This window comes from Nyctibius grandis, chromosome Z, assembly GCF_013368605.1.
Source record: "Nyctibius grandis isolate bNycGra1 chromosome Z, bNycGra1.pri, whole genome shotgun sequence".
Classification (NCBI taxonomy): domain Eukaryota; kingdom Metazoa; phylum Chordata; class Aves; order Nyctibiiformes; family Nyctibiidae; genus Nyctibius; species Nyctibius grandis.
The window spans coordinates 19,139,125-20,292,557 of NC_090695.1; the positions used below are offsets into that span (position 1 = coordinate 19,139,125).

The 1,153,433-nt window shown below is 39.6% G+C and overlaps 5 protein-coding genes across 10 annotated transcripts; 1 reads left to right on the forward strand and 4 right to left on the reverse strand.

Moving 5' to 3' along the window:
* Positions 1-131,606: 131,606 nt before the first annotated feature.
* On the reverse strand, positions 131,607-137,729 carry PLK2 (polo like kinase 2). The gene is made up of 14 exons (XM_068422567.1): positions 137,472-137,729; positions 136,831-136,938; positions 136,553-136,669; positions 136,233-136,362; positions 135,865-135,952; positions 135,373-135,468; positions 134,945-135,143; positions 134,704-134,851; positions 134,180-134,277; positions 133,415-133,538; positions 132,914-133,154; positions 132,685-132,814; positions 132,486-132,596; positions 131,607-132,381 (listed from the first exon to the last, which is right to left on the reverse strand). Exons 1-14 carry the CDS (start codon positions 137,685-137,687, stop codon positions 132,190-132,192), a joined length of 1,998 nt encoding a protein of 665 aa, XP_068278668.1. The 5' UTR covers positions 137,688-137,729; the 3' UTR covers positions 131,607-132,189.
* Positions 137,730-194,953: 57,224 nt separating this feature from the next.
* RAB3C (RAB3C, member RAS oncogene family) lies at positions 194,954-347,640 on the forward strand. Its single transcript, XM_068422694.1, has 5 exons — positions 194,954-195,007; positions 204,623-204,850; positions 266,460-266,578; positions 326,929-327,053; positions 339,309-347,640. The coding sequence occupies exons 1-5, from the start codon at positions 194,984-194,986 to the stop codon at positions 339,494-339,496; spliced, it is 684 nt and encodes a 227-aa protein (XP_068278795.1). The 5' UTR covers positions 194,954-194,983; the 3' UTR covers positions 339,497-347,640.
* Positions 347,641-384,158: 36,518 nt separating this feature from the next.
* Positions 384,159-949,050, reverse strand: PDE4D (phosphodiesterase 4D). 5 transcript variants are annotated; one of them, XM_068422799.1, is made up of 16 exons: positions 949,009-949,050; positions 859,008-859,243; positions 520,441-520,632; positions 497,605-497,641; positions 492,596-492,669; positions 491,277-491,326; positions 441,100-441,212; positions 401,382-401,475; positions 397,694-397,866; positions 396,605-396,703; positions 396,352-396,516; positions 394,507-394,606; positions 390,585-390,739; positions 389,835-389,957; positions 389,153-389,335; positions 384,159-388,563 (listed from the first exon to the last, which is right to left on the reverse strand). In XM_068422799.1, exons 1-16 carry the CDS (start codon positions 949,048-949,050, stop codon positions 388,153-388,155), a joined length of 2,247 nt encoding a protein of 748 aa, XP_068278900.1. In that variant the 3' UTR covers positions 384,159-388,152. The 5 variants fall into 5 exon arrangements, with proteins under 5 accessions (XP_068278900.1, XP_068278901.1, XP_068278903.1 ...); XM_068422800.1 differs by lacking the exons at positions 859,008-859,243; positions 949,009-949,050 and adding an exon at positions 770,419-770,687; XM_068422802.1 differs by lacking the exons at positions 859,008-859,243; positions 949,009-949,050 and adding an exon at positions 694,347-695,509.
* A 125,028-nt stretch (positions 949,051-1,074,078) lies between these two features.
* DEPDC1B (DEP domain containing 1B) lies at positions 1,074,079-1,100,220 on the reverse strand. 2 transcript variants are annotated; one of them, XM_068423568.1, is made up of 11 exons: positions 1,100,173-1,100,220; positions 1,099,273-1,099,538; positions 1,093,706-1,093,841; positions 1,091,325-1,091,452; positions 1,084,856-1,084,986; positions 1,083,753-1,083,800; positions 1,083,166-1,083,306; positions 1,077,033-1,077,199; positions 1,075,408-1,075,584; positions 1,074,563-1,074,748; positions 1,074,079-1,074,240 (listed from the first exon to the last, which is right to left on the reverse strand). In XM_068423568.1, the coding sequence occupies exons 1-11, from the start codon at positions 1,100,218-1,100,220 to the stop codon at positions 1,074,079-1,074,081; spliced, it is 1,590 nt and encodes a 529-aa protein (XP_068279669.1). The 2 variants fall into 2 exon arrangements, with proteins under 2 accessions (XP_068279669.1, XP_068279670.1); XM_068423569.1 differs by lacking the exon at positions 1,074,563-1,074,748.
* A 3,579-nt stretch (positions 1,100,221-1,103,799) lies between these two features.
* On the reverse strand, positions 1,103,800-1,122,054 carry ELOVL7 (ELOVL fatty acid elongase 7). The gene is made up of 8 exons (XM_068423331.1): positions 1,122,004-1,122,054; positions 1,116,671-1,116,764; positions 1,114,183-1,114,373; positions 1,111,699-1,111,779; positions 1,111,196-1,111,252; positions 1,109,339-1,109,444; positions 1,105,653-1,105,789; positions 1,103,800-1,104,399 (listed from the first exon to the last, which is right to left on the reverse strand). The coding sequence occupies exons 2-8, from the start codon at positions 1,116,732-1,116,734 to the stop codon at positions 1,104,196-1,104,198; spliced, it is 840 nt and encodes a 279-aa protein (XP_068279432.1). The 5' UTR covers positions 1,116,735-1,116,764; positions 1,122,004-1,122,054; the 3' UTR covers positions 1,103,800-1,104,195.
* Positions 1,122,055-1,153,433: the final 31,379 nt, after the last annotated feature.

Here is a 1,153,433-nt window from a genome sequence, read left to right on the forward strand (position 1 = left end):
TCCAGGTAGTCATTCTGTATCCTGTCATGTGAGCAGAAAAGGGTGTGAGCATGTCTCTCTCTCCTCTTTCCTTAGTTTCACTGAGTTTACAGTTCAAACAACTTTAAAATCTCAAAGTTCATTTCAGGCTGTTTCCATGGCACATAAATTCAACTTATGCTTTGACTTTATGACAATATTTTGGGCAATGGTACAGTTTCATGTGATTTCACTATGGCTAGTTCGTACAGTTCTTGATTTCATATATTATTAAATCCCTTTTAGTATAATCCTCTTCAAAAGTATTATTATGCAATCAGGTTATATTGCATAATTTTTTTTTTGCTAGTGCAACAGTTATGATATCAGTGAGAGCAAAATAGGGCAGTCCTGATATGATCTGAAACCGATATTTCAGTTTTCACACTATCCCAAATTATGAAGGCGACTCCTAAGATAGCATTGCCAGTCCAGAGAAAATTAGAAGATTGAGTTGGTGACACATATTTCAATTTTTTAAAAATTAAAAATGGCTTTTAAATGAAAGACATAATATTCATGAGAGAATGTGCCAGATCTAGAGCTTCTAAATAAAGACGTGCAATAAAGACGGGGTAGAAGATGCAGAAAGAAAGACCTCAGGTTTGCACTTAGAAGCCAAAGCTTGGTCCACATTTAGGGTCTGTCTGTAAAGGAAATTGGTTTCCAGTGATAATTCAGCTCTCTTCCTTAAGAAGGACAAACAGTTTATGAGAGTACAAACCTTCCCTATTGCTGTGCTTTACTTTCTTTCAGCCTGATCCATGCTCTATTCCATTCTATCTTACAAAATATCTCAAGGTCATGACACAGGTATAGGGGCAATCCACAGCTAAGAGGTGTTTATGCAAAAATGGAGCTATTTTATGGAAGAGGAATTTATGCCTTCCTTATGACTCCAGTCTAGCAGCCTATATTGTGTTATCTGCAGTACAGTGCTTTAAAATACTGAAGTGTTGTTTGTCCACTGCCACCCAAATGATGCCCCTGTGGGAACACACCTTGACTTCCATAAAGCCATGGGACTGTGTATCTTTTCTATGGAAACGTGGGATTAGAGAGAAAGTGGGATGGAAAGGGGCTGCACAGTGCCTAGATCTTGCCACTGCACAGGCTTGGGATGCAACATGCACCCAACCCAGAGCCTGTGGCTCTTCTGCAGCCTGCAACCGGGCACTGTATTACACTCCCACAGCGTCGCTGAAAAAAATAGAGGTGCATCTCACAATCACAAAGCAAATCCTGATTGTTCCAGTCCCTGCAGGGTTCAAGGACATTATCAAATGTCAAGAGTTGACACTTGCACAAGCTGGGTAAACTCCACCTATTTCCAAATGTGATTTGCTATGCAAATGCTTGCGGATTTCCATTCTTCCCATTCCAAAGCACTGAAAGAGGCACAAGCAAATATTTAAATTCTAAGGTTGAATATTCTGCCTGTTCATTGCAGCCTTGAACTTTCCACTCCCAACTGGGGGAGTTAAAGAAGTTTTGATTGTCTCTGCAACTACCCAAAATACGACCACACATAGTACATACAGAACAAACTGCAGAAGTAGAACATCATTGTAACTGTTGCTGAATTAATTTCCCTTTTCATTTGTGAAGCTCATTTAAGGAGGCAAAATGTTGTGAGAAGCAGGCACATAAAAGAGACAACAGAATTAATTAAAAAAAACTCATAGAGAAGTCATGTTGAGGCAGATCACTGATGTGGAGACTCTGGGAGCCTCTGCTGTGTAAGCAGGGGATTTCCCAGCAGCCTCTCCCAGCTCAAGGTGAGCACAAGGTGCTGGGGAATGAAAGAACAAAACAGTTCCTTTGTGCTTTCAATTTGAGGATTTTTATAATCCTCAGTGAAAAAGGTTCATATACAACACACCTCCGAGGACGCAAAGTATTGCCCATTAAAGGAGAAGAAAAGGAAAAAAAAAATGAAGCTTCTGTGACCTGCTTAAAGCTAGTTAGTAGCTCTTTGCTGGACAGCAGACTGCAGCTGGGAGAGGTCATCCAGGTTGACACATCTGGGCAGATAAGAGCAGAGAATGGAAGTGTTTGGGCCAGTCAGAGTAGAAATAACAGGACTGAGAGAATGTGGGGGATGCGAAAAGATGACAGTGGGTTTTTGACAGACAGGGAAAGCAAGAATATGGCACTGTGTCTCTGTGGGTAAAACACAAGGTGTTCGTGAAAGGACCCAGGAACATAAGTGTCTCTGAGGATGACAGCATGTCTGAGAGGCTCTTTGGGGGTGGGGGACGAAATGTGGCAACAGGATTTTCCGTGTGTAGGTGTTGGGCAGTAGTAAAGCAGGCATCTTTGTGAGGGTGAGTGTGAGCGTCATGAGTGGAAAGTAGAGGAGGGAGGATTATGAGGAGCCATGGTTCGCCCTCTAGGAGACAAAATATTAGGGAAAAGAAGCAACAGAAGGCAAGCAGAATAGCAGGGGGGGAAATGAGGACTACGAAGTTAGACAGGGGTAAAACATGCCTCACAAAATGGCTAAGGATGAAAAATTCTAAAACTAAAGAAATGAAACTGAAACACAAGTCACAAACCAAAGGAAGAAGCAGCAAACAAAGGCACCCCTGTGGGGGAGAAAAGTAATGCTGGAATGAGAATAGATTCAAGAAAGCATAAACATGAATGACAATATTATGAGCCTGCAGCAATCTTCAGAAACTATTCCTCATGGGCTTTACGTAGCTATGCAGGATTCTGCAAATGTGGGTCTCAATCTTCATAGAAAATGTCACATGATATTTGTGTCACAAGCCATTTGCCTTTATCCTATTCATTTTTCATGTTTGCATTGTATAGACACAGTATGAAACAAAAAATTCATCCTCCACTCACAGTACCTGTAATCAAGTATTTGTTGCTATTATACATTGAATTTTACAAGGCGAGGGTGTCTTCTTCCTAGAGCTATGTACAGTTTGGGTGTGTATTATAAGGAAGACAATGTACCTGAAATATGCATCAATTCATAAGGGTGTCTTAGGTGAAAGGGAAGACATTGTCAGGAAATTTTAAATTCTTTTATCATCGTCAGAAGATATTAATTCTCTCTGACAGTTTCTCTGTGATGAAGCAAACGGTTTCAGTCGTACAGACTACACCATGAAAGGCAATTTCAGCAGATACAAGGCATCTGCCAGCACTCTAGGCTCTTCCTGACGAACTGCTGGCCTGGAGAGCTGTAATGCGCAGCTTCCTCCTGCCAGCATCCCCAGTGGCACAACAGCATGTAGGCAGACCGTGCCTCCCTCAACTCCCCCCTTATCCCTGAGAAACTGCAGTTAAATGCAGAGCACCATGAAGGCCTGGTCTTCCATGTGGACTCACTGCCTGCTCCTTGTCTCCTCATAGCTCACCCCGTCGCGGCCACCCCTCGGGGCTGGGGCGGCTGCCTGGGCTGGCGATGGGAGCAGTGCAGCAGTGGTAGAGTCAGCTCTTTCCAGAAGCATCTTAGGAATAACCTGGTTAACAGTGTGAGTTCCATAATTGAATAACTTCTGCCGTCTGTTGGAAAGAGGTTTCGTTTCCTCCAGTTTGTTTTTTCGGGGGGGGGGCATGTGGATATTCAGTTTTACTCTGGAAAGCAGGGCTCATTTCTCTGTGTTTCAGAGCAGAGTACGTTAAAACCTGCGTGTGGCATGTGATATGTCAGTAAGATTAGGCAGTACCTTGGAATTATCTTTCTCCTTATGGCACATAACGAATGGGATTTGCTCATTTAGTCCTCGGGAGGCTACAGCGTTCAATTGCTCTCTTCTCCTGTTTCAAAGAGCGCCAGCAGCAAGATGCTCGGATGCCCCTTGCTCAGTGTTTCCAAATGGGTAACGTCAGTGCCACAGTCCCAGACTCCTGGGACTTACAGAGGACTAAAGTGACATTTTAACCAATCATTTGAACATTGCTTCTAAGAGACCCAGGTTTGCACAGGGTGTTAACTTTAGGTAAGGCTGCATTAGTCCTACAAACAGCTTTAAGTAAGGAAAAAACAAAAGCTTGTTTCCAAAGCATTTTATGATGAAGTTTTCCACCTGGCCTCAGTCACTTTCCAGAAAGGATTATGGATTTATGTAATGCTAAATGTTTGTGCTACTTCAGCCGAAGTTACTAAACTGGGCAAGTGTTTCCAGTACAGTCCAGGGCTATCCTGAGACATCCACCTCATAGGAGAGGCATTTTTTTCTGCAAATCACCAGCAAATGTAAATGTTATTATATTTTTGATTAATTGAAGGCAGGATCTCAAGGATCAGGAGGAATTAGAATCAAATTTCCCTAAGGATTAGCATTTGTAAACATAGCAAACATTGAAAAAATCTTTATCAGTAGATTTTGAGGAAAGCTATTTTTTCCTAGGACAGGAATACACATACAATCCCTGTAGGGTTCTTTATGGCTGGAGTGTGTCCTCCTGCAAGAACAGAGCAGAAGTTAAATCAGTTGAATTTGAGATTAATTTCTGGAAATACAAGGCCTACAGCCATTCCTGTCTCTTTCAACAGTTGCTATGTAGAGAAAGTCCAGATCCTGCAAGAGGTTTCAGCATAAATATGAAACTCCATAATGAATTTTATGGTACTATTTGCATTGCAGCACGTCTTGGAGCGCTTTTTATGTACTTGGACACCTCAGTGAGATAGATACATGCCCCCAAGAAACTTGCACTGAATATAAATAACAACTTAATCACCTTTGCCAGTTGGAAAATACAATATATTCTTAAAAATTTTAGATTATAATGAACAAAATGTATTGTTACACAGAAAAGGCAAAGCCGACCACTAAAACAAACCAAACCAAAACAAAATAATAGTCTTTTTTCTTAGTTTAATGATTAATTTCATTTGCAGAATGACAGGGCTTTAACACTCTGAGAGGAAAGCTGAGGTATTTAGATAGCTCACTGAGTAGCAAGAGCAGCTCTTGGCCAAGGAGGTGTGAGCGGACGTGGCACATAGATCTGGGGCTGTATGAGTACCCCCTTGAGAGAAGAGACTCTAGCCCATCTTTTTAAAATCAACAATGACTTTAAGTGTTTTAATTACCCTCAAATTATCTGTATATACACCATATGTATCGGTATACACCTCTCTCATATTTTATTGGTTTAGCATACCAAGGAGCCAGATCACAGGATTAAAGCACCCCTGGACTGGCAGGGCATTTTTACGATAATAATGGGGAAGTCCATTTCATGGGACAGTGAGTAACAAATTCTCAAGGTAAAGTTTTCACTCCCCAGGAAAACTTGAGCCTGTGCTAGTTTTAGTTCACGCTGCTTATCAGCAGTTTGTTGGCGTCCCAAACCTTTCTAAGATACTCTATGAATTGAAAGAATATATAACCCAGTACATAGGTTTTACCCTCCCTTTTGAAAACAGAAACCATGGTATTCCTTTCAACAGCCACCTGCTGACCCCACCATATTGCACATAAACCTGTGTGAATTAGGCAGAGATATGCAAGCAGCCCCTTTATGTACAGCAATGTGGAATATGACTCAGAGCCCCTTCCTCCCTACACATGATTCACACAGTGAGGTGGAAGTCTTCAATGGCTGTGTATATTTTTTACATCAAATTGAGTTTTCTCCTCAGCCACCTCATCAGTCCAGCTCTAAGTAAATGTTACACCAGGACTAAGAGAGTCTCACACAACTGAAGACGTGTCTGCATGCCTGTGTCCTGTGTACCTGTCTTGGCAGGACACTGAGCCTGAGCAATTACAAATTGCCTCTCAGCTGGGCTTATCAGCTCAGACAGATGGCTTTGGCTCAGGCAACAGTCAGCACCCATCCAGGTAAGTATGCCCTGGGCTACAAGGCAGGAAACCCAGGTGGAATAATAGGCTCTCCACGGTAAGACACAGAGGTGATCAAGTGCACCTGAAACTCAGCTCTTACCTAAGCTTGGTGAGTTGCCCTGCGCAGAGGCCATTTTCCTTACGTGCCTAGCTTGGAAAGCTGGGCTTCCTCTCCCTCCTGCAGAGCACCCAGCAGGCTGCTCAGACTGCCTGCGTATAGGGTCTGAATCTGATGCAGTGGTATGCCTCACCTGCATCCTCTTCCCTTGTCCAGCACATCATTTCAAACTCAGTAGAATTACGGGTTTGCACAAAATACAGAAACACATTTATGACAGTCCTTGGTAAAATAAATTGAGGATTATTCATGTAATTCCATCTAAACTTTAAAAGAAAAAGAGCAACAAACAGTTTGCTGTTGTCTCTGGCATTCCGCAAATCCCTCTCTGGACTGCCATCAGCCAGGTTTAATTCTCTAGCACATGGCAGTCACGCTGCAGACCTTTGTGCCCAGAGGCAGAGCAGCTGCCTGTGGCACAGGGTTAGCTGTGCAAGTGCATGAAGTCCTGGCAGGAGGGCCAGGAGGTCTTCTCTGTCAGCCACGAGAGGAGGGAGTCTGACCCACAGGAAACACTTCTCTCAGATCTGCCCCATGTGGCAAAGCCCTGACTTAGCAAAATACGGATATAAATGCGTAACTCTAAGACTACTAGGTGACGTAAAGGAAATCCATGGGACTACACAAAGCATATTTCATACACAGGGGGACTACGTGGCATCACATATCCGGTCAGAGGACTGCAACATTGCAATACGATCTCTTTCAGGTATGAAATATTTTAAAATTGGATGGTTTATGTCAAGTGACATAGGGTTGTATTTTGTTTTGGTTTTTAATTTTATCAGAGCTAGACAAATTACATTTAGTCCCCCAAATGTGATCACCAGTTTTAAAACCTAGCTGATCCTAATCCTCTTCCATAGCTCTGCTTTGCCCTGGATATCATCCCCTGACCTCTGTGTCACAGTGCTTTGAAAATGTACAACTGCTGAACTCATTACACTGCAGACTGAAGCATGAATGTGTATCAGCTGTTCTTGTTAGCCTGTAATGCTCAGAGGTCCTCTGTGAAGGGTAAGTTACATCTCCCACAGTGGCTGAGTGGCTGAGACAAAAAAATACAACTGTAAAATAATAATGTAAAGCTATTTTAGGCGTGGGGAGAATGTTTCCTGGTTAGATCTAGGTTGGAGATGCTGTAGGAAAAACACCAGAAACAGCTGGAGCTGCATTCAGCCTCGTGAGAAGGAAGGGTGGTGGGGTTGGGATGAATGCACACAAAACCAAAACAAGATCAAAACCACATTATCATCTTTGTGCTTTTTCATCAAATTTCATTTCCATTTATTTACATATGGAAACTCTTTTCCTGAATCCTGTCTTATAGCATGGATTTTCAGCTCCCTTGTACAAAAACAAAAGCCAAGTTGTTTTTCACATACATTCTAGCAGTTGAATAGCCATTAAAAATTATGAGGCTGATGATGCAAGGCTAACTATTAAAGACCAAAGGGCAAGGTTCACAGACTGTAAGCAGTCAGCTTCATTTCCACAAGCAGTTATGACAGAGCTCAGACAGGTTTCATATGAAACTTCCCATCACACCAAATCAAGTCAATCTAGAGCTCTTTGCTGCCTTATCATACATTAGGAATAAAGGAAAGGTAACGATGGACATAGTGAAAGCAGAGCTGATGAAAACAGAGATAGTTCTAGAGAAAAGGAGCATTTCCTGCAACCTGCCACTTGTCACAGGTCAGATGTTCTGTTTGAACATTTCCCTCAGACCTATCCATCTCTGAACTCTCAGGAGGCAAACTGAAGGTGCAGCACACTTGAAGAACCTCAGAAGTGGGGAAAGGAGAGGGAACAGCAAAGAAAGCAATTCATAGGAAATGTTCAGCTATCTCTGAACTGGGAAAGCTAGCTATCCTCAGATCACTGTGCCATGCACTAGCAACGCCAGTCTACCTTTGGGGTTGTCTGCATAGCTAAGCACAGACAGTGGCAAGCAGGTTCTGCCCACTGTGCAAGCTGGCAGATAACCATAACCACAAGAGGTAATAGTCAGGGGAGGAGCAAGTCCCCTGCAGACTGAAGGAATGGTTTTACAAGCAAAGTGCTATGGGAATGCCAGAATGAGCTAAGAAAGCACAGTTTTCTTGTGAAATGCTCCAGATCCTCAAGTGGGTGCTGCTAAAACCACTTCTGGACTTCATAAACTAAATTACAAACACAAACATTAACCAGCAATGTGATTCATTTTCTTTCTCCAAACAATAATCTCTGAAATTTTAACAGTGTCTTTAATATAGGCTAAAAGATCACACAAGCTACATGATCACGTCGGCTGCGTAGCTTAAGCTGTGGGTTTTCTTCCAAACTACTCGACCATGGTGGCTGTTCCCTTCAGCTTTGAGGGAAATGCTTTTATAAGAAAGTGTTAGGGTAGAGGGGAGGGAAAAAAGTTTAAACAACTGTGCTTTACAGACAATTCTTGAAATAGTAGAGAATGATTAGTACGTCCAACACAGGAACCTGAAAAAAGCTAGAGCAAAAACATCAGACAGAAGGTGTTCAGAGGGATCTGGTGGATATCTCACAAAAATTTATGCTTGCATCTTTTTAGTGCCCCCAGGAAAGAGCTAGTAGCTGCTTGCTGATCTAGGTCTAATATTTTCCAGACCTACAATAATATAGGTACCAATCCTTACTTCTGTGAGTAATGTCATATGACCAAATAGACACAAGCATTTCCAGAAGTGGGCACATATGCATCATCCTCACTGCGCTCTATGATTTAACCAAGTTTTGCTACTAGAATAATATTCATTTTTACAATCCAACACAGAAGCACAAAGACATCATCAGCATGCCTCAGGCTTCCTTACAGAATTGAAAGGAAGAGTCTTCTCAGCAAAACTCTATTGATTTTTTATTTTTAAGAAACAACAAGAGGCAAAGCAATTTTTCCTTCAAAGTACAGTGTCCCTGCCTCGGTTTTCAGATGATATTTTCAGCTGGGCCATTGTTGCCTGTGCTTCAGTACACCTCAGTGAATCTTCTTAGCACTAAGACAGAGACGCTAACTCCGTGTCAGGTCTAACACTTTACACAAAGTATACAGCAAAATGAAGAACAACTATTCTGTTTCTGAATGACTTCAGATATGGGGAAAATAGAGTTTCTTATCTCAGTGTCTTTGCAGGCTGGATCTCTCTAACGTGAATGAAAATGTAAGAGAGCACAATTAGGCGGGCTTTAATAGAGAAAGCTTTTGTGGTTCACCCAGAGAAAGCACAGAGTGGGCAGTGGTGATTAGAAAATTGCAGCAGAGTATAAAAGGATTTTTTGTTGCTGCAAGTGGCCTGTACATGTCACCAGAATTCTCAAGAATTTATAAACATTCAAAAATTTAAATTAAAGGTATTCTGTCTTACTTTCTCTTTTTTTCTTTATTTTCTTTCACTTTTCTTTCTCTCTCTCATTCTCTCATTTTCTCTCTCTTTCCAACTTTTAAATATAATCAGGGTTTACTTTCTTAAGCACAGACTTAGCAAAAGCACAGTGAACAAAAGCAAAAAGTGAGCAAGACTATACTCATTCTCAAAGTCAGGGCTGTATTTAAGAATTTAGAAGAACTGGAGTGCAAGTTTATTCAGCATTTTCTTAGCACAAACATTCTATAAATACAACATTTTAGTATGTCTTGAAATATAATGTTCTTTCATGTACATATATGAATGATATAGTCTATTCAAAATTAAAAACATTAATTGGAATATTAAAAATTAAGAGAAAAATTAGGATAATTAAATTGCCCACTACAAGTCAGTCTTTCACATAACATGAAAAGGGCTATTCCAGCTAATATATGGTCATTCAGCCAACATCTATATCAGCCCCAAGCTGTGACAGATAAAGCTGGACTACCTTCACATCACAGAACAAAATGGATAATGCAATATTTAATTTTAACTGCTGAATAAGTTAAATGAACCATGACAATAAGGCTGTATGAAAGAAACGGTCACCACTTGAATAAATAATTGCAAAGAGCTGGAAGAACACTGAAAAAGACAGATTATAGAAACAAAATGTGACTGACGTCACACACTGTGGAAGGAAAGAGAAATGGACAAAATGCACAAACTAGATCTGGGGATGTCTTGTGTATACGATCTGCTCTTCAGGATGAGACAGCACACATACTCTGAGGCCTGATAGAAAATTGCAACTTCTCAACAGCTGCTGACAGCTCTGCATAAAACCAGAAAAAACAATATTTTGTCCCTGTTAGTGAGATTATGGAGGATTAGGCTAACCAAAGAAAACACTCCTTCCTGGAAAAATATTGTGTCATTCTTCTTTTTTAGATGTGGGACATTATAGCTACAGGTCTTGCTAAGACTCGCTGAGTTAAATCCACCCTCACAACGTCAGAAAGACACTACAAACACTGATAAAATGGTTCTGCTCCAAGGCAGAACTTGCTTCGTCGACTCAAGGTGATTGTCTGTCAGGACTTCATTGCAGTCTACAGGGTTCTATTAAAAGACAAATGACAAAAGATACTGAATATAAGTCTTGGGAGGAGGGGTTAATTTTAAAATACAATTTTGCTTTGATACTTTGATAGCTATTGATACTTGCAGGTGATGGGGTGGAATCTGGCTTGGTTTGACAGAGGGCTTTTTCCTGTCCCAGGGAGTACCTCTGAGAACTGGGCACGGGTACTCAAGAACAGCATGGCTATCAGGTTCCTATTCTCATGAGCAGTGACCAGGTCCATTGCATAGAGGGAGTTAGCAAAAGAACCCTGACCTGAGCATCTCCTTGGTTTTCTTTTCCTAGCAGCAGACAATGTCCATGGGCTTTAGCCCATGCATGTGCTATCCCTCACCTTCCAATGAGCTCCAGTTTCCCTACAGGACTACAAGTGAGATTAAGTAAGCTGGCCTGGCTAGTTAAGGCACACAGATATCCCCTCAGTTCTGGGCGCAATTCAAAAAAATCCCAACCCCAAACAAAGATTTTACATAAATGTACATGCAGAAATATCTTTGTATAGACTTGAAACAGAAGGTATGAAGTCAACATTGCTCAAAAATCACATTGAATGTGAGCAAGTTGCTACCCCAAGCAGCTGCAGAACGCCAGGCAGACTCTACCACCACCTTTCACTGGTGAGTCAGGAGCCAGTTCCAGCTGAACAACGAAATGCTCATTGCATCTTAGCTGGGGAAGTGGGCAGTGAGACACCAAACACAGTGTTAACTCCGAATAAGTGGGACAAGATTAAACCATCGGGTCCTTCTGTAAATGCCTTATCCCTGTAGCATGTAAGTCTTTTGTTTGAATTCACAAGTGAACATGAATTAGACCTTTACTAGAAAACAACAGACTGAATGATATAATTGAAATATCTAAATAAAACCAATATTGTTGTGACATCTTTAAATGATTCATGCTTTGCAGCTCTCTCAATGGCTAAATTTTAATCCTGAACCCTAAACTGGATTGTGTTATCAGAATAGAAAATAGATTTCCTGTGCTATCGCTCATTGTCATGATACCAGATTCTTTTGGGAAATAAGGGAGATGGGATGGGAGAGGAAGATAAATGCCTGTTTTTATATGAAAAGATAACCCAAAATGTCATACCTAACCCTCATTTCTGCCCATAACACCTTAATTTCTCTCTAGAGCCTCACATAGGCATCAGCTGACCTAGAAACCTTTTGATCAGAAACGTGGTTAATCTTGTTTAAGAGTGTACTGGCTTTAATCTCTGTCTTTTCTTTGCCATATCCAAATTACTCAAAGTTCTCTTCTGCCAGGCCAAAGATGTCCCCTGCTCTCCTCACCCAATCGCTCCAATTGCCCTTAACCCCAGTCTTCACCTCTGTGGACATAGCTCTTCCTGCAAAAAAGACAACGCTCAGCTGCCACCTAGCCCTGGAGATACAGAAAGTCCTTAATCCCCGTACTTTTTAACTGTAAAGCTCTTTATCTGCCTAAAGCTGTGCTTCTCGCTCTGCTCAGAAGTGTTTCAGCCTTGATACTTTGGGGCAGTTCAGCAACTAATCCATACTTAAGCTCTACTAGAATTCACAAGCCAGCTGTTCTTGTCTTTCCTCCAGACTTCACCTAGCAGGTGTCTTCTTAGCACGTGCAAGAGACAGACCTCTACACAAATCATAGTCTTGTTTCTCTTCTATCTTGTATCTGAATGGCTAGAGCCGTCACCATGGCAATTAGGATTCAATTCCTTTGTAACCTCCTGAAACAGACTGCCCCAGGTGTGAGGTAGTAAGGTAGTCTGGAATGAGTACTTCACATTTCTTCCTGGAGCAGTTGTCAATTTTGTATAGAAAAATGACAGCAGAGGCAGAGAAAGTGTAAGTGTGAGCATGACACTGGAAGCTTAGTAACAGAAAAGACTAGTGCCCAGAATCTTTTTCACTGAAGAACTTCCTGATTTATGCTAAATATGTGGTAGAACAGGAACGAGAACCCACCATTATTGACCTTGATGGTTTGAAAAGGAAACATGATTCCTTTATCATTGCTTAATCTTTTTGAAAGAAAGTTCGTGGTCATACTGCAGGAACGTGCTTGCAGTTGTGAATACTGAACAGATGGAACTGGTCCTTTGCACCCAGCTGGGATGCCAAAGTCTCAGCATTTGGTCTATGAAACTCATTGCTCTCTTCAGCCTTTCACCCGCAGGTAAACAGGGTGGCTTCCCTGTTGGAGGTCTGCCTTTTGCAGAAGCCATTCCTGAGCACCTAAAGCCATATCAGTAGCTTTTAGATAGATGCACCCATGTTATCATCAGCCCTGTTAACATAGTACTGTTGAGGAATACCTTACAGAGACACCACAAGGGCTATATGCACGCAGAACCAGTTAACTTTGGCACAGCATCATACAAATCCTGTGATATTGCTTCTAGACCGTAGGCAGCAAAGCTGTGCCACTTATCAGGTCAGGAAATTGCTGCACTGTGTTTCATCACACCCCAGGTAGACATGTCCTAACTTGCTCTATATGTTTCATAATAAGCCAAAGAACCTTTGTAAATTCCATTAAATACTTGGCAGGAAGGTGCTGTAAAAAACTAGATACTGATTGACATGCAGCAACAGATGAAAGTTAGATGTCTGCAAGGCTCATGATACTCCCCTCAGCACTTATCATGCCTCATTCCTGACAGGGGCAATGAACAGGACATACTTCTACAAGCAATGCTGTGATTCTCTGTGTTTACATAAACACCCTAACTGTGGTGTTTAATGTGAACTGAAATTCTCAATTTACCAAGTTTTTAACTGTGCTTGTTTGCACACCTAAATGGCCATGTCCAATAAGAGGGCATTAGCTTCTGGGAGAGGTAGTGGCCATGTAGGGCGGTAACTACTTTAGCTGTCCCATGTAGCTGGCTGCTACATGAAAATCAGTATTTCCCATAGTCAGTGCCTGCTTTGTCCTGGTACGTCCAGCCCTTAGATACTGATCGAGCTAATGAATGACTTTTCAAAGTTGAACTCAGATACTCGAGATCTAGGGGGAGGGCTGAAAAGCATAATGATGAATAAAACCTCAAAGGTTTGATAAGACATAGGGTTTATCTGGAAGGAACTTCCGCATTTTTTTTCCTAATTACGATGTTGTTGGTCTGCTTACAGACGACAAGGCAGTAAACACTGCCAAGAGCCTTACACAATCCCAATGGAATTCAGATTGCAACTGGTAAAACAAATCGTTCGTAATCACACTGAACGTTGTAGTGTTGTATACACAGACATGATTTTCTGACATATAATACAGTGGAAAACATCCAAATGTTATCATTTGAAGTAAACTGACCATCTCACACTGTGCCTTCTGTGAAATAAGGTTTAATCAGCACGTCTGTGGCTAGACTAACACTTCTAAGTGCAAACAAGAAGGTATATATATAGAACACATCCCAGCTGTGCAACCACTGGTTGCAGAAGGAAGGCAGCACAAATTTCAGCAATTTTGTTTAGCAGCTTTGGTGACAATTATGTAATATGTTTGCAAAATTTGCCTTTGAAAGCATCCTAGACTGAGAACTACTCTTCGAACTAATTCTAAAGCAATTATACAAGCCAATCATTAATTTTTCTTCATATGGCTTATTTCATGGCCTTTGCTTTTTTCTTTATTAATTAAAAACACTTCATATTTGTTTGGGGAAAAAATAAATTACATTTTTGACAATGATGACAGCTCACACAACTTTTTTCAGAAGACTATAAATGACCATTTACAGCTGAAAACAAGTTCTTAATTAGCCCCAATGTACTTATGTACTTATAAATTACTGCTATGCTATTGGTAATTCAGAATCCTAAAATAGGTAGTCAGCTTTAACTCAGAATATTTTCATCCTTAGCATGACTTGAATACTTTTGCAAATCATAAATATTTTACAGTGTGAGAGCAGGGTAATGCTACATGGTTTTGCAGTTGTTTAAATGTCCTACGCTATGTGACTATCATTTCAACAGAATACCCCTCTCTACTGTTGCTACACTCTCATAGCGCATAAACATCTGCAATAAAGTCTATCACATAGCATACAGTACTATAACAGACTGAAGAAAAACTTGTGCAGCTAAGATCCTTTGAAATACATTTTATACCAGCTGTATCCTCATTAAAGCTGAACAGAGCCTCATAATAGCATGGGAATAGTATGGGAACTGCTTGGTAGTTTTGGCTCTGAGCTCATAAAATGCAGACTCGCACAAGAACTGTTCTGACATGTTCTGACATGATGCTAACAATTACAAGCACCACAACATAGAGAGATAGGAAAGTGACAAGTTGAAAAAAATTGACTTTTTTTTTCCCAGGAGGAATCAGACAGGTTTTTCTCTTCCTGGCTTTGCTAAACTGTCTTTGGAAATTGGGGTAAGACAAAACCTTCTTGGATTTATCCACAAAGGAAATAACATCCAGAAAAACCTCCCCAGCCAAAAGAATAAGTCGTCCTATTACTTGTTTCAAGCACATCCAACTGCAGATCTTGGAGATGCTTAAAAATTACAGAGCAGAGAACAAACATGCTTAGTGCATTCTCCTGCCCTGTGCACAAACACTGTCTCTGTGTTGTGGCAAGCACTTCTTAGTTTTACACCAGCTTTGTATGCTTGTGGGAAGTTAAGTGCAGTCCTGGCACAGATCTGCCAGTTCCTATTACAGTTGTTTTCCCCTCCAACAAAGGAAGATCTGTGGCACGTGTCCCTGTGACAGCACTGTGATACTCAGATGTCCCACTGGCAGAAAGCAGCTGCTTCACCACTGAGCTTTTGGTCTGATGAGTCTGCTCAGTTTTCTGCATGAATAAAGTCAAACGTGGCAGGGCTGAGATTAAAGTCCCTTAGTTGCCATTCCTTTCATAGTGGAGGCTAAATGTTACAGTGCTGACAAACCCTTGTTCCTTTCCTCAAAAGGACCAAACTAAGGCCCAAGCTGTCCTCATTCTCATCTATGCAAAATCTTCCATCAGCAGTGAGGATAAGATGTGGCATAATGAGAATTATGATGATGTCTCTTACCTCAGCATGATGACAAGAAGATCTTGCCAGAGGCTCTGTCATGTAGTAGTGCTCTTAGATATGTTATTTTATTGTATTCCTCAACTTTTTACTTATATTTGAACCATGTAGCTACTCCACAGAAACTAAAAGAGATTTTTATGAGCACACAGCAGTGATGAACAGGGGTACCTATATTTTTGTACTGGCAAATGGTATTTAAAAAAACCCTGATTATTGTGTTAGTATATAAGTGTATGCAGACATCCCTCTTCCCATCTCTCACGTAGGTCTTTATCCTCTTCCTCCTGATACATATTCTACCCCAAAACTACAGTTCTGGTGCAGTAGTGATAAACGTTCTGCAGTTGGGACTCTGCAAATCCCAGACCACAGCACAATAAGCTGATATACAGCAATTCTCTATAAGCAAAGCTTGATGATATTTTTGGGTTTAATTTGTTTTCTCGCAGTCAACAAGTTCAATGAATCACATAGTTGGGGAGGTATTGAAACTGTTAAAAATTATTCAGGTCACATTTGGTTAATAAATTTAGTCGAAATATAAAAAATATTTTCAAAATGAGTTATGTAACTCTGCTTCAAAACAAACAAATGTAACAAGATAAAGTTTAAAAGCAAAAAAAAAAGTATTTCACTGAATTTAAATTGTCCAACACATTACAGTTACTGAACCAAAATACTCTCTATTCGCATATTTCAGTTATTAATAGGTGCAACTCTAGTGAGCAATAATCAGCCTCTGTAAGAAGCAGAAATATGCATACTCAGTACCTCACAGTACAAGACTGAATGTAATATATCTCTATGTTAAGGTCTACTTTCACTTCTTTTAAGTTTGTTTGCTTTTCAGGGTTTCTAAAAATTCTTAGAAGGTGGTTTATTTTTTTCTCATGACTTTGTGATCAATTTGACTTCCTTAAATAGGTTCAGAAAAATAATTTGTGAATTGCCACCTTAAAATTTGCAAAGCTTGTAATGTTTTCCTTTTAATCATGAACGATTATGAAACCTTTGCAAGAAAATATACATAATACCTTTCTGTAGCTTTAGGATTTACCTGTTTTTTATTTATGCAATGGAATGAATCTTCATGACTTGCAAATGTCAGGAGGTTTCTACTTCCGATGCACAGTCACAGCCTCCTCAGCAATCAGACACAGTAATACATAGCATTTTTTCATCACTCTGTCAATACATTCCACAAGGGAAGTGAGGCTTAATATTCCTATTTCACACATGGACTGAAAGAACAGGGAAGCAAAGAGAGTTGCCCAGGCCACCACCCTGGGGTGTGGCCACCAGGGAAGTAGATCACACTGCCTTATCCAAGTATTGTGGATAGCCAGTCCAAATCTGAACACCTCATGGCATGTGTGTGGACCAGAGCTGCAAATTCCTCATAATGTTTCTCCCATATTGAGGGATCTCAGTAACATGTAATGCTCACATGATGCTCAGAGTATTACAAGAACTTTCCTGATTTGCCTGCATGACAGCAGTACACCTAGGCGTATAGAGCACAGCACCCCTGTAACAGTAGTTTCTTTTTAGACCACACAGAAGAGGTATATGTAAGTTAATTTTTTTGGAAAAGCGGTTCCTGCTTTCTATTTCTTTTCAAATAGGTCAAGTTCAGGGTGCCTTCAATTAAAATTTCTTAGCTGTAAGAGCAAAATTCAATACAGATATGTCTCTGGCAAACTATCTCACTCAGAGAATAATGTTCCTAGCAATAGAGGGCGATCTATTCTGTCCATCCATGTGCTCCAGTGTACACACATGCCACCTGATGCAGACTTCACTGGGCAGAAACAGAAATCAAGGAAGACAGTGGGCATTCTAGGACAGGAAGAGGTGCTTTGGGTGAACACCTCTTCCTGACTGAAGGGAGGTGAGCAACCTGGGAACTTCGTCTAGAAAAACAATTTTAGCCAATTCAAATAAATTCATCCTTCAGGCTATTGTAACTTCTGCCAGGAACTGACTCATCCATGCTAGGCTTCTGAATCTGGGTGATGGAATCGTGATGAAAATGGTGAAGCTTCAGTTTTTTACACAAAAGAAGAGGTTTTTCCAGGTTTCTTCTTCTCCCATTCCTTTTTGCAAAAGTGCATCAGGCCCCGGACCAGCTAAAGGTTGAACTTCTTAATAGCATTGGACATGTGTCTTTGGACAGGACTTTTTTTTTTCTCCTCTTAATCAGAAAGTATCATTTTTTAAAATGAAAGACATTCCTGAAACATACATAGTGTTACAGGTAAAAGCTAAAACAAGAAGAAACCCTGCTGAGCAGTTTGATAATACTGAAAACAATTTTGAAAATTTCAAAAATTTATTTAGGACTAACCACAATTCCATAAAACTAACATTCCCAAGACTTACAATATTCACCTCTGGAGTCTTTCCATTGGCAGCTACTATTAAGAAAGCAGGTACACAAAGTGATGCCTTGTCCAAAATAAGGCTGAACACACATTTTATCAAATTAAGAAATGTATCACTTTCACATCGGCCAGCTTTTCGTATCATGTCGGCCTTTTTCCATAGCACAGGACATGTGAATTAAAAACTGCAAAGAGAGACTTATAAAAAGATGCATGAGTTCCTAAGCACCAAATTAAAGTCCAAATTTATATACAGATTTGTCACATCTCAAAGAATTATCTGTGTAAGAACATTTGCATAAATATCTACATGAAGGTAAATACTCTTTGTGTCACAGAGAGATACGGTAAGCATCTAAGATTTTACAAATAAATCATGTAGGTTGTTATTATATGAATAATTATCTAGAAGAGAACCACAGGGTGAACTAACACAAATTATAATTATTTTAAAAAGTTTTGTTCTGTCTACATAATCTTCTGTTACTCCTGATGTAAAAATCTTGTTATCCTCAATGCCAAGGAAACAGAATAAATAGAATAAATCCTGTAAGCAGAATACAATACTCACGTCTTTCATCATCATGAGGGCAGTGATTCATTGAAACACAAATTAATTTTTGACTCGTAGAAAACCAATATGCTTTGCTTTTAATGTTGTAAATTACATGACCCAAAAGCAATAATCATATTTTGTATTTTTGTAGAGCTTCTCACCCTGATTTTTTTAATTGTGGTCTGTGTAATTAGTTGGTAGTTATCTTGCTGTGTGCACACTGAGACTGCAAGGTCTATGAGAGAAGAACCTTCTTATCCCTTCTAATAACTACTGTAGTGGGATTCTCTCTCATTATAAGGACATTTTAAGTCATCCTCCACATTCAAGCACTTCAAAACAATTAATGAAGATCAGTCATTATTATATTTGCATTACTTGTAAGGGAACTCAAGCCTAAGTATTAATTTTCTGAAGCTTTCAGGTATTTGATTCTTCCTAAAGAGACTCAGTTCAGAGCACATTCATATATGGTTATGTCCAAGCACACTCAGCACACACATATGCCAAAAGATGTTCTGCATTCCACTGGGCAAGTATGTGGAAGTAACTGCTCTGTAAATATCCCGCTTTCACAGCCTAGTGGGATTGCCACGATCCAGCTTGGGCAAGTAGCAGCTGGTACACAAGCAGATATCAGGTAGCAAGGTGAATGCAAGCTGCCAGTTTTAGCCTTTTCTGAACTTCTTTTAGAACTCGCATGTTTCAAAAGCAACAGCTGCTGAGCAGCAAGGAGCTAGAGGAACAAGCTGATGGCCTCTCTATGGACTTTGTCATTTTCCCATGCAATGCTTCAACTCTTACCTGTCCTGAATTTAGAAGGTTCCAGAAACACAGCTAAGAAACTGCAGGCAATATCATAAAGCTTACAAAACAGGAAAGTTACTTAGACCATCAACACACTGGGCAGGTGTAATGACACACAAATCCTCGTTGCTTTCTTTACCAAGAAAGTGGATATCTAGGGGAACTTAGGCCTGGCATACACAGCCTTTTGGAAGTAATGAGCCACTGCACAACCCAAGCAGGCTGTTGTTGCTTCTGAAAAAACCCTTATGTATACAAACATGCAACTTTAGTGCCTCGGTGTACACTCTGCCATTTAGAAAAGAGAGACAGAAGACCTTCTTCAGTTATTCTCCAGGCTCTGGGAAAGCAAAACTGCATTAGAGGTTTCTCTATCAAATGACTAATAGAAAGAGTGGCTGGTATTGCATGGGCACAGGAGGGTAGGATGTCTTAATTATCAGTAAGTACTATCATTACTCATCTGTAAAATTTAGGTCACCTGGACAGTTCTAGCACTCTTAGCATATTGGTGCTACCTTTCCTTTACTCATCTTCTATAGCTAAGGTTAGACTCTTAAACATCTGAAGATCTGATGTTAAAATTGTAGAGTCTGTAAGTTAAGTTGTCCAAAATCTTTTCTTCCTCAGGGAATGCTTCCTGAACAATATTTATTCTATGAATTTATACAGTTTCTGGATTTCCAGAAATGTTTATTTCCAGATATGGTTCTAGACAGAACAAGTTATAGCCTCAAATTTGGACTCTCAGCAAGAAAAATGTTTGATGGAACTTTCCTGTGGAACCTCTCCTACTTGATTCCACCAGAAATACAATATTCACAAAAGCTGAAAAGCAGCTTTATTCTTGACTCTTCATTTACATTTGCTATTCTCCTTCTGTGTTTGAAGAGGCAAGGGGATATACGTCCTTATAAGACTGTGATATTTCAAAATACCATTTAAATGCTTTACCATATATTTACATCCTATTATTATTTTTGATAAAAAGTTTCTCTTTTTTTCCCAACAGCTGCAATTGTCAAAAATTACTTGTCAAAATACTGTCAAATGTTAATCAGGAGAGGAGAGCATTTAAACTGTATTTTCTGACATGGAAGGGAACTGATTGAACAATAATTAAAATCCTGATAATGTACGGTCATTTCCATGTAAAGTGGTAGCAATTCTACACGTGTGAAGAAAATATTTAAAAAACATACATCATAATGTTAGGAAGTCATTACTTCCCCATTAAAAACACTGAATAATATATTCCTCTTTTGGAGAAGGAATACACAACATTTTGGTAACAACTTCAGCAATGGACATTTCATATTTACTCTTACTTACCTATATATGCATTAAAAAGTCTGAGCAAGCTACAGATTGATAAAATAACTTATAGCTTTTCAGCATCTTGGGCATGAACTCTGGCTCTTCTGGATTTGCCCTTTTTAATCAATGTCTGATTTTGTCTCCTGACACTTTGAGTAGAATCATGGGCCTAATAACGTAATTCACAAAACCCTCACTGGATTTCAATGAATCTGAGTATATTAATTGCCAATTTGTTCATCGCCCCTATAGAAAGAAAAGAAAAATTACTATTCTATGTCATTGCTATGATTAACTGGGTCTCAATCCATCAGGATCTCTCAACTCACCAGTAATCTCATCTTTGACAGGAATCATGTCCCAGGGCAATGCAGCCACAGGAAGGTTACTGGATTGCTGAGAAACTACGCAGCTGCTCAGTGGTGGCTTCCCATGTACACAGTCTTACCCAAAGCATCTCTGAGGTGGTGCAAGATAACTCACCCTAAATGAAAGTGAAGGTAAGACAGCTTGTTTAGGGCTGTGAAAGAAAGACTTGTGGAGAGAGGATAACAACTGGACTAAGTGACATTATCCTAGCCAACAGAATAGAAGCACGGTCTGTGACTTCACCATGCTGTTTCTTGGCAGAGGCAATGCATGGTGCTGCAGTCTTTTATCCTTTTTTTTCTGGTAGGAAATTCACATGAGGTAGGAAAGGGAAATTGGTCGTACTATAGCACTGCTATTTACAATCATCAGAGGTGTGACTCTTCACACTTAACACTCCAAGAGCTGTGTTTTCAAGAAAAAAATCAGTACATTCCTGGCCAGGTAAGACAGCTGTAATGATATGAGCCTGCATCAGACAGGGTAATTTTATGAACTATTTTACACAAATATCTTTATCTTTTGTGATCTTAAAATAACAGCACTGCAAAACAAAGGGACTCTTCCTCCTTCCTTCCATTGAAGCTGAAGGACACCTGGTAATCTGTCCAGAGATGAAATATTGTTTTACATGCACCTTCCGTTTAGCTAGGGAACAGTGTTGCATTTTCCTTAGCGTGGCTGTGGAGAGATAAAAGATGTTTGTGATGTTAGACATTGTGTGCCAATTATTCAGAGACTATAAATGGCAATGTTCATCCAAGTGTATTCGCAAAGTTACAGGTTATGGATGCCGCAGAAATGGTATGGCCATCTAGTTTAATCATGAAAACAGACATTGTAGCAGTAGAACGACATTTTTTAAAATGCTCTCATTTTACATTTTGAGCACGGAAGACTGACAGCTCTGTAATGATCCCTGAAAGCAAATGTCTCTTACAAACATATCCAGGTCAAATATCATGACCTACACATACTCACAAGAAGGTCAACAAGTACAGCAGCTTACTGAATGGCTTGTGTGCTTCTTTCTAATACAGTGATGGAAACAACAGTAACAGGTCTACAGATAGATAGGGGTGAGGGTGAATCAAGAGTGATTCAAAAAGACCAAGGGACGCTACAGCCCACCCCAGGCTGGTAACAGGAACAGTGCAATACATGTGGTGGGGCTCATGTGACGTGATGACTCGCAGGTTAACTAAGCAGTCATTTCCCCACCCACTATTCCCCAGCCCATACTAACCCATACTGCAATTGCAGGGGAGTTAAGAGGCAACTGGAAGGAAATACATCATCTTAGGACAGAAAGGGGTTTTTTCACTTTCCCGTAAGCAGACACAACTATAGTATTTTTAAAAGTAAATTGTCTCTTGTTTCTCATTTGATAATTGTGTCTTTGTTACCATAGACAAAACATCTTAGGATGCTGGCTTCCATACATTTACTTCATGAGCTAACACTTCCTAGATTGTCTCTTTCACGCCCATGTATATTAATGCAAGGCTTATATAGCACTCACAACACAATTCCTGTGACAAAGAACTTTCCAGACTTCTGGTAGGAAGCTACAGGGAAAGGGATACAGATCTTGGGAAGGTAGTTCTACATGCTGTGCAGAAAGGAGATACTCTTAAAAGGTGTCTGAAAATCACTTTGTCATTTTCCAGGTGAGAACAAAAGAATGTGCCAGTTTCAGATGTTCGTGGGTGAAAATGATGTCTTTTATATAGTTGCAATCTGATGCGCCAAGGTAGCAAGGTAATTGAGTATGTAAAAGACATCACGTCTACCTCAGCACGTTTTCAGTCCAAAAATTGCAGACAAAATCAGGAGGCAGCTTTTCAAAACTGAGTTGACAGACTGAAGTAAAAATGTTTGTAAATAAACCCTGTCCATTTTTTTTGCATAGTAGGTAACCGTCTTGAACCTTCTTCCTAAGCTGTTCTAATAAAGAATGAATACTGATGCAACTTCGTCAAACCAGACGGTGAGATAAGAGCTCTCCCAGAGCAACTGAACTTTCCAGGCAGCCAGTCAGCCAGAAGATGAGGAGTTATGTAGTCCCTCCACATCTGCAGGGTTAATGTAATTTTCATACACGAGCCCGCATTAGAGAATGATACAAAAGGATGATGTGTCTTACCAAGCAGAATTTGAGCCTGACTAGATATAAATCAGTCTTGAGTTTTACAGCCTTATAGCAATCTCTCTTTTTTTTATATAGTGGGCTCTGTCATAAAAGTCAGTAAATTTTGGCTGGGTTTTTGGATCATTTTTTTAAGGTTTTTGGTTGCTGTTTTCAGTGGACAGCACCAGCTGTGTAAGATACATAGCATATCAAACACGCATATATATGTTTTAGCATTTGCACAGTATTTAGAGGCTAAAAACAATCATGAAATGCTTAGCTGTACCTTTTTTATTGACACAGCCTTCCTGTTCCTATGACTAGTTTCCTCTAAGGAAAACATGACGTGTTGGATGATTTCCCATTTTCTGTTCAGAGAGGAAGTATATAGGCCAAACAACATTTGGCTTTTTTGCTAATCTTTAGTCACTGAAGAACACCTGCAGCCTAACTGTTAGCTTGCTCTGCTGCTCAAGGTCTGTAACTATCAAAATGCATTGTTCAACAAGGGAAAAAGTTGACATTACACCACCTGGGAATAAAATAATTTCTAATTTATGTGGAGCAGTATAAAGGAGACACACAGAGCAGAATAATTCAAAAGAAAGATAAGTAACCATTTAGAATCATATACAGAAAGCCTACTTCTTCTTCCTAATCCAGGAAGATGAAAAGTGTGAAAAAATTAAAGGACTTTACATTCTGCTTTTGCTACAGTCACAGCATCAGTAACACTACTGCTGCAACCTGCAAGAAGAAAGCAGGAGGGAACAAAATCTCCCTCCCACTTTGTATTTCACCACTGGGTTGTGTAGTGTTGCACGTGTTAAAACAACATATCTAATTAGCTCTCTGATATAATGAGATGGCTTTCATGTGATCAAATTGCAAATAAATACAGGGAACAGACCCAGGTACCTAGGAATTCCCAGAACACCTCCACAAATGTTTCCATGCCACAGAGGAAGAAGCATTCTCCATTCAAGCTTCCTGGCTGATGTAGGGCTGCGGAGATGCCTGTAATATAAAAGAGTACATGTTGATATTATGCATTTCACAGCAGCTGACCACATTCCAAAACAGGAATGTGCCTGGACCACACATTTACATTACTTCACCTCAATTTCATACAAGTTGAGATCATGTTTATTTCTCACGCCTTATCAACATCATAACATCCAACATCAGCTACTGATTGGTTTTCTGTCATACCTTACAATCTACAGACAGACAACCTCCATGAATTTTTTCTTCTTGGCCTTCACTTCTCATGCTATGAATTCATTACTTCACTGTTTTTTTTTGTGACAGTCTGAATCATATATTATTACTGTGTAATGTACTATGTAATGCAGGACATTATTGTACTATATCAACACCTGAATGTTGTAGCACATATCAGCACCTGAATGAAACTCTCAGAAAATCAGGATTAGGATCAGGATTAGACTAAAAGTAGAAGAAGCAAAAGAGAACCAAGAGCTCCAGAGACTCCAAAATGCTTTTTGAACTTCTAAAAGTTTGGAGTGCATCCTAATCACAGGGGTTTTTGGTTAAGAGCAAAACAATTGCTCGTTGTATATTACAATTCAAATTGTTTTCCTTTCTTATTTTACCTTATTAATACACTGATATGTTGTACAAACATGCCTTCTGCTATTTCTCTACATCTATACTAAACTACGCATTTCTTCTTTTTAGGGTCTGTGCTGAAGACATCTTGCCACTCTCAAATATGGGAAGGAAGTAAGCGGAAAGTCCCATCAGGGAGATTTGAAAGCCTTTCATCAGAGGAAGGAATGTAGGCTTGTCTGTTCAGAAAGACACGTGAGATGAAACAGGACTTCATAAGAAAACAGGTGACATTTTTGCTATTAACAACACAGAGTGGAAAAAAATGTCAGGGTGATGTCATTTGCATGGGTTGCTGCTCATCAGTCAGCTGGTGTGCAGAGGCTGACTAGAGAAAGATCTCTCTGTGAAAGGAGGAAAAATGTGTCTTGGCCCAAGGCCCTGTCTTTCAGAGGAAGGTTTCACAATAAATTTGAAGTCTTTCATAAACCTGATGTGTCTTAAAAAACCTGATCAAATACAAGTTGGTAAGATTTGTTCTTATTCCTCCCCTGCGACATTAACTCATTGCATGACCCTAAGCAACTCTGTAATCTCTTGGTACTTCAAGTTACCTACTCTGAAAAGTCAGATTGAGGATGTTGGCCTTATCTGAGTGGGTTTCATCACAGGTAGGTACTTTCAGAAAGGCTTCTTGTTGAAGATGGTTGCCTAGGCTCTTTCTACAGACAAAAAAAAAAAAGAGAAACAAGGACTTGCAATGTGTCTTACATCCCATCCAAAGAGACACGTAAAATATTGGAGTGCTCTGTTTCTCTTCAAAAGTTTTGTCTCTGTCTCTCCAGTGACTATAGAGGGAGCCTTGATGACCAGTTAGGCACTTAAAATAGCAGACAATGAGTCTCATTTATCAGGAACTGAAATGAAGACTTATCACTTAAATACTACATTCCTGTGTAATATTTGTGTGCTAGTAGTTCTTCCATACACATACCCTTATTGCAGCAATAAACCATGTATTTATGAGCTAGGAGTGGACTTAAATCACCCAGCTCCCACTAACTCAGTACAGAGCCCCTTTGTGTTTTTTAAAACCTCCCTCATCATCTATATTTTTGTCTGATGTCGTAGAGCTGTTGCAAAGGGGACATTTCACTAGTGACAGCTGTTTTACGTTTTCCTTTAGCTGGCAGGTTAAAACAAAAAAAGCAAAGCTTCAAGGAAACAATGAGAAGTAGGGAGTCTAGGTAAACAGGCAGAAAGAAGCATCCTCAAGATATCTTACATGAGAAGGAAAAGTAAATCTGCCAGCTGTTCCAGAGAAACCTATAGTCTCTAATGTTCCTTTTGTACACTTTGTTAGTTCAAATGATACTCCATTTACACTGAATGCAATGTTTATTTTATATTTTAATATTTTCCTTATATAGCCATAGCCGTGATCTTTTGTGTAGGCAGATGCAGTTATTTGCGTTTCGCTGAAATGCAACAGAATATTTACTCTGTAATAAGTAACTTTACTGAGTTTTGTGACTTATGATATTAAGCTGCAGAAGACTGACCTTTAAATCCATAATATCAAATATTTGTTCGGTAATTGCATTCACAAAAGTTTTGCTTGGCCTATAACAACCTGCAAAACTGCAGAGACCACACTGTTAAAAAGGACACAGTGTCTTAACAGGTGACCCTTTTACGCAAACTTTTTTGCAATACATACAGAACTGGGCATGGCTTGTCCCAATTATGGTGACTTTACAGTCCTACTGACTCTGATAGAGGATACTTCAGGATTTTCACAAGGGTAAATGGCAGCCAAGTCATGCTGCTTTGAGCGAAGGGTAAGAACTTTTCACCATTACACTTAGGTATATTTTAGTATCCAGACAGCTCATTTTGCACTGGCTATGGTGCATTGCACTGCATGGTGCAGGTCTAGCTAAATCTGTAGCATGCATCTACAAATTTGAATTGTCCAAGCTTGGGTAGGTAAACCAAGAGGGAAACAGTATTACACCTGCAGCCTGTACTTGCCAGATTTCAAATCCTACATTCTGGTGCGTGACTGTTTTAGAGCTTTTATTTTAAAAGTTTCCTGAAATGAAATAACAGCCCAGTTTATGTTTTTTTCACTTAGCCTCATCCCTGTAGAAGGCTAACCCTTTCTTGCTTATTTCCTCCACTCCCCCACAAAAATAGAAAGGAAATAATCATTCCAAAGTGGTTATCCAGTATGAAAATATTCTGCAAAGAAAGTGTGAAGTTAACGATATGTAAACTGTGCACACCACCTACAACTGAGAAATAAAGTCCAACTGAAATGGACTCCAAGTAAATGCATTACTTGGTGTACTGGGTTTTTTATGTCTGTCCACTCTTTGCTGATAAATAAGCCTTACAATATCCTCCATATGCTATTCTGAGATTAGTTATTTGTCGCATTTGCATTTATATCAGTCACATACTGTGAACATTACCTCTTCAGAAAGGTAATCAGCATTCTCTTGACTTTCTTAGGAAGTTGTTCGTCTTGCTTTTCCTAAACTAAACATGTTGCTAGGGCAAAGGCAGAACACTTACTGTGTTTCAGAACTGACGTTTGGTTCATATCTATGTTAATGAGGATTTGTCAGTTCTTGTTCCACACATTAAATCTATTAGTATTCCTTATCCCTTGGACAGGCTTGCTCTTAACTTATCAAGCCCATGATGTTTTGCTTCAGTAAACTCCCCTGCAGAAAACCTGGCAAGGTGCTACCCAGGGGCTTTAATTTCTATGTTGTTAAGGAAACTGTATGTACATAAAAAAGGAAACAAACATTTTAAAGATCCACTACTCCAATTTAAGCCCCTTAGCAATTTTTCCAGATTTCATGTAGTTGTATTCTGAAGGGACTAAAACAAGGACCCTTGTGACACTTGGCTAAAATATTCTGTGTCCTTGAAGTGACTTTCCAATAACAGAGTTTTAATCACACACCACAGAAATGAGCACTATACGTTTCAATATCTGTCACCCTGTAGTCATTGTCATATGCTCTCATCTGTTGCAGATGACTGTGAAGCGGAAATTAAGATGCTCCACACACCAGCTTCATGGTAACAAAGAAATTCAGTGAAACTAAACACTCTCCTCTTTGGAATATCTGGCACAAGATTGCATTGCCAATGCCATCATCTTCACGCAGTACCTTTGTAAAAGACAAGTTTAAATAAGCCCTAACACTTTTGAAACACCATTCCACTTGCACAACAAGTAACTTGCTTTCCATTTTGCATACTGCTCTGCCAGATTTCACAAAAATTGTTGCACTGTAATGCACTAAACGCTGAAGGAGAGAGAGCCTCAATAAAGCTGGGAAAAAATCTCACTAATTTCTTATGGAGATTTTCAAATACATTGTTTTAAGACAATTCAGAAAGAAATATTTGGGGGGCTTTTTGGTTTTTTTTCAGAAGATGAAATATACCTGAATCAAAAAATAATTGTGTTGCCAAATTATCCAGACCATCCCTTAATAGCATGAGGTAGCCTCTGGTGAAAAAAAATGAGTTCACCCTTTTCTGCCTTAAATAATTCTTTCTCAAATGCAAGAGTGGCAGAAGTCAGGAGAAGCATGCAGAGGAGGCAGGGAAAACAGGAGAGGCAGTGATGACAGGTAGAGAACAGAACAACTCCTACCCTCAGATGGGCAATGACATGTCACATTCAGGTCCAGGGATCACATTTCCATTTTTTGCAAATACCTGGGAAGGGGGGAAGTGAGAATATGCTTTGTTGTGGAAGCCCTAGGACTTTTCTCCATGTAGCAAAAAATTCCAGCTAAGCAAGAGCAAGATATACACTTTCAAGAATAAGCCTGTCTGTGTGCGAAAGTTATGCATGAGAAAGCCATCCTTGAAGAGCTCAGTCCATTTCTTTCTCCATACAGTGTCCTCAGCTGACTTTTCATTATGTCTGTCTTCATGAAGGAAGAATTGTGGCTGCAAAAGAGCCTTTTTATTCTATTAGTGTAGCTGAGATACATCTAAGTGTATAACCAGAACCAGTGAACAGAAGATAAGATAGGAAAAAATTAAATAAGAAATACAGCACAAGTTTACAGCAAGGGTGACTATCCCTTAACATAGATTAAACAGAAAGAAGAGACGATAGACAAGTTGCAGCAAGGTAAATTCTCATTAGACATATGGAAAAATTTCTCCCCGTGTAGAGTGGTCAAACACTAGAACAGGCTGCCCTGAAAGATTATGGGATATCGATTCCTGTCAATTTTTAAAACTCAACAAAAAAGGCCTCTGTAACCTGATCTGGTTCGAAGTTATTACTGCTTTGAGCAGCAGGTTGGACCAGATGACCTCTAAAGGTCCATTCCAACTTAAGCTATTCCAAAATGCTGGTGGTCTCACTGCTTTTCATATCTTCATATCAAAAGTGTATTTTCTAGAAGTGTTACATTAACCAAAGGAAAGTAACACTTGAATGTAAACTATAGCATGAGAAATAAATACAGTACGAGTGACAGAGGGACAGAGCAGGTGGTTCAGAGTTTCCTTTTTGTCATCAGGAATATATATATAAATATATATACATACAAACTTAATGACTTAACCAACAAAACAGAATGTAAAAACCCCACCAGTTTATATTTCCCTGCAACCTGAACATCAGCAGCACAGAAATATGTTTGCTGTGATTTGCATGACACACTACAGCATTTATATCACCCCTTCCAGTGCCAGTGAAGCTGAAGATACAGTAGTACAATATTGTAGTTCATAGCTACAGTCAGACCCATCTGGACTTCCTATATACTTCAAATAAAAGAATGAACCAGCCATGAAGCAGGTAGGGACAACTTTTGGTATCTGGATTTTTGAAATATTGGTTTCCGTGGTGACAGATAACTTTTTTTTAAAACATGGTTGCACATAATAGACTTCAAGAATCTGAAAAGAAAGAAAATATAGCAATGGGAAAAGAGAAGCATTAATTTAAAAAAAAAAAATTATTAAGAATGTGAATCTAGTTTCAAAAAGGAATAGATTTTAAAAAATAAAAGAAACTCCTTCTCAGTGGAGACAATCCTGGAGAAATTCCAGTTTAAGTGAAAAGAATAATATAGATAGACATAGAAAACCTTTTAAAATCCTGGATTAAGAAATACACCCCTTGGAAGTTTAGAAGTGTATTATTCCCCCCCAGCACAAAACCCCCCTGCACCAACCTTTTCTCAGAATAACTAAAGGTACATTAAAATGCTTTTCCATCTGTCCTGTCCCAGAGTTCTTTTTAACAGTATGAAAGCACCAGGATTCCTCATCGTCTTACCAAAGAATACGAGGAAACTTGCAAGCAAGACCGATTTCAGCATTGCAAAGAAGGCCTGGATACAATCTATTTAAGGAGATCCTGCTAATTCTCTCTACTATTCCTTGCATGCCATCCTCTGAAGCAGGTACTAAAACTGTGTACCAGTACATCCAGAAACACAGTCCTGTGTTGGTTTCCATGAGCGGTAGCTAACTGGAAGATGTTACGCTTTTTAAAAGCTAAAGGAGCACAGTAAAGGAAGATATGCTTAGAGCCAAAACACTGCAAATTTTGAAACAGACTTTACAGCAAGACAAAAGCTTCTATAGCAGTTTGAGAAAATCTTAAAGGTTTTTGATTTTTTCCAGTGTTACTTAAAAAATGACAATTTTTACACAAATGCAGCATTCATGAAACTGTAGCTCCATTCCCTCTCTGGCTGCAGGTCCTACTCCACACCAAGCAGGACAGCAGAAGAGAGAAGGTGCCATGTTCTCTCCAGGCTGGGGGCATGCAGTGTACTGCTGGTGTTCCCTTCAGCTCTACACTACCCAAAGCCTTTGCCAGTGTCATTGCCGAGTCATACTGTCCTGGTCCAGGGCCACGGCCCCCTGCCACATCTGCCACATTAGGACATTGACTGTTGACACAAGGTTGGTGTGGTCTGGTTACTGTCTTCACTTAATTTAATGCATTTTCATGTAAAATCCTAACAGATGACACTCAATGACAGCAAAGGAAGCTTCATCTGCAGCATCTGGCTTCCAGGCTCTGGATAAGAACAAGGAAACAGGCTGTGTTTCTTAAAACAGGATAACCAATTGTAAACCAGCAAATACGCTTTTGTTGTCTTTAGGACATACAGAGGTAAATCATATTTTCTACTACCATTTTCACTGTGAATTTGCTGAAGGGAAAAAGGTCTGCCCTGGCACAAAAAAAAGAGCCTCCTGCCTGTTAACTTTGACATTTTGCTGCTCCTTGCTAAGTGTTCTGCTTGTGCAATCCCACCAAGTTTCCCCTACGTCATTCTTGCAACCTGTTTCCTGGTCACTTTGACCTCTGCAGGAACTTGGCAAACCTCTTCTCCATGTGGATGCTTATGTGTCATAATAAATTGTCCCCTCCCATCCATCCACCCACCCACCCATTTAATAAACGTGCAGAAGTGACCTAGGATTTCCTCCACAGGGAAAGGACAGCAAATAGGTTGCATCTGGCAGCAATCTCCAAGTTTCAGTGATGTACAAACTTTCCCTACAATCACAATGCAACAACTCTCTCACACACACTGCTGGTTGTCCAGCATAACAATAGCTCACAAATAGCATCTTCCCCAGTTACTGTCCCTTGACTAAATATCATTTTCCCCAGTCATTGTTTCTTGACTACATGGGTCTTGATCATATGGATACAACTTCTATTATCACACCAATGCTAGTGAGTCCCAAATACCCGATACATTCTGTTTTTCCCTCCAATCTCTAAAATGCATCCCAGTTTATAGACTGGCATGGGCAGGCACACAGAAATTGCCCTTCCCTCATATCTCTCCCCCAGGCTCCAGAGTCCACATCTGAAGTAATAATGCCTTGATTTCAGTGGATATTTAGCTTAAGAAGTGGTGAAGATTTCAATATTCATCCTTATGAAGAAAAGAGGTTGCCTAACATGGGATTCATCTGACTATCTTAAGTTGTCCGTATCCTAGTTAGTTGTTCTACTAATGGGTGTTGACAATCAGTGAAGAAAGCAGGCAATCCTAGCACATTGGTGATCTCATCCCAACTTAGAGACAAGAGATATTACATTATTAAAGTACAAACTTCTTTCCATTGTCTAGAAAAACTCTGGATAACCTGCCCTGATACAGATATCTACAGGGCAGGTAAGAAATACTCCCGTGTCTCATGCCCTCCACATAAATGGCTAAAGAAATAGTAAACAAATAGTTAAACAAAGAGCCAGAATACACCAGTTCAGTGTATGTGACTCTTGATTCTATTGTTAAAGATGATGGTAGCCACTGGAACGGAACATTGATAGTAATACAACATTTCCCTCACTTCCAGGGAAGACCGGCTGGTCTTCTTCATCAAACAAAGTTTTTGAGGAAGATGATTCAGTCACTGAGAAATTGATGAAAACCCATATAGATTAATGCAATACTGGCCTGTATTAGACAGACCTTGCAGATCTGTTGCTGCTGTGAAGAAGGGTCATGAACAGGCCACTCTGGGCTGTATTCCAAAGACTGCAATTTCAGCATAGTTCTGCATGTTGGAAGTTACGTTCATGCAACAGTGACATTTGAATTTTGCAAAAACTGCTTCTTTGTTTTCTGTATTTTATGTAATTATAAATCTATTTTTGTTGCTGGTATGTCTAAATTTGTTACTGCAGAAAGTTCCTTTATAATCTGAAACTGTACTTGCTACTTTATAATCTGTACTTGAAAAATGGAAATGAAGATAAAGAATCAAGATCCAGATACCGAAATCTTAACTGACTGCTATCCAAAATGGTTCTGAATGGTGAATGTATCATACCCCTCCTAGACAGTCTTCTGGCTCAAAGAAGGAGCTGTGAAAAATGGGTCCTCACATAGTTCTGCAACTAGTCTTTTTCAGACCTGAAAATAAAGCAGTGCTATTTAATCATCTGGGAACAAACTGCTTAATAAAATGTTCTACACAGAAAACACAGGATGCAAAGAAAAAAACAGGCAGGAGATTCATTAATCTATAAACAAAAGATCTATAATTCATATAAAGCAATCCTGGATTGAATACATGCTGTATTAAAATATTTTTTTCCCTGGGTTAGAAAAGGGAGCAGCAGGATGTGTGAGGAAACGGAAGTTCTGGGGTAAAGGGTGAGTGAAGGCAGAAGACTCAGAAGAGTGAGAGGCACAATGGAAAAGGGGAAAAACAAGAATTAGAGATGGAAGGGGTCAAAAATATTCAAACATTATTCAACAACTAAACTAAATTAGTCCTGTTGCCAATGAAGAACTGTTAGGACAACAAACAAGTATATTAACCCTGGTGATATAATTTGCTGACAATGACTATTCAAGCTGGAATGACAAATTGTTCAAATATACATAGTTTCAACCACCTTTCAAGCCAGAGAGAAAGAGTATAGAAGATACTTTGTGTGTATTGAGCACTGCTGCCCTGCAATGGTCCAGTCAGATCTGATTAAGCAGTTTCCTTGGAGAAGAGAGAGAAACAGGTGGGAATTTGCTCTTCCAGAAAACACACAATAGTGATCTCTGGAATTGAGAAGGAAATATCACTCTACCAGACTTCTTGAGCACTGCACTGCAGGTGTTAGCCTAGATCTGCCTGCTCAGGGCTATCTTCACATCAGTCCAGCATTCCTAGCATCGAGCTGCCTAGTGAGCAAAAAACATTATGGAGAGTCTCAAGGCGGGAAACACACACCCTTGCTTCAATTCTTAAAATATTCAGCCTCCTGCCACGTATGTCTTAGTGCTCTTGTCTATTTCAGCAAGTAGAAGGGATGCTGGGGGAAGACCCATAGGAGAAACATATCTCAGAAGACTGATCATTATTGTCCTGTCGTTAAGGCTCCAGAAGATGACATTAGAAAGGGCAAGACAGCGATTCAACCATTTAGAGAAGTTGTGCTCATAGTCACTTTTAGGGAAGCATGCTAAGACCATATGATAGCCTTGAAAGGAATTATTCACTGGAAGGAGGGGGAGGAAGAAGGTAGACATACAGATAAGAAACAGAGAAAATAAGAAAACGGCTTGCTTCTCCTGCCATTTTACACCGTGGAGTAAGTGGATTTAATTCTATTCAAACTACTTTAGTCCTTTCCCTTTCCAAACAGTCATAGATTTAACATTATTTTTTATTACCCTTTGCTTTTTTGGTGGTATTTTTTAGAGTTTTAAAAACCATGTAAGAATTCAAGTTTCAGTTACTTCAGTTACTTTTTTTTCAGCGTATTATAATCCCAGACTCTTAGGATAACAGTTCCTGTTTTAACCAGAGGCAGTAGACAGGATATCTGCTTGGACTCAAGCCTTGCTTTCCACTTGGATATACCAGAGCTCATATTTAGTGACCTTCCTAGTGTGCTACAAGACTTCACTTCCCCCCTGCCACCCTCATCTTTCAAGAGCAGTTGGAACCTGAATAATTAGACACTTCTGTTCCATAATAGCATTTCTTCAACCCCACTATCACAAAGATTACCTTCTTCTAATTGCTGGATCATCTGATCTATCATTCCCAAAATACAGTTTTTCTCAGAACTCTTCAGTCAGCTAAACTACTGAATTTCCAGAGTAGCCCTATTAACTTCCATGGTGTTTCTCTAGACTTGCAGCAGCCCATGAGGAGGGTCTCATGCAGCATGAAATACCAAACCATGTCACTTCTCATCTTGTCAAACTCATTTATGAATTAGTACTACCTCTTAGCTTTGGGGCATTAGAAGGTGTTCTAAATTATTGTCACCTGAGGTCTTAAAATAAGGGAGCAGTAGTGCTCTGTGTGACAGGAGCACAGGACAAGGAGAGGAAGGGGGAAACCTTGAGAGCCTGGTGCTGAACAGAATCACAGGAGGAAGTTTGCACCAAGAACAGCATGCTGGTTAGGAGACCAAGGGCATCAGTGGAGTCTGTGACATGTTGCTAGGATGTCTGAAAGAGAAAAGGCTCCATACTCAAGCTGTAGATGTACCAACAAACACAGCTTTTTTTTTTTTTTTTTTTTTTTTTTCTGAGAGGAAGGCTCTCTATCTCACTTCCACCACTTTGATTACAATACCAACAAATGCTTAACTAAATGCAACAATTTGTCCCTGGGGTGCTCTCTAAAATTGAAATGTTCACATATTAAACAGAAGAATAGCAACATGGCTGCTGGGATGACTTTTTGTTGGAATTACATTGCCAAGTCCTGTTGTTTCATGGTGCAGCATGTCGTGTGCTTGGCACAAAAGTAACTCTTATAGAGCTTTTGTTTGAATTTTTTTTTCTTAAACAAGATCAATGTTTGGAAAAAGAGCCAAAAGAAATGTAAGTCTCTTTGCTGGCAGCTGTGCAAGTTTTTAGATGCAAATTTTCAGTTGATTTCTGCCAGGAACATCTGCCTTGAACTCATTTTAGTTTTACTAAGTTTGTCACCCTTCCGAAAGGAATTCCTGTTTCCCTTCCTTTCACACACATAAGCATTGCTTATCAGGACCTCTAGAGGAACACACAGATCTGTGTGATTAAGAAAAAAAAAGATGGCCTGTCACTCATCATATCCCTTGGATTCAACAGAAAGGAAATGCATTTTAGTGAGCATTGAAACCAAACAATAGTAACTCTGCAGATGGTTTCAGGGGTCTGATGTCAACAACACTAAACATATTTTTATCTCATTTGAGATTTATTGAAAAAGCAGAGTGCTTGATAAAGAATAGCTGACAAAAAAAACAAAACAGATTAGCTCAGCAATTAAAGTGGGATGAGAGAATTGTGCCATACATATTTTGGAACTTATCAAACAAATCCATTTGTTATAAAATATTAGCTAGTTGAAACATGATTTCTCTTCATGTTTATCCATAGTTACATTCCTTTGCCTGTGTATAAGAAATACAAGCTTAATTATTGAGAAAAATGCTGTTTTTTGAGATTTGTTGCATTTAAAGCTGTTAGAATTAAAAGCACTTTTCATTAGTGTTTATTCATCCCCTCAGCTAACAAACCAACCTTCTTCTCTCAGAGTGACAATGTTCAAAACAGAAAAAACAACAGCTATTTTTTGAAGCTTTCAGAGATGACATAGTCAAGGATTAGTTATAAAATATTTTTGCTTGCTTTGTAAGAGGCAGTATGATCCAATTGCTTTTTCTATTCTCTACATGGGATCTTCCTGTTTTCTTTAGCTCCCACACTACTCTTTCTTATCTTCTATAAGAAATCCAGATGGCTAAGATTTAGGACAGCCCATACTCGGTGACTAATGCATTAATGCAGAGGATGTTACGTTGCCTGAAGAATAGGCAACGAATAAACAATTAAAAGATTGTTTACACTGTCTGCAAAAAAAAGAGAAACTTCTGAAAATGCCTTTCACAGCATCCAAATCCCACCCTCCCATTCACAACATGCTGTAACTCCCTGAGGATCTTTCAATACCTTCCAGGATTTCTTAACAGCAAAGTGCTTCATGAAAAAAATGCCTCTAATGCCCATCAACATGAGGGATTTTCTTAAAAATGTGCAGTATTAGATAGCTCATCTAACCATAAGTATGGTCAGGCACTAGTGAAACTCAGCCCAGACACTGGGCAGTACTTGGTACCACCTGGTAGCTCTGCAGGAGCCGTTATACGTGGAGATGAATGTGTCTGCTGTGCCATCGCCAGTCAAGGGACCTGGAATCAAGACAGAAATGCAGACATCCACATGGTACTTTGTCAGGGATTGAAAGATTGGTGAATTGTGTGAGCTAAATCTTCCCATGGAAAGGAGTGGGAGGGGGAGGGAGGAGAAACTTGCTTCCTCATAAGGATCAAAGCAGAAAAGCAAACCCAAACTCATGAACTAAATGCAGTGCATCATCTTAGGCTACATCTGTGTTAATAAATTAAATTGTGCCAAAGAATATTTCTGAGCACCATGCATATTGTTAAAACAGCCTGTGGCGTGGCTTTGGCTTAAATGAAATGAGATTCTCTGAAATACAACCATATGGGCTGGCTGCTTTTTGCGCCTGCAATTTATATGTTCTAGAGGAAATACGTCCATACAAAGGTGACTAATATCTCAGGAAGAAATCTCTTGAGGTAGATAAAGAATGGCAGAGGAATAAGGATTACAGGTATCATACCTACATATAAATATGGTTACAATAAAGAGATGCTTATATACTTTCCAAACTAAAAATATAATACCAGGATTTACAGATTAAGTCAGTTTACAAATTTATGCTCCACTAGATGATCTAAAGCTGGTTAACATGGGCAATAAACAGCATTGTAAATTGACTAGAAGACTGATGCTGTGTTGGAAACAGTGGGGACTAGCACAAATGATAAAGAGAAAGAAGAAAAATTATGGCAATTAATATGCCATCTGATGTCTTCCCCTCTGGGAAATGAACATTAAAAGACTTTCTACATGATTTTTCAGAAATTATATTCCTTTGCAATTAGATTTATGTGATACCTACCCACTTTAAGGCAGTATACACCTCATGCTGTCTGAAGGCTTTTTGCCTTCAGTTACCAGCCCCTGCTCAGAAGGAAGATGTCAGCAGTCAGTCAGAACTTCCAGAGAGCGCAACAATATTCCCAAGAAACAATAGCAACCATCCTGTCCTATAGTGACTTACTAGGAAAACTCTGCTCTCGATTTCCAAATTTGGGCTTGTAAAAATTAGTTAAGTGTACCTGTTACCTGGAAGATTAAGAAAAACAGAAGCATTGTTTTCTGTCATTGACACAGCTAAGACCTTTTAACTGTTGCACAATTATCCCCAAACCCATGATAATATGAACTACAATGATCCCAAGCGTAAATGAGTAACCAAGCAGCTTTTGAAAGGCAGAGGAGAAGAGTATTTATGGATTGATTGCATGCTACAATACTAGATAATGATATGATACAAATAGCAAACATTCCCTAGCTGCTACCTCATGAGATCAGTTTTACTGCTGAGGACACAGGCAGGCAGCCTAAAGGCTCTCCAAGTGTGACAGTGAATACTGTCACATCCAACAGTGCACACAAGGTAATTCCTCTCCTTGTTTTACCATTACAGGACAAAAATGGGGAGGCTGTGTTCCTGCAAAGGGTATTTTGGAGGAAGGAACAGGTCCATGAACACGGCTTGCCCCCATTTACCTCCGCACAGTGTTTGCCCCATTTACCTCCGCACAGTGCTTGCCCCATTTACCTTTAAGAGCTTGCTGTCTCAAAGGTCCAAATTCTTCAGTGTAACTGTAACTGCTTTGCAAAACAAAGCAGCCTTCATCTGTTCTATTGAGCTTAAGAATTTTCCTTAAGTAAGATGAAACTCAGGTAATCCACAGCTGTGAAAGCAATGCCTTTGCTTTTTGAACATTTCACATTGATGGAAGGGGAGCTTCTGAGGCAAATGGAACATAGTTAAAGCATCTCCTGCTCTTAGAGGTATCTGCTTCTTGCGACTCTCTTTAGGCTGCTCTAATGACTGCTAGAGTCTTGAGCTTGCACACGTTAGACCAAGGAATGGAGAGTATGAAAGTGAGTTGCTGCCACCATTTTACCAAAGTGCAGCTCAGTTGCAGCGCAGAAGGGTTAAGCTCTGACTGTCAAACCCACACCACCTGGATGATTCCAGCAGGCTTTCCACTCATAACTACCTTAAGCAAATACTTTTTCACTTCCAAATGCTTTTACTGTATTTGAGCAGCAACTAAAGAACAATACTGCAGATTTAAAATAGAAAAGAAAATCCCACATGGTCTGCTGCTGGTGGAGATTTTGCATTCATTAGTCATATTGCTATCCTGTTTGACTGTGTTATTACTATTTTCTTTCATTCTTTTTCCAGAGGCTGCCTATAGTTACACCTGATGACAGTTATTGTTTCCATTGTTGCTTTTCTAGCCCAGTGCCCAGAATGGCATATTGCTTTGCTATATGTAATAAAACATTAATTAAAAAAGAGCATATAAAGGATCTGCCCACTAAAATGACAACAACATGCCTTTGGCATATGAACAGCACTAAAAACCTTCCATCCAGGATTTCCAAAGATGTTCTGGATCTGCAGAAACATCACATACAGAAGATTAATAGCTGTATATATTTATTTCTTAGCTCATTCCAGAAGACCAGAAGGAAAAATGGGAACCATTATGAAAAACAAATAACACACCAAATACACTGTTTTATTAGTGTAGTATTTGTTAACGAGGAAACTTCTCTTATCCTGGAAATTTCAATCCTGTATTAGTAGGCAGCAGTTACTTAACACTGAAGATGAATGGTCTTCCACCACATTGAGCTGCAACTGAAGTCAAGGACTAGTCAGCAGTGGACTCTCGCATCTAGGATTCAAGGATGAGGTAGCTGAGGTCCCTCAGGTCTATAATGCTGTTATTATTTTCCTTTCTCTCCATCTTCTCTAACAGACAAGCAATATGGGGTGATTATGCACTCCTCTACAGTAGCACAGCTGGATTTGATGACTATGGGCAAGAATGTTTGTGCTGAATAGAGCTTCTTTATTTAGCTACAACCTTGGCCATCTTTTCTTCGTAGTAGCCACAAAGCAATTTCTACTATGACAGAAACGAAAATGCTTGTAGCTCCAGAAGAAGCAGGAGAGCAAGGTGAAAGGGTGAAGGAGTACATATGCACTAAGCTGCCATGCTCCATGCTCAGAATCCTCTAGGATTGATGAGGTCCTCTCCAGCCCACAGACCTCTGCCATCCCATTCTTTGAGATGTTTGTGCATAAACAGCCTGACTTTTTAATCTTTCAAAGTATGACTGTATCCTTCAGTTAAGGATATTTTTACCATCTTATATTAGACATGAGGCTTAAGTGCTTCAGCTGATATTCAGGGTTGTCTACATAGATAATGAAAGGCATCCCACTCATGGGAAGGGTTGAAGTTTGACCTCTCTCCCTTCACCAGCCATTCAGGCAATTCAAAGCTTTCTGCCTAAATTCAAGCTGCCTGACTGCCTTTAAGTGAGACATTGTCACTTTTAGTATTGAAATCCAACACATTAACACAACATTCACATGTGGGGACTCTTCAAGATAAAACCAAATTCACATAATCTCCCCAAGAGAAACTCACTTAGACAAAATAGAATCAAGATTCAAACTAGTCTCCAAACAATTAACAAAAACCCTTCCCACCCTCCCAAACTATGAAAAAGAGAAAAGTACCACTAAAAAAAGAGATAAAAGTATCACAGTGTGGGCTAGCTTCAAGGCCTACTATGTATTTTCTTTTAACAGTTTCTGCAACATTGGGAAGTACAGTGCAGTCCCATGTCACAGGTGCTGATTTGATAAAAAAATGCTAAGACTCAGAACATGTACAGTATTCAGATCCATTTACTCAAATTTAAGTATTGTCTTAATGTTAGAGTGCTAGAGTCCTAAATGCTTTAGAGGTAATATGCTTAGATAGGTCTCCTTCAGGTCAGATTAGAAGCCTGTGTCATCAGAATGGATCTTCCAAGCCCAACACTAGATCACTTCTTGGGACTATTGGGGAAGTAGAATAGAATAGAATAGAATAGAATAGAATAGAATAGAATAGAATAGAATAGAATAGAATAGAATAGAATAGAATATTTCAGTTGGAACGGACCTACAACCATTATCTAGTCCAACTGCTTGACCAATTCAGGGCTGACAAAAGCTAAAGCATATTATTAAGGGCATTGTCCAAACGCCTCTTAAACACTGACAGTCTTGGGGCATGAGCCACCTCTCTAGGAAGCCTGTTCCAGTGTTTGACCACCCTCTGAGTAAAGAAATGCTTCCCAATGTCCAGTCTAAACCTACTGTGGCGCAGCTTTGAAACATTCTCACGCATTCTGTCACTGGATACCAGGGAGAAGAGACCAGCACCTCCCTCTCCACTTCCCATCCTCAGGCAGCTGTAGAGAGCAATGAGGTCACCCCTCAGCCTCCTTCTTTCCAAACTAGAAAAACACAGAGTCCTCAGCCACTCCTCATAGGACATGTCTGCCAGCCCTTTCACCAGCTTTGGTGCCCTCCTCGGGACACATTCAAGTACCTTAACTTCTTTCTTAAATTGTGGGACCCAGAACTGCACACAGTACTCAAGGTGAGGCCGCACCAAGGCTAAATACACCAGGATAATCACCTCTTTTGATTGGCTGGTTATGCTGTGTTTGATGCACCCCGGGATGTGGTTTGCCCTCTTGTCTGCCAGGGTACACTGCTGACTCATATTAAGCCTGCTGTTGACCAGCACCCCCAATCTCCAGCTGTTTTCTGCAAGAGTCTCTTTAAGTTTTTGGGTTCCTTCTCTTTCACAGAGAGAAAATGAAGCTGATGAGAACCTCGCAAGGGTCAGGCACACAGATATTCATCCAAGCTTTTCTATTTCAAATACACATAGGTGAAGAGATAATACTTTAGTTCTTGCTTTTGCAAGCTTTGTGCTACTCACCATGATAGTTCCTATGCCATTTTGATAAGCAAGCCACTCATCATTTGTGAAGAGCTTTCACTGGCTTCTTGCAAACTGGAGGAAATGAGCAATGGGTATACCACAGCCTGTGGGAATCTTCAGATCAAATTCTCCAACAATCATAGTCATTAACATCTTTCAATATAAAGTTATTTAATAACAAAATCATTGGGAGATCATCCAAATTGATAGGTCTTTGGGGAAAGATAAAGCACCAAAAAAAAAAAAACCAAAAAAAAAAAAGAATCCATGATAAGTACTCAAAATCTAAACAGGCAATACTCAGAAGATGTAGTGGTAAGGAGCCAGCAGGGGTAGACACATGTGCAGAAAGAGATAGACATTAAAATAAATACATACATTAAATTAAAATAGCATTATGATTCTTTTGTTCCAAAGCAGAGACAAAGTGAAGCAGATAATATTTTCCTTTCCAATAGCCTCTACAGACAGCCTGCTCAGATTTACTTTCCAGTAGACTGAAAATAAAACTGATGTGAATATTCCAGGTGGGCAGCAAGGGGTCAGATTTTCTGTCTTCCAGGCAAAATACTGTGTTTTCCAAATATTTAAAAGTTCTTCTTTGGATATTTATGTGTTCTGCAAAAATGGTATTTTGCAACAGAATGTCATGGGAAATGTCCACCACAGCCTGCTGTACACAGGAGCTCAGAAAGCATTCAAAATAAAATAGCTCAAAAGTGCAACCAGGTAGCCATGGTGTATGTGTATGAAGCTGTATGAAGTATATGAAGTGTATGAAGCTACTCCACTCTGCTCCTGCTGAGTCAGTGCCAGCTGACTGCTTCCAAGAACCTCTCCGCCCCCGAAATCACCTAGCAGGGAAAAAAGTTACAGCTCTGCTGCCGTACCAAAACAGAGGGGGGAGCATCACCTTGCTCACCTCTGGCTCCAGCAGTAACCAGGGATGTGGAGAAGACTTAACTTGGCCAATTCTTGTTTCCCTCCTCTTTCCCAGAATGGCCAAAATTACTGAGTTGTTATCTATTTCACATTAGTGAATCAGACTTCCCAACTCGACTTCCAAATACTTTATTTGCTTCCAGTCAAAACCAAGATCTTTGGTGATGATAAGCTGTTCTATGAAAATATCTACTCAATGCTCTGTCAAAAGAGAAAATCAAGGTTCCAGTATTACTAGGAAAGAGACAGAATAATGTGCCACATTACAAATCCATTATGTGCCAGAAATTTGAAAAGAAAGCAGTTCTTGTCCTATAAAATTGGGGGGAAAGCAGAGAAGAGCAACAAGGCCAACTAGAAAAGCTCTAAAACAGCTTCAGACGGGGAATGATTAGGGAGACTAGATTCTTTAGCCTAGAAAAGAGGTGGTGGATATGGGAAGGGATGTCAATAGGAGGACATAATAGACATTTGTAAGCTTATGAGTAGAAGAGAAAAGGTGAACAGAGCATGACTGTTCCTTACCTTCTTCTGTACAAAACACGTCTGTATCAAATGTAAAATGGCTTTTGACACAGTCCCCCACAACATCCTTCTCTCTAAACTGGAGAGATATGGATTTGATGGGTGGACTGTTCGGTGGATGAGGAATTGGTTGGATGGTCACATCCAGAGGGTAGTGGTCAATGACTCAATGTCTAGATGGAGATTTGTGACAAGTGGTGTCCCTCGGGGGTCCATACTGGGACCAGTACTCTTTAATATCTTCATCAATGACAAACACAGTGGGATCAAGTGCACCCTCAGCAAATTTGCAGGTGACAGCAAGCTGAATGGTGCGGCTGACACATCCAAAGGATGGGATGCCATACAGAGGGACAACCTCAAGAACTGGGCCCGTGTGAACTTTGGTATCAATACAGGCTGGGTGATGAAGTGATTGAGAGCAGCCCTGTGGAGAAGGACTTGGGGGTACTGGTGAATGAAAAGGTGGACATGAGGCGGCAATGTGCGCTTGCAGCCCAGAAAGCCAACTGTATCCTGGGCTGCATCAAAAGCAGCATGGCCAGCAGGTCGAGGGTAGTAATTCTGCCCCTCTGCTCTGCACTGGTGAGACCCCACCTGGAGTACTGTGTCCGGCTCTGGAGTCCTCAGCACAGGAAAGACATGGACCTGTCAGAGCAGGTCCAGAGGAGGGCCACAAAAATGATCAGGACAGAACACCTCTCCTATGAAAACAGGCTGAGAGAGTTGGGGTTGCTCAGCCGGGGGAAGAGAAGGCTCTGGGGAGACCTTATTGCAGCCTTTCAGTACTTAAAGGGGGCTTGTAAGAAAGATGTGGACAGACTTTTTAGAAGGGCCTGTACTGACAGGACACAGGGTAATGGATTTAAACTAAAAGAGGGTAGATTCAGACCAGATATAAGGAAGAAATTCTTTACTGTGAGGGTGGTGAGACACTGGTACAGGTTGCCCAGAGAGGTGGTAGATGCCCCATCCCTGGAAACATTCAAGGTCAGGTTGGACAGGGCTCTGAGCAACCTGATCTAGTTGAAGATGTCCCCACTTATTGCAGAGGGGGCTGACTAGATGACCTTGAAACGTCCCTTCCAACCCAAACCATTCTATGATTCTGTGATTCTATAAAAATATAAGATGGTAGACTCAAAATAAACAAGCGATTCTTCTTCAGTAACACAATTAAGTACTGGGGAACCTCTAGGCATAGGACCTTGTAGGTACCATACGCTTACTTGGGTTTAGAAAGCATTTGGGTAAGTTCAAAGAAGAAAAATTATGTCTGGCAGCCTTTCTCTCACATCAGTGATGTTCCTGTTGGCTAAGGGAATCCTTGGCCACAAATTGCTTGACCCAAGAAGACTGTCCTGTATAAGAATTATCATGCAGTTTCCCTGTTGTTATATATTGCTTGGCACCAGATAGTGGTCACTTGCAGAAACAAGTTCGGAGAATAGATGGACCTTCATATATGTCCTATTGAAGTAATCATATGTTCAACATTATTTTTTCTTCCAGCCTGGTGCAAAAGAATAGCTGGTGCTGAAAAGCCATAGAAAAGAGCTATTCTGGTACACAGGTACCTTCCCTCTGATTTTTCAGCGCTGGCAGTATGACTGCAGCCTAATTAGACATGTGTAAAATATACTGACATTGCATTCCAAATCTTCCACAGGGATCCTATAGTTCACTCGTACTTGTGATTTGTACCATCACACTCACAAGCACCATATAAGTAAACACTTACCAGGTACATTTCTGTTGGTATACAGCTCTCAGGCCTAAAGATGCTTAAAGTCCAGCTGTTCCTCTAGGTACAGCCATGAGTAAAATAAAATGGAAGTTGTCTCCAAAAGGGAAATGGTTGTCTGAAAAGTCCTGTACCATCTTTCACCTTGCAATGTTTTCAGCACATTACTTAACAACAAACAATCCAAAAAGTGAACTTTGTTCTGTATTATCGCATTGGAGCTTTCCCATCTGCAGCCAAAGCAAGCAGTAGGATCACAAAGGCTGACTGCATATTGATTTTGCAAGAGACTGCACATAACTTCAGAGAGCACCAATGACAGCTTTTGCTGTCAACACACCTCACCTTCCAACAAAGTTGGACATAAAACCTTATTCACCTTTCAGCTGAAGGTTTTCTGTGCTTCTGACCATGTCTGATTAACCAGCTCATCTCCAGATGCTTACAGTTAGATACCAAGTGTCTGACATAAACAGGTCACTTTAACGTAACTACTTTTTTCCTTTCACAAGCAAATTGCTGAGCCACTTATACACAGCCCTCTGAGAAAAAGAATAATTGAGCCCATAGAGCCCTCTTGATATTTAGGTTTATGCAGTGATACTTTTTATTACATAGCTGATAGAAGAAAGCAAATCTCCTCCCCACACTTATTTGCCTACAACTGAAAAACACTAAGTGTTTCAGGCTGTAATAATTATCATATTCATTAAAAGAATCCCACTTAACTCAGACATGCTGGGATCTTCTTTGTTCTTTTGTCCCAATAAACTATCCCTTTGACAGGAATTACAGACATTTCACTGGATGATACAAACACATACCATTCCTGGTCTGGAGCTGTATCTGTATTTCTGGTCTGCACCTGCACAATGCCTATATGAACCTGGATGGCAGTCCATGACAAAAGTAAAATTCTTTTTATTATTGCAATAAAAGATAAGCACAGCTCAGCAGCCTAAGCATCAGAAATGAAAGCAACAATCTCAGTATTTTCAACTTCCACAATAATACAGGAAATTTAGCTAATATTTTTTAATTGTTGCTCGTACATGCTTACTGTCTGCCTACCCCAGCTGTGTGGAATAGGCATCAGAGCAGCACAGGGATAACACAACCATTTTAGGAAGCTAAACATGCCTCATAACATTTGATGTTCCCAGACATCCCTCAGTGCTTGATCAGGTTACAGATTATTTAGCTGTCCTGAGAATTTCCATGACCTGAGTTAACTGTGGCTAAAGTTTATCTCTCATTTCCTGCCCTATCCCACTCATAAATCCCAGCTCCTGGTTACACTGTCCAGTACCGAAGTCAAGCCTGAGTGTGTCACAGCTTAGGAACTCCAGGACAGCTTCTGTCCCATCCTCGAGGTTGGCTGCTTCATACTTCTTCCCCTTTCATGCCTTGCATGAATTGAGTGAATCTTAAACAAAGAGATTCGACAAAATCTCAACACTGGTTGTCAAAATACTGTGAGCCTAGAGACAGCTTTACTACCCAAGACCAGGCCCTTTTTAGTGAGGCAAAAAAAATGGCAGAGGACTCCAAAGCTACCTTAATTGAATTGCTTTAGTTGTGTTCCATTTCCTTCACCAGAAAATGTGTCTATTATTCCATCTCTTCCCCATTTCTCTTTTGTGATTGCATAGGTTAAAGTATTCATCAAGTTTTGTGCTAAGATATATTGTATGCCAGCTGCTTGTGAGGATACATTTGCCTTTCAGCAGGGCTGCTTTGAGCTCTTTGGCACCCCTTTCAAAGTGTTACCCCTGCACTGAACTGTGTTGCAATCAACTAAGGGCAGACTGTCAGTTCATAAACATTTCAGTTTCAAAGCAGCAGAATTGTTTCATACTCCTTTACCAAACAGAACTTGAAGCCAGTAAATCTGCTATTGAATTGGAACGTATGGCAGAGTGCGTGCTCCATTGGAAGGGGAGACAGGCAACTGTCAGCACAGAGGATTTACTGCTGCCTCCCTTAGTCAGGTGTAGCATTACCCTATAAATTCGGCCATGCTGTCTTCTCACACCAAGTCTGGCATCCTTAGAAAGCCTAACCCAGCTCCACAGCCTGCTTTGTTCCTAGATCATCTACCAAGTATCCTTTGGAAGAAAGATGCTGTGTATGCACGCCAGTCCAACACATTTAAAATCCAGACTCTCAGTTGTGGTCTACACAGGCAGACTGTCTCGCGTTCTGCAACATTGGTGACTATGTGCAGGCCCAAGTACACTTGTACAAACTTTCATTGTACAGAATCAAGGCCGCAGTGCGCACTGTACAGAGACAGAGAAGTAGCAGAAGAGGGGTAAGGAGATGTAGAAGGCAAAACAAAAAGTTTCCAGATTCATTAAATTCAATTTGTGAGTAGTTTAGGCTGGGATTTTTCACAGATATTCAAGTGAGTGGGGCATCTGAATCCAGTTAAAATTCCGTGCAACTAGAAAGATTAACTCACGTAGGCTGTTTTAAAGATTCCAGAATCCACAGGCTTGTTTTTACCAACAGTAACTTCCTCCATGTCATTTTTGACTGATATTTGAATAAACATATTCTTAGAATCCATGTTCTCCTCTGGTGTAAGAAGACTGCCCCAAAAATTACAAGACGTGTTAGATTGCCTCATGCAGAGTTAGGAATGCTAGTTAGCTTCATTACTGCAGAAAACCTTGCCAGTAAAATGCTGTAGAAGAAGAGATTTTTGTTGGGTAAGGGAACAAGGAACTCAGCAGACAATCTGGAGACCATAAAGTGGTGTCTTTCACAGTGATGGCACTGTGTCTTAATTATATACCCATTTGAGACTGCTTATATGCCAAGCAGATCTTTAGATGCAAAGGCAAACTGTCCTCTTCTACCAAGGAAAGAGAAATTCTATCTCACTGTTGGAAGTAGAAGAAGAGACATGGAGGAAACAAGCAAACAGAGTGGTGGGTGAATAGCCACACAAGTTCAAAACTCACAGGAGTCCAAGGAAGAGGAAGCACACCCACTGATTTGGACCTTACATTTTACCCTTTATTAGTTTTCAGCGTTTTAATGAGTTTAGTCATGGACTTATTTAGGTCACCTACTTCAGTCTTCCCAAATCTAAAAGAGAAGAAACTAATAGAGAAAGAGCTAAAAGGCATCCATTGTTTTTTACTGCACAGTGTTTGCATTTCCTAAATCTGTGTTTTTCCTGTAATTTCTTAATCCTGTTATTACTGCAGACAATCACTGAATATTCTTGCTTTCAGTTTCTTCTACTATGCCTAAAGTTAGGGTTTGAATCTGTCAGCTTCTGCCCTAGAGTCTTTTATTGGGTTACTTCACAATATTCCTCTCTAGAAAGCATTTACAGTATGTCTGAAGCACTATATAAGCACACATTAATTAATTCCTGTAGTTTTCCTTTGCTGTAAGCACTTTGTGTACTTCATGCTGTTTAGCAACTTGAGGCAGATCTAGAGTAGAAACAGTTCATCTGGATTAGCCTCCTTGATTAAACTGCAATGCACTATGCTTTGCAGAAAGCAAAGCTTTATCCACCTTTCCCTGTATTTGGTTAATTTCTAACCCCTAAGAGACTTGTTATCAGAAGAGTGCCCCCAGCAAGTTCTGCTCACCGCCCCTGCTGGTGTCTTTTACAGGGCCCGTATCATCCAAGTTAACAACACACCACACAGGCTTCCTTCTGGGTATTTCTCCAAGCCTTCCTCACTTGAAACTTTCGTCCGTTTACTTCCATTCCACTCAGGTCATCACACATCCTTGTAAGAGCTACTGCAGGCATTTTTTAATACAGAAATCTCTTAAGTGTAAACCCAGCTTCCAGCTAACTCTTTAGCCTGCTACTGTTCATATTGCTTCAAATGTAATGGCCTTTAAACTAATATCCAAATTCTTGCTTGTGCCACTGCTGCTGAAGGTGTACTTATTTCCGCCTAAATTCAGCTTTTGTTCTTTGAATTACATCATCTTCATTCTTTTAATTACCAATACAACTTGTTTCCTTAGACTGCTCTATGCCATGTTTGCTTAGGCTTCCCCTGCACACACTCTCACCACATTCTTCTTCTGACCTTGGTAATGTGTATCCCAAATCAGCTATGATTAGTTTAATGGCTTGCTGTTGTTATTGTGGAAGCACTGGTGTCCCACTGCAATGCCCATGACTATTTTCTGCAATTGCTTTGTGTGAACGCTTCTCAGCGGGACAAGAGAGGCCTTAGGTTTTTGGCTGCTCTCTCATAGCACACTACCTTAATGCCTGGTTTGCCATCCCGTCTCTGGTTCCTCCACTCATCTCCAGCAATCCTATCTCTCATAGCCACAAAAAATTTCATTCCCTCTTCATTCACTTCTGACCTCTGTGTGGGTCTATCAAAGTATTTGTTACTGTAAGATAATGAATCTTTCCTGTTACCTCTCCCTTGGCTATCTTGACTCAACCTGCTCATTGCTTTCTCTTGGTACTGAATCATTTGGATCCTCCCTGAACATAGCCCATTGCCCAAAGGCACTATGAGAGACCACTCAATATCATGATAATGATAGGAAACCTATATTATCTCTAACCAGTATTTGTAAACACTTGTAGAGGTGGAGATTTCCCAAACAGTCTATCTTATACTATCATTATTACACTTCTAATATTTAAACCAAATCTTCCATCCTAAGGAATTATTTCTGAAGGTAAAACCATTCAAAAACCTGCTGAGAAGTAGGACTTTCTGGCTTGAGTGCTGTCCTGTGCTAACACATCCATTTAACTTCCATACAAAATCCTTGTGTTTCTGTCCTTTATTAGTTATCATGTCTGTCTAGCTAAATTCTTCAGGGAAAGTTTTTCTCCTCAGTATATTCACATAGTTCATCCAAAGAGGGAAATATGGATGAGGAGTATATGAACTCCTCACTTCTGTATGCACCAGTGCAGAACAGTCAGCTGAAAAAAAAAGTGATTAAATTAAAATTTCCACTCTTGATCCTTTTTCTCCTCCCCTATGGTTTCTCTTTCACCATTGCATTAGTATATCAGTAGTTAGAAAACAGGAACATTTTAGAGATCAACTATTTAATCTCTTTTCAACTGCTATATCCAACAACAAAATCTGAATTTGCAAAATTATTCAGGAAAAAACTAATATCATAATACTGTAAAAGATGTTCTTAAATTTCTTAGCTGTAAGTGAAGTTCCGCTGCTATATACAAAAGATATTACTGTTTTCAGGTGTTACAAGTGCATTAGACTGAAATTTGATATACAAATTATTAACCTCAAAGAAAGTTTTCAGATTAGAAATCTGGGGCTCCAATTACTTGCTTTACCAAAGCAATACTTAAAGAGAATTAGATGGTGAAAGAAATGTATGTTTGAATTTCATTGTTAGAACTAGATTCTTCAGTGCAAGAAGTACATTTGGAAGTGTGTCTACTGCCTTCCCTCAATCCAGATTTTCCGGATTTTAAATATAATCCAAACCTATTAAGTCACTTTCAGTCAGCCTTGTGAAAGCTGTGTAGGGGTAGATAGCACCATATTCTTTTCTTTGAGATGCAGATGATGAGATTAGAAAATTTGCTGCTACTCCTGTTCAAGAGTGACAATCCATCTGTGTCCAACTCAGTCTCCTTATAGAGCATGTCTGTTTCCTTTACAAAGGAGATCAAAGCCCTACCTAAAGATCATGTTTGTACACCTTAAATACCTGAAGCAGCTCCCATTCCAGGGTCACAGCATACACATAAAACTTTATAGTGAATATCACTTGACTGCAGCTGCCTCTGGGATAGAGATATCAGCAAATTAGTTTGCTTACAGCTTGGCTACACAAGAAATAAGTGAACCTCACAGGAAGTATCAAGATAAGAATTTCTCCAGGATGCTGCTGAAAAATTTAATCTTGAAATTGATTAAAAGTGTTTAAAAATCTATTATTTCTTTTTCTTACATTTTTCCTGTTCATTCAGCTATAAATAGTCCCTGGAAAAGCATTTATGCTCATTTTCTCAGGCAGACATTCCTGCTCCTTTGCACTTCGAGGAGCATGGTATCAGCATACAGTGTTAGCCTATTAGTTTGCTGGGAATTTCAAAACCATTTGTCCTCGAGAACAAATATATTCAGGGTGACTCAGCTGTGATTTTCGACAGTGACTATCAAATTTACATGCAAATCTGGAGGATTGTGTAAATAGTACTTTAAGCCCAGAATCTGAGGAGGAATAGAGGGGGGTAGGTTGCATATTTGCCTGAGACCAAACTGTGTACCTCAAATATTCTCCAAACCACACAGTCAGTGGGAGTTGGGCTGGTGGTACTGGTAGCATGTATCTGTCCAAATAGCAAAATGTCTTACTGCATTTCCATAGTATAGAACTTATATAACAACTTATAGAGCAAGCAAGATGTGGTGCTTATTCCAGCAACGTGTCTTTCATCTTGAATTTAAATCACGGTTTAAAATAACTTACAGAGAAATTAGTTTTGAATTCTAGACCCACATATTGCGTTCATTTTAACTTGCACAGTATTTACTTCTAATATGTTTCCAATACATTTAACTCCCTGCTGCTGAGCACAGTTGAAGCCAAAAAAAAAACCAGTGACCTCACTTCCAGGCATGCAGAAGAAAACTACTGGCTAGCCCTGACTATGCATCTCGAACAGGACCAGACTGCAAAATATCCGAGCATGGGCATGTTAATATCTATAACAAGCATACCAGTTTTTCAATATTTTGGAGCCAATCCTGGATACAGGAAATACAAACGCCATGTGGGGAACTCCTATCATGTGTTCTACCTGTCACTACTCAAGAAGAGTGGTGCAACAGTTCAGCCAAGACTGGCTGTTTAATGACGAGGCTTCCATTCCCCATTATCTTGAGAGCAGCTTCCTATACCAAGAGCACATCTGCTCATAGAATAAAGACATGTCCACACCTTAGTGATTACATGTGCATGCAGGATGTGCATCTCACACTCATTCAGTAGCCATAGACAAATGAAATGCTATGCATTCAGTGGGGCTGCGAGAAGCAGTTAAGGCCATAGCTGAGTATAGCAGCCCTGAGGATCTCTGTGGCACACACTGAAAAAGCCAAGTGGCCTTTCCCTGCCGTTTCCTCAGTACACTCACCCAGCAGTGCTTCATCATCAGTAAGGAAAGGTGGGAGGTTAAAGAAGAAAAACATAAAAAGGATGAGAAGAAACAGGTAGAAGAATGAGCTTATGCTGTAAGCAATCTCCAGACATCACAGAGTTACTTTATTTCTATTTTGGGTACTTTTTGGTGAATCTATTTCCTCAAGGAAAAAAAAAAAAAACGTCAGTCTGAAGACAGAAAACAGCTAAAACCTGACAAACTTGTTAAATTGTCTTCAGCCTTCTGCCTCTTGATTGTAGAAGACAGAACTTGAGAAAATAGCACTTGTTTTCTTTCAAGGTTTGTGTTAAAGATGCAGAAAAATTGAGGTAATGTGAGATTCTTGTGGAAAATAAAATAAAGGAAAAATAAAGGAACAGGACTCACTGGTAAAAAATACTTTTTTACAGCTAGCAACAGTTAGGAGGGGAACCAATGCAAAAATAATGAACATGAACTCAAAGTTGCACTATGTTCCTCCCATGCATGTAGCCCCACCGTTGATCAGGTGCACCTCCCATCAGTTCCCTTGCCCTCAAGCCTTGCTACTGGTGCTGGCTCCTGTGTGAAAGTGTTAGAATCAGACACTCTGCTCCCCCACAGCTGTGGCCAGTTTTGGAAGGAGTCTGTAATGGAAATTTCAACTCGCATTCGTATTTTTCCTCAGCAATACATCTGCACACCGTTTTCAAAACACTAACTCCAAGGAGCTGGACATTGTCATCACAATTGCCATCATTGACGATTGTGTGCAAAACTGCAGGTTGAGCCCATGGGAGCTCTTACTGTCATTTTGTGCTGAGGCCTTGCTTTTCTTGTTGGCATTCCATGGCACAAGGAAGTAAGTCTCCAAACCAGACTTGAAAATAGCACAATTTTATAAATAGAGAGCCTCTGACTCCTCCAGGGGAATCCTTGAGCTGGAACCAGCCTCTCAGCTTTATCTTTACAGCCCGCGTTCTTGGCTAAACCCTCGCCTCCCAACCCCCCCAAAAAAACAGGAAAAAAAACAACAAAAAAAAAGAAAAAAAGCAGAAAACAAAGAGGAACTAAAGAACCTGAAATAGTTCAGAGAAGGAAGACAGAATATACTGTTCTTTAGGAAAGAGTAAAACCAGACAGGCAGGATTCCTCCATTATACAGGTGTCAGGGTGAAAAGTTTTTATGCAGTGGATATGAACTACAACAGGATTTGGTGGCCAGCAATTGTTGACCCAGCAGTTGCTATGATTTTCCTCTGAAAGATTAAAGAAGATCAAGTCGTTGTGAAGAAGTGTGCCTGGCATAAGGCACTAATCACCCTTGGTGCAGCAGAGCACTGGTCTTGGTAAACTGTTTCCAGTATCTGCACTAGCTCTCTCTGTGTCACAGCTGGACTGTCTTCTCACACTGAGAGACAGCAACGTTCACCTTTACAGAGATTCCTCTTACAAAGAGATGAACTCAGGTGGAAGACTGACCCCATGGGGCTTTGCACCAGTAGGAGTGCCATGGGTATTTTATTATCATAACTGGAACTACAGAAGTCTGCATTAATCCCCCATTAGGGCACATGCCAGTCAAGCACAGGTACATAGCTTGTCAGTTTTGAACAGTGCTCAGAATGGAACAACGCAGCCTATGTTGACTTTTGTAAAAGTAAATATGGAAACAAATACAACCCACACGCCAGTGAGTGCAGGACCTCTTCTGTGCTGGCCATGTCTCAAATCTGTGCTTGAAAAGCTGTCTTTAATCTTTAAAAGTAATTTGTTTTATACTGTAGAAGTTCCCATTTTGGTCATCTGTGTGAGTCAAAGTGGTGGCCACAACACAGAGAACTCCAACTCCATTTATAGCAGATGTGACTTTGGCAATCCAACCAAAACAATTCTATGATTCTATGATTCTATGTTACTGACTTCAGCTGCTTAGTTCAGTCATGCAGCAGTCCCATGCAGCAGGTGTATGTAAGCCTCAGCTATCATGTGTTACAGTCTCACACTTAATTTATATGGTCATTAACTTCAACTTTCAGCAACACACCAGAATGAACTGAGAAGATCACACAACATCAGTTTAGCCAATGTACTTATGAAGACAGCAACATCCATAAGAAATATAGTGTGGACAGTTGAGGCCAGTGATTATCTGAAGTGTAACCCCAGCATGCACCCCTGGATACCATAAACATAAAGCTACTTGGGATGGAAAGGGAGGATGCCTTAACCCAAAGGTGATCATAGTTCTAAAGCCAGGACACCTTCATGAACATATTTTCGAGTCAGCAGTTGGACAACAAACAAAAATTATATCCCCGAAATATTAAAATTAGCTTCTGATTCAACAGCAACATGCATGTTTCTTGAGCAGATTTTCTCCACTTAATATTCTGAATGAGATTTTCATAAACCAGGATCAGGCATCATTAACTTTCATTTTAAGCATATGAACAGCTTCAGTGATATTTATAATTATCTGATTTCTTTTCAGCCAATCGCTTTGTGAACTAGAAGCAAACAACACATAACAAAATGTGTTTGTGTACCAAATGACCTGAACATATGTATTCTTATAAAGTGAAAATTTTGATTAACAAATAAAAGAACCCCAAAAAGAGATCAAAGTGATGTACAGGATGAACACTACCAACGGAGTGTGAGGTCACATAAATAAAATCTGATTTGCTACAGGATCATCAGTAGAAGCAGTACAAGTCATTACTTCCCTCAGTGTCACAGTAAAGCAAGTTTTAAGAAGTCTTAACAAAATGCATGTCAGTTTTAACTATATACACCAACGCACATTAAATTCAGTAAGCAATAAATTTGTGATACAAAGCTCTGAACAAATATAGCAAGTAAGCTACCTATATGAGTTTATATTCACCCACAACTTTACTAGAGCACTTTTTGTATCTTCAAAATAAGACTAGAGAAAAATAAGAAAATAATAAGTTTTTTGGGGATTGATGTATTTTATCACAGGTGAGTCCTCCAGTATCCAGCAAAGCCTGAAGCCTCTCCTTTTCAAAAAAGAGGGTGTACAGGGGATAGAGGGGACATTGAAAAGAGTCTCCAGCTTCATTTAACAGCCTATTAATGCAACTTCCATGCAGTTAGTGTTTTAGTGAACTTAACCTCTGATTGAAGTCTCCCAACACAATCAAACACTTATTTGCATAGACAAAAGCTGTGATTACATTTTCCTCAAAAACTGGATTCTAAAATAACCCATTGTAATTGGAAAAATAAAACTAACGGTTTTGCACTGGAAAACAGTGTCACAAACAGGTGTGATATAGAGAGGAAAGAGAACTGTAAGGCCCACTTTCTTATTTAATAAGCAAGAGCATGAAAATATTAATAGCAAAATTTCCCTTCAGTTTTCCAGTTCCTTCTCCAGGTATCTGATACTATGACACCATTCACAAAGGTCATCCCTCTTTTCCTCTTATTCTTTTGGCATCAGGCCTTCACTGCCTTAAACTAAGGCAATTAAAACAGTTTTTTAAGTCTGGATGCTACCTCTCCCCCTCAGTGTAGGCCCAAGAAAAGATTAAGTAAGCATACATGGAAAATCTAAGCTATGAGTCTTAGCTCTAGTGCATCAGTAGTGCATCATCACCAATCCAGTGAAATCTAAAGGTTCTGTTCATCCAATTTCACCCATACAGTTTCAATACCTGGCAATCTAAAAGCAAGTGCTAGAGCTAAACAAGCTGTAGTAGCTGGTCAAATGCATTTTTTGCTTCCTTTATCCAGCAGAAGCTTTCATTATGCATCTATGACAGTACTACTGAGAAAATAATCTTCTTACGAGCTTCTACTTAAAATTTAATCCCACTATGCTAAATAGCCTGGTCTGTCTAAGTGGTACAGACCTGAAACTTTATTTTGCAATGTTACCTGGCTATTCTTTATTTACTATAGGAGGAAACAATCCAGAGCTTGTCTGGGCATTTCATCCACAGAATGGCAAAATAATTCTGAGAAGCTTCAGAACATTAAATTTTCTTAAGACAAGAATTAAAGCATTTGTATGTCCTTCCAAAGTTTACTACTTATTTTTCATTTTATGGGGTTTTCAAAACCCAAAGGTGTTTTATTTAAATTAGTCTTTAATGAGATTATTTTTTCCCTCCTGATGAAGTGATCTAGCTCTCTCACAGGAATACAGTAGTATGTATTCTATGTGTGTATAACATATATATACATATATACATAGACATGAAACAATCATTTCACAGGCAGGAAAACAAAGTGGTGCATAGTCAGCCTGTTTCTCAGTGCTTTGCTTTCATGTTTGTACAAATTGGCTACAAAAGGTCAGTATGCTCCATTCACTTTACATTTCTATAATTGGAAAACTGTTTAACTATACTAATTTCTTTGTTTTTCTTGTGTAGTTTTATAGCTGTTTTGAATTATTTTTACTTATTTCAACACATTTCTAATCAGGTGAAATCCATACAATCTGTGAAAAAGAGCACCCAAGCAGAAATCTGCACCAGCTTGTCTGAATCTATTCTAAAACTACTTTTAGTTAAGCGAAGACAAATAATGTAAAGACCAGCCTTTACCTTGATTGAAGCATTTTTATCTATGTCACATCATGTATGACTTTCAAGAAAAAAAGTCTCAAATCCAGTCAGCCACTAGGATTTGAAACACCATTTAATATTTAATATAGTGCACACCTTCACATGTCACATTAGTCTTAACTTTTATTTTGATCTATGAATGAATGTTTCCCCTGTATGGCAATAAAGGGGAACAAACCAGCAATCTTTAGTAGATATTGCAATTCTTAAACAGGTCTTAAAAACTGAATGTACCCCAAATAGGCTGCCCAAGAAACTACGTAAGTCCAGGACGAAGCTTATCTATAGCAGTTATGAGGTAGGAAAAACCAGTTTGATTTCATACTCAAAACTCATGGTAAAACATGATTTACATACATGAAGTACATCTAAATAATATTAAGCAAATTCCCATTCAGGAAACAATTCTATTACACAGTATCAGTGGGACACTTCCAGGTACAGCTTTTTTTTTAAATGTTTGATATTTTTTTCTAATTTATTATCTTAATTATACATACATGTATGAATGCATAAATATGCATACATCTTTCGGCACTTTTCTTTATAACTGCTGATATTAGCATAGCAAATCATATAAAAAATCACAATTCTCAAACTATGACTCTAGTCTGTACTATACATGCCCAGACACAATCAATGTACAATACCCAGATTGCTCAGACAAGCAGTAAAGAGGATGGAAGAACTGACTATGTTCTACAGCTATACTGGACATCAAGGTCTTAAAATGAATACTGTTAGGTAAGCTCAACTACAAATGGTATGGGCAGCTAGGGTTTTCATAAAAGGCTAGGAAAATACCACCCAAGTATTGAAAACAAAATATAACCTGTTCGGTATTTTATGCCATGAAGGAACATGTCTATGTTTGATTTAGAAAGCAGTATGTGTATTATTGCCTTTTTACTGCATTCTGTGTCATGCAGATTGCACAAAATAAGGAAGAGATGTAATAAGTACATTCACCCATGACTAGAAGCAGCAGTTAAAGACCAGCAATCCCTGAACAAAAGAAAGGAACAATAGTGGCAATCTTCTGTAAGGCCCATTTTCTCTAACTTTTCTGTTGAGGTGGGGGAAGATGAAAAGAGTAAAGTGCAGTTTGATGGAGCAAATTTTTTCCAAGAAACTACAAATCAGATGCTGGCACTGGAACTTAAAGCTCACGAAAGGCATAGACTTCAAGGGACACTGCAGACACAACACATGAGGAAGAATGGCAAAGGAATATGATAGAGAAATTCAGGGACTGACCTAGGAATTTAATATCTGACTGAAAGAGGTAGAAGCCAAAGGTTCAGTGTTTTGAATTCCTTAAAAGGTTTGCATATAAACTCTAAAACACTCTTCCGTGTAAGGAAAATATATTTATGTGTTTTATTACTGCTTGGGTTTGTTTAAGTCTTACATTACTTACAAACAGTGATTTGGTTTCAGATTGACTAAGTTCTTCCCAGGAGCTTCCTGACAGAGCTTGGGGAGCTGCTCCATTCATTCCTTTCTAACTTTCATGTGCGACTAAAGCTATGAACAATGCTGAAGCAGCAGGACCCGCAATGCTGGGCTTCTGCACCTAGGTGTGCTTTGCAAAAGCGGTGCCCCATGCCCAGTCTGCTGGGTTTGGCAGAAGGATCATAACACTGAACTATCACATGTTGTTAAGATCACACAGGTCTATCACACAGGACCAAACAAGCAGCCCGATGGCAGCAGCATTACCAATCTAGAGCCAAATCCTATGCCTTTTGGTCAGATCTCACAACACCGTAGATAGGACCAGAAAGAGTCATAACTGGAAATAGATCCTCAGCAACTGCAGAATTTGCCTTCAAAGGAGGCATGTTGAAATGAACTAGCACATTCCCCATCAGCATTTGATCTCGTGTTTTAGATAAACCAGAGAAAGGGGAAGGATGTGTTTGCTGGGAGGCTATAGGTAGTCTCATTCCAGGTGTTTAAAAGATCCTGGCATTAGATGTAAGTGAAAATAAAAGTAAAAAACATTCCTCTCCACCTGATCCTTCAGTGTAAGCTGCGGTTGACACGGATGATATAGCAGTATTCATCAAAGCACCATCTCCTTTTGGACGAAGGAAATCCACTTACCTTTGTTTTCACAGAGGAATTTTAATAAAGAGCACCCAGAACCAGAGACACAGCTCCTACCCTGGCATGTAAAGCACACATCTTAAAGTTAACACTTGGCTTTTTCAGGATCTGCAGTTTTGAGGTCAGGCTGTTTCTCAGTGGTAGCACAGCAGATATGCACTGGATACACAAATGCATGCCAGCAATTTTGCACAGTGAGTTTATATAATATCTTCAATTTGTTATAAAGTGTTTGTAAGGTAGGCAGGTTGTGACCTGTCAGCAATTCAAGTGTGAAGTTTGTCTTTCTGGACAAAGGGTCCATTTCATAGTTAACTGCAATTCCAGGAATATCCTTCCAGGCCTATCTCCTATGGCCAAAGAGCCAACTGCTGCATTATCATAACTATTCACATTTAGTAGTCAGTAAGGCTGCCTGGGAAGCAGACAAGGGCGAATTTTCATAGAAGTTCTAAAATGGATGTTCACTTTATCATAATGACATTAAATTGCAATGTTGTCTTGCTAATATCTAACATCAATCTACCTTGCAAGGTAGATTAGGCAGTGGTAATAAAATAAAGAAGAAAGATTGATTTCAAAGTCTCAGGCTCAGAAGATCCAGTCTTTTCTACTTTGACTTTACTGATAGCACATCTCTATATAAATAACTTCACAAATCCTGTGAGATTTAAGTGTGTAGATAAACGAAATGCTCTGATGTCAAACAATCTTTATTTCTAATTGTCAAGACTTGTGTACTCCCTAAAATAACCAGAAATCCAGCTTATTATAATGCCATAAAATATGATAGAGTCCACTACACTTTAATTTGGAAAATTTCAGTAAGAAGACGACTTAAACCCTAAGGCAATTCAAGTACTTAATGCTATATGTTTTATTTGCTATAGGAAGGGAAAGGAGTGAATCATCCAAGCTGATATTATTTTCTACCGTAGACAAGTTTATACTTCAGTATGAGCAGGTTGCTAATTGAAAATGTCAAAAGAAAACACTTTCTGTTACAATCTATTGCTAAATTCTAACTAATCCGCCTAATGGATCCTATGCAAAAAAAACAGATGTTGGAAGCACAGGACTTTTGTTTGTTTAGGTTGTTATCCTGCATCCTACTTCTTAAAATGTAAAACTCAGTAGAAAACCACATTTAATCAGGAACACTAAAGGAGCTTACACAAAGAGGCTTTCTAGAGGTAAACACTATAGCTGGTAGATGCTATATGGACTCAAATTTGAAAGTCCTCTGAGCAGAGAAGTTTAACTGGTTCTAAATGGAGTGATCAGTCACATCAGATGTATGGCAGACAAGGAATTTATATTTCAGTCTGTAGCTCATAGATGTGAGGAAGCAGCAGGCCCTCTCTACCTTAGAAAATTTAGCATTGCACATTTACAAATGCAGCTGAACTGGTTTTGAACGTAATTGTTAAGGGAGATAGGACCAAAACATTTACCACAGGTACCGTGTAGTTCTATACCTGTACCCCCATTACAATTTCTGAACAATGAATGCAGGTATGAGCATCAGCTGACTGTGTCTACACTTGCACTAAACAACATTTGACTACTTTTCTACTTAAGCTGTTGACAATATCCTGGAAGATACACAGTAGGAGATTTAATACACATAGAGAAGTTTTTGCAAACCATGTTTTCTTTATCACACTCCATAATGCAAGACAGTTAACACTTTTGCTTTGAATTATTTGTCTCCTATTAATTTCTTTTCTCTGTGCGGTAATACAGCAGTTTATCCCTATTGTCTTTGAAATACTGTATGCTTCTTAGACTTTCTGTTTGGGAACAGAAACCTTAAAACTAAGTACAAAACAAGATGGATGCTTTTTTTCCACATAATTTCCCTGTGTTTGGAGTTCTCAGTTTCTCCATCACCTTTAAGAGAGGTAACACAGGCTAAACGGAACCACAGGCACCAGGAAAACAAATTTATCTTGTGCAAATAAAGCTTTCATCTTGTCATCTCCATGTGCAGTATATCTTGCTGTACTAGTTTTCAGTTACTATTAATGTTAATACCTACTTTTATTGTAATTTCTTATTCCTTTAAGGACATGTTGTAGAGAAGAAAGAAAGGTTCCTTTCGGAATTCATTTCTGTTCTGCAATAGTCAGCTAGACTCTGCATCACTTGTCCAGAATCCCTTGGGAAGGGAAGTTACAGGACAGAACCACAAATCAGGTGCATTGGGTTTCATGAAGTGCTCTTCACCTGTGGTAAGAAGGCAGGAAGACCTGAGTGTTGTTCTGGTTTGCTGGGGTTTTTACAGCTATCCAAACAGATTTTGCTGCTTATGAGACTTATCTAACTCCCCATAATACAACTGGCACATTCCTTCCAAATGTAAATTTTTGAGAAATATTGGGAGATTTTGTGCCCAGTAACTTACTGTTAAGATCACTCTGCCTGCAAATCCCTCAGGGTGGCTGCTGTTACACTCACCGCCATGTCTGCTGAGATCCCACAGCTGTGGGATGACAGAAAATAATGGGTGTATGTGGATGTCTAAATGTCAACGCAAGTATTTTTCATGCAGCTTTCTTCTTCAATGCTAGAGCTCTCGATTAAATAACTTTATGGTAACATCAGATCTCAGGTACAGGCACAGATGTAGCCAATGTACATTATTGCCTAAGTGACTAGAAATAAGCAAAAGCTCAAAATAGTTAGCTGAAAGTAGCTAAAATAAATAATGAGAACAGAAATAACAGAGCAGCAAAGGACATTTCAATGATAAAGGCAAGACCAGGCATGGTAAAATCATCTGGATAAGTGCAGATTTGAAAAGGCTGATAATTTATATATGTTGGCTAATCTGAATTAAGCATGCCAACAGTTTGTCAGGTTATAGAAGTCAGACATATTGATTAAAAAACATTGTCAGATAATTAATATTTTTAATTATTTTAGTTTTCCCTAGTTATTTTCAATCCATTCAAGAAGCATTTCTCCTTGCCAGAATTTAGATGACATTAACAGGAGAACTAATTCAGCAACAGCTTCCATTTCTATCTGCATGACAGTTAATGATATGTTTCTATTGCATTTTACTGTCACATAAAAATGCTAGTATACACATAGTCTCATAAGTTAGAAAGTATCTAGACATCACTAATCCAGGATACTGTCACCTATCCATTTTACTCTGCAGTTTGAAGGTAGAAACATAATATATTGCCTTGCCAAAAAAAAAAAAATTTCACTGGGGAAAAAGGGACATGAGTGAAACAATCCACAAGGTTTAAATGCAACTCTAGAGACCTTGCTGTAATATCAAGTATTTCCATTTAGCTTGCTGTCCCTCATTATTTGCCTATGCTTTTCAAAGCTATTGATTTTCAACATCATCTTTTTTCTTAAACAGCTATGGGCTGCATTAATTTCCCAGCTGTAGTTCCCATCACCTTTCTGTAGTATCAACCTTCGGCTTCACCTGTGTTTCTTGTCTTATTTGGAATTTTTTATCATGCCTATAAAGATGGTTTATGTTGTAGGTGTTCTTGCTTATTTATAAGCTAAATATCATGTAATCTGGAATTGAATAATATCAACTTCAGTTTTTACATTACTAATTAAAGTATCAGTTGAGACCTCAACACAAAACATTTACAGATGTGCTTCATTTTGACTCCAGTGAGACTCCTCCCATGAGTCAAATGTTCAAGCTTAAGCAAAATAAAGACACAGAGGGACCTACTCCACCACCAGGTAATCCTTTGGCAGGTCAGAAATTTGTTTTCCAAGCCACTGAGTGGAACACGCACAAGAAATATCCCAGGAGTGTGTCCCACCCACCAGACTATTGGGTATTGTAGAAAACCCATCTTAATCTGTTGGCATTACTCCACTTGGGATAATAATTAAATATTCATTGAGCCAAAGAGAAGGAGACAAGGACTTTCAGGCTCAGTAGTTAGGGCACTGAGGTGGGAACAAGAGATTTCAGTCTCTGCTTCACTGAACATTTAATTATTTATAAAGCAGAACAGTTCCAAAGATAAGATTAAGAAAGACCCTCTCAAGAACAGACAACAACCTGCAGATTATCACATGTGGAAACTTAGATTTAAGTCCCTACCTCTTTATCAGACTGAGTAAGGATTCAAAGATCAGCCTTTTATATCCATCAGAGTACTCCAAACGCTGGGCAGTTGAGTAGAACAAACGTAAACATCAGCGTGTTCCCAAAATCTCAGCCTTCTTACATGTGACACCTCATTGGAAGGGTCCATGATTTGGGAGTGCTTAGCTGGATGCATTTGCAGCTACAAAAGATAGCGAGAGCCTTAGCATTTAATCAGGGTTTTGGTGTGGGCTAGTAGCTCCAGCTAGCAAAATGTGTGGTTAGAAATCCACTCTTCAGCAGAAACTTAGGGACTGAACACTTAGTCAGCAGAACCAAGTGTAGACACCCCTGCCTAAACTTCACCATGTTGAATCAGTGAGGTGCAGAGCATAATGGCATAAGAAGCAATTGCATTTTTATATATTGTTTTTCTTTTGTTATTGGGTATCACCATAAGTAAATGCAAGGATTTATTTCAATTTTTAAGTAAAGAAAAGACTTGCATAAGCCTTTAATCTTATATAGGTTGGCTTCCAGGTTGGTCTGATGATAAATATTTAAGTGAGTTTACATTGTCATTATTATTTTACATAAATCTCTGTAGTTGCTTAAAGTGGTTGTTTTCATCTCACTACTTTGTTTTCTTACCCCTCCCTCCAAAACATATGAAAAGATTAAAGCATTTGATTTTTCTGTTCTGAAGAATAGGTTTAGAAAAGTTTAAATCAGCTATTGGACTTGAATCCGCTAGCCTTTGCAGGCCCACAAAAAGTGAAGTCACAGCGTTTCATGAAAGGGAGTCAAAAATGCAAATAGAATTTGTCAGTCTTTTTTCTTCATTCCCTTATAAAAGACAGGTTTTACCCACTTTCTTTAAAAAGCACCACAGATAGAAACAAGATTGTCATCCTGTCAGTAGGAAAAAAAGGATGTTTTTTCCACCAATGCCAATACCCACAGCGTGGCCATGGTAGGAATCTATTGTTCAATCTGAACTTTCTTTCAAATCTTGCTCTGTTGGACACAGATACTGAAAAAACAGGGGTTCCTTACACTCAGCAGCTGCACACTGTACTGATAGTGCTAGAAGGAGGATTATGACTAGAACCCTGAGGATTAGGGGTTCCGGGTTCCTGGAGAGGATGCAGATTTCCTGCATGTGCTTGACTAAATCGTCAAGCTTCAGTGAGCCAGATTTTTTTATTAAGTATTTCAGCACTTCATCATGCAGATTGACACCTAATACCTTTAAATAACTCACATATATTCCTTCATTTCCTGCACTGCTAAGTGGGGATAATGCCATCTTTTCCCCATGGAGTGGTGTGAAGCTCAAGTCATTAGCATATCTAAAATGCTCTGAAAATCTCACATTTAAACTTGTAGAGACCAATAAAGCACACTTGTATTCTTGTTTACTATTTCCTCAGGCACAACAGTCTCTCCAGAAAATGAATATTTAAAGAATGACCAAGTTCTATTTCAAATGTTTGACCAAACTGTAAAAAAATACCACTTCATGCTATGTAACATCAGCACAGTATCTTAAAATGAAATTCAGCTGCTTTCCCACATATATTGGAAACATGCATCTTGATTCACAGAAGAAAAGGAAAGTCTGGGAAAGGCATGTTGGAAAAAGTGAAAAAAGTTATATACTGATAAAGCAGTGCACGTTTTTCAGAATACAAATAGCTATATGCAGTAAAAATCTACACAATACCTTCAAATCTTTTGTTATTCTGTGAAACTATGAGACTTTGTGAAAATGAATTTATGTCCACTCTTATTTTACCTAAAGGCTTATACCAAACTAATGGAAATATAACTGTGAATTAATAAAATGCTAATCTATTTTTAGCTGGAATAAAATGATCGTATATCGTGCATAGTTAAGTCACAGAATAAATAACTAAGTTTAAAGTATTGCTACCATAGTGCAATGTCAACTTTAGGTAGGTTTAGCTCTAGTGATGTGTAGATTTTCAGTGTAACATAGCATACCTAAACAGGTGTGTCGCCTGCTTCTTTGTGAGCATAGGACAGAATCTAATTCCTGAACTCTAACAGGAACAACATGCATTATCTCTGTGTTATGGTTTTAGTATATAAGGGCTCTAAATGGTTAATTTATTAATTGATGTGCTAAGCAAGTTAAGGATATTACTATTCTACTGTATAACTACTTTAGAGACAGTCAAAAGGTATGAATCTAAAGAAACTTCTGATCTGATGACTCCACAACCATATTAAAATATATGCTAAAATAATAACCTTCTATAAACATAGTTTTAATCATATTTGTGAAATTTTTCACTTGCAGCTTAAGGGCATCATATGATCAATCTTTTTTTTTATCTGGGAATAGAGTAGCATGTGTATGTATATCTCCAATTGTGAGGTAGCTTCACACAATTCTAAAAATATACCTGAGATGAAGCACCAACTCATGAAACACCTTCTAATAGTGACCATTTTCAAGGCAAACATTTTAGTCCTAGCCACAACCCCTGGCAGTTGTCTACAACATGGGTGCAGAGTGAGGAATTTCTCCTCTGAGATCTGCATCCCAAATCCCTGCTTTGCCAGTGGCTTGATCTCCTTACAGGAAGGTCCTACTGCTTCTTTGTTTGCTCAGGCTCCTCCATACAGGAAGATTACCCAGAAGCAGTGCCCCTGCCTGAGTCAGAGACAGCGTGCCTTTACAAATCTTTCTGCCCTCCATGTTTATATATTTTGCATATATGTAATTTATGTATGTTTTATTTTCATTACTTTTTAGACTTACTAAACAGTTAGCATCTCGTCATCTGCCATATACTGTTTCCTCTGCAATATATGCATTTTTGCCATGTACAGACTGTCTTAATCCCTCTATCCTTGGTAAACTACCAAAGTCAGCACATTAATATATGTATATGTAGCAACTGGAGAATGGAACCAACATGGAAAGGCTAATGTTGGATTCTTGAAGCTCTAAGACTTTGGGAAGCTTTTTAAACTTTATGTCTCCATATGAGAAAAAGGAAGCCAATCAGCCAATATAGTACAGAAATTTAGAAGATCTCATTAGAATATTTTTATTTCCTCTTTTTCTCCCACGGCCCAAATGCACAGGAAGACAGATCTGGGAACTTATATTCTGGGATTCATCTACATCAACCTCAGGAGAAAAACACTTCTCAGCAGAGGAGGACAGATACTGTCTGTGCCAGTTAGCAAGCAATGACTCACTTCCTACACAAGTGCTATTGTCAATGGATTCAAGAACCATTCAGTGCTATTGTAAAAGACAGCAGCAAACCATGACAATCGAGGTGGAGGAATGAGATGTAGCTGCAGCTGAGAAGCTACAGCCACAATTCCAAAAGGAGAAAAAAAGGGTGGAGCAGGCTAGAGGTTCCCTGGTGAGGCGTAAAGCAACCTGCCTGCTGATTAGACCAATAATTCAGTGACAGGTTTTGTCTCTTAGAGAGCAAGGAGTTTTACTGTAAGTCAATACAGCTCTCTTAGTGCTACCTGCGCTTTCTATGTGAGTGCTAAAGATATGCTAGAGGAGACCCATAGCAGATCAGAAGTTACTTCAATACGCTGGAGGCTCAATCAGAGTAATAAAAGTAGAAATAAACACATGATTAAAGGTCATTCAGGTACAAACACAAACAAGCATTGCTTTGCACCTGGGTCAACTGGAAAGCTTTAGCCTCTTTGACAAAGAACATGCCAGGAAGGAAGAACTGTAGCAAAAAGATGGGTCCAGCTCCCAAAGAGAGGGAGAGAAATTACTAGATACAGATTCTCAGTCCTAGAAAGGAGGGCTTTAAAATTTGAAAGGGGCAGGTGATAAAAGACTACAAGAAAGTAAAATATATTAATAGCCTAGTCAGAGAATTAGCTTCTAGGGTAAAAGAGAAAGCATCAAGAAGACCATATGGGAGATAAGGATAAGACTTGTTGGATCACATTCTGATGTCTCTACATGTGTCAAGAGTGTAGGAAATAAAGAGAAGAAATGAGAAACTGAGCATGCAGCCAAAGCTGTATCAGAGCTGACATCAAGGAAATGTGGTAGAACAAACTGTGAGATAAGTACTGGTATAAGAGTACAAATTATTCATGAAGAACAGAAGGGAAAACTCAAGAATACACTTTTTCAGTGCATATACTTATTTTGAGCACTAAGAACAGGTCAAAGGGTAAAGAAAAGCGTGAAGAAAGAATAATAATGTCATGGTAGGGTTCTATCTCTAGTTAACAGTGGGAGAGACATAGTAAGTCTAATGCTACATCAATCTAAATCCCAGCCACTTAAACACCCTTTTAGACAAACTTGCTAGGAGATAACTGGACAAAACAAAGGAAAAGTACTAAAGAAGAAAGAAGAATTGAGTAAGTATCTGAAGGTGGAAGATAATTTGTTTGAGTTAAATGAGAAATTAGGTGTTATTCTAAGAAATGGAAACATCAAAAGAAGGATAATGTCCTACAGAAAAGCAGACTTCAGTAAACTCTGAAAATTGATAGATAGTATCTCCTGACAGATAGATAGCCCAAGGATTCAAGGAGCACTAGCTGTAGTTTAAGAAGAGGTGTTCAAAGCACAACACCAAAGTGTGACCCCCAAAAAAAAGAAAAAAATAGGGTATGTATTGAGAGTGCCTTATAGGTAAGAGAGTTATAAGCCACATATGACCTATCAGGAGTTTTTTGATTATCTAAAAATAAGAAAGAACTTAAAATTGGAAGGCACATAGCTGAAGGTAGCCATCAGAGCCCAGTCTTATGATGTAAAAATAAAAACTACAGGTAATCTTAACTTTCAACTGGAAGGACACATGAAAAATACAAATAAAAAGTTCCACAGATATATTAGAAATGAGAATATGCAAAGGGAATTAGAGGAAGCTGAAAACAAATAATGAGACATATATTTTCTGCCTCAGTCCTCCCACATATAGATACTCTGGGTGTATTTATTCAGTTAAATAAAAGGTAGCTATGGAATGTAACCTATCCCCAAAAGGGAGCTGATATTAGTGAAAGCCTCTTTTGGAAATATTTGTATTTATGAACAAACCTTTTGTATTATGAAGCTAAAAAATTGTAACTACTGTCACATAAAAGGTTTTGGATGGTATTCAATATTGTATGTCTCAAGTGGTACAGTAAAGCTGGATGTCCAAACACTGGATTCAGAGACGTAATGAAAAACTTTCAGTTCACATTATTTTTACTCCTTTATATCAAACCTTAGTTTTTCCAGTGATTTTCAGTAGTTTTAAAACTGATACTCCTCTATAAAAATATTAAATAGGCCTCCTTATTAATAGTTAACACTATAGGTAAATGTATACCTTAGAGTTGCCTTTACCAACATCCTCCATGCTATAAAATTTGGATTACAGTGTTTCTGTTTGGATTCAGCAAAAGAATATGGGTGGGATTCAGAAACACTTCAGAGACTTTGGAGGAAAAGATCACAACTAAAAATGATCAGAATGTTTTGCAACAAATTGCAAAAATTACCTAAAATCAGGTAATTTTTCTGTGTCATATTTGAAGTACAGAAGGTCAAAACTATTTAATGCATTTGTAATATAATATGTGCTGGTCAATCATTTTTACTGACATGACATTCCCTTCCTGATGGAACTTCTGAGGCGAAGAATAGTAGGGAAGGATATGGCGTAAGAAGCAATTTCCCCTAAAAATATATGAAGTCATTTGGTATTCATTGTACTGGCAACCATCAGGATGGATTGATTAAAAATGCATCTAGTAAATGGAAAAAAAACACTCATTATTGGTATGTGTTCTATTTAATCCATTCTTCCAAAGTCACTCTCCTCACTCCATGCTCCAGCCACACTCCTGTGTAGCAACAGCCACCTGTTCTGAAGAGCACCCTTTTGCTTACCTCTGGTTAGGGCATGTCTCATTTGTTTAATATCTTCCCAGTATTAACAGACCGAGTCTGTACAATAGTAAATACAAAGGGTGATCCCTTGACTTCTCCTTGGCATCAAAAACTGCAACCTTCTCTACATTAACCAGCAAGAGCCAAGGTTGTTTTAACAGAAATGAAGCTAGGGTTTGGTTCAGAGTATTTCACTGATTGCAGAAGGCTGTTCTGTTTTTTTCACTTTTTATTTTTTTTCTTCAGGTGTTCAAACCCTACATACTGCTATTATGTTGAAAAGCAACAGTTTACCTAAGAATTATGCTAATGTGTCATCAGCCTTCAACCTAAAGTGGGCTAGGAAAAAAAAAAAAAAAATATATCTATATATATATATATGTTGTCCAAAGATGCCTATTCATCATTATGATTCATGATGCATTGGTAAAGTCCCTCACAGTCAGTGAATTTCCTGACAAAAGGGGGGTGGGGTTGGTGGAAAGAAACACACTCAAAACACACTCAAATAACAGATAGCTTAGGAAAGTTCATTTGTTTCTGCTGTAAAAATGTTCCAGACACTATTATTTTCCCATTCCACATCAGGATAAAACCAAGATATTTGAAAAGAATGTGAAAGATGCATACGAAAATCTTTACTGAAAAAAAAGAATAAGAGGTATAAAGTAATTCAGAGAAGCCTAATGATTAGAGATCTGATTTGGGATGCAGAAGACCCAGTTTTAAGCCCTTGGTATGCATTATTTAATGGCAGGACTCTCAGGTCCCTGTCTCCCCAGTGACTGTTCTAACTTTAAGCTGATATGACAAGTTGTGACTGAAGTTATTGTGTGGAGTTCTGATTGTATAAATAATTGAATGTTTTTTGGAGCAGAGATTTGAACCCCATTCTTCACAAACGAGTATTCTTTACTGCTGGGTGGTACAGTTCCTCCTCTCACTGATTTTCTCTGGTTCAATGAATATTCAATATTTTAGATAAAGTGGAACTGTTTCAAGAAGAGCAACAGAAGGACAAACTATATTTTCTCCTAACTCGTCTCTTTACCATGATTCCTGCTACACTGTCATGTGTTCCTGTCATGGCTCAGCACCATGCAGTCTGTCAGATTCCCTTCAGCCTCCTTAAGAACTGTGTTTTGAAGGACCTTCTTTTCCCAATGGTCTTATTGTGCATCTTATCTTAGTATTTGGTCAGTAAATTTTTAACAATCTCCTCCCCAACTTTTTGCAACACCCCCAATTTCTGTGCGTTTGGTCCATTTTCATTGGCAGATTTTTCATAAGTTTCAGTGCGATTAAATTTTATTTCTGTTACTTTACCTGTTGTTGGCGTACAAGGCACCATGGTAAGGAACAAGTGATTAACTTCAATTGATCAAAAGAACAGAGGGGAAAACGAAGACAACAAAAGGTAATATAACATTACTTCAAAGTGTAATGAGCACAAAGGCTAGTATCCTCTTTTTGGTATTATGTGGCACAGCAAAACTCTTAGGAAGGCTTTTGAAAGAGCAAGTATAAATGCATCTTTGTTGCTTTTTTAAAAAGTAGAAAGTTATGAAATATAATACTAAAAAAAAGATACTAAAGGAATAATATTTATTGCTGAAAAAAAAAGACCACAGAGAAAGACTGAAAGTTTTTATTTTAAAATAGAAGGCCATTCTGAGGTGAAAGAAAATTCACGAACACAACAGTGAAATATGAACTATACTCAAGAAAAGGAAGAGAAATCATCAGTATGTCCTATGGCTAAAGTGTAGTTCATAGTGATCTACAATTCTCTTATGCTGCCTTTAACTGAAGTCCTTAAAGGAAAAGTCTTCACTGTAGTCTTTGAGGTTATGACAACCATAGGAAAGAGACTGATTATGAACCTTTTTGCTGTTCTGTGTAACAATCAAAAAAATATCTCAGTTGCAGTAGGATCACAGGAGAAAACTCTCAGATTTCTTCCTTTTGAGGAACACCATCATTAGCATGGAACAACATGCACTTTTTCAGTTCACAAATTAAAACAAGAGACAAGTTATTTTTTATGTTTACTTTAAAATGAAATTATTACCGGCTGCTAGCAAATGTGTTTGAGGAGCAAATTTTGTGCACTCACGAAACTCATATCAGCACAACAGTCAGTCCCTCTGTGTGACAGTTGTCTGAAACATGCAAATCTTTCCAAATACCAAAGTATGGACATATCACACCATGTAAACTCTGGTAGTCAGTATTTTTTAGAGCTGGATATGCTATTCCACTGAGGTTTCAAAAACAATTATGTACTCTGAGGCATTCCATTTAACCTGTTGTAGCTGTAGTCTTTGTACCCACATTTCCCAGGTTTTCCCACTTTTTTTAGTTTGTCTATAGCATTTTGAAAGGCCTGGGCTTACTAACCCCAGATGTAGGAATCCAGACCTTTACTTCCTCAATGATCCTAAATACCAAAGGGTATCTGAGTCAGTCTTCTTCAATACATGGTTAAAATAAGTACTGGATAGGATAAAAAGGTTAATTGCCCCACTGCTGAATGACTGAAGTCTTTCTTATATAGAAAATTAAAAAATTAAGACATCAGGTATTTAGGCAGCATTTTCCCCGACTCTAGAGGGAAAGCTCACCTACAGTTACTCTCCAGTGCCAGAGAAAGGAGCAACTTGTGGAGTCTATATAATTTTCCTGAAATGTTCATAGAATATGATGCATCTTGAAGGAATGAGGTAATAAGACACTCATTTTGAAATCTTGGCTGCTCCCAACTGGCACATTCTTCTTTTCTTCCTTTCTTACTATATTGTTTCCCAAAGCACTTAGTACAGAAACCCAGCAGAATGAGACAAAGACAGACGTGTCTTTGGTCAGTGAGCTGGCCCAAACCATAACACTCCCATCTGTCACTGCTTTCTGGGTTCATTACTTCCAGCAAATTAGAGTTCTAAAATTGGTCTGAAGACTGAAAGGCTAGCTTAATGACTCTACAGAATATTATCACAAACCATTGTTGACTATTTTCTTATGTTTCAAGTGAAGTCTTAATCATGGTATCACAAGGCATTATGCCAAGAATCCCATTTTGTTTGAGCAATCCCTTTATCTAACTTTTTGACTTTTGTGATTTAGCTAGATTATATTTTTTCAGTTGAGTTTCTATTTCCACTTTCAGCAGTGATGTAATTCTACTTGTACTCTTTTCCATTCTCATTTCTAGGTAAATGGATTAGTCTGAATATTGTTTTGTGTTTACTTTTCAGAATTAGCAAAAGAATTGTTGTAGTGGATGAAGCATTTTTAAGTAAAATCCGCTTTCCTTTGGAACATTATACATCATTTCATACAGAGCTCACACTCTTTTTCAGCTGTTTAGGAGGCTACAGTAAACCTAGAATGGATATTGTAGATGGAAAAACATAAGGAGTAGTTAGAAGACTTTTATCCTAGGAGACCTATGCCTAAATTCAGTCTAATTTGTACTTGTACTTTTTCACTTTGAAGTTGTAAATCAGTGCAGCTGAACTACACCCTTGCTAGAAATCCAGCACTGAAGTATACAGACTTGAACAGTAGAGAAACAAAAAGCGGCAGAACTATGTTACACTGAGAAACAACCTGTGCCTGTCATTCTAGGTATTGAGATTGACAAGTCTACAGATGTATATCACATATTTATTCCATCAGATTATGTGACTTCCCCCCTCCTTTTCTTCAGCTCTTTACTTGTAACTCTTGAGGAGGAGCTAGAATAAAACACCTCTCCCATTTAGAGGTGACAGGGACACAACATAAGCCACACCCAAAGAAGCATCTTTGATTTGCTGTTCCAGGGCAGATCTCAGTTATATCAGTGGAGCAGAAGCTGACACTATTTTCTGCCACAGCTGAACAGCTACAGCAAATGAAAACAGCAAAGTGCACAAACCTCCACTGAGAACTCGACTGTCGCTATTGCAAGAATGAGAACTCTTTCTGGTATCTATTGACTTCTGTTGAAAACTTTCTATAATAGCAATATTCTCCCTTAAAATTTCAATGTAAAGGTTATTTCATTTGCAGTGACTTATTTTCTGATGGGATGAAACTATTATTTTTTCCTGAAGGGACTTTATTTATTTTTCATCTCATTTTACTCATAAAGGACTGTGCATCATGTGCTAGCTCATCCTTTCTTCCAGTGTAAAGAGAGATAAGAAAGATTCTAATCTCCTTTTTATTATTTCATGTGTTTCATAATTTTCTTTACTTAATGCAATAGGGGGCTATAAAAATATTCTTCCTGTAAGTACATATATATATATATATATATATGTATTTCCAGATATCAAAGGCTGAGATGTGGTCTGGCATTTTTGAATGACATGTAACATGGAGGGATGTAGACTGTCTATAATTGCTATGATGTAACAGACAAACTATTTGGCTAGTGTAAATGCTACTTCCTTTCTTAATTAAGTCTGCTACTGCTTAATACTACAGGCTACATTCTGAGGAGAGGAAATGTTCAGCTTCCAGGAGGAGACAATAATTTATTCCTCTAAACTGTTAATTAAAATACAAACACAATGGCTTTTGAATCAGGTTTAGCCTGCATTATTGGTTCTGGGTTTTGAAATGGAGATTGTTGTTGGCAGCTGCAGGCTGCACACAAAAAGTTAAGACATAAAAAATTAATTTCTGTCTTATCACATGGAAATGCAAATTACTCCCTTTCTTTATGATGAACTGAACTAACTGCTTAAGTTCTAGAATATCACTGCAGAATTAGGCCAACCCACTGGGATAATTTCACTGTTGCAGAATCAGCAGTAAATTTGGGTGTCCAGTAAAGGCAAAGCAATGAATTAAAAAATATAAGAGAAACTAGTAATATGTGAGGTTTTGCTCTCAAAAATACTCAAAGGTTAGGATTTAAGACAGCATTGTGTTCTTTCCTATACCTGCTTACTTCCAGAAATGCATGTGGATGTTTTTCACATAGAGCTGAGCTGCTGTTGTCATACTGCTGTTGGGATTACCCTCATGACATTTGAAAATATGATTTTTCCTTATTTTTCCAGTATTCTAAGAACAATAGTTTTAAAGCAGATATACAGTAGCCCCACTTATTCTATAGTTTGCTGAGGAGACAAGTAACTAATGCACAGAAGAAAAAAAAAAATCCTTACAAATATTCATCTGAGCTATTAAATTAAATCACTGGTATTATTTTGACAAGTCTACAGACATATATTTGTATATATATTTTGCCTCAGTCTTCACCAGCAAGTGCTCAAGCCACACCACTCAAGTCACAGAATCCAAAGGCAGTGACTGGGAGAATGAAGAACTGCGCACTGTAGGAGAAGATCAGGTTTGAGACCATCTAAGGAACCTGAAGGTCCACAAGTTCATGAGACCTGATGAGGTGCACCTGCAGGTCCTGAGGGAACTGACAGATGAAGATGTTAAACCACTATCCATCATTTTTGGAAAGTCGTGGCAGTCTGGTGAAGTACCCGCTGACTGGAAAAGGGGAAACATAACCCCCATTCTTAAAAAGGGAAAAGAGGAAGACCCAGGAACTACAAGCCAGTCAGCCTCACCTCTGTGCCTGGCAAGATCATGAAATGGATCCTTCTGGAAACAATGCTAAGGCACATGGAAAATAAGGAGGTAATTGGTGACAGCCAACATGGCTTCACTAAGGACAAATCATGCCTGAAAAATTTGGCAGCCTTCTACGATAGGCTAACAGGGATGGTGGATAAGGGAAGAGCGACTGATGTCATCTACCTGGACTTGTGCAAAGCATTTGACACTGCCCCGCACAACATAGTTCCCTTTAAATTGGAGAGACATGGACTTGATGGATGGACCACTCAGTGGATAAGGAATAGGCTGGATGGTCGCACTCAGAGTTGTGGTCAATGGCTGGATGTCCAAGCGGAGACCAGTGACGAATTGCGTTCCTCAGGGGTCAGTATTGGGACCAGTGCTGTTTAACATCTTTGTCGGGGACATGGACATGGGTCGGGGCAATCCCAAACACGGTTACAGGCTGGGTGTTTTTTAAGGTACTGTCTGCTATGGAATACTATGCAGTCTTCTTTACAACTGTCACCTTTTTCTTTATTGTAATAAACACAGGTGTTAGAAATAAAAAAAAATCTTGTGTGATCATCTGTGCCACGGCTCTAAAGCTGTTTCTCTTTTCTGTAGAAACTTTAGGGCTGCACCACATGTGTGGAAGTGGGCACTGTGCATGTTAGATGCCCTATGGAATTCAGACTAGCTAAGGGTGGTGCTGGTCTCCCGATAACCCTGTGTCATATCTGCCAGGCATATGCAGGTTCCTAAAATACCCTTACCATTAAAGATGTCACTAGACCCCTATGCATAAACTGCCATAGCAGAAATCTGAATAATCTAATGTTAAAGAATTCCACAATTACAGCTGCTACTATTACTTTTATAAACTCTCCCACAGTGATCATGGCCAAGTTTTAAAGCCACTCTCTTCCCTATACACTGAATGACATTTTTCCTGGCATGAATGTGTTTACCACACAAGGCCCAGTGCTAGAGATGCTTTTTGCACATTAGCACCAACAATATTTACTGCACAGAAGAAGAATTGCAACACACTATAAGAATTCTCTGGAGTTCAGTCCTTACAAGGGCTACACAACATAGCACAGTAAAGTTCCTTTGTGGAGCAAGTACTTTACAAAGCTGGCACAGACTAAACATTTCCATTTTTTGTCTGAACATGCCTTAGAAGGAATAATTTCTAAGTCATGCAGCAATTAGTTAAGGCATGTGGGTGCAGATGTACTTCTGCAGCTCTGAATGCTACATGTTGTTGCGAGATCTTCTGTATCTCAGTTCACTGTCACTCTAACCTGAAATTCTTATGTTTAGCCGTAAGAAGTCTGAAAAGATTTTTTTTTTAAACCTTTAAAGTATTTAAAGGTCAGTATAATAGAACATCTCAATCATGCATTTTAATATGGAAATCTAAAGACTAAAGACAACACGGAATTTGGCCTTTAGTTCTTTAAGACTTATTAGAGGAGTTTCTTTAATTATTAACTTATTAAAAATGAATCTGTGCATATAAACTAATGTCTGTTATTGAAGAAAATGTAATACACAGGCACATATTAAATATCCTATCGAAACAAGGGGGGGAAAAAAGCAAAAAAAAAAGCCAAGGGAAGAAATTATGAATTAAGGTTCAGCCATAAACCAGAGATAGTGTATAGATAACTTCTGGTTATTTTAATACAGTGCAATACACAGGAGACTTTCTTCAGAGAACTCTCTGAGCCCTACTCACGCATGATTGAGTGTATTTCGTCAGGTAGCACAGGCCTGTACATATCAACCTCCATCAGAGCAACAAGCTAACGACATGAGGTAAAGACTCTGCAACTAGAAAGCCTGGATCAATAGGCAACACAAACTATCCCTGTTTGCAATTGACACACTACTGCTGGGATTGCTTTCCTCTTTTATGTATTTGCACGTGAAATGTTTCAGCTAACCATGGCTGGGCTAACCAGAAAGACGTGGAAGGGGCAAAAGACAAGAGACAATAGAGGTAACAGGGCAAAAGTAGAATGCAATGGGTGAGCGAAGTGAGGTCAACCAGTAAGGGGAATCTCAGCGAGGACGAGGCTAAGGGGAGCGGAGAAGGCAGCCAAGCAGTGAGGGGAAGTGAATGCCCTGGGACAGAGCCCTTTAAGGAACGCTGCTAACTTCTGCTCACGGAGAATAAACTAATGCTGAATCTACTTCTTTGTGGATTGAGAAAGAGGGTAGTACTTTCGTACCGCCACAGAAATCACAGATTGAGTGACAAATTAAGCTGGCAGGGGTCTCTGGAGGTCAGCTAGTCCAAATGCCTGCTCCAAGGAGGACTAATTACAGGGTCAAATGATGTTCTAATGTCTTGTTGCCCTCATTGTGAAGACTTATTTTCCCTTTATAACCAGCAGGAATTTCCCTTTATGTAAACTGTGGCTATTGCCTCCTGCTCTTTTGCTGTGCAGCTCTGAGAGGAGCCTGACTCTGCCTTCCTTCTAACCTCCCTTTAGGTTGCAGAAGATTACTGCCGGATGCCCTTTCTCTTCACTGGGTTAAACAACCCCAGTTCCTCCAGTCTCCTCCTGTGTCATACGTAACAGCCTCCTAACCATCCTGGTGGTCCCCCAACAGACCCTCTTCAGTTTGTCTGCATGTGCTGTACCTGGGACCCAGTATTTCAAAAACAGACTTCTGCATGTAGATTAAAGAGAAATAATATTTTCCACTAACCTGCTGGCTACACACTTGCTTATACAGTCTAGTACATGGTTAACATTCATTGCTGACCCACATCCGACTTGTGTACCAGGACCCCCAGCTCTCTTCCACAGACCTGCTACCCAGACAGTCAGTTCCTGGCCAGTATGGTCACATGCAGTTACGCCACCCAGATGAAGGACTTTTCATTGTTTCTGTTGAACTTTCTGAAGTTCCTTTCACCCCATGTCTCCAGCCTGTCTATGTTCCCCTAAATAGCAGCCCTGCCCTCCCATCTATCAATTGCTCCCCCAGTTTTGGTATCACCTACAAACCCACAGAGGCAGTGCCATCCCATTGTCCAGATCTATTATCTCTTGCTTATGAAGATGTTAAATAGTATTGGCTCCAACATTGCCTTCGGAGGAACACCACTTGTAACTGGCTGCTAGTTAGAAAGAAGAGAATGGGGAAAATAATTATACCTCATAGTACTGGAACCCTATTATTGATGAATTTAATCTTTTTTTCATCACTTTCTAAAGCCTTCTTATCTGCTGTGCATCTTTTTTGTCTTTTAGTGTTCCTGCTCCTTCAAGACTTTGTTTTAGCTCCCACATTAAATTAGATATCTAAAAGACCTCCATCACCTGACAACAGCAGGTCCCACTCATTGACTTGAGTGGTTGTTGTCAGATGGAGTCACACTCTGTTACCCAGCACAGGAGGAATCAATTACAATAATATTACCTGGTTATGCTAAACTGAAGGCGTTACACTGAAAACCAGCCTAGAGCTGAGATAATGCTTGCTGAAGTACTGATGGGGTTGAGAAGTTTTCATATAGAATCATAGAATCACAGAATTGTTTGGGTTGGAAGGGACCTTAAAGATCACCTAGTTACAACCCCCCTGCCATGGGCAGGAACAACTTCCACTAGACCAGATTGCTCAAACCTGCCCCATCCAACCAGGCCTTGAACACTTCCAGGGAGGGGGCATCCACAACTTCTCTGGGCAACCTGTTCCAGTGTCTCACCACCTTCACAGTAAAGAATTTCTTCCTAATATCTGATCTAAATCTACCCTCTTTCAGTTTAAAACCGTTACCCCTCATTCCGTCACTACATGCCCTTATAAAAAATCCCCCTCCAGCTTTCCTGTAGGCCCCCTTCAGGTACTGGAAGGCTGCTGGAAGGTCTTCCCGGAGCCTTCTCTTCTCCAGGCTGAACAATCCCAACTCTCTCCACCTGTCTTCATAGGAGAGGTGCTCCAGCCCTCTGATCAATTTGTGCCTCTCCTCTGGACTCGCTCGAGTAGGTCTATGTCTTTCTTATGCTCGAGCCCCAGAGCTGGATGCAATACTCCACATGGAGTCTCACAAGAGTGGAGTAGAGGGGAAGAATAACCTCCCTCGACCTGCTCGTCATGTTTCTTTTGATGCAGCCCCGAGTACGGTTGGCTTTCTGGGCTGCAAGCGCACATTGCCGGTTCATATTCAGTTTTTCATCCACCAGTATCCCCAAGACCTCCACAGGGCTGTTCTCAATCCAGTCATCACCCAGCCTGTATCCATGTTTGGGATTGCCCTGACCCATGTGCAGGACCTTGCACTTGGCCTTGTTGAACTTCATGCGGCTCACACAGGCCCGCTTCTCAAGCCTGTCAAAGTCCCTCTGGATGGCATCCCTTCCCTCCAGCATTTTGACCACACCACACAGCTTGGTGTTGTCAGCAAACTTGCTGAGAGTGCACTCAATCCCACTGTCCATGTCCCCAGTGAAGATGTTGAACAGTGCTGGTCCCAATACTGACCCCTGAGGAATGCCACTCATCACTGGTCTCCACTTGGACATCGAGCCAACGACCTCAACTATTTGAGTGTGACCATCCAGCCAATTCCTTATCCACCGTGTGGTCCACCCATCAAATCCATGTCTCTCCAATTTAGAGACAAGGATGCTGTGTGGGACAGTGTCAAATGCTTTGCACAGGTTACAGGATTGGTGAATCTCCATCACATAAAGCCACCAAATTTGTCAGGCATGATTTGCCCTTAAGGAAGCCATGTTGGCTGTCACCAATCATCTCTTTGTTCTCCATGTGACTTAGCACCATTTCCAGAATAATCTGCTCCATGATCTTGCCAGGCACAGAGGTGAGACTGACTGGCCTGTAGTTCCCTGATGAGAGAATATGAGAACTTCATATTAAGCGCTGATGTCAGAAGCTGTATTTTCTTCCAAAACAAGGCAGAGAGGCATTCTTCAGCCTTATGTCAGCAGAGAAAATTTTATTAAAAGGACTTATGTGTAGGAAGAGCATGAACAGCAAGGAAATATATTGTTAAAAGTTTTGATTCAGTTCACTACTGCTTGCATCTATTTCAAGAACTGTTGTTAAAAACAACATGCGTGTTGTAATGTACTGATGGGAGAAGAACTTTCAGAATTTCCAAGATACTTGTTATTTCTGATTGTACATAACCTGGATCCACATAACTTCCTTTGCTTTTTCAAGGAATAGTTTTGTTTGCCATAAAAAGGGAGGGGGGTTTGGGAGGATGGGAAAGAAAAGAAAGTTGTTATTCTATTCCCTGAACTGAATTAGTTGGCATAAAATGAAACCAAGTCTCAACAGCCTTTTCCTGAGGCCTGATGCTTTTTCTTTTTCACATTTAAGCCTCTCATCATAAGCAGATGCAGAGAAGAGAGTTAAAGACCTGCTACAAATCTTCAGTACTAATCCTCTCTTTAAGTTTCATGCCAGGGGCAAGTAATATTATATGCAAATCTGCACACAGCAGGAAGCTGAGGAAACCTGGATCTCTAAGAAATCTCATGGACATAAACTGACAAAGAGCATTTGGAAGACACATGTTTGTTAGTGCAAGAAACTTATATCCTGGAAGATTAACAGAAGTTTCATCCCAGATGTAGGAAATCTTCATAATACAAGTGGCCAATTCCACCTACATGTGTTACAAGGAAAAAATGAAACACAAGGAACAGTTTAGAGATTAAAAATATGTATTTCCAAAGGAATAATTGTAAATTACTATAATTATAATTGTAATAACATTGTATTGTTACATATCTCCACTTGAGGCACAGACAGAAACAGCACAGAACTCACCCTCCCTAATTTGTCACAAGCAGTGTGCAGCAAATGTAAGACTGGTGTTCCTCAAGAGGATTGATCAATAATTCCATGAAATAAGCCCTGATCTACATTCAAACCCTTTCCTGAGCTATATGAATGGTATTTTGGAGAAATGTTGCCTATTGATGTTTAAACTGTGACATCCTAACCTTTGAAGTTTATGTTTGCTGATACCAGAATCAAAAATTTAATTTTCCTCTACTGAACTGAATCCTTTTGATTTTAATTTCAAAATAGTTTTCACAGTTTTCCAAAACTTAAAATGAATCCACTATAAAATAATGAGACAGAAGGATAAAACTAAGGATAAAAATAAAAACAATTCTAACATACAGCTAGACCAGAAAACCAGGTAACATTTTCTCCTACTGATAACCTTGTGAAACTAAGGTTCAAACTGTTATAGCAATCCATCACTTTATTAATATACTTTAGGGAAGCTCTTCTGCCAGGTAAGAACTAGAATGATGCAGGCGTCGCAATTATCCATGAAGTTTTGAAAAAGCAGATATAGTGGGAATGATAAATTGAGAAGTTTTATGGGCAAAACAAATATCTGTGATTCTCTGCTGTGGCTCATTGAAGTTTTTATTATGTTGCCACCAGCCCCTTATGTTGTTTTCATTAGTGACACAACTAAAAGGACAGTCTTCATGACCCCTGACTCTGGTGTCTCTTATGTGAGTATATCTGGAGCATCCTTGGTGCATTACATACCTGTCCAGAGTGCTAAGCACAAAAACCAGCCCCCCTATATTAGAGCAAGGAAGGAGACCAGGGAGAAGAGAAGGAAGAGACAGGGCCCTGTTTGAGATCCCATCAGCCTGTCTGGCTGTACTTGAGCAAAGGCAAGCTAAGTTCTATAAAATGTAGCAGGCAGCAGACAGCTTTTTAAGGCATTAAAATAGCTCAAGTTTAATAGCTTATATAGTCTTCTACATTGAAATGGGCTTTGCCATCATTTTAACCTTTTATAGCTCATTCAGTTTCTTCTTTCTTCATGGTATCCTCACAAATCACTTCCTAAACAAGCTGGAGTGACCTGGGTCTGAGGACACATGCACTGGTAGACCCACTACAACCTGAGACTCCATGCTTTCTTGCTTATAAGACAGTCTCAGGTCTTTCCACACAAAATGCTCCCCTCAGATCCTACCAGCACTATAAGGCCGGTAGGCCAGTTTTGAGTTGAATAGGATCAGTGAAGTCATCCTACAGAAATTCCTTTGGATCTCACATTTGTGCTGGTGTGAGTGACCCAGTGATGACTCTGTTTCTGGGTTCCTGATAGCCCTTGCAGGTCTTCCCCTTCTTGGATCTGACTGGGTTGTCCACATCTCTATCCCTAACACACTAGACAGCTATGAATAGGAAGCAAAGTTCACTCTCTTGGCCCTAACAGTGAAAGCCAGACCTTTTAGAATATGTTTCATCTGTAGAAGTCATCTCTTTACAAACTACCTATCACAATCCTTATTCTACAGGTAAGCAAATTGAGTTACCAAAAGCTGCATTTACTTATCCAACACTTGCCACTCAGCTGATTCAGCTTTCTCTGAAGAGAAAATGTTAAAATTCATCTCCCCTAAAAGTACCAAATGCATGTAAATGTTGGGGATCATTCTTCTGAGGCGTAACAGATATTCATAAGATTTAGCACACACAGTCCAATGTGAAAGAAATTTCTGCAGGATTAAGAAACTTAGAACAGCTGTATAAATTAACAAATTAATTTTTCATCACGTATGCCACTTAGGACATGACTCTTCTGTATTATTACATGAGCTCTGTATGTAGTGCCATACATAGCCAAGAAGAGAAGACTTTCACAGAAACAGCTTTAAGATCACTCTGGTAATGAGCTGTCTGAACAGGACTTAATAAATAAATAAATATCTGTTTCTTCCCCTTTAGAATGGTGACAACTCAAAATGCTAAGATAGTAATACCATGAAAGAAAACTAGGACCACTGGCATGTAAGCCTAAAGCTTTCCACACAGTTGGTCAGTTTACCCAGAACAAGGGTAGGAGATACTTCTACTAAAGAAAAACCTGTTCGTCAGAGTTGGAAAGCATGGCACATGCCTCAAGCTCTAGATCAAATATTCATTTATGTGCTCAAGGAGCCTTAAGGTGATGGCAATTAAGCCTGGGCACCAAGAAAGAGAGAAAGAGGAGGGGCAGGAGAGAGAGGGAGGGAGGGAAGAAGGGAGGAAGGGAGGAAGGGAGGAAAGGAGGAAGGGAGGAAGGAGGAAGGAAGGGAGGAAGGAAGGAAGGAAGGAAGGAAGGAAGGAAGGAAGGAAGGAAGGAAGGAAGGAGAAAGGAAGGGAAAAAAGAAAGAGAGAGAGAAAGAAAGAAGGAAAGAAGGAAAAAGGGAGAAAGAAGGAAAGAAGAAAAAGAGAGACAGAAGGAAAGAAGGAAAGAAAAGAGAGAAAGATGGAAAGGAGGAAAGAAAGAGTTTACTGGATATTTATGCTGTTGACATGAATCTAGAGTGATCAAATACTGCTTAATAATTTTGCCCAGACAATCACTATTTGCATGCTACATTTCCCTGAACTGGAGGATTTATGTTGGGGGAGGTGTGTTGTGTAGGGCTGCAGCACTGCCTGATGTCTTGTCTGGATCACATAAAGGGGGAGTTGCAGCAGTACCTTGAAGTACTACCTTCCCCCCAGCACAAACCTCTCCATATTAGCACTGTGCTGCTTCCAACTCCTTGAATTATACCAAATAGTAAGTCTTTACAGAGACACGTTACCAGTTCAGGGTGTTACATGACATAGATATTAACCAGCTTCATTCTTCTATGTACGTTTGGGAATTTTGGTTTCTAAATGAAGTTCTGTAGGAATTAGGTGGAAATTATGATTAATTACAAAGGATGCCAGTAGATACAGAAGTGAAAGATAATGTAAGTGTTGAAGTGCAGTGCCATTTCTCTTCCTTGATGCTGCTGGTGAAGAAAGCATGATTATTAATAGATCTTTTTCAAAATGTCTTCAGGTCTGCCCTCTTGTTAAACAGCCTCCCTCTTAGCCATTTTTGGGTTAAGGGGTATTCAGGGGTCCCTTATTATCTGCTGCAATAATCTGGGATCTGCTCTGAGCTACACGCAATTTCTCATGGATACCGAAGAAGAGAGGAGAGCCACCAGACCCATTCTCAGTACATGCTCTCTGCCCGCAGCTGAAGTTTTAGCAGTAAAGAGCAGTTCTGGCAGCTCTAGACATAACATTTTCCCTAAGGTTTCTGGAGGCAGTTTTCTTCTCTTTAATGCCCACAGAGCTGAGCAGAAAAGCCATTCCACAGTTCTCTTCTCACACATCAGTGTGGGAAAGCCAGTTCTTTACTTAACCATTCCCTCTGACACATTGGCACACACTCCCCTACATAATATACATATATAACATTAATGAACTGTTTAATTTAAAATACATTGAGTCTTGTCCTCTGTTTAGCCTTGGGGACTAACATATGACAAACCTGGCCTGACCTTTTTTCAAAACCTGGTTTCTTGTTTGCTAAGCCAACAGGAAAATGTTTATGTTACTTTGCAAGAAATCCATAATTATGTGAGGAACAGCTCTGACAGCATCTTATCCCTTATTTGGTCACCCATTTTTGTCTATGCTGTTGAGAAATGTGGAAGGGGATTAATTTCCCCAACTATAAATGTCTGCACTGTAGCCACCTACATCAGAGCTAGTCATCTGGACTCCCTGCACAGTGGGAGGAAAGAAATGGCACTTGTAAAGTGCAATAGATCTTGCTTATTTTAGAGAGCTCTCTTATAATGAGATGAATCACTCTCTGCATGCATTTATTTTTCTTCATTTGCTAGAAGAGCTCAGACATCTCAAAGACAACTACACTGTAGATTTCTGAAGATGAGCTGAATCCCAGTCATCCATTATTATGACAGAGTCCTTTATAAATAGAATATTGTGCTATCATCTTTTTTATTTCACACTGGTGTGATGTTTTTAAGTGGTTCCAAAGTTTATTAATTTGTAAATGGTTTTTGACAATGTGTTTAAATGTAGTTAACATACTCAAATGTTGTGCAAACTGTGTGAGGAAACCATCGTTCCCTTCTCTGCTTTAAAGAATTGTAATCCTTCAGCTAGGCAAGTATGTCTGAAGCAATCTAACCAACTCGGGATAGATGCAATTATCTCATTATAAAGAGCTCATGTATTTTATTCTAGACCAAGAAGGGAAACAATACCACCACGATGCTGGTGAAGGGGAGACCTTATTGCTGTCTACAACTACCTGAAAGGAGGTTGTAGCGAGGCGGATGTTGGTCTCTTCTCCCAACTAACAAGCGACAGGATGAGAGGAAACAGCCTCAAGTTGTACCAGGGGAGGTTTAGGTTAGATATTAGGAAAAATTTCTTCACTGAAAGGGTTATCAAGCATTGGAACAGGCTACCCACGGAAGTGGTGGAGTCACCATCCCTGGAGGTATTTAAAATACAAGTAGATGTGGTGCTTAGGGATATGGTTTAGTGGTAGACTTGGTAGCGTTAGGTTAACAGTTGGACTCAATGATCTTAAAGGTCCCTTCCAACCAAAATGATTCTATGATTCTATATATTGAAATAAATCATTTTTATACAAGGAAAACTGTAGTCATCCTAAGGACTTGAGTGGCATAACTGTATACACTAAAAACAACAAACTGGTGTTATTATATGTTTGTGTAGCTCATGCCTTAGGAGAAACACATTTTCACAGTGCCTTGAACGTTTCATACCTCTGAGCTTGTCCTAAGCATGCTGCTTTAGTGCTGAATCTGCAGACATGGGCAGTGTAGTTATCTTCCCTGACTTTTGGTGTCAACAATGTAGATACCTATATTTCCAAGCTAGCAGACTTCCTTTATAGTCAATGGAGTGGGATGCCTTTTGGCATTTTAAAGGCACAATTCATCTGACCTATTTTAGACACACGCTTTAAGAAGCGCTGAATGATGCATTAGAAATGCCTGTTTCTTTTCATTGACTGTAGTCTTCCAAAGACTAACACAGATGTACATTTCTCTCTCATATACGTCTGCTTTTCAGCAAATGAATCCCACCTCAGAGTTTTCCACAGTGTCTGTCTTTCTGACCTTGTTGATGTTAGTGAAACAAGACCACAGTGGAAGTACTTGCACAGGCATACCCATATCATTATTTTAGGAGCACAGCTCCTGGGATGATTTTGGCTCACGCGAAACAGCAGTCTCCCAAAAAGAGCAGGACCAAGGACTATCTCAAAAGGCACTTTGAATGCAGCAACCTTATTTGGCAGCATAAGAGATTTTAGGCCTATGAACATGAACCATGCTATACCCTGCAGCTTTGAGGCTAGAGAACTCTCCCTTTGGCTACTTAGGCAACATGGTCACTGTGGTATCTGGCCACAGGTTGGAGAAGTGGTTCCACCCAAGTCCAATAGCTAATCTCTACCACACCAAAGAAAAAAGTTACTGTATGCCAGTGTGTTCAATGCACTCAGGAACTTTTACAATGTGGAGAATATAGCCTGTGACAAGCTTTTAGTTTATGGCATTCATAAAGGCCTTTTATGAAGCATGAAGAAATCCATTATCAGATTTCAAGCGAGCATGTTTCAAAAATGTCATTATGTCTGTGAATAACCAAACACCTATGATTAGTCCTTTTATTGCTGACATTTCTAAGAGAAAATGGAAATGTTCTGTGTGGTAACCATCTAGCTGTTTTTCTAATTGCAGTCTGAGAAGACCTGCACAAATATGTATTGATTGTCATCTGTTCTTACAAAGCATAAAAGCTCTGCCAACCTTCTGGTCCTACTTCTCATATTTAGAGTTATAGAGGGCTCACCACAGAGAAAGCCCTGCCCTACACCTGTACCTGACTTTGTACGTCAACAACTAGACACAGACCTATGGACTTCCTGGCAAATAGCCCCAGTATGTGTACCCATATTTGCTGGCGCAAGTGCTGGGTTCTCCAATAGGTGAGTTTTCAAAAGTGAGGATCCAGACTATGAATATATCTAGAAATTACATTTGTTGAGGTGAAACATCAAATGTTAGAAAATAAGACTGCACTTATTCAGGAACAGAAATAAAGTAGAGCTGTCTGCACTCTCTAGTTTTGCTGTCACTACTGGGCTTGATAATTCCTCCATGCCTACTGGCCAACAAAGGCAGTTGAAAATTTTGGTAACTGTGAGAACTCATTAGAGAAAACAAGTCAGCTGGCGAAATTCTGCTCGCTTAGTAGTGGTGTAACTCTGGAGTCTATCATCTGCCTTAGTATTAACTTGGAATGGAAATAAAAAATGCAGGAGAATTTGCGAATTAATCTCTTTTTCCCAAATCTGTTAGTGATATTACTGTAAACTCTTCATACAGACATTAAGTTTCTGAGACAGAAAGTTCTTGAACTGTGTAGGATGCCTACCCCAATGGGACTCAGATTTCCATCCTTTAGGCTGTAGCATTATACAGAACTTTGAAAGAAAACCCAAAAGCTGTCAAACATCACACAAATATCAGTTAATTTCCTTAGCAATCCTGTCTATGCACCAGATTCTGTAACAGTTCCAGAGACACTACTTTCATCTCCCTGATGAAGAAGATTTTTATTCCTTATTTCTACTGGGAAGCAGAAAACATTTTCTTACTACAAAATTTGGAGCAATTTTCCAACAGAGGGTACAGTCCAAGAACGTTAATTAATGTCAAGACAGAGACCTGTTTCTTAGTTGATAAAAAAGGAAAGGACTCAATATCCAATATGTGCCTTCTGTTCAAATGCGCTCTTATTCCTAAATGTCCTTGTTTTGAGAAGGTTAAAATAGGACCCATCCAACCAGTTCTGAAGAGCTGTTGTTTTGACAGCAGTTATCATAAATTATGTCATGATAAAAGGAAGCTACATTTAATAGCTTGGTCTAAAACAGTCACAGCAAGATCCTAATAGGCTGTTTTGTGGCTTAACCAGCAGCTTGTAAGACATGAACAAAGTGAAAAAGGACAGGAAAGATCAGAGGCAAACACTCTTCTTCCACCATTCTGCCAGGTCTACTATATCACTCTATGGACTATGTTAGAAAGGAGCAAATGCTGTTCCCCACTGACATCAAAGGCAATGCTTTCAATAATTACAATAAAAGCTGGAGCAAGATTTCCATGAGATTTCTTGTTATGATCATTTTTTTGGGTTTTATTTGCTTTGTTGCCTTTTCAGTACAGGCAGAACTGAAAACAGATCACAGTTAAGGCAAAATGTGTGTGCTTAGGTCTCTATTTAAAAATATTTTTTTGGAGAATCATTGTGGTTTCGTGCATTATCACACTGACCTAAAGGTCAACGGAGACATGTTTTATTACTTTTTCTGCCAGTAAATTGCCTTGAAGCCTAAAGTAAGTCACAGTACCTTCTGTTTTAACATGCTGTCTACACAACATGCTGTGGTCTCCAAACTCAGTGCCTTCTAGTGATGCAAACAAATAAGCTTTAAAGAAAATATCATTCAAACAAGTAGGTTTAGAAACTATCCACTTCATAGAGTCTTCCTTCTGCTCACTGACTAAACTTTACTTATAGGAAAATAAAGCAAACATGAAGCAGCTTTAGACAGAAGGTATTATAAACATGTGCTCCTTGTATCAGCCTCTCTTTTAACTTTTTTAATGTAAATTTGCCCCACCATGCAATTATGCTGGTGGTATCTCCTGGTCTACATAAGTCTACTGGCAGGACAGTCCACTTTCATAAATACTGAGCATAAATTGCTCTCATTTCTTGAATGAAAAGCTTTGATGGCAAAAGGACATTTTCTTTAATGATGATATCTATGCCTGAATGAGGGTTTCTGCTGTGTCAGTTAAGATATCAGATTTAAATGCAGACCAAGCCAAAGATTGTGCCAGATTTTCCATTAAAAAAATTATCTCCAGTTACTGATTGCTTCCTGAAAATTTTTGGTTATAGTTGCCCTGGGCTAGTTTTTGCCCAGAGCTGTCATTCTGCTTCAGGATTTCAGCAAAGAGACTATCTCTAAAAGTCCTTTAAATCTGAGAAAGCTGAATAAAAAAAAAAAAAACAACCACTTTCCATACAATAATACATTTTCATTACTGGTCAAGCAACTTTGAGAAAGAGAAATATTCTGGAAAAAAAATAGTCCTCAATGAAGAAAAATGTTTTGAAAAACGTTTTTGGAAAAACCAATGGTGATGTTACTGAGTTATGTGGAGTTCAAAATTATATTTTGGGAATTATTCTAGTTTCATCACTTTCTTAACCAAACAGGACTGTGTGTGCATGTGCAGTTACATTAGCTGATGGGAATATCTCCAAGGAATGCATTAAGTGGAATCATAATTAGGAAGAAAAAAAGTCAATGTTTGTTGCCCATATTCTTTGCTCTTGAAAAGTATTCAGGGTGGGAATTGCATTAACTTGTATTCTGAAGGCTGTAAATCAGCAGAGGATGAAATTATGGTGTAATTCTCATGAACATATTTTAATGACCCTTCTTTTTTTGCCAGATACTGTACTGCATATGTATTATCACAAGGTAGTTCTTAACATATAAGACACATGACTCTCTATTCAAGCTCTCATTCAACACATCTGCATCTTTGATGAATTCATGAGCTTCCTAGTTGAAAGTCTACCAGATGACTGTTACAAAAAAGGCTTAGTATGGTTTGAAGGGGAGCAAATGTTTGTCAGAGTATCTAAGCCAGAACTGTATGACCTGTATACAGCATCCTGCTGCAAATATTTCTGCAATTTCTCTCCTACTGAAAATGTCACTTGTTTCACTATTCCTCACCACAGATCAGAGTTTCATGAAAGCTTTAAAGGGAACAATAAATGAGATGAGGAGCTTAACACCTCACCCCCCACCCCCCTCCCCAATTAAACATCTTGGAATAGAAGAATAAGTCTCCAAAGGCTGGAATGCTATAGTAACAGTGCAAATCCTATTGCCCTCAAAGGAATAAAGTCAGAAAACAAGATCATACGGGTTCAACCTGCATAAACGTGCCTCTAGCCCTGCATACATTTATGTTCTATGGGAAAATCCTTCTGAGCATGGACAAGTGATTATGTGTCTTGGAATACCAGACACAGGCCTGGAAGTTAAATTTCTAACCAAACATCCTTCTGTCCCCACTCCCTCAATTAAAGACAGTTGCTCCACGTGCCTTCTTTTCTGGAGTGCAGCATGTTTCTCTGTCCCCATGTCATAACTCAAAATCCTGGAAGTGTTCCCATTATCAGAGCTCAGGGAGAAAACAGAAGACAGGGACTCCTTGATGGAACAAATCCCAGCCATTTGACCCAAAACGTAGCATGTGATCGTGACATGTGAGTTTGGCACTCTGCAATGTGGGTGTGTCCTTACCTCATATGGAGGTTATGGCCTTGCACGTAATTTTGTTTTTTCTCATTTGGTCATTCCTCCTTATCAATTCCTGTGCAACGGGGTCATTGTTCCTTTCAAGCGGAGTCATAGGATCTAATAGAAATACAATCACAAAGCATACAATTTGCACCTGGAATCAGACCCATGAAATTCAAGGTGTAGATGAAAGATTTGGCAGAAAAAAACTGGAGACCGCTATCAGAACTATTCCAAATAAAAAATGATGGGAATTACCCATCTGTTTAGTATCCCAGTTTCAATCCTTAGGCTTGACAAGCAGAGGTACGCTGTAGAATAACTAACACCTGACCAGGCTGTGAATATTTTCAGAGATCAGTGTGAGATCTGTTTAGAATTCTTCATGAAAGAAGATCCATTTTTAAAGTTACCTCACCCTAGCTTCAGTCACAGCAGTCTTAACTATGAAGCACACTGAGCTAGCTTATGAAGATATTTATAGATTCCCACATAAAACCAGTTCTGCTAAAGAGATTTTTCATTTCTTTGCTTCTAATACACCCAATAAGTTAGAAGCAACTCATCTGGCTCCCATTTGGGATCGCTACAAATATACGTGCAGAAATTCCATACTAAAAAAACTCCTTGCAAGTGGAGGGATCTGTCTTCCTATTTTGGTACTAATTGAAAAATGTTAGGCTTGTCCCATAGAATCTGAATTGCAAAGGGGATTTGGCTAGAATAATCTTTTGTCTCATAACACACCCAAAGCATACACAGGTGCCTCAGGCTTGCACACCCTGGTCTGGTTTATTACTGTAATTAAGCGCTAGACCTGTCTACGTTGTTTTTTTTTTTCACTGAAGTGGTTTAACAAAAAGCACTATCAAACTTTGCTTTGCAGTTTCAGCCATCCCCAGTCTCAAGAGCGACATCATAATGCCATGCAGGTAAATATAAAACAAAAGCTCAGACAGTTTCTTGAGGCTTTCTTGGAGTTGGAAAAGATGGAAGATATAAAATAAAGTGTCCATACACATAGCTGACAATAGCTAATTTTCTGTCTGGAAAACAGCTGCAGTAGAATTTACAAATGGAAATAAAGATAATTAAATTTGCTAGGCACTCTAAAAGAGTTCTGACCAATTTCTCAGGGATTATTTCCAACTCTATCAAAATGTATGGAACACCTACAAACGCAATACAGTAGTTTTCTAAATAAATTCTGTGGCCAGATAAGCTTAAAATGTATCCAACTCCTTTCAGTTATTATTTAGCAATACCTAGTTGAAACGGTAGATGAAGAATTGTGGTTTTTCAGTGTTAATGCCACAGATGGGATCCTACTGCTGACGAAAGGGGTCAGTCAAACTGTAATATTTGAGGGGCATTACCAGCCATGTTTTTCTCTGATAGGTACATCATTATCCTGTTTTTTTTCCCCTCCTATGCTGGTGCTCTGATCATAGCCTAAGCTACGCCACTGCCCTGGGCAGGGAGCAGTTAAAGCACGCTATGAGAGAGTGAGAGCTCTTCCTGCTCACCCAAGTGCACTGGCTGTTCACTATGCCTCAGCAGAGGGAAGCACCAGTGGGGCAGCTCTTCCAGTGCCGTCTGAAGAACAGGGACAACTGAACTCCTTGGGGCACGGAGCACTATTATATGCACATATGCCTCATAATTCCAGAGAGACACTGCTTGGGGAGGGATCTCTATGCATAACTGCAGCACCCAAAAAGCACTATGATAAAGATATGCATTTTAGCTGAGCATTCAACATACAGAATGATATAGACAACTTTAATTTAAAATGTAATATAACAACTGCCCTTGGTGAGGCAAAAGTCTGTCTAGTGTTGTGTCCTGTTTCCTGCAGTGACCCAGAGTGAATGCCTATCAAATTCAATAAGAACATGGTAAATGTACTGTAACGATTCATACAATGCGCTCCCCAATTCCAGTTTAAGGAACTGCTGATTCAGAGGTGTTTGTCCTCATGATTAATAGCTCCAGATGGAGTTTTTTCTATGTTTTCTCTTATCAGCTTCCGAAAGCATGTAATCCGTCAACATTCGCAACAACTTGCATTACCAAACCCCACAGATTAACTACATGTTATCTGGACAAGTATCTCCTTTTCTTGTTTTGATAGTGCCATCTGACAATTTCCTCTTTGCCTTCTCCTCAACAGTCATGATTTTATAAACATCCATATATCTTCCCTTTAATATCTTGTTCCCAGGTTGAATACTCCTAGGCGGTATATGTACGTAATTCTTTATTTACCTTTCCTGCTGTTCTCTGTATTCTTTTTATTTCTCTTTACCATTTTGGGGGAGGTAAGGGATAACTGGAACTATACAGAGTTTTCAAGGAATGTGCATATGTCATGAATTTCTACAGGACTTTTTCTGTGCTGTTCATTATTTCTTTTCTGAACATTAATATCCTATGGAGGTTTTTTGTTTGCTTTTGGTTGCTGTTGAACACTGAGCTGAAGTCCTCAGTCAACTGTCCACAATGGTCTCAAAACAATTATTTTCTAAGAGATATTAATTAACGCAAAGATTTTTGTTATATATAGCTTCTCAAGACTCTTTCCTTCAACACATTACATTCCATTTATCAGCATTTAGTTTCATTTGCCATTTTACAGTGTAGTCACTGATTATGGAATTTCTCTGCAACTCTCTGAATAACCACACGTCATCATGTTCACCTTGTTTCCAAATTCTTCTTGACTATGTTTAACAGCACAGGATTCATCATAGCTTTTTATGGACTATACTGAGAAGCTCCTTCCACTCTGAAAACTCGCAGTTTATTTCTATCTTTTATTTCCTGACTTGAATACATCATAGGCCTACAAGAAGACCTCATTCCGTAACACTGTGGTTTCCTTAAAAGATTTTGGAGGAAACTATGCCAAAAGCATTTTGAAAACCCAAATAAACGTTACCAGTTTTGCCAGCCAATGCATAAAATTGATTTCTTCAAAGAATTCTGATAGAATTATGTTATATGATTTTATGTAAAAAGCAAGTGTTGGTTATTTGTCATCATATCATAGTTATAATTGTGTTAATTAATTTCATTCTTTAGTGTGATTTTTATCAGTTTTATCAATGCGGTCTGTAGTTCCTTGGATCACCCCTGAAATGATTTTAAAATTGGTGACATGCTAGCCATCTTCCAACTGTCTGGTAACAGAGCATTCAATGTAAGACTTATTTAAATATCACAGTTAGCAGTTCAGCAAGTTCTTTTAGGACTCTAGAGAGAATACCCTCTGCCTTAACAAATTAGTGTTCATTATGTTGATTTCTTTTAGAACGTCTTCAACTGTCCCTTTATTTGAGACAGTCCCTCAGTGTAATTTTGAATGCTAATTAAGCTGATTCATTAAAATATATTATATATAGCTGAAAGTAAAATCCCTTACAGTTCTTAAGAACAATGGATGCAGACCACATACGTGACTGAGTGACTGCATCTTGGAAAGTTACTCATGAAAAGGATGTAGGGATCCTGGTGGAAAAGCAATAAAACCTCGGCTTGAAGGCCAAAGACATTGGCAAATTAGCTACTGCTACCCTTTGACAAAAAAAGTGAGAAAGTAGGAGCTAAAAGAAAAAGCAGGAGCTCCTAAGTAGGAGCTAAACTGAAAATACACAATTTTACCTTACGTAGACCATCGGTAAAACATTACTAGAGCACATCAGTGCTATTGGCTGTATTTTATAAGACTTTGAAATATTGGAAAAAGTACAGAAGAGAGTCAGAAAAAACATTTGAAGACTGGAAAAGACACCATCTCCTCACAAAGGAAGCAATTAGTTATTGGAACAGAAGCCCAAGGGGAGCTAGGTGTTCACTACTGTTTCATGTCTTCAGAACAAGCTAGAAAGCCTTTTTGGTAGATATGCTTTGCCAAACATATTAAAAGCAACTAATCTTTCCCTTCCCAAATTTCCATCTGTAAGGGGCAATTTTTTCATGTGGGACTTAGGAACTTAGTTGCTTCAGCATGCTTGAAAATTATATTGTTTCTCCCCCAGAACTCCTAGGCCCAAAGCCTGAAAAAGGGGGAAACAATATGGATGCATGTGGATGTCAGAAATTGTGCAAATCTGTAAATAAATACATAAACAAATAACTCAACTGACGGTGTGGGTAAGCAAAAAAAGAACCCTGAATTGCTGCTGACAACCTGATACCTGTGAGATGGCATCCTTTTCTTTAGTAGAGATGCATTTCTTTTCAGATCATTTGTCTTTATATACTATTGAATGTAAGATGTGCCTCAGTGATTGATCGACTGATTAAAACAGGGACAGAAAGAAATAATCATTAAACATTTAAGCCCTTTTCTGGGTCACCTTTGAGGACATAGTCTTGAGGAGGCCAAGCTGCCATTGAAGGTAACAAATCTACGATCATGTACCTGTTGTGCTAAATGCTTACTTTTTTTGTTCAAATTATGTAACTGAAAGACTTTTTTTTCTCAGAAAGACCAACGCAACAAAAACCAATTAAATAGATATGGGTCTTTGGGTTTGATTGTACAGTTATACTAAAGACTCTTTGCAGAATAAGAAAAGAAAGCTGGTTCAGCACATACAGTGGAAGAAGTCCTGCTGATAACTCATGTTTAGGTTGCAACTCTTGCCAGAAAAAGGTATTTTTGCTCGCACATGATGTCTTACAGAACAAATGAATAACTTTGATGATCCCAGAGGTCTCTTCCAACCTTATTGATTCTATGATTCTGTGATTCTGTGAACTTAGAATTTTACAGCAAAATGTGCAACTATAAATGTCATAAATAATTGTGACCTACATTTCATCCTAATATAAGCAGAAAATCATGACTGTGATTACTGTCAGGCTAACCTGCATGAATTTTCCAAATTGCAGCTGACTGGAAACAAGAGAGAGAAACAGTCCCAGTCATCCCAGTGGATTTGAAAGACAGTTTCCTGACATTTAAGGCATTCAAATATGAATGCAAGAATCAAGACTAGGGTGAAGCTTTGACTCTCAAATTGTAAGATGGAGACCTGGATCTACTAAGCGCTAATCATTCTGCTAAACCAGAACCTGTCCTTACTTGTTGTGTAACTTTATATGCCCACTTTTAGCCCATTCTTAGCCCACTCTGTCAAAATTTGCAATTAACTCTCTACCGAATGGCAATATGTCATGGGAGCAATTGATCTGCTGGCAAGGTATCAGTGCCATCAGTATTCCATAGTTCTGCTTCATTCATTGATGAAACACAGTAAGGAGCCGAACACTAGCCAGCAAAACAGTCCTGGCTGTGCTTCTTGCCTCCCACATAATTAAGACAGATGGACTTCAGAAATGAATGGACAGACAGAAGAGGGACAAGCTAACAGTTTGAGGACATGCTTTCCCACAGGACTGCTGGGACAGAGAGCAAGCTAACAAAGCCAACTGGTAGAGAAACCTCCACCGAAGGAGAAGCCTCCCTCTCACTTCTGACCAAGTTCACTGGGAAAATGCACCAAGTCCACTTACCTTTCACATGGACCATCAAACAATCCTGAACAGGCCCTAAAGCCTGCACTCTGCAAGTTACTTCATTAGCAGTGAGCCGCCCTTGGCAGAGATGAATTTAACAGGGGGCCTCAAGCCAGTTTGGTGCCTCACGCAGTGCACAGCCACACATGGCTAGGGTACTCATGTTGTTTCCCTCTACTCTTTCCTCCCTCCTCTTTTGTCAGCATTGTTGACAAAGAGAGTTGCATTGCAGGGTCACTCAGTAATCAGACACAAGCCTCTGGCAGAGGCCAGGTTCACACCAAGCCCCTGAGCCCTGCTCAGCATGGGTAACTTCACAGCATATCACCTCTATCCAGCCAGCTTGTACCAGAGTCTCATAAAAATATAGTACCCTCCTCTCTACAGAACAATTCCTAAAAGCTGTTACTGTACAGGAAGAACGCAGACTAACAGCCTTCTTTGTTAGAGGCTTACGATTTTTTTAATAAACATGTTCTTAACAAACACATTCTTAAGCAGCATAAAGTCTGCCACTTCAAGTTTTACCCATGGGTTTACTTGTACATGCCATAGCCATAGGATTGGCATGCCCTTTCACCACTTTTTTACTTCCATGATATCTGAGAAATTGTGTGCTCTCAACAGTAGGTCTTCCAGTTATTTCCGTCAAACTGGCCTGCTCAGACAGGACAGGACCTGTGAGATATACCTGTGTCAGAGCACGACACAGTGCTACGTTTGTACACCTAGAGTTTCATTTGTGCTTCCTGCAAACTACATTAAGTACTGTAAGTTTAAACCCTCATATTTACACAAGTTTATGAAAGGAAAAGATTTCAGAAGGCACTACCATTTCAAACATATCGGCAAGACAGTGAAACTGCCAGTTTTGGCATGTCTGACAGGCTGAATTTTTGTCATGGAGGATTTGCGATCTTCTTTTTTTTCCTCAATAGATTTAACTCAATCTGATTGGAAACCCTTTCAATAAAACTCCCATATCGGTATTAGCAGTGTGCATAGCATGAGAAACCCATAAACAAAAAAAAGGGCAACAATTGCACAAAGGTAGGGTGCAAAAAGTCTTCCCAAAACAGGACATATGCTGGTGGAGCCAGAAGTTCACTTTAAAGGAAATGGGGGAGAAATACAAAAGAGAAATGTAGTCATATCCAGGTAGTAATAATCTATTCTTGTAAAATTCACCCTTAAGTGTGAAGTTAAGGGCCTAATAATTTCCCTGGGTTTGTGACAAGGTCACAGTGGCTCATGGTGCCGTTACAGCTCACTGATCACTTGGTCTCATAGACCTCCCAGACACCCTGTGGTTTCAAGGGCCCTTGGAACTGAAGAGTCTGTCCAAGTTCAAGGCATGTCAGCACTCTTCCAACAGCTCTTCAGCAACAGTTTATTCCTAAGTAATTACTCATTTTAACCACAAGCATACATAGACTCCTATTCATAACACTCAGAGGTATCTTAAAAATCTGAATACTCAGCTGATACTCATACAAAATCTGCCTTTGTCCTCAAATAAAATCCCAAATTTTACTTTGGTGGAAAACAAAGTTTGGAGCACATGATAAAAATATTTATTGCAGTAATCTCTTCAATCTAGTCATCTGATTTTTATATGGTTGTTTGACATTATACAATTGGTTAGAATACAACAGTACTGAGTGAGTTTGTTTTAACTAACATTATTTATCAGCAAAAGACACCTAAGACACTATGTGCCAGCAGAGCCGAAGAGCAAATCAGTGGGAGAACTGGAGCTTCCAACAATGATGACAATCAGTTGTTCAGTCCCTCAAGAAAGTAATTAAAATGAAAAGAGGAAACAATTGCAATGATCTAATAACGTGGCTTCTTCATACAATCATGTTTTAAAAGTATCAGTTTATATTTTTCTGAAAGCTTGAAATATGACATCCCTCCTTCCTGTGTCCAAGGTCCCTCGTTTTTTTTTGCAGACTGGCAATCACATGGCAGCTCTAGAAGAGCTATTAAATGTTAAGATTTGATTGAAGTAAATGTGGAAATGAATAACAAAATCAGACCAGTGGTATCTTTTTTTCTTTTTACTGATCCTAGATTTTTTAATAGTATGCCATCTGATGCAGGATAGCCCCGAGGAACTGTCATGCAAATCACAATTTAAAAAATGATACTGAAAATGTCTATCTATAATTACAGAATTGTCACGAGAAGCCAAAGTTCTGGTGTTTGAGCCCATACACAGCTCCTACTTTGCTATCAACATTAAGGAGGACAGAAGTTTTAGATGGGAGCACAAACTCACTGCTGAAATATTAACAGACTAAGCAGTTAAGCTGTTTGCTGCTAAGAGTTATATGCAATTCATTTCAAAAATAAATAAGTCTCACTACAACAAACTGCAAGATATTCTGGGAGAAAAGGGTGCTCCCCACTGTAGCTGAAGCTCTGCTTCTGCACAGAGATTAAAGATTCATTGGGCAAGAAAGCAAGAAAACTCCCTTATGTAGAAAGACACTTGCTGTTCTCTAGTAGATGTGCGCTGTGCATTCCTGGGGTGCCTAAAAGCATTTCTGCATTTTACCCAGTGACTGTTCAACATGAAATGATGGCTTTCCCTAGAATAGACCTGGGACCCATGACTTTCCCTCCCTGCCTTATGAACAGACTGGAACATAACGCTGCATTCCTGAAGCAATAGGCTTGGAGGAGCAGGGTAAGTACCTTGCTCCAGGTTATCACGTTCTGGATCCTTCTTGAGTGGAGGGATGCCAGAGATCACTGACAAAGGTGAAAAAGCCTTGGTGATGCATGTGATTTAAAACACACTTTTGTTGTCACAGTTCACATGGGAGTACTCCAGGCATCTTTTACAGCTCTCCCCTGAGCAGAATCTCATCCCAAGGAGTTTAGCCCTCCACGTACGCTGTATCAAGACTGCAGGTAAGGCTTTGGATTCTTCTGTAGTGTCAGGCATGAAAAGATAAATATTGCAATGCTGAAAAGTATGGCAGCTACAGCCTTTTTTTTAATAAATGCCTCTATCACCACAAAGCAGTAGGTTCATACAGGGATTATACTGCCTGGATAGACAAAAAATACCTCGTGGTAATAAATATCTCTGTAACTGTGCATATCTTCACTTCTGTGAGCCGTAGAAAGTTTGTAAAGACTTGAATTTTGGTATCTGAACCTGCAAAAGGGTAAGTTCTTCTCAAAATGACACAACTGCAGGCTTGCAGAATGTAATGGTTTCAGTTAAAACCAGGACAAATCCGAAGCTGCAACTACCAAGAAGAAATGAGACAGCAAAACTTTGAAGCTGCAATGCATCAATGAAGATCTGACACCGCATTTGCTGAGAAGGACAGTCTTAGGGTAATAGGACCTCTTCTGTAACTCTCTTGGTTCTTTCTTTAAGCATTATCCATTTGGTAGACACTCAGCTCTATTATACGTCAGTCAGTGCACGGAATAATTATGGTCTGAAAGGATCATTCATATTAGAAAGGGAAACTGCCTTATTTAAATATGGTCAGAAATAATTAAGTAAAGTCAGTGATAGGGAAAAGTTCACAGCAGGAATTCATGAAAATGATAGGTCATGCTTGCACAGTGAAAGCTTTGACACAAAGCTTGTGTCACTTTTAGCTCAACGGAAGGTTAGTCACTCTGTATTACTAAGCACTTGACTGTATGATTTCCTAACAGAAGGTGCAGGACATGTCTGGACACTTTTTAAAATTGTGAGAATTCTTTTTTCACATTGCAGAGCCTTGGTTCTTCCTGGAGGCAGGAGGGAACATGCAGTGAAAAGCTGTTCTGGTACTTTACAGAAATACATATCGATAGGGATGTATTTCTAATCTGTAACTACTCTCCAGCTCTGCTTTCATTAACAGTCTGTCAGGCTTCTCCTATAAATCTCTATTTTCATGCCTTATAGCTCAGCTGTAAAAATTGACTGCAGTGTCACATTTGACAAAAAGTCTCAGCCTCAGCACAGGTCTTACCTTCACATTTAAACCAAAAATCAAAACAACACCTTAAAAACAGAGAAATAAAAGTAAGACCACAAATATATTAAAGTGATGCACTGATTTCAGAAGGGAAATGCAGGATTCACACAGAGGCTAAGTTAGATGTTGAATGCCACATCTATCTCTCAGGTATTGAAATAATTTCCTACAGGGGACCATCTTCCTGCGCAAACACTGTCTTATTATGTACACATGCACTAAGGCTGAAACAGGGACAGGGTTGGGCTCTGCCTCTCCATCCATGCCTGTGAGAATCTGGCTGATCTTTGCAGCTCAGTCTCCTCACTGCTTGCTAAATGCAGGTAGATGCTGGACTGCTCATTTTTACTATACCTAATAGTAAAGCAGATCTAGTACCAGATCTCAGTAACAGACAAAATTACTATCAAGTTCACTGATATGTGAAGGTTTTTCCCAAGCTTGGGAAAGTGTCGCAGAGAAATGTCTATAACTTGCATTGACCAATAATGTTCCCCCAGAATAATCTGCCATGAAGTGTCATTTCTGAGTGCTTCTCTTGTCCATGCCTGTGCTGGAACCTGCAGGGAAAGGAAGAGGTGGTGGCTATGCCAGCACCATATTCACCAAGGACCCCACCACACAAGGCTTCCCAGCTGGGTAGGGTCTATTTCTTTTGCAGTGCCTGGCAGGTACAAGGGAATGGAAGATGACAGACTTACTTCATCTTATTTATTCTAACTTCTACTGCAAACACATACACTCCAGGTTCCCTGCATGCAATACAATACAGATGGGAAGAGCACTCTTCAGTTTCCTTTCACCTCTAAAATAATCTTCCACCTCCACATCCTTAGGCACTTCCTAACGGCACTTCACTAATTAAACAGAGATATCATGGCCAAAACCTGTGAACAAATGACAACATAACAACCAGGCTGGTCATACTGCCATTGTAAGGAAAAACAAAGGGCTGAGAGCAGAGTCTTTGGCGATCAGTGGTTTACTGGACACAGACTGAGCAAAATTTCTTAAGCAATAACCCTTCTTAAGCTGTCACGCTTCAGGCTTCATGCCTCAGCTTCCCTGCAGGACGTTTGCAATATTTTTCAATCCATCACATCCATGGCTTTTCAGATAAGGCCTCCATACTTGCGCAGAGTGACATGCAGGGTGGAACTGAGCCTACAGAGACTAAGACTCCAGTCAGCACTTGAATGCATGTTTGAAGGAATTGTTACTTAATTTACCTGATGGCTTACATACTGGGTTTTAAAATAAACTAAAACTTTCATATAGACTTCATTAATTGTAATTAAAATGTGTGTAGTGCAGCAAGATTTTAAAGAAATATCCCCAGAGCTATCCAACATGACAACTAAAGATTTGTACCTCTATCCCCAGTAAAATGAGTTGCTACTGACACTTAAGAATTTCTTGGAGGGGCAGCTACTTTTGCTGCAAATAGAGTGATTATATCACAAAACTTTACATTTAAATAGATAATACATATGTAACTACACCAGTGTCAGGGATCATAGTAGTGGCCACTATTAGAATTTTTTGTTAGTGCGGTTATCTTCAGTATCAGTCCATGACACATAATGAAAGCCATCAGAGGTCTTCCTGCATTATGAGCATATTCTAAAGAATGAAAGCATAACTACATTTTCAATGTCTGGAATTATTATTAGGTCATCCAAATGAAGAAATGATAGATGCTTCCAGAGAATGTAGCACTGCTTACTGATGCAAAAGAAACACCTCGAAAGAATAAATCTTAATGATCATTTAAGAGCAGGCTTTCCTTTTTTTGTGTAAATGCAACTCAAATTTGCATTAATTAGAATTATTCTTGTGGTATGAAAAAAATATTTTCCTAGGAAACTACCCTGCTATATTATTGCATAATAATCAATAAAATAATCAAAACATTTAAAAGAAGACTGTTGCCACAATGAAACCATTGGATTTGCTTTATTTACACAATTTTCAAGCAGAATTGTTTCTCTGTCTTTTTTCAGACCTCATTAACACAGAAAACACATCTGTCTGCTTGTCTCATTTTCTGCTTGTAACAACAATTTCTGCCATGATCACGTACTTCTATCAGTATGTCTCTACGGCTGAATGATAGAGATGTATATTTTTTACTGCATGACTTAGGAGACACAGGACAGAAAGCTTAGCCCAAGAGGGCCTGAGAAAAAAATCTCGTGTTAAGCAGCTGTACCCATCTTCTCACCATTAAGGCACGATAACTCCCCACTGCATCTCACTGGTGACTCCCTAGAGACCTTATAGACTGCTTTTCAATCAAAAATCGTCCCAGCCTACAGTGTTTCAGCCACATCCCTTGTGGGTGCTGTGAGGAGGGACAACATAAAATGATTATGTTAAGTCCAGGCGGCAATTTACACAATGAGAAATCACTGAGGTTTCATTACAGGGTCTGCGTGCCATCGTGGAGGCATTGAGAGCCACAGTGGATGGAAAAGGAACTTTTCTCAAAAGCTTTTTCTTTTAGAGGCAAGTTACAACAGATATCCCAGGTCCCACATCCCAACTACAAGCACTGACTCCCAAGCAAGCTAACCACACTGGAATTCCTGCAGTGGCAATTGCATTCATAACACTTAACTAAGATGTGAAACTGATATTGTAAAAAAAATGTGCTGAAGCTTTAGACTGTTGGTTATACTTGTTTGCTAAGCATATTTTATATTTTTGGTCTCTTATTTTCCCATCTGCAATTAGAATATGAAATGCCAGACGGAGGCAAAAATGTTGCTCTTGCTGTATTTCGGATTCAGATGTAACTCATACAAAAATATCTTCAGACTTTGTTCCAAAGAACTAAATCCAGTTACAGTGTTTTAAGGAAGTTTCCAGCAACCTGAACTTTTGGCAGCTTAGTCATTATCTGAAGCCCATACATTATTAGTGCTTTCACCCCTTAGGGTAAAAGTCAGGCAAGTAGAGGTAACCTTATGCAAAGCTCACTTATATGCCATGCTTGAACTGCAAATGGTGGTAAGAGAAGCGTTCTCTGAAGAGACTAGATTTATCTTTGCCCCTGAACACAGAAGAACACTTCCAAGCTAAAATACAACGGGTACTACACCTATGGATCCACAGACTCCAATCACTTGCACAGCCTGAACAGAGCATTTGTGGTTGGTTTTAATGCACGTAATTTTAGACAAGGATATGAATTCTATCTATCTCCTCACAGTCCCTCATCAGATGGAGAATTACTCTGTTTTTTGCTTTTGTTGTGAAAAGAGGTCGAGAGAGTGAGGGGAGGAGAATTTATATCAGCCATCATAATTAACTGTTCATAATAAGTGTTACATTTCCATCTACACACCAGTGCCAGGTGATGGGATTTTAAGATGTCAGATTGGATTAGTCTAAAAGAAGTATTGAAAATGAAGCTTTATTCCAAAAGGTATTACATAGGGGGAAAAAAATGAAAAGTAGTTTGGCAATTGCTTGAAAAACTACCCAGATTTCTTTCCTGCCACACTTTGTTCTGTCTGGCAACATAATGTAACATACTTAGCAACATGTAGGCAAGGTAATGGCAGGCCACAAAGTATCATGCTATTATTTCAGTTATGCATATTTACTTAAACATATATACACATATATAGAGAGAAATATTTTAGTAAGAGCCGTTGTTTAGCATTTCTCCTTCAAAGAAACAGTTTTTTATTTAAAACAAAAAAACAACAGTTTTTTTAATCCAGTAGAGCTGATTTGCAAACTAACTGCTACAAAAAAGAAGGGTCTAGTTCCAGCCTTCCTGCTAAAACCTGTTAAAGAGGCAGGTGCTAACTAGGCAGTTGAAGCTGCTGAATGCATGACAATCTGCAAGTAACATTATCTCCCTTTGTTTTTCTGCCTTTGTTTTATTTTTCATTATGCTACTATCCCATAATCACAACTCCTAATCTTCAAAACTGACATATGTTGCTTGAGAATTTAATCAACGAACAAGTCTAGGATGCTCCTGTGCCAGGCAGCTGTTCCTGTGTCGGGGTTTTAGTGTCATGGTCACATCAACAGATTTAAAGTGCTGGCAGAGTGCCAGTTTCACATTTCAGCCTTTGCTGTTATGTCTTTAGATATGGGTGGTATAGGAGAGAAAGATGTTTTGGAAAAAGAGTAAGAGAGAACATATTTGTCAATGCTATATCCAAGCAAGCAGAGAACTTCTGTTGAGGGCCTTTCTCCTCCTGCTCAAAATAGGTCATTTTATGTGGTTGCTTTTCTAGATTTTAATTTCTCAGGCTGCAATCCTGCAAACACTCATGCATGTGACTAACTCTGACTACCCACATTCGTGAAATGCTTGCAGGATGGGGGCTTTAATTTGTAGTGACAATGTCATGGGGAAGGGAGCTAAGTGGCAATATGTGAGGAGAGTTGTATAACTGAGGCCATCAAGAGCAGGCTGTCTTAACCCTGTACTGGGCAAGGCTTCACTAATGACTGCTGCATCTCCCTAGACCAGTAGTTCATGTTATACTGTGTTTTGTTTCTGGAGATGCCAGAATCACTATCAAGAAGCTCAAAGGAAAATACAAGGAAGCTCATCATTATGCAAATTTTTGTTTTGAGGAATTTTTTTCCCAATGCCTTTATATTACCAGTGATTGTGGGGTTTACCCTTGGGAGTGTAATGATTTTTCTCACCTGTTGAGGATGGCAGGACAGAGACACATCAAGTGTTTGGAATTCCTGAGAACTGACATGCACATAGTGAAGAGTGTACCTCCTGCATTTATGCAGCACAGTGCTACGGACTCTTTCTCTGTCCATGATCCCCTGTGTCAGATGCAGCTGGTCTGCAGATTAGGGTGATTCCCTAATCGTTTGCCTCTAGGACAGAGAGCAGGAGAGAAGTCACAGTGCTGAGTTGTGTCCAATACTCAGAGGAGCTGTGCTTTGAAGCATTTTCCCTAGCTGCAGCTTAGTGGCAAACATGATGTAACTTACCACAGGACTAGCCCCTACGGTGTGAAGACAAGAGGTATTACATGTGAAATGGAGCAGGCATACACATATCTCAGCCAGGGAAAGATGACCATACTGTCTCATGTGCTAGAAAAGACAAGACCTGCTATTTGGCTACCTGATTCAGTTTCAGCCATACCAGTTCACAAAATAATGCTTTTCCTGAAGTTCTGCAGGCTTTTTTCCTACAAAATGATGTTATTACTGTTTGGCATAGGTTGTGCTTACTGGATACGCCACAGTGACATCTATCCCTTTCATCTTAAGTGAAAGTTCAGTATTGCTCTCATCTTCTTAAACATTGCAGGACAGAATAATTTTTCATTTTAATCACAATGTAGTAAAGCTTGGCAAGCAAAATGATAAGCAGAACATGTAAGAAAATATTGATGTATCACTAGGAAATGGAGAAACGGTGGGCCACAAGCATTTCTTCCCAACCTGCACTAGCACAAGGGACTGTAAAGATCAGCTTGCCGTTGTAATTTAATCAAAGTAATTTAATAAGACCAAAGAATACAACTTCTAGAAATATGAGTAAAACTAATTTGTCTAATAGAAATTGGACAACATAATGCAAATGCTTATAATTTTAGCAAGTGCCTGAGCCTCTTACATGACTCCCTGCTTCACTAGACAGTGGGTGCCTGAGGAGGTTCTGTCATCATAATGTATTATCAAGTGCCTTACCTCCAGTTTTCAGTTCTGTGAACAATTCATCAACAGCTAGAAATCAAAACTTCCTGAAATGTCTGATTCACTCCAAATGTGCCCGTCACAAAGATATAGGTAAAGCCATAAGGTATTGCCAGGTGTCAAACTGTAAATCATTGAGAATCAAGTGATAACATTATTGTGGTTATAATTCTGTACCAAAGATAGAGGGTTTTATAAAGCAAGTTCTATAAGCAATGGAATGGATAAAAAGTGGTTGCCCATGGCTTCCTGTAATGTGGGTAGATTCTTCCCAGGAAAGAGGAAGCTCTGACTGATGCTTTTCCTGCTTTCAAAATGTCTGTCTGTCATGTAGATTCTCAGATGTCAAAAATGGGAACTGATACCACTGAAGCACTTCTGCCAGTGGGAGAACAGTAGCAGCTCTCACCATATTCTTGAGCCACTATTTCATGAGAGAAGGGGGACTTTAATTTCTCTAAGCACTCTCTATCACTATTAAAAACAGAAGATATTGGCCAAAATATTCAAAATTGTTGGTAGAAGCATACAGGCTCTGACTACCTAAGTGCCATTTCTTTTGGAATTCAGGCTAGAAAACTATACATTAAAAGTTTTGTAATTTTTCCATATGGTCAGATATTTTGAACCTACATCCATAGACAAGAAATAGAACATGAAGAAGGAGAAAAAGCTTCTGATAAATATTTAAATTGCAGCTTAAGAGATTCAAAGTATTTCAGGGCACCACCTCACAACTTACAGTGTTGCAATGAGCACCAAAGACACAAGCCCCTTGTGATCTAAACTAATGTACAGTATGTCTACATATGGGACTCCCAAGTGTGCCAGTGCATATTTTGATAAAAAATCAAGGATACAGTTTGGCCTAGACTGTGTCTCAGCATATCTCATTGTGAAGAATGGAAAATTTGAACCTCTATCTCGTGGGGTTTATGTCCTACAGGATTGAAAAGTGTTTAAAATAGCCCTGGTCATTTCAAAGTGTTTTTGCCCCACTAGACATTCAGAAGCTGCTATCATCCAGCCAGGTTTTGGATTTCCTTAACCTCTTATTTGGTCTGTGGCAGCAGGGTATATTTATTCACAATAGACAAACGAAGCTTTCTTCTGACAAATTCAGTGCAGTTTGGCCAGATGAAGAGCTGTTGTTCTGTAGCAGATTTTGAGTGAATAGAATGGAGCAATGTTTGTACTGGAAAAACAATTTAGCACATTCACACATAAATGCAGAGTCTGAGATGCAAACACATTTTCTGAATTTGATTTCAGAAAATCAAAATATTTTCTTTTTCAGTTCTAAAAGATTACTGCTTCTGAAGTCTTTTTACTTTTTTTTTTTTTTAGGTTTGATTGCAAAACTAGGCTATTTGTCCAAAGACAGGGAGGTTCAAAGTCAGGCACCCAACAGACATCATACATGATGTAGTCTAGGACCAAGTTACAGGTTCTGAACAAGTTGGAACATTCACCTGATCCAACACTGCTCAGATATCACGTGGCTGAGAAGACACAGAGCTGCATTAGTACAGTGCTGCCTGAATTAATTTACCTAACTCTTCTGTGCCAGTTAACCAGGTGTGACGGACAGAGTTTGTATGCCTTAAACAACTTGTTTGACAACTCTGGCTGGAGGAGGGTATGTGTACTACAGAGGCCTGCAAGTCTGGCAAGAGATAAGGGCCTTGGGAACAGAACAATACCCCTGCTGTGCCTTAATTGTTGTGATTTACAACTCTGGCTGAAGGAAGAGATAAATCCTGTGGAGGCAGGATGGTATCTTTTCCTTGGGACCAGCCTACATGTGCAACAACTTTGCAAGGCCTCAGCCACGCTTATGCAGAAGCGGGGTCATACAGCGGACACCACAAATAAGGGATCACGACCACCAGACACCCCTTGGGGGACCACCGACTCATTTTGAGAACAATCTAAGACTGCAAAGCGCAGGCGTCCCAATTAGCATGGGAAGCGAGCAGAGGGGGGGGAGACAAGAGGGATGTTACCACCCTCTCCTATCTCGCATGCAAATGACCTAAAGTATTTAGACCTTCTCACTTGGGATGCTGGCGCCCGCTCCCGCCCGCCACCTGAGGACCGATCCTGCAAGCGATGTACCGGAGGAGCAACTCTGCAAGCAACTTACCAACTCTACAGACAACTTACATCGCTGGATCCAAGCGTGGTGATCTCTCTTTTCCTCTCTCTCATAGTCTCTATCCTCTTTCTCCTTTCCTTTTCCCTTTTCTCTCTTTTCTCAATGCCTTTAGAAACCCAAGACACTTACAACCATGCAACTTTCCCTGTATTAATAAATTGTTCTTAATTTCATACCACTTATTTGGTGTCGTTTCACCTTAATTTACTCCAAGGGATTTATGAACTAGTTGCGACCAGGTCGTAACACCAGGGTGTAGCACTGTGCTGACACAGCAATTCTGCATCCAGTTCTGGAGTTAGCTCAGATACCTCTGCCTGTTGCTCATTTGTAGGGTGTACACCCTGCAAAATCATTTCTAGAGAATGTGATAGTGTTCTGCATCTACCACTGCTTAAGTTCTAATTCATCAAAGCTCTTAGCAGATGCTTAGATGCTGATAAGAGATGATATTTTTTTTTCCTTTATCAGAGCCTTCTATCTTTCAAATATAGAGATGGGGAAAATACACAGGGAGATGAAATAGTCTAGCACAAACCGAATTCATACCCTCCAATAGCAGTGCCAAAATGTCTAGCAGACTTATGGATTGTATCAAAAGGCTTTCGGGTTAAGTTTTGGGTAGGTTTTGTGAAACATGGAAGTTTGCATCCTGAGTGTCACATGAAAGACTTTCTCCTAAAGGTGGTCAGAGTCTGAAGTTAACTGCTTCCCTGCGGAATATCTCTCCATAGTCATACCTCCAAGGCAATTATTTTCTTCTCTCCTGGTCTTTCCAAACATAGAATATCAATTAGATTTTTACTAAGATGATAGACATGTCTTCCCTGTGCAGATACATATACTTAAGCCAGCACTAAACATGCTAACTCAAAAGCAAATAAGGCTGCCTATACACTGTTAACTTCTGTACACCTTGGGTCATTCCCAACACTAAGACCTGAAATTAGCTGGCTGAAATTAGCCCATTTCTAGAATTCAAACTCCCCCACTGCTCCAAACTCAACAATCACATCCCAGCTGCCTTTTGGGAATGCTCCTCAAACTATGCTAATTCCCTTGCCATGTTCAGGAATTGTTTGGCCCAGAGATAGCTGGCTCAGGTTAAAGGTGTGCCCACGTCTAATGATCTAACAGTATAAACAATTGCATTTCAGTGCCCAGGAATGCTGTCTAGCACTTTTTAATTTAACTGTATAGAGGAGTCCAGCAATCTACCAGTGAGAACTCAGACTTCTGGACAGGTGTATTTATCCTGACTGTCTAGCAGGGCTGAGCAGTCTGAACTGAACTCTGTGGTGCAGCCACAGAACTACTAGTCAAATTGCTCTTTAAAAGCACTGCAAGCTTCTGTTGTGTAGATAAGATATGACTTGTCTTGTTCCAAGCACTGTACACTATTCGAAAAGGAACTGCAAAGACATTGTAGTGTGAGTGACCCTGTGACATACTGCAATTTCTACCCACAGCCTTCTCTAAATGTATAGTGCCAACTGCTAAGCCTGGCTTTACCTGACAGAAAAGACATTAAAAGTCCTTCTGTAGTAGATTACATGAAATCTTCTTGATCCCAGACTCTCTGAAGAGGCTTAGCCATGTATGTATTCTGCGATCATACAGGCATGCCACAGTGACAGAGCAGTCCTGTGGAGATCGTTAAACACTTCAGATAGCTGTACTTCATTACACAGCAGTACACAGTTAACAGCATGAGCATCTAGCTGAACTATTTAAAAGGTCTTTTTGCAAGAGTGCCATCTAACAATGTTTGTATAAATACTTCAGTGATCATCCCAGAGCTCTTTTTGGTCTAAATGTTAGTAACGAAGATTAACTAATAAGTTATGCAGTCTGTGCCCTGTCACTGACAATGGCCAGCACTAGATGCTGCAAGAAAGAGGTCTGAGAAACCCCATTACAGACAGTGGAGAATAACTTCTCAGATGGGAAGTTTCATTCTGCTCTCAGGCAATTATTGATTGACTCACATTCTAAAACAACAATCTTTATATCTCCTCTGAAAAATTTACCATCTTTTATGTTATTGTGGGTGATAATGTTTGTACAAGTGCCAAGTGGCTTTTGAATTCTTTCCAAGTTTTGGCCTCACTGCAGCTCTTGGCAAATAGTTTCCCAGGCTGAATACCTGTTCCCTTTTTAATGTATGCTGCAATTTCAGTATCATTGGATTCACTCCCCATGGCATGTTCTTTGATTAGGAAATAGCACCACACAGCTTACTTTCACTCAACTATTCTTATCTCTACCATCTCCCTCTTATTGTTTTCTTACCTAAGCATTGCTGACATTTTCCAAACTCTAGAAGGAAACTATTTCAATAATACATACTTGATAGGATATGTCACATACTCCCTGCAGCTCTGCATCAAGAAGATCTGAAAATAATCACCATCTGTGTAGATGTCTCTAGATTCGTAATACTTCAGAAAGTGCTCGAGGTTTTGATCCAGGGTTTGGGGTTTTTCTTTTTTATATATAGTAAGAAAATTTGCAATGGAATTAAAAGAGATATCTTGTTGGGAGGAATCTTATTTATGTTGTCTGCCCAACAATAAGTGGAAGAAATAACAATAATTAACAGTCAACAATAATCGAAAGAGAAATCAGCAAAGCTCAGTCATGAGACAACAGAAAGTGTTACCTCTGTCCACATGCATACTTGAAGCCGTCTTTCTTTGTGCTCTGAAGGTCAATCTGAAGTGGAAAGAAACAGAGTCCTTTTCAAACAAATTACAATTATACGCTCTGCCTGAGAACAAAAAGAAACCAGGATGGTAGCCCTGCTCTTTTCCTTTTCTTTGCAGGCTTGGTGACAGTGAGAGAGAAGACTGCAAGCCCTGCTTGGATATAAACCTTGAAGGATTTGCTGACACAGAGAAATAACCTCAAACAGCTCCTTCACAAGAAGTATTTTGCACTGTTGTGTTCTTACAAGTGCCTCTTTGAATGGCTATTTTGGACTAGTTCTCCAGGTAGAGAAGCTTCTAAATGCCAATTTATTTCCTTTCATCTATTGACCTTAAGAGTGTAAGAGCATAAGAATCTGTGAAATGCAATCACAAATATCTGCTGTCCAGAGGGTATATTACCAGGGAATTTAGTGTGATATGCTAAGATTTATCTTATGAATCTAAACCTGGTCCCTGAGGAGTCAGCTTTATAACCCTTTCATAGCATAGCTTCTTTCCCGACAAAGAAACATCAATAGACCAGTTTTTAAAATACAGCATTTATAAGGATGAGCAAGAGGATTAGAATTTGTTCTTCAGTGAATAATGTTTTTAAAGAGATGGAAAAATATACATGGCTCCTGGGCAGGGAGCAATGCCAAAAGAGAGGATGCCTCTGGAAGGTATAGCCTCTCAGGCACATCTTGAAGTGACACTCTTTTTTGGGCCCTATGGCTATAGGTATTAATCTATTCCCCTGTAAGTATTTGAAGAAGCAGACCTCATACTGAAAACATTATGCCTCAAACAATGAGGAATGGTATCTTCTAGGAGAAAAATCCTCTGTATTCAGAACAAAGCAGCAGAGAGGATAACATGACAAAAATAAATGCAGTGCCCTAATGCTGCTGATGAGGGGGAACAAACATCCCTTCAAATTCTGACAAAAGGACTCCTGCAAAAGTTCATATCAGTGTAAAGTGAACATAGCCATACAGAGAACTCAAAGATTTAATATGTATCATGGTTTATATTCTACCGTCACGAACAAATCCACATTTAAAATACCTAGAGCTCTCCTTCCCAGGATTCTCTCCAGCCTTTTTTCTTTTTGAGACATGTATTTACAGATATAAAACTTTCCACAGATAAGAAAACTTTCTGTCATGTTTTATTTATGTTTTTGCAGACAGAAAGTACAGAAAACTCCAAACCACCAGTGAAAATTCAATGGTGACAAGTACATTGACATGCAAAGGACAAGATGATTTCACACAAGAAAACTGTAATTTTCTATATTTAAAAGGGTTTGGGTGGTTTTTATTGTTTAAGCAGAGATAAGGCATTGATTTGAAATCTAAAGTAGTGGAAGGTTTAATGATACAGAGATAGAGAATGTTTGGAGATTGTATGATTCATCACACCAGCATGGCTGTTTTTAAATAAACATTTACATAGCTAGATTGATGGCTACAGATTTTCCTCTGTTTCACCTGTTTCACTGTGCAATGTTTTGGCATGCAGGATATGCATGGCTCTGAGGTCAAATAGAATTAACATACTATATATGCATAAATATCAGTGTGCTTTCATTCCAGAATATTACACATTTCGTGAAAGTTCTCCAGACCTCATAGTAATACAAAAGTCATAACACCTTCTGTCCTCCTGCATGTTGTGTGTTGGATCATTAGATCAGGAAAAGCACAAAGCCAGCGTCATTTTTCTTACAGACTTCACACACACTCTCTCCGACTGAAACAGCAGCAGCAGTACTACTGCTAGTAGGTGCCAGGAGTATGGAGCTCAGACTAATCACTCGAATCAACTCAGCACTCAATTGTGTCTTGCAGACCATGCTGGGTTCTGTGCTAGTGATACCCACATCAGGCAGTTTACACTACTTTGGGTACATCTGCAACAGAGGCCACAACAACAACAGTTTTACAGACTAATTCGCAAATTGTTAATACTACCAACCATCAACACTTTCTGTAGGCTACTAGGTACTATTATCATCAAAATTAATGTAGAAAATAAGCGCAGTGCCACAGACCACTTAGAATGGCCTACAAACCTCCTGTGAGACACAGGAAGCACTGAAGGAAACACAGTCTTTGATTTTATTGATGTTATGGGTGAATGGGAGTGGAATAGGAACTGCACAGATGTGGAAGATGGTGTGCTGCACCAAGTACTACTGAAGGAGCTTTGACCTTGTCAGCCAAAGGGTGTATCTGCATCTGGATCACTGAAAAACAAATTGACCATGTTAGTAACTTGTAGTATTTCTCTGCAAATAACTACATTTGTGTTTGCTTTAAATCATGCTTCCCCGTCTTTGTCAATAATTCATTTTATAGCAAGGCAGGGAAGTCTTTATCAAAGAGGCAATGAACTGTAAAGGGTGGAATATATAAATAGAAGCATCTCTAGCCTACAGAAATCACTGCAAATTAGTGATAGTTTCAGAATTCTTGATGTATTGGTCTTTAATCTGGGAAGAGGAGAAAATGGGTCATCCTTTTCACATTGTTCTGCAGAGAGTAAAATCTGGTGAAATAATATGAGCTTGTTAGTTTCAGTTGATAATTTCTACCCTTTTCACAAACTGTCAAATCAGTCATCTGAGAAATGCAGTGCTAAGGGTATAAGAGAATAATGCAATCGGGGGAAAAATAGTGAAAGATATATTTAGACAGTTCAATACAATGAGAAAAAGAGTCACAATGCACTGTTGAACAGAAATTAAAGAAAAAGTGTCCATTCCCATAGGGTGCTTGAAATATATTTAAGAGAGACCATATGAGTATTATTATGAGCAAATCACAGATGGATTGAAGTGTTTCTCACAAAAGGAGTTTTTCAAAGCTAATTGTCAAATGTCAATTCAAAAATACAACACACAACATTAAATAAATAATTTAATTGCCCAGCTCTTCATCTAGAGCAGCTAATTTATACTTCAGGGACATGAGACAAAGAAATTTATTAGCTCTGACTTGTTATGTAGCTTTAAAAACAGAAAGAAGAAATCCAAAGAACAGAGTAGGGACTGCTGATCCTGAGGAAAGGGTAAAGCAGCAAGGTGAAACAATCTGTCAGTCTTGGTCACAGACAAGGCACTTAGCTTTTCCTCTCCGTTTAGTACCATTCTGAAATTATCTGAAATTAGAAGCCTATGCTATTCCAGAATTTAAAAATGTAGAGGTTAACCCACTTTTTTTTGTGATTCTTGCAATTTGGGAAGCAATCAGAAGTCAGCTCAACCAGCAGCGTCAAGCAAAGCAGCTGCCAGGCTGCTCTTTGTGGTCTGTTCCCACAGCATCCAACAGACTGGAAGTGGCAGCGCAGAACTGGAACATAACAGCCCCCAACCTAGATTACAGCATCTTGTGGCTACCTGCAAGATGTTTCCTTTGCTAGCAGCTGGTAGATGAGTTGGCTTAGAGGTGCCCCAGCTGTTCTACAACTTCTATATAGTAACCTTATTGGGGTTTTTCCACTGAGGCTTCGCCTACTGTTTTACGTTGTAAAGGGACAGACTGTAGCCAGACAGGAACTGTGCCCAATGCAGCACTAGGAAGATCAAGGATCTGATGGGTGCCAGGCCTGGTTTCATTCCAAATAAGCAGTGTCCAGACTGTGTTGTTTAAATAAAAGAGTGCATGAACTCCTGCATTAGATATTCACATTCTGTTAGCCCAGAGCACAGCAATAAGATGTTCAATTACTTTTGGGGAGAACAAAAAGTGTATTAGCATATTTATCATTATACTTTAAAATAAGATTGAATACTCATTAAACATGCATAAAAGCATGTAAATGAAATAAAATCCTCACAGGTAATTTTCAAACAGAGGACTTCACCACTTCAACCAAAACCTTTTGCCATGGTGCTCGGTTGAGATTAAATGTAGATGTAAATTGGTGTTTTCCACTGCCTCTGCAAAAAAGCAATTATATTTTCAGAGTAGTTAGTATTTACCTCTCCTTTTGCCCCTGCTAACACCTTTTCATCCCTACAAATCAGACAATATAAGTAAGTAGGCTACATTCTTTTTCTAGTCCAGCTATCTACAGCCTTTGCTAACAGCTTCCTTAGAGTACCAATTCCTGAAAGCATTAGGCATTTAACAAAATCAGTACTTTTTTCCCCTTTGTGATTTATAAGCTATTCAGAATAGCATGGATTGACTTAAAGAATCATGTTGCTTTCTGTGTATTCATCTATAAGTGCCTGTGTTAAGGGGAACAAATTAATTATGGTATTTAAAATTATTAGTTTTAGAAGCTGTATCTGTCCTGAGACTAACACTGTGTATGAACAAAATAAAACAGGCTGTTGATTTGTCAAATCTATGCTGTTATTATTTATTATGTATATAGCTTCACTGATAGATAGGATGCTTATAAAACAAATACAGGTGAGTTCAGTCTTCTTTTGATTTGAGCCATCACAGCAGTCTTAGAGCCTTGCACAAGTGCAGGAGGCACAGGTTCAACTCCCAGCTTTCCCAAAAGTAGGAATCTTTCTTACTAAATCTCCCTTTTATACTAAATTCACATTGAAACTCTACAGTTTATACCTAGTAAGAGTAGCATACATATCTGCTGTGTTCTTCACTAGGAGTTTGGCTGGAGAAAGGCTGACTAAAATCTGAGAAATATTTCACAATTTGGACTAATACGAGTAAAGAATATTGAAGGAGTAATCCTAGCCCTGTTCTTTAAAGGTTTTCCCCATCTCTATGGCCTGAGCACTGAAATAATCACAGTATCAAATATGACATAGAAAATTATGTTACTTTCACTCAATTTGCAGCACTTATGTCAGAAGAGGGGTTGGTTTATCTTCTGTGAAGTAAGAAATTGAAAATGGCCTCCCATTTGATAACACCTAGTATTCATTTAGATTCCAACTATGGCTACAGAAAGGTGCAGGAGAAGACAGTGGAAAATGAGTCAGGGAAGGTGGAATAGTACAGTATTGGTGTTGCTGCTGTAAAGAATTACCTTACTGTGACAGTCTTCATTATTCATGCTGATGTCGGTTTGGCACAGGGGAACTGTAAATCTGCTCTAAAAAGCTGAGGTAAAACATGAGGTGGCTTACATTTACCTAATGAATAACTGTACTTCAGTAGAAAAACAAAAAATCCAAGTTTTTCAGGAAGAAAATAATCAATGTATTTGCAGCATTACTGTTGGAGAATGTTAATTTATATAGCAGAGTAATTCCAAAAGATCCTGGCTGTTAAATAACAGATGTATATACTGGACAGAACATCAAAATCAGTTCTATCTTCACAGAAAATACGATGTTATAGTAGATTTGACCCTGGAAACACAGGACGTTACATCCTTGGTTTATAAGTACAACGCTTTTTATAAAACTCAAAGCAATGTTTATTAAAAGGCTTTGAAATTCCTGATTTTATTATTTCTAAGTAAGTACCAAGTAAAATAAAAATCAAGCCTTACTCTATAGCCAGAGGCTTAAAAGTTAGTAGCAAGCAGACAAATGAAATTAATATTCTGATCATACAGCGAATGTTTATTTCGAGCTTGAACCACTAAAATGCAAAAATGAGACACAATTTTTTAAAGTGCTTCAGAAAGTCCCATCAGCAAAAAAGGTCCAAAGAAGTCTGAAGGTGACGAGTTTGAAACAGATTAAAGTGTTAACATACTGTGCACTGAAGTGTTTAACCCTTAGTTGTTTACCACAAGTGGGATCGACAGTCCTAGGATTAGCAGGAGGACAAGGCACCTCTGAAAATGTCTGCCATATCAGGCATAGGAGCTTGCCAAATTCACCAACAAGAAATACTGAGAAGGAAAGTGTTAAACTTTGTATTTCTGAAGGCCTTGGACAACTTTCCCCAATCTATAAAGAAGTGGTTCTGGTTTTTTAAAGGTTAAGATATCTGAAACCTCACTTCAAGGTAGTTGCCTACAGAAGCCTTTCTCCCAAAACCCTGCCAGCATCTTCCCTCCCTGTGCCAGCAACTGAATGAGCCAAGAAAGACCAGCCTGTTGGCCATCAGTCCACCACCAGACATGTACCAAAGTTATATCTATCACAAGTTTCTCTTCTGACTTCATCTGCCGACTTTGTACACACTGAAGGAGAACTTCCCTTCTGCTTCTAAGACCTATTTTATCCTTCACTAGCAGAAAGGACTGTCAGGTCCAAGGTATGGCTTGGATAAGCTGTTACTTCCATAAACTTGCAAAACCACATCATAATAACACTGTAACTCAGTGGAGCATGATCCACCAGCATGGCCTGTGTATAATCCTCCACGCCTAAGAATCCTTGAGCAGTGTATAACTAGAGACAGTTGAGGAGGCACTCCAGAGAATAGACTGTTTCCTGTCCATTCGAGGGATAACATATATGTTACATTATCTGACTGTCAGGAAGGGGAAGAAACCATGCTGGCCAGCATCCAGGAACCTTTATGCAGGTCACTTGTAGGTGCTTTTCAATTCAACATGGGATAATGTTCTTGTTCAATATACTGGGAGTGGATAGCATGGATATGCCAAAGGCAAATCATGCTTGACCAACCTGATTGTCGTCTCTGTAGAAATGACTGGCTCTGTGGATGAGGGGAGAGCAGTAGATGTTGTTTACTTTGACTTTGGCAAGGCTTTGGTGTGGCTCTTCACAGCACTTTTATAGCAAAACTGAGGATGAGTTTTGGATAAGTAGGCTGCAAAGTGGCTGAAGAACTGGCTAATAAGCAGGGTTTTACCATTGCAGTGGTTTACCATTGAAACTATAACCAATAGTTAGAAGCAGCATTCCTCAGGGGCTGATGTGGGAGCCAATATTGTTTAACATCATCAAGGACAGGGACCATGGGATGAACCACACCTTCAGCAAGTTCACAGATGACATTATACTGGGAGAGTGCTCAGTACTCAAGGAGAAGTGTCTAAGGTGGAATTTAGCTGCAGTCTTCCACTATCTGAAGGTTCTTTATAGAGAAGACAGAGCCAAACCCTTTTGCGTATGTACAACAAAATTACAAGAGCTATAACAAGTGAAAATGCAGTTGTACATAAGAGAAAAAATTATTCACAATGAAGGTGGTTAAGCACTGAAACAGGTTACCCAGGTTAGGCTGTGGGATCTCCATCCCTGGAGAGTTTCAAACCTGGAGTGGACACAGTCCTAAGCAAACTGGTCCACCTGTTAAGTTTGTCTTGCTTGGAGCAGGAGGTTGGACTAGACGGTCAAGAGAAGTCTCTTCCATCCTAAATTTTTCTAAGACTCTGTTCATACATTCTTCAGATCTGCATGTATGATAAAGGCTTATGGGCAGGCATGGCTGACTCTTTTCGCTGAACCAGGACATTTCCTAGAATAAAGTTTGCTTTTTACCAGCTTGCATTAAAAAAAAATAAAAGAAGAAAAAGGACTTTGCACTTTGAAGAGTGCAGGTAGCTTTCAGAGAATCTGAGAACCCTCTACAATAATAAAGATTATTCTGCCATGGAAAGGGAGTCCGCTTACTTGAAATTCACATCCATAGAAATACATTCGTTTCTGGGTGGGCAACAGGAGAAAGGCATTTTGAGCCTGTCCTATAAATCTATTGTATAAAAATAAAGAAATGAAAACTAGAACATTGTTCTGACACTTCAGACTTCACCGAAGTATTTATATAGACTAGCAAAGCACCTGATCGTTCATGACATTGTTAATGGAATCTGGCACAGTGCAGAAAAGTTTTATTTTCCATCCATGAATCTAACACAGATTTGCATTTAAACACCAAAAAGATAACATTAGTGTCTAGTATTACTTTGAAAGTACTTCAAGCCCTGCAAAAGTTCATGTTAAGAAATTTGCTTACCAGTGTCACTTAAAGAAAGGTTACTTGATAGTGCCATGTGAACCACGACTTATGCTTCTTATAGTAGGCCGGTGTCCTAGAAGGACACTGCAGAGCAGTTAGTAATTTTAATGGGTGAGATGCAGCCAATGTGTTTATGTGTGAACTTAAAAGGAAATTTCTGAAGAGCCTGAATATAAGAAAATATCAAATAAAGAACAGCTTATGAGTGATCTAAAGGCCCATAAAACTGCTGAGATGTGAGCCATTGATGTTTACCGAATTCCTACTGAAATCTCCTTGGTACTTTCAAACCTGTATGAGAATTAATCTTGTGTTACAACTTCCTTTCCCTGATAAGCAGACATTATTGGACCTCAAGTCTAAAAACTTCTTTACAATACTAATATCATATATATTGCTCATGCTGTGAAAGAATTTGAAGCACTCCTATGATTACCTTCCTATCTGGAAAAAAAGAAAAAATTACTCTGTGGTTGCCTTTATGCTCATAAGAATATTTAAGGATCTATTCTCAGTGGGAGAAATCATCTCTGGTTAGCCAGCTGTGAGTTAATAGGATGTATGTACAAGTGTTCTGCAAGAAATTCTTCCTGTGTCCTCTGAGTACTTGCACAGCAGGGCAAAGATCTAAGAAAATTGCCACAAGGGGATGGGAAGCGAGACTGTAAGACATACATGGCATGCCTCTCTGACCTCACGGGGTGGGGTGAGGAATCAGGAAGCACGGTGTTCCTTTTCAGCCTGTTCCTGAAATCTATTCAATATACAACACAATCTTATTAACTAGTTTTAAAATGCCTCAACTTTCTTCTTCACTATTATACTACGACAGTTTGGTTCCTCATGCAAACCGGCTCCATTGCTGAGGAGCACACTCTAAACTTCAGTTTAATCTGTGAATTAACCATTTGACTATCCATATATAGGAAGCTTGCACTGACCTGCAAAGTAGTCACCCAGGTTTTATTTTGATGATGCTATATAAAATAAAATAAATTAAAAAAAACAACAAACAAACCAAACAGTTTGAAGGAAAAATGAGGTGGCATTGTGCTGCCACAGGAGACAACCTTCTATTCAAGGCACCTCATTGATTCTGTAAGAGTTCTTCAGTATTCCTCTAGATGATCTTCCCTAAATTACCTATAAAGGACACAAAAAGGTCAGAAATCATCACAATCTCCATCATGCCAGAAATGGCCATGCAATCCCAATCAAAATTGACAAACCTCAAGGAGAGAAAGGTGTCAGAATTTAACTCTTCAGTTTCACTTGGCCATAGAGTACCAGGAAATTTCCCCCGCCCCCCCCTTTTTTTCCCCCTTTCCAGATATAACCTACTTTTGTAGATTCACACAAATAGAAGATGGATAGGACATTTTATTTTTGAGAGTAGCAATAATTCTTGCTCTTTCATAGGGTAAACAAAAATAAATTACACTATGTTTTGTGAGAAAGAATAAAAACTGAAATAGAGGAAGTGGCTAAGTGGATTTGAGAGTCATCAATTCAATACAAAAATAATTTGAAAAATAGAGTAGAAGTGTAAATCACAAAAAGAAAATGGGAAACATGTAAAAGCTAATGAGTCTTCTAGAAGAGTAGCTGCAGATAAGCAGAACAATGTGTTAGAAAAAGTTTTAAATTATCTGGTAGCAAAATGACAACATTCTTAGATTTTCAAAAGAGAATAATCTATTTGAGTGTCTCAATTTTGTTTGTTTAATGAGATTTCTTACAGGAAACAGAAACGTTCACCCACTCCCTGAAAAACATATCTTCCTTTTAAGCTGGACAAAGATGAACTGCTTACATTCAAGAGTTCTAAAATTCAGCTCTGAGTGGCATCACTTTTTCTGTAATTAATGAGATTTTAGTGATATTATTCTAATTGTATATTTTGCTGCACATATTATTTATAAGCCACATTTAGCAGGGAAAGATTGTTTAACTTGTGATCTGCATCAGCACTGATCCAATTCTACTTCCAATACTAGCAAACCAGAGCAAAGAATAAGACTGCGTGGTAGGAAGACAAATCCAGTGTTTTCTGAGGAACTGCAGCAAAGTCAGATGAAGGGGAAGCGAAAGGCATGTGCATTCATACCAGAGGTGTGTGATCTCTTTGTAGGCAAACTACAAAGACTAAAGAATGAAAGATGGTTTTTCTCATATTTTTGCAGTAACTGGCTACTCTCCCAGTGTTTAGTATCCCACATTTCCCTAACTGATGCAGAGCAGATTGATCCAGAGTTAACTATATTTCCCATACAATAAATCCAAAGAGTCATACTTGCTGTGTGTGTACCGTAGCATATCTTTGTTCATATTGACTCACACTTGAACACTTGTAAATGTTTAGCAGCTCTGACATAAAAAGACAATTTCTATCTATCTTTAAACCAGCTTTCTTAAATTGTCTTAATAAGACAACATTCCTTCAGCTGAAAAAGGAAATGGAGCCATGATCAGACAGACTAACTACCATGTAACGTGTGCTTTGGCATTGGAAAGAGCAAAATATCCCAGGAGGCTTTGAAGAGAGAGTCAGAAGACCTAGCACAGGAACCAGCACCTGTTTCCAGAAAGGAAATGGAATTTGCACCTTAGTATGAACTTATATTATCAAACAAAACTTCTTACCAGGAATTTTGGACAAGTCTTGTCTGTGTGAGTTTGGAAGCTCTCCACATCAGCTTTTCATGCTGGAAAAAAAAAAAAAAAAGAATAAGAGTCCAAAATTAGGATGGCTAGTAAAAGCTGGGAGCTTTCGTGAAACAGATCAAGTACAAGCAACTAGGCATTCGACACTGTCTCCCACAGCATCCTCCTAGACAAACTGGCTGCCCGGGGCTTGGATGTGTGGACTCTTAAACGGGTTAAAAACTGGCTGGATGGCCGAGCCCAGAGAGTGGTGGTGAATAGGGCAAAGTCCAACTGGTGGCCGGTCACTAGCGGTGACCCCCAGGGCTCAGTTCTGGGGCCAGTGCTGTTCAATATCTTTATAGATGATCTAGATGTAGGGATTGAGTGCACCCTCAGCAAATTTGCAGATGACACCAAGCTGGGTGGGAGTGTCGATCTGCTGGAGGGTAGGAAGGCCCTACAGAGGGATCTGGACAGGTTAGATAGATGGGCCGAGACCAATGGCATGAGGTTCAACAAGAACAAGTGCCGGGTCTTACACTTCGGCCACAACAACCCCATGCAGCTCTACAGGCTGGGGGAAGAGTGGTTAGAAAGCGGCCCGGTGGAAAGAGACCTGGGGGTGCTGATCGAGAGCCAGCTAAGCATGAGCCAGCAGTGTGCCCAGGTGGCCAAGAAGGCCAATGGCATCCTGGCCTCTATTAGGAATAGTGTAGCCAGCCGGTCTAGGGAAGTGATCGTCCCTCTATACTCGGCACTGGTGAGGCCGCATCTTGAGTACTGTGTTCAGTTCTGGGCCCCGCACTTTAAGAAAGATGTTGAGGTGTTGGAGCGAGTGCAGAGGAGGGCGACTAAGCTGGTGAAGGGTCTGGAGGGTCTGTCCTACGAGGAATGGCTGGGGGAGCTGGGGTTGTTTAGCCTGGAGAAGAGGAGGCTCAGAGGTGACCTTATTGCAGTCTACAACTACCTGAAGGGAGGTTGTAGAGGAGTGGGAGTCGGCCTCTTCTCCCGGGCAACTAGCGATAGAACAAGAGGGCACAGCCTCAGGCTTCATCAGGGGAGGTTCAGGTTGGACATCAGGAAGAATTTCTTTTCAGAAAGGGTTATTAGACATTGGAACGGGCTGCCCAGGGAGGTGGTGGAGTCACCATCTCTGGATGCGTTTAAGAAAAGACTGGACATGGCACTTAGTGCCATGGTCTAGTTGACAGGGTGGTGTCAGGGCAACGGTTGGACTTGATGATCCCTGAGGTCTCTTCCAACCTGGTTGGTTGATTCTCTTGATTCTGTGATTCTGTGACTGATGATTATCCAAACTGGTTTCAAAAATAGTTCCACCACGGCAGCAAACCCCTGTACAATGGTTCACTATCAGTCCTTGAACTCTTAAGTTATAAATGCAGATCAGACCAACCATGTAGCAAGGTAATGCTCAGCATAAGGAAACTATCACCACTTTCCATAGCTCAAAAAAGTCAAGTATCATGCCTCACAGGAGATGACAGATTTTGCAGTAGTTTTCCTGAGGGACACAGTTCCAACCACAAGCATCATGCTCAGAAACCAGCTTTTCACAAGCCAGCCTTTGAATCTTTGCTCCAAAGCTCATCCACTGCATATTCAAGCCATGCTACTGGCAGGGGAGTGGGGGGGGAGTGCATTCTTTGAAGTGTGCTCCCAGGTAGTATGTGTGAATGGAAATTCGCACTTCAGAGGACTTGTTTAGAATTACCCATTTGTTGCAAATTTAAACATTGCGTGAAAACAGTCCAGAGCCGGAACTGAAGATTTCAGAGTTAGTGGCAGAGTCAGTATGTTTACGTAGCTCCGCACAGTAGGTGCGATCATCACTGCCCATTCCAAGCAGCCTGAGTGTAAGCCACCTCCATCCACAAGCCATATAGCTACGCCATACCCAGGCTGTCCTTTTTCAGGGTGTATTTGGGATGACAGCTACAAGGACCAGTGATGCTTGCTTCTGACCAGCTTGGAGTAAAAGGAGCATGAGTTCAGGCCTGTCTGCTTATGCCTGTGGAGACATTTTCTCAAAAGTCATGTCTCTGGACTTGATCATGCTTTTTATTTACGTTAATGGTTCACTGATCTTAGTGGTGTCAGATCAGGCCATATCACCATTTCGCTGTGTCCTGTTACCCACGTGTGTGACCCAACGGCCTATGTCCCCTACTTTGCCAATGCCAGCAATCTCTGTATCTTGGTCCAACAGCTATTTCTGTTTTCTCCATATCATGCCCTCTGCCATAGTGCCTGTCCTGAGTTGTTCTGCAAGTTCACTGTCCTGAATTCTCTTAAGTCCATCCCCCAGACACACTCCTTTCACAATACCTTCATAACATTAGCCAAATAAGACATACACCCTAATTAGAATAAAACAACAAACAAACAAACCCCCTAAACTGCATTATACCAAGCACCATCCCTTGCCAAGTGACCACATAATCTCATTGTTGTTCCTCCTGTCATTCCTCACCGCCTTATTACTCAACAATTATTCTATGTCTATAATTAGTTCACACTGCTGCAACAGGAGATACTAACTCAGCTCCTTGGGCCTGTCCGAACATTTCCTGAAATGAGAAGGATTTTGCAGAGGACAGCAGCCACTGGTGGCAACTGCTTGGCAAGTCCCTCAGGAGAAGGGATCTCATGTCCTTTCTCTTCAGAAAGACACTTAGCCACCCCTAGAAATCATCAGCACTATTCACATTCTGAAAGATCTGCTACCTCAGGCCCTTACCTAATGAGTTCACTGGCAACAAATACAGCTTCCCTTTCTCAGTGCAGTTCTCCTGATATCAGTGGAACTGCTAATGTGACCCAGGTGAGCATGATTTACCCATAATAAGCACCTAAGGCAATAAGGAATGTATACTCTGTTTAAATTAGGTAATGATTTCACATTGCTTCATTTTTGAGAAGCATTCATCACAGACAAAGAAAGAGATTCTTTCTTAAAATGAGACCAGTAAGTCAAATTCAGCCAAAATTATAAAACTTCTTTACACTTCTGTATTGCCCTATTCAGAAAAGAAGTATAATCTGTGCCGCAATTTGCTGTGCAGTACCTGACGTACTACAAGGTTTCTTCTAAATTTAACTTAAGACTGTGTTATGGATTTACTCACCCCTAGATAATACTAGGTAGAGTCATTCTACTTGTTCTCGATGCCAGCTATAATCTTACTTTGCAAGCGTTCTTGAAAGCATGAGATTTAAAGGACTTAAGATTTTCTGGTTGTTTTACATCTGTTTGCTAGTAGAAAACACGGAATAACTGATCTCCTCTCTCTAGCAAAATCAGAAAGCCTTTTATAAGCATTATTGAAATTACAAATACGAAAATGGTCTTTCTTAGCCTATCAAAGAGAGAATGAATTTAATGGAATTTCTAAAAGTCTTGGAAATGGCAGACAATACACTGATTACATTTTCCTCCATTTTCTAGTTTAGCAGAATCCAAATTGGTTAAAAACCAGCATTTCTAAACCTCTGCTATTGAACATAATTACAATTGCAATGTCCAATACTCAGCCTTAGGAAATGGTAGAACAAAGGTTATTCGTACAACATAAACTGGCCACATAATTACAGGATGACCCTTTGTTTTTCCAAGACCCTGGTTTCAATAAGTTCACAGCATAAATCTACTGTATGTGGAAGGAATCGGGGTTAAGCAGAAAATGCCATGTTTGTCTACAGGATCCTTTCATGGGTTTGGTTGCTTTTTTGTTTTCCTCCCCCAAAAGCAAGGCCATCAGTAGTTGCAAGTTCCTCATCCTCCAAGTTCCTACTTTGAGACCCCAGGACCTGATGAGGAGAAATGCTGAGTAAGAGGAGGAGTAACTGATACCAGTAAGAGCTCTGAACATTTGAGAAACACTGGAGAAAGAGATCTCAAACTGATAAACAAATTCCTTCTGAGCTCTGTTCTACTTTTGCAAAATGGATGTACTAGCGCTCTTTATCCGATAGGCTATAGAAGTGTGTTAGTATCCAGGAAGAATTTGTGAAGTGGGGAGTCATGCAGAAGAGCCCCTAAATACTAAACAGATTCCCAAGGGGACCTTCAGCACTCCAGGTATGAGTTGGGTGGATGTAACATTCAAGAAGGGGAACCAGACTGTGAGTCACAGAGACAATGCTACAGATTCATTTTGGGCAAGGCCCCTGTTTCATGTTGTTGAGTTTTTACTTTTTTTCAGGTAACTGTATTTCCAATTTCCACACACCTCCCTGAAATCTGTTTATCCCATAAACTGTCCTTCTGCTTCTCTGTTCCAAATGTTTCAGATTATCTGAGCTCTGTACGCCAAATTTGTTCTATCTGGATACACAGGAAACATTAAGGCTGCTGCTGTGTGGTATATTTGCTGTCGCTATTACTTAGGTTAGCTAATATGTGGGGTTTTCCTCGTAATTCTCCAGTTATACAGATGTTGCATGATGCAAAGTTAGCCAGGAACCAGTAAAACCAGGAGACAGTTTTCTTCTTCATTTTAGTTTTCTCATTGAAGGATGGACAATGTTACAACGACTTTCTGCTGTGCTTCTACATCTGAAACTATCTGAAAAGGGAAACCTGAGGCAAAAAAAGCAATCTACTAAGAAGACACAGATTTCACTTATTATGGATAAATTAGAAAATAGAAGTTATTTGCATTATCTGCCCATTTATGCAGATGATGGGCAATCAAATGAAAGCAGCAACAAAAAAAAGTCAGAAAAATAAACCATGGTAAAATACTGGGAGATGGGAAGCTCTTTCCATTGCAAGCAGCAGTACAGAACAGGTACAGCATACAAAAGTCACAAATCTCCATCACTGCTGGAAGCTGAGGCTCAGAAAATCAGTGGTTGGTTCTAAGAAGGCCACCCATATCTCACACACCTCAGGTAACAACTGCCATCTCCCTGGTCACCCACTCCACATAGTCCCTGACCAGTCAGAAGCCCAGCTTCATGGAAACAGGGTGTTTTAGTTGCCATGCCTGTTGAGTAGTCATGAGACTTCCAGCAAGGATACCAATTAGTACAAATGGCTTGTAATTAGCAGTGATGATTTTTGTAATGTGGATACCTTCTCAGCATGAGCAGGAATGAGCCACCAACTCATTTCACATGGTCCATAGGCAACCATCAGGAGGTAAAGATTTGCAGTTAATAAAGGCCCATGTGAGAACAAAACCAGTGACTCAGAGGAGTAATGCATTGTCTTGCAATACTAGTCCCCAGTGCTAGCACCTCTAATCTAACTGGATCATTGTTAATCCTTTGTTTTACAGAGAATATGACAATTTTCTCTACACTTACTTCACATTTAATTTCCTCAGAGATGCATATTGTGCATAATAAGTGTGTTGCCTCCTGATATGGCACCTTCTCCATTATGTGGAGGGGAATTCACTCTCCCTGTGTGCCTCCTGCTTTTGCCTGTCCCGCTCCTCCTGCCAGCGTGCTGCCTGTGTCTGTTGCCCTCGCTTTCACACTGCTAAACCTCCACTTGACCCACTTCAGCACTGCTCTCTCAGCTCTTCTGGCAGCAGATGTGGAAAGGCTACTAATGAGTACGTTCAAGTATCTTCCTGTTCTCAGCTCCATTTAATGTGGAAAGGCTCCACTTTTTCTGGGATTTTGAACTTCTCAACTTGACTCGTTCCCTTCTTGTTCCTTGATTCCTGTTGTTGTCTTTTCCCTGGTGACACCACTTTCTTCTCTCAACATTTCGCCCCTGGTCTGTGCCTCCTTTTATCACCAGTGCAGTGTGCCAGCTGTCTTCTCCGTCATCTCCCGTCCCCTCAGAGTACCGTCTCTAACAGCTCTCCTTGACACAAACTCATGACATGACACTCAAGCTTGCTGCCCTGCTCCAAACACACGAGCTCCCACATACTCCTTCTTCTTCCCTTTTAATGACTGATAATGGATCAATTCCTCTATGGCTTTTACACGCTATTATTTTCTCCTCCAAAGACCGCTTTCTTCTTCCCTTCCCCTGCCCCGCTATGACCCTCACCCATGTGGCACAGGTAGACAAAAGTGGGCCTCCTCCGTCCGGGGCCTGCTGCCAGGCCTGCCCCCGCCTGAGCCTGCAGCGGGACCTGTCCCAGGGCTGTCCCCAGTGCCTCCAGGCCTGCCTTGGGCCTGCCTGCTGCTGCCCCACCAAGCACCTCATCTGGCTCTCTCCTTCCTTCCTGCCTCCAGTTCCTTCACAACACGTTTGCTCTGGGGAAGGGTTCAAAAGGGGTGCCTCTGCCTCCCAGGATCTTCCCTCCACCGGCTGCCGCAGCCAGCCCCCCTCCATGTTTCCTTCCCAGGGGTCCCTCCTCTGAGTCATGGCTCTCCAGCACCTTCCCCTCCTGGTGTTATGAGCTCCCTCACTTTTTCCAGTGCCCCTCTGCAAACCCATGTGTTCCCACATACCCTCTTGTGCCATGACTCATCCTCCCAAGCTAACCTTCTAATTATTTATAATTAACAATAGCAAGAAGGAACTGACATGATGTGGAGATGATCAGATGTAAGGATGAGAAGCTCAGTGTAAATGCTTAGAGAGACAGAAACAGCATCATATACTACTGAATAATCCTATAATCACTCTGTGTACATTCCCCTTTCCATAACCCCTGCCTGACACTATCAAGCCCTGTATCCTGTTATGAGATATCTAGCCTCGATTGTAAGCAGAGACCATACACTTTCATTTCCATGGGTGCTCAGCACTAGCAGAGGTCAAGACATCTGAAAATCAGGCCAGCTTTTTTCATTTTCTATGTAAAACATCATATACAACTGTTGCAGCCTGTGCTAATGTATCATAAAAGGCATTTAAATTAGCATGAGCTTGTCTCAGCTGCCTTGGATCCCCTGTACTAAAAAGTCTAGCCTTTCCTGTTCTGTCCACTTATTGTACCTCTCATGCATTTTTTACTGCAGCTATCCATGACTTAATGTGATGGCAGGCATGAGAAGCTGGCCTTGAGGATGATACGCAAATTGCTTTTTTTTTTCCTTAGCAGATTAAATTTGCTTTGATGGCATAACCTTGCTTCCTTTCTTCTGCTCTCATTGTCTATCCTCCTGTGCCACAGCCTACTTTATAACACGCTATACTTCCCTCTTTTCCTCCCATCAGAATCAGTTGTCTTCATCCACTGGAGCTAGAATCCCACTACAAAAGCCCTATCTCTTTCTCTCCTCCAGTGAATGCCAATCCAAACCCAGAAACCTCCTTCAAAATTTTCAACACCTTTATTTATAATAAATAAGGAAAAAAGCCTTATCATCATAAGTTATAAATTACAGACACTACTTTTAAGAGCAGAAAATTTCATATGTGTAGAATTTTCATGAATTGTCAAGAGTTTACCTATTAATTTGATTCTAATGCTTGTGTCTGTGAATCAGTGTTTGAAACATGAGTGCGAGTAGGTGAGGTCTTCCCAAGCCTGCAGTAAGATTGAAAAGGTGACCTAAAAACTTCTTTTATTAATCTTGTTAACAGTGTTGAGGTGGTGCTCATTTGATGTGAAATATTGTGAATTGAGTCCTTCAGAAGAATGGTCCAAAGGAATGATGTCCAAGATTACCAGGTTCTAAATGGGTTATTTGAATTACTATAGCACTTTGGAGTCATCTTTATCTAGGAAGACCTAGCTGTGTGACAGGTTATCAGCCCCAAAGATCTTAGATCTTGAGAAAAAAAAAAAAAAAAAAAAAGAGCAGAAAATCAGAGGGAAGGTAGAAATGAGATCTCCAGGAAGCGAAAAAGGATTAGCTGAGACCTCTAGTAGTAATAGTAGTAAATAGTACCAAATATGCTGTGGAGCAAGTATCTAACTTTAATTTTTTTTTTAAGAAAGTAGTTGAATTAAAAGGAATTTTAATCTGAACTATTCAATATCCACAGTCAGAATATGAGTATTTCTCTGGACTAAGTCTAACAGGTCAGTAGAGAGATCAGGACTGTTCTCTGATGCGAAGACTAAAGAGGTTGCGCTGGAGTCATTGGGAAGGGTTGGTGAGGAGGAAGGGAGCATCACGCATGTTTGGGTCTCTGGGCTGACTACTGGTTCCCTCCACTTTCTTTTGTCCACCTCTGCCTAAGATTCTCAGTGTATGGAGAGACACCCACCCACTCACTCACTCACAGAGCACACTTGTTCCATCCTCTCCTTTATCCGACTTTTGAAATTATCGCTGGAAAATAAGCAGTCATTTTAATGATCATTCAAGATAAGTAAGGGAGTCAGGGTATGGAGGAATCTTCGTTTCTGGCCTGCCGCAAAAGAAAGCAGCACTACATTTTGGCAAAGTGCAGGGGAGTTCGTTCAGTTCTTCCACTCTGAATCCTTCATGGAGGCAACTGTAAAGTACATTATTGCTTTTTAACCTCCGAAGAAAAAGTGTTTAATAACTCCTTACCTGGGCCAGTTTGGTACCAATAATGCCTCTGTGTAAGGTATTGTTGATTTCAGTAACTCTTTTACATTCCCATCATGACAGTTTAAGGTGTTTGTTCAAATTTTAAGTTAGAAAGAGCAGTAAATGGTCAATCAAGATAATACCTTACTCCTGTTCAGATCACATCTATATGATACGGACAAAGTAAAACATAAAATGTATTTTTCCCCATGACTTCATGGTAGAGAAAAAAACAGCAACAGTTTCAAACTTAGCCTAATTCTGTGTCAGTATGACAGAATCTTTCAAATCAATTTTGTTTCCATACTGAAGCTAATTTACATGGATAAATCCCAGAGGCTAAATTTTTACATTCTGTTATACTATTTTCCAAACACTGATGAACTATGATATTTGTTTCCAATACTATACATTTAAATGGAGTTTAACCTCTTAATTTGTAAGTATTGGTCTAACATTGTGGCAATCCAATCAAAGACACGTCTGCCACTATTGATATTAATAAAGCATAAAGAGTATAATATAAAAACAGATGAAAATAAAAAAGCTATGGTCTATGCCATGCATGATTCTAGTTGATTCCTTAGGTATGCATGTAGTTGGGGGTTCATAATAACCTGTAAGAAGCTATATTTTTTTTTTAATTCACATTTACATTTAGAATTCATCTAATCAGGCAGGAAATTTGCAGTTATTGATGGGCAGCTGAAGGATCATTCTCCAATCTGACTGTTCTCAGAAGTAATGAAATAGCTTTAAAGTGATTGAATCCTGGACAATGTCAGAAAGTTTGTTCAATATTGCAGAGTAGCGTATAACCCAAACTCTCATTTTTTTTTCTCATATACAGTATATGAAGTGATTTAATGAAATGGAATAATTTCAGAACACCTTAAATGGATTACAGAACGCCCTAGAACACTTAAGTGACTAGTGGCATCACTGGGAAATACATTACATTAACGTTGAAGCATGACCTATTTGAATTGTTTCCTTGACTTGTTTGCTACTGGCAGGTTAGCACACTGGGCTGTACAGGTACATAAATATATTCACAAAAATATATTTTAAGATTTGATAAAGATGTTTCGATAAGAATACAAGAGATTTTTTTTCTTGGCAGTATTATTTCGTGTCCACCACTCATACCTGAGAAACCTATGTGACAATTTTCACCTAATCCTTTAATCCCCATATTTCCATTCAAGCACATATGCTCCCAAACTAAACTCTTATGCTGTGTTTGCTCTTGTTTTCAACAGAAAAGATTAGAATCACTGCCTGGCAAGCGTAAAATCCAGACGACATACCTTTCTTTCAAGAGAAGGTAAGACATTTGTTATATAGAGGAGTGGACAAGTACTTTTCTAATATTAATCTTCTCATATGCAGAATTACAACAGGGATGTTATGTGATTGGGTAAAAGAGGTCAATTAGAGCACTACAGTGTCTTACTTAAGACAGGATCCACCCTGGGAAAGAATTTCAGAACCTTTTTTCCACATGTAAGTTCCTATATTACAAATTTTAAAGCAGATTTCCCTCCTTAGGGTGAGGGACTAGAGCAAAGGTATGAAATGGGTATTTCTCCTTAACCTGCTCTAAACACCTCTCTTATTTTGCAATATGAAAACAAAAAGTGAGGTAAGATACAGAGCACTAACCAGAAAGATACAGAAGGATTTAGAAAGCACCAAGCATCCTGGTACCACACATACACATTGCATCCAAGTAACTGATTCAGTCAACTGTATTTGAGTGAGGTGCATTACAACTGTCCACAACCAACTACCATCCTACAATAGGGTTTGGGGCCTTTACACCCACTTCTAAACATCCTAAACTTGAAGTTACTTTCTTTGCTTACACCAGCCTGAATCTCAGCCATAGAAAGATGATTTTGATACTCAGAGAAATTATAGCAGCTAAAGTAAAGGTTCGTACTTTCTCCGGCACATAGACAGTCAAAGAAAGAACTGTTTTTCCATTTGAAGATGTACTATAGCTCAAGTAATTTTTGTGTTTCAAATGCACACAAACTGTATGCTTACTGGTGTCATAAAGTGAGATCCTACTTTGTACGAGAAAAGGGCTCAACAGTGGCTGTATGTGTGCAGCAGAATTAAGTAATTCATGTCTTCCCAGTAAAAAAATCAATCATTATCCCTTGAAGAAAGTAGACAGCTGGGAAGCTGAATTCTGCTCACTATAGCAAGTACATATTTAACTTCACCAAACTGCCTAGAGTTACATTAATGAATCCATCTGAAGAACTCAATTAGGTCTTCCTGTCTAGACTTGAGAAGTAAATAAATATTACCTAATGCATGGTATTCAATACAAGGAAAACAATCACAGTTAGATACACTTGCTGCAAGATGCAGCAAGCCAGTGACACCTCCTCTGCTCACTATTTTGGGTTCACATCTGTATGTTTAGTCTGCACTTTATTACATTGACTAGCTGCTCCTTGCATTCAGCTGCTTTGATTGAAACACTGATGGCAATTGAGGTCTGTCTTTCAGAACAGATCTGATTCAGTTGCAAGAAGATTAATCCAAATAAGTGATTGAACTCCTGCTTGCTGCTGCATCAGAACAGTTGCTGATAGGTCCACGTGCTACACAGAATCTAGAGAGAAATAAGCCCCGCCCACAAGTAGATGTTGCCCCCTGCAGAGTCATGAGTCCTCAATAATCCCATCTACTTGCATTGTTTAACCGACCAATGGCATTGCCTTCAGTTTAGGAAAGCAATTGGTCTAGTAAGTGTACACTCAGTAGCAGTAGGATTGCAGTAAGCAGCAGGCCACCCCTATGGTGTCCTCAGCTGTTTTGAGCTACTTTACAGAGAACTTACGGCATACTATAAATTGTATTGGGTCTTAATAACACTTGTGGTTGTCTAATGTTATCAACTTAGTAAAGTAAGCCCAAAGCTGATACTATGTCAGCCTTTAATCTCACCATTTTGATTTTACTCTACCGGGGTTACCATTTAACCAAGGGCAGAAAGACACACACAATAAAGCACAATAGAGGGGCAGGGATAGCTATAGACAATTCATTCTACCACTGAGGTGTCACACTACTTCAGTCCCTTGGTGAATAAGAGCAATGCTTCCACAGCAAGAGAAGGAAGCTTATATAGCTCATCATCATAGCTACTGTTCATTGAGCATCATCCAGATTAAGTTGTTCTTTTCAGTCAGCATAAAACATCAATATCAATTCTGGGATGTAGTATCTCTAAAGGATCCATACTTTTGTTTTTAGCCCCTAGGACAATAACAGTGCCAAGGCCTACATCATTACTCTGCAAGCTCCATCAGTAGTTGCTTTAGGGTTCCTGCTATAATTAGCAGCAGCATATTGGTGCTTGTGACTACAAGTGTGCATAGACACCGACAAACTGTTCAGTGGTAGAGCCTGCCATACATATCCTGACCCGTAGCAGACTTTTTTAAAATGGCAAAAGGAAAGCAGACCTGCAAGATTTTTGGTAATGCAAAGCAAAGCATGTTAAGTTGTATTTTAAAAAGAGTGGAGAATGATGCTTCAGATTTCCATTCTCTTTATTGCCAACAGATTTATATTCAAAATGCCAAGGTCCAAAAAAACTGTTGTGTAATAAATACTTCACTTTAGGCTGTAATAAATAAAAAAAAAAAAAAGATTATTATCAAGGAATGCACTTTGCCAGCCACAAGTGTGGGTATTTTTGAAAAATAAGGAAAAAAAAAAAAATAGTATGGCCATAGTTCACAGTTAAGCAGCCAGAAACTGCTTATTACAGCTATTCCACAACAATGGAGTATCCCCTTTTCTCCCTTTCCAGATGCATATTCACAGTTTAACTCCATCAGAAATGCTCTCTTACAGAGCAACCAGTCACACTCTGCTGAGTTCAGTCAAAATTGTCTTTAACACACATGAAGCAAGGAAAACTATGGTCCAAAGAACTCCTTGTCACACCATTTTAGTCCAACAGTAGGTTTAGGCTTCTAAGAAACAGATGTGTGCCCAGCACACTAGGACAGTCAAGTTTTCGTACCACCACACATCCATCATCAACATACTAGTTGCTCCACCATCTCCACTGTAGATTTCACAGTGAACAAGAGGGTCCATTTGGTTTAACAGTCAGTCCCTTCAGTTACATCGCTGCAGCAGCATGTTCAGAGCATATTCCATTCTGTGTTTTAGCTCCAACGAGCATCCAGAAACCAGAAGAGTTGTTAGACGAAATGTTGTGGATAGCCTCTCTTCATTGATGTAGGTGAGGAGATACTCCTCACTCTCACTGCAAATGATGATTTTTGTGTGATCGTGATAGAAGTTCACCTGTAAAAGAGAAGTGAGCTCCTGTTTATATACTTTCTCCTCTCAGTTTCTGGCACTTATCTAGTTTTATTCCAATTAAGTGTTTTAGAAGCTACCAAACTTACTTGAAACGTGCCATCATTGAAAAGCATCATTAATGCTTTATCGGATTTAAGCCACTGTAAAAGATAAAGCCTGGGCCTGCGTACATCTGTTAGGCTGGGCAAGTCTCCTCCCTAGGAAAGAGAGCAAACACCATGTCAAGCGCTCAGTTCACATTTAGTGCATTTTTACATCTCAAGATCTAGAAGGTGCTGAACTTACATCCATGAGGTTCTCTTCCATGTAGTGAGAGAAATACTTCAGTACAGTTACTTGGCTAATGAACTGTTCAGGAGCCTCTGTGGCTGAGAAGACAGAGCACTGGCCTAGCTCAGCATAGTAGTGGACTGTCCTGTAAAAGGAGAAAGAAAGTAAGGAGGTTAAAGATGAGATAAAAGCATTTCATGTTTAAACCACCTTAGTGAGTAGTTAGTTTTGTAATTATTCTTACTTTTTGTCTGGCAGGAGGCTCATATGTGTCCCATTGTTGAAAAGGACACCAACAGTGTGATCTGACAGCTGGTACCCAAAGCCGTACTTGTTAGAATAGTCCACCCATTTTGTAACCCACTGGAAGGATGTTGTCAGCTGTCCTTTGGGAATGCTGTCTGCTTCTGGCATGTTCTCCAGACATCCTCGCAATACCCTTGCAACTGTGTCAGCAACGCTTCCCATGGTACTGTCTTCCAGGCCTGAAAGAGAAGGATTATCAGACTGACAAGAGCACACAGAGAGCAGGCTTTAGTTCTAAACCTTTCAGTTATCTAGATCGTAATTTTAAGTTTAGCCATTATGGCTTTCCAGTTTTAATTCTTCCAAAATATTGGCTGTAAAATTTAGAGCATCAAAAATAGGGGCTGAGGAGGAAAGCAGCTGTTCTTTTCAAGCTTCTGAGACATGAAAAAAGTAAAGGTGGGATTTAGAATTAAAGATTACATTTTGCTGCACTTACATTCACTGCTACTGCTGCAGCTTCCCAAAGTTCCTCTGACTATCATTCGAATAGAGTCTCCAGTCTGCTTAGTTTCGGGTAACGCTCCCGGCTTCACTACTGTTGTGATAAGAGGCTGGATCTCCTAGAAGAGATGTCAGACATGTAAACATCAAACGTAACACAAGCCAAAGCTTATACTCAGGTTTTGCATGGCTTTCCTGTCTCTCCACAAATAATAAATTCTAGGGAAACTGGTATTAATGTTTCCAGCAAGTACAAAGAGATGCTGTTAGACTGAGCTTAAAGAAGCAAGCCAGGTCTTTCCATTCTTTAGATCTTCAATTTGCATCTTACATGCTACTATTAATCAGTCCTCTGCTCTCATGCCCTAGCAAGAGAACAGCTGTGTGCAGGTCTGAACACCAGATGGTAAGAATTAGATCTCAGCAATTTATTCTTTAAGAAGTCCTAGTTAATCATGAACTGAAGCCCTGTTTTTGGAATATTGGGAAAGAGCACCTGGCAGACAAGTTACCACACAGACAACAATGGAGTCTAGGCAGGTACTATAATTACTCAAAAGCCAAAATTGATAGCCTCCCTACAAAGGCTACCATACCTTGGTGAAGCTTGGTTAAGCCCTCTTAAAGCAACTCTGCTAATCATTTAAGCTTGACTATGCTGTGTACAGCCCCAGCTCTGATATCCAAGTCAAATATAATTTAATTATAGCTACTCCACCCAGCTGTGATTGGATTTGAATTGAACTGCACTTGCATTTACCTCATCCGTTCTGTGTTTGTGGGGCTGCTGGGTTATCGATGTCTTCTTCAAATCATGCCTGAGCTTGTAGATTTCTTCATCTTCTTTAGCTAGTCTGTCTGTAATACCAGAAAAAATACTTAACACTGCATCTGGAAGTGCTTTTCAATTACAGAAAGACTAACAAGTTATCTGCAGAAAGCACATTGTCTCCCTCCAGTAGCTTCCTCTAAAGATCTCCCAGAACATCGGTGCCTTTATACACAGATTACTACAAGACTAAACTTTAATAGACATTACAGACTAACAGATGGCCAATATAGATGGTCAGTATGCCATAAAGAAATGCTTACATATGCTTCTTATGTAAGTTGGCATAAGTTGCACGCTACCATCTATACTTATTGATAAAGAGGTCAAAATTAACCCAGGGAAGCTCTGAGACATGAATACAAGTGCTCTGTTGCTATCTCATAGCTGTACAATACTAGCATGACATTGATGGCATAAGAGACAAGTTTCAAGCGTGGCTACAATCCACTTACTATGTGTGTCGAAGTATCTGGCTTTATCCTTTTTACCACCAAAGAGAGCAGCAGCTGCTTTTTTGAAGAAATTTTTAGCAGGACTTGACAGATGGAAATCAGGAACGGTGTGACAACAGCTAGCAGAAAGTCTATCAGGTGTAAAGCCCTGTGGAAATGACATTCAAAAAATAATTTTTAGACCACAGAGTGCATTTTTAGGGTGGATATTTTTTCAGTCAGAACACTAGACAGTACAAACCTGTAAGAAAAATTCGTGTCGAATTATTTCGTCTAAACTGGGCCGATCTTCAGGATTTTTTGACAACATGCTAGCTATTAAGTGTTTCGCAGGTGCTAAGAGAGATGAAGGCAGGCTGTATCTTGCTTCCCTTATGCATCTGTAGGTTTCTTTAAGATTTGTTGTCTCAAATGGGGGTCTTCCCAAGAGCATTGTATACCTGTTTAAAAGCAAAGGAAACCAATTTTATTTATTTTACACACCCATAATACTCATCTTCAACTACTGAAAAGGCTTTGTCTGTCTCCTAACACAAAGGAGAATTTCTGCACTTGGGCTAGATATGTATAAAGGGCTGCAAACTGCTGCAGTACTGCATCCCCTTTGAACTCTTAAAAGCCTAAGCCAGTGATAGAAATATTTAATTTCAAAGGCAGTGAAGTACTTACATTACACAGCCTAAGGCCCAGATGTCAGATTCACAGCCATGCCCTTGTTTGTTGAGGACTTCTGGAGAAAGGTAATTTGGTGTGCCACATATTGTTCTGCAAATCAAAGAGGCCACAGAGCTCGTTAGTATTCCAGATAGAAAGTGGAGAGAAGCTATTTTTCATAGGGCAGGTTTTCCTCTCAAGTTCAGACAAGAACTTAGGAGACTCCTAAAGAGGAGCTGCACTTTAATAGTGTAGACGTGTTGCATGGTGTCTTCATGATACACAAACAGCAGACTCCTATCTGCACTATTTGTCAGTCAGGTACCCTGCCTCTGTCATTTGTTATTATTCAAATGCTCAGAGGAAAGCACAAGTCAAAGCATGGCAGCCTGTTTTCTAGAAGGGGAAATCTGGATCCCAGAAGCAATTATTTTTTGCTATGGAACAGGATTTCTCATTTCTAAATGAATTTGGTTTCATTTACTTTACATTTGTTTATGCTCCTACCTCCTCCTGTGCTCCAATGGTTCCAGCCTAGCTGCCAAGCCAAAGTCACCCAGTTTCAGTTCCATGTTCTCATTAATGAAGAAGTTACCTAACAGACAGAGAAATTCCAGTTAGTCCTTTTCTTGTAAGGTAGGAATGTATTTGCCACAGGTGCTGAGTCATACTTTGTTCAAAGCCAGCAGCTAGCCAAGATTTTTTTTTTTTAAGTAGGAATGCTTAATGTCATCCCTTAAGCACTCCAAGTTTCCACCGTAAAGACAGACTGAGCTGATTCTATTAATTAAGTTATCACCATACAAGTATAAAGTGGTACAATGCTGACAGGGCTGGAGTAGTGTGTTTTGAAGTCAGCAAGGTACAGAACTTACCTAGTTTAAGATCTCTGTGCAAGATTTCCTGTTCATGAAGATACTTCAGCCCTGACACAATTTGCCTGAGGTAGTATCGTACTTCTGGTTCTGTCAATACCTTCCTCGCTTTTAAGATGTGAGCCATTGACTGCAGAGGAAAAACAAATGCAGAAATGTCACTGAACGTTCACGCACAAGATTCACCTTAAGCAAAAATAAATCAATGCATGGAGAAACAACTAAAGAAGCCACAAAAAATACCTTTTACACATCACACATTTAAATTAGTTGCAGATTCCACGTAAGTAAATACTGGATTTCTCCCAGTTGATGCTCACCCTTCTACTGCAGTACTCCAGAAGAATGTAAATATTTTCTCTGTCCTCAAAGCAGTGGTAAAACTGCACAACATGTCTATGATTAAGCATTCTGTGCAGCTCAATCTCTTTATCAATCTGAAAAGACAAGAGGGCAGAGAAAAAAAGCGTTGTTAGCCCTGCGTCCACAAGGTTGGGCAGACAGCTCTATCAGAACCATTTCAGGAAAAGGACTGGGTAATCCAGCACACAAAGAGAATTTAAGGAAGAAAACAAAAAAGTCATTCATGCACACACACCTTTTCCCTTTGATGAGGTTTTGCTACTCTGCTGTGAGGAATGATTTTTGCAGCATAAACTTTATTTGTTGTCAAATCTGTCATCTCATAACACTTGGCGAATCCACCCTAGAGAGACACACGAGAAAAAAGGCAATTATAGCAGGTATGAAAGAAGTCCCACACTTAGTCATTCACCAGCTCATGTATTAGTCAAGGAGCACAACTTCCTTTGCACAGGACAATTTGGTAAAAGACAGGTGTCACGTTCATCGCCTATCTGAAGGGTTCGCGTTGCGGCTACCCCCCGCCCACCCCGCATGCAACATCGAAGTCATTTTTGCATGCTTGCCCCAGCTGAAGGCACGATTCCGCTTGTATTTAGGGGCAGAGATAAATCGGGGACAGGAAGGGTGCTCGGACCCACTGCGTCTGGAGCGGGGCAGCGCAGGGGCAAACCAGACTCCGGGCAGGTCGGGGGGTGGCAGTGCGGCGCGCTCCAGCAGCCCCCGCAGGAACGCAGTCCCGCAGAGGCAGCGCCCGCCGCGCGCACCGCCCGCCCCGGCGCTCCGCACCGCGCTCCGCTCAGCCGAGGAGGGCAGGCGGCCCGCGGCACAGCGGTCGCCGCCCCGGGAGGGCAGGGGGCCCGCCGCGGCCATTACCTTTCCGAGCACCTTGCCGCGGCAGTAGCGCTTCCCCGTCGTGGGGTCGGTTATAATCCGGGAGACCTCGGCGGCGGGGTGGGCGTGCGGGTGCGGCAGCTCCTCCGCCTTCTTCCTGCGCGACTCGTCGCCGGCCGCTCTCCCCAGAGCCGCCTCGCAGCCCTTGGCGCTGCCGCCGCCACCGGGCGGGTAGGCGATGGTCCGCAGCAGCTCCATCTCCGCGCCTCGCCGGCTCCGTCCTGCCTGCCTGCCCGCCCGCCCGCCTGCCCGCCCCCCTTCCCCTACCCTCCGCCCGGCTCCCAACGCGCTCCCCGCTCCGAGCCGCGCCCCGGCTCGTCCCTTATATCGCGGACGGCAGCTCCGCCCCGGCGCTGTGGGACGGCCCCGCTCCGCCCGCCCGCCTTGGCCCGGCCCCGGGGCGGCTCACGGGGAGCTGGGCCGGGCCGGGCCGCCTTACCGTGCTTTGTCGTGCCCAGCCGTGCGGAGGGCGCGGGGCCGGAGCAGCTTAGCGGGCCGAGGGGGGTAAATCCCGCTGGAGTGCTGGGGCAGCCGGCACGGGCGCCTTGGGGGTCGCTGGCAGCGCGCTGCAGCCGCGGTGGCTGCTCTGCCCAGCGCCGCCTCCCGGGCGGTAGCTTGGCGACGGGAGCCTCAGCACAACGCGTATTGTCTGGCCTTGCTGTTGCTGCTTGTGGGGTAGCCGGAATTTATCATGGACAGTCAGTGCTGTGGCCTGTATGAGCAGCCCCCTGACAAGTGTCTGTTGCTGCACATGAGGAAGGGAAGGAGTTTTCCCCACTTATGCCTAAGCAACTCCACCACAGCAGAGAGCCAGGGCCTGTTTTGTTTTTTTTTTACCTCGACATGAAGCTGAGGCTCATGGACTTGCTCAGACAGTACAAGTCATCAGGGTGCATGTCCCAGTGCCAAGGAGCTACCCCGTCCCTCCTTTTGCATGGGAACTCATGCCTAGTGACGCCCGCCAGAGCTGTCTGACAACAGTCAGCTCTAAAACCCTTTTTTCACAAGCAGAAACATTTCCTTAAGCATCCCAACTGCACATAAACAAATTATTTTTGAAGACCCCTGCAGGCAATGGTAGTCCGAGGCCTCTCATCTAGATGTTTGAGTACAGACAATTGTTGTAGAGCAAAGTGTGTGTACGGGAGAAAAGTTTTGAAATGTGAAATAGTTTTGTATTTCTCCCATTCTGAAGATGCAAAAATGCTGAAGTTCATTACTTCCTTGGTTTGTTACACATTTCTGAAGTATTGTTTGTTTGTTGGCACACACTAGGAATATTTTTGCCCACTTTCTTTGCTGGCAAATATAAAAGTCTAGTTGATTTAATACAAATAACTCTCAGAGCCTGTAACTGTGTAAATGACTTTAGTGTTAGTCCCTGAACATCCCTCATTAGAGATCTTAAAATAACAGCAAAATATACTTATTTTACAGTGTGAACAGCAGCAGCCTTTCAGAACCCCTCTCAAAACAGCAAAAGTGTGGAACAACAATAAATTTCCCTACATAAGTATTGCATTGTGAAGGTAGCAGTGCTCCAGTCTCAATCCAATATCAAATATATTGGATCGTATACACTTTACTTCTACCCATCCACAGTTTTTTATTGGGTGCACGCACCTGCATGCAGATATCTTACTTCCTGCCTCACTCCGCAAAGTCTAGGCAAGTCATGTTAGCATTACTAGCAATCAACCAGAGGGACAGAGGTAAAAAACAGAAGAGGGAAAAATTGGGTTACGCAGACCGTACTCAGTTCTGTGCCCACTCACCCCTTAGCCTTGCAAACATTGGCTTCCCGGGCGAATATTGTTTCCCCTCACGCAATTTAACTTTCTCCAAATTAGTGTCCGTTATTGCAAAATAAGTTACTTAATGCAAACATGATTTCTTGATGCTTTGTTTTCTGTCAGGGAGTTGCTTTGGTCCCTTGTGCTGAAAGGCATATGGGGAAAGGGGAAAACGGGCAGGACAGAAGTACACGTTTTCCCTCCACTGGAAAGAAGTGGTACTGCATATGGTAAAAAGCAAATTTAAGAGAAACAGTCTGGTAAAGGTTATGGGGAGATTGTTTTTACTTGACTTTAAGAGGACACAAGCACATGGTTAAAGCTGAACATGCAAAGTGTTCTGCTAAGCAAGACTAGGACTACTTATCCTCACATACTTTGCTGAAGCAAAGTCTTTAAGCTGTGTTCCCTGTGAGTTACAAAAGGCCATGAGGTTGCCAGGCTGCCCATGCAGCCTGTTCAGCTACTCTGAGATCGCTTCTCCCACTTTGCCACAGGTAGTATTTACCTAACACTTATCTCAAGGTGCCAAGTTTACCATACTATTCATTGTGAGGTTTTACAAAGGAAAAGCTGTTGCAAGAATAAGAATTTCTGACAGCATTCTTAACCCTGTTGATGAAGTGTTTCTGCCCTGTCTGCCTCTGAATTTGCTACTTATCTTTCTTCTTCTCCAGTCTTGCAAGTTCTGCCCTGCCTTCTAAGTCCAAAGATGCACAGCTCGTGAGGTAACTTTAGCTGCAGGTACTAAGTTCAATACTTAAGTGCTCCAGAGGCCTCTAAAAGCTTATGTGCTGGCACTTACATTTTTTACACTAACGTTTCTTAGCTTCTGTGGAGAACTACTGGATATTTTGCAATTAATATATTTCATATTTCACTTTTTCCTTCTAAAGCTATTCTCCTGGATAAAATAACATTAATGCAAAGGCTTGAAACTGACCCTTTCATGACTTGCAACAGGAAAGCCATCCGAGCCAGTGCTCTTTAATCTCCCACTTTTTCTTCCAAGTTAGATTAGCAGAGTGCTCAAGTGTACCTGCAGCCTGCACAAGCATCTCAATTGCAAGCTTGCTAAGATAGCAGCAGCTTTGTGGCCAGATCAATATGCAGCACTGCAGTTTCCGTGCCAAGAAACAGGGCAAATGTAGCCTGAACTCAGGCTTCAGACATGCTTTGTGTCTCAGGAAAAAAGTAATCCCTTATCCCTATAACTTCATTTTGACACAAGTGTACAGCTTTTTCATAAAAGCCTGATTGTCATAGGTCTGGGAAGCCTGGGCATGCATAAATCCTTGGGTCAGATGAGGAATGGGAATTTGACAGACTCATAAGTGGCCTAATTACAGGCTTCTGGGAAGAAGGACTTGTCAGGAACCAGTCATTCTGACCTTAGCATTGGGAAAAAGAGGTGTTTGAAAACTTAAGTTTCCAGAAACAAGTGTATTAAATCCCAGATGTCCAACTCCCTGCGCATTACAGAGCTTTGGCAGTGTTCATGGCCATGAATTTGCCAGGGCACCCAAGTCCTTCTGTGAAATCAGCATCAACGCCATCTACCTGGCCCCTAGACTGTCTCACAACTGAGCTTCCTTCCCACGGTGCCACTAATATGCTTGTCCACCAGCAGTATGCCGTTCTGAGACAATTCACTGTGCTCCTGTAGTCACACACACCCATAGCCCACACCGGGCTCAGGCAGCAGCCCAGGCTGGTTTGGGAGGCAGAGCTGGCCTTTTCCCTGGCTGGCCTCATCTCTTGCTTTCTGCTGTCAAAACGCCCCCTCCTGCCTCAGGGTAGCTGTCTGCGAGACCGTGTTTTCCACTCAGCCGGTCATGGAGTGCCCTCATCTGCTGAAAAGAAGTTATGACAGTTTGTCCGAAAAGAAGCGTATTCCACTTAAAGACGGGACAAACTGATGAGCCTCACGAACAGCATCGTAACTGGAATATGTACCAACATATATGGGTGATAAAAAATATGCAGCTTATGTCTAGAATATCACTCTATAGAAACTGTGTTAATAAAAATGTGACTTTTACACAAAGTGCTTCACGTTCTGTTGTGACTTGTCAGAGGAAAAAGTAGTTATGTCTGGAGAAACTATTACTAATCTTACTGTATTTTAGTGATTGGCTAAGTGTCATTTCTCCTCTTGGCTTCTTTCCTAGCTCATCCCCCTCATTTCAGTCTTCTAGTGCAACCTTTTCTACTCCACCAACTCCACATGAGCCTTTTCCCACCAACCCATATATGTCTCTATGTGCTCTGCTTTTGTGTTCGACGCTTTCCCTGTTCTCTGGTGCACTTGCTGTTGTGCTTCCAATAAAGTACTGATTTCATAGCCTGTAGAGTATCTAGCATAGGCAGCCTCACCAAACGAAGTATAAAATACATAAAAGCTGAACTAGATACAGAACTAAACATTTGCTTTGATGCTGCCATGCAGTTTCAGTGTGCCACTTCCCTTGCAGGAGTTTATTGTCACAGATCATCCTCACACACAGGTGCGATACCATTTGTCCTCCTTAATACAGTGCAGAGCTAGTGCAAAGCACTTGTTTCTCCTATAATTGATATATTTTAATTTCCTTTGAAGCTTGGCAAAGTTTCCAAAGACCTGAATTCTTTTGCAGTTTCATTTGAAGTGATCTACTAATTAAAAAGCAGGCAGACTACCAAGAGCTTAAGGCAATCATATGTTTTCCCAGAAAAGTCTCCAGAAAAGAGGGTGCTTAGCCCAGTGGTCACATAGGTTATGCTAGTTTTTGGTTCCTTCTAGGGTGATGCCAAGGTCTGTTCCCACCTTGCCAGTTTGGCATGGGTTCCTTGGGGATGGCAGGAAGGCAGGGCTGCAGTTGTGGTGGTTGTAGGATCCTGTATTAGGTCCCCAAAGACACAAAACTCTTTCTGTTTCCTGGAGTTCAATGAGTACCTACATGGTCAGGATGGATGAATGGCTCTGATAGGTGTTCCCCCAGGGCAAAGACTGAGTATGGGAAATAATATAGCTCCAATCAAGTACCAGTGTCAAGTGAAGACAGTGTCAAAAAGAGACTCAGCTTTCTCTTATGCCTCACTACTCTCACACTCCTTCCCTGTGCTGCTTGTGTGAGTAATGTCTCACAGCTTGATTTCAGGCACTAGCCCCTGCACCCAGGAAGTGCAGTAACACCTTCATACAGCACCTACTCTAAGAGCGAAGTCAGCCATAGGTTTGCACATGGTGGTGTTTTTCTCATTTTGTTTTTTCACAGCTTGACTTGTTTTTCTTGCACGTCCCAGACCAAAATAAAGACTATACTAACCTCAAAATTGACAGCACTGCAAAAGCAAGGCTCTAAAGCCCTTGCCTTTACCCTCTAAAGGTTGATCAAAATTGTTATTTTAACCTTTGCAAGGTTAATAGTTGAAGGTGTGTTTGCACAGACAATACCGTCAGATACATTGTTTCCTTCAATTAAATTCTCCAGGGTGCCTATTTGCCGCTCTTGCTATGCCCTGGGGAGAACCAAGAGTGCCAACAGTATTACCCATCCATAAGAAACAGTTTAACCTGATCACCACAAACACATGCAGATACTTCATGCAGTGTCCTGTGGGAATCACACCCACTCTGCCGCTGTCCACAACGTGAATACTCCTAAGTGCTCATGCAGCCAAAGCGTGATCTGTCCACAAGATACTTAGTGAGACACCCTGCCCACTCATTCTGCCAGCAGCAGCTTTCTCCACATGCTGCCACTGCTTCTGCTGAAGCACTGGTCATTTACAGTGTGCTGTTGAAGGTGCTTGGAACTTCGTGAGACCAGGACTTAAGATACCATATGCCAGTGATACAACGGTTATGCCCAGAATTAGCCTGTCTCCCATATAAAAGACTGCAAGGCCCATTACGCAACTGCATCAGTCATGCAGAAGGAACAAAGATCTGTGTGATGGTAAAGCATCATGCCCAGTATTAGAGACACCAGGCTTCAAACCTGAGGAACAATCAGAGTAGTGTTTTGTGCCCTAAAAAAACTGTCTAGATTCTTCTGTTTTTTTGTTTGGGTTTTTTTTTTTTTAGTCCTTCTCAATGCCCAAATATCTTTAACATAAAACCTCCTTGTTAAAGGAAATAATGCCAAAGGGTAGTCAAAATCCTCTAAACAGAACTAAGAGTTCACTACTTCAGTCAATTTGTTTCCCTTCCTGCTCCCCCTTCTCCTTTCCAATTTCAGCCTTCAGCTGCTGCAGGACACAGGAACAGGAGAAAGTTTCCTACCAATTAGGTTAAGCACTTATTTTGTTTCTGTAGGTGGGAAAGCAGTTTCCTGAATTCACAGAGCAGAAGTCAGTGTTACTGGTACTCTGATAACATGGACAACGCAGAAACAGAATTATGAGATATCTGTGGTAAGACCCCATGTCACAGGTTATCTGTCTCCATGACACCCCTTTCTGTCAAGAACAACCATATCTGTCTTTCATGCACATGTTGCCAGTAACTAACCTGTGCAGGCCATTTCCGACTATACATAATAAACATGAAGCACAAAAGAGGAGAATAAGTATTAAGAAGATTGAAAGCATTTGTTGCCTTATTTTCTGCAATTAACTATGCTTGAGGAACAAAACAGCTACAAAGAACTAAATATTCTGGCAGACAGGAGTACAAGTCATGATTCCTAATCCTCAGCCGTTGTGTTGAGCAAGACAGTGCTCAACAGCAAGACAGTGATGCAAGTCTTATGCATGCCTAGGTATAGAGGAACTCTGGGAAGTTAGAATTCAAGGTAGAAGAGTTGATGGCCTACAGAAAACTGAGTTACTGGGTAATTAGATGAAAGCCAGTGCTTCCTTTCAGCACTGCAGGTACTACAGAGGCTCTTTGCTACCAAAGCAAGACATGCCAGAAGCAATATTGAACAGAGCAGAAGAGATAGCCTGCTCAGGAAGGAAAAGGGGACTGAAAGCTGCTAAGTGAAGCAACTACATCATCTGTGAAAAAAAGGGTTTCCTGTTCTCTTTTGCCCATTGGGATTAGATTAAACCCAGTTAACATTTATTGCCTTTCCTAGATTTCTTCTATCCACCACTCTAACATCAAAGCAACAGGCTTAAACAAAAGCACATAGAAAGGAGAGTTAACCCCATATGTTACCATCAAAGTCATCGTTCATCAGACACGACATGACAGAGGCACGTGTTCAGAGGTTCTGGGGAAATCTTCTGAGAACCACGCTTTTCAATAAGCTGTTTTGTGTCTTGCATACATTAGAAGTTTTCCTAAGTGTTTCTTACCTCCCTTTTGTTTTATACATAGATCACTACAGCTTTTCCAGGTAAGAGTACTTTCTATATTTATGCAAATATTTAAAAGAGACTGGCACTACATTTAGTTTATTGGAATTACACTTGTCCTGATTGCTTATCTGAAGAGTTGAAGCATTTAATTAGTGAAGTCAGTACCAAAAAAAAAAAAAGACCAAACCACCCCACCCCCGAAAAATGGCCTCTAGTGAACATTAAGGTACCTAGGAAATAGAGACATATAAAATCCAGTCTGCTGGCCTCTTTAAGAATAGAAATGAGAGCAGGTGGTGGTTGAGACAGGACAGATAAAAGAAAAGATGAACAAAAACCATGCCCTAAATAGCTAGGTGTGAAAGTGAAAATCCCCGCTAGATTTTTTCCAGCAACTCACTTTGATCTTTCCCTTCTAGCATCCTTTTCTGATTGAAGCTATTATTAACATCAGCCACCCAGAGAAGGTAGGTAGGCCAGTGCAGTACTTTCCTTTTTCTGAGCTTAGCTGTGCGCTCCACCAGTGGCCAAAGACCTTGGGCAGTTATTGTACATTGTCTTTTTTAACTAGGGAAACCAGAACCTTGAATAAAGCTCCTCATTAATACAAAGGAAAAAAAACACAGGGGAAGGTATTTGACAAGGGCAAACAAAGCCAGAACTATAACCAAAAACCTGCTGGCAAAATTACTAAATCCACTAGCCAGAAGGGTAAATATTGCCCTCCAAACACAGAGGATCTGTCTGGATGCAGTCACTGACCCCACAGACTGGACACACACTGGGGAGCAAAACCAAAAAATGTATGCCTCCTAACACCATAGCAGATGCTTTTCTGCACGCCTGCATTAAGAAGAGAAAGTCAGGAGTACCGAAAGGGAAAATGAGAACTCAGTTCCACAGCTACAAACTGACTCACACACTTTTTCCAGCACAGGGGATGTTTTGGGAAACTTTAGTTTCTATCTAATCTTTAGCTCTATTTCAAACTGACATTTTAAGCAGGTTTGGGTTGTAGGTTCTCAGTCAGGCTTTAATGTTCTGTATTGATCTGAGGCAGCTGTTTTTAAGTTTTCAGAGCAGTGACTATTGGCTCAGATCAACCATAGTGAATGTATTATGTAACAAGAACATCACACTTTCACGTCTAAAGTGCATAGTCGTAACCCACAGCAAATGCAAAATAATCACAGAATTACAGAATGGTTGGAGTTGGAAGGGACCTTGAAAGACCATCTAGTCCAATCCCCCTGCCGGAGCAGGATTACCTAGATCATGTCACACAGGAACGCGTCCAGTAGGGTTTTGAATATCTCCAGAGAAGGAGACTCCACAACCTCTCTGGGCAGCCTGTTCCAGTTCTCTGCCACCCTCAAAGTAAAGAACTTTTCCCTCATGTTTAGATGGAACTTCCGATGTTTCAGTTTGTGCCCGTTGCCCCTTGTCCTGTCCCTGGGCACCACTGAGAAGAGTCTGGTCCCATCCTCTTGACACCCACCCCTAAGGTATTTGTAAGTATTGACAAGATACCCCCTCAGTCTTCTCTTCTCCAGGCTAAACAGACACAGCTCCCTCAGCCTCTCCTTGTAAGAGAAATGCTCCAGTCCTCTGATCATCTTCACAGCCTTCTGCTGGACTCTCTCCAGTAGGTCCTTGTATTCGTGAACTGGGGAGCCCAGAACTGGACACAGTACTGCAGGTGTGGCCTCAGTAGGGCAGTGTAGAGAGGGAGGATAACTTCCCAAGACCTGCTGGCCACAGTCTTCCTAACGCACCCCAGGATACCGTTGGTCTTCTTGGCCACAAGAGCACATTGTTGGCTCATGGTGAACTTGTTGTCCACCAGGACTCTCAGGTCTTTCCCTGCAGAGCTGCTTTCCAGCAGGTCAGCCCCTAACCTGTACTAGTGCATAGGGTTATTCCTCCCTAGGTGCAGGACCCTACACTTGTCTTTGAACTTCATTATGTTCCTCTCCGCCCAGCTCTCTTGACTGTCCAGGTCTCACTGAATGGCAGCACAGCCTTCTGGTGTATTGCCCACTCCTCCCAATTTTGTGTCATCAGCAAACTTGCTGAGTGTACACTCTGTACCTTCATCCAGGTCATTGATGAACTGAACAAGACTGGACCCAGTACTGACCCCTGGGGAACACCACTAGCTACAAGCCTCCAACTAGACTTTGCTGCTGATCACAACCCTCTGATCTCTGCCGTTTCAGACAGTTCTCAGTCCACCTCACTGTTCACTTATCTAACCCACACTTCCTGAGCTTTCCTATAAGGATGTTAAGGGAGACTGTCAAAAGACTTGCTGAAGTCAAGGTAGACAACATCCAATGCTCTCCCCTCATTTACCCAGCTGGTCATGTCCTCATAGAAGGCCATCAGATTGGTCAAGCATGATTTCCCCTTGGTGAATCCATGTTGACTACTCCTGATAACCTTTTCCTTCACATGCTTACAGAGGACATCCAGACTGAGCTGTTGCATCACCTTTCCAGGGATGGAGGTGAGCCTGACTGGCCTGTAGTTTCCTGGGTCCTCCTTCCTGCCCTTTTTGAAGACTGGAGTGACATTAGCTTTCCTCCAGCCCTCAGGCACCTCTCATGTTCTCCAGGACCTTTCAAAGATGATGGAGAGTGGCTTAGCAATAACATCTGCCAGCTCCCTCAGCACTCGTAGGTGGGAGCTGGATCTCTTTAGCTTGGAGAAGAGGAGACTGAGGGGTGACCTCATTAATGTTTATAGATATGTAAAGGGCAAGTGTCATGAGGATGGAGCCAGGCTCTTCTCAGTGACATCCATTGACAGGACAAAGGGCAACGGGTGCAAGCTGGAACACAGGAGGTTCCACATAAATATGAGGAAAAACTTCTTTACGGTGAGGGTACCTGAACACTGGAACAGGCTGCCCAGAGAGGTTGTGGAGTCTCCTTCTCTGGAGACATTTAAAATCCGCCTGGACACGTTCCTGTGTGACATGATCTAGGTAATCCTGCTCCGGCAGGGGGATTGGACTAGATGATCTTTCAAGGTCCCTTCCAATCCCTAACATTCTGTGATTCTGTGATCCCATCTGGGCCCATGGATTTGTGGGTGTCCAGTTTGCCTAAATGGTATCTAACTTGATCCTCTTCAACCAAGGGGAAGTCTTCCTTTCTCCAGACTTTCTCTCTTACCTCTATGGCCCGGGGTTCCTGAGGGTTGGCCTTAGCAGTAAAGGCTGAAGCAAAGAAGGCATTCAGTAACTCTGCCTTCTCTGTACCCTTCTTGACCAGAGCACCTACCTTATTCAGCAGCGTGCCCATGTTTTCCCTAGTCTTCCTTTTGCTGCTGATGTACTTGAAGCAGCTCTTCTTGTTGTCCTTGACATGCCTTGCCAGTTTTAATTCCAGGTGGGCCTTAGCCTTCCTCATCGCATCCCTGCATACTCTGACAACCTTCCTATATTCCTCCCAAGTGGTCTGTCCCTTTTTCCACATTCCATATACTTTCTTCTTCCATTTGAGATTTGCTGGAAGCTCCTTGGTCATCCAGGCAGGTCTCCTGTCCCCTTTGCTTGATTTCTTACTCATAGCGGTGCACCAACCGTGAGCTTGGAGGAAGCGATGCTTGAATATTAACCCATTCTTTTGGACCTCCCTACCTTCTAGAGCCCTAACCCATGGGATACCCTCAAGTAGGTCCTTGAAGAGGCCAAAGTCAGCTCTCCTGAAGCCCAAGGTTGTAATCGTACTTATTGCCCTGCTTCCTCCATGCAGGATCCTGAACTCCACCATCTCATGGTCACTGCAGCAAAAGCTGTCCCCAGCCTTCATATCCCCAACCAGACCTTCTTTGTTTGTTAGTCCAAGGTCCAGTAGCACACCTCTCCTCATTGGCTCCCCCACCATCTGTGTCAAAAAGTTATCATCAATGCTCTGCAGGAACCTCCTGGACTGTCTGTGCCCTGCTGTGTTTTCTTTCCAGCAGATATCAGGGTGACTAAAGTCCCCCATGAGAACCAGGGCCTGTGATCGTGAGGCTACTTTCAGCTGCCTGTAGAAGGCCTCATTGACTTCCTCTTTGTGATCGGGTGACCTGTAGTAAACACCCATAACAGTGTCACCCATATTAACCTGACCCTTACTTCTTACCCATAAGGCTCTCGATCCATTCTTCTTCCACCCCTAGGCAGAACTCAGTACATTCCATTTGCTCCATCACATAAAGAGGAACTCCACCACCTTGCCTTGCTGGCCTGTCTTTCTTAAAAAGTACGTAGCCATCCATGACAGCATTTCAGTCATGCGAGCTATCCCATCATGTCTCTGTGATTGCAATGAGATCATGGCCCTACGACTGCACATAGATCTCTAGTTCTTCCCATTTATTTCCCCATTCAGCATCATTAGTGTACAGGCATTTCAGAGAGATAATCAAGCATGCAGGTTTCCCAGGAGGGGTGCAAGAAGATCCACCATAGCCGTACACACCCTTGAGGTGATGGGCCTTCTGATTCTCATCTTGGGAGCCAGCTAAGGAACATTTGCCACTGCTCTGGTTGGCCTGTTTTATTCCCCAGATGGATGTGATGGCATGAGCATTGGCACTCTGGGCCGCACCCCCCGAGTCATTCAGTTTAAACCACTAGGGCTTTATAGTCTTCCTGGATTTTGCCCAGGTTCTGGCTTGCAGTGTCATTCATGCCCACATGAAAGAGTAGCAGTGGGTAGTAGTCTGTGCTCTTGACAATTTGTGGCACCCTCTTGGCAATATCTCGGACCTTAGCTCCTGAAAGGCAGCATACCTCTTGTGACTCTGTCAGGTTGGCAGATGGGCGCTGCAGTGCCCCTTAACAGACAGTCACCCACTACAAGCTCTCGTCATTTCTTTTTACGGTGTCCACTGTGTGCTGCTGGTACAGTTTCTCCTTGCAGAGTTTGCTCGTGGATGTCAATAGTTGTAAAAGCTTCGTATCTGTTTTTAGTTGTGATACTGGAGGGTGGAGACTGAAGTGGAGTCCTGCTTTTGTGGGTCACCAGGGTCCAAGGTACTTCATCCTCAGTGGTATCTGCTACAGAAGCATGGTTCTGAAGCCACCTGTCTATCTCTGTCTTGGCTCCTCTAATAGTGTGTAGCCTTTTAACTGTCTCCTGCAACTCAGCCACTTTATGTAACAGATCATCAACCTGTGCACAACTTTTGCAGGTACTTACCTTTTCTCGAGGAGAAGGTCTGGGCACTTGTTGCAACCTACTGCCTGTACTGAAGACTCCTTCCTTACCAGTTCCATCTAGGTGGATGCATCAGACATCTCAGGGGCTTTCTCTGTAGAAACACTGGTTTTAACTCTGAGGAGAGTGCTCACCACCCTGGCAGAGTACTAGAGCACTTCCCTGAGCTGTGATCCTACAAGTAGGTTGCAGGGCCCTTCTGCACAAACTGCAGTGCAAACTGCTGTGCAAATTGCATGCCATGCCCCATTGGCAGCACTCCTGGTCACTAGTGCTCCCCAGGGCCATTTAAATTACCCACAGTTGCTCCTGGCAATGCCCAGGCCACATCAGCCTCCCTCCAGAGAGTTGCCGGGTCTCTCTGCTCTTCCTCAGGTTTCCCTGGGTCCAGAAACCCCCTTGTCCGCCTTGACCTAGTGCTCAGCCACAGAAGTGACCCTTGCCACAGCTGCATACCACTCTGACTGAGGCAGAAAGATAATGCTCAACTGAACGTATGACAAGGTAAAAACATGAACACAAGTAGTTATTGCTGCTCTGCAATGCCAAGAGAAGCTGTGGTAGCTGGCAAAGAGCAAGCCTTCAGAAAGGAAGTCAAATATTGCAAATACAAGTTTAGCAACAGGATGTGATAGCTCAGCCCACAACATGGATTATTAAACTTTTGAGATGGGCCTGAGCTAATTTTAGCTCTCATTTCAAGTAGAACAGGGCACATCCTCCAGTGAAAGAGTAGCAGTGACCTTCACAGCGAACTGTGATGTTTCTCCTATTGAAGTCTGCATTTAGCTTTAAAAGTTCCTGCTTCTATTTTAGACTTCCAGGAGGCCTGGTGTGCTGAAAGATCTGTCTCCTTTTTTAGATACATCAACTTGAGTAGATAAAAAAATATTACTTCTCCCTTGTCTTGTTTATATCTTTAGGTTCTCATGGCAGAGATGCTGCCACCACAAGCTTACTGATTTTTTCCTTAGTTAAGCAGCTCATCGCTGTAAGCCTTAAATGACAGACTTGAGACTCATGGAATCAGCAGACTTCTGACTCTAATGGATGTGGACAGCTTTCAGTCATCTGTCAAATGGTAACAGGGACTCATGGTCAGGGTTCCAAGTAATACCCAGTTGATGTGGAATGCATGAAGGAAATCCTCCAATACTCACTTGCACAAAACATACCTATTTTTAAAAATTAGAACTTTGTTTTCCTGCCCGTTGGCTCCTTGGTGATGTTGTTTCTGGTTAGACTTATGGTGCTTAAGGAAACATGTCTGCTTCTAGAAGAGCCATACTGATTGAGAGGGTGAGAAAGAGTGAGCAGCTTGAAGAAGTCCAGTGATGAGAAACTCTGGTTTCCTGCCCTTTCAGCAGTCAGATGGGCTGTTCACACTTGTATGTGCTTTGCAAAAAACAGGAAAAGGTCACCTAAGTGGAAAACAATATGGTAAGTGTTGTCTTGCAGCTACCTTAGTGTGCTTTAAAAAGACGTATGAAGACATTAAATATACATGGCCATTTGTGGTTGGAACAAATGTTTTCAAATACACTTCAGTCCCTCACAGAGCTCTGCATCAAAAACCCACTTTAGAGCTAGCCCAAGTTCAGTTAGACTGGTCCCCAAGAATGTCTTTGTACAGAAAGAAACAGAGCAGATAAACTGCTTAACAAGGTCTCTGACCAAGTGCAGAAGCACAAGTCTATACACATTAAGGAAGACAGACTTTATGGACTTCCTTATACCCATGGTTACCAGGTTGTTCTCCCCTGTCAACTCAATGCATGGAAATATTTGTCACATGAATCTGCCAGCAGAATTCCTTCTCTTGCACAGACCTTGCTGTGCCTGACAATATTTACTAGGTACTGAAGGACTTACTTCTGTTTTATAAGCACAGGTTTAATTCAGACTCAGAGAAATTCTATTTTCTTATATCACTGTTCCCCACAGATTACCATCAGATTACTGAGACTTTCACAGTGATGAACTCAATGCATAGTCTCATCACTGATGAGAACAAAGAACTTGCGAAAGGGAAAAATAAAACAGACCATATTGTATTCTGCACTGAAGAAACAAGGGAAAGAACACCTGGAATTTGCATTGGACTAATACACATTCATTCCTGGTTGAGAAAAAAACTTAGTTATTAGGACTTCTTTGGTGGGAGAAAACTTTGGGAACAACAATCCTGCTTCCTAATCTTTCCCTGCTTCCTCCATCTGTGAAATGTTCTTTTTTGTTGTTTTTTTGGGGGGGGTTTGGTTGTTGTGGTTTGGATTTTTTTTCCTGCTTTTAATCTATCTTACCTTCTCTTAGTCACTGTGTCCTCTTATGATTTTTAGTTGAGTGATATCCTCTGCTTCACTAATTTCCTAAGCTAAGCTGGCCTCCGTGAGTCATTCTCTCAGGCAGCTCTCAGACCCTCCTCCACAGCCTAAACCCTTTCCAGCAGCTGCCTGGGGCTCTCTCCCACTTGCATTAATTCAACCTGTTCACTTTGCTCTGGGACAAAGTTTGAAAAGAAGCATCTTCAAGTGGAGAGAAAGTCACACTCAGCACCTGTCTTGGGAAAAAGATCAAAATCAACTTTGGAAACATCAGGAAACAGAACGTGTGGAAGCATACAGAAAATTAAGCTTATGGTGATAGGAAGGGACAGTAACCAAGTTGTATAGCCAGGGGAAAGAACAAAACAATGCAATAGATCCAAAGGAGAGACTTTATTAGAAGTTGTTGCTTTGCAAGAAGTTATGTCAGACACTAAGCTAGGTGCATTTTAAGGTTAACAAGTCTGGGATCAAATGGATGCAAGTCATCTTGCCTGAAATAACTCCTAGGTGCTTTCTCCCTTACTGCTGTCTGAGAAGGAACAGTGTATTCACCAGTCCTACCGTGATACTGCAAGAAGCATTTAGTGAATTACAAGGGGTTTAGAAAAAGAATAATATTATGGGAAGAGAGCACACACACCTCAGTAAACAGCAACAGGCTCAAGAACTACCAAACACCTTGTTCCATGAACACTAATTATACAGCTGCTCATTCTGTGGGCATCATCCCGTGCCTCACGAAACAGTCATTTCCCCAAGGGAAAAAAGCAATGCCTGTGAGGGAGTTCAGATAGTCTCCAAATAACAGTTATGAAGATACTCATCTGCTGGATATTCTCTCAACAGATTTGATTTATTAATGTTCGAATTAGTTGCAGGGGAGAACTGATAGTAAAATCTATCACCTGCTTTGTACTCTTATGAGAAATTACAAGCAACTCCTTTCTCAGAGATGGCAAAAGACAAATTTATTCAGGAATGAAAGTTGTAAGGTGTTTATCTACAGTCACATTTTGTTGTATGCATGCCCTGTGGCTAAAACCAGTATTTTCCTCCCAAACTGGAAAGCTTTGCACCTGCAGAGATGTGCTGACTGATCTGCTCAGATGTCTGAGTTACACTGTACCAGGGCCAGAGAGACCATGTGTACATGCAACTGGGGCACAGCTCCCCAGACATGGAGGGTGCAAAACAATCATGCAAGTCATCTGGCTGTTTGGAGTTAACACAGGCTGAGTTCATTCATTGGGCAGTAGAAGGACAGGAGGGGTCTTCTTGCTGGGTGCAAAAGGTGTCCCTGCCTGTGGTAGGGGGGTTGGAACTAGATGATCTTTAAGGTCCCTTCCAGCCAAAACCATTCTATGATTCTATGAAAATACTTTTTTTACCAATAAATAGGACCCTATTTCAAACAATATGAGAAGGAAATAACTAATGATATATGCTCTTTCCATAACTATGTTGAGCTCCAGACCAGGTAAAGTTCTGGTCCTTTCTTCAGGCATTGCTTCTTCCAGGTCCACAGTTGTGACACCCCTATCACCTCCCTGCAACTTAACTGGTGTATGCTGGCACCATTTGGCTGGTTATTGACTGCTCCATCCCCCGTGCACTCATGGCCGTGGTTCAATAGGCTACAGCCAGCAACTCCCAAGATCCTGCTGAAAGCATATTGAAAATGCTTTAGCAGAAAAAACCCCACACAATGCAAAGGAGAAGAAAATAATATTAAGAGGCTCTGCATGGGGTTTTTATCTAAAGGCAAATAGGTGTAATTTATACCCCCACCGTTTGGAGTATGCCAATCCCCAAAAGAGTGATTCCCCACTCCCCAAGAGGATAATTCCCACTGATATCTCTGCAGATTCCTTCCTAACAATGATCTTCTTTGGCAGACATAATGGCTTCAAAATGAGCTGAACTGTTATGCTATTTAAGTGCTTCCCAAGAGGAGCATATGACAGTGCATCACCAGCTTTAGGAGTATGATACTTTGTAATGCTGCTTCCAAACAAGTCCAATAAATATATCCAGCTACCATTTAAAAACTCATTATAAACCTTACCCTTGTGAACTCTTGACATGTAACTAAAAATCTGTTAGACTATGCCAGAAAGTTCCCATGTTTGTATAATCTCACCCAGGCACAAGGAATTCAGCTGTCCTCAGTTCTAAAGAACACACATCTTTTCATGAAAGCCATAACTGCAAACATGAGCAATCTGTTCTTCTTCCATCTGTGTAGGAATATATATTTTTTTTTTTTCTGGCCATAAGTGGACAGGACAGAGCCACTAGTAATTTTTCTAAGAACTGTCTTGCCATAAGTCATTCCAAATAGATGTCGACCACACCTGTGTCAGCCCACCCTCCCCTTCTCCAGCTTATCAGGAAGTGCAGGCACTTCCAGGATAAGAATACCAGAGGTTTCTCTTTCTCAGCACTTTCCTCTGAGCAAGAAAGCCAGAGTCCATTCTCCCTCTCTGATGCCTGGAAATAGCAAGGGAACACAGACAGCTTAAGAAAAGTGTGAGTATTTTCAGCTGTCTGTTTCTGAAATAGGGCCCAATGCTGCTCCTTGCTGTGAGGCACAGACATATGAACATCTCATCATTCCAGGACTGGAGCAAGGCCTACTGGCTTCCTCAAAATCCAAAAAACGTCCTATGGCAACAGGCAAATCATCCATCTTCAACCTCCTGAATTCAAATCCATTTCAAGGCATGAATAAATGCCTTAGGTCCAACTTTTTCTTGGCTCTGCCTTTCTACATTCAAGTGGAACATTGCACTGACAGTCAGAACATGGCACATTCCTCTAACAAGCACATCAACTCCTTCCAGCCACTTGACTGGCAGGTCTGAGGGATGAAGGTATACTTCTATCCCCAATATGTGGCTCATGCTCATGTAATTAATAATCACAGTGCCCACAGGTCAGATATTTCTTTAATTTTAATGCCTCAAAACAGCTCAGCTGATGTTATCTATCTCCTTACATGAATTATGTGAACTGTGACTGATGGAAGCCAAAGCAATATAATGATTTACTGTCTTTTCTTAGCCAGTAATGTTTATGTGGACCCTGAGGGAAGATTAAAGGAAGTTCTTACAATCAACAGTGTTAAAAAATTGTACTTTGGTGTTACAGGTGCAATTTTAGCTCATAATTGACTACACTTACCTTTCTTTCCAGTATACAAAAGTCAGTATCAGGGCTAAACCTTAGTTCTGTTTTGAATATCTGTCTGAACACATTTGGTGCTCAAATAGATCTCAAATGGCTTAAGCTATACCAGTAGCAAAAAACATGTAAGATTTAGAGGACCTGACACAATATTTGCATGAAGAATATAGGCATCGAGAAGGCACTGCACAGATGGAGGTACACAGAACTCCAAAAGGGGAAGAGAAGACACAACAGGAGATTAAAAACAAAGCAGTGACACCTCCTAAATATTTCCAAGTTCCACTTTTCACAGATGTTAGAGAATACTTTTTGTGAGAGAGAAACTACTTTTCCTAAAGTGTTTAGTTCATGAGATGCTAGTGCTTATGAAAAAGTAACAGAGAAATGTTCCCATAAGTCTGACTAGCAAGAAGTGCTCATACTTCACTACACGCAAAGCAACTTGCATTTCAATTTCAAACCATACATCTGCAGGCTATCGCTTCCACCTACTTGTGGAAAAACTTGTTAATACTAAGACATAGTCAGAGCAGACGGGGTTTAGCAAGAATGCCCCCACGTAAAGGACTCACCCACGGCAAGAATCACTAGGGTTTTCTCTGCATATAACTCTCAAAATCCAAAGTAAGCCCATATTTGCTGGGAGATGTCTCAGCAGTAATGCCACACTAAGGATAATGATTTTGTGTCACAATCTGCAGCCCTGGATTGGTGATCATTTAGAGGCTGCCTTACTAAAGAATATGGCTACTGCCACAGTCTACACGTTGCTGTTGCAAGGGAAATTTCCAACCCTTAGAATCATTATTTTGGAGACACATGAGCTTTCAAGGGTAATCAGCTTTAATTTCAAAATGTTCTATTACAGAGAATCTTCAAGTGAGAAAGCCTTTGAAAATGAAGCAGTTCCCAAGCAATTCTTAGCTTCCAATGTAATTATCTCCTTAACAGATACAATTTTCTCATGTTTTCTGGAGACATAGCCTCCTGCAGGTAGAAAAGAGATTCTCCTCTACCCTGAAGAATCAGTTCCCCCTGCCCCCTCCCACCCCCGTGTGCTAAGCTCTTCTCACATTTGGAAGAAAATACGCAGAAAAGCAAGGTACTACAAAGAATTACTATAAAAGTTTAATTTTTTTATAGTCTCCTCAACTTCTTAGAGTGGTGTTTTCCACACCTTCATAATCATCACTCAGACAAGTATTTTTATAAAGGTAAACTATAGCTGCAGTAGGTAATAGCATCTTTTCATATTTAAGTAGTTAAACATTAAAACATTACCACAGATGTATGTTAATTTTTGATTTAAAAGTTCTTATCACGTTGTCCTACTATCTTCTAAAACCAAAGGGGAAGAAAACAGAGCAGGTATTTATCTGGCAGCTAATTGATTATTCTTTTCCATTCAGATAAGAAACCAGTAAATTGTTATGAGTATGTCTGTGCAAGGTTGTTTTTCTTAATAACAGCTCTATTAAACTCACATTGCATCTGATTTGTCGCATCATTGTTTCTGGGTAATAAAACAGAGATGGTTGTTAATTAAGGTTATTTATTAAGGTTATTTATTAAGGTTGTTTTTCTTAATAACAGCTCTATTAAACTCACATTGCATCTGATTTGTCGCATCATTGTTTCTGGGTAATAATCTAAGTGTTTGAGTTTTTCATACTTTTGAAAGAGGAACTTAGTGAAAAACTATTTACACTCAAATAATACACTTAGATGCCTGAAGTGAAGTGGAAAACATTAATATCCCTATTAAGAGACAGCTGGTTTTATAGTTCTAAATGCATGTATTGGCTTTAAAAATATAAAGCTATTGCATGCATTCATTAAACATTAGTTCCAAGTTGTACACATTACATCAGTTTCTGATTTCAGCTTATTCAGTCATTCAAGATACAGAGGTAGTTTTGTCCTACAGTAAGTGTATACACTTTCTTTATATATAAAAGCATTTATTTTCCTCTTTTCAGTATGTCCAAGTCACAGCCATACTGTTCAAGTCCCTTTAAGATGTGCCATTTTTGATAAATAGCAAGTTCTCAGTAAAAGCAGGAAAAGATATTTCTATCCTTCACTGGAAAGGTAGCTTACCTGCTAGCATCAGGCACCTGCTCCATTTCACTGCCCACAATTCAAAGCAGAACATTAAAGACTGTCAGTGATTTCAAACATCACTGAATTCTGCTGGGCTACCATGAGAGGAGTGTTAAGACATCTTGGAAATATTCAGCACTACTAAACCAGACTTACAGGAGGATGTTACTATGGAAAAAAAATAGTTGGCTTTATGGAAGATGGGAAAACAGCATTCAGCTGTTGCTACACAGCCCCTGCTCTGTACATGGGTGCAGCGTGCTGGCTGGGGCTCCTGAGTCTGGACAGGGATGAGTTGGGGAAAGCAGCAGAAGTAGTTTTCTGGACATCTCCTCTGGAGAGGGGTAGTGGATTTAGAGAGCCCCATGTCCTCACTATCCAAGTGAAACTGGAATAGGTGGCATTGCTAAGGGGTTCCCTTTCAGTGTGGGCCCAATACAATCACAGCATTCACAACTAGCCCTACACTTAATCACTTTAACTTCAGTTTTCATCTGTGTCCCCTAGAACTCTGGAAAACACTGATTAACATACACTTGCAATGTTCATGCAATATCCCTTGCTCATCAAAAAACAGAACAACTTTAATACACAGGATTAAACAGGTGCTATCTGAGAAGATGATCTCAGTTTGACATGTGCAATCCTGTTTACTGAAGTGGATTAGAAATGAGAATGAGGTCTAGAGCATAAATATCTGCTTTTGGGGGCCCAGTTTTGGTGAGTCGTTGAATCCTGTGTTTTGCCTCACACAAACCCTAATCAAAGTTCCAGTACCCTGATTTTTTTTGTGTTTTGATCAGAAACATGGCAGCAGAAGTGATGCCATTTTAAAAGATCTGCTGATCCCAGCACAACAGACACATTGGGAAGCCCATCTTCTCTGGGAGGCTGAGCAGAGCACCCCCACTTGTCAGGACCTTCTGGGATCTACCACCTCCTTCTTTCCCTCCCTATGCACCTGACGCAGCCAGCACAAAGCCACTCCAGATGGCACACCTGTGAAGGAAACTTTCTGCTGTGTAAGTGGCAGAAGAGGAAAAGGAAAAACAGAGAAAACATCCTTTGTGTTATCAGAAAGCTAAGGCAGAAAGACTATTATTAGCAGGCAATCATCCTGACACTGACTTGGGAACCTGTTGTTGCAAGATACGCAGTAATATGAATAGTACAGTTTGTGTCTTATCAGGCTTCACATTGTTTAATATCTGCATTTAAAAATAACATTTTCCAGCTTGTTTACTCAGCTCTTTCCTTCCCGCTTTTATCTATTATTAATTACAATTGGAAGCAATAAAAGCCCAATAGCACAAAGAACATTTTGCAGCGGCCAGCCACTCTCCTGTTAACAGCATTCACCCCACATTGCATAGCTGCTAGTGACGTCCAGCAGCTCACAGTTCCACAGAAATGAAGAATAAAACAGCCTAAAGCAGAATCGATGTCTTATTATTAAAGACTACAGCTTGCCTTATTAAGAAAGAAGGAACAGAAATGCCTTTTGGTGCAATCTGCAGCAAGAAAAGGCAGTTTAAACAAAGCTACAGAATTACGCTTGCCTGCGTTTCTCTGCTGAGTGCCTGCTGAAACATCAAGGCTTGTCTTTGAAAATACAACTTTGACTTTTAAAATAAAAGGTTTATTCATTAAGGAACAAATAGTCTTGTTTAACTACAGAACTACTCTAATGTCTAGCAATAACATAAACTTACTTACCAGAGTACCTCTGATGTAGCAACTTTATGTACAGACTACTAAGGGCAATTTATATGCTTGTCAATTAGCACCTACATGCATGCAAAGTAGGCACATATTTAAGGAGTGGTGTTGAGCAGGTAAGTTGGATGGCAATGGTTGTGTTTTTCTCTGAGGGGGAAAGTCATAGGGGAGGGTCTGCTAAAGAAAGAGCTATTTTTTTGGTGGCTTCTTTAACAGTGTGCTGGTGTACAGTGCCTCAGGTAGATTGAGTTGTATCTAAGATGAAGACTTTGAAGAAGGAAGGAAGCACTGTATTATTTTTCGCAGGCAAGCAAAGCTTAGAAGAGAAAAGAAGACTTCTGACGAGATATGACATAGTTATCCAAATCTTAGTCTAAGAATTTCTGAAGTGCTTTGTTTCTCACAATGTGCATGGCTGCTAACACCTGGGGCTTTTTCCTCTTTTGAAGCGGGAGTGACTCATAACCTCTAGGAAGAGATGATGTTTGTGTTCAAAGTGTTTGTGTGTACCCTGCATGAGAATAAACAAGGTAAAATAAGCCCTTTATTATTCTTCTGAATAGACTAGGTATAATGAGGAAAGCACAGAGAGGAAGATACATGCTGTATTAGTGATTGTTCCAAAATGGCTTGATTGTTTTGGCTGTTACAGTCTAATTATAATAACGTAGTCAAATATGGGTTGACTATTTTGATAATATTAAGAAAAATCAAAGATATGATGAGATTGTAACTAACACATTTCACAGGGACTAGGTATAAGACTTTTCAGCATAGAAACGAGATTGTGGAAAGAAGGAAGCAGACTTTTTAACTACCAGCTGCACCTAGCAGGAGGGTTATATGTCTCAAGACTTCATTATCTGCTGCCGCCTTCTAAAAGCCTAGCTGCCAGCAGCCAGAAACCTAGCTAGTAATCTGGGCAGCAGGACAGTACTTGTAACAAGCAGCACTCTCTGTTCTCAAGGATGAGCTTAGAGGCTTGAAACCAACGAATCTTACTGTTAGGAAAATACAAATCTGTCTTTGAGCTTACTGTACTGGTTTTACTCTGTCATCAGTATCACCATGCTGGCAGTAGCGTTGAGAGAGTTTCCGCAGAACGGCTGAGAGCAACAGAGGCAGTGTCACTCTTTTGCACCGTGCAGCATCGTGATTTATTATCTGTGGATGATGAAGTCTAATCTAAGGACAATTTTTTTAATGGTGTGTTGTGGCAGGGTAATAGTGGGCACAGAATTGTAGAGTCATAGAATGCTTTAGGTTGGAAGAGACCTTTCAAGGTCATCTAGTCCAAACCCCTCTGCAATGCACAGGGACATCTTCAACTAGATCAGGTTGCCCAGAGCCCCATCCAAGCTGACCTTGAATGTTTCCAGGGATGGGGCATTGTCTCCATTTAGCCCACATCTAGGGCTAAACATTAACAATTGTTCTATCACCCAACGTCCCTTCCTTGACCGAGAAAGGGAATTGGGAAAAGGAGGGAGACTTGTGAGTTAAAATTTAAACAGATTTAATAAAATAAAGAAACCAATATCAATGCTAATACAAAACGTATGAAGTTATACTTAGCCCACAGAGTTGTGGCAAGTCGCTCCAAGGATAGCAATGGTTGAGAAGGAGAAAGAGGCAGGTGAGAAGAAAGCAGAGCAAAAAGAGGGCCCCCCCTCCCTCACAGCTTTCCCTTTTATAGTGAACCTGATGTTAATGACATAGACTACACCTGTGGGCCAGCCTGGGTCAGCTGCCCTGGGTTTAGCTGCGAATGGCCCTGATCACCATGGCTGGCCACAAACTGAAACAAAAATCTAAGAGAAACTTGATTCTATAAATTTTCTCCCATGAAACCAGGACAGGCATCTACCACCTCTCTGGGCAACCCGTTCCAGTGTTTCACCACCCTCATTGTAAAAAATCTCTTCCATATACCTAGTCTGAATCCACTCTCTTTTAGTTTAAAACCATTACCCTTGTCCTATGCCTACAGGCCCTACTATAAAGTCTGTCCACATCTTTCTTATAAGAGTCATTTAAGTACTGAAAGGCGACAATAAGGTCTCCCCGGAGCCTTCTCTCCTCCAGGCTGAACAAGCCTGACTCTCTTGGCCTGTCCTCACAGGAGAGGTGCTCCATCTCTCTGATCATTTTTGTGGCCCTCCTCTGGACATGCTCCAACAGGTCCATGACTTTCCTGTGTGAGGACTCCAGAGCTGGATGCAGTACTGCAGGTGGGGTCTCACCAGAGTGGAGCAGAGGGGCAGAATCACCTCCCTTGACCTGCTGGCCATGCTGCTTTTGATGCAGCCCAGGACACGGTTGGCTTTCTGGGCTGCGAGCACACATTGCCAGCTCATGTCCAGCTTTTCATCCACCAGTACCCCCAGGTCCTTCTCTGCAGGGCTGCTCTCAATCCCTGCAACCCCCAGCCTGTATTGATACTGGGGATTGCCCCAGCCTATGTGCAGGACCTTGCACTTGGCTTTGTTGAACCTCATAAGATTCACATGGGCCCACTTCTTGAGCTTGTCCTTGTCCCTCTGAATGGCAGGAACAGCTGTGACTTTGTTTAGGACAGTTTTCACGCAGGTGAGGACTCTTGGTTTGCTCACTGCTTCAGAAAACATCTCCATGTTACAGACCTTAATTCACTGCCTTTGCACCAGCTCATCTTTTCACAGAGGAAACCACAGTACACTGAGGTTTCTGTTTTAACCGGAGTGCTTCTCTTCCTCGCTCTTGCCTTGTTCAGGGCTCCTTCACCCTATTGCTCTAGGTTGTGGTGAGAGACCCCAGGTGTGCTTCATACAACGTTCTTGTTAACTATAATGAAGCAGGGAAAATGGTATTTATTTCTTGTATTTGAGGTCTGGCAATTATGGAAATTTTGTCAAATTATGTTATTATTCAAATGTCCTGGTTCGTTTAGGTTCTAGGAGGTTCCTAGAATGTGTGGAGGACAACTTCCTCATGTAAGTGGTAAATGAGCCCACTAGAGGAGGGGCCCTGCTTGACCTGTTGTTTGTGAACAGAGAAGCACTAGTGGGAGATGTGAAGGTCGGTGGCCATCTTGGGAATAGCGACCATGAAATGTTAGAGTTTTCGATAGTGGGGGAAGTAAGGAGGGGCAAGAGCAGAACTTCTGCCTTAGATTTCTGCCGGGCAGACTTTAGCCTGTTTAAGAGGTTGGTGGACAGAGTCCCTTGGGAGTTGGTCCTGAAGGGCAAAGGAGTCCAGGAAGGCTGGATGTGCTTTAAAAAGGAATTGCTAAATATTCAGGAGCAGGCTGTCCCGGTGTGTAGGAAGACAAGCTGTCAGGGAAAAAGACCGGCCTGGTTAAACAGAGAACTTAGGCTAGAACTTAAGGAAAAAAAGAGAGCCTATGTGCTCTGGAAGAAGGGTCAGGTAACTTGGGAGGTCTATAGGGATGTTGCCAGGTCGTGTAGGGAGAAGATTAGAAAGGCCAAAGCTCAATTAGAGCTTGATTTGGCTGCTACAGTTAAAGATAACAAAAAAAGCTTTTACAAATACATCAACAGCAAAAGGAAGGTCAAGGAGAGCTTCCACCACTTGCTGAATGAAGAGGGTAGTGTAGTGTCAGAGGATGAGGAAAAAGCAGAGGTGCTCAATGCCTTCTTTGCCTCTGTCTTTAATGTCAAGACCGGTTGTCCTCAGGAGACTCAGCCCCCAGAGCCTGAAGTTAGGGACAGGGGTCTGTGTGAACCCCCCCCATAATCCAGGAGGAGATGGTTAGTGACCTGCTGTGCCAGTCGGACACCCACAAGGCTATGGGCCCAGATGGGATTCACCCCAGAGTAATGAAAGAACTGGTAGATGAACTTGCCAAACCACTCTCGATTATCTACTGGCAGTCCTGGTTAACTGGAGAAGTTCCAGCTGACTGGAAATTAGCAAATGTAACGCCCATCTACAAGAAGGGTCGGAAGGACGATCCAGGGAACTATAGGCCTGTCAGCCTGACCTCGGTGCCAGGCAAGGTGATGGAACAGATCATCCTGAGTGCCATTACACGGCACATGCAGGACAATCGGGGCATCGGGGCCAGCCAGCATGAATTCATGAAAGGCAGGTCCTGCTTGACCAACCTGATCTCCTTCTATGACAAAGTGACCCACTTAGTAGATGAGGGCAGGGCTGTGGATGTAGTCTATCTAGACTTCAGTAAGGCATTCGACACTGTCTCCCACAGCGTTCTCCTAGACAAACTAGCTGCCCAGGGCTTGGATGGGTGGACTCTTAAATGGGTTAAAAACTGGCTGGATGGCTGAGCCCAGAGAGTGGTGGTGAATGGGGCAAAGTCCAACTGGTGGCCGGTCACTAACGGTGTTCCCCAGGGCTCAGTTCTGGGGCCGGTGCTGTTCAATATCTTTATAGATGATCTAGATGTAGGGATTGAGTGCACCCTCAGCAAATTTGCAGATGACACCAAGCTGGGTGGGAGTGTCGATCTGCTGGAGGGTAGGAAGGCCCTACAGAGGGATCTGGACAGGTTAGATAGATGGGCCGAGACCAACAGCATGAGGTTCAACAAGAACAAGTGCTGGGTCTTACACTTTGGCCACAACAACCCCATGCAGCGCTACAGGCTGGGGGAAGAGTGGTTAGAAAGCGGCCCGGTGGAAAGAGACCTGGGGGTGCTGATCAACAGCCAGCTAAACAAGAGCCAGCAGTGTGCCCAGGTGGCCAAGAAGGCCAATGGCATCCTGGCCTCTATTAGGAATAGTGTAGCCAGCTGGTCTAGGGAAGTGATCATCCCCCTGTACTTGGCACTGGTGAGGCCGCACCTTGAATACTGTGTCCAGTTCTGGGCCCCGCACTTTAAGAAGACGTTGAGGTGTTGGAGTGAGTCCAGACGAGGGTGACCAAGCTGGTGAAGGGTCTGGAGGGTATGACTTATGAGGAACAGCTGAGGGAGCTGGCGTTGTTTAGCCTGGAGAAGAGGAGGCTCAGAGGTGACCTTATTGCAGTCTACAACTACCTGAAGGGAGGTTGTAGAGGAGTGGGAGTCGGCCTCTTCTCCCAGGCAACTAGCGATAGGACAAGAGGACATAGCCTCAAGCTTCGCCAGGGGAGGTTCAGGTTGGACATTCAGAAGCATTTCTTTTCAGAAAGGATCATTAGACATTGGAACGGGCTGCCCAGGGAGGTGGTGGAGTCACCATCTCTGGATGTGTTTAAGAAAAGACTGGAAATGGCACTTAGTGCCATGGTCTAGTTGACATGGTGGTGTCAGGGCAATGGTTGGACTCGATGATCCCAGAAGTCTCTTCCAACCTGATTGATTCTGTGATTCTGTGATTCTGTTTTTTAATCCTTTGGCAATATCATGTGTTAAAAAATCTAAAAAGAAAAGAAAGCTAAGGTATGTTATAGTCCTGAATAGGATTTAAAGTAACTGACTGTAGGACCAGACCTCATTTGTATTCTGCTTGCTAGAAGCTGCCAAGAGAAGATTGTCTCCCAGTCTGAGATCTATGTCCATTTGTCTGGACTCTCAGGCTTCAACAGTTCTTTTTCCTGCTCACCAGCAGGCACCATCAAAATGAACTCCCTCCTCTTCTGAGTAGCTAGGATTAAAAACCTCTGATAGAATGCATATTGCCCTTTACCTGAAAATGAGAGCTGAATATAAAAGAGATACCAGGTAGAACATTATCTCCTGAAAAATGACTTTTCTCCCCATGAAACCTAATCTAGCCCCTGGGGTATTCATCTTAAAACTGCCCAAAGTTATACTGAAGAATACCTCATACTTTATCCAGATATGGGTGACTTAGACTAAGCAATCCTTGTCTGAAATCATGCTTCCTAGAATGACTATAGAATTAAGATGTTCTTCTTAAAGTTCAAATGAGAGGTTTATGTTTTATTTGATAGTCAACAGAGGACATTGAACTGAAAGGTTTTTATTTTAGACCTCCTATAAAGCAGCCAAAGATACAGATTACTCAATTCTGTATCTCTTTTCTGATGACCAGCTCTTTGCAGTCACTCAAGGTTGTTAAAGAAAGTGAAAGGTACAGGTGTAAAGATGAATGTGACTAAGAGAGGTAACTCAAATCCTGAGCCACAGTTTGGATTTCCCAGAGGAAGAGTGCTACCATACCACATTTTGTTTGGCCTGTAATGAAAAAAACTGCCCAAACAAGAGCAGTTCTCCTCTTCATTGAGCATCTTCTTCCTCTCTACTTCAATGTCCAGATTCCTCCTACAATTCTTGCAGGATACAAATACAGTAAGCTGGCAGCGTTTCCTGGTATTGCAGGAGAAACTGTTTAAGAACATGCATTTTTCTATCCCTATTGCAACAACAGGTGAGGGTTTTGCTACAAAACCATTTTTAAGATGTTAGCTATGGTGTGAATTTGCAGTGCTCTCATCACATGGTAACTGAGAGGGAGCTCATACTTCTCCTACGTGGACAACCAATTAAAGCATGAATACTGATACTTTTAGGCTGCAAACACTGAACTCATGTTTTGAACTGCCTATGCTGCTCTGTCCTGAGCAATTCATGCCTTTTAGTGTATTCTGAAATTTAAAAAAAACAACCAAAGATAGTGACATTGCATTCATTCTTTTCTCTTTTTATTTGCAAAGGCAACACTGAATGTGACTTACCTAACTGTAGAAAGGAAGTGTGTAGCAAACCAAGAGCACGAATCTTTATCTTCCAAGTGCCAGGCTAGTACTTTGTCTTTATATTGCTCTTCCTGTGCATTAGACAACTTACATTTTGAATCATTAATTTAATAAAAAAATTTATTCCATTCTTTTATATTGTAGTTGAAGCTAGACAAGAAAGAGACATGGATGCATTCAAAATCTTTCCCTTGCCTTTCTGGTACAAAGACTTCTGCAGGAATTGTCTCTTATTGTAAGAAGACTTACTACAAACAGTCTCCACATCAAGTTATTTCTCCTACCGATATATGCCATATACCATATAACAGTTCAGACATAACTAGAATGTCAAGTTTCATTGTTGTCATTGTGATCTTACATCATGATGCTTGTGTTGTCTTCACAAGTTAAGGAAGCAGAAGGTAACCTATAGCTAAATTTTTTTCAGCAAGCCTAAAATGATTTAAGCATTTTGATCACAAGCTGGGAGAGGATCACATCGCATGCAGCCTTCAAGCACCCTCATTAGCTAGAAATCTTGTGCAGAACTGCTCCAAACTCTCTGCTAGCAGAGCTAAGCAGCCATGGGGTGGATGACTAAATCTGCCATTCAGGTAGGGTATAGTGCCAGGTCTGCACACCACACTGTGCAGGGGGATGCAGCAGTAAATGTTTTGGAGAATCATAGGAGAAAGAATGCTGATTTTAGTATAGAGGCTGCCTGATGACAGAGGCAGAAATTAGAGGAGCACTTACCTTTCAGGTCACTTGTTGAAAGTGGCAAACATCTGAGAGAGGAGTTAGCAGGAGAGCACAAAACGAGAGATTTTGAAGCTGCATGTAGATCAGAAGATATGTAACCAAAGAAGGTCAGTGTCTAACAAGAGAGTGTTACTTTAAAGCAGTTGTCTGAGTTTTTTCGTTGCCAGGTACAATGCATGCTCCAAATAGGATTTTACAACTTGTGAACATTCAGGGTCCCATGGATGGGAGTTTACACTCCCCCAGTGTTACAGGGCAGTTCTTGGCATTGATTTTTGCTGTTCTCAGCACTTCCTCACAAAAATGGCAATTGTATCGCTGAGGAGCACTTTGATGGGCCCAAGGGTGAAATGGAAGTCTGTGGGTTTTGGATATTTCCCCAAGAGGATAGATTGGACATGTGCAGACCATCTAAGGACCCAGTGACAGCAGGTGGTGAAAGCATCAGCCCTTTATGCACTGATCCTTCTGAGTCCCTTCCCACTCGGCCATGCCAGGCTCTGTGCCACCACCTGGACAGCCTTCTCACATCTGCATTTTATGGTTCTCCTGCAGGAACAAGTTGTAAGGAAGGTCTTGGTGCCATTTCAGGCAGTAACTTTATCTTCAGGATAACAGTGGTCCGAGTAGCAGCTTGCATGCCTGCCGGAATTCGTTTGATATCTTACTTCCAGTGCAGCTCACAAAAAAGCCATGTATAAATAATCCCCATCTTCAGAACAGATCCATACCTACATCAGGATTTGGTGGTTTGGGTCTTTATGTGTAGGTGAAATTCATTCAAGTACAAACTTTAAACCTTACTTGAACATCACTTCAGGGTTTTTAGGGTCAAATTACAGAATCACAGAATGGTTAGGGTTGGAAGGGACCTCTGGAGATCGTCTAGTCCAACCCCCTGTCAAAGCAGCTTCCCCTAAAGAACGTTGCACAGGGTCACGTCCAGGCAGGTTTTGAATATATCCAGAGAAGGAGACTTCACAACCTCCCTGAGCAGCCTGTTCCAGTGCTCTGTCACCCTCAAAATAAAGAAGTTTTTCCTCATATTTAGATGGAACTTCCCATGTTTCAGTTTGTGTCCGGTGCCCTTGTCCTGTTGCTGAGCACCACTGAGAAGAGTCTGGCCCCATCCTCTTGGCACCTGCCCTTAAGGTATTTGTAAGTATTGATAAGATCCCCTCTCTCCCCTTTTCTTCTCTCCCCTCTTCTTCTCTTTTCTTCTCTCCTCTTCTCTTCTTCAGGCTAAACAGACCCAGCTCTCTCAGCCTCTCCTCATAAGAGAGATGCTCCAGTCCTCTGAACATCTTTGTAGCCCTCTGCTGGAATCTCTCCAGTAGTTCCTTGTCTTTCTTGAACTGGGGGGCCCAGAACTGGACATTGGATTGAAATTGGACAAGGCAGACCAATGTTTACTTCAAAGACAGGGCAGACTAAGGCTGAAGGGAAGAAAAAGGGGCTTTCTCACCTAAATTTGTACATAGCAAAGCATGCTGTCTGCATACAATAAACAAATAAGGGAAGAGAAGGAAGAACCAACAAGTGAAACTGGAAACTTAGCTTTCACTATGATGCCATTACTCTGTTGAACTTAGTTCAGAATTATGCCAGACTTCTATAGTGCATAATAATTTAGGTCCCCGATCAAAAGATGTCAAAGGGTTGTGTCTGTAATGCCCTCTCTGTATGGAATAGAAGGTCTCACAAAACAAAAAACTTTAGCTGGGAAAAGCCAGTCTGCCTGAATGGTCTTAATTGGTTAGGTAATGAAGGCTTCATTATCTGACCAAAACACAAGATGCAGTGTACTTCAGTCATGCATTATGTTTCCTTTAGCAGAATTAGTAAGCTCCTTACTTAAACTTGTATTACATAATTTAAAAAATAGATAAATCATCAGGGAAAGATTTGGTAGAAGGTTCTGAAGCCTGATCTATTTCAAAATATGGCCTAATTATTAAAGGGGACTAACTGGAAAATTAAAGGGTAGACTTCATGAGCTGCTGTAACCCTTTCACATGCTGCAATTCTCCCCAATGCCCCTTCTTTTGGACTTTCAACACCTGATGCTTTTCCTGAGATCCTTCAATGGCAACAGGCCTCTCAAGAGCACAGTAATCTTTCCTGTACCTCGGCTCCCTCCCAGGTCCTCTTTCTAACATTCCTCAGCACCCTGGTCTTGCCAAATACCAGCCTTCACAGGCATTTTCACAATTCAAATCAGCTCATAAAGGGAAGCTAAATCTTCTTTTGAGCGCCTGGTGACTCGGTAACCTCCCCAAATCATCCAGGTGCAATCATCACTGCTCTCTCTACTGTTAGTCCCTTTTCTAATGGTGGGAACTGGCTATTTTACCGGTCCCCAGTAGTCCCTTTTCTAATGGTGGGAACTGGCTATTTTACCAGTCCCCAGTCTTCCTGCTAAAACACTCAGGGTGCAAAACCCAGACCTCCTTTCTGACATTATACCCTCAGGCTATACACTTAGCAAGCTGATCTGCAGCTCTCATGAAGAAAGTTTATTTTTTTCTGCTTAAGGGACTTTGCTAATTGTAAATATCTATGTCTGAGCTTTATTTGCAAGGACAAGCTCCCTACAGGGGAAACTCTGAGCCCAGAGCAACGGGTGGCTTTGCTTATATAAGACGGACTCCTGATGCAGAGCTCTGTGGCTTGCAATGGCTCAGTTGTTTATTCAGAAGCAGCTTCCAAGCCTCCAGTTACTTTGAAGTCATTGGCAACTATGATGAAACACAATTAGAAAATATGAAATATTCAGGATTTTTATTTCCTTTGGGATTTTTTTTTTTTACTAAACCCAGCAGTGACCCAGATTCCTCATCAGATTTAGGTTTGCTTGTGTTGCCTGGGAGCTGGAATAACAATTCCAGATGTCTAGTGCAGATCATGAGCCCTTTACCCTGATCCCAGACGTCTAAATAAATTCTGACACCTTGCAGGAGAAATTTTGCAAATAGCGGGCAGGATAAGTACGCCAGGTACGTTTGTGCTTTTGCTTGGTATATAAAGAAGAACCAGTGATATTAAAATGAGCTTTCATTAATTCACCCTGAATTGAAGTTTGCATATTCCCTAGGCTTCCCTACATTTACATCTACAGATGGTACGTGTTTGTCCTGCTGCTGAAAGACATAAATAAGATTTTTATTTCCTCATCTTATGGAAATGTACAAAGAAATATTGGACAAAAGGGTGTTATTTGCTTTTGCTGGACGGACATTTCAATAGAGCATTTGAAGACGGCCCTGACTGTGTTTTGTTTTTCTCAGCTTTTAATAAGGTGACAAAGTGGCTCTGATTTAAAATGATGACAAGGACAGATCTGCTCATATTCTGTATCAAATTGTGATATATAATTTGACCTCCCTTCATCTTGAAGGAGGTACTTCGGTTGTGTGGCCCCAATTGTTCCTTTTGTGTGTGCCTTCCTTCAGGGTAAGGGAAAAATTGAGTGAGTTTCTTCAAGCTTCAAAAACCTTTACAGTGATAAAGACTCATTTTAATAAGCAGAGTTTTCCAAGGTCTAAGATCTTAGGCAAACAGCACTGAGGAAAACATCTAATTTCAGCAAGAGTTTGTAATGCTAAGAATAAAGCAACAGAGGAAAATGGGGGGAGGGGGGAAATAAAAAAGTGGCTGACTACCAAAAGCAAATACCAAATTATATTCTTTTCCCCTCATATTGTAATAGGAGACCAATCAAATAAACATCCATAGCTTTATCTTCTGATTCCAGCAGATGTATGTGTAGCATGAAAATCACTGAAATGGGCATTTTAGCCTGAAGATCAGGGACTGAAAGGATGGCCAATTACTTCTCATCTTTCACAGCACCCTCCAGTCCATGACAAGAGCAATCCCGGTTGAACACTGTGACTTAGCAACTCTTCCCTTCCAGCCTCAGCTGGTGAGCCACCCTCCTAAGAAATAAAATAGAGACAACTTTTTCCCTGATCTAGATTATGGAAAGCTGTAAATAGCTCCTAAGGGTGAAATTAAGGTTGTTGAAGGAGGCAAATAGTACCATAATTAGTGTATATGCATTCATGGTACCATCTGTAGGGACCATTTCAAACTTGTGCTTTATGGCAGAGCTGTAGTTGGTAACATTGAACTGGAACCAGTTGCAATTAAGAAGCGAATCAATGACACCAAGACTATTCCTTGCTGGTTACTGTCCAACCTATTCAAAGACAGCTATTTCTAATGCTTAACTAGCCTTTCTGTTAGAGTTTTCCTTGTGGTCGAAACTTTGCTGTAGTACAAGCCCATCATTCCCAACCCCATTTCTGGTGAATACAGAGAGGAATTTCTTACTTTCCTCCTTTTCAGATATTTGAAGAATGTTGTATTGCCTCTCAGTCTCTTCTTAGTTAAACGAACTCCAATTTTTTTTTTTTTAATTTCCTCACAGAATTTCTAGACCTCTGCCTGTGTTTGCTGCTTGGACTCCTCTGGATACTTTACAATTTGCTTATACATTTCCAGAAGCAGGATCATCATGTCAGGACTGCAACCAAAGCTTTGCAAGTGTGACATGCAATGGGACGACTGTGTGGTATGTCTCCCCATCTGTGCTCTAGATTTTAGCTGATCCCATTTTTCAAAGTATTGCTCTCTTTTGTACAGCGGTGATAATCATTTGATGTTCTTTACGCTGTGGATACTCTTTCGTAGAAGTGCAGAACAGCCAGTTGTTCTTTTTCATAAGCCTGTGCTCTTGATTGCTCCTATTTTCATGTGCGGAAATTACTGCTTTTCATTCACTCACTCCATTCTGTTTTTTCAGTTGATTCAGTCCAGTTTAGTGTCTTTTTATTTTTGTCTGGGAGGTAGGGCAGAGGGAGAGAAACGTCTTGCACAATTTTCACAGCTGATATTTTCAATAGTTTAATTGGGGAAAAAAAAATCCTCTTTCATAACTTTGTTTCCTCACATTAGGGCAATAAGTGGCTAGTGTTAGAGAATTCACTGCTTGGGTAATCCTGTGCAGTATCAAGGACAAAGAAGAGGCACACACACAGTTGGCTGTGTCTGTGGTGATGTTCCACAGATAAACATGGAGATCACATCTGGGGCTTAGATGGGATCTTTAGACTGCAAAAATCCCATCCTACCAATGAAACCACATGACCTTCTGTATATGGTCTTTCGTGAAAGGTCCCTGTCCTGTGCCTTCCCCGGGGCTGTGCCTGGGCACTGCCTTAGGGGTGCAGGCTGGCTGTGCTGGGGAGCACACTAATACTTACGCTCTTGGGGTGGCCAGACCCCATTCCCATGCTCAAGCCCAGCCCTAGCCTAGTTAGGTCTGTCGCAAAGATCTAGCTGCAGAGCCCTTTGATGTTTGCTAGCTTACTTACTGCTGCACTACTGACTTACCATTCAACCTCCCTGATAATCGTGACTAAGGAGCTGAACAGCTGTAACCTGAATCCTGGTTTTGGAAGGATAATATTCATCCACAGCACAACCTCTTGTAGGTAAAGATGTTTATGCTGGCTTATAAAGTCAGCTTGCTACCCTCTGCTAGACAGGACTGACAGTGACCTACAACATCATGGCACCAGATTGCTCTTTGCTTTGTTCTTAAATCAATTTAAAGGTTCAACATCAATTCCCCTGAAAGAAGACTATTACAGGACACACTTTTCCTTGCATTTGCAGGTGATTAAAATAGCCCAGAGTGACTTGCTGTAACAGTGCACTTAGCAGTCATCAGCCATTTAAAATCCCAGAAATAGGTAGAGGGTTATTATATCCCCCTTCCTCTGCCAATAACTGTCACTCCCACTAAGATCCGTGATAGTAATGTAATTTCCATAAAGGACACTGTTAATTCCGCAGACATACAGAGAAAAGTACAAAAAACTTTAAGCTGAAATGACAAAAGTGTCAGGACAAACAAGGCTTACAGAGCGGAAAACCAGCACTTATTAAAATATGTATATACATATATATCCTTCATGTTTGTACTCTGAACTCTGAACAGACAGAAAGGTGAGTGCTAATTGTCTGAGCTCATGTATTTAGTCTTACCAAACAGATTTTGGAATATTTTGCATGTATTTTTTGGAAAGTAATTGTATTTGTGAATAAGAGAATTGTACTGAAATCTTCAGGATTTCACATCTTGGCCACCATAATACCTTATTCATCTGTAAAATGTATGCTGTTTTTTATTAACAATTACTGTATTCAGCAGGATTCTTTCTCTTTTTAAAAAGAAAAAAGCAGGCCTGAACCAGCCTGACTAAAACATTTGATCAGAAACAGGAAACAATGGTTAAAATTAGCTTGAACTTTTAACTAAAAAACATTTTGGAACTGGGGGAACATTTAAAACAAGGTTAGCCTGAAAGAGCCTGGTGGCTCAGAGGTGGTTACTGTTTTCTTGTTGGGTATGGTTTCTTTGCACACTTTTTGGGTGCCTTGTCCAGCTGCTGCCCCATAGCAGTTGCCAAGATTGATCATCATGTGTGAGAGTCAGCGCTTATTTCCCATGTCAATAATAACAGCTAGAGATGAGCTCTAATTCTACACTTTAACCTACAAGGCATTTACATCGGACTTGTTGACTTTTGTATCTTGGGATGATGGATCCTACAGGACGTCTCGAAGTGAAGTGAATGTTGTTGTCCCTTCAAATAACACTGTCTGCCCTCCAGTAATGACAGTTCACCTGCTGAAGCCTTTCTCTGATAAATAAACCTATGGTTTACCTGCTTGTGTTTTGCTAGTTTCCTAATGCTTTGTGTCCCCTGTGTTTTCAATTTTTCCCGTGTTCTTCCTCCCTTCCTACCACTGATCTCACATCTCAGATAACAGCAAACATTTTAATCCTTTTTTTAGCCCAGAAAAAGTCACCTAGTCTCTCCTGTCCTCAAAATAGAGATCAGAGAATTTTGCCTAGTGATGTTTCATTTAGCCCTAACTAGCTTTTGCCTGACCTACTGGGTTTAGGTTGTTTTAGAAAGTAAACCAGTGATGATGCTTGTTTTCCACCACTTGGAATTTTTTGTATCTTGTTATCTCTTTAAATGCTTAACTGTTCTTTCTGTTAATCCTGCATTATTTCCAGTTTGAGCTTTGCTGACTTCAGCTTCAAACTTCTTACATCTTGCCTTTCTCTGCTATACTGAAATAATATGCTACCATCAGCTGTCTGTTAGCCACGTCTGCAGAGTACAATTAAATCATCTCTTACCCTCTCTCTCACCAGCTAAATCAATTAAGCATCTGTTAGCTGTTAAAAAAAAAATACATTTTTTGGACATTTCTGAAAAGTAAGGTCTTCTAACTCCAGTGCAGGTGAGGGATGTTAAGGATACAGGAAGACTGTATAAAGGAGACCCAGGCATATAAAATACTTTGGTCGCCTGAAATGGTGTGGCTCAGTCTCTGACTTTTCATATCACTCTATCACATGTGGAATAGCATCAGCATCCTACCTTTTAGCATCCTTCTGCCAAAGGCTTCTTTGTTCATTAAGACTGTATAAAAGACGATAGGCAGAGTGAAAGTGTCGCCTTAAAATGCTTGATGTTAATATTTTGAAAGCCTGAGTTAGGAGTTATTTTTAATATAATGAGACCATCAGCCACTAGAGGCCCTTCAAGTCTAGGAGACTGGCTGAGGCAAGATGCTGTAGAATATCCCTCTGGTTTGATTTAGTGCACCCAGAGGAGAAATATTAAAATGATAAACCACCTAACTGAGAAGTAACATTCAGACTGTCTGTGTTAGGCACCTCTGACAGGATTTGGTCTCTGCTCAGATGCTGTGTTATTAAAAAAACACCCTTGATATTAACATCTCTTCGCTCAGGTACATCTTTTCATTCCCTTCTCTTCATCTTATTTTCTCAGTTACTTAAATTGAACTATGGATGCCAATCTTTTATACTGTTTCTAGTGTTAGTGCTCAAGGTACTTTATCTGGAAAGCAGAAGGGGACCCTGGGACCCAGGTGGGAGAAGCAGCAGCAGGGCACCTAGGCAGCACTGCTATATGTCCCTCCCCAGTTCAAACAAAGTAAATTATGTTGGATCTGCCACAAAATGGGGACTCAGATCTGCAAATATTTATTGTGAGTCCTCAGATGTAAGCATAAGAGTCATTTAATGACTATTCTCAATACACTCTTGGGAAAGGGGATTCACAGTGAATTACAATTATTTATGTTACTACTATGCCAGAGCTTCAATCTGAATTAGGCTTTTGTTGTGATGTATGCTTTTCAAATAATAACATGTATTGTCAGCATATGATGCTGGTCCAGCTCTCAACTCTAGAGGGCAGGGCTTAGGATGTACAGATATACTGAGAAAACTGCATGCCAGAAGAAAATTTATCCTTTACCTTGTAGAAAGACTACTATATTCTGCAAATCTACTTCCTGAACATGAGGGGTGATGCCTGGCCACCTGTGCCATCACAGCCTGCCGCTTCTTTCACAGCATGCACAAATGACGATGAGCAAAACCCGGTGTTTCTCAGGTGTCGACAGCTTCTTTTTTTTTTTTTTTTTTTTACTGTGTATTGTCTCTATGGCAACTAGTTATCATTGTTGTGGTCTTTAGTGTTGTTATAATATTCATACAGAAATTAAAATAAGATCCCAACTGGAGACTAAATGACTTTTCAAGATTGTGGTTAAGTGAGAGAGGAGTTCTTTCAAGTGACTCACACCTTGCTCACGATCAAAATAACACTTTGAAATGGCCCAGCAAAACTTTGAAAGGCTAGTAAGATCAGAAGAGTCCTTGAGCTACTCAGACCAACAATAAGAAGCAGAAGAGCTCTGTGTTATTGGGAATGTCGTAACATATGAAGGATGAAGTCATTTCTCACTGTGCTAATACTACCACAAAAGAAAGCAGATCTGTGTGAAGGAAGGACACTAAGCTTCAGCAGGACAAGAAACACATTGCTCAATAACACTCTAAAAGGCTGTACCAAGTCAACAATCCTGTTTGGGGTGGACAGATTGTGAGCTGTAAACAGCATGATTAATATGGAGGGCCTGTTACAGATTACCAGCTTTAGAGCTTTACAACAAACATACAAACAGTTCTGTGATAGGGATGTGCCCAGCTTTATGTTTTTCCTTCGTCTATATTCCTTCTTTACACTTTTCAAAAGAGTATATTTTAATAAGAGCCTTTTCTTGTACTTGGTTATTAATGTGACACCAGGTACTGGCTGATTACCAAGGAAGGTAGTATTTTTTCTACTTTTGCAGGACAGAGTGGTCAGAAGAAAACAGAAGCAGCAGAATGGACTATGACTTGGCCAGAAATACCCACCAGCTGAACAGAAAGCAGATTGCAAGTGATGAAGCCTAACTGTGGGGGGAAAAAAATGCTGAAAAGATGCTTGTGCTATTTTAAACTTCCTAAAGGTACAAGAAGTGGAAAAAATGCATGGTGGAGGATATCTATCAGCATTTTGATTTCCCTGCAATATACAAATGTATATGCAGTGCAGATCTTCCTTAATCTTTCTTTTCCCTGTTTATATATGAAATTGTGAAGGGGTGGAAACATTTGTAATGTGTTTGATCTGCTCTCCAGTTTTTCTCCCAGATAAGCGTGGCAGGGCATAGCTGGAGGGAGGCCATGAGAGACTTGAAGGACGACCAGCATGTCTGCCTCAGCCTTGCCAGACGGCACAAATCCCGTGGGCACTCAGTGCAGGCACTGTGGCACATTGGCTTTAACGATGAGACACGGCATGACTTGCGTGTGAAACACATCGTGAGCTGAGAAATGTTGGTTTCCTGGACGAGAGCCAGCGGATGCCCAGGAAGGTCCTGGCATTCGTACTGCAATGAAGGAGGGGGCCAAGATTCATTCTCTAGGAAGATACATCTGTATGGAGATCCAATGTTTCCAGACTTTAATTCTTCCAGATCAGTTGTACAAATATATATATAGGAATCTTTACAATATCAAACTGCATGGAATGAGCACCAGAAAACATTATTAATATGTGTCAAGCACCCCAAAAAGACAAAATTAAGGCTGTCTGTGCAAGATAATTCGATCTCCTTATGTGGATGCATTTATGATAACCTTCTCAATTTCAGATTGCATGTGTTTTTTCCAGTCTCTTTGCATAGGATAGGGTACAGGCAGCACTCAGTTAATGAGCTTCCATTTACACAACTGTGTTCCTGCGTTCAGTAACAATAACATTATGCCTAACCTTTGTTGATAAAACCATTATTTTAATTGAACAATCTTTTAAGAAACATATTTAATGAACAGTAAAAAAAAGTAGGCAAAGCCCCTAATGATCAACAATACCTGTTAAGTAAATGAAGTTGTGTTTGCTGTTGCCAGGATGCAAGCTAGGAAAAAAAAGACAGCCAGCGCTTTGAAAAATTGTATGAAAGGAGTTGGGTTTAAATTCTTTTAGCTCAAGTGAATATAAGAACCTTTTTAGCTTGTACTTTAATTATCTCCATCTTTTGGCTTGCTAAAGTTATAGATTCTGGAGTGTTCACATTTTTGTTTTGTGAGAAAATTCCTTGTCTTAAATGAAAAATTTTTGATCAGTTGTCCTCATTTAGCCCACACCCGGGGCTAAACAATAACAGTTTTTCTCTCACCCAATGTCCCTTCCCCAACTGGGGAAGGAAATTGGGAAAAAGAGGGAGACTCACGGGTTAAAATTGAACAGATTTAATAAAATAAAGAAATCAATATAAATGATAACGCAAAACACACAAAAGTATACTTAGCTACAGAGTTGCAGCAGGTTGTTCCAGGTATACCAATTGTTGGTAATGAGGAAAAAGGGAGGCTAGAAAAGAGGAGAGCAAAAACAACCACCCCTCTCCCCACCAAGCTTTCCCTTTTATAGTGAACTTGATGTTAATGATATAGAATACACCTGTGGGCCAGCCTGGGTCAGCTGTCCTGCATTTAACTGCTAAGGGCCTTGATCACCATGGCTGGCCACAAACTGAAACAAAATCCCAATGAAACCACGACATCAGTATAAGGAAAAAATGGGATTATGCACATGGAAGAGAGATGATCACCTTTACCTTTCAGATTTTTTATGTTTGCAGACCACCTCAGCATTGTTTAGTGGATGGACAGACTGCCTTACAGGGAGTTTAAGCCTGCTGTTAATTAGGCTTTTTCAAAGACACTCCTTTCCAAATGAAGTGGTTGAGATACCCTTCAGGTTGAACATCATGGACTAAGTGAGTTCCTGCTAAGTAAATTTCGAGCTAGAATGTGATTTATGTCCTGTCACATGATGGTTGTATTGAACCATTTTTGCTGAGTTTTGCTGAGAAAGTGGTATACATACAATTAATTTACTGCATAAGCTTGTCATAATGAAGATCAGATAGAGAAATTAAGAGAGGCAGTTGGGGTAGCAGTCAGAGTTGCTCAATCTGGTTCTCTGTTCTTTCAAAGTCTGTATGACTGGCTCCACTTGGGCAAACTACCTGGAGTGGGTTACACTAGCAAGTACTGGTGTAAATGAGTACATACTGTGCAAAGCTGCAAAGAAATGGCAACCTTTACTGCTGAATGAGACCACATCAGATGCCAGCACTTGGCCACTTTCATGATGGACTTTTAGGACTTTGGTGGGTAAGAAATACTTTTCAAAACCTGAACACTGCAAAACTGGATGTCCATGGTAAAGCGCAAGAGCAGCCTTCCAGTTTATTTTGTGCCCTGGTTCGGACTTCATGCTTATCTAATTTAGAGGGCTGGGAGGGAGATTAAGGATAGTAACAAGACTTTTAAGACAGGCAGGTACTTCTAGACTGCCACCGTTCCCATGTATTATAAGCACAGATTTGAATCTCGAGTGCAGCCCTTGAATGAATTGTCTAAGGAGAAAAGTCCACTTTAGAAAGAGTCAATTGCAAATGTTATCAAATAAGTAACTGGCACACGAAAAAGGAAGGAATGGTCTTTCCAAGTAGTATGGTGTCCTGAAAGAAAACCTTTCTTCTTGCAGAAAATGCAAGCTCTAATGGTTCTGTGGGACATGCTGGGTACCTAATACATCCGTACGTGTATGCTACTCTCTGATCTGATGGAGTAATTTGCACAAGTGAGTCTATTCATTTTGCCTGTCCCTCTGTCATGGATTTCCTGGATTTCCTTGCTGTTAGAAATGATTCAGAATTTTTCCTGCGTTTCACACCTTTTGGCACTGTGGCTAATTCAGCAACAGGCCTGGAAGCCTGGGAGGGTTACAAAGGGCACAAGGAGGAGCAGAATCAAAACCTCTCAGATCTGAAGCTCAGTTGGGATGGAGGTGAACTTGTGTCAAGGCCTGTGGTTAGAGAAAAGTTGAGGGAAGTAATAAATATGGAGAGCAGAGATGTGTGAGAGGTCAAGCTGCAAGGGCAAGAATCAGTGTTTTAATAAAGAAAATAAGAGAAAATCAAGAACTAGAAAATAATAAAGATAGCATGGACCAGGCAAGATTAGCATTTTTAGAGCTATTAAACTAATTGTAAGGAGGAAATTGAGATGAAAAAAAAGTTTAATAAAAGGTGTATTTAAGTTTCATTCTCAACTTACTCCAAACTCAGATAATATCCATTATCTCCCCTGAAGGTCAGACAGTATGAAGGTTAAGTCTGTCAAAGTTAACAGAACTAAAAATAATCAATGGTATCAGTGTATGAAGAAGAGATACTGAGTCAATGTGTTCAACCCTGAGAAACAGAAGGAGTGATTGCAGTCAGGGCAATCTGGACTTTCATAGTTATTTGATTCAATGACTTGCAAAAACTTAACAGAAAACTTAATTAAAAACACCTCAGAAAAGAGCAGTGTTAAATGAAAAGAAACTGGCTGCATGTCTGTAAACAAATGATGGTAACAGAAGGAAGAATTGCCTGGATGAGGCTGTATATGCATCCGTGGCTGTGTGAAAAGCACTCTCCTCTAAGAGCCTGTTAAGCCAAGCTGAATTTCAGTTCTTTATTAACGATTGATCCAGACGACGGAGTAGGTTTTTAGCAAGTAGTGTACTGGCAATACTCCCTGTGCACATTTAACTTCCAGTAAGAAATGAATAAAACCGGAAAACATTTGCTAATAGATTTATGAAAAATCAATCTCCTAACTAAGGATTCAGTAGAACAGTAATTACTCACAAAGGAGAAATGAGACACCAGACTGTGTGCAAGAGGAGAGATAGCAGAAAGCTACTTAGGTATCAGGTTGCTGCAAAACTAGACAGTTAAAAACAAATGAAGAAAAGTGAAAATCCAGCCACCATAGCTTTGGCTAATATCTTAAAGTATTTGACCAGTTTTAGTTTAATGTGGTCATTTTTCCGTACACATGAAATTTATGTACTGAGATTCCTTTCTTGGTTCCTTTTAGCTACAGCAATATAGGTATCAGAAAGGATAGCTGAGAAGCGGTGCCGATTTGGTCACAGGACATAGAAAGGCACGCAAAGCTGAGAACTCTTATCTCTTTAAATTGCATGGGATCTGAGGGACGAATTTAACGATCTGATGAAAAATTATTGTAATGTGAATCATCTATGAATAAGAACTTCAGGTGAAATTTCAACATGCCAAAGAGATCAGAAGATGCAAGTGGCACAGGTGTCCACCCCTCTGATTTCCACCTGGCTGTATAGCGTGGGATGGAGGGGGAAGATTCTGCTTAGGGCTTTCCATCACCAAACTTGGGAACAACTGCTGTAAGAAGGAAAGAGAAAAAGCTGTCTGGATATATATCATCTGAAATGTGATGTGGTGCCACAGTACTAATATTAATCTTTTCATGATCTCATAATGAAGAACTCTGAATAACAATATTAGGAAATATTCTGAAGTAAATATTGGGGAATATTTTGAAGAAGTAACATGAGTACTTGAAAGTAATATATGACAAGAAGAGGGTGCAAATGGTACAAAACTGTTGATGATCTTATTTAATTGTCATCAGACCTGAGTAATTTGAGGGTATATTTTCAAGAGAAGAACATTTGTTGAGTAGCTAAAATGCAGTGAACAGTAGCAAATACACTAAAATTGTTTTGGAGACATCAGGCTTTGGTTTAGTAAGTGTTTAATCTGAAACAATGTAAACAAGTTAGATAATGAGATTGAGTCAAATATAATCGGAGGCTATGGGGAGTGTTTATTTTCCTTTCTGTGCATTCGGGGATTTGTATGCAATAGGTAACTTCTGTGAATTCACAGAAGGAGTTACATATGAGGAATGAATCCCTTGTGAAACAGATCCCTGTGGCTTCAAAGGGCAAACAACATGAGCAGACATTTGTTAATTCTGTAAAATTATTCTGCAGTGCTGATTAAAAATAAAAGAAAACAAGTCTCAAGCCCATTTCTAAAGATGTTGTTCAGTAGCAAAGACATGCTGATCTCATGGAAATTAGTGGAAAAACTATTGACTTTAATGGACCTGAAATTCATTGGTAGTCACTGACACTCCAGCTGCCCATCAAAAGTAATTCCTGCACTAGTTCGAAAGCTGAACTCCATATAGTTTTTAATGCACCTTGTTAAGGGAATGATCTCGGCAACAAAAAAAGCATACCAAGGGAACCGAGGCATACGAAAAGTCAAGGGACCAATTACACTAAGGGCATCTTCACAGCCACTGACATTGATGATTAAGATCCTGACAAATCTTGTCCAAATCTTGTCTAGTTTCTAGCTGGCCTACCTGGAAGACCCTCTGCTGACCAAAGAGCAAAGAAGTAGCATGAGGAAACAGTGCAAATTATTTTTAAAGTCCCAGTTAGCTTAGTCTAAAATGGGGGAAGTCATTGCTCCATTTAAATGTGGGAGACTAGCCCTCACAATGATATATTCAGCAAATTGCAAACCTCTGGATATTATGTTTAACTGCACAGTCTGAAGCTGAGGGAAGGCTTAGCCTATACAAATCTATATAAGCCAATCGTAGAACAGTTTGGGTTGGAAGGGATCTTTAAAGGTCATCTATTCCAAACCCCTCTGCCATGTGCAGGGACATCTTTAACTAGACCAGGTTGCTCAGAGCCCCTTCCAGCCTGACCTTCAATGTTTCCAAGGATGGGGCATCTACCACCTCTCTGGGCAACCCGTGCCAGTATTTCACCACTACATAGCCAAGCCTATATAGCTTAGCCTATATAAAGTAAGCATTCCCTCAGCTTATATAGGCAGGATTCCTTGGGGTGGAAAGGTGTAAACAAAGCAAAGTGTCAAGTCAGGTCTGAAGATCAGTGTTACACAGCACTTGAACATTGAGTTCAGGATCCTAGGAAGAAGAAAGGAAGGAGGTCATCACTGAAGGATAATAAGATTAAAATACTCACAGATTTTTTTTCTCCATTTATCTCAGTTTCTGGAGGAGAAACATTCAGCAGGGGACATTTTGTAATGGCATAAATTATATCTGTTAACACAAGCCAAGAGTTCAGTTTAGCTGCATATTATTTTCTTTTTCACTGCTTCAACCAACATCCTTCTGTCAATTACCAGAGGGTCTGCTAAAAGAGATACAGCATGTGAGGCTGAGTTGCAGCCATTGAAGGCACAGTACCGATAACTTAAATATATTTGCTGGACATAATTACATGTGAGAAGTCAATTCTAATTGCTCAGGGGTGAATTATGGGTGGATGTAGTCATGACCTTGCTTGGTAGTTTGCTGACAGTTAAGGCAATGCAGATTCAGACAAGTATCTCATAGTGTTCAAGAATGGTAATATTAGGCTACTTTCTCATTTCCTGCTGGGTGAGAGCATTTAAAGAGAGGCAGCACACGTCACCCAACACTGCCCACTTCCGATTTTTTGTGTACGTGAGGATCTCTATGCTGTTGACACTGTTTCTCCATAGAAAGTCTTTGAGAAGGGACTTGCCAGCTTTTCCAGCATCCATTTGAAAGTCAACACAAATGTTTTCCATTAGCAAATGCAGAAATAGGTGGTAGAGAAAATGGAGTAATAAGAGTCTGAGAGCAGCCTGAAAGAACTGTATCATGACATAAGCCAGCCCAGATGTGACATCAGCCTTTACCAGGGTTCCGGGAAAGAGCTGGCAGGACGGAAGCATGGAGGATAAAGACTGTCTTCTAAAGTGTCCTAAAGAAAATCAAGCTTCCTGTAATCCCTCCATGAGGCTTAAATAATTGTTAATCTTCCTTTTTCATAACAGTTATGTTTTCTATAAAAAAATATATTGATAGCACTTGCATGTTTATCCCAGTGTAATGACTTGACTCTGACCCAAAATAAACACCCCTTTCCTTAATCATCTATAATTATAAACTTAGCCAAAATAATTCTAAAAGAAAGGACACATACACTTTATTTGCATACCCAGTCATTAAACATTGGCCTGCCTTAAACTGGTCAATGTAATTTATACATAGTTAATGATATTGTCTTTGTTCAATTTATCAAAAATTCCAGCTAATAAATAGGGAATATCCTTTGATACCTACATATTTATTTTGAAATATATTGCTGACTTGATGTTGATAGTAATCAACACTTTACAAAACTAGTATAAGCATTAATTTATTACCTTGAAACACAGACTTCTTTTATGCTTGCTTCCTGTACACACATGAGAAGATTTTTGATGCTCTTAATAGTTGTATCTTATCTTCAAGCAGTTGAGATTGTAATGGATATACAAGATACCTATATTATTATCATATAGGAAAATTAGCTATGAGCAGTTAAATGTTATAAATTGCCTTTTTTACTTCCAAATTTAGAACACATGCTACAATCAAATAATAAATCATAGAATCTTAGAATCATAGAATCATAGAATGAGTTGGGTTGGAAGGCACCTTAAAGATCGTCTAGTTCTAACTCCCCTGCCACAGGCAGGGACACCTTCCACTAGACCAGGTTGCTCAACGCCCCATCCAGCCTGGCCTGAAACACTGCCAGGAATGGGGCATCAACAGCTTCTCTGGGCAACATGTTCCAGTGTCTCACCACCCTCACAGTGAAGAATTTCTTCCTAATATCTAATCTAAATCTACCCTCTTTCAGTTTAAAACCATTGCCCCTTGTCCTATCACTACATGCCCTTGTAAAAAGTCCCTTGTAAAAAATATAGCACAGCTACTAGTATTGTATGATAGAGAGCTGCCATCTCTGATCTCTGTTATTTAAACTGATACCTGCAACAGACAGATATGCAATATGAATATAAATGAAAACTTCCACTGGGTCTGTTCAAAATAATGTATGTTTGATATATGTGCAATTCTGGTTAGCACAGAGAAAAATCTCCCGCATTGAAGATGCCTTCAGGGCTTAATTCTGTCTGTTCTCTGTGTTTTTACCACGAAACAACTGAAAGTGGTTATCAGGGAAAGACTACCTAGAGAAAACCATGAGGAAAGCTTAGAGACCATGAATAGACTATAACACCATATAGATCAAAGCTGCTGGAGGACTGTAGACACTCTTTCTTACTTTGCCAATTATGCTGCACTAGTAAGTGTCCTTTATCGCTAGATGTACTCAACAAGATTACCTACACTTCCCAGAGCATGAAATATTGCTATAGACCACATATTCACACCTGGAGTGCAGCACTAGGGACTTGGGAAAAGCAGACTACTTCAGACAGCTAAAACCTGAAGGGGCAAAAAAAGTGCATGGTCAGTAACCAGGTTTGTTCTTTTATGGAAAAGTTTTGAGAAGTAGAGGGCAGTAGTGTAAGTATTTGGGTTTGAATCTGGGATGGTTTTACTTTTGATGTGTGGCACTTACAAACTATGTTTGTTCTCAGCATCAGCTGTTTGGTTTTTTTTTCCAGAAAGAATCAAAGATTCTTTTGAAAAAGAATTCTGAGGTCATGAAAAGTTTGTAAGATCTCTTCCCTCTTCTGGAAATATGTGCAAAGTGCTCACCAGCCTCTGACAGTAATGTTTCTTCCCTTTCTTGTATTATCCCCCTGCCTCTACTCCCATACGCAAAGGCAAACACAATCGACTTCTGCATAAAGTCATTGCAGAAAATCAGTTTCCCCAGACTGTCCACAATTATATGAATTTTCAGTGCTTCAGTTGCTCACGTTGTTGAAATGTGTTTGTCATTCTCCTTTCCATTCAGAGCCTGTGCACTGCACCAGTGTACTTTCCTGAGTTGTGGAGACAGCTCAGGTAGGCTTCTTGAAATTCTTCCCTATGACAACCCTCTCTCTTTTGGTAAATGCTGTTGGTCCAAATTCCAAAGGAATAGGAGCAGGTGCCATCTCTGTGATAAACCTTGACTCTGAAGCGAGGGAAGCCAGCCTCTTGAATACCATTTGGCATGTCTGACTCAATAGCTGCTACATACATACAGCATATTGATCAGTACATCTGCTTTTTCTCTGTATAATTGAAGAGCCTGCTGGCTTTTGTTTTCACTTGCTGATGCATTGCTTTTAGAAAGCAACATTGTGATTGTTACCTGTGTAAAACCAATTGTTCATGCAGTGAAACTGTTCCCATTTGAGAGGGACATGCTGCAAAACTCAGTAAGCACCCATGATAGTACACTCAGTAAGCACACATGGATGCAAGTCTCAAGCAGAAAAATACCTTCAGTATTCTCATTATTCCCCAAAGAAATTAAATCAAAAGGTTTAAAAATACATGGAAAACAAGTTTGCTGCTTAGTTACACTCCAAGCTTTTTGATACTAGATCTTTCAAATAAAACAGAAAATATATGGCTTTGTCGTCATGTTGCATTAGCTAAAAAAAAAGGCCATCCAGGTCTAACAGATAATTTATTTCTTCAGTTGAGTTCAAAGCAAGCCTTTGCCCTGGCTTCTTGCAAGCTATTAGAGCTCACAGGAGTGATGCCAAAAGATCCACACATGAAAGATACAGTACATGTTTCTCCATTGAATGCATTTTTCTCCCTCTTTACTGATGTCTGACATTGCAGCTCTGGCCACCCTAATAATATGTATTTGAACAGTAGAGCTCTTGATGTAATGCTTTGCCTGTGTGTCCTTAACCAGAGCGTTCTTTGCCATTGTTAGTTGACTGAACTTGTCATATATTTCAGTAGCTGTCATAGGGCTGGAATGATCTGGGACACTGGATGAAGAAAAAGAGGTTGACATTACCGCAGTACATATGTTTTCACTTTACAAGGCTGATGGGTGAGTAATTATGAAGGCAACCCTAGTGACAAATGAGATTAACAACCACAAATCTACATTTCATATTCTTGAAACTAGAGCCATATCACCTTGCTTTGTGTTTCTAAACAGATGAGAATAATAATGTACTAAAATCTGAGGAAGCACATACAGCGTAAAGTAAATCTTTCCTTATGAATCTACCTGTTCCAAGAATATAAAGACTGATTCATAAACTGGAAGAAATTTTAAACACAAACCATCAGGCCCTGCTGAAAACTAACCGGAATATCTCAGTGGAGAATTTTGGAACTGTGTATGCCATGGAGACTTTTGTTTTCCTTCTGCTGTGCAAACCTAGTAGCGAGACTTTGAGAAATATTTAAAAAAAAAAACAAAACAACTAACATTTTCTAGAATCTTTCATTTTCTTGAGGGAATATTTTTACTGGAAGTTATTTGAACTGTCAAAATGCTGTCTGAAGAGCTACCCCAGAGAACGTTAGCAAGTCCAAAGGAAGATTAAAATTTGTTGCCAGCACAACGTTAATTCTCATTCCTCTGCATTTCAATACAGTTACCAGAAATATAGGACTCTATACGCATAGTATAGAGTTCCAACTGTAGAATTAATTTCTGTTCTTCAGAAAGCGTATAGGTAGATGCTGCTTCAGGAATAATTGTCTGCTTATTATTTTTATCCTTATTTATAAGTATCTCTCTTTTACTGGCTCATATTAAGCACCATTTTCAAGGAACATAATCTTACTAATTTCCTCAAGATCTTTCTGTTGTTTTTTTCTTCCTCCCAACTCTTGTTTTTTCCCTCCCTAACACCCCCAAAACTGGCACCAATTAAGATGATACAACAATATTATCTTATTTTACAGAACAGGAAATGGAGACAAAGAGAATTCTTTAAAGCCACACAATGAATCAGTGGTAAAGGCAGAACCCAAACCTACTTTCAAACAAATTTCTAACTACATTCATTCTTCCAGAACATGCAGCTTGGCATTTTGATTGCTCTTGTGAGAACTAAACACGTATGCAGATTAGAGTGCACTTAGGCACCCCAAATATGAGGAACATGGAAGCTAACTGTGCTGAGAGTTTCGCTGCAGCATGGCAGTGTAAGCAATCCTTCCCTGCGGACTGCCTGTTACTCCTCCTTGCTAGAGGTTGCTACTGCAGGGGAAGAGCTAATGGAATGGCTTGCATAAGTGCCCATCATCAACTCTGGTCAGAAATTGGCCAGCTCCATGAAATGTCTTAAATGACACAATGGTTTCTGTAGTGAATATCTAACTGTGGACTCTCTGGCCAGCTGCCAATATCTTGCTCAGTACATTATGCATAAGTCATGATGGTAGAACTGGGTTTGTTTGCAAAACATTAATCATCTACCATATCCCATTTTTATCTATCTGCCTTTATGACCTTCCTTTCTACATATTTTGCAGGTTCCAGAGCACTGGGGACAGACTATGCAAAGAGCTTGATTACCTTCCTGATTAATTCCTCTGCACCCACAGTCCTGCATGCCAAATGGGCATACCCCTAGGATTACCAGGCAAAACTAGCTAAACCATGTTACTATGGCTGAACCTGCCCTTAGGTTCAGATGTTCATGTTCAGTTCTTATTTCGGTGAGATGCAATGAGCAAAAGCAAGAGAAGGAAACAGACATTCAAAATATAGACATGCTCACATGGGACACAACCCCCCAACGCTTTTTCCAAACAGGTTAAGAGACAGTTGTAGATAATAGACGTAGGATGTGATGATTTCTCTGAAACGGTTAAGAAGCTCTCTTTAATGGAAAATAATGGTGACTTTATGCTTGGGGCTACTGCCAGCTCCCTAGCATAATAATGCACTGCATGTATAAGAAGGAAGCTGGCGAAGTGTGGAAGCATTTCACTTGGGAAAAAGGAGTGAAATGGAGGCAGACAGTATGTCATTAGTCATGTATGGAATCTGCTGACCACTTAACATCTCTATGCTGGTGAAAAAATAAGTCGCTGCTTTTAGAGACTCAAAATGATGCTTATGAAGTTGACGTGACATAAGGCCAAGCTGGGGATCCTTCCTTGGTTTTGAATCTCGGCCTAATATCTTATACCTGAGAGAAGGTGGATGCCTCTAACTGAAAGCTAATGAGATCCACAGAGGATTAGCATCTCACAAAATTACATCCTCACATTTGAGGACCAGAAGCTTTTTCTTCATCTCCCTGATGAAACAGGACTGATGTCTGAGTAGGCCTGGTGACTGGTGTTTTAAGTACCTAGATAGAATAGAAAATCAAGTAATGATTCTTTTTCTTCCTGAGTCATGCATAGCTAAGGGACCCAAAAATAGCTATTAGGTTGTTTCCTGCCACAACAGCCTCTTCTAACACAGCTGCAGAGTATTCATGGGACGTACTTGATAAAATCACCATGATATCATTAGCAGCAACTGTATTTCTATCTTGAAATGCTTATTAGATGAGAAAAAGCAAGCAAAATTAAATTACGCTAGAGATAGATGTGAATATATTTATTTCCTCATTCATTTTTCCTTTTTTGGCCGAAAAATATGCAATCTGACTACATGCAGTTCTTTTAACTAAATGTTTCTTCTTTTCACCTTCTTTTTTTTACTTCAGTCTATAGTTACTGTAGCAGAAACTTTCAAAAGAAAATCTAGTGAACTGTAGAACTAGTGAACTGTAGCAATATCTGTCACTGTCATTTCCATTAATTATTGGAAGCTGTATGCTAACATCATACTGAGGGAAGACAGACAAGTCAGATGCAAAATGAATTAACACAACAACCCTAGGAGTCTCACTGACTGTGTGTATATCTGATAAAATCAGCAAGATTATTTCTTTAATCAACCAGCCTTTCACTAAGAGCAGAAAAAAAAAAAATTGACCTGCTTGGTCTGAGAGCCTAAACCCCATTGTTTATGGCTGCTGCTTCCCTTGGCTGTTCTGCAGGACTTAATGCAGCTGAATTCATTATATGGCATTTGCTGCTATGCTGTTTTAACAACTATTTTGGCAATGCACAAATTATTTGACAGGAACTGTGTGAAAATTCCTACCAAAGCAGTAGCCCCAGAACCCCGCTCTCTAGGTCATCCAATTGATCTGAGCTGTTGTCAGCACTGAGCCATCAACGTCATGCAGTGACCATCCAGAATTGTGATGTGGTATATCATGGATCTGACAAAACTCTATTTTGTTTGCCATGTTTTTGAATTTCCACGCTTGATTGATAGAAACTAATGCATGCTCTTTTCTCCCATCAGAGCTTCCTTTTGTGTGGGACGGATCTTGTGATTAATGGTATAGAAATGCATGGACAGTACAAGAACCATTCTTCTGATATACAGAGAGCTTAGGATGATGACATTTCATCACCAATAGAAAGATTGTTGCAAAAGCATTACATAAGTAATACATTTAATCTGTAATTTAAGTACATTTTTTAATTTGATGATGCACGTACTGCTACTAAATATCTCTACAGATATTTGCGCAGTTCCAAGCATGGGGTTTAGTTTCATAATTTCTATAACCTTTATAACCTGCCCGTCATGATGAATATACACTGCTTTGGTCTTCCTCTTGCATGGCATGTAGATTCTGAGTGTAAAGCCCTTGTTCAGGAAACAGCCGAGCAGACATTTTTAAGATTTTTAAAGTTATGCTTTATACCAAAAACTGTGCTGGAAGACTTAAAGTACTGCCACCTTCAGCTCCAGGTGGCAGTTTGTTCCCTTGCCTGAAGAGGTCACTGGACATGCAGATGCATAGTGGTGTGAGTGTTAAGATTAGGTGGTGACTGGAGTCAAGAGTAAGAGGCTTTTTTCTTCAGCCCCAGCACATGTAGCAAAGGGAGATGCCTTCAAAGGGAGATGTATGAAATGCCTATTTGATCTCCACAGACCCAGGTGAGCTTACTGCAGACAACATGGTGTGCTATGCAATAGAAAATGAGAAACACAATGCAAGTTTTCCCTTTTCTATATGCCAACGGAACTATTGCATGTCGAATATGAGGATGCAGGAAACGTGATGGCGTATCGGGTGCTGTGACCCAGTAGCCATGGCAACGACAGCGCAAAGACAGATTACCCCAGCGCTCATTTCCATCACCGGCAGAACAGTAGTGATTTATGCTGGTCTCTTATCCACACAATGAAAAGCTGCATTTCAGCTCTGTGTTACCGTTTTAGTGATTGCAAAGTTTAACAGGGAAGAGACCGACAGTATCTTCTATTCTGAGAATCAGAAGAAAAAAAAATCACTGACAGGAACCGTTTACTTCTCTTTCATTGTAATGCAGAGCTGTCAAGTCTCATGTGATGAGCATCAGACTTGCTCTTTTAGCCGCTGCTTTCTCATTCCCCACTGTGGCATCTCCAGTTCATGCATCAGCAGCATGCTGTCATGTGGCCTGATGTGTGAGTCTTGTCTGTTGGGATTTTAAGGACTTATACAATCTGGCAAGATCACAAAACCAAGCATCTATACAGCAGTGAAGCATCTTCATCTGTTGCAAATATAACAACTTCCATGGTTTACCCCATGACAAGATTCTATGTAGTTTATCTGTCTTCTAGCCCGACGAGAAGTCCCTACAGATACTTTTCACTGGGTGTGTATCTGAGATCTGTGCTTGAGACAGACCTTGTCTTGTTTCAGTGCCACGTCTGCTCTCAACAGAATTTCTAGTTTCATTTCAGAACTGTATTTTGTTAATTTATGCTTGTCTTCTTGATGAAATAATGTTTAAAACTGTCATTGGAAAGAAACATTCCTGAGATCTTTAATCACCATTTTTCTTGCTCTCTACGTTTCCTGTTTGCCTAGTCAAATATAAAGATCCTATACTTTTTTTTAAAAAAAAAAAAGTCTGAAGAGGGCATACATCAACATTTACATTTTGCAAGCATAAGCTAGACTTGCAGACATGACAAAATGAGTCAGAGTGAAAGACCTTTCCTGCTTAGTGAAACACCCGTGACTCTCTTTTTTTCATTTTCTTTGCATCCAAAGTCCAGTCCCAGGATAAGTCAAATGGCATGCAGGAGCAAAAGAAATACTGTGTTCTAAAAGGTCAGTAGAAAAAAGAAAGCTATTTGACATTAAGGACAAGAACATCAGAGAAAACATTGTCAAGATGTATAGGTATTTCAAAATGGCTGGCATTTTGTACCTAGCGAGAACCTTTATTTTCTTAAATCAAAAACTGAAAGGATTTGTATTTTGTTCTAAAAATTACAAGAGAGGAACAATAATCATTAGTTAACTCTCTTTGCCTCATTATTCTCCCTCTGAACTGAGACTGCTTCTACTTCTGAATCTTACTTACTTGTTAATTTTATAGCATGGCCTACACTTTGAAAGTTTTGAAAGCACAGAAAATATTTGCTCCCAATACATGCATTGAACTTGTGAAATAAAAGTTACATTGCATTTATTATTTTTATTTTTATTTAGGTAGACCTCTCATGCAAAATTGAGAAACAGCTTTTTTAATGTGTCCATCATTCCAGAATTCACTCATCCAAAACAACTCAGTTGTATACAAACCAGCTGTCTCCTGATGCCTTTGTTAATACAAAGTTTCTTATATTTAATATGCAGCCCTGAAAGTTATTGTTTATCTTCTATGTACTGTAAAATTAGTGTTTTGAGCAAAAACCAAACTGTGTTACAGAGATTGAAAAATGTCCAAAAATCACAAGGTTCTACATCTAGATAAGCCAGATTGACTGTACGAGCTATCTCATGGGCAGCATGCTCATTCTAGGTTAGCTTTTGTGATGACATATGTTATTTGAATGACTATTTGCCATCGCCTAAGGAAAATAAAAATTTATTTTTTCTTTAGTCCAAATTAGCAAATAATAACTAACTTGTTCTGTGCATTCCATGATCCAGCATTTGGTATGAAAAAAATTCACTCTTGTGAGAATTATCAAATGAAAAAGAGGTAGTATAATGAATATAACTAAAAGAGGAGGTAGTGTAATCTATATAACTGAAAAACTGAACTGATGTTCATGACTGCTTCTGCAGTGTTTCTGCTATTCCCGGTTAAAATAATTAGATATTTTATTAAATTGGGTCTCTTGTACGTTAGCACCTCGTGAAAATAGCTAGGTCATAGTAATTATGTACAAAAGAGAGCTTCAAGCACACCATGTTCCAAAAACATTAACATATTGTAACACAGTGGTTAGTAATCAACAGAAATTCCTGCCCCACGAAAACAGTGCTTGGCGGAAAAGAGTATTCAGGAGTATTCTCACAGCATGCTACTGGACTAAGATGCTTGAGGTGTCTGGCATTATACTATTTAATTCTAGTCCATTTCTTTCCCATACCATCTTCAAAAGCCTCTGAAGAAGATGATAGAAAGAAAAGGACAAAGTTACTGCCAGAAGACAAATAATAAACAAAACCTGTGGATTTAAAAAAAAAACCACAGTATTGTCTCTTCAACCAACACACAAAGCAAAATCTCAGTGTTACTTCTTGTACTTTATGGCTTTTAAAAATTAAACAAACAGAAAAGTATTATTCATGCAGAGATGCTGTTTACTTTAAAATTTTTAGTTAAAAAAAAAAATGATCCCATACTTTAAAGAAGGCCATATGACAATCTAAAATGTAATCCTGCTTTAGGTTCTATTGATAGTTCCCTGTATGGAGGTTTTAGCTGAGAGACTGCTTAGAGACTTCAATGCTAAGATAAATGCCAATATAATAAAAAGACATGGAGGATCTTTGTCTTGGGATAAATTTGGGAACACAGCACCATTTAAGGCTTGTAATTTCTAATACAGTATCAGCAGTAAATCTACTTAAAAATTTTAATAGAATAATAAATCCAGAGTATCTACTTTCTAAATTCTATAATCAAAAGATTCTCTGAATACATTAATCTACTGTTTCAAATATCTGTTCAGCTAAGATTTAAAATGACGTTCAAAAATGAGAACTGTTTTGTGGAAAGCTGTATTTTAATCTATACATGATTGTGTAATATATTTATAATACTTTCTTAAAAACAAAACTCCATAACACAATGCTTTACTAGAAGGAAGAATCTCTGTTTTTCCCTAATTGCAATTGATAACAAATATAATGTGCCCTGTTTTCAGAGGGAAATGGGTTGTTACTCATGATTTTTTGGTATGTATTCACCTAAAGTCAATAGCAAGAATAAATCACGTGCATTAAAAAAAAAAACCTTAGCCTGCTCATGCATGCATGCACTTATACAGATGGTCTAAAATGTTGAGCAAATTAATGTCTAAATGCCCGCATTGGCAGAAAGAGTAACATTCAATGTTTCATGCAGGAAAGAAAAATCAGCTGCAAAAATGCATGATGGCATACATCACATCTTTGAAAAAAACTTCACTTAATTCCTAATTTCAAGTTATAGTGATGTAGGTTTAAATAACAGTAAATGAAATTTAAAACCTGCAGAGCTAGAACAAAATTGCTTCTGACATACACTTTAATCAATATTCGTGTCTTTATTATGCAATTTGCCTATGTTGTAGCTCCTGTAGGTGACTTACTTTACAGGACACATACCACATATGTAGAAGCGGGTAGTCCACAGGGCAGACTGCTGTTTTCATGCTGCTTCAGACACTGCATCTGCCTTCTGCTGCCCTTTCCTCTCTGCCTGGACAATGTCCAGCTCTCAAACCTTGGGCAGAAACACCCTGAGTGAGTCACCTTTGCTGCTCATACCCATGGTTTGTCTTCACCCTTTCAGTAGAGGACAATATGCCAAATCTTAAATCTGAATACAACACTGTGTATACATTTTCCTACCGTCTATGGGTCTGTATATTTGGGCCCAAGATAAGTATGGACTCGACATTAGAGGGTGGGCTTATAGAAAGTGCCAAGACAGACGTTTAAAACACCTTATTGGACAATAAAAACCAGCGTTAGGGACACATGCAGAAGGTGTGGTGTTTTACTGTCGTTCCCTCATGATGATCGCGATACCGCCATCAAAACGAGTGCCACCACCCAGAAGCAAAGATGCCATGTCCACGCGGGGCTGCCACCATCGTACAGCAGCACGCCCTGGTGCCTGCCTGCTCCTGTTTGTCAAAGACTGGAGAAGATCCAAGTGAGGAAAGAGAAAGCGGGGACAACAGGATATGATGAAGAGAAGAAGTCATGGTGCAGGTAGGGACTGCTACTATACAACTGTGAGGACATTAACCAGCAGTCACCATGCCAAAGGGTGCTGGGCCTTGCTCGGCCCCAGGGCCGGCTGTACGGAACGAGGAGGGAGGCAGGAGAGGGACCGAGGCACGGTGGGCACTGTGGGCACCCCGTGAAAGCAGGACCACGGTCGCCCCTCACCCTCTCTCCGGTGCCCAGGGCCGCGAGGCTGCGGGCGCTGCGCGGCGGGGCCCGCCCGGCTCCCGGGCCCGGGCCGCAGCGGGGCGGGGCCGGTGGTGCGGTCGCCCCCTGCCGGCGGGGCGGAGCGGGACCAGCCCCGCTGCGAGTGCAGGGATAAAGGGACGCGGAATGGCAGCGCAGAGCAGCGCTCCCCGGCCCACCCCGCGGGAGGCACCGCGCCGCGGCAGGGCAGAGGTGTTTCTCAGCCCCGCCCCGCCGCGGCAGGGCAGAGGTGTTTCTCCGCCCCTCTCCGCCGAGCGACGCGCCGCAGCCCACGCGAGAGCAGCTGCCTGCCGTGCCCTCCACCGCTCCCACGGCCCGGCGCTTCTCCGTGGCTGCCGGCGCTCGGACTGGGCCGGTGGGGCCGCGGAGGGCACCGCATCTCCCGAGCCGGGGCCCGGCTCCGCTAGGTCAGTCCCTGCTTTCCGCCTCAGCGCGGACAAACTGCGCCGCGCCCCCCCGCCATGGCGTCCCGTGCTGCCTAGCTGTTCCCCAGGCCCACCGCCCGCCGTGGCCCCGGGAGCAGTTTGCAAAGCGCGGCACTCGCCCGCCGCCGCGCTCGCTGCACCGCCGCCGCCCGCGCCCTCCTCCTCCGCAGCGGGCCGCCGGGCGCAGGGCATCCCGGGAGCTGTAGTCCCTCCTCGCCGCCCTGGCGGCGGCGGGCGCGGGGGAGCGGGGCAGGGGGACTACAGCTCCCGGGGGTGCGCGGGAGGGAGGGGCGGTGCCGCGGGAGGAGCGGGGACAGCTCCGGTGCTGATCGCGACGCGGGTCTGTCAGCAGAGCCCGGGCGGGCGGCGGCGGCGGCTGTCGGCGTGAGCGAGCGAGCGGCGAGCGGCAGCGGAGCGAGCGGCGGGCCGCGCGCGGAGATGAGGCACGAAGCGCCCATGCAGGTCGGTCCCTGGGCCGGAGCCGAGCGAGCGGTGATGGGGGCGGCGGACGCAGTGCGGCCGAGAGCCGGGCTCCCATGGGACGGGTCAGAAGCCCCTCCGCCCTGCAGCGGCATGGCGGGGCCGCCGGGCCAGGCTCCTCGCTGGTGGTCGGGGGGTGTGAGGAGGAAGGGGGTGAGGACGCCCCTTGTATGAGGGAGCCCGGGGTGTGTGTGAGGGGGCCTGGGGTGAGTGAGAGGCCCGGCGTGTACGCGATGGGGCCCGGGGTGTATGCGATGGGGCCCGGGGTGTGGGTGATGGGGCCCGGGGGAAGTGGTGTCCCTGTGAGAGGGGTCCCCGGCGGGCGGTCTCGGCGGGCGGGGATCGAGGGCAGCTCGTCGCGGGGCAGGGGTGCGGTGGGGCCCCCCCGTCCCCCAGCGCAGCGCGGCTCCCCGGGCCGGGGGGGCAGCAGGAGAGGGAGGCTGGGCGACACATCCCTTCAGTGGCCGCCACCCCACGGCCGTGGCCACGGGTAGGTTTTGGGTCGCATTTGGGCAAACCGAAAGGTATTTAACAGATACTGCCCTTTGAGCGTTGGTCGCAGCTCCCCTTGGAGTGAATGTATCCAAGTTGTTAGGTGATCAGGTGTAGCGAGGTCCTACCTGGACGGGCAAGAATTCGGCACAATATCTCCACCTGGTTATTCAAGGAGCAGTTATCCGTCGGCACCAGGGAGAGGTGGGTCATGGCTAGCACTGGGGGTAGCAAAGAGGTGGACCCTTTTCAGGACTTTTTATATATGGAAAAATATAACACCCCTTAGCACTGGAGGAACAGGTGCTATACAGATACAAGTTACCTTATGCAGAGTTTTTAGCAGTTTCTACATTGTTGGTTCAAAACAGTTTACGCTGGTGAACGCAGTTGTTAATTAAGAGCTATTTTATAATCTCATGCAGGAGCTTTGGAAGTCCCAGACTATACATTCAAACATATGACTGTTTTTTAATAGAAGATCAGTCGTGTTACCAGTGGATTGGTAACAATCAATCCTGCTGATTTTGTACAATGGAAAGAGCACTTTTGCAGTCTGCTGTGATTTACATTATGAACTGCAGCTCTGTTAGCTACTATTTTTCATGCTGGATATCTACTCAGGCAGTAATAGAACTTCAGCCTGAAGGGAAGATCTGCATCCTTTTCAATATGCATGCTCAAAAAGAAGTCTGAAATCTTAAGTTACATTGATATGGAGTTGGGTTTGCTTGACTTTGGACAGAGACTGATAATCTCATAAATCTTTTGTGGGGGAATTGCTCAGATGTCACATGCTGAAACCTTTCAACCAAAGACGTGCACTAGAAATAAGCCATTCTTCAGTAAGAATGTCTTTCAGTTTTGTGATTGAAGAACAGCAATAATGAGGATGCTGTTTAAAATGCCTAGTTCTGCATGCTACATGCATATGTTGAAAATATTTGTGGTATTTGCCATTTATTTACACATGCTTATTGAGATACTGAAGTCATGTAGTATGTGTTGGCTTTGGAGAGAGTTTCATTAAAAGCAAATTTCATTAGTGAAGGATGACAACTACAGATTGGTCAGTATTGCTTTTGACATTTTTGAGAACTGTTGAATTCACTGATGTGGTTAAATAGTTGTGGAAACAAAATGGTGGTACAACATTAAAATAAAATCTAAAGAAAGGAAAGTCCAGATATAAAAAAAAAATATACTTGACACATATCAGAGACAGCTTCTTGTTTTTTTTATATGATTTTCTGCACAAATAAAATTATTGTTAAACATAATTGAATAAAAGTCAGCAGAAATCACGGCCTTAGTATAAAAAGAGACAGCAGTGAGCTATAAAAAACCCTACAAATTCCACTTTTTCAAGGCTGGTGAGATGGTCAATCAGTGTCTATTTTTAAACGTATCTCATCCAAAATAATAATCACAAGCATCTGGATTTTTCCAAGATGTGGAAATGCAGGCTGGCAGATGAAATTTGATTTTCACTTCTAGTTTCTGCATGGATTTTTTCCTTCTTCTGCTTACACTATTCCCAGCATACTCAAATATTATTCTTGTTAAAGTTTCCAGTACAACAATATTTTATTGTGGATTCTTCTTCTTAAGAGTCTTTTCGTTTTCTAATGTTAGGCTAGTATGGTTGGTCCTTGTTCAAATGTGATTTATACTGACTGAACTAATTTCTTGATTTATCTCTTTCAGCTATCTGATTTCGTATTACATGAATCAAATAGAGTTGCTTCTTTGCATACAACAAATTTATGGAACAGTCTGTTACAGAGCTACCATCTCTGAATTGTAGAGCTATAGAAAGAGGGATCAAGTGTATGACTTGTGATCATGACAAAAACAACTCAGAGGAGAGTGAAAGCATTTTTTTCCATTTCCATCAGGCAATAATTAAATTGAAATAATTAAAAGGAAAACTAAAAACTTAAAATATTTTAGCAGGATGAGAAAAAGGGCCTGTGCAGTGGCACTGGCTTTCTATATTTATGAATTCTTTGTTTCATTCTCAAGCTCATGCTATTTCTTTGTAGACAAGAAGAGCCAACAATGACCACAAAGGCAGCCCTCACAGTCCTTCCAGGGAAGGAGTTACCTAGTGTAAAAGTTTGCTATTGTCATCTGCTCGATATAATTGGATCTGGGTCAGAGTTGGTGACTACTTTTCATGTTTTCTAGCCGTGTTTTCAAAGAACAGATCTAAATCTTAGTACAGCTTATGGCCATGGAGATGGCTTTGGTTTAGAAGTCAAAAGCAATGAAATCTCTTTTCTGTGAAACATAGAAATGTGTATGGTTTCTGCATGTTCTTATAAGAATTGGTCTGAATTAGCTCAAATGTCTGTGTATCTCTCAGTAGTTTCCCCTAAGGCTTTCATAGTGCTTTCAAAAGTGAAGATTCAATGGGAAATTCTCAGAGATTCATACATTGATTCACTTCCTTCAATTTTCACTCCTTATCTGATCATAGCATGAAAATTTTCCACATACCTGCACTTTGCCAGAATAAAAATGTGGGAACGTAGTTTGGATAACCTGTTCTTAGTGTTTATCAGAGCATACGGGCATTAATGGCGGAAGTTTGTAGAAAATGCTGGATCTCTAGAGACCCTCTCTTTCACCTGCCAGGGCATCAGATCATTTCAAAGGTGGCTGAGGCCATAGATGTGAGGGAAAACTAGGAAGTGGGAAATAATCCGTAAATAATCTGCTTTGCCAAGGAAATAAATGAGAACATTTTCTTCTTAGTTTTTCGTATCCTCTTGTCACTGGCAATGGTTATGCCCAGACAAAATAGGTTTATAGCAGACATATCCAAATACAGTGGAGAAGGGCAATAGCAAGCAAAAATGCTACTTCCAGATATTTAAGAGGTTATTATAAAATCAGAATGAAAAAAAGCCAAATCAAAGCTATTAGACCCAGGAGTGAGCATGGCAATTCATCTCCTATCAGCAAAATTATTAGTCAGTCTTGGTTCAAATTAGAAGCACTGGAGTAGAAGAGCCTGACAAGCCACTGAGTCCACAGAGCAAGTTATATACACCTTTTCATTAACTGCTCAAGCTGCATTTGGAGTCAGCAGTCCTCTTTCTCTCACTACCCCTTTTTGGAAGTGTACTGTGGAAGCTTGTTCCCTTGCTGGTTAGATACTCTCTCATGTCCAGCTCAGAGGCACTCAGGGCTAGTTTATACTCACTTCTTAATGTCCAGTGTCTTCTCCAGTATACATCAGTCTAAATAATTCTCATTCCCTAATGTTTACTCCAGACTACTATCTCAAGAAACCAGCTTGTGTTTTGCTTACTCTTTTTTTTTTTTTTATTTATCTCATAAAATAAGCTCATAATTCTTCTGGTCTTCCTAATAACCTTTTTCTGTACTTTCCAGTTTGAATTCAGCTTTCATAAACACTCTTGACCAGAATTGTTACCAATGGCATCTCACCAGTGCCTTATGCAGTGGCACTAGTATTTCACTTTATCTGTTGGTCTGATGCAGCTGCTCTGTCTATTGAGAAGCTGCACGGTCTTTGCTAGTCCCATGACCCTGAGTGCTGAACTGAATAGGGCAACTGGCAGAGGGCTGTAGCCATCTTGTCTTCGTTCTCTTTCCTACCCCCCTGTAAATCTGAATTTATTTCTACTGGAGTACCTGGGATCTGACACAGCTTGTACTTTTTCTTTTCAGAGCTGCGTTATTTTTGTGGCTTTTTGACATCATGTGTTAGACTAGCCCACTCAGGACTTTATCTTTGGTTTTGCCACTATTTGGAGGAGGGGATTTTTCTGTACTATGTAGAGTGGGAACTGGAAGTATGTTTCTTAAGCTACCCTTTTCATGGAGAAGGTAAACTTAGGTTAAAGAAAGACAAACGAGGGATAATGCCATAGCTCACCACAAGCAGATTCGCCAGAATCCATGTGCTAGAGCCTTGCCAGAACCATTCTTTACTGCATCTTGCATTCTGCTATCCTGGACAGCTGCCGGCACTGTGGCCACATTCACGCTGCTTCTGCTGATATGAAGCAAGGAGAGCTTCTTTAAAATGTTTTAAGATTCTCACCTCTCTGTATCTTCCCGATATTCCCCAACTTGGCATTTCGGTATGCAGCTTATAATAAAACTTTGTATTTCTAACTACTCCTTTCAGACTGGGTTATGATACACTTACACATATTCTTGAATCTAACCTCATAATACCTTGAATCAGATAAGCTTCTCCTGATGCTGCCAAGTACATTGGTTCACAAGCTGTGCTCTGCAGATGGCTGGCAATCCCTAAATTCCAAATAAGTGGCTAGTACATTGTCCACTGAACTCTGTTAAGTCTTATTAATTGGTCATTTAAAAATTAGATGATAAAGATTTGTGAGAATTGGCTGTAGTCTGCATCTGTGGATACTGATGTATATGTTGAGAGCACACCAGAAGTAAGAGAGGTTAAGCATCTTGCCCAAAGTATAGAAAAAAGGAAAAAAAAAGTCATAGGGTACCTCTGAAAGAGTCAGGAATAAAATCCAATCTCTAGATTCTTGGTCTGGTATTTTACATAGAAAATCATGGATTTCTTCATGACTGGGTTATATTGTCATAGTGTTCTTATATATAAGGATCTTGGTAACATTTTGACTACTCTAATGATGACATTTGATCTGCACATTAAACACACTCACTTGCGGTGCATCTTACATACAGTCCAGTGAGTTACGAGCATTGAATTTTCCCATCGTATTCCATTGTTTCAATATCTATTGATTATCTTTGACTAATTATATTTTCCAAAAAGCAAAAAACTGTGTGTGCAGGGAGCTCTATCTTTTTACTAAAATAATGACTAAAGTCAGTTTCTTTTTAGAAAGCAATGGAAATGTATATATTTCTACACTGTATATAAAAAAGGAGTGTTGCTCTGAAACAACTGTAAATTGGCTAAACAGTGTCTGTCTATTCTTACTCTAGATAGAAGCAAGGCATTTTCCCTGGGCTTAGTGACGATCTTTTCTTTTAAGACATGCCTGTTGTTATAGTTTTTAAAAGAAAACAATGTATTTGTGACAGTCACAAAGGAATAAACCTCAGGATTTTCAATCCCAGCTTTTCTTGGCGTTTGCATCAAATTTTCCAGGGGCAATTCATCCTGCATTAGGCATCCAGAGTGGGGTTCATTTATAAGTGCAAACTGAAGTGATGTGCAGTCCAGGGAGGTCATGGCGTGCTGTTCTGCTTAAGTGAGAAAGCTGTTCAAATTAATTCTGTCAAAGAATGAGGTCCTCTAAGACCATAAAGAGTAACATAGCCAAGTATTTGGTTATTATCATGAAGGTGGCAGGTAAACACATATGTATTCAGACATTTGTTCTCAACCCTGCCCTGTTTTAACTTGTTTTTTTGGGATCAAGGAAACAGCTGAACATGAGACTTGAAAAGTACCTGGGTCTGATATAGATAACTCTGCTTAATGGTTAAACTTGCCAATGCCCATAGATAACCCACATTTAAGAAGTTTAAAGATGTGCTGTGAGCAGGGAAGCATACAAAGCCATCTTTTTTTTTGTCCTTGGACCATACTCAAGGTGGGAATATACCTTCTCCCAGTTTTTATAAGGAGCAGACATGTGACACCTACTGATTATAGGTCTTCTGATCATTGTCTTGAGCTTAGGTTTCCCAGTGGACTCAAGTCTGTCCTGAGTCCTCTAGGAGGTGGCCTGATGCCTCTTTTGGTGCTAATATCCTGATGGGTGTAGGAATCTGAACAGGGACTCATTCTACAAGAAAGCAGGTATGCAATATGCTAATGAAAATAGCCTTGTGCATTCTGTCTTCAATTTTACTAAATAAGAACAAAATTTTACTGAAGAGAAAACTCAGTGTGTTTTGCTGAAAGTGATGCTTGTTTAGTATATCCATTTAATCATTTGAGAAGAGAACTTTGTTCAAATAAAGGTAAGAGTTTTGCTTTCTTGGAAACAGAGCATCATAAGATTAGTGAGGTTGGTGTGTTTATTTGGTTCCTGTCCATGTGTGTAGTATTCAGTTACAGGCCTGAACATGGCATTCCTGGTGATTATTTCCAGCATGGTTTCCAAAGGAGGAACGTAACATCAGCACTAGCTTCTTCACGTTTCTTTGCCAAATGCCTCCTCCGTAAGGACAAGTCCTGTTAGGAGTGAACTGACCTATTAATATATTGGGAAGTGGGCTATAGCGTATCCCATACTTACTTGAAGTCAGCAGCTTGCATTTAAGAAAGAGAAGCACTGCAAGCATATCCACAAAGTTCAAGAGGATGAAGCATCTAGGTTTCCCTCATAGTGAGCAGAAAAATAGAGACTCCCCTAAAGTATCATTCAGAGTGGGAGCCTGATGTAGGTGATGCAAACTGTACTCTGAAGAATCTGTCTCTGTGCTTACTACAGAATGAGTGAGTTTGGGAAGTAATGGAAAAGTCTTAGTGCCTGCACTGAGTTTGATGTCTCTTCAGACTAGTGCAGGCACTAGTACTTTCCTAAAACTCATTTGGGTTTTGGACACAAGAAAGTATCACGATCAATAGTTTAGGGAGACTGGCTCTCTAGGCTGAAGTTAGTCTCTCCAAACAGTTTGAATTATCAATACCTCACTAATCGTCTCATGATTCCCCAGATGGGAGGTGGAGAAATTAGTCCTTTCCTATGCCTTTCCTATGCCTTCTGCATCCTGAAATGAAAGCTGGCTGCAATTCTGTGTTTAACTTATCCATAGTTATGCCTATGGTACTGCAAGTAATGAATCCATAAGTTCAAGGCACAGTGAAGGTGTTGCTTTTTATTTTTTTATTATTTTTAAGAACTTTTATGGAAACTATTGCATGGGTAATATACATTAATTTAGAGGAGCACTGAAATTTATTTGGGGGGAAAGTCTGTGCTTAAAACCATTGACAGGAAACACATTCTTACTCAGGAAGGCTACATAAGGTACAAGATTTAGCAAGATTATTATTAGAATCCAGGCCTCCTGATTTCTCTGCTCACTGAATCATACTGTTTCTGAAGTGCTAGGCTTTAAAGTACATAGAGATGAATTGTAAAGCATATAGGACTGAGGGCAGCAAGTTAAGTGAAACCTAGAACCCCTTTTTGTAAACCTTAAGCGAGTTGAAGAAGCTGCATGGAAGACTTCCTAGGACTTAAAATCAAGAAAGAAAATGTTTATTCTTCTTGCTAGAAGTGGTAACTACTGGTTTCACCTGCTGCATTACAGAGAGGAGCCAGAAGGGCAGAGGAACAGACTGCTGGGCATAGTGTACAGATTACACACTGGCATCCCCAGCCACTGCACAGTCTTTTGTCTGCTCGACTTTATTGACTTGTTGCAGACTGTACACAACATCAGCATACTCTTTGCTACTTTATAGCTGGTTGTGATTAGACTGGTATAAACAGCATTTGATTTTGTTTTTCTCTAAGCAAAATATCCCCAAATAGTTTTACAATAAGGGAGAGTAGTGGACAGAATTTTTTTCTGTCTTTTGCTGTAGAAATCAGAAAGAGGAAAGACTTGGTAATATTTAGGTTTTTGTTCTAAAGCTTCTTTTTTGCATGCCTGTGAAAGAAGTGAATAAATATTAAGGCCAATGCAAACACTCAAGATGCAAGCACGTAGGTACCCAAGACTACATTTAATCAAGAACTTTAGTCACTACCAAATAAAAGGGTAGTGCTGAAATCAAACACTCCCTACTGCATTATTTATGAAATATAAATCTTACACTGAATTTTCTCTCAAAGGCTTTCTACTTCTGTTGTCTCCTTTAGGACTTTTTGTCCCCACTTCAATATGCCTCTTCAGTAGCCCAAAGAAGCTGGCATACTGTTTTTTTGTACTATGAGACAGCAGAATTAGCTCAGAAAATTTATGCAGTAATTGAAATTCTGCATAAGGTGGCTTAGTGTACAGCCCTCACTCTGGTTCCAGCTGTCTTCTCTGATTGCCCAAATGCACTCTGAGATGTACAGCTTAGAAAGCTTTGATGTGAGCTGCTTTTCCATAAACCTTTATGTTAGGATATTATGCCTGTCTTTCTGTCTGAAATCAGTGTGCAAAAGTGTTGCTCTCAGTGGTGCCAAACTCCAAGAATTTAAAATCCTGCCAGGCTCCTAAAATACTTGATATTTTTTTCTTAAAAAGCATATCAGGTGAAACACTACTTAGTTCTAAGTTCTTTACTTTTGCCGTCTGTTTTTTGAGCATCCCAGGTAGAATTTTGGTCAGGTTTTCAAGTTAATCTCTGCAACAATCCTGAAAGCCAAAAGTATATGTTTTATAAATGGAACCCATGATCTCCAAAGTCCCTAGAGCAAAATAAGCTTGTTATTTAGCAGTATTCAGTAATCTGTGTTTATTCGGGTGTTTTGTATGAATTAGAAACTGTATTTTAAGGACTCAAATTTGAAAACATTGACAACTGATGCTTAGGATGATGTTGCATTAACATTGTTAATTCCACAACTGTAGAGTAGACTAGAACTAGAAAAAAATCAAGGCCTTATTTCAGAGGTATATACCCAACTCACTATTTAATGATATGATAACTGAAAGCTGGTAAAGGCAAAATGCTTTGAATTAGGTTATAGGCATTACAAAAGACAGCAGCATATTTACAGTTAAATAAATGGTTCAAGAATTTTATCGGATGTAAAACATATTAAGCTTTTGCTTGGAAACATACCTCCTATGTCATAATGCATTACTGATCTCATATTTTCTTCTTGTACAAGAGAAGTATCGTATCTTTGTCTATATTTTCACAATCTATTTCATTCATCACATTTTCTGAAGGTCAATCTTTTAATGATTTACTCAAGAACTGTCCTGGATTTTCAGAATTTATTTTTATTGTACCAGTCACCAATGATGTTTACATCCTGTTTTGCAACCAGAACTATTACCATGGATACAAGAATCATAAAAAAGAATTAAACCTCTGTGAACTTCTTCTTGAGTTCATTCATATCTGGTATCAAAAACTCTTAATAAAATCTAAATGTTTCCAGTTTTATATGATACAAGAGGCAATAAACTATTTCTCTTTATTTTGAATTACAGATGGCATCTGCTCAAGATTCCAGATATGGCCAGAAAGATACATCTGACCAGAACTTTGATTACATGTTCAAACTGCTCATTATCGGCAACAGCAGTGTTGGGAAAACCTCCTTTTTGTTCCGATATGCTGATGACTCCTTTACATCTGCATTTGTAAGCACAGTTGGGATCGATTTCAAAGTAAAAACGGTTTTCAAAAATGAAAAAAGAATTAAGCTGCAGATTTGGGTAAGCCAAAAATAATAATTCTATGAACTAAGCAAGCTGTAGCAGTTCGATAGATAGGATTTAAGGTACTGTAGTTTTGCATTGAATGTCATAACCTATATATATATGTGTGTGTATATATATATGTCATAGTAATGAAAAAGCAGTTAATTATTTCCTGCATCATTTTCTGTCTTGAGTAATAGTGTGTAGACTGTATTTTTAAGGTATTGAAGTACAGCAGAGTATACATGCTGAATTAAATTCTGTTAAGAAATGACACAGTTTGACACATCATGGGTATCTGTGCAGTGAGGTATAAACAACTATGCAATATATAGGCTATTGAAAGTGATACACATTACTAACAAGTACCTTGAAACACCAGTTAGGATCTGGCTTCTTCCCACTAAAATCATAAATTCATGTAGGAACTATGATAGTGGATGCATAACAGAAGGCAAAATTTTTTGTTCTGTTAGTTATATTTGTTATCCTGATCACCTGATCACCTCTGCTGAGGAAGAAAACGTGTGGAGAGAGTGTAACAGCTGTGTTACCCAAACATGCAAAACATGCAAACCTTGTCCCTTGCCTACAGCTTAGAGATGGTAGAAAGATGCCAAACGTAGGCAAGTGTGATGCCAGGCAACAGGTGTTCTTTTCTGCAGACTTTCCTCAGAAAGAAAGGATAGCCAAAACATTTGTGTAGGAGCTGCTGATGCTCTCATCTCCTAACTCTTGGGTGATAGTGACACTCACGTAAAGGAGTGTGTGTGTGTGTGTGTGTGTGGAATAGCAGAACATTTAAGGATGTGGGACCTGGAGGTAAAGCTTCAGGTCTTTGCTATCTTCCATGGGTGCTTGAAGATTTTGAGCAGTGTTTCCTTTGTGAGATATTTGTAACAGCCTTATTAACCAAGATTTTCTTTTTTTTTTGTGCGTGAATACAAGTAATTAAAAAAAATTATTTAATGAAGGGCAACCATTGAATCTCAGGAAACCGTAGATCAAATACAACTCATTCATCTAAAATGTTTTGAACAGCAGATGAATGAAATATCTTTTTAATACAGCACAAAGGTGAATTTCCCAGAGTTTCCTAGACTATATCTCATTTGTGTCTTTTTAGGTAAGCTTCAGCCCTTGATATCTCAAATAATTTGTTTTTCTGTGCCCTCTAGGAACTGGAACACAGACTTTTTCCCTCTCAATTTCTCCAACTGCCTTTTTAAGCTTAGATTCTTGCTATTATCATAAGTGTAACAGTGCCACATACTAGGTAACTGTATGTCATGTGCATGCTTTCACTGCAATAACTTGCAGTTTCGTTGTAGTACTTTAATGTTGGAGATCACATAGAAATTCACATTGACATTACCTTATTATTTTTTTATAATGGAGCAATAAAATTGTGTTCATGTTATAGTCTTTACACAGTTCTTCCTTTAATCACCAAGTATCCTCTGCAATAGATTTTATTGTTCATGTCTTTCCTAGCAAAAGCAGCAATGTTAGTTTACAATGTTGTATTACTGTGATTAGTTTGACACCAGTATATTTCTCATAATGCCTCTCCACAGCAGACTACAAATACATGCTTAGCTCAAAGCAGTCCATTAATCTAAATGAGTTCAGGGCTATCTGTGGCACAGAAAGAATGTAGCAGCTGTATTCTTGACAGCTGGAATAAACTTCCAGTTCTAGCAAAATGGACATTTTGTTATTCTTTGCATGGCAGTAACATGCAGGCACCAAACGGACTCTCATAGTCCTTGCCTGAAAAAAACTTGCAACTGAAATGAGTGAGACAAACACAAGGGCTCTATGTCCTGTAGGGAAGAGGGAACAGAGGCTCAGAGTATGGAAGACACCTTTCTAAAGTCACCTACCAGGATACAGGGTTAAAGGTAGGACTTCAGATCTTACTTCCATGCTAAAGCTTTTTACCCCAGCCAGCACTGCACCTTGGTTTGTTTGGGTTTTTTTTTCCATTGAAATTTTAATACCAGTTCTTAAAAGGCCTTGTCATAGAATCATAGAATGGTTTGGGTTGGAAGGGACCTTAAAGATCATCTGGTTCCAACCCCCCTGCCATTCACAGGGACACCTTCCACTAGACCAGGTTGCTCAAAGCCCCATCCAGCCTGGCCTTGAACACTTCCAGGGAGGGGGCATCCACAGCTTCTCTGGGCAACCAGTTCCACTGTCTCACCACCCTCACAGGAAAGAATTTCTTCCTAATATCTGATATAAATTTACCCTCTTCCAGTTTAAAACCATCACTCCTTGTCCTATCACTGCATGTCCTTGTAAAACATCCCTCTCCAGCTTTCTTGCAGGCCCCCTTCAGGTACTGGAAGGTTGCTGTAAGGTCTCCCTGGAGCCTTCTCTTCTCCAGGCTGAACAGCCCCAACTCTCTCAGCTTGTCTTTGTAGGAGAGGTGCTCCAGCCCTCTGATCATCTTCGTGGCGCTCCTCTGGACTCATTCCAACAGTTCCATGTCCTTCTTACATTGAGGGCCACAGAGCTGACCGCAGTACTTCAGGTGAGATCTCACCAGAGCAGAGTAGTTGGGGAGAATCACCTCCCCTGACCTGCTGGCCACGCTTCTTTTGATGCAGCCCAGGATACGGTTGGCTTTCGGAGGTGCAAGTGCACATTTAGCTTCTTATCAACCAACACCCCCAAGTCCTCCTCCTCAGGCTTCTCTCAATCCATTTTCCATCCATTCTCCAGCCTGTATTTGTGCTTGGGATTACCCCGACCGATGTGGAGGATCTCACACTCGGCCTTGTTGGACTTCATGCGGTTCACACAGGCCCACCTCTCAAGCCTGTCAAGGATGGCATCCCTTCCCTCCAGCCTTTCGACCACACCACACAGCTTGGTGTCATCTGCAAACTTGCTGAGGGCACACTCAATCCCACTGTCCATGTCACCAACAAAGATGTTAAACAGGACCGGTTCCAATATCAATCCCTGAGGAACACCACTCATCAGTGGTCTCCACTTGGACACTGAGCCGTTGACTGTAGCTCTCTGAGTGTGACCATCCAGCCCATTCTATATTCACCGAGTGGTTTGTTCCTTAAGTCCATGTCTCTCCAATTTAGAGGCAAGTATGTCATGCGGGACAGTATCAGATGCTTTGCACAAGTCCAGGTAGATGACATCAGTCGCTCTTCCCTTATCCACTAGCGCTGTAACCCTGTCACAGAATCACACAGAATCACAGAATCAACGAGGTTGGAAGAGACCTCAGGGATCATCGAGTCCAACCGCTGCCCGTATACCACCCTGTCAACTAGACCATGGCACTAAGTGCCATGTCCAGTCTTTTCAAGACTTCTCCTGTCGTAGAAGGCTGCCAAATTTGTCAGGCACAATTTGCCCTTCATGAAGCCATGTTGGCTGTCACCAATCACCTCCTTATTTTCCGTGTGACTTAGTATAGTTTCCAGGAGGATCCATTTCATGATCTTGCTAGGCACAGAGGTGAGACTGACTGGCCTGTAGTTCCCTGGGTCTTCATTTTTCCCTTTTTAAAAATGCAGGTTAAGTTACACCTTTTCCAGTCAGTAGGAGGTTCACCAGACTGCCACGACTTCAAAAATGATGGTTAGTGGCTTAGCAACTTCATCTGCCAGTTCCCTCGGGACCCTCGGTGCACCTCATCAGGTCCCATGGACTTGTGCACCTTCAGGTTCCTTAGATGGTCTGTCTTCTCTTACAGTGGGTGTTTCTTTATCCTTCCTGTCCCTTCCTCTGCCTTCTGCGACTTGGGTGGTGAGGCTAGAGCACTTGCTGGTGAAGCCTGGGAGAAAAGAGTTGTTGAGTACCTCAGCCTTCTCCATATCTCGGGTAACCAGGTCTCCTGTTTCCTTCCATAAAGGGCTCACATTTCCCCTAGTCTTGCTTTTATCACCAACGTACCTATAGAAGCTTTTCTTGTTGCCCTTGACATCCATTGTCATTGCCAAATTAACTCAAATTGCAACAGCTCACTGTTGCTGTTTGCACTTTTTAGATGGAGTATTCTGCATCGGAGCATTGTGTTGCAGTTATGCTTGCTAGCAAATCGGTTGACTGTTGCACCTCTGGGACCTTAAATAAAATCAGTTAAGTATGTCAGAAAGCTATTCTAGTACATGAAATATGAAATAGAGCACTATTACCCCATCTCATAAGCTATATCAACAGTCGTATTATTCTTAATATGCAGTATCTGTATATGTAACATCTGTCTATATTATCTTATACTTTATTACTCTTTTGGATTATGCAAATATCTTTCTAAAATGACTACTAGTCCTGAAATATCTGTCTCCATTTCAAACTGCATTTATGAAAGACCATTTATATTAGAGAATATATAAAACTGAATGAATCATAGCAAGTGTGATTTGATGTTAATTCTGATTAGAAACATGCATGTGGTTATAAAACTTCCTTCAAAATCACTGGCAAATTATTTCGTGACATCATGTGATAAGTGATATTCAGAATACATGAAATAAAACATTTTGAAAAATCTCACAGGTTTGAATAGTCGGAAGAAACTGGAAGTGCAACTTTAAAGTGTGTTCTGAATGACAAGATCAGAAATGAATTACTTTGCCATGTACTGCAGTGAAGAAATACATGGAATGCTGCTGTTCTGCTGTCCTTGGCTGGCAGTAAGATGAAGAAATGTGTAAATAGTAATGCTGTTAAGTCACTAAAATTCACTAGCCAGACACACAGTTAATCCAAGATGTGTCCTGTTACAATTTTGTACATATTCTTCTTGGGTAAACCTTTACAATTCATGTTTAATAGCCCTTCTAGCATGATTCTTTGTGTTCAACTTGAAGCATGTTGGAGCTTGAAACACTGATTTCCTCAGAATAAGATTCTCATATGCTTACCAGTGAAGGGCACAAGTTTATTTGAAAGTCAGCATGGGCACTTAAAGAAGCAGAGTCATTATTTCTTAATAAAATTCACTGTGTGATTATCCCAGATTAACTAGCAAGGGTTAATAAGTTGAAGTAGGTGCTGCCTTATGGGATGTCCTGCCGGTCTTTCGTTTTTTTGAGTTTTTTTCTTTTTTCGAGGCAATGGTGTCTTATTCTGGGATTCAAAGTACCTGAATTGAATTGTCTTCTTTCATTGTTCAAGTCAGGGAGGATGGGACTCTCTTTAGTACTTACCATTATATCTTTTTCATATGGCCAGAAAGAGCCTGCTGGGAGCACTGTAACATTTGCTTTTTTTCCTTCTGAGTCAAACACCTTATTTCCACGATATTTCTTACTGGAATTGAGAGAGGTTCAGAGTTCAAGTGCTGTATTCATTAGTGATAGCACATTACCTTGTCATTGGACCACCAGCTGGCCCTGAAATTCTGTTTCACAGCAAGTTATAAATGTGTCAGCCCTGGTATGGACATTATGAAGACAGCATATTAACAGGTTTTTTTACCTTTTAAAGGAGAGAAATCCATTAAAAAGGCATTTTACCTAAAAACTTATTGATTTCTCAACAGAAAGTATAAGACGTTTTAGAAAGGAATCGCATCTGTATGCAGCCCATATGTGCATAGGATAAAAGTCCATCAGAAGACTTTAGGATGTTTTATAGTATCAAATAATAAACAGCAATATATTTTTCCTCCATTTGGTTTGAGCTAGTAATATGAAAAAGATGGGACTGGAAGGCTATAAGATTATTATTTTGTTTTCAAACTGCTAAATTTCAAATTATGTTGAATTAAAAAAATGGCTAGTCAATACTAATTCTGACAAAAATACATGCTAAAGAAAATGATTAAAAGCTCAAAGAGGTGCAAATGAGAAAATAAAATTAAGTTTAACCTTATAAATCTGTCACTGTGTTCACTGTACAGATCACTACATTCAGTATGCTTTGTAGCTGTGATGCCATAAAGGTTTGCATCACTTTTGTAAACTCTTTTGATGGTTTAATAGAAATAAGAGAATGTAAGAACTTATGGAGAAAGTATAGGCTAATTTTCACAGCAGAATTTGTTAGCTAAAATTTGCCAAAATAAATCATTAGAATAGGGGGAAAAAAGGAAAAATAAAATGCAGATATTGATTCCTAGAAAACAGAATGAGATTTACAGAGACAAGTGAACATATTTGTTTAACTGGCAGTGTATCCGTAACACATCATTAGCTCATGTTTAAAATTTACTTGATCAGTAGTCTCACTGATTTCTAACTAAATTCAGTACAAATTTTCTTTGAGGAATAAAGCATCAAATTTTCCCTCTCTGATCTGTTTATTAGTCAAAAATGTTCTAAATGCATTCATACAGCAATATTTGCATAGTTTCTATCTGGTTGCAGTGCTTTGGTGCAAATATCATATAAGAACACTGCACTGCCTTTTGCTGCTTAGATGTCTTTTCCCTGGGACTAGCTGTAGACTTCATGGACTAGGTATAATGATCACACACAAATAAAAGATACCCTCCTAGAGAAGACAGTGTAAGAGCTGCTTGTGTCAGCATATCCTTCCTAGAACTGTGTATGACAGTTTCATTTGATACCCAAAATGTTGCTGTCTTCACATCAACCGTTTTCCATAAATTGTCATAGGGTTCGGAACTAGGTGAGGAATAGGTTTTATCACCTGAATGAGGAAATCCAATGTCATCATTCAATAATTAAAAATATAGTATCTGTTAAAAGAAAAATCAGTAAATGTTAGGCACCTGATTTTTTTTCTCTACAAGCTCCCTAACAGCGCTTTAGCAGTAAAAAGGGGTTCAGTTAAAATGAAAATGGGGGAGGGGTGTGAGGGGTGTGGGTGTGGGGGGGTGTGTGTTAGAGGGGTCTGTCAGAGTACCAGTATGTGTGAAAATTGCCTTAATATTGGAGTCTTTAAGGGGTATCCTACAGTAACTTACAAGTGTGGAGGCAGTGCAATATTGCAGAAATATCCTGCAACAGTGACTAAGGCTATAGTATCAGTGCAAGAATCACGCTAGTTCAGAAGAAAGGTAGTGAAAGCTGAAGCAATGCAAGGGGAGTTGAGTGTAATGTGTGGAGATAGCAGATAGCAAATGTTTCATCACAAGAATTTCAGGGCGTGATTTTGTCACATCTGACTCATTTGAGTATTTTTAATTGGTATGATAACCACATCAAAGTTTATTTCATGATTCCTTTCTCAGGTGCTGGTGGCAGTGTGTAGCTGCTGCTTTGAATACACAGCCTTTTTAGATGAGGATAGTAAATCTGATATTGAAAATGAAAATTCTTCATCTCAGCATGAAAATCAAATGTGTATCTAATAATACATCAGGGAACAAGAGATTTGAAGACAGCAATACAGAAGGCTGAAAACTTCAGGGATTTGGGATTTCTCTGAATCCATCTGTACTAGTAAATTAAACATACCAAGACTGCCCTTTGGCACTGAGTCCAGCTTGCATGAAATAGCTTTTGTCCATACATTTAAACTCTTTTAGTCTATGAAAGAGGGTGGACACATCCGGATTTTGTATTGGGAAAGCTCTCTGTCCTCTGCTAAGTCCTGGATCTTACCCAGGAACTGTTTGGCAGAGTGCTAGCAAGCCTGGACCAAAACTGTGCCAGAAAATGTGGTGGCAATTTCATGGTAGAGACAAATTCCATGGCCTCAAAATTCTCCCTGGCACAACTAAATTTACTATTATAGGCATGACCTGGAAGGGCAGCAGCTCCAGCCAGCCTTGGGTTAGCCTGACCTGTCTGTGGTGATAAGGAATGTAATGTGTTCACAAAAGTTATTCTGTCAGAAAGCTCTAAAGGAGCCGTTCCTGGGAAAAGATGGTTAATGTGGAATGTAGATGTGATGGCCAGAACACAAACTCTTTCTGGACTTTCCCTGTTAGCTGAAACAAGGTGAAATTCTGGGCAGATTTTGTTTTGGTTTAAGCTGCCCTCCAACAGGTGAACGTTATCCCAGTTGTGGTTGGATATTGTTAGCCTAAAATATTCCCTTTCTTCTCCTTCACTTATTTCTGCACAATACATATCTTTGAAGAGCCGTGAATAATATTTACCTGAAAGTTTTGGGGTAGGATCCTAATTTCATACTACTGTATTATTTCATGCAGAGCTTTGTACATCTTCATTCATAGCTCTTCCACTTATGTGCAAGCCATATTTTGTATACTTTATTTCTCAGAAATACTGGCATTCATTAATCATTATTTTTCCATAATTGGGGTTTTTTCCCCTCTATTTTTTTGGAGCATCTGGAGTTTTCAACAACAAATATTAAAGATTTGCACAGCCAAGTGAATGCCCATTATAGTACAGATAGTACTATTGTGTTCAGATCTCAGTCAGAGAACATCAGGAGTTTTTGATCTTTGTATAGCTTGGAGATCTTAGTTACTTCCAGAAGTTGTGTATTTTCCTTAATTCAGGGATTCTTAGTGCTGTCTTATCTTGTGTTGTTTATGTTGATTGATTGATTGATTATTCTGTATTCTGTTTCTTGTACCTGTTCTTCTGTTTGTATTAAAGTTGTGCCCATGGATCTAATTCAGCTCAGGTTTCCATTGTTTTAGGTAAGTAGCCAAGAAAAAAAATGATTGAATAGCTCACTTTTAGCCAATCAAGTAGGAATGAACAGGTGGGAAGGGGAGATGGCTAATGTAGGTATTTCTCAGGGAAAAGAAAACTGCTTACCTAAAAAGCAGACAAGACAGCTTGCCTTTTCTCTAGACTTTAGTGGATGCTAGTAGTTTGTATAATGCATATAGTATGTACATAATGTAAATAGTTTATGTAGCTTAAAGTTGGTCCTGGTTGGCCTAAACCAGGCCAATTTTCCTTTCAGTGATTTTTACTTTCAGCTAAGTCTCTTCTAAGTAATTGCATTTTCTGAAACCAACTGCATGTTTTGCATACAGTGTCTGCTTCCAGGACTGATAACGCTCGAAGTTTATAGTTATCACTGAGGCACCGGTAGGGATGTTGTGCAGTAAGGCTCTTGCTGTACTTACTCTTAGAGAAACCAAGGTCACTGCTGAATTCCTCACTGCTTACAAGTGAAGAGCCGAAGGGGGGTCGCACCTGCAGGGGGGAGCGGGCAGGGCAGGTGACCCAAAACTGACCAACGAGGTATTCCATCCCATACACGTCATTCTCAGTATAAAGCGGGGGGATCACGAGGGTCTCACTCTTTTTCTGCTATGGCCGGTGTCCGAAGAGTACTCTGTCTGTTTTCCTGCTGTCCCCGATCCCAATCCGTGCATCCCTGAATCCAGCTCTCAACCGTTGCTGGGCCCGGCCTGGGCCTTCCCAGAGCCTGCCCTGCAGTGCCGGTGGTGACGTGGCTGAGTTCAGGGGAGCTCGATCTTGGTTTTGTATATATTTGATTATATCTATTATTATTATTATACTCTTTTTCATTATTATAGTTTATTAAAACTGTCTTAACTTTCCAACCTGTAAGTCTCTCTCCCTTTTCCCTTTCCCTTTCCCTTCAGGGCGGGGGGGGAGGGTTAACAGAGAGCATCTGCCACAGGTGTAATAGCCGGCCCAGCTTTAAACCGTGACAAAGTTTAAAGGCATCAGAGCAGAAGGAAATGTAAGCAGAGACTGGAAAGATAATGTGTGTGCTACTATTTGAAGTTTGACTGCAATTGCTAATGCAATGAGGCACGATGTGAGAGAAAGCACCAAAGAGTCTGAGTGAGAATGGGACCATGAGTTTTTGAGACAGGGTGCCATAAATGGTGTAAAAACTCACAAACAGTTACAATGATGGCTTGTATTATTTCCTTGCAAATCACAATACAAAAGTGGTAACTGATGTGATACTGCAGTCCTTTACTGGAGAACACAAAAATGAACTCTTGTATTTCTTGTATAGAACCAGGGCCCAGTCTTCAGTGCCAAAGAATATCTTGGCAATGTCAAAGGCATACTCAGTTCAGACAGACTCTAGTGCAAAGAGCACATACTGTACGCTCTGTGAGACTGGCTGTCTTGGCCAGTGATGGCACTTTTAAAATTGTTATGCTTTGAATAGCACTGGCTATTCAAATATTGATGTGATATTACAATTTTATTGCTATAAAAAACACATGTCTTGGGAGGTTCAAACATTGACTCTATATCCAACTCAAAAAAAAAGGATGGTGCCTATCACTTCAGCACCCTAGCTAGAAAGCCCTGTGGCCTGATCCTCTGTGCTTGCTCTTACAGTCATATGCACCAAAGTGGTTGCAAACTCCTGGCCTCAGATATTTTGGAGAAGAAACTTGAGGTAAATGTCAGTCCTGCGACTGCAACTAGCATTAAATTCCACTTTTTTCCCAATATTCCAATGGTTTTGTGAAAGCCTTCTGTAACATTAGGTCAAAGATTTTACTCTTTTACAAAGTTCTGTGCTTTACAAAACCCTCCATTGCCTACTTCAACAATTTTGCTGTATAGCTTTGCTTGCAGCGTAGAAATCATGTCCCTGTGACCAGCTTAGCACTGTATGACTCCTGTAATCAGTAAAAAGATACATCCGTATTCAAAGGCAAAGATGAATTGGAAAGAGACGTGGCACTTAGCATAATTAAAATTCTAAATAAGGCTTATCTCGCTGTTTAAATGGAAATTTCCATGGGGATACTTTAAAAGAAACTGAGCTAGTTTAGGACACCTTATAAAACACTTCTCTGTAGTGTGTCTTAGGCAGTTTGCTTCATTGTACTCCTGGGAAATGCATCCTGCCATCATTTAGGCCAACAAATCATCATCCTGCCAGACCTAAAGTAATTGCAGCTCCCTGTAGCCTCTGACCAGGCATGCTGGCATAACATTTTTTTCAGCTGCCTTTGCTTTCCACATCATGATCTGCAAGTCACCAGCTTTTCCCATGTAGGGAAGCATGTATTAGTGGAAGAACTGTCATGGGCCAGCACTTATGTGTGTGCAAGCATCTTGCAGATGCTACGTAGGCTCCTTAAAAAACTGATGGTGAGAAAGGGAAAGGGAAGATAGAAAAGTCTTTCATACATGTGTACCTGAATAGTAAGATCTTTGATTTTGCTCAAAGTGAGGAGTCAGGATGAGAAGGAAAAAGGGAATGGAACAATTTTGCTGTGCTAAAGGTCTGAAGAAAGAACAATAACCTTGGGCTAACATAGAAAACAAATGAGTTATTTTAATTGTTCAGGCTCAGTAAAATTCAGAGAAATCTGACAGTATGCTTTAAATAGTGAGATGCAACTTATACTTACTAAGCTATCATTTTAAGAAGCAAGAATAAGTCTATGTTTAAAATTAAATTAATGTTGACAGCATTCCTTAAAGTGAAAACTGTGCTGCAAGGTCCTGTGAACCATTTTAGCGGCACATTTAAGAAATCTATACAGCTGCAGTGAATCTACAAAGAAAAAAAAAAGCCCATACAGGCTCTTTGCTGCATTTTAATAAGATTTGTGTTGTAGATTAGAGCAAAATGTTGCACTCTTGCTGTGCAGTTGTTGCTTTGAAATCAGAGGACCAGAGCCTTGGACGGGAGCCATAATGTAAATACCATGAAAAGGGGAGAGTAGAAGCAGTATTTAAAGCGCACTTTTGCCTTCTCCTGCTCAGTGCAAGCTGTTTCCCTGTGCTCTGTTAGAACAGCTTGAAGTCATTCTGAAATTATGCTGGGTTGAGAGGGGCATAAGTGACTGAGGGAGGATGAGGGGGTCACACAAAAGCAACTCATTTTTATTTAACACTACCCAATTTATGTTATGCTCTGGAAGTAAGCTTAAGTGCATTTTGTAAGAAGCCAGAGCCATAAGGGGCTCTGTATCACGTCAGGATAATGTTTGCAGTAGCTAACACGTTATGGACAATGCACCCAGCTTTTGCATGTGAAATGATGACATCAATCAAAACAGCATCCCTGGAGGATTTATCTCTGTATTTACATTGTTATTTCTCGGCCAGCTAAGAAAAAACATTTAGGGTATTGGTTGCATTTTTTTTCTGGTAGAGAAGCTGCTTTTTCTGCTTTTCTTTGTTTTCAGTGTAGTTGAAGGCTAATCTCTTTCAATCTTTTCTGAATAAATATATTGTTCTGTAATCATCTAAGTATTTTCTGGTTTAACCCAGATTGTTTTGTTACTCACTGCTCATAAACAAATTCTTTCCGCAGTTTTTACCTGTTATGACTTTATTTATTCATTAATTGCAGTTTGAGAAATACAGAGAATTCTGCCTCGATGAATTCAGTCAACAACTCAGATGGAGGTTGTCAATGGTGTAATTTAGCCAACTTATTTACTCTAAAATTAGTATGGTACCTAGTTATAGAGAGTTCTGCCTTTCCTGCCTATCAGGTCATTATTTAGGTGTATTTATAAAAAGAAAAAGGGATGTAGGTCTGTCACAGGAAATCAGTTATTCTGTTCTGACAGCGAGAATGGTACTTGGTGGACATTTTTGCCCCATATAGAGATTGTATACTATTGACTTTGGTTTATTTTATTTGTAAATAAAGCCCACCCTGCAGAAAGGACTATGAAGTAACCTCTCATAGGGGGTTTCTGTTTTTCCTTTCTAGATTGTTTAGTCTGTCACACTGGCTAGCAAGGCCTATATTCATTCACCTTAGTGAATAATTCTAGGATGAGCTGAGCTAAAAAAAGCCTGGAAGTGTGATGTTTCATAATTCTATCTTCACCTATGATTAGGATTTGTATTTTCTGCAGTGTCCTGAAATCTTCTGGGACTGCTTATTTCTGACCTCTTCTCCAAAAGATATTCAAATTCTAGTCATCATGTGAGACTTCTTAACAGCAATAACTGCAATTTACTTAAACTGTAATTTCTTTGGAGAAACTGTTTGTGACTAGGGTCCCCAGAATTTAGGGGATATGATCACATGTGAGATGACTTTACCTATGCTCACTGTGAAGCAGAAATGTGGGAGTGAAGTGTGGAAGCATCCCAATTGGCTGGATGTAAGTGTAAGATTCTTTAACGGTATGAAAAAAGGAATCAAGGAAATTTCCTGGAGAAGACGAAGTTTAGTAATGAAAAGACGGGTGGGTAAGGAACTAATGACAAGCTGTCTTGAAAGGAGAGGACATCAGACTTACAATGCATTGTGGAAAGGTTTTAGGACTCAAATAGTTAGTAAACTTAATACATAGTAGGTATATGCTAATAAAATTTGTTAGTGATGGGAAGTTGGAAAGTGTTACCAGTCTAGAAGAGGATCAGTATGTCATACAGAAAAAAATAGTGACTTTCAAGTGTCAAGTAATAGAAATGGAATTTAATTTAACAGTACCAAATTCGGCACTTTGGGAACAACAATAAGAAATTATTTTATGAACTAGAAGGTATTCAGTCAGCAACCATTGAAGAAAGGCACAATCTGGGTATATGAGAAAGAGAAAGGATTCCTAACAACAATCAAATGAAAAACAGTTAATATGGCCCTTGCATTTGCCTGGTGAAGTATTTTCAGAGGAAATGGGGCTATTCCATCATGTACTGCACTGGAGATACTTCATATGGAGAAAGGAACTCAAACAGAAGAAGTGCAGAAAAACCCTATTGTAATGAGCAGAGGAACTAAAGGAAACAGAAGGAAACAAACAATGTGGCTTTTTGAGTCTAGAAAACAAGTGCTTTGGTTTTTGATGAAGTAATTTTTTTTCAATAAGTATACATAATTTTGCCCAAAATGCACAGTTCGCTGCTGAGAAACAGTTGGGATGGGAAAAATGTGTAGGCAGGCCTGTTAGTTACGTGACATCAATGTGCTGTTAGATGAAACCTGTGACAAATGAACAGGATATGCACTGATGGTCTGTATAAAAGACAGAGGCATTAATGAATTGCCTTAGAAAACATGTGTGGAGTTGGACTGATAAATGGCACATGCACTGTTCTGAATGCTCCCAATTGCTCCCTCCCCAAACATACAGTGGAAATTAATGCTTGTATGTTATTTTGAATATGGCAGTGGTCTTACTTACAGTACCTCAAAGGACTCAAGGATTTGTCTTGCTCAATGTCCATGAGACACCATCCTTCTTCCTGTTCTTGTTTAGGCTAAATTCCTTTCAGAAAATCCATCCATGAGGTGCTAAGAATGCTTTTTTTCACAGCACTCTGCTTCAGGCAGTTTAATGAAATGAAGGGGTCGGAATAGTGTCATTAGCTGGATGCATCCCATAAGACAGAGCTGGTGGCAGGTAGGAAGAGTCATAACAGAAACGTGACTCAAGGGTGATCAACAGGAAATCAATTTGGTTATTGGATATTATGAGTCTGGTAGACAAAGAAACACTAGACAGAAGCTGAATGTGAACATGTCTGTTTGCCATGTTGCAGGGACTATAGAATCTATCAAGACAGAAAGGCATGAAAAAGATCATATAATGGCAAGAGGGCTTATAGTTGCTTTGGCTGGGAAATGGAAAGGCTGAGAAAACCAGCTAATTAGAGGGGAAGAAAGAAAAAAAGGATGTGGTTGAAGCCTATGTGAGGAGTCCTGTGAAAATGAATGTCAGACCTGAAGCAAGAGAGTAATTAACAGCCTGAAGGATAAAAAGACCTTACAGAAAAGTCAGATAGTCCAGGAGAAATGCCTCTACACTGAAGATAATGAATGACATTATGATCGTACAGGAACAGGAGCCTTAAAAGCTAAATGGAAGAAACTATGCTAGAAGATGACATTTGTTTATAACACCTTAATTGGACATCAGCTCTGGGGATTAAACCCATGTATATTTAGAGCTAAAATCATGAGCACTTCTTGCTTTATTTGAAAGGCTAAGACTGCCTATGGAAATGTCCTGTTGTAAACCAGCCATTATAAGGGCTGGCCTATATGAGAGGAATGACCGTGTGATTTTAAGGGGATAGAAAGAAGAAAACTTGGAATCTCTTAATACATTGTCAGTCCCATACATGCAGGTGAGCAATGAAGTCCTTGCTAAAGGACGTTGCACATGCTAGAAGTTTACATGAGGTAAGAGAAGTCTGGGCAAATTTGTCTAAGAGATACGCACTGAGAGTATTTATAGACATAGAAACTACCTCTAGCTCAAGAAATCACAGAGCTGCATGTTGTTGGAAGTTGGGGGGATGTTAAAAAGAACTATCATATATGGCCACCTTGCTGTTACAATTTTCCCTAAGCATTTAATCATCAACATTGTTACAGAGGATACCAACTAGATATACTTTTGATCTGACCCAGTTAGACTGACCGTACATAAATGTTTATTTACCTGTGAAACAAATCAGTTCTTTGCCTTCTTCCAGGAAAAGCTTCCCTGCTTTTTAGGAGGCTATATTTCCTAGCTAGAAAAGTGCAAGAAAATTCAGTTGCAGCCATTTTAATACTCAGGTCTCTGCCATGTACAAATGAGCCTTAATACTTTGAAAATAACAGGATCCAGGGAAATAGGAATTTTATCTGCCTGTCCCTTTGCAACAAGGTTTTCTGAGAGCTGTCATGTGATAGTACACAAGTAATCACAGAAGTGGTTGGAGATGAGGCATGGCAGGACTGCAGTCTTCTTGTTTCATCATGGTGAAGGATGCAGGGTCAGGAACTGGGTAGATTCCAGGAAATCTTATGTTATTACTTGTGCTGTGATTCCCATTTTTAAAGGATTGCTAAGAGGCTAAAGTTGGTATAATTATCTTGTAGTTCCTGATAAATTACGTACTAGCTTTCTTTTGCTAAATTATAAAAGTTCTTTACTTCTTTTTAAGCCTCAGATATCACAGCCTATTTCCTTCTGAATTACTTTAGAAATGCTACACCCCAATGCAGTGGTTTTTAGCCATTCATATTTGGGTCTATGGTGTCCTGTAGGACAGCCAGATATGATCTGTGAAATAACCAGAGATTAAAAAATAAAATACATTCTCACATATGTAAGAAAGGAAACACAATGAGGGAAAATTAGTAACTTACGTTATTGGCCCAAACTGTATTTGCCTAGAAATAAAAAATCTTGTGGGGCATCTCTGAAAAATAAGTTAAGTAACCTTGACTTAAAAAGCCCTATTTTCCCTCTGCAAACATAGGAACACTACTATCTCCTACCTGACTTGCAATAACCATTCTCTCTTGAGTTCTTAGTTTCTTTTTTCTTTTTCCTTTGTATAAACTGTGGAGTTCACTCTGACCACAGCACAGCCCTTCGGACTTAATTCTTTGATATTTTCCATTTTGTGTTGCCAGCTGGGAAGTGAAGTAGAACTGTATGACTTTCCATCTTTGTGTGTGTAAAAGAGTATGTACACCTTCTCTGTAAGAGTGGGAGAAGGTTTTCAGGACAGACTGGCTTAGGTTTGGATAAGAAATTGTTCTATTTTGAACATGTTCTGGAAAGATGCTAGAGGCTGTCTCTGTTGACAATGGTGGACACACATTCATCTAATACATCTTTTGTCTCAGTGCAATCATTGTGCAAAGCAAAGTTTCCAGCACCCAGTGTACTACCACACAAAGGATCTCAAACACAAAGCAATGACACAGGAGCACAGCATGGCAGGCCTCGCATAGTAGAAATAGGCAGTGTTTTTCTAAACCTTTTTAGAGGGTTTAGAAAGGCTTTTTTCTTTTCCCTTTTGCTTTTTTACCTGATTTACTTTCATGTAGTACAGTGAGAACATAAAGAGTATTCAGTGGGTTTGCGTAATTTACAGCCCAAGTCCAAATAAACTCTACGAGTGCAAAGGTAAAGTTGGGTTTTTTTCCATATGTACAGAAGTCCTTAGGAAATAGGATCATTCTGCAGGCCAGGAGAATTCACTTTCTACAGCTGTTTCTTTCTGATTATGCAGAAGGGAGCCTGTGTTAATGATTTGCCCAAATATAACTTTCAACAGACCAAAATGAGTGTCTTTTGTGAGAACTTGAGTTTTCAAGAGTAGCACTCATCTTTTACTATGGCTGTTTCTTTTGGAAGCGTATAGTTAAATCCACAGATGTCAGTGACACAGGGATATCTTGTTTAGTGTGTTTATGAACATGGCTTATGTAGAATGAATTTTAAATGCTGGAAGTTTCTTTTATTTTAGCAATTTAAACAAAAAATGGGTAGGGCCACCCACAGAAAATGTCCATTAGTATATCTTCCATTGATTTGTCTCATTAAGTGTAACTCCAAACCTAAGTAATATAGGATTTTTTTTCTACCTGCCTTATGGATTGTGTCAGTGGTGTATGAGCAAGTGTTTTAAATGTGATTGACTGTTTCATATTTTTTTGTCACATATAACTTTTAATAATAGAACAAATCCTCCTCTGTGGCAAACCACTTCCAAGTCTGAAAGAACCAGTGTTGAATTACTGTGATTCATCCTCTTGGTAACCCAAATTGTATCTCCAGGGCTGCCAGACTTCTAGCATTTTGGAGATTAATAGGCTCTGTTTTTTGTTTCTGGAAGGGATTTTGTAGTTGGCTTTGAATAGGCGAGGGAGGAAAGAAATAAGTTTAACAACTTTTAATGTCCTTGAAGTTCTTAATTTAACTGATTGACAGTCCTTCATCCAGAACTGAATCACCCGTAAATCTAACTTAGCAATTACCCTATAATTTGCATCTCTCGTACACAAATATAGCCAAACTCCTTAAAATGAAGTAAGGACTTAGGAAAGATTTTAGCTGCGTTACAGCAAGGAAACAGGTGAATTTGACATTATATTATGTTCAAGGTCTAACGGTTTTATAAAGTGCTGTGACTGTTGTGGCTGAGTCAGCAGCTACATTGTAGGAAAGTTGAGCTCTGATGCAGTTCTCCACCTGATGAGATTTCCACTCACTTTTCCAAGTCTGATAAGCTTGTGGACAGAACTTCCAAACTTGGTGATGTTTGCTCCTGAGTAGTTCAAACAAGAAAGCCTTCAGGAAAGTGTACAATAGTAAATTCTCGTTTTATCTATTCTGGAATTGTAACTGGTACACTTAGGGACAGATTGTCAGTTGATATACATCCATGTTGTTCCACCAAAGTGAAAAGAGCCAAAGTAAGAATCTTGGTAAGGTGGAGATCCAGGTTATATATTGGAAAATGGGGGAGGGAGAGGTAACATACAAGTGGAATCAGAAACTTAAGGTCTTAGTCAGCTAAGATTTAGGTATCTGCTCTAAGGTAGTAGTTTACCATGGCTCTATAACTGGTGGTCAGAAATAGCTGTCTTCAGAAGGTGATTTATTCTGCGCTAGAACACCTCTCTAAAAGAAAAATTCCCCATAAAATTTTCATTTTTGGAAATGTATGTTCTATTAAACTGAGAAAGAAGTAGGTCTAAAATATAGTGAAGTAGATGCTTATATTTTGGATAATTGAATCCCACCCTTAGCAGCTGGAAAACAAAGAGATACCTTTGACAACAAGAACAGCCAGTGGCTGAGCTCTTCGTTTAGTCATGGCTTTTCGCAATTTTTGCAAAAATCTGTATGCTGTAAATTAATGACCACCAGAGCACTTTGGGCAGGTTATGAATAGCACAAATGATATTAAAGAGACAGACACTGACCGATGAATCAGTGTTATGCATGCAGAAGCCTTCTGTAGCTGGATGCCATTGCTGAGATGACGCCAGTGGTTAATAACATTAAGGCATTTTTTGTCTATTAGAACCAGGTGCCTATGTTCTCATTCTGAATTTCACTGTCTGGTGAAGAAAAGGATTTTTCAGACAGACAATTAGGATGGGTACTAATAATTATTATTCAGGAAAGTTTAAAGCTCAAAGACATGAATATGCCAGCCTTGTTAAATTTTTGAGAAGGAGTGGGAAAGAGAGTGGCCATCAAGGCAGGATTTTTAAGCAAAACAATAAAGCTTTCTAATCCCACTGTCTATGGATAGATGCTTCTATCCATTTTATAGAAAAAAGTTATCTTCATTATTTGGTCCGATGTCTCTATGGAGACCAAATGTTTGTCTGAATTTTATTGTAATCATGGGTCTATCTTGAAAAACCTTTGTGGCACAATCCAGAATATTCTAGAAAGTCTCTATGCTTTTTTGTCTAGAAAATGTTGCTGATGCTATATTTTTACAAAAAGGTGGAGAACTGAGAACAGAGCTCATATGATTTGTTTTGGATTGAGGTTATGTTTTCCAGTCCTTTGAAGATAGGTCATAATACCTGTTGCAGGCTGATAGATTTAAGATTCTCTGTACACTACTAACCTTTTCCAGAGGTGGTGTTTGTGATGGATGCTTCCCATGAAGAGAGAGGCTGCACTTCCTTAAATTTGCTATTTTATCATGCATTTCTGGGCATGATTTTTCATAAGCAAAACCTACTTTTGTTACAGTCAGTGGCCTGATGCATCATAAAGAACTTGCAAAGGAGGTTGTATGATTTCTTAAGTCTTCTAGAATTTTTAAAGGGTCATTTTTAAAACTGCTTCGAAGAGTTGTCTTCTTTCCCCAAAATCTTCTGCAAATGGGTATGTTTTCATGTTTGGAAAAGGATCACATAGATTTTTCAAATGAGACATAAGCCAGACAGCCAAAGGACTCCTGGAGCAATAATTGAGATCAAGAAAGAATTTTAAAATGACCTGGAAAGAATTTCCTTGTTTTCTCTTGTTATCTGTGGGATTGAGCAGGAATCTGTGCTTCATAACCATAAGTTAGGGAAAAGATATGTAATTAATTCTTGCAGTGGTGAGTTCTGCTCACCAATCCATTTTCTTATTTGTTTATATTTGTCAGAGAACACTGTGTAATGCCTGCTCCATTCTTCTTACTGTTAATTATCCGGACTGTGATTTAATTGTCCCGTATATTGTTCTGCATCAGAAATCTTAAACAGTATTTTTTCCTAAAAGCCAGGCATTTCCTTTGAATGCAAGCCAAGATTTTGCAATGTATGTCTTAAATAAATGAGCTGCATGTGATACTAATCATTTCAGGTTTCTCTTTTTCAGTCTGTAAGACGCTTGGCACAAATCTGTACTGTCCTGTGTCTTTTTAAAATTATTTCTGGGGCTCTTCAAAAGGGAGAGTTATAACGCATTTTTCTGATTTGGCATCCATGCCAGTAAGCTGCTGACTTGCATGAAAATAACGTGCTTGCCTCTGCCATCCACAAGTACATGTTCAAGAGAAACTGTGTTCTTTGTCTTTGTACTCCCTCCTGCTGTCAGGAGCTTCCAGAATTGAAATCACTTGCAAGTGAAAGTCCTCATTCTCAGTCTTAGATCTCAGTTCTGCAGCCTCTATGTGAGTGATTCCCAGTCCTTTGAATTAGACTATTGAAAATAGAGAGGTTACTCAGGCAAACAAAGACTGAAAGATCAGGTCCATATTACCTGCTCCTTAGAGGTCTGCATCTGCAACCATTCAGCTTCAAATTTTACTATCAACTTATCTCATTTGAGTCATGGCTAAATATATTTCTACCTAGTAACAATTAATTCCTGGTGGCAGCTGCCTGTTCTCAAATCACATTCTGTAACCATGTGCCTCCAACACATGTAGTTAATTATGACAGAGGACCTGGAAATGTTATTAGAGTCCAACCACTTAGAGAATCTCATTAATTACGTACAGGGCTACTTGTGATCAGTTACATTGTCCACTTAGTATGGTCTGTGTAGTTTTGAGTTTGCATAGAGAAAAATCATAGAATTAATATGGAGAAAGAAAGAATTTACTTTCTCTTCTGTGAAGGAAGGGAATACCTAAGGATCTTCAGAAATAGGGGAAAAATTTATATTGATATCTTGTATTTCTGGAGTGTCTAATTGGTGATGGAATATCTGAAATATCAGTGTTAGATGAATGTATAAGTTCCTTCCTTCTTGTTACTTGTCATAAAAAATTGCTGTTTTGTGAGGTGTGTTAGTGCTCTTTGGGTTCCCCACTGAGTTTTTGAGAAAGGAAAGGGGAGGAATAACATTAGCTGAGGAGTGCACTTACAGACTCAAGAAACCTACTGCTTTTCACAGCAGACTGTCACATCTTCAGGACATGTTAGTCTTCCTGTTTGTACACACATCACCTGTTCATGTAGAGTAGGGCTAGGCTGGGACTTTCTTTTTGCAGAAAAAGAGGTAGAGAAAGTCAGAATAGGAGCTAGGTAGGGTGAAGTAAGAGAGAATAAACCATATTTAGTAGCAGAAGTATGCTATGGCATTTTTTCCCCTCTTAAAATATTCTCAAAGTGTCTGCTGCCTCATTACTACTTCTTTCTATGACTGCCTCATGTTACACTAGATAAGGAGAGGGTTTTTTTCAGCATTTAGCAGATATGAAACATGGAATCAGCATGGCTTTTCCACTCTTATGACAAATACCACTGAACCTCTTGGAACATCCTTGTAGTTGCTGGGAACAGGCTTTTGGCAATAATGTAAGTAGTGGTGTTTTCCCCACAATGTTGACAAAGCAACTGAGGCACAGAAAATTGTCACAATTTGCCCAGGATTACAGAGCAAAGCTGTCATTCCTCATCTTTCCTCTTGCACTTTGACACTGTTTCCACCCATTGCCATTAATTTCTCAGAACACCTGTGAAGTAATCAGCATATGGCCTTCCTATGTGATTGCTAATGATCTTATTAAAAGCTACAAAATTACAGTTGCATGTGATTTTTGCCTTGCTTTACACTGGACTTTTAATTACCTGCAAGCACTTGATGAAATACTGTGGCTTAATAACTTTGCAGAGTTATTCTCTAAAGTTATTTGAAAATAGGAAATTCAGTGGGCAGGGGGTACTTAGCTTGGCAGAGAATTTTGGTACCTTTTACTTAAAGCAACATTTCTCTCCAGGCCTTTGCTATAGAGAACATGCTAGATGACAGCCCTAACAGTAAAACAATGGATTCTGTAGAAGTTAGGTGTACCTTAACAGGGTGTAGAACATGTGCTAGCTCTTTGTATAGGGATAAATATCAGTCTTAATCCTAAAATGACAGCTTGATATCAGAAGAACATGGAACTATTTAAATAGTGAAGAATTTCTGGCTAAATTCCCAAAGATTTCCCATAGAATAGCAAAAGTCACTGAACTGTTTTCATGCTAAAGTAAAAAACAAATTTTCATGTCTGCCAGTGCTTGAGAAAAAGGGCAACTAGGAAACTGGAAAATACTGTTCTTACTTCTGAAAACAGTAATTCTGTATTCATGTGTTTTGCTTTGTTTTCATGTGTTTCTTTCCCTGCTGCCTTTCAAGACTTCATAGTGAGTGATTTGGTTTAGTTTGGCATGTTCATTGTAAGCTAAACATAATGTTTGTTCCTCACGTTTTTTCTTCTTAAGGGTCCAGCTCCACAATGGTACGAGTTAAGTGGAACTAACAGCACTAATAGTTCCCTTTGGGTGGATTCTGGGAGTATCATCTGATTTAGTCTGCTCCATTTACACTAATTAGCTCATTAGGTCCCTCTTCCTATCACTGTTCTGATCTTCATCGGATGTCTGTGTTTGCAGTGACTGGATTTTAAATAGAGAACCTAGCACAGCTAAAGGTCATAACTGTTCATTTTTAAATTACCTCAATTTTTAAGCACAGCTTTCTTTGGTTTTACTATAAAGCTTCTCTCTCATTGAGATATGGAATGATGGTTTGTGTGACCTGTGAATGACAGGTACATTTTTGTTGCATTGTCTTCGAGGAGGCAGCAATTGGAACAAGCCTGGTGTGCAGATGCTTTGGTGGAACTGGTGCCTCAGGATATCTTTATGGCGCTCTTGAGCTTGGGCCAGCAATGTGCAGAGATTAGAGTGAAGCTGCTGACAGCTGGGAAAGAGTTATTTTTATCACCTGATATAAACAAATATCCCTTCTGTATGAGGTAGATAAGAGACACATACTGAAGTCCCTATGGCATCGCAGATCTGTTAGAAACTTTCATGATAATCAGCGTGGCATAAGTATCACTGCTTATTCTGTCAAAGGAGTTCAAGGTTATTCTGTCAGAGGAATACTATATGTTCCTTGCAAAAGAATATGGTATTAGTGACATTCCTGCCAAAACAAATCAATCTGGACAAGTAGATTCATTATCCATTCATTATCCACACAGAGCTATAAATGGTTTGGAGTTACTACCCAATTATTGTAAAATGTGTCCAGCCTTGCACTTTCTAGACTTCTTCAAGGCATTTTAGTTATAGCTTCATTATAGAATTTTTTTCTTGGTGTTTCCAAATTCTTTCATGAGTTGTCCAAGTGTGAGGCAGCTTAGGACTGCTTATTTTATTTTATGCAACACACAGTTTTACAGTAGATCACTAGATGACCAGCTAAGTCTGTGTTATGTCTTTGGCTTTTGTGAAGCTACCCTGACTTACATATGCATAGGATCTAGTCCAGTACCAATTAACACATCAGCTAATATGCTTGAAAATGATCTTCCTTATTCCTCATTGCCTCTGAATAATTACAAAAAATGTGAACATTAAAGTTGATACTTCAGTGTAATGGAGCAATGTGTATTATTTGTGCAGGTAGCAGCTTCAGATTCAGATAAACTTTCTGAAGGGCCAAATTATTTTAGATGTAATTATTAGACTATTTTAGACATAATTATTAGACTTGAGAAAAAGCCATACAATTGTCATTAAAAGGGTTAATTGCTTATCAGTTCAAATTATATTAACAAAACAAGGACAAGGTAAGTTTGACATATTAATAAGCTAATGAAAGATCTCACTTCTTGCATATATTTAATTCACTGTACTTTGTGGGGCAGTTTAGCACTTGTTTCTGCCTTCACTGGTCAGGCTGAGTGTGACTGACAAACCTTGCAGTGTCAGATTCTGTGTGCTGGCAACCTTGAAACCACAAGGATTGCAGTCCTAAACAGGATTACTGCTGTGATTATTGTGGTGATGAGGTATATGTTAGCATGGACAACAAGTTGTTTTGCACTGTAACAACAGATGCTGCCTCAAGAGTAAGCTAATATTGAAAGCAAAGAGTGTCTTTGCCTTGTCCATGTCCTGACACCTTGTCCACGTTCTGACGCTGCTCATACAGCCTGATTCACTGAAATTTGCTCCTGTTAGACTGCTGTAGGTAAACCTAAGGTACTTCTCTCCATCATTTACTAGAACCTGAGTGACTTATTCAAAGCTTTATGTTTTATTTCCTTGTTAAATATATAGTGAAACATTCGGAGTTCAATTTTGCCCATTGCCACAGGGATGGAGCTCTTTTGATCAATGAGAGGTGTACCATGTAATAATGAAGGGCAACCACTCCTAATAATAGCAAATCACTAAGGATTAATGTTGGTTTTTTTTTCCTTTGTTTCTTTCTCGGATTGTTTCTCCAAGGTCTCATTGTCTCATAAAACCACATAGATTTTGATATAACAAAACATTATATTATTGTGTTTTTAAGTCAGGAGAATAATGTGCTTCTCCAGTTTATCTTTGAAATATATCTGGTCTCAACAGAACGTTATTTAAGCTTTGGGAATCATGAGATCTCTCCCTGTTCTTTTTCTCTTCTGCTTAGAAGTATTCTTAACTTCTGAAATCCTGCAAAACCTCAGCTTTCTGCATCAAAACCTGAGAGTGGACAGATATATTAGCTGGAGAGTAAATGACAGGGATTCAGGACAAAAAGTAGCTACTGAAGAGCATTTGCTGGTAATTCTGTGTTGTTTTGTTGAAATTAAAATTTTCCAATCAAAGTTGTGCTGGGGAAGGTTTCTGAGGTTCTGAAGAGAATTTCTGTCTGTAGTCAGTAAGTGGTAGATTCCAAAGCAGGCAGTAGGTAGCTGGATCTGTCACACCCCAAATGAGTTCTCACTGCTGTTGATATAATGACTGTTCTGGAGTGAGTCTGTTTCTCCTGTTGTGGATTTGGTTTTGCTTTTTGTTTTGAGTTTTCTTTTTCATGAAAAACTAGGAGTTTTTGGTTTTATTTGTATGTGACCCGGGAGCATTTTGAGAAATCCCTCTTTGATGAAATGGAAAAAATTATTTCTAATTCCAGTGTTCAGTGTATGCAAAAGAGCAGGATTACAGGAATAGAGGAGAAAAAGTGTTTGGTTTTTTTTTTTGTTTGTTTTTCCTCATGGTTTCCCTTTTAAATTTGCTAATTTCTTGGAAAACTTTTGCCGATACACACAAGGAGTAAAATTTGAGTCAAATTGCACATTCAACTCTCCTTGCAAACTGGGCTAATCTAATTCTGTTGGCCTGTGCTTGCGTTGGCTGATTTGACTAGGTCTGGCTAAGTTTCAGCAAGACATTTAAAGAATGTATATTATTTGCATATGTTTTCATGTATGGCACTGTGAAATTAGGGGTTTACTTTGGCAACATGAATTACTGGTATGGCTTGGAGCTTTCTTAAGAGCAATTAATGGCTAGAAGATATTTTCTTTTTCTAGATTCTTTTGTATTATGTAAACATACTAGGAGATGAATCAAGAATGATTTGCCACAAAATTTTGATTTGATACATCTTAATAATAGTAAGCCTGCCTCTGCTGGCATGATTCTCCATGAGGGACAAACTAAGCACTATTTCATAAGCACCATTTATCAAACTAACATGTTATGTATCTTCCGCTGTGTTTATATCTGAAAAGAAAAGGTTTAAATCAGTCATCGTCAGCAGAATGGGAAATTACCACAATCTACTGAAGGTACGGTTTTCCAGGTGCTTTCATTTCAGACCTTTCAGAACTTGAAAAGGTATCTGAATTAATTTGGAAAACAATAACATGCATTAAAAAAAGCAATGTTACAGTGCTGTCAACTGAAATAAGCCTTAATATATATAATCATTAAAAAATGCTTAAAATCTATACTGGAAATGTTGAGGGTTTTTCTGGTATTTTTCTTGTGTGATTCTGGTAGAATTTCAAATTTGAAATGCATTCTTTACAATTAAAGCAATATACTAACAGAAATCAGTTTGCTTTTTTTTTTTTTGGTCTGGTAATTAAGCAACACCAAAATTGTAAGTTGTTAAACACCTCTGATATCACTTAAGGCCCGACATCTTCAGTCTATCTTGGGAAGAGAAATTGTAAGCCTGCAAATTCTTCAGAGAACATCCTTCCTTCAAATAAATGGTCAAGTATTAGGCTTCCTATCCAAGAAGGGTGAGGGAAGATAAATGTCATGAATTGAGACAGATTGAACTTCTAATTGGAAGGCAGCCTGGCCAGTACAGCCAAGTTGGAGTGAGTCTGAGAAAAATTAATGTGGAGGTGAGAATAGAAGTCAAACCAATCTACCAGCCAGAGAAGAAGACAGCTGGGGGTATTTGTGTCAGTCTCATATGGAGCACACAGAGTGAAGCGAGCATAATCAAGGGATAGTGTTGCTGAGTATGCTGCTGGATGAACCTCATCCAGTAGAAGTTGCCTTTTAGTGGCCAGGAAAGTCCTTGGGGGTTCAAGTGGAACTGGATTTCTTAGGTATCTTCAAGTTATTGTGTCTTTTAACAGCTAAAAATAATTTTACCTGTTGGTTAACTCAAATTAGTGTATACAATGTGCATGTATACACATACATGTTCTGTGGTCTTAATAATATACATACTACACAGAGATTCACCTTTGGTGCTGCTGGCAAATTTATAAAAGAATTCTGTAACATCGTGGACTCTATTAGTGGGAGCACACCTCTCCCCATTAAACTGCATCCATGATACTGAGTTGAGTGCCCCCTGCCCTCCTCATCTCCCGCAATATACAAGAATGGTACCAACATACTGGAGCCAGTTCAGCAGAGGGTCACCAAGGTGCCCAGGTGCCCAGGGAGCTGGAGCTCTTGCTCTGTGAAGAGCGACTAAGGGACCTGGGCTTGCTTCGCTTGGAGGAGGGAAGGTTTCAGAGGGGCCTCAGAGCAGTCTTCCTGTACCTACAAGGAGGTATCAGGCTCAATATAAGGAAAAGCTTTTTTACCATAACAACAATAAAGCAGTGAAACAGGTTGCCCTGAGAGCTTGTGCAATCTTATTTCTGAAGGTTTTCAATATCCAACTGGATACCGCTCTAAGCGACCTGTTCTTATCTTACAGCTGACCCTGCATGGAGCTGAGGGCTAGATTAGATGACCTCCCAAGGACACTTCCAATCTGAAATGTTCTATGACCCTACAATTAACTGTGGAAAAGAACTGCATAACTGATCAGTCTGCAGTCATGATTTACTGCAAAATAGTTGCTGCAGTAGGATTTAAATTCTTAGAATTTTGTAGTAAATTTGTATAAAACTGTAAGTGCAATTATGCTCCAGTATCTTCTTTTCACTTGAATATAAATTATAAACTTTTTCTGGTGTAGTACTGTTGACTGAGGATGGAAGTAATTATTTATTATAATGCTCTCAGCTAACATCAGTATCCCAGCAGTACCCTTGTCGTAGACATAGCTGTGCTGTATGGAGACTGTTCCTTTGGATAAGGTATAGGTATACCAGCAGATAAGTCCCTTGGTTTCTTATGTGCAGAATGCATGTAAAGGAGCTCTGCTATGGTCTTTTGCTGCTGTAGGGTACTAATATTCCTATGGCGTAGTGGGGAAAAGTGACAAAGGATATGCCTATAGAGACAGGTTAAGAGACAAGATGTATTTGCTCAGGTATAGCACTGTAGAACTATCAATTCTGTGTACTTCCCTGTAGATACGCTCTGCAAATCAGACTGAAATTGGTATGTGAGGAGGGGTGAGCCTTATTTACTGCCTAATGGGTCTAAGTAAGTTTGCACTGACAACAGCACACAAAAAAGATGAAATTTTAATCTCTGGGACGATATAGCATATACTCCCGACGTCTGTGGAATGGGGACATGGAAAATGATCCTTATGAATCCTTTTGGGATGTATAAGTGAGAAGTACTACACCTCAGCCAACTGTTACAGTAAAATAAAATCAGTATTATCAATACAAGTTTCATCAGTTGATACACACTGCAGTAAAACACTGGTTTTTCAATAGATGAAATAAAGAAAATAAAATTAATAAAATAAGATCTATAAAGTACAATCAATATTATCAATGTAAGCTCCATCAGTTGATTTATACTATAGTAAAACACTAGTACCATTTCCGTTTCCTGGCTGGATGACTTAAGTGCATATTACAAAAGAAGAAACATCTCTATTATTTACAGCTGTTGTGGTTATGTGGGGCAAGGAGCAGTAAGAACAGTTGTATGCATCTTCATATTAAAACCAGAAGTGTGTTCAGAAAAACAGGGGGGGGGGCGTGTTCCAAAGATAGCAAATTTAGCGGAATAAGAACTCAAATTCGGCCTTAACAGTACAGAATTAATGGCTACTGTCTGAACTGTGACTCAATGCTATTGCAGGGATCCTTCTACATACCCACCAATATCTGAGGTTCCTCAGTGGTAGATTTATGGTTTTGTTGCCAAGCTGCTCACTGAACCATGATGCATACATCTCGTATGGATAGTACAGCATCCAGGGATTCACTCTACTTGGTATGGGTTGTCCTGAGAAAGCCTCTGCCATGTGCTTCAGTACTGAAGACCTGGACTCCACTAACAGTCCTTGTCTGAACCCTCTCCTTTTCCCTATGAGAAGAAAGCAGGACCCAGGAAGCACTTCCAGTGTTTGATGGGGATGGAAGAACAACCTCTGAGTGGGGGAGCATATGGCAGACTGCCAGCAGATAGAAGGAAGGGAAAGCAGCATATGATAGGAAAACAGATAAAGCAGAAGAGTGGAAAGAGTTGTAGGAGGCAAAGTTTATTGCCCAAACTGGTAAGGTTCGTAAGTATGTTTCTGTATGTTGTATGTCACACAGAGGCACTCAACTCCTCTTAGCAGCCAACTCTATTTAACATCTTATTGAATTAAAGATTTATCTAAGTCCCTTCTCACACTACCATCTTATTCGTGCTGAGCCACTTGGATTTCATTATATTAGTAAAATGTACCTAATGTAAGCAACATCAGAATAAAGTGATAGAAAAGACTGTTGGCTTAGACACAAAGAGCTGTGAGATAAGGCTTGATAGCTTACGAATCAGGAAGCCTGGTCTGTGTCCAGCTTTGTCACTTCCTTTTGAGACACAGCTGTCCTGCTCGTTTGCCCTGTGTATAGTGACACTTTCTTTTGGAAGGATCTTCAGGCTTTCTGCTTTATGCAGTGGGTAGGTCTTTTAAACAAACCTTTTCAGCTGGCTTCTCCTTACAGAGTAGAGGAGACCTCTTTCCGGAAGGGCGTTTTTTGTTGTATTTTAATGAATCATATTTTTGGATTTGGGGTTTAATATTTCTTGGGAAAATCTAAGTGGAGGAGAGCAACAGTTCATTCTCTAGTCAAAGTGAAATATGGATGATATTTTGTAATTCTCTTTATGCTGTTCTGTCCAGGAGATAAAGAATAAAGAAAAAATTCAGCTGGGGGCCATTTTGGTCCATTTAATCAAAATTTAAAGTAGAAGTTTTTTTGTTTTTACCTGGTCTCTGTTTGTAGGTTCTTTTCTGAATTGAATGTTTCTGTAATGTGAGACAAAACAGCTTTCTAACATGTTTGGCATGTACCTGCATATTTAATCATGTGCTATATATAGCATTTATATTGCGTATAGTGCAGGCAATGGCAGTTTCACAGAATCTATGGGAACACTCTCCTCTGCCTCCCCACACCAGCAGTTGTGCTGATGTTGTGTCTTCCATCACCTGACATGAGCATGGGACTTGGAATAGCTTTTCTCGTCTTCTTCATTTCAGTGAAGGCTTTGTCATCCTTGTTATATGTATTTCACACATTTTAGAAACATTTTTGTGGATATTGCTTGTGCAGTAAGAACAATCATGAGTTTTATTTTAAATCCTAATCCCTGTTTACAGTATATCCATTTGTTATGTGTTTAAAAATAAAGGGAGGGTGGCAAGAAGAACAAAAGAAGACCCAAATACTCCAGAAGTCTGTCATTCAGCAGCAGTGCAAGTTTTATACGCGTACAGACCGTAACAGGGAAAGATTAAATCACCTGCCCAATATCTCTGGTTGCTGAAGGCCTGCTTCTCTGTTAAGACTCCATTCACTTTTCTTTTTTTCTTCCTTACTTTACATGAGTTATTTTAGGACTTATTTCAGGTTTTGGCACTTTTAAAGGCATTCATGTTTTCTGCTGTACTGGCTTGTATAGATGAAAATACCATTATTTAAGCTTTACAGATAAAAATATTCTTGCATATAAAATATTTCCCAAGCCAGTCCCAATGTGTTAGAAAACTGTTCTGAGGCAGTATGTGTACAGCAAGCAGCAATCAGTGCAATCAGTCAAAATTATATTCTCAATCTCTGATTGCATCAGTATCCCAGAAGTAAAGAGCATTTTAATTATTGAAAAAATAATCATTAAAGTTAAAAGGCCTGTTTTGTACTGATGCTACCTGGATGATTTTCAGTTGATTTCAAAGCAATGAACAACGGATTTTCTCTTCCCTTTTCTCCCACTGTACAAGAGATTCTTTAAATTAAAAATATTCAGCATCCCTACCTTTTTTTTACTCTTAATTTGATTTTTTTTTGTATTATCATTATTTCAGTGGAGATCTGGTATTTTTCCCTTTTATGAAACTTTTAAAATGTTTCCCCTTTTCTAGTAAATGCAAAAAGTGCTTTTAGTCAAGGCAACATTGTTCGTCCTCATTCACCTATGCAGGTTAATGTTGATTCAGAGGCATTTCTCGCTGATAACTCTGCAAAAAGAGGTTATTTGAGGACAGAAAACCAATCACCAGTATTATTCCATTGCTTCAGATACTGAGTGTTCCGAAGAACACTAACAGTGCAGACCAGTGATATCTTTCAAAAGGTACACTTTGTATCTGGTTTTCTGACCCAGAACTATATTCTTCACAAGCCCCTTCCATAAATCAGTGGAAAGCATTCTAGATGCATAGTGAAATTGATGTTCTTAATTCACTCACTGTGAGCAGAAACATGCTGTAGGCTACATTAAATCTCATTTCTTGACTGATGTCTGCTTTTCAGACAGCTCAGGTATATTTGCAGTGACTTCCACTCTGGCAAACATCATGCCATGAGGCATCACTGCTGAAAAATCAACTGCAAAATGGATTTGAATTGTTAAATAACTGTGCATGTGGTTCTGGCTCCTGCTCATAGCATCATAGAATCATATAGGTCGGAAAAGACCCTTAAGATCATCAAGTCTAACTGTAAACCTAACGCTGCCAAGTCCGCCACTATACCATGTCCCTAAGCACCACATCTACATGACTTTGAAATACCTCCAGGGATGGTGACTCCACCACTTCCCTGGGCACCCTGTTCCAATGCTTCATAACCCTTTCCTTGAAGAAGTTTTTCCTGATATCCAATCTAAACCTCCCCTGGTGCAACTTGACGCCATTTCCTCTTGTCCTACCACTTGTTACTTGGGAGAAAAGACTAACTACTAACCTCCTCACTACAACTTCCTTTCAGGTAGTTGTAGAGACCTATAAGGTCTCCCCTCAGCCTCCTTTTCTCTAGACTAAACAATCCCAGGTCCCTCAGCTGCTCCTCATAAGACTTGTGCTCTAGACCCTTCACCAGCTTTGTTGCCCTTCTTTGGACTCTCTCCAGCACCTCGATGTCTTTCTTGTAGTGAGGGGCCCAAAACTGAACACAGTATTCGAGGTGCAGCCTCACCAGTGCTAAGTATAGGGGGATGATCACTTCCCTGGTCCTCCTGGCCACACTATTTCTGATAGAAGCCAGGATGCTGTTGGCCTTCTTGGCCACCTGGGCACACTGCTGGCTCATGTTCAGCTGGCCATTGATCAACAGCCCCAGGTCCTTTTCCACCAGGCAGCTTTCCAGCCACTCTTCCCCAAGCCTGTAGTGTTGCATGGGGTTGTTGTTGTGCCTCAAGTGCAGGACCCAAAACTTGGCCTTATTGAACCTCATACAATTAGCCTTGGCCCATCGATCCAGCCTGTCCCAATCAATGCTTGAAATCAGTAGATATTTGTGCATCTTCTCTCCCTGAGCTTATCCTTCTTTGTTTAGTTGGTTTTTGCTTTTGTTTTTTTTAGGGGTGCTGGCAAAGTTCTGCCTTTCCAGGACAGTTATTTTGTAATGAGGACAAGCCTGAAGATGCAAAGCTAACTGAGCAAGTGGTGCCGTAGTTCATATATGAGTATGCTTTCCTCACACATATTCATATGATACTGCATCATTTTCATAGCAATGACATTTCTTTCCCAAGAAAAAATAGTTTAAGCACATTTGTAGAAGAGGCAATAAAAGGAGAACAGAAGCAATTGCATTCCAATTGGATTCAATTTAACATGTTTGTGAATAACTATTTTCACTATTGTTCCAGATTTGCTCCTCCATAATTAACAACTGAGGAAAGTCCTAATCTTTTAATTAATCTATGGATATATTACAGAGTTGAATACTTCTCTGCATGTGCAGGTGGCCATCTCCACTGTGAACTGTTACGCTTTAGTTTCAATGGAAAACCATGGTATAACTCTACTGGAATATAAATGTCTCTGTGCACAATGAGCTTACAGAAAATAGTTGCCTGTTCTGACAGAAAGGAAGGTAAAACTAATTATTCATGTCCTGTGAGTGGCTGAGTTGAATGGGAAGCAGCAGATCCTGAAACTTCTTATGTTACCTGAGAATGAAGGTCTCAGAGATCAACTGACATTTTTTTTAGCCTTAGTTTGCAAACCCACAAAACTGACAAGAGCTTAGATATGGATTTCCTGACACTGACTAGGTGTAGACCACAACATTTCTCATCCTCCTAACTTTTCTTGATGAGAACTTGTCGCTTAGCACTCTGCCCTGCCACATGACAGGAAAGCTGTGCTCTGTGAAGGGCGTGGAGGAAAGAACTGTTGGAGGAAAAGAGGTGGAAATCTTGCTTCCACTGAAATGAGTAGTGGGTTTGGCTCTACTGCCGTCAGTGCCAAGATGTCCTTCCTGGGCAGCAGTGTAAAGGAAGAGTTTTCTCTCATAGTAATGACTTCTTGCAGAATGCAGTAAGAAAAGAAGGGTGCAGTGAGAAAAGAATCACAAATTAGCTGGATTATAGCCAGAACATTAAAGAGGAAAATATTTCAGGGAGAATAACATCACTCTTTTTCTGAGATAGCAAATTTAATTCAAACTATAGAGGAACTACTAGGTTTAATAAATCATAGATTCCCATCAACATATTCCTATCAGAATTTCCATATTCTGTTTTGTCTCTGCTGTGTTCCCCTGAGACCTATGAGGTATATACTTTACCTTACTAAAGAACCCTCCAGTAGATTCTTTCATCCCATGTCTACACTAACTTTAGGTTTAGGTTTCTTTTCTATAGAGCATATAAAGGGATATGACTTAGACCAGTTAAAAAAGCTTACACTTTAGCAATACAGTATTAATTAGAGGAAAATACTTGCGGTCCGCCATTCATTTTTGTATGAGTAACATTTATTTCTGCAGCATGACAAGTGAGCAGGTATTTTTCTAAATAATTATTTTTAAATTGAATACAATAAGATTATCTGCTGGTCTTCTGGAACCTAGTTAATTGTTCAAATTGACTGTATACTTCTATAATTTCAGAATTTTGATGTTCCAGCTCCTAAGTGGTACAGAAAACAACAGGACACATAAAACCTCATAAATACAAGTGCTTAATTCTCACAATTAACTGTATTTAATAGCTGACTCTTGAATGCAAGTAACAAACTTTTCTATCTGGGAGGAATTGCATGAGAGTTATGGCAGTTTTTCCTTGCTTTCTCTAATGAACTCTTTAGTAACTTGGCCATTTTCCATATCATGGACTAAAGTATTGTCTTGCCTATGCTACTGCCCGATTGTTATGGCTTTTAATCTACTGTGCACCCATCATGTACATCCATCTGTACTACTGCTTGAATTTCAGGGAGGTCTAGCATGGCTCTCTGGAGCAAAGTTATTCATGTTAAATATTTATACCTGATTACACATATACAGAAAAATACATCATACTCTTGCAATGTTTCAGGGCCTGATCCATCTTATATATGTAACATTAGCAGGAGAGATGCACACAGTTGTCATTTGATCCAACAGTAGAAGCCAATACTATCTGAACATTTTCTGTCCACCCATTTTGTAATAACATCATAGCATGTGCAACTCTTGACACATGGCTGAGTTTATCACCAAGGTATATGCTTACACTTTAAAGTCAGTGGAAACTTTTTGCTCTTATTTCTATGGAGCCAGAATTTCTCTGCAGAGTTCCTGCTGCCAGCTGTGCCAAGGAAGCAGGAGCTTTCTTTTCCTTAACCTTTTGCATGTGATAGTCCAATGCTCCTTTTGAATGAGTAGTTAATGCAGGGCATTCATTTTCCATAAGTAAGCCAATGTATGGGACTTAAGGTGAAACAGTATCATTCTTTGAAGGGAATTTAATAATGGGATATGACGTTCTGTTTATAAAGCATCCTTGTTTTATTACAGTAATAAAAAGCAGCTCTCAGAAGAATAATTTGGCAATACTTTGTGGAACATGAAAGCTGTGTGCCATTTTTTAAAGAGTGTCTCCATCAGGTTCTAACTCAACTATCAGCCTTTCAGCTAGCTTCAGTTAGCATCCTCAGCAGCTGACAGCCTAGCAAATCTCTACTAGCTGAGGACTGACCTATACACCTGACTTTGTCTGCCTGCTAATGTATAAGGGAATCTCAGTTGTTTCCCATTTGCTATTCAGCCAGTTTCTCGATTATATTTTCAGCTCTTATTTTATTGCTCCTGTCTCTGGCTCTGTCCTGATCTGTCGATCAGCTTCTGCACCATATTCTCCCAACCCACTTAGCTCTTACCTTCATCCTTGTTCCTGATCTTGTTTTCTGTCACCCTGATCCTGATACCTCTTTCTGACTTTCTTAGCCTTTCTTCTGTCATGCCTGCTTCTAGCTTTGGACCCTGCATTACTCTGTGGTTGGCGTTCCTGACCTTTTGTCTGCCTTCAGACTGTATCTGGCCTTACAGCATGTGTACACCTCTGCTTGTGCACCTTAGCCAGACCTCTTGTAACTCTTTTTCTTCACCTTTCAACTTTTCTTTCTGATCTGGCCACACTTTTACTCATGCTTCTTCTCTAGGTCCTATATTCAAGTTGGAGCACAGTGACACTCAAAGTTTCCCATCTCCAAGTGCTAGCTTAATTTGTGTTGTCAGTTAGCATTCAAGTCCCAGCTCCAACAGTAACAGAGGATGAAACTCAGAGGATGTCAGCATTTAAAAGATGGAAGGTGAGCAAATTTGTGTGGAGAAGGACTGTTTATATGTATATATCTACAAATTGACTAGATGTCCCCCAGCTCTTCTTCAGGCCTTTTCTATTTTCGTAGCAGGAAGCCCATAAGTGCTCTCAATATCTCTTCTACAACTTAATTTTTCAGGGCCAGCAGGACCTGTACAAGAGAGCCTTTTAATGTGGATGAGCTCTCAGGCGCTTTCTGTCCACTTCAGAGCTTAATTTAGACCAACATTAAGTGCAAAATCTAATTCTGCTGAAGTGGGGAAATGCTCCAGGCTAAGAGGTGATAACATTCTGAAATTCCACTCTTTTCTCAGGATAGACTGTAGTTTTCTGAGAAAACAATGCTGGGTTTAAAGCACTGAATATTGAATCACAGTTGCCACAATATCATTGCATATAGTAAACACTGATCTTGTATAAACTCTTCTGCAGGATCAAATTTGATAAATGTTTGCAATCCCTTTGTATGAGAGAGCTTTATACCATATTTACCTGAGTCACTGTAACCTTACATCAAATCAGTAATGTCTGTCATTGTGCAAATTATATACAATCATGATGTCAAATTAATTTCTATAAGGGTGCATTCTGGGTAATGAAGTAAAAATGTGCCAAGCTGCCTGTTCTGGATCTGGATCAAATGTATACTATAATGTGTTCCCATAGACTTGTGGAAGCATAAATGTCATTAGCAAATAACTCAGAAGTTCCTAAAATACAGCTGAAAAAGACAAAATTTCTGGCAGAATCCAGTTGCTGCAATATCTGCAAGTATAGTCCATAAGTCTTGATAAAACAGACTTTATACGAACATCAAACTATAACACACCAGAAGACTACCTTTGTAGTCTTAAGATCACTGAGGAAAGCAATGGAAATGCATTCATTTGTTACTATCCTTGGGACATGGGTAGATGCAGAGAAGATTGATATTTTCCATATTGAAGTGTAATGCAAATTGCTTATCACCTTCAGGCGTTTTCTCTAAAGAAAAAAAAAAGGTTGCAAGTGCATATTATTGTCTTAATATTCCTTAGATATAGGTTTCATTCATAGATGAAAACATGGAACTGCAGTATTTCAGTGGAGTAGCCTTAATATTTAAGGTGAGAATTATGTCGATGTGTTTTTCAGAAAATTGAAACAGCTTTTAGATTTTTACATAAGAGCTTTTGTGGAGGTGCTGAATTGGAATAAATCACCCACATTTAATGGAGACTGTCTAAAACATTTCATCTAAAACATTTTGTCTTCCTTAGTAGGAAGCTATGGGTAGATGTATTGCAGCATGAAGAAATCAATCCTTTACCCTGCTCACCCTGAAAAATTATTGGTACAAATCCAGGAATACCCCTGTCTTAAAAAATGATTGTTTTAACTTAAACTGCCTCATATTAAGAAAACTGGGCAACACAGATCGTACCATTTCTGGGTGAGTTCAGAATTCAGAGGGATGAATCTGTTTCTGCAAAGGTGCTTTTTTTTTCATGTCAAATGCGTTTAGCAAGATATATAATGTGTGGATGTTGGTACAGATGTTTTTAATTTCTCTGACATCTGGCCTACTGTAGCTAGTCTAAAGGACATGAAAAGCAGTTTCTTTAAAGGTGTGATGTCAAGATGAAGTGATACTTTTGTCAAATTAAAATAGGTCGTTGAACCTTAGTAAATGCAAATGCTGTTATGTAGCTCCCTCTTTAAAAAAAAATCATTAGGAAAGTAAACAATTAAAATAATGGTGTGCTCTTCTACTAGAATTCACATTCATTTGATCTGGTCTTTGAGGAACTAAAAAGACAAACTCCTAAAAGGAAAGAAAAAAATACAAAGGAGTTGGTGTTGCTTCAATTTGGCATAATTAAAATTGTTCTGAAGGTGCTGTAAGTCTAATTCTACAGCCCTTACAAACTGACCCATCTATTTCAGCATGCTTGAGGAGAGTCTTGATAGAAATCCACATAAATATAAAACCTTGGAATATCTCATGAGAAGAAGCAAATAAAAGATGTACAAATGGAAAAACTTTAAATAAGATAGATCAGCCTAGCTGTCCTATGTTTACAAACATAAATAAATAACTTTTAAAAACCCTCAGGATAGTTAAGGCCTACACAAAGAGAAAAAAAGTGGACTCTCAAAAGACAGAGGTAACTGTTTTTTTTAATACTGCCAATTATGGCAGACTCAATCAGTCCTTAGGCAAATGTTCATTGCATGGTTTAAATCACAACATTTTCGCTTTTTGACTAAGTAGGAAATAAATCTCTTGAGTAAATGTTAGAAGAACTACACAGACAATAAATAAAATACTTGCTTAATGTGAGTGGTGAAAATCTTCACACTATGAATACAGAAAGTTGGCCTGGAAGGTCATGAACAAAACCAAGAAACAAGCTAATGTTAGGTGCTTAGTTCAGTTCAGAAACATTTATTCATTCTGTGGGTTTGAAGTGCAATTATTTCCTATAAAAATTTGGAAGAAAAATATACATGATAAAGGAGATAGGCTACTATATTTGCTTTTCATACAGTTCCTAAATATGCAATGTGGAAAAGTACCTATTTGTAATAAATTAGAAAGCAAGCTGTCAACCAAATGAGTCATAATAGTTGTCTTAGGATAGTTTTTATATATGAAGAAAAAAGTAATCTATGAAGTAACGTGCTTTATTTTAGCTGATTTCCTAGGCTTTATGAAGTAACAGCTTCCAGACTTCTTTAGCTCAGGCAAAACTTGCATCACAATACTTAGTGTGTTAGAGAAGTAAATATCCACCATAGGTCAGAAAGCAATACAAGTCTAACATGAAATAATAAGAAAACAATATAAATCTAGAAGTCTACCTTCTGCACAGGTTGCTTTGTATGAACATACTAGGCAATCTATGGTAGAAATTTCTAGGAACTGTGATTTGGAGCTTTTTACTTTTGAGAATTTTGAAAATATTGCTTTGTGATACTATGGGCTTGGAAGCTCTGAAGAATGAACATTATATGAGACAGACTGGTTCATGAAGGCTGTGTTTACAAAATCAATCAGATCCAAGAACACAGAACAGAAAGGCCTACTGAACAAAAGAAAAATATATTATGAGTTAAACTATCCAAGTAACAGATCCATATTTACTTTAAGAAAGACTGATACTGATCAAGTCTGGTACACCTGTCAACAGTATTAAAAAAGAATACTTAGCACTGTCTTTTAAGTTCAGAGTCCATTTTTTTTCGGTCCAACACTCTAGTAAAATTAGAAATCAAAATTACTCGTGGAGACTATTGTGGGTTTTACATAATAACTACATGTTCAGCTCCTGGTCTTTGAACTTAATTTTGTTGTTCCCATTTGTTAAATAACACATCTTGTTAAGATAGTGAATTACACTTAAGAGGAAGCTGCAAGTACTGGTTAGTAATCTCAGTTTCCAGTAACAAGAGAAGCATGCTGTGTGACTGTCCCTCAGTCTTTGATTGCACCTAGGGATGAGGGTGGAAGGGATGATTTAGCAACTAATGGCCTTGAGAGCCGTTATTTCCTGACCTCGCAGTAGCAGTGTAAGTTGCAGATCTGCCCAAAGCATATGAAAAGGAATGGGGGATTGTGATGGAAATCTGAGTTCTGTGCAAGGCCTGTCCTAGTAAGAGTAGCTGCATTTCCTATAACCATGGCTGTGTTTGTCACATGGAAATAATGTGTGTGCATGTTTGTATTGTCACTAAATCTCTCTTCTTTGTTTCTTGATACTTAAAATGCTTTAAAAATATTTTCTGAATAGCTTTTATTTTTTCTTTCATTTTTTCCTTTAAGTGAGAGCATAATTTTTGGCAAAGGTTTAACACAGGAATGCTTGGATTATTGCTCACTTCTATCACTATTGATGCAAATCAAATAGGTACTTTATGAGCTATTCAGGTTTCTCTAATTTTCAGTGAGGTTCAACTCTGAAGTTAGTGTGTTTAAATAATAAACTGTGACTTTCAATGCTTGCCCAGAATTGGCAGCTCAAAAGCCCAGTTGAAAAATAGAAGTTCCAGGCCTGGTAATTCATGTCTTAGTAAACAGTTAAAATCTTGGTCTTTTTTTAAATTCTCTTCTTGTTCTAAGTCAGTATCACTGTCAAAAATTCAAGGTCTAGTCTGCTTAAATTAGGGATTAAATTAGGGATTGGTTTATTCTGCTTTTATTCTAAATTTAAATAAATGAAAATTTAAATAATTTAATGCTTTTATTTTAAATTTAAAGTAGCACATGCCAGCTGTGGGGAGAATGTTACCAATTTCATATAGTGGTTATGAAAGAAGTCTCTCCACAGCTCAGTGGCTATCCTCCAGCGTATAGATGATAGCACATGCTATTGGGTTTTGCAGCAGAGAGGTTTGTCTTTACTTTGTTTACTGTGTGTGTTCATATGAATTTATTACGTGCTCCTTTTATTTTTTTAATGTATCTTTATAGCACAGATTGGCAGCCTTTACAGTTTGGGGGCTTTACTCTGTCCTTTTCCTAATCATTAAGACACAGATCCATAAAGTGATTTAGATGTGCCAAGACTTTTTCTAGAGGCCTGGTTCTCAGAGTAGAAGTCATATGCCTAAATTACACAACAACATTTCCTAGTGCATACAGGTAGCTGAACATGTAGGGCCAGAACTTAAAACAGCCAGATGGTGCCTGGTGTGAAGGGCTGGTATTTGTAAAACACCAGTAGGAAGCATGGGAAATGATAGGTCTGAAATTTTGTAATCCTGAATTAGTTATTCATGATACTAGAATTCACAGCAGAGAAGCATAGAACAGCCCAGGTTGGCAGGGACCTCGAAAGATCATCACGTCCAACTTTTCATGGGACAGGGAGCCTAGATTTAGTAAAAAAAATAAAAATTGAGTTGGTAAAAAAAGAATGGAGGAATTGGAAATGCAAAGCAATTTTTTGTTATTGTTATTATTTTTAAGTTTTCCCCAGATTGTGCCCTAGAATTATTTGTAGGATATATAAAATAGTATGGTTCATAGATTTTAAAACTGGGAGAGAGTTTCATTATAGGCAGCAGTTTTTAAAAAAAGCAAATGTCAACCAAATCTAGCTCAGGAATTCCTTCATCTAACCCAATAAAAAACATCTGCTGGATTTAAGTGGCTTCTGTGTTCTCTCTCTGTATGTTGAGTCACCATTTTGTTCCTAATCTGTTGGAGGTGGTGGTGGTGGTTAAAGAATTTAGCCAGGATGGCAGAATTCAGTGCTCACTGCCAGCAGGAGTCAGAGCCACTGTTCTCATCTTCATGGAGAAAGTCCAACCTGCAGGCTCTGGAGATGTCTTCTCCTTCCATGTCTGTCTGTAGAAGACTTACGTCTTCTCTTTCTATGTCTGTCTGCCTCACTGAAGGAGAAATGCGAATTCCTAAGGCCAGAGACAAGAGAGGGCATTCACTAGGTGAGGGGAGTCAAGAGAGAAGAACACCTTCCTGAGAAGTGGGAAACAGTATTCAGCCCTTGTATGGAGCAGGGCATTGAACTGTTTTTTCTCCTTCCTTGATAAGAGCTATAACTGTAAGGTTACCATATAAAAATGCTCACTGACACCATGGCCACCACAAAACTGTGGTTTTCATTTGAGAAGAGAAGTGGTGGTAGCTGCAGAGTTTTGTGCTGAACTCGATACTGTCAGCATGTGTCAAAAACAGCTTTTAAGGGAAGCTCTTTGGGGATTTAGGTACATGGGTTCCTAGTTTGTGGTTTCCAAATATATTTACATATAACAAGAGGGACCCTTGACCTAGACAGGAGGGGGAAGTCCTACATGTGTACAGTGACATCATTAACAGGACCATTACAAATGATAAGGTGAGCACATACAGCCTAAGCCAGGCAGGAAAGCTGTGGACTGTGTTCTTGGCACCTGAATTCTCCTTCAGACATGAATATTTCACTAAGCATTGGGAGTGTAGCCTCACAGTACAGAAAGACTGTAGTCAGTCTTTCTGCTTTAAGCACTTGATTCCGACGTCAAAGTTTGACTCCTTGGTCAAAGTTGTTGTGCTGGAATTCATTTCAGGGTCAGAGGGATTCTAATCTCAGTTAGTCAAAAATTACCCCACCCTAACTTTTTTCTGATATCTATAGTTTACATTTGATGAAGAGTTTGTATTGATCTTCACTGGGCTTTTGATCGAGTCCTGCAATCCAGGATAAGAATTATTAATGCTGATTTGAGAAAAGTAAATTACTTCATCCCAGTCTTTTCTGTCATTTTTTCAATTGCAAAATGATTCTAGGAGTCAAAATTTCGTATAGAAGAGATAACTCCAACCCAACAATCATAATACATTTTGGACAATAGTAATGAAGTTAGCGCTTATTTTACTTTAAGCATCTGACTAATTCTACTAACAGAGGACTCTCTAAACACTGCGTTTAAGATTGTGTGTAAATGTTTTGCTGAATCAAATGTTCCACACCACACAGGACTGGAACAACCCAAGAGATACTTGACAGTTCCTGAGTTTTAAGAGAGAAATCAGAATTGTGTGTGTGTGTGATGCTTCTGCAAAAACTGGATAATAGCAAATACCATAAGTATTAAAAACTAAATTACCACAAATCGCAGAAAGATGCATTTGAATATCCAAATAGGAATTAGCCATACACACAGCTCATATTAAATGTGGGGAATGGAAAATTTGGCCTGAACTGAATTATCTTCTTGAAATAAGGCCACTCTTCTGTGTTCAACTGCCCATTGACTATGTAGTTCAGATGACCTTACTTATGTTAATGTAATTTATCAATTGCCTACTGAGAGTATTTGGCAAGGGTTGGGAACAGTATACTGTTCACAATTAGATTACTTTCAGGGCACCACTTCATATTACCTGTGATACACACCTTTGCATAGAGAACATCTGAATCACAATTATATTATTGCTCTTTTTTTGCAGCAGTGCCTACACTATGCTTCCTGTTTTTCACAGGTTTGCCCAACTCTTGCTCAGCAGCTCGGTGTAATACTGACCAGAGGCATAACAGGGGGCAATTTGCAACAGTTGATTACAAGAGATCAATGGCTCATGGTAAGCAGTATAGCAGAAGAGTACAGCAGAGGACTTAAGTGGGACAGGGCTAAAGGTCTTGAGGCTGAGCTAAGGGAGCTGCCCCATACACAGTGGAAGCAAACACAGGAGAGAGTCAGATGAAAATATGGTAGTGTGGATGAACGAATGGATGAACTGCCCTACCTGATAAGCAGAAGTTGGTCACACTGTGATGTTGTGCAGTCCACAGCTTTTCTCCCTTAGTGCAGTGGCATGTGGTGTACAATCAGAGCTGCAGTATCTGACTGATGGTACCCAAACTGTCAAATGCTAGGTTGTCATATGTGAGTGGTGGCTGCCAGCTTCGACGACAGATACTGAGATTGAACAGGGGAACCTCCTCCAGAGCTGAAAGCCTGAGATGCTGCACTGGAGCTGAATGCGGAAGCCTCAGCAGCAAGAGGTGTAGCAGATTCCTCTTCTGCTGATAGTACTAGAATTCACACTGCAACACATCATTATTACTGTCGTTGGCAATTATCTTCTGAAGATAATGATTTTCATGTTGAGTTTTTCAGTTTTCAGCAACTTGGTTAAATGATTCTTTTGATTTTAATTTAAATGCATCATAGTGAATCCCCCTAAAAAGATGCAGCAGTTATGATCCCTGTCCCTGCTTAAGAAAAGTGCAAATTTATGTGATAGGCTTTTCATCAAATAAAAAGATGTCATGATTAATTCTTTAAAATTCTTTGAAAATTGAGAGTTGTCTTATCTGATCTAAGTTTTGGGTTAGGTTATAGGTTTGATTAATATAGCATGCTTTTTATATACTAAATAACAGAAGATATTATCTGTGCTGTTGTTTCCTAATGACATAGATCTAATTTATAAGTTTATTCTGTATAGTTAGTAACATACTAAATGCAGAGGAATACAAGACACCTGTTAGAAAAAAATATCTATATTTACAGAAGTAAATATTTTTAACTGTATCTTTCTTAAAATTTAGTCCTTAGCCTTATGTCCATTAATTCTTATTAATGCTATCAAATTTTGTCCTATAATCCAATGAAATACCCATTATACATCTCTGAGTGCGAATGTAAGTAATATAATAGTGGGAGGCATCTTTGTTCTGCAGTCAGGCATTGTGTAGCATTTTCTTTATTAAAGTGAAGATATATCATGATAGTATACAGCAGATTTTACTGCTTTAGGAGCAAATCAGCTCTGTATTTGTTACAGAGCTCTGTATTAAAATATAAAAAACCAAACAAACAAACCCCCTAACAATTTTGAACTTCCTAAGTGTGTTTTTGTTGAGCCACCAACATGAATGGTGAGCCATCATTCATATGAGCCACCATATGAATGATCTTAGGTCATCAGTCAGGACCCATGTTTCATTTATTGTCATTGCTGCCTCGTGATCCATATCCTTGCCCAAGCCTCATGCCACACTTCAGTTAGTTCAAACTTCACTAGCCCTAATCATACTACATAGATCCTGGGGTGATGGTCAGAGGAGAAGATAGATATTTTTTTGACCTTACAGGATGAAAGTATACCAACTACCTTAGACATTATATTCCTACCCTATCTCCCTTTTTGGTAGGATTTAGCCTAAATTATCCGATATAAAAATGGAATTGAAAATTTTATGTTTGAACCTGTATACTTTTTTTTTTTTAAAGAGGGACTTATATATTATATATATATTTATATATAATAGTTTTGTTGCTATAGAGTTTTCTCTTAAACATTATTGGAATGGATAACAGGTTACTTTCAGCAATCTTTCCAAAGAATTGTTAATTCACAGCATGTTCTGAAAAAGTACAGAGTGACTCTGGCGTTCCAGTTTTTTCTATTTTAGATAAGCATATGGTAGGTCTAACAAAAGATTTGAGAACAGAGAATCATTTTTCTGGTTTGTAATTTTGCTCCAAGTTCAGTTAAATTGGGCTGTGAGATTAGGATCATGCTTGGGTATATGAAGTGACTAAATTAAGTGTATTTTGCTTAAATTTGTGATTTAAAAGCATTAACTAGTTATTTATTGAATCTACTATTTCCCTATATTACATTGTCAAGTACATGTCATACTTTATTACGAAACATCCACATTGGAACCACTTGAACTTTTACTGTATAGTATCTAGTTATGAGTCAATGGTTTGTGCAATTTTTCCATAAATACTTGAGCTGTTTTTGCTCCTGGTATATCTGCTATGGGAAAGATCTAACACTGAAATAGCCTCTTAAAAAAAAAACCAAACCAACCACATAATTTTTCTTCAGGAAGTACTTGGAAGTTAATATAATTATAACATAGAAACACAGAAATACAACACTGCATTATATATAACGGTAAATATTATGGTGAAACTAATGTCAGTAGGAATAAATTACTCAAAATTCTAATCCTTTCATTTGGCAAGTTAGATCTTCACTTCCGTTTACATCAGTCTGGATTTCATTGAGCTATACGTGCTTGTTTAATTATTTTGTGTTACTAAGGACAGAACTGGGCCTCCTTCCTTTTAGATTTTAAATCCTATTAATTGTTGCTGTTTCTTTACTATCAGTTACATCCTCAGCCTTCTTGAACACCTAATGCTCTCCTATGGAGCTGTCCTCATTCACAGTTTTGAAGTCTGGGTACCTGAAGTACTCAGAAACTTCTGTATAGGTGCAGAAGAGAAGTTTGATTTTCATATGTTTGGAGAACGTGTAACTTCTTGCAGTGTCCAGTAACTTTGATGGTACTTGGCGTCAAAGAAAATGTAGTACAAAACAAAGGATTGTAGTATATCCATCTTAGCCAAAATTGTATGTCATACAGATCACATTTTCATCATACTGAAGATTAAAAGGGAAAAAAATGGAAGAAAAATCGTATGTTCGTCACATTCATTTGTTGCTTCTGCTCATCAGTAAAGGTGACTTTGAAACCCAAAGCACATTTCAATGCTTCTAGAACTGAATATAATTTCCAGGTTTAAGTAGTGAGTTCTGTCATCTTCTAAAATTGCTGTTTGTGATGGCAGATGTTTGGAAAGGGCTATTTCCCCTCCCTCCCTGCCCCATTAGAGCATCAGTTAGATTTAGCAAAATCAACAACTTCTGTTGAACTATGTGCTGTGGGCTGAAACACGAACCCCTGGGAGCCTATGTGGAGCTCACTAATAAACAATTCCGGCAAATTATCCTCCTCTTTCTTACTTCCTTGAAGCAGCAGTCTTTGAGCATGCTTATATGTGAAATGACCAGAATTTTGATACCCCCCCCACCGCCAAGTATGTTAGAAAGTATATAGGAAAAAAATTCCTTTCTGGGGTCAGTTCTCACTTTGATCTTTCTTTATTCAAGTCTCTTCTTTGGCTGTCAGTCTGTCTCATCAGTCACAATAGCATTTTGTCAGCTGATGGATGGTAATTCAGTTATGTCTGCACAATGAGAGAACATGTCCCACAATTTAATCAAATCAGGGCAGAAATAATCTTCAGTTTTTATCTAGGATCAAAGAACACATGGTTGAGTGTCTAATAATGCAATTTCCAGTTAATATGCTGGTCAGTGTTATATTCAGTGAAAAGATTACTGGAGTTTCTTCTCAGGTTGCAGCAGCCAAAGGCAGAGATTGCATGCAGGAAAAATACACGTGCACTCAAAAAGATGTCTTTTGCAGTGCAAGAGGCCTGGAGAGGCACAGTTAAGGAGCCTGAATTACGTTAACTCTGCTGTGTACTTAAGAGCTGCTCTATTAAGGGAATTCTTAACTTGGCTTTTGAAATTAATTTAGTCAATCTGTAATTGAAAAATATTCGTTTGATTGGCTATAGTTTGCATTAACTTTATATTTGATTTTCTTAGATAAATAATACATGAATCTGAAATAATTGCAATATCTTATTATGCTTGCATTTCTGATTCATACTCCTGAGTTTAACTCTTCTGTGAGGTAACTGTCCTCTTTGTTTAAAATTAATGAAATAAAAATGCATATGGGAACAATTACGAATTTGTATGTTTTCTTCTCCTCATGCTTTGATGAGGTTAGTCAGAATTCTGGGACTGTAGGCACAAACTTGCAAAGTGAAAAATTTGCTTTCTTCATTCCTGTCATAAAGACATAATACTTAGGGCAAGTTTACAAAAAAAAAAAGCTTTATATCACAATAAGAGTAGTGGAATATATGTTTTATTTATGTTATATACATATGGTCATATTATAGACATATATATTTTTTAAAATTTGTGTATATACACAGAAACATTCACCTATGTGACTATATTGTTTACAAATTAATGAACCCTGCTACTACTATAAAACCACTACTATGTGACAAAAGACTGGGAAGGAATGGGATAGAGCTGTAGCAGAATATGGTGGCTTCCAGGAAGCTGCATCTTAGTTTTACTGAGTTTTTAAATTAGAGAAGAAATAGCACAGTGTATAAATTCAAGCAGAATTGTTTTCATCAAACATCTACTGCTTCAATGTAATCAGTGCTGCACTGTAGGCAGCGAAGCCCTTAGAAAGTTATTTACACTCAATTTGTTTTTAGACTGTTCTTTGACTACGTATAAGCCCAATGTCTGGTTTGGAGTTGCTAGTGCTTTAATGTAGCTCTGATTATAATTATACTTGCTATGGATTTCACAGCTGGTCATTTTTCTGCTTCCATTAGATTGTAATTTCCTATTCCTTTATGATGCATTAAGACAGAATAACTCTGATTACTGGAAAAATACCTGTAGTTTGAAAATCACAGCTGAAGAATAACACTAATTATAGTACATCATATGTGATCTAAATCCTACTTTAGAAATTATTTATAACAGCATGTTTTATTTTATTTTCATTCAAAACTTTTCAAATAACCTATGGCAATCATTCTGCCTGGTAATACATATAAGAATTATAGAATGTTTTTGGAAAGAAAGATGCATTTTGATCAGGTTTCTACCTTAAGAGGTCAAAATCACAGAACCACAGAATCACGGAATGTTAGGGATTGGAAGGGACCTCGAAAGATCATCTAGTCCAATCCCTCTGCCGGAGCAGGATTACCTAGACCATATCACACAGGAACGTGTCCAGGCGGGTTTTGAATGTCTCCAGAGAAGGAGACTCCACAACCTCTCTGGGCAGCCTGTTCCACTGTTCAGTTACCCTCACTGTAAAGAAGTTTTTCCTCATATTTATGTGGAACCTCCTGTGTTCCAGCTTGCACCCGTTGCCCCTTGTCCTGTCATTGGATGCCACTGAGAAGAGCCTGGCTCCATCCTCATGACACTTGCCCTTTACATATCTATAAACATTAATGAGGTCACCCCTCAGTCTCCTCTTCTCCAAGCTAAAGAGACCCAGCTCCCTCAGCCTCTCCTCATAAGGGAGATGTTCCACTCCCTTAATCATCTCTTCATTCTGTTTTTCTTTGGTACTTTATTTGACCTCTTGTGATAACATTGCAGTTTCAGGACTGATAGAATTGTCTCCCTTTACTTGATCAGCATAAATGGTTTTGGATCTTCCTAAAAGGTAAATTAATTTACTAATTATATGATCTAGGGTTTCTGTCTTTAAACATATGTTTTATTACTTAAAAGAAAAATAAGCATGGATATAATGTAACTATTACATCTACAGAACCAAGAAGACTTTTTTCTCTATCTGTATTCTGCTTGAAAATTTCATGTTATTGGATTCCATAATCCACTGTTTCACTTGCTTAAAAAGTAAGCCAAAGGAAAATAAAGTCAGCACTGTAAAATTAGAAACTCTGTGAGTTCCTCGGAAAAGTGAGAAATATCCTCCTTCTTTTGATACCTGTTCTTTACTTCACTTATTGCTCAATTTATTGAAGAAACTTTAGAATAAATATAGCTTTCTTTGATCTGTTGTTGAAATCACATCCCTCTTTGTAAAAAAATAAAATCAGATTTTCTAGCAAGATTTTTATAACACCTGACACTAAATACTAGTTTTGGGCCTTCTTGAGTGTTTTGTAAGATCATAAGAATGACTCTATTGCATCAGATCAAAGGTCCATTTAGTCCAGTACTTTCTTTATGATGGTTGCCAGTAATGGATGCTTAAGAAAAATGGCTGAAGAACAGGTATATTTCTACATAAATAGCCTTTAAGTGCTACCTGTCTTCTAGTTTGTCCAGGCATGTGAATTTGCATACTCACACCTACCTACATGCCTGTGTTTTTCTCACAAAGGTTATAGTTTGCACAGGAAAGTCTGTTGCAACCTAGTTGGCAGGTGACAAGTATGCTGAGTTTGTATAGTCTTCAAGAGGTTGGAAAGTAAATGCCCAAATATTTAAAGCGTAAGTATGTAAATTATTTAGGCATGTAAAAACACGACACATCGAGTAAATCTCCCTAAATATATTTAGTAGCTTTTTGTGCTTGTATTTTGATAAAATCAGGATCCAACTTAATGACCACTCTTTTTGAAGACTTTTGTCACAGGTGTTTACACCTAGGGCCAAATCCTTACGTAATGAAAACTTATATAGCATTTCTTATACCAATGTGATGTTACAATAGTTTAAAAAAAAAAGAAAAAGAAATGTCCAAACTCATAAAATAGCTTTGTATCAAGGAATTAACATCACTGCATTTCCTGTAGTGCTGGATCATGAACTGTCTCTGCTTACCAATTGTCAGTGTGGGTGTTCAGTGTCCTACTTAACAATGATACTGGAAACTCATCATCTGTTAAATAACAGTGTCTAATTATTTCAGGATTTCTTTGAACAAAAACCTAAAGGAACAAAATGTGACCATTTCTGAGAGAGTAACAGAATGAGATAATGTGTTTTTTACTCTGCTTCCTATATAAACATATATACCTGTAATGGTGGTACTGATACCAGCTACTGTACCACAGTCTATTGCACAGTGGCCAAAAGAGGTGCCATATGTAAAAAGACTGTATTTCTCATTAGTAAAATAAAAAAGGAAATATTAATATTACATTTATAATTACAGTGTATTTATATTTGTATTTAATTTTATATATTAATTATTATTATTTATGAATAAATATATTAATTTTAAAAGGAAGTTAAGGTACTTGAATGCATCCAGAGAAGGGCAACAAAGTTGGTGAAAGGGCTGACAGGGCATGTCCTATGAGGAGTGGCTGAGGACTCTGGGTTTGTCTAGATTGAAGAGAAGGAAGCTGAGGGGCAACGTCATTGCTCTCCACAGCTGCCTGAGGAGGAGAAGTGGAGAGGGAGGTGCTGGTCTCTTCACTCCGGTATCCAGTGACAGGACATGTGGGAATGGTTCAAAGCTGCACCAGGGGAGGTTTAGACTGGACATTGGGAAGCATTTCTTTACTCAGAGAGTGGTCAAACCCCGGAACAGGCTTCCTAGAGAGGTGGTCGATGCCCCAAACCTGTCAGTGTTTAAGAGGCATTTGGACAATGCCCTTAATGACATGCTTTGACTTTTGGTCAGCCCTGAATTGGTCAGGCAGTTGGGCTGGATGAACATTCTAGGTCCCTTTCAACTGAAATATTCTATTCTATTCTAATAGATCTGGCAATTATGCTTTCTGGTGAGACTGTGTTCTTCTCAAAAGTTTGAGTTTAAAATTACAAAGAAGTCATTAGAATTGCTAAATGTGATTATACATATGCTAAACACATAGCTTTCAACCAGTCTGAGCTAAAAAAGAAGAGAGACCAGGGGCCAAATTAAACAGCAATTTCACTGAAATCTAATTAAATTATGCCACTTTATGCCAGATCTCCCCAAGAAGAGAATGCAAGGGTAAGGATGCTGTACTTGAAATAATGTAAGATTCATAGATTAATCACACCTGACATATTTAACTTTTTTTCACATCTCTCTCTTTAATAATTTACAGTCTTAAACTAGAACAACATAAAGGTCATGATTGGTTGATATGCATTAAACTATTGTCAGCTGCTGAAATGTTTTCAGGGTAAATAACTATTTTCTTGTCAGAATAACCTGTGCTCCCTTAATTACATTTCTCTCATCAAATACCAGGACATTAGAGAAGTGTTCTAGGTAAAACCTTTTGATACACAGCCATAGTGCAGAGGTATTTACTGACACGCAAGGAAACACAGAGGCCTGTATTTTAAATAATATGTTTTCCGGATTAATATCTATCTCAAATCATATAGTAGAATATATTGTTGTTTCTATTTGGCATCTTTAACCTTTCTTTCCTTTGTGAACAGATTCGAGCCGTGCTTATGGTGTATCTAAGAATTAAATCTTGTTTTGACGAGACTTTTTTTTCTTCGGTGACTTCAATACAATTTAAAGGTTCCCCAAATTAATAGACAAGTCCAATCTAGGTGTAGATAATTCCAGCAGCACATTGATGACAAAGGTATCTTTTTGTTATGCAGGGTATGTCCTCTTAATTTTTCCACAAGAAAACTAAAATAATTAAAAGCCAGAAAAATAGATTTTCTGGAGTCTTTTAAGAGTTATTAATTAAAGACCAGCTTTGAAAGAACTAGAGAAGTCATTCAAAGTCTAAAAGTCTTGGAGCCAGATTCTTGGTCTTTCATGAATCACCTGTGTGTCACAAGTGTTAAAGAAAATTGGCAGAGTCCGGGTCTCTAGGTTTGCTGATTCTTTATTGAAGCAACTCAGAGTTGGACCACCACCACAGTGAATGGTACCTGACTTAAATTCACTATCAGTTTATATAGAAACTAATAAGTAGTTACATCACAAGCTTCTGTTAAAAATCCACTAACTATTTCAACTCCTCTTTCTTCCTTCATCCAGAGTCCACAAAAGTCCATTGTCAGGAGTCCACAAAAGTCCATTTTTTTCCATTGACTAGCTGATCTTTATGTTCTGGTTCCACTCCGACTCCGGTTGACACCCCATCCTTAATGTTCTTGCTGTAATCAGCGTCCTGTCTTGATCTGGGTTGACCAGAGTCTGGTTCCCACTGCCAGCGTCTCCTAAGTATTAACCTAAAATAGCTAAAGTCTATTTAGAACTTTATTTCTATTAATGCTTATTTCTAAGTATCCTATATTTCTTTTAAAGAAAAGGTTAACCATACATCCCTTTTACTAAAATCATCAGAAGGTAATATTTCTAGGCCTACTCCTGCTTAGCTACTCATTAAGCTTTGATTGATGATTTGTTCAATCATAGGTCAGTATTACACAAGGAGCTTTGAGAAAAATATTCATGGATTGTGAAAGCCCACCTGTGTTTATCAGATTGACTTATGTTTATTATTCTATTCTTAATTCATGAGAACTTCTATAACAATTTATGTGAAAATTTCTACAACAACAACCTGTCTGGATGCAGCAGTGGACTCCCATGCTGTAAAAAAACCTTCCAGCACCTGATGGCTGACATAATCTGTCCTGTGCCACCTATCCTTTCTCCATCTTTCCCTTTAACACCAAAACATTTTGGTCAGGTTCATCTGAATGTGTTGAAGATGACAGAAGAACTGACCTGGAACACGATGTTCTTTAATGATTCTGGTCAGCTGACCACACTGTATAACACCCATCATTGCAAACCCAAACTCCTAATCACTACGCTCAGGCCCAAGAAAAAGAAAAAGCTAAGATGATGAGGAATTCAAAGATGTCACCCACAGTCCAGTCACATATTAAGGGAATGTTTGGTGATGACAGACTGTTGGAGGGCAAAGGAGTTAAAAGTGGAAGAAATGAAAGTTTGATGGAGACTGTCCTGCAAACAGCTCTCAATAATTCTGTGTCAGGGGAGGGAACAGCTCCTTGAAAGGCATGAAGGGGCTGTGCTGCTAGTGGAGAAAAGATGGTGGCATTCTGTGGCTTTGATACATCACTGGTGAAGTTCTCCAGAAAGCATCAGGTGCTTTTTCAGCTAAGCTTAGAATCTTAAAATATCTACCCAAGGTATGATATACAAAGAGATACCAGAATTTCTTCAGGTATCTTTGATGTCTGCCCCAGGAGACAATGTTTGCCACAGTCTTAGAAAGAGGATACAGAAGTTACCTACAGATCACTGCACAAGTAATCTTCCAGACAGCTCTAAAGCAGCATTATGTTGCCAAGGCAAGAGGAAACTGTTTTAGCACAGACCACACTGTAGTTCAGTACTTTTGTTCTGAAGGTTTTCTAAAGCCCTAAACTGTGACGTTTGCCAGCCCTCATGGAAGTTCTGAATGGGATTGAACTTCAGCATGACTGAACTCTTCCAGGAATAGTGCATTTATAGTTTCTTGCTTAAAATAGGTAAAATGTGGCTTGTTCCGTGTTGCAGATCATCTCTTTTCCTTTTTACAGGTAACTGAGATTTAAAACATTTTTATGTAGAAAGCATAAGTTGATAGTAATTCTAATGAGCCTTTAAATGTTTTTGTAAACTTAATATTCTGCACAGAAATGCATTCTTTTGCTCCTGGGAAGGTTTGGAAGGTTATTAGTATTTAATAGGAACATTCTTGTAATTTGTTCCAAATGAGAGGAACTTCACCGCAGATTTAAACACAGAGGTTTATCACCAGGAAAAGCAGAGGTGGAGAGACAGTTTCTGGCAAGAGTGCTTGGTTTATGGCTTTAAAATGTCTTTTGTATGACTAATTCATTTTTCTCTTAGAGTTGTAGAGTTACAAAACTGTGCTTGTAAAAAAAGGCCCAGAACAAAAATGTGGTAAGTTCAGTGTTGTAATGAGGAAAGAATTAAGTTCATAGCTCTCAAGAGCTAAGAGGTACTGTTAGCTAATCAGTGGACAAGGATTTGCATAATATTGTAACATGATGACACTATTATGAAAATTTGTTCAGTGCAATGAACAATGAGCCACTAACATAGAGATATTACCAAAATGACTGGTCAAACTTCTCTCTATCCATGAATCTCACCTCATCCTGAATAATAAGTGCAAGTTAATTAAAGATGAGTAATGAATATTACTAGCGAAAGCTGTCTCCAAGATGCAGAATAGGACATAATGACAAGGAAGAGAGAAAGCTGGAAGCTTATTATTCTTATTTATGAATAACAAGTCCTAGAGAGAAGTAGTTAATCCAAAAGATTTATAAATATATAATCAAAGCACAGAAGTGGGAAGAGGAAGGTACTCTGGCATTCCAATATTCTTCAACGTTGTTCTCTGTTTATGTGATAATAGTCAGCTTGACTCTAGGTCTCTGAACTTACATTATAGCTCAGTGTTTTTTTCTGTCTCTGCTAAATGAAAGGCAAATACCTTTTTAAAATCGTGGAAGATGAGACAAAGATGTAAAAGCTTTAGTACAGCTGTAAAAAAAAAGCACCAAAAATGAAAAGAAAACAAAACAAAAAACCCCAACATGCCAACCCGCCAAAACCCCCTATGAACCAAAAAAACCCCAATATTTATCACAGGACAAGAACACACCTAGTTTTAGGCTACCAAGTGCTTTGTGGATAGAAGAGCCAGTCTGAAACACTGGCAAATTGCAAATACCATTAGCAGTCACCAAAGCCAAGTGAGACAAGGACTGAAGGACTGTTTAGTGCCTTCTTCATCTAAGAATGAAACAGCTTGGCTTCTTATTTTCCTCGGTGGCGTAAGCCTCACAACGTCAGGATTGACTCTGTTGCAACCTATCCTCATCCCACTGTAAGTGTGATGACCACTGTTTGTTTAGCGTCTAAATTACCAAGTACACTCCTGGAGCTTAAGGAAACTTTCTGTCAAGTCTGAAGATTGTCCATAGTGTATTTGAGTGTCAGGTTTCTAAGATTACTGTTCCATGTAATGTTATTATAGGTCTAACATTTCTTTGTGTCCCTTTAACTCAAAACCAGGTTGTTCTGATCCTTTCAAGCTTTGCCAGAATTCAGTGCCAGATGTCAGCATTCCAAAATTATTGTGGTTTTAGTAAAAGTTTTATTCTTAATACAGTAATTTCAGTCCATATTAAATGTCTTTTGTTTTTTCCTTATGCAATGGAACGTATTGTAGTCTCTGACTACAATGATTAAAAAAAAAAAGAAAAAACTTGTGGTTCTTGTACAATCACAGGACTCTGGGAGCAGGAGCTTTAAAAACAAAATACGACAAAATTGAGAATATCACCTGTTTTTCTAGTCCTGCTTCCTATGTGGTAATAGCTGCCTGTAGAACAGATCCTTATCACAGCTTTGCTGGTTTTGTTTGTATATTTTTTCAGAATAGCTCTCTTTCTTCATTCTTTTTCTGAAAAATATAAGGAAGTTTTTATGGTCTGATTTACAAGTATTTAAAAATAATACAAATAGAAAGTTATTCAACTGATTTTTCCCTAGCTGTACAAGTTACAAGTTTTCTCTAGTTACAAGTTCGGGCCCAATATTAATTTGCCTTTTAATTTTACTCATAAAAAAATACTTGCTTTATTACATGAAATGCAAATTAGATTTTGTAAATTCATTATTTCCACTATACACTTTTGGCAACTGTACTTAATGTTTGGTTCTGTAACACTTTTCATAAAATAGAAGAAAAAAAAGATCTTGAAAGCAAAACCCAAGCCTTTCTGGAAAGAGAAATTCTTCTTAAGACCTAACATGGATCTTAGTTAAAATATAAAGTGGTACTTTAATTAATCTGTTTTACTTTTGAAGAGAATGCCGGGTCCTACTGATCTGACAGATGCTTTATAAAGTATGTCCAAAGATGGGGGAGAAGGACAAGAGGAATTGATCTTTGCCTCCTACAGAGCAGGACAGGCCACAACCAAAGTGAAGAAAGGACAAGGAGAAAGCTGCAGCTCATGGCAAGGAAGGAGGGAGGCATGCACTGAAATGGGGGGCTCAAAACTTGCATCCAGAACCGATGGCAGCTGAGGTCAGGCTACACTGGGATAGAAAGGAGGCAGTGGTACCATGGCTTTCCTACACTTTTTGCTTTAGGGAGGCTTAGTAGCTGAACTGCAGAGACATTTTATGCGAGTCTTAAAGAAGGAGGAAGAAAGAACAGGAAAGGAGAAAAGCAGAAAATGTAAAAGGAAATGAACTTCAGACACAGTCACTCTCTGTGTGGATGGAGCGAGAGAAAGCAACTCTGGCAGTAAAGTACTTTTACAACCCCAACTTGGGCTTTATAGGAGCCAAACTATCTCTCTAGTGCAAGCTCTGCCCCACCTTCCACCTGCCAGGACAGCCCTCCCAGGCCCTTTTTTACCAGCCGCATTCAGAATAATACTTCTCCCCACCACTCTGGCCCCAGCTATTTGCAGCTGGCCCTGGCATGCTCCCACATCCCTCCCATACGATGAATGAACTATTAGCTGTGATTTTGGGGTGAGTTCTAAGGACTAGCACATAGGTCTAGGAGATGTGTACTGGCAAGCTGAGAAGCTGGCTTTTCACACTCCAAATGTTTTTTTGATATACACATATATATATTTCTGCAAACACATGCACGCATGCACACACATATATATATACACGTATGTATATAAAAGACACAATTCCAGAGAAACAAAAGCCATGAGAAGTTTGGAAAGAGCTGCTGACAGGAGACAGGTACATAAGCAAAGACTGAGTTGGCAATATGCAGTGTTACATCTTTTGTGTCCACGTTAGGTAAAGAAACTGTTTTGAACTGTGTTTTCCATTCCTAGTTGTAAATGTCTGTGTTTCTGTGTGCCTACTTTTTCTGTTGGAAGTGCTGTTTGTTGAGAAACGATGCTCCCGGGATAGTCAGCTCCTCCTGCTCCAGCAGCTTTTCTCCCTGTCCTCTTTCTGTGTGCCCTGCACAGTCACTTCTGCTATAGGCCCACAGCTTCTCTTCTTGGGTGGTTAGCAGCAGGCTTCAGGTGATTTTACCCGTCTGCCCCTCATCTCTAGAGGATTTTTGCAGAGGTTATCCCTTGCCTCTCCCTGAACATCTCTCTTACTGGTTTCTTTTTTGTTTGTCATACTTTTTATCCTTTCTTCCCTGAGACCCCAGAGATCCCTGAGGAAAGATCAGAGACATCTTTTGTGCTGCTCTGAAAAGAGCCAGTTTAGATTTTCATTCATTTACTGCCTCGAGTCCTTTTATGTATCAATAGGGGAAATTAGAGAAATAGAGTCTCTTTGATGGAGTATATAAATAACCTTTGGGAAGCAACAGCAGAAAAGAAACATGAAACTCATAAAGGAGCGGTAGTTCTTGATTGCTGTGCCAATTTTGTTTACCTTAACAGAATACTTTGACCTGCAAAGTAAGAATTCACCCAATTCATATTTCTAATTTATCTTTCTGTTTGCTTGTCTTCAAATGTTGTGGATGTGCAGCAGAGATACAAAGACCATCCAAGAAATCCTCCTCTGGTGCTGCCAGTTTTTTGGCACATAGCACAAGCTGTATTATGATACGAGTAAAACTTGTAATGTGGGTAAGTGGATCTAAAAAGATATTTGTATGTTTAGCATACAGGACAGAAATGCAGAGGCACAGAGTCACTCAAGCGTGCTGCAAAATAAGTTTGTGTTTTGCAGACTGAATTCCTTCATGACAGGCTCATTAAAAGTTCTTGCTGCCAAATGCTGTTTGCTTTCACCTTCAAAATTGTCTGCATTAATAATGAGCAACTCCACTCGGAAGTTATTTACATAAAGTATTGTTCCTGTCAGTGGTGCAGTGCTAGGCAAGGGTGGGTGGGAGAGCACACATTCAGCAAATGAATTCAAGGGCCTGATTTAACATATGGCTCGAAAATGTTGGTATAGTCTAAGCTGGTATGGCACATTCTGGATGAAGTCTAGCTTAGCAGAATTTGGCAGTAAGGGGGATTTACTTCTGCTAAGTTAACTCAGCTTACTACTTTGCAAGCCTAAACAGTTACTATTTTCAAGATTACTAGCAGAACCTTGGTTTCTCTGTTTTGTATTTTGAGACTTTCCAGCCCCATAAACTCAACTTCATGTAGAATACAGGTTCTTCAGTCAGCTAGCTTGCTATTCCTAAGTGTTGCTACTTGCACAGATGGCAATTGCATTATATGTCTTCATTCCTCCGGGAGCATTGTTGTCAGCAGCTGGTGCACTCCCCAGACACTAAGGCCTTCAATGGTATGGCAGTTACACAGTAATAAAGAGAATCTGTAGGAAATTTCCCATAACATTATTAAAGGTTTGTTTCAAGGGAGAAGCACAGGACAAAACCTGGTTCATGTGGTTGCTGTAAAAATAACTAACATATCTTCATTTTAAGCTTTATTGTACTGTCAAATTCACAGCTTTAAGTTTAACTCAAATGAACAGCAAAGGTAATCTAGAATTATCTATCTTCATACCATTTGATACATATATGATAAAGGAGAGTTGACCAAATACACACAAGATTGCTATCTTCACCCTGAGCCAGAAACAGATATTTTGCACTCAATCTATACCTCTACCATTCCCCTTTCACTGCCTATAGGTACACATGCCCTATTCAAGATCTGTACTGATGGAAAAGCTTTATTGGTCCTTTTCACTATTGAATTTCTGGCAAAAAGCAATTAATTTTTGTAATACAAAATTAGGCATATCAGGATCTGGAGCATAAAAATGTTTGCAAATATCTAATATCAATTATAGGTGAAAAAAATAATTTAAAAACAAAACAAAACCCAAAACATACTAGAGACATCAGTGCATACAAGGCCAAACTGTGCAAGGCTCAGAGTCTTCCAGATACTCAGGACCATGGGCCATTAGCCAGTGTGCTGTATGCAATGCTCAGAAACTGGATAATTTCCAAAGTACTGTGTCCACTAAACCTTATCATTCTGTGATTTAATATCTAAAATCTGGTGTCTATTAAAAGAGATTCACTAAGATAGGATCATCTAACCAGAAGCTAATGGAATTGTGGGAACTTTATTAAAAACAGAATTTATGAAAGTGAGTATAATATTTTAAATATTTCTTGCAGCTGCTGAGCCCCTTTTTGTTTTGTTTTAACTAAGATTTGTAAAAATACCTCTTTTTGTCCTCTGTGCAAGGAACTTTTCACAAAACATTCCCTCACTGTAATTCGTTCCCTTCTGCTTTTCCATTCTACTTTAACGAACAGCCAGTTGTCCTTACCAGACATTACCTACATGAATGAAAAGGCCCCCAAGATGATTTATGTGTCTTGTTTTCTGCCTGTCAAAGATGGAAATGAACTGCCTTGGTTAAAATGGCAGTCAATAATAGGTCAAATTTTATTCTTCCTCAGGCTTATTTTATTTAGTTTGATTAGAAATAAGCATCAGTCAGAGCAAAATACAGATGTTACATTTCAGAATTTAAACCTAAAAAGATGGTCATCAGATTAATTCCACGGTCTTGCAAAAAAGACTAAGTTACCATAGCAGCAACCAGTAACTGTTCCTGAATTGAAAAAGTTTTTCTTCAAGTACAAGTATAAAATAGTACCTGAGGATAAAATCATAGTGATTTACAGATATAAATATGATGAAATATGGAAATTAATTATTTTCTGCTCGGTTCTTCCGTAACAATAAAACCTAATAAACAGAGAGAAAGGCCACTTACATTGTTGCATTATCTGTTTCAAATAAATTAAATAATTGTAATAAGATATAATATTTAATATTAAAGTATTTGATGTTTCTACTGTGCTATTTCTCCTGACAAATGGTATTTGAGTTCCTTAACAGTTGTACAAAAGGACCTGTCTTTGGGGCATTAGTAATACATTCTAGTCAGAATACAAAGGAGATGCTTATGAATTTGTGGAACACAAAAGTTTTGACAACATTGATTACAGATATTTGGGTTCATTTCTTACATGATCTTAAACACTCTACTGCATAATTTGTACGTTAGGCCAATTAAAATTTTAGTTGCTTCCTTTTAGCAAGTGAATAGAAAATAATACCAACAGAAATGTGATTATCAATGTTTTAAACTAATAAACTCCACTTTATTCATGGTCATCCATCTATGCCATCTACTACAGAGAGGCAAAATGCCTCACTTGTCAGAAAATCTTTTTTATCATCACATTAACATAGCATTAGCTACAGGCACGTATTAGATGCCTGTGTTGAGAACAACTCCAAATACCTGGTTCCTTCCCAGACAGACTCAAATCAAATGCCTATGTCCAGAAGAGCATTTCCTCTGCCGAAGTCAGTTACTGTTTGGATCTTCATCTGCAGCTTCGTTTACCTTTGTGTAAAATTGTTTGAGAACTTTTATCTTGATTTGTCTTCCTTTACACTCATTTTTATTCTCTGTAATGAAGAGTACCTAAGCCCGCTAGCTACCTTTAACGCTGCACAGAAAATAGTTGATGTCTTGGCTAGGAAGCCTTACTGACTTATGGCTCTATTGCTAGGGCTGTTCACACTTATCTGCAGATAGGCTTCAGTTGAAATCACCAGCAGCAAAATTAGATTTGCTTCAGTAACAGTAGGCTCTTGCTTGTCATACCAACCATACATGTCTCCAACTGACAAACAAGCAGATAGGCACTGACAAAACTTGTTAGAAAATCATCTATCATCTTCCGTACAGAAAGGCTGCATATTTGCTATTGGCCATATTTTCATTCTGTCCCTCCTAGCTCTTTTCTCTAATATCAAATAAAAGAAATGAAGCCAGCAAAACATGTGAGAGTAAACCTTATTCCATAAAAGAAATACAAAGAAATGGTTTTAAATAATGACAGCTGATATTTCTTCTGCTAATAAATGATTTTACTCAACATTTTGATGATACTTTCATCTTATTGACAGAATATGACCTACTGAGAAAGAACTGACCTCTAAGTATTAGAATATGCACAGGCTTAGTGCCACAGTCTTAATACCTTAATATTCAGTCATACCACCAGAAAATTTGGGAGCAGTTCTGTTAACGCAGCTATCCAGCCTCCACACCACAGCCGGTATAGGCTTAGCCAGCTCAGAGTATAAGCAGAAAAAGTTTCGGTCTGTCTGGCCTTTCCCACAAAGACATAACCTAACCTCCTGTGAGACCTGTTAGAGTCTGACTTCTACATCTTTCCATCTTGGATCACTGAAACTACATCAAAGCAGTAGCAGCTGTCATCCGGAATGAACAGAATCCATGTATTTTACCTAAGGCCTTGTTTGGTTTCAGTAACTGTCTTCATAATGTTTCTTATTCTATAAGTGGTTTCTGATGTACATAGGTTTTTTTTACTTTATTCGTTGAGATGAATGATATATGTGTAAAGAAGGAGGCCCACTTAATCTATTTTTCTCTTGTTCACAAGGCAGTAGAACTAGCCCAGGAACCACTTCAGAAAACACTCCAAATAAAACATTGTTTATCACTGGTTATTCTTCTCTCTCTGTAGGAAGCTAAATTAAATAAATTTGTCTGTATTGTAAAGTAAACTATTTCTTATCCACACAAAAATCTGAAATAATGAAATTCAGTTTTGAAGTTTGTTAAAATTGAATATGCACAGATGATCTGTTAGACAGTTACAGGATTGCATTGAAATGTTACATACATCTCATCTAAATCTTTTAATATTTATGGTTTAAAAATATTAAATAGGTATGCTGGAACAAGAAATACTTAGGCATTTCCTGTACTATAGTTATTGCTGTTGTCTCACAATCTTAGTACAGACATGAGTGGTTATGCTAGACATTGCATATAAATGTAGTAACAGGTAGTCCCTGCCCTGAAACTTTTTTAATGGAAGTAAATAAAGCAAGCAGTAAGAGAAAGGAAGACTTACATTTCTTACTTTAAAGGCAATTGAATGAGATACAGAGAATGAGGGAGAAAACTGGTCTGAGGTAAGGAACTGCTAGCAAACTTTTCTTTTTTTGTCAGATATCATCCTTATTTTAAAAGCAGTGCCCTCCAGCTTTTATTTTGTCAGCACAAATCTGTATTGTTGCTAAAGTCGACAGGAACACCAATGGCTTAAAATTGCAAGAACAGAACGAGTATACATTGCATGTTTGGTCAGGATGTTTCTGGACTTTGGGAACCATCCTGATCTTATAGAGAAAATCTTGTCCCCTCTGTCAAACTGGGAAGATACAAGGCAGGAGCAGGAGACAAAGTTCTTACCTGACTCTCAGGTTGAATGATGTGAATCAGTGAATGACTCAGGATGTATGACCTGACACAGGGCCATGCCTTTCTGCTTCTCTCCACTCTCACCTCATGACAGAATGGATGTGTCCTTCCTATTATGATCCATTACAGAATGCTCCTTTTTCCTGTTATTCTCAGTTTTCTCCCCCTTGATTAGTTAATGAGTAGGATTGCAGAGTTGTACAATAACCGCTGTCAGAGTTTTCTTTCTATTTAAAAAAAAAATTATCATTTGTCAGTTTATTTGCAACATGTAAAATTTTTGTTTGTTATTGTTTCAGGACACAGCAGGTCAGGAGAGATACAGAACAATTACCACAGCTTACTACCGAGGTGCAATGGGCTTCATTTTAATGTATGACATCACGAATGAAGAATCTTTCAATGCTGTGCAGGATTGGTAAGTAAAACTTGAAATTCATATTAAATAGCACAGAGAATATTTGATATCACTCACCTGCTCTGACAGTGTAAATTATTTTGGAAAACTTATTTCCACGTACAGTGCCCAAGCATTCCTATACCCAAATATACAGTGTTGGTTTTTTTTTTCTGGAAAGACAATGACTTTAAAATGTGTTGCATGTAATTCATTGTAATGATTCTGTTTTCTGTGATTTTGGTTAATGTGTGTTATTCACACATCAGAATATTCATTTGTCAGAATAGCAGAACCTAAAATGCCTGTTACTTATATTACCTTGTATTATGTGCATGTCAAGATGTCTCCATAAAAGTGTATCATTTTAATGATACATGGGTCAGTCAGGATCCAAGCAATCTAAAGCTTTTTTAAGTAAAGCTGACCCAAAAGGAAAGCTAGAGTTAATCTCAGTGATCTCTTCCTTTACAAGCTATTTTAATATCTGAGAGCCTCCTAGCAGTGCTCTAAGTGATACGAATAGTATTTGTCATGTGTGCTCCATGTGCTCTCTTGCATGCTGTCCTCCTGGGAGAACTGTGTTTGAGAGAGGATTTTGTTCAGAGTTTCTGTGGTTCTTTGGCTTTTTTAAACTTTATTTTAAGATATGCACCACTGTGTATTTCTTTCAGGACAGGCAAGGTCAGAAACATGTTTCACACTTAAAATAAAAGGCAGTGATGCTGTGATGCCTGTTTCTAATGGCAAATGTTGCCCAGCCTCAGATCCTCCAAGAAAAAAACTTTCTCCTTTTCACACTCTTTTGTTTATTTATTATTGTGGTAGAAAGTGTCACTGAACCCATGGAGCACCTCCCCTCCTCACACCTAGAGTTTTTTTGGTCTGTATATGCTGAGCCTGGTCATTCACCACCTGAAAATAAGAATTAGGAACCTTAGCTTGTTTCTGCTCTTCAGGATATGGGATCTTGAGTTGCCTAACATTTCCTGTGTAAGCACAAGGCATGTAATCATTCACAGTCCTCCAGGGGAAAGGGGCAACTCCAGAGTGTGTCCCACCTTCTCCTCTCCATCAGTTATCTGTACGTCTCTACACTGAATTGCTCTTATGAGATCTCTTTCCATTTACTAGAGAATGAATAAGCTTACGTGACTAGTATAGACCAGATAACTAGCTTTTGGACAACTGAATGTATCTGAGAGGGGTCTCTGCTTGATACACAAAGAGGAAGACATGTTTGCTCACTGTGACTTTTTATGCCAAAGGGATGTTCTGCCCATTGTGTACAGGCTGGAGGCATCATGCTGGGTGCTTGCTGTTACACGTGTGTGAGTACTGCTCTGTTCAACAGCATGAGACAGAATCTCCTACCTAACAGGAGGTAGATGAATGTGTTACTCACAGATGTTGCTGAAAGTTTAGCAAAAAAATGGGAATCAAGGAGTATACTCAACCTCCCAGCTGAACCTGCAGTTATGGCTGCCAGCACCACTGCTTCCTGGGCTTGCCAGACGAAGCACTTTCTTGCTTTGCCTCTGCTGTTCTTTGTCCATGTGCTGATTCTGTTCAAGCACTGGGTTAAATGGGTGATAAGGACCATCTGTAATCTGCAAATCTCATTGCCCCATCTCTGGGCAAACCAGATGGCATGCCATGTATTATCTAGCTTCCTCCAACACAAAGGTTTCTTTATAGCAAGTGTAAATATGAGTACTTGTTATTAATTTTCCCACATGTTTGTTTTCCAGCCTAGATCTGGTATGGTTGGTACTCTTTGTCTCCTGGTGAAAAGTAACTAGGCTTCATACTAATTTGGTGGACAGGAGGGATTGCATTATTAGGTGTTGAGAGCTATTGAGCAGTGACCTACGCGACGAAAGGGATGACAGAGAGGTGGAGCGCCTCACTTGTCAGGATGAGACATAAATTTTCTTGTTATTTTTATTTTTAATTTTGTGAGCCCAGTTGCTGCCCTGGTGTTCTTCCTCTGTTTTATTCCTCCCATCTCACAGCTGATAATTGATTTTGATTAGCCCATGCTCCAATTTTGATAGTAATTACAAAACCACAGCTTGCTTCTCAATGTGAGAGAAGTTGAAGAAAACTTGCAATTACCAATGCTGCAGAAAAGCAAGCATGTCTATGTGCATGTGTCTGTGCATTTGTGAAAGATATGGGGGGGAGGGAGCGGGAGCTTTTAAGCCTCTGTGGGACTTAAAAATTCTTTTCTCTGTGACAGATGTGCCTCTGAAGGCAGTGGTGCCATTTCATATGTGTGCACAGTGGACCAAGTGTAAGCTGAAATCACATCAGCTTCGAGGCTTGATCTAGAAAATGGAATGCAGTCAGGACAATGAATCTACAGGTGCCTTTTAGATTTGGATAAAGGAGTTTGGTTTAAAATGTTTGTTGGGGTGATTCTTTAAAAGCAGTTAGTTCAAAGCTGTTGTACTCATACTGAAAGGCATTTTTTTAAGTCTGAAATCTGGCTGGCATTTCTCCTTTAAAACAACAGATGGATAGTCGTGTTTCTAGATGCCATGCCTAGGTCAGCATGAATCTATTCAGCTGTGAGAAATTCTATATCTAATTTCACTATTAACATTATACATTAAAAAAAAAACAGTATCTGTAATTTTGTCTAAACCAACTTGATAGCCTTTTATGAGGACATAACCCGGTGGATAGATGATGGTAAAGCAGTGGATGTGGTCTATCTTGATTTCAGTAAGGCGTTTGACACGGTCTCCCACAGCATCCTCGCAGCTAAACTGAGGAAGTGTGGTCTGGATGACTGGGTAGTGAGGTGGATTGTGAACTGGCTGAAGGAAAGAAGCCAGAGAGTGGTGGTCAGTGGGACAGAGTCCAGTTGGAGGCCTGTGTCTAGCGGAGTCCCTCAAGGGTCGGTACTGGGACCAGTTCTATTCAATATATTCATTAATGACTTGGATGAGGGAATAGAGTGCACTGTCAGCAAGTTTGCTGATGACACAAAACTGGGAGGAGTGGCTGACGCGCCGGAAGGCTGCGCAGCCATTCAGAGGGACCTAGACAGGCTGGAGAGTTGGGCGGGGAGAAACTTAATGAAATATAACAAGGGCAAGTGTAGAGTCCTGCATCTGGGCAAGAACAACCCCATGTATGAGTACAAGTTGGGGACAGACCTGTTGGAGACTAGCGTAGGGGAAAGGGACCTGGGGGTCCTAGTGGACAGCAGGATGACCATGAGCCAGCAATGTGCCCTTGTGGCCAAGAAGGCCAATGGCATCCTGGGGTGTATTAGAAGGGGTGTGGTTAGCAGGTCAAGAGAGGTTCTCCTCCCCCTCTACTCTGCCCTGGTGAGGCCGCATCTGGAATATTGTGTCCAGTTCTGGGCCCCTCAGTTCAAGAAGGACAGGGAACTGCTAGAGAGAGTCCAGCGCAGAGCCACAAAGATGATTAAGGGGGTGGAACATCTCCCTTATGAGGAGAGGCTGAGGGAGCTGGGTCTCTTTAGCTTAGAGAAGAGGAGACTGAGGGGTGACCTCATTAATGTTTATAAATATGTAAAGGGCAAGTGTCACGAGGATGGAGCCAGGCTCTTCTCAGTGACATCCCTTGACAGGACAAGGGGCAATGGGTGCAAGCTGGAATACAGGAGGTTCCACATAAATATGAGGAGAAACTTCTTTACGGTGAGGGTGACCGAACACTGGAACAGGCTGCCCAGAGAGGTTGTGGAGTCTCCTTCTCTGGAGACATTCAAAACCCGCCTGGATGCGTTCCTGTGTGATATGATCTAGGTAATCCTGCTCCGGCAGGGGGATTGGACTAGATGATCTTTCGAGGTCCCTTCCAATCCCTAACATTCTGTGATTCTGTGATTCTGTAAACCTATTAGCTCCAATACATGCAACAGTATAGTAGCCAAGCATTTGTCCACCACTCTGTAAGACTGAGAAAGGGTTTGTCTAAAACCTTAGATAAATGAGTTGAAGGTCCAATAAATTTCAACCATGCTGCAGACACTTCAGGAAACATTCATATCTTAGCTTCCCTAATTAAAATAAAAAAAACCTTGAAGGTTGCAAATGACAGTAACAACAAAAGTTGTAACCTAAATAGAGATCTTTTTTGAAATTCAAAAACTTCTGGCATGAGAAATCTTGAGTTCTAACAGTTCTGCTGTATGTACACCCAGTGGTTTATTGCCTTCAGTCTCATCCAGAGGATGATGCTAAGAATACACTGCCAGTGTTCATGTCCTATAATTGTTCAGTTACTTCAGAATTGCTGCCTTCTAGGATATGTTCAACTAGCCTGTGTTCTCTGAATAGCTATTTTCCGTGTATGGTTTCACACATACTACAACAGATGCTGTTTAAATGAACCTAGCTTGGCAGATAGTTCAGACAGACCTACAAAACTGACAGGTCTTTAAAAAGTTTTTACCATTTGGATGTTTTTTACATCATCTATAGGCTTTATCAGCAGTTAGTCTAAATGTTTAAAAAATTTGATAAAACAATTGAAGAGTATTTCTCTTCAATTTCAGGTCAGTCTCTGAATGTGCTTTCTCTGAAGAAAATGCCAGTCGCAGTAGTCACAGCACTGAACGGTATTCTCCTTTACAGATACAGATTTTCAGAAGTTCACAAGGACCGACAGTTTCTGTTTTTATTCAGGGAGAGTGGATGTGTGCTAAAAGTCTGGCTGCCAGCAGAAATAGGAAATCAAACATGCTTTGACTCAGCAGATCTCCTATGGAGCTCTGCCCGGATTTTGAAGCTGCCTTTTCCAGGAGGCTTTTTCCTTCAGAAATGCAGCTCATGCTGCAAGTGCCAGGTGTGTACCTTGCAGTAGTTTGGTGCATGTTGGTCATGCCACCCTAAAAAGATGCAGTTTTTGGGGACAGATTTATTTCCTACAAATAGGAACCACTTGTAGGGCATCATTTTCTGCCTGGCTGAGGTTTAAATCAGAAACAGGGAATAACCAAAACATTACATTTAGCTGAATTCTTTAGACAGCATCCACACATTTCAAGTAATTGGCCTAGTGGAATCTGATTTTCTTTAAGAATTCCTTCTTATTAAATCTGATGGGGAAATAAGGGAATCTTGAGAGTGGCTCCATGCCACTTCAATGCATATTTGTTTTAATTCAGTCACAGGGGTTACATCCATTCCTCTTTTATATTAGCAACTCTCAAAAATTATAAGATGGATATATGTCCCCGTTGGAAAGGATTATGGTTACACGTCTTCTTAAGAAACTCAGAGGGTCTTCCATGAAAGGTGCTTCTCTTTCCTCTTTTTCTCTTGCTTTTTTCTCTGATAACATTTAAACAGCTTCCCCTCATCAGTCTGCTAAAGCTCATCACCCTTGAGAAGGAATCAGCTGGCAGAAGGTACATAAACTGCCTATTTTATGAAAGAGACAGAGGCTTAGGACACCGCGGGCAATTTGTGATTTTAAGAACTCTATTGTGCTGTGTTTACTTCTATATTTCTATAGAAACTATTTGTAGAATTTAGTACTAACCAATACGCTTCGAACAGCATGAAAATTAAATTAATTTCAAATTAAATCCAACAGAATGAAATACGGATTGTGCGTCTTTCATCTGTGCTCATAACACATGGGAGATGGTTATTAGGAATTGGGTCTGGGCAAAGACAATAGAAATGAAACAGTGGCCATTAGGTAAGACCAGAGTAGATCCTGAGCTGTGCAATATGGGTTCAGCCATTACCAGAAATCTGTGAGGGTGTTCCTGTAATATACACAGCTTGAAGAAAATTCTTCAAGGTATCATTTGAGATTGTTTTAAAGCAGAACCTTAAAGAATGACTATGCTACTATCAATTCAAGATAACATTCAGAATTAAGGCTTTAAAAATATGAGCATTAACTACAACATGGCATTTGGCAGCTAGGTTTACTGGATGTGCTAGTACTAGTTGTCATTCTGGACAACATTGTGGAAAAAATGGTCCCATTTCTTCAAACTATTAGCTTTTTCTTTCCTTTTAGCACCTAACTTATAGAACTATAAGTTAGCAGTTATAGCTACAGTGCACTAGAAATTGTTTTTTCTGTGTTCTGTTGTATCTCTCAATAAGAGACATGATGGCACTTTTTGAATTGTCATTAAGAGAAAAAATAAAATTAGAAAATACATTAGCATGTTAATGGGCAAATGTAAGAAGTCCTCAAAGCAAATTAAGCCCATTAAGTTCATGTCAGCACTGCTACATGCACTTCTAAAGGCCATATGTTCTAAAGGATACCTTCTTTTACTTCCAGCTCTAAAATTTCAGTCTAATATTCATGCTCAGCACATGCTTGACCTACAAACAGGATATTTTTCTTTTACCTCCCAATATTGAACTTAGTTCTATCATTTAATAAAAATCCATTATTTGCTGTATATCAGGGAACAAATCTGGAAAGTGTTTCTAGGCAAATTTAGCCTCCATCCCTCTTTGCCAAAACATATGATCTGACATGCAGCACGATTTATGCAGTTCTGCTTGCAGACACAAACTGTGTATGCCATTCCCCTCACGTGTCCCTAGGAGCTCTGTTCTGTGGGGCTCTGTCTGGACATGAGCTGCATCGTGTCCACTGGTGATCCGCGCACAAATGGAGTCTGTCATGCAGCTGACAGCAACCTCCACACAGTAATGCAGGTTAGAGCAGGCTGGAAAAATATTCTGATGGAGCATGCTGATATTAAATGTGTTAACTTGGGCTTGATATGGACAGAGATTTAAGCAGATTTCCTGTTTTTTTGACATAGTTACAGTTTTCAGACAAGTAAGTACAAGAAGTTGCACATCAGTGGATAGTTTCATGTCATTCTCCTATTTAAAACAAAAGCATGAAACGCTAATATTGCACAAATTATATTCTGTGAAGAGAAGAGTGTGAATTAAGGATGAATACTTCAGAAGAATCACAGTTTGATATATTTTTTCGTTTGTGTCTAAGTCTCTCTTCTGCACAGTGGATGAACATAAGGAGAAAGGGGACTGGTATTCTTTACAGACTTAAATATAGGAAACAAAAACACATTTTCCAATTTGAAATATTGTTAGTGGTTGCAATTAAATGAAATTTACGGTTTTCCCTTTTAATGTTCACAATTGGAAATGGACTTTTGTTATGCACAAAATGACACTAAAATTCTTTTCACTTCTTCTTTTCACTTTTTATTCCTGCAAGAAGAACTAAGGCCAGTGACAAATTAGATATTTTTTCTAAAAAAAAATAATTTTCTCACTCAAAATAGTATCGAGACATTTATCAAAAAGTTATTCTTGGTGGAACTAATGTGTTTTAAAATATTTAAACAAAACTCTGTATTCCAGGTTAGTTTGCTTAGCTGTTTTTCACCCATTGTTTGGTATGGAATTCCTGATGTAGTAAATTACATACGGAAAAGTTAGTTCTCTGAGATGACATCTTATCTTTTCCCTCAAAAGTCTGTCATCAGACTTTGGCTCCCAAATGCTAAACTGGTGCTAGCTCAAACCATCTACATGCTTTTCAGTTTCACAGACCCACTCCAGTGTCTTCCACAATATTTCTCCCAGCATACCCAAAAAAAGAGTTTCCCTGCATTTCAAACTCATGGGCAGGCCATATCCCTGGAGATTTGAGGAGCAGCATATACTGCAACTGAGTCTTCCTGAAAAAAGAAAGGCACCTATGATGATAGAAAAATGTTGCAAATAGATTGTTTTATATTTTTAATTACAGGTTTCTATAATTCATGACAGACCAACAAAAAATATTCCATGTCATCTAAACTATTTATTTGTTGCTTGAAGTTTTGGATGTGCCACAAAGTAATGTATTACCCTCTTTTATCACTGCCATTGCCAAATACATGGCTTTAGGTTTGCCTGGAAAATTCTCAGTGACAAAAAAGAACATATGCCTTTTTTTTCAAAGGTTTTTCATGATAATGTATCTGATGTTAGGCTTAAACAGTACAGCAGCCTGGAAAACATTGCTTTGGTGAAGGTATTTTCTTATCTTTTCCTTTCTACTGAACTCTGAATTTAAATATTCACATTACACATGGAAATTTATGCAAATCCTTATCCAAGTGTTTTTTGACTGGAAAATACTAAACCTTTGATTTAAAAGTTCAAACCTCATCATAAAATGTTTTCAGTAAGTTTACTGTCAAAAAAATGATTCACACATTGTAGCAGTTAATCAGGAAAGACAGCTGTTAAGGTTTCATGACGTTTTTCATTCTTTCCTATTTTCCTGTTCTTAAACCACAGAAAAATCACACTTGTAGAACTGAAAATATCCATATGATGTTCTTGGTCCTATTGGCCCTTATTGACACTTGCTCCTTTCATTCATTTTGCTGTGGGGCTAAGTGCTTCTGCAGAAGGCCCTACACCCCTCCTTGAACCTCCTTCACTATAAATGTGCCATTTTCTTAAATACTAGGCAGCCACCCAATATCGGGATGTTCATTCAACTGTCCTCAGCTGCATCAAACCATATTGATGCTGCCAGTGGGGAGTCTAATAAGAAAAGGAAATAAATACTGCCTGGACAGAATTCTCTCAGGGTGTTCCATGTCTTTCTTTTCCTTCAGATCTGAGGTTGGGCAGTACAGTCATGAAGCTGTTGATAGCAATCACTCACCCAGATCCTGCTCAGTCACTGGTGGCTGAGTGGAGCTCCTCAGTGGAGCTAATCTCAGTAATACGCTTCAGGAATTCACCGGCAAGATTAAGCCACCCTTGACTTCCACTGGACCTAACTGGCCTAGTGAGTAGCTTAAATAACTGCCTATTTTTTTTTTTTTTAATTTCAGCTTACACGGTAGTTGATTAGCACTGCTGTTGGCCATAACTAGACATGACTTATTGCGTCATTATGGATTGCACCCTCTCTGTTAGCACCAGCTGTGGACTGGTAACTACACCATGAGTGTGGCTGCATCTCCTCTACACCCCCCCATCCCTACAGATAAGGGCTGCAGTTCTGGGGATTAATTTCTTTTCTTGTTAGAGCTGGGCAATAGTAAGGAAGGCTGCATCACTCCTTTCCTAGGCGCTTTTTCCTCACTCATAAAATGTGGCAGTCCTGTCTGATATGAAACCACCAAAATCTTTTATTTGGGAAAACATGACAAACTAGCAAATAATGCCTGGCTACTATCTACATCTGGCAAGAAGAGAGGTCTGGCTTAACTATCCCCATACTTCAGTTCTAATTCCCAGAAGCATATGTGGCAGAATTATCCTCTAGTTTGTGAGTTTCTACCCATTGCTATTTATGATCACACAGCAAGAAACAGAACATACCTATTTAGTGGCCTGCTATGTCTCAGCTGTTAGCTGAACTAAACACTAATAATTAGTAATAATAGTGCAGATGTGACAGTGTGAACATAGACTCACTTTGTTGGACTGGAAATTTCACAGTGGAGTTTCATTGCATGGCTGATAAGGCAATATAGACACTCAGCCACTCAGAGGACTGTTGTTAAATAAAAGAGGTGTCTTCTGTCCTGTACCAGGTCCTGCTCTTCTTCAGATATAGTCGCCGAGGGTTACACTGAGGTAGATGAAAGCAAACCAGATGATCAGATTAACATCTAAATGCTGCCATGCTGAACTGCTATCCATTAATTAGACTATGCTAAGATACTCTTAATGAGGTTTTCAGTTTTGTCTGGTTTTTCCCATGATAACGCTTTTATTTTTCAAAAAGTTAAAGTGGAAAATGCCTCTGAGAGGCCAGTGGTGAGCTGCTGAAGTTTATTAGGAAGATAAACAAACTTAAGCATGGTAATGTAACCATATACTAAAGGAGGTATATGAAAGACTGATTCCAATATTTAGTCTAGTCTGTTTCTTTATTTTATAGAGAGACACAGCCAGTAGCAAAAGAAACAAAATCTGGCATGTTATCATCAACTCACAGTATTTATTTTTGTTAGAAATAAAAGTAATAAAATTTTGTGGCAATGATAGTTTTTATTGGCTGAACAGTAACTAATACACTCTTTTTATGTCCCTGTAACTGTGCTTGTTGACAAATTTGCACTGTCACTCAGAGACCCCAAATGAAAGCTCTGCTGCCAGCCATGTGAGTCTTATCAGCAATTCAGTAATGGTCCTAAACAGTTCCCACTCTCAGCTCGAGTTGCAGAAGTTTAGTTTTCTCTGTACTCGAAGACTCTGTTATTCTCAAATTCAGAGGAATATCATGGTCCCCACACCAAACACAAACCTTGAAACTAACTGAAGGAGCTGTTCCTTTGGGGGATTTCAGATTTGCAGTTATCTGAAGTAAGGGGAAAAACGGGGGGGCGCACTCGCAGGTGCTGGGGGACGGTCCAGAGTAAACTACACGCTCTCAATGTGAGTATGGAAGCTTCTCGTTTATTAACAAAGCAAGCAGCGGTTATACAGACTACGTATATGTTAATCACGTGCCCCGATCGCACTTGTGATTGGTCCATAGGTTTACATACTCAGAGCCGTGACCGCCCCCCCTCCTGGACGCAGCTCTGCTTCCCGCCGAAGCAGGCACCGCGGGGTTCCTTGTTTTGCACCACAAAGCCTGGGTTGCTCAGACTGCTCAGTGGCACAAGTTCGTGCCCCTTCTCACTTAACCAAACCTCTACAATTCCCCCTTCTTGTTTGTGAGCAAGCCAGGCCTGATTTACAAGTTTCATTAACGCTTTCTGCAAACAAGAAAATAAACATGGTAACATTAACAAGATAACTGCAATCACAAAAACTCCCGTAAGAACCATTTTTACCAGTTCCATCACCCATCCGATTTCTCGGGGAGGTGTGGATTTACTGATCGGCTCGGCACCCAAAGTGGTCCCTGGTCAGTGGCCACGCACATATATCCCCAGACACTAAGGATCACTGGCACCGGTCCTTTCCACTCCCCTGTAGCAGGTTCCCGATAAATCACCTGTAACTGAGGTATAATGGTGTTATTATTAAATTTCAACTGCTGGTGATGTACAACAACCGGTGGTTCTTCTCAGTCCCCTGTCAAACACAGAAAATTCAAAGTAAACAACACTTTATGCAACCGCGATGTTGGATCAGTATCTACCTCCTTCTGTCTCCTCAAATATTCCTTTAAGGTTCTATGGATACGTTCGATGATCCCTTGACCTGTCGGGGAGTGCGGTATACCAGTAACATGTTTCACTCCCCAGCGTGTTAAAAATACACAAAACTTTTGGCTGGTATATGCTGGCCCATTATCTGTTTTGATCTGTTCTGGCACCCCCATAATGGCAAAACACGCCAACAAATGTTTACAAACCTGTTGCGCCTTTTCTACGGACATTGCAGATGCCCAGATTAACCTCAAGAAAGTATCTACTGTGACATGTACATATTTTTGTCTCCCAAACTCTGGAATATGTGTTACATCCATCTGCCATAGCTCAAGTGCTGCCAAACCCTTCGGGTTTGCACCAATACCGATGCCTGGTCCCTGAGCCCCACACCTCGGACATGCCTGAACAATAGATTTTGCCTCATTTTCTGTTATTCCAAATTGTCTCTGTATTCCTTTTGCATTTTGATGGAAATGCTCATGACTTTGTCTAGCTTGTTGAAATTTGTCTAAAGGAGGAATATGGCAAGCAGGGCTAACCAGATAGTCTGCCACCTGATTGCCCTTCCCCAAACCAAGATCCCATTGATGACTCCGCACATATATTATGCAACAAGGCGCACTGCGTTGTCGCATAATAGACCGTAATTGCAAGAATAACTGCCCAAGGCGGGGATTTTGTGTGTTTCGGAGCAATGCCTCCTCCAATCGTGGGATGACACCTGCTACGTACATAGAATCTGTGACTATATTTATAGCCCCATCCAGCCAATTTGTCAAGGCCCAGCCTACGGCAGATAGTTCCAGAGTCTGTAAGGTATCATCGGTCTGACCATACAGCATGTGGTGTACCCAATCCCCTTTTTCCTGCCACACACACACCACTTTGTACTGTTTCTTTCCCGCATCTGTATAGACCGTTAACCCTTCCACTATTGGTGTTTTCTGTACTTTAGATTTTTCTATCCATTGATTTTTCTGTAATATCTGCCATAATTTGCCTTTCGGTTGCTGTGAATGGACTCTTCCTTCGTACCAAAACGCCTCCTGAATGGGTCGAGAATTACGGAACCACCATTCTAGGTCTACAGCATTAACAGGAATACTAATATCCGCTGGATCCAGTCCCGTTAATTCTATAATCCTAGATCTACCCTTTCTCACTAGTTCCCCTATGGCTTCTGGTCTAGTCTGTATGGTTGTCTTTGGTTGTACACTAAGGAATACCCATTCCAACACCCAAAAATCTTCATCTTTATCGTGGCATTTGTAGTGGCATTGGTTGTAGCCCTGGGGGAGTTCCCCCTTTTTGTTTTGCCACTGACAAATGACACCACAAACCATATTTTCACTGTTAATTACAAGCAGAGACACAGGTAGTTCACGAATGCGTCGCGATGACCATGCAGTTTGTAATTTGTCAATGATTGACCGCAACGTGCTTTGTTGAGTCTCACACAGCTGTATGGTGTCAGCAGGGTGTGATCTTCGCAGCAGTTCGGTGAGGGGGGCAATCTCGGTGTTCGAGATACCGACACAGTTACGGACCCACTGAATATCTCCGAGAAGTGTTTGTACATCCTTCAGGTTCTTCAAATCTGTATGTAGCTCCACCTTTTGAGGCCGGATTTGAGCATCCGAAATTGTCCATCCTAAGTATTTCCAGGGATCAGTTCGTTGAATCTTTTCTGGTGCAATCACGAGACCTTTCTCCGCCAACATTGTTGTTAGTTTGTGGAGACTTTCTTCTGAAAAAGGATCTGTCTGACATAACAAAATATCATCCATATAATGATAGATGATAGTCTGTGGCCATAGCTGGCGCAATGGTTTCAGTGCCCATGCCACATAAAGCTGACATAACGTAGGTGAATTTTTCATGCCCTGCGGTAGAACTACCCATTCATACCTTTGAGCTGGTTCCGCTTTGTTGATAACAGGAATAGAAAAGGCAAACCTCATGGTGTCCTGAGGATGTAAAGATATGGTGAAAAAACAGTCCTTCAAGTCTACAATCAATATATGCCATCCTGCTGGTAACGTGTTAGGTGACGGAATACCTGGTTGCAATGCTCCCATTGCTTGCATTTGCTCATTAATTTTCCGTAAATCATGTAATAATCTCCACTTTCCACTTTTCTTAGGGATGACAAAAATGGGTGTATTCCAAGGACTAACTGAGGGTTTGATATGTCCTGCTTTTAACTGTTCCTCCACCAGTCCCTTAGTAATCTGCAGTCGCTCTTCAGTCATAGGCCACTGGTCAACCCATACAGGCTCATCTGATAACCAAGTCAAGGGTGGATTGGGTGACTGCTCTCCAGCGGCCTTTATCAAAAATGGGTGGTTGTAAGAACCGCACCAATCTGACTTAAAACATCTCACCCTATGAGTGCTTCCAAAACCCCAGGCAAGGACAAGACATAAACTTTCAAAGTTACACGCTGTCCCTCTGGAAAGTGTAAGGTCACAGGGTGATGACTAACAGCTGTCATAGAATTCCCGCCAACGCCAGCAATATGTGAATCAAGTGTTTCTAGTGTCCAATTCCTTGGCCAGACGCGTCGACTGACAATGGTGACGTCTGCACCTATATCCAGCAAGGCCTGTACCTTTATACGAGTGTTGTTCTGAGACATTGTGATTGACATATTTGGTCTGTTGTCCATTCTCGTGGTAAAACATACTGCTGGTCCTGTGGAGCCAAATCCACGATCTCCACGGTAGGTAGTCGTATTAGCACCTTGTTGATAGGCAGAAAGGGGGATTATTTGTCCAACTCGACTACCTTTTGGTACAAACATAGGTGGATTAAGTGTATACATCATAATATATACGATCCCGGTATAGTCTGCATCTATGATTCCTGGAAGTATTATAAGTCCTTTTATACCAGCAGAAGATCGTCCTAACAAAAGTCCTCCCATGGGATCGAAATCCCCGCTTAGCGGACCCTGTACATTAGTAGGGACCTTCTGTACTTCTTGACTCCGCAAGGTGACATCTACTGTAATTTCCACGTCGAACCCCAGGCTTCCTCGGGTTGCTGGTTGGTGCTGTTGTAAAAAGCCTTTGGTTCGTATGATGGGTTGACTTGTCTCCTCACGTGGCCCCTCTCCACGCTCCTTTGGAAGTTTCCCTGACACGCCTTAGTTGTATGATTATTCCTCTGGCAGGTATCACACCAGACAGCAGCTCGGCAATCTTTTCTGACATGTCCGTTCTCTCCACATTGATAGCAATTTCCTTGAAAGGATTGTCCCGCTCGTGTTGGTCGTTGTGTCCCTCTTTGTTGTACCAGCGCTGCCAAAGGTTGAACCACCTCCTTAACAGCACTTTGTACGGCAGCAGCAACGGTATTGTTAGCTCTTTGCATATCAGCACGTTCAACTTGCTTCACCATTTCTTCCACTCCTGCACCTTTAGGTAAGCTAGCGAGCAACTGTTTAGTTTGTCTGTTCGCGTTTTCAAAAGCCAGGATCTTTAACATCTGCTGCCTGTTATCATCATCAAGATCAGGATGATTCATTACGGCTTCCCATAGTCTATTAATAAAGTTCTCATATTTCTCCGTAGCTCCTTGAACCACCGATCCGAATGACGGGATCGCAGAGCCAGGCAAGGCTTGGAATGCTTCAAATGCAAGCTGTGCAGATTTTTGTAGTACTAATGCTGGTAACTGTAACTGTGCTTGCACCGTAGAATAAGCTCCTTGTCCTGTGAGAATGTCCATAGTAACTCCATGTAAAGGGTCATTTGGATCGTTCATTCTCCACGCAGCTTCATTGGCTGCTCGTTGTGCCCATTCTGAACCCCACAACAGGAACTGAGTAGGTGTCAGCAACAGTTTCATTAAATTCCGGGAGTCATGCAGGCATAAAAGATCAGCAGAAAAAATCCAGGAGACTATATTCCTCGTAGCGTCTGATTTTACTCCATACTGGGTAACTGCAGCTTTTGCTTGTTGGAGAATTTTCCAGTCACGTGGTTCCCAAGCAGCTACTCCATTCTGTTGTAGCACTGGAAAAGCTCCTACTCCTCCTAGATCTGCAGCTGCACTCCAGTGTCCTTCTAATATAGCATCACGAATCACCCCACTCCACCTCGGTGCCCTAGGTGCAGGTGGAAGCGGAGCATCCCTGGAGTTGTCTCTGTTTTGTAATCCAGGAGCGGATGCTCTTAATTCGGGTCGCTGTACCTTTAAATCCTGTAATTCCCACAAAACCTGCTGTAAAAGGCTCATGGCATACATTTCCAGGTTCCCACGGTCAGGTGGTGTAGATGCCGTCGATCTTGATAGACAGGGCGAAGGCGGAAGGGGCGGGTACTCCGGCAGCGTGGAGGGGATGAGCCCCCCCCCCTCTCCGCTGGCCAGCCGCGCAGGGTCTGGAGGAGCTGACCACCCCTCCCCCTCCTGTTTCCGCTCCCTTTGCCACGCGGTCCTAGGAGCGCCACGTGTTTCTTTGTTTGCAACCTCCTCTAAATTCTTACTGCGCCATCTCTCCCGGGAGTTCGTCGCTTCTACCGCCGTACAGACCTCAGCGATAGACGGTTTTATCGTCGCTGACGTGCGCTTAACTGCTGGTAACCCGAAGAAATGAGCCAGAACCCGAGTTTTTTCCGTTTTAGCGGGGGGGGTGGGCTCCAGCAGCGCCGGCCGCATCTCAGCAGCCGCGCGGGCGACCTCTCTTTCTGCCCTCATAGTTTTTAAAGTCTCTATCACATTTTGCCAGAGTCCACGCACCTCCTTAATTTCTTTTTCCTCGGGGTCCCTCTCAACAGTCTTTTCCCACATAATGTCTCCCACTTCTCTCCACTCCTCCACAGAAAATACAAGCACTGTATCTTTAAAATGTCCCCAGCGCTGGCCCAACTTTATCAGCTTAATTAGCTGTTTCTCCGCTGTCTCGCTCCCTCTCTTAGAGAGGATACCTGCGAGTAACGCGGCTGCAGCCTCTGTCTCCATGGCTGCCCTTTTTCCAGTGTCTGCTCTGTCCTTTATTGGACCTGAACAGCACCAACCAGTGTCTGCTCTGTCCTTTCTTGGACCCAAACAGCACCTGAACTCTGGGAGCTGAGTGGCCAACTCTTCCAGTGTCTGCTCTGCCCCTTTTTGAACCTGAACAGCACCTCTCCCAGCCGTCTTTTTCCCAACACCTCCTTTTCGCTGCTTACCGCAGTCTAGGAGAGAGCACGCCGAAGGGAACCATCCTCTGCTACCAGTTGAAGTAAGGGGAAAAACGGGGGGGCACACTCGCAGGTACTGGGGGACGGTCCGGAGTAAACTTGGCGATCTCAATGTGAGTATGGAAGCTTCTCGTTTATTAACAAAGAAAGCAGTGGTTATATAGACTATGTATATGTTAATCACGCGCCCCGATCGCACTTGTGATTGATTGGTCCATAGGTTTACATACTCAGAGCCGTGACCGCCCCCTCCTCCCGGACACAGCTCTGCTTCCCGCCAAAGCAGGTACCACGGCGTTCTTTGTTTTGCACCGTTCAAGGGGAGTCCAAGGTCGCTAGCTCTGGGCTTAACCCTTGCTCAAAGCCTGGGTTGCTCAGACTGCTCAGTGGCACAAGATCGTGCCCCTTCTCACTTAACCAAACCTCTACAGTTATCTTCTGTGGATTGGGATATATGTCAGTAGCACTAAAGGCTGCAGTTCCATTCATGCAGCCTGGACGTTATTCGTTCAAAAAGCCAACAAAACCAAGACCATGCGAGTCAACAGCAAAGCCATGTACATCCATGTGGGCAGTCTGAAGGAGTTTAACTGAGTTCCCTCTCCCTCGTTCGCTTCCTCATGTCTGCTCCTCTCGGGCCGCTTACTTTCTCCTGCTAGCTCCTCTGCTTTTGATGCCTCATTTCCTCTGCATCTGATTTCAACACAGCTTGTTTAGACTGTTGAGCATTAGCAGTTTTAAAAGGATGATAACTATGTGAGATACAGGCTGTGCATGGGTGAGTACAACAGGTTTCATTGGAATTCAGCCCTCTAATTAAGCGGGACAAGTGCCATCAATGTTCTTATATTGAAACCCACAACAGCAAAGCGACATGACAATGTAACCCAGGAATAGTGGTTATTTTCAAAGCATAACTTAATGCTATTTAGGTCTGGCCTGCAAATGAAGCAAACTTTAGAGTTTCTTTCATCAGAATATTGCAAGGCCTTGACCACTAAACTAAGATATTTGTAGAGAATGCTTAATAATGAACATTTTCCATTTAAAAACAAAAAAAGTCTATTTTTTTCAGTCCCATTTGTTGTTTGAGCCGCTGCCAAATCCACACACGCAATATCAGGGCATTTCAGTTTCAAGGAAGCCAAGAACAGTTACTTAAAACAGATGTTAAAACTATTATGATGGTAGATTCCATCTGGCCGCCAGAGCAGATTGCATGATACTTGAAGAACTGTGTATTTCAGCTTCTGAGGAAGCTCAGAACACAGATATTTTCTGAACAGACTATGTCTGGTACAAATCATAAAATCATAGAACGGTTTGGGTCGGAAGGGACCTTAAAGATCATCTAGTTCCAACCCCCTTGCCATGGGGCAAGGACACCTTCCACTAGACCAGGTTGCACAAAGCCCCATCCAGCCTCGCCTTGAACACGTCCAGGGAGGGGGCATCAACAACTTCTCTGGGCTTTCTGGGCTGCAAGCACACATTGCCAACTCACATTGAGCTTCTCGTCAACCATCACCCCAAGTCCTTCTCCTCAGGGCTGCTCTCAATCCATTCCCCGCCCAGCCTGTATTTGTGCTTCAGATTGCCCCGACCCACATGCAGGACCTTGCCATCGACCTTGTTGAATTTCATGTGGTTTGCACGGACCCAGCTCTCAAGCCTGTCAAGGTCCCTCTGGATGGCATCCCTTCCCTCCAGCGTGTCGACCACACCACACAGCTTGGTGTCATCGGCAGACTTGCTGAGACTGCACTCAATCCCACTGCCCATGTCGCCGACAAAGATATTAAACAGCACCGGTCCCAATACCAACCTCTGAAGAACGATACTTGTCACTGTTCTCCACTTGGATATCCAGCCATTGACCACAACTTTTTGAGTGCGACCATCCAGCCAATTCCTTATCCACCGAGTGGTCCATCCGTAAAGTCCATGTCTCTCCAATTTAGAGACAATGATGTCATGTGGCACAGCGTCAAATCCTTTGCACAAGTCCAGGTAGATGACATCAGTCACTCTTCCCTTATCCACCAACACTGTAACTCTGTCGTAGAAGGCCACCAAATTTGTCAGGCACGATTTGCCCTTAGTGAAGACATGTTGGCTGTCACCAATCACCTCCTTGTGTTCCATGTGCCTTAGCATGGTTTCCAGGGGGATCTGCTCCGTGATTTTGCCAGGCACAGAAGTGAGACTGACTGGCCTGTAGTTCCCTGGGTCTTCCTTTTTTCCCTTTTTAAAAATGGGGGTTATGTTTCCCCTTTTTCAGTCAGTGGGGACTTCTATGGACTGCCACAACTTCTCAAAAATCATGGATAGCGGCTTAGCAACTTCATCCGCCAGTTCCCTCAGGACCCGCAGATGCAGCTCATCAGGTCCCGTGGACTTGTGCACCTTCAGGTTCCTTAGATGGCCTCAAACCTGATCTTCTCCTACAGCGGGCAGCTCTTCATCCTCCCAGTCCCTGCCTTTGCCTTCTGTGAGTTGGGCAGCGTGGCTAGAGCACTTTCCGTGAAGACTGAGGCAAAAAAGTTGTTGAGTACCTCAGCCTTCTCCATATCCCAGGTAATCAGGTCTTCCGTTTCCTTCCGGAGAGGGCCCACATTTCCCCTAGTCTTCCTTTTATCACCAATGCACCTATAGAAGCTTTTCTTGTTGCTCTTGACATCTCTGGCCAGATTTAATTCTATCAGGGCTTTAGCTTTCCTAACCTGCTCCCTGGCTGCTTGGGCAATTTCTCTGTATTCCTCCCAGGCTACCTGTCCTTGCTTCCACCCTCTGTAGGCTTCCTTTTTGTGCCTGAGTTTGTCCAAGAGCTCCTTGTTCATCCATGCAGCCTCTTGGCATTTTTGCCTGACTTCCTTTTTGTTGGGATGCATCACTCCTGAGCCTGGAGGAGGTCGTCCTTGAATAAGAGCCAGCTTTCTTGTGCTCCTCTTCTCTCCAGGGCTTTATCCCAAGGGACTCTACCAAACAGGTCCCTGAGGAGGCCAAAGTCTGCTCTCCTGAAATCCAGGATAGTGAGCTTGCTATGCGCCCCTTCTCACTGCCCTAAGGACCTTGAACTCCACCATTTCATGGTCAATGCAGCCATGGCTGTCCTTGAGCTTCACGTCCCCCACCAGCCCCTCCTTGTTGATGAGAACAAGGTCTAGCATGGCACCTCTCCTTCTCAGCTCCTCTATCACGTGGAGAAGGAATTTGTTATCAATGCATTCCAGGAAGTCCTGGATTATTTGTGCCCTGCTATGTTGTCCCTCCAACAGGTATTGGGGTGGTTGAAGTCCCCCCTGAGGACCAGGGCTTGTGGATATGAGGCTACTCCTATCTGTCTGTAGGGGGCCTCGTCTGCTCAGTCTTTCTGGTCAGGTGGTCTGTAGCAGACCCTCACTATAATGTCACCTGTCCCTGCCCTCCCTTTAATCCTGACCCATTAGCTCTTGGTCAGCTCCTCCTCCATCCCCAGGCAGAGCTCCATGCTCTCCAGCTGGTCACTGACACAGAGGGTAACACCCCCTGCTTGTGCCCCCTGCCCCCCTTCCTGTAGCCTGTATCCAGAAGACCTGTAAAAGCATTACAATGTAACTCTGTCTGATTGCTAAAAAAAATTCCAAAGCTACAGACTCAAGAAGGAGTTGACATCAGGAAATCTATATTTATCATACGCAGGTGTGACTGGTACCCTCTGCTCCCAACCCCTGGTAATACGGTTAGCATAACTAACGCCATTTTATAAGGGAAGCGGCCATTCTCTGTGACAGCGCTTGCCAGGTATTCATTCCCTTTCCCCTCATTATCAGGCCCTGAAGGTCTTATGCACCAGGTAGACAAACCAAACAGATTGCTTCTTCCCCTCCCTACTGGCCTCAAGATTCCTGGGCGCCAGGTCAATTACTCCGTTTCTCCTTGGCCTTGAAAGTCCCAGGCACCCAGACAATTGGGTGGTGATGACCCCACCACATACACGGAAGCGTAACAGCACCCAGAGCACTGTCTATAACACTAAGCAGTTACAAGTCCGAAGTGGGGAACCTAGACTGGAGCTGCTGCTGAACAGTGAGACCCGGGACCTTTGGGTGGCCTGTGATTCTTGAGTCTAGATTATGATTGTTATATTGATACAGCAAACCATGCATTAAGATCTGACCCAGTCTGCAGAGGGTCTAAGTGATTAGAAACCATAACTTAACTGAAGGTCTAAGCGATTAGAAATCATAAGTTAAGTTGTAATATAAATTTTGTATTATGCTACTTATAGGTGGTACTACATTGATTCTCTTGTAGAAGTCCTGTGCCATTCTAGTCATAAATTCTGTGCTATACTACTAATAAAATTCTGTTAAGAAAATTAAGCGTTAATTGTAACTATGATTTAGTGCCATCACCATTCTGCCAAGGATCCCTAAAAGAACCTGTCTGTCCCCTTAGTATCAGGTGACAGCATGTTAAAGACAAATAAATGTTTCTGAATTTCTATGTTTATGAATATAGAGTTATTATAATATAAGGAAAAAGAAGGGGAAATATCTTGTTAATCCAAATTAGAGGTTCTACTTCTACCCAGTGCTCCCTCATGTTTCCAACAATACAAGAGGCATTAGGGCCCTTCTCTTTCTGGAGAATAAATAGGACAGAAAAGCCTGTCTCCTATTTGGGACAAGGTTTTGTGGGTTTATTAAATAGACTTTAGTGGAAAACATACTTCAACAGCACCTAATTTCTCCAGGCATTGTGTGATACCCTTGCAGAACTGGCAGTGAAAACAGTGAGCTTTGGAGGTCACAAGCTGCTTGTAAAACTCCCCAGAGCGACTGTAGGAGGGACTACCTTTCTGCTTTAATCCTCTTCTCTGCTGGCCACCAAGCAACTGAAGACCATCTCAGTGGCTGAATATGTTGCCATTGCCTTTTCTGTATAATGCACAGAAAGATGCAAGCTGGCTGAGATGCCCCAATGTTCTGGGATAACACTGTTCCCAATACTTAAGCTAATTTGCTTCACCCAAACTTGGTATCACTGTGCAGTGCTTAGTTCATGCAGTACAGACTTTAAATACAAGTTATTCCTGGAAAGTCATTGCAGTTCTCCCTGTGGCAAAACCCAGCATACATAGCCTCAGCAATTTAGGGATGTTCATTGTAAGGGGTCAGGCAGTGACAGCTCAGTGATCACATGTGACAAGCATTTAAAATATAAATTAGTGCTTCAGCAGGAGATTGTGAACTATGGTTTCAGTGGAGCTGGGGAGAGGGAATGAGAAGGCACTGGGTCTGTGCATCACTCCTGGAAACACCGAGCAAAGTGTGGAGGAGCAGATGCTGCTACATATCAGGTCAGCTCTAATGCTACCGGGGACAAGAGGGACCTCACTCCATCCTTTCCTCTTTCTTGCTACCATTGGGATTTTTAAAAATGCAGCTGAAATTTGATTCACACATGAAATTACGAGAAGAGTTGTGGCTGTCCAATATTCACAGCAGGGAGGGCTTTCATAAGCTCTCCGCTCCCTTCTACTTGTAGCAAACATGCTCTTCCATGAGTTCACATCATAAGAGGAACGTACTCCAAGGGGAAGAATAAATCAATGTATTTTATCTTGAATTGCCTCCTGTCACTTGCACTATAAATCTCTATTTACAGTGCTTTGTTCACAGCAGGTGAAAAGAAAATGTTATATCAATTAAAAAACAATTGATAGGGAATGGCTCCCTTGGAAAACCATAATACTGACAAAACTGATTTCAGGCCCAGTTTGACAGAGACAAATCTCCATGACGTCCCCAGTTTTTCCATATCTACATTTTAAACTGTGCCTATCAGGCATACGCTAAACAACAAAACTAGCATCTGTCATGTGAGGTGGTTGTTTTTCCTGTTGTTCCTGGAGGGCAACACTCTGTAGGAAATCCATATTAATTGAACACGTGAAAGTCACACTGAGCTATGTGTCTACATTAGCAGAGGCAAAGTGTACTGAAAGAAGCAAAAATAAAGAACACCCAAATAAGTTCTGTTTCGAAACAATTCTGAAGAAAGAACAGGACTCTAGCAGTTTCTGCTGTTAGTCAGTAAGAGGAGCCTGCGTATTACAGCTCCCTTGTTACAAACAAGGAGATAATAGAACTGAATGTTACAGCCTCTGGGAGAAAAGGAGAGAACAAAATATGAACCAGTGAGAAAGGATGGGGATGCAAACCTTCCTTTGATGTAATATTTAATATCAGTGCTTTCAGTTTTGGTTGCTGGGAGAGAATCAGCAAACACATCTTTCAGACGCAGTGACAAGTCACCCACAAGAAACCTACATCTGCAATTTAAAAAAAAAAAAAAGACATAGACTAAAATTGCATTTGTGTAAGCTGTGGAACAGTTGAGAGAAATAATAAATATCACCTTAGAAGCACAAATTAAAATTAGCCATCTTATCCTCTCTCCTTATTTAGTACAGCCTTTATAATCCACATTTTTTCTGAGCTTTTAAACCACAAATGCTCAACACTTTACATAGCAGTTAAAGTTATATTTCTAATCAGATTTAAAGACATTTCCTTCACAGGTCAAGGAAAATCAATATTAGTAGTTCATCTTAAATACAAATGCATATTCATTTTTTATAATCTTCACAGAGTTTTGTTGTCTATGTGTGTATTTACATGAGTAGATTACAGAAAATACAAAAGTAACGAAGAATGATGAGGAAATGTTGCCTCTAGCTGAAAATTCATACAATATCTGTTAAGAGAGATTTATATTCTCAAAGTCATGGGTGTTTAAAATGACTTCTCTGTCTCCACGGAGACTTTTCACTGGGTTGTTTACTTCAGTCAGACCTTAGATATATAAACAAAAGCATGGGTACAATGGCTAGAGGGGAAGTCCAGGTTTATCTGAGGTCATTAAAGGGCTTTTCATACTGTCTAACAGAGTGAAACAGTCTTCCAGATCCAGTGTGTTACTAAGAAGACAAAAACTAATCTCCTTACATTTAAGTTAAGGTTTCAAAATTTAAAGAGTTATTTAGATGTCTTCATTTTTGCCCTCCTGAAGGAGAGAACTTCCACGGCTCATATTTTCAAGAAATTTGGGATATGTTACAAGCTCTTTTAAAAGACTATCTAAACTGCAAGCCTTGAGCTAAAGCTTAGTTTGGTTTAATTCCAGTTCTATACTTAAATATTTCTCTCTTCCTCAATAAAGTCACACAAGGAAAATCCAGTCAGAGCTTACAAGAGCTGTCCTGCCAGCTTAAAGTGAAATGTCCCAGGAGGCAGAAGGGAACTGTGCAAGGGGGTGACAAAACTGCAGCTCTCTTAAAGAGACGAAAAGTGCTGTCCCACACAGCAAATAAGGAGTGCAGACAGAGTGAGCGAATGAGCTGAGGTCCTGTCTCCTTTTTGGAGAGGATGGCCAAATCCCAAATGGACAGAAAGGAGGTTTAAAGAAGGGATCTGAAAAAAGAAATAGGGCCTCCAAGTCAGCCAAGGAAAAGCAAAGGTATTTGTGAAGAGTGGTAGTTATGTTGGAAAGTGGATATATTTCTAGTAGAGAAGGACTGGAAGATGATCAGACATCCTTCAGAGCTTTCCTCAAGTCAGCTCCTGCAGTAGGTGAAGGGCAGCAGCTCTTGCTGAGGGGCACAGTCCCCGCAGCAGGAGTGTGTGTCACAGGGCTGCAGGAGGTATCGCAGGGACCTGTGGGAACCAGAAAATGCCACTAATTGGAGGAAGCTGAGTGAGGTCTGGGGAATGAGGCAGCACAGATCATCCCCCGCAGCTTGAGCACCTGTCTTCAGGTGGTGACTGGGATGGAACAGGAGGGCTCACACACCAGAATCACTGGGGAACTGCTGCTGGAAGCTTGTCTTTATTTGGTATTTCTGTTATTGATCTTTATTTAATTCATACATCCCCTTATGCTGATTTCTCTCCCTAGTCTCCACTGCAGCTCTTTACAAATCATTTCTTATTCCTCTGTGGCTATCTTCCATACCCTCTAGCCTTTTGATATCTTCATTTTCATCGGTGTTCTTAGTTTTTCTCCTGAGTCCAGAACACCAGCATCTTCTTGAGACTCCTCTTCCAAAAATGGGGTTTATCTCCTCTTCACTTAACTGGTGAAAGTCTTCATGGGAAGGGATAAAGGAGGAAGGGAAAAGGCTTTTGCTAGGAAGGGGAGAATGCTGCAGACAGAGAGCACTTCATAAAGTAGAAGGAGGTTTGTAAAATATATTTAAACAAGTTTGGGATGGTTCTGTTTTCACTTAGAGCCTACCAGAGCCAACTCGTGGACACAGAGAATCACAGAATCACAGAATGTTAGGGATTGGAAGGGACCTCGAAAGATCATCTAGTCCAATCCCCCTGCCGGAGCAGGATTACCTAGATCATTTCACACAGCAATGCATCCAGGCGGGTTTTGAATGTCTCCAGAGAAGGAGACTCCACAACCTCTCTGGGCAGCCTGTTCCACTGTTCAGTTACCCTCACTGTAAAGAAGGTTTTCCTCATATTTATGTGGAACCTCCTGTGTTCCAGCTTGCACTCGTTGCCCCTTGTTCTGTCATTGGATATCACTGAGAAGAGCCTGGCTCCATCCTCATGACACTTGCCCTTTACATATCTATAAACATTAATGAGGTTACCCCTGTCTCCTCTTCTCCAAGCTGGAAAGTCTCTGAAGCATCTTTCTTGCATTTCAGTCTGATTTTATGTAATAAACTGCTGAAGCTGACTTTTCTGACAGCAAAGATTATCTTAAGATCAGTGTAGCAAAAGACCAAACAAGGGTGTTTCAATATTGATCTGGTATATTCATAGCCCAAAGCAGAAGCTGATACTGACAGTCCTTTCTCCACAAAATCTTTTACTGAGCACTAAGGGCTAGAATGCACTTTCAAAGCACACTCAGCTTAAAACAGCAAAGAACTGTGCTATCCAAGAAGGAGTGCTGGGAAGGCTTGGAAAAACACAGTTATCCCCACTTTTATGGGCAGCTGTTCTCCCTGAGTGTGGCTGGTAACCCACACTGCTTTCTGAAGGAATAATTTCAAGTACTAGAGTCCATCCCATGAGTTACAGAAAGGTGATGAAAGTAAAGGCTTACGTTAAATTACTGGGTAGTTTAAGGTGTTTCATATATCCATGAGGTATGCAAAGTGAGGACAGCTGGACACTGTCTCCCATGCTCCTTTGTCCTGTTATCATATACAAAAGAAGTACTTAAGTTTGCTTTTGTGTCTTCCAGACTAAAGCTGCCTCATATGCAGCCAGCTTATTCCCCAGCCATGGACAGACCTTGCTAGTCTCTGTCTGTGCCTAGCCACTCAGGCAGAACTGGGGGAGCGTTTTGAAGTGAAAAGTTGCATTGTATGTGCATGTTGGATTAAAACATTATTGTAGAATCCCACAGATTGTGTGGGTCCCTGTCACAGCTTTATTACATGCAGGTGAGTTTTGCCTTTGTAAAGGCAAATGACTTCTGATATGCAGCAGTCTCACTAAAATACAGTATATTGAAACCAGTTTCTAGATTTCATTTTCTTTAATAAAGACGTTGGAGGAAATGAATAAAAATTAAGCTTTACAAGCTGCAAAAACTGTCAAGGCAAATTATAATGTAGGTTCATTCTTATTTAGTAGAATACTTGAATGATTAGCTGTCTTATTCTGTGATATATCTACACATCCAATCTGTTTCTATATTTCCTGTGCTTATTCACCCTGTTAATAGTGCTTTTTTGTACTGGAGTCAGCACCTGTCTCTCCTAGACTCGGACTGACTTGGACTAAAGATCCTGATTTCAGTTTTGAAAAAAAGGATCTTCTCCTAGTAGTAGAAGTCACATGAGGTGAATGTCATCATAAAGTAACTATTTTGATATTTGAATATATTTAAGTTGTTTTTATTAGGGATCACTGATCTGACTATTAATTAAAAACTCCAGGAAATGCAGCACTTCTTTCTTATATGGTAAGATTTGAACAGAAAAACAAACTCAACGCATTCTGCATGAGAATCCTAGGGAGGCAAATGCTCATAAACACAAGTGTTTGGATTCACTTTTAAGCATTATTAAGTCAAACAGTCAATACAGATTTCATTACCTTCATTTTTGCTGTATTGCTTTTTGGAGTTTTTTGTTTATGCTGAAGGCACTGACGCACTTTCCTAGGTATACTTAATTGAAAACTATTGATTCATTACATTTGTTGCTCTCCTTTTTGATCTTTGCCTTTTTTACAACTATGTCCAATTTCATACACGGAAGAGCCTGCTGCAGAGAGAGCTGATGTCCTCCACACTATTAAAAATCAGGTTTTAAGTGTCTTTTGCTTTCTCATTTTCAACTATAGCTAAGGCCATCAAGGATGAAATCAGCCAATCCTTCCTAATTAAGCGCCTGAAAAATATGAATGCTTGGAGTATTGCTTATTTAATATTCAGCAATTAATCAGCATTTTTAGCATTTCTCTTGATTACCATTTCCTGGTGATTTTTGTTTTTAATTGAATTCTGCATTCATTAAAAAAACCCGAGGAAACTCAGAGAGTAGAAAGAGAGAATTTCTGTAAAGTACGTATATATACCTTACCATGGAGTATATGGTTTCCTTCTGAGCCTTAGCAATGAAGTCTGCTGGGGATGTGTTTCAGTTTTGCTTAGGATTTAGACAGGAGGGAAAGAAGTGAAAGGAATGAAGAAAATGAGATGGAATCTTTTCTGCTAAATCAGGTGACTAATTATTTCGTTGTGTTTGCTTGTTCTCTGCGCACATAAAGGTGTAAATTAGGATATTTGGGGGATGTAGATTATTTCTTTGGGCTTTGACTTTTGGGGAGATGACTATATAATAAAGAAGAAAAAAGCATGAGTGCAAAATATAAGGCCCAAATGAAATGGCTGTAAGAAAGGGGGTATTAAGAGTGTGAATAGTGAGAACTGTGCTTAAGAAGGATAGGAAAAAATGGTAAGAATCTTCTCACTTTTTTGAAGAAAGAGAATTGAGAAATAAAGTTGTTCTGATAGCCTTTCATCAGGTCAGCAGCATTGGCTGTACTCATTCCAGCCATTTTCCATTTTGGGAAACTTCTCTTGTCTTCACTGACAGCCCACCAGCAGTGCACATTTTGTGTTAGCTCACCGTGACGTGAAAGAGCAGTGTTGATCAGTCTCCAGGCCAGGGGCAATTTAAAGACAGAGCAAGCTGTTGTATTTAGAAGCCACAGGAATCTGTCTGCTCAGCCAGGGCACATGCCAGGACTGGCCAAGCTTCCTGGAGCATCGGTGTCCTTGACGTCATCAGGAGAGCTTTAGACTCTATAGGATAGGGTTCAAGAATATAAGCCTGTCAAGTTTTAAATGAATTCCAGACAAATTCTAAGACAAAAAGTCATATTCACAGTAAAAATATGTCAAAATTTATGCCTCCTGACATATATAAAACTGTGGAGATGAAAAATGAAAATAAAATACACTGGAGCTGATCTTGTTTCTTCCTCCAGACATTTATTGCTTTGCTTGGTATTTAGTTCATTTAGCAGCTAAGTCATAATATCCATTTATTTAGACACAATAATGAATCTGTAACTTAGTGAGCAGGTGGCAAATATACTACAAACTAGAACCATAACAAACACTAGAGTGTCTGTTGAGCAAAGCACATCCAACGTTTGGTGTCTTACACACGTTAAAGAAGACCGAGACACTGGGTTTTAAAGTATCTAAAAAAACTTCAGCCAGCATGTTGCTTCTCATGGTGACTGAAATGACATTGCCACTGTATTCCTTGAGCAAGTTAAGACTTAAAGTAGATTGTTTATAGATCAGCATTAATATTGTGTAATTATTTTGGGTATACCTCACATAAATTATACATCCAGAGTGCTTTATTGTCATTTTCAAATATGTATGACTGTTAAAGGAGGACTTGAAAGATCTACCAGTAGAATACCATTTTTCTATATTTAGAATTAAAGAAATAGTTGGGTTGCAGCTCTTCAGCTTAAGCAACTGTGCTGTTGATGAGCAGCCTGTCCAATAACAGTTTTCCTGCATCTATTTGAACCTGATTTTTGATGTTGATGGTCTGTATGGAGCTATGACCAAAAAAAGACGACAAAAATCTAAGGAAAAATGGAGTCACAAACGTGAAAGTAATAACTTACAAAAGATTTCTGCTTTAAGTAAAATGCGATCTGTGATGACACACCATTGACAGATGCCCTAGGAAGGAAGGTGTTAATCTTCAACTGGACAGAGTTAATTAGAATAATGGAAAGATATGAGAATGAGGTCTGTAAAATATATTACTTATACTTGTATGTCAATACGTAACAGGAAAAGCAGACAAGTGGACTTTGGGGGCATTATGAACTGCAAAGAAATTATAGCCTAATTGTTGACACTTTGTCCATATGAATGATTTTTATGTTGGATTTTTAAACTGTATTGTAAGAGTGTCCATAATTATCTGATCTGAACACAGTATGCACTGAAGAAGGACCTAGAAATAAATGGTCTGATAACAATTTTCAGCTATGCTCTGCCAGATATGTGCCCAGCATTTTAAAGACAAGTAGATCCCTACATACAGGTACATAGCATATCCTATCTGACCTGCAGCTGGCTACATCATTGGGCTGGGCAAGTCCTGTTTCTGTGGCCAAACTAAAACAAAATATTTCAGTCAGTCCTAGAATCTTCTCTTTTATCTCCAAAAGAATATTATTACCAAAGTAAGAACTGGGGGGAAAAATATCAGAGTGAAGAAAATATTTTGTTCTCTTAAAACTGGTAAGACTTTGTGGTGAAAGGGACTGTGTGGCTTACAAAGGACTCCATTTTGTTTTGTTGCCACGGGTTGAGGTTCTGAGGTACTTTTACACCTTTTTTGATGTTTTAAATGTTTTCAGACCTTTACCAAGCGCCGCAAGGGCCAATAATTACATGTAATATTACAGTCTAAAGAGCTGATATTTCAAAGAAAATGCTGAGCTTTATGAGAAATTTTAAGAGAAATAAAATCTTGGCATTTGGAAAGCTGCAAACATAAAACCTTTAATATATTTCCTTACAAGAAACGTACCCTACCACAAACAAATCCATCTGTTCTCCCTGGAAATTACTAAAAAATGGATGGCTTCAGAAAATATTAGATATATAATGAGCTTAAAAATGGCTCTAAAAATCACAGTATCACCTAGGTATGATGATGTGAATTAACCGTACATTAGGAATGCAGCCCAATCCTATTTTCACCGTATTGCTTTATGGAGTTCCCAATTATTTTCTTCCTTCATTTCAGGTTCAGTTGAATTTCAGTTGGTCAGTTTTTGGCTTTCCTTTCTTTCTGCTCATTCCCCGGCTTGGGCTTTCCACGGTGCCAAAGAACAGAGACTAAATTCACACAAAATAGTTCAGACCAGGTGATAATTGGTATATGCACCAGGCAGGCAACCTGACTGCTCTGGGATTTGATGTCACATCTCTATGTGATGCTGCATTACATCGTGTCACTTAGACATCCAGACTACCTAGCAGGATCCTTAAATTAGTAACACATGGTGCTGTACGCATGCTCTCCATATGTATTTGTGTGTATATCATCCTCACATTAATGATCCCTCCTGTTTTCACTTTCCTATACCCTGAAGTTTAATAGGATACAATGAGAAAGGTAGATTGATTTAGTCACAGTTACCCTTCTATTGTTAATGCACTGCATTAAAGGTCTTAGCAGAAGTGAGTGCCAGTTGTAATAGACTTCATGCAAAAATGTCATGTAAAATATCAATTCTTACAATAATAAAACCAGCCTTTGGAGGTGAGGTCATGGAAGACAAAATAATGTTAAATATCTGGTGGACCTTTATCTTTGGTTTGTAATTTCTGTAATAGGCTGGGGAGTGGCTTGTTTCCATAAACAATTGTTTACCTATATTCATTAAGTAGTTATTGTAAAGAAAATATGTTGGCCAAAATGGTTTTAAGTGTTTGCAAGTACTTCAAATACATTGGAAACAAATTCTTGTCAAGGGGATTATCACATCTTTCTACACTTTTTCCTTTATGTTCTCAACTATCTTTCTCACTTTAAAGGCTTAGAAGTGTAGAGGAAACAAAATAATGCATTTAAGCAGTACAAAAATAGTCAGTGTTGATAGGAAGACCTTTTTGTATAAACTTTGTAAAAAGTTCCACCTTAAATCCATACACAGCAGTTGGAAATAGGTCAACACTGAGCATCTTGTTGTTTGATGAAAGAATTCAAACCTGTTTCCAAGGTAACCAATCCCATCCTCTATAAATCTCTGCTGTGCTTCCACCTATTTTGTGAAGCTGAATGCTTTTTTCATTTCCTGAGATATAGTTTGAACTTTAACACGCACATGTACACACACACCACATGCTGCTTTCTTGCCACTGTGACAAAGGAGACAACAAAAGTAAATAGGAGGTGGTTAATATTTAAACTGTTAATGCAGGTGTCTCAGTAGCACATTTTTAGAGGTATTGTAAGTGGTGCCAAGCAGCACTTGAACAAATAGCTCTTACAGGAAAAGCAGATTAATCTTGGATGAATTCCTGGGTACCTGGATGTCAGGTCACTGCAGTCTCCTTTGTTCTCTGCTCTTCACAGGCTAGGAAGCATACTGTATTTTACAGAGAGTAATGAGGATGTGTCAATAGAGGCAAATGATATTCAATAATACCATTTCATGCATAAATTGCCATCTTCTCTGTTGCATTAGGTGGTTGCTCCACACATCTGACAATAGCATGTGAAGGCAGAATGCTTATTTAGAGAGTTCTGTGCAAATTCCACACACTTCTACACACATTAAAATATTTTCTGTAAATCATCTGAAAGATCATTCTTTTTTTTTCTCAAAATTATTTTTTCTATTGAGGCAGTAAGCCTTTGGAAGGGTTGGAACACAAAAGGTGTGGCAGGAGAGCACAGAAGAGTACGGAGTGGAGGAAGGCAATGAAAAAGCCTTGCAAAAATATCTTGTTTATCTGGAAAAAAGCATGGACATGATACATGATTAAGGACATTCATGAGTGTTGCCAGTGTTTTATAGAAAGCATGTCCAATTATAATTTATTTTGGTTTTTGTTTATTTAAATATTGACCATACAGGCAATTTCCTAAAGGGGTCTCAGAGTAAAATAAAACAAAGCAATTGCTGAAAGATGGAAACTACTCCTGCCAGGATGCAATAGAAGATGTATCAAATCTATAGCTCACTTTTAACAGAGGACTTAATAATGATATAAAACGTGATCTTCTGTATAATAATCCAATAGTGATACTCTAGATCTACTAATCTGTTAATCATACAATTCACCAGTATTAATCAAAGAATGTCTAACTGCCTTAAATCATTCATAATATAATTTCCTTCAGTCTGGCAAACACTTTCAGTTTAGCTTTTGAAAATTTAATTTATTACCTGAAAAGTGACCGGTTGTATCACTTAGGTAAATCAACTTAATAAAAGATACTACCTGTGACAGACAGCGCCTCAAATAAAAGAAACAGGTGATTCAACAAATAAAATTCTGCCAAGACCTCTTCCACTATATTTGAGTGAATACAGTGTTATTCAGATATCCATACCTTAAATTTATTTGTAACACCAAGGACCACCTTAAACTTCAGTTTGAGAGGGTGTTGTAATTGGTCTTCTAAATTGACAGAATTAGAAGAAGAAAGGCACTGTCATGAGTAAACTTCAAGGCTTGCGATTGTTTTGGGTAACTCTAGTGAAGGTAACTTTCAGTATTTCCATCTGTAATAGAAGTTCCGCAGAGTCTCAGTGCAGGGTACACAATTCAAGGAGAAGCAGTGAAATGGATTCATGTTTCTTTTATGAAAGTCATGAGTATTTCTCTAACTAACTGCCTCTTCTGGAAAATGTCTTATAACAACCAGCATAAAACACGTCACAGGTCATTTCTGCCTACATCATCAGGAAAGCAAAATGCATCCTTTGTACACAGGCATATTTATTTTTGAAGTATTTATTTTACAATATTCCTTAATTAAAGTTGTTGATATAGCAGTATCCTGTTTAGGTCTTGTTTAATAGCTTTAAACATTTTGCTCACAAGAGAAGACCTATTAATTGTGTTATTTTAAAAACTGCTTATTATCTTGATCATACAGAAGTTGCAGAACATGTAATTCATATTCAGAAAGTTCCTGCTCTGGGGGACTTATGGAGCTTGTCAGTAAACATTTGTCTTGGTAATTGCTTCAGTCACTGCTGGATTTTTTTTACCTTTGATGTCTCTTTATATTTCTAGTCCAAACTTAATTTTCTCTCTCTCTTCATATCTAGCGTCTTCAACCTTCTAAAAGTCTGTTTACTTTCTATATGTATTGCATATTAATCGATGTTCACTTGTCTTGGACCCTGCAGATCTGTTTAAATATAGATGATTAAGCAATATGCTCATTTAGTTATAATAGAATTAATCTCTCCTAACTTTAAATTAGGTATTAGTCTAAGCCAGTCATCAAGGCTCTATTCTCAAAGAAGATAAATAAGAACGTATTCAGGGGAATAGGATGAATTCAGGGAAGGGAAATTCATCTACCAAACTTTCTCTGTGATTATCCAGTGGAACAAACTGCTCTCTGCCAGGTCCTGTGCCTTTGCTTTGACTATGGAAGGAGCCAAAGCAACTGACCTAGAGAGGATGCCTAGGTTTTCAGAGGCTGAAGTTAAAAGTGCTGAATCCCAGCCTTGCTGTATTTTGTTTTAGACTGATGATTGCTCAGTGTTCCATGAAGAAGGCACGTAAAAATATTGTGGAGGTTCAGGATCAAAATGTCAAGAGATGGTGTTTAACGAGCTAGATAAACAAGTATTTATTAGTAGCTGTTCATGGATAAAGACATTTTGGGTGAATTTGGGACGTAGGGCTGTTTCACCCACTTTAACACATCATTCCGTTCTTGGAGCATGAACCCTCAATTTGTGTCAAATGTCTTGGTTTTATCTTTTGTTAGAATTTTATAATAAAGGGACTTTGACAGTTTGGGAGATTCAGAAACTCATCATGTTTTCAAATGTGGTGCTGTAATGCATATAAAGGAATTTTCTGTGGAATAGACTGTACACAACACATCTGCAAAGCACAAAGAGAAATGCTGATGTATGCCTGGGTGACTCTAATAAGAAGTGCAGCAAACTGATTTGTCATAGAAAAGGATATTCAGAACCATAGTAAGCCAAGCTTGTCAAGTAAATTACTAAGAAAGATGCGGCATGAAATCAAAATGCTCCCTTCCAACAGGGGCTGTGGAACCCCAGTACAGTGTCTAGTTCATAGCACTGTGCTAGACATCCCCCATGGGCCACTGTCAGTGCTCATAAATTCTCATGGGCTATCCAACTTATCTCCAGCTGAGGTTAATAATTTTTTTTTTTTTGTATCTGTTTTTTAAAGTATTAGAGTACAGTTGTTATGTTGCTTCTTCTACCACCCTTTCTAAAGGGCCCAGACGAGGGTCACGAAGATGATCAGAGGGCTGGAGCACCTCTCCTGTGAAGACAGGCTGAGAGAAATGAGGCTGTTCAGCCTGGAGAAGAGAAGGCTCCGGGGAGACCTTCTAGAAGCCTTCCAGTACCTGAAGGGGGCCTACAGGAAAGTGGGAGAGGGACTTTTTACAAGGGCATGTAGTGATAAGACGAGGTGGGTAACGGTTTTAAACTGAAAGAGGGGAGATTAGATATTAGGAGGAAATTCTTTCCTGTGAGGGTGGTGAGACACTGGAAGAGGTTGCCCAGAGAAGTTGTGGATGCCCCCTCCCTGGCAGTGTTCAAGGCCAGGCTGGATGGGGCTTTGAGCAACCTGGTCTAGTGGAAGGTGTCCCTGCCTGTGGCAGGGCAGTTGGAACTAGGTGATCTTTAAGGTCCCTTCCAACCCAAACCATTCTATGATTCTACAAATTAAAATTATTATCCTTTAATATTTGTTCACAGATTTCTAAACCTCTGATCTGCCGTGTTTCTGTCTTCTATAAGCCTCCTAATTTGTCTTAAAGTATAGCATGCAAAACAGAGCAAAAGTCATGCAAATGCTGAGTAGAATGAATAGTCCTTGTTCTTTATAACACCTCTTAACCCTGCCAAGAGTCAGATTTCTCTTGTTGCTGTGTTAGCCATACTCAGCTTTTGGTTACTGCAGCCCCAGACTCCTTTTTTTTAGAAACACCATCTAGTCAGTTATTTCAAAGCTCATATTTATGCATTTACTTTCTTCTTCTAGAAGGTAGCACTTTGCACTTGTCAGTATTAAATTTCATCTCATTAATTCCAGATTGCTCCATCAGTCTATCAAGACCATTTAGAATTCTGATCCCATTCTCTGGAGCACTTGCAAATACTTCCCTCCAGCTTGGTGTCTTCAGATTTGATCAGTGTCTTCCTTATTCTGTCATCCAAGTCATTAATAGAGCAGCAAACAGAAACGCATTGATAGCCCATGTTCAGAATGCCTTTCTAGCTTGACAGTGAATCATTCATAACTAATCTCAGGGCAGATTTTAATTTTGTTCAGTCTCTCTTCTGCATCTGTCCTTTGCTGCTGTATAGAAAATTCCTGTTACTTGTTAACCTTACTAAAATCAAGAGGAATCTCATTCATTTTCTCGTCTGTACCTGCCAGGTTAGATAGCCTATCAATGAGGGCAAACAAATTGGTTTGACAATCTTTGTTATTGATGTGGCAATGTCAGTAACACATCTATGGTGGCTATGTCTTATGAACTTGTTTTACCTAAGGAGACAGGAAACTGTTCTTGGTTTAAAATATTTCCAGGCGTTATGTGGGCTTGTTGGTCTATAATTCCTCAGCTTCTGCTTTTAAATTCTTTTTTTTTTTTTTTAATGTATTCTAAGCTTTCCTGTGTTTAATTTCTTGGGACCTACTCCACAAGTACTCAAAAGATAATCACTAATAGTTTGGAGTTTACTTCAACAGTTTCCTTAATGCCTCAGGAAGCATCAGGCTCTGCTGACTTAAATATGTCAAAATTGCCTGAACATTCATTAACATCTTTACTAGTTTGGCATGCATTTCTCTCCTGCCACTAAACTTTCATTATGCATGAAAACCAATCTTTATTTTAAAGACTGAATGAGGTATCAAGTACAGGATATTGAACACTTGGACTTCATGAGGCTATCATAACTCTTCCCCACTCAGTCAGCAGATCTATATTTCCCCTTATTTCCAGCTTATTTCTAATACATATATAGAATTTTTTATTTGAATTTTCTTTTTTTCATATTCCCCCAAATCTGTGTGAGACGTAACTCTTGCTACTTGTAAGAATCAGATTTCTACCAAACCGGAAGGATTCATGTAGGTACTCATAGCTTTGTTCCACGGAAAACACCTTTCATGCTTTTACTTTTCATGCAATCACTTTAAGGCATTTCTGCAAATGTGGTTTCTGTGCAGATATATTGCCCTACTTTTTGAGTACTCTGGAAATCATGTTAGGGAGCTAAGCATTTTCATCAAGCTGCACCAGAATCCCCATTTTTAGATTCCTCTCTACCTTAGATGAGGAAACTTTCAAAATCACTCCTTAGTCAAGTCAGTTTACAATTGAATGCAAATAAAATCTGCTTCTATTGGATCAAGTGATACAGCTGGAATAAAAAGACAAGATTTTAGGCTTTTTTCCTGAAGACTTAAAGAGGATATATGTGGCTGAAAGCTTTTCTGTTTTCCCAGCTCTGCCACTTGGCCTAGTAAAAGATATTACCTCCTTGGGCAGTCTCTTGTATGCAACTGACATTCTGTAGCTGCTTTCCTTATACAGCCAGTTAGGATTTTTTTCACCTGGAGTATTCTCTGTCTTAGATTTTACTCCTCAGGGACAAAATAGTTTTCTGATGGAAAATGCTAGCTTGTATAACTAAGCTTCTTAGAGTCCTTCAGGAGATTCAGATAGGTTCACTCTTTCCTTCCAAAATATATTTCTTTACTGCAAAACTTATTCAAAGAATGGTCTTAATGCACTACCTAAATTAAGGACAAATTTATGTCTTCAGAGACACAAATGCCAATTGGGTGGATGAGGAACTCTGTACTGTATTTGATGGGTCAATTAACAACTGTTTGACTGAGTGACAGAGAGTCACTTCCTCTGCTATTTTGTGAATCAATATGCATTTTTTACTGTAAAATGACCGTATCCACGGAATCTTATATTTTATCTCGGCAGATATTCTTCACAGAAAAATATGTATGGGTTAAATGCATGTAATAAAACTGAATTTTGACTGAGACTAGACAAAATGGTCATACTTTGTACACAGATTCTTGGCACAATGTTAGAACTTTGCGATGACTGACTTCAAAGCCTCTTGCCAAGGGATATCTTAAAATACTAATGTATGATGAGTGTGGGAGGGCAACAATGCCTTGACTAGTGTGTGTTGCTCACAATTCTGAGAAGTCCTCTGTAGGTCTGCATAACTTCACATCCATTTCTGATTTAACAAAGATAATTCAGACAAAATACTGGAAGACTTTTACGTACCCGTTATGATGGACTTGAAGTTGGTGCCATATCTTTCTTCATCCTACTTAACAGTTCTACCTGCCCCAGTTTTAATGTGTAGGAATACCATAACCTAAACAAAAATAATTTTGGAAAAAGACCACATACGTTACATCAAAATACTAATTTCAAAATGTCTCAGTCCTCCTACAGAAGATCTGTTTTATTTGCATTTGTCTATTCCCTAATTCTTTGCATAATTAGTAGAATCACTTGTAGTGTCAAAACTGAAAAACAGGGAGATCTGAGCAAATCTTTCATTTTTATATGCAAATCAAAAACCAAAATTCCCAGCATTCACAGGGAATGGTACAAGTGTTGTAACTGTGATGGTCTAATGACATAAGTAGAGAGTCATCAATACACAAAACTATGAATTTTATTAAGCCACTCAGTGGATTTGAAAATTGCAGAGAAGGCTTTGGATTGCCTCGAATCACTCTAAAGGTAAGCCACAGTAAGGCAGGATACAAATAGATATGTTTAAAATGCACAACATTGTTACAAATATTTATAAAGGGAAGGGTTGGCAAGCTGAGAAAAAACCCGCATACTTTGTCTACTTACACAAACATTAAATCAGAAGGACCTTCTCCCACTATTTAATTTATTTGCTGTAAATGATCCTAAAAGTATTCTGGCACTGAACAAGTCCCTGCAGGATGGATTTTGTTGTGTTTCTCTGACCCTATAGTTATCTATAGGAGACAGCTGAAGAAGGCATTGACTAACTTCATGCCCTCTAGCTCTTTTATCATGTCAAGTTGTTCAAGCTCTCCTTCCTGACTTGTTCAGAGAACATCAGGCTTCTGCTGTGTATGGATTCAAAGATTTTTAAACAGCCTGTTCTACTAATCTACAATTATTTGCAGACTTGTCCCCTCAGTGATTTGGTTTTTTTGTAAGAACTACTTGGCTATGGGAGGGTTAAAAGCATCCCTGTTATCTATACTTATCAGAATGCCTTGATTTACTTAGAGCTGTACCCAAGCAGACATCTCCACTTTGTGTATGGTAATCATTATTGGATTTAATGGGAAAAATTAGATATTGAGCATGAAGAATAGCATTAATTTCATGTAAAAGGCTGAGGTCTGGAAAAACTATTTTTAAATACTCTTTTTTGAGGCTTACAATTTTGTAATTCTATATGCTTTTCTCAGATAAAATTATTGTTGCTTGGCTTCCATCTGCTTCATATTAAATAAAGATTCTTTTCTTGTTATTTCCATCCATCATTTATAACAAACTGGATGAAGACTTTCAGCTTCTTGTGTTCACGTGCCCTGAACTGGTCATAACTCTGGCTAGCAGCTAAGACAACTGAAACCTCAGGACAGGCTTTCATCCAAATACCAGGCAGCTGTAGTCTACTCAGTTATTCAGTCCACTATAAGACAACAGAATAGTTTTTAGTACTTTTTTGAAAATTTTAAAAATAGCTGAACAGTTTTGCAGAATGAATATGACATACGTCTGCCAGTGTAACTAATAAATTCACTTGTCTGAAACAAAAACAAGTGTAAATGAAGCCGTCATTTGTTTTAGGTGCATAGGACACTGACAGTTCACAGAACATAAAAATTCCAATTTCCATGTCATACAGTATGCTTTCTCTCAAGTTTTGTTTATATCTCAAGGCTGGTTTTATTTATACATTTCTGTGCCAGAGTGACTGGAACTGAGCATCTTGTTCCAAGCAACCTTCTGCAAACAATTTATTTATTGGAGTTACTGTTTTTTTATCATGAAGGTCAGGTGAAACTATGCTGTTGATACAATGGCCAGATGTCATTAAGAACAAAGGGAAGAACCAGTAAAAATTCCTGTTTTGGAAAAAGCTAGTTAAAAAGTTGAAATTTTCTACTCAATATATATATATTACATACAACATTTTGGGGAAAAAAAAAAAAAAAGAAGTTATGATTGAGCTGGGATCATGAGATGTTGATGATCTGTAAAGCTGGCATTCACCTGACAAGATGTCAGCATCTGCCCTGTGCTGGTTACTTCAGGCTCACTTTACAGTCAGTGCAGAGAACTGGGCAATTTGTCTTATAGTTTGTCTCATCCTAAGACAGACATCTGAAATGGGTTGTGTGATTTGTGCTTTAAAAGTGCCTTTCTTTCTCCAGTGAGGGAGTCAATAGTGACTGACCCACAGTCATGAACACTTACACCGTAAATATCTCAGGTTAGGTCACATGGAGCCTATTCTATGTATTTAAATGCAGAAGACAGAGAAACAGCCAAAAAACAAAAAGAAAAAAAAAATGAAATGTGCTCCTCCAAAAAAACACAAGGAGTTCTTTGTGCAGGGATTTCTTTGAGGAATAGGCTGGTTTTATGAGGTTTGAGAACTGTGACAAAAATTACTATCTCCTATTTAATTTCTATTGTGACCTCAGCTTTGAGCACATTTTTTGTATATAAGAAAACTGCATCAAAGATATGTGTGATACTCTCCTACAAAAATGAAAAAATAAATAAACCAACAAAAATCTCCAAAAGAAGCCTCCCTACAAAATGCTAAATTTGGCTAATGACGTTGGGCAAGAAGGAGTTTTTTAGTATGCTCCTCAATCGTGTTATGCATGCAGCCAACATTTTGCTTGCGTATTTAACTGTTGCAGCATCTTGAGCACCGGTTTTCATTAAGCAGCTTGCAATGACGCTTGAAGTTTTTCCTAAGTGATTGTAGTTAATTTAGACTTCATTAGAGAAGATGAGTAGTACAGATTAGCCCTAATGTGCATGTTTTAAATTTATCAACACTAAATTTTAGCAGCAATGAGACTCTGTCCATTCATTTAGATTCCTTTACTCCTGCAGAAATTTTTCAGTCGTCTTCCATTCTGACTATCTAACATGGATTTGTCCATGTGTTCTCATTTTACTTTGTTTTTCAGAATGTTATTTTTACTGTTTTGCAAAAATTGGAGGCATCACTGCTCTTTTTTCACCAAGTTAAATGTTGGTTTTCTTTCCCTCTATGTCTTGTGTCTCTTAGCCAGCTCCTATTCTATGATGATATTTTAGTGCTTGTACTATACTGAACTACTTGTGTTTACAACACAAACGGCTGTAATAGCCTGAGATGTTACCTCCCTGCCTCACCTGTCTGTAACTGCTCTTCCTCCATATTACCTCTGCTGTACACAACTGAGCAGAACAAAACATGTATCTGCACCACAACCACCTCACAGCTCAGAGCCATAGTGCATCATCAGATAAGCTTATATGTTGCTGTTGATGTAAATGTCTGAGAGACATCATGTTTAGTCTGTTACACTAAAACTCCAGCAGGAAGAGCAGGGAAATGACTGGGATTTCATGTGTCCAGATCCTCAAGCTTCTTAAAAAAATTTCAAACTTTTTAACAGTCCAAACAAACTATGTCAACCAACTGTTTCACAACTAAGAGGAAAACAATTATTGAGCTTTATAGAAAACATTTCTTCAGGGTACTTGAGCTGAATACAATTTTTCCTTCATAGCTTTTGTGCAAAAGAAACATTATTCTCTTTGACCTGGTAGAGTTACACATAAAATCCCTGAAAGTACAATAAACATCAAGAGTTTATAGTCTGTTTTTATTTTATTACCAAAGCCTCAGAATGCTATGAATTGGGAGGGGGGAGTATTTCATGATGCCTGTAAAGCACCATTGTGTTAATCACTGTACATGAATATAAACAAATAAAAAATAAAAATCCCTGGCCAAAAAATATGAGTAGAAGCATACAGAATAAAAATGAGCAGAAGCATAAGGAATGAAGACATAAGGCAACATGAAGAAACACAGAATACCAGTGAAAAAGTGAGAATTAGTGTAATAACTTCATCCACAGCATCCCAGCTAGCTACTCATTAACCGGAGACATCACTACACAGGTTGGTTTTCAGCAGAGATTTAAAAGGGGATAACATCATGCTGCATTTTACAAAGGACAGCTTGGGAGAATGTGTGGAGGTTCCTATTAGAATAATGAAACAAGTTTGCCATCAAGACTGGAGTTATCAGTAAGGCAGAGGTGAGGTTTGGTGGCATCATGAAATATGGGAGGCGTGAGGGATTTTGTACAGAAGTATTCCAAGCAGAAGCAGTCATCTGGGATTTCAGAGAAAGAACAGCAACTTTCTTCCATTTGGTTTTTTTTTTGTACTGAAAGAATGAGCTAGATTGTGTCAAGATCACTTCAAGGTCAAACATGTGGATGTCTGACATCCAAATATCACATACTGTGCTGGAGATCCTTAGGAAGCATGGAAAATGAGAGGCTTTGCAGTTATTCTCATGGCTTGTGGGCAAGCTCAGAAAGAGGGATGGTTTAGTGTTTGCATCCATTTAGTGTATCTCTGAGAGGTCAAGCAGAGAATAGCTCTAATTATTCCGTGACTATTCTAATTGACAGTCCAAAAATAGACTCATAAATCCATATTGAAGCCTTGAACATCCAACCTAGTTTAGTAGAATTCAACACCCAAATTCAAAGCTCAGGACAGCATGACTCCAAATTTTAGATGTCATTTCTCTGAAAATCATTGTCAGCAACTTTGAAGTGTTACAGCGCAGAATACATTGCTAAAAAAAACCAAACCAAACCAAAATCTGCTAGAATACTACAGTTAGTATCTGTCAGTGATTTATATAGCAATACTTCAGATCACAAGTAAAAATATTTCTCTTTCTCTTGTCCTCAATCTGAGAATCAAACGTTGTGGTGTGTTTGCTTTTCCTTTGACCTCTCTGATCAAAGGTGCTAGACCTCCTGCTCTTCAGTGAGTCCTCAGAACCACCTGTGCCACCTTACTCGCTGCTGTGGATTTGCGGTCAGCCGTAAGACTCTGTTACAATTAGGGTCAGAGCCCAGGTGTTCTGCAGCTTGGAGACATGCACTTAACAGGACAGGCAACACTGTTTTACTATGAATTCCTTAGCTAAAGATCTGCACACAAGGAATGAGCATGCAGCATGCCTGAGGTATAATTTTGGGGAAACCTGTTTGTGCCATCTTTCAGGAGTCAGGATAGAGGGCATTGTCCTCAGTTTCTTTCTACAGAGGTATAGCAGAGGGTCTCTCCCTTCCCCCAGCCTTTAGCATTTATACCTGCATTAAAAAGTATTACGTATTCTTTTTTAAAGCCCTGAACAAAGGTGAGGGACAGAGGCATATAAAGAGATCAGTTTTGCATTACCTACTGCTTCTCTGCATGAGGGTTTTATAATGTAAGTCATTTATTTGATTGCTGGGTATGCTTAAAGAAAGCTTTGAACTTCACTGAAACACAAAAAGCAAGCTGTTCATTTAACCGCACATTTAATTCATCCTCCTTTGCATGCTGTGCCACACTGTCTTCTTTCCATATAAGGATTCTGTGGTATCTTTCTGCAGCACCCCTGCCTCTCTTCTGAAAGCAGCCAAAGATGGCTTTGTGCATGTTGCTTGTATATGCTATAGGCCCAACTCCTTTTTGGTGTACATTGTAGCGGCTACCTCCTTCTCATATATCTCTTCTCTTCAGGTGAGTTGTTTATATTCAAGGATTTTTTTTTCACACAGACTGAGAGCATGTTCTTAATTTATCTTGCTTTTAAATATTTATTTTTGCTCTGCGTGACTAAGTGGGAAGTGAATCAGCAAGCTGAGTCTTGGTTATATTAAGGATTTATATCATTTATAGGTGTCTTCTGCCTTCAGACATTCCTTTTTGTTTAATACTGGTTATTCGTCAGATTTCTCTTTAAGCAGCCATTGTTTAGAAGCCAATGAGGGTTACCTAATGCTATGCAAAAATTTTAGAAAAACCTTCAAGGCAAAATTGAGGAGAGGGAGGGAATATTCTCTAATTTAGCCATCATATTATATTAACAAAAATGTCGCGTATTTGTTCTGGGCTTTAGTAAGATTAGGGCTATTTGTTTTTTCTCTCAAACTCTCTCACTCACACATGATGTATAAATATGTAACATGCAATATACAACAAATCAATAGGACCTTTTGTGTCACTTTCAGTGGTCTCTATTTTTTATCTGATTTACCTTCTTATTCTAAATTGTTTAAGGACAGTGTGACACTTCAGCCTTCAGAGATTATCTGCCACAGATGTTAGAAAAGGTACTTGATTATCCCTTAACATCTGTTCACACATACCCCTCTTTACTTAACTGGACAGTTTTCAAAAAGCTTATAATTTCTTTCTCAGTCACATCCTCTCTTCCATTCTAAGTCCTTCCCCTCACAGATGTCCGGAGGGTAGAATTTAAAATTTGTTCGTGAAATGATTGATCTATTCAGCACTGCTGTGACAAATGGGGAAAAATAATATAGATTTAAACCTTCTTGTCCAAATTCTCTCCTCTACTTCTCTGTGGAAGACTGAAACTATCAATGCTCACCTGGAGGTCATGGGATTGTCAAGGGAAGCACTAGGTCCGTGGGACAAGCCCTGTTTCTCTGGAAGCTCTCTGCATGTTCCCCAGGGTCTCTGTGGCCCTCAAGAAAAGACAGCAGTTAAGTTGCATTGCAGTTCATTCTGCTTCCCCTCCCAAACTTCCCACATCTGTGCTTCAAGTTGACCTTGGATTGCATACATTCCTTTTTATGGACTAATAGGTAGTCATCGTTTGTCTTTGAACACAAGCCCTGATGAAACTGAACCACCTACTTGAAATGTCTCTTTTTTTTTTTGTTAATAGAGTACCATTGACATTCTCTTTACCATCTGATGGATCCCGCTGGCAGTTCCCCAATCTGCAAGCCCACAATCCACCGTACAGTAGTCTACTTACAGAGAACACCTTGTGTCTGTGAGCAGAGCTATCAATAAAGTCCTCATGTTAGATAATCTGGAAATCACCTTTTAGCTGTCTTGGGCAAATCTTGAAATGAAGAATCAACACTCAGACCACAGTAAAATTTGGCAGAGCTAGAAGCTAACCACTTAAATTCCTTTTGTGACTCTGACCTGCAGCTCCCATGCCTATAGGGTTAAATGAGCTCAGAGCAGCACACATTGCTAAGGTGACAATGAGGGCTAGCTGAAGTTTCTGAGGGATAAAGGTTTTATACTCAGCAATTTCTTGCTCTAGTCTGGTCAGATGCTGACAAAGGCATGTATAAATGAAGCCAGGTTGCTTTAACCTCTCATTCAGCTGTGAACAAGAGAGACCTTACTTTCAAATGTTGTGGCAGTTGGGCTAGTTCTTGAGTTTGCAAAAAAAAAAAACAAACAGAGAGTTTGCCTTCTCTTTGAATAGATGTGATTACATTTGAGTGTGTTTAGTGCTTATTTTACAGCCTATTCTGGGCAAAAGTAGTTAAATGGTTCATACCGAGCTAATTGCTGCAGCATTTAGGATTCTCACAAGGAATTCTTACTGATTGTAAGTGATCCACAGAATCTTATTTTGCTTAATTAAGAGTCCCTACCAGCACCTCGTCTGTGGGAAATATAGGTGCCTGCACCCACTGTCTCCAGCCTGGGGTTCCTACACATCTCTAAGGATGAGGAAAAGGCAAAGCTGGGCCTTCAACTTGGTCCAGGGACAGGATTATATCCATAGGATTTCCACATCACAGAGGAGCATCACATTGGCATTTCTCATCTGCTCGGCCTAGGAAATGTGCCCAGATCTCCTCAGAATTTTTCATGTCCACACATCAGGTTTTTTTCCACTTGCCCTGGGAACGGTTGCTGTAGACTGAAACCGTAGGAAGGAATATGAGGAGAATAATACTCTGTCCACAGCAGAGATGAAGGAGGAGAGGCTCTATGCACCTTCTGAGAAAGATATTAGATGGTGGAGACTGTAAATGAAAAGGTGGAAAGGAAGCTGGATGGCAGGAGATGGTGTCATCTTGCCCCAGACTGTAACCCTTATGCAGTTCTGCAGTACACATGCAGGTGTACTCGGCTGTCCTCGTAGTCTGTCGCAAGCTAAGTCCTGTGTTTTTTGTTTTTCCTTCCTGAGTTACAGGTAGTGAATAAACCTTAGGGGATCAGCCTTGTCTAGAAATGTTTCATAACAGCAAAGCTTATATAAGTTCATTAGCTAAACTATCTCCTGAGTGTTATAGCTCTGCAGAAGTCTTTCTCTGGTATGAAATAAGTCTGCTTGGATGTTTGCTAGTTTTTGTCTGTAAACTAGAGGTGTATGGGGAACCTTCACCTGATACTGTTACTTTGTAGACAAATCTAGTAATCTATTAGTGAATTCTGTAGCCCTGGAGATCTTGACAACATCCAAAGCTGTGGGTGAGACTCTCAGGATAAATATAGCTGATACGTTGCAGACATCCATATCCAAATGAAACGCATGAGGATCCCTTCTAGTCAATGGCAAGAAACAGACACTTTTCTCTCATTACTCATCTCATTCTAAAGTATAGAACAGACCAGATGAATTGCACCCAAGAAGACCTCTGCCAGCCCATCTGTGTCAGAGCTGTGAAGAGTTGTGATGTCTAACCTGTCTAGATCTGCTAAGAGAAATCTCTAATAGGGATGTGGTTATACAGGCACAAGTTTTACTACTTTATTTTGATGTACTATAGGATCAGAGCTGGCAGTGCATGATAGTTTATTACATTCCAGGGCAAAATACAGTTTTGTTTATATAGTTACATCCACGTCGGAGACACTTTCTGGCAAAGCAGTCATTTCCTCTACTCCATGCCTTATAACGACCTTGCTGTCCAACTCATTCATTCACACTTACTTGTTTGTAATTATAGGCTTTCATTTCTGGAATAGCATATAGGAAATGTTTTATTCTCTTCATTTTCCAGTATATTAGTTTACTCTACTGCTCTGGAGACACAGAAAAATTTCACTGATGAACTTTTGATTTTGTGATGCTTGCCCTTATAAGCTTTCCATCCAAAGATTACTGTCTACCTAAGCACCTGTTTAATGCACACAGTTATGTCTTCCAAGAGGGGTCTCTGCCCACTGAAGTTAGTGACGAAGTGTCCATAAGAAAATATTAAACACTTCTTTTTTATTACTGGAGAGAAGCTGTAACCTTAAAAATGTGTTAGCTAACATGGTTTAAACAGTATGCTTTAAAGTGCTCACCAGCAGAGTGAGACAAACTTTAATTTATGAAAGTTCAACATAAACCCTAGGAGAGGTTAGGCCATATCACATTGAAATGACACTGTGTTCAGTTTTCAAAAGTGTTAGAAAGATTTAAATCTAATCTTCAAATTTTTTACTAAAAAGTTGTATTCATTTCTGCATATATTGCTGACAGCTTCTGCCATACTCAGGATTTCCTTTTAAATCTGGCTTGTAGGGTCAGGGACAAGCACTACACTTTTGTTGTAAGAATTGTGATGGAGAACAAAATTTGAATATGTAATAGCTAGGGCTTGAGAAGCAAAAATATATATATACATACGTATATATAAACACAGTCTTTTCATTTGTGAATCAGGTAGCAGCACTACTGACATTCTGAATGAATACTCAAATCTTCAATTTTTTATAACTTTTTTCTTGCTTTATTTTTAATCCTAGGAATAAAATCTGAAGTCTAATGCCTCCCATCATCCTCTGTGAGTCAGCAGAAATAAATCTGCAGTTTGCTGGCTTGCAGCGTGAGTCAGCAAGACAATCCTGCCACCCTGTGCCAGGCAGGATGTTTTTTACTGTTGCCTTTGGCTCCTGGCAGCCCTCATAAAATGAATTTTGATCAGTAGTATCCCAAAAGCAAAGTGTGACCAGACTAATTGAAAATTTACCTTCAGGGCCTCAAAAGAAAATAAAAAAGTACAATTGTATAACTCAGACTTGTCTGATTAACCCATATCATTTACAGTGAGATTAAGGTAGTTGCCATTTTGCCAGTCCAGTTTCAGGTATCTGTGAAAAAAGGCAGAAGCTCAAGTGTTCAGATGAAAACTAGGCCACACGTATTCTGACTCAAAATTTCAGACCTCAAATCTCTTGTGCTTTCAAGTCTACAGCCACATAGGGAAATTACTTCCAAAGAGGTATTGGTGCAATGATGGAATCACATTTTTATGCCTAGTGTTTAAGTATAGCTCTGAATGTTTCCTTTGCTCTGCTTCCAGAAGATAATAGGATAAGTAACTTTAAAGACAAAATGCTGATAGGATTTATACCAGTTCTGATATAAAATGTACTATTACAGAAGTAACATATCCTTGATGTTTTAGTAAAACAATGCTGTCTACCTTATCAACAAGAAGGAAAATGACTCACATGATAGCCTTGACACATGGCTTACAAGCTGGATGAATCCTTAACAAGGATAGTCCATGATAATTTATCACAGGTGGCTTCAATGACCTAGTAAGCTTTTTCAGTGATTAAAATTAGATCTGATTGTTTTAACCTCTTCGTTAAAAAATCGACACAGGCATTTCAGAACACAATTTATGTGCGTATAAGACTGAGTTGTTTATGAAAGAGTTTGTGCAAAATACCAAATGAGAAAAATAACTCAAAATGATCTAAAAATATCAGATATAAGAGAAGCAATAGCAGAATTCATTTAAACTTTAAAAATGAAAGCTAAAACAATAGAGAAGATAAAATCCAAACCAGTGAATTTGAGAAGTGAGAGAAACTTGGAAGGTATTCCTGAAAAAACAGGCAGAAAGGGATTAATAGCCACAAATATGCAACAAATATCATAATGAGATATGACAGTAAAAAGTCAGGGTCAATACAGAATTCCAGAGAAATGTTTAATGAGAAGTTCCCTAAAACTGGAACACCTTGTTGCCAGATACTTGCCATATATATTACAAATATGAATCTGGATTTGCTGTTTAAAAGATAATAAGGAAAAATAATTAACTCTATATGACCCAGATGAATTATAACTATGGAAGTATCAATGTTCTTATGAACCAAAAGATCTTGACTGTGCCTGTAAAAACTTTGCTACTTCCAAAATGGCATTACTGTGCAGGGGCTCTTTGGGGCTGAAGGCGAGAGGCTAACAGATAACCCCAGAATTGCAAGAGAGGCTCTTCAGCAGAGTAGTGCAGTCCGGGGTTAAGGGGCCATTGCTGGTGCAGTCAAGAGGGAATTATTAGATACGAGCGTGTAGGATCAAAAGGACTTGCTCAGCATCAGTATTGCTTGCTTAACTTCTTTTTTTTAAATTATCAGAAACACATCACTGTAAGAAAGAAAAACAGAAAATGTGACGACACATACATATGTGTATCTGTTTCCTGATATATATATATACACACACACAAAATGGCAAGCAAAAAGTATATTTTTAAGTGACAGCGAATTGCTCATTTACTCAAAAGTGAAATATACTCAAACAGATGCTGTAGTTGGTTTAGTAAATGACTTCAGTACTCCCTTATTTCACAGCTATGTTTTTCAAATACCAGAGTTAGGATCAGCTGTATTGATTAGGGTCATTACTCAGAGTTCCGGCGACAGTCTGTGCAATCAACATAAACTGGTGATTAACAGGATCATTTAGTTGGAAACATCTGGAACAATAAACCATGGGGATAGTCAAAAGATGTGCAAGTGCAGACTGTATTTTGCCTTTTATTGTTTCCATGAATATTATTTTCCTGTAAATACTTTTTTCCATCTCCTTTCAAACCCTAATCTTTGATGATTGTGTGTATTGTGCATGTGTAATAGTAGCTTTGAAGGATGATAATTTAATGGTGGGTTTCTCAGTGGGGAGAAAATTAAAACATACAGCCTTTTGTCTGTGTGGTGAGTTGCTAGATCACTTTCCACAGTATGACACAGCTTGCGGCATTATACATGACATAAAAACTCTTCATTAACATGTGTCGTTACTGAGTCCCACTGTGAAAAATGTGTTATATTAGTTGGTTTGCTCATAAGTAAACCTTGTTGTAGGAGAAGATTTTGTGCTCTGTGAATAAGAACTAAATATTGAAATGTATTTTATATTGTTTATATCATGACACAAAAATTATCATGTCTCTAAATTGGAGATACATGAACTTGATGGATGGACCACTCAGTGGATAAGGAATTGGATGGATGGTTGCATTGAAAGAGTTGTGGTCAATGGCTCGATGTCCAAGTGGAGACCACTCATGAGTGGCTTTCCTCAGGCGTCGGTATTGGGACTGGCACTGTTTAACATCTTTGTTGGCGACATGGACAGTGGGATTGAGTGCATCCTCAGCAAGTTTGCTGATGACACCAAACTGTGTGGTGTGGTTGACAGGCTGGAGGGAAGGGATGCCATCCAGAAGGACCTTGACAGGCTTGAGAGGTGGGCACGTGCAAACCGCATGAAGTTCAACAAGGTCAAGTGCAAGGTCCTGCATGTGGGTCGGGGCAATCCCAAGCACAAATACAGGCTGGGAGGAGAATGGATTGAGAGCAGCCTGAGGAGAAGGACTTGGGGGTGATGGTTGATGAGAAGCTCAACATGAGCCGGCAATGTGCTCTTGCAGCCCAGAAGGCCAAACACATCCTGGGCTGCATCAAAAACAGAGTGACCAGCAGGTCAAGGGAGGTGATTCTCCCTCACCACTCCACTCTGGTCAGACCCCACCTGGAGTACTGCGTTCAGCTCTGGGGTCCCCAACAGAAGAAGGACATGGAGCTGTTGGAGCGAGTCCAGAGGAGGGCCACGAAGATGATCAGAGGGCTGGAGCACCTCTCCTAGGAAGACAGGCTGAGAGACTTGGGGCTCTTCAGCCTGGAGAAGACAAGGCTCCAGGGAGACCTTCTAGCAGCCTTCCAGTACCTGAAGGGGGCCTACAGGAAAGTGGGAGAGGGACTTTTTTACAAGGGCATGTAATGATATCACCATGTGGGTAACAGTTTTAAACTGAAAGAGGGGAGATTAGATCTTAGGAGGAAATCCTTCCCTGTGAGCGTGATGAGACAGTAGAACAGGTTGCCCAGAGAAGTCGTGGATGCCCCCTCCCTGGAAGTGTTCAAGGCCAGGTTGGACAGGGCTTTGAGCAACCTGGTCTAGTGGAAGGTGTCCCTGTGAATGGCAGGGGGGTTGGAACTAGATGATCTTTAAGGTCCCTTCCAACCCAAACCATTCTATGATTCAATGAAATACAAGGGAGTAAGTTGGAAGATCTCTCTGCCCTTAACATCTAACACAGTATTTGTTGTCTCTTCTTCACTGTCTGTATAAACATCGGTTCAACTTTTCTAAAGAAAAAGCTTGGAAAGGAAGTATATACTGCGTATCAGAAAAGGAAAGAAATACAGTTGACTTTGACAGGGAATTCACTGTCTTGTATTAGTTCTGCACACCTTCAGCCAAAGTCCATCTTGCCTAGGAGTAGGTCAGGAGCTTCCATAGGAGTACTCTGTCATCTGCCTCCATGACAAAAAACCCTCCAGTGTGTGCAATGTCAGGGTGATATACTGTGTGTCAGGCTAAGGCTGTTCTTAGACTTAGTGCCAGCTGTTTAAGTGTCAGCTGCAGTGTGCTGGCTGTGCAGGTACAGGAAAACACCTCACCTGGTGGTCTTTTCTTCTAAAGAGATGCCCATCAGAGCTCAGGCACAGCAGGTACTGGGGAGGAGGGATACAGAATATAGTAGTAATTTAGAGCACAGTCTTTTTTTTTTTTTACCTTTTTTGGTTTTTTTTAAATGTAGTAAGTGCATAATTGGGCTCCTGCTACACTGGTATTGGAAATTAGTTTCAAGGTATATTTGACAGCTGGGAAGAAAGCAGGATGCAGATCTTGTGCAAAATGCAAAAATTAAGGATACCTGCAACCTGATTAATACAAATTAAGTATGCCCTGCAGGCTTCTGGTCCTTCATTGTAACTCCAAGTAAAGGACATATATAAGGATTACAGTTTGAACATGAATGTCTTTTGCCCACAATATATTCATTTGATGCCATATACCATTATCCAATGGATTTGCATTTTAATGTTAGAAAATAATCTTCTGACAACAACAGACATTTGGTACTCTTATTTGAAACAACGCTGTACAGAAAAGGCACCAAAGCTAATTCATGGACTACTAAGAAAATCATTTGTATATTACATCAAAAATGGAATGTAATTCAATAAAGTACTCAGCAGAGGATTCTGGATGGGAAGGCACTTCTGTGTGCAAGGTAAGAACAGATAGAAATGGTTGATGAGAAAGAAAATTCTGATTGATGAGTCTCTGTGATGCCTACCTCCCATCTGAGGTACTACACAGAATTACATAGTTATCAATGACGTGTCAGTTCTCATTACATTGTGTTAAATGCAGACCCAAAGCGGACATTATTAAGTAAGCATATACTTCCTCATTACAATTATGGTAACAGGGTATCACTAACATACTTACATGAGAATAAATGTCATAAACACACAGAAAATATCAGCTCTTACATCTCTAGCTGTTCTGTTCTTTTTCTTTTTTTCTTTTTTTTTGAGTAACTAAACTTTTTGCAAAATGATATGTCATATTTCCTTGCATAATGTTACAAAAAGGTATACATTAAAGATTAGCTCAGTATTACCCTCCAAAAGAACTGGGTTCATTTTGATTATCTTTATAAACTATCAAAACTGAAATGTGGCACATGGTTTTTCTAAAATGAAGTTGTGGCCTCAGAAACTTGTAGTGGGGTCTTCTGTTAAGGTAGCTTTTGTGTTTGTTCACTGGCAAAGCTAAATTTATTTTCCTTAAAGTAGGTGCAATTCCTACCAGAATAATGAAAACCTGTGATGCTCTTGGTAATGTGCATTTTGACTAGCCTTCTGGCTGAAAATGAACCAGAAATTTGTTAGTGTCACACCTGTCATGCAGCTTCTGCATCATCAACTCATCTTCCTCCAAGGGAAGGTTAAACGTGTAGCCTTTCATTGCATGGTGTGCACTCTTTGTCTCTGCACAAGGAAGATAAAACTTGTCAGAAGGAAGTGGTGAGTCATTGGTATGCTTCTGGTTTCTTCAATATTAGCTTATTTCACAATCATAAGGCATTTTTCAATTCATTTGCCCTTCAATCCAGACAGAAAACATAATATTGTGTAAACAGTAACTCACACATCAAATACAGTCAATCCTGGCCAATATTCATACATCGCGGTCTGTCGCAAGAGTAAAGGGGTTGGTATATCCCATTTTTGCTATTACATCCCCTTCTCGCCAGATCCTTTTCCCTTGCTGTTTTGTGATACTGAGGATGGAAGAAATTTATTTTGTTCATTTGTTCCCCTTCTTTGCCCCCTTCCATCCACATTCAATACTCCTGTGTTACTGGGGCATCTTGGCCTATTCTCTATCATATGTTAATAAGCACTTGCAGTCAGCAGGTGCTGGTGCCATCACTGAAAATAAGCATCACAAATTCAGTATACGCCATCTATTCTGAATAAAAGTGGAGATGCTAGGAAGTGGAGATGGTAGGAAGTTCACTAGATTTAAATCCTCGATGAGAAGGATCGAGGTGCAATTTCCCCATTCCTGTCAGAGGTTCATCTACCTCAGCTTTCTATTGTGATAATTATTTCCTTTATTGATCGCTTTTCTTGGTTTTCACTAATTGCTTCAATAATTAGAAAGGGGTTCACGAATGCAAAAGGTAGAAGAGTTTGTATTAGCTGTAATCATTGAGCTTTTATGTCCCTCAGCTGGAGCGTGCCAGAATGATGAAATGAGTTTGAGTTTAAATATGCACTTAATAGTCTGAGTTGCAAATATCCAGATCTTCCTTGTCAGTAATGGAGGAAAGATCCTGAGCTGTTTCTCAAAGCTATTTCTGTTTCTTGGGGCTGTGTATGCCCCCAGCTGCTAATCAGTTCAGCTAAAATTTGGCAAATGTTAGGATCTTCTTTTTATTATTACTGATGTTATTGCTAATTATTTCTAGTATATTCCTACTATGCCAGTAACCATGGCCAACAGAAAGTCTAGTATTCAAGTACTCCAGGACCCTTCTTTCTTGTTTTTGCTCAGAGTACTTAGAATTTTTAACCTCGGCACTGTCTTCAAAATCTCAATCAGAAAGTGGAGTTGGGTTTTTTGGTTGGTAGGTTTACACATTCTGGATGGCTCATCTCCCACTAACAGTAGATTATTTACTGGAGAACAGATGCAAAGCCTGAGGCCACCTCTCTCCCTGCCCTCTCTGTAGCACGGTCTGAGCACCAAGTGCAGAGCAGCTGGTACAGAGCCAGCTGCCAAATGGCCATCAAGACTGAGCATTGCAATCATTTAACATGCTGTATAGAATAATCCTATATAGGTTACGTCTCCATCATATCCCCAAGATGAATGGGATAGAGAGAGAAAATGGGAAAACCCCAAGATACAGGGGCATTCCTAAAGCACGTAACCTATCAGGATTGCTGGGAATAATAAGGGTTTAGGAGATGTAATGGAGGACATGGGGAAAGGAATGGAGCATATGGTACATACTGAAGTATAGAAGATACTTGGTAGTATGAGGGAGACCTCAGACTCATCCTGGAAAAGGTGGCTTGAATGGAGAGAGTGGCAGAGCTCCTCACACACAAGGAGGGTGGGAAGGAGCTCCTGACATGATCCTGTCCCTGAAAAGATGGGAATGGCAGAGCTTCCCCTTACCATCCCAGTCTGTGTCAGGGGTGGAGAGGGCTGTGCCATACCCTATCACATCCCATGGGATGGGGACTGGGGAAAGGGGGGAAAGATACCCTCCAGTGCCTCAATTACAGAAGGAAAATCATGTCTCCTGAAAATGCTGGAAAGCTCGCCTTCCTGCTCAGAGGTAGCCAGGCTTTGGCATGCTCACTTGCTAATAAAGTTAGGAAGTTCAACTGAGGGCACTGAAGGCTTTTGGACACACCTCCAAACTTATAGCTGCTTCTCTGACACTCCCCCTCACCGAACACTTAAATAAACTGAGAAAGTTTTAGAATAAATAACCTGGACTCCACCCCAGATCCCATCACTACACTGCAACCCCTGATAGTTCAGCTAATGGACTTTGGAGGTACCATGCTACAAGAATCAGTCAGTGAACTCAACATAACAGTACCTTAAAAATCAAAAATGTTTTGGTAGATGTTCTGTTGATTTGGGTTTGGTTGGGTTTTTTTTTTTGCTTTGTTTTTTTTGTTTGTTTTCCTGGCAAGATGATGCACTCCAGTTAATTGTATACTCCTTGCTGAAGCCAGAACATCAGAAGTACAACATGTTCCCTGAACTTGCTGGAATAAACATTATACATGGCCCACTCTGGAGCATTTTCATTAGGGTGCTTCTCTGCTGTCAGTGCATGTGACTTATTGCATAATTTATCTAAAAAGCCCATAGAAATGGCAGGCATCCTTGGAGGGATCTAGGTCCAAACAGTGGTGTGTCAATTGTGGCTGTCTCTAAAAGTTCATACTCCTGATATGTTTACTATATGGGCATATCTTTATTGAATATATTTGTTTGCGATCTTTGCTATCTGTGGATGAGAATATACTAGAGACTATTCCAGGTTAGATTAATGTTTGTTCTGGACATATACGAGTTAGGAAAAAGTGATCCTCTAGAGTTATATTCTGAGTGAACCCTAAGGTATGCCAATCAGTGGGTGCAACCAAAATGTATGGAGTACAACAAGCGGCAGGTTTGGCTTCTGTAACAGTTTCTCCAGGGTACGATGCAGTGCTACCCAGGTGTAGTTAAGTCTGAACTCTTAGAGGTAAATATTATCATGCCGGATCTGACAGCTCGAGAGAGATGAGGCTACTGCAACTCCATGCCCCAGGTCCAACCAGTAGTGAGGCTGAATATGTATTCCCAGCAGGCATGTGCACACAATACACACAGGTACAAGACGTATATATGGATATATACACAGCCAGCCACACAGATCACAGACAGACACACAGAGCACTCCCACAAACAGCACCAACAGCCTCATCCTGCTCCACTCCTTGGCAAAGCATCATAGAGGTCCACTAGTGAGAATATATGTGCGTAGATGTACATACAGCATGGGTCCCTTCATCAGCTAGGCTCATATGCTCAGTCTGCCCAGTAGCTGCTCCTGGATCCCGGTCTCCCCAGTTGTTGGCACCTGGACGTACAAGCCTCCAGTGTTGACCCGTGGTGACAGGTTTCACACATGGACAGTGGTGCTGAGGCTCCCCTGGGACAGCCCTGGGAGCGGCCTGGTTGTGGTAACCCTTCTTCTGAGTCCTTAATTTGGGTTGTCACCTGCCTTTGTGCCCCTGTGCTCCTCTAGGCTTGTGGACGTGGGCCTTTGACAGGCTGATGGCTCCTGCAATAGGCCTGGAAGCAGCCAGGACCAGGATATTATTTGGGCTTTCCCACCTGCCATCATCTTTCTGTGCTCCTTTGTGGATGTGCAGATGAGCTTTTATCACATAATTTAAATGAGGTAGTTTGCACAACGGTAATATCACAGCAGCACTCCCATATTGATCTGTGCTAGCTACCTTGGCTTGCAGCACCTGGGTGACCTCAGCCAGTGGGGGCTGTGTGTTTCTGAAGCCCAGCCCAGCATGCCATGCAGTACTCCTTGTGAGCTGCCCACACGAGCACACGCAGAGCTGCCCACACGAGCACACGCGGAGCTGCCCACACGAGCGCACGCGGAGCTGCCCACACGAGCGCACGCGGAGCTGCCCACACGAGCAAATGCAGAGCTGCCCACACAAGCACACGCAGAGCTGCCCACACGAGCAAATGCAGAGCTGCCCACACAAGCACACGCAGAGCTGCCCACACGTGGAGCTGCCCACAAGAGTACACACAGAGCTGCCCACATGCGGAGCTGCCCACACGAGCACACGCAGAGCTGCCCACACGAGCACACACGGAGCTGCCCACACACAGAGCTGCCCACACGAGCACACGCAGAGCTGCCCACACGAGCACACACGGAGCTGCCCACACACAGAGCTGCCCACACGAGCACATGCGGAGCTGCCCACACGAGCGCACGCAGAGCTGCCCACACGAGCGCACGCGGAGCTGCCCACACGAGCACACACAGAGCTGCCCACACGAGCACACGCAGAGCTGCCCACACACGGAGCTGTCCACACGAGCACACGCGGAGCTGCCCACACGAGCGCACGCGGAGCTGCCCACACGAGCAAACGCAGAGCTGCCCACACGAGCACACGCAGAGCTGCCCACACAAGCACACGCAGAGCTGCCCACACAAGCACACGCAGAGCTGCCCACACGAGCACACACGGAGCTGCCCACACACAGAGCTGCCCACACGAGCACACGCAGAGCTGCCCACACGAGCACACACGGAGCTGCCCACACACAGAGCTGCCCACACGAGCGCACACAGAGCTGCCCACACGAGCACACGCAGAGCTGCCCACACACGGAGCTGTCCACACGAGCACACGCGGAGCTGCCCACACGAGTGCATGCAGACACCCCACCGTTGCTGCCCGGATAATTATTTGAAGCTCTTGAATGTTCAGTTGTGCAGGATCACGCTTCTGCATGAAGGTTCGTCTCCTGCTTCTTTGAAAGTTTTCTTCTTTCATGGTTGGTTTTAATCTTCCCGCTAGAACCAAATTCTTTATTAAACTGATTCTTTTATCGGCCTCAAGCAGAGGCCTGAGAATAGAAGGATCCCTTTAAGCTTGTATATAATCTTTCCCTAAAGATAATGTGCTGCAACATACACCTTTTAGCTACTCCTTCCTCTCTGTCATGAAGGTGCATTTCACTATGCTTGGTTATAACCAGAACTGACATTTCATTTTTTTGGCAGACTTGGAGGGGGGTAGTGCATGATAGTAGTGTCTTTGGTCTTTATAGTGGTGTGTTCACCATTTCAAGCATTGTAATATTCACTTTGAAACCTGTGTGCTCATGAGAGATGAGGTAACAGTGGACAGCTTTGCCTAGGTAACACTGGTTTTATTTTCTCCTTCAGTAAATGACAGTGTTAGAAGTGGCTGCAATAAAAAATCTCATTATACTCTATTGAACTAAAACCCAGTATTTTCAGAAGAATATTTTGTGAACTAACAAGTATTACAAGGCGTTTTCTAGGAGCAGAACTAGGTAGCACGGTAGTACTGACGCAGTGTACATATAGACATATGCCAGTGTGAAGTGTTTAACTTTACCTTTCCTTTAGGGTTCACTTCAAACAAAGTAGGATTTTTGTATTCAACACACAAAACTGTGTTTTGAACATTTTTTTCACATGGTATTTCATTCCGTCAAACAAAGGAAAAAACCCTCCGTATTATTTTTGACACTCTTTTGTCATAATTGTCTGAAACTGTTTTGGAGATTTATTTATGTAACTTTACAGTACTTTGAACCAGTAGTGATACAGCACTGTTTTAAGATGAGCAAATAGCATTTCTTTAGTTAGCATTCAGCAAGTGCTCTTTTCTGACAAGGAATATGGCAGAATTGCAGCTCAGGGAGAACAAGTCTTGCACTGATCACTGAAAGTAATGGCTCATTTAACTCCTGCATTAATCTGCCCTGCTGATGTCTATACATTATAAAAATTCAAGCATGTTGCAGATTGCCTGCCTACCATACAACTAGAATGCGAAAGATTTACAGGGTAAATTACTATTAACATATACCAGGTTGCTGAGACTGAACAAGAGTTGCTATATTTAGCTTACTGCAAACCTCGGCTTTGCCTTTTTATGTCTTCAATCTTCCTGAGGCTAAAATTCTTTACAAGGACAATGGTTTGTGTTTTGGATTAATCAGAAGCCTCGGTCATTTAAAAGGTCAGGTATGCAAGGAACAGCAAAATCTCCTTTTAAAATGATGTCTGTGTTGGCTTTTGTGGAGAATTGTGGGAATCAAAATCTCTAGAAGCCATTAGTGGAGATGTATGTCTAAAACAAAACATAACAGTGATAAGCCTATTCTATTCTTTGAATCCAAGCTCCTACTGATGTGGGGTTGGGTGGGGATCTATTTGAATGATTTTCACAGTCAGTCAGTTGTATTTTTGCACTACAGAGTCTTCTGCAAAACATAAGCCTTTGGAATTGTTGTCAAGGACAAGATCTATTCTCTTGTTGCTTAAAAATGCTTTATAACTAGATGAGACATAAGTAAACCAGATAAAGTCTAAGAATAAAATAAATCGCTTTGGTAGTGAGAAGCATTTGAATGCACAGGTTCCTAGTTCATAGAATGAAAAATCGTGTCTGGCTGCAGTAAAATGGAGGGGGTTATATTCTTAAACAAAAAACCTCATGTAAGGCTCTGGAGCAAAAGTCTGCAAAACAAGACTGAATGAATTCTCTTTACACTGGTGTAACGATATTTCTCCAGGTTGTATTTCTTTTTTCATCAATTTCTTATATTTCACCTTTGCAGAATACGCAAGTAATTCCTTCTATAAAGCTTAATATTTTTAGTGTATATTTTGCTTTTGAAAAGTCTTCAATTTCCTGCTGACATGAGGAGAACAAATTGACCCTCAACTCATAACCGTTCAAAGCTAAGCTCTTTTAGAGTCCTTAATGGACTTACATCCTCTGACATTTGAGCTGCTAGTATTTGCAAAGTTGCTATGGTGACAAATGTAGTTCTGGTTAAAAAAAATAATAATAATTCTATTTTGCTTAACCACAAATTCCAGAAGAACCAGCATGGTTTCAAAAGAACATTTCTGCCAAAATGAACGCACGATGCTCTTTTTTCAGTGTAATTGTATTTTTAGTAAAATATAAGTGTACAGGGAAGTGTGACCTCTGCTTTGGTTACAGTGCCTTATGATCGCCTACTCAAATTACTAAAACAGATTTAAAATAGCACAGTGTCCTTTTCTTGAAAGAAAGATCAGAGCAGGCCCAAGGGAACAAAATGCCTGGAGCTTGCTTCAGCTTCTTTTTGGTCATCCTAATTAAGTAAAACAACCCTAAAGGCAGTGTGATCCTTTCCCTTAAATTCCTCTGTCCAGCACTGCAAACCTGTCATGCGTGGCTTAAAGGTGCTTTGACTCATACAGGGAGGTCTCAGCCTGTGGGCAATGGCATTTGACCCAGGGTTACAAAGATAGCTGTAGCAGTATTTGCCCATGTCCATCCCTCTGGTCTTGCAATAAGAAAAGCCAGCTGAGGAGATTCGATCCATTTTCTGTCTTGCAGCAGAAATGGTTGTCAGACTACATTATGATCTTTTTTGTGCATGAAACATTTTACAGACAGGGATTTGAATATGTAGAGATAACGACTGTGTTATGAGAAGAGGTCATGAGTGAACTTGGCACCCACACAGACCAGCTTCCAAAACGCTTAGGTGACAGATTTTTGAAGTTATTTAATCTTTTCTCACAGAGACGTAGGGCCCTGATACAGAACAGGATTCCTTTCCAGGTCGCCCTCCCCTAAACGTGTAGTTAAGCAGGTTAGTTTCTATTCCAGTGCAATTTGCCTAAGCACCCTGTATTGTCTAAGGGGAGAGAGAGGTGCTTTACATTTTTTTCTCTCTCCATCGATCATATGGGGACAGAAGAGATATTAATATCCTACGAAGCACTTGACTCAGAGCCTAAAGCCAGACATAGTCACAAGTCCAGGGCAAAGGGTAAGTGCTTAGAGTAAGCTTGCTGCACCCTGCGTTACCTTCAAGGGCAGGTACAGTTAGAAGGTGGTAGCCAGCAGCATCACTCGTGGCTGAGCCTTGAGCCAGGACATGGAGCTTTCCTCCCTACAGAGCAGGACTGAGTATCAGTAGAATGGTGACAGTCAGTGACTGAGAGGTGCTACGAGTGTGCTCCTAAGTTGCCCATTAGCTGCATCGCATTCAAATTGCAAAGAAGAGCTTTGTAGGGTAAGCTGTTTCACCACTAGCACTCAAGGTCCTATGGTGTTTCAAGGCCTCAGATACTCCAATTCAGCTGTAGTCATGGTTAGGGCATGTATAATTTAAATGGTAGGTAAATCAAAGTTCAAACTCAGCCCCTGTCCATGGCTTAATGCACAGTGTAACCATTGCTGTCATCCTGGTAGGTCAAACACCTATAGCGGAAGGTGCTGGAGAGAAACAACAGAAGGAAGACAGCATGGCTTTGAAGTTTTGCTGATAAATTTAGATCCTGATTGTAAAAGGTGAAAGATAGGGTGAAAGAAATGAATAAGCTTTTGATTTTGTTTCAAAGCTCTGGTTTTAGATGATAAGGTTTGCATTAAAATATGAAAATACTTTTTTTAATTGTGTGGGAGAAAGTGTCACCACTTCTTTCTAAAAATACAGGAAGAATGTTGATGGCAGGAGAAAACACTGAAAGGCTGTCTTGTTTTAACAAGAAAAAGTAAAACCTGTGTTGATATTATTCTTGTAATAATAATTCCTGACAGATAATCCGTAGCTTATTTGAAATCCAGAATTAAACAGAATCATGTTACCCTAGGTGTCAAAATCAGTATTGTCTTTTTTTTGTTTTGTTACAATTCTGTTTGAAAATCATTTAAGGGGAATTTGCTTTGCTTTGACTTCTCTCTCTCTCTGTGTCTCTCTTTTAAGGTCAACTCAAATCAAAACATACTCTTGGGATAATGCCCAGGTTATTTTGGTCGGTAACAAATGTGACATGGAGGATGAACGGGTAATCTTCACTGAGAGAGGCAAACATTTAGCAGAGCAACTTGGTAAGAAAAGAAATTACAAAAGCTTTATGATTGCTTGTGAGAATGCACAAAGTAATGTCATTAGTTGCTACAGTACTTGTAATGAAATGTTCATGATACATTTATTGTAAAGGAATAGTCATACACTGCCTCCCTTTTGCTTGTGCAGGCTGAGGTCTGAACTGTCTATGTTGATTTCACTAATACTGTAACATCATTAGAATGGACTTGTGTCTGGGGATGACCTTATGCAGAGCTGTGACACATCTGTCATCTAAAAGTGTCCACAAGACCAGTGCTGGCTCAGAGGCCAGCTTAGACTAAAGACATATCTGATAAAAGGTTCCTTATGCTGCTCCTTAGGTAGAAAGTACATTATGGCCTTTGTGATAAGCAGCAAGATTAGGCATGTCTGTATATACACAATATGTTTAGATAGTTATAGCTATAAGCAGATATGTCCTAGCCAGGGAAAAATTTTTTAAAAATGAAACAAACTGACAAAAAAACAAATCAGGAGAGGAGAGGAGAGGAGAGGAGAGGAGAGGAGAGGAGAGGAGAGGAGAGGAGAGGAGAGGAGAGGAGAGGAGAGATTAAAGAAACAGCTTACTCAAAATGTGAACTAGACCTTTTTGCAAGTTGAGAACATTTGGGTTATGACTTCCAATACCAATAATCCAAAACAGAAAGATGCCAATATCCAACTCCCACTGCTAACAGTTCACCTACTGCACATTTATACAGGTGTAAATAACATGAATCTCTGTTTCCTAAAGTGTCCCTCTAGGAGGCAAATATTGTCCACACAGAAAATTATGGAGCTGTGAACATCTCTGTTCTTTCCATTTCTGCCCAGCAGTGATATCCTTTCATAACATAAAATGTTTTTTGAGGTGATACTGGCCAAACTGTAATGGAAAATCTCCAGAGCATCATCATAATGCTACTACCCAGCCTGTTTTTTTCCTTCAAATTTGCTGATCATGCTCAACAGGTGTGCAAATCAAACCCTGGCATCGTTGGTGGTCAATTTCTGTGCTATACTGGGCATGGGTTTCTTATTATTTTTAAAACTGTGATAAAGGCTCAGTCTGGTGAACACGTGTGTAACTAAGATCTCCTTGTCACTATTCCTGTGTAGGTGTTTAGGGGAAAGGGTGTTAGGAGAGTGATTACGTGGGAAACAGAGAGAGATGGTGGCACTTCACAGTATACCACCTGTACTGGGTCTAATCCTATTCTGATGGTTCTTAATTTATGTATATTCATAGCTCACTGACCTTATTTTATAAAATAATTTTTCTAGTTGTACAATTGCTTGTCCTGGTAAATAATTTCATCAGAGTAACATATCTTCCTATCGCATCTGTGTAAATAATCAGCACACCTCAAAAGTATACATTGAAAATGACCATAAATTAGTCCTTGAAAGGTGACAGAAAAGATTTAACAGGTCATGTCCAGAAAAATTGCCAATTTGTGAAGAGCTGAATTTCTAAAACTGTTTGCAACAAAACCAAAATGGTTACCATTGCACCTGCTTTAAAAGAGGATGTTTTTCTTTGCAGAAATACCTATCAGATTATATATACTTCTATAATCTGTTTTTCCCTGTGTAAGCATTTGCAATATTTATTCATTTTAATAGGAGCTAGGAAAGTATATTCAATGGAGAAAGAGATCCAAATAAAGTAACTGTATACTTTTACCCCAAATTTAGACCAGGCACTAAAATGCCTGGCAAAAAACATAAATTTGCAATGTAGAGTTTGAAGATGGTTTTTTTTTAGGTCACATAACTAATCTGAATTTCTATTCCTCAAACTATTTTCCTATAGAAAGATTAATGCAGTGAGTTGACAAGGAATCCCCAAGGTCATGAATATAGCAAGACAAGAAGGAGCTTTGCATGTTGTACTGTCAAGAATCATCAGCTGTAATAACCAATGCTTGCAAAAAAAAAAAAAAAGAGTAATGAGATAGATATCAAAACTCATGTTTCAGGCTTTAAAGCAAACTCTAACTCCTGGGATATAGAATTCAATCTTTATGGAAGTAGATTATCCTCTGTTCCCATCTTTATCTGCTCTGGGGTTTTCCTTTCTCAGATATACAGCCTGTGGCTATTGCAAGGGCAGATTATATTGTATTGGATAAATTGTGGCTCTGATCCAGCATGTCATTTACTGTACTCAGACTGCACACACAAATGTTTATGTGTTTCCTGTACAGCTGCAATCATTTCTTAAATCTGCTCAGAGATTGTGGGAGGTGGTGCCAGGAAAAGCAGAAGAATGAGTTTACCTGAATTGTAGTAAGTGCTCTGGCCATGTTGGCCAGTTTGAAGGGCACATGTTCTGTCAAAAACTTGGGACTGTCTTTTCTTTCTCTGCCAGTGAGTTGATAACATCTTTTGTGGGCAAGTTTTAAAAATAATGATATAGATTTTTGTGTTCAGCAAGACATTTTAAGCCTGTGGGCCCTTTGAATGCCATGGTCTGCAACATTGATCGCAGCCGCAATTACAAGCAAGCACAACACGTGAGTGCTGTACAAAGAACACATTGTGAAACACTCTGTTCTCAAGTGTGGTTTTATTTTCAGCCGTGGTTTATTTGAAGTCACTGAGAAAATGAATACATGTACATTTTGGGCCAGGTTTTCAAAAGGTCAAAAAGAGCACTGGGCATTTAACCCTCTGGGAAACACGGTGTCCTGTTGAGAACAGAGTTACCAGAAAATTGTGCTTCTCTTGTGGCTGCTGACCTCTTTAAAACATGTGGCCTTCAATTTTATTAACAAAGTGTAAACAATCATTTCTTTAAATCACAGTGCTGGTTTATTTCTCAAATGTAACCCAAACAACTGGTTTAGATCAACCAGCAATAGGCCTCGTTACCTGCGAAGATCTGGCTAAATTAGTCAAGTATCCTGTGGTAGCTCCGAGTACCTCTCTCATAACACTAATAAGTTCACAACAGAGAGAAGGAATGGTTAAGAAAACCAGATCTGACCTTGAAGGGAAATAAACAGAACGCTTGTGAAGACAGAATTTGTCTCATTTCCATTTTAAAGTTTGTTGTTAATGACATAGGGCATGATACTGGTGATACCACCACAGATCATACCCGCAAGCAGCATACTACCTTACCTGCGGTAATGGCCATGAAGTAGGTGCCTTGTGAAAGGTATAAAAGGGCAAACATACAGTAATACTTTCCCAGACTGTAGCAAATTATGTTTGTGGGTCTCATGAACCAAAGGCAGTATCTTTATAGTCAATAGCTCTTTCACCTTTTTTTTCCATGGACTTCTCCAATGATGTCTTTGAAGCCATACAAAATCTTTCCATCCACAACATCCTTTAAATATGCGCAGTTTATCTGAGTTATCTGCTTCTGCTTTGAATCAGCCACTTGCTAGTTTTATTTGATGTTTCTTCACTATTACATTCTGAGAAACAGTGAACAATTATTTGCTGTTACTTGCTCTGTAACACTGTTTTTTCAGAGACCTCTATCATACCTCTTCTTTTTCTCCAGGATGAAATTCCCAGACTATTTCATCATTCCAGACACAAAGACCATCTCACACCTTAGCCATTTTTTTCTGCCCTATTCAGTACTTTTTGTAAGTGGTACAGCTTTTTTTCAGAAATTAGTTCATAGTTGTTTAACATAATAGCATCATTAGAAGAGTAATGTTAGAATGAGGTGAAAACAGAGAGGATCAAATAAGTTCAGTTGAGTCATATAACTTTACCCCACAGAGATATCATACTGAGAAAATATAGAAACATGACAAACCAGCCAGTAGAAAGAAGTAATTAACATAATGTTAATATTGACATGGGAATCACAGCAAACTTATTTAAACAAGTTCATTCATTAATCACTACAATAAAAAGGGTGTGGAACATAATGCTTCTGCTATTTTGTCTCTTCATGAATGTTTACTCTGAGCACTACATGCATTGGCTATTGAGTGAAACCACAATATGGTCAGCACTTACATGCTTTAAAGCATTTTAGTAAAAAAGGCTTGGAACTTCTTGTAAGCAAAATGCATGCACACTTGGCCACTGCACTACTCACACAGCTTTTCTTACATATTCATCTCACGCATCTCAGCTGAGTTCAAAGCTTCATACATTCATAGAAGTTTGGTGACACTTGTTAGAACAGAAATAAAAAGAGTGACTCAGAGATGGCATGAATTTCTTTGTTCCTTTTATTCATGGTCTGTATGATATACTGCAATCTACATTCTGGCAAAGGATTAGGAAACAGAGGTGTGCACAGAGCCTTGAATAGACTCTGAGTAACTGCACATGCAAATGGACAGTTGCATATGTAGTTTGACATACCGTTTCTCCATTTATTTATGACATTTTGCTGTGCGTGCAAATTAGGTACATAATTTTATATGTGTTCTTTGGTTGCTAATGTGCTTCTGTACAACTCCTATTTGCTATGTGTGTGCTACAAAATATTTCAACACTCGTCAGTTTTTAATTGCCAGTACTACCATTACAGATTACATTAGATCTTTAAGACCAGGGCCCCTAAGGTTGCTGCAAAAGTACAATCCTGCCATAGGTCCAAGCCATGCCTATTGTGCTCATGCTGCACTAGGGGTGTACTGCAAGATCTGCACCAAATGTTTGGCCACCTTTTCTGTAAGGTCCTGCTTGTCCTATCCCACCTTTTTGGCTCAGGTTGGTTAAAGCACTGGGAAATGGAGCTGTTGTACTACAGAAATATTGGCTGGAAGGGACCTCTGGTGATCATCTAGTGTGATGTCCTGCTAAAATCTACCTCTGTCTCTATGTGCTGTCCATCAGCCTTCAGGGCACTGCCCTTCCCATCAGATTCTCTGTGCCTCCACGTTTCTCACGCTCTGCCACCCAGGGTCACCTGTGGCTGGAGGCATCCAGCAAGTCTGAGCATGCCTTGGGGTGCACTCACCTGCTTTCTAAATGTGTCATGGCACACTGTCTCTCCCAGAGGCCACCAATCAATGTCAGAAAACAAAAGGAAACAGGCCCTTTCTGGGTGAGCTGTTGCATTCCCTTTTTCAAGGGCCAGCAGAGGCCAGCCCTCGTGCTTCATTCAGGGCACCTGCAAAGGGCTTTGAAAGCTACATGCCCCAGCATGTGCCCGAGGCTTCTGTGCACCTCCACAGCTTCTCACTCAAAGAGGTGGTTATTTTACCCCTCAGATTTTAACAAATACCTTATTTTGCATATTTTGGGATGTTTTTCCCCTCTCCATCCTTTGTCTTGTCTTTTGGGCTATTTCTTCCTTAAAGTCTTTATTTTCAGCATTTTCTTTCTTCTCTTGTTTCCCAGTGCTTTGAAAATAAATTCCACCAAAAACAAGAAGAAAATTTCTCACTTCAAACCAAAATCAGCCTGCCTTGCCTATTTTGTTTTCATTTTGTTCTTGGCTCAGGCATGTATGTACATAATGGTCATGCTGGGGAGATGCCAGAGACCTGATTCAGGGATGATGATTAGATTTCTTCAGATGAAACCCATTTAGCACCCCAGCAAGCCTGAAAGCGGAGCATTTGTCAGTGTTGTGTGCTTATACAGGGTGCAATTCAGCATCCAGCACTTCTGTGTGACCTGACCAAGCCTGCAAGACCAGGCCTGCTACTGATATGAGGCAGGAGCATGACTGGTTTCAAAATCCTACCAGGGCTGGGGCAGAAGACAGCAGCTCTCCAGCATCAGGACTGGAGTGAATCTTCACTTGCCTTGGGGTATGAGCCCTTGAGGGGTAATGTGTACATTAGGCATCTGTGGGTACACTGAGGGTAACAGGCATCTGTGAGTTTAGGCAGCAACTGAAGAGGCACATTTAGGGTATCTAAACCAGGAATCAAGTGGGACTTGGCACCTCAGCACACAGCTTGCTAGAACAGCAAGCTCTGTTTTGCCTCCATGGCTGGCTGGAAGCCATGGTGCAGAAGGCAGGGTCACCAGCAGCTTTGAGAGCATGGACATATGGCTGCATCTAACTTTGCATTAAAAATGAAAATAATTGGGTTGTGCAGGAACATGCGTGTTCATAGTTCCACCCTTCACCCTTTTTTAGCTGTTTTTGAAGGGCAAGTGTTACTGACAGAGGAAGGAGACAGACTGACAGCACTGACAAACAATGGAGTCTTCTGTTTAGTTGCAACACACACAGGGTATTGGCAGAGCAATTAAAGACTCCTGTCCTCAGGATTTTTTTACAGGGGGGAAATGCCAACCTGCCATTGCTTTCACCACTTGGAGCTGCATTACAGGAAAGTTACTTAATGGCAATGGGAAGCAAGGGATTGTGTTTGCTCAACAAATGCCTCATGTAAACAAACAAAAAAAATTTCTTTGCCCAGATGCACTCATTTAAAAGGTATCTGGAAGCCACAATCAAAATCAGCACAACTGGAATTTATATAGAAACCTTCTGTTCTGAAAGACTGGAAAAGAGGGTGTTCACTAGAGCATTACCAGTAACTGCCCCTCAAGTCTGTCCATTCTGTCACAGCTGAGAGTCCCCCTTTAGCTTTTTTTTAAAATACATTTGGCCACCCTAAAGTTTGGATAAATATCTTAGCATTTCTGTTAACAATCCTTACACTAGCTTTATCCAGAATGGTGCTAAAACAGTGCTCTTCACTGAGGTAATATTAGCAAAGTCCTGTTTTGGGGCTTTATGTTGTTTTAATACTTTTCTTAACATAGTCCAGCCCTTGGGCTTGTTTGGAGAGCAGAGGTCCCATCCAACTGGTCTACAAAGCAGAGCACACTGTATCCAGATCTGCTACCATAGTTGCAGGTGTAGGAGATACTTTGAAGAACAGCAAGGGTCACCAGCTACTTCCACACCAGCTTCTTAGGAGAGATGACCTTTGCAATAATGCCACATGTGTCTGACTCTCTTTGAAAGAGGGGTAGAGATCTCAAAGATATTAACAGTTCTGAGGAAGTGGACATCTGAGCGGAGGAGAAAAGTCTTGCTGTTGCCTTGACCGACAGCCTGCAATGTGAATGCAAACCTTATTAGATAGTATTCACAGCAGGCAAGAAGATAAGAGCCTGCCAGTGACCCCTTAGAACTGCCCAAGGGATGCAAATCCGAGAAAATAAGGCATCATTAGCTCCTCTCCTTTGTGTCCTCTGACATTGTGAAATGATTCATTCCCATGGCTTCCTAGATTTTGCCTTTTATACACCGCTGTGTTACAAAGGGAGCAGCTTCCTGCAGCCACTTCTTGCTCTGATGTTTCATTCTGCTACTACTCCTCAAAATACTGGATTGAAGAGGGCACTGGCAAGAGCAGCACTAAGGATCACAGTTCAAGCTTGTTTCAAGGAAGGACAGTTATTGTGGGAAAACATCCTTGAGGACATCTGTTAAACATAACATAATATCAGGGGTGGTAAATAAAATTGTCTTGGTTGTGGACAAACAATCTGAAACCAGAAGGTCTGCCTGATCAGCTGGGGAAACATTAACATAGTTCTTGCCTGTATCATTTATGGAATTGTGCTTAAAATTTGCTATCTAGTGTGTGCTCTTGATGTCACATTTTCTCAGGAAGAAGAGAGGGTGCAGAATATTCTTCCCTTTGCATATGGCTCTCCTTTCTGTGTTTTTTTTTCCTTTGTTTTTCAAAAGCAAGCATAAACAAGAGTTAATGAGCATTGATGAAAAAGCCTCTGCAGAGCTAGGACAAGTACAAGGCAGAGAGGGAACAAAGTCAGTAATTCAGGCTGTTTATCTGTTTCAGGGCAGCTATCTAAACTGCTCTGTGTGCATTATAGCTCATCAGGTGAACAACAGCACCATGCTGGTGTCCTGGCTGGCCACTGCTGCTGTAGTGCTCTGCCAGGGCTGCTGAGAGCTTGTCAGCTTTCTTTGAGTCAATACTATGGGGAAAAAGGTAGATAAGGGAAAGAGACATAGTGTAAGGACAGCAAAGGGAAAAGTGAACTAAACCCAAAAGAGGCATTTAAATTAGAACATCCTGATGCATGTTCCACACACATTGTTCATGTGTTCATGCAGCACTTTCATATTTTGGATTTTCTCAGTTTCAGCTCTGTTCTGCCTTCCCTACCCGCTTGCCTCTTGGGCTTTGTCCTATCTTTGCAATAATCTGCTCTGCCCGGTCTTATCCACGTTGGCAGTACAGATCATCATGGATGGTGGGAACATGGTGTTCTTTGAGCTCTGCTGCGCTGAGCATCACCACAGAGTTGCCTTACTTCAGGCTTATACTCACATGGAAAGTATCTTCTCTCCACTAATAATGAGCAGTGGAAAAAAAACTGAAGAAAATATTAAAAGGCATAGATCTGAGGCCCTCATACACAGGCATTTTAGAAGCTTAGGCCATCTAAGCACTATTAGTACAATAATTGCAAGATAAGTCAGGAGGAGAGGAGAGGTCGTGGCGAAAAATGGTCTGCAAAATATTCCATAACAAAATGGAAAACAACCAGAATTCAAGTATTTATTCCAGGCACACTCTGCTGGGAAAAATGCACCATATCTCTTTGAAACTGTTCCACAGAGAAAGTTTCCATTAAACAAAAAAAAAACCCCACCACTCTACTTTATTGGGATCTTTTGCATAAGGTAACAGTCACTTGGGGAATTAAATCCCCTGCACAGGACAGTGAGTTGCTGTTCAGATGGCAACAGGAGCCTCTGTTGCAAGGGTCTTTGCAATGGTATCTTCAGCTGCATCGAGTGAGATTTTCTGAACTCTTGTTCTGCTGAATTCTTGTAATCCAACTGGTCCTACATGCCCACTACATACCATGATCCTTTGGCAGTGATTACTCTAAACTGTGTACAAAGCATCCTTTAGCTGTCTTAACTGGCTTCAAAACTGGTTCTGTGTGACCATTTCTGCATCCGCAAGAACAGTTTCCACAGACCATCTACAAGTGTCTTACCTATGTGCAGCTGAATCCATTATACAGCAGGAACTGCCTGGGGTGAGCCCACCAACATGCCCGTTCTCTGCTTAGGTTGTTTATCAGCACATTTAAGCATATAAATAGTTCCTATCAGATGGTCTACGCACAGCAGGGGCTGCTTGGGGGAATCTCCAGCACTGTCCAAAATTCCCATCTGTATTGTTCCTGTAAAGAATAAAACAAATACTTTGTTGTGGAGGCAGCTGGGAGTTCAGTCAGTTTCTCACAGGGCAGTGCATTGTCTCATCTCTGCAGGTTCTAGCTGGAGAGGTCCTAGATCACTCAGGCAATTAATGACTAAGTTGATGGGATGTGTACACAGGCATAGCCTGATACCCAGCTACACCACTACTGTGACTGCAATTTCCTTCTTATATCAAAATCGCAATTGAAATTCCATAGATATCACCACTAGCTGTAGTGTCTGTTTTTATTTTACTGGAATAAATACGTTTGTGCTTGAACAATCTGTAAGCCTCTATTTTACTTGGATAATGGGTGCCTCTATGTTTTTCACAGTGTTCTTATGCAGAACATCCTCACCATGGTAGTGGGCCTGTTTTCTTGATCCTGTCCATGTTACAATATTTCCTGACATGGATCTCCTCTCTTCTTTGTGACTCTTTTGCCTTCACTTTCTGCTTTTCTCTGTCCAGATCTCTTACCTACCTGTCTTATCTGCCATTTCAGCAGATTCATTTCATGCCAGTCATTCTGTCTTCTTATGTGTAAAAACTGATCCCCTCATAAATGTCCTTAAGATTCATTATTCTTCCTGTCATCTTCTCCAAGGCTTTGGTGTGCTATTTCTCAGACATCCTCTCATTGTCCCCCAACCCTTCTGCCCTCTGGTCCTTCTTGTTCCTCTTTGAAATGGCTGCTTTCCTCCTGCTTCCTGTGGAGCAGACACTAACAGTCATGGAAAGATCTGACTGTGTTGCTGTACTAGAGTTGCAGCCAGGTTTCAACACAGAGCACTGAAAATGTGGAGGATCTTCCTTGCCTCAAGCAGTCCCCAGGCAATCTGAGCAGTCTTCTCCTGCATGGAGATCTGCGGGAGGGCTGAAACCACCAGCAAGTGAGGCTACACTGGCTTTCCCCATTTTCTTTCTAGTTTAGAACAAAGGAGATGTGTAAGCCAAGCTAAACTAAAACAAGGCTGTGTCAGTTCAAACCTCCTCCCAGGATATGATTTCTGTAGATGGTCTTTTATTATGCACGGTTTTCCTGCTTTCCAGAGAAATGTGGAAAGGAGAAGTTTTCCGGGCAATGTATATTCGTACCTGTGAGATTATCCTTACACTTCTTGCTGGTATTAGTAGAAGTCATATGACTAAATCCCTGTACAATATTTATAACTCTTGTTATCTAAACTATCTATGAACACTAACTTTGGCCTGTGTTTAGCTCCTATGCATTTAAACAATTTAGCACTTTGTGAGATTTCAGCACAAGGCACCTTATGTAAATTAAAAATATGAAGAAACTTCAGAACAGAGAGTTAAGTTTTTGCATTGGTTATTAGTGCATTCTAGGAGAGCATGCCAAGCTAAATATAATTATCTATCTACTGTAATACTAGTACTCAAACACGCAAAAGCTACACGGTAAGCAGTTATAGGACTGAATGTGCACATGAGGATGGAGCCAGGCTCTTCTCAGTGACATCCCTTGACAGGACAAGGGGCAATGGGTGCAAGCTGGAACACAGGAGGTTCCACATCAATATGAGGAAAAACTTCTTTACAGTGAGGGTGACCGAACGCTGGAACAGGCTGCCCAGAGAGGTTGTGGAGTCTCCTCCTCTGGAGATGTTCAAGGCCCGCCTGGACGCATTCCTGTGTGATATGGTCTAGGTAATCCTGCTCCGGCAGGGGGATTGGACTATATGATCTTTTGAGGTCCCTTCCAATCCCTAACATTCTGTGATTCCGTGTTTACGTCCTGTTTAGATAGCATATAGAATACATGGTACTAATGGCATCAAAGTAGTTGTGTTTAAATTTCAAGTGGCCTTTTGAAATAGATTAGCCCGTTCACTAGAAAACACACACAACATTATAAAAAAAAAAAAAAAACCACAAAAAGCTGTTTTCTGCCCTTCTGCCCAGAGTTTCAAGTGATTGACATTTTCTTACTGGGATTTTTCTCATAATTAAACACGATGGTAGTTGCACGTTGTTTTTCAGATTTCATCAGAAATATCAAAATAGTTGTACAAAGGCTAAGCCCCTTCTGTAAAATTACCAGTGGATTAGACATTTTGTAAACTGTTTAATATTGAACCCTTAGGTAGTGGAAAGACAGAAATAGGAGAAAGTTTTAAATTACCAGGGAACCCTCAGGTGATCAATGTGGTAACTGTGGGAAAAGGTGGAGCATGGGGCAAAAGGCTTAGAAAACAAATTTTAAAAGACAAATGTTTTGCAAAGGAAGCGAGAGCATGGGAAGACCCAGCACTGGCAAAAGCCTGTTGGATTGCAGGCTGACCAGCAAGTTGCAAACTTGGCCCAAATGAAGGAGGCAGGAGTGGGAAATGAGACATGGGACAAATGGGGGCAGAGAAGAGAGCTTAGGAAAGCTGGCTCTGCTCCATAAAGCCTTCCTGTGTCCCTTCTGGGGTAAGAATAGCTCCGATTTTTGCCTTTGGGGTAGTCATTGGGAATGGATAGATAAAAAGTCCTTCTATTTAAATTAATTAAGGAAGTTTTCTTCCTTATGTGCTTTTGTGTATTTTTTTATTAGTTTGGTTTGTGGGGTTGGTCCCACAGATTCACCTGTAACTTAAGCAGATATCAAACCTTTCCTTTTCTTGCTTGTTTTTTTTACCTGGTTATTTCCAAACACAGTTGTCTATTTTGGCACCAGGTTAACGACACAATGGAAGTGGCTGTTTGCAGCTGAATAATGCTCAGAGAAACATAATAGATAGAGATTGAGCAGTAGATTATTCCTTCCCAATGACTGGATATATAGGGCATTTCTAAAATAATAATACTCTCAAACTGGTGTCAATTTTTAGATTAAACTGTTTTAAAGTAGAATTTGTCTCAGTCAATATATTTGGGCCAGTCCTGATTTTATCTGGCTTGGTATAAAGCAAATAGCACTAACATGCTCATTATGATTGTGTTACAATTTTAACTGCTATTCCAATATCACTCTTATACGTGTGCTCTCACATGTTTGCTTTCTGACTGTCTCTCCACTCTTCCTTGCCCAAGAGAAGTTTGTATATTTATTGGTGCTAGTGGAATATGCATCGAACGTAAACATGTTGTTTATTTTCTTAGGATTTGAATTTTTTGAAACAAGTGCCAAGGACAACATTAACGTCAAGCAGACATTTGAGCGACTCGTGGATATCATCTGTGACAAAATGTCGGAAAGTCTGGAGACAGATCCCACCATTGCTGCCAGCAAGCAGAACACACGGCTAAAGGACACCCCTCCTCCACAGCAGCCCAACTGCGGCTGTTAATACAGCTATCAGCAAAGGCAGCTCCAGTGTGTTCTGTTGCCAACAGAGTATTTAGGAATGGTCTATATGCCTTTATTTATACTGTCTTATTAATTTATTTGGGAGAAAAGTCTTATTTTACATCAGCAGCTGGTTGAGTATGCATACGGAGATGAAGGGGTTATTAGTTTGAAAGGACAATCCATTTTTTTGCATCTGGCTTTTGCATGCAGGATGGCTATTAGTTTCTCTTTTCTTTTTACTGTTTTACATTACACTTACTTTGGCTGGTACCATGTCCTCAGACCGCATTTGCCTAGAATTGACTCTTGCTTCATCAGTTTCAAATTATATAGTTGAATCCTTAGCATAGTGGCCAAGGTGTTTTAGAATAAGCTTCCTGATGCCACTTAAATTTTCTCCTGATTGAAAATCAATTTGGAAATGTTCCTCTAGTGAGCCAATCCCTCATTCTGTCCAGACCATTTGTATAAGGGACATTCCTGGAGCATATTGCCTTGGCAAATCTACCCTCATTATGTTAACACATTAAGGCTGATTGGAAATTGCAGAAATTAGAAAGAAGTTAGTTCCTGAACCCAAAGCCACAAAACTTCCCTGTGAGTTTCCAACTGGATGTCAGTATTCAGTGCAGGCCCTCAGAGATATTAGGTACTTCATCCTGGTTGGATAGCTAGTATTTGTACATTTCCCTGGGAGCTGCATGTCTATCTAATTAATACCTTTCTGAAACTGGACTTAATATCTCATTCCACCATTATGGAGATTCCAGTAGTACCTACCCCAGTAGTGGAGGGCTGACTAGCTCTTTTCATTTCTACCTGCATGAGATATTAAACACACAGTTTTATATTAACCCTGACAGATCCAAATCCATTATGCTCGGTTGTTCATAGCCAAAAACTGTCTTGTCATATTGCTGTCAAACCTGCATACTTAAATTTTCAGGAATTTCATTTCCCATTCAGTCACTGTGACAACCATCACCACACTGGCTACAAACACATGTATTTTACTGAGACCTGTTGCAGAAGTGCTGCCGGTGTCAGTGAACTGGAGTTTAACCTCATTTTTACTTTGATGAGGATATCCATTTTGACAAGACAATCAATTACACAAGATTTTTCAAAACTTCAGGATTAAAAAAAAATTGTCATCATTTCTAGTGTTAGAATGCACTCCTAAGATCAGCAAAAGGCTGTGAAGATAACAGAATAAAGCACACAAATTCTTTTTTTTTAATAAAGTGTTGAAAATAGTCATATTTCACAGTTTTTAAAAGTACTCGTCTAGTAATTGGTGGCAGTTTCTTACATATGTGCCCTGGAGTGCTTTGTACAACTGCTTTACTTGCGTCACTGTGACATTTTTTAACTAAATGGCATAATTGAAGAAGCATTAACTGTTTTATTGTTCCAATTTAGGACAAGGATGACATTTCTTAAACTGTCTGCAGTGGGAAAAATTGGACGACATATTAAAAAAAGGAAGTAACACAAAGTACTTCAAACTGCTCACAACTGCAAAGAAATCCTTCTACACACATTACTTTTTTTGAAGGTAATTTATATAACTCCTGAAACACACTAAGAGAAAATGGTCACTTTTTTTTTTTACTGATTAAATAGCCTGCATACACTTTGACACAGTAAAAATGCTTCTAAACAAGGCATATAGAAACATGTAAAATGGGTATGCCGTCAGCACGCTACACTGGCTGCTTAACTTAAATGAATAAACGTTCTTTATTCAGTCTGGGGTTTTAAACCATGTCTGTCCTGTTAGCTAGTTTGCTTAAGCACTTCTTTTCCTAGTAGACATGGAGACTGGACTTCACTTGTTTACTTCCGTGAAGAGAAAGCACTGTCCTCTTTGGAGACGATGAGCAGCCAGGTGGAAAAGGGATGTGCTATAAAACCGTAACCCTGCCTCTCTCCAGGGATGCTGCTTTTCTCTCCCCATCTAAGGCACCACGTTGATAACTGTGCTGAGAGACTTTCATTAATACCTCTTCACCTATTAGGTACCAGCTGCTTTGGAAAAAGAAGGGATGAGAAGCTGAGGAAGCTTTGTGTGAGATAGTGGGCAGTTTTCCATCCTTTTCTTGTTATGTGCAGTTATTCCTGCCAGAGAAAAAGGAACAGGGAAGCCTTGAGACAGCACTTGGCTTCAGCCCTCAGGTCCTTTAGAAAAGGTTTAGGTTGTATTATTAGTCTGAGCCATCTCAGGCAAAGCAAGGAGAGAGGAGGACATAGTCACATCTTAGATGAGCTTGTGGATCATGCAGCATGACTACAAGTGCAAGTATTCTTCCAGCTTTGCTCTGGGATGCTTGCTGCAAAATGGTCATGTCCTGTGCACGTGGTAACAAGGAAAAAAGACTCCAAGAAGCCTCTTACTACAGCTGCACCTTGCTTGTACTCCATTGCAATGAATTCCAGACCCTCCCTGCCTCTTTATGACCATATAGACTCTAATCAGTGGTGGCAATACGTTATTAGCATATATCTTTTTAAACAAATTGAGTGATAGATAAATAGTTCTTTACTTAAATAGGATGGATTAATTGCTTGTTATTTTGCATCAAGAGTCTGGACAGAAGAGTAACAGCAAAATCAAAGAGGGAGAATATCTCCCTCTCATTTCTGAGACAACTAACCTCCCAGGCCTCCATCATGTCTGACCTTCTGCATGGGATGAGGAGGGTGGGGGGAGCAGCTGCCAGAGTAACATTGTTCATTAGACTGCCAGCCATGTGTTATAAGGAAAAAGCTCATCTGAAGTACAGCAGGAGAACCAGTCAGTATTTAAAAACTCCTAGGGTCTTTGTATTGACACTCTGACATTGTAACAGAGTTCAGAATTAGTCAGATTAATTTTTAAGCTGTTCTCATCAAATCATTGGAGGTTTTCAAGACCAGAGTGGCTAAAGCCCTGGGCAGACTGCTCAGACCTCTCAGCTGACATTGTTTTGAGCAGGAGGTTGGGATGGATGACCTGCTGATGTCCCATCAAACCCAATTTATCCTATCATCCCTTCCTCTGAAAATAAAAATGTGTGGAAGTTCAAGTAGACCTTTTCTTAACAATCAAGGTTACCTACTGTTGGAAAAGTAGGCTTTGATTTGCCATCACAGGTTGGCTTTTGCAACCACATGTTTCACAGCGATATTGAGTTTGCTGCTATAAAGTGTGGTCAGATTTAGATCAGGAGAATCGTGATCTCAGTACCTCTCTCAGCTGGAACCTGGCTATTGTAGAGAAACACAAAAGACAGAAAGGCTTTTGAGAAGTAACTTACTATCGCTTTACCAAACATTCTAAAAATTTAGTTTGAATTCTGGGAGAACTAGCAGGATTGAGATTTTCATTCTCTTTAAAATTATGCCTTGGCCTGTTCATAGGGTAGGATATGAAAAGCAGCCTATGTCATTCTAGCTCAGCTCCTTCAATCTAGTTCAGCTACTATAGACTTATGTGATAGAACTGCAATTTTCTTAAAAGCAAGTACAGTTAGGCTGAGCACTTTTGGAAATCCCATCCCAACCTGATCAAGGGCCAAAATTTAAACAATCAGTGGCTTGTTCTTCACACATATCCAGTAGTCACTGATTATGAGTTGTTGGAGGAGACAAGCAGGATTTGGTTAGATCCCTTATTTATTCACTGGTGTAGCACAGTTCCATCAAGAGAAAGTACCAGGCTAAAAAGAGTTCTATTTTAGTCATGGAAGAGGGCTGGATCATTAAATTGAAACATGGGATAAGAGATCCAAAACTATTTTCAGCCTCATCACAATTCTTGGTGAAAAAGTACTCACACACACTTTGCACTAATCTGTTGTCACTCTAGCACAGAAATAGGACTGAATGTCATGGAGCCTTATTAGTCCATCTGTAGATAACCCCTTCAGTTGAGATTTAAGCCACTTGGTGAGATACAGCAGTTGACACACAGAGCACATTAAATTTCTGAGAGGTTAGATGCCTTTGGGCAGAGGGTCCTGAGCTCCATAGTGCCAGCTGAACTAATACTACACAACCCATTTTCCAAGTTATGATCTAGACTAAAGCTTTTATCAGCGGGCTAATCCTATGCATGGGTAATGCACCAGCCTTATCATGCTCTGACAGCATCTTGCTTGCTGCATGATCAAACTAGTGCTCAGAAAATGCCTTGGGAGCACACAAGAGCACGGGATATGACTGGTTTCTGCAGTGCCTCCTGGCACTGACCTGCCAAACAGCCAGCAAGCCCTGCTGGGCTGAACCTTCAGATGCATGTTTTCGATTCTGATAAAGAGTTCATGTTCATGTTCTGGTCCTCATAGCGCAACTAACTTAATACTGTATCTTTTTTGCTGTTGGTGGTCATTTGTTTATTTAGACCTGTTTGTTTGGTGTTTGAAATACGTATGAGCTAGCCTGATTTTCTGTCAAAAAATACTTTTTCTCTCTGAACAGCTGTGTACATGACTGTTACCTGGAACTGTTTGTTCCTTTGTGCTTATACTTAATGTAATGCCAAGAGAAACTACCTGAGCAACTACATCTATGTGGCCTTTCCAGAGCACCAGTCTGAAAGATTAAGTTTTCTTCCCAGTCTGCTCAGCTCTGTATATTCAGCTGTACCACCTGCACCTTCTTTATATTGGGGATTAAATACTATTTCAGGATGCACAAAATCTGCTGTAGTTTTATCCTAACTTTGAGAATGCTTTGAGTTTAGTTGTCGTTTTTAGGAAAACTGGTAGTACAAATTCTACATCTGATGATGATGCCTTTGTTTCTTCAACAGCAGATGAATTATGCTGCATTTGCATTCCAAAAGAAGCCCCCCTCCCAAATTCCACCCAGTCAACTACTCTTTTCTATATTTGTATGTGAGAGGCAAGTTTTATTACTTGCATTTTTAAGGGCATCAACTAAGTTACTGTTCTGCTGACAGACAGATTCCTCCTTGGCCTGTTTCATATAGACAGACACACAGTGTATGAGCCTAGTTCTTCTTTAGGATGACAGATTTAGTGATGTGAGATCATGAGTATGTAAATCCTCATGGACAAACCCTCAGGGGGTGTAAAGCAACACGTTTTCACTTATGCCAACGGGGGAGTGAGTTGTGTTGATTTACATCATTTAATCCATACACATAGTCACTTCAGTACACTTTGACTCCAGATTCTCAAAGGTTCATCATTTGTCAAGTCTCATGTAAAGCAGCAACTCATTTCAATTATTTCAATGATATCTACCAGTTTTATTTATTAAGAGTTAAATGTAGTTCATCTTTGCAATTTAAGCTTTTCTTTTTCTTTTTTTTTTCTTCTTTTTTTTTCCACTTTGTTTATCCATGGATGTTCATTGAAGCAGAAATTGTAACTACACCCACATAGTATACACATATACATAGCAGTACATCTTTAACACTCATTCAGTTCCCACTCTTACTTGTTGATGTTCAGTGCAGCCTTCCCTAAACACCACAGTGGAATTTATCCATAAATTCTCATTAGCACCATAAATCAGCTGGGTTACCTTTTCAGACGATAGGTTTATTATCCATGGTTCCAGCAGATGTAGATGGCTTGTCATGTATAGAATAAGGTATTTGGTATTTGATTTGGGGGGGAAGCAAAAGTTCTAATCTTCCAATAACTTCAGGATCATGCATAACATACAGAAATGAAAGCTAGAGATTGCTTACCACTTCTGGCGATAAATTTCCTCAAGTAATTCTGACATGTACCTGCAACTAGTGTTAAATGAAATGTTTGTGCTGTAACTCCTGTTTAATATTTTGTCAGTAAAGTCAGATGTGTCGTGGCTCAGTTGGACTGTCAGAATGTGTAACCTATATACTAGTGTTTGTGGAATTCAAATGTCTTAAATGTTGCATGAAAATATGTTACAAAATATATATGTTTTCTATTTTTGAATACCTCAAAACTGAGGAATCATGGGCCAATAAGTGCAATATTTAATTATTTACTCAGTGTATATAAACTTGTGTGAAAGGGAGAAGTATCATGTATGTGTGATAAGCTGTGACGATGCCTGTGTGGCTTAAGATTTCCAGTAGATCTACGTGTCTTGTAGTAAAATTTATATAGTAAACACTTTACCAGTGTAGTGTAAGAATATTCTATTCTTAAGTCATTTAAACTATTTTTCATATGTGAGACAATGGTAAAAGATATTTGTGTGCTTACTGCAAGTGCATGTCAATTTTACTTTCAGAGTTGTGAGTGTGCTTTTTGAAAATTATCATGTTACACCAACAGTAGTGGGACAGCGCTTTCAGTCAGAAGATGCTTATAACCATTTCTAAACTATCTGTCTACGTTTTTAAAGCATGTTCTCTAGAAGCATTAAAAGAACCTCTTAGAGCTCAGCAGTTATGGTGAGTTATTTATTCTTAAACAATTGGTTACATGCTCTGTCTGCCTGTATTGCATAACATCATGTGCGCGTGTTTTCTTTAATCTGATGCAGTTAACTCATAATACTTAGCTGAAATACTAAATAGGACTACCCAATACTATTGCACATGACTCGGCAAACTTCAATTGGTGCCCTGAGTTAACATTTTTGGGAACAGCCTGAAGGTCACAATCAAAATGGTCCAGCACAGTGGATAGTGACCTTAATTAGTCACTTCTGCCAATTACATTTCTTCATTTTTCTAGATCCTAAAGATGGAAGATACATCCTTAAATATATTGACCCAGACTCTTCACTCAGCTGTTATATGGCCCTCAGCGCTGAAGAACTCCGCTGTTAGCAGTAAAGCTGAGATACACATGGAAACAAAATGCAGCCCAGAATCTAACCATGAAATTAAAAGGAGATATCAAATAATTTCTTTTCCCTTTCCTGTTATCCTTGCATATTTCTAATAGTTCTCTAAGCACACGAGCAAGGCCATCGCTATTCATCAAAACCCTTGGGTACATTTGGGACCTTAAACCCTGAATCACTGATCTGCCATGAGTTCCCAGCTGTGCCCACAGACTCTGCAGAGAAGGAGCTCATTCTGTTAATTCTTGCTACATCTCTGGTTTCAAAGGAATCTGTCAACTGCCTTGGGAATTTGGTAAATGGAGATGTGCCACTGAGTCTGGGCCAAGGGGAGTAACTGGTTTTACTGAACAATTTTTGTAACAAATTATTTTCATTAGTACCACATTAAAAGTGTATTCTTAGCTTGATCTGATGCATTTCTATGACAATGTACCAGGTTGATTTAGGTTTGGTTTTTTTTTTTTAAATTAGCTTGATCAGGAAAAGAACCAAACTCTAAGGCCTACTGGAAACCAGTCTCATGAGTTTCCTTTCCTACATCATCAAATAATTTCTCTGAGAAAGCAAAGTAGCCAGATTGCATTAAGTAGCACAGGATGGTACTGGCAATGACCTGAGCAGCCCTTAAAATTCTCATTGTTTTTATACCTTCTGCCATGAAAACTTCTGCAAAATTATACAGGCCAGAGTGAAATGAAAATGTATGAGGAGAGAAATTCGGATTGCTTAATAAAAAAAAGGAAAATCTTGATATCTTTGTAGCTGAGCAGCAGACTGAGGATGATTTAGCTAAACAATTTATTGCTAAGTGACCTGATTGTTCAAGGGCTGGCAGATAATTTTACCTGGCATTTTAATTATTCCTCACAGATATGTGAATACATACACAAAGATAGATGCTTACCTTGAAAATATGTAGCTGTTCTGGCTCCCTCAAGCTAACTTGCTTGCTGAATTGTTCTTGACGAAAAGTTGAAGTACTTGCTTAGGATACATTTGTGAGGGGGTGAGACTCAATCTGTCCCTCCTCCCCTGACTCTTACTGCAATATAGTTACTGTGGTTCTAAAAATATGTTAGTTTAAAATGCTGCTGAGTGACAAATTTTGTGAATCTTCTGCATATGTCCATAGGAGCTCTTGTGTGAACGTGAAGTACAAGTTTTATCCATGTGCAGAGTTTTAATTCTATGTGGATGTAGAGACCATGTGTGTTCCATTGGATATTCTGTTTGTATGTGACTTCTGTAAACCAAGTGGATTTTGTTTGTTTCATTTTTTGTTGGAAGGTTTTTTTTTCCTTTTGCAATTTCAATAAATATTCAAGAGACTATATTCATGAATATCTCAGTTGTGGTGACATGGTCTTACCCTCCTCCTCCCTCTGATTATTTCCTTTCACTTACTAAAACAGGGAGAGAACGACTTCAGTTTTGACAAAAAAATGGACAATGATACTACATCTGCATCAATTCATTTCATTATTATCCTCTCAGTAGCACTGGTGAGTCCTAGTTCTGTCTGAATCCCACAGAATTCACTGGAGACTTTGCCCTAGGAGTCTGCAGGAGAAAGATTAGACATTTCCCTACCAAACGCAGACTGGTGCTTCAGCCTATACACTGACCCTTTAAGATGGGGCAAAGTTTTTTCTTTTGACTTTTCACTGTATAAACAATTAAACAATATCTGTGCCTTTTGGATGCTGATATTAGTTGGTCATGTAATCTTAGCCCGAATGAGACATCTCAATTGTGGTATTTCACACAACTTGTGATATATCACTGTCCAGGTATTGCTTTTTTCTAGACACACACATCCCTCCTTGTGCTAGTTTGCACCCTACTGTCACTCCTGAGTTTATCTTCCCTCCACATAAGTCCTAATCTTCAACTGATCTGTTGAACAAGTCACACTGTCCCTTGTGCCTCCCCAGCTCCTTCTCGCAGGAGTTCACCTGCAAATTCCTTTAGCACCTGTTCCCTCTTGTTGTTCCACTGTGTTTCATGCATGTCCCCCAGTTTTTCTAGTGTATTTACATCTCATCTGCAGGGTAATCATTGCCTGACTAATGCCTAGTTCTCACTCAACACCAAGTGCTTCGTAGCTTATTTCTTACCCGTATCTCTAAGCGGGTTTCTGCTGAGGGGTTTATCTGTGCAGCTCACTGCCCTCTTGAGCTGCAAAGTGAAAAACAAAGGTGCCTTCAAAAATCTTATGAAGTGCCTGCTATATCTGTGTGTCTGTTTGCACCCAAGCCAGATTCTGAAGAATTAAACTGTAAACCAGAAGATTCACAGCTTAACTGGTTGACATCAGTAGAAGATGTGCTTTGCCATAGTGAACTCACGTCATCAGTGGCAGGCACAGGCGATGGGAAGCTGGCGTGAGGTCCTGTCCTCTGTGGTGTCCTAGCCAGAGGGTCTGCCTAGGGTCTGGTCCCAATGCTCCACTGGGGCTCAAGAAGCTAGAGAAGTGACAGGATGAGGAGACACCCCAGTCCAATAAGTGACCAAGCCCAAGAGTGAGCTCAGGCAGCTCTGCAACCACCGCAATGGGATGGAAAATGAGACCAGAGACCATTCCAACTGTAGAAAAAAAGGTGTGGAAGGGCCAAAGCCCACCCCCTGTTGTTAGGAAGATAAAAAACCTCGTCTTGGAGAGTTAGAAACTCTAGTACTCCACTCTTCACTTCCTAACAGCTGCTTAACAGCTGCCCCAGGGGAACATATCTGGGGCCTCCTCTAAGCAGGAACACGCTCTCCTGAGGATCTACTGCCTTTTCCTCATGTCCAAGCACGTGCAAAGAGTGACCTTGTGCAGGCAAATTATCACCCCTAATGATGCAATGCAGCTAGCCCGATACAACTTGGGCACGTGCAGACACAAGCATGCTCATAGCACGACAACATCGCACTGTGGCCCTTGCTGGGTTTTCTTAGGTCCCAGGAAATGCGTACACACTTGTACAATGCCTGTGGTTAGAACATAAGTCTATGAATAGCTGTAGAACATCTGGGGATGCCACACAGGATGCCTGCCTCTCGACAGCCTCTTAAAGTTTTAAAGCTTAAATAAGGTTTTAGGAATATAACATCAGGCAACCATTTTTTAAAACCCTGCCCTGCTTTTCTTTCAAGTAGATGTACCCTAAGAGCAAAGCTGGCACAGCATGTCTTAATTTTTACTGTTATCTTTAGTACTCAACAAAGCAGACAAAAGCTTAGCCCCTGACCCCGATACTACCAGGTCCTTTGCAGGTCAGCAACACAATGCGTGCAGCTTGTGCTGCTCCAACACGCCGCCCAGCCAGCCTTGCCCTGCAGCAGCGAGGCAGCCATCAGCTCTGCCAACAGCTGGTGAGTGTCTCAGGTGTAACTTGCCTTTAGGCCATCTCTTTTATTTCTGTTGGGGAACAACATCAAAAATTGTGTAGAAAATAAAGCCCACTTCAAATGGTGGTTTCTCTCTTCAGTAATCAACAATAGGAAGATGAGTTTTCTGATGTCTTCCTTGCATGAGGGCATGTAACTGTCCACATGCCACCTGGCAAAGCAGAAAAACACTAAGGTTTTACTGTATAACTGAAGTCAACATGCAACAAATGTTACTTTGTGTCTGTGCAGGATAAAAGCACCTGCACTTGCATTACTGAAAAGCTGGTTAAACAGCCTTCTTTCACCTTGCAGGGAACGGGGACCATCTACCAGGCCAGAGGTACTTGATGGCCATTTCAAGCCCACAGGAGGTCACTTAACCCAGGGCACTCACAGGATTTCGGACACAACCTTTGATTTCATGATTCCTACACTTTTGGTCAATACGTTGGCTGCTCTCTGCTTTCATTATATGGGTGTTTTCCACACCATGGTATTTAGGGGACATAAGAACCTGGCTCTGGGATGAGAAGTTCAGTCTGGAAATTGCTTAATTCCCCTTCTGCGTGTGACTTCCAGTTTTCTTCCACTAATTAATTTCCTGAAATATAATAATAGAGATTCCTGAAATATAAGAGTAGGGATTTTTCCTATTGCATTAGCAGATAATGACTTTTCTATTACATTTCAGAGGGAGACAGAAAGACAACTTATTAGCTAAGCCTTCTCTCTTGCATTACCAATCTTGGCTAAGGGTAATCCACGCCTGCACAGTCCCATAATGCAGAAATCACTGACTCAGTGTGGCAGGTGCTTGGCAACAGCTACCAGAGCAAAACGGAGAAATCACAGAACTACATTTCGGAGATGTGCTAGCAGCAAACTTTCCCCCTGCATTGATCTAATTTGTGGGCTAACCTCATGAGCTTGGGTCAGTGTTCTTGGCATCTCAGTGCTAGGCAAACAAACAGATGCTTTCGCCCCCATCACCACTTACATTCCAAAGAGAAACTGTGACATTTTAGTTCTGGATTCTGGGAAGTGACTCTTATTTTTTGAAAATGAGGTCACATAATCAGAAGAACCATTCACTGTACCAGGAAAGGTGCAGATAAATGCTGCACTCAAATAATAAGCCACGGCCTATGCGCATGATGATCATCAGAGACAAGCCACGGCAGGAAAAGGCAGCTGGGCCTGGATGGTTTTGATGACCACAGATACCATGCAAAGCCACTTCCAAGTATGAGCAATGGAAACTATGATCTTGTGGGCAGCCTCTTTCCTGGTTGTCTGTTTGCCTTCAGCCACCCTTCACGATCCAGCCACAGGGTTTCTGAGCACTGCATTTGCTTGGAAGGTGCTGCTCCAGCCCAAAAAGTGGGGGAGTCACACAGCTCAGCTAATGGTTTCATCTCATAGTGCTAAAAGAAGGTATGGGGAAAGGGAAAGAGAAGGGTCTACGAGAGCTGCACAAAGTCTTGGTGTAAAAGCACTACTCTTCAGGAATAGGAGTAAAGTTAATAAATCAGGAATGACCTAGTCCCTCTGTCCATTTTAGAGGTCCCAGGGTTTCTGGCAAGTCAGAGCCCTGATGTGTGCAGTTGGTAAAGCTTGTCAGGGGTCTTACACCCTGGGCTACGCGTGCCTGGGTGCAGAGCTCACACGGGGTGGTCACTAGGACTTGCTGCTGCAGCCTCATGCTGCGGTGGTCAGCATGGCCAGCCCTCAAATTACATGGTTCATTTCAGCATGGCATTGAACTGCCCTGTGCTGATGGGCTCATCTAAAAATCTTGCTTTCTGCCTTCTGTCTCCGTGCTTTTCTTTGCACTGAAATGAAAATCAAACGTCAGAAATGTCTTTCAACTGACTGTCACTTCTGGTCTCACGCAAGAACCAGCCCTTGTGTTACATGTTACCCAACACCCCATACAGGTGCTACTGGCTCAAATCTCTGCCAGCTCCCTCCCAGTCCCTTTTTCCCCCAGGCCGCTTGGGAAGGAGCGGCAGGTGCCTTTCTGCTGTGCAGTTTATAATTGCACTGGATAGCCCTCTAATGTGTGTGTGCTGCAAACACACCTCGCTGCACATCGCAGCCACTTGGAGACGCCTGGCAGGGCCCCATCCTTGTCCCTGTCACCTGCCAGGCAGCAAGGGGAGACACAGGCATACAAGAGGGGACAATTAACCTTTTTGTGTTAAAGTGCCTAAAAGAAAGCAGTTGAGAGGAATCTGTGTCAAAAGTGACTTTCCTGACTGTACCTGCAGGCTGAGGGGTTGCTGCTGGAGTTTTCCTTCACACTGGGGACATCTGCTTGTCAAAGGGGTGGTTGTTATTTATTACTTTTGTATTTGTTATGGGATTACTGTGATCAGCAGAACATCCACCCACCTCCCCATATTACTTGTCACCTACCTGTTAGGAAGCCATTTAGAAAGGGGCTGACTCAGAAATTGATCCTGTCCAGCAGTGACGTCAACTATCAAAGCTGGGGTTTTTAGGAAGATCACAAGGATCCATACTGGGAGAAATCAGTGGAGAGGGCAGAGGCTGAGGCATGCATAGGGCAAGGTGGGCACCAGAGCTGACCTTGGGCACAGCCAAGAGGCAGGATGAAAAGTTGCAGCTTGGGGTATGCAGCTGGAGCTGGGCAGCAGCAGGGGACAGGGCAGGGGAAGTGGCAGTGGAGGTGGCAGGGGGATGTAGAGCTGGTAAACAGCAGGATGGGAGAACATGGACTTCAGGGAATACATGATAAAGAGCGGGAAATGAAGCAATCTGGGGAATATGAAGAGGAGGAAAGAGGTGGAAGAGCTGGCAGAGCTCCCTGCTGATGGGAAGCAAGAGTGGGCCTCACCGCAGAGCTGCTGAGGACATCAGTGCAGCCACAAGGGGCTCTGAAGCTGAGTGTCACATTGAGATGTACATAAGGGCTGGAAGGGCTGCCTGATTTCGTTCAGCAGATGTGTCTAAAATACTTTGAGTAACACATGACAATTTTTTGTTTGATTTAAAAATGAGGACAAAACAAGTCAAAATATTGTAATCCTTTACAAAGGCCGTCTCTGAGGGATAAACAATCTGAACTTCTTTAGTTTGGTGAAGAAATCCCTTTCTTTAAACAGCAATTTTTTTTTTTTTTTTTTTCAGAGCATTTTTCCTTGGGAGCAGTTTTGTCATTTCAGCTTTCATGGGAAGAAGTTTCCATTTTTAACCTGCTCACTCAACATGAGGCTGCTGCTCAGCCTGGTTGATAGATTGAGAGGCCTCATCCTGTGAAATACACTTTTCCCATAATTTTGATCTCTGTAGTTGAGTATCAGGCCTGAGCACCAAGCCAGGCTGCATTTTCAGGCTGCAGCATTGCCTCGTCATTCGCTGCGAGCCACAAGGCAAGCAGGCGTGCAGCACAGTCCCTCAGTACAGGAGTAGGGTGATGCCTAAGACCCCCTCTCCTGATCAGAGCAAGAGCTGAAGTAGGGGCTCAGAGAGCTTGCTATGCACACCCCTGCACAGGTAACCACGTACAGTCGCTTTGACCACCTTCTTCTGCCTCACCCCACAGCAGTGTGCCAAAGAGGGACTGTACAGGCTGTACAGACAAGCATTAGTATACCTCAGGAGCAGTCCAGCTCTAAATCCAGAAGGGATTATATCTGATGAACGCACATCTTGACCTAACCCTTCCTCTGTGTGTTTAGAGCGCAGGAGGACAGGGACTAACGGGGGCTTTGGTCCCTCCCGGGGCCGCGCTGGCAGCCGAGGTGGGCAGCAGGGGGAGCGCCAGCGCAGCCCAGCGCAGCGCAGCCCCCGCCGCTCCTCTGGGGACGCAGCCGGGGGGGTTGCTGTGCCTCTTTTACACTTTGCTAATGCCCTCACAGGTAATTCCCTGCAGCTTGCCTTTTCGGCTGTGTACAGCTCTTTCTCTTTTTTTCTGTTCAGAAGAACAGGGAGAAAGTCTGTGTTCCCTGCGCCAGAAACGCGTGGCCTCTCTTGGCCACGACGTGGAGACAAGGCTTTTTTTTTTTTTGTAGCTAGGTGCCGTCTGCTGAATCCCTTGCAGATAGCCGTATCTGCTGCCTTTTACCTGTCCGGATCCAAGCGTGGGAAAGATTTCTGCTCCATTCCGGCTCTTTCCCCTTTTCCCACGCGGACCCCATCCTGCTTCGTCTGCAGCACACATTTTGACGGCAGCTGCTGACGATTTTCAGCTCTGTCTTTAATTATAGATTTCAATATTGTCGTTCTTCTCATTTCCCAAACCATGAGTCTGACTCCAGGAAAGCTGTGAGATGGGCGCCTAAAAGCTGTATAATGTATTGGCTTCATCCCTTCTATTGTCTGGTGCGTAGGGTTTTTTGTCCGTACTCCAAGCGCGTTTGAGATGTGTGTTTAGCGCGTTGAGAGTTGCTGCTTAGGTGAAGAGAGAAAGAGCAAGAAGGAGAAATATTTCATGCTGTCAGCTCTCCCATATATATAAAGAAGTGATCAAAGAAGCTTTCCCACCATCCCTTTTTGCATCCCAGTCTTTGCCTCCCCATTCAAGCTCAGCACCGCAGTGCTCCATCTGACCCTGACACCTCCCATGTTGCCAGCCTTGCTCTGAGCACCGAGGGCTAGAAATCCTCTGGAGAATTAGTGTGGAGAGACTCTTCAGTCATTTCCTACCAGCTTTAAGACAAGACATTATGGTTCCATAGCCAGAAACACCTCAGCATTGACAAGCTTGGAGGCTTATCCAAACTTCAGCATTGTTTTCAAACAGCAAGGTTTGTTGTGCATTTGCCAACACTTCCAGGTGGGCTCACAGGGCCACCCAAACAGACTTTCCTGTTCAGGTCCTGCAACCCAGCCAGAAGCAGGAGGTGCTCCTGCACAGCACCTGCAGGCTGTGGTGGCCTGGGCAGGGGACTGGCAGGCAGAGAGAGCTTCCCACCTGCAGCAGCTGCAGAGAGGGGGAAACACACAGCTTTAATGTGGGCCCATGATGCACAGTGTGCTGTTTGTGTGAGCGGAGGTCTCATGTCTGTCCCCTCATTTCTTGTTCCCCGCTGTGACCCCAGGGATAGGAATGGGACAGAGCTAATTCCAGTGGGGAGATTGGAAACACCTTTCCCCTCTCCCTTGTAGCCTAATGCATCCCACTTTCCAGTGGAGAAAGTATCCTGACATGCCATGGGAAGGGCTTTTGGCAAGATAGCAAAGCAAGGAAACTTTACACAGTGTATTGGAAACGCCCTTTAGTACGCTACGAACGATCGATCCCTTGCTATCTTTGCTTTGCCACATGGCAGGTATGTGGTGCATGAGGCCACAGTCCACAAAAATGCTGTATCCCACTGCTAATTCACATGATATTATTGCAGTTCACACACTTCATAGCGCTTCTCTTAAAACCCTAGCCCTAAGACTGACTCATCAGAATGCTCAAAAAATGTTTACGTTTTCCAAAACATTTATTACAGAGGTAAGCTTGCAAACCTGAATTTTAAAGGCTGCCAGACCCACTAGTGAAATAGCAGGAACACCAAGTGCATTTCTTATTAACTTGTTGGCCAGGAGAAGCAGGCCCACTCCTGACCTGTGGTCCTCCGCGTGGGGAGTACGGTGCATGAGGGTGTGCAGTGGTCAGGGACAGACTGGCCCCACTCCGCAGTGAGCAGAGGCTGTGGATATCTCAGTCCTCCCCATGCTTCCATCTGCCCCAAGGGAGCCACCAGGTTTGGAAGCTTTGGGCTGGCATCTACATTAACTGGAGGTTTAAAGCTTTGAGAGAGAGAGCAGAGCTGGCTGCAAATGCTCAGCTGACATCCTCCTAAAATACCAGGGGAGGCTGCCCCATTCCTGTATGGGAGAAGAGGCTTCTTCTTTCCTTGCATCCCCCACATCTAAAATACCGCAACCAACCGATCCGCCCCTGTCCAGCCAGGAGGCAGGGTGAGAAGCTGCTCAGCTCAGACAGACGATGCTCGATTCTCCTGTCCTCACCAGGGAGCTGCACAGGTTTCCCGGCCCCTGTTTCATGGTGTTGGTGGGGTGGGGGGCCAAGAGCACAAAGGCTCCCTTCATGCAGTGCCTGGTGTTGTCCCCTCTTAACCTCTGTTGCAGACAACGTAGAAATATTTCTCAGCAGGGACACACACGGGGTGTGAGTCCCAGTGCTGCCTTATGACTCCGGAAAGGATGCAGACCTAATTTCTGAAGGGTTTTGGGGGAGGAACATGTGCTCTTGCCCTTTGTGTGCCAAAATGGCTGGGAGGAACAGCCAAGAGAACAGACACTGCCCATGCTGCTACCCAAAAATGTGCTCATGGAGGGGGAAGGGAGGGGAGGATTTATGTTCCATGTAAAACCTACTAAAGCTATGGGTTTCTCCCTCCCCATCTTCCCCATCACTTCTCATTTAAAAAGTTGTGACTCCTTTGTACTCCTTTTTTCCCCAAGGGAGACAGCCTGGCCCAGCCCACAGCCACAGACAGATCTGCTGATGTCCATGCTCCCAGATCTTAGTATCCTGCCTTAATATGCCTGCAGCAAGCGATCAGGTGAAATAGTCCAGCTCTAATTTATGTAGCAAAGGCAGCGATCATTGCCCACAGAGCAAGAAGCATTAAAAACAGGAAAAGCAAAACCCAGAAATGGTGGCGAGACACAGCAACTCACTTCAGGCATGAGTCTGCTGTGCAGTGGCTTTTCCTGGGGAGGACAGCTGTGACCAGCCAAGGGACTCGCCATGTCCACTTTCACCCTCTTACATCCCTGCTTTATCTTGGCCATCAGTTGGTTGTAGCACCAGTCAAGGCTGGTACACTCTGAACACTGTCTCTGGGAAAGAGCTGTGTTGTAAAATCCTGCTTCCCTGGCAGGCCAAGGGTGGCCTGGGAGAGCTCATCCCTGCTCCCAGCACCATCCTGGTCCTGCCTCCCCTGCAGTTCCCACCCACTTTCAGTTTCTCAGCTTAAGACTGACTGGCGAGGCCCGAGGAAGCAGAGTGGGATCTCACAGCAGAGCGGAGCGGAGGTAGTCCCAGGTGTCAGACAGGGAGAGGCGCTTGCAAGCATAAGGGACAGCATGGCAGAGGCTGCGAACTTAGACCTTACTGAGAGATGTGGCAGTGAACAGAGCCATTTATGAAGTGTTTGGGTGAAGGAAATTGCATGTGAGAATTAGGAAGTATCAGGTACGGAGCAGGTTGTGAAAGTTTACAGATATTGAGCGAAAAGTGCAAACAATAAGAAAAGCTGAAACAGAGAACATGGGAGCTGCTTCAGACCATGAAAGCATCTTATTTTTTGTACCAGGCACCTCTGTAGTTGCTCCCTTTTGAGCGAGAGAAGATGCTGCCCTGCTGCCCTTCTGCAAAGGGAAGCAGAGCTTTTGCAGGCCAGGGAGGGCAGGGTGATAGGGATTGCACATTGTGTGACCTGTGGCCATCCACAGTCACATCCACATCCACATGCACCTGTGTTTGACAAGGGACCTTGTAAACCTGCTCGTTTGTGGCTGACTCAATAGTCCCTACAACAGAACAGTCCCCAGGGACAACACCAATGCTCTCCTGAGGTCAGTTGCTCCCCCGCTGCCTGCCCTACCGCTGGGTGAAGGCTATCGTACTCCGGGTCCAGAAATTGCGGTGGCCCAGGAGTGACTTTGCACAAAACTCTGCTGCAGGATCCCGTGATCCCAAGGAGATGGAGGGCCATGAAAAACTGCTGGAGATAGTAACCACATCTGCAATGGGAGATGCCTTCCGCAGGAGTGGCTCTGCTGATGGACGGAAGGCACAGATAAAGTCACGTAAAGTCTTCAGGCAGTGGTCCCTGCCAGGAAAACCCCTGACTGCAGAAGAGCCTTACAGGATGAGAGAGACATTTCCTGTCATTTTAGTGTAAAATCCCTTCTTTGGATTCATGGGTTCTTACTGATAGCTCTCTCAAATTCCTTCAAAGCTAGATCACCCACTGACATATAGAGGAAAAAAGAAATGTCTTGGACTTGCCATGAGATAAGGCTGATTGCTGTACTAGGGACTTCCAGTTCTTGATGCCCAAACAGATTTCCCCACCACACACCATTTCCAGCAGATAGTGGCTTCTCACAGATTTTCAAATGAGCATTGTCTCATGGCAGCTAGGCTACAACTCTCCAAACAAAAACAATTTCAAATATCTGCTTACAATCTTACAAATATTCTACAGTCTCTTTAATTCTCCAATACCTAGGCTGAAGCCTCTTCTTTATTTTTTATTTTAGGCTTTTGGAGATTAAGATTTACCTGTATTATGGCCACTTAGTGCTCGCTCCTCAATAAATGCCACTGTTTTCAGGTTTAAAACAGGAGGAACTCTTCAGTGAAAACAACTGTGTTTTCACTATCAGTTATAGTGACAACTGTCTCTGGAGCAAGTTCACAGTGTGTAACATTTTCACTTTTCAGTAAAGCAAAAGAGCCTCCCAAGAGAGTCAGCCTCCTCTCTGCTGTACCCCTCTGGCTCATGAAACACTTTTCATGTGGTCACTGTGGAAACAGAAGTCTCCAGAAAAAGCAATTTTTAACATAATCCAATGAAACATTTGTTAAATGCCAAGCGCTTCCCAAATGTTTGACATTGCTACATGGCTTTTTAGTTCAGTTTTTTTTTTTAAAAAAAATAGTTTTGAGCCAGCAGAGCAACACAAATTAAAGTCTACCGTCATTATGTGCTAACAAAGGTTGCCTTGCCCCTGTAAAAGGTCAGAATCTGCACAAAAAGAAGAGAAAAGCAGCAGCATGTATAAATAGAGGCATTCAACACAAGACAACAGTAATCATCTAACACAGCGTACCACACCGGTGAGCACATATTAAATGTGTGAAGTCTCATTCACCTTTCATGCTCACGTTAAACAAGAATTTGTCACTAAGAACTCCAAAATTACCTTCTGCAAGGTTACCAGTTCATGGTGTTTTATATCCAAAAAGGGCATTTTAGTGCTGCTGCATGTAGAATGCAGGTCAGCGCGTGCTGGCCAGCAGGTGTGCTGCTTGCTTTAGGATATGGTAGTGATATAATGGTTAACCACAAAATCCTTATTTGTTTAAATGCTGAAGATTACTCTCACCTCTCTATTTATATGCATTGAGATCTGCGGGTGTTCCTCAGGTACCTCTTTGTTTAAGATCTAGGAAACCAGGTGTGCACACGAAAGAGGAAAGAGGATCAAAATCTGAGCTCTGAGAAAGAAACACTGCTAAAGCCTGTCCAAAAATGAAGAGGAACAGCGATGAGACCAGTGCAGGTGGATTTTATGTGATCAGATTCGGTTTTGCTTGGTTTGTAGGGGAAGGAGGACTAGTCAGGAATAGCAATAGTCAGGAATCACTGCAAGAAGGAATCTGTGTACTTCTCATTCTTGCACCTATTCAGAGCTTTCAGCTGCTCCTGCCCTGCCGAAGATGTTGGTATCAAGTCTGCAGCTGTCCAGAGGGATGTCCGTGCACCATAATGGCATAAAAGGCTGAAGCTTTTGGGGGGTCTGATACTGTCTCTGTCAACCAGAAGGAACCACATTGGTACTACTTTTCAAAAGCCAGCTTAGTGTACCAGCTCTTCTCTGTCATACAGCATAGGATCAGGTACCTGCGCTATCCACTTCCTTCCCCAAGCCCACTTTCACCAAAGCATTACCTGCATATGCTTTGCTGTGTCCTTCCTGGGTTCCAGTGAGGCTTTCTAGGAACCCACGTTGTCACCATTCTGTTACTTACTTTAGGGTCCTCAAGATTCCTCTCTTTTCCCCACTGAAAGGCTCTGTCTGATGTAGGGAGGCTGTTGACCACGCTCATATACTCTTTATACAAATAAACCCTGGTCTAATCATGTCGTATCTCCCACAACGCGGTTCACAAGAGGGCTCGGAGTAAATGCACGCAGACCAATATGGTCATTAAGCAGATCTCGTTTATTCACATATCTGAGGGTACATTTATACTATTCCACTATCGTGCACGCTCCGTTTGCGTGTCGTCTTAATCCTAATTGGTTAACATACCTTACTTGTACTAATATGATTGGTGAGTATGCTTTGTCCACGCGCCTCTATATTAGTTCTGATTGGTTTATGCTAAAAGGCCATACCATGCTGTCATAGCATTCTTCTTGTTTCAATCTTGTTTCAACTTCTCCATATCTTGTTTGTCTCAATAGCCAAGGTCCTTGCTCATTGTTATGATTGGTCAGTTCATCGCCACCTCCTACCACCCCCTTGGACATGGCTCGTTCAGTACGTGACCATTGTCTCGTAAGAACCCCACATAATCATGCACGACTAAGCAGCACTGTGACAGCTGTACTGACTGACTCAGCATGGAAACCTGGATATTGGTGCCACGTAGAGACTTCAGGTGGGATTTCCTAGTCCTCAGTAGTGCTCTTGTGCCCTTGCTCAGACACCCAGGAACTTTCCTGTCTTGCCAACTCAGACAAGACTTCTGCATATAGCAAATTTCACTTTTGAAGATGATGATTAGTAAGAGAATGAATCATAATGCAGTTGGGAAGCCTGTCAGTCCAACTCTGACAAAAAATTACCCTCTGGAGAAAGAAGTCTCTTCAGAAGAGGCAGTTTCTCCAAAAGAAAGATAAAGCACTTTGGCGTAAGAGGATAAAAGCTTGTCTTCCAGCTAATTGGATATCATACTGGAAGATTTTTTTTCAGTCAAACAGTGCTTTGAGTAACTACATGTGATTCCAAGAGCTGAAGAGGTTGGGTTACATGATCTAATGACTCTGCAATCCTCAAAGTCTGCGTCTGGATAAATAAATGAGGAGGGAGCTGGGGATTTTGGCTCTTCTCAGCTGAATGACTCCAAAGTCAAAACCGCAAAGAATTCCTGCCTCCACTTTCAATATCTATAGCGTTTCCATCACGAGGACTGACGGTCTCTTCCCCACCAGATCATGTCACTGGCTTTCACCAGTGGATTCGCACGTTGTCTCGTTTGTATGTGACACACCAACTAGAGCCCATCTTTAAAACAGGCATTTATGAGTCACGTGCCATTCAGCCATGCTCTCCAAAAACAACACTTTGAAAACATAAGACAAGAGAGTGAAGAAACACTCTTAAATCCCCTGAATCATTTCCCTGATGCTGTCATTCTCAAGCAGCCCGAAAATGCTGCACATTCCTGGAGCAGTGTAGCCTGGTTTAAACACAGCAAGCTCACCTGACCATGGCTCAGGGCGATTTTATTATTCTTCAGGATGACAGCTTCGACTAGTACCTCTGGAAATACAAGTCAGATCCCAGGGCAACGTGCCGAGCTTCCCACTGCTGCCTGCTGGGCTGCAAAGCCTCACATGTTTTCCTACTGCAGGAGCTGCTAAAAGCTGGAGGTATCGGGGGGGAAGAAGAAAAAAAACCCCTCACATGTCCGCAAACCTGCAATTTGTTCCACTGTTCTGTGAAATAATTTTGGCTTTCAGCTTGATTTCACATGGTGACATGTTAGAGCACACGTATTCAGTACTAAGAGGAAAAAACCTCATGAATGAATTTACTGCCATCAGCTTCCCTCAAGCAAGCCTTAATCAGTTTTCCATGGCAGGCATTTAAATTCTAATGAGGCCTGCATAGATTCAGATGGAAGAAAAAACATCCTTTAGGTATATAACTGACTCTACACATGCCCCCTGAGGTCTGAATAGCAAGATTTTTACTTTAAATTGATCGATTTAGGCTAGGATCAGGTGGCAGCATTTCCATGCCTTAACGCAATGTGATGCTGGTTGTATTGGAGGTGATTCAATAGAGGCAATGAGCTAACTTTATAATACTCACTGTCTAGTTCTTCTTGTTTTCATTAGGAGCACAAATTTCCAAGGCACATTTATTATTCTAGTGACAAGACAGCTAAATGAAATTTACTCCTGCATGGGGGATCCAGGAAGACCAGCGCGCTGCTAATGTCCCAATTTTAAGCAGTGTTTTGAACAGCTTAGTAGTTTGTATTGATTTGGGGGAAGAATCGCACTCATCTTTGATATCAATCAGAAGTGAAGCCACTGCGCACATGGTGGTTTACAGCGGTGCTGCCAGGTGACAGCACAGATTCAGTCCTAACAACGGCCTCCTTGGGAATGTGGAAGACATGTCAGCTTTAGCTCCCCGTTCTGTTCCCAACATCCTAAATGTGCTGGGTGGGGGACAGGGTGCAGGCCAAGCTAGAGAGCTCAAGCTTTTGCAGGGTAGTGAGGAAAATGAACACATCAAGACAAACATCTGCTTGCTTGTGCTTGTTCACAGTGCCAAGCCATGCAGAGAACAGGGACTTATGGCCATGTGTTATCCTCATCCCTTTGCATCTTCCCCCTTCCCCAAAACTTTCAAGTGCTGTAAGTTGTAAACAAAACAGCCCCTGGCACAATTTTTGCTTCCATACCAGGACGTCCTCTGTGTGGCTGAATGAAAAGCCTGGGTCAAGACGCAACACTGCTACGGGAAGTGAAGTCTGAGGCTGTTGTGGGAAAAGAGTTTGCAAAGTTGGGCAGCAGGTGTCAGTCCATAAGGCTCACACCTTGTGAATAAGCTTTTCCCCACAGCACAAGTGAGCTGGGCCTGGCCAGCACCAAGTGGCCTGGACATGAGCAGCTCAGGGTTAAGCTCTGCCATGGTCAGACTGATGACCCTATGTTGCAGAAAAATGGGGCAAGAGGGTGTTGTGATTCTGCCTCAGACAGGCTGGCACAGCTGCCATTGCTTTAATGGGTATTGCACACACTCACCTGAGAGCCCTGCATGACCCAGTGCAGGCTAACGAAACTATCCATGCTTGCCTTGCCCTGCCGCTGCTGCTTCTGTTCACAGGTATTCGTATCGTCAGATGTCGCAGTGAGAAAGCAGAAAACCGAACACTACCTTATTTTTCCTCCCTATAAAAACTCATACTTCATAAGCCTCCCTTCATCCCCCCCCCCACCCCTTTCTTGTCAAGCTACATGTATCTGCCCAGAAGATAAAGGTGAGAAAAGAGGGTGGTAGGTAACAGTTGTTGCTTCACATGGTTTGGCATTAGCATGTCACCAGCATATCAGGGGACTCATCGGAGGCAGGAATAGCAGGTGACTCACAGGCAGTGTGTCTGTGCTTTTGTACATCCCTGGTTCAGGTAGTATATTAGCTCATTGGGTTTTATGCGTCACGCAAGTGAGATGGGGGATTTGTCAAGGCTGAATCCACCTGGGGTTGGCTATCAGCGTGGGCTCCCCACCGCTTGGTTCACAATCTGCTTCCGTCGGTTGAGATTATTTTTCCACAAGGCATTCAACACCTAAAGAGGTGTGCTTGCTGCCAGGGCTGGGTACAGAGCAGAGAGGCTCTGCATGGGGCAGTTCCCTGGAATGGTGGGGCCCTAAGACATGTGTCCTAGTTGCAGGTGTGTGTGGCTGCACCCACGACACAGAAGGGCAGACGTCACAGTGTGCATCGCCCCGGGAGGAGCACCTGCTCTGGCGTAGCTGTGGCTGGCTGCACACACATGCCCTAAAAGCTTGTTCAATGGCCCGTGATGCGCAATTCACATCCTAGTATGTGGACCCTGATCTAGGCCAGGGGACTTGCTTATTAGGGTGGTAGCTGGCACAGGCTGTGGTGAGAACTGCCTTGCAGTCGTTGCTTTTCTACATCCCTAAAGGAAAATAGGTCTTATGACCATCTTTTCTTCCCCCGTCCCTTTTGTTTTTTTCACCAGTGAGGGAGAAGGAGTCCTTTCAGACACAGACGGGATTTCCCAAGGCGTGTCTTGCTTTGTGTCAGGTGTTTTGCTGCAGAGTGAGTCATGAGTGTCCGGGAGACCGGGTGGTGTGATCTCTGCTGGCTTGGCAGCTCCCTGCTCGTTTCAGCAGCAGAGAACAGCATGCTATTTTCATTACTGTCTCTAATTAAATACTGGGAGGATATCCAGAAGTAGCACTAAGGCACTCAGCCATAATTTGGCTACTAGCACATGTTTTCCCATGCTCCAGGGGGAATCCAGGCTGCAGAGGAAATTCCTTTGGTTGGGAGATCCCTCCATGAGATAGGGCAAAGCCCTGGGCTGCCTCCAGGAGCTGAAGGAAGCCAGCTTGCACAGCAGTGCCCTTCTCTCTTTCCCTTCTTCAGTGCCTTGTAGGGCCTCTCCCTTCACAATGCAGAGAATCCTGTCAGAGCCTACTGCCTTACTTCCAGGCCAGTCAGTGCTTGGCCTCCATTTTCTGCTTGAAACGCTCCTGTGAAGTGATCTCTGCAGTTATTCAGCCTCATCTATATTTTTCCTTGGTGCCTAGGTGAAATTACTTGGTCAGACACAGTTCATGGACCATTTTACCAGGCCGGAGGATGCACCTGGATCTGACTGCCTGTGGGCACCACCTTCCCCCACAGCACTTCTAGGGAGACCAAGTGACCTGTCTTAGTGACCACATACCTGGTGGCAGCGGGGCCAGGCACAACGCTCCCACCCAGACAGCCCACAGTAAGGCATGGTGTCAGTGTGAACACCTCTTTTTTTCCCAGTATATGCCACTCAAAACCCTTCTGGTTGTGGCTATCTCTCCAAATACGGTGTGAGGAGAGGTAGGATCAAGCAGGGCTTTGGAGCATGGTCCAGGTCGTATAACCTTAGATTTAATGTGTATCATCTTTGCACTTAGTGGTAAACCTCTGCCTGGCCCAGGCACTGCTCTGCCCTGTCCATCTTCCAGGCACATGCAAATAGCTTTAATGCAGGCGGAAGATGCTCTTGCCCCCACCGAAGAGATGCAGCTCAGAATATGGGCTTGAGCCCAAGTTTCAACCCTTTCCAAGTGGATCACCAGCCTTTCCTTCATTAAGAACCAGCCTTGACAAGTTTTGACACTGCTGGGCCTCCTTGAGCCATCCCACAGTTATACCTGGACACTTGGGCTGTATTTTCCTTTTATTTTGTTTTGTTTTGTTTTGTTTTTACCTTTCTCCTATGCTGGTATCTGCTAGGAACAAGTCAGCTTTTTACCTCCATGGTTTTTTGTTCTGATTGCAGTTCTCCAGGCAGCAGAGAAGGCTGCTGGGTGCTTCAATGCAAGGTGCTGTCCTTGCACTGGTGGACACAGCCCCACATTCAGTGAAGAGCAGAGAGCCTGTGTGCACGCACCGTGAACCGTCCCACTCCACCCTGTACAGAGAGATGTGGACAGCGTCAATGTGAACGCAGCTACTCCCATCTGGGTGGGTAGGAGTATGCAATGACAGCACACCATTTACGCCAGGCTGGCTTCTATATTCTCTGATGAGCATCATCTCCTCTGTTTGAGAAGTTGCCTGCCCCTTTCCTCTGCAGAGACAGGGGAAGGGAACAGGCACCCAAACATTAGTCATTTCAGTGCACATTTTCACATCTTTGCACAAATCCATCTTCGGTGGCAGTGTCATAAGTGAAGCTGGGCTTTGCATTGCAATGGTTGAGTCACGGGCAATGTTGCCTGCGGGCGACTGTGCTGTGGGAGAGGTACCTCCCCCAAGGGTACAGCAGGCAGGTCAGGGATCCCACATGCTCAATATCTACTTCATCCAGAGTCACCAGAGGGAACCTTGCACCTCTTGGTACCTGGAGTGAGCCAGCTTACACTCTGATGGGAGAATGGGAAAAAAATCCTTTTGCAAAAATGCTGCAAGGGTTTATTTCTAATGCAGCATCAAAGATACCCTTCATGGTTGAAAATACTTGCTGTTGAATGCTCTTTACCAGGAAGGAACATCTGAGGAGGATGTTTCTGGGAGACTCAGAGCCACAAGGAGAATAAGTTTGTCTGTTATGCATCTCTTTACCTATATCACTCGCTATAGGTATCCATTCCAAACAACATAATATGGTAGAGGTGAATTGCCCCATCCTAGCAACAGCAAAAAGTGCAGAACAACATCCTTTGCAGTGCTTACCCAAGGAAGTGGTAGGTGCAAGAGTATTGAGGTGATGAGATAAGTACAAGGAAAGAAGCCTCATGGGACCAGTGATTGAATGCCCCGGCCTAAAAGGAAAGAACCCATGTGTGCAGTGAAATTGTGAGAGTGCTGGGAGTTACTCAGAGGAAAGCTGTGAATAGTGATAATGAAATGTGATGAATGTGATGAACTGCAGTTAAAATACAGTTGACGAGTGGGTTAGCTCTGCAGAACTGCTAGAGAAGTGTGTTTGGAGCCGGGGCAGACTGAGGCTGCAACCCCTCTGGCTCAGCAACCTCTTCCAGACCCTTCCCTCCTCCCAGAGGCTGAGCACTGCTTCAGGGAAGGGACTTTGTTACAGCCTAGCTACTGGAAGGGGAGGTGACATTTAATCCCTTTCTCAGTGCCTCACAGGAAAAGCAGTGAAGACTGGAGGTAACATGTTTGGGGTGAGGGCGCGGAAGCTAGGAAAGCGAATACACTGCTAACACAGCCACCATGACAGCCCTTTGCACTGTGCCCGTAGGATAGTCTTGGTGGTACAGAAAAAAAAGCACTCTGTTATTAAAAGTGCTCTAGTTAACGTCCATTATTTGAGCTGAAGGGGGATGGAGCAAAGAAGGCTTTGAGCAGCAACGCTGGCAGTGAGTCCCAGGAGAGGGGTGGTAGAGGGGTGTCAGTGTCTGTACCATAGCTGCTGCAGCAAGCTCCAGGCTTGCATGGGGTCTCCACTGACATCCAAGAGACTTATTGACCATTGCAGATTAACCAACTTTCATCTTTTGACTCATTCGGTAGTTTTTAAGATGGCCCCGTCAAAACACTGCCACTGACTCTGTCATGAACAAAAAACAGACACAAACAATGATAGAGTTCTGCAATTTTGCTCTGTTTCTATCAGAGAGTCTGCTCTGTTCTCTCTCATCATTTAAATTGGGAGGAAAAAAAAAAAGGAAAAGATGAGGCAGTATTTTACCACTCCCTCTCGTCTGCCCAGCCAGCTTCAGTGACTCCCTGGTCAACTGTTGTAGTAAGGGGAAAACCGGGGGAGGCGCGCTCGCGGGTGCTGGGGAACGGACCGGAGTAAACTTGGCGATCTCAATGTGAGTATGGAAGCTTCTCGTTTATTAACAAAGAAAGCAGTGGTTATATAGACTATGCATATGTTAATCACGTGCCCCGATCGCACTTGTGATTGGTCCATAGGTTTACATATTCAGAGCCGTGACCGCCCCCCCCTCCCGGATGTAGTTTTGCTTCCCGCGAAGCAGGCACCACGGGGTTCTTTGTTTTGCACCGTGCAAGGGGAGTCCAAGGTCGCTAGCTCTGGGCTTAACCCTTGCTCAAAGCCTGGGTTGCTCAGACTGCTCAGTGACTGACACAGGATTGTGCCCCTTCTCACTCAACCAAACCTCTACAATTCCCCCTTCTTGTTTGTGAGCAAGCCAGGCCTGATTCACAAGTTTCATTAACGCTTTCTGCAAACAAGAAAATAAACATGGTAACATTAACAATATAACTGCAATCACAAGAACTCCTGTAAGAACCATTTTTACCAGTTCCATCACCCATCCGATTTCTCGGGGAGGTGTGGTTTTACTGATCGGCTCGGCACCCAAAGTGGTCCCTGGTCAGTGGCCACGCACATATATCCCCGGCCACTAAGGATCACTGGCACCGGTCCTTTCCACTCCCCTGTAGCAGGTTCCCGATAAATCACCTGTAACTGAGGTATAATGGTGTTGTTATTAAATGTCAACTGCTGGTGATGTACAACAACCGGTGGTTCTTCTCGGTCCCCTGTTAAACACAGAAAATTCAAAGTAAACAACACTTTATGCAACCGCGATGTTGGATCAGTATCTACCTCCTTCTGTCTCCTCAAATATTCCTTTAAGGTTCTATGGGTGCGTTTGATGATCCTTTGACCTGTCGGGGAGTGTGGTATACCAGTAACATGTTTCACTCCCCAGCGTGTTAAAAATACACGAAACTTTTGGCTGGTATATGCTGGCCCATTATCTGTTTTGATCTGTTCTGGCACCCCCATAATGGCAAAACACGCCAACAAATGTTTACAAACCTGTTGCGCCTTTTCTACGGACATTGCAGATGCCCAGATTAACCTCAAGAAAGTATCTACTGTGACATGTACATATTTTTGTCTCCCAAACTCTGGAATATGTGTTACATCCATCTGCCATAGCTCAAGTGCTGCCAAGCCCTTCGGGTTTACACCAATACCGATGCCTGGTCCCTGAGCCCCACACCTCGGACATGCCTGAACAATAGATTTTGCTTCATTTTCTGTTATTCCAAATTGTCTCTGTATTCCTTTTGCATTTTGATGGAAATGCTCATGACTTTGTCTAGCTTGTTGAAATTTGTCTAAAGGAGGAATATGGCAAGCAGGGCTAACCAGAGAGTCTGCCACCTGATTGCCCTTCCCCAGACCAAGATCCCATTGATGACTCCGCACATATATTATGCAACAAGGCGCACTGCGTTGTCGCATAATAGACCGTAATTGCAAGAATAACTGCCCAAGGTGGGGATTTTGTGTGTTTCGGAGCAATGCCTCCTCCAATCGTGGGATGACACCTGCTACGTACATAGAATCTGTGACTATATTTATAGCCCCATCCAGCCAATTTGTCAAGGCCCAGCCTACGGCAGATAGTTCCAGAGTCTGTAAGGTATCATCGGTCTGACCATACAGCATGTGGTGTACCCAATTCCCTTTTTCCTGCCACACACACACCGCTTTGCACTGTTTCTTTCCCGCATCTGTATAGACCGTTAACCCTTCCACTATTGGTGTTTTCTGTACTTTAGATTTTTCTGTCCATTGATTTTTCTGTCCATTGATTTTTCTGTAATATCTGCCATAATTTACCTTTCGGTTGCTGTGAATGGACTCTTCCTTCGTACCCCAAAAACGCCTCCTGAATGGGTCGAGAATTACGGAACAATTCTCGACCAAAAACGCCTCGCATGACTGGAATGTGGTCATGGATGGCTATGTCCTGTTCAGGAAAGACAGGCCTCTAAGGAGAGGTGGTGGAGTTGCTCTTTATGTGAGTGAGCAGCTAGAATGTATTGAGTTCTGTCCAGAGGCGGATCAGGAGCGAGTTGAGAGTTTGTGGGTGCGAATTAAGGGGCAGGCTGGCAGGGGTGATACTGTTGTGGGTGTCTATTACAGGCCACCGGATCAGGATGAGGACGGTGATGAGGCCTTCTACAGGCAGCTGAGAGCAGTCTCGCAATTACAGGGCCTGGTTGTTGTGGGGGATTTCAACTACCCTGATATTTGCTGGGAGGCCTACTCAGCCAGCCATCCCCAGTCCAGGAGGTTCCTCCAGTGCGTTGATGATAACTTTCTGATGCAAATGGTGGATGAGCCAACTAGGAGAGGAGCGCTGCTGGATCTGATCCTCACTAACAAGGAGGGTCTGGTTGAAGAGGTGAAGGTTGAGGGCAGCCTTGGTTGTAGCGACCATGAGATGGTAGAGTTCAGGATCTCATGTGGCAGGACCAGAATAGCTAGCAGAATCACAACCCTGAACTTCAGGAGGGCCAACTTTGGCCTTTTCAAGCAATTGCTAGGGGAAATCCCATGGGACAGGGTACTAGAAGGTAAGGGGGCCCAAGATAGTTGGTTAGCATTCAAGGACTGCTTCTTCCGAGCTCAAGATCAGAGCATCCCAACAGGTAGGAAGTCAAGGAAGGGTACCAGGAGATCTGCATGGTTGAGCAGGGAACTGCTGGGCAAACTCAAGTGGAAGAAGAGGGTGTACAGATCGTGGAAGGAGGGGCTGGCCACTTGGGAGGAATATAAGTCTGTTGTCAGAGGATGTAGGGAGGCAACTAGGAAAGCTAAGGCCTCCTTGGAATTAAACCTTGCAAGAGAGGTCAAGGACAACAGAAAGGGCTTCTTCAAATACACTGCAGGTAAAGCCAACACTAGAGGCAATGTAGGCCCACTGATGAATGAGGTGGGGGTCCTGGAGACAGAGGATAAAAAGAAGGCGGAGTTACTGAATGCCTTCTTTGCCTCTGTCTATACTGCTGGAGGCTGTCCTGAGGAGCCCCGGACCCCTGAGGCCTCAGAAGAAGTCAGGATAGAGGAGGAATCTGTCTTGGTTGATGAGGGCTGGGTCAGGGACCAATTAAGCAACCTGGACGTCCATAAATCCATGGGCCCTGATGGGATGCACCCGTGGGTGCTGAGGGAGCTGGCGGAAGTCATTGCTAGGCCACTCTCCGTCATCTTTGCTAAGTCGTGGGCAACGGGAGAGGTGCGGGAGGACTGGAGGAAAGCGAATGTCACTCCAGTCTTCAAAAAGGGCAGGAAGGAGGACCCGGGTAACTATAGACCGGTCAGCCTCACCTCCATCCCCGGAAAGGTGATGGAGCAACTTGTTCTTGGTGCTGTCTCTAGGCACATCAAGGATAGGGGGATCATTAGGGGCACCCAGCATGGCTTCACCAACGGGAAGTCTTGCTCAACCAACTTGATAGCCTTTTATGAGGATGTTACCCGGTGGATAGATTATGGTAAAGCTGTGGATGTGGTCTATCTCGATTTCAGTAAAGCGTTTGACACGGTCTCCCACAGCATCCTCGCAGCTAAACTGGGGAAGTGTGGTCTCGATGATCGGGTAGTGAGGTGGATTGTGAACTGGCTGAAGGAAAGAAGCCAGAGAGTAGAGGTCAGCGGGACAGAGTCCAGTTGGAGGTCTGTGTCTAGCGGAGTTCCGCAAGGGTCGGTTCTGGGACCAGTTCTATTCAATATATTCATTAATGACTTGGATGAGGGATTAGAGTGCGCTGTCAGCAAGTTCGCTGATGACACAAAACTGGGAGGAGTGGCTGATGTGCCGGAAGGCTGCGCAGCCATTCAGAGAGACCTAGACAGGCTGGAGAGTTGGGCGGGGAGAAATTTAATGAAATATAACAAGGGCAAGTGTAGAGTCCTGCATCTGGGCAAGAACAACCCCATGTACCAGTACAAGTTGGGGACAGAGCTGTTGGAGAGCAGCGTAGGGGAAAGGGACCTGGGGGTCCTAGTGGACAACAGGATGACCATGAGCCAGCAGTGTGCCCTTGTGGCCAAGAAGGCCAATGGCATCCTGGGGTGTATTAGAAGGGGTGTGGTCAGCAGGTAGAGAGAGGTTCTCCTCCCCCTCTACTCTGCCCTGGTGAGGCCGCATCTGGAATATTGTGTCCAGTTCTGGGCCCCTCAGTTCAAGAAGGACAGGGAACTGCTAGAGAGAGTCCAGCGCAGAGCCACGAAGACGATTAAGGGAGTGAAACATCTCCCTTATGAGGAGAGGCTGAGGGAGCTGGGTCTCTTTAGCTTAGAGAAGAGGAGACTGAGGGGTGACCTCATTAATGTTTATAAATATGTAAAGGGCAAGTGTCAAGAGGATGGAGCCAGGCTCTTCTCAGTGACATCCCTTGACAGGACAAGGGGCAATGGGTGCAAGCTGGAGCACAGGAGGTTCCACTTAAATTTGAGGAAAAACTTCTTTACGGTGAGGGTGACTGAACACTGGAACAGGCTGCCCAGAGAGGTTGTGGAGTCTCCTTCTCTGGAGACATTCAAAACCCGCCTGGACGCATTCCTGTGTGATATGGTCTAGGCAATCCTGCCCCGGCAGGGGGATTGGACTAGATGATCTTTCGAGGTCCCTTCCAATCCCTAACATTCTGTGATTCTGTGATTCTGTGTAAACAACCATTCTAGGTCTACAGCATTAACAGGAATACTAATATCCGCTGGATCCAGTCCCGTTAATTCTATAATCCTAGATCTACCCTTTCTCACTAGTTCCCCTATGGCTTCTGGTCTAGTCTGTATGGTTGTCTTTGGTTGTACACTAAGGAATACCCATTCCAACACCCAAAAATCTTCATCTTTATCGTGGCATTTGTAGTGGCATTGGTTGTAGCCCTGGGGGAGTTCCCCCTTTTTGTTTTGCCACTGACAAATGACACCACAAACCATATTTTCACTGTTAATTACAAGCAGAGACACAGGTAGTTCACGAATGTGTCATGATGACCATGCAGTTTGTAATTTGGCGATGATTGACCGGAACGCACTTTGTTGAGTCTCAGACAGCTGTATGGTGTCAGCAGGGTGTGATCGTCGCAGCAGTTCGGTGAGGGGGGCAATCTCGGTGTTCGAGATACTGACACAGTTACGGACCCACTGAATATCTCCGAGAAGTGTTTGTACATCCTTCAGGTTCTTCAAATCTGTATGTAGCTCCACCTTTTGAGGCCGGATTTGAGCATCCGAAATTGTCCATCCTAAGTATTTCCAGGGATCAGTTCGTTGAATCTTTTCTGGTGCAATCACGAGACCTTTCTCCGCCAACGTTGTTGTTAGTTTGTGGAGACTTTCTTCTGAAAAAGGATCTGTCTGACATAACAAAATATCATCCATATAATGATAGATGATAGTCTGTGGCCATAGCTGGCGCAATGGTTTCAGTGCCCATGCCACATAAAGCTGACATAACGTAGGTGAATTTTTCATGCCCTGCGGTAGAACTACCCATTCATACCTTTGAGCTGGTTCCGCTTTGTTGATAACAGGAACAGAAAAGGCAAACCTCATGGTGTCCTGAGGATGTAAAGATATGGTGAAAAAACAGTCCTTCAAGTCTACAATCAATATATGCCATCCTGCTGGTAACATGTTAGGTGATGGAATACCTGGTTGCAATGCTCCCATTGCTTGCATTTGCTCATTAATTTTCCGTAAATCATGTAATAATCTCCACTTTCCACTTTTCTTAGGGATGACAAAAATGGGTGTATTCCAAGGACTAACTGAGGGTTTGATATGTCCTGCTTTTAACTGTTCCTCCACCAGTCCCTTAGTAATCTGCAGTCGCTCTTCAGTCATAGGCCACCTCAAAGCAGTTGTAACATTAGGTTGGTCAATTTAAATACTGTGGCTCCCTGTTGAACATACACACTCTTTACACCCAAACATTAATGCATACAAAGCAACAAGGCATTGTTAAATAAATCAGCAAAAAGTTAATTACTGCAGCTTAGGCCCTGTGACCAATTACACATGACTAAAATTACTTCCCACATTCACATCCACAGTACTCCTCCACCATTTAACATCTCAACCAAAACCTTACACATGTAAAACATTCACTAACAGGCAAAAAAAGTACTAAACCTGTATATTTGGTATTGCTACAGCGTCTAATTTTAGTCCATACTGTGTAACTGCAGCTTTTGTTTGTTAAAGAATTTTCCAATCACTTGGTTCCCACGCCGGGAATCGAACCCGGGCCGCCGGGGTGAAAACCAAGAAACCTAGCGGATAGACCACTTTCGCAACGGCGCTCGGCGATCTTGATTGACAGGGCCAAGGCGGGACGGGCGGGTACACCGGCGGCGCGGAGGGGAGGGGCCGGCCCCCCCTCTCCGGACGCTGGCTGAGCAGGGTGAGGGGCTGACCACCCCTCCCCCTCCTGTTTCCGCTCCCTTTGCCACGCGGTCCCAGGAGCGCCACGTGGTTCTTTGTTCGCAGCCTCCTCCTCTAAATTCTTGCTGCGCCATTTCTCCCGGGAGTTCGCCGCTTCTACCGCCGTACGGATCTCAGTGATAGATAGTTTTTTCGTCGCTGACATGCCCTTAACTGCCGGTAACCCAAAGAAACGAGCCAGAACCCCAGGTTTTTCTGTTTTAGCTGGGGGGGTGGGCTCCGGCGGCGCCGGCCGCATCTCAGCAGCCGCGCGGGCGACCTCTCTTTCTGCCCTCATAGTTTTTAAAGTCTCTATCACGTTTTGCCAGAGTTCACGCACCTCCTTAATTTCTTTTTTCTCGGGGTCCCTCTCAACAGTCTTTTCCCACATAATGTCTCCCACTTCTCTCCACTCCTCCACAGAAAATACAAGCGCTGTGTCTTTAAAATGTCCCCAGCGCTGGCCCAACTTTATCAGCTTAATTAGCTGTTTCTCCGCTGTCTTGCTCCCTCTCATAAAGAGGATATCTGCAAGCAGCGTGGCTGCAGCTTCTATCTCCATGGCTGCCCTTTTTCCAGTGTCTGCTCTGTCCTTAATTGAACCCGAACATCACTGCTCCCAGCCATCTTTTTCCCAACACCTCCTTTTCGCTGCTTACCGCAGTCTCGGAGAGAGCACGCCGAAGGGAACCATCCTCTGCTACCAGTTGTAGTAAGGGGAAAACCGGGGGAGGCACGCTCGCAGGTGCTGGGGAACGGACCGGAGTAAACTTGGCGATCTCAATGTGAGTATGGAAGCTTCTCGTTTATTAACAAAGAAAGCAGTGGTTATATAGACTATGCATATGTTAATCACGCGCCCCGATTGCACTTGTGATTGGTCCATAGGTTTACATATTCAGAGCCGTGACCGCCCCCTCCCCTCCCGGATGTAGTTTTGCTTCCCGCGAAGCAGGCACCACGGGGTTCTTTGTTCTGCTCCGTGCAAGGGGAGTCCAAGGTCGCTAGCTCTGGGCTTAACCCTTGCTCAAAGCCTGGGTTGCTCAGACTGCTCAGTGACTGACACAGGATCGTGCTCCTTCTCACTCAACCAAACCTCTACAAACTCTCTTCTCCTGCAGCTCGGGAGAACACACAAGCAACAGGGCTGTGAGCTTGCTCCATTCCTCTCAACTGAGTGTTAAATTCAAAGTCTATTTTAATAACTAAAATGCCATCATCCGTTTGATCCTTGAGACTTTCCTGACCACCCCAATATGGAGCGTATGAAATACTTTTGAAGTCCAGGCAGAGTTAGTTCTGTTGTGTGATTTCCCCATGGCTCTGTTATTGTCAGCCACTTTAAGGAATGTCTGAGCTGCGCTCCTCATCTGTGACATAGGAACACGTTAACTTGTACATGCATGCGTGTATGTGTTTATAATTACTTGTGTTTAGCTACTTAATTGCCTTAAATCTTGCTTCTAAGGTGCGTGCATTTTGTTGCTTATGTCTGGAGCAAGCGATATGGTGGCTCAGGACTGCGTTTATCCCCCAGCTCTCTGCCCCTTTGCCGCAGAGCTGGAGAAGTGAGACCAGCCACAGCAGTGCACAGTCCCCTGCTGTAGCTTGCATGGCTGGCAGAGTGGAGTTCAGTCAAAGCCTGCAGGCCTTACATTCAAGCTGTCAATAAACATTCATACGTTCCTTCTTGTTGACACTTTTGCAAGGAAGGTCCTTTCTTCCAGGCAGCCCGACCAGATGTTCACTCCAGATAACTGCTTGAATTCCTTCAGGTAGCCTGGGCACTAATGAGCTGTGTGGGGCAGCTGTTTTCTGCTTAGTGCCACTACTCCACAAGAGAAACACGTTCACCCACACACCCACACAGAGCTTCCCCTTCTCAACAAGTACAAAAGGGACATGTGTATATATACATATACATGTGTATATATACATATATATGCATTTTCACACCAAGCATAGATGATTTTATATGTCTTTCACTGATTGATAGAAACATAATAAGCTTTCCTAAGGTGCTAGTTTCAAAAGCTCACTAAGCAATAGTGATTTCTGCACTGCAAAAGCTTTTTGGAAAATCTTAACTCACAGACAAGTACAACGAACTCCATGCTGTACTAAAGCTTGTCAGCTGATGTCAAACATCAACCCACCACCTTGACATGGACAATTGATCAAAGAAAGGAGACATTGACTTCCCTCTGTTTTGGAGGAAGTTGCTACTTCATCCTTGTTGAGAAGAGAGGATAAAATAAGTTGTAGATGGACTAAAATAGGATCCCATGCCCTGCCATGCCCACAGTTAAGCTGTTCACCACTGCTGCTTCTCAGGGCCTGACTTACTCTACACAATCTGCCCCACAGACGTTCCTCCAAGGACTTCTTTCCTTCACGGCCCAGGACGGTGGCAGCAGGAGGTCCCTCCCTTGCTTGTGACAAAGCTGTGGCCCCTCTCTCTCAACACTTGCAGGATGCGGAGCTTTACCTCTACCCTAAGGGTGCTCCCAGCATCCCTCCGTCCACCATCACCCTCTGTGCTCAGATGCTCACTGGGAAATAATCCCTCAGTGAGGTTTATGCCCCCCTGCGTCGCCCTGCCCCATCCATCAGCCCTCCTTGAGAGATGCCCAGGAGGGAGGTGGGGGCCAGGCAAACAGCGGAGACAGGCATCTTCACAAAGAAGGTCCAGGAGGTCGTGGGGTGACAGGGGCTGGGCAGTCCTTCATCTTGCTGTAACCTGCCTCATGAACAAACTCAGGCTTTTTTAGCTGTTAATTAAGGGATCCTCGGAGGGCCTGTGCTTCCCTCTCCTCTAACAAGTATGGCTATGTTGCTTTGCAAGCCTTGCTGCAGATATCAAGGTTGTGTTTGCTGTAGTGCACTTCTTTCCTCCTCCTGGGGAACCTTGACTTCACCTTGGATGCTGCTCTCACCTTTCTCACCTACCACTGTCAGCTGCAGCAAGAGGCACAGATTTTGTTGACTTCCCTTGCACGCCCTGACATCCTTTCCAGAGCTTTGGCGTAAAAGCGGTGGTGCGGATCTGCAGACGTGCTCTCCGCTTTGGCTGCAACAGAAGACAATGCGCCGAGCCCCGCTTCCCCGCCGTATTAATTATTAATGAAGCTGAACACTGGAGCGGTTCAGCTGAAGCAGCACAAAGGAGAAAGGAGTGATTCATACCCGCTCTCGCTAATGCTTTCAGAGTAATTTGCTGGATTTCCAGTGACCCACAATTAAATCCCCCTTCCCTCCCATTTTTTTAAATCAGGCACAAAACTGTACCCTGTTAGAGGAAATCTCAATTTATCAGAGGCAGAGTGGTCTGTATATGACTCCGTCAGGCCATGTACAAACCAGCCCCACAGCGATACCTGAAATGCAATATGGGGTTTTGGATATGAAGCCTGTTTTGAAGAGGTTTTTTTCACCTATCAAGTTATTTTTCACAATAATATGCTGCTCTACACTGAAATGAGCGTGTAGAGATCAGCGTGTGCCCAAAGCAGCATTTCCCATCCGCCATGAACACACAAAATACCATCGCAGCAGCCAGTTACTGGCTCAGCCGCTCCCCCTCGGTGCTGCGCGGGCAGCCCAGGGTTGCAGTGCAGCCAGCAGGACCCTTGCAGCGAGGGTCCCCAGGGGTGCATGACCTGTCCCCAGAAAGCAGTGGGAACCCACTGCCTGCTACTGGGTAGCTACTGGGAGGGGAAGGGGAGGTGCTGGGATTTCATCTCCGTTCTCCCTGAATCCAGCACAGCAGAGTGAAGCTCGGGTACCACCTCAAGGATACCTTTTGCTAAAAGGAGCGAAACGCTAACATCTGTTCCCCAGGAAAAAAGCTGCCATTAGTGCTGCCAGGGAGGGCTGTGATTACAAGGAGAGCTGCAGGATCCTCCAGGTAGGCAGCAGAAAATTGCCCAAATGTATCAAAAATAAACCTCCAGGCTTTAAGGCTGGCTGGGAGTAAGCAAGAGTACAGGTAGCCCAAAACCTTGACCTGCTCACCACGACACCCCCAACTCATCCCTGCACAACATCGCTGTTGCACTCGGTTGTGAATTTCGCCGCTCACCGACCACGAAGCCCTGAGGATTTTGCCAGCCCATCAGCCTTCCAGGGAAACATCCTGCATCACCACCCATGCTTCCTCCCGCCTGGCAGCTTCTGCAAACGGCCCATCTGGAGCGGACAAGCTCCCGCAGTGCCACCACAGCCACCCCATGGGATAACAACTCCGGGGCCTTGCCACTGTTCCTGCTGGGGAGCCCTGGGACCAGCAAACCTGGCAGAGCAGAAGGCCTGGGGCTTGAAGCCTCCTGTCGCATATGGGATCTGCAACAACATATTTTAAAAGGGCGTCCCTATTAGTCTCTCTGGACAGCTGTGGGCCAGTGAGAAGTGCCAGCAGGTACTAATATTTATGCAAGTGGGGCTTGCACGGGAATTTTGGTGGGGAAAAAAACCAAACCATGCCCACTTCAGTTACAAGTCATGCTGCTGAAGTCTCTTTCAGCTTGGACAGTCTAATGGATAAATTGTTTGAATACTAATGGTGTTCATTAATACTAATTACTAACTGTTGAGGAGGGCACTAGGAGACAGCCTGGGTCTTAAGGTTCCCACAGGACCACTCCTGTAGCCCTGCTGGGGATGCTGCCTGGCACCACATCTGCCCTGGCCTTGCAGTGCTGTTGAGTGTTGCAGATCCGAGGCTGCAGTTCGCTGCAAAAGCATAGCACCCCACTCCCATTTTGGGAAGCAGAAATTATAGACCCTTTAAATTTACAGATATCTCTGTCTGGCGCTGGCCAAGTCCAGGCAAGGGGGCAGTGGCGGCAGCGATGCTGCAGGGTGACCCACAGGAGCACAGCAAGTTTCCCTCCCACCGTGGCTGCTACCAGCACCACCAAGGAGACTTTTGGGGGTGCATTTCAGCCTCAGGGCACTGGCTGTTCTCTGGGGGACCCATCCCTCCCATGACTTCAGAGCAGCTGCCACCTCAACCTATGTGCTGCATTTAGCAATGAGCAGCTACTCTGGCTGAGCCCAGGCACGTCTGCTGCAGCACTGTGTGAGCAAGAGAGCAACTGTGCAGCCCGAAACACCAGTAAGGAACAGCCTCAGACCACAGTGGGGATTTTTGGTTGACTTTTGTAGCTCTTTGATCCTTTTCAGAGGAGCAGAGGTCTGTGGTTGAGACATTCCTTGAGAGAGGCTTTGTTCCTTAGTTTCCTTCCATTTTTCTCCCTCTGTCCTCAGTCCCTCCAGCCCCTACACAGCTTTTCAGCATGAAGGCCCAGGTGCCTACAGCACAGGGGACCGCCGAGATTAGAGGTCACAGCAGGAGGTTGTATCTATCTGTGTTAAGAAGTGTCAAAACCCTGGGCCAGATGGCAATACTCTCATTTTCATACTTCTTTCCCCCCAATTTTCTCTAAATTTTCTTGAAATGTTTCCCCCTTCCCTTTCCTCACTTGCGTGTTTTTCCCTGAGGGTTTCATACTCGACTTCAAAGCAATCCCAGACAGACCGTTTTTGACAGTTTCAATGAGATCTCTAGCTAATTGCACCTGAGTGTAGCTTCTATGAGTAACCTTCAGCAAAGCTGGTGGTGTTACAGAAATACTCTTCTCCTGAAAAAAACATGCTAGCTGACACCTACTGTGTCCTAAGCATGCTCCTTCTACATACAGACACTAACTTGTTTAATTAAAAGGAAGTGTACCGGAGGGCGGCACCCACTTCCCTGCGTCTCTCCCCACTCCGTGCGGCACCTTGCCCCTTCCTGCAGCCGCCTGGTGCTGGGGGGTGCGAGGCAGAGCCCCCCCGGGAGGGCATCTGCCACTCCTTTTGTATTTGGGATGCACTGGCACCACATGCTTCTTTAATCGACAGTACTTGCCAGGGAAACGATGCCTTCAGCAAAGCAGCTCTTTCCTCTGGGGCGCAGGAGATGGCTGCTTAATTGTAAGGAGTGGAGTCCCCGTCCCACCCCCCTGCCACCAGGAAACACAGCCCACGCACCAACACCAGCTGCCTACGTGGCTGTCCTCTAACTTTTGAACCCGTAGCCAAATTTTACCACGTCTAAGGGCCTAAATTTCTAATAGTTTCATGAAAATAAACAGCCAGCTGCAGGAGAAAATTCCCACACATGTATGTACCCATGCAGGGGTAGGCTCAGCCAGGAGCTTATGACTTCAGAAAAAACATCAGAGCAGAGGAAAACTGACCTCGTAAGCTCTGCAACTGGCAGAAATGTGCAGTTGTCTTATGGCAAGTGTTCATCTCCCATGGAGAAAAAGCCCCTGTGAGCGTGTGAGGTGGGATGCCATCACGCCACGCATCGTCACGCAGCCCAGCCCAGTGCTCTGGTGTGTCTCTGGACAAACTGCAAAAATTTCCCCTCCTGCCGGCCGGGCAGAGTTTCTTCCAGCACTGGTAGCACAGTGTTCCCTCCTGCAGGGGTTTTGGCACGGTATCACCCAGAGAGTGAGAGACTGGGGGAAGGGGACAGGCCATCGTCCAGTCGCTGGTTGTGGGAGTGCCTAAGCACTAAGCGCATGAGGGAGGCTTCGCAGCTCCTGAATAAGAGATGTAAGTGCCTTCCTTAGGGATGGGAGAAGAGCAGTATGTGAAGCACAAGCTTCAGGAGCTGGTGAGGCCATCCAAGTGCAAAGTTGTTTGATGTACATGGAAGTGAAAGACACACGTTTGAAAACGCACATGCACATCTGTGCTCACAGCTTAGCCATACCACAAGAGCAGAAAGGAGAAGCCTGCCCCCATGAACTGCTCCCATCCCTTCCTGAGACAAAGGCATCTTCTCCCCTGGCTGGACACAGACGCATTGACCAACACAGTGAACCAACCCTGTCAAAGGCAGCTACGTGACTGTGGGTGGAGAAGGCAACCCAACCCCAAACTTACGTTTGGGTAAGAGAAAGAAGCAGACCAGCCCCGCCCTTTTGGACGCCCTCACCCCACTGGCAGCCTGGGTGTGCCAGTAACCATCATTACAAAAATGGGGGGAGACACATGCACAATTACACCCTGCTCTCTCAGTTCAGCTGATGAAAACAGGGCTAACACCGTGCTGCTAATGCAGGGTGACACGCAACCGCTGCTGTGAACAGCACAATGCAATGGTCGGAGCACTGCAGTCCCATCTCCCCTCTGCGCCTAGCTCACAAGCCCAGGACCCCACACTGGCATTAGGAGGGACATGACTGCCAGCACCCCTAAATCCAGCGGTCTCATTTCCCTCCTACAAGCATGTAGGGAAGGAGACGAACAATGCAGAAGGTTAAACGAGAATATCAGCTCAGACTGGAGGCTGTTATTAGAAATAGAGGCAGAAAGCTTTTTGCCTGCAAAGAAAATACTTCGCTATTTTGCAATAAATAGCCCTACTGCTTTATGGTTTGAAAATTACTGTAATAGAAAAAGGCCTTCCAAAGAGCACTCCCCCATCCTTTGCCTCCCTCCCCCCATCATTTGCACAAAGGACCAGCCCATTCTCAGGCAAAGCTAAACCACAGTGAATTGCATGTATCATTAAACACCTTTAAGGGTAGGACCCATGGTACTAAGCAGTGTGTGTGGCTCCCAGCACACACAGCTCATCGCTCACTTGTGCCAGTGATGTTTTCCCAGGTCCTGGTCCCCAGAGAGGTACTTGCAAGCACAAAGAGTGAATGAAACCAGCTGATGTAGCTGCTCCATCTGCAGGCTTAATATGTTGTGTGTCAGCTTCCAGTGATTTGGCTGCCTTGCTAGCAGCTGGCTTTGCCTGCTAGACAGAAGGATGGACAGGGGGACTATCACATTTCTGTCCCTGCATGATCAAACCATATCTTAACCTTCTCTTGGGTAAGGTAAATAGGTGAATCCCACTAGACAGCAAGATTCCAGGTTGTTAACTTATTTTTCCATTGCATTCTTTTCTCCTCAAACTGCATCTCCAAGCACCACTACCAAACCTGAACAACGTGATTCCAGTAACATCCGTAGCAATACTAAAGGTTGTTTAAATAGTCTCCCATTTACTGTTTCTCAAGCATTTCATTAGGCCTTTTACGGGCACAGCTTTGTAAGGGACATTTCTCTGCAGCTGCCATCGGCACAGCGTCATTGCACACATGCTGTATCACTGATTCCTTGATAGTCTCTCACCTGGTAAACGTGTGCCACATTCTTTATCCTCAGATGCATGTGGTTATTAGAGACATACTACCACAGCTTATGGGAGGGGATGAGAGAGAGAGAAAGCGAGAGAGCAGCTTTGAAGCAGGGCTAGGGCTGCTTCTTTCTTTGTTTGCTGCAAGCTTTGTCTTTGCGGTACATGCAGTAAACAAACACGTACCATTTTAAAACTCCACAGGCTGCTTCTGTTCTCTTTCCATGTCACAGCAAAGATCCTAACTGCTTTATGTGGGGTCCTGTAACAAACCCAGGTGCCGTCAGAAGTCCACAGCAAGCTGGATTATAAAGGCAGCTCTACTTCAGCTGGTGCTGCTCTTTTCATCAGAGGAGGGGCATTGCTCAGTGTCACTGCACACAAGTGATCCCTTGTATCAAGTAGGCTTTGACTCGGGCTTCAACCACCACCACAGTTTAGGAGGTCTACCCCTGGCTGCGGTCAGGACGGTCAATGTAAGCTGCTAATCACAGTCTGAGAATGCAACGGGCTATGTACAGCTCTTAGTTTGGTCAATGCTGAGGTCAGTCAAGGTTTTGAAAACTTAGTAAGAGTTTTGAGTATTAGTTTTCTGGAGAGTTTCAGCTATCAGAAGGTACTGAAGTTTATAAGCCACCTTTAACTGTCTCCGTCTAGCCACACGTAATGATAGCTCATAGGCATTTGCTACAGGCCAGGTCCTACGTGTGGACAAAACACATGCCCACCGTAGTTTGATTGCTACATGCTGCATAACCTGTATTTTCTTTGCCAGCCTTCTTCAGATAAAAAAATGGTCTCTGCTGCGTATTAGAGATGCTGATAGTGCAGGCATCTGAACTCCATGGATGCTGGAGGAGGACAGGGTATGGGCTGTTGGGAGTGAGAAGTTCAGCGTTTGGAGGTAACCATGTAACGTGACTGCTGAGTTTCTGATCCGCATTTGCTGTCTGCACAGCTCATCAGCACTAGACAGTTAATGCTATCTAGGGCCACACATCCTGTATCTTCTCACTCGGGGATGTTTACCCAGGTATGATGCCGTCATCCTCCTCCCATGCCAAGGGCTTGTTTAGCAGAGATAGTCATCAGACATTTTTAGTCTTTAAAGCTGTGCTAAACTCTGCATTGTATCAAACAATTTTTGACTTTCTAAACGTCAATCTTAAATACATACGTAGTTCTTACCACCACAGTAACTCCAAAGACCTCAAAATATCTGCTGAGAAGGAAAAAAAATACAGCTCTGTAGCCGCGAAACTGAGAATCAAACTCAGACTCAGTTCTCCTAATGTCTGTATCCAAACCACGGGATTGCCTTGGACAAAATGAGATTATTTTAGTTGGAGGGTACTTCTCCCTGCCCAGGTTTTGCTCCGATTTGTCACTCTGTTTTGTTTGGACTTCCTATCCCCCTTTGTTACTTCTGCAGATTTCTCAACCAGTTTGACAGGAGGAAGCTGGAAATTTTCTTTACCCTGCAGGCTAAACTAAATTGAAGTAACTAAAGGCTTTTATAACATTTTCAAACTTTCACATTGTTTCCACACACCTCCCCCCGCCCCCCAAAAAATTAAGCAAAATTATTCACAGCTGGGAGAGAAATTGGGCTGATCACTCCAGTAAACACTATGCATGCTGACAGCTGTGACTTTTGTTTTCAATGGCAGCAGAGAGATCAAGCAAACAAAGCTGCAGCTATTCAGACTATTTGTCTCACTAGGAAATAGAGAAGTCATTTGTTCAAAAATACATTCAACTCCTATAGCAGCAGCTGGCTGCAGTGAAACAGGGGATCCATTTTGGTTCTGCTCTGAAACTGCCAGAGGATGTAGGAAGTGGTGGGCTAATCCTGCCAGCTTCAGGCTCACCGCATGCACAGATGTGGTACCTGAACTCCTTACTGAAAAAGTTTTAGTAGTGACTAGAATTTGGGATTCCTGCTTCCCTTCACAATAGCCATGATGTATGCAAACCATTTCCCCATTAGGGCCGCTGGGAACATGCAAGGATGCGCTTGTCAAGAGCGACAGGCACCACCTAGTTTATGTGCCCCACTGTGCTCAGTGTAGCATCCTTCATCTTCCCAGCACAGCACTTACCAGCCTCTTCTGCCACCAAGGTGTGATTAAAAAGGAGTCCTAAGGATTGGTACTCCTTGCAAACTAACCCCAAACCCAAAGAAGGATCTCAGAGACTTACGGAAAAAATGGACACAAGTTTTTTTTCATATTCAGTCAGAAACTATTTTCAGTTAAGCAAACACACACACCCCCAAACAACAATACCCTCAGCTGATCATGGAGAGGTGTGTGAAAGCCACTTCAAGAGCTGGACCTACATTAAAGCTACATTTCTTCTTCAAGACAACAGCTGTCATTTACAAGTTCTATTTTAAAAAACAATTTATTTTCATCATCCATTTACAGGTGAGATTGTCTGGTCAATATATAGCCATGGTACTATTTTTCTTTTTTTTTGGTTGTATCCCAGAGTATTGCTCCTCTAGGCAATCTGTAGTCTTCTAGTTTCTTTAAAGCTGAAGTTTTATTTTCTCAGGATAGGCTGCTTTTGCCACTGAAACCAATGGTAAAATTTCCTGAAAACTGAGATTGAACACCTTTCTATATAACTGTATAGCACCTTTGTGGATTAGATTTCTTTATGAAATACCACATTTGACTGACTTCTCTGATTTGCCCCCACATTTATTTTGTATTAACTATGCAAAACAGTATGATGACAAAAATACAGTAATCATATTATTCTGGAAATACATTTTCTCTTAAGATGTCACAACTATGGGTGTATGTAAAAAAACTGAACTTGCGAAAGAAAATCAAATACAGTAACGAGGCAGAATCAACTCATGCTTTTATTTCCATTGCATATAAAATTTCATATGAAGGTATTGATGTACAGTACTATCCCATAGGCTGTAAGAGAGGCTAAGAAACCAGTGAAAGAATAGTCATGTGCAATGTTCACACAAGTTGCCACTCTCAAGACATCCCCAAAGGAAAATTCAAATTAAAACAATAACAAAAAATTGTTCAGGATTTCTGTTGTTATAGTGTCCCTTTTATCTCATTTAACACAAAAGCAATCTATTTCCTTTGGGCCAGGGCTGCTAAAATCTACAGTTTGTGTCAAAAAGGAGGCTCTGTTTTTCTTTGAAAAAGAACCTCTCCTTTCACAATGAAGTCGCATGCTACAAGGGCTGGGCATTGCTAGAATGGAGGAGAGGCATTTACCTCAGTCTGGCAAATTCATGGATATCAGCTCTAAGTAGTCTGGAGCGATGTGACAAGTCAAACAGCAAGAGATGCTCAGTCCAACCTGCAAACCTAATACTAGCGTTATTAAAAGATCTAAAGGTTTACCACTCTCCTCCTATAGACCTAGTGCATTATGCTATACACATCTGTACAAAGCCTTACATACATCTATATAAAATAAAACTTTGGCTGTAAAAGTGTATGAGTTATCCCCTTTTAATTCCATTTCACAATATGCATTAAAATCAAATGCTTATTAGAGATGCTTTCTCAAGCTGAAATGGATGCAATAATCCCTGATGATAGCCTGTAAAAAGATAATCAGAGAGGCAATACAATTATATTGCCAGAAGTCTGGAAAAGACTGATCTTCCAGTAGGATGATGAATGAAAGCTCATTGTAGTATCATGCATATTAGCTCATATGAATATCCCCATTAATTAGCAACTAAAAACATGGTAGAAATGCCCAGCCCTAGCCCCACAGCCACCTTACTTTCAAATGCAGCAAAACAGAAGAAAATATTGTTTAACGTTAAGGCACAGCCCTGGGACCAAAGACCTGCAGCTTTTTTTATTGATATATCTTTATGTATTTTATACTTTTCTTGAATCTTCCATAAACAAGCTCTAAGGTGACATAGAATATATTACAGGAGAAAAAATGTACAAGGAATATGTATACACAATAATCATTCTCTCACCAAGAGTTTCCAAATATAGCAACACCACCCCAACAAGGATGATGTTATAAGAACTGATAATTTACAATTAACATTACAGTATGTACATTACAATAAATACATGGTTGTAAACAGAGACAAACAAGACTGTATTACAGGTAAGGTCATTTGGTGAGAAAAATGCATGGCACAAAATAAATAATGCATTTGAAAAGAACTGTCAAAGCTTTCTGTAAAATCCATTTCATTCAAGTTTTTTAAACTTCTGAATGCTATTTGTTCTAGCTATATTCTTTCATTATCATTTTTTAATAATGACACAAAACAATTTAAGAATTCAAATACAGCATTACTGAGTACAGTAACTTGCAAGCTAAAGTGTACTGTTATAAGCAAGGTGAATTTTCTTTTCTCCCCCCACTCAATACCCACACGCTGCATTTTCTTATGGCAAAAATACTCAGAACACATAAAGCCACTTGTAAATTGTATTGTTTTAAAGCAGTGTGCAATGCTAAAACACACTTTGGCAAAAGAGGAAAAAAGATTGTACAGTGCATTATATCCCTGGCTCTACAAAATGATAACATTTTCTGTTATTTGATTGTCCACATGTATGGGTGTATATCTCACAATATGGTGTTATTCTTTTCGTTTACTTTCAATCAGTGCAGATACAAAACCTTTTCAGGTCCCTATTGGTTATTTGGGAATTTATATTGCTTTTCCATTATTAAAGTTCCAGGCACTCTTGGGGACTGAAAGGATTTTCAGATGGATCAAGTCCAGGAAGAAATGATGAAGAACAAAAAAAAAGTCAAAAACTAAAAAAAAAAACAAACCCCATGAGTTCTCTTCATTCTCTTTCCTCCTTCAGCATCTTCTGTGCTAAGGGCCTGTGAGGGCTAAGGGTAGAGAAAACTACGACCTGGATATAGAAGAATGCAAAATACATTTAAAAGCTTAATTCTTAGCCAATTGTTTTTAAACATGCTTTTATTCTGCATCTCAGACAATTAAAAAACCACCTGTATTCATATCTGCAAATTAGAAAATGAATCTAAAGGGGAAATAATGGCTGTTGGTATCTTCTTTTGTTAAGAAATCATCTTGGTATTGTAATTTTACCAGAATTTTACACAGTGGGAGACTGCTAGCTTCCCTAGGCAACTATTTCCCATCTTCTGTGCTCAAAACTACAATTTTAATGAAGAGTAAAGTGGAGGAAATAAAATTCCTTCTTCTTTCATGTGATCAAACAACAAGACTGGAAAATGACAAATATGAACTCCTACCTCCCTTTAATTTCACAAGTTACAGAAGCTGTCAGTACCAATCAAACTGAAAAGCAGGATTCCTTCAACACAAGCTGGATAAAGGATTAAAAGATCTGAGATTGAAATAGTGTGGAGTAAACTACAACTCTCATGATGCATTGCTCATTTACTTAAAAACATAAAAAGAAAAGACTGACCTGGCTCTTCGTGCAACAAAGACATGAAAAAATAATGTTAATCGTTATTTTTATGTTGTACATACCTCAGATTAGCAAATGGTTTAACTAGATAGCTGACAAACAAAAAGTTGAGAGTCAAAATTGGAAATATTACACTAATGCTTTTTTTTTCACCAGAATATTCCATACATTGTATTGGCCTGCTCTGATTTAGCAGTCTGTAACTCCCAGCCAAAAATGGTCTGGAAATGTTTCAGAGGGATGAATTTTATTAGTACAGCTGAAGAGCTGCTTTTGTATTAAGACAACAATTCATTACCTTTGTTACATGCTCTAGTCCTGCAAATCCTAATCTTATTGGTCCCAGTTGGTTTCACTGGGACCACTTGTTGTAGAAAGTCAGAACTGGCAGGATCAGGCCACTATGAGGGCAAAAGCACAATGTAAGTTCCTCTAACACGTTTAGGAAAACTGTGATGAAAAACAAACAAAGAAAAAAGCCATCATACTGAAAGAGTTTTATGTAACATAAAGGATATTCATGGAACTCGATAATATATAAAATAGTCTTCTACAGCTCAATATTACCATGAGATTCTAAGGTTAAAAAAAAAAAGAGGAGAAAAGGAAAAAAAACCCTAGAAGTATTATCCAGTGTAGCACAGATTTGTACTGAAAACTTGCAAGTTACTCTTTGGAAAAAAAATAACCAGTGGCAGATGAAGCCTGAAGGTGTTTTTCTTTAAATATAATACCTCAGTACATTTAATAATAAAAGTAAGCTCTACAAAAGATCTCTCTTTTACATATTATACAAAATGCAGAGGTTAATGCAACCCACTGGGTCACACTTCTTTCAGTCACGTATCAGGAAGACTTGAAATTAGAAAATTATGCGATTTCCACAGCTCATCTTCCTATTGGTAACAGAATCATGTTGTGTCCCATCATTTATATGCATTTGTTTTCCAGTAGGAACCTCAGTTTATTTTCTGTCTGTTTTCTCTCATGACGAACATTATCCAATGCTTTGCTTGTGAAATACAATGAATTCAAAAACAATCAAAGCATACTAGCATTCGGTTGGCAGGTGGTACTTCTCTGAAAACCTTTGCTTTATTTAATGAAATCTGAGAGCTTATTAAAATGTAGTTTATGGATGTTCTCCCCTTTGCTTTCTGATGCCATGGAGGTGAAAATTCTGGTTACAATATTCCTGAGTGCCAAACTGAGTCATCACGGTCAGTTTTGATCAACAAACGTCCTGGCAGATGACAGCAAGTTGTGACCATGGTTGTAGCATATGACATACACTTTGGAAACCATTATCTAATAAAACCAAAACAAAATAAAACAAAAAAAAACCCACAAACCAAAGAGAAAGAGGAAAAGAAAGGGAGAGGGCAAGAGAGAAAGAGACTGTGTCTTCATTGTTACGTGTCAGGAGAATGGTCTTCTACCACACAAGGTTCTGTCTGGTTCTCCTCCTCTTCTACTTCTTCACCTACTTGCTCATCAAGAGGAATTTCAGTGGATTCTGAATCCTGGGTGCAAAGAGTCTTGGAGTCACTGCAGCTAGTATCTTCTTCTACTTGACTTCCGCTGTCCTTTTCCGTGTCTGACTCACCGTCTTCCTCCAGTGTTAGTTCAAACTGGAATTTTTCAGTTTGGCCCTGCCTACCCTCTTCCTGGTCATCAGGTGCAGGAGAGGGACTTTGAGGGATTGTGCTCTGGTACCATTCTCGATTGTCCTCCAGTGTATCTAAGATATCCTGGGCATCTGGGTGAACAAGATCTGCCCACGTCTCCCACAGAGGATGAACAATGTAGTCTATAAAACCCACCTGTTTCAAATAACACAAAATTAGGATGAGCTCTTATTCCCAAATAAATGAACAACTATGCCTATAAGTCACACAAAGTATGAGAAACACAACACTAGTAGACACACTAGATGCACTACCCTTGAAAGTGGCTGAAAGGAAACCATGCTGTTTTATGTAGTAAATAGAGTCTTTTACTTTCAAAAGTCTGATTCAGGATATTGGATAAGGACTTGGAAAAGATTTGTTTTCAAATGAACTGTTCATTCCAAACAACTCCACTGCACGTAGTGAACCAAACAGCTGCTTTATATTTAATTCTGTTTTTAAAGGAAACCCTGATGAGCAGCTTTACAATACTCTTTTGACATGTATGCTTCATTGCAGACCATGACAGTGATGGAATCCCTTCAGCAAACACACTGCCATGCACTATGTTTTCACAGTAAAAGTCTCAGCTCCCCTGACCTACTACTCAGGAGATGAATTAATTAACTAGGAGTTAAAAAAGGAAAGTGCACTCAGAAATTAATCAAAACATGGCTATGGACCATCCTTTTCTGTTAAAATGTCATACTGTGTTATTTAACTGGCTACTCAAATCAATTACCTGTGATTTTTCTACAGATGCATTGTGCTTATCACACATGGGACTTATCTCCATTCCCCTCTCTCTCTCCCGATCTCCCTGACGGAAAAATTCCTCCATTATTCTGTCTGTCCATTGGCGGTAGAGATGGAGTGGCTTGGTTGGATTGCTTAGATCTGCACAGTGCACCATATTCTGAAGAACCTAAAACAGATTGAACACCTGTGGTGTCATTACACTGGAGAAAACCAGCTCCTTTTCCATTTACACTTTTGGTGGCTGTTAAACAATCTTGAAAATACATGTAGTGCAAGATTTATTCTAAACAGCAAAAACTTATGTGCTTGGGTGGTTTTCGTGCCTGCAGTAATAGCTGTGAATTACCTTGCTTCTGCTGCTTCTGCCTGTATAAGGGACAGAAAATCTTCGAGAGGAAGACCAATCAGGTGCTGATAATTTGAAGAGAAGGCCAAAGCCTCATTTAGTCCAGAAGTACTCTGGTACCTCGTTACTCTCTCAGAGAGTCACTCAGTACCTAACAGAGTACGTCACAAATAAGAAACATAAAAGGGAGTAGAGGGAAGGTAGTGAATCATTGTGTGAGAATGGACAGCTGATCTAAGACACGCTGGAGAATGGGCAGGCCAATCTTATAAAGGTTGTGAGTTAATACAAGTGACCACTTGCAAATGAATTTTCTTACCTGAATCCTGTCTGAATAGTTATCAAGAAGTAGGACACCAGAACTGGTCACTTTTTTGGTTTCAACCATAGTTTTTAAATCTGCCAATAGATTCATATGCTTAGACACGTCTGTTGCAAGTACCTTGAAAGAAACAAACAAATAAATTAACATCATGTAAATTATTCTACCGACTTTTTTTTAAATCAATTTTTGAACACATAAACAAACAGTTCTGGGGAGAACCCATAAATCCTGTGTCTGAATACACTATAGAAGTCCGAGTCCTGTATGTCATTAGTGTCCAAAATAGTAAGTTTTCATTTTGATTATTTTAAGAATAAGACAAAATGATTATTCAGAATTGTTCAGTGTGATCTGATCAGTCTAAATTCATCATCAATTCAGTAGCAAATTTCTAACTGTGATGGTGAAGTGGTGTACATGTCAGTATGAAAACAGCTTGAAGCAGTATTGTATAGAATCATAGAACAGTTTGGGTTGGAAGGGGCCTTTAATGGTCATCTAGTCCAAACCTATGCAGTGGGCAGGGACATCTTCAACTAGATCAGGTTGCTCAGAGCCCCATATAGATGGTTATTGAAACTGAAAAGAACCCACTATTCATGTTTGGATGTGACACGAGAAAACTTCAAACTTTTACTTCACTCGTTATGGGTCTAGTGACATATAATTTATCATAAAATGCCTCTGTGCTTTATTATTCCATTTGCTACCACTACGGAAGAGGGACTCTCAAGCAGAACTCACAATGTCAATGACCATTTTCCTTAATGATTGCCTCTGTTTTTTGGTCAAATTCTGGAAAATGTCACAATTTTCTTCCTGCAGCAGCTTGAAGCCCACAGCTAAGTGATGATTCTCCAGTACTGATGAGTCATTGTACATCAAGGCAAGTTCAGAATCTGCAATAACAATCGCAGGGCAGAACGTTACTAAAGCCTGTGCTTCTACTAAATCCCTTAAGATTTTTTTCGAATTTGTTACATTCATAACAAGATTTACAGATGGACTTTTAGAAACAGAGTTCCTGTAGTTCACAGTATCAAAAGCTACAGAATTTATGACTGAACATCTTAAATTAAGGCAAAGTATGTTGAGGAAAATAAAGAAAATGCTTTGCAGTGAAACATGTACACATGCCCGGAGTAGCAAGTTCGAAAAAATACAAAGAAGGTATTTTTCAGAATATATTTTCCTATCTGCATGAGGTCACATGGAAAATATTATATGCATAAACACACCTGAACTAAAACACACTCTGATGTTTCCTCTTCTCATGCCTCCCTCCTACCACAACTACTAAAATTCCATTGTTTAAGTCAAGTTGCAGCTATCCAGCACTCAGACTGGGAACACACAGATGAAGCTTTGCTGCAGGTCAGGCATAGAGTACATTGGTTTTCAAACCATGTCCTTCTGCAGTTAGCTAAGGCACTCAGATGCCTACCCAATTAGGCCTACAGGTCACTAGTCCCTGACAACTGGATACTTTCAGAGGAGGCTGGGAGGATAGTAAGTGTACTTCTGGTCTTTTTCTTGGAAGGTCATGTGGCTTGAAAATGCAAGCAGTGGCCTTGCCTACTGCCTCGTACTTGAGCATGGTCAACACCCAATGCCATAATGCTGCCTTCTCCAACAGAAGTAGTCTTAACTTGGTCACTCCATATGGCTGTGAGAATAACACACACCTTCCTAGCAATGTCTGGGCTAAGGCGCATACACACAAGGTCTGCATTTGTCTGCTTAGACCTGCTGAGCAGCCAGCTCTGACAAATAAAAGCAGTTACAACAATTTTCTGCACAGCTTTAGATTCTAACCGGGGATACCACACAGTCAGATTGTGTACGTTTTAAGACACAGCTTGCAAATGAATCTGTCATAAAACACAAATACTTTTTATGCAATCACACTTGTCATGTGTGATATTAACTTCTATTTATTACAGCTGTTCTACCCTAAATCTAACCATAAGTCAGTCTATTCTACTCTGTCCTCTTTATCTTCTTTTACAGCAGCTTTGTTTTAAAACCCCTCTGGCTCAATGGGGTGCCTATACAAGCTCTGCTCTTCAGACTTCATTAGTCTCATTATCCATTCTCTTGCTGTCTTCCCCTCCTGTACAGAGTACATAGATCTTTTGAATCAGGAAACCCTTCCTCTACATTTCCTTATCCTGATGGCAGAAAAATTGTAACAGCAAAAGGAAAAAGAAAGTGAGTTTGTCAAATGATCTCTCTTTCATCTTTTACAGATCATTTACAAAGCTTGCCTATTTGTTATTTTTCTTACAAAGGAGACAGGCACTAGTTTATTTTCCTTTCAAACAGCCTTCTGATAAGCCCCAACTGCAAAACACTCAACACTGCCAAGCACTTTGGAAAGGCTGGAGGTATAGACAGAGCTAAAATGTGCTCAATGTTGTAACAGAGGTGGAATCAGAAGAAAGTTTCCCTCTTGGTAATCTTTGTAACACATTATGAAGCTTCAAGAGTATTTGGAAGGACAGAGTTACAGTGATCAAATAAGCACCTCCTCTGATGCTAATACAATACATATTTGTTTGTTCTTTAATAACATTCAAGGGGGATCAGATTTTTAGACAACTGTGTAAATAGACTTTAAATCCTAAATAGGGAAATAATATTCAGAAATATCACGAGTAAATATAAAGAATAAGCTGAAATATGGCAAATATGTACACACTTTAAGTAACTGTAAGTATATTACTCTTAAAAACTACATTCTTATACTTCTTAGTGAAATGTTAATGCATTGTAAGGTTCTTTGGAAAACAAAAATAGGTGGAAGCAAACAATCTTCTAGAAGTTAGGAAATTCTAGAGGTTAGGATTTGAAAGATCTAAATTAGATGGTCTTCATCTGTCTCTGTTCCTACAGTTTCTTCTCTGTACACAGAAGAACTCAAAAGGGATAAAATCCCTTTTTCTTTTTCAGCTTGACAACAGCAGTTCCAGTTCATGATGTTCCTTGATTGATGTGGAAGCCTTCTCTATCAAAAGCTGAATTGAGAAAAAACAAGGCATTTCTTCGAGCCCACTAAATAAGCAGCATCAGAATCACTCCTAGCTTAGCTGAAGTTCAACTGTCTGCCTAGAAGTGAAAGCTTTATGTGTGACTACCAGTGCTTCAACTAGCCAGTCATCCTGCTTAAACCTGAACAACTCTGTGGTTTCCCTGCAGCAGCACCTCAGAGCCACCAATATATTCTGATATTCAATTTCTGATTAAACAAACAAGTAAAAACTTTACTTATATATGCCCACTCTTAATAATTTAGGCATTACACACCGTTTTGTGCACAAAGCTTGATTCACTCTCTTCCTATACCATGCTGCTGAACTGTACTGGTTACCAATAAAGCCCCAAAGATCTAGAGTCAATTCCAATCCTCCTCCTTGCAGATGAGTCATCAAATTGAATTTCATTACAGGGCAGCCCTCAGGCCATTCACGCAAATAAAATCAGATGCAGGCTAAACTGTATTGGAGGTCTTATTTGTACATAACAGCAGCAACGAGTCAAAAGAGGAGCTCCCTTCTTCAAACTATGCTGCTGATTTGGGGTCATACTATTTTAGCACCAGTGCAATACATTCACCCAAGTGTAGGAATGACAGTATCTATAGATGTGCCACAAGATGGGTCAAATACACAACCCTAAGCATGTTTCCATTTCTGTAGCTTTTTCTTCTTCTGTGCTTGGATTAATAGTATTATTTCAATTTTTGGGTCAGTTATTGTAAAAGGAGAAGTTGTCAGATGGCAAAAGAAATAACATCATATGATGGAACTTGCACAGACCTCAATGTGCTACCCACTTATAACAGTAACATACGCCACTGAAATCAAAGCAGGTTACATTGGGGCAACAAGCCATTCAGTAAATGGGTTGTGATCAGGTTCAATGAAGCTAATAGTGTTCTTCTTCTAGTAAAGACTAAAGAAGGGGGATAGGTTCATGCAGTGCTGCAGAGAACAGCCTCGAGAAATGCAGAACAAGTACACTGGGTTTCAAATTCGGAGATGACGTTAGGGTCTCATTTCATTAGGGCTTTTTCCTCCACACATGGAGTGCCAGCAAGAGACACGGGAAAAAAAAAAAAAAGGTTTGCCATAGCCTGCAGGGACAGGCTGAGAAAATTCAGTCCGAGGCATGAGTGTGCAGAGATCAGAAAACAAGTACAATAGCCAGGGAAAGACACAGATGGGCCTGTCAGTCTGTTTGCTAAAAAGAAACTTGTTTTCTAAAAATGCATGGCTATCTTTGATCATACCATATGCTTCTAGTACAAACCCATAAACTGTTGTCTTTTTTTGATTTTTATTTAATCTTCCTTCATTTTTCTCCTACACCTTCATTTATTTAATGTAAACCAACTAAATTTCAGGAGACACCACATCCAATACATTGAAACAGTGCCAGGATTATAGTTCATGTCTTAGTAATTCTTGCTAGAGGGTACTATCTTTATACTATATTATTTCTAGAGTTACAAGAAATGCAAAATAATATCCAGTTTAAAATACAAACACCTATATTTACTGAGAAAAGGTACAGTAGAAGCAAACAAGGAATGAACTGTGTGTTTTTATGGTGCTATGTGCAGATCTTGCAGGAAATTTTTGAGAAAACCACTAAACAAACTTACTTGTGTTGATAAGAAACTGGTTTGAAACCCCAGGATGATCTACATCATGTATTGCACTGGCAAAAAGTGCTGCAAGAATCTCCAAATCAGTGAACACTGCCTAGAAAATCATGAAACAGAAATGACAATCACTAATCAATGAAAAAGTGTTTTCAATAAAAAGGACTCTACTTTGAATCTAGATCTGAACAAGCAAAACACATTTGAAAGGTATCAGGAATCTCAAGAGATTTTTACACATAGGCTATTCACACCTTTTGTAAAATTGTCAGTTATGTAGAATTTCATAAATATTTCAAGTTTGGCCAAAGTAAAATAATCATTGACAGGATCACTGAATTCCGTAACAATTGAAGATTTTTCAGCTTTAGTCTTTAAATAAACCCACTTTTATTAGATCATTAAATACAGATTAGATCACTAAGTACAGATTTCTAACCTACAGCACAAATTCAAGTTAAAAATTTCATCCTGACTCCTACATATTGTCCTATACTTGAAAGACGCACATCTCCTAAAGGATGCTAAAGGAAAAGGTGACAGACTACAACGCATCTTACTTAACATTTACTGATTTTTCTTCTGTATGAGACTATGAGGAAGACAGGAAGAGAGGACTGCACTGGACCTGGCATGTCACTGAGCCCAGTCCCCTATTCTCACAAGCACCCTCATTATATAATTGCTTTCCTAATTGATCAAGAACAGCTCAGAAGTGTGTAGGGTCAGCAGTGGTGCTGGGCAGACATTGCTATTTTACTGGCTAAGGTCATGAAAAAAAGTTGATCTGGAAAGAAAACCCAAAAATGCTACAGACGACCAGTTCAGCTGTTTGGTGATGCCAGTGGTGATTTAAGAACATAATGTGATCTTCTTCATGAGATAAAGAAAATCTTTCCAAAGAGAATTTCCAAGTCTTTGAGGATCAAGACCTGCCAACAGTCTTAAGGTTCACTTATAACCCTCTTGTTAAGAAGGTGGTAAAGCAGAAGCATTCAGTAACATAAAAGATTGATCATTATGAAAAAGAGTCAAAATGCAGCCCTCCTTGAAAATGAACGGAAATCCTTTTGAACTACTAAAATTTCAACTGCTTGCTTTATCTAACTTTTTCAAACAATTTACTGGGATATATCAATGTTTGCTAAGCTACAACCTGAACTGTGCTTAAAAAAAGTGAAAGTAATCTCCATCTTTCTTCCACTTCTTTCTGCTTCAGGGATTTAAGCACTTTCGACAAGAGAATTCTTCAGAAAGGAACATATGAAATATTACTTTTTTTTCCAAACAATTTTGAAATATTTATGAAAAAAAAATGAGATAGTCCAGTGAAAATTTAGTATATGTTCCACTCTGCCTGAGAAACAAACACAAAAGTAGCCTTTCAGGACCAGAATGAATATGCACAAGGAAAAAAACAAAAAACAAGTGTCCCTATTGAGTGAATCCCATTTTGTCATTACCTTTCCTAAGCAATTCCACTAACTGTGGTTAGTGAGAACCCCACATGGGAAACAACAACAGAAGAGGATGTAGTATTAATAATGAGATGGTGGAAACCAGTTATGCATTATGTTACAATGAAAAAGGTTATGACAGCACAAATCTGCAAGTATAAAACCATGATTTAAAAGAAAGAGATGTGACATTTTCTGCACAATATTTACATGTAAATAAGCTTTGATCCTCACAAAATATCATTAAAAGAGGACAATTCGTGAAAGAAATGTTAAGATTTCTTTTAAAAATACTGCAGAAACTAAGATCTTTAATATTTCATTTAGAAGAGTCTTATTATGTCCCTTTCTCTCATGCCTGCCTCTTTCCCACCTCAGCATACTTTACCTCTAATGCTGGGGTTGATAGCAGGACATGGGTTGACTGAACAACATCTGCAGCATGTATGTTATTATGATATGCCACATCTGCATGGTAATGGTCTTCTAGGGTCATCAAGTAAGTTATTAAAGTGTCTACTGGAATCTTAAATGTTTTTAACAAGTCTCGTTCCTAGAAAAGGAAAAGAGAAACAATTAAGATTAAAAGCGCAGAAAAATCTCTAAGATAAGCAAAAAGCAACACAGCTGCTACTACTTGCCTGAAAAATGGTGTGCATGATGACTGTCAAAGGTCTGTTTCCAGATAACTCTGCTACTCTGAAAACCTGAAGGCCCCATTTGTTCACATCTTCTAGTTCCTAGAGCAGAATCAAGCAACATATGTGTTGAAACCTAACACAAACTCCAGAGGTTTTTTGATTGAAACAGCTACAAACGGCAAACTCATGAAGATTGAAACTTTGCCACTGTGAAAATCATATGCTAAACTCTGAAAGGGGGAAAGCTGCTGCTACTGATCTTGTAATATTTCAATTTGCAGCTACCAGCTTTTCAGATTTTAATTCACTAAGCAGGAAAGAGTGCCTCTTAAGTGGATTGCTCCAGGGGGAAAAATGGTACAGTATATCTTGCATGAGCTGAACTGACACACTTTGCTATCTCAGTGCCCAGTGACAGCAGAGTTCAGCAAGGAGGTAACCTCCAGAGATGCTGCAGTTCTGCAGCTGTCTCCCTGGTTCTCAGATATACTCTTCAAATAAAGGGGGAGATTCCTGAAAACATAACGATAAGCATATTTCAAAATACAAAACTCTAAAATTAAAAGAATAATCACTTTATGGCAGTTTTAGATTATTGCCAACTAGTTAGCTGCTGGTGCAAAAACCATAGGAAATGTCACTAAAAACAAAACCACAAATGATGTACGTAAAAATGACACAGCTAAAGTCAGGACCTGGAAGGATAGTGCTCTAATGCTATATACCAGTTGTGAATTTTCAAAAAACATAGAGCTGCTATGTATTTTCATTCCTGTGACAGTGTATGGTATGTTTATTCTTCATTCCTCAGATACTATGAATAAGCAGTTTTATTAATGCATACACAAATACTAATTGATGTTTCATCTCCAGATGAAATCCTGTTCACATGGAAATTAACCCTTATGGCCTGATTCTGAATTTACTTGTTATTCTTCCTCTTCACCAAATTTATACTATTTCAAGTTAGATCAACCTTTGGTGCTACAGCTTGAAATCAATGGTTATAAGCAGAGAATGCAATAATACTGACAAGGCCACTCTATTTTAATTCAATGGTTTAAATTCAAGGATTTATATATTCTCTACCTTGGCAAGAACATCTTCTTGGTCTGTTTTAACTCCAAATCTGGGAATACTGGAATTAGTCAGGCTGGAGCTGTGCATCAGTTTTTTGACTCCACTGATCTGAGACATTGGCCTCTTCTTTTTCTCTTTCTCTTTCTGCATTGGAGAAGGGATTTCAACTTCATGTTGTTTGTCTTCAAAAGAATGAAGAAAGAGAATATTTTTTAAAGGAATTACAAATATTTTTGTCCATTTCACTGTTGAGTTATATCTTACAGATATTGTATTTCTTAACAAAACTTCTTTTATTTTTATGTTTGGAGATTTTGCAACAGATACTTCATATCAAGAGCAGTAAAAACATGAAAAGAATCATAGACCTATACCTCAGTATAAGCAGATCTCTATTTCACAAATTGCCTCATTATTTTTGAACTGGCTTTAAATGCTGACTTGTGACTGTCATTTCCACGCCTCTGCAACCCTAGGGCTGTAGAGAGGGTCAATCCTTTCATTATAAAAATGTTATTATAATTGAACAGAAATCTAAATTTTCATTTTGCAAGAAAATTTAAAATTTCTTCTTTACCAGGAAAAACACTCTCAAATACTTTTTCAAAAACAATCAAAACAGTATCTCATGTAAACCTTCACAAACCATTTTCAGGACTCGAAGGGCCTAATACTTGGGGACTGGTCCTGTTTGTGCTAAGACTCTGTAAAACTCAGAAAGCCTTTTGCCAGCCACATCTACAAGCGCTTTAGAGGTAGAGGCAGTTCATGCTAGCAATGCAGCACATTTCTGCACCTTCCAACCAGAGTAAGTAATACCAACAAAAGGTTATCAGCAGCATCACTTCATATACCTCATCAACATATGTGCCAGTAAAACTTTAGACAGGGATTAAACTAAAAGTATATTTAGGCCACTACTGGCTGATCGCTGCAGAAACAGTATGGGGGTGTGGAGCATTGCAGACATCTGTGGTCCCCAAAGAAACCCAAGTTGGTGCAACAAAGGACTCTTCTGCCAAAACTGCTAGGAATTTGCATTATTTTTTGTTCTTTTTATTCATATTATATTTCAGCATAGAGTTTTAGTGACTCTCTCAAAATTATCTCTTCTTTGCTGAAATGTAACTGCATCTTTTCTAGTCCTCAAGGAGTATTCCAGGAAAACCAGGAAAATCCAGAACAAATGTTTCTAACATATGAGCCTAGCAAAACCTATGATTTAAAAAACACCTTAGAACAAAAGAATTTTTTTTTAAAAAAAGAAAATTTGGGCTCTTTAAAACATGTCTATTTTTCCCTTCCTGCAATGGTCATCTTCAGTAAAGACACTGAAACCAGATGAAGGTAGCAAGTCTATTTCTAATTCCCAGATTGTTATTGTGTTTGTTTCTTCACTTACTTTCTTTTTTCCATTTCCTTTTTTTAATTACCCTTCAACAGCCGCATTTACTGGACACATCAAATTCCAAACAAATCACAGCAAAGAAGAGACTGTGGAAATGTCACCAAGCTTTAGCCTGCGGCACCAAGTTCCCTGATTGCCCTCACCATACTTCACCACTCTCCTCATACAGACAAGGAAGAAAAGGGGGAGGTGAAGCGCTGCAGCTCTTGACTGGTGCAAACCGACAACAGATGAGGAGCAGTGACTCATGTTTGTGCTTTGATGTTTATGGTTTGGGTCATATGCACAAAGTTTAGACCCATCAAAGGGAGGTTCATAAGCTGAGCTGTCAGACTAACTCAAGTGAAAGGAAGTGTCTGTCTGAACAACTTTGTATCTCCAGAGGAATTCCACGGGACTGCCTCTGCTTTTGTAACTATGAGCATACAGGGCAAAGAATCCTGCACCCATCTGAACATCCAGAAAAGACAGCTTGCCATTTGACCCTGGTTGTGCTATGCTCATTGGCAAGTTCTCTTACATTTTATGTTAATAGGAAAACAGGCTAATGACACTGAAAAATAAAAACCTTGCATATTATTATACTCGATGTAGAAGCCTTAATTCTTACACAAGGAATGTATTTGTTGTCATTATGAATAACTTCATACATGTTATATAGCCCTACTTGGGAAAATAGTCCTTTTTTTTGAAGAATAAGAAGAATGGAAAAACCTGTTTTCTCATAATATGTTCCTAACTTTCAAATGTAACAAAGTCTATAGATGCTCAGGAGATAGATTATGTATTAAAAAAATTAACTAACTAGATTCACTAAAATTTTCTATGGAGAGAATGTTTTCCCTCTTCAGATTGTTGCTCAGAACCTATCTACTTAGACTGCATATTTTGAAAATATGCTATTTAAGCAATAACTCTGTAGAAGAGGTATTTTCCCCATTGTATTTCTCTTGTACCTACCATTTTAAGTATCCTAGGTTTTCATGCAACCACAAAACAATACCCACGTCTCAGTAACTTAGAAGTGATTACCTTTCCAGCCTTCTTTCTGCTCAAGACTGAGGTCTCATGTAAAAGGCTGACAGATGCATTTCCTTACCCTGTCAAAATGAGCCTTATATTTTCAAGTAAAAGCAAGTAGAAACTGTCTTTTCAGCCTAAGTGGGTCATCTTCTCAGGAAACCGTACACTGTGACTTTCAGGGCTCCTGAAGCTGTGCAATATTGCTTCTCCATGACAGAGGTTCATCCCCTTCTTATTGTCTGAAACCCTGCTGTGCTGCAGCACTCAGGCACACTAGTGCAATCATGAGTAAACTGAACAGACATTAAGCAACCCATTTAGGACATGGTGACAAGTAGGATAAAATGTACTTTAAAAAAAAAAAACACTTTCAAAAAACCACAAAAAGCACCAACTATGGTATCTCACACAAATAAAACAAGACGTATCTTAACACGTGTGACTGGCACTTTTAAAAGTACTTGTCATCCTAATTTAGACATATTCAGCTGTGCCTCCCCTTACATAGTCTTTATGAACCAATGGTGTTTTGCTCAAAACATGTTTCAGATTGGTATATTATCTTCATCTTCACGTTCAAAATCAACCAGTATGGAACCAAGTTTTATTCATTTTCACCAGTTTTAGCAAAAAAATTACATACTTAGTTCTGCAAAGCCATAGAGGAGGAACCATACCCTTTGTAATATTGTGTCGGGCTTTTTGTAATATTCGTGTCCCACCACACAAGCTCTTGAGCTGCACAAATTCTCCTGGCAGCAGTCTGTTCAGATGTTGATTTAGTCATACTCATCCACCTGCTCATGTGCAGGCAGGGAACACCAAAGCATCAGAACTAATGAGATTTTATAAGGTTACGTGTGTTTGTGTGCTTACAGCACATTGAAACCTCATCGCTGTAACTTTCATAAGGGAAACAGAGTGGAATCATTCTTTTAATATATAATTATTTCATTATATATTCATTTCTTAATACAGTAGCAATATAGTAGTTGCAATGTTACAAGAAAATACATATATGAATATTTATCTGTAATGACACAGGGAAACCACAGACACAAACTAAATGAGCTGTGAGGAAATGGATCTAACATGATCCCCCTGCTCAAACACTGAACGATGAGATACTAAATGTACAGTTTCTGAAAACAGAACCTAATATGGAAAGCTACTTGCTTTCAAGCTCTATCACAGCGCAGAGAGAAGAAAAAAAAAAAAACACAAAAAAAACAAAGGCAAAAAAGTTAACTCCCATCATAGTCTTACCTAAGAACGTGTTTGATATATATTCTGAGACCTGATTGCCTGACCTGCTCATTTCAGATAGGTGCGTTAGTTCCCGGTTGAGCATTCTTTTAAACTGGAAAACAAAAGAAAACAGCAAAAAGTTAGCAATCAAGATGTATTTTAGTTAGGATGAGAAAATGCAGTCAATTTATAACTGGGGAAAGGACATGACATTAAAAATATATACTAAACTAAGAAAGCAAAAGATCAAATGTAACATTGCTCTACCCTACTAACTTATTCGTGGGTTGGACAACATAATTCTTAGCCTCGTGATTCAATTACTAAGGCACAGGGTCCTACTAGTAACTGAGAACTGTAAGACATGTATACACACAAATAATTAGTATCACTGTCTCTTCAATTTTTCAATTTTAATGTGGACAGAAAATACAAATATATTTACAGAGGACCCTGTCTTTACTAGGGTTTTCTTATCATATTTGTATATTAATATATTTCTGCATTTTTTGCAATTCATTTTGTAATATTTCAAGTTTATCTTACCTCTCATAATTAATCTACTCAAATATATGATGGCAGTGCTCAAAACAATCAAAATATCTTACTGATTTCCTACACACCAACATGAACAGAGGTAGGTTTAGTTGTCTTTGACTTAAAATTATTATACTAGATCAGCCCAATGACTCGACCATTCCGCAGTCTCAGAAAATTGTCAGTATCTGTATGAATCAGAGCAGAAAATACCCATCTGTGGAAACACCTTCCTCTTAGTTAGCAATTCACTCCAGGCACTCTATAGGATAGAAGTGGATATTAACATTCCATGAAATGTGTAGTTGTCTAGGTACTCATCGAGTCTTTCTTGATTCCTTCTGGACTCCAGGGTTAAATGGAGTGGCATTGTGTTCAATGGGTTAATTGCATAACACAGCTCTAGCTATCTTACATGCATTTTCAGTGACTATAGCTCTGTCATGATACTATCAGGAAATAGAACTCAGCAATATTTGCTAGCAATTTAAACAACTCTTGCCAATGTAAATTAGCATCCATCTGTCACTACTGAATTTTGCCTCCCATTATGCCATCCTTCCATTTTGTTGTTAGATTTCTCAGTAATCTTTTCTCTTAACACAGCCAACTGATTTGTGCCATCTTCAGAATAATCTTTCACGTTGTGCACCCAGTTATGACTATTTATTATGTCAAGCAATAGCTATCCTTAGTATATATCCCTGTAAACATCCCTCTATGTTGAAAACCAGCAATTGATTATTCTATATGAGGTAAAGCACTAGACTAAACATTAACCACCTCTTTTCCATCCCACTGGAATCAGCAAAGCCCCTTCTTCAAAGAGGCCTTGCATAGCGAAAGGTGTTGTTTTCTTCACAATGTCTTTGTAAGTCACCAATTACCATATTGGTCTGTGTGCCAAATAAACAAACACTCTAACCATTAGCCACTGCATTCTCCTGCCACCTTCCTGCCATCAGCTCAGGAAGTTCCTGCCACAAAGACTGAATCCTACTTTAGTCACAAGCCAAAGCCTTGATCTCAGATATAGCCATGTGCTAGCAAGTACTCAACACATTTCTGAAAATTAGAACCATACTGCAAATACAGTTACACATATTATGAACTACAGGGCTATACATTCTGCATGAAACCAGTATCAAACTCTATAGTGAGATCTGATGTTTGTCACCAACACCAAATGTTAAAAAAACAAGTCAAGCTTGCCAAGCAGTAACTTGTCCAAAAATCCTGAGTATTTTTAAAAGCCTTTCTTCAAACTTCTAACACACACTTAAGTCACAACTGCATGCTTTTTCTTCCGTACCCATGAAGGTGAGAAATTGAATTATTTAAGGCAAAAACTGAAGATCTCATAGAATGGCTTAGTCTCCAGACGGTATCCAGAAACCGCAGCTTTAAATTCAGCATCATGTATAGGAATCTTAATAAAATGTCAAAAGTTGACAAAATCACACTAACTTCCAGGCCTGTCTTCAGTATACCCATTACCACTCCAATATTCTCTCTTCCTTAATTTAATCCAGGTAGTTCACCGGATCCCAAATAAACAGGTCCTCATCTGTCTGGTTTTTTCATAGTAAATCCTCTTAGATGATGTCCAGCTTTGCGATGCTGTTTTTACTGAAGAACAACACTACTGGATCACGTTCTGCACTTTGGAAAAAGACCATCTAGCCATCGCTAGTACATACTCTTCAGGAACTCTCCTTAAAAATTTCCCAGCTTTGAAAGGAGAACAAATTGGTGTTTGTTTGCACTATGCTTTTTCTGTAGCTACCTGACACAATAAATGGGAAGGACTTTTTTTTCTCCAAATCATAAATTCAATTGTGGGGAACAGGTAGTGAGAAGGTTTGTTAATGCATACTGGGAATCATCTTGTGGAACTTATGGAGTACATGATCTTTAAGAATTTCCAACTAAATGTTTATTGTATGGATATCCACAACAAATGGAAAGTGCATGGCAGTCTTTTCTAATGGTATCTTCCCCAACAGTCTCATGCAAAGCCTTGTCTTCCCAACTCCCATGACCCCGTAAGTCACCAGAACATAAAATGTCAACCATCAGCATGAAACCTGCAGAACAGTCTGTGTTGCTACTGAACATGGGGCACAGTAAAACAAGTCTCCCAGCTTCTGCAAGGCCCTCCTTCCAACAGCAAATTCAATGGGAGAAGCCTTTGGCTTTGAAGAACTGTAGCAGTGTGATTTCCTCATACTCTTTCACATGTTGCTGATGCCACGCCGACAAGCCTTTGACATTTATTTTGAAAACATATGGACTAATCAGTGTAGGGAACTGTTTTGATTTTCTAATTTTATGACAAAGCCTTACGATCATCACCCACATTGAAACAGATGAAGTTGAAGACCATAAGCAGACAGCAGTTTCTCATGCAGAACAATAACGATCTTTGAGAACACTAAAAAACCCCAAGAAAGATAAACAGTGATAGAGATTTTCAGACATTTTTGTTGATTATATCCTTTCAGTATATCTGTATGTTACTTAATCCTCTGATGTTTAATAACTTATCCTTTGGGGAAAAAAATATTTTTTCCACAAAAAAAACCACCCCAAAACATTCCAAAGACCCTACTTTTCCCTGTTTCTCAAAGATTTCATTTGTGCCCAAGTGCACCCATACGTAGTTGGTGCTTCAAAGAGTGTCAACTTTCCACATATTTATACATCCCTGCACGATTACTTTACAATGAAACTCTGCCTGTCACGTGGCTCCCACAAGATCATATTGCAAATCACAGAAGTTTGTTACATCTGTGAGTCAACACGGTTTCAGTCATCCAGCAGACGCCTCTTAACTGCTTGAAACTTGGCTAGACTGTCCATACTCTCATCTTTTGTCCTCTCAGAAATAACATTTAGCACTTTATTCAGAACAAGTCAAACAAGACATGAAACTACCTTGTCACTAATAGTAAATGTTAAAGATAATATTTTAAATAAGAATTTTAAAAATATGAATGCCATATACTTTCCCAGTTGAAGAAAATCAATCATAATACATTAAAACTCTTGTTATTAATAAACATTTACACCATACACTTTAATTATGATATTGTCAGCTCAGCATAGGGAAGAATCAGAGGTTTTTGGCTGATCTAGGCATGTATTGTATTCTTCCTCAGAAAGAAAGATTTTCCCACATTAAGACTATGCATTGTTAGATTGGAAAAATTATCACATATATATATCCCTTTGGAATATCATAGCCCTTGACTATAGCCTAGGAAATTCCCCCTGAAAATGTCCATTAAGCCAATTACACAGTTCTCCACTGCTGAATACTGATGTCACAGCAACAGAGCACTGAAGTATGGTCTGAAAAAAGTCCTAAAAACATTTCCATAAGTAGAATTTTTTAATTTCATTTGTTTCTCTTGATTTTAATGTTTTTTATTTCACTCTCAGCATGATGGAGGGGCGGACCCATAGCACAAACACAGGCACAATATTCAAATAACATTAAAAATTTGCCAAAGTGACAAAAGTACATGTGCACTTTTACCTCCCTTTAAACACCTAGGAAGTCTAATAGAAGGAAAACTAACACATGAGGATAAATGGGCACATGTTGATGAGACAAGAACAGTTTCCTAAATAGTGGTCACCTCCAAAAAACAGGTTACAAATGAGTGACTGAGCTTGGTAGTTTAGGTCCTTCTGGGCTGAAGACCAATGTGTATGTATCTCTGTATATTATGGCTGCCAACCTAAGATAAATATACATGGTGTTTTAGGGGAAAGATAGGATACGTTTCTGATGTCAGCAAAGGTACACAGAAAAATTTAGACAAACTTTTTCAGTAACCATGTTGCCAGATGGCAACGAGAGCACTGATATAATTTTGGGAAGAGTCCATGAAAAAGTTTGGGCTGCATGCTTAATATGTATGGGTTTCATTGATTACACTTTAGAACATTTTACATTTTTTGCCTAAAGTTACTGAGTCAAGAACCAGAAGCTTAAGTGAATATGCAGCCTGCAGTTAGTTGCGTTGGGAGAGGAAGCATGCAGAACCACCCTTGGTGTAGATGCCCTGTCCTGGTAGGGCCTCTTCCACCCAGGCTTTGTTCCTGAACAGGTGATCTGCTGCATCCTAAGGACTGTGAAGAGGCTGCCTCCACTACAATCTTTGGCACCAGTACAGAAAGTGAAGCTAGGGCTAGAAGGTAGTCCACGGATGAAAAGGCCCCATCCTGCCTGTCCTTCAGTTTGAGTGCTCATCAGGCTCCAAGCCCAGTGGAGGCTGGAACCAAAATGCTCAACGGACCTGGAGCCTTTCATTGCACTGGTTCCCAAACCCACATGGCAACAGATCCCAGTTTCAACCTTTCTGGCTGCTTCCTTTCTAGGTAACATTTCTAAAAGTTTACATGAACAGAATGCATCCATGGAACATATATTCAATACTTGGAACACTAAACTTAGACTATTTTGTTTCTGAAATATCTATCAATGTTATTTTAAAAAGATGTTTGTAACTCAAAAAAAAAAGAATAAACTACATTATTTTACTGGATTTGAAAAGTCTCATATTCTATAAAAACAAGACAAGGAACTTAAAATAGGCCAGCCTTACAAATTAATGTAAGGCTTCTGTTTATATTGCTTATCAATGCAAAACTATCTTTGATTTTAGAAGCATTCTTGATATATAAACATCATTCTTAATAAGCAAAGATTTGGGTTGGAAGCCCATGTGTTTAATTAACATCAAGGTCACACACTAGTTTTTACACATAGTGAGGTACATATCTCTTAAGCCTGGCATTGTGATAGTGGTTCTCACTGTTTCAATGAAAGCCAAGGGTAAATACTCCACATGACAACCATTCCTCAAAATATAATTAACAGAAGATAATAAAGTACAGCCTGAAGCATACAGCAATTACTGAAATATATGTATAGTAAGGGATGTAAACATATATAATGATCTGAGACTCAAATGTTTCATTCTTCCTTAGAATTTCATAAATGCCCTAAATCATTCTGTTTTGAATGTCATAAAAAGCAGATCTTTGACTCTTTTCACATTTTTCCTATAATGTGTATACTGTGAACTCAAAAAGCTCTGTACTAAAATTGTGGTCAAGTACTATTTAGCTTCTTACTTAAAATCATTGCTTATAGACAGTATAGGACACTGTCTGTACAAAGGACATTTTTTTTCCATGTATAATGAATTACAGCTACCATGCTCTGCTGAACTTCAATTAGAAAAAAAACCTATCAATTTTAACAGCTAAACAGTAGAGTGAATAATTTTTGAAGAACAGTGATTGAATTTTTCTAAGTTAGCAACTAAGAACATGACAGCAGCTGCCTGGAAATGCAGAAAATACTTCCAAGTAAACTACAATAAATACCTCACTTTTACCTGAATGGAAAGTAACTTAATCTTATTTTTTGGTAAACGAGAAAGGAATCCACCTAGCTAGTAAAATGGGATCCAATTTCTTCACAGATGACTGATCAAAATCCTTGAGAATATACTATAATAATTCTGCATTAGCAGAGAATGGCCACAATGACCTAATTGGACACAATGACCTAATGAGGATTTTAGATCATTTTTTTAAAATAAAAATTTATGATAAAAATAGGTATTAATACAAGTAAGCGTAAGAGATTCAGTCCTGTGTGAATATAATGCTTGTATTATTTTTAGTCATTTAATTCAACACTTGCATTATTTAGTTCAGGAGAAATCAGAATTTTCTTTAAAACGGGACGATTTGGAACAGTTATGTCAAGCATAGGATGTTTCTTCCTTTTTTTTTATTTTTAAACACACTTGGCAACAATTATAAAGGCAACATCATTTTTTTAAGCACAAACACACAAGCAGGGCTAAAACAAAGCCCAAACATGGTTTTGCATCAAGTAAATTTCAGTTCCATATGTTGAGAGGCATATTGATTTAATTCTTTGCTGCAAAACTTTTCTATAGAAGAGAAAAGCTTATCTAATTCCATTTTTGAGCAGTATTGCAGTTTCAAGCTAGTTCAAAGCTGCTCTACATAATAATGTAGATCAATATTAGAAGATTACAATTGCCAGTATTTTAATCAATAAGCTGTCACACACACACAGAGGCTACCAAAAAAACATTGCTGGAACACACTGTTGATAATTTCACATTTCTTCAGCTATTAAAACCAGTATGAGTCATGCATTCACCTCAGCCTCTTTACTCATGCTCTCTCCTTTTGTATGGTATCTCAGTTTTGAGGTTTGTTTTTTTTTTTTTGAAACCTTTTGTCTAGAAATACAGTTTTGTAGCAATCTTTTTTAGAAGAACACAAAACTCTTCTGAATTTCTTTGGCTTTAAGCTTGGTCTGATTATCCACTGAAGCAACATTATTTTATAAGTCCCAGCACAGTTTCTAAGAAAGACTGTATACTGTGCAGTTCATGCTCATTGCTGAACAAAAGGCTTGATTTTCTGATTTTTTACTTTATATTCATATTACTCAGTCATCACCCACAAATACTCATGCAATCCAGTGATCATGCAATCATGCACAGCAAATTAAGGTTCTTAAGACGTAAAACAAAATCCTACCTTTATGTAGCCCCAAGAAACTGAGAGTAAATAGTTTGCCTCAGGCATTTTTTATTTTTTTTTTTCTATACTACCAATCTAAATTAATCAGTTCTTTGCTATCTGATACTCGAAAAGACTTCCAAGAAGAAAGATTCCTTCTTTTCTCTCCTAATTCCTTCTGCTGATCCTCAGGTTCTCAGCAACTGTGTGCACAGGAGGCATACTGAAATGAAATCCAATCGCATGGTCTTCCAATTGTATAAATGCCACTTGTAAAACTCCAAGCATTCAGAGGCAACATTGAAGAGACATGTTGTACGATCTGAAGAAATATCTGAAGAGCTAGGGATATGCATATTTCCTGAACACCAGGACTTAATGAATAATGTATGTCAAGATGCTCAGCTGCTGAAAAGACTTGCTCTATCAACAGCTACCAAATAAGGACCTGAAGGGGAAGCCACAAACAGTGCCAGTAATCCCTCCCATAGAGCCTAACTAGCAGCCAATAGTGTATCAACCTAAAAGATATAAATCCAAAGGGCTGGTGACATGATGTATGGTAGTTTCCCATTGGCCAGTGCTGGGGACTCTCCTGGGCACGGGGTATTTCTCTTTTTTTTTTTTTTACAGCAAATGCCATTTAATAATAGCATCCCTGCCTGCAGAATTCACACGCCATTCAAAAATAATTGGGTTAAGGTCTCCTCATTTCAGCAGCATTTACCAGCTCTCTTCAATGGACGTGCTATCCAAGCAGTTAAAATTAGCATTGTGTATATTCGTGTGGATTGACTAGCGGTTTTAATTTTTCATACGGAAGGGAAGTATATTTTGAGGTTTTTGTGAAGAAAAACTAACAGAAATAGAGCTACCAGGTTTCATCAGTCTGATGTACTGCAACAATGAAAATGGTTTTGGCTTTCATGCTATCTAGATTAAAAACTAATCTATTTAGACCATTGGGCCAGTCTGCCAGTTTCTACTGCTTTTTTATTTTAAGGGATAAAAGCAGTCATTATTAAGATAAAGCAAGTCATGTGTCTTACAATTCCCAGTAAACATTACGTTTCCATGGAGAAGTCAGAAGTGAGATAATAAGAGTCCTCAAATTCTCACTGCATTTATTCAACTTTTGCTCTTTCTGCCTTGGCAGATTAATATAATCAATTACAACTATACATCACAGAAAAAAAAAAAGGATTAACTGAAAGTGGCATGTGTCAGTGAGCTGACTCAGAGCATTAAATAAAATATCCCACCATCTGTCAGTAAGAGACCAAAACTTAACAGGAGGAATGCATTATCTTGCACCACCCTGTGCAAAGCATATGCACTACCGTGGCAAATTTCTGAGTCTTTGCTGTATCAAAAGAAGAGAGGGTTTCCCAATATGACAATGTGCAAATGTCTAAGGACAAGCTGAATGAGGTGCAGCGTTCAGCCTAAGCCCACACTGCTGATTCACTGGAAGATGCTGACTGTCAACAGTCATAAGGGAGGTTTTGGCTGAAGTGGTTTCTACTTCTCTGGGTGATGCTACACAGCAATGTCAGCAACACTAAGTGCTTGAGAAAGAAGTGAACTTGCAAAAAGCAATAGGGCAAAACATGCCATTAACAAATTTCTTCCCTACAGGAGAGAAAAGGACAGCACTATGCCAACTGGATACAGTCAACATATCATCCAGCACTTAGGTATTTTCATATGGAAAGCATATTGTCTTCCTTAAAATAGGTAATATAAAAAAACACGTTAATTAAGACATTACTGACGCATTTTATGTATAATATGCATAGTTATACCTGTCCTGGATCTATATAGTAGATGAATATAAAACAATTAAGTTTTGAAAACAGATCTCGGTTATGAGAGACTCAGAAATACATTAAAATAGCCTAAAAAGTATTTCTGGAAAGTATTTCTCCTGATCCTTCCAGCTCAGCTTTGTAACACTGAATATAAAGCTTGTCTACACCTGCATTGCATTGTTTTCTCATCACCTGCAAGAGAGCCCTGCTGCCACCTACCCAGCATCAACACAGAATTGAAAGTATGCTGCCTCCCTTCAACAGGCAATTTCAATCATGACTTAGAAAATGGTAAAATAACAGCCATTATACTTCTGGCTACTTAAGAAGTGAAGCATGTGGGTATGAAAGTTTGGTTGCAACAGCTAATATGAACACACATTGGAAAGCCAATTTTTTAAATCACTTGCTTTGTTACTTTAAAGGCTGGTTCCTCCTTAAATCTTATTAAGAAGTGTCCCCGAAAGCACTGAACTTGTTTCAGATAAGGAATATTTTAAATGGCTGCTATGTAAATTACACTAGTTGTTTAGCATGCTTCAGAAAAAAATCTTCCTTGAATTTTTTTATTCCCCATCAACATATGAGACAGACATATCCATAAGAGTTACTGAATTATCGTTTATTGAATTTATTGAAGGATCGTATTTATAGAGCTACTAGCTAAATAATTTTGATGTAAAGCCATGAAAAAAATTTTCCTCCAATGTACATGCATGTTACAACAATTTATTTTAGCTGCATATTAACTATACTGATAATAGGAAATTACACCCAATATGAACAGTTTATTACTAATCTGTATGACTTTTCTGATACCCACAGTCTCAACCTCATAAAACTACCAACTGCTGTGCTATAACTTATTAGTACGACTTCACTTCAGGAAGCACGCACTCTGACTTTGGCTACACGTAAAAGTATGACCTTAGAAATTTCTAGCTGGGAAATTCACACCAGCACTGAATCATTTTGGCTGATTTTAATCCTCAATTCCCAGGTTGGAATGAGTGAATAATTAGCTTTAGAGGAGGTTATGGTGGATAGATGAGTACACAGCAAATAGCTGCCACACACAACTAAATACCTAGAGTAATTCAAGATAAGAAAAACAGAAGTTAGAGACAAGGAGAAATCCAGCAACATGAAAGGGAATTTCCTGTTTTCATACACACATACATCCATGAAGATAAAACATGTGGGAAGAAGGGAATAATGACATTTTTCTACAGTGGTTCCAATCAAGCAAGGAATATGAAAATGAGAAAGGTATAATTTGAAATGACAGTAACTGAGTAATAAAATAGTTCAGAAAAAAGGAAGCTTTTAATGAGCACTGTTGTGTGTTTTTAAAAAATCAAGACAATGATCTTGAGAGGCAGATAGATGATGAAGTCCCTTAATACCCACAGGAAATTTTAGCCATTATTTAATCAACAAGCCTGGACAACTTTCTCCACAGCAGTCATAAAAAGAGGTGGCAGAGATCCCAGGAGCTGTGATGTTCAGCTTTGAAAGACTGCAAAAATATTAATTTTGTACCAATTAAAATTTGCAAGCAGGATGGCTGGGTAACTTCAGGCCACTTCACAAAACATCAGTCCTGGGTAAAATAATGAAAAAGCTGAAATACACATATTCTAGGCATTTGTTTGACAAAGAACTAAGACATAAGAATGTAATTAATGCCAGTCAATATCGGTTTATGTCTTTGAACATATAATATTCTTGGATTGTTGTAGGGCATTTGATTTAGTATTGTATAATACTCTGTGACAGCACACCCAATGTTGAGAGAGGACACATTAAATGGGTTAAGAACCTGATTATTGACCCATTTCTAACAACCATCAACAGGCTGTCTTCATCTAATAGGACACTTTTAAGTCAGGTTCTGCAAGACCTGAGACTATTTAATGGTATTCTGTTTCTTCATTGGTGATCTGGAATTGAGTCACTACTATGAAAACTTCAACACTGTGAAAATTTCCAGAGAAGAGAAAAATTGGGGGAGGGGGAGATAAACTATGAGGATGTGAAAGTCACCACCAGCAGCCTCACTTGTTTGGTATGCTGACACCATTCATGTAAACTACAGTTCAAGGTATTTAACTGCAAAGATACTCGGCAATAAGGAACACAGTCCATGAGTACAAAATGGTGGACTACACTGAAGAAAGCAGAAACCCTGAAGAGTTTATAGAGTCACAACAGAACATCTTCACAGAATCAAAGAATGTTAGGGATTGGAAGGGACCTCGAAAGATCATGTAGTCCAATCCCCCTGCCGGAGCAGGATTACCTAGACCATATCACACAGGAACGCGTCCAGGAGGGTTTTGAATGTCTCTAGAGAAGGAGACTCCACAACCTCTCTGGGCAGCCTGTTCCAGTGTTCAGTTACCTCACTGTAAAGAAGTTCTTCCTCATATTTATGTGGAACCTCCTGTGTTCCAGCTTGCACCCATTGCCCCTTGTCCTGTCAAGGGATGTCACTGAGAAGAGCCTGGCTCCATCCTCGTGACACTTGCCCTTTACATATTTATAAACATTAATGAGGTCACCCCTCAGTCTCCTCTTCTCCAAGCTAAAGAGACCCAGCTCCCTCAGCCTCTCCTCATAAGGGAGATGTTCCACCCCCTTAATCATCTTCTAGCTGGACTCTCTCTAGCAGTTCCCTGTCCTTCTTGAACTGAGGGGCCCAGAACTGGACACAATATTCCAGATGCGGCCTCACCAGGGCAGAGTAGAGGGGGAGGAGAACCTCTCTTGACCTACTAACCACATCCCTTCCAATACACCCCAGGATGCCATTGGCCTTCTTGGCCACAAGGGCACATTGCTGGCTCATGGTCATCCTGTTGTCCACTAGGACCCTCAGGTCCCTTTCCCCTACACTGCTCTCCAACAGGCCTGTCCCCAATTTATACTGGTACATGGGGTTGTTCTTGCCCAGATGCAGGACTCTTGTAGCGATATTGTGACCCCCCAAAACCTCCATCTTCTGTGATGCTACATAAAACGAGAGATATACTAAACACACCATTCTGGTGACTCCAGTGATGGAATAGTGCATACAGCTCTAGTGCCTCTGTTTCCCTAAATGCTGTCATGTACAGAGCATAGGAAAAAAATTACAAATATTATTCAAGAGATAGACACAATGTTTTATAATAAAAGAAAACACTCAGGCTCTTTAACTTAAGAGAATACAGCTCCTGTGTAGAACCATGACAAAGAGGAAATACAGAGTACCAGACCCGGTCCACTAGCACCAAGAAAGCAACCAGAAGCAATGGAAGGCACCTGAAACTGCGTCAAACCAACTGAGCTGAAACCATCCCAAACCACAAACAAAACACACGGATTAACACTGAGAATTATTAAATTAGCATACACCAGCAGTGAAGTGGTAGATTCTTTGCTGCTTAGTATCTTCAAATCAAGAAAGGCAGTCTTTTTGGAAAATATGTTTTAGCCAAATGCAAGTCATATGTTCAAATTATCCGTCTGAGAGACACAGGAGATCCAGTAATCCATTTGGCCCCATGACTCTACAGAAACTCAACCTACCTATTGCAGATGCTCATTCTAGAAATTCTACCTTCTCATTCTAGAAATTCTACCTTCTAAGTAACTTGTATCTCAAAGGCTGTTTATACTTCTACGAACATGCTCTGCTTGAAAGCAACTTTAAGAATTTAAAAGCTGTGCATTTGTGGTTAAACTAGCATTGCAGCGAGTTACCTCAAATGTTCTTCTTATAATTGAATCAGTAATCTCTACCTCTGTGCAAGCTTCCAGAGATGTCAGCGCTCAAACTATTTCTTGATTCTCTACAAAGCTCGGTACTAATGCCATAGTCAGGAAAAAATTACTATTAACCTAAATTTTATTGTCCTTCAACAAGAATGGGAATAATTTCATTATTAGGTTGCCCTTTTTTTAATCGTTCTGAGTGCGTGCAAAGGCAAACATTTTTCACCAATATTAGTGAGGTTTTCATCTTTTTATCTGTCATATTGATGATCACAACTTGCCAGAAGGACATATAGCCTGTAAACCACTGTAGAGCATACAGACTGGACCTATGGAATACAAGACATTCAAGGAAAGCTCATTTTTCCCAAGATCCAGGATAGGGCTTCTGAGACACAAGCACATTACTGGCAAGGACAAGGAAAAGAATTACATCCTCAGCAGCCTGGGAGAAACCTTGATCCTCTGAAATAAAGTATCTGTGTTCCTTGCTGTGTCTTGTTAGTAAGCAAAGATTTCTGAAGGTTCAGTCAACATGAAAGTAAGATGGCAATGTTTCAGGCTTGAGGAAAAGCACAGGAAGAAGACTGAAGGGCCACTCTGTTGATTCAGTTGTAGTACTTTTGAACTGTCCCACAGGAGACTTACAATGTTGGTCTTTCCTTCCACAGGTCAATAACTGGTAATACGGGAGCTCCAGCAAAAATGTGTTTATCTTTGAAGGCAGGAGAACAGCGCTCTAACTCTCAACTGCAATCCCAGAAATGACTGTGAAGCTGCACTAGGAACCTTCGAAGACACGTCTGAGCATCAATCCTGAATACAAGTGTGCTGGATGTAGTGCATATTGGCTAGCAAGTGGCAAAAACTAAGAGGAAGACAGCTAAATGCATCACAGATTTTAGTTTTCAAGGTCATATGCATTACAAACAGGAACAGATAGTCTGAACATCTCAGGAGCCAAATAAGAAGCCTTTCTGAAAACATCAAAAAACATTTTTAGGCTGACCTCCACACACCAAAGAACAGCAATAACCACCCATGTCAAATCCAACTCCTACTGGTCACAAACACAAGACTGTTTTCACAGCATTAGCCAACTCCATCTGGCATGTATGCTGGCACGCACCCTAGCAGAAAGCCTCCCCACAAAATGGCAAGTCTCCTCAGTGCTTGGAGGCCACAGCAGGAAAGAATGGTCATTTCATCCAGCAAGCAAGGGCATGTGGATGGACTCAACCGAGCTTGTCTAGTTTGGAGAAAAGGAGGCTGAGGGGTGACCTCATTGCCTTCTACAGCTTCCTGAGGTGAGGAAGTGGAGAGGGAGGTGCTGAGCTCTTCTCCCTCGTGTCCAGTGATAGGACTCATAGGAATGATTCAAAGCTACACCCGGGAGATTTAGATGGGACATTAGGAAGCATTTCTTTACCGAGAAGGTGGTCAAACACTGGAACAGGCTTCCTAGAGAGGTGGTCAATACCCCAAGTCTATCAGTGTTTAAGAGGCGTTTGGACAATGCCCTTAATAACGTGCTTTAACTTTTGGTCAGCCCTGAATTGGTCAGGCAGTTGGACTAGATGATCGTTGTAGGTCCCTTCCAACTGAAATAGTCTGTTCTATTCTAAAGCTAAAAAACTGCAACTGGTCTGGAGGAAGGAGCAGGACAGCTAAGTACAAGGAAACTACACTGTTATCAACCAGGCTCACCAAACTTCTCTGGGTTCCACCTCAGACTCCCTGACTGGAAGAAGAGAAAATATAGAACTTAATCTAAAAAAAAAAAAAAAAAAAAAATTTTACAAATACAAGGAGTTGTTCCAGCTGCAGCAATCAGCTGCCACACACCAAGTGAGCAGCAGGGGTGAAGACAAAGTTGGGTTTTATGCTGGTATCAAGATGATATGAACTTCACTGGTGGCTGAGAACTGACAGCTGTAATTGGAAAAAATCTCTAACTCTTCTGAAGGAGTCTCAACTTTAAGGATTGTAACTGTAGCATAATTATGGTGTTTTAAAAAGGCTTTCTTGGCAGCTTCCTGCTTGTCAGAATTACATTCATTAAACATGATGGAATAGCCTAGGCTATATAATTTTACAGATCTTTTTATTCGAGAATATATAATTCTCATGCATCAAACATGAGAATTTTATGTTGCTGAACAGACTGAGATGACAACATTCTTCTGAACTATTGTAGGGGAAATACGTAGTAAACCCCAGTAGCTGAGTTGTTTAATAAAGAGTTAGGCTCCTTTATTATTTGAAAAAAAAAAAAAAAAGACTTTCTGGTAAAATACATAATTCAGTGTTTGTATTTACTGCCCTCTAGTGACAATATAAGCATCAGCTATGAATATATAGGAACATATTAATTTTTTTTTCAGACCAGAAATCTCACAATGTGGTCCACTAATTTTCAACCATACCACAGCAGGGTCTTTACAGGTATTCTCTACAACTGCAGTATTTTCAATAGACACTCCTGAGCAATTGCACAAGTAGGAAGAAATTCTTTACTGTGAGGGTGGTGAGATACTGTAACAGGTTGCCCTGGGAAGTTGTGGATGCCCCCTCCCTGGCAGTGTTCAAGGCCAGGTTGGATGGGGCTTTGAGCAACCTGATCTGGTGGAAAGGTGTCCCTACCCACGGCAGGGGGGATGGAACTAGATGACCTTTAAGGTCCCTACCAGCCCAAACCATGCTACGATTCTATGAAGTAACAACAATTACATCCTATTTCAACCCATGTTTGGGGACCACCGGCAATCTTTAAGACTCAATATTCACCTACAGTTTTCTTGCAGGAATTTTTCTACATAAAAGTACAGTATGCATATAATGGCTTCTAAAAAAAACCCCTACACTAAATGTAGTTTAGTTTCAACAAGTATTTAGCTGTTTACAATATTCTGCTATATATTTATTTTCCCCTTAATTCAATGCTGTCAAAATGATGTAAATTACAAAAAAGCTACTGTTAAAAGCTAATTTAGATCAGAGAAAAGTGGATCAGGGTGTGATGACAGCTGCAGTTGTGACAGCAGGTTTGAGGAGGCAGTCACCCTAGCAGAAAGCAGTGATGAATAGCTCAGGTAGTTATCTCTCTAACCCACTCTGCAACTGACAGAATCAAATGCGTAACCACAACCAGGTGGTTTTGTCCATGACATTACTATTGTGAACAGTACCTGATGTGAACAGAAGACCTTCCAAGTTTTGCCCTAAAAACAACGTTAAAAAAAAACTTGTAATCTTTACTTGGACATATATATAGATACATATGATATAGAGAGATAAATCACATCGTAAAAACACAGTATGTATGATGCTTTTATGCATGTGTCAGTATGAATCCACAGCATATTGATATAAATATACAATATGTATACACCACAATGGGAGAAGTTGTGAAACAACAGACCAGAGTTATTTATACCTCTGGCCTGGAAATGCTTCAAACAAATACCCTAGGTTAAGGCAATATTTTTTAAAATCATGCTTAAATTATTGAAGTGTTAGTGGAAACACCTACTCCACTCAGTTAATTCATCATATCAGCATATTTCTCAGACACCAAACTGTATACTATCTGTGTCTATAAAAGATGCTGGCACACAAATCAAATGTGTGCTCAGCTTGCACTGGACATGAGCTCAGGGAACCTGGAGCAAACTGAGATTTCAGATTTCATATTTTTCTTATCTACTTGATATGAAAAAAATCATCATATTTGCACAAGCTATTTTAATGGCACTCTTCTCTTGCTATTACTCCTCCAGGCAACTCTGCAGGGAACAATCTAAAACTAATCTTTCAAAACCGCTCTGGAAGAAGCCACAAAATACCACCATGAGAAGGCCCTAACCTGGACCCTTTTATAATGATTCATTCCCCATTCATACCCTGGCACCAATTTGCTTGTTTTACAATAATTCTCTTATTCTATAGAAATTATAATTTGGATGGAGAAGTAGAAAATAAAATAGAAATTATTTAATTATCACTTCACTTCCAAGACTTGTCCCATCACATCTCTTACATGAGCTGCTCAGGCTTCACTGTAACCAAATCTCAGAACCAAATAGTTCTATCCTCCATCAGAGGACCCATTCTCTGGCCTTCCAACCTCCTTCTAGGAAGAGTCCTCTCTTGGAAGAGCAGAACAGGTCTTGACCTGTCACATATGGAAGGGAAAACACATTTATTCCCCTTCCCTTAATGCTTGTATTATGTGAACTGTATATATATGGTGACCTGTACAGAACAGTGAGATAGACATAACACTTCCCAAAATAAAGAAAAAACAAAACACACCCACCAAACACACCCACACAAAAAACCACAAACCAGAAACCACAAACCAGAAACCACAAACCAGAAACCACAAACCAACCAGAAACCACAAACCAACCAGAAACCACAAACCAACCAGAAACCACAAACCAACCAGAAACCACAAACCAACCAGAAACCACAAACCAACCAGAAACCACAAACCAACCAGAAACCACAAACCAACCAGAAACCACAAACCAACCAGAAACCACAAACCAACCAGAAACCACAAACCAACCAGAAACCACAAACCAACCAGAAACCACAAACCAACCAGAAACCACAAACCAACCAGAAACCACAAACCAACCAGAAACCACAAACCAACCAGAAACCACAAACCAACCAGAAACCACAAACCAACCAGAAACCACAAACCAACCAGAAACCACAAACCAACCAGAAACCACAAACCAACCAGAAACCACAAACCAACCAGAAACCACAAACCAACCAGAAACCACAAACCAACCAGAAACCACAAACCAACCAGAAACCACAAACCAACCAGAAACCACAAACCAACCAGAAACCACAAACCAACCAGAAACCACAAACCAACCAGAAACCACAAACCAACCAGAAACCACAAACCAGAAACCACAAACCAGAAACCACAAACCAGAAACCACAAACCAGAAACCACAAACCAGAAACCACAAACCAGAAACCACAAACCAGAAACCACAAACCAGAAACCACAAACCAACCAGAAACCAGAAACCACAAACCACAAACCACAAACCACAAACAAAAAAACCAAAAAACCACAAACAAAAAAACCAAAAAACCACAAACAAACAAACAAACAAAAAAATCAATCAGATGTGGAACAGAATACAAAAAGAACACTTCTTCCTTACAATTGCATCCATGGGTGGCATAGCAACTCATTCTCAGTCACATCTTCTTGTCCATTTTTTCTTAGAGACTAATGTTGGGGAGGAGCTGCTACTGACATTTCTGGTCTTTCTCCTCAATTCTTTCAATTACACATATCCATTCCCACCTTGGGAGCAATGATGACCAAACAACCAGAGCACTGCTATCACCTTCACTCCTCCCCCTTATCTGCAAACAAAAACACATCCTGCCTCTCCACCTCCTCCAGGCAAAGCGCAGTGAGAAAGCCAGGTGGAAATCTCAGCCTCAGATACAGCCACACAACTTGGCTTATACCATATTTTGTGTTTTATTGAGTTGCCACTTATTTGTCATGCTTTGAATCCGGTCATTTTCCAAACAACATACTGATACCCACTCCCCAACTCCCAAAGTGAAGCCCCAGCCTAGGATGCTTCTTTCAGGGCAACTAATACATAAAACTGGCAAGTTTTGCTCTAAGTGGAGTCTCAGGGCTGCTCCTATGCTCCTCAGCAGTAAACTCCTATATGATTTACAAAAAGCAAAGAAAAAAACAAACTGACTCAAAAGTCCTGCATGATCTAGTATATGCATCTCCCTTACATGGGTATGCTTACTTCTGTCCAGCTGTGCAGGGACTTTCAGTCCAAAGGCATTTAAGAAAAGTAAACGTGTCAGAGGTACTGCAAAAACGTAACACTTCAACAAGACACCTAAAATTATGCAATACCGATGCTGAAGGAATGCTGCTATTAATAAAAAATATCGTGCCATGGAGATAGACGTGCTCTTAACTCCAGATAGCTGCCCGTGCCCTGCAGCACAGGAATTCCTACACCTTGTATATGTTAGCCCAGTGATGGCAGCTGTATATTCCTTTTCTACAGCTTATTTGCATAAGTAAGATTTACAAGCTACAACAGTGTAATGCCTCATGAAGATACTCATATTATGGGATAAAAACACAGAGAAGTTTAAGCCTTTCCCAAGACAACTTGTGCTAAATTCACAGAGGTATTCATACTGCAGAAACAATAAAGGTGATTTCCTATAATATCAAAACGCTCCTCTGCAAACAGGTACTTTGTCATTTATCATGAAAAGAGAAATAGGATTTTTTTTCTAAAAAATATCTTTAGGAAATACTAACAGTTCCCTTCTTACTGAAAAGATTTGGCTTTAAACATATCTGACAAAGTTTTTTTCTCCTTTTCCTAGTTCATACCTACTTAACATTTGCCTAGATAACACTGACAGACACATCTGACAGTCACAGTAGGTAGAAAATACAAGTAAAAAATTCCAGCTTGCCACCAGTTACAAGGAGGAATACTGCACTTATTCCTTCATCAACCCACAGATCTCATGCAACTCAGGCTGTTACTCACAAACAATTTAAAGATCTCTAGAAAGAAAAACTTCTGCAGTTTTCCCCTTTTGTCCTTTATAAGGGTTTTTTTCCTCAACATGAGTGTCAATTTGGGCTAAGAAATAGGTCTGTAATAAAAGGAATATAGAAATCAGAACCATCTGAATAACTTTTTTTTAATATTTATATAAAATATATGCACACTGCAAGTAAATACCTACCCCATAAATATCTACTGTAGCATAACCACAAAAGAGGTTTGTACCTACATTATGCATTTTTGCAGACAGCTATGTCTCACAAATGTGCAAAGAGGAGCGACACTTCACTCAGAGCTGTGATAGCACACTCACCCCAAGACTGATACAGGTATATCAGCAAAGACTGAGCTTTACAAGTATTGCCTATTTCATGCAGAAAACTGGCTTGCTATGCAAGGACAAAAAACAGCTTCACTGGTATTGCTGGCTAAATCTTACTTCTCCTGTAATGTGACATTCTTATTTTAATGAGGTGTTCCTACTGTAGACCTGGCCAAGCACATGCTTTAACAGTTCATCAGAAATCTTATTGAATGGTTGCCATTTCATACCAAAAGAAATGGGTCTTTTAATCATCTTTTTTAAAGCTACAGTCATGCTTAGTATGTCGTTCTGGTCAAAAAGCAAAAATTAAATATGACTTTTTTTTTCTAATTCTAATATATATGAAAACTGAATACAAACCAAACTATTTCCTATCCTTCTAAATACTATTGCTCAGTTCACAAAAAAAAAAAGAACTGGTCATCCTACCAAAAAACCCCAATGATACTACAAGACAAAAGCAGAGAATTGTGGACAGCAAAGTAACTACTAACATTCCAACGAACTTAGTACAGCTCTGATATAAACAGACCTTAACAAGTGCCTGTAAATCACCCACAATAGACACCAACATTTTGAAAGCAGACTGCAAATCGTTTCATGCAATTTCATTGGTTCAGACTCCAGTTTTTATTAAACCATGGCTATTCTACTTCTAACTAAAGAGCATGTGATACTGTCATTGTTTTTTCAAGGAAAAAACTCAGCAAGGGTTATTCACCGACTAATATTCATTCCAATGTGTCCTTCATACCTTTCATTTGATTATTTATTTACATGCTCTAAACATCTATCCATCCAGAACAGGAGAAACGGCCAGTGTCATCTATCACACCCTTGTCTCATGCATACAGGGGAGCACACAAAAATGTAATGCTTCTTTTTCTGTCCAAGTCACTGCTTTACCCAAATGCCTCTAGGTCAAAATAAGCAAACAAGCACAAAACCCAAGTGGTTTCCAGTCCCACAATCAGGTGTACTGTGAGGCTGGGTTTACTGGTACTTGAGAGAGATGGAGACAAGATAACAAAATCAGGTGAAAGGCAGCTCTGTAGTTTCTTGAATTGCATACTTATTGCCTGTGTGATTTAAACCCCTCTCACAATAAGTCTCAGAATTTGCACGAGGAAGCTCAGGGTATGCTTATGTTTCCTTACTCTGTGTCTTTTGACACCAGCAATTTGCCTCTTATCCTACACGTAGGATCTGAGTGTCTTTTTGGGCGCCGACTTCTTGTGTCGTGGCGACAGCGTGCAGTGGGGTGCTGCTGCATTCGGATCCGCAGAGCCATTGCTCCGCTCTGTCACCTGGCGCTTGGCTTGCCAGCCATGGATCTCTGCATACCTGGCTGGGGTTTGGCAGGTTCAGACCAGGCCACGCTGGGGAGGCGTTGGCCAAGTGCTGGTAAGGACAAGCAACTCACCCACACCTGACAGAGAACACTCCTCGCCATCCCATGTCAACACAGACAAGTTCCTTTGGGTTTGGCAAGCCTGTTTAACCTTGCACCGGAGCAGAGCAAGCACTTGCTCAGACTGTCACAGACGAGTCTCAGCTGGGCAGCAACCAACAGCTGAGAGGCAGCTGAAGAAATGGACTGCTAGCATCCTTCATCTCTAGACACCTGAGTTTCCATGTAGCTCACTGTTCGTCATACAGACAGGAAGGAACATAAAAAGCATAGGATTTCCTCGGGAAAGCACACTCTTGGAAACCGAAAGCATCAGGAACAACGACTGAGGGTCAGAAGATGCAACTGGATGCCTCATTCTTCCACGAATGTAGACCTGCAGTGTCACTCCATCCCGTGAACATTTTGTTCCTACCCACCCCACATCGCAGACTGTTGCAACTCGGGGGCGTTAACTCAGAACCACTCTCGTGCTACGTGGCTCATGCACCTTCCAGGCTGGAGCAGGTTCTCATCTCACCAGCTCACAGCCCACGGGCTACAACCAAGAGCCCTCCCAAACATGGCTGGTTTTGCACTAAGCTTTATTTAAGCTAGCTACAGGGAGCTGCTGAAGCACACTCTTACACCTATTAGTCTCCAATTCAGTCTCATCACAACAGCTGAAAAGATTTTGTAGGAGCTCTCTCACCTGGGTGAATTTCTCTTCTTGTTACAAAATGCAACTAAGACCAAAGCAAGCATCAAGTTTATCTCAAAGTCGCACAACACACAGGAGTATAAACATATGTGTAGAGGTTTGGTTGAGTGAGAAGGGGCACGATCCTGTGTCAGTCACCGAGCAGTCTGAGCAACCCAGGCTTTGAGCAAGGGTTAAGCCCAGAGCTAGCGACCTTGCACTCCCCTTGCACGGAGCAGAACAAAGAACCTCGTGGTGCCTGCTTCGCGGGAAGCAAAACTACGTCCGGGAGGGGAGGGGGCGGTCACGGCTCTGAATATGTAAACCTATGGACCAATCACAAGTGCGATCGGGGCGCGCGATTAACATATGCATAGTCTATATAACCACTGCTTTCTTTGTTAATAAACGAGAAGCTTCCATACTCACATTGAGATCAAGTAGCTTACTCCGGACCGATCCCCAGCACCTGCGAGCGCGCCTCCCCCGGTTTTCCCCGTACTACACATATGCATTTCTCATTAACTTTGTAGAGAACTGGATTACACGTGAGAGGCACCCTTTCAGTAATCCTCCACATTTCTTTATACTATTTTTGCATTATTCACGACTGATTGTTCAAATATAGAAACCAGTTTCATGCTAACTTTCCTAGAAGAATAAATAGTATCGAATATACAAATAGATAAAAGTTTATTTGCCACATCAATGTACTCACCCGTCCATAATGTTACTGTGGGTTGCTCCTGAGCAATCCCGGTTTGACAGAGAAACAATAAATTGATATTTACAAGGAAAAAATTTTACTGCTAAATCAGTATTTCCTTTGAAAACACTCAAATGCAGCTTGTATTTAGCAATTTCCAGTATGTACTATAGCACCGTAATCACCTTTTGTAAACACTGCTTTTATTCATGGTTTATAACCAGTGAATATTTTATATTTAACAATGATTAAATGTACATTAGTAATGATTTAATTAATATGTTTTAGCTTTGATAATTTAGATCACTTATGAACTTCTATAGCATACCAAAGCATTAACGGTAATTTCACTTGAAATGTAAGACCTCTGGTTAATCAATGATAACCCACGATCACTTGTTTTCTTTTCTGAACACTAAACTGTAACTAATCCTGCCATTCGTGCAAAATTAGAAACCAAAGGTAGACTAGAAATCATGAAAATAACATCACATACTGAAAACTGATTAGGTTCCACTAAGAAAAGTACATCATTAGATTAGGGTATGTTCTCTGATGAACTTGCAATATGGATACAAAACACAGACATTATTCAAGTAAAAGATTATCTATTAACCTTTCCTTATTATTAGGCATCTTATCAAGAAACAAGGTATCTTTCATATTTCAGTTCTCTTAAATAGATGCTTTTAAGTCTCTATTAAAAATCATCCCTAGTTTGAAAAATACCTTCAAATCAAACAAAACCAATATGCTCTAAATAGATGTGGCATCATCTTCATCTTTGGCTTGCATTTTTATTAGTAAAAAAAAAAAGCTGGGAAAATCTGGCTGCTTTTTGCCCATTTACACTTTTACATACAATGTTTGGAGCAGCTGGAACAGCTCTGAGCAGCACTTGAAACACTGGAGAGACCTCGGTGGATGCAGAAAGACACCAGTCTACCCATTTACCTGGGGGCTCATACACATGTACAAGCCACCCATTTTTGCCATGAGAAGTACAGAAACATTAAAAAGGTCCACAGTCTGCAACAAATTAAAACTTCCTTCAGCCCTCCAAAGCCCCTGCTTAACAGCTGATTCTATTAACTCTGTATCAAAGAGAGAATGATGCTAAGGGCTCCATCCACAGACTGATCAGGTGAATTTAAAGACTCATTAGCTCCAGTAGGCATTAGATTAAGTTCTAGATGAATCGGAACAACCTGTTAAAATGCCCCAGGCAACGGGAGCAATGCCCTAGTACCACCTTACAGCCCCCCCAATGCTATACTCTTGCTCCATCTCCAAACCAGAAAACAAAACTGAAAGGGTGTAACAAGTGTAGTTCGGCTGTATTGGACTTGTCCTTGGTGCTGTCTCTAGTCACATCAAGGATAGGAGGATCATTAGGGGCAGTCAACATGGCTTCACCAACGGGAAGTCATGCTTAACCAACTTGATAGCCTTTTATGAGGACATAACCTGCTGGATAGATGATGGTAAAGCTGTGGATGTGGTCTGTCTTGATTTCAGTAAAGCATTTGACACGGTCTCCCACAGCATCCTCACAGCTAAACTGAGGAAGTGTGGTCTGCATGATCGGGTAGTGAAGTGGATTGTGAACTGGCTGAAGGAAAGAAGCCAGAGAGTGGTGGTCAATGGGACAGAGTCCAGTTGGAGGCTTCTATCTAGTGGAGTCCCTCAAGGGTCAGTACTGGGACCAGTTCTATTCAATATATTCATTAATGACTTGGATGAGGGAATAGAGTGCACTGTCAGCAAGTTCGCTGATGACACAAAACTGGGAGGAGTGGCTGACACACCAGAAGGCTGCGCAGCCATTCAGAGAGACCTAGACAGGCTGGAGAGTTGGGCGGGGAGAAATTTAATAAAATATAACAAGGGCAAGTGTAGAGTCCTGCATCTGGGCAAGAACAACCCCATGTATGAGTACAAGCTGGGGACAGACCTGTTGGAGAGCAGAGTAGGGGAAAGGGACATGGGGGTCCTAGTGGACAGCAGGATGACCATGAGCCAGCAATGTGCCCTTGTGGCCAAGAAGGCCAATGGCATCCTGGGGTGTATTGGAAGGGGTGTGGTTAGTAGGTCAAGAGAGGTTCTCCTCCCCCTCTGCTCTGCCCTGATGAGGCTGCATCTGGAATATTGTGTCCAGTTCTGCGCCCTTCAGTTCAAGAAGGACAGGGAACTGCTAGAGAGAGTCCAGCGCAGAGCCAGAAAGATGATTAAGGGGGTGGAACATCTCCCTTATGAGGAGAGGCTGAGGGAGCTGGGTCTCTTTAGCTTGGAGAAGAGGAGACTGAGGGGTGACCTCATTAATGTTTATAAATATGTAAAGGGCAAGTGTCATGAGGATGGAGCCAGGCTCTTCTTGGTGACATCCACTGACAGGACAAGGGGCAATGGGTGCAAGCTGGAATACAGGAGGTTCCACATAAATATGAGGAAAAACTTCTTTACGGTGAGGGTGACTGAACACTGGAACAGGCTGCCCAGAGAGGTTGTGGAGTCTCCTTCTCTAGAGACATTCAAAACCCTCCTGGACGTGTTCCTGAGTGACATGATCTAGGCAATCCTGCTCTGGCAGGGGGATTGGACTAGGTGATCTTTCAAGGCCCCTTCCAATCCCTAACTTTCTGTGATTCTGTGACTGTATAGTTAACTAGGGAGTTTACGTCTTGTCTAAGGCAAATTCCATTAAAAATGAGTTCGGATGTAACATTGGATAACTTCAGTGAATATTAAAGTTAATTTTCATACCCACTTCACGAGATTGATATGTCTATCCTATTAATTACTGCTTAATTTAATACTACATGTCTAAAAAGCATATTCCTAGCTTTTAAAAAACAAATATGCTACTGATTTTCAGACTGTTTTCTCAGCATGCTTTAGGTGACCCGAATTCCCAATACTGCCCAGTCCACCGTAAGCACAACACATACTTTTCCGTACTAGAACAAACATTTGCCTTGTCTACTGTTCAGTGTACTGCTGTATTAATCACCTCATATTAAAATAACAGTATAAATACATAAAGTCCCAGGTCTTGATTAGAAAATTTTCGAAGAGCAAAAGGACTATGACGCAAAGCTGAGCTATTCATCTGAGTCTTTAAACTGACTCCTTCTTGAAGTCCCCTGGTAGTGAAAAGGTACAACTCAAAATTGATCTTCTCACTTCCAGTGCTGCCACCTACGAGCACACGAGCAAGCCATCCGGCAGACACAGCACGGGTCAGGGTCACTCTTGCCGTTCAAAGCTACATGCATCAGCAAAGGCAAGAGACCATCGCTGGGCAGGATGTGCGGTGAAAAGACAGACTGGGGAACAGATAGATTTGTGTAGAGAGTGTTATTTCACAACAGCCAAGACAGTGTAGAAGGAACCAAAAAAAAAGGAAAACAAAGACAAACCCCAGATGACTCCTGAGCAATTAAGGCACTGTTTCATACTTAGGCACGCTATTCAAATGACAGGGTGTAACAAGATGTAAGACCAACACCTGTCCTCTCATCCTACACTTAAGTCAGTCAGGCAGCTTTAGTTTTCTACAACCAGGACATTTGTCAAGGTCTGACAATAATTGCAAGAACAAACCCTAAAACCCCTCTGTACGTCAGCATGCTTTTATTTATACGACGTCTACAAAATCTAAAACACACAGTAGCACAGGCATAGTATCTACCCGGAAAGACAAAAAGTCACCACAACATAGCTATCAATCAAATTCTTCTTCTTCCTGCAGTCCTACCTTACCCCAACAGTACAGTTTTATTTTGTATTATTGTATCATTCCTATAACAAATCTACCTGTGATAAATTGTGAAACAAAGATCAGATTACAGATCTATATTCCTGACCACCAAAGAAAAAACGTTACTTAAGTTTTAGCCCCCAAATGTCAAGATTTGTTTCTGCAAAAGTTTTGCAAAGCACTTTATCTTCTTGTAACCAAAATCCAGTAATTCCATTTTAAAACTCAAGTTCTGTAAGAGGGATGTACTGAAAGCTGTGATAGAAATGCCAGACTCTGACTATGTATCAACCAACTGCATCATCTTTACAGGAACGAGCTTTACGAGCTCTCCTATAATAAAGCCTCTGAAACCTTTTCAGCAACAACCAAGAAGAGCTGCAGAAAATCCCTCCCAGCTAGAAAATGTACATATTTGTTTTTACTGATGCTCAGAAAAGAGGAAAAAGCAACTAATTACCAAATTATGAAATGCAATCTTACCTGGGTCCAGTATTCAGACATACAAAACTTTGGCCATGCTTCACAATACAAGAAAAACACAGTCATTTTACTGAGAAATCTGAGCTCTGGGTTTAAAAGTTTATGCATCCAAAGAGATATTCTACAATTTGTCAAATAATTCATTGCATTAATATTTCCCAGGAATAAATGTGCTCATACATTTTCCAGCTACAGTTCCATTGCAAGTGAAAAATAATTTAATTTAAAGACCCCCTCACATACTTAATTTCAGATTTTGTTGTTTGTAAGCTGTCTTCTTGCAAGTAGTGTGTTTCAGAAAACCTGACGTGCACGTACAGAACAGCTTTGTAAATCCAGCAAAGATACCATCTGGCTTCTTGTTGAGCCACACTAGCCTGCATTTACTCCAAAATGGCACTCTCATCTTTGCTTGTTGCTATGGCCACACCATACGTCAGGCTTGCACTTTTTTCCGGACCTGCTTATGACAGGCCTGGGTGCTTCCTATTATGGTGCCTGCATCAGCACAGTGTGCATTGGCAGCAGCAGCGGCGGGAGCCGGCAGCCGCCACGGAGGTGATCAGCATGCCGCAGAGGATGGAGATGCTGAGGAATCCGAGCATGCTCCCTTCAACACTGCACACAAGGGCTGCTTCAAGACACATCACACAGCAGGCAAATAATGCACCTGGACTTGGCTGAAAAACTTCTTTTAACTCCAGTTTTCTGTGGCAGCAAAAGCTGAACGTGGGTGAGCTAAGGCTAAGAAGGGAGAATCCCAAGGAACCACATGTTTAGAAAGCAAACTAAATACTGCATTTTGCAAGATCTCAAGTACCTGTCTGTCCCCCTGGTTCAGAGATGCTGCTATTGAGCATCAAAGAGGCAAGCATTTTAATTCACATAACAAGAGCACAGTAAAAAACATCTTTAAAAACCTGCTCATCATTAACTTTCAAATGTAAATATAGTATTTTATAGCTTGTTTCATTCATTTCAGCTGGTAAACTGAAAACACTGTTTCGCTTTTATGAGGAGCAGCTGAGGGAACTGGGCTTGTTTAGTCTGGAGAAAGGGAGGCTCAGGGGAGACCTTATCACTCTCTACAACTACCTGAAAGGAGGTTGTAGCGAGGCAGGTGTCAGTCTCTTGTCCCAGATAACAAGCAATAGGACAAGAGGAAACAGCCTCAAGTTGCACCAGGGGAGGTTTAGATTGAATATCAGGAAAAATTTCTTCACTGAAAGGGTTATCAAGCAGTGGAACACGCTGCCCAGGGAGGTGGTAGAATCACCATCCCTGGAGGTATTTAAAAGGTGAGTATATGTGGTGCTTAGGGCCATGGTTTAGCGGTGGACTTGGCAGTGCTAGGTTAACGATTGAACTCGATGATCTTAAAAGGTCCTTTCCAACCAAAATGATTCTATGATTCTATGTGTACTTGTAGGGGGGAGGTCCCTTTGTGCACAGGGAAATCACGGCCAAAACCAAAAGGTACTGTAACTCTCACACTGCCCATGCATCACTTCTAATGTATCAGGGTTTACCCACCATACAGTAGGAAACAAATTCGCCAACACTACTTTGTGGCAATAAAGCTTACAAACAATAGCCAAAGATTCACAATACTGCTGACATACCCAAGAACTCCAACCACCTGCAAACCCAGCAGCAGCAAAGCTTAAAGCCCAGTCATTATCCTTCAAAATCATTTGCAGAAGCACACAGCAAGGCAAACCTTTTTTCCTCAAAAAAAAAAAAAGAGTTATCACATCTTCCAAAAAAAAAAAAGTTCAGATGTTCCTTGTATTTGTCATTACTTATCACATCCCCAACAAAGTTTGGCAAATTTCAACCATGGAAAATACACTCACTGCTCAAAAGTTTGCATGCATAAAAAAAAAAAATCTATTCTCTAGTCCATCTTGCCCATTTTTCATTAAAACGTGCTCAAAGATGCTCAAGTCCACAATGTCTACCTGGCAGCCTACTTCTCAGTTGTTTCTGCTCTTCAAACTCTTTCTTGCTCTATTAATCAAGCAGCACTATCCTGATATTTCTTTTGTTCTTACACTAACCCCTATTGTGTCTTCTGCTTACCATTCTTTCCTGCTACTTTTCCAGTGTCCCAAGGATGAAGTTTGTAGAAACACTGCTAAAGTGCACAGCCAAAATGTCACCTTGGGTGTTTATCCTTTCTTTGTTCAGATCAGCTCTGAAAACTAATAACGGCTTCCTTGTGTCAGCGAGTACACATGAATCATATTCTCACTTTGCAAAAATTACTCCTCATTTAGACCACCCTTTGAAGCTCCAATGGGTGGCTGATGTATTACAAAAATCATTATTTCTACATATAAGACATCTTCAGGGTGAGGTACCTGTCGGTTTATATTTTACAGCACGTAATACACACCGATACCTTAAGAAAGACTAAGAAAAAAATATCTGGCACCTTCATTTCCAGACCCTGCAGTTAAAACGACTTTTTCAGTACCAGCTGGTGCAGTGTTGCCTTCCTGAATCTACTGACTCACAGCAGTATACAAGGGAAGGGTATTTCATGATAAAATTCTATCTATCTGCTTGGTGGTCCTGCTCTTAAAATTTGACTCATGGTAATTAAAATACCAGTATTGCTAGTCATTTTGCTCTTGGCTATTAGAAAAGACATCTCTGTTACAACTGTTCATTTTGAATCTCAAAAAAATCAAGTTTATGAAAATGTTAGTATCTCAGCTGGCAGTGTGAGGTTGTCTGTAATTCTGGGTAAAATCATTGCACTAAGGCTGTACAGTCAGCCTTGGCCACAAGATCAGATAGCCTGGTTTAAATACATTATTGCCTGCTGAACAGGTCCTTTCAAATCATGTAAGCTAATTCAATTAAAAACCACACATCATTATATCCATCAAATAATACTCCTGGCCTTATGTAGCTGGGGAGTATGACTGATGTAGCGGAATGGTTACGAGGTTGCAGTTAACCATACACATTTCCTGTAAGGTACAGCTGTTTATTCCTGAATAAAATGAACACTGACTTTGTTTTGATTGCTTTATATGACTTTGAAAAACCTGCTGGTAAATTTCTTCAGAAATAGAAACTTCAGGCAAAAAGAAAATGCCACGGGTTAGTATATGGTGCTTATGAACACAGGCAAGTGAAAGCTACCATTAACACGTGTTAAATTAGTGAGGGAGAATGATGGAGTAGCTTGAAAACCAGCCTGGACTAGTGCACATTAAACTAATTGCTGCCTCATTAACATTTTGCCAACATCTAGTGTTGATGAAAGTGAAATGTGTTCTGATGTTCAGGAAATCTGCTAATGAGGGATCTTTCTAGCTGAAAACCCAACTTACACGTGAATGTATGCAATGGGGAGTGAGGGGAATCCTGTCACTGAGCTGTGCCATGCAGACACTAACTGGACAGCATGGCTGAACACATGAAAGCAGCAGCAAGATGCTCTGAATGTGTTTCCAGACTTGGGCTGCCACAAGTGCATCTTAGCTGCTCCACCTCAGTTCCCCAACCTACAAAACAGAAATGCTTCTGATCTGTAAATTCAGTGACCTGAATGTCATGCTGTATCAATGTAGCACAGTGCAGGCAATTTTTTTTAGGCATAACTTGCAGTGCAAGTAGACAAAAAAAGGACCTTAAAGATCTGTGTTGTTTCATAGGTGAAAAGCTAATTCAGATGTTGATGTTATGTGCTTTATATTCTGGGCTGTTTTAAATAGATCCATAAGCTACTTCAATACTTTCTGTACAAATTAGAAACTATCCTTGACCAAGAAAGATGAACTATTACTATGCAAAACTACATATGTATATTAATTGCAACTCTGACACTTCTTACCTATTGTAAAAGATCAAAATCAATACAATTTAACTGGAAGGTCTACTTCCTGTTGAACTTTCCTTTGTCCTCTTGCTTTCCCTCCCCAAATAACACCAATAGCAAAAATGCATAAACTGTCAGCCTTTCCCATAGCAATTATGAGCAGAGGGTTTAGTTAAACATTGTCTTGCCGAGGGGTCGTACAGAAGCATTCAGTCAGCTCAGTTTCACTAGCTGATCACATATTAGTGGGTTAAACTTAATCAATAGAAGTAGCAAGGTGTTTAAATTTTACTTGTAGATAAACTCGTAAACAGGCCCCGCACATCAGCTTCACTCAGTGTTGCTCCGCTGCCTGTGATTTACGGCAGATGGTACTACTGACCGTTCAGCTCCGTTTCTGCACCCGTAGCAGGCAAGCAGATCCAACGACAGGCAGAACTGGCCGGAGCACAGCAGTGTCTCCCCTGGCTGGAGATTCCGATGAAGCAGTAGTCCCCATCGCAGCACGGCTCCGCCACCAGGCAAGCAACAGGGCAGCCACAGCGATGCTGCAGCTAAACAGCTCAGAGGTGAACCCCAGCTCAACAGGCAGGTGCTGGCCACGGTTTCAAGGCAGGATGAGTAGCATCACTTTCCATCGTGCCTTAGCTTGCCTGCGTTCAGTTTTGCAGCTACACGGGGGACTGGCTGGAAGTTAACTAGAACTGGGATCAATTTCTATGGAGATATGCTCTATTTAAAAAAAAAAATCAGAACAGGACCTATTCATCCATAATACACTTAGTGCTATGGTAAGTCTCCTAAACATGGGAAGTTTTGGCAGATGATACCAAAACCCCTACTAACGTAACTGAGACAGGAAAACAGTTTCTTAGTGCAGTTTTTTTATGAGGCAGAGGCTGAACTGACATTTCATCAAGCATCAAATTCATCGTACCAAAACTTTATGTAATAGCAGAAGCTGCCTCTTACTGGAAACACAAAATGTATTAAAAAGCAAAAAAAAAGAAAAAGAAAAAAGAATGGCTGCTGCTCTCCAAAATGCTTTGTATCTTGCAGTCTAACCTTGATTACAGCAGCACACTACTATGAATATAATGCAGGAGTTCTTGGCTCTAAATACTGTCACAAGGAGACACAAGTATTTACATATTTATCATGCCTTTCAGTAGCCATGAATTCCACCTTTACTTTTATGCAAGTTATGAAGTGCTCATGTCCATGAAGACTTTTCCAAGTAAAACCTTTGAAAAATAGATCAGTATTTTTTGTAAATGTCATGAAAATGCACAGTGATGTTTGCATTTTAATTTTAAATAATTCAACTGCTGGAAAAACACCATAATTTTCAAACCGTCTATTATGATGGTTGAAAGTAATGTTACTTTCCCACATCAAGTCATGTTAGTTGCTCCATAACATTTTGTCTATATTATTCTGTACCATTACACTAAAAGGAAAGAATCTTTCATACTGTGGTATTTCCTATGATTAAAGAGGCTACAAAAGGCTGTTTGTGTGCTGGTATGGAGCATTTGCTTATATTTATGGAAAAAAAAATCAAGTTATTAGTGACTGGAAAGCCACGCAATCCTAGAAGCAGCTAAAAAGCTGAAAAGTGTTAAATCATGGCAACCCCCAGAGAGTCATCATTCCTCTTAGGCAGCACTCACATCCAGGACTTTAAGAAGCAGCAAATGAGAGATGCAGAAAACCATTATTTTTTCCTAAAATTTAAAGTACAGACTGAATCCACGAGATTAAGGATTCCTAACGTTTTGGAGCCTTGAAATGCCAGCATTCTTGGTATTGACCATTATGGGTCAACTCTACACTCCTTTCTGCTGGCGCAGAACAGCATAGCCTGTGCAGTGTATTTCTATTTGAGACAAGCCCCGACAAACATCAGAAGGGGCTTACCCCACCACCCAATTAAGATGTTTCCAAATCACAAACGCCTGCTCATCACAGCCCAGGGAGGTGAATGTTTGCCATCATGTACCCACACAAGAGAAGGGGCTGCTTACTACTCAGACACCTTGAGTCTCACCCACCGCATTTGCTTCTCTCTCAGCAACAGACCTACAGCTCTATCACACCACCAAAGCCCCCACTTACTACCCCTGCAGAAGAACAGGGCATTTCATGATTTTTCTCATTTGGCACCAACCCAACAGCTCCTATGGAAGCAGCCCATGTTGGCACAGAAGAGATTCAGCTGAACTGGCACTGCTACTCCATCCACTTGTTTCTGAAAACATGGAAGTGTTCAAAAATGATAAGGAGGGGTTGGTGCAAGTCATCTGCACAAGAGCAAGTTTCACCCCTTATCTCGCTGCAGCACATCCTTGTGCAATACAGCCAGTAAAGTGCTATCTCCTTGTTACATATATACATATATACACCCCCCCCCCCCCCCCCCCCCCCTCACTCATCACTGTGGTTAGCCAAGGGCAAGTCTGCTGCTCTCCAGAAGCATGAGTAGTCTTACATGGGAACAAGCAAGGCTGTGCACAGGGAATTGCACTCCAGCCCAGAGGTCTTAAAATCCTCTTGGGCTGGCTTCAGCACATGAGAAGGGAGGAGTATGTCTGTGAAGGTACTCCTTCCTTACCTCCTCAGTCCTCTTTTACTCTTCTCTTGTTACGAAGTACAAGAAAATTGGGGAAAGCACACAAATATGTATTTATTCAAATTCAGGCTCACCCCTTTATCGGTATCCCTTTACTCTGTCACTGAACAAACTGAAATCCTTAACGAATAAAAAATTTCCTGATGCTGCACTCAAGATTTTTCTTGCTAACAGCTGCCACTTAATTGTAATCTTCATCAGAAGTAGCACCCTCCAGAGCTAACCAAATCCTCGGATTTTCCTAGAAAGATCTGGGAATCTAAAAACCAATTAAACTATCATGTCAGCCAGCCAAGTGCTATAGCATTGCCAGACATTGTATAAGAGGACTGTCACACAACAAAGCCCATCAAGTTTTTCATCTGCATACCCAAGCTCTTCAATTCTGAGAAGCAAAACAGAGATGCTGCCTGCTCAGCAAAAATTTAGTCATAACAACAACAAATTTCTTTTCTACTGTTATGTTTCCAGCACATGTTTTACATGTGCAATAGCTGAAACTCAAGAGAATGACTGATGTTTAAATCCTCTTAAATGGATATGACAACATTATCCTGTCCCTTAACTAGAAATAGGTCACTAATCAGTGGCTATGACAGAAGAGGACAAAATTTTACTCTGGCTGAGCTTCCATGTTTGGAAAAAGGATTGCAAAAAAAATATAGTCCTACATATGAAATGTAATTTCTGAAAACAAGCTCCTAACTGTGTGAGAAACCTGTCCACAAAGTTGGCAGCAAGAATTCAAAACAGACAACACTAAAAACTAGTCTGTTAATAAGAGACTGAGCCAGTGGCACAAACCATGTTTACTAGTTCTAGACTCAGTCCATCTAGGCTCCTACAAAATTACCGACCACCACAGCACTTAAGCTTTTCCACAGAATAAGACAAAGATAAAACAGATGAATGGACTAAATCAGGAGCCAGAGCCTGTAGTCAGCTCCATAAATTCTGGGCATGGAGAAACCCACAGAGCTGCTGTCAGCCTGCGGGAACATGATGCTGCTTCTCCATCCAGTGGCTGGTGCCTCTGAAGAGCTGCCAAGAGGCAGGAGGTGCTTCCTGGCCCTTCTCCTCTAGCCCCAGTAAGGGCCACCAGGAATGCGGGCAGCAGGGCTCTCCTCTGCCCCTGGGAAAACCCAGCGGAGGTAAAACAACTCTTCTGTTTGAAGCGTGTTAGGGAATTTATATCCGGTCCATTATTTGAACAAAGTAACTAGTTTAGTCTCACTCTTTCTCCAGGTATTATGCTAGTCAGCTCCCCACTGCCTGTGTGAGCCCTTTAGTGCTATAATGGAGGAAAGGAAAAATATTTTCAAGCAGCATGAAATTGTGATTACAAACCAGCTCAAATTGGCAGGGAACTTCAGGAGAGAAGTAACTGAACTGATTTCAAGCTGTCTTTGTTTCCTTCAAGCATAATTTTAATTTACATTAAATGTTTACAGCTAGGTAATTTTTTTTTTAAATAAAATATCATTAAGATTGTTTGAACATACATAATGGGTGACAAGTACAGAACTATAAACATAAATCAAAATCCCACTAACATTTGCACCAACTGTTACGTTAGCATGGCCTTTAGAAGTTGTTTGGTAACACTGATGCTTTGGGCATCTTCAAAGCACTCAAAAATCTCAGAAAGGTTTTTTCAATAGCAACTAGCACTAGTAACAGTCTGTAAATAGACTTCTGCTTTAATCTGTTACACATACTGGTATACAAGTTGGAGACCTATAAGACAGTTTATACTTCAAAAGTAGTTTCATAGTTACCACAGTCAAACTAAATGAAATTTAAATATTCTTAGCTTTGATACCTAAAAAAGCTTCCTGGAGAAAAGGCATTCACATAAGTTTATAATGGCAAAGAAATACCCAGTGAATGACCTTTCCCAAACTCTTGTTCGTTACCAGTTATCAGCAAATCCTGCAAAAAAACTATAATCTACAGTAAACTTAAAACTGAAACAGAAGCAACATGAATTGAAACTTTTTCCATGTCTAAATTCAGATACTCAGACATACAAAAGCAACAACTAGGGATGTTTGCAAAACCATGATTACAGAAGTGAAAATACACTTTTGCGTATCAGTTTCATTATAAATATTCCTCCACATTTGACTAATCTACAATTAATGCTGTTTAGCAGAAAGTGGATGCCACATCTTTACTATTGGCAATCTTCATCTATTTGTCTGTCACAGAATAACTCTCAGATCCAGAATCAGGGACTTAAACTAGGTACTGCACACTGGAAGAGGATAGTTCTTCTCCCATAGAACTTAAAATCTGTTAATTTTTGCTTTAATCTTGGTCAGCAGAAAAAGAAGAGGGGGTTATTCATTTAAATAAAAAGAGCAAATGATTCAAAAAATAAAGAAACATCACTCTGCAACCTGGAAATTTTAAAAAGGTCATTTGCTTGTAAAAGTGTATCAGAGTGTACCTGTGTCTAAAGTTAGAAATCACAATCAGCAAGCTAGTACCCACCAAAAAACCTATGCTTTTCAAGACAGGTATTACAGTTCAGTTTAGCAGAAACTGATATGGGTTAGCATCTCTGGAAATCAGAACAGTTAAATATAGGCATCTAATTATGCCTTAGGATCCTATCTTTAGTGACCCAAACTGGTAAACTATTTCCTAAAATGAATTTCTCTGTTCAAGTAAGTATCACTTAGAAAAACACAAAAATAGAGCCACGGTTCACTGACTTTAGCCAATAATAACAGTACATGGTATAGAAAATCAGAAATAGGTCTCAAAAAAATGAAAGCCATTTTAGCTGATTTTTCAAATTTAAGGTGTTTCTTATTTATTTTCTAGTTTCAGAGCCTTTCAAGACTTTACAGGGTTTCTACACGAGTATGAGGACGGGAAACTTCCTGTGCTTTTAAAAACAAGCTGAGATTCTCTTGTTAAGTACCCAATTCCAAACACTGGTAACTTAAGAAAACACCAAGTACTGTAATATTCATAACAACATAATTACAACTGGCAATACTTTTAAATACTATGTCCTTTCGAAATCAGATTTATTTACGAACTACGCCTATGGGCGCATCACAGATCTATCCGCCAGTTACTTCATGTGCAATGCTTCCAGGCACTTGGAAATCTGCTTATCACAGGGATGGCTGGGAAATGGAACATCATCTAGATATTACAGCCATCCTGGTGCAACTTCGGCAGCTAAGCATCGTGGCTGGCTTCCTCCATAGCCGACCTAGATCACTTTTTCAAAGTTTTGGGGGTTACACTTACTGCCACAACACGCCAGGGCTCATCGGGAGATTGTGGAGAGCACCCTGTGCCTCCTCCTTCAAGCAGTTTTAAGCAGGCAGAAGGATCTTTTCATGTATCTGCATCATCCCACTTCCAGTCATCCAAAGCTGTGAACTGGCACGTCATAAACTACTGCTAATTGAGCATGAGGGGCATCTAAACAAAATAAACACCCTTGGATTGGGATATGCTAACGCAAGTCCTACGCAGGCATTAGTGACTGTAAGGGGATTCCACACAGACGCAACTGACCGTTCAGTCTGCCAACTCACTGCACAGAGAGGGATTGGAGGTAAGACTCGCTCCCTGGCCTACTTCAGGCATTCAAGACACACAATACTGTTTCCTCCCTGGACTTTTTTCCTCTACTATGGCAGTCTTTGTACGATGAGCAAAATCTCTTACCTGGTGCAGAGCTCAATTCATATGCCACCCTTTATGTCTTGCATATGTTCACATAGATAAGGAAAACTAACACTGACAAAAGTGCTCTTATATATAAAAAAGGGGGAAATACATAAGGGAAGTATCGGAGAGTCTGGGAAAAAACCCAATCAACCTTGCAGGATGATTCTTAAAGAAACCCAGAGAAAGGGAAAGAGGGAAACATGGTGAGAAACCATGCCCTGTACCAACAACGATCCTTTTCCTGATTTATCTCACCCGATTTTACAGGACTTACCTCTCTTAGGACAGAGAATTGGTTACTCTTGAATATTCACTGCTGTACTGAAATCTATGTCCTCTGCCTTGAGCAAAGTTTCTCTACTTCAGCTTCTCTATAAACTAAAATAGTAAAATTTACCTATATGCCTCATAGACATGTTGCAGTTTGCAGTTATTACAATAGGAGGTGCTGTATAAATGCCAGATACTTTTTATAATCAGGAATAAAACGATTCTTTAGAACAACCTGTTAACATACCTAAAATTAAAATCCTCCTCCACTAAATTTTTTTCACTTTATTATATGGGCTTGCTGGTTTATACTCAAGATTGTTCACATTACACTTAATGGCAATGATTTACTTTTTTTCTTTTAATTTCTTTAAAAAAAAAACCTAAACCCCAAAACAAACACTGAAAGATGTCACAGATTTCTATAAAATGGGGGCAGATTTCCCAAAAAAAGGAGAAAAAGTTTACTGTAAAAACTGAGTATGACCTGCAAAACCAAACAGCAGCTATTCCTTCCCAAGATAGTAATACCAGGCTCTTCTCAAATACTGCAACGTGAAACAGTAAGTATCAATAAAGTGCTTTAGACATGTACATCCATATTTCATAGATCAAGCAGACTGAGGCAATACGTTACTGCAATACAGAATTCCAGTTTTGATTGTAAAGCTTGGCACCATTCTTACTGACCTTCAGATAAACTATGACAACTAGGCTTACCCCATTGGTCTGCATGATCTTATGTTGAAAACAAGATGAAAAACTTTTTCTGAATCACATTTTCCTTTTCATTTGAATAGACACATGTGAAGAATGTTTATCCTGTAATCTATGGCAAACAATTATTTAACTACCTCAAACAAATACAAACAAAACATAGTATCAGAGGTAGCAGCTTTGTATTTACTTAAAGGTGCAAAGTAGTTGTCACGTTTTATTTTAAAAACGGATCCTCTTTAGGTAAAAATATACTTGGCAAAACTTAAGCGCGCTGATTCGCAATTAGTTTTATCTTATTCTAAAAACAGCCTGCCCTCATTATTCATAAAATACACTGTATATCCTATTTGTTTTAGAGAGGTAATAAATAAATACTTTAAGAAAGTCCACAATCTTGTGAAAAGTGGCTATACAGACATCACAAATCAGGGAACCGACAGGTGTTCAGACTTCTTAGCAAGGAAAGTTCAGGTCCTACATGTTGGTCTGATCTTAACTCCTTTTGGAAACCATGTCACTAGATTCAAACAGTGCTACAACAAGACTCAAACTCTTGATTTTATAACTTTCTGGTACATGTGCAATATGCCCTGAATAATGAGATCTTTCAACTGGCAATAAAAACTGAAAACGCCGTTCTGAGAATAGGGCAACGCCAGGCAGGTAACTCTTAAAGCTGAGATTTAATTGCTGCTAAGAGTCTCCAAATACAAGAAAAGCACAAGAGATATTATATTATGGGACTAAACTGCACAAGAGTGCAAACACCTCACACGCAGACTGAGTTGAACACAGACTTAAAAACAAGTCAATAAGAAACAGCAGATATTTGGTGAGGGTAGTCAAAGCAGGATAGCAGAATTTTAAAAGGGCAGAAGCCAAGCCAAAAACATTTATTATTTTCTGACTTTAAAAAAATTCTAATTGCAACTAAAATAGTTAAAAGATGCTAAAATATAGATCACATGCTGCTTTTGAAGATGTGAGAGGCAAAAGCAGCCTATTAATTAAAACTTTCTTTTTCTATATCATTGTACATGTAGCTCCCCAAATACTCAAGAATATCAGTTGATGACAAATATAAAAATAAATTCTGAAGCGAGACAGCAGGCTTATTAATTCAGCTTTAAAAGTTAACTCTGAAATGTAGCTACAAAGCAAAATCACGAAAGAAAGCGTACCTACGAATGGACCATGTGGAAACTCTACTTCAAACTGCAATACACACACAGAGCTCAGATACCAGCATACAGGCCCCGGCTAACACGCATCCTCAACTTTCAGTAAGGGCAGGAAGGGCGCACTTCAATCTCAGAAACACACCTCTATGTCTAGGCGTCTATCGTTACTATTGTGATGGCACCTCTGTTCTGAGAATGTTCTTTCATAACAAGCCGTATTTATGCGAGCTGCTAGCTTTACTGTTTACAAATAAAATTCAGTCTGCAGCTGCCCTGGGATCGAGAACTACCTTTATCACCTTTTCATGCTACTTTCTACACCATTTTCTAGGAAAGATTCCTAGTTCAGAATGGGAGGCTGTGAAAAGAAAGAGCAGCCAAAAACAATCTCCTTTTATTTTTAAATTGAGACACACAATAAAACAGTGTAGCTCTCCAAGACCTGCGCCCCTTTCACAATTTGTCCAGAAATTTAAGAAAACCGTGCACAAACCACAACAAAAGCCTTTCCTGCATCCGAGCGCGCGCAAGAAGCCTGTTACATCCCGCAGCAAGTTCCTCAGCCCGGGGCCGCTTCAGGCGGCGGCCCCCTCCTGCCGAGCCGGGGCTGCCCGCCCGGGGGAGATCAGCCGCGCCGCAAGCCCGACCTCCCCCCGGGCTGCCCGCTGACCCCCGCGCCCGCCCTGGGGCGATTGGAAGAGCCGGGGCGGCGGGGCCGGGGCCGCGGGCTCCTACCTTGTTCGAGGCCATTTCGCTGACGGAGTGCCTGGTCTGCAGGGTCTCCAGCTGGTCCAGGCACCAGTCCAGCTCCTCCAGGGTCTCGCTGGCCAGCTTTTGGTAGGCCTCCTCTGCGAAGAGACAGGGAAAGGCGTACTCAGTTCGCAAGCGTTTCACAGGGCTAACGGCGAGTTCCAGCGGGTCCATCCTCCGCTGCCCGGTGCCCACACATGAGTGCTGCTCCCTCATATTGCCAGCCCGGGCAGCGGGCGGCGCGGCTCTTCCCCTCCGCCGGGCCGCGCTCCTCTTCGGAGCCACCGGGGCAGCGACCGGCGACGCCGGCAGAAACTTTCCGCCAGCCGGGCTCGCCGCCCGCCCCGGCCACAGCGCCGCCCCCTTCGCGGGCCGCGCCGAGCTCCGCGGGCGCGCAGCGGCCCCGCGGCGGCGGGAGGCCGGGCCTGCCCTCGGCGGGGCGGCGCAGGCGAGGATGAATCAGCGCGGCCGCCAGCTGCGGGCACCGCGCTTCCTGTTTTCGCAGCTCCGCCGGCGAGAGGGCTGCTGGCGGCGACCCGCCGCCCCCCCGGCGGTTTCACACACACACCCGCCGCCGGGAGCCGCCGCGCGGCGGGGAACCCCGCAAAACCCGGCACGGAGCCAGCCCCGCCGCGGGCACCCACCGGCCGCATTGAGCCGCCATCCCTGTATTTCCTTACCTACCCAAAGGGGTACCATGAGAGTTAATTGGCTAATATGAAGTGTGGGGAAGATGTAAAAACACGTGTAAGTGATCGGGATAACGGTGACCCGCCGAAGCACTAGCTGTTACTGGACCCAGCGAAACAATATGGGAAATGGACCCAATAACGGTATGGAAAGGCATGGTTTAACCAAAACTGCTACATGTCACATTGGAGCCAACCGTCTTAAAAACTTGCAGAAGTTTCACTTACAGAGAGGAAGACATTCCCTTCTTCAATATCTCTCCCAGCAGGAGAAGATCTGTTGGTATGCAAGTATTTTCAAAAAATGATCCCATGTCCAGGGTGCGAGCCTCACCTACAAAGGCTGGCTATTTTTTTTTTTCTGATGTAGATCAGAAGGGGAAAACGCTTCTCCACACGGAACTCGCAGCTGAGTGAGCTTTAGCCCGGGCACGCTGTCTTGCAAGCTGAGCATCTGAAACGTCAAGTTTTGAAACTCCTGGCATGCATGCTTCTGGATCAGCTACGTGCAAACGTCACTCCAAGGTAGAGAAATGTTTGTTCAGTAGGCTTGTTATTGCCATCTAAAACATCTTAACTTGTTTCCCATCAAATTAGCCTTATTTTCAAAATGTCAGACAAGCAAAAAATCAGGCAAACAAATTAACTAAAACTCCTTTTTAAATAAAACACCCCAACATGGACTACTGCCAAACAGCTCAGTGCGTTACTGCTCAACATCTAGGATACAAGATTTGTATCTTCTTCCATTTCAGAGCACATGTTCAAAAACTTCGGGTTCCTTCACAGCTGTTAAACTTTGCATACTTGTGGCTACTGCAAAAATTTGAATAATGTCCATTCACCTCTGGAAAAAGGCAATGCAAGAAGAAGTTTGGATTGAGATTAATTAGCAGAACCATTTAAAGAAAATTTTGCAGTGCCTGCCTGTATCATGATTAACCTGCCACTTCAGTAAACACAAAACTAACCCATACTCAACAAAAAACATCCCCATTGAATTGTAAACACTGTCTTTTGGATGTGTCATACTTACTATAAATGCTATCTGATCCAAAAGAATTCCCCTGGCAAATAAAGTCAGGATTTTCCAGCCTGTCATCCATCAAAAGAATCTGTGATGTTCTGCAACGCAGCAGACATCACAGCTCGCTAGTTCTTGAACATGACTGGTTTACTGACCTCACAGTATAGATTTCATCAAGATCAGTACTGGAAATAGAAGAAACTTTGTTTATAACATATTTGTAAGTGTACTGAGTTAAATGCTTTTGATGAAGCTAATATATGCATAGTTATCTGATGACCTTATACAATGATTTCATTGAGGATAAACTGCATAATAAAGTGAGGTAAAACGGATCTGTCTGACATTACTTTGTTGCTAGCCGGCAGCCTGCCCTTCAGCAGTTCTTGAAAATCAGATATTGGGAAACTTGTGTTTTTCTTCACAAATGAACATCATCCCTTCTAATACTTCAGAGACTCAGAGGGTAAGTTTTTTCTGAGAAGTACGAAAACAACAAAATAAACTTGAGGGATACCATATTTAGGCAAAAGTAATAAAATACTCAGTTTGTTATTTATTTTAAAACTTATTTTTCTTGTTATCCATGTAGCAATAATACATACTACCAACAGCACCTTACATTCAGAAATCTTTATCCACCATCCACCTTCCCAGTATATCTCAAAGTAATTAGAAACCAGAATCCATCACTCACAAGTAAGTCTCATCACCCTTAGGGTGTTTCTCACGATCTGTCATTTCTGACTCCCCATACTTCGAGAGCCTGTGGCTGCCATGGGGACCCGACTGACCACTCAGACTAAGTAAAATTCTGATGGCCAATGCTAGGCTAAAGACTTGCCAGACTCAGCACCTCCTGCCAGTTCTCAGATTGCAGAGCTGTCAGGCCAGTCCCGATAGCTTAAATGGAAATAAAAGAGTTTCTAACTGGTGACAGAGTACCCATCAAACAAGCATGCCCGCTTTGTTCCCGCAGTTCTGAAGGGCAGAAGACCATAGGAAAGCTTTTTTCTGAACATTACTGAAGCTCTAAATTTGGCCCACGCTTTTGTTGTTATACAATGTGGTGGAAAGTCTTGTGGAGGTTAACAGCTTTTCAAGCATAACACCCCATCACCACTAAGCTAGGAATAAAAAAAATAATTATCAGCCACACAGCTTTGACAGCCTCATAACACTGTTTCTGACCTCTGTGTTACCTCTAAGGTAGCACCCTGTAATTCTTTCCAGCCAGGACTGATGTACTAATCAGTTTTTTTGGTATAGGCACATGATCAAGCTCCCCCCCTCCCCGATGATGAAGTCCTAAAACAGATTAACTTCTGTAAAAGACCGTGGTTTTGAAATTTCAAAGGTTCTTTTTGTATCTCATTAGGCTTTAACAAGAGGGAGAGAAATACAGTTTCACACCAGCTGATTTAACAATTTGCGTGTTATTTCATATATGCTTTTAGAAAAAAGGAAGTGACAGCAAATGTTCTCTTTACAGTTCAGATTACTACAAACAATTCCACCACGTGTAGCTTTCAGTACGGTATGTAGAAAAAACAAATGAAAGGCTAGCAGAAGGAAAAAGCTCAGCCATAATCATTTGGCATTGCACACCTATCTTTTTAGAAAGGTTGTTCTACTGTCTGTTTTTATGAAAGACTTGATTATTAGCACAGCTCCTAACACAACACCAGAGATAGCTGTACTTGTATTCACACCATTATTCAGGAACAGCTTCTGTACAAAATTTTCAAACGGGAAAATTACTATATGGCAATAATTAGGAACAGTGTCCACTTCGCTTGATGGTTCATCATGATTTTCATATACAGCGTCCTACTATTCCCAGAGAACAAAAAGCAATAGCCGACTTTTCTACTAGCGCTCAAGTGTGTTTGCACTAATAATATATATAATATATAAATGAATATAAAACATAAAACTATTTATTGTTGAGTTCAGAAAGATCGACAGAATAGAAGATGATGATGATGTAAAAACTGATGCCCTCTTTCCTTTTTGTTTCTGGCCCTACAACCACATTAAATGAGGATCCAGGAAAAAAGGTGGGTTTTTTCCCCCAACATTTTGTATTTTTTCATGGTCTTGGAGGAATCCACATATGCTATATAACTCTATACCCTAAGACTGTATTTCAGAGGCAAAGGTATGAACAACATGTGTTTATGTTCTTACAAAACAGAAAGGCTGCAGGTATCTATGAAGAAGTTATTGGGCTCTTGGAACAAGCCTATTACAGTTAGTTCAGAGTAAATAAGGCACTTTTGACTCTTATAAATATAGAACTTATCATTAGGCTCTCACTATGTAGTTCAGTTTCACTGCATGGGGTTGAGGATGTTACTTGTGCTGGCTTCCTCTGTTTTTTTCTGTTAAACATTTGGTCTACTTCTTGGAAAAAGCTTTGGAACGAAGTTACTCATGCTGATATAATTTGTTCTACAGTCTAGAAGTATTTCTGTATTAAGTATTTGCAAATTCATCCTAAGAAACAGTCTTGCGATGCCAGGCTATCAGAAAAGTATCTTTCATTGAAGCCAAGCAGGAAAACACACAGTCAGTACATACAGCATATTTAAGTAACTTAGTGCTTTAATGACAGAGCACATCAAAATGTTTGTAGTGTAAACGTTTAAATCCACTCTTTTCTCTTATCAAATATCCAATAAGGCCAAATGAATGTTCTTATGTTACCACACATCCCTATCCAGTGCTCCCTTCCCCTCTCCCCACTTTGGCAAAGGACTAATACATTCGTTACTCCACTGCCTGTAAAATCTGTCAGAAGGACCACTGTCACTCACTCCCTGGTGAAAAGAAGTAAGCCCTTCCATCAAGCAATCAACCTTGCTCAAAATAAAGAAAAAGAGGAAAGCTCTTGATTTTCAAGTAGCAAAATGTCCGTTGCATGCATTTTTATTGCTTTCTTTCAGGAACAAACTGCATTTTGAGAAAAGGTCTGTTTCTTTTTTAAATCTCTTCTTTTTCCCTACAGTTGTAATTGTGTTGATTCTGTACTCTGAGGCTTGTGAGCAAGAAGTTCAACAATGGATTCATTGCTTAAGCTGCTTTCTTATCCTATTTCTTGTATCATACAAAAAATATTCTTTCTAGGTGAGAGGATGTATCCTCAAGATCAGTTCCCCCTCTAGCTGTAAAACGGTTTGTTTCTGAGGAGCATACTGCTGTTGATTCAGCACAACGAGAGAAGTAAGAAATTTTCAAAGTAGAACAAAATTAGAGGCATTGGGCACAAACTGAAACACAAGAGGTTCCCTCTGAACATCAGAAAACACTTTTTTACTGTGAAGGTGACCAAGCACTGGCACAGGTTGTCCTGAGGGGTTGTGGAGTCTCCATGCTTGGAGATCTCCAAAAGCCCTCTGGACATGGTCCTGGGCAACTGGCTCTAGGTGTCCCTGCTTGAGCGGGGGGGTTGGACCAGACGACTTCCAGACGTCCCTTCCAGCCTCAACCATTCTGCGATTCTGTAATTAAATTAGCAGTTGGAAAAAAAAAAAAAAAAGCCATTTTGGCAAAAAGTGAGTGCTTCAAATAGCTACGCTGTCATGTTTTCTGTTCTGTAATAGTCTCTGACCCTAGTAGAAGGGATCAAAGGATATTACATTGTCCTCATCAGGATTTTGCTGAAGAGCTCAACTCATATGTATTATTCTGGGTATTACGATGAAAACAAGAAATTCAAATCACTGAATTTATATGTGTAAAACTTTACTGTTAAAAAGATCTACTAACAATTTTGTTTTCCTACTTTCTTAGAACATATGATAAGAACACAAAGGAATAGGTCAAGCTTTTGTCAAAAAACAATACAAGCCCATTAGAAACCATCAACTTCATTTATAAGCAGATTACTGCTGGTTTCATCTGAGATGTCAATAGCTCCAAGACCCAGAAACTCTGTTCTCTCACAAAATCTTTATTACCAACTGGAACTTGTTTAGATCAAGCTGAAATGTGAAAACTGGGAGTCCCATCTGGGAAAGAATTTCAGGATCCCTGTTTGGTTTTGAGAGTTCCGCAAAAACTTTACAAATGCATATTCAGAAGTCACTGCAGAATAGAACAAAAATAAAGATACCTGTAAATACCAGAACTAACAAGGTCTGTTTCCCTAAGCATTTGTGTCTTCTGGTTCATTTGACTTCTGAACTTCATGGCACCAAACGGTGCAGACTGAGCTCACGCTATATTAAAAAATTATAAACACCAAAGTTTAGGAAAAGCTTCAGCTGGTCTTTGCCAAAGAAATCTCAATAGAATTCCTGGTGTCTGATAAAATGGGAAAGCCGAATGAAAGCTCTCCAAGAGCTGACGCATTCATATTGGCTCTTCTCCATCGAAATCCTCTGGTGTCTAACAAGAAATGTGCTCAAACTGCAGGTTTTATTTTCTTAAAAGACAGTGTTAATAGGCTCCTCTATAAAGTTACCCATTTTTACATAGTTTATATTTAATAAATTCCATAAATCACGACCTCACTATCAGATTTAGCTAACAGTGGTCAACGATTTCAAAAGTTAATAGTTGGCTGTTAGTAATACACACTTGTTCCCTAAGGAAAGCACTCTAAAAATGTCCCAACTGGTTCTGGTGGTAATTCTAATTTGAACCATATTAGCATGATATTGATAAGACAAACTAAATGAACTGATGGGAAGAGAGAGCAGCTGGAGACAGGCTTTATCTCAGGGCCCTGAAGATTTCAGGAGAGAGGAAACCTCTCAGCCTTGCCCCAGTTGGGTAGCAGAAAGCCTGCTCTCCTTCCAACAAAGCAAAAGGAGAAATACAAGAACTCACAACTTCATTAATCTTCATTCCTAAAAGCAGCAGAAAGGGCAGTCGCAGGAATGAACTTTCCTCCTTCCCTTTTATGAAACTGCTCTTCCCTTCACACCCAGTTAGCTGGGGTATATTTACAGGGCACAAATGGACTACACTTTTGCACTCTTCCCTAAACTAAGAACACAGGCAACCAATAAAGATCACTTTTAGCTTCAATATTCATTTAGGTTTCAATGCTTCCTTCTCAGGTCAAGTGATGTCTGAATCAGCCTTTGGGCTAGCAGCACACTCCATACCACTGGACTCTTGTGCCCTACTAAAGGTAATGGAAAAATGTGAAGTTTGTGTCTGAACGGATATTCTTGATAGATTATTCCCAGTGAGTATGTGCTGAAATCAGACCCTCACTCTATAAAATCTACAGATCATCTACTGCATCCCCTGTAAAATTCCACACTTATCTCTGACACTGCTGAAGAAGTGAATTATCTCTTTGCCTACAAATTATAAGACTAAGGGGGTGGATAAACTTAGCTTGGTTTTAGTAAGAGAATTCTAACAGAACCTTTACTGTTATCATAAATATTTTTATCTCTTTTTAGTGTCATTGTTTATTAATATATTCAAAATATTATTATAGTAGTGCCCAAGAGCCCCATTCAGGATTAGATCTCATTAAATAACAGATGGTGCAAATACATCAGAACTGTGGATCTTCTCCCCCAGTTTTTTAAGCACAACCTCACTGCCTACTTATGCTGGTTTTAACATAATACCGTTTCCACTGGTTTGATTTTTGGCTTTTGCGGAGGAACACAAACACTCCTTTGGAAGTCAGATATGCCTCACTGCTATTAGATTTATGTCATAGATAAGAAACCCACACTTTAAACTGAATGAACTGTGTTAGTCATACAATTTCTTTACACTGGACAATGAGTCAATCATTATTTCTGCTACACTTCTGTGTCATAATGCCTCAGGAAATTATCCTGGAGGCTACTAACTCTCGAGCTGACATTGTAAGTACCAGTCACTGTTTCTGTGGCTGTGAAAAGGCCAGGCTGGGAGATGGTTTGTTTTGGATGACAGGTAGGCAACAAACGTCATCCAGCAAAACCACAAGACAGCTCAACCTGCTCCTCCATGCGTCGAGTTGAAAACTCTACAAACTCTGTGTCAGTCTTTCCATTACAGCAAATTTCATCTCTTTCACAATATTCATTAACAGTTCATTTCCCTAAAACCCAAAGAAGGATTTTTTTTCCCTCATATTTTCTTTTAGAAGCCCTGCGCCAAACGCTCAGCACTGATTTACGTGGTGCCACACTCTTTCACATTAACTGACGGCCTGCTCCTTATTTTTAGGTAGATGAAACAGATCAAAAGTAGGGCAAGAGCAAAAAGGTTCAGGTGAGATACATTACAGTAATGATTAATCCACTTAATTCTGGAGCTTTTTTTTGAGAAACATCGCCCAACATACTCTTGTCTCCTCCCATGGATATAGGTCAAAACTAGAACTGGAGGGAAACTTTTTTCATCTCAGAAAATTTTTGAGATTTAAAAAAAAAAACCAAAACATATACATATCATACTCTACAGAAGGGTAACACCAAACTGGTTCATTTTTTTTTTTCCCCTGAAATGCAATAAAAGAATATCATTCCTTAAAATAGCCTGATTATTATGCAACTGTCCTGGAACAGAGAGGGTTCAAAATTTTGTACTAGTTTCCCACATCCTGTGTGAGTATCCTAAATGCAGGGTTGTTGACTATTTTTGAGGTGGATCTGTTGCTTTTTTTCTGCTCAAGTTCTTCTGGTATGGATAAATAACAAAAAGGAAGCTTCTCCCCTCCTAGCCCTGCAAATAATCAGTATCTCTGTGGTTCAGCTCTTTACTTATTTATACAAAGTGGAGCAGCTGCAAGAGAAGATGCTGAGATGCACATCACAACTGCATTGTTTGAGATTCCCTCCCTTCCTTATTATCATGAGGATGGGGAGATACTTCGGCCTGGGAATGCCCTTGTATTGCTAGTCTCTTAACACTCTCTAAGGGAGCTCAGAATTTTTTTCCAGAGTACACTTCAGTCATAGTGGTACAATTCCACAGAAGTTTTTGGGTTTCGAAAATGATTATTTTCTAGTGAAAAAAAAAGCTAAGATTTCTGAACTTCTGAAGATAATCACCTACATTTGGCAGTCGGTCTGGGATCTGAGCAGAGGCAATTGCTACAGGTTTCACAGTGCTACCTGGGGCTCATGTGCAAATTTACCCTGAGAATGAAGGAGCCTTAACAAGCTCAATAATTATTCCTCATCAGTGCTGCAAAAGGAACTTGGCACAGTAACTTCTTTCTCAAAATGTTTGATTTCCTAACAGCAAGAAAGAGCACTGTGGAAGAAAGACCTGTACTTTGTGACTCAAATCATCATTAAAAGCACATTGTCCTTAATCCTAGGACACTCATCTATGCAAAGAGATGATTTCAACATATCAACAGGTTCTCTTCCCCCCCCTCCCTTTTTTTTTCCTGAGGTTTGCTAATCATCTTTTAAGGTTATCGTCTTTACCAGGTGAGCTAGAGCTGTCCCAATTTCAAAACATCACTTTTGTAAGACTTTCTCATCTACATAGCTTTCAAAGGAAATACTAAATCATACCTAAAGAAACACAAATAACTGTATTTTTCACTACGGATAACTTCTTTCCTCTTTGTGCAAAAACCTGTAGCTGGACCCTATAGCTCTGTCCCAATATCCTACACAAGAACTGCACTGTCTGTTCTAGGATACAAAACCAAGTAGAAATCCACAGAGCTACATGCGAAACCATTAAATCTCTGCAACTCAAGGTATCAATATGAAAGCAGCAGGAATATACAGACATTGCAGTAAGAGGGTAATCAGTTATCCAGGCCTGGGAGATCTCGTAAAAGTAATCTGTGGGTTTTCTGCCAGCAGGGAGGGTTTAATCAACGGAAATCTCCTCTGCTAAAGTGTAAGTGTAGATTAACAAACCATATCTAAATTATATCCACTTACATTACACTCATTTTGCTCAACACTGACACACAAGAGTAGTGGCACGGTATTTACAGCTTGGTACAGTGCACTGCACAACTGGTAACAAAAAGCTATATAGATTATAGGACCTACCTGAAGCTGATACCAGACGGTTTAGTGAAAGTAGGCCTCAGAGTAGGCCCTAAAAGGCCTGCTCTGTGTAACCTTTAAACAGAACCAATTTTCCTTTCAGTGATTTTCCTTTCAGCTAAAATAACTGCACTTTCTGAAGCTAACTGCATGTTTTGCAGACAGTGTCTGCTTCTGGCACTGATAATGCTTAAAGTTCTGGCGGGAATGGTATGCAGAAAGACTCTTGCTTGTGCTTACTCTTAGAGAATCCAAGGTCTCTGTCAAATCTTCATTAATTACAAAGAAGGGCTAAAGATAAACAAGACCGCGAAGAATGACGTGATTCACAACTCTGATGCCAAGAGAAGAGATAAATCCTGTAAGAACCAGAACAGTATCTTCTCCTTGGAGCCACCTGTGTGTGCATCAGCCACGCTTGCCCAGAAACGGCATCATACAGCATAACTATGGGGGATCATGACCACTATGGACCACCAGGGACCACCAAAGACCCCCATGAAAGCCCCTCAGAGACACAGGCCACATGCGTAATAACTATGTAAATACGACCATTAGTTCCAGGAATTAGAATGAATATGCATAACCCTTCTGGGAAATTTGATGCATATGTATGTAACCAGCTGATACATGCTTTGACTAACACACTATATGGGATGCACAATAGGTGGAGCGATCCCCTGTGCATCCGGCGCTGTAATAAAGAGAATGCCTGCTTCTTAACGCTACATGGTGTTAAAAGGTTTATTCCTGATTTCCTTGACAAAACTACAAGAGCAGTTTAGCCAGGAACATTTTCCCAGGCAAGCCAGCCATGCCTATAAACACCAGCTTCCTATCTTGACAAATAAATAATATTTTAAGCTGCCAGCCATGTGACTGCCTACTAACTACTGTAGCTTAGTGTTGATTTAGAGGAAAGGACACTAACACCTGATTTAGGAGCACCTTTTCCCACTGCATGTTCCTGAACGCACTGTGTTGGTGTGACACAACATGACTCTACATTTCCTTTGAGATCTGACAAGTTCAAAACTTCTGATAAAATGGTTTTATTCTGCTTGGCAAAGCTTGCTTAGTCATCAGTTAGAATGAGTTTCAAAAGCACTGGTTGTTTCTTCATAACTTTTTAGCTAATTCTAAATTAACTAGATTTATGTGCGTAGTTTGATAAAGCAAGTGATGCTGTGCCCAGGCAAATCAGCACTGCCTTTTTATTGTTTGTTTTTTTCAGAATCTATTTAGCAACCTTCCATGTTATGGAAAGTTTGCTATGATATGGTGCTCAGGTCACAGGAAGTTTTACTACAGCTCAGTTTCTTTAATTCTTGCTTCTGAATATGAGAAGTTTATAAAACAACACGAAAAAGCGTCAAAAAAGAGGCAGCACAGCACAGCACATCTCTCAAGAGTAAGCAATGTCAGTCATTGCTAAACAGGTTTTCACAAACATACATTTATTATACTTTCATTTGTATTTTTGTATTTTGCAATATTGGTTCATTAATTTTAATTCAGTACCACTTTTGTAATTTTTATATATAAAAATTCATATATATAATTAGTTTTTTTCCATGCTAGTCATACTTTCATAGATCTCTATCATGTGTGATAAACATTTTTATGCACATCTGTCCCTTCAAAACCTGTATCAAATTACCTGGTCCTCAAACATGGACCATGGAGAAATGTCCTCTTCCATCTCAGCCATGCTCAATAATAGCTCCTTGCTATAAATTACTAATGTCACCACATTGCTGGTAGAAAAGGTTCAAAAGAGCTAATATGCTTGAACCAAGAAGAGCTAAGACAGCTCAAGCTGTTTAAATTGCTGATCTGAGCTAAATTAGCTGATTTTGTCTGGAGTATATCAGGAAGCACATGCAGAAATTATTTCACTGCAAAACAAATTCAGGCAGTAACTATTAGCAGCCTGTAGTAACCTCTGTGATGAGGACCTGAAAGAGGACATCTGCCTACGGCTTTAAATAGTGATATTTCCCTAAAAGCTCAAAAAGAAAACAAAGTAAGACCTGTGGTCCTCCTCAGTTCTCAGGTTCTCAAGTCTCAAGACCAGCTTGAGAACAACTATGCTTGTTGCTCTATTTATTCAACAGAAAAGTAGTTATTTCTCACAAGCTGACGCAATGAACATCGGTAGCTTTACTACAAAGTTGTTCCTGCAACCCCATAAAATTTCCCATATACATACTTTATTGTACAGCTATTTATTCAGGAACTATTAAAAACATTTTCTCTCTTGCATAATTCATCTATATCCATAGAACAATTATTGGTTACATCTGAGACTACATGAAAAAAGTGAACACCTTTTATCTTTTCACCAGAATTACCTTTAAAATTCAAAGTATTTTTTGTTTCATGAACCATCTCTACGATCCAGGAAAAAAGTATAAAACCCAGGAAATTAAACTTTCTGAGAACTCATCTATACACCAGACCTTTGGCTACATGCAAAGACACATACTGCATTAGCATAAATGAGTGGAAGCAATTCACAAAATACTTTTGGTTTTGGATGTCTGCCTGTGTTTAAATCTTTTGGTCAACCTCAACCAAACCTAGCAGAGATGTAGAGATTTCAAACATACTAGATTCTGGCAAGTTTCCAGAAAATAAGTCACCAGCTAAAGGGAAAATCTTTATTAATGCCTCTACTGATTGGAGATATATGAAGTGTGCTCACTGTTCCTGTAGAGCATACAGAAGGTGCAAAGAAGAGAGGGCCATGCATTGGTAGGGAAAACTTCCACTGGAAGTTGTACCTGTTAGAAACAAAGGAATCTAACAGTCAGAAATAAATCCATAGGAAACGAAGCATTGCTAAACCTGCTGCTCACAGAACTACCTGTTTTTCAAACAAAATCTAATTAAAGGTTTTTTATCTTATTATTTCATGCGGCCGTTGGAGTTTTTTTAATCTTATCATAAGAATTCTGGATACTTTTTCCATTTTTGCCATATGAAATCAGTAGGAGTCCTGAATAACCTTTCTTTTAATTTCTTCCCCTAATAAAATCCAGTTTCAGTACCCTACATGGATGTGCCTGCTTCTCTGATAATATTGACCATGATGGTGATACACACATAGAATGTGCCCAGCGTTACTCTGAGCTCGCACAGAGACTTCCCTCCCAAGAGAAGGAAGGGAGTTAGGAGGAAAATGGATCTTTTCATTTACAAGCTGATAAAATAATGGTAAAGGCAAACATGAGAAAATATGGGACACAGCAACAGCATTTTTATTTCCAGGAGGAAAGTAATTCCTAAGCAGATAAGGTATTTTCTCCATGTACTAATGCATTTAGTGTCGGAGATGTGCAGTTATGATATAAGTAAATTCTTTCAAGTAACAGATACAAGAAAATGCAGGAGCTGGCTGTACTTTCTGTACAAAACTGACTGCCTAAGCCGTTTTTATGGTGTTGGTGCTGAGAAGCCAAGAACCAGTGGTAAAGAACAGATGGTATGCCATTGTATGAAATATAGCATTTACTTTAAAAAACAAACCCAAATACCTAACTCAAATCCTAATTTAAAGTATGAGTGAATGGATCTTCTAAAGAATCTTCTCATCTTACAAAAAACATGGAATAAATTGAAAAAAGTACTTGTAATTTTTGAAAGAGTTGTAAAAGGGAGAAAGGAATCACTGGCCCCTCTATGCCTCTACCAGTGGTTACTGAGAAGCTGTTGGTGGCCTGTCACCGTCATCTGTCTTGGGTGATGAGGGCTGGGTCAGGGACCAGTTAAGCAACCTGGACGTCCATAAATCCATGGGCCCTGATGGGATGCACCCGCGGGTGCTGAGGGAGCTGGCAGAAGTCATTGCTAGGCCACTCTCCATCATCTTTGCTAAGTCGTGGGCAACGGGAGAGGTGCCTGAGGACTGGAGGAAAGCGAATGTCACTCCAGTCTTCAAAAAGGGCAAGAAGGAGGACCCGGGTAACTATAGACCGGTCAGCCTCACTTCCATCCTTGGAAAGGTAATGGAACAACTTGTCCTTGGTGCTGTCTCTAGGCACATCAAGGATAGGGGGATCATTAGGGGCACTCAGCATGGCTTCACCAAGGGGAAGTCATGCTCAACCAACTTGATAGCCTTTTATGAGGACATAACCCGGTGGACAGATGACGGTAAAGCGGGGAATGTGGTCTATCTCGATTTCAGTAAAGCGTTTGACACAGTCTCCCACAGCATCCTCGCAGCTAAACTGAGGGAGTGTGGTCTGGATGATCGGATAGTGAGGTGGATTGTGAACTGGCTGAAGGAAAGAAGCCAGAGAGTGGTGGTCAATGGGACAGAGTCCAGTTGGAGGCCTGTGTCTAGCGGAGTCCCTCAAGGGTCGGTACTGGGACCAGTTCTATTCAATATATTCATTAATGACTTGGATGAGGGAATAGAGTGCACTGTCAGCAAGTTCACTGATAACACCAAACTGGGAGGAGTGGCTGACACACTGGAAGGCTGTGCAGTCATTCAGAGAGACCTAGACAGGCTGGAGAGTTGGGCGGGCAGAAATTTAATAAAATATAACAAGGGCAAGTGTAGAGTCTCTTTAGGGGTGACCTCATTAATGTTTATAAATATGTAAAGGGCAAGTGTCATGAGGATGGAGCCAGGCTCTTCTCAGTGACATCCCTTGACAGGACAAGGGGCAATGGGTGCAAACTGGAACACAGGAGGTTCCACATAAATATGAGAAAAAACTTCTTTACAGTGAGGGTGACCTAACACTGGAACAGGCTGCCCAGAGAGGTTGTGGAGTCTCCTTCTCTGGAGACATTCAAAACCCGCTTGGACGCGTTCCTGTGTGATATGATCTAGGTAATCCTGCTCCGGCAGGGGGATTGGACTAGATGATATTTTGAGGTCCCTTCCAATCCCTAACATTCTGTGATTCTGTGATTCTGTGATCCTTGGCAGCCCTTGCTTCAGTCCCAAAAGTATAAAACAAAGTAACACAAAGTTTGTATGTTTCATGTTTCTAAGAATGGATCAAAAATACCTTGTAGACGACAATATAACAGACAAAGAAAATTTACTATAATGAGTAAAAACAAAAGCAGAAATGGAAAAAACCCAATATGATGTAAAAAGTAAAACAGAAAATTGAACCATGGAAGTAATCCAACCCCCGCCCCCCCTTTTAAAAAAAAAAAAGAAGGAAAAGACATGAGTAACAGTTTTAGTCACAGAAACAAAATTCACATGTGGACTTCAACATTTCCAGTGACTGCATTTTAAAATCAAAATAAAACATCTCGAGTTCTGGCAGCCAACACTCTATATCTCCTACAACAATTAAAGCATCAGCAGCTGAATGGAGCCGAGCTCTTCTACATGTTACTGATAATATCAGCCCATGTAAGGGAAACACAAGACTTTCAAATTTTGTCAGGGAAGAACAGACATTTTAAATTATTTTCAGTTAAAAGGTATTGGAAATTAAGATAAATACCATTTTTAAACTGTATTATGTGTCTTTTATATTTTAGGGACTCCAGTTCATCTTTAAACTTGGGAAAAATGCACTACTGCCAATTGTTTTTTGAGGGGAGAGAGACTGAAAAATGTGGAAGAGGAAAGCAAGTTTAAAATCAGCTACTGCATGAACTAACAGATACTTTTTAATAGGAGATACAGATACAAAGACAGTGAAAGAAAATATTATGAAGCAGCACAACAGGATGAGTGAGTGACATTCTTCCAGAAAGAGGCAAATACAAGCAACTTCCAGTGAGGGCAACCCAAACTCATGGTATCCTTTTAATTGCAAAGGAAGCTTATGCAATACGTGAAGGAAAGAGAGACCAGCAGTCACTCTATCTCCAGAAGTAAGAGGAAGTGGAAGCTCCAAGGAAAACACGTGGATCCCTTCATTTCCACCTGCTTAGTCTCTGCTGGGTACCTGTGCAATAAAGAATTCATGCTAAAAGATGTATCTCTTGGTTTTGACGGCAGCATATACATCAAGCTTCCTGTATGTACTGGAGGCAAGCCTCCCACAGGAGGGGTTAAAGTATACCAAACATAGTTTATGATGAACATTTTGTTTGATTGTTTTCAAATTCATTGTTGTAGATAATGAAATTCAATGAAGTATATATAAGCTAATTAAAAAAATATAAGATTAGCTATAAAACGAGAAGAGATACACAACTTGGCCAGACTCCAGAATGAGACAATGAATTTTCCAAAAGGAAAAAGGAGAAAAAGTTATGAACTGAAAAACAGTCATTATAGATCATAAAACTTTTCAACAGGAAAAGAACAGCAGTTAAAGCCCCAGCTCCAGCGAATTCTTGCACAAAAGTCCCACTAATTGCAACAGACCAGAATTTCACTGAAGAGGCACTCCATAGAGTTGTCAGAAGTGACAGCAGAAGTGATGAAAAGAAGTAGTAAAATGACAGTGCTGGTTGTGTGGGTTTTTTTTTTTTTAGTATTTGAAAAATAAGCTGCTACTATATGACAATTTGTTTATACCTCAAATGACCTTTTTTTTTACCAATAGTTTCCAACAACTGCCATCCAACATGCAACTAACGTTAGCTCTAGTTGGCTGTAACTCTTTTTTTTTCCTAAAAGATATTGAAAAATGGTATTTTAAAGGCTACTTTTGGAAAACTTCTCATGAGAAATGTAGTGTACAGTGCATACTAGTGTGCAGAGCTGCTTCTTGTACCATCTAGAAAACTGCACATCACATGTTTGGGGGGACTCTTAGACTTTTGACATTCAAAATTGATTATTTTGAAAGGAATGTTTACTTAGAAGAAAGAAACTCATAGCAAACTAGTACAAGTAAAGTAGCTGAACCTTATGCCATAAGAAATATGAAATCAGGCTTTGATTATTAGGTAAACTCTCTTAACCTCTCTGACATAACTAACGTAGCACTCTAAATCGCATCCTTACCTTAATGGATTTTGTAACCTGTTTTAACCTTAAACACAGAACAGTGTTCTGCTTTAAATTCCATGTAGTCTAGTGTAAAGAAGGACATTGTTTTTTTAAAGCAAGAAGAGTGTTTTATACTCATGCGTATAGTTCTAACACCTTATCCTCTAAAACACAATAAGTCTCTGCAATGGAAAGTATAGAAGAACAGAGAGCTACATCTTAGCCAACAGGTAGGTATCAGTGATTTTAATAGTGCCACACTGATTTACTGCAGCTGAGGATGTGACCCATAGCTTGCATTTGTTTACACAAATGTAGTAAAATATACAGAGACAACTGAATTCAAACTCATGAGTAAGAAGCTAAATAAATACGTAAAATTAGTCAAGCAAACATGACAAGCCATGTGTTCCTATGAGACTAGACAAGTGGTCAAGGTAATGAAATGTGCAAGGGAAAAACGAGCATACCACATAATCTGAAAAGTTAGCTCCTAATAACACAAACCTTAAAATGGTTCACTGTCAACACTGAACAGGTTTCACGAAGAGAAATAACAGAATATTGGTGTTTTTTAAGAGGAATCATAATCTCTTTTTTCAAATGGTATGATTATTTCCTTAGGAAATCATTTACTTGAACAATTTTTTATGACTTTTTTGTCAAAAATAAAACCAAACAAACCAGAACAAGGGAATCAGTTCCCCAAAGCAGATCACTCCATGGCTGACTGCTGGCTGCACCAGCTTGTCCTAGCTTAAATGGGGCTGCAATATTGAATTTTTAAAAAAGTTAAATCTTGTGTACATCAAGCCCTAAGACATTAGGTATTGTAAAGATTTGACCTCCTTGCCTTGTGAAAAGCCATGCACTGGATCATGCAGTGATTTCCCCTCTCTGTGAGAAGAGTACATCCAGCATGCTGGGGCACACATAATGCCCGTCCTTGCATCTATTTTTTGGTATGTCAGGATGTGCAGTTGGGAAGGACAGATGGGATTTCTGCTACCAGCTTGGCAGAATCCCTGACCTTGGTTTAGCACTGGTGGCCCCACTTGCCAGGTGCAGGTGGGCAGTGAACTGCAGCTCTGGTTGCCCCAGTGCCTCTGGCATGTGGAGTCACAGGATGGGAGAGACTGTGGTGGTGTGCATTGTGCTGGGGAGCTGGCAGCAGGAGGGTATGTCCAGTGTACAAAATCAGACAATCTGATTTACTCCTCTGGCCAACTTCAGTGAAGCCAGATCACATGCATCTTTCACTCATCAGAGCTGTGCATTTTTTCCCTCTTGCCAGAGATATTTCTCCTACAGAACTTCTGTCCTGTAAAACTCTGGGCAGAACTCTTAATTTCTTCTGGGGTCAGGTGTTTCATGACAAAATAAAACTGAAGTGTGAAGACCACAGTGGAACCATCATCATTTGCCTTGTTCAGAGCTTGGTCTAATTCATAACATGGCATAACAATAATTTTTGAAATCAATCGCTTTTGATTGAAGTTTTGTTTTGAATGGAAAAGCAAAGCATATCAGCTACCTCATACTGGATCAACTTTGTTAGTATATATCATCGCCAACAAACAAAATAACATGTGAACATCAGGGAAGTGAAAAGTGCAGGACTGAAGGGATGGTGCCACATTATTGGATGCTGGCATAGGTTGTTGTGTCCTTGCTCTGACAACTGCAGTCATTGTTAGCCATCTGTGTACTACCCTTCCTTTGGGGACACATGGTGATGTAGACCAGAGGACCAGACTTGTTAAAAATAACTCTGCAAAACCCAGTTATTTTTAACCTGGCTAAGTTTTCTCCAGTTTATTGTGTGCCTTCATGAACAACAGCACTGGCACAGATGAGGAGATGGCCCCAGGGTATGAAAGAATGGCTCGGAACAGAGTATAGATCTCTTGATGCTGGCACTGTGGCCAACGTATGTGGAAATGCAATCTCAGTGGAACAACCATTCACCAGCAAAACACAGTTTCATTAGAATTTAAGAACACATATTTTGACTGATAACATACTAGTGACAATCATTTTGTTTGCAGGCTGGCAAAAAAAAAAGGTTCATATCAACGTACAACTCTGCACTTTCAGTGAAACGTACAACACTGGGGGAACATTTGCTCAACACTAGGCTCTTGGTTTCCATAGGAATAGTTTTCTAATAAATGGAAACTGGTCAATCCTTGTGTTACAAAATTAGCTGTACTCAGACTGATTCTTTAAATGCTAAGTCTTTAAGGCAGATGTCAATAAATCTTGGTATTGGCACTTTAAAGGTGACATAGCTTAGACAATTGCCAGCTTTGACTGTGGATAGGTAAAGACCTAAGCAGTTTAAAGTCTTTGAGCTGTTCCTTGAGGACTAGCAGAAACAAACTCTCTCTCTCCCATCTCTTCATGTTGAAGGAGAAAAATATCATAGCACAGTCTAAAAGAATACGCATGGATCAAGTGTGGTAGAAGCACATCAAAAGTGTTTGAAGACAAGAAGACAAGATAGATTCAACTGACCAAAGAACTCTAATGTCTCTGCATGTTACAGATGACAAATTTGAACTGGCACAAGCCTGCTTTTGAGGACATTGCTAAAACTTAATAAACAGCACGTGTATCAGGATCTAACAATTGTTATAGCAATCCACAGAGTGCACCACAACTACTCTTGCCATCAACCTCCATGTGCCAGCAAACAGGATTTTAGATTTAGCAGAAAATCACAAAAATGGCTGGCAGAATATGACAATCATTAGAAAAGCAAATGGGAAGAAAAATTACTGAGATTAACTTCCATCTATTCCAAAGAAACCCAAGACTATAGCTGGAAATGACGATCCCTTTCTTAAGTGTTACATGTAGCTTGTTCAATAAACGTATAAGGAGCCAGCCAACAGGAAGCTCAGCTTGCCACTGCGGACTCATGAAATGCTTTGAACTACAGGCAATATGCACGCCCAAATTACATACTGTGATACTCACAATATTTGAGCTGCTCCACAATGCAGAAACCAATTATTCTTGGCAAGCATCTTCATCATGCCTTCCAGCTCCCCATCATTCACATGTGGACTAGTGCCACATCAAAAGAACCCAGCCTTAAATTCTATAAATTCTTACAGATGAAGATCAAGTGGAAAAAATACTCAACCTTGTGGAGCAAGTAAGATTTCAAATAGAGTAGCACTCATCTGCTCAAAGCTGTTATCAGTATAGTTCTTGCAAGAAAGAAAAATAGCTAAAAATTCAGTTTAGATAAACTTATGATGATTATCAGTCTAATAATTTTTTGTTATACTACAGAGCAATGAAGTGAGGCAATTGGAAATATGAATTACATTAAATGAAAAAAATCAAATATCTAACTTTTTCATGGACTTTTCTTGTACATTTCTGTGGAAGCTTGGTCACTAGTTGGTGTCAGCTGGATGAATTACACGTATTATAAAAATTCATAAGAAATTCACAACTGAACTTGAAGTCTCTAGGGCTACTTACTGCAGCACATTGCATTAAGAGACAGTCCATGACTTAAAATACCCATATTCCCACAGACAGAGAAGCACAGAGGGGTAAAATGAGTTGCCCAGGTCTATACTACATACCTTGTTCATCCCATAACTGCAACCAGAAGGCAAGTCTCTGAAAGGCAGACCAGGATTCTCCCTAGGAATCACACTGCCCCAGAAGTGATTAAAAATGGTTCACAGGTACACTGTCACTTTCAAAATCTTCTGTCTTTCTGGATAGAACAAGAATAATTTTGGGGCAAAATTTGACTTGCAGCTCAAATTAATATGATAGTGACGACAAGCTCTCAGAGAAAACAGAAGATATATCTAACTCAAGTGTTCCATAACACTGCATCACCAAGGGCTGTGATACTTGAATGACAGCCTTCAATGTACCCCAAAAAGCGAAATGTTATGATTGGGAAGGTGTTCCATTTATATTTGCTGCAATAAATAAGAATATAGGAGCTTTCCAGTTGAGGGAGGTAGGGAATCAAATTAAAGATTCAAGATCTGCTTGCTTATCATAGAAAAAGCTTTAATGTTATCAAAAACAGTTAAGTGGAAGAAAGAATTCCTGAAGGAAGAGAATGGGAGAAGAAATGCAATCTCTATAGCATTCAGAAGGAATATTATATACTTGTTGGGCTGCCTTTGTGCTAACAAGGCCACAACTTGGTGATATAAATACAGTTAGTGGCTTACAATAGAGTCATCAGCCAACAGTCCTGTATCAGGCCTGAAAAAAGCAAAGTTTGGGCAAAGAAAGGAAACACATTGGTGCCATATAGATAATTTTAAAGGGGACTGTGCAATTAGCTTTGCCAGAAAATAAAATTATTACTAGGAAAGAGAGGACATCAAGATTATAAGCTTTTAATCAATACAACCAACACAACAAAAGCCCTCAGATGCTTGGGCTATGCAGCCAAATGTGACACAGAAGGTAGATGCTGAAAGAGAAGCATTCCTAAAGGAAGCTTGTTCTCTGTTGTTCCATGGAGAAACTCAAAGTGCAAGAAAACCGTCAATTTTCTCAGTTTTGTAGTATTTTTGTTAAGTTCTAAATTATAATTTCATCAGAAACACATTATACTTATTTCAGCAAAACTCCTAACTTTTGCTAACACCTGGTTTCATATTTAAATATAAAACTACACTTTTATAATATATCACTTAAGCAGGCATTGGCTGTTGGATTGGCTGAAGAGCACACTGATTTCAACAGTGAAGCATCAGGCCAAAACCCAGGCTTTTTACACAGACTATTGGTTTGTACTCCCTACACATAAACTACAAAGGATTTCACCGCACTACTGTACTTTACAACACCCGACTGAGAAGCACTGCACAATCTGCCCAGACTGGCATTTTTTATCACTATAAACACACCAACGTAACAACACTTGGTTTAAGTCTCTAGTGTGCATGAACATTCAGAACTACTCACCCAAATTCACCCCATCCGCAGCAACATCGTGTGTGAAGCCAGTCAAGTGGTGGGATATCGGAGAAGAATCAAACCCTTGCCCCACGCTGTCATGTAAAGATCTGATACCAGAAAGTGGTTTATCACCGTGCACCCGTACGCATAAATTCAGGCTGCCCTGTCACATCCTACTAGCTCAGTATATAAGCCTCCTTCACACAAACACCTAATTGCACATCTCCATGAACATCCATGAGTAGTGTATGTATGAGTTTAACATTAATTTCTCCTTTGCCTCGATTATAAATATCCTTTCCAAAGGATTTTAACTTCCATTATTTAACCTTTCTTTTGAGGAAAGACTGAGATACAAATTCTCACCAAAGAAGTGCAAACTGTTCTTCAAGTTCCTGCACTCCAGCCACACCATGCGCAAATTAAGGTTTTCAAGGAAGGCTATTCTGCTTATTTAATTGTTAAGCAGACTATAATTAAACAGGGAGAAACTATAGTACAAATACACTGTTCTGATTTCACATGGTGCCTCTTTCACTCTGTGAAAGATTCCTAAGAAACCAGTGCATGCTGCAATATAATTAAAATTTAAAATCCCACAACAACTGTTACAACACTAATGAGGTGAAGAAGAATGTCAGCCAATGTCCTCTGGTAAAAAAGCTGAAAGCGTAAGGAAGACAATATCTACAATGTCAATAGACTTCAAAGAGAGTGCCGAGTTCAAATGTAAACAAATGTAAAGCACTAGCAATAAAATTTAAATTAGTGGTTTGCAATGATGTCATCCAGCAGTCTAACCGTCAGGCCTGAAGAAAACAAGATACAGGCACTGCAGTGACGCACATTTGTCCAAAGTCCACAAGAAAGGACTGTGTTTTCCCCATACAATTAAATAAAAAAAAAACAAAAAACAAGAAACCAAGTAAAAGCAGTACCCAGGGCAGGATGCTTATTAATTTTTAAAAGCTATTACTCTGTAAGTGGCAGTGTATTCAAATATTTCTTTTTTTTCTGCTTTGTCTATTGGAACTTGCTGACGCAAAGGGACTTTTTTGTTACAGTTAACGTAGTCCCATGCACATAACGTTAATGGAACAAAGAGATATTGATTTTATGTTTCATTTCAGTTGCATTTTTAATGTTCAGATAAAGTACCCAGGAAAAAAGTGTGGTTTATTATTTCATTACCAAGTTAAACAGGAATGTGACCTTTAAAAAACTCTTTGTAACAACCTTAGTGGATGCCTAACAATTTTTCATTGTTGAACATTTTCTGAGCTATTCAATTATCTTACTTAAAATACTTACAAAACCTGTATACTGTGCTTTTATTTCGTACCGTTTTGCTATTATTTCTTTTATTGGAAATTATACAAAAACCAGAACTATTTACTATATATTCTAGTATTCTACCACTATCAGAAGTCACAAATAAAAATTAAACATGCAGATTTTATTCTTACAGTTTTCTTGAATTCAGGTGAGCACCATTTAATGACAGCACAGCCCTATTCGTTATTAATCTTTAAATGAAGTCACCAAAGAACCTTAAATTGTACAACTGGCTAATGATGGGACATGGGCTTTCTAATTTTCCTCAAGATATTGCCAAAAAGAGCCTAAATATTATTGCTTACATTGATTAAATGTAACTCACTTCAGGCTTTAAAACGTATTGCTTTTGCTTCTCATGTTGTTAGTATTGATTTGCAGAACGTAATAGTTCAGGCCTGCACAGGCAAATCTGCAAAATAAATAGCTCCTATAACAAACGTGTGTTAACTTGTTCAGAGAGTATCTACGGCATGTAACTTGCCTACTTTGCCTTCCTTCTGTCAGTAGGAAAGCCGCTGATGCTAAAATGCAAATTGCAGTAAAAAAATGCAATTGCAGTAGAAGTAACAAGAGCGTTGTTAAGGTACGAAGAAATGTGCTTATTAGATGCTGCTTAGAAACAATTTCAGAGCTTGAAAAAGAAGATACCCAGCAGGTGCTGCATGGCAGCAGGACCTCATGAATGGAGGTACCAGCTGACATGACCCAAATGATGACCCTCATCAAGACAACAGATAACACAATAGATTTAAAACTCTGGGAAAATATGGATCTAGAGCTGAACTCTGCAACTCGTTCAGTCTGTATGTTCACATTATTCATGACAATCCTCTTCTGGCTACTTCTTTTCCAGCGTGCCAAGAATAAGCTGTTTACATTAGATTTTAAGCACTTCACAAGCTGCCTCCTCCCGATCTCACTCCTCATTCAGCCCCGAGACATTGTTTTCCCTTATTGATCAGGTCACCATACCTTTAAACTGACACATTTGCAGTTCTCCTATATTCCTTTCACGCATTCAGGATCTTGTCTATATGTTAGCAAAGCCACGTCATCACCTCCTTTGAATTTGTGCCCCTAAATTCTCCATTGCTGTGATGCATCCAAAACCTTGCTAAGAATGATACTGCTACTGTGTTGGGTCCATTGTTTCTCATGCCAAATAATAATGTAAATACTTTTTTCCCTCATAATCCATCACCTCATTCTTTTTTTCTGAATCTCCCCATCTCTAGCCTTCTGACTTTACATTATAAATAAAAACCTCTTTGAGACATAGACCACCAGTTACAGCTTATCAGTACAAGCCCTAGCCTAGGCCTGGGGCTCCTTGGTGGTACACCAGTACTGACAACGAAATGACAATAAAATGTTTGCATTTTCCTTAAGTTTGGGATATGTTTGGATATATGCACCATCTCGAATCCAGTAAACAAGGCTTCTCTTTCCTGTTGGCAACACTCAAGAAAAGCAGAGTGTAGACTCAATCATCTTCAGAAACACTGTAAAATCCCATTTTAAAAAGTGTATCATAAGCTGCAACTTGTAAATTCTTCTGATACTAAAATATTTACTGTACTTCAGACTTCAGTCAGTATCAGTGAGTCCTGACCCTGCAAACTTTAATCAGATGAGAAAAATATGACAGCCTAACATCTTTAGTATTTTGACATGTTCACACAGAAGGTCCACCTGGCCTCACTGCCTCTGTTACTGCCTTCGTATTTCTAATTATGTAACAGAGGATAAACATTCAATATCCACATTTAAAAATAAATCTTCTAGGACACTATTAAGTGTTAACCATGTTCTAGATTTATGAATCTGCACACAGTGGAACTGTGGAGGTGGTGGAGGAATGGCGGAGGAAACAATCTACAGAAATTATGTCCATGCTCATTATTTGCCAAAGCTGACTATATCAATAACCTTTTTTTTTACAGGATATATGCAGATCTTCATTATAAACGTTAACCCTTTAAGGAAAACTAAGAGCTTTTTTCTAAGAGTCTGATTCTGAAAGGCCACAAAACATCATTGTGCTGTTGTCTTTCAAAACAGCATTGATATCAGAAATGTTGCACCACAAAAAAATCCAGGACACTGCAAGAGTCATCAGTTGCATGAAATCTGCTCTGCAAACTGCCCTGAAGGTGACTCTGCTGCACATGCTGCACAGAATGACAACCACTCCATGCAGCAGCTCAGGCTGGAGCCAGCGGACCACCAAAGGCCACGTGAAAGGACTAATCTTTTGTGACCTTAATCAATGTTGGCTGACTAGTCCTGGGAAACACAGTCAGGGCTCTGCTTCTGTGACTCACACCTTTACTACAGTATATATTTCCTGGTTAAACTGATTAGGCTGCATCATACACACTACCTTGTGTATTAATAATGTACACTTAATCTGCAGCTTTATCACTGGGGTACATTTTGTTACATGAAGTGATGTAAATACAACCTCTCTCATTCCTGGTAGCTCTTACACCTTTAGGATATTCATAAAAACATATGCCTGCATTGCAATGTTTTGGGCAAATATATCAGATATATAAAAGATAAAAGCCAATACTGAATTATGCTTTGCTATCTAATTCAGTAATGCACAAACAACCCACGGTAAATGTTACAGACCAAGGCAGAATCACTCTAGACTTATTTCAAGGACAGCTCAATTACAATAAAACTACTGCAACAATTAATGTACATTGCAACAGTTCTGATACAGTGTAAGGATTTTAGATGGTAAATGAAATCAGGTCATGTACCAAATAAAGGAGCACAGGAAATACTGCTTGTCTTGTCCTTAGCTGAGTTATTTCATGGAGCAGAATACCTATGTGCAGGAAATATGTCATTAAAGGGTTTTAGGCAAATCCTTTTGAAGAGAAAGGGAGAAAGGGAGAAATACAGAAAATATCACTGTATGTCATCTCTTTTTTTTTTTTTTAATGCATATCTATCTTGTTTCCAAGAGGTTTTATGGATTACTGAGCAAACAGGTATGATATTCATACAATATCAGATACGTGGGGTATACAGTTAAGCTGAAGAAAGCTATAAAAGTTACTAGGAAAATGAAATAGGAGCTAAGCAAGCTCAGAGTGTTTTACAATGGGTCATGTGTCCTTAGCAAACAGAGGCATTCTGATTTCAGGGCAACCACTGCTCTCTGAGAAATTCGTTAAAAAGTGTTTCACTGAAGTGAATTCACACCCATATCCATAAGGCTATGGAAACTTAAGTAATTTTAAGCAGCATTCAGCTATAATCCAGTTACAGACTGCCACACTTAGCACAGATTGTTTATTGTAGCTAAATTTTCTAGACTATCTCATAATGCGTCCACTTTTCACTCTGAAAATGAGAACTGTTTCACATCACTAACACGTGGATTTCCAGAGGTCACAGTGACACATCCAAAGTCAACAGAGGCAAAGGCACGTGGAGTTAAAAGATCCCGTAAGCAGATTGCTGACCCCGAGGCTTAGGAGGAAAGGCGTTTTTTGTCACATGTGTAAGTGTTCTAGGTAAGGGAAATGTGCCTCTTTCCTGACGCTATTGCTGTATAACACCCTAATTAATGGCTCTCAGGTAGACTTGGACAGAATTCTCACTCATTACACAGCCTCCCAAAATCTTTAGAAATAAAGAACACCCCTATATGCCTTTATGTGCATTATCTTTATGTGAAGGATCATAACTCCAGCCTAAAACAGATAAACCAGTCATCTTACTGATGCTATCTCACTTGAAGCCTATATTTAAGGATGTACTGAGCGGGAGGGGCATTACAATTACCCAACATGAAAAAGGGATAAAGCTATGAATAAGATTAAATGGAACAGCTATAAATTTTATTAAGTCAGAGATGTTGAGATTTGCCTGCAGATAGAAAAACACGTCAGATTTTGTTCTCACACTTACTCTACACCTTTTTCATATGAGGTCTGGTTTAACTACCCACGTGTCATTATTTCAAGTCATTTCAGCACACAAACAGTTAACGAAGAGTTAACTGATCTTCGCTCGCTGGCCCGGTACAGCCGTGGGGTGGTACGGTTCACCTCGTTGAGGAGCGGGATTATCATCCCAAACGCATTTCTCGTTTCGTTTCCCCTCTCGCAGCCCCGCGGCAGGGCCGGATTTCTGCCCAGCCCGGAGAGGCAGCGGAGCGGGGGCCGCCTCTCCGAGACCCCTCCCCGACACCGCAGGCAGCGGCGCTGCCGGGGGCCCGGCGCGGGCCGGCGCCCCCCCCACTCCCCGCGCTGACGTCAATGGCATTCTTATCGCGCCGCCTGCGACAGCAGCGGCCGCGGTCAGCGGCGGGCGCCAAGCTGTGGAGTGGAGCCGGCGGCAGCGGGGCGCCCGCCCGGCTCCGGGCGCTCTGAAGGGGTTTCTCGTGCGGGGGGCTCCTCCACGCAGCCGGGCGGAGGCGGGCGCCACGTCCCAGCCTCGCCCCGTCCATCCCTCTCCCGGCAGCGCCAGTCCGGGGAGGAGCGCTCCCGTCGGGCAGGGCGGCCTGCGTTTCCCTCACACGCACACCCGACCCCCCGAGCCGGGCCGGTCCGAGCCGGGGTGACCACGGCCCCGCGGAGCGCTCCCTCCGCTGCTGGCTTGCGTACCCCGCGCTTGGCCGAGCTTGTGCCGGCGGAGGGAGGGGGCTGAGGCGGCGGCGGGCCGGCGAACCTTCTGGAAGGCGGCGGCGCCTCCCTCGGCGCGGCACTTCTGGGAGCTCAGCCGGGAGCCAGGGCAGAGTTGTTTTCCTGAAGACAGAGAAGGTTTTAAAAATGCGGCTTCCAGCTGAAGTGCCTAACCTAAAACATTAACCCCGAGGGGCCGAGTCTTTTCCCTGTCATGCCTGTTTCGTGTCACGCTCAGATTCTATCTTTGCCGTGGTGTTACACCTAATTACAGCAGTACGAGGGAGAGAGACACCTGGCACCTTACGGTTTCCTTTTGCACCGCAGGTGGTGAGTTTTGAGAGCCGGCATTCCTTCTGGAGCGTTTCAGCTGCAGTGGTTGGACACTGAACGCACGACGCTGTGAAAACCTCGTGGAAAGAACAGGCATTTAGAGCGTGCGTGGCAGCGGGGAGGTCGAGGCTGCTGATAACGCAGGTGGGATATGACGTCAGACTGCAGACACTGCATTGTAGAAGGCAAAAAGGACAAAGACCACCTGAGATTTTATGACATTAAATCCACTCCAGGCCTAAACTGGTGGGAAAACTGTGGCAGAGTGGGGCAGTGATTAATTAGTTTGTCAGGCTGGCTTGGTGATGTCAAGTCTAACTGGATTTACGCTGAAATCTGCAGCATCCGTGTATTTAAATGCTCACAAGGTGTAGCATGGCCGTCTGGTTTGTACCTCACAACTGACTCAGCCGATTGCTCGTTATCAGCTGTTACTGCAAATGGCCCAAAATGTCTGTTCTCACAAGCTTCCTCTCCTGTCTGCACCCCTGCTATGTATCCATGCCTTTATGCGTTGTCTGTACATATATATAAACACAAAGACCTGATGTATTCTATACATACACATGCCATATGTACAAAATCCAACAAATTGAACTTTACAAAATTATCGCAGGTTATGTCCTTGTCTCTAAAGCAAAATTCCCTTTTGAATGAAATACATAAGCATCATTTAAGCCCCAGTTTTTCTACATACCGGTATCAATCCCCAGATTATTTCTTTTTTTTACAGTCAGCTACATGCTAACACAGTGTTTGCACACCTATACACTGTTAGGGTGCATGACATGAAGCAGTAATGCTCCCACCCACCCAAGAAGTAAGTGACAAATCACATTCAGCCCTAGAAAAAAAGTTAAAGTCCATTACTTCTCAAAATAATTACAGCTGTTGGCCCTGTGTATGAATTTGACCCCCAAAGTGGGAAGCAGCACTTCAATGGGTTTGCAGAGGCAAAGCATGACAGACTGGAGAGCTGCAGACGCAGCTGCTGCTCATGAGGTTTTTGCACTCTTTCACTGTAATACCTTTACTTCACAAATATTGTTGTTACTTTTGTTTTGAAAAGCTTTTCTTCAAATGGATGGCTATGCACAGATAACGGAATAGAGAAATGATATGGAGACTATACTTGTTCCTTTCCTGCTCGGTAAGCACATCACTCATTTCAGATGCCCTTTTTTCAATTACAGGAAGTGAGTAATTTCCACAGAAGCCAATAGGACTTGAACAGGTTCATCTATAAGAGAAATGAGTGGAAATCTAGCAACATTTTCTTAATCTGATCATCATGTGCTGTTCCGGGTCATGGTGGCAGATGTCTTTTGCGAGAATGGAAGAAAATGCAAGGGAGAAAATGGAAAAACAGAGACTGTCCCATATCTACGTTATTCAGAATAGGTGATCCTTCTTCAGAAGGTCAGATGTGTTACAAACACGTCCTGCCTCATCAGCAGGATTAATCCACAGTTGGTGTTTGCTGAAAAATGACTGAAAAAACTCTGTCAAAAATGGTTTGTGGCAACCAGGCTTAATCTGTTCACAGACACCTCCCTAAAGCCAGGACTAAATTCCTTATTTTTTAAAATTGGCCTGTTGTTGCCATCACTCTTCCAGATGCAGCGATAAAGGTGCAAATACAGACCAGCCATCAGATTTGTCAGTGAAAACAACTGCTACAACACCAAATGGCATGCTGTGACAGGACTGCTATCAATCATGCCACCTATGTAGCAAGGTGAAAATCCAGTGAAAGCAAAGCTGAGAAATTAAGTCAAATCTAGGCCGGGCCTGAAAAGGCTTAATCAAATCCTGCTTGCTTAGGTGGTTGTTTCAATCCCAGACTGGACAGTCAAACCAAGAACATCAACTGAGATGTCAATGAAATGGAATGCAGCTTTCTACTCATTAAAATACACTTTAAAAAAAAATTGTTAGGTTTCATGCATGCTGGCCAGCGACAGAATCTTAGAAAATATTTTTGCCTGAATTCTGTTTATATTGAATGCAATAGTTTTAAGATCCAGTCAAACTGGCAGCTTTGAATGGGGAGTTTTATGCCAAAAGTTCCATCACTATAACCTATGATGAACTTGGAGTCTCTGGCACCAGGAAAATAGTATTTTGCTCTTTGTTTGTGTATAGATTTTAAATGAAATTCAAGAGTTATTGTGAGATCTCTGAGTCTAAGCTCGTAAAAATTCTCATTGTGTAACTCTATTAAATGGGATAAGAATTCTCTGTGTCTAGGATGTAGATTCCAGTTAAGATCATCAATATAACAGCAAGGCCTGCCAGAAAAGAATTTCTACCCCATACAAAGTGCTGTGTCTCTGCACTTAAAAGAGTAAATAAAATCCCAATGATTGTGACATTTATAAAGGTATTCTGAGACCATCTGAAAAGATTATAAAATTTACCCTTCTTGTTAGTGTATTAAAAAAATAGACTTGTAATGCTTTTCTGAGTGTAATATGAGGATATTAGAACATTATTGAAGTGGCAGATATCTGCATATACAAAGTTACTTATTTACACTGTCCAGGACGGGATATCAATATATTAAAAAGTCAAGCAATTTTAAAGTTAGAAACCAGGTTATATTTTTTCCAGGATTAGTAACCAGGGGATATATATTTTCTCAAGTGTAATTTTTCAGCTGGGTATTTTTGATACATCTGACTACCAGACACATGCACACTTGCAACCGCTGATCCATGCTCTTTGCCTGAGGAGTAGCTTAGAAATTCCACTCCCATTTACAGTTGTGATGGACTACAGTCTGTTGTGCTAACATTTCCACTTCACAGGAGAGCCTGACATTTATTCTCAGCTACACATTTCCAAAGTATTGGTAACACTGAAGCCATCATTTTGCATTACAGGAGTTTCTGTAATGGCAAGAGGTGGAAACTGCAGTCTTAAAATATGGCCAGATAGACATAGTGCCTGTATTAAGTATCATGAATAATATTCTCTTCATGGAGAAAGCCTTTACAGAAAAATACAGTACACAGAACCTTTTTTTCCCCCCCTTTAAAGAACAATTCCTATTTCCAGCCTCAGCTAACAGAACAGACTGCATGGAGAAAACAAATTTAAGAACACTGTCTCCTGAATCCTCTTCCTCTGCTAAACAACTTCGCATGTTAAATGACTGATTAGATGTAGGAAGCTATCTTTTCTATGAAACAGTTCATGCTTCAGTTTACTATGCCAATTACGTAGACAAAAGCCTTTTTTAATAAACCTGCCTGCCATATGATTAATAGTTCACTCTCTAGCAACACAACACATAGCTGAATTTGAGAACTGCTAGAAGAAATCTTGTATAACAGGAAAGTGGCTACTTTGGACTTCACACATGCAGTATGTTTCGTTTAAAGCTATGTTGCCACTGCAGCCAGGGATGTGATCACAGCATGAGCAGATACAGATAAACCAGCTTTAATGGGATAGCCATGAAGCTGTGAGGCCATGGGCTCTAGCCTGGGACTTTACTGATAGTGGGCTCTTACTCAGGTGTATGAAAGGCACGCTTTCCTCCTTCATACCTGTTGGTATCCGCTAACTAGAGAGAGCTCAGGTATATCTGTACATCTTGCAGTCCTCCAAATTTGCAAGGCTGCATTAGAACGCACTGGGGAAGCTCTTTCCCTGTACTGAAATATTAATGGTAGCTTCCAAATAACCTTGTCTAAGCACTGCCATATAATGAGATAATCAGTGACTCAGACAATAAAATGGTAAACTGCTGAAATACTGTAATACTGGGCTTTGTCGTGGGGAGTATTTGAGCTACTGTTAACAAATTCATTATGTTTCCTAGAACAAAGTTTATAAGGCATTTAATATTAATCATTTTATATTTAGGAATGGTGAAACTATAGCATTGGCGTAAGCTGCACACAAGGCAAAAAAAAAGAGAATGTTCTAAATGAGTTTGTTACCCAACAGATAGAAATATTCCTTGATAAACAACATCTCTGAAAGAATTAAAAAGCCTGGAGTGATAAATGTTGATTTGAGAACTATTGTTATTTAATAGATTAAAAAGCACTGAAACATAACTGAATCCAGTATTATAAGTAAAGGTGTAAAGGTGCTTGGGTCCAGTCCTGCTTTTATAAATGTTTATACCTGATCTATTTTGTCAAGTTCTTCCATGTAGGTCTAGAATTATTCTATTCTCTCTAAGCCTCTGCATTTGAGATTTTTTTTTTTTTGCAGCTGCTGCTGTTGTTTTGAAAGAGGATGTGAAGGAAAACAAAGATGATAAAGATAATAGATCGTAGAGATGTGATCACATGTTGCAGGATTGCATTTAAAGAAAAATGAAGGCATTTAAATAGAAGAAAACAGGATGGATTATAAGTCAAGTCATAAGGGGTAGAAGAAAAAACTGAATGAAAGAAAAACAGGCATAAGGAGAAGAGAGTAAAATAGCGATTTTCTTTGGTTTAAGAGAATAAATTGAAGGAAAAAATAATTTGAAATTAAGAAAGAGCACACATTCCATTTTTAGCAAGATTCTCTGCTTTAACAGAAGCCTTTTTCATCCCCTGCAACTTGCTGAACAAATGTAAAAAATGCCATTAAATCTGCAATATACCCAGCAGACTGTTTCAAGACGTCTTCAGACTTCTTGCCTTCCTCATGATATTCCAGACAGTATGATCACACCAGAGAGTTATTCCCTCTGTCTCACTCTGCAGTTGGGATTTTTAAATGGCTTATTGCCAGATTGTCAGAGTATCTCACAAACATTGATGGATTTGTCCTCACAATGAGGTAGGCAGCATGAGAGAGGAACAACAAGCGCTTGTGTGATTGTACAAGAAAGCTTAGAGCCAATTCCAGGCGTGAGTCTCAGTGCAACGCTGTGTGCCCATACAGCCAGCTTCTGAAGGCAGCCAGTGGTGCAGTCAAAGCCTTCAGTGCTGCTGGCCATAAACAATTTCTGTCATGCAGTCATGGCAGCACAGTTTCAGGACCATGGAGTCCTGCTCAGGCTGCAGAACTCCCAGCTGTGCACTGAGCTCCATGCTCAGCTGCTGCTGTTTTGACTAAATTGTCCGAGCTTTCCGCTTTGGTCAGACTTATGGATGTGGACCCAAACCACTTAGCCTAAAAGCTGCAATACATGAAAATGTTTTTTGAGTCCCTTGACTGTTTTGTCTTGTTGGAAACATTGGAAATGTCACTTTGCATCTTGCACCTTTTTCATAGAATCATAGAATGGTTTGGGTTGGAAGGGACCTTAACAATCATCTAGTTCCAACCCCGCTGCCACAGGCAGGGACACCTTCCACTAGACCAGGTTGCTCAATCTGCCCCATCCAATCTGGCCTTAAACACTGCCAGGGAGGGGGCAGCCACAGCTTCTCCAGGTAACCTGTTCCAGTGTCTCACTACCCTCACAGTAAAGAATTTCTTCCTAATATCTAATCTAAATCTACCCTCTTTCAGTTTAAAACCATTCCCCCTCATCCTATCACTACTTGCCCTTTTAAAAAGCTCCTCTCCTGCTTTCCTGTAGGCCCCCTTCAGGTACTGGAAGGCTGCTAGAAGGTCTCCCCAGAGCCTTCTCTTCTCCAGGCTGAAGAGCCCCAACTCTCTCAGCCTGTCTTCATAGGAGAGGTGCTCCAGCCCTCTGATCATCTTCGTGGCCCTCCCCTGGACTTGTTCCAACAGCTCCATGTCCTTCTTATGCTGGGGGCCCCAGAGCTGGACACAGTACTGCAGGTGGGCTCTCACAAGAGTGGAATAGAGGGGCAGTATCACCTCCCTCGACCTGCTGACCACGCTGCTTTTGATGCAGCTCAGGATACGGTTGGCCGCCTGGGCTGCAAGTGCACATTTTTCCCAGTGAGAAGGTTGAAAACTTTCCAAAACAGTTCTAAAACACTATGTCTAAACTGAAAAATAACCTGCATGACAATGTCTAGTTACTGCTTTTGAATATATTAACAACTGTTTGTATTTATTACATTTTGAAGTCCAGGTAATAAGCACTGTTAATCGTCACCAAGTTCATTTTTAACAAGCTGTCAATACTTACAACACAGTCATTTTCTCAACAAAAGGAAGATGAAGCTATTTACCTCAGCTAACTGCTCTCCAAGTTAAGCATTTTGGGTGACACCACCGTTGTTCATTTCAGTTTTTAACACACTTTGCTTATACTCACTGTACAGTGGGGTCTGTACAGTTAAGTCTTACTTTAGACCTTTTCTGTCTAAGAATTGTACGTCTTCTCAGCTACAATCTGCGTTAGAGTTTACGGGAGGTTGTTTTGTTTTCTTCTTTTCCCAGAGGCATGAATATGCTGTGCTGTGCATCTGAGTTTCAAGTCTGAGTGTCACATCTGGACAGTGATCTCCTGCACTTTGATGTGCAAGACTTTTTCACATATATGAGAAAAAGGCAGCTAAATCTTTAAAATGAATCACTGTTGTTTCAGAAGGAAATCCACTTCAGACAAAGAGTTTAAAAGAAAGGAAAAAGACATTTTGGAAGTATGCAAGCTGAACATGTGCTTTTGCATTTTGAATGTTACTCAGATGAGGGAAATGCGCATCTATGTGATGTTTTGTGTAATTTTGATTTCTTTCTAAATATTTTTGAAAGACTCTAAAACTCAAACTCGATGTTATCTTTTTAACTGAGATTCCAGTAAAACTAGTTTTGCTGTATGAACCCTACTGCCATATTTCAATCAATAGTTTCATTTTCAGCAATTCAGACTGCCACTTTGTGGGGATTAAATGATGATAGCATGACGAAAGGCAAGCTCATGGGTTCATATACTTCTATACAGTTCCTTAATTTATTTTACAAATATGGCTATTGTCAAATCTCTTAATGTGTGTAACTTTTTTAATGGGATTAAATTACTTCAGCATCACACAGAAATGTTTGCCTGTGATCTGGGCCATCTTTCTGCTGGTCAAATAACAGGTTTATTTTTGTGGAAACTTTCCAGCTCTGGGATGCGGAGTGCCATATGCCTGGTAAGGGTTTCAATGGCATCTAATAATCTAAGGCGACACTTAACACATTCGTATCTTCAGAAACATGTATACACACAGCACTACTCTTTTGTGGTAGTACTGCTTAAGATAATTTCAAGTTCCCAGGCTATCTCACCATTCACTGCTTAAATCTATCCTTGCAGCAGCCCATTCATTCGTTTTCAGACAAGTATTTGAATAGCAGTGTAGTGAAGAAACTGGAAAACTTACATACTGAAAAAAAAAGGAAAAATAATACAGGTTGTTTTTCAGTCTGTTGGGTTCCTTAAGTATTTCACCCTGTGTCTGCACAGACAACTTGAGAGCATATTGCAGGGAGTAGCGAGAGGAAAGAAATGAGTGATGGGGTTCAGGAATCAACATAAACTGATCATTTTGCTCAAAAATACATGTTGAACCATAGCCTATGTCCCATTTAAATCCATGGGACCTATGTGCTTCAAGTTTTCTGAAACAAGGCTTAAAGTAGTTAAATCATAGGAAATTAAAAAGAAGAATGGTTAATTTTTAAATCAATTGAGTTGAAATTTGGTGGTGTCTCTCAACTGAGCAGCTTAAAATGAAGCAGAATGAGTCTGTGTATCAGTGTGCGAGGCAGACCTAGAGAAACCATGCAGAATATGAGAAAGTCAAGTGGCCTTCTTTGACTGGGGTCCCGGCTATGAAAGAAAAATGTTCCCACTTGTTGCTAACACTTCTACTGGAAGTGTAGACAGAAAGTCTGTAGATTTTCAGGAAAAAAGGCTCCTGAGGAGTATAAAGATTAAGTACAGATATTGCATATGCTTGTTTCAGTTGATTACATTATCCAGTATGCATTAGAGAGCTTAGATGGTAAGCCTGACTGCTTTTAAATAAGCATTTAACTCATAGCTGTTTCATATCATTAAGGATTGCAAAGGAAATCATATCAATCTAGTTTTAGGAACACTTTTTCAGACATAATCACAAAAGTTTGCTTTAAAATGGGATTCATCACTTTTCATCCCCCTTTTTAAAATTGAGAAATCTATTCCAGAACATTGCAGTAGCAGTCAACATCTTTACTACTGCCTCTGGAAGGCAGCATCTAACATCTTCTTGGGAGAAAGATGCATATTTTATGGGGTACTTTAATTTTTTGGGTGGATGGGGTTGTTACTTTTAGTCAAAGAACTATAGCTAATGTGAGAACTTGTATTATATTTTTATTTTATACTATGAAATTTTATTCTTTAGAATACTGATGTCAACATTTTTTGTTTTGCAAAAGGAAATGTGGCTCTAGTAGATGTTTTATAATCCAGCTCTGCAGGATTGAGTTGTGCTTGGAAGGAATGCCTATAGTACTAGCCTCTCACAGAACCATCAAAACATACAGTTTTCAAAAATCAATGTGTATTAGTAAACCTACACATACTATGAAACAGAAATACCTATTTATTTTAACAACTGATCTTCAAAGAGATTCTTGGAAAATCCGTGCTATTTTTATAGCCTGTATTTTATAGACAAGGCTAACATCATCTTTGGAGAAAAGAGATTTCAAGGTAGAACTGGCAAGTATTTCAACACACAGGTCTTACGACAAACGCATATTATTTGTTGAAGCTACATTTACTCCTTTGAGCATCAATTCTGTGTTCCAGTGGGTATGTTTAGACAATAGCATTTGTGGAACAGAATTTCCTTTATTTTTTGGAATGTGTACTGAGGCTACAAATATCTTTTGTCTTCCTAGTGTCTTCTCCCCATATGGCTTATCACTGCATCGTATCATACTGTCACCTGTACCTCCTAAAGGACAAATAAGCCAAACGGGGAAGGTGGCGAGACATGGAACTCAAGGGAGTATAAAGCTGCAAGGAGAGCGGAACTGCACTAGACCAGAGAAAAGTGTTGTAATAGACTCATTGGTGCTGCAGCTTCAGGTTTCACTCAGCAAAACAAAGGCTTGCAGACTTCACCGTGAGAATTAAAAGGAACAAGGAAATCACATTTTGGTTTCACAATATCATACAGTGAAAATCTATGGCCGATAAGTAACATGCTTACATACATTTCCAAGTAGCAGAAGCATGTGAGAACTATGTGGTTTCACCACCTGGCTATTGCTTTCCTGTGTGAAAGGCATATGCGTAGTATGTATGTCAGCTGCTTGCTCTTTCTCTGAAAACAGTGTCTTGAACTGCAAAGATGTAGATTGCTTTAGGACTAATCCTTCTCTGCCTGCCTCCTTTGTCTGATAGATTTTCAGAGTTGAAGACTGAATGGGGAATGAAAGGTTCAAACAACCTTTTTTTATCCTATATGACAAAAAAGTTTGGAGATTCACCCAAAAAAAAAAAAAAGGAACACACTGGAGATGAAATGCTGAAATGCTGAAATGCTGAAATAGATCATACAGATCCCTTTTTGTTTAGGAAACAGAAAGGACAGAACACAAAAAGCAGTTTCGGGGGGCTGTGTGTTCATTTGCCACTGCTGTCAAACTCCAATTAAAAAGAAACAAACCTTCCCAAAATTCTGAAATTGCTTTTTGCCTTTAAGAAGTGAGATTCAAAACCAGTAATATTAATAGTAACAACAACAACCACATCAACAATAATAACAATTATAGTATTAAAGACTTTCCCCCAAACAAATGTTGGTTTCTTTCCCACTAGCTGCCTCTCGTCATGTCAGATCTTTCTGCATCCCATTGATAACATTTAGTTAGCTCAGGTAGCCAGACTATGTCAAACTGTTTTGCGATTTTTCTCCTTCATTTCTTTGGCACTGACTTCTTCCTGGGCTTTTTCTTGTAGTCATCTTTGCACTCCTTCAACTAAAGACCTATTAGTCAATGGTCCCTACAGTATGTCCACTAAGTAAGCCACTAGCATATGGCTTACTTAATACAACAGGAATTTTTAAATTCTTGCTAATCCAGTAGTCACTTCTGTAATATATATTCCTGAGTTATTTCCTGTTTCTTTAGCATAGTAATAAGTTATTTAGTGGCGAAATTCACTCACTCAGCTGTAATCCTACCTTGTGCATTACTATTAAGGAAAGAAACCTTTCATTTTTATTATATTATCCTATGCTTTAAGAGAGACTACCTTAATTTATTGTCTGTCATCCTCAATTTTTATCTGGCTTAGAATTAGTCTAACTTCATATATAATTTACACTTTCAAAGATAAATACCAGTTGCAGAAATTAATTTAAAATACTGCATGAGGAAAGAATAAGGAATTAGATTGGCAATTTCACAGAATCACAGAATCACAGAATCACAGAATGTTAGGGATTGGAAGGGACCTCAAAAGATCATCTAGGCCAATCCCTCTGCCAGAGCAGGATTGCCTAGACCATATCACACAGGAACACGTCCAGGCGGGTTTTGAATGTCTCCAGAGAAGGAGACTCCACAACCTCTCTGGGCAGCCTGTTCCAGTGTTCGGTCACCCTCACCGTAAAGAAATTTTTCCTCATATTTAAGTGGAACCTCCTGTGTTCCAGCTTGCACCCATTGCCCCTTGTCCTGTCAAGGGATGTCACTGAGAAGAGCCTGGCTCCATCCTCATGACACTTGCCCTTTACATATTTATAAACATTAATGAGGTCACCCCTCAGTCTCCTCTTCTCCAAGCTAAAGAGACCCAGCTCCCTCAGCCTCTCCTCATAAGGGAGATGTTCCACTCCCTTAATCATCTTCGTGGCTCTGCGCTGGACTCTCTCTAGCAGTTCCCTGTCCTTCTTGAACTGAGGGGCCCAGAACTGGACACAATACTCCAGATGCGGCCTCACCAGGGCAGAGTAGAGGGGGAGGAGAACCTCTCTCGACCTGCTGACCACACCCCTTCTAATACACCCCAGGATGCCATTGGCCTTCTTGGCCACAAGGGCACACTGCTGGCTCATGGTCATCCTGCTGTCCACTAGGACCCCCAGGTCCCATTCCCCTACGCTGCTCTCCAACAGGTCTGCCCCCAACTTGTACTGGTACATGGGGTTGTTCTTGCCCAGATGCAGGACTCTACACTTGCCCTTGTTATATTTCATTAAATTTCTCCCCGCCCAACTCTCCAGCCTGTCCAGGTCCCTCTGAATGGCTGCGCAGCCTTCCGGCGCGTCAGCCACTCCTCCCAGTTTTGTGTCATCAGCGAACTTGCTGACAGCGCACTCTATTCCCTCATCCAAGTCATTAATGAATATATTGAATAGAACTGGTCCCAGTACCGACCCTTGAGGGACTCCGCTAGACACAGGCCTCCAACTGGACTCTGTCCCATTGACCACCACTCTCTGGCTTCTTTCCTTAGCCAATTCACAATCCACCTCACTACCCGATCATCCAGACCACACTTCCCCAGTTTAGCTGCGAGGATGCTGTGGGAGACCGTGTCAAACGCTTTACTGAAATCGAGATAGACCACATCCACAGCTTTACCATCATCTATCCACCGGGTAACATCCTCATAAAAGGCTATCAAGTTGGTTGAGCATGACTTCCCCTTGGTGAAGCCATGCTGAGTGCCCCTAATGATCCCCCTATCCTTGATGTGCCTAGAGACAGCACCTAGGACAAGTTGTTCCATCACCTTTCCGGGGATGGAGGTGAGGCTGACCGGTCTATAGTTACCCGGGTCCTCCTTCCTGCCCTTTTTGAAGACTGGAGTGACATTCGCTTTCCTCCAGTCCTCAGGCACCTCTCCCGTTGCCCACGACTTAGCAAAGATGATGGAGAGTGGCCTAGCAATGACTTCCGCCAGCTCCCTCAGCACCTGCGGGTGCATCCCATCAGGGCCCATGGATTTATGGACGTCCAGATTGCTTAATTGGTCCCTGACCCAGCCCTCATCAACCAAGACAGATTCCTCCTCTATCCTGACTTCTTCTGAGGCCTCAGGGGTCCGGGGCTCCTCAGGACAGCCTCCAACAGTATAGACAGAGGCAAAGAAGGCAAATTTGCTACTAATATTTTAATGTAAATATTTGGGAATAATTTTTAATATTTATTATAACTAAAACTTTATGCATGTGGCCACAGCTGTTTCATTAGTTCAGAACATCATCATAATGGGGATAAAATCAAGACATTCCTAGTACAAGAAAGTCTGCTCCTATACAAGATGGAGCTGAATCTTCTTAACTGTGAGCTGATTACGGACTATGATAAAAACCCCAAAATTTTCTGATTCTGTTAACAGAAAGCAAGAGTCATAGAGCTGTGCAAACCTGTCTGAGTACTATGGCTTGGATTTGATTAGGAAATTTTAAAGAAGTCATACTCCGGTGCTTTTAACATTTCACATGAAAGCTCTTCAGTAAGAACTACTGCTCTTTCAGTGCCTCCTGTCATTTCCCCTGAAGTCCCAGAAGCAAGTCTGGTAAATTCCTTGTTGCAACTCTTCCCTGGCAGGTTCCTGCTAGGAAATACCTTATGATATTTGGGACTATGTTAGGCTGCCCACTGCTGGTGTCTCTTTTATGAGTAGTGACACCAAAGTAGTGTCTATTGGATGATTTTCAAGGCCTTGCCTAGGCACTTTGGGGGTTAGGGCCTCTGCAGAGCTCTTGGGTTGCCCAAGACATCTGCCTGCCCCCCGCTGACTGTAAAGAAAGCCTGTGGCTGTTCAGAGGGATTTGCTATACTGAGCTAGCCGACTGGAAGCATGAAACACAGGGGCATGTCTGAATACATAACTAAGGTGTGCCCACCAGTTACTTCCATGCTGACCAGTTACTTCCATACTTCCCAGCTCCCGCCACCAAAGGTCTTCGAGCTGAGCTGATGTTAGAACTCTTGGCCTGAGAGCAGAAGCCCAAATTTTAGGCATTTCTGATTCTTGAATTTTTTGATCCCAGTTCCTGAGAAAGTGCAGTAGGCACAAGTCATTTTTCTTACCGCCAGACCTGGAATTACTCCTTCCACCTGAAGATAAGCTACTTTGCATAATGTAATGCAAAATGCATGAGGTCAGAGAGAATGAGCAAAAGTGAGGCTGGCCCTGTTGTCTGGTGCTGAGGTCACTCCTGAAGAAGATGTTGTGCAGCGGCAGATCCTAAACTGTGAGCACTACTCCTAGGGTAATTTATTCGTTTTATCTGAGCACGGACTAAAGACTGTGTGGAGAGACCTACAGAACTTCCTAGTCCACAAGAGAAGAGCTGTTATCCTTGCTTGTCTCCAGAGCCATCTGACCCTGCTGCTGGCTGCTCTGATTCACTGCTTTGTTCAGGCTCCATACTCAGGATACAATAAAAGCAGAACTGTGCATATAATAAAAGCAGAACTTAGGCACTTTAATGGGTGATCTCAGTGTAGCCCTTAATTTTTAAATGGATACTCAGGAAAGTGAATAGGCTTTAATGGACAAGTTTCTTGGTAACCTGTTAATGGAAAAGAGATCTACTTTCAAATTTATCTTTTCAATTGGACAGAAGATAATGTATCACTGATCAGAGATGTCAGAAGCTGGATGACGTGTGAAATGAAGGTGCATTCAAACTGCATCCAACGGTGATACTAGAAGCCACATCTGCACAGTTTTATTTTCTATATTCATCAACCAACAGGTTGCATTCGTAACAGGAATGAAAAAATGACACAGACAAGAGTGCTAATTTTCTTTCTGATTCTTCTCACCTCAGTTGTAAAAACCAAACCACCTTCCACTCTTTTCAGTTGTTCTGCTGTTGTTATCTATACGGTTAATGCAGCGTGGAGTCATGTACAATTCTCAACTACCAGTGACCGTAAGTGACACAGCTGGGCTGAAAGGAGAAGGGAAAGCAGACGAAGCTTGTCATCCTGTCTGTCTTTCCAGTAAAATGGAAAATGTTTGGTGTTCACCAGTTTGGGTGAAATGGTGATACAGGAACTTTTACTGATGCAGCAAAATATAAGACCAATTTAAAGGTAAGAAGCTAAGATCTATGTTGGGTTGCATATCAGATTATCGATGTGGAGATTGATAATGCCTCTCATGTTTTGTTTTTAATCTGATCATTATTCTAACTCCAAAATGTGTGAATCTATTTCAAAACCAAGGCTGTACTAAGGAAAAGTAACCCGAAGTGCTGGATGAAGCTTACAAGCAGAGGTTAGCTTAATGCTGCCTTCTAGTCTCTATGCACTTTGATAACCTAACCACATGTTTCCACCAAAACAGACTGTTAAGAAATTAAAAATCATACAGAAGGGCCAAGTGTTGTAGTCTACACACTGCAAAAAGCTACAGATATTTTCTAATTGTTGATTCAGATGGTTAGTTTCAATTACGTGGACATTCTTGCTAGGAATGTTTTAAACTATGATTATACTTTGTTTAAGTAACTTGCTGCTTTATGAAAGCTTACACGTTTGACTATCAGGTATCAGTGCTGAAGTGCAAAATAGAATGCGCATAATACTGAGGAAAATGCATATTTTCATAATACGTGTTAATTAGCATTTTAAAATGACATAATGTAAACCACCATTTTGCAATTAGTATACTCGGGGCAAGTAATTGTTTAAACATCCTAGATGATCCTGAAAACTCTTAGGTTTCTCATGCTTTCACTGTATAGAAAGCCTGAATTTTTCAGGTTTTTCTACAGTACTGTGCAGTAACCAAATGTAGAGACTATTCTATTTTGTACCTTGGTTTTATTCACTTCCTTGAATGTCAGATGATACATGAACAGCTTATGCTGTCCAAAACCACGTCAATCCTCTTCCTGCTGTTCTGCGTCAAGAAAGTTAATCACTCTTTAACAAATCCACTGAACTTAATGGAGTACTAGAAAAAGATTTCATTGGAATCTCTCATTCAGTTAGTAAAGTTTTGCAATGTTAATTAAAGGTCCACAGATCAAGATGGAGAAAACATTCAGTAAGCCTTCATAGATGTATCCTGTCAATAACAACTTCTTCCCTAAACCAGGGAAGGGGGCTGAACTGGGAACACAAATACTGCTCCCTTTAAAAGGTAAACACAATTTAATAGTTAATCTTTTCAGATGACCCATTTAAAGCAGGTATTTTTTCATTGTAGCACATGACAGTGCTGCACAACTGTGACAGAGAGAGCTAGTTTTTCACAGAACATAAGCAAATATGGCTTCCATTTATGAATATCAAACACTCACAAACTCTGTATGTGCAAGGAAAGATGTTGCTAGTTCACCCCCCAAGGTGTCAAAGTGAAAGACAGGGTGGGGAGCAGACTCCTGCCTCTCCGATTCCCTGTTTGTTCACTGCATATGTTGATTACTACGGGCAGGAGATGTATGAAAGAATTTCAGTCTTAATGTGATTTGTGCCCTGTATCTCATAAAGCAATATGATTTTGTTTTTATTGTGGATAAGAAGGCTGTGAATGAGATAACTCTCCTTTTAGCTATCATGACCTAGATAAGGCCTTTAATGATTAACTGAAAAGAGTATGTGGTGTAAATATCGCTGTTTTCCAAATATGTTTTATTTATGCAAAATATTATTATCATTTAAAAAAACAATATATGGGCCTCTTTAAAGTAGTTTGTACAGTAATGATGGGGGTTTGGTTCAACTCCACTGAAGCTGATGACTGTCAATCCTTTATTCAGAACATTTTCTGGAAAATTGTGAGCTCATTTTGCAAACAATAGCTGAAACTAGCTAAAACAAAGGACATCTGCATTGCTAATTGGTACTGAACTGCATGGACCAGCTGGCAGGATTTCACTGAAAGCTAGATCTGTATTTGCTCTGGATTGCACAATATAAATCTGTTTATCAACTATCTGAATTCATAGAATCATAGAATGGTTTGGGTTGGAAGGGACCTTAAAGGTCATCTAGTTCCAACCCCCCTGCCACAGGCAGGGACACCTTCCACTAGACCAGGTTGCTCAAAGCCTCATCCAGTCTGGCCTTAAACACTGCCAGGGAGGGGGCATCCACAACTTCTCTGGGCAACCTGTTCCAGTGTCTCACCACCCTCACAGTAAAGAATTTCTTCCTAATATCTAATCTGAATCTACTCCCTTTCCATTTAAAACCATCATCGCTCATTCTATCACTATACTCCCTGATAAAGACTCTCTCCCCATCTTTCCAGTAGACCCCCGTTAAGTACTGTAAGGTCTCGACAGAACCTTCTCTTCTGCGGGCTAAACAACCCCAATTCTCTCAGTCTTTCCTCATAGGGAAGGTGCTCCAGCCCCTTGATGATCTTCATGGCCCTCCTCTGGACGTGCTTGAGCTGGTCCATGTCTGTCTTATGCTGGGAGCCCCAGAGCTGAGTGCAGCTGAACACAGTACTCCAGAGCAGAGTAGAAGGGTGAATCACCTCCCTCGACCTGCTGGTCACACTTCTTCTGATGCAGCCCAGGATGCAATTGGTTTTCTGGGCTGCTAGTGCACATTCCTGGCTCATATTCAGTTCTTCATCCACCAATACCCCCAAGTCCTTCTCCACAGGGCTGCTCTGAATCCTCTCATCACCCAGCCTTGTATCTGTGGTTTGGATTGCCTCTACTCAGGTGCAGGACCTTGCACTTGGCCTTGTTGAACTTCATGAGGTTTGCATGGGCACATCTCTCAAGCCTGTCAGGGTTCCTCTGGATGGCATCCCTTCCCTTTAGAGGATCAACCACACCACAGATTGGTGTCATCCACAAACTTCCTGAGGGTGCACTCAATCTTAACTGTCCATGTCCCTGACAAAGATGTTAAACAGTGGTGGTCCCAGTACCACCCCCTGAGGAAAGCCACTCGTCACTGGTCTCCGCTTGGACATTGAGCCATTGATCACAACTTTGAGTGCAACCATCCGGCCAATTACTTATCCACTAAGTGATCCACCCATCAAATCCATATCTCTCCATTTTAGAGTCAAAGATGTCGTGTGGGACAGTGTCAAATGCTCTGCACAAGTCCAGGTAGATCACATCAGTTGCTCTTCCCTTATCCACCAATGTTGTAACCCTGTCGTAGAAAGCCACCATATTTGTCAGGCACAATTTTCCCTTAGTGAAGCCATGTTGGCTGTCACCAATCACTTCTCTCTTCTCCATATGCCTTAGCATAGTTTCCAGGAGGATCTGCTCCATGATCTTGCTGGGCACAGAGGTGAGACTGACTGGCCTGTAGTTGCCTGGTCTTCCTTTTTTTTTTCCTTTTTAAAAATGGGGGTTATGTTTCCCCTTTTCCAGTCACTGGAAACTTCACCGGACTGCCATGACTTTTCAAATACGATGGAGAGTGGCTTAGCAACTTCATCTACCCGTTCCCCCAGGACCCTCAGATGAATCTCATCAAGTACCATGGACTTGCGCACCTTCAGGTTCCTTAGATGGTCTTGAACCTGATCTTCTCCTACGGTGGGCAGTACTTCATTCTCCTAGTCTCCTTCATTCTCCCTGCCTTTGCCTTCTGTGACTTGGGCAGCATGGCTAGAGCACTTGCCCTTGAAGACTGAGGCAAAAAAGCCATTGAGTACCTCAGCCTTCTCCATGTGGGTTGTAGCCAGGTCTCCTGTTTTGCTCATCATGTGCAGTTTCTTTCATCTTCCTTTGTTGTCCTTTGTACCTGAAGAAATGCTTCTTGTTATTTTTCACATCCATAGCCAAGTTCAGCTCCAGCTGTGCCTTGGCCTTCCTGATCCCCTCTCTGCACTCCCAGGTGATATCCTTATAATCTCCCTGCCTCCACTGCCTATGCATTTTGGTTTTGTGTTTTAGTTTGGCTAAGATGTCTTGACTTAGCCAAGCTGGCCTCCTGCCTCCCCTGCCTGACTAATTGCATGTTGGGATTGAGAGCTCTTGTGCCCTAAGAAAATGTCTTTAAATATCTCCCAGATCTCATTCACTCCTTTGCCTCTGAGGGTGGTTTCCCAAAGGCTCCCACGCACTAGTACCCTAAACAGCCAAAAGCTTCTGTTTCTGAGGTTTAGGGTCCTGACTCTACTTTTTACCAATCCTGTACCCCTCAAGACTGAGAATTCCACCAGGGCATGATCACTGCAGCCCAGGCTACCTCCAGTCTTGACCTCTCTGATAAATTCTTCTGCATTAGTGAGCAACAGGTCCAGCAGTGCCTCTCCTCTGGTTGGGCTTTCCATCACCTATACTAGGAAGTTGTCCTCAATGCACTCCAGTAGTTTCCTGGACTGCTTGCAGTTTGCTGTGCTGCTTTTCCAGGAGATGTCCAGGTGGTTGAAGTCTCCTATCAGGATCAGGGCCTGTGAGTGTAATGTTTCCTGCAGTTAAAGAAAGAACTCTTCATCAACCTCTTCTTGATCGGGTGACCTGTAGTAGACACCAGCCACAAAGTTTCCTTTGTTGGCTTGGTCTCTTATTTCCACCCATAAGCTCTCAATCTGTGCGTTGCTGTTCTTCAAAGACAGCTCCATGCGATCAATCCCATTTTTGCTACAGAGGGCAACTCCCCCATCTCTCCTTCTTTGTCTGTCCCTTCTGAATACTTTATAGTCATCAATCACAGGACTCAAATCATGTCATTCATCCCACCAAGTTTCTGTGATAGCAGTCAGGTTGCAGTTTTCCATCTGAGCAGCAGCTACGAACTCCTCCTGTTTGTTTCCCATGCTGCGTGCATTGGTATAGAGGCACTTCAGCTGGGCTATCGACCACATGCCCTTTTTAGAGCAGCTCTCCCTAATTCCTTTGAGGCAGTTCACAGGGGTATCCCTTTTGCTTCCTAATGCCTCAGTAGCCCCTAGGTCTTATTGAGTGCTTAGAACACCATCCCCTTCATGTGACCATGAGATGGTAGAGTTCAGGATCTCATGTGGCAGGAACAGAATAGCTAGCAGAATCACAACCCTGGACTTCAGGAGGGCCAACTTTGGCCTTTTCAAGCAATTGCTAGGGGAAATCCCATGGGACAGGGTACTAGAAGGTAAGGGGGCCCAAGATAGTTGGTTAGCATTCAAGGACTGCTTCTTCCGAGCTCAAGATCAGAGCATGCCAGCAGGTAGGAAGTCAAGGAAGGGTACCAGGAGACCTGCATGGTTAAACAGGGAACTGCTGGGCAAACTCAAGTGGAAGAAGAGGGTGTACAGATCATGGAAGGAGGGGCTGGCCACTTGGGAGGAATATAAGTCTGTTGTCAGAGGATGTAGGGAGGCAACTAGGAAAGCTAAGGCCTCCATGGAATTAAACCTTGCAAGAGAGGTCAAGGACAACAGAAAGGGCTTCTTCAAATACATTGCAGGTAAAACCAACACTAGAGGCAATATAGGCCCACTGATGAATGAGGTGGGGGTCCTGGAGACAGAGGATAAAAAGAAGGCGGAGTTACTGAATGCCTTCTTTGCCTCTGTCTATACTGCTGGAGGCTGTCCTGAGGAGCCCTGGGCCCCTGAGGCCCCAGAAGAAATCAGGATAGAGGAGTAATCTGTCTTGGTAGATGAGGGCTGGGTCAGGGACCAGTTAAGCAACCTGGACGTCCATAAATCCATGGGCCCTGATGGGATGTACCCGCGGGTGCTGAGGGAGCTGGCGGAAGTCATTGCTAGGCCACTCTCCATCATCTTTACTAAGTCGTGGGCAACGGGAGAGGTGCCTGAGGACTGGAGGAAAGCGAATGTCACTCCAGTCTTCAAAAAGGGCAAGAAGGAGGACCCGGCTAACTATAGACCGGTCAGCCTCACCTCCATCCCCGGAAAGGTGATGGAACAACTTGTTCTTGGTGCTGTCTCTAGGCACATCAAGGATAGGGGGATCATTAGGGGCACCCAGCATGGCTTCACCAAGGGGAAGCCATGCTTAACCAACTTGATAACCTTTTATGAGGACATAACCCGGTGGATAGATGATGGTAAAGCTGTGGATGTGGTCTATCTTGATTTCAGTAAAGCGTTTGACACGGTCTCCCACAGCATCCTCGCAGCTAAACTGAGGAAGTGTGGTCTGGATGATTGGGTAGTGAGGTGGATTGTGAACTGGCTGAAGGAAAGAAGCCAGAGAGTGGTGGTCAATGGGACAGAGTCCAGTTGGAGGCCTGTGTCTAGCGGAGTCCCTCAAGGGTCGGTACTGGGACCAGTTCTATTCAATATATTCATTAATGACTTGGATGAGGGAATAGAGTGCACTGTCAGCAAGTTCGCTGATGACACAAAACTGGGAGGAGTGGCTGACACACCAGAAGGCTGTGCAGCCATTCAGAGAGACCTAGACAGGCTGGAGAGTTGGGCGGGGAGAAATTTAATGAAATATAACAAGGGCAAGTGTAGAGTCCTGCATCTGGGCAAGAACAACCCCATGTACCAGTACAAGTTGGGGGCAGACCTGTTGGAGAGCAGCGTAGGGGAATGGGACCTGGGGGTCCTAGTGGACAGCAGGATGACCATGAGCCAGCAGTGTGCCCTTGTGGCCAAGAAGGCCAATGGCATCCTGGGGTGTATTAGAAGGGGTGTGGTTAGCAGGTCAAGAGAGGTTCTCCTCCCCCTCTACTCTGCCCTGGTGAGGCCGCATCTGGAGTATTGTGTCCAGTTCTGGGCCCCTCAGTTCAAGAAGGACAGGGAACTGCTAGAGAGAGTCCAGCGCAGAGCCACGAAGATGATTAAGGGGGTGGAACATCTCCCTTATGAGGAGAGGCTGAGGGAGCTGGGTCTCTTTAGCTTGGAGAAGAGGAGACTGAGAGGTGACCTCATTAATGTTTATAAATATGTAAAGGGCAAGTGTCATGAGGATGGAGCCAGGCTCTTCTCAGTGACATCCCTTGACAGGACAAGGGGCAATGGGTGCAAGCTGGAACACAGGGGGTTCCACATAAATATGAGGAAAAACTTCTTTATGGTGAGGGTGACCTAACACTGGAACAGGCTGCCCAGAGAGGTTGTGGAGTCTCCTTCTCTGGAGACATTCAAAACCCGCCTGGATGCGTTCCTGTGTGATATGGTCTAGGCAATCCTGCTCCGGCAGGGGGATTGGACTAGATGATCTTTCGAGGTCCCTTCCAATCCCTAACATTCTGTGATTCTGTGTGATTCTGTGATCTAAGCATTTCTCTGTCTCCCCTTCCTATTTATTTAATTACCATGAATTTAAGTATGATTGCAGAACATTCTTAACTAAGGATGCTTTTCTGTTTACAGAATAGATTTAAACATTTAACCCTCTGTTCCCTGATGACCCCTACACACAAATACTCAGATTACATGATTACTTCCTAGGAGAATGAAATTGTACAGAACTGCCAAGATTTGGTCTTTTAGAGGTAAATATGAGTATTGTGTGAGGCTAGATGAAAAAAAACTAACAATGTTAACGCATTCCAGAGCCTAAATACAGAAACTATTGAACATAACAAAGCCACACTTCTCCTCAAAAGAACTCAAGTACCATTTCTTCCTTGAGTTACGAATCTTATTATACAATTAAAAAGACAAGAGCTACTTTGAAAACTCTGGAAACATAAAGTTTTTCATTTAAATGATAAATTACTAAGTGTCTGTACACTTTCGTCAAGAGGCAAAGCATATCGTCTTTTACTCTGCCAACACACCACAGAGAAGGTAACTACCTGGAAAATTACACAGTGTAAGAACACATGGATTAACATGATGTAAAAAGTATGAGGTCAAATAAAGTGTGTTCCCATAAAGACGTCCAGGACCAAGTTGCCATAACAATAACCAAAAGTGCTGCAGGGTAAAATTTTCAGAAGTGTTCATGTAACTTACAATGCCAGTCCTGTTTTCAAGTTAATGTTTCTTTAGAAATAATAGTTTCTTTTACAAAGGAATTATTTTTATCTTACACAACTACAAATGTTATAGAAACAGAATTTACTGTCCTAAATCAGAAAAGTCAGTTTTGAAAATTTCTTCTCATTGCCTAGGGGCTTGTAATGTGAAGACTTTGACTCGGTATAGATACAGAACTCCAGGTCCCAAATGAAAGATCGATGCATTACTCATATCAGTTCTTTCTACTACATTTCATTGCAAAATGTTGCTAATGAAGGTAATCACGATATGGTCACACACTGGTATATGAGGAAAAAAAATTTTGAAAAGAATTTAAATTAAAACCAGGACAATAAGACAGAAATCAGAAAGCTAACATGATACAACACCAGAAGTCACCAATTTGAGTCACCACGTGATCACATCCTCTTTAATAAAACAGGTGTAAGGATATGAAACAACAAGGTTATTAGTATAAAATGCAGTTTTCAGTGAGACTTTTTATAGATGAATATTAGATTTAGAAACCCATGGTGGTTTCAGAGAGGTAGTTTAATCATATTAATTTCTTTTACCTGTTATAGTTGCTTTGTTAATAGATGGCTGGTTACACATTGGTGATCGTCTGTTTAAAAGAAGAGAAAAAAAAAAGGTTTAAGCCTGATAAACTCACCGATGACTGAATCCTTGAACAATATAATAGAAAAGGCATTTCCTTGGGAAATTATCTGGGGCCGGAATACCCTGGCATTGCCAAAGAAAAAGTTTATTTAGAACAGATATTTCTTGCTAGTGTAGAAGGGAATTCACAACTGACCCTGAAACCTCTCTGCAAATTGGGAACTCCGAGAAAGTAGTGTTTTAGGAATTTACAAGTTCATTAAAAACCTGCCTAATCATACCTAGAGTTTATACCTAGCTTGAAGTTTGATTTATATACAGTTATCATTATTCTAACATGGCTTGCACTGCTCATTCTAACATGGTCCATGTTCTCTTGACCAGAAATACTTTTTTTTAAAGTTATTTTTCACTCTACTATTTTGCATATACATTTCACACATTATTTTGTGTATACCTTTCACAATAATCTTTAGGGCAAACAGCTCAGTGGACTGCTTTGCCCACTGAAGAAGGCTAGAAGTTGCTGAACTGACAGAGCTGCGTAGGGATGTGTGGATGACTGCAAGCAGGGGACACATAGGGTCTGCATAGTCCAACCAAGGGTCTGGAAATATCTTTTTGTGGCACTGCATATGCAATGGTAGGGATCTGTCTTTGGAATGCTAATTATGTCTTAAGTTTTAGAGATGCACATTTTGGGTGAGGGAAATGACTCCACTACAAAACTTGCCAGTGTAACTAACGTTAATGTTAACTGTGACGCTGTAACACGATTGGAGAAAGATCATTTTTATAATGTCTCATTTATAATCATGAACTACTGTGGATAAGTGGGATGTCATTATCTTGGATGAGTTAGGCAGTGTTCTAGGTTCAGATCATGCAAGCAGCTCACAATGAGTGTAGCTGTCTGCTCACTTTTGTTCATTGCAAGACTCAGACTCTGCCTGAATGATCATCTTTGAATGACCTTTGACATATGACTAACTTGCTGAAAATCTTATAAATTGCAGGAAAACACTCGCAAGTTTAAATATCATATATATCGCAGAAAAAAAAAAGCAATGCAAGAGCAATTACTAGGCAAGGGGGCTGTTGTCTCAGCTATCAAGTGTAGCATCTTCAAGGGATTAATAAACTCATTACTCATCCACATGTTTTATGCAGGTTTGGTGACACAGACTGAAGTCTGTAACATCTAATTGTTATTCTTAGTTTACATTTAAAAAGTATCACTGCAAAAGTTCAGTGTCCAAAAATTAACACTCACTTGCTGGGTGCCCGATCTTGTAAATTGGTTAATGCAGCAAAGTTATTCCGTACAGTACGCAGGCTGGCCAGCACCTGGAACAGACAAAATGGTTTCAGTCTAAATTTCTGTACAGGTGAGACTGGTTTATCTCCACTCCACTGTGCTGAAAGAAACAGGAAAGGACATTTCAAAACAACTGTAAAAGTTTTCCAGGGTTGGTTTGTCTGAAGCCTTTGACCATTATTTAACAATAACATGTCTGTAATACAAGGGCAATAGTTTATTTCTTTTTTTTTTTTCCTCATAAACAACTCATTATTTGTTTAAAGAGAGACTTACTTGAAGAGGAGGAAAGTTTTTCACAGAATACTACTTAGTTCTCTAAAATGACCATAAAAGCATTCATGTTTGGAAGATAATAGCCCATTCAACTCTAATACTTCATACATAAGAAATTATTACAGAATTTTCCATTTGCAGTTCAGCCCCCACAAACCTCAAAGGACAAAGGGAATGAGATTGTCTAGACTGCCAGGAAAAATAAAAGTGTCTCCTTTAAGGGGCACAGTTGATTTGGGGACTTAGTGCAGAAGGCCAGAGTAAGAGGAAGGTATCACCTGAGCAGGTGGGAAATGTCTGTAGATTCTTACAAGTTTTGCACATTGGGAAAGATGACATAAATGAACTACTTCCTTTCTGGACTTAATTTCATGCAAGACAGCAGCTCATGGAGGCAGTAGAGGAGTGCCTTCTTGTTGTAAGTGGCATAGGCACTCTCTTCTGAAGGCAGTTGGATAAATGCAACAAATTTTGTACCATGTAAGGATAATAAGATGCACCTCTCCGACTAGGGAGAGGCAGTTCAGCTGGTGTCAGAGAGGAACCACGAGTTGTTTGGAACCAAACTGGGAATGGGAGGAGGCAGCACCATTAATCACTGGTGTGTCTTTGCAGGAGTTGCCCATTGCTGTTTCTCAGCCCAGACTGGACTGGTTCCCTGGTGAACCCATCCCAGGAATAACGAAGGTGGGAATGGGACTTTGGATTCCAGAGGTCTGAGTCAAGGAGGATACAACCCTTTTTTCATAGCCCCTTAAATTTATACATGAGGTAGGAAGGGGGTAGGAGGCTGAAGAGAACAGAAGGATTTAGTGAAAGTTTGTAACAGACTGAAAATATGCAGGAGATCATAATGATTGGCAGTGTTCAAGCTATTGTAGGTAATTCCCAAATGAGTTAAGATAATAAAAATAAAAATACGTTGTTGCCTAATTAGACAGTATTAATTACATTATGTTTTCCTTTCCAAAGATCAGGAGGCAAACTCACATATTTTACATTCAGCATGGAATAAAAATAATTATATATGCCATCACATTTGCATGCCCAGAGTACAATGACACTAAAAAATGTTGTATTTAGATGTTGGATATACACAGATGGAAATCAGGCATGAACTGAGCAGAAGGGGAAAGATCTTGGAGTTCAAAAGTTCAAAAATTAATACATAAAATACAAAGAAAAACTTGTGAAGTATGAAAACATTGTAAAAGGAAATGATGAGTTGGAGGAGGAAGGAGAAGGAACGCATAAAAGGAAAAAAGTTGGGCCTATTAAGGGTAAGACACACATTTTAGTGACGGCAGGCCATTTTCAGTTCTCTTTGGTCAATCTGCCTGGGTTCAGCCTATGTGTGCCAGGATGCTGAGATAGTTTGTATGTGCTAGTATTATCAAAGAAACATATCTGTGTGGCTCCCAGAGCTGTCTCAGGCCATGAAAAAATGTAGTCAGTTTTCCTGGCTGCAAGCTCCTACTCAATAAGACCTGCTGGATGCAAACTGGCTGTATATTCAGGTGCACTGAGAACTGGGAACTCAGTGACTCCTAAGTGAGTGATCTCAGGTACAGCTGTGCTTATTAGCTCTGCCGCTGCTGGACTGCAATGAATGACTCTGTACCTGCTGCGCAGAGCTGAGTTTCGGAAAGGTGAGTAGACTAGGCATGAGGCCACGTGAAAACATGAACCTAGCTGAGGTATGCGTTGGATCTGAAGTAACAGGACATTTAGCACCTGGGGTGCTGGGGAAAGAAGTGTGCAGAGCTGCAAGGTTGCTCAGGGCCAGTTACGAGTGGAGGCTAATGAGCCTTGCTGAACCCACGCTCGGGTCCCTGAAGAGCTGCGAGGGAGTCTCTCTACCGTGCCCACCACTATGCACGTTGACCAGATTTTTCGTGCTGTCTGAGATACTGTGAATCTCTCCTTTTTCAGAAAGGCTTGTTTGGCTTGTATGTCCTTCTGTTTGTTCTTCTGGCAGATGAGATAACTGTTTTGTAGGTCTGGGGATGAATGTCCAGTATCTGCCCAGCATCCCAGCTGCTTTAGCATGCATGGACATATTTTGACAGTTTCTGCAAGTGCAAGGTGTCCCCACATAGATAGCAATGAATGGAGAAGTGACGACAAAAACTTTGGCCATTGGCTACAGTGAAGCTAAACAACTTGATTTATTGTATAAAGGTATTAATATTTATAAGTCTATTATATTATAAGTACATAAAGTACATAAAATAATATTTCCGTTTTTCATTATAATTTGCTTTAAGTGACAGTTTCTCTGTCCACAGAGGTTCCATCTAGAGTTAGATTTGTGAGGAAAAAGCAACCAGTCACCTGCAAACCTCTTTAGGTTTAATCCTTAAGTAAACAATACTATTTTCAAAATCAATAGTTGCAAGTGAATTAAAAATATTGAACTTTTTTGATGATAAAAAGCAACAGAATTAGTCCTTAAATTTCAAATAATTGAAATGATTTTATTTTGAAAAGCGAAATTCTATAAATTAAATTACAGCAGTTGTTGTATATTACAATATAGGGAAGTGCAACTAATAATATCCTTGTGATAGATTTTTAAATTTTAGCTTACAAAATTCCATTCTGGTAAAAATAGTAAATTATCTTGTCCTGGGGCTAGATTCTGTGTGGGGAACACAGCATGCCACCCTGCCTCCAGCTAACAAATGCAGCCACACTACCTGAATGTGATGTGCTGAATAGTAACTGAAATGCTAAAATTGGAACTATTACCAGCAGATGGCTCATGATCAGAGAAACAAGCTTCCTGATCAATTGAAGAAAATATGGATGGTTTGAAATAACTGGTACATGTGTTCCACGAGCCATGATCTACTGCCACCAGCAAGCCCCGAACGGACTAAAATGGTGCTTTGGCTGTTTGTAACACAAAAATGCATCTACATGATGAAATACTGCTCTAGGAAGACATTAAAAGGGTGGTTTGTATGATGTACTGGCACATGGGATCCAATTTGTGAAGTCTTGAGTGAGGTCTTAATACTGCTAACGTAACTCATGGGGACAAGCCCTGTGCTTAGCTGCAGATGCAGTCAGTGAGCAGGCCCCATTGGGAGATGGGATTTTGCATATTCAAATCATTTTTAAATAAGGGCTACATTTTTCCTAAGAGTCTAATCAGATGCCCCATCCCTTCTATTAGGCATGCTCTCTCAACTGCATCTCAGTTCCCCCTGTGTCAGGGAATGTGGTGTGATAACTCACCCCGTGAGTGCTCTTTCTCCTATTCAATGCAAATGAAAACAGGTTGATTTAAACCACTGCTAACAGGGTTTTGCACTGAAATACTAAAAACTCTCAAATAATCAATTGAAACACCTTGGTGCAAGTAGCAATAACATTCAACTGCTCCTGCTCCAATTGCTGAAGCACGTTCATTAACACCAACAAGAATACGAAACCGCCCTTACAACAAATAGGGTGTTTTGTCCCAGGAAAAAAAAATCCATAAATGGGGTACAATATTTGCGGTTTTTCTAGGCATACTATAACCTGTGTTATCTATGTGGCACAATTTGTAATAAAAATTCAGATGACAATGAACATGAGCTCAACTATAGTAAATATTACTGGATTGTTTGACCATCAGACAATTTGTATTTTTTCTGTGCTCAAGAGTTAGGGTTTTTATGTTTCCTGGGGAAATAAAAACAGAAGTGGTTTTACGTCTTTTTTTTTTCCTCTTGTTTTTCCTGTAATTGCTTCTCTTCCATTATTGTTGAAGTATATTTACCATTTGAGAGATCTTAAAGTATTCTTAGAAAAGGCCCTGGCTTAATCTTTTCTCTGCTAATAAAAGATGAAGGTATTCTTCATATTAAGGATCTGATCCACCTGTGTCTTATAAACACTGTATCTGTTTACAATATAATTAAATATATAAAAAATTATTAAATTAATATTGTTTTAACAGCTGATCATCAGACCAAAGCAACCTGCATATTCAGACATAAGTTGGACACCTTTGTGACTCAACCTTTCTCTTTCCATTCACCTTCAATCAAATATGAGTTCCAGATTTATTTCTTCCCCCTGTTACACTGAATTAACTTTCGTTCCTATGTATTACAGGGTAAAACCTACCATCATGAGTTCAAGGAGTATCGATGTTAAATTTTCATACATGACAAGACAGCTCTATTGCTAAAAATTGTGGAGTTTCGATCTAAATTATATAGAATTTTGAGCTGATACTTTATAAAACAAAATCTGAATGGGAAAATGAAACAAATAGAGATGGTTTTGTAAAGGAACCTAAGTATTCTGGGTAAAACTTAGCTCGCATCTAAAAATTACCTTGAATTGAATGCATAAAAGATGTTAAAAAAGATAAATTGTCATTATAAAAAGCAGAAGAAGTAGAGAGAGCACAGATTTGTCTTCATCATGGCTGTCTGCTACAGTACTTGAAAAGAGATCCGTCGAAGGTGTTTATCGTGTTGTTGCACTTCAACTTTTCAGATAATCAAAAAGCATTAAAAAGAGGGGAATAGATAACAGTGGGAGGTTTATGACTTTCTGTTTAGACAGTTTTTTCCTGTTTCAAGCAAACATACCTTACATAGTATTAACAATGGAAAACAACTGGTTTGGCCATTTTGCCTTTAAATTGCAAGATTGTGTGAGAAATATGGCAAAATTGTGCCTACCTGAGCAAATGGTGTCACAATCAAGTCATCTCCATGTCTGAAAAAATGAGCAGAGTTGTAAGTTAGGTATTACTGAAAACTTATCTCACTGCTTTAACAGAAAGAAAATCAGGTTTTACAATGCACTGTAGGTAACTCCAGTATTATTCTTCAGCGGTTACTCACTTCCGCTTCTTTACATATCCTTTAAAAAGTACATATCAGCTTAGTTATTGCCCAACTGCCTGCATGTCTATGGGATGGCTGATGAACCACATGGTTTTTCCGCTGCGGGCTGGGCTGGTGACCAACTGCCAAGGACCAATCTGCAGAGATTTCATCCCAAAGGATGGAGGTAAAAATACTGAAAGCAGCCTCATTGAGGGTTACCAGCAGGTTTGTGACCACTGGATGGGCAAGTAACTGCAGACGGCTGGGTAGTGCATCACAGATGAATAATGGTTTTAAACTAAAAGAGGGTAGATTCAGACTAGATATAAGGAAGAAATTTTTTACAAGAGGATGGTGAAACACTGGAACAGGTTGCCCAGAGAGGCAGTAGATGCTTCATTCCTGGCAACACTCATGGTCAGGCTGGACAGGGCTTTGAGCCACCAGATCTAGTTGAAGATGTCCCTGCTCATTGCAGGGCAATTGGACTAGATGACCTTTAAAGGTCGCTTCCAACCCAAACCATTCTATGACTCTATCATTCTATGAAAAACCTAGAAAAACTTTCAAACTGACTCACACTTCTGTAGCTATAGCGGGTGTGACCAAGTGTGTGCTGTTGCTGTGGCAACCTCACCCACACCATGGGGTGATGTATGGGCAAGGTGATGGGATGACGCACTGTAGGGGAGAAGGGAGGAAGGGAGAGAGGGGTTCCTTTGCTTCGGCATGGAAAGATGCCACTTGAAATGGTTTCCAAAAAAACAGTCTTGTAAATACAAGTAAGCTGAAGGGCTGTTGAGCTTGAGTAGCATCTGTAGCACTGAGGATATGGAGTCAGACCTCTCCAGGGGACTACAGGGACAGGGAAAATTTGGAGTTTTCAGTTATCGTATCTAGTATATGGAAACAATCAAGATGAGAATAAATTTTCCAAAGACAAAAATCCAATATGACTCCATTTTGAATTCTCCTGTATTTTCCTGCAGTGAATTTATTGTGATGAGTTACAAGTTGCAGCTTTCAGCAGAAATTACCATTGCTTTGGTGCTAGTTTAATGTTATTTAAGTTTAAGCATAAAATATGAGTATTTAACAACAGATTTCAAGTCCACGAAAATCTAATCAGAAAAAGGCTTTCTGATAAATGGAGAAATTTGATTTGCATTTAAGTTGCTACAACATAATTCTTATAATTTATATACTGTCCACAGGACAGTAATGTGTTTGCAGGTATTTCAAGAACCTAATAAAAAAGCAGTAAGTACAACCAGAGAGCCTGTAAAGATGAAACAAAACACCCCAATATTCAAAATTATCATAATGCTTAATATCTATGTAGCTGTTTTTAGTACCATCTCTTTTATTCCTGTTACTTGAAGTAGAGAAATGGATTTTTACAGACCCTGTGGAAGAAGTCTGCACTTTTAACAAGGTCTTGAGTGGTTGGAATAAGGTATTGCTTCAGGTGAAAACACAGTCCCAGCCTGGCTGGAAAGTATGTAAGCCTGATCCTCACACCAAACCAGAAGAAAGATGGCACCATGGGAGGAACTCAGAGGCTTTAATTGCTCAGTGAAGCCAAATCCAATCGGTTATTATAGACATAATGAATCAGCCCAGGGTATTAACAGAGGAGTTAATGACAGCCGGGTTTAGTACCTCTTCACATTTTCATTGGGTCATGAAAACAACAGGAAATGCCCTAGACTATAATTTCTGATCAGGATGGCTTAATGAGTTACACAGCTACATAAAGGCTGCAGTAGAAGATAAACCACATCCATCTTTTCCTTTTCTCTCCTGTTCTCCACTTAAAACAGCCATAGCGTGAACATGTACGCTACCTCACTCCCAGAAAAATTATGCTCTTTGCCTTCAGATTCTGTGAAATGGTATTATGTGCTGTGTGATAGCTGGGTTACCTGCTCCTCAGTAAAATCTGTTTATTTCTTCCCTTTTATAAAGAATATTTTCACTATTTGCATACAGCTACTCCATTTTCTTTTCTGTTTTGACACTTAAAAGAGGCATAGCTGGGTAGAGCAAGGAATCCTGCATTAGTCATCTGAATGACTTCTGCAAAGATGGAAGAGCCTAAAGCCTCAAGTAAATTATTTGCCAGTCTTCCTCATGTCTACCCACTTTTCCTGTTACTCAGGTTGTTTAGGCAAAAAGCAAACAAAGGGTTGAGAAAATTCTTAGAAACGAGCGTGTTTTCTGAGCAATTAAATTCTACACAGAAACTGTAGCTAAAATCAATATGCAAACCCATTTTTTACTGATCTAGTCTAATTCCAACATTTGGAAATGATGAAGGGGCAGAATCCTGGAGATGAAAAGTTTTACAAGTAGCAGCAGCACTGGACAAAGAACAAAAATATTATATTGTTTCTACCTGTAAATAAGCCAGATAGAGTAGAGCCAGATGCATCACAAGCATCTGTCAGTGGTAAACACTCTGAATGCCCAACATATGACACAAATGCACAAAACATTTATCAGTGCATCAAATTCCCATGCAACTGCTACAACATAGTTATTAACTGTCAAAGTGCAGAGTGGCACAACTATGAAAAGAGGATGGTCCTTCTTCTCACCATCTCCCGTGGGCATCCTTACTGGAGGTCATAGAATCACAGAATCGTTCTGGTTGGAAAGGACCTTTAAGATCATCAAGTCCAACCATCAACCTAGCACTGCCAAGTCCACCACTAAACCATGTCCCTAAGCACCACGTCTACGCATCTTTTAAATACCTCTAGGGATGGTGACTCAACCACCTCCCTGGGCAGCCTGTTCCAATGCTTGACAACCCTTTTGGTGAAGAAATTTTTCCTGATATCCAATCTAAACCTCCCCTGGTGCAACTTGAGGCCATTTCTTCTCATCCTATTGCTTGTTACTTGGGAGAAGAGACCAACACCCCCATCACTACAACCTCCTTTCAGGTACTTGTAGACAGCAATAAGGTCTCCCCTCAGCCTCCCTTTCTCCACGCTAAACAACCCCAGTTCCCTCAGCCACTCCTCATCAGACTTGTTCTCCAGACCCTTCACCAGCTTTCATTGCCCTTCTTTGGACTCTCTCCAGCACCTCGATGTCTTTCCTGTAGTGAGGGCCCCAAAACTGAACACAGTATTCGAGGTGCAACCTCACCAGTGCCAAGTACAGGGGGACGATCACTTCCCTAGTCCTGGTGGCCACACTATTTCTGATACAAGCTAAGATGCTGTTGGCAGCATCTTCTTCCCATTCAGTGCCCCTGTTTGCCAGCCCTTGAATGCTGAGGCACTTCTAAGAGGCAACATGTACATGTTTCTGGGGTTTGTGCCCTGGAATTTTATTTTTATTTTCTATAGCATAGCATGTCCCTATTCCTTTAATTTTCAAACTTCATTCTACATAAGCTCTTGGACTGTGTTTCATTGGAGAACACTGATAAAATATTATATAATATTAAATGAATATTAATTTTATTAAATTAATACTATTAAATATTAATTTAATGCACTGAAATCAACCCAGGATTTAATTTTTATTTTGCAAATGCACCTTGTGTCAAGAGCAACAATTCCAGAAACTATTATTTTGGTGAAAGTGTGATACTGAAAGTACAGATATCCACAGCTTTCGCAAAGCAGTTTAGCACACACCGGACCCACCTGGACAGAAAAGCACTTGCTTAGTGTGGTGAGTAATCATTAATCCACATTGGGTCAGGAAATCTGGAAATGGTGCCAAAGTGTGCTCAAAAAAGGGGGTAGACACATCTAAATTGGCTGCGTTATTTTTTGTACAGAAGAGCAAGAACATATGATTCAATCAAAGTGCCATTGATCCACAGTGTACTGCAGTGTAGTAAACACTACAATGTATGAGTGTCCTGCTGTTTTCTTTTCAGATGATACAGAAGCTGATAGATTTCTGTCTGGATTTTGGACAAGTTAGTGCCACACATCTATATACAGAAGCAGCAACAAGGAGCGTAAACCCTGTGCAATATATCACAAGCTTCTAAATATAGACAGAACTGTTAACCTTTAAGGTTAGAAGAAATTGTTCACATCAGCGTTAGACTCTGTTAACTAGAATGCCTGGCAAACTTGTTCACATATTAATTTTTCAAAAGAAAGACAGATTTGAAAGCAGAATAATTTTCACATAGCCCCAAAATTTAAAATGATCAAATCCACCACCACCAAAAAGGACTGCTAAAGCACACAACAGTCCACACGAGATAAATCGCTGTTACATAAAACACAGGCCAAATTTCCATTAGCAGTCCAAAGATTATATAATGCCTTGCAAGTTATTTACCACTTCAAAGTGATGAAGCCTGGCCACCTCCAAATTTGCAGGGTTTTGCTTCCTAACCTTTCCTATGGGACATACTTGAACTCACCCCGTGTAACCTATGATGGTTTCCACCCTGGAGAAGAGATAAAAGTGCTGTGCTAAGTCAGAAGTTAGATGAACATGTTCAGCTGACTGTTGCCAAATAAAAAGTACAAAAATTTTGCTTCCTTTCCTCAAGATTGGCATTAATTTGTCTCTTCTATCCCAATTACAGGACAGTAATTAACTTTGCCCTCACTAAAAAGGAACTTAGAGATGCATGCATGGACAGAGAAAGAAGCGGGCAGGAAGATTAACACAAGGATAGACAGGGTGACTACATAACTTTTATATCTTAATTAAGTTGGTATAATTTAATATAATCATCTACTAAGAGGAGTAGCTAGAGAGACATTCTGCAGACCTGTGAGGATACAGTTAAAAAACAGAGTGTGTTTTTTCAATATGGTCAGAAAAAAAGTCAAGATACACATTAAGAAGACGTGAGTCCCAGACCTTAGAGACCACTAAAAATGTGAGTCTGCACCTTCCAGTGTGGAGCTTCGCAGGGAGGGTCCTGAATAAAGTTTGTCTTCATAAATGCCATAATAAACTCAGGTTAAGACTTTCTAGACACACATGAAGAATACCAAGTGAGTGATCTTGAGGACACGTATTGCAGATGGAAGACATAAACAGGATAAATAAGAGCTTTGTCTAAATATGTACAAGCATATTTACACCAAACTGACACGTACCTTTTCATGGACAAGATATGGGCAAAAGAAAATTCCTGACTAATCTTGATACAATTTTATAGCATAAATTATAAGACTAGTGGAAAGAATCTTGACACTTTGTATCAGTTTAAAGCATGATTATACTAGTTTGCCATGCTGCTCTATTTGAATGAAAAACTCACTTATCTCCCCAGGATAAGTACTGGCTGAAGATGCCTGTCAGGCTTTAAATCCAGCTGGCATAGTCTGTATTGGATTCTCTGGCTACAAATGGGACATAGCCTATTTGAAAGAATAAAGCTGCCCACAGACTTTGAAAAGCCCTAGGGGACAGTGGCTGTCTGGAATCCCTGCACTGTGCTCCACAGCAAGAACTAAGGCTTTTGTCACATTGTCACAAGAATTGACTCCATTTTCACAGAGTTGGTTTTGGGCTTTTTTTTTTTTTTTTAAATATAGAAACAGCAAACATAAAAGCAAGGGAAAATCCATACTGTCTAAACACAATGCACAAAATAGGAAAGAAGATGAGCATGAAAGTAGTCTTCTATTTGAACCAGAAAATCTATTGCAGCCTCCTTTTTCAGTGTAAACATCTAAATTTGGATTAAACACGACATACACTCATTTCTGTATACAAGGCTGATTCAGACTTACTGTCCAATAACATGCTATAAATACAGCTTTGATGGGACATTCGTGTTTTGCTTGCATACATGCTGGAACGCAAATATACCATGTGCAAAACCACAAATGCAGAACAGAGAGTAAGGTGATCACTTACCCTAATTGCTAGAATTAGAAATGTTTTTCCTGCCCCAAAAACATTTTATAGGTGAAGCCAAATAAACACACAAGAAACATATGAATTAAGTATGGTGAAAATATGTGTGTTGCTCAGATTCAGATTTTAGCAGCAGTGGTATCTGATTCTAGATTGCACTCTGATACAGTAATGGAAACATCATGTAATGACACAAGCCAGCAGAAGCTGTACTCTAAGGACAGCAAGCAGGAGGGGTGGCTGGCTGCTCCACGCAGCTTGCACTTTATCATCATCTGCATTCGGAGAATCCAAATGAGTTGATTTGTAACACTGATTTTGTGGAGTCAGAAATCACAGCGCCACAAATTAGTTTCTTCTGCAGGAATAGTGCTTAAGTCATATAATCTCAATTTCTAAAGACTTCAGAAACAATTTTCTGGTCCTAATATGAGAAAGCCCAGGCCTGGCTCCAAAAGCTAAGGCTGACTGGGAATAAGAGACACCTCTCAATGTTGTGCCCACATTGTGAGGTGTGACCAAAACTGGCTTACAGCTTTTCCCAGATAGTCAGTGGATTGTCAGTGATTTGCATCTCACTGAAAGGCTGAGTGCCATTTCACAGAATCACAGAATCACAGAATCACAGAATCAACCAGGTTGGAAGAGACCTCAGGGATCATCAAGTCCAACCGCTGCCCCTACATCACCCTGTCAGCTAGACCATGGCACTAAGTGCCATGTCCAGTCTTTTCTTAAACACATCCAGAGATGGTGACTCCACCACCTCCCTGGGCAGCCCATTCCAATGTCTAATAACCCTTTCTGTAAAGAAATTCTTCCTGATGTCCAACCTGAACCTCCCCTGGCGAAGCTTGAGGCTGTGCCCTCTTGTCCTATCGCTAGTTGCCCGGGAGAAGAGGCCAACTCCCACTTCACTACAACCTCCCTTCAGGTAGTTGTAGTCTGCAACAAGGTCACCTCTGAGCCTCCTCTTCTCCAGGATAAACAACCCCAGCTCCCTCAGACGCTCCTCACAGGTCAGACCCTCCAGACCCTTCACCAGCTTGGTCGCCCTCCTCTGGACTCGCTCCAACACCTCAACATCTTTCTTGAAGTGCGGGGCCCAGAACTGAACACAGTACTCAAGATGCGGCCTCACCAGTGCTGAGTAGAGAGGGACGATCACTTCCCTAGACTGGCTGGCTACACTATTCCTAATAGAGGCCAGGATGCCATTGGCCTTCTTGGCCACCTGGGCACACTGCTGGCTCATGTTTAGCCGGCTGTCGATCAGCACCCCCAGGTCTCTTTCCACCGGGCCGCTTTCTAACCACTCTTCCCCCAGCCTGTAGAGCTGCATGGGGTTGTTGTGGCCGAAGTGTAATACCTGGCACTTGTTCTTGTTGAACCTCATGCTGTTGGTCTCGGCCCATCTATCTAACCTGTCCAAATCCCTCTGAAGGGCCTTCCTACCCTCCAGCCCATCGACACTCCCACCCAGCTTGGTGTCATCTGCAAATTTGCTGAGGGTGCACTCAATCCCTATGTCTAGATCATCTATAAAGATATTGAACAGCACCGGCCCCAGAACTGAGCCCTGGGGAACACCACTAGTGACCGGCCGCCAGCTGGACTTTGCCCCATTCACCACCACTCTCTGGGCTCGGCCATCCAGCCAGTTTTTAACCCATTTAAGAGTCCACCCATCCAAGCCCCGGGCAGCAAGTTTGTCCAGGAGGATGCTGTGGGAGACAGTGTCGAATGCCTTACTGAAGTCTAGATAGACTACATCCACAGCCCTGCCCTCATCTACTAAGCGGGTCACTTTGTCATAGAAGGAGACCAGGTTGGTCGAGCAGGACCTGCCTTTCATGAATCCATGTTGGCTGGCCCCGATGCCCCGATTGTCCTGCATGTGCTGTGTAATGGCACTCAGGATGATCTGTTCCATCACCTTGCCTGGCACCGAGGTCAGGCTGACAGGCCTATAGTTCCCTGGATCGTCCTTCCGACCCTTCTTGTAGATGGGCGTTACATTTGCTAATTTCCAGTCAGCTGGAACTTCTCCAGTTAACCAGGACTGCCGGTAGATAATCGAGAGTGGTTTGGCAAGTTCATCTACCAGTTCTTTCATTACTCTGGGGTGAATCCCATTCGGGCCCATAGCCTTGTGGGTGTCCAACTGGCACAGCAGGTCACTAACTGTCTCCTCCTGGATCCTGGGAGGTTCACACAGCCCCCCGTCCCTAACTTCAGGCTCTGGGGGCCGAGTCTCCTGAGGACAACCGGTCTTGACATTAAAGACCGAGGCAAAGAAGGCATTGAGCACTTCTGCCTTTTCCTCATCCCCTGACACTACACTACCCTCCTCATTCAGCAAGTGGTGGGGGCTCTCCTTGACCCTCCTTTTGCTGTTGATGTATTTGTAAAAGCTTTTTTTATTGTCTTTGACTGTAGCAGCCAAATCGAGCTCTAATTGAGCTTTGGCCCTTCTAATCTTCTCCCTACACAACCTGGCCACGTCCCTATAGACCTCCCAAGTTACCCGACCCTTCTTCCAGAGCAAGTAGGCTCTCTTTTTTTCCTTAAGTTCTAGTCTAAGTTCCCTGTTTAACCAGGCCAGTCTTTTTCCCCTACGGCTTGCCTTCCTACAGACTGGGACAGCCTGCTCCTGAATATTTAACAATTCGCTTTTGAAGCATGTCCAGCCTTCCTGGACTCCTTTGCCCTCCAGGACCAATTCCCAAGGGACTCGGTCCACCAGCCTCTTAAACAGGCTAAAGTCAGCCCGCCGGAAATCTAAGGCAGGAGTTCTGCTCTTGCCCCTCCTTACTTCCCCCACTATCGAAAACTCTAACATTTCATGGTCGCTACTCCCAAGACGGCCACCGACCCTCACATCTCCCACTAGTCCTTCTCTGTTCACAAACAACAGGTCAAGCAGGGCCCCTCCTCTAGTGGGCTCATTTACCACTTGCATGAGGAAGTTGTCCTCCACACATTCTAGGAACCTCCTAGATTGCTTCCTCTCTGCCATGTTGTATTTCCAGCAGACATCCGGCAAGTTGAAGTCACCCACGAGTACAAGGGCCGGCGACCGGGCGGCTTCTGACAGCCGCTTGTAAAACGCCTCATCCGCCTGCTCGTCCTGGTTGGGTGGTCTATAACAGACTCCCACTGTAATGTCCGCCCTGCCGACCTTCCCCCGATCTTCACCCATAAACATTCAACCTTGTCATCCTCACCATCTTCCTCAATTTCAACACAGTCCAAGCACTCCCTAACATATAGCGCTACCCCACCACCTCTCCTGCTTCGCCTGTCCCTCTTAAAGAGCTTATAGCCATCCATAGTTGCACTCCAGTCATGAGAGTCATACCACCACGTTTCTGTGATGGCAACCACATCATAACCTTCCTGCTGTACAGTGGCCTCTAGCTCTTCCTGTTTGTTGCCCATACTGCATGCATTGGTATAAACGCACTTCAGCTGGGCTAGCGGCCTTGCCCCCGACACAGGCCTGTCACCCCTAGGTTCATTTGTGGCTGCCCTGGTCTTATCCCCCTCCCCCATCGAACCTAGTTTAAAGACCTCTTGATCAGCCCTGCCAACTTCTGGGCCATAACCCTTTTCCCCTTCTGATTCAGCTGTTCCCCATCCGGCATAAGCAGGCCCGGTGTCATGAAAGCCGCCCCGTGGTCAACAAACCCAAAATCCCACCTCCAGCACCAGTCTCTTAGCCACATATTAATCTGTTGTACTTTCATAGTCTTTTCCCTATTTTCACCAAATACCAAAGGAATTGAAGAGTATATCACCTGCGCACCTACCCCCTTTACCAAACGCCCCAGGGCCCTGAAGTCCCTTTTGATTGCCCTGGGACTTCTCTCTTCAATCTCATCCCTACCCACCTGGAATACTAATAGTGGGTAGTAGTCAGAGGGCCTCACCAGTTGAGGAATCCTCCTGGCAACATCCCTTACCCGTGCCCCTGGGAGGCAGCAGACTTCCCTGTGAGTCGGGTCTGGCCTGCATATGGGGCCCTCGGTTCCCCTTAGCAGGGAGTCGCCTATAACAATTACTTTTCTTTTCTCCTTTTTGGAGCTGGTTGCAACCCTCTTACTCGGCTGCTTCTGTTTACGTAGCCCCGTAGAGGGTCTTTCACCTAGATTTGTATCTTCCTGACACTCAGGAAGACGCTCAGGCTCCTCATACCTACTCTGCAGGGGAACGTAGGGAGGGGAGGAAGGTCGGGATGGGATTTGCCTGCCACCCCGAGCAGGGACCTGCCTTCATTTTCCCCCATCCCCTAGGTCTCCTCCTGCTCCTTGTGGAGGAGGAAGAGGATCCTCCACTACCCAGGGAGCATTAGGCCCATCCGTTTTCCCCAGGACAGGCAGGGAACAGCACTGCCCGCCATCTTCTTCCTGGGATGCTCTTGCACTCCTTAACCTTTCCACCTCCTCCTTGAGCTGGGCCACCAAGGAGATCAGGTCGTCGACCTGTTCGCACCTCACACAGGTGAGGTCTCCGTTACCCTCGAGTGCCAGGGCCAGGCTCTGGCACTCCCTGCAGCCTGCCACCTGCACCTCTGCATGCTTCCGCGGCAGGTCCGTTTGGGTTGCCATGTCTTTTCTGGCAAGGGACTTAGGGCCCCGCCGAGTGGAAACCATACCTGCCTGCCCGCCTACCCTGCTCGCCGCCCTGCCTGCGAGAACTGCTGTGCAAACTGCCACGCCCCTGGGGCTGTGCTCTCCTCCGCCCTGGGACACACACAGTCACTGATGACTCACCCGGTCAGTCACTGCTGACTCCCCCTCTCCCCTCTGGCCAGGGACTAGTCCCTGCCCTCCCAGAGGCTCTTTATCACCCGATCAACAGGGGGTGGTGCTACGCCCCCTCCTCTCCTGATTCATTGCCGGGAACTTCTGGGTCCAGGCGGGTCTCGGGCTGCTGCTCCGGGCCCCCCCGAGCACGGAAACCACCCGCCCACCACGGCCCGATCTCTCCCCACACCAACCTCAGCCGCTGCCGCCGCCGCTGCCGCCGCCACTGCTGCCGCCGTTGCTGCCGTTGCCGTTGCCAACTGGCTGTTTGTTATGGTTTCACCGCGTTTAAATCTCCTGCGGTGCCTCCGGCTACGCCCCCTCCTCTCCTGATTCGTTGCCGGGAACTTCCGGCTCCAGGCGGGTCTCGGGCTGCTGCTCCGGGCCCCCCCGAGCACGGAAACCGCCTGCCAGCCACGGCCCGATCTCTCCCCCCACCAACCTCAGCCGCTACTGCTGCCGTTGCCGTTGCCAACTGGCTGTTTGTTATGGTTTCACCGCGTTTAAATCTCCTGCGGTGCCTCCGGCTACGCCCCCTCCTCTCCTGATTCGTTGCCGGGAACTTCCAGCTCCAGGCGGGTCTCGGGCTGCTGCTCCGGGCAGCTGCACGGAAACCGCACAGAAACCGCCCGCCCGCCACGGCCCGATCTCTCCCCACACCAACCTCAGCCGCTGCCGCTGCCGCCGCCGCTGCATTTGGGGGATGATCAGGCATCTAAAGCAGGGACTAGAGACCTCAACACTGGGGGCAGGTTGGGATTTAGGGTTGAGAGAGCAAGCAATTGAAATTGTTGATGGAGTCACGAACTACAGAGGAGGGGGATGTTTTTCCCAGAGCATTTCTTTATTTCTGGGAATGTGTACCTTAAAGGATTTTTACAAAGAACTACTTGAAACCACTTGTTCTATTACACAGCAGACAAAAACTAGATTCTGAATGAAGCAGACTCTTGTCAGCTACTGTCTGAGTGTTTCTGAACACGATATTTTTCTGTAACACTGTGCAGTTTTGTCCTTCTGATATTTCTTTCTAATACAGCAAAAGAGCTTGCCCTAATTAGTCAGAAGTGTTGCTGTAACATTGGGAATTCTGGAGAGTTCAATCTACTTAATTTCAATTGAGCTTAACCAGATGGAAGATGATGGGCTCAGAAAAGTCACAGTCCCTGAGAAGTCCATTATCCCAGCCAAAAGCAAGGCTGGTCATAGTAGTTCTCCTTGGACTATCTAACTAAGCAAGTTAGACTTAGGAAGACACACCAAAGGGAAAAACCATTTCTCTAGCATAAATCTCACTAGCAAATACTGCAGATACAAGTGTTTCCAAACGCCCTGATTAACTTCAGATGGAGCACAAATCAAATTACTCCACTATGGCACGTTGATGAAGAAAACAATACTTGGTCGCCTTACGATCAGAGATCCAAAAGACAACTCAATACAAGTGTGGATTATTACACATGGCTAATACACACCAAGATACGCCATGTACTAACATAGCTGGAGCTTTCCAGTTATAATGGATATTTTGTACAAGAAAGTACTTTAATTTTTCACGCCACCTTTTTAGCATCTCAGTTCCTAAGATACACTTATTAGGTTTGAAAGAAGCCTTTGAATACCTGGAGTCTGCTCTGCTGAAGTCGTCAATGTTAGGTTACCCAAATTACAATCTTACTTCCAATTGAACTGCATTAACACCCAGGGTGAGAAGCTCTCTCAAGACTTGGAAAGACAGAATGATCATATCCATTACAGACTAAAGGACTGGAAAGGAACAGTGAACACCAAGGTGTTTTTAAATCAGTATTTTTAGATTTAATCCAGGCAGTATCAGGAAGTATTATCTGGTTACCTGTGTACCTTACTGTGCAGCACCAGCATCATATCACCGTGCCTGTGCTTTTGAGATGACTAGAAATAAGAGACTTTGCTGGGCAGTAAGGGCAGCTAACTACCTCTCAGTGATAGTGATCTGAACCAAGACCCGTCAAATCCAGAAGCTTAATTCAGGATTGCTGGATGGGTGGTAATCAAAATCAGATAACTAACTCAAAGAGCGGGAAGTGTTACTGTTTTTCTCCATTCCATATAATATGCTATGGGAACACTACCAGGCTTCTTCCATCTCCCATGAAAGTATCATAGCACCTTTGGAAGAGTTCAAGGAAGATCAAGGCCTCTTGTGTCAGACCCAACTACTCTTTGCTTAGGAAGCTTAAACATTTTGCAAAGAGACTGCTCTCACACATGACTGGGGTAATCTGCCTGAGGAAATCATGTAGATACTGATGTAGTGGGCCATCACAGAAGGATGCCAGCATGATGTGCAAGAGATGAAAACACAGGACAACTCAAGAAATCACCTGTATCATATTGCCCCAAAAAGCCACCAAGCTTCAGTGCATTAATCTTACCATAATACAGCAGACCATTTAGATGACAGAAGAATGGTGGACAAGTCTGAGCAACTGGCCTGCATTAAGTCTGATAGAGAATTATTCAGTCCTAGAGAACAGAGCATGGACTTGCCAGAGTGTTTCACTGGTGCAGGTGGTTTTCCTTCTAAAATCAGAAGCCAGTCTGCTTGATGGTCACTGAGGTGATGGCAAGGGAAAAGAAGCTACTGAAGTGTGGGCGTTTGGTTTGTGCATTGAAGGAGGGGCTGGATGTAGGAATTTGAACCAGAAAAGAGCTGAACTCAATCAGAAGAGTCCAGGTCAATTCAGCAGTGACATTATTGGACTGTTCATACAACAGAAATCATCATTTAGCTCTAAGCAAGGCTGTAAAACAAACAAGCATCAGTGACTAAAGGATAGGTTTGTTTTCTGCTCAGGTTAGAGTAAATTAATGAGTGGGTGTGCACATATGACTGGAAGCAATCAAGTTAGTGCAGCTTAATGAGTTACTAGTAATCAGTTTTGATTGCATTAGCTGACACACATAAGCTCTTAGCTTGTTGCAAATAAAAATAAAATGTATTACCTTGAACTGCTTATAACCATGTTCTGGTTTGGCCTAAACCAGGCCAATTTTCCTTTCAGTGATTTTTACTTTCAGCTAAGTCTCTTCTAAGTAACTGCACTTTCTGAAACTAACTGCATGTTTTGCAGACAGTGTCTGCTTCCAGGACTTATAACACTCCAAGTTTGTAGTTATCGCTGAGGCACCGGTAGGGATGTTATGCAGAAAGGCTCTTGCTGTACTTATTCTTAGAAAAACCAAGGTCACTGCTAAATTCCTCACTGCTTACGAGTGAAGAGCCTAAGGGGGGTTGCACCTGCAGGGAGGAGCGGACAGGACAGGTGACCCAAAATTGACCAATGAGGTATTCCATCCCATACACGTCATTCTCGGTATAAAGTGGGGGGATCGCGAGGGTCTCATTCCCTTTCTGCTATGGCCGGTGTCCGAAGAGGACTCTGTGTTCCTGCTGCCCCCGACCCCGATCCGTGCATCCCCGAATCCAGCTCTTGACCATCGCTGGGCCCAGCCTGGGCCTTCCCGGAGCCTGCCCTGCAGTGCCGGTGGTGACGTGGCCGGCATCGGGGGAGCTCGATTTTGGTTTTGTATATATTTGTATATATTTGATTATTCCAATATTATTATTATACTCTTTTTCATTATTATAGTTTATTAAAACTGTTTTAACTTTACAACCCTGAAGTCTCTCTTCCTTTTCCCTTTCCCTTTCCCTTTGGGGGGTGAGTGGGGGGTGGGTTAACAGAGAGCATCTGCCACAGGTTTAATAGCCAGCCCAGCTTTAAACCGTGACAGGTATTTGGTTGCTTGCGTGTCCCTGTCCCATATGCTTGAGAACTCATACAATTGTATTACTTCTGAAGAATAAGAATATGTGACTTTCCATGTGAATCTCCTACTGATGCAGGCTGAAAGATTTCCTATCTAAAAGCAATGACAGCAGAGCTGCTGAGAACATCACTTCCTCAAGGTAACTTCCTAGCCTCAGCGAGCTTGCTCTCAGCCCGCCACAGGAAGATTGTCTCAGCCTCAAGTTTGTTCCGTAACCAAATTCAAAGGCTCCTAAATGTATGCATGTAAGAAGAAACAAGAAGACTTCAAGAAAAACAAGGCAAAACCATCAGAATTTCAGTTTGTCCGTTTTCAGGGAACGAACTCTACAGCTAACACAGCATTAGTGCCATTGCAAGCATACAGAGCGTTCTTTATGCCCTGAAGGGTGAAACAAGAACTAATGTCCTTCTGGGTTGTGAAATCAATTCAGCTTGCACATGCAGGTGATCACTGAGCTGGAACAACAGTCTAAGAGGCATCCCCAAAAACATTTGAGCCCCTCTTTACAAAGTTCCCTTTCTCCACACTGCTCCCATCATTCAGTATTGCGCGCACACGTGCGCACACACAAAACACACCCATCCTCCCTTCCCTCCGCTGCAGATCTGCGTAGCAAGCTGAAATCCCAGCTAAGAATCAGTTTCGGTACCATGTTTTTAATAACATGCCACCTTTGACTGAAGAGGTTTAGGAATTCAAGCTGCTTTGTTTAGCACAGGAGCAGTAACTTGCCATTTTGTTTCAAACATCCATTATCTCCAAAAGAAAGGAAAAAAAACGCTTGACAGGTTAAAAGCGTTTGAAGGGGAAGTGATGTGTTAAACAACTGAGAGTTGTATTTGGAAAATAATTGGGTTTTAGCGTTCAGACATAAAACCAGAAATGAATCTGTATTGTCTGAACGTAAGATAAAGTCAATTTGCATTTCATATTCTACAACCATATAAAGGCATATTAGAACACCTTAGAATCTCCTGAATTAAAAAGCAGATCAAAAGAAGCCTTCTTAATGCGAAAATATTCCTTTTTTGTTTACAACATAACTGATTTCTTGGTCAACAAATGAAGTTAGCGCAAACTTATTATTTCAGTTTAAGCAAACTGGATATTACTGAGTTCTTTGTTTTGCATTCCATTTGTAAAATGTCCCAAGCAACTGAAAGAACACAGTGGTCTTTTTTCAAAATGTTTTGTTTATAACTCAAAAATGATTGTAAGTGACTTACTAATCACTCAGCTTCATTTAAGCTGCAACCTGGAGATTTCTTCAATTTAAAAAATCTTAAGAACAAAAAAGCAAAACCCAATGAAGCAAAATATTGGCCTATTTTTCCTAAAGGCATGCAAGTACATTTCTTTCCATGGATAAATAAATGTCTCAAGCAATTTAATGTATTTTTTCATTAAAAATTGTTTCTAAGCTTAAATACACATAGAAGATGCATCTTACAAGATTTTTTTAAAGCCAGACTTAAGTTTAACTGGCTCTTTTCAGCCAATAATATCTGTGATATAATAATATCACAGATTCTGAGAAAAAAATCCAGTAAATCATAGGGAATTTCAAGAGCAGTTTATCTGGAAAGAAAGACAATTATTTCTAATTTGTTAAACCAAGGTGCAATTACTCTGCTCACACACATACACACACAGAATCACAGAATGGTTATGGGTTGGAAGGGACCTCTGGAGATCATCTAGTCCAACCTCCTGACAAAGCAGGTTCACCTAGAGCACATTGCACAGGGTCGCGTCCAGGCGGCTTTTGAATATCTCCAGAGAAGGAGACTCTACAACCTCCCTGGGCAGCCTGTTCCAGTGCTCTGTCACCCTCAAAGTAAAAAAGTTCCTTCTCATATTCAGATGGAACTTCCCATGTTTCAGCTTGAGCCCATTGCCCCTTGTCCTGTCACTGGGCACCACTGAGAAGAGTCTGGCCTCATCCTCTTGACACCCACTCCTAAGGTATTTGTAAGCATTGATAAGATCCCCTCTCAGTCTTCTCTTCTCCAAGCTGAACAGACCCAGCTCTCTCATTCTCTCCTCATAAGAGAGATGCTCCAGTCCTCTGATCATCTTTGTAGCCCTCCGCTGGACTCTCTCCAGTAGTTCCTTATCTATCTTGAACTGCGGGGCTCAGAACTGGACACAGTACTCCAGATGTGGCCTCACCAGGGCCGTGTAGCGGGGCAGGATAACCTCCCTTGGCCTGTTGGCCACACTCTTCCTAATGCACCCCAGGATACCATTGGCCTTCCTGGCCACAAGGGCACATTGCTGACTCATGGTGAACTTGTTGTCCACCAGAACACCCAGGTCCTTCTCTGCAGATCAGCCCCCAACCTGTACTGGTGCATGGGGTTATTCCTCCCAAGGTGCAGGACTCTACACTTGCCTTTGTTGAACTTCATTAGGTTCCTCTCCGCCCAGCTCTCCAGCCTGTCCAGGTCTCGCTGAATGGCAGCACAGCATTCTGGTGTATCGGCCACCCCTCCCAGTTTTGTGTCATCAGCAAATTTGCTGAGTGTACACTCTGTTCCTTCGTCCAGGTCATTGATGAATAAGTTGAACAGGACCAGACCCAGTACTGACCCCTGGAAAACACCATTAGCCACAGGCCTCCAACTAGACTGAGCACCGCTGATCACAACCCTCTGTGCTCAGTAACTGCATGTCTTTGCTGCTTTCCTAGAGTCTTGGCCAGAACCTAGGAAAAAGGTTTTTTCCCTCTGTAACTTCAGATACATACTCACAGCATTTTGTTAATAAATCGAGGCCTTCCTGGCTCAGAAGCAAAAGAATAAGCTGTATCACTAGTAATTTCACTTCCTGTTCTGGATGAGAAAATATATCCTCATTTCATGATTTTATTGGCATACTAAAGGCTCAGGTGAACCTTATTAACTGTCCAGGTTTGCCATCTTTGTCTGCCATTATTTTAAAGTACATTCCCTTTATGAATCTGATCTAGATTGAATATAATGTAATTTTTTTAAAAGCTGAGCAGACTGTGCAGAACTGGGAAACCTGTGTTAGAGTTTACCTCAAAGATTCTCTTCTCTGGCGGTTGTTCCACATGCCAGTTAACCGGACATTTCAGCCCATTAGCAGCTTCAGGTCAAGACCAGGTCTGACAGTCACTGACAAACAAGGGAACTCCCTACCTTGGAATACTTCTTTATTTATGGTAATTTTTGCAGCCAGAATAATTCTGTTATTCTTTATTCCTTGCAAAATTACAGATTATTTTGTCTTTGTTTTGGAAAAAAATACCCACACAAATTAAAAATCCCACAACTAGTTCTCCAGGTATTGGAGAAGGGGATAATTCATCTTGAGAAAACAACCCAAATCTCTCTGTGTCAGTATCCATGTTTATCAGACTACAGAGGCTCCTTTTATTCCAAAGTAGTCCACATTTGAGTTTTATTATTCAAAGAGAGGTTTTGGTGGTGGGTTGTTTTTTTTTTTTGGTAAACATGGAGCCAAGGTTTACAGATACGTTCAAATACAGTCTGTAAACCAGCATGTCCTCTAGGAGAAATCAGGATAATACTTAGTTACAGGGAAAAAATCCTGGAGTAAATTGCATCCCCTTGACATTTGTTTTACCAGGGACAGCAGCAGAGGGATGCTACTATCTACAGAAGGTATTGGCAGAATAGCAGTAGGCTGGCCAGTTTGGGGAATGGGTGGACTCGTGGCCATTTGGCCATTTAGCAGATCACCAGGTCAATAACCCTGCAGTTCCCTACAGTCAGTATTCCCTGGCTGAGTTCTGGTGCTTAAAAGATGGCATCAAGTTTTAATAGAAATTAGCACATTTTGTGTAATTATACTAATTAGAGCTTACATTGATATTTCGCCTGATCAAGGAAACAGTGCTAAGCCTCTCTAAAGATGCCTATAAAACTCCCCACACCAGCTACTTTTTCACTGAGTGAGGTTCAGTTGGCCAAGTCCTGGAAAGACCAGGATGTTGCTGCCAAGCTGTGTTCTGTGACCTTGTGGAAATGGGAAAAGGGTAGACTTAAGCAGTGCTCATTGTCACATACCTTTTCCCCTAGATACATTCAGAAGACGTAGTGGAGCTCAGACAGACTTCTGTACTGAGAGTGTCTTGGTCCTCTGGTCTGGTCTGCTACACTCTGGTCTGCTTCTTCAGGGTCACAGGAGGACTACACATGCTTTTCTCCCTTTAGAGTGGCAGTTAAAAGATGGGCTCTGCCCTAGGTAGGGGACTGCTTATTGGCTTCTTTCTAGTGTTCATGAGAGTGCTAATGACTTCACTGAATAATCCATTTTTTAACCTGGCTAGAGACCTATTTTTTGCTAAAACTGTGATTCTCTACAAATTCGATCTCATGCTCCATTAATCAGAGCAGTGATCCCTTAGCAAGAAAGACGTAAAAAGTGTTACCACTGCCACCTCTGTCTGCATTTGCAAGGTCTGAGCACCAACAGCAGTTCAAACAGGTGAGTATTAAGTAATCAGGCCACCTCTGCAAGACATCCACATTCAGAGCTCCCTGCTTCACTGATGCCTTCAAAAGTAAACCTGACAGTTCTTCCAGTACAACACTGATGACTTCCCTCATCTTTCAGCTGGCTTCTGTTTCCTTATTTCTCAGTGTTGCAACTGTGCTGTTGGGGATTTTTTTTTTTTCAATTTTCCATTCTTTATTCTCCTCCTCTTTAAAATTGTTTTTGTGTTTGTCATCACGGATCCTGCCCTGTAATTCCTCATGTTGGCTCTCTGATCCTCACTGGCTTGCTCATTCACTTCTCTCGCACATCCTCATCTCTCTGCTGGAAACCCACAGCCAGGCTTCACAATGCATCTGTGCTCTCCTGCCTGGACATTGCATCTGCCTGTCTAAACCACCTGCCTCTCCAGTTCACAACTTAGAATGGCTTTTTCTCATCTCCTCATGTCATCTCCATGTTCTGCTTTTTTTTCCTCTCTAGGACCATGCTATTTCTTCCAAGAGATAACTGAAAAAACATGTTACTGACTCCCACTCCTTTTTATTTGTTTTTCCTTTCTTACCATACATCTGCTTTTTCTGCCTCTATCAGTGCCATACTGCACCCATGTTTGTCCCACTAATCTTCTCTCATCTAAGCATCCTTGCACTCATCCTGTCTTTTCTTCTTCTCCTTACCTCACCTGTCTCCTCACTTTAGAACATACTTTTGTCTCTAATTTTAGAAAAACTTTCCACCTCCCCCTTCTTTGCCCTTGTTTCTGTTACTTTCCATCTCAACTCACTGAATGAAATTCCCTTTGGCTGCTCTGTGAGATTTACTACTTGGGCATAAGGACTCACATTGTATCTTCTCCTGGGGATAGTATCTGACTGTATTAGTCTCTTGGTTATCATCTTATGCTTCGACTTTAAGTGGTTTGTGGCAGACCTTTTTCATCTTTTCATCTGGGGTTTGCAAAGAATTGAGCATGACTCTGTTCCCTTCCTCGGCTGGAGCTCAGAGCTGCTGCAGCAGCGCAAATAACAAATAATGACAGAGTGATGAATTCAGTACCGTAGCACTGCCATCCACTGCCTGTCTTTGGTCACGACACTCCATATTTGACTAAAATCTTGAAGTTTTGTTTTTGTTTCATCTGCTGCTACTAAAGTGGCATGCATCATTGTAAGCACACTACTTGAGAGTAATGAAAATGCCAGAAATCTTTATGTTATATTTCTTCCCAATAAAAGATGGATGCCTTTTGCTTTCTATTTTGCTTCACAAAGTGAAATACTGAGGTTAGTAACACAAGTACTGAAGAGTCAGGGGATTCTAGGTTAAACTGTTATGTACAACTAATTCATCGGCATTACCTGAATGACGTGTATGTTTTGTAATATATTTTGTTTATGCTTAAGAAACACGCAATACTTAAAATTAAGCATGTAGATAGATGCAAAGGAGTAATCTAAAATTCGTGTGGTACTTCCCCTAACAGCTCTTCCAGCCTCCACGTCATTTACGAATGTCCTGAATCAGAGAGGTTTCTCTATTTCAATAATCTTCATTGGGTTTCCTTTCCATGAGCACATCCAGTTTCTCCATGAACCCATACATAAAGAGCTTTGTGGTATTTTGTCTGTATTTTTTTTCCTCACTATTTCATCTTTTTAAACTTTCCCCTCTTTCATTCTTTGGTTTTCTTTTACTTAATTTCTGTGAAACAATCAAGCTTATTATAATTAGGCTTACTGATATATTATTAATATTCCATGGTTAAAACAACTCACCTTTTATATTTCCTAACATACTCCCATCCTAAACAGTGGCAGGAATATTTACCTTCTTAGTACAACAGCTCCGCTGTGACAGGAGACTGTGAAAATCTATCCAGATGTGAGGTCCAATAAATTTTATATGCAGATGTGTTTTAAGAAAATGTTGAAAGGAAGAATAGATACAAATATCGAAAGGGAAAAGTGTGCTCGGTGTTTCAGTAATTCAATTGTTTATCCAATTTACTGCCATGTGCTGAAATATTACCTAGAATTCTAGGAAATACAGAAGTGGATTATGAGTTCAAGGATGGAGCACTAATTGGATTCTTAATTGAAATGACTCATCTAAGCAACACAGTGACCTGGATTGCCCCCCTGAACATAAAAGTCGTTCCAAATGGTATCGTGGCACAGGTGCCACACTAAAAGCTTGACTCTTGTCCATCTAAAAGAAAGGTTATCTGTCAGAGGAAGATTTGCTGGAAGGGGGGTCGCTATTTGCAAGTGAAATGCCTTTTTACTTAGGACAAGGCAAGATGGAATAGTCTTTTTCTCACGCATTTTGTCTCAACCAAAATTGGTCCCCCAGGGAGGTGGTGGAGTCACCATCTCTGGATGTGTTTAAGAAAACACTGGACATGGCACTTAGTGCCATGGTCTAGTTGACATGGTGGTATCAGGGCAATGGTTGGACTCAGTGATCCCAGAGGTCTCTTCTAACCTGATTGATTCTGTGATTCTGTGTGATTCTGTGGTCACACTGAGCACAAAGCTTACTAAGTACTTTAATCTACAGGGCTTAACTGAGGTATGGACCTTACACAAACCCTTTGTAAAGGCATGAGTTTTTCTCATCTTGACACTTGCACAGGAAGAGAGCTATAATTAGATGGACTAGTCAACATTTCTAATAATGAAAAGTAAGCTGAAAACAGGAGTGTTCAATTACAATGACTGCAAGTTAAATATCAGGTGAAATTTCACTCGTTATTAAGAAAACCTTTTTCCTTTGTTGTGCGTCCTGACTGCTATTTTTTTAAAAAGGATATTGATTGGGTTTTGCCTCATTAAAAAACAGCATTTATATAAATGTTGGATTTTTAATGCTTTGGATTTCATCGTTCACTAGGGGATATTTACAAGCCTGGTCCTTTATTTTAGTGATTTATAATTGAACCATAAACACGTACTTGGCAGTGAAATTTGGAGCAGATAAGGCAAACAAACAGAAAAAAAATAGTTATTCTTAATTTCTACTACTTAACTGACTAGAAGCTAGAATATTTAACATGTTTTTAGTGTCTTACAAATAAACAGAGATTTGCATCTGACTTCCACTTCCCATGCAACCCTGAGGTCTACACATACTTGAAAAGTATGATCCACTAGCAGAAAATACACACATCACAGAAGAATAGTGAGAGAGGATAGAGTAACTTTCCAAAGGCCTTTTGTTAAAATTTTGCCATTTAGCTAAAAGGAGATTTGAAATAATTTTTGCCTATCTTGAATTTATTAATTTCTGCCAGCTGGTAAATCTTTTCTCTAAAAACTTTAAAATATCTGGTGCAAATAAATGGAATCTTTTTCTTAAGAACATTAAGACGCAGAAAGTGAGTTTGTATCACTTCTCTTGAAAAGAATTTAACAGCCAGGAAATCAAAGTTCTTATTAGTGTTTTGATACATCAATTTTGACTGTCTTCATTATTCTGTCAAAGCTGATAAAGTGCATAAACACGTCAAGTACACCCTCATGATATCCTTACTTTCAGAAAACTGCAGAAACAAATACAAGCTTCATTAAAGAAATAAACAAACAATTAGCCTCGACTTCAGTAGCGTAAGTGATTACTGTCTTTGATTTTTAAATGAAATTTCTTGTGGCTGAAAAATCTTAAGACAAAGGACAAAACATAGGCTAAAAGTATGTTATAAAGTACTTACATATCACTGGCAATGGAGGAGTTCCTGGACATGGACTTTGGAGAAAGGTCATAGTCACTGTCTGACCGATAAAGGAAAGACTCCCTACGTTGACTGTGAACAAAATTTGCCTGAAGAATTAGCCCTGATCCAGGGCTCGTCATGGGATCCAAGGGACTTCGTCCCGATGACGTACCATTGTCTACATCGAAACTGCAAAAAGAAAGGAGAAAAAGATTAATGCCATTGACACAGGAATTTTGAAAGTAATAAACACTCTTCTGACAAGTTTATCACTAGGTAATTTCTTCTTGATAATAATGGGGAAATAAAGATCTAGTCAAGTCCACTGCTAAGCCAAAACCAAGGCACACAAGAAATATACTTCAAAATTGCTGACAACCAAAAAGAACAAGTCTGAATGAAAGGAAATTCGATAGAGAAGGAAAACACTATTAGGAATACAGGAAATCTTATGCTCCTCTGTATATAAAGTATCCATGAGCTCTATACCTGAGGAAACATGATGTTTCATTGTTTTTTACCTCAAGCACCATCTCTCCTGAGCAAGACCCTCATTATCCCACTGTTGAGGCACTTGAGGGCTTTTTTGTTATCAACTACTCAACCTTAATATTTCATTACTACCCAAGTATTTCAAAATGTATTTTGTCTTATCCAAATAAACAAAGCGCTGGGTTGGGATTAAAGTGTATGTGTGTGCTTGGGCATGTTTGCATGCATTAGAGTTGCTATTTAACAACCAGATCGAAGAAATGAGTTCTTTGCTCACTGCCAAGCATCACAACTTCTGTGGCCATTTGTGTCTTTGAACTGTACAGTTCAGATCCCGCACTTCTAGCTATTGTGTTTTCTATTAAGAGTGATAAACAGGCTTATCATTCCTAAGGAACACTGCCATCATGAGAGGCAGAAGTGTGAGGGGAGAGAAAGAAAGAGAAGGAGTGAGAAGATGCTCTTTCACATAGTCTGTGACGTTTCCACAAAGAGCTTTGAAAATCCGTACAAAGACCTTGAATGGGAGTCTGCAATCAATTGGCAACTAGCGCAGGGTGGGCAGTGATGGGAGGACGTGCCCATGGCAAACCGTGTTGCTTAGCAGCCCGACAGCTGCATTTGGTACCATATGGAGTCTTTTTGGAGCATGTGACTCCATTTTTAGACTTAATGTGTTGTGATATGCAATCTCAGAGGTCACAAATGTGTGTATTAGCAAGATTATGTCTCAGTCTGACGGGATGGAGCACATTTTATCCAGCCAGAAGTGGAAGATGGCTTTTGTTTCCCTAGTTGGTTGTGTCTCTAAAACCAAAGATCAATTTTAGGTTTACAGCATAGTAGGAAAGGTGTGCATGAGACCTTGGCTTGTAACTACTTGGGCTCATTTGCCATACTAATTGGAACATAAATAATACTGCTAAAGCATTTAGGAATAAGGGATGAATAGAGAATCTTTCACATGATTTTTTTAAACATGGGTAAGTGTTAGTATCATAATATGTATCTGTAATGAATGCATCTAAAGTACTCATTTTGAAAACAGTATTCACGTGAAGGACACCCATCGGTTTTCAATTATATCTAATGACAGCAGAAGAGAAAATATTCAGTACATGTCAGCAGTTGATTAGACCTCAGCCTGGTGCAGGTGTCACAGCAGGTACCTAACTTGTTTCTTGCTGTTATCTACCACTGACCTGAGGTTGCAATGAGGTTGCCGCTTTAATGTTTTACTGAAGTGACAGCATTCCCATGGCCTGTTATTCTTTGTTAAATGAACTAGTCAAAGAAATGTATATTGGCCATTTTGACAGAGATGCACATTGCCTGGCAGAGAATGGACCTCGGTTTCATGTTTTATTTCATTGTTTTATTGTTACTTTGTACATATTCCTGGAACTGCAAGCTTTCTGACGCTCTCAGACTATATTATTTATTTTTTATTCAGCTTTCACAGTTTGAATGGAGAAAAGCAAAATTTTTTTTTCAAAAAAACTATTCAGAAAATGGTATTAAACTTAAAGAGAGTTTAGCAATTGAATCCCCTTTTCACTGTAGTTTTCAGAACAATTCACTGTCAGTAAATCCTAACACATACAGTTCTTCCTAAATTTTATTTCTTTTGATTATGCCTGAATACTTTTTCTGTGCCCTCAAATGTGCTACTGCTACATGACATTATCAATCTCAAGCTAACAAAGCTTAATCAGTAAGACATCAAATGAGAGTTCTGCCACCAGCCTGCTGGGTGATCTTGGACAATGCAAAGCTTGTCTTTGCATTTCATTTTCCCTGTTCATTGCATCTTTGTGATCATTTGAGATCTGCTCACAAAAAAATATTGAAAAAAAAATGGAAAGGGCAAGATGGCATGAATACCACAGTAAAACATCCCTTGCAGCTTATAGTGCCATAAGTTAATAACCGTATTGGCATTACTATTAGCATGACTACTATTATTCACTAGCAATCAATGTCTTTTGAGTTTGAATTCCTGAGTATCCCAGGAGCACAAAGTATTCCCAATGCCTTTGAAGGGTTTGGAACATCTGTGAGCTCATTGTATGCAAATTTCCCAACACTTGTATTTGGTTGCCTAAATAAAATAATTTTTTTTCTTTAAATAGCTGCAAGAACACACAGACTCCTAAACAATACATAGTCTGTATGTTTTGTTTTTCTATTGAGGGCAGGAGGGCAGATCTTCCATCCAATTTTAGGTAAAATAGAAGAGGATTGTTTACTCCTGTGCTCAATAATACTAACTTCTGTGATGGCAGTATCATTTCAAATATGTAGAAGCTTGTCTGAAAGCTCTAAAGCAAAAGTTAAAAGTGTGATAGAAATAAATGAAAGTAAATGTAAGTCTATCTCACAGCAGGAAAATTTTGAATAAGGAGTACTATTATATTGATTTCTTTAACACTAGACTTAATTATTCAACTGATTAAAAGGTATTTTATTGCATTAAAGGAACATATGGGGTTTTTTTCAGATTTTTTTTGTTTTCTTCACCCACCTTTTGTGGACATGGTAAGAACATTTTATTATCAGTCTTATTTCTCCCAGTCAGAAATTAAGGCAGGCTTCTACGAATGATTTCACTATCAAATTATAAAATAGTGGGTTTTTTTTAAATTTAAAGGTCTATCAGATAAAATTGTAGTTTCATCGGCTGGGAGGGGCCCTGTGGTTTGCACCACCAGATAACTACAAGTACGTGCAAGACTTGCACATGGCGGTTGACGGGAATTTTATCCTGTAGTGCTGTGTTGTGTCCACTAGATGGGTGTCACAAGTAATGAACGGAATCCAAATATACCAGCTAGGATTTGGCTCGGAATCTAAATACACCGCTAGGATTTGGCTCGTACGGCTCAACGAAAATGTCTTCTATGTAAATATGCATCAAGAAAAAAAAATGTTCAGTTCTACAGTCAAAGAGGAATGTGAATACTGCACTGGTCTGCCAGAAACATATGTTTATATTTAGAAGTTTCTAAAATGCTGCAGCAGTTAAGTGTCTTGTTTAGCTCTTACTGAGACATTTGCTAACACTTTCAGATACAAAAGCTTGTAGAAATCTAAATAAAAAACGTCTTATTACACTGCAAGTCAAATAAATTGTTTCTTTGTCTGAATCACAAGTCTTATTTGCAAGAAATGGTGCTGATGATCATCCTGCATCAAATGAACAGAGAGTCAGAATGGGGAATTGAAGACCTTCACACAAGTTGTTCTTTCTTGCTTCATACACTGAAAAAAATTAAAAGTTTAAGATAGAAAATAGGATAGTCTCTTTAATTTGCCTGGGCAGAAATTGCTGAAAGTCAGCTGTAGTTGCTTCATATTTATCCTTCCACCCTTGTTAAGTTTTAAAAATTAAAAAAATAAGTGCACATTCAGTGATAAACCAAAAGTTATTCACTCCCTATCTTGTTCCTCGGCCTCCTTGTACTTTTGGTGGAGGGTGGTCTTTGAAAAGGAAGAAGGAGCATGGAAGTTGTTACTGAAGGCACAGGAACTGTTTTGCTATCATTTCACAGGCAGAAAGTGGCCATTTAAAAGACAGAATTTTCCACCGTTGTTCTGCAGCCAACTTCAAACACTTTGCACAATGCAAGCAAACTGAAGCTGCGTTTAGTGTCAGGAGCATTTGGCACAGCTCCACACACATAACAGAATTTTCTGTGTTCAAAGAGCTTTGCTGCAACTCCAGAGATGCCAAAGCTATGAAAAGCCAGTGCTAATTCAGCAACTTTTGTGTCTGCATTTTGACAAAATGTTTTATGGTATTTGTGGATACTGTTTATCCTTAGAGCCTGCCTTATTCACTGTTCAGTGATGACTAACTTTACATGAGATGAAAGTTCAGTCTTTTTTCCTTTTTTGGCTATTCGTCGTGTTTGCACATCTTGCCAAACGTGTATCATCCAGGCTCTGTAATGAGGTGGGATTAAAGGTGGTGAACTCTCTTGAGTGACTTGTAAACATTTGTGGCTGACCTTCCCTGTGCTCCTAATAGGACAAGAAGTAATAGCATCACAAGCAACCTTTAGGAAGATTATTAATGACTTGCTTCAGGCAATAGTAGGAATCTGTGGCAAGGACAGGAGAGGTTCTGGATCCTGGATCTCAGCAGCACTGCTTCATTGTTAATGACTGCATAGCTTCTTTACACAGTGAACTAAACCCTCTGTGGACTTCTTTTTGAGTCTTTAAATAACACTCTCCTACTCTCTGCAAGGTTGCTAAAAGAAAAAAGGGGAAGATCTCTGTACAAAATACAGCTTTAGTTACATAAAGAGTAATGGCATCATAATGAATATGCACAAGAGCTTGGAATTAAGGCTGCATAGAAAATCTTAATGTTGGTCTTCCTTATTACTGAGAGTTTAGCAATTTAATCCTGTAGCTTTTTGTTGAGGACTTCTGTCTTGTTTTGCTTTTTTTCAGAGAACTAAGCAATAGTAGAAGAGGGAAGGAAACGAATTCCACCCCAAAATGAAGAATTTACTAGACTTTTTAAGAATAGAAATTGTACTCCTGATATTCCCCTTTAAGTCTCTCTTCATCTTCAGCCTATCCTATTTTGGAAACTATGGGGAGGAAGAGAAGTAGGAGCCAAATTAATTGATCCTCTAGGGACACCTTATCTTTTAAGGGCATCTTTAAACATTACAGAGGGACAAGCAAGTCCTAGAGGAGTAAATCTTGTCCCCCATCAAAGGAGTCCATTGCCCTAGCAATCTCTCCAGCCATCTGTCTGTTCTATGACCTACCTACACATCCCAACATCCTTACTTCCCAGAAGTCCAGTCCTGTATTTTCACCTGGAAGCACAATGCCACCATCACACCGAACGGGTGCAATTCACTGAAATTATCACAGAAGAGCTGCCCTGTATCAACTGCCTTTGGGCAGGGTCTTATTTAGAGCCAAAGCAAGGTAATAAAGCTTTATTATGTCTCCAAGGAAAAGATAAGCTATTCATTGCTTGTGCCTTGGGACAGGAGCCCCTCCCTGGAGGAGGCAGCCTGTAGCTACTGTAGAAACGGGAGGATTGGATTGCCCCTTCAAATGCAGAGTCTGAATTTGTTACTTGGATTGGCTGATAGGGATGAAAAAAAGCAGTGGGCCACTGCAGCGGGTGGGACCCACTGTGGATGTGGAAGACTGTAGAGAAAGGCTATATTGTGCCTGTCTCTAGGATTGTTTGGTATAAAAGCCCATGGTATGGGAAGGCTCATTCCCTGGCATATGGGATGTGACAGGCAGAGTGTAGTGGGCTCTTAGACCTTGTGTGCATTAATTACTGTGTGTCCTGGAGATGTGTCTGTCTCAAATCAAAGCAGGACAGTTTAAAGTTTTGTTCTTAGATGTAATGGATTTATTCTGCATAGTTATAGGTTATTTTAGTAGGACACACCATTTCAGTTTCTGTGGAAATCACTCCCATTGTGACCCAATTCTTAAAATAATGTACAGAGACTCCTGAGGTACTATGTCATTAGAAAGCATTTTGTGTGAGGTAGACACTGATTCTGTTACATTAATTTTACAGCTCTCAGTCAGAGAAGGCAACGCAAAGAATAAATGAAGACAGAGACAAAAACGTCTTCTTCTGGAGCAGACATTATCTGCTAATAAGAACTGAATTTTCATTGATGCATTTTAGGTAGTTAAATTCTGTTTTACTTTATACACTAAATATATTCGCTGAATTCAGTGAATTCAGCTTTAAATCTCTCCAAAGATTTGCCAATACACCAAATAATTATCATAATTTCATTGTGAAATACTGATTTCAGACACACTTTACATTCATTAACTAGACTGGACAAGCACTTTGGTTATGTCTTTATAACTTCTCTTGAGCCTTTTTATTGCTTATTACTAAACTAAGCATTAAATTGATCCAACAGCTGACTTGGGTGTCCTCTTTTTTTTTTGACAGATATAGTTATCTCCAGAATTTAATAAAGATGAAACTTCAGCATTTTCTTTATCAGAAAGAAAGAAGTCATCACTAATCAGCCCCTGCCATAGGCTCCCACTGGACTTTAGATGTTAACAGGTTAGTCTGCAGCATCAGAAAAAAAATTGTGAAAATAAATCAGTGGATTTATATAATTGAATAGCAGGCCTAAAACTTATTTCTTATGTTAATTCTCTGCTCGGGACCTTTCAAAATGTTTTCTTTCTGACAGTGTCTACCCAGTGATGCAGGAGAGACCACATCTGGTTTTCTCCTTCTACTTTCCTTTCTGTTTCTTCCCCCATGCCTAGTGGAAACTAAAGACCTCAGGAAAATGAGGGGGAAAAAAGATAAATATTTACACTGACATTTTAGAATGAATATCATATCAACTCTCTACATTTGAAGAAAAAAATAATTTCTGTGTGACCTGTTTTTTTTTATTTCCTCTGTACCAAAGCTAACAAAAACTTTTGCCTTCCATTGCTTAAAAATATTTTCAGTAAATTGTAAGCAAATGATATTAAAAGGAATATATGATATAAATATAAATTTTCTTGTACTGCTGGAGAATTCAAGCCAACTATCTACTTGTGGCTTTGGGTTTCCAGTTAAGTGATTCAGCAAGCAAGACCTATGATTAACTCCATTTTTAGAACTGGTGTGGATAGATTTTCCAGTATCAAAACTGCAAGCAAAAGAAGAAAATGTGACATTTCATGAAATTTGCTGTTAGCAGCAGAACTTGGCTTTTGCTCTTGGCATAACTGTTTTTGGAAACATTTTGAGTATAACAAGGCTTAAGAGTAGTATTAAAAGCCCAGATAACAGGCAAATAAAACACGTGTAGGACAAAAAATACACTGAAACAAAAAGATTTGCAAGAATTAGTTTACTCAAACATGTTAGCAAAGGAATTCCAACTATCTATTTGAGCTTCTGTCTCACGATTTTCTAGCAAGAGTCTTAGGAAATGTAGCTGATCTCTCTAAACAAAGTTTCATCTTTTGTTATGAAGGTTCCAAGCAAGGAGTTTCCTGTGATGAGAAACTCATATCTTTGGGCCTTTTGGTGTACTTTTCATAAAGTCACCTCATTATTCTTAATTATACCTCAGTGGTCTATGCATTTGGCATTCAAGCCTTTGTTGCACCTATTGGTGCAATCTGGCAGATTGATTGTTGTGCTCAGCCATACTGGGAATCTTTTTGTGATTCCTTTTACTTTTTCCACGGACAGAGAGGATAGTCCCCTCACCTGGCAATTTCTATTCTCTGAAGTTGGCTCTTACAAGTGAACATCTTCCTGCTAATGTGATGTTCTGGTAAGAATGCCAGATTCCAGATACCATTAAATGGATTTGTTTCGATATTTCTTTGAAGCTAGTATCGTTGACTTATTGCAGTGTAATAAAAATGCAAATAAAACCCACAAGACAAATAAATGCAAATTAATTTCATAGAATCATAGAATGGTTTCGGTTGGAAGGGACCTTAAAGGTCATCTAGTTCCAACCCCCCTGCCATTCACAGGGACACCTTCCACTAGACCAGGTTGCTCAAAGCCCCATCCAACCTGGCCTTGAACACTTCCAGGGAGAGGGCATCCACAACTTCTCTGGGCAGCCTGTTCCAGTGTCTCATCACCACCCTCACAGGAAAGAATGTCTTCCTAATATCTAATCTAAATCTCCTCTCTTTTGGTTTAAAACCGTTCCCCCTCGTCCTATCACTACTTGCCCTTTTAAAAAGCTCCTCTCCCGCTTTCCTGTAGGCCCCCTCCAGGTACTAGAAGGCTGCTAGAAGGTCTCCCCAGAGCCTTGTCTTCTCCAGGCTGAAGAGCCCCAACTCTCTCAGCCTGTCTTCAAAGGAGAGGTGCTCCAGCCCTCTGATCATCTTCGTGGCCCTCCTCTAGACTTGCTCCAACAGGTCCATGTCCTTCTTATGTTGGGGGCCCCAGAGCTGAACGCAGTACTCCAGGTGGGGTCTCATGAGAGCGGAGTAGAGGGGGAGAATCACCTCCCTTGACCTGCTGGCCACACTACTTTTGATGCAGCCCAGGATACGATTGGCCTTCTGGGCTGCAAGCGCACATTGCCAGCTCATGTTGATTTTCTCATCAACCATCACCCCTAAGTCCTTCTCCTCAGGCTGCTCTCAATCCATTCTCCACTGAGCCTGTATTTGTGCTTGGGATTGTCCTGATCCATGTGCAGGACACTGCACTTGGCCTTGTTGAACTTCATGCGGTTTGCACGGGCCCACCTCTCATGCCCGTCAAGGTCCCTCTGGATGGCATCCCTTTCCTCCAGCGTGTCGACCGCACCACACAACTTGGTGTCATTGGCAAACTTGCTGAGGGCGCACTCAATCCCACTGTCCATGTCACCGACAAAGATGCTAAACAGGACTGGTCCCAATACCGACCCCTGAGGAATGCCACTCATCACTGGTCTCCACTTGGACATCGAACTGTTGACCATAACTCTTTGAGTGCAACCATCCAGCCAATTCCTTATCCACCGAGTGGTCCATCCATCAAGTTCATGTCTCTCCAATTTAGAGACAAGGATGTCATGCAGGACAGTGTCAAATGCTTTGCACAAGTCCAAGTAGATGACATCAGTCGCTCTTCCCTTATCCACCAATCCTGTAACCCTGTCGTAGAAGGACACCATATTTGTCAGGCATGATTTGCCCTTAGTGAAGCCATGTTGGCTGTCACCAATCACCTCCTTGTGTTCCATGTGTCTTAGCGTAGTTTACAGAAGGATCCACTCCATGATTTTGCCAGGCACAGAGGTGAGACTGACTGGCCTGTGGTTCCCCGGGTCTTCCTTTTTTCCCTTCTTGAAAATGGGGGTTATGTTTCCCCTTTTCCAGTCACTGGAAACTTCACCAGACTGCCACGACTTCTCAAAAATGATGGATAGCGGCTTAGCAACTTCATCCGCCAGTTCCCTCAGGACCCGCAGATGCACCTCATCAGGTCCCATGGACTTGTGCACCTTCAGGTTCCTTAGATGGCCTCAAACCTGATCTTCTCCTACAGTGGGCAGTTCTTCATTCTCCCAGTCCCTGCCTTTGCTTTTTGTGAGTTGGGCAGTGTGGCTTGAGCACTTACCGGTGAAGACTGGGGCAAGAAATGTGGTAACCTGTTCAGTCTTCTACTAGGTTTAAGTCACTTTGTATGGTTCTTCTGAACTACTAATCCTACTGGGACTAGTATCCCCATTTTTAGATAATAAAAAAAGGCCACCGAGACATCAGCTGTTTTCTCCAAGGCTTCTGGTAAAATATGTGGCAGGTTGAGGACTGAATGAGGAAATCTGCAGAAAATATTGAAGAATTGGAACTATTATGCGTAAGCTGAGGTAAAGAAGGCTGAAAAATATAACCATTTAATCCAGACGTGAGAAAGAGTAGGCAGCAAATCCGGGGCTGCTCCCGAGCAGCCTGCCAGCCAGCTGGCCCCAGCCACCCGCCCGCTCCCACTGCTACGGGCGCCTGTCAGCGCCACTGCATTTCTAGGAGTACAGTCTCATCAGGGCTGATGGTTCTGCACTTTTTATTATTGTCATTATTTAATTACAGTATATCTGTCACCATTCACTTAAATCGTTCCATAATGTTGTCTGCACTTATTTTCCGTAAGGTAATTTTCTCTGGGCTCTAAATACTAAAGTACCTTCAAACTCTTTTTAAAAAATCACTTTCCCTAATTTCTTCAAGAAATTCTAGAACAACACTGTTTTTCTTTCCAGGGTGAGTTTTGATCCAACTATCTCCACTTCTTTTTCTAAGCAGCATTTAGACGCTGGGATACAAAACCAACTTGCACTGAGTGTGACTATATAGCATGTATTTACTGTAATTCACATTGCTATTAAAATTATTGCTTATTTTAAAAGTACTGGAATCAAATCTCAAAGCATTTGAAAATGTTTATCTAGCAATTTATAAAAATATGCAAACTATCCATCAAGCATACTGACTAATCCTAATTAAAATGCAGTTCCCCATAGGTATTAGCAGAACACCTTTCTTTCAGGAAAAAATAAAATATAAACACAAATGTAAGATCATGGTTGAGAAGCAGACTGCTGCCAGACAAGGAAACTCCAAGGAACTGAAACAGCTCAGCCTCCTCTCTCCATGAATTCAGTCAGATACCATTACAGAAATGGCCAAAATGCTTATATATTCTTTTTGAATTAGTGAGGTGATAAAGTGAGTATGTAGGAAAATAAGTAGTTCCTCAGATCTGTAATTTTTATATCAGTACCCTACAGTACTGATGAAAGCACACAGAATCCAGAAAATAGGTATAAATGTTCCCCAGGGCTAACACTGGTACGCATTGCGAAGCTTCCTGGCAAACACATCCTTCTGAAGAATCATCATATATAGCCACAATGATGATAAACGCTTGGCACAGTCACAGAAGATACGGTTACATGTATCCTGTGCTTAGTGGCAGGGATCTTTGGCAAAGAGTGCCCCAGCCAGAAGCTGACAGGAAAAAGCAGTCGTGGTTTCTCCTGGCTACTCTTCCATCCCAGGATGCAGCACAGAAGAAGGTCCAAATAGCTTGGAGGTGCAATCGTCATGACAAGAGGAGGTCGCATCCCTTAGCATCACCCAGCTCATAATTATTAAGTCTTTTGCACAACTGAGCTTAAGCCAACCTGTCTTCAAAGAGTGTGTCTTTCAGGAAATGGATAAGGGCTGTGGACAGAAAAGACCAAAGAGAGGAAGGTCTACAGCCCAAACTATAAGAACCCTGCACACAGAAGATCAGATGGTTTGTTTCACCAGTACGATGTGCACATATAGATATCTACAAGAAATCAAGGCCAGCTTCAGAGGAGAATGGACAGTAGGCAGCTGGATAAGAAATTGCAGTTGTTTCTTAAGGCAAAGAAAGTGTCTTCCAGTATTGCTCTAGATTCCCTAAGCCAATGAAAGCTCCATGAAAAGAAGACATAATTATATTTGACAAGAAATATTTTTTTCTCTAATTGCAATAAACAATTGCTGGCAATAAATCACATATTAATTCTACTTCCACAAGAATTCACATTGGGATATGTTAGCAACAATTATCACTTAAATCATGGCATGTATTGTTCAAAACTTAAAAGCTCAAGGTATGAAGAGCTTCAGAGCTTTAAAATTTTTGTACTTTGATTTTTCAAAATTGTTTCATTGAAATCCTTTCCACTTCAATTCTTTCCATTTTGTGTGTTTGGACTGTCTTTTTTTGTATTTGTATTTTTTGTATTGTATTATATTGTATTTTTGTATTTAGTTTACCAAATATACTACATTTTCAGTTTCTTCCACTTCCCTAGACTTCTACTAAATGTATCAAGGTCCACTTCACAATTTGGGTTCTGGAAATTCTTGCTACAGCTTTGCCACATACAAGCAACAACCTTTAAAGGGAAACAAAAAGGTCAAGAGCTTGCCTCGGAAGGGTGCCACAACTGGAGTCATCTTGAGCATATGCGCTCATACTGTATTTTACTTTATACTGATTGTAGACCCTGATCACATTCACTGAGTACTTGGTATGTCAAAAGAGGAAATTCTCGTCACTAGTTCAAAACAAATTATAATCTACAATAATGGATCATTTGGATCTTATTTTTCTTGATTTCTATTACATTATTTTAATGCTATATTATATTATTATAATGTCTAGTAACATTACCTAAGAGGGCTGCCTGACGCTCTGCATTGTAAGAATATGTTTTCTTTTTACCATTACTAAATTCTGTGCAGCAGTGCTGAAATTTTCTTTCCAATTTTTTTTGAGGGAAAATGGGTCAACTGTTGATGAGGACTCATATTTTGCAGCAGAGAAGTGGAATTTAGCCAAGTGTCTGCAAAATGCTTTTTTTTTTTGCTGATTCTGTGAACATCTTCGTAAATTTCAAAAAGTTATAAGCTTAGGCCAACCTTAAGTCAGTCAGCTCATGTATCTATCTGCATTATTGAAAAAATATTAAGTGACACTATATTATTTTTTAAAAATCTCCTGCCTTGCTCAGGGTCTAAGAGGGCTCTGAGGAACAAGCCCCTGTCAGTGGGATATTTGTCTGATTCACTGCAGAAGGTGGGTGCTGAATCAGGCAAAGACAGAAAGGTAAAAGTATGCTTTTATCATCAGGAACTGGAAATAATAATTGTCCAAGCTGCGAGAACCTGATACTAAACTAGTCACTTACACCAACTTTATCACATGTCACTGATTCAATGTTTCTCATTCTTGAGGTATCCACTCTGAACAGCTGTTGCTTGAGCTATGTGAGTATCAGCACTTACACATACAGATTAATCCAGAACATCTGAGCAGCTACTGGATGGATCAAAGGTCCATCAGATCCACTATTCGGTCTCTAGTAATGGCCAAAAGCAAATGCCAATAGAAGAGGGTAAGAACAAGTCACTTCCTCCCCAGCATATCCCAGCCTTTCAGCATTCACTCACCTTTCATGAAAACTATGCTCTGAATATACGAGTCATTCTATGACAAGTACAGCAAAAAAACAAAGTCCTAGACATCTCATTTCGGATACTCGATTTAGGGAATGCTTTCAATTTAATCTGTGTTTTAATTCTCCTTATGTTAAGTAAGGATGATAATACTTTCTCATATCACATGGGTGATATGAAAATTAATTTAATAATCTCTGAGAAGTAGTAAGGTATCATAGTGATGAATACCATAGAAAAGCCAATGAAAACACTATAACTGCTTTTCCAATAGGTCTGAACAGCAGGTTGTCAATAAAGCATGTGGCCATATAATGAGCAGCAAGAACATAATAGAATACCACATATCTCATGAATTGAGTTGCATTCATTCTGTGCACTCAGTGAAGTAAAAGCAGTATGGAATCACATAAGTCAAGTCTTTATCAAATTGTTTATGCACAGGACTAAACCAAGGTTCCAAAGTCAATTGTAATGTTATTAATGTTTATAAATATGAAAAGGGCAAGTGTCATGAGGATGGAGCCAGGCTCTTCTCAGTGACATCCATTGACAGGACAAGGGGCAATGGGTGCAAGCTGGAACACAGGAGGTTCCACATAAATATGAGGAAAAACTTCTTTGCAGTGAGGGTAACTGAACACTGGAACAGGCTGCCCAGAGAGGTTGTGGAGTCTCCTTCTCTGGAGACATTCAAAACCCGCCTGGACGCTTTCCTGTGTGACATGATCTAGGTAATCCTGCTCCAGCAGGTGGACTGGACTAGATGATCTTTTGAGGTCCCTTCCAATCCCTAATATTCTGTGATTCTGTTGGCATTTACTTCTTTTGTGCTTGACTTTTCAATCATAATAACGTGGATATGAGGTTATTGTGTATACGTTTGTGCGCATGTTGCAGAGAGAGCCTCATCTCTCGAAACTCCTGCATTTGCTGTTGACTTTCTCCAGTTTTCTTTTTCAGCCTACTGTAGCACTGTCAACAGCCATTACTGGAAGACCATCAGAAATTTCACACTTCAAATGCAGTACTGCAGATTTTCTTTCTAGTGGTTACTACACAGATGAACAACTGCATGTTCCATTTTGGTTATAATGTTTGATTTAACCTCATCTAATTCATAGTCTCATTATGACTAACTACTATCACAATATAAGCGTGTTCTCACTAAAATCTCTTGTGCTCCTACATTGTCTACAAAGTTTCTGTTAGTCACTGTAAGATCCCTATTGTGCACATGACTGTTGGACTCTGAAAGCAAAAGCTATAAAGCAAAAGCTATAAAGCTATAAATATAGTGCTTTAGCTATTAACAAAATAACATATTATGAGGTGTAAAATTACTATACATATTATGCAACTCTCATTTCGTAAAATACTCTAAATAAGCAGCAGTCTACGAGTTCTCAAGAACTATTCACAAATTAACTAGAAAAAAGAAAAACCAAAACACTAGCTGCTACAGTCCTCAAATGCCACACACAAAGCTAAGCTAAGCATGTCTCACCAAAGAAATGAGTCTTTCTCTGTGGAGGAACGCAGTAAGAGAAATATCAGTTTACACTCTTTACTTGTAACAAGGCATTTTTTCCAGTATTAAACAAACTTGGAAGCAGATTTGATGTAGTGGGTTGAAACAGGAACTGAAAAAAAATACACTGTTTTATAAATGTGAGTGATCTGACAAGCCAAAGCTGTTAAAAATCACTGTGTACTGCAAAACAAAATCAAACATTCTCCTCACAAAGCAATACCAAAGTGTTTTACTAAAATTTACAACTCAGCCCGCCCCATACAGACATATGTATCTATAGAACTGTCAATACATTCAAGGACAGCTGAAGCTTTTCTCATCAATTACAGAGTTATCTGTAAGCACAAGCCAGTTCCAGAAAATGAACTTTGTGCTCCAGTTCTCGTTAAGAATTTGGGAGGGGAACAGACTGATGGCTTACTGCTGTGCTCGTCCACCAACCATCCTCCCTGCTGGAACCACTTCTCTGCTGCCATTCTCCACCAGGCAAAATGTGCTGCCTTTCCTCATCCTTTCTGCGAGCCCTCTCTCTAACACCAAAGGATTTGATGTTTAACCTACCAAAAGTATGGCAAAGTTTGGTCAAATCATAACAATTGAACTACAGAGTTTCTTCGGATAAAACGATTAAAGTGCCATCTGTTTATAAATAAAAAAACCAAACCAAATCAAATGCATAAGAGCATCTTTTGAATTAAGTAATTTCCCGTTTTCAGGAAAATTGTGTATGATTTATTTTACTTTGTGCAGAAAAGCTGTTTGGCAACTTAATTCCAAATGTCTATTTTCTTGATACCAATGTCATTGCTAAAATTGGGACAGGACACGTCATAATTACTGGCGCCAAGGAGGTGATTATATCACTTTGGAAACATTACAAAACGTGCAATCCAAGAGACTGAGAAGGAGAAATGCCAGCATCTACAGCTGAAAAAATGTCACTGTAACACTATTGCTTTTGGAACAAGCTTTGTATCCAACTATTTCCCCCTCAAGTGTTCCCAGGAGACCCAACAATTTTGCCAAATAAAAAGTACTTTTCAAGCAGTTCTTTTCAGCAAAACTCAACCTACATGTCCAAAGCTCTGCTGAGCTGATCACACATGTGGCCGTGTGGTTATCTGCCCTCCCTACCTGGCACCATTGTAGATGCACCATCCATCACCATGTCTAGCCTACGATTCTGCAGCAGAACTCACGGTCAAAGTCTTTGGCTCTCAAGGAGAAACCTTAAGCAGACATGGGGCCCCCCCCAGCAGCTGAGGGAGGGACACTGCTATTTGACTATATATGCTATCAGGAAATCCTTTGTTTCATGCTTTTCTTTTGCAGGAATGAAGCAGGATGAGAGGATGCAAAAACCTGTTCTTTCACTGGATGAGTCATCCTGAGTGAATCATTTTATCCCCTTCTGTGCTTCCACTTCCCTACCTGCAAAATGCATACTTCATAAAGTGCTAAGAGCTCCGGTCATTAAAAAAAAAAATAAAAAATTGTAAGAGCTAAAATTAGTCTTACTGGGAGTAGTAGTAAGAGCAGTAGAAATATCAGAAACACTGCTTTTTAAGAACCTATCAAAAGCACGATTTGGGCAGGAAAAAAGAGAAATTTAGAAATTGCACTGTTTTTCCTCATAGGAAACGTGAAGAAATAGGAAGAATAGAAGGAAAGAAAGACTTGCTTATTTACTTGTTTGTTACATTTACTTTTCAAGACCTTCTCCTCATCAAAAATGGAGTGGAAGAAGACATTAGACCTGGTATTTCTGTAACATTTGGAAGCAAAAGGGGGGAATAATGGCAAAAAAAACGGGGGGTGGGGGGGGATACGAAAAAAAATTTCACCAAAAATTTGTTGTAAGAAATTTTATGAAAAATGTTTAGAAAAGGAAGAAGAAAATCTTTTTCACTTCAGGCAAGAAGTTGGTTAGATTTTTTTTAAAAATGTGGCTTTTATTTTCTGTCCACTCTATGCTGTACTTCTATAAGACAGAAAATCATTATGTATTCTCCTTTCAGGTCAAATGAGTTTATTTTTTCAGAACAACAACAAAAAAGGACTACAGAATTAAAAAAAAAAAGTTAAACAAGAGTAATTATTGCAGCAGATGAAACATTACTGAGGTCTAAAGGAGAAAAACCTGAAAGTGGCCAAATACCTGCTTGGCATACACTACTATACAGCCCTGCCAGGACAGCACATGGGTGAGCGTCTCCTCCTGGGAATCTGGTAGTTATGCCTTAAGGAAGCCTTGACAGTACATATTTTCGTGTACTGTTCTTTTTTTACCCCCTCCAGCTGTGTCTCTTTGCCAACAGATGAGAACCTGCCCATCCATGAGAAAGACACGCTATTAAAAAGGATAGCCAATTAAGCAGGCATGTGTACTATTTTGTTTGAAATTTTTCTTTTGAGAAGCTCGTTTATATCTGACCTCTCTAATGTGTGAAAGAAGTAGCGTGAATGAAATACCAATACAGTTTTCACTAATAAACTTAAGTGTCAACATACGAGTGCAACTTAGAAACAGTAAGCATAAATCTGCAGAATATTCATGGGTTTGTACAATTTCAGAGATTTCTACAAGGATGCTTGAGACCTGAAGCGTTTGATTAAAACAAAACAAAATCCTAAAGGAATATTTAAACTAGAGAAGCAGGAAGGGAAAATCTCTGCTTATACTGCAAATATTAAAGTTCATACTATTCCCTAACACCTGAGAAAGTGAAATAATCAGTAATGGGAATATCTGTATATTTTTAATCTTCATGAACTATGATGCTACACAGTAATGTTTGTGATTGTCTCTATGTTCCAACCTTTCTGGAAAGCTGGATTTAGTTTATTTTCCAAGCAGCTGCAATAAAGAATATTGCACAAGAGCTGACTCTGCAAAGCTAAATTTCAGTAAATGGGGTCTTTTCTTTTGCTTCAATAAATACAAGGTCTGAGGCTAATTTAACATTAAAAGAAATAGGAGGTAACTGTAAAACAAGATGCTGGTCCTGAGCCACATAGAGATAGTACAGCAAAGTCAAAGAGGTTCAGAAGCCAGCTCTCAAAATCATTGTTCACCAGGATTATTATTATAAAATCCGTGACATGATAGAGAGTGTTCACACACTTAAGAGAGGAAGAGCAGCAGGCAAAGGAGGAATGGACTGGACATGTGTGTGGAGAAGGGGGAAGAAATACAACAAAGGATCTTTATCCTGCAAACTCATTCTTTTTAGCACATAAATATCTCTAGCACACAAAATTCTATTTACCAATACTTTCATGAAAGTCTGAAGAAAAGGGATGTGCTCGTGAGCAGAAGAACACTCCAAGAGCTAATAGTCCTTGTATTTTCTTCTCCAGTTAAAACAACTGCAGTGGATTTTTAATTAATATTATAATTTTGACTGTATTTCAATAGTCTCTTCCAAGGAGTTTTGAAAGTAACTGGAAAGTTACTGGCAAGTAACTTTTTCTTTGTCGTTCTGGATTTCTAATTGCCATTGAATATTTAACTTAAAATAAAACTTTATTTTGAAGTAAAGGCCCAATTATTACCATGATCAGTATCCGAAACAGAAAAAATGGAGAAGACAGAGAGAACAGCTGGTCTACCTTAATGATAAAAGAGTTACACTCTTTTGCTTTCAATTACAAGGAATTATACTGTACTTCTATTTCTAGTACTAGCAGCCAATAAGAAAGTAACTACTGCTTAGGCAATCAATCAATTTTAGGTTATTAAGCAAAAATGTTATGAAGAGCTACTAGAAACTGAAAAATGCATGCTGCCTACCCATCTAAAACCACGTAATGATACTGATAGCCTAAATACAAAGTTATATTTTACTGTTGAAATAAATAATTGTGAGAAAGTTGCAAATGCACAATATCAGTCATCTTGCTGACACAGCGGGGAATTCATTTCTGAGGTGGAAAAGCCGTTCGTACAAGATTAAAAGCTGTGATGGCTTTACAGAATGTCATTTCCTAGTTATTCATTTCCAGCCTTTTCCAAGAATGGAAATTCCAAGAAGAAAAATACATTGCTTCACAGCTGTGAACACCCTGCTTGCCAAAAATGCAAATGTAATCACTATCTGTGAATCAAAGACAAATGATGGCACTGCTGATAACTATGAGTAAGTACTTCATGGCAACGTAGACCCCTAGAGCTGAAAGTCAGATTCATTTGGAAGGGCTACATGTGCATGTGCATAACAGCAATCACTTCGGTTATAAACTGGCTGGTACCAAGAGGAACGTAGTCATAAGAGATAAAATCCTTTTAATAGGCGATGATGGCATTTGAGTTGCCACAAATGCTCAGACTTTATGAAGGCTGCCACCACCACTAGTGCCAGGGGTTCAAAGAATGCTTCCTAACATTTTTCCAGCTCAAATCTCTGACCCTTAAAGAATGGAAAACATATGTCAGCAATTAAGTCACTAATCATAGTATTACCAAACATAAAAACAGTCCCTGCGCCAATATCAACTGAGTCACTTTATATGTTTTCTCAAATGTCCTGGACCCTACATGGCATTGAAGCTAAATGGTCATTTCAGCCACACGGAAACCTAGGCAAGCATGGGTCTTTCCTTAACAGTATGGAATTCAGAGCAGACAGCATTGAGGTGACTGTCATGGGACAAGGGGGACCTTAAAACAAAGACCACACCAGACACTGGCTTGGCCAGTGTTTTCAAGAGGATAATTCAAAAAATAAACTTCTGCAGACTAGGCTGGAAAGGGCACAGCTTCAATATCACTGAGCCAACCAGAGTCATTTTCAGGCTCATTAAAAGAAGGGCATTCGAACAGTTTGCTCGAAAACTGACACGGAATAAGTTGAACATTTTAATAAAAAGTAATTAATCATGCAATCGTAGTGCCTACCATTGATTATCAGCAAGGTTTGAACCAGGGGTCCCACTGGCTTTGATCCATGTGTTCTCTCACCATGCCTTCCAGAAGTATTCTAACTTTTAAAAAATCCCTTATGCTGTGTATATTTCTACTCGAATGTTGTAATTTTTTTCCCTCTGTGTCTATTACTCCTTGATTCTTGTCAGATTTCTCTGTATGTGGGTACAAATGAAAGATTAATATCACAGGGATTTCCTGTGATAACAGGTAACAGCGGTAACAGCCTAGTAAACACCTTTACTGTCCTTAGGTTCTAAATCACCGATTTCTTTCTCTTGTGAAGCTCATCCATACATTTTGAACTGCTAGCAACTTAAGGCAGAGAAAAGTATCAAATCAGGGCTTAAACTTAATAAAGAGGGGGAAAAGGTAACAATCTAGTTAGCTTTTTGGTCACTGACTGTCTTCCAGAGCTAGTAGAGTAGATATTGAAATGGGCACTGAACAATGAGCAATAATACTGAAACTTTGGTTTTTGGGACACTTACAGTGCAGGTTTTGGTGTATCATGAGCTGCTGAGGAGGGAAATTTCAAATTTTAAAAGTCTGTTTGCTAAATCATAAGAAAAGATCTGAAAATTATGAAAGGTGATGTAAAACTGGATCTACGATACTGAATACTTTGTGGGCAAAACAGCCAAAATACTCACTATACAAGATGTAAACCAAAGAGCAGACAGCCTGACTTAAGCAGAATGTTTTTTTCCTTGTCACAGAAAAGACACAGTAGAATAAAGTAGAATAGAGACTGTAGAATAAAGACAGAAAAGAAGTTAAGGAAACATCATTGTTTTCCACTCTGGAGAGGAATAAATCACAATAGTTTCTGACACACACACAATTCCTCTTTTTAGCCCTATTTTGTAAAAAGAACAGAAACATGTCTGGTTTGACTTTTTCAGAATCTCTGACAAAATAAATTGTGGAACAAGGGTATTAAAGGGTAAATAAATCCAAAGAAATTTAGAGACGAAAGGAACAAGAGCCAGAATACAAGCCAGGAAGGAAAAGCTATCCAAACCCAATTGTCTGCTGCTGTAAATAAGCATTTGCTTAATTTATGGTATAGAGTTTCTTCCATTTAAATGAACAGATTTCTTCTCCAGTAAACAAGACAGCAGGAACGGCCTGAGCAGAGTCTATTTGAAACAGCAGCCTGTATTTAATGAATTGTTCAACATCCAGGTGGTTGAATAATTGGCAGAGATAATAAGAATAGTAGGAAATTAAATTACTGTAGAATTATACCATATTTCAACTTCAGAATTCAATACCGTTTTCAGACTAAAGTAATGTAAAATTGAAGAAGACATGAAAAAAACCTGAAATTCATTTAGAAGTATTAGCAACATTTCCTTAAATGTCACCTTTAGCCTAGCTGCCTAGCTACAAACTGCTTTCAAGCTCTACCTTAGAGAAACATGTTCAAGTGGAGAAGTCCTTTGTACATTTTTAATTGCTTTCACATCACTGAACAGGCTTAGAAAAAAACTTGTGTTACAATGGAAGTGGGTGGAAAAGGGGACTTGGTTCTCCATCACCAGCAAGGGATCCCTTCAGTGCCTTAGTTCCATCTCCAGTCCAAAAGAATGTATGGTGTTTTTTTTCCTTATCCATTACTGACCTTCTTAGGGTAACTCTGTGTATGTTTCTTTTTGGTAGCCAAAAAAGTATGCAAGAACAGCAACAGGAGACTAATATGGCCTCTGCTACTGAAAAACATCTGCTGATGAGTATAACCAGAACATCTACCAGCAGATGTACTGATGTTATTGTTCTTTTGCAATTTGACATTTTCATTTGTTGTAAATTTTCATTTGTTGTAAGTGAACATGTTCCATTTTACCATTATTGCGTCTGTCAGAGCTAGCTTAAATAGTGGTCTTACAGTCTTACTGCAAGTGCAGGCCTGCTAACTTTTAAATGTTCATCTTTACTTCATCATATTTCTGTCTATAAAATGGGGCTATACCTGCCGAGAAATTTTTTATGCACTTTCAGACTTAACAGACTAAAACTGTTGAAAAAAATGCATAGAGGAATTGGACGAACTCTATCTAGCATTTGTGAAAAGGCATTTCAGTCTATCAGACGTCCTTCCTCTATGTTTCCTTTTTCCTATGTGCGTTGCAACCCCAGCAGATAAAGGCGCTATCGTAACATCTTTATGCAAAGCACAAAAAGTAAATATACACATGAATCAAGAATAAGAAGTAAATACATAAAAGAAAAAGATGGGGTTTGTTTTCTGAAAGGTTGCAAACATCACTTGGCAAAACTTGAAAAAATGTTTGTTTATAGATCATGCAGGGAAGATTTACAGCACAGATTTGCACAGATGTCTGGCACAGGCCAGGCTCCCCGGCAGACCCTGGGGAAAGAGCTCAGAGGAAAGCTAGGAGCACCTGCCTGTGTTACAATGTCATTCGTGGTTTTCTGAATGCCCCTCTAGACCTACGCCATTTCCTCCATCAACTATACAAGCATGGGTGATGAGATTGCCTTTAAAATGGTGAGATTTTAAAAACAAATAACAGAGCTTTTTCTTACCTTTTTTTAAACTTTGAATTCAAATTTACAACCTTCCTGTCATCATTAAATCTTTTCTTTTCAAATGTGAGAGCTGAGAATCTTACATGACTATAAGACTTAGGTTTATATAAAAATTACTGGAACTATGTCAAGTGGAAAATAAGAGAAGCAGATACATTTTTATGAATTAAAAAAACTTGACTGGAACAGAAGTTAGGATGGGAAAAAGAAGAGAGTATGTACACATACAACTTAATTCAGACACCTTAGGATGGCATGAGATGATAGTAAGACTACAAACTCTTAAGACAAAGGGGGTCACTTACAGAAGTGTGATGCACTTCATTCAGTCATATACATCATAAGGAGTACAAACTTTACCACACTGAGGCTTCTCACATTAAATATGAAGAAACATAATTTGTGAGGGCTAAATCAAGTTTTTAGCACACAGGACACACTTGGAAAATACAGAGATACAAAAGAGGAAACTGCAAGTTATAGTATATAACATATACAATATGTTATATGTAGATATATACATGTCCACAAAAGCACACTTGTCCAAGTTTACAAGCATCATGCATCTAAAGTGCAAATAAACTAAAAGGATTAAGATGTTTACAACATAACTGGATTTGTGATACAGCACAAAGGGTGTCAAACAGCACAGGAGAGGCTGAACAAGGAAGGACAAAAGCTTCCTTCAGTCTGCCATCTCAGAGGAGGCAGAGGATGGAGATCCATGTGACAGCAAATACACAAGGGTTATTGCTGGGTTAGAAACCATGGACGTGCCTGAGAACGGTCATGTAGGAATTAGGGCTTCTCCCCCTAAAAAGGTGGTGGGATCAATAGCTCAACTGAAGTGCATCTACACCAATGCAGGCAGCATGGGCAACAAACAGGAGGAGCTGGAAGCCGTTGTGCAGCAGGAAAACTATGACATAGTTGCCATCACAGAAACATGGTGGGATGACTCACACAACTGGAGTGCTGCAATGGATGGCTATAAACTCTTCAGAAGGGATAGGCAAGGTAGGAGAGGTGATGGGGTGGCCCTGTATGTTAAGGAGTGTTTTGACTGTCTAGAGCTTGAGAATGGTGACGATAGGGTTGAGCGTTTATGGGTGAGAACCAGTGGGAAGGCCAACAAGACAGATATCATGGTGGGAGTCTGTCATAGACCACCCAACCAGGATAAAGAGGCAGACGAAATATTCTATAAGCAGCTGGGAGAAGTCTCATGATCACTAGTCCTTGTTCTCAGGGGGGACTTCAGCTTACCAGATGTCTGCTGGAAATACAATACAGCAGAGAGGAAATGCTCTAGGAGGTTCCTGGAGTGTGTGGAAGATAACTTCCTGACATAGCTGCTGAGTGAGCCAGCTAGGGAGGGCGCCCCACTGGACCTCTTGTTTGCGAACAGAGAAGGACTTGTGAGTGATGAGATGGCTGGAGGCCATGTTGGGCATAGTGATCATGAAATGATAAAGAGTTTTCAATCTTGGAGAAGTAAGGAGTGAGTCAGCAGAACTGCGACCTTCGATAGGAGCCTGGTTGACAGAGTCCTTGGGAGGCAGTCCTGAAGGGCAAAAGAGTCCAGGAAGTCTTGACATTCTTCAAGAACAAAATCTGAAAGGCGCACGAGCAGGCCGCCTCCATGTGCCAGAAGATGAGCTGGCAGGGAAGAAGACCGGCCTGGCTGAACAGATTAGCGACCTGCTACATCACTTAGACACACACAAGTCTATGGGCATCCACTCAAGGGTCCTGAGGTAGCTGGCAGAAGTGCTCACCAAGCCACATTCCATCATTTATCAGCAGTCCTGGCTAACCGGGGAGGTCCCAGTTGACTGGAAATTAGCAAATGTGACACCCGTCTACAAGAAGGGCCGAAAGGAGGATCTGGGGAACTATAAGCCTGTCAGTTTGACCTTGGTGCCAGGAAATGTTATGGAGCAGATCACCTTGAGTGCCATCACATGGTATGTACAGGACAAGCAGGTGATAAGGCTCAACCAGCATGGGTTTATGAAAGGCAGGTCCTGCTTGACTAACCTGATCTCCTTCTATGACAAGGTGACTCACTTACTGGATGAGGGAAAGGCTGTGGATGTTGTCTACCTAGACTTTAGTAAAGCCTTTGACACCATTACACACAGCATTCTCCTGGAGAAACTGGCTGCTCATGGCTTGGATAGGCATACCCTTCACTGGGTAAAAAACTGCCTGGTGACTGGGCTCAAAGAGTTGTGGTGAATGGAGTTAAATCCAGTTGGTGGCCAGTCACAAGTGGTGTTCCCCAGGGCTCAGTATTGGGGCCAGTTCTGTTCCATATCTTTATCAATGAGCTGGACGAGGGGATCGAGTGCACCCTCAGTAAGTTTGCAGACAACACCAAGTTGGGCAGGAGTGTTGATCTGTTTGAGGGCAGGAAGGCTCTGCAGAGGGATCTCGACAGGCTGGATCGATGGGCTGAGGCCAACAGTATGAGGTTCAACAAGGCCAAGTGTCAGGTCCTGCACTTGGGTCACAACAACCCCATGCAACACTACAGGCTTGGGGAAGAGTGGCTGGAAAGCTGCCTGGTGGAAAAGGACCTGGGGCGTTGGTCGATAGCCGGCTGAATATGAGCCAGCAATGTGCCCAGGTGGCCAAAAAGGCCAACAGCATTCTGACTTTTATCAGAAATAGTGTGGCCACCAGGACTAGGGAAGTGATCGTCCCCCTGTACTCGGTACTGGTGAGGCCACACCTCGAATACTGTGTTCAGTTTTGGGGCCCTCACTACGAGAAAGACATTGAGGTGCTGGAGTGAGTCCAATGACTCCAATGAGTGAGGCAATGAAGCTGGTGAAGGGTCTAGAGCACAAGTCTGATGAGGAGTGGCTAAGGGAACTGAGGTTGTTTAGTCTGGAGAAAAGGAGCCTGAGGGGAGACCTTATCGCTCTCTACAACTACTTGAAAGGAGGTTGTAGTGATGCAGGTGTTGGTCTCTTCTCCCAGGTAACAAGCAATAGGATGAGAAGAAATGGCCTCAAGTCGTGCCAGGGGAGGTTTAGATTGGATATCAGGAAAAATTTCTTCACCAAAAGCGTTATCAAACATTGGAACAGGCTGCCCAGGGAAGTGGTTGAGTCACCATCCCTGGAGGTATTTAAAAGATGTGTAGACGTGGTGCTTAGGGCCATGGTTTAGTGATGGACTTGGCAGTGCTAGGTTGATGGTTGGACTTGATGATCTTAAAGGTCCGTTCCAACAAAAATGATTCTATGATTCTATGATGCTATGCAGTAACACAATTATGCAATTGCTTAGTTTTAGGCATATAAATAGCTATTTTATATCTGGAAGTTTTAAAGGCCAAGTGTTTTTTTTCATGAAAAGAAGTTAACATTATGAAAATAACTGCCATCTCTCAAAGGCAAATTTTCATGACATTCAAATGAGGAAGGCTATTTCAAACTCATTTGGAAAGGAAGATTTAAATGCAAACTAGGAGGACTGAAAAAGCGCAAAAGAAAAAAGAGGGGAAGTAAGAGTAAACTAGCTATGGAGTTGGACCCTGGATAATAAGGCAAATGTATAGGGGTATGACAAGAGGAAAATAGATATTGGCTAAGTCAAAGAAACATCACATGTGAAATGACAGCACAGCTCACAAGCTCCAAATCACTAAATATGGACATTTCTGAGACAATAAAGATGATTATGAATATAAAGCTCTAAGAAGGAAGATCATCTTATGTAACTGATCTTGTGTAAGGGGACACCTCAGCACAGCAGCAACCAAGAAGCTTTTGTAGCGACTGGCTGTTTTTTCTCTATATATACCTCTTGGAAAGAATCTCCTAAAAGTGCTTCCTGGAATCTGCCCTGATGTTTGTGTGTGTGGATGCTGGCAGCAGCTACAAGATGTAGTACGACACCATGTGGAGTGAGTCATTGGGATTCAGAAAGCAGTGTAGCCATATCACTGTGGCGGAGGGCTAACTGGCCTTGGTACAGCATCATCCCACCCATTCCCAGGACAGCACAGCTGGCATCAACGTGCAAGCCTTTGCCATGTGTTGTCTTGCACTCTATGTATGTAGCATCTATGTCCTTCTTTCTTTGAAACATGTTATGGGTACATGTTATAGAGCTATTTGTCTATAGGGTCTTATATAATTACACATGGGAATTCCTTCAAAATGTTGATAACTAAACAATATAATTTCACCAAAACTGAAAGCTTTCACAAAAAAATAAATTACTATTATTATTAAAAGAAACTTAAGGATAAACTTCAGAATTAACAAAACCTTTTTTCATCAAAATAAAGCCCTTTTTTTCTAGTCTGACAATTTTTTATTCAAATAGTTGACTTGATAATAATTTTAAATTATTAAATTGAAACAAAGCACAATGAAACTACTGAAATTAAAGTTTTCAACTGATTTGTGCTGAATTTATTTTGAAATCTCTGACAAAAACAATTATTCATACATCTGAGGCAAACTTCCTTTTTTTAATGCTTAACACTTTCATAGAAGGGGAAAGGTCTTTCTTAAACACCTATAAAGAAAAGCATTTTTGACTTGAGGTTTTGAGTGTATTAGTGTTAAATATCACCATCAGATGGTGTTACAAAACTAGCAAACGAAATGGAGAAGAAACAAATTTAAGTCATGAGCTCCTCTCTGTGCTTCTTGAATCCTCAAAACAGAGGTCAGATGAGCAACATCAGTTTCTGCCACTTAGCCTCTAAACCTGTGCACTGTTCTTTTTATACATAACAGGTTTGAAAATGTTTCATAATTTTTGATGAAAGAAAAATTATTTAAAAGATCACATCATATCATACTATAGCCATGTCATGCACCTATTTAAGTCATACATGCATACATCTTCACAGTGTCACCAATGTCAAGAAATAAAAGAGTGCAGGAATCTACTTATGTGTTTTGTAACATGACTTAAGAAACATGCTCTGGTGCATATTAGTCTGAATTAAAACCCACTGTAGCTGAAATCCGATGGGAATCAAAGTAATAAGGTTGAGTCATTTGTGCTGCCATTAGAATGATGACATCACTGCTTAGTGACTTCATGTACGTCAATTGACCACACTTTGAGCACAAGGTTCTTTCAGTATTACATTCAGCCTAAGTAGTTGGTTTATTCTTGCTGCTGTGTTCCAAAACATTATATTCTGTACTAGACCTCCCTTTTTTAATATAAATACTCTCCTTAAATTATAAAATAATGCTACAACTACTAAATATTAAAGTATGTATTCAGTATAAGCTAATTGCATTAGAAATAATTAATCTGGTTAAATGTGCACACTGCAGGTGCCCATATACAATTTAGATTCCATTTATATGTATTATACATATTCAGTGGAGCTTTCATTGATAAAATCAGTGACATCAAGAGCACATCTCCTCTTGAGGCAGACATCTAAAATACATGATGTAAGTCATACCGTGAAAACAAGTATTTCTTGCTTACTAGGTCAGGTGTGGCAGACATGTATCTTTAGGTGAGCTGAATCCTTTCTGTTATGCCTTACACTATAAGTGTGCTTCTCAGGAAATCATGTCGGAAGAAAGGTGCTCCTTATCTCGGAAAAAAATGTAATCAACTAGTTCAGCCATGGTGTAATGGAAGGGAATAAAAGGGAGAGGACTCCTATCAAGGCATTTCAACATTGATCCAGGTTTGTGCTACCTCCTATCCTCAGCTGAACCAGCTGTAAATGGGCTTTTGATCATTCAGGCTGAGCTGTCAAGTGAGCTCCCCATGAAGCTTGCTGCCCTCTCCCTTACGTTGTGCTAGGGATAACATTGAAGTGCCTCATCTCCACTGGCCTCACGGTCCAGTTACATTTGAATGGAGCTTTGTCCACGACCTGATAATCTACAGGTGTGCACAGGGAGAAGGTGTAAGAAAAAACTGTGCTGTAAAGACAAGATTATATCTTCAGGGAAATTGAGAGTGGATTGTTTGTACACTACAGTGAGTGGCAGAGAACTACATCTTGTGCTTGCATGCAGTGTGGAAAGAATATTATGTATGTTTTTCTGTATGTAGCTTGAAAGAGAATGCCTCTGAGGAAGAGTCCTTTCTTTGCTGGAGTAAAACTTTGCCATTTGTTCTGTTCAGCATGGTTTTTAATATTTTTGTTTGTTTAAAAAACATTTATTATTTCAAGACAGCAGTTCTGATCACATTCATGTTAAAGTAATTGGATTTTACATTGGCAAGTCTAATACTTCTGCTCTAAAAAAAGTGCAGAGATGAGACCGTGCCAAAAGATTGTACTGGCAATAAAAAACAGTAAAAATTCTCTAAAATCACTGACTCAACTTGAAATGGCCGTCAAAAAAGCTGACAGCATACTGGGCATCACCAACACAGGTACTGAGAAAAAAAGCAGGCATAATTTTACCACTGTATAAAAACCTTGGTGTTTTCACGTCTTGAGTGATGTGTGCTGTCTGGTCTCTGTATTTCAAGGACACAGTGGTGGTTGAGGAAATACAACGAATGGCATCTAAAATGATCAAGGGATGGGTCAGCAGCCTTATTAGGCAAATCTAAGCAGCCTACAACTCTTCAGTTTCCACAGGAAAAGGCTGAGGAGGTTATGACTGAGCTTTACAAAATCATGCCGTTGATGGATAAAGTGAATGCAGAATCTTTCACCAAATGCCACAATGACAGAACTAAGGGACACTTGTTGAAGCCAGTAGGACACCACTTGAAAGCACAGTGAAGAAACTGCTTTCCTACGTAGTCAGAAAGGTTGTCAGAAGGCTGTGGGGGAAGACAGTATCAGGAAATTCAAAGAAGAGATTAGACAAATCCATAAGCAACAGGTCCTTAGATGGACTCTAAAGGGAATAGGCAAGAGTGAACCCTGTAATATCCCTAATACAACACTAGTAGATGCTGGGCAATACGATGGGAATGGACTGCAGAAATTGGACAGACTTTCATGTTCTCCTGTTGCTGCAGGTGAAGACAGAATACTAGGTTAGGTAGACCATTGGTCAGGCCCAGTAGGACATGTCTTATATTGTTAGAAAATGTAATACTTGACCACCTCAAACTCCACCCTTAATTCACTAGAGAAAATAGCATTTGTCCCCATTTCATTTTGTAAAAATTACACTGTTTAATATATCACACTCTGGAAAATACTGTAATGCTGACTATGCTGGCTTCCTCATTACCACTGACACTGGCGGAACAAATAAAAGCACATATACCGCCTCACATTTCTATGGTTGTCATAATTTGAGGCCTGTACTGCTTATGAAAACCGATTTTGCTAAATGAAGTCACCTACGAATTCCATCAAAGTCAGACTTCATGAAGGAAATGTCATCTCTAGCTTGCAGGCTTTGTTCAGCATTCAGAAATCCCCTAATTCTGCATATGATATTTGGTACTTCAGCATCCCCATGAGTTTGGATATTGTGCAGCTTGCACTGAACTTTTCCAGTGGACTGTAATCAACATCTTCAACTACTAGAAGTGTAATTGGAAATTATGTGAGGTCACCAGACGGTGAGTGTGATTTCAAGGAACCAAGAGCAGACGTTTCTCTGCCTTGTCTCTAAGTCTTTTCCACACTCTTTCTGGCTCTTGTGTCAGGAACCTGGTTTCTATTCTTCGTGGGAACTTTGTTCCTGTGGGAAACGGCAGTGCAAGGACATCATGGGACCACTTCTGTCAAACCGTTGCAAGAGGGATATCCATACTTCAGTACAACCGTGTCACTCAGTCCCTGTGCTCCCGACACCCTCAAACCCCTCTGTGGCTTTCCTTCTCACATTCTCCCATCTTCTCCTTCCACCCAGTCACCCCTGCTCCTCCAGCACAGAGCAGGATTGCTATGTTAACAGATAAAAGAAAGGAGAATTGCATGCTATAGCTCTCCCTGCCTCCTGGCCTGAACATTCATCAGTGCTCCTGACTTCATCACGTTACTTGTCCCTAAGCATTTCAGCGCTGTTTGATACTGTGGTGAGACTGTAATGTTGCTGCTCTGCCCCACAGAACTGCAGGGAGCGGCGCTGACCCACAGGGACAAACCCGCAGACTCCCGAGTCTGGTGATGAAGAACACCAACCAAAGTCGTGCAGGTGATTTGGAAGCCGGCCTTGCTCAGGCCCACCATGAGGGTTGCTGGGCTGGGCAGTGTGGGTTGGGTAGGCTGGCGTGAGCTGCCACCTGCCTGGAGGTGGCCAGGCGCTGAGCTTGGTGTGGGGTGGCCGGCGGCTTGCTCCTGTTCTCTCCTCCCTCTGCCCTTCAGTTTCCCTCTGGTCTCAGGCTGGGGCAGGGCTTGCCTGGCTTCGCTCCATGCCGCCAGAGAACAGCATGTACCTCGTCTAGTCAGCCTCCAAGGATCTCCCCGAGAGCCACCTCCAAGCTCAGTTAGTGTTTCCAAATGGCAGGGTAGCTGAGGACTCCCAGTTCACAATTAGCAGAACAGGTATTCTCACCCACCTGATGAACATTATAACTAAAGGCACTGGCAACAAAAGGGAAGCAGGCAGGTATTTTAGACAGAACACTTGGTGGTCAAATCAGCCTGCATGTATCAGCTATGAGGATTTTTTTCTTTGAAATGATGTCTTTTTTTTTCCTGCAAGAATCAATGCAAGCCGTCAAAAAATAAATAATTGAAAGGCACAAGAATTAATCAGAAAGATACTGATTTATTTCCATAGTTGTATGTAATAATTAAGGTATGTTTGTTTTAGCTTACTACCTTGGAGTCACCCTGCAGAGTGTAACACTTTAACAATATATAGTTCACTGACATAGTATTACTTTATTACATTTTAATAAAGATATACAGCTATTACATATTGCAGTTACTTCAGCAAAACTCTTCCTTAGCAGTTTCCAAGAACAACTGGGACTACTCTTTAGCTTGAGTAGTGTAGTTATTTCATTTTCTTTTACTACAAAATGGTTTTAGTAAAGCATAACTGGAAAAAATTACTAACTGCTTTAATGGTAGCACGGACATGGCTTTAACTCAGAACCAAGACTATATGAAACATAGACTTTTTAATAGGCTAATGTTCAATTAACTTGATATATATCCTCACAAAGAAATGTATTTACTTACTAGTCTATCCCACAGTAACACATGAGCTGTTTATTTCTAAACAAAGCTTATATTTTAAAATGCATCATTTTATACCACTTAAATATAGCCCTGAACAATTAGTCTATTATGTGTTTATTAAAATGTTGGTGGTTTTATTAAAAACACAGAGAGAAGAAAAAAATGTGGGAGACATTAAAAGAGAAGAGGAAATTTATTTTGCATACCTAATAGAAACCTGTCCCGTTGGTGCTTATTAAGCTATACAAAGCATAAAGTTCTCACAAGAAAAAATAATTAATCAAAAGAAAGAACTTTGCTGATTGCTAACTGAAAAATCTGCAAGAAAATCATACACACAGATCACTATTACAGGCTGCTTCTACTCCTCTGAGAGGAGGGGAAATGCGTGAAGCATAAAACAGCACAGTCTCACACATGATACTATAAAGTCTATCTCCTGCCAGGACACTTATCTCTACCAGTCAGTCTATTTATGCAGCAAAATTACATGTAAGTATCCCAAAATAGCTCCTGCAAACTATAGCTTCATTTTACCCCCCAGCCTCCAGAACTGCAAGCTTTATAACTTTGTTCCTGTAATAAATCTACTGAAGATTTTTAGAAAGTACCTGTAAGTGCAAGGACTGAACCTGACTACTGAATGGGAAAAACATATGTAATGCATTAAAAAAGGGCATGTAATAGGTTCTCTTTAATAAAATGCTACACACAATATTGTACAAGAAAAAGCAAAATAATTTTGTTTCTTACTATTAATTTTGAAACTCAGCAGCTGAACGTCTTCAATAACCATGCAAAATCTATCAAGTCAAAATTAAACCCTGTGACTTTCTTGGGACAGGTCTATGTGTCATAATAGCAAGGGGAGCTTGAAAGAAACAAATCAAACACGTTACCACATTGCATCGGCAGTCCTTAAGGAGCTGGTAGATCGGGATCTTGGCTTCATAACAATGCTCATTTTGAAAAAATCCTTCAGTATTTCTAGCAGGCAAACATCAGTTGTCCTTACAAAGCTCTTTCTCAAAGTACTCCATTTCAAAGTATTTCTTAAATCCTCTGCTTTTTAAAACCTTTGAAATACATCTCCCGTAATAATCCAGGCTGTGGAGGAAGAATTCTAACACGCTGCAACTCCTTCCTTTTTCATGCTGAATTTACTCTAGCTGTTCGGAAATGACAGTGCTTTTCTCTTCTGTCTTGTATTGCCCTGGGAGGAACTAGTCTATTTTGAATCTGTTCTCCCTGCAGGTCACATGGGAACGAAGGCAGCTGAAAAGAGTCTCTATCTCTTTCTTGCAGTTTGATAACAACAGGTTTAAAGGTCAATCACATTTGGGAAAAAAAAAAAAAAAGGAACAATACTGATGGATAATAAATGAAAGGAAAAGATGAATGTAAGTTACAGTAACATTAGTGAGTTTGCAGGGAATTTCCATTTAAAGACATGCTAGAAAAATTAGTCTCTGTGGAGTAAAGAAAGGAACAAAGATTTTTCATTCCAAGTTAACTAAAAGCCTTACCTAGAAATGTAGTTCTTCCCTTTGTTTTTCTCCTAACCCTTGTCTAGATACTGTGAATAAGTACTGTTGTCTAACTTCAGAACAGAGAAAGTATTCCCTGTCTGAAAGATATTCAAAACACTGTGGGGAAGTTAAGTAAAAATAAAATTCCTTGTTGCCTGTTAAAGTCAAACACACATACAGACAGCTATTGTTATAAATCACTGAAGGACAAAATACCTCAGTTAAAGAACTCTAACATGACGTCCTCTCTGCTGTACTGCAGAAAAAGATCTTTTCCTGTTACAATAAATACATTAACAGTTTATGCATTACGAAAAAACTTGCAGTTATAATTTCTAGCCAAAAACTTGTCATAAAAGCTCTGAGAGTTAATTCCTTTTAGGAAATATTAGTGTAAGCATATTTGGCAATTTCTGCTTTAGAGGAGGAAAAAAATGCAAAGAACTGGATAGTGAATATACGATTTAAATGATACATTTTGAATTTGCTCTGAACTCTGTTAGAATTGTTTTTAAACTGAAAGAGCAAAGTTATTGCTCAACAAATGGTTACATACATAATAGCCATTCCTTTGTACAGTCTTTACAAATGTTGCAGTATATTCCTTTTTATAGTAGTGCAGCTAGGTTAATAATGAAAGCAAGCACTAAAAATTGTATTTATAAAATTTATATAGACTTGGCAAATAAAAGGAAAACATGATAAACAGGCTATGCATTAAAATATGAGAAAATTCATCAAATAGGCATGTGTGTAAGTGTGTAAAGCTTTCTAGAAACTTCGCACCTTATTTTATAACAGTATAATAAAATGCATTACCAACTGCATTTTGTATCAACAGGAAAGATCCTACTGCCCTGGAGGCTTGTGCCGGTCATCTGCATATGAAGTGCTCCACAACAGCAGAAGGAATGTTATATGAGGTCTCTTGCTAAGCATTCTGTTCTTTTTTTTCTGGCACCTATCTTTCACATATCACCTAGTGGTTAACAGAGGACCTTTTGTAAGAGTCCTGTGGAATCGTAAAAGTTAACCTCAAAGAGTGGAAAAAGCCTCTGTGGTAAATTTAGCTCAAAGGGTCATACAGTCATGGGACCTTTAATAACAGTTGGGTCCGTCACTGTGCAGGTCACACATGTATAGAAGTGGACATAAATCAGGCACCATGTTGTGAAACTTTTTTATTCCTTAAACAGATGGAATAGGTCATGAAGAAAAACAAACATCATATGAAACAGAGGTGCTGGGCTATTACAGAATAGCTGGCCATTGTAAAGCTTTTTTTTAAGTTTGCCTGATTATTTATTATTGATAAATATCAGCATTATTCCCATATCAATGAAGGAACACAACTTAAAGAAAATAAAGCTTTTGACTAAGTGGTTTCACAATACCACACGGCAATGGAGTATTCAAGGACTACTTCTGCTGTGCCACACAGTAGATACCCCAGGATTGTTTGTTCTCAAAAGCATATCAGTCAAGATGCTGCCTTTTACTTGTAGTTAATAGAAATATAACTAGAAATATACTGTAGTATATTTATATACTAAATATTCCTATACAATATAAATTCACTGTAGTTACAGGTACTTATATAATTAAGGTAGTGGTTTTCAATGCTGATTGAGAAAAAAGAAGTCTGATGGAGATGCAGATCACCAACGGCGGTATACTAACACGTATCACTAACATGCTTTCTTTTTTGGTGTCCTTCATCTGCTCCTTAGAAATAGACCTCTGCCCTTCAAGTGCCTGCCAACTTCAGACCAGGTGCTATTATGAAATATATATTAATTAGCAACAAGAAGACTGCGGTATTGCAACCGTATTCTAAGCGGTTAAATCAGAGCCTGTCCTCAGGTAGCAACCTTAGAAGCATAGGCTTACTGAAAAAAGGAATGTATCAGTAGAAGGGAGAGCTCACAGTCCTCCAGGGAATGTTAGTTTTATATTAAATTCAAAAATTGACTTTGGTGAAGCTAAAAAAATAAGGAGAGTTTGAAAAAATGAGGCATTAAAAAAAGCAACAATAAGCAATAAAAAAACCTCTCAATTTTTTATCTGGATTGGTATGTTGAAAGCCACATGCAAAGCAAAACCCAATTGTCTGTGATTTCTCAGCTCCATTAGTGGGAAAAGATTTTTGCAGGCAACCCAGAGGTTTGATAGTATGAGAAAGGCAAATCTCTCCTAGGGAAGTTTCTAGGGAAACTATTAGACCAACTTTGGCAGTTAGCAATAGCTTCTAATTCGTACATAAAACCTGTTGTACCACGATTAATATCAATGGCAGTTTAAACTAAGATTTAAATAAAGATAAGAGCATACCCGTCCACTGTGCTCACAGAAGATGACACAGCATTTATTTTAGGCCCCATGTCTTGGTACGGGATCAAATAATATAAACTCTCAATTTCTCATAATTTGAGGAATTAAGAGAGAGAGAAATTAAGAGAATAAAGAGAGAAATGGCCATTGTACTCTGATAGCAATAGAAAATTGTTATATCAATTAATTAATTGTCAAAATAGCCAGTAAGAAGCCATCAGCAAGAGAAGTAAATGAAACTTCCCAAAGACATAAAGAAATCACAGCCAACACTTAGGTATCACAAGACGGAAATGTATCTATGTTAATTGGAAGCATTCTTTTTTCCCAGAACAATATTTTATGAGTAAGAGCTACTGCATTTTATGTAATTAAATCCAAAATGCCATGATGCAAATTATGTACAGATATATATTTAAAGTACCATAAAGAAGATAAATATAAGCATATTCATTATTGTACGGTGCATGTTATAAAAAGATGTGCATGGCTTTATAGATGCACGTATAATATACATAGTACATAAATACAAGCATTTATTTGAGACAAATGCAACAAGCATTCGTAGCATCAGATTTGTACATGTAACTCTGTAAGTTCAAAAAAATAGTATTTCTTTTCCTTTTTGGAATCCTTTTTTAGGATGGCAGGAGTAAAGGCTTTTGAACTGAGCTCTTGGTATGCCAACACAGTTAAGGCAAGTGTTGACTGCATAATGAAAATAAGGAAGAAAATATTTTAAATTAACAGAATACTAAAAGATGGAGCCATTCAGTACTGCTAAATGCACTAATAATAAAAGCAGCAAGAAAAGTAACAATATTTTTTATCTGCATGTATTCGTCGACAGAGGTTTTGGCTGTATAGTTAAGCTGTCTAAGGAAGAAAAGATATAGAAGTAATTAAAACACCAATAATAAAATGTGTGCAGCGTTCAACCCACTTTGAGGATGCTTGCATCTTAGTTACTCATCTTCAAATTAGTAACTAATTGAATTAAACCAGTGTTACAATGCACAAAATTGAAAATTAATATTAACGAGAAAAAGCATGGCTTAGGGAACGAGGTGCAGGACTGACTGTTCTGTTCCATGCTTGGGAACATTGTTGTCTTGAGTATAGGAAATTTGCTTAAATATTCTGAGTTTTGCTTTCCGTGTTTGTTAAACAGGGATAACGCACATTATGCTGCTTGAAAACTGCTTGGACATCAAAGGGCTGAAAACATGCAATAGGTGCCAGGTTATTATTGCTGTTGTTGTATACAAGCTGAAGAAATAGATTCACAATCTTCCTTTTTAAGACAAAGTGAAAAGCCCCTGTAGTCTGGTAAGACTCGAGTTTAACATTGTAAGTTAAACCTGCAACAGCTGATACCACTTTTCTTGTTTACTGGGGTGAAAAGTTCAGGAATTTCTAGCAAATATGCATTGCTTTAGGACACACAGGGACACTGGCAATGTATCAAGAGAAACAGAATCCTGGAAGCCTAACGTCAAGCCTTAACAGGTAAAGAATGGCTGGGCTCTTAAGTATGTTGTTTGGAATGCACATTAGCAAATGAAAGGTATACAACAAGCTGCTGCTTCTTGATGTGCAATCTTAGTTTCATCATTAATTTATTTCAGATAGGATTATTAAAGTATCTCTAAAAACCTGGATCTGGGCTCGCTCATTCACTTGGACTATCCCTGGCATTGCTTAGCTACTATTGCATCTGGTATTGTGAACACTTTGTATCTTTCCTTCCTTTTCTTCATATATGCTTGCCAGTTTGCACGTTTATATGAAATACAGGTTTCAATATAGAAAGAATACGCACTGAACCCAACCTTTCTAATCTCTAGGAGCACATACTCCACAATAGGAAACATTTTCTTACAAGCTAAGCACCATATCAGTTAGTTTTGCTAAACTGTGAATTGCACAGTTCATCCTAGTTCATCCACAGCACTAGTTTATCCTCTTATGTCCTGTACTGGAGAACAAGACTGAAGGACAGAAAAGATTAACAAGATGTTCTTGTGTACTGGCATGGGTGGGTTTGAGAACTAGTAATGCAGGTGCAGGTTCAGAAGAGACATCTTTCCATAACAAGCATTAAGCCAGAGAATTAGAGAAGGAAATTTTTGACCCACCAGAAGATTTTGCCATTGCTTACCATAGCGAATGTTTTAAAAAATATTCTTTTGTATGGTGTTGATGGAATGCCAGGGAATTAAACTCTGCCATTCATTTCTAGGTAGCAGCATATTTGCTTTTGACTGGAGTGACTTTATCAAAGAGGAAAACCTTATATATAACTGCATAAGTAAAATAACAGAAAAATGTAATAATAATTGCAGCTTAGAATTCTTAAGAATGGAAAAAGGCAAACCAAAGGGCACAGAAGAAATATAACATATGTCATTAGTGTTTCCTTTCTATATTCATTTACATTTAGCTGCCTGGATCAAGCTACCTGACTTATGAATAAATATGGTTTATTTGCTCAGTGATTATGGTGTAAATAAAGTTAGTGTGTGCTCTACAAAGGCTTTACTCAGACTGAAGTGTGCAAAACTCCTCATAGGTAGCATGGCAAAGAGGGCCTTATGTGAGGATACCCTATTCTGCCACGATCCCTTGTCTGAGCATACTCAGTCTCGGTACCCTTTGAAACTACCAGGTGCTTCTGCCTGAGCTGTACCATGAGCAGCAAAAGAGACATGTCTTGGAGAGAGGGTTTACAGTGTCTCGCTCCCTCACATAGCAAAGCCAGGTTCTTGATATACGCTAGGCTCCAAACATGTCCCTCTGCCTTTATTCTGGCCCAATTTTCATTTGATTCGGTCAGCTATGCAATTAGAGATTAGCAAATTCAGTACTAACTGACCATTGCTGGTCCACATAGACTTCGTTGCAGAAATAAAGCTTTATCGGAATAGATGTAGTACCTGTGTAAAGCTTTATTGCTAGAAATTCAAAAAGAAAAAAAAAAAGAGATAATTTTTAGGAGTAGGAGAATATTTTTCCCTGATAAACATTATATTCTACGAAAACAGTGTGAGCTCGTGCTATCAGCTATGGCTGTGGTCTATGGTTACGTCTAGCATTAAGTTTGGAAAAAAAAGTACCTGCTAATGTTGGACTAATATTGGATAACAGTGAATGGCCTAAAATTGAATACTAGCCCACTGAGGGCTTTGGACTTGAGCTGAGCTAATGCTGCCTAGCATGTCAGGCTGATTTTCTCTTTTTTTTTCAAATAAGACATAAAAATTCCCCCCAGATATTCAACCAAACACTTTTTTTTCAACTTCATATTGCGTGGAACAAAAATCTACCATTAACAGCAAAGCTGTGTTCTCCAGCCACACATATTCTAAAATGAATATGTTTCAGTAACACTTTTGTCTTTTTGGAAGCAGTGAAGCAATCAACTTTTATTATTATAAAGTCTTCCTGAAAACAAATCTGAGGTGGGGTGTTTATATCCGTGTAACAGCACAGTTCTGTACAAAACAGGAGAGTGGATTTCCCCTTGTCCTTCACTGGAAACCTCGCATCCACAGGTCCTGGACCATGACCTGAATGAGTCAGACACAGATAAGACTCTTGTTTGGTAGAATGACATCATCCATACTTCTAAGTCCTTCAGAGAAATGTGAGGAAGTAAAATTAAATCTAAATAATTCATTACGCTGCCAAACCTTTCTTGAAGAGGAACTACATCTCTAGGGCATTTGTGTTTCAAAAAATCCACTTGAATTTGTAGAAAATTTTCTTATTTATCTCCTATTTGTTTTCAAGGTATGGAAAACGCCAAAGACTTAATCTAGCTGGTACAGGCAGAAGAAAGAAAAAAGCAAGCATTTTATATGAACACTCAGAAGTACGAAATTTGCTTGATTTTTAACACAAAACTGTCAAAACTGTAATCAAAAGAAAAAAGCTATGTGTTTAAAAATGTGGAAAGCTACTGGAGATCATTCTGTGAGCACTAATGAAGGTTAAATTGAGAGTACATTACTTGCCATGAATTATTCACTGAGAGCTAAACAAGGCACACTAAGAAAGGAGTTTTCTCACTAGCCTTGAGCTGTCGGAAGGTTTGGTTGCTGATTTAAACCAGTCAGCTAGGCTCCCGCTATAGACAACTCTGATAAGTACTTGCTGGGGTAGGCTATTTCCATGATTCAGACATCTATTTTAAGACAGAGAGAACTGCTCCTCACAGCTGTCTATCTATCTTTCTCTGGACTATGGCTGCCTGCCTATTTTACTTAGAAACCTAGATTTTGGGGGATCCAAGATGCACTTGATAAATCTTACGGTACCGGCCTAAAAACTGTAAGTTTCTGAAACATGATTTTTTTTTTCCTTTTCACCCTCTCATAGCAGTTGAACTGAATGTAGACAGGATTAAAAATTTTGCTTTTATACATATGTATATTTCAAAATATTTTCATATTTCACCTCACTTCTTATCATATTGGGATCACAAGAGAGTTGAACAATGTCAACACGTCACCTCACCAGTCCATAACTAATGTAGTAACTATCATAGTTCAAAAAAGCTACACCTCTGACCTCTCACCCCTTCCTCCCCAGAGGGGACAAAAAGTAAAGCAATCAAAAGGAATATATATAGAGTACATCAGCTATGCCTACCATTTAAAACTTACATAAGACTGATTTCTCCTGAATACCCAGACATCTGGAAGGGGAGATAGAGTGTGTTCTTATGTTCACTGATACTAAATTTCTCCCCAATTTAAGGCTAATTTATTAGTTCTATCTGAACTCTTTAGTTCATTTTTATCTGTTTGAATTTTCCCTTATTAGACTAGGTACCAGGCATAAGAAAAGCATGTTGCAGAATAAATCTCAAAAGAAACTGACAGCTACACTGACTGTTAAATACTACCAGAGATGACGATAGCCAGAAACTTCATATTGTTGTAGATGTATAAACAGCATAAATTGGATGCAAGTGTTTCAGTATTGCCAATACAGTGCCACATTGGACATGGGCAATGTGCATCTTTCCTCTTTGCCCTTCTTTGAGTAAAACAGATACTCTGCATGAAAAGGGCAAGTGTCATGAGGATGGAGCCAGGCTCTTCTCAGTGACACCCATTGACATGACAAGGGGCAATGGGTGCAAGCTGGAACACAGGAGGTTCCACATAAATATGAGGAAAAACTTCTTTACAGTGAGGGTAACGGAACACTGGAACAGGCTGCCCAGAGAGGTTGTGGAGTCTCCTTCTCTGGAGACGTTCAAAACCCGCCTGGACGCGTTCCTGTGTGACATGATCTAGGTAATCCTGCTCCGGCAGGGGGATTGGACTAGATGATCTTTTGAGGTCCCTTCCAATTCCTAACATTCTGTGATTCTGTGTGTTGTCAAATTCCTGAAAATGTCATACCTCAGCATATTATATAGGTTTCCACAGAGGCATATTTATACATAAGACAGCAATTCTGAAATTAACAAAGTTTTACTTGATACTTAGCTAGTGTTTTCCTTTCACATACTATAATGATAGCCTGCTTATATAACAAATCAGTCTTTTATCTTTTCTTGACACTCTCCTTCAGTAGTTGATTAGCAAAGCTATCTCTATTTTTAACCATTGAATCCAATCCAGCTAGCTTCCTTCTAGACATTTACTGCACTGTTAAATGCAGAAGACAGAATCTTTAATTAAAAAAAAAGAGGAAAGGCACCAAGTCTTTCTCTTTCTTGATTTAGGCTTTTTTTTTTAAATAAAGGGTGTTCATCAACATTACAACACCACACTTCCTAAAAAAATAGTCATCAATGTACAATTGCAATGGGAAGTCCTACCTGTTCATTCCCCTTCTGTGATCAACATGTCTGCAAGTCCATTACTTATGTACTACTTCAGATAATTTCCAATGATGACAAAGAGCAGTTGAAATCAATTAAGGGACCTGGACTTAACTCGTTCCTTTTCTTACAAAAGAGTGCCTCTAAAAGAATACAGATAAACAGATACCTCTCAACTTGATATAGTTTTAAAGTTTTACTTTCTCAAACACAACAAAACCTAAATATTAAAAGTGTTACTTCTTTGAAGAAATATGAAAATTTTTGCTCCAGTCTTTTATAAATCAAAGAACTAACTGAAAGTAACTTTTCCTCTAAATAAATTTTCCTTTAAAGGAATATCCCTTTTCAAATAACATAACTTTTGTCATGGTAGCTTTTTAGAAAGGTTAGATTTACACATTCTTCATAAGAAGAGCTACATCGTCATGACTGTTACCCGCTGTAAAATATACTTTGTCTCAGTTGTACAAAAGCTAAAAAATGTTACGTCAAGTAGGAGTTTTGTCCTCTAAATAGCTGTAATTGGGTTGGTCTAAACCTCACAGATTTTCAGTATTTAATTTGCTCTTATATCAATCAATGCTTCAAATTACCTCCTCCTGGCCAAATCTTACTTTCATCCTCCTTGAGCTCTGACAGATTTTGAAGTCAGAAACTACTCCCTGACTCTAAAAATTCTTTCACACTCACCATGCTCTTTTCTCACATTTCAACTCTGCTACCCAAATGAAATCTTGTTTTTTTTTCTCTCAGTTTTACCCCGTATCTTCTCCGAACCTAATTCCATAGCCCTCTGTTTTTGACATCTTCCTTAACCACTCTCTTAAATTTATTCTTAAATGGTTTTAAACACTAGGTTTATGTTGAGGAGCCATTATGTAGCCTTCTATATTAAATTCTTACCTCATTTTACATAGCCGTGCTTCTCATACCATTTTGTGACATTCCCATACAAGCAAAATGTTAAAACAGAGCTTTAAATGAGCATTATCTCATAGGTTTTTCTGTCATGTGGATAGCACTCTCTCTTATTCATGCTCTCCTAAAATGTTTTCAGCCTTGACCCTTCATTTTGGCCAAGCCAGCCTTGCTATAGCTGAGTATCGCTGCTTCCACTTGGATAATATTTCAAAGAATTATTCTGTCCAGAGTCTCAAAACAGGATTAGACCTTTACTACCTATTGCCCAGTGGTCTTGGCTAGTATCACCACTTCCTAGGCAAAAAGACTGCGCTGTCTTTCTGGCTCACTACTTCAACAGTATAATTCCATTTGTATGTCCCTATGTATGGCCCCTTCTTTAATGAAATTTGTATTTTCTACATAAATTTGATTCTCTTTCCTCTAAGACAATTTCATGTCCACTGTATCTTTTTGTCAAACAGTTGACTTTAGTCTGATAATAAAGACTGCTTTAGTCACCACATTTTTGCTTCTTTTTGAAGCACTTTGTGATTTTCATGCAGACCCTGTGTGCAGGGAAAAAGACTCAATCAAATCTCATATCCCCTCAACGTTCTCTTTTAGATTACTCCTCAAAACATGCTTTTTCTAGAATGGCCAGAGAACTGCCATGTTTGACAATGGCTAGAGAACAACTATTTGGACTTCTATTTTGTATAAGCTTGAGTAAAATCCTAGGCTTGCTGCGGTCACAGAAAGTTTGCTACTTTAGTATATCCAGAGTCACACTGTCCACATTTTATGGTGACTACCTCTTCTCCAAACATAATTGTTTAAGTTGCCTTTTTACTATTGCATCATATTTCTCACAAAAGTCATGAGCTCCATGGAAAAGTATGTCTATATCACACTTTGAATCTGTTTTGCACATGCCTGAGAGTTGAGAATATTAAAGAAATTAAGAAACAGTTTTTCAAGGACTAAATTAATTTTAAGCCTGTGTTGAAGCTGGTCACAGATACAGTGTAAAATTAGAGTACACCTGCTAAATTGTGCTTGGTGGTTTGCTTTGTATAAATAGTGTCCTTGTGCCAATAGAGATTTATAATATGCTGTATTAGAAAAGTATATTTAATGATTTTATAGGAATTTACAGTAAAAAATCTAAACTGCAGCAGTTATTATTTGAAACTACTTAATTTAAGAAGCATGTATAACAGAATGTTCTCACTATTGGTTGCTTTAGAGACCATCTGGGCTGTATTTCAGTGTGTTTGCATGAAACCTAGAAAAACTGGAGTCAGCATTTTTATTCTACTGTCAGCATTTTACATGTAACTTTGAAAGGTGGTTTGTTTAGTTTCTGTAACACATCCAAGGGAAGGTTAAAAAATAAAACACACTGGGTTGCAAAGACCATTTTGAATTCTTATTATCTTCTAATTCCCACCTTAAATTACCTACAAAAGTACTACAAAAAAGAAACTTCTCGAAGAATATGTGGAAGTTTACATGAAGATAATTGATTAATTTATGGAAAATTTCAGAAAGATTTAGATCTACAAGTACTTAAATAGTAAAGTTTTTTCTTTTATATTCATACACATTTTTAACAATTCAGAAAACTATGTTATATTTGATACTGCAAACATTGTTAAAGACTACTACTGACATTAAATGTTGGCTGTAATAACGTCTTTTAAAATGTTCCATGCTTATAGGCACATATTTCATAACTATTATTTAACTGGAGCTAACACTCAAAATACATTGGCAGTTTTACAAATCACAGCAAGAGGCACATTTCTGTCTCTGCATTATGAAGTCATAAAATGCTAAAATTTCTTTTTGCTGTTTAAGCAACTTCTATATACGTAAAGAAACTCAGTCCTGCAAAGTCATGTCCAGCTGATCAACACCCAGATAAGGTGACATTTAAGAAGAGAAAAACTGGCTGAGATTTTTTTTCCCTTTTGTTTTTCTCCATCATGTTCTGTTATTTTGGACAAGAACACAAATAAATTATTCACTTTTCTCTTTTGCAACTGAAAAAAAGGTCTTGGCATATAAAACATATCTCAGTTAGGATGCCATTCTTGCAAAGATAAGGATGAGCTACTAGGACATTTTGCCTAAAAAGTTCTCAATCTAATACATATTGTGCTGATTGCAGTTGAAAAACTATGACTTCTTCAATGTTTATTTTAAATTCTATTTAACAGTGTTAATGAATTTAATAATTTTATGAATGTTTGAAGCTTAGTTATCCCAGTCTTTCTCGTCCGAAGAAAGTTCTCCAAACAGTGCACTGGAAGTTCTCCTAACACATGGTTTGCATCTGCGCTGTTTTTCCTTCTAGCATAACAGTTTCCCCACTCAAGCCCTCTACTGTTTACTTGCTTTACAACCCTTGGCCAGATGGTTCAAGAACTGATCATTTTAGAGAAAGCTCTAGGCAGAAATCTTTCTTCTGAGACGGCTTACACAGAAGGAGATTATAACATCCACAAATTCTGGCAGTATTCTTTCTCAGAAAGGCACTTATGGATAATAATGACTGAAAAATCTTTCTAATCTTTAATAAATTTTCAACTATCTAGAGAAAGAGAGTAACATAGAAACAGAAAAACATTATTTTAACTCGAGTGAATTAGAAACCACTTTAAAAGCCACAGCTACTAAAATTATGATTGCAGTCCTCAGCTTTGAAGTTCATAAAAGATTCATGTCCTCTTGTCTGAGGATATGCATATTTTTTTAATACAGGACCCCCTGCATGCACAGTCCCAGCAAACAAAGCAGTAACATACGTGGCTGCCTTGCCTGACACAGACGTGTGCCAGGCTGCACACCACTGGCAGCTCAGAGGTCTCAGGGAGGAGGCTGAGCTCTCAGGAATGCACAGAGTACCTTTAGGTCTACTCATTCATAACCTTGTTAGGGACGACCATGTATTTCCGAAATAAGGGCGAGAAGCTATTCGTACAAAAACAATGTCTGCTCTTAACTTCTAAAAGAACAAGGATGTCAGAGAAGGATTGTTTTGGTTTTTGAAACAAAACAGGGCAAGATCTGAGACTATTCTTCTAGGATCTCAATCCAAGTTTCCAAAAATGTAGATACTGACAGTGAAATCTGCAGTACCAAAAAAATGGAGTTTAAATGTGTTAATTTTGTAAGTTCATAATCAATGCAAGACATTTCTAGAAAAGTCAGGATTGCAGAAGAAAATGTCTTTCAAAAAGTGAGTTGACAGTACTAGCAAAAGGGAACAAAGTTTGCATACACAATCCTTTCATCTAGATCTAAGAAGCAGTAAACAAAAGACTAACATGAATTAGAACTAAATATGTTGTTAGTTCGATCTAATTCTGTTCATTAATTAAGCCCAGAGAAAAAAAAATAAAAATTCAGTACCTGTGAAGAAGAAAAGGATGCTGGAAAGGGAACACACAGTAGATCCATAGAAAGCAGAAAGAGAGAAACAGCATCTATAGAATAAAGGGTGGCCAGTGGGAGGATGGGGAAAATATAGGACTGAAAAAAAAAAATGTCTCTGTGGATTCTATTACTTTTAGTGTCCAGTACAATGACAACTTTTATTTCCCAGGCTTGCCTCTTGAAGATATTGCTAGTCATCCTTTGTGTGTCACACTGAGGGATGAGACAACATAGCTGCTGTTGTTTCTGACCTTCCTCCATTGCTTCAGAAAGATGATTCTAGATTGCAGAACTTGTGTATTTTGACTCACACGGTTTCTATGATGACATCCAGTGCATGGGATAAAGTATATTACACTGATGAGAAGCAGATGTAAGATCTATGGATTTTGATATTTCTGTTGTGAAAGATACTGATTATGGTGGCTTTGGAAATGCGTTGGCCTTCTTCATATATGAAAACATTAAAACTCTGCTTGTAGGCCTAATAATCTTGCCTTTATAGCTGAGTCAAATCCTTCTGGTTTTGCTTTGTTTTCTGAGAAAGCCATTTAAAATAGACCTCCTTCAGCTCAGTATACTAAGATGGAGAAGGGGCTAATGGAGCATTAGAGAAAAGAATATGAATAAAATGCATTGGAGCTTTAGAAAAACATGAGTTATTTCCCTGACACAAAGTTCCCTTCAACTCTTATCAGCAGCCGAAATCTTAATGAAACAATGCCACTGAACATCAGAATAGCTAAATCATTTTCCTAAACAACCTTAAGGCCTCTCCTACAATACAGTCATCCTTTCATCCTTTACATATCCTGGGTTTGATCTAGTTTTAGTTTGAATATGAAACTTATTTCATCTTTTATCTCTTGCAATACATAGTATTTAAAACAAAATTAGTAACTTCAGTCTTTCTCTCCTGCAGGGATTTATCCACAGATATATGAAACTGACAGAATTTCAGTAATTCCTATCTGTGGTGTAGACATTAATCTGTGGTTTAAATCTGAATACACATGAGAGAACCACAGTCAAAGTTATCTCATTTCAGCTTTTTTAACATAATCCCTTTTGATAAGCTTGAGCAGCTACATTGGAGCAACAGAATATGTTGCTCTTCCCTTGGTAGGTATAACACTCAAAAAAGTAACATGTTTTCCCTGAAGTGGAAAACATGACACATATTATAAATAAATACTACTACTACCAAAAAAACTACCAAAGGTACTTTAAAAAAAGACCTTACAGAACATGCTTCAATAATACTTTACTTGCTTTTCTTCAATTTAGACTTCAGACCTCAGTTCTGCCCCTATTGCTTATTTTCTTATCCATATCTGAAACCAGTCTGCGATCTCTTTCAGGCTCAGCTGATGGGCCATTATTCCTGAAGGACTAAGCCCTGCTACAGCAGACATGCCTATTAAGAACACAAAGTGGTATTTAACTGCTCAAAACATTCAGTTTACATGGCAGATTTTAGACACACACACTGACTTTTACTCTGTTGCACCTGACATAAATTGAAGTTGATGATTGCTAATAACACTTTCCTGCCTCATTTTGCATTATAACTTCACCAAACACCATCTCTATGTTATAGGAAAAATAAAGCACAGGAAAAACCCCGGTAAACTGACTGATTATTTACATTGGTAGAGAAAAAAGCACCACCAATAATATATTATGATTCTTTTGTAAAACTCAGTTTGCAGGAAGAGTAAGATAGAAACCTCACCTAACAAATATGGTCCTATGTTTTTATTTAAAAATATGCTAATTATCACCAACAAAAAATAAAATAAATAATGAAGAATGAGCCGAAGCTTTTGCAGCTTAATTAACCAGGTTTGTATTTGGATGAACAACTGGAGACTCTCTTCACATCTCAGGGGCGTATCTTTCTTCATGTGTGCTCTGGTGTCACTTTTCTCTCCCAACACATAAAAGTTAGAAATGTGAAGATATCCATACTCCCATGTTATCAATTTGAATTTCACACTAAATGATTCTTAAAATCCCTTGCAGGCCAGATATTTTCCTTGGTTTGAATCAGTCTGAATTATTTATTATGGTATGTCACTTTCCTGACAGTCACTTCAGGAAGACAGGTTCAGATCAGTTTAGTTAACATAGTTTCACAGGTATTTTGGAAAGCATTAGCTGGTATAATTAGCAAGAAGCTGAACTATCTCAGCATTTTTTTTTCTGAGCACTATTTCATAATTTTTACTACTTTCTCACAAAACATGCAAGTGTCAAAGTTGAACCAAATCAAATAGATGTCAAAGAGCCAATTCCTGAAAATTTTCCCCTGTACTTCCATCTAACATACTGGACAGTAACTGCAGTAACTTCTGTATAGTAGGATCAGGAATATTCAACGTCGAACAGCATCCTACAGTTGCACTGCATTGTCTAGTTTTAACTAGGCCTCCAGAATTTTTATTTTTTAGAGAGGAAAAATTAATTACAAGTTTTGTATTTGAACTAAAAATGGAAAGCAGCAACAGCAAAAACTCTTAACTTCCTCACCAGTAAAAACTAACTTTGCATACCACCTCAGAATGATTGAAGATTAAATGCAAGGTTTCAAGGTGATATTTTACATGACCTAAATTTTACAGCATTGACTAGATCACTTTGCAGTGGTTCGAAGAGGGAGGAGCTCAAGTAGTACTGGTTTAAAGTGCCTACTGCTTTAAAATGTAGTGACTTAAGGGCACATGTGGAGCAGTAATGCTGTTTTGGTCCTATTAGTTGATATTCCAGGAAATGTCAGTACTTACAGGCCACTTCGGTGACCTGGACAGTAAGGCAGCTAAGTTTGCAAATTAAGTTTCCAGTAGCATTATTTAAACGGTATTTCTTTCATTAAAAAGGTCTTCTTTAAAAAGCTTTTAAGTTTTTGACATATTTTTGATTAAAATTAATTGACAGAGGCATTAATATGTAGTTTATACATTCTGAAAATCTGTCAACAAGAACCACAAACAAAATCTTTTGTCTTGATACTAAATTCACCATGGCAGTGTTGCTTTGAAAAACAAATGGAATAAATGCTTCTGTAATTACAGTGGCTGTGAGAGATACAGAGCTGATAAACAACAATGTAAAAATTTCATGAATACGGTCTGAGGCCTGGAAGAGTAACTTTCTGCATGGCAGCACCACTGGCCATTTTGTCTACAAAACAGCTAGGGATTTTCCATAAAATTTTGCCTTGAAAACTGTAATGAAGCTGTTAAATTACTTTAATCAAGGTGCCTCTTGTTACTGGCAACTTGAGGTGGCTCTGACATATGCCTGGCCATTAAACAAATTATTTGTTATTTATTATATAAATAACTCTCATAGGTTAATGTATATTGAGGGAAGGGGAATATATATCTTGATCTCTCGAACTCATTAAGGTGTATCCATGAAGGTAACTCAGAGGGGCAGATTGTCACCTCCAGGAACTCCTGTTCCTAAGGAGCTGCAAATCTTGTTTTGCTAAAGACAGGTGTTATCGATCAAAAGGCTCTACGCAGCTGGGAAACAATTTCAGCCCTGGAAAAGAGAGAAATAAAATAATTGAGCTACAGCAGTATGATTCCGTTTTTGCTAATGATTGCTTAGACAGTGGTCGTACATCACTGTAGTAACACCACCTCTTTCATCTGCACGCGTTTCTCCCCCTAACAGTTCTTTCTTCTCTCCTTTCCAGTCTTTGCCCCATATTTTTTGTCATGTAGCCAAATCAAAGCTGGGTATTAGAGCTGTAAAAGTTAATTCTGTGACTCCTCTGAATTTTCTGCAGTTACCCATTTCTTAATTTGCAGCTCTCAGTCCGCAGGTATTAAGATGCTACTGGGCAACCCAACATTTGTAGATGAAAAATAATATCAGACTATTCTGAATTTTAACTTAAAGAGATATTAACAAAGCCTAAGCAAATCACGAGGTTATTAGAAATACACAAAATAAAGACAACATTTTCTTTATCTTCCTGCCAAATATGAAAATAAAAGATTTTTCCATAAATGTGCTATGAACAAAGTGTTACTCTACTAATGGTAAATCCAATTGTAGTGCTATTACATATACTTAGTGACACAACAAACAGAAAGAAGGTAACTAAAGCAGCCAATTTGTTAGCCAGAAATAAATTCAAAAACATGGCAGAAATTCTGCAATTACTTCAATCAAGCAATAGGAATGGATAACAACTATAATGAAAAACGATTATTTAGGTTATAAATAAAAATATTGAATATAAAAATGTTCCTAAACTACAGATGTAAAATTTATTGCAAAAAAAAATCCCTTTTCTTAAGTACGTAGAGACATATTGTCTTTCTAACAGTGTACTCCTGCTTCACTTTCCTGACCTCCCCAGTACAAATGCAAAAATGATGATGCTGCACCAAAGTTAGGATAAGAGCTGCAGGTCTTCAAATGCAGATGCCTAAGAACGCTTTACATTGTTACTAGAAACTGCTTTACAATGCTTTACATTATTACCATAACTCTTAAATGAGCTATTTTGAGAAGAGTGACTTTGTCTGTAAGACCGAAGAGCTGGCATAAACAAGCTCATGTCTTACTGAAACAGTGTGTACTTGGAAGCAGTTTTACTCTTATCCTTTTATAGTAACAGTGTGTGTGACATTTAACAGCGAATTAAATGTTCCAGGATCAAAAAAATATATTGCACCAAAAATAAATGTTATCTAAACCGTTTAGAAGTATCATATGAGATAACTTTTACAATAAAATGCTAATAACATCCATTTATTTCTCTTTATCAAAGTTAAGAAACTGGCAAACCGCAGCTCCATCAAACAGTTCTGCACTGTAATAAATAATTTTCACTGACGTTCTCTGACTGCTTTTTATCCTTCTTCATTTAAGCTTATATTAGCTATTATAAACTATAATCAAAATGACAAATTAATTCAAAATGAATGGTCCAAATCATGAAATATCTTCTTAGTCAAAGATCCACTGTTTCTTTGAAAGGTGAAGAGAGTGCAAATTTAGCGAATCTCTCTCTCAGTGGAGAGAGCACAGCTTTTCCAAGATTGTCAGCTGCTTTCTTTACATCTTAAAACAGTCCCATTACACAGCCGGGAAACCTTCATCTTGAAAGAATATCAGGGAAGAAGAGGCTGATGAGTTTTGCATGCTAATAGCAGCCTGGGTGAATCCCTTATACTAACACATAACAACTTTCTACTTTGAACTCCATAAGAAAGGGCATTGTGAGGAGTCTAGGTCACACTTCCACCCTCTGGGCCGTGAAAAAATAGAATTTTAGAGAAATAAAGTTTTCAGGCTGTGACTGTCAAAGTCACATTATCCTGCCCTGCCAACCTCTGAAATGTTATTTCCAGTCTGACAGACTAAGGTATTTTCCTTGAAGCTCCTAGAGTCCAGCTATTAGATGAAAATCTCAAACTGCACCTTAAGAAAGCTCCTGGCTTTTCTGGTTTTGGGAAACTCTTTTAGATTTAACCACTTGAGGACAAAAAAAAAAAAAAAAAAGACGACTTTTTAAACAAACACTGTGATTCTACAAGGCATATTAAAAACATTTGGGAGTTGACAGTACTGTAATATAATCAAGCAGAATATAATATAGTCCACTAGAAAACTGTGATCAGTTTATTTCAATGGAGCAGAAAGGGAGAAAACCTTTCTTGGTTTGGAGGCGACCACGTCATGTGGGACAGAGCTCAAACAGAGACTGTGGTCAAGAGGAAACATGGAACAAATACAGTTTGCAACTTACACACTCGTTAATACTGCATCATTCCCCCATTAAGGAAACCATCTGGATGCTGGGATCAATGTTATGAATTACATGAATGTCTGGTTTTTTTCTATTTGAAATAGAAGAATATCTGCAAAAATCAATATTTTGTTTCAGAAGGCTGACATGATTAACCACACATGCTAGTATAATGTAAACTTCTTCCTGATTCTCAGGTGCCAATGACACTTCTGTTCAGGAACTCATCACTTCTAGATCTCTCACAGCAAATTCATGGGAGTATTTTCCTTATACAATGTTTAGAAGGAACTTAATTTTCTCCTCTGACACCAATAAAAGCCTAACTCAGTGGATTTTACTTCTACTGTTTTACAGACATACCACAGTTTTCAAATTATCAATTTTCTGACTGTTCAGACCCTGGTTCAATGGAGTGCAAATGATGTTGAAACATTTAGCTTGGCTTCCAAAGCATGATATAAAACAGATGAACTTTGCTGCTTAAAACAGCTGACTTCTCTGTTTTTCCCATTTAATGTTTGCATGACCATATTCTTTTCCATTTTCTTTTTATTTTATGAGTAATAGAAGCAAAAAGCAAGGAAAAATTATGCAATTGGATGGTTACCTAGAAGTTGAAACATGTTTCACACACTTAGGAAAACCAAGTAAACATAAAATATCCACACCTATTAGAGTCATATGAATTAAGGTAAAAAATTGCATCATTTGCATAATGCTACATGATGCTTCTGCCTTACATGAGAGCTGTCTGAGCAGCAGATCCTGCTCCATATGCAATATTTTAATTGGCAATTATGATTTCCATGTATTGCCACTTTCAGTTTATCTGACTGAAAACTTAACTTTAAATTGAACAGAAGAGAATAGAATGTTTCTAACTTGAAAAAAAACCCAAACCTCCAAAACAAAACAACCAACCCTGATGTACTGTTCCCTAGGCATGCATTCCCCTTTGGAAGGGATGAAAGCTTCAGCCATCCATCCATCCTCCTTGTGCTCTGTATACCTAAAATGGTCATATACAGAAGCAGGGAATTCAACATTTAAGAAACTGGCAAACTTTCCCTTGGAGTGTGAACTCCCTGTGTTTTCTCTGTGGGTGAGAGGCTTCTCACAGCAGATCTGATGTGGGCCAAAGATAATTCGTGACAAAGCAAGTGGAAAGAAAGTAATTGAAGAGTGTCAGCCTGCCCAAGTGCTTTTGTTTGGTGCCAGTACTTCTGTAGCGGCTTGTAACAAGGGCTGCACATGCGTAGTTGTGTCTGGAAAGAGCCTGGGGAAGGAAAAGGTGCCTCCAGATGAAGTGTCATGAGGACCCTGAAATACCTGCTATGGCTCGCTTCCCAGCAACCGCGGATTAAGTTGGATTCATGGGGTAACTCACAGGGTATATTAGAGTAATACATCTGTAGCTCGAGCTAGAATTATTTTTTATTTTTCTTTTTATATTTGGCTTTTTGCTTCACCTACATCTGTTATAACTGAGTAAATATGAGGCCTCCCATTCTCCATCTGGACACAATTATATCCCATTTAAGTAGTTTTGCTTTCTTCCATTTTAGGCTTCTTCACTAGATAAATAACTTCAGCTAGCGTTAACAGGAGTTTATCTGATCATGCTTGGGAGAGACAACAGATATTCTTAGGCTTTGCTGTTGTTTGTTCTGCTCTGTCATTTTGCTTTTAAAACTTCAAGAGAAATTTGTACCAAAGCCTATGAAAGCTAAGCCACTAAAGGGCCAAGTATTGACTGGAAATGTTGCAAAGTTAAAATAAATAAAGGAAAGCCGAGTTAATGTGAACAAACAATAAATTAAGTACTGTGTATTCAGCTTCTTCCTGGCAAACTTCTGCTAGTTTACTTGCTTTAATGTAGGATATATATACACACACATACGCGTGTTTGTGTGCATACTGTATATATAATATCCATGTATATAATGACCAACTGTATGAGTATGTTGATGGGAAGCATCTGTCTCCTCCTACTGCAGAGACCCCCAATTTCTGCAGTTGCCTGAATTCTGGCAGCTTGCCTGGAGGACTTTCTAACCTCCTAACAAGTCAGGAATCCTGAAGAAGAGAGGCTATAAAAAACCTAAATCACATTTTATATTTCATTATCTTAAAAAAGAAGAAATATTCTTCACATAGAAAATTGTGTAAAACTAGCTATTCATCATGAGGGATTTTTTTTTCTTTTAGAAATGCAAAATTTCCAGTGAGATTGAAATTCTACCTCCTGCAATGATCCCTGTTTCCTTCACTCAATACTGTATCCTTGTAAACTTCTCTCAGAGGAAAGAGAACAGGCAGACATGGAACGAGAAAAAGTACATAGTAATGGCATGACGCAAAATTAATCATCAAATCTGTTAAACTACATCAGAAATGAGACAGAGGGTAATAATGGAAATGTTATAATGGAAACATTACTAAAATTATATTTCTATGAGAATAGGAACATTATAATTCATCTAGACCATGTGTCCTCTTCAGAAGCTCTGGGTTTACTTCTAGTCACTCTGCATTAGAAGGAACATTGCAATAGGAGGAGGGGTTAAGAGATCTGCAACATGAACAATATGGACACAAAATTTTTCTACGTAAAAAGAGGCACTAAGAATATAGATTATTTACAAAGCTGATGAGCAAGAGTGGAATACAAATATATAAAAAAAAAAACCTAACCCTTTAGCAAGGTCACAATACTACTTAAAATGTTCCAAGGCAAAAGGCAACAAAATGAAGAAAATCCTGCGCATCGCGGAGAGTTCACTTGTGGAAGTGAGTGTCAAAAGATATGGCCAAAGCCAAAAATCCAGCAACTTTTTATTAAAAAATGATAAAAATTTGGTATGAATAAATAAAATACCCAGACTTGGGTATTTTAAGTAAGCAATACACACAGTAAGGAGAGTTCTGGAGTACTCATACACAGGGAACTACTGAAGATGTTGAGATTCTCCCTCAAGGAAGATTATACTGTAACCACCAAGTTTTCTATTGTTATCTCTCAAATGTTTGCTGCTGGCTGCTGTCACAGACCAGTGGCTGGATTAGCTAGCATAGACCACCCCTGCGATGAAATATAACAATGCCCCTACGGCTAAGGACACTAGACTGGTATGTGTGACGGACCCTTCTAGGTGGGACCATTAGAGCCTTAAATTACCTTTTAGCGTACTGCAGAAGTTTTCAATTAACATTCACATATGGCTTTCATAGAGACAACTGAAACACAAAATGATCTGTAGATTTTCGTGGTTTCTAGGGCTCAGAAAGAAATTGTATTTAATAATTCCAGTAAAAAATTCCAGTTTTTCAATTTCTTTTGCAATTAAAAGAATTATCTATTCAGATCCACAATGGCCATAAACATATTCTACAGTGGCATAAAATAAACATTGGTAGGTTACCTCCGTACCACTTTTCTTCTTGTTTAATGCAGTATCTAGAAATTAATTACAACATTTTGACATGGTACATGCTGAACTAGCGTCAGCTTGTTCCTGATGTATTCGGTATCAGATTGAATGATAGCTCTCTTTATAGTGCTCCTAGAATTTGTTATACATCAGGGAATTGCAAGTCAGATAGTCCTGACATTAACATAAATATCCATGGACTCTAAAATGTGTAAATCAAACTGAGTATTTCCTGGTATTTATGGTTAGTGTAATCTTTTTCTGCATCCCAAGGGATGCTAATGTCTGCTCCCAGCCTAATCTGGAAGGCCAGCTTTGTGAGGGGATTGTTTCAGCCACAAACAGCAAAGCCCAGACATTTATTTATTGTAAACTGTAGCAACACTAGTCATCATAATTTAGTTCACTGTGTATAAAAGAACATTTCCTGACAGTTATTCATACAGGTTCTGGCTTAGGCTGTTAGAACTTCCTTTAGCATAAATTGGAAAAAACTTGTTGATAAAATACCTATGGTACAGAGACTCTTTATATTTAGCCATTATCAGGGACTCTCTACGCAGTTTTGTCGAGGACGTAAATCTGCGCCAACACCAAGAGTCAAGTATGATTCACTTGCACCTGCTTTCCTACTGCTGCTTAACATGACTAGCAATATGCCTTGCATTTTTGCCACTTTCCCCAAGATTTCAAATTAACATAACCAAATGTCCAAATTGGGTATGATGACATTTTGGCATGCAGATTTGTCTAAAGTAAGTTTGAGACTCAAAACATCATTTGAACAGTGACATGGCATACTCTGAATTACAGAATTTCTGAGCTAAATAGGAAATCAACTGTGTGACTCACCATGTTCACTACAGAAGTCCACACTTATGCATTCATGTATTTTATTTCCCTGACAATGCTGAATGACTAGTCAAAAAAAACCAAACTAGTTCCAGTGCGCTGAGACTCTAATCCCTAACAAATAAAATAAACTCTAATCTGGTTTCTATTCCCATGTCATTATAAAGCTTATAATAACAAAAAAAGTTAGAATATTACACTCTGCTAACTAAGAAAGCTTTGACATCATTAAGAAATCCCCTTAGAGAAGGAATTCCTGAAAATTGCTGTTTGAGGGAGAGAGATTCCACTTTCCAGCCCAGCTCCCGAGAGTTTAGTGGCTTGGAGTACAATTATCTGGCAGGATGGAATCTGCCTCCTTATGCATGAATGCCACGAGTAGCTGGCTGCAGAAGTGGTGCTGGCAGTAGCTTCAGCCACATGACCATTCCTCTAGTCCAGGGAAATATGCCAGATGGCAGCCAAAGAAGAATAACAGAAAGAAAGCAGAGGAAGTAACAAAAGAAGCTCACATTAAACAACAAAGAACCTTTCTCTCTTTTCCGTACGAAGATACACGTTTCATGATTACTGTTTCTCAGGAAGCATATCTTCATAGCTAACCACACAAAGATGCAGTTCTGACACTGCAATAATTTCACAAACTTATTAATTCTTTGATTATTCAATTTAATGCATACTCTTGCCAGTGTCATTTCTCCATAACACCAATTTTACTTTGGATCTTACAATCTCTGCAAAATTGTCTCCACAAACAGGTTTACTTGGCAGATTTTCACTCTGAGTTATTCACAAATCCTTCATTATGAAAAAAGACTTAATGACCAGCCAGACAATAAGGACAGATCTTGCTGCCTTTGAAGAATCTTCTAAGTGGTCCTGAGGACTTGTCATTAAGTCAGTGGAAGGTGAGAGTGTTTAGCATCAAGCAGCAATGACTGTCATATAACATGTTCTTATTCACACATCTCAGTTATGTGCAGCAAATTTTGGTAGGTGCTTTAGTTGTTCTTCATCCATGCGTGACAGGATTTAGAGGTCACGAAGAAGGCTTCTGTCTCCATCCGTTCTTCAGAGGTCTCAGGAGGCTCTAAAGCATAACTGTGCTACTATTCAGACCCAGTTTTTACAGTCACATCTAGCAGTATTTTCCTGAGCAAAGCTAAATGCAGCAGGAAACACGATTCCTGTCTGCATTTCAGGAAATGAGGTGTGCTTCAGTTTTAGAGAGACTCAAGGCTTTAAAAAGAAAGGGGCGGGGGGAGGAGGAAAAGAAAGAAAAGGAAAGGAAAAGAGGTGAGCTTGTCTGTGAGTTCTGGAAACATAATAAAGACTTACAAATATTTTGTTTGTATTGGACTAGAGGAATGTTCATCCGCCAGAAAGCAGGATGGGCACATCTCGCTACAAAACTAAACAACCCTCCTCCTTCTCCAGCCTGCAAAAATATACTGAAATTGTGAAATGGTTTGGTGGTCTCCTGAGTTTTCCTTATCTGTGAAGTACCCACTCCTGTGGATCTACATCTAATGCTGTGAATACTTGCACTTCTGGTGTATAGTGAATCATAAGTGAATCTCTAGAGGTTTTTTTTTTGACTGCTTTCCTGTTCTTGTTCAGTACAATTTGCTGAGGCTCTAAGCTATGGTTTGTTTGATGGGAAGGGCAGAGGAGGATGAGCTCTAAGTGACTTAATTTCATTCCAGCTCTTCCTAGAAAAATTGCATTGTCTCAAGCCGTATTTTTTTTCCTACTCTGGGAAAACTTGCATTAGCCTGGCTCTTCCACTACGTTCTGAATGATGCAAACCTTAGCACTTGCTGATCAGCAAAGAAACTCAAATCGCTATTTGACTATAAGGAGGCATCAACGTATCATAGAACCTCCAAAAAATGAAATATGTAAATTAAAACATAATGGTCCATTTCATCAATAGATTCTGAGTATTCTACAGAAGAAATACTATTTTTTTTCCCAAAATGTAGCAAAAGAAATTTTAAAATCATGGCCAACTTCACAATTTCAATTAAGATTATGAAGAAGAACAGCATGGTTTGCTAAACAATGTTCATCATGGAAAGCCTGGGTGGTACTATCAGGTGTTCCATTTTAGAAGCCAAAGCCTCTTGATATCAGATAGTTGAGTGACGTCAGCAGAACTGTCAGTTGACATAAACAAGGTTATTAAATTACATAGGGACTGCGTACTGTAAAATTTTGTAGTAGATTTCTAAACATAACCTACAGTGTGAATGGAGCCATGGCAGTGACATGGCAATATGTATATTAAAGATTTTTAATCCTCTTCTCAGTCAAAACCTATAGTTAAATTAAATAGTAACAACAAAAATGGCTCACATTCAATAATACAACTATGACTCAGTTTTTATAAAATTATCTTCAACCTCATGCTAATTCTTTAAAGCTCCTGAAAAACAAACATACAACACTTTCTCTATGGTAAAGACAAAATTCATTCACACCTCTGGACTTTAGATAAGAGTTTCTTGCTTTTTATTTTTATTAACAACTTTTAAGACTATTTTCACTTTGTTAGATTGAAAAATTAAACAATGTGCTATATTTACATAAGTTAATGATCAAAATAATCAGATCCTGTATTAACATGCTACTTGAAATATTTTTCTTCTTGCTCCTGAAATGCTGATATAGGTTTGTAAAAAAAACATGAGTAGATTTCTTTAAGCAAAAAAATCCACTATCAGAAGTTTGCCTTAAGAGAATCTCAATTGAATTATATGATCTGGTTTTGAACTTTTAGGAACTATTATAGATACATCTTTTTATTCTCTGTTCAAATCCTTTTATCTGGTATTATTATTTTTGGTCATAAAACCAGCTCCCTCTGTATGAACAACCTAGCTTTTGCAAAAGAAAATACTGAGAGAAGTCAGACTGTACCTAGCCAGTTTTTTTTACACAGTATTCTCATAGACAGTGTTTGCTATTGATAATCCTACATAAAGCATTTAGCTTCTTGGGCATTTGACATTGTACATGTGTGCAAATAATTGTGTCTGTTGCATCAATTAATATTAAAAAGTTATCATTAAGATGGTATGTAGTAAGATCTTTAATGCATTATAGACAAATGGGAGGATCTTTTCCTAAGAATTTTATACTTGAAAATTTATATTGCAACTATTACAGATAAAAGCAAGGAAGTTGGAAAACAAGTATTGGTTCAATTGCAACAAGCAGTATGATAAATAATGGAAAGCATACTTTGCTATTGTTATTTTTAAATAACAGCTAAGGAAAAAATAGAATCTGCATGTTTTCCTCACTGGTTATACTTTTAAAATGTTGAACACAAAAATATTTAACAAACATGGTTTTCTGGTTATGCAAAAGCCCCTCAACTATAAACATTAATTCACATTTGGTATGCTGTATCAGTGTGTCATATTTATAACTAAATATGTTTACCTACAATAAGTACTGATAACATTTAGAATTAATATTTTTATAAGAACACTTACATAAATGTTAATCTACTTTTTCCCCAACTTGGAGTGCAAAAAAGATTCACAATTATTATTTGCTTGAAAAGTGCAGTTTCATAAACTTCCATGGTCACTTATTAATTATATTTTCCAATCACACAAACACATTATTTTCCTGATATACATGTTCAGCAAAGCCTTTAGAAGCTCGAGAGTCACAATTAATACATTTCAAATTTTTATATACTATAAATCTATAGGAAAAAAAAAAAGAGCCACAGTTGTACCTATTATCACTGTCAATTACACCGCAAGCCATTAGAAGAGATACCTGTAGGACTTCAAAAAGCGAAATCTCATCTTATTCCTTGGAGATGGACAAGAGATATAGGCTCCAAAAGGATCCCACAGAAAGGCCATTGGCAAAGTTAATTCTAAAATCGTTTAAAAAATAGATCCTTGAGGGGAAGCAGGACAGTTGTGCTGGAGGTGCCCCACGCTAATCATGAAGCACTTGTAACTGTGTAAGGGAACGTCCTTTTCCTACGGTATGCTTTGGCAGAGCTGTGGCTGGCTGAGAGCACAGGCTAGAAGGGATAACTGGGATTTCCTGCTGCATGAGACTTGCCCTTTGCATGAACGTCTCCCATATTCAGGGCTCTTATCTCATTATTCAAGTGAGAACTCTTATGGTAAACTCTTGGATAGTTATAGCAGCCACTGAAGAGCACAGAACCATAGAACTACAGCAGACCAGAAATAGCCAATGCTCTGATTATTCACTGCAGCCCAGACAAAGGCCTTCAAACTCTTAACAGTCTGTTGAAAGTATTTTTAATATGGATTATATTTGAACAATCTGTTTTGGCTGGCATCAGACAGCTAAGGAGTATGCAGAAAAAAAACCCCAAACCGCTGAAAAGAACCCCAACCCAAAATCCACTCAGTCCTCCAATGTGTGCCCCCAGCACAGCAAAGAGCTAGTAACCAGGGAGTAAAACTGCTATTGAAAACGTGCCCACAAACCCTGCAATTGCCTCTTTGTTTAATTCTTAACCCTCTTCAAGTGTGTCTTCCTTCCTCACAGTTTCTAAAGAGAATAAATTTATAACATTAAGTAGCTTTTCTGAAAGGGCTTAATCACCTACGAGAGATCAGCCACTCTAAGAAAGAACGTCTCAGTCTGGTAGATAATTTTCACGCCTCTTGGCAGCTTTTCTCAAAGACTTTGAGAACTGAACTCAGTTCCCTGCTACCTGGGGTCATTCCAGTTTCATGTCTTTTTGTTGTTTGTTTTGCTGGTTTGTTTTTTGATTGTGTGGTTTATTTTTTTTTTTAATTTTTATTTTTAATTCAAGCCCCAACTCTTGCATGCAATTGTTTGAGCCTAGCGCTAGTAGCATGGAAGGGAAACAACAGCCTACAATTCAATTCTGACACCAACTGAGGTCATGCCAGTGAGGCCACCAGTATTTCCTCTACCAAGTCTGAACGTGGCTATGATCTCCCAGCACCGGTAAACAGAGAATTCTCTAATTTGGGTGATCTTTGAAACAAAGCTAACCCAGATATTTTTATTCATAAGAAAGTTGATGGAGGAGAAATTGACTATTCACCCAGAGCAAGGTTAAAAATGAAAATTTAGGATTACTCAGAGCTCTATTGGAAAAGGTCAGAGAATTAGAAAAATAAATTCCCAGGGATAAATTATGTCTATCCATCAATTATCTGATAAAATGTACTATTTTCATGGTAAAGGGTACTAAGAGAAACTACACTCCTCAGAAAAATTATAAATATACTATAAGTGGGTATATTTTGCTCTTTGGAGGAATCATTTTTCTCCTGTTACACTGACAAATGCACTACAGGGCCAACTGACAATAAATCTCTTCATACCATGAAATAAGTTTTGAAAATATGGGATTCGTAGGTGATATCACTGTTTCCAGGATAAACGTCACATTATTTTTGAGCAGTTTAAGTCATATATTATATAATTAAATTATAATAATATAGCATCTAACTTCCACAGGAATAGAATTGTGATCATTCCAACAATGGTTAGTAAGGTGCTCTCTGGGTATCATAAGCTATAGTCTTCTTCACAATCATGATATCATTAAAATTTGAGTGATTAACAAATCACTTTAAAGATACCTGAATGACAATACTGGATGTGAGCTTTGACAAAATCAGTATTTCTCGTCTGGCAAATAAAACCAGGATAGGCTGCATTTTTATAATTACATCCTAAATAACTTAATATTGCCAAGTATGTTTCCTTTTCACATTCTGTTTCTAAAAAGCATTTTGTACAGCACATTAATACAGCAGCAATATTTGTTTTTTACTTTTTTTTTTAATAGAGAAAACTGAACCAAACATGCTTATTATGAACCCTCTTTCCTCCTCCTTAGTGCCCTTCCTTCACTATTGCACTAAACCTGCTAATGCAGCCAACCACAATAAGGTCATAGCAATAAGCTTCTTACAAGATTACTCCAGACTAAATTTATACCTCAATATCAAAAACACTTATTGTCACTATATAGGGACATGCAATAGATGACTGTATCAAAGCAAATCACAGTGTTTGTGGAAATTCAAGGAAATGAAGGAGCAAATAACTCTGTAACACACCTTGACTTTTACACAGAATTTACTAGGTTCTTCCTGTCTTCTTTTTCTTTCAGACAAAAAGATAATAATGTTTCTAGAAGCACTCAAGGAACATAACATGATTTTAACATTAAGTTATTTGTAGACAATGTTTTGTGGAAAAAATAGCTCAATAGCATGAGTAAACAAATATCTAGTTTTATATAAAACAGGTAAAATCAATCATTGCACTCCATGATAATCCAGATGTCTTACAGAAATGCATACTGTAATAAACATTTATGGTGCAATATCTCTGACATTCTGTGCATTTTTGTGATTGCAACTTTGCTCTATATTTTTGACAGATATTGGGGTATCAGCTTCACACTCCTAGCTGGTCAGTAGCACCACTATAGTATGTCATTATTGATGGCTTCAGGTTTACATGATCTACAAGGAGTGAATCATCAAGGAAACATTTCTTTTACTGTTCTGCCAGATACATAAAATACTGCTATTTTTTTTAGAAAAGGTTCATATAAATGAATAGCAAAATAATATTTTTCATAATTAAAAATGTGACACAAATTAATAATGAACACACAAACCCACGTGAAGTTAGACTCTTTTTTTGGTCAGTTGAAGTCAGGTAAGTGTAAAAGCTCTTGGTAGTAAGCAGGTCTGGTGATAAGCATAAATATCTTTACAGACTTGCTTCACTTTCCCAGCTGTGTCCTGACACATTTTAGAGCTCAAAGGGCCAAGTTTTATCCCTAAATTCCTCTCAATGCCTCCAAAGCTCAAACAATTACAGCTTTAAGTGGAGCACTGCCAGGAGGCTTGCCAATGGTGGTGACGGTGTTTCACAGAGATCTCCTCTTTACTCTAATCCAGCTCCACGCTTTGGGTCATATGATGGGAACCCCACTACAACATCGGGACGCGTGATAGATTGTGCACAGAGCACGTGACAGAAGCCTGGACCTGAACACTATGACTCCTAACATAGTTTCCGTAAGTAGCCTTCCCCTCATGCCTTGATCTCGTTGGTCAGATGCAACTTGTGACAAACTCGTAGGTCAGCTTCATCAGCTGCATTTGTCATGTGCCATCTTGAGCAGTTGGTGGGAGGGACACTACACCAGCAGCGCATCGTCATGCCAGGGGCACAGGGGCTGCAACTCAACCCGCTGCCACTTGAGCAACACGGGAAAGCGGACAGGACCACTGCTTCCCATTTTGACAGATGAAGTAGCGGTAGATGTAGGAAACAGAAAAAACAACTGACGTTATTATTTCGTAAGCTGTGGAAAGTGACGGGCCTTTCCTGCATGCTCGCTTCGTGGCTCATGCATAGTGCAGTCATGCTCCCTCCCTGAGCAGCCTTCCCAAAGCCTCTGCCCTGCGTGTTGGTCTATTGCATGCAGTGTTGTACTTTTGAGAAAAAGCATGTTACAGTTACTATTGTGACAGCAGCAGTATATAAACTTAGTTTTTTAAAAAATGCTTATTTATCAACAACTGGAACCTCTGAAAGAGTTCAAACTGGGGTCATTACAGTGGACAGAATGGTTAATATTAGTATACAGTATTTTACAGATGCTTCTCCCAGAGTTATTCCTTCTGTTTTCAAACACTGCCTGATGGTTTAGTTGGACATCTCCAAACAAAATGCCACTGAATATTATGTTGCTAAAATCAAATATTTACTCACTATTTCAAAGAGATGGCTTGCACAATCTGAATTCTAAACAGTTTAATAATACTTATGCACATTTTATTACAAATGAGACATTTTTCCAGCTTTTTTTCCCCTCTCTTGCCATTATCAAGAATCAGAAGCAAACCATTTCAATACAGGATAAACTTGCATTTTAATGTTCCCCAGTAGCTTGATGGTGTCTAGAGATTTATATAGAGCTCCCTCAATAAAAGTTTATGCTGGAAGGCTAAGAACACATAAGACTTAGAATGAAATAATTTTCCACATTTCATTTAGTTTTTTGATAACTTGAAGTTTATTTTTGTAAAATCTCTTCTAACTTGCATTTTTTATATTATTCCTATTCAGAATGTTGTATTTCCGTGATACAGGTATTTTCTCCTGAAAGAAGTATCCTGACTTTGAAGTATCCCTTTTCCACCTGAAAAAAAAGAATCACCCCAGCAGAACACACCCTGCCTAATTCTGACTTAGAGTAATAAACTGAAAGTCTGAATATTCAACCCCTCAAAAGAAAGTACATTTTCATCGGTCTTTCATTTTTTCCATCACTCTGACCTATTTTAATGGGCCAGAAAGTCTGAATACATTATTTATTATACCAGCTTGGCCCCATTAATGTGTTCAATAAAAAAAAAATCACAAATTATTTCACTGGGGACTAAGTATCAAGAAAAACGCACGTGCTGACTATATTTTGTTAAGCTTAAATAAGATTCTACCCAGGACTACTATATCTTTCCACCGCAAATTCTTTCTGATTATTATTACTTGTCATCCCTTGTTGGCTTTAATGCTTAATTCTGCAGCCCTTATTTCTGTAAAAATATCTGGCTGCCTTATAGGTGGCTAAATGGGAACATTTCTGTAAGAACTTTTTACTTGAACAACAATTTCTGAAGTGGTTTGTAGTACTGATGCTATTCCTGAGGTTGGAGCATTCACAGGAATGCTCTCCTATAAGAACTTCTGGTGATTAATAGGCTCAGCATCGCCTGCAGTCCTTCTGTCAAAAGAGCAGTTCTAGCGTGTTTTACATCTCTATTCTACTATAATTGTGAACTTCCAACAGTTTAATTATCTCTGATTTTTATAAAACCATTAAATTTTGTGGAAATCATACAGGGTTAAAAATCATGTAGAAGGAAGACATACAAACATGCACACACAAGCACACACTTGCTCACACATTGATTCAGTAAATAGGAAATATAAAAAGTTCTGAAAACCACAAAATACCTGAGTTTTGTTCTTTCAGTAACTTTATAGTAATGTATTTTTTTGCTAGTGCTAGTTTTTACAGAGTATAATATAACCTGATTTGAGATGCATGATTGAAGGGTTTTGTCTCATCAGTCATGAACTACCCATGGCCTCTCATATATCTGTTGTGTGGAAATTATTGTTAAACAGTGATGACTAATTTAAAGTGAGAGAAAGTTTGGTGCTCTGATCGTTGCTACTAAAGCCATGCAATGAAGCAGCAAGCTCTTGCTCGGAATGTAAAACAAATGCATCTGTGCTGGAAGCAAATCACATGGAGAGCTACATGTATGTAAGATAAAAAAAAAGTGTGAAATTCTTTCCTAGAGATTAAAGTACTCATGCCAGAGAGCAAGAAGAGAGATATCAAAAATGTACTGGCCTAAACAGATAGCTCTGTCATTAAACATGCATACAGACACTACCTACCATAGGTGACAGATAACATCAAGAAGGGAATACCAGAGTGAAGGCCAGGAGAGACCTGAGCTCAGAAAAAAGTTGGTTTAATCATGAAGGAAAGGAAGGTGTTAGACCAGGCAGGAATGTTCAGGCTATTGAAATGTGTCTAGTCAAGTTCTCTACGGAGTTTGCATAAAGAGCTTGTACTCTGCAAGGTTTTTCTCTGAATTCATTGGCAACTCCTGCAGCCTGTGCAGGGCAGATATTATCCTTAGTACAGAATTATATGTTAATCTATGGCCATTACACAAGCACTGCACACTGATCTGCAGCTTAAAGAGTTTTATAACTGCAAAATTCTATAAAAGCCAGAATGGAAAATATTGTTTTTAAAATGTAGCCAGATTAAATAACATGCTGTATAGAAATGCTTTTATTCCTGTTAATTTCCCAATAAATTGTATGACCTGTATTTACAAAAACAAAATTACAAAACAAAGAGATACTATCCCAATATATGTTGTGGTCATTATTTTTTAAATCATTACTTAAATCAAAGCTCTTCATTTATCTATTCTTTCAAAGGATGCTGATACACTTCAAGGACAAATGGCGTCTCAAGAATTACTGAGGAACCTAATTTTAGTACAAATGAAATTGAAGAGCTTGTGTAAACGATTACCAGGCACCTTTGACTCATGTTTGGAGCTGGCTCATTGAAAGGGGATTTCACAAATAAGCAACATGTATATTCAGCAAATTACCTAGGAAAGCTTTCAGTTCTTCCAAGGGACATTAAGCAATCCCTTGATTCCTCAAAGATCTGTCAGAGAATCATGAATTAAAGTCATTCCTTGCCCTGAACACTTCCAATCATATGTTTTTAGAGGGATTTCAACAACTATCTGGCAGGAAACCATTCTACTTCTAGCTGACTGCAACAGAAGTGGCATCAGAGCCACTGAGATCAGAGCTAATTTGAGAAGTCCTGCCTTAGGACAAGGGCAAAAATGGGACAGCTCTGGACAGTACTGAAGTGTAAAAGAAACAAGCTAAATTTATAGTGTACATTTTAAGTTACTGTTAACACATATAAGAAATTGCGTTTGCATTATGCATAGTATTAAGTGATCTTTTGTAAAGATGGAAAAAGATTCTACTTTAACGCCTGAGCACAGGAAGATATAATTAACATTGCCAGCAAGACTTGGGAAATCTGAGTCTGAAAGTCTTTGCAACTCAGCTTTGTTCATCTGCATGACAGTTAAAAAGCATGTATCAATTCTCCTGATGCTCAGATAGGCAAGTTAATCTGTCTTTCAAAGACTATAGACAAGTTCTTAAATGGGGACATAAAGAAAGGAGCAATTAGAGGAAAGGCATCAGGGCTGCTCAGGACCCATTTGCTAGAAAACTAGCAAACTGTGGTTTTGTTTTAGCTTCCATGAAAAATATACCTCTTGAAAATGAGTAGAGTGGAATGGTAGTCAACATGGCAGACAAAAACACTGGAAAAACCCAGAAGACTTGCTTGCAAGAAAAGAGTGGAGATCACCTCTCTTATCTAAAGTATGTATACATTGATTTAAAACACAAGCTTCCCAGGAAGCACTAAGGTTTTTCTGAATAAATTGATCGAACAAACACACTATACATTTTGTATTCAAAGAGAACATCATTTGTGAAACTGCTTATTAAATATCACTTTAAGTATCTATTTTGTTTTTTTCTTTTTTTTCATCAGCTTGTTAAAAAGTAAATTATCCATCTGGAAGTAATAAGTATTTTCTCATTTAACAAAAATGGATGCTGAAGTAGGGACCTTAGCTGATTTAACCTACACCAAAAAGGAAATCAGTACCTGAACTAGGACTGGAATCTTGCTTAACACATGCCTCTAATGTAATCAAAACCTGTAATAATATAAAGTGCATCATCAAACACGGAATTACACTGCAGGTAGGAAAAAGTATTATATTATGTTTTTAATAATTTTTCAACATATTTATCCCTGTTAATTTCCTCCTTAAGTCTTTGACAATGAAAAGAATTATCTTTATAATTCATTCCTCTAGCTTTAGTAACTTATTTAATTGCACAACCCTAACACAAAAATTGCAATATAAGAAGATGAGAACAGTTTTGTTTAGGTTTCATACAGAAAGTACTATCACAAAGTTCCTAATATAAATGATGAGAATTAAATTATGGAAGAGGATGAAATAAAGAGGCAATGTTTGGCATTGAAGTTACCGGAAAAGTAGGTGATTGAAGAAAATTCACTGTAATGAATTTACTGAAGATTTCTTGACTGAAATAAAAAATGACACAATACTATAATGTAACACTTTTAGTCACTTCATATTCAGAGCACTTCAAAACTACAAATAAAGTTGTGAAGTTATCAAGCAACATAGTCTCGGACCACCTGCTCCAGGTGACCCTGCTTGAGCAGGAGGGTTGGACTAGAGGATTTCCAGATGTGCCTTCCCACCTGACTGATTCTGTGATGCTGTAAATCAATCCAGCTTCCCATAGGTTTTGAGATCACGAAAGCTATGGGATTTTAGAAGTGTTCTAACATACTTGCAAAGCATTTCTCTGTCTCTCTCTGGAAACACTCTTTCATGCCCTCTAGTGTTAAAAATAATATAAACTGTTTCTCTCACTTTGATCAACTAAATGTAAAATCATAACACCACATCCTTAACTAGGTCACTCTTCTGATCAAGAGAAATAGTTCAGATTGTGATCAAAAGACAGACAAAGGGAATTGTTTGTTAGGTAAGCTGATCTTTTAGTAAGGCAAAATAATGTAGTAAGTTCAAAGATACAGTGGTTCAATTATTCTAGCATAGCGACAGTGAGAAAAATGCAGAGCTACATTCAGACAGCTCTTTCTAAATGGAGCAACTTCTGTATATCTTGCAAGCGAAACTTCAAGTGAAATATACAGTAAGTTTCCTATCGTTTAGGTGCTTCACAACTCACAAGGAATTGAAGCTATAGTTCGATGATGAACCACCACAAATATTTCATCTGCTATATTTAAAGAAAACAACTATAAACATCTTCACAAAAATCATCAGTATACTTTAATAGAACTCAACACTGTAAGATTTATTCTGTAACAAGTATTTACTATGACACAGAAGAGGATGAACTCCCACATATAGGGGCAAATGTTAAGCAGCGTATACCTGCACTGTTTTGCTGAGTATCAAACTCTAGGTTTACTATTTTATTTTGTACAATCTGTTAAGTAATATTAGTGACATAGTAAATGTTTTGAAGCACTAATTCAGACTTCCTATTTTAATCAGAAAAAGTGTAATGGTAAGAAACCACATAGAGAAAAAATATCTATCATAGGTAATGGTAAGAAACCACATAGAGAAAAAATATCTATCATAGCTATCTTCTGTCAAAAAACAGATGAGGAGAAAATGCTTACTCCCACAGAAGGATTCTGGCATTGTGATTTAAGGTTCTTTAGCCTGTTTTATCCGTATTCCTCCTTTTGCTCCTCTTTGAATAAGTAATTTACATAATCACTGGAGCAGGCACAATGAACCATTGTCTCTTAATCTAGTACTTGCACTAACTACCAGTCTGAAGAGTTACTCTTCCACTGACTCACTCAGTTTATATTTAAATATCTTAACCAGATTAGACCAAATTTGACAGAAGACAACTCTAATCCAACAGTATAAAAATACATGAGGGTTATTAGTGCCTAAGAAATCTAAACACAGTGGTTGAATTCCTTTGAGCAGAAAGACCTGAAGATGGGACTCCCACAGAGTTGTCTGATTGGTAGTGAATTATGTAAGCAGTTCTAAAAAACACTAGCTTTGAAATATAGACATTGAATAAATGTAGAACAAATATAGAATTTCAAACAAAACATACATATAAGATCATCTGTCCTAGACCAGAAAAAGGTCCATTCAGTGCAGTGTCTCATCTCCATCAGTGGCCAAAAGTGGATGACTTTGAAAAAGACTTTCAAGAGTGATGTGATTATTCTTTCCTCCAATATAATCCTAATCTTCAACAAAGTGTGACTTAGGGACTTCAGAGCTAAAGATACTGGCCTTTGCTTTGTTTTTTTTTTTTTGTTCTTGTTGTTGAGGTTTTTTTTCATTTAAATTAGTGTTTGTTTCACAAAAATTGCCAAGCTCTAGTTACACAGCAACATCTGGTTAGAATGGTATAATCCAAGTAAGTTTGCTAGCCTTATAAACAACCATCATAAAGTACTTTCATTGAAATACGACATACAAACTGTATGAAACTGGCCTAACATCTGAGTGCATGTATATTTAATTATAAGGTTTTACAGATGGAAATGTAGAAATAGACATTCCATCCAGGTATTTAACCACCATCAATTCATGGATGACTTTGAGGTAGTCTAGTTTATCGCAAACAACTTATTCAAGTACATGTTCAATATATTTCATAGAGTTTTGGTTTCTGTGTGTGAAATGCTCTGAAATTTTGCAATGACAGTGCTACAGAGAAAGACTTAGAAAGAACGTAATCTGACAGATAGATCTGTTTTTCTCTGGTTTTATATAATATTGAATATAATTCTTCATATGCTAAACTTGCCTTTTTATTCCTTTCACAGCAAATCAGTCATTCTTAAAAAAAACTAACATGAACCATAATATATTTGAGAAAAGCATCGGAATGTGTCCAAGTCTCCACTTTCACTACAAATATTTTGACTGTTAAGAGCTAATTCTATAATTTTCAAGGTACAAAAACTTTGAAAAGAACTATCCGTCTGTGTAAAAAGACTACTGAAGTACATGGATTTTGGAGGAAATAAGTTCTCATCTCTCAGAACAAGAACATTTCTAGCCCTTTTCATACCCAAAATGCCTTAGAAATACATAGTGATTGAACACTATGGCATGCTTGGTCTTCCTTTAAATTTGCAGGCAGGCACAACAGAAGGCTAAAAGGTTAAACTAACTGAAACTACATTTGCTGCGCACTAAAAGCACACAGACTGACAATGCAGAATAGATGACAATGCTACATTTGGCTTTTCTTCCTTTGAAATGGTTTGTTTACCTAGCTGTCACCAGGTGTCTGTATGGTGAGCTCCACTGATCTTTAAGCTTCTCCGACAGTATTGACTACCTGCCTGTTGACTGCAGTAGCTCCGACACATGTCATACGTGCCCAAATCACCTCTTTATATGCACAGTCGTCCTAATCTGGAGCATGTCCCATCCTTGGATTCCTAAGGGCTTAAATCTCTCAGAAAATGGAGCTTAGACAACATTTTTAAAGGGAGAAAAATGCCTGGATAGCTTTAGAAACATAAGCTGTGTACAACTCAAACTGCTTAACATATTACTATTAAATCTCAAAAATATGTGATTGTAAGGTAGGAGAGTAACAAGTATGCCAATTCAAAGTAGAGGCAATTCCAGCAGCAAATCAAACTTGCTCCTGTCTTCCCAAACAATCTTAGTAGCTGGGGTTAAAATGCAACCTATTTTTTTAAAACAGAGACCACCTGAACTTTACATACACACTCTCTTCAATACTCCGAATGGCAAAGAAGAATATTGGGACTATCTCCAATACACAATTCCCATACCAACCACTGACATATATCCTCAGCATAAGTCATAATTCAGAAATTAATTCAGCAGCTTGGGAATCAGTCCACCAGTAATGGCTTGTGCCCATTAAGAAAGAATCAAATCCTGGGTGCATTAAAAGCAGAAATGTACATTTCCAAGTTACCTCATGTCTCACAGTTTGGCGGTGTCTTGCACAAGGGCAGCCCTTTGTTGCTGGCAGCTCTATTTCCCCATGCATACAGCAGCCACATCCCAAGGACAAGGGGCACGCTGCCACTTCCCAGCTCCACCAAGGCAGACCATTATTCCACCAGACAGGACTGAGTCTTTATACATACTTCAAATAAATGACTGTAAATTTCACTTACCATGAAAAAAATAGAAAAAAAATCCACAAAACCAAACGTGCTCAATACTAAATTCTTTGGAAAAAAAAGTGAAGTGTAGAAATGGCGGCTGGCAGTTCATGGAAAGCATTACCCTTTCAGCCAGTCTGTTATCAAAAAATGAGTGGAAACTGAAGATTATTTTTAAACAAAAAATCAGTTTTAGAAAGAGGTCCTGAAATGAAGTCAGTAAAAACTTCTTTTCCTCTCACGCCCTCACAGAAATGAAGGAAAATGCCATCATGCTGTTTTTCATATATCCAACAAATTTTCACCACAGTTCTTTTGATAACAAAAATAGGAAAAAGAACTACCACAATTCGCCATGTTATGAGGCTGCAAGACAGAGACTGCCTGTAGAGAAGTCAGATGCAACTGTGCATCCATGATGGAGATTTGCTTTCATGTGAACATGTGAACAACAGATTCACATGAACGTTTCTACCCCAAAAAAGTTGGAGTAGAAAGCTGGAGTAGAAGTAGGAGAAGGATCCGACCAGAACTCTTTTTTTTCTTTTCAGAAAGAAAATATGAGAAAGTGTGAATGAGAACACATGGGGAAAAGAATGAGTAGTGCACATTCCCTGAACAGACAAATATAGCTGATATACTGGGTAACCTTTGTAAAGAAGCTGTTAACCTAGTGCCCTTTTTCGCATTATATTTCAGGTTAGAAAAACAGATCATGTTGTCTTGCATTATGCTATCTTTTACTTATTGGTACAGCAAAATGTGACTTTATAGTAAACATTTGTTCCTTAGTTTCACAGGTGAAATTTTATAGCAATGCTCTTTCATGAGAAATCAAGGCCCTAGAGAAAAGCTGCATACCAGCCCGAGAGCCAGGTGCATCTAGGTGAACTTCTCAGCACGCAGAAATTTTAATTAAAGCCATGGGAAAGGAGAAGAAAAGGGCTTCACACAGAATATCGTAGAACTCTGAGAAAATAAGGAAAGGTGGAAATCTACCAGAACTGTAAAAACAGGTAGGAGTTAAGGGACAAGGAAGAAGTCAGAGATGTTAAAAGAAGCACAGAGATGAAAGAGGAAATATAACTGAAGAGAACTCCAATTTTAATCCAGGAAAAAGTTTCTGGAGGAGGGAGAGGGGTGATCTCTAGTCTAAATTTCTTTTTCTCTCCTTTTTTCTTTCCAATTCATGGAAGAAACTGCTTCATTACCATGTATGCATTCTGGTCAGAGAGAGATGATGTGTTCTGTATTTCCAACATTATCAGCCAAAAATTACTCGTCCCTCATAAGAAGGAGAGTCTTGGTGAAAACGCACACAAAATTATGAGCTCTTCCCCTAGATTTACCTGGAATATTTTATGGGACTTTGGCTGTATTACCTTGGTAATTTGTGCTAGGCTTTTACAGCTGCATTAACTAGTAAAGGAAATCCTAAGCTTCGTACAGAAACTTTACTCATACTAAAAACAGAATTTTGGAACAAAGCTACTAGTACTTTTAAAAAAACAAGTAAAAGGAAAACAGAGAACTGAAAGTTCCCAGCAGTGATCTTAAACTGGGTTTCATAAAAGGATTTCTTTTTGCCCTGTCTGCAAGGTGTAAGTCAATACTTTTTTTGCTTGATATTCTTAAATTACGTAGAAGTTAAGTTGTGATTATATATTGAATTGCAAGGTTACATTTGAATAAAATGTTGAGTACTATGCTGATTTGCAACACTAGTTGCCAGTACACCAAATCATTTTTATCAGCTTCACTATTCTTGAGAACAGACAATATTTAGTTGAATGAATAAAGACATTTTGGAAATTACTTCAATGATATTTCTGTAAATCGACAGTTGACTGTAACAGATGATGCTGAGTCATCAGTCAACCATGGCTGAAATCAGGAAGTGCAGCTGTGGAGTGCATTGATTTTGTCTGTTATGCTGTTAAGAAAGCTTCAAGACATTTTACCCTTTCTGGTCAGATTTTGACTCAGTAGAGGTCATCTAGTATAATTTAATAATTTCAACTACTTTATAACAAAAGGCTTTGCTGAGTTCAGATAGCTGGACTCTTCTTGTCTTTTATTAACTTTTCTCCTCATTAGAAGTCTAGATATTTAAGTATTTTCAACCATAAACTGTTCTAATGTATTTGCTTTAAGAATCAGTTGAAATACATCTGCTGTTATGGACATAAGTGAACAAAGTGTGATTTTTATAAAATACCAGTCTTCTGCTGTCTGCAGAGCTGCCTTTCCAAAATTTAGATAGATTTGCTATGTCTATCATCTAAGCTGTGTATTCACTGCCTTATTCTGTGAAATATCTCAAACCTAATGAATTTTCACTACCATTAGTGTTTTGAAGGGGTCATGGATTATCCTGACTGCCTGACATCAGACAGACAATGTCACCGCAAGACCAGGTGAAGGCTGACTGGCTCACTGCCATTCACTGCAGTGCCTAATCACTTGGCAAATAAAGACACTGTTGAATGAAGTTAATCCCACAAGCTCTGTTGAGGTTTCCTCCTCAGCCATAAGAGATGAACCTCCCCCTGATTTTAAGGAAAAAAAAAAAAAAAGGAATCTATGCAGATAAACATTTGAAAAACCAGTTAATCTCACCTCAAGGCTGGTCTCAAAATTATTGCACTGCAATATTGGTCTACCCATTGTTTAACAAGAACAACGCTTTTCAACTAACTTCAAAGCTAAAGAGGAAATTAAACACTGCCAATTGAGTAGTAATGCTGCAAAATCTCACTAGTTTCTTTTGCAGTATCCTGCAGAAAGCAACATATCCTGTACAGGGAGGTTAACCTTGATTTGAGGGCTACAATAAGTTTTGAAGTAGATAATGCTTCTAATATTTTATACAGAAATAGATCATCTTATTTAAAAGTTAATTTGTAACTTACTGAAACTATTTTTAAGAGCAGCCATTAGAAGAGTACTAAGAGTGCCCTGGCATTTCAAATTTAAAGCATACCTGCACTTTTGTATGTGGTTCACCTGCTATAGTCTGGTAGCTATGACTGATACTAAGCCTTCTATTTTAACAATGATATTACAGTCCCTGTCAGCAAAAGATGATCCAATAATATACACTACTTTTTAAGGTAATGAATAAATTACATTGAACAATTTAATTAAATGTTCATGAAGACCCACACTGCAAAAAATTTAATTAAAAATCATCAGACCAGTCTAAGAAAAAGGAATTACTTTGTTTTCCAAGATTATACTTGGATAGATACTTAAGAGTCAAGTTTAATACAGTATCTCATTGGGTATGACCTATGAGGAACGGCTGAGGGAGCTGGGGTTGTTTAGCCTGGAGAAGAGGAGGCTCAGAGGTGACCTTATGGCAGTGTACAACTACCTAAAGGGAGGTTGTAGCAGAGTGGGAGTCCCAGGCAACTAGTGATAGGACAAGAGGACATAGCCTCAAGCTTCGCCAGGGGAAGTTCAGGTTGGACATTAAGAAGCATTTCTTCTCAGAAAGGGTCATTAGACATTGTAAGGGGCTGCCCAGTGAGGTGGTGGAGTCACTATCTCTGGATGTGTTTAAGAAAAGACTGGACATGGCACTTAGTGTCATGGCCTAGTTGACACGGTGGTGTCAGGGCAATGGTTGGACTCGATGATCCCAGAGGTCTCTTCCAACCCGATTGATTCTGTGATTCTGTGATCTCAGAAGTGTTAGCAATATCAGGCAACTGGCTTCTGTGGAGGGAACAGCACATTACAACCACTTGATGTTTAAAGTCTAATTTCTGCCCTTTTAATTCACCATGCTTTGCATGGCTTTGTTTGAGAGCCTTGGCATTATGTAGTTTGCTTTGTAACAGACCACTTTTCGCTTTATAAAAACAATGACGTAATACCCACATAAAGTATTCGGGCAGACTGAATAATTGCATTGGCCACTTAGTTTTATGTAGTTACTCTATTCTTTGCAAAACTGTACATGACAGACTGAACAAAGTGGGAAGTCTGTACTGTTCTTGTGGCTGTGTTGGAAAATCGCCTTCCAGATTTGCAGAGATATCACCTTTATATTCCTGTCTCCTGCAGAGGCTCAGAAAAGGACAGCTAGAGAGTCTCTCTGACACAATGAAACTGCACAGGTGTCTGTGCAGGAGGACATCCAAAAACTCATGGGATCCATGAAGTCTGGCCTGTTCCCACCATTTAAGAAGAAAATAGGTGAAACAACATCAGAGAGAAAAAGCAAAAATGAGTCAGTTCAGTAGGAGCTGCCACTGGCTAACCCATTTGTCTTTCTAGTGAAAAGAACTCAGAACATGAAAAAAATTATTTGCAATTTCTTCAAGGAACTAGATTGCCAGATCCTGCTGTACCTTCTCCATTTCTCTTCGGACTGTAAATGTCTCAGCAAATTACACTTCTTCTAAAAGCGATTTCTGTGGGCACCGAAGAGGCCCAGTTGTCTCATTTGACTATTAAAGGTAATTAATACCCTTCTTCCAGCTTCTAAGCAGGCAAATAAAATCTAGAGTAAGACAGGGATTTCAGGTGAGGAATGTGCAAGTAACATTCCAGCTTTTCAATTGAAAAATCAGGAAGGGAATTATTTTCCAGAGCAGAACAACTTCACTGGGCGAGATGGAGAATCCTTTATTCCATGTCTACAATACCTCACAAGTCATGGCATTGTCTCAACAAGCCTGGGTTCAAAAATCTGCAAGAGAATTGGATCAGGCAAATGCTTCATTATCTCTGAAAGCTTCTTATCAGTTACTGGGGAAAATATAGAGACCTCCGGCTTTCCACTAGCCTTTTTATGAATTCAATTCTGACTATTTCTTTAATTAGCATGCCAGTCAACATTTGTTAAATATTTTTAGCTCGCTTACAATTCTTAAAAAAATATTTACCTGGCTTTATTTCAAGCAGCCAAGATCCAAAGAGGACTGTACCCCTTGTTGTGTAAAAGGAATACACTGAGAATTGGAATGGATATGTACAACCAGTATACAATTACCAATGTTTTAAATACATATACTTCAGGAAACATCAGGCTAAAGGTTGACTACACAAATTACCTTTGTCCTCCCTGTACATGTGCGTTGTGCTACAATGTTTAACAAAAGGACCACATACACTTTTTATCCACTGGAGTCTACCTCATCCACTAAGATGAAGCTGCAGAGGAGAGAGGAAGTATGGACAGCTAAGACAAGAAGAGAGGTGTGTCTCATAGCTATCCTTTTGGCCCAAATCAGAAGGTACGTAGTAAATGAGATGCAAAATTACAGGAAAAGAAAGTATGATCTTATTATTAAGGAAATCGAATGCAGAACTAAAGAAAGTCATAGACAGCTATTATATTTTCCTCATATTCTGGCTATCTGAGCTTGCTTTGCTAAAGTGCTGAGTTTATAAACCCAGATGAAGTTGAAGTTTTTTCTGAACCTGAAGAATGTTATCACAGGTCCTTGAGGCATCCAACCAAACACATAAAATTAAGACTGAAACTTTGACCTTACTTTTGTTATATTCAGTACCCATTTACAGAAAGTCCCTCATCAATCACTTCTCATTGTGAAGAAAAATAACTTCTGCTGTAAAGTACTCAAGTATTGCAGCAATGAACCACAGAATCACAGATTGATTAGAAAGGGTCTCTGGAAGTCACCTCACCCAACCTCCTGCTGGAAAATGGGCTATTACCAACACAGAACAGTTCAGCCATGACTTTGTTTAGTTGAGTCTGATAAACCTCCAAGGGTGAAGATCTGACAGTGTCTCCAGGCAACACAATGAAGCACTGCACTACCCTCCCAGTAGAAAAAAAGAAAAATCATGTCAAAAACAGACACTCACCTGCCCCAAAGTCACAATTTGTGATCATTGTCCCTTTTAGATCATTGTCCACTATGAAGAGGAGCTTGCTATGTCACTGTTTGCAACTATCCTTCGGTAGCTGTTATTAGACTTTTACTAGCCGCAGACTACTAGATCTCTCCTTAGTCTTCTGTTTACTTGAGTAAACAAGCCCAACTCCTTCAACCTATCCTCACTCCACCTTGGTAGCCCTCCATGGGATCTCTGATGGCTTCTCCAAATCCCTCTTTAACTGGAATCCCAAAACTACAGGAAGTATTTCAGTAACTTACAAGTTCTGAGGGAAATAACTACTTTCATTGATCTGCTGGCCACAGTCCTCCTAACGTAGCTCAGTATGGAGCTTGCTTTGCTCATGATGAAAGTGCGCTATTAGCTCACATTCAACAAGTTGTCCATTAAATTCTCCAGGTGCTTTTCAATAGCATTGCTACTCAGCCACACACTCCCTGCCTAGTTTATTCTGACCCAGCACTCTGCATTTCTCCTTACTGAATTTCATGAGATTAGCCCACTCCTCATATTCCTCTGGTCTGAAGTTCTGACATTTGTCATGTTAGTCACTTCGCTTTTGCCCTCCAAAGAAAAAGGCATCCCAGATGTGCTTTGCTCCTTTTGGAACGCATATAGTCTTAATTTTATCTCAGTTTTTAACTCCCAAAGGGTATTTATCAAGCAAGTTGAATCTGAATTAAAATGTTGATTATTTAAAAGTTACTAATCAGTTAATTAATTTTAAAAGTACTGTATTTTATGCTATTTTTAGATTATTTTGAATTTAAAAGACTGAATGAAAAAGGTCAAGTGAACTTCACACTAATAACCAACTAGTGAATCAATTTTCCCGCCATGTTAAATTCAGATAAAAAGCTGTTTAATTCTTCAAAAACTTACACATGCATTGGCAACGACCCTTACTTCACATGTGCATTTAAAACAGCAACTTTTACTATGGATGTGTCATTTTGTGCCAGTAATAATTAAAGTTTTTTCATTCTTAAAAAAGAAACTTGTATCTCCAATGAAAATTCTGGGATCTCCAACTTTTCTTCTCATTGTAAAGAGGACCTTGGAGACTGGAACACCCTCACAGCACAGTTTCAGTCTCAAAATAGACTCTTTTTGTAGCAGGCGCTACACATGCCCAGAGGAAAGGCAGCAAACCTCCATTTCATAAAAAAGTGTATTATTCCTATGCATAAGGTTTTGGCAACATTATCAAGAACCTGGTCTTCCAAAAATATTACACAATTCCTGTTCTATACTTGGATGTAGTCACCACTCCAGGTAAGATACCATTTTTGGTGGACTCCTGGTCTAATCTGCTATAACTCTTTTTATGTTATTTTTTCTTCACTTAATAATATGGGAATTTTTTTAACATAATACGAAAAATAATCTTGGCTTCTCTTCCAATGGTCTACATTGTTTCTGGTAACTCGAGTTAACGTTTCTAGATAGCTTTGTTGTTCCTATTGCAAGGGATGGAGGATGAAAGAAATCTATTGTTTCATTAGGAACAGAATTTACTTCACTTACTTTCAGTCAAAAGTTAGGGGTTTAATATATTTTTACAAGTCTATGTATAGAAATGGACAAAGACAGGCACCTTGAAATGGTGATTCATTCCACTTGCCTTAAAGATCAATTTTGGACAAAACTCTGGAGATGCCTTTCTCTTTCCAATACTGACACGAGAAATTTGGAAGACTATTAACAAAGATGCTTGGCTTTTAAATTACAATGGAGCTGAATCTCAACCTAGCTGCTTAATTACCAGTATGTAGCCATATTTATTTCATTTCTTTTGCTAGCCTACTCTCTTTCCTTCAAGCTTCTGTCTTAAAAACACATTTTTTTGTCAAAGAAAATGACTTAAGAGCCACACAAAAAAGATAATAACTTTCAGAATTATGAATGCCGACGTATTTTTTTCATTTTTAACCAATGCTTTTAAATTTTTTTCTTGGTTGTGGAATATTGGATTGCAGAATATGTATTCTACACATCTCTTGCTACATAGTTAGAAAACCATACACATACTGTTACTCCTCTTCCTATAAGCACGTTTCTTTTATGTAACTTCTTATGCAATGGTTGGAGCATTACACTTCCCATTTTGAAAATAATAACCTTGTTGGCCAGTTTATCAACCATTTTCAAATTCTCAGCACATCTGTCTTGCAGCCATGCCTTGCAAATGAGGGATTGGGGATGGGAGGTGGTTTGGTTTTTGACTTTTTGCAGGAGACAGGAGAGGGTAATTGGCCTAGGAACTCTCTGGCTGTTTTAGCTCCAAAATGCCACAGCACAATGGGAGAGACTAATAGGGCACTAGAGACTTATGATGGACCTATCCCAGACTAATTATCATAAAGTTTGCTCTTTCTCATTGAGACAGCATATTCTGGTTGCTGTTATAAATCAGTAGAATAGGTCCCATTACAGCTGTCAGCTTGAGGATGGCATATTTAGTGACAGTCCTGGTATTTCCTTGTGTGTGATGATATTTCCTTTGGGAGATGCTATTTTGTGATATAGAATCCACAGTTCTAATAATTTTATTTTGTGAAGCTGACTGCTATTTCCATACAGCCTTCAAAATGCACTTTACAGCAATTCACATCTAGCTTCCCTTTGATAAGTAACATTTCTTCAACAGGTATTTTATTTCAGAGAGTTGTCATATTGCGGGTTTCAGCAGACATCAGTACCAGGCGTGTCTACCCCTACACATGTACTTTCTCATCAGTAAGACAACTAACTTATCTCAAAGTTCAACAACTATATTTGTTATTATCCCTGCTTATTATCTGAGTCACGATATTACCTAGGAGCCTTCAAAGTGAAGTAGGGCTCCAGGCTGTTAGCTATGAAGCATATTCAAGTCACGGTCAGGCTTTTATATTCATTCAAATAATTCCACTGAGCAAATCAATAGCAAAAAGTTATCTAAATTTATTAAGGTTGATATTTATGTCTTCACTCTTCCTTTTTTTTTCAGGAAAATATAGCCTTTTACGAAGTGCCTTTATGTACACCTCAAAATTCAACAGAAAATCTTTGGGTTTCTGAACTTTTTTGATTTACCCGTATGTAGTTCAGAATTATCTATTTCTGCAATATCACATAGACATAAAATACACTGATACAATTGCTTTACCAGCCCATGAAGATATATTAATGATCCACTCTAATATCAGCAACATCTTAGGAACCACTGTTAACAAGTATCAAAACAATGTATTGGAGTGATGTTTAAGTGACAAGAAAAAGTTGAGTACTTCATTAAAATACGAAGTTTGAAGAGAGGATTAAATCATCATCCTATATTCCATTTAGAGATCATTATAGGGCTTAATCACCACAGCACTTGAGCAGATGCAAACGAAAGATGAATCTGAGCAGTTGCTATAATACCAAGGACTATAGTTATGTGAGGTTCTAAAATCCTGGACAAAATTTGAATTGTTTAGTGAACCAGCAAAGCACACAGAACTCTTTTTCTTCAGATTATTGTATCACCAAAAAATCAACTGTGGTAGTTTACTCATGAGAGGGAAAAAATATACCAGTTAAAGGGAGCAGCCTGATTAGAAGGGATTGTAATTACAAGTAATCATACGACTTAGAAATTGAAAAGGATAGTACTGAAAATCCACTTGAAAATAACAACCTGCTTTTAAAAAAAACCCACAACATTGTTGTCTTTTTTTTTTTTTTCTTTTTTGAAAGGCAACTTAGCAAAATCTTGGCTGTAGGGAGCTGAAAAGAAAATTCATTTCCATTTTAGGGCTACTTCAGATGGTCAAAGCAATAGAAGGCAGATTGCAAAGAAGAATGCAAGCAAGAAATAGAGACAAAAAGTTCAGAAGAGTGAAAAAAGATCTAAAAATAATACATTGCACAAAGTAACTTTATGTAGTTCTCTATGAACAGAGAAAGTCATGACAGAATGAGCAAGAAAACTGAAAGTAGCTGTGTGGCATGAGAGGCACATCAGTATCATTCCCTGCAAATACAGGAGTAAAATAGCAACTACTGCAGTTAGATTTGCAGCCCAGTGCTACTAGTTGTTAGTAGCCATTAGTTTGTAACATGAAACGTTCACACCTAGGCATCTCAGCAAAACTAATCTTTTTCCTAAAGCTTAGAAGTGCAAGTAAATAACTGAAAGAGTCTTCACATTGTCCTAATTTTCCTACTTAAGACACCAAGTATGTATGGCTCTGAAATCAGGCAGTTGCAAACTCAGAGGAACATACGTGAAAAAGAAATGGGTATATCGTCCAATCTTCCATTTTGCATGTATGCAACTCCTGCAATGTTAATGGGTGACAGTCACCCTTATCAAGTCATGAACATGCCCCAAAATGTGAGCATCTGCTTTAAATTTCCTGGCTTTTGTTGATTTGTTTCAGTCATGAAGCTATTTAAATGTACATTTCCATTACTAAAAAAAAAAAAGTAATAACAATGCAGTTGCTGTGCTATCTATTTGCCAACATCTGTTGCCTTATGGCTGGTTCTTATTATTTACTTTTTGGAAGACATTTGTTAGTTGACATCCAATAAGCTTTTCTAATAGCTATTTGATTTTACTTTTATTGAAAAGTAATGAGAGATTAAGGAAAATGTACAACCTGCCACATGTTTACACAAACCATACATCTTATAATTTATCTGGACTCTCATCAGTAAAAGATCTCAGTGGAGAGCATCCTAACATTTTTACTTCTTACCAGTGATTTCATTAAAATTATAAATGCATGATTTGAAAACAATGTTATGATGGGTATTTGCCAGATGAGTTGCAAAACAGACTAGGATTACTCAAAGCAGAAAGAAAAAAAATAGGAGCATATCATACAAAGACCTTTTCCACATGAAGGAAGCTGCAGCTATACAACTGAGTGTTGTACCATGTAGAAAATCTTAGCTGGGTTTTTGTATAATATAAGGGGAGATAAAGGGGCAAATTCAAACCTACTACTACTCAGCTCTGAAGCAGTTTTTGAAAGCTTGCATCAGCTTTGGCCAAATCTCTAGTCTGAAAATTTAAATGTATTATATACTGGGCAAACTTCTGAATGACTTCAATCTCATTTAATCAGAAGAAAGATGTATAAAAGAGCTTCCTTTGAAATTTCTTTGAAAATTTTGCAGCTAGATATAAGTAACTTAATGCCTCTGCACTACTCCTTTAAAGGACTCATAAGCCAACAGGAATGTTAGCAGCTACAAAAAAAAAAATTATTTATCTTTTAGTCAAGACTGAGGTGAAATTCAGTGACATATGTTAGAAAGGAGATTCGGATGACCTCATTCTAATTGTTTAAAATGGCCTTAAGTCCAGGAAGCTCTGAAAAATTTTTATCACACTAACCCATCTACTTGAACTATATGTTAACATTAATTCATTTTAAAAATGTTTTTGTTTTGTACTGAGAAGAGACATACGTTAATAAGAACATCAGGAATTTTTTACTGTACAATAATGTCCAGCTATGTGACTCAAGTGGACAAATTTGTAACACCAACAAAAAAGAAAAGCAAGTACCAGCTGTAGAAAAAGCTAGCCATTAACTTCATCAAATGTACAAAACAACAGAATGCAATTTGTTTCTTCATATTTTGCTTTCTGTTTCAAAATAACCTTTCCAGAGCACATCCAGAACCCACATGGCTTGCACTACGGCTGTCCCATCAGATAGTAAACATGACACACAGCTTCATATTGTGTGATAACTGCTGCCACTCAATATGCCAAGTGTTGTCCATTGATCCCATACTTCAGCTTCACTTTGCGCATTCCTATTGCCCATTCGGATTATCACAATAAGCAGAGCTCAGTCAGCAGCTCAGTCCAGTGATCGCTGTGGTAGATTGTTCATCCTCTTCTTCAAAAACATTAGATACAGCCCAAGGGGCAGGGAGGTCATTTTCAGCCATGTTCTGCCTCCGACATTGTTTTTTAAAAAAAGAGGGGCGAGGGCGTGTGGGGTGTTAATGGCATGCTCTGAGTGCAAGCTGGCTATTTACCATATTGCTCTTAGGAGACCTAGCTACAAGTATATGAGCAAATAGATATATTTCCATTGCATCATTGTTTTGTATTATTTTTTTAATATTACAAATGAAAAGGTTAAACTTCTAGTGTGATACTGTTTATTAACCAAGTTTTAATATTTTTTCATACTAAAGAAATAGAACTGACTGAATAGAATTTGTCAAAGTAAGTATTAAATTAATTCTGACCCCTGTAGTTTGTAAATAATTTGTACTAATACACTTCTATTGCAAATAAATATATATATTCCATATAGTTTGAATAAATGTTTTAATGAGTTAAAGTTTGGGGATTTATTCCATAAATATGTCCAATTGGTTTTTTGACCCATGGAAACTATCAACGTTCACAACACCCTTTGATGAGGATTTCCATGGCTTAACTACGTGTTTCATGGAATGGCACCTCACTTGGTCTGCTACAGAACTGCTCCCTATTCTGACCGGTGCTTTGTCATTGCTCTGAAGGGGATGCTGGGCAGCCATTGAGCAGCCATATTCTTCACAATCTTTCTCATACTTGCTAGTTCTCTTATTTTCCTGAGGCTGAAATGCCCTAAGCTTTGTTCTATTCTTCAGATTTTCATACTTTTGATCAAGTGTGCTGTCTTTCCCTGTAGCTTTTTCAACTACTCTGTTTTCGAAATCGAGAGAAATCAGAGCAGTTAGCATTCAAAATATGGCCATAACATGGCTATAGATAATGGCATAAAGTTTTCCTTTCTGTTCCTTATTCCTTTCCTCATAATTCCTAACACATTTTTCTACTTTGGCTGCTACAGAGTGCTGAGGTGATGTTTTCAGAGAACTATCTATTATTATAACACCAAGATTTTGTTCCTGAATGGAACTTGGTAGTTCAGAGCCCTAAAGTTCAAATTCTTTTTGCCATATGCCTTACCTCATATTTATCTGAGTTATTTAAATCTGCTGTTTTATTAGATATTCAGCACATTAAGATCCTTCCGCAGCCTGTTGCTGTTGGTACGCTTGAGAAGGAACATCACCACCATGTTGTTTGTCATTCACCACAACAAGTTCTCTCCTAATAGCTGCCTGCACAGATGCTGACCTGTTTATATTTACTCAGTCTGTTCCTCCTTTCTAAGCACTTTGTGCTTGTCTGCATGGAATTTCATCTAGATTTGATCTCAGCTATCCCGCTAAGCCTTTGGACCCCTCCTCAGATTGTCATCCACACATTTTGCAAGTACTTCCTATTTCATCACTCAAATCAAGGTCATCACAGAAGCTCACTAAATTCACCCTACTTGACATTACATGTTTGCTGTTTTCTGAAAATACATTTAAACCAGCTAGATTCTCAGTTTGTACTAATTTAATCTAAACCACATTTAACTAGTTTGCTTGTAAGACTCTCAAGGCACAGTACCGTAAGCTTTCCTATAGTTACACAAAATCCTGTGCGTTTTCCCTAATACTCACACAGTTTTCCTGCTAAAGACCAGCATCACATTGGTTGGACATAATTTGTTTTAATGCGCACTGGCTGTCAGGGTTCTTTTCCACTTAATTGCCTGCAGGTTGCATATAATTTGATTGTGTGATAAATCATTAACTATCCTTCTCTCAGCATGAAAACTAAGGCTCAAAGATGCAACTGAGCTTAAAGAGTTTCCATTCTTCCACAAAGCCACGAGGACCGTTGTTGTGCATGCTTTTAGGCTATTGCATGCCTCGGGCAAAATATTTTAACTTTGACTTCTGACAGACAAAAGACAATATATTAAATCAGCTAAAAGTTAGAAATAGCAGAAGGTATTTCTGCCCCAGTAAATTGTAAAGTAAATGAATACACAGGGCCAAAACCAGACACAGCTGGTTCAGGAACTGATTCACAAATAGATCAAACATCTGTTTCAATATTAGGAACAGAGCAGCTGGCTGACAGCACTGACAGCTTGAGTTATCTGGTTTTATTTTGTGACTGCACATCTCTCCAAGCTCTCAAATCTCACTAGTGAAGTCTGAAGCGAAGGTATTCTTTCTTCACACTGCAAAAAGCTAAAGGGTTGTTACCAAAGATCAGCTGAAATGTGGTATCTCAGCCCTGTGCCTCAGCTGTCAAGATGACTGCTGTACAATTTCTTCAGCCAGCTTTTTCCCCAACTTTTTAAGGATGGAGCCTTGTTTGCCCTCACTATTTCTCTTGATCTATCCCACTGTACGAAAATATAGAAAAAAACTCATTAATTATTTAGCTAATTTCTTAGATATTTTCATTTAAAGACATTAAGTAGAATGGCTGTCAACAGTATAAAACTGTACATTAGTGATAGTGAGCTGCTTTTCATTCATGACAGAATTGCCTCAAGTGAAATGGCACTTTACATTCTCACTGGTAGAAAAGACAGACTTCATGTTTCAGTACTTTTGCTGGCGCATCCCCTAGTGCATAAATCTACCATCATTCATTCATTGGTGTGTTTCCCTGAAATTTAGTGTTGCCTAAGTCAGGTCATTTAGGAGGTATCAGTACTTCGTTTTTGCACAGTGCTCTTAGTGAAGAGAAAGTTTGAAATCAGTCTCTACTTGCATGCTAAACTTATATAAAGAAAAATTACTTGGTCTTATTTTTTTTCTCCAGTCATTGCTATTGACTATGTAATATTTAATAACTGAATAATGAACTATATTCTAACTGCAACAAGCCATGTACACTTCAGCAGTAACTCTCTTGTGCTTATTGTTACAACAAACTACAAACTTTTTATTTCTAAACTACTTTGTTACTGTGCAAGTCTTTATAATTCCTGAAAATATACAGTGCCATCATTTCTTTGCTGGGCTAATTCTGCTTATGCTGTTCAGACTGCTTTTTCATTTTTGTTCAAAAGCATCTTCTGCTTTTTTTTTCTTTTAAACAAAATCAATCAACACATAAAATAATAGTCCATAATACAGATTTTTAAGAATAGTGTTTCTCCAGTAATCCTGAGTTGTGGGGAAAGTCACCAAAACCAAAATAACCAAAAAGCCCCCCAAAATTCATCTTAACAACAAACTAAACCAAAACAAGCTAACAAAAACTCTCCTTGTATTTTTATCTTTTGAGTCATCATTTTAGTGTCTATACTTGCCTAGTACTGTTGACAGCTGTGACAATTCCTTTTACTGTTCTACACTGAGATCCTCATCTCTACATTATTTTTCAGAATCTTACTGAAGCTTTTCTCCAAAACAAAACTGAAGTAACTTTCAAGTTTTTAAAAAAATTATCTTTACTCCATTCTACGTGAATATTTACTGCAGTTCCTTTTAATCTTAAAAAAAATTACAAAAATCCATGCAAAAATACATCTCCCTAACTTTGCATATAATATTCAAAATATGTTTTATTAGAAATATATATAGACACATGAATGTATATGAAAGATATCCATTTCATTTTTTAGGTTGTGAAAGATACAAACACTTTGTCAGTGCCCTTCAGCTAAGACTTATTTGGAAGAATTTCTCCCAGTTACGAAGTGAATCTGATGAAAGACAGAAACAAAACACTAGATGCAAGAAATAAAACTGAACTGAAATTAATACAATTTAACTGAAAAGAAAAATTATTAAAGGAAATTTTTTTTTGCCTTTTTAGTTTTGTTTTGGACATACTTGCATAATATTTTCATGCATTTTCTTCCAGGCCAACAGGTTTAAAAATTTAAAAATAAACCTAGTATGCTCAACTTACAATTTGTCTCAGGGAATTATTTATGCATTAAAAAGCATGCCAGCTAGTAAAACAGACTATGCTTTAAATGTTCTTTTAGTCACAGTTATCTTAAGCCTCAATTCAGATGCACCAATGTTTCTAAAGAAGAACAAACAAAAGAACAGTAATTAGAGTCTCAGTGAGCTCTATGCAGCAGCAGTCAATCATCCATGGTTTTCTATTTTAATATAAGAACATTTTAAACGATGTAAGTTAAATAGCAGATATGTATTCATTGTATTCATGCCTGTGAGAATAAAAACCAGAAGGAATACAATGGATGGCTTAACGTTAAAAAAAAAATTCTACTACTGGAAACTGGCTATAAAATAAATGTACTTAATAAATTATTATTCTAAATCTATGCCAGTACTGCTTATAAACAAGAAGCAAATACAATACATAAATACAAAGCACTTTATTAGCCTCCACACAGTAGTTTATATTGCAGGGATGTAAGCAGGGGTGGGTCAGGACAGTTGTGATCACCTGACATTCACAGCAGGAAAGAATGTGTGTTTCATAGAAACTATAAAGAAGAGCATGGCCAATAAGCAAATTAATTCAGGCACTTTGCCCACAAAAAGATCACATACTAGGGAGAGGACAAAAGGAACAGAAATTGCCAGGTAGTGCGAGTGAGGATTGTGCCAGTGCTGTAAGTATAAAGGGGTTAGGCATCTTCTCCTCACTGAAAGGTCAGGAGATAAGAAGCAAGATCCCAAACCAGCTAAACACCGTTCATGACGATGAAGGATGAGGAAGGAAAGGGAATGGGAATATTCCCGTAAGGAACAGTTTCAAAAGCCAGTTGATCGTCATTCTCAGTGTGCCACTACAGCATGATATAAGCTGATTTGAGAACACCATCACCTGCTAAAGCAGCATTTATTCCAAGCATCCTAGAAGTGTTGAAAGTTATAATTTCCAAAATAATCTATCTGATGGAGATTTACAACAGGGCAAACTGAAGGTATATGATACAGGTTTCATATGATGAAACAGCATGCCTTAAAATGACACTGAAACAAAAAGGAGTTTTTAAAGAGCATTTCAGACAAAATAAAGCATAAGTACTAACATGTTACAATGCAGGACCTGCTTGTGAAACGAAGTTGCTCACATCAACCAGAGAACAGAACAGACATAAATTAAATAGCTAGTCATCTCCCTATTACCGGTCAGCTTGTACAACAGATGAAGAAACATTAATGATGGGTTTTAATAAGCAAGTCTTATATCAATATTAGACTAGCCAAGTACTCATTACGTTGTCACTTCCAGCTCTACCAGCACAAGCAGTGCATACTATATACTGTATTTAAAAAAGAAAAGTTTCCCCCTGCATATTGGATATAATTTCCCTCTGTAATCTCTTCTCAATAGAAGAAAAAACAGTGCTTCCTTTATATCTCAATTAGAACAAGTAACTTCTTTCCCCACCAATAAGTTTCCAATAAAATCAATTCCTTCTTGGAACGCGATATGCTTTGAGGCACAGTTCACCATGTACTGGGGCTCATTGATTGTTTCGTTCTGTTTTTATGGACATGAAGATACAACTAATACATGAACATTAGTCCAAGTCCTAACTCCCACTGCTGTGTCATTGCAATTGAAACGTTTCCATGGATACCATTATAAAATGATGACTAGCTTGGCAATTTGACAAAAAAACCCTACTTATACTCAGACACACGCTTACACGAGAAACAGTCTTCTGGTTCTGACCGATAGTATTGCAATTCTGAAATTTCATCCTATTCCAGAACAAAATCCTAACGGAGAATGTAAAGTTCAAGTGACTCAAAATTTTAAAAGGCTTGTATTTCAGGTTAATTGAATTTAAATTAAAAACCTGGAATGCTTCTTTTTTTTTTATTTTTTTCTATTAGCCTTTGGAAGCCTCATGATGTAAAAATCTAAAACCAAAAATCTCCTTCAAAAGAGAAATTTGACACATTTCTTCCTAAAGACAAAATGGAATTATCAGTTTGAAAAATCTCCAGACAATTTGGTGTCATGCAATTCTGTAAGAAGTTTTCACTTTTAAGAAAAACTGGGAAATGTTCAACTAGCACTATTAAAATACAAAAATGCTTGTCTCAGTTTTGGTAACAGCAATGAAAACAAGTATGACAACATTTCAACGTGTGTATATGTAGAATGTTTACATGCGCACATATGAATGATTGTTTTTTTCTCTACAAAGAGACCTGCAGTTATCAAAACACAGTCCTAACTCCACAACCTAGCTATATCCGCTTGGCACCTCCTGTGAGTATCTGCTTATGAAAGATGCAATTACATCCCCAAATCTTGACACCTTTTTGCACTGATGACAAAAACCAAGTCAGCTGAGAGGCTTCTTGCATGTTAAGTAACACAAATAGTGTGATCTTTGAGAGAAACTCTCGTATCTCACTTACCTACACCCACCAAAAGCAAAAATAATGAATGCTACCCAATGACAAACAATTCCCCTAAAATTCCTTCCATCCACACTCCTCCCAGACAGTTAAATCTGTGTTTTCTTCTATTAGCCATGAAAAGTCTTGCTGCAAATCCACACTCAGGAAGACTAACTTGGTGTGTTAGGAGGTAGGAGTTTTCTTAGTGACCCAGTCATCTTAAATATTGCATAGTCTAATTCAGGTTCTGAAGTTCCAATAATTTCTTTCTTTTCCACTATATGAATACTCCCATTAAACTTAATCCTTTAAAATCTTTTAATTATAAGTTCTACTCTGTCAAGAGCTCCTCAGTAATACTTGGCACAACAAAACTAGCAATCATATTCTGCTTAGAAATTCTTTACCTATTATTTTTTGCAAGTTCTGCCTTAAACTAGTGCACTGAAAAATACGATGCATGAACATTTTGTGTATATTCGAAATTGACTTGTGCATAGCACCTGTTCTTTTCTCTGAAAAGACAGCAAGGAGTTCCAGCTGTGTGGAGTACAATCTGGCACTGCTGCTTGCGTGAGTTTTCTAAAGAAGGTGAAACAACAGGTAGAGCTGTGAACTTGCTTGGCATGTGGAAGAGTTTCAATTCCTAATACTATTTTTAATTATTGCTTTTTAACTGATTTGGGTTTGAGCTTGCATACAAGAAAGGAGAAGAATGAACAGTCACAGAATGCATCAACCTCTTTTACGAAAATCCTGAGACTGAAGTGTCACATCAACTATAAAAGCGGTCAAAATCTTAACTAGAATAGTTATTAAACAAGAGAGAATCTTCTTTCTGAAAGGCAGTAGTACAGTGTGCTCGGATTGGTGTGATGTCTTAGAAAGGCCTTGGGGACGGAGACCAACAGATGTATCGCACTGTATTCAGCAGATGCTAGCATCAGCTTCCATGTTCTTCAAAGGCAGCAGAGACTCGAATAGTTTCCCCATTGTTAAGACAGTATAAAGGAGGATATTTCTCTGGCTTACATACACAAATGAATCGTTGGTGGTAAAATCAAGTTATGAATTTGTACAACAGCATTTGAATTTCACTGTTGGGTTTTTTTTCTTCCCAATATACCCACCAGTTCTGATGAAGTCATAGTGATGTGCACTCATCAAAGACTGGAGTCCACTTGGTGACAAATAAGCTACAGAACAGAGTAATATGCCCTTCTAACACCAAAAAAGAAAATTCAGGCTTTAATATAGCCTGATAGTATCTCAGGACAGGGAAATATAATATGGGGAAAAGTTATGTATTACACTGATTTTTCAAATTATAAACAATTAAGAGCATATTCAAGAGGATAGTAGATTTTGCAGAAAAAACATGGAGCTCTCTAAGTATCTTACACATTAAATCAATAAAACAATTCCCTAACATGTTAAAAATAGGAAGTTTTGTTGAAATAGTACTCAAAATTTTCTTTTTAGTTTGATTACTTTTTTTTAACAGACTATTATTTTTAAATTACACTATCAGAAATACTGTGGAAGGCATTTTTTTTTTTGAAACTGGAGAAAGGTTTTCACTGAAGTTTTCACATTAGATTTTTCATTCTCTGTGTTAAAATTCATTTTTTTCTATTTTAAATCTAAGCATAACCTTGTCATTTCAGTAAAAAGTATTATGTACCATATAAGCCCAAGACGGACTACAGATTATAAATACTGATTTAACCTGAAACTATTTTTGGGAAGGCAGCTGGAATAAAAGATCATTTTTCTCAAGGTAACTTTTTTTTAGAATCTCACTAGTTTACCTTTTACTCAGAAGAGTCTCTGCTAAAACACTAAAAACACTAACCAGATATCAGCAGTTCTCTAACCCCACATGGAACTTTAGATCTGTTTTTTCCACTAGGGCAAAATCAAGGGAGACTGATTTTTTTTATACAAGAAGTTTCAACAAGCCTTTCAATTCCAATCATAAAGGAAGTTTCTCTTCATGGCACGGTTTGATAAAATTGAAGAGAAAGAAATTCTGCCATACTGAACAATATGCAAAAGGCTATTTCAGCTATTTTGCTAAAATGTGATAAAAAGATAGAAATGATTCCATGTAATGCATAATATCTGACAAATGCAGTTAAGAAATAATTTGTGACTAATCAAACTCCTATTATATTTTTTGCTTGAAATTTAGAGACAATAGCCCTAGTTTATTTGTATTAAAGAAATTAAGTAACATTTCTTCCCTGAAAAAGTGTCTAATTATTTGTAACTGCACATACATACAGTACTGTCCTTTCCAAACAGTGAATATGTTGTTCATATCTTTGTGTAAAACAAATACAACTTTGTGCTGCTATATTTATTGCTGTTCCCTGGTATTGTTTTTTCTTCCTTTTTTCACTACACTTCTCTTCCATGATTCAATATCGAATACAAACAGAGTGAGATGTTTTTTTATAGCATGCCCCTTCTCCCCTTTTCTCTACACACAAGCACAGAAGGTTTAAAGGCAGCAAGCTGTAGACAATGCAAACACTTTGCTGAAGAATAATAAAGTCTCATACCGTCTCCTTTGCTGTTTAATATCAATTGGCTTGTTAATAGCATAAGGTGATCCGTGAATGTAAGCACTCCGGAACCTAGCCACTTTCTCCAGAGTCAGGTGCTCACAGCTAGATGGTAAACTCATTTTATCCCAACAGAAGCAGCATAAGACTAACAGCCAAAAAGATGCATTCCTGGTAAAACTGGAAACAAAATGCTACATCATCAACTTAATTGTAAGTACGCTGCTCCAACAGAGCCAAACACTCCTGTGCCTGAAAAGCAAATGCTCCTTGTCTCAGCTGCAGTTGCCACCCTCGTGGATGCAGGAAATTGGCTGCTTATTTCCACCCAGTCATACTCCAACCAATTACTGATTAAGCAGATAAAGCAGAAAGTCTCTCAGGAACAGTTTCCCCCACCCCTGGGCACTAATCTTTTCTCTAATCTTTTTTTTTTTGGTGGAGACAGACAGTAAGCACAGCTTAATCAGTTAAGACCAACGTCTAAAAAAGCCACAGACTGAATTTACTTTGAAGCAGCAGGTGGGCCAAGAGAGATACTTCTGCATATATCAAAAGATTGCTGTGGGAGGAGGAGGATCTACCCACTGGTACATTTGAAAAGGTCAAACAACTTTTCAGATTTACAGTATGAACTCAGACTGATTAGATTTATTCTACAAGTGATTTCAGGATTTAATCTACGTAAAACAAAAAGCTGATTATATAATTTATTATATATTTTATGGAGTTATATTCTGTGGTATGTTTCTCATTGCAGAGGAACGCATTCGCCACTAACGCAAAGTAACAAAGCATATGTGTAGCCACAAGTAAGAACTTAGTCTGTCTTCGATCAACAGGAATATGTTAAAGTGTTTTCCCATATTACAAAAGATACTGTGGGGTTTTTTATATATACAACTACTCAAAATTATCCATGGGATTGCCTTTGTTTATGAAAGCGTATCTACTTGGCCTCCGCTATCTCAGCCTCTGTGCAATGCGCTTAAGAGTTCCCAACTACAAAAAAGCAGAAAAGTAGTACTTCAGTGCTACTTTCGCACACAATCAAATTATGAAGTTGATTTTACACTCTAGCACAAGAATTTCAGGGATAAAAAGGAGATTTACATTCAGTACAGAAAAAGCTCTACCATGGAGAACTGGAAAACTGGGAGGATTTTGTGTATATAATATATAAATATTATATGCACATAAATCTATCTGGCTAGTATTAATCCTCTTGAATCACTGGAATTAAATCAAAGGAGGCTGCAAAGGTGGAACCCCAACAGGAAACAAGACAAAAATAAAGATAAGGCTCCTTGCAAAAACAATGGACGGGGGAGTGTTCCCAAAAGGGGAATACCCTCTGCCTGGCTCCAGCGAGGGTGGCAACATTTACCTTTCCCAGGCTGCAGAGCACTAGAGAAGGAAAAAAAGGCAGCTTGCCCATGGTGTCTCAGCAAAAGCAGACAAGTAGCAGGGATACCCACCAGAACAAGAAGCAGGCTGCCTCCAGTTGGCAATGCTAAAATGAACTGGAAGGAGGGGTACTTGCATGATGTGACAAAAAAAGTTCAGATGCTAAACTCTGGGCACATATGTTGGTTTACCTTTTGCTCTATGTTCTTTATACTTTTGAAGATACAAACCAAAAGTAGTTCTTTCTTTAAAAAGACCAATCTGGGAATGAATTTAATTAATTCTCAGGTCATAAGTAAGCAAAGTGACTGACTTTGCACCAGACTGGTGCTCTGGGCTGAAACTGCAATGTGGTCGCTTCGTGTGCTGCCACACCCAGTGCCTTGCTGAAAACAGAAGTGATTTGTCCTGTACCTTGGGCATGTGTCAAAATCCTTGTAGGAGTTTGTTAAGTGACAAAAAAAGCCAGGCAAAAGGTGGATAGTCATCCATCCTTTACCCCTTCCTTGCATCTGATACAAACTGCCACAGTCCTTTTTAGGTCGTACTTAACTCTACTTGTGTCCTGAAACTTTTTCGTTTGTATAATTGAAATAGAATTTTGCATGCACAGCTACTGTAAGATGGAGTTCAAGTTAGGTAAACTTTATACTACATTAACAGCCACTCTAAGGAAAGAGGGGTGCATACTCTTGAAAAGAGGAAAATGACTGAAGGGAGAACACCCAAAAATCTGCATTAGTCTTTTAAATGTGGCAATAATAGTATAAGGCTACATCTGATAGTATAAGACTACAGACATTTTAAGGAAAAGGCAGGTGTTCCTCACATTCACAGCTCAAGCATATGAAAAGATTTTTCTTCATCTATATACTATTAGTTCATCTACTAACTACACCTTTTTTCTTGTGACAAGAGTTTCTTACCAGAAATATCGTGAATGACAGAAAATTGACAGATGACATGAAAATTATTTGGCAACCTGCGGCAAATTTTTCTGATGAAGATATGGTCTGTCCAGAACACAGAAATATTTTAAGAACCTTCTTTTTTATATTCATAGATTGGACAAACCTTCACCCCAGTTAATTGTTTTGAAGATTTTCCCTTTACAGATATTTATTTGTTTAACTAACTCTTCTAAATCTTGCTGTTGAACATTCCCTGACCTCTGAATACTGGCAACTATTTACCTCTCAGCAGGTGAGCAAAAGAAATCCAGGAATATAAGAGTTATTTCAATTCTTCTCTCCTTGACTGATGAATTCCTATCTATTAGAGGATGAATTCCTTAAAAAATGTACTGCTGATTTACTTATAAAGAAGCTTATTGCAGGAATTGTCAAAAAATTTGCTCACATATTTTTATTAAATGCTGAATGTACTCTGACAGTAATCTAAGAAAGTATGCCATGCGTCTCAAAAAGTGTCAGCCAAAACAAACACACAAACAAAAATCCCTAAAGTAAGGGTCATACAATAAAATTGTGAGTAAGAACAAGCTCTTACTTACACCACTGCACAATTTGCATAGACATATTAGGTGTGCATTACATATGTTACAAAAATGGTTTTATATAGTACATACCAAACACACAGGCTGGAAGGAAACCAGGTTCAAAGGAGCGAGACAAATATTCACTAATGGCATATGCTTGGCTTGACTTTGTAATGTTTTGTCATATTCTATCCTTAAATTTGCCTTACAAAGATGAATCTGTTTCTAACACATGCTCTTCTAACTCTGCCAATACACACTTTCGCTATTGAAATGTGGGACTTCCTACTGCTGCCTTTGAAGACACTTTTTTTTAATTGACTGCTACAGATTTTTCTTCCCTTTATTTCATTATATACCCTAGAGAATCTTTCATGAAGATCTTCTATTCTCTCCCTTACATATCATAAAGCCATTAGAAAAGCCACACTGGGTCCATTCAGCTCAGCACTCCATTTGCAACACTGGCCAAGAAGCCTACCAGTTATTTGGCATACATACTAATGACAAAACCAGAAAGGTTCTATAGATTGAATTTCAATAATCATGTTGCAAAAAAATCATATTGTTCTGTCAGAAAAATTATTTAAGGGCGTAAAGTAGCTGATAAATGGAAGCAATTAAAAAATCAAGAGTTTTTATTAAATCCTGTCTCCAACCATAGACAGTGTCACTGTATATAATGTTACTTATTAAAAAACATTAATGACATACTGCTGTAGTTACACAGCAGAACAATCCTGTTTATTCATCTCTCCAAATGAACATCTTCCTTGAACATCAGCTGCTACTACTATATTTAGAATAGCAAGGTAGCAATGCCAATGTTGTTTATTGAATAGGCAAAATAAAGACATTTTAGAAATGTTAGGTGCTGTTAATATGCATTACTTCTGTAGCATACTGACTACCAATTTGGCTGTTTAGGATTAAATTTGTATATTCTGTACATGTTAATAATCAACTAAATTCTGAAGCCATTTCTTAGGTATATACCTATGTTCTCTTAACGTGGTATCACCTTCCATGGATTTATTTCTTATTTTGCCAAAACCAAACATGTATCATGTATTTGCACACTATTCATCAGGGCTAAATTAAAATTTACAATGTACAGGTGAAAGACTATGTATCCCATTACAGGTTTCCACTGACAATTAATTTTCAAGAAAGATATTTTCCATTAGAAGTTGTTAATTTATGAAGGTTACAATTTCTGGTTAATATTCAACTTTTATTGTTTGTTTAATTAATAATTCCATGAATAAATCAAACTAAAAGAACTATGCTGTCCTCTTTAACACTGCTATTATCAAGACTTTCTGATTCCCACGGAAACACTGCAAGGAGTAGACATCCCTCCTCTGTACAAGCTGACCTCCACATTATGTGACATTTGAAAATGTATAGTATTGATCTAGTAGCTTTCATTATCTCTTCCCATCATGATATTAACCAGGCTGTCTTAAAACCTTCCTTTAAAAACAAAACAAAAGAAATCCAAACCCCCCGAAATATTGTCCACATGGCTCTCATGCTCCACACAAATCACCCATGAAAGAAAGAGAAGGAGGACATGTCTCCAGCTTAGTCTAACTGATGAAAAAAAAAAAGGTAGAGTGATATCCTTCCCTGAAGGCAAAGGAATCTTAAATACATTGTCTAGGAAAAAGGAGGAATTTTTGCCTAAAAAAGGCTGATGTAGCATAATTATGGTGTATAGCTTGATGCTGATCTTACAAAGCTGTGTTCTTGCCTTGAGGAATTTTCACAGTACTTTGTTTACAATGCTGTTTAATCTGATCTACCAATCTAAAGACTTAAGGGTTTCCTTAGGAATCAAACCTTAAATATATTTTCCTTATGTTTCAGTTAGAATCACCTACAACAGAGGTGTCTGCCTTTAGCAAGGTCGATCCCACCCTTATTGCCCCATCCGCAGAAATGTTGAACATTTTCATTTGTAAGTGATGTTGATGAAAGATTTGAGCAAAAAGGTGTTACTAAAAAAGAAAAGAACAGAACTAAAAAATCAGGACCTTGGTATTTAAATTCAGCACCCAAAATAATTGATATATTTCTGCCATTACTCTTCTGGTGTCTGACAATAGAAGCACTGCTACCATTTTATCTGTTCAGGTTACTGTAAAGATAAATACACAGACCATTTGTCAAGGCCTCAGATATTATACTGCTGAACATTTCAGAAAAGTGAACAAACAAAGTAACAATTTGTTTTCCTGGTCAGGACTCACAATGTCATATAAACTTTGGAACTGAGGGTTTTTTTAAAAACAAAGATAAACACTCTCCACAAAGAACAGTAAAGATAAAATAAAAAAAGTCAGTCCTGTCTATCTCATTGCATACATGAGGGTAAGGTCCTTTGTAAAACCTGGCAATTATGCAACTGAAGACTATCAGTCCACATATGCAGGGCCAAAATTAAGTTTATAATGTAAGAATAATTTAAGTCTTTCCAAAGCTGGAATATCAAAGTTTGCAACACAGATTTTTCTTAATGCACTTTTTTTTTAGTGCAGAGATTTAAGAATGTTGCAGCAGATGAAGAAAATTGAAAAACAGTGAAAAATATTCAGTTATGAAAATAGTGCAGAAATTATAGTCTGTATGCAAGAAACAAAATCCCTTCTTTCCACAGAGATCTTAACAAGTACTGCACTTTAACATTTCCGCTGTGAGAGCTGTAACACTTTTCTTTGTGTTCCACCAGCCATATTGCGTCAAACTAAAACAGAGTATTGGATTCTTTTGCTTGCTATCATCATCCCAATTCCTGATCTCTGTTGGATATGAACTTCAGGCATTGCAGAGAAAACTGTGTGCTGATTTGCAACTGAAATCAATAGAGGATCTGCTTTCACACAGAGGGGCACAGCTTCTCTATTACTGCATGTGGCATTGTGACAGGTATGCTATTATGATTTTCTTTTGAAAGAAAAGAATGGGTTTATTTCTCTTGCAGGAAGTGTTGGGTATGGTTTCCTTTCCCTTTTCAAAACGTTGAAAATAATTAGTAGTTAGTCGTCCTCTCTTCCTATGTAATGGATATACCTGTTTCTGTTCTATGTCTATTACGGATAAGTTTTGATTTCTATGAAGACAAAACACAACACACCACCATCTCATAGGAAATAATTCTCTACAAAATGGCTTCATTGTATGAAATGAGTCACTGCTTCCCAGGGTAAGCTGCAGAGTAAGAATTAGGGAAAACACACACTCACTAAGTATCTGCAAAAATTACTTCACACCCCTCTCAAATTTGATGAACATGTGTTGAAGATAACTATAAAAGTGAGGAGAAAAACAAAAATCAAACCATTCTCTCACTTTTGTATTGTAAATAATCATTCACACATAATCATTTACAGTAATGTGTAAGCAAACATCATCACAAAGCTTTTGAAGCTTTGTAGCAAAGGCTGGTTTTCCCATCATCACCTTAAATTTGAAGTCCTTTCAAACTTGTTAAACATATGGCTTTGCTACGCTACCTGCTCCTGTGTTATCAGAGCCTTAAACTAGTGAAGAAAATGAATTCTGCACTGTAGCGTTGACACTAATCAGGATCTTAAAATTAAAAATGCTAGAAGTGACCGTTGCCAACATTTGAACGTTTTCTATGGCTTGCAGTTAAAACTGTGAACAGTCATCAGATGACACACGATGCTATCTTAGGTATAACTGATGCAGGTAAAAAGCCAGAGAGAAATTTCAGGAAAACTGCACTGCAAGCCCTGAGACAGAGGTAGACAAGTTATTTCCAGAGCTGAACTCGAGAGAATTATAAAGTTCACCAACCTTTTTGTTTTCTGTAAGTGTCAATGTAGATCCCATTGTGGACAAGTGAGAGATTTTACCCCCTCGGGATGGTAGAAATGAGAAATGGCAGCATAATCAATCAGAAAAGACTGTAATGGCACTCTTAGACTTCTCATATGATCCTGTTGATTTTCTATGTTTGACACAGCTGAACATCATGTTGCTTGGTTGAAGATTTTGAGAACTGCTCTATCTCCAAGTTGGCAGAGCCTTGCTTGAATCTGAATGGAGCAAGCCTTCATGACTGATGGGAAAGACACTCAAAGATAAATTCTGTTATCATAGCAGAAAAGAACTGAAAAAGATCGTGTGGAACTTACAGTCTTTATCTATTCAGACAGACTTTCACACCTTTGAAAAATTCAGCTCTTTTTCAGAAATCAGAGAAGACTCTGCATAGTGTTGTTCTTTTGACATAACAAAGCAAGGCTCAAAGTAAAATTGTGAAGATATTACTAGTGAATGAATACCTTGATTTCAGTGGAATTTTGAAACCACTTTAATAACTGATTTAAGTTCATGTTGCTGTGAAGAGTCCTTTAGTGAGATTTGGCCATTATTGTGCTCAAAGCCTTTGTACTCTTCCAGTTGAGGAAGTAGCCATTAGGAAAAAAAAAACAAACTGCAGAAAGGAGTGGTGTAAGCAGAACAGTTTGAAAAAGGCCAAAATGAGACTGTTCATGAGTCACACGGAAGTGATCGTACGTCTATGATTATACGTCTGAGGCAGGAACACATGCTTTGGTACAAAGAGAAACATTCATTGGTACAAAGTACGTAACAGATTCTGTTGTAGTGACTTCGCATTTGGATGAAGTATCTGACCATAATAACGTGAAATTAGACCTTGGAGCTAGATAGGCACAGATTAAACTTCTATCCTGGATGTAGTCACTGTACATCATAGTTCCTTTCCAGACTACAAAAACTGAGTACAGAAGATGTGACCTCATCCAAATACAGTTTCAGAATATGGGCAAATTTTCTGTTGAGAACCCTAGCAACTAAAACGCATCAGAGCCACCACGGCTTATGTCTGGCAAGTCAGTTCCATTTCAGTGCCAAACACTTGAAACAAAAAAGGCTAAGACGGAGAAGTAGCAAGAGTTAAATTTTGTAGGACAGTATCATGATATAGTAGTGTACAACTACATAAGCAAGATGTCAAAATATGATTTTTCACTTTTTAAAAGACTAAAATACTTGGAGACACAGGACAATTTTTTGATCTCCAGAAGCCTCCACTGGAAAAGCAAGTACTGTCTTGAACATTATGTTTAAGCTTAAAAATACACAAGCTATTCTAGAATAAATCTCTATAGCAGGAATTAAAAAAGATCCCATAGATATCGCTGTTGTCACTCTGCCACTTTGTGGCCTAAAATTTCATAAAATTATCCATCCAAACATATTAAACACACTAAAGTCCAATAAAATGTCCAGCTACTCAACAATAATAAACAGATTTCGCAAAGTAGCTTTGTATTTCTTCCTCTTTTTTAAAAAAAATCAAGCTGTACTAAGAATTGTGTTCTCACCCTTTGCTAGTCTTGTAATTCACAAGGTTGGGGAGGACAGACAGACCCTATGCCCAAAAGGCCTCCCCTGGAATAGGGGAGAAGATGGCGAATAGAGTCATGCTGAGAAAACACGGCAGGAAGGAATGAGACAGAACAGAGACAGGACAGAGAGCAAGAGCAAGGAAGTCAATGGTTACCTAGCAATGCTGAAAATTTCCTGTGGACCTCTGGTGACAGGATGCAGACTGGCATGCTGGACTATGCAAGTTAGTTCCAGGTCCAAACTGGAAGAGGGTAAAGCCATCCAACTTGGGGAAGAGGCAGGAAACAGACTGCTCTCTGGACTCAACAGGGTGATATTGAAACATGTTTGTGAATGGCATCCAACAACCATAGACATTTGTTACAGCGAGCATGGAAGATACAAACTGCCACAATCTCATTTGCATTGTAAATGCATTGAAATGCATTGAAAACCCTGTCTTCTTACTACTTACTTGGTGGGATGATTTAGAAAAATCTATGAAAGGATCACTACCTTCAGATCAGTCACAAACCCAAAATTAAATAGAAAAACCCAGCTCCGATAATTTCCCTCTAGATTCCTTGTATTTTCTATCTGCAAGAGAGTCACTGTACCAAAGTCAGCTAGCCCTATAGTCCAGACTTATTTGTATTGGGGTTTTTCAGCGGTCTCTCTGAACAAATTACATGGTATTAGGCATTTTACATACATTCCAAATATGGAAAGTATGCAGTATGTTACCTTATAATTATCTGTTGTTATCTTACACATGTGGAGTACTTGCCTCAAACTGAGATATGAACAAAGATTCTGAGCTTATCTCAGCTGCAACAAGACAAACCAGGTGCATTTTAATTTCTTCTGTAATCAGCTGTAGCACACACTACCCATGACTGCTTCTCTTTTATTAGCACATTTCTTCCGATACCACGATCTACTACACTCCTGTCCCTATGAGTACACAGCTTTAATTCTTGTAGCAGCCTGTTAGAAGATACATTATTTGCTCTTTTGAAGAACACATTTTCAGTGCTTAATCCTGTGTCTGCACCACAATACAGCAAGTACGGAAATGACAAAAAAAATGCATTCAAAATCCATCAAAAGCCCACTGTATGCTAGACAACAAAAGTTTCATAAAAAAATTTCTAATACTCAAGCTTTTAAGTTAGTAAGACTTTGCTACTAAATACGTGATTTGCATGCAGTCTTCCTCTTAACACAAAGAACAGCTGCATATTAAATTGGTTTGACAAAACATGTTAGAAAAACATTAGTAGAAGTGGCTAGAACTATTCCAGGTAAAATGTCAATATTTAAAATCAAAAAAGATTAGGTTAAAAAAAAAACACCTCCAAAGCAGGCTGCATTTTAGTTCAGCTTGGTCTGTGTTTATGAGCATGCAATTATGTTTGTGCCATTTCTCAGCACTGTCACTTGTGCATGCATGAGATACTGTAAGATACTGTGCTTATACACAAGATACTACCTAAATAATACAATTTGCACAGTTGAATGGTCCCTGCACAAATAAACAGAAGACATTAACTGAAATATGCCTGTTTCTTTATTTTGCATGGTACAAAAGAAACTCATTCTACCTTCCAAGCCCCAGTTCCTTTCCTCTTAGGGGCCCCTTTCTGAACAGTTCTATTATTTGTGCTCTGAGGATGGTAATACAGGCATCGCAGTAGCCAGTTCTCAACAGCCTCCTTGTCAAAGGACTCACAAAAGTCAGATTCATCTTTATTTTCTGTCAGAAAGCATTTAGTACTATGAAATGTGCTTGTACAAAAAGTGCAAAGTGTGCCAGACCCATGTGTCACAGTTGATTTTTACTATATCATGGGACTCACTCTTCTCCCCCAAAGGGTGTTTTACATGAGAAGAATGAAGTTTAAAGTTGTAGGTAATGAACAGTCACAGGGTTTTTCTTATATATATATACACATATATATATATATTTTAACACACATTAATCCTGTCTCTTTACGTGCAGTGCATTACTTTGAAGGAAAATATTGTGGGACAGTATATTTTTTCATTTATGAAAAGATATACAGGACTGTATTGGTTATTAATTTTTTTTTTTCTTTCTAGAATTATAGAGCAAAAAGATTTCTTTTTAAATCATTGAGCAAGACAGTTTCCATTCCATGACAACTCAGAACAAGATATATTATTTTAGCATTATGAGCAGCAAAATATAGTAACAGTAGGTATTTTGTATGAACTTTTAAGCTAGTTATAATGAAGTCTTAATGAGCTTTCTCATTTCCCCATTACAGCCACATGTATCTTGCTATGCCAAAACCACCATGTTGCCCTCTACAGGTTGATTTAGTAATGTACTCCATACCAAACCGTTCGTTCTGTTTGCCTGAAGCAAGTTACCTCCTATATATCTGAACTATGATATTATGAAAAGCTTTAAAATTATGTCTTTGTTATAATATTAGCCAGTATTAGTCTCCTTAATATTCTCATAAAAAATACAGCAGTCCTAAAGAATAGAGTAGCTACGTAGATTCATCAAGAAAGAAAACTATATCAAGTGCCACAAAAAGAACAACACATTAAATGTGAAGAGAAACAGCACATGTGGCTTTTGATTTGTTGTTATTGTTGTTCCTTTAAACTTTTTTTTTAATTGGAAGAATATTTTAATAGCTGTATTGAATGATTACACAATGTATTACAGATAAAAGAAGTTTGCATTAAAAATAGACATGACGATCTCCTGTTTTCAGAAAACTATAACCATTTAAGGGAATATTCCTCTATGTCTGAACATCTTTAGTTATTCAAAAGTTGAATAAGCCATTCTTTAAAATGAGAGAAATACTGAAAATGTTGCCCCTGTTCTTTTTATTTTTAGGCAAGACAAAGTTCCTTATCCATCATTCCTACAGTTGCAGTAAATAGTCTAGTCTTCTCCTTTTTGGCCTTTGAATCTTTCTTCAGGTGAAATCTTTTCTATGGAGCTACTTTCATTTTTATCTGCTAAACTCCATCTAGCTCAAAACGACTTGATGTAAGTTTTTGCCATTATTTCAGATATGTGTGTGTGCCTTTGTCTGTGTGTGGGAAATTTCAGGTAGGCAGAGTATAATTAGGCAAACTAAAATTCAAGCAAGATTAAAGTTAATAATTATTTTTCAGTCATGTGCCAGAAAAGCTTTAATGGCTACCATGCTCAAGATCTTGAGTTTTGCAACGGAACATGTATAGATGCCTAAGACAGTATCAGTCTTGGGGGATTCACAGTTTGACAGTGGTACTAGATAGGACAGGTAGACGGATGAGATCCATCTCTGCCAGCATGGCAGCCTCCAATGTCATCTCCAGGACCCCTGGAATCCCCTATAGCACCATAAGCTTTCAAAGCTCACATATGGAGAGTCCAGAGGGCCTCACCATGTGACATCACCGCTTCCAACATCTTTGTTTAAGTCCTGAAAATCACTGGAGTGTGAGATTCATATTTTCTGCTGCAAAAACCTTCACTGTGTAATTTTCTTTGCAATTATCTTTTTTTTTCAGTCTCCTTCTCTCTTCCTCTTTTTCCTTTCCTTGGCCTTCTGACTAAAAGCAATCAGTCCTAGTTGGCTAAGGGTGCATCCTGCATTTCTGTGACTATAACTACAATGGAAGCTACCAGTAATGCCATAAATAGCTTCAATTCGGCACAGGACAGCCAGATTTTGGAGAAGCTCAGAAGGGCGTCTGTTTTACCTGAGATTGCTTCACCAAATCTTTGTGAAACAAACTGCAAAGAACCACAGTTAGCTATATTTTCCATCTTTTCCACATTTTACTCTTATTTGTTCTTCCCTTGTTCCCCTTCAAGGAAGCACCATCAAGTTGTACTTACTAACAAGAGCATCACCACCACTTCAGATAGATACCTTACGTAACCCTTTCCCCAAAAGGGTAAGTTCTTCCATCTTTGATGTGATCCAAATAACTGTCAAACACAGAGACTTTTGCCACCAAAACTCTCTGGCTATGCTCTATTTCAACCTTTTAGGAAATAAAAAGCCTTTACATTAATAACATGATTCTAGACCATGGAGAGGAAGGAGTGCTGCCTGCAGTCCACCTGGGCAGCCTGCAAGTGCAATGAGCATTTCATGAACAGCTGCTGTAATCAGCTTCTCTCTGCTCACCAATTCTGCACAAACTAATCCTCTGTAACAGTTGCATTCCTCCAAAAATAAAGTAGAAGAGCACATAAACCAAAGTGAATTCTTACCAAATAGTCGTTCATTTTTGTTGTCTTGTTTTTTACCTCCTTTGTTGCACTTGAAGAAGGCAGAGAGGAATGTTAGGTTTTCTGTCAGTTTAATGAAGAAGAATACAAAGAGTACTTACCTAGAAAACAGAAAATTAAGAAAGGAATTATTAGAACGTGGAAGCTTATAATTTTTACTTACATCATTAGCACAAAAAAGTATTTACAGAAGCACTAGAAAAACTGATTGTTTCTATTTAGGTATAATCAATGCTAATATTTTATTGTCATTGCATCATGAACGTGAATTTAGCACATAAATATATACATAAGGATATTTCATTTCTTTGATACTCAAAATTATTTCCAAATTCTTACAGGCACTGTTGATTAACAAGTCTCTTAGAACACTTTATATTTGATACAGCACTTACATTTCGTGCAGCTTCTGTACAACATCTTTCTTTTTTTCTATGGTCAATCTTGTACACATTTTTATTGCAATTATCAACTACAAAATTAGCTGCCAATGTATATTTTTTTGCAGTTGAGTTTAAAATTAGTTTTTAGTTAAGTATCATTGAATATCACTATATTTATTAATATCAAAACATGTAAGTAAAATGTGAATTCTCAGATCTTCATAGAAAACAAAGTTTTGAAACCATTATACATATAGATAGATCAAATTTTAGATAGATTAAAAATGAAGTATTGCAGGCACTTTATGATGTCTGAAGTTCTTCTGCTGTTTGGTTCCATAAAAAAAATTCTGTGACATAAATTGGGACAACAGAAAAAGATTATAAAAATCACTTGAATTATAGGAAGAACTATGTAAGAGAAAAAAAAAATGCCCTGCATTTAAAATGTAGTTAGACCACCAGGAATTTTACCAGTGCTCAGGACAGTGTTTCTCTCTAGTCACGTATCAAAATCATGCTAACAATGAACAGTAAAGAATTACTGTTTTAAAAAGTATCATCTTCAGTAGTCTAAAAACATATTCTGTCACGTTAGTTACATACAAGGGAGGTTCCTGGCCAAAAAAACCCCCCAACCCAAAAATGTAAAACCAAAGACTAAAGCCCTATTTTTCAGCACTAGTGAATTTCCAATATATTATACTTTCAGCAGAAATACCGTGAAAATATGATTAATGAATGGCTGAATGCTCAGTCCAGAAGCGACAGTGAAGAGCCTCATGAGGAACAGAAAGCTATACAGATGGATCTGACACACGTTAGAAGTCATCGCTACTGTAAAACACTTCTCTCCATGCTTTTCCATTCATCATTTTTCTGGCCTGCTTTTGATGATCTCTTCCTCAGCAAAACCCAAAATCACCCCCTGATGATGTTGACTAGTCTAACATCTGGACTTCCCAGGCTTCACTATCTGCTTCCTCTTGGTATTGTCAACAAGGCACAATTAATGAGACTCCAAGCACACACCAATGCAGATGTTAATGACAGCTGCAAAACTGGAGAATACCAGAGTGGAAAAGTTACTTGCCTGCCTTCAAACTGATCAGACTGCCGTGAATAGGATCCAAACCTTGTTTCCCAAATCCAATTCTACTCAAGGGAAAAATCATTCTAAACATGTTAACAAACTGCTTAGAATCCTGGCCATCAAATGACTGTCAAGAACTGTGGCATTTACTGCTTTAAATAAATAAATAAAACATCCAAACAAGAGACCTATTAAAAGGTGAAAGGACAAGAAAACAATTCATTATGGGCATCACCTGTTTTTTTTAATCACAGCCTCACTGTAGATGAATCTCTATTTTGTATTACTGTTAATCACCGCATTTGTTTGTTAGAGGTCCTATGAATCTACATGACAGCAATTGTGTGTGTATGATGCATTCCTACAAATGCCATAACTATCTTGTGTTAAAAATGCCATGTTTTTTTCTGTTCTTAATAGTTTGCCTAATGATTTAGATATGGAAATTAATTATACAACTCTAGCAGAAAAGTATGATAAAGAGTCTTTTATTAGACATAATTTAGAGCTGTTACAAAACTGACTTCTATATTGGACATAGCTCTCATTAAAAAAAAAAGAGTGGAAATATTTTCTGGAGGAAGGTACAGCATTCAGCAGAAACAGGCTGAAGAGGATCTTAGCTGGCTGGGGTATTATTAATTAAAGACCTCTAGTACATGAAGGCTAATAATATTTATAATCAGGAGAAGCTGACTACTGACACTTTCATGTTTTACATCTGTAGGTTGAGTTACATTTTCACTCTTTTTCAAAACAGGTTCTAAGACACTTCTTTTGTTTTCATGATAGCTATTCTGTGGCCCTTAGGGGACAGCAGAAATAAGAAGATTGTAAGAAAATACCTGTGACAAATGCCATGAAGAATATTTTCCCATTAAAGGAAATTCAGCAGTTAGCAAAAAATCCTCGTTTTAAAGTTTTTTCTGTTTTAACACATTGAAACAGCATAGTAATGCATGTTTTACTGGTGTAGAACATAGCAAACTCGGCCAAGCAGCATAGCTCTAGATGCTTCTTTAGACCCAGAGGATCAAAGCAAGACACACATCCCTATATTCCATCTCAAAATAGTAGCACCCATCTCATTCTCCCCGCATACTTGCTTCAGTGATAAAAGAGCTGCAAAACATTTTTTAGAAAAGGAAAAAGATTCCGTATGTCATACAATAAGAAAGGGCTTTAGGGTAACTGGTTTAGCTTTAATCACGTCCTCCTTCCCTCTGCAGCTAAAGAGGCTGTAGCTATCATGTATAAACCTAGAACATCAGTGATTTTCAAATAGCCAGACCGTCAAAGGATACCAGCTTCCGACAAAGAGCTGTAGGTTTGCTTGTTGGAACTGCAGCTCACAGACCTCCACTTCTCTGACAACAGCAGCAATAATTCATGCACTCTGGGGTGTTGTGCAGTATCACAGCTTCTGCTAGCTGCCCTAGGACCGGGAAGAAGCTGGAAAGCTGTGATGTGTAATTCATTGGACAGAGTCAAGCCCAGGTTAATGTATTCTCTTTCTCAGTGGGGCTTATTAATAAGCTTGTGTGCCAGACTGGCTCGTATCTTAGGCACTTCAGAGCATTAATGGAGTGGGCACAGGACTTTTACATTGACACTAGGAAACTGGTGAGAGTTGGGTGGAGGAATGTGTGTTACTGAGACATATGGTGAGGAACATTGAGGGAACTGGGTCTGGATAGCATGGATAAGGGGAGAGAGATAAAACTATTGTATTCATCTATATATAGGGAGGATATAGGGAGGTAGAGCCAGACTCTTCGCAGTGATTCATGGACAAAGAACAAGAAACAACAGTCGTAGTTCGCACAAGGTATGGACATAAGGAAAAAAAATAATCTTCACTACGATGATGAACAGAAACCAGCTGCCCAAAACTGTTGTGGAATCTCCACTCTTGGAAATGCTGAAAGCTTCACTGGTAAAGTCCCTGGAAAACTTGATCAAACTTTGAATGTTATCCCTGCTTTTAGCAGAGGATTGGATGAGATAGCTTCCAGAGAACCCTTCCAAGCTAAATTATTTTATGATTCAATGATTCTAACTCTGTAGTTACAACTAATAATAATATAGCTGTATAGAAGGAGAACAGAAATGAGAAGGTGAGAGCATTCTTTATACCTTTCCCTTTCCTTGATGTGCCACCATGCATTCATCAGCTGTGGGCATCACACTGTTCCCTTCCCACAACAGGGCTGAATTTTGTTTTCTGTGCTTAAAACTAACAGCTTGCTTATTGCCATCATTTTTTGTGCAGCCCAGCTGCTCTGTGAACAATTGTCTCCAAACTAAGAAATTAATCTACAAATGCATTCTCTAAACACATAAGTACTGTTGAACATTTCCTGTTTCATTATGTACCATGTTATAACACAGTTTTGCAACTCAGGAAAGGGAATAAACACTTCCTAAGGAGCAGACAGTGTTATCAGTGTATTAGTTGTACCCCTTAGATGTGTAAATTGATACTTGCTTTTGATCTTTTATGATCTAATTCATTTGAGATTTACTTTTTTAATTCCTACAACAATTTTGAAATGTTTGTAAACTTTTATTATCAAGGCTTGTATATGTGGATTCTGGGCTAGACTACGTTCTCTCCTAATAGGGTCTGGTAAAAGTACTGTTATGAAAATGACACATAAGAACAAAACTAGGGTATAATATTAAATATATTAACAGCAATAACATTTCTTGCTATATTGAATTACTATTATAAGAGATTAAATATGTTATTTTTTAATGTCTGTCTACCACTACCTGTTTTGTCAGCCAGCCGTGCTTCCTAATGCCATATGAGAGGGACAGATACCCTGGAAGGATGAGGCAGGGCTGTATTTGTATGTTTTCCAGTCCACAGAGGGAGGATAGAAAGAATGAGCTTCTCTCATAGTTTAAATGAGCTTCTCTGATAGTTTAAGTATTATAATGGTCATCTTCATGAAGTCCAAAATTATACACAACTATACATAAAACCAACTTATATATATAAAACAAGATATATATATATATAAAACCAAGTTCCATCTTTATAAACCTATTTTCTTTACATGCAAGACCAGTGTACATTTATAACGTTTGAATCTGGGCATTGATGAATAGCCTTTCACAGAATCACAGAATCACAGAATGTTAGGGATTGGAAGGGACCTCGAAAGATCATCTAGTCCAATCCCCCTGCCGGGGCAGGATTGCCTAGACCATATCACACAGGAACGCATCCAGGCGGGTTTTGAATGTCTCCAGAGAAGGAGACTCCACAACCTCTCTGGGCAGCCTGTTCCAGTGTTCAGTCACCCTCACCGTAAAGAAGTTTTTCCTCAAATTTAAGTGGAACCTCCTGTGCTCCAGCTTGCACCCATTGCCCCTTGTCATGTCAAGGGATGTCACTGAGAAGAGCCTGGCTCCATCCTCTTGACACTTGCCCTTTACATATTTATAAACATTAATGAGGTCACCCCTCAGTCTCCTCTTCTCTAAGCTAAAGAGACCCAGCTCCCTCAGCCTCTCCTCATAAGGGAAATGTTCCACTCCCTTAATCATCTTCGTGGCTCTGCGCTGGACTCTCTCTAGCAGTTCCCTGTCCTTCTTGAACTGAGGGGCCCAGAACTGGACACAATACTCCAGATGCGGCCTCACCAGGGCAGAGTAGAGGGGGAGGAGAACCTCTCTCGACCTGCTGACCACACCCCTTCTAATACACCCCAGGATGCTATTGGCCTTCTTGGCCACAAGGGCACACTGCTGGCTCATGGTCATCCTGTTGTCCACTAGGACCCCCAGGTCCCTTTCCCCTACGCTGCTCTCCAACAGCTCTGTCCCCAACTTGTACTGGTACATGGGGTTGTTCTTGCCCAGATGCAGGACTCTACACTTGCCCTTGTTATATTTCATTAAATTTCTCCCCGCCCAACTCTCCAGCCTGTCGAGGTCTCTCTGAATGGCTGCGCAGCCTTCCGGCACATCAGCCACTCCTCCCAGTTTTGTGTCATCAGCGAACTTGCTGACAGTGTACTCTAATCCCTCATCCAAGTCATTAATGAATATATTGAATAGAACTGGTCCCAGAACCGACCCTTGCGGAACTCCGCTAGACACAGACCTCCAACTGGACTCTGTCCCGCTGACCACTACTCTCTGGCTTCTTTCCTTCAGGCAGTTCACAATCCACCTCACTACCCGATCATCCAGACCACACTTCCTCAGTTTAGCTGCGAGGATGCTGTGGGAGACCGTGTCAAACGCTTTACTGAAATCGAGATAGACCACATCCACAGCTTTACCATCATCTATCCACCGGGTAACATCGTCATAAAAGGCTATCAAGTTGGTTGAGCAAGACTTCCCGTTGGTGAAGCCATGCTGAGTGCCCCTAATGATCCCCCTATCCTTGATGTGCCTAGAGACAGCACCAAGAACAAGTTGCTCCATCACCTTTCCGGGGATGGAGGTGAGGCTGACCGGTCTATAGTTACCCGGGTCCTCCTTCTTGCCCTTTTTGAAGACTGGAGTGACATTCGCTTTCCTCCAGTCCTCAGGCACCTCTCCCGTTGCCCACGACTTAGCAAAGATGATGGAGAGTGGCCTAGCAATGACTTCCGCCAGCTCCCTCAGCACCCGCGGATGCATCCCATCAGGGCCCATGGATTTATGGACGTCCAGGTTGCTTAATTGGTCCCTGACCCAGCCCTCATCAACCAAGACAGATTCCTCCTCTATCCTGACTTCTTCTGAGGCCTCAGGGGTCCGGGGCTCCTCAGGACAGCCTCCAGCAGTATAGACAGAGGCAAAGAAGGCATTCAGTAACTCCGCCTTCTTTTTATCCTCTGTCTCCAGGGCCCCCACCTCATTCATCAGTGGGCCTACATTGCCTCTAGTGTTGGCTTTACCTGCAATGTATTTGAAGAAGCCCTTTCTGTTGTCCTTGACCTCTCTTGCAAGGTTTAATTCCATGGAGGCCTTAGCTTTCCTAGTTGCCTCCCTACATCCTCTGACAACAGACTTATATTCCTCCCAAGTGGCCAGCCCCACCTGCCATGATCTGTACACCCTCTTCTTCCACTTGAGTTTGCCCAGCAGTTCCCTGCTCAACCATGCAGGTCTCTGGTACCCTTCCTTGACTTCCTACCTGTTGGGATGCTCTGATCTTGAGCTTGGAAGAAGCAGTCCTTGAATGCTAACCAACTATCTTGGGCCCCCTTACCTTCTAGTACCCTGTCCCATGGGATTTCCCCTAGCAATTGCTTGAAAAGGCCAAAGTTGGCCCTCCTGAAGTTCAGGGTTGTGATTCTGCTAGCTATTCTGGTCCTGCCACATGAGATCCTGAACTCTACCATCTCATGGTCACTACAACCAAGGCTGCCCTCAACCTTCACCTCTTCAACCAGACCCTCCCTGTTAGTAAGGATCAGATCCAGCAGCGCTCCTCTCCTAGTTGGCTCATCCACCATTTGCATCAGAAAGTTATCATCAACGCACTGGAGGAACCTCCTGGACTGGGGATGGCTGGCTGAGTAGGCCTCCCAGCAAATATCAGGGTAGTTGAAATCCCCCACAACAACCAGGCCCTGTAATTGCGAGACTGCTCTCAGCTGCCTGTAGAAGGCCTCATCACCGTCCTCATCCTGATCCGGTGGCCTGTAATAGACACCCACAACAGTATCACCCCTGCCAGCCTGCCCCTTAATTCGCACCCACAAACTCTCAACTTGCTCCTGATCCGCCTCTGGACAGAACTCAATACATTCTAGCTGCTCACTCACATAAAGAGCAACTCCACCACCTCTCCTTAGTGGCCTGTCTTTCCTGAACAGGACATAGCCATCCATGACCACATTCCAGTCATGCGAGGCGTCCCACCAAGTCTCTGTAATTGCCACTAGATCATAGCCCCCCGACCGAACACGGATTTCTAACTCCTCCTGCTTATTCCCCATGCTGCGTGCATTGGTGTACAGGCATTTCAGGGAGCGAGCTGGGCACACCGATTTCATCCCAGATTCACCCCCCGATTTCACCCCAGGGGGATGGGGGGCCTCCTGGTCTACCTCGACACTAGAGCGTTGCCCCAGTGGTGCAAGCCCAGCTACCACCCCATCCCCCTTCGAATCTAGTTTAAAGCTCTCCGAATGAGCCCTGCTAATTCCTGTCCCAGAACCCTTTTGCCCCTACGACATAAACCTTTCCCATGTATCACTGTCACGCCTGTTGTCTTATAAAACCAGCCATTATCAAAGAACCCAAAGCCCTGCCTGTAGCACCAGTCTCGTAGCCAGGTGTTAATAGAGAGAATCCTACTATTCCAAAGAACGTCATCACCTGAAAATGGAAGGAGGGAGGAGAAAACAACTTGTGCTCCAGACTCTTTCACCAACCGCCCTAGGGCCTTGTAGTCTTTCTTCATCCCCCTCAGACTACGGGATGCAGCTTCTTCCCCACCTGTCTGGAAGATCAGCAGGGGGTAGTAGTCTGTGGCCTTCACCAGGTTGGGGAGTTGCCTGGTGATATCCCTGATTCGGGCTCCAGGCAGGCTGCAGACCTCCCTGTGACGGGGGTCAGCTCTGCATATTGAAATATGCATATCATGCATATTTCAATGGTGCTGTTGCAGAACTCCTAATTAAAGCCACAGCTGGGGGAAGAATTATAAGGACAAGAAGAAATCTGGAGCAATTTTAGTTTCCTCCCTCTCAAACACACACAAATCCTCTCAGCCTTTTTGCAGAAAAACTCAGTACCAGATGAAGCAGCATAATTTGCTTCTCACTAGACTGCAGAATAAAAATACTTGCATAATGAACATTTGAAAACTGATTGCTATATGGCACTGCCACCACACACAGAGCATTAGCTCTCCTACTGTTTCTTTTTTTTGTGTTCTTCTTAGGGAAAGAGATCAAAGATGCCCACTCTGAAAATAATGACTCTCATGCTGATGGTACACATCAGGCAGAGAAAGTCATCTCTGTATGCTTTGGCTCCCAGTTTGGGACAGTGTAACACTGAGGGCTAGAGGCACTGACAACATGAGAGACATTTATAGTCTAATGTCATATGTGTTTTCATGAGGAAAAAAAGTTTTCTACCACTCGAAACTGCTCTCTTCCCTCTTTCCTCTCCCCCCCCCACCTTCTCTCTTCCATCTACTTTTTTTTTCCTTACTTTTGCGTAAATTCACTGCCTTCATAATTGTTCATTTGGGAATGCTAGTTAAACAGACATGCACATGCTTAGCAAACGGCTGTGACTTTTTCTTTTTTCAGCAGCCCATTTCCTCTGCCCTCTCAGCTCACCCAGATGGTATCCCTGTCTTCTGGGGAGAGGGTGCTGTTTCCAGGGAGAAGCTGGTGAAATGGAATACATGAATGCTGCTGAGCCTCTTCAGCACAAAGACTCACTTCAATGGCTGTTGGAAGTGAGTTGCACTAAGTTACTGGATTTGGACTGAAGACGCCAAGGAGTGCTCTCAGGCTTCCTCTTCTGGAGAAGCTCCAGGGAATGTAACACTGTGAGAGGATGGTAATAAATGCACAGGGAGAGAGAGATGCCTGTAACTATTTATTTGCAACATTATCTCCACCCCATCCTGAAAAACAAAACCAATGAAGATCCTGCAGCCGCATTGCCAAGTAAGTTGAGGGCTCAGAAGAGATTTCCCATCAACAGAAGCAAGAGCAGCAGGGCAGTCACTAGCCCTCTTGTCAGACAGCACCCTCAGTAACAACTCCCTGGAGGGTTAGGGCAGAAGGTTTCTGACCTTCTGTGCAGCAGCAGGTTGTTTTGTCAGTACTGCACCTGCAGCAGGTCCTGCAGGGATCTTGCGTTACCATGTGGAGTGACTGAGAGCTTCAGTCCTGGCTGCTTCCACTTATCCTGCTTGCTGCAACAGCTCTGATGCCAGCGAGATCAGGCCCTTTCAGAAAGCCTGTTTCCCATGACTACGAAGTAAGATAAAGCAGTGATGAGTTTTGAACTCCTGAACACATCATGTCCATACATACTTGTGTCTGTAAGCCTCAGCTATAAGCATACCTTAATGTGCTCCTACTTGAAATACATGAAGACTTCTAAACCACATAATCTGGAACCAAGATGGCTAGAGCAGAGAATATGTTTCAAAGAGGTTATTTAAAGGCGCTCAGAGTGATACCAAATGGTTTAGTAAAAGCAGGCCTCACAGGAGGCCCTAAAAGGCCTACTCTGTGTAACCTTTAAACAGAACCAAATTTCCTTTCAGTGATTTTCCTTTCAGCTAAAGTAAATGCACTTTCTGAAGCTAACTGCATGTTTTGCAGACAGTGTCTGCTTCTGGCACTGATAATGCTTAAAGTTATAGTTATCACTGAGGTACTGGCTGGAGTGGTATGCAGAAAGCCACCTGCTTACTCTCAAAGAATCCATGGTCTCTGTTAAATTCTTCACTAATTACAAAGAAGGGCTAAAGATAAACAAGACTGCGAAGAATGACTTGGTTCACAACTCTGACGCCAGGAGAAGAGAGAAATCCTGTAAGAACCAGAACAGTATCTTCTCCTTGGAGCCACCTGCTTGTGTCAACAGAAAGACATCAACCACCTGCCTGTGCATCAGCCACGCTTTCACAGAAATGGCATCATACAGCATAACTATGGGGGATTTATGACCCCTAGGGACCACCCACCAAAGACCTCCGTGAAAGCCCCTCAGAGACCCAGGCTGCGTGCATAATAACTATGTAAATACGATCATTGGTTCCAGGAATCAGAATGAATATGCATAACCTTTCTGGGAAATTTGATGCATATGTATGCAACCAGATGATATACGCTTTGACTAACACACTATATGGGATGCACAATAGGTGGAGCGATCCCCCGTGCATCCGGCGCTGTAATAAAGAGAATGCCTGTTTCTTAACACTACATTGGTGTTAAGAGGCTTATTCCTGATTTCGATGACAAAAGCAGCTGTAGTGTTGAATTGCCTTCTACCTACTGCTGCTCTGTCCTCTTCACCACTGCAATTCCTCTCCTCACAATCTCCCTAATGTTTAAAGAGAGAGCTTGGTAGTTATAATTCCAATAGTCTTTAAACATTTCAATGAAAAACTTATCTCTGGAAAACAAATGCAAGTAGCTGATAGGCAGATCTGATAGCTCTTCTTTTAAGATTATGTAATACTTTGTGCATAACTGACTATTCTAGCAACAAGATACAACCAATATGACATTTCTGATATACTTTGCAGTGCAACAGGACTGCATTTCAAAGCAAAACAACATGTGATATGTTACATTTTAAGAATTTCGAAAGTTGCTATGACAATGAAAACACTGTGTTACTCACAGAAGTTATGAAAAATGGTTAATGACATCAGTGAGAGACGATCAAGATAACACAAAATTTCCTTACATTTGTTAAAGGCAAAGAACACACATAGAAAGGTATGGCTGATAGGTAATACTAGATATCATCCTCTTCCACAGACACCATACCTTCCTATTATTATTTATTTATTGCTATGTCTGTATCCTTTTACTCAATAATAGTCACACAGGTAGGATCAGGAATTTTTATATGAGAAAATGCTGCTATATTGTTCATAACGGGTGAGACAGTACTCAGGAACATGCCTAAGAAGGGGCAAGCAGCTGCATGCAACTCTGGAAACACTTGGCAAGAAATAACAGACACGCACAGAAGAACTGCTCCTCATAATTTCTAGTTGAACCAACAAGTCTATGATCCATGCTACCTAGCACAACAAACCACCCCTAACAACTGATAACCTAACATTTCCTTACAACATTTCCATTACAACTCATCTCACTGAACAAGACTTCAAAAGTTTAGGTCATGATACATGGCTAACACACTAGTTCTGCAGTCAATATTCCCATCTGTGGCCAGTCAATTCTTCCTTATGCCCACCCGTATTTCAAGTTGTTAGCAACTCTGGAAATATCTGCACTTTGAAGGGTACTGTATTATGGAGCCTCATTCATATAAGAACTAATAAGCATTCTTTAGGGTAACTGTAAATATAAATGAAGCACAATAAATTATTCTTAATATCTTTACAGCACTACCTGCTACAATTATTTTGTGGGCAACTAGGCAAAAACATAAGCAGAAAAGTTCCTCAGTTCTAGGGGCTTACCACATACTCTTTTTTTTTGTTTTAATTTGCTATGAATTTTTAGATCTTAAGTACAGACTTTAAATTCTGTTATTTTTTATTACTTAATAATGTATCAAAATTATTCTCAGTAGCAAAATAACAAAATGTTCTGCTAAGATGCACTACCTTTTGCATAGAATCCAAAATTCATACAGCTTTACATGTTACAAAGTTACTCAGAGTAGAAGTCAGTAATACAGCAATGCTAACTGGCAAGAAAACATTTATAGTTGTACCTCTGCCTAATTCAACAGTGACATTCATCACTATCACTCTGTGCATCGCAGAGTAGAGTTAATTACTAGCAACATACAGTTATAAATATTTTAACTGCATATTTTCTACAAATATTAGATTTTTCCATAATAAATGTCTTGTAAACACATTGCTTAATTTATATGACAATATTTCTGTTACAATTTCTGATCTGTAGGTTGAGTTAATCATTGGTGAATGTTGCATCTGTATACAGCACACACTAAATATAAACAGATGCATGTTTACGTCTAGATATACTGAATTTAATGAGCAACACGTATTGCTCTGCATCGAGTTAGTGCGATAAAAAAATCTGTAAACTTACTTCTGAGTAGCAAAACATATCAAAATTACACTCTCTAGGGATTATCTAGTCTACAGTAAACTCATTTTCATTCTACTTTCTTCTTGGTTCTTCAATATGCAAAAACTTTATAGTAATATGAAATACTAAGTAATTTTCTTAGAATGGGATAAGGAGCAAAAAATGTCTTTGGACAAGAAAATGTCTATTACGAACATGATTAGTGTAAAGTTACTAACAACTATTATTGTGCCTCTTTACAGGTATATTTAGGTATTTTTTATGTCATGCAGAAATCTGAGAAGGTAATAACAGAATGCAATAATGCATCTTCCCTGGTGGTAACAGAATATTACATTGTATTACATCATCATGACGAATGATGCTTGCCTTTGACCACAACTGGACTCTATATTTATAAATAAAAATCAATAAAATTTCTTTTCTATTTGATCATAGAGAAAATAATGTAAAACATAGTGTTCATATAGTTAAACACTTCAAAATAATACCCACACTCAGACAGGAAGAATTGAATTAGCAGAAACTACTTTTATATTGACAAGGCCGAGTGTCAGGTCCTGCACTTGGGTCACAACAACCCCATGCAACACTACAGGCTCGGGGAAGAGTGGCTGGAAAGCTGCCTGGTGGAAAAGGACCTGGGGCTGTTGGACGATGGCTGGCTGAATATGAGCCAGCAGTGTGCCCAGGTGGCCAAGAAGGCCAACAGCATCTTGGTGCGTATCAGAAATAGTGTGGCCAGCAGGACAAGGGAAGTGATCATCCCCCTGTACTGGGCACTGGTGAGGCCACACCTCGAATATTGTGTTCAGTTTTGGGCCCCTCTCTACAAGAAATACATTGAGTTGCTGGAGTGAGTCCAAAGAAGGGCAACGAAGCTGGTGAAGGGTCTGGAGAGCAAGTCTGATGAGGAGTAGCTGAGGGAACTGGGGTTGTTTAGCCTGGAGAAAAGGAGGCTCAGGGGAGACCTTATCACTACAACTATCTGTCAGGAAGTTGTAGCGAGGGGGGTGTTAGCCTCTTCTCCCAGGTAACAAGCTATAGGATGAGAGGAAAAGGCCTCAAGTTGCTCCAGGGGAGGTTTAGATTGGATATTAGGAAAAATTTCTTCACTGAAAGGGTTATCAAACATTGGAACAGGCTGCCCAGGGAAGTGGTGGAGTCACCATCCCTGGAGGTATTTAAAAGACGTGTAGATGTGGTGCTTAGGGACATGGTTTAGTGGTGGACTTGTTAGTGTTAGTTTAATGGCCGGACTCAATGATCTCAAAGGTCTTTTCCAACCTAAATGACTCTATGATTCTATGATTTTCTGATTCCTCAATACTTCACTTGAAACTTTGTTTTGAAAGTAATTAGATACCTGTTTTCTCCTCTAAAGTGTGACTTTTCTATGAAAGTCCATGTCTGTAAGCCAGGAAATCTAGGTTCAGTTCTTGTTTCTACTCAGTGAGATTGCATAACTTGGGGCAAATCACTTCACTTCCTTGTGCTTTAATTTGTCTGTAGGAGCCTGAGAAAAGTATGTTTCGAATAGCTGGCACTTCATTATACAAAAATGGGAATACTGCCCATTAAAATAAAATGCAATACTGAAAGTCACACAGAGCTTTTCTCTATCATGTGTCAAAAACTACAGTACCAAAAAGAATACATCTGCAATTTCTCATGTCTCTTGATACTAACGCATCTAGAAGACAATTGCATTTACATTCAAGATTTACAATCTCAAACATTCTTCACCACATTTTGTTCAATGCTTTAACCCTGCTGCACATTCACTCTCAAAGAACATACATATACATTGCAGTCTATCATGTGTGTAAAAAATGTAACACATCATCACTCATTTTCTCTGTTCTAATTTTCTGAAGAAAAAACTCAGAAAGTAGGAAACATATGTCTTTAACAGAAGTTTTATTTAATCCTTTATGTACCATGTTGCTTCTTTCAGTACATGTACACAGAACTCAGAATAGCTGGGTTGAAGGGGGCTCTGGAGATCGTCTAGTCCAATCTCCCTGCTTAAAGCAGGGCAAATACTGTGATGCTTTTAAAAAAGGAATGTGGTAAGTTGTTGGAAGAAAAAGGCAGTCAAATCTGTAGTATTTCTTCACTCGGGTTGGAGTTCACATTAAATTTCTATGGATTGCTTATCACAAATACTGTTGTGGGTGTCTATTACAGGCCACCGGATCAGGATGAGGAGGGTGATGAGGCCTTCTACAGGCAGCTGAGAGCAGTCTCGCAATTACAGGGTCTGGTTGTCATGGGGGATTTCAACTACCCTGATATTTGCTGGGAGGCCTACTCAGCCAGCCATCCCCAGTCCAGGAGGTTCCTCCAGTGCGTTGATGATAACTTTCTGATGCAAATGGTGGATGAGCCAACTAGGAGAGGAGCGCTGCTGGATCTTATCCTCACTAACAAGGAGGGTCTGGCTGAAGAGGTGAAGGTTGAGGGCAGCCTTGGTTGTAGTGACCATGAGATGGTAGAGTTCAGGATCTCATGTGGCAGGACCAGAATAGCTAGCAGAATCACAACCCTGGACTTCAGGAGGGCCAACTTTGGCCTTTTCAAGCAATTGCTAGGGGAAATCCCATGGGACAGGGTACTAGAAGGTAAGGGGGCCCAAGATAGTTGGTTAGCATTCAAGGACTGCTTCTTCCAAGCTCAAGATCAGAGCATCCCAGCAGGTAGGAAATCAAGGAAGGGTACCAGGAGACCTGCATGGTTGAGCAGGGAACTGCTGGGCAAACTCAAGTGGAAGAAGAGGGTGTACAGATCATGGAAGGTGGGGCTGGCCACTTGGGAGGAATATAAGTCTGTTGTCAGAGGATGTAGGGAGGCAACTAGGAAAGCTAAGGCCTCCTTGGAATTAAACCTTGCAAGAGAGGTCAAGGACAACAGAAAGGGCTTCTTCAAATACATTGCAGGTAAAGCCAACACTAGAGGCAATGTAGGCCCACTGATGAATGAGGTGGGGGCCCTGGAGACAGAGGATAAAAAGAAGGCGGAGTTACTGAATGCCTTCTTTGCCTCTGTCTATACTGCTGGAGGCTGTCCTGAGGAGCCCCGGACCACTGAGACCTCAGAAGAAGTCAGGATAGAGGAGGAATCTGTCTTGGTAGATGAGGGCTGGGTCAGGGACCAGTTAAGCAATCTGGACGTCCATAAATCCATGGGCCCTGATGGGATGCACCCGCAGGTGCTGAGGGAGCTGGCGGAAGTCATTGCTAGGCCACTCTCCATCATCTTTGCTAAGTCGTGGGCAACGGGAGAGGTGCCTGAGGACTGGAGGAAAGCGAATGTCACTCCAGTCTTCAAAAAGGGCAAGAAGGAGGACCCGGGTAACTATAGACTGGTCAGCCTCACCTCCATCCCCGGAAAGGTGATGGAACAACTTGTTCTTGGTGCTGTCTCTAGGCACATCAAGGACAGGGGGATCATTAGGGGCACTCAGCATGGCTTCACCAGGGGAAGTCATGCTTAACCAACTTGATAGCCTTTTATGAGGATGTTACCCGGTGGATAGATGACGGTAAAGCTGTGGATGTGGTCTATCTCGATTTCAGTAAGGCGTTTGACACAGTCTCCCACAGCATCCTTGCAGCTAAACTGAGGAAGTGTGGTCTGGATGATCGGATAGTGAGGTGGATTGTGAACTGGCTGAAGGAAAGAAGCCAGAGAGTGGTGGTCAATGGGACAGAGTCCAGTTGGAGGCCTGTGTCTAGCGGAGTCCCTCAAGGGTCGGTACTGGGACCAGTACTATTCAATATATTCATTAACGACTTGGATGAGGGAATAGAGTACACTGTCAGCAAGTTCGCTGATGACACAAAACTGGGAGGAGTGGCTGATGTGCCGGAAGGCTGCGCAGCCATTCAGAGGGACCTGGACAGGCTGGAGAGTTGGGCGGGGAGAAATTTAATGAAATATAACAAGGGCAAGTGTAGAGTCCTGCATCTGGGCAAGAACAACCCCATGTACCAGTACAAGTTGGGGGCAGACCTGTTGGAGACCAGCGTAGGGGAAAGGGACCTGGGGGTCCTAGTGGACAACAGGATGACCATGAGCCAGCAGTGTGCCCTTGTGGCCAAGAAGGCCAATAGCATCCTGGGGTGTATTAGAAGGGGTGTGGTTAGCAGGTCGAGAGAGGTTCTCCTCTCCCTCTACTCTGCCCTGGTGAGGCCGCATCTGGAATATTGTGTCCAGTTCTGGGCCCCTCAGTTCAAGAAGGACAGGGAACTGCTAGAGAGAGTCCAGCGCAGAGCCACGAAGATGATTAAGGGAGTGGAACATCTCCCTTATGAGGAGAGGCTGAGGGAGCTGGGTCTCTTTAGCTTGGAGAAGACGAGACTGAGGGGTGACCTCATTAGTGTTTATAAATATGTAAAGGGCAAGTGTCATGAGGATGGAGCCAGGCTCTTCTCAGTGACATCCACTGACAGGACAAGGGGCAATGGGTGCAAGCTGGAACACAGGAGGTTCCACATAAATATGAGGAAAAACTTCTTTACGGTGAGGGTGACCGAACACTGGAACAGGCTGCCCAGAGAGGTTGTGGAGTCTCCTTCTCTGGAGACATTCAAAACCCGCCTGGATGCGTTCCTGTGTGATATGGTCTAGGCAATCCTGCTCCGGCAGGGGGATTGGACTAGATGATCTTTCGAGGTCCCTTCCAATCCCTAACATTCTGTGATTCTGTGATTCTGTGAAATAGCAAATGAACATATTTCTCCCTCAATGCTTAGAAAGAAACTTCCAAAAGTCCAATGAAACACAGTGCTGCTGTGCTGACGCTGCCTTTGTCTTTTGTACACCTACCAAGTTCCATTAACTTTTGCCTGAATCCACCAGATCAAGTAGAAAGTAGCAAAACCCCATGGAGTTTTACCTTGAAAACTATAGTGTGTGCTCAGAAAAGCCATGATCCTGCAACTAGATCTACCTGTTTAGACTGGAACACATGTATCTGGATACATATACATATAATAGAATCATAGAATTGTAGAATCACAGAACGGTTTGGGTTGGAAGGGACCTTTAAAGGTCATCTAGTCCAAACCCCCCTGCAATAAGCAGGGACATCTTCAACTAGATCTGGTTGCTCACAGCCCTGTCTAACCTGACCTTTAGTGTTCCTAGGGATGGGGCATCTACCACCTCTCTGGGCAACCTGTGCCAGTGTTTCACCACCCTCATTGCGAAAAATTTCTTTCTTATACCTAGTCTACATCTACCCTCTTTTAGTTTAAAACCATTACCCCTCGTCCTATCACAACAGGCCCTACTAAAAAGTCTGTCCCGATCTTTCTTATTAGTACCCCCTTATTAAAGCCCCCTTTAAGTACTGAAAAGGCCGCAACAAGGTCTCTCCAGAGCCTTCTCTTCTCCAGGCTAAACAACCCCAACTCTCTCAGCCTGTCTTCATAGGACAGGTATTCCATCCCCCTGATCATTTTTGTGCTCCTCCTCTGGACCTGCTCCCACAGGTCCCTGTCCTTCCCGTACTGAGGACTCCAGAGATGGATGCAGTACTCCAGGTGGGGTGTCAACAGAGCAGAGGGGGAGAGTCACCTCCCTTGACCTGCTGTTCATGCTTCTTTTGATGCAGCCCAGGACACAGTTGGCTTTCTGGGCTGCCAGCATATTGGCTGCCATCATATGCTGGCATATTGCCGGCTCATGTCCAGCTTTTCATCCACCAATACCCCCACGTCTTTCTCCTCAGGGCTGCTCTCAATCCCTTCATCCCCCAGCCTGTATTGATACTGGGGGTTGCCCTGACCCATGTGCAGGACCTTGCACTTGGTCTTGTTGAATCTCATGAAGTTCACATGAGCCCACTTCTTGAGCTTGTCCAGGTCCTTCTGAATGGCATCCCAACCCTCTGATGTGTCAACTGCACCACTCAGCTTGGTGTCATCTGAAAATTTGCTGAGGGTGCACTTGATCCCGCTGTCTATGTCATTGATGAATATATTAAAACAGTATTGGTCCCAATATAGACCCCTGAGGGATACCACTCATCACTGATCTCCATCCAGACACTGAGCCGTTGACCACTACTCTCTGGATGTGGCCATCCAGCCAATTCCTTATTCACTGAACAGTCCATCCATCAAATCCATACCTCTCCAATTTAGAGAGAAGGAGGTTGTGGGGGACCATGTCAAAAGCCTAGATGACATCCGTAGGCCTTCCCTTGTCCACTGATGTAGTCCACTGATGTAGATACCATCCAGTAGTCTTATATCACTATATCTACGTCATTCACTGACAATATTTCTAGTGTTTCTGTGATCAGTGTTCCTGACCGCCCCCAACTGCAACAGAGCAGAGTGCTGTCTTTTCTTTCCAAGTTCCCTCCACTGAAACAAACAAGATTTGCTCCATTTCTCTGCTTTTTGAAACACTTCCTACATGCTGAGCAGATGCATTAACGAAAAGAAGGAATTCCAAACCGCAAAATCAAACAGACTGTGTTTGAAAATAGTCAGTAAGATAATAGAGTTTTCAATGAAATGAACATTTATTTAATGATATTGCATTTTTCTCTCCCACAGTTTCTGTGTGACTGCCTCATTTAGCAATCTTTAGCATGCCAAGAGGAGTTACGCAGACTGAAAGCTCAGGCTAGCAGTCAAGGCTACAGTGAGTCCATGGTGGGAAAAAAGTGTCCTATGACACCATCACTCTGCTGTCACCAACCTTCCTGCTATCATTTATTTTTCTGGTAAAATCCTTATTTGTACCTCAGTTTTACAAATATAAAGGGTCAGAAATGGTTGAAAAATTTTCTGCACTACTTAAAAATGACAAAAAAGTAGCAGAAATGTTTTTTCATAGAAACATATCAATTTTGAATATTTAAAGTTTGATGAAGAAAGAGTCCAGAGGTCCATAATGGAATTTCCAAGCAAACTTCACACAGGAAAGGAGTCAAGATGTCCCCAAGGCAGTGTCATCTCCAAGCATCCCAATGGTTAGGAAACCTTGCCACTCCAAAGAAAACTGAAAACCCTGTCTCTCATTGGTTTAAAAGGAAGTCCTTGAAAAGGTCTAAACTATCTTTTTTTTTTGTTAAAAATTGTAAAAGGTGACACTTTTACAAACAAATGAAGAACAAACCTAGACCCTTGAAACACTTACTGACTGGACCTTTTTTTCTAACCATCCTTTTTCATATTTGCTTGCAGTAGTGCAAATCAAACAAGAAGTCTCCTATATATACCTATGTTTATACTTATAAGTTTATAAGTATACTTATAAGTATACAGTTATATAAGTTTAAATTATATAAGTATATATATAAAAATATAACTTATCTAAATATATAAGTATCTAGAGAAATTTTTATAAATATATACTGATCCGTACATTTACAGACATAAACAATGATTTATATAAACAAAAGCTACTTTTTGTTTTAGAACACAGCATTTGGGGCATATTTACAATTCAATGTTATAAAGCCATATGAATTTCCAAACTGCATTTCTAATTGCATCATGATGATGTAGGAAATGGTGCTAATGACAGGATACTTCAAAGAAAGGTACAAAAGTATGTCCTTCGAGCATTGAGCTAGGCAATAGTTTTTTCATTTAAATGGAAGGAAGAATTACTTCCTGATCCCACCTTTGATAGATTAGTATGCAAAATAAAAGAATGGGTAGCCAACATGACCTTATTTCAAGTATTATTACATCTAACATTACTTTTATTAAATAATTCCCAACCTTTGAGAAATGTTAAACTAATCTCACTAATTCTTTTCTACCCTTAGCAAGATGCCACTTTTTTTACTGCCCTTAAATGCTGTTTATGGTTTGGAGCAATTTAATCTAAATGCTGACAACAATTTCCTTTGAGCAGAAAAAAAAAAAAGACGCCATTGGGAGTGACTGTAAGTTATTTCTTGCTTCAGTAATTTTTAAACATAAAAGGCCAGCATGATTCCAGAAGAATGAGGGGGATTCCTAGGTTCTCTTTTTCCACTGCCATTAACTTCGTGTAAACATTAACGCACCCTTCGAATAAATGGCAGACAAGTCTAAATTGCTATGGTTCTGGTTTGTTGCCATTTTATGCTCACCTCGCCTGATACATTGTTAAACTTCAGAAGTGAGAAATGGACTTATCACTACGTTCTTAATGGATAAGTGAAATCCTTAATATATTATTTTTCTATTTTGAAATAAATAACATTATAAATTTACTTCACTTAATTCATGCATGTAATTCCAGTAACACCTAGCATGTTTGCACTTGTCAAAAAGGGGGATAATCCTGATCTAAGGAGGATACAAATGAAACACTAGAAAGACACAATCATAAAAGACAACAACTTGCATAGAAGTGAGGCAGACTGACTACAAACAGTACAGTACACTCATGTAGATGTACTACATGTACTTGTAGATATAAAGTCTACAAGGCCATTGCTTTCTTTTTGCCGGCTATTCTTGCTACCAACATCTGCCACTGTTGCCGCGCATTTTTCTGACATAACTGCTGCTATTCCTGACATGACTGAAAACACATATACACAATTCAAGTTTCCTTGCAAAAGCATTGTATGCAGAGAACTGATTGAAGACAATTTTGTCTAAAAGTATAGTCTCAGAGAAAAGGACGTTGTTCATGTTAATTTACACCAAGTTGACCACGGATTTTATTCCTGTGAATATATGTCTAATGGAAGAATAGCAAAGCCAGGACAGAGCCTTAACAGAGCTTTGTGAATCAATAATTGAGAAAATTCAGAACAGAATATAGACTCAAAATTATATTATTATATTTATTATACATTGTTCATTTTACACTGAGTCTCGGGTTGCCTTTACATTGCAGAAAAATCAACAGCACAGACATCCTCCTTGCCAGAAGAATGACCACAGAAGCCAACTTCCAAATTGCTTTCAGCATTCCCAGTGCCAGTGATGTCAGGTTTCATCAAAAGCTGTAACCTGCATAGGCAGTTCCTGACCTTTGCGAGAGTCCCCTCTCTCCAAAATTATTCGCAACTTAAAGCTGACCATCATAACTTTGCTATATCAGCATCTGTGATTACTAGAATTCACCAATTTCTCTATCTTTTCTCTGACCTTTTTTTTTATGTAATAAAAAAGTGTTTATTTCATATTAATTTTTATTCACATTCTCAATCAAAAAGATGGAGATTTTTTTGGAAGTGTTTCGAGTTATTGGAGACTGGTTGAGGGAAGTCTTACCTTGCTATAGAAATGCTAAGCTTTGATTCATATTTTCCTGCATATATTTTGTTTAACAGACTTTAAGACAGATGCCACCTGTGCCCTGAGCAGCACAGAGCCTGTTGCCAAGGAAACAACATTCTTCTCTTGCATCCTTTTCTCTTCCCTCCCCCTCTCCTTATTCCAGTGTCTCAGCATCCTTTGCATCAAGGGCAAATAGAAAAAAGTTTCCATGATTGCTGATATACATGAAAAAATAATGCCTTCAAATATTTGCATAAAGTAGCGTAATGTTCCAATACAAATTTGGAAGACTTGTTAGCAAGACTTCAAATCGTAAATTGTGACTTCTCATTAAAACTTTATTTTGCCATGAATATGGAAACTCAAAAGAATAATAATAGATAATATGGTATTTATAAGCATTACACCCCTACTAAGAGCTGTAGTATGCAGACTGTTGATCCTCCTCAGCCATATGCACAGAGCCATCTTGTTAGCTCTGAAGAAAAAATGTCTTTATCATAATTGCCTGCAGCCCAGTGGAACAACTCTTTGGATGTAACTACAGGTACAAAGATTTTCCTCAACAATACAGCCAAGATTCAGTAGCCAATTACTTCCAACCAAAAATAAAATCTAATCTAAACAATAAAAGTGGATCACAGACAACTCTGCATTCTTATCATGCTGGGTTTCCTGTGAGGCCCTTGTTTTCCAACAGCTGCTTAGAGTTGTCTGAGCACCTAAACAAGAAGTGAAGCAACTTGATCTGGAGATGATGCTCCATGTCCCAGAGCTAGAGGAGTACACCTGCACACCATTATTTCACAGTCTTTTCTTCGGAAACAAAAGCAGTTCCCAAATATTGTAAAAAACAAACACAAAAGAAAAGAGGAGCCCAGGTTCCATTTAGTCATTAACACAAAGCCACAGAATAAAAACTAAATGCCAAAATGGACTCAGAAATAGATAGCATTACTCAGCCCCTAGAGAAATAATGGCTTAACTATTCTCAGTTGCAACAATAACCACATCCATTTCTGGCTTCAGCAGACAGAGCAGGAGTTACAACCAAGCAGTAAATGTTACGTTTTCAAACCTTTAAATGCCATTAAGGAATAGAAGGAGACAGAGGTACTGCCAGAGCTCTGGATGCACCAAGTGGACATGCCCAGGCTCGCCCCCTCCCCAGGCACCTTCAGCCCTGGTCCCAGCCCCATCCCTGCTGTCCCCTTGCTGCTTCTCACATGTGAAACTTCACAACCAGCTTGCCTTAATGGTTGAATGTGCAACCTGGGACAGCAGTCTGCTGCTCCCCACCACTGATCAAAGAGAAGGAAGAGACAGAAGAGAATGGTCTTTTACTTGGACGAAAGGTGAAGCTTTCCCAAAACTCTGCTGCAAAGGCTTTCAGTTTTCTTTTTTCTAAAAAAAAAAAAAAACCCAAGAAAACTGTGCACTTACTATTAATCATTTTGTGGAAAACAGACATAGCTTATTGCTGTGCTGCATATTATGCTCAGGTATTTTGTACCTGCAGGTGAGGATACCTTCACTAACAAAATAGAGCATCCCAAATAAGAAAATGCTGCAGTCATGGAGGGTCCTAGACCACACTGTAAGAATGTGAATCCTTTAAAACAAACATTTAACGCAAATAACTTTCATTTTTGACGGACTTCTTAAATGTATAACAATCAAACTGGGCTGCCAAACAAAGGCACACGTACTATATGAACGAGCAAAGACCAGGCAGGTTCAGAAAACCTGGGCTTTGCTGCTCTCTCTCATGCAAGATCAGTGATGCCTTCTGCGTTATATTCTCTGTGCACTTAATTTCATTGAAAATTTAAAAAATATTACTCTTGCTGACAATTATGTTCACAGATATCAGTGGAACTTTCACAATAGCTAGCTAGGTAGATATTTCACATATTGAAGGATCTCATTGTACATAATTCCACCTTGTATATTGGATCATGATCCTGTATCACTGAAGGAAGTGAGATTTCTATTCACAGACTTCTCTAAGCCCATGGTCAAACTTTTAACTGTATGTGAAGCGCATAATATTGTAAAATATACACAACTCTATGTTTGAAAAAAGACAGTTCTACTCAATTTCCTAAAATTTTAATGGAAATGATCCTACTGTCCTGCACCATGTAACAGCCAAATTTGTCACTGTATTTGCAGGAAACATACTAAAGCCATAAGTAAGCTACAGGGCTTGCTGTTTTTCAAGAGAATGTATCTGAGTTAAAACATACCATTTTGAAGTCAACACATTTCACAGTCATGTACATGTTTGAACTGCATTTTCAAAAACAAAGATTCTCAGGCCCACAATGATGTTAAAACCATACCAGGTACTTCTATTTATATAGAGAGGAGAAACCTACCATTTTGATACAAAAAGGTATTTTCAATGTACTCTGCTAGTCATGAAAACAGTTGGAATGCTTATTTTTATTGTAATTAGTACTGAAATGAATTTTGACTATCAGGAAGAGCGTGAAATTGAAACCTTTTCCTTGCACCAGCTCTGCAAAATGTGATTTCAACAGTTCAAATTAAAATTAATACTTCTTTTTTAGCCGCAAATTTTAATGGGGTAGTGTACAAATACATTTACAGAATGAAATCTCCAATATTTGAGATAGACACATGTCTTTCAGCAGAAAATTTTACACTGGTCTCACCAACTCACAATTTAAATATAAGTGCTTCTAAAGAGGCTCTGTTAAAAGGTGACTTATCTTTTAAGAATAATACATAAGAAGTCCCAAGAGAACACAAATGCCTTATTACTGTGTTAGCAGCGCACTAGAGCAAGAAACTAATTTTCTTCCCATCTTTGCCCTTTTCAGCACCAGACAGAGGCACTGAATGCATCATAGTATGGCTGGAAAACATGCCTAACGAAGGAATCCCAGTTCAGGTTGTGAGGTGTGCAAGAAAGGTAGTGGAGAGATTTACTGCTAAAGTGAGGTGGCAATGGGTGGAAGCTGGCTTTCTTTTTTTTCTTATATGACCTCTGAGGTCATATAACTTCTGAGGTCACATAAGTAAAGTGGACAGCAATCTTAATTAATACACAGAAGAGTGTCCTGCACTATAAAAGGAGTGTCGTGCATTTCACAAAGATTGAAATACCTATCCAAACTCATCAAGTCAAAAGTCTTTTCTATGAAGTCCAACTTTTGTCACATTTTTTAACTCTATTCTGTTGCAAGAGAGTCACCTTGCCTATGCTTTATGCTCTAACAAAAATATTATTTATTCAGATAACTGCAAGTTTGGAAGAATTATTCAGGATTTTGTTCTCAAGCAGAATTTAATGGAGATGAGTTTCTTAACCACATTTTCTCTGCTGGATCTCCCGGCATACTGTGAGATCTTCTTCAACGGACGTGGTAATAAATCCATTGGTGTGCAACAGTACTTTACAAAATGAGTCCCTTTTCACGTGAGTGAGTATATGTATTTTAACAGAATAATAAACCTGATCATTTCAGAACACTTCGGACACTCCTCGCATATGTTCTGAAATTTCATTTTACAAACTGAGTGTTCTGTATTTTGGTTATATTTTGGGTTTATCATATTTTATTCTACAATACCCTAGGCAACTTAGATACTCTTATCGAAAGTTTTATATGTCCTTCCATCATTTAAAGCGCTATATACATACAACTAAAAAGGCATTTCAATCTCCCTTACTTCGTAACAAACTCGTCACAGGCAGATAAGCAAGCTATTATCCAGCTTAAATTCATTCTTAAAATCCTTAACAAAAGGCCAAAGAAACTGCTGTTTCAATAAACAATATTTCCACATAAAAATAAGCACACACTAATGTTTTAAAGAACACTATATTCATGAAGTGTTGTGCTCATACTTTAGCTTGTTTAAAATAATATGTGAGATCAACATATGTGAGTAAAATTGTCAGCTGAATTAGAAAAGAATTAAGTACAATACCAGAGTTTAATAGGAATACTAATTCCTATTAAATATTTCTCCCTTTCTATCAAGTGTTAACAGTTATGACTAGAAGTAATATTGTCATACAGCTCCAAAATAATTAACTTATGCTTCTGTAAAGGCATTTTGCTCTTTTCTGGAAATATTTTTCACAGTCAGAGACAATAACAACAACCTGCTCATGAACAAATACCCATGCCCAAGCAGTAATTTTATTTGCTTGCTACTTTTCCCCTCTAACTAAAGCAAGATTTATTTTTTCTCCTTAAAGTTAACAAAGTTAACAGTCTTTCATCACAGAGTGTCACAGCAGGGAATAATACAATCATATCCAAGTAACCAGGCTATCTATTTTTTTTAACATATTCCAGTCTTAACAGGAGGTGATGCTGAGAAGCTGAGAAGAATAAGAATAAATCTGAGTATAATGCGGACTGTGATACTGAGCCAAATTATCTGCTTCTAGGTGAACAAAACTCCCACTGAAAACACCTCAATAGATAATTCAGTCTTTTAGAACAACATAATTTGTTTTTAGAATTTAAAACAATTCTTCATTCCTTATGCAGTACCTCAAAAATTTTCAGTGCTCCAACTCATGCTGCATTAAGGAAGCCCTGGTGTTCTTCTGTGGTCTATCTTCATACCATTGGTGTCCACTAACACTGACATATATTTTAAAACGTATTTTACAACACTTGAGCTGATGGATTGCTACAGCACAGAGGCACCTGCAGATAGGGTCCTAACACTTAGTATGACTCAAAGGGCCTTGGGGATGATTCAAGGGCATTCTAACATTTTCTTCCTTTTTCTTTTTTGGGAAGTGGTGTACAAAGTAGCCATTTCCTTACCATAAAAACTGAATACATGTAGTTACTGGAGCAAGTATATCCTACCAGTGTAGTAGCAACTTCATGATGGGTTCAGGTCATCAAATCTTTCAAGATTTTTTTCTTAGATATATCAACAGAAGTGTGCTACTAGTACAGCTTTTTTTGTTGCCATTGTTTTCCAAAGTAGGATCTTTGAAATTCATTGATGCATTGAGGACTATCAACACACAAAAAAGAAGCTTTTAAATGTTTCCATATATATTTAATATATGATGTGTTGTGTTTTCCTATATAGTCTATTGCCTTGACAGTAGTTTTCATTCCTCATGATGAAGGCATAATCAGAGCACCGCCTGAATAAAAGCTTTTTTAATTTTAGACAACTATTACATGAGATCTCTCAGTCGCCTTGGCAGCAGCCATATGTATCATGGCATATGGAAAGATATACCATCTGTACTTTAAGTAACAGAAATTGCATTAGAAATTGTGGAGCTGGAAGGGACTACTGTGATCACCTAAACCAACTTGTATAATGCAGATCGTTAAACTGCCCTAAATTAATTCCTGTTTCAAACAGAACACAGCTCTAAAATATACTATTGAATAATCCAAGTAAACCTTCGTAAATTCATTTTGCAATTACCTATTCTATTTAAAATGTAAATATTCTTTCTACTGTTAATTTCCTAGCTTCAGCTTCCAGTCATTCAGTGTTGTTTTTTTTATATTTATCTCCTAGGTAAAGTGGTCTTACCTTATTAAACTCTTGTTTAATAAGGGAACTCTCTCATTTTATCAGTACAGATTACTTTTTGCAATTTTTTAACTTTTTACTTTTTCACAAACGGATTTCTGTTCTGCCTGCTTCTCCAACTCAACAACAAAAGTATTAGTTAAATCCTTTTGCTTTCTTAAGATTGTAGGCTAACAGCTTTCATCTCATACTGCACAAAGTGGATTGCTAAGATGATTTGTCTAACAATCTTGAAAAACACTCTTAATTCTCTGGGTTTTAGATTCCTCCTTGCATCCTTTCACTTTATCAGGCTTCTTCACTGATTAGTTTCTAATGTATATACTTTGCTACTCACATCCTCTGTTTTTGTCACAATTCATGTAGAGTTGTTTCAAATAAATGTCTTGTTTGATCAAGATATTCTTGTTCCCTTTGAATGAATTTTACTTTTCTGATGTACTGAAAGTAAACAAAATATTGCAGACAGTTGTCCATACTCAACACAAGTAAGCTGTACACAAGTAAGATGATGCACAAGCAAGCTCTGAATATAAGCAATAAAGATTGCTGAGGGTTCTCAGGGCATCTGAAAGGTCAATTATTTTTGCATAGGCTGTCCCTGTGTTAATACGTTTTAGGATCAGAGGTAGTCTGCACCTTCCCCTTATCTCAAGACATTCCTTCATTTCAAAGCACTGGTGTCTCCATGTTCCTGATATTACATAGTCCTAAAATATAGGAAAATATAGTGAATTCTCAGACAAGACTTGACGAAATACAAATTATTATTTGGCAAATTAAAGTTGAGTGTGTTTTATTTCAAAGTTTAATCCTCTTTCCTCCTTTTTCAGAGCAAATTCTTGCATAAATCTTTGCTCTGCTACATCAGTTAAACTTAAGAAACTCTGCAGGACTTAGAGTAGCAAAACTTCTTTCTGAAACACAATCAGGATCACAGTCTTAGCCTTTAAACTCTCTTGTGCATTACCACGGATATAAACTAAACAAATACAACACTTTTTTTTTCTTCCCTGCAGAGATAAACCTTTTCAGCTTAGCTTTTTTTTTTTTGGTACAGCTCCAGATTTCTCAGTCTGGTGGGTTGAAAAGGTGGTAAAGATGTTTTTACAAATCAGCAAGTCTAGCAATTCTGGCAAACCGTAAAGGGAAGAGAGATCATCAGGGCATTTAGCAATATCTATTATTGTAACAATACTAGAAAACATCCACCAACCTAACAAAGAATTGATTTTCCCATCAACATTCTTCCTGGAATATGTTCAAGCAACATTGTTAGCATAAGACTTCTGAAAGAGGAGCAGGAAATTAAATTTCTTTTCTTCTTGACTGCCTCTTACAAATGTATTATGTAGGTGTGCATAGCATCAATGCAAATACCAATATTTACAGAAAACATATTATCATGGAAAGAGAAGGCAGCAAATATTTTGTATATAAATCAGCATTATTTTGAAGCAGAAAATAATTTAAATTGTCTTACATATAAATTTTCAGAACTAAACCAGTTTTTCTTTCTCACAGAGCACCATGTCTGTTACGAGATCCTTAGGTTAGTACCAAGAGTAGTTGGATGTATCAAGATTTATTTCTCAAAGGGAAGCTTTCCTTCCACTGGTTTAAAGTACAGACCAGTCTAGGTATCATGACAAGATTAAATAGGGATCAGTGTTATTATGAAATGACTCAGGCCTGCAGCCAGCCAAGGAGAAACTGTTGGTATATTATCTTTTAACCACATTTGGTTTTAAATTATAAGCACATAACATCAACATGTTTTTTTAAAAAGTAAAGAAATAAAAATCCTAATGAATTCAACCTAGTAAAACAACTTCTTGAAATATTCATTTTCACTTTAAATTTACATTGACTATAAGTGCAACAGTTCCACCTACATCTTTTAGACAATCATTCCTATCCGTTAATTGCCAGGTGGCTAGGACCAAATTTCTTGATCTGACTCAGATACTTGCATATCTGTATAACAGGCATACAATTTTAAAGAAAAAGCTTCATGACAAGGCTGTATCATTTGCTGTAAACCAAGCAGAACAAATCATAGGGGCATCCTGCAGCAGGGGGAGCTCTCAGACAAGCTGTATCATCTAACATAGCACCGAAGTCAGAAATAAATTACAAAGTGTACTAGGAGAAAGGAATGCAGGGAGGAAAGGGATGTGATGAGAGACAACATGAAACAAAAGTCAGAAAACATTTTCTAAACATACTTGAGCGACGAACAGAAAAGAAATCACTGATAGTAACTGAAAAGATGATGCTAAATACAGAACACTATTTAATGGATTAGAACTTTAGCATAAAAACTATCAAGAGTTCCTACTTATAACTATGGCCAGAGGTGGGGAGGAGGCGAAAGACAAGTCAATCAGAAACATGAAAAGGAGTTTGGCAGACCCTCTAAAAGAAGAGTTTCAGACAGACAAGCTCTGAATGTATCAGTGAATTCTCCTTTCTTATAACAAAAAAAAAAAGTATTTGAAGAACAAGTATCTTCACCTTCCCAACATGATTAACACATCATTTATATCTCAGTAAGCTACACTAGATTTTGTTTGTGTGTTCACATTGATTTTGCACTTTTTTTAATTGATAATTTGAACATTTCTTTTCAGGACTCTGGTATTTTTTTCCAAACTTTTTTTGTCATGATTACTGTCTTACTCATTAACCTCAGCCTCGGGGTCAGATAGTTAAAAAAAAAAAAAAAAAAAGACCATCTGAATGTCTAGTCATTCTAACAATTAGGTAGATAAAATGTGAAATGTGATCAAGTTCTTAGAATCTGTCTGGTGAAAGCAAATATTTTATGCAAATCATAAGCGAGAGTGGAAAGTTCATCTTCAGAACAGATGGTCACAGCTCTCTAGCTCACTGCAGTACCATCATCCCTGCTTTCAGAGCTAAAGCAATATACGGCTATTAAGAAACTGTATGTATCATAGCATCCCAAGAAAAACTTGAAATACTAAACTCCGCATAGACATAAATACACAAAGCCAAGATAACTAAATACAAAAAAAAAAGTAATATGCCCACAATGTTATCAATGCACCTTTTGAAATTAGCAAGCATTCACTGGTGACAATTCATCTGTATCAGTATTGGTTTCTTTTTTTAAAAATAATGTATATTGCACATAATTCTATTATGAGAGAAATATCCAAAGAGAGAGAGAAATATCCAAAATAGGGACATGAAGATAAAAGAAATTCTAAGAGCCATAGTAACCAAGGGCTTTAGGACTTCTTGATTCATGAGCCAAAGCAAAACAGTGTCGGACACAATGAAATTCAATTAACAGTTGTTTCCCACTTTAACTACGAGAAATATCATTTACATTTAAATATTTCAAAGAAATGAGTAAAATGTACAAAACTGGTGAACAGCTTAAGACAACTCGATGAAGAGCAACAACAATTATGAATAGGAGACATTGTGAACACGCGTGTAAGAGGGCAATGCTGTGCAGAATCGATTTACTGATCTTTCTCAATAGCTGTTAAAACAGGGGCACGGCTGCTAATCTTTTTTCCTTCAGGACAGTCTGGCAAGTCCCAAATGTTTCTGAAAAGACCACTCTGTGAACTGCTTTGTGTACGTAGGTGAAGGAAGTCCTCACATGGACTCTGCAGTGAATCAGCTGGCATTTGGAAGCTTGTCTGGCTATGCCTCTCCTGGTATGCTGAGCAGTGAAATGTTATCGCTGGTTTCTAAAAATATCTGGCATCGTTTGAAATCCACTACTGGATTTGACTCTATAATAATCTCCTGCAGCAGTGAATCACACAGACTAATTAAAACTATGAAACACTGTTTCCTGAAATTCTTTTATAATTTTCTTGCATTTTAATGTTTACAGTGGCCCTTTTTGTTATTTCTCTGGGACAAGGTAATTAAAAGGCAGATTGCTCCCTCCACAGTTCTTTACTAACTCTGAAAATTACATTTAACTAGTAACTAGAGGCAGTGAGTGGACCCATAATGCTACTGATGATGGGTTTTCCAACTTCAGAGATTGTACAGGATTTCTGCACAAATCCCAGCTATAAAATTAGGACTTTGCAGTTGAGGCTGTAAAGCTTTAGTTTCATTGCTGGAGGTTTCTCCTGCCTAAACCTCCAGCAACTCAGCCAGGATGGCAGGTATCACACTAGGTCATACGTATACACACTTTATACACTTCGGAAAATTATAGCTGTACTGAACTGCAGAGAGCAGTTCTGCCACTGCGAGATAAGCTACCACTTTTAAAATAGAGCCTACAGAGCCAAAAAGAGACGTGACATGAACTATGGGCCTAATTTGCAAAACACATGTATTTCCTCCTGGAGAAAGCACACTAAAAAGTTGTTAATAAAAAGAACAAAAGTAGATACTGCCTGTGCTTTAGCTGACCTGCAGAACACTTTGTGAGTAGAAGAAAAGGACACAGTTCCCTGCTTAACTGCCACAGAAGTGTCATTAGAGACTAGATTTCCTTAGTATCCTACTATCTTCCTTCCCACCACCCTATCCCAGCTTCAAGAGAGTAAATTCATTATTAGGAATAGACAAGTAAATTTTGCTTTGAACAGTAAAAAAAAAAAAGACTAATGGATCTATTACATATAGTAGAAAGACTGAAAAGGCCAACATGATCAATCAACTGAATTAATTTTCTAAATTAAGATTTGCATTCCAGTAACTCCTACAGGCTCCAGTGAGTTACTGTACTTAATACTGTATACAAATATGGGAGACAGCTGCTGTGTCAAAACCCCTGGAATTTAAAGGGGGAAAACACAGAAAGTAACTGGTCAGATAGACAAGGGAATCAGTAACGGAAATTTCATTAGCTCAATTGTTTTAAGATTTTTTTTTCGCTACTTAATTAATAAAATATAATTAAAGTTACTAAAAAGATTCCTCATTTCAAGTTTTTCACATTCGAGTAAAAACAGGAATGAAGAACGCCAAAGAACCATTAAAACCCAAATACTTTATTTCTGTACTGTAGGATATTCTGAAATTAAAAGGTGGTGAAGAAAGGTGTTAGTGCTTGCAGAGCCATGGGGTTAAAGATATCAGATGACTGGGTGAATTCTCTTTCTTCCCTTACACAGCGGGGAAAAATCCTGGAAAAGTGGGATAAAAAAACAACATAAAAAAAGCCAATGATACATATGTGTGTGAGTGTGTATGCACATGCAAGAGAGAGAAATTACCCCTTTAAAGATTGCATTTACACCTTTTCAGAACATCAAAGGTAAAGGTAAAAAGGAAAATAAACAAGTAACGCAACATATAACCTCAGCCGCTCAAGAAAGTTATGCCTGCTAAATAGGCTTAAGAGCGCACCTGCGATAACTTCTTGACCTCATTATCTTTGCTTTCATATTTTGGGCTATTTTTCATCAGCAATAACCCATTTAGTTGAATTGTACCAATGTTTTTAGGATCTTAAATAGAAGTAAGTGGGAACTAAAATAAAAAAACATTTAATTCATTACGTAATCCATCAAAAGGAAATAAAATGAACTGATAAACTGCTAGAAGTCCAAGTTGAGGGTGGAAAATTAAATAGTTGTATATTCTTTGGACCCTTTCAGTTCTGTCATAACAGATATTGCAGAGTGATTATGATTAGGCTTACACAAACCTGTTTTTTTCATTTTGTCACACCCAGACTCCTTGGCTTATCTTTGTTCTGAACATCTAATGAATGCAGTGGCTTCAACATATATCTTATGCTTTGGTAAATGGTGCAATATACAGCAGTAAGAGCATGCTTGGGCATACTGTTTACTTTGTGATCTAAGGTAAGTTTAAACATCACTTTAGAATATGATTCTATGGAGCTGATCACTATGAGCTGGTTTCAGACTTCCCTAGATTTTCTTCTGACAGTCTGTCTCAATCTTCTAAGATCTACTGTGATCAAGATTGACAAAAATTTTTTTCATGTTTGTCAATGCATATATTTATCTATTTTGAGAAGCCTTGTTCGGTTCAAATGAAGAAACCTAAAATATATTTTCATCTACTTACTCCAGAATCAAAGAGAGTACTTCTCATAGAAGTGATTAAATGTGTCAGGAAGGTAACTGCACATATTCTGTAGCTAGCTGCCCTTTCCCGATCACCACTACTGTATACTTGAGCCTGCCAAATGCTGCCCTGTGCTTGAGCCTACTACCCCAGGCAGAGAGGATTGCTGGGGAGATCCACATGCTGCAGGATGCTGCAGGGGTGACAGGTTTCCAGTGGGAAAATGGCACTAAGCAGCACAGTAAAAAAAAGCCTGGGATACACTCCTGCTATCTTCTTTCAGAGCAGTCTGACTTTGAGATGAAGGCCAAAGCTGGTACACATTGTTTTATTATTTATCTATGTTATTTTAAATATACAAGGTTATTCATCTTTGATGCAGACCTGAAGCTACATCAGAGAAGAACTGTTCAGAGTAAACCCTAAAATCTATCCAACCTGACAGCTGAATCTTTACAAATTAGTGCTGAGAAATGGATGAGGTTGATCACAGTTCAGAGTAAATCTACATCACAAAGTGTAAACAAAATTTGGTTAATTTTTCTCTATACCTTGAGAATATTTAGTGTCTATGTTGAAGATCTGAATAATTCATAAATAGATCTGTCTTACAGGTATTAGTATCATAAGAAGTTCAACAGATTATTAGCAATATTTTAAAATTCTGCTTCAGTAACAGTGAAAAGTATAAATTTGTATCTGAATAATTAGGAAGTCTTTGTAGTTTTAAAACTTTAAACACATTTTCTAGCCAAATTAAGTAATGCCTTTCTGGCTGCGCTTTCTCACAAAAGGAGTATGCAAAGACCTACTGAGTTAACACTGAGGAAAATATACAATACACTGTTCACATGGTTATTTCCAAGTCAAAGAGCATACTCACACAAGCATATAAAACTAGCATTTAGTGAACCTACCTCCTTGTTTCCCTAGGGAACAGTATCAAGAACAGAAGAGCCTAGTTCTGGGAATATTGTACCAGCCACACTAAGTAGGCTAAAATTTGCTCATAACACATGCAGCACCCCAGGTACACATATTACATAAAATATCTTATGAAATCTGTTACCAGCACTGAAAGTTTTACAGATAGAAATTACTGAGTACTTTTAAGATTCTGTGATCCAAAGGACAAGCAGACAAAAAATACTTGTTTACTCAACATAAAAAAATATAATTCAGAGTTATTGTAAAAGCTTGTTAATAACTTTCCCAGTTGTAATAACTACTTCAAAGCTTGTTTAAAAACTGCAAAGCACTGTTTCACATTTGTCAAAATAATGATAGGATATTCTATTTTCCTTCTTAATAAAACAGAAGCATTGTCATACTATTAGATATCAAGCCATTAAAAAAATAATGGACAAATAATGATACTGGAAATATTTGGTAAAGAATAAGCAGGATCAAATGAAATTCACCCCAGTGTGTTTGTGAAACTAGCTGAAATAATACCTAAATCACAAGTGATTTTTTCATGAACTGCAGAACAACGGTAAGAGCACAGGGCACACAATGCTAATGTGGAAAAGAAGAAGAAGCCAGCTTAACTTCAATACTAAAAGCAAATCGCTAATCAGTTTGTACAAATCTAGCAGACAAGCTGATAACAGCCAGCCAAAATAGCTTAAAGTCTTGCCAGATTATTATAACTTTCTTTGATGAAGTAACTGGTCAAATGTAGGTTGAAACTGGAATCTATAGGTTTCATCTATATTGAGTTCAGCAAAACTTTAGATACTGCTTTATGTGATGTACACAGAAATGACACAGAGATACCTGGGCTAGATTCAATTCATATTTGGCAGAAGTAGATATCGTGGACAAAAGTAAAAATATTTAACAACTTCTATCGAGTTGTAAAAGCACATATTGCATGAAGTCCTTCAGACTGTCTCATGCCAGATGTTTCCATTAGTGACTTGAAGTAAAGCATAAAGTGATAAAAAGTTGACTTTATAAGTAGAAAAGGGATGAAACATTTAAGAGAGAATGGATTAGCATGCAAGTGATCTTGATAACCTGAGAAAAAATGGCATTTAAGAAACAAGCCCCGAGTAAAATACTTTTGGAAAATAATCTGAACTACTAATGCCAAAGAAGAAATTTATATAATGATACATTGAATCACAACTCAGTTTCACCCAACAGCAGCCTCAATGCTATTGCAGAATAGGAAATTTCACAGTAACCCCTGAACACCTTGAGCCAATGGATCATCACCAACACTTAAAAACTCTGTATACTGCAATATACTTCTGTCACAACACTTTACACTGGAAATTCTATACAAAAACTGTATAGACTTAGCATAACCTTGTCTGGGCATTAATGCAAAGCATCCTAATAAGCAAAGACGTTACCAACATCCATAAAGAAAGGCCATGTTTAATCTCAAAAAGGGAAGACCAGGAAAAAAATGACAACAGCTTTTGGTGGCTACTCCAATACTGTAAAAAATACACTGATTATTCTCCACGCCCTCTGAGCCTAGACAAGAAGCTTGCTTAATTTGCAGCCAGGGGAATTTGGCCTAGATACTGTTTTCAAGATAATGATGGCCAAAAACTGGAATAGATTATCTTGTCATTGGATATTATACACGACAGGTCAGTAAGGTTACATAAAAATCTTCATAAAGTTGTCTGGCTATACGTGATTCTGCATCAGGCCATTATATAATGACCTCTTCAGACACCTTTATCCTTATCATTCTGGTAGGAATAATAATACCAATTGCATTCAATTTTCAAAATTATTTTGCAGGCAAGCAATATAAAAGTTAATTCACAACTAATACACGGATATATTAAATCTTAAAGGAACATCTCTAAATTGGATGATAAATGGAGCAAATGTGTAGATAATCAGAAGTTATGGAAGAGGAAATATGTTTTCTTTCAGATTTAAGAATTACAACTGTCAAGACTTAGACAGCGTCCGCAAGGGCCTCCCATTTTTACCAGCACTGTTTTTTTTCTGTTCTACTGTACCCTTTAGGGACCATAAGTCTACTCTGCTAGCTGCTGAACAGAATAGCCACAACAAACTCAATCCCCATCTCAAAGACCATAGACTGTAAAGAAAAGAGACAGGCATAGGCAGACCCTGATGAATTAACACAGCCAGGAAAACACATTAAAATAACCACACAGTATTGTTCAACATGGTAGGGAGTAGGCATAGCATACCAGAAGTCAAGTCATAGTTTAGATTTTCTCTGTGTTGTGGCACAGAGAGTAGCATACAGACTAATCTAAGAACCTGTGCAACATTTATCAATAAGAGCAGATTAGCTAATTTACTGAGCATGAATAGGCTCTGTTTACATTCAGCAGTCAGAAGATAGAGGGAAAAAAAAGAGAAGCAGATAGGTAAATTAATTTTTCATTTCCATTTGGCTGCTTCTGGAAACTAATACCTTTTTTTTGGACTCTCTTCAGACTGTTCTCATGGAAAATTAAAATACTGACTGCCAAGTAAGGCACTGGAGATTTTGGTTCTCCCTCTAGTTTAGGTGCATAACTTCCTGTACTTTGACAGTTCTGCACAGCACTTTGGCCAGAATAAATTATTCTGAGAAAAAGGTCACAGATTTTAAGCCCAAAATTTTTTAGATGTGTTAACAGTCTGATGAAAAGACTTGTCCTTTTACCACACTCATTTTCTCCTTTATTGCGTATTTTTGTGATACGTAAATTGACTCTTGTGTTTTGGCACTGTTTAGTAACTGACCAGGCAGTGTTTTTAGATTTGGCCTAAATTTACCAAAAAGGATAGTTCTATCAGGAACTGTTACTGATACTGTGTGGATACCACTTCAAAATCCATTATTATATATTAAAGCTGGAAGATAAATAGTGGTACACAGTTACAAGGAATGTAAAAATGTGGCAGATTCAACTATACATAGAAAACAAACATATAAGAAAAACATATTTTCATTTCCTCCTTTTATGTAGAAAGAGACAACTGAAGAATGATTTAAAATAGTCATCTGATCTTTGCAACTCTGGTTCAAGAAAAGATCAAAGACATGCTAGTGACACTATAAGATGAAGGCATAGTCTAAAAAGTAATGGGGCTAGAAAGTTTCAAAAGAAACAGGTGATCACTGTGCTTCATTTGGAACGTGCTTATATGACTTCCTAAACTCCAATGCTAGAAGTAAATGTTTTTTCTCCCCCTCTCCCCAATATATGGTTTAAAACCTAGATTAAGTAACATACAATTCTTTAAGACTGCAGTAGACTCCTAGACTATGTATGAATAAATTAGATAAATATGCTATATTTATATAAAATTTATTATTTTTCAAAAGATAGCAGAATCTGAAGAAACGAGTAACAAGCTGTTTTAAACTTGCAATTACACTACTAAAATACAAATACAGAGAAAGATAATAGTTCCATTCCAAATACTCTTCCAGCTAATTTAAGAAGAAATACAAATTCACTTAAAAATAGAGAAGCCTGTGAGACAAAATAGAACACTATGAGGAAACCTCCTGGCACCAACTTACTCATTCTAGGACTACAAAAGGTCTAGAGAACCCAAGCATACATTCTGCATGTGGTTTTCCTTGGCATTATTGACTGCAGGGAACGTTCTGCCGTGCTGTATAAAGCCTGGCCACTTTTTTGTGCAGAGCACTTAAGCCTCACAGTCACTAGTTGGTATTTAGGATGCAGGATTATGATGGAATTCTTATAAAATTATAAAAGGCACAAAAAGTACAAAAAAGGGATATTTGCTCTGCAGTCTGCATATTATTCTTCAGCCAGACAAAAGAGCAGGAACACCTAGTCCTGGTAAATAGACTATCACAAAATACGGCCCTTTCTCTGTGGAAACATTGTAATGTCCATGTTACACATACTTGGGCTGTGTAGAAAATCACTGGTCCAATCAATTTCAGCATGTTACTAAGGGGTTAAAAGTACATAATATTTTTAACAAATCTTCGTATCCCTAAGTATTTTCTCTCAAACCCTTCCTAAAATCCTCACCTTTAAGATGTCAATGAGAAAGCTGCCATTGGCCTCAGCAGGATCAGGTTTTACTTCAGATCTTTGAAGAACAATTTAAGATATTATTTATTATTATAAAATCATAATTCAAAATTGCTAAGGCATTTTACTGCAAAACTTCACTAATCATGTACTATTCCACCATATTTATAATTGAAAGCATAAGGATCTTCAAGCTTCTGAGTCCAAGCAGAAGGCAGACAACAGCAAAACTGAACTTCAGGGGTTTGGAATTCACGAACTCTGTAAAAAAAAACCTCTCTTCCATTAATGTAATTTAATTTTTTTTCCAGGGCTGCCTTGAAATGTTAGCTGTTCCCAAGTAAGGAAAAACATTTCTACATAAACTCAAATGGGGTCTTTTCAGGCAAGAGCACTGTAGATGCTTTTTCCTACATGGCTGGTTGCAGCTGTCATTTCAAAACGTCACATTCTTGGGCTGTGAGGTAACTACCTCCAAGTCAGTTATTCTCTGTTCCAGTGTAAAGGTAACTTCCATGCAAAACAAGTCATCTACTCAGATTATTTTAAAAACAGAAGTGCTTGCTTTCAGGGATTTTCTTATTTAGTGAACGAAAACAGACTCTTACTTGACTTATATTAAACACCTTTTTTTAAAGTCAACTTTATCATTAATTGTTGTTATAATCTGAAGTAACTTCCTATTTCTCTTCAGATACCTGAATTTTAGGATTTATTTATTTCATGAGCATACTTGCCCTATTACCAAAGTTACTTCACAAAGTGGGCATTCTTATTTCCACCTTTTTCTTGTCTTAGAGACAGCCTTTCAAAATTAATGCAATGTACACTATATAATTTACAAGATTTATGACCTTTAATGCTGTTTCTTAATTTTTTATGAAAAAAAATGCCATTTTCTCCAGAAAATTTGTATGGCTATCTTGAAGTTCTGGAGGCACAGTTAAAGTAATTGCCTTAATAGAGATTTGTGTGTTCCCATTCAGTCTTTTTATTCTTATTCACCAAGCTCTGGTCTCCTATGTGAAGTTACTCTGCAGCTGTTTCATTTACCTGCTAGACACCTAACCCTTTCCCTGTGCTGAATTTCAGTATGTAATTTACTTTTAAAATTCACCCTTCCATTTTTAAAAATAATTTTCATTTAAGAATGGTGGATAGACAATTACAAAGACTCCAACAGGAAGTATCTTGTCAAAAATAGTTCCAGTTTTCTAATGAACAGATGCAGATGTGCAAATATGCGCATTTACTGTTATCTTGAAGCTTCATGCAACATGAAGTGCAATATTTATCAGCACATTTTTCTACAAGGCTTCAATATTTCTGCAAAGTTCAGTAGGAATTTCATTGTTCATTATATCACTACACAGTCTGACAAGACCTCGAATTTCTTTCTAAAACTTCAGCTAAGAAAATAATTGTGCAAGAATCTCAATTTTTATTTTTACAGCCCATTTCCAGCTTTTCTAGGGAAAACTTGAAAATACAATGCAGTGCCGAGCGAGTCTCATGCCTGCAGTTGCCTGTTGTAGCAGGCCACCATGGGTGACAGTGGGGATCCAGGGTGGGAAGGGAGCCCCCAAGGCTGGGGAAGAAGAGGGCCAGCTGCCTGGGAAGCAGAGGCTGCTTGAACAGCATCCCTCCTCTTCTTTCTCACACAGCCACACACAGCTAGTGAGGCTGTATCTGCTCATATGACAGCGGTATGATGGAGGTGGCTCTGCACAGGCTGAGTGGTGACTATTGTTGTGGAGGGTGACCCTTTTAAAGAGCAACTTTGCTACTCCCAATTCCTTGGTGGCAGTAGCCAGGGAAGGAAGTTCATCTTTCTAGGGCACTCGGCTCAACTCACCAGCTGGAACATACTGCAGTCTCTGTCCTGGAATGAGAAATCTCATCTGCACTACTGAGAAGCCTCAAGCATCAATCAAACAGCAAATACAAAGATATTTTTTTTTTAAATTTAGCAGTTTTATAGACAAACTTTGGGTTTTTTTTTAATTTTTGATCCCTCAAGGCTGAAATACTGCTGATTAAAATGCATGAGGTTATCCCTGTGTCTGTATTCTTTTTACGCAAAATGAAGGCATTGCTATAAACTATAAAGGTCATGAGAGGAGTTCCTCTTACCTCACCTCCTTTACTGTTCAAGGTTTCATTACTTGCCAAAAGAAAAAAAAAAAAAAGCTGAAAAGGGAACACAGAAAACAACAAAGTAGATACACAGTCTGTATAAACTAAGCATATGGCCATTTTGCCCTCTCAGTGTATGTCTTACCACAAACTTACTCTTCTCAGCTTCTCTAGGAAATAGGACACCCCATCTTGTGTAATTTTTGCAATAAGAAATTTTGCCCTGATAAACAGATTGATAAAAATTTTACTGTGGTTAAATAAATACATTAAAACCAGTATTTAGTTAGAATCAGCAAGAGACTTTTCAGTGGATGTTTTCCTCTAAAAATGAGAATATCAGGGCATGGCAAATTGCAAAGTCTTCTGAAGGAGAGCTTACAGACTGAGACTTCCCCCCTCTTTGAGGTCAGAAAAAATACTGCTATGTGAACCAATTACGTGCCGGTGATGCTAACCCCCTTCACAAATACTTCTGCCAAGTCTTCAATTCCAGCCACAGTGCCCTCATTTTTCAAATTCCCAGGCTCAGTTATTTATTCAGGACAGCTCATTTCAACAACTAAATGATTGGTAAAGTCAGACTACATGTAGCCGCTAGCATTCTTTGGATGTCTGACCTGTAGAAGTGTACAAAAATATATTACAAAATGTACAAGTCCAGAGTGGGACTGCGGAGCCTATCTGCTCTGACAAGCTCTCTGTCAATGCCAGTTCAGGGGTCCTGTCAAAGCTGGAAAGACATTTACCCTTTTTTTATGAGGGGAAGAATAATACAGCAACAACAGCTTGTAAAACACCCAAAACATTTCAATAAAGCTCTTTACTAAAACCATTCAGTGAAATTGCAACCCAAAGAACCATCTTCCCATTCTCTTCCCTTTTCTAGCTTGTAGGGCCATTTCCTTACTAGTAATATCCCATTATAGTTACGAGGCTGTTCTTCAGGTAGCTATTGCTGTGTTTTTCCTTAAAAGATTTTTATTTTTTCAGAATATTCTTTTCTTTTTATTTTTTAGTAAAGGAATATCACCCTTTCATGTATTTTTTTTCTTAATATATGCTTTTAAAGTAGATTTATCATAGTGAGGTTACATACTTCTGACTTAGCGTACAGAAAACAATTAAGAAACCTCCCAACAGCATTGCTTAACATGCCAACAGTTTCAGAGTAACAGCAAAGCTATACATGTAATGTAATTAGAAAGCTCGTCTACACACACGCACACACACAAACAGAGGGGCATGGAGGCACGATGGCAGCAGGGGGAACCCCAAAAGCCCAGGCAGAGAAAGGGACCCTCAGCCCATGGGGGTGACGGCCACCACGGTGACTCAATGGGAGAGGGTTCCCACAGCACCTTACAGACCAAGGGGGTACTGCCAGCAGGCATGGGATGTGTTACGGGACACTGGGGAAGAGCACTTTGGGACTGCATGGGACTTACCATGGGATGTACAGGGGAGGAAGCAGAAGTGGGGAAAGGGATAGATCAAGGTGGTTTGGAGAGGAACAAGCATGGGAAAATAGAGGGATAAGGGATCAAAAGAAGCTGGTCACTTCCCTTGTTTGTCTCTGGCTGCAGCAGATCCCCACAGCCTGTCCTGTCCTCTTATTAACCAGCACTTACTAACTCTCTTCCTGGGCGAGGGGCTCTCTGTTCTCTGTGTGTGTGCACCAGCAACAGGGGTCACACCGGTTGTTATTGTGGCTGTGCGGCCAACAACTGGAGCAAGTCCATGAGTAGTCACTAACGAGCATCAGGCTGGACTAGCTGTTGAGCAGGCTGAGTGGCCTGGGAGCCATATGCTGGGAGTGAGGCACCTGGAGGAGGTGGCTACTAGAGGGACTGGACGTCCAGGCATTGGGGGTTGGAGGTTCACCAAGAGGCCCATTTGCATATGTGTGTGTCTGAGTGGAGGCAGCAGGGCCAGCTATGGGGTGTGTTGGGTCTCTGAGCCTGGTCATGAAGGGATCCATAGAGTGTGTGCATGTGCACACTCACACAAATGAGGAAACCAGGGACCAGCTACTGGATATGGGGCACCTGAGTCTGGCTCCTGGAGGGACTGACAACATACGTGTGTCCTGCTAACAGACCTTCATCCTGATCAGCCAGAAGAGGGGACAGGATGCCAACAGTGGTGCTGGTTGTGTTTGCCTGGATGCCAAGTGCTTCTGTCCATGCTGATCTGTGCAGCCGTGACCATGCACATGTGCTTGACAGTACTGTACACGTGTATCTGTACTGCACACCCATGCTGCACACAGAGCAGGCCTGACAGCATGGAGCTGCAGCAGCCTCACCTCTATGAAGCATGTACGAAAATACAAAATCCAAGATTATGTGCAAAACTGTATGCATTGTTACACTGTATGTAAACACTTCAGGGGAAAAAAAAGTTACTTCCCCCCATGAAGTTTGAAGGAAAACTCAAAAGAGAAACCACTATGTTGTTTCAAGATAAAAAATCAATACAGGAGAAGAATAGAAACCATTAGTGCAATCAGCGTTCATGTTGTTGTCAATTTTAGTGTCCATGACTAACTTACTAAGTCTGAATTATTTACTCTTTTTTTTGGGTTGGTACTACAGAAGAAAGAAGAAAAAACAATCTGCTGAATCAGATCTTTGGCGGATGCTTTCATCTGAGCTGGAGAGGAATTTTCAGTAATTAATAGCCAGCTGCACATCCTGATATAATGCCAGATGGGTCCTGCATCATTAAATATTACTGAAACAAGCTACTATTTATCAGGTAATGGTCCAGGAAAATAAATCCTTGGAAAAGCAAAACAGTTTTCTTATGAACAAAGGTGTATTTAAGGAGGAACTTGATGGTCATTATTTAATTCTACCTAAAAAAAGTAAATGCACAAAATGCTACTTTTTTGAGCAAATTATTCATATGTGGGAGGGGCAGAATATACTAGTAATTGACATTTATATTTCAAAGTTCTTTTGACAAAACTATAGCACTGTTGATAGTTAACATTTCTTGATATTTCTTTTAAGATGTTATTTTTCAGCTATTTATATCTTTGCCTAAAATTATCCATCCAGTCAGAAAATTTTTGTGCTGGGTATATATCCCAAGGTTACTGACACAGTAGTTTTGTAGAATGAGATTCTGAGCTCCCATGTGATAATGGGGTACCTAAACCCATTCACACCCTTCACAGATTATCTCCATAGGTACCTCCCTCAGTTTTGGGGGTACTTAGATCTGAATTTTGAAGATAGATTAGTAGGAACACAGAATATTCCCAACTGCAAAAGAAGCTGATTTGAACAGTGTTTGGATTACATTTTGTAATATTAAAGTACTAGAAATGCTGGATAATTAGTCCCTGGATACTTCAAATTACTTACTCCATTTTAGCAGACACTTCTTCATACCTCAAATCCCCACCTGTAGAATGGATATAATGATATTTTAGCAGTGCTGTTACGGCACATCCTTTAATCTTTGTAAAGCACCCAGATTCCACAATGGGAAGAGCTACGGAAATCTCATGAAAAAATAGGCCATTTTGAATCTGGTGCAGGTTTTAAATTATTTATTTTGAAAAAGAAACGCAGGGCTGTCTGCTGAACAAAAAATACTGGGCAACTGCCAAGGCAGTGAAGGAATAAGGTGTTCTGTGGAAGCTATAGTATGCCGTCGTGCATTTGGAACAAGTAATTTGGCATTCCACACAAAGGAATGCCAACTTTAAAGTCACCATACGGTGCCAGTCACGAGAATTGTAACATTTCCTAACTTTTCAATCTTTCAGACCTTTTTGTTTTTAACAGGATTACGTTTGTTTTCACTGAAGCTCATAAACAACAGTTTTGCTTTTTGCTACAAAAGTGAATTTTGTATGGTGCTAAATTTATCCAAACAGCTGCATGTGAAATTATGCCTTAGTACATTCTGTAATCTTTAATGGGAGGAAACGGGTATTCTATTATAAAGCCTCTTTGCAACTACTCTATTTGCATGTGCATAACAAGCTCATAAGAATGTAACTGGTTATTTTCACATCCCCCATTGCTAGACTTTTTGAACACCTGAGATTTAAAAGGCAAGAAGCTGGTCTGGTACAGCCTGAAAAGTATTTAAACACTTTTAAAGAGATATGTAAATATTTTAACCCTGAATATGATTAATAACATTACGTCCCACTACATGGAGATACATAAAGTTAAGGACGGACAATTGCTTGTCCTGACTTTGCCTTCAAAAGTGGGTGTAGAAGGGTTTTGGCTTTATATCTCTATTCCCACCCACAGCAACGTCTGAAGGGAAATAAGTCCAACCACAAATGTTTTCCATATAGTGTAAATGACAAAACAGAAAAAAAAATAACTGGGAAAATAAAATATCTACTGCAAGAATATTTAAAATAGTAAGAGAAAAATACCTGAACAAACCACTTATATCCATCTTTGCTATCAGGTACCATCACTCTATTCACATCTGAACACAGATAAATAAAAGACAAAGAATTGTATGACATCCAGAAATTGTAAGACTTGGTTTTCCTCAGACGTTCTCAATGATCTTATCCCAAAGAGGGAAATCAAGGTTACAGGCTGACAGTCAAGTACTACCAGCCTTAAAGATGATTTCTTTTTTACATATGGCGTTAAAAAACAAGATTATAAGTAACCTCTTCTTCAGTGAGATCTAACAACAGCACCCAGTATTCCCTCACTAAGTTTCACATATCTAAATTTCAGTTAGTAACCAGTTGAGACAAAAATATGATTTAACATAACGTAACCTGGTAAGATCTGCATTCCAAGCAAAATGAGAGGTTTTTCTCCATACAACAGGCTGTTCTTACTTGGGGTATTCCCTCCCAAAGCATGTTGTAAATGAAAAAGTTTACATCGCTTCCACAGGAGATTGGACAAAAACTCAGGAAATACTTGAGCTGAAAATAATTAGAGGCTGGGAGAGTACTTCTGGGAAGTATCATATTGCGGTTTCTCCTGTGGACATCTGCTTACAATCAGAATACTAGTCTAGAGGTACTCCTAGAATAGTGTCCATCATACAACAGGGTCATTATTAAACAAAATGACAGTAAGAACCTTAGAACTGCAGATCCAAATTCCAGATTTCTTAAGACAAGAGAAAACCATTTTCCAGCTTCTGGGAAATGGATGTTGCATGTTACACAATTATTCTTTTTTTCCCCTGAAAGAAACTTCTAATCCCTATAAATAGAGGAAGATATATATTCTATTACTTTCAAGATGGGGGCGGGGTGGGGGGAGGGGGAGAATTTCCTGTAGTTTAAATAAGTACTAAAATATACTTTTTGCATTCAGGTTAGAAGCTGTCTTGTATCTTCCTAGCTCCATTGCTGACAGACAGTCACAGAAAATCACTGTGTCCTCAGAGGAGATCTGGGGGATATTCAAACTTCAGATTTATCCAGCATCTTCCCACATGAACTGTCACAGAAGACACTTTGGTGGCCTACAAACTTTTGTGGTCCTTCCCAAATCTAGATATAATGTGACATGTGCAACAGAATCATAACCAAGGAGAACTGGTGTCAAACATATCAAGCAGGATGCCAAGAAGAAGGCAGAATTGAACAAAGCTCTGCCTTTCAGTATTTCAAAAATATCTATTTATTCATTAACCTCTGACACATACTTCTTCCTGCAAGCCACCCTATAAGGCTCAGTGCTTCACATCTGCTAATGTCAGCTTGCATATAGTGGTAGTATTCTCTGCTATAAAAAAGCACCAAAATTAAGATACTAGGTTGACATTACACATATTTCACTGTTTCTTCTAAAGGTTCTATATGCGAGAAGAATCTTTGTTATAGTTTTACCTGTTACAACACCACAAGGTTTTTTTTTTTTCAGAAATATACCTGTAAATATGTTGTTTCCATTTTTATATTATATTGTTAGAATATGTTGGCAGATGATCTCTTTTTTAGTATTTTTTTCCAGTAATGAAATAAAGAAACAGCTAAATGTAAAATAAACTTAAAAACAGACACAGCTGATGACTGACAAACAAACAGGATGCTTAATGGAGCACAGAAAAGTGAAAAGTTCTTTTTCAAGTATTGTGTCACATTATTTTTTCAATCCTTCCAACAATCACACTTTGTATAGATCTTATGTTCCAAGTTAGTGGTACAATAAACAATCAGCAAGAGAAAACCATGGTAGATGGAGTTGTGCCCTTTAGCATGCTGGGAATATATTGCTACCTTTGAGATTTATAGACCATCTCATTCCCTCTCAAATTTTACATTAATGCATTTTCATCACTAATAACCTTAGCTTGTATCTGTTGAAGAAAACCATGATGCAGGAAGGTGCTTCACAGTGGAAAGAACCAGCTTGAAGAAACATGAGTCTCATCTTTTAATGGTAGTTACCAAAATTCGGTTGAGCAAAGACTCTTTCCATTACATACCTATACAAAGTGATAGGTATGAAGCCCTTGCAATAGCACTTTTTTTCTCTAGAAGTTTTTCTGCTTTTCTGAAAATGGCAAGAAAGCCATGTCTGACCAAAGCTGACAAATACAATTTATGGAAAATTTTATAAATAATTATTTTCTTAAAGAACGGTATGCAAGAATAATGAATGATCCAGCAAAAAAACAATAAAAATCAAAACTGCATTACTCCTTCTTTCATAGTTTTAGCAATATCATACATTACCCTTTCTGGTTCAGCTGGATGCAGGAGCCTTCCTGCCATCTATTTCTTGAGAACATTATCTATACCATTTTCTCAGAGGAAAAAAAAAATCCAGCCAGATCTTCCTACCTACACTCCCAGAACAATTCCAGCTTCCTGTAAGTTCTGTAGAAGAGTGAGGTATTCCAATCTAGGTCTATCTGCATGCAATTTTTCTTTTAACTGTTTCTTACTTCTAAGAGAGAGAAACAGGTGGTGCATTGAAATTAAGCAAAAGGTCTTGGTGTCTCAAAAAAATCTTAGCTATATGCACAGTTAACCAATTATAATTATCAGCATCAAGCTTGATATCTATAGACTTACATTTGATTACTCCCCCAATCTATATTCTGATCCATGAGTCACTTTTGTTTATTACCTGAAACATGTCCTAAGTGAAAAGACAACCCTAGAGGATTCTGAGGACTCTTATCTACTATCTCCCATCTTAAAAAATCTGCATTTAAAAAGAAGTCTGCAAAATGACAACTTCTTAAGTAAGATGAGAGTTAGTGAAAATTCAAATATTTGGATTGGCATAAAACTCTCAGATTTGTCAAACAGATCTTCTCAAAGCATTTAAGCCACAGAGTGACACTGGATATATAGCTTTGTCAGGAAGAATTAGTGTATGAAAACAGAGACCAGTGTCTAATTTATACATATTTTTTCTAATATTTATTTTTAATGACTCATGCTCAACAAAAAGCACCTCTTATAATAGAATCATTAATATTTCATCTGTAAGAGTAATAACTGGCTCTGAAAAGAATACAAGAAAAAAATGTACCTTAAGAACCCTGCTGAAATACTGATTCACAGGAGAACAATTAATCCAATAGTTACAGAATGGTATCAGAGACTTCATTACTGAGATCAGCCCTGCACTATTAATGGGTATTATTAACACTATGTAATTTTCGGATATTTAATATCTTAAAAAAACATACTTTCAAAATTATTCAGATGATTGTTATTAAACAGACAAGGGTTTGATCTCCAACCATAACCATCCTTTTACAGAGGACACTATGACCAGTAATAAGCACACTGTGGCTCTGATGAGTGTGAGCCTCAGGTCTTCCACCACACACAACCGACTGAGTTGAATGCTGAGCCGTGGGGTGTTTTGGGGTTTTTCATTGCTGCAGCATAGCAGCTAAAGACTTTAGAGAATCCCTGAGAAGACAGCAGCTCAGTGTCAATATCCTATTCCTCCTATACAGGAGTAAGACCACTTCCAGGCAGAAATGCTAACAGTACTCAGTGTACTGTTTAACACGATAAAATAAGCTGTTTAACACAGCATCTTTTGTTACTTAAACCTAAAAGACAAAATGTTTATCCTCAGGAATTTGTTTAGACATCAAAAAGCCTGCAAACAATCACCTTACTGATTTTGGAGGATAGCTAAAATATAGTAATTCTGGAATATTACACTAAATAAAAAGCTATCTAGACATAATTTTCAAATTTTCCACGTGGAGTTGGGCATGTACCATTAATAAATGTCTTGACTTTGACAGATGTTTAGCAAGCTCAGCTCTCTTTGACTTCTGTCCATATTTTCTAAAATTAGAAATTGATTATTTCACTGGTGCCAAAAATCAATTTCTTGTGTCAGCAATGTTGGCTGTGACTGTAGTTTATTAAACAAACAAACAAAAAAAGCCCTGGATTTTTGATTAAGCAAGGGTAGGGTAGCATTTTGTGGGGTAGAGGAAGGGGTGGGATATGGATTATTTTAAATTCCCACTTTTTAACCAAGATTTTTCATTCAAACATGTTGATTTCATTATATCAGGTTTCAGGTAAGAAAGAAATTGCAGTGAAAGGAAAGAGTAAGAGAACCCTGCCCCACACACATGTGGAGAAGAAGAGGCTAATGATTCCAAAACAAGTTTTCTTAAATGGTTATTAATGAACGTAAAATATAGACTTGTAGGCAAACACAGGAAACCCAAAGTCATTCTTTCTAGTTTTCCCCAGTCTGTCTCATTATGTTGCGCTGTGTTCAGCAGTGCCAGTGTTTGGAAAGGCCTGACCATGTGTATCCAAGGCTGAAGATAAGGAATGACTGGCCCTTTCAGTGGCAGCACGTGTTTGTATCACCTTAAAGAGAAAGAATTAAATGGCAAAGACCTGAACATTGACTTGAACCCTGTAAGCAATTGTTAGAGAAAAAGAAGGGGGAAAGCAAAGTGAAACACTAACACTAGATGACATTTAACCATTTTATAATTTTAAAACAAAACTCATTCAAAAAATCTCAGTGTGAAGTCTTGATTCTGCAGAATCACTCAACTGACTGCCTCACAATTTCAGACACTTAAGTAGGTCATTTGAGAACTCTGACATAGCTTTTGATTGCTGCCATTAGAAATGAGAGCTATTCAAATTGTCAAAAAACACTTTTGATAGATGAAAAAAAATCAAGTATGCAGTGTGTTTTGCTCCTACAATTACAGCAATTTGTCATATATCTTTTGAGATAATTTCTCTCAACAGATGTCTGTCAGAGACAGCTACGATTTTTGCAGTGCTCCTGCAAAGTGATTTTTTAACACTGACACAATTTTCCAATTACCCACATTTGTTACTTGTTAGAATATAACAGGATTTTAGAGAACTTCTAGAGCATCATCAACCTATCTAACTCTGTTCATAACCTAATCAAGCTTTCTCCTAAAACTACCTTGAGTGTTTGGCTTTCCACTGTATCTACTATCTTTCAACTCCTTCAAATTCCATTTAATATTCAGACAAAATAGATTCATGTCTACTAGAAAGCAAAAGACCATTTTCAATGGAAGATTTTAATTAGCCTTATATTCCTTGTAGCAATGTAGTCTTTTATCTTGTTTGCAGATCCATAAAATTATTCTGTAGTTAATGTGATCAATGATGTTAAATTACTTTGGCTGGATTTTTTGTTTGTTTCTGCGTGACTGTGATAAGAGCACAGCCCTTTGTTTATCAAAAAGTTAGTTCAGAAAATCTGCACGTGATTCTGTTTTTAATAAGATGTGAATGTCAAGGTCAAGGGGCTAAATCATCACATAGTAGAAATGAAGTCTAATTAACACCGAAACAGGTGTCTGATGCGTTGCAAAGTTAAAGATATCATTAGGACTAGAGAAAGCGGAGAAGAGCAGTCACATGGTCCTTAAGAGTCATACCAGTAACATTAGTGAGAATAATAGCTGCTGACGTCTCAATGAAATTAGCTACAGCAGAGCTGGATTATGAGGCACTGAAATAGTACTAAGAGAACTCAGAACTGACCTATTAATCACCTATAGAGCTAAAAAGCCCTGCTGGGTACTAAAAGTTGCCTTCTTCTCACCAATGAGAATGTAATTCAATAGATACTTTCTGATATTTATAGTTCCAGTCTAACGTAGAAGTAGGGTATATGAGAGAAAAATCATGAAATAAGTATTCTGAAACTTCTGCTAAGAAATCACATCTTGATTGAGGAAAAAAACAAGAAAAGAAGGTAACAGGTTTGCTAGCTTACAATTTCTGGAAAATGTTTTCTCAAGAATCAACTACCCTTAAAAAATTAAAGATCTAAAACTCTTTATTAGGTTCCAGCAATACTCATCATGTTTTCAATCTTGTATGTATTAGTATTGGTGCTCAATAACTCTTACAGCAATATGTGCAACAAGAACAATACAGAAAAAATGTGGCAGAGGTACCAATTTTGGCTTATCAAGAAGAGATGTAAGTATTTCATAGGAAATACAAAAAATAGACAATATCACCATAAAAGTATTGAAAATAACTGTGAAAAGTGAAATAAAACACAAATGAGCAACAAATGTACCAAACATTACTGAAGAAACAAAAAAAAAAGGTGAAAGCATTCTTAAATATGACACAAATTACATGCTTGGAAAGTTATCTGGAAGTTGTTGAATAAACATCTTTTAAAATATCAATCTATCCTTTGTCTGTAGTGAGGAAAAGCAAAAACATTGTAAGGTACTGCCAAATACACAAGCGAAATTAAAATAGAAACTACTTATGCAATTGAATGAGACAAAAAAAACCCTAGTATGCCTGTCATTGTATTTCAGATATTGCGCTACTGCTCTTGACAGAGTATGCACAAAGAAACAAAAGTGATATAGAATTTCAACCAAATAAGCCATGAATAATGTAAAAGAAAATTAGACTGTCAGTGAAAGATATCCAAGTTGGTAGTATCTGTTTAGCATGTTAGCAAAAAAGCCTACTATATTTCTTTCAGTTACTTTTACTACAAAACATTAGAAATCAGAAATTTCAGAAAAATATGTGTTTTGTCTGAACATACAATACAATGCACAAAATCTTCAGCAATAATATAGATTATTCTATTGAGACTATTTTCTAGAGATTTCATAACAGATCAGGTTGAAAATACTTGAATTATATAGCATAGTGAAATTGAAGTTATCATCAAGGTTCAACTGTAGAAAGCAGTTCTGCTCGATTGTGTGCTGTTTTTTTGATCCAAATGAGATATGAGTCCTGTGTATTAAAAGATTACAATATAATCTAAAAAGAAAAAGGGAAAAGAAGTTTGCAATGAATGCTGCTGAAGTGACTAATTTTTGATTCAGCTATCTAATTAAAAAATAAAAATCAACTTGGATTATTCATACATTATTTTTAATCTGTTTTCTCTTGCTGAGATGAAAAACCTATTGAGATAAGAAGCTGCTGCTAGGGGCATCATAATTTATTAAACAGCTCAGCCATGAGACCATAGGTTCTATATTTCATTACTTCTGCTGCTTGCAGATTGCCCTATTCACCTTGATATGGAACAACTCCTATGGGACCATCCTATATAAAATATAACAGCTCAGAGGAAATGACAGCAATAAAGACACCTAAGATTACTACATGGCCTAGCATTTAGGGCAGGACTGTGGAATGGGAGAAAACCTAAATATAAGTCTTTGCATGCTTGGTGATATTTTTGGTAGATGAGGATGCCATCAAAACTATAAACTCTCATTTGAGCTTGGCAGACTGCTCCAGCACAGAACTACTCCGTCCTATGCACCACCTTTTTACATGTTGAAACTATTCATGCAATTTAAGACAAAATTGCTACTGATATTGACTGAAACCACATTTTCAAAGAATGCATTATTTACTAAAATGAGGTTAGATAACTTGGTACAAAAGTTTTCCACTGGTATCAATCCCATTTTCAAAGGTTTAAACGTCTTTTTGAACAATCTTCCTGAATCTACTATTAGATGAATAATCTATTTTGCTGATGGTTGCATCAATCTCTCTTTCCTTGTTTTAGTAACTTTAAGAAAAGTAGCTGATCACTAGCAATTTATTTTCAGTCAGGTAAATAAGGAATATATTATGTTAAAAATACAACATTAACAGTGAAAACAGAAAGATAACCCAAATGGGTATCAAAGGTAATTTTAAAAATACTTAAATGTTACATTTATATATTTTACATGTTACTTACATTACATATACAATGCGGGAACTATTTGAAATATACCCGTTGTATCACTAAAGCAATTCTACCAGATCCCTGTTGCTCCTGAAGTTTAGTCCTCAGAAATGAGCAGCAGTACTACTTAGTCATTACAAATACAGCAGACCCCGCAGATTACAATTTAGAGTTATCTTTCAGAATCACATCCAAAGATGATTTAAACTCCTAGAGTAACAAAAAAATGTAGTTACATGAATTTATTCACCAGAAAGAAACTTAAAAGTAGAAGGGACATTCTGGGTAACACAGTCTAGTTGACCTGCTGCCACAGGCTCCACGTCATACAACTCTTCACAGCTATTTTTAACATGCAACTGTCAATTACTTTCGTGCTTTTCTCCAGTATGCTATTGGAAGGCTGTTCCAGAGCCTCCCTTCTCTGATAGAGTTTAGGAGTACTCTAATTTCCAGCCTGAAGGTCCCAGTGGCCAATTAAACCCCATTGATTTGTTCTACTTTGCCAACACAGCTCTAACGGAGAAGTATTAGAAAATCCAGTAGAACTGTAGCTAAATCTGCCTAGCAGATGGTTTAACTTGCCCTTAAAACTCTGGAACGATAAAGGATCCACAAGCATGACATTTCTCTTACCATCTGAAGCACATCTTTATCAAGAGTTAACTTTTCTAAAATTTGGGGTTTTTTAAACAAGAATCCTCTTAGACTCTGCAGCCAACCATCTGCCCTTCTGCACGTATGTATCTAGAATACAAAAATTCGCTGACATTTGTCATTTAATTTCACAGTGCATAAGGAATTCTGATGTTCAGTAGTTGAAAACCTCTGTGCAGTAACAAAATATATTGCTGAAGACTTTGTATTCCCTATACGACTTGTTTCATTTATTTCCCTGTCCTGACTTCTAATGTAAACAAAAAGAATACAATGAAACAATGTATTTTTCTCCTGAAAAAGAAATTGCATCAATTCATAAAATTAAAAAAAAATTCCTTGATTCTAGCTTCCTAAAAGTCATGGCAGTCAGGTGAAGTCCCTGGTGACTGGAAAAAGGGAAACACTGCAGTCATTTTTAAAAAGGGCATAAAGGAGGACCTGGGATCTTACTCACCTGCCAGCCTCACCTCTGTGCCTGGGAAAACCACGGAACAGATGCTCCTAGAAGCTATGCTAAGGCACATGGAGGACAGGGAGGTGATCCGAGACAGCTAGAATGGCTTCACCAAGGGCAAGTCTTGCCTGACCGAACAAGTGGCCTTCTGTGATGGACTGACTACATGAGTGGACAAGGGAAGAGCTATGGATGTAATTTATCTGGCCTTCTGTAAGGCCTTTGTCATAGTCCCCCACAACATCCTTCTCTAAATTGGACAAATACGGATTTGATGGATGGACTGTTCAGTGAATAAGGAATTGGCTGGATGGCCACATCCAGTGAGTAGTGGTCCATGGCTCAATGTCTGGATGGAGATCAGTGATGAGTGGTGTACCTCAGAGGTCCATACTGGGACCAGTACTTTTTAATATATTCATCAATGACTTAGTGGGATCCAGTGCACTCTCAGCAAATTTGCAGATGACACCAAGCTGAGTGCTGCGGTTGACACGCATGAGGGACAGGACGCCAACCAGAGGGACCTCGATAAGCACAAGAAGTGGGCCCATGTGAACCTCAGGAAGTTTAACAAGGCCAAGTACAAGGTCCTGCACATGGGTCGGGGCAACCCCTGGTATCAGTACAGGCTGGGAGATGAAGGGATTGAAAGCAGCCCTGTGCAGAAAGACTTGGAGGTACTGGTGAATGAAAAGCTGGACGTGAGCCGGCGCAATGTGCACCTGCAGCCCAGAAAGCCAGCAGTGTCCTGGGCTGCATCAAACGAAGCGCGGCCAGCAGGTCGAGGGAGGTGATTCTGCCCCTTTACTCCGCTCTTATGAGACCCCACCTGCAGTACTGCGTCCAGCTCCAGAGTCCTCAGCACAGGAAAGACATGGACCTGTTGGAGCATGTCCAGAGGAGGGCCACAAAAATGATCAGAGGGCTGGAGCACCTGTCCTATGAAGAGAGGCTGAGAGAGTTGGGCTTGTTCAGCCTGGAGAAGAGAAGGCTCTGGAGACACCTTATTGCAGCCTTTCAATACTTAAAGGGGGCCTATAAGAAAGACTGGGACAGACCTTTTAGCAGGGCCTGTAGCAATAGGGCAAGGGGTAATGGCTTTAAACTAAAAGAGGGTAGATTCAGACTAGATATAAGGAAGAAACTTTATTATGAGCATGGTGAAACACTGGCACAGGTTGCCCAGAGAAGTGGTAGATGCCTCATCCCTGGGAACATTAAAGGTCAGGTTAGACAGGGCTGTAAGCAACCTGACCTAGTTGAAAACGTCCCTGTTTATGGCAGGGGTTTGGACTAGATGACCACTACAGGTCCCTTCCAACCCAAACCATTCTATGATTCTATGATTCTACATGCTTTCCATGTAGGATCCTGCAAGAGACTCAGAACACTAGACAAAATGTCTTCCTTATTCTTCTAGACATGCAAGCACATTTGCTCTTTCTTCACGGTATCCCCTAACAAATGTCAATGATAGTGCAAAACATACATGGATAAGAGTACAGGACACCAAAGTCTCTTTTGATATCAGAAATATGATACCTCTTAAAGCCTGTAGCAGTCACTGTTACTATGACAAATCTCATTCCAAATGCACTGCTGTTCTCAATTTATGTTCCTGAAAGCTAAAACTGATGCATCTTGAATACTCAGCATTTTTAGAGCACTTTGAGCACTGGTGAATAGCTAGGGAAGAAAAGTACGTTTCTCAGGAATTTATATATGCTTCTCATTATCTCATTCTGTATTTTCTGTAACTGACGGTTAAAACACAGTACATTTTCAGTAAGGAAAATATTATGATATCATGGTTGTTCTGACGAGGCTTTAAAGGTTTCCTGGTGCTTTCCAAATCCTTGCTGTTACGTATGCTGTTGATAATGAGAAAGAACTCACATAATGGGAAATAACGCAACTGGACTAGTCTGTCATATTGTAAGTGAATTCTTCTTTAAGAGTTCAATGGCAGTTTAAGCACTTAAGATCTAAATTAGGAGCTTTTGAAAATATTCAGAATATGATGTTAACAGCTGAAAATCTCTGGCTAAGAGAGATATGGGTTCATCATTACTGCAAACTCCATTCTGACTGCTTTTCTGTCCTGATCATTTCTTCAGGGATGATGCTTTGACTCTACTGTTTCTACACCCACGTGTATGCAACAGACTTCACTGGCTTCATTTTCACAGTACACCTGAACTGCAATAGTAAGTTGTTGCATGAAGAACATGAAGCTTAGCCACCTCCCTCTCCAGTGACCCACCCGCACCTACTCTGTTTGAGGGTACAGGAGGCAAGAAACGCTGAGCTGACAGCAACCTCTGCAAGGGCTTTGCCTGGCCAGCCGCTACCAGGAGCTGCATTGCCAGGACACAGAAGTCCTTCCCTCAGGGAGAGCACAAACTGAAGGCACTTTCTAACCAACACTGTTTTTTAAAAGAAATGAAGTTTTAAAGCTTCTATCCTCTATAATTTGATCGAAATCAGACAACAGGTTCCAAAGCTATAAAAGGGAGAAACAGATACATATGATCATGTAGGCCTCATTTCTTTAAGAAACCAGGAAAAAAATATAATCTCATGTATAAATAGTTATATATTCAAATGAGAGTCCCAAAGCAGTTCTTCCTGCCCAGCATTCTGCATCTGTTCCCTTGGTTAATATCCAGTAAAATACCTGTGAATATAAGGAAAGCAAGTGGTATTTCAGGAAAGCAGTTAACTTAAACTCACAGTCACAAGTGTGCTTATGTATTTTGTATGTTCAAAGTATCAAAATCTTTATTAAAAGTACTGCATAAGGAGATGAGCAGTCCTTTTTTTTCGGGGGTGGAAGATGGCAGAAATGAAACATGTCAGCAAAGGATGCAAAGAGAAAAACTGAAAATCTTGCAGTTATTACCCCATACATTTGTTTTTCTTAGTGTTTTCTTTTTAATACAGATGCCACTACCTATCTGATCAGAAATCTTTTCTAAATACAGGTACTAAAGGTAGATCCTGATACATTTTCATGTATTCTGTTTCAGGAAGTAGATTCATTTTGCCTCTCATATATTTTTTTTTAATATTGTATAATGAATGAAAAAAGTGCCCGAATATTCAATCTTATTGAAATCGCATGAACTGATGGTTCAAAAATGTACATTATGCAAAAACTCTTAAAACTTTTATTCATATTCACTTTGCAGGGGATAAGCAATGCTCTAAATCATCTCTCAAATTCTTCTACTTCATGGAACAAGCGCGTAAGCCTCTAGCTGGTACAAGCCCTACCTTATTATGACAACATCTGATTCCTGCTTGGTTGCAATTAACAGCCACATATTAGCACAGCTGCAGCTCAGCATGCATACCTTTTTGTGACTGTGATATTCCCAGTGGCAGTTACTTCACCACAAACCACATCTACTTGTAAAATGCAATCCTAGATAAAGAAATGTGATTAGGCTGTGACGATTATACAGCATATAGAGATCCCACTCTTGCTAAAGATACTATACAGCATATAGCTTACCAACATATGCTGCAATAATTTAAGCATCATAGCATTTAAAACTTGAAAATGTTTACTATATAGATGACCAACACAGCAGCTTAACTGTCTTTTTATCCAGCTATAACTTCCTAACAAACAAAGATGGTCTAATATCCCAACTAATCCCCCTGTTAAAATCTGCCTTATTGTGGAAAGGGTAATTTCAGTATTTGTGGGTTAGACATTCCAAATACTGTTGGATTAGAAAAACCAGCAGTCTTTAACTACTCTCCTTCTCTATGCAATTCCTAGGACTATTATACTTGCATGGGACAGATGAGTCTGGTACAGATACTCCAGGAGGGAGAGATCACTTTCTATGGCAATTATTCAAAGCGCTTAGGAAATTCTGTGGGGGGAACTGCATAGTTATCAGTGTAATTTTACCCTGAAGAGCATTCCAAGCACACTTAAAATCAAAATCCCAAACAGCAAAAGGGAAAGAAAAGGTATTTGTTGATTGGTAACCTTCACCAAATCTCCATTTCAAGATGTCTGTGTTGGAGTAAAGTCAAGGAAACTGCTCTCTCACAGCATTAGAGACAACCAGCAAGAAACGTGGAAGGGCTGAAAGTACATAAAAAAATAAATGGATGTAGAGCTGGGTATCTCTTGGCCTGTACATGAGAACAGCTTTTCTGTACGACACTACTCTAGCATTCAAGGAATTTATCTCCCACTTTTCTCCCAGGTGTAAATTTCTCCATACCTCAATATTGTAAGTACAAGGTGGGGAAAAGGATTATTTTTATTTCACCATGTCTGTTTGGTTTCTGACCTGTCTGGAAACTAGCTATTCTATCATCATTTTTGTTGCCTATTACCACAGCTTCTTTGTTTTATTTGGAGACTGGTAGAATGTAAGATACTACAAAGATGACATGATGGGATGCCAGATGAAAAAAAGTGTCATATAGTAGGACATATACTGGAGCCAAATACAGTGCAAGAAAATTAAATAGCGTGGTTAATTTGTCATATCTGTAATGGTTCAGACCCACTATTCACAAATTAAAATATTGAGGAAAGACAAAACACGAGAGCTCCACAGCAGTTATATGCCGTGTTCTTAGAGTAGTTCTATCATGAGATCTGTTGCATGAAATGATACTTTATAATGGGCAGGAAACATTGGAGTGATAGATTTCAAGAAGGTTGGTGAGAACTTTTGTGTCCTCCATGAGTTGAAAAACATCGATAAAATGCCTCTGAGTTTAATAATTAAATAAAGTATCTGAACTTGGAAATCTAAATTATTATTTAGATGCCTAAACATAAGTAAGCTGATGAGTTGATGCAATCAAATGCAAAGTTAAATATATTAAGTTCTCACACCAGTATTTTTTTTTAGTAAATAATTCTGCTGTCAGAGGATGGCATATGTACATTGTTATTTAACAATATACTAAATCCAACCTATTAATATTGCATTTTTTTTCCTTAATATGTACATTTTAGTTTAGTTGAGCATTGATCTCCATACATTTCTGAATGAATTTAGATACTGAATGTGACAGAATACCTGTCCCTCTGTCTCAAGTTCTGAGAGTAGGTATGGATGACATGCGTCATTTCTTTTTGAATTATTACACTTAGTCAATTAAAGAAGAATTATCCAAAAAAGTAATACTGTAAGATGACATTCTTAAATCCACAGTCCATGAAACCAAAATATCACAAATGGTCTAAGATGCATAAAAATCTTAGTCTTTGATGTGTTAAGATGATTTTTAATTGGTCAATATTTGGTCAATATCATCATTAACAACTAAAGTCCGGATTCACCAAACCAAACTTTCCCCTTAAAATAGCAGTCAAAACCACAGTTAACCCCCTATTTTTTATACGTCTCAAGTATTTAGCTGTACAATAAACGAAAATAATACTGTAATTAATCATTTGATAACTAAGATCTACTCACTTCCCTGAAGACACTGGTTGCCTATGAGACTATAGTCAGATACAAAGGCAAATGAAACCATTTTTTGAAATATTTCTTCCCTTGTATCCAGACACACATATCACCGGGATATATGAGCTTCTGCGCTTGATGCTTCTACTGTAACCAGAAAGGCTATTTCACCTTGAAGGTCTTGTTCAGTTCTGAATCTGCAATTTATATTACAAATGAGCTGTATTTTTTTCCAGTTTAAAGGAAGTTAAACTCTGACAACTTTAAATTGCTTGTGAATAACAGAGGGTACACTGATGTCACCAGAAAACAAATCACTCTTAAAAAACTTATGGTTTAAGAGCTCATCCTTTAAAATCTGCTCCAATAAATTTGTAAAGAAAAATAAATCCAGTAATAACATGGAATAAGACACATGAAAGAAATGCAGTATAAAATGTTATTACATAACATGGAATACCTTTTTTCTTAAAATGTTCTAAAGCTCATGTGATTGTTCAACTAGGCATAGAACTGACCTTAGAACTTCACCAAATAACTGTTTTGTCAAGCCCAACAACTTGTGAAGGACACACAAACTTTCCATTAGAGTTCCACCTATACCAGAAACATAAGTAACTGATTTAATCCTTAGCTACTGACAGCGTTAAAAATGTGTCTGTATTTCAGATCAAATACCAAAGACCATTTGTTAGTGGCTGAAATTAAGAATTTTGTAAGCGCTATACAAAACCATAAAATCAGAAGCTACATTTCATTGCACATGGAAAGAGTTAAAGGCATCTCTTCTCATCTCAGTAAGAATTATCTATTTTCCTGAAGGGGACAAGCTGTCATCTATCATATCAAAATAACCCAATTAAAATGAGACAATATGAAATAATACAATCTAAACCAACTGCTTCAGACAATTGAAAATATGAAGCCATGCTACTTTAGAAAAAAAATTAAACCTTCCACTTTTTTTGTAAAACTATTGAATAAAGTAATTCTGTAAAATTAAAAGTTGTGCTATAAGACGTCTAGAGATCCTCCTTTTGAGAGATTAACTAGGCTAACTAAAACTAAAAGAAACAGTTCCCTTCAGACAAGTGAATTTGAGACTCAGGTACACTGTTTCACTGTAGCTTTCCAGTGGCTGAATATCTTTAATATTCAGGCAATTATTTTAATCAGATCTCAACAGAAAAAGGGTTATTGCCTAAATAAGGCAAAATACTAATTTTCATACCATTTTCCCATACTCATCTTTAAAAACAGTAATAAATTCTCAAGGTAATCAACTTAGCCAATTTTAAAAGTAGAGAAATAAACATCCCTTCCTTCTGTTAATATTTTTACATGCTTTAGAATATAAATGGATCAGCCACTTTTTATTTTGTATGCTCCATTTTCCTATTTCCATGGAATGAGTCACCGAGGAAAATTATTGCATCTATTAACAGCTACTGACCAGTAGCTTTTACTGGAAATATTCTTGTATATTTTAATGGTTAAAATAAAAATTATCTTAAATCATTCTGCTATTATCAAAGAGTTAATCCAGTCATTAAAAAAATATCAAGCATCATGTATTCAGTTAAGGTTTCAGCAGACAATACTGACTTAACGTTAGCATAAAAATTGCCATTTAGCATAGTGTACAAGTGAAACCTAACTACTTCTGTTTTAATGAGATGAAACTACAATAAACCATAAATTACATTTGTTGACTAACCTTCTTCAGTTTTGTAATTGTCAGCTTTCAACATTTTTAGTGGTTCTTCTCTCCCCTCCATCTACTCCTCTCCCCGCCCACAAATACTACGTTGAAAATATCAAACAAAATAGAAAATAATAGAATCATAGAATGTCCTGAGTTGGAAGGGACCCACAGGGATCATCGAGTCCAACTCCTGTCCCAGCACAGGACAGCCCCAGAATTCACACCGTGTGTCTGAGGACATTGTCCAAACGCTTCTTGAATGCTCTCAGGATTGGCGCCATGACTGCTTCCCTGGGTAGCCTGTTGCAGTGCTCCACCACGCTCTGGGTGAAGAACCTTTTCCTAATATCCAACCTAAACCTCCCCTGGCATATCTTCCTGACTTTCCCTCGAGTTCTGTCACTGGTCACCAGGGTGAAAAGGTCAATGCCTACTCCTCCACTTCCCCTTGTGAGGAAGTTGTAGACCGCAATGAGGTCTCCCCTCAGTCTTCTCTTTTCCAAGCTGAACAGACCCAGTGATTTCAGCTGCTCCTCATATGGCTTCCCCTCTAAACCCTTCACCATCTTTGTGGCTCTCTTCTGGACACTCTCCAGTATCTTCATATCTTTTTTATACTGTGGTGCCCAAAACTGCACACAGTACTCCAGGTGAGGCCGCACCAGTGCAGAGTAGAGCGGGACAATCCCCTCCCTCAACCTGCTAGCACCCCAGGACACGGTTGGCCCTCTTGGCTGACAGGGCACACTGTTGGCTCATGTTCAACCTGCTGTTGACCAGAACCCCCAGATACCTTTCCGTGGGGCTGCTCTCCAGCCTCTCTTTCTCCAGTCTGTATGTACATCCAGGGTTGCCATGTCCCAGGTGCAAAATCCGGCACTTTCCCTTGTCAAACTTCATGCGGTTGGTGATAGCCCACCTTTCTAATTAATCTAGGTCTCTCTGTCGGGCCTCTCTGTCCTCGGGAGTGTCAACAGCTCCTCCCAATTTTGTGTCATCCGTGAACTTGGACATTAGTCCTTCAAGTCCTGCATCCAAATCATCAATGAAGATATTGAAGAGCACTGGCCCCAAGATGGATCCCTGAGGAACCCCACTACTGACCAGTCGCCAGCCAGATGTAACCCCATTTACTATAACTCTTCGAGCCCTACCCGTCAGCCAATTGTTCACCCATTGCGTTATGTGTTTATCTGGGTGTATGCTGGACATTTTTCCCAGGAGGATACTATGAGAGACAGTATCGAAACCTTTACTGAAATCCAAAAAAATTACATTGACTGTCTTCCCTTGGTCAACTAGGTGGGTAAGCTTGTCATAGAAAGAAATCAGATTTGTCAAACAGGACTTTCCCCTCATGAACCTGTGCTGGCTGGGACCAATGACTGCATTGTCTTTGAGATGTGTTTCAATAACTCCCACAATAATTTTGTCCATAATTTTGCCAGGCACCGAGGTGAGACTAACAGACCTGTAGTTACCAGGGTTATCCCTGTTACCCTTCTTGGAGATTGGGACAATGTTTGCCGACTTCCAGTCAACTGGGACTTCTCCAGATTCCCAAGAGCATTGAAAAATCATTGAGAGAGGTCTTGCTATGACATCAGCCAATTCTTTAAGTACCCTTAGATGAATCCCGTCATGCCCCATGGACTTGTAGGGATCCAGATGGAGCAGCAAATCCTGCACAAGTTCGGGGTTGATTTGGAGTGTATCATTCTCACAGTCATGGATCTCAGGCACGGGGCTCTGGGGGTCCCAGCACCCATCATCGGTGTTGAAAACCAAGGCGAAAAAAGCATTAAACCTCTCCGCTTTATCTACGTTCCTGTATGTGAGGTGACTATGCTTGTCGAGTAACGGGCCAATGTTTTTTCTAGCCTACCTTTTGCTACCAATATATTTTAAAAAGCCCTTTTTATTGTCCTTCACAGTACTGGCCAGCTTCAACTCTAGTTGAGCTTTGGACGCATGAATTTCCTCCCTGCAGTGGTGAACAGCATCTCTGTAATCCTCCCATGACGCCTGACCCTGTTTCCAGCAGTTGTACACTTTCTTTTTTTGCCTTAGTTCAAGCAGGAGATCCCTGCTCAGCCAGGCCGGCCTTCTGCCTTGTCTGCTTGACTTTTGACATTTTGGAATCTCTTGATCCTGTGCTCTTAGGAGCTGGTACTTAAAAAGTGACGAGCACTGATGGACCCTGGCCCCTTCAAAAGCTTCTTCCCAGGGAACCTTATTAAGTAGTTCCCTGAGCAGTCTGAAGTCTGCTCTCCTCATATCCAGAGTAGAGGTCTTGCTGGCAGCGTTCCCCCTGTTACCATAAATTTTAAACTTGACCACTTCGTGGTCGCTATGGCCAAGGCAGCCACCAATTGCCACTTTACCCACAAGACCCCCTCTGTTACCGAGCAACAGATTGAGGAAGGGCCCTTTCCTGGTCAGTTCCCTTAGCACCTGAAACAAGAAGTTATCGTCCAGATGGTTTAGAAATCTTCTGGACGTGTTTGTACCAGCTGTGTGGTATTCCCAGTTAACATCTGGCAAATTGAAGTCCCCCATAAGGACAAGGGCAGATGACTTGGATGCATCCCTTAGTTCCTTAAAGAAAACTCATCTGCATCATCATCCTGACTGGGTGGCCTATAGTAGGCTCCCACAACAACATTGGCTTTATTTGTCTGTCCTTTATTCCTTACGCAGAGGCTCTCAACTGTGCCATCGCCGACTTTAAGCTCCATACATACCAGCCCCTCCACTACATACAGTGCCACCCCGCTTCGCCTTGCCTGCCCTGCCTATCCCTCCTGAAGAACCTGTAACCATCCATCATGGCACACCAGTCACAGGACTCATCCCACCAGGTTTCACTTATGCCAATAATACCGTATCCCTGGGACTGGGACAGTGCTTCGAGCTCCTCTTGCTTGTTCTTCATACTGTGCGCATTGTGTAGAAACACTTCAAATCTTCATGCATAGACCTGGACAATTCTTTGGTTGTCTCCGAATGCCGAATACATGGATTTAATACATGGATTTCAAGTAAACCTGCTAATTTACTAGACTATTTAACACTATAATTTCTTTTCCCAGTAGAAGCCAAATCCCCATCCTCAAGTGAACCCATCTGTGAATGAAAGACCATATCCACTTAACTCAGGCCAGAATGTTTAGAAACAATGGAAGTACCCACAGAGCTACTTACAAAATACTTTGTAAATGAAACGCATAAATAATAAGTAATATTTCATCAACATGTTTAATGTAATAATAATAATTTTTTTTTTCTTCATTATTAAACTATTGTTTAAGAAGTAGAGGTGTAGAGTAATTTTTGCTGAGTCAAAGTGCAGGTACAGATCAACTCTTCCCAAAGAAGAAAAGGTGGCTCTTTGTAAGCAGGTAAGAGTGAAGAGACTATAGAGGAACTGCATGAACACTCAACAGGTATTTTATGAGTAAAAACAGCTTCAATTTAGTTTCTATTATTGTGACTTCAGTTTCCAAGAAGATATAAATCAGAATTATATCCAGAGACAGCAAGACTTTCTGCAAGTTTATAGGATCTGACAAGAAATAACTTGACTCTAACTTAGCCTGAAAATGACTGGTTAAAACATGTACTTCTAATGAGACATAGTGTTTCAAAGTGTTTTCACTCCGAATTAACAGGTAGTGCATCCAAAGGGCAGAAGTATGAAATAAGAATTACATTTACAGATCACATGCTGAGGACAGAAGAGCAAAAGGCAGGCCTTGGAAAGAGTTCACATTTCAAAGATACAAAAGTTTAGTTTGAATCAGTTGCAGTAATATAAGGAGTATACTGGTGATCTGAAAACGCAGGTTAGATGATCTCATTATTCTGGAACAACAGATTGAAATCCCAACAGGATATTCATCTCTCTAGGACACCCAATGTGAGCAATCTTGCCTGTGCAGACATTTTGCATGCAAAAGTGCCATAATTATTGCGTGGAAGATTATAAAGCACTTCACTGGTTAGGAATACAATTTACATATACAGATACGTCTCTAACCTACCCATCGGGATGTTGTCAGGCTTAGCTGACTAGTGTATCTGGAGAACTTTCAGTTTTTCACATGGAAATATTACAGAAAGTCAAAGCACTGGTAATATAAATTATAAAAAAAATAAACTGATAATGATGGTTGATGAGAAGCTCAACATGAGCCAGCAATGTGCACCTGCAGCCCAGAAGGCCAATCGCATCCTGGGCTGCATCAAAAGAAGCATGGCCAGCAGGTCGAGGGAGGTGATTTTGCCTCTCTACTCTGCTCTTGTGAGACCCCACCTGCAGTACGGCATCCAGCTCTGAGGCCCCCAAGATAAAAAGGACATGGACCTGTTGGAGTAAGTCTAGAGGTGGGCCTCGAAGATGATCAGAGGGCTGGAGAACCTCTCCTGTGAAGACAGGCTGAGAGAGTTGGGCTTGTTCAGCCTGAAGAAGACAAGGCTCCGGGGAGACCTTCTAGCAGCCTTCCAGTATCTGAAGGGGGCCTACAGGAAAGTGGGAGAGGAACTTTTTGCAAGGGCATGTAGTGATAGGATGAGGGGGAATGGTTTTAAACTGAAAGAGGGTAGATTTAGATCAGATATTAGGAAGAAATTCTTTCCTGAGAGGGTGGTGAGACACTGTAAGAGGTTGCCCAGAGAAGTTGTGGATGCCCCTTCCCTGGCAGTGTTCAAGGCCAGGTTGGATGGGGCTTTGAGCAACCTGATCTAGGGGAAGGTGTCGCTGCCTGTGGCTGGGGGGTTGGAACTAGATGATCTTTAAGGTCCCTTCCAACCCAAACCATTCTATGATTCTATGAAACTCTTGCCCTATCTGTAAATAGTAGAAAAATTTTCATCTCTTCACTGATATTCAGCATGCTGAATGCTGGTTAGGTGCCACCAGACAGATAACGTGTTAGAAATATAAAGGAAAAGGCAATCGATACCTTAAAATGAAACTCTTTTGTTTCATTCAGTATCTTACCACCTCTTACTACACTCTTCCTAAATTGAGCAATAAACTTCAACAATGCCTGAAGGAAAGTAACACCTGTCACTGAGCATAAGAAAACAGAGAATAAGGTGACCTTTCGTACTTAGCGGTATTGTGAAAATGTAATGGCCACAAAAGATTAAACAAAATTCTTTGGTCTTAAAAAGATTTCTTCTTAAGTTTAAGAAATCATGATTTTTTTCCCCCAAAATTCAGGTTCAAATCCAGATTTCCAAAGCAAGAACTGAGGTATGCCTCAACAGTTTTTCCGTTAATATCTTAAGTGTAAAAAATCTAAAAACTAGTTAAATTATGTGCTGAAAAGCAGTTCAGAAGGATGCGTTTTTCTTCCCCCACTACAAAATACACAAAATTTTCTAGAACAAGCAAATGAGTAAATATATGCATGAAACGTGTCATCCTGGTTTGGGTTAGAAGAGGAAAGTTATGTCCTAAGATAATGAAAATTTTATTTCATGCATTAGCATTAAGATCTTCATTTTCCATTAGTTTTTTTCGTAGTTACATATTGTCCTAGTGTCACAAAATGGAAGAACATGCATAACAATGGAAAGCCAAACCATTTTTGGATGGCTGAAAACCATGTGGGATTCTATAAAATGTACAAATAAACAATTTAGTATCATTATTTTAGAATACTGGCAAAAACAGAAGACAGAAGCTTATTAACAATTGCATTCATTCAGGGATTTACTAAGGTGCTTTTCAAAAAGCTAGTTAGTCATCAAATTAATCTGAAGCAAAGGATAACATGTATAACCATGCATACACATCATTTTGCATTAAAGTACACTGAACAATAATGATCAAATCAAATAAATATAGTGGGATTAAAAAGGAACCAAGAAAGGATTTTTTTTTCTTTATTCACTGCCTTGGTAACCAAATTAAATTTCATTCAATCTTAACAGGCCAAAAGTTGGCAGAAAAGGATGGACAGTCACAGGTTTTTGATTCTGAAAAGTGTATTCACCTTGGATTAATTTCATATCTTTACTAGTTTAAAGACAGATATCCTTGAAGACAGGTTTTTCACTTCTATTTTTCCTATGGTAAAGCTAAAAGGCCTGTGCAATATTTTGTTTACACAATTAGGCAAGTCAAAATTGAATACTATGTTTATCTCTCTTTGGTTTGGCATCAAAAAGGCAGATAAAATGTAATGGAAATGGAAGCTAGGTTATATAATTCAGCAGTAAATGTTTCTAAAATTGTTTTCAGTGTGAATGGCAGTAAGCTGCATATTGTTAATACATAATTTATGTTGTGTATTGTGTAATGTGGTAAGTAGTTATAAAATCCTACTCCTCCTTCTATCATCACAAATGTTTCTCACTATTGCTGGGACTAACTTCATCCTCACCCAGGACATCACTTGACCCAGCCACTGCATCCCTTTAATCATATGTATTTTGTATTTGCTTCTCTACAATCCAAACTGCTTGAAACCGCTTCCGACAAAACATCTCTTTTTTGTCTACTCCAGTCTCAGTTTTATATGCCCTTTACAATCCATTCAGATTACAGCTACCCTTGTCTTTCTTAGTTGTGCTCCCATTCGTACTGCCTGGGAACATGTATATTCTATGGCTGCTTTTTGCCAGTAGTCAGTTCCTACTTACTACTTACATTACCAGGAGAGTTCAGATACTGGAATTCTCACTACACTTCCAAAAGCTAACAAGTTCACATTCAAACCCTACTTTCAGGGCCATCACTTTCTGGCTATTCTTTCCCTAAACCCACACAGAAGACCAAACATGAAAAACACGTCCACCCCTGTGACTGGTTACACAACACTAAAATCCTGGACATCTGAAACAATAAATTATATTGCAGAAGGATTAATTTTTTATCCCATTCGACCCTTCCTCCCCATATTCCATGTGAGATGAACAGGAACTAGCACATGAAGGCATAGTGCATGTCTCTAAGGTACAGAAAATACCTTAAAAAAGCAACACCTCTAAGGCACAGAAAATTATTACTCTTACTTCCGAAATACTTGGTTCTGTATGCATGTAAAGGTTCCAAAAATTACAAGGTATATGATGCTGGCCACAAAACACCTTTGATGTGTTGCATCAGCACTGGGGAAACATTATTACAGATGATCAACTAGTATTTGTACCAAACAAACACAAAACTAATTGGGTCCCATGAAAGATATCCTTTCCTTTATCTTCATTATCATCCTTTTATGGACATCTGAAAGTAGCACAAGGGGAGGGTATACACATATAGGAGACTTTTCTTTGTGCCAATTCCTATCCACAATAGAAAAGGTTGGCATACCTTATAGGCAATGCATGGGTTTGTGAAGGTTCAGAATTAAAAGAAAAGCTATGACTGGCAACTTAAAACCCTGGCACCCACAAGTGCTCCTCACAGACCTACTGTAGCATGAATAAGCAAATTTGCCAATTATCTGAGCGTTGAGACAAACAACAGCATGCTAAAAACATTTCCGTGCTAAATTAAGGTCTACGATACGGTAAGCACAAACGTAGGCATGGCACAGTTTGCATTCAGTTAAAATAGTAAACGTGGAACACATCATTATCTTCACGTATCTTCCCAGCAAACACTTCTGCCAGTCTTCCCTAGAGAAGGGGTTCACGTACTGTGGCAGGCAGCAAGGGGCTGGCGAGGAGTACACAGGGAAACCAGGTAACTGCCCTTTAGAGAAGCTTAATAACAGTCTGTTTGTTCCAAACCCCTTTCAGTAGACTCCAGGGTCCATGGCTGAAAACCGCTTAGTAAGAAGATGAACCCTGGGGGTGAAAACATGCTTAAAGTAATTTCTTTAATTTATTAAATGCAGAAGTAGGCCAGATTCTTAGAAGAAAATGGGAACGGTCTCTCTGTTAGGTGCGGGCTGCAGCACCCTTTCCAACACACTTTGCTACATGAACCGCCAAAACAGAAACACGGAATACTTTCAAGATCACGTTATTCTTTTTTTTCGGTGACATGGTTTGAATTCGGCTCTAAAAAGATTTCACGTAGGCCAAAGTGGTCTTATGGAAAGGTAGAATAAAATGTAATTAAAAAAAAACCCTGACAGATGCCCTCAAAGCAGCGCGTGCCCACTAACCGCGCACCGACACCCCATCACCCGCACCCGCGGAGCCGGCGGCGCCCGCCCCGCCCCCCGCGTGACGCGCGGCTCGCGCCTCCCGCCATTGGCTGCGCGCGGGGCCGCCGGCGCCTCCGGCCGCTGACACCGGTCTGACGTCACCGGCGGCGCTGGCGGGCTGCGGGGGCGCGGCTGCCCCAGCGCCGGCTCGAACACAGCCCGGACACGCCAGCGAGGGAACGCGGCTGTCACAGCTTCGCTAACGCGCTTCCCGGGGAAAATCCTTTCCCAGGCGAAATCCTCTCTCAGGCTTCCCTGCGGATCAGCTGCATGCGGAGGCTCACACAAGCTAAGCGCAAATCTGTCAGACGTGCACCCTGAAGCCAATCCCTCAGCTTGAATGCGATCTTTTTTTTTATTTAAATGAGCTTCCATAATATGTTTTCTTCTAATATTTCGAAAAGCCTCAATATTTACCCAAAGAGCACAAGTTTTCTGTGGGAATATTTTTGCTTTAGCTAATCATATTCATTAAGCAGTGATCAAGACATTAATTCCTACATCAGGAGCAAGACGTGACGCAACAACCACTAGTCGAATTTATAAGCAAGTTAACTGCACTATATTGCAAAGAAAGTTACAGAGAAAGATTTTTCAGTGAGCAAGAACTATAGATGCCTGTGGTTCAAAGAGGAAACAGATGTTTTAAGGATGATAAAGGGATTTTCATGCTATATGATTGTCTTCCGAACAGCCACATTTGAGAATCTACTATACAAATGCATTTATTAAAGATTACTGAATTATCATACGAATGAGCATTTTTTCCTGTTTTCAGGTCACTTGAATGTATATAAATAAATAAATTCTGGGACAAACAACGCAGTATCATAGGCGGGAAAATACGTCTTCATTATTTCCTTCAAGTCAGGCTAAGAAAGAAATGAGAAGTGCTCCTTTGATACATGAAGAAAATAACGTCTCCCCGCTCAAAAGGCTTTTATAATGTAAGAAAACATGACCATAACAATACAATTTTTATGACTTGTCTGTTTCATAAAGGCAAAGGAGTGCCAAACTCACATTACTTCATCACTACTATCTCTGCAAGATTTTCATTTTTCTCACAGCCCGGTTCGTCCTCATTTGACGTCAATGTAGGGAAAAACATAGCATCTGGTAGTTGCCACAGTATTTTGCAAACAAGCATTTTGAGTTTAACAATCTGTAATATGTATTGATTACTCACCATATCCATGAGTGCCTCCTAAAGGGGAAATTATTCACATGCATCATGTTCACAGATCTTCCAACATCAGTGTTTTCCTTGTCAGACAGATTTATCTGTTATGGTATTCATAGATGCATTCCAGAACAACTGCATGAGCAGTTAACAGCAGGGATTATTGCAAGAATTACTGTAATCCACAAAAATAAAAATTCCCAGGATCCGAAGAAAGACTTCTCCACAGGGTTTTCTAGGTATATGTCCATCCATTTATGCATCACTTGCTACTTAAAAAACATTAAACTAATCAGTACACAGAAACTGTTACAACAATGCCAACAGTTTGCCTTGATAAAAATCCAAGTGCTTTGACTGTGAATTAAAGCATCTTCATATGCAGCATTTTGGACAGTTGGAAGAGGTTAGTCAAAAGAGTTTCTTGTCATCCATGCCAAATCAGTGGTTAGGGGGAGATGTGTAACTTCAGATTGCTTTGACATGTTCAGAAATGAATATTGCTTTTTCTTCTTTCTTAGACACATATTCATCAGTGATCACTTTAATGCAGTTTTCCTTTCTTACAAGCCCAGGGAACAGGGTGATGTTTAATAGCCATGTACAACAAACCCAAACTTCTTTCTGAATTCGATACTGTGGGTTTATTTCTTCAGCTAAGAAAGAAGGACAGGACTCCATAGGACAGGACTACAGTTAGATACCATCACGAGATACGATCATATCGTGACCACATTCATTTTTGCTGTCCAACCCCATAATAAGGCTGCCTGCTCCCTTTAAGTAAAATGACTAAGCTATCGACTCACTGCAGAACCTGGTTCTGTTTTGATGTTATACTGTATATAAAACCACGTGCATCAATTTCTACGTTGCAAAAATGAAAGTAAAGCTTTAAGTCCCGTGTTACCTAAGCCTTCGTTTTCTGCTGTCCTTTTTCCCCAATTCTGCTCCCCGATAGTAGTTATCACTCCTGATGCGCCGGTAAATATCCTCAAGCCCAAGCTAAAGAGCCGGCGCGGCGTATATTTTGAAGCGACGCAGGCAACAGGCTCTTGCTTCCTTTTCCTTGACAAGAATTTCCAACCTGCCCCTGGGGCTCCTCGTATCCTCGCCCCGCGGCAGCTCCGGACGCCGGCGGGTCGGGTGTCACTCACTCTGCAGCAGCCGGGGCCGGCTGCGGCGCGGCTCTGCCGGGCGGAGGCTGCGCGGCCGTCACGGGGCCCCTCTAGGTGGGTTCTCCTGACGCAGCGCGTCCCGCCCTGCCGCGGGTGGAGGGGGAGGACGGGGCGCGGGGGCAGAGCAGAGCCCCCAGCCTGCCTCCAGACAGCCCGCTTCCCTCGGGGGGCTGAAAGCGAGGAAGGCTTCGCGTGGAAGTGCGAAACAGTATCTGTAGGAAAAGATACATGTAAGACACAGAGTTCACCGCGTTGATCTCTGCTGGGAGGTGAAGGATTTCTAGGCGAGCTTTTACGCTTCAGCGCGCCCAGGCCACGTATGGTTCGCTTGCCATTCTTTTCGAATGGTTTAGGCTGCGCTAAGATTTTTTTGAACTTCAAACGACCCCTCGCCCTTTTGGACAGGAAATCCTGCAGTATGGGAGCCAGCTGCAACTTCAATGACATTAAAACATGTGATAAGACTGTGTGTTTGATTAGGGTGTGGGTGGATTTGGGAGTAACGTGATGAGACACTGCACTGCACATTTTTATAGATCCTATTTCTGTAAGCTCAGTTCTGTTGCTGTCACAGCTCTATTCTACAATACCTCAAATTAGCCCTAGTACAGTTGATGCCACTCTGGACGAAGAATAAAATATTAAACTACTTGAATGTCACAATGTGTTGACAGTGAAATAGTATTTATTTCAATTCAGTAATAAAAAGGGAGCCTGTACTGCTGCACACATTTGTATATTACTGTACTCTGAAGACTTGGAGCACTAAAATACAACAGATTACAAAATTTAAAGGGGCTGTAGCATCATTTATGTCCTACTACTCTATGCAGAAGGCTGGGATTTCTTTTTTCATTTAAATACAACCATGATAGAAAGCAGACAGTGAGAGTTATAAATAGTGAGACTGAAAACTAGCCTTTTCTCATTAAGAACTTACAAAACAAAGTATATAATAATGTTCAATAAAGGTAGGTATTCAGTATAACTTTTAAAAGGACCACGTATGCCGTTATAACTGTTACGACATGTTCATGCTTTATGTAAAAAGCAAAAAGCACCAGCCTTCATTCACGCCATCACTTTGGGAATTTATACTAGAGACATTTGAAAAGAATACAAACAGAACTGTAAAAACTGCAAAGTTGTGTGATTAATCTGAATATGAGAAAACATTACATTAACTAATCCAGTTGTCTATGGCTTTCTCAAGGCTAGATCCTCTTACTATGAAATATTAACTACACCAAATGCTACACAAATCTGCACCATCATTATTATTTCATATTGCACTTACCTAACTGCATACTTGCCTGATCATCTATGGGCACTGACATTTTCAACACCAGGCTTAATTAATGCCTTGTACTATCTTGAGAAAGAGCTTCTCAACACTGACCTGGCACCTAACGCATTTGAAATCTGTGAATGAATCTATTCTACATGTATATGCCAGTTTATCTAGTTTTCTCTAGTATTAAGATCAGCACAAAGCGTAGAACCCTTTGACTCAACTGATTTCATTCAGAAGCAGAGTAGCAGGAGAGTAGGTGTATATAAACTTACTACACAGCATTACAAACCAGTTAAAGAACTCACCAACAAAGTGGAATACACAATATATAGGCTTATATATGAGCAGGATTAATTAAAGCCAGAAACTTTAACCAGTAAAGGATTTTTGTTACATTTCCAGTATAGGCTGACTTAGGAAATTCTTCCAGTTCAAGCCTATAATAGTTTGCTAATCAGTTCACTTTGAAAAAAAAATGCAACCGGTAAAAACATTTAGTGACATTAACTTTAGTGGCATCATTTTTTTTGACCAGATAAGTATTTTGGCATGTCAGTTCCAATTCAGATTCACCAAGTTCTTTGAAAAAGTAGTTCAAGCACAATTTCAGTTCAAGAAAAAAAAAAAAAAAAAGATAAAACAGAAAAAAGCAATTCAAAGCAGATTTATCTTTGATTCCTTGGTTCTCTTACCAGGACAGTGCTCTGATCATTAGAATTTAGGCTATAGGAAGGTCTAGTACATCTTCCCCATTCATGCAGGATCTAGGCTAGGCATAAAGAAGCTGAAGAGAGAACGACAGAGACACAAACAGGAGTCTGCAAGTGATAATGGCTCTTCCCTGAGATGGAGGGATCCCAGATTCCAGTCTCTTCTACAAGGTCTCCTTCAGAATTTTCCACTAAAATTAATTAGGTAATGGACAAAGTGTGTTTGTAGCAGGAACCAGATTATCTGGAAGCACTTCTCACTTCCAAATAAATAGTCACATTAGACTACAGAGTAAGGATCTATCCTCTTTCTCTCTTTTACTGGTCTTGGGAATCTTGCATTTCTGACTGCCCAATGAAACATCTAAATAGGGAGGAGTGAAGAGTATGTCCTATAAACCTTGTTTTTAATTAGCCTGATAACAGTGCAAAATTGTGAACACCTTTCTATTCTGTTCTTTGGGTAGCAGAACCAAAGAGAGGATTATTTGCATCTCCATTTCTTCCACACAGTCTTCCTCCCACAGCACTCAGCTTTTCAATTACTAATGATATCAGAAAATTTACTTAAGAATTGACTAAGGTCTGTGTCTCTTAAACTGAAGTCTATAGAGCGTATTCTTTGTCTCTTGTCATAGCTGCAAATGCACTAGCAGACACCAGAGGAAGAGTTTACCTTGTGACATTTCTGATCATGATCATAGAATCATAGAATGGTTTGGGTTAGAAGGCACCTTTACAGGTCATCTAGTCCAGCCCCCCTGCAATGAGTGGGGACATCTTCAACTAGATCAGATTGCTCAGAGCTCCATCCAACCTGACTGACCTTGAATGTTTCCAGGGACGGGACATCTACCACCTCTCTGGCCAACTTGTGCCAGTGTCTCACCACCTTCATCGGGAAGAATTTCTTCCTTATGTCTAGTCTGAATCTACCCTGTTTTAGTTTAAAGCCATTACCGCTTGTCCTGTTGCTACAGGCCCTACTAGATGATGATAGTGCTAAGAGAGGTAAGAACTGCTGTTCTACCAGTATCAGATTTTTACTATAAAAATCAACAAAACCAATGAAAATATGTAATACAAACCATACAGATCATGAGAAACAAACTGCACCTGGGGCATATAGAACTACCATTGTATGCTGAGTACAAATTTTCTGAAGAGATTGGTTTAAGTTACTTTTGATTTTGACAAAAAGGGGCAAAAAAAGTCATTGAATCAAATATTTTGGTGACAATACAATAACATACAGGGCATAACATGTATCTAGGAAGGTAAAGCTAATGCTTAAAGAAATGCTTAACAGCCAGCTCTTAATGTGAGTACACAGAATTTCATCCGCGTCACTGCTAAATAGTGATAATGACCGATGGTAACTTTTTTGAGACAGTATGCAAGATGAGCTAGTGACTTCAACCAGTCGATTCTGGGCAAGTATTAACAAAAAAACCTTATCAAACTTAGTAATTGTATAAAAAGTCTCAAAATGCCCTCCACGAAATGTATGGTTGTGGAGCCTGAAATATGCTACCAGTGACAAGGAGGGTTGACTGAGATCACGTCTGAGGTACGTGATAGAGGCTAATGAAAGAAACATGTTGCTAACATAAATATTGCACAGACAATATTGCACTTCCTTCAGAAGGAACATCCAAATAAAAATTCTTTTAAAGAAAAATAAGGCAAAACATGGCATTTTTGCATGAATTTTTTTAAAACCAGTACAGAGATTGCCCAAAACAAAAGGAAAGAACTAAATAAAAATGAACAGTCACTTAAATGTTAATATTGATTCATCTGCAATATTATGAATATGTAATGTATGGATGTGACAATTCCCCAGACTTGGAAATAATTTCTATAATTTAAGTGTTAGCATCCCTTTATTATTTATAAATTTTCCATGAAAGCCATATAGATTAAAAAAATCAACTTAATCAATGAAGTGGTAAGAAATGCATCCCACTGCCTACAGTTAAAGAAAATCATCCAAATGATAGGTCTTTAGTCATACAACTTTTTAGATCCACAGAAGTTATCTTCAATAATCATAGAATCATAGAGTGGTTTGGGTTGGAAGGGACCTTAAAGATCATCTAGTTCCATCCCCCCAGCCACGGGCAGGGACACCTTCCACTAGGCCAGGTTGCTCAAAGCCCCATCCAACCTGGCCTTGAACACTGCCAGGGAGGGGGCATCCACAACTTTTCTGGGCAACCTCTTCCACTGTCTCACCACCCTCTCAGGAAAGAATTTCTTCCTAATATCTGATCTAAATCTACCCTCTTTCAGTTTAAAACCATTCCCCCTCATCCTATCACTACATGCCCTTGCAAAAAGCCACTCTCCCACTTTCCTGTAGGCCCCCTTCAGATACTGGAAGGCTGCTAGAAGGTCTCCCCAAAGCCTTGTCTTCTTCAGGCTGAACAAGCCCAACTCTCTCAGCCTGTCTTCACAGGAGAGGTTCTCCAGCCCTCTGATCATCTTCGAAGCCCTCCTCTGGACTTGCTCCAACAGCTCCTTGTCTTTCCTGTACTATGGACTCCAGACCTGGATGCAGTACTGCAGGTGGGGTCTCATGAGAGCAGAGCAGAGAGGGAGAATCACCTCCCTCGACCTGCTGGCCACGCCGCTTTTGATGCAGTCCCAGGTACAGCTGGCCTTCTGGGCTGCAGGTGCACATTGCCAGCTCATGTTGAGCTTCTCATCAGCCATCACCCCCAAGTCCTTCTCCTCAGGGCTGCTCTCAATTCATTCTCCACCCAGCCTTTATTTGTGCTTGGGATTGCCCGAATCCACATGCAGGACCTTGCACTTGGCCTTGTTGAACTTCATGCAGTTTGCACGTGCTCACCTCTTAAGGTCCCTCTGGATGGATTCTGTGCTACAATAATAGCATAGAAAGTAAATGCACTCATCAGAATCTCATCAGAATCCTCAACAGAGTGAGCAGATAAGCCTGATAAGCTCCTTACCACATTTTAGAGTGCTTTACTCACAGGCAGGTGTTATATGAGTGTATGTCAAGCCAAGTAACTCAGCTTTTTGTTCTCTCTGCTTCTTCTACCATCCAGCCTGCATGGAAGTTAGCTCACCATTGGACCCCCTTCTGGAGCAAATATACTATTCCTTCAGAGAGAAAAACCTGTGGAACTTCAGAAGCACTTTGCTAGAAGCAGTCCAGGTAACAGTAGGTTTATTTGTCTCTATTCTTCCTAGACAGTCTTGTTGCATTCCTACAGGCCTTCTACCCTCAGACATCTTCGTGATGAATCATAAGGCAAGCAACATGCATTTTGGTGTCATGCTATAGAAACACCATTCTAATGGGCTCTGACAGAGCCTCACATGATTTCTGACAGTTTGAATTGAAAAAAGACAGAGAAAAATTGTTTCTCTGTACCCAGAAAAGGTCTAAATGAGTGCTATTCAGTGTAGATATAACCCACTCCATATAACATGCCCTCAGGGCTTGAGAGCTTAGAGCCATAATTATCTCGTTGAAATTAATACTAAAAGAGAAAACTTAGAAAACATATAGTTCACTTTTGAACAGCAATCGCAAATTAGGCAATGTTGCTAAGAGCTTGTGGCTATCCCTTAAGAAGAAAAAGAGCTTAGTTATCAAGTATATTTTTGTTCTGAAAATTATGTGCTCAACTCTAAATGTAATTTCAGCAGAACATTCTCCATCCAAGCCCCAGCCCTTTTTGAAGTCCAAAGAATCTTCAGGTCAAGATCTTTGAAAAATTAATATTTTATGTGTCTTATATTAACTTCTTAGCTTGTTCTGGCTCTCGCTCTTTTCCCCCTTCAGTTAGAGCAAGAGATGGTTTCACGTGATCTCATTCTAAAATGTAAGATCTGCTCAGTTGTATCAAAAAATAACTATTGTTCCTCATCTCACTTGGTAAACGCCAGTTCTCGCCATACTTTTGCTGTGCCATTTTTTTCTTATAATTGACCTGAAAAGATCCTTAAAGTTGCATAGATTTAAACTGCAATAGATGGAGTGGTGTGGAAAGGAATGCCAGTACATCTCAGGGAGATTAAACTACCTTTTTGTCTCATTTGAAGAGAAATAGTCGTGCTTTCCTTGATACTACCAACTGGTGATGCCTGAAGAAAAATAACTGTCCTGCATAGCAATCTGTCTCCCTAGATTAGGCAGCACTGGTTATGCTCACAGACCCATCTCTTCCCTGTTGCATAAGACAGCGTTCAGATGCCTTAAACATCATTCCACAAATACAAACAGAAACTTTACATGTATGCAAAAGAAATGTAAATAGGAACTGCAGATCATTGTTCTCTCTTTTCCCATTTGACCCCTTTCCCCGCCCCACAAATCTTTCTACTGACCCACAAATCTTTTTCTTAAGAAAAGCAGGAAGAAGAAAAGCAACCAGTCTAGTTTGCTGACAGAATAGAGATTTAACAGATTAAAATGGAGATTAGTTTAAGCTCATATTTATCAAGTCATTTTGCCTCCTATGTCCTAGCTATCTTATTTATGGTCAGAAGCAGAGCTTCGTTCTCTGCAAGGAGTCATGTTATTGAAGTCGTTGCTACGGAATATGCAGCTGGCACCACATTAGCAGTTTGGATGTATACCTGTTGTGAAACAGGAACTGACTTCTGATAACCACAAATTCTAAAAGTTTACCTGAGTGAAAATATGAGGTATGACTGAAATTCCTGGAAACAGTTTGGCAGAAGTTGTTTAAGAAAACCAGTTGTCTGTTTTCACAACTGTAAAACTGAAACATTGAGAAAACTATGAGTGTTTTTTATTTATACAGTGGTAACAAACTGAAGTCAGATTAAATACACTTCCAGTGAATAATCATGACCTATTCTATAATATAGACATTATGTGCATTATTTTTAGTAATTTTATTATTTTAGTCATATTCTATTTCAAACACAACATAGTTCAGAGTAGTTGAATCTTAAATGACAAGGTGGAATGAAATTTTACTTGTTCATACTTTGAAAAAACCAAAGAAATTCAATTTATTCCAGTGAATATTAGTTACTGTAGTATGATACAATTTTCTATTCATTCTGGAGGAAGAAGCTTAAAGTGAAACAAAGCATATTATTTAAAATAATTCTAAGTACTGCAGCTTAATAAGTGATGCTAAAATACGGATTATTTATTTTGCTCACAAACTTATCTGATAAAACTGGTTTCTATTTTCAGTTCTTTTTTCCCAAACCTGGGTACACTAAGAATGTTGTGAAGATGGCATGGGAGCCTACAAGATGGAGTTAACAGAATGGTGCTTGCTAGCAGCCCATTCTTAGGTTAATTTGAAAAAAAGTATTGGTTTCTGGAAAAACTTCAACTCTTTCCTTTACAAGATGATGTTGAAATGAGTATTCAAAAGCAGCTGAGAATCTTATGTGAGAAAACATAAAACTTTTCAGAAACTGGAGAATTTCAACATGAAAAGGCATAAGGATTCACTAGGAATAACTTTTATTTTTTTAATCTGAGAGTGTGGCTTTACTATGCATACTAGAAACTCAGCTATACTCCATTCATATCAGCTTTACCTTCTCTACAGTGTTGTGAAGAAAACATAGCCTATAACATGTCTGGGGTTTTGCCTGGCATGAAAAACCCCGCTTTTTTCACCCCCCTACATCTGGTAATGTTTGCATTTCACTTGTTACTAATTTGCATATTAGCCTGGTGAAGATGGCGTCTTTCTATATTGCCAAGCATTATATATATTCTGAACACAACTATATTTTGTAAAAGGAATGATGACTACATGAATTGAACATTGCAGAAATTATTTACAAAAGGAAATGGGCAAAAAGGACTCTTCATTGACAATTCTTAGGGAATCTTACTTAGACATACTTTTCTTTGACACTTCACTGTCTAGATGGCATCTTTTCTTGGATGGGAAAGGGGAAGTGGTAGAATGGAACACATGAAAAATAAGAGACAATGCTTTGAGATTTTTTTTTCTGAAATGTCATTTCTCCTAACATATCTTATTTTTCTATAAAGCACACTTTTCTGATGTCCTCAAATACACAGTTCAGTCAACTAAATTTCAGTTTATAATTTATAATATGGTTTAGAACATTTAAATTATCTTTTTAATCATCTCATAAAATCTTCATAAAGCTTTGAGTTTTAGATCACCCTATCAGAATCGTTAATGAGCAGACTTCTGTTTTGTCTGGAGCTGCTTATTCATGGAAAATATTTTTTATTACTTTTGAGATGCGAACAGACATACTGCAATTCCTTTGCTTTTAAGAAATTGAAATAAGAGGAAATTTAGTGTATTTTCTATGTAAGGATTCCTCAAACTTCTCCAGACACCTTAATGTATTTTGCAATACTGTATTTTCATATTAAATAATCTAGGTCCTCCAGCTTTCTGTCAAACTAGAACCTTTGATATAGCTTTTCTGAGAAAAAAAACCTGTACCACGTTAGTACAATTTCTGTCTGAAATCAGAATATGAAGTCAGATATTTGAGAGGTAATGTACACTAATGAATGAAAACCTTTATTTGCCTTGATTTTCCTTGTTTTTGTCGGTTTTAATTTTATTTATGAGTAAAGAATTTCTGTCTGTTTGTAACTTAGTCATCAATAAATGTATTATGTCAAAACCTTCAGGGTCTGCAAAATCAAATAATTTCAATATTGAGATTATGATGTCATGAAAAGGGTTAGCAATTACAAAAGTAATATAAGTAGTGTTGAGTCACTGAACTTGTCTTTCCCTTGTGGTCAGCCTATCCTCATTGGCATCAACAGATTTTCTGTTTTCTTTCATAGTTTCAAAAAGTTTCAGGACTTAAAACTTCTAAGCATTACATTCCCTCCTACTGAACTCCTCCAAGATTCTGTTAACTGATACTTCTCTATAGTGATTTTTTCCTAACATTGAGTCATATGAAAGTGTCACTAGCACTCCTACAGCCTACAGTTTTTAAGAAAACTGAATAAAACTACTAAGTGAAATCCTAGATCTCTAGTAGCATTTTACTTGGGAAATAATACCTTCTGACAGTCCTTTGTTGTCTTCTCTTACTAGCTCCTCATCTGCCTTAAAATTCTTTTACTGATACCCATGTTTTCCATGTTAAATAGTTATTTTGCAAGTGACATTATAACAAAGATCATCTACATGAGTCCACCTACTGCTTTGTCTGGAAAATAATATCAAGAGAAACTTAATTTAGTAAGCATGTATGATTTTATCTCATTTTCTGTTTCTCTTGATGTCTACTAATTCTGGTCTTCAAAACTTTTTTTTTTCTTTCTTTTTTTTTTTTTTTTTTTTAAGAAAAAGGCAGTGGTACCTGTCTAGATCACTTCCAGTCTCTTTAAAAACAAGTAACACATTTACTATTATACTATTCCAGATTTTATAATCTTATTAACAATCCCTACGACAAGACTGAGATTTGCTGTATCAGTTCTTTCAGAGTTCTTGAACAAAGATCATCCAGTCCCCACAGCTTAAGAGCATTAATGCTTGAGGTTTGCTTCCATACCAATTGTAGCAAGTAAGCTTTACATACCTTTGTTCCTATTATCTATCATGCCTGTTCTGATGCTTAAAATAATTTTCCCAATTAAAACTAAGACAAACGAAGATATTCCTCCATTTCCTGTAATTCCAAAACCAACCCTACAACACAAGTCTATGCAGCTGCTTCTCTTTATTTTCATTGCTCTTACAGTTTATGCACCTTTTGTTTTCTGTTGGTTCATTGAGTATTTGATAAAGAAATCGATCAGGTTTATCTTGTCAAACTATCTAATCCTTACTATAGTTTACAGATTTTTTTACAACACAAAAAAGGAAGTTTAAGTTTCTCATAATATCATAATTCCTGGTACTATTTTTTTTTTAATAAAGTTGGGATGTTTCTGTCTTAATCCAAGCACACTTGCAGAAGAGCCCCTCTACCAGGCAACATTCTTTTGCATTTATGCAACACCTTCCTTTTCATTTCCAGTATTATTTTTTTCAACTCATAGAACTGTAATTCCCCTCCCCCTGCCAGTGGGTGTGGAGATCCCATAGAGCTAATTTCTGCAAACTGAACACTGAAGTTATTTTCTAATTGCCTTTCACAGATGCCTTTAGAACCTGTTCACCAGCCCCCAGGAGTCTGCAGAGCACACGTATGATGCACATGCAGTAACTGCACAATGTTTGTGCAGTTTACACCTACCTTTGCACACATGTTCTTATGAATAACATTTTATTATTTGGTAGGACAGGAATTATCATGGTAATTACCTTTTGTACAGAAATACTTTTTTTTTGTCAGATGTGCACAAAATATGAATGTGTAGTTGTATATTCCTGTCTGGAAATTTCTAGTATTAAGTGACAACTTGTATTCTAAGAAAAATACATGCATTTGTAACTTGGATTAGAGTACAAGAACTAAAACTCATTATTAAAAAGATATTATAACCAGTGTTTGCTTCTTAAGTAAAAAAGCGGTTAAGAATCAACCACTAAACTTCTCTGTTTTCTCAGAATTTAAGGAAACCACAGAATTTAAATTGCAGAGTGCCTAAAAGAAAGCTAATTCAGATAGCATTTCTGTCTCTCAGCTGCAGATTGTAGGAAAAAACTAGACATTTTATAGTATTAAGAGATTCCCACTCCCCGGGAATAGTATGTACATGTTGCTCTAATATATACTGCTGGATGAAAATTTTGTTGTTTGTGCATATGTAGCTGCAATGTGTAAGGACAAGTACTCAGCAATAAGTATGCAGCATTTTATAGCAACATAAAACCACAGACGCTTCAGGTAACTAAGAAACATAAAAAAGACAAGTTCTTTATATCAAATGGTTTACAGTCTTAAATTAAGTAGAAAACAGTGGGAAATTATTATTCATTATGTAGACGACTAAAATATTCTTAACAGTAATAAGCTGATTATAAAGTACTTAATGAGATTTATTAAATGAATATGGGCCAATATTCTCTGTATACAAAGCCATTCTTGGTTTCTTTTTAATTTTTTATTTAGAGAAGTACAATAAAGAGCAAACACGTGACAACCTAAGTAGCAAACCTCTCTGGTTTGCAAACTGAAGTACAAATTTGCATGAGGTTATAGCAGCTTTTTCTAAAGACTGACGTCCAGAACCTACTGCATTTACATCACTGAAAATGCTGAGTAACCCAATGCCATCCATGGTGTTAACCACTACCAGTGTGACTGTGAGCAAACTGAGAAGTCCTGAGAAGCCTCACTGATTATTTCCTCAACTATATATATAATGCAAGAAATGTGAACTTTCACTTTCAGACTGTGAAAAGTATAATGCTTAGACACTGGAGAATCAGCTTCTACGAAGCACACAAAACATGAAACCACACCTTTTTTCCTATATGGTCCCAATGTTTTTGAAGAAAAGACTCCTAAACTGAGTATCTCTGAGACAGGCAAACACTTTAGACAGCTCTACTACAGACTGGTCTCCTGCCAGGCTACTGAAATATTCAGAGAATTCCCTCCATTTGGCAAATTATTTAAGCAAGACGAGATGGTGAGACACTATGGGACTTTAAGTTAGACATGTATTTGATGTCTTTGCAGGATAAGTTAAATCTATGCCTAGTTCCCCATTACCCCTGGAGACTGATGATAGCAAGGTGTTGCATTATATTGTATACTTACATGCTAAATATTGTATCTAGTCAGGGAAAGTGAGAACTTATTTACTTTCCAGCTCTATTAAAATATTCACAGAATCACAGAATGGTTAAGCGTTGGAAGGGACCTCTGGAGATCATCTAGTCCAACCCCCTGCCAAAGCAGGTTCACCTAGAGCGTGTTGCACAGGGTTGCGTCCAGGCAGGTTTTGAGTATCTCCAGAGAAGGAGACTCCACAGCCTCCCTGGGCAGCCTGTTCCAGTGCTCTGCCACCCTCAAAGTAAAGAAGTTCCTCCTCATATTCAGATGGAACTTCCCATGTTTCAGCTTGTGCCCATTGCCCCTTGTCCTCTCACTAGGCACCACTGAGAAGAGTCTGGTCCCCTCCTCTTGACACCCACCCCTAAGGTATTTGTAAGCGTTGATAGGATCCCCTCTCAGTCTTCTCTTCTCCAAGATGAACAGACCCAGCTCTCTCAGCCTCTCCTCATAAGAAAGGTGCTCCAGTCCTTTGATCATCTTTGTAGCCCTTTGCTGTACTCTCTCCAGTAATTCCTTATCTTTCTTGAACTGGGGGGCCCAGAACTGGACACAGTACTCCAGATGTGGCCTCACCAGGGCCATGTAGCGGGGCAGGATAACCTCCCTTGACCTGTTGGCCACACTCTTCCTAATGCATCCCAGGATACCATTGGCCTTTCTGGCCACAAGGGCACACTGCTGGCTCATGGTGAACTTGTTACCCACCAGAACACCCAGGTCCTTCTCTGCAGAGCTGCTCTCCAGTAGATCAGCCCCCAACCTGTACCTCTGCGTGGGGTTATTCCTCCCAAGGTGCAGGACTCTACACTTGCTTTTGTTGAACTTCATGAGATTCCTCTCTGCCCAGCTCTCCAGCCTGTCCAGGTCTCGCTGAATGGCAGCACAGCCTTCTGGTGTATCGGCCACCCCTCCCAGTTTTGTGTCATCAGCAAATTTGCTGAGTGTACACTCTGTTCCTTCATCCAGGTCACTGATGAATAAGTTAAACAGGACTGGACCCAGTACTGACCCCTGGGGAATACCACTAGCCACAGGCCTCCAACTAGACTGAGCACCGCTGATCACAACCCTCTGAGCTCTGCCATTCAGCCAGTTCTCAATCTACCTCACTGTGCACTCATCTAAGCCACGCTTCTTGAGCTTTCCTATGAGGATGTTATGGGAGACAGTGTCAAAAGCCTTGCTGAAGTCAAGGTAGATAACATCCACTGCTCTCCCCTCATCAACCCAGCTAGTCATGTCATCATAGAAGGCTATCACATTGGTCAAGCATGTTTTCCCCTTGGTGAATCCATGTTGACTACTTCTGATGACCTTCTCCACATGCTTAGAGATGGCATTCAGAATGAGCTGCTCCATAACCTTTCCAGGGAAAGAGGTGAGGCTTACCGGCCTGTAGTTGCCTGGGTCCTCCTTCTTACCCTTTTTAAAGACTGGAGTAACATTGGCCTTCCTCCAGTCCTCAGACACCTCTCCTGTTCTCCATGACCTTTCAAAGATGATAGAGAGTGGCTGGGCAATAACATCTGCCGGTTCCCTCAACACTCGTGGGTGCATCCCATCGGGGCCCATAGATTTGTGTGTGTCCAGTTTGTCTAAATGATCTCTAACTTGATCCTCCTCAACCAAGGGGAAGTCTTCCTTTCTCCAGACTTTCTCTCTTACCTCCAGGGTCTGGGATTCTTGAGGGCTGGCCTTAATAGTAAAGACTGTGGCAAAGAAAGCATTCAGTAACTCCACCTTCTCTGCATCCTCTGTCACCAGGGCACCCTCCTCATTCAGCAGTGGGCCCACGTTTTCCCTAGTCTTCCTTTTGCTGCTGATGTACTTGAAGAAGCGCTTCTTGTTGTCTTTGATGTCCCTTGCCAGTTTTAATTCCAAGTGGGCCTTTGACTTCCTTGTCCCCTCCCTGCATACTCTGACAACCTTCCTGTATTCCTCCCAAGTGGTCTGTCCCTTTTTCCACATTCCATAGACTTCCTTCTTCCATTTCAGTTTTGTCAGAAGCTCTTTGTTTATCCATGCAGGTCTCCTGCCCCCTTTGCTTGATTTCTTACTCATAGGGATGCACCGATATTGAGCTTGGAGGAAGTGATGTTTGAATATTGACCAACTCTCACGGACCCCCCTGCCCTCCAGAGCCCTAACCCATGGGATACCCCCAAGGAGGTCCTTGAAGAGGCCAAAGTCAGCTCTCCTGAAGGCCAGGGTTGTGGTCCTACTTATTGCCTTGCTTCCTCCACGCAGGATCCTGAACTCCACCATCTCGTGGTCGCTACAACCCAGGCTACCCGCAACATTCACATCTCCAACCAGACCTTCCTACAAACATAAGTCACCCCTGTGACATTAAAAACAAACAAATTAGATCTTTTTCTGGTATTTGATTATTGAAAACGGGACCATATAACTGGTACAAAGGCAGGCATCTCCAGGTTCAGTTAGAAGATTAAGTCTCTAAAGTCAAGCCCTCTGTTCACTAGCTTCCAACACCTGGGAAATTTGTGAAGCTGTCATGACATAATTTGGTCTTTGTTTTACGAACATAACCCATGAGAAACATGGAAAGTTTTTAGCACTATGGAAAGTCAAGGCAGCGCCATTTGAAGTAGAAAACACTTTATTTGTCATGCTATGCCTGCTCCGTAGTGACTGCACTGCTCTTGCTATTTATCCAAAACTACATATATTAAAACAGATGATTTGCAATGCCTCAGTAATAACTATTGAGTGCAATGCAGACAAAATCTACAAGAGCTTATTAGAAAGATTAATCAAGAAAATGGATTCGTTTGAAAGTTATTTTTCCCTAAATGTTCCTTTTCCAGGTTTCTTTTTTTAACTAAAGTTACTAGAATACAAGTATTTCCTGATAGCCTGAAAAGTAGCCATAAAAACAAGTTTTAAAAGCTCTTACTTGTGTCTGCCTTCATATGAAATTCTCCAACAAAGTTGCCTATGGGCTAAATTAGCTAAAATAAAGGAGAAAGAGAGCATACTTTCAAAGTCTGTTTTGCTGATATTTCCTATATTCAAAATTGTGCAGGTAATTTTTCATAGTTAAATGAAACAAAAATATCTGTCCGTATAAAATCCCAAATATTTTTTCCTTAGAAAGCGATCCCCATAACATGTATTTCCTGCAGTCTTCTGAGAAGATTCTGATTTTTTCACTCTATTACTTGAAAGCTTATGTGTGTGAAGAAACAGACCAGATGTTTATTAGTAATCACAGGCCACACACTGATTTTTTGAGTAAATGACATTGTCCTTAAAGGAGGATAGCAGCCTTGATATGTTTACATTCTCAAATACCTCCCTCAGTTAATGTGGATAATTGGGGATAGAACCATCTCACTACTCCCTACAGAATGCTACATCATTTCTTACTGCCCTCGTGATTTGTATTTTTAAACAATGAAATGTTGCTCTGTGCCTAAGGTATTTCTTGTGTAGATTAGGTAGGTAACTCATTGTGGAAATGATCTTTAGCATGTTAAATATAAGACAGAGGTATAATAAATGTGACTTGTAGCTTCCTATTACAATACTAAGCTAAAACTGAAAAGCTACTGAATGACTTCTTCACAAAATAGTTTTAGGTTGCCAGCTAAATAAACCTGTTATCAAAATGCAATATATAATTACAAATAAAGCCTGATGCCAGCATCTGACTACCTTATATCTTCTCACAATGACTCATATTAGGGTATTTTTCAGGTGTTAACTTTAAACTTGTTCCAATACTGGATTAAATAGAAAATTCTTGCTGGACTGTTTTCTACTATGCATTGTTATACTTTGTTGCCACTTCATCCAGAAGACTCTTATTCTCTAGAAAATATTCTGTTGAGGAAAGAATGCATGAATTTCTTGGTAATGAAATAATTCATCTTGCATTTGACACAAGTCGACGAAAAACTTGTATTATTTTACAGATCTTTGTTATGAGGAACATAAGTTTACTACTTATAAGAAGGCTCAGAAAATTTCCAATTTTCTCAAGTGATGTTAAGTTACAAAAAGATTGGGAAAGACAGTTCTAAAACAGGAATTTGGAAAGCTCAATACTTGAAAGATCTGGCAGTTTCTGACCTTTTCTTTCCTATCATATAGAGTTTCTTTCCGTACTTTGCTTTTTTCCATCACATCTAGCTCCAATATTGCCATTTCCTTTTGCTCATGAGAGATCATTAACGAATTAAAGAAGAAAAACCAAACCATGATATGAACAAAACAACACTGTTGTTCTCCGTATTCTGCATATATATTCTCATAGTTTTGACTAATGCACACTATGCTTGTAACACTGAAACACAGATTTTTTTTTTTAAACTGGGACAATGTCAGACTAAATTAGTGCAGAAATCATACCCAGCATAAAATTGCCAGTTACTGCTTAAAAAAGGAGGTGGCTGTTGCAGATTACAAGTGTGATTAATGTCCCATTTGGGCAGAAACCATGACATCTCTATGGAAGAGAATGCTGTCTAAATCCAAGATCACCTGCTCCTCCTCTCAGTCTAGTGCTTAGAAAATAATATTCAGAAATGGATATGAAACTCCCAGTTCTATTATTTGAGCAGTATGTATCTCTTCTTGCTCATCCTTTAGAGAGCTGATATCTAAACCTAGTTTTATTTTATTTCTCAACAACGAAATTTGAAAAAGAAACCTCCAAAACACCTGTAGCTATATGAGCAATAAAGTTCACAGGAAATTTTCAAACATATTTTGCAATAACCATTGTAGCAATTACTATTTACAATAACTATTCATGTATTTATAGCATAAACATATAGCATAAAATTTACATTTTTCACAGCTGGCAAGAAGTAAAGTTACATTCATTAGTTGAAGAAGAAAAGTTCTAAACTGAGAGGAGGTGCATTGTAATAGCCACACATAAAATTATTACATGCAAAAATATTTTTCCTTCAACATCAGCAGACTCAAATGGAATTTTTAATGTTAAGTAACATGAATTCTTGGCATGTAGGCCTTCTATAATTAATTCAGGATGTTTAAAATTTTAACTTGAAGCCACTAGTGCAGCTCATCGTGACATAATCAAAGCATGTTTCAGATAATTTTACATAAATTTATTAAAAGTTAACAGGCAGAAATTGTAGTGCATTGAAGCATCGTGTCATAATGCTTCTACTGATTGAACTATTCTTATGTATTCTATTCTAGGATGTTTCATAGGCTTATGAATATCTTCTGAATCTCTTAGTTACAGTATTTTTCATTCAGTCTTTATTTCTCTGTGTTAATATTTCAACAGTACACAGATGTCTTCTACACATAAAGAACTATTATACTCCATAATGGACCATTAATAAAGGCTTTTACAAAAAAATTATGCACAAGCTCTATCAAGAAGGTTTTCGATATAAAGTTTTTTACTTTAGTATTGTACAATAACTGATCTGTGCCACACAAAGAAATCACTCCTGCAGAAATCATTTTCAGTCTTAAATCTACCTTACATGATTTTGCAAACATTAATTATCCTTTATAAAGTGCTTTAAAGCTAACCATGAATGCCAAATATAATTAATATAGTTTAAGCAATAATGCAATGGTGAAGCAGTACTGTTTAATAATAAATTCCTTTGTGATACTTAGATATGAGTTTGAGGACCAGTTGCAATTAACAATTAGAGTGCACTATTTTTAAACCATGACATGTCTCCTGGAAGATCATTTCATGACCCTTCATGAGTTTTCTAACAGAGATATATGTAATGTGAAAAACTGAACAAGTATCTTTGTATGTGACAGGAAAAAATGCTTAAAGAGAGTCTCATTAATAACTAAAGTTTTAGTATGCATTCATCAAGATTTTATATGAAAAAAATAAATGGAAATAATTATAGAAAAGATTTTTAAATTACCAATGCATTTCTTAACAGAGGTGAAGACTGAACAGAATGGCAATTCTTTATTTTCAAAAAGTAGTCATTGAACTGGGATCTCACATGAATATACAAGGGGCTACATATGACAGGTGGTGTTTTATGCTACTCATGCAGTTAATACTACACATCTCAAATTAATTCCAGGCTGAAGACTCATTTGATAAAATTTCTGATTTTTTTATAATTTTTGATAAATTAGTTTGGAGAGGGAGTTTTTATGGGAGCAAGCTTCTTCATCTGCTCTAAATTTATTGTAACGTTTTAAATGTTATTTATGGAATACTATTACACAGACCTAAATGAAGTACTTAAACAGGCCCTCCTTTTTTACAACAATGAAAAGACAGTGGTCTTTCCTGAAAAAGAGGTAACGGAGGTTGCACTGCAAACCCATACATTTGGATTCAAACCTATTTTTGCAATTGCATTCAAGATTTGTTGTTGAAGCACCAAAATACATACATTTCTTAAACCATGTGTTTCTAGACACCTTCTTGTTTTGGATCAATTTAATTGTTAAGATTTCAAGTTTTACAGGTCGCCAAAGTTGTAACTGAAGAATATGGGAAAGCTTTGACAAGTGATAAGGAACAATGCACCTAAAACATCTGGCTGTAGACGATAATCTGAGAGTCACATGACTTGTGGCATTAATCATAATTCCCACTAACAGTCTCATCAAAAGTACAGGCACAATATGACAAGGGTTTGATGCCTTCAGATCAGAATGTGAGGCCTGAGATTCATTCTAACACTGACATTTTATGCATCCCGAAGGCAAAGAAAATTACTGTTAGCTCAAATAGTGCTTAGTCAAACACTGCATTCGCCATAGTAACCTAAAATTTTCAAGTTGCCATAAGATACAGCATGCCTTAAACATTGATGTTTAACTAGGAAGTTGGTGGCAGTATTGAAACCAGACGGTATCCAACCACATCTAAAAACCAATCATTATCATGCAAACATTCATTATAAAATTATCTAAATACAAAATTTTAATATAGTCTAAAAATGTAAAAAAATCTCATAAAATTTGAGCAATGTTCTTAAGCAAGGCTTAAAGATATGCCCTTACTTGTTCATGTGCAGTTTAGGTGAACATAGAGTTCAGTCAGGTGATGAAGACTCTAGATTTACATTCATTTTACTAGGAAAGATACTTTTTCCATAGGCTTCTGTAATTTTTTCATTGTTCATCAAAAGCTATCTTTTCATACAATTCAATTTAATTCAGGTATGAATGCAAAAAAATATAATTACAGATTTTGGGGACAAAATTATTTACTTCTCATATAGGAATAACACCGCCTCCCCCAGCACTAAATCTCTGTTTTTTACTGGTAAACTCTCAAAAGCTGCCATTCCAGAAAACATACTGTCTCTTTTTGAGTTTTAGGTGCGTTCATGTGATAACTATTTTGCAAATGAATAACAATCCTACAGAAATCTCAAGGCAAGAACTGGAGAACACTAGTTAAGCATTTTCTACTTATTTCAAAATAGATAGCCAAACTTCACACATTCATTAAAAGTTGTGTAACTTCCAGGTTCTCTAGGCAATTTATAGGCACACACATGTGCAGAAATAGCTGAAAATACTACAGCACAATCATGTTCAACACTATGCCTGGAGTGTCTGATAATCAGCTCACAAGCACTGAAAAGAAAGCTGTTAAATAATGACAGCATTATTCCAGAATAACAATCATCTGAAACAGCCAATGTTTATAAGAAATTATAAACAGCTGGACTACCAAAAGTAGAAGCCCTTATCCATGATATGGAAAAGGCTCTGTGACAATTGCACAAAGCATGCAAGAATGCACTGTAAGGGTATGCTGCAGCTTGTGGCATATTTGGAAAAATTGAAAATATAAATTGTCTGTCTTTCTTTTGAAAGAAAAATAAACAAATTCTTGGGAAGATCAGCCAGTTCTGGTTTACTGGCGTTTTTTGTTTGTTTGTTGGGGTAGGTTTTTTGTGTGTGTGCTTTGTTTGTTTGTTTGTTTTTTTAGTGTACAAAGACAAGCAGTGCTTCACTGATCAACATTTGTACTGAGCTGAAGGTCAGACTGACAGCATTTCTGTAAGCCCATACATCTGAATTAATAATTGCCTTTCAGGTACTGGTGAACTACAAAATCATTGCAATGCCTTCTTTTAGAATCATGGAAGCACAGAACAGCCCAGTTTGGAAGGGACCTCAAAAGATCATCTGCTCCAACTTTTCATGGGAAAGGAAGCCTAGATTTCGTAAAAAAAAAACCAAACAATTGAATTGTTAAAAAAAGAATGGAGGGGTTGGAAATGCAAAGTAATTTTTTATTATTGTTACTATTAAGTTTTCCCCAGATTGTCCCCTAGAATTCTCTGTAGAATATATAAAATAGTATGGCTCATATATTTTAAACTGGGACAGATCACTGTAGGCAGCAGGTTTTTAAAAAAGCAAATGCCAACAAAGTCTAGCTCAGGAATTCCTTCACGTAACCCAATAAAATGTGGTTTAAACATTTGGGTTTGTTTGGGTTTTGTTTTGGTGTGGGGGGGCTGTTTAGTTTGGTTTTTTAAGAGAGAGAGTTTAGACTTCAAATGACGGACACACATCACATTTAAGTGATTTGTTTTAAAATATTGCCTTTATATATCTTGCTAACTTTATATAGTGATGGAATATTGTCACAGTTTTCTCTGCCAGGTTAGAAAGCATATACACATTAAGTATTTTAGCTCTGTGTAGTCTCTTGTAATTGTTCCACAGTTAATATTCAATAATTATTTTAATAATTACTCAATAATAACTTTCATGGGCAGGGAGTGATTTTGCCCAACACTGTCTGCTCAAAGCTTTGGTAAAGGCCATTTGTAGTATATGCTAATCTGTTTGGGTAATAAATTCAAGCCTGAGCAACAAAAAACACAAACAACTTCTGAAGAAGAAGATGCCTTTTACAAAGGTTTACTAGTAAAAATAGTTGAGAAGAAATACCTTGCTAGTTTCAAATATAAATCCCTTCCTATTTATTCCTTTGGTAAGTCAGTGACCTGCCCTATAGCAGTCCTATAGATGCCACGAAAATATTCTCCAGACTTCCAAGTCATTCTTCTTTGAACCATCTGTGGTATTGCACTTTCTTTCAAGTAATGATATAGACAACTGGACAATCTTCTGGTTGTGGTTGCACCAGCAACTTGAACAAAAATATACCCCTATTTATAATCCCCTTTTTACATTCCTGGTGACTAACATTAGCTCTCCTCATTGCATCATTGTGCTGGGAAATGTACATTTGTATTTCTGCTCTGATCCACCAGTTCCTTCTGTTCCTCTTTCCAGAACGAATTCTCATGTCAGATGACACACGCACTGGTTTTGGTCTTGCATTTGACTACACAAAGTACTCATTTAATTCTCATATCCCAAGCAAACAAGACCAGTAGCAGCAACACATCTTTAATACTATTTCTTCACCACCCATTTTCTGGGTCTTACAGTATTCAGAAAAAATTCCCTGTTACATATTTTTTCACAATCCATCTTCACTCCTAATTACTTTTAGCATATTCTACCTTTCGTAATGCACTAACTGTGCATTCATGCATAGCGATATTCAAATAATTAAAAAATCAGATTTAATTTTTTTTTTTAAATAAATATAGCAAGGCATGAGTATGTATATATAAAGTAATACTAATTCCAATTTAGCAATTAAATAATCTTTCTGATTCAGGATAGTTCTCAGCTGAAGACATAAAATAAATGTTTTTTTAGAATATTTCTTTTCAAACTTCAGGAAACTTTACAACTAGAACGTGAGGTTGCCAACTTCATGTTCCTCATGTAAATTTAAAATATTTCTTCAATTTGCTATTGAATGTAATAATCTTTATTATTCATAGTATCTGAAGTAACTAAATACGTTCCCTTTACCACTCATTACAGGCTTTATCCTTCAAACAAATTCCTACTTTTCCTCCCATCACGATCAAGCTGAAAAGAAGTCTGACATTGTGCAGTAAACTATGCAGCCCACTAAGACAGACAAGTCCAACCTGCTATGTATGTGAATAAAAATGGAATATCAACGGCATTTGTTTTAAACCAAAGTTGCAATAAAACAGCATATTTGTAACAATCACCTAACTAAAGCCATTGTCAAGAAAGCTTGTTACATGATTAATTAACAAAGGTGGGAAAAACAAGTATAAAAGACACGTATATGAGAGATTAATCATATAATTAACTATCTGCAGTAATTGTTCTCCAAATACTTCTCATTTAGCCCTAAATATGTAGATAACATAGAAATATTTGCAATAGCTCTCCGTACTTAATGAATTGAAATTTTGCTACAAAACACTGCTAAGTCTGAGGCAGGCCTTAATCAGTTGCAGCGATTCCATTTTTAAGCACATATCCACACCATCGTGTATACAGGACTTTTTAGTCTGCTTTTATTATGTATCTTTCCATACTTACTGATGGTTGAAATCTAAATTTAATTTTTCGTTTGTCATCAGACGTATGTCAAAACACTCGTGACTTCACTAAGACCAAACATCCAATATTTTCAAAAGCATTTCTTCAATGTTATTTCAGAAAAAAAAAATGCCAGCAATGTAGCATTTATAATTACCATTATTATCACAATGTATTGCAAATTAAAAGAAAACTAGTTTGGGAACATGAATGGTTACTAGCTTCTTGCTTTCAAGAAGTGAGTGTATCTGAAAATACTTTCAAATCAAAAGCTCTGAAATTATTATTTTCAAGAAAACTACAGAACTATACCTTTTGTATTAAAAAATAATTAAATACTTTAAGAAAAGTAAGCAATAGCTTCTTCAAGCTTTAAAATATACTCTAAAAGTGAGCACATCAGTTTGAGTGCAATGTATTGAAACCAACAACTCATCACATCTATGATGAATAATATTTTTTCAACATTTACTATGCTATCAAATAAGGACAAGATAAATTAAACATATATTTGGAAGAGCAAAATGTGCTTATTCCAGCATAGTCCAGACTGAAACACTTGAGAAATATTGATTAAAACAATCTTTAACCATGTTTTTTTTTTTAACTGGGATGACCAAAATATACATCCAAATATTTTTAATATGGGACATTTAACTAATATATAGGGAAGAGGCTAAATGGTTCTCAGTTCTCCTTGGTTATGTAAAGAACACTAGTCCTGTTCAACAACTGTAACCGGTACTGAGTCAGTTTCTGAAAATGCCTCTAAATTGCAAGAAAAAAAAAAACCCCTTCTGATTAAAAGATTCAAATCATGAGGTCGTCTAGCTCCACAGACTATGCAACCCCCACACTCAGAGTCGCTTTTGATCAAAACACATATAAGAGGAAGACTGAACTTCCTTAACTACTGACAGTGTTGCTACCTGCGACACAGCCTGCCTCAGCACGGGCTGTGTCCGCACTGCAAAACAGAAGGCGTCCCAGGAGCTGCCAGGCGCTGGAGCCATGATCTCTCCTTGGCTCTTCTTCATACCACTCCAGCTAGCTCTCTCCAAGAAGAAACCAGGACAGGGTCCTGAAGTAGTTTACCCTAAACATGACTCCCAGCAGGTGATATGGACCAGACTGCATCAAGTTTGGTTTCCTTTGACCTATACAATCCTTCAGAACTACCCTAGAATTTTTGATCCCCAAGCATCATTAAATGTCCTCATGCGACATCTCAAGACACGCAAGTGTAAAAATGACAGTGCAGTGGACGGCATTACAGCCTGTGTTATTTTTTATTTCTAACATTTTCAACTGAACAAACATATAAAAGTAATAATTGTCTTGCTGTCACAGCAGCATCATATAGGGCCCAGAGGGAATTCAGAGCCAAGTGCTGTGCAAAGACAACACATGCCATCTGGTCTAGAGTCCTGAGCAACCTGGGCCACCCTGCATCGTTTAATTTATGTGTTAAGCATTACACCCAGGAACAGACGCATTTTGCAGGAGAGGTGGCTGTCTTCTTCACTCTTCACAAAACTCATGCCATGAGAACAGTCTGAGCAGAAAGCTCTGAAATGGACTAAGGCAGAAGTTCTTAATAACTTAGGATAAAGATTCTTCAAACACAGACACAGAAGACTAGCTCCTCTAATTTTGTTGGACAGATTTAAATAAATTATTTAAATCTCAAAAATTAATTATAACTTAAATTAATAAGTGGAAATAATGATTTAAGTAATTGATTTAAATCTTGATTTGCTTTTGCATTTTTCAGGTTTTCACCTAATGAAATGTTCATCTGCTTTAAAGTTCACACTTGTTTTTACTAATTAAGATACACTATACCTACATATATTTTAAGTAATTACATAGTTCAGTAAACATTTAAAAGTTTCTTAGCTTTTTATACTATTTTATGATGTTAAAATATTAACTGTCACATTTTTTAAAATTGATAACGTCATTTTTATTCAAGGTTTCTGGAAAGCTGCATTTCACTGAAAACTAAAATTCAACTGCAATACAAAAATCAACACTTTAGAGTGTTTATTGTTACTAGAGTTGTTATTTATAGAAAAGAATTACTATGCCACAGATACTTAAAAAAAAATGGTGGTGGGCATGGATTTCAACTGGCATGCAAATAATTGAAACTACAGCAAGAGACTTCTTTGTACCTTTCCAGACTTCAGAACTGAGATTCAGCCTTGGGGGGTTTGGGATATTTGGATTTTTTTTTTTTTTCCTTTTCTTAAAATGATTAGAAGAAGAAAAGTGGTAGCTGCCAAAGCGAGAAGACAAATCAGCTTTTCTATTTCATTATTGACAAAAGCAATCTGAATAAAAGAAACATTTTTTTTTTTCCTGCCTTGGGCTGTGAAGAATAAGCTACTCTTTTTTACAGCCAGTTTAACTTTTCAGCATACTGGTTTTAAGTGCTTGGTCATGAATTAGGATAACAGTTTAACTTTCTGCAAAGCTTTGGCAGAAAATATACTCAATGGTCTATTTGCAAAAAAAAAAAAAACCAACGAAAAAAGAAAAACCAACTTGCATTATTTTAGCAATCACTCATTCTCTACTCATGAAATTATACTCATGAAATAGAATGGGAGAAACCCATTCATCTATTGTACTCTTTATAAACATAAATCTAATTCATAGAAATAGCTACTAGACAAAAATATGAAAGGTATAAAATAAACTAAAACCTGTTTGAAACCTGATCTAGCAGTCTAGGTTAGACTACATGAGATTAGATTGCATCAGATCCTGGAAGCAAAGTAAAAAATATCTCATGTTATCTTCAACTACAAATAGATAGAACACTACTTGTTAAATTTTAAAACATTCATTCCATAATTCAATGGGTCTGAAAGGTTTCCTTTTTATAAATTTATTATTTGGAGGCATGTGACTTACTTTCAATGTGAACTCTCTTTATACTTTTCCAGAATCGAGATGATGTTTTCTTTGTGAAGTTATAAACTGCAGCATAATTATGAAAGGAATATATATGTAACTTAAGGAATGTTCTCAGTGTTCAGCCACAGCTGGCCATGTTATTATTCTGGGAAGAAACTAAGAACCATAATTCCCAATATTTAGCACTGATTTCACAGTGGATCTAAAAAGCAGAATACAAGAGTATTTCACTTAAATAAACTAACAGTTTAAGTATTTATTTACTTAAGTATACTACTTAAATAAACTAGTAGATCCAATGAAGCTGAACAAAGAGGTGCAAATCCAATAATATATTTCTCTGTTATATAAAAATATATAATTATATAGTAATTTTTAATTATATATAATGTGTAATTATATATAATGCATGTGTCTCTATTCCAGAACTGTGATGACTACATTTCAGAGTTCTTAGATACAATATAATTTCTGGTCATTTATTAACTTCCTTAACACAATACTTTTCTAGGGTAGTCATAAACTCTAATCAGCACCAATAACATTTACTACTTTGATAAAATATTTCTTTACCAAAGGCGATCAATTCAGTAAGATAACACATATTACATGATAGTTTATGGACCCAACAACGTCTTTCTCAGCTGAATGTGCGTGGGAATTCTTCCTTCAAGCAGTTATGATGCAACCTATTTTAACACTAATTTTTCAAAGTAGTTCAAGAGATTTCATTTTCAATTTACCAACATTTTAGGAAGTGACATAAAAAACTCATTTTGGGAAAATTTAATGCTCATGACAAGACTCAATAACTCACTTTACAAATTCAGGTTCTTTGGATAAACATTTTACCCAGCCCTTGTTTCATGAAAACATCCCTCTTCATAGTCAAAATACAGATTTTAACTAATTATTGGCCCTTTTGTAATTATTAGTTTCACACTTCTACTGTGTTCAGGCAAAGTTAAGGTGACCAGTTCCCACTGAATTGAAACTTACTGCACGGTCATTAAATTACAATTTTCAGCTGCACTGTCTCAAGCTTTCCAAGTAGTGATTCAGAAAAGTCCTGTATCATTAAGAATCTGCCAAGCAGTCCTGCTTAGTTAAGACTTTACACAACATTTTGCAAGAAGTCCTTAAATGCATCCTTAAACATGTTGACAACAATAATACATACAATACTAACACATACAAAGCTAAATTGATTATTTGTTCCCAAGATTTAGCATGTCAGGCCATGCATTCTGTAAATGTAAAAAAAAAAAATCAAATTTCAATGATATAATTTAGCAATGGATATATAACTTCACATCTGATTCCAAGAAACTGTGACCAGACTCTTCCTGAATAAATGTAATTGTTTTAAATATTTATATTTTGGCCTCCTAAGCTTTTAATATTTTGTTCCTGCTTAGCTGGAATTGCAACAGCTTCAAAAGGAAAAATAAACTGAAGAGGTAAGTAAGAACAAAAGTGGAAAGAAAATGTTTCTAATAAAGTTGTTTCTTCAACTTTCTAATTCAGCAAGGGATGGAATAGTAATGAAACTACCCTTTTTAAAGGTTGTGGGTTTTTTTATTATTTTTATTTTTATTTCCTGTGACATGGAAATAATATTATAATCTGCAATAAAGTGTTTCTTGCAGCTTCAGTTTATCTTGGCATTGTATCAGTCTACCAGGATGTTAATATCATGTTGGAAAAGCTTGAACAAAACTATTAGTGTTTCATCAGATTTATAAAGTGGTATTCTTTTAAAAATTATTTCTTTGAACATTGTTTCCTAAATAAGCCTGTTTTTGGTCTAAACTTGGGGATGAGACAAACATACTTGAAATATCTGGCTACATTAGTAATACTGTTTTCTGAAGTAAATGGCCCCAAGACACCATTTTTAAATCCAAAACTACGCCTAGGAAATGCGTTGTAAAAATTCTGTGAGTAAATCGGCTCTCTGACATCTTTTCAAACCTAACAAAGGAGTAGGAAACAGGGATTTGTTTCATAAGCTAACATTTCATTGCATGAAATAGTTGATTTCTTGGGCTACTTAAGAGTCTCATTTTGTTTCCTAAGGTATGCAGCTTCCAACAGTTCTAACTTAGATTTAGAAGGCCATGTAGTGCTAAGTATATCTAATAGATGCTTCAGTTGCTGGGGGCTGAAAATGTATTTCCAGTTACAGTTATAGATTCCACCTTATTTTACTCTTTTTGATGACACTGCTTCATATTTTCCATTAACTGATACCCAAGACTTAAAATTTCATATGTTCGCAGAGTACTTTTTTGATGATCAGGTGACAGAGGAAATACTGATATTAAATTATATTATTTAAGATACCCAAGACTTAAAATTTCATATGTTCGCAGAGTACTTTTGATGATCAGGTGACAGAGGAAATACTGATATTAAATTATATTATTTAAAATATTGTATTTTAGTCCTTTTGATTCAGGGATTCTGTGTTTCTTATGTCTGTGGGCAATTGTTCATCTTTTTTTTGCTATCATAATAGAAGTAACAGTCACAAAATAGATTAATTTCTGTAATGTCATCATTGATACTGTCAATAAACAAATTTAATACTGGATTTACAAAGAAAGGGCTATGTTTTCTTTCCTGTTTGCAAACAGCTAAGTACATTTCTTGCTGTTGTTCAACATAAAAAAATATTACCTGTTCTTAAACATTTTTGGTAAATAGAGAGCAAAATAGACCAAAAATAATAAGAAAAAGTGGGAGGTAAAATTGTATTGTTAAGACAATAATAGGGAGTCTATGCAAAATGGAAAAAAAAATTAAGAAAATGGAAAATAAAACGATTTTGAACATAGCCTTTTAAAGTACAAGCTTACAATCATAACTTGCAAAAATAAACTCAAGATAAACTTGCCCTAAGTACATTACATATACTTAATATCCATTCAGTGTTTGTAGATTAAACGGTCTCCCTCCCGTTAGTATCTCTAATGTTTTATGTCTTTATCCTTCTGCTGCTCTTTGCTATAAAATTGTTTTAGCTGGTGCCATTGTTCAATGAACCTTGACTGTGCTATCTTACATGCCAGCAAAAGAGGTTCCAAAGAAAAACTGACATTTTTAAATTTTCCAAAGTTCCCACTTCACTAATTAATACTTTTATGTTATGTTTAGTGTCATAGCCTTTCATGGAATAGTGAAATGGTAGAAATGTTTTTAAATTTATGCAATACACCCAGAAGTGCACTTTCATCAAGATGGTGCATTTGGAGCCTTGCAGGAGGCACTGTATTTGAGAAGTCAGGGATCTTTAACAGGCCATGCCTGCTCTATTGGGCCTCATACTTAGGGCTTAAGAAATCCATGTCATTCATATCACCTGTAACTTACATTATATCTTTGGGAAATGTAAACTGTATGTGGATCCAAGGGTGGAATGTATTGATGCTGATTGAGAGACCACCGCACATTTAGTAGGTTGTGATCCCACGTAACATTTAACCCAACCAGGTGCTGGCCAGTGCTGTGCTGCACAAATCCCAGGGCTGCAGGATAAGCTCAGCCAGACTGATTGCAACAGGGGAGCCTTAGGGCAGCTCCCACTCAGTAAATGATTACACCACCTGCATGGCTCTGCCTCTATCTAACAGCACAGCAAGAAATCCTCTTGAGAACATCCTGTGGGAATAGAGTTGTTTTCTTGTAAGGAAATTATATAATAGCTCAAAGGACCAAAAGGGAGAGCTTCTCTCTATGGACAGGATCTATTCTACTCTACACAATGTGCTGTGCGAAAATCCATTTAGGCTCCATCGGATGCTGCATGAACATAGGGTGCCCAGCATCTGAAGGGACGCAAGATTTACTTACTATCTATATTCCTCTTCTTTTTCTGTCTTATTAAAGCAGTTATCATATTAAGCCAATTAGTTGTCAGGCCTTTTCTTATTGAGATTCAGAAAGAACCCTGCACGTTCTTTCCCTCTCCTCACCCCCCACCCTGGCACAGAACAAAGGGAGACACTATACTGTACAAATTTCCACCACTGGAGGTAAAACACTTGCAACGTCAGCTGGAAGCAGATGATTAAGACTTCACAAACCTTTCAGAGTGGTGTGGCAGACTGGACTTCTCTTTTGCAATATAAGCAGGGTAGCAACTAAACAGGAGGTGGGTGGTCCTACCTTTTACAGAGCGTGTGAAACTGATAATTTCTTCAACATGAAGTAGGAGCACTGCGATGCCCTGGAGTGTGGGTCCCCAGAGGAGCTGACAAGGGAGGGCAGCTGCCTCCTATGGCTCTTTGCTCACATCTCACACCAGATGTGATGTGCCACTGGGAGCATGCCCATATGATGTATGTGGACCCTGTGCCATACAGAGGTGATGGCCTTCTGCAGGAAACGGCTGTAGTCTCTGCTGTGACCACACTCTGAAGCTGGGGGCTAGGTGTAAGCACTGCTCAGGAAGCATTAAACCGTAATACCCCTAGTGAAAACTGTCTGCTAAAACTTGGTCAGATGGTGGGTTGCCAGGGCTATACGTGTTGTGACGACTGCCCCATAAGCTTCCAGATGTACCCACTAAAGTCTGCTACTGTTGCCTTGATGGGGCAAACCCTGAGTTTTTGTAAGTTTATGTGTTTAGTTGTTCTGGTAGTCTGCCAAACCTTTCTGAGAAATACAATCAGCAGAAGGAAAATGGTATTTGAAGCAGTACAATTAAGCTAAAATTGAGCAGAATTTATCAGAAAGGGGAGTTTCTCTATCCAGAGAGCTTTCACACTGCTGAATTTTAAGAAATCTCAGGGGTTTTCTGCAAATATTGGAGGTATTAGAAACTTCTAAGCATATATTTTACTTGTAAGTCTTTGTATAACACCATGGCTAATTCAGAAGCAAAACAAATAAAAACAACAGAAAATAAAACTATTGCACAATACGTTTTACACACATTCTGCTAATAATTAGAAAATTCACAGTGCTTTCAACTGGAGAGTGGGAAGAAACAACAGGACACCAGTTGCAGATTTTTCCTCATTTTAATACCTACGCTGTTCTGATTTTGTAAATTCTATATCCTTGAAATCTTAATCCAGCCTAGGGTGGTGAGAGCAAGGGAAGGAGGCAAGGAAAAAACATGTCAAGCATTAAGAGGATTGAAAAAAAATCACTTTGCTTTGTCCTGATCAGAAGATGAGAACTGGACCTGCTGGCCTTCAGACAGTGAAGGGCTAAACAGACTAAGGAAGTGCTAAGTCAGCCTGCAGATTTAGGTTGCCATTTCAGGGAGCCCAATGCTTAGCTGTCCAGTGTTAGAGGAGTCAGCTGTGTTGTGAGAACCCTCATTAAAGCCTCAATCCTGGCACATGCAGAGCAAGGACTTGTACCTGGGCTTCCTAGCGCATAATAGCCTTTTAACCACTTGCATATTGGAAAGCATGAGGGACTAGCTGATCACTATCACCTGACTTTATGTTAATAAATTTACAAAGTGTGGGTTTGTTCCGGAATACAAAGGAAACATTAAAATCTGTTCTCCCTCCAAAAGACAATTTTCATTTTCCAGCCAGATCTGGATATCCAGGACCCTACTTTTGGCCAGAGAAAGCACAATTTATTTTCTTTTGCCTCTCCCTTAAACTCCCACAGAGATGCATGTACTTCTCATTTCCTTTTTCCAGACAGATTTGTTCTCTCCGCACTGCTGAGGATATCAGACTTCACCACTAGGCATGCACAGTACTTATAATACTGCAGTGTATTATAAGTGAGTATATAGCCCCCAGTGTAGGAATCTACCATGTTGGTTACAATTTACTGAATGGCCATATACTTTCTTGTCTCATTTTGTTTTGCTTAAACTTCCCTCATTCTTAGCCTTCAGCTTAGCTTCAGGCTTTGTTTCCAAAATGTTTTATATCACGTAACACTAAAATGGAAACATAAAACCTGGTAAATCTGCCACGAAGTCTAGTGGCAAATTTGATGGCGTGCTTTGGTAGTCAGATGCCAACATGACCTGTGTGCTGGGTCTCTCAAAAAGGGAGTATGGCAACTTATTCAATGTTCAGCATCACTAGGACAAAAAGGCATTCAGAAAAAACTAATAAGGTGCTTTGAAAGCATAGGACTGACAGAATTCCCATCTCAGTCCTAGTTCAGTGAATTGCCACTCTGTTAACATCTTAAATTCACTGTTTCCTGTTAGTATTTCCTTTCTTTCTGAGAACAAAACAGAAACATCTGCTTGAGCTTTTTCAGAAGTTAGGAAACTTTAGATCTTTCTTTGATGTCTCACTCCACGGTCCCAATCTGACATGAGGATTTGATTTTTTTTTGCTTGAGTAGCAATAGATGCACACCATGTGTTGGTAGCACCTGGAAGAAACATAATGTAATAATAAAGTATTTTCTTGCTTTTTTAAGCTGCCTGTCACCTCCCCCTATTCCTCACTTCCCAGATCCTGAAGATTAAGAGGCAACTAGCATCTCTCCTCTTCCCCCCCTTCCCCATCCCTTGGTATCATCACATTTATCTGAAGACCTCCACGCAACACCTGAACCAGCATTACCATTGTGCCTCCACAAATTTTCCACCTTCTTGCTTTATAAACATTTTAGTATTCTTGAATACTAAACCAGCGTAGCTCCTGTAGAAGCTCCCTTGCTGTGTCTCATCTCCCTGATAATGTCTGCTGCTACCTTATTTCTGTAGGTTACCTCTCAGTTTCACACCTGCTTCAGCATGGTCCCCAAACTAATAAATCTGAGAGAACTTTGATATTAGTACATCTCACCAGGGAAATGTACATCACTGCTTGGTAACTTGCTTGAGTGAGCTGACTGATTGAATCCAGTATTGGATTACTGAGAATGATATACGCAGAGACGTGCAAAAGTCAGGATTATCCCTCTGTATCCCATCCATTTCCAAAATACAGAAGTTTCCTTTCACTGTCTCCGAACACTTGCGTGTTTGATTGTTATTATGCAAACTGGGCACTCAAGATCATAGCACTGCTGTGGGAAGGATTTGCTAACAGAAATAAGTGAGGGTTTTGAATTGTCTTTTAAGGTACATGCAGGCTTGGGGAGAGTCCAGCACTAGATGTGTTTGCAATTTTTTTCTGTGAAAGGTAACTAAATGCCTGTCTTACAAAAATACAGACACACAGCCTAATTATAAGTTCAATAAATATAGTTATTAAGAACAAACACGGCTGTCGCAACTCCCAACTATTCAAATCCACTTGTTTTGAAAGATACATTGTTTCTAACTGCTGATTCTAACAAGAACGAACTATGCTGGGTTAAAAAGTTTCCTACTGATAAAGCATTTTCATGCTTATAATCCCTAAGAATCTAAATCCCTTTTTGTTCATTCAGTGCCATGGACTTTCATGGCTTAAAGCACTATAGCTTATAATTAGCTAAGCTATGTCAGATACATGACAAACCTCCAAGGCCAGCCTGAACATAGTACGAACTATGCTGGTATGTTCCTCATTAATATGACAACAAGCGGTAGTTTGTTGACTTCATTTGTCAGTCTGCAGAGCTCCAGATTTCCTATTTATAGCAAGCACTGTAAGGAGGTATGATGCATGCTGGAATGAAATTCAGTTCAAGACATCAGTAAGTGAAGGTTTTATCAAGGACACTAAAAAAACAGTCTCAAAAACCAAGGCACAGCGATTTAAGAAAAGAAAATAAAAGCCATGGCTATATTCCAAACTTGTTTTGTTATTATTGACAGGTTTGAAAGATGCTGATGGCAACCACCAGAGCATAATAGTGATGGTGGCCTGTATCCCACAACTATAAAAAGCTGTTCTAATTCCGAAGAGTGTTTCAGGCACTCTTGGGCTCAGTAAAAAGGGCAATTAACAGAAGGCAAATAACAGATGTAAGAAACTGTGAGTCTCTTACCAGTCTCTCTGGTCCGGTGACTAATTGATTATAGAGATGGAAACAGTTCTCTTCTGCACTACTGAGAGACCCCCCAGACCAGAATTAACTGCAGGCTGTTGGTCCGGTCACGTAGTCCAGCATTAAGAACTCACATTCCCCACCCTTCCTTCTGTTCAACCTGTTATCTAAAATAATCCCACTAATGAATTTACCTAGAGCTTGAGGATAAGTTATGGATCTGAATCTTTAATTTGCAACAATATGAATCAGTTTCACGATGAAAATTCACTTCAGTTTCAGAAGTAAAATTCTACCTCTATTTGTTTTTACCAAGATAGAATTGATATTCCTTTTATCTTCAAGTTATAAAACCCTTAAAATTCATAGTTTACATTGCCACCAATAACAAGTACAGAAACTTATAAAAGAAACATGCATTTTTATATTATACAACACACCTGTGCACATATTTAAAGAAAGGGAGAATATATATTCAAGACAAGAAACATTTTAGAAGTGCAAGATTATTTTTATATTTTATATATATAAAACACAATAATACACACAAAATATAAAAGATTTTTAGTCATGAAGTATATCCCGCATAGATGGATTTCTCCAAAGAATCTGAAAACATGGCTGCAAAATGCTAGAAATGCTGCTATCCAACTAATTTAATGTAATCAGCACAACAACCTGTTGGACACATTTTGTCCTGAAGTCCATTCAGAAAGAATGCCTTATAGGAACTTGAAAGTAACAAGTTTTGCATTGGAACCACTTAACGATATTTTTATTTAACGTTCACATTGAAATAGCTTTCTGAGATCCCATTTGCATCTGCCTACTATAAAATTATTTTGAAAGTCACAGCTTTTTCCCACAGAGTTTAGAAGATAAAACTAATATTATAGCATATAAAATCTCTGTTAGTTATTTTAAATATGAGAACTTAAGATATTAATTATCCCATGTGTGCCATTAACTTATGAACATATGCATCAGCTATCTGATTTTCAGAAAAGCTCCATGAAAGGATTAACTAGTGAAGAAATAGGAATGAATTTACTGAATCTCACTTAAGAAAGGGGAAAATAAGAGTTCTAAATGTTCTAAGAATTTGCTTTTCTAAGGTATCATTGAATTCTCCTTATTCAGGAAACAAGAGAATATAAATACCTACTAAATTGTTTACATGAACTATGGCTTTGAAAATTGAAATAGTTCCCTTTTTTATAACAAAGTTGGGCAAATAATATTTGTCCTTCAGAACCAACTCCTTTCCTAATGAATTTAGCATTAGCAAGCAAGACAACATGCAACGTTAATCTGCACCTATTTATAACTTTGATCTACACACTGTAAGACAAAAAGACTAAGACAGTCAATTAGAAAATAGAAAAGCTTAGCTCTAACAATTAGTGCCTTGGGAATACTCGAAGTAGGTGCCCTTTGCACATCCTTAAGAGAATGGAGTCAGATAGCATAGCCTGGTGATGAGACCATCTCAAGCACAGTTTTGAGAGAGCTCTGCCTGCACTTTATCTTTGAGATAGGCAAATCAGGTACACCAGAATGAGTTTTAATCAATGAAGATGACTTTTCATCAATATTGCTGACCTACCCCACAGTGTAGTTTCTTCCCTTAGAGTTCATCCTCAGTCCAACAACAAATTTCCTGAGCTTCTGCCAACGATACATCCCCAGCCATGTCCCTAGGAAAAGCCTCTCTTTCTCCCATTTCTCTGGTCTGGCCGCACATCCCACTCTTCCTTTACTCAGAATTTGTGTGTCACTCTCCTGATGCAATGGGCTTCCTGGCTTTTTGTATTCCAGCCTCTCCCCTGTCCCACTCATCCTTAGCTGCTCTCTGCAGTGGCAGAAACTCCCCTTTCTCCAGAGAGCTTTGCCTACTCAGTGTGAAGTGGCTTGCACAAGGTCAATGGGCAGCATTCATTCCTGCTGTCTGGGCGCAGAACTTAACTCAAATAGGCAGTAAACACAGCAAATAAAACAATTCATCCAAGACATCTCATTTCCTTCAAAGAAGAGACCTCTCTGTTCTTTGCAACAGGTATTACCTAATTATGTTTCAAATACTCACTGAAATATTGGACAGCTTTTCAAATGTCTACCAGCTATATTCTTGAGAAAAATGACATCTAGTGACAAGACAGAGAATCACAGCGCTGTCTTCCCTGTGCAGGACTGAGTACACCCTCACCTCTACATTTGTGGCAGCTGTATACTCACTGCAGCTTCAAGATTAACTGTTTCTTGTGTTAAAAATCAGCAGAAATGATAAACCAAACAAGACTTATATTGCCTGGCTTGCTGGGAACTTTATCCAGCTGCATTTTAAACACGCAGCACTTTACTTTTGCAAATTAAATGTTCCTCATACTTTACCTTAAGATCTTATACACTGACATGTTCAGAAAGCAGGATACTATTACATGCACTTGATAGACTTTTTTGTAAAAACAAGCAAAAATGATCATACTGTTTGTACACTTCCTCCCAGCGCCCAATACAGATGCTACACCAAGAAAGTTCAGAGTTTTGTATTATTCTGCTCACAACATAAAGAATAACATAAAAGCTTGGTGTAACGCTGTAGTTACAGATTAAAATACATTAGTTCAGGCAGTACTAGTCTCTGTAATCTTTTCTGAACAGTTGGGGTATTTTTTCCCCAGAGGGCATTATTTCCCCTCAAGTGTCCTAGACAGTGAGTGAATTTCTGGGATACAAAATTGGTACTCATGTTTCTGCATGATAGTTCTCAATATTGATCTTGGCCTACAAATGCCTTTCTGTATTATGTGTCTTTTTCAGCTTTTACTTTACCAATTTGACAACCTAACGTTGTATAAAGCAACATTTGTACTATTTAGCAGTTCATTTTATGTTCTATTAATTACATGATACAAAACAAGGCACTGAACTATATCACATTATTGTAATGTAATTGGCTCTATTGTACCATTCGGAACTCATTTCCATCTGTCCTTGATTGGAAATTTGTTATAGAAAACCATAATTCTTATTTTCACAGTAGCTACATTATCTGACATGTCCTATATATCATCTTAGAGTTCTTTCCTTTCTTCCTGATAAACTTTAAAATTCATCTAGAAGGCCATTTCTGTAATGATACAGTAATTTAACCCTCTATTTCCTTGTGAAAAAAAGATAGATTGCACATGATATACTGGCCCATTTTAGTTCAGGAAAATATTCCTGCAACATATCCTTTTATCCCAGCAGCTCAAGTACATATCTGAATTCCATTGGATAATTATGAAATGTAGACGTATTTGCAAGTGCTGTTCTGAATAGTAACGCAAATAAAAATGTACTCAAATTTTGGGCTGACCTTAGATCATCTTTGTCCTGTTACATATGCAAAGTACAATGTTGAAAATTTCTAAAAACAGGCATTTTGAAATAAGAGATTTATTTATATGTGTACTTATTCCCATTAACAGAAGTGGGCAAAGATGTTTTGCCTTTCAAGTCTGCAGCAAGTTTTAAACAGAGCAACTCTGCACGGACTGAATGAATTGGTAAACACATCTCTTCTCGTTTTAATCCCATGCTGACTCCAAGGGCTGTGCCACAGAACTTCAGAAAAAACAACCAAAACAACTATGTTAGTAAATTATTGTTATAGATGATGCTTGTCAAAATATAGCTTCTATTTTAATGACTTCTCCAGCTATTGTTTTTTCCTGCCTAAACAACTAACATGTAATTATTAATAAAATTATTAATAAATTATTAGTAAACTAGATTGCATAATTTAGATACAAAATGTATTGTTTCCAATGAGAATAGAAAATCTGAACTGCCACTTAGTTGAAGTTTCTGGTGATGATAAAATAATGTAGTAGTGAAAACAATTCCAGTTTGCCTAATAAGAAAAAATTTACTCAAGTAGGAGGATTTACAAGCAATTATACTATAAACCCCATCTGGTTTTCCACATAAGAAATAAAATATGAGTTATGAAGAAATTTGTAATTGGAACTGCAAAAGATGAAATGGCTTATTTAGTTAACTGGTCCATATAGTTTTTCAGGGTGACAACAGTTATCTTAAAAAGAAACAGGACCCTTTTTTATATATAGCTGACCAAATTTTACATTTCTGAAATAAGCACAATTTTTCATTCATTTCGGACTTCTTCAAGGTAAGACCCATGTTATGGTGCTGGTCTGTAAAGAGTATAAACATATTCTTTTTCTGTAAGACAGGTTAGCAAAATCAGCAACCACAAAAGCTAGTTATATGCCCACAGTTCAACTAAAATATTTGCATTTTTGTTTGGCTCAGGAGTGCATTTTGAAGCTAGTCCACCTTTATCAGTTTTGTTTGCATAGCGGAGTGGTCCTGGCACACAAACAAAACGCAAATGAAGTGAAACCAGAAGGTACGTACCAGGAATATGTACACAGTGCACTGTGGTCATTAGGACCTAACTAGAGTTAATCTGAAGTAAAAGCCCTGAAACAAAGGCAAGGTAGACACTGGTTTCTCAGTACTGACTGCTTCACGTTGCAGTAACCCCGCCATTATGATACCTTAAGATACAGCCTAGGAGGTCTTTAAAGAAAACAATCCCTACGAGCAAAGTCCTGATAAACATTGAGGACGTCTGCGGTTGCACTGTAGAAATCACTGGTATGTCTGTTTTATCATATACCATCATTGAGATTGGTAACTTCGTAGTAGAAAACTCCCTAATACCTATGCTGGATGAAGTGAATTTGCCAATCTCCCTTTATACTGAACCTGGAACACCCAGTGATATCTGGATATAGTCTCCTTCTCCCACTTTCCAGGGAGACCAGGTCATGCTTCAAAGACAGAGGCACAGAAATTAGTTCCTAAGGGATGACTGTGAGTATGAATTTCTAATACGAAACCTGCTCTGTAGTAAAAGACCAGGAGTCTTGCCCAGAGTGAATGTGGGGAGGATAACAACAACAAACACAAAAAAAAGTGAGCTAGCCCTACAGAAGAGTAGTAGTGCCTACCTCAGTGATTCAAATCTTCAACATATGCAAACATATCTGTACGTTTAATGCATGTCTGTAGGGCTCTGAATGTGTTGCTGCTTCCTAAGGCAGGACATCCATAGTCAGACATGTATCAGTTGTAAATAGAGATGAAAAATCATCATTTTTAGTCTTGCACCTAGCAAATTTTCGTAATTTTCTATTTCCTAGTACGAAACAGAAAAGTAATATCTGACAATACAGTATTGTTTTGCATGAATGTTCAAGCAGCTCATGTACCTACATATAGTCCAGAGAATGATTCATCAGAATTATTGAAATGTAAAGGCTCCTGCTTTGTGGTATACTGGGTGTTGGTCTGCAGGTATTGCAGTTAGTAAAGACCACAGAAATTTTATCATTATACAACATTTCTGTGAATCATTTGTGTCACAATGTATTTAAAGATATCATTGTACCTATGCTTTAGATCACAAATACTCATATAAATGATAAAATCACACATATTTAACAATCTCCAACCATCCAAGAATATTAAAGTGGTTTATCACATCTGTTAATTCAAATGTATAATCTAACATTGCAAATTAGACTTTAGTAGCCTTGAATGTTACACAGTGATACTCTATTTTCTTTAAAAAAAGCCCCTGATACAATTTGCTAGAATACCTCACTAGAGGTCAGAATTTTGATTTCTGCAAATTCCAGCCAATCCTGAATGCCATATTTTTCCACTGAACACCATACAACCACCTGGTAAATAGCTTGTATTCTGTTCCTTAAAAGTCTTCTTTGCCTACAAGCTTCAAGAACTTTGGAGGAAAGACCACAGAAACTAATTGTACATTTATTGATTTGTTGCTATATATCTTGTTGCAGGTCTGCAATGTATTTTTTAAAATGGCAGCATTCGAGGTAATTCATCTGACTTCAGATTTGCAGTAAAGTGAGAGTAATATGCCAATATCATCGCTAGTTGAAAACAATGCAATTAAATAATCTATGATTTTCTTACTCGAGTTCTAAACACCCAAATGTTCCACAGAAGTGCCATGAATATTGCCTAAGTTTGCACTGATCTAAAGCAGCATGTGTCAGAGAAGAGGACAAGAGTATGCTTTTTGATGTATTCCAACAGATCTCATCCAAAATCCAGAGAACACAGCAGAAAGATTTCATCACACATAATAGCAATTCCTGATGAGTTAAAGATGTCAAGATTTTGCGTGTACTCACTGGACACATGAATTCAGAGAAGGGCACAATGCAAACACTCACCAAACTATGTACTTCTTCATAAATGGTACTTACCTACAAAGGAAACAAACAGAAAAAACCCTTAAATACCTATACAGACACACATGTACATTTAGCATTCTGAAATATGTCAAAGGATCACAATATTGTACTCACTTCTACAAAAGGTTCGAGTGAAAACATATTCCTAGATTTACAACTTACACACCATTGGACACTTATAGTCACAGATACTTTAAAAGGATGCACATATCAGCTTTATTTTGCATTTTTCCTTCTTAATTTTGGAAAATAACCACTTTTAAGGTCCAAAAAGACTTGCAAAGTTTTGCTACCTACCCTACATTCAAATTTGAAGAATCAGTTACAATGTAAAAATATGTTTAAAAAGTACAAGGTTTTAGCTACAAAATTAAATAATACAATAACAACAGCTGTAAGAAGAAGAATTAGCATATTCCTAAACAGGTTATTAAAAAGATTAACAATTTATCTTTTTGTATGACTTTATGCTTTAGTTTCAGATAATGCTACTCTGCAATTCCAACTCTTTGTAATATCACAGCTCCAAAAATTGTTCCAGTATTATAAATATTTAGCATTAAATAACATTGTTTATTCACAGGTCTGACTCTTCAATCACATGTGTTGCCTACCTTTGATAGAGTAAAAAAACAACATGGCACATAACTGACTTGGCCAACTTCACAAAAATCAGTCAATAATCAGATTGAAATAATACTTTAGTCCTCAAATACCCAGTTATGTGATGTATAATGGAGAGTGGATAAACGTGATTAATCTTGCCCTTTAGAGTTATTTCATACCACTAAATTATGAGGCATTCTCTTGTTTTCAGTTATTTCAGAAGGGAGGGAAAAAAAACCCACAACCAAAAAAACAGGAGAAATTTGTTAACTGGTAGGAATTTCTAAGCTGTGAATTCCTTGCCTGTGCTTAGACAAAGGTCACCAGAATGCAATTCTATTCCACAGCTGTGTAAAATAGGCTCTAAAACACTTTATGTGTGTGCATACAATGAAAAAAAAAACCAAAACCCAAAATTAAGCTTTATGCACAAGTACTGGCATTACTGCATAGGGTTCATCCACACTCTGGTACAGCTGTTCTAAATTATTTTATGTTGCTGCATGCAAATGTTTCCAGACCTATGTGTCTGCAGGCTGTAGTAAAATCAGTTATTTCCAGTACTCCACATCAACAAAGATGCCTGAGCATTTGTTAGTTACAGCAAGGTTTCAGTTTCTGTTAAAATTAGAGATAAGAATGAGATTTGATACGAAAGGTCTGCTATGACACTGGCAAATGTAAGACTTTAATTTGTTTCACGTAATGTTTTATTGGCTGTGAGCTACTTCTGCACAGCAAAACACAGTGTCAGGGCCTACATCAAACTGAGCTATATTACATATTTATGAATTAGCAGTGAAGCTGCTGCACTGGGTGTTGTAATGCTGTGCCCAGTAACCTGGTTACAATAGCAGTTGACTTTGCTTTTTCCTTTTTCTTATCTAGGCTCTATGACACAAATGCTCCACTTCTGCCAACCTAGCAATTTTGTGGTTCAAGCAAACATGCCCGTCTGTGCACGATGTGCATGACAAAGCTGGAAAGTTGTGTGTGTATTTTTAGAAAAACCTCTTTGCCTTACTGACTCTCCTCATTGCAGTCATGATATACAGCCAGATCAACAGCCAGAAAACCACCAAAGGTGACTTTTGATAAAGCAAAGATGTTATCTCAAACTCAGAACAGAAGACTTATTAGACCACCCAAAATGGTAGACAGTCCTGCTCAATACAGTCTCTTTTTATTGTAATTGCTGTGATACCATACAATTGAATTGGAATGGCTGACAGACATTTGAGTTTGGGAAGGCTTGGAAAAGGCATTGTAATTCAGAATTTTCCATTTCAGCCATTGAAAAACTCTTCCAAACAAAATCTTTAAAGACAACAAATGGAAGCTGCAAGAGTTGCAGTTGCCTTCAAAATGTTCTTGCTCTAGCTATTAAACATTGGAAAAAAAAAAACCAAACAACTTACTATAAATTGTCACAAAGGCCTTTATTTTTCTAAGTACACGTACAATTTATATCATTCCTCATGAAAGAAATATCAAGCTGAAATTCCTAGTCTATGTCGATTCCGTTTACATGAATTTTGATCTCGGTATTATTTTTTGAAAATTATTTACATCAAGCTAAAGAATAACGAAATAGAGGTTACATAGAGCATGCCATGCTCTAATAGAAAAGATCCCATAGCATTCAAGGATTCCTGGAAAGACTAAGCTTACCAACTTCTTCAACATTTTCCAACATCTCAAGCCCCATATGTAAATCTTAGCAGACTGCTGGGTGTGCCTGCTGCATATAGCTATGGAAAATTCCACCTATAGCATGGAAAGCTCACCTGCAGAGATCTGGAGATAATCTAATTGCTCACAAAGATCAACCACATTACCTCAGTATTTTTTACTGTCCTTCCTGAAGTCTGAAAGCTAGCTCCCAGTCAAATTGCATGAAGTGCTCAGTACTGATAACTGAATAGATTCACAGATAACAACAGTAATTTTATTATTTTCTAAATACCAAATAAAAAAAAAAGAAAAACAACCAAAGAAAATAATTTCTCCTCCATCCCAGTTCTCAAAAAAACCTGAAAATAAAATTTGAGACTCCAATCAGGTGCTTGTCAGTCTTGAAATATCCTAATGCAATTGATCCTGCACAGAAGTCTACACGAATATGAAATCACATCTACCTGACGGTACTCATATGCTTAGTAGCACTGAAACCTTACCATTGCTAATTTAAGTATAAAACAATGGCGATTTTTAATACCATATAGTTCCAGGATTTTTTGTTGGTTTTAGTTGATTTGAGAGTTCAATTTATTGCAACAGTGCGTCTCATTAAGCAATGGCCATTCTACCTACACAACTATGCCAAGAAAATTTACTTCCAAGCTGCCGATCTTCTGTCATTCAACTTTAGTATCACTCTAGAGAACAGAGCAGCAAGTATGCTTAAGCATGCTGTGGGTTTACAAGACAGTATTAATGTTTTCAAAGATTTGTAAATACGAGTTTTTGAAGCAGAGAGTACTTTTTCCACTATATGTTATATAGTATTGAGTTAACTAAGCATTTAAAATTGTTAATAATTCAAAGCTGCAAGTAAACTTTCCTTGTGGCTGATAGGATGGGAAACATTAGAATATTATCCTCCTTTTGTACTGGCCCAAGTGCTGTGTTTTCAATTGTTACCCAACTAAGTGTGGTTTTCTTTGTGGCTACTGTATTTTTTTCCCCTAAACATAAATCCTAACTTTTCTAATTTCTCAAAAACTCAATAATGCTTGCATTTTTCCTGTTAGGAAACAACATTAACAATAATACAATGATTTTGGAACCTTAGAACTCTACAAGGATTATCAGAAATGAAACTAGTTTAGCCAACTGATTCATGTTCATTTCATGGCACTAAAAGGACTTCAAAATTCTTTGCAAACTGCAGTTACTGATTAGTTTAGTTGTATTATCCTCCTTTTGTACTGGCCCAAGTGCCGTGTTTTCGATTGTTACCCAACCAAGTGTGGTTTTCTTTGTGGCTACTCTATTTTTTTTAACCAGGAAGCACAAGCACACATTTTCTGTATCGACTTGTGTAAGGGTTTTGTTGTTTTTTTTTTTAATTTTAGCTTTGAAAACATTATAATTAATGCTTAAACATAAGAAAAACAGATCTTTACAAAGCATACTGACGTCTACAACATCAGTAGACATGAATGTGAAAGTCTGACAACAAAATGACAAACTAACTGAGCAATGTGTCAGACATCATCCAACAAAAAAAAAAGAATTATTACTTTAGTCTATATAAAGGACTAATTCTACTTCATTAAACTTAGGCTGTTTACTTTCTTAGGAATTATTAAAACTAGAAAATATGCTATAAAAATAATGCAAATACCTAGCTGGAAAATTATACGTTCAAGGAGTTATCTCCTCTCAGATTACTTTATCAAGGGCTTTATAGATATTATTTATTTCTTTTTCCCCTTATTCCTAAAATAAGGACTTCCAGCTAGCCTGAGGCTGACTGCCTACCTACTGAATTTGCAGTAAAATAAATAGGAGCTGAGAAACTATTACATGTCCACAGACACAACCCTGCTGTCACACCTGCATCACATATCTTCTTTTAAACACTAGAATCTCATGTGCAGGCTATTGTCTCTCACTGTCCCTTCAGTTCTCAGTGTATGCAACTACCTGAAGCAAATTAGGAGGCAATAGTTGCTGAATATTGTTGATACAAAAGCATGGGGTTTTTTTGCTAAGTAAGTATAAATCCTGTACGTTCAGTCTGATGACTTGCATTCCAAGTTTCTCTCATCCTAACTCAAACCCTTCTGTTGCTATTTCCTTCTTCTACTGGAACTACAGACAACAGTATCTATCATTTTACATTCTTAAAAGCAACAGAACATAACTACATTGTATACTATCACAGAAGATACACTAATTGGAACAGAACAGACAACAGCTAGGCATTTCTGAAAGTCCACAGGAAGTCCTCTGCCACTGATTGGGGTGATCTTTTCATGGCCAAACAAAATCGTGTGTCTTAAAGAGGGAAAAAAAAGAATACATCAACCGAACTAAAATGTTTTTCTTATTATTTATGTAAGACATTCACCACGAAATGAAAAATAATCATCATCCCCCCAAAAATTACTTTGTGCTGTGCAAAGTCACCTGAGCAGGAGAGGATTCTCCTCTAAGAAGTCTAATAACAAGACAATACAGAATTTAGACTTTCTTAATCTCAATGCTATTCCATAACTGCAGCTATATTACTTATGTCTGTTATCTATTTGATGGTCAAAACCAGTTTCTCGGAAGCAGACACAGAAATTCAACCTTTCAGAACATCTTCTAACTTTCTACCAGTGAAATGACTGGCTTGGTAGATGAGCATCAAGCAGTGTATATTGTCTACCTCCACCTCAGGAAGGCTTTTGATCCCGTCTCCTGTAAAATTCTCACAGAGAATCTGATGAGGCATGGGCTGGATGAATAGACAGTGAGCTGGACTGAAAACTGGCTGAACAGCTGGGTCCAGAGGGTGGTGATCAGGGGCATGAAGTCTAGTTGGAGGCCAGTAACTAGCAGTGTACCCAAGAGATCAACACTGGATCCAATCCTGTTCAACATCTTCATTAACGATCTAGATGGTGGGGCAGAGTGTACCTTCAACAAGTTTTCTGATGACACAAAACTGGAAGGAGTGGCTGATAAGCCCAGAGGGTCGTGCTGCCATTCAAAGGAACCTCATCAGGCTGGAGAAATGGGCTGACAGGAATCTCATGCAGTTCAACAAGGAGAAGAGCAAAGTCCTGCACCTGGGAAGGAACAACCCCAGGCAGCAGTACATGGTGGGAGCCACCCAGCTGGAAAGCAGATTTCCAAAGAAGTCATTGGAGGACACAAAGCTGAATGTGAGCCAGCGCTAAGCCCCTGTGGCAAAGAAAGTTCATGGTCTCTGGGTTATATTCCGAGGAGAGTTGCAGAAGTTGAGAGAGGTGATCCTTCCCTTCTGCTCAGCATTGATGAGGCCGCACCCAGAGTACTGTGTCCAGTACAAGAGAGATGTGGAGCTCCTGGAGACAGTCCAGCAAAGGACCATTAACACCATCAAGAGTCTGGACCATCTCTCATATAAGGAAAAGCTGGTAGAGCTGGGACTGCTTAGCCTAGAGAAGACAAGAGAAGGCTCTGGGGTATCTCATCAATTTGTACAAATATCTGGAGGGAGGTTATAAAGAAGACAGAGCCAGGCTTCTCCCAGTGGTGACCAGCAGCAGGCCCAGGGTCAGCAGGCACAAAGCGAAACACAAGAGGTTCCCTCTGAACATCAGGAAACACTTTTTTTACTGTGAGGGTGACTGAGCACAAGTTGCCCAGAGAGGTTGTGGGGTCTCCATGCTTGGACATACTCAGAAGTTCTCTGGACATGGTTCTGGGCAACCTGCTCTAGGTGGCCCTGCTTAAGCAGGAGCGTTGGACCAAGTGACCTACAGAGCTCCCCTCCAGCCTCCACAATTCTGTGATTCTGTATAAAACCAAACTGAACAAGTAAGTCTAACTTACATTTAATAGGGAATAATTCATCTTCCTTGTAGAAATAGACTAGGTAATTTATTACCTCTTTTTAAGTGCGTTTTTCACAAGATTTCTTATGCTCATCAAAGAGCTTCTCATTTTTAGCATGTATTTTTAATATTCATTTTAAATAGGTGACTCAAAAAACATTCTTTGCTTATTTTAAAAGGAAGCACATGAAATGATTATAAACTGTGTATTTGTTCTTTAAATTATTGGGTTTTTTTTAAAAAAAACACTGATTATTTTTTCCCTCATTTACATCCTGCAGTCTACTCAATGCATTAACTGTATATTTTATACATCTCCTTCTTCAACAAATTATTTTTTTCTAGAATATAATTGCTCTGTGGCCCTTTTGGCATTTCTAGAATAGTACTGTGACCCTTCTGGTACTTGTATAACAGATGAAAAATGGTTTCAGATTCGACAAGGGCAGATAACATGATCAGTCATTTCCACAAATCTTTTATTTTTTTGTAATGATATTGTTATTTCCATCCTCTGGAACAAGCAAACACAATCTGTCAGTTACATACAGAATGTTATTTTCTCTACTCTCTTTTTCAACTATGAAATACAAAACCACCAAGGAGATTTTCATCAGAAAGAATCCACACTTGAAATTTTGAGAGTTTTTTAAAAAGCACTTTACTTACCCATCTATACATACACTTATATGTATAAGATGTTTCTCAAAACGTGCCTCCTATAACATCAAAAGAACAAGGGATAGTAAGAAGAAGAATGCTCACAGTATGGTTCCACACCTTATGGTATGTTTGGTACATATAGATGTTTTGCCTCAGATTCTGGCCTGAATTATTGTCTAGACCAACAGAAAGTTGCCTTATTTCAGTTTCAGCATTTCTGTATGAGACTACTTTAAAATGTACTCAAGACAATATGTAGTTAAATGAATATCGTAAATTAGCAAGGCATATTATCTTTCATCCAATATTACAGTGGAATGATTTCTTTAATTGCAATAATGGACTAAAATATATATACAATAATGGATTTGTTTCAAGTCTTTGTTCTGCTAATAATAGGCACTAATTACCTTCTGCAAGGAAATCCAAGTCGTGGTTAAACTTCCTTTAGAAACTGTAATTATTATCTACATTGTTTCACGACTCACTTTTTATAACATAGTGCTGGAATAATATTGCTCAGCAAAACTGCAATTACTTCTATGTAGTATTTTCTTTCCTTTTTGCACCAGCAGTCATAGAAAGCCACATGAGACTGCTCCACAGGTAAATCAGGTAACTGGGCTCAACCCAAAAGCTGAGGAGTTTCTCATGCTTACCTACCTACTTCTTTCAGGTAATTGTGAAAAAGCAAATTATGACTTTTTTGTCTTTTTTATCAATTTTACTGAGTCATTGTCTTACGCTGTTTGTAACAATACGTTCTATTACTATTACTAATGCATTGTATTACTACCACCTAGAAAAAACAAACATTCCACAACCTGACATCCTTTATAGATTAACTCTTTTAAAACATCCCTAATGTCACTAATCTTGTCTTTTACATTCCCAAAGCCATTTGCAGAGAATGTATTTATATGCGTAACAGTGTCTGATCCCCTTGAAATGCCTGTTTCAGTCGCCTGTTGTAACTTCTTTCAAGTTTGTGAACCTTCCTACTGGGTCTCATTTTCATTGCACGGGTAGTCCAAATGACAAACTGGGCTTTGCACTAAGCTTCCATCCACAATCACAGGACCATAGGCTAAGTTCTAGGATGCTATAATTCAAAGTATCTGGCATGCCAGAATGTATAAATTAAAGTCCTAGTTTTGCTGGGTCTTAGACCAGCAAAGCAGAGGCGGTGTGGTTGCTCAAAACCTCCTCAAACACAGACAAGTATCCCTGCGGTAACAAGTTTTTACAAGTTTATGGCTGTGTGTTTTTTGCTCACATGCTCATTTTTACAATGCAATAGACATGAAACAATGCAATATAGCTTTTTTTCTTAGTGAAAGAAGAGTAAGTTCTCACATCAACCAAGGCACTGCACTCAGGGTGGGTGATGATTTTTTAAACACACCACAATACCTGGCCTGCCCAACAAAATCACAGTTTTACCAAGGATCATACTTCTATGATACTTTAGATTAAAAAAAAAAAAAAAGAAAAGGAAAATTCCCCCAAACCCACTTCAGACTTCAGGTCTGCTATGTAAAGCACAATGAGAATCACTGCAACCCTCTTGCCTTCCTTCAGCCCTCACTAGAACGTCCCATTCTTCCTTCCTTCTTACTTAGCATTCAGCAAACTTACAAAAAGGCTGCAACTCTGCTCTGTTCAAATGCATTTCTCAGCAGAGTAAGAAGGAGAGAGTTAACCCTTATCACATTCTTCTCCCTAAAACTGGAGTAGAGGGTCCGTGCAGGCAGCTACTCTCAGAGGGGGCCAGGGAGGCAGTGGCAGAGTAGGACCAAGACACACTGAACACAGACCAAATTCCAAAGCGCTGCACAAAGCACAGCACAACACTGGTATCACAGGCACTGGTTTTGTGGCTCAATGCTGCTGTATAGCTTTATAGTGTGTAAATATGCTTTTACAATTACAGTACGGGAACATGGGGCATCAATAACAAACATATGGAAAGCAAAGGACATGCAAATTCACACAGTAATTTACTTCACTATAACATGAGCTGAAGTCATAACAGCTCATCAGTTGTTAATTTTTTATCAGTTGTTAATTTTTTTTTCAATTGTTAATTCAGACGTTCTGGTCTGCTACTAAACTTTTCATGTGTAGCCCTTTTTTCAGGATCTCTTAATCCAGAATATCCTACTTGACATAATCCATACGGATTAAAGAGGGTATGCAGAAGCTACTGCCATTTTATCATGCCGTTCATTAAAACTGACTTGCGGCGAACATATGCTTTTTATATATGTACAAAGCTACAGATCTATGAATCCATAACTCAGCTGGATACATTTCAGCCTCTGGTTTAATCTCTTCTACTTGACATATTTAGCCCATACTCCAATCACAGAATCACAGAATCACGGAATCACGGAATCAAGGAATGTTAGGGATTGGAAGGGACCTCAAAAGATCATATAGTCCAATCCCCCTGCCGGGGCAGGATGATTACCTAGATCATGTCACACAGGAATGCGCCCAGGCGGGTTTTGAATGTCTCCAGAGAAGGAGACTCCACAACCTCTCTGGGCAGACTGTTCCAGTGTTCAGTCACCCTCACCGTAAAGAAGTTTTTCCTCAAATTTAAGTGGAACCTCCTGTGCTCCAGCTTGCACCCATTGCCCCTTGTCATGTCAAGGGATGTCACTGAGAAGAGCCTGGCTCCATCCTCTTGACACTTGCCCTTTACATATTTATAAACATTAATGAGGTCACCCCTCAGTCTCCTCTTCTCCAAGCTAAAGAGACCCAGCTCCCTCAGCCTTTCCTCATAAGGGAGATGTTCCACTCCCTTAATCATCTTCGTGGCTCTGCGCTGGACTTTCTCTAGCAGTTCCCTGTCCTTCTTGAACTGAGGGGCCCAGAACTGGACACAATATTCCAGATGCAGCCTCACGAGGGTAGAGTAGAGGGGGAGGAGAACCTCTCTTGACCTACTAACCACATCCCTTCTAATACACCCCAGGATGCCATTGGCCTTCTTGGCCACAAGGGCACATTGCTGGCTCATGGTCATCCTGCTGTCCACTAGGACCCCCAGGTCCTTTTCCCCTATGCTGCTCTCCAACAGGTCTGTCCCCAACTTGTACTCATACATGGGGTTGTTCTTGCCCAGATGCAGGACTCTACACTTGCCCTTGTTATATTTCATTAAATTTCTCCCCGCCCAACTCTCCAGCCTGTCTAGGTCTCTCTGAATGGCAGCTATAGACAGTCAGGTGAAAAGTATCAATTTGCTAGATAAAATGCTAAATATGCATAAAATATTAACAGAGACGGTACAATATAATTGATAAAAAAAGTATATAATTTAATAAACGATGTATCTATAGGCACATGCAAAAACACCTGATGTGTGAAAATCTGAAATCTTTCCAGATGAAAGCAGATAGAAGGTCAGCGAATTAATTTTCATTTACCATCCTTAAAAAAATACACAGAATATGGAAGAGTTGTAAAGTAATAATTTAATTTCATTTTTATGCTTTCTGCAGTAGACTAAACCTTGTGTTATAAACACTACCCCAAAATGTCTTTTAAAGAGAGAAAATGTGACAAATACCTTTTCAATAAAAGAAATATTAAAACCAAATAAACAGTGATCAGAAAAAAGCTCTGCTGGTCTCCAATCTGCTTAAATGCTCTCTGAAATTCCTGGGAATAGCATTTCTACCTGACAGCATGCCACTGCCTCCCTGCTTGCTGGTCTTTAGAATAAAAAAGCTGCCTCTTTGCTTTACACATTTCTGATGCATGACACACACATGCACCATGGCAATCAACAGCAGATTTTACATTATTCTACAAGAAAACCATTTTTAAGAAGAAGAAAAAAAAAAAAATTATGTAGGGTGTGGACTGCTGCTTTCTTGAACATTTTTAATCTGACACTATCAAATAACAACAGACATTGAACAAAGGCAATATAATACTCCCATATCCTAAAAATCAAAGTGACGGAATTATAAATATTCTCCAAAAATTTCTGCTCTGTAATTATTTAATGACCAAAAAAATCAGCCTAGGCCAGAGGTACAGCATGGTATTTTCATTTATTTTCTGCAATATCAAAAAGGCTGGTTCTAGCACTAAAACAAGAATAAGGTATTCCCAAGCCTCTACAAGTAGCCTTAGCAGTGTGGTATAGTTTCTTCCCACACCCCCACCCCAAACCTCTATTACGTTCTTGGTCATAAACACAAAGAAACTTACACGGGCACATTCAGGACATCAGTCAATCCAAGTAAAAGTGATAAATCAAAACAAATCAAACAAGTTACCAAAGAGCGAAACTTTTAAACCAAACCTTACCAAGTTGTTTGAGTTTCTTGGTAAAGGTTTGTTAGATATCGTCTAAGTTACCATGTGCATCCTTTCTTTTCCTTTTCCTCGTCCCAGTTTAGTCAGTGTTGTTTTAAGTAAAAAAGACCACAAGACATGACATTGTTCCTACTGAAAGCAAGTGCAAAATCCTTCAAAAGAAGAATTAGTCAGTGTTCTCTTGGCAATGATGTTAATTCAACAGAATTTGAGGCTGATGCACTACTGTTTAGCAGGCAGATAAACAGTATTCAGAACATATGCAATTGACTTAGCCAATTCAGGTGAGCAAGCGAAGTCTTCTCAGGGACTGTTAATACAGTTAAATACTGAAAAGCATTTATAAGGAAAGGAAGGATTTCTTGCCTCTGATACAGTCAATTTCTACATTTAAATATTGGTGAATAATTTCAGCCAAAGATGACAGCTCTGAGTTCATACTAACAGCTCTCAAAACATTTCTTTTCTCGTTGGGAATGCTCCAAGTTGCACTGGCTGGATACAGACACACAAACAACTCCTCAATCACACACACACACAGATACAACCTCTCTGGGTTGGACCATAAATTCACCTAGCTGGATATTTCATTCTCTGACAGAGGCCACTAACAGATGCTTACAGAAAATGTGAAAATAATACTGGTAAATGGTATTTCTCTCAATATTTCCTGTCAAAATATGGCAATCTGAATTCATGGCTGAATTACATCATCATTGTGTTGAATAGCTCTCAACAGAGTTTTATCCTAGGATTTTGCCTAATCATATTTTGAACTCATGTATATTTTGGCATCCACATAAACAACTTTACTGTGCATTCTATGAAAAAATACTTTGAAAGCTGCTGCTTGATCATTTCACTGAGTGACCTTGTTCTTACATGACAAATAGCAAGTGACTTTTTCTTATTCACATTTCCTCTGCTGTTTACAATTTCATGTATTTTCTCATAAACCCAAGCTCTTTTCCAAACTGAAGCATCCTAGTTTATCTGATCACTCCTTGCTGTTCTCACTATTTCTTTTCTAATAGTTCTTAACAATCTGAGTATCTTTTTGGGTCCTACAAGTTGACATTTTCAAAGAACTACCCACAATGATTGCTAGAACCCTGTCCTCAAAGGTGTTATTTAATTTAAGATTCACTGTTAGCTATGCATAGCTAAAGCTTTTTCCCCTCATGTTTTTATTTTTATTTCTTGACAATGAACTTTCTTCAACATGTTTCTTCCCATCGGATCAGTAATGCATGGCAGCTTTGTGTCTTTAGGAGCTCTTGACAAAGTATATTATAAAAAGATATTTTGAAATCCATATATACAAAAAGAACTGGATCATCTTTACTCATGTTTGCTGACTCCTTAAAAAAAACCAACCACCACCCCCACACACACAAAAACACCCAAAGAAACAAAACCATAAAACCCCAGAAAACACACCACCAACAAAAAAAAAACCAACCTCTAACCAGTGCTGAAGCATGCTTTTCTTCCATAAAAGCCCATTTCACACTTCTCTATTTTATCACATGCACTAAAATGTTTACTTTCATTCTGAAAGTTTCTGGAGTTCATTGAGTACATAAGTCAGACATGCTTGCGTACAATTCTCTGGATTCTCCTCCTTCTCCTCCCTCCACAAACATTTCTTTTTAAAAAGCAGCATAATGTTTGCCACCACCTGATTTTTTGGTAATAACGTTGATCTTGCTGATAGATGTAAATAATATTTTTACAATTTCATATTTCAGTTATTTTAGAAATCTTGAGTGAATAACATCTGGACCTGGAAATTTACTGCTTTTACCCTAATGTTTTAAATTTAATTTTTTTTAGAGTAGACAATGCTCTCTGCTTGAAGCAAGCCTTGAACTCAACACTTTTAAGCAAAAGCTCTAGTGCAAGACATAGCCTAAGTTACTTTTTAGTGAACCATGATATAAAAAAAAAAGTTTTGTTTTTCTGCTGTTGCTTTGACTTCTTTGAATACTCCTCTTATCTCTCAATCATTTAACAGCTTATGTACCAAATGTTACACGTACAAACATGGAGTTCTTTCCAAAATAAATTATAAAGTGGGCTAGAAAAATCCCATTATCTACCTGTGTGAAACCACAAAACCTGAAACAAGCTCTGATGAAACTGAGGTACATGACCAGGTTTTAAATGTTACACAATACACTTTATTCCAAGAAGTAATGTGCGATAGAATTTACACAACTACAGAAGTGCTAATACTGGCCTTAAACACTTGGAATCAAGCTTGATCAAGTACAAGGCATGATACAGTTAAATTTTGGCTATTTGGAGAGGCATGCAGGGATCTAGAATGCCTTACGCTAGCAGTGTATTCTTTTCCACTGACTTCACTAGTCTGAAAAATAACACTTGTGGAAAAATACTCTTTTTGTCCAGACATGAAATATTCCAAATAAGCTTTGACTAAAAACATAAAAATTTATTTAGAAACATGCATTGTCAAACAACATTAGCCGCTATTCTACAGCTGTTTAAACAGAAAGAGCTAGTCTTTGACAAATAACCTGATCAATAAAAAACTTTGGTTTCATCCTTTGTATTACCAATGTATTAATTTTTTCTTGTTTTTTAGGATACTTAACACAAAAAATAGCTACTTTCCATTAAATGGTATAGAATTCACTTGTCTTTCGTTAAGACTATTAATTCTACTATTTTTAACAATTATTTTAAATTATAAATATTGCAAATATTTAACAGTCCAAGACACATCATACTTCCTACTTTAGAAAAAGGCATAATATACCAAAGTTTGCCAGGCATGAAACATATCAGTTATTCAGACAGGATATTAAAAATTTTAAATGCTGGAGTTAGCTCTATTTTCATGGAAAACATGCTGCTAACAGAACTGAAATAGTCCTATATTACTTAAAATTCCTTTCTTATTTTTTCTGCATTATTATATTGTAATGAAATGTAGTAGCACTAACCACACTCTAGAAAAAATACAGAGTTAATGTGTTTACCAATGTTTGCCTCCTAAGCTGTGTCCTGCTTAGGGCATATTCTGTTCTGATGTATCAAACACTACATCAGGGGAGAGCTGGGGCAAGCTGCAGATGAATGAGGCCATTTCACTTCAGTTTCCAGGCAACACAGAAAAGCGTAATGACTGTGCAGTGTGCTGGCCATTGTTCCAAAAGGTGTTACAAGTCATAATTATCATGGGGTTTAATTTTAAGCGTTTCTGTTTCTTCCATTTCACATATTCCAATGCATCTTTGTTTTTTTCTTTTTGTTTTGTTTTTTTTTTTCCTCTCTTTCTAGTCATCATATGTGGAGGACATCTTTGTTCTAAAATACTGTCTGTCTGTATAATCAGTCTATCCACTCCTTTGAGAAAGTCCATTGGTAAATGTCTAAAAGTCAGATGATAACCACATAACTTTGCCAGCTCTGGAACTTGCTCCTCATTTGATACGGATAGATTGAAGAATGGAGAGCAGTTAGGATTCTGACAGAGGGCATCTAGCAGCTTGAGCACCGACTGTTTCACAGAAGATTTGATTTAAAGTGAGTTACTTAAATTATATTGAACAGTAATAAGGATACTCATCCTGAGTTAAAATACTCTTACTTTATTTGGTGAAACTTATGTCCAAAATAAATAAATAAATAAAAAATAATTGAAACTATTTAAGTTATAAAATGAGAATTTAAACAAAATTAATGATTTCATTAGTGATCAGTTAAAATTAATCTTACTAATTTTTATTTACTTTCTGGAGTGTTCTTGTTCAGTCTTGTAGGCATCATACAATCTCCATCACTGGCAACCAGAATTTTAAAAGTCTGTAGCAGATCTTTACTGTTGCAGATCTCCTGCAAATTTACCTGTGTTGCTATTTAAAATAGTAGAATATTTACTTCTACCCAATGCCAACAGTTTTTTAGTCACTACATATGTGAAACGTGTATTTATGTAGTGGCATACATTTATGTCACTTTTGCATAACACTGCATATGTACATGAATGTATTAATGCAGAAAATGCTGTTAAAAGAGAACAAGTGAAGCTCCTATTTCCCCTCCCTAATTAAATATACAGTTGTATGATAACAGTGATTACGTTGAGACAATTTATTCCCCAAGCACATGTAATTCGGGGCTCAGCCCGTGGGAGGTGGCCTCCTCAGAGCCACAGACATCACACCCTCCGGGCAGCAACACTTTGCCGCAAAGAGATCGCTAACCTGAGCAAACTCAACAGCCAACAGACATCTTCTGAAAACATACCACCCACACCCTTATCCTACATGTTCAGACCTGGTCTTTCTCTGGCATCCTTGGTCTCTAAGTACTGAAAGCAGTGCAGTTCAAAGAACAATAAAGTTTCACTCCTCCAGTATTTATTCTCTGTTCAATGGCCAAAAAGAATCAGTTTCCAAGGAAATTGTTTATTTTGCCATATTGCTGTTAATTCTATACAGTTGTTCTCCTCTCCGAATAAAATAAAACTTCTACAGTGGTCATCTAAGTTGGTCAGCAAAAAGCATAGATCGATTGTGTTTTCTGAGCTAAGTTATTTTTATAACTGTCTGTTGAGTTTCTAAATGGACGGGTTATTATGATAAACAAAAATAAATTCAAAGATGTACAACAATATACTCATGTAATTTTAATATATGCAAAAACAGTGTCAGGTTAAGATTCACTTCAACAACAGCAACAAGCCAATTTCCTTTAATTACACTTCGAAATATAATGATCTACTTGTGCTTTCTCTCCCTCCTTTTATTTATTTATTTATTAAATTTTGCCCTTGTCTTTCATTCCTGATTTGAATTTTTATTATTTTATTATTTTAGTCAACATGGGTTCATTTTACCATTGCATGCATGTCCTCCTGCATTGGCAGCAATAATTGCTCATGCATTTAGGATTTTTTTCTTTAAGACATAAAGAAATGTAAATAAAATGTTAAATAAAACAATATTTGCATTTCTGCTGGACTTAAGATATGGAAAAAGTTTATTTACAAAACATTACTCTTGCCAAAATTAATCCATTATAATTTCTTTTATCAAAGCTTTCAGAACAATTTAGCCATCCCTCCCTCCACATTTTTCACATTAAGGATATGGACAGCATCACATTAATTTTGTATTTCTTTTTTTGTTCCCCAAAATGCAAGAGCAAAGAGAATTTCAACCACATTCAAGTTGCAATATCTAATTCGAGTCTGGTTGTTTAAATTAATTTACTTTTAAAAAACATTTTTACTTTTTTCTTTTTCCTCACAGTGAAACAATTTTAAAACATTTCACCTCCTGAATCACAGAACCACAGAATCACAGAATGTTAGGGATTGGAAGGGACCTCGAAAGATCATCTAGTCCAATCCCCCTGCCGGGGCAGATTACCTAGATCATGTCACACAGGAATGCACCCAGGCGGGTTTTGAATGTCTCCAGAGAAGGAGACTCCACAACCTCTCTGGGCAGCCTGTTCCAGTGTTCGGTCACCCTCACCGTAAAGAAGTTTTTCCTCATATTTATGTGGAACCTCCTGTGTTCCAGCTTGCACCCATTGCCCCTTGTCCTGTCAGTGGATGTCACTGAGAAGAGCCTGGCTCCATCCTCATGACACTTGCCCTTTACATATTTATAAACATTAATGAGGTCACCCCTCAGTCTCCTCTTCTCCAAGCTAAAGAGACCCAGCTCCCTCAGCCTCTCCTCATAAGGGAGATGTTCCACTCCCTTAATCATCTTCGTGGCTCTGCGCTGGACTTTCTCTAGCAGTTCCCTGTCCTTCTTGAACTGAGGGGCCCAGAACTGGACACAATATTCCAGATGCAGCCTCACGAGGGTAGAGTAGAGGGGGAGGAGAACCTCTCTTGACCTACTAACCACATCCCTTCTAATACACCCCAGGATGCCATTGGCCTTCTTGGCCACAAGGGCACATTGCTGGCTCATGGTCATCCTGCTGTCCACTAGGAGCCCCAGGTCCCTTTCCCCTATGCTGTTCTCCAACAGGTCTGTCCCCAATTTATACTGGTACATGGGGTTGTTCTTGCCCAGATGAAGGACTCTACACTTGCCCTTGTTATATGTCATTAAATTTCTCCCTGCCCAACTCTCCAGCCTGTCTGGGTCTCTCTGAATGGCTGCACAGCCTTCTGGTGTGTCAGCCACTCCTCCCAGTTTTGTGTCATCAGCGAACTTGCTGACAGTGCACTCTGTTCCCTCATCCAAGTCATTAATGAATATATTGAATAGTACTGGTTCCAGTACCGTCCCTTGAGGGACTCCGCTAGACACAGGCTTCCAACTGGACTCTGTCCCATTGACCACCACTCTCTGGCTTCTTTCCTTCAGCCAGTTCACAATCCACAATCTGAAGAACCTCTGTAGTTCATAGTACTGTAATATTTGCATTGCCCCAACTTTAATTTTTCATAAAGAAATATTTCTTTGCCATGGTACAAATACTTCTGCTTTGCATTGGAAGAAGAATATTTTGTGCTTCTGATGTAAGTATAAAAACTACTAGAATAAGAACCTTTTCTTTTACTTTCTTCTCCACTTACTGTTGTTTTCAGAGTTGTAAAAACAGAATAATTTCTTTATACTATTTAAGTGAGTGCTCTGCACAAATTTCAGGGGTCTTACAGGCCTACAGGTGCAGAAGTAGTGCACATGAAGGTCTTGTGAAAGTTACAACCCTTACAATATCCAAGAGGTATCAGACTGCAAAGAAACTGTTTACTTTGTCACATTGGTCTTAACCCCTTACCTACAGCATGACTCACCTCTCATATGACAGTTTCATTGAAAGCAATGCCGTCAATGACAAGTGTGGACTAATTGCCACAGTTGTGAGTATGGAAAAATATATAAACAAGAAACAGAATGTAAAATTAAAAATAATTGAAAACCCAAGAGAATATATAGTTAGACTTTAAATTTCCAAATATAAATTCTTTAATATTTAATTTGTATGCCTGTTTTCTCAAGGTTCAGATCTTCAGTTTAGAAGAGAAAACAGAACACTGTCCCTTGCATGTGCAAAACTTCAAAAAAACAGTTTTCAACTCCAAGTAGTCATCATAGCCCTTTCAGCTGATAGGTAATCATTATGGAAAAATTCCAAGACCACCCAAGATTTCTTTGCTGGAAAAGATCCACCTTTTTTTTGATCCCAGAGGCTTAGGTTACTTTTAAGTGAGAGAAATTATATTTAAAGTGGAATATTTAAATTGGTTTGTTCAATAACAAGCTGAACACCCGGAAAATACAATACCGCAAATGCAAACAAATCTGTAATTTCTGCAATGTGGCCTGTTAGACAGCTACCAATATTTTCAAGATGGGTTAATGTACTTAGTCAGGTATTGTGTGGCTCCAGCATCCCAATATTAGAAAATTCATTCATCTCCCTGTCAATCTCTCTTAATACAGGTATAAAAGGTCAATACAGTACAGATAAGCCGACAGAATAGTAATGAAGGAGACATCATACAATGACATAAGAAATTTTTTGCATTAAAAAGCAACAAAAGACCCCAAATCTACACTCAGAAATTGCTTACAGAAAAGAATATTAAAATTGTAAGACAGCTTCTCTAATGTTAAAACATGCCAGAATTCTTTCTCCAAGCAGCCATAATTTGCCCTCTCTGTACACACACATTATGATTGATAGAGGTGCTCTTTAACAACCATCACAAACTAACGATCACAACAGTGATCACCAACCGATGCTGTTTAACATCTTTGTCAGCGACATGGACAGTGGGACTGAGCATGCCCTCAGCAAGTTTCCCGACAACACCAAGCTATGTGGTTCAGTCAACACTCTGGAGGGAAGGGACACCATCCAGAGGGACTTTGACAGGTTTGAGAGGTGGGCCCGTGTGAACCGCATGAAGTTCAACAAGGCCAAGTGCAAGGTCCTACACTTGGGCCGGGGCAATTCCAAGCACATATACAGGATGGGTGGAGAATGGATTGTGACCAGCCCTGAGGAGAAGGACTTGGAGGTGGTGGTTGACAAGAAGCTCAACATGAGCCGGCAATGTGCACTTGCAGCCCAGAAGGCCAGCCGTATCCTGGGCTGCATCAAAAGAAACATGGCCAGCAGGTCGAGGGAGGTGATTCTCCCCCTCTACTCCACTCTCATGAGACCCCACCTGCAGTACTTCATCCAGCAGTGGGGCCCCCAACATAAGGACATGGACCTGTTGGAGTAGGTCCAGAGCAGGGTGACAAAGATGATCAGAGGGCTGGAGAACCTCTCCTGTGAAGACAGGCTGAGAGAGTTGGGGCTGTTCAGCCTGGAGAAGAGAAGGCTCCAGGGAGACCTTCTAGCAGCCTCCCAGTACCTGAAGGGCACATACAAAAAAGCTGGAAAGGGACATTTTACAAGCGCATGTGGTGACAGGATGAGGGGTAATGATTTTAAACAGAAAGAGGGTAGATTTAGATTAGATCTTAGGAAGAAATTCTTGACTATGAGGGTGGTGAGACACTGGAACATGTTGCTCAGAGAAGTTATGGTTGTCCCATCCCTGGAAGGGTTCAAGGCAAGGTTGGATGAGGCTTTGAGCAACCTGGTCTAGTGGAAAGGTGTCCCTGCCTGTGGCTGGGGGGATGGAACTAGATGATCTTTAAGGTCCCTTCCAACCCAAACCATTCTATGATCATAGAATCATAGAATTGTTTGGGTTACAAAGGACCTTTAAAATCATCAAGTCCAACCATAGATGTAACATCACCAAGTCCACCACTAAACAATATCCCTAAGCACCACATCTACTCCTCTTTTAATACCTCCAGGGATGGTGACTCCACCGCCTCCCTGGGCAGCCTGTTCCACTGCTTGATAACCCTTTCCAAGAAGAAATTTTTCCTAATATCCAATCCAAACCTCCCCTGGTGCAACTTGACACCATTTCCTCTCATCATATCTCTTGTTAACTCGGAAAAGAGACTAACACTCACCTCGCTACAGCCTCCTTTCAGGTACTTGTAGACAGCAATAAGGTCTCCTCTCAGCCTCCTTTTCTCCAGGCTAAACAACCCCAGTTCCCTCAGCCACTCCTCATAAGAGTTGTGTGCTAAGCCCTTCACCAACTTCGTTGCCTTTCTTTGGACTTGCTCCAGCACCTCAATGTCTTTCTCGTAGTGAGGGGCCCAAAACTGAACACAGTATTTGAGATGAAACCTCACCAGTGCCCAGTACAGGGGGACGATCACTTCCTTAGTCCTGCTGGCCACACTATTTCTGATACAAGCCAGGATGCTGTTGGCCTGCTTGGCCACCTGGGCACACTGCTGGCTCATATTCAGCTGGCCATTGATCAACACCCTCAGGTCCTTTTCTGTTGAGCAGCTTTCCAGTCACTCTTCCCCAAGCCTGTAGTGTTGCATGGGGTTGTTGTGACCCAAGTGCAGGACCCGATACTTACCCTTGTTAAACCTCATACGGTTGGCCTTGGCCCATCGATCCAAGCTGTTGAGATCCCTCTGCAGAGCCTTCCTATCCTCCAGCAGATCAACACTCCCGCCCAACTTGGTGTCGTCTGCGAACTTACTGAGGGTGTGCTCGATCCCCTCCTCCAGATCATTAATAAAGATGTTAAAGAGAACTGGCCCCAGCTCTGAGCCCTGGGGAACAACACTGGTGACCATCCACAAACTGGATTTAATTCCATTTACCACAACTCTTCTATTATCTTTTCCATAAGACCAGTATTTCTTTGATTGAGCAGAACAGATGCATTTTACAGACAGGAAAAAAGGCAAAGATCTGTTGCCCCTCAGTTTTTGCAGAAATTGGAAATTGTAATGAGCAAAGCAGGGAACATATGCTTTGTATTTAAGAAAGAAACACTACTCTGTAAAACTGAGTTTTGGCCTTTTCTCCACTCCAGAGGATGTTTACACCTTTCTGAAAGAAGACACACTTTCGCATTGCCTGGTCTTTCTGCAGATCAGACACAACTGATCTTTGAACTGCATAGTAAAGGTTATTGTGGCATATCCCTGAACTGGTAAGTCTGATGGCAAGCAAGATAAATGAGTTCAGATGGATTTCTCATACTCAACTACATTAATGTTCCATATTTTTGCTACAGATCAGCGGGTAGTCTTACAATGACAAGGAAAAAGCCTCTAAAGCTTGTATTGGTTTGGTTTCTGCTACAGTTAAGAAGCTCAAAACAAGGACAATGTTTTCTTAGATTTCTACAATACCTAGAATGTTCACACTACAAATAACTATAAATGGATATTTAATATTTAGAAGATGAAAAGTGAACGTTCTTTTGATCTGTAAGCAATGATAGCACTTCATACTTGAAAAGCATTGGAAAAATATTAACAGAACATTCCTGAGATAAATATTATAATGTTTTATTTCAACTATTTAGAAATTAGGACAATTGAGTATAAACAAGTCTGCTGAATCCAAAGAATAGCAACAGATGTCAGAGTTAGGTTTAAAATCCCAGGATATTTTCACCCAGTCTCACACCATATCCACAAGGCCATGGGTCCCTCTGCTTGAATTTGCTTACAAGACTCAGTAACCATAGCACTTGTTTGCCTGTTACTATTTTAAGTGGGAGTTGTATTTTTATATTTTGTTAAAGCACATACCTTTTCTTTGAGCTGAGAAGCTCGTTCTCTGGAGCTATGTGATTGTTGCACACAACAATCACAAAGCAATCATGTTTTTATTTCAACAGGTCAAAATAGATGCTTAATTTCAGTTTATCTTTTTATTTTCCATTGTGACCTCATAGTGACATCACTATGATGTCATATATGTTGATTTAAAAGGGACATCATCATTATTTCTACTGATTTAAGTGCTCCTCAATAGATTATTTATTTAATCAAGAAAATCTGTCTCAGATGTTAAAACTGTACCTTATAATTCACTTTGAAAAATTTAGAGGTACCCAAAGTTCATCTCCTACTATGTTAGTCACGTCACTTGAATTTGTTTCATCCTCAAAACCATTTAAGCAGTAGATAATTAATGATTAGATGTTATAATTTAGTACTCTATTACAATAAATGAATGGAGCACAAACAGGTTTTATGGAAATGCTTCCTGATCCTCACCCAAAGACTTTTACTCAGAGGAGTGAGTCACAAGCTACCAGTTTAAGCAATGTTGTATTAGTCTTTTTATAGAAAAGCTGGACTTTTCTTTTTGCAGTTAGAAATAAGGAAATGAATTATCCAGAAGATTTTATTTTTGTGGTAGTGTAATGATAGTAATTTTATTTTTCACACTATTAAAGTATTTTTGAACCACATTACATTTTATTCTAAACATTATAGAGATTATTTTTATAATTCATTTTATGAAAGTGCAATAAGATTCAAGAACCATTACTTTAGGTGCAAAAAAGCTCCTGAAAAGCTTAAACAACTTCAAATTAGTATCAAAATCCCTCATGTAATTATGTAATCATGTGACTATGTCAGGATGAGTATGAAAGCAATTAAGAAGTTTGCTAGAGAACTACTGAGAAATTAATTTGCCCCTGTTGGCACAATAGTACACAGAAGAAAGCTTTGCTAGAGAAACGGTCATTATTTCTCATCTTTAGACTGGGTGATAATAGGCAAACAACAATGGTGCTCCTGTTAAAGTAGTCTGAAATTAGACAGTCATTTATAATACTGTACATAGCCTGCATTATAACCCATTGGTCAACATACTGAGGCATCATCAGTCGTCAAGAAGACAGTTTCAGCGACTTTTAATCAGATGACTTTCATATAAGCCCCAGCATTACGATACCTGCTTTTCTCCAGCCTTTCTAAGCCTCAAATCTAAATGTTGCTGACAAGGAATTACTACTAGCTGGTTGAGTTTTGCCCCTTAATTTCACTCATGTAACCTTATCATCTGCCTTTAAATGCTCCACAACTAGCTAGCCTGCTACTTCTCAAATTCCTTATCCAAGGCTACTGTTGTTCATGAAGCATTTAGCTTATTGTCTGTAAAATGTAATATATTTAAGCAGACTACTTCTTTGCAAAAGTACTCTAACCTTCACAATAAAATTGGGTGCTTCCACTATAAAATTATTATATGGAGGGAATTTATTATGCAGAAGTCATTCAATTTTAGTCACCTTTGCAGAATCTATATAATGAGCTAAGTCTAGTCCAAGGTCTAAACATCCTTAAAATAATTGAATTACATTTTATATAACTACTTTGTTTTACAAACGAAGACTGTCTCAAAGAAAAAGTCAATTACCCATTGGTAGCTATGTCATCTTCTATTGAAATATTTTTCTTTCACCTTATATACACTGAAGTCAGGAAGAGCCTTAGTCTTTTCTGATGTAGGCTTCATGAACTTTCCAACCAAGTTTTCAAAGTATAAGTTCTTACATAAGCTACCATATGCCACTCTATTTGTTAGTAAAGAGAAGATCACCTTTATAATATTAGGCGATTTCCATTTCGAAGTCACTCTTTTTTGTCTTCTGTATAACTCCCTCTATGACAACTGACAAGTACAGCCTTCTATTACCAAAAGTGTGGATGGAAACAGCAACTATTGAACAGTTCCAGCTCATAGCACAAGCTTATGTCAAAAAAATATTACCAAACAATTTTTACAGACCAAGGTCACTTCACGTTTGTACCTGCCCTTACCTTCTCTATGTATTTTAACAATGCTGTTTCATTGTGTGCATTCAAATAATTGATGACATTTTTATACGGCTTTTAAACTTGAATAAATTTCTTCTGTTTGTTTTTGATTGGTGATGATCTTTGCACTTTGGACTTGCAAGTAGCAGCTTGTAGTAAAGCCACAAGATACAAAGCATTTTTTATTGTGTAAGGTATGTCTAGAGTGACTTTGTAATTAAATGTAGTCTGGAGAACTAGATAGCTCTGAGAATATATGGAGTATGAAAGATAGAGGCTTTCCTCCTTGGACTCAGCTGAGATTTTATTTTTATTCCCCCTGTCATGTGAAATAAGTTCCACATCAGAAAAGGAGGTACTCCTCCACAGCATATCAATCGCATTTGCAGCAGATGCTCCAAGGACTGAAGGGGTTATTATTAAAAACCCCCACAACTGCTACATGAAGAGCAGGACAATAAGATAGCAGATCATTTGTACTAAGGAGAAAAAGGGAGTTGGAGCAACTCGTCCAAAACCAACCTTGACTAAGATTCTGAAGAAAAGATTTATAATTGTGAAGACATATTTTCAATTTTTGTCATATATATTTACTTGATAGGAACATTGACAAATTATATTCTTGGGAAGCACATTCTTTTAGTGGCTGTCAGTTTACAAGCCAGATTAAGAGATTCCTGCATAGGTCATAGAAAAGATTAGACCATTGTCCAAACAAAATCTGGTGAACATACAAGATTATTACTAGCAAAATATTTATGGTTTTTCTAACAGAAGAACTCCCACATAATACAATATAGGATATGGAGGTTCTGGAAGAATAGTTGATAAGCCACTGACTTTCCTAGGTGGAATAATGGGCATCAGACCAACACTATGTACAGCATGTACAATAGTGTTTCAAGGAGCATCGCATTAAGCCTATCAAAATCACACTGAGATCTTTAAAAAGGGAAGGCTTCCAGATTGGAGAAAAAAAACACAAAATGGATCAGAAATAAATTTTAATAATGTAAAAGGAGAAAACAGAGAATAATTTGCAGATATAGCCACTGAGTATACTGTGGATTTGCTAAGAGAAGAGAGGTAGCTAAAGGAAAAGAAGTATATATTTAGAACAGCAGTAGTGGCAGAACTGCTGTTGGGTCATGATATATATATATATCTCATATATAATACATGATAACACAATTATAATACATGTATAATATATTTATTATTCATTGCCACCCGTCTGAACAGAATACACAATACTGTGATTTGTCTTCCATAGCTCAGCAGAACTGCCTCCTGCGCAGCCTCCAGGTGAGGCGAAACAAGGCGTTCCTTGCTCTCAGCAATTACTTCAGGATTGACAGGATGGGAAACTCTGAAGTATTTCAAACTAAATATTTCAGTCACAGTAAGTCAGTATTTTCCAATATTTTATTAGAAAATTCCTCACAACCTCTATCCTAAAATCCATGCCTAAAAATCTTTTTTTCTGTTGGGATGGGTTTACACACTGAAAGATGCAGTCTGATCTTAAACTCAGCATGCTTCAGCATTAGTGTTACTCTTCAAACTGCTAACAATAATCATATGATGGGATTTAATTTTTCTCATAGTCCATTTCCACTCCATCCCCCCCAATCAACATGTGTTTCAATAATGTTTCTCCCGGCAAGCTATTGTTGATGAAAGGCCAAAAGCTTGGTATTGTCACAGCTGCTTCTATACTAGTGCCACCAGATATCATAAACTGTTGTGCGACTACAGCGGCAACAACTCCTTCTTTGATACACATATCTCATACAGTCACCGCAGACATATATAGTCCACCCACAAGAGAACCACATAGAAGTCTCCAGACTGTGACAATCACAGTAAATGAGAAATATTTAAGTACACAATTGTTCTTAAAGAATTGTTTTGTATCTGGACTATCTAACTTAGCTCTCTCTTACATACGTTTCATTTCTTGGAAACAAGTGATACAAACTTAGAGAAACACTGTCGTTTTCAAGTTTCAAATACTTCTTCTGCAGTAAATTATTTTTTATGTGTGGGATAGAGCTCATTGTGCTGTCAGTTCTTAGGCCTTTTCAAGAATATTTTTTGTGATCTTGCTCGATTTCCACATTTAATTATGTGGTCTAATCTATTTCCCATGACACCATGCACTTACACAAGTCATTATTTTTCTTTCTGATTATGTAACGTGTTACATGATATGATTGTAATTAACACCTTTGGAGAATTCAATCTCGGTCATGTGAATGTGCATAATAATGAATAGGTCCAAAAGGTAGATGATATTTTAAAGTAACTTAGATTTCATTGCTTATGACTGTGCTTATGAAAGTACAGCAGATTATAGAGGTTCTTACAGCTGCACAGCAAGATTGGAAATACAATAGCTAGCTTTTCTGTTTTATCATTCAGTGAACATTCCCACCCTGAAAAGAAAACAACATATGTTATCTGTGATTGTATATGTCTTCTATAACGCAAAATTATATTTATGTTAATGGTCAAATCAATCAATTAGTTCAATACAACTCAAAAATTGTTATAATATTAAAATGCACATCAGAAATAACTACTTTTCCTTCAACTTATTTAATATGGAAATATATATTGTTCAGATAAAGCTGGAAAAATCACACAATTTATAAAATCTATTCTGGCTAAAACTTATTTGCTGTTATGCTCTATTTTTGGGGGGGAAATGAATATAGAGACAGATATTCTTAAAAAACCTTGTGGAGATTCCTTCTCTAGTGTGCTCCTACTGCTTGTTCTGGAAATTATTTTTCGGGCTCAGCAGATGCAGATTTATCACAGAAGCCAAATAAAGCATACACCACAAAAAAAACACACATATGCGCAAACCCCACAGTTTACATGTTCAATTAATTCATCCACAATGATTTTTTTAAATTATCAAGGTAATGCTATCAAGATATAATCCCAAAGACAAATTCATGCATTAAAGAACACTATGAAAGTTCCTGGATATTCCAGCTAAAGTTAGTCTGGCCCATAAAGCTAATGTATTTAATTGTACATCATTCTCACACATTATTACACCTTAAAGTATTCCAAGATTACTTGAACAACCTGTTGTCCATAAAAGTCTGTGACTGCTAGTCTACAATATTCAACCTCACTGTCGGGAGCATACCTGTGGAGCACTTGTCACAATGAGATTCTAACTGATTAGTTCTATCTGTTATAATAAGAATATTTAATAAGTACTGATAAATTTGGTACACTGAAGAACACAGAAGAGATATGATCACTCACTGATCTAGGAGGAAAACAGGTTACAATTAAAGCATTATGACATGAACACAAGTGTTTCTTTATAAAATAATAAATGAAACAGAGTATATCCTTCTTGTCTTACATTTCACCCTGTGCATGCACAAACTTTTACTTTTTTTTAATCTACTAATTCTGTACATGTTCTTTTTTTTAAAGAACTGAATGCAGAGGCTTAGTAAGAGTAAGCTGTTGAAAATAACAGATAGAAGATCCTGAATATTTACTAAGAGGGGAATATACAGCTACCAGAAAACAAGGTCTGTGCTAACATGGTTTTAGATGTGTAGTGTGACGCCATGTTTCATGAAGGAGAAAAAGAAAGGAGTGCTTGCTGAATTTTGAGGGTTTAGAAAATGGAAAGTCAAGGCACTAAAAATTTATTAAATGTACTAATCTACATAGTATAAAGCAGTAGAGGTTTGACAAGATTATTCCCTAAAACTTTGCAGTGAGGGGAGATGCCAATATTACCAATATTATCTAGTGACCAAGATCAAACATTAGTTGGTCATGAGTGAAAGGACAGGTCTGGCAGTGCATCCCATCACAATAGAGTGACCACACTCTACTGCAGACACAGTTTAAGCACCAGCAACTTGTCCCAGTTAGAGATCAGTTCTAAGACTGGCCATTTTCCCTAGATCAGGTTAGAAGTAAGCTTTCAGCTAGCAAACGTTTCACTGCACTTCTATATAATCAGAAGTCTGACAATACCCCGCCCTTTGACAGATTAAAACTTGCTGGTTCCAGTCAACGGTTGCTCCTCATGGGACTGGCACCGTGACAGACAGAGATGCTGAGACCCCTCTCCCACTCTTTCTCACTTAATGTTAACTTATCTGTTGTTGGAATGGACTCTTGAAAGTTTCAAGCTCAGCATTCTCCTAGACCACCAGTGGAAAAATCATGCTTTATACTAGATGAAACAGAAGTAAAAAAAACCCAAAAGTCTATGAGATAAAGAAACATCAAAAGAGAAAAAAAAAATTGAGTAATACCTACATATCCCAAAGAAGATGAAGCTCTTCAAGAACGTATGAAAGGAAAATCCAGCTAGTTGCTAGACTGTGCTAAAGAAATTCTAAGAATATCTATTCCCATAAGAAATATATCTATTAAGATATATGTATTACTATGAGAAGAAACTTCTGAAGCTTTTCTAACACATTTGAAACTTTGAGGTTATGTATATGCAACTATACAATACCTATGAAATCCTTAATTTAAGGCCATGGTAGTGTGTAGTCTTGAAATTCAAAACAGAGAAAATGCTACCATGTGATACCAATTTCCGCTTTCATAAAACGTGGAAAACATGTCAAACTGCAGGAGAAATAGACAGGACTGCACAAACCACAAATAAAATAGTACTATACACATGCAAAATGAAAGTGAAGATAGCAAGTTTGCAACATGCAATCAGAGTGATCCAACAAGAATCAATGTGGAAGACTACTTGAGTCTAACAGGCTTCCCAAGATGTTACACTGTAAGCCAATAAAGACATTCTACAAAAACTACTGGAAATTTTTGCAAATTCTTAAAAAAAACCTTAAGGAAATCAGAGAATTTATCATGCTGGAAGTGATTAAAACCTTTGCAGTCACACATAATAACTTGCAATACAATTATAGTTTAATAATAAAAAATTGTGGATGCAAAAGCACTCTTGCAAAGCAGCTCTCTGCTTTTGAGGTAACAACTGAACAAAAGTAGGACTATAGGAACTCAATTCCACTTCTGCTAAATTATTTAGCATTTCTCCTAAATTCTGTCCAGCACAGAACACACCATTAAAGACAATGGATCAGACAATAGCATGGCCTAGGCAAAGTACTTCAGCTATTAAAACTTAGAAAGAAATATCAGATCTACAAGGGAAGGATGTCATCCACAAGAGAGAAAGGCTCAATGAAAATGCTTAAGATATATTTTCTTTTGGAAGAAAAGGAGAGATGCAACAGTTGCTGCTATAAAAGACAACTCTTGTACTAGCAAATCTAGCAAGACAAATTTATTGTTTTTTCTCTTTCACATTGTTCTTCCTTACTCAGTTATTTGTCACTGTACAATAAAGACTTAGCATTTAGTTTTTGATTGTTCATTGATCTTTCTGAAGTGGTTTTGGGTTTACTTTCTAATACCAGGTGGTCTGCTCTAACATGACTCTCATTTAGGAAAATGCATCTTTGCCTCTTCCTTTTTTATGGGGAGGTGAATTTCGTCCTCATCTGTCTCTCCTCAGGTTTGAGCCATGGAGAAACAGTTTTATTTATCTCTGGTAGATTAACTTGTCAGTAGTAAACACCATTGTGCAGCATCCTCAGCTTATTGCAAGCCACTCTGTAGATACTAGACAGCATCATGTTCCCCTAGCTAATTCCTTGCCTCTGCTTCACTAACCCATGCAGATGCATGCACAGATCCCATCAAATACACATGCTGTCTTTGCAAGCATGTTGCCTGTTTGTATACAAGCTTGCCTCTCTTTATGTAGCGTAATTTCAAGAAAAGAATGGATATGTGGATTGGGTTATTTTACGTATTTGTAGTATGGCTCTGTGACAATATGGTGAAATAAATTATTTCCTAGGAATGATTTATGCATCTGTTATGAATATCTTTACATTATCTGTGGTAAGGATCACATATTATTCCAGAAAAGGAGTAAGGTAACCCATTCTAAAAAGTCTGAAAACCAGTGGAAGAGATTCCTCTCTAAGATGCTAGTTGTTACCTTGACTAAAACCTTATGTAATATTTGGCCAGTTGATCTACAAAGTGTGAATAAAACTTAGGTGAGAAAAAGCAAGGAAGTAATAGAAGAAACACAGTTGTTTTCTTAATTGAACGGAAACAAATAAGATCACATATGCAAATGTGCAACTTATCTTCATCTTACTCAAATAATCTTCTCAAACTTTACATTTTACTTTAATAGTTCCAAAAGGATGTTATTGTTAATTAAATTTTATTGCATCTGTAAGCTGATTAAACACTGTCTTTAATCTCATGGGTACATGCATCTAATTAAATTGTGAAAATATGCTGCAATCTGGCTTCTCTTTGAAATATTCTTCCATAACACTCAAATTTTTTCCATACAAGTTTGAACTACTCTGCACAACTCTCTAGAACATTTCAGCTGTTAGTATACGTACACAGGGTATAGAGACTACAAATCCCATCCTTCCCTAGTGTTCTTAGCATAGTTATCATCCTACTCTGCTTTGATGGATCCTCCTTTTGAAATTCTTCTCATACACCAACTTGTAATTACTTTAGTTCCCTGAAAAGCACTGAGTAGTGAAGGAGAGGAAAACATAGACAAGCATTAAAAATCTTTGAAGAAAATATATCTTGAAAATGGGAAGAAAATTGTAGTGAGAAAAGGTCTATAGTTTGAGTTTGGTATAGCTTCAGTATACTTTAGTAGTTTCAGCGTAAATACACTGAACCAGGCAGTATAGAACCACATCAAGTTAAATAGGCTGCTCTTCTGCAATCTACCTATAACTAACGCTTGAGGTTTTGTTGTTTTTTGCAATTAGTGCTAAAAGTGCATGAAAAGATATTGTGCAATAAAAATAAAGACCTGAGTTTATCAGTACCCTTATGTCAGTTACATTCCTGAAACTTAAAAATGGCACACCTTACCCATATCTATCTAAACTATTTCTAAGGCATCTATCGTTTTCGTATCTGAATGCCAAAGTCAATGTAAAACTATTTACTATGGGTGGGGACAAAGGCTGGCTGAATTCACATGAAAGTACTCTATATAACTGAGCACTTACTTGTATTCTTACAGTCAATGATCATATTACATGGTTAGGTTTCGGGGGTGCACGTTTTAAAATAAAAGTCTAAAGAGCAAAACCATAAAAACCCCGAACATCAGAAAGTACTAAATAAACCCCAGAAGAGCTGGAGAGGGGACAGATATCAAAGGGGAAGACTGATAATGGACTCATGAATAACAAATCCACTTTACATAATTAAAAAAATGTCATATATCACTACTTGCTGTATCGGAATACACACAAATAAATCACAAAGGCAGCAAACATTCTGTCCAAAGTTATATACAACAAAGAAAAAACGACTGTTTGAACATTTTGTGTTCACTGAGAAGTACTAAAGCAGCAAATAACAAAGGCCAAAGAAATCAAGCACATGCATGCCATGACTTCATACTTCCAATTAAATAGATACAATTTAGTTGCTATGTTGCTCTGAGCTTACTATCCTGCTCCAAATATTTGTGCTTATTGCTCCTACTCCCTTTCCTACAAAAAGGAATTTTTCATGGAAAACAAAGGAAAATTGACTTCCCACATGAGTTACTAAAGCTGTATGATTTAAAGTATCTAAACAACCTTCCACAGACCCTTGGACATGTCTCACACACACTGGCTGTTCTCACAGCTGAGGAACCAACAGTCTCCTTCCCTCTAACTGGAGGACCTCTCTTCTCACAAATCCCAGCACATACGATCCCCCTCTAATGATCTCTCCCGTCAGCCTGCACTGGGGTAATAGGCAGCTTAGAAAAAGCATATGAAGAGCCAACCAAGGCAACACAGAAACTGAATTTGTCAGGCATTTATCAGAGGACTTAATTTATCTTGCCTGTGTCCGGTTGTAATACATGCTACCTTGTCATTGTATTTACCACATCTTAAAGCATTATGATTACTTTTACAGTAAGACAACATAATGGAGATTTCTGAGGAACTTGAATTGGTTTTGGCTGGAGTATATTTGAATTCCTGGCCACGAAGCTTTGAAACACCTGTTTCTTTTCGGTTGCTATGGTTGTTTCCTATAGATCATAGACTGACATTGTTTATAGACTGAGAGTGATCCAGGCTAAAAGTTCAAGATGACTTAAGTAGTTTTAATTTCACAGCAAGACTACCTGTCACACTCTCTGAAGATGTAAGTTATTAAGAAATTTCTCTGACAAAAATGAAGACTCCATACATCTCTACTACTTAAACCCTTCTATTTCAACTCACTCTTAAAGTTGTATTTTTTTCCTCTCTAGAATACTAAAATTAGTAGTTTATCTTCCAAGTGTTAGAATGAATTTAGAGTTACAGCTGGGAAGGATAAGGAAGAAAAGGAAGGAGAGAAGGACTCATAAAATGTCTGAGGTTAAAGTCTAGTGATGAACTCTGAGTTGAAAGAAATATTGGCAAACTTTGCATTACACTCTTGTAAGCAAAATCAAGTTATATAACCACATTTCTGAACATAGCGCATGGAAACCACCTATTAAAAACAAATTTAAAAAATAACCCATTAAGTCGTGCCTTCCTGAACTCAACTGGCACAGAAAGAACAGATTTAAATAACCTGTTCCATCAGTTTCTTAAGCACTCCTTAGTAAATGGTCCAGTTTGTGTACAATTTTCATGACAATTTTTAGGCAAGATGTGGTTTTCAGAAGACACAATGGTCCAGCTTTTCTAGAAAGAAGAACCATGAAGCTTCTTAAAGAGGTCTTAAAGGCTTGCATACTACATCATCTTTTTTAATCACAAGTAGTTAACATGCCTTTTACATAATATACCATGTCCCCACTGTGTAAATGGACATGTATGTGAACATTGCATCCTATGACTGTATACCTTATCACATAACAAAAAAAATGAAGGCATTTTGACAGTTCACAAAGCCATTTATGCAGTCCTTACAAGACTGAATATTCCTGCCATACGACTAAAAGTGATAACTCAATTATTTTTGCAAAAGGATAATAGTTATATGATAAAGAAAATGCATTTTGGGGTCAACAGTTCTACATCCCACACCATTACAGGGGGAGAGCTATGGGCCTTATGAAAGAAAGGAGGACAAACTGTGTTGCCAGAATATTTCAGCAATCTGCCACCCACTTTTTGACTGCATCTGAAAGCTGTTTTAGAGCCTGGAATCATGGAGTTAGGTACAATCTAAGTGGGTTGTTCTGTTGCACTGGATCTGTGGTGGCTGTATTTGGCAACACTGCAACACACTGCAATATCTTTAGTGTAATACATTTATTTCTTATGCTACCATATACATAAACTTTTAATCATGAGAGAAACATAAGAAAATACTAAATTCATAAAAAAGTGGTATTTTGCAAAGTCAGAATGGCTTTCCAACTTATTGGTGGCTTGAATAAGATGTTATTAAAATTTTCAATGCCTGTGTGAATGTTGGACTAAACAAGAAAGACGTATACACAAATTCAATGACTACTCTTAAAGTACAAACCAGATTAAATTAGAAATACAAGAAAACTAGAGCACTTGTAGGGAAGGTGATAACTATGGTGGAACAAACTATATGCACTAAAACCAGAATGGATCCTCCATAGTACAACATTTTGGAGTAAGCTTTCAACTACTCCATTTTCAAAAATCACTTTTTTTAATATGAGCTGCCTAAAATGGATTATATGGATATGGAACTAAAACCACTATACTGCCTATGTAGCCAAAGCATCTAGAAACCACGTCTATCACACAGCATCTCAGTTTTCTAAATACACAACCAAGTGAAGACGTATCAGTAGCTACAGACTTGATGGGATTTGGCAATAAATAAATTTTATATTTGCACAGTAGTGCTTCTGCTTCCCTTCATACACTTCTAAGTCTGATCACATATATTATTACTGAAGATTAGTGGTTTCTTCTTCTCCATCTTCAGTTCTGAAATACTATTCTTTGCAGGTTCTCAGGTAGTTTATTGTAACTCTCTGCTTGACTTTCTACTTCTCTACTTGCTGAAAAAAAAGGGCTCTTAATATGAACCAGTCTTACAAATCATTTAGAAATAACTATGAATTGTTCCACATCAGTATTTCAGTATTTGGAAAAAAACCAAGCATTTCCTACACTCCATGTCATACTGAAAAAGGGACTTCACCCAAACTCAAAACTTCTGAAGCTCACTAGAGGAAGAGCGTTTAAACAAAATCTCACTTTTTAAAACTATGCCTGCCTTTGCCCTTTCATGTTGCCCAAACCTGTTTGTTCACTTCATATCTGTCCCTTTTAATACCTTTCCTTTCTCTTGTCTTCTTAAACTGTCTACAATAACTGTCATAACACATACATAATCACACATGATAATTTCCCTCCGTAAACTTTCACAATTTCTTATTTATTTTCATCTTACAATGTAAAACAGCTCTGCCTGAATTATTTTTTTTATCCTGCATGTTCTTATGTATAGACAGTTTTATAAATTATTTGATGCAGACCAGCAGTTAGAGATCCTTAATGTTCTTGGGATTTATGCATAACTGTTAAAGGAGCATGAAATATCCTAGTTTCATTCAGTTTTCTCTGTTACATATGCAGTTTCTGACCAGGTACAGGGGTTTCAAAACAAATATTCTTTAAGTATAAAGGCATACTTGTTTTTCCTCATCCTTTTCAAGGGTAAAGAGGAGTGTTTTAGCTACACAAATACATACATAGTAAAGATTTAAGAACACGTGTATACAATGTGCAATGCACATACCAGCCAAATAGCTATGGTGTAAATTTAATTTCAGACAAATGAAGATAAACTTGAATAGCATATCCATTGGCTGCTTAGAATGCATGACTGACTTACTTTCTTTACCCTCCTTTCTTTATATTACGTTTTTATTTGAGAAAGAACAGAGGCAAAAATCTCACAAGAAAAAACAGACATCAAGATCTCGAGACCATCAAAGCAAATCAGAATGTGTTATTGAGTTACAATAATCTCATATGTAACGTTTGAAAAAAGAATAAATTAAGTAATGAAATTATGTTGTTGTTTTACAGAACACGGATGCAACAAAATGGATGTCTTTTATAGGTTTGATCACAAACACGTCTAAGAAATGATCGAGCTACAAAAAAGTAGTACTAGTAAATCATTTAACAAGAGGTTTGCTTTCTGTCTTTCCTCTGTTTATTCTAGCAACTGCTTTAATAAAAATCACTGTTTCATGTAAAATATCTATTCCCACCATTCTTTTCTATCATGTCATTCTTAATTTCAGTGCTGTTAAAAGATAAACAAACCTATGCTATGCTACTTAGAGGTGGAGTGGTCGTAAATCGCCAATAAATAAATAAATTTTAAAAATATATTTAAAAGATACATTAAAGAAAAAAATTGCCTGCTCACTCTGGCCTGAACAGCACAGAATCAGATAAATACTTTTCCTTCTTAAGACTCCAGTTTTTATTTCTGGGGGGGGGAAGAAAGGAATCATTACCTAAGAAATCAGAGGAAATAAAGTAGCTTTTGTGCAAGCAAACATATATTTTCTTACTTTATATAAATTACTGTTTTAAACTTCAGGTCTGAAATTAACTTGAGTCACAAATTAGAACTGTCTCTTTCAACCAGAGAGATTCATGCAAAGATCAAACCAACAAATATAAGCACTGACATAAAGGAGATAAATGCTCTATGAAAAAAAGTTAATCTGACATTTCATGACAACCAGTGCTTACCAGGTATGTGCCACAGTGAAACGCCGCTGTTTTGGTATGTTGCTATTTAAAAGCATCCTGCGCAAAAGCCTTGGAGAGTTTCGAGGAGAAATAACTGGAGACAGACGGGGAGAAACAGATGAAGATTTCCTAGATGTCCTGGACTTTTCATGTTGCAACAGGTTTTCCCTCAGGGTCTTCACAAGATCTTCATTTAACCATGGATTTTGACAATGTGTATTATCCACTTCAGGAACAGCCAAAATGTCTGGACTTATCTGCTGAGCCATGTTTCCCAAGTAAGTTTGTTATTAAGGTTTAATACAATCAAATATTGGCTTAACCACTTGAAATATTTCCTTTCTAAATCAGCTCTCAAGAACTGTGCAGAGCTCTAACTCCAGTTCAGCCTATTCTGTTTTCAACATGGTGTCGCCTGCCCTCAGCCTCTCTCTATAGATAATGATCTACAAAGGAAAAAGCAAGCTAACTCCTCCACAGAAACCTATTAAACATTACCACTCCTCTCACAGCCCTGCTGCCAAAGATCACTTATTAGCTATCATAGCAAGTGAGCACGGGAGGAGGAAGCTGCTTTAGCACAGCCTTTGTTGGAGCTGTAAAGCTGCCTGTTAAACTACTGGAACTAATGTGCTGCAGCTGCTTGAGTGACTTCTGGTATGTACATAAGAAGTGCTGGAGGAGGGCTTAAACATCAGATGCGTGCTCAATTTATTTGGTTATTCTTTCCGTTTGCTTATTCCTGAACCTTCAGGGAGGCTGAAAGGAAGGGGGACTGCTGCATAACCTCTTCTGGTTTTTACAGGATCTACAGTATTTATCTTTGTAGTCCCCATTTACAAGTCAAGATTACAAAGTTTTACCTCTTAAGCTAACTATCAAGTGCTACAATTAAGTAATGTAAAAGGGTTTAGGCTCTGCCTTCTCCCCACCCTCGCAACTTCCAAGTCAGCTCATCACAACCAGTTTTCAAGTGCATTTAGGAAAGGCTAATACTCGCTACCTTACCAATTGCAGAAAAACAAAACATTTAAGATCTGCACACAAACTGAAATCAGACTATTACAACTACTGGTGTCTGTTTAACAAGATGTTCTTAATTCAGTATGTCATCATATCATGACAACTACTTGAACTAAGGAAGTGCCTTTTTTCTATTCACAGCTGGTGAGGAAATAAACCATCAAAAGAAAATAAAAAAGAACTTCCAAAATGTAAAAAGGCAAAAGTACTTGCATTTATTTAGTCAACACATACTGCTATTAAATTTCAGTTTTCATGGCATTATGCAAACAAGATATTGGTGCAGTTTTCTGATCCAACAAAACCTTTGTCAATCAGTCCTGAGATTTATTTTTTCATTTTTAATTTAAATAACTGAGGTGAGTTATTCTGAAAGACAAGATTTTGATAAATGTTCAATATTTTTCATAACAGATAGCAGACAAAGACCTGTAATAACTGGTGGTAGGCTATTTGCTTAAGCTTGGTACATTCATTTTTACAGCAACAACAACAACAATCTTTTCAATTATAATCATACTTCCTGTTCATCCTACAGGAACAAACCATCACCATTTTGTGAAGGACTTCTTTTTAATGTCAGAACATTGGTTATACATCATTTTCATTGGTGCAATATATTTTTCCTCTTTTACTTTGTCTTACAATCCAGCTTTCCTTTGTGAATAAGAATTTTCTTTTGAAGCCCACACAGTGTCCAGGCTTTCAATGGGGTGAAGGGTGTTTGATCATAATTACATGACGAGGTGTGAAAGGCAAATCCTATTTTCTGTCTTATGGCAAAATCAGAAATCCTGCAGAAGAAGCCTGTCACAGTGGAGAGGAATCACCTTTGTACTTAGCACCGAAGCCACAATTCCAGATGAAGATTATAAAGAGAACATTGTGATGCTGACAGAAGTAGAGCAGAACAGCAACTGAAAGGTCAAATTACTTACATTAAGAATGACATTGTCGTCAGGTGTCAGCCCCATTATATAGACAAGTTTAACTGTACTGAGTCATATGTGAAATTTGATAACAATGTATTTACAAATTTAACTCATTATTGAACAGCACCACAGAATGCAGAAATCACTTGTGCATTATGTTTATGTGTATTTTTCTAAAATTTTATAGATTTAATCACTATGTACCAAATGCAGAATAAAGCCCAGATATTATTAAAACCACAAAACCAAAATTTTAAACTATGTTCTATTAAGAACAAAATTTAAACTGGAAATGAAATGTTAATCCACAGACAGAAAAAATTGGATTAAATCATAGCTAACACAGTAACTGCTTCCACTCCTTTTCCACTGGAAGACTAGTACACACAGCACTGATCCTCAACAAGCAGACAACATAAAAGCAATATATATTCAGATGTTTGTTTTATATCTATGAGGCAGTGGGATCGAGTACACCCTCAGCAAATTTGCAGATGACACCAAGCTGAGTGGTGTGGTTGACACGCATGAGGGATTGGATGCCAACCAGAGGGACCTGGACAAGCTCAAGAAGTGGGCCGATGTGAACCTCAGGAGGCGGTTTAACATGGCCAAGTGCAAGGTCCTGCACATGGGTTGGGGCAACCCCCAGTATCAATACAGGCTGGAGGATGAAGGAATTGAGAGCAGCCCTGAGGAGAAGGACTTGGGTGTACTGGTAGATGAAAAGCTGGACATGAGCCGGCAATGTGTGCTCGCAGCCCAGAAAACCAACTGTGTCCTGGGCTGCATCAAAAGAAGCATGGACAGCAGGTCAAGGGAGGTGACTCTCCCCCTCTGCTCTGTTGACACCCCACCTGCAGTACTGCATCCATCTCTGGAGTCCTCAGTACAGGAAAGACAGGGACCTGTGGAAGCAGGTCCAGAGGAGGGCCACAAAGATGATCAGAGTGATGGAGCACCTCTCCTATGAGGAAAGGCTGAAAGATTTGGGGCTGTTCAGCCTGGAGAAGAGAAGGCTCCAGAGAGACCTTATTGTGGCCTTTCCATACTTAAAGGGGGCTTATAAGAAAGATTGAGACAGACTTTTTAGTAGGGCCTGTAGTGATAGGGCAGTGTGTAATGACTTTAAACTAAAAGAGGGTAGATTAGAAAGGGTAGATATAAGGAAGGTAAAAGTGGGTAGATATAAGGAAGAAATTTTTTTACGGTGAGGGTGGTGAAACACTAGAACAGGTTGCCCAGAGAGGCGGTAGATGCCCCATCCCTGGAAACATCCAAGGTCAGGCTGGACAGGGCTCTGAGTAACCTGATCTAGTTGAAGATGTCCCTGCTCATTGCAGGGAAGGTTGGACTACGTGACCTCTAAAGGTCCGTTCCAACCCAAACTATTCTATTTTTGACATCACCTCTCTATTAGTCTATTATTCTTTCTTATTTACTAAAAACCACTAGCAATTCTATATGAGTCCAGTCATTTTTTTCAAACAATGCCATCTGTATAATCAGAACTATGTTCTTTTATGCTATGAAATACTGCCATCTGATGTCTATTCCAAAGCATGGTCTTCAGATAGCTGCAGTGGCTTCATAAAACTAGACAAATTGATCCGTTGGAGATCAATGAGTCAATGACATCAATAAGACTATTAACATTTAATACAGCGGGCCCAGGATCATGCCTTAAGTGGCACTACCTTGCAAAGATTATTACAGAAGAGTAAAGTATTAGTCCACAGAACAGCAGTTTTTACATTTGTTCTTAGAAATATTAGAACTAAGTCAACAAGGATCATTAGCCTGACACCCTACATTACAGGTATTGAATGGGTTTGCCACATATTCAAAGAGGTAATATGTAATGTGTATAGAACAGCAGCATAAGGCCTTTTAACAGGAAAAGTGAACTCAGTCATTATAAAGTAGCACCATTTGCATGAATAGCTAACTAAAATGCTTTTCCTTACTTGATTAACAGGTCACATTTGTGAATATAGATGTTCCATTCCCCCAGATACCTTATTTTGACATATGCCTGCCTCTTCTTTCTCAAAAAAAAAAAAAAGAAAAAAAAGTCTGGGAGTACTAAATGAGATCTGCACACACGCAGAACCACAGATCAGTAATTTTAATTACTATAAACAGTCTCACAATATAAATGATCTAAGAATCTTTTGAGCTAATCCATGCAGTGCCTACCACATATATGTACTATGAAAACTCTCAGGCATGCTCATGAAGATAAATGAAAGCCTTTGAACTGATTTTGTTATAGACTAGAAACATGAACAGTCTTCACTGTAACAAAAAGCAGAAGTCTAACTTCCAGCAATATTGAACAACTATGTGAGTTAGACAAAATTATTATCTTACAGTCAGGACTGAGGAGAAGACAAGGCAGAAAAAGGGCAGTAGCATACGGTAACCTACCCAGGTGCTAGAATAAAGCCTTGAAAGAAAACTATTCCATAAGGAAAAATTATCATTTCCAGTTCCCCTGGCTACACATTAAAAAAAGACAGTGAAGTATACTTATTTTTTTTTTATAAAGATTCTGAGTAATTAAGAAACAGCCATACTTGACTGTGTTTTAATAAAGACATATCTAGTTGTCCTGCAAAGATCACTACAATTATTATGAAAACTAGAAAATATTGTCAGCTACTCCTTTGAAAAACTTCTTCAGGTAAAAAACACAGTATGTGTTTTTCACACACATTAAGAAAGGAAAGCAGAGGGTACAGTTCCAAAAATTGATGTAGGGTTTTTAATCAAGACTACAAAAAAAGTATTTAAAAATGTTTTTTATAGATGAGTTAATTTTCTGTGCTCTTCCCTAGTCGTACTAGTGAAATGAGTGAAAGTGGTCTGTGAAATTCCACCAAATAAGATATTTACTGCTTCTTTCAAAATAAGAACATTTGAGAGCTGATACATATCACATTTCCAAAAAGTAATACCGATAGTCCTTTAACCATGTCCATGTTGTATGTCCTAAGTGCATTTGATTCACTTTCTGAGAAAATTTTCTAATTTAATAGACTCACACTTAAATCTAATTTTGCAGGTTTTGCTTAGTCACAGGTGTATAGGTAAAAGTTATATCAAGATCAGATTTAATTCTTCCTGCTCTACATTTAACTAAATCATGATAAGGCTCAGGACAAGAGCAGAGAACTAGAATCTCCTTATAATAGAAATTCAGTGTTACAAAAATCTAGAAGTGCCAGTAGCTTCTGTCCTCTTCCAGGGACCACTTAAAGATACTAACAAATGAAATTCAATACATTCAATTCTTGTACTTTTCATAAACTTTCCTATGAAATACGTTCCTTATGACAAATGTACTTAAATATTACAGGCTTAAAGTGCTCATGTTTCTGTTAATCATGAAGACTAGACAGAGCTACAGCATACAGAAGAGAATAAGCTAATAGGTTCTGTAGGTAATACAGTGCAAGATTAAATATGTATTTGATCTCACATAAAAGAGACTAAACAAGGATTAAAAGTAATTTCTGTGTTACAACTATTTTGAACACAGAGTATGATACAATTAATATTATAACTACTAATCAACATATAAAATATATTATGCGATTGTGGCTATTTTAAATTACCTTTAACAGAATTTCCTTATTAGAGCATAACTGCAGTCACTCACAAGGAGCAAAAGAACTCTTCCACATAGAATATGAAGAGGAAAAGTTATTAAAATATCTTACTTGGGACCAAGAAGATAATTCCAGGCACACAGGAATGCAAGCGAAAGAATAAGACAGTTGCTTCTTTGAAAGCAAGTAGATCAGTATCATGGGACCATAGAAGAATTCATGTTGGTAATGACCTCAGGTGATCAAGTCCACTTTCCTGCTCAGAGCAGGACCAGCTGTAAGGTCAGACCATGCTGAGGTACTAGAGCACCTGAGAATGGTGCAGAAGTGGAGAGGAAAGAAGACAAAGTCAGAGGTGGTTGTGAAGAATGGTTGATATACCATAGTTTAATTTCCTGAAGCAAATAACAGAATACTGAGGGTATGGTGTGACTGAGGAGAATTCTAATTCTAGATAAGACAGAAAATAAGAATCTTGGATGATTCTTATTTGGAAAGAGAGGTTAATGAATTAATTGAGGAGCATAGAAGTCAAGGAAGAAAATAAGGATAAAAGAAGAAATCAACAGGTGACAGGAAGTCTTAGTAAAATGTTATGTACCAGCAAAGTTCACAGTATCATTTTAATACCTGCTAATTGCCACATTCTCAAAAAGCTGATATGACATTTATGGATTTGCCAAGTGCAGGGTAGTGCTTATCAGACTGGTCTCCTAATAGTTACATACATGGCCTGCTGGGGATACAACAGGTACCATGGGGCTGCAATAGGTGACTAAAAACAGTACCAGTTGCACTTAGCATAGAAATGCCAGACATCCTCTGACAGATAAAACTCTCTAATAGACAAAGGTATAGAAAGCATGTGCACTTCTAAATATTCCAAGGCAATTGCAGGCTGCTGCGTTTACTCTGCATATATAAGTAAAAATTCAATAATATCCTAATAGAATAGCGGTACCTAAAACAGTATTAAAAGACCAAATTAGGTCAACTTTCCAAGTAATAGTCAGATAAATGTACACTTAGAAGTATATTTTCAGAAGGAGAACAGAATAAAGTAAGAACAGCTTGTTGTACACCCAAAGTTGGGTATGGTGTGCTTACCACCATCAACAAAACACCTGCTGTCACTTAAAATTTTGGAGCATTTCTATTCTTGAGGAGTTCCTAATGATAACTGTTTTCATAGTATCAGCTCAGATTCACCTTGCAATTCAATAAAGTGTGTTGTATTCAGTCAGTGATTTCTTTTATTATGTTTTTTTGAGTGTTTGGAAATATCGTCATGATTCTACAAAAATAAAGTGTTGTTCAGTTGCTGATTCCCCTGAATGAGCTTCTGGATTTTTGTTCTTTTTTTCTGTGCATGGCAGAAACAACAGAGATAAAAGAACACTGGGTATATGATAAAAGAAAACAAGTAGCTACAACAGCTACACATTACAATATGGCCAGGGTCCATTCTAAGAAAAAAAGAGGAGGATTTTGCAATCCATGCACAAAGACTTGAGCAGTATTTTATGCAAATGTCAGAGAAAACACTTAGCCTTGTACTTTCAATATAATTTGTTAAATGGAATACAGACCCATAAAAAAACTTCTAAAAAAGCTCCAGACTCTAACCAGAACAGTACAACGTGTTTCTGAAGAATGAATTGCAAACAGAGATTCTCTGAAATCTTTGCAAGATTCTACAGTTCTTTCTACAATTCATCCTGCTACAGAGAATGAATTAAGGATATTTTCAGAATACAGTTTGTTTATGGAATAAACTTCTATAAACTGAACGTTCTTGGGGGACATCCACTGTTGTCCCGTAAATAACACAGTAAATGTTATGTCAAAGACCTCCGACTTAAAAACACACATTGCCATACATGCACACAAGAAAATCAAACAAAAGAAGTGGGAGAAGTGGCCATCTCAAGAGTAGTCTACTAACCATTTTGTTATAAATTAAATCATTACATCTACAGTACATAGGACAGCCTAGAGATTTCCTTCTAACAATATTAGAAGTTCCTTAACTTAAAGAACAGGATTAAGAAAAACTGCTTCTATGATCAAGAGCTTCCATTAGAAAGGACTGCCAATGCAATCCTGTTTGACTACACAAAGAAAGCTATCAACATTTAAAAATAAAATGCCTTTACTATACCAACCCTTGGAAAAAAGGCCTCAGCCAGTGTGACGTGTTAGAATATCTAACAGATGCGTCATAAATATAAAAACAGCATTTCTTTAGAAAGATGATAGTCAGTGTGGCAAGAAGCTAGGTCTGCCAGGAAAAGATAGACAGATGTATCATTCCCCACACAAATGCATTAACATAGAAGTGAATGACTTCATATGACAAATAAGAATAAACAGACTAGCAATAACTGTAATTTATAAACAATTGTGTAAGAAAACATTTCCTGGGGTAAGATTAGAGGAAATGAATGTAACTTCTACACAGTTACTTCAAAGAACAGACAGAAGCATTAGGCAGCATTCCTGCAGCTGCAACGCACGAAGATATCTGTTAATTATTAGTTAATTGCAATTGAAGGACATGGCCCACAGGAGCAGAAAACAATTATAAGCATAAATTGCTTTGCAGAGCAGTCCTGAGGAGAGGAGAAAGGAGAGGACATGGCACAGAACATGGCACAGAACATGGCACAGAACATGGCACAGAACATGGCACAGAACAAGCCAAGCCAAACCAAGCCGAGCCCCACCTCCTCAGTCTGTATTTAATATGGATGTGGGCTTGATTTTGAAGTATAGCAGCTCGGCAAGTTGTAGTTGTAATCCTAGATTTCTTAGGGGTAGATCTGTGACAGATACTGTTGAAACTTCTGGAAAATGCATTAGCTTAATGATGAGAGCATAATTTTGCCTGTTGATGTCAGTGAACGCATGATGGCTTTGTAAAAATCTGAAGATTATAAAGTATCACAAGTACTTGGCAAAAAGCATATCAACATTCCAAATTCCCGAACTTCAGAGTTTATTTCTGAAGCTAGCAGGAGCTAGACCAAACGAGACTTAACCCAGGCCCTCCAAGCATGGTGGTTAAGCCAGAGCATAATGTACGAATAAACAAACACATTTCTGAGAGGTCAGATATATGCACAGGAAGTTTACTTAATAACGTATCTAGACCATCTGTTATATTTCAAGTAATCTGTTATTTTGACCATGCATTAAAAGCTGGGAGGAATTCAAAGAAGTATTTATAAAATCAAGAGAGGTCAGAAAATAAAAAAAATAAGTCTAAAAGTCTACAGTAAGGTTACATAACTAATTCATTGTCCAGAGAGGAGCTACTACTTGATGGAAAAAAATAAGAAAAAATAAAGAGAAATCATAGCTTCTGGGAAAGCATTAATACCACAGGATGCTTCAGAGTTTGGAGATTTTTGCTTAGACTGTTGAACTTATAAATGGTTCAGTTCAAGTTTGTTATTGTAAATTGTTTTTTAAAACTTTCATGTTACTAAAATTTTGAGTAGGTAACAAAAATATACCTTTTAAGAAACCCATTCATACAATTCACTTACAGTGACTTCCATATCTTTTTTATGGATGGTAAAGTGGTCACTTTATGTATTTGTAAGAACTGGAATTTAAACAACACAAAGGATTTGCTTCTACAATGTTATTAAGAATTGTCAGTGTGTATTCCCAGTCAGGTGATAAGGTTCTCTGAACAAGTTTGGGGGAAAAAAGTTCCTTCCCTCCATGGAAAAACTTGGGATTGCAATACTATGAACGTATCACACTTTTTCCTTTATGGAGTTCCCCAGAAAGTACGATTTTCAGAAATCTTTCTGGAATCAACAGTACGTGTTTGTGTATTTCCAATTCTATAGTGTGTCTCTCTTCATCTTAAGAAGTAGGACTTAAATGGTTTCAGGCAACCTTTTGTGGACGGAAATGGAAATTCAGTTCTACCCTGCAGAATTCTACCCTGCAGTCTTAAATATCATTGTTTTCTCTGAATGTACAGAAAAAACAACTTCAAAATTCCTTGCTACTTTTGGTTGCATATAGCTTATAAACTTTTTGTATAATAAGAGATGTGTTTTCATATAAGCAATTTTATTCATCCTAATATTTGCCCAAAGCTTTGGAACTTTTGCAAGGAAGAAACCAGGAACCAGAAACTAGAGCGCGATGCACAGTAGAAAAAGGTAATATGTAACTAATGCCGTAAAAGAAAATGATAAAAAAGTTAATCTTTGGGGGGGGCATCTAACTGGAGACATCCCAAATAATTTGTTGAAGTACATCCTATGGCATATATAATTACACAGGCATAAAAATATGATTAATTATGAAAGTGAAGTATGCAACAGCATTTAAATAAGAGGGTCATATATAGTCTATCAGGTAAAGAAAATTAATATATTTATGATAAAAAGCAAACATAATTAGCAGACCTTTAAGATCACCTTATAGACTGCCCAAAACTAATACTATAGAGAGGTTTTGTGTCTGAGCCTATGTCCACTGTCTTCAAATAGGGACAGGAACAACCTCTAGAAGCTGGACAACGAAATAGTAGAAGAAATCATGAGTCCTCTGTCACCCACTACAGGAAAAATCCTAAAACAGAAGCAGTTCTTACCTAATACAGAATTATACACATCTGTGCCACCACTTCATCACTGGTTTAAGGGACACTTCTGTTTTCAGAGAAGTTGATGTTTCAAATGTTCTTGTTGGATATAACTGTAAAGAAAATGTCCCCTTCTTTCATTTATAAAGCCGAGGGCAAGAAAAATTGTCAGATCTTTATAGAATATGTTAAGCATTTGTATTACATTAACACCCCTGGATTACTGACTGAAACCAAACCAAGCTAATATGACAAAAAATTATGTGAAACATTTGAGTTGCAGTTACAGAACCCAAAATTCTAAGCTGAATTTTGAACTATCCTTTCTGTGCTTAGATAGGAAACTCTGGTGTTAATGTTAATAAAGAACACATATAAGAGCTCATTAAAAATAACATTTACCAGCAAGTGGAAAAGGAACCAAGGACTCAGAGGGATTTCTTTATGCATGTGAATGTAAAACATGAAATCCATTAACTGAAAGAGATAATCCAAAGGCCAGGCCATGAAGCAGCTTAGTATTTTTTTAGTTTTATAACTCTGCTGTTTGTTGCTTGTTTTGACAATGTTTGTTTTTGTTATTAGATTTGAGATAATTAAATAATGTCCTAAGATTAACGTCAAGAATAAATATTGAGTCTATTTATACCTTGACTCTAAAATCAAAGGCAAAAACAAAAAATGAAAAAAGAGATAAATTCTTCCCGAGGTTATATTATTTTCATTGACTAAGTTAGTGCAGCATAATGAGAGATAATTTAATTATCTGTAGCAGGAAGATTTGCCTTTCCAAGTTTTATTATCCCTGTTGCTTGGAAAGAAAACATTTTACAAGTGGCAGGCACTTACAGCTCGCAGGGCCCTGGGCACAGTAAGGACCCCAGGTCCGCTCTCTGACAGAGCCCCACATACATGCGTAGAGATGCGCTGTGGCCATGTTGCGGTCAACTGCTGTCCCAGTTGGCTCCACTTCTGTTGTAGGTAACTTCGTCTCCAGCCCCATCTCCTGCTCCTCCTGCTTGGACTCCCTGGACCTGACTCCTTCCCTGACCTCATTTGGGGCCGCTGGCTTCTGTCCAGAAGCTTGGGTGCTGTGGGACTGCACCCTGCTGGCGGAATCCTCTGCTCCCAGAACATGTGAGCAGCCTTGCTCCCGCTGCTCCCTGATGCAGTCATATCACTAACTGTATCTAACTCAGTGAAATGTATTATTATAATGTATAGTCAAAAGGGAATATTCAAACAGTCTATCTTGACAGAACAGTCAGTCAAAAAGCAATGCATGAAAATACTACAAGTTCATGCCTCCTGTGACTTTCAAGGTCACAAAATTGAAATTGTGCTGTTTACAGAATGCAGAGATGTCAAAAAGTTAAAAAAAAATCCATGCTTAATTTACGTTAACATAGTTATTCAGTGTGTGTTTCAGCCATAAAAATTATTCCAGGAAGAATCAGATGATGCTGTAGGACAATCAAAACAAAATTTCTACTAGCGAAAAACTCTTTCTTGATATTGAGGGCACCAGGCCTGACATATGCAGGTCAGAAAGGTGCCTACAGACAGTGTAGTAGTTGCATTTGGGGATTCTTCCTGCCTGCCCCAATACAGAATCAAAGCAGCGGAATACTACACTCTGGGAGAAGGTGCCTGAGCACAGCCCATTTTCTTTTTAGCAAGGTTGGACTACCTTTAAAGATTTTAATGTGCCTCCAGAACCATTTGTAGAATGCATAATCTTGTCCACATATAAGCTTAAAAGTGCTTTGCTATCAAAGGAGATTGGGACTTGGTACCTCTTTAGGGATATAAGAAATCAAGACTGCCTCTCGACATAAGCATGTAACCACAGAGCTGCATTTAGGATATTGGTTGCACAATGAATTATTCTCACAGAAATGAGCTCCCTCTCTGGCAATCAAGACTCCTGTAGAGGTTTGGTGGAATGAAAAGAGGATTAATGGAGTCAGTAGATTTTTGTTATACCTGATTAAAAATGCTGACGTAGAAATGATGAGTATCAGAAAAAATATAACTGTTCAGCCAAGGCATCAAGGCACTTACATTCCTTTGTGAACACGGAGGGTCTGGCCTGTCTGTTCCTTTAGTGGCAGCAGTTTGCATCAGTGAAGAAACTCACATCTCCTATGTAGATCTTTTAATTATGTTTTTTTAAGATGGTCATATGAGAAGTCATTTTTTGCCAAATGAGATTGGCAGGATCCAGGATGGCAGATCTGATAAATAGTGTCACCTCAACCAATGACAGATGTCCAGAAACAACTCTGATGAAACTGAGTGCTAGATACCAAGAAAATAAGAGCCATACTGGGTCAGACCAAAGGTCCATCTACCCAAGTATGCTTTTTCTGACTGCTGCTAGGAGTAAATATTAATTGAGATGTAGAAGACAAGAAGCATGCAATGACACTACCCATAACAGTCAGTTTCCAATAATTTGCTGTGTTTGGGACATCTCAAACCACATGTCTTTTTATTTAACAGAAATAAATCAACAGATTTTTTTACTTCCTACTACTTTTTACATAGAATTACTTCCGTGTGTTTGTCCAGCCATTTCTTGAACCATCTAAACTTTTAGCATCCACAATTCCTGATACAAGGACCCCCACAACTTGATTAAAAGTTTTGTAGAGAGCAATGCCTTTTCGTTCATTTTGAACCTGGGAGATGCTGATAGGAGAAGGAATGCATAGTCATATTGGATTCAAGTCTGTGGGACCTGCTGGCCTTAGTGGAAGGCTTTCTTAGAAGGGCAATTCTAAATTGCTTGAAGGAATAAGTGAAAGATAAGAAGTGAAGTGAAAGATAAGATGCTTGAAGATAAAGTGAAACACTTTCTCTGGCCCAACCCCAGAGCTGGAGAGCGGTGGTATGGTTCAGTGCTGGGATGTTATTTATACCAAAATGGCAGCATTCTATTGCAAAGTAATATCCAACTAAGTGGTCCCAAAAGTGGCCTACTAGAGAGCTCTGAATATGTACCATGGTGGGTAAGATGTTACAGAAGAAATGTTTCTGGTTCCCTGAGGAGCTTTCTCTTGGAAGCTCCCTTTTGATCACATCTTGATGAGTACAGAGAAAGATTAGAAGAGATTACAGAGAAGATATAGGCTAAGAAAAGCAAGGGGCTGAAGTGCTGTCTCTTTCCAGTCCCCAGGATCCTCTGCACAGGTGAATATTTCAGCTCTTAAATCAACTCATTTGTCAATGTTCTTCATGAATCCCATTTTGCAGAAACCATAATATACTCGTTAAAAATGGTCCAGATACACCTCTAAATCTCCCATCTCTAGAAAAGGACCTGGAAGTGGTGTATGGTGCTCTGAGAAGGCACATGGCACCAAAGAAAGATGAAGCAATTCAAGAAATGAACCAGAAAGTACACTCTATGTGTAACTCCTTACTGTGTAATGCTTATTGTGTAATGCTTACTCAACTGCAAGAATGCATATCTCATATTCAGAACAAGCTCTCCTGACAACCTAAAGGTCAGACAGTCTTGTAGACTACATGGCAAGAACAGAAACAGGAAAATAACCTCTCTGTCCTGCGAATGTGTCCAAGATCCTTCCATTATCACATAAACTGCTCTTACAGGAAGATAAACACCTAAAAAAAATGCTATGATGAAAAATTGTCTAACAGCACAATAAATATGCTCTGTAGTATAAATGAGCTTTCAGATAAACACTCAAAGGAAAAACTAAAGGTACAAAAGAGAAAGAGTACATAGAAAAGGGCACATGAAGAATGGTACGCAGAGGAACTAGAAGGAAAACCTGGAGGTCTAAGAAATAGCAGTGATGGTACAAGACAAAAAACAGTACTAAAAAGTTAGTTCTGTCAATTTTGTTAAATGAACAGCCAGTTCTCTGGAAACGTTTTAGTTCAGAGGAAACCAAAACTCTGGTGGGATGTTTGTGTTATTGTCTATAGATTGTGAATGTCATTACACAGAATCACAGAATCACAGAATGTTAGGGATTGGAAGGGACCTCGAAAGATCATCTAGTCCAATCCCCCTGCCGGAGCAGGATTATGCTGACAACTTTACAACTTCAATACTGTAAATTAAGAACCTGGGGAACCCTATGTCCAGGACAGAAAATGGTGTGAGTTTGTGCCCAGCATCCAATTTTCAGGGTCATATGATGATGTAGCTACCCCATCTGTCCACACAGCCAGAACTCTTACCCAGAAAATCATTACCTTCCTTCCTTTCTCCTGGCCTTGACAAATACAGTCTTGTCAGTAATTCAGAACATTGCTGATAAGAATAATTTCCCCAGCCAATGATTCTGATATGACAGTCTACTCAATTTTATCTGTCTCTTTTCCTTTTTTGTTGACATAGACTGCCTGCCTTCACTTCTAGGAGTCTTCTCTGACCATTCAATCCTAAATCTTTCATCTTGCTGAAATGTAAACTTCCATTTAAGATATTAATTTCCCTCAGCCCCTTGTCATTGCTAAATGCCTTCAAGCTGTCTTCAGGATAGTATTTCACTTAGGAGAAGCCACCTATAAGCATTTGGAAACTTAATTTGATTATCTACCTTTAAAGTCTTCGTTGCAGTGACTTTAGAAAACTGACAAGATTAGACTACTGAAAACAATACTTACTGAAGTTACATACTCACTTCTAAATCTCTATATCAATCTGCTGCTATATATTGCTTTATAAACTGCAAGATCTCTTTGGCAAGGAATGTTGCATCTGGGATATTTTTGTGGATTTTTTAATTATGTGTTGCTTGGAACTTGGGACAACATAAACAATAACAAAAAATGACAGTAACAAAGAGTCCTTGAAAACCCAACTCTATGGTTTTCTTAATATCCAACAAGAGATAATGATCTATAAGTGCTAAAGAGATATATGAATATCAGTTACCATCTGCTGTGAGTCAAGTCGATGCTAGCTACAAAGCTTGCAGTGAGAAAATGCTCAAAATTTCCCCAATCAGACGCCTATAAACACTTGGGGAAACACAGGTAGAAATTCTCCCTCTAGTGGACTCTAGGGAGAAGTACAGAGTTACAGTCAACCCAAGCAAATAGAGTAACAAAAAGCTCTTTTTTTTACAATTCATTACTAATAAATTATTTTTTTTTATTATTGTTTAACATCTACCCTACTGCAGTAGCTCTGAGCCACAGCCAAGAAGTACAGCCCCACTGGGGCAGATTCTGTACAATTACAGAATAAAAAGCTTCAATAAACAGTTTAAAATTTAAGAGAAATCATAGCAAAAAGAGGAGTAAGACAAAGGGAAAAAGATGAGGATAAGGAAAAAGACTTTTTCACATATAAGGTAGTGATTTGTATGTAGTAGTAACTTCTCAAGATTTTGAACACAAGTTCAAAACTTTAAGGAGGATTTCAAGAACAATTATATATATCTGTAAGTGTTCTAAAGATAGCTTCTGTCAAACGTGAGGGGTAGAGACAGAAGAAAATACAAATACTTGTTAGAAATCTAAGAGGAAGGCATTATAGGCTCATCTACAGACTGATGAAAGCCAGGTGCTCGTTTCTTGCAATGGACATCATTGGCGAGTTGGACAGAAGTAAGGATGAGTTTTGGAGGGGAAGACAAGCAGCTGGTTTTTGGTGTAATAGAGAAGTGAGAGTTAGACGACTGGTGCAAAAAACGAGTGGACATAAAGGAAACTGCTCTATTGATTTCGTGCTTTGCCTAAATGGATGTAAACAAAATGGTTTTACATTTTCTAAGTCCAGAATTACAAAGGCTAACACAGCATGATAAGATTTAGTTTAAAATTTCACCACCATGACAGGAAAACTTGTATCTTTGAGTTTTTGTTCAGCTTGAAGGATTTTATATTTAATTTTCTGGAAAGTGAACAGTTAAAGTAGTGTTTGGATTCTGGTTACTGAGAGCTCCAGACAGTTGTGCTTTCTGGTCAGTCCCAGTCTCTTTCTCTCCTCCCTCTTCCACTTACACACATGATTACAAAGTCCATTCCCTCTCTCTTCAACATTTTGTTCATAATTTCGGGTTAGTTTCATCCCCTTCCCTACTCCGAATTTCCATGCTGCAGCAGCCATTTCCCCTGTTAATTTTTGCCTTCTGAGCATAGCTAGAAATTATAATGTGCAGTCCAGATGAAGGGACGCACAGCTGCAAGTCCTACAGCCTGGAACAAGAGAGAGGCTGGACTTGATTAAAAAAGTGATCCAGGGTTTGGAGTGGAGGAAGCAAAGCAGAAATTACAAGTGGCATCTTTAGCTCGATCTCTCTCAAAGAAGAGTGTCAGGCAAGAAAACCCTGTGCTTACTGAATAAAATGAAAACCTAGAAGAGAGTAAAATTACACACAGAGTTGCAAGGTAATCCCAAATTAAAGGAAAGTGCAAAGCCTTAATCAAATGTAGTTAATTCAAGTACATCTCTAACATGACCAGTGATGCTTCATCCCAGTTGAACCATATCTGCTTGTAATCACTGTAAGAAGTGTTTGATCAGTACTTTCCATCTGAAGGGGCAAAATTTCTATGTTTCAAACAGAGTTAAACATGTTGTGCCCTGTCTCATTGGCTATACTGGGAAGCATGGAATGTGTTCAACCCTCAGTTCTTTTCCTCACAGAAGGCTAATCAGTTCATAGAGCTTCATTTTTTTTCAATTGATGAAACTGAAAGCACCAAAGGTGTAATTTCTTGTACAGAAGGTGACAAAGTGAATGGAGGATGGGAGGAATGACGTATCAGCTATGGGAGAGGTAAAGTGGCAGGCACTAGGCTGCAGCTGAGAAATGTGCTTTTAGCTGAGCTGCTCTGACTGCACTGTAAACACTATACGGCAAACGCAGTAGCTGCAGAGACAAGCCAACGAGGTATGTAAGGCACATAGGATCCCAGAGTGGGAGAAAAACTATGGTACCTGAAAACTCCCTAACACTCCTTAGCAACATCTATTTGGCCGCCTTCTCATCTTGCTTTGCACTGATCTTTGCAAGCAGGTACTCTCTTGTACTTTGTCACCATTCAAATACAGTTTGCACATTCTTTATTAGTGATATTACTAGTAGTTTTTTCCCAATAACAGAAAATGTCTGTCTTTATTCAGACACATTTAGTCTTGAGCACTCACAAATCTGACTTTGTTTTTCCCCTCTACCCCCAGGCTGCTACTAAATCTGGGTTTTCTGCATCTGCAAATAGAGAACCTCAGTTGTGACAACACCAGACTGGGGGTGGTTGCTGCACTGCGGGGCAAGGCTTCTATTCAGGACCTAAACAGGCTGGAAAAATGGGTGGACAGGAATGTCAGGGAGTTCAAGGAAGGAAAATGCAAAGTGTTGTAGCTGGGATGGAATAACCTCAGGCAATGGTACAGGCATTTTTCTGCCTAGCCAGAAAACAGCTTCCCAGAAAGAGCAGGGGTTCCTGGTGGACAACAAGCTAATATGTTTCAGCAGTGTGCCCTTGCAGCAATGAAGGCAAACCACATACTGGGCTGTATTAACAAAAATGTTTTCAGCAGACTGAGAGAAGTGATTTTTCCTGTCTTAAGACCGCATGGAGAATATCATGTTCAGTTTTGGGCTTCCCAAGTGCAAGAAAGACACTGACATAGTGGAGGGAGTCCAGAGAATGGCCACAAAGATGAGGCTAAGAAAAGTGGGTTTGCTCATCCTTAAGACGAGAATGCTAAACAGAGATATTACTGCTATCTCCGGCCACCTAATAGGAAGGTGTAGAGGAGATGTAATGAAACTCTTTTTTAACAGTGTTGCATGGGGATAGGATGAGTGGCAGCAGATACAAATTGGAACATGTTAAATTCTGACTGGATGTACACAAAAAAAAAAAATTCCCACGAGGATGGTCAAACATTGGAAGAGGTTGCCCAGAGAGGCTGTAGAAACTCCATCCCTTAGCAACCTGCTCTAGCAGGAGGCTGGACTAGAGATGTCAGAAAGTCCTTTTCAACCTATGTGACTCTGAGTCTTCACGTTGTCCTGTCACTCACTGTTATGGAACAGTGAATGCTTTTTAAAATTAATTCAGGTTTTCATAATTAGGTTAAGCCCATGATACTACACTGCAAATTTTTAAGAAAACCAGGATGTAAGCAAATAAATGCAGGGAGGAGACGCAGACCCATCTACAAGACTATGTATAGGGAAAGGGGGTAGGCTAAATACTTTGTTCTGTTTTCTGATTTGAGAACTGGGCATAATATGAAGCTACTGGGGATGAAGTTCACAGATAAACAGCTTAGTTCTTCATGTAATAAACAGTTGAACTGCGAAACTCCTTGTGAAGAGTTGCTGTAAATAACAGAAGTTTCTATAAGGTGAAGGGAACACCAGGCAAGTTCATGGAAGAGAAATCCATTTCATGTTGTTAACTCAACAGGATCCTGCTCAGGAAGGCCTGCACTGAAAATGGATGGGAGATGAAAGACTCTTGAGTAGGCTTATCATAGATGCTTGTGCTGTTCTTATATGTTTTCTTAAAGACTTGCTTATGGAGAAAAACACAGTCAGATACAAAATACTGTGCTTGATGAACCATTGGCCTCTCCCCAAGCAACTGTTCTGAGGGAAGGAGAGAGAGAAAACAGTGTTCAGCCAATTAAAAGTTAAAAGACATGATAACATGCAAGAGGGGAAAGTTAGTGGAAAAGAATTTCTGAAATGGAAGCTGTGCATAGATTTGAAGATTAACAATTTGAGTTTAAGATGAGCAATCTGAGTTTTAACTTCATGTGAAGTGGGAAAAAGAGTGAGCAGCTGCATTCAACAATACGTTTAGGAACAAAAAGAAAAACCTGAGTTGAACAACAGGAATGGACTTGTTTAATAACAGTGTTCTCCACATTATAGCAGATGGAAAAATGGGCAGACCAAAAGAAACCAGATCACGATAGATAAGAGAAGACATCAGAATAAGCACAAATTTTGCCTGTGGGATCAGAAAGTGAGAGTAAGGAATTTAGAAACATGCTTTAAAGAAAGTGGGGAATTTTAAGAGTGCAGATTTGACAAAAAAAAAAAATTACCACAATATTGCGAGCCTGAAAGACTAGATACACTGAAGTACCAGAGGAGAAAGGGAGAGTAAAAGGAGGATAATATATACATATTTTTGGAAAACCACAATGAATTGATGAAACTTTTAGTGATGACCCCCCAACACCCGTTATTGCAAATCCCATTTCTTACAGAGGTACTGGTTTTTAGTAATCTTCAATTCTGAATTGACTGAGAATAGATTTAAAAGTTAATCTGGACTTGAATACATATGAAATGAAGCTATTTCAAGGGAGAAAACATTACTATCTCTGCTTGCATAAAATGTGCTTGCTGGGATAAAAACTAATAATAGTGCAATCATTCTTGAGGAAACACAGAGGCTTTTAGAGCCTTCTAATGACAATGCTATATTGTTTTCAAAACACCACTTGAAGCTAAAGCTTTTTAAAAATCTGTTTTCCCCTCCCATAATTGCCATCCTAGAGAGCACTGCATAGCAGGAGAGAAGTCTGACCTTTGAAAAAATTTATAAAAGACTGCATTAAAAATACAGAAATATAATTTAAAAGGCTTTTGAATGCACTTCTTACAACATTGCCTCAGATTCTTATGTACTTCCTATCTTCAGCTGTAGTAAGTGTATGATAACACAAATTCCATTATGCTGTCATAAAGGGACACGATATTCACCTAGTTTTGGCTCAGGCTAAAATTAGGAAAATACTATATCCTGCTTCTATTAATGGGGCACAGAATACAGTAAGAATTCTTTCCTACCCTTTATCAAGAAGTTCCAAGGTTTTCATACTTAGAAGAGACAACAGATCAGTAAGATAAAACCTTCTTTTTGCATACCACAAAAACTGCCTTTCACAAATACCTTTTTAGGTTCTGGCAAGGTTCTCTTTATTGGATCTGAAAATTTGTGCAGAAATAAGGAAATTGCCTTTATAGTGTTAGAACAAGTCTTAAGAAATCCTTCTGCTAGTACCAATGAAAGAACCTTTAAATTTCTCACTAATTAAAAAAAAAAAGAACACCAAATTGCTATCATTAAAACATCTATGAAATGGATCCAGAGAAGCCCCTCTCTCTATCTTCAATAGTGTAATTTCTGTAGATTCTTTATCACTAATTAGGTAAGCAATCTATACCTGATGCGTCTCTTTTCTTTACCAGCACCAGGAAATAAAACTAGACTTCTTTTTTTCCCAGACACCAGTGTAAAAACATGGCTCTCTGACACTGTGCTACAATTAAATTTCTTTTTAAAAGATTCATTTTTATTGTAAAAAGAATCTATTATTCAAATACATATTTCCACACCAATAAATAAAATCCTGAAGCCTAAGTGATGTCCCACACAGGGAAGTACAGATGAAAAACAATAATGGTCTGAAGTTCTGCAGCCAAAATATGCAAGCTATAGAACTGACAAGCAGTGCTGAACATGAAAGCAAATTGGAGAGCATTTCTTCAGTTAGGTCACAGAGTACTGTAAACTGCCCTTAATTTTTCCTGAAACTCTACACGTTGTGACCACATATATAAAATGAAAATAGCATGACTCATCTTCACATATCCCTGCTGTATTAATGGAGAAAGAAAAAATTCAGAGATCTTGGCTACTGCATTTTCCTCAACCCTCCAATGTCATTCTCTTTGTATTTGTTCTAGCAAGAAAAAAAACATGCGTTTACTCCTGTGTAACAGTAGAGGGGGCCCACTTCCTTAAAAAAGATCAGTTTTACGCATTGACAAAGTTGAATATACTGTCTTTCATATTACTAATCAAATAGACAATCAAAAAATAATTGCAAGTGTATTACAGAAGAAAGTTGCCGTGCATTGAAAATAAACAGTTATTTTAAGTCCTATCTTGAAAAATGACAGAGTCCTGATTTAGTGTGAAAAGTCATCCTAATTTTGCCTAAATTGTTTGCATTTTATAAAAACATGTGCAGAAAGACAGGCAGAACAATAAAAAGGAGGAAACACTATTACAGTACACAGCTACCACTATCTACCCAGGATAAGAGATAAGTGTGAGTTTCCCACCAAGTGAAGAGCATAGAAATAGAAATTGTATGGGGGTTATCGATGCAGCCTGATAAAGCTCCATGTGAGAACATGTGCTCTGAGGAGGCAGGAGCTTCATCAGGACAGATATTTTGTGTTGGATGGCAGTAAACAGATCAATGCATGATTCAGAAGACAATGGAATATGCTAGCATGGGGGGAAAGACTTTTTAAAAATTGTTTTGACAGATGATTTTTATTTCTACTTTCTAAAGCTAACTTCAAAACAACAACAGCAGAGCACAGCACTAACTGCTGAATTGGGATATATTTTGGAATTTATTCTGTAACAGACTCAAATTCCTTGTCACCACCATTTTTTCTGAAGATAAGAACAACAAGGCATTATGATATTTATTTGTTTCTCAAGTAATCAAATGCAACTGAAAATATATGAAATGCTACCTTGCAGTTATGATTATTGTATTACAGACCACAGCCAAAGCTTAGCAAAATCATAAGAAATCTTTTAATTGATTCATTCAGCTTTGGGTCAAGCCCTTAATGAATTGGTTCATGAACATTAAAAGTAAATAAAATCTCAACCCCATATTCTTTAAATGAGCTCAGTGGCACTGTAATGACCAAATCAGCTGACCATCCAATCCCACCAAGGATTCATAGAAATCGTTCTTTCCAGTTCATCCCACTGAAAATGTAATTACCATTCCACAGACAAAACACTATAATTTCTCATTTTTTTCCCTTTAATTACACATACTGAGGTAACAACCTATCTAATAAGTAGTTTGTAACTTTCTGTTAGCTGACTTGTTTCGTTCACCATATATTTAGGCTAATCCTATACAAATAAACACATGAAAACAAGCCTACAGATACATTTTTTTTTTTTATGGTAATAGTTTGCAGGTATTAGCCAAGGTATGATTTAAATACTAAAATGAGAAAACAATACTTTCTCTGTTTGGGGTTTAAGATTTCCAAACTTTAACCTCGTTATTTAAAAAAAAATAATAAAAAAACAGTGTATCGTCTTTTGATCGGCATACAGTCACCCTAATAATAATGTTTGCCTGTTTTTCCTAAGTTAGTCGAGTTCCTTTGTCATCAAAATTTTTAAAAAGGATTATAATGTCATGTATTTTATAATAATGGAATCTCTTCGGAGCTTTTTTTTGGGGGTGAGAAAGATTCTTACAAAGAAAACTGCCTTGAAAGTTCCAATGAAGCACCAAAACAGGTTACAACAAACAGTGGACAGATATGTTAAAAAGACACCAAAAAGGGCTTCAAAATAATATCAAGCAACTTTTAATCTTAGGAAATCAATAAGGACAACAAGCTAATGAGTGCTATCACTTGTGAAAGGTCACAATTAGAATGTAAAAGACAGATTTTGTGCATATAAAAAAACCATTTTGCCCCACAATGCATTCAAATACATATTCTTGAATATCAGTTTGTTCTTTTTGATTTTATAATACACAACAACCTCTTTCTGAGACACTGCTCAGAGTTATAACTGCTCAATCTACAAAGTTTATACCTGATTTTCTCTTCAGTCCTCACACTGAGATACAGTGTCCCCCGCTACAGCAGTTAGAATGCTGCATTTCCAAACCAGCCCCAGCAGTCATTTTTCAAAACTGAAACCAAATAAATTACACAGATATTTGTGATTTAGGCATATCACTAGAGATTAATTAATCAGTTATCCACACAGTTAAAACTATACAAACTACACAATTAATTTTACAAACAAAGCTCCATAGATAAATATATATGCATGCGTACACAAGGTGGTTACAGAGTTGAGGCTTGGAAGAGATTTGTTCATACCACCTCAAGCTCTCAGAATATGAAACAACAACAAGATCTTATGAAAGCAATTAAATTTTTATATGGACATCTATTAGATATTTTTTACAGAACATAATAAACATTTTTACAGAAATGAAAAAAAAACCCAAACCATTAAAAACCTCAAGCAACCTAATTGCTTTGGAAGTGTAAAAAATATTTGTTTGCTGTAGCCTTGCCACAAAGGCTAAAACAAATTAATTGAAGAAAAAAAAAGAAGTAGGAAGAGATATTCAACAGTCAAATGCCAGAATGATTGCATTAAAATAATAATTAAATAATAATTAAAAAAAAAAAAACAAAAAAACCAAAATAACCAACCAGGGAACTGAAATTTTCTATAAGATATAGAAGTCAACTGTTAAGCAGAATATTATCTGTTATAGATAATCAGAACAGAATATTTCAAAGTCACCCTATTGAGGGAACAATGATTCTTCTGTGGTGTAATTAGCTGCAGGCAAAATTCTTCCCTAGAACTTGGGTCTCCTCGCTCCACAAGCCATATATTTTTAAGTTTTCCTTTGAATCAGCCCTATTACTTGTATGGTAAATCAGGTGAGAAAGCTGAGTCAGTTGAAATTATTCCCACCAAAACCTCCACAGAATCCCAATTAGTTTCCAGGTGCATTAACTACATAAATTAGTTTATTCTATAGTATCTGGACTAGAGGAGGCAGCTGGAAGGTAGATTTATTAAAGCTGCTCTGAAACTACAAGAAAAGTTCAAGAGGGTCTATGGCAGTAGTTAAACAGGGTTCCCCCTCTGCAAACTCAAGCTTCAAAAGAAAAAAGTTTCCTAACATGAATAAACTTACACAACTAGGTATTCTTAAATAGCTCTATACCTTCTTTTGATAATTATGGAAAACATACTGTTAGGTTTTATTCTTGGAGTATTTTCTATAAATTATAAACTTTGCATTTTGAGATGAAGAATGGTTTCATTAATAAATCTTTAAACAATCCTTTAAAGAAAACTTTTTCAATCAACATTATCAGAAATAGACCTTTGGCTAGAAAAAAAGGGCCTCAGATTAAAAGATTAAATATTATTCTACCAAAAATTCCTGATTATGTTGAGTCTGTTTTCCTAAGAAAACTAAGTTTTATAACACTGTGTTATTTTCATAATGACTTTGGAAGAAATTGACCAATTAAAAGGAAGAAACAGTAAAGATAAAGAAAGTCAAAGCAACACTATTTATTGATTATAACTTCTGCAAGACCTGTGTGAGGGAGAAGAATGACATTTGCAGGTCCACTAAGCAGGCTGAGTGTGAACTTCACATCCAAAGAATACACATAGAATATTTATAAATGCCCCAACATCATTTAAAAGATTCATTTTGAGAACGTACTGCTTCAGACACCAAAGTCAACCAACCACAAGACACCAATCTGTAGGTAAGCAGGCTCTCTTAATTCTATAGTTCATTAAACTTATTTCTCAAAGCTAGAAAAAGATAGTCCATGGTGTTAACAAGGTGTGCAGTGAGGACTATGGATATTCTACTTGTACCATTGGCCCACACTAAAATTATATTAGTGTTTATTTATTAGAAAGAAACTGAAGTTTTAATAACGATACACTGCTTGCTAAATTTGCATAAACTCTAAACCAACACGAATATCTGTAGTAGATGTTGCAGACTGTTCAGACGTGAGATCACAGATCTGATTTTTGGAAGTCAGGTTTAGAACAGTTTGAATGGTTATCTTGAACTGAGATACTTATCCTAACGGAAATATTTCCACAGTTGGAAAACTGTACAGTACAGCAGTTGTACTACAAAATGTTGATTAAGAAGCTAAATCTTAAAATCTCAGGTGCTTTTTGAAGAAATATGTAAATCTTATCAGATCTACATATAGAGGAGTATAAAATTATTTATGCTGCCAATATTTTAGGAAAGTGATGGACTGCATTCTCTTTTGGCTTTACCAGGTGTTTTCTCTAGTTATAAATTCAGGGGTGGATCAGAAGTTATATTAAGCACAATAGCTTATTGGTTAAATATTCCTTCTAAAGTGTTACATCGGGGGCCAATTGTCTTCTTTCTGAAGTAATAGTACTCTGCTGTCGTTACTGTTATACTTCCTGATTGTGGGGATCGGTTCCTTGTCCCCCTTTTTTTTTTTTCTTCTTTCGACATTGTCTCAGAAACCGTCCTATGCCATGTGCTCAGACGCCATCTTGTGGGGTACCGGACTACATGACCTTGACGACATTTTATGACGCAAGAAGGTAGGCGCCGACTTGAGGGAGGTCTCCGCCTTGCACCCCTCCACCCCCTCCGGAGAGACACATCCGGCGACAGCCTGGCAATGGGCCAATCCTATGGCGCAGGAACTGGACCTGTCCCGCCCTCGGACCTGTGATTGGTGCGAACTGTTGACTGGTGGCTCCATGTCACATGACTCTGCAAAAAAACTCTATAAAAGAGGCCGGATCGCCCGACCACGCGGGCCCCCACCACCGTCTTCCGAGAATCAACAAAGGACCCGCGGGACGCTGCTGGATCCCAGGGTGGTGACTATCCTTTCCCTCTCAACTGTTCTCTTTTCCTCTCTTTCTTTTACTTCTCTCTCTCTCTCTCTCTCCCTTCCTTGCTCACTAAGTTGCCTCATTTTTGGACTTAATAAAGTCAGAGTTAAGTTTATTGATACCGTGCCTCGGTTGTGCTTTGTCCGAACTCAAGGATCACAAATCTATTTTATTTCTGGTCAGGATTTTGGGGGTGCTTTACCTGCAGGCAGGTTAAGCATACCGGGTGATTTTTAATTAGGCGGGTCCCACGTGGACTGACTGCATTGAACCAGGCGCGTCCCACGTGGACTGACTGCACTGGAGTTACTAATCAGGTGGGTCCCTCTCGGGACTGAGTGCGTTTGTTTTCTAGATTTACTTCTTTTTACTAATCAGGCAGGTCCCACGTGGACTGACTGCTTTTATTTTCTAGATTTACTTCTTTTTACTAATCAGGCGGGTCCCACATGGACTGACTGCATTTATTTTCTAGATTTACTTTTTACCAATCAGGCAGGTCCCTCTCGGGACTGACTGCATTTTATTTCTAGATTTACTTTTAAGGCAAATCTTAATCCGGAACCCGACACTGATCCAATTTAAAAGTATGTTCTCTCTTCTCTACTATTGTTTTTTTCAGGAGAATTGCTAAACTTAATGCTCTTTGCTGGCCTCAAAGCAAATCACACAAAGCACACCACAGGCTGATGTTTCTTCAAGTGGCCTGTATGACTGAGAAAACTATTCCATGTACCTTGAACTTCAAAAATCTTTAAACACAGAAACTAAAGGCAGAATATGGTAAAAACAGTTTATTGGTATGAGAAGATAGATAGTGTCTTGTTGCTCAATTTGCTACAGTTTGACACTGAACTTGGATCTGCTTCTATTTACTTGACTGCAAATAGTATTTGTGTCATTGAACAGTATTTGACCAATTTTAGATAGGGAATAAGGATATTTCACTTTTTCTCTTGATGAAACACCTGTCGTTTGGTTTTTTTTTTGAACTCTGGAGTTTTAAAAATTCCTGCTATTCTTTCATTCATTTTCTTTGTTTTTTACGACATTAAGTAACAGTTTCCTCGAGGAAACTGTTGTTTACACACATGATTACACAAGTAGGGCTTTTTATGACAAATAATAACTATAAGAAATGTTCTGAGAGTATACAGTATAACAGGTATTCAACATAACAGGTATTCAGCCCGCATACTCAAAATAATTGTATGCCCGATGTTCCTGTTGTTCTCAAAGGAGTCCTACAATGCTGAATAGATGTGAAAACAGATAATTCAGATGGATGCCTAAAGCAGACAAGATTTCTCTTGAAAAATCTGCCATCTGCCTCACACTACTGTGGCCATAATCCTCACCAGCTGTCTGCTGGCAAACTTTAAAATAAGAGTATATATGAATGCAAAAATCATATTTTAGAGTTTAGGATATTTTAGAGAATATTTAGATACTTCAAAGAATCTCTAGATACTGAAAACTTTTGAAAAGGTGATCTCTTCAAAGAAGTGCCTTAAAGTAAATAATTAAATTTAGATCTGTTTAAAAACCTCCAGCCAAAACCACAATTATAACAAACAGCCTTTATGCTTAAGTTTGAGGAGAAAGAGAAAAATTAAGGAGGTTATCTAAGGCTGTGCCTACATTAGCAAGTAGCAAGGCCCAGTAAAAGCATACCTGAAGAGTGGAAGAGCTGGTACAGGAGACCCAACATCCATTATATTTGTTCCAGAAGCTTTAGTTCAGTCTGCCTCTGTTCTGATCCCATAGACAAAATGCTTGTTAGTGGTTGGAGTGCCAGAGCGTGTGCTCTAACATCTTCTAATTTAGGTTTAGAATACGAGAGAATTTAAACTAATGTGTTCCAAGACATCTATTCAGTGTAAAGCAAAATAAAATAAAGGATTTATCAGAAGTTTTTTAAAAGCACAGTCTTGATCCAATCTAAAATGCTTGGAGCAGACACAGTGATAATATACAATAGCTCCAGTAACTGAGTCAACCACTGTTTTTCTGTATTACATTTGCTTGCCTTCAGATTCTGTTTCTGAACTACATGTATTTTATCACCCAAAGAAAACATGATGCTAGGCAAGAAGACTCATATTCTGATCAGGTGGAGGCACTGGTCCGAATACTATGATTTGCTATGTTAATGACTGGCAAGAAAAATTTGTACATCAGCATATCATGTTCATATTTTCTTCATATACACACATACACAACTACTAAAAAAATATATTTCTATTCTGAAGTGAGCTTTACTTCAAGGATGAGATACTTTGCTCATATAAATATGGATCAGCAATCTTTAAACCACTAAAATGTTAATACTGAGGACAGGCATTCCCATTGCCAATATATGACTGTGTACACAGACTGTAAACCACTGCTGTGGCAATATGACCACTAACATGTCATAAAAGCAATAAACAACAGGAAGTTCAATAAACAAAACTAAAATATTAGAATATTTTTCTGTCTCTCTTTCCATGACTTAACCGGGAAGCTGAAGCTCATATACTTTCTCATAATGAGAAAAGGTATTTAAAATTTGGCAGTATCTGCAAGTGATCATTTCCATGTGTTCTAAACTTGCTTTTAAGTAAGCTGGAAGAATAATTACTGTTAATGAAAAGTGAAATGTTGTAGTGCACAACATGATCCCCTACAATAAAAGTGTTTTGAATGGTAATAAACACAGTCTGGGGAAATGTGACGGTGTTTTTGTTACAATACATCTGTGAAGGTTCAACTTAAGTATAGCAATGATAAATTGTAATTTCAGTTTGTTCTATCAGGTTGCTGACAAACAAATGGCAGGTGAACACCAGGGGTTAGAATCAAAACTTTAGGGAAATTTATCCTACACAGAAAAATACTAATGACCCGCAGCTTCTTTCAGGACAACTGTATTATCCCAAAGCCACAAAAGTTTCAGCATAACTGTAGGAAAAATTACCAAATTGCACTGTTTTAACCAGTTCAATATCTTTACCTCTATTTCATGAAAAAGAATCCAAGCATACACTTTAAAGTAAAAAAAAAGTTTGTCCTTGGTAATGTTTCTTGATAATGTTTCTTCAATGAATAAGCAACTACAGCATAAGGTTAACTGGATTACCGTTATTACTGTGTTAAAGTATTACAGTTGTAAGTGAAGCAAACATTAAAATGTTCTATAGCCAGTATGGAAAATATTCACTACAATTCTGCCTTTTTATCTTGCTCAAAGATTTTCATACCCCTCTATGTTATCTATGGTCTCTATTTCTAGAAGTCTGACCTTGGATTTTACCATTTTGAAACCTAGTTTTAATTTTACTGTGTTCTAGATCACTCTGTAGGACTCTGCTGGTATTTCATCTTTGTGATTTCACTGTTTTCTTAATCTCATTTACAAACTACCTGCCCAAGATTTATGTTTTTTATCTGCAAAACCTGTGTACACTAAGTCAATAACAAAGTGATGTGACGTCCTTCTAGAAACACCTTCATTGAAGATTCTCTACTGGAAATTACTTTTTGACATTACCAGTTATGTCTTACTCAGTGGTACACTGATTTTTTGCATAGTCTAAATTTACTAAATCAGAGTATCATACGCTTCTAAGTCAAACAGCTCAAGGAATTTGAAAAATAAAATAACACACTTCGGTAGCCCCATTTGTAATCTCATTTTAAAATAACACCAAAATACATAAATATAGAAAGGAAAATTAAAACGGTGAATATGTATCATCAAGTACTAATCAAGATATACTGAATATCCCACAGAAGAGCATTAATAAACCAATAACACATATGAGAATTTCCTCAAAGTGATTAAATCACAAAGTTTTGCAAGACAGCAATCTTCAAATAAAGACAAATAATTAGCTGCAACTGAAATTATATTTCACTTATATAGTGTAACATCACTTTAGCTATCCATTCTAAAGTATCTCAGCCTCTTAAGTACAAAGATTTCTAAATTGTACTACAATAAAAGCATTATTTTAAATTAACCTGAAGTATCTATTACAATTCTGTGTTGTCATTCTCACCAGATAGAATTCAGCATTTAGAATACCCCTTCGTTCTCTATGAAAACATATGGTCTTTAGTGCTTAAGGAAATACGAGTCACACAATAGGTTGCCTCTACAGATCTGCACGTACGAGTTTATAGTAAAAAAAATTAGAAGCCAGTATTCTATAGACTTCTGTAATTACAAATATATTGTATCATCACTCTTCCATAGACAATATTAAATTTTACAAATGTCTTATTACCTGATGTTCAAGACAAAGTAACATTTTTATGAAAACTACAAAAAGGCCTGAGCAAAAAAAAAATCTGTATCTCATTTCACAGTTATTATTATTTTACACTCTGCTATGGGAGGTCTAGATAAAGATGTAAGATACAGACCTTTCATTAGCTTTTCAAATTACCTAAAGTAGTAGAGCAGTACTTAAGCTAACCACCTAGTTACAAAAGCAACTTCTGCCATAGCGGTCTTCCTTTGTAGTTGGAAACCTAGGAAGCTTTTCACAGGAGATTTTGCAGAATTTGCTTCATTCAAATAATGTGGTAGGTAATTTGATTTTACAAAAAGCAAAGCAATGAAAGTTGTTCTAAGTAAAGTGCTTCCTCTCCAGTCTTCAGATACCATAGCACACCCTCTCCCTGTACTATTTAGAATACCTCACAGTATGCATTACCATATGTGTCCTATGATAAAAAAAAAAAAAACACAAAATGGAATACACATTTGGATATATATAAATTGAGTAAAAGCTAGCTTAACAGGACTTTTGTTTAACAACCATTATCTGAGTGGATCTCTTATAATCTCTAAGGAGAAACTGAAAACACAGAACTAACGCATGTTCCATTTTTCCCATTACTTGTAGGAATTTGTGCTGTAAATTTAAAAAGTAAGACATCCTCCTTTCTTGCTTATCACTTTGTATGCCAAATGATCAAAGCAGGGAACAGAGAAAATCCCAGTACTTCCCCAATTTACAATAAATTCGTTTTACAACTCTATTTATCAAACTGGTTATTTATAAGGTAACTACAAGAATAAATTATATATATGGTTTTAAAATTGAGCCCTACAGAGAAGACTTGTTTTCACTAGACTACCCATCTAGTGAAAGTGTAGAACTCTTATGTCTGTTAGACCTAGTGCTCTATAAAGTGTCTACTGATTTACTTTATTTCAGTTATCTTACTACTATATTTTCTCATGTGCATACTTAATCCTCATTTTAATCAAGATGTCACAGTCATAATTAATATACTTTGCTTAGTCTCAAGATATTTCATATTTAATCTATTGAGTATTACTGAGTCTACACTTTTCATTAAGTTCTATACATAGAGACAGTAGAATGTCCCTGCTTCATACAGACGCAGACAATGAAAGCTGTGCAATGAGCCTTAGTATTAACACAGAATAACTGTTTGTACATACATTGAACTTATTTTCACAACCTCTTTATTGCTGGTCTTTTTATCTATTTTCAATAAATCGCCAGAATCACATGCACACGAATGTTCAGATAATATGTATACATATATCAATATTATAAATTCACAGAAACATCAAAAAATAATAACAGATGGATGAGATACATTCCAAAATTTCCTGCCAAGCCTATCTACGCAAATATTATATATTTCAAGGTTCACCAAATTGAAAATTATCTCAAAAGATAGATAACTGCCAAACAGACCAAATTTCTGACTTAATTGTTTTTTTCATTTGAATGAATCCAGTGCTTCTGAAGGTGAAGTGGTATTTCTGTGACGAACAAAGTCTGTATTAATAGCACCATATAGAATTAGCACTACCTATCTAATGCCTAATTTTTATATCTTCAAAATGGGAGCTTTGTGAGGGCTTTATGAATAATTGAAGTACTTTGCATGCTCTAGCCTGTACAGTGTGTGCTAGAAGAGTCTAGGTTTGTAATCCCACTTCAGGCTACAACACTGTAAATGAGTTATTCACAGTTCTTTCCCCAGCCAATAGTGGGGAAGTACAATGTTACTATATGAATATTGTAAAAATTCACTTTCATTTCCCTAATGACTTTGTATTTCGGCCCAGAAATTTTCTTATTTTCAGTCATGATCCTTGTAAAAGATGGGTCTATTGCCATTTTTTAGAAAGATGAAAGGGTCTGCTATGCACTAGAACACATTCCAACCTTTCACTTCACATTGCAACTTAAGATACATGTTCAGACTTTTTGGAGTGCATCCCTCTGCATAAATTCCAGCTTATTTCCTCACTGTCCTGGCTCTAAAGCAAGAGTTGAAACACGTTGTATGTCTTTCTAAAGTCTGAGTCTTCATATATTTCTATCAAAATCAGTTAAATAACTAATGAGACCTAATATATATAATCTGTTCAGCTTGATTTAAGTACCTCCCTGAAATCCAGAGGTGGCAAGTAATTCAGAAGTAAGTTCAAGTTTTCACCTCTTTTTCTTTTACACATAAACATTATTGATTTTATGGTAATCTATTTTGTGAAATTAAAAGAAAAAGGGTGGCAACGTTAGACTGGATCAAAAACCCCACTGTTTATATCTATAAATACTTGAACATATTGAATGCAGGGATGACGTCTCTTCTCAGTGTAATGTATGACACATGCCAACAATGCCACAATGTCAACAATGACACCAAAACTCTAAACTGAAACCTTTAGGTCTAAGCCTGGGCCCATTGGGCATGGATGGCCTTCTGTACTGTGGGTAGCTTAAAAATCTTCATTATCCATATATATGGGATAAAATAAATTACATTGCTTCTCTCAGTTGACATGTAAAACTTATTTTAGTTCTGCTATTATATTAGTACAGTTTCTGTCCAGCCACAATGTTCGTTTGAATAGTGATGTAAATGCCCTGATCTGACAGTTAAGATACGGTTTGATATTCCCTTAAACTCAAAGGGCTATATTCAATCCCTAGCTGACACTAACAAACATTTCTATATTTATAGAATAAAGGGTTATGAAGGCTTTCCTAAGCAAAAAACTCCCAGTTCTGCAATTCATTTCTTCATTTATACTGAAACATCAAGAATTCAAACAATTACACAACAATACCTACAGGTAAAACCTATAAATTCGGCTTTTGGACAATGTCTGTCAACTAGGATAGGGAGTTTACTGTTTGTTTGCTTGTCTGACACCTGTGCTGGGCAGAAATGGCTGTCGTTCACTGTGAACTGTTTTATGAACGCCTTCTTAAGTTGGCCTCTATAGGAAAGTGGCATATGGGTATGCAGACACATAAAAAAGCTATGGGCCGTAAGCTAAAGTGCTTATGGCATGTCCTCTGTTCTGCACAGCTATCTGAGTGTACTGAGCTAAAAATGAAGTAACTCCATCCTCAATAAAATTTCCTGTCATGGCACAGCGTACAATTATGCAATTATCACAAAATAGCTGAAATTCAGCCTGCTTACACCCATTACTTCCACATAACCTGCTTTAGGGTTTATACTCTTCACTAAATAGGGCAAGCAACTGCAGCAGCCATAAGTTCTGCAGCAGATGGGGTCAGTACCTCTGAAAGTACTATGTAGTCCTATATTTACATGGCAACAGTAATTTTGCAAGCTGCATATACTTCAGTAGTGCACAACCCTCGGGAGAAACCGTGAATTTAATTCTTAACCATTTGTCTTGATTTTTGTTCTTTAACTAAACTCTCTGTGCTACAATAACATAAGTTTCCATGTAAACTGTTTGGCCTGTTGTTTCAAATACTGGCTGTTGCTTAGTTTCCATAGGTTTTCTGGAAAATCACAGCCCTAATAGTAAGTAAACACACACACGCAGACATATGAATAAGACAGTTCTGTTTACACACCCATGACTCACTGATATCTTTTTAAAGAACTTCCTATCATATAATTTTATCATATTGCCATCTTCTTGTTACAATAGACTTCTAGCAAGTGGTATGAAACTTGATTAGCCTAGATATAAAGCATATCTACTTGTCAGTTATATTTTTGCTACTTTGATTTAAATACATCTGTATTCGTCTCTGATTGCCTGAAGTGAATTTTGAATTATAGGTACCTACAGTTTCAGGCAGAACCTACTCTCGCTTAATAGATACATTGTATTTGTTAACATCTTGTTAAAAAACTGTAGTAGACATGAGCCTAGAAAATTAGTGGGATTGAGTAACGTTGAAAAAGCATGCAAATATACTTTTCTCATAAAATAGAATATTGACCAAAAAACGTGTGTAGAGAGCTAAATTCACCACCGGCATCTGGTCAGAAAATATTTGAGACTGGGTACTTTGCAATTTGCATTCAATTTGTTATATTATCATAATTCAAAAGACATTAAGTATACTGTGGGATCAAGTTACATCCGTGTGAATGGTTACTGTATTCTCTTATTTCAAGTATTGTGATACATACATTTCAGTCATTTTTATTACTATGTTCTGTCAAGAAAGAATTGGAAAATATCACCGAGAACAGAGAGTAGTGCAAAGCAAAAAATTCTAAAAGGAAGCACAGAAACAAAACCTTTTATTACAGTTCCGCAAACACGTCTCAAGGTATCCCTTGGATAAATGGAGTTCATTAACTTCCTCTGATTATTAGGACATTAATGTTAGCAAAGAAGAAGCCATGGCCTAAAAGAGATTGTTTTGATGAAATAAGAAGAGGATTTGTCATAATGTAATAAAATGTATTAATGTAGGAGTCTCATTCTCATGAGTGAGATAGTAGAGCACAATCACCCACATGTTGCTTAAAGAACAGACCTTCCTGGCAAAGGGAAAGTGGAGTTTCACGGGAATAACGTGCATACGACGTAAAAATCTGGAGCTACTTTTTTCTGTTACTAACAGATACAATCCAGATGTGCTGGGAGTCATCCCTCAGGGCTTTTTCTCATATTTCACTTACAAATGGATAACAGGTTAAGCACCATTTCATATTTATCTAAAATTATGTTACAATGTTCCTACTGAAATACCTTAGAAAACACAAATATTTAGAAAAATATACAGAAAATAAAAGACATCAAGTACTAGAGTAACAGACATATGATTTTGTACCTATAGAATTCCCAAAATAAAGTCAGATGATGCACAAGTCCTCTATACATGTTGAGGTTAGATGGTGCAAGGAACTAAAATACGGTGAATGTAGCAACCTAAGAGTATGAGTACATTTTGTAACCGATACTTGTTCAGGGGTGCTCTATGCAAGGTAGTAAGTGCACGCCAAAAAGCAAACCCCATTTTCCAGATTTTAGATGCAACTTTTCCTATCCACCTGCAAAGACAGCACTAAAATCCACAGTCTCATCATTTTATATCTCCTTTATTCACCTACAACGCTGCTGCAAAGAAAATTACCTAATCAATTTCTTCAACATCTCTGTCTCCCTTGGTGCATTCCCCTGCTGTCTTTTTCCCCTTTCTATAGCATCAAATACGAAGCTGCTCCTTTCACTTTCAAGGTCATTCATTAGCTATCCCCACCTTATTTATATCTTATTTCCTGTATGACAACTCCCACTTCCAACTCAGCTCACAATGCCAACCCTCAATTAACACTTGTCAAATTTTCAAACAAGCTGAAAAAGTTCTTTTCTTATTGCTAGGGAGAAATCCACCAGAATGTAATTTGCAAAACTAACACATTACTCTCTTTTAAATTCCATTGGAGTGGCTGCTTTCCCATGATATTTGCAAAAATATTGATAATACTCTACATGAACATAACTTAAAGTTATTAAGCCTAAAAAATAGTTCAGCATGGGATCAAGTACTGTAGATTTAATTGCAAACCATACAACCTGCCATACATTAAGCCTATTCAGATGACAGGTAATATTCAGTATTAGTACTTCACATAAAATAATCCTTCAGTATCAAAAGTAAGGGCTGACATCTCCTGATGAAAAAACAGAAACAGAAAAAATATTAAAGTATTTTAAACCAAAAAACCACTTAAAATTAGCATCTGCAGCACTTGTAGCATACACTAATTTCACTGGTGTTAAATTTTAATATTTTCCCAAAGGCCCATTAAGTTCCTTCTAAGTAATGGAAAAAAAAAGTAATTTTATCTGACTCCACCACCTTCCTCCCACTTAGATGCCCTTCTGCTTGTCCCAAGAGAGAGAAATGCTGACAGATCATACAGAAATAAATAAAACTCGGAAGCATTTGCAAAATCTGTGGAAGCAGAAATGGAACTTTGTATAACTTAAAAGCTGCGCAGTGCAGGTACAGTCCTTACGGGATGACTTGGTGTCCAGGGTTGGACTAGGACAGACTTTTCAGTTTAGTTTATTTTAAGTGACTGCGCTTTCTGAAGGTGACCACACGCACTTGTTGCTGTGGAAACCAGGGTCCCAATGGGTCCCTTTGTTCCACAAGTGTAAGGGCATACAAGTGTCGCACCTGCGGGGACGAGCAGACAGGACAGGTGATCCAAACCTGACCAACGGGGTATTCCATCCCATACATGTCATACTCAGTTCAAAGCTGAGGGACCACGAGGGTCACACTCTCTTCCCCTATAGCTGGTGTCCAGGGAGGACCCTGCCCGCACTCCTGCCTTCACTCTTGAACCCTGTTCCCACCTGCTGCTGTGTCTGGTTCGGGACTGCTCAGCACCTGCCCTGCAGCATCAGTGGTGATGTGGTCGTCATTGGGGGGAGCTCAGTAGTGGTTTTGTACATAGTTTATTCTTTATTTTACCCTTTTTCATTGTTATTGTTTATTAAAACTGTTTTAACTTTCCAGTCCGTAAGTCTCTCTCCCTTTTCTTTTTCTCTCTGTGGAAGTAAAGGGTTAATAGAGAGCATCTGTCATCTACTTAACAGCCTGTCCAGCCCTAAATGGTGACAGATTTATTGGCGCCCTGATTACCAGTACTGGCCTGGATGTTCAAGGGTAAGGTCCCTACTACTCATGCAACTGATGCTACATGGAGCATTAATTACACAGGAGGCTTAAATAGGAAACCCCCGTCTCCTGGGAGTTTTGGAAGTGATCATGAACTGGCCAGAAGGCAAAGAGTTCAGAATGGCATCAGAAGAGGAGGTGACATGTGCTGAAGAAGACTCACTGTATAATGAACTACCAGAGGATGACAAGCTGTATGCCCTGTTCACCAATGGATCCTGACATCTTGTAGGAAAACATTGGAAGTGGAAAGCTGCTGTATGGAGTCCTACACGACAAGTCACAGAAGCCACTGAAGGACAAGGTGAATCAAGTCAATTTGCAGAGGTAAAAGCCATCCAGCTGGCTTCGGACATCGCTGAATGAAAAGAGTGGCCAGTGCTTTATCTCTATACTGACTCATGGATGGTGGCAAATGCCATGTGGGGTTCGTTAAAGCAGTGGAAGCTAAGCAGCTGACAGCGCAGAGGTAAACCTCTTTGGGCTGCTGAATTGTGGCAAGACGTTGCTGCCCAGCTAGAGAAACTAGTTGTAAGGGTGCATCATGTAGATGCCCACATACCTAAAAGTCAGGCCACTGAGGAGCATCAAAACAAGCTATGAGTGGGCCAGGGTGCTAAAGTGTTCCAAATAGATCTGGACTGGGAACATAGAAGTGAATTATTTCTAGCTTGGTGGGCTCACGACACTTCAAGTCACCAAGGAAGAGATACAACATACAGATGGGCTCGTGACCGAGGAGTGGACTTAACCATGGACGCCATTGCGCAGGTCATCCATAATTGTGAAACATGCGCCACAATCAAACAAACAAAATGGTTAAAACCTTTGTGGTATGGGGGGCGATGGTTGAAATATAAATATGGGGAGGCCCGTCAGATTGACTATATCACACTCCCTAAAACCCGCCAGGGTAAACACTATGTGCTTAGAATGGTGGAGGCAGCTACCAGATGGCTGAAAACATACTCTGTGCTCCATGTCACTGCCCGAAACACTATTTTGGGCCTTGAAAAGCAAATCATGTGGTGACACAGCACACCAGAAAGAACTGAGTCGGACAATGGGACTCATTTCAAAAACAGTCTTGTAGACAACTGAGCCAAAGAGAATGGCATTGAGTGGGTGTATCACATCCCCTATCATGCACCAGCCTCTGGCAAAACTGAAACGTAGAATGGGCTGTTAAAAACTACCCTGAAAGCAATGGGTGGTGGAAGCTTTAAAAATTGGGATAAGCATTTCACAGAATCACAGAATCAATCAGGTTGGAAGAGACATCTGGGATCATCGAGTCCAACCATTGCCCTGACACCACCATGTCAACTAGACCATGGCACTAAGTGCCATGTCCAGTCTTTTCTCAAACACAGCCAGAGATGGTGACTCCACCACCTCCCTGGGCATCCCGTTCCAATGTCTAATGACCCTTTCTGAAAAGAAATTCTTCCTAATGTCCAACCTGAACCTCCCCTGGCAAAACTTGAGGCTATGTCCTCTTGTCCTATCGCTAGCTACCTGGGAGAAGAGGCCGACTCACACTCTGTCACGGTTTAAAGCGGGGCCAGCTATTAACCAGGTGGCAGATGCTCTCTGTTAACCCTCTCCCCCCCGCTAAGGGAAAGGGAAAGGGAAAAGGGAGAGAGACTTATGGGTTGGAAAGTTAAAACAGTTTTAATAAACTATAATAATGAAAAAGAGTATAATAACAATAATAATAGAAATAACCAAATATATACAAATATGTACAAAACCAAGATCAAGAGCTTGGAAATCCTCCTCAGGCAGAGTTGCTCCCCCCAGCACAGGCAGAGGGGAAAATGCAGTAGCTCCACCCAGCACGGGCAGAGGGCAAAATGCAATAGCTCTCCCTGCCATCACACCTGCAGGCTTTTAACTGGAAAATTGGCAAAGCTGGTACCAATCAGTGGGAGACAGGAGGGCCCCTCCCTCCTGGGCCCCACCTCCAGGAGGCAGTGGGTTAGTGATAAATAGGAAAGTGAGAATGACGTGTGTGGGATGGAATACCTCGTTGGTCAATCTTGGGTCACCTGCCCTGTCTGCTCCCCCCTGCAGCTGCGACCCCCCTTTGGCTCTTCACTCGTAAGCAGTGAGGAATTTAGCAGTGACCTTGGTTTCTCTAAGACTAATTGGCCTGGTTTGGGCCAAACCAGGACACACTCCTCTACAACCTCCCTTCAGGTAGTTGTAGACTGCAATAAGGTCACCTCTGAACCTCCTCTTCTCCAGGCTAAACAACCCCAGCTCCCTCAGCCATTCCTCATAGGTCATACCCTCCAGACCCTTCACCAGCTTGGTCGCCCTCCTCTGGACTCGCTCCAACACCTCAACATCCTTCTTGAAGTGCGGGGCCCAGAACTGGAAACAGTACTCAAGGTGCGGCCTCACCAGTGCTGAGTAGAGAGGGACGATCACTTCCCTAGACTGGCTGGCTACACTATTCCTAATAGAGGCCAGGATGCCATTGGCCTTCTTGGCCACCTGGGCACACTGCTGGCTCATGCTTAGCCGGCTGTTGATCAGCACCCCCAGGTCTCTTTCCACCGGGCCGCTTTCTAACCACTCTTTTCCCAGCCTGTAGCGCTGCCTGGGGTTGTTGTGGTCGAAGTGTAAGACCCGGCACTTGTTCTTGTTGAACCTCATGCCGTTGGTCTCGGCCCATCTATCTAACCTGTCCAGATCCCTCTGTAGGACCTTCCTACCCTCCAGCAGATCGACACTCCCACCCAGTTTGGTGTCATCTGCAAATTTACTGAGGGTGCACTCAGTCCCTACATCTAGATCATCTATAAAGATATTGAACAGCACTGGCCTCAGAACTGAGCCCTGGGGAACACCGCTAGTGACTGGCCGCCAGTTGGACTTTGCCCCATTCACCACCACTCTCTGGGCTCGGCCATCCAGCCAGTTTTTAACCCATCGAAGAGTCCACCCATCCAAGCCCCAGGCTGCCAGTCTGTCTAGGAGGATGCTGTGGGAGACAGTGTTGAATGCCTTACTGAAGTCTAGATAGACTACATCCACAGCCCTGCCCTCATCTACTAAGCGGGTCACTTGGTCATAGAAGGAGACCAGGTTGGTCAAGCAGGACCTGCCTTTCATGAATCCATGTTGGCTGGCCCCGATGCCCCGATTGTCCTGCATGTGCTGTGTAATGGCACTCAGGATGATCTGTTCCATCACCTTGCCTGGCACCGAGGTCAGGCTGACAGGCCTATAGTTCCCTGGATCATCCTTCCGACCCTTCTTGTAGATGGGCGTTACGTTTGCTAATTTCCAGTCAGCTGGAACTTCTCCAGTTAACCAGGACTGCCGGTAGATAATCGAGAGTGGTTTGGCAAGTTCATCTGCCAGTTCCTTCATTACTCTGGGGTGAATCCCATTGGGGACCATAGCCTTGTGGGTGTCCAACTGGCACAGCAGGTCACTAACCATCTCCTCCTGGATTAGGGGGGGGTTCACACAGCCCCCCGTCCCTAACTTCAGGCTCTGGGGGCCGAGTCTCCTGAGGACAGCCGGTCTTGACATTAAAGACTGAGGCAAAGAAGGTATTGAGCACCTCTGCCTTTTCCTCTTCCCCTGACACTACACTACCCTCCTCATTCAGCAAGTGGTGGAGGCTCTCCTTGACCCTCCTTTTGCTGTTGATGTATTTGTAGAAACTTTTTTTGTTATCTATAACTGTAGCAGCCAAATCAAGCTCTAATTGAGCTTCGGCTCTTCTAATCTTCTCCCTACACGACCTGGCAACATCCCTATAGACCTCCCAAGTTACCTGACCCTTCTTCCAGAGCAAATAGGCTCTCTTTTTTTCCTTAAGTTCTAGCCTGAGTTCTCTGTTTAACCAGGCCAGTCTTTTTCCCTGACGGCTTGTCTTCCTACACACTGGGACAGCCTGCTCCTGAATATTTAGCAATTCCTTTTTAAAGCACGTCCAGCCTTTCTGGACTCCTTTGCCCTTCAGGACCAACTCCCAAGGGACTCTGTCCACCAGCCTCTTAAACAGGCTAATATTTGGCACAAGCCATCTGGTTAGTTAACACCAGGGGGTCTATCAATCAAGCTGGCCCTGCTCAGCCAGGACGTTTATATACATTAGAAGGGGACAAAGTCCTCGTGGTGCATGAAAGGCATTTGTTGGTGAAAACTGTCTTTGTTTTTCCTGCTTTGGGAAAAGGCAAATCCATTCATGGTATTGCCCAAGGTTTTGGATGTACTTGGTGGGTGATGCTGGAGGATGGTAAAGTCCTATGTGTGTCTCAAGGGGATCTAACTCTGGGTTAGAATACTCAGTTTTGAACTGTATGATGTTAATCACTGCATGATACTAACAGTGTATCATGCAGTTGGAAATATACTTCCCTTCTGAGAATGAACATAATCAGAAGGTACTGCTTTTTCAGTATCAACACCTGTTGGTATTTTACAACTACACTGCCTTATGTAAATGCTAAAACACAGGTTTCTCTTGCTGATCCAATATTCCAAGATACTCCAGCTGAGATGCTTATCTCCACAGTTTTAAGTGAGCAAGAAACTTCATATATGGAAGGAAATCTTTTTTAGGGCACTTCAGAATTTTGATCTAGGTTAAACTACCCATAACTACTGTCTCTTTTCTTTGGATTTCTGCATCTGCAATCTCCTATCATATACCTAAATTTTAGGATCTTTTGAATTATTACTGGATGGTTTGATCTTTGGAATGAGTCATCATTCTGTTTGAGGCTTCAACACTACGAAAACCAAGGCAATGATAACATGATAACAATAACAGATATACAAAATGGGTATAACTAACCACTTTGTGTCTGAGTCAATTAGAAAGTAATACATATTTTCTGGCTTTTATAACTTAATATTGTACCTCAATAAAACAATGCTTTATATCACTTTGAATAACCAGCTACATCCTATTCATGTAAATGAAATCTATTTTATATCCATAAGGTGTCATTCATATCAGAAATCAGGAATTTTTCCCAGGAAAAAGGAGAAGAGTTTGTGCTAATTTCAAAACTTAACATCTAATAATGTAAAAGACACAAATAATGTTGTTACATATTTTTAATTTCCAGCTATGTAGCATTTTTATTAATCAAACACAACATTAAATTATTTTCCTCAGCCATGTATTTATTATACAAGTTGTTCTATATTGTAAATAAGTTATATAATTAGAATACACAAATGTAATTAAATCTTGATTTATGTAGGATAAAAACACAACACTATAAATTCTCTGGATGATCCAGTTCCTTCCAAATCCACCAAAATAACTTTATCACAGCACTGGATTTTATTAATGTGGATTTCAGCGATTACTCAGAAAGCAGTTATTTTACCTACAGTTTTCAGATTTTTTTTTTAAGTTTAGAGCAGCATTATAAATATGGAATTAACTTCTTTAAAATAAATAGCAGAAAATAAAATTTAGGAAGCTTAATGTTGAAGAATCAAATTTAATAATATACAATGACAAAAAGAGACACTAAGTATGTTGAGGATGGTATAATCACAAGTGAAATTAAAGCTCAAAGATCCAGCAGGGAAATTAAGTATTGTCGAAGTAACATATTCTTTTCTCTCTGCTAACATCCTTAATGTTAATATGATTCATGTCATAAACTAAAACAGCTATATAAGTCCCAGAACAAAGTAATTTCTTAGAAGCAAGGAAACTGATGTACGTTTAATACACAATCAGTTAATCATCATTATTACCTAGAATAATAGATAGGAAAGCAGCATTGAGTACTTCCAAACTATTCAAGATCCATCAGCTGTGTTTTGTTTGTTTTACAAAGTCTGCTCAAATGGTGTACTTTTACATGTATATGGTGGTAAGAATTTTCAAAACAGAACAGTATCACTACCCTAGTCTGTCTTTAAACATCTTTTTTCATGCTGAGGAATACATATGCACATACATATTTGATATTCTTACTGGGTTTTCAGGTATGGAGTAAGAGTTGATAACGATGGCCAAGAGACTATAAATGTTGGATCAGACACCGAGGAACTTAGCTCAACTGAACCCTTTGCACTTAGGAAATCAACACAAGACAAAGTATGCCTTGGCATCTTTACTCTTCTGCTGAAAATGGGACTGCAGAAAGGTGGTCTACCCTTGAAGACGCTGTGCACTTTAAGCTTATCTTGGCGAATGAGAGAATTTGATCCTGTGTTTTTAAAATAAGCAGTTACTAAGTTCAGAATACTTCCAACTTCTGGGAACATGAGGAAGTTCATCTTGAGATATTCATAACCTATTTTCACTAATGATTTTAATTTAAAGTTGTGGGTGTTTTTTCCTTCTAAAATAATAATAACCTCTATTTTTTAAGCTGCACATTTGGGTAAAACTGGAGCATCTAAAATCTGTAAGACTTAAATAAAAATTCAGACTTCAGTACATTTGAGGTATAGCAAGAATGGGCATAAATTGGTACTAGAATTTGATATCCTACTTATCAAATGTGTCTTCAGTTGATTATATCACATTGCTAATAACTGTAATCACTGCTGCCACAAAGCGGCATCTTGAAAAAGCATTCAGCTTATCTGAATAAAACTATGCAGTCGAAAAATGCTAGGACTGTTTGAATTGTATATTGCATACCTCTCTTTTGCATCTCTTTATTTTGGTGACAAGGGCAAACAAGTCATAAAGTTGAATTTGAGCAATGTCAAGGCTCGTATTAAGCCAAAGATCTTTTTAGTACTAACAGAAGAGTTTTTCTCCTAATAAATAAGCTTGTAAAGACAGCAATCCTCTGGGATCTCTTGGCCTTATCACCTTCCTGTTGCAAAGTCTAAGAAGGCAAAGTTCAATGAAATTCAGACTTCAATTAGATTATTACACATAGCTCAAAGGGGAGGCACAGATGACGCAGAAGCATTTCTCTTTCACTATTTGGTGCATGGTAATAATGTATAATCTTAAACTAAAGGCGATGTATCTAAAGCAAGATATCAAAGTGATTAAGTTCTGTGAATTGAAATTAACTGACACCTACTTATGTGTAACTTCTCAGATAATTTCCTACTTCTGCACCACTGAAAAATATTATATGGTTGGAAGGGCAGAAAATGTACATGTGGGTTTCAGCCTCCTCATTTCTCGAGGTTTCTATATCGGTTTAATTTCATTGTTCTTTCAGTTTTGTTATTCCCAACTCAAACCAATTTTTTTTTCTCTGACCTGTGTTTCAAATTACACTTTAAGATTCCTTACCCTTACTAAGTGCAGATATACTTTGATAAAAGATGGGTTCTTTCAACAGAGGTAGAATCAAATATTAGAATTCACATTTTGAGCAGCAATGTTTTCTAAAACAATATAAAAAATATTTGCCAGATCCAATAATTTTCTTTTTCTGTTCTTCCTGGATCCAGTCATTAATTTTTCAACCGCATTTATAGTCATTAAAAGTTCAATAGGTCAGAAAAGATTTAATGTACATTCTGGACGAGTGTAGAGAAAAAGTTTACAATAGAAACTTCAAGGATACAGTTTTGCTTCTGAGTGTGATCCAGGTAAGGATTAGTCAGTTGTTCCCATTCATGTGGATAATGCTATACTGCTGCATTATTTAACAGACATAAGAATCTCACAATGAATAATTTAATTATTTGCTGCATACTTCACCGCACGAAAAGAGGCGCTTTAAGTTACTTCCTTACCTTGTTTTCTTTGAGTATGCATCTGTCATTAAAAAAATCCCCACCCTATATTTTATTTTTATACTACTCTACGCTTTATATTACACTAATATGTCTATTACTACAGCATCAATGTTTGCTTGTTATTTCAATGGGACTATCAAGTCACAAGCTTTTCTCCTAGCTGTTTACAGAACACTAAATGTTGCATTAAAAGTCTTAGCAATCTGAGAGGGTTTCCTACTGACCTTATACTACAAGTTACACTATAAAAAATAAAGATGTTTTGATTATAGTATTTTTTCAGGCTTCATGAGCTCAAGGAAGTACTTGATCTCTATTTATTATTACAGGATTAGCAGGAACATATGACTAGGGGAAATCGCACAACTGCAAGATAACAATTAGATAGCAGTTCTGTTGAAAAGCATTTGGGGTCATCGTGCATTAGAAGCCGATTATGATACAACCTTGTCATTCTGTAGGAAAAAAGTCAATCATCAAACTAGGACAAATAAACAGCAGCATAACCTGCAGAAACACTTAAGCTATGCTTCTGCACTACCCACTCTTAGCATTTCCTTAGCTGAAGGCTTTGATCAGTTTTGGACATGTTGTATAATGAAAGGTATTCATCAAAACTGGAAAGAGTGTAAAGGAAAGGAGCAACTCTAAAAATATGGAATAAAAAGAAAAAAATGAAGGAAGAGAAGAGAAGATCTGACACAGGTGTAGCTGATTCTGCTATGAGTTCTCTTCCAGCTTTTTATATACAAGATATTTTTACCATACAGTTTTAAAATGTATATGTAAAAGGTCTGCTATACCTTTCACAGAAAGTAATTTGTAGTTTTTGAAATACAGCAGAACCTTTCCAGAAGAAAAATAGACTGTAAAGACAAATCCTCCTTAATCCAAGTAACACTGCTAGTCTTCAAAAGATCAATACAGGAAACTAGCTTATTTGTATTTTCACAATGACACATAGAGTTTCTGGCAGTATGAGGTGGGAGGAAAACTACTTTGGTCAGAACAATCTCCTGCCATACACCTAAACTACCCTATTAAAATCTACATTTCCCAGGTGACCACCTTTCTTGTTACTGGTTTATAGTCAGTAAGCATGAGTGTAAATTTGTTTAGTTCCTAAGGAAAGTCAACGAATCACTGTAGGCATAGATTGATGGAAGCTAGTCAGAAAAGCAGTCAAAAGATTGTGAGACTTGCCAGACAATTTTAGCAGTTCTAGTGCTGGGCTTCATTTGTGCAAATCAATTTCTACCATCTCTCTCATTCAGTATCTTTGTTTCTTAGTGTCATCAGAGTGTTATTATTTGTTAAAATTACCAGTTTCTTTTGTACTTTTTTAAACCACACTGATGGAAAACAGAAATTCAGGTGACCACCTCAGTAATTTTTTCTATGGTATTCAGTATTTACTCTTTGTTTACTGATGAAAATAAGATGGATCTTTAGTGAAATTTCTGTAATGTTAAATATCACGGAGGCATACTTCTCCTCACGTATGGGAAAGCCTATAAACAGCTGTCTTAAGTGTCGACTGTTTTTATTCTCACAGCCAAGCACAGATTATGCCTCAAAATTCCTAGAACATTGGTACATAGAGAAATGTGAGTTGTTGATAATCAACAGATTTATAAGTGGACAGAGGGAAATTAAAGGAATATCAGTTCCTGAAGCATGTGTATACATGTAGCAGTCCCTTATATCATTATCCTATCATTAGATGATGTTATTCCTGTTTTATTTAATGATATCTCAAGTGTCTGAGAGAGAGAGAGAGCACACACAAGTGCATCTGCAAAAAACAATCTCCATCTTAAATCTGTGGGTTTTTTTACTTGATATTGAAAAAATTAGTAGAACACTTCAGCAGAATATTTATCCTCCTTCCATTTACTACCATACTTTCTTACTAGTAGCATCTCTATTCACTTCTATAAAAAGCCCCTTCACTCTTTCTTGATAATGCAACTGTTGCCTTGAAATATTTGGTGCTATTTCATTTTCTAAGGACAGCCAAAAATAAATAAATAGATAGATAGATAGATAGATAGATAGATAGATAGATAGATAAATAAATGGAAGCAGTCGCTGAGTTTAACCTAAAATTATGAGTTTAGAGCTAATAATTGAAAACAATGATGAACGTGTCCCAAACTTGAAAGGTAATTTAGTAGCAGCTGCTCTCACTCTCATCACTTTTTATGGTCAGCTGCGGTAAACAAGTGAACATGACCACATCCTAAAACACAGGTGTGATAACCTGTGGTGATAACTGAGTGATATCCATCCAGTGATTTCTCAGTTTCAAAATTTGACAGGAAATTTTCATCCCTCTATTATAGCATAACCTAGGGGAGCACTTTGCCTCATGAATTTGCAAATCCCTTGAAAACAGCGTTGCAACACTTTATATTCTCCTGAAACTCTGCTCTCTATGTTTAACATAAACTTATACTATTAATTGACTCCTCTAACTCTATATTCAACATCTGGACTTACTTCCCTATGACTGAATGTGTTTTGGTTATCTTTGCATGTGTATGTTTAAATACACATCCAAATATCCTTTTACACATAGATTTTTAACATGGTGGTTTTGATTAGCCCCCCTCATGTATAACCAAGTGCTTATTTTACAGGTTTACTTCCCTGTGGGAACGAAGCTCCAGGACCTGAGTTCAGGAGGAATAACAAAACTAAGCTAAGCTATCATTCCAAATACATTGAGTTTCTAGTGATTTTTAAGACCTCAAAGATGGTAGATTTTTGCTTTTTTTTCCTCTATAGCTTTCTGCTGTTGTTTGAGATGAGCTTCCCAGCAGTTTTTCTACATTCTATGCTCCGGAAGAAATTTTCCAGGGAGGCCAAATTTGGGAACATCTTTTGGAAGAGGTTATAATGACAGCGGCAAAATAAAAGAAAAGAATTGAGTTTCAAGGCTCATTTTGCAATCTCCAGTCTTCACGGCATCACATCATGTAATGATCTCCATCTGAAACCTTACAATAGTAGAAGTAACAGAAAGTTAAGCTCAACAGTCAGAGTTATAGGTTCAAGTATTGCACCTAAGGACTTATGTATGAGTTTTGTTCTGAAATGTTTTAATTTCTGGAATGAAAGGGAGGGCGGGCTGGCTGTCCCTGGAGCAAACCATTCCCATCATGTCTATTTTTCTTGTCTGGAGCTGGATGGTCTGAGTTCAGCTTGGGCCAAGGTAGGAGGGGCAAGAGTGGGAGTGTTCACAACATCACTGAGAGATACTAAATTACCCAACAAACTATTTGATGGGAAGGCATAGTTCTTTTTTTCCCTTTTTTTTTTTTTTCCCTGACTGTTCTTGCAGCTGAACTCTCTCCCTGAAATCTGAGAGAAAAGAGGCTACAGGCCTCTCACAAGGAGAAACAGAGTGAAGGGATAGTCTATGCAACTAACCTACCTAAGCATCCAGTCATTCCTAGAATCGTGTATCTAATAAATAGCAGTAGAAAACAACACTTCCAGCACCAGACTGTCTACTAGACTGGTGGAATTGCTATTCAGCGCTGTGAGACAGCACCCGGAGAACTATGCTCAATTCTGTGCTACCTCCCTGACCAGAGACGGGATACAACAAAGATGGAGCCAGACTCTTGGAGGTGCACAGTAATATGATGTGAAACAAAGGATCAGAGTCAGAACATCATAGGAAATTCTGATTAGATATTGGAAAAATGTTTTACCATGAAGTGGTCAAATACTGGAACAGTTTGTCCAGAGAGGCTGTGGAACCTCCATCCTTGGGAGTGTTCAAGTCTGAATTGGACACAGTCCTGAGCAACCTGTTCTGAACAGACCTGTTCTGAGCAGTGGTTGGACCAGGTGACCTCCAGAGGCCCGTTCCAACCTAAATCATTCTATGATTCCAGGATTCTATAATGCTATACGTCTTTATTTTCTCTTTGAACCTTTTACATTTACATGCACATGCTAAGCTAACTGAGCATGTGAACTTGTTTTATTTATCATCAGTCTGTAGTTATTTTTCTTTAATGTACTGGAAGATACTCAGAAACTATGGTGCAAATACTGTAGTGTAATACTGTAATACAGACCTATTTAAAATAACTGGAACTAGGCAGGCACTTATGTGTAAAAGCAGCTGCATTATTAAGCTAAACGGTTACTTTGAAATCTTCACAGCAGGACACGCTAAATCATTGGGAAGACACAGGACAGGGGACAGATACAACTGAAAAGAATTTGGGGAATTAACAATAGTTGGGCACCTCCTAGCAGACAGATAATGCTCCCCTCCTGTAACCCTTCCGATACGTAACCCAAGGCCTTAATACATCAAGGAAGAGATGTAGATAACAGGATTGTTGCATTCAAAATGAACAACAATAGAATTGAATATCTTATCTATACATTTTAATTCCTATTAGTAAATGTGATCACCACCTTTAAACATGCAGTATAAATAAGCATCATTAAATGTAGTCTCTCCAGATTACCAGAAGAGGTTTGGATTTGATCCAGACCTGGTGGTGGTCCACTATATTACCAAATAAGGACCCTTGTTCTCAGAAATAAGCTACATTCTTGTTTACAAGAATAAACTCTTATAGCAATGCTGCTCTTTTCTAAAGCTGCAATATACCTCATACTAGTTAAACTGACAAGGAAACTTGACGTTCCTCACGTCAGCACATACCAACCTTCTTACAAATCATTCTACCAAGTGACATGGAGTGGGGTTTGTCTAACACCCTTAATGAAACTCTTGCATTCCACTAGCAAAAAATTCATTCTTGGCACTTGTCCATCAAGACGATCCATTTAGCAGTCAAACGGTCCTGCCTTGCTTTTGGACCTATACATTCCCAGCTTCCTTTCACACTCACAGTTTTAACAAATCAACATAATCTCACAGGTTTTCCAATCATCTGCTATCTCCAAAGTCTTCTCTGATGGAGGAGCATGGTGCAGTTAAAATGATTTAACTCTATTTAAGATAACTTTTATAAGAAATCCACTAAGGTTCTTTCAGTGTTTTATGTAAAATTCCCATCTAAATTACCCCTCAGCTGTGCACCTGGTGTCGCAAGGAGAGACATTTAGATCAGTTGAGTGCCACAGAGCTGAAACCATGGCTCTGTGTGTTCCTTTACCTTTGTATTATAAATACTAAAAGAAAAACTGCACTACATAGTTCCCATTGAGAAATACATTAAACAGCTATGTTAATAATTTTAAGGTAGAACTTTATATGGTTATGTCTGTAACGAAAATTTTTTAAGTCCTGATTAATCTGTCTTTGATTATGATGGGCTTTTCCTGCTAAATTAACAGGTTTTTATACTCACTAAGTTAGGAAATTGGCACCATTCATTTGCAGCAACCTTTATATTAAAATAAGCTATTTGAACATGTGAATTTTAAAAGCTAGTATTTTTACAAATTCCAATAGAATGAAAATTTATGATATATGTATGGTTAAGGTCACAAAACTCTTAACAATCCAAAGATGTAAGCCTTTTGAAACAAACATGAAAATAAGGGCCTCATAGTCACTTATTTAAAACATTTGACAGTGTGAGTTTCTTATTCAATTTATCTTTATAGACAATTCATAAAGAACGTTAATCCAACAATGTTTACTAAGTTGTAAAAATTATTTGTATCTTTGAGGGAGGGCTAGCATATGCCAATTATTGTAACATCTTGGATGCCAGTACCGCTTCGTAGTAAACAAGGCAATAAAACACTGCCAGACAAGTAAACAACAAAATTCTTAATTACAGACTGCTACTAAATTCTGAGAGCATTTTCTATTGGCTTGTAAGTTGGAAAACATTCATCTTCTTTTTCCTTAGGTTGTGTGGAAGTAGTTAGGACATAATAGATCAAGAGCAGCTTTTCAAGCCAAGCAAAACAGAATGGGTTTTAGGATGGAAAGAAGGGTGCATTTTATTGGAGGACACAATAGACTTTTGCCAAGTTTTTGCAAAGACACCATTATTTTTCCAGATGCTCTACTACAGAAACCAGGGGCTTATCTAGCTAAATCACTACAGTGTCGTACAGTATCCTAGACTTCAGAAATTGGAGGAACTAACACATAAAGTTCCTTTCTTCTCCTAATAGAGAATAAAGCCCCTGCGTCACTGAAATATTACACTGCATTCAACCTTGGATTTTATTTTGGTTTCTTAACCCTTTATTGAGTGGTGTAAGGACAAGATTGGCACTTCAAGAAAAAATTGATACTTTGGAGCCATCTCCACATGTAAGCAATTCAGTAGTGGATGCTACCTGGTTAGACCTAGTCACTTACAAGGAATGGAAAGAGAGAGGAAGTAGATTTTTTTTACAGCAACAAATTTTAATGACCACTTATCAAAGTACAGTTTTAAAAAAGACAGCACTAGGGAACAAGCACCAGAATTACTGGTCTGCAACAGGCTAATGTTGCCTCACATTTGTGCAGCTGCTTATGTGTAAATACAGATGAAAAGTTGGTTTCATGAAGAAGCTTAAACCTGTAAATCACTTGATAAAATTCACGGGAGACCTATTGTAAAAAAATGATGGTCTGGAAAACCTTATAAAAAGAAGTCTAATGTCTAAGAGATTAGGATGTATCTTAAGAATACAACATCTTGAGAAATTCCATGACTAGTGGAATTAGAACCGATGGTATTTCTTCTCTAATTTTTTCCAGTCTGAAATTTCAGTAGTGAAAAATAGAACATAGAAAGATCATATGGCAAGATGATTTAATTGACATATGACTAACGGCCTTTAAAAATGCTAGGTGTTTTTTTTTCAAAACAACTGAACTCTGAATATAGACCACGCAAGAATGATAGTTATGTGAGAAGCAAACAAAGATACCTGAAATTTTTAAAGATAACCAGAACATTAGTTCCATTTATTACACTGAATGTTGTTGCACTATTGACTGGAAACTTGTTTGGGTTCAAGTATTTATTTACCAATTCCACTAGTTCTATTCATTATTACGTAGTACGTTTTATTCTATGATCTAAAAAATCACTTTAACGTAAACCTGTAATGACTCTATTTCTGTTTTTATTTTACACATGAAAAAACACTGCCAGAGAGAGATTAATTGATTTGTCCAAGACCACATAGTAAACAAATGGCAAAAAAAAAAATCACAGTCACAGGTATCTTCTTGACTCCTCTGGCTTTTGTATAGCTCTTGTGTATATGAATTCAAAGCACTTATCTTCTCATTGAAAATACAGGAATAATATTTACTTTAAAAAAAAAAAGACATCAGTCAAAGATTCTGATACATTGTTCTGTGTAATGAAATGCTATTATATTCCTTGTAGGAAATATAGCGCTGTACTAAATAAGTTGTGTACAAAGTTACTGATGATTATACAGAGCCAGAGTAAGCATTAAAATGGTTATAAACAATACTTATAAACAATACTTCCGAACTACAAGCGCATTGTGTTTTTCAACTAATTCAGTTTAGAATTTTTGCTGGTTGATTTTGCCTTTTAAATGATAACTTTCTTCAGTCTGAATAATAAATGTACTAGTCTAACTCTGATTTTAACATATGTAATTCTGTCTCCTCATTTCTTTTGAAAAAATATAACTGTTACACATTTTTAAGTTTTCTACAAGACTTAAAATAGAGGAAACTTAACTGTGAGAATTTATTTTTGCTAAGAAAGTCATGGAATGGTCGATTTTATTGACCTTCTTTACTCCGCTTTGCTTTAGTACTTCTAAAAAGGAGACATATTTGAAGCATTTTTACCAACCCTGTAAAATCAAAATAAAATCCACTGACCCCCTTCTTAATTTTAAAGCAGCATGTCTTGTCAAAACAACACTGTGGCACTCAAAAAAAGAATAGAATTTTAGAAAACAAAATACTGTTCACAGGGAATTTTAAATTCCTATTTAAATAGACATCATAAGAATTGTAATTTAAAATTTTAAAATGGCTCCAAAACCCTAATAAAAAAATAATATGTGTACTTTCACTTCTCACCTTGACTTGTCATCCCCTCAATAACTAATCACTTATGGAATAATACTGAATATACTCAAACCAACCATTACAATTTACAAAAATTAAACTTCTTTGCATTCAGAAAACTGAAATGCATTCAGTCTTAAAGCTCAAAAACCCTAGATGCCTACTGTTTTTCCTGTAAAAGCAACGGGAATGTACTGAAAAGAGCATTAAATTGAACATTTGTTCATTTTTGAAGCATATGATTTGTTCTTTCACTTCTTACATAGTGAAAAATGTAACATCATTAACTTTGGACAAGCATGAGTTCACACAAGTGATAAAAAGGTGTAGCAACAGAATGGCTGTGTAAAATCAAAGATAATAAAAGACAGATTTTAAAGATTACTGATGTGAACAGGTAGTTCTAATTTAGAATTGCTGAACCTTTTTTTATTTCTCAATTATATACAAAGTGGAAATGAAGGCACTGTTAGGTAGAAAAAGAGCAAACACTGCCGGAGAATATTCAAGTACGTCTTGCTCAGATTTATGGCCAAGACTCCATAGTAAAGAATACAGCATATACCACAGAAACACACAAAGCAATCTTTGTTCAGAAAGGATTCTGTTATTTATTCATCGAGCATATCATGCTATAAAAATCTGATTATCCAGGAAATCAAAAATCTACAGAGGAACTGACTATTAAGTACTGTCCCTCTGCCCACCATTCTCTCCATAAATCGTTTATTCACAATGTCCGCTTAATATTCAAATACAAGCGTGTGGTTTTCCACTAAAAGGAAGTGGTTCCAGCTACTAAAATGAAGACCGAGTAATAAATTGGTCCATCAAATACAATATCCTACTGATTCTGACAGAGAATTTGATTTTAAAACACATGCCAGTGATAGCCATCAAGGGCAAAATAGGCATTGGTGAGCTTCACACTGCAAAATAAATCTACAGCTCATTTAACAGGGAACAATAGATAGTAGATGACGGACTCCTCCCTCTGGCTAAGAAACCGTTAGCCTGTTTCCTCATCTAAGCCCATTCAAACTAGCAGGACCCTAACCCTGGGTTTGCCAGGCTGTCTCCCACCTCCCAGAGCGCTCATTATTTTAACTTTGTGAGAACAGCACACAATTTTCGTTCTTCCCACTCGGCACCAGCGCTGTAGGTTCCCGGGGAGCGCGGGCAGCAAGGACAGCTCCAGCGAGGAGGGGCAGCCGGAGAGGCCGCGGAGGGGGGCGGCGGCGGGGAGCGGGGCCGGGGCGGAGCGCAGGGCCCCGTGCTGCCGGCCACCCCGCACTAGCCGCCCCGCTCACGGCTCCGTGCTGGCACGGACGCGGTCCCGCTCCCACCCACGTGTTTCGCGAATGCTTTTCCACCCACAGACAGGCGTGTGTGGGACGACGTGCCGCCGCCCGTGCCCCGGTCACGCCCGCTGCAGGCGAGCCCTGCCCGGGGGCCCCGGCGAGGCGAGCTGCCCCGCGCCCCGGAGCCTCCCACCCCGGGCTCCCCCGCACGGCAGCCCAGCCCGGCCCCACCTCCCTTCCGGAGCCTCCGCAAGTCGCCCGGCGTCCCCTTCTTCTCCTTCCCGGCGCGGGGACGGGGTCGGTTGGAGGGGGGTCCCGCTGCGCCCGCGCCTCAGCGGCCCTCGCGGGCTCCCCTCCCCGCGGCCGGGAGCAGCCATGGAGGGCGGGAGAGCGGCACCCCGCCGCCGCGCCCCCACACACACGGCCGGAGCGGTGGGCCAAGCCCTCTCCTACCGTCTGAGTCCCTGGAAAGAGGAGGGCCAGGACATCCGCGATTTCTTCAAGCCGGGCCGGTGGCCGGTCTCCACGGCGTAGGAGGCGCGGTCCATGGCTCGGCAGTAGAGGTATCGCTCCGTGTCGGAGTAGCCGCGGTGCCTCACGCGAGCGCCGGCCAGGCAGCGGCCCCGCGAGGCGGGCGGCGGCGGCGGGCCGGGGGGCGGCTGGTGCTGGAGGAACTGGTGCTGCCGCAGCTGCGGCGGGTAGTGCTGCTCCTGCCGCCACAGATGCTTGGGGGCTTTGAGGCTCCCGCTGCCCCCGGCGCCGTCGCTGCCGCCGGAGCCGTCGTTGCTGCCGGGCAGCGCGGAGAAGCCGCTGCCGCGCTCTGCCTCCATGCTGCCTGCGGGCGGGCGGCCGGGCCGGGCGGGCCGGGCGGGCCGGGGCGGCGGCGGCCGCCTTCCTGCGGGCAGCGGCGGAGAAACTGTGCTGAAAAGTTGGACAGCTCCTGCCACACCGCCCCTCGCCCGGGTGTGGGAGCGGCTGCGGCCGCCGCGCCGCCGAGTCCTCCTGGCCACTCGGGAGGAGAGGCGGGGAGAGGGGGAGGAGGAGGAGGAGGCGGAGGAGGAGAGGGACTGGCTTCCCGCTCGGAACTATTTAAAGCCGGACTGGGGCCGACGCGAAGGAGAGCGGAGCAGGCAGCGGGCCGCGATGAGCGCGGGGGACGCGCTGGGGTGCGCAAGAGGCGGGGAAGGGCTCGGCGGGGAAGGGCTCGGCGGGGACCCCGGCCCAGCCCAGCCCAGGGGAGGACCGGGGCTGGGAGTGGGCGCCGGAGGGCTCTGCCTGCCGCCGCTCCAGCCCGCCTCCTCCCCGGGCTCCCCGGGCGCGCCTCACTCTGCCTGGCGCCGCGGGAGCCGGCGGCACCACACCGGCGTGTGGCTCCGGCCGCCGTGACTCCCGCCCAGCGGGACTCGCACTGCCGAGCGAGGGCAGCTGGCAAAATTGCTCACGCCCCGGTTCACCGAGAACTTTGCAGTGGGTTAAAAATATGTTCTCACTCCCTAAACTCCTCCTCCTGCCTCTCCTTATTCCTTAGATCATACGTTCAATCTTCTCCACATCAGGTTCAGAAAGCGTCTGTTTCCCAACTTGAAACCTTCCTCCGGCCTGCCATCTTCACCGATGAGTAAGCTCTCTCGTCCCTGCGAGTAAGACTGGCTGTAAATCAATGCGAGGAAGGTTTAATTATAGCGATGCTGAGCCTACTGCTACAGAGAAGCTTTTATAATATAACCACTAGTTTCAGGAGTTTGTAACTGCCACAGGAAAAAAAAAGCCTTTAAAGTTAAAATTTACAGAACAGGAACTTTATCCTAAAAAGCATTTTTAAGATTAGTTTTACATTTCAAGTTCTTTTGTGCTCAGGTACAATCAATAATCCAGAATTAAAGGAAGTTGCATTTTTGTAAGTTGCCTTTTTTTCCTTGCATTTTTTTCTTAAGTAGAATTCATATTTGTCCTGTGTGCTAATATTCTAAAATCTGACACTTCTTATTCATGACAAAACTATAATCACTACACTCCTGACAAAATACGAAAAAGAGGCAGGTGTTTGAAAACTATTAATACGTATTTGTTTGGTCCTTCTATTCTGTTTGCCAGAATATCAATACTAAGCAGGAATGCATTTCAAAAATATCTCTTCTACAGTATCTTTACATATATTTTCTTTTAGTCAGTGTTCATGTACTCATTAGACAGTTCTGATCAACTTCATGCACAACTTCTACTTCCTCAATCACAAAATTGCTCTTGCCATCCTTTTTCCCCTTTCCATTACAGACCTGCAATCATTTTAAAACTCATAAATTTCTTTCTAATCTTCTTAATTTCTTATTAATGGAAACGTACATTTATGTCAACTCTTTAACATGTTGATGCATTTTTTTACATTCTCCATCCTAAAAGTCAGCCTTCCTTCCCAGACACGCAGTGCTCCTAAAATCAAGATTCACCCTCTAACCATGTACATCCAAGCTTCTGTTGGGCAAAACTTACAGTCCGCGTTTTTCCAAGCCAACAGTACTTTCCTAGATAATGCTGGTAATCATCTGTCATCATTTCTTCTTTCCTGCCCTAATGAGTTTTGGTTTCACCAACCAATTTCAGACAAGATAATAAGTTGTGACAAATATTGTAAGTATTGGGAAAGAGCCAAAGTAGTACTTTGGAAGGAAAAAGTGTTTAAGTAAACTTGAGCTTGAACTCATACATTTATCAAGTTCTGATTCTCCTGCTATTTATCCAGACATACAAGACTATTTCCAAACCAGACATCTTAGATGCTACCACTTGCCCAATTGTAGCAGGCTGTAACAGTTTTGACAGCATTTATAGGACACAGAAATTGGAAGAATTTGTAAGGAGAAAGGCTGAAGTGAGACAAGAGGAGAGAATGACATCTAAAATGAAATAAGCTATGGGGATAATTGCAATGCAGGATATAGGCATATAGAATGCAAATGCATTAAAAACTCAGAGAAGAGAAATAACTTTTTCCCCTCTCTTTACCTCCATTCCCATATTGCAGTGGGATTGTATTTCACAATTGCTAGTTCCCTCTACTCTTTTAAAAAGACACAGCTTCTGTGATCAATCTCACTACAATTTCACAGAAACACAGAACTGCTGTTCAGGAGGGCCACCATGTGGTTGTCCAGTCCAATCTCATGCTCAAAATGGGACTATCATCAACACTAGATCAAATCAGCCATGGCTTTGTCTGAACCTCAAAAACCTTCAACAACAGAAATTCCCCAGCCTCCACGGATAACCTGCTCCAGTGCTGCACCACATTCCTCATGAAGAATATGTTCCTGACGTTGAATCTGAACCTCCCAGTCAGCGGCCCTTGCTCCTCCTTAAACAGCATGCCACCACTGAGAAGACCTTAAATTTGTTGTATTTTGCAACTACCATTCAAGTAGCTGCAGGCTGCCGTTAGATTGATCGCCTTTCGCGTCCTCCACAGCAGCCTAATAAGCTCAGCCCCTTCAAGCGCTCCTCACTGATCGCGTGCTCTGGGCCCCAACCACCCTGGTAGCTCTCTCCTGGCCTCCAGCATTCCCCTTCATCCACTAGCTACAGTCACTTTGGCACGTATTTTGTTTTATTTACGATGAAGAGGGCACTGTCAACCAACTGTATCAACCAACTTGATAGCCTTTTATGAGGATGTTACCCGGTGGATAGATGATGGTAAAGCTGTGGATGTGGTCTATCTCGATTTCAGTAAAGCGTTTGACACGGTCTCCCACAGCATCCTCGCAGCTAAACTGGGGAAGTGTGGTCTGGATGATCGGGTAGTGAGGTGGATTGTGAACTGGCTGAAGGAAAGAAGCCAGAGAGTAGTGGTCAGCGGGACAGAGTCCAGTTGGAGGTCTGTGTCTAGCGGAGTTCCGCAAGGGTCGGTTCTGGGACCAGTTCTATTCAATATATTCATTAATGACTTGGATGAGGGATTAGAGTGCGCTGTCAGCAAGTTCGCTGATGACACAAAACTGGGAGGAGTGGTTGATGTGCCGGAAGGCTGCGCAGCCATTCAGAGAGACCTGGACAGGCTGGAGAGTTGGACGGGGAGAAATTTAATGAAATATAACAAGGGCAAGTGTAGAGTCCTGCATCTGGGCAAGAACAGCCCCGTGTACCAGTACAAGTTGGGGACAGAGCTGTTGGAGACCAGCGTAGGGGAAAGGACCTGGGGGTCCTAGTGGACAACAGGATGACCATGAGCCAGCAGTGTGCCCTTGTGGCCAAGAAGGCCAATGGCATCCTGGGGTGTATTAGAAGGGGTGTGGTTAGCAGGTCAAGAGAGGTTCTCCTCCCCTTCTACTCTGCCCTGGTGAGGCCGCATCTGGAGTATTGTGTCCAGTTCTGGGCCCCTCAGTTCAAGAAGGACAGGGAACTGCTAGAGAGAGTCCAGCGCAGAGCCACGAAGATGATTAAGGGAGTGGAACATCTCCCTTATGAGGAGAGGCTGAGGGAGCTGGGTCTCTTTAGCTTAGAGAAGAGGAGACTGAGGGGTGACCTCATTAATGTTTATAAATATGTAAAGGGCAAGTGTCATGAGGATAGAGCCAGGCTCTTCTCAGTGACATCCCTTGACAGGACAAGGGGCAATGGGTGCAAGCTGGAGCACAGGAGGTTCCACTTAAATTTGAGGAAAAACTTCTTTACGGTGAGGGTGACTGAACACTGGAACAGGCTGCCCAGAGAGGTTGTGGAGTCTCCTTCTCTGGAGACATTCAAAACCCGCCTGGACGCGTTCCTGTGTGATATGGTCTAGGCAATCCTGCCCCGGCAGGGGGATTGGACTAGATGATCTTTCGAGGTCCCTTCCAATCCCTAACATTCTGTGATTCTGTGATTCTGTGTGGCTGCTCTGCACCCTGCAGTGCATTGAAGCCCCCCGGTCCTTTCCAGCACGATTGTGACCCAGTCAGTCACTTGCTGGCCTGTGCTGATGCTTCAGGGTATCCTGTGTGGGTGCCAAACTCTGCACTTCAACATGGGCTCCAGCACCAACCCCTCATGCTGACATGCTCATTACCAGCTGCCAGCCAGATGCTGAGACACCATTCTCTACACTTTGATCCCACCTAAAATCTGTTGATCCAGTCACAGAATCACAGAATCACAGAATGTTAGGGATTGGAAGGGACCTTGAAAGATCATCTAGTCCAATCCCCCTGCCGGAGCAGGATTACCTAGACCATATCACACAGGAACGTGTCCAGGCGGGTTTTGAATGTCTCCAGAGAAGGAGACTCCACAACCTCTCTGGGCAGCCCGTTCTAGTGTTCGGTCACCCTCACCATAAAGAAGTTTTTCCTCCTATTTAAGTGGAACCTCCTGTGTTCCAGCTTGCACCCATTGCCCCTTGTCCTGTCAAGGGATGTCACTGAGAAGAGCCTGGCTCCATCCTCGTGACACTTGCCCTTTACATATTTATAAACATTAATGAGGTCACCCCTCAGTCTCCTCTTCTCTAAGCTAAAGAGACCCAGCTCCCTCAGCCTCTCCTCATAAGGGAGATGTTCCACTCCCTTAATCATCTTCGTGGCTCTGCGCTGGACTCTCTCTAGCAGTTCCCTGTCCTTCTTGAACTGAGGGGCCCAGAACTGGACACAATATTCCAGATGCGGCCTCACCAGGGCAGAGTAGAAGGGGAGGAGAACCTCTCTTGACCTGCTAACCACACCCCTTCTAATACACCAGACTTCCTCAGTTTCCAAATGAGAATTTTTTGGGGGATTGTTTCAAAAGCCTTACTAGACTGAAGGTATTTCACACCCACTTCTCTCTTCTGCATAGTATTTTCATCATGGAAGGCAGTCAGGTCAATCAAACATTATATGCCCTTGGCAAATCTATATGGTGAGTAGTCCTGACTATCTTCATGTCTTTGGAAATAGGTCTGGAAATAGATTCAGAGATGTGCTTGCACCTTTCCAGCAACTGAGGTGAGGCTGATCAGTCTACAGTACTTTCACCCTCCTCCTTGCCTTTCTTAAGGATGGGTGCAACATTAACCTTTTCCCAGCTGACAGGGACTTTCCTTAACCTTCATGACTTTCCACAAATGAAAAACAGAAGCCTTACAGTCACACTGGCATTGCCCTTTAGATCACTCTGATCTGATCTTATGTATTTGAATTTATAAGGGCACTTCTGATATTCCCCACTCAATCCAATATTTTCAGAGTACACCTAATGTTTTAGAGACCAAGTACCATTTGACAGATAATCAAAGCATATTAGCATTTAGAATAAAAAATATTAGCTTCGAGAAACACAGAAAAGGCAGCAGGAATACAAGCTTATCTATATTACACTGCCAATACTTTTGGAAGTAGAATGGAAAGTATTGCATCAGAATTCTTCTAGAAAACTACAAGAATTTTTTTTAGGCAAATTTTTTTTGGCGGGGAGGGGAGTGTTTATTTTTTTTGCTTGCACAGACACCTTACTGTAGCTTCATGCCCATGGGACTTGCATGAGAGTAGATAAAATTTTTGCTAGGTTATCTTGCCTGAATCCATGTCAGTAGTGTAAACTGCATTGGTGTGTATACTGATGTAAGCTAAGATAGATTTACTGACAACCATTTTTGGTAAGACTCCATCCTTGCTATTTTTTTTGGCTTTTCTTCTGAGATTGGGAAGAAGGGAACCAATTAGACACATGGATAGGGATGGCTTATTATAAATGGGCATCTTTTAATTCAGAATTAATGGAGTTTTCCAGTCCTTCACACAGGTCACACGGGACAACTTCCAGTTGTTACGAACAAAGACTGATTCAATATAGCTATACTAGTAACCACCTAGTTCGTGATCAGTTTCTTGACTTTTTTCATTTTAATCTACCCCATATTTTTTTTATCTTTTTACCTGCCCTTGGTTTAAGAAACAGGTATGCTCTCAATCTTAAAAGATATTTTGATATGAAACAGAAAATAATTTTGCAATGTCATAACTACTATATCACTGTTTCAAACTGTACTCTTAATCCATAACCAAAGATAATATTTGTAAAATGCAATTTAAGCTGTAATTATGACTAGGCTTAACAGACCAGTAATTTAAAATGAACAGAGTATTCGAAAGTCCAGTCGTAATCTGTTCAATCTTATGATGACAGTGACTAATTTAGTGTATTGTTTTAAGAATGAATAAGCTTCTTGTGTACTTTGAAACACGTTACATTTTTTTCTGTAGTAATGCTATAGAAAGACATCTGAGCAAAATAACGGCAGTAGTCACATATTCGAAATAAAGATAAGATAGAAAGGCAAGGTTGTTGGAGAGACATGACTGGCATCACTGGCCAAAACAGTCTGAGATCCTTCCTCTGCCACCTGTAATTCTTACCATGCAGCAATTCCTCACCTCCTTACATGTGGCAGAACAACAGCGTGCAGAAGCTTGCTGTAGACCAGCTCACTAACTGGGTTGCTTCACCGGTTGCTGAACAGATCTAGCCCAAGTCAGCGAGCTGGTTTACTGGACAGCATGGCACAATGGTGTTCTAACACCCAGAAAGCTTTGCTTGACCACTGAAACAAGTGTCACAGACCAAAGCCTTAGTTTTACAGTGTCATGTAGCATTTGTGATCAGCTTCAGTTGCTGACTAAACTAATACTTATTTGTAGCGATTATAATTGCCAATACAGAAAACAATCACCAAGTTTCTCAAAGTGAAATAAAAGCACTAGTTCATTAATACTAATGTAAAATAACAGAGGTGTAAAAGCAGATCGTCTTAACTTTTATAGTGTTATTAACTTTTACTAATTTTGTAGAATTTGTTTAAGCAAGCAATTCTACAACTTTCAAAATTGTCCAGACATAAAGAAGTCAACAGCTCTCAGTTTGCTAACAAGCTATCATGGAAGACTTGATTTTTTAGGATATATTTTTTTTGTATCCTTTTTAGGATAACAATTTTTTTTGACTGACATAATAGACCTTTGAATTTATGGCACCATACAGACAACAGAATAAAACTGCACTCATGCATCCCATGGCTCCAAACACTTTCTTTTACATGAACTCTTAACAGTCCTACCAAAACCTAGGATATAAACAGAAGTAATTTTAAATTTGTATTGGAGTGAGACAACTTGTGACTCTATATAGGAGGCAACTATATTGGGGTTTTTTTCCATTTTTTGAAAATTTAAAAAAATAAATATTTTGAACAGGGAGTATTGATCACTGCAGGGGCTTTTGAAGGATGGACAATAATTTCTTAATAACCACATGTCTGGGTCTGGAGCCTGAGCCCTATGCTGGAAATTAGCTCAGTTTGTTACCTGTTTTCCCTTCTTAGAAAAGGGAACATGGGCCTTCTTAGAACATGGGCCTAAATTATTTTTTTAAATTGCTAACATTTTCATTTTTGAACCATAAAATTGAAATTTTCCCAGTTACAGAGAGAAAGGGTGAAAAAACAGTGACCAAAATAAACCATCCTTTTGCAGAACCTCTCAAATAAAAGCCTATACCAAAAAGATGCTTATAACCAGATGTTTTGCTTTATAGTCAGTTGTTAAAGAACCCAATTTCTGTGTAAGTACATTTGGGAGATTCATGTTTCCTCTCAGAGGCTGAAATGAGCACAGTAGGGAGAAAGAAGGTTAGATTTGGTTAAAATGTGCCTAACTAAGCTTAGCTCAGAACCTCTGGAGGAATGATTTTATCTCTTCAGAAGTATTATCTGCTTCTCCACTTGGATGCTTCAAAAACTTCTCCTAGCCTCCACCCACAAAAACAGGGTTCCTATAGAGTAACCAGACCAATTAATCTGCATGCAGTACCTCCACATTAACTGGCCCAGTCCATCTTTCTCTCCTCACAAACTGCAGATCATCTCTTCCTTGGTTCTGCTGGTTAAATGGTTCTTCTGACCACTCTCTCTCTCAGTTTTGTGAAATGATACACCTCAAAAAAATTCACACCAAGTTAGAGACCAGTCAAGCCAATAGTTTAACAGACCATAGAGATGGCAACCTCCGATGAAAAGGAGGTGATAAGACTTGGATCTCACAAAAGCCAGATCAGTGTCTGTGACCGTGTCCCTGTTCAACACAGAGTGTGGTGGGTTGACCCTTTCTGGGTTCCAGGTGCCCATGAAAGCCACTCTATCACTCCTCCTCCTCAGCTGGACATGGGAAGGAAAATATAACAAAAGGCTCATGAGTCGAGATAAGGACAAGGAGAGATCACTCACCAATTACCACCACAGGCAAAACAGGCTTGTCGCAGGGAATTAAATTTATTACCAATCAAATCAGAGTAGGGTAATGAGAAATAAAAACCAAATCTTAAAACACCTTCCCCCACTCCTTCCTTCTCCTGGGCTCAACTTCACTCCCGATTTCTCTACCTCCTCCCCCCCGAGCAGTGCAGCGGGATGGGGAATCGGGGTTGCAGTCAGTTCATCACATGTTGTCTCTGCCACTTCTTCCTCCTCACACTCTTCCCCTGCTCAAGTGTGGGGTCCCACCCATGGGAGACAGTCCTCCATGAACTTCTCCAATGTGAGTCCTCCTACAGGCTGCAGTTCTTTACAAACTGTCCCAGCGTGGGTCCCTTCCACGAGGTGCAGTCTTTCAGGAACAGACTGCTCCAGCATGGGTCCCCCATGGATTCACAAGTCCTGCCAGCAGACCTGCTCCAGCATGGGCTCCTCTCTCCACAGGTCCACAGGTCCTGCCAGGAGCCTGCTCCAGCGCTGGCTCTCCACGGGGTCACAAGCCTCCTTCAGGCACATCCACCTGCTCTGGCATGGGGTCCTCCACGGGCTGCAGGTGGATATCTGCTCCACCGTGGACCTACATGGGCTGCAGGTGACAGCCTGCCTCACCATGGTCTTCACCATGGGCTGCAGGGGAATCTCTGCTCCAGCACCTGGATCACCTCCTCCCCCTCCTTCTTCACTGACCTTGGGATCTGCAGAGTTGTTTCTCTTACACATTCTCACTCCTTTCTCCAGCTGCTGTTCTGCAGGGGTTTTTTTCCCCTTCTTAAATATGTTATCACAGAGGTGCTACCACTGTCACTGATGGGCTCAGCCTTAGACAGCGGCAGGTCCCTCTTGGAGCTGGCTGGCATTGTTTCTGTCAGACATGGGGGCCGCTTCTGGCATCTTCTTACAGAAGGCACCCCTGTAGCGCCCCTGCTACCAAAACCTTGCCACGCAAACCCAATACACAGTCTGACCCAGGTTTCATTTTAAAAATGCTTTATAATGCATGTATATTGTAAAAGCTATATGTTAATTATAGCATTAGTGTATTCCATTTGTATACCTATTTTATAATTAGTAACAGTATTATGTTATGAAGAATAATGGTGTTTTGCATTTACATAGTGTTTTTCATCCACTTCATAAAAAAGATACAAATAGGATGTTGCTACCCGTATTTCACACAAGTGGAAACTGAATCACAGGGCACAAGACATGGCACAGTATTAAGGCAGATGTTCAAGTACAGTTAAATATCTGACTTTCATTCCAGTCACCTACTCATCTTTATATTTAAATTTTAAAAAACAACATGTGTATGACCAGTTGTTTATTACACCGGTGTGCTAAGACACTGCCAGAACATTTTGTTCCTAAAGCACAAAATATTTACACTTCCCTGAAAAATATGCTATAAATGGGACCTAGCAGCTTTATCTAAAAAAAAAAAAAGGAAAAAAAAATAGTATTTGATGCCTTTTTGTCAATATTTCCTATATAAAGTCAAGGCATTTTTTTTTTTCTTACTTGTCTAGCTTATTTCACCACAGAATCCTCAAAAGTACTAAGTCTGCTGAAGACTCAATAGCAACAGAACATTCTACATTTGAGAGTTGTAACTGAAAATGATTTAGAAAAATACATTTCTTTTCATTTTCCTGGAACTTGCCTGAGCCTCTTCACAGGAGACTGGAGCCTCCCTAGTGATTTGAGGCTTGACCATGAGAACTACTGCTCCAGCCATATCCACCTATTAGCCTTGTATTAGCATCTCAGAGCTCTCTTTGTAAAGCACACCAAAACGCACAGAGATCCATAAAATAAAATATAACAGTGTACCTCCTAAGAAAATGCCATTTTAAGTTAGCTAGGATTCTTAACCTTTCACATCTCTTATTTTAAAAACATGTCCTTACTTTCAATAAATATTTAGAAAAATAGAAAGAATAGTGTTCAAAAAATAACACTTTTTTTGCTTTTGTATCTTTACAAAGGTTTTGACAATATTTTCAAGGCTCTGTTCAGTCCATGGTGGTAGCATTAACAGTATACTAGATAAACTGTTTTATTTCTTACTCAGAGATACAGTGCCATTCAGAATGGCACTACAGTTCTTAACAGATATTTATGATGATACTGCAGTGAAGGTAAGTAATTCTGACAGACAGAAAATAATTTGGAGCATCTTATTTTGTCCCTTCGTTTCCTGGACTTATAGTGACATGCAGTCCTTACAAGCCACTGTATTTAATTTTTAGCCCGAATATAAGGGAAGTATGTCGTCTAAGTGCAATAGAAATCATTCAAAATTGAGATAAAAACATAATATTGAAGGTCAATATATTAAGAAGATAACGTGTGTACCTGGATCAGAAAAGAAAATATACGGCAATTTAATTAGGAAACTAATAATGTCCACCCACTTCACGTCAGAGAAGATATTTCTGTAATAGCTTACATACCTTGTAAACAGAGGTTCAGTGAGAGAAAATCACTTGCGTTGTCTGAATAAGAAATGAGCCAACGCTAAAACAGACACGTTAATGATAATAAATTTTGTTCAGTAGCATTCATCACTGACTACAACACTGATAGCAATCCTGTTGCAATTCAGCACAATGGCACTTAAGAAATTGTACTTTATTTCATATATAATCATAAAGTTTCACTGAGTTCTTTTAAGTCCAATAAAGATGAATTTCAGATATAGTGGACAGTCACTAGCTGTTCATATAGATATTTTTATCATGTCTGACTCATGAAGCAGAAACACATTCCTGCTGCTAGCAATGGAAAAGGAATTCAGCAGATCACCATTCTATAAACCAATTGAAAACATGAATTATTAAAGAGGAAAAAACTGAGTGCTTTAAAAAGTAGAGATGTGATTAGATCTAGAGTATGTTGTTAGATGTAGAACTACAAATCATAGAAAAAGAAAATATTACAAGAACATACCCATATTAATCTCATGTAATCTACTTGTAGAATGTATTCACATTAATCATGAACTTCCTTACCATTGCAAACAAAGGGACAGTTACAGTAAGAGCACCGTATCTGTTTCAATATGTAGTCTGAAATCCTATTGCAGAGAGAAATTAAAAATCAATAGTCTTTTTTGTTGAATGCCTTTTGTAAATTATGGAATGACTCCATAGTTTAATCCTACTATAATTACTATTAACATGACAAAAGGGAGATTAATCTAGAAATGTATTTATTATGCAGGTTTGATGCTTATAGACTATTAGGAAGGCTGGTTTTCCAGTTTTGCAGAAAGATATTCCTGCAGGTAGCTCCATGGGGAGTTATTTTTGATACAGTTTTTTAGTGACAACTATCTTTCCAGTTTTGAAAAAACTCCAACATTGTAATCTTATTAGCTATCTAATCTAGTGCCTTCTATACATAAGCATAATTTAAATGCTTAATTTATTACCCTACAGATGTTATTTTGAGTGTTCTTTAACTTTCCCTGTGTTCAGTCACAATTGATTAAAAGATCTACTTTTCTTAGAATAGGTGTGGTATAAAAACCAAATTAATTCATAGTATAAAGTAAAATAGAAATCATACCATTTAAATATTTACTACAACACAGACTACTACATGGCTTTCAAATTCTGAATACAAACCTGAAGCTAACAGTTCCTTGTGAGCACACAGTTTCTGTTTCTTACAGAGTATGCATGCTAGAAGGATGTTTCTTTGAACTTACCAAATTTCAGTTGCAAGAGCATAGTCTTTCTGTATAGATCGTATTCTTGTTCTGTATATTAAAGCACTGAGTTCACTCCTGTGGAATACATTCATCACAACCCAGCCACACAGAAGTGAAATATCCTGACACACAAAGCCAACCCTCTTCTCCTACCCAGGTAATTTAAAATCTGTCAACTATGTAAGAACCGTATGTTTGATACTACAGGTACATGGACAGACACAGCTAAAGACTGGGCTTTGACACCCCCAGGCTGATGCAGAGCTGAGCTGACTGAGATGAAAGGCATTTTGCACACACTAAGATCACAATTTCATGCAACCTCCCACTTGGAGCAACCAGCAAAGGCTCAGCCTATTTCAGAAGCACGCTAAAAATCACAAGCTAGATTCTTGCTAGTGCTATATAATTACTGAATGTAAAAGGGGGCAGATCTCAAAAACATTCCTTTGACTGCCTCAGTTTGCAGCTGGAGGAGAAAACAACAGCAACAGTTATTACTTGCCCGGTTGGATAGTACAGGAGCAAGAGAATGCACAGTTAGTGCTCTTCCCACTACCTCCTCTTCTCCACTGTACCACAGCAGCAGATTAAATGAAGCATAAGCCCCAAGAGAGGCTCTGTGGAGTTTCTTCCTTTTGTAGCAATAGGGGACGGTGCTACCTTGATTCAAACTTTATTTCCAAGGTAGTTCCTGAATAATACAACTACACACCATCCATTGATCTGAAAAAATCACAGAAGAGAATCTAGCCCATTTTGAACAAGGTCTGAAGGATAAAGGTACTTCTCCAGTTTATTTTCCACTGTATTAGTTGAATTATTGATCTGCTCTCTTCAAGCAGAGGAACGTGGGTGGCATCCAAGATATTTCATTAAGGGTACACTTGTATGAAACATGACAACTTCAGTTTGCACGGCTTTAGGAGCATTTCATTCCTGTAAGACTTGCACAGCGTTAAACTCTCCTAATTTTAATCTGACTTCTACAAACAAGAAAGCCTACAAGTTAAAAGTAAACATTATTCAAACCTAGTTTCACTCAGTTCTCAGTGAAAAAGCATAAAACCATACTGGACTAACAAACACTAGGAAAAATTTCCAAAACAACAACAAAAAAGAACTGGAGTGCTTAATCAACCTCCAAGGCAGGTGAGTTTTGCATGATTTCAAGTTTTAACCAACCTCTTGAAAAAGGTGCTAGAAAATTCAACACCATTCAAATTCTAATTGGCAAAGATTGTGCTTTTGGATAAAGCTGGATAAGATGTTTATTCAGAACTAGGCAGTATAATTCTTTGGCTCTTTCATATTACTCAAACCATATCCAAAGCTTGCTACTCATTGTCTTAATTAGTTTCATAATTTCTAAAGAGAGTTTGGATTACTGAACCTGCCTAACATCTGAAATATTTCTGCTATTTAAGTTATCTTAAAGACACAAAAAAAGGCTACTAGGTATTCCACTAATTCAACCAAACCAATATTTTAGGTAGGGCTAACCTTGAAAAAACTCTTTTTAAAGTAGGTATTTTTCTCTCAACATCTCCTTAACTACTTCAAGCTCTCACATAAGCTTTAATGGTTTTCTCTGACACTGTCAAGCAAGAAGAGAGTAAAAGTAAAAATGCTTTTAAAATAAGCTTTAAAATAGTCACTTTGCAGGAAGACCAATACAGGTATTTCAGTTGACTGTTCCCAGGTAGTAAGAAGGCAAATGAATGGAAAGGCTCATGCCAATAGATTTCAGTTAATTACTCTCAAAGCCTCATAAAAATATTTCTGGATTTTTTTTTTTTTTAAGTAAAGCAGCAGATCTATCCACCATTGTTAGAATGAATAATAGAGTTTATTTTCTTCTTGGAAACAGCATTCAAAAGAAAATTACATTCTCCTCTGTAATATATTTCTATTACTGGACAGCTTAATTAACATGTACCTAATCTTAGCTTTGTCAGACGCAGATCAAAATTTAAAAATACAATGCATTGAAACTATTTAAAGTGTCAAAATCTCTAACATAGCAGAAGCTACATATTTTTTAATTAGAACGTTAGGAATCAATATTAGTCATTTTTTCAATAAATGATTTTTAAACAAATAAATCATATAGATGTAAATTATCTTAACAAATTATATTTCCAGTAAAAAGTTTCTTAATTACTTGCTTTTGGTGAATCAAAAATATTAACAGTTTGAATAGTAAAATGTAATTTTGCATGTCAGTGGATTACTTGTTATTTAAATGAAGGATAGAGGGGAAAGCAGCGTTCATTAATGTGGGTAAGTGAGTGTGAACATTGCCAATTTAATTTCCCATCTGTAACCCTCCAAAGTAAAGACCTTTATTGAAGGGTATTAATTTGAGATATAAAAAAATTTTAAAGTGTTATTTATCAAAATTGTCATTCATTACTTGTGCATCTCATACTTGCTGTAAATATCCTGGTTATATTAATGGCTTTATTTTCTAAGCTTAGCTCATTTTGGTTTGTTAGTCTTTCAGCTAGAACCACTAGGAAGTTTTTCTACCGTCTTCGTTGAAACTTGGATTGTTCAGCTCATATTTGAGCTACAAGTGAATGTTATTTAAATTGCTATATTTGCCTGTAGCCTGTATAATGTATCGGTTTTAGTTATGCCTGGAAAATATGAAATTCATTGGCTGAAAATTCTTTCACATTTGTCAAATGAATCACTTGCATAAGAAGAGTACTGCCCTCCAGAGACAAATGTGAAAGATCTCACAGAGAACCGTTTGCACAGTAAAATGCCATGTTTTTCAAGTTACTTATTTTACAAAAATGGTGGAATGCTTTGAATCTTATTACTTCATCTAGCACCCACATAGTTCTCTTCAACCCTCTCACCAGTATTTCAAGCAGACAGAAACAGAGAAAGATTAAATTATTAAAAACTACTTTTCACTCCTTTAAAAAAAACAGAAGCTGAAATTCTGCTTGATATTTGCAGGGTTTATAAGCCCTATAGGGGTGATAGCCAGACTGTGACTATCCAAGGCAGCAATCACAAGGAGAAGAAACTCTGAAACCATTCCCAGCTGTGTCTTTCTCAGGTCAGCATTCACTGAATCACTGTTGCCCTGCTTCCCCTCTAACTCATCAACGGAGCCTTACAGAGGCAAGAATAGTAGACTTAGAAATTACTGCCTCTTTTAGAGCAGTGTGACAACATGCTGCTTGTACTAACATGGTCCAGCGCAATCAGGACATGTTAAATTCGTACTCGAAAAGGGATTAAGATGGGGTCAAAGATACCAGAAACTATCAGTGCCTAGCCACTGCTAGTGGCTAGAATCACTAGAATGTTATTAACATCTCAGGATTAATGGGAATACTTGTAAGATTTTATCTTTTCATTTTTGTTACTGGTGGTTGTGGGTCTCAATGCTTTTTTAATAGTGAACCTTCAAAGAAAGAAATGTTCATATATGCAGTATCATGAGGGTGTTCATGAACAGTACAGAAGCTTTCCATGCACATAAAAAGTTGATCATGAATACTTTCCCAAAAACTTGCATAAGCTACATCCTTGTAGGAGGCAAAGAATATTGCAATATCTACCTAAAGAATAAATTAAGTACATGTTTATTTTCTTATAGTCTGCTAGGTATCATAAAATACGGAGCACTAAGTTCTGTCCTCAGGTTCGGCAAATGACCAAATAGATCACACTTCAGGGAATGAGTACCGCTGATCACTCAGGCAATGAAATCATCTGGTTTGGATCTTATTCATGATGGGTAGATAATATTTATTTAATGCTGAAGGAAAAGCCACCAACAGTAGCTCAATACTTACAATTTCTCTGACCGAGATACAGTACTAGGTGAGAACTCATAATCCACTTACTGCTTTAATTACTGAAATAATTGCTGACAGTAAATGCTGTCATAAATAGAAAGTGTTGGGCAGTTTCGGCTGAAATCATTGAGAGAAAAAAATCCAACTATTTCCTCTAAGTGAAGTTCATATTCTCAGTTCATACTCTTACACCACTCTACTGGTAGCAACAATATTCCTGTTTTGTTTTCTTTTATCTATGCTACCTTTTCCACAGCTTTTTGCATTCTTCAATAGGTTGTGACATATCCTCTTAATTCTTAGTTAAGCACATCATATAATAGATATGTTTGTATTTAAGTAACTATGCAGCTACTAAGCATCATACAGGTCTTGATCTTTCTTATGGAAAATGCTATACGAGAGAGGAATGATGGTAATTTAAACAATTTCAACAGCATCATTTACTTACTCTTATCACAGTTCCTTGGTACTCTGTGTTACTTCAGTAATACTCTATGCACATTTTATTAGCCTTGACACAAGGTGGAAAACTGGTAGCATAGCTTTTCAATGAGATTTCCTTGCTTGTCTTCACTGTCCTTCTTGGCAAAACCCTTACCACAATTAATCTTGGCCTATAAATTTAACTTTCTGTGTTTTGCAGAGTGAGAAGATTTCTCCAAATATCTTCAACATTTTTTATGGAGTGTAGGGGATTTTTCTAACAATGTTTTTAAGCTATCTGTCTTTTTTAAAGTTATTTTAATTTATAATTAAACAAAACAGACAACACTTACTGAATTCCTTGTGTTAAAGCTGCCAGTCCTACCTCCTGGAATCACACTGATGATCAGCAAAAAATATTTTATTATTGTATTTCTAAATAGGATTCAAAGCGAAAAGAGAGCATCCAAAACAATTCCTCTCACTGTAATGCTAATAGCATCTCATGAATTGGTGCGAAAGACAGTAACAATTGCTACTGCTGTATTACAGGACTACCATGAATATAACTTCTATTATCCCGCACTACCATCAGGGCTCCTTAGAAAGCATTCTAGAGAGGCTTTGCAAATTTGTTTCACTGACTATGTTGGCACTCTGAGACTGAAAGAAACGTTGTATTGTCAATTGGACTGCAGCTTTTCAAAGGTCTAAACTCAAATTTTAAAGTTTTGTGCTTGGATGTCTCTGACTTCAAGCATTCTTAGCTACCTAGCTGCCAGTGGAACATATTCAAGCAAACAAGCAGAAACCTCAAGGTTCCTAGCAAACTGGAACATCTACAATTGTATTTCAATTATCTTTGAAATAGATGTTCTCTGACTTTCCTATCCTGATTATTTCGGGCTGCTACCACTCAATCTCTTAAAATATCTTAAAAAGGTTAGTGTTTACTTTTCTGGATTTTTTTGATCACAGGTCAAGAAGGTCTGTTGTTCACCTTTACTTGGTCTTCAGTAGATTGCTCTTACTACTATTTTTAAGAGTAGTTTGGTTTTTTTTCCAAATTCAATGTGTCTCAAAGATAGGCAGAATAATCCAATATTGAAGTGGCTGTCCTCAAATCTAGGGGAAACTCTTACATCTAGCAACTCCTAGAAATTCCTCACCTTTCTCAAAAATTGCAGATTTCACATCTGTCAGCAAGTATTGTGTAAGGGCAAGCACATATTTCCAAGAACATCAAAGGGATAATGGATCTTCAACTCAGCCTGTAATTGAAATGCCACTTACATTTGAACTGGGATTCAGGATGCTCAAGTTCTATTCATGGCTGTAATGGAGATCCCAAAAAGTGCAAAAGCCATGATTCCATTACTCAATAAGGCATCTGGCAAGAAGAAAAATCCTGAGAGATGAGGTCATCGGAACCACAAAAAAGCTTCTAATACAAATTCAGTACTAACCAGTGTTGAAAGAAATCTAACTCCATAGCGTATATTCATCTGCAATGATGCAGCTGCTTTTCAGGTTAGCAACTTCTACTTTATATTGTGCAACTCTTCTCTAAAAAACTATGACAGAGTACATCTAGCCTCTGCTTTATCCAGGAAATCAATGACAATCATCTGAAATACAAGCATGTTAATGAAGAGCTTAAAGGTTTTTAAACTACCAGAGAAATCAACACTGCCTATTTTATGTTATTATCTTAATGCTGGGATTTTAAAGGATTTTTCTATACCTCCTTCATTTTTGGTGATTTCTTCCTCTACTACAATAAAAATACCATAATTCTGTAAGTTTTAAAATAATTGTTATTTATTTTAAGCTAGTATGTCATTTATACTTAACAGAGAAAATCTTAAGATCTTTTTTTTTTTTCTCTGTTTTCAATTAAGGCTAAATTTACAGAACAGTCTCCAGAGGAAACCCCAGACTACTGATGACTTTACATTAATCTCCCACACAGCTCTTAGTATCTCTGTGTAGGCCGCATTTTGTCCCCATTTAATTAAACAGGATTTTGCCACCATCTCTACGTGCAGAACGATCAGGCTTTGCAAGTATATTCTACATCAAGAAATTTTAGCATCAAACATAAAGATGACAAAAGCATACTTATTGTCCAAATTTATACCAATTAAGCTGTGAATCAAAAAGCGCAGTTATGTATTCACATTTGATGAAGAGGAGCAATTGCTCCTGATTCATGCATGCATAATAAATGAAACATCTCAAAAGAAACATTTAGGGCTAAGGATTATTTCATACATTTTACTTTTGCATTTATAACCTCAGATTAGACCTTTGCGAAAAATTAGTAGAACGACATCAAGTTTTACTACTGATTATTGAATATCTTGCTGTAGTTCTCTCTGTATATGCAAAAAAAAAGTTATTCTATTCATGTCTGTATTTAAGTTATCCAAGAAAAAGCTGACAATACTTTTTCCAGAATTGGATAAAAGTTTCTATAATTTCATTGTCATAAAATGGCTTCGAAACCATGGTGCTGAATATTGTATAAGTTACTTGATACAGTTTACTCAGTGTTCTCCATCAATCATGCACCTGTCCAGTGGTGATAATTTCAAAACACATTGAACTCAGGCCTTCTGTCAAAGATGAGGAATAGTTACAAACATTATACAGAACATGAAAGACCACTATCTTATATTGTGGCAGACCAAGAAAAGAAGAATATGTATGATTAACAGATGTTTTGGGCAGTCATAGACATTATAATAAACACCTGTAAGCATCAGGAAGATGTAAACGTCTGGAGCAGAAAGAAGGTACCACAGAATCATAGAATCATAGAGTGGTTTGGGTTGGAAGGGACCTTAAAGACCATCTAGTTCCAACTGCCTTGCCATGGGCGGGGACGCCTTCCACTAGACCAGGTTGCTCAAAGCCCCATCCAGCCTGGCCTTGAACACTGCCAGGGAGGGGGCATCCACAACTTCTCTGGGCAACCTCTTCCAGTGTCTCACCACCCTCACAGGAAAAAGTTTCTTCCTAATATCTAATCTAAATCTGTCCTCTTTCAGTTTAAAACTGTTCCCACTCATCCTATCACTACATGCCCTTGTAAAAAGTCTCTCTCCAGCTTTCCTGTAGGCCTCCAGGGCCTTCCTGTCTCCCCAGGGCGTTCTCTTATCCAGGCTGAACAAGCACAACTCTCTCAGCCTGTCTTCATAAGAGAGGTTCTCCAGCCCTCTAATGATCTTCATGGCCCTCCTCTGGACTCGCTCCAACAGCTCCATGTCCTTCTTGGGCTGGGGGCCCCAGAGCTGGAGGCAGTACTCCAGGTGGGGTCTCACAAGAGCAGTCACCTCCCTTGACCTGCTGGCCACACTACTTTTGATGCAGCCCAGGATACAGTTGACCTTCTGGGCTGCAAGTGCACATTGCCGGCTCATATTGAGCTTCTCATCAACCAACACCCCCAAGTCCTTCTCCTCAGGGCTGCTCTCAATCCACTCTCCGCCCAGCCTGTATTTGTGCTTGGGATTGCCCTGACCCACATGCAGGACCTTGCACTTGGCCTTGTTGAACTTCATGCGGTTCACACAGGCCCACTTCTCAAGCCTGTCAGTGTCCCTCTGGATGGCATCCCTTCCCTCCAGTGTGTCGACCACACCACACAGCATGGTGTCATCAGCAAACTTGCTGAGGGCACCCTCAATCCCACTGTCCATGTCACCAACAAAGAAGTTAAACAACACCGGTCCCAATACTGATCCCTGAGGAACGCCACTCGTGACTGATCTCCACTTGGACATGGAGCCATTGACCACAACTCTTTGAGTACGACCACCCTGCCAATTCTTTATCCACCGAGTGGTCTATCCGTCAAGTCCATGTCTCTCCAATTTAGAGACAAGGATGTCAAGCGGGACAGTGTCAAATGCTTTGCACCAGTCCAGGTAGATGACATCAGTCAATCTTCCCTTATCCACCAACGCTGTAATCCTGTCATAGAAGGCCACCAAATTTGTCAGGCATGATTTCCCCTTAGTGAAGCCGTGTTGGCTGTCACCAGCACCTCCTTATTTAACACATGCCTTAGCATAGTTTCCAGAAGGATCTGCTCCATGATTTTGCTGGGCACAGAGGCGAGTTTTTCCCTTTTTAAAAATGGGTGTTAGGTTTCCCCTTTTCCAGTCAGTGGAGACTTCACCGGACTGCCACTTCTCAAAAATGATGGATATGAGCCAAGACAGAGTAACAGAAGGAAACTAAGGAAGAAAATGTTGCAGCAAGGTTGCAGTCAGAAAAACACACAACTCCTTCAAACTTTTTGGACCAAGTTGTCATAAAAATCCAGTTGCTCAAGTATAAAACTACATAAAAGCAGGTGAAATACCATGCTACCGATTTGTCTCCATTTAAAGTCTCAATATCTGCATGTTCAATGAATTTCAGATCATATGTAGCTACCAAAAATTATCTTATCACCATGAGTTATTTTCTGCTAGGGACATGCAGACATGTCTAACATGAAGTTGTGGATGCCTCCTCCCTGAGAGTGTTCAAGGCAAGGTTGGATGGGGCTTTGAGCAAACTGGTCTAGTGGAAAGGTGTCCCTGCCCACGGCAGGGGTGTTGGAACTAGATGATCTTTAAGGTCCCTTCCAACCCAAACCATTCTATGATTCTGTGATTCTATGTTAGACTTGATAAGGCCATAGACTGTCATAATGAAACCTTTTATTGCAGAGTCTGTGAGATTCTGCAGCCACCTACTCACACATTTCTCATCGTCAAACTATTGCATTTAACCACCCTGTCACCTGTACCAGAAAAAAGACCAGTTACTTTTGAATTAAAGAAAATTATAGCTGAGAAGGGATGTTGCAAGAGAGAACAGAATGAGACCATTACATAGCCATTACTTGAGATTGCACAGAAACTTATTTTGTTGAAAGTAATAGCAGTCAACCAGATCTTACTCTATCACATGGAGTAGATACTCCAATAAGGCCCACATTTTTACTCTGTACTCAGAAGTTCAAGAACAGACCTACAAAAAACATCTCATAAAATTGGTTCACTGCTGGGAAAGAGGTAAAACCAGAGTTACAGCATTTCATGGCTTGGTTATTCTATTTTCTTTGCTGTTACAAGAACTAAAAATTATCTGCCCGTATATTTTTGCAAGATAATTTTGAAGTCCTTTCTTTTAACCTCCATTTTATAGACATTACCTCTTTTAAAGAAGACCATTTTAACAAAAGTGAAAATTACGGTATATTTAAGTCTCAAGAGGATCTGATCCGCTGACTTTTCAGAGAACTAATGTCGTGCCTTCATCTAAAGTGAAAGGGAAAACTGTAACTAGGATATTTAAAAGAATCAGAAGAATGTTTGGAGGCTTAGACTAGAAACAGAAGAAGAAAGTCAGTACATAAGTGCATGTACTTAACAGGCTGTTCTCAGAGAGTACACCTAATGTAAAACATATATGTGGAAAACACTTTCTATGCCTGATCATTTCAAAGTATCATTTTTATTACAATTGTGAAGAAATTGGCTACCTGCTGTTTCCAGAAAATGCTATTTATTCCCCTGTGTTCCAATCTGGTATACTATTCATTATCTGCTCTATGTATTTTCCTCTTAAATTTTTTAATGGGAATCAAAGCATCATCTCAATAAATTCTGCATTTGAGCTTTCTACTTAATAAGAGATCATATTTTTCAGATAAAAAAATTGCTCCAGTGTGAAGAGAAAAAATGTTTCATTGACAAGAATACAAAATATTTTTTTTCTCTGAAAAATGTTTCAACAAAAAAATTATGTCATTTAACAAAACAGCAGTTTGAGAAAAGTGTTGCATTATGAAATGTTCATTCTATCCTGTAAATTAAATGCGTTGTCACCACTATATAAAATAGTCTATATATATTTGGATGTGATATTGTACACTATTTAAACAGCAACCCTTAAAGGTGTTAAATGTTCAAATTCCAAAGTGAGATTTGGAATATTCATTAACTGCATCATTTGCTAGTAATATGAAACGTTATTGGAAATATGTTCAAAAGATATAAAGTAAATTTGTAATTCTAAATCTGTACTCACCCAATCATAAGAGAAATGAAGGCCTTGCTATGCATATGCTTATGTACAAATACAACTTTATTAGTAAAGTTACATTTACTAGTGGTCTGAACACGGATGAAAATTCTGCAGAATCAAGTTGAAGGAACACGTATTATGAACAGATGACAATGGTCTAGAAAAGAGAAACTACTACAATCCATTTTATGTGAGAATGGCCATACTTGGCCAGACCAAGAGTCCTTCTAGCCAACATCCTGTAACCCATACTGGCCATAAGCAGGTACCTGACGAAAGAAAGAACAGAACAGGCATAGTTGATATGCTTACCAAAGCAGACCTTCCCAAGTAACCTCCCCAAATCCATCAACTTTCTTCTCAGGGGATTTCCTTAGCTGGGTGTGTTCTGAGTTATAAATAGAATAAGGTTGTAAAGTACTATCCAATTTTATTATGAATTGTGCATACTAATTGTTAAGTTATGTGATAAGATACTTGTCTTCACACAGGATTGTACTGAAGCAGGAGAGGTAAGGAATGCTGACAACAGCTTGATTCACTACCTAGCTGTCACGGTTTAAAGCTGAGCTGGCTATTAAACTGCTGGCAGACGCTATTAACCCCCCCCCCGCCCAACCAGAAGGGAAAGGGAAAGGGAAAAGGGAGAGAGACTTATGGGTTGGAAAGCTAAAACAGTTTTAATGAACTATGATAACAAAAAAGAGAATAATAATAGAATAATTAAATATATACAAATACATACAAAACCAAGACTGAGCTCCCCCGATGTCGGCCGTGTCACCACTGACACTGCAGGGCAGGCTCCAGGAAGGCCAGACGGGGCCCAGCAACAGACGGGAACTGGATTCAGGGATGCACGGATTGGGATCGGGGGCAGCAAGAAAACAGATAGAGTCCTCTTCGGACACTGGCCATACCAGAAGGGAGAAGAAGGGCTGAGAAGAAGGAGCGCGAGACCTTCGTGATCCCCCACTTTATACTGAGAATGACGTGTATGGGATGGAATACCTTGTTGGTCAATTTTGGGTCACCTGTCCTGTCCACTCCTCCCTGCAGGTGCGACCCCCCTTCGGCTCTTCACTCGAAAGTAGTGAGGAATTTAGCAGTGACCTTGGTTTCTTTAAGAATAAGTACAGCAAGAGCCTTTCTACATAACATCCCTACAAGTGCCTCAGCGATAACTACAGACTTCGAGCATTATCAGTCCTGGAAGCAGACACCGTCTGCAAAACATGCAATTACTTTCAGAAAGTGCAGTTACTTAGAAGAGACTTAGCTGAAAGTAAAAATCACTGAAAGGATAATCGGCCTGGTTTAGGCCAAACTGGCACACTAGCCCAGATCCTTTGCCTGTGCACCACCTTGTTGCTTCTGCTGATTTACAGAAAGGAATGCATGAGAAAAAATATAGCCTGTAATAAGCCTGAATAGACCTGATACCACAAAGATTGTGCACACAGACCTGTAGAAAGATTGGGTCATGTAAATGCTCAGAATTAATATGGTTCTGCTTTGTTTCTCTCTCCCAGGTATACATTGACTGCTGAGATGCTAAGCACTCTTCTGCACACAACCACATGAGGTGCCTTTGAGCTGGTCTGTACTCTCCTTCAACGGGTCACCATGTCCTTCCAGGCCAAGACAGCTTGGATGGAATTGTTCTAAAGGCTGGATTCACCCATGGCTGCTGGCTGGGTCACCCTCTTGAACTGACTCCTGTCTTTCCCTCAGCTTTATGTGCCTGTGGCAGTCCAGTAGGTTTCTTGTTTGTATTTATAAGCTGCTGCTGTAGGGATGATTGAAATGCAAATCAGAAAGAGCCCAAGACATTTTCAATAGTGAAGCTAATCTAAAGTGACAATTTCCAACATGAAAAAATCCTTGTAAGGAAGACACTATGTATTCCTTTAATTGGATAAACTTTCTGATTTCTTTTGTAATCTCTAAATTGACATTAATGCAACATAGTAAAAAAGTATATATTAAGAGATTATTTTGTTATGCGTTTCTTTTCACACTGTATTTTCAGTAGTGAATAAAACATTGTGTGTGGGCTTGGGTTTCGCTGATTGCCCGAAGAAATATTTTAACAAAATAACTGTTTTACTGGTTAACTGCTCAAAAAAAGAGAATACTTGAAAAGTTTTAAAAGACTTTTAAAAACTATTAACATACTACTTCCTCCACTTATGGTACAGAAAGTAAAGCTGATCTTAATGAATTCCCAGTCTTCCCCTACCTCACTGCAACTTTGATCTATTATAATTAGAAGCAGTCTATTTCTTTTTGAGCTTTCCCTTGCAAGGTGAGCCCTTGCAGCTATAGACCTTGGCACCAATAATCATCTAAGTAGGTAAGTGAGCAATAGACTAGGAAGAATCATCAGGAGAAATCATTTAAAGAGATCACTTAGCAAATGACCAGTTGCTTTATACCTATAATCAAATCAGCTACAAAACAAGAAATTGTCTCTCCTACTCTGTTTAACACAACAGCACCAAATTATGTGAATGCAAAAGCAGAGAATAGAGTGCAGTCACATTAAGAAATCCCTCCTTTTTATGAAATGCATAGAGGAATGTAATAATAACTGAAAATTAAAATAATATTTAATCATAAAAGTCCTACATAATCAGCCAGTGACTCACTTTCTTGTAGCACGCTGGGAAAACTGTGATTAAGGGTCTAGAAACAATATTAGGACACCAAATTGGCTGAACAGCGAACTTCTGATGAAGATGAAACCTAAAAAGCAGAAGTACAGGAGGTGGAAGAAGAAACACATTTCCAAGGAGGAATATGGAAGTATCACCTGGCTCTTGGAATGGCATCAGTACAGTCAAAGCTCAGCTGGAGATGAACCTGGCAATGGAGATGAAGGGCAACAAAAAGGTACAGCAAAGGCAAAAAGAAGAAAAAGGAAAATGTGGACCTGCTACTGAATGGAGTAGGCAACCAAGTGATGAAGGACATGGAAAAGGATGTACTACAAAGAAGTACTCAAATCCTTCTTTGACTTATTTTACTGGAAAGGTCTGCTCTCAGGCCTCCCAGCTCACCTTGTCCAGAAGGAGTGTTTGGGGGAGTAGAAGGTACCACCCACTGTAGGGAAAGATCAAGTTAGGTTCTGCTTATGTAAATAGGTCAGGTTCAAGTTCCTGGGACCATGTGGGATGCCTCCAACAGTGCTGACACAGCTGGTCAATGTCGTTGTTAGGCTATGTTCTATTTATCATCTTTGAAAAGCTGCGGTGATCAGCAGAGGTCCCCAGTGGCCTGAAAAGGTCAGACAGTAAGACCATCTTTAAAAGGGAGAGGACGAGGACCTGAGGTACTGCAGGCTGCTTCAGTCTCATCTTAGACCCTGGTAAGGTTATTGAACAAGTTCTCTTGGAAGTCATTTCTAACCAAATGAAGGACACGAAGAGATTGGGAACGCTCAGCATAAATTTACCAAGGACAAATCATATGTGACAAACCTGATTCCCTTTCATGAAGAGAATTCCTGGCTCTGTGAAAGAAAAGAGCAGCAGCAGCAAGGTTTTTGACAGACTTTCACTGAAACCTTGTAGCCAAGCAGGAAAGATATGGACTAGATGAGTGGACTACAAGGCAGATAATAAACTGGTTGGACCATCAGGCTCAAAAGGTAGTTCGCAAGTGGTTCCAAATCTAAGCAGCAGCAGCTAGGTAAGAACAGAGTTCCCCAGAAATTAATACTGGAGCCAATACAGATAAACACCTTCAACAACTACCTGGACAGTAAGATGTAATGCACCCTCAGCAAGTTTGCAGATAACACCAGAATGGTGGGAGCACCTGATACACTGGAGGGCTGCCATTCACAGGGCCTTGGCAAACTGGAGTAATGGCATGACAGCAATCATACAAAGTGCAGCAAAGACAAAATATAACCTCAGCTCAGACTATTATCTGCTGTTACCTGACTTTTACAAAGTTTATCCCAAACTTATTCTGCTAATTATATAACCCTGCAGTCAGAGGGCTATATCATGTCTTAGATTTTTTCAGATATATCTGTTGACTAAAAGTAACTATTTCAAAATGCCTATTTTAAATGGTAGTTGTACATTCTTTCTTTAAACTAGAAAATATATGCACACATACACTATTCATCCACAATTTACAGTAATGTCTGTTTCCAGACTATGTTGTATAAATAATTATTTCAAAGGGCAAAGAGGTCATTTTTATTATTGAAAAAATAGACATTTTTCCACTGCTGAATAAAACAGTAGCATTTGATCAAAATTCTGTTTTTTAAAAAAGATTTCAGAATGGCTACTGTTGGACTGGACACAGTACCTGCTGTCCTCTGTAGTCTACCTGTGCATCAGATCTAAATCATCCACTTAATGCTAGGCTTGAGTTAAAATAATAGTTTTCTTTGGGAGACAAGGGGCTGGAGATAAGTGTGAAATCTGAAGTCTTCCACAGGTATTATGAATTACTATTATGCAAGTATTCTGGTATGAGACCTGCCACCTTCACAGCTTGTTTTCGTCTCTTCAGCATCTAGTCAATGCGAGTCTTAACCAACAGGATTATTTTTAAGTTGTTCTCCAAAATTATTCCAGAATACATATAGCAACATAGAAACTGTTGACTGTGGTCACTGGTACAGAAGACTCTTAAAAGCCAAGGCTGGGATGCCACAAAACCTAAAGGCTTCTAACGTCCACTTAACCTCACAAATTCCCACTGATTTTTCCCACTGATAGATCTGAGTTTAAATGCTGACTCCACACTAATTAAGTATACTTTTCATTATAACAGATACTGTAATCATATAGAGCTCGATGAGACTGAGTCAGTGTGATAGAAACATAGGTTCAGTGTGAGTCTGAATGCATAACAACAGTTACATATTTAACTCCTACTAATAAGAATTAAAAATCTTCTCAGACCTGGTCAGTAAAATTCTCCTGGACATACTAAGTTTGTTTTTGAAGGCTGAGATGATAAACTTGAGGCATCTTGTTGTTTTTTTTTTCCCCAAGTTCCATCCTCAGCTTTCTAACAGGTAGTATAGGCTAGACACAAAACTAGGAGCCAAAAACCCTTGAATTCTGTTCATAGTTTGATTACTGGTTTGTTCTGTAGCCTTGCCCAGTTGCACTACCCCTTTACATGAAAGTTTTCCTATGCATAAAATGAAAATAACATTACTTGCTTACTAACTGGTCTCCCAAAAGTAACATGAGGATTTGCTCATGTTTATAATGCTTTTAAAATAAAGAAATGTACAATAAAAGTTCTAAGAATTATTGTGCTGTTCTTCATTATTCTTAACTGGCAGGTGAGTCAGGGAACAAAGCTGCTGTTGAAAACAGCCTAGACCCATGAGAATCTTCCTGAGAAGAGTTATAGCTTGGCAGGTCCAAGATCATAATTCTGAGTTAAAACAAAAAATGAAAGGACAAGTTTTCTTTTTTTTTTGTCTTTCAGCACTATGTAAACCACAGTTCCCACTTATTTTCACTACATATACTATCCTACTGAGTTGCAAATAAAGAAATCTGAAAAGCAGCTTTTCCCCAGCTCTTATTTTTATTACATGTTACTCTACTAAGGTCCAATCTCCTTGCTTTCATCTTCTCTCTCTAATACTTAGTTCCTGTCCTGGTTTGGCCTAAACCAGGCCAATTTTCCTTTCAGTGATTTTTACTTTCAGCTAAGTCTCTTCTAAGTAACTGCACTTTCTGAAAGTAACTGCATGTTTTGCAGACAGTGTCTGCTTCCAAGACTGATAACGCTCGAAGTTCATAGTTATCACTGAGGCACCGGTAGGGATGTTATGCAGAAAGGCTCTTGCTGTACTTGTTCTTAGAGAAACCAAGGTCACTGCTAAATTCCTCACTGCTTACGAGTGAAGAGCCGAAGGGGGGTCGCACCTGCAGGGAGGAGTGGACAGGGCAGGTGACCCAAAACTGACCAACGAAGGTATTCCATTCCATACACGTCATTCTCAGTATAAAGCAGGGGGATCACGAGGGTCTTGCTCCTTCGCCCCTTGCCTTCTCTTGCCCCTTCCGCCTTTCCCTTGCTGCTTCTGCTGTGTTTGGGTGTTTCTGCTGCTTTGGGCTGCTTCTGCGGCTTGAGCCTTTGGCCAGTGTCCAAGGAGGACTCTGTCTTCCTGCTGCCCCCGATCCCGATCCGTGCATCCCTGAATCCAGCTCTCGACCGTCGCTGTGCCCAGCCTGGGCCTTCCCGGAGCCTGCCCTGCAGTGCAGGTGGTGACGTGGCCGACATCGGGGGAGCTCGATCTTGGTTTTGTATATATTTGTATATATTTGATTATTCCAATATTATTATTATACTCTTTTTCATTATTATAGTTTATTAAAACTGTTTTAACTTTCCAACCCATAAGTCTCTCTCCCTTTTCCCTTTCCCTTTCCCTTCGGGTAGGGGGGGAGGGTTAACAGAGAGCGTCTGCCACAGGTTTAATAGCCAGCCCAGCTTTAAACCGTGACAGTTCCTTAAAACAATAACTGAAATATAGAATTCTAGCTGTTGTTTTAAAACTACTTTGCTGGTATAATAGGTGAGTAACTGCAAAATCATGGCTCAGGATTCACAGTTTCAGTTGTTTAACATTTGAAAAAGTGTTTCTTACCCTGACTACAGAAGACCAAATCTAGTCTTTGAGGTATCACTCTGACAGGGGGAAGACAATGAGCGAGCAAGTGGTAGACATTAAGACACATTTAATTTGAAATTAGGACACTCAGTCTGTATTGTCGTAGTATCAAACTTACATTGATGATGCTACTAAAAATTTTCTAGTATTTCCTTTCAAAAACAGATATTAAAAAGTTTAAATGCATCTTTAAAGGGGCAGAAAGAAAAACTGGGGACAATTTTACATCAAGCTTTTATCTGATTTCCAATAGAAATAGTTTTGATTGCTTCTTTAATGGATAATATAACACAGAAGTTTTTAAGCAGTACAGTGCCTATCTAATCCACAGAACTTAAATTAAGATAAATTAGGACAGCAGGGACATTGCAAAAAAGATACTTCAGAAATTAGCTATCATGTAAGTCATTCTTGTAGCTCCCTAGAGTTTCATAAACACACTAATATACACACTTTCAGTTGTACATAAGCAATACGAAAGCAATTTGAAACAGATCTTATATTGTACAATTATAATAACCTCTCCCAAATGATGTCTGAGCAAAGAATAGGGTAAAAAGTAAGAGAAGACACTATATATACTGAATTACAGACAACTAAATGAAACACAAAAAAATATTTTATATAATTTTGTGCTGAAAGCCTTTCTAACCAAGTCAACTCCAATATAACTTTTTGCTTGCAAATAACACTTTTAATAAAGTTCTCAAGTACGTGATGTATGCTTACATTTATGGAGTTTACATCCAACGAACATGACATTTCCCATCATGTCAGTCATACGTATTAAGAAGACAGAATCACTGGCAAAATTTAAAGCATGTGGTCACATGTACACTACAAATATCCTAGCTATCCTAGCTTACAGTAAAATATTACATTTAATATTCTATACATACAGTCTAGATGTATTGCTTATTAAAAAAAAATAAAGGGAGCACTGAAACATCAAAAGCAATTGCCTGCCTCTTTGTAACACTCCCCATAGAAAGTCTGGCAATTGTTACATTCCATAAATGTAACTGTTGCCACAAGCTGACGGCTCAGTTTAGCAATTTGCAAGCACTTGTTTTTATAGCTCATGTTAGCAATTTTGCATGTGAAACTTCCAATTCAAGACATAAATCCTTCATCTTAACGATCATCTTTACTATTGTCTCATTTTAACCTGGGTGGAAAAAAATCAGAGTCAGGCTCCCTGTATGCATGGAAAGAAATTAGAATGGTGAAAGGAATGACAAGACATTGTGATGTCTCCTTAGTGTCAGAAGAGTTTACAAAGTGTGAAAGATTTAGAAAAACATTACTGAATACTTGCTTTCTCGTTTTTCATTTACTCTGCTGGGTTTTTTTTAAAAAATGGAAGCTTTGTTTGAATTAGTGCAGCTCATTCCTCTGCGAAGATAACATAAGACCAGAAACAATCCTGAGACATTGTAAAGATAAAGAGAGAAAAAGGGAGTGAAAAAGGGAGTGTGTGTGTGCTTATGCATATGTGCATGTTTAGGAATAGAATGCATATTTTGTTTTAAAAACTATATCCACTGTCATTGTTTTTCATTTTGCACATTCCAGGTATTTAAATCACAGCATGAGAGTCTTTATAATTTTATCTTTGGGATCTTTTAGGATATTCCTCCAAAAACATACATTTGTATTTCAAGATGTTTTCAGTGGTGAAGTTCTTCCACCTCAGAATGAGTTTCTATGACCCAAATGCTCTTCTTCTACCTTCACCTACCCAATGAAGACAGAGGATCCTCCTGTCTCCCAACCATACTTTGGTTTCCTTTTCTCACCTGCACATTTCCATACATTTGAAGGCACTGGACATAAGCTGTATTTCTGCAGACATAATATGTCCCCTAAGTTTGTGTACTTTCATTCAGACAAGAAGCCAGATAAAAGGATAGCTTTCTTAAGCTGTCCAGCTGGCATTACAAGGACGTAAATGGGAAATGCATAGCTGAGAGGGAGCTAGCAACTGAAAAATGGCACTAAACATCTAGAGAAATTTAATTTCTTGAACAATATTCTTCCTGTAGCAGTGTAATTGCTCTTTAGCTAACAAAGAATCATAAAAGCTAAAGATTTTATATTACAAAGAAACATCAAAATTATAATTGATTCTGCTGTTGTGTTCTGTTTTGGTTTGTTTGTTTGTTTAAACAGTCTGGCAACTCCATTCAACAATCTGTAGATCTGCTGTTTCCCTGTCACTCTCAGAAATAAATTTTCTTGTAGATAAATCTTGCTTTGCCCAATTTCAAAACGCATTCTACCAACCACAAGAACAAATGGCATAGGGGGATACAACATTCTTTCTTAATGCCCAGGACAAATTCTTGGCCAGAGAGAAGCTTCTCACAGAAGCGATCATTGTCTGAGTACAGCAGATAGCTATGAATAATAACTGGTGTGTTTTAGGTTTGTAATTTATTTGAATACCCTTCAAACTGTGTTACTCTTGCATATTTGAATCCAGCCTGGAAAATATTGCAGTCTCCAGAAATCTATAATCACTTGGACTTTTTCATAGGGTGAAGAAATATTTTTCATTCTGCTTTCTGACCTTCTACTACATCAGGAGCATACGTATTTGACATTTTAACACAACATTCTCCCGGAGAAACTGGCTGCTCATGGCTTGGATGGGCATACGCTTCACTGGGTAAAAAACTGGCTGGATGGCCGAGCCCAGAGAGTTGTCGTGAATCCAGTTGGCAGACGGTCACATGTGGTGTTCCCCAGGGCTCAGTATTGGGGCCAGTTCTCTTTAACATCTTTATCAATGATCTGGATGAGGGGATCTAGTGCACCCTCAGTAAGTTCTCAGATGACACCAAGTTGGGTGGGAGTGTTGATCTGGTTGAGGGCAGGAAGGCTCTGCAGAGGGATCTCGACAGCTTGGATCGATGGGCCGAGGCCAACCGTATGAGGTTCAACAAGGGTAAGTATCAGGTCCTGCACTTGGGTCACAACAACCCCATGCAACACTACAGGCTTGGGGAAGAGTGACTGGAAAGCTGCCCAACAGAAAAGGACCTGAGGGTGTTGATCAATGGCTGGCTGAATATGAGCCAGCAGTGTGCCCAGGTGGCCAAGAACGCCAACAGCATCCTGGCTTGTGTCAGAAATAGAGTGTCCAGCAGGACTAGGGAAGTGATCATCCCTCTGTACTCAGCACTGGTGAGGCTGCACCTCAAATACTGTGTTCAGGTTTGGGCCCCTCATTACAGGAAAGACATTGAGGTGCTGGAGCGAGTCCAAAGAAGCCGATGAAGGGTCTGGAGGCAAGTCTTATGAGGAGTGGCTGAGGGAACTGGGGTTGTTTAGTCTAGAGAAAAGGAGGCTGAGAGGAGACCTTATTGCTGTCTACAACTACCTGAAAGGAGGTTGTAGCAAGGTGGGTGTTGGTCTCTTCTCCTAAGTAACAAGTGATAGGATGAGAGGAAACAGCCTCAAGTTCCGCCAAGGGAGGTTTACATTGGACATCAGGAAAAATTTCTTCACCGAAAGGGTTATCAAGCATTGGAACAGGCTGTCCAGGGAAGTGATGGAGCCAGCATCCCTGGAAGTATTTCAAAGACTCGTAGATGTGGTGCTTAGGGACATGGTTTAGTGGCAGACTTGGCAGTGCTAGGTTAATGGTTGGACTCCATGATCTTAATGTTCCTTTCCAACCAAAAGGATTCTATGATTCTGTGATTCTATTTTTTTTTTTCAGTCAGTGTTACTAAAGCTAACAAAACACAGAGTACCTCATGCATATTACACATTTTACACAGGACATCCCAAATACTATTGAAGTTTCAAAGGTCAAATACTCTGAAATTTAGAAAGGCCAGGTATGTGAACTGTAATCATTCCAGCTATACTTATTTTCCTTCCATATCTCAGACTAATCTTCTCTCTAGCCTCCATGGATAGAAAACAAAAAAATCAATACACCATTCTATCTTCTAAATTTACTAAATGACATTATATTTATCTCTCAGAAAAATATTCATATAGGTAAACAATCTAAATATTTATGTGCTGTTATGGACGTAGTCAGTGTTTCTATGAGCGTGCTTCAAGAACTGATCTCACCTATTCCAAAAGTAAAGACATCCACATGGAAATAAGATTTGGGAGGTGATATTTAAAGTTAGGATTAGATGTTTTTTGCCATAGCACCCTAATGAATACTTATGGTTTTTCTCATGTACTGCAAGTCCTATATTCTTTTCACAGCTACATTATTCAGAATACAGTATTCCCTCTGAAGATACGTTCAAAAGTTCTTAGGTCCTGCATTTCAGCTCTCAGTGTGTTCATCCTTCCTTTTCTGTATATATTCTCAGATTACCAAAAGGCTGCACTGCCTTCACCATGGTAAGCAACAATTTCATACTAAACAATTCACATTTTGGAAAATAAAAACAGAAAAGAGGATGGTATCTGAAATAATTAAGAACAGGAAAAGTTACTCTAGAAAACGTGCATGATATAAGTCACAGATCTAATATGAAGAAACTATAATACAAATCACTATAACCAAATATGTTCAACCATTTACACCACAAATAATGTAGATATACAGGAGCAGGCAAAATCCTCTCATGATTCCTTGAAACTTGTTTTGAAATTGTATCATGTAAAAAATTTTCTGTGTATAAAAAGGCTCCTATCTATCTTTATTATAATAAGAAGAAAATGGTTATTCAAGCCTTCAGAAGTCTTCTTTCTGAATACAAAGTACTAGTAATGTTCAGAGAAAATGTTTTCTGGTGTTTGTATTTGGACATGACCAAGAGGTTTACAAGCAGTATTACCAAGTGTCAGCCACAAATTTACATATTAATATTTTATTATTCTTTTTCACGTATTTAGGGGATTTAGAAAATAAATAAACTTCTGTCCTAGAAGCAGCATCTGCTGTCCTGCACCTACCACTGAAAATGTCAAATCATGAAGAAATTGCTGGACCTTACCTGCTGGACTCTGCAGAGGTAATGGCAATAAGAGGAGGAATCCTCAGTGGAAGAGTTGTGGGCCTTGGGATAGTCTCAGTATCACGCTTTTTATCCCAGTCTGACTGTTCTAACTGCCTGAAAGCCAGGGGGGGAAGTTGGATATTGCGGGATGATAATCTCCGCACAAGATAGGGCTCCATTCCCTGGAAAGACTCTTCGTCCTCAGCGCTGTGACGCAGAGTTTCTTCTGAAACCTGTGATCAAGGCAAAAAAACACCCGTCAGGTAAGAAAATACCTATAATGTTAGTTTGATAACTCTTTTAATTCCTTTCCATAAACTAGTTTCTTACAAATATTATTTGTACTTTACTATCATTATTAAGAAAATGAAAAAGAATGAAAAAAATGCAGTAAAAAGTTTCTAAGGTTTAGATAATTTGGGGTTTTAAAAACAGACAGAAAGCTATTTTATGATGAGATTAACACAATGCTATCTAAAATATGTGCTCATACCTGTATATAGGACAAAAGTGCTCTGCATTAGACAAATTTCTTTCCCACAATATGCTTGCTTCCCTACAAGTTGTCTACCTTCTTGGAAGAAGTGAGAGTCCAAACACCAATAATAAAATAAAAGTAGTAGCTAGAGGAAAGAAATCCAGGAAAGAAATCTCCAACTGACACCTATTTAAAGGGGAGAAAAATTCTTCAGGAAGTTTTTGGAACTTTTAACAAACAACCCACCATTGTGAGAGAAAATTCTCAATTACTTTTCTGAGAGCATTGATATTCTGAGAAGCCTGTTGTAATAATGAGAAGAAATTGGCTTTTTTTCTCCATGTCTTACACAAAGTCTTTTACTGTTATTTGATAAATTCCCCAGCACAGATACCACTGTCTGCAACCATTGCTATTGAAACCCAAGTTCTGAGCAAGTGTAAAAATTTTCTACATCTAAACTAAGAATTAGGAATATAGCATATATAGCTACATATTATTCCACGTAGGTCAGGTATCAGTCGCTTCATAGTCCCAATACAGTACTTGAGACTGGTACACCGAGTTTTTGCCTCTCCCAAACTGGAGTTTGCATATACATTATGGTATACATGGTATACAAAATAAAGCAAGCTAGATCTATGCCTACAATTTACAATCACACCTCCAGTTACTATGCAGACATGGCCTTCAGTTTGACATTTCTCATGAGGACTGATGCACACCTGCAAGGAAAAATTGCATGGCAGTGTATTCATTCTGTACGCACAGGGAGAGCCATTAATGAAATACCTTTCATGATGCATAATATTAATAAGCTCCGTTTATACTCAGAACTTGAGCAGTTGCTGTGAGTAAACTATTTCTAATTAAATTTTTAATCACAAAATCTAAATTCATAATTTAGCTATTTTTCTTAATCCAGCTGTAATGTAGTTTAAGAAAAAAAAGATTATAAAATTGTATGCATTAATGCATGTACTCTGAAGCAAATCAACAGCAAAATCAATCACTGTGAAAATACTACAAGAATTAATGTGTTATAGTCATCCAGGGAGAAGTTTAACTTCAGGCTTGTATTTTCAGTGTGTGCATTGTGGATATTCAAGACAGCTAAATAAATCAAAAAATAATAATGAAATTAATTATATCTCTGCAAGAAATGAAAAATGCTGATATCAGAGCTAAAAATAGTCTATCACATGAGGTTATTTGATTCACCTCATCAGCTGATTTTTTTTGGCAGCTCTGAAAATCATAAAAATTCTTGAATTGCAGCCACAGACAATCAGAATGAGATAGATGAACTGAGAAAGTGAACTCACTGGGCAACTTCTTCAACTCATATGCACAAATTAGAGAGGTAGAAGATTATGGTACAAAGAAAACCATAAGGGAAAGGGAAGAATTCCAACCCAAATATTAAAGCCAAGCTTTGGAGAAATCAAACAATAGGCACCTAACGTATATTTCAATGACAATGCATAATTAAATCAATTTGTAGAAAAACAGGCCACTGATTCAGGCACAAATACTCAGGCATCTAAACCAGGAAATGGTGATCATATTGATTTTACTCATCTTAGCAAAACAGAAGAAAAACATGCATTGCTGGTTTTGCCTTATTTGTGAATTTGTATAGCATTACGTTTACTCACAGAATCATAGAACTGCTGTTCAGGAGGGTCACCATGTGGTTGTCCAGTCCAACCTCATGCTCAAAATGGGACTATCATCAACACTAGATCAAATCAGCCATGGCTTTGTCTGAACCGCAAAAACCTTCAACAACAGAAATTCCCCAGCCTCCACGGATAACCTGCTCCAGTGCTGCACCACATTCCTCATGAAGAATATGTTCCTGACGTTGAATCTGAACCTCCCAGTCAGCGGCCCTTGCTCCTCCTTAAACAGCATGCCACCACTGAGAAGACCTTAAATTTGTTGTATTTTGCAACTACCCTTCAAGTAGCTGCAGGCTGCCGTTAGATTGATCGCCTTTCGCGTCCTCCACAGCAGCCTAATAAGCTCAGCCCCTTCAAGCGCTCCTCACTGATCGCGTGCTCTAGGCCCCAACCACCCTGGTAGCTCTCTCCTGGCCTCCAGCATTCCCCTTCATCCACTAGCTACAGTCACTTTGTCACGTATTTTGTTTTATTTACGATGAAGAGGGCACTGTGTGGCTGCTCTGCACCCTGCAGTGCATTGAAGCCCCCCGGTCCTTTCCAGCATGATTGTGACCCAGTCAGTCACTTGCTGGCCTGTGCTGATGCTTCAGGGTATCCTGTGTGGGTACCAAACTCTGCACTTCAACATGGGCTCCAGCACCAACCCCTCATGCTGACATGCTCATTACCAGCTGCCAGCCAGATGCTGAGACACCATTCTCTACACTTTGATCCCAGCAGTGGAACTAGTTTTCTGCCCACCTAGCGGTCTCTTCATCCAGCCCAGGTTTCCTGACTGGAATTCCAACCAGTGTTTTTTAAGAGTGTGCTCTGTTAAGAGAGATTTGCCACAATAAAGGGGCCGGGAGTGTAGGGCGGGTGGTGCGGGGAGAGGGATGAAATGAATTACAACCTCAGACAGAATGACTGAGAAATCCAGAATATAAGTAAGTAAATAAGACTATTCTGAAGGTCTGAGAGCTTCAAAAGATATTAGGGGAAGGAGTGACACAGAGTAAAAGACATTTACTGATGCAAAGGGCTTCAAAGTGAGATCCAAAAGAGACTACATAAACATATATGTATACAAGGATGAGGAACAGCATGCTGAAGACAAAGGACATTTTCCTTTGGACCCAGGCTCTGTCTTATTATGAGGACTATCAGAAAGTCATATAGAGGCCAAGAAGCTGATATTTGTGTAGCTCCATGGAGAAGATGGAACAGGTCTTGTGTCAGAATGTAGATATACTTAAAATGGTATCACTATATGAAAGACAAGAAAACTACTAACCAGTTTGATAAAAACAAAAATAGAAAGCTTAAATTGTGCAGCATGATGTTCCATGAGGGTAGAGATGATACTTTTACGAGCTCCTAAAAAACAGATGGGTAAAGGTAGACAGCAAACAATGGAACATCAAGATCAATAGTAAAAGATCTAAATTTTCTGAAATACAAGAAATATATGAAAAGCAAAAGAGTTGGTGTTGGCCTTCTCGCTGCTGCCTCTAAAGCATTTGCTGAAGTATCAAAATCAAGCCACATAGCACCAGCACATAAAAGATCCTTCAGCTCCAGCATTCACAGCAGTAACACATGAATGTGAGATAGACAGGCTGTACACATATAAAAAATATATATTAAGGTATGTATCGTAATATGTCGTAATGCAACCTTTGTGATATAAAGAAAGAATCTGGAATGCCTGATAAAATTATTAGGGCAGTATATACCTTGAACTGTCAACATAAGGATGGTTAAGTAGGAACAAATACTCTTGTTTTATTTGGTATGTACAGTTTTTCTTCTTTCTTTAAAATGAATATGGACTTAACACAATAATTTCAAAATTCTTAGGAATCAGTGAATTTACCTATTTTATATATTTATAATCTACTGAAAAATTGTGGTTTCTGAAATAAAGTCAGAAAGAAATATAAAAACAAGATGGTGGGTGTAAAGATGCAGAACAGGCCAGTTAAGAGTTTCTTGTAAAGCCATTTTAACTGTATGTGATCTTATGACTAATCAAGAAAAATACAGACTCATAACACTGAGCAAGATCTAAAGATTCTCCACGTCAATAACCCATAAGAAGCCTGCCTTTGAGAAAGGAAAGAGATGAAGGCAAACTGTGACACTAACCAACGATCAACATTAGGAAATAAAAATTTTATGATAAAAGATTAATTAAAACAACCAGTTAAATTTTTTGTACGGTCCTTGACTGCCGATCACTCACAGAACCCAATTCTAAAGTCAGCTTCTAACGTACACCTCACAATCACTACATGATGACCTTGGCAAGTCATTGATGAAAAAGCATAGACAAAACCACAACAATTTCCCAATAAAACATGGCAAAATCTCTATTTGAGATGCTGCCAATAAATTACTTCACCATCATGTTTCAATTTTTCTAAACTGTAGGCAAATTATCTTAGTTCATTCAAATGGCATACACAATGCCACCTGCATACCAGTTTAGGGAAGCAACACCTGATAACTCATATCTGCCTGCATGAACTTGCACTGCACATTCATTTTTTTCATATTGTTTTTCAACTGCTGTAATGTTGATCTTGGTTTAGGATTATATCCTTTAAATGTTGAAATTGAACTGCATGTTAATGTATATTGAATAGAAATCTTTCAACACCAGGAAAACAACATTTATGTTTGCTTACAGTGAAGTGTGCTAATTAGAGAATTATTTACATCAAGTTTTGCATACTAACCAGGTTAGACTCTGATTTTTTACTCTGTGAGGTGATATGTTTTATGCTTACTTACCCTTCAAACTTAGAGACCTCAAAGCCCAAATTTTGGATATCTTTTCTATTAGGAGCATAAGGTGACCTTATAATTCACCCAAAAAAGCTCCAAATACTGACATAATCCATATCCTCTGAAATCAGCAATTTTTTTTTTCTTCATTTTAATTTATAAATCTTTCTTATTGCCTATTTCTCTATATAATAAAGACTTCTTCCTTGGCTTTCTCACAGACTTATACTAAAGGTGCTTCCCTGGCTGCCTCTGCTTGTCTCTGGTTCTTTTTGTGAGTGCCCACTATCTTGCAACCTAGATTTTACTCAGTCCACACAAAATCTTCTTACTTTCACCATGTTAGTACTTTCAAAGGTTCTTCCATAATGTCACTGCCTTGATTAGTCTCTTCTGTTACTAATTGGTAGGTACTCTATAAAGCACACTTAATTGCTTCTTTCACTAAGTAAAACAGCTACAATACCCAGTAAGCTCTGCACTTGCCGATCAACAGATCAAAAGTACAACAGTTGGCAACTACCGCCACTGCAGCCTTTTTACATAAGTAAGGCTTTTCCAAATAGTTAAGACAGAGCACAAGAATGACTTAGCTTTGGACAGAACTGAATGTCATATAGCGGCAGAAAGAAAAATCTGTCTGCACCATAATTAATAACTATTTCCTGCTTTCAGAAGAGTACACAATTACATTATTTTGTAAAAATACTTTCAACTACGTTCAAAAATTTAATTTTAAAACTATGAAAAACTAATAAGGGCACAAATCAGCCCTTCTGAACATTGTTTTAGACCAAAAAATCAAAGGAAAAAATTAATTACTCTCATATAGCATGCTTATGCAACATAAACCAAAACCTACAAAAACAACACTAAGAACGCTCCAGTCATACACCTAAATACTAGAAAAAGGCAGATTAACTGCCTTGTGTGCCACCTCAACTCAGTGTTCCTATGTTTACACATTACAAAACACTGGTTAATCACATGATCAATATGGTCATACTTCAATGGCCATACTTCAAGAAAATCCTTGCCTTATTTATTGCACAAAATTGACACTTCTCAGCTAATGAGTAGCTATTTAGTATTTTATTTACCCTCATTGTTTCTGTAACTACATGCTTTATTTACTACACATTACACAAGTCCTGGCTTGCACACACAATTTTAATAATTAAAAAGAAACTGTGGAAGTGGAAGTCGACTCATGTAGTAAGGGATGAAGAAGCTTCTCCTAAGAGGGAGCAGGAGAAAGAATCAGAAAAGGCAGCCAATTTTGCAGCAGAGCACTCACAAGAACAGATGGAGGAAGAGACTAAAATCATAAATGAGACAGAAACAACCCTATCCCTATCCCTAAGTGAGCTGTGAGATATGAGAAAAGGTTTCAGTCGTCAACCAGGCAAGCAAATACTCAGCTGGTTACTTCAATGCTGGAATATAGGGGCCGGTAGTCAGGAAATAGATGGTAGGGAAGACCAGCAGCTGGGATCCCTTGCTAGGGATAAGGCCATTGGCAAAGGGATCGTAAAAAGGGCAGGAGTCTTCAGTCTTTGGAGGTGACTCCTGTCGAGCGTGAAGGACAGGTATCCTTTTAAGGAACATCTTGCACATTCCAGAAGAAAATGGACCACCGTTAAGGTAGGTCTTCAGTATCGGAGGGAATTAGCTGTGGTGGAGGTGATCTTTAGCAACCTGGATGACAACCAGGTATCCCAAAACCCAGGTGAAATCCGGTGAATACAGTCCATGTGACAAAAGTTTGTATGAAGTGCACTGATGTCGTATGCCAGCATCCTGGAAACAATGAGCTGGCACAGACACAGAGGTACCAACTGTGGACTGACTGGCCAGCCAGCTCTGAGAATTCGAAGAGAATCTCACTTCCTCCCTACAAGCCTGTGTCTTACCTGTGGAGAAACTGACCCAACATTGTCCCAGCAATCCAAGAAGGATAGGTCTTCCTTACCCATACTGACTAATGTCTCAGCTATCAAGAGTCAGCCTTTTTCTGTTCAAGGAAAAGGGTACCAGAGGTGCATACTACATTCCACCCTGTAGTTCTATTTGCATGACCAGACGGAGGACATGCGCAAGTGGGATGGTGAACCTACCTAGATCCTAGAAGCTTGAGTACAGGAACTGCAAGAAAAAACAACAGCCAAAAGGCATCCAGCCAGGAAGATTACTGCCCCAGTGTCTGTTCGACAGAGCAGAAGGGCTGATCGTACTTTTGACCCTGATGAAGAAACTTCTGGTTTGCACTTACAAAAATCAAGTAACGAAGACTCCAACCAAGAACAGAGGGGTCCTGCCTTTGGCCAGGCAGAGGAAAAGGACAACCAGGTTTACTGGACTGTGTGGGTTCGATGGCCTGGCACATCAGCCCCATGATAGTATAAAGCTCTGGTGGACACCGGTACACAGTGTACTCTAATATAATCACATTAGAAAGGGGCAGAATCCATCTGTATTTCTGGAGTGACAGGAGGATTCCAAGAACTCTCTGTGTTGGAGGCTGAGGTACGCCTAAGTGGGAATGAGTGACAAATGCATCTTATTGTAATTGGTCTGGAGGAGTTCGAAGAGGTTGGTACTGAAGCACAGCTGCTTTTGGCACCTTGATTGCCTATGCTCAGCTGGATATTCAAAGGGAGGGTCCCCTTTACACGTCATGCAACTGATGCTACATGGAGTAAGTGGGTCGCATTGATAATACAACGGGCTTGAATGCGAAACCCGAACCGCCCAGGAATCCTGGAAGTGATCATGGACTGGCCAGAGGGCCGAAACTTGGGACTGTGTCCAGAGGAGGTGACTCGTGTTGAAGAGGCCCCACTGTGTAATAAATTACCAGAAAATGAAAGCAATATGCCCTGTTTACAGATAGATCCTGTTGCATTGTGGGGAAGCATCAAAGGTGGAAAGTTGCTGTGTGGAGTCCTACATGACAAGTCACAGAAACTGCTGAAGGAAAAGGTGAATCAAGTCAGCTTGCAGAAGTGAAAGCCATCCAGCTGGCTTTAGATACTGCTGAACGAGAAAAATCACCAGTACTTTATCTCTATACTGACTCATGGATGGTGGCAAATGGTCTGTGGAGGTGGCTACGGCAATGGAAGCAGACCAACTAGCATCGCAGAGGTAAACCTATCTGGGCTGCAGAATTGTGGCAAGATATTGCTGCCCAGGAGGAGAACCTGGTTGTAAATGTACGTCATGTAGACATACACATACCCAAGAGTCATGCCACTGATAAACATAAACAACAAGCAGGTGGACCAGGCTGCTAGAATTGAAGTGGATCGGGTGGATCTGGATTGGGAAAATAAGGGTGAGCTATTTATAGCTCAATGGGCCCACAACATATCAGGACATTTAGGAAGAGATGCGACATACAAATGGGCTCGTGATTGAGTGGTGGACTTTACCATTGATGCCATTGCACAGGTCATTGCACATGAACATCAAACGTGCACCATAATCAAACAAGCTAAGCGGATAAAGCTTTTTTGGTGTGGACAACAATGGCTGAAATATCAACATGGGAAAACCTGGCAGATTGATTATATCACACTACCACAAACCTGCCATGGTAAGCACCATGCACTTACAATGGTGGAAGCAACTACTGGATGGTTGGAAAAATACCCTGTGACCCATGTCACCACCTGGAATACTATCTTGCGCCTTGAAAAGCAAGTTTTGTGGCCACACAGCACCCCTGAAAGAACTGAATCGACAACGGAACTCAGGAGGAGTTGGAAGTTGTTGTCCACTTGGAAAACTATGATGTAATTGCAATCAGAGAAACATGGTGGGATGACTCACACAACTGGAGTGCTAAAATGGATGGCTATAAAATCTTCAGAAGGGACAGGCAAGGAAGCAGACGCGGTGCAATGGCCCTGTATGTTAGGGAGTGTTTTGACTGACTAGAGCTTGAGGATGGTGATGAAAGGGTTGTTTATGAGTAAGAATCAGGGAAAAGGCCAACAAGGCAAGTGTCATGGTGGGAGTCTGTTATAGACCGCTCAACCATGATGAAGAGGCAGATGAAATATTCTATAAGCAGCTGGGAGAAGTCTCATGATCACTAGCCCTTGTTCTCAGGGGGGACTTCAGCTTACCAGATGTCTGCTGGAAATACAATTCAGCAGAGAGGAAACAGTCTAGGAGGCTCCTGGAGTGTGTGGAAGATAAATTCCTGACACAGCTGCTGAGTGAGCCAGCTAGGGAAGGCACCTGCTGAACTCGTTTGTGAATGGAGAAGGACTTCTGGGTGATGTGACAGTTGGAGGCTGTCTTGGGCATAGCGATCACAAAATGATAGAGTTTTCAATCTTGGAGAACTAAGGAGGGGGGTCAGCAGAACCGCTACCTTGGACTCCTGGAGGGCCGACTTTAGCCTGTTTAGGGGCTTGGTTGACAGAGTCCCTTGGGAGGCAGACGTGAACGGCAAAAGAGTGCAGGAAGGCTGGACATTCTTCAAGAAGGAAATCTTAAAGATGCAGGAGCAGGCCATCCCCATGTGCCAAAAGATGAGGTGGCGGGGAAGAAGACCAGCCTGTCTGAACAGAGAGATTTGGCTGGAACTCAGGGGAAAAAGGAGCGTTTATGACCTTTGGAAGAAGGGGCAGGTGACTCAGGAGGACTACAAGGATGTCGTGAGTTTATGCAGGGAGAAAATTAGAAGAGTCAAAGCCCAACTAGATCTTAATCTGACTACTGCCATAAAAGACAATAAAAAAATGTTTCTGTAAATACATTAGCAACAAGAGGAGGGCTAAGGAGAATCCTGATCCTTTATTGGATGCCGGGGGGAGCATAGTGACAAAGGATGAAGAAAAGGCTGAGGTGCTTAATGCCTTCTTTGCCTCAGTCTTTAGTAGTAAGACCAGTTGTTCTCTGAGTACCCAGCCCTCTGAACTGGAAGACAGGGACAAGGAGCAGCATGAAGCCCCCATGATCCAAGGGGAAATGGTTAGTGACCTGCTACACCACTTAGACACACAAAAGTCTATGGGGCCGGATGGTATCCACCCAAGGGTACTGAGGGAGCTGGTGAAAGTGCTCACCAAGCCACTTTCAATCTTCTGTCCTCAGTTCTGGCTAACCAGGGAGGTCCCAGTTGACTGGAAGTTAGCAAATGTGACACCCATCTACAAGAAGGGCCAGAAGGAGGATGGGGGAACTATAGGCCTGTCAGTCTGGCCTTGATGTCGGGGAATGTTATGGAGGAGATCATCTTGAGTGCCATCACATGGCATGTACAGGACAATCAGGTGATAAGGCTCACCCAGCATGGGTTTATGAAAGGCAGGTCCTGCTTCACCAATCTGATCTCCTTCTATGACAAGGTGACCTGCTTACTGGATGAGGGAAAGGCTGTGGATGTTGTCTACCTGGATTTTAGTAAAGCCTTTGACATCGTCTCCCACAACATTCTCCTGGAGAAACTGGCTGCTCATGGCTTGGATGGGCATACCCTTCACTGGGTAAAAAACTGGCTGGATGGCCGAGCCCAAAGAGTTGTCGTGAATGGAGCTAAATCCATTTGGCGGCCGGTCACAAGTGGTGTTCCCCAGGGCTCAGAGTTGGGGCCAGTTCTGTTCCATATCTATATCAATGAGCTGGATGAGGGAATCCAGTTCACCCTCAGTAAGTTCACAGATGACAACAAGTTAAGCAGGAGTGATGATCTGCTTGAGGATAGGAAGGCTTTGCAGACTGATCTCGACAGCTCGGATCCGTGGGCTGAGAACAACTGTATGAGGTTCAACAAGGGTAAGTGTCGGGTCCTGCACTTGGGGCACAACAACCCCGTGCAATGCTACAGGCTTGAGGAAGAGTGGCTGGAAATCTGCCTGGTGGAAAAAAGCCTGGGGGTGTTGATCGATGGCTGGCTGAATATGAGCCAGCAGTGTGCCCAGGTGGCCAAGAAGGCCAACAGCATCCTAGCCTGTATCAGAAATAGCGTGGCAAGCAGGACTAGGGAAGTGATCGTCCCCCTGTACTCAGCACTGGTGAGGTTACATCTCAAATACTGTCTTCAGTTTTGGGCCCCTTACTACAAGAAAGATATCAAGGTGCTGGAGAGAGTCCAAAGAAGGGCAACGAAGCTGGTGAAGGGTTTGGAGAGCAAGTCTGATGAGAAGCGGCTGAGAGAACTGAGGTTGTTTAGTCTAGAGAAAAGGAGGCTGAGAGGAGACCTTATTGCTGTCTACAACTACCTGAAAGGAGGTTGTAGCAAGGAGGGTGCTAGTCTCTTCTCCCAGGTAACAAGTGATAGGATGAGAGGAAATGGCCTGAAGTTGTGCCAGGGGAGGTTTAGATTGGATATTAGGAAAAATTTCTTCATGGAAAGGGTTATCAAGCATTGGAACAGGCTGCCCAGGGAAGTGGTGGAGTCAGCATCCCTGGAGGTATTTCGAAGACAAGTAGATGTGGTGCTTAGGGATATTGTTTAGTGGTAGACTTGGTAGTGTTAGGTTAATGGTTGGACCCAATGATCTTAAAGGTCCTTTCCAATCAAAGTGATTCTATGATTTTATGAAAAGCTCAGAAAAGGAAGAGGAAGATTGAGGGCATTTGGGGTTATGGCACTTGTCTTCCCAAGTAACTGTGACACATGCTGAGGCCCTGCTTTTCAGGACAAAATAGGATTCAAGAAGATACCTTTTCTTTCTTTTTTGGCAAAGTTTTATATTCTGACTGTCCCTGTGCAAATTTTCACAAGGATGATAACAGTTTTATCTGTGGTCTAAAGGGTGACAGTGCTAATTTATTTGAAAGGAAGTTTACCATTATATTTTAACCAGTGAAAAAGCCTCATTCTTGTTAACAGTTGAAGTATCTTGAGTTAGAGCTGTGAAAATAATAATCCTAAAACAGACAACCGATATAGATAATGTTATCCAAGGTTGCAATTAAGGCTTTCCACAATCATAAGCAATTTATACCAGTATTCTTTTATGAAATTGTTGGGCAAGCATAACAACAGCCAGTGCTGTCATTACCACAAAACCACCAAGAATGACAACCAAGCTTTGGAATGGCATGTATCTGACTTGTTACATAAAGTGATCCAAGATCATAATTGCTAATAAAAACAAAGCAACTCCAAGAAATAGTTCTACTCCTGTCATTTCTGATCTCTGAGAACGTACACAAGAGAAAGGCAGTTCCTGTAAGGTATCTGTTAATGAAATCTGTCAAAAAGAAAATTTTAGGCTTGCTTTTTTATGTTAGAGGTCTGGAAGACTTTCTGTTAATCCCTACCCTGTAACCAATTAATTGAATTCTAGAACATGACGTCCTTTTAGATACCTATTAACCTGCTTCAGCTCTTTTTGTACAGAGCAGACTCCAGGCTTGGTCATTTAGTGTCTGCCTCCTTATTCCATTCCTTCCTTAAGTCCCTCTGCTAATTTGATGAATCATTTGCTGGCTAACTTAATGCTCATGAGATCCTTTGCTAGCCTTCCAATTAGCAGGTATGTTTCTTAGTTCTTATCAGTAATTGCTCATTAGTAAGCATAGATTTTTGTGCAACAATAAATTATTGTAATCTAAGGAACAAAAGTCAGCCACATATCATAAGCTTGCTAGAAAATAAAAACAGCCTGAGAGAAGTCAAAAAGCAAAGAATCCTTACTTGGAAACATGGATGGGATTTTATTGCCATTTGTCTGCAGGCCTCTTGACAGACTTAACAAGATTATTTCTCATCTTCCTCAGCTTTTCTTTGAAAAACATTTTTAGAAGTATCACAATATGCATCTCTAACAAAGTAGTTGTGTAGTGCCAGTTCTTGAATCATCCATAACCAACCCACCCTGACATACCCTCCCATCCTTCCCATCTGCTGCTCAGTCTTGTGAGGTGGATCAAATGACTACTGATATCCTAAAGTTTACCCATTCTTTTCCAAGAACAAATAGACTTCCGAGTGCTTAAAAAGCCCTAACACTGCAGTCATTCTTCTAACAACTTTGACATGCCAGCTTAGTGTTCTTTAAAATAATACTAACAGGGGGAAAAAAGGTACAGCCTCTTAACCTCTGTGTGTATTCTTGCACCACCATGTTACAATATACATCATGCCCATGCAACAGTAGAATTAAACTAGAAGGTAGCTGAAAAATAGGTAAAAATAATCACCTCATTTTTTTTATTTGCAGCCCAGAGGCATACTGAGTACCAAAGAGCCAGAGGCCACAATGAAAATTCATTCTGCAGGTTTGACATGAGGCAAACAATTTCTTCTAATGAATGAAGAGATTGTTTCTAGCCCACCTACAGAACAACTTCTTTACTCAGCTCTGTGGTTGGCTTGAGTCAGAAAATAGTAATCTCAAATAGTTCTACCTACTTCTGTAAAAAATAATTCATTTGCACCAAAATATTTTCAGTAAACTGACCAAATATTTGTTTTATACTTTTACTTAGAATAAGTAATTACTATTTTATGCTTTACTAGAAACTGACATAGTAGTATTTATGACAACTTAAAAGTGTTCGAACAGTTCATCTAAACAGAGAGTGTGTGGGTACTGACTGTTTTAAATGCCAGTAGTATAGTTACAGGACACAAAGAATAGGTGCTCGCTTGAGGATATTAATATCTGGGCTATCTTCTTGGCTTTAATATGGATGTTCATTGTTACACTGGCAATTCTTTCACCATCACCGTGTCCTAGCTTCTATACCTGAAGAACTGATATAATTATTCCTGTCTAGCTATGTGTGTGTTTGGGATCCAGCAGCACTGTTTATTAGCATAGCTATTTTAGTTCTAGACTAAACACATTGTCCTTCTTTCAGGCAATTCTCCACTTTCCATTCCTACACATTCTCCACTTCTTCCTCACCAATAACCATTTTAATACTTTGAAAATATAACCCAAGGAAACTATCAAACCAGTAAAATGTTCTTGATTCTTTAATTTTTATTAAAAAGTAAATGAGCCTATATTATTCACAGACCATTTCAATGCTGAGTTTCACTGTGACTAGATTCATTGCTGCTCATTATTTGTACTACAGAAAAAAGAGAAAATAATGATGATTCATACTCTTAATCTAATAGTTAAATAAAATGAACTTCTATACAGTCAGGCAATTCTTTCCCTCTTTTGTCATAATGCAAATATTTTTAGTCAAAAAACACCTCTAAAACATGTCCAGAATAAAGTTTTGCTCTCTTTCTTCAAGTGGTTTAAAATAACTACACCATTTAAAAAGTGATTATGTATCTCAGTACAAGTTAAAAGTATTAACATACATAAGAAAATGAACAATTCTTAGTGATAGTATAGTTAATTAGATGGAGATGGTGGAATTCTTACTGGTGCAAGAAATACCCCTCTTTATTTCTGTTCTGTATTTAGAAGTATGAAAATGATTTATTCAAAGCAAATAAAGAGAAAGTACTTTCCAGGCCATTAGTATGGAGAGTTTTCTAAGAAAAAAAGGTTTAAGTTGGCAGATCAAATGATTTCTGCAGAAAAACCCTAAAAAAGTTGGCAAAGTCCTTTAGCTCTTCTAACAATAACAAATCCTGGAAAACAAGGGAGGTCCTAAAGGACTGGAAGAACATCTGTTCTAAGAGAACAGATTAGATGACCCAAATTCCAATAGAAGAGTGAGCCTACCAACATCACAAAAAGAAACAGACCATATTACTATAAAGATGTAAAAATAATCCATGAAATATGACTTTATAGGAAATAGATCTTCTCAAACAAACCATTGGCATTTTAGTTGTACATACAACAGAGTTTTGTAAACCTCTGACATGAAACTGATGACAAAAATAATGCTATACGAATATGACTGTCTCTCAGTTAGATACCCTGGGAACTTGCTGCAGGACTTTTAGGTTCCTAGACCCATTTGCATGAGGTTTTAGGGTCATTCATTTAGCAGAGAACTGAACTCTAGCTCAGTAAGCACTCCCTGGTCCTGAGTTTTATTCCTAGAATCACAGAATCATAGAATGGTTTACAATGGAAAAGACCTTTAAGATCATCGAGTCCAACCATAAAACTAACACTGACATGTCCACCACTCAACCATGTCCCTAAGCACTACATCTACACGTCTTTTAAATACCTTCAGGGATGGGGACCGAACCACTTTGCTGGGTAGCTTGATAACCCTTTCAGTGAAGACATTTTTCCTAACATCCGGTCTGAACATCCCCTGGCATGTTTCCTCTTGTCCTATCACTTGTTACCTGGGAAAAGGTAGGGTGGGTCTATCTCAGAGGTAGGCTAGGTCTATCCCAGAAGTACAAAATCCAAGGCTCCAGCCTCAGGACTGTCTGTGCATTTTCAACATCCTCAGCCCAGGTATTGATTTATTAGACAGCTTTCCTGGTCCTGCACTTCTTCAATCAGAATTTTTCCTACAAGCTCTTCTTTTTTATCTCTACAGACTATTTGTCTGACAGTATAAGTTTCTTGAAAGGATGTCTGCAGTTAGGCAGATGCTCAGCAATGCAAATAAAAGAAAAATTATGCCAAAAGCAAGAAAAAAAGTAACCAAAGCAAGTTATTCAAAGTCATGATGATGATATAAACAGTTTTGCATTTCAGATCAGTTCAAATAGGCGATTATGGCAAGAGTACTGCATTCCCTGCTGCACATATAGTGAAAAACTGTAGGTGTACAGACTTACATTTTGTGGGCTTCAGTAAGGCACAACTACACTGACTTCAGCTTCATGATGCATTGTCAGTTGCATGGAGGACCTCCTTCAGTAATAACCTCCAGTCTTATGAAATTCAGTAACTAAGTAAAGAACATGTGTCAGGCAGCTGCTGACATACTTGTCCAAATGTTTCAAAAATGGTAGGACAAGATTTAACCTCTTAATGGCTGTTAAAAAATCAAGAAACAAAGCCTCACCCATACTAGCCCTAACTGTTTGATATCTGTCGTTATAAAAAAATCATTTTTTTTACTGTTACCTGGAGTTCTCCTGTTAAGTGTACTCAAGTAGACTGCCCTCTGCATGGGAAGGAAGTTGAGATGGACATGTGTAAAAACTAGAGTACTTAAAATGGACAAATGTTTCTTCTGTTCATTTTCATAAGGAAAATAATAATGTGGCATCACAGATGTCAGATCTTTCAGGATAAGTGAAAGCTTTGAAATAGATACTTTACTTGCTGCTGCAAATGGACCTTTCTGACAGGGACATACAAGAGGAAGCTGACAAAAACTTCATGTCAGCACTGCACTTTTAGCTCCTGAATCCCTGTTTGGGCATTTCAACAAGTCACCTGATTATCAGAAGTCCTGGAATGAAGCCCTTTTATTGATCTCATCCAACTTCTTGAAATAAGGCTATTCATTAGTGAGTTTTTTCCAATAAATGTCCTGAAATAAGGCCGTGACATTCCAAGCACACTACGAAACGTCAGGGAACCTTGATGGTGGAGCTTGATTGTGTGACACGGTCATAGCAAAGTAGTGGACAGAGGTCCTTCTATGTCATTTCCCAAAAGGGAAATTCATCTTTCTTAATGCTAGCGCAGATACAACTCTGAGTGTAGAGCTTTTCCCAGAAGTCTTTGCTTCCCACTTTTCAACTCCAAAAATCATAGTTATTTAGCAGCTCATATGATCACTTAGGTATAAACTAAAATACACATATGGCTTCTCTATATTTCCAGTATATGTTTTTCATTTTTCAGGCTTAGATATTGTGAAGTTTGGAAAATCAAATCCATTTTAGTTGAACACTGAGCAGGTATCAGGTGTTAGTCATTGAGCAAGATTAATATCAGAGAAAATTTGATAAGTCTCTAGTAAATGTCAGGCTCCAGAACCCAAGACAGTCTTCCACTTCAGATTCTTTGACTACACAGATATGTAACTATAAAAAGGTATTTACAGTGTGCTTACACGCTGTTATCCTACCATTTAAAGACATCTTTAGTACACTTCCAAGGAGTTAGTTTACCAAGTCAGGTAACCTGTAAGACTGAGTCTTCCGTTCCACCTTGGACAAGATGAAGGTTTTTGTCTTTCTTATACAACCTCTCTTAGAAAAAAGTTTACGACACTCAAATATTAACATTAATATTAACATTTCTGGATTATAGTCTTCCAACCATTACATTGCTACCATATAGAGAAAGTATGTCAAGCTGATTTGTTTCAAATAGCTGGTATGGTTCCTTTTCCTTTAACTCTACATATCTTTGGTTTTGAACAAAAAAAAGATAAACAAGTGAAGATTTTTTATAAAATTGAAGAACTGGTAGATCCATTGACCAACAAAATGTTTTACAGACCTAATACCTAAAAAAAAAAATACAGAAGAGGATGTTTCCAGTTCAAGACTAATAAACACAAAATAGTCAAAGGATCATTACTAAAACCTAATAGTAGATCCTACAAATTTCTCCATGCATATGTCACACATACTTCATACTTTATCTCCGATGCTCCTGTACATAATAGACAGAAATACTGAACTTTTGCACAAACTAGAAGTAAACTTATAGTACACTAAACAGTCTTCTTTAGAAACATAATTAGCAGTGGCAATGAGTGAACATGTTCAACCAATTCATCTTATCTGTGCTTTCTGTCAATTATGACAGACGCTGCTGAAGAAGTATTTTACATCAAGCTGGTGAAAAGTTTCTACTGTTTTACCTTTCTGTAGATAATGAAGATATGCACAAAGAGGACACAGAGGAAAAAATTACCAATACGCTCACTCCATTAGGGACTTTATACCAATTATTACGTTTTTGATTATTTGTTTTTACAATAAAGACATAAACATAAAAAAGGCAGATAAGGTGACAGTTAGGAAAGAAGAGAAGGTAGGCACACTGTAACACTGTTGCTACGATTCAGCAAATTACTGTTCATCAAACAGAGCAAGTGATTACATAGGTACTCTTAGGTTCTCACAAATGCAAAGTAAAACACGTTATCCTCAATGTCAACTAATAATCTTTGCAAAGGTTTCTATCACCAGGACAAGAAACAGCATATTCTGTGGAAGTCCGGCTGAAGAAAAAAATGTACAAAAAAATCTTCACTCCAGCAAGAAAGGATAAATGAAGCTAGTTCCATGGTTATCTACTACATGCAACATACATTTAGAAACTTAGTTCTGTGGACAAAAGGAACATTTCCTGTAGAAAAGCTACAGAATCTTTTCTGGAAGTGAGTTTTACTGGAATATGCTTTGTGACTAGGTAAAACTTCGTTGGGCTGAAGAAAATTATTCTGTTACTCTGTTACTTCTCTTTGTACACAGATAACATACAACCCACTATTTGTCAAAAGTCTGTATAAAGCAGTATCACACTTCCAAACTGCTCTTTTTTAGTGTTGTGAGACTACAGGTTGTTCATAGGCTGGTGTCTGGATTAACCTGTTTTTTTATCCTCCCTCTGTGAATGGAGGTGAATAACAGAAAAGCCTTCTAACTTGTAGGGTAAATAAATTTTAGAGGGATAGGAGTAAAATGAAAGAAAATATCCTATAATTTCAAATAAAAGTTATAGAAAAGAGTAATACTGGAAAATTGTATAACAGAATGAATTACCACTTTGAATAGAGCCCTCCAGTTGCACCAACAGGAAGAAACAATATATTCTGATCTAGACATAATCTAGCTCAACTACATCTACCCTTGCTATTATGCTGCTATAGGAACTTGTAAATTAAAATTTACTTTTATAAGCAGACCATAAAAAAAAACAAAAAAACAAAAAAACAAAAACAAAAAAACAAAAACAACAAAGTTTAGGTAAGCAGCTGATATCTAGAGTTAGCTTCCTTGAAATTTTTAATTTTCTTAGAGAAAAACCTATCAGAGGTAGTAGAACTAAACAAAATAACACAAAACAAAATAAAAGAAAATAATCTATAATAATGCAACTAGACATTATTCCATGCTGTACTTTAACAAGTATTCCTGAAAGATGCTAAACTATAAGTAAAGAAACTTGAATGAGAAGCTTCTATATATCAAAACTGAATTTTTCAAGTGCTGTTTTCCAAGGTATTATTTTATTATAATCTTTTTATGATCAGGGACCAGAGCTGCCTTAAAGCAATCCACCTATTGTCTAAAAGGGAAGAACGTTTCATCCTACTTGCTGGGACATACCTCTTGCATGTCAAGTTGTTTCTAAGCAACTTCAGAAGGAGGACAATACCGAACTTGTCTATATGCAATTTTGGAGGCATGACTGTATCTTTAAGTGTATGTTATTACGCAGTTCACTTTATCAAAGTTGTTTCTGTATTTCACACTAAGAAGAAGTACATTAAGGAAGCTTCTGTATACTTCATAATGTCCTTCGAAATTGTATTCCAAGGTACAGAAGCCATATCCTTTTAGTTCACTAATATTGAACTACTGAGTGAACAAGGCTTTGAGATATTATTTGTTTACTAGCGATGGCTTCAATTTTATTAGGGTGTTCTGTTTACCCACCAGTAGTAAACAATCCATACCAGAAAGTTGCTATTCAGAATAAACAAATATTTGAGAGTGTTGTTATATATCCAGTTTAAGTTCTACAGAAAAACAAATAAATTTTATATTACAACAGTTTCTTTATCCAGTTTGAACGAGGGAGGGATGGCCGTGCAGGTTCATATTTATACTACACCTAGCCAGTATCCACTCTGAAGACAGTTTGAAGGAGATGCTTAGGGAAACTGTTTTAGGAAAAGGTCAAGAGTAAAAGCAATCCACCTCCCACTTTGATAGCTTCTGTTTTCTTTTAATCAACAATGTTAAGAATTCCTTAGGTAGCGATTTCATTTGGACTGTTGCATTTAATAGGCATCAACAGAAATTCATGGGTAATTCCATTAATTTATGCATCTCTTTTTGAAACTATCTATATAATTTCCTTTTACATTTTGTAATTTTTAGTTCTATAATTTAATTATATTTTCTGCTAAAAAATATTCCCTTTTGCTTTTAAACAGATGCCTGTTAATTACCTTGTTCTCTGTACCTTTCTGGATAATCCCTAATATTCTGTTTGACTTTTTGACCACTACTGATTATTGAGTTTATTTTTGCAGGGAAGTATCCACAATAATGTCTAGGATCTCTATTCTTAGTTGAAATAGATTACTAAAAAGCCCTTACTATGAACGTATACTTATTTTATATTTCCCATATGCATTTGTCGGTACTTGTCAATACTGCTAGATAAAGCATAGAATCTTTTCAAATATCTTAAGAAAAATTCAGTGGAATTATTAGCTTCAAGCAGTTTAAATATTTTTTTTTAGCAAATGAAGAAGTAGCTTTTATTTTTAGCACACTACCTTGCAAACAGGTATCTATAAAGTTGCCAGTTAAAGATATTTGAGAACAGTCCCAGACAAAGAATTTTTGTTTGCACCTACAGGTTCAGACTAATATCTTAAAGGAGAGAAACTGCAAAGCCAGAAAGTTCTTCTATTTCTTATCTTCAAGTCAACAGGGAAATAGAATGTCTACAGTTGTATTTAGGGAAGACTTTGAACAACACTGATGTAGGAAGACAAATTGGGAAATAATTTGCATTTCCTACAGAATTATCAGCGATCTGACAGGAAGCAACAGGTTGCGAATCTGGTGAAGCACTAGCTAGTAAGTCCATTCAGCTCAGGTTAGATTTTTATATTCTATTAAGTGATAAAGAGGAAAAATATTTTATTGTGTATAATTGTAAAAACATTGCTTGACAAAAATAAGTAAACAAACAGCGCACACACACAACGAAAACAGAATTTCAGGATGGTCCTCCTGTAAGTGTTAGTAAGCCATGATTTAATCAAAAAAAAAGAAAAGGAAAATGCAAGAATTATTAAACAAATCTTAACAGATGATCAAAAAGGCTTAGAGAACCTACTGTGTCAGCGGAAGTGTATGGAGATTTCTGCTAAAGACATATCTGATAATTAAAAAGGCACTGTCATATCCAAACACCCAAAAGAAAGAAGACAGAAAAATGAAAAATGAAAGAAGGAGAAGAAATGAAAGCCTAAAGCCAATCCCACTGTGGAGTGGAAATCCAAACATCCACACAAATACATGCCTCTATGAATAACCTCAAGAGTATAGATTTATTTCTATAACCATCTTCTCTCCACAAATGCTTGTTTTCATTGCAATCAAGGTACAGTTTAAATACAGTTTAATTCTGGCACTCCCATCTACACGTAAAAACGTCCAATTTGAGTTGAACAATAATTTAAACTCCGTTCAGTTGAACTGCCAGAGTTGGACAGAAATTCAAGGGATAATAACATTCAAAATTGTAATCTTACAGAGGAGACAGATAGGGCTGCTAGATCACTGTGTTCATGCCTCACCATGTGATTATTATTCCTTGAGTTAATTCAATTACAAATCAAGCTAAAAACTCAGTAAAAAACAGTTCCATAATAAGGACACCATACTGATATTTTACGTAACATGGCATGAGTGCACTTTCTTCCAAGAAAAACATACGTCATTAAAGTTGAGTAGGAAATTGTTTTTCTATCCTGCCAAAGTGTTCAACTTCAGAAATGTTCCTATTCCGTGTCATATGGAAACAAAGTTCTTTCAACATTTTCGTAAAAAGCAGAGTTTGAGATGCATGTCTTGTCCCACCTTTCTCCTCATAGTCAAGCAGTCCAGGACACAGCACAACCTCCTAGAAAGCAAATGAACCAAGCTATCTTAGGTTCACATCAGAGAACCACCTAATCGCTGAGCTTGGAAGTGATCTCTGGAGATCATCCAGTTCAGACCCTGTTCAAGCAAGCTCAGATAGCAGGTTGCCCAGGAGAATGTCCAGTGCGATTTTGCATATATCAACAGAAGGAGACTGTAAAGCCTTGCTGAGCAATTTGGTCCAGTGTCTGACCACCTTCTCAGTAAAACAAACAAACAAACAAAAAAGTTTTGTTGTGTTCAGGTGAAATTTCATGTTTTAATATGTGCCCGTTTCTTCTTGTCATGTCACTGGGTACTACTGAGAAGAATCTGGCTCCATCATTAGTACTCCTCAAGAGGCATTTATACACATTGATAACATCACCTCTAAGCTTTCTCTTCCCCAGGATAAACAGTCCCAGCTCTCAGCCTTCCCCTGTATGTTACATGCTCCATTTCCTTGATCATCTTCATGACTCTTTGGCCATGTTTTTCTTGTAGCGGTGAGCTGAGAACATGACACAGCACTCCAGATGTGTTTTCACTCGGGCTGAGTAGAGGGAAAAGATCACTCTCCTTGACAAATTGGTAGTGCTTTTCCCAATGCTGTCCAGCATGCACTTGGCCTTTTTTGCTGCAAGGACACACTGCTGACTCATGTTGAGCTTGTTGTCCACCAGGATGCCCAGGTACTCTTCCGCCCAGCTGCTTTCCAGATGGTAGCCCCCAGTATGTACTTCGAGCATTTCTGAGATTTCACTGTCCTTGTCATCAGGTCACCTGACCCATTCAGCAGCAGACCCATATTTTCCCTAGTCTTCCTTTTGCTGCTGATGTACCTGTAGTAACTTTTCCTGTTGCCCTGCACATCCCTCACCAGATTCAACTGCAGATGGGCTTTGCTTTCTTAACCCCAGCTCTGCATGCTCAGACAGTATCTCTAAATTTGCCTGGGTCACTTGCTCCTGCCTTCACCTCTTGTGTGCTTCCTTTTAATATTTGAGCTTTATCAGGAGGTCGTTCTTCATCCATGTAGGCCTCCTGCAACATCTACTGGACTTCCCCTTTGCCAGCATACACTGTTCTTGAGCTTGGAGAAGGTGGTCCTTGGAAATCAACTAGCTCTCCTGGACCCCTCTTCTCACCAGGGCTCTATCCCATTCCTAGCAGAACCCTTAACAGGACAAAGCCTGCTCTCTGGGATTCCAGGGCCATGATCCTGCAGTTGGTCTTTTCCCTCTTCTCATGACCCTGAACTCCACCGTTCTCACAGTCTTTACAGCCAAGGCTGTTGCCAACATTCAATTCCTCTACAGGTCTTCCTTGTTTGTTGAGTACCAGGTGCAGCTGAGAGCCCCTCCTTGTTGGTGCCTTGACCACCTGAGTCAGGAAGTTGTCATCAAAGCACTCCAGAAACCTCCGAGGTTGCATGTGCCTTGCTATGGTGTCCTTCCAGCAGATATCAGGGTAGTTAAAGTGTACCCCATGAGGACTAGGACCTGTGAATGCAAGGCTTCTTCCCATTTATCTACTTGTCTACTACCTCTTCTGGATCAGGATGTCTGTAGCGGTCTCCTACCACAACATCGCTGATGTTGGTCTGCCTGCTAACCCTATCCCATAAGCTCTCAGCTGGCTCATCACCTCTCGCTATGCAGAGCTCCTTGCTTTCCAGCTGCTCTCTTAAACAAAAGGCAGCTCCGCTCCTCACCTTCCTGGCCTGCTCGTCTTAAAGAGCCACAATCCATCCATCACAGCACTCCAGGAATGAAACATCAGGCCTCCACTCATCCTGTTGTCTTTCTCAATTTCTCCTGCTGAAATAGAATATTACCTATAACTAGTTACTTGCAAGGTGGGTGGGAGGAGACTCACTTTTCATCTAAGTAGAAAAGTTACTGGCTAGTACTTGTTCAAATTAAATATAAGACAGAACAATATAATACAGGTGGAGAGGAGAGGAGAGAAGAGCAAGGAATTGAATTCTTATAACCAGAAATCCAGTTGTGTATCCAGGGTAACCCTCACTGAATGACTCACCAGATCCCTCGTACATTTGTATGAAAAGTTTCAGTCTTCACAAATTGTTTCCTAATGATAAAAGGAAATTAAAAATCTCACCACATACATGTTATGGAACTTTGAACACAGAAACTGATACAGTCAATGTCTACAATAATGAAAAGGAAGTGTTATAATGCAGGACATGTTCTGCTGCAGGGTAAGTAAACCAGTTTTGAACTTGTATGCAAAAGACCCTGGAAGGGAGGGGTAGACTCTCATGGTCTACAAAATGTTGTATACAGCAACAGCAACTACAGTAATACTCACTAGAGATGATGATTCAGCAACTACTCCCTGTAGTAGTAACTTCTACTAGAAGAATAAAATTACTTTTTTTTAAGTAGAATTCCATGAGGAAAAATGAGCTATACTGCCCATTAGAATCAATTTTCTAAGAGAGCAAGCAACTTTGATCATTTTCTTAATTAGTCATGCAGTGGTCCAAACAGCATACTGCTTTGTAGTTCTGACATACAGAGTTTGGCATTAAAAAACACAAATATTTGTTCATATTATAATGCACTGTAGGAGCTGATAGTCCAGAATGTTTGTAAGTGGGAATGAAACAATGATACAGTGAGTGCTTCACTGGATGTCAGTATGGTGGGCAAATCCAGCCACGTACTTCTACTATGGCAGCAGAAAGAACATTGCATGGTCACAGCAAAACTGCAACTTTCATCACTGTCCAGACAAGACTGCATGGAACAAGCTGGACGAGCATATACATTTGCAGGCACCAATAAGCCCCAACTCTACCTTGCCATGCTGCAGTTGTTAGAGTCCAAAACAGGGAAGGGAAAGAAAGAAAGAAAAAGTAGCAAACATGATAAATCAGTGCTTGAGTTTTGCGCAACGCAGGGATGGCAGCATTTTATCAGGGCAGTCTGACTAGTGGTGTGGAATCCTTCCCTTCTGGTGTCTCTTCAGTGTCTTTGAACCTTGCCTAGTTACTCAGGCCTGGCAAAGGCATGGGACAGAAGATAAGAAAAGGGATTTCTCCTTGTGTAATAGAGAGTTACCCTGTGAGGAAACTGTTATGCTACTGATACGTAAGCATGTAGCTAAGAAAGGAGAGTATCAGAGCAGAGCTCCATGAATCCTCTAGTGGAAAACAGGTTCAGCTTTCCTGTATTACACTAAGTGACTCAGCTCAATATAAGTCCAAATAATATTGCTGGTCTGACATATCAAGGCAATAAAACTTATCATCATTCTAGGTTATAATACTTTAATATTTTACATTAGATTGCAAAAAATGCTTTTATATCCCTTAGCATCCACTGGCATAAGTACTGTGCTTTTTAAAGATAATTTATAGTTATTTTCTGAATAATCTCATTCAGTTCTTTAGGGTTGCATAAAAATTCTAATAACCCATCTTCTTAGGCACCCATGCGTATGTCACACTTCTTGTTTCTAATTTGTATTTTGCTTCTGAGGTCCCCTCAACCTCAAATGAATCAGCCTACCGCTGCTGGAAAACTGTACAATTTCTCTCTAGTGCAAATCTCTTTCTTCACATTATTCACTGTGCTCATATTCTGAACTCCAAAGCGATGTAATGGATGACTCACCTTCAGCTATCAGTCATTCTCATCTATTCACTTTTTCAATTTTGAGTTTCTTTGTTATAAATTTACTCTTGACCTCCAATTTAATCTTAATTCATATTTTACATTATTTCTAACTGATTTTTTTCCATTTTCATGATTAAACTACTAATACTTTATTAGAATTCTTAGCTAGTCTGTGACACTAAGAATTAGTTATTACTTAAAATAATAACCGTTATTACTTAAAATCACTAATCTCAAGAGTTATTATTGTTTACTTGTAAAAGCCAAATCATTCACCTGCATTCATATCTTGAATGCATTTAGGATGCAGGAGTACTCACAAGATATCCTTACCACCAGGCGATCCTGCTGTTTCTTCTGTATACATGTTCATCTTTTGACTTTTTTCATGGAGAACAGTCTGTTCTGTTCTAAAACTGCTATAGCGTGCATGCACCTTTCACTCTGATTTTGTCTACTTGTTGAACAGTTATTTACATGCAAAAAAAATACATAAACTTGCATTTCCTGAGCTTGATTTAAATAACATATAAACAAATATACATATATATTCCATTTTCATGCCCTGCGCCCTGTCTCCTGTAAAAATAAATGACATTCCTTCTCCATTTGCATAGTTTTAGAGACATGCTAGATTTTTCTCCCTAATTCCCCAGTAGATATTCTTGTGGGAGTAAGTCTTATACACCCAAAATTATTTTGTCACATATCAGTGAATCCTTAAAATTAGCAAAATTACAGCTTACTGACAGTGTTCAAAATTTCTGTCATTCCAGACAATATTTTCTTTTCACTCTTACCTTTTGTGAAAAGTTTCTCTCTTCACCATTTCACTCTTTCAGGGTTATACCATTTATGACTTTATGATTTTACCCAAATTTTTCATGTTTGCTCTTTGCTTGATTTCAAATTGACTACTGCAAGACTGTTTCTAGTAAGAGAATGAGACATCATAATCTGTCTTTTCTTTCCTGCACAACATTGGTAACTCATTACAGTCTGAATCTTTCCTCCACCTTCTCTACATATGGAAAATATTTTTAAATTAAAATTTAAGTTGTTTAGGGTAGTCTTGTTAATTTTGTTTAACTATTTCAGAGTATTTTTCAGGTCTTCATTTCTTCGACAACCTCTTACTCTCCTAGTGCCTCCACCTAAATTATAACAATATTATGCATTTTCTTTTTAATTGATAGCTATGCTCTTTAACGAGTTCAGCTTGTCAGGTAAGGAGATTTTAACTTTCTCTCTATCACTGCAACAGCTCCATTATTTTCTTCTGGGCTAGCTGGTATGTCCCATTTTGGTACAAACTTATTAGTTGGTTCCTTAAATCACTAAAAAAGTTCAAGATTATAAGAAGGAAATTCAAAGTGTTTCTGTAACTCCCAGTTACCTTATGGTCACAGACATGCCATCCAGACTTTCCCAATACTTGTGCTACTAGAAAGGATGAAAAACTACTGGCAGTAATCTCCTCGCTGTGGCAGTAAAAGGATATATACAGTAGGACCCATGGCAGCAGGTCTTAAGGCTGCCCTTCTTCATAGGACTCTATCCCCAGTGTTGTATAAAGGAGGAGAAAACCTTTATGTATCTCAGACCTCAGCCCTTTATCAATATTTTCAGACTGCTTGTGGATGTATTTCAGTCCAAGAATTGTGTTTGTAAGTGTGAAGCCTTTACCTACCACTGATATCATGTCTGGATGCCTCTTCTGAGAACAATAAAAGCTTTTATAGATTATTTCGATCTGGTAGATGAGGACTTTTCCCCCTTGAATGTAGTTTCTCTGAAGACAGTAATGAGACAACCTAAGGAAGAAGGAAGTCCTTTAACAGAAATAAATCAATGCTCAACCCATTTTCCCCACCTTAGACACATGGAAAATCTGTCACCCATCTGTTCAAATGAAGCTGAGACCAGAAAGAGGGTAAATTCTTGCTTTCCTAGTACATCAGACTGCTATCATGTCATGGCCTTTCTTGTCATTAAAAAAAAAACCTAAGAATTAACTCAAAAATAATATAAATAAATCCAGTACAATTTTACCTTTGTTCTATGACTCATTTAATCATTAATGCAAGACATTAAATCCATCTGTGATAAAACACACCATTCTACTCATATTTGCCTCACTATAAGATATGCTTAAAAATATCCCAAGTTATGGAAAATAACAGATTATTCTGCAAAACAAGAAATCATAAAATCACATATTGTATAAAAAAAATATTCCTCCTTTATGTTATTTTCTGAATGAAATTCCCTTTCAAATCTAATTTTTTTACAGATGCACAATCAAACATATTTGCCTGTTCAAGACGTGGATAGTGATCTGGTCCTTATTAAATCGAGATGATCAAGATCATGCTAACTTGAACACTAACTGCAGCTACACAGAAGAAACTCAACTGTTCGTAGCCTAGCAGAACACAAACTGGAAATGGTTTTGGAAGGCTCTGCCTTAGTATATCTTGAAGCACTAGCTATGCCTTGCAGTGTTCACACAGAATCACAGAATCACAGAATGTTAGGGATTGGAAGGGACCTTGAAAGATCATCTAGTCCAATCCCCCTGCCAGAGCAGGATTACCTAGATCATGTCACACAGGAACATGTCCAGGGGGGTTTTGAATGTCTCCAGAGAAGGAGACTCCACAACCTCTCTGGGCAGCCTGTTCCAGTGTTCAGTTACCCTCACCGTAAAGAAGTTTTTCCTCATATTTATGTGGAACCTCCTGTGTTCCAGCTTGCGCCCGTTGCCCCTTGTCCTGTCAAGGGATGTCACTGAGAAGAGCCTGGCTCCATCCTCATGACACTTGCCCTTTACATATTTATAAACATTAATGAGGTCACCCCTCAGTCTCCTCTTCTCTAAGCTAAAGAGACCCAGCTCCCTCAGCCTCTCCTCATAAGGGAGATGTTCCACTCCCTTAATCATCTTTGTGACTCTGCGCTGGACTCTCTCTAGCAGTTCCCTGTCCTTCTTGAACTGAGGGGCCCAGAACTGGACACAATATTCCAGATGCGGCCTCACCAGGGCAGAGTAGAAGGGGAGGAGAACCTCTCTTGACCTGCTAACCACACCCCTTCTAATACACCCCAGGATGCCATTGGCCTTCTTGGCCACAAGGGCACATTGCTGGCTCATGGTCATCCTGCTGTCCACTAGGACCCCCAGGTCCCTTCCCCTAAGCTGCTCTCCAACAGATCTGTCCCCAACTCATACTCATACATGGGGTAGTTCTTGCCCAGGTGCAGGACTCTACACTTGCCCTTGTTACATGTCATTAAATTTCTTCCCGCCCAACTCTCCAGCCTGTCTGGGTCTCTCTGAATGGCAGCACAGCCTTCCGGTGTGTCAGCCACTCCTCCCAGTTTTGTGTCATCAGCGAACTTGCTGACAGTGCACTCTATTCCCTCATCCAAGTGATTAATGAATATATTGAATAGTACTGGTTCCAGTATCGGCCCTTGAGGGACTCCACTAGATACAGGCCTCCAACTGGACTCTGTCCCATTGACCACCACTCTCTGGCTTCTTTCCTTCAGTCAGTTCACAATCCACCTCACTACCCAACCATCCAGACCACACTTCCTCAGTTTAGCTGCGAAGATACTGTGTGTTCCATAAACCTACATCAACAACTAAACAGTTGTTCATCTTTTAGTCAGATACCCCTATACTTTAATGACACAATGCTAATACAAACTGTATTCCAAATGTTTAACTAAATAAGACTGTCAATGTGCATCAGTTGTTATAAAAAGGTAAAAAGGTAGAGTACGTTTCAAGGTGAAGCTATTTTATAGTAAGATGAATGTTACTTTAACCTGCATTTGTTTAATCAGTTTCTCCCAAATATCTCTACATATTTAATACCTAAACACCACTGTACTGCATAATACTGTTTGACTGTTCTCAAGGAAAACATAAGCTATACAGAAAAAATAATTATGGTTGTTTTTTTCAAAGCTTGCTTTCATAATTTAGGGAGTTAACAAAGGATTTATAAGAATAAATTTACATCTGATCAGTTTATAACAATGTACAAAATCTTTACCTGAAGCTTTAAACATATTATATTGTGATTACAAATCACTGTATACATATATACACATACATATATACATGCACATGCATATATATTTTGCTGAGAATTTGCCTTTTTGCTCTGGGATGGGCACAGCATGCTTAAATCTTAGTTCACTCTTTAAAAAGCACGTAACTGATGATACAAAATAAAGTACACTGCATCATCAATGGCTAATAAATAGAGCTTTAAAACCAGCTTGAAATACTAGTCAAGTATTCAATACTCAGTTCATTTAGTATTAAATACTAAATGTTCTCTGTGTTTTCTTTAACCCAGACTTGTCCAGTTGAGGCAACTCCACAAAAATAATTAGACCTGTTGTCATTTATTTGGCAGCATTGCAGTACATGCTGTCTACAGAATTGTCTGAAAGCTAGAACAGTGAATGTAAACATTCATTATAGATAAAAAGATAAATTATAATTAAAAAAGATAAATTATTATACTAAGAAAAAGGTTGGCCTTGCAAGACCCTTCTGGGGTCTCAAAAATTTTTCTCTCATTAAAAACCTAGAAGGTTAGTAGATCTTCTACACATCCTGAAGACATTCTTACTCTCAGGACCTTATATATTTATATATATTTCCTGTTCCTGGCTGGGATGTAGAAGTCAGCCTCTTCACTTTAAAACATATCTAGAACACATCTTAACTTTACTAGAAGTCAAAAGCTGTATCTATTATATAATACATTAATCTATCAATATAGGACTCCCAAAAGCATCTCTAAATGCTGTATTGATAATTTCACATTATAATAAACATTCATTATTCAAGATACGTCAGCATTTTTACATTATGGGGGGCATTTTCAAGAAGAAGAGGTTAAAATATGATGCAGTTTCATTTTTAGACTTTCTTGAGAAGAAAAACTAGTAATGGTTACTGATATTTAATTTAAAACATTTATTTCCTATAAATATAAGATTCAAACAAAAGCTGATTGTCCTATTCTGAGTAAGAACCTATATCTATGTTTTTCATTTATGCGCAACTTTGTTCCATTTATTCTTGAAAGTACAAATTTGATACACCACAGTTCAATCTCAGTTCTTTAATTTCACATCCCTTTAATCTCTTTCAAACCCTGCCGTTTCTTAGCGCTTACCTAACTGTATGTACTTTCATCACTTATGATGTACTCTATAACCCTAACAGCAATAACTTACTATAGGAAATATCTTTAGAACCAAATCAGAGTTATTCCTGTAACTGTTGTTACTGGTTTTTCTATAACACCTGTGACTGAGAGGAGAAAAAACTTGAAAGTTTTAAATGTACTAGGAAAATAGTATCTACTGGCTCACTGGATTAGACTGCCATGGAACCCAAGCAGAAAATAGTCCTGGAGAGTCGACTGGCCTGCCAAATTTCCAACAGAAATATTGACACTGTTATCGTGTTCCTTGCATGATTCTACTGCACTCTTGCTACCTTTTGCTAAACTAAACTACTTCACTAAAAATTTTTTTACCTCATTCCACTCTGAGCATTCATTTCCTCATGTCGGCCACAATAAGAAGAGGGGAAAATGTTAATTGAGTTATTCTCAGCAATGCCCCAATCCCTTTTCTTAGATGATCATGTTATTATTCAGAACCCTCTAAGCTCTCTAAGTACTTCAGTAAACTTTAATGAAATACTGGAGAAAAATATACTTCAATAGTAAGCATCACTTCAGATTAATTAAAGTGTCTTAGGAAAATATCAGACACTTCTATCTCAGGAGTCTCCTGTTGTGAAGATAGGTCCACAGAAGTTCATAACTGTATATGAAATCCCTTAATGCTAACTACATCATTTAATAAGTATTCCAACATTAATGAAATGGAAAAAAATGGCATTTTATAGAATAACTGTGTCAGCCTACTGATTTATCACAGGCTTCCTATACATTCCCATGAAGCTCGCAAAGAAATAATACAAATTCACAGAGAAAATAATAGCCCTGCTAAAACAATAACAAGAAACTGGATCAAACACAAATGTCCCAGTGTGCTGAAGATTTACTTTGTCTCTGAGCATTAAAGTTTACATGGCATATTAAATCATTCTCTGTTTTGAGGCTCCTCATAGAGAACTGTATCATTAGCAAAGCTAACACTGCAAGAAGTAAGTTAGAGTCTATGTTTTCACTTTCACTCTCAAGACCTTGAGGTTTAAGATTTGGTATGGGTACACAATATTTGACTAAAACTATTTGCTTGTCAGGTCTCTATGTAATTTGTTTTTCCTCCACTCATGCACAGGATAATACGATTCCCCTCAGTGTTAAGCTATTTTTAAATTAATAATTAGTAAATGAATTACTTCTTACATTTGTGGCTGAAAAAGAACAAGCTTTACAGTGATAATTTACAATTTATAGTGATAGAAGCTAACCTCTGCAAATAAAAGGGCTTTGCCTGGTGCAAAAAAATCATGATGCATACAGAATACATTCCTTAGCTCCGTAAGACAACGTCTGCTTTACAGAAAACATATAATTTTGGTCAAATTAATGCATATACATATGCTATAGAGCTTCATTTCTATCCTATGCATGTTTTACCTTCTTAGTTTTCAGTTCCCTCATGCAAAGATCTTTACAGCATAGAGAAGGAAACACAATTCCCCTCAATTTTTGCCTGCATAATGCCTATACATCTTTCCTTGTATCATAAGTACTGGATTTATGTGTTGCAGAGTAGGTGTAGGTCACAATAGGCAGACACATATTACACAGGAACCTCTTTTTCCTCCATTCATGCATAGGATAATGAGGTTCTCATATACTCTCAGTCACCCAATCACCCACCAAGACGCTCAAACCAGCACTGGGTTGTCCCAACCTGTATTTTAATACCTTGTACTCACATGCTGATGTTCAATGACTGTGATCCAAGAAAAAACGTATTAAAAAGTTCTTAGGGCCAGACAATACATCTAAGGTGATGTATCAACATTTGTACTGTTAAAGTGGTGTTGCGAGAATCTCTTCAATTCCAGTGAGCTGAAGCTGGTGAAAGGGCTGGAAGGCATGTCCTATGAGGAGTGGCTGAGGACTCTGGGTTTGTCCAGTTTGGAGAAAAGGAGGCTGAGGGGTGACCTCATTGCTCTCTACAGCTGCCTGAGGAGCGGAAGTGGAGAGGGAGGTGCTGGTCTCTTCTCCCTGGTATCCAGTGACAGGACACATGGGAATGGTTCAAAGCTGCGTCAGGGGAGGTTCAGACTGGACTTTAGGAAGCATTTCTTTAACCGAAAGAGGGTTAAATGCTGGAAGAGGCTTCCTAGAGAGGCAGCTGATGCCCCAAAAGGCATTTAGACAATGCTCTTAATAAGATGCTTTAAGATTGTCTAGGTGATCATTGTAGGTCCCTTCCAAGTGAACTATTCCATTCTATTATAACCCTCTTGAATCCTAGGATTCAAGATGAATATATTACTCCATACTGGGCAGCTGAGGAGCAGCTTCAGAGAAGCCTGTGACATCTCTGGGGAGCACCTGTGATGGAGCCAACCTCACTGCTCCTGAGCAACCACAGTCTCTGCCCTGACGCATTTGTTCCAGAGCTCTGGCAGGCACACACGCACTGAGTGCGATCAATGCAAGCTGTGGCAGAACTGTGGACCTGCACTGGGAGTGATGCATTTGGGCAGAGCCTTGGCTGGCCAGGGCTGCAGGTCCTGCACAGTGGCTGTGCCAGGGCTGCGGGCACAAGGAGGGTGCTGGCACCTTGGTGCCACTGACGGCCCCCAGCCAGTTCTTCCACCTTCCCTGACTTCCTCCTGCAGGTACCCTGTGCTAGCTCGAGTCGTGCTGGCTCTCTGGGGGAGAGTGGAAAGGCAGGTGGCCCTCAGGGATGGTTGGCCTCTTTCTAGTCTGCAAGGAGACCCTCGAGGAGGCCCTTACCTCTCATCTCCCATGGCGCTCTCGGGCTTTCTTTGCTTTTGCGCTCCTGGTTCCAGAAAAGTTCAGGCACTTTACACCTCTCTTGGCAGGACACAGCATTGGGCGCTGAGGAGGCTCAGGAGCACAGCAGCTCTGCTGCCATGGCCAGCACCAGCCGGGACCAGCGGGCAGGATGTTGGGGGCAGCAGCAGGCGGCCCGTGCCCCATCTGCCTGGGCAAGGTGAACAAAACAGCCTACGTTGACACCTGCTGCCACAGCTTCTGCTTCGGCTGCATCTGGCAGTGGGCTGCCATGAGAGCTGCCTGCTCACACTGAAGGTTGCCTTTCCACCCTGTCCTGCACACGGCAAGGGTGGACAATGACTACCAGGAGTACATGATCGGCTTGTCCGCCTGCCTGCAGAGGACTGCGGCCAGGCAGCAAGTGTGCAGCAGAGCCCCACAGCAGTGCTACCACCTGCACTTGGGACCACCAACACTGGCCCCATCACTGGGAGAAGGGGGCCTGTGGGGAGGCACCGAGGGGTGCAGGGTGACACAGCTCCAGAGCCCTCCAACGCCTTCACTCAGCTGCGAGGAGTGCCCAGCCGCACCACCTGTCCTCCACACCAACACGGCAGTGCTGCGGCCTCTGTGCATTGACCGCTCCAAAGGCGGCACCAGGAAACATCGGACACCTCCAAGCACCAGCACAGGCCTGTCCCAGCCCTCTGACCAGCAGCCGGGCTGTTGGCCCTGGAGACCTGCTGGTCTAGGTGCCATGACATCCCTGTCCCTGCTGGGTCCTCCTGAACAACCTGCTCTGCCTCACCCTGCTTGAGCAGGAGAGGGGGACGAGAAGACCTGCAGAGGACCCTTCCATCATACTCCATTCTGGGGTTATTGGCTTCAAATAAACGATTTCGAACTTGACAAAGCAGGTGCCAACAGTGGCCACAAATACTTTATTTCAGAAAAGGGGCATTTGATCAAGCTGTCCCCAAGATGTAACACATTTCCAAACAAGCCAGCACCTCTGTATACCTTGGGCTTCAGCTGAACTGGAGCACTGGTCCCTACGGCAATTTTACCAAGAAGGAGAGAAGCAATCCTATCTGTTCTCGTGACAGCACCACACTGAGCCCTCTGAGACAGGCCGGCAGGCAGAGACGTGCTATTACCGAGCCCTCTGCTTCCTCCCCCATCCAGTGGGACCCAGCCCATTCCCGCACCATGGGGCCTTCTCTGAGACAGCCCACGAAGAGCCTCACATGTGTTCACAAGACCCTGAACAGCATCCCCTCACAACATTGGGACACCCCCAAACTCTATTACCCCACACCCTTCAAGGACCTCCCCAGCCCTGCAGGCAGTGACCCCCTGCATCCTGCAAGGCCCCTGGGCAGCGTTTCTGCAGCTGAACCCTCTCAGCTCTGCAGAAAAGGCCCTGGGGGCCCTGGAGGACACCCACCCACTTGAACATGAGCCAGCAACATGCCCTTGCTGTGAAGAGGGCTCATGGACTGAAGGACCCCCATAGGAGGAGGGCAGACTGAGAGATCTGGGACTGTTCAGCCTGGAGAGGAGAAGGCTCACGACAGGATCTCATTAAGGTGTACAAATACATGAAGGCAGGGTGCAGAGAGGATGGAGAAGATGCTATTCCCAGTGGTAGCCAGTGACAGAACAAAAGGCAATGGGCACAATCTGAAACACAGGTGGTTCCTATACTATCGATCGCTCAACCAGGATGATAGCACTGATGAGTTATTCCATAGGCAATTCAGAGAAAACTCTGGATCAGTAGCCCTTGTCCTTATGGGAGATTCCAACTTCCCTGACATCAACTGGGAATGCCATACTGCTGTGAAAAGCAGGTCTGGAAAATTCCTTCAGGTTTGTTGAGGACAATTTCTTGTCATAAGTACTCAGTGAGTCTACCAGGAAAGATGCCCTCCTAGACTTGTTATTTGTGACTAGAGAAGGACTTGCGGAAGATGTGATGGTAGGTGGCTGTCTTGGCCACAATGATCATGAAATGGTTGAGTTTAAAATTTTCAGTGTAATGAGAAAAAAAGGACAGCAGAGTTGCTACCCTGAATTTCAACAGAGTAAAATTTAAGCTATTCAGGGAGCTATTTAGCACTGTCCCCTGGGAATCTGGCTTTTGAGGGCTTAGGGGTCCATGAGTGCAGGCCAGTTTCTAAGAACCACCTTTTAAAAGCACAGGAGCAGGCAATGCCATTGTGTCATAAGTCCAGTGAGCGGAGCAGAAGAGCAGTGTGCCTGAACAGGTTGTTTTGGAACTCAGGAGGAAAAAGAAACTGCATGATCTCTGGAAGCCGGGTCAAGCTTCTCAGGAAGGTTACAGAGCTGTGGTTTGCATACGCAGGGAGAAGATGTGCAAGGCCAAAGCTCAGTTAGAGTTGAAACTGGCCAGTGTTGCATCGGACAACAAGAAAGGCTTTTCTAAGTACGTTAATAGCAAGAGGAGGTCCAAGGAAAACATCGTACTGATATTTGTTGAAGATGGTCATCTAACAAATAGGGATGGAGAAAAAGCAGAGGTATTCAATGCTTTTTTTTGCCTCAGTCTTTAATAGTACTGATAGACCTTGGGCTGCCCAGTCCTCTGAGCTGCAGGACTATGAATGCGGGAACAGTGATGTTCCATTTGTGGACAATGAAATTGTAAGGGACCTGTTGTACCAGCTGAATGTTCACAAGTGCACGGGGCCTGGTGGGATTCATTCCAGAGTACTGAAGGAGCTAGTGATGTTATGGCAGAACCTCTCTCAATCATCTACCAAAGGTCTTCGGTGTCTGGAGACATCCCCACTGACTGCAAGCTAGCCAATGTTAATTCAAATTTACAAGAAGGGTGTGAGGAAACTACGGACCTGTTAGTGTAACCTCCTGGAAAAATTATGGAGGAGATCACACTTGGTGCTATTGAAAGACATTTAAAGAATAATGCAATCATCAGGGACACTCAACATGGGTTCATAAAGGGAAAGCCGTTTTAACTAATTTGATATCCTTCTATGATACAGTCATCCACTCCTGATGAAGGGAAGCGGTCTCTATCTCTACTTTTTGCCACTTATTACAAGTTCACAGCAAAGATAGACTTTATTAAAAAAATTATGAGAAAAAATAGGAATCTAGAATGGACATATGAAAGAGCTATGCTTAGCTTTTGTGTAAAACAAAAACCTGTTTGTACAAATCCAAAACAGTAATGACACTAATTTTTAGTTACTACTACTTTACTGGTATTCTTGGCAAAACTAGACGTTTGATTTTTAAGTGCTGCAACTCCTTTGGTGTAGCATATAAAACCAGAAACAATCACATGCTACTTCACAGTGAGAAACTACATTACCATTTTGAAGGACACTGTTTCATCATTAAATAAAATACATATTTTAAGTGTATGCTTGTAGGGGAGAGGAAACTGTCATTTGGTCTTTAACTGCAGCATATGCCAATGTATGATGAGTACACCAAATAAAACACAGACATTCCATCCTGCCTCAGATTTTTTATGTTGTTTTCCAATAAAGCTACAGAATCTGTGCATGATATGCTTTTATAAATAATGGAGCCTCATTTCAAGTAATGCAGTTTTCTTGTGTCACCTGCCTTAGAGCTGGACTCTACTAAGTTTATAACACTGGTATCTTTCTTACATATGCATTTCTATCCTCTTCCCAAGATGCATGTGAGTCTAATCCAAAATCAAAGCATAGTGTTCTCTTTCTTTCCTTCTTTTCAAAAGTAGTTTCTAGTCTAGGGTAGCTATTGCCAGCAATATTTTTCAGTCACTGACCACAAAAAGAGCCACAAAGGAGAATGAGAGGAAGAGGATCTACAGGTTTGGTGAAGGCCACAGTTGCTTGGAAAGGAATGTGAAAAGTGGTTTCTTGAAGCTGACATCGTCTGGTAGAACAGACGGACCGTGTTGCCATGTTACTCCCTTAGGAACACAGAAACCACAGCCACATGCCTGGTCAGATGCAAAAGCAGTTTTTTGACGTGGCTATTACATTTTCCGTAAGAGCCACACACACAGCCTTCCACTCCAGACATTAGAAAGCCACAGGTGAAAAAAAACAAAAGAAAGCAAACAAAGAACAACAACAAAAAAACCCAAAACAAACAAACAAACAAAAAAACAAAAACCCCAAAACATCAAAACCAAAACCAAGAAATACTGTTACCCAATGCCAGGCTTGTCTTCTCTCACAGTGAATATCTGTTTACATACAAATGTCTTGAGTCCAGTTTTAAAAGCAAGTTAATTTTTTTCTCACAGGTAAGAGCTCCCTCCCCATCCAAATACAATTTAACTAGGTGTTTCATGTTTAATTCCTATGACATTGGCAGCTGGTGTACATGAGACTATACACACAGACTGACCACAAACCAGTTCATTAATGATTTCTGGTATACATGAGGACATTTCATATGCTCCTTTGTACATACTGACAAAAAGTCCACATTAAAGTGCATTTTCTGGAATTGTCCTTGTACTTTAAGTGCTGCTAGAAGGATAGTGTCAGCACACAATTTTATATCATCGTCATTTATGGTAAATTGGCATCATGGGGATCTAGAAAACGTTCTACAAGAGAGAGTTTCGAAGTGACTGAAAGGCCACCTCACAGCCATGCTTTTCTTATGAGTGATAACATATATTGTATCCTATAGAAAGAGTTTCTGGACTCTTTCTACAGGAAAGAGTCAAAATACAAGACTGGATTTTGACCAGTATAATATTGTTCAGAACTCAAAATCTGAGACACACTACGAAAAATAAGCTCCTTAGACAAATAAAGGTTATGTCTGGTTCTTTATGCAAACATCATTTTAGTATTTGGAAATTTTTTTTCACGTGCTGCTTATTCAACTACTATGTCTGCCCTGTCATTGACTTGAGTTGACCTCTTACCTTAAAGAAGTTTTTTCTACGCCTTCCTAAAACAGAAGCATCGGAAAGCATACAATAATTGGGCAACACATTATACAGAGATAAGTTTCAAAATTTCGACCTGGCTGAGCTATCTGAGCATTAGCCACTATCACCAAGGTGGAAAGTTTTCTCTGTAATCTCTTCCACATGGGACACCACAGTACATGAATCAATGAGAGTCATTGGACCCCTCTTCTCCTCACGAGCTAGAAGTCGTATGAATTCTCTGCTCTGTATTACCACATTGTTGCTGAGTTTCATGACAAGATTATTAAATGTCTGAGACATCCTACTGGGTAACAACTTAATTTAGCAACCACAAATGAATCATTAGTAGTTGATTAAAACCATAGTCTTCCACTTGGCTTCATGTTCCTTGAGGGAGCAGTTCAATCCCCACCTAATCCCAGTTAAGTCTTGCTGACATGGTAAGAGAAGTGTCTCGTCATTCTCTTTTCCATCTAGCATTTACATTTTGGGCTTTTTTAACCTCCCCTCTATACTTCATATGTACTCAAGTTGTAATAGGACATGTTCACTGTAGCTAAGTCTATTGGCCAGCCTTAGGTTTGTACAGCGATAGGACATCGTTAAGATGCGAGTGTGAAGAATTTTTCAAAATAAGATTTCAGACAGGCTTGACATGGACGCAATAGGCTAAGGATATGATTTCAGCATTTTTCAATATATAGCCCAGCACAAAGACTATGGATGTCTTAAGACTGGAGCAGTCAAAATACATTAAATAACCACTGACACTCAGTAATTCTTGTCAACCAATCCTTAAAGCTCGTTATATGCATCTTTTAAAGTTTTCCTTCTTTCATCTCCCTTTTCCTGCTTCCTGAATTTTTACTAAGTATCACTTTTATAATTTTGACTTTTTATCCTGAAGTCTTAACATTTGCAGCAAGTACGTACATGCAAGTTACATGCAAAAACTAGACCTCCTATTTACACTTTCCTACTCCAAATGTTTATTTTTCTTCTTGCAAGGCATCCATTAAAGCTGAAAATAGATCGCAAGTGTGGAATTTTTGGTGCAACATTTGTAATGCACATTTCTTCAAAATATTATTTTCAAAATCATTCATAAAATGGTACTAAACTTCAGCTTCTTAATAAAATCTGTTTGAGCACGTGCAGTGACAGATTGATTCAATTTTTGTTTAGAAGGTCCAGCACAATTGCTGTTAAACACAGCAAAAAAGCACTACACTTAGAATTTTTAATTAATTTATTCATTCTTTAAAGAACTAAAAATGTGATCAGATTTACAATTAAAAACATGACTATGATAAGGGACATAACTCCTTTTCCTTTTTTTTACTTGCTATTTGATCTGGGTGTGAGCTGTCTTGGGGGTTGAGAAATTCTTTGCCTGTGAGCTTTCCTAGGGGTTGAGGAATTCTTTAATTCTTTATCTTATCAGCCTGATGCATAAATTAACTGCCTAAGCATATCTCAATAGAACAAGTAGCAGAACATTAAGGTTATATGAAACCCATCGAGAACTGGTCTTGCGGTGTGAGCCAAGATCTTACCACGCCCATGCAAGAAGAAAAGGTGAGAAGTGCACAGTGAGGAAGACATATGGCCTTCATCCCCGAGACCCCGGCCCACGACCACCAGGAGGAACTTATTGTAATAAAGACCGCCTTCTCGGGGAAAGTCATGAATATGTATAGGTGTCCTCGAAATGATGAATATGTAACACTTTGGTACATAAATACAAGCTCAATTACCGCGAAGGCGCGCACAATTTTGGTGGGACTACCCCCCGTGTTGCCCAGCGCTGAATAAACATACCTACTTTACAACCTTCCCAGTTGTGGAGTCTGTTTTCCGCACGTCAACTATGGTGACTAAAACATTACAAACTGCCACTTCATGCAAAATTAGAAAGGTAGAGGCCATGACTACTTTTTTAACACAAGCAATAGCATAAATTAAAATAATATATCACACAGCAGGATTTATATCTGTTTAAATAATTTAATAAACTAGTAAATGCAGCAGTAAAAAAAAAATCTCAAAACTGTTTTTATGAAACGGTGGAGACCTGTGTCGCTCCTCCTAGAAAAAGAAAGCTTGTAGAACTAGCATGTCAAGTAACCTATTAAACAGCAATTTACCTGTAAGGCGTGAATGCAGTGCTTTTGTCAAGAATTGTTCTGCTTTCTTCATTCTGACAAGATCTTCACCTTCCAGTACAAAAGCAGAAGGCCCGTTGATGTGCCTGAAGGCCAGGGGAAGTCAGGCTTCAATACTTGCAAACGAGTGCAAAGGGCACCCATCCCTGCCCCCACTCACAAGTTTAAGCAAAGCTGCTGCTCAGATTTCTATCATGCTCTGAGTCACGCATTAAAAAGAAGCAGCAGACAGTTGCCACAAGCATTGAACAGAGACTGAAGTAGAGAGATTACCTATTTGCATTTGCACCTAGTAGAGATTTTCTTTGCCAAATGTTAGTACAAGACAAAACAAGGTGCAGGTCCTTAGCTTCTATACAGCATGAACTGAAAAGAACCATTGTATGTCTTCACAGTAAATGCCTTCATTTTTTGCTGCTCTGCCAAGATAGTAGGCATTTCTGCCAGTTAATTTTCTAATTATGTTTTCCTGAGCCCTAGTATCTTTGCAATTGCACAACTTCAAGAATGGAAAATACTTGCAGCAAAGCCCATTGTCCTTTATGCAGGCAACCCAGAGAATAGAGGAGATAAAACATTGTGAATGCAATGCTTATCATGATGCCCTTAGACACCACTGTTGGGAACAGATGTTTTTTCTCTCTGCACAAAGATCGTGTGCTATGCCTCACCCACAAAAAAAATACCACCTGCAAAATAACACATCTGAGCATACACACATAGGTCCTGCATACTCGAGGCTGAATTCACACTGTTTTGAAGATTTCTTTATTTTAATTGCTCCTTCTGTTATGACCTGATATTACAAAAGTGTATTTTACAACCCATATCTTCCTATGCTTCCTGAGCATCAGAGGAGCGGACATTGACATTCCGTTCTCTTCAATTCTGAAGACTACAAAGACAACAGTTTTAAAATAGGCAATTGACTTCAAAAATAAAAGTCAGTGCCCTTACAATAGGAAAAATGCATAATTGTACAAGCAAAAAATATAGTTATCTCTCTCGAAATCTTCAGAAGCAATATTTGCAGAATCTCAGGCTCTGTTCTAGACTAGCTTTTAGACCAGTATACTTAGGATTGTGGATATAATCAAGGGTAGCCCAGAATGCTAAATACAGTACTGTGAAGAAAGGTGTCAAAAGCAGTTAAAAAATGGAGTTCTGCTACATGGCACCAAATCCTGAAAGAACTGAGTGCAGTCCAAAGCAGCTGAACTCTCAGTTGAAAAGAGCCAAGTGGATATCAGAAACAAAATTTCCATAATGGATAAATCACGTCCAAGGTAGCATTGAAATTTTATGTAGGCCCAATAAAGCATTAATTCAGATGGAGCACAAATTTCAGAGCAGGATAGAGTAATGAAATCAAAGGGCCAAATTAATCCCTAGAGTTATTCCCTTGAAGTCAAGCGAGCTAGGCAAAATCTTAGTTCATTTTGTTATTTCAAAGAGAATCAGTGCCAGCTGAAGCTGCACGACATACTTGACAAAATCAACAAATTTATACTCCCCTTTCCCAAGCACATCCATGGAGGAAGACTTCTCTCCAAAGTGGTACATCAGAGAACACTCATTCACAATTCCTATTTTATAGGAAAAGCAGAAAGATTTCACATTCTCCAATATTCACTTTGATTCTGCAGACCTCGTGGCTCCTTTTTTTTTCCCCTTCCCCTGTTAAAACAGCTCCAAAGAAACCATACTTTCTGCTTCTTCAGAGAACATGTTCTATTCCAGCAGGAGGGTCTACAATATATATTTGGTCACATTCCCATGGCTATGACAGCAATTGAATTTAGCTTCTGTTACTCTCTTCAAATGACTGAGTGTTAGCAATTGATACAATTTAGACTCCTATCCATGTAGTATTGTTTAGTTATACAAATTTGCTTTAATTTTACTTACTACAGAAAATTGGGGGGGGGGTGTTCGTCTGATTTTTAGAATTACTCATTTATTTCTCAGAGAACAGTATGGTATGAGCTCACCATTCCTTGGCCCTCAATTAACATGCACTGATGCAACATCCTACAGTAAGGTAACAAGCTGTGGAAGTTACTCTTCCTGTTTCCGAAGATGCAGCGGGAAAACTGGACCACTAGTTTGCAGACTTGGAAAAAAGGAGGTAAGCAAAGTTGACACTCCTCCCCTTACGTCCACTCTTCCTACTGAAGGTCTTCTGTGATACTATCTTGGCTTCATTCCAAGGATTTGAAATGCACTCTCTTGGAACCATAGCTAGTAAATTTTCTTTAGCAACATCCAAATTAAGTAATGCAATCAAGTTTATGTTGCATTTGTACATATATATGCAGGTATATAATGATTCTAGTGGGAATAAGGTCTGGGCATAGAGGTAATTGAATGCAGAATTTAGCTCTTAATGATTACTGTTATTGAATCAGCTTCTGCACAGGAAATTCCTAGCAGAAAAATCTTCCTTTATACAATGAGCTGTACTCCCTATCTCTGGTGGTCACTCATAACTAACCTATTCAGGTGACAATTCATAAACATATGATTTTATAAAATGTTCCATTTTCACAAAATTGTATTACTGAAAGATCATAGATCAACATACATGAACAGCATGTACTTCATACGCTTCATATATGTATTACAGTAAATGAGACAATTTGATTTGTAACACTTGTTGTATATTAGCTTTTAATTAATGCCCCAAGCAATGTATGCCCCATTTGAAGTAATCTTTAATTTCTTCATTCTCTTTCCCCTTTCCTACCTGTACAACCTAAGTAAACTACTTATATACTTTCCTGTTACTCTTGTGTCACAATTTCACACTTGAATGTAATTACGTTTAAAATTCCATTGTTGTATGGATCTTTGATTACGTCCATGTTAGAAATGAGGAAAAGACGAACAAAAATTGCAACTATACCCTTAAAAGAGCATATGTGTGGCAAAGAATTTTGAAATTTGTAGAGAGATTCAGTGGAGTAGAAGCACTTATTTATGAAAAAATACAATAAGCATATTCTTCTTCCTGCCTATGTTGTAAAGAAAATATTTATAAATGTGCAAGCTAAGGTCATATAATAACTGAAATAATATTTTCATACATTGAAAATATTTTATTTTCAGTAAGAACCACTTCCAAAGTGAAATGAATCTTGCCTAATGAATCAATTTCTGACAACAGCTAGCAACACTGAGTGAAAACTCAAAACCAACAAAGTCTCTTGTCTTCGTGGAACATTAGATTGAGACAAATGAGCATTACTTCACAATTAACAAGTTTCTATCAAATATTTAGTCGTGACTAAACATCCATTAGTAAATTCATGAAACATCTGAAGGCTATTTCAGTTAGAATTACACAAGATACATTAATGTATTTTAAATTGATTTGAATTCATTACTCTCTACTTCTATCTGTATTTCAGCATAGCAGCACCATTGTGTACAAACCGCCTGCAGAAGCAATAAACTAACTTTCTACAGATAAACATACAGCAAAGGCCGTTTAAGATCCTAGGCCATTTATCCCTGAGAATCTCAAAAAGGTTACATTTTGGTTCTTACCTTTCAAAATTAAACACTGAAGTATTTTATTACCTGATTTCTAGAAAGAAATTGGGTGGAAATAGACTATTTCGTGTTTATCAAGTGAATCTGATCATTACTCACTTTTTTAATGCTATGGCAAATAAATATAATTCTGTCACACCAATTAGTGTGTCATTTGAGCAGATGCATTGAGTACAGGATTTACTCTACTTTACAGATCAAGAAAAGAGACAGCATTCTGCTAATCATCAATCTAATGTAATTATCAACACATTGATACTCACAATACGCACTTTTTTTTTGCACATTTATCTGACTAAAAAAGCTGAACATTACAGATAACGATAACCTTCCCAAATAAGTAAGTTCTGTGATGCAACCCAAAAAATCTAGAGAAGCAAAAATAATCAGTAAGTGATAAAAATATTTTAATTAATGATGCCATGCACTTAATATATACTTGATGCACTATAAATATCACTCATGGCAAAATTCCTTTTTTGCAATATGAACTACATGTGAAAATTATACCTTGTCAATGTTTTTGTGCTGTTTTTAAAGATACTCAATATATTTTTATTATACATTAACAAGTAATTGCTGCTGCAAGATCTTTTCATGTTTTGGCAAAAAGAGACAAAATTTGGTCTCTTAGTATATGAGAACAGGAAATATTGAAGGATGTTACCAAAAACATATTTAATAATAGGTTTTGAAGGCAAACACAAAGCACAACACACAGGTTCGTTCCACTGGTATATTTCATGAGCCCCGTTGTCATTTTCCCTATTAATTAACAGAAATGTATCCATTAAAAACCATCCCCTGGTGAACACTCTTTCAAAAAAAAGTTAACACCACAAAAGCTTTAGCATCATTAGTTAGGATCAATGGGATTCCCCAAGAAGTTCCTCTTTTCAAACAGCAAAGTTTATATATATGTGAACCAGAATGGGGAAAAAAGGGCATCCCAAAATACTTAAATGAACGTCTTCCTAGAGAAATGCTATGAATACTTGCTATGAAACAAGGGATGTTCAGCCATCCTTCAGTTGCAAAATATACTGAGTTTATGGCAGTTGCTCTAAAACCCTTGAGGCTCACACTAAAGGCAAGCAGTGCAGTGACGAATCAGAAGACAGAGTTGGCTACATATCTTTTACAAGTTTAAAAAACACTTGGGCAGGTATCCAAAGAAGAAATAGCTGCCAGAAGTTAAAAGTATTACTTCCTTTTACATCCTGTTTGCTGAGGTTGCTACTCACAACACTGACATGTCAGCGGAAAGGAATTTGTGTTGGTGCACGAGCTGCTCCAATGGAAAATTTAGGGGTTTAAACCTTGACTCCTTATAAGTTGATATTCCTTAGAACTAATAATTTGATTTTTTTAGAACTAATCATTTAACTTACATTAAAAATCTTTCATTAACTAGGTCTTTGTAACAGTGATACAGAAATTTTTTTTAACTTATTTTCCCCCTCAAAGGTGGCTGAAAAGTAACTAGAGTAGCATAGAGTTCTGCATAGGTAGAGGTGATGAGCCAGCTGAGAGCTTATGGGATAGGGTTAGCAGGCAGACCAACATCAGCGATGTTGTGGTAGGAGACTGCTACAGACATCCTGATCCGGAAGAGGTAGTAGACAAGCAGATAAATGGGAAGAAGCCTTGCATTCACAGGTCCTAGTCCTCATGGGGTACACTTTAACTACCCTGATATCTGCTGGAAGGACACCATAGCAAGGCACATGCAACCTCGGAGGTTTCTGGAGTGCTTTGATGACAACTTCCTGACTCAGGTGGTCAAGGCACCAACAAGGAGGGGCTCTCAGCTGCACCTGGTACTCAACAAACAAGGAAGACCTGTAGAGGAATTGAATGTTGGCAACAGCCTTGGCTGTAAAGACTGTGAGAACGGTGGAGTTCAGGGTCATGAGAAGAGGGAAAAGACCAACTGCAGGATCATGGCCCTGGAATCCCAGAGAGCAGGCTTTGTCCTGTTAAGGGTTCTGCTAGGAATGGGATAGAGCCCTGGTGAGAAGAGGGGTCCAGGAGAGCTAGTTGATTTCCAAGGACCACCTTCTCCAAGCTCAAGAACAGTGTATGCTGGCAAAGGGGAAGTCCAGTAGATGTTGCAGGAGGCCTACATGGATGAAGAAAGAACTTCTGATAAAGCTCAAATATTAAAAGGAAGCATACAAGAGGTGAAGGCAGGAGCAAGTGACCGAGGCAAAATTTAGAGATACTGTCTGAGCATGCAGAGCTGGGGTTAAGAAAGCAAAGCCCATCTGCAGTTGAATCTGGTGAGGGATGTGCAGGGCAACAGGAAAAGTTTCTACAGGTACATCAGCAGCGAAAGGAAGACTAGGGAAAATGTGGGTCTGCTGCTGAATGGGTCAGGCAACCTGATGACAAAGGACAGGGAAAATACCAAACTAGTCAATGTTTCTTTGCCTTGCTCTTTACTGGTAAGGCTGGCCTTCAGGAAACCCAGGACCTTCAGACCAGAAGGGAAGTCTGGAACAAAGAGCACTTACCCTCAATGGAGGAGGATCAGGCCAAGTGCGTGCTGGACAGCATTAGGAAAAGCACTGCCAATTTATCAAGGAGAGTGGTGCTTTCCCTCTACTCAGCCCTAGTGAAAGCACATCTGGAGTGCTGTGTCATGTTCTGGGCTCCCCACTACAAGGCAAACATGTCCATTCTCAAAGGAGTGCAGTAAAATCCTACCACTGGGAATGTGTTGACAACTGGCCTAACACAAATAATTTGGGGAAAAAGAAGGGAAAAAAAAGCAGTAACAAGCATTTAATGAAATTCCATGCTTCTCCATCTTACAAGTTCCCTTAAATTAGATTGAATTTTTCATGTTACTCAGTATACAAAATTACCTACTGAGTCATTTTTGTGAAGAAACTGGACTGGTGTTCAACTGAGGAGCAGTTCATAGTTAGCATTTATATTCATAACTTGAACAGTGGGTATGGTGACTACAAAGCATGTTACGATTCTTTATGTGTAGTGTTAAATCTTCAATATCTTCTAAGTTGTTACTTTTATCTTAATGTAAATAAATGTCCTAAGTATATGTTGTTTCCTACTAACATAGACATGGAGATCTATCTCCTTCCATTTTTGCATGGGCATGAAAGTAACAATGTTCTTAAAGAACACAGAAGGATACTTTTGAAATACAATGTAAGTTGTTTCAGTGTCTACTGAAACAAGGGTTCTGAAATGGAGGCGAGCCTTCTTTTTCTGATTATTTTAATTTTCTCCAGGAAGGGATTGAAAGAAATGAAAAATTAGTTTGTGCATCATGATAAGGCAATTCAAATGTAAGAATTCCAGCCAGGCCTTGCAGACCAGATGGCTTTTAATTTTCTGGCAATGATGTTAATTGGAAGTCAGGATGTAAACTTCTTTTTTAATCAACTTTGGGCAACTGAGGTTTTTTTCTAATCATATAAACAGCTGCACACTGGAAACATCTCAGTATCAGTATTACATTGTACAGCACACATTAGCTAGGACAAGTAAAACTATAAATGACAATAATCTTATGCAAAGTTGTAGACCACTGATAACTACTTTAAAGACTCTAAGAATGAAAGTTTGGATTTTTATTAATGTCTTACATCTTCCCTCTCCATTTCTGCAATAAAATTTCTAAAAATCACAAAGAAAAACTCTTGACATTTAGTCACTAAAAAGTTACGCTCCTGGTTCAGCATAAAAAATTAAAAGTCTCAGTTCCCTATTATAAAACAAGTAGGTAAGAATTTTATAACATTCTCTTTTTGGTACACTTAACAGAGTGTATACATAGAAACTTAATTGTATTAGCAAGTTAATGATTTTACTATTCTCCTTTTCAAACTGAAGAAAAACTAGACGATCTATATTGCAGTAAAAATGATGTTATAATACCAAATTAGGAATTAATTATAGGACAAAGCAAAACTAGGAGTGTATTTCAAAAGCTAGAAATTGGTTCTCACTTTTGCCATAATAGTCATTATTCCAAAGAAATTGAATAACTAGTATCTAGCTTTGCTTTGCCCCCTTTTTTTTCCTGGAAAGCCCTGAAAAACAGCAAAATATTCTAGATTGCTTATTTGAATTACCTTCTTTGACAAACTTAGCATGTTACTGCGGTAATTAACATAATATGGAACAAATATTTGTCATGCTTGCAAATATGATCAGTATCATTTGAATACGTGCGCAGTTCTTCCTCAGGGTATTTTGACACAGGCCTAAGACTTTTTTGTCTCCTGGTTTATTATTTTATATCTTTGCTACAATATTACAAAGAACTCCGCATTCCTGACCAGCCCTAAAATAAACACCAAATATACGCAATATAAAGAAGCCAATATTTTTTTAAGTATGAGCAAATAGATACTGTATTTCCTCCACTTAGAGCATTTTTAATGCACATTATCTTATGGAAAACACGAAAAACATGCCAAAAATAGCATTCAAAATGAAAATTCAAAAATGTGTATGTACATTACTTGTTGAAAATAGAAACATAAGAGAAAAGTACTGTTAAACACTACATTAGCATCTTTTATTTTTCCCCTGCAACATCCCAGTATCTCCAGTTTACTTGCCCATTGGGGTTACCTACAATTTTGCTAATAAATCATAGTGTTTAAAAAGAAAAAAAAGCTCAAAAAAAGTATCATTCTACCTGTACATATGTATGTGTCTCTGATTCTATTCATATCCTTTCTCTCACCCCTTCTCTACCCTACAATTTTAAAAATTCTTCACTGTTATCAACAAAATATGACTACAGTATAGGTACTTGTAATATATATTTTGACATTTTTGTGAAAATATCTGAGTACAGAAGAAACATTTGGCAAGTGTCCTTATTGCAAAAAACTTGCATAAAGAAACCATATTTTTTAAGACTGTACAGAGACCCATCAAGCCTAAATAAAAATTTAAAAATCAAGCCCATCAGTCCTTTAATCAATCATAGAAGCAAAAGTGGAAGTCCAAACTTCACAAGTGCTGTTTCAACAGAATCCTCATGAAGTTCAGTACATATGAATGCATCTCGGAATTAACTTCAAACACATACCAGGCTGCAAAAGCACAGCCAGCAGTCAGGAAAAGTGACTATTTTGCTCTTCTCAGCACTCATAAGGCTGGATCTGAAATATGCTGGATCCAGCTTTAAGCCTACCCATTCAAGAGGGATGAGGACAAACTGGAGAGAGTCCAGCAGAGGAAGGGCCACCAGTGTGGTCAGGGGCTGGAGCAAATGACATTCAAAGGGGAGGCTCAGGTAGATGGGCTGCTTTGGCCTGGACAAGAGAAGGCTCAGGCATGGGGGGAACTAATTTCAGTCTTCCATGACCTAGAGGGCAGCTGTAGAGAAGAGAGAGACAGATTCTTTTCAGAGGTGCACAGTGAAAGTTCAAGAGGCAGCAATCGTAAATTGCACCAAGGGATAACTTGTTGGGCAAAGGGGAGAAATTCTTCCCATGAGGGTAGTCCAGCACTGGAAAGGGCTGTGCCTGAGGGTTGGGGGATTTCCAAAGTTCTGAACTTCAGAACTCATTGGGAAATCCAGTCAGGCTAGAAATGCGTATTATTTCTGATTTCAGTTTATTCTGAAAATCCTAAACAAGCTCTTGCATAGATGTTCATATCTGAATTTCTAATCCCAGATGAAGCTGCAAAATGAAAGAATATTTTCAGTTGCTATAGGCAAGCTTTCCATGTCATTGTTATTTTATTTCAAATCATTCATTAGTATTTCTCAATGCTTTGTAAGAGCTCATCTTTCAAGACATGCTTTGGAAGATAAGCCCAGTCTGAAGCTTAAACTTTAAAAGTGTTCCACATCCTGAGGAATCAGATTTCCTAGTCTTAAAACTGTACTTGGTTTTTCCCACTGTAGATAGAAAAACCTGAAGTCAACTACCTTAATTATCAGAACAGTTTATATCTGCTTCTGGATCTGAACCCTGTAGGTCAGCTCCATCATTATTTAAATGTTACTCCAGAGAGATCCTGTTTTGGAGCTCCTTTAGAATAAAATAGTTCAATGAAGTTTTTGTTTAATAAGTAATTCGCACTAGAAGAGAATTAGATATTATTAGTCTAGAAAATAAATTTCATTACTGAATAATGAATTGGTAGTTACCATTTCTTTCATCTCACCGAATATTCAAAGAGTTGGGGTCATTAAATTGAACAACAGTAGAGCTTTTAGCTAGGTTTCTGGTAAAGTCATTATCACAGCTGTCAGGCACATCTGTTTGATTCTTGTCCAGACAGGTGAAAAATCATGTTAATAGCACAACATAGCAGCTAGCAATGGTCTGTGTCTATATCTGTATCTCTCTGAAACAGCAGTTATTCAGAAGGTCTGTGCTGAAATCTGATAACCATCCATGACAGTTTCAGCACAACAGACAACAGGTAGGATCGTGTCCACTTGCTTCACATCACAGAATCAAAGAATCACAGAATGTTAGGGATTGGAAGGGACCTCCACATATTACTACATTAATAGGTCTCTGTTCCATGATGTCTTAACTATCTTAATTGCCATTTTTCCTTTACGCATTTACTGTATTTCTGACATTTTCTTAGGACCCGTATTCTTGGAAAATCAGAGGCATGACAAGAAGATATTGAAGTTTTGTCCACATTAATATCTAGAGTAATTTTAAGTTTATTTGTGAGTAGATGCTTCAGTTACAGGCCATGTCATCATTTCTTACCGTAATTATTTGCAATTCATTTCATATTGTCCTCCTCCACAACAGATTTTAAAAAAATTAACTTGAATACAGATATTTGTTAGCAATGCTGCAGTCAGTGTTCATAAGGCAACCAAGTACTGATTAGATTATATCAAGTTTCCTTCTTCTTGTCAGCAAATATCAGGTCTTCTGTGGTGTGATCCTACATAACCCTGTACTATGATTAGAATATTATTCTAGCCAAGGGACAACATCAAAGACATTGAACCTTGCAAACTCAGATCTGTGAGACTAACAGAATTATACTTCATAACATCTTCTACTTGTGTGTACAGAACTCTTTCATAGGAATGCTTAATAGCAATAGTTAAAAATTGTAGTATGCTTTGATGACTTCTTTCCTGTTGCAAGTTTTTATTTATCATGACCAATTTTCCGCTTCAAGCTGTGCTCTGTACAGGGTGCATGACTCAAATCAAATACCCTTTTTTTTAAAAAAAGATATGGCATCTTAAAATTATTTGTAATGCAGATAAATTAATGAATATAGTATGAAATCAGTATTTTCTTTAGTGGAGGAAGAGTGGAGCAGGAGTACTTTTATTTTGTAGGACTTCCTCAAAGTGGATAGCTGAAGAAAAATGTATTAACCAATCATTCTTTCAGAACAGTGATATAGTGTGTACACTGGCAAGAATATCAAACTAATCGAAGTCTGCTCGTGTAGAAAAGTTTTCTAGCACTTAAAGTAATGAGGGTAAGAAAGATTAGTTATTAAAGAACCTTTTTAAAGGTCAATCATAAAAATGCAGTCTTGTACAGGCCTGCCCAGTAACAAAAAATGACCAAGCAAAATATTTAAAACAGGTTTGCAAAGCACTAATTCATCCTCCGATTGTCGCCTAACTGAAGATCATCACATCAATGGTTTAAAACCGATGTATTTCATATCATTTTAAAATGCCTGGGTTTGTAATAGAATATTAAAATGGAAAGTGAAAAGGATTCAAAACTTCTTAGGATTTTTCACAGACTTTTTTCATGCTTTTTCCTCTTGAATTCTCATGCAAAGGGAGCAACAGAAGGATTACCAGTCCACTGAAGCGCTAACTTATTTGATTCTCAGTATCTTTGAAGTAAGCAGTGACATATTTGCTCTCTATGGATGCGGCATAAGCGGGCAAAAGAACCAATAAAAGAGCAAAATTTCTGAACACTTCAGGTAATTAACACTTCGGTCTGGTTAAACAGAGAACTTAGGCTAGAACTTAAGGAAAAAAAGAGAACCTACTTGCTCTGGAAGAAGGGTCGGGTAACTTGGGAGGTCTATAGGGACGTGGCCAGGTCGTGTAGGGAGAAGATTAGAAGGGCCAAAGCTCAATTAGAGCTTGATTTGGCTGCTACGGTCAAAGATAACAAAAAAAGCTTTTACAAATACATCAACAGCAAAAGGAGGGTCAAGGAGAGCCTCCACCACTTGCTGAATGAGGAGGGTAGTGTAGTGTCAGGGGAAGAGGAAAAGGCAGAGGTGCTCAATGCCTTCTTTGCCTCAGTCTTTAATGTCAAGATCAGTTGTCCTCAGGAGACTCAGCCCCCAGAGCCTGAAGTTAGGGACAGGGGGCTGTGTGAACCTCCCCCTAATCCAGGAGGAGACCGGCTGTTAGTGACCTGCTGTGCCAGTTGGACACCCACAAGGCTATGGGCCCGGATGGGATTCACCCCAGAGTAATGAAGGAACTGGCAAATGAACTTGCCAAACCACTCTCTATTATCTACTGGCAGTCCTGGTTAACTGGAGAAGTTCCAGCTGACTGGAAATTAGCGAATGTAACGCCCATCTACAAGAAGGGTCGGAAGGATGATCCAGGGAACTATAGGCCTGTCAGCCTGACCTCGGTGCCAGGCAAGGTGATGGAACAGAACATCCTGAGTGCCATTACACGGCACATGCAGGACAATCGGGGCATCGGGGCCAGCCAACATGGATTCATGAAAGGCAGGTCCTGCTTGACCAACCTGGTCTCCTTCTATGACAAAGTGACCCGCTTAGTAGATGAGGGCACAGCTGTGAATGTAGTCTATCTAGACTTCAGTAAGGCATTTGACACTGTCTCCCACAGCATCCTCCTAGACAAACTGGCTGCCTGGGGCTTGGATGGGTGGACTCTTCAATGGGTTAAAAACTGGCTGGATGGCCGAGCCCAGAGAGTGGCGGTGAATGGGGCAAAGTCCAACTGGCGGCCAGTCACTAGCGGTGTTCCCCAGGGCTCAGTTCTGAGGCCAGTGCTGTTCAATATCTTTATAGATGATCTCGACGTAGGGATTGAGTGCACCCTCAGCAAATTTGCAGATGACACCAAGCTGGGTGGGAGTGTCGATCTGCTGGAGGGTAGGAAGGTCCTACAGAGGGATCTGGACAGGTTAGATAGATGGGCCGAGACCAACGGCATGAGGTTCAACAAGAACAAGTGCCGGGTCTTACACTTCGACCACAACAACCCCAGGCAGCGCTACAGGCTGGGGGAAGAGTGGTTAGAAAGCGGCCCGGTGGAAAGAGACCTGAGGGTGCTGATCAACAGCCGGCTAAACATGAGCCAGCAGTGTGCCCAGGTGGCCAAGAAGGCCAATGGCATCCTGGCCTCTATTAGGAATAGTGTAGCCAGCCAGTCTAGGGAAGTGATCGTCCCTCTCTACTCGGCACTGGTGAGGCTGCACCTTGAGTACTGTGTCCAGTTCTGGGCCCCGCACTTCAAGAAAGATGTTGAGGTGTTGGAGCGAGCTCAGAGGAGGGCGACCAAGTTGGTGAAGGGTCTGGAGGGTCTGACCTCCGAGGAACGGCTGAGGGAGCTGGGGTTGTTTAGCCTGGAGAAGAGGAGGCTCAGAGGTGACCTTATTGCAGTCTACAACTACCTGAAGGGAGGTTGTAGTGAAGTGGGAGTTGGCCTCTTCTCCCAGGTAGCTAGCGATAGGACAAGAGGACACAGCCTCAAGCTTCGCCAGGGGAGGTTCAGGTTGGACATTAGGAAGAATTTCTTTTCAGAAAGGGTTATTAGACATTGGAATGGGCTGCCCAGGGAGGTGATGGAGTCACCATCTCTGGACGTGTTTGAGAAAAGACTGGACATGGCACTTAGTGCCATGGTCTAGTTGACATGGTGGTGTCAGGGCAACGGTTGGACTCGATGATCCCTGAGGTGTCTTCCAACCTGGTTGATTCTGTGATTCTGTGATTCTGTAATTATTTTTTCTCTGTTGGACTAGAGAAATTTCCATTTGGCTTGCATGATGTTTTGTTGTATTAGGAATGTTCCACTAGGTTTTTGGTTACCATTCTTCATTGTCTGGGTTTCTCAGCTACACGTTTGTATTCACAGCTTTCCTTCTATTGGCTGAAAGGCTTTGCCATAGAGGTGGAACTGCCAGCAATCTCTCTTGCTGATCCGAGTGCTCCACAGCTCTCAACCCCTTGTTTTTTCTGATCTTCCTTTTCTTCTTTCAGCTTAACCTTTCAAAAATTTTGTTATTAAATCATCCACTCACCTTCCATTCTACATATCCCACTAAATAGTAGTATTATAGGACAGCTGGTGATCCAGGCCAAAGTCAACTTTGCAGGCACAATACACATATCTTTCTTCCCCTGCCCGTAAGAACAGAGTTCTCTTAGGTAAACTGTGGTGCTCAGACTTTGGTGCCAACTTTGATTTCATTTGATGCTCCTCTACAGAAAGTTCCATGTTGGACTGTGTCAAGACACAAGTCCTTAGCAGGACATTAGTCACCATAAGTCTGACCACAAAAGACTCCCCTTAAAAGTGATCAAACGGGGAAGGTGTTAAAAGACAGGTGCCAGAAAACAAAAAGACCTTGCAGTCTCATTGCAGTCTAAGACAGAAGCAATTATGAAAATAAAGTCAGCTGTGTTAATCTACTGTTTTAATGATATTGTACATATGCAAGAAAGACAGATTTAGCAGTCGTTTACAGAAATGCAATCTCCCCACCCATGGGTATTAGCACTATTTCAAGAAAACAAATACTTTTGTTCCGATAAGGTAGGCATCATTCTTAAAATCAGACAGCAACCACTAGTGAGTCATCAACCTCTGGATAGCAGCAGGATTCCTCTATAACTACTGTATGGGTTATTTCAGATTCGCCCATATAATATTAACAGAGTATCCTACTTCCATTCATTTAGTAATAACAAATGTAGTAATTTTTCATTTATACACTTCTGTGATAACTAATCCAGGGAAAGACACAATAGACATACTTGCAATATTCATGAATTCCCTGATGTCTACTGTGTTGTATACTGTGTACATTCCTCTAACTTCGATATATAAATAATATTAAAAAGGCTACATATGTACACACACCTATGACAAAAATAAATACAATAACCACAAAAATGACTTTTAAAAATCTATTAACCACTAGAAGAAAAACTCCATTATTGCAGAGTATATATTGTCCTTCATTTATATTTTGCCTTTTTAAGGACACCTGTGCTGCTATTCAAGAACACTGATGCCATTCAGCATTTTGTAACTCTGCACTTCCTAATTTTATTTTTTTCATTATATTTCCCCCAAATATAGATGCTTTCAATTTGCAAGGAAACATAAAGAAAACACAAAACAAAAATCAAAACACCCAACTTAAGTCTCCCATTATCACTCATGCTCTAGGGAAACAAGCAGCAGTGTGATCAGAACCAGCAGTTGAGACACCATGGGAAAACATCATGCTGTACTCACCCTGCACTGCTTGTTCTCTCTTCTTTGAGAAGAGTGGCACTTCGCCTGTTGACTGTTCTCCCAAGTGGAGGCTAGCAATACCTAGCTACCACTTATGGTGGGGGGGAGGGAGGGGCCGGGGCAGAAATGATCACATGCTTTAGGAATAAGATACTCAAGTACGGCCGCCAAAATGAAATTCTGCATGGTGACTTCAGATGAGCTAAAGTGGACTAAAGGGTGAGACAGACACACACACCCTAGCCTCCTAACCACAGTCCCAGAAGCACTGTTTTACTAAACAACTGAATAGTAACATAACACTTGTGATGTTATAACACCCAAAGAAGTATCAATTCCTTGAAAGATTTTAAAAGTTCCGCCTACCATCCTATACATAGTCATTCTTGCAAATAATTAACAAATAAAAGTATTTTATAAAGAGTTTGGTACTAATGTAAAGAACTTAGCACTTGGCAAGAACACTTTCACGTGATGCTCTTACATTGTAGCCAGATACCCTTTAGAAGGTCACAGTGGTACAGAAAAATGAGCAAAGGAAAACAAAGATCCCTAGGAAAAAAAAAATAAAGTTGGAAAGCACCTCTGCAAGCTATCTATTATGACATCCTTTTCCCAGCAGGGCTGGCTTCAAAGTTGGGTCAGGTTGTTCAGATGGGATTGTGGCACACTTTTTGGAGATCCCCCAAGCCTCCATGCAAAGCCCTTTTTCCAGTGCTGGACTACCCTCATGGGAAGAATTTCTCCCCTTTGCCCAACAAGTTATCCCTTGGTGCAATTTACAATTGCTGCCTCTTGAACTTTCACTGTGCACCTCTGAAAAGAATCTGTCTCTCTCTTCTCTACAGCTGCCCTCTAGGTCATGGAAGACTGAAATTAGTTCCCCCCATGCCTGAGCCTTCTCTTGTCCAGGCCAAAGCAGCCCATCTACCTGAGCCTCCCCTTTGAATGTCATTTGCTCCAGCCCCTGACCACACTGGTGGCCCTTCCTCTGCTGGACTCTCTCCAGTTTGTCCTCATCCCTCTTGAATGGGTAGGCTTAAAGGTGGATCCAGTGTATTTCAGAAATGCAAAGACAAGTTGAAAATAATTTCCTATTCTTACCATACATTTATTCTGATGTCATAACAAGACACACTGCCAAAATATTAAAATATCTTTTCTAGATTACGTATGACAGCAGATTAACAGAAGATGTACCAGCAGCTCCAAACACTGCAGCACTCTGATCTCAGGAATAGATATAGGACACCAAAATTTAGTGACCCTGACCTATTAGATAGCCTTAAAACTAAACTCAAGGTATTATTTTATCTTGGGCAGTAACTTTGAAATGTAATGGACTGACAAGGGATTGAAATGCAATGGACTGTCAAGACTTGACATCTGGCAAGGGATGTCGAGGACGAGAAGAGCTTCTTCAAATACATCAGGAGCAAAAGAATGGGTGAGAGAAGGCAGAGTTACTGAATGCCTTCTTTGCTTCAGTCTTTACTGCTAAGGCCAGCTCCCAGGAATCCTGGGCCCTGGAGGTAAGAGAGAAGTCTGGAGAAAGGAAGATTTTCCCTTGGTCAAGGAGGATCAAGACAGAGATCATTTAGGCAAACCAGACACCCACTAATCCACGGGCCCCGATGGGATGCACCCATGAGTGCTGAAAGAGCTGGCAGATCTCCATCATCTTTGAAAGGTCATGGAGAACAGGAAAGGTGCCTGAGGACTGGAGGGAAGCCAATGTCACTCCAGTCTTCAAAAAGGGCAAGAAGGAGGACCCAGGTAACTACAGGCTGATCAGCCTCACCTCCATCCCTGGAAAGGTGATGGAACAGCTCATTCTGGATGTCATCTCTAAGCATGTAGAGGAAAAGGAGGTTATCAGGAGTAGTCAACATGGATTCACCAAGGGAAAATCATGCTTGACCAATCTGATGGCCTTCTACGATGGCATGACTGACAGGGTAGATGAAGGGAGAGCACTGGATGTTGCTTACCTTGACTTCAGCAAGGCTTTTGACACTGTCTCCCACAACATCCTCATAGGAAAGCTCAGGAAGTGTGGGTTAGATGAGTGGACAGTGAGGTGGACTAAGAACTGGCTGAACAGCAGAGCTCAGAGGGTTGTCATCAGTGATGCAGAGTCTAGTTGGAGGCCTGTAGCTAGCAGTGTTCCCCAGGGGTCACTACTGGGTCCAGTCTTGTTCAACTTATTCATCAATGACCTGGATGAAGGTACCGAGTGTACCCTCAGCAAGTTTGCTGATGACACAAAACTAGGAGGAGTGACCTATACACCAGAAGGCTGCACTGCATTCAGCGAGACCTGGACAGGCTAGAGAGTTGGGCAGGGAGGAACCTAATGAAGTTCAACAAAGGCAAGTGTAGGGTCCTGCATCTAGGGAGGAATAACCCCATGCACCAGTACAGGTTGGAGGTTGACCTGCTGGAAGGTAGCTCTGCAGAGAAAGACCTGGGAGTTCTGGTGGACAACAAGTTCACCATGAGCCAGCTATGTGCCCTTGTGGCCAAGAAGGCTAATGGTATCCTGGGGTGCATTAGGAAGACCGTGGCCAGCAGGTCGATGGAGGTTATCCTCCCCCTCTACACTGCCCTAGTGAGGCCACACCTGGAGTACTGTGTCCAGTTGTGGGCCCCCCAGTTCAAGAAAGATAAGGAACTACTGGAGAGAGTCCAGCGGAGGGCTACAAAGATGATCAGGGGACTGGAGCATCTCTCTTCCGAGGAGAGGCTGAGGGAGTTGGGTCAGTTTAGCCTGGAGAAGAGAAGACTGAGGACGGGTCTTTTCAATACTTACAAATACCTTAGGGGTGGGTGTCAAAAGGATGGGGACAGACTTCTCAGTGATGCCCAGCAACAGGACAAGGGGCACCGGGCACAAACGGAAACATGGGAAGTTCCATCTGAATATGAGGAAAAACTTCTTTACTTGGAGGGTGACAGAGCACTGGAACAGGCTGCCCAGGGAGGTTGTGGAGTCTCCTTCTCTGGAGATATTCAAAACATGCCTGGACGCAACTCTGTGCAGTGTGCTCTAGGGGAACCTGCTTTGTCAGGGGTTTGGACTAGGTGATCTCCAGAGGACCCTTCCAAGCCTAACATTCTGTGATTCTGTGATAACAGTGGTATGAACTATTTCTTTGCACCTGTGCTTAATGAAGCAAGTGCCTGTGTAGATGAATAGTCATAGATGCGACAGAAATATGAAAAGGAGCTTTAACTAACGGCTAGATATCAGATAAGAAGTCTGAAGCAAAAGCCAGCCTGCAAATAGCCAATTAAAGATGTTTTTTTGAAAAAAATTCTCAAAAGCTCTATACCAGCTGACTTTCCACAATTATTTTCAAGTCCAATTAAAACTAACATTTTAGAAATAAAACGTCACACATTGATTAAAAGTGAATTTTGGACCTCAGTCCATGAACCACAGAACTTTCATTGTAATACCTATTTATAAAGGTTTCTTAGCACTTTTGTTTAGCTTTGCATTTCCTGATGTATCACCCCAACAATGTCAGGATAAAAATGTTACTTGTGGGAAAGGGACACTCAAATTTTGGAACCTAGTCATAAAAACTATAGTTCTTGTACAGGTTTATGTCTGTATCATTTCCTCTTCTTATTTCTTACTGTCTTTCATTGCTCTGCTAAAATTACTTTATAAACTCTGGAAGACAGTGTTGGTCTGTTTATAGTCATTCTGCTACATAACCAGTATGTATTTCAGATTAAGTAGAAAATAAGTAAATAGTAGCTAATTTTATTATAAACCTTTTGCATGCTGAACCTCGGTATTTTTGTTTGTTTTTAAAGAACTCTGGTCTAACAATCCTATCAAATACTAATAATGGCATCGAGGAAAATCACTAGTGGTTAGAATTACACAAGCTGGCTGATCCACTAACTTCATTTATGTGTGTGTAATATCACTAAATAAGTGTCATTATGCAAACCTTTGATTATTGGCACAGCAGAAATTAGTAGCTATGAGGACAAGGGCCAGATCCTCACCTCAGAACAAAGAGAACTCTAAAATTGTAGGAAATTATATTGGCATGAACTGGGGAGTACACAATCTGTTTCACTGAGTTTAGAAAAGGATTTGATAAAGGAGCAGAGATTAGAGACCAAGCCAACAAAGGAAACTCTGTGGTTGGTGTCTACTACAGGCCACCCTAACTTCCACCCATAAGTTCTCAACCTGTACATTGCTGTTCTTCAAAGACAGCTCTATGCAATCAATCCAATTTTTGATGCAGATGGCAATTCCCCCAACTCTTCTTCCTTGTCTGTCCATTCTGAATACTTTATAGCTATCAATCACAGCACTGCAATCATGTGATTCATCCCACCAAGTTTCTGTGACAGCAATCAAGTCGTAGTTTTCCACCTGGGCAGCAGCTACCAGCTCCTCCTGTTTGTTTCCCATGCAATTTTGATGATATTTACCACACCAGGGGTAAGTCATATCTCCAAAACTGAACTGTAGGACCTGATAAATAATTTACCAGTTTGCAGTGAGTAACCAAAGAATAAATCCAGTAAGCTAATTAATTATTTCCCAATTCTCTACACTGGGTAATGAAACGCAGATCCAGAACTCCAACATGTACTATGTAACAGTACAGAACAATACACACCATTTAATGTCCTCACATTGAAGCTAATGGCAAAAGTTCCACCTCCTTTCAAACTAGTCAGAATTTTAACCAAATACTAATCCTAAATTAATTGTTTCTGTAAAACAGAAATTAATTGAATGCACCTGATGTTTTGAAGGCAGAGGGCCAAAGATAAGAGAAAAAAATTTCTGGCAGTTAGAAATTTCTCAGTCCCTGTATCTATTTGTCAAGAAGAACAGTATACAGGAAACATTAGATTGGCAAGTCCTTTTAAAATATTGCTGCAATTTAAAATTATTTATCTACATGAGGAAAACGCCAGCATACAGAGTCAGTGTTCGTGAGCACTTCAGGAATTGTTTTAACAAAAAGTTTAGTTCGTAGCCATGCACTGCAGTATAAACGACACAAGTATAAGACTTTTTCTGTATCATTTAGAGGATTTCCTGCCAATATTAGGAAGAGGCCATGGCTTCTCTGCATATGACATATCACATTCACAAGAGGATTTCTCAGCCAAAAAGGTATAACAAACGATCTACACATACCTATGATTTAATCTCATGAATTAATTCTGCTTGTTCATAGCTACAGTGATGGAATAATTTTAAAAACGGAGTGATTTTCACTGTCTTGATTTCCCCACATGTGATGGGCATTTACAGTATGACAGATTCCAGGCACAGGCTTCAGCCTACTGCAAACATTTCAGTAAGGAGTTTAATTTGTTTTTTTATTTCATAATGCACAAGACAGACAGTTCTGCTTCATGAGGAAGTGATCTGTTTTCAGTAAGCACACATCTTTTAAATATTCTATAACTTGATTTTGTTACTTAGTTTTCTCACCACTGGAGAAACACTCTTTATTGAAAAGAAAAAGTTCTATGTCTTTAGCACACTGTGGACAATGCATATTTTGTTAAAAATTCTAAACTGAATTTAGCACAACGATTCTCTACAGATGCATTCCATTCTCATATTCTGTATAATAGCATTATCTTAGCAATTATCACTTAATGGTAAACAAAGGTGTTTATTCCTACCTGCAGGAGCCTGCCAGGTGACTGGAATCAATTTTCACATTATGCTCTGTATAGTCAAAGTCTAGAGTTACACTTCTAATAAGAAAATAAAAATCAGAAAATTATTTTTAAAGGACAGTTAAATAAACTTCTGATAATCCAGATTATGCTGTTCTTATTACTCTCATAAACTGCTATTTTTCAATGACTGTATTCAAATCCTATGCCTCAGAAAATCACTCTTGGTGAGAAGTTCCTAATCCAGACATGATCAACTGTAAGAATAAAAAAAACAAAGCATCTATAAATCAGTAGCCAGGAGGTATATTAAGGAAAGGGTTACAGCTGAGATCAGAGCGAGGCTGAATACAAGGACCGTGAAGATATGTGTTGAAATAGCTTCTCTCCAGAATGCACAGAGCTATCTACTGAAATTGCCAGGGAAAAGTGTCCAGAAAAGGTTTACATCTGAATTGAAATTTTGATTTTAAAAATAAACAGGAATGAAATGAAAGGAATGTTCCTCCAAGGCACTATTATCATACTAACAAACATGTGTACAGGTTTCGTTCTTAATGTATTACTAACACTGAGCAAAGAATTTATTTATTTGACTTCTTACAGCACAGTCCCACAGAGTTTCATACGTCTACCTGCTCCGAGCACAAAGAGCCCTTCTGCATCATTGAACTCCTTGTAGACCGGAGACTTAATCTTGAAATATTTATCTTGTTTTAGTCCTTGTTTTTTTGTCAGATTGCAAGAAATATGAGTAGATATAAATCAAAGGAAAATGCAACATATGTCAGTCAAAAGTGAAAAATCACGTTAAATAAGTCTACAGGTAAAAAGTGAAAATAAAATTAAAAAACAGATACCTTGAGAAATTTGTTCTTGAAAAGAGCTACTTAAGCTTTTCTAAAGGGAAATCATGCCACACAAGTCTAATTAAACTCTTTGAGGGGGTTACATGGTTCTGTTTTAGCTAATAACCTGCTTGGACCTGGAGAAGGTTTTCTGCCAAGGCTTTTGAGGAAACTAGGAAGATACGGAAATAAAAAAAAGGCTTTGCATAAATAAATAATTAGTTAAAAGAAAAGAATCGGAAGATAGGAATAAATGGTCAGGCTCTGCCTTGGAATAAGATTACCATTGGAGTTCCGTGGGAATGTGCACTGAGGTCCTAGATACTCAATGAAGTCCTAAACAACCTATAAAAAGAAGACTGAGTAATGAAATGACGAAGTTTGATAATGATACTAGGTCACAGTAGTAAAAGTAATGGCTAACTGTGAAGAAGAGCAGAACACAAGCACAGGACTGAGTGACCAGACAATAAAACAGCAGCTGAAATTTAATATATAAAAATGTAAAGTAATCCACTTAAAAAAAAAATTCTAACTTTACATACAAATCAAGAGCTCTGAACTTATCATTACCACTCAGGAGACTGTGGAGTTAAGACTCCGTGGAAACATAACCTCAATGCTCAGCAACAGTTAAAAAAAAAGCAGAAAGGAATAGGATTAGGAAAGGAATAGGAAACGAAACAGAGTACATCATGATACTACTGTACAAGTGTTCAGGCATACCTTGAAACATTGCATGTAGTTCTGGTCTATCCTCATTTCAAAAAGAACTTTATAGACTTCAGAGAGGTTCACAGGTCAGTAACAAGAGTGATAAAATGTATGGAAAATCTTCTTTAAAAAGAGTTGTTAACTTGGCACAAGGCTAAGTGCAAGATCCTGCATGTGGGTCGGGGCAATCCCAAGCACAAATACAGACTGGGCAGAGAATGGATTGAGAGCAGCCCTGAGGAGAAGGACTTGGGCTTGATGGTTGACGAGAAGTTCAACATGAGCCGGCAGTGTACGCTTGCAGCCCAGAATGCCAACCGTATCCTGGGCTGCATCAAAAGAAGCATGGCCAGCAGGTCAAGGGAGGTGATTCTGCCCCTCTACTCCACTCTCATGAGACCCCACCTGGAGTACTGCGTTCAGCTCTGGGGCCCCCAACATAAGAAGGACATGGAGCTGTTGGAGTGAGTCCAGAGGAGGGCCATGAAGATGATCAAAGAGCTGGAGTACCTCTCCTATGAAGACAGGCTGAGAGAGTTGGGGTTGTTCAGCCTGGAGAAAAGAAGGCTCCAGGGAGACCTTCTAGCACCTTCCATTATCTGAAGGGGCTACAGGAAAGCTGGAGAGGGGCTTTCTACAAGGGCATGTAGTGATAGGATGAGGGGGAATGGATTTAAACTGAAAGAGGGTAGATTTAGATTAGTTGGTTGACTGCTATTACTTTCAACAAAATAAGTTTCTGTGCAATCTCAAGTAATGGCTATGTAATGGTCTCATTCTGTTCTCTCTTGCAACATCCCTTCTCAGCTATAATTTTCTTTAATTCAAAAGTAACTGGTCTTTTTTCTGGTACAGGTGACAGGGTGGTTAAATGCAATAGTTTGACGATGAGAAATGTGTGAGTAGGTGGCTGCAGAATCTCACAGACTCTGCAATAAAAGGTTTCATTATGACAGTCTATGGCCTTATCAAGTCTAACATAGAATCACAGAATCATAGAATGGTTTGGGTTGGAAGGGACCTTAAAGATCATCTAGTTCCAACACCCCTGCCGTGGGCAGGGACACCTTTCCACTAGACCAGTTTGCTCAAAGCCCCATCCAACCTTGCCTTGAACACTCTCAGGGAGGAGGCATCCACAACTTCATGTTAGACATGTCTGCATGTCCCTAGCAGAAAATAACTCATGGTGATAAGATAATTTTTGGTAGCTACATATGATCTGAAATTCATTGAACATGCAGATATTGAGACTTTAAATGGAGACAAATCGGTAGCATGGTATTTCACCTGCTTTTATGTAGTTTTATACTTGAGCAACTGGATTTTTATGACAACTTGGTCCAAAAAGTTTGAAGGAGTTGTGTGTTTTTCTGACTGCAACCTTGCTGCAACATTTTCTTCCTTAGTTTCCTTCTGTTACTCTGTCTTGGCTCATATCCATCATTTTTGAGAAGTGGCAGTCCGGTGAAGTCTCCACTGACTGGAAAAGGGGAAACCTAACACCCATTTTTAAAAAGGGAAAAACTCGCCTCTGTGCCCAGCAAAATCATGGAGCAGATCCTTCTGGAAACTATGCTAAGGCATGTGTTAAATAAGGAGGTGCTGGTGACAGCCAACACGGCTTCACTAAGGGGAAATCATGCCTGACAAATTTGGTGGCCTTCTATGACAGGATTACAGCGTTGGTGGATAAGGGAAGATTGACTGATGTCATCTACCTGGACTGGTGCAAAGCATTTGACACTGTCCCGCTTGACATCCTTGTCTCTAAATTGGAGAGACATGGACTTGACGGATAGACCACTCGGTGGATAAAGAATTGGCAGGGTGGTCGTACTCAAAGAGTTGTGGTCAATGGCTCCATGTCCAAGTGGAGATCAGTCACGAGTGGCGTTCCTCAGGGATCAGTATTGGGACCGGTGTTGTTTAACTTCTTTGTTGGTGACATGGACAGTGGGATTGAGGGTGCCCTCAGCAAGTTTGCTGATGACACCATGCTGTGTGGTGTGGTCGACACACTGGAGGGAAGGGATGCCATCCAGAGGGACACTGACAGGCTTGAGAAGTGGGCCTGTGTGAACCGCATGAAGTTCAACAAGGCCAAGTGCAAGGTCCTGCATGTGGGTCAGGGCAATCCCAAGCACAAATACAGGCTGGGCGGAGAGTGGATTGAGAGCAGCCCTGAGGAGAAGGACTTGGGGGTGTTGGTTGATGAGAAGCTCAATATGAGCCGGCAATGTGCACTTGCAGCCCAGAAGGTCAACTGTATCCTGGGCTGCATCAAAAGTAGTGTGGCCAGCAGGTCAAGGGAGGTGACTGCTCTTGTGAGACCCCACCTGGAGTACTGCCTCCAGCTCTGGGGCCCCCAGCCCAAGAAGGACATGGAGCTGTTGGAGCGAGTCCAGAGGAGGGCCATGAAGATCATTAGAGGGCTGGAGAACCTCTCTTATGAAGACAGGCTGAGAGAGTTGTGCTTGTTCAGCCTGGATAAGAGAATGCCCTGGGGAGACAGGAAGGCCCTGGAGGCCTACAGGAAAGCTGGAGAGAGACTTTTTACAAGGGCATGTAGTGATAGGATGAGTGGGAACAGTTTTAAACTGAAAGAGGGTAGATTTAGATTAGATATTAGGAAGAAATTCATTACTGTGGGGGTGGTGGGACACTGGAACAGGCTTTGAGTAAACTAGTCTGAAGGAAAGGTGTCCTTGCCCTTGGCAGGGGGGTTGGAACTAGATGATCTTTAAGGTCCCTTCCAACCCAAACCATTCTATGATTCTGTGATTCTAAAATAACAATAATAACCACATTCTGAAGCAGCATGAAGAGCTAGATTAGACTGATCCAAGAATCATTCGAGCTTGGGAGAAACCTCTGGTTGTGTCTATTCCAGCCTCCTGTTCAAAGAGGGTTTAATACTGAATGCCTAGAGCTTTGGCCAGTTAGGTCTTGTTGGGTCATCCTCCAAAGATGGAGACTGAACAGTCTCTCTGTGCAACTTGCTAATGCTAAGTTAGTCTTCAGAGAACAGTGTTTTCTTTCAGTCAAAGCCTCCACTCTTTCCACTGAAAGCCACTGATCTGGCTCATCTTTATTGATATCTGTAGTCTCCAAAATAAATATAAAAATTACAGGGAGGCATCATCAAATGAAGATGGCAGGAGTAAGTTTCAAAACAGACAAAGGAACAATAGTCTCCACATAGCTGGCTGAATTGTGGAACTCTTGCTGAGACTCTTGCAGATTACAAAATTTTATGTTGGTTCAAGGAGAGACTTGGCATATCCATTCACAGAAGAATAAACCACTGAAACTTCCTAATGAATGCTTACAAGATATGATATTTGGCTAAATGAACTCCTGTTCTCACCTGACACAGCTATTCTTACGTTAATGCTCCTTTAACTAACAGTTTCTGGTAACACATGCCTTCCATTGATGGGAACCATAGATTCCAATTTTTCAGATCAATTTTTCTCCTTATTAATTCTATGTAATGATAGCCCATCTATCTCTCTACCCAGAGCTTGTTTATCAATGTGTATCAAACAAAGTTCTTCAGTTTTAAACATCATAATTCTACAACCTACCTCTGATGAAGCCATCTATGCTGGCTAGATATCCAAAGCATCAGCTCAGCAGGCAAGCAAGGATTTGTCAAAAATACCATCAAGACTCATAAGGCATTACAAATAATGGTTCTGATGGGCAAGAATCCTCTTTCATGAGCGATAGCCCTCATGCTGTTGTGAAAGCTGAATTTAGTACTCTTGAACACTAGGGATTAATGTTACTTGCTGCATTCAGACAAAGTGCTCCTAAAATCTTCCCCAAGCACCTCCACCAGTGCACTTCATAACTATCTGCAGCAGTACATGACTCATTTGGTACTAAACTTCTCCTGAGTGTATTTTGCTCATCATTAAAAATTGTCCCAAATGTCCTGTCTCATACTGTGCATCAGCTGACTCCAGAGTCTAAACTCATGTAATATAAGCCATTTCACTTGGGAAGCGGGCGGGAACAGATAAAACCCCCAAACAAACAAAAACAGAACAAAACTCAAAAATTGAAGACCACAATTCTCCATCTGAGAGAAATTTTGCTGCTTGTATGACCTACTAACAAGAAACAGACCTTAAAGTTAAAACCTGCAAGTTAAAATATTTTAATATCAAAAATCAAGAACCAAAATATTAATGTACTATAATTGTCTGCTTTTATGATGGATGCCATTAATACTGTTATTTTATTTTAGATAATAAATCCTGAAGACCTAATCAAATGTGAAAAATTAAGTAAGAAAATAGTACAGACACAAGGAAAGACAAACTTGGAGGATCATTTGTACACTATATTTTGTAGAATCCATGAGTGATACTTAATTCCCACAGCAGTTATATTTACTGAGCTGGCCGTTGACATTTTGAATTTTAGGAGCATAAAAAGCTACCTGAATTAATTTCAAATTAGGATGTGATTATCCTTCCCATAATATGTTTTATTTGTGTCAGCTGAAAGCAATTCTAAAAGTTGCTGGCCCAAGATCTGGTTTAAAGATGGGAATATACTGAACTTGTGTGGAAGAAAGATTCAAAGAAAGGACCAAATCAGTCAGGCCAGAGCCAAAAGCTATGAAGTATCTGTATAACCTGGGGGGTTTTTTTTGTTGGTTTGTTTTTTGGGGGGAGTGGGGATGGGGTAGGGCTTCTGTTTGTATTTTTATCCTGAGTGGTGAAAAAAGTTTAACAACTTATTAGAGAGAAACATGAGAAATCTGGCAGAGGTAAAAACACACTAGGAAATAAATCTCTTTCCCTGAAAAGAAAGATTTTACTACATTGCCTGTTTTCACTTGATTGAAAGGTATGTCAAAAATGTCTCTTTTGAAATAGGGAAGAGCCATATCTTCTAATTTTATCAAAGATGTTGTCAAAACTACCTTTGAATATTACAGACAATGCAGTCCAAGAGCTCCACAAAATCTTCCATTGCATCAGTCATTGCCGCATTTCAGACAAAACACTACTGAAAGGAGTAACCATATAAAACAAAACATAAATCCCAGAAGAGGAAATAAATCATATATTCAGAATCAAATCCAAATTTCCAGAGGTGAATCACCAAACTTCATTACAAGCAGAACTCAATAGCCTAAAAAACAAAGCATGTACACATATGTGTTTACTCCCTTCATAAAGTGTATTCTTAGTTTAAATTTATCACAGAATCAATCAGGTTGGAAGGGACCTCTGGGATCATCAAGTCCAACCATTGCCCTGACACATTAATTATTAATTAATGTATAAAATAATATATTAATTAATCAGATTAAAAAGACTTTTTTTCAGAATGAAGACACAATCTCACATTGTTTTTCTAGTTTCATGATACTCTTTTTCCCAATGTGTTGATAGTATTAGAAGAGCTGCACAGAATGACATAAAAGCAAACATATTTGGCCAATGCAGTTTTCTCCACAGCATTTAAAATCTGAATGTGTAGACTTTGCTCAAAAATTAAGTATTCAAGTAGGCAAAAAAATAATCCAATACTACCTTAACATAATTTATTTTGCTCTTCTTCCCCCTCCCAGTATCTTCACAGCTACTTGAAAATAAAGCCCAAAGTGGAAAGAATCTATGTCAGGGAGTAGACAGGAAAGAGGAACATAATTTTCTAACACCAAACTGTGGATCAAGTCATGGATTGTCTGAATGTAGGAATGTGACTTAAATCAGGAACCTAGATTCCTTACCTATTCAGCAGAGAAAAGGGCACACTCACTCCAATCTTAGATACTCTGAATTGCCCTGGAGATTCCCCAGTCAGTGGGAAACACAAGCTCCTAACCTGGCCACCTGAACAGAATACTTCTGATATGACTGCCAATTACTCCCTTCGCATCCCACAAGCAGTTGTATCTCAAGCAACTCTGCTTTGATATCTAAAAGTTCTGCTTTCATTACTTCTTTATGTGTTCATGGGAGCCATAAGCAATATTCCATCATTTATATAAATTACTTCAACAGAAATAGCAGCTAGCTTGTCAGGTTGTCAAATGAAACTATATTAAGAAGCTGATGAACTACATATCCTATACTGGAAGGCCTAACTGTGAATGCAGTAACAGAACCACAAACTAGAAAAAGGTCTTCAATTTTATCTTACTGTTAAAGATTCTGTTGATCTTGCTCTGTGATCAAATTAAGCCTTCTATTGCCACTACAGACATATAATTCCTCTCACAAAGTAATAAAAATCAATTGTTCCAACTCACCCAGTTGGAAATCTTCTCTGAAATCTCACTTCCCTGACAGTTGCCTTATACTCAGCCCATTTGTTCCTGGCCACTCCATTCTTTTTATTTTTGTACTGATAATTCCTTCAGTTTAAGCAAGATCTTAATCCTTCCTGGTTCCCAGACTTTATTTCTCCACTGCTATCACTTTTAACCACCTCTTTAAGAGGATTCAGAAGGGTGACATCATATTACTGGTCCACACCATACTTCTGCCAGTATGGATAAACCTTTCTCAAACTTGAGTAATGAGAAATGTATACTATATTCCAGCTGGACGGTTTTCCATTATACAAGACAACAGTATTAACTTCCCTGCTGGAAAAAGTTTGCCTTAGGCATTCTAGAATCCCATTTTTGTTTTTTCACAGCAACCTCATATTGTTAACTATAAGTGACCTACTAAGAGACTGAGGTCTGTCTTGTCTTCTGTACTTTAAAGTTGATAAACCTCCAACTTATATCAGAAATATTTGCTATTAAGTTCCCTATGTGCGTGACTTTTTATATCAAGTTATTACATTTCATCCTATTTCAGCTAGTCCACTAACATCTTTTCAGGAGGTAATCACAGTCTTCCATTTATCGATGATGCATCATGACTTAAAATAAATCAAGTCAACCAAACCACAAAAGAAATCTTTGTGTTGCCTCCCACCAACCTTATAAGTATCACTCCAACAAAACCTGCTGCCTGTCCTCTAGATAATTCTTTGTCCAACTTGCAATTCTTAAACTGATCACTGCCTTCTCCACACTAACTAATCAACACATATGGGATGTTATATCAAATGTTTCAGTAAAGTCTGACCAGATTAAATCTATTGCATCTTCTTATCTAGAAAATGAATTAGGGAAGAAAGAGAGCAACTTAGAGCACTCTTGCAAAGTGGTGATGCATTTTAATTTATTTTTTTTAACTCCATATTTATTTTTTTCTCCTTTAAAACACGTTCAGTGAACTGTCAGACACCATACTGCTCCCACCCTAAATGACAGGAAGCCAGTAATAACTTTTTTAAAAACAGCAATAACTCATAAGGGACAAACTTTGAGGCACAAGAAGCAAAACTATCTTCTTTTTTTTTTTTAGAACAAAAAGTAGATATCAGACAGATCCCTTTGGCAGACATGACAAGGGAGCAGAATATGATAAGGAAGCACAGGTATGATTCTGCCTTTTTATACACTTTAATATTTCTTAATTTATTCTGTAGGAATTTTATTCTAAAAGAACGTTTTCATCCACTATTTAAAATTTAGTTTTATGGGGCTTTTTCTACTTAACAGTATTCTTCATAATTTAAAATTTTCTTATTCAGCTGAAACCTTAAACTTTTCTTGCAATAAAAGCATTAATAAAAGCACATCTTCCTGATTCAGACATTTTATGACCTATACACAAAGTTTAGTTTCAACTTAGTTAAAAAGTGTGTATGTGTGTCTTTGCACTGTTTTTCGTATGGATGACAGTACATCATAGCACTCTTTGCATGCTACTACTGTGTACCTTCCCTATTTCAGCATGTTTGAATACAAGGATAACATGAAAATTCCTAGGCTTATCTCAAACCCAAGAATTTGCAATTACAGCTCCTTGGGAATCCAGTTCACCTCAAATTAGTAATATAAGCAGCCCACGTGAACTCTATTTAGATATTGCTTTGTAGGAGTTTTTATGTTATTTGTATATTTTGACAATTGTACATCTCTACAACAGCCAATTTCTGCTCTGATATGAATAGATTGTGTTTGAAATATAATTTGCTTCGAAGTTGCAGTTTACATTTAACAACGTCAATATGTATAGTAAATAGACGACACATATGTATTTTCCATCTTTGTCACTCACTGGTGTTCCTAGTCCCTTATAAACTCTTGACTGTGCTTTGGAGAGGGTAGTGCAAGAGAACAGATCATATTACCCCACAAATTTCAAGCAGTGAGGTTTTAAACCAAGTCTTTCTCAGATTTCAGTTGGACAAAAAGGCCTCAGCTATCTGACAGCTGTAAGTGAAACATTTAACTCAATACCACTGGCCAGTCTAAGCCTTATACTGAGTTAAAGAATAATACAGAGTTTTAATCGGAATATGGCCACTTTTCCAAAGTGGTCTTTTAATTGAAAGGTACGTCAATGGACTTTTACATCCAAAATGTGAGCCACAACAACAGATTTCCTAGGGAGGCCTTCTTTAGACCTACACAGATTCATATTTATGAGGCAGAATAGTAAGACTCAAGAGTTAATTAAAGCATATTTATATTAAATTAAGCTGTCTCATAAAAGTATTTATATAGTAAAAATATTATAGCAAAAGTATATCAACTGCAGCACATGTAGTGCATGCAGCAGACTTAAATCCTCACTGTTTGATGAGTGATTTAGTGTCAGTGAATAAATTTTCAGAATCAAACTACAAATTAAACTTGTCTCTTTAGTAAGCTTTTGCAAACCACATGAGGTTCAAGAGTTATAGACTGTCCACTTCTAACGCATGCAATAACATCCTTATGCATTTCATCCCAGTAGTGAAAGAGGAGAGACTGGTAGATCTATCTATTCAGCTTGGCTAAGCATTTATAAAACTAACCATTGCTGCAGTTTCTCATAGACAATGGTGAACATCCTTTTCTATACTTCTTAAGACTTCTATAAACACAGACACATACCACTTTTCAATTTAATGTCTTATCTAAAAGTAGCTTACCATTCCAGATTATTTTCCAGTTATTTTATACATGAGTTTTAATGAAAAGAAAAATGAAGAAAGCCTAAATATGTTTTTCACCATATGTCACAGTGAAAATGGGAATTTTTCCTCCACTTCCAAAGTTTACATTAATTAAATAATGAAACAAAGAAAAAGAAAACACAGCTAATGTCAACAGCTTTCATTTGTATGACAGTTGAAGTGCCCTCCTGTGTCAACATAAGGCCTCGATTATTTTCAAACTGCATCACCTGTCACCTTTAATAAAAGCTGTTCAAGCAGGGAGAGTTGCAGCATGTGCTGAATTTAGCAATGGCATATCAGGAATTTATCCTAAGACCTGCGAAAGTGCAGGACACAAGAAAGGCATGCTCCAAAAACAAATTTCCAAATAACTTCCACAATAGATTCCTTTCTGCAAATATTAAAAAACTTAAAAATGGAAAACTCGTTCCAAAGAGGATAGAATTGGGGTCATACTATTGCCACTATCATCCTAGACTCTTCTGTTTAAAAAAAAGAAAATCAAATGAGACCTGAATTCTTGGGTTCATAACTGCCCATTTTGTACATGTTTAAATTCAGTATCCCTTTATTTCAAAGCAGCAAACAGAATTTACTCTAAAAATCTTCAACAAAATTTCCATAAGGCATTTCCTTTCAAAAAAAACAAACTGATTGCTTTAATTTGTTTTCCCCTAAAATAATCTGTAAAAAATGGTCTTCTGATGCCAAAAGACAAGCCTCTTCATCTAAGCTGTGGAATCACTTCAAATCCTGGACATTCCCCTCACTGCTTTCCATACTTCATTATGTCACAAATCTCAAAGTTCATACACAGATCTTTGAACATGAAGTATTATACTTAATAAACATAAGCTTCTATGGCTGGTATCATGAAATTGCAAAAGCATGAAAAAAAAATTCTGACTGTAGCCATATGTACAGAGTTGCCTGCTGTTGAACTGCCTGCTGTTGAACTTCAGTAGAATTCACACTCCTTGTGTCTTCTTATAAAATTTTCTGCAGCTCTTAAAACACAAATTTAGTGCCTGAGCTCTGAGTCTCTAGGAGCACTGAACGAGCACAGAGCAGCATATTTCTGGCACTACACAAAGTGTACAAGTGGTTACAACTCAACACGTGGGCAGGAACATCTAATCATGCTGCGTTCACCTGAGAATCAGGCAATTAACTGCTAGTATGCCATTTCTCACAGCCAATAAATAAAAGTACTTACAAACATAATCCATTTTACATCTATAGAATCCATTTCATACAATAACATAATTTTTTTTTTTATGGAGATTTCTTATTTTAAAACTTTTTTTAAAAAAAATCAATGTACTGTGGAGAGAGGAGGGGTGGATTGTTAGCCGTTTGGATAAGTTTGAGAGAGAGAAATGTGCAAGATCTGGACACAAATTTGTAGTGCCTTATTGCAGAGCTCAAGATAAATTGCTTATCTCTGTCCATATGAGCATTGACAAAATTTTCACTTACTGTGAAACTGGCACTATACAAACTCTGTACCATAACTAAAAATATTGTCCTTTTCCAAAATTTAAGACTTCTTTAGTAATAATATGCAAGATTCCAGAAATTAAATTCTCAGAAAATCTCATTATCCATTTATGCATAATTAAAAATGTTGAGGCAACTTTCCCTAAAAACATAACACAGCAAGAGGAAAAATTCAACTTCTTTACTCCAGCAGAGGCATGTCAATGAAAACCCTCAACTCCAGACATGCTGAGCTTATAAAGAAATTTTTTATTAGTTAGATTGTTGTTTTCGTATAATCAAATTTTGACAGTTTATTTTATATTTATGTTCCAATAAAAAGTCCGAACTTTAAAAACATTTCCCCCCACTCTTCTGCTTATCAAATGCTATATTAAGCCATGTATCTTACCTTTACTGGCTTTGCTGAAGACACAGCTTCCTATATTCTGTTCTGGTACTTTGAAAAACTTGCACTTTTTAGTACTTCATGAATGAGAGAAATGGTAAGAAATACAGTGTATTGTTTAAGTCTTTGTCCTTCCCTCCTCCTATTCATTAACCCAGCCAAGAATTTCAAGTCTTTCCTACACAATCATCCCATATGGCAGCCTTGTAACCTCTGACCACCAGCTAAACAACACACATCTTCAAATACTTCTGCCACTGCTACTGTCCAGTCCATAATTTCAGAGTTTCACACACTCTAATGAAAGGATGCTTACAATGTTATTTCTGTGTTGCCTTGGTGATGTCATGAATGTACTTTTGTTTCTATAGCACCTAGAAAGGAATTCTTACTTTGGAAGTAGATTTGGTTTTGTAGTAACACTGGACATCTGTGATAGACTGCTATATAGGGAAGAACACAAAAAACCTATTTTGCTGAGATTTGTGTAAGCAAGTTTTTATTAGCTACCCTTCTGATTTGTAACATCCAAACTTTTTCCCTTCACCCCAACTAAGGCAAACTGCACACTTCCTTCCCTTCATCGTTTCCTCTCTGAAAATGCTTTTGTAACATGAGTGTTTACTTTAAAGCCCCAGAAGGATTGGGGCAGGGAGGAGGGGAGGGGCTGGGTCATGGACAGAAAAAGGCAGAAAGGAGTGCTAATGTTTGAAGTAGTTGCCAGTATCCTTGACGCACAGCCTTGGGTACACACCAATGTATTGGAATTAAGATTGTGTTAGCAAATTGTTGTTCACTAGGTTGCTTGAAGAGTCACTATACCAGTATTCTTTCCATTCTTCTCAGCCACTCCTGTTCTTGGAAGTAGGAGAGGATATTGAGCACACTGAAACAACCCCAGCAACATCTGTAGCTTTCATGTCTCCTTCAGGCTTTTCAGACTGAACAAGATTCAAAGATTATGATGCTCATTCTCCTTATAATGCAACTGTTTTCTTTTTGGTCCATCAACTGTCTTCAAAATATTGACAGCATGTCATATACAAGTCTGCAGTCCCTGGCTGAACAGACAGTTTTGCTTACGTATCTGCTCTCAAAAAGCCCAAAAGACATCACACAACAATTTGTAAATTTAACTTGCACCAAGATTCTCCCATTCTTATTGACTCATACATAAGGCTGGCAGGGGAAAAGATAAGACTGCATGGACAGCATTACCATTGGTTTAGACATGGTCATCTGTTCCACATCTTTTCTTTAGTGGCTGCATGTTGTCCCGCCATTTAGACTTCTTTGGGTGAGACTGCACTTGACTGAAAGCCAGCATGCAGGAACTCATTTTAGGTAGAAAACAGAGATTAAAAAGCTAAACAACCAAAGTAAGTGTGGAAGGGAGACCATCTTTTTGTCATCAATTTTATATCCACACTATATTGGGTGGATATATTGGTTGGGCATTCAATTGTACATCTTCTGTTTACCACAACCAGGCAGCAAGAAGTAGGAAAATGGTACTTTTGCCCTTTTAGAATGAAGATTCTGGGTTTATAAAACTTCATCATTCCCAGCAAAAACACCTGTGCAAAGCTGCATAGGGGTTTTCAAGGCCACATAAAGTGTACCACTTTCTGTCCCAAATTGCTCCCTTTCTCTTCTGTAAAATGCCAACTAAGGTACCTTAGTAGACCCTTGACAAAAGCAATAAATCAATTTTAGACATATTTTAACTTGTGGTCTACAAAGCCTGAGGGCTTTCTTTTGCCAGACCTTCAAGGCATATTGTAAAGCCAATAGATACTTTTCCTGAGGGAGGGACTTTGTTCCAGGGGAAAAAGTATAATCCAGCTCTGTGAAAGTAGCATTTTGGTATTCTCAACCATATGATATTTACTTTACTGCACTATTAATTTTTTTGTTTTTCCTTAGTGGTACTTTGATGGATGAATTGTATCATATTTATTCTTTCAGTTTATGCATCACAGCTAGTTTTCAATGCTCTTGGAGCCAAAATAATATTCTCTCTCCCAGACTCACTACTTTTACTGTGGCTTCTCTATTACATCTCTATTCATTGATTAAACTTTAGAATAATACAGTGGACTTTTTTTTTATTTATTACTTTGCATTTACCATTTAGAGGGACTGCTCATGGAGAACCACAACCAGAGTAGAGGCTGAAGTTAAAATAGAGCCACAAACAGAAACTGGAACAGCAGAAGGAATTGTTATGCAGTGAGAAACAGAATAAGAACGTATGGTTAACTAAAGGAAAAATTGAAGAGAGACCTAGTAGTTCTGAACACTGAGGGGGAGGGAGAGGAAGGCATGATTAGGGAAGAAATATTATTCCCTAATTTGCATCCCATTTTACCTTTACTATTCTGCTGACTGATATAGTCCATTAGGCAGCAACTCAGTAAATGACTTTATGGTCAGCATAAGCTAATTAATTAACATGTATTTAATTCTAATTAGATTTTCTAGGGGAAAAAAAATATGTTCCTCTTTCCCTTTTCCAATTCCCATATTTTCCATATTCCATTTTCCACACTTTTCTACAAACATAAAATCCTATAGTTGAAGAAAACAGGTGAAGATTTAAGACATACTCAGCCCCAGCTAGCATGTTGAGTTTTGTAATTGGAACAATCAAAACATGGCAGTTTTCTTTCCCAGGGAATTATGCAAGTCACACTTCACTCACTGTGCAGCACACTCGAGATTGATGAGCTTGGCATGACAATATATAAGCTTTAGAGGTTCCATTCTCTACCTCTGCTGCTGACAACTCATCCAAAAGCATAGCCTTGTGGATTATTTAATGTAACAAAACAGGAACGAAAGAAACAGTAGAGAACATTGTCAGTAGGAAATTAGAAAAAGGCAGGAATTTCACATCTCCAAAATATCTTTTGCAAAGGCTGTAGGTAATTGTTGAGAACTCCCACGTTATTAGCTATTCAAAAGGTGCAAGACAACAGTGATTAACTAAACTTGGTACACAAAGTAATTGAAATAAATTACAGAAACATAGTTGTTTTAATTTCTGTTCATCCACAGAGGAATATCAAAGCACTGACTTGGAGCTGAGTAGATCACATCTGTTGTCTGTTATTTTAACTACTTTAATTAAATCTTTGTACCAAAGAGCAGATGAAAAGCAAGACGCAGTCATGAAAATAGCAGAATGCTTGTAAAATAGCAACAGTTCTGATCAGACTTCTGATCCAGTGCCTGATTAAGGAAATATAAATGTTTAGCTGGGACTGCATCACTACACAAGGAGCTGCACAAACAATGAAACCAGGGACAGTTTGGAAAATATGAGGAAGCACTTTCAATAGAGGTATGTATGACAGCTGTTATAACCATGTTCAAAAGTTTTCAGTGTTCCAATTATTTTCTATGTGCTTCTATTACCTAGCAATCTAGAAGACAATTTTTTAAAATCTTTCAATCTAAATAGTAACATAGTAAGTTTTGATTCTTTCAAGAGAAAACACAAAAAGGAAATTCAAGACAGTTATTTTTATATAATTTTATGACCTGAGATTTTTCAGTCTGAGGTGATCCCAAAACACACAGGATGGAAAACAACTAGAAGAGTAATTAAATGGATAAGAAACAGGTATCATCATTGTCTCTCCTTTATACCAGTTTAGTTTTGCTTAAAGGTAGGTAAGATGCAGTGCCATTTGATGATGTAAGAGAGAAAAAGCCACAAGGATTAATGAAAGTTTACATCAGATAGCAATTTTGTGATGCTTACAGCTTAATAGTTTATGGCAAACACTAGTACCTCTCCTTAATGAGGACCCTGCTAACCCTCATCACAGTGCGGGTACTCATTTGATATAAAAGTAATTTTCAGCCTTGCAACAGAATTTAAATTTGAAGTATTAGAGGTATCATCTTTTGCCCTGAGGAGAGCGTAGTTTGAAGAAAAACAGGCAAATATTCAGAGTGTGGAAGGAAAATGGTACAGCATAGACACTAGAAGAAAACTGTAGCTGTCTCCAAACTCCAGTTTAGGGTGGTATTTGGTGGTTTAGACTGATTCTGTATGCAAATGGAGTGAATTGCTAGATAACATGTAGAGTGAGATGCCAGAACAGCCTGCAAAGAAACTTGCAGAAAGGTCCAAGTACAGCCATAACATCATGCTGGTTTTGTCATGGTCACCTCCACCCCGCCTCACTTAGGTCTTATTAGAAAACCACGCATTCTCTACAAAACTTATTATTCACTGCTCTATCTCATCTCATTTTCCAATGTAGTTTCTCTATTTTCTTTCCTAAAACAACACTTTCCAGGGACAAAGGAGCTGCCATGTCAAGAGATGAACACAGAAAGCCTGATTTCTCTATCAAGAGAGGATCATTAAGTAAGAGCTTTTGGCCTGAGATGATTGCTTTATTTTGAAAACTGTGTAGCAAAACCTTCGAGACTTGAGCCTTTTACTGTCTAGATTGTGCCGTTGAGCTGGTTTCTTATGAAGAGACTAACAGCTGAAAACTGTTTCTAGAAGGAAGTTTTTAAAGGTACCAAGAAAACTTCTAACATTTTATTTCCTGAAACAAAGCAACCAAAGAATAGGCCAGAAGTAGATGCTTGTAGATAGATAACAATTTGATTAAAATTTTTCCTCCCTATCCATGTATAAAGTCTTCCCCTCCCACCCTACTTCTTATGCTTTTACGTTGCCACTCAGAAACTACTGTTGCTAAAAAATATCTAGGTCTCAGCATGTGACATGTAATATACATATAGATCCCTGCTGGGAAATCAATGATATGCAATGTTCTGCCTCAGAAAGAGATGGAAGTTGGCTATTAAGTGATATTATTTATAAAGCAAATACAGTGAAAAGAACGCAGACAAGAGTGTGATGGCCTTTGTCTAAGTTTCAAACTTCATATAAAAACCTCAAATAAAAACTCAATTTATTTACCTAACAGAGAAATTGGGCAGTATTGCCTCTGTGTATTTTCAACAGTTCACTTACATTTTAAAGTCAGTTTTCTCAAGACTTGGTAATTAAAAGTTTATCAGAAGAAACACAGTATATATGCTGAAAACAATATCCTTCATCTCATAGAAAATTTGATGTTTTTCTCAATCCCTTAGCCAAAAATATTGAGTATTTAGTTCATTTCTAAAAATCACGTTGCAATCAGTTGTAGCTCGTATTTATTTATAAGCATGCGAATTACCTAAGTGTCACTTTGATATTGCTGCACTGTTTTTTCAGGTGAGCCCTAACTTTTTTTGGTTTGGTTTTATTATTATTATTACATTTTACAGCAAAATGTCCCAATTAGGATGATGTTATAGGATCTGGTAAGACAGCTAACAGAAATAATTGGCTCAGTTTACACATTGTAACAGATTAATTATTTTAGACATTGCGTAATTGCTTTCATTACCTTTCTGGATTTTACATAGGAAAGGAAGATGACTGGTCTAACATCCTATGAGACACTGAGGTAATGTTCTAAACCAGCAGGTAGGACCATGAAATAACTATAAGCAAGTCTGAAAAGCATAGGTGCAAGCCAACAGCTAGGAACCTGAGGCAACTGCAAAGCTTGAAAGTTACACCAAAGAAAGCCTGGTATTCAGGAGGCCACATATGGTAGTGAAATTCCATCAAATTTAAAGACTTCCATTATTTTCTACTCTGAAAAAGAAAAGGTCAAGTCATTAGTAATTGAGCCTCTTGATAGAGTATCCTGAATTAAAAAAAAAAGGGAGGGAAATGAGAACAGAAGCAGAGTACATAGCAATAGGAAAAGCAGATAGATCTGAAAAACAAATAGCTGTCTAGAATGCAGGGTCTGAGATACGAGTGCTAATCCTAGAGCAAGTTTGAGCCTCCTTTATTTTGCCACCTCAGGACTGACAAAGCAGAGGCTGGTAACTCACAAACGGTCTTTTGGAGGCATCAAACTAATAAGCTATTTTTGTTACAACTTACTGAAAGTGTGGTGGGCTGGAACAGTTTTAACTGGTTCTATGAAGAGACAAAAGGGAGGTACTGGAAAATTTCTAGGTTTTCTGCATATTTAAATGTGAAAAATACAAATAACAGAAGTGGAGTATAGAAGGACAAACTGCACAATATTTTTCCCTCTGAGCTTGCTCTCTACAGGGACATGGAACAAATATCTCATAGGGTCTCGTTTGGCCTTTTGGGAATCTTATTCAAGATCTGCTAGAGAGAGTCCAGCGCAGAGCCACGAAGATGATTAAGGGAGTAGAACATCTCCCTTATGAGGAGAGGCTGAGGGAGCTGGGTCTCTTTAGCTTAGAGAAGAGGAGACTGAGGGGTGACCTCATTAATGTTTATAAATATGTAAAGGGCAAGTGTCAAGAGGATAGAGCCAGGCTCTTCTCAGTGACATCCCTTGACAGGACAAGGGGCAATGGGTGCAAGCTGGAGCACAGGAGGTTCCACTTAAATTTGAGGAAAAACTTCTTTACGGTGAGGGTGACTGAACACTGGAACAGGCTGCCCAGAGAGGTTGTGGAGTCTCCTTCTCTGGAGACATTCAAAACCCGCCTGGACGCGTTCCTGTGTGATATGGTCTAGGCAATCCTGCTCCGGCAGGGGGATTGGACTAGATGATCTTTCGAGGTCCCTTCCAATCCCTAACATTCTGTGATTCTGTGATCTATCTCCAAAGTGTCAGCTGCAACCAACCCAAAAGTTTCATCAATGATTTTGGAAACAGGTTTGTCTCCTAGATCCACTTTGAAAATCCAAACATTCACAGGAACCCAACCCCAGCTGTGAAGGAAGAGACCAGCACTTTATAAGGTCTTCTGCTGCACAGCCTTAGCTAAAGATAATGCTGCTTGTCTCCTTCTGCTAAATGTGTTCTCAAACTGATCTATAAAAAGATATGTTCTTTGAAATGTGAGGAAGACCGTTTTTCACTGAGACCAAAAATGAGAGAATGATATTGTCAACTACTTTAAAATCCACAGGGAGGTTGATTTAACTCTACAGAATTGTGACTTTGTAAATTAGTATTAATTCAATACAGATAAGAGAAAAAGATTCCAGAAATCAGTTGGCTAAATATAATCATTAAAGGAATTTAATGAAAAGCAGAACTTCCCTGGAACTTGGACATTTTCTTCCTTTTTTGAAGCTGGATTTTGGTCCAAATCATATCAAAGTTATAAAGGAGAGAGAGAAAAAAAAAGAAATGGACAAACCAGATTTTATCAGATCCTGCAGTTCTGAAGGAAATAGGCAAGAAAGTGAAGATTTAACCAGCACTTTCATGGATATTACTGGGTTTCCCAACCTCAGTCACCAGAAACATCTGGCCAGGGGCTACAGATCATGCAGCTTCCCTGTTTAAAGGCTGGCAGAGGGAGAGTTTGCTGCATTCCATCTCAGATGCTATGTAAGGTAACCAAAGTCAAGTTACTCTAAATGTGGTGCACTAGGTGACATAACCCTAGTATTTTGTAGAAAAGCAAGTTTGCTATTAGCTATTTTCAGGCCTGTATTTGAAATTTTTCTGAATGGAACTACTTATTCATTTAAGGAAAGCTGATCATTATTTTATTCATTAAGGGCTTCCTGATGTAGATTCTTAGCATATGTTTTCTGCATTTCTAGGCTATGTATTTATGTGTGCAGACATGTATGTATACACAGGTAGAAGATGAGATATATTGCATGTATCGCAAGAAAAACAAGTGTATACCATATAAGAAAGAAAAGCTCATTGTGCACATATAATTACAGCTGTTTCTGAAGACACTGCTAAAGGAACACAATATAAATTGTAAAACTCCAATAACAAGTGAGCAGTCTAAGAGTTCAGTGGCAGTCTTAATTACAAAATTTACTGTTCTCATCAGCCTACTCAAACTTTAATAGTACTCAACTGTTACTCGCATTCTGTTTCAAATTCTTTACGTCTCCTGTTGCTGCCAGTGGCCAAAGAACAGTAATCCTTGCCAGGGAACTATCTATGTTTTTCCATAACAACTTGCATGAAACCATTTCCATTTTCAACAAAAATATCTAGCAAATTATTCTGCCACTGACTACACTCTTTGTTCCCCTACAAACATTCTTCATGTAACTGCTTCTTACCACTCTTTAGTACTGTTAGCATTTATATCTATCATACTTCCAACTGCTTGTCATTTGTCTATTTCTGTTAAAACTATTTAATATTTATATTGCAAGTGTGCCAAGACCTCATCATGCTGGAGAAGAAGTTGTTCTAGCCATTGCAGGTACTCTGACAGACACAGGGTTATTGACCATAATAACCTGCAATTTAAAATGTCAAGTGAAAGAGAAGGAAAGGAATGTACTTTAGGAAAGGAATTACACAATATTGCATTTCCCTCAATATATAGCGTGCATCAGTCACATGCTTGTTCCCCTTATGTGCCCCTCACCCTATCAGCATGTCAGCCTTCTCCTAGGTACCATTTCAAAATTTGGTCTGAAAGAGGGAATCAAAAGATGCAGTGATCACAAACTGAAAAGCCTGAATGACCACCTTCATACTTAAAGAAGAGAACAGTGTGGAGAAACTCAGTCATGGATTAGAAATATACAGAAATAAATAAGTGGGAAAGAAAAGTAGGGAGAGACCATGTTCATAGAATCATAGAATGGTTTGGGTTGGAAGGGACCTTAAAGATCATCTGGTTCCAACTCCCCTGCCACAGGCAGGGACACATTTCCTCTAGACCAGGTTGCTCAAAGCCTCATCCAACCTGGTCTTAAACATGGCCAGGTGTTGTTTGAATCTCTGATACAACTGTTATTTAATTACATTATCCACCACTTTCACACTTTTCCTCTACTCCTCCCCTGACCATCAGCTTCCTTTAGTGTTAAGTGCAATGTGTAAAGTCCTGATCTTTATAGTCTTTCTTCCTAATTAAGCTGCTCCAGGCCCTCAGTCATTTCAGTTATCTACTGTTTCCTTTCCTTTCCTAACCCTTTATTCTGTATTTCATTTAAGTTTACATGCTTTAAGGTAAGTATATTCTGTTACAGTCATAGAGTGGGATCTTCAGGTTCATTTAATTTTATTTTCACCTCTGTAGTAAATTATTGCAAAAGTGAGAGTGATACCAGATGGTTCAATTTAGCAACAGTTTAGCAAGAGTAGGCCTCAGAGTAGGCTCTAAAGGCCTGCTCTGTGTTACCTTTACACAGAACAAACTTTCCGGTCAATAATTTTCCTTTTAGCTAGAATAATAACAATAGATTCTGAAGCAAACTACATGTTTTGTAGATAGAGTTTGTTTATGGGATTGACAACAAGGTTCTAGTAAATAATGATTCATTCTGTTTACACTTAGTCCCAGAAAAACAAAGGTCTCTGCTAATTATATAAGGCCAAAAGACAAAACAAAACTGTAGAGAACAACTTTGTGATGTCTAAATTAACTTGATTCATAAACTCTTGTGTCAGAGGAGAGATAAGTTCAAAACGATATCTTCTTCTTGGGAACACATGTACTTGTAAACAAGAAGGCCTCGACCACGCTTGCGCACAAGCACGATTAAAGGGGAATTGCGACCACCAGCAACCCCCAGAGACCACCCAAGACCCCTTCCCCAATTTAGTACGCGTGCGTAAAGACATTACGTAACGCATTACATAACGTGTTATGCATAAGTTTTCTTTTTGGAATGCGTGGGCTTTTCTCGGGATTATGTATATAAGGAGCAAGCTTTTGTTCTTAGGTGTGCATGCTAGGAGAGATCCCCCATGCACCCAGAGCTGCAATAAACCAATGTCGGCTTTCTAAACTATCATTTGGTTTGGAGAGTTTTCTTGGTTACTATTTTCCGGTAACAAGAGCAGTTTCCCTCAAACAGCAAAAACAAGAGGCTGGAGCTGGTATCAGAGAACAAGAACTAGTAAGCAGTAAAACACAGAAGCAGGTGTAATTCTGATACAAAAGGCTGAGACCTCCCAGCCCTTCCCATGAAAAAGAGCCGGAACAACCCACTGTGCCTTTCGCAGATGGCCTGAATTCCAAAACTGTGTGGAAAGACTCAGAAGTATAGAAGTAATCTGTATTGCTACGAAGATACAACCTCACATGTAGACAATTATCCTTGGAGATAGGAACAACAGGATGCCACTGACACAATGTGCAAGAATTTCAGAAAGTAAAGACTCACTACACTTTGCACTTTTGCTAGTGTATCTGAGCTGTAAAGTCCTCTGTCACATCCACTTAAAACATCAAGAGAATTTTTCTGTTGATGTAATTTAAACTAAATAAATGCTATCAGCCCACAGATTATTTTTTAAATCTGCATAAATGTGGATGACATTTCAGCTACAGGTGAGGCTTGTTATGTTCATTAGCATATAGGTGGGAGTATTTTCATGTTCCAAAATGGTGCAGTTATAAGTCGCAAACTTCTAAGTACTGCCCAAGCCTGACTTGCTTTAAAAAGGCTGGAACTTAGTTAAGAAGGTAGGCAGGAGATAAACCAGGAGATGAGTCATGAAAAAAAAAAGAGAGAATGATGACAAAAGCGTGTGCATTAATGTCAGAAATATCAGAGGCAGAAGGAAGAAAAGCATGGAGAACAGATTTTGAGATCTGATCAAAATAGGATGGCTGGAAACATTAGTCGGAACATCTAAGAAAGACTGGAGAGGGTGGAAGACAGAAAGGAAGAAATCCAGATTGAGTGGGAGGAAAGAAGCATATTTGCAATTGCTTTGTGTGGAATACACTAGTATCTTCCTGCTATAGAAATTTTTCTTTCTCTCCAAAAGATAATCCCACAATTAAAAAGGGACTGTCAAATGTACACATATGAATACAGTAAATTGACCCAAAACAATTTAATCACTAGTAATTGACTATGAAATGGGTTAACTTATTAGAGGTCAAATCCAGCCATTCTTTCTCAGACTGGACTCTCACCATGGACATAAATTACTAGCCCCTGTAGAAGGAATGTTAGAAAGCATGCAGAAAGGTTTAAAGTTGCTCCAGGCATTACTTACTCTCTCTTCAGGCATTTCCTGTGCATCAGCTGCTCCTTTGCTTAAGGGAACTTGCTGCTTAAAATGTTTATTCTGCCAGGCAACCACAGTAACTGACATTAAGGGAAAAGCAGCAGCACTGAGTGGGCTTCAATTTGCCCTTTAGCAATGTCTCCCCTTTGCCTTTTCTATCCCTTCTTTCCTTTGCAAAGGCTGTATTACAGATGGAGTGGTGGAAGAAGGCAAAGAATACATAATGTAATTGCTTCCCATTAATAAAGAATGGTTAGTCCAAGCAATCTCCCTCTAAGTATCCTTCCATCAGCTAACAAATGGACCTAACCACTGGCAATGAGAGAAAAATCAATTTATTTGGAAGTAATGCAAATTTATTAGTTTCTCCCATTTCTGTTGATGAATTGGTTACTTAGAACTATTAACCTAAAGCAAAAATTGCTGTCTGATAGAACTGCACTGTGACAGAAAAGGGCCAGGAAGTGAACTTATTTGCAATTCCTTCACACTCACTGTGGAGAATTACATCACTCTACTCTTTGGTGTAGAGTATCTTACCCTACTGCTGAACAGCTATTCTAGGTGGTGAGCAGAGGAATGTACTAGATTTGTCTGGGATACGCAGGATTACCTTCCCTCTCCCTGACCATTTGCTTACAGAAGGAGTGGTGGACAAAAAGCCCCTGGCTCTTGTTATCTCTGTGAATCATAATCTAAGCAGAAATGAGCATAGGAATAAAGGAAGTCTTTAGCTTCCTCTTCACTCCCCCACATCATAAGCAAAGGGTATGACAATCTAGCCTTAAGTACTCTGGATGAAAACATCTCAGTGAGTCACCTGTTTGCAAATAGCTCTCCACCGTCCTTTGCGCTTCATTTCTATGGGTGCTCCGTGTCTGCTTTGCATTCGCATGAGTTCCACCCCACCTCCTCCACACCCGCCTCCCCTGCAACTTCTGCACACAGCTAAACTCTCAGAAGCTTTGCTGCAATCTCTCTGAGCATTCGCTTTTGAGGTCCAGCATCTTTTGATCTCATCAGTAGTCACAACTTTGCTTTTAAAGTTTTGATCATAGAATGAGACAGCTATTTTTTCTCCTACTAATGATAGGTAGTTTATCCAGAAACTACAGTTGTTGAAAATACACCTTTTATATGTAATATATTTATGAATTCCAAACAGTCTCACACTTCTAGCCTTTTACAGATATTTTTAAGTTAAAAGGCTGACCAAATACTGTTGAAGTACACAGCAGCCTTTGTTCTTCAAAACAGCATAAATGTTCTAATTTTGTTTTCTGCCCCCTGATCTTTTTTTTGGTTGTTGTTGAAGCTGTTGAAATTCCACAGTTAAGCAGGCCCAGTTGCTAAACATATCCTCTTGGTTGGTTCATTTTCTTGCAATATAGCTACTTTCTGATTTCACAAGAGTTGACTCACTTCTGACACAATGTTCCAAGATGAACACCCACACAGTGTAACATTCAGACTTCATTCTTTTCTCCGCGTACACTAGCACTCTGAAAGTAGAATCTTACTTCCTTTAGCTGACGAAATATGCCTCCAGTACACTCCCATAGAAATCTAGTTATTATAATACTCTACTGAAAAGTTATTTACTATTGATGGTGTATTAATCATCAGAAAAGCTGTGCTAATTTAACTGAAGACAGGATGAAACTTGGGTTTTAAAAATACCAGTTAATAATGTACTTCATCGTACTTTTTGATAGAGAACAAATTATGTTCAAATTTATAAATCTGTCTGTAGAAATATATTGGCTTGTTCATCCAGTTATGAAAACAGTATGAAGCCCTTCTAAAACACAATTAATAAAGTTCAGTGTTTTATTAGAAAAATATTCAAAAAAGTCCCCTCCCATAGCTGACCAGTACTAACTAAAACCCCTATCCTATGCTAGAAGTAATTTTGTAAGGGGTAGGGGAGAAAACCATATTAAACGGAGGGAGGGAGTGAGGGAAAGAAGAACATTTAGCTGTATTTTCAGAAGCACCAGATGGTCAGTCATGGAAGTTAAAACAATAAGATACCTAGAATATTCTAAGCAATTCAAGACACCAGGCAAATAGGCATTTCAGGAAAGGAGGAATTTATTTGTGAGGAAACCATTTAAAGAAACAAAAAGCTACCTAAGGAAACTGACTAAGAGGGACTAGATACAGTATGCATAGATTGAAAGGACATAAATACAGACATCCTCACTGAATGGTGTGAGCAAGAGAAAGAGATGACTACTGTATAAACCCTTATTACAAAACAGTCAAATGCAACTCCATAGGCTACCAACAGTAGAATGAATAACAGTACTGTGCAAACCAGCCAGAGAGAGGGCGGAGGACTAGCAGGATTATACATACTGTGCTGTCTGAGCACTTGAAGTACAAGCAATGGAATAAAAATCTATTAGAGAAAGTTTAAAAATAAATATTAACAACATATTTTCAATGACAAGATCACTTGAAAATGATTTTTTTAAAGCAGTATTAGACATATTGTCAGGAAAAAAATTATAATAATGTCTTTTATATCTGCAGTTGGTATTATTCTACACTGTTAAACTAAGCTTCAGCTGGTTCATGACACACAGTTAGTTCTACATTTGGTGAAAACCACGAAATGTTAGCACATATCTGCAAGTTCATCTTCCGTATTAGATAAACTTTCTTCAGTGACATCTGAAACCACTGAACCAAGACTTTGATTGCCATGCTTCCTAGAAACATAAAGTTATTGAACTTTCAGAACTTAATTTCACAGAATATATACTAAGTCATTTGTACTAAAATATGAAGATCTTTTGGATTACTACAGATGAATGTATTTGATAAAAATTTATTCTGTTAACTTGAACTGAAATAATGCTGGTCTTTCCCCAAAATTTGACCATAACTCATTAGATCAGCTAACATCATTAAAATTTTATGTTTTACAGGCTTTTAAAAATTTTATGGACAGCCTCATGCTTCACATAATTTCTCAACAGGTCAAACGACATCAACAGTGAAGCTGTATTAAGCACTCTGAATACCTGTCTTCACTTTATTGAGACATATCAGACTGTTTATTTGATCCACATATCGCCCTCAGCAAGTTTGCTGATGACACCAAGCTGTGCGGTGTGGTCGACATGCTGGAGGGAAGGGATGCCATCCAGAGGGACCTTGACAGGCTTGCGAGCTGGGCCTGTATGAACTGCATGAAGTTCAACAAGGCCAAGTGCAAGGTCCTGCACGTGGGTCAGGGCAATCCCAAGCACAGATACGGGCTGGGTGGAGAAGGGATTGAGAGCAGCCCTGAGGAGAAGGACTTGGGCTTGATGGTTGACAAGAAGCTCAACATGAGCCGGCAGTGCGTGCTTGCAGCCCAGAAAGCCAACCGTATCCTGGGCTGCATCAAAAGAAGCATGGCCAGCAGGTCAAGGGAGGTGATTCTGCCCCTCTACTCCACTCTCATGAGACCCCACCTGGAGTACTGCGTTCAGCTCTGGGGCCCCCAACATAAGAAGGACATGGAGCTGTTGGAGCGAGTCCAGAGGAGGGCCATGAAGATGATCAAAGGGCTGGAGTACCTCTCCTATGAAGACAGGCTGAGAGAGTTGGGGTTGTTCAGCCTGGAGAAGAGAAGGCTTATAGCAGCCTTCCAGTATCTGAAGGGGGCCTGCAGGAAAGCGGAAGAGGGGCTTTTTACAAGGGCATGTAGTGATAGGATGAGGGGGAATGGATTTAAACTGAAAGAGGGTAGATTTAGATTAGATATTAGGAAGAAATTCTTGACTGTGAGGGTGGTGAGACACTGGAACAGGTTGCCCAGAGAAGTTGTGGATGCCCCCTCCCTTGCAGGGTTTAAGGCCAGTTTGGATAAAGCTTTGAGCAACCTGGTCTAGTGGAAGGTGTCCCTGCCTGTGGCAGGGGGGTTGGAACTAGATGAACTTTAAGGTCCCTTCCAACCCAAACCATTCTATGATTCTATGATATCAAACTGTGGCACTGTGATGAATTTAGCATACTTCTGTCACTTTCACCCTATGGCTATACATACAGACACTGATAGTATGTACATTAAAATTACAGGAAAGAAAAAAATCATCTACATAGAGAGAATTTTTTTAAAAATAATTTCTTAAGAATAAGCCAAAAAGAACAACTGCTCCCAAAGGCTAGGAGTTCAAGCAGATATAACCTGCCAGATTCAGGAGCTCCACACCAGGCCTGGTCAGAGATGTCTGCTCTGCCTTCTCACACCTGAGAGAACAGGGAGGAACTTGAGCAAATCTGAAAAGTCAACTAAGCTCATCCTCTTGGTCCAAGAACCAATCCCACTTGATTAGGAAACTGAGGCAGCAAAGGGGACAAGGAATCAGACACACCAAGGCATTAGTGGTGACACAGCAGAGACAGCAGTCCCAGTGTCATTACAGGGCAAGGTAGAAGATACTCATGGGAAAATAAAAAATCTGGATCCAGAGTGGTTTGGAATATTTCTCAAGTGAACTCTGTTTACATACAGGCTGGGAGCCCCTCAGAAAACAAGGAAATATAACTGTACCCTCTGTCCTTGTAGACGCAGTTCTTGCACTGGAACTTTTCTTTCCTATTACCACTTATCAAATCACTTAAATAAAGTGTCCTTGTCTCTTAGGAGAAGGGGCATATTCAACAGCTTAAACATAGCAGTAGCATATCAGAAAGGAACATTCAGTTCTTGTCTGTGCCTGTAAGGCAGAGTCATTGGTATATAATACCACACATTAGTGCTGTTCCATGAGCATCTGGAAGACAGAAAAGGCTACAGCAGCATCCAAACCTCTCTATTTTCAGTAGTACTCTTGAATACTGGGAGACATAGATACATAGGACAAAAAAAAAAACACTACAAAGACCAGAAAACAAACAAAATTAAGCCTCATCCAAATCTATGTGTATATTATTAGCATATTGTCTCATTGGTCTCCTGGAACATGACAGTCAACACTTCAACAATGCATTATCAAATCAAGTGCAGTCCCTGATACCAACATCAGTGCAGGGGCATACATTTATGACTGAGTACATTATAGGTAATATGTAAGCTTATATTTCAATGATTGCTCAAGAAAGAACTAATTTTTAATAGCTGTGTGAAATACAGCTGAAAAATGAATGTCTCAATTAAAAAAATAACTCAAAAACATAGTACTATTTAATAATCTTACCTCTGTGTGTGCAAGTCATACATACATATTTATTTAGGCTACAGATACAAGAACAGGGTACAACTAACGAAGATTTCATCAGAGTTGCTATCCTACTCAGAAAGTGGTATTTGAAAGGCTAACACAGCACATAAGTAGTATGGAATAATATTGATAATAAAAATAGAAGCAAGGAAAAGAAAACGTTCTACTCACACTTTTGCTCCTCCCATGTAAAGTACAGGTATTCTTGTTCATGGTGACTCTATGACTAAATCAGAAATGTTCTGCAAGTTTCAGGGGAGAGGCTTTATCCCTTGACCATCCAAATACCAGCTGTTATACTGAAAGAAATAAATTTATCTCATTAGCATCAAGGTCTTTGCAAGTTGTACAACACTTAGGCATAAGCCACTGCTTCAGTGTATAAAAGCTGCAAACGTTCTAAGATCCAGTAGAGCAGATGTTTCGTGTATCACTAAATCATACAACGTGTACAGTTACCTTGAACCATACAACAAGCATATCCATGAACAGTGCATGCTTTCCAGTCAGTAAAACATGCATGCCTTCCTAAACAGTTACAGAAGGTTACAGACTTCTGAAGCCAGGCTTTCTGTCAGTTATTTAACTAGCTATCGGCAGTGGTTTTGTAATCATTAAATAAGCCTTACTGGGTATTTTTATCCAGTTTCTCAACCTGAAGGGATCTGTTAATTTATATGCCATTCAGACCAGCAGACATATGCTAAATTTAAGGGAAGAAGGTCAGCTAGAGTAATTTTCAAATGCAGGTGCCTAAGGATGTTTAAACCAGCAGTTTGATACTTTCATATAGTTGTCAGAATTTGACAAATTGGTCTTTCTATTATAATAATAACTAAACAAAAGCCCTAGCAACTGATGATGCCATGGCAGCTTTGAAATGCAGCATTCATCAGCCTCTGGGTAAGTGCATAGCAGTAATCATGGAAGAGTAGAGTTACAGGGAAATTCATATGTCCTGGGATTAGGCAGTTGAAAGATCTATATTCTCATTTGGGCCAGGTACATCTCTGCACACATTTTTTTCCTTAGTTCTGTCAGCCAAAGACGAGGTAAAGTGCAATTTCTGACCAACAGAGCTGTTCTAGTAAAATCTCCTAATTACAGGTATGGCGTATTTCCCTCACGGGCAGACACATCACTGATGCAACTCATATGGGTGCAAGAAATATTTTCCTAGGTTAGGCATCATCTACACAAGCATAATTTTGCTAGTGTAATGTCCTGTTTTAAAATGACTAAGTTTTTGAGAATCTCCAAAGCCCACCTCTGCCAAAACAGAAAATGAACTCTTCAATATCAGTATGATACTAAAACCCAAATATATTCACACAGATATAGACACATACAGGTGTAGTTTCCTCCCCTCACAGGAGAACATCGTGACCTGTGACAGATCTAAAAGTCTAGTTTTTCTTCATAAGAAACCCACACATCTCAACACATGAGCAAGTCTCCAGCACACTGCCTTTTGATTTGTTTTCTAAAACATCTTCTTCTTTCTAAACACTTCCTTCAGATAAATAATAAATATATGTTGATTATTTATGTATTTAATTATTTATAGGCAGCATCCAGTAACAGAGAAGCAAAGTCAACTGTTGAGGAAAGAGCTAATTTTTTTCCTATTCAGATATCATATACACAAATATTGTTGTTGGCAGTTTTACAACAATGAAATACAGGATCTAATTTGCGATTAGAGCTGCAGAAGCTACACCTCTTTGTGGTCCTGCTGGATGCCCTTCAGGGTAACCAAGTTAGCCTCTGACCCAGTGTGATGGAGTTATAGTTGCCTCCTCCCTATTGATTGACTTCACCTACCACTCAGTAGTTATTTACAAAAGTGAAACAAATTCCAGCATTGTTTTTGCATCATTGCCCAGAGCCTGTAACCATGGACATATAGTTGGGCCTAGTCTGACAGTTCTTGAGGGTAGTGCTGTCCGGCTTATGTATAATGTCACATTGTAATTGACAAGATGAATCAGCTGTTGCAGATCGCATTCGTGTCAATGGCCACACAAACAAGTCCGTTGGATTTGTGAGATGAAGTGGTCATCAGAAACATCAGAGACCATGAGCGACTGGTGGAAGAGGAAAATTATTTGAGTGGACTGGACTTTATTAACTCAGAAATTGATGGTTTGGCATGGTGTCATCCTTCCACCCGGAATGACAGTCTTGCCAGGCTGCCAGAGGTGTATAAGATGCCTACCTCTCCGAGTTTCAGGGGCATTACCATTAGCCCACACTCCATGGAGACACAGAGTGAGGAGGGGGACGAATCCTCACTCCCAAAACCATGGCTCAATTTTCGCTATTGGCATCAACACTTATTCTGGCTACCAGTGGAGATTTGCCAATCAAGGGTACACTGGTTGTGAAGGTCCTGGACAAAAATCCATCATGTCCATACTGTAGGAAAAGGGTAGGAAAAACATCAGTACTGATTGAATATCTAAAGAGAGTGCATAGAAAGAGAAAGATCTTATTCCAGGATTCCCTGTAATCCACCAAAAGAAGCAAAAGCAGTATTTGTATTGTTTCTGCATGTAGATGATAGTCTTTATGTGAGAAACATATGAATCAAATCAGTAGATTTGGGAGAACATAGGAGGTGAGTAGTGGAGACTGCACTGAAAAAAACCCACAAGATCTTTATCAATTTTTTGGTAATTGTTGTAGGTTTTTTTTAACAGAATTTACATTCCTATAAAACTATCTTATTATAAAATATTCATATACTACTCATATACTATACGTAACATATATGAATATATATAGGTACACATAAAAGGCATATCTAAGTTTTGTGAAAAGAAAAAAGAACTTTCAGTGACAAGTCTTTTACTTGTCATCTCTACATACAAATCAGTATCCACAAAAGAGTACCTTCACATTACTTTTTCTATTTAAAATAGCTACAGGATGAAGTGGACACAAAAGTAAATAAATCATTGCTTAATCCATTTCAGCAATGCTCAAAATACACACAGGAGAAAAATATACTTAGTTAATTAAACTAGTTAATGCATTTAGATAAAATTCACAGACGTCACATAAAATATCTGGGTCTATGTATGAAACTAAGGTACAAGTTTATGGCTTTAACTCAGGAAAGCAGTAATAGCACATTAAATGGGAGTCAATTATTTCTTTCACGTATTAAGAGACTTTCTGTCTTAAACACTTTCAGTCATGTTTGTGTGAACATCCATAAGGTATAAATCCATACCACAGCCAGAAAGCAGGACAGCAGAGTTCTTACAGAATACAAGAGAAAAACAAAGGCTGTTCATTGCTAGGATGAAGTTTGAAGACATTACTTCTTGCCCAACGCACATTTGATCAAAGAGACTGAAGAACATTCCCTATTTCTCTGTGGATATAATACCTAAAATCGTCACATGACATCACAAGAAGAGACCTCATTGAACCAGCGCAGAGGTGCTTCCAGCAGCCAGACTGGTGCTGTTTATTGTAACAGGGATATGAGTCATACAGACAGATGCCCTACTTTCAGACCTTTAAAGTTTCCCAAGTTTTCATTCAAAGCACTATGAACCTTATGCCTATTGAACATAACAGATACGATCAAAATATTAGCCAAAGAAATAGTGCAAACAGAAGGTATTCATAGTGGACTTCAAACAGAACCATATATATACACTTTTATTTCATCACCTTAGTCATTAAGCCTTAGTAAGTGGTATTCATAAAGAAACTGTCAAATACAACAAAGACGGACAAAAAAACTAGTGACTTCAAATTGAAGATTTTTCTGATATTGCTTAGCTTTTAAACAATAGAGGACAATCAAAATGCAAATGCTTCTACTGAGTTGGTAGCTCAATTAAAAGACATTTTTATTTTTCTGAACAGGAGACTGAGAGATGATAAAATAAATACAAAAACAACTTCCTATTTGTGTTCTGTTTCTAGCTGTATGCTTTCCTATTCTTTCAAGATATTTGCATGGAGTGGAGGTCTGCTAAGTAAACCAGCATAACCACACAAAGCAAAGCACTATCATTCACTTCAGGAAATTCTAAGTTTAGAAAAAATAATCATTGCTGCACAATCTTATAGACTTGCTCTCTTTCTGCTTGCCAGATAGCCTAAATTACTTTAATTTTATTTATTTTTCAAAAACATTCACTAAAATTTGCAGAGGCATACCTTGAACTAGCCAGGAAGCTCTTATGTTGTTTCTATATTTATGACTTGACCCTGAACAACCTGGAGTGTTTAATGCTTGTGTACAACAGCTGCCCATCCACTCTCTACCAGGCATTTAACAAACAGAAACTAATGTGAAGACATTGTCTTCCATGAGGAGTTAACACTCTGCATGCCTATAAATTGTGCTTGCTCACTCTTACATACATAGTTTAAGTTTGTTTACCTCAGGTACTTACCTAAAACCTGAGCAAAGGGATTTCAATATACGAATTCAGAATGGAGTGATTTTGGGGAGCAGACTGCTGGCAGCTAGCAAGATTATAGTACTACTTATTATTTTACTAAATCTGACTCTAAAGGCACCTGTGACTGTATCAGAGCTGCATTTAATAAAATATAGCTCGAGGCTTAAGTTTTTTCTCCTTTCTGATGACAACAATACAAATGTTAAGCTTTATCATTTGGAAATATTCATGATCTAGAAAGATTTTAAACAGTGATTTAGGTTGCTAATCACTGTCTAAAATCTTCCTATAAAAGGTGTAACAAGGACTCAAGATATGGCTTACTCCCTGTTGCCACCCAACATCCATATGCATTAGTGAGAAGAAGAACTCATACTGTTAATCTCTGAAGTGTCTCTATTTCTGAGCAGTTCTGGGCTGATAAGGTAGCCAAATTCTTTAAAATAAAAAAAAATAGGGAAAAATGCACATCATACAGGATTAGAGATCTCTTGAATGATCTGCCTGTCTCTCTGATCTGCTGTAAAAGACATGGCACTGTTCTGAAAAAATATGGTGTTTACAGATTTTAATCTCAGAGACAAGCAAAGCATGGTCCCTTTACAGCAACTGAGGATAAAAATCCAAAAGGCCTGAGCTTCTCTCTGAAGTGTATGACTCATTCAGTGGCCAGGACTGATTCTGGAACACTTTAATGTTGGCTTGTTTAATTTCAGTTGGAGTTGCTGTTCAGGGACATTGTTCTTCCCCGGCACAAGAGCATACAAAAGAAAAAAGCTGAAACAAAAGAGCAAAGACTCTCCAGTGAATCTGTTAAGCCACACTGATGAAATTTTCAAAAGTAACAGGCTGTGAAAGACCTAAACAAGTAAAACAGATGTGGAAGAAAGGCAAAAGCATGAGGAGGAAAGAGATCACAAAATACAAATGCATTTAGATCCATCTTCTTCCAGAGTACGTGCTGAATTTTTATTCATCCCTTCTATGCTAAGCAAGACACTGTATTTCTCTAGTTATTATGATTGAGTAGGAAAAAAACAGCTTGTACATATAGGCTGTTACTGACATATGAGAAATCTATAATTAAGAGAGACCTGTGCAAATAAATGCTTGAATATTCAAGGCCAAATATATTCCTATTATCATGCTACTGGCCATGTATTTCCTTAACCATCTGGTAAAGCATAACCCAGAAATCAGTCAAACGTGCCTAGCTAGACTAGCTTTTACCTCCTTTCATTCAATACAATGTATTTTTCTATATAGTCTACTTCACACTGCAGGCATTTTTCAAAACCATGGATTTCTTCAGAACAGAGAGAAAGCAATTTAAATAATAAAGTGCATGGTAATGTGTAAAGCAAATTAGTTCCATAGTTCTACAGAAAACAAATATCCAGAAACTGATGCTGAAAACTGAATGACCCTGCCAAAATCTCAGCTATTTTAATTTATTTTAGAACAGTGGAACTTATAGGGAATGTCATAATATCAAACAATGTATATAACATCTCTGTTTATATACATTTACACTGCTTTTGAAAAAGCATAATTAGCATAAATGTGAGCATTTCACATTATTTACATTTGGCTAAATGCAGAGCAATCAAAAACAGGAATGTTGTACCAAAAAAATTTCAATGTTATATGGTGGAAGGGGCGGGGGGAGAAACCTTACTTGTATTATTAAACTGAAAAGCTGATAATTTCTACTTTCCTTATATTCTCCAAAGTTAAAAACACTTTTATAAAAGCCTGTGTTTCAGAACTACAAGGGAGTTCCCTGGAGAAATGTAGTGTATACAACATTAATATCTCTGGAGAGTACATAAAACCAGCATTTAAACATGGCAAACAGACCAAATTTGTTCATAAGTGTTTTGTATTTTAGTGCTTTTTTGGAATTTCCTGTTCCTACAATAACCTCTTCTGTTAGCATGAATGATATGTAAACAATATCTCCAGTGGAGAAAATTGGAATTTTGACACTGATCCAGGCAATATCAAAATTTAATTTCGGTAGAACAGACATGAACTCTTGTCACACTTGCAGAAAACTGTATTTTCAGCCATTCTTCTTTAATTTTTCAAAGGGAAATAGTATTTACCATTATTCAAGTTAACAATAATGCTTCTGCAAGTACTAATCACAAATCTGGCAATCAGCTAACATGAATATTTTTACTGTCAGCCCTTGATTGTTAAGTACTGTACCCCTACTTTTTGTTTTTGGAGTTGCAAATTCCCAAGATGTTATTGAACAAAATTAAGAAATACTGGAGGATTACTTTCCTATAAATTTTCTCCAACAACTGAAATGCAGGTTGTGAGAACAACTTTTCAGAAAATTTTTACAGCCTATGCAAGAAGAAGACGACTTCTATTTTCAGAAGTTCTTTGAGAAGGCATATTACTGTATTCATACAATGCACATATTGATGTCCCACAATTCTGAGGACTCACTAGTAGAAACGTCATTAATCACAGCTGTGTATTTGATAATGATGGTTAGCCAGCAGGATGCTGGGTTTTTAAATAAAAACTGGAGTAAAATTACTGTTATAAAAGTTATAAAGCATAGAGGAATGCAAAGATTCTCTTATTGCTAGATTATCTATTTCTTTCTTCGGATAAAGTTATAAAGCCTGGTTTTCTGGAGACAGGGAATGTGATTTTAGCAGAATACAGCATGACCTCTAGGGGGACACTAAAGTCCACTTAGTGCCTTTTTTCTTTTTTCTTTTTTAAAATAACTTCCATCCATCCAGAAGTAAGTGCCCAGCACTTACTCCATAAAAATGCTTTAGAACAGAAAGACAAGAGATGTGAAAGCTGGGAACTTAGGCACTGAAGCTGGGGAGGGGGCATGAAGAGGCAATTTTGGCTAGGAATATTTCCACTAAATATATTTTCCTTATGACTGTATATTTCATAACTGCATTTATAAACTTACAGACCAATTGCTAGTATTTTATTCGTGACTTCTATGTGTCAGAACTGAGGACTCATAGCCAGGGACTTGGGCTGACTCAGTCCCAGGGACTGTGTAAAGACTGAACAAAACAAGACAGGCCTTCCCCAAAGTATGTGCAGCCCTATTACTTGTACAAGGCGAACTACCAAGCACGACCACAAGAAAAGAAGTGCATGCTCATCTTTAACACACTGGGAAAAAACCTCATCTTATTTTACAATCAAGTAACATTTTTCCTTTTTTTTTTTTGGCAGTAAAACCATTTTGTTTCTTCAATCCATTTCTCATGCTAAAAACATATCAAAGGAAGATAGAAAATATTGGAAGGACTAAATCACAAAGTATTTTCTCTTTGGTCCTCTGCCTCTTCTGGCAGAGAGGGCATAAGAGTAGTATCAGATATCAACATTTTGATAATGTAACGCTAACTTCTACTTACATAGAGTTTTAACTAAAAGAATGTCACCTTTCATTGTCAGGGAAGTCCTTCTCATACTGAAGTGAAATATGTTTGATACTGGGTTGCATCAGTCCATGTCCGGCCTGACAAATTAGACATATCTGGGAGCATTGTCTGGCACCAAGGCCTGCCAGCCTGCATCCAAAACACTAAATTTAGCCCCAAAACCAGTGTGGCAGCACATGTACCATGTATGGGGGCTGGGAGAATAGCCCACCTGCCCTGGCTCCCAAACTACCACAGCTGCCTGGGAGGGCACCAGCGGGTGGGAGCCAAACCAGGCTGGGAACTGCCCTGTGACAGAACGGCAGAGGCCATTGTAGTTCCCTGTCACCGCTTGCTCTCCTGCCCCGTCACCTCTCACTGGCCTTTTTTTATGTAGGCTATTGGGTGTAAACAGCAGGCTTTAAGGAGCCAGAGCAGCAGCAGTGCCGTGCACGGGCGGCAGCCAGGCATTGCCCAGAAGCAGTTGCAGCCGGCTCCAGCTAGTTCTATAATGGCCACCAGCAGCCCCACAGGCCCCAGGGCTCAGCCGGTCGGAGGGAGCTGTGGCGCCCATCCTGGGGTGGCTGGAAGCACTGCGGAACGGGTGGCTGGAGAAAGGAGACACTTTGCCCCAAAGGGTGCCCATGTGAGGGGTCTGCAGCCTGTGGGCAACCTGCACCGAAGTGGGGACACCCTCCTCAGGTGTTTACACCTATGACATACTGGGAACACCCCTGAGGGACAGCCATCATTCTCCCTCAGACGTCTCTTTCATAGCCTACACTGCCCTGGTCTGTCTAATCATTTCTCATCCTGAATCATCCCTGTCACTCTCCTGAACCTGCTCCATCCCCCTGTACCTGGAGAGGCTTCCTTCTTTCACAAACTCTTTGAATAGTGCACGTGAAGAGAATACCATGTGTGTCCTGATGCTATGCACAACACAGTGAACAATGCCGAGCTCAGGCACTGCTAGCCCCAGGTTTCTGCCTATCAGATAATGACTGCTCTAAGCATGCTTTCTTTTTAATGGAGAAAAATTTATTGACTTAAAATAGCTGTAATACACTGCAAGTTCTCAAACACGTGCATGTCCTCTTAGCACTGAATGGATATTACATTTATTCTACAAAAATGGGTACAATTCAAGATGACTGACCAGAACCTCCCACACTGCTCAACATGCAGGTGGTCCTGGCACGTACACACCAGCATAATGACAGTCTCTGCTTCATTTTCTGCTGTTTTCCACACACTTCCTAACGTTTCGGCTTCCTCCTTGTCCCCGGAGCATCAAGCTAACATATTCATACAACTGTTTACTTTTGCCTGAAGACCTCATTTCTACACAGCAATATTCAGTCAGAGCCCATCATGTAAGTTTAAGCTTGCCCCCCTCCCACCGTGTGCATCACTTTGCATTTCATTTTAGGTTTCATCTGCTATTTTATCACATTCTGCAGTTTTGCAATTTTAACATAGTTGTCTTTAATGCCATGAATAGCTTAGTACCACCAAACTTTTTTTTTTACAAATCGTTTTTAGCATATAGAACAGCACAAAGCTCTGCTTCCTGGCAAGCTCTCATTTCAGAGTTAGTAATTCATCTATTTAATTCCTGGGCTCCTTTAGAACTGTTCTGGCAATTGTCCTTGTCCACTTTACCTGTTTATTTAATAAGCTCTTCTACTATTACCTAAATCTGGGGCAGATCATTTGATGTCTCTTACAAGAAAAAATCTGTCATAAGAGGCTTCACAAGATCCCCTGTACTGTTTTTGACAAATGTTGTTTAATCCTAGTTATGTCCCTCCAATCTCTCTAGCTGACTTCATGATTTGGAAAATGTTTCTTAGCAGATTTTTATACCTCCATACCTTTGTTCCTATTGCCCTTTTTTGGTCTTCCTCATTGCATTTTTATATGTAACATCTCAGACTTTATAATGTTTTCTATTTTCCTCATTTGGGAAAAACTTCAACTTTTTGAAGGATGTCTTCTCTTTTTAAGAATTGTCTTTCTCCTAGTGTTTTTCTGTGTCAGATTTCTTTCACATTCTAAAAAAAATGCAAACTATATAGTCATATTCTCCCAATTGTTTTTCTTGAGTTTCTATTAGTTGTACAAAAAAAATTATTTTTATAGAAGCATGTCTTTTTTCTTCTTTTCTATGTCTAATAATAATGGCAGTTTGTTCTGTCTTTTCAAAACTCCTATTTGATAATAATTTTCTAACTCCTTTTTTTTTCTGAGATACAAAAATTACCTAGGGGAATGCATCATTTTGAAAGGTGCTCTTTCAGAACTATCTGCCTTCCCTCACTCTTGAATTTAAAACCTCAGATATAACTCAACCTCAAAGGGTTTCAAACCTTAATACAATGCTTGATTTGATATGTTACCTGCTTCCTTTGAGGTTCAAATAAAGTCTATTCCTCTAAAAAGAATTCTCCTGTTCTAGAAGCATAGATCCCTTGTGTTCTTGTACTATTTTTTCATCCACATGATGAAACTTTGGCCCTCTGCTTCTTGCAGTTCTGCATGCAATATGGGAAGAACTTGAGAGAATACCACAGCAGATATGGAGTATTACTTCTGTAACTTTTGAAATCTTTTTCTGGAAGAGTTCACACTTTCCCTATCTCATCATATACTCATTTGAATAAAGGATAGCAATAACACCATTTCAGAATAACATAGCCACCTTTTCTTTTCTCTCTGTTATAACTACATCTGTTAGAATTTACTGATGCAGTTCTAGCACACAAAATTCATATTTGATACCCTCATTTAAAAATAGCGTATTCTCTGTATAAAAGCCATCATACGCTATTGCCTTTAAAATGTTCTAATTACTATAAGGCATCAGTAATTGTTTGCTTTCCATCTTCCACCAATGCCATGCATTCACATTATGACTTTACAGAGCAACTCAGTGTCCCCTTCTGTATGCTGGTTTTTGTTTCTTTTACAGGCAGCACTAACATTCACCTATACCTCACAGTACTACAATTTCTTCACATTCTATGCTTTTCTAAAACCCATCACAATTTGCCTCCTTCTGTTCACATTTGCCTCTGCATATATTTCCTATTTTTTATAGTTCAAGTTTATTAAAAATCAGTCCCTGCACCCCAAGCTACTCAAATTTATGCTATTATCATTTCACAGCATTTCCAGAGGAACAGGTCCAGACTGAAGTGGTAGCGAGGCACTCAAACTCAGAATTTGGCTCTGTGTCAAAACATGTAATACACTGCATACAAATGACTATTTAGAGAGAGCCGTATGATCCAAGTGACAAGCCCTTGAAACTTGCTATGCAAGGCTAACAGTTCTACCGTTTAAGGCAGATGTTTGCAAGTATGAATTCTTCATACAGGTGAGAGCTGGGAACAGATGAAGAGATTTGTAAAAAGCTAGAAATAAAACCTTTAAGTATGGTAATTTTCCACTTCATATTTGGATAGAATTTTGCAACAGAAATGATAGAGTAAAATCAAAGCTGCCAAATCTAAGAGTAAATTGAGAGAACAACCTTGTTGGCTATGATTTTAATACTATTTTGTCTAATAGTGAAATACATAGTTAGGAGACCTTGTACACTAGACAGACTATTGAACATGTTTGCTCCAGAGAAACCTGCTGATTTATATTCCTGTCATATGCTAATGACAGTCAAGGTCAAATTGCTAGTCCCTAGTTTGTGAACTCTAAACATAAAAATATTAGTGACAAGGATCTTGGCTTTCATAAAGTAAGACACACATGTATCTTTTGATGATCTGATGTAATTTATTTAGATTATACCAAAAACGAGAAGCATGTTACTCTGAAATTACTTGCAGTGACAGAAAATGAGCTGTCCTCAGGCTTCACAAACCTGAATTTGAAAGGTTATTATTAAGATTAAACTGAGAAGGTGTACAAAATACAAGTTTATAACATTCTTCATTTGGCTGAATTTAATTGAAGGAGATTGGAGGTAAAAATCAATATTATTAAACTGCTGTTCAGTATTTCAAAAATATACATCTCTGTAGTTTTTTCTTTTTTTTTTAATTTTAAAAAGGACCAAACACATTGTTCTGTAAGAAAGATTTACATATTTACAAAAATATACATAATTTTTTGTAGAAATACTAGATTTTTATTACATAACAAATTTAATTTACTTTTTATTATGTTTACAGTCTGTCAATAGAAGACAACTTCCTTATGGAAGAGGAGTTAATATGATCTAAAAGACAAACAGAAGAATCTTCACAGTGTAGCTAAAATACAGTTTTCTGAATAGATAAGTAATCTATTTGCTACAGCAAAACCAGTATTTGGGTTAAAAATATTTGGATTAAGTGCAAAAGAAAAGATAAAAAAAAAACACATGTGAAATCCAAGAAGAAATTTGTGTCTATGTCCAAAGTCTAGTTTAGTATTTTGGATTTTTCCACCTTTTTATATCTAGCTGGGCAGCTGCTTTGACAGATTCAGCTAGCACTGGCTTCATGATATCTCAAATTTTATCATTTGCAGTGCAGTAGATAAGATTTCTCTTAGCTCAAGGCAAACTCCAGGATGAGCATTTAATTTTGGATACAGAAAAGATACATCTAAAGCTTTATTTCTGTATTCCCAGGAAAGGGAATGCAGAAACACCTTTTATATGATTGGATTTTTCTCCATCTTCTTTTCTGGCAGAAGAAAGAGAGCAATCAAGAAATATACAGAGGACTCAGTTTTGCTGTTTCTTAGTTAAAAATCCTGCCTGCTTCTTTTGGAGTTTTGATTTTGGGAAGAAAGTGAAATGATTCCATGTGTAAGGTATACCAAAATAATCACAGAAGCCATAGGAAATCACAGCCATCACAGAAATTAAAGCAAAAAGAGGCCCACAAGTTCCCTACTTTTATCGAAGAAGGAAGGAGTATAAAGAAAATACATGCTGTGTTAACTTGCAAGAGGACTTCAAGGTCCTTAATTTCAGCATTGAAAAACCCTTCTTAACTACAAGTTACGTGCCCAGACTTCCTATACAGTACATGTTAAGGAAATTAAAAATATGAACTGCCACTAAGTAGCCAACCAAGTTAACCAAGAAAAAAAAAGTCAAGGTAGAGTTAATTTGAAAGACAATGTGTCCCCCAGCCAAAAAAATCCTTTCCTGAATTTCAGATTAATGTAGAGGATGATACTTCCTCTCAAATAGAAGTGCCCCTGGTCTTTTCTAGTTATCTTCATTATTTAAAAAGTCTAAGTGCTCCCAGAGCTCTGGGAGATGCTCTGGACTGAACTTCACCCCCTACCCACTTTGGAAGAGGGTCCTGAACACTCATCTTCCAGTTCACAAGGGAGTGCTCTGTGTAACATGTGATGCATGTTTCATGGACTCTGAGGTGGATCTCTCTTCTGGAGCTGCACAAATTACTATAATCAAGTGTCTAAAGGAGGAGAAAATTGGTGCTCTGTCCTTAAAGTCCCTCATTACTTTCTGCTTATGTTTTAGATTATCTCAAATTCAGAAACAATATCATCAGGGGACACCAAAGAATAGCAGTTGGTTAAGCTAATATTTCAAATAGCAGGATATTATGTACTCTAGATAAATTCTGAGTCTGGAGTAACTTAGCCTTATCCTGCTGAACCTTCAATGAGAAAAAGAAATTCCCTTAATTCATCTGCGAGGTAAGAATATGCTTTGTAATTTTTAGAAAAAAACTGACATTCAGCCTGTGTACACACACTGGCTTACTGCACAAGAACTTGTTCACCAGCCCATAATTGTAGAATGAATATTAGATTAATCCCCACAGGCAAGATACCAGAGAAATGTTCTGCATGAAAATCTCGGCATGAAGAGCATTAACTGCCAAACTCTTCAGTGGTGTCTGTTTATGGTACAATGCAGCAGTAGCAGTTTTACAGACGATGACACTTGTGAAATTTAGATACCTCCATAAATGCCAGCAGGAAACAGAAGGTTTGAGGATCTACATTTTAGGCCTAGGCATTTATATACAGACCCTGTTTCAAGAGTAATGAGACCTGGTATTTACAAGTCACAGAATCGCTTTGGTTGGAAAGGACCTTTAAGATCGAGTCCAACCATTAACCTAACACTGCCAAGTCCACCACTAAACCATGTCCCTAAGTACTACATCTACTCATCTTTGAAATACCTCCAGGGATGGTGACTCAACCACTTCCCTGGGCAGCCTGTTCCAATGCTTGATAACCCTTTCCATGAAGAAATTTTTCCTAATATCCAATCTAAACCTCCCCTGGTGCAACTTAAGGCTGTTTCCTCTTGTTCTATCGCTTGTTACCTGGGAGAAGAGACCAAAACCTACCTCTCTACAACCTCCTTTCAGGTAGTTGTAGACAGCAATAAGGTCTCCCCTCAGCCTCCTTTTCTCCAGACTAAACAACCCCAGTTCCCTCAGCCTCTCCTCGTAAGACTTGTTCTCCAGACCCTTCACCAGCTTCATTGCCCTTCTTTGGACTCGCTCCAGAACCTCAACATCTTTTGTAGTAAGGGGTCCAAAACTGAACACAGGATTTGAGGTGCAGCGTCGCCAGTGCTGAGTACAAAGGGACGATCACTTCCCTTGTCCTGCTGGCCACGCTATTTCTGATACAAGCCAGGATGTTCTTGGCCTTCTTGGCCACCTGGTCACACTGCTGGCTCATATTCAGCTAGCCATTGTCAACACCCCCAGGTCCTTTTCCATTGGGCAGGTTGCCAGCCACTCTTCCCCAAGCCTGTAGCATTGCATGGGGTTGTTGTGCCCCAAGTGCAGCACCTGACACTTAGCCTTGTTGAGCCCTATATTGAGGGCTTAAGCTTCTTCCTCAGATTTGACAGTAGAGATACTGCTAAATTGTTTTTGAGAAAAATTCAAAAAATTGTTAGGAAAAATGAAACAAGGCAGGGAACGTGAGATAAATGCAAATAGCAGAATGCAGTCACAACAAACTTAGTACAATTACTGTTAAGTGTATATATGATGATGCTAATATTTCTCTAAGTTTCTACTTGTGAATTGATTATGTTCCCATCTGAGCTGTGGCTATAGCAATAACCAGGATGGCCTCACACAGACTGCATGGCCTGGCCCAATGAGCCGGGACTTTACCAAGTGGTTAAACCTGCTGCACTGCGTGGCTGGCAAACAAAGAACTTTTTGCCATTTGGTGTGTCCTTGGCATTTCAGAAGTGTGCATTTTTCCCAGATAAGAGAAATGACATGAGTTTATCTTAGTAGGTTCTTTAGTATTAGGATGAATCTGAAGTGGGTAAAGTTTACAAAGCTGTGTCATTTGATGGCTGGATAATGAAATAATAGGAAATTATGACAGCAAATCTACATCAGGCAGAGACCTACATTTATTTTCTAGTTCTAGTAACCTAAGTACATACAGTGCCAAAAAGTGGATCTTTAGAAAGTAAACAAGCTTAATTCCACATCTTTAACATTATTCATTGGATGTCTGTTGCTCAGTACTAGATGAAATCATCCTCGTACAATTACAAAACTGAATTTTAAATCCATAAGTCTAGGTTTTCATATTAATTTCTAGATTACTCTTTTATATTCAATGAATAATCTTATTTTTATTGGTTATTCCACTATTCACAATAAGAAGATTTTTTCTTTCTTTGAATTTCTCCTTAAACATAAAGCTCTGTCTCAAAAACAGTGTTACAAACCACGCTTACGGTAATCATTGAACAAGCAGTGCACTAAGAATTCTGCTTTTCTGAACAGTCTTTATGTCAGGCAATAAAACATCATCAATTTACAAAACCAATTCTGCCTGCCTATCTTTTCCACTATCTAGCATTAATTTGTTAGTCCAGGCAGTGTAACAAAGATCTACGGGTTTTTTTTTTACATTGGATTGCCAAGTTAACCACTAGAATCTACAGTTTAAACTGAAAACTAGTTTTGAATCCTACTGCTTTCTTTTTTGAGCGCTCAGTCTGGAAACAGAATTGTGAGGCATGTCATATTTTTACATGTTTTCATATATAGACATACACACATACATTTGCCTCTGCAAAAATATATACATTTTGCTATATTTATGATGAGTGGGAGACAGAATTCTGAAATGCAAACACAGATCTCATGCTATTTAATTAGAGTGTGACTAAGATAATTTGTGTGACTATGACTTCATGAAGCACTTAAAAAGAGGCCATAAAAATCAGCAATACTTATATCCAGAAGGGATGTAATTCACAGCTCAAGCAAAACACATGAAGGTGAGAAAGCAATCTGATACCATATAATCCAGAATAAAATCTTTTCCCACTAAATAAGAGAATCTGCATTGATCAGAACTTCTGAATGGATAATTATGTACGTTTAGATTTAAAAGCTTGGGAACCAAGGATTGCTTAAAATCCTTTCAGTACACTACTTTTGTCACAAAACACACAGTTTACGTGGCATATTCACTTTAACAATCCAGACAAAAGTATTCATAATATGTCTATTTCTTCCTAGGCCACAAAGTCACCATGTTAATAAGTTAAAAGCAAAAGGAATAAAAATTATCAAAATGGCACTTCTGCAGTATAAGAAATGCTAAACATGAACCCCTACAAACTGGCTAGGAAAAGGTTTTTCTGTCTTTGTTTCTTTCTCTCCTTCTCCTCAAAACATACATACCCATGCTCCAATCAGATACTATAAACAAGGTATACATTCTATTATAGGAAGACATTACTGGAAACCAGAAATCTAATACCGCCTTGACAACTTAAAATAAAGTTAGAAATTTGGGGCTTTTTTGTCCACTTTTTTCACAAGTCCTCATCATTTCAAGAAATGACTTAAGTAGTAAACTTTAATTCAACCCTATTAGGTACAATAAAAGCAAAAAAAATCAGAGGTATACAAAGGAGAGATTACAACCAAAAGGAAATGTTGTTCTCTAACTGCTGTAATTTACAGACAGATTTCAAATTACACGCATACTGAAATCCAAGAAAAGCATTCCTTAAAACAGTATAAATATTTCTAACCTTTAAATTTAAAGTATATGAATATTTAGATCTTGGTACAGAAACAACCAAATTACATACAAAAGCTCACAGTAAAGTGGCTTCAACATTGTCAAGTACATTTAAAGTACACGGATAATTTTTCCCAAATGTAAATATCATGTGTCCATCCCTACCTAATGTTCTGCTTTCCTTTCCTGTGCAGTATCAGATTACACTGCAACACACTTATGTGATGTTTGACATTTTGGGGACAACATAAATAGCTTCACTTATTTTCGTGTTGCCATTCACTAAACCTACTACTACTTTGTGTCTTGGCTGCTGTTCCTATTTGTTTGTTAAACTGCCATAGCTTAGTTTTTCTTAAACTTGCCTTTTGGGAAATTTAATCTACCAACTTGCTCAGTCCACTGAAGTCTGTAGTCTGGCTTCTTGAAATTCATTGGTTTGGTTTTGTTGTTCTCCGACTTTCCCTTCTTTTCATCAGTTTCAAGAAGTTGCCCTTCATTTTCACATTCTCAAGGATATCTCACTACTTAGACAGTACTCGTCTGAGCGATCTTTTAGCTTTCTGTACCAAGAAGATGTAACAAAGCCATCAGGAATCTGACAGACAGTTAATATCTTGTTGTATTTCTTCCCCAAAAGTTTTCTGTGAAGTCCTTCCTCCTGCAGTATCCAATGCTTTGGTTTAGTCTGTAGTTGCTCACAGAAAGCCCTGTCAACCTGTTCTTCCAAGTTTGGTGGCATGCCATGCAGCATCAACACAATAGTGCCTCTGATTTTTTCTCCTTTAAATATTGTCTATGGACTTTCAGCAGATCCCATCCTTCTGCATTCTGAATCCCAGACCAAGCATAGACATCTTTGATTTATAGAGCAACATAAGTCTTCCCTCTTATCTGTCCCTCCTTTTATAGTAATAGTCCAGTCAGACAAGTTATTACACAAGTCTCTGCTACATCAATGAAGTAGTAATGTCAATCATGCATTAAGACTTTCAGCTCCTCTTACTTGATTTTCATTCTTCCTGTATTAACATCCAGGCTGACTAAAAGGAAAAAAGTAATAGGCAAAGACAGGCAAGAGTATAACACATGGACAATGGCCTTGATGGTAAGGATATAATGAATTTTCCTTTAAGCACTGAAGATTTTTTTTAAGCAGGTTCAAAAAAATAATTTTTATCCCCCAACTTGTGCAGTTTCTCTTTTCTCCATAGTAAACGTCTGTCTGAAACATATCAAAGCACTCTTTTCACATCTGGCTTACAGCTCTGCAGTAGGACAAGCTCCTAGAACTGCTAAATTTTAATGACAGCTAGCAGCTGTCATTAAAAATCAAGTTTCTTCAAAGGGGCTGTTCTTGTATCTGCACAATTGAATGACTCTAGAAACGTCTATCCTTGCGTCTGTGTTCAACTTGTGATATGAAGAACAGTATAGATGAATTAATGATTTTTGAGAAATTAAAAGCAAGTAGAGAAAAGTTCTTTGCACCTTCTCTTGGATTCACAGGTCGTAGTCAGTTAACCATGTCAATTCTCTGCTGAGATTAAGCAGGCCAAAACTACAGGAGCAAGTCAAAGATATAACTCTACTATGTACAGTGCACAATTAACACAGAGAACAAAACAAAAAATATTTTTATTTCTTTGCCAATGTCCTCTCTTAGTGGATCTTCAGGGATTCTGTAGTGTAGGAGTTAGAAATATGATCAGATACTAAGTACACCAAGTGCTACTGCAGGCAGAACACAAGGCAGTTGAAAAATTAGAAAAATATTTTATGATTTAACACATCAGGGAAAAGTGGAAAAAATTTATTTCTTTTCTCCTTCTCTCACAAAAACTATTAAGACTTCTTAAATACATACTGAAATGCTTATCTAAAACACCACTTCTCAGAAATAGTAAGTCTTAAGAAGTGTTTTGATGACATGTTTAATGACAAAAATGTTGCAAACCATTTTATAAGTATCCAGGTTTCTGCTTGCAAACTAAGATTACCGCGTTTGCACAGAGAAGGTAGTAAAAGATTCACAGATTATGTCATTGAAGAAAGCAAAAACCTTTATAATATCATCAGGGTTTTTTTCCCTCTGATGCGGTCCCAACTATTCTTGGTGGAGGGAGAGGTAAGAGATCCCCTTCTTTTAGCTCACGAGAAATAAGTAAACCTTGGTACCTTTCCTTAGAGATCTAACTCCCCACTATAAAACGGGCCTGGAAACCTTTTTCCACCCCTTGTTTAGCACTCTGTGCTTACTTTGGGACCACATTACAAATGTTACTTTGCTATGTCCATATCTCTTTCTAGCCATGCTCTGCTGTTTTCTCCTGCCTTTCCTCAAAAGCACAGGCCCTTTTACTTCTTTGGCAGTCAAAGTAATTTCTCAGCTTCCACAACCCATCTTTTTCTTAGTCTGTTCTGCAGGCAGATCTGTAAGGCAGTGGCCTCCACCAATTAAGTGCCTATAAGACAAAGAGGTGGTTCTCTGTCCCCTCACTGAGTGAAAAGGTAGCTGATATACCCAGGACACTAACTCAGGACAGAAATCCTGCTGGAGATGAGTAAAACTCATTCACTCCCCTTGTGATCCCTAAAAAAAAAACAACTACCCAAAACAAACCAAAAAACCACACCCCACACCCTGGAGATGCTCCTTTAAAAGTAAAATACAACTTAAATCCAATTCCATTTTGACTTTTTGCATGCCTCCCCCCCTTTTTAGCCCTTATGTTATACTTCTTTCATTTTACATCACAGAAGATGTTAGAGTTTGAAATCAAGATCTTCGTCACCATACAGTTTATCTAATCAGGCCCCTGCATACCAAAAACTTCTTTCAGGCATCGCTAACTGGTCTGGAAACAGTAATAGCATCACAGTCAAAGGATTATGGCCAGAGTTCAAGAGAAAGACCAGAAATTATTCACAGATGGATGATTACCAATGCAAATCTCATTCAAAAAAAACCCTAAACCATGAAAATGCAGACATATATCTTCCTAGAGTACGTTATAGCTCATTTTATAGCACAGCCTGACCATTACTATAGTGTCTTTATCCTAATTGAGAAAAATGTGGGTTGCAGCCGTGGACCTCACATTAACTGTTTGAAGAAGTTTTAAGTAGTTAGTTTAAATAAATGTATTTAAATTCAGATAATTCATCTATTTTCACATGATTAATAATAACTAGCAGTTTAAATGGAGTTTTACTAAGGTCAGCTAGAAATGAAGTTTAGCTAAGCTAAGGAATCAAGAGCATCTATACAGAAGTTGCTTGCATTGTCTGACCTGCTTTAATTAAATTAATCCATGTCTGTCTGTATGCAAGGCCTTTATCTAGCAATGTATCTATCACCAGCCAAAGGAAATGCCAACCAAAATTACTTTCTCAGTGACACACACAGACAGAGGTTATATTGATTGTTACCATCATGAGGCTGGACAGCCAGCCAATCCACTATGCATGAGAGATGACGTTAAAGGTTCTGACAATGAGGAGAGAAAGCCAAGCTACTGGGAAGGATGTTTACAGCAAAGGTAGACACACAGTCACGGAGTGAATGGAAACTGTTTTGCAGCCTAGAGCTCTTAGTTGCAGCAGTCGGGTAGAATTCACAAAACCCTAAGACAGGTAAATAGTGGTCTTCTACACATTCCTAATCTGGGGCAAAGTGAAACAAATGGTCATGAATCAGCACTGAAAGCTATGTCAGTTGTTTTATTTTGCCCTGAAAGGAGTAGGAGCTCCTACTGTGCTACTACTTACCCCAGCTAGTGCTGTAATAACCATAAGAAAGGGTGGTCACATCTTATGCTGCCTCAGTCAAGTCCAGAGTCTGACATTTAACTGTATCCTGCATCTTAGGGTAATGCATGGAAGAGGCGATGAATGTGCATAATAAATAGGATTAGCATGAAAACTTTTGCATAAGATTATTTATCCACACTTTTTTTTTTTTTTGTGAGGCGTGCCTATAACTAAACAAACTGATACTGTGGTCAAAATTTAAAAGTACAGGAATCATGACATCATCAGATTAGAAGTCCATGTAACACTATCTTTTTATTTTTCACGGTGTCAAACAGCAGATGCTCATGGAAAAACAGAAGAACACAGCAAGAACATAGGTGATGTTTTCCTTGCATAATCTCCCAGACTCCAACGACATCCAGTTCAGGGACACCATGAGCTGCAGTAATGTCCTTGTAGTCAATTGCCTTTGATACATTTGTTTATCATGAATTAAGTCGCCTGAAACCTGTATAAACTGCCTCAGCTAGAAAACTACTCTCAAATATATTCATGCTTTTCATATAAATACATTTTAACTTTGAAGAAACAATCAGTACAGGTACTAGAATAGGTCCCTTTTTACATTCCAAGTTGCAAGTGTTTATTTTGCTACAATGTATATCACTTTACAGCGCACAGATGAATAAAATATAAATGCCATCCATTTCAATATATAGATTATAAAAATAACTGCTAAATTTCAATTGCAAAGACTTTGCCTCTGCTGAAGAAAGAACACAAAATTACCCTGGCTTCATTTTAATATACAAGTGTATTGGCTATACTTATAATATGTTTTCCATTTGTATAAAAAGCTGCCTAGAAAAAATGGAAGGATAAATACGTAAGCTTATATCATCATCATAAAAAAGTTATTTCTTGGAGCAGAACTGAAGTAATTTATTTTTATTTCTTCTTAGGGATGGGCTAACATGAGACAGAACAAGAACAGTAACTGAATATTTTGGTAAAAAGGAAAAAATGTGTGGTAAAGTAAATGTTGTAAGAACATTTTTCTATAGTCAGCGAAAGATTCAAATAATCACTATTGTCTTCTTTACAATTTAGACTGATAACTAAATGTCATGTTATATTGTAGGCTATTGGAATCTAAAGAAACTATACTGTAAAAATGCTCCCTCTAAGCCTACTGGTAAGACAGAATTGGAGTAATATAGTAGAGGGAGTAAGAGAGGTAGAAAATACTGGTAATGGCAAGTCATTAAATTTGTTCATCTGAAAGGCTTTTGGAATACCTCATATCTTCTTCTCCCTAGAAAAAGAGGTCTACTTGCTTGATAAAGAGTGAAGAGAAGGAGAATGCACTGAGGATTTGATATTTGCCTTTGAAGAAACTTCTCATATTTTTCATGAGACTGCATCTATCTTTGATCTTCTCTCGTTGTAAGAATTTTCTTATGACTGAAGAGAGAAATCAGCAATGTGCCACCTTGAGAATGCAAAAGAGACACACAATCACTCATTGTAAGCAAAGTGCTAATCTGATGGAGTATATCCAAAAAAAACAGGAAAACCTATTTTTATCTCTCAGCTTTGTAAATTTCACATGGCCATGACAAAAATAAGTCAACAACTCAGTAATTAATGCTGAGGTTGTTAAACATTTCTTTGTAGCTGTAAGAGCAGACAGATCAAACCCAGAAAACAAGAGAGAACAATACCAAGTTAACAAGTGGAAGTGGAACTATCATGCTGACAGAAACAGGTGAAACACACCCGTAAGATAATAAACATAAGAAAAAATCTCCTTATGGTTCTATGCGTTCTTAGAAGACCAACGTAGTAGTGCAGGCCTATAAATTGTTGGGCGCCTTGTGAACCAACTAGGACAACAGACAAAAGAAAAAACCCAAACCACACAATGCGTTGTGATTGAAGAATTACAAAAGATTAAGTTGATCTTTCTAACATGAAGCCTTCATTCTGCTCCTCTTGTTTTCCTGATAAATTCGAGTATAAAGCAGTATGAGAAATTCTAACTTTGGATAAATGACAAAATCACACTTTTATTTTAAAAAAACAGTTGCTAGGTGTTAATATATGACCACATGACCACTCATGTCCCACAGTACAGAGCAGCTAATACAGGTGACATGTATGGCTCAATATGTTTTTAGATTAATTGCTCACAGGCTTACTAAACATCAACATCAAAGAAGAACTTCTGAAACAAACTGCTTTTCATTTACATTCAAAGAGCAGAAAATACTGCACAATCTTAAACCTGTGCACAACAAAACCACTTGCAAATATTAAAGGTTCTTTATTAAAAGAATATTTACTGCAATGTAACAAAAATTGCAAAATGGTTTCAGCATCAACATTATGCACTTGATTGGAAAGTCTATCCAAGACTATAAAAATTTTTATACACATGAAATCTACTAACAGCACTCCAATATATTCCCTGTTTCTCTGCTTCTAATTTAAAATGGCTTACATTATTACAAAATTTGAAGTAATCACTGTGATCAGACTTGATTGCCTGCATAATCCAGAATAAATGATTGCCCAGATTTAATTGCCATTTGAATGAGAAGATGTATTCTTGAAAGATCCGAGGCTGATTAAAAATGTTGCCACCATGAAGACTCCGTGGCAATCTTAACAGCTACTTTTGTGATTGACTACATTCAAATTTAAAAAAAAAGTAATATAATGTACCTCAATCACCTGAATTTGTCTTGCCTCAATGTTCAGCCATTTAATCTGACTTTCAGTCCTCTCTAATCAGTTTGATTGAAGTCCTTGAGTCTTTTCATGACAAGTCATATTGCCTAGAATTTTCTTATTTTTCATCATTCTTGAACTTCAGTCTCCATAACACAACACAGCACTCCAGTAACAGTTTACACCACTCACAAATTCAGAGATAAATTGAGTAGGAAGGTTATTCTAGCATTGGCCTTTTTACAAATCCGATCTTAGAGGTTATTTTGAAAAACAAGTTCACATGGCTGCTGATTTTCTATCAGAGCTCATAACTGGTTTAAAAGTGCAGTAATTTTCTTATGCCATTGGCATCCACCTAAGTAATGGCATAAAAAAAGTTGTATCTCTTCTTTGTGAAAATTCATTTATATTCAGATAATCAATAGGATAATACAAATGCTCATTATGTATTTGAATTTTATTCCATAGGGCCAAGTTCAAAGTTGATATTCCCTTATGTTTTTTCCCCATTTTATTTTTGGGACATTGCCTTCATGTTTAAATCATTGGCCCTGCTTTTTAGAGCTTATAAGATAGTTATAGCAAGAGTCCAAATACTGCAAATAAATAAAGGATCAGACTTGAGTTGTTTTAGTATGAAAATCTTACAGAGCTGAGAAATTACTTTATAGGCAGAATTGTCTTATATTGGACTTCTGAAAGAAAAGACGTCTCACAGTACATGAATGTAATGTGTTCTGTATCTAGGGCATTCTCCAAGTACTTCTACACAAAGTAGCCACAATTTACATCAGCCAAGGCCTGAAAAGCAAGTATTTTTCATTCTAGCAGTAGAAATAAATGCAAAACACCGAACCAGAGAGCTTACATCTCCTTGCTTCTGAGAGCCAGACCATACAAAATTAAATCATTCATGCCTTTTAGGCAAAACGCCCTTCAGATATTTCACAATAGATAAACCTTAAATAATGGAGTATTTGTTACAAATACTTATGTCAGATACTGGTCTGAACACAGAGTTTAATATCCTTCTTTTGTTTCAATAGCCCTATGGCATTTTGAATGATCAAAAGTGAACAAGACCTGTTTCACACTTCTAACACCTAAAAATAATGCTTTTATTGATGCAGTAAAAGCTCTGAATTCTTCTCTAACTTCATATTAGGACAATACTAAAGGCAGTACTTGAAAAGCAGTTAGATTTCCTACACAAGTCGGTAACTTCTTTAAAAAGAATAATGTTCAGAAATGGTATCATGGACCTTGGGCTAAGTACAAAAACCTTAGTCTTCTATTTTCATCTTGTTTTGCCCCATTACCTAGCTGCAGAACAAGTTTGCATTGTCTGATTGATATTGTAAGTAATAAAATCTGCTTGTGCAGCAAGTTACGTACACAGAAAGTCTACCAACAAAAAAGTTGGACAGTGTTTGAAGGCAAGATGTCTCATCTGCACATGGATCTGGAGAGATATAGAAGCTCAAGAAGTGGAAGGAAACAGCACGTGTTGGAGAGAGATTCTGAGAAATGGGACAAGTCAGGAAAAGGAGAAAGTGACAGAGACTTCCTCACATCTGTACTCCAGAATACGTGGCCTTTGGCTTCAGAGTTTCCAACACAGACAGAGCAAAATGAAGCCTTGGAGTCTGTGACCCAAACATGGGAGTGGTCATTCTCCTTGCTGCTAATGCTGCTGCTTCTCCTTTCATTAGTAGGGTTTCCAACCAAAATACACACAAGCCGGGTTTGCAAAAGATCTACAGGAAGACTGTAGGAAAAATGTATTTCAGCAACTCTGTGATTAAATTTAGCTTTGACAGGCTCAAACTGAAGACTCAAATCATACAACACGGCCTCCCAAGAAAAAAACAAAAATTGACTCATCTCTGGCATGATGTGTCATTTCTTAGAAGGTTTTAAGCAGCAAGCTTTATATCAGGCATAAATCATTCTATTTTTTAAAGAGCAACACTCAGTATAAGGGTTACATCATTTTTGGAAGGTTCCCCGCTCATCTGAACTCTATCACATTTTTCTAATTTTTCTTCAATATGCTGTCACAATACACAATGAGGGGTTCACTGCTTAACATGCTGTCACAATACACAATGAGGGGTTTGTTGCACTGCTCCCCACAGCCCTTCCTGACACTTTTATGGCCACTTTTAGCAATAAAAAAACAGGGCAAGCAACTGTGCATATAGAAACAAATCACAAATTGTCACTTTGTAAGCCAGAAAGACATATGTCAGGGTATCTCATTAACAGTCTCACTGGGGATCTCAGAGTACAACGATGTGGTCACAAAGTGATTAGTCACAGGTTATTTTTGAAGCTCCAGTCCACTATGTGGACTACCATTGCAACCATTAAAGCATGAAATATTTGCACTTATTTTCATTCCTGTGCTTCATGGAACATTTAATGCCAACCATAAAATCATTTAAAAGGCAATTGAGTTTTCAGCTGAGAAAAATATGATGTCTTCCAAGCAGTATCAGTGTATTGACAAAGCATCAAGCAAAGAAAAGCTTAAACTCAAACAGAATGTGAATTCTTAAGGCATTGACAGATTTTTAAAAGTACTTTTGGAAATAAACATGTAATAGCAGCTGTGTAGGTATTCATTCTCTGCCTTTCATTTAAGTCTTCCTCCTGAAAGGATGACATAATAAAGGCCTGCAACATTTTCCTGTTTGAGACTGTTCCTAAAATGATAGGATTACCACTTGCCACACAACACTAAAAGTCTTTGTATGCAGCCAACCAGACATAGCTAAATTGCTTAGATACCACCTACAATGGTTATAAAACCAGTTAAGATAACAGAGTTATCCTTTATACAAGCTACAACTCATAGTTACAAAATGCTGTGCCTATTATTCTTCCTTTCTTAGAAGAAATTAAATAGATAACTAAATTGAGAATAAACAGAGAATATTCACTGCACAGCTAAAACAAACTCTCACATCATCCAAATAAATTGGAAATTCTGCCTGAAATCACAGAGGTCCCCATAAAAAGAGAAATCACCAGGCTCATTATTAATAAAACTCCACTGTGCTTTACCACGGATTCCTGAGACTAGAAGGACACCACTTGTGTTATTTCCATTAAAATGTGAGAAAGAAATATTATCTGAGAAATGCTGCGTAAAAAAACCCCAGTGGCATCAATCAGTAACCTTAGTATACTCATAGATAAGCACAGACAAAATGTAGTTAGTGTTACCTGGCCTTTATTCTACATTGGACACTACCACCTGTAGATGGGAAGCATACACAGCTACAGTTTTATTAGTGTTTAAAAATATAATGTGAGAAAATCCCTTAGCCTCCCTAATGCCTAATTTCATCCATTTTCAATCTCCATTCTGCTCCCAGGTCTTTACCCATTATCATAATATAAGTGTTAGCCTTGATGGTATGGTTAATCTCCAATGTAATTCCTTGATAAAGAAGCCAACTGGGTTGTTTCAGCTCAGAGTAATGATGGCTCAAAAATAAACAGGAATCCACGTATCACGTTGGATTTTAATTATATGGAATGATCAAATGCTCCTGATACTAACACAGTGAACCCATGTTTTTTCAGAGAAACACTGGAAAAAGAAGAACATCTGGGGACTGTGGGAAACGAGACAGCATCTACAACCAAGAAAAACTGACAGGTTTCTGCTATATCATTTGTCCATGCTGTCTTCCCTGCGTTTACAGAAACGTCTCATTTTAAACCAAGAACCATAAATAGCCTAGCATCCCAAAAGGAAGGATTAGTTTAATAGCCTACAAAGATATAAAAAGACATTCATTTTTTTGCAGAACAAATAGCTTTACTCCAAATGCCTTTGCTATTTGAGTAAAACTTTTTCCAACAAAAACAAGTACCTGAAAGAATTTAAAAGAATACCTGAAATAGCAACAGGTAAAAGAGGAAGGTGGGGGACAGACAACCTTCCAGTTAATAAAGTCACTGAGAGGGTAGCATTTGGAACTAGAGCACTGTTCCCAGGCCAGCCTTCCAAAAGCAAAAATTCTTGTACCCCAAGGTAAAGTATCAAGCCTTTCCCTTTGAAATGTCTTCATCCATTAATACCCATGCTTTGCAGGCAGCTCAATTTCAAAAGAAAAATGCTGCATGAACTATTTAACTTTCATTTATGAATTGGGAATATCTGAACACCTCCCTGTTTTGCTGTTGAAGCACATTTGTATCAGGCTGGACCAGTTACCACAGAAGTACCACCAGCTTGAATAACTAGGCAAGGCGGTAAAAACAAAACAAAAGAAATCAGCCTCACATGTGAAACAAGAAAGGAAATGATTGTTGAAGCTTCCTGCTGCCTTTTTTCCTAAAGATCAGCCTCCACTTTCTGAATTAGTGTGTTATTTATTGAAGTTTTTAAAACTTTCCCTCATTTATTAATGCATATTTAGGAACCAGTTTCATAGAATCATAGAATAGTTTGGGTTGGAAGGGACCATTAACTGTCACCTGGTCCAGCCCCCCTGCAAAAAGCAGGAACATCTTCAACTAGATCAGGTTGCTCAGAGCCCTATCCAACCTGACCTTGAATGTTTCTAGGGATGGGGCTTCTACCACCTCTCTGGGCAGGCTGTTCCAGTGCTTCACCACCCTCATCATAAAAAAATTCTTCCTCTTTGACTAAAGAAAATATTTGTACAGTTGCTGGACCTTGTATTTTGGATTGAGGGCCACAGAACAATAGTAAATGCCTTCTTTGTTTGTGGTGTGCTATACAAGCTAGCAAATGCATCATGCTTAAATGTGAGTTAGTAAACTGTATTCCAATCACTAATAGTTAAGATTCTTCAAGTAGGTAATGCAAAAGTCACCAGATGTTTGGAAAGGCAAATGAGATTGCTTAGCTCAAGCTGATCACTAGTTAACATTTGTGCATATCAGAAAACCACCACACAATTTATCACAATTTGTACTTTCTGTTCAAGGGAGCCCCAGACTGGACCAGCAGGAATACTACAGATTGCAACACAGGAGTTTCAGTACTGTCTTGTAGGGGAGTTTGCACAGACTTGCCTACTCAATGATATCCAAGAGCACTAGCTGAGGCATTTACTAAGTAGAGTATCAACTTCAGCCCCAGAAAGGGTGCAAAGGAGGTTCATTCAGGTCAGCTATGCATAGACTATATAATTTAACTGTACGCTTGATATTCTAAACCGAGTTTGCATTCCTCTGCTATATATCTGTTGGAAGACCTAAGTGGTACTCAAAGCAATCTTCACAGATTAGGGAAAACAGGGAAGAAGTGACTCCCTGCACTAAACAGATACTCATTAACAAGTCAGCACCCTTTTTAAGGCAGAAAAAAAGTGTTTAAATTTGAGCAGATCACTTAAGTGCAAAGCACTGCTGTGATGCAGTGTGCCTGAGCTGACCAATTGATTCCTTTCTTCCTTACTTATTTTTTAACTCTACTGCCATCTTCTCATCACACCTGCTTAGCATAAGGGTGTTGCTACTGAATCTAACCAGTTGAAGGATCCAACTGACATTAGATAAATTCAAACTACAAGTAACAGCTACAAGAAGGTTAAGTAACCATTGGAATATTTATTAAGGGACACATTTCATTTTACGTTAGTTGACGTTTCTATTCCAGGCTGGATGATTTTCTGTATGTTCTGGGTCCACTGCAAGACTTATTGTGGACTACTAGAGTTTGTGTTATGAGGGTTGGATTATATGACCCTAATGGTCCCTTCTAGCCTTTAAGAGTATGCTGTTTATATACAATGCATATTGCAAACATATGATGTGCATGTCTGTAGCTTTTAGTACTGGTGCCATTTAGTTATGGCTACAAGATTCTAGTGATTGCAGAGCTGCAACTTTTAATCAATAAATGCAAATAATCTATCAACTCCAGGCCAACCTTCACAATAACCCTTATAACCCCCTGAAGACTCATTAGCCCAGTAAATATGCTTAAAAAGGCAGTAAGATTTGTTGGTTATTAATGGCTGCTCTGAAATCCACTCTCTAAGAGCTCTTAGCAAAACTTGCATCTCTAAAAACTCTAAGTTTGTAGCAGGAGACCAACAGGAACAACCTGAAATGTTCCTCTGGAAAGCAACACGTACTGCCAAGGACAATAACTTAACTTCACATGTTCTTATGAGAGGAACAGTAGGATTAGAGAAACCAGCTACCACTTAACAGCTGAGGAGTTTGTCTTGGCCCAGGCAGAAGGATATGGCTTGCAACAGGTAAAATTCTAAGACAACAGAAGGCAGTGACTGGGAGAAAAAAATGCAGCTTTAAGAAGAGATTAGAGAGATGCCTCAAACAGAACATCTCTTTGTCAGGAATAGTACAACCAAGCAACTCACTAGGATATCAGCACTTTTGCTTATGACCCCAGGTTCACTTCCTTCACTAAAGCGTACATTTTTCCTTTCAGCACATTATCTAGATATTGAGCGAGGTCTGATTTAGGTCATGCAAACAAATAACATCTACACAAGAGAGCTAGCTGAGCTAGGAAGGAACACAGTGAAAGCAAATGTTCATCTTAATTTTACCTTTCTAATGCAGTCACTCTGCTTTAGAAGATTAATGAGTGAGGGAATTACAAAATGCTGATCACGTTGCTGTTGATTTTTCTTATATGTTCTATTAGAAGCAGCATCTCATTAAAACAACAGAACTGAATCAGACTGTGCCCATGAGTTTAGGATGGCTTAGCAACTACTCTAACTGTAAAATTAGAAAGAAGCTTGCTTTGTTGCTGTAGTCAAAGCTGGATTTTAGGAAACTGAATTACATCCCTGGCATTTCTCTTTCTTAGAGGGAGTGCAACAGGAAGTCAGATTTTTCTCTGTACTTAATTTATAAATGTGTAGCACAAGAATAAATTTGCTGTCTTGTTAAGTCTGTAAACTGCCTCAATTAAAACACTGAAGCTATAACGCTGCAAGCTGCTTTAGTTTTCTACTTCAGAACTACTGGTCCCTCGCTAAAGTATAAAAATACAGCATATTTTACAATAATTATTTATATATATTTCTCTGCTTAAATGGCATTCATAGGACTACTATCATATCAGTTCCAGAAATTGCAGTGAAAATGTTATGATAGGATAATATGCTTAAGTATACAGGACATACATTGCAAGGGTTTATACTTACAATAAATTAATTAATTCATTCATTAAATAAATAAATCTTATCTTTCCTATCTCCCTTCTCCACCCCCTAACATATCACTAGTAAATCATGGATAAAATTTTATCTATTGAGTAGACAGGTGAAACTATAACAGATTTCAAAACGTCCTTGAATTATTCCTGACTTCACTGTCTATGCTGAAATAATTTTGTCTTCAGTGAAATTACAGGGATAGTAGCTTTTAAAGCATGAGAGAAAGTAGGCCCTATGATATTACAACAGGGTTCTATTCCAAGTATTACATTTTCCTTTAGGCTTTTCATTCATTTGGAAGTTTTGAGCTTTCTAAAGTGCTTCAAGCACTTCTCTAACTTTAACAGTGCAAGATCACGTTAGTCTGGTTCATATTTGACTAGATAAAGTGACAGATAATTGAAATCAGAACACTGTCAGAATGAGAAGTTCTTCACCTACAAACATATTCTGTATTCACATTCTGAGTCATGAATTCTAGGAAAACAAAATAAATTTTCTCTTCTAAATAATCTTGCTTGGTATTAATTTCTTTTTACTTAGGTACAAAACAACTAGTCAGTTACCAGAAAGGAACGAATACAAACTGGCTATCAGTGGAAACAAAATAATCAAAGGCTTCTTGGTGTTCTTCCCATACACTCCGCATAAAAGAAACCCCTGTAGAACTATGAACTGAACATTAAAACTTCTGTTTTCAGTTACTTACCAGAGTGCCATGAAGGAAAGAGAGGAAAAATTTCTCTTTTAGGTAGCTTAAAGGTTGCTATTTTATATCTATGGCAGTTTTGACACTAAAATTTCAGAAAGAATAATGTAAGTGACATTTTAATTTTAAAAGGACATTTAAATACTTAAACTACCTTTCCATTTGCAATTCAGCAGACTTTGAAATAAGTATGTCCTGTAGCTATATAGCTGGTGCCAGTGCTTGGATTTCTAATGTTGTCAGTTATGGGAAATATCACTTTTACCATCTGGTTCTTATGATTCTTCTAGTATAGTCTGCTTCACATCAAAATACTATCAAAGTTTAACTTCTGTTCTATTGGCAACATATTTTTCCTTATGGCTGAGTCTTCCATATTAAAAGAAATTATAAAAAGTGTTTTTCTTTCCATTACTGAAATGGTTGCATAATCTCTTAGTACATCATCATCTGTTAAGAAGGTTTAAAACTCAATTAAAAAGTAAATTATGTCTAGACAATGCAGCAACAATTGCTACACATGAAAAAAAGGCAAAGCTAGGTTCAACCAGAAATGGAAATGTAATTGAATTTGCAATTATTTTCATTGGAATGCCTTCACAAATAGCATAGTAAACCACTAGTGAATAAAGCCAAATTGCAAATGCAACTGTTAAATTATCAGAGCCAGTTCACTGTTTAAGTGAATAATCGTGCAATATCTTCACAATTCCTTTTATTCCTTATTACAAGTCCAAAGTGACTAAACAGGAATCCCTCAATAAACCATTATGGAGGAAGACAGAAATCTAAATCTGTTGGTGCCAGCAAGAGAAGAGAGATTTCTATCACCATATATTATAATGACACTTGAAAAGAACAACAAGGCTTCTCTATTATTTAAGGTTTATCTCAGGTTTTCTTTCTTTTTTACAGAATCTCAACAACTTAATACTTTGTTCAAAGTTAGTGAGAAGACTGCTATTTAACAATACCATAACCTTTTTTTTTCCCACTTAGAAAAATTGAGATAATTTAAATACGAAGAGAGATATGATATTAGTTTTTTGTGAAAATCAGTGCTATGATTCCAGAAGCCTTCCATTCAATTCTTTATTCATTCTTCTCCTCAAAGATAGGAATCTGTGAGTAGAATAGGTTTAGCATAATTATGTCCAAGGTATGTCTTATTCCCTGGGTGAATTGAAAAATATGAGCAGAGTTAGGTTGAGATAAGCAGTGAGGCTGCTGATGAAAGACCAAGTCTTCTCTTGGCAAAATTACTCCCTTTTATTAAGAATATCTTTCCCAACTTATTTTCTGTTGAAAGTATGTGTAACACTTCATTTTAGGTTTTCAAAATGTCTAGGTTTTTCAAAACCTTTCATTTTACCATATAAAAATTATACCAAAATAGGCATGAAAAGAAAAATCTTGCATTGTCTAAACTGGAGAAAAGCAAAAATACATATCGCCATTATTTCTATCTACTTAATTATTTCCATTTTAAGGTGTTCTATAATGTTCCTCACAAAGGCTAGGAATTAATAGGCAATAAGTTTTGCATTACAAATTCCCCATTTCCTATGTTATTGTATATAGCTTATTCTTGTAATCAAAAAATAGCAGCACAGAAAGTATTCACATACCTAACTAAGGGATATAGCTGAGTGATGTAAGGTACCAATATAGCCACTGGCTCTTCCAATGAGCAATACAGAGTATCTGAGGGTGGAGGTACCAGACACTTTGGCTGTCATAGCAAAGGAGTTTTAAAGCTCTCCTATCCCTGCCTTTCCAGCTGTGTGTCACTGGGGTTTGTCTCCACGCAGCTATACTAACACAACAGAGCCATCATGACAACATTTCAAATCAGATCACTGAAATGATTGAAGATGCCTCTCCCTTCTACATGTTTTTGTAGAGGGCTGCTTCAACTCAGATCAATGCAGTGCTTTGGTTTGTAGCCTGGTCTCTTGATGCAGCTGACAGGACAGCAAATTGCTGCACATGAAAAAGCTGGCTAAGGTGGGTTGGGCAGATGAGCCCTCAATTGGCTTTATTACTACTGCCAGCATCAGGTTAGCATCTTACCTTTCTCCAGCTGTGTAGGAAGATTGGACATCTAACCTGGGCTTCAGCGTCAGCCATTTAAAATGAGGTGTGGTAGTTTTGGCTACCCAATTGGTTGTGCTTACACACAGGAAGCTTGCATTGTATTTAAACACAGGGAAACTAACCTCCGCCCAGTAACACTTGTCCCTTACAACTTTGAGTATTGCGTTAAATGAGTTTCCATTAAAACAGAATGCATTAAAATTTTGCTCTATCAAACATATGCATTTGTTTTATCTGCTAAAAACAAAACTTCTGCAAAAATGAACCCCCCATGTTCTCTGCCCCATAAAATGAGGATCAAACAGTATTCCCTTTTGGTCAGTGTGCAATTGGTTTTCTAGTAAAAGTAAAGATGAGAGGTTATTTCTTCTGACGAGTTAAAAAGCCAAGCACATTCCAGGTACTCATTGGTCCAGAAATAAGAACAACGTCTTATCAGCTACCCTGTTTATATAAACAAAGTCTTTTTTCACACACCATTATTCAAGATGCTATGAATCATGACATCACACTTGGAAGTGACTACAGTGACCTTAAAGAACACTGACATTTTAGAAAGTGTTTTTAAACAGTTGTGTAATAAACATTTGCAAAAAACAAAAGCATAGTTATTTCTCTGATGGCTTTGTTAAATGTTCACCAACACTATAATCTTAATTAATTTTATTACATCTCTTAATTAAGGTCCCCTTTAAAAAAAAATCATTACCTTGAATTTCCAATTTAGCTGTCCATTATTTCATAAAGACTTCATCAGTCCTTGTTTCTTGTTCACACAGATCAAGGTAAAAAGACCAAAACTTTGGCATCAAAGATGTTCAAAGACTTGCTAGTTGCAAAATTACCTAGTGAGAGCTTTGAAAACTTCAAGGCATCTGTCTTCCATTGATTTCAATAGGTTTTGCAGGAATAAGCACCTTTTGAAGTTTCAGGAATTGCCTGGCTCTGTCTGTGGGTGTCCGTGGGACTCTATTGATAAAGAACCTTGTCTTCTGGGGTACTAGTTACTTCCAAAAAATGGGCATAGGGTATTTTCAGAATTTTGAACCAGTTGTCTAGCTAAGATTCAGACCTTTTTTACTGTAACTCAGAATTCCTAGAATATCATAAATCGTTTATTGAGCTATTTATTCCTTCAGCTTTTCTATGCATCAAATGCAAGAATAGGTCTGGCAATGACATTAGTGCTCAAAAATGCTGCACCACTTCTTCCATTTGACAAATGGACCAAGATGACAGCCAAGGGGAACATTTTCTTTTAAACCTAGATTTGTACCTTACTAAAAACCAGGACATACAGAAAAACAGAACACGCAGGAGGGTTTACTTGAACTACATTGTAAAAAAACCCAGTGTTTTCAAAGTAGCACTTGTATAATAATTTTGTGGACCACACTTGGGGAAATGGAACTAGTTACGCTTTTTGAAGTTACTTTTCTTTCCCCGTCAGGTGCCCTTGAAGAAAGATCCAATTGCTTGCATGCGAAAACCACAGAGAAGCAGAACACATTTAATAAAATGTAACATAAAGTGGACAAGAATCTAGAAAACATGTTTCTGTTTTACATTTACTTTGTTTTTTTATTTACTTGAATTAACAGTGAGGCAGGTGTTGGTCTCTTCTCCCAAGTAATAAATGATAGGACAAGAGGAAATGGCCCCAAGTTCTGCCAGGGGAGGTTTGGATTGGATATCAAGAAAAATTTCTTCACTGAAAGGGTTATCAAATATTGGAACAGGCTGCCCAGGGAGGTGGTGGAGTCACCATCCCTGGAAGTATTTAAAAGACTCGTAGATGTGGTGCTTAGGGACATGGTTTAGTGGTGGACCTGGCAGTGCTAGGTTAACAGTTGGACTTTATGATCTTAAAGGTCCTTTCCAACCAAAATGATCCTATGATTCTATGATTCTATAAACAAGTAATATTCTTTTAAATGTTAATATAATATGCTACAGACATGATAGCACTGATTTCGTGGTCTGACATTTTATCTGCTGATAGACTAAAAGTGAAAGATAGTTTTAAATATTCTGGTTTACACAGTGTAGTAAAAGCAACATTTGCTGTTAATGAGTCACTTTGCTATCTAAAATATAATGAAATACAGAGCTACCAGAGCAATGAAGTCTCTGCTGCAGCTTTCATCTACAAGTATTAGTATGAACAGCAGCAGATACATATACATTTAAGACAGGGTATCATTAAGAGTGGAAACAAAAGTGAAAAATCACACATCAAAAGTAATGCTTCCCTGTGTGGAAGCAAGCAATGCTGAAAATGCCAGCAACATATTCACATTATTAAATTTGTACATGAATTTTGTTCTGTGTACCTGCCTCAAAGGCAAAAGTACCTACCCACTTATGCTGAAAATACCACGGAAGTTGGAAGGAAGGAAGATATAATACAACTGTAATGTAATACACTAAAGGACATGAACCCACTTTCATGGAAAGTGCACGGTTAACCAATTAAAAAAAGACGAAAAAGAACCAAATGCAAAAATCTTGTAGGGACCCATCAGTGAAAAACTGAGACAAATTTTTCCAGTGTTGCTGGAATGCTAATTCTTTTTTCCACAGTTTATTTTACAAACTTGTTGATCAAAAACCTCGAAAGTTTTGGTTCACAATCCTATCAAATTAATTACTAAATAACTCAAAGATCTCAACAGTTTTTGGTAGTAATTCACCTCCTGAATCTCTGGCACTGACAAATTGCAAATCCACTTAGCTCAATCAAAAAAAAAAAAAAAAAAAAAAAGAAGAGAGGGAGAGATTTGAGGACTTTGCACAGTTCTTGACGAGAACCACAGGTAAAATACCATTTTATGTGCATAACTGTGGCTCCTAAATTAATTCAAAATACGTCAATTCAAATTACTTTTCAGTTGAACTAGTGAATTGATTCACAAATATGGTATTTGAAAGAGAACGGAAAGAAGGAAATTGGTTTCCACAACAACCAGTTCCACTGACATTACCATGATCATCTAAATAGCAGAACAATATCTGGGACACTTATCTCTATTCAACACCTCTACACAACAGGAATAACAAGAGTGCCTTTTGTACCTATATATTTTCTCTCGGCTTATCTGGACCCTAAATTCCAGTTACAAAAGGCCAAACTCCCAAGCACTGATTTATAGATAAAAAAAATTATCCATCAAAATTTGACAGACATAAGCAAAAAAGCCTGTCGCTTTGCATAATTCAAACTTGCAAAGGAAATCACCAGTCACAACAGTAAACGATTCACAAGTAACTTCAAGACTCTTCCCTCAATATTTAACACAAATTATGTTTAAAATAAATGGATTTAAATAGTTGAATGTCTTCTTTGCAAGACTACGATAAGTTTTGCAGCAATAAATTGAATCCATTTATTTCAGTAGGAAAGATAAAGGTCTGATATTAGGGCAACATTAACCGCGCAGAAGGCAGTGTAGTGAGGTACACTGCCTGGAAACATCGTGGCCTCCTCCTTTGAAGGGTTCCTAGAAAAACCTCTCTTTTGAGTGGTAATACAGTTATATTTAACTGTGCCATGGGACAGCAGCATGAGCCAACAAATTCTCTTCCACCACAGTGACTCCACCATAATGCTGTGAGCTAGGTAAGTCCTGGGCGGATAACTGCTCAGTGCAACCTCCACCCATAGCTTCAAGCAGAGGGTGGATGGAGCTGTGTGTTAAGTACAACCCAACAGATTCAGACAGACAAATGAACTATGTTCAACCTTAACACAGAAAGCTTTTATTTCTATTCACCTCCCAATCATGTGCAATTGCAGAGTCTCTCAAGAAAGTAGTGGAAACACTCAGTTATAGCAAGTGAAGATCTGCCTCCTAGCCTAGATGAAGAATCAAGGACAATATACTGAAACTTATCCTGTCTTCCCCTCGTTCACAACTTAACAATGCAAAGCCCAACCTGCAAGCTGAATTGGCTGTTCTTAGCAGCTACAAGCTGATGACATGGCCTTTAACCTGTCTCTAAAGGAGGGCTCAGGGGGATGAGGGGACACGACCCCAGTCAAAAAAGCCAACCACACTGTTACTTCCAGATGACTCCATCCCTAGCACTCAGCTAAGCCCAGGCATCCTTGTTGTGCTCTGCCCTCAGAAGTAAGTGGTAATAGTTTCCTTGCTCCTGAGACTCCTTGGGGGTTATTTTGACACTTCAGGCTGGTCCTCCACTCCTACACTGGTTTTAGCAACAGTCCTTAAACCTTGCATACATTGAATATGCTCTTTGAGCCTCCACAAGTGTAGATAGAAGTTAAAGTCCGTATTTTTCCTTTATACAAGCTCCAAATGATCCACTTTTCCATGAACAGGCAGCTAAGTATGTTAGCTGCATGAAGGTGCAATTGAGTTGTGCTGAGATAATGGTCTGGTACCATCCCATAATTCCCAAGCATTGCATATTCCAGTGCTTCTGTTTACTCACTTCCCACTCTACTACCTACACCTGAAGACACTTTCTCGTTCATACAGTGTTTAACCCTTCTTTTCATGCAGCATCCCTTCATTTTTCAAACAGCTCACTGCAATTCACTCAGCAAAAGCTTGCCAAGAAGGCTGCCAGCTGAGCAGAGCTGCACAGGAACAGGATGGGTTTGCACGCTTAGTTAGAGCCTCCTAGTTACAGTCCAAGCATTAGCCATAACTCACAGACTATTCAAATAGCCTTGGCTCTCAATCCAGCCCTCTGATGAACAGAGCATCAGAAGTGAGTCAGCTGTCCTTGGGGAGGCTGAACTCCCTGTATGTGCTGTTCTTCAGATGGTGATTCACATCGTCTGACTTTTAATCACCAAGACCAATCTCTGTCCATGTGAGTGCTTCTCTTCCATTTCAGTGCAAAATCCAGGAGGCTACCCTGTCTAACCATGCAGTGGAAGAGAGCAAAGCAGAGCAAGCACAAGAGGGAGCAGTTATAACTAAAATACCTTAAATACTTCTAGTCTGAAACTCTCTCAGAAAAGAGAGTGAAATTACAGATGAAGCAGAGTACCTAACAGCGTAAATAACATCTACCACAAATTTAAAGGTGGCAGCCAAAACTTCCTGTTTACGTGCCACTGTACTAAAAGGTTTGACCTTCTATTTCACCATTACTTTCTCAGCAGAAACTTCATGTTTTTACGCTTTGAAACACTTAGGACTGAAATAGCAGCAGAAAAGATAAACACATTGTATACAGTGTAAAAAGTACCCCAGACTTTACTGTCCTGGATGGATAGGCTAACAGGAGTCTTGCATTCACAGTCTGAAAATCTATTCAGGGCTAAACCTGGACAATCACTTATACAGCAGGCAAATGCTGGTGCTCCAGTATTGCCAGAGATATAGTTAAGTAGGAGCTACCCTCTACAATCTCTACGACAAGAAAACTTGCAAGAATGATGGGAGGAGTTTCCTGGTTTTAATCAACAAAAATTACCGTTCCAGAAGGTGCTGCATGCAGTGAAATGGCTTTATCTTTCATTATGAGGATAAAAAAAAAAAAAATATTTGCAATGAAGTACCTAGGCCAGCACAATCTGCCATTCTCCAGTCTTTGCAACTCTGCTGCACCAATCAATCACAGTTTCTACCACTGAAGCTTTGCTCCTGGCAACCTGAGTTATGTAGTCCTAATGCTGTATCTTTTGAAAAAGAGGAAATCTTCCTGTGATGTATGTGCTTGGCTGCTCCAGTTTATCTGTGTTGTGTCATTTGGGGAACAGCTGCAATTCAGCTGTTAGCAGCTTTCTGCAGCATTTCCACACTGTCCCCATTCACGATACATGCCGCTAAATTTGACTGCAGATAAACCCGAGATGCTTAAAGAGACTTTTTGGTGAGGGAATGGCTCCATAGCTTCAAGCAGAGGGTGGATGGAGCTGTTAGCAGCTCCATTACTGTTTACATCATCTGGAGGAAAGCAGGCCTCCTTTATTCAGGCAGGTAAACACCAGACCTCTTTGGCAAAAATGGTATCTGACGCTTTTGCACAGTACCGTCTGTTGTTGTTCATTTATCTCCCTTCGTGGTGTTTGAGGTCTATCCAGAAGCTCTTGTGCCAAAAAAAACACATTACAAGTTTAGCTTTCTTGTTTTCTGAATGCCAATTATACCTAAGAGATGTTCATCCTGTCCAGGGTCCTATTCAGAGTCCATGTAAAAGATGCCATTAAAGGTTCAGAGTCACTGTAGTGTTGCCATATATCCAAAACAAGTGGAAAGAAACCCTGGATTTTTGTACACATGGGACCACAGATTGACACTTCCATATTCACCCCTTCATCTTTCATTAGTTAACAAAGATAAGAGTTGCAAGGCTGCTGCTTTCAGCACAGAGATTTGCAAAGCAGAAATGTAAAACTATTAACTCATTTCAATACGGCCTGCAAGCAGCTTTAATATGGCAATGATTTTCTGTAGCTATTGAATCAGGTTGTATTAAAGTAACTTATATGTTTTTATACAACTGTATATTACATTGTCTTTTCCTGTCCCATTCCTGCCCTGATTAGAAATTCCTCTGAAATTTCTGTAGTCACTATTTTTATTTCCCATGCAACAGGAAAATATGTAGAAAATAAGGTATACAGTTGTGGTGAATTGAAAAGACATGTCTTTAAAGGGAGCAAAAAGGAACATAGACACTTCAGTTATGAAACACAACCAGTACATTTCTGATGCTTTGTCCTGGACTTTGAGTACTCACATACGTGTTTCTGTTCTCTGGTACAAATCTTTATAAGAATAGAATTTTAATCACACATGCTCAATATGATGTAAATCACTCCAATTTCATTACATCTCTGGTATACGATTTGGCTTATTATCTCATAAGAAGTCTTCTTTCACACTTAAAAAAACACAATATGTTAATATAAGTCACATTTACTTTCTGAACATTTTAGCTGTCTGGTGTGAGGGAAAGCCCTGGAACAAGAGAGTCTGCATATCTCAAGAGACTTTACTTAGATGAGGTTTTTTGGTAGTCTATTTTAGTAAAGTACATTGCTCATTACGGTGTTTCCAGATGTTCCCTTCTTCCTTGCCCTCACACCAAATATTCTATATTCTTTTTGGATTAGGACACTTCAGGGTGTGCGTTCAGGGGCAGAGGGCACTTCTGACATAATGAGGGCCACACAGCTGATTAGCACAGTTGCTGCTCTACACCCACGATCTGCCAGTATCTGTCTGCTACATAACAGCCTGGAGGTCCTTGGAGCAGCAGGGAGCTGCCAGCAAGAAACCACCAGAGAGGCCTCGTGGGTGGTCAGAAGAAAAAGATAACTTGAAATAGACAACCAAGAAATATAGAGCAGTTGCAGCTCAGCCTAAATTCCAGTTTCAACCTAGTAAAAATGAAGGGTTATGTGTAAAGGGACACATGCCCCTTGAAGACCATTTCTGTTCCCAGTAGACGTAAACACTGACATCTGCAAACTTTTATTCTATCACTACAGGCTCAGTAGATTTTAAAAGTGCAGATGGAGAAGACAACAAACTACACACTTTAGCTGCTGCTGTGGAAGAAAAACTGAATGAAAAACAGAATATGAGCTGGCAATATGCACTAGCAGCCCAGAAAGCCAATCACATCGTGGGCTGCATCAAAAGAAGCGTGGCCAGCAGATTGAGGGAGGTGATTCTGCCCCACTGCTCCACTCTCATGAGACCCCACCTGGAGTACTGCATCCAGCTCTGGGGCCCCCAACGTAAGAAAGACACGGACTTTCCAGAGGACTCCATGGAGTCCAGAGGAGGGCCACAAAGATGATCAGAGGACTGGAGCATCTCTCCTATGAAGACAGGCTGAGAGAGTTGGGGTTGTTCAGCCTGGAGAAGAGAAAGCTCCAAGGACACCTTCTAGCAGCCTTCCAGTACCTGAAGGGGGCCTACAGGAAAGATGGAGAGGGACTTTTTACAAGGGCATGGAGTGAAAGGACAAGGGGGAATGGTTTTAAACTGAAAGAGGGTAGATTTAGATTAGATATTAGGAAGAAATTCTTGACTGTGAGGGTGGTGAGACACAGGAACAGGTTGCCCAGAGAAGTTGGGATGCCCCTTCCCTGGCAGTGTTCAAGGCCAGGTTGGATGAGGCTTTGAGCAACCTGGTCTAGTGGAAGGTGTCCCTGCCCATGGCAGGGGGTTGGAACTAGATGATCTTTAAGGTCCCTTCTAACCCAAACCATTCTATGATTTTGTGACAGAGTTAAATGGAATTAAAGTGAGTATGTTGAAAACCATCCATGGATTTATAAACATATATGCAGTTCACATGGTATGAGCCATCTTTTCTGTCAAATGTGCATATTGTTGATCTGACTCAGCACCACAGTAAATGTTTTATATCCCATTCTGCCAAGTTAAAAGGTTGAAAGGCTCAGGTAAGAACATTTTGCTGCTGACTGCTCCTGTAGCCACAGGTCAGCAAAAATACATTGAACGTCGGAGACTCCCATGAAAAATCTAAAGCTCATTCAGCAAATGGATTTTTCATTAATATTTTTATAGCAAAGCTTCTGTTAATTTTTATTCAAATACGCAAAGAGTTACTACCCCAAAAAAGGCATGCCAAGTTCGATAGCTCTATTATGGAACAAATGTATTAAAACTTATTTTATAAAGCAAAGTACATAGTCACAACCTGAAAGCATTTATAATAACATCTCCTTTCTATTCATCCAGTAGATACAATTCTATCTACTACACACTGACGAATACACACACACTCTGCACAGACAGCTCTAGAGGACGTGAAAGTCTGCCCTTAAAGCATGTCTTTTTTTATAGCTCTCGAGTATACTAGTTCAGGAGTAGTGAAGAGACACCTATACCATAACAAAATCCAAGACCAATGCATGTCATGGTTTTGCAGCTATAAACGGAAAGAAGGAACTCATACCATATTTTCAGAGATCTATGAATATTTGGAAGAATTGGTTGAACTCTAAAGGAAATATCAGCGCAACACAGAAACCACTTCCAACTGGTGTCTAAGGCTCCTTCCAAATTTGCATGTTTTCAAATGCGAGTAACACAGTGACACCTAAAGGGAACAAATCCAGCCAAAAGAGAACTAGAAAGAACAAACAAATACATTTAGAGCAAGGCTTCCAATCTACAAGGCTCAGACATTAAGATTTGTGACCTCCACCACTATGGCTAAGAGAAATCTTTCAGTGAACAGCAAGTTTCAGTGAAAAGCAAGACCTTCAGTAGAATCAATATCTGTGAATTCATGTCAAATTCAGTCAGTTTCAGATTAAAGAAATGGGAGATAACCTTTGATACTAGCAGAAACATGGGTTATAGTGGTAAGATTCACTTACATGAAGGTCCCATAGCATTTAAATAGGTTGCATGCACCTGTTAAAAATTTTAATCATTACCATTGCTTCTGTTCCTCAGTGAATGAGTTTTTCAGGGACTAGATAGGAGCAATTATGTGTAACAGATTTCCATGATGTAGAAGGCTTACAGACCTGCTAAGACAGAGGGACCCCTTGGTGCAAGCCAGCTCTCCTCTCTGTGCACAGAAAACCACACAGAGGAAGAAGCAGGTCTTGTTGCCTGCTGCCTGTTTTCTCAGATATTAAACACTGCCTACTTGCTGCTGCTTATTCAGTCACCTTCACCTGGGAATACACTCAATAAAACATGACTTCTGACAGTTTCACAAAATTAAACTGCATCATGATCTACTCACACTGAGACAGCAGGCAAGTAAATACGAACTTTGGCCTGGGACATTAAAATCACTTTACATACAGCTTTTTACATTATTATTTCTGCCATAGTCCAACTACCCTATTAATTGTCATAAAAATAATAGTGTTTACAATCTCAAAGTTAAGTGGTTTGCATACAAATAGATTCAGAGTAATGTCAGCCTTGGTTACAATACCAAATGAGACACTGCAGAGAGACTATTTTGGCTTAAGCCAGGAAAAGCGAAGATTGCCACCGTAACAAGTGTAATCTCTTCTTCGCGGCTTCTTGGAGACACGCAGAAGCAGAGCTAGCTTTCCTACCTGGACACAAAGTACTGAGTTCATAACAGGAATTTTATGTCCTTGTATTGGGACAAGGACATTGTGTGGCAAGGTTTTGAAACAGAGAGGGCTACAGGGGTGGCTTCTGTGAGAAGCTGCTAGAAGCTTCCCCTATGTCTGATAGAGCCAATGCCAGCCAGCTCCAAGAGGGACTCGCCGTTGTCCGAGACCGAGCCCATCAGCAACAGTGGTAGCACCTCTGTGATAACATATTTAAGAAGCGGGGAAAAAATTGCTGCGCAACAGCAGCTGGGAAAGAGGAGTGAAAATATGTGAGAGAAACAACTATGCAGACACCAAGGTCAGTGAAGAAGGAGAGGGAGAAGGCGCTTCAGGCACCGGAGCTGAGATTCCCCTGCAGCCCGTGGTGAAGACAATGGTGAGGCAGGCTGTCCCCCTGCAGCCCACGGAGGTCCACAGTGGAGCAGATATCCACCTGCAGCCCGTGGAGGACCCCACACCAGAGCAGGTGGATGTGTCAAAGGAGGCTTGTGACCCCATATGAAGCCTGCACTGGAGCAGGCTCCTGGCAGGACCTGTGGACCTGTGGAGAGAGGAGCCCACGCTGGAGCAGGTTTGCTGGCAGGACTTGTGACCCCGTGGGGGACCCAGTCTGGAGCAGTCTGTTCTTGAAGGACCGCACCCTGTGGAAGGCACTCGTCCTGGAGCAGCTCCCTGGAGCTGAAGAACTGCAGCCCATGGGAAGGACTCACGTTGAGAAGTTCATGGAGGACTGTCTCCCATGCAAGGGACCCCACGCTGGAGCAGGAGAAGAGTGTGAGAAGGAAGGAGCAGCAGAGACAACATGTGATGAACAGACTGCAACACTCATTCCCCATCTCCCTGCACCGCTCAGGGCAAGAGGAGGTAGAGAAATCAGGAGTGAAGTTGAGCTCAGGAAGAAGGAAGGGGTGGGGGAAGGTGTTTTAAGATTTGGTTTTATTTCTCATTATGCTGCTCTGATTTGATTGGTAATAAATTAAACCATTTTCCCTGCAACCATCTGTTTTGCCCATGATGGTAGTTGGTGAGTGATCTCTCCCTGTCCTTAGCTCAACCCACAAGCCTTTAGTTGTATTTTTCTCCCTCTGTCCAGTTGAGGAGGGGAGAGATAAAGCAGCTTGGTGGGCACCTGGTGTGCAGCCAGGGTCAACCTGCCACACTCCACATGACAGAAGGTAACAGATGCAGCACTATTATAAATCTTTTTCACTTCAGCCACTAATTTCAGATCGCAAGGCCATTCCTCTCTACCCTGTGGAAGAGCTGTGTTTACTTCCACCTCCACCCTGCACTAAAAGCACCGTCACAGCCAAACTTTCTAAATTCCTTTTTCTTAAAGGATAGTAAGGTGGAGGAGAAAAGGGGTTCCCCACCCACCTCCCCCCCCTAAAATAAGCTCTAAACTGGCTTTCATTTTTTTTTTCAGGTTCTACTGGTGCTGTTTAAAGCAATTCAGAGGGAAAACATTTTTTGAAAATACCACCACTCCTGTACCAAGCAAACGGTTGTTAGACAAGACAGAGCTTTTCCAAAGGGCTACCAAGTGTGTCAGATATGTTGACACCTGCCTTGAAACCTGCAGGACAGGAGTTCTAGTTACTCCTTCAATCACCTACAGACTACATGGGGTTGCATAAAGGCAACTCCATCTGGTGTTAAGAGACTGACTCATTGTTGGCAGTGATTGTCAGAAATAGGTCTCCTGAAGAAGTATCTTTTTTCCTTGTCACTTCAGAAAGAAGGAAATGCGGTTTAAGTAGCAATTTAAGCAGTGTTAAGTGCTGGTTGTTTGCAAATGTATATCGAAAACCTTGTAAAAATTGTTGCAGTTGCTAGTATGGTCAGACTATCCCAGAAAATGCTTGTTAGTAAGTTAGAGAAGTCACAAACAAAACTTATACCCCGAACAGTCCAGTGAAAGACACTACATTGAGGAGTACATTTTATGTATTAATAGCCTTTGTAAACGGCCTTCCCTTGCCCCTTCCTTCATTCCCCAAGTCTCCATCACATTTCTAATGGGAAGATGAAACAAACGCGGACAACTCTATACAAGCTGCTTCACTGAGTTAGACACTATGCTGAACAGCAACAGCCATCAGGAGCAGTGGTCTGGTCTCCTAAAGATTGATGGGCTAAAAACCTAACATACTAAGAGTTGCATGAAATTGGTGTGCTCGTGTTTCAGAGACATTAACATGGCTGGATTCAAAGACAGTTTGAAAGTGTGAATATCCCAGTTACGTAGTTGAAGAGTCAGCACAGGATAAATACAGTAGCTGCCAAAAAAAAAAAAAAAAAAAAAAGAAAGAGAATTGGATGGAGAATTGATAAGCAAGAATAAACAATGAAATTTGTGCAAGGCAATGTGGTAGAAGTTAAGGACTGTTTGCTATTATTGCATGTTATCTCAACTTGGGTTTTTTTATCATTTTTGTAAAATCTAAAAGGGACCTTGAAGCAGACCCCAAAAATAGCACTTGTAAGCATAAATTACACACTACACCCTCCAGATGTGAACATGACACAGGTCGAAAATGCTATAAACCTAAAAAAATGTTAAGTGTTTCTAGGGAATCAACACCAAACTTAGCAAATATCAGTGCTAAATGAAGGTGTTACCTGTCCCTTAGCTGTTTTTTTACCATCCAACACAACCTCCTAATGGCTTTGTCAGTGGAAAGGATGGGTTATGAGGCACTCACACAATCCAGGCCTATTAAGATAACTCAAACCACCTTCCTCAGGTGTTTAATCTTGCCCAGCTGACTTTGCCTGAAGCAATACAAGAAGCAGCCTTGCAATCCCTTCTTTCAGCAGCTGAGTTGTAGGCCAGTACTGGAGACAAGATGATGAACAACACAGCAGGGCTGTCTTCAGCTGGCATAGCTGTATCCAAGGGAGGGCATTCATAGCCTTCTACAGACCTCTCAGCCTAAAGACAAGGAAGCTCACTAGAAGTTTAGCTTTGACAGAACATGGGGTTGCACAGTGAACTTTTATTTTCTTAGTGGTTTCTGGCATACTACACCACAGAATATCATTAATAACAGAGCCATAATCTGCTGTGCCTCTCTATGTCATTTCACCCAGGCATACCAATTTCTTCACTGTAGGTTAATTGCCAGGTATAGCTGCTGAAAGAGAAAGAGAATAATTGTAAATGCATACCTATTTCGGGACTAAGGAGAAATGCATCACTGCTCTTTATACACAAATTCCAACAGAACAGTCCTTATTACAAGCGAACACAACACTCTCTTCCTTTTATTTTGGTTATTTGTTCCCATTCCTTGGAGTACCTTTACTTTTCCCTTAATATGAGATCCATTCACATTCAAAAGGGTGTTTATTAGGCTTTTGAGTGGACTTGTATAGAAAGATGTATGGTCTGTAAGAAATATGCTTAGAGAGATTAATACTACTATGAACAATGCATGTTACTTCACCTTCGTATAACAAGAAAAAGAAATTGGAGGCTTTAAAAAAAAGAGAGATAAAATGGCATTAAATGAATAAAAATCCAGGCCCAAACAATGACATTAGCAGGGAGTCCTCCTAACCACTGATCAAACACTATGTTTTATATAGAAAATATAGGGTCTGGTGTATTTCTATTCTTGACTAAGTCTTGTTTAACTTATTCATCAATCACCTGGATGAAGGGACAGAACGTACTCTCAGCAAATTTGCTGATGACACAAAACTGGGACGAGTGGCCTATACACCAGAAGGCTGCACTGCATTCAGCGAGACCTGGACAAGCTGGAGAGCTGGGCGGAGAGGAACCTCATGAAGTTCAACAAAGGTAAGTGTAGGGTTCTACATCTAAGGAGGAATAACCCCATGCACCAGTACAGGTTGAGGGCTGACCTGCTGGAAAGCAGCTCTGCAGAGAAGGACCTGGGAGTTCTGGTGGACAAGTTCACTATGAGCAAACAATGTGCCCTTGTGGCCAAGAAGGCTAATGGTATCCTGGGGTGCATTAGGAAGAGTGTGGCCAGCAGGTCAATGGAGGTTATCCTCCCCCTCTACACTGCCCTAGTGAGGCCACACCTGGAGTACTGTGTCCAGTTGTGGGCCCCCCAGTTCAAGAAAGACAAGGAACTACTAGAGAGAGTCCAGTGGAGGGCTACAAAGATGATCAGAGGACTGGAGCACCTCTCTTATAAGAAAAGGCTGAGGGAGCTGGGTCTGTTTAGCCTGGAGAAGACCGAGAGGGTATCATATTAATGCCTACAAATACCCCAAGGGCAGATGCCAAGAGGATGGAACCAGACTCTTCTCAGTGGTGCCCAGCAACAGGACAAGGGGCAAGGGGCACAAACGGAAACATAGTGAGTTCCATCTGAATATGAGGAAAAACTTCTTTACTTGGAGGGTGACAGAGCACTGGAACAGGCTGCCCAGGGAGGTTGTGGAGTCTCCTTCTCTGGAGATACTCAAAACCTGCTTGGATGCGACCCTGTGCAATGTGCTCTAGGTGAACCTGCTTTGTCAGGGGTTTGGACTAGATGATCTTCAGAGGTCCCTTCCAACCCCAACCATTCTGTGATTCAGTGAAGTTTCTCTCTGTCTAGAGAATAATAACCAAGCCAGCCAGGCCCAAACGGAGAACTATCCCTATGCAACAATTAATTAACCAGACTTAATAATTAATTAACCAAATCTGCCAGCTAATTATCAGAAAGATCAAGTGAGAAAGTGAGTCTATGAAGGAATGTCTTCTAAAAATAAGCTATTTTCAGTTTTAAGTGAAAAGCTTCCAGCTTTATCTGGGCAACTCTTACTATTCAGAAATACCAGGAAGGTTACTTTTATATTTATCAGGTGGACAGTTAATAAATCTGTGGCATTTTTAAATATTTTCATTCAATTTCCAGCACTTCTTGTTTGAAAATAGATGCTTGCTCATGAAACAGCTCATTTATTCTTATTTTAATGGTTTTGTGCCCATCCCAATATCTTTTATAAACCAGTACAACAACTCAAGTTATAAAAAGCTTAGCATATTGCAATCATTAAGAGACATATTTCAGCCCAAACCTGCCCAAGAAGAAAGCCAAGAAGAAGCAAGTCTTCTTCCTGAGTGGGAAAAAAGAGAAATCAGAAATAACTTGCTGTCTGGTTGAGTAGGGCAGAGGAACATGAACATACTTTATTCCAATTAAGGCTCTCCTCAAAGGAATCATTTAAGAAAAGTTAACATCTGTTTCACCAAAGAGGAGAAATTCAGATGCTGGGGACCTGACTGCAAAAGATTCGTACTAATTATTTTCCGCATAAGATGCTAAGCTGTCACCATTAAAAATGAACAAAGTTTACAAGTATCCAGCTTTTCAACAGTTGCTTGTGGCTGCCGTGTGATAGCTTGTCATCTTCAATCTCATAGAAATCCATTACTCCATGCCTGAACGACTTTAAAACTATAAGGACAAGTTGCTCATAAATATGTGACAGGAATTAAAGCCAGAATTAAAGCACCAGGGCAAAATGCACTTGTGTGGTTCCTTCTCATTCTCAACTTATTTTGCATTATTTAATACTGTTTTCTCAAAATACTGTTTTGTCTCAACTACTGTGGTCAGAAGAATCCATAAAAATATTCTCCTTGCCATCCTGGTTAGGAGGTAGACATGGCAAATAAATCTCATTTTACTATCAATTCCAAAACTTACCATTCTTTTGCAAGCTGTTTTCTAACACAGGTGCTTCACCTGTAGTCAGACTCCGGCAACAAGACCTCACTCTGCAACCAGCCAGTCAGTGAGAAAATAACTTGGAAATGTTGTAGGATAACAGGTAACAAGAAGGAATGCTCTTTAATAGTTAGCTATAAAACTGTAGGTGCATTTTCTGGATCAATAGCATTTCTTCTCAAAGTTGCAGTCTTTTCTGATTTCAGACAGCTTAGTGCTTTCTCCATTTTCTCAGCAAAGATTGACTGAAAGGTGACTCCTCCTCTCATTGAGGAGAATTGAGTCTGAATTGGTGCCATTCTCTTCTTCATCAGCTTTTGCAAAAAGTGGAACACTTCACATTGACTTACTTAAACCATTACACAAGAAAGCGAAAATGTTACCAATAACTTTCTGAAGTCTATATGCTAGAATACACTTCTACTCCCCAAAATTGTTCTTTCTGCACACTTTGTCACGTCTTGGAATGTTAGCTGCCTGGAAACTAGCATGCTTTTTTCCCCCTCCTTGAGTTCCCCTGCTTCCCCCACACCATTACCTTTAAAATTAGCCACCTTTTTTTCTGGTAAAAGTAAATCCTGCAATTTCCAGAAAGCACAACAATGTACAGCCATGACTTCTGGAATTTCCAACAATAAGCCAAAAATCCTTTGGTGTTCTTTAGTCTTTTTCACAAAGGAGTTACTTTTTTTAAAAAGAGTGTCAAGATTTTGGAGACATCTTCCGATACAAATGTAGGAAGTTCACCACAGAGACTGAATAAAGAAGATTTAATGAAATACCAACACGTTTTGATGGGGCAAGTCATTTCCAGACATATACTATGGTTAACAAAAAGTCACTTTCACTCTTCCTATTGACCTGCCATGTAATTGTTTTGAAAGGAATACACCCTTTGCAAGTTTTGTACCCTTGTTTATTAACATTTCAAAATAATTGTAATGAAAATGAGGCCGCATTGCAGTTAAGTTACCAAAAACTCTCATCACACTTTTTAATTTTGTAAATTCCCTAACAATACATTTTCCCACATACTTTGGAAATAAACAACCCTGGTAAAGTTATCAACACAGAACATTTCTTTGAATGTAGCAAAACATACATGTTAATCAAAGGCAAAAAGCTGAAGAAAACAGCAAGTGACTGGTACATTTATCACAGTGAATATTCAGGAACAGTAGCGCCGATTTTGTAAAAGTCAAGAGGGCACTTTGCCTATTTCCAATCAGTATTCATAGGCAATATTTAATAAGCTTTATCTAACGGATACAGAAACATTACAGTGCTTCAGGCATCAAACACTGAGCAAGCAAATAAGGCCTGCAATCAACAGGCTAACAAGCCCACATTTGAAGCATAAAAAAATTAATGAAAAGACAGGAAAAAAGGATGCAAGAAGAGATAGGAGCATAGGTTTTAAGCTAGTGTTGAAAGTCATCTCAATGACATTAAACATACTGAAGAACTCTGCCAGATGGGTCCTGGATAGGCTGAATTGGCTTACTTTAACAGTTACTTTATATTACAGCAGAAAAGTTGCAGATTACATGAACTCATTGATAACACATGTAAACTCTAAAATAGACATACAGAAGAAATTTTCATATAAGCTACAAAATCTTTTAGGAATAAAAGGGGCATTGACCTACTTCTGTTATCTCATGTTAGCAAGGCTAACTTTGCTATCAGAAAGATCTCTTGATTAAATGGGAAATAGCCTCACTTTCTTCCCGCCTTGCCAGGGTGACTGTAATCACAGACAGCTGAATAATTCTAATTTCATCAGATATAAAGCAATGCTATCTCCTACCAACACTTTGCTACCTACCTACAGTTGTTTTTTACCTTGGGACACTTATGCTCCACTTTGTAGAAGTGACAACATCTGGTATTTCAACACTCTGTAATGTCTAATTGCTTGCATCTGTTATAGGCTGTTTGTTAAAGGAGCATGCAATAGGTTGCAGTAGGGTGACATCAGGCTGAAAGCCCCACTGCATGAACTCTGATTATGTTAGTCAAGTAGTATCCTTCATTGTTTTCAGTAGAAGTATAGACTGCCAGGATTTCCTTCTCAGCATTTTGTTAGAGCACTCAGTCAAATACATTCAACTTTGAAGGTACATGAGGAGATACAGAGAGTCGCATGTTCTCCCCTATTGCTGAGCACACTTTTGCCTTCTGTACATGAAAAAAAAAAAAAAAAAAAAAAAAAAGAGATGAATCCTCAGGTGGTAGAAGCCATTTGGGGGAGTTCTTAATCCTCCACTATCAACAGCTATGGAAAAATAAAGGTATGGTCTTGACAGCACTTCCTTAGGCAAGTATTGACAACACAAAACCATGCCCAATCCCGGCTTGTCCATAAAATCACAAAAATGTGGACTTACTGTGAGTGATAAGAAAGTAGCTCCACTTAAGCAGCCTCTCAACAGCAAGGCAAAGATAAAATGATAAAATAGTGAGGAAGCAACAGCAGTTATTGCCACCACTAAAGGTCTGTGGAGGAGAAAGGTATTTGATACCGCTCACTGAGTATTGCTTTTAAAGTACAGAAATATTATTTCTGGAGCACTTACTTTAGCTTAGAAATAGATATTTAAAATTTTTCTTCCTCTGTTTGAATGGTTCTCACACAAATAGGCTTGTCACTCATTTGACAGGTTTCCTGTTGGTTTCAGCAATTACTAAGCCACACCTGCTGGCACAGAGAAACCCTCACGCCAGCCAGCAGCAAATTGGGACAGAGCCTGCATCTGCAGCAGAAAACCATCATCACAAACCACAGCCACATGCAAGTTTCTTATTCCTCATCCTTTCCCCCAGGAACACTACACCCTTCAGCTTACTTTTTTGTGTGACAAATGTCAGGTTAGATAAAGACGAGGAACATGAGTAGACATAAACCTCCGATGCAGAGGCATTCAGTACAATACAATTCAGATCTGCTTTACCATGACATTAGCTACCAGCTGCCTGAAGAAAGTTACTGTAATCACATGCAGCAGAAATTAAATGAGGAATCTCAGAAAACAGCCATGATTTTCATCCAGCTTAACCCTCCTTTGAAAGTGCAATAGTAAATATTTCCTTTAAATAACAATTTAGTAAAAGCATGTAAATGTCATAAATAATAAAACAGCTTGGATGTATGAAGTGATAGCAAGACAGCTAAAAGCAAATCAGTATTAAATGTTAGTATGTGTAAATATACTGGTTGCACTCCTACCTCTTTCTTCCTTGTACAATTATATTCTCATTCTGTTTAGGGGAGGAGGGGGGAGTTGTTTGTTTTTAGTGCAGAACAAGATGGATAAATGATGGGTCACATAATAAGACAAATTTGTTACACATCACTTGGTTTTAGGGTCTAATTCTGCTAGTTTTTCACATCCTTTACATTATCAAATAAAAGCTGTTTGGTGGCCTCTGAGAAATGTGTAAATACCTTAATCCTGTTCCTCTTGTCTGATTTTATAGTTGACACAAATTAGCTAGAAGGCACAAAGACCAACTGGTTTTCATTCAATATCAGTGAAGACAAAGGACTGAACTCCAATCAAAGTTACAGACCCCTTTAAAATCTGTTTCTTTGCCAAAGAGTTGGGTCAGGGGGGTAGAGCAAGAGAAACTTAGAAGTGACATAAAAAAGGAGAACTTGGAAATTAGGCACTGAAGCTTACAGTTCCTTATGAGGTTAGCCATCTGAATTCTTTGTTAAAATTAACCATCAAAATCCTCAATTTAAATATCAGGTTTAGACAAAGGACACGCATGCTTATCACGAAGCTTAGATACTCCACACTGCTTGTCCAGACAAACCAAGCAGTTACAAAGATATAGAAAGGTATATGAATAATGAGAACATGCACAGTTACACTACCTACATGGATTTTAAGACTAATTTTTAAGCAAGCTACTGATAAATTTGTAAGGAAAAAAACAGACCTGTGGGTATTCATTACAAGGACTCCTGCCCTTAGCAGGAATTTTGTTGATTTTCAAGTTAATATACCCACAAAGTTGACATTTTAAGAACTATTTTAGGACACATGTAAAACGATTACACTGTGTTCCATTGACAAAATGCCACAGGCATACTGCTATAGCAGCACGTCTCAGCAATTGCTGTTATCCTACCTGTTTGGAACACAGATTATTTCATCAAGCTGTTAATCCAGAGTCCATTTTAAGTTGCTTTCTTGCAAGTCTGGTGAATATGTATAATAAATCTCAAAACTGTACATGTTTAACTGTATTCTAAATCCAAGTACTGAAAACGTAGCATGAGCTCAGATACTAGATAATAACCAGCATGTAATTCTATATTTTAATAAATATAGTATAACAAATAACTTTATTTTCATCCAGCAGAAACAAAGACATCTTTGTTCGTATTGCATTCCAAATTCTAATCACATGAAGCACCTGGGAAGTTATTCTGCAACCCATGAAGCATTACCATAAATCACATTTTACTATTAAAAAAAAAATTGATATTTTTTGTTCATTTTTATTGGAAAAGCCTGTGTTTTCCTGAGGATAATACCTTACTGAAGCACACTATTAAGTGAAAGGATATTCATAATGTTTAAAGGACTTCATAGTGCCTGCAAAGTGACAATGCTTTCCTTATCAAGACGTGGAGACTGTTTTCGTATTTTGAATTGGAAAAATCTACTCATTTGTTATTTTTCTTGTTTGGGCATTTCTGGAATTAACCCAAAACAAAGCAGATAATTTGGAATTCAAACCACTAGTTTAATTTGCAATGCATATCACCATGCCAGAAGATGGGAGGTTATGTCAGAGAAAGCATTGTTCTATAGATGTCCTCTTATACTCTTCTGTAAGCATTCGCTTCAGGCCACCACCAAGTGGAGAATACAGCGTTCAGTGTAGCTTTAGGGTGACCAAAACTTTTATGGTTAACAGGTAGCACCACTGACAAAGGAGAGAAGAGGGAAAGCACAAACGAGTAAAAAGCAATATAAAAAGTAAACAGCAGAAAAAAGTGATACTGATTATTTTTGTCCCTGGAGTTCTGAATAGATCCCACAAAAGCACCTTTCAGATTCATTTGGACTAATCCAATTTTTCCAGTGAGCTCAAAACTGAACATGTATAAGGAACAGTGAGCCATACACTTGCACTACTAAAACTGGAGAATATGTAAGAATGATTTTTCCTCCCTCGGAAACTGACAATATCATTAACTAGGTGAAACCTCATAAAATGTTTCAAGTTTAAAGCTCAAGTTTTTCCACTTCTGTCATAAACAAATTCTACACAAACTGGGAGGCTAAACAGGAACTGTTTCAAAATGTAACTTCACTATCCCTAATTGCATTAGCTTCCACTTCATTACATTCATCCAACAACAAACAAAGTACCTTAAACGGAATCATATTTGATTTTTTTGCGCACTCCTTTGTAAACCAAGAAATTAAGCTATCAAATTTAATAGCATAAGTAACAATTCTTCATTGAGCAGCAGAATGATGAAAGAGAAACTCAAACAATGCATGCTTAAGGAGATGGAATACACACTACATTTATACCTAGGAATAGTTTCGATTTCCCTGTACTAGGCCTGCTGTGTTTGTATCCATATATGTACATCTCATGGCTCTTATTTAAACTCTTGATCCTTCACAAACATTCACACTAGAACAGAAGTATTTAATGTAATCTTTAGTGACCAAGAAGCACCTAACATGGAATTTTTTCATATCCTAGATGCTGATGTTCCCCTGACCCTTGACCCTCAGGACTATGCCAGGAGGAATGTGAACCACAGGTGCATTCAACCAAGGCAAACAAGTGAAGAAAAGTAATCGCTTGGCAAGTAGTCCAGGAGCCACCCAGTATTGCACCATGCTTAGGCCAAGTCTGAAGTCATGAAAACAGTTTTTCCTTTTCTTCTTAAACAGAGTTGCCTGGACTTCATTTGTTTCTGCTGGTTTGCCCTCTTACCATTCTAATGTTCCAAAGCAAAGCAGTATTTCTTTCAGAAGAATAAATAGCAGTAACAAGCTGTTTCATGAAAACAAGAACAGGATGTACACAAAAGAGAGTAGTCAAAAAATTACCTCCAAAGAATTGTGAAATTATACAAACGGCACGAATTCAGCACTAGAAAAAACCTTCCATGCTGATCTAGTAATCTTAAGAGTAATAATTCCTTGTTACATATCAATTTCACAAACAGTTCAGCGGGATGCACGTAGCAGAGTGCTGTGCAGACAGGTGCTGTTTAGTAACTTTGGTGTAACACAGAGGCAGTGGCTGGGAACCCAACACCAAGAGGAAAAAAATGTTCTATTAGAAAAGTTTACTTCTTCATTAAACTCATTACTCTGATGGCTCTGAAGCTGCATCCAATTCTGTCAACTTGCGCAGCGGAAGATAACCTGCCTGGGACAAGGACTTTCCCTAGACTATCTTCCATGTCATTCTTTCAAAATCCAATATACACCAGCATCTTAGCCACTCAAATATTTAATGAAATCTGAGCTGAGACTTTGGAGAATTAAATAAGTTCATTCCCTCTGGCAGTTTATAAGCTTTTATTTTCTCTTAAAGAAAATGCACATGCCTTCCCTACACACATGATCTGGTTAATGCATCCCTTGTGCACCTTCTCTTCAGTGTGAACTAATTAAATCCGTTGCCATGAAGTGTGTAATGAAAGTAGTACATTGAAAATCATACATCCAATTAAAACATTTTTAATAAATATCTAGAGATTAATAAATCTATCTTCCCAGCTAAAGTGTTCAGCAGTATTTGTATTTAAGTGACTGCCCGATTTTAGACAAGTATCAGAATAGCTTTACCGTGTAGTTAAAAAAAAAAATTCCCAGAAACAGGCAATGGGAAGAAGTACTTGGAATTGGAGTTTCTCAGCTCCGATTCAACATTTACATTAATTCTCCCTCAAATTGGCTAACTTACAGAACAATTACACAGACAGCACACATTTTCAAAAATAACTGTTTTGTACAAATGTGTTGAATTCAGAGAGGAAAATCACAAACAAAAACACAGCATAAGAAAGTATAAATCCTTGAAATGAGTTAGCATAATAAGTGGGTAATTTGGGGCTTTCCCAAAAACCATGAAAAATTAGAGGAAAAAATTAGCAACCGCAGGAAAACAAAAAGCTGTTTCACAATTTAATGTACTATGAAAACTACGATACAAGGAGAAGCTGCTATTCTAAATGGTAAAAACAGTTTGCATTTTTAAATCAAAACAGCATTATCAAAGCACCTAAGGACTTTATATTAGTGATAATATACACATGACAACCTATGAGTTATCCATTTATCACCTCTTAGGTGATAAAACTTCTCAATGAAATGCAGCAACTAAAGATGGCTCATGAAAAACAGTAAAACATCCATTAATATAAGTATTGGCATATTTCATGTTGCATTTCAGATAACTCCTGTGATTTGATCCATAGAACATACATATTGGTCTACTGGATGAAAACAAAAACCAGAGATAAGTTACAAAATACAGTCCTTACCAAGCTAAATTCAAAAGCAAACAGGATCCTGTACATTTTCTGAAGCATATATCTCAGAGCCATTGCACATCAACCGGTGGAACTGAACACAGCTTTAGTCTCTGCTATTTTCACTATTCTAGGATTTCCTTTTTCCTTTTAAACCAAATTAATCTGGTAATCATTAACTCTTCCAACTTAACAGCCTTAACAGCCAGCTTTTAATAAAAACAAAGTTCTCAATTTATGAATTAAATTATTTAAGTTTCAGATCTCTAATGAGGTTGCACTCCAAAGTGTCCTGGCTTCACATCGCAAAGAGTGATACCACAAAGGAACGTTACCTTGGAAAGAAATATCACAAACTTTTACGCTTCCCAGTTTTGCACTGAGCTGAAGGATAATTTCTGCAAAAGCTTGTATAGTCATAGTGAACTGTTGATATTGCATATCGAAGTAATCAGTACAGGGTTTTGATACACAACCCAAATGGTACTTCAGTGGCCAAAGATCTTAACCTTAACTAGTGCAAGTTGCATCTTATCTTCAGTTTAAGCAGCTGTGTGTAGCACATATGACTGCATAATCCAGCAAAAATATATCTGCAAATATGAGTGGGTGAAATTTTTATACTTCATATTTTTCCTGACTTTTACAAATATTCTCTCCTCCTTGCCTCAAAATCACTACAATGCTATGTCCAGAGGGAAGGAAGGAAGAAAGGAGCCAGATACAGGTTTTAATTTAACTTTTGTCTTTAGAATTTTTTTTAAACTCTTCTGTTGCTTTATTATTTTCTGATTGTTATGCGCTTTCTCTTCCACCTATGATAATTCTTGCAATAGTTCCTTCTTTAACAAAGTTTAGTAAAAACAAAGCAGGTCTCTACCTTTTCATGTTACTACTGTGAAGACAATAGTCAGATGATACTGCAGGCAAAAAAATTTCCCAGCTGAAAGTTAAGCGATACAGCAATGGAGCTTACACAAGGCAACATTTCGTGGATTAAGTAGTGGCAATGCTTAATTGAGGGCCAAAGCTCAATTAGAGCTTGATTTGGCTGCTACAGTCAAAGACAGCAAAAAAAGTTTCTACAAATACATCAGCAGCAAAAGGAGGGTCAAGGACAGCCTCCACCACTTGCTGAATGAGGAGGGTAGTGTAGTGTCAGGGGATGAGGAAAAGGCAGAACTGCTCAATGCCTTCTTTGCCTCGGTCTTTAATGTCAAGATCAGTTGTCCTCAGGAGACTCAGCCCCCAGAGCCTGAAGTTAGGGACGGGGGGCTGTGTGAACCCCCCGTAATCCAGGAGACGGTTAGTGACCTGCTGTGCCAGTTGGACACCCACAAGGCTATGGGCCCGGATGGGATTCACCCCAGAGTAATGAAGGAACTGGCAAATGAACTTGCCAAACCACTCTCTATTATCTACTGGCAGTCCTGGTTAACTGGAGAAGTTCCAGCTGACTGGAAATTAGCGAATGTAACGCCCATCTACAAGAAGGGTCGGAAGGATGATCCAGGGAACTATAGGCCTGTCAGCCTGACCTCGGTGCCAGGCAAGGTGATGGAACAGATCATCCTGAGTGCCATTACATGGCACATACAGGACAATCGGGGCATTGGGGCCAGCCAATATGGATTCATGAAAGGCAGGTCCTGCTTGACCAACCCAATCTCCTTCTATGACCAAGTGACCCACTTAGTAGATGAGGGCACGGCTGTGGATGTAGTCTATCTAGACATCAGTAAGGCATTTGACACTGTCTCCCACAGCATCCTCCTAGACAAACTGGCTGCCCGGGGCTTGGATGGGTGGACTCTTAAATGGGTTAAAAACTGGCTGGATGGCCGAGCCCAGAGAGTGGTGGTGAATGGGGCAAAGTCCAACTGGCGGCCGGTCACTAGCGGTGTTCCCCAGGGCTCAGTTCTGGGGCCGGTGCTGTTCATTATCTTTATAGATGATCTAGACATAGGGATTGAGAGCACCCTCAGTAAATTTGCAGATGACACCAAGCTGGGTGGGAGTGTCGATGGGCTGGAGGGTAGGAAGGCCCTACAGAGGGATCTGGACAGGTTAGGTAGATGGGCCGAGACCAATGGCATGAGGTTCAACAAGAACAAGTGCCGGGTCTTACACTTCAGCCACAACAACCCCAGGCAGCGCTACAGGCTGGGAAAAGAGTGGTTAGAAAGCGGCCCGGTGGAAAGAGACCTGGGGGTGCTGATCGACAGCTGGCTAAACATGAGGCAGCAGTGTGCCCAGGTGGCCAAGAAGGCCAATGGCATCCTGGCCTCTATTAGGAATAGTGTAGCCAGCCAGTCAAGGGAAGAGATGGTCCCTCTCTACTCGGCACTGGTGAGGCTGCACCTTGAATACTGTGTTCAGTTCTGGGCCCCGCACTTCAAGAAAGATGTTGAGGTGTTGGAGCGAGTCCAGAGGAGGGCGACCAAGCTGGTGAAGGGTCTGGAGGGTCTGACCTGTGAGGAGCGTCTGAGGGAGCTGGGGTTGTTTAGCCTGGAGAAGAGGAGGTTCAGAGGTGACCTTATTGCAGTCTACAACTACCTGAAGCGAGGCTGTAGAGGAGTGGGAGTCGGCCTCTTCTCCCAGGCAGCTAGCGATAGGACAAGAGGACATAGCCTCAAGCTTCACCAGGGGAGGTTCAGGTTGGACATTAGGAAGAATTTTTTCTCAGAAGGGGTCATTAGACATTGGAATGGTCTGCCCAGGGAGGTGGTGGAGTCACCATCTCTGGCTGTGTTTAAGAAAAGACTGGACATGGCACTTAGTGCCATGGTCTAGTTGACATGGTGGTGTCAGGGCAATGGTTGGACTCGATGATCCCTGAGGTCTCTTCCAGCCTGATTGATTCTGTGTGTGATTCACCGCTCAATGCAAATTAATGAATTTGAATAAGGTTCCCTAGAAAATATGCAAACCAGCATAAGTGTTACTGTAAAGCAATAGGTTATTAGCCTTGTATATCCGCTGCCCCTGTAGTCCTAAACTCAATTTCCAGAGAGTCTCAGCTCACTGAGCTGGACAAAAATATCAGAAAACTGCTTGTGCACACAGTGGAAATCACAGGCTTATGCTAGAGTGTACCACAAGAAGTAAGGTAAAGGATTTGAGAAAGAAATGTCCCATCCCAAGTTGTTACGGTAATTGAGCAAGCAAAGAATTAAGCTATTCCTAGAGTTGGTTGAGAAATGGGAACTTTCCCAAAGTTTCTAATGTAACAAAATAATTTTTATTCAAATGAAGTATAAGCCTTTTTTTTCCCCTTCCATGGAAAATAAAAGGGGAAAATTATAAGAACGATACAGCAAAGGGACAAGAGCACACTGTCATAGATGCACACAATATTTGGGGTGGGGGGTATTTCATTTAATGTCATTTAATTACACTCCCAACAACAAGTCCAACTTCGTCCTCTTCAGCAGGCAAGTCTCAACACTAAACTTTGCTGCTGCCAGTGTTGTACCAGCTTTGTAAAAGATGGGGGCAAGATGGATTGCTGTGCTATCCACAAGCAGGGTACAGAGAGGTTAGATCAAAATCACTTTTAAGACAACAGACACAGAAAGAGCACAGTTATCTATGAAAATGAGTGAGGGACAAAAGTCATGAACAGGTTTTTAATAGTTTAAAAAAAATGCAACTCAGATTTGAGACTGTTTTTCAATGGCATCCACACCACACAGCCACAGATTTCTGTCCCAGAATTCTCACTGAGAGCAATTCTAGCCCTGCGTTATGGAAGATGCCACATTCATTTATTGTCAGCATGACCTCACACAGGGAAGCTTTCAATATATGGAAGCAGAAGTCAGGACACAGCAAGCATTAAAGAAAAAAATAGGAAGAATCATATGGTCTAAGTATGAGCATGAAAGCATGGACATGGATCTTTTGATTTCTATACAGCCTCCAGAATGATAGCGCAGTTTATCTCACAAAAGCTTATTAAATCTGGTTAAGGATGTTATTGCAATACTGAATGCCAACAGCACAATATACACAATTTTGCCACCTAGAACCAGAGACTGCAAATTTCTACAAGACAGAGACAATGGAGACTCAGTCCTTATGGCTACCATTGGGATGGCCACAACACAGAAAAACAGAAGACCTGGACCATATGAAACCAGGTTTGTTCTACCTTGTCTGTAAGGACAGGAAGGGGCAGAGGAAGAAGTAGAATTTTCCTGGAAGGACTGAAGTCTATATATTTAGGAAATAGAAAAGGGACCCAGAAAAATGGAGGATAGTAAGAGGAAATTTCAGGGACTGAAGAGGTCAAAGAAGAATTACCTAATTTAGAGATGCTCAGCACACCAAAGAAGACCTGAAAATTTGAAAGGATCCTGATTCAAAGTCCAAAGGGTACACAGGAGTAGGAACTAACTAGCTACAAGGAATGACAGACATGTATGTTATTGCTTTACCAAGTCTAAAATGAATCTAAAATGTCTCAAATGAATCACTGTTCTTCAGTGCAAAGTCTTGATTTAACAATCTTCTGTTCTTGGAGAGCAACCTCAGTGGGATCACTTATCCTCATAGAGGTATCTTTCAGGAATAGCACAGCTCTGACTGCCACCGCCACTTCAGGAAGGGATGTGACAGACTTCATTTGCAGAAGACAAAGGGTCAGTAGCCACTGTATATTAGATATCTATGGGGCTGATCCAGAAACTGGAGGGAGTTTAAAAACCCAGGCATGCAGCACGCAGTCCAAACAGCAGCCTGTCAAAGTACCATTTGGAGATTTTGAGCAGAGCAGCAAGAGAGCACAAATACTAGTTTGATTTGGATGTGGCCTAACTCATAGCACACAGGCCAAACTACCTTGCTTAAAAAAATACCATTCAGTTCAGTCCTTTGCCTCATTAATAAGGAAGAGCTGATGTTCACAAACATATATTACCACCAGATAAATAACCACTCCTAAACCTACACATGGCTACCTGCTCAGACCCCAAACAGCCTGATACAGAGTAGAGGAAGGAGAAAGTAAAAGTTTCTCCATATGACTGTGGCAGACACTATGTGGCAAATGGAGAGTACAAAACCTGCAAACCAGTTGCTGCAACTTGTCCACCCTGCAGAAGTCGCTGGAAGGTTCAATTAATCCTTACAAAAGACTTTGGAAATGGGAAGGGTTTTTTTTAGTTTGTTTTATTTTTTAAATGACTTAAAAGTGCCAACAATGCCAACTCTTACTCCTTTTTGAAAAAAAAATACCAAATGAAAAATGAGAACTGATGAAATGCAAGGGAATCATGCAAATTCTGCATTGACAAATTAGACGTCTGATGGCAAGGGCTGAGAAAACCATCATTACTTATCAAGCTGATATCAAGCTTGCACTGGAACTTGCCATTTTTCTCCTACAAAAGCAAAATTTGTATGGGAACTGTTTTAATGCTTCCTGAGCTCAAAACGAACTTCTCTACTGCTGAAAGCCCCTGGTAATGCCTAGGAAATAGACTCTATTTGTCATATAGTCGGAGAACAAGCATATCGTTCTGAATGAACTATGCTAACATTCCCTTTCCGCCCAAAATGTAAAGGAAGATGACCTTGAGTCATAAAAAATAGATATGAAGATCACGTATGTAAAACCAATCTGGTCGAATTATCTGGACCTGAGCTAATGCTGTTGCCTGTTACCAAGGGCTTATCATGTGCAAAACACATGCTTTGTATTAGACTTGGACCTTTCTGCAAGAAAACCTCCATATGGGACAGAAAGTCTCAAAATAGACATCTGAAATCTTCTAAACTATGTTATTGTTATCCACCCACCAAGTTAAATTACTAACAAAAGAAAAAAGATATAATACTCAGCAACATCCTAGACAGTTTCCATAATTTTACATATCATGGGATGAATCTGGCCTTGTGAATAACTGTTGCCATGGCAGCAGTATCATGGTCCCAAAGGGAAATAAATTCTCCTAACAATTTGTGACAAACAAGCCTGGCAAAGAACAAAATTACTTCAATCTTGCTAAAGGATTATTGATTTATTATTTGAAGCTCAGCATTGGTTATTGAAAAATCACTACTATCTCTTTAATGGATGTGTTTCCAAGAGCAGGATGGGAGATAGCTAAAGATTTTTTTTAGGGGAGATCTTCTTTCAGAACATGTCATTTCTGTAAAATCACTCTCTGTTCCCACACAGCATAAAATTCAACTTTATTAAAAAAGAAAAGAAAAAAAAAAAGAAAAAATAGTGAAAGCTGAAAATAGGTATTTAGTTCTGGTTGATTTGAACTAACACAGCATGTTTTGAACAACTGGAAAGAGGCAAAACATTTCTATTTAAAACAGGCCAATATTAAACTGAATTTCTTATTCATTGCCTGCAGAAGATGTGCTTGTACTGAAGGAGGTGGACAAAGCTCATATGAAATGTTTTTTCACATCAATAATTGACATGTATGACTCCTACCCACATGGAAACCACACCCAGTTCAGGAAATCCCACATCTGTTTCAGTATAGGGACATCCTGGAGTGCATTGGGAGTTCGGAGAACGTTACGGGGAGGCACTGTCTATGCTTGCTCTATTTCTACATCCTTCTCAGACAATCTCCCGCCAAAATTGAGACAGGATATGGGGAAAGATGGGACTTTGACCTTTGGCACTACAAGTATTTCAATGCGATTCAGGCATCTGAATTGCTTACTGAATTTATACTTCATTTTGCTAGATTAGCCTATCTGGGATGAATCAGGTTTCTCTGCTGGATGGTGTCTTCCATGGTGCAACATAATCTTCTCTGACACTGACATGCTCTATTAAGGAATGGCCATGTCAAGGTAGAGGTCATGTAAAGATGCAATCTAATAAATGGAAACCAAACAATAACTCAAACAGCCAGGAAAATCTGGTTTAATATGTAATTGATCCGACATTAAAGACTTGGATGTTTCTGAAGCTGAAACACAGTATTGCCAAATAATAAACATACTGAATACCGGAATCCTCTGTAAGGTGGAAAGACTTTATTTTCCCAGCTGTACATCTAATTGAAATTTCCTTGATGATCTATCATTCCCCTCAGAAGCCACACTGACTACCCAAAATTTTGAATTTCTTTTGACAATTAAGAAAAATTAATTTCACTATAACTGGGGCTGATTACAATTTTTAAAAAGTTAAAGGCCTATTAGTCCGAATTAAAAATGAATTCTTTAGCAGCAACTAAATAACTAAATATCAATATTGTGCTTGCAAACAAATCCAAATAATTATTTTTTCTAATTTGTTGATTCACAATAACTCAGGAACGTTTTATTCGTCTACCCTCAGATAATGTCTGATAATAGTCAAAATAATGCTTGTAGCATCATGCCACTAGACTGGCTGGTCTCCTGGTTAAGGCTAAGGAAACCATTTCCTCTCTTCAGATATAGTTCTCTTGTAATGATCTATCTCTTCGTAGTATGCCCCTGGAGCCTAGCTCTGCCACATCTCCCTCTTCCTTGGGTGACTCACTCACGCTCAGACTCTGAGCACTGCTGTCTGAAAGGTGAAACCTAACCCCAGCAACAATTCCATGAGAAATATCCACCCCAGTTAACAGAATAGCTTATCTGCAAGGCTAAGTCAGAGATAAAAACGTAACTGATGTTTTAGGCTTCTATTCATTACCTCCAGAAAGGGAGATTTCTCATAGTTTAGCTAGAAGACTTTCAGCAAACCGTGTGCCCAGGTGAGGCTGAGTAGGACTCAGCCACATACCTGAGTTTAAGGCTCCATTTCACTCAGTTCTCTGTTCTGATGACACAGGGATGAAGATGCAGGAGAGGACTTCCTTCTTCCTTGCCCAGCCCAAGGACAGTAACTGAACAACCTCCTGCTCAGTCCCTCCGGGCTACAACAGACAGCACGTCCCAACGCCTTTGCCTCCTGACTTCCTCATCAGGTCACTGGACTGCCCAAACCTCCATGGGCCCTTCAAAACCTTACCAAGGCTTGTCACACCCTCCAGATGAGACAGGTATGAGGAAGCAAGCAGCATTTAAGAAGCAATCATTTTGAGAGACTTCTCAACTTTGCTCCCATTAATTCTTGGCAGGTTTTTTTATTGTACTTGAGTCAGAGAACAAAATATGCAATAGAGAAAACAAACAGGCGTTGAGCGCATTCAGAGGAGGGAGGGAATGGGAGGGGAAAGGATGGCAGAGACAGGAACCATCTTAGTTGTAGAATGAGTGGGAAAAGGATAGAAGCTACCAAAAGGAGGACATTTCCCACAGCAGAGTGAGCATCATGGGGAAAAGAGACAGTTGCCTCATGAGCAAGTGATAGCATTGGACTGGGAGACAAGATTAAGCAAACAGGAAAGGATCTGTTGTGGGCAAGAAAATTTGCAGATGATAATTCTCAGCTAATATTTTACGGAAAGTTTTATATTCCTACCATAGGGATGAGCATGCTTTTCCTCTATGCAGGAACAAGGAAATTCACTCTAACAAAGTTTTGTACGAGCTTCATCCTTCAGCACAGCTGAGGCTGGCTTGTGAACTCCTACTCCTGTTGTTTTCCAAGTGCTTTATGAGCTGTCATACATTGAAATGCAACAATTTACCCCAAGGCAGAAATTTTCAGTCCCATGCAAGAGACCCCAAGTCTCACAGGAAGGATCTGATATGGCTGGCAGCAGTGATGTGGCACAAGTTACTACAAATTCAGGAAGTTTGGGCAGAGATTAGAGAAGGGCCTGAAAGATTTCCTCCCAGGAAAGAGAAGGAGGGGACAGAAAACAACGTAGTTAAAAAAACATTTATATCTTGATAAAAGAAAAAATGCATAAAGGAACTCAAGTAATGGGAACGAATCATCAGGAAGGCAAAGAATATTAAACTAACCAATCTGCACATGTACAATTGAAGTGTCCGTACTTTTCATTTGGTTTCCAACCCCTTTGTGACAAAGTTTAACTCTCAGCACCTTAAAATACGATAGTCTTGCCAGCCTAGACAATACATCAGCCTGACACCGAACATCCCTATGTTTGTTTTTATCTATATCATGTTTTGGTAACTCAGTCTCTGGGGTACTATTCCTGATTGCCACCAAATTGTTGTCATCTGAAAAGGTTTTTGAACTGTACCCGGCATGTGACAGCAGCTGCTATAGTTCACTGCATATTGTGAAGCTTAATGAGTGTTCTTAATGAGCTTTCAACAAACATCAAAACAAAGCAACTACCTCATCAACACATAGGAAAAGTGAAATTAAAATAGGGACTCAGTATATGTGGGGGTGATTGTAAATGTCTGGTTTGAAATTGCTTCATTACAGAACTGAAAGGAACACAGAGAAATGGCAGATTAAATTAATGCATATGAACAGTTACATCTGCAGCTACATTTTAAAACTACTGATTTAAAGTTCTAAAGAGCCATGTCCATAATTTCCAAATTCAATTAAATATAAGAAATATTTACACATATAGTTATTACTTCTACCATTATACTATGGCAAATTGAATTATCTACTAGAGATACCCCAGCTGATCAAAAGAATTAGAATCAGTCACTCAGAAAAAAAGGGAGTGAGAGGCCTGCAGGCCTGGCATTCCAGCCTAACAATATTATGGTGAGATCACTATGTTTCTTCTAGAGTTTCTTGACCTCTTAGCATCATGATTATTAGAAAACCTCCTGTCTAAAGGTCTTTTTATTTTTATCAGAATCTTCACGTATCTATTCAGTTCCATTTTTACTGTTCTTTTTTCCCTGCATTTCCTGCTGTGTACTTCCACCGAGACTTTGATATCAAGAATCACAGTACTTTTCCAAACTGGATGCTGTCATGCCTCAGGTTCCTTGCTTGTGCAGAATGCACCTCAAATCCCCAGCTCAGATGGTGAATTTCACTACAAATCCTTTTAAAAATTAACTCCACCCTTTTCTCTTGTGCGTGGGGCGAATACTTTTTCCTGCTTTAGCACCAGGCTTAATATTAATTCTTGGCTTTTCTTCTACACTTCATCAAAATGTTGTAAGACCCCTGCCAACCTTGTTTCTCAGCTTCTGGCTGTGTTTGCTGCTGTGCAGAAAATTTCTTGGTTATCCACCCGGCCTGTGGCTGTGTTTCTTTGAGACAGATGCTTGGTTGCTTTTTGCAGAGGATATCCCACCTGGGATCCTTGTAGGTCTCAGCCCAGACTGGATGAAATTGTTGGCAACACATCATAGAACGGCATCAAAATCTCAGCCTAAAGAAAAAAAATTATTTTATCCTCATCACTGAAAAAAAAAGGAGTGCAAATCTGAGGAGAATGTGGGGAGAGCTGAAAACAGCTTTCATCCAGAGGCCCAAGAAGTATGAGCTACTACTGGGGCATTTCTCCAGGTACTAGCTAAAGACAGTTAAAAATTTTCCAATGAGATACTTCATCAAGGAAAAATGGCTATGCAGAAATTTATGCATTTCAAAGTAAGTTTGCTTCAAAAAGGCACTTACGGAGATAAAAAAACATTTTGATATAGCTGAAGAATTCCTTTGACCTTTTTAAAAAGGCAACATTTCTAGCTGCCATTTCAACAGAACTCTTCATGGCTTAGTTTTAGAGAATACAGAATTACTGTCAAAATGAAACAAAACATCTCATGTCAATGTCCTGGTTTGGCCTAAACCAGGCCGATTTTCCTTTCAGTGATTTTTACTTTCAGCTAAGTCTCTTCTAAGTAACTGCACTTTCTGAAACTAACTACATGTTTTGCAGACAGTGTCTGCTTCCAGGACTGATAACGCTCGAAGTTTGTAGTTATCGCTGAGGCACCGGTAGGGATGTTGTGCAGTAAGGCTCTTGCTGTACTTAGTCTTAAAGAAACCAAGGTCACTGCTGAATTCCTCACTGCTTATGAGTGAAGAGCCGAAGGGGGGTCGCAGCTGCAGGGGGGAGCAGACAGGGCAGGTGACCCAAAATTGACCAACGAGGGTATTCCATCCCATACACGTCATTCTCGGTATAAAGCGGGGGGATCACAAGGGTCTCGCTCCTCTTGCTCTTTCTGCTATGGCCGGTGTCCAAGGAGGACTCCGACTGTTTTTCCTGCTGCCCCCGATCCCGATCCGTGCATTCCTGAATCCAGCTCTCGACCGTCGCTAGGCCCAGCCTGGGCCTTCCCAGAGCCTGCCCTGCAGTGCCGGTGGTGACGTTGACGACATCGGGGGAGCTCGATCTTGGTTTTGTATATATATTTGTATATATTTGATTATTCCAATATTATTATTATACTCTTTTTCATTATTATAGTTTATTAAAACTGTTTTAACTTTCCAACCCGTAAGTCTCTCTCCCTTTTCCCTTTCCCTTTCCCTTCGGGTGGGGGGGGAGGGTTAACAGAGAGCGTCTGCTGCAGGTTTAATAGCCAGCCCAGCTTTAAACCGTGACAGTCAACTGTAATGAGTTTCCAGAATTTGTTTCACTGAGAACACTGAAATATACTGTTTTCATTAGATTTTGGGACAGATATATTTTTGTTAAATGTGGGTTTGCAGATATAAACCAAGATCCCACACAGTTCAAGTCCTTATTGCGCCAAAATACACTGCTGAGGGAAGCTGCAAATATTATGCCCATAGCAGTACACCAAGCATTAAGGATCTCTCCTTGCTCTCCAGAGAATGGAAAAGAAACAGACATCTAATACTGTTTTATCAAGCAATGGCAGAAACTGTAAGGAAGGCTCCTAAACACTGCTAATCACTCTCATTCATTCCCAAAGCCACCTAGGAGTGGCCACAGGTCACTGCTGAAGACAGCAACATAGTCCTTACCTAGAACACCTAAACCAACTCTGGTTCATGTGAGCTGCTGAAGCAAAATGCCACACAGTTTACTTATGCATGTACAAGAAAATTGTTTTACTTTCTCTTAGGTTTCTTTACAGTGGCTCACTTTTGTGATATTTAATGTTTCTGGAGAATCCTGGTTTACTTGAATTTATCTCCTTGAACAAAAAGAAAAAGATGCAAAAACATGGGAGTCCATGAACTGGGTCTATGAAAAAGTGATGACTTCATGTAACACTTCTAAGTAATTTCTACCTACTTCTTCTCAAGACTGCATTTTCCCAGAAACATTCCTAGAACTTAGGAGACAAGGACGTTAGCCTATGCATATCTACTCCAAATAAGGCAATTGTAAAGACTCTTAGTGCACAAACAGTCTTGGCCTAAAGCAAAATATAAGTCTAATCTTGGTGAAACCCGTGCTGCCCTGTTTTGTTGGTAGGAAGAAAAGAGGCAGGGTCACAGGAACAGAAAATTCCCAAAGGGAAAATAAAGAATCCAGCTAGCAAAAGTGGCTTTTAAAGGCTAAAATACTAAGAAACTCAGGAAAATGTAGAGGCACGTGTTTCTCAGTAAGCAGGAGCTTTGACTCCCAGTGAAGCTGAAAGGAAGCTAGCACACAGGAAGGAGCCAAAGGAGCAGCCAGGAAAAAACTTGGTAGAGAGAACTTGGAAAAAAAACATGGAGCCAAATCCCAAGGAACACTTGACCATACAGAGGAAACTGAGACCAGAAATGGCAAAGAAATGATTCACTGTGGTGCCCAGATCCCATAGTCAAACTGAGCTTGTGTACACAGCGTTACAAAGCGATACTCCAAACAAGCTTAATAGTAAATGTGCTGATTACAGCAGCACAAAATGAAGCCATGCAGGACTTCTATACCTATACAGACCACTGCCTATTGCTATGCATTCCCTGTACTTTCTGAAGCACAGACCACTTGCTTTATAAATACATGAGGATAAACTACATGCTACTCATTTCCTATCATTTGCCCTTGAAAGGATGAGAACAATACCAACACAGGGCAGGGGAAATGGGAAACAAAGAATATGTGCTCAAATCACTAGACAGTCTGGGAGATGTTCAGTATTTAAGGCCAAGAACATCACAGTATCCTACTAAATATTCCTTATGGACTCCTGTAAACATCTCTGTGTTGGTTACACAGCCCTTGTTTCTGAATGCTTTTTTCACAACCAGTGCAGCTAGACAATTACTTTTTTCCTAAGTAAGACTCTGGAGGAATGATGGGTATCTGCATACCACCAGGAGGTGCAAATCGCTCTGTGTTAACTTGTCCTGTGCTCCCCATGACAGAGGCTGTGCCAGCAGCTTTGACAACAGGTAGCTACACACGCTTACCTTACAGGGCCTAAACTAGTAAAATCCACCTGACGCTTGCCAACAGGGGCATATTAATATGCTACAGTGTCACAGAGCTTCTCGAAATAGGGTCAGCTTGTCTCCTGCTGGCCTGGAATGCATTAACTACATAATTATGCTTTGGAGAACTACAGCTTGCTTTCCACATCCATCACGTGCCTGCTCTCATCATGGAAAAGGGAGGCAACTGCCCTTCTTGCCTGTTTTGAAGTAGGGCATCAGCTGATGTTTTTCCTCAGAAAAGAAACAAACAGTAAAAAACAACCCTTAGAAGAGAGGACTGCAGGTCAGGACGATACTGAAAACCGAAGTGTGGGAATATAGCAACGGGAATGCTGCACTCCCAGAGCTGCACAGTGCCGGGGGAGGAGGAAGCTGAATGGCTGCTTTGCTTTAAGATATATGTTTATATCATTTGTCAAACCTCGCAGCTCCTTACTACCCAGTAGACAATGTGGGGGTGGATGGAAGAATGTCATGACCATCTTCATGAATCTCTTATCCTTTCAGAGAGATGGATAATGATGTTCTGAGAAAGGGGCTGCAGTTCTGCCTGAAGCCTGCCTAATGTGGCAAGAAGTAATCAGCTCATGCAGAGGGGTGAAACAATACAGATTCAGTCAAAATTTACCCAGGAACTGTTTTACCACAGTGGAACAAAAGCCTCGGAAACTGACTGTAACAAAACCAAACTGCAATTCTGCATTGAGAAGGACAGCAAAAAGCCTTTTCTTCAGCCCCCTTGAAAAGCCAAATTCAGTGCCTGCAGCTTCTACATAAGGACTCTGCACCATGGCCATTCCAGGCAGAGAGAACACTGGACTTGAAAGCCAGAAACCCCCAAAAGCATGACCACATCAAAGCAGGAACTTCCGTTATTGCATTCCCACACATATACATGGGCCATGCCACTTCATATAAACAGAAACCAACATGGGGTGCGGTTACATTGATATAAAAGGTGTTTGCAATACGTCTAAGTGTGACAATTAAACATTAGCTTCTGAAAAGATGCTGTTTAAAGGAAAAAAAAATTGTTTATACAAGTTCTTAAATGTGCAATGTGAGAGATCACAATTAAAAATTATGCTTCTGTGCCTGTGTGTACACATGTGTATTATCAGGGTTTGTGCTTTTTTTTTTTTTTAAAATGAGCTAACGTGTTTCCCTTTACAAATCTTGTTCCAACAAAACAACTTTCTTAGGCCTTTTCCTTTTATGTACAGCTTCTAAATAAAGCAGTTTTCTATCCCACATCTCCCTTGATTCTTATCAGATGCCTGCAAATGCCATGTACAGTCTGCACTGCACTTTCCAGACAGAAAAGTACAAAATCCCTAACCATGATGTATTTTAAGTCCTAAGGATCAAAACTACTCTTAGGAAAGGTCGTAAAAGCAAATAAATCCAATAAATAAAGGTAATAAAAAGCAAATATTTATAACATCAGACTGACAAAGCATCTGAATCTTTTCCTGACCCATTTTACAGCTAATAAAGGACACTACTGACAAGCAATGATGACATGAGAGAGCAAACTTGCTAGTATCTAAGACTAGAAATGCAGATTTCTGCTTTTCTATATTTCTACATTGCACTGGAAGATTGCATTTTCTCTTATTTCTTTATCCTTTAAAACAGTTGTGCTCCTATGAGCATGGTTTAGAATCACAGAATCGTAGAATCGTTTTGGTTGGAAAGAACCTTTAAGATCATCAAGTCCCACCATCAACCTAACACTGCTAAGTCCACCACTAAACCATATTCCTAAGTACCACATCTACATGTCTTTTAAACACCTCGAGGGATGGTGACTCCACCACTTCCCTGGGCAGCCTGTTCCAATGCTTGATAACCCTTTCCATGAAGAAATTTTTCCTGATATCCAATCTAAACCTCCCCTGGCGCAACTTGAGGCTGTTTCCTCTTGTTCTATCGCTTGTTACCTGGGAGAAGAGACTCTAGACCCTTCACCATCTTCATTGCCCTTCTCTGGACTCGCTCCAGCACCTCAATGTCTTTCTTGTAGTAAGGGGTCCAAAACTGAACACGGGATTCGAGGTGGAGCCTCACCAGTGCTGAGTACAGGGGGACGATCACTTCCTTAGTCCTGCTGGCCACACTATTTCTGATACAAGCCAGGATGCTGTTGGACTTCTTGGCCACCTGAGCACACTGCTGGCTCATATTCATCTGGCCAACGATCAACACCCCCAGGTCCTTTTCCATTGGGCAGCTTTCCAGCCACTCTTCCCCAAGCCTGTAGAGGTGCATGGGGTTGTTGTGACCCAAGTGCAGGACCCGACACTTATCCTTGTTGAACATCATGCAGTTGTTCTCAGCCCATCGATCCAGCCTGTCCAGATCCCTCTGCAGAGCCTGCCTACCCTAGTTTAGTGGTGGACTTGGCAGTGCTAGGTTAACAGTTGAACTGTCTATGAACCCTATAAGTGAACAGTCTTTTTTTGTTGATTACGTCATAAATACAGATCTCTTCTGTTCAGAAATATTTCATTTTTTTTAATTCTTTTTTTCCGTGTTATTTTTCCTCTTACTAGTGGTTTTATTTTTAATTTTCTACTGACAATATAAGATTATTCTTTGTTGGCTGAAAGATACATTCTATCAATTTGTGGGATTGGTCATACTTGGTTATAAATAGCCTGAATGTATTCCTTGAAAAATAGTAATTTTAAGTTGCTGTGAGGCAAAGCATAAGAGTAAGTGTAATTTTGCCAGCCACATGTTAGAAATTATTTTGTTACTGATATTTGCACTCCATTTTAATATATGGCTAATGAATGTGAAGGATACCACAGGAAAGTAAATTAATATTTTTAAATTTTCTCTGTAAATTGCCAAGTTTACTTGAACTGTTCTTATTCATGTCTGTTATACTAAAAAGTCAGTGAGCCATGCCAGCGAAGCCAGAAACACTTCAAGTTGCATTATTAATAAATTTCAGGGATTTTCCTGTGAAAGGTGCATAACAAAAACCTTGAACTGTCAGGAAGATAAATATCTTCAATTTAAGTGCACCTTTCCTATGTATCTTCTTGCTTGTCTTTTCCCAACATACAAAGCCATTATGTCTGTCATAATAAAAACATATTTAAAATCTAGCTAGGCACCTAACTGTGTAAATAGGCAACTAATAGTTTTTCCAAAGGAAACAGGAGCATAAATTCTGTACATAGTATTAATCTTCAGACATCTTAAAGTGTCCAAAAGATAGCCTAAAATTTTCTTCTGTGGGTGCCCATGTTTAGGCACTTGAAGTCATCCTTCAATACTCAGCTAAAGCCAAGTTCAGAAAACTTCCCCAGCTGAGAAAATAAACCAATATGAAACATTAGTGAACACAAACCCTTCTCCCTGAGCTGCTTTATATACCAGGCTCTCTTGTTTAACCCTAAATGGCACCATCTTGGCAGGCATCCTCACTCACAATAAAATTTCCTGGAAGAAGTGTGACTAAACTAAGAAATGCAAAATCAGAGAACACAGACTGTACACAGTAACTCACAAGTTCCCACTGCTCAAAGTTCCTCATCCTCATTTTTGGTCAACAAAATCCACAGCTATGTTTTAGTGCAAATATCATCCCTTTGAAAGTGTTCGAACTGGCAACTGAATTGCCTCCATTAGCTTATGAGTCATCTTTGATTTCTAGCTTGCAATTAGTTTGAGACTATTTTAGTTTTCACTGACTGCTTCCTCTAACTTTCTTATACCGATTTGGTCAAAAAAAGGAAAAAAACCCCACACAAGTAAGCAAACAAAGGCTTTTTTACATCAGGCATATATGTAAAGGAGTTATTTCCTCTCAGCTTCATAATACCATACCTCCAGGCATGCTGCTTAAAGTCTGAATTGCATTTTCAGGGTCCTTGCTGCATTCTGGAAAGTCATACTTAGTTTCTTGCTGACTGACTGTTTGTCTTCTGAAGGTTTTTCCCTGTATCATTAACTTCTGCTTACAGGCTAAGCATCCCTAGATTTTTTTAAGCCATGTCTTTCACCTTCACAAATACTCTCATCCGGTTTGAATGTATCATATTGGATATTCTCTACTAACAAGTTTACACTGCTACTTGCAAGATATAATTAGGTCATGACTGACACATCCTTGTGTGTCTCTCTGCAGTGTTACCTTGAAGTTCACATCTTTGGCTATTTACCGCAATTACTTGTACACGATCTTTAGAGACGGCATCAGCAGGGGCCCCTATGCACATATCTGTAGCATATTTACTACATACATACAACATACAGTGCTGCTGTGTGTACTCACAGTAATCCCATTCTCTTCTCAGAAATAGACTATTGCTCTGCTTTCTGGACCGACTGCATTTTAGCCGCATTTTACAGAAGCCCGAAAACCACATTCGGTTCTCAGTCAACAGAAGAATCACCTCTTTATAATTACATTTCCTTCATGCACTGTCAATTACTCTTTATCCCTGCCATACCGGATTTCCAAACACTGCCTAGCACATGGCCATAACAAAAAGGCTGTTCTTCATTTTAAGGAGCTGACTTTACCACATAAAACATTTGATTAATTTTCCGTCTTGTTGCATCATCTCTTCACCCACTGGTAACGTAACACACACTTTGTCTAGCTTCCACCCCACTCTTCAGCCTGTGGTATGAGATCTGTCTTAAAGGCCAGGCTCCAGCATAAAACTAGGAAATTTACTAAGGATGAATTTCAGACATGTTGTATCAAAGAATGAGTTAGGGGTACAGTAACATCAAAATATAAGTCTAAATACCTAGGCAGTCCTTGTAAAGAAGGAGAAATTAGGGATGATTCTATCAAGCAAATTCTTTGTGTGCTTTTTCTCCTCAATGCATTTTAAGTAGAAGGCAGTAGTGGAAAAAAATAATTAGTCCTGAGAGCACTTGAGTGACTCCGGAAGCTTCTTCATAACAAGTGAAGAAATCATGCGTAGCTGAAGAAACATGTAGAATTCCCAGAGTATCACAGTACTTCACAAACCCTTTGCTTTAGCAGTGACCCCACTCAACTCCATTCAATGCATTTATCAGGACCTGCAAGACCTTGAGCCCTCTACCTGCCAGGCAGCAAAATCTATGTTTGACAATTTTGGGGACAAACTCTCAAGAGGGGTACCCACTATCCCCACTGAGAGTTGAGTTTAATTCATTTAAATACCATGAAGTTTTCTTATGAATAGTCTCACTTTCATTGCAATGAATAGCAACAAGTAACCTCATGAATCAGAACATTCTTCTTAAAACAAGGTTCCCCCAAGCCAAGGCTCCTGCATTTTTCAGAAATAAATAATAGAAGGGGGGGTTGGAACTAGATGATCTTTAAGGTCCCTTCCAACCCAAACCATTCTATGATTCTATGATTATTGGCTTCAAATAAAACGATTTCTAACTTGACAAAGCAGGTGCCAACAGTGGCCACAAATACTTATTTAAAAAAACGGGCATTTGATCAAGGTGTCCCCAAGAAGTAACACATTTCCAAACAAGCCAGCACCTCCGTGTACCCTGGGCTTCAGCTGAGCTGGAGCACTGGTCCCTACGGCAATTTTACCAAGATGGAGAGAAGCAATCCTATCTGTTCTCGTGACGGCACCACACTGAGCCCTCTGAGACAGGCCGGCAGGCAGAGACGTGCTATTACCGAGCCCTCTGCTTCCTCCCCCATCCAGTGGGACCCAGCCCATTCCCGCACCATGGGGCCTTCTCTGAGACAGCCCATGAAGAGCCTCACATGTGTTCACAAGCCCCTGAACAGCATCCCCTCACAACATTGGGACACCCCCAAACTCTATTACCCCACACCCTTCAAGGACCTCCCCAGCCCTGCAGGCAGTGACCCCCTGCATCCTGCAAGGCCCCTGGGCAGCGTTTCTGCAGCTGAACCCTCTCAGCTCTGCAGAAAAGGCCCTGGGGGTCCTGGAGGACACCCACCCACTTGAACATGAGCCAGCAACATGCCCTTGCAGTGAAGAGGGCTCATGGACTGAAGGACCCCCATAGGAGGAGGGCAGACTGAGAGATCTGGGACTGTTCAGCCTGGAGAGGAGAAGGCTCACGACAGGATCTCATTAAGGTGTACAAATACATGAAGGCAGGGTGCAGAGAGGATGGAGAAGATGCTATTCCCAGTGGTAGCCAGTGACAGAACAAAAGGCAATGGGCACAATCTGAAACACAGGTGGTTCCTCCTGAACATCAGGAAACTCTTCTTTACTGTGAGGGTGACTGTGCACAGGCACAGATGGTTCAGAAAGGTTGTGGAGGCTATTCTACTCAGGGGAACATCAGCCATATAAGTATGAAAGCAATTCTATCTATTATCACAACAGCACTGCAGCAAGCCCTCTGAGACACTTCATCAGTGGGAGAAGTGGTCTCACATAAGAGAAAAAAATTCCTGCAAAATGTTCTGGCAAAACACAGCTGAGGCAGAGACAGTGCCAAATATTTATGGATTAACTCATAGGTTTTGGAGGAGACTACATGATGATGTGAGGCATTCCTGTAGGACATTGATTAGCTCCTGACAATTGAATTCATTTCATGACAAAGATATCTGGAAAGATCATGGTGCTCAGTCAAGTCTTTCATTTGACTTTGTTTTACTCTACAGCAGGTTCTAAATACCTGTAACTATTAATGTAATTACATAAAGAATATTTTAATATATTTACATAAACTGCTACTGTACTGTACATAACCTGCTGCTATACTGTAAATGCATGGATTTATTCCATGCATTCCTACCTTTATATCCCCATTCTTTTGCATAGTCAAATATCTAGACAAAGGGTGCATTGACATCAATCTGAAAGTTAGAAATGCCAACATTTGTGCAATACACAAACATTCAATAAAGGAAGAAGGACGCTAGTAAAGAACAAACTAGGGTAGGCAGTACTCACACTCCACCATAGGTAAATATCCAAGTATTTACCACTGCATTCTTCTCAATATGGCAATGTGTATTTTTTTCTATAGAAATACATATGAAGATCTGCAGAGCTTTTATCTTTTTGTCAACGAATAGTGAGTCTGTTCCTTCTACAGGTACGTGCCTTAATGAAAATAACCTTTAACCTACAAACCATTTGGGGATAAACTTGGACACATGTTCTTTTTCTTTCCTGTTTGCCCCAGTTTTTGCTGGCCTGAGTCAAGACCCGTTGTTATTTGTTGCAAATAACCTTGTTTATTTTGTATACTTAATGCTGTTCTCAGGACAGTGTGTTTGTTATAACTGAGTGAGCCCTAAAGCACTTCTATTTTTTCAAATTTACTTTTAAAAGAATTTTCAAATTTTCCTGTTTCCATAGCCTGAGAGCTTTTTGTGTTCCTTCTGTGAAAGAGGGACAAGTGTTTTAGGGCAAAATCATCTGGAAAAATACTTTTCCATCAAAGGAAGTCTATCATGGGCAAACCGACTATAATAGGCACTTTCATATGTTGTTTCACTTAAATGGGAAAAATATTTTCATAATATAAAATAGCAAAAAAACCTAAATAAAGTATTCAGAAGATTACGGGAGCTACCTGACTGGAGATGGTCCTGGGCAACCTGTGTGATTCTGCTTTAAGCAAGGGGTTGGGCTAAATGATCTCCAGAGGTTCTGACCAGCCTCTGCTACTCTGTGATTCTCTCTATTGTAATTAAAAGGAAATAAAAGATTGCTAGGTACAGAATATGACAAAAAATTCTTCAAATTTTAAGTTGCATGTACAACTTTATAGTCTCATAGGCATTGGTCAGTTGTCCAACAAAATAGATATTCTCTTAAGCAGCTAAAAGAACTTTTTGCACTTTAAAATATATTTTTCAGCAGCTCTGATGTATGTTTCAACAGGAAGATTCATTCCTGACTTTTCTTTGGAAAGGAGAGGTTGGATCTAGGGAACTATCTTTGTAAACCTGTCTTCATTTAACCAAACTATTTATACAGTTTCCTTTCACCACCCACTTGGTATTGAAGCAGGAAATAGAAGTATTATCTTGGATTTTTCTTAGCCTTTTTTTAACAAAACTAATTAAAGTATCAAACTAATGGTATTTAACATAACATTTACATAATCCATATAACACAATCATCTACATAACATTTGCAAAACTGCCTTAAAAAATTTGCTGTAAGAAATTAAAGCCGTAAACCTGAATTTAAAACTTTAATTTCCTCTGAAAATCTTGTGCAAAGCTTTTTAAAATGCTTTTCAATTCACATCTGAGTTGGGAGAACTATGTTTTATTTGAGCTTGTCTAACAAATCTTAAAAACAGGATTTAGATTAAAAATAATAATAATTTGCTCTCTAAAATGGCTTTGAATTAAAAGTGAAAAATCTCCCACTGTACAGAATCTGCCCTGTACATATCAGCAACGTATTTACCAAGAAACAGAATTAAAACCAGATGAATAAGAAACATAGGGGAATGCTAAACCTGATTTGGAAAGAATCCTTTAGAAATTCAGGGTCCAGATGGTCAGCTGCATCTCAAGCCGGGCTAATGCTGGTACACAGATATGCTTTGTCAGACGACAACAAACAACATGCCTGTTGTGGCTTAAGGGATTGTGTAAACCAGCTCCCAGCTACAGGAGGAAGCAAAGCAGCAAATACTGCCACTGCTGGCACGGTTCATCACCCTGAAACTGGCTGCCATTTAGCCTAGCCCCATCGTGTCTTTGAGCAGCACCAGGATCGCCCCTTACCTGCTGCTCTCTGAAGACACCAACTTCTGTCATGTCATCCTTATGGAAACAACTGCACAAAGCTCATGGGATAAGGACTGCTAACCAACCTCCAGCTACACCTCTCAGATAAAATTCCTTTACTCTTATTCTCATACGAACCTATTTTCAGTTACTGATAAATATTGCCAAACTTCATTTTTTTAGAGTGAAATTTCCCTTAACAGATGTTTACTTCACATTGAATTTTGGGAGTCGGCCTCTTCTCCCGGGCAAGTAGCAATAGCACAAGAGGACATAGCCTCAAGCTTCGCCAGGGGAGGTTCAGGTTGGACATTAGGAAGAATTTCTTTTCAGAAAGGTTTATTAGACGTTGTAATGGGCTGCCCAGGGAGGTGGTGGAGTCACCATCTCTGGCTGTGTTTAAGAAAAGACTGGACATGGCACTTAGTGCCATGATCTAGTTGACAGGGTGGTGCCAGGGCAATGGTTGGACTTGATCCCTGAGGTGTCTTCCAACCTGGTTGATTCTGTGATTCTGTGAATTTTTAGGGCACAGGTTAGACACAGAGTTCAGTGAAACTGGAGAGGGCAATGAAAGGAAAATTTGGATAAATGAAGCACATCAGGGATGTTCTTTCATCTATCCCTGTAAATATTCCTAAATAATAAAACCTCTGAGAGGAAGACTAGGGCCAGTTCTCTTTAATATCCTTATCAATGATCTGGACAAGGGGATCGAAAGCACCCTGAGTAAGTTTGCAGATGACACCAAGTTGGATAGGAGTGTTGATCTGCTGGAGGGCAGGAAGGCTCTGCAGAGGGATCTGGACAGGCTGGATCAATGGGCCGAGGACAACTGTATGAGGCTCAACAAGGATAAGCGTTGGGTCCTGCACTTGGGTCACAACAACCCCATGCACCTCTACAGGCTTGGGGAAGAGTGGCTGGAAAGCTGCCCAATGGAAAAGGACCTGAGGGTGTTGATCGATGGCCAGCTGAATATGAGCCAACAGTGTGACCAGGTGGCCAAGAAGGCCAACAGCATCCTGGCTTGTATCAGAAATAGTGTGGCCAGCAGGACTAAGGAAGTGATCGTCCCTCTGTACTCAGCACTGGTGAGGCCGCACCTCGAATCCTGTGTTCAGTTTTGGACCCCTTACTACAAGAAAGACATTGAGGTGCTGGAGCGAGTCCAGAGAAGGGCAACGAAGCTGGTGAAGGGTCTGGAGAACAAGTCTTATGAGGAGCGGCTGAGGGAACTGGGGTTGTTTAGTCTGGAGAAAAGGAGGCTGAGGGGAGACCTTATTGCTGTCTACAACTACCTGAAAGGAGGTTGTAGTGAGGAGGGTGCTAGTCTCTTCTCCCAAGTAACAAATGACAGGACGAGAGAAAATGGCCTCACATTTTTCCAGGGGAGGTTTAGATTGGATATTAGGAAAAAATTTCTTCATGGAAAGGGTTATCAAGCATTGGAACAGGCTGCCCAGGGAAGTGGTGGAGTCACCATCCCTGGAGTTATTTAAAAGACATGTAGATGTGGTGCTTAGCGCCATGGTTTTGTGATGGACTTGGTAGTGCTAGGTTAACAGTTGGACTTGATAATCTTAAAGGCCTTTTCCAACCAAAGTGATTCTATGAGTCTGTGATTCTAAGAGGAAAAAAAAAAAAAAAATCTGATACACTACAGAGACCAAGCTCTACAGCTGAATTTTCAGAAGACTTGGATCAACTAATTATATTCTGCCCTACCTCGTCTTCTGCAGGCATCACATCTACGTTCCACTGGGTAGAGAGAGACTGAAAAGGATAAACAGTTGACATGTCTACAGCTGGAGAGTCATAGTGGACTGGCCACCCAAATACAGAGCAGGTACAGGTTTCCTTAACCACACGAATCTCCTCACTATTACAAGATTGAGTCTGATTTTGTACAAGGCTAGTACTAAGGCATAAGCAACCATGGCAATACATCAGGGAGTGAAAGTATCTGGACAGAAAACGGAAAGATTGAGAGAGGTTAACATGTTGGGAAAAACAGAGGAAAGTAAGTAGGAATGGGAGTCAACATGGTTAGCTGACTAAGAGAAGGGAAAACCTACCATAGACTGTCACAGAAAAATATATGAGAGGCTGCCAAAGGTGAAGATTGGATTGGTGTACAGGAAGAAAAGAGGTATATGTAGACACAGAGACAGCTGTAACCATCAGATTATAATCAAAGAATCTCAGAATGGTTTGGGTTCGAAGGGACCTTAAAGATCATCTAGTTCCAACACCCCTGCCATGGGCAGGGACACCTTCCACTAGACCAGGTTGCTCAAAACCTCATCCAACCTGGCCTTGAACACTGCCAGGGAGGGGGCATCCACAACTTCTCTGGGCAACCTGTTCCAGTGTCTCACCACCCTCACTGTAAAGAATATCTTCCTTATATCCAACCTATAACCTACCCTCTTTCAGTTTAAAAACACTGCCCCTAGTCCTGTCCCTACAGGACCTGGTAAAAAGCTTCTTTCTGTCTGTCTTTTAAGCCACCTTTATATATTGAAAGGCCATCTCTTCTCCAGGCTGAACAATAATCCCCAGAAAACCTGAAAATGAACCCAGAATTCCAGTGTCCCTAAAGGGGACTGCGCTGAGGCAGCAAACGCAGCTGAAACTGCTCTCCACATCCATCCCCTTTCCCTTACTGAATCATCTGCACAGGAGTAACTGGCAGCAGTACTCCTAAAGTTTTGCTACAGATTCATGTTCTCTGTGATCTGCATTTTGATTTCAAAGATCCAAATCTAAATCGGTGGGGACCAGCTGCGCAACGTATGTCAGAATCCAATGCTGGTTCATATTTCTGCTTTCTTCAAATCTACTGCCATATAAAGTCTTGCCATGGAACTGGCTTTGTTTAGATCTAGGGCTTTTAGAATTATCAAGTTAAAATGTAATTTTGTAAATGGATTAATATTCTAAATGGTTTTAGCACTATGCTGCTTTTAAAACAGGCTATTTGCAATTTGATGATTTATATGGTCTTATATAAGCTATTTCACTGAATATTATTAGTAAAAGTGCAATTGAATTCCAAAATTACTGTTTGACAGCTGATCACTTACAAATCTGAATGAGGAGAAAATGAGTTTAAGTAGTAACTAGGGAAAAAAGAAGAATAATAATAAAACCAATAAATTATTATAAATTGCCATTCTATCATAATTACATGATTTACCTCTCAATTCAGCTGTCCTTTAATTCTGTCATTAGTGAATATCTGATCATCACACAGTATAGCACACTTCAAAATATTTAGTGTGTGTGTCAGCAAGACTTTACACACAAAGTGGCACCTGTAAATTTCAACTGTTCAACAGCAGTTTCAGGGTCAGATTTATTTCACCTGGTGATATATAACATGTGTGCATGTGTGTGTGTGTGTGTATTTATATTTTCACAGCCTATCTGTTCATGGATTAACTCTCTCAAGCAACATCATTGTGCTATTCTAGATTTCCTAAGGAGTCATTGACCTAGATCTTGGAATTTTGATTTTATATGCATATCAACTAATTTCCTGAAGCAGCATGATAATATTTTTTTCCCCAATCAAAATCAAAGTACATGTGTAGTATTGGATAGTTAGGCATATCATGGTGTAAAGCAAATCAATAAAGAACTAAGCAAATACAGCGTGCTTAAAAAAAATTCCTGCACACTAAATTGCCCATGGATTATCCCTATGATAAACAGCAAAAACTACAGGCTTTAATATAAAAATAATGTAAGCTACAAAAGGGGGGGAAAATTGCATTTTTTCAAACTTTTCACTGTGGGTCTCCGAAATGCGTTACTAACCAAAGACGTCAAGGAACTATGTCAGTGCCTAATTTCAAGCAGGTAATTCCACTGAAATCTATTAGCTTAACTTCTTGTATACTTTAAAATGTTTTGTGCTGTTTCTTTCTGCTATCTTGATACACTGTAAATCTAAACACCTGGACGAACCCAGATACAGCTTCCCATGGCAAAGCCTCAATTCTGTGTTTTTAACTCAAAGTTTTCTTAAGCCTGTTCGCACAGAACTCCCAGAGCACTTGCGAACAAGGCAATTGAAGCAGGAAAGGAGGTTGGGTCTAGAGTCACACCCCTGGGGTCACACAGGTTAGTTGCGGACAGTGCCCAGAGCTGTCGCAGCCCACGCACACAAATCCCTGTACAAAGGACACAGCAGGTGCCCCAGGCAGCAGCCTACATCCTGCAGGAGGTGAAACACAGGCAGCCCCTGCTCTGTGGAGAGGAATTCCTCTTACCTGTAGGGTTTTCTTCAGGGAGCTGCTCTTCATTAGGCAACTAGAGAGCCATTGGTTGGAGAGGACCTGCCTTCCCGAGCAAGCAAAGAGCTGACCAGGAAGCTGGTCGCTGGTGTAGGAAGCAGGCTGAGAAGTTACCCAGACAAAAGACAACGTGGTAGCACAATAAGTAAACACAGCAGATAGATCTGTACTCCTGAAAGCCAAACAAAACGTGTCTGGAGTGCAAGCTTGAACCCCGGACCAGTGATCCCCCATGGGAACTGCAAACAAGTTTCTTGGCACAGTACTGGCTGTGCCAGCTAGCACGGGGGACAACGCGTGCTAGCTGGCACAGTCCGGAAGGGTAGCACAGTGAGGGGGGGGGGTGCTTTCCCAGTAGGACAAACAGTCAAGGTTTCACTAGGTTTCTCTACCTCCACCCTTCACTGTCCCAGGCTGGCTTTTTACCCTTAAATACCCCCACCATGCCAGACTCCAGAGCATACTGGACCTATCACATTTCATACTACGAAAATTTCACCTGCAGGAAATTTTCTGCAAGAAAGCATAATTTCAACATCATTTTAGATACTTTCAGCCAGGGAGGTGGGTGTGTGGGGTGGATAAATAAATGAATGAAGCCTGAACTGGTTTAGGGCCATGGGATCCAGAGCTGCATAACATGGGTGGGTGCGTAGCCTCAAGTTCATAGTGAATGTCATCCCTGATTTATTAAGGATTCCAACACTGCAGTCTTGCAAACAGCTACCAGTTAAAAAAAAAATCACAACAACAACACAGACTTTGCTTGTCATCAGGAAAGTACAGTTATAACTTTTAGTGGTCATCTTGCAGCAAATTGTCATCACAAAAGATCATGAAAGAGCAGATTCCAGGGAGAATAAGCACAGAAGAAAATAAAGTGTATTTTTTCCAGAACTGGCTATCTTAACACTAATACAACACACATAGCAAATTGCTTAATATCTCTGCAAATGGAAACTGCAATGAGCCATGAAAACCTTCTGAGGATGAAAAGCATCCTGAATGAAGAGAGGAATTTTTAAAGTAATGCTCTGTATAGTTTAGACGGATCAAGAGTACCTAAAACCAGGGAATATATTAAAAACCTTAGAGTTTTAGCCAGGACTGGAAAGTAGTTATAATGATTTTATCACACATTAGTAACAGACTTTGAAGGTGATGTTTTGCTCTTAAGCTGCAATAAGACTTACTAAGAGAGAGAATTAAGAGTCAGTAGCTGAAGCTAGAGGAAATAATACCCAAAAGTAAGAAATTTTGCTTTCATTAAAACAGCACGTAAGTGTAGCATTTCAGAAAGAAGCTAGTGTAAGACCTGCAGAAAAATCAAGTCTTCAAGCCATAAAGCATTGCCTTCAAATCTCTCAGTCCAACACATTGCAAAAGTAGACATTTCCTGGCTTTTCAACTAATGGTTTCTGAAAGGGTTATTTCATACCTTTTTCCATATTCTTTCCCCACCCTACCAAGTATGCCAACAAATATTGCTAAACACCCTACAGAAAACTGCCTTTGTTTCTCTTCTACTATTGCTGTGGTTTCCTATTGCACTCCAAACCTGGACATAAGAGGCCATATAGCCCCATGACACTGATGTAGCTCTTTTCTAGTGCTACTTTTTTGTGTATTTTAAATGCTATGTTTCATTATTTCCCTTGCATGGAAAAATTACTAGAAGACTGCCATTCAATCAGTCTGTATTGCACTTTTTGGGGAACACCAGCATTATGACTCTCTCTTCCTGTGGGTTATCCTATACATCAGTATTCCCACAGCTAGGCACATGACAAGGCAATTCAATCTGAATGTTTGAATAAAGGGCCTTAGTGTTATTTCTGTGAGAAGGCTTCAGGAAATGGCTGTAATGACTGGTGTTTATGTTCTCAAACTTTGTTTTGTCATCAGGAGTAGCTGGCTTCATCCAAAATAAACTTGAACAGATTATTCAGAGCAATAGATGTTTTTCAGAGATTTATGTTTAAATAAAAAATCCATGATTTGATTAGCGAGGCATTAGGTAGATGTTCCTATACCTTTTAATTTTAATTAAATGCACAGCATACTGATAACTGGTCTTTTCAGGTCTCAGCTAATTGTTTCATTTACTGTGTACATACATGCTGTGCTATATCCACTGTATGGGAATCTATTATAAAAAAGGTTAGTGATTAACAACTTGCCCTCTCTTCATAATTAAATATCTTGATAGGAAGCATCCACATGGAGATAACAGAAGCAAATAATAGGTTTTATATCCCTGAAGTCCAAGCGCAGCACACTGCTAGAAATTTCACATACAAAAAGGCTGGACAAGGACAGGTTTTTTTAATGGTCAAAGATAGGTGGATGTACAAACACATTTGTGCCAGACACCACGTCGCACTGCAGATGCCTGGGACATCACAGATCTTACCATCTGTTTAAATGGATGAGCCACAGATGTTCAAGCCTCCATATGAGCTGAGTCCAGAAGCTGCATACAGCATTCAGATTCTGAAAAGTGCAAATATTAAAAATCTAGACCTTGATTTAATTTTTAAGTGTGATTTCAAGTATAATTTGCATTTTGTAGCTTTTATCTGTGTAAGTGATGGCTTGTACACATAAATATCTACTCACCACAGCAATTTTATGTCAGTATATGTATTACTGAGAGTAAAGAGAGTAGAAAATACTTTCCCATACAAATATAACTTCTTTTCTATATCGCTATATCATGAGGCAGGAAAGAAGAGGCAGAAGGATAGAAATCAATGCAGACTCCTTGGCTGTAAATTAATGAAACTACAACCTTTCACATCAATGCCCAGATCTGAAAGAGCTTAGGGAGGATGAGATCCCTAGATAATAAGATAAAGAATAGACAGACTACAATGCAACTTCTTACCTTCTAAATGTTTATCTAAAAAAAAATTCAAAACATTTTGAAACAGATTGAATGAAATCTTACATTTAAGGTTTAAAAACAGCAAGCAAAATCAGCATCACCAAAATTCAACTTTTAATTGTGCATGTAAATTTTTATACACGTATAGCTACACACTAACTCTGTTTTGGGGGTATGTCATCATAAATATCACATGCAAAACACCATTTTTTTTTAATGCTATAAAAATAACTACATCAAGGAGCTTAGTGTTAAGTAAGGGCCTACATTTTCAAAATTCTAAAACAGAATAAGCAAAACTTTTTTTTATTCTTAATTGCATTTGCAAAAAGGTTGGACCTAGGGGAAATACAGCTATCACTGAAAACTGGTTGAGTCACATACTGAAATTCAGCATCGCAAGATGAGTTGTATTCCTCTCCCCTGCTGTGTCAGCTATTCATGTACTGCGGTCAACTACAATTTTTTTAACGGTAACCAGAAAACACAAGATATAGGAGAGCTGTTTGGGATAACTACAACCACGGACAAACATAGATTTGATTAATCACGTTTCATGGCACGCACATCCCTTATGATCTCAAAATTCTGGTTTTCCAGAGAAACTGAGCATAAAATAGCTTTCAAGCTTTGCCAGCTCAGTTTACACAGCAGAGCCCCTTTAGACCATATAGAGCCTTTTCTGTCAAAGGCTATGAAGCCACCTTGCACCTTCTTCCACTTCAGCTCCTAACTTGCCCTCAGACCTCTTCCAAACACACTTCAGGCACAAAGAAACCATTTGTCATCCACACACACACCAAAAAAAGTATACACAACTAATTCCATGCAGATAGTAAACAAATAGCTGTTTCTATCCATTTGTCATCTTTTCAAATCCATTACTGAACTGGAAGCATTTCATTTTTGTAGTTTGGCAACCTACAAATTATATACTTGCAGTCCTTACTTGAGAGCCTCCGACCACGAACATTCAAAAAGTTTTGGTCTGCACTGGTTTGCCAGAACTGGAGAGAGAAATGAGATCCTACTTAAGACATGATGTATCAAGAAGGCTAACAGATTATCTATGGGCTGTAATTCAGATTCCAGGCTATAACAAAGCTGAGCTTTGCTAGCTCTCAAAACCACTGTGACAGGTAAAATTTGTCAGCAAATTATTTAATGCAAAGGACACCATCATCTCTCATACAGAGAACAGCAAGTTCCAGTGAGCCCCCAAAGGAACAGCGTGCTCTCTGTACACAAGCCAGAAGTTACGCAACTTGGGGAGAATATTTGTGATACTGCATGAAAATTTAAATACATCTGTATTTGACTTCGGGTAACAATACTTTCATTCAAGGAAAGCAAGCTGGAACACAGGCACAGGGTATAACTTTTTCAGATGCACAAAACTCAAATCCTGGCACCATGAAACCAAAGCAATCCTGTCCTTGATCCTGGGAATTAAAATACAGGCAAACAACCAGTACCATTTTTGCCTAAAGTCTTTTCCACATATATAAAAATGTAAATGCTCACCTGCTATGAACATTCACACACACGTCTTTGAAGTATATTTTAGTATCAGTACAGTCACTGCACAACTGTTTACAGAAAGTGACTGCAAAGACAAAATTACACAAGCAAGCCAAAAGCTGCTTCATTAATAATATGACTTGGAGGTTTTTAATTTTCCCCTCTGGGCCCAATTGCATCACACACTTTGTTTGAAAGTATAAACCAACATTTTCAAGATACTTTGAAGATATTAATTTGAACACTAATTTTAACTCCTACTTATTCCCTTTGGTTTCCTCGTATCTCCAAATATGATTGGAACTCATTTTTTCTTCTAGATGTCTGTCTTTCCTCTCTCTCTCTGCCCCACACACTCCACACCTTTTCACGTGCTGAGTGATCTACCAGAACACACCAATATCACAGATATATGTTTATGCTGGTTTAGGACGATATAGTACATTATTGTACCGATATGATTATATATTTTTTGCTTTTTCCCAAGACTGTTTTAACTCTTAATGATCATCCAGGAAGAAAGAAATACTCCTCCCATTTAAAAAAAAAAAGAAAAAAAATATTTTCTGTTGATCTTAACCTAGTTATTTATTTTTCAAGCTCTGGAATAATCTTTATATAGTGTACAGTTAATTCAGAAATTTAAATTAACCACTGTAAATGAGAGAAGAAAAAGTTCAGTATGCATTAGGCTGAGTGAAATTCTTTTTTCTTTTTCTTGTGAACTCAAAATTGCTGGTTATAAGTTCTATATTTTTTGTGTGAAAGATTATAACATAAAACCATAACAACGCAGTCACATCGATACATTCTTCTGTGAAGCCAAAATATTTTACATCTGTAAAACTGAGGAATATAGAAATATTTATTTCCAAGATAAGCAGTGCCATACTCAAAGTCACTTAATGTTACCATTCAAATAATATTACACAGCAACAGAAGGCCCTGTCAGATCTGCTACTAATTTTGACCTGTACTTAATTCTCAAGGCTGCCATGAATTATTAGCAGAAGCAAGGCATGGGCTAACTAACTGCCCTACTAAGCAATGCTCATGCCTTTCTGGGGTTTTGTAGGACCACTCCTGACTGTTACTTGTGTGAAGAATTCACCACTTCCACAGGCTTAAGATGTGTCCAGTGGCTAAGGTGCGCACATTTTCTTTGTGAGTATCCCCTCCATTGTTTTTTTTTGTTTGTGTTTTGGGATGGGAGTTTCTTCACACAACTGATGTCTGGCACACAAGACACAAATGGAAGAAATACTTCTACTGGCGGCAAATGGCTTACCATTAACTGCCCATCAGGAGACTAACACCCGCAAAAAGCAGGACACACCTGCAGCCAGTATTCTGGCGCTGTACTGAGCATAGTTTCAATCTTTGTAAGCAAAATGTAAACAAAAATATTTTTCAAAACATGTTAGATTTTTTTATATAAATTATGTTCCTGACGTGGATACCTGAACTTACACTGAAAATTCACTAGCAAAGCATCAGATCTTCAAGTTTAAAGGGAAGTTTAGTTCTTTTTTAAGCTATTCCAAATTATGTAAAGCATTTCTTCATATCACTTAAGCAGACAAACACATATTAATTTTGTCTGCTTTAGTCAAACACCAATACATACAACTCAGCCAGCAGGACTCAAGGTAGGTGTTATATAAAAGCTGTAACTTGGGTTGTCTTTCCTGCAAAGTTAAGCTCCCTTGCATTTATAGAGAAAAGCCTCTGGCATGTTCTAAACAAGGATGCAAATCTGAGACTCTCTACTAGGCAGCTGGGAAAACCTTTTCAAAGGGTTCTGAAAAAAACAGCTATCTAGACTTCCTGAAGTGGATGTAAAATATGAGAATAGTTATTTAACATAATAGTAGACAAAGTTTCTTTCAAGTATCATCAATATAGTCAAGGAGGCACTGAACTATGTATTAGGGGAGCACCTATACAAGAAGCAGTAAAATGTTCAGTCCCAGCTAATTCTGCCCTAATTAGCCTTGGCACAATGTACCTATACTGCTTCTGGGAACAAACAGGTGTCCTAATGTGGACCTTCACTGTCCCAGCTCTTTGCCACAGATATCTCTAATACAACATCATATTGCAGACATATTCCAGGATTTCATTCCTTCTTCAGCTGCTGACCTGCTCTGACTTGCCCAAGGTTATGTTTAAATTGTGCGTATTTCCATTCTGTGCCTACCATCCTGTTTAGTTTATAATCTCATAAGGGCAGGGACTGCTTTTTACTACTTGTTTGAACAGCATCCAGCACAATAGGACTTTGATCCATCCTGTAGGCACTGCTTGCGGTGTGTTAGATTCCAAATGTCACCTATAGAATTCTGTATGAATACAGTTTCAGTTCCTGGAAACATGGTATTAACAGTACTGAAACAGTGCATGTACTCAGCTACAGCACAGGACCAGTTTTCTATGATACGCCCCTTCAAATTACAGCAAACACAGTGTCATAAGAAACTCAAACTTGCAAGTTTTTTTCCACAGTCTCTCTTTTCTGTGGAGCACAGGAAAAGTAAAGTAGCAACGTTCTGAGCTGAATGACCTGACTAGAACAAAAAAATTATCACAGCAGAGAAAACTTTAATTCAAATGAGACCTGACAAGTCTCATGGCTGTTCAGACCACAATACCACATTCTCCAAGTTTAATATCTCACCAAGTCACTTCCTTGTGCTTCGCTTGTGTCAGAGAAACTGCTGAAACCAGCCTTTCACGTAAAAGAGAACTATTTTGGACTTCTTATTTCAGAAATAGCATAGAAACGAACATTTATACTATAATTCGCTGCCTCACTTAATGCATACCATCTCATTCAAATTAATTTCATTGTGGTTTAGGTTTTATGTTACATATATAATAGCATACTTATTTACTATACCTGATCACTAAGGTAAAGCCAGCAAAAGTTATCTCAAATATTACCTATGATGTGAGCAAAACTCTTTTTTGTTTAACTTCATAAAGACATTCAGAGAAATTAAACAGTTTACTTTGCTGGCCCACACCTAACAAAAATACTTTGGACAGTATCTCTATAGTATTGACTCTCGGTTTGTGATGGTCACTTTAATCTTGCATGATTCTATGTATTTCAACGTAAGACATGCAAGGAGCAATATTGCATTCACCATAGGACACAGCAAGCATAGGTCACCATTTGAAGTAATACACATGCATGCTCCTCACAAAAAGAAAATCAGTAAACAAAAGGCCACTAACACAAAAGAAAGAGTTTTACTGCAATGTTAACCATAAACTCAATAGCTAATTTTTTTAATATTATGAGTTGAAAATGTAGTCGACCACTGCATAATATAAGAATTTGAGAATAAAGTATAAAGATACTGCTAAAATTACATTCCTATGTTCTATTACAGGTTCAAAAAATAATTTCTTTGCTAGCAGAAAAAGATTTTTACAGAAGTTTTACAAGGACATTTTACATCCCCAGAAGCTATAATGTTCATTAGGAAGAGCAAGTCAGCTGTCTGAAGTACATTTACTATTTTAAAATTATTTACTCACACAAATCCACCTGAAAAGCTATGGTTTCAAGAAGGAAAGCTAATAAGAAACAGCATAGGCTTATATATATCCTTCTAACACGAAGTATGTACTTCTTGGTATAAACCAAGCTATTTACCCACAAATGCTAGCTTTATTACACCACACAATGAAATTATGTTTCCAGTGGAAAAACAAGCAACATGGAAAGTTCTTTGCATGAAGTAATGTATTTATAGCAATGAATATGACCTTGTAGCATGTATTAGAGAGGTGTACAGCACCAGCTTAGTAGCTTTCAAATTTCTGATTTCAATCTGCTGCTCTATTGTTTTAAACCCCAGTTGTGCAGAGGTAACACCCGACAACCTCAGGAAACCAACAAGGGAGTCACTGTGATAACTCCATCTGATTAAACCACAGATCCTGAACAGCATTTCCCGCTGGTTTCTAATTCACTGTAAGTAGAATTTCTTTTTAAACGTGTGAACTCTAACATGCTGGCATTTTGCTTGCTACAAAAACACCCTTTACAAATTAAGGAAAGCATCATAGCACCATAAAAAAAAAAGGGGGGGGGGGAAGAGGGTGTTAGTTAAGCTTTGCATTTGTGTAAAACACTAGATATTAACACTGTCCTGCTTTTTACTGGTATATCTGTTCTTATTTAGAGCTGATGCAGGGGGAGAGTGTGAAAGGAGTGGAGGTTCTTTATTATACTGCAAGCTGAGAATTCTGTGCATTTCTTCAATAGTTCTACTGTAATTGCTAGTATACAATATACAAATTCTATGAAAATACAAGACATGCCATATGTCTTGATTAGGCACAAATGAGATGTAATGCAGCATCACTCTTTTTTATTATAGAAGAACAAAAAATATAAGGATTAAACACAGCCCATTTCAGAAATGAATGAACCCCAAATGCACTGACCACATGCAACATCATGAAGTTATTTTAACCCCAGCAAGAGAAGAGATACAAAGTTAACTGTGCCTGATCTCACACAGCAGAGAATCTCAAATCTTAGCTGCTAGCTAACTACTTCCTAATCAGAAGCATTCTTGTTTACAGTATGTAATTAACAGAGTTGAAAACGTCAAAATTACTCACAGAGTCCTGAAGATGCAATAGCAAACTATCTAAGACAGGAAATTCCAGTACAATATTATAAAACAAGTAGGAAGAAACATGCATAAAGTCAGGAACTGACAGGCCTCTGGCTTACTGCAACTGTAGGAATCATGCTCGTGCATGCTGGGCTATAATTTATGAAATGGAGCCCAGGAAACAACCAATCGCTTAGCTCCTCCTAACAAGTCCAACTGGTTATGAGAAGCTGGAAGTGCTGCACGAACAATGAAGAGGAGCTATCCCACATATTAATCTGCTTATCTAGGATTGCTTTCTGTGTAGAGAGAGGGAAGCATGTAACAAGGAGAGAAAAAAAAAAAAGAAACAAAAATCACAGCTTTGCTGTTGAAACAACAGAATAAATTTCAATCAAGAGGCAGATCTTCCATTGTAGTCAGATGGCTAGTACTATAGTCAAATATTTGTAGCATCAGCTAAAACATTTCAGAAGAGTGACATCCTCCTTAGTTGCGATTTTTTTCACATTATTGGCAGAAAGCTATGCAAACTGAATTTATATTTCCTATGCAATTGTTTCAGTGCTCTCCTGCTCTTAATTTAAGTATGTTACTGCTTAATGTGAAACATCCTTCCATAAAATCTGATTAAAACAGGATTTTTTTTTTTTTTTCAGATCACAGGTCTGCATCAACGAGCAGCCCTTCCTGGAAAGCCATCTGCATAGTCCTAGGGTTTAAGATTTAGAAGACCATAATTTACCAGAGAGATAAGAAGAGGAACAAGAAAGTGTGTCTTCAATTAATAATCAAAAAAAGAAACACTTTAAACAATCTGGAACAGACCAGGATTTACACACTAGAGCATATGGAGCCAAAGTTGTCCTTCCTGGCAAATTCCATGGTTTCAAAATGTGGGTTTGATCAATTTGGAACTAGCACCACTTTGATGTTTTCTGCTAAATAACTTTTCTGAAGAGCTTCAGACTAACAGAAAACATTTTGTTTTCAATTCTGTATTTTATATATATTTTTATAAATTTTATAAAAATTTATAAAATAAAATTTATAGTTTCATCTAGTGAAAAATACATAGGAATCTGGCAAGATAAGAAATTTTGACCTTATAGAGCTATCTTCCTTATACATGCCCACTGAATTCTCCATGTTGATAAATTTCTATTTACGCTAAAAAGAAGTAAGAAACAAACTTTGAGACATAAAAAGGCTACAGTTTTTGAAAAGAGCTGTTAGCCTGTTTATACAGAAATCCTAGTAATATTTAATGAAAACAGACACTTTAGGGTGAGTTAGCATGAATTTTACAAGGATGGAAATCACATAGGTTTGGTTGCTTTATGTTTAAATCCTTTTTACATACAGTTATTCTTCACATTCCTTCTCTTTTCTCCTTCCTCTTGTAATCTATCTCTTAATAATTTCTGAAATCTCCTTGGCAAAATGTGTTTTATAAAGCCCGCTCCAGTAGTTACTGTCGTGACACCACTATTCAACAGCTTCTACAGATAGTCTGGAGAAAAGGAGGCTCAGGGCAGGCCAAAACAATTCTATGATTCTATATTTTGAAGCTTTAGATACTTTCCCAGAAGACGGTAACTGCAGATGACCATCTGGACCACCTTGTCCTGCAGGGCATCATTACTTGAATTAGAGAAATGAAAGCCTTTAATCTCATGAATCAGGTCTTTTTGCATACCTAAGCAGTCTCCTCCCCAGGTCTTCAGTCTATCACTACATGTAGTAATTATGAGCTATTTCAGCACCGCATCCTTTTAAATGGCTCTTGATGAAAAATCACTATGCAAAAGGAAAAAAGCCCAGTGTGCTGAAAATCGACAGTTTATAACAGATACTCAAAGTGATATTCAGTTACTTTGTTTCTGCTAATTAGAAGAAATTCTCAATGTCCCACAGATTTCTGAGCAACAGATAAAAGGAATAACTTTATTCAAAGATTCTACAATTCCACAATGACTGAAGAGGAGCCATCTCTGAAGAAGACCATTTGGAAGGAATAGCTTACATAAAAATAAAATACAAAAATATATTTTAAAAGAGGTAATATTATACAATTTAACCTAGAAATTTGAAAATATTCTAGTCATACCTATGGGATGCATACAAAATCTTCACTTGTCTATATCCGTTGTCAACCTTGTCACCAGCCTGTACTCTGTTTGACAAATACTAGAAAGAAACATAATGGCTTCACACACTTGGAACTTGAGTTCATTAACTTTGCAAACCACGTCTCCAAATTGAAAAAGGAAACCCTGTAAATTTCAGCTTCAGCTTCCTGCTGCCATGACACAAGGAGAATAAAGCAATTACCAGCTGGTTTCTTTCCATGATGACTGAGGAATAGCTTCCTCTAAAGAAGAGCATTTGCTAATGAAATGTGTAAACGAATATATATACAAATGAATATATATATACACACATGTTAATGTGTTTTTTTCAGTTCATTCAAGTAGGGTGCTGCCTTTCCCCCAGAAATAGGCTACATAGTCCTCCCTTCCACCCTACCACCCACTGAGACTACGGCAGGCTCTGCAGGTAGGAGGGAGAATGCTTCCCCCACCTCCTTGCCAAAAACATCCTTCATACACTTTTTGCTTCTTTTTATGATTTTCACACATAAACGTGAAAGTGCTAGCTCTAGTTCTCTCAACAAAGAAACCTACCACAACCCTCAGCTACACCCTCAAAGAGTGGCAGTCTGGTTTTCCTTCTCAAGATCACAAAGTGCATTAGCTCCTACCATTTCCACCAGTGCAGGAGATATACATAGCCGGACACCCACATTCACTGTTTTGAAAACAAAATCCACTGCAGTACCATAATAAATTGGTACCATTCCCTTATTTGCTGTATAACTCTGGACAGTATCACATTGCCAGTTTACTGTGGTTAAATTTAAAACCTAATAATTTACTGAAAAAAAATCCACGGTTAAGAAAAGACTTCACTGAATAACTGGAATGTCTGAGTTAAAGCAATACAGTTAATCCTTCAGTACTTAAGATATCATATTCTTGGCATTTCATTTTTTTCTATCTTGTTAAATTATTCATGTCCATAATAGGAATTTTCTGCATGTAATTCATTCTTTCTGTACTAGGCTCTCTTTCAGAACTCCCTGATTTATTGTGTTTCTGAGTCTGCCACACTGGTATCAACTTCACATCTACTAATAAAGTCAGCAACCTTAAAAGTAATGCATTCCTCTGCCAGTTATAATTTTTTTTAAATGGTTCACCCACAAATGATTTCTCTTTGTCAATATTTGAAATACTTTTGTTAGCTGAAAACTACAACATACAGCATACAGCTAAAAAGGAAAACATATCAAGCAGGAACTTCAACATTTACCTGCCTAGAGGTTAGTCATTCTGGCAGACTGAACAGGAATCCCATTTTCATACATTAAAGTGTCTGGGCATAGTAGACCGAATGTGTAACTGATTGGAAGAGGCAGGCACAGCATAGGTATGAGTGAGGCAGCTTGGTAGTTGCAGCTGGCTTTATGGGAAAGTGCTAATAAGGTCCACTTTCTTCCTCATCTCTCCCTAGATAAGTTGGGACCTATGAAAAAAGGGCTAATCCTGTCAGTGCCAATTAGATTGTCCAAAATAAGAATGCAAAATTAAGTGACATTCCAATACATTTCTATTTTCTCAACACACATTCAACCCCATTGTAGATTATGCTGTTCATCCCTTAGGTTTCACATTCCTGTATTGCTGCCATTCCAAGAATGTCTTGTAGATGACCAGATATATATGAGCAGAAACACCTGCAGATTTACCTCATCCTGCAGAAAGTATTTGTGCTTAGCTTTCCTAGGATTACTTGCAATCCATGAAGTTCATACAGAGGTGATCATTATCAGTTTCTCTGTATGGACTAAGTATATAAGCAGTATCTACAAAATCACCTCTTGCAATGCACATACAAAATACATGGAAAGAAGACATATTGCTATTACACCCAGCTCTAAAAACAGCAGGGAAATTCTACACACTAGGACAGCATCAAAAATAGCAGATACCAACAGTGGAAGCAGAGATCTGCAGGCAGGCTACAAGAGAAATTCTGACTGTTTACTTATCTGATTAATCAGCAGGTATAATCCACTAGCGAACCTTACATGGAGAATACGGTTTCTCTGATAATATTAGGAAACAAGCACTGTCTGTTGAATGACTTGAGGTATAAACAAACACACAATAGTTTAATAAACAAGTTGTCCATGTCTCCAGATGCTGATTTTATTTTATACAGAGGAAGTGCCAACAAATACCAGATCATAAAAGATAACTGTACTCTGTATGATAGTTTTGTGAAGGAAATCTTTTGAACAGTGCACAAAAAAAACATGGAAAATATGTAAGGAATGGAACATATGATCCATGAATACACATCCTACGTCAGAAGCAGAAGGACCTTATCCAGCATGTAACTATATAATGATGTAGCAAAACAATATGTAAAAGAATGTGAAAATCCTGCTTACAGTAAACAAGAACAATCTCTAGTTAAGGTTACTTTAAGTGGCTACAAAAACAAAGCAGAAGAAACAGAGTATCTGCATAGCAGATTTTTTGGAAAAAAAAAAAAATCTCATATACATATATTCTTTTAGGAACCCAAAGATTCATTTGTATTACTGATTCAGATGCACATGAACAAATCCAGCCAGTGCTAAACTCACTACTAGATGCACAGTTAACCGACAACTTCAGTACAAAAGCAATATAAGCAATTTTCATAGTTAATCAGTTCTGCATGTCCAGAGAACAGTGCTGTACCATCTGGCTGTATTATTTGTAGACCTTAGTATGTAAGCCCACACAAAATTATGTTGTATTATATGCATGTTCTTGTATTCTGCTCAGGAAGGAGACCCTTCAAGACCCCAAAGAACTTCTAAGCCAACTTGATATTTAGTAAATATTCTTATTTCAGTAGATAGAATACCAACCTAGTATTGATTTTATTAACAGAAAAGTTGCACTAAATTAGATTGAAAACTGATTCAGCCCAGTATCCCAAATTTGAAAGTGAGCTATATGGGATGCTTGGTGGAAAACATGCCCACCACCACCAAAACTAAACAAAAAAAAAAAAAAGAAAAAAAAAGAAAAAAAGAGAAAAAAAGTTAGGCTTTATTAGTGGTATCCTTTGCCTTTCAATAAAGCCTGGAGGGTTTGACTGAGATCTAAAACTCATGTCATATACAAAGAAAGGAAAAACCCACACTCTCTACCGCACTTACTTAAAAACGTGGGAGTGTAGAATTCCTCTCAGTTTATCACATGCCAAGGGAGACACAATATTAAGTAACTTTTCCCATGATCACTGACTCTGGAATGGAATCCAGTCTTCCAAGTCTTACTCCAGGATTCAAGCCACAAGATACCCATCTCCATCACTATTTACTGCAGCGAGTTACAGCTTATAAACTACCAGTGAGGCAGTGAGGTTATATAAAATGCTACTGTATGACTGAGCATCCTGCATACGTAGAATAAACTTTATGCTATCAAAGCTGTATTACCTATAACCCAGACCAGCAATGATGGAAAATTGTTAACTCTCACTGGTCCTCTGGAAAGCACAGTTGTATTTAGATTAAGGAGAGACTGAAGCCAAGGGAAATCAGTCCACCCACACTGGCTGGTCCATGAAGGGAGAAGGGTAATAGAATTATTCCAGAAACAGCAGAAGATATGGGGACATCATTAGGAGTCTCAGTAACTAGAGAAAGAAAGAAGAATTTGTAGACTCTCCCAGATAGACAGGAAGCTTGAATCAAGGGAGAGGATCACAAGAGGCAAACATATTAAGAAAATGCTTTCACTTGCACATATTCTCTCTGCCACAGAGGTAAGAAATTCAGATGAAGAGATGAAAGAGAAACTCCATGATCTAGAAAACCAATTTTCTTAAGAAGGGGCTCCTTTTCTCTACAGTAACTACTAATATCTGGTCAGGAATGACGAAACTGTCTCCAAGAGCCTAAAACAGCAAGCCTTTAAAAGAATGATAAACCTTATGCTCAAACACATGCCAGATAAGCTAAGAAAGCAGATAACTGAAGTCCAGCACCTAGCAGACCCGATGTGTTTGCAGACCTGTCGATAAACCTAATAAGTACCCAGATGGGGGAGCCCTACAAAGCTTCCACTTTCTTGCTCCCAGAAAACTCCAATTATATTAGAAGAACATGTTTTCACTGAGAACCTAAGCACTAGAAAGTTTAAAAATAACAGCTCTACAGTTGCACACAAAATTGATGCATTCAGTCCCAGCAGGAAGAAAATTTGGAGTCCTTTGAGAATAAATAGCAACTATGTTAGAAACTAGCTATAAAACTATAAATCCTGGCATTTCCAACTTCTGCATACTAGATTTCAGGAACAGTGTAGTATTTTGCACAGGAATTGCAGGGGAGGCTTTTCTTTGGAGGGGGGAAAGGTGATATGTATGTAACTTCCTAGGTTTATACTAAGAAAAACAGTATGGACTATATCTGGCACTCTAAACCTTCAGTGATGGTTGGAAAGAGCTGATACTTGTTGGCCCACACAGCAGACTAAGAACTGACGCATACTGTTACCTTTTAAAGACTTTACTGACAAGCCCAGGAACTTGATAGCCTGCTGGCATGGATGGATCACTGGGGCCAAGTACTGGCTCTCAAGGAGTGAGAATGTGTACTGAAGATTGAACCGTGCCTTTATCTCTCTCCCTGTCCTAACCTTGGAGCATCAGGCTTTTCTTTCGTTGCTCCCAGTTGGGAAAAGTAAAAATATTCAAGCTATTTGTTGCATCTTGGTCTCCCGTAAATAGAACCAGGTACAAAATAGAGTGGGGAAGATTAAACCAGCACGTTTCCTGCCTACTGCAATTCCCAAAGGTGCCGTGAGGCAGGAGATCCATGCAGAGTGATATTAACACCAGAAAAACACAAAGCACTATGTGAGACCCCTCCACCAAATCGCTAGAAGAGGGAAGGGAGAAGCTCAAGGCTGTCAGGAAAAAAATAAAGTTACAATGTTGAGGGAGAAGAGGAAAAAAAAATAAATAGCCTACACTTTACCTTTTTTGGGAGCCCCACAAGTTCAATGGTGGCAATGGATCTGTATGGGGCTGGACTCTTGCCCCGATCTTCCCTCTCACCCCCTCTGGCAGTCTCAGATGTTCTTAGTGAAGCAGCAGCTGTCACTCTGGCAGCAGCAGTGTGAGCCCAGCTGAGTTCATATGTGCAGTTATTTTAGCACATTGCCTATTTCTTTCTTCTCAGAAAAAAATTCTGACAATTTAATACTTTGGATAGCTCAGTTAGAGCTAGATAGGATTTGACTGGGTAGAGAAAAAAAAACACCTAAACAAAACAACTCTTTCAGTCCTGGTATTCTTTTTCTCAAATAACTGTTGTGAATAAGGGCACAAGATATTTCAGAGGAAGAGTTTTCTTTCTGGTGGGAAATATTAAGCAAACAAGTAATACGCAGAGCAGGTCACATTTTTGGTTGCAAAATGCCAACTGAAATTGCCTTAAGAACATGAAATATTTTTTTCAGAACTGTCAGTGTCATCTCTAGACCACAGTCAAATTCTATAAGCTTGTGACAGGGAAAACCATGTTGGCTCTTGCTTTCACCCTCTCTTCTTTGTTGCCTTGCTTATGGCAAGAAATAACCTGGAAGATAAGTCATGGTTTAAGTCACATTTCTGCCCAATTCATCCTTCTCTAAAGTCACAGTCTATCCACTGTCTAGACATAGATCCTCCACAGCCTTTTCTGGACAGAAGTTTTCCACTCTATACAAAATATGAAAAGTTTGGAGAGGACAATTGAACATCCTTGTGTCGTCTTACCCATATTCCAAAGAGAGGCCCTATCTTTCTGTCTTCATAAATAAGTTCTAATAAATTCATAAACATCATCACCTTGAATATTGTGTGCAGTTCTGGGCACCACAGTTTCAGAAGGATGTGAAGGTACTTGAATGTGTCCAGAGGAGGGCAACCAAGCTGGTGAAAGGGCTGGAAGGCATGTCCTGTGAGGAGTGGCTGAGGACTAGTCTGGTGGAACGTGTCCCTGCCCATGGCAGGGGGGTTGGAACTAAATGATCTTTAAGGTCCCTTCCAACCCAAACCATTCTATGATTCTATTCTATGACTTTGGGCTTGTCTAGTTTGGAGGAAAGGAGGCTGAGAGGCAACATCATTGCTCTCCGCAGCTGCCTGAGGAGGGGAAGTGGAGAGGGAGGTGTTGGCCTATTCTCCCTGGTATCCAGTGACAGGACGCGTGGGAATGGTTCAGAGCTGTGCCAGGGGACGTTTAGATGGAACATTAGGAAGCATTTCTTTACCAAGAGGGTGGTAAAACCATGGAACAGGCTTCCTAGAGAGGTGGCTGATGCTCCAAGTCTGTCAGTGTTTAAGAGGCATTTGGACAATGCTCTTAATAACATGCTTTAACTTTTGGTCAGCCCTGAATTGGCCAGGCGGTTGGACTAGATAATGGCTGTAGGTCCCTTCTAACTGAATATTCTATTCTATACTAGAGAAGGTAAGAGCTTTGAAATTGCATTGCACTAAAACATCACTAGTAATGGACAAACACGTGGTAAGAATGACCATACATGTCAAACCTAAGATTCGTATATTCTGGGATCCTCTCTGACACTGGCAAGAAGACAATGCCAATGAGTGAACATGTAAAAACTGCTTCTCTAGAATGCACTTGCAAACTTCAGCAAGTTGTGGACCAGCAATGCGTTGATCCAAAGTTGGCATCATGGCTTATAATAACTCCCAATTAATTCTTTTCTTCCATTAGTTTATCCAACCACATTTTGAACCCACTTATGCCTTCAGCATTTATAGGAACTTGCTAGAAAGAAGTCCACAGCTTAACTACACGGCCTATAAGGACCACATCCTTTTGTTCCAAATGGGATACATCCCCCTACATTCATTTGATGGTTCCAAGTTTTTGCATTTGAAAATGCATTTGAAAATGCAAAATAGTTGTTCCCTATTCTTCTCTCTCTCTCATTATATTGTAGACATGAATTTCACCCCTCCATCATCTGTTCTCCAGGCCGAAGATTGCTGGTCTGTTTATTCATTTCTCATGTGGAAGGCCCTCCAATATTCTCTGTATGGCTACACCACCAACTTCTACACTGGCATAACGTTATTGTTTTGATAGTAAATTGCTATATATCCTATACTGACAGGAAGTGTCCTACCTGTCAAACAACCGTCACCTCTCATACTTGGACACACTGTGCAGAACTGAAAGAGGTTCCTAGCATTGTCCATTCTCATTCTCTTTCCCCTTATCTCAGAGGGGAACAGCTTCCACCTTCTCCTATAGTAATGAAATAACAGAAAAGCCTCTTACTGCACTGTATGTCTGAGAACTTTTGATGTATACTAGAAGACCAGAAATATGTATCATGGACACAAGGACTTTTCTTTCCAGCTGAAGTTCACTTTGAGTAATTCCATTTCCCTTTTTAAGCTTGGATTAAGTAATTTAAAATCTACATCATTATTGTTAATATTGTGTCTGAATCTGATCTTTTAGTAGTTATTAATGTTCAGTACTTTTATTATTTTTTCCTGTTAGCATAAGTTGCTTGGCAGTCAAGGTGGCAGGCTTAATAGTTGTCTTCCTTGTGCTATCAGTTTTTCAACCATCCATGTGAACAGCTTTGTTTTTAAAGGTTATTAAACTCTTCAAAGGATATTAAGTTCCTGAATCCAGTGTTGTTCATTTTTAGAAATAGTGCACTTGCTAAACTCTTGGAAAAGCATTACATTCTCTGATATCTACTTAACATCGTTGGAACAGAAAACTGTTCATCCCATTTGAGAGACAGAATAATGACTAGTTTTGTTTTATTGTCACATACAATGAGAATCTGACCTTCACATCTGAGCACAGGTTGAGTGGGAGAAATTATTCTTCAGGGCACCTGTGTAATCAGGCCCTAAATGAAATCTGAAGCTTTAGTAGTAAGGGAGACCATTGTCTAAGTCTGGTGCTAAACCTTTAACCTTATTTCACATCCAAATACATGATAAGCTATTTGGCAGCAGACACGAAAAGAGCAGACACCTTTGACCTTTATAGGGTGGGATGACTGAAAGAATTACTAGTTCAGATTCTGTTATTGGAAGTTAAAGAGTAAACAAGTTGAGATACATGACTAAAACCCTTTCAATTTCATGTCATTAACGCAAGACATTCAACTCAATTTAAGACCATAAATTCACACACATTCATTAAAAAAAAGCCAAGCTGTTTTTTAAGAATCAATTGCCACTTAAAATAATTCTTTGATCTTTAAGACCGTATATCCGGCTGACCTGTTTGAGATGGCATCTCTCTATTGCAAGTTCTCTTTTCGAGGTAAATATATGTAAATAGCTTTTCTTCCTCAAAAGAATTATGACACATTTGGAATTGTTACCATTTCCTTATGCACATCTTTTAGCTTCATGTGATAAAAGCGCTTGAGCCAAATTTCAGTGAAATAGTTGCTCATTATGCTATGCCAGATTTCTGAAGCAAAGATCAAACATTCTAGAAGACAAAGTATACATTCTAATCTAATTATGTCCTGTTTCCTTGCAGTATTTTTACAGCTGGAGAAGAGAAAGAAACCTTTATTTTCATAAGTTACCACAATACTAATAAAATTTTGGATTTTCTTTTTTTAAATCATTCCATACTGACATGTTCCTCTCAACCCACTACATACCTAAAGAATTGAGAACAATGGAGCCAATAATATTCGTATTGGCAAAGTAAAATGACCTGACCTCCAGGCTGAAAATATATTTCAGAGTCAAATCAAGTGCGCAGGATTTAAAAGTAATTCAACAGACTACAGCTGTCATTCACATACAGATATTTAGCCAATGATTCGGGAGGAGCAATAGACTAAAAATCAGATGGTGTATAAAGTTGCAAACAAGCCAAAGCCTTAAAGTGGTCTTTTAGGTGACCTAAAATTTCTGGATGTATTAGGTCTACGTGGCAAGGTTTTGGTAGCGGGGGGGCTACTGGAGTGTCTTCTGTGAGAAGCTGCTAGAAGCTTCCCCCACGTCTGACAGAACCAATGCCAGCCAGCTCCAAGAGGGACCCTCTGCTATCTAAGGCTCAGCCCATCAGTGATGGTGTTAGCACCTCTGGGATAACATATTTAAGAGGGGAAAAACTGTTGTGCAACAGCAGCTGAAAGAGAAGAGTGAGAATATGTGAGAGAAACAGCCCTGCAGACACCAAGATCGGTGGAGAAGGAGGGGGAGAAGGTGCTCCAGGCACTGGAGCAGAGATTCCCCTGCAGCCTGATTGACCATGGCGAGGCAGGCTGTCCCCCTGCAGCCCATGGAGGTTAACAGTGTAGTAGATATCCACCTGCAGCCCATGGAGGACCCTATGCCAGAGCAGGTGGATGACCAAAAGAGACTGTGACCCCTTGGGAAGCCCACGCTGGAGCAGGCTCCTGGCAGGACCTGTGGCCCTGTGGAGAAAGAAGCCCACGCTGGAGTAGGTGTGCTGGCAAGGCTTGTGACCCCATGGGGGACCCACGCTGGAGCAGTTCCTGAAGAACTGCAGCCCATGGGAAGGACCCACATTGGAGAAGTTCGTGGAGGACTGACTCCCGTGCAAGGCACCCCACGCTGGAACGGGGAAGAGAGCAAGGAGGAAGGAGCGGAAGAGACAACATGTGATGAACTGACCACACCTCCATTCCTACGCTACTGCAGGGGGAAGGAGGCAGAGAATTCGGGAGTGAAGTTAAGCTCAGGAAGAAACAAGGGGTGGGGGAAGGTGTTTTAAGATTTGGTTTTATTTCTCATTATGCTGCTCTGATTTGACTGGCAATAAATTAAATTATTTTCCCCAAGTCAAGTCTGTTTTGCCCATGACGGTAATTGGTGAGTGATCTCTCCCTGTCCTTAGCTCGACCCACAAGCCTTTAGTTGTATTTTCTCTCCCTCTGTCCAGTTGAGGAGGGGAGAGACAGAGTGGCTTGGTGGGCACCTGGCCAGCCAGGGTCAACCCACCATGCTAGAGAACTATATAAAGCAACAGAGAGTAACGTATCATGAAGATTATGCACATAAGATGAGCAGCAGCCATATGTCTTGTTACCAAAAGACTGGTTCATTATCTTTCCTCCTAAAAGAGGAAACATTATGCTATGTACACAGAGACACAGAAATAATATAGGATACTGTAATTTCTACAGTATTACTAAGAGAAGAAATTTTCGTACTATTCTATGAATGTTCATTATCTTATACTACCAAAACATCAATTTCAGTAATCACTGAAATACTCAACCATCTTTCTGTGGCCTGTTCTGTATAGTAGCAAGAGAAAACAGAAGAATATTACTACTGTCTCCTTAAAAATAAATGGATACAGTATGGAGAATACCACTCAATTACACTTAGGCAGTGCCTCAAGCACTTCAGCTACAATACCCACAGTATCTGTGGGACTAAATAAAAAGAGTTCTTACTAACCTGTCCACTCACACTGAACATTTAAATTAAATGCAGAATTTATAATATTTTTTTAATCCACTGTCTGCCACAATGAAAGCTACTGAAATTTAGAACACATATTCAAAAGCCTAGCCAATATATCCTTCCTGTCTTCAGGCATTCATACTTTCTGTTCTAAAACATCAAACTGTTTCAAATCACTCCTGAGAAACGCCTTAGAGTTCTGTCATCTGCTAATTATTTCTTCAGTTTTCTTTCCATTAAGCTGCAAATATTAGTACTGAAACATGAGTACTTGTAAATAGCCAGACAATTGTTTAGATTGACTAGACACATTAAGCTGCATACAGTAGTAGTCTGTAGCTTTGCAGTCATTTTAGTCATGTCAGTAGCAAACAGATCCTGGGGATGAGGGAACAGTAGGGAGGGATAGAGTGGAAGAGTAGAAAAGAAGGATTAGGTTATAAAAAACACATAGAAGAGGAATCCATAGAAGAGGAATCCATAGAAGAGGAATCCATAGAAGAGGAATCCATAGAAATCACTGAAAAAAATGCTATGATCTAGATTTTTAAACAGATTCACGTCACGTAGATATGTTTGACTAGTCAGGAAGTGACAAATGGGTAGTCTTAGGCAAACAGTGTCCACCCCCTGAGGTAACAGGAACAAAGTCATATATTTAAAAAACCCAAATACTATGACCACATTTGAAATACACATTTTCCAAAAAAAAAAGAAATTTAATTTAGTGTTCTATGTTTCTGAGAAAGCTACATTTACAGAGCAAACTCTGACAATACTGCTGAAACACTGCGAGACAGATTAAGTTTTGTGATAGTTTGTGAAAAGTATCCAAGTTATCTGATAAATTTCATATTAGAGTTCAAAGTGGTCGATGGTTCACTGGGGATCACATTGCCCATGCAGTATATCATAAGCCACAGGCAAGGGCTCGCAAAGCATCCACAAGGACCTTCCAGCATATTCTCCTTGCAAGGAAATTAAGCAAATCATCTCATCCCAATGGAGAGGCATATGTTACTGGGCCAACTGCATTCTATCGGCTTAGCCAGTCATGAACAAAAAACAGCTCATGGTCATATCTGCATACCCTAAAAAGCTAACATTGTGACAACTTAATGAAATAATTGGCACAAAATGTGTAAGCTGCCAAGTGTTAGAAAGAATGATAAGTTTCTTTTAGAAAAGAACAGAGTAAGAACTGAAAATGTTATAGTACCACTTTGTTTTCTCATTTCTTCAGTTCTGGTCACTCAGTATCCAAGAGGATTCAGCATAAAAGGGAAATGGGAAAGGACTGCCGAAGTATTTAGAGGTGGTTAGAACCCTACATATAAAAAGCAATTAAAAGAAAACATGACATAAGCTCTCTTTGGAAAAAGGATATGTATTTGTCTCCAATAAAAAAAAAAAAAACAGAACCAGTGGACACATACTGAAATTAAAAAGCAATAAACTGACAAAAAGTTGTTTGGTGATTTGCTGTTACATACTCAAAGTAAGTACTTAAAGATGTATCAATGTCAATAAAGTTATCCTATGTCCAAAGCAAAAGTTGGTATAACTTTCCATTTTTCACATTCAAGAAAACAGCCCTTCAAACTGTATCCAGGTAAGGAGGAGATTGCCTTTACAGATATACTTCAATGTAATGAACAGGATTGGGAGTCCCTTTGGAAGTATCGTTCATTTCTGGTACAGAGTACAAGCTTTTTTCATTGGCATTACCTGTTCTCTTAGAAGAAAAATTATGCAAGATCAGCAGTGTTTAATATGCTTCTGGGAATTTACATGAGATGAATACTGTAACCTTTTTAGGTGTCGCAATGAAACAGCATTAATCCCTTTCCTCTTTTAAAAAAAACATTGTTCAAGTCACTTGACAACAAAAACTTTAGACAGTCTGTATTTTATCCAACTGACCTTTAAATTGTATTCGTTTGACTATCAAACACTTTTTAATAAGTATGGATTTGGCACTAGACTCATTCTTGCATAATTCCTGTTTTCATAATACATATGATGGAGTTCAGGAGCTATTAAAGAAAAAAACCCTTACAAAGTAGTCTTCGTCAATAGCTGAACCACAGCTTTCCAGTTACTGAGCTTCCTGCATCTCACCTTAATGCCAACAAACATCAGTACAAAGAAGTCCTTCATTCTCCCAGACTAACAATGAACTGGAGAAGGTACTACTTTTTTGAACGTACTGTCTTTTCCCTCAAAAGGATTTAAAAGTTCAAACTTGCGTTCCCCTGCTAAGCCAGTGTGAGCATGCATCAGAGATAGAGTTTGGGAGACCAGTAACATCTAAGTGATTAATATTGTAGGTAGTCTAAATAAAGAGCTACTTATTTATACTTATTTTTATTTATAAATAAAAATTAAAGTTTGTAGATAATTTTCATAGAATATAGACAAACATTTAAATGCTTTTATGCAGTATATTCGTCAACATATTGATTGCTACAGAATCTGTAAAAATCCAACACGAGAGACAGCTGTGCAATAAGAGGGGGGAAAAACTTATGTTTCGTTAGAGTAAGGCTTCTATTACTAAAATTTCTTTCTTCATAATGATGAAGTAATCTCTTCAAATAGTCTGAATGTTATGCAGATATTTTGTTAGGGACATCATTACAAAGTATAGCAGTAGGAAGCCATGACCTCTAGGCATAGTAGATGAAAATTCTCAACTCTTATACAATACAGGAGACAAACTTTTTTTGAAGCTTCAGCTCAGAGAACACACACTTAAATCTTTTGGACCAGCTATCCAGGTTGAAGTAAAAAAACCTTTAACTGTGTAAACATGACAGCCCTTTCTTATGACAGTTTGTTGGGATTCCTGTTTACTTGCCAAGAAAGGAGTTAAACAAGGCAGCAATTAGGAAACTGTTATAAAGAAATACAGTCACTAAAGACAAAAGTGTTCACAGGAAAATAGGAAGGGTGAAATAATTCAAGAGACTGCAGTCAGAGAAGCAAAGACAGTTTTGGCTTTTAAGATGGGGGAGGCAAGGAATCCATCGGCTGGTAGGGGAGCTGTAGACTCGTCACACGGAGGAAGCTGTGGCACACTAAGGTTGATGCTGAATAGTTGTAGCTAATAAAAGTTTTAGTGCCTGGATATTAGTGTGGAAGAAGTATGGACCTCACTGGTGTAAGGTGCTGGGGAAAAGCTTACCTATTAACTGAAAGAAATGCATTTGGAAACAGAACCTGGAAATACAGCCTTGTGCTTTTCAAGAGGCATGGTGCAAGCTTGGCACATACTGGAGTGTTGGCAGCCCTGCAAAGGCAATTGCAGCATGCTGCATGGTGCCAATTCAGTGAGATTCATGGGCAACTGGTTCAAGCAAAGGAGAACCAATGTCTCAGTGAAAACCCAAAGGATGATTAATGTGAGGCATTTCAAGCATTACTAGCAGTGTGTGTAAGATCAAAAATCATTATGCTGCTTTGCCATCTAAGGCAATGCCTCTGAAAAACTTCCTGCAGTGTCAGGACAGTCTGCAGTGAAGTAAAATTATTGTTTACCCAGCCCTATATCCAAGTGCCAAGCCCCAAAGATACAGTGGCCCTCTAGAAGGGGACCAGTATCTTCAAAGCTGTCATAAAGGAAGAAGATACAACAAACCAGAATACCAAAAATAACGTGTTTCAGCAACATCAAACAGACTAGAATTGCACTACATATCAGAAGCTTTCTAGGATCCTCCCAAAGCACAGGCAGTGAAATAGGCTCACTGAGAGAAGCATCATCAAGGTCTGAGGGGGAAAGAGAAGGTGCAATAGGACGTGCAAAAAAAAAAAGATAAAAATAACCACTAACAGATTGCACTAGCTTTAGTAATAATATAGCATACTGTAAAGAATGACCAAAGCACTAAAGCACGTGGACAAATCCTGTGCAGTTTATTATCGATATACAGATCGTTTCACAAAAAAAAATGAAATAAAAAATATTGTTATGTCATATAGTTTGAACTCCTACTGGTAATAAAACATCACCCTTGCACATTCCCTGCAAAAGAATCACAATTAGACGCTGGATTGATTTTTGTTTGTTTACAAGCATTTGTAGCACCGGTTACAATTATAGGTCTCAAAACCTTTAGAGCATTTTGAACAAAGAATATAACACCCTGGTCGTCATTCCAGGAACATGCCTCGGATTATCTACACGATAGTACATCTATTCTCCATACTTTTTTTGAGGCAGCTGTGGAATAACAGCAAAACATGCCCACATGGTCTCCACAGACACTAATAGACAAATATGAAAAATAAATGGTGACAACATTCCTAATTTAACCTACCAGTTTGTACCTCCCATGAACATAATAAAAAAAAAAATGGCTTCACAAAACCAAGATTACAATTAGCACCTGTTAAGCTTTTAAGGCAATCTGAGGAAATATCAGTCCTACTACTCTAGCAAGTCCTAAAATGGGGTCCAAAATAAAAGAGTATGTCTGCTTGTGGAGGCATTGCAGATGCAGCAGCTTACCATTAGTGTCTTTCTTGAAACCCACAGCAGTTAACCGCAGTTTAAACTACGACACGGTATTGTGAAGCAAGCATCCTTACAGAAAATGTTGTCTGCAATATAGAGACGTTATAGTACTCACTTCCTAGCTGGAACGGAAATCCATTGTATAGTGTTAGCAGAAAGTCTTGCTAAAGCCTTAAGCAGCAAGCTGTGAAATTTAACTAGATGCTGCTGAACTTATGCTGAACTTTTACTTAGTCACATGAAGGAAGGCCCTGACACTGGTGCAGACCAGAAAGATACGGTAACCGCATTCATCAGCAAAAACTGCATCCTCAAGATAAGGAAAGGAACGGCCTGTCTGGAGGCAGAGAAGGGATAAAATGAGGAACAAGAAGTCCCCAGACCCAAATATAACTATTGGACTGAACTGCTGCATGACGGGAGGGGAACTTAGATTGTAAGGGTATAACTGCCCAGAGATTTCTTTGTTCACGGTTCCCTCTCTGGAGGCACCCAGCTGGAGCTGTTTTTCCACTGTACCATCTGAATAAATTACTCTTTTATGTATAGGATTTGAAACCTGAGACTCTGCTCTGGCAAACCTAGGGCTGAGCATTAGGGAAAAGGAAGCACCCCAGAGTGAGTGCATGCGTAAGCGAGGAATCAAAAGGGCACCCGTTGGCTCACTGGAGTCACCCACTGCAAAGGGACTCTGGTCCTAGCAGTTAAACTCTCAGGTGGTGTGTGTGTGACTCCTTGAATGGTGTGTGAATGCTCGGGCAGCAGCTTCTCCTTTACCGCAGAGAGGGAAATACTAACAGGACTAAAAGCATTCTTGATGACATATTATTTCAATTTCTCTTGTGTTCTTTAGACAGAGAAATGCATGTGATACTGGAGAGACCATAGCACAGTTGCAACAGTGGAGACATGTGTCTCGTCCTAAAAGGTAATAAAAACCATTCATAGTTTCAGCTTTGTTCCTGAAGAAGCTTAGTGTTTTTTTTCTCTTCAAGTGAACTTGCAAGGGATTTTCTGGATACAGAACACTATTTGGTTCTATTATTGTTTATTGCAAATCAACAATCCTTTAAAAAGTTGTCTGAAAGATCCGTTCCTGCCTCCTGAGCACGTTAGCTTTCAGTATTTCTTCACAGAGAACTGTTGGACACCTTTTCCCTCCCACGGTTTTATATTTCATTTTGCCAAAGATAGAAACATGTCATCAGTAGAAAACAACTCAGACAACTGCAAGCCTTCAAAGCGATCTATGGAAAGAAGGGGAAGACAATGGGCTTTCGTCCTCCCTGGTAAACCCTTAGCTACCCAGAGATAGCCATCTCTACTTTCCTAGTCTTCTCTTAGTTTACTTTTCATTAAGTAAAGAGAATATCAGACTCATTATGGAATCCTTCTAATCATCTTCTTGTGCATTATTTTAATTTCTGTTGTTCATATGTTCATGTATAATGCTGAATGAAACCATAGTAAGTACTAACAGTGCCACACAATTCCCACATTGCTGTAACAGGCATCTTGAGAGCGAGAAAAGGTTCCACCTCCTTCCAATAATGTTACTCCATTGATTTTGTCCAAACAATATCTAATGGCTCACCTTTCTCCACATACCCATTTTTTTTCCCTTCCTCTTTCTGAGTTATCCTCAAAATTTAACTTATTCTGCCAAACTTGCATAGTGGTTTTATGCAGTGTTTCAAGATAACAAGAAGAAGGTGTTGCTACTCTTGGAGGCAATCAAGTGTAATCACGACCATACTTGGAGAAAAGCTTCATGAGAGTCAAGTCTGAAGCTAGACTTACAGAGGTCATATACAGAACCTGGTCCTTACTCTGGTAACAGAGAATGCCTAAGAGTTCGACATATCAGCATCAGAAAAAGTTGTGAGAAAATAGGAGTCTCCACATATGCTATGTTTAGGCAATTTCCAACAAAGTAATAACCATGTTAGGGCTAGGACTATAGGTATGGGAAGCTGAAGACTGTAACATCATCTTACTTAATGCTCTCAGTGGCACAGAAATTTTTTGGACAAAAGTTTGTATTAGTAGTGGCTATTCTTCCCTTAGCAAAGATAGTTACACATATTGAAAAACCTTTCTCACCAAAAGCAAGCACCTTGGAGGATAAGTCTTTAAGAAAAAACAAAAAAAATTTTCATAAAGTGGTATAATTCAATCTGCGTCTTTCTCAATCTGGAGAAATGTGGATAGCATTCAGCCTCATTTGTTCAATGCTTGTCTCAGGACAGCTTCTGCTCTGCCTTAAGGCTTTAGAAGGGTATCAGTAGTCTTTCTTCAGCACACTTTTATCCAATCATTGAGACAACCTACCTGTACCAGTAGTGGTGGCCACTCTTCCCTGCTACACCCGTGACATGCTGTGGCATCATTATCAAGATACCTCACCCCCACAAGCATTAGGGCAATTCCTTTGTCCAGGATGGATGGCAGCAGACAATATTCTTCTTTACTTTCTAAATAAAAATAAAAATGAAGTATGACAGAAATTCCTCAAGTAACACACCAGAGAGAATGCAAAAATGAGAGGTCCACATATTTTCTGTGTTTAGCAATCAATGATATCAGACGTCCATCCCTCCTATATGAACACTATGTAGAGTGCCCTCAAGCAGCATCACACCACTCTTTGCTACTCCTAGACGGCAATAAAGCACCCTGTGAGCCAAAGCTTCTGGGCAAAATTTTAATTTTGTTCTGTGAACCTTGATTTGTACGGTTTTCATTTTCTTACAGATTTTTTTGTCCATGAAGGGCAAGAAAATTAAAGTTCTTACCACGTCACTGTCCTCTCAGGGTAATTTATCCCTGTTTCTGCTTTGACGTTCAGTTGCCAAGAATAAGAAGTTAAAAAAAAACACACATTTTCTCTGCATGTTAGATTTATCATTCAAATACTTTTGAAGCCAATATCCCTCCTTCCTCCTCTCCTATCTAAACAGTTAGAGATTTTATATAAATATTTATCCTTTTATTTTTACTTCAGTTATTTCATGGCTGGATACTCCTCTTATCATGATTCCTGTGTCAAGTTGTTTTTCCCCCGTCTTGAAGAAGATATCTTTATGCATGTATGTCACAGCACTTCTTTCATAGATAAATACTGAGAATCAGAGAAAATTTCAGAATACAAAATTTCTTTCAAGCCTTTCATTTTCCCTAGGTATATTTCTAAGGTTATCACTCATAATAACACTCTAAGAGATGGCAGAATATTCATTTATCTTGTACGTGATGTAGGATTACAGCTTCATTTCTTTAAATGTAAGTTTACAGCTCAGTTTTACTAATATTTTTGCAATGTAAAATATACAAGCAAGCTCATCAAAATTGTATACAAGAAAATACTTTGTAAAACTATATTTGGATTAATATGTTCTTAAAAAAGTTCTGGTCAGATAGCCTCTAAAATCTCCTTTCTCTCAAATACATATTTCATATACCTACGGGGAGGAGACAGCCATAGCTTTGAGTTAAGCTAGCACTAATAACAGTCCTAGCAAAGATCACGAGGGCAAGGGCTTCTGACTAGGCCAGAGTACATCTCCATGGCTCCTGGCAGTCTTCCAAGCTGCATTGAAAGCTATGTTTCTTCACCGTTACCACCCATGTTACCACAGCAAATTAAATTTAGCATATTATAGAGTGCTGTAGTTTTACCTGTATTTGGCTTCATAAACACAAGAAAAAAACACCAGGCTGATTTTTTCACATGATAAAGTTTATCTACACTTTTGTTACATCAGCAGAGCAATACAGGCACTTCCTGAAAACAGTTCATTTCATCTCAAAAGGCAGGAGACAATTAGTTCCCTGAAAATGGCAATAACAAGGGATTCAGTTGGGATTTAGCTTTTATGTGGCTGAAGTTGCATATAACAATTCCCACCTTAAATAATAATAATGAGCCTGCCAAGCTTTCTCAATCACTCCACCTCTGAATTTAAATTTCATTTTCATGGTTTCAGGCAATAGTTTTCTTCATTAACAGGAATCTGAAAAATTGACAAAACCGGGTGAAATGTACAAAAATTGCAATATTTGGTAGTGAATTTGCCCTAATAGTGCAAGCTTGACTTCCAACTGAATTTAAAGGTAGGGGCAAAAAATAATTATATTTTATGCCAATATTACAAAACTGATGTTACATCTAGGAATATTTTATTCAAACTTGGATTCAAGTGTCTAAACAAAGGTGTTCTCTTAATGGAATCCAGGTAATAACAGTATTTCAATGTTGCAGTGTTTTTCAAAGTAAAATTGGAATAAATTTGATTAAATTAAACTGTCTAGATGGGTATAGAAAATTTCTTCAGATGTTATAAACCAAGTCTATTCATGTCTTTACTTACACATTTAGCATTGAAATAGCATACAACTTTCTTTTTTCTTTGATTCTATTTCCTGACACAATAGGAACCAAAACCTACAAAAAAAATTATTTATGCTTTTAGATACCTGTGAAATGAACAAACAGGTTGTGTAGAATAAATCATTAGTTATTTTATATCAGTTACTATTTTGCAGATATTTTGAGTATATTCAGACACAATACCAACCAAATGATGCAGAGTAGTTAGGGAAACCATGCAGTAAAACAGGATGCCCAGCACAAACCTTGACTCCCTTCTTTTTCTGTCCTAATTGTAAAAAAATGAGGACTACGACAGTAAGCACAAACATTACTATTCCACACTCAGATAATCTGCACATCATCACAGAGTAGATGCACCTGGCTACAGAAAAACAACACCCATTATTATTGAAAAGAAAGTTACGAGAGGAAGTCAGCAAAGGAAAATTTGAGCCTATTTGACTCTAAGCAAGAAAAAACCCTCTTGTAACAAGTCTAGCTTGAGTTAAAGAAACTCAGACTGGTGTTTCCCAGATGAAAGTCATGAAGTCAAACCTCATTTGTATAGTCTAATCCATATTTCTAGTCTGTTAAAAAAAAAATGAGAGCCTTTATGTATGTAAAGTGTGCACTAGCTATACATCATCTGGATATGCAGTGTTCTTGCTCAGGTGCACATGGTACAACTTTTCTGTGCAGATTTGCACAGTAATTCCTGCATTTCTCAAGTTACGTAGGCCTCTCTTCACCCCAAACTGAGAAAAAAGGAAGTAAGTTTTACCAGAATTTATTGTTTCCTAATAGTCATGTTGTTTATCTGCTCATAGTCTACCATCCTCAGTTTGAAAGGACAGAAATGGGCCGTGGTTGTTTCTGTTTGATGCAGATGTGTAGAAATTCAGGAGTAACACATACTGAGAAAAAGCATTTAGATCTTTTGAAGATTTAGGAGAAGCTTTGTAGACAGCATCCCAGAAGAACCTAAGTAGTACTGTGTATTTCCGTTAACCTGAATTACTTGTTTGAGGTAAATTTATAGCTGAGGTGAGTTTATGCACCCTTTATGGATGCAGATGTCTAAAGTCTGAAGAGGTTACTAGCTGAGGCTTACATACTTGTGTGACACCTTGAGAAGCAGGCTTCTCTGTCAAAATGAGACCAGGCATTTCTGCAGTACTGTCAAAAGGAGGTATGGTGGGCAGCACAGTGCAAACACCCCAGTGATTTTCCACTTAGTCTAAGTTCTGTTGCATTTATTAGTTTCAGCACACCTGGACCCAAGTTGATTCAATTCAGAGCACCTGTTTCTGCACCTGCTTTTGTTTCTCTTTGTTAAATGAAAGCTTATTAAATTTAAGAGTTGCTCACAAATCTGGGGTTTCTATATAACAACTAAAGTGCCAGGCAAAAGCCATTGTGCTAAGGACAAAACATACTTTTGAAAGCTGTTAAGACAGCAGAGTCAAGTACTCAAGAGCTAGAAAGCACTGCTAAATGATAGCTACTCATTCAACGTTAATTCACAATATCTTTTCTTTTGCATATCCATTAGGTTAAGGCCTAATTACATAAGCACATACTGTTAACTCCACAGGATGCCCAAAGCATTCAACATTATTTTCGTTTCAATAGAGTGAGTGGACAGGAACAAGAACAATATACACTGTTGGTGATTAACATTAAATAGGGTTCTTCATCTTAATACCTTCGCTTTCCTATTCTCCAGCAAATAATAAACATTAAGCATCCTCAATAACATATTCAAAAATAATGCGTTACAGCATTCTGGTCAAAGCACACTAATAAAGGCTTCCATTTCAGGAAAGGCTTCCATTTAACAAAGTTCTTATTTTCTCTCTCTAATTGGAGAACATTTTTATAATATAATGCTCTGTCTGGCAAGTTTTGGGTGGTTTGTAACCATATTTTGCAAAAGATAAAGAAAAACATAGTAGCTGCTGTTGCTCCAAGCTGATTTTGCCTTCTTGATGGCAAATTTAAAAAAAAAGAGAGAAAAAGAAAAAAAGGTTTTAAAAGAAGAGCAAGCATTAAAAAGCACAGTCTCTATTCCTGAGGCTGACTTTGACTTACAGCCTTGCTGCTGTGAGAGACACAGAATATGTTTTTATTATCTACTTCAAAACCTCAGAATATTGTTCTCATCCAGTCTGTTTTTAATGTCTGAAAAACAACTTCAGAGTATGCAAAAAATACAGTAATAATAGTTCAGAAAACAAACTGGCTGATCAAAAAAGGCAACATATTTTCCCTGTTCCCAATGTCATGCTCAAGTCATTTAAGCATGTTCTATTGCAGAAGACTCAGCTGCAGCCTTAACAATGCTGTTATTACTCATTCAGTTCTACTGTCTAACTGGATAAAACTACTTTGGAGCTAGCTCAAGGTACACAGAATATTGTGTTCAAGCAGAGCAGAGCAATTACATCAGCCACTGTTGAGTCTGCCAATTGAAACTGAACTTACAAACCAGTTAGCCAATTTAAGACAGGACTGCCACTATTCTTGATGAGGATGATAATCTGAATCAACTTTGTATACAATTAGAGTGCTACCCTTATTAGCATCAAAGAAACCACCACTGATCATTCTAGCATTGTGATACAATATAGAATTTTACATTGTGAACAAATCATTCATGCATCCAAGCTGGTGTAGGGGGTGAATACTGACTTCCCTCCACCCCCCATCTTTCATTTTTTTAAGCATCACAAAGGAAAAAAAAGCTCTTATATGGATTGTAAGGTGTAAGAACACCTTTTATTCTCATAAACTCTTAGAAAGAAGTGACAAAATACCTGCCTATTCTTCCCACCTCCCTCCCCACTTTTTCTTGCCCTGCCCCAGTCATTAATGTTATACAGACACAGTACTTCAAGACATCATTGTGAACCCTGAAGAATGTAGCATTCAAATGACAGTTCCCTGTGTTCCCTCTTGATGTTGTTTCACTGAACTACACAACCAACTCCAGAAATACAATACTCTTATCTAATAAAACCAGTAAGTAGGTATTTTAGTATACCAACGAGGCTAACTTTTAAGATGATTTGTGACAATTTTACAAAACAATAAACATACCTATTATATAAAGAGAAGTTACACTGAGATATTTAAACCACACATCTAGCTACAACACAGTAATATCACACCAACTTTAATTTGCAGGAATTTATTTTGTAAAATAAAATTCCAAAGGCTTTTAATAAGAACTTTTGTCTCTACTCCTTTTCTTTGAGCATATGTTTTGAAAAATGTCGCAAGGCTGACCTCTGCTGGGTCATAAATTACCAAGCACCTAGACTGATAGACAAAACATTAAATATTTGTCGAGCAGAAGAAAAGGAATTTTTCATAGGATCCCAAAATATTTTGCATAGATTTCATCATCGAAAGTACATATTATTCTTCACACAGTCTCTTGCAACAAGAAAGTTAATATACTGCAAGTCATTATAACAAACAAGAAACTAACAATCCCACTACTCAGCCTCTCACCAGTATTTGAATACAAAATTAGCTACAAGACTCAGAACCACTGCTTTTTATGAGATTAAATTTAAAACCTAGCACTGCATATAATCTTTGAAATCACAAAGCCAATCTCAGTCATGCACAAGGCCAGATCCTCACATGAATAAGCACTCAGGTTAAACAAGGAAACAAAAGAAAGATTTTCAAACATGAAAATATATTACAATGCACCTTTTATTCACCTTTGAAGTCTGTCTAGAAGTGCCAAGGTCAGTCCATCCTCTCTTCAGCAGGTAAACTCAGGAATCATTGCCGGTAGCTTCTCTCTCAGACACTGCTAAAGTTTCATAGAGCCTTGCAGTGATTTCAAACCACAATTATAGAGAATTGTAAAAACTTCTCAGGAAGAAGTAGCTATAGAGAGCCTTAAGTTAGTGTTAAGGTAAGGGATGCCTTAGGCTGCTTTGGATGTTCAAGAGTTGTCTTTCCTAGATATTAATATGATTAGTTCAGCAGCACATAATCCCAGGTTAAAAAAAAACAAAGACATACCTGTTAAAACACCTACTCAGATCATAAATCAGAAACAACTGTATTACTATAATCCATACCAGTTACCAGATCACATTTCTGTGTATCTTACTCTCTTTCTCAATCCCAGGCAAAGCAACTGCAGCACACCAGAGGCATACCTCACCCTCCCTGACCAGAATGCTGGGCAGAGCAGAGCTGGTTTTCATCATTCCCAGAAGCAGCTGTGCCCTCGCAACTCAAAAGGTGGCCCCTCTTTGCCTATATTCACTGGGTTTTGGCTGAAGAACAAAAGTAACAAATGTTGTTTTCTTTAGTTGCCTCAAAAAACAAGAGAGGAATGACAAATCAACTGTTTCACATCACCTCCTGACTATTAAGTCCCTGAGTGAAACTAATGAATTTGAACAGATGTGTGACTCACATGTGAAAACCCATAGCATGCAAAGACTGAGGAGCCCTGAGATTTTGTCCTGTCTTCCACACATTACGAGTCACAGAATCACAGAATACAGAATCAACCAGGTTGGAAGACACCTCAGGGATCATCGAGTCCAACCGTTGCCCTTACACCACCATGTCAACTAGACCATGGCACTAAGTGCCATGTCCAGTCTTTTCTTAAACACAGCCAGAGATGGTGACTCCACCACCTCCCTGGGCAGACCATTCCAATGTCTAATAACCCTTTCTGAAAAGAAATTCTTCCTGATGTCCAACCTGAACCTCCCCTGGCAAAGCTTGAGGCTGTGCCCTCTTGTCCTATCGCTAATAGCCCGGGAGAAGAGGCCAACTCCCACTTCACTACAACCTCCCTTCAGGTAGTTGTAGACTGCAATAAGGTCACCTCTGAGCCTCCTCGTCTCCAGGATAAACAACCCCACCTCCCTCAGCCATTCCTCGTAGGTCAGACCCTCCAGACCCTTCACCAGCTTGGTCGCCCTCCTCTGGACTTGCTCCAACACCTCAACATCTTTCTTGAAGTGCGGGGCCCAGAACTGAAAACAGTACTCAAGATGCTGCCTCACCAGTGCCGAGTACAGAGGGACGATCACTTCCCTAGACTGGCTGGCTACACTATTCCTAACAGAGGCCAGGATGCCATTGGCCTTCTTGGCCACCTGGGCACACTGCTGGCTCATGTTTAGCCGGCTGTCGATCAGCACCCCCAGGTCTCTTTCCACCGGGCCGCTTTCTAACCACTCTTCCCCCAGCCTGTAGATCTGCATGGGGTTGTTGTGGCCGAAGTGTAAGACCCGGCACTTGTTCTTCTTGAACCTCATGCCGTTGGTCTCGGCATGTGCTTCCCCTCTTTTCACCCTGCCCTGAGCTCAATGACTTGGGTTTCAGTAAATATCCACCACAGAGATCTTACTCTGAAGATGCCAGGAAAAGTTAAAATTCATCACATTTCCATCATTCAGTACCTTCAACATAAAAAAACATATCCAGCTCCATCTTCCATCCATTGAGTATTACTCTCTTCTCAAGTCTTTGCCACTTACCAGTATATCTTTATGTGAATGTATCCCACAAGACAGTCAAGTGACCTCCTGTTCTTGTTTCTCATAAATGAGAAAGACTGAAGTAATGCAAACTCTCAGTTTAAGGAAAAAATTCCAAATACTCACCTTGCATCATCTACAGTTTTACAAAAGCTGCAAAAACTGCTATGTTTCAGTGTCAGTCAGTCAGTACTGAGTGTAGAGGTCATCTGAGATGAGTCAGCTGATTTTATGTAACAACCTCCAATTTAGACCTTCAAGAACCACATTAGCCCTTTGCCTCACCATAATGTCAGGAAGCCTTTTTTGCCATGGGAGTAACCTTTTACAGAGCTGTAGTTTTCCAGAACACAGTCTTTCCTCCTCTTTTTTTTTTTTTTAAGTGACCTACATATCGTGTTCTCAGACATATAACTTTGAAGTGACCGTGTTTGAATTCATTTTCAACCTGCACTGTTCCATATTAATACCTTTATTATTATTGAACAGTCTGAAAAGACTGATGAGATTAGCTAATGATGCTAACATTGATTTTTATATTTATTTTCACATCCTCAAGGAAAACACTGTCTGATAGGAAAATCTAGTACTGATTTCCTGCAAAAACCTATAAAGTGTATCTCCATGATGACTCCCTTGTGCCTAGATCTAGGCAGTTCTTAATCACTTAAATACTTACTGACATTATCTGGGAATAATTTTATCAGATGCTACTAAATGAAATGCCATTGAAAGCCTGTTGTAGCCACGATTTTCAGCCGTATCCATGGTTCCATCAGTACTTTCAAGGAATCCATAAAAAACAAAAAAGAGCAAAGTCTACTGTCAGTTTACCTAATCTGCTATATAAATACCCCATCTTCATAGAAAAATTTTCAGCAGTCAAAAACCGACATACGTTATAAAATAAACTTGTAATCTCCATCACTAACAAAAGCAAGTTTGCCATGCAAGACAGTGTACTCTCCATAAAGAATTAAAACAATGCATTGACTAGGCTTTAGCTCTATTACTGTGCTTTAGGTTTTCCCACTAAAATTCTGTAAGTTTTTCCACTGTTTTGCCCAGGTTTGCCATCAGACCCATTTGCTATTGGTTATTTGGATTATTCTCAATTATCCTCTTGAATAACAGTGTATTTGGCACTCTTCTAGTATTCTTGTGCTTTTGCCAGCCAGGACAAGCAAGAGATTTTTTCAGGCAGCTTTAGATACCCAAAGTTCTCAAAAAGCAATGAAATTGAAAATTACTGTCCCTAAAAAATACCATTTAAATGACCTGCCTCTTTCAATTACTTTTAGAAAGGAATTCACAAACATGTATCAACTTCCTTCTTTTCAAACACAGACTTGAGCATCTCCTCTACATTATTTAGTAATCTTGGTGAAATTAAATGGGAGTTAGGCACCCAAATAGAAACTCATGAAGAGAGATTTACTTCACCTAATTTTACATGTTTATATTGAATAAAGTTGTCAAATCCTTTTACAGACAATAGAATGCAACACTCACTTCTCAAACATGATCATATAGAAATCAGAGATAAATAGTGTCCTGGATGCATAATTACTCTATAATCTGGGTTTCCAGGAAAAAAACAAAACAAAACAAACCACACAACACACCACAACAAAACTGACATCTAACACAGAAAGAGATGTTGATAAAAAAATACCATATAGCAGATACTTGAAAACAGAGGTAAAAACTTGTACAAATTCTAATCCCATTTTACAGGCTTTGTTTTCCTGAAAAGATTGTCACCTCACACCTCTGCTTCAAGCCTAATGAATTGATGAAAATAATAACGTCAATGCATTTCAGCTAGTATAAAGTACACCAGCTGTTCCAAAGAAATAAAATTGATTCAAGTGCACTTTTATACCTACAGAATGGTGTCTATGAGAAATTAGTTTGTGGATTTAAAATCTAAGAAGTATGAACTTACCTAGAGCTAAAATAACTAGAATCATGAGGTCATAAGCTCTGAGACAGTAGGAGACTTAAAAAATCATGATGAAGAGATAAAGCAAGTCATTTGTTAGAATGGCCTCTGAGAAAAAAAGAGATCCTCTTACAATGTAAACCATCTTTTTAGAAAAGCAGGAAAAAACCTCTGGTATATCACAGCAATAACTTAAAAAGCGTGCTGTATTAGCATATTACCTTCTTCACTTTAGTTCTTGTTTCCACTTAGTAGAATGAGAACATGAGATTGCCCAGATTTTGACTAAGCTTCCTCCAATATGAAGTGAAGTAACATCTGAAAACTGTTTCAGAAAATAACATCAGCCATCAATCATTCTCTCTAATCATAAGTGTAAACTGCTGATACCACAATCCTGGTAAATTAGGTGAGTCAAACATACTTCATACAAAATATGAGCAATTAAATAATCTTTATATATTAGCAACTAACAATGGAAGCTATTACTGAAAGAACATCAGAGGACTAGAGCAGAAACAGGGACATGTGAACCGAAAGGTTTTCCAGATGACTGATTTTTAATTTAGAAGTTGGAGCAAGCTGTGTTTGTGTAAGGAAAGAAATCAATGCAACAATCAGCAAGAGCGAGCGGTGTTAAGCAAAGACCCAGCTCCCTTCCCAAGAAAGGAAGTTCTGTTCTTCCCTCTTCCAGAAAATGCTGGAGAAAAGCCATCACAGATGCATCACTAAGAACCAATAGGTCAGGAGAGACGTTACACTCAAGGTGGGGTGGGAGGTAAGGGAAAAGGGATTGCTCTGCTGGGGGCAAAGAACTTAGCAAAGCAAAAAACAAACAAACAAACCCACCACAAAGCCAAACAAAAACAGCCACACAAGTGAGTAGAAGTTTCTACTCAAAGATCGTGTCCATAAAAGCCTAACAGTACCGTAACAACTGTCCTGGTTTGGCCTAAACCAGGCCGATTTTCCTTTCAGTGATTTTTGCTTTCAGCTAAGTCTCCTCTAAGTAACTGCACTTTCTGAAACTAACTGCATGTTTGCAGACAGTGTCTGCCTCCAGGACTGATAACGCCCGAAGTTTGTAGTTATCGCTGAGGCACCGGTAGGGATGTTGTGCAGTAAGGCTCTTGCTGTACTTGTTCTTAGAGAAACCAAGGTCACTGCTGAATTCCTCACTGCTTACGAGTGAAGAGCCGAAGAGGGGTTGCAGCTGCAGTGGGGAGCAGACAGGGCAGGTGACCCAAAATTGACCAACGAAGGTATTCCATCCCACACACGTCATTCTCGGTATAAAGGGGGGGGGATCACAAGGGTCTCGCTCTCTTTCTGCTATGGCCGGTGTCCAAGGAGGACTCCGTCTGTTTTGCTGCTGCCCCCGATCCCGATCCGTGCATTCCTGAATCCAGCTCTCGACCATCGCTAGGCCCAGCCTGGGCCTTCCCGGAGCCTGCCCTGCAGTGCCGGTGGTGACGTGGCTGACTTCAGGGGAGCTCGATCTTGGTTTTGTATATATATTTGTATATATTTGATTATTTCTATTATTATTATTATACTCTTTTTCATTATTATAGTTTATTAAAACTGTTTTAACTTTCCAACCCAGAAGTCTCTCTCCCTTTTCCCTTTCCCTTTCCCTTTGGGGGGAGGGGGGGGGATAACAGAGGGCATCTGCCACAGGTTTAATAGCTGGCCCAGCTTTAAACCGTGACACAACTAATGGCATTACACTAGAAATTTCAGTACTAAGGAGTTAAACAGCATAGTCCAAATTTAGCAAGAAATAGCTCCTACTTACATATGAGTTTACAGGTGGATATTTCAGACGCTCCATCTAAGGCTCCTCTCAGATGACAAACATTGGTCTAAGTAGACTGAAAAAGCAGCTGAAACAACATCTTCTACCTTTATTGAGTCTTCCACCTGATGTGCTTTAAAAGAATACCAGCTAGTACTCTATTTAGTGAGCCTCTTCAGAAAACAGCCACTAAGTTAAGCAAAAGAATGTTTGGCTTATGGCCCTCGCGGTTCAAGGGAAATAAACCCAACAGAGTCCAGGCTGTTCAGTCAACACTGAACATCAAGACACTGCAGGGCTTTAACACAGAAGTAAAGGTTAAATTGCTGAGAAAACTATCAAAACGGAAGTTTCTATTGACTACAGCTTAGGGATGCAGAAATTGTTTTCAGTATGACACTTCATCAAGCCCACAGTCTTCTCTGAACTAGATTTCAGGCTTTCTTTTTCTAACCTCCACCCTGGAAGGAATAGGCAAACTTATTTTTGTGTTCATATCGTATTTGTCTTGCATATTTCCAGTTGATTCAGTTATGAGACAAGAGCTGTAAGCAGCAGCCATAGTCACGTATCTTCTATTCCTAAGATGATCTTTAAGTGTCTCCCAAGATAGGGCAACCATTAAAACTCAGTCTGTGAGATTATGATCTCAGATACAGTTCCCTCCCTACAGTCCCTTCAAAGTTTTAGAGCCTTTTTCACAAGCTTGGGAATTGTGAGCAAATGGAGTTGCTTGGTTTGTTCTTACCACAGTCAAGGAAATAATTAATTGAAACAAAAGTACAATCGATCCATAGAAACATACAACACACTTGCAACTTCTCCTCATGGAAACTAATGAGTAAACTCTAATTACTGTTTAAAATAGGCCCAGAAGGGCTACAAATCTTTAAAAAGTAACAACAGGGAAAAAATTCAACATGACAGTAGAAGGCGTATTGGCAGGCAGAGAGTTTATTTCCAATGGCAAATAGATCGGCTTCTACTTCCCCTCTGCAAGTTAGGAACTGATGTTAGAGATCACTTAGAGTTGGTTTCCACTTTTATGCGACTTGCTTTCTAACTAGCCTTACTCATTATTATGCTTCATGGATTAGTGCTGTAACCAAATTATTGTATATAAGCAGTGATAGTCAAAGTTTGACTGCACGTGAGCACACCCAGAATACTATGACACATCTAAAAGGTTATGTCACTCTTGAAGACCTAGTACAAAAAGTAAGAAGTGGCCTCAGACTACTTTTAATATCATTTTAATATTTCCTTATTATTTGAATCACATTTGTATCACATATGCTTAAGAAACAAAGATTATTGCTATGAAGTCCAAGTATAACCAGTGTGTGAAAACAGATTACGGAAACATGTACTCTTCAAAATCACATTGCCCAAGAAATATTCCAATCTATTAAACCAACAACACTGTAAAGTACACCTTGAAGCTTATTGACTGGTTAGGAGGTTAGCAAAGTGAAAATACTGTCTATGTTGCGTTACAGGATAGTCACCCTGTTGCTTACTAAAACGTCAGATGGAAATTTTTGAGATGTCAGCTGTCTTCTCTCCTGTATAGACAACTATGACATTCAATAAGGTATGAAATGCTGCTCTTTAAATCTCTAATGGATTACATGAAATCACCACTCTAAGCAAAAACTGGAAAATTGTAATGCTTTAATAGCTCAAAAGTGCTGTCAGAATAGAGTATGTTATATGCACAGTCAAGTTATAGGTACAGTAGATTTCATAATGCAAAACAAATGAAATCATTAAAGGCATGGATCCTTCAATGTCACATCAATATTTGAATTCAATTTCCAGAGGAATTGCAAGGCTTTAGATTTTTTTGATAAAATATGTTTTATTTTCAAGCACTCAATATTGTACAGCAATATTTAGTAGGACCATACAGGAAAAGATTTAAAAGACTGGGTTGCTTAAAAGAATGGGTCTTCACTATAGAAGTGAATGGAATTTCAACAGTAGTTGACTCTTGCTGTAAGGTATCATATGAATCAGAAAATGAAGAATGAGTTTTACAGTTTTCCAAAATAAATCTTACGTATCAAGAACACTAAGGAGTACAAGAGAAAACAAAATCCAGTGTTTCATGCTTATTCAAGCCTGTACAGCAAATTAATTCCTTGAGCTATATGTGAACAAACACAGACTAGTTTATATAAGAGACTCATTTTCAGGGAAAAAAAAAATACTATTGACTGGTTACCAACAATACATTACACACAAATACATTTAGACCTTGAAGTAAACTACAGCAAGTCTACTTTATCACCCACATAGATTAATCCCCTTGAGTTTGTTGGGTTTTGGTTTTGTTGTTTGTTTTTTAAAAAACAAATATTTAAAAAAAACCCAATTATTTACAAAAATACTGATAATGGCTCACATTTCTACCACGTCAATACTTTCCTCTTCTTTTGACCTTTGCTACCATCATCTCAGCAATATCTCCAGTAGTTTTTTGAGTAGTTACATGTTGCTCAGGCTCCTTTTGCATAAGATCCATTGATAACATGCTCTGACTCAGTTCGCTGATATATTTCAAACCATTTACATGCGAAAGCTTCTGGTTCTGTGAAATGGTTGAAAAGGCTTTTTTAAGGCCCACATCAGTATCGCTGGTTTCTGTTTAGTTTTTTCTGGAAATAGTACCGCTTCTGTTTCAGGGGTAGGAAATCGTACTCTATACACTTCCGGGTAAGATTTCTGAAACTAGAAAAATACATCCATTTAAATGAAGAATTCACTCAAACTTGTAATATAAAAATACTGGTAAAGTGCAACCTCTACTTCTGGAGCAGGAAAATTATTATTTCTCTAATAGACTTTCTTTATCTCTATATAGAAAATCAAGTTGCATTTTCTAATATGGCTTGATTCATCACAGTACCCCTATGCTAAATGATTAAAAAGTTTGACACCCCCAAGAGACATACTATTTTAAATCTCAATATTTCTCTAGAGGACTACATGTCTAAGACTTGATGAAGACTTTAAAGTTAAAATTAAAGACTGTGGAGGAATTTTTATTTACTTGCTTGAGCTGCTTCTTCTTATCTTTCACAGATATTTCTTTATTCATTGCAATTTCTTCCAATAAAGCTGCCAGTGGTTCTTGAGACCCAGTTGCCCTTTGGTATTCAAATTCATCTGTACTGATTTGGTGACAAAATGATGGAGGAGGAAAAGTTGCCTCAGTATCAGCTCCAGCATATTTTATCTGAAGAGAGAGGAAAAAAAGAGCAGCTATGTTTTCTGCAATAGATTTTCAAAAACTGGCTTAATCAAGTTGACCACCTAAAGTCATTAAGTAGAGATGATATGGAGCAAAGACCCAAAATTCTACCTCCTATCTCCTGCACTATTTGAGTGAGTTCTAGTGAGTCGGAAAACATGACACAAAGGAAGCCTGTTTAATTCTCGGAAGATGAGTTATTTTTTCAGTAGACATTAAAGAAAGAAGAACTAAAAAGCGGCTTTGAAGGAAAAAAAATATGGTATCAGAAAACAGAAAAAGAGTTATGAAAAAGCTGAGCAAGTAAGGATCCCTCTAAAGGAAAATGAGAACATAATGGAAACGCTTTTTAACCATTCATAGTTTTCCTCACCACCGCATAGTTTGCCCATTCCATGGAGAAAATAGTGCTGACCAACAGGAAAACCTATTTTAGAGTTCTTGTCTTTAAACCTTTCAAGATTTGTTTAGTTCCGTTTAAATACATAGTTACGGTTGAATATCAGCTGTCAAAATTAATTAGCTCCTCATAAGCTAGCAGAGACAAAACAAGGTCTTTAATAACTGTCGAACTTCGGAGCAGAAAGGATAAATTTGATCTAGAAGCACAGATTCGTAGGAGGCTTTTTTCAATAGATACCTACTTGAACTCTCTGGAGATGTACAACATGTTCCTCTACAGAAGATTTTAAGGCAGAAGGAACACTTAAGATCTCTTGATAATTGTCCATGAGAAAAGATACTAGTTTAGCAGCAAGCAGTTCATCCAAGTCCATTTCATCCTTTGAGCAGAGAATACAATGGGAAAATGCCTGAACCATCTGACAAAAAAAAAAAATTATTGTAAATTTTTCTCTTTGGGGGTGGCAGGTGGGGAATCAGACTGTATTTAAAAAGTGATCTTTTAGAAAAAAGATTTTAACAGCGCAATACTTACCATACTTCCAACACTTCAATATTAAAAAAAAAAATAGTATTGTATACAGTGACATTATCTGAGTGGACTGAAGATGGCTCTTTTTTCATGTACATAATCTAACCTTGAATTTAGGCTTAGAATGGCTGAACTCCATTTTGTTCTCAAAACTTTGTCAAATGCCACTTCACATGGCTTTTCCAGTTAAGCAGGGCACAATCATTTCGGAGATTTTAAAAATAACACACGAATTTAATAGAAGTTAAGTACCAGAGGGAAAATTTAATACCATTATTTTGAAATCATGAAATCAAATTTCAGGTCCAGTTCACTTCATTTAGACTCACGCTCAAGCATTCAGTTACATGAGTTTTCTGTCTGTGCACCGGTCACTTTTAATATTAGTAGTACAGAAGGCAATCAAGGTTTTCTGTCATGTACCATAGACTACACTGCTGAATTAAAACTTAGCAGAAAATACTTGGACTATAAAGGATTCACTTCTAAAAATAACATTTAGATTATAACATAATTATTTTCATCAACAACCATTTACAGCTAATTAAATTATAACCTTAGCAGTCAAGAATTTAATTATTTTAATCACATACTATTCATAGTTAATTAAAAACAACTGCTATGGAACAAATTTAGATTTATGAATGTTACTATAGGATTTTTATGGAGTGGCTCTACAGCTGAGTTTTCTGTTGCCCTTCTTGTGAAAGACTTGAAAATTAACCAAAAGAAACATGTTCTTAGTCAGAATTGCGAAGAGTTATTCTTAATAAGTTTGTAATAATATGCTGTTACTGTGATAACTCTACAAGTAGCCTTACAGAAAGAGCATTATTAAAAACTAGGGCTTTGTCAAAACCTGATTAAAATTACTTTCAGAGATTTCTGTAGTTTAGTGATGAAAAAAATTAGTACTGAGATAAAGTGTTAGGAGTTTTTTTTAAGTGGCTGAAAAGAGGTAAATCAAAACATTCAGCTACATATTTCTAACTAAGACTGAAACAGCAGTCTGACTCTCTCACATTGTCTGCAGTGATAAAGAACACCAAAGACCTCATCTACTATATTTTTGTTTCTACTCAATAGTGAAATCAGTGGTGATTTAACTCTGAAAGATAAGGAATCCTCGAAATTATGAGCAAATTCTTCATTTGCTCACAACTTACCACGAAATCCCAATTTATTCAAATTCGGAGTAGCTTTCCACATAGCTAGAATAAACAAACTGTTCTTCAAGCAAGCAAACTGTATTTATTATACACTCTCCAGTAAGAATCTTTTCTCTGTGTTACTCCAAGAGCCTTGTCTATACATTTTGCTTTACACTATACGTACCAAGGTTCTGGTCCTCACTGATTCAGAAAGAGGTGGTAAATCCTTGTTAAAGCTAATTTTCGCCATCATCCTCACCAATAGCTGTAGTCTTTTCCGATTTTCTGGTGGCAGCAGGAGACAAGATATCTGAAGAGCTTCTACAGCCTTGCTGTGTTTTTGCAGCAGACCTGGTTTATACAAGATCAGGAGATTGGGCAACATTTCTCAATTATATATTTCCATAACATTTAACATAACATTTCTAAATCTGTCTCCCCAAACTCCTTTCCTACTCATTCAAGACTACCCTAGAACTCCACACCCCAAAGAGTCTAGGAATATATCCCTAGAACTAGAATCACTTCCCACTGGACACCTTGGTTAAGTATTTACAAGATTTCCTTCTGATGCATATGGAGATATTAATAACCATAGCCAACAAGTCTAGATACTAATAGACATGAAAAACAAGTTTTGGTTCATCCTTTGCTCTTTTATAACCCTCAGCTCTAAACACAACTGAGATGTATGCACAGATGTAGCAACCACACAAAAAATTAGGTCTGGGGCAACAATCAAAGAATCTAAAAAAACTATGTGCTTATGCATCAATTACAGCTATGACAATACTGACATGTCCCTCATACCTACAGAAGTTAAACCTATGACTAATTCTACTTAGAAGTTAAACCTATGACTAATCCTACTTACAAATGCTTGAGAGAACACAGAATGTGAGCATGGCAGAGAAATTTGAAGACTGGACTGGCACAGTAGAATCTGATAGTAGTTTAGGTACCTATAAAGAGGTCTCACCACCAGACTGTCATACTCTTTTGGGTTTCTAAGTCTCAGTGAAGGAAGCATCTACTACACATTTGCCTAAATAGCACTACCATCAGAACAGAACAGAAGTCAGGAGGAAAATATCTGCAAGGCTGAAGTCTGACTAATTTCTCTTAAAAAAGGAACAAGGAAGATAACAGAGAGATATACTGTCTCTTCCATAGGATTATAGAGGTTGGAGGTGATCTCTGGAGATTATCTAGACATCTCCCCTGCTCAGAGCAGGGTCATCTACAGCAAGATGCCCAGGACTACGTCCAGCCAGGTTTTGACTGTCTCCAAAGATGGAGATTCCACACCCTCTGTGGACAACCTCTTCCAGTGTTTGACCACCTTCCAATTAAAAAAGCTATTTCCCTATATATAAAAGAAATTTCCTGTATTTCTGTTTGTGACCATTGACTCTTGTCCTGTTATTGGACATCAGTGACAGAAGTTTGGCTCCCTCTTCTTTCCTAGTCCCATAAAATACACATTAATAAGATCCTCCCTGAGCCTTCTCCTCTCCAGTCTAAACAGTCCCTGCTCTCAGCCTCTCCATATATGACAGATGCTCCAAGCCCTTAATAATTTTTGTGGCCCTCCACTGGACTCACTCTCTAATGCTGAGGGAAGGTCTCCCTCAATCTGCTGGCAATGCTCTTAATGCAGCTAAGGATGCTGCTGGTCATCTTTGCCACAAGGACACACTGCAGGCTCACGGTCACATTAGTGCCCACCAAGTCGTGCCAAGTCCTTCTCAGTAAAGCTGTTTTCAATTCAGTCATCCCCAGCATGCGCTGGTGCATGGGGTTATTCCTTCCCAGGAGAGGACTTTGCATTTCTATTTGTTAAACATTATGAAGTTCCCGTTTGCCCATTTCTCCAGCCTGTCGAGGTCCTTCTGCATGGCAGTACAAACCTCTGCTGCGTTAACCACTCCTTCCGATTTTGTATCATCTTCACACTTGTTTAGGGCACTCTGTCCTTGTTCAGGAAGTGTTAACGACTACTGGCTGCATTATCAGACCTGGGGTACTCCCTGCTGATTGACTTCCACGTGGACTTTGCGCCACTGATCACAACCATCTGAGCCCAGCAATTCAGCTGATTCCTGGTCTACCTCACTACCCACTTATCTAGCCTGTACTTCTTCAGTTTGCCTGTAAGGATGTGATGGGAGAAAGCCTTACTGAAGTCAACCTAAACAGCATTCACTGCTGCCCCCTCATCCACCATGCCAGTCAATTCCACACTGCGTAAAAAGTATAAGCTGTTTGTTATTTAAAAAAGAAGTGTGCAGTTACTACTGCAGCCAAAACAGACAGTATTCCAAGAAAAGAGTGGTAAAGCACTGTAGTTAATTTCATTTTCAGAGCAAAGCTTTTTCTAATTTCAAAGGAAGATTTGGCAAGCACACTAGCACCTGTGTTTAGAAGAGGCCCTGAGAAATAATAGTCAACCTTAATGAGATTTGTACATAAAGAATCATTATAACCTATGCAAAGAGCAAGTTTAATCTTACCAATTTGGTAAAACATCTGATGGTCACTGACACCTTAGTCCTATCTGCTTAGCTATTCTGAAAACTAATTTCAGCCAACCTCTTGGAAGAGAAGTGCCCTAGACAGTCTTCATCTTAAAACAGAAGTAAGGCATCTTGATATGGTTACATAAGCCACCTATGATTTCTGCAAATATTTCTCAGTTTTAAGATGGAGTTTTAGATACACACAAATCACATCATGGTTGCCTGAAATGACTTAAAATATCATCTGACAACACTTTCTTTGATATTTCCTGAAGTCTCCCACTAAACAGGAAGCTTATCCACTGAAGGAAGAAAGAAGTCCTATAATCACTGTGGAAAGGTTGTAATTCCCTGAATATGAATATGAAAAGTCAAAGACTGAAATCTTGGTTTATAAATGTCTTAAGATTTAGAATTATTGCCAGTTTACCAAGCCATACTCCATTAAAAAAAACACAGAAATGCAACTGCAGACATGGATCTGCTTTTCTGTATTTTGTAAATGCACTACTTGCTAAGCAATTACTGCTTCACAGGCAGCATTCAGTACTACAGAATCACAGAATGTTAGGGATTGGAAGGGACCTCGAAAGATCATCTAGTCCAATCCCTCTGCTGGAGCAGGATTACCTAGATCATATCACACAGGAATGCGTCCAGGCGGGTTTTGAATGTCTCCAGAGGAGGAGACTCCACAACCTCTCTGGGCAGCCTGTTCCAGTGTTCAGTTACCCTCACCGTAAAGAAGTTTTTCCTCATATTTATGTGGAACCTCGTGTGTTCCAGCTTGCACCCATTGCCCCTTGTCCTGTCAGTGGATGTCACTGAGAAGAGCCTGGCTCCAACCTCATGACACTTGCCCTTTACGTATTTATAAACATTAATGAGGTCACCCCTCAGTCTCCTCTTCTCTAAGCTAAAGAGACCCAGCTCCCTCAGCCTCTCCTCATAAGGGAGATGTTCCACCCCCTTAATCATCTTCGTGACTCTGCGCTGGACTCTCTCTAGCAGTTCCCTGTCCTTCTTGAACTGAGGGGCCCAGAACTGGACACAATATTCCAGATGCAGCCTCATCAGGGCAGAGCAGAGGGGGAGGAGAACCTCTCTTGACCTGCTAACCACACCCCTTCTAATATACCCCAGGATGCCATTGGCCGCCTTGGCCACAAGGGCACATTGCTGGCTCATGGTCATCCTGCTGTCAACTAGCACCCCCCCAGGTCCCTTTCCCCTACGCTTCTCTCCAACAGGTCTGTCCCCAACTTATACTGGTACATGGGATTGTTCTTGCCCAGATGCAGGACTCTACACTTGCCCTTGTTATATGTTATTAAATTTCTCCCTGCCCAACTCTCCTGCCTGTCCAGGTCTCTCTGAATGGCAGCACAGCCTTCCGGTGTGTCAGCCATTCCAGTTTGGTGTCATCAGCAAACTTGCTGACAGTGCACTCTATTCCCTCATCCAAGTCATTAATGAATATATTGAATAGTACTGGTCCCAGTACCGACCCTGGAGGGACTCCGCTAGACACAGGCCTCCAACTAGACTCTGTCCCATTGACCACCACTCTCTGGCTTCTTTCCTTCAGCCAGTTCACAATCCACCTGGCTACCCGATCATCCAGACCACACTCCCTTAGTTTAGCTGCGAGGATGCTGTGGGAGACTGTGTCAAACGCTTTACTGAAATCAAGATAGACCACATCCACAGCTTTACCATCTGTCCACTGGGGTAAGTCCTCATAAAAGGCTATCAGTTTGCTTAAGCATGACTTCCCCTTGGTGAAGCCATGTTGACTGCCCCTAATGATCCTCTTATCCTCTTATGCCTAGAGACAGCACCAAGGACAAGTTGTTCCATTACCTTTCCAGGGATGGAGGTGAGGCTGACCGGTCTATAGTTACCTGGGTCCTCCTTCTTGCCGTTTTTGAAGACTGGAGTGACATTAGCTTTCCATTTTTTTACTAGCACTGACACTTATTACAAAATAGTATTCTATGGAGTGTGCATTATCCTCTACATTTACCTACAGCTTCTTAACAGTCTGTATATTAGTCTCGTTGTTAAAACTTAATTACGTATTGAGCAGAACCCAAAACTTTCCCCTTTATCTCTCAGATGAACCTCCAAAAAATCCCTTCCTCCTCCCCCTCTCCTGCCTATCCCCAAGAATCACAGATCGAATCTCAGAAGAGAGTCTGCGTGGTTAGAGAACACCTTGCTAACAAAACTACAAATCAGGCATCTCTGCCTTATATTTACTTGCTTATTTTCTTACTACTGGTTCTAAGTAGTTTTGAGTACAAAAAGGAGTTAGGCTTCACCACAGATATGCTCAGTTGTCTTCTAAAACTCCCTCCACTGGCTAGATAGGAAGCATAGTCATGAATTATAAAAAAAATGGAAAAGACTCATGGGGATCATCTGGCCCAACCCCATCCCCCAGCCAGTGAGGATGCCTAACTCAGGTATCCCAGATCATCCTACTATGGCCAAATGCAGCTTTTTAACCATTCAAATGCCTGTGTTAGGTGCCCGGAGGAGGCTGTTTCAGCAAGACTTCTAGAGAAACATGATATTTTCGAACTTATACTGTCAGTACTTTAAAGTACATTGTATAAGTATGAAGATGGCAAACAAACTAATTAGTTCTTGAAAGCCTGTATTCCCATGATTTTTTGTGTAAATCTGTTTTTGTTAGTAAGGAAGGATTCCATATTAACACACTATTTTTTTGTGAAAGAAGCCACAAAATTATTTTTTGACTTTTTTTTGAAACAGTTCATGATTTCCTTTCATTTCCACATAAACTGGCATTAAATCTTTCTTCTAATTTTTACGTCTGTGAAACACTGCATAATAAAACTCTTAAAACCTGAAAGATGTGAAATTAAATGGAAAAGTAAACAGAGAGACAGTATGAAAGGAGAGGAAGAATTTTTTAAGATATTGTCAAGCACATCAGTTGTCTGAGAAAATGAGGTCAAAAAAGGAACAATACTCAGTTTGAAGCAAGATTGTCAACTAACAAAGTACAAAAATACTAAATTCCAGAAGTAAAAGTGTTATTCTGAATTCCTTTTTCATCTCAATGGTTTATTAAAAGCAATGTTGCTCCCACTTAAAAAAGCTCAGAAAAAAAGTGACATGCTACAAAGCATGCTTACTTTCCAACTCAGTTGTTCTTTTCTGAAATGTAACCATAAAATGTAATCAAATGTTTTCACATTTACTGTCTTTCAATGGCACATCTATAGCTACAGGGTAAGTGAATTTGATATAATGTGAACCCTTAAAAAGTTATAGTTAATAATTAAACTATTGTTTCTTTAAAGCACTAGATTAGTTAATGTGTATTCTAAGTTTAAGCAATTAAAGATTTCAATTTCCTTCAGGGTTAAAAACAATCCTTACAGCCCTAATCCTTTTTAATCTAGACTTCAGTCAAGCAATATCTAAAAGCTTATGTGAGTTGTTAAGAAGCTTACTCATTTGTAAAAAAAAAAGAAAAATCTGTTAAAATCCATCTGTTAGATGTGGCAGTGCTAAGCAATGAACCGAAGCCTTTAAAAATTATAAAGACAAGCAATGGAAGACTTTTGGACTAACGTGATTAAAAAGACACAAGAATAAAACTGCCTTGTGATATGAAATAAATTTAAATATTAAACTGTTCTCTATTTAAAATGGACAGGGCAGGTCCTAGAGAAATGAGCTGTGATACTATTTGGGTATGGTAAATTAATTCCAGGAAGTTAATTCAAAAGAATAATTTTTTCTTTATCCCAGACTACTTACCTAACACACTAACAAAAACATCAAAAAAATCAAATGTGAGAAGAGGTTCTTTCATCTGGCCAAAGTAGTCCACTATAGTTTTGAAGACATCTTTTTCAAATCCTGAGTATGTAGGCTGCTTCAAATCTGAACAGCTGGGCCCTACAAAAAAAAAAAAGGGGGGGGGGGAATTAATTTGCAGCCACCAACCAGATCACTATTTTCTAGTCCAGCCAATAAAAATGCAACCTGAAGTAGGAAAAACAAACAAACAAACACACACAAAACTTAGACTTGTTTTTCAAAAGATAAGTGAAATTTTATTGATCTAGTGAACTGATCTATTTCTAATAAGTCTAGTGAAAACACATAGCAGAGGAAAAATATGAATAGAATAGTTAAATCTTTATATATTTCATTGACATAAGCTGCACTGGCAGAAGAACATATGCTGGCTGACCTTTTCCAACTTTGTTTAAAGCGATGATCATTAAAAATATTAACTGTGAATATAAATGGGATTTGATGAAGTGGTAAAGGCAGAGTCAGTTCAATTGATTTTTAAGGGGGTGGTTTGGTTTTCCCTCCTCCCCCCCAAATTTACTTACAATTTGCTAGACATTTCATTGCTGATAATATCCAGTGAGGTAGTTCCTCTGCATAGGGGAGAAACAGACAGAAATTAAAAGGAGAAAAAACACAAGAAAAAATGTTAAACTGCAAGATAAAAGCAAAGCTGAAAATTCTTTAAGAAGTTCCTCCTATATTTGACTGATTGCAAAGGCGGGCTATAACTTCATGTAGGAACTAGCTTAAACTGCATCTACAGTTTAGCACCTCCAGTACTCAATATCAACTGGTTATGCCTACTGCTTTTACAACTCAACCAGCAAAACAGCTCATATCACAAATCCTTAACCTGCCCTGCAAAAATCAGCTAAACTAGTTCAAGCTGCACCTTCACTAGTGCATTACAGTGAAGTGTTTACTTTGCACTGAAGATGATGAAAACACTCATACATTCAGTACTGTCATTTCTGCAAGGAGGAGGAAGTTCATATCTTGAGGTGCTCCAATTGCCTTTAAAATGAACATGTATGTGCTCTGGAGGAGGTTTCATTCACAAACCAAAGCAGGTTCCAATCTCATATTTCACTTCTCTGCAAATCTTGTGGAAAACATGGCGGCAATAATATTGTGATATATCACAGCAGCAAAGATGCTTTACTTTCTCCCTGATGTGCAAAGCAGTTTTAATCTTGGTACTAGTTTCAAAACACACTGACTGAAAACTCAAAACTGAGAAATCTTAAGCATCTCTCAGTGTACAGTTGATTCTTTCCCAATTTTCAATACACATTTCCCTCATGTAAACACTCCAGTTCAGGCTGTTAAGGGCTGGGCTGACAAAACCATCTTGAAGTTAATAATATCCCTATCTTTATAAATGAAAAGTTGCTGCTCTTTCACCTTCATCTTTCAACCCTGCTAAAGCAGGAATACATTTAAGGGAATAAATAAGGAATAAACACTGATTCTTACTATTGGGATGTCAGAGGACAACAATGGCATACTTTGTAAAAATTCTAGTATAGATGTGGTCATACAAGTTTAAAGACGCTACATATTATTATGGATTAGAACTAATACCTTTTTTATGCTAGTAAACTAAAATATAAAAAAGTTAAATGAAAACTCCTAAAATACTCACTTGATTTGTCTTCTAAAGTGACAATGCCTTGCTTATTGACATTATATGCATTTTGGACTATATGCTTTGAATTCACAAGTTTTGTGTCTAAAACTTCATCCAGAGAATCCAAACCCAAGACCTTTTGTAATCTGTAAAGATACACAAACGCATAGTTCATACATCATCTAATCTGAAAAAGGCAAATGTAGTATTAGCACAGAGATGATTTTGAAAAAGAGACTTCTTCTTTTCATAGAAACATAGAATATCTCATGTTGGAAGGGACCCATAAGGATCATCATGTCCAACTCCCTGCTTCTCACAGGACTGCCTAGAACTAAACCATATGATAAGAGCATTAACCAGACACTCCTTGAACTCTGACAGGTTTGCTGCCATGACCACTTTCCTGGGGAGCCTGTTCCAGTGACCAACCTCCCTCTCAGTGAAGAACATTTTCCTAATGTCCAATCTGAGCTTCCCCTGACACAGCTTCATTCCATTTCCTTGTGTCCTGTCGCTGGTCACCAGAGAGAGGAGATCAGCACCTCCCCCTTCACTGCTCACCTTGAGGAAGTTGTAGGCTGCCATGAGGCCTCAGCTTTCTCTTCTCCAAGCTGAGGAAACCAAGTGACCTCAGCCACTCCTCCCAAGTCTTACCCTTGAGAACGTTCACCGTCTTGGTCACCCTCCTCTGAGCACACTGTAATAGTTTGATGTCCTTCTTATACTGAAGTGCCCAGAACCGGACGCAGTACTCGAAGTGGGCCCACACCTGTGCAGCGTAGAGTGGGACAATCCCCTCCCGTGACCAGACATCTGTGTTGTACTTGATGCACCCCAGGACACAGTTGGCCCTTTTGGCTGCCAGGGCACACTGTTGACTCATATTCAACTTGCCATCAACCCAAACCCCCAGATGTCTTTCCATGGGGCTGTTTTCCAGCCTCTCATCCCCCAGTTTGTACATACAACCAGGGTTACCCCTTCCCACATGCAGAATCCTGAATTTGCTCTTGTCAAATTTCATACAGCTGGTGATTGCCCATCTCTCTAGTCTATCTACGTCTCTCTGTAAGGCGTCTCTACCCTCGAGGGAGTTCCACAGCTCTTCCCAGTTTAGTATCATCAGCAAACTTCCTTAACGTACATTTGATTCCTGAGTCCAGATGATTTATAAAAATGTTAAAGAGCATTGGCTCTAAAATCGATCCCTGGGGAATCCCACTGGTGACTGGCCCCCAGCCTGATGTAACCCATCTACTATAACCCTTTCAGCCCAACCGATCAGCCAATTGCTCACCCAATATATTATGGACTTTAGCTGTGTGATGGACATTCTGTCCAGAAGGATACTGTGAGAGACAGTATCAAAAGCTTTGTTGGAATCCAAAACCCGCCACATCTACTGGCTTCCCTTGGTCAGCTAGGTGGGTGACCTTGTCATAAAAGGAAATTAAGCTGGTTAAGCAGGACTTTCCCCTTGTGAACCCATGTTGGCTATGACCAATGACTGCGTTGTCTCTCAAGTGTTTTTCATTAACTTCCAAAATAACCTTTTCTATAATTTTACCAGGCACTGAAGTGAGAGTGACAGACCTGGAATTACCAGGTTCCTTCTTACCCTTCTTGAAAATTGGGACATTTGCCAGCTTTAAGTCGACTGGGACCTCTCCAGACTCCCAAGACCATTAAAAGATGGAGAGAGGTCCCACGCTGACATCAGCCAGCTGTTTCAGTACCCTGTGATGAATCCCATTGGGCCCCATAGATTTATGTGCATCCAACTGGAGCAGCAAGTCTTGAGCAAGTTCAGGGTCAGCTAGGAGCTTATCATCCCCCCCAGTCACAGTCTTCCAACACAGGGCTCCAGGATCTGTCATCAGTGTTGAAGACAGGCGAAGAAGGCATTAAACGTCTCTGCTTTACCTATGTCCCTATTTGTGAGGTGACTGAATTTGACAAGCAATGGACCAATGTCATCTCTGATTCTCCTTTTGCTATTAACATATTTTAAAAAGCCCTTTTTTTGTCCTTCACAGTGCTGGCCAGCTTGAACTCTAACCGAGTTCTGGCCACACGAATTTTCTCCCTGCAGTGGCAAACAGCATCTCTGTAGTCCTCCGTGTTGCCTGTCCTTGCTTCCAATATCCATACACTTTCCTTTTAACCTAAGTTCTAGAAGAAGACCCCTGCTTAGCCAGGACAGCCTTCTATTCCACTTGCTTGACTTCTGACACCTTGGAAATGCCTGCTCCTGCACTCTTACGAGATGGCTTTTAAAAACTGACCAGCATCCATGGACCCCAATACTTTAAAAAGCAGATTCCCAGGGGACCTGCCTCACTGGCTCCTTCAGCAGCCTGAAGTCTGCTCTCCCATATCCAGGGTTGATGTTTTGCTGGCAGTTTTTCTCCAATCACCAACAATTTGAAACTCAACTACTTGAGTTTCAAATTGAAACTCAAACTTGAGTCTCAGACTTGAGATCTGGCTTGACTAACCTGATGTCCTTCTATGACAAGATTACCTGCTTAGTGGATGAGGGAAAGGTTGTGGATGTTGTGTACCTAGACTTCAGTAGAGCCTTTGACACTGTTTTCCACAGTGTTTTCCTGGAGAAACTAGCTGCTCATGGCTTGGACAGGCCTACACTTCACTGGGTGAAAAACTGGCTGGATGGCCGAGCCCGAAGAGTTGTAGTGAATGGAGTTAAATCCAGTCGGTGGCCAGTCACAAGTGGTGTTCCCCAGGGCTCAGTACTGGGGCCAGTTCTCTTTAATATCTTTATCAGTGATCTGGATGAGGGGATTGAGTGCACCCTCAGTAAGTTCTCAGATAACACCAAGTTGGGTGGGAGTGTTGAGCTGCTTGAGGGTAGGAAAGCTCTGCAGAGGGATCTGGACAGGCTGGATTGACAGGCCAAGGACAACTGTATGAGGTTCAACAAGGCCAGATGTTGGGTCCTGCACTTGGGGCACAACAACCCCATGCAACGCTACAGTCTTGGGGAAGAGTAGTTGGAATGCTGCCCAATAGAAAAGGACCTGGGGGTGTTGATCTATGGCCAGCTGAATATGAGCCAGCAGTGTGCCCAGGTGGCCAAGAAGGCCAACAGCATCCTGGCTTGTATCAGCAACAGCATGGCCAGCTGGACTAGGGAAGCGATTGTCCCCCTGCACTCGGCACTGGCGAGGCTGCACCTCGAATCCTGTGTTCAGTTTTGGGCCCCTCACTACTGGAAAGACATTGAGGTGCTGGATCGAGTCCAAAGGAGGGCAATGAAGCTAGTATGGAGAACAAGTCTTATGAGGAGTGGCTGAGGGAACTGGGGTTGTTTATTCTGGAGAAAAGGAGGCTCAAGGGAGACCTTATTGCTCTCTACAAGCACCTGAAAGGAGGTTGTAGCAAGGCAGGTATTGGTCTCTTCTCCCAAGTAACAAATGATAGGATGAGAGGAAACAGCCTCAAGTTGTGCCAAGGGAGCTTTAGATTGGATATTAGGAAAAATTTCTTCACTGAAAGGGTTATCAAGCATTGGAACAGGCTGCCCAGGGAAGTGGTTAAGTTACCATCCTTGGAGGTGTTTAAAAGACAAGTAGATGTGGTACTTAGGGACATGGTTTAGTGGTGGACTTGGCGGTGCGAGGTTAACAGTTGGATTTGGTGATCTTAAAGGTTCTTTCCAACTGAAACGATTCTATGATTCTACTTTGTGGTCACTGTGACCAAGACAGTGACAAATCACTACTTCACCCACAAGTCCCTCTCTGTTTACAAACAACAAATCTAGGACTCTTAGACTCCCTTATTACCTGCACCAAGAAGTTACCTTCAATATGCTTCAGAAATTTCCTGGACCTGTTTTTGTCCACTGTATGATATTCCCAGTTGATGTCTGGGAAGTTAAAATCATCCATAAGAACAGGGGCAGTTGATCTAGAGACATTGCTTAATTACTTGTAGAATAATTCGTTGGTATCATCGTCCAGGCTGCATGGTCGATAGCAGATACCCACAGCAACATCCACTTTATTTGCTTTTCCCTTCATCCTTACCTCAAGGTTCTCAGCTTTGTCATTGCCACCTATAAGCACCATACAATCCAACGCCTCCCTTACATACAGCGCCACCCCTCCACCCCACCTGCCCTGACTATCCCTCCTGCAGAGCCTGTATCCGTCCATCACGGCACTCCAGTCACAGGACACATCCCATCAGGTTTCACATATGCCAATATTATCATAGCTCTGGGACTGGGCTAAAGTTTCTGGCTCCTCTTGCTTATCCCACATGCTGGGTGCATTAGTATAAAGACATTTCAAATGTGCTCCAGTGTACTCAACACATTGTGGAGCAGACTGAATGACCTCACTAGCACACCATCCCTCAAACTTTGGCCTGCCTCCCCCAGGCTTATCTCTAGTGAGCCTGGTATTATCCCTTTCCCCCTTCAAATCTAGTTTAAAGCTCTTTCAATGAGCCCTGCTAACTCCTGCTCAAAGAGCCTTTTCCCCCCTTGAGACGAGTGTACCCCATCTGTCGCCAGCAGGCCTAGTGTCATGTAGACTACACGATGATCAAAAAGCCCAAAATTCTGCCAGTGACACCAATCTCAGAGCCAGGTACTGATCTGATGGGTCTTCCTGTTTTTTCCCTCATCATTCCCTGCAACTGGAAAGATGGAAGAGACCACTACTTGTGGGCCTGATTCCTGAACCAGTCGTCCCGAGGCCCTGAGGTGTCTCTTGATTGCCCTTGGACTTTTTATTTCAACTTCATCACTGCCTACATGAAAAAAATCAATAACAGTTAATAATCTGAGTGCCATCCCAGAGAAAGAAGCTTTGTCTTCACATCTTTAACCTGAGCCCCAGGGAGACAACAGACTTCTCTAAGAAGTGGGTCCAGTCTGCATATCTGGCCTTCTGTTCCCCTCAGAAGAGGGTCTCCTATGTCAATGATCATCTTTTTTTCTTTATGGAAGCGGTTTTGATGCAGGGTGTAGGCCAACTTAACCTTAGTGACACCTCCAAGCTAGATGAACCATTGTCCTCATCATTGCTCTGTTCCACTTTCAGAGCTTCATACCTATTGTGCAAGGGCACCTGGGAAGGTGAGATAGTCACAGAGGAGATGTTCTTGCTGTGCTGGTCAGGAACTTGTCACCATTCCCCCCTATCCCTTAAGTCACCGTGTTCAGCCACATGAAGAGAGGATAGGGAATCCTCCATATCATGTATCCTGTCTTCCTAACAGGCCTGTTCCAGGAAGGTAGGCTGTGGTTCCAGTAATTTATTTCTCTCTCAGACTCCCTGATACTCCTCAAACTACTCACCCCCTCTCAGAGCTCTGTCACTAAGTGGAGGAGATCCTCTACCTAGGCACACCTCCCACAGGTGTACTCCCTACAGGCAGCCCATACTGGTGTAAGAGTAGGGCACACCCTGCAGCCTGACACCTGCATGTCAGCATGTTCCCACTGGAGCTCTGTCTGGGAAGCTGTGTCAGTCGTGGCAGGTGTAGAGTTTAGAGAGGACATGGCTTTCTGCCAGGTAGATACAATTGCTCCCTGATTGAGCTGGCAGAGCTTCAGCACAGTCCCAGCGCGCCCTTCTGCACAAAAGGCTGCGCCATGCCCTGTTTGCCCACACTATTCACAACATTCCTGGTTGCTAGCACTCCATAGGGGCTTCTTTTATACATGGAGGTCTCGGACACCATTGCTCCTGGTCCTGCCCAGGTCTCATCAGCTGCTGTCACACGAGCTGCAGGCTCTCTCCGCTTCCCAGAGATTTCCCACGTTCAGGAAACCCCGCTGTGCACTGCGTTAGAGCACTCCGCTGAGGATTGTGCTGGCACCAAAGCTGCTGGCCTCAGCATCAAGTTTATTATGTGGAGATAAAGTGCCAGGTTTAGATAAAAGTAATCATTATTAGGACCTCAACTGTGCTGCAAAAATAGCTAATATATATTATTTTTGTTTTCCTGTATAAATAGTGTAAAGCAATACCTTTAACTTTGCACGGTATATTCCTTTTGGAAATAGTAAAGAATATCTGAATCTCAGTCTTCTGCATTCAATCAGCTATTCCATTTCTCATCTCATATGAGGTATTGTACTTGTTGAAAGGTTTCATGGTATTGCACTTCTGTAGAAGTGCTTCTATTTCATAGTAACAAGAAAAAAAGAGACAGACTGAGGAAAAAAAGTGATTAAACAAGACAAAGCCCATACAACAAAAGGACTTGTAAAACACAACCGGAAGAAGAAAAGTCAAAAGGTATTAAGCACAATAAAGTTTCTTTGCAAACTTTATTTTCTGAATTCATTAGCCAAATAACAAGTGGTGTAGCTAGTCTAGCCACTATGGCTTTGATGGCAGCAGTGAAAGGTGAATGGGTGAAATTACAAGCATTACCAGAGAAGACTATTACCTATTACACAGTTTTACTCCAACAGCAAATGACTTAGAAGTATACTCACCGTGACAAAGTCATGGATTTCCATATCTCTTCCATATTTGCTTGTGTTAGCTCTCTGCGGAACACAAGTTTGCATGCCGGTACTTCCCCGATAGCTATACTGTGACGCTTGTACCACAGCTCAGAGTTCTGAAATCAGAAAAAATACTCCTCACTAACTAGTGACTCTTCAAGTATTGCACAGTTATAGTACAGCGTGCTCCCTCTTACAAGTATTTTAAATATTCTTAAATTCCAGTAAAGTCTCCAGGATGTAAGTGAGTGTTTACGTTTCACAGACCTTCAGCAACTTCTCAGTTACATAAGTTGTCCAAAGCTGAAAAATCATGTGTGTCAGAATAGCCATTAAAATTGAGGACGCAATGGCTTCTAGTCTTGTGTTCAGCTCCTCTCCATGATTAAAATCAGTTCAACTCGCTTCAACTACCACTCGAAGATTAAGCATCTGCTTATGGAAAAATTACTGGAGAATTATTAGATGAGATATCAAAGACTGATATTCATCCTTATTCAGCATATACTGATCATAACTAAATATTAAGTTCATTAGCAGGTTCTATACATGAAGAAAGGAGAAGCAAATAGCTACACAGCTGAAGACACACATCATATCTAGTCCACCATTGTAACAAAACAAAGCAAAACAGAGAATGCAAGAGACTACTATCCTTTACTCAACCTTCACATCCAAGCTTGATGCTTGAAGGTTGTCATCAACATGTCGATGGGTGGACATACAACACAGTTTGTGTCACCAGCATACTTTTCAAGGCAAAACTCCTTATAATTCCCAGTTCTTTGATTTACATCACAGTACAGTCCTAAAGCACATCAACATTCCTTGTGATCACAACCAAACCACTAAATGCACTCAGGAATGTACTTAGTTACTCCAAGCACTAATCATCTGTCCTTCCATGATACTAGACTAGAGCTAGTTCAAAACAAATAGCACCCTCTGAAATTAGTATCTGCTCTTCCACATCAGTATTTCACTACACAGACCCATGCCTATCAATCCATACACAGCTAATAAGTCCTCTGATTGATGCTGGAGCAATTAAGGTGCCACAACTCAGCTACCTGCCTACTTCATTGTTGCAGTAGAAGCTACACCTTTCTATAAATGAGACAGCAGAAAAAAGCTTGTTCTTTTGCCTCAGCTACTTCAACTTATGGTCCACTGGATTAACCAAAACTGCCAATGAAAGATTTTTAGCTATGCCGGGCTGTATGCTGTCACATCTGAGTCAGATCTATATAGGCAGTCTTTCGCTAACTCTTATCAGGCTGGGATGCTTGGAAATTTAGAGCAGACTGTTGGAGGCTGTTAACATGTCAAAACTCGGTTACTGAGCAGATATCTGCTGCAAATACTCTATTCTCTTTACTTGTCTTTGGCACTATCTTTTCTTTCTTCCCTCTTAATCTTCTACCTTCTATTGAAGTTCTAAGGACCATGCTTTTTCCTCTTCAGAAGCCTCTGTACATGAAAGGTGCACTCGATCTGCACATAAGTAATTCGATTACAAATATGGAATAACCATTCATTCAGGGTCTCTAGGTGTCCAGCAAAATGGTAGGAGCTACTTTTCTAAACAGACTATTGATCACCAAGAAATCCAAGGCTAGTGTCCTGCACTGATGAGCATTAATAAAAAGGCCAAAATTATCAAAGAAGTCCCAAGAGTTCACAAAATATGAGAACACTCACATACAAAATACACTGGAGGGAGGATTTAGAATATACATAACTCCAGAAACCTAGGCCTTTAAGATGTCCAGGTGGCAAGAGTTGATACAAATCTGGTTTACTAAGAATAGCAACAGGTTTTTCAACAACTTTACAAAGGCTGGATCAATACAACTAAGTATGGGGCAGGATGATTCTTCAAGCTCACAAAAGGTAACATTGAAACCAAGACCACTTCTCTTTAACCACAACATATTCCTTATGAAAAAGGAAATGGAAACACTAACAACCTCATAGTAGCTAGAAAGGGACTAATGTTGTATATATTCTGCTACATGAAGTGTCTGAAGAAGAGTTAGACTGTAAGTGACACTAAAGTAACTATTTTGTCTTGTAGTATAATAAATGCTCTACTGGAATTTGAGCAAACTGGAATGCAAGCATACTGGCAAATACAGCCATGCTGAATTTAGGATGCTCAGGTCATTATAATCTGTAGCAGAAAGAACACTCAAAGCCAACATCCCAAGCAAATCATTAAGAACAACTTTACTTCACATAAGTTTAAAATAAAAGTATTTTGCATTTAATTTTATAACCAAGTAGTTTGTGCCACAACAGAAATCATTAGTTCAGTTTTACTTTCCAAATATGCTTACATCCAGGGAAATGAGAACTGGATATCTTACCACTGTAACTGATTTCACTGGGATGTGTTCTTGGGAAGTGCCAGCCTCCGGTTCATTCCAGTCTGGAAATTTAATGACTTCATTTACACAAGAAGGTTTCTTTGGATACGGCTTCAGCGGTGAGGAAGGAGGAAATCTACAATTAGAGAATATTTTTAAAACCTCTGAACTCCACTCTATTCCATATTTAGCAATGCAAAGCTGTAGTAGGCCTACACATGCAAAAATACAACAAATGCCTTGGCCGTTGACAGTGCGACTTAGTTGCCTGAAGACTGGTGTTGAGTGACATATAAAACATCCTAAGGTGTCTTGCTTGGCCTCCATCTGCTGCTCCAGAACAGTTCAAGTCCTTTGTACCTCCCATGACATAGCTGAGCCTTGGGTGAACGTCTGATATCCCAGTGCATCTCTAATAGCACCAGCTACCTATGCAGAGACAACTGACTCGGGTCTTCCCTAGAAGACATTGATTCTGCTGAAAAAGCTGTGGATAGATTTTCCCCATGTCAAGTGTCCTACTAGTGCTGCAAATATTCTGATAAAATAATCAAGATTTGATCATATAGAAGAGTCAGGTTTGAAACAAAGGTTCCCATCCTGATTTGAATATCAGGGATAGTTTCCAATCAGTAGAGTAGAACTAACCAATGATTGTTTTAGAATAAGAATATTGATAAGGTTAAAATTAATGGCACCAATCGTTGTAAAGGTTAAATTTAAGAGCAAGTATATTATGCATTTTTATGTAAAAGAATTCATGTAATAGTGACTCAGTGTATAAAAACTGATGGATTTTAATGTTTGGTTGGACACGTGTGGTGGATCTATCCCCTGTGTCTCCAGCACTGCAATAAAGAAGTGCCTGCTTATCTGCTTTGTGTAGGTGAGTTTTCTTCAAGATTGCTAACACTAGCATGCATCTCCTAAAGCAAAGCTATGTAACTAAGTCATATGACTAATGCTCGGATTTAATTAGCGTGCATGCATGCAAGTGTCTACGCAAAGTTTTGTCCACATTACCATGTTCTTCTGTGTTTACATGCTTTCTATGCAAAGATCATATCCTGCAGTTCTTTTCTGGAGTCTTTTTCCAGCTGGTTGTGCAGGAAACTGATCCACTTTTTAAGGCATTTCAAGAAGTGCCTTGAAGAAATTAGCATAAATAAACCCCAAGCTAGCCCTCACAGAAAACAAGGAAAACAAACTCTCCCAGATCTCATTTGATTCAGTCACATCTCCAGCTTGACCAGCATTAAATTACTGCCAAACCTAGGTCAGAGCATGTACAAAGGAACTAATGGCAGCACATTAGAAAGACAAATCAGTTCGATGGCAGCATATCATCAGACTGGCCCAGACCAGATTTGTTTGCCTGTACTCTCAGGTTTTAGACACTGAGATTCCTAATGCTTCAAGAAATTGCTTCAGCCTCACTCACTCTCTTAATCAGAATATAAAAGACAGTTATGTCTGTGTCCATGCAACAAGAGCTTGCACAATGCTGGATAGTATGCATTAATATCCTACCAGAAAGATTCTCATGCTCAGGTAATCCTAAAATTTCCTCTGGAATTTCACCCCATCCAACATTTAATTAGTTTTTAAATTAGTTTTGTGTTGCAGTTTTGTTAGTCCAGTAGTGTTATACTGCATGGGTTAAACACATTATGGTTTTGACCGTGCACACTGAGCCCTTTTGGCATATTCCCCAATGCTCTTCAACAGAATCTCTGCAACACAGGGAAATGTAGCTTCCTTCGGACAAACCCTGACGAGAAGTAACAAGTTCCTTGCACCAATCCTGCAAGACTTACTCTGCCTTTTAAAAATAACACAGATTACATTGCAGATGTTCAGCTGTTAAGTGTTCTCAACTGTATTTCAGTTACTCATTATTTCTTAGAGTATAACGTTAGAACATCTGTAGCCTTTTTTTTCCTTTGCCTTACAGTATTTTCAACAGTTCCCCGTTTCTATTCCAGTTCTTCATAATTTTTAGCTTTATGTCATTTGCTGCCCTGATTCTCAACAAACCAGTAAATGAATGAGTTCTTACAAGCAGAAAAAGGAGGTGCATTCACCTTTTTCAGGTAGCATTACAGCAATATCTAGATAGAGACAAGTTTTTGGAGGAGCAATGAAAATGTCTCTGATTTTATGATGAACAGAGTAATGTTACCAAAAGCTAGCAACTGAGGAGCATTCCAAGGTTGAAATGTCAAGATAGTGTGGTTCACAGCCAGCAACACTAGTTTTAGGAGTTATACAAGAAGGAAATAGAGATACCTGTTTGTGTCCGGCACAACGGATACTGAACAGGGTCAACTAACATTGGTATCAAAGGTATAACAAGTACTACAGCTGAAATCCCAATAGTTTACTTGCAATGCAAGAATACTAACACTTTTAATACAATTGCTTAGATTCCAAAAAATGTAAAGCCTGACAGCTTCAAAAACTGTAAGTTCTCATTTATTATTGTAGACTACACTGAGCCAGTAAGTCAGGACACATAGACAGAGAGCCTTTGCTATTTTTAGAAACCACACTAGTTCTCACCTTCACATTTAATACTTGCCCAATACTCTCAGGCAAATCAACATTTGACAACATCTCTTTCGCATATTCCGTGGAGTGAATAAGAGCAGACAACTACGCTTACATGCAAAGTTAATGAAGGACATAACTGCGCACCACAGTGTATAGTTACTGTAAATTAACACAGGAATTTATAGAAAAGGTATGGAGCATATCAAGGTTTCCCGAGTAAGCACTGTCAGTGGAATTAAAAGCGACTTTTACTGCTACCCGTATCAACAAGGTGAGAAAAGCATTTACACAGTAATATTAGGAAAGTCCACCAGAGGGAGCTGCCAGGACGTGAAATACACGAATAAAGGCAGGCTGCGAAACAGACGTTCAGCTCCATGAATAGGAGAAAAGCGTTTTTTAATACTTAAAACACCAAAACCATATGTAGCATACAGTTTATTTATGCATCAAGCCCAGTGTGAAAAAGCTGGCTTCAATTCAAGACGCATGAAAGGTACACAGTTTCAGTAAAAAAACCTGTTCAATTAGTAACTTAGTTATCTTTCTGAATGGGAGATGGAGAAAGAAAAACATCATTAAGATAGTGATAGCGAAAGAGCTCTCCTGTCCAATAGCAGATCACTAGGCAGAGCACACAGAAAACAAAAAGCACACAGATATTTCACCCAACCAACTTCCACAGTCTGCAGCTTCCCACAGCCTGCAGCTCAGGAAAGTCATGGCTGAAAATACAAAGGAGAAAAGAACATAATAATTTGAATGTGTCATGATGCCAACACAAAACAAACAAACACAAAAACACAACAAACCCAAACCACAGAGATATAGCACAATACCAGAGGTTACCAAAACCCATAGTTAATCTTTTGGCAAAGAGTCAATGCCCAGAAAGAAAAAAAAGACTGTGCAAGGTAGTGCTGTCCTAAGAAGAATAGACAGAGGAGGGCTAGGAACATACCAAACCAACAACACAACTACCACCATGTGCTGTACCAGCACATAACTGCTTTTCTAACTGTGTTTAAACAAGTAAAAAGCCCACTCCACCCCTTTACATTTAACCTTCTTCAGGCCAAAGTCAAGACTTAAGATCCTCTGCAGGTCTTCTTGTCTTCCATGCCTGTTTTTCAACCTGAACTAGTTGATGACTACGTAAACTATCACAATATCTTGCCCTTCTATAGCAGCCATAAGCAGATGGCCAGAGAAGAATTTAAGAACAGGACAAGCATACATGATACTTCCTCAGAATCCTTTCCCAGCCTCCAGTCGCATTCAACTCACAGAACGCAGAGTCATGTACTGTTTTGAGATATTTAGCAACGGATTTTATTAGGCAAGTTTCTCAAAATACCTTCAGATACACGTCCTTTGATACACTGGGTCCTTCGAATCTGAGTCCCAAATTCTAAAATGTAACATTTTCCTTGATTAGTTATTACAAGGAATTTCTCTTTATGGAGCTAAATTTGGAGAGAACATTCATTTTTTTATCCCCTCCAAATTATTTAAAATTTCTTCCATTACAGTTGATTTAAATTGGTTTGAATATTTAACTTATTTGGCAGGGAAGCTGTAACATCCAGTGTCAACTCCTTCAGAAGGCAAACTAAAAACCAGCTACCAACTTTTACTGAAAGATGTCATGCAGTATCATAAAGAATAAATTGAATCGGTGATAATTTGTTACTGGAATTAAACACAAATCATATCCAATCTGACTGTAAAACAACTGAACTGCAGTGGAACAAGTTTAACATAAACCATGGTTATTTTATAAGAAAGTATCTTGTCCCAGGTTTGTTTATGACAAAGTAAAACAATTACCTCATACATACCTCTTACTTCTAAAGTATTCCAAGTTAATAAATAAAATTAGGAGAGTAACGAATAACTGCACTTACAGCATAGGTGTACAGACTAGACAGCAAAAAAGCTTAGGCACACTCTACAAACAAACTAATTAAGATCGTAGAGCAAAATGAAAAACTGACTTCATCCACTTCAAGTGGAAATTCAGTATTACACGCATTTTCCCAAAGACAATATTAAGAAATCATTATCAAAAAAAATACATAAAATTTCTTTAAGTATAGAATAACAGATACAATAAGTAGAAACATAGCATTGTTGCTGACCTATTTTCTCCATTGCTCTGCATGAAAGTTGCTCCATTTCCTCAAAAGAAAACTCACCATGATGTACGTTACAAATCCATAGTTAAGGCAATGGTCATTTTTTACACTACTTTTTCACTGAGCAGGGCTCTACAAGATGGTACAAATTCAGAACTTGCAACTTCTGGACACCCAAACCTTAACTGAGGTCACAAGAGGCCAAAGAACCCACTCCAGTAATGTTAAGCTTTCATTACAAAGAAAATTATTCTCCTCCATCAACAAGCTACCAGTTGAGAGGCTAAACAGGAATAAGTAAGCAAGCATCCTTGAGGATGAGCAAATAAAACTTTGTCTCTTTTAAGATGATTTCGATCTACAACCCAAGGAGAATAGAAAAAAGTTATATCATGAATGACTTTTAAGTTCAGAAGGCCTTTCTCTTCTCTCAGAAGGAGTGGAAATGGCATCCGAAATAGTCAGGGGGTTGAGGGAGAGGGAGGACAACTGGAGCTGGATGCTCAATGGCATCCTTACTTCCATCAATGTCTTCTTGATGTGCACTCTTCCAATACTGACAAACCTGATGTCTATCAACAGCAAGCAGGACTCGCTACCTTGTAAAAGCTGCAAAAGCTTTTGTTAGTATTCATAGAATGTAACTGAGTAAAAAGTGCCATTGAAAAAAATATTTTAAAAAAAACAAGGAAAAAAACCTAAGCCAAACATTAAATCATGACAGTTGCCTAAAGAAAATAAAGTCTTTAAAAGGAAGGTGGAGAAGACACATCAACACCTCCTCAAAGGTATTCTACAAAAACATTTCTAAGACCAACACACAAGAGTTAATACTCCCCGTTTCCAAAATTTTTCACTCACTATATAGAGGTTTACCTATATAAATGGCCATCATCTTGAAAGTCCTCTTTGCCCCATCTTCCTTTAATATCTTCAATAACATGATTTTTCAGGAATTTTTTAAGCAGCTTAACCGTTTGATTGCGAGTCACTTCTGGGCCAAAGTTTTGATTAGAGCCAAGTAGCTCATGTAAACAGTCCACTGCCTCTGAGGCTTTGAAGCAACGCTCGTAGCTTTTGAAGCGACACCGGTGCTTCCGTAAAGGCATCTCAGCACGAAAAAGTTCTATTATCTCGTTCCACTAGGGAAGAAGAACAAAGCAAACCGTTACAGGAGCTCTTCCCCTAGAAGCATTTTAGTTGTACAAAGTGAAATCAGAATGAAGTCAGATCTGAATGCAGAACTACGTACTTTTTTGATCATCTGTATTTACAGGCACACTGAAACCTGAAACTATGATTTAAACAGTTGAGATCTGAGAACAAAACACCAGATTTAGGAAGCTGAAAAATCCAGAGCCCCGAACTACCTCGGGCTTTTAGCTTGACAAAAGGCTGGACTAAAGCTCTGCTCTGTTGGGCGCTGCCGCCGCCACAGTCCCGCGGGGCACAGGGGTCCAGCCGCCCCACACGGACTCAGCATGGGGAGCACCAACACCCGGACGGCGGTTGAGGACTGCCCCGCCGGGTCCTGGCCGGGGACCAGCCACCCGGGACTGACCCAGGGCCCGCCCGGGCCGGCGGCGCTCGGCCCTCAGGCCGCAGGGGGCCGGCCAGCGGGCCAGGCCCAGGCGGCCAGACCGCCTCAAGGCAGCAGCCGGCACCCAGGAGGCTCTAGAGAGCTGCCGTCGGGCACGGAGTCCCCACCCGGACGAGGTAAAGCTACACTAGGGACAAACGCGGGGACGGGGCACCCCAGCCCAGGGGGGCACTCACCAGCCGTGTGGCGCGGTAGGGCCCGGGGCCGACGAGCCGGGGCTCCATGGACGCGGCCGGGCCTCGCCGTCTCCACGGAGACCGGCAGCCGCGCGCGCCGCTCCCGCCGACCGTTTGAATCCGGGCCCGGGAGGCGCTGCCCTCACCTATTGGATGGCGGCGGAGGCACGTGACGGGACCGCACGGCCCATGATTGGCGGTGAGAGCCGCTGGCCCGCCCCGCCCCCGCGGCGGGACGGGCTGAGGGCTGGGCCCGCCCCGCCGCGCCGCTCGCCCTCCCCCTGCCCGGCCAGGGCGGAGCGGAGGTCCCTGTGTGCCCAGCCGCACCCCCGGGCTCTGCCCCTCTGCCCTTCCCCCAGCTCGGGTGCCTCCGCCCCGCGGGTGGTCCCGCTGACAGGCCTCTGTGCGTGCCCCCGCTCCTCGGCCGGAGGGCTGGCTGTGGGACGAAGTGCCGGGGCGGGGGCAGAAAACAAGGCTTCTGCGTGGGACTGGGCGCAGGAGCAGTAGCGGTGGAGAAACTCGACTCCTGCCGGGCGGGAGGAGCGGGAACCTCTCCTTTGGCGCAGTCTACAGGGAAAACAGTTCAAAAAAACCCTCTGAGGGCTCAGAAAAGACCCCTGAGGCCATAAATGGCTGGAGGGAGCGGGTAGGGGCAGTTATGAGGCAACGCAGACCAGCACCTGCTCCTCGTCATACACTTCAGGGAGACATTTCGGCTTCACAAAAGATGCATTACTTCATTTTTGAAACGAACATTAACTACGTCTTGTTGTTTGTACTTCCTCAATCAGTAAGTATTTCAGGACAGGGGCCCAGGCTGAGGTTTGGAAAACAGTCAAACCATGCCACTGAAATAGTGTCTTTTCATTACTTTACCAGAAAAAAACAAAACAAAACAAAAAACCAAAAACCCAAACCCTCCAATTCTCAGGACTCAATTTTGTAGGAGAAATTTCTTAATCCTACTGTTTCTCCTCCACCAAATCTAACAAATACAAAATTTCCACTCAATTCCCCTCATCATCTAAGGAATACAAAATTTCCACTCAATTCCCCTCATTCCAGTAAACATTCACTATAATGATTCTGCTTACTGTTGCACTCCTATTTCTAGTACAACTTCAATGTATAATACACATCAGCATGTAAGATGCATAGTTTTTAGGCAGGAAAAAAATGCAACTGTCCAGATCAAGGTTGTGTGGTTCTCAGGCTGCAGCGCTGTGCATAGCAGGATGGGGATTAATAACATTTTGTACATGTCATTAGCATAGTTACACTATATGCAGCCTCTTAGGATACATCCATACAATTCACTGAAACAATGTAATTCTCTTTCTACAAATGCTTCATAACTTACAGAAAACTAAACCAGTGTGCCCACTGATTAGCATCTCCAGTTTCTGCTCCTGCATATTAATTCTTAATCTCAAACCACTGACTATGGAGGCAGTTGGCCACTGTGCAACTGCTGGACTTGGAAGTTTTTCCTGGCTGCTTTCTGTTCAGCACCTGTCCATCTGCAGAGCTGCTTAGTTTTGACTGTGTATACTCTCAGCTCCTACTTAAGCCCAAGTGAGTTGGAAGAATCAGTTGCAGATCTAGGTCCCAAACCAACAACCAAGTATCTGGCCCCTCACACCCAGCTGCAGGATGCATTGCTCCGTGCATTTTTATGGGGGAGGTAATTGCAAAATCAAAGACCAGAACTAGGACTTCCCCTAGCAGCATAGGAATCATCTGCAAGACTAGAGAGTAATGCCTGCTTCCCTACAGAAGAAGCAGAGGGTAGCATCATCCAGCTTACACTACAGACTAGCTATTACAGCCTTTCCCCGAAAGGCCTGCATTTCCCAAATACATTTCAACCCTCAGGATCAAGGCCTAAATGAACCAAACTGTCCCACTTTCTTCATCAGTACTTAGTTAATAAATTATTATATAAAAATAGGCACCATTCAAGCTTTTAAAATAAATCAGAGGCAAATACTTTCCAGCTGTTTGAAAAAAACATCTGTCCGTAGATGATGACCCCAAACTTCGGAAGCCAAGGGCATGCACACAAGCTGGAGGCTGGCAGGTTTTGAAACTTAAGAGTCAGTGATTGCATTTCCCACTGAAAAAGTGTGTGGCCCCTGATCAGCACCATGGCTGTCCTGGATTCTGTGCCAAAGCACCTCTCTCTGTGCATTGCCAGGGAGCTGAAACTTAGCACTGAGGATTCCAGGATCAAGTGTTAAAAATTTAGGGGTTGCAATATACATCTCAACCCATCCAAATCCTTTTTGGGATCCAATTTCAATCTGCCATGACAGCTGATAACTACAGGCATTAAACAGTGGAAAGATAAAACATATTTTTTTTTAATTTGTTTTATAAAGAAGACTTGTATAATCTCATAAGAAATCATTTGCAACTCATGTCAGAGATAAAGTTTAAATTCTTCTAGCATTAACAAGCAGCATAAATGTCAGTATCCCCATAAAAGTATTCAGGTAACAAAACTTACTTTTGTCAACTTGTACAACAGGGAGGCAATTAGTTTTGCCCCAAAGTTCTGAGTATTTGAAAAATTTCACAGATAGGTCAAGCACAAAGCAAATATTACAAACTTCTTTTCTGTTAGTAGTGAACATAATAAAACACAGTACTTTTAAAGGTAACATTAATTTAAACACCCTTAACTCCTCATTTACAGGTCTGTTGCATGCACCAATTCCTTAAAATAAACTCATACAGTACAAAAGCAGCTTGCATACAAACAGCAAGGTCCTTTGACTTCTATACATGTGTGAGCCTAACAACCTGCCTAACCATGGAAAACAATGTACTGGTTATTTCTACACAGACTGGAGTCACTCCCTGTCACCACTGCCTGCCCCACTCTCAGCAGCTCAGAGAATGGCACACATCTTTTTGCCCAGTTCTGGACAAGGCAAGTGGTGCTATTAATAGAGAAACTTTAACCTTGAATTGTTAAAAACAAACAATAATAATCATGAAAAAACAACAGAAAATCCTTCTAGGCGTGTATTTCAATGGATAATGGAAATGGAAGAAAATAGAGCACAGTACAATCATGCTAGGTGACATTTAGGCTTCAATCAAAAAATATTTTTTTAAACTTATTTGAGGACTAAGATTTTAGTTACTGAATTATAAGATTTTTTTTTCCCCCTTAAACAGCCTACGCTACCAATATCAAAATATATCCATAGATACACTGAATAAGAATTATATTAGGCTACTTTGGTGAACAAATCAGTAAGATGTTTTGATCGTTACACTATAAGACGGCTCACATAATCCTCAAATTAGTAGGTTTCCGATATTTAAAAGTGTTCAAGTGAGTAGAACATGAAAAGAATTATCTCAGTAAAAGACAGTAGATCGAAAAATCTATGATCTTCAAATGAAACGCCATACCGTGACAGATTAACATACATTCCTTTCTTTAAAGTAATACAGTTTGTAAACATACGTAACAATGTTTATGTGCTAACTATATTAATAATAAGCTTTAGATTCCATAAACAGTACTTATTGAAGATTCATTCTTTTAATACAATGCAGCTGACAGTCTCAACAACTTAAAACATTTAAGGTGAAGTAATTTTTTCCCCTCAGTGTTCAAAGTACTCAGTACTTGTCATATACTTTAATACATTTTTAATTTTTAATACATTATAATTTTCCCAATTAATATCTTTACTTTCATGCATCTTCTAGATAGAGATCATCTATCCGTTCATTTCTTATAGGCTAAACATGAACAAGTTTTTGAAAAAAACACTTTTTTTCTTTTCTTTTCTTTTTTTTTTCCAATCAGAGACCCGCAGTGCTCCCCCCACCCCTGAAATTCTGAATCCCAAATAACTTATGGTAAAAATACAAATTCTGTTCTGGAAGAAAACATACAAAATATACACCATGTAGTGTGTGCACCTAAATATCTTGATTGTCAAGTAGTGCAAGTTTCCACTTTGACATACACTTTTTTGTTTTTAGAGACAAGAGTTTGTTTCACTGATCTTTGCTGATCCCATTTCTTGCCATCTTTGGTAGTCTTTGCCCCTTCGTGTAAGCGTGGTACCAGAAGTGAAGAAACAAGACTAAAAACATAGAGCCATACAGCCAAATAATAAACATGAAAATTGGATACTGGTATGGACAATCATCCATGATGTAGATTTGTCCTATATGGCCTGTAACCATAATAAACTGCACCTGGAGGAAAAAGGTGAAGAAAACAAATACTTTTAAAATAAATTACAAACTTACTACAGAAGTTTAAAAAGATTCAGCATAACTAGCATACAGAAAAACAGAAAGTGTGTTTGTGGGGAGGCTTTTTAAAATGACAGAGATGCACCTTTAGAGCCCCTCTCTCAAAATGTTACTCCACTGAAAAACATTTTCACAGAGTAAAGAAAGAGAAGTCCTGGGACAAACTACATTACAAGCAGCACTGAGAAACCCATACTAGGAGTATGGGAGTCTGCCCTGGCCAGTTCAGCGAAAAAAGAACAACATTTGACCTGTGACAAATGGGAGGCTCCTTTAGAAAAATTAGCCAGAAAAACAAAAAGGCAACCATTGTAGGACTGAACATGAATTCCCACCTTCCTCGCACACTAGCATGTGACACATAGGTCTGCAGGTCCCAAAAACAATTTAATGGAGGACTTAAAAAAAAAAAATTCCACATGAACTCCAAGTTAATAATCCACTGGTAGTGCCGCCATGAGAAAAAGACTTTAAGTAATAAATATTCAAGTTAAATTGTTCAGAGCTACATGTGGTTACACGAGCTATTCTATTAACACCAGACCTGGTGCAAGCAGACAGCCATGGCTGCTTCTCCCTGCTCCTTTCCCTTCTCCATCAGCATCCTTGCTCAGGCCAAACTAATTGTTTAGCCAGAAGCTGAATTTTGAAAATTCGGCTATTAAAAAAGCCAGGCATGAAAAAGCACCCAGAGAAGTAACGTTTTGAAAGTGATCTAATGCTGATAAAACACTTTATGTAATTACTGCAAGAGTATTTTTTAATGCTGTGAGTTAGAGAGAGGTAAATTCTCTAAACACATTTTCTATGACAGAATAGACATGAAATGCTAAAGAAATACTTCTTTTTCCCTTTCCTCACTACTAGTCACACATGTATTCTGTACATTAATTATGTTTTCTTGGTGTAAAATTAGATTCTAATTATTTTTACACAGGCAGTGAGTTTTGTAAATATATTTACCAAGTACTGCATTAAAAAAATCTGTGATTATAATGAACGCTGAAGTCAGCAGATTTAACTGAGGGGAGCTCACCACTTTTGTTTTACTCAATTAAAACATAAGTAAACCTTGTACCAACTGTAAGCTAGACAAATGAACATAACTAAAAGTACAAATATATTGCATTAAGTCTGTGTTAGCCACAATCAGCTTTCTGAGAGGTGTTTACATCAATCAGAAAATTACTCACAAGTTGTATAGTTGTCATGTATTTCTTCCACCACAAATATTTATGATAGGCTGGTCCCAAAGAGCATATTCCATAATAAGTGTACATGACTACATGGACAATACAGTTCAGCAAAGCATGAAATGTTCCTAAACCACCTGTAGAAAACCAAAACATACTAGTATTATTGCATCAGGTATTTAAAAGGCCACCTCACGTCCTAGTAGTTTGTTTTGAGTTGGGGTAGAAAAAACACGTACCACAAAACCTACAGACTTTGATTAACCCTCAAGGTATTTAACCTGAATTGGGTTGATACCAATTCTGAGGGATCGCGTCAGTTTCCTTTCTCAGAAAAGGTTTATCCAAGCCTTTCTGAAACAGCCAATCTAATTACCTTTAAAAGATTTTAGTGGAATTTTTTGTTCTTTGGGTTCATTTTTTTAATTTTTTTTTTTTTATTAAAACTTACACATGATGGAGATGCAGAGAATTTAGTAGAAACAGTGCTCCTCCTGTTTACACCTCTTTTCTAGACATCATGATTGTCACGGTTTAAAGCTGGGCCAGTTATTAAACCTGTGGCAGATGCCCTCTGTTATCCCCCCTTCTCCCCCCAAAGGGAAAGGGAAAGGGAAAAGGGAGAGAGACTTCCGGGTTGGAAAGTTAAAACAGTTTTAATAAACTATAATAATGAAAAAGAGTATAATAATAATAATAGAAATAATCAAATATATACAAATATATAGACAAAACCAAGAATGAGCTCCCCTGAAGTCAGCCACGTCACCACCGGCACTGCAGGGCAGGCTCCGGGAAGGCCCAGGCTGGGCCTAGCAACGGTCGAGAGCTGGATTCAGGGATGCACGGATCGGGATCGGGGGCAGCAGGAAAACAGACGGAGTCCTCCTTGGACACCAGCCATAGCAGAAAGGGGCGAGACCCTCGTGATCCCCCCCCCTTTATACCGAGAATGACGTGTATGGGATGGAATACCCTCGTTGGTCAATTTTGGGTCACCTGCCCTGTCTGCTCCCCACTGCAGCTGCAACCCCCCTTCGGCTCTTCACTCATAAGCAGTGAGGAATTCAGCAGTGACCTTGGTTTCTCTAAGAATAAGTACAGCAAGAGCCTTACTGCACAACATCCCTACCGGTGCCTCAGCGATAACTACAAACTTCGGGCGTTATCAGTCTTGGAGGCAGACACTGTCTGCAAACATGCAGTTAGTTTCAGAAAGTGCAGTTACTTAGAGGAGACTTAGCTGAAAGCAAAAATCACTGAAAGGAAAATCGGCCTGGTTTAGGCCAAACCAGGACAATGATGAACTTTGCAAAGCTCTGGAGGATAAGTAGTAATTCTCTCCCCAACACAGATTTCCAGATTCTCAGGGAAAGAATCACAGTTTCAGATCATTAAGTTTTTGGAATCATGACCTAAGTGAGGGTCTCACAAATCCATGGTCCATCTCAAAATCACTCAGAGGGAAAAGGAAATTTAAGACCAAGTAGCCGCACTTGGGGCAAATTCAGGACTGCAACTGGTAAGATATGAACATCAAAAAGCAAGTAAAGAAATACTCCTTTCCTATTGGATCAGCAATGAAGGTAGATGATCCTGCTCAAAGTAATTTTATTTTTATGAACACAAGAAATTATAGGTAAAAATGATCCAAGAAGTGGCATACACCGAAGTTTTTTTAATAGAAATACCAACATGAAAACACTGAGCATCAGGAAGAAAACAAGATGACACAAAAGCAGACGTTTAGTGAGGAAAAAAAAGCCTATTTTCCACTAAGAATCTTTCAAGTTAAAAATAAAACATATATTGTGATTTTAATAGCACACACTAATCCTCCAGCCTGATAGATAATAACTCCTTCAGCTGCTATTGCAAACTTTCTTTGAAACTTAGCTCTTTGTATTTTTAAAAATAATTTGAGTGTGCTTACAGTTCAAATGTACATACTTTTTTTGGCTTGCACAGTGAATATTCAAAAGAAAAAACAAATAGTTAAAGCAGAGAAAAAAAAGAAAAAACAACCTAATCAACAGTACAAAAATATACCCCCAAAAGCAACACCATACATAAGCACCATTTTAGAGTTTTCTGTTAATATCAGATCAGAGAAAAATCAGCATCTCCATTCAAACTGATTGTTTTTTTACACACAGGTTGAAAACTTGATCAATGCCACTATTTAGAAGGAGAAACAGTGATGAAACTGAATACAAGATAATCATCAGCAGGACTGAAATTCTTGGAAAAAATTTGAAGTTATCAAACAGAACAATATTTGGAAAGATTTGTATAAAGATAAGCAACAGAGTTGTAGGAATAAACACAGCTCTGCATGAATATAAGGGACTATTATTAGCAGAGGACAAAACAGTTCTTGCACACTTTGCTGGAAGTATTTGTCAAATTATCACACTGGAAATTTGAATCTGATGCAAAAGCAGTAGCCTGTAGCTGGTATACTGATCTGATGTCCAGATAAAAGGCAGAAAGTTAATCACCTATAAATGGAAACTTTTCAAGGTTTAAGAGGAGGGACTGTTAGTTGCTAGTTTGGTTTTTTTTTGCAAATCTATAAACACACTTAACTGTATGCTGAGAAAACTATTCACAATTTCATCATTAACTTAAAATATCAGTTCCTCAGCAACATTTGAGAAAGACATGACCAGGACACCAGCTTCCTAATAACAAAAACTCAACAAATACAGCAGAAGGATATGCTTCCAGGTCTTATTTTTGTATTCATAAAACAGACACTAACAGATCAGATTTAATAAGCAATGGTTCTTTTCATCAATTTGTCACCAATTTTCTGGGAGAGAAAAAAACATGCCAGAGAACACGAGTGAAGAAACATGTAAAAAGCAAACCTATTTCTTGGTAGAAACTCCTAAAAAAGTCTCACACCCTCCTCGAAACGGAAAACAAAATGACTGTGCATTTCTCCACTCTGCGCTTATCAGGCTATTCTCACAGCAAGCTGTATTTATTAGTGGTGCACACTAATAATGTAGCGCAGGAAGATGCATGCATGGACACACAGAACAGGAAAGGAGAAAGTGAAGGCAAGCTAGAAGTGGACAAAGACTTTCAATTCAGTACAACTCAAGTAAGTTTCTGTAATAAATAAGGTCCAGAAAACATTTCTGTAGTTTTGTGAAAGCCAAAGTATTAGAAGTAAATAAACCCCAATTATGCTACCTAAAGCCAGTAAAAATAACTGCAACAAAGCCTGAATAACTTATTGAACAGTAAAAAAGAATGAGAACGCAGTCCTCCCCTCCAACTCAGTTCTTACATTTCAGGGGTACAAATGGCTTGGAAGTCATTTCAACAGTGTTATCTGCCTCATACGTCTCCCCCACCACTTCTGATTTTGCAGTCACATCTCTTTTTCATGTAATAACGCTCTTTGCTTATATACAGCTCTCTCCCCTGCACCTTTCCTCCCTCTATGAGAAACCAACATTGCACAAAATGCTGTCAAATAGGAAAAATGAGTACTCCCCACCCATTTAAATGATGATAGTGCTCTCAGATGTTCCATGAAATACTGCAGACATCTAAATTTAAAAACATTGATGTTTGAATGATTTTTACTTCTGTTCTTTAAATACTTTTGTCTAGCATAGTTAACTTCTCATACCAGAAGATATGTACAACTTAAACTCTCTCTCCACTACCTGCAGCAAATTTGACTCCAAACCACCAGGTCCATGGCATGATGGAATGATGAAAGACATGCAGGAATGTAACTTGGTTGTTTTTCTTACGCAGCACAAAAAATATCTGAAACAGATTTTTAATGAACAGAATGTTACAGGAGATAATCAAGCCCACCATATTTACAGAAAACTGTATGCATCAGTGCTGGTTCTCACTGCTGTGCACTTAAAAATTCTTCACAGTTGCAATCATGGGAGAAGGGAACCTGAGGCTGCAGATATGCGGACTAGTTTTCAAAAAAAAAAAAATAAAGCAGTATGTAAAAATCCACCTGTGAAGTCTCAGAAGCCAGGGCAAGCTTTGAAAGCAAATGTCCAAGGTTGAGCCATCACCTATGTGTGCAACAGACAGCAGAAGATGGACTTCCTTGAATTGAGAAGTATCTAGAAGCATCAGATTTTAAGACCCCTGAAGTACTAAGGCAAGGCCATTTGAGAGAATTAACCGAAGGACTGGTTACAGATAGAGACAGTAGAAAATATTATGTTATAGAAATAGCACTTTATTATGAACACTGACTTAGCTACCCTTGGAAACAGGCAAACGGGACAGAATATATGTAGGTATTCTTAATCGACATTCACGGGCCACATTTTAAAGGACAGACTTCAAGGGAAATGTTAAGGGAAAACAGAGCAAGAAAACTGTGTAAGGAGAAGTCAGGTCATGCAAAGGGTAGTACCAGATGGCAAGCAAAGGAACACAGAAGAGAAGAAGCAGCCTGCTGTGCCAGGGAAAACATTTGGAAACAGCTGACTTAAATACAGCTAAGAAATTGCTTTTGCAATAAAACCAAAAAGATGCTGAGAAACAGGTACTGATTGGGTGGATTGAAACAAAACAGATTTTTTTAAAAAAAGAATTTTTCAGGCCCAGGACTAATTAAAAAGGAGCAGTCTAATCAGTGGGTAGTGAAGGTAAATAGAGGACTAAACTTGTCAGGCTTTTCCAGTTTTAGCATTCCTGGCCCTTCCATTACCATTCCATTTGGCTCAGTGAATAATATCTTCCAGTGCTGAATCATGAGCATTGGATGTTAGATAGATGAAAGTTAGATAGCTAACTTTGCTCGCAGTCTGTAGAACATCCTAACTGCTCATGAGTCAGCTCCTGAATCACCTCTATTGTGCACAGTAAGGCAAACAAAATCACAGCTGATTCCAACACTCAGAAGCTGGTTTATGAATAGCTAAACCACCTCTACTAGGTGTCAGTCCTAGGAAGAGGGGAAGGCAAATGGCTGCTGGTGGTGAGCGAGGTCTGCATTCTGCTTCAATGCATTGCTGCTCTGTCTTTCTTTGAAACATGTTAGAGTGCCAGCCTAATATCAAATATATCTACAGTCATGACCATGAAGGCATACAAATGCAATTCAGAGCAGGTAGGTATTTCAATTTATGCTGTATTCAGAGCTGCTGATACAAACATTCTGAATATGTAAGATAAAATCTGAAGATGACATGGAAAAAAAAATCAACACGATCAACACCACTTTTTATCTGCAGTGTGAAGACAAGCATTGCCATAGCACAACAAGTGAGTGTATTCAGCTGTTAAACAAGTTGTCAGGGCTTCCTAAATTTTTAAAGGTGTGTTCTCTCATTAACATTTTTCCTGATAATCAAGGAATGACAGTGCAATGGGACAACAAGGTGAGAAGAGATAATAAGGGTAAACACCTTGATAGTACTCCAATAATTGAAGGTTGGAGGGCTAAATAACGAGCAATTTATGCTCCCAGCCCCTAACAGCACTGGTTCCTCTACTGTAAAAGGAAACATGACTACTTCTTTTATTAGGCTACAAATACTTACAGTGTCTAATAATTCAATGAACTTGGAAAAGTAGTAAAGCCAACAAGTTCGTACCATCTGCAAGAGTAAAACCAGAAATTGTCAAATCATAACAGTCATAAATAAAACTAAGCAGCTGCAGGAAAAATAAGTAACTATATAAAAAGAAAGTATTGGGACAAGTAAGTGGTGTCACAAGGTTGACAGAAATATTGAAACACATGGTTTGATTGGTTTTTCTTTAAAAACACAAAATATTTGATTGGTTTTTCTTTAAAAACACAAAACATTTTTTAATCCCAAAGGAATTTTAAAACCAAGAACAAGCCAACAAATGCATTGCCTCTTTTTTTTTTTCCCAAACAATCAACCCCTCCAGTTAACTCACATGCCCTACATTATGCAAGAGGGCATTTCCATTTCGCACATTCCACTCTACAGCAACGCATTTGGTTGTTCAAAAAGCATTTCCAAAAATAAAGGCACTGTAGCATAACAATTCAGCTTTGCTTTTAGCAACTTACTCTTAGAGCTGTAGGTGACCTCGAGTAGTCAACAATATCGCACCGAAATGAGTACCCTGTGGCCCAACCCGACATAAGAAACTGGAGCAAAGAAAAGGGAAAGGGCAAAGATTTACTTAGATCTTTTGAAAAATTCATTAATTTTGGATTACTTTCACAGTCACTAAGCAGGAGGGGAAAAAAACATTAAAAACTTGTTGAAACAGCAACCTTGTCAATCATCTACCTCTGTGTGGGCCAGCTACCACAAAATCCTCTGCTGCTGCAGATTAATGAATTTCTAACTCCAGGACCACACCCATGGACAAGAACTTTCTTCCTACACCCATTATCTCAGCATTAGTAACCGAAGAGGAGAAACAGCTGTATCTCAAAACCCAGGTTAGAAATGCAACTTACTGTGTAAATCAGACCACAAAACTAAATCAAAAATTTTGAAATTTTTTGTAAATTGCTATCACAGCCAAACATCTTAATACTGAAAAGAAACCAGCAGAGCATCTTAATACTGAAAGAAAACCAGCACAACAGAAAACTATGGCTTAGTATCATTAAAGATAAGAAACTAATCAATACGCACTATATTTTTAGTATCACAGTTTCTAAAATTTTGCTTAGTTAAACTGCATGATTCAATTAGTCTTTCACTGATATGAGGGATGAGAAGCTAGGGTTTTACAATCAAGAGCACACGCATGACCAAGGGACTGTATGTAACAAATATCATTTAATCTTTTATCTTGGGATATATTAGAGCTTGGATGAGAGCAACTTTCTCAATGTTACATTTGGCTCATTCTCCTGCCAGCCAGTAGGACTACTGCATCTTATACTTGTTTATAAAGAGCTTCTCATCCATTGATCATCATCATCCACTCATGCATGATAAGGAGGTTTGGCTCTCTTAACAGATTGAGAGGTTTAGTCCATGACTGCAACAGATGTTTAACTTCCTAAAAGAATCAGTTGTTTAAATAAAGCAAGATTTGAAACACCACCAAGACAGCACAATACTAAAGCACCCACCCAATGGCTTGGATACAAAGAGGGAAAGAATCAGCTTTTTGCTGGGAGCCAGGCAACAGCAGAGATTCAATCTGTTACACTCTATCCATGCATTCTTTCATGAAATTTAAAGGTGGAAGTCTTGACAGCAGATTAATTGAATTAAGTGTTACTTTCAGACACTAACAGAAGTTTAGTATGTTTTTTGTTTCTGAGGGTTATAACCAAAACTTATCACTAAATCACAAAAGGAACTTTGGTGATTTTTCAAATCAAAGTAAATAGTAAATGTGGGCATCTTGCCCACCACTTATAGCAACAGTCATGACATAATAGTCACAACACAAAGCAGCTGCTGCTGCACTGCCTGTAGAGCGCTGTTAAAAGAAATGTCAGGCAGTTCACTGTAATTCATGATGAAATTTATGCAAATTGAGCTAAAAGAAAGGTATCCTGCCAACGTGGCATAATCTGACAACTTTTCATTACCAGTTTTCCACACCTGAAATAGCCACATAGCTAGATTTAAGACAAAAAGGGTCAGTACTAGCATAGTGATGTTTCACCAAGCAAATGTTTAAGGCTATCATTCTCACAATGCCATTGTTAAATAGCTACACTTTAAAAAATAAAACAAAACAAAACACAAATAAAACCCTAAAACAACCCAACAGACATTAGCTATCTTAAGGTTTAAAAGCTGGTTCTAAATTAAAGCTTCTACTTAGTCTGTCCCATTCATGGTTATGGATTTTTAGGTCACTTAACCCATAATCCTATACAACTAATCAGGCTTTCCAGTTTTAGAAGTCTAACATTTGCTTGGACTACGAAATATAGCAAAATCTCAACATTTCTATTAAGAAAAAGAGCATTTACTATTTCCGGGAGGGAAAAAAAAAAAAAAAAAAATATCAGTGCTAAAGATTTTCATGTTGGTTTTTAGTGTTTGTTTTGTCTTGTTTTGTTGGTGGGTTTTGTGGGTTGTTTTTTTTTTTTTAAGGGTGAAGATGCCCAGATTAGATATCATTAGCTCCTGTCATTTAAAAGGCAGCTCTAACTGAAGATTATTCTACAGTAAAAAAACTCTATACAGTGTTTGAAATATCAGTGTTGACTATCACATAGTAAGACAGAAACAATTACAATAGACTAAGAAAAACATGTAATCTGCTTTATCTGCTATAGCCCAGGGAAATTAAATAAGTTATGAGGATTTTTAATTTTGTAAATTATACATAATGGCACATAGAATATTTTACAATCTCTCTTTCTAGGTATAACTTACTCCTTTTTTTTCAAGTATCAGCTCAATCAGTTTAGCATACTGCTTGGAGGAATATAATTAAAACAATCAGAATAATAGTTTTTTAAGAATTTCAGAGTGGGAATAATATTAATAAATTTATTAAAAGTTAGTAAGAGGATAGTTAGAGATATAAAATATATAAATATGTTACAAATAAAAGTAGTACTTACTTCATAAGTCATATATAAAGAGAGGGCTACCACACTAAAATTATAAAATGCCATTATCTGCCTGAGTTCAAAAGGTTTTTTATTTTCCATGAGTTTGGGTCCCAAGGAAGTGACAAAATAAATGTAGGTTCCAATGATAAAAGTTGTTGGAAAAGGTGAAGACATGAGTGGCCAGCCTTCCAGTCTTGGATCTAGAAGAGGGGAAGAAAAAAAAAGAGATCAGACCTTTCCAGTACTTCCTAAATCCTGAAACAGCTGCAGAAAGGTACTTAATGATTTAGGTTTTGCTGTCGCTGATTATGTTTCAGAGTCCATTCACCTCAAATCCATACCAAATGGATAACAAGCTTTAGCACCTCTAGGATTCAACACTTCTTTTTGCATCAATTCTTCACACATAATGAAGAGGAGACACATAAGGAACCCAGTTTTCGGTGTAGAGCTCTCGCCATGAAAAGTCCACATTTTCACACATGAATGGGACTCAGAGGGCAGCACAGGAAGGCAACATGCAAGCAGATCACTGAGGCTGCATTTCCATGTGAGACTTCATTCTTCTGGAAAAGCATGAAACTTATTTCACAAGTTCAAGTCAGAGATGTGAAGTAGCCCCACTTTTCAAGATCCTCGAGCATTACGAGCAGTATGGCATTAGACAAAGTATGGGGATTTTAAAGCAAGAAGACCTTCTGTCCCATCAGTTGGTATTCATAGCCTAGTACATGAGGCTTGTGCCTATTCAGTGCAGACACATCACAGCACCATGAAACACACTTTCATATTACAAGCCTCCAAACAGCAGAAGTGTTGCAAGTTCCTCTCCAGTTATCCCAGAGATAAGTATTGCAGAGAATCTTTCTCCTATACACGCGCCGCTCCATCTCCCTGCAGCTGAGGCTGGCAGGCACTCCCTCTGACCTTCACCATGATTCCACAGCATCCTTCTGTGGTTCATCACCAAGTCTCAGCTCACTAAAGACTTCAACAGTTCTCCATAAGCAGGAGAATTGACATGAACTTGATGTATTTTTTTTAATATATATTTTTCTCATTTTTATAAACTGACTTTTGAAAGATTGGTTTCTGAATGATCTCAAACTTAACTACTGACTCAGTAAACTGCTGCTTTCATAGTTTGCTGCTGTATTTTGGGGGTGAAATTACACCCCTGCAATTTTTGTTAAGTGTTTAGTTCATGGCCAAATGATTTTCAACCCACAGCATTTAAGCAACATTTCACTCATGATACTCTCTGTTGTTTACAGTCACAAGAAGTTTTAAAACAGATTGAGGAGGAAAGCCCATTATAATGCTGCTCAGAGCCCGTAATGTGCCCAGTGCTGCTGCCCACAGACCAATAAGGATTGTGAACAACAGCACTAGGCATTTGTACACCTTGGACTGCAAGAGAATCACCAGCTCTTCAAAACTGACTGCTTTTTCTGCATCCACCCCTTGCACTGATACTACCAAAACTTTCCCGTTCATCTTCCCAGCTTGATCCTGAGGAAACCATGTCCAGCCACTCACAGTACACTACAAGATGCCAAATACAAGCACTGGTAGGCAGGGAGATGAGGAACTCAAATTCTGAACTCATGGACACTGCAGCAGAAATTCTCCATCACCCAGCTCCATCCCAATCCACTTCACTCCATGAGTTACACTGATAAAACTCCCTTTTCACTTCCATGCTGTAGTTCTACAGAACAAGAGAAATGGTTCTCAGCTGTACTGGAAAAGATAAACTAGTAAGTTTATTGATCAAACCTTAACTGCTTCTCAAGTTTTCCCCAGGAATCAGCTAATCCTTGTCACTATGTGCCTACCACAGTGAGGAGCACTCAGGAATACCACTGCAACAGATGGGTTTTAACCCTGAACTTGACATCTCCTCTGTCATTTTTTGGTAAGCATGCAGAACCACAGAACAACAACATTAAAGCAAAAACATGTTTAATATCCTCTTATCAGCTGCAACAAGAGACTAACTTTTCTTTTCAAAACAGAACTGTGACAGACTTAATTACTCTGAGGATTAATTTTAAGATACTATAACTTATCAGGGTTTTTATTTCTTTTGCTTTGAAAAAGCAGAATACAGTAATACCGTGCACCTAGCTCAATTAACTGATAAAATACCATTGTTTGGTAATGAAAAAGAATTAAAGCTTTACCTTCAGCAGCACAGGAAAAACTATATATTCCCACAAGCCAGAAACTCTTACAGAAGAATCACTGTCTTCACTTTATTTAGCCTGAGGTTATAACCATAAACTAGCTCAGTTTTGCTTTTTTTCCTTTTTTAAAATGCAGAAACTAGTCTGTTCTTTCCAGTTTAAAATGTCAATAGGTAACCTTGTAAGTCTTGAAAACATTTACAGGAAGACAAAGCTACTTTAAGTTGATAAAGAGTACTCCTAGAATAGCTACACATCACTATTCAAAATTATTGAAAGTTAGTAAGTTTTAGATTTAAATGACTCACCGGCATCTTTAATCCATTCACCATACAGTAATACAGCCTTTGATGTCAGATTGCTAAAGGCCATTTTCACTTGATTAAGATTTTATGATGCTGCCTGAGTGAAAACAAAACAGAAATATGATTTTTGTAATTAATAAAATACAGGTCAATAAAGTGTTTTGGAAAAGATTTTCATGGAACAGAATGGAAAAAATATAGAGAGGGCTAACAGAGCACCACTTGTGAAATACAGATCAGGGAGCATTAGCTGACCACATTGCACTAGGACTGATGCTAATTTATAGCTGAGCTGTTATGTGCAACAATATGATTTTGTAATCTCTACATATCAAACAAGGTGCTTCCATACCATAAAGCGTTATCTCAAGAAACCATGCTGTGGTTAACTGTTACAGTTAAGGGGAAAATATAAATAAAGAGCAGCTGCTTAATTTAATTTTTATTGCCATCTCCACTTACAGTCCAAGTCACTGATAGGTGAAGAAGTTCAGCTTTGCAACATTTACTACTGAAAACTTTAATTTTCTAACTAAGAAGTATTTCTAAGGTAGATCGGAAGGAGGAAAGGTGCCAATATGTCTGCATACTCCTTTTAAATACAATAGTTAGCTACGTTATAATTAGTATGCAAATCACACTCTGATGAATCAACTGTTTCCACACCAGGATCATGAAGTCTCATAGTACCTCCAGCAATACCATTAACTCACAAAAATTATCTAGCCCATCCAGTTTGCAGGCAGCACCACCCACATATGTAAAACTTTTCAGAGAAGTATGCTTATATGAATACTGATTTTTGCTTCAAAATCGAGTGCTCAATAGCCCTTCCCTTGCCTCATTCCCCCTAGAAAATGCTTTTTTAAAAATCCCAACACATTCGAAGGGTGCCTCACCTATTCCTACTCAGTGTCTCACTTTGCCATATGATTTCTCTCCATACCCCTGTGCAATCTTCACACTGTATTCACCTTTGTCAGTCCAGGCTGCAGCCCACCTTGATAACCAGCTCCTTTCCCCTGGCTGCCCTGCATCTCCTCCAGGCTAAGTGAGCTGCAGGCTCGGACAGCCAGTTCTGTCCTCATGATGCTAATGCATCTTTCTCCTCAGATCTCCCCATTATCGTCTCTAGGGGAACCTGCTTTGGCAGGGGTTGGACTAGATGATCTCCAGAGGTCCCTTCCAACCCCAATCATTCTGTGATTCTGTCTTCTCATTTGTCCTCACCTTAACACTCCTGCAAAATAATGTCACCCTTATCTCCACAACTACAAGTACATCCTGTCCACTGCCATTTCACAGGAGTTTTTATGCATGTCGAAGTACACTACACTCACCCTTCATGACAAGATGCAACACAGACAAGCCTGCCTCCACTAGAGTTCTTCTAATCTACCTCTCCCAATTCTCATTTTGCTACCCACTTGTTTGCTTGCTTGCACTTCTGTCCAGTGTGTCTGTACATGGGAAGCCACCATCAATTTTCTGTTCAGAAAATACTCCCTCTGCAAATCTCTTTAAAGTTCACATCTTCCAGAAATACCATCCTCCAGCATCAGCATTTCCCAACGCAATGTCACTGTCTTTATGCTGACCATTTTCACATGCCCTATGTTCATATTACAATGTTTGGTACAAAGCTCTATGTTTATAAAGGTGCTGGCAAAATCTGAAGGAGCATGGGACATCCTCTTCCTTTTCTAATGGAAACTTGAGTGGCCCTCTTCCATTAAGCACTAGCAATCACACAGAAAAAAAGGATTTTAAGGTCAGAGACAAATTATAAATATCCCTGCCATCTTGCTCGATAAGCCAAACTATGGATGATGTCAAACATACGTAGACTCAGTCCTGTCTTGAACACCAGGTACCTCAGACTGTCCAACTATGTCAACCAGGCAACTCAGCTATAAGTAACTGGTGCTGGCGGGAAGTGTTAAAAAAATCTGTATTCTATAAATAATTATTTTATTAAAAGTTAGATTGATTACAATAAGTTGCCCTTAAAATCCAGTATTCTCCCCATTTCAGTCTCACGAGAACAGTCTATCAAAATACAAGGCATGGCAAACAGAAGTTACCTTGTTCAGCAGCTGTAACAATATTCTACCAAAGCCTACAGACACCTTGTGCACAGTATGGCTCAATATTTCAATAAAAATGTATTCACTGAATACAAATAATCACATTACATTTAATCAGTACTTCAACAAGAAAAACAGCTTACTGATTTCACTGCCAGTCAGTGTTCCTGCTCTCATCCTCATGAAGATGTTACTGGAACTCAAGGCTGGCTAGCTCAACATCCAGAAGATTCTGGTGTGGATGCTGGCTCAAAATGAATTGCCATTAATTACAGGTTTGGGGGTGTTGATTGACTTTTCCTCCCTCTTACAGTGCAAAGCTCTCATCCTGACAATTGCATCCTCACAAATACAGAATTCTTTACGTTTATCCACTTGACTAGTCGACACTGCATTAATTTTGCATTAGGTGACTGACAAATGTGCTGTCAGTGTTTAAATAGCAACTCTTACGCCTGATAGACACGGGGACCAAAACCAAGCTTTTTATCTGGAACCAGACTATTTCCAATATATTGATTCTGCTCATAGTAGAGAGGCAGCAGATGGAAATAGCAAATCCTCACGTTTCCCAGCCCCTGCCAGAAGGATGTAGAGGCATTTGTCCCACCTCTCCTGACGCCAGCACTCATAGCTCTTCTCCCTTTAAAACATTTCACAAGAGCTAAGACAGCAGAGGCTCTTAGCCTTCAAGGTCTCTTTTCTGTTCATAACCAAGCAAGCAAGATACAACTCCACAGCAGCTGCTAAACTTATTCTGAAAGTTTTTGCTGTTTAGTTACTATCCTTGAGAGAAGGATTTAACAGCCAGAGAGCAGCCACAGCCTCACCCTCACCACACAGAAATACTGACTGATAATTATTCTGAATCTGAAGGTAAGCGAAGTAAAGAAAGTTAAAACTAGTTATTCTAAGAGCAGTTATTTTCTTAACTAGCTACTACTTTTCCTTTGGAAGTCCATTTCTATGAACAATTGTTTGTATTAGGTTTTCGGGATTTTTTGTTTTTTAACTACTTACAAGTAGGGATAAAGGCAGCATGAAAGGTACTTTGTCTTATCCTGTTACATTTACTTCATACACAAATGCATTCATACTGGAAAATAAGATGATCAAGGCTTGCTTTTTTTTAAAATGGAAGAGCTAAAAACCCCACATACCCACACACAAGATAAACAACTAGCTTGTGCTTCAGAAAAACCAACATTTTTGAAAGACTGGTTTTTTACAGTACAACCGTGTTGTTAAGAAGTAACCTGACAAAGTTTTGACCATAATACAACCTTCCATAATGTTTGGCAGTTTTGAAGTCTACAGAACTTACCCTGTAAATGTGAGACTGAAAATATTTGGCCTGAAAGGACAAAGACTTGGGGACAGAGAAGGCCATTTATTAAATACACAGCTGTAGTTCTTCATGCTGCAAAGTCATCTGCACATTAAGCTTTTGTATAGCCACAGTTCAGTCAGGAAAATACACATTTAGCCTACATATCTGGTAATGTACTTACAGAATCAGCACATTGGCACTTTTATTTCCAATGTTTTACATTCTGCTTGAAACAAAATTTAAAAATGCAACTAAAATGCACTAAGAGTAGAGAATTTTCTTCTTTAAATAGAGTGTCTAGGTGGTAGTAAACTCTCAAAATTAGGGAAGTCACATTAGCAGACTAATTTTCAAAATTAGGTTATTTTAAACGACATATTGGAAGCAACTTACATACATCTAAAAATGTAGTCATATAAGTTCAGTCTGCCCAGCTTGAAAAGTTTTGAAGAACATAGAGGCAGTCTTCTGAAGCATACGCATTCAGAAAACAAGCACTGAAATCACCTCAAAAACATATGCAAGGTACTCAGCTCCTAGAAAGAAATAAGCAACATTTTTCTTTTTTTTCCCCTTTTCATTTAAAAAAGGCAATGGAAGTAATATCATGCACCTAGGTTCAAGCCAGCTGTGCTAATATCATTCCTGAAGACATCTTTAAACAAATGAGTCTTCACCGTTATAAAAATAGGGGGTGTAAGTGAGGCAAAGGGCTGTGTTAAAAAAGCAAAGTCATTTGCTGGCCTCCAGTCCCCCGCAGCTCAGCAGGAAGCTGAAAGAGCCCACTAACTGCAGCTGAGTTAGGGCATACGGCTTGGCAGAACTAATCTGAAGTTGGACCATTACTTTTCCTGGAGAGGCAAGGTTAGATGATAAGATCGTTTTCACCAGCCAAAAATGCCACAAATACCACCGTAAACCATACGAGAATGCCTCACAATGACAAGTAGTAGGGAGTAAGTTGTTGGAAGTGCTCAAGTTCGGTTAGCACACAAAACTATTAGTGATTCTTGTAATGGGAATTACTGGTATGCCTCAAACATTCCTTATTTTTAAACGAGAACAAGAAGTTTCTCACATTCCTTTGCTCAACCCACATGAAAGATATTTGGCATTCTTGAGGCTCATTTATTCCCCCTGCATAGTTTTTAAATATTAAAACAAATAAAGATTTGCTTTTAAATAGTCATTTTACAACAAGTGTTTCATGTTGATGGCTACTGAACAAAACAAGCAAACAAAAGAACTTGACAGAAAACCAAGCAAAATGAAACAATCTAATGTAAGCTCTGTCACTCCAGAAAACAAATTCTAAAACTCAGTGGGAACTAAAACCTAAAGTTAAGAATTCGCATTAGACAGCAAAGCTAATTATTAGAAAGACAGACAAGCTACTTTTATAGGGACCTCTTAGCAAAAGACTGGAGAACATGACAATACAGTACAAACTTCAACAGGATAATTTCCACCCAAGGCAGAACTCAAAAGCAAAGGTTCTGGAGCATTACCCCCTGGCCTGACAAGCAGGTAAGGACGGCTGGACCCTCCACCTCACAGAGCCCACAGGAAGCTGGGGAGAGCCTGCACAAAGCATTGAGTCACACAGATCTGATTTCAAAACGATAGCGTAAGAAATGACAGTAATACTGGCTTACATATTGAGGCACAATTATGAAACTTTCATGTTTCAGAATCACTTGGTATACTGCTGTTAGTTCTGCTCTTGAAGTTCAGGAGGTAATTAAATCAGGATGTTTCACAGATGGTATCATTAGCTTTACCTGGGAAATACCAGCTCTGCCCTTCCTATTTCCCATGGCTGTGTGCTTACATAATTGCAGTTATTCTAACTACATTACTCCCTTATGTCACATAGCAAACAAATACAAACTGTCTATTACATTAGATGGATTACTCACCTATATGCTGCAACAAAGTTTTAAACTTTAGCTGGGTGTTGCCAGTTGTTATGGATTTCCCTGAGAGTAGTTTCCGTCACCTTCCCCATCCTTTATGCCTTCTCTCAGCCACCCAACCCATTTTTAGAAAGATTCATCTCACAGGCAAGTTGGCTACATCCTGCTTAGCATGAGGTGGCCTTTTCTTTTTTGATAATATTGCTTGTAAACACTGTTCCTGTTAGATGACAGTTCTGCCCAAGCGAGTGACAGAAGGCAGGCCAGGCAATTCTATGCAACAGAAGAGAAATTTCCAAGAGAAATTTTGAGAGATGTATTAGTTACTTGTCACCTTGACAAAATTCAAACTTTGTCTTTGAAGCCAGTCCTTTTTAAAATATAAATCCTAACTCTTTTGAGTGCATCAACAATCTCTGCGTGTACATTTTAAAGTAGACATTGGGGAGAGAATAGCAAAATTCAAAATAAATAAAAATTCCTTTTAAAAAGCAGACATCCTAAAAACAGATGAAAGAGATTTAGAAACTATATTAGAATATCTACTTGTAAAGTTCCCCATTGGCAGTATTCAGTAAGAGATCTAATACCCTGTGTAGTCACCATTACTGGATTATTTACAAGGTACCTCTTTATTTAATGCTTTGCTTTTTTAAACTAGCATCAAATCTGCTGTTCACCTACATCAATAAAGTAGTCTGTAAGCAGCAGGACTAGTGAAGACACATTTCATTTCAATCACACTTCAGATTGGTTTTCTGCCAGACTAATGGATTTCCCATTCTGATGCTGCATAAAATAGACCACTTTGTATTTCCTTCCACACCTGCCTATAAATTGTTAAAAGAATGGATACCGCAGACTTCACAGACACAGAAAAGCCACTTCTGATGGGAAACGTTTCAGGTTATTCATGGGCCATAGGTACAGCCCCTTTTTGTGCCCAACTCACAGCCAGAATCATATAGACATTCTGCTGGTCCACGTACACTGATCCAGCCACCTGTGACTGCTGAATGGAAAAGTCCCAGTGAGCAGTCCCACAGCATCACTGCTGACAGGTCTGGTCCTCAAGCAGCTGCAGGACAAGTCACAGAAGCTCACTGACCCAACTAAAAAGTTTAATCTTTTGAGAAAAAAAAGTTATTTTTCAGTCAGCTTGGACCTGAAAGGCTGAACAGGCTCCTGCAAAGGGAACATTGAGACATATGAACTGGGATGGCGCAGGCAGGGAGAAAGGTCGGAGTAGCAGTCCTGTCATAGATCCGTTTAAGCTGACACTGAAATCATGTAGGGAGGACACAGGATCATCGTGTCCAGTCCTGCGTAATCATAGACAATCATGTACTAGAGCTGTAGTCAAGACATTCACACACTGCACCTCAGCAAGTCATCACCCTGCCCATCACAAGCCACAAGGGATGCTCTACAACACAAGAACCAAAGTCACAAAAATTACATTGTGCTAGAGTAAGGTAGGAAAAGATCTGGCATCGCCAATATCTAAATATCTTAAATGCATCACCTTGGAGTGCAGTGATGCACGTGAAAGTGATCCTAGGGACTAGTGTCCCACATCACGTAGAAAGACAGATCACGTACCAACAGTCCCTGCAATCATAGTCTGGAATGAAGTTTCTTTACAAGTCTGAACTCAGGTACCAGTTTAACTCAGGTATTAGAAAGACTCTGGGCAGGCCCCTGAAAAGATTCCCAGTTTCACTTGGGAACTGGACACTAGTGTGTCTTCCCGTTTTCTCTCCCTGTATTCCCAACATTTCAGAGAAAGCCAAAAAAATAAGCAGGGGGAAAAGCTCCTAGAATTTTAACTTGTTATCAGTGCTCCCCTGCCTTTACCATAAACTCTTTACTTGAGTATTTGCATGTCAGACATCCTGCAGCCTACTAGTCTTACCTGCTTACTCCTCTGCTGTGGTGAGTGGCTCCTGCACCCAGCTTAGGACAGAAGCTCTTCTCATTGGTCCCTCACTGCATGACTTGCACTTGGCTTGTTTAAGTTCCATTCCAGCTCAGTGATGCCAGCTCACAAAGTCACCCAGCCCTGCGGCACATATCGCATGACAACTTTCACCTACAGGTCAAAATAAGGTTCACCTATAATGTAATTATTTTTATTAATGCAATCTCATTTCCGTTAGATAATGATATATCACTACCCTTACCAAAGACCTTTGGCCAAGTATTGATTTAGTAATTGGGCCGTATCCGACTCAGGTTAATCTCATCCTTACCCAAAGAACTTAACAGATTCTCCTTTTTTCTCCTTGCTTATTATGTAACTAGAAAACTTTCTGCAGCATTAAAATTTTTCTTTCAAGACCAGATCAACTAAGTTGTTGGTCACTTTAAACAGGCTTTCACAAAACAAGAACCAGGGGCTAGACAACAGTAATACAATGTAATACAATCACGCTACACAATCGTGCTAACTCATACACCCAGTGCTTCCTGCTCTTTCCTCTACACATCAACATCTTCATAATATGCTGGGCTTTTACCCATTCTGGTTTTTTTCCTCTACAGTAGGGACAGTTCTGATAAATATATGTAAGAATTATTTACAGTTATGGTGTTTCTACAGTGCATACACATTGTTAGTAACCAAGCAAACCAGAATATAAAACTGTGCACTGAACTAGAAGGGTAAGGAGTGGTATTTACGTGCACTGCAAAGACAGCACAGTCTGGGTTCTTTAACCTGCATAGGAAGTATACTATTTTTAAGATACGATTTATAGGTAAGGTCTAAAAAGGCAGGGGGAGTGCAAGTGCTAAGTACTTTGAATGAAAGAGATCAAAGATGTCTGATGACACCAAAAGTTTGCATTTCATAAGACTAAAAATGAACGGGCCTTGCGGACACATCCACAGAACAGGACTAATGACATTTAATTTCTTCTCATTGAGGTGATGAAGATTACTTTTTTGAGTACACACTGTAGTTATCTGAACACTTTGGTAAGACTCTTCAACTTTCCACTGGACTCCCCTTTCACGTGAAGCATATGGAATGCAGATAAGAGTATCCTCATGTCAGTTATCAACACCTTCCCAATATACCTGGCAGGGGGCAGGCCACAAGCAAAACAGACTCAGCTAATGTTGCCAAGATATGTGATCAGTCTAAAGCTCTCCCTCCTTCTCCTCTGTGATGCCATTACCCAAAGTCTGTATCATTCTTGAACCTCCAGGTAAGATGGCTTAGAATTGACTCCAGTCATGAGTACTATTGCTTGTATCTACCTGCCTGATTAAAGTTACTCATGTGAAAAGATGAAAAGGGGCATGAGTGAGATTGTCCCCTTCCTTCAACGGCAAGCTGAGTCACTGAGTTGCCTCCATCATCTCATCTATCCTCATTAACAGTTAAGAGGTAATGCACATGAGTTAACTGCAGATGAGAATCTCATACATCCAATTAATTACAATAGAAGCAGTTTGCTACCAAGGAGTGGTAAAGAACTTAGTTTGTGTTTACCCACGACTTAATAGAACAATGACGTAAATTGTCATGAAATAGTCACAGCGGGGGGCACTCCATGAAAGCTAAACAAAAAGACAAATGTGGAGCCAGACTTCAGCTTCCAGAGAAGACTCCTTAAAACAAATGGGAACAAGTCTGGTTACACAGGTAACATATCGCTAATCCTGCTACTACCAATGGAAAAAAAAAAAAGACAAGCCTTCTTCTTTCCAAAGACATCTTGTAACCAAGTAATCAATGGCAACGTACCTGTAGCTATTCAGCACTGGAGAAAAATACATAACAACTAGACCACAAATTTCCACCTGTGGCAGACAGGAAGATGGTGCTGCCTTTTGTAACATGAAAATACATCAGAAAGGAGTTTCATAGGAAGGGGAGACAAAAAAATATATCTAATTACATTAAGAACACAATATTCACCTTAAGAAAGAAGAGGTGAGCAAGTAAAGTGGAAAATATTCATCATTACCAAAGGAAGAAGTATTTTTCTGCAATCATATCTTGCCTATAGCATACACTCAACCCAGCTACTGCCACTGTAGCTGCTGTGGTGCAAAGTCAATGTCATTTTATGGAACTTTTATTGCACCAGGTGTAATCTTGCTGGGTTCAGAACATTAGTAACTAGTAACATTGATAACACCGGTGCAGAGTTGCAACCTATTATTTTGTTCACTCTTTCGTGCAGCAACTTACAAAGGCTGAATTGCTCCCACACCGCTCACTCATGCTGATATGGTCTAATTTCCTTTACCATTGTTTCCCACTGCCTTGCACTTGCTCAACCTACCCACCCTCTGGATCCTAGGCTGATATCCTAGGCAGCAAAACAATGCGTTCCTTCTGCTCCCATTTTGCTTGCATTGCATTAGGCAGGCATAAATTTTAAAGGCAGCTGACCTAGAACTGACACCCTCCCTTCCCTCCTCCTCTTTTTCTTTTTAAGCTACCATGCAGCATAGCGGACATGCTGTTGAGCACTGTAAACATCAGCAACTGCACCCTCCCTGGGAGGTTCCTTCAGAAGAAAGCTGGAGCCAGCTGTGTGGGCACCCTCTGCAATGACCCACACAGCCCAACCGTGAACTTAGGGAAATGCGATACAGGCAGCTGCTGCGCAGCAAGAGGTGATGGCAGAGTCCGAAGGTGACAAAAGCCATCTTAAAGGAAATCTGTGCTAAGCATGTTTTTAAACGAAAGTCTCAGAACACTCTCTCTACCCAAGGAAGTGTGCTGACACTATGATAAAAAAAGCCACTGCTCCCAAGTTCAGTCTTGCCACATCAACTATGGTTGTGAATGTGCTTGTTGGAGTGCTCCAGGAAGCTACCTCTCTGCCACATCCTAAATCTTTCTAGTCCAGAGCTGGCAATTTGAACAGCTGCAGTTGGAGGTTCCAAATCACTGAGGGATATACAATGAGATATAAATGCCTTAGGTTTTGGGGGGTTTTTTGTTGTTGTTTAAATCAACGTTCTTCAGCATGATGAAAGGTCTAGTTAATCACTACAAAACGTATTTGTGAGTATTAGAGTCAGGCAACCCACAAAGGTACACTACACTGTTGTTTGGAGACTCAGGCCTCTCAGCCAGAACAACTAAAAGGAGCAGTATGAACATGAATAGACTTCTAATTTCTCCTGACAGTCTTGTTTTTTTCTCCTGCATCCCAAAGAAGATCTCCATTTAAAAAAAGAGAAATAATTAGTTTATACTTGACCAGAGTTACTGCAGAAGTGAAATACACTTTCAGAAATGGAGGTGAGGTAGAAAAGCCAGATGTCTCACAGTAAGTGCCTGTTGTACTCTGTACTCAAGGGAGGAATCACAGAGGGATGGAGAACAGACAGCAGAGACATCTGAACATTATGGACAGCTGGAGGAAATCACCCTGCAGACTCATCCTGTAGTCAAAGCCACTTGTTAAGGCTGCATTGTGCTTATACTTTGAGTCTAGGGATGAATACACGGAAATTAGTATATTATAAAACCCCATTTGATTCTGTTTGAAATTTAAGTAAGCTTTTGCGTACTACTCAAGCCGTCTTGGATGCTGTTTACACTACTTCATGGTCGACAGCTTTCCACAGCACCTTTCCCTTTTGAGGTGACTGCACCCCTTGGAGGGTGATCCAGTTTGACAGAGGTTGAGCACACAGTGAACACAAGAATGGGAGCACCTTTGCTTTGACTCAATACTAACAGCAGTTCCAGAAACGCTCTTTTCCACTTGCTATGCAGGTATCCTTCTAAGGACTACAGAAGTGGTGGACTTTCAAAGGGTTCCCCTGAAAGCCCTGGATGTCAGGACTCAACAAACAATTTAACAGGAACAGTTGAACTGGAACAGGAACATTCATAGCTGCCTACAAGCATTAGAGAGAGGAAACGTCCAGTCAAGGCGACTCAGAGCAGTCAAAGGCCTGTGGAGACAAAAGAGAAAGGCTGCTCCAAGAGCAAAGCAATGCTGCATGAGACAGTATTCAGATGACAACCTAACCTCAAAAGCTTACATGAAAACAAAATTCTCCATCACCTAAAAACATTAACTGGCTTGATTAGCAAAAATGTCTTACAACATTTTTTTAAACCATATCTTGTTATAAAAATCCAACTTTAAACATATATCATCAGTTCAATTTCCAAGCAATCAACATGCAGGGGTTTCTATAGCACAAAAGGCAAAGTAGAGGCTGATACTATGGGCAAAATCTATTAATGACATTACACAGCTGTGAAGGTTTACTTCTGCTCCAGATCTAGTTAGCTAGACCTTAATTCTTTTGCTAAGAGGAATTTTTAGAAGTCTTCATTATTTTGCACTTTCAGGATGCTCAAGAACAGTATACAAAGCAGCATTATGCAGGCTGCGAGTTTGTAACAGTAGAGCTTTTTACAGTCAGCTTAAAACACCGAATGGAAACTTCACAGAACAGAATGAAACACTATATTAATGCACAAGTTTAATCACAGGTACGTTGTAAGGATTTTCCATCTTCCATCAGTATTTTCCACTACTACAGTAGAATGTAGTTTTTACCATCTTTCCAAGCATTCAGAGACCGCCCAGGACCACAAGACACTGCTATAGTTTAAAATAGATCAGCTCAGCCAGACAGCATGTGGCCCTGCACGTATTTTTTTTTCCTCTTTCCTATCTTGAAAGATTGCCAAATACAAATAGCTCAAAAAAACGTATCCCATCAACAAAGTGCATTAGGCAATGGATGTGCCACATCAGAATAACACAGGAGGCAATAATACTTCCAGCGCAGAAGCTTGGCAAGCAGCAGAGTACTCAGCCTAATACTAATGTTCCTGTAAAACACCGGTATGCAAGAAACAGACAAGTGTCTAATAGTCTACTCAGCATGCAACAGCAGTAAAAGAGAAGAAAACTGGACTGTCTCCAGTACAAAGAAAGATTAGGCTTATATATAACTATGCATTTAAGTTACCAAAAAAAGTCACAGATAGCATTTTTCACATACAGATTTCAGTGCTTTGCAGAAGAAGTCAGTGTGTTTGGTTCACTCTTTGTACGGAGCGCTCAGTCGCCAGAGAAAAAGGGGCACCTTTTCCATCAGATAGCACAGCAAAGCTGTGAACAAAACCGAAGTGTTGGGTGCCAGTTCAATATTCCAATTACTATGCAAAACTACCAGGCCACACACCACTGTCCAAATCTAAAGCAACACCGCAGCCCTCATCACCTGAGTGTGTTTCTAAGTGCAGTGGTTTGTCTTCACTCTTTCTCTACTACCTCACCTCAAGATGATTTTATTGTTCATACTCAATCCAAGGAATTTGCTTTCACCCACATTCACTGTCTTCCATACACATTATATAGCTGCAGGTTCATCCAGCTGACTATATCCAAAAAGCGTGATGCTTTCACACTGACTGGACCTCTTCCCACTGCTGTTGACTCAACAGATAAGCCAAGGTCATATAATTTCACCATCTGTAAAAGCAGCTCCCTTGCTTCTCAAAAAAGTCTGTCTAGGTTCAATTAAGTTTTGTCCAATGCTCCAGCACCTTGGATGAAAGCAACCAATGGCATGCAATCACACTTCACACGAATATGTGTAAACTCCCTACAGGATAAAAGCAAGAATACCAAATCGCACAAGTTCCACAGCTCCAGAGGCAAATTTTCCATCCCATACTTTTAAACGTAGTTCAAATGGGGTATCTAAGCTGTTCAGTTTCGAAATACAGTAGCAGCCTCATTTCAACAGATTAGGAAAAACTCCAGATCAAACCAGAACTCTGCATGGTCCAGTCCATGTCCAGGAACCTTGTTTCTGTAACTTTCAGATAAGCTCCTCTAATAGACCAAGTGGATCACTTTGGTTTATGAGAAGCAGTTTCAGGATAATCTCAAATTCAGCTGGGGGATTTTTCACCACATAACATTTCAAACACTCATTAAAGGACTAGTTGAAGGGAGGCACAGAGAGGTCTAACAGGTCCTATGTTTTGCACTCCCTTCTCCCAAACTTTTCCCCTCTCTAAAACGTAAGAGTCATGTTCATGGTTAGAAGTTAAAATGAGTGGACTTCCTGAACACCAGACCTATGCATAAAAGCAATTTACAGCCTTGCCTTACAGTTTTGTCACTTCTTCATGTAAAAACAAACTCAGGCAGACTCCTCTGTAATAACAACCCAAATTTGTACAGAACAAAAGGTGCTACAGAAAAAATGTTGTTGGCACAATAGTAATAATGCAAGCGACCAAAGGAATTAATAACTGTAACAAAGATTCTGAGGAATACAGCTTACAAGTAGTTTTGTCAAAGGTTTAATTTCAAAGTTGACAGTGAACACTGAGCTTACCCCTTTATCCTCTTGGCTTTTGTACACAGTGTCTTCTACACATCTCAGTCACAAGAGATAAGGGCGGACAGGGCACTTCCAAAGTGCACTATAATAATTTCGTTAAGCTTGTCAGACCCATTCTGTACAGTTAAAGTCTCAAAAGTAAATCTTGTATTTCAGTACTGAAAAGACAAGCCACAGAACTCTGACTACAAAAATGATTAAAGAATGTATTTAATCCAGATATTTCCAACTGTACATCTAAACAAACAAAAAAGGTATTTTAATGGACGTTATAAATGGAAATACTGTAAAATACACTATTCACTTGCAATATACCTGAATCTAAGTAATTTTCACCTGTACAGAAGGCAACATTACCAGCTCCTACTTCTCTGAACAGACTACAGACATTTCCATGCTGCCCATCCCCATCTATTTGTAATGCCACAGGCTAAACATATACTGCAGTATTTACTTAACAGGATAAATGAGCACATCTGACCAATAACCCTGATACTCTTGATGCTTCAGCCAATACCTTTTCATTAAAAACAACAAAAAACCCACAACATTTTACCAAAAGAGAACAATTCAAAATATTAGCTGTAAAGTCTTTACAAAAAAAAAATCAGATACATTTGACAAACACTGTATTTCAAAGCTTAACTAAAGAGAAACACTTCCCCTCAAAAAAAAGATCTTTTCTCCTCCAACGGCGAAAATGGTTGTAAAACAAGAAGTTTCTCCTTCCCAGTCATCGTGCACTCTGCTCACGTACACATCAAAAAACATCAGCTTCAACTACTGGTAACAACTTGCAGGCACTTTACTTTTTAACAGAACAGGCAAAACCCAATTTAAAAAAAACCATAAATCTACTTGTCACCTCAAATAACTTTCCTGAAAGAAGGGGCGCAGTACCAACGTGAACTGTACCCATAATCCAGAAGCGTACAGAGAAGCATTGAATCAGGTTTTTGTGACTTTGTTTTAAGCCATTTCAGGACTGATGATACAATGCAAATTATTTCCAAATCAACAAACTGATCTTTGTGTTTCAGACTCCAGCAAGAGTTGTCCCCTTCTTTTGTTAGAAAACAAAGAATAAAAGGAACAGAGTTATTCTTAGTAAGCCATGTTTTTATCTCAGACATACCCATAAACCCCGAACGCCGTCACCAGGACAGGAGCATTCTTTTGAATTCCAGTCCAGGAGACGCATGGAGAAACTTAGCAACTTTTCACAATGTACATACTATTCCTTTGGACATGTTTTTGCAGTGTACCAAAGTTACACTCATATTCACACACATTTGGTGAGGTACTGCTTTAAAAAAAAAAAAAAACAAAAAAACCAACAACTTTGAATAGAGGCTCCAGGCACGGGGCCCAGTGTGCAAGGCACCATATCAATATAAAAGATAATCCAAACTACAAAGAATCCACAATACAATTAAACGCATAGAGGCAGCGTGTAGGAATTCATAAAGCTGCTACAAGCAGCTTCTTTTCAGCGTAGCCTGCTTGAGCAGACCAAGTCTGACTCTTTACGGGCTAAGTTTGCAATTATAAGAGGGCTTTTAATGGTACCAATGTGACTTTAATCAGCCTCTCCCCCCATTACTCATACCTGCTCCCACAACACCCTTGACTTGTGCAGCAACAAGTGTTTTTCTGGCTGCATAATTAAATAGATTGGGAAAGAGATCCAGGACACAGGAGACGGCCTAGCAGAAAGGAAAGGGTATTTTTAACCCAGAGCAGTTCCTCAGTGCACTTCAGCACCAGTCTTCACCAAGGGTTACACCAGCACAACAGAAAGGTGACACGAGGGCAAAACCACTCAGGATAAAAGAAATGCTGGTGAAACTACAAGGTCAGCCTAAGTTGGTATCATGAGCAGAGTAGAGTAAGAGTCAGTGTTCACTGCTTTTACCCTGACGAGTAATACAGCCCTGACACAGTTAAGAGGGGCAATCTGAATACCACTGCTCCTGGCAAATACGATGATTCATAGAGTTTATTGACACCTGTAATTGTCCTCCTCGTGACATCTGTGCCACTCTACAAGTGGAACCCAGAGCTTGCTTTGGGCTGGACAGGCTTTATAAGTCGTTTGTAAGAGATTAGTTTTGTGTGCTAGCTCAGGATTTCAAAGTTAAAAATCCTACTGAAAATCAATTCCTTGAATTCTCATCCAGATTTTTAAAAAAATCAAGACATATATCAACAAACATGGAAAGCATTTCACTACATGAATTTAGTAAAAAGAGAGAAAAAATAAAAAGTAACCTATTCAACATTTCCAGTTCAATGGTCAGCATTAAACACTGAAGCCAAAGACAGGTAAAGAAAAGAGACACCTGAGTTGCTCTGCTGTCTCCCATCAGTGTAAACGTACATATTCAATTTCAGCTGAAATAATTCTTTACTTTTCAGATTTCAACTAAGTGTCAGAAGGATAGAAAAAATTCTTAATTGCTACATCACTTGCAAATACACAAAACTTCTTGTAAATTGAACATGTGACAACAGGCTACAGAAAATAAAACTATTGCGTTACTCCCTGGCTTTCATTTTGTTGCCTTTGAAAGGAACTACGTCAAAAAAAGTACAATCAGGCTTACAAAATTAATTATTTATTTTGTTAATGCTATGTTTTTGTTCTAATTATCTAATATTTTCAAGGAGTAAAAGGTTTATTTTTCACCATTTAGGCTGCATTTGCCATCTGTAGATACAGCACTGAGCCTGGGTACTGGAGGGAGGCTGCAGGGCAAGCACATGGGACCTGCTCCCTCATGCTGTACAACAATGCAGAGTAACTACCCAACTTTTAGATAATACTTAAAGTAATTTTAAGTGAGTGGAAAGCTCCTAAAATTACATCTAAAACAACTGTGAATCTTTGTGACATGTTTTAAATCTTTTTTACGGCAACAATTATTCACGGTGTTTGAATAGCCTCTGTTGGAGTTTCCCAGTGTTTAGCTCCTGTCCCTTTCCGCCTTGGGGGTGGCTTCCAAGCGCAGATCAGCCTCCTCCTAAATACTCAGAAAGGTCCACCAGAACTGCTGTTTGAAGTATCCATAAATTGCAACAGAGAAAAACTTAATCAAATCTGTCAGTTCTCAAACGTAATAGGTACTTTGGCAATGGGGAAACGGATAAAAACACTGCACCTGTGTGTGCATCACCTGCTGTGACTTCAGGAAAGAAAACCAGAATAGAGCTGCTGTGAGGGACAGAGGAATAGTAAGAGGAATGGAGTATTTCTTCCTTTTCAGCTCCCAGCATTTGGGAAGTAGCTTAAAGCTTCAGACATCCGCTAGCCTGAAGCCAAAACGAGCGTTAGGCTATACAATTATTTTTATAAAGTCATGCTGTGCCACTGAAGATGACACCACCCCATTTATTCATCCTTGCCTATGTGCCATAGGTCTACTACCCATATTTTACAAATGGTCCTTAATCCACTTTAGACAAAGTGAGTCAGATCAGTTTGACCCACAGCTGGGAGCTAAACCATCTCATTTTGGCTGAGGCAGGCCAGGGAGCTCGCACTAGCCTTCACCAGAACTGCCAGGAGGCAGTCTCCGATGGCAATGAGGCATCAGGGAGGGAGCGATGCCACCTGAAGTCTGCACAGTTAGATCCAGAATACGACAAGCATGGTTTCACAAGCAGCTAATGAAGATCCAGGAAGGGATCCCAGCTCCCTTCCACCTCCTGCACCTGAACATGGCACAGAGGCGATGTCCCTCACTGCACACGTGTCTCCCGTTCCCATCCCGGGCACCACTCACCCCTCTGCCTCACTCCGCACCTGCCCGCACCTCCAGAAATCTGTGTGTTGAGCAACCTGGCCAGGGCAGGCCACAGGAAGACATAAGATAAGCATTAAACCAGAAGCAGGGGGCAGAAGCTGATTCAAGAGGAAGAGCAGGAGTACAAGGTAGAGGAAAAAAAAAGTTTCCTGGCTTATTGCAGCGGAGTGAAACAAAGGCAGGAAGGGCACAGCACAGCAAAGGGAGAACACTTGGCAAAGGCCATCAAGTCACGTCAGGATACAGAAACGTACCTGATTAGTTCTTTTACTACTATGTAATTAGTTGATAGGTATTTCACAGTATTCGTCAAGCTTCATAACTAGATAAATCCTATTTGGCACATATTACTTGACTAACGCCATGGCATCTTTCCCAACACATTCCAGGGATATTGCTTCCCATACCTCAACCTGCCTCACTCTCCTGGTAAATAAATACTATTTAATAGAAAGTTGATTGACACATTATAGTGAAATACCATAAAGCTGTGTTATTCCCCACACTTGCAACAGAGGTGCAGCCTACGTTTGGCTAGGTTTTCAGATCCTAGGTCTTTGTACATTTTCTTCAAGCAAACGTGTAAGTGCAAGTGCACCCATTCCTCAGTGAAGCATTTTCAGGGTACGTCCACACTGCCTAACACCATGTCGATAAACAACGACGACACCTCTACCCAAGGCAGCCTGAATGCTTCCTGGGCAGCAGCCCAGATGCTGATCAGCAGAGTATGTCAGGCAGCACGCCATTCCCAGGCTGCTCCCGACAACCAGAAAAACTCGTTCCAGCTTTTCCCACATGGCAGTGTTCAGTACAGATCTACACACGGGTGTGGGAAGGACTGAGTTACAGTGCAGTAATGAAGAAACCTTACACAGCTGTAAGGTTTCTGATTTGTCCAAACAGCTTTAGTTAACTTATCTTGATTTCCTACACAAGCAAGCAAACAAATCAGTAAGAGTTAGTCTGCAGCCTCACTACGCCTTTTCAAGCATCACACAATTCTATCTTAGTGGCAACGATGCCCAAAACCCAAACAAAGTATCAATGTACTTAAAACATATTTAAGTACATTAAGTATCAATATACTTAAAACACTAAGACAACATACACGACATCCATGATTGCAAAGGGCAAGTCCAAGACACCGGCCAAACGTAGCCTCATCAGCCACACGAGCCGGCACCCATCTGCTCATGGCCTTGCTGCTGCTGCCAGAACTTAAGGATGGACCCACCATGTATGGCAGCAGAGGAGACCTATCTCCGAGGAGGAGGAAGACAGCAAAACCAGCCAGCCAGCCTTTCAACTTGCCAGACAACCCCTGACTAGATATCATTCCTCCAACGCTAAATTTTAATATCATCATCTTAAGCCTGTCTGCCACACCTCTCCCCTGGCTGCCTCCACTCTTTGCCCCTGCAGAGAGAGAAGCCTCCATATCTTGATGCTTGAGACCACTCTTCTCTGTAGCTGGTGGGGGGGGGGGGGAAGGCATTTTTCAAGAATAAAACCCCAATTTTCAAGAATAAAAGCTTCCTGTACAAGGTGGAGGCTATCCCATGCCTCATCCTTGGTGTCACTTGTTCTTTAGGAAGATGAGCACAGTGTGCGTGGGGCATAGCCAGACAGTCTGGAGGGACAGGCACTGTGGGGTGCGGGCACAGATAGGCGGCTTGGGGGCACAGGTACCGTGGGGTATGGGACACTGCCAGAAAGCTTGGGGGCCAGGCAGTGCAGGGTGTGAGGTACAGCCAGGGGGTTTGGGGGAATAGGTACTGTGGGCCACAGCCTGAGGCATAGCAGGGTGCAGACAGGGACAGGGACTGGGGATGCGGGTGCTGCCTGCAGTTTTGGGGTGCAGCTAGAGGATGGAGTGGGGAGGAAAGAGGCACAGCGGGACACAGCCAGGGGGTTGGGGGAGACACACTGGGGGTACGAGCGGAAGCAGGGAGCTTTTGGGGTGAGGTCGGCAGTAAGCACCCCGGGACCCATCCCGCCCAGCCCCGCGCGCACGAGCGCCAGAGGAACCCCGCGAAAGGACGCCGGAGGCGTCCCCTCCCCACGCTGCCCCGGACCCTGCGCCCGCCATGCCACGCCAAGGGGAGGCCAGCGGGCGGCAGCCCGGTAAGTGTCGGGCCCCCCGCGCCTCCCGCGCCCCGAAGCTCCCCGCTGCCGCCGGGACCACTCACGCGGCACCGGCGCAGCCCCACCTGTCTCCGCAGCCGCCGGGCAGCAACTGCGCGGCGGGGGCGGCCGGCGGGAGGGCGCGCAGGCTGGGGCGGCCCGGCCCGGCCCGGCCCGCCCCGCCCCGCCCGGCACGGCCGCCGCGGCACCGCCCCCCGCCGCGCTTACACCCGCGCCCGCGCCCAGCCCCGGGGCCCCGAGTCACCAGCCCCGCGCTGCCGCCCCTCCCGAGGGCCGGCGGGGGGCGCGGACCCCCCTTGACATCGGCGCCCAGCGGCGGGGGGCCGGGCCTGCCCCCGCGGCCGGGCTCCCCGGGCTGCGAGCGGGGAGGAGACAACCGGGTTTGTACCTGTTGCGATACCTGCTGCTGCGGTGCGCGGTAAGGGGGGTCTCGGGGCGCCCCGGGATCTCTCTCGCCAGCGCTTTCTGCCAGCGCGGAGAAGCGCGAGTTGCAGCGCGGCTCCTTGACGCTGCTCCCGGATTGGTGGCAACTACGAGTCGCTCAACGCAACACAAGAAAGATGTGATAATTCCTTGTTTTAAAAAACAAAGCGCAACAGGTCAGCTTTAACACAATGCCTTAGGGCACAACCTCACCCCAAAAAGACTGCAGCACTCCTCTGTTAGAAGCTATTTAGGATGAAGATAACACTCCCCCAGGACTCCCACCTAGAGAAGTACGGGGGACAAAGCAAGGTGATGGGGAATTCCTAGCGTGTAAATAGATGATCCGTTTTAGTTTGTCTGTCACTTTAGTCCGCAGAACGCTATAAATTACAGCTTTTTGAGATGGTAAACATGGAGATTATAGCTTGAGCCAAAGGAAGAGGCAAAACCAAGGAGCAGCAAGAGGGTATGAAGGCAAATTGAAGAAAAGAGGCAAACCCCTTGTATGGTGTGCAGAAAACCACAAGATGAAGGGACTGGGAGCTGATGCTGTGAAATGAATACATAGTCAATGTGTAAGTGCAGAAGGGGCCTCTGAGTTGAAGGACAGCAAGAAGCTCAAGACAGAAGTTTGAGACCACAAGAGGCAGAGCCAGCACAGAAAGCTTGTTACTAGCGTGGAAATATTCAGAGGCCAAAAAACAGGTGGTGGGATGGGGATGGAGAAAAATTACTTCTAACAGAGATCCTGCGGAAACTCCACATCACTGAGCGATTGGTTAGGCTGGAGATTAGGAGGAGGGCCTTGAGCTTTTGGATTTGCTTAATGGTCCTGTTGGTACTGTTAGGATTAAGACAGGTGAAGAAATCCTGGGGCTTTTGAAAGGGCATCTTAATAAGATCACTGGGTTTGGCCAAAAATGATATGTAGAACTACAATAATCCAATGAGCAATGCTGTATGTCTCACCTAGGAGGGGAAAATCACAAAACAAAATTAAAACACCCCATTCCCCCACCCCCTTAATCTTCAGAAGACCTTTTCTTTGATTTCTTGATTCAAAACCATTTTTTCTAAGACATCAGCCAAGAAAAACTACAGACCTTACGAACCAGCACATCCTTGCTCAGACAGAGCCCTTGGGAGCTTTAAGACTAATAAGTCTTGACTTGTCCAGAGGGATGTGGCTCAGCAAGCAACTAATATTCCTCATGTGTTGTAATATCTATTTTGCCATGCCTGATAGAACTGTCTCGGCTGAGACAAAATGGGACACTGGTGCATAACAACAAAAAGTAAGTAGGTCACCTGTAGACTTCAAAATGCAAGGCTGTTGTCATTAATGGAAAAAAATAACAATTACCAGATGCAAGGTAACACCCTTGATGCCAACAGTGTTAGCAACAGCAGCTGCTACTTCTCTCTTTGGAGCCCCATAGAGTAAGTGGCCTCGCCTTCCATGCACTTCAGGAGCAAAGGTAATTCGAATCATCAAGCAAGTCTGTGAGGGTTGGGAGAGGACAGAAACAATGGTTGACCTGCTCATGGCAGGTAAATTATTAACATGCAGCACCGGAAAGGCAGCATGAAGGAGGCAGCTGTGCCCTGCACACATAAAGAAAGCAGAGACTCACAGGAAGACAGAGGCATTTAAATTGTAAAAGGGGCAGCTAGCAGCAACTAGGTTTTCTCTGTGCTTAGCGTGTTAAAGCTGCATATGAAATTTACTGTAAATTTAAGTAATGTTTTAAGTTCTCTACATTCACCATCCAAGAACAGGGCAAGAGGGAAATGAAGGTAGACACTGGAGACAACTCTCCAGATTTTACAAGTTGCTGAAGACTTATCTCCTGGTCTACACTGAATGAAGAACTGTGTTTACCATGGATATTGCTAACCAATGCTTTCCCTTATTTTGTTGCCTTACTAGAATCCAAATAGCTCAGATGCTACTTTTCTACTGACTGAAGGATGTTTAGGCTGCCATTCTGTTGATGAGATTGTGTTTTAAGAGTCTTTTAGAGATGAGTACTCTCTAGGACTGTATTTGAAGCCTGAAGGGCTGATCAGCAGGAGAATCGCGGGAGCCGCTGCCTAGTGCACCAACAGTGCTGGGGGCTTTTCCTGAAACAATAACAGTTGTAAACAAGCAAGGCAGTCATCCAAAGAACACCAACAGATATCTGCATACCAGTCTTGAAGAGATGCAAACATTACCCAAATCTTGTTTGCAAGCTTTGCTGTGCTAGAGAACACCTGGTTTGTCTGTACTGGTGTTCTTGAGTCACAACTGCCAAACCTGTCCCAGGCAGGCTCTGTTGCAAGTGGCCTATGTCCCACAGCTGTAACAGCACAGTGTGTTGCTGTGTTTGGCAGCTGGACTGGAGGCAAAAGGGCCCTCTGTGGCCCTTCTCATCTTCCAATTGAAGTAACTTTCAGACTTTGCTTACAGCTTATTGCAGAAAAAAGATGTTTTTTCTGCCTAATCCTCTGAGCCAGAAGAGTGTCCTTTGTGTAGCTGAGGCATTTCTGAGCATTGTCTGCCTAGGTCTGTTCTGGAGCACCATTCATTGGTCCTTGTGTAATTCTGGCAGTGACCTTCCAGGGGCAGTTTCCAAACAGTAGAAAAATTCCTCCTCAGACATGTATCATCACTTTTGGTGTGGTATAAGTGAGAAGATGACAAAGTCCTGCTCATCTGTCTATGGATGAACTGAGTTGTGCAAAGACGTTTTCTCTCTCTGTGGACATACACTGCAGGTAACTGTACAGAAGTGAGTAGCTGTTGCTGGTTTTCCATGATTTCTTGACACCATGAACCCAGCGCAGGCTACTGCAGTATTGTCAAGTCAGCTCTGTTTCAACAGTTACATGTTTACCTGCATGTTGACCTCCAGTTTTGCCATTCGAACAATAGTGAATCTGAGAATTCTTGCAAATGTGACAAAGCTATTCAGATAGGGAACTTTCCTAATAAAACCACCTATCTATCTCAAGTAACAGTATGAAAATCGTTAGGTCCTCTACCATGAAAAATTGTCTTGCTATTATGCAGCTAAGACTGGTGCTAGGCAGGAGTGAAGGAAGGTGCTCCAAAAGTAGGGCGAAAAATGGCTATTGCAAAAGTAGAAGCAATAATCTTAAGTGTATGAAAAATGTCTTTAAAAGGGATGTTTAACAGAGGTAGTGTCATGGTGTCATATATACATGATATACATATGTGATTATATATACATTCTATTATATATGTATATATTTTAGAGTTGATATATAATGTGTATATAGTAACTATATATTATAGACACATATACACATATATAATGTACTGTATGTCTAAATATACATATAATGCATATAAACACACATTATACAATACAGTTTATTATAGACACACTGTGCTTCTCAAATGAAAACAGGTAGTGACACACCTCTTCAGAGTGTGTTGCTGATATTGCTTCAATGCAGGCTGATTGCAACTCAATCTATACCAGGAAGGAGAAGTAAATCACCTGCAAAAAGTGCATTGCAGTCATCCAAAGAAGACTTACTGAACGTAATAAGAAAACCAAAGCCATCACACTTGGCCAGCCTATTCCCAAAAATCACAATCTTGCATCGCCAGTTTTTCCATTTTAATTTGTCCCATCTCTGAAAATAATATATGAAAAAGAAAAAGCCAACCTCACTAACTTTGTGAATATAATCTCCAATTTAAAAATGTATAAATGTGAAGATTTAAATGCTTGTTGCGCAGTATGGATAATCATTGAATGAACACTCCACACACTTTCCGTGATACTGCAGACAGTGGCTGTTCTGGAGCCCACAACATCTTAACAGCTTTTCATAGTGGAGTACTTGAATTGAGATGCTATCTATGAACTGTTTTGTTATACAAAATTTATAGCTAAATATTTCATAAGTCAAATTGTAGCTGTATGTGTTATTGACAGTGATGGTAGCAAAAGTTTTACTCCGTAGGAGCTCACACAGATGAAGCTAAAGGAAGTAGTAATGTTTTCAGGATGCTGGAGGATTTGGGGGTCTGTTTGTTGTACCTGGACCACAACATTATGCCATAATCAGAGCCTTATCCATAATCTGGTGCATGAACATGTCTGGAAAAATAAGTTCCTTTTAGAGAGCACTGCTCCACGACTGCAAAAGCATTCTAACATATATCATTAAAAAAAACCAACCAAACAATCAAACAAAAAAAGTCAACAAAGAAGTGAATGCTAACTCTGCAGAATATCTGCACTGTGCTCAACTGTGCTGGCCAAACTGGCAGGTGTAGGAATGTCATGGTGCAATACACCAGAAGAGTGAAGAGCTCCAGGAAGATCAGTAACAATAAGCTGCTAGTACAAACTACACCACCTTTAAATCAGAGCAATCAACAAGGATTTTTACCTGATTTAAAGTTTGTTTTGTGCTGTTAGAAGTGAGTTAATTAGGCAAGTTGAAGATAAACCAGCACAGCCTAGGGAACCTCTTTAGTGCTAGTGAAGACTTAGCTCTGCATGTCCCTGCAGCATGCCATGTCCTGCAAGGATAAGAGTAAGGTCTTTCTCAGGTGTGGGCTTGAGCAGCTGCTGAGAAGGGACAGATTCTTTATCCAAGCAGCATGTGATGACACAGAGATGTGTAAACAGCTGTATCTCTCGCATCATTTTCCTATTCCCTCGCTAGTGAAAAGACTAAGCTCTGGGAGTTCATGGGTTGCCATGTTCCCTGAACAGGAGAGACAGGGACGCCTGTCAAAGAGTGCTCTCTTAGCTACGTTCAGTGTCCATACAAAAGCTCCAACTCATTTTGCCAGTTTCCAGAGATTTTGCTGTAAGAATGCATCACAAAGATGGTACACTGGGGTTAAGGAGTGACAAGAGACCTTCAAACCAGAACCCTCAAGTTGTTTCATTTGTTTCACACTCAGATAGCCAAGGCTCAGGAGATGACTTATCAGGTAACTGAGTACCACAGTGAGAAATGGTCATCCACCAAACTTTTGAGGAAGCCATTGAAAGCCCACCTCCTCCTCTTCAAAAACCAACCTCCTACTTTTTTCTCCTGTCTCTTCTCGTATTTCTCATGCCAACGTCCACAAGATTTCCCATGAATGCTACTAAATTGCGGAGCCTTGCTAACAGCAAAGCAGCTTCTTTCCTTTCTCTGCCAATCTCTGAGGTATGAGCAAAAACAAAGGACCAGAAAAGGGAGTTTTACCATTACAAGAAATCCACAGTCCTCCATTCTGCCTTGACAGATATGCCAGTACTCCCAGGATGCAAAACTACAGTAAAATCATACCAAGAAATTACTTTCCAAGATTGATTCTTGGTCACACTACATGTACTTAACAATGCATTGTAGAAACTTGTGTCTTTCATAGATTTTCCCTTTTTTAAAATTTTTATTTTGATAAAACTTTCTGCAGACAGGATTGGGAAGAAGAGCAGGAAAACAAAAGGAAAGAAATGGATAAGCAAAAGGGAGAGACTTATTCAACACCATTTCTGAGAATACATTACAGCTTTCCCCGGTTGGGGTTCCTGTCTGGTATCGACAAATCAGGCTATCTTTGTCCCTGTTCTCCCCATGACAGTAATGTCACCTGTGCTTGGTACACAGGCCACAGATTAATAAGTTACTTTGAAACTGAAGATACCCACTCATGCTCAAGGAAAGGTAAACCATGCAAAAATAGCCTTGCTGCAGACACGCTTTTTGAAGACACTCAGAAAAGGAGCCATAGAGCAGATATGTTTCAAATGGGTTAAAATAAGTACTGCTACTTTCCTAATAAGGGCTCCAATAAACTCAGAAGAAACCAACAGATTAAGTGTAAAAAATTGCTAATTTATATTCATTTTAGATATGATGCTAAGAAGAACAGGCTGGGAATTTCAACAAATTTTGAATCTTGCAGCATGATAGAGGAGTCTTTGTAGTTCATACTGTGTTGTCATAGCTAGGTTACACACATAAACAGGTTGGTTTTGAAACCGAGCCTCTTCAGTGGCAAGATAATACCTGTGAGACAACGGTTCCTGAAAATGAAAACCCATAAGCTAATTACCAATCAATCAAACAGAAATCTATATGACATTTCATAGCTAAGGTACTACCACAAATCAGGTATTTCAAATTAGGCTTTTGAAATTAAGAAAAAAGAACAAATAACAAAACCCAAAAAAAAACAAAACAAAAAACCCACCCAAACAAAGAACAAAAAAAAATTATTCACTTTTGTGTTTGTTGTTCTAGAAAGATTTGCAAAAGGCATTAAGGACATCTTCCCTTACCATGCTTCTATATATAGAAATGTGGACACCCAATGGCTTTCCTTTATGAAAGGATGCGCTGTGCAGGTCTGCAGTTACATCCATAACCTGTCAGAGTCACAAAAGCCCATTTCACTCACAGTTTCACAGTGCGTGTTCAGATGGTGCAGGTGTGCTGCAAGGTAGCGGTGGCAGTCATGAAGAAAACATTGGAGAGCCACAGATCTCTTTTAATCTGTCTGCCACTGTCAGTAGAAAGGACATTTATGCTTCTCTTTGGAGTGAGGTAGACACCGACCAAAGCGGTTAGATCAACTAGTTGCATGGTAAGCTTTTACAAGGACTAACCTGCAGCATCTTGAAGATATTTTTTCCTAGGACAGGTTACAATCTTCCAGTCAATGCAGTGAGCTGAAACTGTTCAGGAGAGAGAGCAAATAAGGGAAATGTGCACAAACAAAACTTTTGGAGTAAGCTAAGAAACAATTTCTCATAGAGGCACTATCCTTACAGAGATCAGACTTGGATTTCTGAAGAAGGAGGCTGTCAGCTTGATCTTTTCCCCCTATTATCTTGGGGCAACATTGTTTTTAGGGAAACAGGGTTCTACCAGAGAATATAACCAGTTGTCTCAAGGGTTTCTTTCTAAAGAAAACCAAAACCATCAAGACCCTAAATGCTGGCTCTATGCTGCATCCCAAAGAAGAAGAATGCTCAGCTAGTAAAGCAGATGAAGAAGCCTTAGTTTTCTGCTTATTGACAGCATTCCCAGCATAGTGGATCCCTGTCTTAATTATGTCAGTGAGAATTTGGAGCAAGTTCATTGGTTCAGACAATTCTATAATAATTATCAGCAAAAATTGGCAAGAGTTGGAGTTATTGTATATTTTGATCTAGAAAAATGGCTGAAAATTATGTTAAGTGATACACCTTCATGCTGCATAAGCATAAGAAAGAGCAGTAAGAGTTGAATGAGTAACTAGTTCTGGTATTTCTTAATGTAAACACCTAACCCTGAAGCTGCAGCAAACTACACTTTCCCAGTAAGAAGTGCAGCAGTCAATGCACTGAGCATCTCCATTCAAGTTACCCATCTGCCCAGTGCAGAAGCCTGGGAAGATCACAGCTCTATTACACTAGGCTGGTCCTTTCAGCACTCGGCCCTGGGGGGATAATGCAGATTCCACCTCACAGTGTTGTTACCTAAACAACTTCACCCCAAAACCCTTTACTGCTCAGTTCTGCCCATAGCCTTCCCCTTCTTCTCGGCCAAAAAGTTCATGCTGTGGAAATAGGCATCAAGAATATACTCCTTTCTTGCATCTTCTCTCTTTGGTACCTTTTACATTTTCTGTGAGGGGCAGCAGAGAGCCCAAAATCTGAGTTTTAAGACTTCAACAAAACAAAGTGAAAATAAAACCACATGCACAAATAACTAAGCTGTGCTCAACAGGTCTCATTCACTTATATGAGTCTATCCCTAGCCCTCTCCGAACAAAAAATTGCGATCCTTTCTACACACTCTTGACCAGCTAGCACAGACGTGCATACACATCGCTATCTTTTCCTCCATGACAAAGAAGGCAGACAGCGTTAGAGTGTAACAGAAACTTTTATTCAAAGCATTACTTGTTGTATCCCTCTTTTCTTTAACCTTTACAATAAAATCTGACACTTTCACAGGAAGCACCAGCAAGACAACACATGCCTTTCCATTGTGATTAAAGTTCTCCTTCTAAAGACAGACACACACTTACATTACTATCACAACAGTTAGCATAAACATACCTGAACTGCTTTTATTTTTCCCAGCTCAAGTGTCTGTAGTAGGATAACCACAGCAACAGCAAACGCAGAGCAAGTAACGAAAGCTTCCTTGAGGGCTGAGTAAACACTCCCCAGACTGCTGAGCCTGACAAAGCTTGAGCTGTACTTAACTGGCACTATGGCAGGAGTGGAGGAGAGGAGCTGACCCCGTGAGGCTATTGAACAGTTCCTTGGGCTGTTACTGGGCTGGGCATTGCCTCCTTTTGGGCATTTTACAGGCCTGGCTTTATTAGCGCCTCATGGAGATAACCCTGTGCACCCCTTTGCAGGCCAACACAGATGTATTTTTATTGCCGTACTATCCTTGATCTTCCAGGCAGCTATGAGAGTGTCTTTTAAGCAAACATTACTAACAAGCAGCACTACTGCTGATACAAATGTGACATGCTTACAGAGATGGGCTAAGTAGACCGATTTTTTTACTATGTGCTTGAAATTCCTTTATTACTACTCACCACAAATGTCACTTGCAACTGTTCAGAACAATGAGTTTTTGTAGATAAAGATGTCTTCTTTATGTGTTTAACGGAGGGCAGCAGAGCTATCAAACAGTGAGGCTCAAGGCAAGGCTTAAAGATATGAATAGTAACATGACTGGAAAAACATTCTCTTTTGGAGAACCTGCCATGAAACCTAAAATGTTCTATGAAGGAGTCTAAGGCCAGTACGGAAGGAAGGTGGGGAAAAAAACAGCAAACTAGTGAATCTTTTAGTCTGAACTCAGTAAACCAATTGTTTTTTCCCAAAAAAGGTCACTATCTTCCTATTCTAGCTGAGACATTAGTCTTGTCAGTGAGAAACTTAAAATGCAACAGGGGATATTGTTGCTACAGGGTATGACCTGGGCCCGTATTCCCACTGAGGACACTCTCCCAGGCAGGCTCCTGTCATATTCAACAGCCACATCTGGGGACATGTCAGGGAACTGCATGAAACAGCATTATGTCTTACAGCACGCTTCGTAGTAGGTGCTGTCACTCTTTCTCTCCTCCTGCTATTTCTTTACTGCTGGGGCTAAGAATCTAAATAGGTCAAGAGTAAAAGGTGGAAGTGGGAATGTGGCTTCAATTTAGATGGCAGAGCATTATTTGTCTCTTGGGTGTAGGTGGGAGCTGAGAAAAAATCCTTCTAAGTGTACTTGTTTTCCTACCTCCACCCATTTTGACATGCCTTTACACCCACTCTAGGGTAGCCACAGGCAAAGTAATAAGAACAGCTCAAACAGAGATTGGCTGACATTAATGCAACTCTTTACAGACTGTTGAATCTTACTTAAAAATCCCAGCGTTTCAAAAAAAAAAGTTACACTTCCTCTGCTGTTACTGTGCAATGAATTGCTACTTCTGCATTAGTCTACAGAATGTTGCTATGGAAAAATGCATCGTCTGATGTTATTCAGCTGGAGAAATTTTTGGGGCTAAATCTTCGGTGAAGTTTTCAAGACCTACATTCACAGACCAGTTTTGCACCTAAGGCACTGTTTTCTCTCTGCATGTGACACCCACAAACACATAAACTGGTTAGTTTAGACAGAGCATAGGAAGAATTATGTATTCTTAGAAACTGATAGTTTCTCTTCAAAGCTTAACCACTGGATAGCAGAAAACTACTAACTGAGGCTACTGGTCTTTTTCTGTGATTCTAACATGGCTTCTGAAGTATTTCTAAAGAATACTCTGAAGCCTTCTCTCCACTCTTTTTCCTTCCTGACAACTTCACAGAATCACAGAATCAACCAGGTTGGAAGAGACCTCAGGGATCATCGAGTCCAACCGTTGCCCTTACACCACCCTGTCAACTAGACCATGGCACTAAGTGCCATGTCCAGTCTTTTCTTAAACACAGCCAGAGATGGTGACTCCACCACCTCCCTGGGCAGACCATTCCAATGTCTAATAACCCTTTCTGAAAAGAAATTCTTCCTGATGTCCAACCTGAACCTCCCCTGGCAAAGCTTGAGGCTGTGTCCTCTTGTGCTATCGCTGGTTGCCCGGGAGAAGAGGCCGACTCCTACTTCACTACAACCTCCCTTCAGGTAGTTGTAGACTGCAATAAGGTCACCTCTGAGCCTCCTCTTCTCCAGGATAAACAACCCCAGCTCCCTCAGCCGTTCCTCGTAGGTCAGACCCTCCAGACCCTTCACCAGCTTGGTCGCCCTCCTCTGGACTCGCTCCAACACCTCAACATCCTTCTTGAAGTGCGGGGCCCAGAACTGAACACAGTACTCAAGGTGCGGCCTCACCGGTGCCGAGTACAGAGGGACGATCTCTTCCCTTGACTGGCTGGCTACACTATTCCTAATAGAGGCCAGGATGCCATTGGCCTTCTTGGCCACCTGGGCACCCTGCTGGCTCATGTTTAGCCAGCTGTCGATCAGCATCCCCAGGTCTCTTTCCACCAGGCCGCTTTCTAACCACTCTTCCCCCAGCCTGTAGCGCTGCATGGCGTTGTCGTGGCCGAAGTGTAAGACCCGGCACTTGTTCTTGTTGAACCTCATGCCGTTGGTCTCGGCCCATCTATCTAACCTGTCCATATCCCTCTGTAGGGCCTTCCTACCCTCCAGCAAATCAACACTCCCACCCAGCTTGGTGTCATCTGCAAATTCACTGAGGGTGCACTCAATCCCTACGTCTAGATCATCTATAAAGATATTGAACAGCACCGGCCCCAGAACTGAGCCCTGGGGAACACCGCTAGTGACCGGCCGCCAGTTGGACTTTGCCCCATTCACCACCACTCTCTGGGCTTGGCCATCCAGCCAGTTTTTAACCCATTGAAGAGTCCAGACTTATATTTATTGTGCTCACCTTTTCTAGTGAGAGATACAGTAAGAGTACAGAATGGAAATTTTAAACTTATGTGAAGGTTTTCAAAGACATTTCAGGCTCTCGTCTTCTAGGCTGCTCTTGGCTTGATCTTGGTCTTTATTGTTTATAATGAGTTCTACTTACATAAAAAAATCTCAGAGGCTACACAAGCTCATACACATGAATGCAGCTGAAATCTCTCTCAGCAGATATGATGTCATTGTGACACAAAGAAAAGACTAAATTAGTTACTATTGCTTACTATTCTCTCTTACCATTTTTAAGGCAGCTTGCCTCTTTGTCATGTACTGAAGATGAGGAAACAGAAATTATCCCCAAGAATCTTTGTTTCTTCTGGTGGCACTATTTTCATATATGAAGCCATACAGGAATTAGTACTCTTTGTCAGGACATGCTCCCTAATCCTTTCGGTCTAAGATTCTGCAAATTGCAGAGAATACGGAAGTAAATCATCCTACATGCTACCAGTTAATGTAATAACAAAAAAAACCCGATTAAAAATAAGTAATTGAGAAAAGCCAACATCATTCCTTCTTTCCCACTCTCTTTTTAGTCGTCAGTTGGGTTAGTTCTTGTCCTAGGATGTTTGGTCTTTGATTCTGATAGAGGATCTAGATGCTTTCAAATCACAAAGGAATTTATAATAAAACTAATTACTTCTATTTTTAAGGCAGAAATTGAAAAGCCATTTGAAATTCCACTGGAATTCCTAAAACCAAAGAAATTTCAGTCTAGTCTGACTTATACTCTTTTTAAAGAAAGAGTTTAGCTAATTCAGTCTAAATGGTGAAATGGCTTCTACCATGACTTTATGGTGAGGTAGAAACAAATATTTCAATATCACTAAAAAAGGAAAATGCTGCATAGGAAACCTCTCACTGACATTGGAAACTGCTTTTGATCACTTTGTATAATGGAAAGGTCCAAATATCTGTTAATCTTATAGGGAAATCCAGGTAAAGTTGTAAAGTTTTGAGCATCTAGACCATGTTTGGCCCCCAAATTCAAGATGAGTGTAGATGCGAGGAGGGGTGCCATGCTGGACCTTGTTCTCACCAAAAAGGAGGGGCTGCTGGGGAATGTAAAGCTCAAGGGCAGCCTTGGCTGCAGGGACCATGAAATGGTGGAGTTCAAGATCCTTAGCGCAGTGAGGAGGGTGCACAGCAAGCTCACTACCCTGGCCTTCAGGAGAGCAGACTTTGGCCTCCTCAGGGACTTGCTTGGTAGAGCATCTTGGAATAAAGCCCTGGATGGAAGAGGGGCCCAAGAAAGCTGGTTAATATTCAAGGATCACCTCCTCCAGGCTCAGGAGCAATGCATCCCAACAAAGAGGAAGTCAGGCAAAAACACCAGGAGGCTGCATGGATGAAGGAGCTCCTGGACAAACTCAGACACAAAAAGGAAGCCTACAGAGGGTGGAAGCAAGGACAGGTAGTTTGGGAGGAGTACAGGGAAATTGTCCAAGCAACCAGGGATCAGGTTAGGAAAGCTAAAGCCCTGACAGAATTAAATCTGGCCAGAGATGTCAAGGGCAACAAGAAAAGCTTCTACAGGTATGTCAGTGATAAAAGGGAGGCTGGGGAAAATGCGAGCCCTCTCCAGAAGGGAATGGGAGACCTGGTTACCTGGGATATGGACTTTTTTGCCTCAGTCTTCACCGGCAAGTGCTCAAGCCACACCACCCGAGTCACTGAAGGCAAAGGGAGGGACTGAGAGAATGAAGAACTGCCCACTGTAGGAGAAGATCAGGTTCGAGACCATCTAAGGAACCTGAAGGTGCACAAGTCCATGGGATGTGATGAGGTGCATCCACGGGTCCTGAGGGAACTGGTGGATGAATTTGCTAAGCTGCTATCCATCACTTTTGAGAAGTCGTGGCAGTCTGGTGAAGTCCCCACTGACTGGAAAAGAGGAAACATAACCCTAATTTTTAAAAAGGGAAAAAAGGAAGACCCAGGGAACTACAGGCCAGTCAGTCTCACCTCTGTGCCTGGCGAGATCATGGAGCAGATCCTCCTGGAAACTATGCTAAGGCACATGGGACACAAGGAGGTAACTGGTGACAGCCAACATGGCTTCACTAAGGGCAAATCATGCCTGACAAATATGGTGTCCTTCTATGACAGGGTTACAGCATTGGTGGATAAGGGAAGAGCGACTGATGTCATCTACCTGGACTTGGGCAAAGCATTTGACACTGTCCTGCATGATATCCTTGTCTCTAAATTGGAAAGACATGGACATGACAGATGGACCACTCCATGGATAACGAGTTGGCTGTATGGTCACACTCACAGACTTGCGGTCAACAGCTTGACATCCAGGTGGAGATGAGTGGCGTTCCTCAGGGGTCGGTATTGGGACCAGTCCTGTTTAACATCTTTGTCAGTGACATGGATGGTGGGATTGAGTGCACCCTCAGCAAGTTTGCTGATGACACCAAGCTGTGTGGCGCAGTTGACACGCTGGAGGGAAGGGATGCCATCCAGAGGGACCTTGACAGGCTTGAGAGCTGGGCCCGTGCAAACCGCATGACATTCAACAAAGCCAAGTGCAAGGTCTGCACGTGGGTTGGGGCAATCCCAAGCACAAATACAGGCTGGGTGGAGAAGGGATTGAAAGCAGCCCTGAGAAGAAGGGCTTGGGGGTGATGGTTGATGAGAAGCTCAACACGAGCTGGCAATGTGCGCCTGCAGCCCAGAAAGCCAACCATATCCTGGGCTGCATCAAAAGCAGTGTGGCCAGCAGGTCGAGGGAGGTGATTCTCCCCCTCTACTCCACTCTCGTGAGACCCCACCTGGAGTACTGCGTTCAGCTCTGGGGCCCCCAACATAAGAAGGACATGGAGCTGTTGGAGCGAGTCCAGAGGAGGGCCACGAAGATGATCAGGGGGCTGGAGCACCTATCCTATGAAGACAGGCTGAGACAGTTGGGGTTATTCAGCCTTCCAGTACCTGAAGGGGGCCTACAGGAAAGCTGGAGAGGGACTTTTTACAAGGGCATATAGTGATAGGACGAGGGATAAGAGTTTTAAACTGAAAGAGGGTAGATCTAGATTACATACTAGAAGAAACTCTTTACTGTGAGGGTGGTGAGACACTGGAACAGGTTGCCCAGAGAAGTTGTGGATGCCCCCTCCCTGGCAGTGTTCAAGGCCACACTGGATGGGGCTTTGAGCAACCTGATCTACTGGAAAGGTGTCCCTGCCTGTGTCAGGGTGGTTGGAACTAGAGGATCTTTAAGGTCCCTTCCAACCCAAACCATTCTATGATTCTATACCTCCTGGAAAACTCCTACCATTGCCATAGCATCCAGTTTTCGTATGTGAAGCATATTGTGTGCTCTGAAATAAGCTTTGCTTTTCCAACTGCACGTGCACACCATCCTCTCTAAAAAGCCCTTCTTTTGTTTGATGTTCCTCACCTGGGCCTGATTTGCTGCACTCATTCTTTTACTTCTGTTGCACATGTGCAACCCTCCTCTCTTCCACTCTGAAAGTGCCCAAGCCACTTGCAGAAAACTCACTAGAAAGCTTCAACCAAATGAAAATCTCCAACAAATTGTGCCACTGAAAGACAGGTTCTTACACTTGCTTGCTCGCACTTAGAAGTGTTTGGGGCTCCCCACCCAGGCATACTGTATTAGCCTGCATTTGTGTACTTTCCACGTAGGATCTGAGCTTGTCTTCCTATGAACCCGTTAAGCGTGAACAAACTATTGAAGCATTACTAATAGCTGAGTTTCAGAACGTGGCAGGCTAGAATCAATTGTCAGGGAAATGTGTGCTTTTCCACAGATGCTTTAATGGTTAATCTTTAACACTTAAAAGGTTTTTAGATTAGAGTTCCTAAGCAAACACCTTATTTTTCCAAACAGGCTACAAAGAAAGGTGGGGAGGATGAGACTAGTCTAAGTAATATAAAAGGAAGATGGATGAGACAGTAAAACAGGAGAGAAATAACCCGAGTAGGCAAAGCAGGGGAGTGTCCTGGTTTGGCCCAAACCAGGCCAATTAGTCTTAGAGAAACCAAGGTCACTGCTAAATTCCTCACTGCTTACAAGTGAAGAGCCGAAGGGGGTTGTACCTGCAGGGAGGAGTGGACGGGGCAGGTGACCCAGGATTGACCGGCAAGGTATTCCATCCCATACATGTCATTCTCACTTTCCTGCTTATCACTAACCCACTGCCTCCTGGAGGTGGGGCCCAGGAGGGAGGGGCCCTCCTGTCTCCCACTGATTGGTACCAGCTTTGCCAAATCTCCAGTTAAAAGCCTGCAGGTGTGATGGCAGGGAAGCTATTGCATTTTGCCCTCTGCCCGTGCTGGGTGGAGCTACTGCATTTTCCCCTCTGTCTGTGCTGGGGGGAGCAACTCTGCCTGAGGAGGATTTCCAAGCTCTTGATCTTGGTTTTGTACATATTTGTATATATTTGGTTATTTCTATTATTATTGTTATTATATTCTTTTTCATTATTATAGTTTATTAAAACTGTTTTAACTTTCCAACCCATAAGTCTCTCTCCCTTTTCCCTTTCCCTTTCCCTTGGGGGCGGGGGGAGAGGGTTAACAGAGAGCATCTGCCACCTGGTTAATAGCTGGCCCAGCTTTAAACCATGACAGATTTATTGGCGCCCAACGTGGGGCTCGAGAGAAGCTCCAACAGGTTGCTCTGATAAGTTGAATCCTGGCTCTGGTGGGAGGAGACCCAGAGAGCTCAGCTGAGAGAATATCAGATTTCTTCCTTTGAGATTTACAAGGGGTTGGAAAGTTAAAACAGATAGTGAAGATGGTGATGTCATTTTTGAATGCTGTGTTATCTCATCTTTTTATGGAGTTTCTTTCACAATTGAGTATTGCAATGATGCCTTACCTGCTGTGGGCACTGTGTTATTGCTTGCTTCTTATGAATGTTTATATGCAGTTTAGCAGTGGGCGCTGGTCAAAATGTATTGTTTTGGTATGGGGTTTGATACTGATTTATGCTGTGATAAACTGGGCAGTTAATATTCCGATCTCTTATCTCTATGACACAATGATGGGCAGCTTTAATCGCGAATCAGTAGCAGCAACTTCATCTGCGCGCTCCAGGCGTCCTTTAGCAGATTCTGTTAATGATTACACTTCCAGTTTTACTTTGGGAAATAGCACCTTCTCCTTTTCTGCCAAGCTGATTCCACTAGATTTTGCGAAATTAGGATGGTGCTGTCTAGGTGGCATGTTTTTATTTTTGGTTGTCCTGAATGTGTTTCTGATGTGGAATAAGATTAAATATCAGTGCAGGGACAGTTGTAGGTGTCATGCAGCCACCTCAGATCCTACAGTGTGTACTGCTGCTACAGCCACTAAACCCACTGAAACCTCGGCAGCCTGTACCACAGCTGCTACACCCCCCAAGATGGCCACTGTAGCTACTCAGACTCTCAGCACTCCCAAGACAGCCACTGCATCTACTCAGACTCCAGCATCTATCGAATCTCTACCAATTGCTCCTGTAACCAGGAAGAAATACCAAAAGAAATCAGCTCATGAAGAGAAGGATGATGACTCAGAGCCTTCTAAGACAGAGCCATCATATGACCCAGGTGAGGGCCCTTCTCAGGCAGAGTTAGGGCCCGACACAGATGGGGGTTTCCTCGATCGTCCTTTTAAAGCAGACCCATCACAGAAGAAAGGTCCTTCTAAAGCAGAACTATCACAGGAGGAGGACTCAGACGTAGAGATAACCTACCACTCCTTATCCCTGAAGGACCTGAGAAATAT

Coding starts and splice junctions, on each gene's coding strand:
- PLK2 (XM_068422567.1), bottom strand. CDS start 137,687: ATGGAGCTGCTGCGGACCATCGCCTACCCGCCCGGTGGCGGCGGCAGC. Junction 135,953..136,232: donor GCACAGAGATCTTAAACTAG/GTAAGTTCTGTA, acceptor TCTGTCTGTTAG/GTAACTTCTTCATTAATGAG. Junction 133,539..134,179: donor ACAAACACAGAACGGATGAG/GTAAATGCAAGT, acceptor CATCTCTTCTAG/GAGATCCAGCCTCTTATCAC.
- RAB3C (XM_068422694.1), top strand. CDS start 194,984: ATGAGGCACGAAGCGCCCATGCAG. Junction 195,008..204,622: donor GGCACGAAGCGCCCATGCAG/GTCGGTCCCTGG, acceptor TTTGAATTACAG/ATGGCATCTGCTCAAGATTC. Junction 327,054..339,308: donor ACATTTAGCAGAGCAACTTG/GTAAGAAAAGAA, acceptor TTATTTTCTTAG/GATTTGAATTTTTTGAAACA.
- PDE4D (XM_068422799.1), bottom strand. CDS start 949,050: ATGAACAAGAATACCTGTACTTTACATGGGAGGAGCAAAAGT. Junction 520,633..859,007: donor ACCTCTGCAGAGTCCAGCAG/GTAAGGTCCAGC, acceptor TTCTTTTTGCAG/TTTCGATGTAGACAATGGTA. Junction 388,564..389,152: donor CATCTGTAGAAAAATCACAG/GTAATTGATTTG, acceptor TATTTGAAACAG/GTGGGTTTTATAGACTACAT.
- DEPDC1B (XM_068423568.1), bottom strand. CDS start 1,100,220: ATGGAGCCCCGGCTCGTCGGCCCCGGGCCCTACCGCGCCACACGGCTG. Junction 1,093,842..1,099,272: donor GATGATGGCCATTTATATAG/GTAAACCTCTAT, acceptor CTCTAATTGTAG/ATTTCCTCCTTCCTCACCGC. Junction 1,074,749..1,075,407: donor TACATCTCCAGAGAGTTCAA/GTAGGTATCTAT, acceptor CTCTCTCTTCAG/ATAAAATATGCTGGAGCTGA.
- ELOVL7 (XM_068423331.1), bottom strand. CDS start 1,116,734: ATGGCCTTTAGCAATCTGACATCAAAGGCTGTATTACTGTATGGTGAA. Junction 1,111,253..1,111,698: donor GGTCACCTACAGCTCTAAGA/GTAAGTTGCTAA, acceptor TTACTCTTGCAG/ATGGTACGAACTTGTTGGCT. Junction 1,104,400..1,105,652: donor ACATGACAACTATACAACTT/GTGAGTAATTTT, acceptor TTTTTCCTCCAG/GTGCAGTTTATTATGGTTAC.